At 44.5% G+C, this 1034142-nt stretch overlaps 2 protein-coding genes and 1 long non-coding RNA gene across 3 annotated transcripts; 1 reads left to right on the top strand and 2 right to left on the bottom strand.

Annotated features, from left to right (window-relative positions):
• The first annotated feature begins 59057 nt into the window (after window positions 1-59057).
• DAW1 (dynein assembly factor with WD repeats 1) lies at window positions 59058-126773 on the top strand. Its single transcript, XM_069727824.1, has 13 exons — window positions 59058-59124; window positions 63862-63934; window positions 69333-69477; window positions 89553-89611; window positions 93553-93675; window positions 94343-94442; window positions 103794-103901; window positions 106195-106301; window positions 113797-113899; window positions 117316-117430; window positions 119305-119381; window positions 125709-125871; window positions 126132-126773. The coding sequence occupies exons 1-13, from the start codon at window positions 59085-59087 to the stop codon at window positions 126164-126166; spliced, it is 1248 nt and encodes a 415-aa protein (XP_069583925.1). The 5' UTR covers window positions 59058-59084; the 3' UTR covers window positions 126167-126773.
• A 29103-nt stretch (window positions 126774-155876) lies between these two features.
• On the bottom strand, window positions 155877-656109 carry SPHKAP (SPHK1 interactor, AKAP domain containing). The gene is made up of 12 exons (XM_069727823.1): window positions 656006-656109; window positions 482955-483069; window positions 461946-462056; window positions 292965-293015; window positions 285993-286130; window positions 276433-276682; window positions 265756-269170; window positions 204359-204535; window positions 198170-198259; window positions 183795-183841; window positions 173020-173204; window positions 155877-158089 (listed from the first exon to the last, which is right to left on the bottom strand). Exons 1-12 carry the CDS (start codon window positions 656026-656028, stop codon window positions 157946-157948), a joined length of 4746 nt encoding a protein of 1581 aa, XP_069583924.1. The 5' UTR covers window positions 656029-656109; the 3' UTR covers window positions 155877-157945.
• Window positions 656110-816323: 160214 nt separating this feature from the next.
• On the bottom strand, window positions 816324-817364 carry LOC138680892 (uncharacterized). The gene is made up of 3 exons (XR_011321825.1): window positions 817051-817364; window positions 816589-816781; window positions 816324-816439 (listed from the first exon to the last, which is right to left on the bottom strand). It is a non-coding gene; the product is annotated as an uncharacterized lncRNA (long non-coding RNA).
• Window positions 817365-1034142: the final 216778 nt, after the last annotated feature.

Raw genomic sequence — 1034142 nt, 5'->3', positions numbered from 1 at the left:
CAGTACACATTTATGCTGATATAGCGACAGCCACGCTTGCCAGGAGGAGATCTCTTAAGCTTATTACAGCTGCCCTCCAAACGGCGCAAATTAAATACAGATGGAACTTCCCCTTTGCTTTAATCTTTACATATAATTCCCAAATGTACACCTGTCGTACACTAGAGGAAGGGAAGCAGGCCCTGACCAGGGCCGGGGTTCCAGTTTCTATCAACACACCATCCCTGCCACAACGAAAACCGCAGCCTACAAGGGAATGGAAGAATACCCCTAGAACAAGGAGTCAGAATGCACGGATCGCCTGACCTGGTCCACCTATATGATTACTTAACCGGAAACTAATGGCAAGGCTTATGGCGCTATTAGTCATTTTGACTGTTCTCAGAACAGGGAAAGGGGAAGCAAAGAACCTACGCTATCCTTTTCCAACCCTACCTGGACTCCATAGTTATGTTCCGACAACTTATAAGATTATCCTGCTTCGGTCTTAACATAACGGACCCACCAAACCCTTATGCTTTCACTTGGTTTTTCACCCGCCTCACCCTACCTTCTCCCAGTTCTCCCCCCCCCCCCCCATAATCCTCTACTCCCCCCCATCCCACTCCTGCCACCTCTATCTCACCTTACCCCTACGACTCTTCCCCAATCCCTCCCCCCTTTTTTTTTCTTTCTTTTTCCTTTTCCTCTTTCTCCTAAGGGTCTGGCTGTCGGGTTCATAGCATGCTGCCCAAACCTGGTGACACCTGGTGCTCCACTTAATATGGAAACCCAGATCACCATACCTTTTGGAACTGTTACCCGTTTAATAATGTTAACTGTTTTAATTGTCTTCGTCTCCCCTGTTTGTTTCTTCCCTACTGTTTTCCTACAGAGATCATTACTGTATTTCTCTGCTATTCCAGCAACCGCTTGATGGGGACATGAACCGGAGCACAGCCTGTATCTTCTCATTCATTAGCGGTAAATATCTATTAAATCATGTGTAATGTTATCTCACATAATGTTCGGGGATTCAACTCGCCCATAAAACGCAAGAAGGCCTTCCTTGACTACTCGAAACACGCACCAGACATAATCTGTCTACAGGAGACCCACTTTTCCAATTCATCTTGCCCCAAATATTTTAGTGCCAATTACTCACAATGTTACATGTCGACCTGGAGTCGAAAAACGAGAGGTGTTGCCACTTTTATTAAAAATAGCTTTCCATTCCAGCTTGTTAGCTCAGACCCTGAGGGCAGGTTCATTATCCTTCTTGGAGCTTCACGAGGTCTGAATATTTGTATTGTTTAACAGCTATCTCCCTGCAGCCTCCCAGATGTTAGTCTTCCAATTAATTCTATCAAAACTTGCTCCACTCACATACGATCACCTCGTTTGGTATGGTGACTTCAACTTCACCATCAATCCAAAACTAGATAGCAGTGTACAGAAGCGCTCAGATATAGCAAATGTTGATAGGAAAAAAATCCTACACTTAATGAGGAAAAATTGTTTGGAAGATGTATGGAGAGACCTAAACGGTCCCGTAAAAGGCTACACATATTTTTCCCCTACACACAGATCTTATTCAAGAATATAACTACATTTAGCCGCAGCAAATACGTTCCCCTCGGCCCTGTTCTCTCGTCACATCCCATCATCGTGTTCTGACCACGATGTGGTCCTCTCGACATTTAAATTCAACAGCACCACCTCTAAATTATTTAAATGGAGACTGAATGAATCCTTACTTACTGGCCCTTCTGTCCTTTCTAAAATTAAAGATGAGCTGGGACTGTACTTCCAAGCTAACGCTACTGGAAATGCAACTCCTGGATTTGTTTGGATGGCACACAAAAAATGTATCATCGGCTCATTAATTAAAATTGCCTCTAATAGAAAGAAGCAAAGATCCAAACTCCAAACACGCTTGGAAAATAAACTTATAAAACTTGAGCTCGCTAACCAAACTTCCACTTCTCTCTATATAACTAAACAGATCCGGGACACTAAATTACAGTTAAATGTTAGTCTTACAAATAAAACAGAGAGAGCGTTAACATGGACTAAATCAACCTTCGATAGGCAAGCTAATAAGCCAACTGGTATGTTGGCGCGCAAACTCAGATGTAAAGAACTCCTAAATAATGTTACCTCTATTAAAGACTCCAGAGGTCGAGTCTCAGCCCACCCAGATATCGTCTATGATACGTTCCGGGACTACTATCAGAAACTATATTCTGCCCCACAACCTCCTCCGCCACAATTCTTATCTTCCTTCCTGGACAAACTGACACTCCCCAAGATCCCCAACTCTGCTGTTGACCAACTCCAGTAGCCTATTTCTACAGATGAAATCTCTACAATAATCAAAAATCTAAAAAAAAATAAAGCCCCCAGACCCGAAGACCTCACGGCACTCTACTACAAGAAATTTCATGACACCCTCATACCCCATATTAAAAACTTTTGCAATGCTCTACTAAACGGCTCCCAGATGCCCCCTGAGTTCTACGTTGCCCATGTGACAGTGATCCCCAAGCCATAAAAAGACCACCTGTATCCCAAAAATTACAGACCCATATCATTGCTAAATGTTGACCTAAAAATTTGTACATCTATTATCACCGCCAGGCTCAACAAACTCTTACCCACTCTCATTCATCATGACCAGGTTGGGTTCATCCCTAAAAGGCAAGGCCCTGATAATTTTAGAAGAAATCTAAACATCATACACTCAGTAAATTACCATAAACAACCACTATTACTATTAGCCTTAGACATAGAGAAGGCCTTCGACTTGGTCTCGTGGACTTACCTATTCGAAGTTCTATGTAAATTTGGTATCCCCCATAACCTTGTCTCGTGCCTTCAATTATTATACGACAGACCTACAGCCTATCTGAAGCTTCCGTCCACTCGGCCTACTCCAATTATTATACAAAGAGGGACGAGGCACTCTCACCAGCTCTATTTGCCATGGCCATGGAGCTATTGGCTAAAGCCATAAGACTTAATCCAAACATATTCGGGCCTACTGGGCTTGACGCACAATATAAGGCTAGTCTATTTGCCAATGACTTATTACTGACCCTATCCAGCCCAGTTACTACTCTCCCAAATTTATTCACAGTTCTCCATAAATTTGAGGTGGTCTCCGGCCTCAAATTCAATGTTGATAAATCCAAAGCACTATTCATTAATACCCCAAAGGATACGCAAACAAACATAGTCTCCCAGTTTAAATTTACTCAAAATTAGCACTTCCTAACTTATCTTGGAGTCAACCTCACTCCTCATAGATCGACTCTATTTAAATGGAACTATCTCCCACTGATAAGAGGTCTCCGAGCTGACCTGGCTAGATGGTCCTCCATGACGTTATCTTGGTTGGGCAGGATACACACAATTAAGATGGTCTCTCTGCCCAGATTCCTATACTTGTTCCGCTCCCTTCCCATCCCGTTACCTTATAAGACTTTTCACGAAATCCATACAAGTTTAACCTTCAATCCAAGTCCTCTCCGCTAATCCCCCTCTTCCATAATCCCATGTTCATACCTGGGCTCGATCCCCGCCCATATTCCTGGTGGGTAGCTAATGGAATAACTATCCTAAAACATCTTTGCACGCCCTTTAATATAATTTTAACCAGACAGGAATTCCTGCAAAGATATGTACCACCTGCTAAGGAGACATTGCGTATATGCCAAGTATTCCATTTTTCAGAACAGATTCTACAACATAAGATCCCATTTCGAGCTACCAGTTTCGAACAGAGATGCCTGGATGATCCCCTGGGTAAGGGAACTATTTCCCTGTTGTACTCATCTTTAAACATTTCACATGGAGATGACAAATTAAAATACATGAAGCAGTGGGAGGAGGATCTGGGTATTGATATGTCTTTAGAGGATTGGCAGCGATGCTGCAACACAGTCTCCAGGGGCAGCAATCAGACCTCCTTGGTGGAAACGTCCATTAAAATCCTCCATCGAACATATCAAGTCCCGAGCAGACTTAATGCCATATACCCAAACATAACAGATCAATGCTTTAGAGGAGACATGAAGCACATTTGGTGGGAGTGCCCAGTTGTTTCGGCTCTATGGCAAGAGGTTAAATTTACAACGGAACAAATGTATGGCAAAGCAATACAACTTGAGCCGGATGTCTTTCTACTGGAAGCCAAATGCCCAGGCTTCTCTAACAGGTTCCACAAATTGATAGGCCAGCTGTGTATGGCTGCTAAACTTCACATAGCTGCCAACTGGAAGTCGCCTTCACTTTTTATGCAGTTAGAGATAGGATGAATACAATTCTTATACATGAACGTATACAAGCAACAAGAAATGACTTGTGGGATGCTTTTTACCAAGTCTGGAAACCATGGATGGAACTAAACACGAATCTAAACCTCAGTCAGACTTTAACCTTGTCTATATAAAGCCACCAGTAACTGACACCCCGAGGAAGATTCTGATATTTAAAGGAGCGGATTTTGTATCTGTTGTAGTGGGGAGAGGGGGGGCAAAATAAACCATTGCCTCGTCCTGCGACTACGTCGCTAACTACAGTAAAGCACTGTATAGAATCTCTCTTTCTACCCCATTTCTCCTCATGTATTTGACCCTTTGTACTTGTCTTGTCATGTTTAGGTTTGTGAAGTTGTGTTTATATATGTATATTCTATCTGATGTAAGTTTATTGCGCTCCCATGTGCGGGAGCTTGTTGTAAATTTGCTTTGTTAATGAAAATAAAATTCATTGAAACTAAAAACTATAAAGTGCGAAACAAGTGCAAAAAAGTGCTTGTGCTAAGACCACATAGTGCAAGTAAAAACAGACCCAACATACTCGTACCTACCACATATGTCTGCCTTTCAGAAGTAATATATTACAGCTATCAAGTATTGTCACGCTGATCTCATCGGGGGGTAGCGACATTCAATGCTCGCTGAATGATGAATGTCGCTACCCCTCCTGATGATTCAAAAGATGAAACGTGTCGGGAGACATCAGTTTCTGCTAGGATGAGACGGCGTGGTAACATTGAAAACGGCCGGTTATGAGATCCTGGGCACTCTGAAAAGGCACCGTTTGAACACTCGGTCCTATGGATGAGTATAAATGGGTTTCTTTTTATTAATGCCTTTCTAAGTCACTTATTGAACATATGCCAGTATGGGCAGTTCCTGAGGGGAGGCATATATGTATTCTGGTGAAATCTTTGGGTAAAATATTATGATATAGAGACACTTTGAGCTTGCTGCTATATTGTACTACTACTCTTCTGCTATGATGATAGAGGGTATGTTGGCTAATTGCCAGGCTATCAGTAAATAATATAATGTGTATAAGCCCTCGGTGTATGGTTGGATTGCACTGAGCCCTCTTGGTTTAGGTAGGATTGGTCTTCTCCGTCCTCTCCCTCGGCGTGTTATAGATAAAGCTATAAATATACCTGTGACTACTTTTCATTGTATAATTCTGACACAGGAGCATTCAATACATATAGGTCATAGACCTGTTTGAACTGGTATTAATCCCTCGATGATAGAGGGACAGTGTGACAATACTTGATAGCTGTAATATATTACCTCTGAAAGGCAGACATATGTGGTAGGTACGAGTATGTTGGGGCTGTTTTTACTTGCACTATGTGGTCTTAGCACAAGCACTTTTTTGCACTTGTTTCACACTTTATAGTTTTCAATTAATAGATTAAAGGTTAAGTTTTATTGATATTCTTCCAATCAGCTGAGAGTAAAGGTACCTTCACACTCAGCAACTTTACAACGAGAGCGACAACGATCCGTGACGTTGCAGCATCCTGGATAGCGATCTTGTTCGCAGCAGCGATCTGGATCCCGCTGTGATATCGCTGGTCGGAGCTAGAAGTCAGGAACTTTATTTGGTCGTCAGGTCGGCGTGTATCGTCGTGTTTGATAGCAAAAGCAACGATGCCAGCAATGTTTTACATGGAGCTAACAGCCAGCTACAACGATAAGTGAGTCACCGTTACGTCACTGGATCGCTCCTGCATCGTTCTGGAGCTGCTGTGTTTGATGTCTCTACAGCGACCTAAACAGCGACGCTGCAGCGATCGGCTCGTTGTCTATATCGCTGCAGCGTTGCTGAGTGTGACGTTACCTTTACAGATTGAAGGTTGGATTCAGTTATTTGTCCTTGCTTAAAAATAAAGCCAACAGAGAGAGGAAAATCTGGGAATTCAAACTGATAAGGATGTAAAGTCCTTGACAATGGAACTCAATATAACACCTGGATTTACGACGCCCTGCATGGACACAGTTCACACCTCCAGCAGACAGACTTCATGTCACCAAGCTATCACTATCACCACCTTTCCATTTGAAACAAAATCTTTATTTGATCTCCTTGGCTTACCTTTGGAAATCACCACCCCATCCACCCTACAAACAAATGTAACATCTCTGAAATGTTGTGCACATGTTGTGTGTCTTACTGTCATGGTAACCCCTTCCAAGAAAAGCTAATTTGGATTGAGATACAAAGGATTTCCAATCTGCCATTATTTGACAAAATTAGATAAATACAATGCATGATGATAAGAAAAATAACACACAGCTAGTGTCTGTCAGTGTACAATTCTTGTCTAAATCTCAGATGCCCAGTCACAAGTCTTTATTATAACTACAAAGATAAGGAAAGTGGGAACGGCTTAATACATTACCTAATAAAAAATATTTTAGTATACCGTATTTTTAGGACTATAAGACGCAACAGACCATAAAACGCACACCAACCTTTGAGGTGGAAAATAGCACAAAAAAAGATTTTTAAGAGATGGGGGTCCATCTTATTGTCCAAATTTAAGGTATCTTACCTGAGGGCCGGTGGTGGTACAGCGGGGTCACAGGAGGCATGGTCTCTTCCTCAGGAAGCCAGCAGTGGCAAAAGTGGGGCAATGTTGCAGTCCCGGGGTGCGATGCTGCGGGTCCGGTGTCGGCCGTGAGGCCGAGCACCGGAGCAGGGTTCCTTCCTCAGGATGCTGGTGGCAGAAATGTGTCCCCGCCGCGGCCCGGTGTCCACGCCACTGTCCACGCCACTGTCCACACCGCTGTCCATGCCGCAGCCCGGTATCTACGGCGTGCGCTTCACTTGTTTCCCTGCGGCCATCTTCCTGAAGCCGTGGGCCGCACTTGGCTTCAGGAAAATGGCCGTCGGAGGCTGCGCGCGTGCAGATTGAGATCTTGGCGGCCATTTTCCTGAAGCCGAGTGCTGCCGAGATCTCAATTTGTGCAGTGCTGCGACCCCCGGTAAGCCTGCATTCACACCATAAGATGCACCCCCCATTTTCCTCCCACATTTTTAAGGAAAAAAGTGCATCTTATGGTGTAACATAGTTAGTAAGGCCGAAAAAAGACATTTGTCCATCCAGTTCAGCCTATATTCCATCATAATAAATCCCCAGATCTACGTCCTTCTACAGAACCTAATAATTGTATGATACAATATTGTTCTGCTCCAGGAAGACATCCAGGCCTCTCTTGAACCCCTCGACTGAGTTCGCCATCACCACCTCCTCAGGCAAGCAATTCCAGATTCTCACTGCCCTAACAGTAAAGAATCCTCTTCTATGTTGGTGGAAAAACCTTCTCTCCTCCAGACGCAAAGAATGCCCCCTTGTGCCCGTCACCTTCTTTGGTATAAACAGATCCTCAGCGAGATATTTGTATTGTCCCCTTATATACTTATACATGGTTATTAGATCGCCCCTCAGTCGTCTTTTTTCTAGACTAAATAATCCTAATTTCGCTAATCTATCTGGGTATTGTAGTTCTCCCATCCCCTTTATTAATTTTGTTGCCCTCCTCCTGTGAAAAATACAGTAAATAATAAATGATTAGGCAACTTTTTTCAGGTCGGTGCGATACCAGATTTATATTATTTTTTTTGCTTAACTGTTGACACATACTAAAACCCCTTTTTTGAGAATTATAATTTTTCAATATTTCTGCTGAAAGAGTTGTGTGAGGTTTTTTGTAGGACAATTTGATGTTTTTATTGGAACCATTTTTGGGCAAATAGCAATTTTTGCTTGTTTTATATTCTGATTTTTGCGAGGCAGAATGAACAAAAGCCAGGAACTGTTTTATAACCTTTGTTTACACCATTCACCGGAATAAATCCGACTTTTTCTTCACCTCTAGCAGGCTCGGACTGGCCCACCGGGGAACCGGAGGATCCTCCGGTGGGCCCTGACACTGGCATCTGCTGGCAGGGCCTCCCCCCGCTCCAGGGCCCTCCCCCGCTCCAGGGCCCCCCCCGCCGCCACCGCCCGCCCGCCTGCTCGCCTTGAATACTCACCCTGCCTGCTCCAGCGATGGTCTCGGCGTCTGCACTGCAGCTCGTCCTGAACGAGCGGTCACGTGACACCGCTCATTAAGATCATGAATATGCGCATATTCATGATCTTAATGAACGGTGTCACATGACCGCTGAAGCAGGAAGAAGGTGCTGCGCCGGCGCCGCCGCCTGGAGTCGGGACAGAGCGCAAGGGATGTCGGCACGGCCGTGCAGTGGGACAGGTGAGTATGAGGGCCGGGGGGCCGGGGGACGGGGGAAGGGGGGGGGGATGAAGGAGGACATAAGCCGGAGCGCCGAGCAGGAGCAGGAGCAGGTGCGGGTGCGGAGAGATAAGCCTGCATACAGGGGGAATATGAGCCATGCAGGGGGGAATATGAGCCATGCAGGGGGGAATATGAGCCATGCAGGGGGGAATATGAGCCATGCAGGGGGGGATATAAGCCATGCAGGGGGGAATATGAGCCATGCAGGGGGGAATATGAGCCATGCAGGGGGGAATATGAGCCATGCAGGGGGGAATATGACCCATGCAGGGGGGAATACGAGCCATGCAGGGGGGAATATGAGCCATGCAGGGGGGATATGAGCCATGCAGGGGGGGATATGAGCCATGCAGGGGGGAATATGAGCCATGCAGGGGAGAATATGAGCCATGCAGGGGGGAATATGAGCCATGCAGGGGGGAATATGAGCCATGCAGGGGGGGATATGAGCCATGCAGGGGGGGATATAAGCCATGCAGGGGGAAATATGAGCCATGCAGGGGGGAATATGAGCCATGCAGGGGGGAATATGAGCCATGCAGGGGGGACTATGAGCCATGCATACAGGGCGGAATATGAGCCATGCAGGGGGGAATATGAGCCATGCAGGGGGGAATATGAGCCATGCAGGGGGGAATATGATCCATGCATACAGGAGGGGTAATATGAGCTATGTATATGGGATAGGAGGGAGATGAGCCATGCATACAGGAGGGGGGTCATTATACAGTATGGAGCATCATGTGTGGCCGTTATACAGTATGGAGCATCATTTGTGGTCATTATACAGTATTGAGCATTATGTGGGATCATTATACAGTATGGAGCATCATGTGCGGCCGTTATACAGTATGGAGCATCATTTGTGGTCATTATACAGTATTGAGCATTATGTGTGGCCATTATACAGTATGGAGAACTGTGTGGCCGTTATACCGTATGGAGCATCATGTGTGGTGGCCGTTATACAGTATTGAGCATCATGTGCGGTCATTATACAGTATGGAGCATCATGTGTGGCCGTTATACAGTATTGAGCATCATGTGTGGCCATTATACAGTATGGAGCATCATGTGTGGCTGTTATACAGTATGTAGCATCATGTGTGGCCATTATACAGTATTGAGCATTATGTGTGGCCATTATACAGTATGGAGCATCATGTGTGGCCATTATACAGTATGGAGCATCATGTGTGGCTGTTATACAGTATGGAGCATCATGTGCGGCCATTATACAGTATTGAGCATCATGTGCGGTCATTATACAGTATGGAGCATCATGTGTGGCTGTTATACAGTATGGAGCATCATGTGCGGCCATTATACAGTATTGAGCATCATGTGCGGTCATTATACAGTATGGAGCATCATGTGTGGCCGTTATACAGTATGGAGCATCATGTGTGGCCATTATACAGTATGGAGCATCATGTGTGGCCGTTATACAGTATGTAGCATCATGTGTGGCCATTATACAGTATTGAGCATTATGTGTGGCCATTATACAGTATTGAGCATCATGTGTGGCCATTATACAGTATGGAGCATCATGTGTGGCTGTTATACAGTATGGAGCATCATGTGCGGCCATTATACAGTATGGAGCATCATGTGCGGTCATTATACAGTATGGAGCATCATGTGTGGCCGTTATACAGTATTGAGCATCATGTGCGGTCATTATACAGTATGGAGCACTGTGTGGCCATATTTTTTTGTTTATAATTATTGTATATAAAACAGTGTGATCAGCAGTGCTAAATGGCTGCGGTTGGGACGTGGATATGGGTGTGACTAGTTGTGAAATGGGTCTAGTCAGAGGCGTGGCCTAAAATTTGCCGCGGCGCACTACGCGCGCCGCAAACTTTATGCCTCCTTCCCTTCTTCAAAAGTTGGGAGGTATGGTACCACATTTGCCAGATCACGGCAAGTGCCGCAAATCCCATAGAGAATGAATGAGGCCGAACGCAGTGTTGCCATAAGTGATCCGTTACGCGGCAGATGCAGAAAAACTGCCCGATCTGCTGCAAAAGGCGACTTTCACATCAGCGATTCTTGCCAAAGTCACTGCCGATAGTGTCATACTCACCAAAAGGGGAGGCAGCACTAAAAGTGCCTAGGGCAGCAGAAACACTAAATACGGCCCTGGGGGGCTACATTATATTCTGTGGGGGGACTGCATTATACTCAAGGTACTACATTATATTATGGGGGGCTACATCATACTATATGAGGGGTTACAGTATACTCTATGGGGGGCTGCATTATATTCTGTGGTGGGGCTGCATTATTCTCTCAGGGGACTACATAATATGGGGGCTACATCATACTATATGAGGGGGCTACAGTATACTCTATGGGGGGGCTGCATTATATTCTGTGGTGGAACTGCATTCTCTCAGGGGACTACATTATATTCTGTGCTGGGTGGCATTATACTATATGAGGGGGGGCTGCATTATACCCTATGGGGGTGCTACATTATATTCTATGGTGGGGACTGTGTCATACCTGAGAGGGTTGCATTATATTTTGTGGGGTGCTGCATTATATTCTATGAGAGGGGACTGCATTATATTTTATGAGGGGGCTACATTATATTCTGTGAGGGGGCTACCCCAACCCTTGCTACATTATTAAGACGTGAACTACCTTATACTATACCCTGATATTAGCGCTTTTTACCGCACAATTGGTGGTCTTGTATCTATTTCTATGTAGCTACATAGTGGGCCCCAAGAATGATTTTCTCTGGTGGGCCCAAGGTGCTCCAGTCCGACGCTGACCTCTAGTATATAGGGAACACTGCTCTATACAATGTATTTCTTTGCATAACAGTACACTCTGCTTCTGGGTTCACTGCCTGCAATACAGCTCAAGATTACCAAATTCCCCTATCTATATCATGGACTGTGGCTCATAGACAAAGCTGCTGCTTGTGAGCACTGAGACCTGATCACAGAAGAAGGGAATAATATTTTTTTATTTATTCTCTGAGCAGAGCCCTGTCTCCTGAGGAGTAGCTACAGAGCAACAGTGAGAGGTGAGTATTAGGCCGGCGTCACACACAGCGTATGAAAATACGGTCCGTATATTACAGCCGTAATACGCTGAAAAGTCCCGAAAATAGTGGTCCGTAGCTCCTCCGTAGGCAGGGTGTTTCAGCGTTTTTTGCGCATGGCATCCTCCGTATGTAATCCGTATGTCATCCGTACTGCGTGGTTTTATCGCAGGCTTGCAAAACCGACATACGGCTATACAAGGGATCCATGTGTAAAAAAAAAAAAAAACATATATACTGTCTATATATATACATATATATGTCAATAGACACATATATATATATATTAATATTTCATCCAGCGCGATATAGCAGAAAGCCGGTAATTCAATTGCCGGCTTTTGCTTTCTCCTTCCTAAACCCGACATGATATGAGACCTGGTTTACATACAGTAAACCATCTCATATCACCATTTTTTTTTGCATATTCCACACTACTAATGTTAGTAGTGTGTCTATGCAAAATTTGGCCGTTCTAGCTAGTAAATTAAAGGGTTAAATGGCGGAAAAAATTGGCGTGGGCTCCTGCACAATTTTCTCCGCCAGAGTAGTAAAGCCAGTGACTGAGGGCAGATATTAATAGCCTGGAGAGGGTCCATGGTTATTGCCCCCCCCCCCCGGCTAAAGACACCTGCCCCCAGCACCCGAGAAAGAGGGTCTTCAGTGAGTGGAATAAATTAATACAACAACCTTTGTGATTTTTTCATTAAATTAATTTTTAATAATGTGTGTGTGTTTTTTTTTAACCCTTTACTATTTTTGGATTAGTAATGGATAGGTGTCAGAATTGACGCCTCTCCATTATTAATCAGGCTTAATGTCACCTTACAATAGCCAGGTGGCATTAACCCTTCATTACCCCATATCCCACCGCTACACGGGAATGGGAAGAGAGTGGCCAAGTGCCAGTATAGGCGCATCTTCCAGATGTGCCTTTTCTGGGGTGGCTGGGGGCAGGTGTTTTTAGCCAGGGGGGGGCCAATAACCATGGCTGTCTGTGAACACATCGAAATAAAGTTCTGGCCTTCTAGCTCCGACCAGCGATGTCACAACAGGATCCTGATCGCTGCTGCATGTCAAACACAACGAGATCGCTATCCAGGACGCTGCAACGTCACGGATCACTATCGTTATCGTTCGCAAGTTGCTCAGTGTGAAGGTACCTTTAGCCATATGGAAAGACTCGGAAGGGACTGAGCACTATTGGCAAATAGCGCTACGTCCCTCCTGAATCTCGCCGTATGGCAAAGCAGTACTGTTATGCAGAAGGCATCGTGGAGAGAAGAATTTTCTATAATTTGCTAACACCAAATACAGAGCCCCTATGTTAGGGGTCGAGTTCCCGCTTCTGCACAGGGGGAATCTCGAGCCACCTCCGCTGCGGTCTCCCATTCTTGTCCAGCCGCAGTGGAGTCTGCTCAGCAAGGACGTCGGTCCCAGCGTCTTGCTCATTCTCACTCTGTTCTGAGAGTTACTGCTGCTTCTCCAGTCTCTGCTATTAAAGTCTGTGCTGGTCAGCAGCGAGCGGACTTCTCTGGGACTAAGTCCTTGTCTGCACGTACTGAGCATGCCCAGCGTAAGGTTTCCCGTTGGAGATCGAGGGTCATGTGCTCAGGCTCTGCAGCACATTCCATTGGTCCTCTTGGCAGGTCCTAGAAGGGCAAAAGTGCTGTGGCCACTTCCTGTGCTGCTGCTATATAAACTGTGCATGACCGCACGGCCATGCGCTAGTATTGTCAAACAATTGCTAATGTGTGTATGTTGTGAGTGCAAGTCGTCCTTGGATACCCCTACCCTATAGTATGACTGTTCGCGGAAGGTGTATGGCTGCTACCTAGCCCCCGACTTATCCTACAGCACTAGTCACACATTATAGCGTCCAGTTGCTGTGACCGCCAGTACGGCGCCGTGCACTTCCTCTGTGCTTTCCTTACCCAAGCCTGGGTGGTTAGTGGCGTTCGTCAGTGTGGCACTGCATGCTCTTCTGTTTCATTTCACACCCAGTTGCGGTGTTGCGCCAGCAAGGGTCTAATCGGACTTCAATCCCAGTTGGGGTTGAGTTCGCTGACTACTTGCTCGTGCTTTAGGTGCGGTACCGCGGTCCTGTGCCTTAACAGGATTGCGTCTTTCACGCTGGGTGAGGTTAACCCACGCGTGTATACTCTAGTGTATCGCCATATAGTCTGCTAATTGCTAGCAGCAGGTTTTCACCTGCACGGTGGACCCTGGACTGCGAACGCATCTATACCATCTGTCTTGGTGCGTTCCGCCAGTCCTAACAGAATACTAGCGCCAGGGTCTGGCTAGTAAAATGGCGGACGACCAGCGTTTACAGCGGTACATCCAGCAGCTGGAGGGAAGGTTGGCGGCTCTTGAGCGTTCAACCTCAGCTGTGGATGTTACTGCTGTCGCTGTTCAGGCTGCAAGTGTGGCTGCAGCTACCTTGTCCACTGCCGCTCCTGTACCGACGCTATCTCGCCTCCCGCTACCAGAGAAATTTTCTGGTGACAGTAAGTCCTGTAGGGGTTTCGTGAGTCAGTGCTCAATACATCTCGAGCTTCTGGCCTCTCGTTTCCCTACAGAGCGGGCTAAGGTGGGCTTTATAATTTCCTTATTGTCAGACAGGGCGTTGCAGTGGGCTACGCCGCTGTGGGAGCGTGGCGATCATGTGGTGCAGAGTGCTCCGTTATTCCTGAGCACTCTGAAACAGGTCTTTCTAGGACCTCGTGTCACCCATGACACGGCGCTCCAACTGTTGGCACTGACTCAGGGCTCGTCCTTGGTCAGCCTTTTTGCCATCCATTTCCGCACTCTGGCATCTGAGCTGGAGTGGTCGGATAAAGCCCTTATCCCTATATTTTGGAGGGGGCTGGCTGACCACGTTAAGGATGCTCTGGCCACTAGGGAGATTCCCGCCACACTGGAGGAGTTAATAGCAGTATCTACTCGCATTGACCTCCGTTTTCACGAGCGGAGGTTAGAGCGAGCCCAGTGTAGGCAGAGGTTTCGGCTGGCTCCCACCTTCGCCAAACCTTTGGAATCTCCAGTCCAGGCTCCTGAGTTCCAGGAACCTAAGGTGGTGTCACAAGCGGGATCTAAGTCCCAGACCGCTCGTGCACTCCAGGGTTGCCATGTTTGCCAACAGTCAGGACATCTTGCCACCAGATGTCATCAGCGGTCGAGGAAACGTCAGCGTCTAGTGGTAGTAGGTGGAGGTGCACTAGACACTGCAACGTTTGCCTCCAAATTGTCCTTTAAGGGGACAATTACCTTTGGCTCATCCTCCCACTCGGTAGACCTCTGCGTGGATTCTGGGGCGGAGGGCAATTTTATGTCTTCTGCCTTCGCCCAACGTCACGCAATACCCCTGGTTATGCTATCTCAACCAGTAACGGTACGAGTGGTGAATGGGTCGACACTCCCCGCACAGATAACACATCAGACCATCCCTGTTACTCTGTCCCTGTCGCCATCCCATCAGGAGATTATTTCTCTGCTCGTCATTCCTGAGGGTATTGATGAGGTCCTGTTGGGGATACCTTGGCTACGGTACCACTCTCCTCACATCGAGTGGTCCTCAGGCAGAATTCTGGGATGGGGTGAATCATGTGGGGGTAGGTGTCACCGAGAGTGCGTTCAGGTTGCTACTACTGAGGTATCCGCAGATCTATCCTCTCTCCCCAAGCAATATTGGTCTTACGCAGACGTGTTCTACAAGAAGGCGGCGGAGACCCTTCCGCCCCATCGCCCCTATGACTGTCCTATCAATCTCTTGCCTGGTGCGGAGCCTCCCCGGGGTCGAGTTTATCCATTATCTCTCCCGGAGACGGAGGCCATGTCTCAGTACATTCAAGAGAATCTGGCAAGAGGGTTTATCAGGAAGTCAGTGTCACCTGCTGGGGCAGGGTTCTTCTTCGTGCAGAAGAAGAATGGGGAGCTACGTCCATGCATAGACTACAGGGGTCTTAACGCTATCACCGTTAAGAAGAAGTATCCTTTGCCCTTGATATCTGAGCTCTTCGATAGGCTTCGGGGAGCAAGGGTATTTACTAAATTAGATCTGCGGGGTGCTTACAACCTGATTCGCATCCGTGAGGGGGACGAATGAAAAACGGCGTTTAACACCAGAGATGGGCACTATGAGTATCTGGTGATGCCCTTCCGGCTCTGTAATGCCCCAGCCGTTTTTCAAGACTTTGTCAACGACATCTTCCGGGATATGCTTTCCACCTCAGTTGTTGTCTATCTGGATGATATTCTCATCTTTTCTCCAGATATTGACTCCCACCGGAGAGATGTTGGCAGAGTCTTCGACCTCCTACGGGCAAACTCTCTTTACGCTAAGTTGGAGAAGTGTATGTTTGAGCAGGAGTCTTTGCCGTTCCTGGGCTATATCATCTCCGCCCAGGGATTGGCTATGGATCCTGCCAAACTACAGGCTGTGATGGACTGGCAAGAGCCCCATTCTCTTAAAGCGGTGCAGCGCTTTATGGGGTTCATTAACTATTACCGCCAGTTCATTCCCCACTTCTCAACTCTGGTAGCTCCCTTGGTAGCCCTCACCAAGAAGGGAGCGAATCCTAAATTGTGGTCGGAAGAGGTCTCCAAGGCCTTCACTTCTATTAAGTCCCACTTTGCTAGCGCTCCCATCTTACATTGTCCCGATGTGGATAAGCCATTCCTAATGGAGGTGGATGCCTCGTCCGTTGGTGCTGGAGCAGTCCTCTACCAGAAGGATGCTCAAGGTCGGAAGCATCCATGCTTTTTCTTCTCTAAGACTTTCTCGCCAACGGAGAGAAACTACTCCATCGGGAATAGGGAGCTGCTAGCAATGAAGTTGGCCTTTGCAGAGTGGAGACATCTTCTGGAAGGTGCGCGGTTTCCCTTCCAGGTTTACACTGTCCACAAAATTTTGGTCTACTTACAGACAGCCCAGCGGCTAAATTCTCGCCAAGCCAGATGGTCCTTGTTCTTTTCCCGGTTCCACTTTTCTCTTCATTTTCTCGCCGGGGAGAAGAATATTCGTGCTGATGCTCTCTCTCGCTCCCTTATGTCAACTGAAGAGGAGGAAGAGGAGCCTCGGCTTATTGTTCCCTCTGAGAGCCTGAGAACCGTAGCACCGGTTTCGCTTGAGTCTGTGCCTCCGGGCAAGACTTTTGTGCCCATTAATTTGCGACCGGAGGTTCTCTCTTGGGCTCATTTGTCCAGAGTGGGTGGACACTTTGGGACAAAGAGGACATCTGAGCTACTGGCGAGGACGTACTGGTGGCCGCATATGGTCCGGGATGTCAGGGATTATATTCTGGCGTGTGTCTCCTGCGCCAAAAATAAATCTCCGCGTCAAAGGCCAGCTGGGTTGCTCTATCCCTTGCCTGTGGCAGATAGGCCCTGGGAGATGGTCGGGATGGACTTTGTCGTGGGTTTGCCCAAGTCTCGCGGCTGTACCATCATTTGGGTCATCATCACCGATCATTTCTCGAAAATGGTGCATTTGGTGCCGCTACCACGGTTACCTTCTGCACGGGCCTTGGCTGCGTTGTTCATTAAGCACATCTTCCGCCTACATGGTATGCCTGACAAAATTGTCAGTGACCGGGGTCCCCAGTTTGCGTCTCGGTTCTGGAGAGAGCTGTGTCGTCTTCTCAGTATTGAGTTGAATCTCTCTTCCGCTTATCATCCCGAGACGAATGGGTTGGTAGAGAGGGCCAACCAGACCTTGGTCACATACCTGCGACATTTTGTTTCAGCCAGGCAGGATGACTGGGCATCCTTGCTATCATGGGCAGAGTTTGCGCTGAACAACGCCGTAGCCGACTCCACTGGACAAACCCCATTCCTCCTCAACTATGGTCAGCATCCACGGGTACCTGTGCCTATGCCCGTGTCTTCCGCAGACTCCAGGGTGGCAGACTGGGCTTTGGAGGCACGGGATATTTGGGACCGCACTCAGGATGCCATTCGGGCCTCTAAGGAGAGAATGAGGTCCTCCGCCGATGCTCATCGGTGCCCCGCCCCGTCCTTTGCTCCTGGCGACTTGGTGTGGCTCTCCGCCCGTAACATCAGGCTGCGAGTTGAGTCCACTAAATTTGCTCCTCGCTACTTGGGTCCCTGCAAGGTCCTCGAACAGGTTAATCCTGTGGTCTACCGTCTGGCCCTTCCTCCACGCCTTGGTATCACCGACATCTTTCATGTGTCCCTCCTTAAGCCCGTATACATGTCTCGGTTTTCTGAGACATCGGGTTCGTCTACGGACGATTTCGAGGTGAACGCTATCTTGGGGTGCAAGGTGGTACGTGGCAAAAAATTTTTTTTGGTGGACTGGAAGGGTTACGGCCCTGAGGATAGGTCCTGGGAGCCTGCTGAGCACATTCGGGCTCCGCAGCTCATTGCTGCCTTCGAACGTAGCGAGGCCCAAGGAGGGGGGGGTAATGTTAAGGGTCGAATTCCCGCTTCTGCACAGGGGGAATCTCGAGCCACCTCCGCTGCGGTCTCCCATTCTTGTCCAGCCGCAGTGGAGTCTGCTCAGCAAGGACGTCGGTCCCAGCATCTTGCTCATTCTCACTCTGTTCTGAGAGTTACTGCTGCTTCTCCAGTCTCTGCTATTAAAGTCTGTGCTGGTCAGCAGCGAGCGGACTTCTCTGGGACTAAGTCCTTGTCTGCACGTACTGAGCATGCCCAGCGTAAGGTTTCCCGTTGGAGATCGAGGGTCACGTGCTCAGGCTCTGCAGCACATTCCATTGGTCCTCTTGGCAGGTCCTAGAAGGGCAAAAGTGCTGTGGCCACTTCCTGTGCTGCTGCTATATAAACTGCGCATGACCGCACGGCCATGCGCTAGTATTGTCAAACAATTGCTAATGTGTGTATTTTGTGAGTGCAAGTCGTCCTTGGATACCCCTACCCTATAGTATGACTGTTCGTGGAAGGTGTATGGCTGCTACCTAGCGCCCGACTTATCCTACAGCACTAGTCACACATTATAGCGTCCAGTTGCTGTGACCGCCAGTACGGCGCCGTGCACTTCCTCTGTGCTTTCCTTACCCAAGCCTGGGTGGTTAGTGACGTTCGTCAGTGCGGCACTGCATGCTCTTCTGTTTCATTTCACACCCAGTTGCGGTGTTGCGCCAGCAAGGGTCTAATCGGACTTCAATCCCAGTTGGGGTTGAGTTCGCTGACTACTTGCTCGCGCTTTAGGTGCGGTACCGCGGTCCTGTGCCTTAACAGGATTGCGTCTTTCATGCTGGGTGAGGTTAACCCACGCGTGTATACTCTAGTGTACCGCCATATAGTCTGCTAATTGCTAGCAGCAGGTTTTCACCTGCACGGTGGACCCCGGACTGCGAACGCATCTATACCATCTGTCTTGGTGCGTTCCGCCAGTCCTAACACCCTAAGCGCTAAAAGAGCAGAATCCACCCTCAAGTGGCCCCATTTTGGAAATTATACCCCTTTGGGAATTTATCTACAGGTGTAGTGACGATTTTGATTCCACGTTCAATTACAATAAAAACAAATGTGAACTTTACCACCTGTGCCTCCGTTTCCATTCGTTACAAATTCTCTTCTTTAGGCTGCCTATTTACATAAGTCTGAATTTTGTTATCTGTCACGTGCTCAGTGTGAACCTGCTATCATCTGTGAAGCGCACAGGGCACCAATGTCAAATCTGCCAATCTTTGTGTTCTCTGACAAATGTCAATCGCTCTGCATTGTGTTGGGCTGTAAATGTAGGAAAGAAGACCGGGCTGTGGGTGCTGACATGGCACCGGGTCCGGAACTGCTGGGGCTGAGCTTATTGTTGCAGGGGGAAGGAGATTGAGGACGGAGCAGACTCTTGACCTGGGTAGGGGGGCGGGGTGAGCCAGGAGAGTTTAAGAGGGTTAGCGTGGGAAAAGAGAGGGGGTTTCCACCAGAGAGAAGAGACAGTGAGGGCCGGGGCAGTGTTGCGAGTAAGGAAGGCCGCACGGCAGCGTTAAAGGTCAGGTACAGTAAGGACCCTGAGATGACGTCGGATGTGCGGAGCAGCGCATGCTGAATATGAGACTGCTGTGGAATACTCTTGGCTGCAGAGCAGTAGAATGGACTAGGGGCTCAGCGGGGCAGACAGGTGACCGCCCGCTACCGCCAGAAGAGAGAAGATCGACTTGTTAGGTAGGGAACTCAAAAGAAACTCAGCACCTCATCAGCTGGCAGCCAGCATTCACCCAGAAGAAGGAAAGGGCACCTGAGTCACGCTAAGTGAAATTGACTTACACATAAATTGCCACTTTGAGTTGCTCCTTCCCTGTGTAATCCCTAGCATTAACCTGATTTATTCCCTGTTGCTCCCTGTGAGGTTTACCCCTGTAACAATTAAATAAAAAATTGATTTCCTCTGTTAACCCTTGCTCTGTGCCTCTGCATGCAATTACCTGTGTTACATAAACACAACACCCACTTGTGGATGTCGGGATCTCATACCACCCTCATGGAGTCTGTATTTCACAGTTTGAGCATATGTTAGTGGCCTGCTGGAGGTAATTTTGGAGGGCTCTTGCATTGCTCCTCCTTGCACAAAGGAGGAAATAGCGGTTCTGCTGTTGGGTTTTTGCCCTCCTACGGTCTCCTCCATGTCTCCTGGTGTACTGGCCTGTCACCTGGTATCTGCTCCATGCTTTGGACACTGTGCTAACAGATATAGCTACCCTTTTTGCCACAGCTCACATTGATGTGCCATCCTGGTTGAGCTGCACGATCTGAGCACTTCTGTGGGTTGTACTATAGACAGCGCCTCATGCTACTGTACCTCTAGGGGTAAATGCAATGAAAAACTGCAAAAGTGACCAAAACAACAGCCAAAAAGGATGAGAACAGAGAAGTGGTCTGTATTCACCACCTGCAAAACCACTCTTTTATAGAGGTAGTCTTACTAAATGCCTATAATTTCTATCTATTTGTTCCATTTGCACAACAGCAAGAAAAATTGATTCACAATCAGTGCTGCTTCATAACAAGATAGGTTGATTTCACAGAAGTGTGATTGACTTGGAGTTACATTGTATTGTTTAAGTGTTTCCTTTTTTTGAGTAGTGTGCTGTTCCCTTTTTATGTTTGATTATAAATGTCACAAGCTTCTAGGTAACGATTTAACCTTTTATATTTTTTAATATTCTGATTGGTTACGTTTTTTTTATCTGTCCTCCCAACAAGCTGGATTGGTATAAGTAAAGCGACTGCCAATCAGGACCACCAGTTTTTGGCTGACTAGCTGAAATCTATGCAGGCTCTCTATGTAAGGAGAAAAATAAATAAGAGATTTCCACAGCTTGATACCTAATAGAGTAAGTAAGTAGGCACCACCATATGCCCAAAGAGATTCCCAGAATACAGATGACCTTGTGAGCCTCGTAGAAAGATACTTGGTCATGGAGATCTCCCTGAGCAATCAAGGGAGCCTAAGGTCACATTTCTGGGAGACTCTAAGAAGGGGTCCAATGGCACATCTGAAGGGGGGATTAAATATCATACCATTATCTGTTGGAGGTGTCAATTCCTGGGTCATATGTCACCCGCTTTTCCCTTGACCTTGGAGCTGATGGATTGCTGCGTAGGCCGGTTCTACTCCTATTTTCCCTACTCTGCCTGCAGTGCTGTTCCTCATCCTGGTGAGGGGCCTCAGGAATTCGAAGTGACTGTGAATGGTGTCCAAGTGATGGGACTTCTGGACTTAAGGAGTATGGTGACCCTGGTAAGATCCATACTTCCGCATCTGCTATTCCCCGGGAAGGGAATGGGGTAAGTTGTATCCATTGAGATGCCAAGAACTATCCCATGGCCCAGGTTGACATATGCATAGACTGTGGTTCCCTGTCCCACCAAGTGGGGGTGGTCAAGGTCTTGTTCCATGTTATTGTTGTCAGTCAAGATTTTCCTATGTTCTGGGACTTATGGGCTAATCTGTAGCACCCAGTAGTTACGTATGCCGCCAGTAGAGATCTATGGTAATAAAGTCACATAATGTAAATAGTGAATTTCCGTTCATTGTACTGGCTAGAGAGGAGGATGAGGAAGCATCCCCTGCAGCTAATTTCCCTGACCTGAAGGAGTCTCAGGACAACTATGGGACTGCCCAGTTCAGGGACTTAAAAGTAAAAGGTACTCTGGAAAATGTAAATGGGGTTCCCCAGAATACAGGAGCCAATAGTTGGTTTACACAAGGGACCAGGCATAATGATTTATTATGCCGTGAGAACAAAGTGAAGGGACAGGTAAAAGAGCACATCCTCAAAAAAAACTCCAAATGGAATTAATCGGGCAGCTTGAGTGAGACAATTTAAAGGGAACCTGTCTCCCCCCCCCCGGCGTTTGTAACTAAAAGAGCCACCTTGTGCGGCACTAATGCTGCATTCTGTCAAGGTGGCTCTTTTAGTTCTTGTCCCTGCCAATGCTGAAATAATCGTTTAGATAATTTGTCCCTCATACCTCGAAATGGTCAGGGGGCAGGACTTTCCCCCCTTACACAGACGCCCCACGGCCGTGAGTTGCTTCCTCATTTATTCTGGGTGCCGCCTCCTCAGCGTTATGGCATTTTCCCGGCGCCTGCGCTGTACTTTTTTCCTTGGGCATGCGCAGTTAGCGCTGCCCGTCCACTGACATCACATGATGTCTTTATTATTGCGCCTGCGTGGACGCGTGGCCCAAGATCCCGCCCCGCAGTCTCTTCTGATTTATTCACACTGCAGGGCTGGGAATCTTGGGCATGCGCAGTAGTACTCTGCGCTTCTCCTCCATCTCCCTCCGCCTCTTTCCTACTGTGCAGCATCATAGGAATCGTCAGACAGGTTCCCTTTAAGCGTAGAGATCAGGAACTTGTGCTAGTGTCCACAAGGGAGAACAGGTTCCTTACCTAGTGGCAGGGATCCTATAAGGTGGTTGAAAAGGTGGGAGAGATCAATTATAAAGTACACCAACCAGGGAAAAGGAAGCCCTTTCCCATATATTATGGCAACCTGCTAAAACCCTGGAAGAATAGGACCCGCCAGAAACCCTTTGCTTGTAAGCCAGCTAGAAACCAACGTTCCAGATGTCAAAGTAGCAGGTAATGTATCACCTTCCCAAAATACAACATGGCCGTAAATTGGTACCCGAAAATAGAGGCAGGCTATTAGAGTTACTAGGTCACACTCATGTCATTAAAGATGAGTTTCCTACTCGAGTCAATTTAAAGCTCAGTAAAAGTCCTGAGTTAAGGTAGTCTTACAGAAGGCAATAGAGAACTGGCCACAACCCTCACGAAGTCAGTGTTGGTAAAGTGTCCCCCTGAAAAACAGAAATTTCTACATTTCTGTTTTTTTTTCAGTCAAGATGGGGTGCAGAGTGTACATTAATGAGAAAAAAGTTGAACTTTTTTGAATTTACCAAATGGCTGCAATGAAACAAAGAGTGAAAAATTTAATGGGGTCTGCATATTTTTCATACCCACTGTAATTATATTCAGTGTGTATATTTCTTTGTCAATTTTCTTTTTGGGTTTATTTGCTTTTCTATGGAAGGGTTACTAAGAGAAAGTCTATTTTTCTAAAAATAACAGCACTATGACAGTTTGCATCTGAACAAACCGTAATACTTTTGGACCAATGTCCTTTGAACTGGCAAGACCATAGTGGAGCTGTTTGACCATCACGCCCTGGGCCATAATTTATCAAAGTCAAACACTCTGTTCAGCCTGTTATAACAAATCCTAGTTGGTGGGGATGTTTGACTAAGAGGACTCTTACCTCTGCATTTCCTCATCTTCTCTTGCTGAAGTCCTCTAGGCTTTGCTGTCCCACCAGCCTGTCCTCTTTACTTGTTTTACATGGATTTTAGATATTTATTCCCTGTGCATTTATGCTGTTTTCTCTTTTGTAGCTGGTGGTTAGTCATTGGTTTAGTGATAATGAAGCTGGGGAGGTCTACTTGTGTGCTGGGAGCCCCGTGACTGGCTTACAGCCTCTAATAAATATCAAGTTTATACTGTATATGTGGTATTTCTTTTGAAATAATCTCGATGCTTAGATTTTAGTTGAAAATAAAGCTGCGAGTGATGTTCAGCCAATGATATCACTGACTATTTATTCCTCCCAGCCCCACGAACATAGTACATTTTAACCATGAGATCTTGGACTAAAAATAAGTCCCACAATTGGGTGTGTTTAAATAAAATGTTCCTGTGCTGAGATAATCTAATAAATGTGCCCCTGCCGTGTACTGTGTAATGGCCGGGTCTGACCGTGCAGGGACATTGTTTGATCATCCCACAGCTCCTGCCCAGGAGAGGAAGCAAAAGAGAGTATGCAAACATTATAGCACGGGATCTCAGCCACTTTCTGTGAGGTAAAACATTTCCCTGCCCTTTTTTTTATTGAATGAGCGAGTGTTTCTGCTTTGTATCCAGCTTTTTGAGCTCATCATAAATTAAGTTAATGACATATGAGCTCAGCTGCAGCCAAAGCTCCTACCTTACTGATTTCATTTGTGATCATGCCACTAGATGCAGCAGAAACAATTGTTCCTGTGATAAAACAGGCGAGGTAAAATTTTATCTAACAGAAAGCAGCAGCTCTCTCATCCATCATCCTAAGACCAGGAATTGTTGTATGTGCCAAACATGTTCCAGCACGGTGAGACTCAACCAGGGCCGGACTGGTCATTGGGCAATTCTGACAAATGACAGAAGGGCCTGTCTGGTTATGGGCCACCTTGTCTGCTATGTTGTTAGTAGAATCAATGTTCTCAAGACTCCCATACTGTTAACAGTTGCAATGGAGCACAAAGTCGCTGACTCCGTCACTTACCGCAGCAGGCCACAGGTATCATTAGAAATATTGATCTTGTAGTAAATATGGCTTTCCTCCATCCACGATAATGTTAGCAATATATCCCCATCTGTTCCTTGGAAACGGGGACAACATGGGCCTGTGTGATTGCAAATGCCAGGACTGAATTTTAGTCCCAGTCCGTACCTGGACTCAACTATTGCACAGTACATAGTAGGGGCACAGTTATAAGATGATCTCAGCACAGGAATATTTTTAACACAACACGTTGTGGAACTTATTACTATTTCAAGATCTATTGATTAAAATGTACTTGGTTCATTGTACAACCCCTTTATAGGCAATTACACAATGAAATTACCTCACTATTAGTTATTTGCAGACCTTCAAATGTCTTGGGAGCCATCTATGAAATTGGAAGTCAGCTGTGAAGAGACAGTCAGACTCACTATACTAAACACAGAGATGCTTACCATCTCTGTCTTCCTGAATGTTGTATACAGTATTGCTAAATGAGAACGTTGTATACAGCTTAAGACAAGCACAAACAGTGTTCCCTTCTAGCATCTTGGCGATCTTTTGATCATCAGGCACCAGTAGAAGCTAGGGTTGAGCGACCTTGACCTTTTTAGAGTCGAGCCGTGTTTCGCGAAACCCGACTATCTTAGAAGTCGAGTCGAGTGGAATCGGCCGATTATCGCGAAAAGTCGGGTATCGCCCGAAACACGAAACCCAATGCAAGTCAATGGGGGAGCATAGTCGGCAGTGAGTGGAGGCCAGGAAAACACCTACACTGCCCATTTTAATGGCAAAAACATCCATTCTTGTTAAAGAAGCTTGTCAATCGTAATTTACCTTATAATAATTGGAAGGCATTTGAAATTGGGGGTCATTTGGCTAAAGTTGTGGGGGGTAGGGCTGGTTCAAGTAATTAGTGGGCCCAGTAAATCTGGACCACGTCACGGCAGTGGAGCAGGGAGAGGTAAGTATTTCAACTTTGCAAGTGCTGTGATCCTGAGCAAGCAGGGGGGGCCCACTCGTTGGCATTGGCACAGGCACAGGGCCCCTCAAAGTACAGTGGTGTGTTTGCACGGCGGGGGCGCCTCCCATCGGCAGCAACACTTTTGCGTACTATGAGAGGCCCTGTGCCAGTGACGTCGCCAACTAGTATTCCTCCCCCCACCTGATGAAGGAACCTGCACTTTCATCTGCACCTTCCTCTTTGTCCCCGTGTAAGGTGGTATGGTATGCGGGAAGAGGAACCTGACTTTCAGCAGGGTCACAATCTTGCTGTGTAGCGTGCACGGGGAATTTTGCATTATGGGTCAATGTACCAGCAGACTCATCTATCACTGGCTGGGCAATGGGCAGGATGAGGAGGAAACACAGATATAGGCCCAAAGAATAAAGTTGGCTAAATGCAGTTCAAAATTGGTAACACAGGACTAACCCGGGGGCATTGCAGTGGAGGACAACTGGAATGAGAGGCTGACACAGAGAGTAGGCCCAAATCAGTAAGTAGTCGAAATGCAGTTCAAAATTGGCAACCGTAGTAAACAGGCGGCACAGCTTTGTTCAGTGGAGGAGAACAGCAAGGAGTGGCAGACACCGATAGTAGGCCCCAACCCAACTAGTAGGCCAAATGCAGTCTAACATTAACAACTACTTAACGAGAGCCTGAAAATGGGATTTCAGGACAGGAAACCAGGAGAACAGCAAGGAGTGGCAGACACCGATAGTAGGCCCCAAACCAACTAGTACGCCAAATGCAGTTGTTCCGTTTAACCACAATTTAATGAGAGCCTGAAGATAGAAGTTCAGGAAAGGCAACCTGGAGAACACCTTGGAGTGTAACACACCATCTCTCTACACCCCATACCCAATTTGTAGGCCTAATGCAGCGTAGTTTCCAACAACTACTAAACGAGAGCCGGAAGATCGAAGCTCAGGAAAGGCAACCTGGAGAACACCTTGGAGTGGAACACACCATCTCTCTACACCCCATACCCAATTTGTAGGCCTAATGCAGTGTAGTTTCCAAGAACTACTAAACGAGAGCCGGAAGATCGAAGCTCAGGAAAGGCAACCTGGAGAACACCTTGGAGTGGAACACACCATCTCTCTACACCCCATACCCAATTTGTAGGCCTAATGCAGTGTAGTTTCCAACAACTACTAAACGAGAGCCGGAAGATCGAAGCTCAGGAAAGGCAACCTGTAGAACACCTTGGAGTGGAACACACCATCTCTCTACAATCCCATACCCAATTTGTAGGCCTAATGCAGTGTAGTTTCCAAGAACTACTAAACGAGAGCCGGAAGACCGAAGCAATGTGGACGAAACCTGGGGAACACCTTGGAGTGGAACACACCATCTCTCTACACCCCATACCCAATTTGTAGGCCTAATGCAGTGTAGTTTTCTACAACTACTAAACGAGAGTCGGAAGACCGAAGCAATGTGGACGAAACCTGGGGAACACCTTGGAGTGGAACACACCATCTCTCTACACCCCATACCCAATTTGTAGGCCTAATGCAGCGTAGTTTCCAACAACTACTAAACAAGAGCCGGAAGATCGAAGCTCAGGAAAGGCAACCTGGAGAACACCTTGGAGTGGAACACACCATCTCTCTACACCCCATACCCAATTTGTAGGTCTAATGCAGCGTAGTTTCCAACAACTACTAAACGAGAGCATGAAGATCGAAGCATTGGCGAGGAAACCTGGGGAACACCTTGGAGTGGAACACACCATCTCTCTACACCCCATACCCAATTTGTAGGCCTAATGCAGCGTAGTTTCCAACAACTACTAAACGAGAGCCGGAAGATCGAAGCTCAGGAAAGGCAACCTGGAGAACACCTTGGAGTGGAACACACCATCTCTCTACACCCCATACCCAATTTGTAGGCCTAATGCAGTGTAGTTTTCTACAACTACTAAACGAGAGTCGGAAGACCGAAGCAATGTGGATGAAACCTGGGGAACACCTTGGAGTGGAACACACCATCTCTCTACACCCCATACCCAATTTGTAGGCCTAATGCAGCGTAGTTTCCAACAACTACTAAACGAGAGCCGGAAGATCGAAGCTCAGGAAAGGCAACCTGGAGAACACCTTGGAGTGGAACACACCATCTCTCTACACCCCATACCCAATTTGTAGGCCTAATGCAGTGTAGTTTCCAACAACTACTAAACGAGAGCATTAAGATCGAAACAATGGCGAGGAAACCTGGGGCACACCTTGGGTAGGCAGACACCGTTAGTAGGCCCTACCAAAGTTGTACCCCCAATGCAGTTTTAAAATTCCTAGAGGCTGAAAACAAGACTATTGACGCTCAGCTTTTTTCAAAGGAACACAGCTGAATTGAGTGGCGCAGACAGACACAGGTAGTAGGACTTAACCCAAAAATGTGGCTCACTGCAGCTTAAAAAAGTTACAGGGGTACACAAGCAGCAGTGCTCTGGGCAGTGGAGGACAATTTCAATAGTGGACCGCAGACAGACTTTGTACGCCTACTATTAAAAAAAGGATGCTCTATGCAATTAAAAATAGGTTCCAGGGGTCCACGGGCAGCAGTGGTGTGGTCAGTGGACGAGTATTGGAAGGAGGGACCGCAGACAGGCGTAGTAGGCCTAACATAACAAAATTAGGCTGTAGACACTGTAAAATTGGTTCCAGGGGTACACGGGCAGCAGTGGTGTGGTCAGTGGAGGCCTAGTGGAAGGAGTGACCGCAGACAGGCATCGAAGGCCTAAAATAAAAAAATTGCGCTGGCTGTAGGCAATTTTAAATTGGTTCCAGGGGTACACGGGCAGCAGTGGTGTGGTCAGTGGAGGCCTAGTGGAAGGAGTGACCGCAGACAGGCATCGAAGGCCTAAAATAATAACACATGGCTGTAGGCAATTTTAAATTGGTTCCAGGGGTACACGGGCAGCAGTGGTGTGGTCAGTGGAGGCCTAGTGGAAGGAGTGACCGCAGACAGGCATCGAAGGCCTAAAATAATAACACATGGCTGTACGCAATTTTAAATTGGTTCCAGGGGTACACGGGCAGCAGTGGTGTGGTCAGTGGAGGCATAGTGGAAGGAGTGACCGCAGACAGGCTTCGAAGGCCTAACATAATAACACATTGCTGTTGGCAATTTTAAATTGGTTCCAGGGGAACACGGGCAGCAGTGGCCTGGTCAGTGTAGTAGTAGTAGGAAGAACGGACCGCAGACAGGCATCGAAGGCCTAACAATAATAACACATTGCTGTTGGCAATTTTAAATTGGTTCCAGGGGAACACGGGCAGCAGTGGCCTGGTCAGTGTAGTAGTAGTAGAAAGAACGGACCGCAGACAGGCATCGAAGGCCTAAAATAAAAAAATTGGGCTGGCTGTAGGCAATTTTAAATTGGTTCCAGGGGTATACGGGCAGCAGTGGTGTGGTCAGTGGAGGCCTAGTGGAAGGAGTGACTGCAGACAGGCATCGAAGGCCTAACAATAATAACACATTGCTGTTGGCAATTTTAAATTGGTTCCAGGGGAACACGGGCAGCAGTGGCCTGGTCAGTGTAGTAGTAGTAGAAAGAACGGACTGCAGACAGGCATCGAAGGCCTAAAATAAAAAAATTGGGCTGGCTGTAGGCAATTTTAAATTGGTTCCAGGGGTACACGGGCAGCAGTGGTGTGGTCAGTGGAGGCATATTGTAAGGAGTGACCGCAGACAGGCATCGAAGGCCTAAAATAATAACACATGGCTGTAGGCAATTTTAAATTGGTTCCAGGGGTACACGGGCAGCAGTGGTGTGGTCAGTGGAGGCATAGTGGAAGGAGTGACCGCAGACAGGCTTCGAAGGCCTAACATAACTAAAATGTCAATACAATGGTATTGTCAGTGGCAGGCATTGAAGGATGTCAGCGCATAGACTAAACATTGGTGGAGCTGTGAGATAATTTTGCAAGTGGTAGAGCACTGTTTGAGCTGGGGGGGGGAACTGTCTTGTGGCCGGCGGTACAGGCCCAGGGCCCCTCATATTACAACGGTGTGTCTGACGTTGGGTGCGCACCACCACCGCCAGAGACACTTTATTGTACTAGGAGGGACCCAGTGGCAGTGCCGTCGACCAAAAGCGGGCACACCCACCTCTTCAGACAAACAGCACTCTCACGGGTGCTGTCGCCAAGTGTCGATACCACGGCCCCGTGTGGGGAGTTTGGCCATTTAGTGAGGTGTAAACATGTCGTATGCTGGACAATCAGGTGCAGAAAATTACGAGATTGGAAAAGGCATTCAGAATAGTCCACAGGCAAGACCTTTTCATAGGAAAGCTAGGTGTCAGCCGGGCAAGGTGGGGCAAAAGATTTCGAAATCCAGTTGTGGTTCATTTTAATGAAGGTTACATCATCTACATTTTGGGTAGCCAGACGAGTCCTTTTTTCTGTTAGTATTGAACCTGCAGCACTGAATACTCTTTCTGATAGGACACTAGCTGCCGGGCAAGCAAGCTCCTGCAATGCATATTCTGCCAATTCTGGCCAGGTGTCTAATTTTGATGCCCAGTAATCAAATGGGAATGACGGTTGAGGGAGAACATCGATAAGGGATGAAAAATAGTTTGTAACCATACTGGACAAATGTTGTCTCCTGTCACTTTGAATTGATGCTGCAGTATCTGTCCTGTCTGCGGTCATAGCAAAATCACTCCACAACCTGGTCAGAAAACCCCTCTGGCCAACGCCACTTCTGATTTCTGCCCCTCCAACTCCTCTGGTCTGCTGGCCCCTGCAGCTCGTGTGAGAACGATCACGGGCGCTGTGTGCAGGGAATGCCAGAAGCAAACGGTCAACAAGAGTTGATTGTTTGGTTGCTAATATTAGTTCCAAGTTCTCATGTGGCATTATATTTTGCAATTTGCCTTTATAGCGAGGATCAAGGAGGCAGGCCAACCAGTAATCGTCATCATTCATCATTTTAGTTATGCGTGTGTCCCTTTTGAGGATACGTAAGGCATAATCCGCCATGTGGGCCAAAGTTCCAGTTCTCAAATCTGCGGTTGTGCTTGGTTGAGGGGCAGTTTCAGGCAAATCCACGTCACTTGTGTCCCTCCAAAAACCAGAACCCGGCCTTGCCGCGCCACCAATTTCCAGTGGCCCCGGAAAAGCTTCCTCATTAAAAATATAATCATCCCCATCATCCTCCTCGTCCTCCTCCTCCTCTTCGCCCGCTAACTCGTCCTGTACACTGCCCTGGCCAGACAATGGCTGACTGTCATCAAGGCTTTCCTCTTCCTCAGCTGCAGACGCCTGATCCTTTATGTGCGTCAAACTTTGCATCAGCAGACGCATTAGGGGGATGCTCATGCTTATTATGGCGTTGTCTGCACTAACCAGCCGTGTGCATTCCTCAAAACACTGAAGGACTTGACACATGTCTTGAATCTTCGACCACTGCACACCTGACAACTCCATGTCTGCCATCCTACTGCCTGCCCGTGTATGTGTATCCTCCCACAAAAACATAACAGCCGCCTCTGTTCGCACAGTCTCTGAAGCATGTGCAGTGTTGAGTTCCACCTTGTTGCAACGTCTATGATTAGGCGATGCTGGGGAAGGTTCAAAGAACGCTGATAGGTCTGCATACGGCTGGAGTGTACGGGCGAACGGCGGATATGTGAACAAAGTCCACGCACTTTGAGGAGCAGGTCGGATAACCCCGGATAACTTTTCAGGAAGCACTGCACCACCAGGTTTAAGGTGTGAGCCAGGCAAGGAATGTGTTTCAGTTGGGAAAGGGAGATGGCAGCCATGAAATTCCTTCCGTTATCACTCACTACCTTGCCTGCCTCAAGATCTACAGTGCCCAGCCACGACTGCGTTTCTTTCTGCAAGAACTCGGACAGAACTTCCGCGGTGTGTCTGTTGTCACCCAAACACTTCATAGCCAATACAGCCTGCTGACGTTTGGCAGTAGCTGCCCCATAATGGGAGACCTGGTGTGCAACAGTGGCAGCTGCGGATGGAGTGGTTGTGCGACTGCGGTCTGTGGACGAGCTCTCGCTTTTGCAGGAGGACGAAGAGGAGGAAGAGGGGGTGCGAACGGCTACAGCCAACTGTTTCCTAGACCGTGGGCTAGGCAGAACTGTCCCAAACTTGCTGTCCCCTGTGGACCCTGCATCCACCACATTTACCCAGTGTGCCGTGATGGACACGTAACGTCCCTGGCCATGCCTACTGGTCCATGCATCTGTTGTCAGGTGCACCTTTGTGCTCACAGATTGCCTGAGTGCATGGACGATGCGCTCTTTAACATGCTGGTGGAGGGCTGGGATGGCTTTTCTGGAAAAAAAGTGTCGACTGGGTAGCTCGTAATGTGGTACAGCGTAGTCCATCAGGGCTTTGAAAGCTTCGCTTTCAACTAACCGGTAGGGCATCATCTCTAACGAGATTAGTCTAGCTATGTGGGCGTTCAAACTCTGTGTACGGGGATGCGAGGCTAAGTACTTCCTTTTTCTAACCATAGTCTCATGTAGGGTGAGCTGGACTGGAGAGCTGGAGATCGTGGAACTAGCGGGGGTGCCGGTGGACATGGCAGACTGAGAGACGGTGGGAGATGGTATTGTTGCCGCCGGTGCCCTAGATGCAGTGTTTCCTACTACGAAACTGGTGATTCCCTGACCCTGACTGCTTTGGCCTGGCAAAGAAACCTGCACAGATACTGCAGGTGGTGCGGAAAATGGTGGCCCTACACTGCCGGAAGGGATGTTGCGTTGCTGACTAGCTTCATTGGCCGAGGGTGCTACAACCTTAAGGGACGTTTGGTAGTTAGTCCAGGCTTGCAAATGCATGGTGGTTAAATGTCTATGCATGCAACTTGTATTGAGACTTTTCAGATTCTGTCCTCTGCTTAAGGTAGTTGAACATTTTTGACAGATGACTTTGCGCTGATCAATTGGATGTTGTTTAAAAAAATGCCAGACTGCACTCTTTCTAGCATCGGATACCTTTTCAGGCATTGCAGACTGAGCTTTAACCGGATGGCCACGCTGTCCTCCAACAGGTTTTGGCTTTGCCACGTGTTTTGGGCAAGATACGGGCCCGGCAGATGGAACCTGTTGCGATGTTGATGCCTGCTGCGGCCCCTCCTCCTCCGCTTCAGAACTGCTGCCGCCTGCACCCTGTTCCCCCAATGGCTGCCAATCGGGGTCAAGAACTGGGTCATCTATTACCTCTTCTTGTAGCTCGTGTGCAACTTCGTCTGTGTCACCGTGTCGGTCGGTGGTATAGCGTTCGTGATGGGGCAACATAGTCTCATCAGGGTCTGATTCTTGATCATTACCCTGCGAGGGCAATGTTGTGGTCTGAGTCAAAGGACCAGCATAGTAGTCTGGCTGTGGCTGTGCATCAGTGCACTCCATGTCAGATTCAACTTGTAATGGGCATGGACTGTTAACTGCTTCACTTTGTAAGCCAGGGACAGTATGTGTAAAGAGCTCCATGGAGTAACCCGTTGTGTCGCCTGCTGCATTCTTCTCTGTTGTTGTTTTTGCTGAAGAGGACAAGGAAGCGACTTGTCCCTGACCGTGAACATCCACTAACGACGCGCTGCTTTGACATTTACCAGTTTCACGAGAGGAGGCAAAAGAGCTGGAGGCTGAGTCAGCAAGATAAGCCAAAACTTGCTCTTGCTGCTGCGGCTTTAAAAGCGGTTTTCCTACTCCCAGAAAAGGGAGCGTTCGAGGCCTTGTGTAGCCAGACGACGAACCTGGCTCCACAGCTCCAGACTTAGGTGCAATATTTTTTTTCCCACGACCAGCTGATGCTCCACCACTACCACTACCCTCATTACCAGCTGACAATGAACGCCCCCGGCCACGACCTCTTCCACCAGACTTCCTCATTGTTTAAAAACGTAAACAAACTAACGGTATTTGTTGCTGTCACACAACTTACACGGTGAGCTATAACTTCAGTATGATTTAGCTACCCCTTTACAGGTGAGTGAGACCACAACGAAAATCAGGCACAATGTTACACACTCTGTTGTTGGTGGCAACAAATGAGAGAGATGCCACACACGCAGGACTGTCACTGAAGCACAAATGTAAATATTAATCTCCCACTGATTTGATTTTTATTTTTTTTTTCAGGGAGACTTTAGGAAAAAAAAATAATAGAATAAAATGATTTTTTCAGGAAGAATTTAGAAACCAAATAAAATAAAATGATTTTTTCAGGGAGAATTTAGAAAACAAATAAAACAAAAAAAGGCTTTCTATGGCCCACTGAGTGAGAGATGACGCACACAGGAGTCAGGAGTGGCACACAAGCCCAGAGGCCAATATTTATCTCCCACTGATTGATGTAGTGATTTTTTCAGGTAGATTTTGGAACCCAAATCAAGCTAAAAAAAATAATAGGCTTTCTATGGCCCACAATTGGAGAGAGAGAGAGAGAGAGATGGCACACCCAGGAGTCAAGACTGGCACACAAGCAGAAAGGGCAATATTAATCTCCCACTGATTTTTTTTTTTTTTTTTTTTTCAGGGAGACTTTAGGAAAAAAAAATAATAGAATAAAATGATTTTTTCAGGGAGAATTTAGAAAACAAATAAAACAAAAAAAGGCTTTCTATGGCCCACTGAGTGAGAGATGACGCACACAGGAGTCAGGAGTGGCACACAAGCCCAGAGGCCAATATTTATCTCCCACTGATTGATGTAGTGATTTTTTCAGGTAGATTTTGGAACCCAAATCAAGCTAAAAAAATAATAGGCTTTCTATGGCCCACAATTGGAGAGAGAGAGAGAGAGATGGCACACCCAGGAGTCAAGATTGGCACACAAGCAGAAAGGGCAATATTAATCTCCCACTGATTTGTTTATTTTTTTTTTTTCAGGGAGACTTTAGGAAAAAAAAAAAATAGAATAAAATGATTTTTTCAGGAAGAATTTAGAAACCAAATAAAATAAAATCATTTTTTCAGGGAGAATTTAGAAAACAAATAAAATAAAAAAAGTCTTTCTATGGCCCACTGAGTCAGAGATGACGCACACAGGAGTCAGGAGTGGCACACAAGCCCAGAGGCCAATATTTATCTCCCACTGATTGATTTATTGATTTTTTCAGGTAGAATTTAGAACCCAAATCAACCAACAACATAAATAGGCTTTCTGGTGCATGTCCGCTGTGGCTGTGGGCGCCGCACGGCTCCGCTCCGTTAGGGCGATAGGACCCACTACGAGGTTTGCCGTGAAGTGGCAGTGGGCTTCATACAGTCTGATCAGAATGTTAAACTGAAAACCTCATATTCAGTTATATTAATTTTTGCCTAGCGGCTTTAGATCAACGTATGATGTTGGGATGTGCGGTTCATGCTCTTTTTTTTTTTTCTTTTTTGCAAAGCATGTTCTAGTCTTCTTCTTGGACCAGCACTCCTCCCATTTGGCACAGGTGATTTTAATTAGCAGGAGACTGCAAAGTTAGGGGTCTAGCCCATTTTGGCTCTCACTGAAGAGCTGGAGGAAGGTGAGTTTAAGTGCTCCTTTCATTTTGGTGTTGGTGCTGTGTGGCGGCCATTGTTGCTGTGGCTTTGTGCTGGTGGGGCGGCGCGGTCTGGAGTCATGGGGGCTCAGTCTCGCAGCATGGGTGCTGTGGGGCAACAGGCCGTCCGCCCTGCTGGTGCATGTCCGCTGTGGCTGTGGGCGCCGCACGGCTCCGCTCCGTTAGGGCGATAGGACCCACTACGAGGTTTGCCGTTAAGTGGCAGTGGGCTTCATACAGTCTGATCAGAATGTTAAACTGAAAACCTCATATTCAGTTATATTAATTTTTGCCTAGCGGCTTTAGATCAACGTATGATTTTGGGATGTGCGGTTCATGCTCTTTTTTTTTTCTTTTTTGCAAAGCATAAATAGGCTTTCTATGGCCCACTATTTGTGAGAGAGATGGCACGCTCAGGACTGGCACACAAGCCCAGAGGCTAATATTAATCTCCCACTTTTTATTTTTTTCAGGGAAAATTTATAAACCCAATAAAAAAATAAATAAATAGGCTTTCTATGGCCCACTATCTGAGAGAGAGAGATGGCACGCTTAGGACTGGCACACAAGCCCAAAGGCCAATATTAATCTCCCTTTTTTTTTTTCAGGGAGAATTTATAAAACAAAAAAAAAAAAAATAAATAGGCTTTCTATGGCCCACTATTTGTGAGAGAGATGGCACGCTCAGGACTGGCACACAAGCCCAGAGGCCAATATTAATCTCCCACTTTTTTTTTTTGTTCCAGGGAAAATTTATAAACCCAATAAAAAAAATAATAAATAGGCTTTCTATGGCCCACTATCTGAGAGAGAGAGATGGCACGCTTAGGACTGGCACACAAGCCCAAAGGCCAATATTAATCTCCCACTGATTGATTTATTGATTTTTTCAGGTAGAATTTAGAACCCAAATAAAGCAAAAAAAAAAAAAGGGCTTTCTATGGCCCACTGAGTGAGTGATGATGCACACAGGAGTCAGGAGTGGCACACAAGCCCTGAGGCCAATATTTTTCTCCCACTGATTGATGTAGTGATTTTTTCAGGTAGATTTTAGAACCCAAATCAAGCAAAAAAATAAATAGGCTTTCTATGGCCCACTGAGTGAGAGATGGCACAGACAGGAGTCAAGAGTGGCACACAAGCCCTGAGGCCAATATTTTTCTCCCACTGATTGATGTAGTGATTTTTTCAGGTAGATTTTATAACCCAAATCAAGCAAAAAAATAAATAGGCTTTCTATGGCCCACTGAGTGAGAGATGGCACACACAGGGATGGCACTCTAGCAGAAATGTCAATCTTAATCTCCCACAAAAAAACAAAAAAAAAAACAGGGAGTGTCCAACAATTACTATCTCCCTGCAGTAATCTCAGCCAGGTATGGCAGGCAGCAATAAGGAGTGGACTGATGCACAAATTAAATAAAAAGTGTGGACAAACAAAAAAGATAGCTGTGCAGAAAGGAAGGAACAAGAGGATTTGTGCTTTGAAAAAAGCAGTTGGTTTGCACAGCGGCGTACACACAGCAATGCAGCTATCAGGGAGCCTTCTAGGGCAGCCCAATGAGCTACAGCGCTGAGGGGAAAAAAAAAATGTAGCTTCCACTGTCCCTGCACACCGAAGGTGGTGTTGGGCAGTGGAAATCGCTACAGCACAAGCGGTTTGGTGGTTAATGGACCCTGCCTAACGCTATCCCTGCTTCTGACGAAGCGGCAGCAACCTCTCCCTAAGCTCAGATCAGCAGCAGTAACATGGCGGTCGGCGGGAACGCCCCTTTATAGCCCCTGTGACGCCGCAGACAGCAAGCCAATCACTGCAATGCCCTTCTCTAAGATGGTGGGGACCAGGACCTATGTCATCACGCTGCCCACACTCTGCGTTTACCTTCATTGGCTGAGAAATGGCGCTTTTCGCGTCATTGAAACGTGACTTTGGCGCGAAAGTCACGTACCGCATGGCCGACCCCGCACAGGGGTCGGATCGGGTTTCATGAAACCCGACTTTGCCAAAAGTCGGCGACTTTTGAAAATGAACGACCCGTTTCGCTCAACCCTAGTAGAAGCTGCTGGGTCATAGCAGACCCATATCATGAGGCTAATATTGCCTTTTAACTAGGGCTAAATGCCAGCTGCAGTTGTACGAGAAATCAATGTGTTAAATAAATGGAAAAAATAAAGAAAAGAAAAACTAAGAAAAATAATAAAACTAAATTTAACCCCTTAACGACCACCAATGCGCCTTTTAACTGCAATAGTTAAGGGTACTTAAACCACAACGCCGTTAATTAACAACGCTGTGGAAAAAGTGTATAGCGCCCCCCAGAGTCGGATTTTCATGATTAGAGCCAGTTTTTACTGACCCCAGTTTTGCGATCGCCGGTATTAACCGTTTACCGGCGGGCGCAAAAAAAAAAGTCAGATGTGCCATTTAATTTCTCTCTCCTCTGATGTGATCGCACACTTGGGGGTTCAAAGTGCTCACCACACATCTAGTCATCTTAAGGGGTCTAGTTTCCAAAATGGTGCCACTTGTGGGGGTTTTCCACTGGTTAGGCACATCAGGGGCTCTCCAAACGTGACATATGCGCATATTCCTCACTCTAATGAGCAGTACCACGTGACCGCTCACACAGGACCTGCTGCCGACGCTGAGAGCATACATCGCGGGAGCTGGGTGAGTATTTCCCGGCACAGGGGATGGGAGGCGGGAGGGGACCCACAAACTTTATTTTTAAGGGAAAATAAAAAAAAACTTGATTTTTCATTCCTTCTCTCCAGCGAACGCTGCTGGGGAGAAGAAATGAATGCCGGCTTCAGCACCACACGCAGGGGGGACAGCGCTTACTGTAGCGCTGTCTCTCCTGCGGGCGGTACGTGCACATGGAGGAGAGTGCACACTGTTCTCCGTGTGCACGTGTGCTGTCCATATTGTGGTCCGTGCTGCCGGTAAAAAACGGACATGTCTACGTGTTTTGCACACGGACATACGGTCTGTGTGAAAACACGCACATGTGCAGAAACACATAGATTTTAATGGGTCTACGTGTGTCAGTGTCTCCGGTACATGAGAAAACTGTCACTACACGTACCGGAGAGACTGACGTGTGAAAGAGGCCTAACATGAAGTACAATATGTCACGACAAAACAGAATCAGCAGCATCTGTTGAAACGTTCCAGAGTTATACCCTCATAAAGTGACAGTGGTCAGAATTATAAAAAATTGGCCCGGTCATTAAGTACCAAATTTGCTCTGTCTCTAAGGGGTTAAACAAAAGAAGCCACTGCCAGTCCGAATCACTGTTTCTAGTCCCTAGGGAAAAATGGCCGGTCTACAACTGAATTGGCATAAACACAATTATGACAGAAAGTGTACTCTATGGGTCTGTGCACACGCTGCGGATTTTGCTGCGGATCGGCAGCGGATTGGACGCTGCAGATTTGCAGCAGTTTTCCATGCGTTTACAGTACCATGTAAACCTATGGAAAACAAAATCCACAGTGCACATGCTGAGGAAAAAAACATGTGGAAACGTAGTGTTGTTTATTCCACAGCATGTCAATTTTTTGAGCGGATTCCGCAGCGGTTTACACCTGCTCGATAATAGGAATCCGCAGGTGTAAAACCGCAGGTGAAATCCGCACAAAAACTGCGGTAAATCCACGGTAGTGCAGATTTACCAAAATCAGTCAGGAAAAATCTGCAGAGTAATCCGAGGCATGTGTGCACATAGCCTATATATTTCAGTGTAAAGAATACATACATTTATGTCTTCCTGAGGCTATGTGCACACGTCCGGAATTGCCGCGGACATTTCCGTAGCAATTCCGCAACTGTGCAGCGGGTAAAATGCATGGGGAATTGGCATGCGTTTTCCCGCTAAACACTAGCGTTTTACAAGCGTAATTAGCTTTCAGAATGCTAGTGTTTTCCAAATGATCTGTAGAATCGTTTGGAAAACTGATAGACAGGTTGGTCACACTTCTCAAACATAGTGTTTGACAAGTGTGACCAACTTTTTACTATTGATGTTGCTTATGTAGCATCAATAGTAAAAAGATATAATGTTAAAAATAATAGACAAAATAATAAATCGTGATATTCTCACCTTCGGGCGTCCCCGGCAGTCTTCTCGCTTCTCGCGATGCATCGGTCCCAATAATGCCTAGCGGCAATGACCTCAGATGACGTAGCGGTCTAGCGAGACCCACGTCATCACAGGTCATTGCCGCAAAGCATCACTGGGAACGGGAGCATCGCGAGGAGTGGGAAGGCTGCGCGGGACGCCGGATGGTGAGAATATCACGATTTATTATTGTAATTATTTTTTTTTAACAATTATATGGTTCCCAGGGCCTGGAGGAGAGTTTTTCCACCCTGGGTACCAACCGCACATGATCCACTTACTTCCCGTATGGTGGGCATAGCCACATGCGGGTAGAAAGCGGATCAATGTATTCCTATGTGTGTGGACTCCCCGCGATTCCGCACAAGGAATGAACATGCTACGTTTTTTTCTGGAATGTGATTCCGCTGCGGAAAAAAAACGCAACATGTGCACAAAGATTGCGGATTGCATTCTAATAGGATGCTTAATGTATGCGTTTTTTTATAGCGAAAAACCGCGAAAAATCCTGAACGTGTGCACACAGCCTAAAACATATTTTGCCAGCAGCCTTCAACTTTTACTTTAAAAAATAATTCCTTCACCCAAACAGATGTGCAAAATACATAGAAAAATCATGTGCGAGCTTCCAAGGTCCGCACCATTATGGCATGAAATGATTAAAATATAATCAACGTTACAAAATAGTCAATACACAATTTCAAGAATTTCTCTATGAAATAGATTTGAAAAATCAATATATTATATTGTACATAATTGTATTTTTAATTTATATTCCTATTCTTCACATTTTATAAACTTTTTTCTATTTGTTCATCAACATTATTCCCCAGAATCTCATCCCTTCATCCAAAAATGTCCCCAAACTCCGTGCATCCTAGTGCACTTTATATCTATACATACACAGAGCAACCAAAAAAGAAAAAGTAGGGAAACCCAAATAGCAAAACATAATTTTATTGAATAATTATTTCTTAAAAAAACAGTAACATTTGTTAAAAGAGAGGGAGATGATTTTAGCGCATGATGAATCTCAACTCAACAGTTACACTAGAAAGTAAGCAAATGTTTGATACAGGTACAGCCACAGAAATTAATTTACATGGTATAATGAGGCCATCTAGTGGGCAAATAATATAATGACAGACTGGTATTCTGGGAGATGCAATACTGAAGAGCCCCTTTAATGTTTGGACACCTGTTGCTTTATATCAGAGTAAGTCAAAGTTGCAGTATAAAACCATAGTGATACATCTCAATGAATGGTGCTCCTATATTATATCATAGAATGTTAGATTTGTAATATCCTAATGCCAATGCAGCTGCAAGCAAGATGAAGTAATCAAGCTCATATCGGTCATTCTAAGGTGCAAAAAGTAAATACATGTGATACATGTGGATGTATAAGATGATAGACAATAAAGTGCAAGTGCAGCAAGTATAAACATCAAAACCACTATGTGTATTGTAGAGCCAGCTGGAAAATTAGACCCTGTATACTGTAAATAGTGAAATCTTGCGGAATGTACCTGTAGATTGTTGTGTCTGCAGGGGTAGCCAAAAGGACCCCGATGCGCGTTTCGCTATTCCTTCTTCCTGGGGGCATGGGTGTCAATGGTAGTAGTGTGATCCTTAAATGGTGTCACAGCGGTTAAGCAGATTGGAGGCGCTGGATACGGTTAGACATGAGCCGGAAAAAAAAGTATTTAGTCAGCGGCCAATTGTGCATGTTCTCCCAGTAAAATGATGAGAGAGGACTGTAATTGACATCATAGGTAGACCACAACTACGAGAGTCAAAATGAGAAAACAAATCCAGAAAATCACCTTGTCTGACATGGCAATCTTTATTTTTCAGATTATTTTGGAAAATAAGTATGTGGTCATTAACTAAAGTTCATCTCAATTCTCAATATTTTGCTATATATCCTTTGTTGGCAATGACAGACGTCAAATGTTTTCTGTAATTCTTCACAAGGTTGGCACATGGTGGTATGTTGGCCCATTCCTCCATGCAGATCTCCTCCAGAGCAGTGATGTTTTGGGCCTGTCTCTGGGCAACACGGACTTTCTATTCCCTCCAAAGGTTTTCTATGGGGATGAGATCTGGAGACTGGCTAGGCCACTCCAGGACCTTCATATGCTTCTTACGAAGCCACTTCTTTGTTGCCCTCATGGTGAGCTTGGGATCATTATCATGCTGAAAGACCCAGCCACGTTTCATCTTCAATGCTCTTGCTGATGGAAGGAGGTTTGCACTCAAAATCTCACGATACATGGCCCCATTCATTCTTTCATGTACATGGATCAGTTGTCCTGGTCCCTTTGCAGAGAAACAGCCCCAAAGCATGATGTTGCCACCCCTATGCTTCACAGTAGGTATGGTGTACTTTGGATGCGACTCAGCATTCTGTTTCCTCCAAACACGACGAGTTTTGTTTCTACCAAACAGTTCTACTTTGGTTTGATCAGACCATATCACATTCTTCCAATACTCTTCTGGATAATCCAAATGCTCTCTAGCAAACTTCACACGGGCCCGGACATGTACTGGCTTAAACAGGGGGACACGTCTGGCACTGCAGGATCTGAGTCCCTGGCGGCATAATAATAATAATACATTTTTATTTATATAGCGCCAACATATTCCGCAGCACTTTACATTACAGTGGAGACTTGTACAGACAATAGACATTACAGCATAACAATAAACACAGATCAAAACAGATACCAAGAGGAGTGAGGGCCCTGCTCGCAAGCTTACAATCTATGAGGAAAAGGGGAGACACGAGAGGTGGATGGTAACAATTGCTTTCGTTGTTCGGACCAGCCATAGTGTAAGGCTCAGGTGTTCATGTAAAGCTACATTAAACGGTTATCAGCCTAAGTATGTAGCAGTACAGACACAGAGGGCTATTACTGCATAAAGTGTATGAGAACATGATGTGAGGAACTTAATTATGGTTTAAGTCTTTTGAATGGGCAACACAGGAATAGGTTAATGCGCTGAGATGGTAGGCCAGTCTGAACAAATGTGTTTTTAGGGAATGCTTAAAACTGTGGGGATTAATCGTATTAACCTGGGTAGTGCATTCCAAAGAATTAGCGCAGCACGTGAAAAGTCTTGGAGACGGGAGTGGGAGGTTCTGATTATTGAGGATGCTAACCTGAGGTTATTAGCGGAGCGGAGGGCACGGGAAGGGTGGTAGACTGAGACCAGAGAAGAGATGTAGGGTGGTGCTGAGCCATGGAGTGCTTTGTGGATGAGGGTAGTAGTTTTGTACTGGATTCTGGAGTGGATGGGTAACCAGTGTAATGACTGGCACAAGGTAGAGGCATTGGAATAACGGTTGGTGAGGAATATGATCCTGGCTGCAGCATTCAGGACAGATTGGAGCGGGGAGAGTTTGGTAAGAGGGAGGCCGATTAGTAGAGTTACAATATTCCAGACGAGAATGAATAAGAGAAACAGTAAGAGTTTTTGCAGAGTCGAAAGTAAGAAAAGGTCAAATTCTAGAAATGTTTTGAGGTGCAGGTAACAAGAGCAAGCCAGTGATCGGATGTGGGGGGTGTGAAGGAAAGCTCGGAATCAAGTATGACCCCCCAGGCAGCGGGCATGCTTCTTGGGAGTAATGGTAGAACCACACACGGAAATCGCAATGCAAAATGAGGCGTAGTGTGTTACTGATGGTAGCCTTTGTTACGGTGGCCCCAGCTCTATGCAGGTCATTCACTAGGTCCCCGTGTGGTTCTGGGAATTTTGCTCACCGTTTTTGTGATTATTTTGACCCCACGGGGTGAGATCTTGCGTGAAGCCCCAGATCAAGGGAGATTATCAGTGGTCTTGTATGTCATCCATTTTCTTATTATTGCTCCCACAGTTGATTTGATCACACCAAGCTGCTTGCCTATTGTAGATTCAGTCTTCCCAGGCTGGTGCACGGCTACTATTTTGTTTCTGGTGTCCTTCGACAGCTCTTTGGTCTTCACCATAGTGGAGTTTGGAGTCAGACTGTTTGAGGTTGTGGACAGGTGTCTTTTATACTGATAACAAGCTCAAACAGGTGCCATTACTGCAGGTAATGAGTGGAGGAAAGAGGAGCCTCTTAAGGAAGAAGTTACAGGTCTGTGAGAGCCAGAAATCTTGCATGTTTTTTAGGTGACCAAATACTTATTTTCTACCATAATTTGAAAAATAAATCTTGCCAAATCAGACAAGGTGATTTTCTGGATTTGTTTTCTCATTGTGACTCTCATAGTTGTGGTCTACCTATGATGTGAATTACAGGCCTCTCTCACATTTTTAACTGGGAGAACTTGCACAATTGGTGGCTGACTAAATACTTTTTCCCCACTGTATATATTGTACTGTTTTGTTCCCATTTTGTATCACGTTTGTATATTTTTTATACGCACTGCCTTCTTTTCTGGATTAAATATCTAAAATCGATTCGCTCTGTTCCTCTTGCTCTGTACATCACACTCTTGAAGCCATAAGCTACTTATTGCAGATGTTCAGTCGGACTATATAAATGATTAATGGTGGCAGCTAGTAGTTCCTTTTATTATTGTGGAGTTGGGAGTGATTGTACCGGGGTATATATGTACAGTGGTGTGAAAAGTGTTTGCCCCCTTCTGGATTTCCTATTCTTTTCCATGTTTGTCACACTTAAATGTCTCAGATCAGTAAAGAAATGTAAATACTAGACAAAGATAACATTTCCGCTTTTTCTCTAGGTTCATCAGGAGTGATGTTTGCAGGTTATATGTATAGAGCAAAAAGCTATACTTAGCTAATCAGTAGAATAATGATATCATGCATATAGGCGCCATCTGATAAGGGCCCTCCAGGTGCAGAGAATAAGTATCCCCATGTAGACAATTCTGGGGATACTTATTCTCTGTCACAGAGATAGAGATCTATATATAATCATCTAAGGTCCACTTCCGTTTGTTTGTCTGTCTGTCACGGAAATCCCGTGTCGCTGATTGGTTGCGGCCGGCTGGGTGCGACCAATCAGCGACAGGCACAGTCCGGCTGCGAAATGCCCCCTCCATACTCCCCTCCAGTCAGTGCCCCCTCCATACTCCCCTCCAGTCAGTGCCCCCTCCATACTCCCCTCCAGTCAGTGCCCCCTCCATACTCCCCCCCAGTCAGTGCCCCCTCCATACTCCCCTCCAGTCAGTGCCCCCTCCATACTCCCCCCCAGTCAGTGCCCCCTCTGTTGTGAATTTGCTTTTTGGCTCCCTCTAGTGGTTACTAGTTTTTTGACTCTGGTTTTTCTGTCTTTCCTTTTATCCGCACCTGGGTCGTTAGTTAGGGGCGTTGCTTTATAAGCTCCCTGGACACTCAGTTCTATGCCTGGCAACGTAGTTATCAGAGCTAATCTGCTGTGCTCTTGTCTACTGATCCTGGTCCGGTTATTCAGCTAAGTCATTTACTTTGCTTTTTGCTATTTGTTTTTGGTTTTGTATTTTTGTCCAGCTTGTTCCTAATCTGTATCCTGACTTTTGCTGGAAGCTCTAGGGCGCTGGTGTTCTCCCCCCGGACCGTTAGACGGTTCGGGGGTTCTTGAATTTCCAGTGTGGATTTTTGATAGGGTTTTTTGTTGACCATATAAGTTACCTTTCTATATTCTGCTATTAGTTAGCGGGCCTCTCTGTGCTAAACCTGGTTCATTTCTGTGTTTGTCATTTCCTCTTACCTCACCGTTATTATTTGTGGGGGGCTTCTATCCTGCTTTGGGGTCCCTTTCTCTGGAGGCAAGAGAGGTCTTTGTTTTCCTCTACTAGGGGTATTTAGATTCTCCGGCTGGCGCGAGTCATCTAGGATCAACGTAGGTATGACCCCCGGCTACTTCTAGTGTTGGCGTTAGGAGTAGATATATGGTCAACCCAGTTACCACTGCCCTATGAGCTGGATTTTTGTATCTTGCAGACTTCCACGTTCCTCTGAGACCCTCGCCATTGGGGTCATAACAGTTTGCCAGGCCTATATTAAATGTTTAATGCATTGCAAAAGAGGGATTATAAGAAAGAAGATTCTGAGTTTTTTTTTTTTTCTCCTCTCTCATTTTTTTTTTTTTTCTCTTCATCCCCTTTACCTCAGAGTGGCTTATGCTTGCTGCAGACATGAATGTTCAGACCTTGATTACAAGTGTGGACCAGCTGGCTACTCGTGTGCAGGGCTTACAAGATTATGTTATCAGAAGTCCTGGGTCAGAACCTAAGATACCGATTCCTGAACTGTTTTCCGGAGACAGGTTTAAGTTTAGGAATTTCAAGAATAATTGTAAATTGTTTTTGTCCCTGAGACCCTGTTCATCTGGAGACTCCGCTCAGCAAGTAAAAATTGTTATTTCGTTCTTACGGGGTGACCCTCAAGATTGGGCTTTTTCGCTGGCGCCAGGAGATCCGGCATTGGCTGATATTGATGCGTTTTTTCTGGCGCTCGGTTTACTTTATGAGGAACCCAATCTTGAGATTCAGGCAGAAAAGGCCCTGCTGGCTATGTCTCAGGGGCAGGACGAGGCTGAAGTGTATTGCCAAAAATTTCGGAAATGGTCCGTGCTGACACATTGGAACGACTGTGCACTGGCCGCTAATTTTAGAAATGGTCTTTCTGATGCCATTAAAGATGTTATGGTGGGTTTTCCCATTCCCACAGGTCTGAATGATGCTATGGCACTGGCTATTCAAATTGACCGGCGATTGCGGGAACGCAAGACCGCAAATTCCCTCATGGTGTTGTCTGAACAGACACCTAATTCGGTGCAATGTGATAGAAAAACCGCAAATTCCCTCATGGTGTTGTCTGAACAGACACCTGATTTAATGCAATGTGATAGAATCCTGACCAGAAATGAGCGGAAAATTCATAGACGCCGGAATGGCTTGTGCTACTACTGTGGTGATTCTACACATGTTATCTAAGCATTGCCTCCTCATAGGGACTGTGACTGTGCTATAGATTTGATTCCAGGCAGTAAATTTCCTAAGGGAAGACTCTTTAATCTGTCGGTACCTGAACATACCGCTATGCGTTCGTATATCAAGGAGTCTTTGGAGAAAGGACATATTCGTCCGTCTTCTTCCCCTCTTGGTGCAGGATTCTTTTTTGTGGCTAAAAAGGACGGATCTTTGAGGCCTTGTATTGATTATCGGCTTTTAAATAAGATCACTGTCAAATTTCAGTATCCTCTGCCGCTGTTGTCTGACTTGTTTGCCCGAATTAAAGGTGCCAAGTGGTTCACCAAGATAGACCTTCGTGGTGCGTACAACCTTGTGCGCATTAAGCAAGGTGATGAATGGAAAACCGCATTCAATACGCCCGAAGGTCATTTTGAGTACTTGGTGATGCCTTTTGGGCTCTCCAATGCGCCTTCAGTTTTTCAGTCCTTTATGCATGACATTTTCCGGAAGTATCTGGATAAATTTTTGATCGTTTATCTGGATGATATTTTGGTTTTTTCTGATGATTGGGACTCGCATGTGGAGCAGGTCAGGTTGGTCTTTAAAATTTTGCGTGAAAATTCTTTGTTTGTCAAAGGCTCAAAGTGTCTCTTTGGTGTACAGAAGGTTCCCTTTTTGGGGTTTATTTTTTCCCCTTCTGCTGTGGAGATGGACCCGGTCAAGGTCCGAGCTATTCTTGATTGGACTCAGCCCTCGTCAGTTAAGAGTCTTCAGAAGTTCTTGGGTTTCGCTAACTTCTACCGTCGTTTTATCGCTAATTTTTCTAGCGTTGTGAAACCTTTGACGGATATGACCAAGAAGGGCTCCGATGTAGCTAACTGGGCTCCTGCTGCCGTGGAGGCTTTCCAGGAGTTGAAACGCCGGTTTACTTCGGCGCCTGTTTTGTGCCAGCCCGATGTCTCACTTCCCTTTCAGGTTGAGGTGGATGCTTCGGAGATTGGAGCAGGGGCCGTTTTGTCGCAGAGAGGCCCTGGTTGCTCTGTTATGAAACCTTGTGCCTTTTTCTCTAGGAAGTTTTCGCCTGCCGAGCGAAATTATGATGTGGGCAATCGGGAGTTGTTGGCCATGAAGTGGGCATTTGAGGAGTGGCGTCATTGGCTCGAGGGTGCTAAGCATCGTGTGGTGGTCTTGACTGATCACAAAAATCTGATGTATCTCGAGTCTGCTAAACGCCTTAATCCGAGACAGGCCCGCTGGTCATTGTTTTTCTCCCGCTTTGATTTTGTTGTCTCGTATTTACCAGGTTCAAAGAATGTGAAGGCCGATGCTCTTTCTAGGAGCTTTGTGCCTGATGCTCCTGGAGTCGCTGATCCTGTTGGTATTCTTAAGGATGGAGTTATCTTATCAGCTATTTCTCCGGATCTGCGACGTGTGTTGCAGAGATTTCAAGCTGATAGGCCTGAGTCTTGTCCACCTGACAGACTGTTTGTTCCGGATAAGTGGACCAGCAGAGTCATTTCCGAGGTTCATTCCTCGGTGTTGGCAGGTCACCCGGGAATTTTTGGCACCAGAGATCTGGTGGCCAGGTCCTTTTGGTGGCCTTCTTTGTCAAGGGATGTGCGGTCATTTGTGCAGTCCTGTGGGACTTGTGCTAGAGCTAAGCCTTGCTGTTCTCGTGCCAGCGGGTTGCTCTTGCCCTTGCCTGTCCCGAAGAGACCTTGGACACATATCTCCATGGATTTCATTTCTGATCTTCCGCTATCTCAGGGCATGTCTGTTATCTGGGTGATATGTGATCGCTTCTCCAAGATGGTCCATTTGGTTCCTTTGCCTAAGCTGCCTTCCTCTTCCGATCTGGTTCCTGTGTTTTTCCAGAACGTGGTTCGTTTGCACGGCATCCCTGAGAATATTGTGTCAGATAGAGGATCCCAGTTCGTTTCCAGGTTCTGGCGATCCTTTTGTAGTAGGATGGGCATTGATTTGTCGTTTTCCTCTGCTTTCCATCCTCAGACTAATGGACAGACGGAGCGAACCAATCAGACTTTGGAGGCTTATTTGAGGTGTTTTGTCTCTGCTGATCAGGACGATTGGGTGACATTCTTGCCGTTGGCTGAGTTTGCCCTTAATAATCGGGCTAGTTCCGCCACCTTGGTTTCGCCTTTTTTCTGCAACACTGGTTTCCATCCTCGCTTTTCTTCAGGTCATGTGGAGTCTTCTGACTGTCCTGGGGTGGATTCTGTGGTGGATAGGTTGCAGCGGATCTGGAATCATGTGGTGGACAACTTGAAGTTGTCACAGGAGAGGGCTCAGCGCTTTGCCAACCGCCGCCGCGGTGTGGGTCCCCGACTACGCGTTGGGGATTTGGTATGGCTTTCTTCCCGCTTTGTTCCTATGAAGGTCTCCTCTCCCAAATTTAAACCTCGTTTTATTGGTCCTTACAAGATATTGGAAATCCTTAATCCTGTATCTTTTCGTCTGGATCTTCCTGTGTCGTTTGCTATTCACAATGTATTTCATAGGTCCTTGTTGCGGCGGTACGTTGTGCCTGTAGTTCCTTCTGCTGAGCCTCCTGCTCCGGTGTTGGTTGAGGGCGAGTTGGAGTACGTGGTGGAGAAGATCTTGGATTCTCGCCTCTCCAGGCGAAGACTTCAGTACCTGGTCAAGTGGAAGGGCTATGGTCAGGAGGATAATTCCTGGGTGGTCGCCTCTGATGTTCATGCGGCCGATTTAGTTCGTGCCTTTCATGCCGCTCATCCTGATCGCCCTGGTGGTCGTGGTGAGGGTTCGGTGACCCCTCACTAAGGGGGGGGTACTGTTGTGAATTTGCTTTTTGGCTCCCTCTAGTGGTTACTAGTTTTTTGACTCTGGTTTTTCTGTCTTTCCTTTTATCCGCACCTGGGTCGTTAGTTAGGGGCGTTGCTTTATAAGCTCCCTGGACACTCAGTTCTATGCCTGGCAACGTAGTTATCAGAGCTAATCTGCTGTGCTCTTGTCTACTGATCCTGGTCCGGTTATTCAGCTAAGTCATTTACTTTGCTTTTTGCTATTTGTTTTTGGTTTTGTATTTTTGTCCAGCTTGTTCCTAATCTGTATCCTGACTTTTGCTGGAAGCTCTAGGGCGCTGGTGTTCTCCCCCCGGACCGTTAGACGGTTCGGGGGTTCTTGAATTTCCAGTGTGGATTTTTGATAGGGTTTTTTGTTGACCATATAAGTTACCTTTCTATATTCTGCTATTAGTTAGCGGGCCTCTCTGTGCTAAACCTGGTTCATTTCTGTGTTTGTCATTTCCTCTTACCTCACCGTTATTATTTGTGGGGGGCTTCTATCCTGCTTTGGGGTCCCTTTCTCTGGAGGCAAGAGAGGTCTTTGTTTTCCTCTACTAGGGGTATTTAGATTCTCCGGCTGGCGCGAGTCATCTAGGATCAACGTAGGTATGACCCCCGGCTACTTCTAGTGTTGGCGTTAGGAGTAGATATATGGTCAACCCAGTTACCACTGCCCTATGAGCTGGATTTTTGTATCTTGCAGACTTCCACGTTCCTCTGAGACCCTCGCCATTGGGGTCATAACACCCCTCCATACTCCCCCCCAGTCAGTGCCCCCTCCATACTCCCCCCCCCAGTCAGTGCCCCCTCCATATTCCCCTCCAGTCAGTGCCCACTCCATACTCCCCTCCAGTTAGTGCCCCCTCCATACTCCCCTCCAGTCAGTGCCCCCTCCATACTCCCCTCCAGTCAGCGCCCACATAGCGTTTTAGCAGTCCGTTACTCTTTGCTACATGTTTTTTTTTGCCTTCCTCTGGATCAACATGTTAGGGCATGTTAGGTTAGGCAATGGGTTGAACTACACTGTGTTCCAAATTATTATGCACAAAGAGTTTAGGAGTGATAAGGTTAGAATTTTTTTGTTTGTCATTTAAACTCATTGATGGTGATGTGTGTCAGGCTCTTTATATCACTGGAAGCAATTGCAGATACCTGTGCAAATTAGTTTGGCAGGTGTGTCCAAATAAAGGCAAGACTACTTAAGAAGGCTGTTCCACATTATTAAGCAGCCTACATTTTTGGCCAAAATCAGAAAGAAAAAGGATGTGTCGGCTGCTGAGAAGCAACAAATTGTGGAGTATTTAGGTCAAGGCATGACTACAATCAACATTGCCAAGACACTTCATCGTGATCATCGCACAATCAAGAAGTATGTAGCTGATTCCCAGCACACACGTGCGCGTGCTGATAAGGTAAAATTGAGGACTCTTTCCAACAGGCAGTTGCGTAAGGTTAAAAGAGCAGCTGCACAAATGCCTTGTCATAGCAGCAGACAAGTTTTTGAAGCTGCTGGTGCCTCCAACATCCCCAGAACAACAAGATGCAGGGTCCTTCAGAGGTTTGCAGCTGTGTGTAAGCCATCCTGTCGACCACCTCTATCCACTGCACACAAGCAGAAATGGCTCCAGTGGGCCAAACGATACATGAAGACTGACTTCCAAACTGTTTTGTTCACCGATGAGTGCCGTGCAACGCTCGATGGTCCAGATGGATGGAGGGGAGGTTGGCTGGTTGATGGACACCCCATGAAAACACGGCTAAGGCGCCAACAAGGAGGAGGTGGAGTAATGTTTTGGGCTGGAATCATGGGGAGAGAGATTGTTGGACCCTTTATGATCCCTGAAGGGGTAAAGATGAACTCCATAATCTATGTGGAGTTTCTAAAACAACACTTCCTGCCATGGTTCAAGAGGAAGAACCGTGCATTCCGCAGCAAGATCATTTTCATGCATGATAACGCACCGTCTCATGCTGCACAAAACACATCTGCATCTCTGGCTGCTATGGGCATAAAAGACGACAAACTTATAGTGTGGCCACCATCTTCTCCTGACCTCAACCCCATTGAGAAACTCTGGAGCATCATCAAAAGGAGTGTCTATCATGGCGGGAGGCAGTTCATATCTAAGCCACCGCTCCTAGAGGGTATTCTGTCCACATGCAAAACAATTGAAGCAGAAACCATCCAAAAACTGACAAATTCAATGGACGAGGGGGGTCCTATGTGCAAATGTAACATCACCTAGAATAAAGTTTTCACTTGAAAACTGTTTGATTTCATTTTGTAATAAGCTGATAATGCTTGTTACTTCACAATTGACCATTTTTTTTGTTCAAAAAAAAAAAAGGTTGAAAACTCTGCTGTGCATAATAATTTGGAACATGCATTTTGAGTGTTTATTTTTTTTAAAAAGATACAGTTTTCATAGGCAGTTTGTTCCAAAACATTGCAATTATACTAGAATAGTAGATGACTGGAAAACAACAATGACTGCAATTCAGATAGGTAATTTACAGAAAATATGAGGAAATATTATTTGCATAATAATTTGGAACACAGTGTAGATGGACTTAAAGTCTTCCTTCAACCTTAATAACTATGTTACTATTAACCTTATAAGTGTGACCAACTTTTTACTATTGATGCTGCCTATGCAGCATCAATAGTAAAAACATGTTAAAAATAATAATAAAAAAAAAATCATTATATTCTCACCTTCTGGCATCCGCGGCAGCCTTTCCCGCTCCTCGCGACGCTCCGGTCCAAAGAATGCATTGCGGCAATGACCCAGGATGACGTAGGGATCTCGTGAGACCACTGCATCATCACGGGTTATTGCCACAAGGCATTACTGGGAACAGAGCGTCGCGAGGAGCATCGCTAAATGCCTGGGCTGGATCCAGGGGCCACCGGAAGGTGAGTATATAACTATTTTTTATTCTAATTCTTTTTTTAACAGGGATATGGTGCCCACATTGCTATATACTACGTGGGCTGTTATATACTGCGTGGCCTGTGTTATATACTGCATGGGCTGTGCTATATACTGCATGGGCTGTGTTATATACTGCATGGGCTGTGCTATATACTGCATGGGCTGTGTTATATACTACGTGGGCTGTTATATACTGCGTGGGCTGTGTTATATACTGCGTGGCCTGTGTCATATACTGCATGGCTGTGCTATATACTACGTGGGCGGTTATATACTTCATGGGCTGTTATATACTGCGTGGGCTGTGTTATATACTGGGTGGGATGTTATATACTGCGTGGGCCGTGTTATATAATACGTGGTTGTGTTATATACTACGTGGGCTATTATATACTGCATGGGCTGCGTTATATACTGTGTGGGCTGTGTTATATACTGCGTGGGCTGTCATATACTACGTGGGCTGTTATATACTGTGTGGGCTGTTATATACTGCGTGGGCTGTGCTATATACTACGTGGCTGTGCAATATACTACGTGGCTGTGCTATATACTACGTGGCTGTGTTATATACTGCGCTGGCTGTGCTATATACTACGTGGCTGTGCTATATACTACGTGGGCTGTGCTACATACTACGTGGCTGTTATATACTACACAGCTGTGCTATATACTACATGGCTGTTATATACTGCGTGGGCTGTGCTATATACTACGTGGGCTGTGCTATATACTACGTGGCTGTGCTACATACGTTGCTTTGCTATATACTTTGTGGGCCGTGTTATATGCTACCCATGGGCTGAGACTCTTTGGCCCAGGGACCTAAAAAACCTGGAGCCGGCACTGGCTTCACTGATTGGTCGCGCCCGGCCGCAAACAATCAGCGACAGGCGCAGTCCGGCCACGAATTGAAGCGGGATTTGAACCACACTTCGCTGATTGGTCGCACCCAGCCAGCCGAATCCTGTGTATAAATTGCATTATTCTGAAATCTTCAGAAATAAACTACATACATATTCTAGAATACCCGATGCGTTGGAATAAGGCCACCATCTAGTAGATATATGTCTACATCTCAGTAGTGCGGGGTTATGCCTGGACGCTCCATACCACACTGGGCTCCGATTCCTTCTTTTCATTTCTTACATTTTGTCGTGGTATAAACACTGGGACATTAATATTAACAATAAACTCTTTCTTCCCCTGTGACTCGCCGCTTGTTAGGCCAGGGACAGATACAGTAATTGCGGGTTACGTTGCCCTCATCCCAACCTCACCACATATAGTCTCAGTAAAAGTTGTCGTGCCCCAACATAACACATTGGATTTGTGGGCTATACCCATACCTCCCAACCGTCCCGGATCCAGCGGGACTGTCCTGATTTTGACAGTCAGCCCCGCGATCCCGGCGGGACATTAGTTGTCCCCCACTGGTTGGGAGGTGTGTAATATCAGCCGGTCAGCTCCCTGAGTCCCTGCACCCGCAGAGCAGCACACCACATATTGGCTGCTCTGTGCGCACAGGACCTGTGATGAGGTCACAGGAAGGGAGGAATCAGGGGGTCACATGATCGGGAGGACCTCCGTGTACAGGGCTCTGCTGGTTGCCATGGCGCCGGACGAGGGTAAGCATATGTGTGAGGTCAGGAGGTGTTTACAGTGTGGATGTAGCGGAGCCATGTGTGTACGAGGTGTATGGATCGGAGCAGCGTGTGAAAGGTGTATGGAGCAGAGTTGTGTGTGTAAGAGGTGGACGGAGCCGTGTGTACGAGGTGTACAGAGCACAGCCGCGTGTGTACGAGGTGTATGGAGCGGAGCAGAGTGTGAAAGGTGTATGGAGCAGAGTCGTGTGTGTATGAGGTGTACGGAGCGGAGCCACGTGTGTACAAGGTGTACAGAGCAGAGCCACGTGTGTACGAGGTGTGCGGAGCAGAGCTGTGGGTGTGCAAGGTATACGGAGTGGAGCCATGTGCAATGTGTATGGAGCGGAGCCTTGTGTGTACGAGGTGTACGGAGCGGAGCCGTGTGTGTGCAAGGTATACGGAGCGGAGCAGCGTGTGCAATGTGTATGGAGCGGAGCCGTGTGTGTACGAGGTGTACGGAGTAGTGCCGTGTGTGTACGAGATGTACGGAGAGGAGCCGTGTGTGTATGAAGTGTACGGAGCGGAGGCGTGTGTACGAGGTGTACGGAGCGGAGCCGTGTGTGTACGAGGTGTACGGAGCGGAGCCGTGTGTGTACGAGGTGTACGGAGCGGAGCCGTGTGTGTACGAGGTGTACGGAGCGGAGCCGTGTGTGTACGAGGTGTACGGAGCGGAGCCGTGTGTGTACGAGGTGTACGGAGCGGAGCCGTGTGTGTACGAGGTGTACGGAGCGGAGCCGTGTGTGTACGAGGTGTACGGAGCGGAGCCGTGTGTGTACGAGGTGTACGGAGCGGAGCCATGTGTGTACGAGGTGTACGGAGCAGAAGCGTGTGTGTACGAGGTGTACGGAGTGGAGTTGTGTGTGTACGAGGTGTATGGAGCGGAGCCATGTGTGTACGAGGTGTACGGAGTGGAGTCGTGTGTGTACGAGGTGTATGGAGCGGAGCCATGTGTGTACGAGGTGTACGGAGCAGACGCTGGCTGAGTGGGATCGGAGCAGATATTTTTCCTCGCTCTAAGGCCGGCGTCACACACAGCGTAAAACAATACGGTCCGTATATTACGGCCGTAATACGCTGAAAAGTCCCGAAAAAAGTGGTCCGTAGCTTCTCCGTAGGCAGGGTGTGTCAGCGTTTTTTGCGCATGGCATCCTCCATATGTAATCCGTATGGCATCCGTACTGCGTGGTTTTCTCGCAGGCTAGCAAAACCAACATACCGCTATAGAAGTGATCCATGTGTCCCAAAAGGAAAAGAAAATATATATATACTGTCTATATATATATATATATATATATATATATATATGTGTGTCAGTAGACACATATATTAGAGAGAAAAGCCGGTAATTCAGTGCGGTGTACAGTAAAATCACACTGACAGCTTACAGTAGAATAGGTAGAATAAATGTGTACACATAGAATAGGTATATATATATATATATATGTCAGTGAGACACATATATGTATATATATTAATATTTATTCCAGCGCTAGACAGCTTGAAAGCCGGTAATTCAATTACCGGCTTTTTCCTTCTCCTTCCTAAAACCCGACATGATTTGAGACATGGTTTACATGCAGTAAACCATGTCTTCTCTCCATTTTTTTTGCAGATTCCACACTACTAATGTCAGTAGTGTGTATCTGCAAAATTTGGCCGTTCTAGCTCTTAAAATAAAGGGTTAAATGGCGGAAAAAATTGGCGTGGGCTCCCGCGCAATTTTCTCCGCCAGAGTAGTAAAGCCAGTGACTGAGGGCAGATATTAATAGCCTGGAGAGGGTCCACGGTTATTGGCCCCCCCCTGGCTAAAAATATCTGCCCCCAGCCACCCCAGAAAAGGCACATCTGGAAGATGCGCCTATTCTGGCACTTGGCCACTCTCTTCCCATTCCCGTGTAGCGGTGGGATATGGGGTAATGAAGGGTTAATGCCACCTTGCTATTGTAAGGTGACATTAAGCCTAATTAATAATGGAGAGGCGTCAATTATGACACCTATCCATTATTAATCCAATACTAGTAAAGGGTTAAATAAAACACAAACACATTTTTTAAAATTATTTTAATGAAATAAAAACAATGGTTGTTGCAGTATTTTATTCAACGCCCAATCCAGTCACTGAAGACCCTCGTTCTGTGAGTAAAAAAACATAATAAACCAACAATATACTTACCCTCCGCAGATCTGTAACGTCCAACGATGTAAATCCTTCTGAAGGGGTTAAAACATTTTGCAGCAAGGAGCTGTGCTAATGCAGGCTGCTCCTCGCTGCAAAACCCCAGGGAATGAGGCTAAAAATAGATCAATGATCTATATTTAGCTTCATTTGCGGTGAGGCGCCCTCTGCTGGCTGTTCATAGATCGTGGGAAATTACCTAGAAAGCCTGGGAGCTTTCTAGGTAATTTCCCACGATCTATGAACAGCCAGCAGAGGGCGCCTCACCGCAAATGAAGCTAAATATAGATCATTGATCTATTTTTAGCCTCATTCCCTGGGGTTTTGCAGCGAGGAGCAGCCTGCATTAGCACAGCTCCTTGCTGCAAAATGTTTTAACCCCTTCAGAAGGATTTACATCGTTGGACGTTACAGATCTGCGGAGGGTAAGTATATTGTTGGTTTATTATGTTTTTTTACTCACAGAACGAGGGTCTTCAGTGACTGGATTGGGCGTTGAATAAAATACTGCAACAACCATTGTTTTTATTTCATTAAAATAATTTTAAAAAATGTGTTTGTGTTTTATTTAACCCTTTACTAGTATTGGATTAATAATGGATAGGTGTCATAATTGACGCCTCTCCATTATTAATTAGGCTTAATGTCACCTTACAATAGCAAGGTGGCATTAACCCTTCATTACCCCATATCCCACCGCTACACGGGAATGGGAAGAGAGTGGCCAAGTGCCAGAATAGGCGCATCTTCCAGATGTGCCTTTTCTGGGGTGGCTGGGGGCAGATATTTTTAGCCAGGGGGGGGCCAATAACCGTGGACCCTCTCCAGGCTATTAATATCTGCCCTCAGTCACTGGCTTTACTACTCTGGCGGAGAAAATTGCGCGGGAGCCCACGCCAATTTTTTCCGCCATTTAACCCTTTATTTTAAGAGCTAGAACGGCCAAATTTTGCAGATACACACTACTGACATTAGTAGTGTGGAATCTGCAAAAAAAATGGAGAGAAGACATGGTTTACTGTATGTAAACCATGTCTCAAATCATGTCGGGTTTTAGGAAGGAGAAGGAAAAAGCCGGTAATTGAATTACCGGCTTTCAAGCTGTCTAGCGCTGGAATAAATATTAATATATATACATATATGTGTCTCACTGACATATATATATATATATATATATATATATACCTATTCTATGTGTACACATTTATTCTACCTATTCTACTGTAAGCTGTCAGTGTGATTTTACTGTACACCGCACTGAATTACCGGCTTTTCTCTCTAACAGCGCTGCGTATTTCTCGCAAGTCACACTGCTTGTCCGTGTGTAATCCGTATTTTTCACGCTTCCATAGACTTTCATTGGCGTATTTCTTGCGCAGTACGGTGACAAACGCAGCATGCTGCGATTTTGTACGGCCGTAGAAAGCCGTATAATACTGATCAGTAAAATACGGCAAATAGGAGCAGGGGCATAGAGAATAATTGTGCCGTATTTTTTGCGAGTTTTACGGACGTAGATTCTGCGCTCTTACGTCCGTAAAACTCGCATGTGTGACGGCGGCCTAATACTGACTGGCACAGGAGACACGGAGAGGTGTTTATCAATGGCGTATCACAGCTGCAGAGACGTGAGCAGTCAGCGGCGCAGCTGGATCACACCATTCAGCGCTGTGGGAGTGGGAGCTGCCGGCTGCTGCGAGGGTGCGCGGTGAAAGGTGTGTGTGTGTGTGTAGTGATGAAGGCAATGATGGGGGTGGGGGTAACCATGTGTGACCATTATACTGTACCCAGCATTGTGTGGGGCCATTATACTGTACAAAGCATCATGTAGGGCCATTATAATGTATGGACCATCACGTGGGGCAAGTATACTGTACGCAGCATCATGTGGAGCCATTATACAGTATGGAGCATAATGTGGCCATTATACAGTATGGAGCATTATGTGTGGCCATTATACAGTATGGAGCATAATGTGGCCATTATACAGTATGAAGCATAATGTGGCCATTATACAGTATGGAGCATAATGTGGCCATTATACAGTATGGAGCATTATGTGTGGCCATTATACAGTATGGAGCATAATGTGGCCATTATACAGTATGAAGCATAATGTGGCCATTATACAGTATGGAGCATCATGTGTGGCCATTATACAGTACGAAGCATCATGTGGGGCTATTATACAGTATGGAGCATAATGTGGCCATTATACAGTATGGAGCATCATGTGGGGCTATTATACAGTATGGAGCATAATGTGGCCATTATACAGTATGGAGCATCACGTGGGGCCAGTACCCTGTACGCAGCATCATTTGGGGCCATTATACAGTATGGAGCATCATGTGTGGCCATTATACAGTATGGAGCATCATTTGGGGCCATTATACAGTATGGAGCATCATGTGTGGCCATTATACAGTATGGAGCATCATGTGTGGCCATTATACAGTATGGAGCATCATGTGTGGCCATTATACAGTATGGAGCATCATGTGTGGCCATTATACAGTATGGAGCATCATTTGAGGTCATTATACTATATGGAGCATCATGTGTGGCCATTATACAGTATGGAGCATCATGTGTGGCCATTATACAGTATGGAGCATCATGTGTGGCCATTATACAGTATGGAGCATCATGTGTGGCCATTATACAGTATGGAGCATCATGTGTGGCCATTATACAGTATGGAGCATCATTTGAGGTCATTATACTATATGGAGCATCATGTGTGGCCATTATACAGTATGGAGCACTGTGTGGCCATTATACAGTATGGAGCATCATGTGTGGCCATTATACAGTATGGAGCATCATGTGTGGCCATTATACAGTATGGAGCACTGTGTGGCCATTATACAGTATGGAGCATCATGTGTGGCCATTATACAGTATGGAGCATCATGTGTGGCCATTATACAGTATGGAGCATCATGTGTGGCCATTATACAGTATGGAGCATCATTTGCGGTCATTATACTATATGGAGCATCATGTGTTGCCATATTTTTTTGTTTATAATTATTGTTTAGGAACCATTGAGATCAGAAGTGTTAAATGGGTGTGGTTGGGGCGTGACTAGTGAAATGGGTGTGGTCAGGGGTGTGACTTAAAATTTGCGCTAACTTTGTCCCGCCTCTTTCCCTTCCTCAAAAGTTGGGAGGTATGGCTATACAATGCATGTAGGACTCGCACTCAGGCGCATGCGACACGGTCGCTACATGCGCTTGTCTTTCTGTCTGACAGGAGATGACGGGCGCACTGCCTCCAATCAATCACTGAAGTTCTGCTGCGTGTACTTTCCCGCCACGAATGGCGCCTTCACCCGGCACCATGGTTACCACACCAACGTCACCCAGCTATTTCCTGTCATAGCCCCACCCCTACACGCGCTCTGTACGCTTGCGCAGTCGCAATGTTGTTAGTCTCCATGGTTACTACGGCGCCGTGCGGACAAGACGAAGGATGAAGCTGAAGCGGTTCCTTCTCCGGTATTATCCGCCAGGTGAGAACGAGTGCAGACCGCGGGGAAGAGTGATAGAGGGGAAGTACACCGTGGTGTGGTCACAATCAGATGTATTAATCTGGAGTACGGCAGTCACACAGATACAGCGCACTTATAGCAGTACTACAAGTCACAGCGTGCGCGGCAGAGACTGGCTACATGGATGACTATGAAATGACTAGTCCTGTATAGTGTGTGTGGGGACACTGCCTTGTACCCGGTGCTGACGGCCAACTGCTCAGGGGGCAGATCCTGCACCCATTATTAGGGCAGTGCAGACCCCCAACCTGTGTGCAGTGGTCTCTGATAAGGGGCTCCGGCTACACGTGACATGGAGATGGCGGCCTCACATGGCGACATCTAATGACTGTCAGCGCGGCCGGCTACACATGACATGATGATGGCGGCCTCACATGGCGACATCTAATGACTGTCAGCGCGGCCGGCTACACATAAAATGATGATGGCGGCCTCACATGGCGACATCTAATGACTGTCAGCGCGGCCGGCTACACATAAAATGATGATGGCGGCCTCACATGGCGACATCTAATGACTGTCAGCGCGGCCGGCTACACATAAAATGATGATGGCGGCCTCACATGGCGACATCTAATGACTGTCAGCGCGGCCGGCTACACATAAAATGATGATGGCGGCCTCACATGGCGACATCTAATGACTGTCAGCGCGGCCGGCTACACATAAAATGATGATGGCGGCCTCACATGGCGACATCTAATGACTGTCAGCGCGGCCGGTTACACATAAAATGATGATGGCGGCCTCACATGGCGACATCTAATGACTGTCAGCGCGGCCGGCTACACGTGACATGGAGATGGCGGCCTCACATGGCGACATCTAATGACTGTCAGCGCGGCCGGCTACACATAAAATGATGATGGCGGCCTCACATGGCGACATCTAATGACTGTCAGCGCGGCCGGCTACACATGACATGATGATGGTGGCCTCACATGGCGACATCTAATGACTGTCAGCGCGGCCGGCTACACATAAAATGATGATGGCGGCCTCACATGGCGACATCTAATGACTGTCAGCATAGACGGCTACACGTGACATGATGATGGCGGCCTCACATGGCGACATCTAATGACTGTCAGCGCGGCCGGCTACACATAACATGATGATGGCGGCCTCACATGGTGACATCTAATGACTGACAGCATAGATGGCTACACATGACATGATGATGGCGGCCTCACATGGTGACCTCTAATGACTGTCAGCATAGACGGCTACACGTGACATGATGATGGCGACATCTAATGACTGTCAGCGCGGCCGGCTACACATAACATGATGATGGCGGCCTCACATGGTGACCTCTAATGACTGTCAGCATAGACGGCTACACGTAACATGATTATGGCGGCCTCACATGGAGACCTCTAATGACTGTCAGCGCTGCCGGCTACACATGACATGATGATGGTGGCCTCACATGGCGACATCTAATGACTGTCAGCGCGGCCGGCTACACATAACATGATGATGGCGGCCTCACATGGCGACATCTAATGACTGTCAGCGCGGCCGGCTACACATAACATGATGATGGCGGCCTCACATGGTGACATCTAATGACTATCAGCGCTGCCGGCTACACATGACATGATGATGGCGGCCTCACATGGTGACCTCTAATGACTGTCAGCATAGACGGCTACACGTGACATGATGATGGCGGCCTCACATGGAGACCTCTAATGACTGTCAGCGCGGCCGGCTACACATGACATGATGATGGCGGCCTCACATGGTGACCTCTAATGACTGTCAGCATAGATGGCTACACGTGATATGATGATGGCGGCCTCACATGGTGACCTCTAATGACTGTCAGCATAGACGGCTACACGTGACATGATGATGGCGGCCTCACATGGCGACATCTAATGACTGTCAGCGCTGCCGGCTACACATGACATGATGATGGCGGCCTGACATGGTGACCTCTAATGACTGTCAGCATAGATGGCTACATGTGACATGATGATGGCGGCCTCACATGGTGACATCTAATGACAATCAGTGCTGCCGGCTACACATGACATGATGATGGCGGCCTCACATGGTGACCTCTAATGACTGTCAGCATAGATGGCTACACGTGATATGATGATGGCGGCCTCACATGAAGACCTCTAATGACTGTCAGCATAGACGGCTACACGTGACATGATGATGGCGGCCTCACATGGCGACATCTAATGACTGTCAGCGCGGCCGGCTACACATAACATGATGATGGCGGCCTCACATGGTGACATCTAATGACTATCAGCGCTGCCGGCTACACATGACATGATGATGGCGGCCTCACATGGTGACCTCTAATGACTGTCAGCATAGATGGCTACACGTGACATGATGATGGCGGCCTCACATGGTGACCTCTAATGACTGTCAGCATAGACGGCTACACGTGACATGATGATGGCGGCCTCACATGGCGACATCTAATGACTGTCAGCGCGGCCGGCTACACATAACATGATGATGGCAGCCTCACATGGTGACATCTAATGACTATCAGCGCTGCCGGCTACACATGGTGACATCTAATGACTATCAGCGCTGCCGGCTACACATGACATGATGATGGCAGCCTCACATGGTGACCTCTAATGACTGTCAGCATAGACGGCTACACGTGACATGATGATGGCGGCCTCACATGGAGACCTCTAATGACTGTCAGCGCGGCCGGCTACACGTGACATGATGATGGCGGCCTCACATGGAGACCTCTAATGACTGTCAGCGCGGCCGGCTACACATGACATGATGATGGCGGCCTCACATGGAGACCTCTAATGACTGTCAGCATAGATGGCTACACGTGACATGATGATGGCGGCCTCACATGGTGACCTCTAATGACTGTCAGCATAGACGGCTACACGTGACATGATGATGGCGGCCTCACATGGAGACCTCTAATGACTGTCAGCATAGATGGCTACACGTGACATGATGATGGCGGCCTCACATGGAGACCTCTAATGACTGTCAGCATAGATCGCTACACGTGACATGATGATGGCGGCCTCACATGGAGACCTCTAATGACTGTCAGCATAGATGGCTACACGTGACATGATGATGGCGGCCTCACATGGAGACCTCTAATGACTGTCAGCATAGATCGCTACACGTGACATGATGATGGCGGCCTCACATGGAGACCTCTAATGACTGTCAGCATAGACGGCTACATGTGACATGATGATGGCTGCCTCAAATGGAGACCTCTAATGACTGTCAGCATAGATGGCTACACGTGACATGATGATGGCGGCCTCACATGGAGACCTCTAATGACTGTCAGCATAGACGGCTACACATGACATGATGATGGCGGCCTCACATGGAGACCTCTAATGACTGTCAGCATAGATGGCTACACATGACATGATGATGGCGGCCTCACATGGAGACCTCTAATGACTGTCAGCATAGATGGCTACACGTGACATGATGATGGCGGCCTCACATGGAGACCTCTAATGACTGTCAGCATAGATGGCTACACGTGACATGATGATGGCGGCCTCACATGGTGACATCTAATGACTGACAGCATAGATGGCTACACATGACATGATGATGGCGGCCTCACATGGAGACCTCTAATGACTGTCAGCATAGACGGCTACATGTGACATGATGATGGCGGCCTCACATGGAGACCTCTAATGACTGTCAGCATAGATGGCTACACATGACATGATGATGGCGGCCTCACATGGAGACCTCTAATGACTGTCAGCATAGATCGCTACACATGACATGATGATGGCGGCCTCACATGGAGACCTCTAATGACTGTCAGCATAGACGGCTACATGTGACATGATGATGGCTGCCTCAAATGGAGACCTCTAATGACTGTCAGCATAGATGGCTACACGTGACATGATGATAGCGGCCTCACATGGAGACCTCTAATGACTGTCAGCATAGACGGCTACACGTGACATGATGATGGCGGCCTCACATGGAGACCTCTAATGACTGTCAGCATAGATCGCTACACATGACATGATGATGGCGGCCTCACATGGAGACCTCTAATGACTGTCAGCATAGACGGCTACATGTGACATGATGATGGCGGCCTCAAATGGAGACCTCTAATGACTGTCAGCATAGATGGCTACACGTGACATGATGATGGCGGCCTCACATGGAGACCTCTAATGACTCAGCATAGACGGCTACACATGACATGATGATGGCGGCCTCACATGGAGACCTCTAATGACTGTCAGCATAGATGGCTACACGTGACATGATGATGGCGGCCTCACATGGTGACATCTAATAACTATCAGCATAGACGGCTACACGTGACATGATGATGGCGGCCTCACATCACAACATCTGGATATTTGAGCCGACATTGTTCAGGGGTTTGGGGGCTTTCATGTTGCCAGTTGGAGAAGAAAGGTAATGAAGACCCCAGTGTTCCAATTAAATTGTGCAAGATGGTCACCTGTGCACAGAAAGGAATCTGCCACATGGACCATCGGGTCCTCCTGTTCTGCTCGGTGACTCACACTTTTTCGATGGTGCCGTTATTCATCATGATACTGATAGAATAAGTAAATGATTGTACCGTATAATATGGGGCAGTGAGCTAAGAGATAAGTAGCAGATTTCCCCTCAGTTATTGCATTACGTTGTTATATTTTCTTCCCATAGGGATTATCCTGGAGTATGAAAAAGGCGGGGAGCTGAAAACCAAGTCTATAGATTTACTGGACCTCTCCCCCACGTAAGTTCTCTGATCTATGTATGTCAGACAGACCCTCGTTTTATTAGTAGGGGCTGAATTAATATCATATTCAAGGAATAAGATGCAAAAAAAGTTATTAAATCCAGCCATTAACCACTAGGCACAAAAGGACATATAGTTATGTCATTGCTGAGGTGTCCACATGTGGAGAGGGCTCCACTTCAAAACGTTAGGGGTCTCAGAAAATGGATAGAGATAAAATCCCCTTTTATTTTTTAATTAAGCCTTTGAATTTTTTTCAGCACTTAAAGGGAAGGTGCCATAAAAAAAAAAATTTTTTCAGAAATTGTAAAAATGTAAAGAATTAATGATTACATTTTCTTAAAAAATATTATCATTTGTTTATAATTTAGTAAAATATGAAAAATAATTTGAAAAGTTTTGGAATTTCCACTTTTCAACACTAGGGGGAGCAGCTGCTGAAATTTCAGAAAAACCTAGTGTACAAATAGCTCACATTACAGCACTGCAGTAATTATGGGCGGAGTCTGCTGACCTGTGTGATGTCTCCTCCCCTTCTGGGTGTTTGCTAAGGGATTAGAGAGGATGAGATTCAGGGACCCAGTGAGCAGCCATTTTGTTGGTGACTGCAGAGTATGGCTGCCGTCACACTATCAGTATTTGGTCAGTATTTTACCTCAGTATTTGTAAGCCAAAACCAGGAGTGGAACAAATAGAGGAAAAGTATAATAGAAACATATGCACCACTTCTGTATTTATCACCCACTCCTGGTTTTGGCTTACAAATACTGAGGTAAAATACTGACCAAATACTGAGCGTGGACGGCAAACCTTAGGCTACTTTCACACTAGCGATTTTGGCTGTACGGTGCAATGCGTCATTCAGGAGAAAAAACGCATCCTGCAAAGTTGTCTGCAGGATGCGTTTTTCCCCATAGACTAACATTACCGACGCATGTAACGTTTGTGCGTCGAGTCCACCATTTTCGACCGCGCATGCACGGCCGAAACTCCGCCCCCTCATGCCCAGACCTTACAATGGGGCAACGGAAGCGTCGCAAGACTGCTTCCGCTGCCCACGTCGGGCATTTCTTTCACAGCATACGTCGGTACGACGCACTGTGAAAGGCCCGTACCGACGCTAATGTGAAAGCAGCCTTATACTGACAAGTAGACAGTCACCATGGCAGGCAGCAAGGATTCTGGGAGATATGTGGTGGAGGGAGCAGGGTGACAGCAGCACAGAGTATTTCAGGAGAGCAGTGTGCTGGTCTATAGGGGCCCCCTGTTTGGTGCGCGGAGCAGCCAGGGATTATACATAGAGCGCTGTCTTATACACACCTGGATGGACCGTCTGCTCCACAGAAATCCAGGAAACATTTCTGAGGATTGATGGCCTGTTCTGATCCAGACTTTGCATGCAGACCCCATTCCCCTCCTCAGATCCTGTCCTGGCGATGTGTGAAAGCAAGGCGACAGGCACAATCGGGGTGACGCTGGGAAGGAAATGTAGCCATATAGTAACAATAAAAATGAGACCCCTCTCTTCAGCTGCCTCACCAGCCTTCCCCTGATTACACCTAACTGGAGGTCACGCTGTCCCCTCTATTACCCCAGACCCGCGTGCAGGTGCTCAGCCAGAACCACCCTAGAATGGGTCCGCTTTCTGAATATAATACTGACATACAGATCACACATAATACCGCCATGTAGATCACACATAAAACCACCATATAATTCTCACATAATACTGCCACATAGATAGATCACACATAATCCCACAATACAGTTCTCATATAATCCCGTCATATAGTTCTTATATTATTGCACCATACTGATCAAACATAATACAACCATACATATTACATATAATACTGTCATATAGATCACACATAATGCCATCATACAGGTCACACATAATAATTAGCGGCATCAAGTGTGGTCTATATGGCAGCATTATGTAAAAAATATACATTATATGGTGGCATCATGTTTGATCTATATGGCAGCAGTATGCAAAAAATATATATATGGCAACATTACGTTCCGTCCATATTACAGTATTATGTAATAGATATATCTGGCGGCATTATGTATGACCTATATGGCAGTATTATGTAATAAATATATATGGCGGTATATTTATTATGTAAAGGCAGGAAAGTTGTGAGCTATGCCCTTCTGTGACCCCCACAATTATTTATTTATTTTTTTTTTTTTTTTGGGGGGGGGGCAATTAGACCTTATGCTATGTCGCCCTATGATTTGTATGTACGCCCCTGGTGACGATCCTCACAGCTTGTCCTGAAAGACAGCAGGCTTGGGGTGTCGGTGAGATTGAGGTGGGTTTCAGGGAGCAGGAGATGGGTATCAGGGGGCATGGGGTGGGTCAGTGAGCTTAGGGTGGGTGTCAGGGCTCAGTCTCAGTCTTTCCTCTTCTGCTCCCTGGATCACTAGTCTCAGACCACTTGCCCTCTGCTCTGCACTGTATAGTAGGACGATCAGGCAGGAGACCTGAGGAGCTGCAGGACTACAACACTTAGGAGCTCAGTCCTGGCATGCTGGGACTTGTAGTGACACAGCAGCTAGAGCTTGCTGAGTGTCATCACCCCCTGGGTCTGCTTCCTTGTGCCAACCATAGCCCAAATGTTAGAACACTATTACTGTGCCAACCATCGCCCACCTCTTTACACTGTGCAGACCTCCCACCTGATCCATAGGTGAAGCCCCCAGGCTGCTGCCTGCCTGCACACTGATCCCCCTGCACCATGCACAGCTGCAGGCAGAGAAGGGTTAACCATTACAGGCCAGCCTGGGTGCCGCCCCTTGTAACCAGGAGGGATCCCCTGCTGCAGAGAATCATGGGGCTTCAGACGCCAGGCTGCAATCTACAGGGACAGTCACTGTGTGGGGTGATGAAGTGTTGCCACAGATCAGTGCTGCACACATAACGCTCCATGTACAGGGAGACACACTGCTGCTGCTGGGGGATTTCCTGCCCCTGGACTGAGGGAGGAAGCTTTCAGCAACACAGGGCAGGTCGGCAGTGATGGCAGCCTGTACTGTAATAAGTACAGGCTGTGATCACTGCTAGTGCTGCAGATACTTACCCCAAACCCTCGCTCCCAGCAGCTTCTCCTCAACATCTTCTGTCCTCGCAGCCCACAGCAAACAAAATGGCCGCGATCTCCTCTCACAGCTGTGACGTAGCAGCCCAGTGTGCGTGTCCAGGTCACAGCTGAGAGGCAGGAGAAGCGGCCTCAATGTAAGAGATGCGGTCGGGGTCCGACTGTTGGCTCCTATGTCCATGGCTGCCGTAAGTGAGGAGTGCAAGTGTCCTTCCCAGACACACACACCCCCACTAGTCAAAATGGCAGCCCCCAGTGGCACACACAAATGTCAATAAATAAAAAACTATTAAAGTAGTTAATTTAATTTTGTATTAAAAATAATTGATTGTATAATCAATAATTATTAATACAAAAATTAAAATCACGGCACCTTCCCTTTAAATAAGAAAAGTAAAATTTATCCAAGTTTGACCTGAATAATCAGGTTTTCAGGTAATTTTTACCAAAGAATGAATGCTGTAAAAGCAAAACTCAAAGACCAAGGCACAATTGCATTTTTTTAATTACTGTATTTCATCCAACTTGGATATATTTTTTTCACTTTCCAGTATATTTTACGGTAAAATGAATGGTGTCATTCAAAACTATAACTCGTCCCGCAAAACACAAGCCATAATATTAATGTTAATGTTAACGGAAAAATAAACCCGTTATGGCTCTTGGAAGAAAGGGAGGGGAAATGCAAGCATAAAGACGAAAATTGGCTTCGAAGGCAAAGGGTTAAAGATGTTTAATGAGATCATGTAATGAAAATACATGACAGCGATGCACAGTGTAATGCAGTGACCCCTCTTACAGCTAGGCCGCGCTGCATGTGATCCTCAGGATACGCATGGAGGTGTAATGGTGAAAATGAGATGGTGACCGGCATTATTGTGAATGGCTGGTATGTGTCGCAGAGGAGATTCTCTGCTCTGTAAGCCAGTAATGTTGTTCTGGGACTTGTAGTCCCACGAGTGTGTGTAGTTTATTACGGAGGCTTACAGGGTTAGTCGGAGAGCTGGGCAGGTCTGACTAACCACACACCTGCCACCTATGGGAGTGGCTACTGTGATATAATGTGACTGAGGTCTGGACACATGGTCAGAATGTATGGACTTGAATGGTCGGTGTGTCAGGTCCTAGAAGGCTTGTGTTTTGGACGGTCCTATGAGTGGATGGATGTCCTGAATAGCACACTGAGAGCCTGTGGACCTGGAAGGCCTGTGTGTTGGGAGGTCCTGGGAGTAGGACCAGATCCCTGTATAGCACACGGAGAGGCCGTGGACCTGGATGGCCTCTGTATTGGATGGTCCTGGGAGTATTACAGGAGTCCTGAAAAGCACATGGTGAGGCCATGGTCCTGCAGAGTCTGTGAAGGCACTGCGTTGGGGAAGCTACCGTTCCTCCTGTGGGTCTGGACTGTTGGGTGGCCTGGTGAGCAAGGCATCGTCCGAGACGATGATCCCAGTAAGGCAGTTTCCCAAGGAGTGAAGACTAACGAGGAGTTAGTGTGTGGAGCAGGAGCTCCAGGAAGGTAACCCAGAGTTGGGGAACTGTGAGCACTGACAGGGGGTCAGTTAATGAACCGTGCGGTCACCCATGGTAACTGGACGCAGTAAGGTTCAGCATGTTTAGAGTCTGCAACCTAATGTCGTGTGTTGGTGCCTGTTGTGTTTCATGGACATTAATGAACTGTTCGTCGTGTGGTCACCTGCGGTAACTGGGCAAAGAGGTCCGGCGTGTTTAGTGACTGCGAGTTAGAGCCGTGTAATATGAAGTGCTATGGACTATGAGTGAGGTCTGTGATGTGTAACATGGCCTACAGAGGTTTATGATGTTTGAATAAACTAAAATAGACTGTTTATGTGGAAAAGCCATGCCTGTCTACGTTTATCCCGTTGCTGAGCGAGTGTCCCCCACATAAACAGTAAGTGCTATCTCACAACAGAGACATTACAGGCATTACAAGACGTATAAGGCGTCCGGGCTCTGCAGATATCATGTATATTGTAAGGGCTCCTGCACATGACCTTATTATCGCATTGCACTCGGACCAGTGTTATTCTATGAGCCGTGCATATGTTCCATTTTTTTTCTCAGGCAGAGTCTGTTCGAGGAACAAAATTGCAGCATTCCCAAGTTGGATCCAATTATTTGCTCTCATTCGGCCATGTAGGTCAATGAGTCCGACGAATGAGTCAATGATCTAACAATTCTACTCTATCCATTACATGGTGCTAATTAATGAAGACCTCTATATAGAAATACACAAACAGATATCACCAAGTGGTTCTCTTTTGTAGGACTGATGTGGACCTACTTGTAGAAGACATAAGAAAAGCCGAACCTCTTATTACTGCCTCCCGCACCGAGCAAGTGAAGCACCTCATCCTAAGGCTCCAAGAGAAGATAGGACAGCAGGACCACCACAAGTTCTATCTATTCAAGGTCAGTGCCGGGAGCTGGATCACCCGTGATTTACTCTTAGGCTCTTATTCACATGTCTTTGGGAGCACATATTTGGCCCATGCTGTATGGCTAGCAGCTGCTAAATTTACACTTAGTGTCTTTGATCATTTTGACGTCTGATTACCTGCTATAGGCTGGCATTACAGTTCAGCACAAAGATTTGCCTTGTCCGTGTCGGTTCTCCATAATTGCCAGACCTCGGAGGTACAAGTTACCTCAGCCAGTACTTGACTGCTGGTATCTTTGGCACTTCTTATGATCACTGGGCCACCGGGATGTCATGATGACAAATTACGTCTAGTCGCTAGTGAGGTCTAGACACTAGGCCTCATGTGACCTCATGATGTTATGGGCCTAGGAATCACAGGAGGTGCCCAGTGCTGGTGCAGCAAGTTGGTAATGCCTTGGTCCAGCTGCCACAGAATATCGACATGGATGTTGGACCTGGGTTCTGTGAATATTTATGCTCAGCTCTAGTTTTTATGCCTTTTAGTTTGGAAGCAGAAGCTTCATGCCAAGACGGACCTGTTGGACGATCCAGGGACTTGTAGATTTTGGGTGTCAAATACCTATTTGTTTTGTTTAGGAAGTTCAACAAATAATTTTTCTGAAAAATGTTTAGAAACCCCCCCCCCCCCCCCTCCCCGTTTCATCCCTCTCCTTAGGATACTTCTCAGCAGACTCCAGTACTTAAAAATAGGAGCCACACTTGGCTTTACAAAACTGAACTCTCTTGGAGCTGGTGAATTGTCTCCTCCGTATAATAATAGTCCAAGATTCGGGGGAGCTAGGGGCATTAGGACCGCTTGGTCGTAATGATCTCAACAATCATACACATTTCTTGATTAATTATTATGTATATTGTCAAATAATAACAAATATGGCATGGAGTTTTGACAAACTCTGCTTGGGTATTTTTTGGATATATATTGTAATACTAGATGGCGGCCCGATTCTAACGCATCGGGTATTCTAGAATATGCATGTCCACATAGTATATTGCCCAGCCACGTAGTATATTGCCCAGCCACGTAGTATATTGCCCAGCCACGTAGTATATTGCCCAGCCACGTAGTATATTGCCCAGCCACGTAGTATATTGCCCAGCCACGTAGTATATTGCCCAGCCACGTAGTATATTGCCCAGCCACGTAGTATATTGCCCAGCCACGTAGTATATTGGCCAGCGACGTAGTATATTGCCCAGTCACGTAGCATATTGCCCAGCCACGTAGTATATAGCAGAGCCACGTAGTATATTGCCCAGCACAGAGCCACATAGTATATTGCCCAGCACAGAGCCACGTAGTATAGAGACTTAAAAAAATAAATAAACATATACTCACCTATAGCCCGTTGAAGTCCTGCTATACTCACCATCCGCCGCCTTTCCTGCTCTTCGCCACGCTCCTGGGACCGCTCCATTGCAAGCGGCAGCTTGCGGTCCAAGGGCTGGTGTGAGCAGGACCTATGATGACGCCGCAGTCACATGACCGTGATGTCACGGCAGGTCCTTGTTGCACACCAGCCCTGGGACGGGACCGGAAGCTGCCGCTTGCAATGGAGCGGTCCCGGGAGCGTGGCGAGGAGCGAGAAAGGCGGCGGAGGGTGAGTATAGCAGATTTTTGGTTTTTTTTATTATTTTTAACATGACATATTTTTACTATTGATGCTGCGTAGGCAGCATCAATAGTTAATAGTTGGGGACACACAGGGTTAATAGCAGCGGTAACGGAGTGCGTTACACCGCGGGCCGTTACCGTTGCCATTAACCCTGTGTGAGCGGTGAGTGGAGGGGATTATGGAGCGGGCGCCGGGCAGTGAGTGCAGGGGAGTAGGGGAGGGACTAATCGGACTGTGGCCGTCGCTGATTGGTCGCGGCAGCCATGACAGGCAGCTGCCGAGACCAATCAGCGAACGAATAACCGTGACAGAGGACAGACAGACAGACGGAAGTGACAGACAAAATTATTTTTGTACATTGTTCAGTGTTTTTTTATTAGTGTTTTAATTAAGTTTGTACTATTTAAGTTGGTGAGGTTTGTCATAATGATGATTCCCTGACAGGGCAGCACGGTGGCGCAGTGGTTATCGTAGCAGCCTTGCAGAGCTGGAGTCCTGAGTCCACCCAGGACAACATCTGCAAAGAGTTTGTATGTTCTCTCCGTGTTTGCGTGGGTTTCCTCTGGGTTCTCCGGTTTCCTCCCACATTCCAAAGACATACTGATAGGGAATTTAGATTGTGAGCCCCATCGGGGACAGTGATGATAATGTGTGCAAAACTGTAAAGCGCTGCGGAATATGTTAGCGCTATATAAAAATAAAGATTATTATTACTATTATTAAGGCGTTGTATTACGTGAAATGGCCACTGTAATGCTGTTGGAATAAAACATCTATTTTCTTATTTCTTGGTCAGTTTCAAGGAATTTGTCCTCTCAAAACTACTGTATACTAAAAGGAACCTGTTATGTCCCGAAAAGCTATTAACCTGCACATATGGGGTTAATCTGGAGGTTAATAGCGTTCTAAAGCCTTGTTGCCACCGTATTGAGAAGCCGACGTCTGGGAGGAAATTAACCTTATTGCACTCAGCAGCCTGCGGCTTTCAGTCATTGGCCGGCGTCACACTGGCGTATTGCATCCGATGTGAGAGCATCGGATGCGAGAGCTAATGACCCTCGGCTCCTGCTCTGCTGCGAGTGGGAGCCGAGTGTAATGCGTCTGTGCTCCAAGCCTCTCGCACAGAGCGGATCGGAGCACAGCGGCGGAGTAGGCGGAGAAACTAATTTCTCCATTTCCTCCATTGCCGGGGTCCGCTTATAACGCACATCACTCGGATGATATCCAAGTGATGTGCGCTGTCTCACTCACACCCACAGACTTATAAGTCTATGGGTGCGAGTGAGCCGAGAATCGGATGAGTGCATGCTGCGATTGTCTCAGACCGAGGAAAACGAACGACAAAAAATCGACTGCTGGGAGCTGCCCCATAGTGTAACATTGGTCCGAGTGCAATGTGATTTTTTTTTTTTATCGCATTGCACTCGTCCGTTTAAGTCGCCAGCCATAGAGGTGATCCAGCACTGATTCTTTGCTGAGCTGGCTGTCAGTCAGTGTGTGGCGTAGTTACAGCCACCGTTTACTATGTACTGAGCAGTGACTGAAGCCGCACTGGCTCCCCCTCTATGACTGAAAGCCCGAGGTTGCCAGGAGGAATAACATTAATTTCTTCCCGGAAGCCAGGCTGTCAATGAAGTGACTGCATGGGTTTAGAACGTCATTAACCTGCAGATTAACTCAATGGGCCCAATTTGTCAAGACTGTCGTGAACAACACCATCTTGATGATGAGGTGTGCCGGAATCAGATGCTCCTGATTCACGAAGCAGTGCGTGCCTCTACATAAATCTGGAGCGTCTGATGAGTGGCGTGTGCATCCCTGTTCTATTATTTATTTATATAACACCATTGATTCCACGGTGCTGTACATGAGAAGGGGTTACATACAAGTTACAGATATCACTTACAGTAAACTGTTCTAAGTACTGTTTTAAGACGAGCATTAGACGAGCTTTGGCGTCACACCCCACCGTGCCCCCGTTTTGCACCGCTTCATTCGATTTCAGTACAGCTAGGAGAAACTAGCGTGTAGAAGCAAAAAATCGGAAAATGCCTGCCGTCTCCAAGTTGTGCCTAAACTTTGCAACTTTTCAAAGCTTTTATGCCAGAATTCTGTTGTGAAAGAGTTGATGACTTGGACCCCGTATCTGCAGGTTAGTAGCGTTTTTTGATATAACAGGTTTCATTGAGGACAGTATATCTATCATTGAGCAGCACCTGAAAATAAGACAGATGATCCAATTGCACATAAGTTATTTGGGACTTGTAGTACTTCATGACAGAGCAGAGCCATCTCTCATTTCTTTGCTGTGTTTACAAGTAATAGGATTGTTATTATACTTAGATGCAGCTTTTTATCTGACTTTGTGTTGCCGCTTCATGTGCAAACACTGAATCAGTAGGGGGCGCTCTCTCCCCATACGTCCTTACAATTACAATTAAATGATATCCTGACTGCATTCCCAAGTTATATACAGATGTCAGGTACCAGACACATCCGCTGTTACACAATGCAGGAGTATAAGCCGATTGTCCTCACATTATCACACAAGGGACCCTGTGCTTATTCATGTGCTGGCTGCGCTGATCTCCATTCCCTGATATCCATAGAAGGGTATACCTTGCTGCACAACTTATCACATGTCCACTGGGTACGTGATGTGGGACCCCCACTGATCATCAGACAGTTCGTGATGTGGGTCCCCCACTGATCATCAGACAGTTCGTGATGTGGGTCCCCCACTGATCATCAGACAGTTCGTGATGTGGGTCCCCCACTGATCATCAGACAGTACGTGATGTGGGTCCCCCACTGATCATCAGACAGTACGTGATGTAGGACCCCCACTGATCATCAGACAGTACGTGATGTGGGTCCCCCACTGATCATCAGACAGTACGTGATGTAGGACCCCCACTGTTCATCAGACAGTATTTGATGTGGGTCCCCCACTGATCATCAGACAGTTCGTGATGTGGGTCCCCCATTGATCATCAGACAGTATGTGATGTAGGACCCCCACTGATCATCAGACAGTTCGTGATGTGGGACCCCCCACTGATCATCAGACAGTATGTGATGTGGGTCCCCCACTGATGATCAGACAGTACGTGATGTAGGACCCCCACTGATCATCACAGTACGTGATGTGGGTCCCCCACTGATCATCAGACAGTTTGTGATGTGGGTCCCCCACTGATCATCAGACAGTACGTGATGTAGGACCCCCACTGATCATCAGACAGTACGTGATGTGGGACCCCCACTGATCATCACAGTACGTGATGTGGGTCCCCCACTGATCATCAGACAGTATGTGATGTAGGACCCCCACTGATCATCAGACAGTACGTGATGTGGGACCCCCACTGATCATCAGACAGTACGTGATGTAGGACCCCCACTGATCATCAGACAGTACGTGATGTAGGACCCCCACTGTTCATCAGACAGTATTTGATGTAGGACCCCCACTGATCATCAGACAGTACGTGATGTGGGTCCCCCACTGATCATCAGACAGTACGTGATGTGGGACCCCCACTGATCATCAGACAGTACGTGATGTAGGACCCCCACTGATCATCAGACAGTACGTGATGTAGGACCCCCACTGTTCATCAGACAGTATTTGATGTGGGTCCCCCACTGATCATCAGACAGTTCGTGATGTGGGTCCCCCATTGATCATCAGACAGTATGTGATGTAGGACCCCCACTGATCATCAGACAGTACGTGATGTGGGTCCCCCACTGATCATCAGACAGTACGTGATGTGGGACCCCCACTGATCATCAGACAGTACGTGATGTAGGACCCCCACTGATCATCAGACAGTACGTGATGTAGGACCCCCACTGTTCATCAGACAGTATTTGATGTGGGTCCCCCACTGATCATCAGACAGTTCGTGATGTGGGTCCCCCATTGATCATCAGACAGTATGTGATGTAGGACCCCCACTGATCATCAGACAGTACGTGATGTGGGTCCCCCACTGATCATCAGACAGTACGTGATGTGGGTCCCCCACTGATCGTCAGACAGTACGTGATGTCGGACCCCCACTGATCATCAGACAGTATGTGATGTAGGACCCCCACTGATCATCAGACAGTACGTGATGTAGGACCCCCACTGATCATCAGACAGTTCGTGATGTGGGTCCCCCACTGATCATCAGACAGTACGTGATGTGGGTCCCCCACTGATCATCAGACAGTACGTGATGTCGGACCCCCACTGATCATCAGACAGTACGTGATGTAGGACCCCCACTGATCATCAGACAGTTCGTGATGTGGGACCCCCACTGATCATCAGACAGTATGTGATGTGGGACCCCCACTGATCATCAGACAGTTCGTGATGTGGGTCCCCCACTGATCATCAGACAGTATGTGATGTGGGTCCCCCACTGATGATCAGACAGTACGTGATGTAGGACCCCCACTGATCATCAGACAGTACGTGATGTGGGTCCCCCACTGATCATCAGACAGTACGTGATGTAGGACCCCCACTGATCATCAGACAGTATGTGATGTGGGTCCCCCACTGATGATCAGACAGTACGTGATGTAGGACCCCCACTAATCATCAGACAGTTCGTGATGTGGGTCCCCCACTGATCATCAGACAGTACGTGATGTAGGACCCCCACTGATCATCAGATAGTACGTGATGTGGGACCCCCACTGATCATCAGACAGTACGTGATGTGGGACCCCCACTGATCATCAGACAAGGGGACCTGTGTTCCTTGTTGTCCCTGACTCTTCCGTGGTTGCAAGCCCCCAGGCGAGAGGCGTTGAATAGAGCTACCTGCGTCACATGCGGCCTGACCATCCATTCTAAGGCTCTATTCACACCCCCGTGTAATGCATCCATCCCAGACAAATGATTTCTTTTTTTGACTCAAGTGTCATCCTAGTAGTCACCTGACCCACCAAACGGATGGGAATAAGAGATTCAGACAGTTCCACGGACCGGAGACACAGATCTGTTTTTGTGTGTTGATCAATGAACTTCTACAGATCGGTGTGCTCTCCGAAATAAAACTTGGCCAGCACTAGGAGGCTTCATGTGTATGTGTGAATATAACCTAAGGCCTCATTCAGACGTCAGCGACTCACGTGTTCTATACATGGTTTTCACGGATAGGACATTTGCCCATTATAGTCTATGGAGCTGTTCACATGTCCGTTTTTTTTTTTTTTTTTGCTGACCGAGTGATGCACAAAAATTCACACAGACGTGTCCGTTTTTGATCTGAGTTACAGCTCTAAATTACCCATACAAGTCTATGGGTCCATGAATATCACGGACAGCACATGGATGACATTAGTGTACAATCTGTGTGTTGTCCGTGATTTGAAGAGAAACGTGGTCATTTATGTATCCACGTGTGTAAATCCAATCTCAAAAAAGGAATCCGGCACTCCAGAAGAAGGAACAAGTGTGAGGCGCTATATAAGCAACGGGTGTATGCCCCAATCATCAGCGCGGACACGCGGATACGCCCGTTACTTATATAGCGCCTGACACGTGTTCCTCCATACTATTAGCAAAGCTGTCTGATGAAGGTCTAAACTTTAAGACTGAAACGTTACTTTGTTTTAGAATGCACAGCAGATCTAATCATTATTATCTATAATTCATCTTCTGGAGTGCCAGATTCCTTTTTTGAGATTGGATTTATGGAGTGGTATCTAGTGATGAGCAAAAGTGGTCGTATAATGTCTTATCCGAGCATGCTTGGGTGCTCGTATATTATGGTCATATATTATGGTCGAGTCCCTACGGCTGCATGATTTGTGGCTGCTAGACAGCCTGAACACAGGCAGGGATTGCCTGTTTGTTAAGGAATGCCCACACGTGTTCAGGCTGTCTAACAGATGCAAATCATGCAGCCGCAGGGACTGGAACATAATATACGAGCACTCCCGAGAAACGTTATCCGAGCACGTTCGCTCATCACTAGCGGTATCCTATCTGAGCCCCCATTCACACAGATTGACATATGTCCCGTTCCATGTGTCAAAGTCACCGACGAAACCCTGACTGGGAAAACTGACACACGCACCAAACACTGATGAACAACGGTTTATGTTTCTAAGTACAATAAAAAAAAAATCACAGACTTGTGGATGAGGCCTTGGGCACTCGAGAGAAGACTATCGCTGAGCAGGACCAGTCTAATTTGTGTGTGATGTTCCCCTTTGTCGGGTAAGGCTACTTTCACACTAGAGTCGGTACGGGGCCGTCGCCATGCGCAACGGGGTAGTGGATGCAGTTTTACAACGCATCCGCTGCCCATTGTAATGTCCAGGGAGGAGGGGGCAGAGTTCCGGCCGCGCATGCGCGGTCGGAAATGGCGGACTCGACGCACAAAAAAACGTTACGTGGAACATTTTTTTGTGCCAACGGTCCGCCAAGACACGACGCATCCGTCGCACAATGGATGCGACGTGTGGCGATACGTCGCAATGCGTCGCTAATGCAAGTCTATGGAGAAAAAACGCATCCTGCGGGCAACTTTGCAGGATGCGTTTTTTCTCCAAAACGACGCATTGCGATGTCCGTCACACGACGCTAGTGTGAAAGTAGCCTTACAGAAGTGTCTTGCAGCTGTCTACTCTCTTCTCCCATTTCAGAACATATAGCCCTAGTCAAAACTTGTGTATTGGGAGGCCGGGAGGAAACGCTCATCCAGCTGATGGTTATTGAATGTCCATTGCTACCTTAAAGGGGTTATCCAACTTTTTTAAAACTATAGCTTATTATTAGGATGGATGATCTTATTAGATTGATGGTGATGCAAGAAGCACCGCAGCCTCCAAATTGTTCATCAGAGCAGTCGGTCCCCACCTATCCAATACTGATGGCCTATGCTAGCCATAAGCCATGAATTTGGTTGTGCAACCTCTTTTTTAGATGCTAAGCTGTCTACATCATGATAAAGTGGCTGAAGATCTGAATGAGACATATTTTTTAATGCCATATAATATACATTATCAAGGTATTGTGAAATCACTTTAAACTATTTACTGAAAGTTACATTTCTTTTTGCAATGTTAAGTCCTCCCCAATCACTTGAGGGTCGTTTTTAGTCATCCTTTCATGTCGCAGGGCATTAGGCAGTATATAGAGGTGCAATCAATACGTTGTCTTGTAATAGAGCATTTACTGGCAGCCGGAATAATATGCCTAAAATAAGAAAGTACGGAGACAAGCATTGATAAGTGTGTGCTTATAGAAAAACGTTCTCGATAAAGTCAAGGGAAATTAAGCGTGAAGTTCAAGATTCCTGATATAGTCAAGCATGTAGAGCAAGCACCTTATGTTTAAAGGAAAATTAAACCTAAAAAGCTCACAAAATAAAAATATCCCAGCACCTTCTTCCTATAAGGGTTAATTCCAATAAGGCAGTAAGATGGTATTAAGATAAGCAAGTTTGGAATGAACTTGCTTTATTTATGTTGCATCATTCTCCTGCTCTATGCTTATTGGTCGTTCATTGGTCACAGCTCGTTGCCAAGTGGACCGACCACTCCTGCTGGTGATCAAACTTACGCAGTTGTTGCAATGCAGTATATCTGTAACTTTTTACACTGCGACCGGCTGAGTTCTTGAGGTTTCCAGCCACTTCTCTCCATCACATTCACTTCTATAGAACTGCTCCTGGGCAGGAACGTTCTGTACACCTCTCCTGGTCAACTTTGGACACTGCCCCTTCCTTAACTCTGTGTCCATTAAATTCTTGGCTCTTATGAGATCTATACCAAGAAAACTTCTCTGTTTCTCAGATGCTTAGTTATACCCACCTTTTGCCTCCTCAATGCCCCGTATTTGGCTATAACACAGTTGGCTGCAGCAGGATCCTCCCCCCCGCACCTAGAATCATAGAATCATAGAATGATAAACCTGGAAGGGACCTCCAGGGTCATCTGGTCCAACCCCCTGCTCAAAGCAGGATTCACTAAATCATCCCAGACAGATGTCTGTCCAGCCTCTGTTTGAAGACTTCCATTGAAGGCGAACTCACCACCTCTCGTGGCAGCCTATTCCACTCATTGATCACCCTCACTGTCAAAAAGTTTTTTCTAATATCAAATCTGTGTCTCCTCCCATTCAGTTTCATCCCATTGCTTCTAGTCTTTCCTTGTGCAAATAAGAATAAAGATGATCCTTCTACAATGTGACAGCCCTTGAGATATTTGTAGACAGCTATTAAGTCTCCTCTCAGTCTTCTTTATTGCAAGCTAAAGATTCCCAAATCCTGTAACCGTTCCTCATAGGACATGGTTTGCAGACCTGTCACCATTCTCGTCGCTCTTCTCTGAACTTGGTCCAGTTTGTTGATGTCTTTTTTAAAATGTGTTGCTCAAAACTGGACACAGTATTCCAGATGAGGTCTAACCAAAGAGCAGTAGAGGGCAATAATGACTTCACGTGATCTAGACTGTATGCTTCTGTTAATACATCCCAGAATTGCATTTGCCTTTTTTGCTGCTGCATCACACTGTTGACTCATGTTCAGTCTGTGATCTATTATTCCTTGTTAAAAACCATTCTGTTAGTTGCTGCCCACTGCTCCAGTTTATCTATATCTTTTTGAATCCTCTCTCTCCCTTCTCTAGTATTAGATATCCCTCCTAGCTTTGTGTTATCAGCAAATTGAATCAGTGTACCCTCAATTCCTTCATCTAAATCATTGATAAAGATGTTGAACCTATTTATCACTATGCATTTCTAGGCTTAGTGTTCTCCTATAAGATATCTAGTCATCCCCTCTTGATGCCAGTTTGCTAATGGCTAGGCGTCTTCACACTGTGTTGCCTTCTTGAATGTGTGGGAGTACGGATAAGCCTCACTTTATTTTTAGTGGGCAAACTTTAAAGTGATTACACATGCCCTTTATAGTGCTTTGTATAGGGGCTCCTACAACATATGGCACACAATAAAGATTTGTAACCTGTTCTGTCTCTGAGCCCTACGAAACTCTGCACAGCTCAAGACTCTTATCACACATCCTTGCTGCCAGCCCTTTTGTATTCCTCGTGGAATAAGGACCAAGATCACCTTTTCTAGTTTCAGGTTTGTCCACCTTTCAGGACATTTTTTTTCTTAAATGTATATATTTTGGGTTCAAAATTATTTTTGCAACTGTGTTTCATTAAAAATTTAGCAATTTTGCAATCTGGACTCTCTGTGTTGCTTTGTCTCTTGATTACTGCAGAATGAGTTAACGGAGAATCCATCAGTCATTCCACTATGATGGTCTGACGGTGTGTATGTAACTCTCATTTGTCATTTTTGAGCTCCTCTCACCTAAGAGTTAGGCTACGTTTCAACGATGAGCTTTAGGTTAGTTTTTGATGTGCCAGATTTTCTGCACCATTTCTGCACTCATTAAGTAAAATAGGTTACTGTCACGGATGTGTCAGAGGCTGCAGACCGTTGCACTGCATCTGTCTGCAGAGGGTCTCAGCAGTTTGCTTTGCAGACTTCTACCTGGTCCTTCTGATGCTAGGACCCAGTGGCCACCTCCCCCGGTGCTAATGGCCACATCTGGACCTGAGTGTTGATATACTTCCTGCTTGCTGCTGGCAAGCACGGGTGTTATTTCCATTTGCATTTCCTTGTTGAGGCTTGGAGCTGTAGCAGTCGCTATCATCCTTTTTGGAGTTTGGAGGACATTGATTCTGTCAGAGTCTTCTCATGCTAAGTATTCCCTTGTTTCGTTTGTCTAACCCAGTTGTCTTTAGCGGTAGTAAGCATTGACTAGCGCTCATCCTGTCCTCCCCAGTGCAGGGCTTATCGCCAGGGTCAGGCAGGGATTAGGCATCCTGCTCGGCGATAGGTTTGGCACCTATATAGAGACGATAGGACAGACAGGGTGACGTCAGATCTGTCTAGGGGTCTCCAATCCCCCCTTCCCTAGTGTTTGGTTCCCTTTCCCCTCATCCCTTTGTGTTGCAGATAGTCTGTCCTACACTGTGCGTGACAGTAACTTACATTTTTTAGAAAATACGCAGCATAAAAGACTCAACAAAAACTCATCGAAGGAACGTAGTCTTAAAGTTTAACATGCAGAAAAACAAAGAGCCTGCAAAAGCAAACCAGTGGAAAAGTAAATCGCAGAAATTATTTTTAGCCCCAAATACATGATTTATAAATACTGTGTGTGTGTGTATGTATAGCTGCTTTAATGCGTTAGCATGTAAAGGTATAATTTGTTGACTCCAGTTGCACCAAATTATTCATTTTTGATGTCTTTAGAGTCAACTGATAATGTTGTTTGGTACCGTTTATGCAATCATCCCTTAAGTTTGGCAGAATAAACACCCTTCAGAATGGTGTGGATCCATTTTCTAAGACATCCGCCGATCACTAAAAAGACTTAGGAGGCAGAAGCTCTGCGTTCAGGAGGCAGAAGCTCTGCGTTCAGGAGGCAGAAGCTCTGCTTTCAGGAGGCAAAAGCGCTGCACTGTGGAGGCAGAAACGTTGCGCTCAGGAGGCAGAAGCGCTGCGCTCAGGAGGCAGAAGCACTTTGCTCCTAGATGAGTGCATGCACAGAGCGGTGTACCTGCTCAGAGACATTCAAATGAACCCTTACACTGTCCTCTAGTACTAAACAGAGAAGTCCCCAATATGGGGTCACTAAAGTTGGCAGGAGACTGCACAGAATGGCATTTCAGGCTTCATGTCACTCTTGGTCAGCAGCTGGTGCCCCTCTGGTCTAGTTATTGTGTTGCCCACCTGTTGGGGCGGGCGCCCCATGTTTTTTTTCCCTTCTCACAACATCTTCAGTGCCATTGATCAGATACACGGTACTTAATCTCACTGCCCTGATCTTCCATGTACATGGACTGCAGGGTGATTCCTTCCTGTACAGACCAGCCCGTAGACACACACGAGAGCTCTCCTCTCACCGCTCCTGGATGCTTTCAGAGGGAGTGAAAATAACACAAGGGGACAGCACAACTATGTTGCAGCAATGTCTAGACACTGAATTATATATAAAAAAAGCAAGATTTCCAATAAAACCATAATTAGAACATTTATATTTGCTGGTGGATCTATCCCTTTAATGAGAAGTACCTGTATTACACCATGTATTGGTTTTGTCCTGCTAATCAAAACAGTGCAAATCCTAGCAGGAATCATTTCATTATAGTAATGTCAATTATACAGATGAATTATTAATTTCACTAATTATAGAATACAGAACGTTAGTCCCGCTGCTCTGTGGTGTACACATGCGATACATCAGAAAAGTCCGACCATGGCAGCAGTCTATATCTGTAACAGCTGAAAAATCCCAATTACAGCTACAGTGGGGCAAAAAAGTATTTAGTCAGTCAGCAATAGTGCAAGTTCCACCACTTAAAAAGATGAGAGGCGTCTGTAATTTACATCATAGGTAGACCTCAACTATGGGAGACAAACTGAGAAAAAAAAATCCAGAAAATCACATTGTCTGTTTTTTTATCATTTTATTTGCATATTATGGTGGAAAATAAGTATTTGGTCAGAAACAAACAATCAAGATTTCTGGCTCTCACAGACCTGTAACTTCTTCTTTAAGAGTCTCCTCTTTCCTCCACTCATTACCTGTAGTAATGGCACCTGTTTAAACTTGTTATCAGTATAAAAAGACACCTGTGCACACCCTCAAACAGTCTGACTCCAAACTCCACTATGGTGAAGACCAAAGAGCTGTCAAAGGACACCAGAAACAAAATTGTAACCCTGCACCAGGCTGGGAAGACTGAATCTGCAATAGCCAACCAGCTTGGAGTGAAGAAATCAACAGTGGGAGCAATAATTAGAAAATGGAAGACATACAAGACCACTGATAATCTCCCTCGATCTGGGGCTCCACGCAAAATCCCACCCCGTGGGGTCAGAATGATCACAAGAACGGTGAGCAAAAATCCCAGAACCACGCGGGGGGACCTAGTGAATGAACTGCAGAGAGCTGGGACCAATGTAACAAGGCCTACCATAAGTAACACACTACGCCACCATGGACTCAGATCCTGCAGTGCCAGACGTGTCCCACTGCTTAAGCCAGTACATATCCGGGCCCGTCTGAAGTTTGCTAGAGAGCATTTGGATGATCCAGAGGAGTTTTGGGAGAATGTCCTATGGTCTGATGAAACCAAACTGGAACTGTTTGGTAGAAACACAACTTGTCGTGTTTGGAGGAAAAAGAATACTGAGTTGCATCCATCAAACACAATACCTACTGTAAAGCATGGTGGTGGAAACATCATGCTTTGGGGCTGTTTCTCTGCAAAGGGGCCAGGACGACTGATCCGGGTACATGAAAGAATGAATGGGGCCATGTATCGTGAGATTTTGAGTGCAAACCTCCTTCCATCAGCAAGGGCATTGAAGAAGAAATGTGGCTGGGTCTTTCAACATGACAATGATCCAAAGCACACCGCCAGGGCAACGAAGAGTGGCTTCATAAGAAGCATTTCAAGGTCCTGGAGTGGCCTAGCCAGTCTCCAGATCTCAACCCTATAGAAAACCTTTGGAGGGAGTTGAAAGTCCGTGTTGCCAAGCGAAAAGCCCAAAACATCACTGCTCTAGAGGAGATCTGCATGGAGGAATGGGCCAACATACCAACAACAGTGTGTGGCAACCTTGTGAAGACTTACAGAAAACGTTTGACCTCTGTCATTGCCAACAAAGGATATATTACAAAGTATTGAGATGAAATTTTGTTTCTGACCAAATACTTATTTTCCACCATAATATGCAAATAAAATGATAAAAAAAACAGACAATGTGATTTTCTGGATTTTTTTTTCTCAGTTTGTCTCCCATAATTGAGGTCTACCTATGATGTAAATTACAGACGCCTCTCATCTTTTTAAGTGGTGGAACTTGCACTATTGCTGACTGACTAAATACTTTTTTGCCCCACTGTAACTGCTTTGCAGCCCTGAAGTTGGAAGAAATGTGGGTTTTAAAGAGGAAAAGAATAGTTTACTTATGTTATAATAAATTAAATACCTGTAAATCATTAACAGAAGACATTATCTATATTGTATATAGAGCAATTTCATTGGGGAAACTGTTGCGGTGTTTAAAAAGTAACTTAAGTAACATATTACTAATGTACTGCTAGTAATATATTTCGTATTTTCCCCTAAATTAACAGAACAAGTGAATACAAGATATTTTGTAATACCCTCTAGTAGGAATAATGCCTTCTTCTCCATCAGTCACTTTTTCTCTCCTTGATCATTCAGTCGTAAAACTGCTCAAATCTGTCTACAAACCTGTCTGCAATGCTGGATCATATAATACCATATAATAGTGTTCAAAATAATAGCAGTGTGTTGAAAAACATGAGTTAATCACAAAATCTTTATACTAGTTTTTATTTCCATGCTCTGGGAACATTGCACACTGTTTCCTAATTCAAAACATGAAGAGAAATGTATATAATGTTTAACTATTTTACAGAAAATAACAAAAAAATGAACATTGGGCTGTTCTAAAAAATAGCCGTGTCTGCATTTGTCTTTATAAACTCACAATTTGTACTTTTTTGTGGATTTAGCATTGCGGTGAATCACTAGCCTAATATTTAGTTGTATATCCGCAGTTTTTTAGAACTGCTTCACATCTACAGTGGGGCAAAAAAGTATTTAGTCAGTCAGCAATAGTGCAAGTTCCACCACTTAAAAAGATGAGAGGCGTCTGTAATTTACATCATAGGTAGACCTCAACTATGGGAGACAAACTGAGAAAAAAAAATCCAGAAAATCACATTGTCTGTTTTTTTATCATTTTATTTGCATATTATGGTGGAAAATAAGTATTTGGTCAGAAACAAAATTTCATCTCAATACTTTGTAATATATCCTTTGTTGGCAATGACAGAGGTCAAACGTTTTCTGTAAGTCTTCACAAGGTTGCCACACACTGTTGTTGGTATGTTGGCCCATTCCTCCATGCAGATCTCCTCTAGAGCAGTGATGTTTTTGGCTTTTCGCTTGGCAACACGGACTTTCAACTCCCTCCAAAGGTTTTCTATAGGGTTGAGATCTGGAGACTGGCTAGGCCACTCCAGGACCTTGAAATGCTTCTTATGAAGCCACTCCTTCGTTGCCCTGGCGGTGTGCTTTGGATCATTGTCATGTTGAAAGGCCCAGCCACATTTCTTCTTCAATGCCCTTGCTGATGGAAGGAGGTTTGCACTCAAAATCTCACGATACATGGCCCCATTCATTCTTTCATGTACCCGGATCAGTTGTCCTGGCCCCTTTGCAGAGAAACAGCCCCAAAGCATGATGTTTCCACCACCATGCTTTACAGTAGGTATGGTGTTTGATGGATGCAACTCAGTATTCTTTTTCCTCCAAACACGACAAGTTGTGTTTCTACCAAACAGTTCCAGTTTGTTTTCATCAGACCATAGGACATTCTCCCAAAACTCCTCTGGATCATCCAAATGCTCTCTAGCAAACTTCAGACGGCCCGGACATGTACTGGCTTAAGCAGTGGGACACGTCTGGCACTGCAGGATCTGAGTCCATGGTGGCGTAGTGTGTTACTTATGGTAGGCCTTGTTACATTGGTCCCAGCTCTCTGCAGTTCATTCACTAGGTCCCCCCGCGTGGTTCTGGGATTTTTGCTCACCGTTCTTGTGATCATTCTGACCCCACGGGGTGGGATTTTGCGTGGAGCCCCAGATCGAGGGAGATTATCAGTGGTCTTGTATGTCTTCCATTTTCTAATTATTGCTCCCACTGTTGATTTCTTCACTCCAAGCTGGTTGGCTATTGCAGATTCAGTCTTCCCAGCCTGGTGCAGGGCTACAATTTTGTTTCTGGTGTCCTTTGACAGCTCTTTGGTCTTCACCATAGTGGAGTTTGGAGTCAGACTGTTTGAGGGTGTGCACAGGTGTCTTTTTATACTGATAACAAGTTTAAACAGGTGCCATTACTACAGGTAATGAGTGGAGGAAAGAGGAGACTCTTAAAGAAGAAGTTACAGGTCTGTGAGAGCCAGAAATCTTGATTGTTTGTTTCTGACCAAATACTTATTTTCCACCATAATGTGCAAAAAAATGATAAAAAAACAGACAATGTGATTTTCTGGATTTTTTTTTCTCAGTTTGTCTCCCATAGTTGAGGTCTACCTATGATGTAAATTACAGACGCCTCTCATCTTTTTAAGTGGTGGAACTTGCACTATTGCTGACTGACTAAATACTTTTTTGCCCCACTGTATGTTGCAGAGTCACCAACTTCTGGCCGCTGTCACCTGTTATTCCAGCTAAGGATACTTGGACTACATGCCACAATTTGTTGTTTTTTGTTGGCTTTGCCTTAGAAACGGCATTTGTTATGTCACCCCACAAGTGTTCTATCGGATTAAGGTCCGGGGATTAGGTTGGCCACTCCGTAATCTCAATTTTGTTGGACTGGAACCAAGATTTTGCTCGTTTACTGGACTTGTCTTGTTGAAACGCCCATTTCAAGGGCATATCCTCTTCAATGTAATGTAAGGCAATATGAGCTCTTCAAGTATTTTAATATATGCAAAATGGTCCATGATCAGAGGTATATAGTAAATAGGTCCGGCACCACAGTAAGAGAAACATGCCCATATCATGATGCTTCACCACCATGCTTCACTGTCTGCATGGTGTACTGTATGTGGTATGCAGAGTTTTGGGGTCTTCTGACGAACTGTCTGGGGCCCTTGGACCCAAAAAGAACAATTTTACTTTCATCAGTCCACAAAATGTTTCTCCATTTCTCTTTGGGCCAGTTGATGTGTTCTTTGGCAAATTGTATTCATTACAGTACATGTCTTTTTTTAACAGCGGGACTTTGCGGGGACTTCTTGCTAAGAGATTAGTGTCACACTGGCGTCTTCTAACTGTCACAGTCCTCACAGGTAACTTGAGACTGTCTGTGATGATCCTGGAGCTGATCATTGGCCGAGCCTTTGCCATTCTGACTATCTTCCATCCATTCCAATGGTGGTCCTCTGTTTTCTTCCACGCCTCTCTGGTTTGGCTTCCCATCTTTAAAGCACTGGAGATCACTTTAGCTGCACAGCCCTTCATTGTCTGCCCTTCTTTGTAAGTTTTACCCTCTCCAATCAACGTTTCAATCAAAGTACGCTGTTCTTCTGAACAATGTCTCGAACGACCACACATTTCTCAGGCATTGAAGGAGAAATGGATGTACAACATATCCTGGCTTCACCCTTAAATAAGGGCCTCCTGATCCACACCTGTTTCTTCGCAGAATGATTGACCCACTAGTTGAACTCCACACTGCTATTATTTTGAACGCCGCCTTTCTATTAATTATTCCTGCAGGTCAGGAATGCGGAGTCTTTTGGTTTTCTTAGAATCTGCTCCACTAACTGGTAATTTGTTTGATACGTGGTAATATAATTTATACCAGTAACAGTGATTAATCTGGTTAGTCATATTGGACTGCTATTATTTTGAACACGACTGTCTGTTAGAAGTCTTTATATAAAGAGGCAGAGGATTTAGGGGAAAGAGGCAGAGCTCACAAGAAGAATCTACTGCAGATTGTATTGACTAGAAACAGTAGAGGGGAAACTGCTAAATTATGCCGTCCATCAGTCATATAACCATCAAGTAGGATATTCAACTTCCTTAAGAGGAACCCGTCAGTCTTCATTCTGCTCAAACCACGGGCAGCATGAATCAGAGCCCCCCGGCTGTATAACTGCAGCCAAGTATATTAAAGCCCCCCAGGCTGTATAACTGCAGCCAAGTATATTAATATATATACTGTATATATTTGGTGCAGCAAGGTTTTTTAAATGCTGGAGCGTTCCAGAGTAAATATGCAGGTGATTGACAGGTGTCTCCATCGTATGGACATAGGGAGAGACCTGCCAATCACCTCTAGCTTCACTGGGAAGAGTCGGCCTGGGAAACTTTCTCTGAAACATCAAAACGATTTATAGAAAAATATACCTGACTTCAATCACGCAGCCAGGATCTGATTCTGGCTTCCCGCAGTATGAATTGCCTGACAGGTTCCCTTTAAAAATAAGAGCAAACAACATCTAAAAAATGTGCAGTTTCCAAATGCTAGTTGAGGATGGGATTTGAAAATCTGTCACTTTTTTTTTGTAGCACATTCGACTTTTTTTTTCCCAAAGCATAAAAATGTATTAAAATAAAATTACAGAAATATGATGTGTGTGAACGGAGACATATAATACAAATATGGAAATAATAATGTGATAGCAAGTAGCTTCATTTTAAGACTTTTTCCCAGATGCCATATCACTAATATTGTGCATTATTGTGTTGGATGCCATATTCTAGAGGTAAGCTCCCCGAGAGCACTGAGAGGCTTTGTATGGAGAATAGCTGTAATACAGTCCTGGCATTTTACATGGTTTTATATACAGATCTGCAGGAGTCTGTGTGTCGCGATACACTCTCTGTGATCCATGATACCTTCTCTGTGATCCGCAGTACGTTGTCTGTGATCAGCGGTACGCTTGCGCTCTCTGTGCCGCTATATGCTCTCTGTGTGGCTTTATATGCTTTCTGTGTGCCGCTGTACACTTTGTGTGTCGCTATACATGCATTCTCTTTGCTGCTATATATGCTCTTTTTGCCGCTATATACTCTCTGTTTGCCGATATACTGTATATGCTCTCTTTGCTTCTATATACGCTCTTTGCTGTTATATTTGCTCTCTTTGCCTCTATATATGGTCTTTTGCCCTATGTAAGCACTCTGTGCTGCTATACGCTCTCTGTGTGCCGCTGTACACTCTATGTGCAGCTCTATGCTCTCTGTGTGCCGCTATCTGCTCTGTTTGCCGCTATCTGCTCTCTATGCGTACGCTCACTATGTGCCGCTATGCGCTCTCTGTGTGCTGCTATACGCAGTCTGTGTGCTGCTTATACGCTCTGTGTGCCGCTGTACACTTTCTGCTGCTATACGCTCTCTGTGCGCCGCTATACCCTCTGTGTGCTACTATACCCTCTCTGTGTGCCACTATACCCTCTTTGTGTGCCGCTATACCCTCTATGTGTGCCGCTATAAGCTCTCTGTGTGCCACTATACCCTCTGTGTGTGCCACTATACCCTCTCTGTGTGCCATTATACCTTCTATTTGTTCATGTTTTGTTTCAAACTAGTTTTGAATAATTACGGAAAACTGTAAAAATACGTTATTCCCAATCTTTTGTAACTTTCCCAATGCTTGCGCATTAAAGTGCTGTTCACATAATGTGTTGCCGCCACAGACCTCTATACATAGAATAGAAATCCAGCCAACAAAGTGCTAATATCTGTGAGAATAGGTGGTCTTCCGGAGCTGGAGTGGTCTGTACTAGGTCAGTTTTTATATCAGCTGCTGTTTAATAAGCTGTTTTATCTTTCCAGGTGCTCAGAGCTCATATTTTGCCCCTGACAAACGTGGCATTTAATAAATCTGGATCCAGGTAAGGAGATGAGATGGAGTTATGTGAAAGTGCTAATCGGGGTGTTGCGCTGCTCCTCGCCTCTCTGCTTCCGGTTGCTAGTGCGCTGTTGAACTGAGCGCTCTCTCGTTCTGCTGGCAGTGCCAGTTCTGCATCAATGATGACAGCCAGGACTGAAGCTGGCCGGATCCAGCAGCACAACAAGCTGTAACACATAGAGCCTGCTCCTTACCTAGGTAACCGGCCACTCTGAGACCACAGGGTGGCCGGTAACCTAGGTAATCGGCTGTAAACTATCAAATTAAATATCCCTCTGTTCTTGAAATGGGTAAATTGCAAAGTTGATTGTTGTTACAAGTACTTTGCTATTTTACCACTTTACAGGGATTGTCCGCTACTAGAACGGCCCCTTTTCGTTCCCCATGTTTTGCCTCTTAAAGATAAAACCACCTATACTCACCGTTCCAGTGGTGTAGGCACTCGCGTTCCCGGGGGCTCACGTGATTCTGTTGTGACACGTGAGCCCAGCACCCAATACGTAATCAAGAGGAAGAGATCCCAGAAAAACATTTTCTGATAGACGGTCTGTGATCTGGGTGTGATATATGGAGCTCCCAAGTCAAATAGCTACAAAAAAGTCCAAATAGGCTATTCTCCGTGCAGCGACAAAAAAGGAGTTAATACTTACCTTTTAATAGCATAGCGTAAAATATAAATATGCCCAATATGCTCGTAGTTAAAAATAATCCATTTTCTTACGCATTCCGGGGTTTTTAATCCGAAAAGCATTTCGCATGAGTCTGTAGCATTTACTCCACTGAGGCAGCCAGACTGATTTACACGCTATTTGTCTGCAAATTAACCCCTTATCTGCAAGCAATTATCATTTTTTATATATATGACTGGTTCCCTGTAAGTGTTTTACTCAATGTCATGTATATTTTTCTTGTAATGCTACATCACCTCCTTATATGCATTTTAACAGCTTCCATACTGGATGACAGCTGCGGCTGCAGAGCTTGGGTCGTGGTGTTGTAGAAGATCTGAGCATTGCATATGGAGTTGTCCCCCATTACTACCCTATGCACGTGCTCATCAGTGGTTGAATGTCAGGCATTTTGGTTTCTGCTTCCTTACAAAATGTCGAATGCTGTGGCTACATAAATTGCTTGTCTAGTGCGATGAGTGTCTGAGACACAGCAGGGACGGTGATTTATGTCTAACAGCCTGGAGACACGCGGGGTGACATGAGAAGACTCCCCCGGGCGAGGACCGCGCACTAAATACATTGCAGAACATCTATCCATTCTCTGTGTCTACGTTGGCCTAGTAGTTACATGAACTATGGTTTGTCATCCCATTATTTGAAGTCACACACTAATGAAGAAGATAGGAAAGTCTTAGGTCGCGTGTCACAGTTGACCATTTGACTATAGAACGAGCATGGTGCGTCCCTGACATTTTATGTTTTTTCACATTTTTTTTATCATTATTGTTGGCTAGGACTGCACAAAGTCTTTGCTGCATTATCATTACTAAACAAAAGATCCACAGCCAGCACACCTGTCACTGTAAGGCTGTGTGCACACGTTGCTGATTTTTCGCGATAAAACCCGCAAAAAAAACAGCATACAATAAGCATCTTATCACTTAGAACGAATTCCGCATGTTTCGTGCACATGATGCGTTTTTTTCCGCGAAAAAAACGCATCGCGGTAAAAAACGCAGCATGTTCATTAATTTTGCGGGGTTTTTTGCGGATTTCCCACTATAAAATGCATTGGGAAATGTCCGGAAAAAACGTATCAAAAGCGCATCAAAAACGCGTCAAAAACACACAAAAAACGCATGCAGATTTCTTGCAGAAAATTTCAGGTTTTTCTCAGGAATTTTCTGCAAGAAATCCTGAACGTGTGCACATAGCCTAAGTGTAATGTGTAGTTGCACGTATCCAATGTGGCCATTAACAGACAAATACAACCTGGAATGAAAACACTGCGTAGAAATAAGTAGTTACACGTGTAAAAAAAAACATTAGTGTACTTAGTTGATATATTTTTTAATCAAAAAAGCATAAAAGTCATCCTACCATAAAAAGGTGTACCCAAACAGGATGGTCCCCAACTCTAATATCTCACCTTGCTATGTGCCAGAAGACCTCAAAATAGACATTGGGAGAGAAGAACCTGTGCCTGACTATGCTTGACACCCGAGTGTGGAAAGCTGAGGGAATCTGTAAGTAGGATCCACCCTGCTATGCCATCTATACGGGCACGTAGGTCATAGAAAGCTGAATAAAATGACACTTTAATATGTGCGATTTGATGTTTTATTCCAGAGCAGCCACATTTTTCTTAATATGTTAATGAGCTCTTAAGATCTATGGGTGAGACATAAATCCCACCGAGAATCTGTCCTGGGATTATTTTAATAGAAAAGGCATTGCCAGTGTGAGGCATGTAGTCCAGGAGATCATACTGTCAGTCAGTACATGTCTCACACTGGTGACACCCCTGTGACAACACAGCATTTAATCTTAATTATCCAAGCACAAACTATTGCTTGTATGAGCCTGTATGAGTTGCTGTTTGCTGCAGTTCCTTGTCTGCCAGCTTTGAGGGACAGGGGCATAGGGTAATTGAACAGTCAATGTTTGTTAATATGTTCATTGACCATTGTGTGGGTCCCTGTGGCTTGCTGACTTGCAGAGCAGTGGAATACCAACTTTGTGGATTGATTAAATACTCAAACAATGAGAGATTAGCCCCTGCCACCTTCACCAATCTTGTGGAAAAATGCCTGAATAAGAGCTGTGAACTATAAAAGTGTCTCTGTATCAAGAGACTCTTACAAAACCACAGCCAGGAATGCTCTACAGGCAGCTGCCAGGACACCATGGCATACATCAAGAGGGACACAAATTTGACATTCTACAGGATGCCAGCTTAAAGACCACGGCACTAGCTGGAAGAATACAGATCTGCTCCATTAACTATCAATGAACCCATGGATACATTTGGGGAAACCAGGTTGGGACCCTCTGGTCACCTGACCCCCATGAATATGTTTGGAGAAGCCAGGTTGGGAACTTCCGGTCACCCAGCTCCATAGAGATGTTCAGGGAAGCCAGATTGGGACCATCCAGTCACCTGGCCAAAAGCCTCAAATGACTGTAATTGTTGGTGGTTCAATAAAGTATTTCTAGTATGTTTTACCTTCTCACCCTGTGATGCCTGAGTAGTATTCTGCCCACGTGAAAGGTGAGTGGCCGATCAGTGGGATAAGCCCTGGTCCATGTGGTCGAGAACACCAAATAACCCTTGTATCTCCACAGCTCTGGAGGCAGATTCTCAGGGAGATGTATCGTAACAGCTTATTTACATATTAAGGAAAATGTGGATTTCTATGGAATAAGATATCGGATCACAGATATCAAGGTATCATTCTATTCAGCTTCCTATGATCTGCATGCCAGATGGATGGCTTAGGAGGGCTGATCCTACTGACAGATTCCCTATAAGCTGCAGAGAACAAGGAGATGGCCATGTCCCCAAATGTGCTGAGTACAAGAAACCGAAACAAAACCAAAAAAAGGGCCAGCACACCTGGTAGGCCGGGGTCACACTAGCGAGTGAATACCTGGCACTGCCACTGGCACTCGGGACCGGAATATTCAGCTGCATAGAAATAGATGCAGCCGCACAGTCCGATCCCGCGTGTCGGTGGCAGTGCCGGGTATTGGTGCGAATTTCTCGCATCACACTCGCAAGTGTGACCCAGACCTTAGTGGAACTGTAGTATGTAGGTGAAAATGTAGACTGTGGATGGCTTTCATGCTTTTTTGGTAAAAAAAAAAAAGTCAACGAAGTACCATACAAAAAATATAAGTGAATTGCAGATAAAATGACTTATTGCTTAATTTAAAAAAATGTAACTTAATCAATTCTTTTTTGTTTGTGTAGTTTTATTACCGGCAGTTATGACCGCACATGTAAAGTCTGGGACACAGCCTCAGGAGAGGAGCTACATACCTTGGAAGGACATCGAAATGTGGTCTATGCCATTCAGTTTAATAACCCCTATGGGTAAGACAAGAGACCAATTCAGTGGGAAAAGTTACAATAATATGTATGTTGCAACTTTTGTTATCTCAGTTTTTGCTGACACAATTTTTGGAATCTTAAGTTGTTCTAACCATCTTTACAGTTTTGTATACCAATGTTTAACGCTCCAAAGGAGAAGTCTTGAGTAAACCTTTTCTGCTTTTTTTGTCTATATACAAACATATCCCCATGGTTGCAGAATTCAATTATGTCCTTAGCTTCTTGCTACAAGGTGTATCCTATAGTTCAACACAAAATATTGGTAAATTGTAGCTATTTGATTGCAAGATCTGGTTGCACAGGTTCCTTTGTTATCTGAAATAATGGAGACCTGTATGGAAGCTGTAAACACAAAACAGTAGTAGAATCATTTTATTTAGGACTATTAGTTCCTTTTGACTTGGTTTATTTCAGATTATCTGGAGCCAGTGGTACTGTAATTTCTTCTCCCTTGCCCAATAGTTGCCGAGGCACTGCTAGTACTCTGTAATTGTAGCATATGACCGCTCTTCACTTGTGTCCTTGCACCTGTCTAGTAGTTGGGGTATTGGCCATTTTTAGTCTTCTAAACAGCAAACCTGAGACTTGGATATGAGACAGTAAAGGACTAAGCAAACATGGAAAAGTCAAATCTCAAATTTCTCAACAGAGATAAAATAGCCACTGGCTCATTCGATAAGACCTGCAAGTTATGGAGTGCCGAGACTGGGAAATGTTATCACACCTTCAAGGGACACACCGCAGAAATAGTAAGTACCCCCTAAATATACTTTTTCACAACATTGATATGTATCAGTGCCAGGCACAAATGCTTCTAAATGTCGTCCGTCTTGTAGATATTCAGTGTCAGCCATTGCCTACAAAAGAAGGTTAAAGGGGTTGTCCACTACTCAACTCCTTCTCAATCCCTATGTTTCCCCCCTAGTAAAATAATAACGCGTTGGCTCTCCTGGGGATCGCGTAACATCCCTGCTGACAGTCAGCGCTGGCTCCAGTCTTCCCACCTTCAGACAAATCAAGATATCGGGAGGAAGTAAGAGAACAGCCGCAGCTCTCACTTCCTCCAGATGTCAATTGCGTTCTTAGGTGAGAATCCCCGAGAGAGTCAGCGCTGACACCGCCGGAAGTGCGCCTGCACCGGAGAGGAGTAGAGGTGTTATTATTTTACTGGGGGGGGAAACAAAGGGAATCAGAAGGGGTCCAAGCAGTGCCATTACTGCAATAGTGCAATCCTAAATCAAGCAGCTGCTTCTTCCTGGCCTCTGTCTTCTCTCCCACCGCGCTGCTCCCTTTGGGACAGATAAGCACTGCTTTATGTAGCGCTGATCATTCCTATATATAACATATTTTTTTATTATCAATATAATCAACATGACATGAAATTAATGAGTCAATATAATCTTTTCCTATTTAGAGGCATTCACCTGAGGGTTTTGTAAGAAGGCGTTTGCATCATAGTATAGATCTGTCAGTATATTAAATGAATCGTGAAGCAGGCCTTCCTTTATTGCCGAGCTGCCTGTCGGGGTCCCCTGAGCCAGATATGGGTTACACACAGTTAAGTCCTATCGCCTTTTCTGCTTCTTTTCACATAAATTTTTTGGTATTGATTTTAATATGCCTAGGTATAAATTCCCTAATACACCGACCTACTGAACATTATTCTCAATTAATATGTCAGTCCAACTTAAAGGCAACCTGTCCGCACATTTTTACTTATGAAGTAGTGTCGCAGCTCGGTGACTCAGTGGTTAGCACAGCAGCCTTGCAGCACTGGGGTCCTGGGTTCTAACCCCACCAAGGACAACATCTGCCAGGAGTTTGTATGTTGTCCCCGTGTTTGTGTGAAGTTCTCGGTTTTCCTCCCACACTCCAAAGACATACTGATAGGGAATGTAGATTGTGAGCCCCAATAGGGACAGTGATGATAATTTATGTAAAGCGCTGCGGAATTAATGGCGCTATATTAGCAAAGCATCATAAATAAAAGTAATAAATAATAGAGCTGCGCAGGTGCTCTACCTTTTTTGAATCTGGAGGAACATCCGAACGATTAGGTAAAAAAAAGATAAAGGGCCAGTAGTTATAAAAAGTAAAATATTATATTTATTAAGACAAAAAAGAAGGAATAAGAAGGTGGCACTAACGACATACAATGAATGCCTGTACATACAGGTGCTAAGATATTACTGATAAGGATCAAACAAAAATGAGCCAAAAACGTATACAGAGTGACATGACAATACAAGATGCTGGTAATGCAATCCACTGTGGTAGCAATATGAAATAGAGTATAAAAGATGAGCATATATAGGTAAAAACGAAAAAAAAAAAAGTACAAAACCTATAAACAGCGTTTAAACAATTGTAGGCAATGCCTGAATATCATCGAAGATATAAATGATATATGCATCAACATAAAGTGCGTGTGTGTCACTTTAAAAATGGGGTTAAGGATCCATAAAAGGTATCTGTATATGATGTGCCCGTACACTAACTAACATAGGGAGGCAAAAAGATAATCAAGGGACTACATATGATGTAACAGTGTTGTATGATTGATGTATAACAGAGAGCGGCACATAAAGATAGTGGTGAAGCACAGGGACAATAAATATAAATGGTTATAGGACCACTATGGGTAGTATGTCCAAGGTGAAAGGGTAACAATATTTATTTATACAGGGCCATAGTATGAACTTGCTAAAATGGTGCAAGAGGGACTAATCAATGTACAGCGAAAAGGTAAAGCATAGATGAAGAGTAACGGGCACAAAGATAAGTAAATACATGACTAAGAATGGCTGTGATAGGCGGGTACCTGTATGGTCACACTGGTGAGTGCAGGAATGCACCCCGACGCGCGTTTCGGATCAAGTCCTTTGTCCTCTGACAGGGGGCTTTTTTATGCAAATTTAAAGCTGATTTTTACAGTATCAGCAAAAGCTATGAGATTTCAGAAGTCTCATGCACACACGTTGATTTTTTTTTTCCTGTCTGAATATGAAAACTGCTGCTTTTTTTAAAAAACTGCAACATGTCACTTCTTGCAGCGTTTTTTTCACCCATAGAAAGCAATGAATAAGTGCAAAGAAGCAGCAAAAACGCAGCAAAAAACTTTAGCATCAGTTTTTAGTGGAAAAAAAGCAAGTGCAGCAGGATGTGAAACCCATTTATTTTTGTGATTTTTTTTTTTCTCAAATTTAAACCAACATTTCTTGGTATTAGTTCAGTTTCATTATATTAGTGGTATGTGTGTAAACTAAACGTTGCCTGACCAGCCTTGCAATGGTGTCCTAACACTTTGCATTGTTCATGCTTGTATGGTCCAAGGAAATCTGAACTTTGGGATCCTGAAAAAGCGCAGCAAGAAAGTAGCAAAAAAACCTGCAAAACCAGCTTTTTTTTTCTGCAGCTTTTCTTTTTACTGCCAAGAGATCAGGTTTTGGCTGCAGAAAAACAAGCGGCAGAAAAGCAACGTTTAGTGTCACTGGACTTTTTCTTAGACCAGGATCACACATACGCGAGATACGGCCGAGTCTCGCAGGTGAAAACCCAGCTCTGACGCCGGCACTCCGGAGCGGAGCGTGCAGCCACACAGCAATACATGGAGCTGCACGCTCCGCTCCGGAGTGCCGGCGCCAGAGCTGGGTTTTCACCTGCGACACTCGGCCGTATCTCGTGTATGTGTGATCCCGGCCTTAAATGTTACCTTTGATTTGAAGGTACATATTAAAGAATTTCTTCAAGACTTTGATATTGAAGGATTTTACTAATTGTAGGCATCAATATTAGATTGATGGGGTCCGACTAATTAACTTATTGAAGGGGCTGCTGTGCTTCAGCATGTTCTACATTCATTTCATTGAATACTGAGCACGACTCAGTACTTTTTCTAGCACCTGTGCAGCTCAGTCCTGTTAATATTAATAGGATTGGGCTGCGTTATTAGGCACAGGCGCAAAAAAATGTAGAGAGTTGGGCCTGCTAAATAATTCAAGAGAATTTGTCATCAGGTTTTTGCTGCTTCATCTGAAAGTGCAGGTGGAGTAGAGTTTCCCGCTCACTGGCCTTCCACTCGTTGGTTTATCTGCTAGCCTTCTCACTGATAAGCTCTTTTTAAGTAATCCTCAATATTCATTAATAAATATATAATAATTTTTATTTTTATAGCGCCAACATATGCCGCAGCGCTTTACAAATTATAGAGGGGACTTGTACAGACAATACCAAGAGGAGTGAGGGCCCTGCTCGCAAGCTTACAAACTATGAGGAAAAGGGGAGACACGAGAGGTGGATGGTAACAATTGCTTTAGTTATTCGGACCAGCCATAGTGTAAGGCTCAGGTGTTCATGTAAAGCTACATGAACCAGTTATCTGCCTCAGTATGTAGCAGTACAGACACAGAGGGCTATTAACTGCATAAAGTGTATGAGAACATGATGCAAGGAACCTGATTATGGTTTAAGTTTTTTTTATGAATGGGCCACACAGGGATAGTTAGAGGTTAATGCGTTGAGGTGGTAGGCCAATCTGAACAAATGGGTTTTTAGGGCACGCTTAAAACTGTGGGGATTGGGGATTAATCTTATTAACCTGGGTAGTGCATTCCAAAGAATCGGCGCAGCACGTGTAAAGTCTTGGAGATGGGAGTGGGATGTTGTGATTATTGAGGATGCTAACCTCAGGTCATTAGCGGAGCGGAGGGCACGGGTAGGGTGGTAGACCAGAGAGGAGATGTAGGGTGGTGCTGAGCCATGGAGTGCTTTGTGGATGAGGGTAGTAGTTTTGTACTGGATTCTTGAGTGGATGGGTAACCAGTGTAATGACTGGCACAAGGTAGAGTCATCGGTGTAACGGTTGGTGAGGAATATGATCCTGGCTGCAGCATTCAGGACAGATTGGAGCTGGGAGAGTTTGGTAAGAGGAAGGCCGATTAGTAGAGAATTACAATAGTCCAGAATGGAATGAATAAGTGAAACAGTAAGAGTTTTTGCAGAAACGAAAGTAAGAAAAGGGCGAATTCTAGAAATGTTTTTGAGATGCAGATAAGAAGAGCGAGCCAGTGATCGGATGTGGGGGGTGAATGAAAGCTCGGAATCAACAATGACCCCCTAGGCAGCGGGCGTGTTGCTTTGGAGTAATGGTGGACCCGCACACGGAGATGGCAATGTCAGGCAAAGGTATGTTAATAGAGGGAGAAGACACGACGAGTTCAGTTTTTGACAGGTTCAGTTTCAGATAGAGGGAGGACATGATGTTAGAGACAGTGGTAAGACAATCTCTGGCATTTACTAAAAAGGTCGGCGTGATAACAGGAGAAGAAGTGTATGATTGGGTGTCGTCAGCATAGAGATGGTACTGGAAACCAAATCTACTGATTGTTTGTCCAATAGGGGCAGTATACAAAGAGAAGAGGAGGAGGCCTAGGACTGATCCTTGAGGAACCCCAACAGTAAGGGGAAGGTGAGAGGAGGCGGAACCAGCAAAAGATACAGTGAAGGATCGGTCAGAGAGATAGGAGGAGAACCAGGAGAGAACGGTGTCCTTGAGGCCGATGGAGCGGAGCATAGTGAGGAGGAGCTGATGATCCACAGTGTCTAATGCTGCGGAGAGATCCAAGAGAATTAGCATGGAGTAGTGACCATTAGATTTAGCTGTTAGTAGGACATTAGAGACTTTAGTGAGGGCCGTCTCAGTAGAGAGTAATGAGCGGAAACCAGATTGAAGAGGGTCGAGAAGAGAGTTATCTCAGAGATAGCAGGTAAGACGGGAGTGGACCAGGCGTTCGAGGAGTTTAGAGATGAAGGGAAGATTAGAAACAGGTCTATAATTAGCGGCACAGTTTTGATCGAGGGATGGTTTTTTAAGTAATGGATGTATGATGGCATGCTTAAATGAGGAGGGAAAAATACCGGAAGAGAGAGAAAGGTTGAATATTTTTGTTAGCTGAGAGGTGACAGCCGGGGAAAGAGACTGGAGGAGATGTGACGGAATGGGGTCACTGGTGCAAGTGGTTGGGCGAGAAGATGCAAGGAGCCTGATTACTTCTTCTTCTGTGACTGGTTCAACGTCAGAGAGTGAACTAGATGCAGTGGGGAGGGAGGACAGTGAATGGTATGAAGAGATTGGGAGATGATTTCCTGTCGAATGTGGTCAATTTTTTCTTTGAAGTAATTGGCCAGATCGTCAGCGAGGAGATCCGTGGTTGGGGCCTGCACTCTTAGGTTGAGTAGGGAATGAAGTGTCAGAGACGTTTAGGGTTATTGGACAGCGAGGTGATGAGGGTGTTGAAATAGGTTTGTTTGGAGATGTGAAGGGCAGAGTTGTATGTTTTTAACATGAACTTATAATGGATGAAATCTTCGAGTAGATTAGATTTTCTCCACAGACGTTCGGCGCACCTGGAGCACCGCTGCAGGAAACGTGTTTGCAGCGTGTGCCACGGTTGTCGCCATCTGTGCCGAGTTGTTCTATGTATAGCTTTGTATAACTGCAACCCCCCCGATTGACAGCATTCTGCCTATGCACAGTGCACAAACAAACTGTAAGTCCACAGTAGTGTGGGCAGGTTTCTACAGAGCTTATCAGTGAGAGTACTAGCAGAGCTGCAGCAGATACAACAATGTTTTTTTTTTTTCAAAATAACAGCAAGCAGCCCAGTAAGTTGCTATTAGCTGCGTGGTTCTAAAATAGTGTGTATTCTGTCATAGAGCAATAGAAAAGCCCTGAAATGTTCTAATGTGTATAAATACAATAACTGCTAATAATCCTGTTGCTAGAATTATGTTATCTTAGACGTAAATTACAGCAAATCTATTTTTCTTCCATCTATTTTACCTTTGTTGAAAGTTAATTATCACTAGGTTATTGTTCATCTGGTTAATTAGGAATCCATCATTTTTCCTAATTCATAAGTCAATTGTAGTGGACTTAATGGGCTAATGCTGGTAGAGAAAGGGGTGGAAATGAATTGTATAATATTTGTGTATGTTGATTGTGGTGTCAGATCACCTCACCTCAGTAATACTGAGATATATTCCTAGGGTATATAAGAGGATTGGGAAAAAATAAGTGTTCCACCAAAGTACAGTTTATATCTAAAATATTGATCATACCAATTTACAAATCTGATTTTACAACTGTATCCTGTAGATATGCCATGTGCAAGTAAATGTAGAAACTTGGCACTCAAAATTTCAGTTAGTGAACTAAAATTTTATTGGCAATCCATTTGGTTGTTAACATTTCGGTCTTGACAGACCTTCATCAGACATGATTGCCGCATGTAACGTGAGAATTTGTGCAGTTCTCAAGACCATTCCACGAGGCAATCAGTTCTGATGAAGGTTTGTCAAGACCGAAACGTTAACAACCAAATGGATTACCAATAACATTTTAGTTCACTAACTGAAATTTTGAGTGCCAAGTTTCTACATTTACTTGACTTCGGGTTGGAACCCTACTTGGGCACCTCAGCTTCTTACCAGGAGTGCCGTATATCTTCTTCAGATACTCCATGTGCAGTCATATATCTTTATATGCAGTTATACTATTGCTGAAATGGGAATACCCTTTAAGCAGGAGAGGACAGGTCATCCAGAGAGTGAAAAACACTTAAAGAGGATATCTGGGACTTTAAAGAAAAAAGGGTTTACAGAGGCCACTACCTGTCTGCGGTCATCGGCCGCTCCTGCCAGAGATTCAGCTGTTCCATGTCAACAGAGCAGCAGTTTCTCTTCCTGTTGAGAGGGCGGGACTACTGGTGTCATGCTGATTGACAGCCGGCTTCCCCCAATTAGGCAGCAGAGAGACGACCATCAATCAGCATGACACCAGTTGTCTTGCCCTGTCAACAGGAGGAGAAACCGCTGCTCTTTTGACATGGAACAGCTGAATCTCTGGCAGGAGCGGCCAATGACCTGTTAGCATTTCAACGCTGGACTAGCGCCTTTTTCAAGTGAAAAAAACAATTGTATTGTAAGTGTTCAAGGGCAAGGGGTTTGTAAAGGATTCTTCATTTTCAGCAGCTTCTTTTGTTCTCGTACAGTATTTCTACTACTCTAGTTATCATCACATTATTATTACACATTTTCATGCTTTTTTATTATTAAATATCAAAGAGTTACATTGACTGCTCTTTCATTTTCTCTTTTGTTTTCACTGTGTAAAATTTGTCACAGACTATTGTGGTTTAGACAGCGGAATGCTTTAACATAAGCAAACCTAAAATCAGATATTTTATGGTTGTTGTTTTTTTTTTTCCTTTCATAGTCTATCAAATCTTTTATACGTTTTATAGAATGGGAATGTGCTCTCTGAGAAACCATGACACAGATATCTTTTGTCCATGTAAGTCAACGGTAGATGTTACAGTAACCCAACTAATCCATGGATCATAGACGAGTCTGATTGGGAACTAGCCCTTGACACATTCATGTATTTTATCTCTGTCACAAATGAATCAGATAACCACCAGTAGACATGACAAATCCCATTAGAAGAATGGCATTATAAATCACCTCTACAATAGACAGAGATTACAGTCTCAGACATAGTGTTGGCGCTTTTAGATTTTGGATCAACTTAGGCTAGGTTCAGTTCACTGCACAAAAATGCAGATCTCATAGGACAAGTCACATAAGTGGACACTACCAGAGATAGGATAGACAAAAGAAGGGAAGGGGAAAGGAAATGTGAATTCAAATTAACCTTTATTTAGTATGTTAATTTAAAAATTAAATTTGATAACCATACACCCTCTAGGGGTATATACTGGATCTTAGTACGTGATTGGTTATGTTATAAGCACCACGAAGATCCACTAGATCCCAATCAGTTTTGGACTCAGAAAATGAAAGAATCTTAACCGTGTCCCTAAATGTATAGGTTGGACCCTGATCCCATAAAGGAGACACTAATAAAATTATATAACATTACATGATAATGCGGTACAATCTTGATATTATTCCATGGGGATCAATATTTCATGTCTACTTATTAAATATAGGACTTGTTGTATTTCATACCCCTCCCGTAGAATGTAAGTCCCAAGGACAGGGTCCTCTCCCCCCTGTACCAGTCTGTCATTGTAAATTTGTTTACTGTAGATGATATCTATAACCCTGTATGTAACCCCTTCTCATGTACAGCACCATGGAATTAAAGGTCGGTGTCAGCAGAGCATCCTTATAAGTGGAGAGTCCCTCATGGGTGATTCATCCATCATAAGTGGAGCGTCCCTTGTGGGCCCTTCCGGTGAAGCATCCCTTGTGGGCGGTACTGGCAGAGTATCCCTTGTATGTGGAGCATCCCTCGTAGTTGGAGTGTCCCTCATTGCTAGCGCATCCCTCATGGGTGATACTGACGGAGCATCCTTTGTAGATGGAGAGTCCCTTGTGGGCAGTGCCAGCATTGCGTCCCTTGTAGGTAGAGTGTCGCTCATTGGTGGCGGATCCCTTGTTGACCGTGCTGGTAAAGCATCCCTCGTCGGAGGTATTGGCAGAGGATCTTTTGTAGGTGGAGTGTTTTTTTTTCATGGGCAGTGCCTGCATCGCGTCCCTTGTAGGTGGCGTTTCCCTCATTGGTGGTGCATCCCTCCTGGGTGGTGCTGGCAGAACATGATTTAAGGTAGAGCATCCTTTGTAGGTGGAGTGTTCTTCGTGGGCAGTGCCTGCATTGAGTCCCTTGTAGGTGGCGTTTCCCTCATTGGCGGTGCATCCCTCCTGGGCGGTGCTGGCAGAACATGATTTAAGGTAAAGCATCCTTTGTAGGTGGAGTGTTCTTCGTGGGCAGTGCCTGCATTGAGTCCCTTGTAGGTGGCGTTTCCCTCATTGGCGGTGCATCCCTTGTGGGCGGTGCAAGCCTCATGGGCGGAGCGTGCCTTGTGAGCTGTGCCAACAGAATGGACTGTCATCACTCCCTTCTCTTGGCCGCCACATTTCCGAGCATACTTGCAGGGTTTTCAGTAAGTCCTTTTCCCCAGCTGTGATATATTGGTCATTATGAGGACTATGTTTTGTCCAGCCTTGCTTTAATGACTGCTTTATATTCTATCTGTTCAGCATAACTGCTAATGTAAAACCTTGCCCTTTTCCAGGTTTGTCTTGCATTTAACCCTCAAAGTACCCTGGTAGCAACTGGAAGCATGGATACTACAGCGAAACTGTGGGACGTGAAGAGCGGAGAAGAGGCGCTCACCCTAAGTGTAAGTTCCGAGCCGAGCTGTCGGCCATGTTTTTGGGCACATAATGGCCCTATCTGGACTCATATACTGCTTCATAGAACCGATGGACATGAAGTACAAGTAGTAGTTGTTATTTCCAGACACCAGGGCTGTTTTCAGTATATACAACTTCCATTACAGCAGCATAAAAACAGCGTCTTTACTTCTGTTCTCCCCTCAGTGTTATTTAGGTGAAGGTTTCCAGCTGAACGCCCACTTGCCTCTTATCTGACGGCAGAGATGAACGTCTGAAATACTTTTCTTTTACATCGCCGCCTTTTGTGTTGAGTACTCAGTCCATAAGAGCAATTAAACGTAGTATTCGTGTGGTTCTTTATGGACACTGTAACTTGGCAACACAGGCCGGGCTGGCAGATTTGTGACCTTCGCTCTGTAGCGGGCGGTGTAGGCGCTGTGCTCTGGGGTGATGCATCTACATTGCTTCCGCTGAAGGTGTACATGGTTGTGTGGGGCGATCGCAGTGTATCCTCCAACAGTTTGGGTTGGATGTGCTTCACATAAAATATGGGGAAGCTGTAGAAATAAAAGTTAATGGCATATTCCCATCTGGAACAGTTACTATTTGATCCACAAGGTATGTGCCATAAAGGCCTGGCATGTTAGGGCACTGGAGATAATATCTCTACCTGTTCCTAACACTTGTTCGCCAATGCAAAGTGGTCACACTGCTGCATCGGCTGCATTGCAAGGATTCAACATTTCATAATCAGATTTTATGTAAATCTCATAGATGTTTATGGGAAGAGATTTATGTCGTCTGAATAAATTATAGTGACTGGGAAAAGAGCCGTTTCTAATGCAAAGCAGCTACTAGTAGGTCAGGGCATCAGTGAGCACCTCCTCTCACCTGCCGCTATCCCGGATGCCCCTTCTGCTTACTATACCTTGTCTGATGCCATCATTCACGCATGACAAGCGCCAGGGATACCGGCAGGTAGGAGGAGGCTCACAGGGCTCTGATAAGGAATGGATGCCAGCTCACCCCTGTGGATGCTGTTGTGAAATTCTCGGCACGGAGAAAGCCATTCCTGTCTGGTGTGGTTCAGTGAAGATTCAAGGAAAATGGAGCTCGAGTCGTTTTCTAATTAAATTGGTAAACTTTATTACAACATCTTTAAAATTGCGACTCATGTTCATCCACAAATAAGGAGCTGGTTATGGTCTGAAACGCATAGAAAAAAAGGATGCAATCTATTTGGAAATGGAAATTTCAGAGAATGTCACAATTTTAAAGATGTTCGAATAAAGTTTACCATTTTAATTGGAAAACGGCTGGAGCTCCCTTTTTCTTGAATCTTCGCAGGGCTTTGGCCTGGTGGCCGCGGACTACTGACGTCCTACTAATCTTTTTGCCATGACCTGGTTCTTAAAGACGTTGTCCTCAAATCGTTGACACTGCAAGGTTTCTCCGGTGCCGAAAGCGGGCGGTCCTGTGGCCACAAGTATGCAACATGCATGCTCCCGGTCACATTCCTACTAGACTGTTTCCAGCCTCGCTTTGTACACTAGCATTGGGCGAGGCCACTCACGTCTAGTCGGAATGTGTCATCGGAGAATCCTTGTAGTGTGTGCAATGTGAGGATTCACAAGTCTACAGTCACATAGCGTGTCTTCAGACTTGTCACATAGAGTGTCTTCAGACTCCGGGCTGGACAACCCCTTTAAGATTAACTTTTTCCTGTGTTGAGTACAATACAACACTTTCCCAGCTATTGGCGTAAAACAGGTATGAAATATTGATCAAAACAATCCATCCTATCTCCAAACATTGACCTGAGTAGTAGAGTGACATTTGGGAAGGCGCGGACTGCTGATGTCCTCTCCACCTCCATGTGTAGCCCCAGAACAAAACCTCTACGCACAGAATAACGTTTTGGATAGTTAGTGTAAGCCGAGCTTGTTAGCGCTGTTCTATTGTCACTAAGCCAGAGACAGGTTTTGCCTATACCTGTGCACATAACATACTGTTCACATGTGAATGAACAGAGCGAGGGCAATCTGCAGGTCATTATTAGGAGCGAGCATTGCTATTCTAATGTGTTCACACGAGCGCCATGTTTGTTATCAGGATACCCTGAGCTCGGACCTCTAGGGAGTAACCACAGATCAATGCGATAGGTCCGCTCAGAGCATTTTACATGTGTTCTGCAGGAATACCTTGTGACGGAGCTGTCGGCGTTGCTTAGGATTCACATATCAGTTTTGTGCACGGCTCATTTAATATTTGGTTCTGTTCTTTCTTTTTTCTCTCCAGGGACACTCAGCAGAAATAATTTCTTTATCATTTAACACAACCGGTGACCGGCTGATCACAGGCTCCTTTGATCACACGGTGTCTGTATGGGACATTCCTTCCGGCAGGTACCGCGCTATGTGGACAGAATCTCGAATACACGCTGGGCAATGACGGCTTGTGGAAATGGAGACGCTTCTGTGAAATAGCCAGCATTGCTGGAGCTGCGGATGTGACATTCATTGGATACCATTGTTTTATGTGTCCTGAAAAGCTGTACAGTCATGGCCAAAAGTATTGACACCCCTGCAATTCTGTCAGATAATACTCATTTTCTTCCTGAAAATGATTGCAAACACAAATTCTTTGGTATTATTATCTTCATTTAATTTGTCTCCAATGAAAAAACACAAAAGAGAATGAAGCAAAAAGCAAAACATTGATCATTTCACACAAAACTCCAAAAATGGGCCAGACAAAAGTATTGGCACCCTCAGCCTAATACTTGGTTGCACAACCTTTAGCCAAAATAACTGCGACCAACCGCTTCCGGTAACCATCAATGAGTTTCTTACAATGCTCTGCTGGAATTTTAGACCATTCTTCTTTGGCAAACTGCTCCAGGTCCCTGATATTTGAAGGGTGCCTTCTCCAAACTGCCATTTTTAGATCTCTCCACAGGTGTTCTATGGGATTCAGGTCTGGACTCATTGCTGGCCACCTTAGAAGTCTCCAGTGCTTTCTCTCAAACCATTTTCTAGTGCTTTTTGAAGTGTGTTTTGGGTCATTGTCCTGCTGGAAGACGCATGACCTCTGAGGGAGACCCAGCTTTCTCACACTGGGCCCTACACTATGCTGCAAAATTTGTGGTTAGTCTTCAGACTTCATAAGCCATGCACACTGTCAAGCAGTCCAGTGCCAAAGGCAGCAAAGCAACCCCAAAACATCAGGGAACCTCCACCATGTTTGACTGTAGGGATCGTGTTCTTTTCTTTGAATGCCTCTTTTTTTTTCTCCTGTAAACTCGATGTTGATGCCTTTCCCAAAAAGCTCTACTTTTGTCTCATCTGACCAGAAAACATTCTTCCAAAACGTTTTAGGCTTTTTCAGGTAAGTTTTTGCATACTCCATCCTGGCTTTTTTATGTCTCGGGGTAAGAAGTGGGGTCTTCCTGGGTCTCCTACCATACAGTCCCTTTTCATTCAGACACCGACGGATAGTACGCTGTTGTACCCACGGACTGCAGGGCAGCTTGAACTTGTTTGCATGTTAGTCGAGGTTCTTAATCCAACATCCGCACAATCTTGCGTTGAAATCTCTTGTCAATTTTTATTTTCCGTCCACATCTAGGGAGGTTAGCCACAGTGCCATGTGCTTTAAACGTCTTGATGACATTGCGCACGGTAGACACAGGAACATTCAGGTCTTTGGAGATGGACTTGTAGCCTTGAGGTTGCTCATGCTTCCTCACAATTTGGTTTCTCAAGTCCTCAGACAGTTCTTTGGTCTTCTTTCTTTTCTCCATTCTCAATGTGGTACACACAAGGACACAGGACAGAGGTTGAGTCAACTTTAATCCATGTCAACTGGCTGCAAGTGTGATTTAGTTATTGCCAACACCTGTTAGGTGCCACAGGTAAGTTACAGGTGCTGATAATTACACAAATTAGAGAAGCATCACATGATTTTTCGAACAGTGTCAATACTTTTGTCCACCCCCTTTTTTATGTTTGGCGTGGAATTATATCCAATTTGGCTTTAGGACAATTGTTTTTGTGTTTTTTCATTTAAGATAAATTAAATGAAGATAATAATACCAAAGAATTTGTGTTTGCAATCATTTTCAGTAAGAAACTGAGTATTATCTGATAGAATTGCAAGGGTGTCAATATTTTTGGCCATGACTGTAGATACTGAAGATTCTTTAAAGGGAAGTTGTCATCAGGTTTTTGCCTCCTAATCAAAGAGAAGCATAATGTAGACGAACTTGGAGATGAAAGTGGATAGAATGCCCGCTCTGCCGCGGATCCAATATACAATAGGAGATCAGATGCGGTATGAATGCCGCTTTATTTGTACGTTTCGAGGTGATCATACCTCTTCATCAAGACCATCTGCAATGATAGCTGATGATGGGCAATGATGGGGATCATTGTGGTTTGTCCTGAAGAAGAGGTATTATCACTTCGAAGGGCATTGACAGGAAAAACAGCATCCATACTTCATCTGGTGTCCTATTATATATTGGATCCTCGGGTTTTATATCCAGTTTCATCTCCAAGTTTGCTTACTATCTGGTGGCTATGCAGCAGCCATCTTTGCTTAAAAGCTAATAAAGGGGTTGCGACTTTCACAACCCCCCCAGTGAGCAAATCCCATTTTACTCTTTCCTTTGTTATCCGGATAAGACCCTGTTATCCGCATAAGACCCTATTATGCTTATTGTTGTTCTGGTTTTTATCTAAACACGTAGCATATTGTAGAGACAGAGACTTGCTGCTTGCTCCAGTTTTATTAAAATGAGTGTTTTATCAGAAAGATATTATCACTAGAGGACTTTTAAACCTGCTGCCATGTTGTCCTTCATATTCATGAGCTCTGTGGAACCCTGCCCCCACCACTGATTGGCAGCTTTCTGGCGGACTGATTTTATCAAGGGCGCTGAGGGCAGTCTGTTTTCATCAAGTGCATCAATGGTGTTCTGATTTTCTCAAGTGCACCAAATGCAAGCTGATTTAATCTAGTACACTGAGGGTGGGCTGATTTTATCTAGAACACGGAGGACGGGCTGATTTTATCTAGAACACGGAGGACGGGCTGATTTTATCTAGAACACTGAGGGCGTGCTGATTTTATCTAGTACATTGAGGTGGGCTGATTTAATCTAGTACACTGAAGGTTGGCTGATTTTATCTAGTACATTGAGGGCGTGCTGATTTTATGTAGAACACTGAGGGCGGGCTGATTTGATCTAGTACACTGAGGGAGTGCTGATTTAATCTAGTACACGGAGGACGTGCTGATTTTATCTAGTACACTGAGGGCGTGCTGATTTAATCTAGTACACTGAGGGCGAGCTGATTTTATCTAGTACACTGAAGGTTGGCTGATTTTATCTAGTACACTGAGGGCGTGCTGATTTTATCTAGTACACTGAAGGTTGGCTGATTTTATCTAGTACACTGAGGGCGGGCTGATTTTATCTAGTACACTGAGGGCGGGCTGATTTTATCTAGTACACTGAGGGAGTGCTGATCTTATGTAGAACACTGAGGGCGAGCTGATTTTATCTCGTACACTGATGGTGGGCTGATTTAATCTAGTACACTGAGGACGTGCTGATTTTATCTAGTACACTGAGGGCGGGCTGATTTTTATCTCGTACACTGATGGTGGGCTGATTTTATCTAGTACGCTGAGGGCGTGCTGATTTTATCTAGTACACTGAGGGCGAGCTGATTTAATCTAGTACACTGAGGACGTGCTGATTTTATCTCGTACACTGATGGTGGGCTGATTTAATCTAGTACACTGAAGGTTGGCTGATTTTATCTAGTACACTGAGGGAGTGCTGATCTTATGTAGAACACTGAGGGCGGGCTGATTTTATCTCGTACACTGATGGTGGGCTGATTTTATCTAGTACGCTGAGGGCGGGCTGATTTTATCTAATACGCTGAGGGCGTGCTGATTTTATCTAGTACACTGAGGGAGTGCTGATCTTATGTAGAACACTGAGGGCGGGCTGATTTTATCTCGTACACTGATGGTGGGCTGATTTTATCTAGTACGCTGAGGGCGGGCTGATTTTATCTCGTACACTGATGGTGGGCTGATTTTATCTAGTACGCTGAGGGCGGGCTGATTTTATCTAATACGCTGAGGGCGTGCTGATTTTATCTAGTACACTGATGGTGGGCTGATTTTATCTAGTACACTGAGGGCGTGCTGATTTTGTCTAGTACGCTGAGGGCGGGCTGATTTTATCTAATACGCTGAGGGCGTGCTGATTTTATCTAGTACACTGATGGTGGGCTGATTTTTATCTAGTACACTGAGGGCGTGCTGATTTTATCTAGTACACTGATGGTGGGCTGATTTTATCTAATACGCTGAGGGCGGGCTGATTTTATCTAGTACACTGAGGGCTGGCTGATTTTTATCTAGTACACTGAGGGCGTGCTGATTTTATCTAGTACACTGAGGGCGTGCTGATTTTGTCTAGTACACTGAGGGCGGGCTGATTTTATCTAGTACACTGAGGGCTGGCTGATTTTTATCTAGTACACTGAGGGCGTGCTGATTTTGTCTAGTACACTGAGGGCGTGCTGATTTTATGTAGTACACTGAGGGCGGGCTGATTTTATCTAGTACACTGAGGGCTGGCTGATTTTTATCTAGCACACTGAGACCATGCTGATTTTTAACTAGTAGTTTTTATCTAGTTTATCTAGTTTGCTGAGGGTGGGCTGATTTTTATCTAGTACACTGAGGGCGGGCTGATTTTATGTAGTACATTACATAGTAACATAGTAACATAGTTAGTGAGGCCGAAAAAAGACATTTGTCCATCCAGTTCAGCCTATATTCCATTATAATAAATACCCAGATCTACGTCCTTCTACAGAACCTAATAATTGTATGATACAATATTGTTCATATGATACAATATTGTTCATACATTGTTCATACATTGTTCATACATTGAGGACGTGCTGATTTAATCTAGTATACTGAGGGCATGCTGTTTTTTTTTAGTATACTGAGGGCATGCTGATTTTATTTAGTACACTGAGGGTGTGCTGATTTAATCTATTACACCGATGGCGGGCTGATATTATCTAGTACACTGAGGACAGGCTGATTTTATCTAGTACACTGAGGGTGGGCTGATTTTTATCTAGTACACTGAGGGTGGGCTGATTTTATCTAGTACACTGAGGGTGGGCTGATTTTATCTAGTACACTCAGGCTGATCCTTAACAAGTGAATCGATCCTCTCTCTGTATTAGTCCCCACTGAGTGCTGGATTGATGCCTGTTCAGCGCCACTTCATCTTCTGAATCACAGAGAAGGAATCAGTCCAGCATGTGAGAATAACCATTTGCAGCCATGAGTATATTCGTGCATATGCACCATCAAAAGTAAAAAGTTGGTCACACTTGTCAAGCACTCTGTTTGACAAGTGTGACCAACCTGTCAATCACTTTTCCAAGCGATGCTTCGGTCGCTTGTAAAAGTGCAAGCATTCTGCAAGCTAAAAACGCTTGCAAAACTCTTGTGTTTTGCGATAAAACGCATGTGAATTCCGCATGCGTTTTACCCACGGCAGGGAGTTGCAGAAATGCTGCGGACATTTCCACAGCATTTCTGCAACGTGGGCACATAGCCTAAGACGCACCATCATTTATCACCGCTTGATAAAGCGGTGTGGGAAACACGCGAAACGCGCGTTGGGGTTCCTTGGGGATCTACTAACACCCCAACTAGGGTCGTCCTCCTCCTGCCTGTGGTAAGTCCTCCTGGTGCTAAAACACTTTATTTATAATGGTACCAAGCATGTGAGTGGGGACTTTACCCCGTTACTACGATGTACTTTTTTGCACAAGCACCTTAACCTTCGTCAGGCTGCATAATTTTACAACGTTAACAGTCTGCAGAGGTACAATTGTACCTTCATATATATTTTATTGAAATTTAGCCAATATATTCTGGACCAAAACTGCAGAGATGTCACAAAATTTCAGCCCTCTACGGCTTTTCGAAAAAAAAAAAAAGTTATTGCAATTTTAAAACGGAATAGTTACACCTACTCAGCCGGACGAAGGTTAAAATGGATTTTGACCCATATATACAACAGGGCAGGAGTAAAGAATGACCCTTGTTTATTCATTTCTTGTCTCTTTTCTTTGCATGTGTCTGTGATTTTAATCGATCTACTTGTGATGATTTGTGATCATTAGTGTTTTTGATTTTTCAATAAAATTTATATTTATTAATTGTACCTAATGACTCATGTTCCTCCTGTTTATATAGGAAAAGCACTTTGTTTGAATAAAGAGTCCTCCTCACTATCCCTGGTTCACCAATTTATAAAAAAAAAAAAAAAAAAAGCCATTCAGGTCCACCATAGTCCACAAATGGATACCTGAAAGGCATAAAAAGCGAGAAAAATAATCAATGCACTCTCCCTCTTTCACCAGTTTATTCCCCAAAATGTTGCCACGCATATCCAAAGTAGTCCAGGGTTCTTTGAATCTGTTGCCGGCGACTGACTAGCAGGAACGATACTGCTATTTACAGGCACTGGATACTGACATCACCGCTAATCAAAGTTGGCGGCTCTGAACAGTGGTGATGTCAGTAACTACTGCCCTCATCAGAGTTGCCGAGTCACGCTGCCCTCTATGAGACTCGCCGACTCTAATGAGTGCTGTAGTTACTGACGTCAACGCTGTTCTGAGCCGCCAGATCTTGCGGAGCGCAGCACGAGTCGGCAACTTTGATTAGCCATGATGTCAGTACCCGGCGCCTGTGAGTAGCAGTATCGTTTCTGCTATTCACAGTCACCGGCACCAGATTCAAAGAACCTTGGACTACATCGGATATGCATCACAACATTTTTGGGAATAAATTAGTAAAAAAAAAAGGGAGGGCGGAATGTTTATCGTTCTTGCTTTTTATGTCTTTGAGATATCCATTTGTGGACCAAGGCAGATTCGGTGGACTACGGTGAACCTGCACATTTTTGTTTTTTTAAACAAATTGGTGAACCAGGGAATGTGGTGGTGGTTTTTGTTCAATTAAACTTTTTTCTCTCTGTGTCTTTTCATTTTTAAATTCTGGGTTAGTAATGGAGGTGTCAGACACCTTTTCATTACTAACCCCTGGGGTTGATGGCAGCTGTGATATTTGACAATTCACCATTTGACATGTCATCAACCCAAACTATCATTGTGTTAATTGCCACCGCACCAGGGCAGTTGGGATCAGCCGGGGAAATCCCCAGAATTGAAGCATCTCATGTGATGCGTCAATTCTGGGGTGGTTGCAGGCTGGTATTTTTAGGCTGGGAATGGCTCAATAATCTGGGACCTTCCCAGCCTGAAAATATAAGCCACGGCTGTCTGCTTTACCTTAGCTGGTTATCAAAAATAAGAGGGAGCCTACATCATTTTTTTTTATTATTTATTTATTAGGTTAAATAAAGCTAAACACCCGTTAGTGACGCATGATAGGCACTAAAGGGTGAACGTTTATTATAGGTAGGGGGCTTGTGACGTTAAATATCTACAGGACATCTATCCGATCTGTTTTATATATCTATATATTTATCTTTTCTGTTCTGATGTTTCTGGTGGTGAATTTACTGTAGTTGCCTGATGAAATGTCGAGTTTCCTTTGAGATGTTACCTCAGTATTTGTAAGCCAAAACCAGGAGTGGAACAATCAGAGGAAAAGTATAATAGAAACATCTGCACCACTTCTGTATTTATCACCCACTCCTGGTTCTGGCTTACAAATACTGAGGTAAAATACTGACCAAATACTGATCATGTGGACGTGGCCTTAGTCCCAGTCCTTTAGATATACATGTTTCTGTTGTATGTTTCTTGTGCTCAGGAAAGTTCACCCCCTCATCGGACATCGTGGAGAGATCAGCAGCGCTCAGTTCAACTGGGACTGTTCTCTAGTAGCCACAGCCTCCATGGATAAGACCTGCAGGGTAAGGGCATTTATTATTCTGCACTTATACAGCCGTATACATAACGCAGATTATGGAGCGTTTATGTATAGAGCGCACACTATATCCACATCAAACTCCTAATAGACATTGACTTGGGTCTTGTAATATTTCCGGTCCAGTGTTTCAGCTGCTTTTTTGCCATTGTTGCTGCCATTGCTTTAGATCTGAAAGCACCTGTCCCAGTGACGTACCTTATAAATAAGTAAAATGCAATATCCGGTGCATAACTGATGTTTACTGGTATGAGCGCACATCAAGAATCAACAATGGTCTGAATGAATATGTGTCGGAGGAGATCTTTTTTTTATCTTTATTTTTTTCTGTATTTTTTTTATATAGCGCTAACATATTCCGCAGAGCTTTACAGTTTGCACAGGCACCAGGACAATTTACATATTAGTGTTTTATTTGTTAGAGCGCTTGCCGTATAAATGTATGCACATACCCATATAGATTTACCACGAGATATGACATCCAAAGATACAACGTTGCACATGAAGTATGAACTATAGGACGCCAACTCCTGTCCATGGGCTGTGTCCGGTGTTGCCATTAATAACCATTAGGTGCAATACCAGATGGAGCCCTTTAACAAGAGTGGAGCTTTTTCTGGAAGAAAAGAGCATATTTTTCTAATCTCTGTAATGAAATCTGGGTAATAACAGCTATTGACATTCCGTCGGAGTTGAAGCAGAAACCTGGTTCTGAAATCTTGATTGACACGACTTTATGCAATATCATGAAACTTTATAGTTCACTTAATTTACCGAAAAATATCATTTAGGTCTGGAGCAGAACAGGGCTGGAGACTGGAGCTCTTATTGGGGTTTCAGTCAATAGTAATATCAGCGGTATTGACTCCAGTTATGGTGATGGGGTCAATTCCTAAAGTGTAACGAAAAGGCTGCATCATAGTAAGTCAATTTCAGGAGGTACAAGTGGATATTAATATGGACTACAGAGTATATTTCAGAGAGATATCCCGGGTTTTTGTCTTTTTAGATGGGGAGCTTTTTCCATTTTGCTTAAAAAAACAAACACATTTTATTGAATGAGCTAAATAAAACCATGGTGACAAAATGGTGGCTAAAAGGGTTATTCCCAGAAAAAAATAAAGGCATGTCCCCTGCATATCAGATAGGAGAAAACCTGAAAAAAATAATGTACATTTTTTAAAATATATAATTAAACCTTTTTACACCTGATTTAAATAGTATATTTTCCAAAGACTCAATCCCTTTAAAACAAAAATTTATGCTTAAAGGGGACCTTTAAGGGTAGCACGGTGGCACAGTGGATAGCACTGCAGCCTTGCAGCGCAGGAGTCCTGGAGTCCTGGGTTTCCTCCGGGCACTCCGGTTTCCTCCCACATTCCAAAAAAATACTGATAGGGAATTTAGATTGTGAGCCCCAACGAGGACAGCGATGATAATGTGTGCAAACTGTAAAGCGCTGCGGAATATGTTAGCGCTATATAACAATAAAGATTAATAAAGATTATTACCAAATCAAAAGTGGGCAGTTTTTGCTCATGTTTTATTCCCAATCCATCATACAATTCCAGAGATATGCACCTTTTTTATTTAGCGGTCATTTTTATTGTCTTCTCTGGGTGGTCTTTAGGCTGTGAGTACCGCCCCCTTGTAAAGACCATAAATATGAGCACAAAATAAAAAGGCCCATATCTCAGGATATATATGGCAGATTTATTGACAGAAAAAAAATGGAATACATAGAGGAGCAGCATGAATATAATGAGGGTAATGACTGGCCACTTTTGATCTGGTGACAAGTTCTCTTTAAGTATTCTGTAATGGATAAACCTGTCCTGACTGTTCTTCCTTTTGTTCTTTGTATGTTTTACCAGCATGTTGACTTATTAAGAAGTAATAAATCTGGTACATGATCCTTCAAATTCATATCAGAATCCACGCCAAAGGGAATCTACTACTACTTTTTTTTTCTACCTCATCTGAGAAGAGCAAAATATAGAAGAAGAGACCCTAATTCTAGTGATATATTACTTACTGGGCTGCTTGCTGCGTTTTTGATAAAATCACAGTATTATCTGATGCACATCCACTCATTGTCTGATTGCTGAGCTGTGTATGACCCCGCCCACCCCACTGATTGGGCGTTTTCTGAGTACACTGTGCATAGGCACAAAGCTGCTGATCAGTGTTGGCGGCGGGGTTACAGAGTGCTGATCAATATGAAGGAATACATGGCAGCAGGTTTACTAGTCCTGATAATACAGACATTCTAAACCCCAGCAAGCAGCTCAGTAAGTGGCACATCACTGGAATCAGGGTCTCTGCCCCCACATTATGCTGTTCTCAGATTCGATGGCAAAAACCCGGTGACAGATTCTCTTTAAAGGGAACCTGTCACCCCGTTTTTTCAAGAAGAGCTAAAAATACCGTTAAATAGGGGCAGAGCTGTGCTTTACATTAGTGTATTTTGTGAGCCTTTATTCCCCACCTATGCTGCCGAAATACCTTTGTAAAGTCGCCGTTTTGGGCTGTCACTCACGCTGGTCAGGTCATATGGGCGTGGTGACAGCTCTGTTTCTCCCCCAGATCTCCGTTGGTGGCGTAGTGGTGTGCGCATGTCCAAGTGGCGAATCCACTGCGCAGCTTCAAGGAAAATAGCGCGATCTGCGCTATTCAGCCGTTTATCGGTGGGCGCGGCCATCTTTGTGAGGCCTCGCGTGCGCAGATGGTTCTTCTCGGCTTCCCGGGGCTTCAGGACAGGAAAATTGCCACGGGATGTCGCGCGTGCGCAGATGGCGATCTCGACGGCCATTTTCCTGAAGCCGAGTTTGCATCTCGGCTGCAGGAAAATGGCCGCCGCGATCTCCATCTGCGCACGCGCGGCATCCCGCGCCCATTTTCCTGAAGCCCCGGGAAGCCGAGAAGAACCATCTGCGCACGCGAGGCCTCACAAAGATGGCCGCGCCCACCGATAAACGGCTGAATAGCGCAGATCGCGCTATTTTCCTTGAAGCTGCGCAGTGGATTCGCCACTTGGACATGCGCACACCACTATGCCACCAACGGAGATCTGGGGGAGAAACAGCGCTGTCACCACGCCCATATGACCTGACCAGCGTGAGTGACAGCCCAAAATGGCGACTTTACAAAGGTATTTCGGCAGCATAGGTGGGGAATAAAGGCTCCAAAATACACTAATGTAAAGCACAGCTCTGCCCCTATTTAATGCTATTTTTAGCTCTTCTTGAAAAAACGGGGTGACAGGTTCCCTTTAAACACGTGTTGATTTTGCATTAAATTAGCAGTAGATTCAGCAAAAATCACATTGAGACACTATCCCGCTGTTTATATTGTTTGTTACTGTAGATTTTTGCCACTGATAGATTTCTGTCTCCTTTCTAGCTGTGGGATGCACTGAGTGGAAAGTGTGTGGCAACCCTTACTGGTCATGAAGATGAGGTTTTGGACGTTGCATTTGATTCCACTGGCCAGCTGGTTGCCACGGCCTCTGCTGATGGTAAGGTGTACTCATTTGCAGATGAACTAAAAAGTATGCTTCATTCCTGGAGAAAAGAAACCTCAGCTTTATCTCCAAGTTCCTCATCAGGGAAACAATTACCGGTGTTTTCATGAAACGCCTTTGTTGGTGTCTAAATGTCACCATGTGCTCGTACCCATCTCTCAAAAATGTCGGGCACTTCCATGTCATTACTTTCTCTGATCTCACTTTTACACCTCTGCATTAAGTTGGCCGAGGATCCCTTTTCTGCATTGTAGTACTTCCCCTGTGCTTTTAAAGGGGGTTTCCAGGCACATAGATTAATAAAGCCTGGTAAAGGCCATTAGAAATGAAACTTTATAATTGACTTGCTGTGAAACTTCTGTTCCGTTTCTGAGCTGTGACACGTGGTGAGTTCCCTCCCTACTACAGTCCGATCATAGACCAAAGTTGGTTGTTCCACAGTGTTTGAACACTATATAATAAATGAGTATATTTTACGACTGCTCAGCGTCAACACATGTAACATTACTGACTGCAGGAGATTGTTAGAATAGCACTTGCCAGGTGAGGTTGGAGGAATATGAAGAAACAGGAACTTTGTGCAGCATTTCATCCATCTTGAGACTGTGTAGGAGTCTCAGGACGGTGCTTTGTATATGGATTGGGATCGGCACAGAGGGTGACAGTTTTTGGGCCATTTGAAGATCTGCCACGTAGGAAATGTAATCTAGAGGCACAGAGCGAGAACTGGCAGGAAGTTCAGGATGTGAACAGCAGCAAACCACAAGGATGGATGAAGGAAAGCTAAAAAAACACACAAAATAAATGAAGTTGAGGACTCATTACAAGGACCACCTGATCGATTTTTATTTCATTTTGTAGCCAGGAAATCATTGTAAGTTCTGACAAACAGTACAGCTGAACCCGTAGATGCTTATGACAGAGCACCCGCTGTTGTGGACCACCTGCGTGGGAGTGAAAGGCTAAGAACCCCATAATGGCAATTGGACATCATAGGGCAAGTGCCCTTGTTAAGAGCGGCTGCTCATTCCATTCGTTCACTGCATGTGGCCACACTAGCACCTTCTTCCAGCTAAAGCAGCTACTCAGATCCTGTCGCCATCATGGGAACAAGGAGGACAGCTTCATATAATCCCTTTATGTCTATAGATTTCAGCAGAATTGTCTGACTTCACTTTTTCATAGGCTGGTCGCTTTGTGAATGTATCGCAGTGTGCGGAATTCGGATGCCCCAGTCTGCAGATTCATCATCATCAATGTACAATTTAATTAAGTGCTGTGACTTACAAAGACGGGCTTCAAATCTATCCGATACCTGCCACCGAAGCAGTGTGCTCTGTGTCCAACATATATCACTGCAAAAACAAGGTCCCAAACTGGAGCAGTTCACAAAGGAGCGGATGACTGTGCGTAGGTGGAGGCTGAGTACCGGCTCCGTACAAGGGAAGCCAGCCCCCTTTTACCTCTCCCTCTATGCCTATATATTGGAAATGTTTTATAATTATGAACAAAGTGCAGAGAAAAATGTCAGCGTAATGTACGTTCTGTAAGACTTTGCCAACAATGTGCCATTTCTGTGTCTTCCCCTTTAGTTCTATCATGTTTAGTGCTCCACATTTACTGTATCTGTCTCTGTCTTTTCCAGTGTTTTTATGGTGATTACATACAAGTTCCGGCACTTTGCGGATAGCAGGGCCAGGAAAGCTTTGTCAGGGATTCATTTGTCCTGTTGGTATTTAGCTAAAGTCTGGAATTATTTGATATAATTGTCAGCCGTGGGAGAAAGTGACATCTGAGTTTATTAGTCGTGACAGTGTACACCAGTCTGTTTGCGTTGCATTTCTGTCTAATACTTCTGCTTTCAACAGGGACGGGCAGAGTGTACAATGCAGCGAGCAGGAAGTGCTTAGCCAAATTAGAGGGGCACGATGGAGAAATTTCCAAGGTAATCCGAAAAAAAAATGGAATTGTAGTTCTTGCCAAGAACCCAAAAACTGGAATCACAACAATTTAGGTAGAGGTGTGTCTACACTTGAAGGGAATCTGTTAGCAGGTTTTTGCTCCCCCATCAGAGAGCAGCATGATGTAGATAAAGAGAAGCTGAATCCAACGATGTATCACTTAGATCAGTGTTCCCCAAGTCCGGTCCTCAAGAGCCACCAACAGGTCATGATTTCAGGATTTCCTTAAGGTACCGTCACACATAACGATATCGTTGCTTTTTGTGACGTAGCAACGATATCGTTAACGAAATCGTTATGTGTGACAGCGACCAACGATCAGGCCCCTGCTGGGAGATCGTTGGTCGCTGGGGAAAGTCCAGAACTTTATTTCATTGCTGGATCTCCCGCAGACATCACTGGATCGGCGAGTGTGACACCGATTCAGCAATGTCTTCACTGGTAACCAGGGTAAACATCGGGTTACTAAGCGCAGGGCCGCACTTAGTAACCCGATGTTTACCCTGGTTACCATTGTAAATGTAAAAAAACAAACACTACATACTTACATTCCGGTGTCTGGTCACGTCCCTCGCCTTCAGCTTCCCGCACTGACTGAGAGCGCCGGCCAGCCGTAAAGCAGAGCACCCGATGTTTACCCTGGTTACCCGGGGACTTCGGGATCGTTGGTCGCTGGAGAGCTGTCTGTGTCACAGCTCTCCAGTGACCAAACAGCGACGCTGCAGCGATCGGCATCGTTGTCTAGATCGCTGCAGCGTCGCTAAATGTGACGGTACCTTTAGTATTGCACAGGTGATAATTGCATCACCTGCACAGGCAATAATTCCATCACCTGTGCCATACTAAGGAAATCCTGAAAACATGACCTGTTGGTGGCTCTTGAGGACCGGACTTGGGGAACACTGAGTTAGATTAATGGGTGCAGCCGTTCTGACGCAATCAGAGCTTTTAGATTTAGCAGTGCAGCAGAGCTGAGAAAGCTAGCCCCGACTTTTTGGAGAATAGTAGGTATCTCATTGGTCTGACATCCACTGACCTAACATAACTTTTTTTCAGGCTCTGTTCACATTGTGATATAGGCATCTGACACACAGTGTTGCTTGAAAGTTTTTGTTTCCTTCAGAATTTTTCATACTTCAGCATAAATTTGACTTCCTTCTGTAGCTAGGCTATCAAAATGGAGCTTTTTGGTTTAAACAAGAAGCATTTTGTTTGGAGAAAGAAAAACTGCATTACGGCATCAAATCTCCAACCGTTTAGAACCTAAAGTGTTCGTGGGAGAAAACCCACCAGCATAGCAGAGTTGAAGTAATTTTCAGAAACGTTTAGATGTAGTTATTGCTGCACAAAGAAGTCACACCAGATACTGAGAGCAATGGTTCACATATTTATGCCACTCACAGACGTGTGATATTGGATCATTTGTTTGATTTGTTTTTCTTTGTCTACTGTTAGGACGTGTCTAAAAATCTTATGTAGTTTTGGTCAAATTTGTGCAGACCTAAGGATAATACTAAAGGGTTCACAAACATTTAAGCACCACTGTTTCTCTGCTGCTTCTGTAGTTCTGTGCCATACAGTTGAATATACTACATTACCCACAGGGTACCATTGCAACCCCTTAATGACGGGGCCAAATTTTTGAAATCTAACCATTGTCAAATTATGCAGTAATAAATCTGGAACGCTTCAACTTATCCCATTGATTTGGAGATTGTTTTTGTGACTCATTATACTTTATGATAATGGTAAACTTTGTTTTGTGTTAATGTTTAAAAATATCAGAAATTTGAAAAATGTGGAAAAAATAGCAATTTTTAAACTTTGAATGATTATCCCTTTCATCCAGATAGTCATATCACACAAAAACATTAATAAATAACATTTCTCTCGTGTCTGCTTGAGTCTGCGTGCACACTTGCGTACTGGGGCTTTGCGGATGGCTGCGTACTTCCTCCCTGAAGCTCCACCCACTTCCGCACTTCTTCCGTTTAGGTCCGCCTACTTCTCCATGCATACCTATCTTTAACATTGGGTACGCAGGACATGCAAATGTATGCGGATGCGTCTTTTTGACGCGCCCACCGAACTTGTTGCGTCCCCTTGCGGTTGGCGGGCACGTGCAAACCATAACAGGAAAATCTGGTGCTCCTTACCATCTGAGCTCTGCACTGTGTCTGGAAAATATCTCCCGATTACATGTAGGGTATTGGTGCACTCAGGAAAAAATGGATCTCAGTTTGTTGTAAAAAAAATTCCTATTAGCCCTCAGAAAAATTTAAAACTTTGGGCTAAAACAACATTTTAGTGGTAGAAATGTAACTTATTCTTTCTTCACCGCTCAGTGGTATAAAATTCTGTGAGGCACATGTGGTGTTAATATCTGCACCCCTAGATGAATTCATTGGGGTGTTTCTGTTGTTATGGCACCTTAGGAGCTTTGACAATGTGACATGGCACCGTGAAAACATTCCAACAAAATCTGAACTCCAGTATGGCGCCTCTTCCCTTCTGAGCTTTGCACTGTGTATCAAAAGTAGTTTTCCCCCATATATGGGGTATCTGCGTACTCAGGAGAAAGTGCACTATAAATTGTATGATGCAATTTCTCCTGCTACCGTTATGATAATGCAAAAATTGAGGCCAAAATAACATCTTTGAGGGGGAAATGTGATTTTTTATTTTTTTATTTTCACGGCTCTACATTATAAACTTCTGTGAAGCACTTGGGAGTTCAAAGTGCTCACCACACATCTAGATAAGTTCCTTGGGGGGCCTAGTTTCCAAAATGATGTCACTTATGTGGGGTTTCCACTGTTTAGGCACATCAGGGACTCTCCAAATGCGACATGGCACCCGCCAATTGTTCCAGGAAATTTTGCATTCAAAAAGTCAAACGGTGCTCCTTCCATTCTGAGCTCTGCCATGCGCCCAAACAGTGGTTTACCCCACATATGGGGTATCTGCCTGCTCAGGACAAATTACACAACAAATTTTGGGGTCCATTTTTTCTGTTGCCCTTGGCAAAATAAAAACAATTGGATCTGAATTACTTTTTTGTGAAAAAAAGTTAAATGTTCATTTTTTTTTTTTTCCACATTTCAAAAATTCCCGTGAAGCACCTGAAGGGTTAATACACTTCTTGAATGTGGTTTTGAGCACCTTGAGGGGTGCAGTTTTTAGAATGGTGTCACGTTTGGGTATTTTCTGCCATATAGACCCCTCAAAGTGACTTAAAATGTGAGGTGGTCCATGAAAAAAATGGTTTTGTAAATGTTGTTGGAAAAATGAGAAATTGCTGGTCAACTTTTAACCCGTATAATTTCCTAACTAAAAAAAAAAGTTTGGTTCCAAAATTGTGCTGATGTAAAGTAGACATGTGGGTAATGTTATTTATTTACTATTTTGTGTGACATATCTGTGTGGTATGAATATTCAAAGTTGGAAAATTTCCTAGTTTTCAACATTTTCACCAAATTTCAGTTTTTTTCTCAAATAAACACAAGTCATACTGAAGAAATATTACCACTATAATGAAGTACAGGGTGGGCCATTTATATGGATACACCTAAATAAAATGGGATTGGTTTGTGATATCAGCTTCCTGTTTGTGGCACATTAGTATATAGGAAGGGGAAAACTTTTCAAGATGGGTGGTGACCATGGCGGCCATTTTGAAGTCGGCCATTTTGGATCCAACTTTATTTTTTCCAATGGGAAAAGGGTCATGTGACACATCAAACTTATTGAGAATGTCACAAGAAACAATGGTGTGCTTTGTTTTAACATAACTTTATTCTTTCATGAGTTATTTACAAGTTTCTCTCTGTTTACAGCCTTTGACATGTCACAGAGGTTAACACAAGGAGCGGATAGAAATTGTGTTGATGTCTGGTGAACGCAGTACCCGGGTCATTGCAGCAGATTTCAATGCAAGACACCCTACGTGAGAAAACTGTCACCATTCCCATTTTATTTAGGTGTATCCATATATATGGCCCACCCAAAAGTTTGGCTCATCACTGAACATAATGTTCGTGTAAACTGAGGGTCCTGTTCCAATTTTTGTTTTGCCCATTCTGCAAATTCACCGCGCCGATCTGGCATCAGTTGAACATCCCTTCGGCAGAGATTAGCTACTCACAAATGGCACCCTTACAAAATCCAGCTGGTGCAGCATCTCAACGGGGATGACCCAGATCGGTGCGCTGAATTTGCAGAATGGGCAGAACAGAAATGGAACAGGACCCTCAGTTTACACAGAACATTATGTTCAGTGATGAGGCAAACTTTTGGGTGGGCCATATATATGGATACACCTAAATAACCTAGGAATGGTGACAGTTTTCTTGTGCTGGGTGTCTTGCATTGAAATCTGCTGCAGTGACCCGGGTACTGCGTTCACCAGACATCAACACAATTTCTATCCGCTCCTCATGTGTTATCCTCTGCGACATGTCAATGGCTGTAAACAAAGAGAAACTTGTAAATAACTAATGAAAGAATAAAGTTACATTAAAACCAAGCACACCATTGTTTTTCTTGGGAAATTTTCAATAAGTGTGATGTGTCACATGACCCTTTTCCCATTGGAAAAAATAAAGTTGGATCCAAAATGGCTGACTTCAAAATGGCCGCCATGGTCACCACCCATCTTGAAAAGTTTTCCCCCTCCCATATACTAATGTGCCACAAACAGTAAGCTGATATCAACAACCATTCCCATTTTATTTAGGTGGATCCATATACATGGCCCACCCTGTACAATATGTCACGAAAAAACAGTCTCAGAACCAACGGGATCCGTTAAAGCATTCCAGCCTGGTCAGTGCTGGGACTGTCATTCACGTCCAGGGTATGTGGTTGCAGCTACTGGACCCGGACCAGTGTTGGTGAGTAAACCAGTCCTGGATCGTTAGTCCGAAGCAAGGTGCTGAGTATAAATGTGTGCGGATCCAATATGCAATAAACATATTAGTGGAATGCATGAAGAACGCCAGGTCATGGGGCAATTTAAAAGCATCTGGGGTCCTGACAGGCTCCCTTTAATGCTATTCGAAGCAGGTGTTAGAATGAAGCTGTGGGGTTTCACCTTGCAGCCCGTCTCTGGTCTGGGATTTTGTAGAGCGCTGTAAGTCATTTTTAGGATCACTGTGCATCGTACATTGTTTATCACACTCGAGCGCTGGTGATTAAATATGGATGTGTGTAGAAGTGATCTTGGCACCTGTCCAGCCTGCGCCTGGCCCCGACTGTACAGACCCACTGCTCTCAACACCGTTATCAATAATTCACACAGACCGCCGTCCCCCTCCTGATTAGTAACCGGCGCTTGTACTGCTAGTAGATGTGGAGAGCCAGCGTCGCCCCTAGGACATGCAGGCGGCCATGGAGCCTCCGCAGAGAGCATGAAACCTGCGTCTGATGGCTCGTTTCCTGGAGCCGGTCTGTCCTCGCTGCTTGGTGGTTTATTATGTCAAGTGTTGTTATTCTACTGACGACTCCTGTGCTACAATGCCAATATAAATTCATCTAGCTCCATAACTAAACGTCCGATACACTGTATGGACACAAGTATTGGGACACCTCCACGTTACACCTACAGGGGCTTTTATGAACTCCCATTATATATCCCTAAACATTAATATGGAGTCGGTCCCTTCTTCACAGCTATTCCATTCTAATGTGAAGACTTTCTAAACTATTTTGGAGGTGTCGGTGTTAGTTTTCACCCATCCATCTAGAAGATCATTTGTGAGGTCAGACACTGATGTTGGACGAGAGCGCGGGCTCACCCTTTCCATTCAAGTTCATCCCAGAAGTGACTTGTTGAGTTGAGGACTGTGCTCGGTGTGCCCGTCAGCCATGCCTGTATGGACCTTACTTCTGTGGAACAGTAAAGGTCCTTCCCCAGGTGTTCTTAAGAAGTTGGAAAAATACAATTGTCCAAAATCTCTTTTGTGCTCAAGCATTAAGATTCCCCTTCACTGAAACTAAGAGGCCTAGACCAACCTCAGTGGCGGCTGCTTTCCTCCACTCCCTCCGATGCTTGGCCTTGTGCTTGGTGATATAAGGCTTGCATGCGGCTGCGCGGCATTGGAAACCCATTCTATAAATCTTCCCTCTTGGTTTTATGTTGATGTTTATGCCAAATCAAAGTTAGCGACTTTTACATGTTGCATCTTTAACCTTGATGAGACCACTTATGTTCCATTGCTATTGTGTCACATCATATTGTGCTTTGTCTTTTCCATGACTTTTTTCCACCTATTAGACCCCTATACAATGGCTCTTTGTTCTTTTTGTTCCAGATTTGCTTCAATGCTCAGGGCACCCGTATTTTAACGGCCAGCTCTGATAAGACCGCCCGCCTCTGGGATCCGCACACGGGGCAGTGCGTTCAGGTGCTGGAGGGACACTCGGACGAGATTTTCTCCTGTGCTTTCAACTACGAGGGAAACACCATTATTACAGGTAGGATTGCCTATAAACCCAGGACACACACTTCTACATCATGAACCATGTTTCTTATCTCACTTACCTTATATTTATGCTGCAGGAGTAATTTTACCATAAGCAAAAATATTGTCAGCTTGCTATCCATGAATATTTCAGAGACACATACTGTATATAGCTGCACTTATGTTTGGACTCTGGATATAGGATCTAGGTGTAAATTATTGTTACAGTCTTTACCGGTTACCATTTCAAATGACTTAAGCTTTGTCTTATAGGAAGCAAAGACAACACCTGCAGAATATGGCGCTAGTTCATCAGTCACTCCATGTTGGATTATATGATGGAGTAGCCAAATGTGATGGAAACAGGAAATGTTACGATAACCCACTGGCAGTCACAACCACTCACCTCTCCGTCTACTGTACCACATTCACAAAGTGTTCCAATGATTAGCTTCTTTTTATAAATTATACGTCCCAGTCTTACTTAAAGGATAACTACTCTTGTTTCATTTAATTATCCTACAGGCATTAAAAAGTTATGAAGTTGTGTAATATACTTCATCATATTTTTTTTTCCTTCTTTCCCAAACACTATGCTGCAGGTCTGTTTCAATTCCTAGATCGTGCTCCTTTAGAAGCTGCTTTGAGCTGCTGCTCAGCAAAGATCTGTACACTATAATTAAATCAAGAGTGGAGGATTGTCCCAATTTGAGCCTCTGTGCTTTCCATCCCTGTACTCGGACAGGAGACTTCTTATGTTGTAACTTTGTGATGCCTGAAGGATAATTAAATAAAAAAAAAAGATTTGTATCTTTATTGAATAAGTTTTAGTTGCTTATTTTTTTATATTGACTTTGTGATTTTTACATAGTTACCTGTTGTATTTATTAGTAATAATAAACATTTTTAAAGAAATCACTAGTATTTCATTTTTTAACGACAGAATTCATCAGAAATTATTTACAAAAATGTAAAATGTAGCTGAAGAAATATCTTGTAAGATATTCTCAGATCGTCATGTGCATTAACCCTGTCCTGTGATATTGCTGTGTGCAGAATTAAAGCGCAGCAGTAATGCACAGTGACCTCATGGTGTGCATTCACTGTATTGTGACATTACTCTATAGCATGACTATCTAGCTGTATCGCACAAATGTGTGCGTTATTCCAGCAGTGAAATCACTGTGCCGGCTAATTTTATTCTGTAAATGCTTATTCCTGTACAGTGACATCAGTGTGTTCATCGCGGTACTGTGGATTTCCTGTGTGGCTCTCCATCCCAACATTATAATAACTGGAAAATAATCAATCATAGTGGCTGTGTAACAAGAGGGAATGCACTAGGGATGGACTTGTGCTCAAGCCATGCTGTGTAGAAGGACCCAGAGCCTCTCTGATGCATAAGGGGCTTTCACATTGCGTTCTGTGACCACATTGGGGCATATTTTCAAGATCCCCCTAAACACGGGGTTCAAATGTATGCGCTAGCATGGCCATAGACTGTAATGGTGATGGCAGAGTGAACGTGAGCTCTTCCGTACAGTTTTTTCGAGAGTGTACGCATACAGGAGGCGGACACTCAGACGCAGTCTGTCTGATCGTCCGCTTCCTGTAGGCATATACTCCCAAATATGGTGCACATCAGAGCGAAAGTTCGCTCTGCCGTCACCATTTTGGTCTATTGCTCCACCGGCGCAGACGTCCATACCCCATTTTGTGTAGGATTTCGGATGTATGCCTCGATAGGGACACACAACGCGATGTGAAAGCACCCTAAGAAGATAGCAGCACTACAATGGGTATTGTGGAGGTGCGGTGGTGTAACAGTGTCATCCCAGCCTGTACACATAGACCATACTGTAATCAGGCTTACATTAGCATTCCTTGCCCTGTATCTGTATCTCTGCAATACACAAACCTGTAGAGAGACTGCAGACAGGGTTTCTGGAACTTTCTTAATCCTTGGAGCTATGTTTTAAGGGGGTGGGTGTTGGGTTCAGCCCCTTTGTTGGGCAGAGATACTAAGAGTTGTAGGACAACAAGCCACATGTTGTTAGTCGATGCTGTGTGCTTTGAAGGACAAGGGATCTGCAGCTGCAACTGGATCCTGGTATCATGTATGAAGATTAGAGATCATTTTTGTCACATGGAAATGTAATGTCTCACCACCCTACTGGATTTAAGGACTGAATCTGAAGACTGTTGTTGTGGGGTGACTTGCGAATGCTTGGGATCCTATGCTGAGGCGAGATCCTGGTGCCAGTGTGTGGAGGGTTAAAAGGTGCCATGTTGGACTGTGTTGTGGCTCTCATCTGCTGGATCTATTGAATTCACTCAAGGACTATTACTATTTCCCTGGCTTCGGATTGCCGGGTGGTGCCCCCAGATCTCCCTTTCTGTGGACTCATTGTGGACGCGCAGAATTACTTTCATTTGCGTTGTCCCAGTTCCCTATTCCAATAAATCTTGTTGGATTGTTTATCGGCCTGGTGTCTCTTTCTGCTCTGTCGTATACCCCGTCACAGGTGGCATATCTAATGTGGTAACTGAGCTATCTTACTGCACTAACCTATACTTTGCTCGTACAATGTGTATAATCAGATACGTCTAGTAAAGGAGAGCATGAGACGCTTTACAATTATGCTATCAGAGAAATATGCTTCTTTCTGCATTTATGAGCCACTTCCTCTTCTCCACCCATCTCCTGATTGTACCATTCACTCTGAAAAATATAAAAAAATATGGACTGTATGCTCATTGAGAAATCCGATTACAGACGCCTGTAAAGTCTGTAAAGGAACAAAGTAAAAGGGAGACAGGGAGAATGTACTGCTGCTGCTTTCTACACAGAGCAAAAATAAAAGGCTACTTTAAAATGTGCAGTTTTACAGTATTGGGAAGCCGAAGGGGTCAGGAAACCAGTCAGTATGCAAACCGATTGTTGCAGCAGCGGTCCGGGTGGCTGGTCTCAGACGATCTTGGAGGTGAAGATGCTGTGGTCTTTTATTGTGGCCACTCTAAGGCCCAACTGTGCAATAACCATCTGTCTAATCAGCATCTGGATATACCTCACATGTCAGGTGGATGGATTATCTGGGCAAAGGAGAAGAGCTCACTAGCACAGAATTAGACCAATTTGTATTTGAGACCAAAAAGGCGTTTGTGTGCATATAAAATGTCTTAGATCTGTGAGTTCAACTCATGAAAAACGGGAACAAAAACAAAAGTGTTGCATTTATATTTTTGTTCAGTATAGATAGTGTTGAACTCACAGCTACACTGCTTAGTACTGCTGTATAACATCTTCCATACTCCTTCTAAGGGTATGTGTCCACGTTCAGGATTGCATCAGGATTTGGTCAGGATTTTCCATCAGTTTTTGTAAGCCAAAACCAGGAGTGGAACAATTAGCGGAAAAGTATAATAGAAACATATGCACCACTTCTGTATTTATCACCCACTCCTGGTTTCGGCTTACAAAAACTGATGGAAAATCCTGACCAAATCCTGATGCAATCCTGAACGTGGACACATACCCTTAAGGTGTTTTCCAGAGACAAAGAAGAGCAGAAAACCTTCATGTCTCTGTGTATGGGAGACATCACATCAGTAGTCTGTACCCACGTGCTTAGAGACAACAGAAAATTTGAGAAAGTGCCTGCAGAGGGAAAAACTGGTGAAAATACAGGATACAATTCTCCAGATTTAATGCTAAGTATGTACACACAGTGTGCACCCACTCTGGAACACTTCAACATATCCCAGTGATTTTGAGATTGTTTTTTGTGACACATTATACTTTTTCATAATGGTAAATTTAGGTTGGTATGTTTTGCGTTTATCTATAAAAATATCAGAAATGTGACTAATTTTTAAAACTTTGCAATTTTCAAACTTAGAATGATTATCCCTTTAATCCAGATAGTCGCACCACAGAAAATATTAATAAATAACATTTCCCTCACGTCTGCTTTACATCGGCACCATTTGGAAAATGTTCTTTAATTTTGTTAGCATTTTAGAAAGTTTATCATAGAAAGAGAAACACGCGGTAACACTCACCGAGCCTGCGGTAGGAATTCGGTTAGGAACCCGTAGAAGCGCCGGCTTTGGCGTGAAACGGCCGTCGTTCCTTCCCTGCTCACACCTCTTCTTTCCCTACTCCCCCGTGCCGTGAAGATTGTTACAAAGATGCTTCAATAAAGTCGAATTTCTACCACAGGCTCGGTGAGTGTTGCCGCGTGTTTCTCTTTCTATGATATATTTCATGTACTGTTTTCTAACGCGAGCACCTCCTGAGTACGTCAGTTCTAGTGGCCAACTGCACACCGGGTTCCAACACGGGGTGTGCGGCTTGATTTTTTCTTCTCCCGTTGGTACGATTTTAGAAAGTTTAATAATGGAGCAGTCATTTTTCATGGTTTTAACCCATTACTTGCCAAATTAAAATTTTTACAAGTACGGATTTTTCAGAAAAGGGCGTCCCAATATTCACTTAAAAATGACAATGACATGATTTCCTATTTTGAAAGCATTCATTTTACAAACACAACACAAAAAATTGGACCTAATTATAAAAATTATAAAATCTTAGTTGCTAGAAGCTAAAGATTAGGCGTCCCCAAAAAAAGGACATTGGTAGATAATGGGTTAAGGAGGTTTACAAAACTTATTTTCATAGGGACCCATCCAGGTTTGAAGTGACTTTGGGGGTCCTATTTATTGGAAAAACCCAAAAGTGATACCATTTTTAAAACCGTACCCCTCAACGTAATCAAAATTGCTTTCAGATAGTTAATTAACCCTTCGGGTGCTTTTCAGGAATCAATGCAAAGTGACATGACAGGAATGAAAAAGTGTAGTTTTACCACCAAAATTTTGATAAATTCTGAACAGGCTGGCAGGCTCTAAGGCCGCTATTTGGTCAGGAACTGCCATGGCAAACACCAGGACCACACAATCTTAATCTCAGGGTGCCGATGGAGTTAAAGTGGAAGCTTCCGCATTTTGTTAATCATTTACAGGCTGTGGTCACTATTGACAGCAGCATCTAAGCGGTTAAACTAACGGCTCAGCGGCCATGGTCAGTGACAACACTGATCGTGGCTGATGCAGTTTTCAGCCATAGTGTACATCTGACAGCTCTTATATCTCAGGTCAGTAAAAAAGAGGTATTGGTGGTCATTAAGGTGTTAATCTGAGTGCTGACAAAAGATAAAACTGTGTATATAATTATTCTTGCAGAAAGATATTTGTAAAGCTCAGAGACGAATGCAGTTTCCCAATGGCGGCATTTTTTGTGCTTTCTGTGTGCTGTAGTGACGTGTGACTGCATTTGAGTTTTATACTTCACCCTTTATCTTTTAGCTAATATTCTATTTACATGGCGAGAGTTCTGGACGGCAGTGATATGGTTAATATACAGGCTGATTTCACAATAAATGCCACGCACCACTGCTCACACTTCCACTCATTAGTAAATGATGGCATTTATTCATGCAAACAGTTTGACAACACAAGTAATCTAAATTGTGATAGACCAGTCAGCTGGAACATTCGCTGAGGCTCGCCAGGTCTCGTCCTTTATGGCGGTCTTTCCATACCATTAACATTCACAGTTGCCTTCCAGCACAATGGAAGGAACGTCTTAGGAACAATCAGACACAACTTGTGGCTTTTCAGCCATTTATCAGTATACATCTCAGGAGGTACAATATGGTTGGTAGTAGCCTTACATCAGTGCAGTCATTATCTTCAAGAGCAGGTGTCATGGATGCATTCAACAAATGCAGGAATACAGAATACCCCCTGGGACCATTAAAGCATTTACAGGAGAGATACACACATCTACTATATAGGAGGAGTCCATGTTATTTATAGGAAAATACCATGTCAGGCATACACTTGTCATCTAACATTATTGTTGTTGTGGAACTCTTAGGGTATGTGTCCACGTTCAGGATTGCATCAGGATTTGGTCAGGATTTTTCATCAGTATTTGTAAGCCAAAACCAGGAGTGGAACAATTAGAGGAAAAGTATAATAGAAACATATGCTCCACTTTTGCATTTATCACCCACTCCTGGTTTTGGCTTACAAATACTGATGAAAAATCCTGACCAAATCCTGATGCAATCCTGAACGTGGACACATACCCTTAGGGCCCATTCAGACCTCTGTGCCAACAAGCCCGAGCACGGACCGCTAATGCACGGACTGGCCGCGGCGCTTCTGACCCGAATGTCACTCTCAGTTCGGGAACCCACAGCCAGTCCATGCTCATACCGATTGTCACAGATGTTTGAATGAGCCCTGACGTGGAATCTGTCAGCCTAAAATGATGGTATAAGCTAAACCCTGCTATAACTAAATAAGTAAAAAAGCAAAAGTGCATTAAAATAAGATAAGGTTCTTAGTAACAATGTTTTTGTTAAAAAAAAAAAAGCATAAAAGCGATCCCACCACAGCAAGGTGACCCTGTTTGGGATGTTCCTACACTGTCTAATATATAATATTTATATGGTGTATAATATATATGGTATACATGCAGCACATAAGTAAAATACCTTATAAACTCGAGTATAAGCTGACCTCCCTAATTTTGCCACAAAAAAACTGGGAAAACTTAATGACTCGAGTATAAGCCTAGGGTGGAAAATGCAGCAGCTACTGGTAAATGACAAAAGTAAAAATAGATACCAATAAAAGTAAAATTAATTGAGACATCAGTAGGTTAAGTGTTTTTGAATATCAATATTGAATCAGGAGCCCCATATAATACTCCATAAAGTTTATGATGGGCCCCATAAGATGCTCCATGTTAAAATATGCCCCATATAATCCTACATAAAGGTTAATAATGGCCCCATAAGATACTCCATAGACACATTTGCCCAATATAGTGCTGCACAAATGTTGATTATGGCCCCATACAGACACTTGCCCCATTATAGTGCTGCACAAACGTTATGGTCCCATAAGATGCTCCATACAGACACTTGCCCCATTTGCTATTGCTGTGATAGAAAAAAATAAAAAATCACATACCTCGCCGTCACTCAGGCCCCCGACACTTTCAATATTCACCTGACTTCGTTCCGGCGCCGCTCCATCTTCAGCGTCTTCTGCACTGACGTTCAGGCAGAGGGCGTGCACTAACCACGTCACCGCGCCCTCTGACCTGAGCATCACTGCAGAAGACGCTGAAGATGGAGCGGTGCCGGAACGAGGAGCAGGTGAATATCGCGCAGCGCAGTGCTCCCCTTCCCGTTACACTCACCTGCTCCTGCGCCGTCCCTGCTTCCCGGCGCCGCAGCTTCCTGTACTGAGTGGTCACCGTTACCACTCATTACAGTAATGAATATGCGGCTCCACCTCTATGGGAGGTGGAGCCGCATATTCATCACTGTAATGAGCGGTACCATGTCACCGCTCAGTACAGGAAGAAGCTGCGGCGCCGGGAAGCAGGGACCTGCAGGGACCGCGCCAGGAGTAGGTGAGTATAATTAGACAGCCCCCACTCCCCCTCACCTGCCGACCCCCGGGTATGACTCAAGTATAAGCCGAGAGGGGCAATTTCAGCCCCCAAAAATGGGCTGAAAATCTCGGCTTATACTCGAGTATATACGGTAAGTAAAAAAGAAAAAGTTACAGCCGGGTTTATGATTATTTTGTTTCTTTGAGGTTTTTCTGTTTAATGGCCAATATGAACATATGTTTATGTGCTGTATATATTTCAACTTAAACCCAAGCTCAATTTTTTGTATATTTTCTTTGTAGTTTTGCATTTTATGCAAACAGGGGAGTGTACTCCCTTTCTTGAGTTGGAAATTACATTTACAGGGAGCCTGTCAGCAGGATTGTGCACAGTAACCTACAGTGTCAGGTCGACGCCGTTATATTGATTAAAATTATACCTTGGTTGATGAAATCCGCCTCGTGATTGTTGTTTAATCTTTATTTTCAGTTTTGAGATTCTCATCCTCTGGGGCGGCCTGTGGGGGTCTTCGTCTTCATGTGGTGCTCTGATTAGGTATTCATCTGTATGGCTTCTGACAGGTCACTGATCCCTCACTGACCGGCCCCCTAGTTTGCATAATTAATTTATGTAAATAATTAAAAAAAGAAAAAAACCTTCTGCAGGCGGGAGCCGGCCGTGGCACCTGCTCTGCAGCATGATTGCATGTATACTGTGCAGTTAATAAATGTGCTTTATGTTTTCCTGAGGAGTATAATAAAATCCTTTATAAAATGGCTACTGCACAGTAGCCGCTATCAGTGTATATAGAGGTGATCCGATTGCTGCTACTGCGCATGCATCGGCGGCGCCATCTTGCTAGATAAGAAAAAAATGTCTTCCAAGATTGCACCACTCGCGCCTGCATAGTAGCAGCTATTGGTGATCTCCGATAGCTGCTACTGCACAGGCTCGGGCAGCGCCATCTTGGAGGAGGACATTTATTTCTCTAGCAAGATGGAGCCGCCGGCCTGAGCTGTCTATTCAGACAATGCCCCCTCCAGAAAAAAAAGTGCTGTCAACCACCATTGATGGAGGTGGGACATGCAAATTGGTGCACTGAGCCCTTTAATTAGTATATTTGATTAAACGTCAGTTTATGCAGAGCTAAGGCAGGTGAGATTTTTTTTAAAGAGGTTATACCCTTTTAAAGGCTACGTGCTTACTTTATAATGTCAGTTTGGGCTCACAGACTCGCTTTCAAAACCGACTTGAATATCCAAAATTTCCCAAGACTTTGGAAGCTCAGCTGTAATGCCATTTATAATGACTTGTATATCCCGTGCTGACAGACGATGTAGTGCTTACTGAGTGCTGCTTTATCCCTGCAGGGCTTGGAGGGGAAGGAGCGCCATTTGTCCTTTTGAATCTAAAATTTGCAGGAATAATTAGCAGACGCCATGTCACATTTGAGGATCCCCTGATGTGCCTAACCCGTGGAAACCCCCCAGAAGTGACACCATTATGGAGAATAGATCCCTCAGGGAACTTATCTTGATGTGTGGTGAGCACCTTGAACCCCCTGGTGCTTCACAGAGGTTTATAGCGTTGAGCCATAAAAATAAAAAAAAAATCAAATTTTTCCCACAAAAATTATTTTTAGCTCCAAATTTTGCATTTTTACAAAATTAAAAGGAGAAAATGGACCCCAAATTTGTTGTGAAATTCCTCCTGAATTCATTGATACCCCATATGTGGTCGAAAGCTACTGTTGAGGCATAATGCAAATCTCAGAAGGGTAGAAGGGCAATATTACAGTGCAGATTTTGCTGCATTGGTTTGAGGGTGCCATGTCACACTGGTAGAGCCCCTGAGGTGCCAGGACAGCAGAACCCACCATAAGTGACCCCATTTTACAAACTACATTTCTCAATTTATTCATCTAGGGGTGCAGTGATCATACTGACACCACAGGTGTGTCTCACAATTTTATACCATTGGGCAGTGAAGAAAAAATAATTTCCATTTTTACCACCAAGATTGTGTGCTAGCCCCAAATTTTACATTTTCATACTGGGAAATGGGTAAAAATGGCACCAAAATGTGTCCCACAATATCTGCTGAATGTAGAAATTCCCCATATGTGGCTGTACAGTACTGCTTCGCCATACGGAGTGACTTGAGAGGGACGAAGCGCTATTTGCCTCCTGGAGCGCAGATATTCCTAGAATAGTTTGTGGACTCCATTTCAGCCATAGCATCCTTGGCTGTGTATTTACATGGTGTTTGGATTTGACTGTCTTCGCATTGTAAAAAAATTAGAATGATGATAGAATTTTTTTTTAATTTCCATGCAGAAGAACCTGCGTAAGACTACCCGATGCAGACTCACTGTGTTCTGTCCAAACATCAGCAGGGATGAAAAGGAAAAAAATCCAATACTTTATGTTCTGTTTGGCAGGGCACAAAAACCTTTTTTTTTTTAAGAATCTGAATTTTTTTTTGACAAGTTGCCATTGGATAATCATTGTCACAATATTCCATTACGTTTACAGTCACCAAATGATCCTTCATTTGCATCAAATACTCCTTGGCATTCTGGTTCCTAGTTTTTGAAGATGTGTAGAAATTTCCACCTGTACCTTCTGTGGTTGTAGGGGTGGGCTAGTAGTAGGACCCTTTACCTTGAGCTACATCTTGCAAGATAAGCTTGAGGTCTCGTAATTGTGCTGCCCAGTCTAAGAGCAGCATTCCAAACTACTTCATCACTTATTTATTATTTTGCAGCTCCATTGTGAGATTTGCCCTGATCAAGTGCTGATTACATTGCATGACTTGACCCAAGGCTTTTAGATTTGATATTCCTTGTTCAGAATGTCAATAATCCAAGCAACATAAGAGCTGAATGTACCCTATGGTGCCATGAAACCTAATATCTTGTGTATAGATGGAAGAAAAATCTTTTTTTGCTAAGTCAACTTGTCTATCCAGCCAGTGTAGCAATAGCTACTATACTAAAACGGAAGGATAAAAGAAGTGGGCAAAAGATGTTGTGTCATATGAAATTCACTATGTAAAATGGGTGCTCCCATCATATAGCTCTATGGCTAATCCTGTGGATATGTGTATTAGATGCAGGTCCGCCAATGGGACCCTGTCACGATCGCTGTCATTAGAGAGGTGGTAGGAAATCACATTCATTTGTATTGGAATTCTGACCACTTCGCAACTAATTACAGCTCCCAATGGTCGGACCTCATGTATTATACATTTATGGCATATGGTTATGTACAAAATGAGAATACATCTTTAAAGGGGCGGCTATCCAGGACTATTTTCAGTATTTTCTTTTTACTTTGGTCTTAAGAACTAAAAGGCAGGTAGTTGATAACTGAATGCCGATCATGCCTGGTGCCGATCTCTGCTGGCACAAAGTCATAGACCGCTCTTGCCGGTGATTCAACAGATTCCACTTATGTCACGTTGACAGAGCAGCAGCTTCTCTTCCACACTGCTCTGTTGCGTGACTACTGATGTCATGCTGATTGACAGCCAGCTCCCTGCTGCCTCACTGCAGGGAGCCAGCTGTCAATCAGCATGACGTTGGCACTCACGCCCCTTTGACAGAGCAGCCCTAAAAAAAAAGGGCTGCTCCGATGACACAGCTGAATCGCTGACAGGAGCAGTTGATGTCCCCTCTGAGCCAACGCCGAGTAAAACAGGCGGGTAGTTGCCAATGTTAGCAACTAGCTGCTTGATAGTTTTTAGGTCCATAGTAAAAAAAAATATATAGTAGACCTGAACAACCCTTTAAAACAATTTTGAAATGGTGAAAAGAGTTATTCCTCACCTCCACTGTGTGAGGTTGAGATCAGTGTTTGGTTTGAGAAGTCACATGCGCTAGTAGTCAGGGCGTCATCACTGCAGATAAATACAGAGCAGCTCTGAGAGACATCGCTGGTGCAATTATTTTTACTGCTGTTAGGCTACGTTCAGACTAGCGTTGTGCTAGTGTGCGTCGGGTTAGCGTCGGGCGACGCAGCGGCGACGCACGCGTCATGCGCCCCTATGTTTAACATGGGGGACACATGCGTTTTTGTTTGTTGCGTTGTGCGACGCATGCATCTTTTTTGCCGCAAGCGTCGGACCAAGAAAACGCAACAAGTTGCATTTTTCTGGCGTCCGATTTTCGGCAAAAAACGACGCATGCGTCGCAAAACGCAGTGTTTTTGCGTGCGTTTTGCCGCGTTTTTGCGTGCATCGTGCGTTGCGTCGCCGACGCAGCGGCGCACAACGCTAGTCTGAACGTAGCCTAACCTGGTGCTGAAGACACTTATTCCCAGAAAACCTAATTAATTATGTTATCATTTGTCTCTTTCAAAGAAGAGGCATTTTTATATGAAGGCTGGGCTTTTGCTGCTGCAATTGCACTTCTCGTTAGTGTGTCCCAATGGGAAATCTCCAAACTTTCTACATCCTAAAAATCTTAGCCAGTTAAAATGAAACATTTGCGTTCCTAACAAACGCCATGCTCCAGTGCACACACCATACAGTCCGTAATATGTTCTATGCAGTGCAGGCATCCGGAGGATAAAGTCACACACACATATTACTTACACAACATTTATTTATTACTTTAGCATCATCAACAGCACTCCGAAGGGAGTCTCCAAAACTATGAAGATTCAGATCCAGTTTTCTTTGAAAATGACACAAATAATAGTAACAGTAATTAATAATAACTTTTAGCTGCCAGATCAGAGTTCAGATGTTTGACAAATGAGATCGGGAGTATATAGTATTATGTGACCAGGCTGGTGAACTTTGGCCTTTCCATCTTTTCAGTTTGCAGAACAGAAAATGGGTTCTATACATTATACAAACAGGTTTATACAAGTCGTTCAATACTTTTATGCACATCCACATATTTAGACATAGGGAGGAATTCATAGTTAGAGAAATGTTTGTTATTTTTGCTTCTGCCTGCCATTCTATTATTTTCACACAATGGCCCTGATTCTTCAAGACCGGCAGGAACAATGATAGTCTTGATAGAGGGGGTGTGTTGGGGTCAGAGGCTTCCGATTCATGAAGAGGTGCGTGCTTCTTAATGAATCTGTCACATCTGACAAGTGGCCGTGCAGCTCCATGCGACTCACCACAAACCTTACTCCAGTCAAAGGTGATCTGTGGTGTCACGTCCCCCGTTTCGCCCCATCCCACCCATTTTGGTAGAGCTGGGCAAAACGGAAAACGCCAAAAGATGCAAAAGTTTTGCACAACTTGCCATTGCACAAACATTTTGCAACTTTTCCAAGGGATTTACTTCAAAATTCTGGCGTAATTGCATGGATGAATTGTTGGTATATATTTTAAATAGCTATAACACTTTTTTCTAGAGACGTTTTTCCACTTTTTATGCCAAACCCCACTGCAGTTACAACTGTGTATGAAGCAAGCTAAGGCTAAGTTCACATTTGTACAGCGTGTTATGCTGGACGTATGCACCTCAATTGCAAAAAAAACTGTATTCAGACGAATATGGCACTTTACCCACAGACTCAAATGATAGTCAAATTAATCTCCTTTTGACTATATTCTGTCACGCTTAAGTATAGCATTTTTATTTTTTGACAAATAAGACGTATGTAATTACGGTTATTTGGTCCTCCCAAAAAAACATACTAAAGACATGCAGTGTACCTTTTTTCTCCATTATTCTCAGTGGGACGTATCGAATTATATAGCAATTCGCAATATTCATCATAGCAGTTTCCTTCAGATTCAATATGTAGATGGACAGACATAGTTTGACGTATGACAGGTGCTTGGATACATTTTTGATGTGTATACGTTTGCAGGTGTACGAATGTGAACCTGGGCTAAAGATCTGGAGGTTAATTAATGGCTGGTCCTTCTTTGCATATTTGTTTCTGATAAGTCAGCGTTTATAGCCTTCAGGCATCTACAGATGTTGATGGAGCATTAGTATTCATGGCCACTAAACAATGTAAAATTATTTGCCACTTCCGGTGTTTCATGGCCCCTTCAATTATCAAATCTGATATCGATGACCTGTCCTAAGGCAAGGGTCATACCAGCAGAGTTTGACGAGAGTGTGAGCTCAATGTGATCTGATTTTCTCGGATGCAGAAAAGATGTAAAAAAAATAGTTTCCTCTCCATCCGGTCAGTCCATGAAAATCGCACTGCACTTGGATCTCATCCGAGTGCGGTCTGATCTTTTTTAATGACTTGCTGACTTGCATGGCCAAGTGCAATGCAAACATCGGTACAAATCGAGCATCCTGCAATTTTTTTTTTCTCACAGACTGTGTCTGCGGAAAAATTGGACATGTGCACGACCCCATAAAATAGCATCAGTCCAAGTGTGATCCAAGGTTTTGTCAGATCGCACTCAGACCAAAAATACAGTCATCTGCATGAGCCCTAAAGATGAGTCACCAGTTAGAGTATGTGCACACATTGCGGATTTGGCTGCGGATCTGCAGCTATTTTCCATGCGTTTTACAGTAGCATGTAAAGCTATGGAAAACCAAATCTGCTGTGCACATGCAGAAAATTCCGCTCAGATTTGCTGCGGTTTATTTTCTGCAGCATGTCAATTCTTTGTCTGGATTCCGCAGCGTTTTACACCAATTCCTTAATAGGAATCCGCAGGTGTAAAAACGCAAGTGAAATCCGCACATAAACCAAAGCCACAGGTAAAACGCAGGGCATTTTACCTGTGGATTTTTCTGAATCTGCACAGAAAAATCTGCACACAAATCCGCAATGTGTGCATATACCCTCAGAGTTCTTTTTAACCCCTTTAAAATAGTTATCTGATGATTATATCGATTATAGGATGTTCTGCTGATAAGACCTACAGCTTTAGGCTGCCGTCACTCTAGCAGTATTTGGTCAGTATTTTACATCAGAAGTGGTGACGTGTTTCTATTATACTTTTCCTCTAATTGTTCCACTCCTGGTTTTGGCTTACAAATACTGAGGTAAAATACTGACCAAATACTGCTAGTGTGACGGCACCCTTAGGGTTCACTCACACTGGGGTGTAAATTGGACCAGTGCAATCCGATAAAAAAATTGATACCAATGTTATTCAACGAAGTCATGCAGATCAGCGTATTTGGCCGGGGTCACATTTGCAAGAGACTCGCACGGAAATTGTAAATGGTCCTGTAAAAGCTGCTGAGTAAAAAAAATGGTTTGCAAATATATCACAAGTGAGAAAAAAAATCGTCCCACACTCTTGGATAAGAATGGGACCGATTTGCAAGTGTGAGTGAACCCTTTACCTGTAATCTGTATAAGGCCAGTCTCACACATCCAGATAATTCCGGTACCGGAAAAATCGGTACCGGAATTATCCGTGTCCATGCGTTTACGCTGAGCATCAGTGTGGCGCACGTGCGGCAGCCGTGTGCCGACTGAGGACCACACGGACCGTGCAGGAGACAGCGCTACAGTTAAGCGCTGTCCCCTGCATCTGGTGCTGAAGCCGCTAATCATTTCTTCTCTCCAGGATCGTTCGCTGGAGAGAAGATATGAAAACTCTTTTTTTTTGTGTTTAAAAAAAAGATTCCTGTCCCCAACCCCCTCCCACCCCCTGTGCGCCCCTCTCCCCCGCTGTTAATAAAATACTTACCCGGCTCCCTCGCTGGCGCTGCTTCCTGTCCTTGCCGCAGCTTCTCCTGTATGAGCGGCCACGTGGTGCCGTCCATTACAGTGATGAATATGCGGTTCCACTTCCCATAGGGACTCCCCCTGGACAGCGCTTACAGTAGCGCTGTCTCCTGCACGGCACACGGACTGCACACGGACAACATCCGTGTGCGGTACGTGTTTTACACGGACCCATTGACTTTAATGGGTCTGTGTAATACGTGCGCTCCCACGAACACTGACATGTCTCCGTGTTTTCCAAACGGACACACGGTCCGTGAAAACATGCTGACATGTGCAGAGACACATTGATTTTAATGTGTCTACGTGAGTCAGTGTCTCCGGTACGTGAGGAAACTGTCACCACACGTACCGGAGCCACTGACGTGTGAAACCGGCCTAAGAAGCGAAAAGCAAACAGTAAGAGTATGTGCACACAATCGTTTTCAGGTGGATTCTGCCTGGAATCCTCCTGAAAAGCATTGCAAAACTGCTTGCAAAAATGAACATAGTGCACCTCAATGAAAAAACAACATTGCTGTGCACCTGTTCAATCTTTTGTTACTTCTTTTAGCTGCTTCAGTGTTCAGAAACCATAAAGCAGTTAAAAGAAGCAAATGACCATTCCCTGGTCATCCCAGCGGAAGCTGCTTGCTAGTTGTAGTTTAAATAACAGAAAAAACATGTCGCCCACAAAAATGACAGCAGAGGCACTTCAGGATAAAAACCGCCAGCTTTTTCCTCAAACGGCTTTACCTAGGAAAACCTCAGTAGGAGCACTGGTGTCATAAACACCTCATGTGCACATACCCCAATGAAGCTACATAATTCTCATTTCAATAAATGGATTGTCCATGTAATATGTGGATGAATGGCCCTCCAAATTGAGGACTGTTCTGTGTACTCAGTATCTGCGCACTGTAACGGGTGCAGGTCCATAACAGTCATAATTCTACAATAGGATATTGAGAAACATGTTTTGCATATATGAAACCCATAAACCGTCTGGAATCCCCAGAATATTTTTAGTTTACGAATACCTTACTTATCTGTGCCAATCTGAGTAGGAACAAATCCATATGGTTATGACAAGTTTCATTATGAAGTACCATATACAACTATAACATAGAACCAGTGGAGCAGAGTGGGAATGTTATCTGATGGACTCCATTAAATCTAGAATGGAACACTATGAATGTCACACCATGCCATCTACAGAGTACAGAAAGAAACGTTTACTAGCACACTTACATTTCATTATTTGGTTGGAGATGGAGATGTGCTTTAACCTGTTGTGCTTTGTAACCAGGAGTTATAGGTTGCAACATTAAAGGGTTTGTCTCATCTTTTACGTTTGGGAGAGCACCGCTCCTCTACTGCCTACTTGCCTTCTGGTCCTGTGCTCCTGATGATTGACAGTTCGGACCAATGTCATAGTCACACGTCTGGGCCAAGCTGTGCGCTCTTTTATACTGGTAGCAGAGGCAACTTTGCCTCTGCAGAATAGAAGAAGAAAAGGGGGGCTGAGGATCTGGCCAGCTTCAGAGCAGCACTTGCATCTTGTAAAGCAGAGATACCCAACCTGTATCTCAGGAGCCACATGTGACTTGTGGGCCCAAGAAGTGTGGCTCGTGACTAGTGTTGAGCGATACCGTCCGATACTTGAAAGTATCGGTATCGGATAGTATCGGCCGATACCCGAAAAATATCGGATATCGCCGATACCGATATCCGATACCAATACAAGTCAATGGGACATCAAGTATCGGAAGGTATTCTCATGGTTCCCAGGGTCTGAAGGAGAGGAAACTCTCCTTCAGGCCCTGGGATCCATAGGGATGTGTAAAATAAAGAATTAAAATAAAAAATATTGATCCCTGTTCAAACCAGGGATTCAAGCTTCAGGAGGCTAATTTGCATATTCCAGGTGCCTTCTGGGAGAAGCGAAGTCTCCCTAAGCTAGAAGATCGTTGGGTACAGCCGGGACCAGCTGCTTCGAAAGCATCACCAAACCAGGGATTCAAGCTTCAGGAGGCTAATTTGCATATTCCAGGTGCCTTCTGGGAGAAGCGAAGTCTCCCTAAGCTAGAAGATCGTTGGGTACAGCCGGGACCAGCTGCTTCGAAAGCATCACCAAACCGCGCGCCTTATGGCGCGCGAATTTTTGCCTGTAGGACATTATTGCAAGAGAGCTTGGCTGAGTAGATTACACAAGAAGGAAAACACACAGCAAGTCAGCAGGATCTAGGAGCAACATGGCAGATGTGACAACCTACATGGTGAGCTGCAGCATGTGCTACATGTTCACAGATCGACCAGAAGAAGAATCCAATTTCACCTGTCAGAAGTGTAGACTAGTGGCCCTTTTAGAAGAAAAGGTGCGGGGTCTGGAAGAAAGAATAGCAACTTTGAAACTCATCAAAGAGAATGAAGACTTTCTAGACAGAACAGAAGCATCTCTACTGGTCACAGAAGGTGCAAAAAGTGTCAGAGAACCTCCAAAAGCAGATGAGTGGAAGCATGTGACCAAAAGAAGCAAGAAGACCATGGAGAAATCACCAACCACACAACTGAAGAACCGATATCAAATCTTTGTAGAGGATGAAGATGGCACACCTAAGAATGAAGCAATACCAGCAAGCAAAAAAGAAAAGGGCACACAGCAACAAGTGACAGCAAAAAGTACAGCCAAGAAGCAACGAAGAGTGGTGGTGGTGGGAGACTCACTACTGAGAGGCACCGAAGCAGCCATCTGCAGACCGGACATAACTGCAAGAGAAGTATGCTGCCTTCCAGGTGCGATGATCAAGGATGTGACCGATAGGATACCAAAGCTCTTCAGCTCCAAGGACGTCCACCCATTTCTTCTGATACATGTTGGCACCAATGACACGGCAAGGAAGGACCTACCGACAATCTGCAAGGACTTTGAAGAGTTGGGGAAGAAAGTAAAGGAACTGGATGCACAGGTAGTTTTTTCTTCTATCCTTCCAGTAGACGGGCATGGCACCAGGAGATGGAACAGGATCCTTGATGCAAACAACTGGCTAAGACGATGGTGCAGACAACAAGGATTTGGATTCCTGGACCACGGTGTGAATTACTGGTATGATGGACTCCTCGCCAGAGACGGACTACACCTCAACAAACCTGGGAAACACACATTCGCCAGAAGACTCGCTACACTCATCAGGAGGGCGTTAAACTAGAAGAAGAGGGGATGGGAAGAAAAACATTAGACTCGAACAAAGACGACCCAGGAAAACATACTCAGAAGGGAGGTAAGAACATTTCTAAAACAATCCACAGTGAGGAGATTGGAACAAAACAAAATCCTCTAAACTGCATGCTCGCAAACGCCAGAAGCCTGACAAACAAGATGGAAGAACTAGAAGCAGAAATATCTACAGGTAACTTTGACATAGTGGGAATAACCGAGACATGGTTAGATGAAAGCTATGACTGGGCAGTTAACTTACAGGGTTACAGTCTGTTTAGAAAGGATCGTAAAAATCGGAGAGGAGGAGGGGTTTGTCTCTATGTAAAGTCTTGTCTAAAGTCCACTTTAAGGGAGGATATTAGCGAAGGGAATGAGGATGTCGAGTCCATATGGGTTGAAATTCATGGAGGGAAAAATGGTAACAAAATTCTCATTGGGGTCTGTTACAAACCCCCAAATATAACAGAAAGCATGGAAAGTCTACTTCTAAAGCAGATAGATGAAGCTGCAACCCATAATGAGGTCCTGGTTATGGGGGACTTTAACTACCCGGATATTAACTGGGAAACAGAAACCTGTGAAACCCATAAAGGCAACAGGTTTCTGCTAATAACCAAGAAAAATTATCTTTCACAATTGGTGCAGAATCCAACCAGAGGAGCAGCACTTTTAGACCTAATACTATCTAATAGACCTGACAGAATAACAAATCTGCAGGTGGTCGGGCATCTAGGAAATAGCGACCACAATATTGTGCAGTTTCACCTGTCTTTCACTAGGGGGACTTGTCAGGGAGTCACAAAAACATTGAACTTTAGGAAGGCAAAGTTTGAACAGCTTAGAGATGCCCTTAATCTGGTAGACTGGGACAATATCCTCAGAAATGAGAATACAGATAATAAATGGGAAATGTTTAAGAACATCCTAAATAGGCAGTGTAAGCGGTTTATACCTTGTGGGAATAAAAGGACTAGAAATAGGAAAAACCCAATGTGGCTAAACAAAGAAGTAAGACAGGCAATTAACAGTAAAAAGAAAGCATTTGCACTACTAAAGCAGGATGGCACCATTGAAGCTCTAAAAAACTATAGGGAGAAAAATACTTTATCTAAAAAACTAATTAAAGCTGCCAAAAAGGAAACAGAGAAGCACATTGCTAAGGAGAGTAAAACTAATCCCAAACTGTTCTTCAACTATATCAATAGTAAAAGAATAAAAACTGAAAATGTAGGCCCCTTAAAAAATAGTGAGGAAAGAATGGTTGTAGATGACGAGGAAAAAGCTAACATATTAAACACCTTCTTCTCCACGGTATTCACGGTGGAAAATGAAATGCTAGGTGAAATCCCAAGAAACAATGAAAACCCTATATTAAGGGTCACCAATCTAACCCAAGAAGAGGTGCGAAACCGGCTAAATAAGATTAAAATAGATAAATCTCCGGGTCCGGATGGCATACACCCACGAGTACTAAGAGAACTAAGTAATGTAATAGATAAACCATTATTTCTTATTTTTAGTGACTCTATAGCGACAGGGTCTGTTCCGCAGGACTGGCGCATAGCAAATGTGGTGCCAATATTCAAAAAGGGCTCTAAAAGTGAACCTGGAAATTATAGGCCAGTAAGTCTAACCTCTATTGTTGGTAAAATATTTGAAGGGTTTCTGAGGGATGTTATTCTGGATTATCTCAATGAGAATAACTGTTTAACTCCATATCAGCATGGGTTTATGAGAAATCGCTCCTGTCAAACCAATCTAATCAGTTTTTATGAAGAGGTAAGCTATAGACTGGACCACGGTGAGTCATTGGACGTGGTATATCTCGATTTTTCCAAAGCGTTTGATACCGTGCCGCACAAGAGGTTGGTACACAAAATGAGAATGCTTGGTCTGGGGGAAAATGTGTGTAAATGGGTTAGTAACTGGCTTAGTGATAGAAAGCAGAGGGTGGTTATAAATGGTATAGTCTCTAACTGGGTCGCTGTGACCAGTGGGGTACCGCAGGGGTCAGTATTGGGACCTGTTCTCTTCAACATATTCATTAATGATCTGGTAGAAGGTTTACACAGTAAAATATCTATATTTGCAGATGATACAAAACTATGTAAAGCAGTTAATACAAGAGAAGATAGTATTCTGCTACAGATGGATCTGGATAAGTTGGAAACTTGGGCTGAAAGGTGGCAGATGAGGTTTAACAATGATAAATGTAAGGTTATACACATGGGAAGAGGGAATCAATATCACCATTACACACTGAACGGGAAACCACTGGGTAAATCTGACAGGGAGAAGGACTTGGGGATCCTAGTTAATGATAAACTTACCTGGAGCAGCCAGTGCCAGGCAGCAGCTGCCAAGGCAAACAGGATCATGGGGTGCATTAAAAGAGGTCTGGATACACATGATGAGAGCATTATACTGCCTCTGTACAAATCCCTAGTTAGACCGCACATGGAGTACTGTGTCCAGTTTTGGGCACCGGTGCTCAGGAAGGATATAATGGAACTAGAGAGAGTACAAAGGAGGGCAACAAAATTAATAAAGGGGATGGGAGAACTACAATACCCAGATAGATTAGCGAAATTAGGATTATTTAGTCTAGAAAAAAGACGACTGAGGGGCGATCTAATAACCATGTATAAGTATATAAGGGGACAATACAAATATCTCGCTGAGGATCTGTTTATACCAAGGAAGGTGACGGGCACAAGGGGGCATTCTTTGCGTCTGGAGGAGAGAAGGTTTTTCCACCAACATAGAAGAGGATTCTTTACTGTTAGGGCAGTGAGAATCTGGAATTGCTTGCCTGAGGAGGTGGTGATGGCGAACTCAGTCGAGGGGTTCAAGAGAGGCCTGGATGTCTTCCTGGAGCAGAACAATATTGTATCATACAATTATTAGGTTCTGTAGAAGGACGTAGATCTGGGTATTTATTATGATGGAATATAGGCTGAACTGGATGGACAAATGTCTTTTTTCGGCCTTACTAACTATGTTACTATGTTACTATGTTACTATGATATGCTCACCTCTCCGGCGGCCCCTGGACTTCACGCTGCTATCCGGGAGGCTTCTTTGTTTTAAAAGCGCGCCATTCGGACCTGTGAATGACGTCCCGGCTTCTGATTGGTCGCGTGCCGCCCATGTGACCGGCACGCGACCAATCAGAGGCCGCGACGTCATTCGCAGGTCCTCAATTCCTAGAATTAGCAGTTTTGTGAATGAGAATGACGTCGCGGCTTCTGATTGGCCGCGTGCCGCCCATGTGACCGGCACGCGGCCAATCAGAAGCCGCGACGTCATTCTCATTCACAAAATTGCTAATTCTAGGAATTGAGGACCTGCGAATGACGTCGCGGCCTCTGATTGGTCGCGTGCCGGTCACATGGGCGGCACGCGACCAATCAGAAGCCGGGACGTCATTCACAGGTCCGAAAGGCGCGCTTTTTAAACAAAGAAGCCTCCCGGATAGCAGCGTGAAGTCCAGGGGCCGCCGGAGAGGTGAGCATATCAATATTTTTAATTTTAATTCTTTATTTTACACATCCCTATTGATTCGATACCGATACCCGATATCACAAAAATATCGGATCTCGGTATCGGAATTCCGATACCGCAAATATCGGCCGATACCCGATACTTGCGGTATCGGAATGCTCAACACTACTCGTGACTGAGAGATTTTCCCGGGTCTAGGAGCTTGATAATGTGGTGAGTGTGCTTGATACAGGAATACTGAATGAAGGTAAAGTGGGAACAGCTGTGGCTGTCATCATACCGATACTGGTGGGCTCTGACAATGACTACTGGGAAGAGGGACGTTGGATGTGGCTCAAGACTATCTCACAAAGTTGAATGTGTCTCTCCGGGTAAGAAAGGTTGGGGAGCGCTGCCCTAAAGCATAGGCTGCAAATGTCATGCGCTTCTTGGCTAGGTAACCTGCCACTCTGAGACTGATCTAGGCAACGAGTTGTACGCAATAGACTTAAAATCTCTCCGTCCTGGAAATGAGGATAATTAAAGGTAGATTACAAAGTTGCCAATTTTTATGTTAAGTTTCCATGATGAGTTTTTGATGCTGAACAAAAAACGTAGTGTCTTACAGTTCCAGCCAAGTGGATGGGATTTATAGAACTCTCATCCCAATGTTATTTTTTTCATGCAGTGTAATCTGATCTGTGGTACTTGTCTGAAATCCGCAACATGTCAATTTCTCTTGCGGTACGCTGAGGTTTATGTGTGGATTTTTCCCATAGACTTGCATCAGATGCAGAAAATCCACAGGAAAAAAACACACCCTTTTTTTTAGTGCTTTCCTCTGCGGAACGCACTAAAAAAATGCATGTCATCCACACCTGACTGTATCAATAAAGTTTTGTCAAAGCCAAATACTAGGAAGTATCAAAAACAAAGCAGCTTTGTATGAAACATGAACCACCAAAAAGAGACACAAATCCCAAGTTAAAAAAACATAAAAAAATGCAAGTAACCTAATGTAAGGAGACAGTAGGCACGTAGGATGCAGTAACGGAACGTAGTCAGAGCAAGGGTTAACAGGATATAATTCTAAAGTGGATACTCCACGCAGGGAGAAGTAGAGGGAAATTTTCTTAATACAAATTACTGCAACTTGGAACACGGTAGTAAAACAAGTAACTGAGACAATACGTTCAGAGGAAATAGACTTATCAATCCGACGCAGTCCTCAGTGTATTCCCTGGGTGCAAACGGTGGCGCCAAGGCAATGGTGCTGTGGAAATTCGGCATTGTCCTGGAGAGGATGGCGTCTTGGGTCCTGTTGTGGGCGATGTTTCCTTGTGGTCCTGATGCCAGCTTTGCGTCCGGAAGGAGAAGGAATACACAAGGCAATGTCTCTGTCCTGCATGGCGTTTTCCCCCATGTGGGGTCTGTTTAGAAGCTTAACAGGATAAAGTTCACAATGGGTGGTATGACTCTCCATTCTGCGTGGGTGCGAGGCTATGTCTCATACATGGGCCCTTTGTCTCACAGTCAGCGGTGTCAACAGTGTCAGCGATATCGGTACATGCCTCTGACGACAGTCTCAGTTTATCGCTCTCTGGCCTTCAAGTCTTAGGTGTGCTCTCTCATGATGCACTGTGTTAGGAGCACCTACACTGACCTCTTGCACACTGCACGTAACCGCCGTAACTGTCAGATTACTCGCACGCTGCAATTCCCTCAGCTTAGCCACACACCATTTTCTCAACTGCTGGGAACAGTCCAGGGCCTTAAGCTTTCCCCCCTGCAACATAGGTGACAGCCCCAATGGTTCCGGACCCGTCACTGAGGAAGCATGCCTAGCTGGGTTCTTTTCCTTACATTCCCCCTCTCTTTGTGCTTGCCATTCCATGGGCGAGAGTTCTTGTAGTATGCGTTGACATTCTTCTAAGTTTCGAACAACTTGCTGCCAAACAAAACTATCCTGATCAAATCGGTTAGGGTTTTTTCCTGCTGTCGAACGTTCAGAGCGTCGTAAACTGGGAATATTAGTTGGTTCTACTTGAGTAGTTGAATCAGGCTGGTTCAACGAAGGCGGAGACATGCTCAACTCTAGAAAAACAGCCATTTCAGGAGTTGACACACAGGGGCGTAACATGTTTCGGTGCACAACACGAGTAGGAGAATCTTCGACCCTTTTGGGCTGAACTTCATAGACGGGCCCTTCAGAATTGACTCGTCGCCGCACACGATACAGTGTTTTTCCCCATCAATGATCTAACTTGTCTCGAGGATGTTTCTGTCTGACCAATACCCAGTCTACGGCCTGTAGAGCTGTCCCTCATAGAAGAGCAGTCTCTGGATGCTCCAACTCTCGGAACCGGGTCTGCACCATACGATGTAGTGTCTGCAACCGATGACGCTGCCCTCAGACCCAGGTGGACACCCCCGTCCGTGGGTAGTCCTCCTCTGGGTCCAGCTCCAGCTTAGTAATCTCTTTTCCTGTCCTGCTGAAAAGTAGAGTATAGGGAGTGTATCCTGTGGTGCCATGTACCCGATTGTTGTACATCCACACCAGTTCTGTTACAAATTCTGGCCAACGGGTCTTACGGTCCTCTTCCAATGTCCTCAACATTTGGATAAGGGTTCGATTGAACCGTTCACATACTCCATTACTCGGAGGGTGGTAAGGCGTCGTACGAGATTTCTCAATTCCATACAATTGGTGTAGCTCTTCCATGACTCGCCCCAAGAAGCAGGTACCTTGGTCTGAGTGAATTCTCTTTGGGCAACCATACACCTGGATGACATTTTTACACATAGCAAGAGCTGCAGATTCGGCAGTTTGGTCCCGAGTTGGGGTCACGACAGCGAATTTAGTGAAGTGATCCACCATGACTAAACAATGTTCGAACCCTTGATAGGCTGGACCTATTGTCAGATGGTCAATCATCAATACTTCTAGCGGGGCAGAGGTCATGATAGTTTGTGTGGGGGCCCTCTGTTCTGGAGGTTTGGACAGCTCGCAGTTCCTACAGAGCTGACACACTTCTTCCACCACTGTTTTTAGCAATGGATGGTACACCAGTCTCTGCAACCTCTGACAGGTCTTTTCCTAACTGAAGTGGGCCCCTTTTTCATGTGCCTCTGTGGCCACTTGATGTAACAGCATCTCAGGAATCACTACTTGCCAAGTAACAGACAGGGCCTTTTGCACCTGGACCTTTCTATACAGCAATCCGTATCTCAGGTGGAGCCTCTCCCATTGACGTAGAATTTGTTTCGTCCTGGGGGGACAGGGTCTCTCTCTCCTCCCGGCCGGGCAGTTGTTTGCGGGCCACCCACTGCCAAATCTTCCTGCTGAATCCATACCCACTCATCACGGGGCTGTCCCAGCACACCTTCCTGAGGTTCTATCCGAGCCTGTTCCCCCGCATCTGCCAATGTCCTGACAGATCCTCGGAACTTCAGAACTTAGGAACTTCCTCAACCTCCAGCTCTTCATTTCGGTTAGGGCCGGGCTGCTTATGTGGAACTCTAGATAACGCATCTGCATGGGTATTTTCAGCCCCACGTTTGTAAACTATTTTGTACCAGTATTTGGACATTCTAGCCACCCAGCGCTGTTCCAGGGCTCCTAACTTCACATTCTCCAGTTAAGCCAGTGGGTTGTTTTCAGTGCGCACCAGAACCTCAGAACCGGATAGGTATTCCGCAAACTTCTCTGTCATGGCCCATACTAGTGCCAACAACTCTAGTTTGAACGAGCTGTAGTTGTATGGATTCCGTTCAGAGTCATGGAGGGAATGACTCGCATAGGTAATCACCTTCTCTTTCCCATCTTGGATCTGCGACAATACGGCTCCGAGCCTATGTAAGCTCCCATCCGTATGGAGAATGAAAGGTTGAGAAAAGTCAGCGTATGCCAGGACCGGCGCTTCTGTCAGAGCCATTTTAAAGGCTAGGAACGCTCTCTCGTGACGCTCTCTCCACTAAATTTCCCGATTTTTTTTTGCTCCTGATGGCACTCTTTTCAACAGTTCTAGCAATGGATACACAATGTGAGTGAAGTCTTTCACGAACCGCCAATAGTACCCGGTCAGCCCTAAGAAGGCTCGAACATCCTTTACGGTTCTCAGGGTAGGCCAGTCCTGTACGGCCACAATCTTCTCACGGGACGGTCTTACGCCTTCTGCAGAGACCACATGCCCCAAGTACTTAATCTGAGTGTGGAACAGGTGACATTTAGACGGTTTAACTCGCAGCCCATGCTTCTGAAGCCGGCTGAGTACTTGCTCAAAGCGCTGTAAATGCTCCTCAAACGTGGTGGCAAACACAATTATGTCATCCAGGTAGATGAGAATGGCTTCAAAGTTTAGATCTCCTAAACACCTCTCCATGAGTGGCTGAAAAGTACCAGGAGCGTTAGCTAATCCGAACGGCATTCTGTTGAACTCGTACAGGCCCTTAGGTAGGATGAAGGCCGTCTTCGCTTGGTCGTGTTCAGACCTCGGCACTTGCCAGTACCCACTAGCTAGGTCTAGCATGGAGAAGTATCTTGCGTTCCCCAGAGCAGACAAGAATTCTTCAATACGGGGTAGTGGATATGAATCCCGCACCATGCAGGCATTTAGTTTGCGATAGTCCACAAAGAACCGTAGAGTACCATCTTTTTTCCGCACGAGAACGATAGGTGCAGCCCACGGACTTTGGCTCTCGAATGACACCGGTCTGTAGCATTTGTGTGAGCATCCCTTTTACCTCATTGTACATTTGTTGAGGAACCTGTCGATAACGCTCTCTCACAGGGGCAGCATTACCCATTGGGATTTCATGTGTGATGGCAGTTGTACAGCCAAAATAATCCTCATGTTGATTGAACACATCCTGGTAACGTCCTAGTAAGGCCTCCACCTGCTGCGGTGTGAACTCTGTCAACTCAGCCCGAGTTTGTTCTAAGATGTGACGCCCCTTTCTCTGTTGTTGGGGTTCGAACACTGGGGCTGTCTCCACAGCTACAGTCCATGGATCTTCCCCTTTTGCCTTTAATTGGATGGCCTGTGATGGTATCAGCTCCTCTGGCATGCCTACAATTTGCCCGATTTCACTTCTGGGGGTAAGCGTCAGAGTGTCTTCCCTTAAGTTCACACACCGCACGGGTACCATTCCATCATGCACGGTCGCTAATGTCCTGGCAACTAAGAACCCTGATGATAGATTCTCCATGGCAGCCGGTTCTAGTTGTACTTTGACCCCCTCCAGCGGGGTGCAAGCTCGGACAGGTAGTGAAAGCACACTTTGACCCGGTGGTAAGTCGAGATTGTCTGCAGCCGGAATTATCACTTTTCCCAGCACCTTTCCATCACAGGAGGCCTCTTGTGCCTGGGCCGTCCGGATCAACTGTTGAAACACTCATTTTTGTGGTGTATGCGGGCTCCAATGTTTCAGGGACACGTTAGGAGACTCGTTAATAAGAAGACTTCCAAACTCCCTGAGTACATTCATTTCCAGTGTGACGGTATGTCCACGCGCGGGGTCGCCAGCGGTTAACACCACTCCCTTGCGGCCCAGGTCTTTGCCGCAGACCTTAATCTGCATCCATGCCACCCCTGTGACTGGGATAGGTAACATAGTAACATAGTAACATAGTTAGTAAGGCCGAAAAAAGACATTTGTCCATCCAGTTCAGCCTATATTCCATCATAATAAATACCCAGATCTACATCCTTCTACAGAACCTAATAATTGTATGATACAATATTGTTCTGCTCCAGGAAGACATCCAGGCCTCTCTTGAACCCCTCGACTGAGTTCGCCATCACCACCTCCTCAGGCAAGCAATTCCAGATTCTCACTGCCCTAACAGTAAAGAATCCTCTTCTATGTTGGTGGAAAAACCTTCTCTCCTCCAGACGCAAAGAATGCCCCCTTGTGCCCGTCACCTTCCTTGGTATAAACAGATCCTCAGCGAGATATTTGTATTGTCCCCTTATATACTTATAGTATAGGTAGTTGATTAGCAGCCGTCAACATGATCACTGGCCCCCACTCAGGCCTCATGGCATCTGGGAAGTGTCTTTTAAAGTACGTCTCAGGCATCGTGGTTACTTGACAGCCCGTATCTACCAGGCAGCGTACGGCTTGTCCATCCATTTTGGCCTATACTAATGGACACACTGACACAAAATTGGTGGGACTATTGGTTCTCCTTTCGGGCTGTTCTGGCTCCGGGCGGTGCTGTAGTGGCCGCCCCCATTGTGGGCAGACCCGACCACATGTCCTAGTTCTCCACAGTGGTAACAAGTTGGGGACTCTTCCAGACGAGATACTCTTCCACCCTGTCGCGGTTCTGAGAATGTTCTGCTTCTTGGTGTACTTAAGGAGGTCACCTTCCTTTTAGTATTGGTCAGATCTTCCCTCATGGATTGGATCTCTTTCCGTAAATCTTCCACCCAGTTTGGTTCAGCAATTAAATTCACGGCCACCTCTCCGCCGACGGGACTGTCACCCCCTACTCCTGTTCACGCACGCGCGCCTCTCTTCCCACCTCTGCATAGGTTATGCGTGGTTTCTCGTGCAAGCGTTCCCGCAGGGCCTGTTTTATCAGCACATCTCTCATCCCGGTCACTAACTGGTCTCGTAACACCACGTCAGTCAGTCCTACTCCCAAGCCGTCTTTTCTGACTATGGCAGTGTGAATTTCTTGCAATACGTTCATATACTGTGTCACTGTCTCTCCCTCTCTTTGAACCCGACTAAATAGCCGCTTGCGCAATTCCCCTACATCTGTGGGGTCCCTGTGAGTCTCCTCCAGTATTTGCAACACTTTGTCAAAGGTATCCCATTCCCGGAGGGGCCGCAACACAACTGAATCCCTCGCCTCCCCCTCTAAAGCCATCACAGCGACCTCTGCATACAAGGCGGGGACCATAGGGTGCATTCTCATCATTCCTTTTATAAGTTCAGTCCAGCTCCATAACATGGTGTTATTCCCATTAAATTTCGGAAGATTGTTTATCATGGCCCCCAGAGAGATACTGGACCTAGGGCCCTCCCCAGATGCTTGGTCTGCCATGTCCGTACGTGTAGACTGCATCCTGCCGACTACGCCAAGTGTAAGGAGAGAGCAGGCACGTAGGATGCAGTAACGGAACGTTTTCAGAGCAAGGGTTAACAGGGGATTTAATTCTAAAGTGGATACTCCACGCAGAGAGAAGTAGAGGGAAATTTTCTTAATACAAATTACTGCAACTTGGAACACGGTAGTAAAACAAGTAGCTGAGACAATACGTTCAGAGGAAATAGACTTATCAATCCGATGCAGTCCTCAGTGTATTCCCTGGGTGCAAACGGTGGCGCCAAGGCAATGGCGCTGTGGAAATTCGGCGTTGTCCTGGAGAGGATGGTGTCTTGGGTCCTGTTGTGGGTGATGTTTCCTTGTGGTCCTGATATCGGCATTGGGTCCGGAAGGAGAAGGAATACACAAGGCAATGCCTCTGTCCTGCATGGTGGTTTCCCCTATGTTGGGTCTGTTTAGAAGCTTAACAGGATAAAGTTCACAATGGGTGGTACTCTCCATTCTGTGTGGGCGCAAGGCTATGTCCCATACAAGGGCCCTTTGTCTCACAGTTAGCGGTGTCAACGGTGTCAGCGATATCGGTACATGGCTCTGACGACAGTCTCCGTTTATCGCCCTCTGGCCTTCAAGTCTTAGGTGTGCTCTCTCACGATACTCTGCGTTAGGAGCACCTACACTGACCTCTTGGGCACGTAACTGTCAGATAACTCGCACACTGCAATTCCTTCAGCTTAGCCGCGCCCCCTTTCTCAACTGCCGGGAACAGTTCAGGGCCTTAAGCTTTCCCCCCTGCAACATAGGTGACAGCCCCAAGGGTTCCGGACCCGTCACAGAGGAAGCACGCCTAGCTGGGTTACACTAATTTAACTGCAACATGAAAACCAAATACTCATCGTGGGAATGTAGCCTTACAGGCATTTTGCCATTCTACCCATTAATAAAGATGAGACAGCCCCTTTAATCCCACTGGGTTATTGCCCAATATGGGTTCCCTCAATGTGAATATCATACCTGAAGGTAATATATACTGTAAATACATTTCTCTTTTTTTGTCTAAAATTTCCTGCTGGTTTAGAAGAATAAAATATGGCTTATTAAGAAGAAGGCAAAACGGTACAAGACGGAATAATTTAAATATATAAGTGTCGATAATATATACTGTAGATCTCTGATATCACGTCTGAAGATGGTTTATACTGATACAATTATTAGCCACACAGTTTATAAAGTTTACAAATCCAATTACAGGAAAGAGCTAATGATTAATTGTTCTATGTATCATTGACGAATTGTCACATTTGCCGCCTCGGTCGCTGTGTGTGCGGCGGACTGCTGGCGAGTATCAGTTACACATGGCGGTATATCTACAGGGACGTCCTCATCATTTCATAACACAGTAGTATTACACGTGACGTTCACATTATCAATCACTCAAACGATTCCCAATATTCAACGCCTGTTTTCAACGACAACACAAAACCTCACATATCTAGAAGTAGTGCCTGGAGTGAAGGTTTTTTTTTGTACCACAGGATATTTTTTTTCTATGAAAACCATCATAATCCTACACAAAAAGTTAGTGTGATAAAAAACATTGTACACATGTCTATATGCCCTTGATTAATAACAATATTATCTTAGCTCAGCTTTATTGGATAACGGAAAAACATTAAATAGGATTGGGGTCAACGCTAACTTGTCTCTTTCAGGAAACAAATGTTTTACCAATGACATACCAATTCTGGATAAAATTTAGTTTTTTCTTGCTTTGTATTGTGCTGCACCTTTGTTGTTTCTTCTGAAAATGTATGAATAAATCGACAACTAGGTTTTATTATTTGGGCCCTTGCCTACTCTGACACTGCTCGCGCTGATTGGACAGCGTAAGGGTAGAGTCAGAAGGCTGTATAACTTGACAAGTATCTCAATGCAGTGCTCGGACTGGCCGTCGGTTCTCCTGACTCAAGCCTGACAGCATGTATTTCTATGCAGCGGTCATGCTCGGGTCTGAAGAGCCGACGGCCAGTCCGAGCACTGCGTTGTGATCCTCTTTCAAGTTATATGGCAGTCTGACTCTTCCCTCAGACTGTATAAGGACACACCTCTGTGACAGGTGGGAATAGTAGCACCCAGTTTTCAATTGTTCTTAAATATTCAGGTAGGACAACAGAGGAACAGGATAAAGCAGTGTGGTTGGGGCTCATAAGTGTATTAAAAAAAACAAAGATAGGGGTCTTCAGAAGGCCAACTACGTACAACTTGCACTCGACATATGACTTAAATATACGTCATGGCGCAGGTAGGGTTTAAATCTGTGTCTACACTTAGAATTTGGAGCTTTGCATCTGAAAAACAAAGCACTTACTTCTATGATGAGATGTTCAAAAATTAATCACAATTTTTAAAGAAATTTAGATATAAGGGAATTTTTGGTGTTGATGAGTTAATTTAATTGTCAGCAGGATTTCACCCCCAAACTATTCATACATGCATGTACCTCTTTCAAAGAGAAGTCCAAGAATACATTTACATGACTGTGCCGTTTTAATCAGTGATTAAATTGATATGTGAATGAGTCTGAAGATCTACTTGTAGATCTGAAGCCTTCATCACTCCAGCTCTATTGCCCGCCTCATCCTGCTGAGAGATTTAAGAAGGTACATTTCTAGGGTGTGGATAATTCTAACACCTGATTTTTATGGACACATCAATCTGATCTCGTACGCAGCCTTTTCAATAATGGAAAATACAATGTTCTTATATGGAGGAAATGATTTTGCTTTGTGCTATAACGTAAGTTGCCACATTTGCCACATCCATCCACAATAGTGTGCTTACTCAGTTTCAGGACTGTACCAATATATACTATATACCTCGTTCAAAGTTCATGTACTATAGACCTTACAAAATACTCACATAGTCCAACTAAACTCTGCAGTAAACATGTTCCACACAATATATATATACATATACATACATAATTATATATGTATACTAGAAAAATATTAAGCATGGCCGACATGCCTAAAAAACTGTATCTATTACATTCTAAATTTACAATCTGTCAATCTCCTTCCAATACCGGTATAAAACAAAATGGAGTCTGTTTGCGTTGTAACATAGGCTGGTGGGTTCAGACCGTAGTGAACCACATGACGGTCCTAGAAGTCGCTGTGAAGGCTCCTATCCCAGTTCCAGGAGCCAGTCAAAAAAGCTTGGTGCAGCCTCTCGCCTTTGCTCCCGCACCTTGCAATGAAGAATGAGGGCTCTGAATATATCCCCAACTTTCCAGGACTTTGCTTGGACGAGCTGTGTGACCTCCAGGAACTTAATAGAAAAACAAGAGTTGTTGAAAAGATTGTACATTCAAGTTAGTGAAAATCCAGCACTTGATTTTCAGTGTGAAATAAAAAAAAAAAAATCAAAAACTTTTATTGAAACCTCCAAATTAAGAGCATAGACACATTAAATGCCATGAATAAGAACCACACGCCAATGACGGTTTGAAACGCGTAGGTTTTTGCTACCATCACCAGGATGTGCGCTGTTTTTTAATTTTTCTACCCATGGATTTAACTAAACATTTGACAGGTGAGCTGAAAGCACACATTATTTTCTATATGAGAACACTTGGATCTGTGCATTATTGGGGTGTTCACAATATCAGATGCGAAAAAGATCTTTTCATATAAAATAAACATTTCTAAAAGGTATTTTCTTATGAACACATTTTCTTAATGGGACACTAAAGCCACATGCACACATTCAGTATTTGGTCAGTATTTTACATCAGTATTTGTAATCCAAAACCAGGAGTGGGTGATAAATACAGAAGTGGTGCATATATTTCTATTATACTTTTCCTCTGATTGTTCCACTCCTAGTTATGGCTTACAAATACTGATGTAAAATACTGACCAAATACTGAGTGTGTGAATGTGGCCTTAGACATCTTATTGGACTTTGCCCACCAAATGAGCCAACAAGCAACTTTCACTTTATCAAACCCATCTCATCCATGAACTGTATTGCATGAGTCTCCATTCTGCTGTTTCACGTGCTGGTGAGTTTTGCCACAATTATTAACAAGTACAGTACCTCATTATTTCTGTAGGCCGCTCTTCGACCTCGTAATGCTGGGGGAGCAGGAATTGTCAGGGATATTTGTGATGTGCTTGAAAGGTGCTGGACATAATAAAGGCTGCTAGCTAGGAAGGTGCACTACAGGCACCTAACTGGCACCTTGTGAAAGCCTTATCTGTAAATACTAGTTATTTCAAGTGGGCACCCCTTCCTGAACAGTATCAGTTAGGCCTCATTCACACATCAACAATTTTCTTTATCAGTCTGCGTTTCATCAAAGTTTTTTAATTGAAGTTTCTTCAAAGTTTGATCAGTGTGTCAATTTTTACTATCAGAGTTTGATCAAAGTTTCATCACATTTTCTTGAATAAGAAACATAAAAAAGGATTCTCTATCTTCTCTTTTATTACTTAAAAACAAGGCGACGAACCCAACCAATAGTGACCAATAGACACAACAAACCAAAAATACAAAACGTGCTATAAAAACACCATTGAACTAATGGGGAAGGCTATATCACCCTAGCCAGGTCATCTAGATACACCCCTACCTGGCTGCGGAGGTAGACACCCTAGGGGGAAACGTACTGGCGCCCCCGCTCCACGATGACTGTCCCTAGGGGCCCTAGTGTGCCCTACAACAACTAGTGACAACCTCTACCCAGCATCTAAAGGGTCCTCTAGCACTATACAGAGATCTACTGTGCTAGGGAATGCCTATACCCCAAAAAGAACAAGGAAGACAATAGACACCTATGGCGGTAGGTGAAAATAATATATCAATACGATAGATAGTACTATGAACTAGGTGGACAATAAAGGGTAGCTCACATAAAATTAGATGTACTGCTACCAGACAGATCTTCCTGATTCATACCGGCTGGAGCACCCTTATCGAGTACCCCTGATACACCACCAGTCTCTATGTCATTCCCAATACATTAATATAAATGGAGACCATGAGTACTCATCTGTAAGCATATCCACACCACCGCCATCTATAATGAACGCCTCAATGCGTTTCGCCTGCCACGGCTCATCACGAGGCCAGATGTCATGATATGTAGTGTCACTTATGATAATGGATAGCTTAAACGCCCAGTCCCACCTCACCTACTTATATATCTCCTGCCAGTCATGCTCACTCCAGGTGCCATCTGACCACTTCCTGTGGCGTGCCCCAAGTTGCACTGCGCATGTACACTCCGATCTGCGCACAGGGGACATCAAATGGCAACCTACTGCGCACACTTTAGTGCGCAGGTATCCCTGTGTGCGTCCGAGGTGGAAGGTTTGAACGCACTACTGCGCATGTCGATATCGCGCCGCCCAGGGTAATACCGCTGACCATCTAAGTAGATCCAGCGGGGACGCCACCTGCCGGGATCGTAAGGCAGCATATGCCGCACAGGGAGATACCTCTTCTTGCTCACATTATTCCCCATTAGCATTAAAATAACGGGTGCATAATACAGAGCATAAACTCCTCTGCTACTGTGCGTATAGTGCTTTCATCACTATGCAAACGTTCGTGGTCTAATTTCCACCTTGACTGTAGAGTATCATGAGCTATACTTATCTCTAAAGATTATTATAATAGATCACAGAGCACAGCATAAGTCTAGGTGTATCAATGTAAACCAACACCACGTACGTGATATGTCACGGCCATATATGCCCCACTATTGGATACAGAGCATAATACGAGCCAGATACCAAAACACCCCCATATTAATAAACACATACCTGTGTAAAGTCTACGCATTATCTGGGGTATCACGTGCAGTTTGCATTCTGATAGATTCAGGTCACCCAAAGGAGACTTAGTAATTATTTGAGTCATTTACCCTTCTATAAAATATAATATGCTCTTCTGTCTCCCATTGATCCCCATGGTACACTAACTTCTGGGAACTAAGATGGATAGGTCCAATATAAAACTAGAGTACATGTTGGACGTAGGGCATGATATACATGTTGCAGATTATCTGTTTAATAAGATGAAGGATTGCACACATTGGGCTCCCAGACCCGAGGCACCTAGAGAGGATATAGAGCTATACTACGACAAACAGATGGTCAAAGGTGAGGTAAGGATAAATCCTAGGAATGCAATGCATACTAGATATGTCATGGAAATCCATGTGAATCCTCCATAATGAGGACCCCATCGAAAACAATGGTTTTGGCCATAGCATTCTGAAAACCGAACCTGTAAATAGTATAGGATTACACATCCCAAGGATATAAGACTATGCGTTGATAATTACAGAAAACATGTATACGATATTTGCTCATTAATTCCCTTTGGTTCAAGAGACTCCATCCTAAAGATCCATTCACATTCACGTCTCAGAATCAATCTATCCAGATTGCCTCCTCTCGGGTTCACTTTCACCACCTCCAGGACAGTGAATCTAACCCCTGTTGGGTCTTCACTGTGGTGAGTGTGCATATGTTTCGCCAATGGGGTATCCCTCTTATGGCGAATGTCGCCCATATGCTCCCCCACTCTTCTCCTAAACTCCCTCTTGGTTTTACCAACATAATCCTTCGGGCAGGAGCAGGATGCCACACACCACACCATTTGTTTTACAGTTTGAAAACTCACGTTGGTAAAAAATTCTACCCGTAGTGGAGCTCTGAACCTGTTTACACGGTCTCATCCACTGACACAGACTGCAGTCTCCGCACTTAAAGAAGCCGCAAGGCCTCCTATCCAGCCAGGTCCCACCGGATTTAGGTCGCTGATATTGGCTATGTACCAACAAATCTCTGATGGAGCGGCCCTTCCTAAATGTAATGTTAGGGCGTTCACCCACCACGTCCCTCAAATCCAGATCTAGTTTCAGGATATCCCAGTGTCTAGCAAAGGCCTTTCTAACCTCTTGATGCTGTGTGTCAAAAGTGCCAATGACCCTTACAGTATCATCGACCTCCGTCCTCCTATGTTTCTGCAATAACCCTTGTCTATCGGTCCTCCTTGCAAAATCATAGGCCTTGCTCACGACAGGTCTCGGGTACCCCTTCTCTCTGAACCTGTCGAACATATCACCAGACTGGCTCTTAAGGTATCCTCCCTGGAACAATTCCTCCTAAGCCTGAGGAATTGCCCCTTAGGTATCCCCCTTTTCAGGGAGACCGGATGGTGACTGTCCCAGTGTAACAAACTGTTAGTGCTTGTCGGCTTTCTATAAATACTTGTTGTTACTTGCCCATGCACTTCTTTCACAATTCTCAAGTCCAAAAATGCCAACTCTATCTCACTGATCTCCGATGTAAATTTCAGGCCCACCTTGTTTATGTTCAGACATCCCATAAACATTGTGAACTCCTCTTTTGTGCCAGTCCATACCATAAAAACATCGTCAATATATCTGTACCAGATGGATATAAATTTATGCCACCACCTCTCTTCATCTCCAAACACGATGGTCTCCTCCAACTTATCTCACGGGGTGAATTTGATTTCATGCTACCACAATTTCCCTTAACTGCAACCTTTTACGCACTGCCTAAGGTGCACAAGGGGTATCATCCCCTGAAGGGGCGTCCCATTGTGTCTGGGGTGGATTCCCTGACACAAAATTGTGGACTGTATGTTGACCAAGTCCTCCGCTCATTCGTCACCGCTATGCCATCCTACCTCAGGGATACATCTGATTTGCTTTTAAAATTGGAGGGGGTGCATTTGGGAGAAGACGCCTGGCTAACTTCCATCGATATAGAAGCGTTGTATAGTAGTATCCCGCATCAGGCAAGGATCGAGGGAGTTAGGTTTTTTCTACAACAAAGATCAATCAGGTGCAGAGAACATAATGATTTCGTCATAACATTGCTTGAGTACATACTCACCCATAATGCATTCACCTTCGATGGCAAACACTTCCACCAGCTCAGGGGCACAGCGATGGGGTGTCCTTGTGCCCCGTCGTATGCTAATTTGTTCCTGGGCTGGTGGGAGGAGACGATCGTGTTTGGAGATGAAGAGAGGTGGTGGCATAAATTTATATCCATCTGGTACACATATATTGACGATGTTTTTATGGTATGGACTGGCACAAAAGAGGAGTTCACAATGTTTATGGGATGTCTGAACATAAATAAGGTGGGCCTGAAATTTACATCGGAGATCAGTGAGATAGAGTTGGCGTTTTTGGACTTGAGAATTGTGAAAGAAGTGCGTGGGCAAGTAACAACAAGTATTTATAGAAAGCCGACAAGCACTAACAGTTTGTTACACTGGGACAGTCACCATCCGGTCTCCCTGAAAAGGGGGATACCTAAGGGGCAATTCCTCAGGCTTAGGAGGAATTATTCCAGGGAGGATACCTTTAAGAGCCAGTCTGGTGATATGTTCAACAGGTTCAGAGAGAAGGGGTACCCGAGACCTGTCGTGAGCAAGGCCTATGATTTTGCAAGGAGGACCGATAGACAAGGGTTATTGCAGACTCATAGGAGGACGGAGGTCGATGATACTTTTGACACACAGCATCAAGAGGTTAGAAAGGCCTTTGCCAGACACTGGGATATCCTGAAACTAGATCCGGATTTGAGGGATGTGGTGGGTGAATGCCCTAACATTACATTTAGGAAGGGCCGCTCCATCAGAGATTTGTTGGTACATAGCCAATATCAGCGACCTAAATCCAGTGGGACCTGGCTTCTTTAAGTGCAGAGACTGCAGTCTGTGTCAGTGGATGAGACCGTGTAAACAGGTTCAGAGCTCCACTACGGGTAGAATTTTTTACCAACGTGAGTTTTCAAGCTGTAAAACAAATGGTGTGGTGTATGTGGCGTCCTGCTCCTGCCCGAAGGATTATGTTGGTAAAACCAGGAGGGAGTTTAGGAGAAGAGTGGGGGAGCATATGGGCGACATTCGCCATAAGAGGGATACCCCATTGGCGAAACATATGCACCCTCACCACAGTGAAGACCCAACAGGGGTTAGATTCACTGTCCTGGAGGTGGTGAAAGTGAACCCGAGAGGAGGCAATCTGGATAGATTGATTCTGAGACGTGAATGGATCTTTAGGATGGTGTCTCTTGAACCAAAGGGAATTAACGAGCAAATATCATATACATGTTTTCTGTAATTATCAACGCATAGTCTTATATCCTTGGGATGTGTAATCCTATACTATATACAGGTTCGGTTTTAAGAATGCTATGGCCAAAACCATTGTTTTCGATGGGGTCCTCATTATGGAGGATTCACATGGATTTCCATGACATATCTAGTATGCATTGCATTCCTAGGATTTATCCTTACCTCACCTTTGACCATCTGTTTGTCGTAGTATAGCTCTATATCCTCTCTAGGTGCCTCGGGTCTGGGAGCCCAATGTGTGCAATCCTTCATCTTATTAAACAGATAATCTGCAACATGTATATCATGCCCTACGTCCAACATGTACTCTAGTTTTATATTGGACCTATCCATCTTAGTTCCCAGAAGTTAGTGTACCATGGGGATCAATGGGAGACAGAAGAGCATATTATATTTTATAGAAGAGTAAATGACTCAAATAATTACTAAGTCTCCTTTGGGTGACCTGAATCTATCAGAATGCAAACTGCACGTGATACCCCAGATAATGCGTAGACTTTACACAGGTATGTGTTTATTAATATGGGGGTGTTTTGGTATCTGGCTCGTATTATGCTCTGTATCCAATAGTGGGGCATATATGGCCGTGACATATCACGTACGTGGTGTTGGTTTACATTGATACACCTAGACTTATGCTGTGCTCTGTGATCTATTATAATAATCTTTAGAGATAAGTATAGCTCATGATACTCTACAGTCAAGGTGGACATTAGACCACGAACGTTTGCATAGTGATGAAAGCACTATACGCACAGTAGCAGAGGAGTTTACGCACTGTGTTATGACCTGGTGGTTAGGAGCACCCGGAATGACCTGATAGTTAAACCTCATACAGGAAGAGCTCTGGGATGTGGGGGCTCTGCTGACCGCAAGCCCTGATCCTATCACACACACTAGAAATAGCCGTGGAGTGCTCCTGACCAGACCTAGGCGCCTCGTCACAGCCTAAGATCTATCTAGCCCTAGAGATAGAAAATAAAGCCTACCTTGCCTCAGAGAAATTCCCCAAAGGTAAAGGAACTTTGCGATCAGCACAAAAACCTACAAAAGACCACGCAGAGTGTGAAAAAAGACCTCCGCACCGACTCACGGTGCGGAGGGGCCACTCTGCATCCCAGAGCTTCCAGCTAGCAAGACAAAATCATGATAACCAGCTGGACAAGAAAACAGTGAACAAATAATGACAATCAGGAACTTAGCTTCTGCAGGAGAAGGCAGGTCACCAGAGAGATCCAGGAGTGAACTGAACTAATGCAAAAACATTGACAGCTGGCATGGAGTAACGATCTGAGAGGAGTTAAATAGAACAGCCAACCAAAGGATAAACCACGTCACCTGTGTAAGGAACCTCAGAAGCAGCAGCTTCACTCATAGCCACCAGAGGGAGCCCATAGACAGAACTCGCCGAAGTACCATTCACAACCACAGGAGGGAGTTCGACAACAGCTCTGTATTACAACAGCTCTTCACAACAGCTCTGTATTATGCACCCGTTATTTTAATGCTAATGGGGAATAATGTGAGCAAGAAGAGGTATCTCCCTGTGCGGCATATGCTGCCTTACGATCCCGGCAGGTGGCGTCCCCGCTGGATCTACTTAGATGGTCAGCGGTATTACCCTGCGCGGCACGATATCGACATGCGCAGTAGTGTGTTCAAACCTTCCGCCTCGGACGCACACAAGGATACCTGCGCACTAAAGTGTGCGCAGTAGGTTGCCATTTGATGTCCCCTGTGCGCAGATCGGAGTGTATATGCGCAGTGCAACTTGGGGCACGCCACAGGAAGTGGTCAGACGGCACCTGGAGTGAGCATGACTGGCGGCAGATATATAAGTAGGTGAGGTGGGACTGGGCGTTTAAGCTATCCATTATCATAAGTGACACTACATATCATGATATCTGGCCTCCTGATGAGCCGTGGCAGGCGAAACGCGTTGAGGCGTTCATTATAGATGGCGGTGGTGTGGATATGCTGACAGATGAGTACTCATGGTCTTCATTTATATTAATGTATTGGGAATGACATAGAGACTAGTGGTGTATCAGGGGTACTCGATAAGGGTGCTCCAGCCGGTATGAATCAGGAAGATCTGTCTGGTAGCAGTACATCTAATTTTATGTGAGCTACCCTTTATTGTCCACCTAGTTCGTAGTACTATCTATCGTATTGAAATATTATTTTCACCTACCGCCATAGGTGTCTATTGTCTTCCTTGTTCTTTTTGGGGTATAGGCATTCCCTAGCACAGTAGATCTCTGTATAGTGCTAGAGGACCCTTTAGATGCTGGGTAGAGGTTGTCACTAGTTGTTGTAGGGCACACTAGGGCCCCTAGGGACAGTCATCGTGGAGCGGGGGCGCCAGTACATTTCCCCCTAGGGTGTCTACCTCCGCAGCCAGGTAGGGGTGTATCTAGATGACCTGGCTAGGGTGATATAGCCTTCCCCATTAGTTCAATGGTGTTTTTATAGCACGTTTTGTATTTTTGGTTTGTTGTGTCTATTGGTCACTATTGGTTGGGTTCGTCGCCTTGTTTTTAAGTAATAAAAGTGGTTTTATATATTTTCTGAGGTCTACTTTATGATTTAAGCTGTATGCACCTCGTGCCGATATTATTCTTTGAGAGTATTCTCTATCTTCTCCCATCCAGCAGTCCGTGAAAAATGGAGCATTGCTTATTTTGATCTGACACTCGGATCATGGCAGAGCATATCGCCTCGATTTTGCATGGACCACTCAGACCGCAAAAAAAATCACGAACATGTGAACATACCCATAAACTTTCATAGGTAGGAGTCTGTGATAGCACTTGTATGAGAACAACTGCCGTGTGAATGAGGTCTAAGGCTTGCTACACTGTGATGAACTAATCACATGGCAATAACCAAGGAGCCCAACAAAACGCAATGACTTAGGCCGCCGTCACACTTGCGAGTTTTATGGACGTATGAGTGCAGAAAATACGTCCGTAAAACTCGCCAAACAAAAGGCACAATTATTCTCTATGCCCCTGCTCCTATCTGCCGTATTTTACTGAGCAGTATTATACGGCTTTCTACGGCCGTAGAAAATCGCAGCATGCTGCGTTTGTCACCGTATTGCGCAAAAAAACCGCCAATGAAAGTCTATGGAAGCCCCAAAAATACGGATTACACACGGACCAGCAGTGTGACTTGCGAGAAATACGCAGCGGTGTTAGAGAGAAAAGCCGGCAATTCAGTGCGGTGTACAGTAAAATCACACTGACAGCTTACATTACAATAGGTAGAATAAATGTGTACACATAGAATAGGTATATATATGTATATATATATATGTCAGTAGACACATATATGTATATATATTATTACTTCATCCAGCGCGAGATAGCTTTAAAGCCGGTAATTCAATTGCCGGCTTTTGCTATCTCCTTCCTAAAACCCGACATGATATGAGACCTGGTTTACATACAGTAAACCATCTCATATCACCTTTTTTTTTGCATATTCCACACTACTAATGTTAGTAGTGTGTATATGCAAAATTTGGCCGTTCTAGCTATTAAATTACCAGCAGAGGGCGCCTCTTATGAACTCGAGCCTGGGAGCTTTCTAGGAAAGTTCCCACGATCTAGGGACAACCAGCAGAGGGCACCTCACCGTAAATGCAGGTAAATATAGGTCATTGACCTACTTTACCTTCATTCCCCGGGGTTTTGCAGCCACGAACAACGTTGCATTAGCAAAGCTCGTGGCTGCAAAATATTTTAACCCCTTCAGATGGATTTACATCGTTGGACATTACAGATCTTCGGAAGGTATGGATATTGTTGGTTTATTATTTTGACTTTGTTACAGATCGAGGATCTTCAGTGAGTGGATTGAGCGTAGAATAAATTACTACAACAACCTTTGTTTTTATTTCATTAAAATAATTTTTAATAATGGGTTTGTGTATTTTTTAACCCTTTACTACTATTGGATTAATAATGGATAGGTGTCATAATTGACGCCTCTCCATTATTAATTTGGCTTAATGTCACCTTACAATAGCAAGGTGACATTAACCCTTCATTACCTCATATCCCACCGCTAAACGGGAATGGGAAGAGAGTGGCCAAGTGCCAGAATAGGCGCATCTTCCAGATGTGCCTTTTCTGGGGTGGCTGGGGGCAGGTGTTTTTAGCCAGGGGGGGGGCAATAACCATGGACCCTCTCCAGGCTATTAATATCTGCCCTCAGTCACTGGCTTTACTACTCTGGCGGAGAAAATTGCGCGGGAGCCCACGCCAATTTTTTCCGCCATTTAACCCTTTAATTTAGTAGATAGAACGGCCAAATTTAGCATATACACACTACTAACATTAGTAGTGTGGAATATGCAAAAAAAAGGGGGATATGACATGGTTTACTGTATGTAAACCATGTCTCAAATCATGTCGGGTTTAGGAAGGAGAGAGAAAAAGCCGGTAATTGAATTACCGACTTTAAAGCTATCTCGCGCTGGAAGAAATATTAATATATATATATATATACAGTGGGGCAAAAAAGTATTTAGTCAGTCAGCAATAGTGCAAGTTCCACCACTTAAAAAGATGAGAGGCGTCTGTAATTTACATCATAGGTAGACCTCAACTATGGGAGACAAACTGAGAAAAAAAATCCAGAAAATCACATTGTCTGTTTTTTTATCATTTTATTTGCATATTATGGTGGAAAATAAGTATTTGGTCAGAAACAAAATTTCATCACAATACTTTGTAATATATCCTTTGTTGGCAATGACAGAGGTCAAACGTTTTCTGTAAGTCTTCACAAGGTTGCCACACACTGTTGTTGGTATGTTGGCCCATTCCTCCATGCAGATCTCCTCTAGAGATTATATATATATATATATATAATGTGTGTGTTTCACTGACATATATATATATATATATATATATATATATATATATATATATATATATATATATATATATACACCTATTCTATGTGTACACATTTATTCTACCTATTCTTCTGTAAGCTGTCAGTGTGATTTTACTGGGATTTATAGAAAAATAGGGAGCACCACAGCTGGGCAAACGTAATATTATGCGAATAGTAGATCTATAAAGGGGTGCAGCACCATGCATAGCCAAAAGAACATAATAAAGCAACCAAGAAAAGCAGACACGCAAACGGAGCGCACACCCAGAAAAATGAAAGCTGAGTAGCAACAAATTACAAAAAGTTTATTGAAAACAGAGACACATACACTAGAATAAAAGCATGTTAAAATATAACAACCACACCCCTGGTCCCATGGTAAATACTCGTGAAAGACAGCCCAAAATACAAATAGTAATACATGTGCTATACAACCCAACAATAATGGCAACCAAAAAATACCTATATATGAAAATCAATAATTAGACAGCATATTAGGGAGACCTGTAAAGTGGGGAATAAAACCCCCTAAGCCCTATAACAATGTGGCTCAATAATTCAATAATACAGATATAATAGTACAAACCTATAAAAGAGCACAGAGGGTCTGGGCGTCCCCAGATACCCCCACTATGAATGAGTAGCCCTGCTATGGAAGACAAGCCTGTAACTATCAAGGGACCATAATAGGAGAAAAAAGAAAAGAAAAGGGGGATAATACCAGCAAAAGATAAATTAAACCAAAGGAAAAATATAAATATAAAGCAAGGTGGTCAGGTGGGACAAAGCCAGGCTATAGAAAAGTGCCCACAAAGGTCAGGATATGTGGCACAATGGTAGGAAGAATACAAGGTATGAGTATAAATCACCCAATCAGGTCATCCGGTCTGCGGTCTGGGCTGTCAGCTGTCAGAAGTCAGGAGTAAAGGAAGATGATCCCGGGATCCAGAAAGTGTGGGGAGGCCCCACGCATATCGCTGCTGAGCGCAGCTTCGTCAGGGGAAGTCAGGGGAAGTCCTGTCTTCTGACAGCTGACAGCCCAGACCGCAGACCGGATGACCTGATTGGGTGATTTATACTCATACCTTGTATTCTTCCTACCATTGTGCCACATATCCTGACCTTTGTGGGCACTTTTCTATAGCCTGGGTTATATCTTTGTCCCACCTGACCACCTTGCTTTATATTTATATTTTTCCTTTGGTTTAATTTATCTTTTGCTGGTATTATCCCCCCTTTTTTTTTCCTCCTATTATGGTCCCTTGATAGTTACAGGCTTGTCTTCCATAGCAGGGCTACTCATTCATAGTGGGGGTATCTGGGGACGCCCAGACCCTCTGTGCTCTTTTATAGGTTTGTACTATTATATCTGTATTATTGAATTATTGAGCCACATTTTTATAGGGCTTAGGGGGTTTTATTCCCCACTTTACAGGTCTCCCTTATATGCTGTCTAATTATTGATTTTCATATATAGGTATTTTTTGGTTGCCATTATTGTTGGGTTGTATAGCACATATATTACTATTTGTATTTTGGGCTGTCTTTCACGAGTATTTACCATGGGACCAGGGGTGTGGTTGTTATATTTTAACATGCTTTTATTCTAGTGTATGTGTCTCTGTTTTCAATAAACTTTTTGTAATTTGTTGCTACTCAGCTTTCATTTTTCTGGGTGTGCGCTCCGTTTGCATGTCTGCTTTTCTTGGTTGCTTTAGTGTGATTTTACTGTACACCGCAATGAATTACCGGCTTTTCTCTGTAACACCGCTGCGTATTTCTCGCAAGTCACACTGCTGGTCCGTGTGTGATCTGTATTTTTCAGGCTTCCATAGGCTTTCATTGGCGTATTTCTTGCACAGTACGGTGACAAACGCAGCATGCTGCAATTTTCTACGGCCGTAGAAAGCCGTATAATACTGATCAGTAAAATACAGCAGATAGGAGCAGGGGCATAGAGAATAATTGTGCCGTTTGTTTTGCGAGTTTTACGGACGTATTTTCTGCGCTCATACGTCCGTAAAACTCGCAAGTGTGACGCCGGCCTTAGAATGGGGCCAGTTGCATATCACTTCCATACAAACTCACACAGAGTCACCTTGTAGTGGAGAGCACTGCTTGGCAATGCATTGTTGAACCACCTGGGCTATTTGCACTTTTGCTACTAATGAAGGTATGTTGAAAATGGTAGAATACTTGAGATCTATCTGTCAGATAGACATAGAAGTGAGCATATTTATTTGAATGGAATTGAATTCTCTTGGACTTTACAAAAATTCTGTAGAACACTGATTTTATTTAATTCTCTTTGTGCAAATTCAGCAATATAGTGTTTCATTGGTGGACATTTTTCTGATTAACACAGAGGGCTGACAAAAGGTTTAAAAAAGTGTAAACGATCAGCTTCACTCTGGGTCACATTTTCTGTTGCAACTAGGCCTCTGATTTTCCTGCTTGCTGTGCCATGACTGCACATGTCGTGAAGCCTGCATTCCTCAAGCTGCCGACTGGGTCTCAGGCGACATACGTCACAACATTGTGACGCCATGACGTGCATGGGTGTCAGAGACCTTGTCGCAATGGAAGACGCAGCCCAGGGTGAAGCAGGTTGAAGAAAATGCACCGAGGAAGGCAAAAATAAGCGGCACTGAGGACTTGGTCAGTGGGCTGCATAGATGGCAGGATAGGTTAGCAGTTAGGTGAGTATTAAAAGTTTGCCCACTACTAGGACAACCAATTCTCATGTTTGGCATCATTAAAATAAAAACACTTATACTCACCTCCTGTGCTGGAGCCATTCCAGCGGTGTCAGCACTTGCCTTCCCAGGGCTCGTGTGAAGTTGTGATGTCACTCTCCCCACCTTTGGATGTATTGAACATCAACAGGAATCCAGGGCTGAGACTGCTCTCTGATGTCCTCTTGATGTTCAATTTGTCTAACAGCCGGGGACAGAGACACCATCACTGATTGGGCGCAAGGTTCACTTGACATCACAACCTCAGGTGAGCTCCAAAAACCTGAGTGCTGACATCGCTGGAATGGCACCAGTACGGGAGGAGTGTAAGTGTTTTTATTTTAACGGGGCCAAACATGAGGTATGATAAGAGGTTGTCCTAGTAGTGGACAACACCTTTGATTTTTTTTTCACATCCTACTTTTATTATGCTCTGGACCTCGGAGAATAATAAGAAACATTCAATTCGCATAGAATAACTTCCATGCAAATCAAATTTCCCTGCAAAATTCAATCTTTGCAAATTCAATCACTTCTATCCTTTTATCAGTCTAAGCACTCAAGTAATCAACAGCATCAACAATTCTGTTACTAAGAAGCTTCGCAAAGTTAATAGATTCAATTAATTTAAGTTCTTTCGCTTATAAAATGTATTTTTGTATGCGCTATTGGTAAATTCTAAATTTTTAGAATGGCACTTCTGTTCTGAATTCTAATTTCTTGGCAAGAGTGAAGAACGGTTACAAAAAACCTGTTGATCTGTGTAGGAATTGTCCTGTCCTGTATTAGGCTTTGTGCACATTTGAGTCTTTGGTGATTTTTTTTTCCTCAGTATTTGTAAACCAAAACCAGGAGTGGAACAATCAGAGAAAAAAAATCAATAATAGAAACATGGCACCACATCTGCATTTTTTACCCACTCATGGTTTTGGCTTGCAAATACTGAGGTAAAAAACTCACCTAATACAGAATGTGTCAACGTGACCTTACACAGGCAGCCCAAAGATTTGCATGTGCTCTGTGTAATGCTTCATTTCCCTTGTGGTGGCGCTGTAGGAGTATTAAACTATTTTTGACCACAGATAACAGCTAATCATGGGAGGTCTCAATGTACGATATAAAATAGAAAAGCACTTTAGGATGCATTAAAGCCATCAAAAAATTTGTTGAAATAGTGCACATAGCTGATAAATGTATTTACTTCCTAGCCAAGTATACAATATTTTTTTTTTATAAAAATGTCTGACCTCCTGGATTTACAGCTCAGTACATCACATCCAAAATCTACTTTTAAAAGTAAATTTATAGCTGTTTGCTTTCTGGATTCTTCCCGACAAACAATATTTTCAGCTATTTTCTCACTTGTTGCTGGTCTGTCCATCCCTTATGATAAAAGAAGAGGCAGCGATCTGACCATACCTTATGAATCCTGCTTTCCTGAGATTTTCGGAAGTAGACTGCCGGAATTCCGAGCTCTGAAGCGGCGATCCACTGCAAAGTAATGCGCAGCTCATAATCAGCGCAGTCTGAATCCAGGTCAATGTTTAAGACAGAGACTTCATGCTGACAGCTGATGGTACCGACCGATAACCCAGAGGTACATTCTGAAAAGAAATGCAATTAGTGCCAGCTCCAGGTTTAGTATAAGAAATGCAATTAGTGCCAGCTCCAGGTTTAGTATAATTGGCATTATGCTAGATGAGAAGGTATTATGCTTGAGAAGGAAGAATGTCTATTTTTAACAGCTGAATGGAGCCGTTTTTGCACTTTCTCATTGCTTACCATGGGTGTAAGACGCTGAAAAAATTGACATGCTTCAGATTTTTAAAAAAAAAAAAAGAAACAAAAACAGCAGTTCTCAAATTCAGTCAGAAAAAAAAAATTAATGTGTGCATGAGGTTTCTGAAATTTCATAGCTTTAGCTGGTACTCTAAAAGTTAGCTTTTAACTTGTATAAAAATGCAGTAAAAAAACACTGCATGTGAACATAGCCTTTCAGCTACTACATTGCTGACAGGAAGCATTAGGCCACGTGCACACATTGAGTATTTGTAAGCCAAAACCAGGAGTGGAACAATCAGAGGAAAAGTATAATAGAAACACGTCACCACTTCTGTATTTATCACCCACTCCTGGTTTTGGCTTACAAATACTCAATGTGTGCACGTGGCCTTAGTAGGCACTGGCAGATGTTCATTGACATCAAGGCCATGTGCACACATTCAGCATTTGGTAACTTTTGTACCTGAGTATTTATAGGCCAAAACCAGGAGTGGGTGATAAATGCAGAAGTGGTGATGTGTTTCTGCAGCGCCCCAGAGACCTGGTCGTTGCAGTAGTGTCGCTCTGCCACTAAGAGGAGTGGCGGTACGTCTGCTGGCACTAAAGGAGTTCATCTGACCAGGTATCACCAGCACACATTACACTTCACACTCCGGCCACTAGGGGGAGCAAAAGGTTTTATTTATTAGGCCACTCCTCACACTGGTAAAACTAGGGGTTGGATAGGAAGTTAGGACAGAAGCTGACTGGGTTTTGTCCAGGCAACATCCCGTGGCAGGGGGTGTTGCGGGGAAGACTTCAGGAGAGTCCCTGTCAGGCGTGGGAACCTGGCAGAGACTTAGCGACAAGAACAGAATGAAACGGAACCGCGCCTGCACTACCTTGCGGCGGTATCCTTAGAAAGGACACGAAGCGAAGGATATTGTGGACAGTGAGAAACGAGATCAAGCATAAAGGAGAGCCAGTAGGAGTCGTGCCCCGAGAACGGCAACATCTTACTGAGGCGCGTAGCCGGTGCCCGGAACACCGAGGATGTAACTGACTTTATTCCTTACTTCAAATACCGCAGGACAGTTAATTATAGGTTGGCTGTCTACCTTACATCACCTAAGCAGGCATAGGGAGCAACCGTGGAGAGGGGCGTCTCTAGGGTCCCGGAAGAGCTCCGAGCCTACCTGTCAAACGGGTGCGTCCTAGCCATAAACTTGGGGGACGGAGAAAAGAAAGAACGAGAAAGAACTAGAAAGAACGAGAACAGAAGTTGTGAGGACTATCCCGAATGCTCAGCAGGGAAGCACTGCAACACACAGGCGCTAGTGGTAGGCAACGATTTCCACCTGCAAAGGGAACTCTGGATGTGCCTCCGGACCGGCTGCTCTCAGACAGCCCTGTTAACAGTGCTCTGGATTGAGGATCCTGAAGTCACCAGTAAAGAGGTAAAGAGACTGCAACCATGTGTCTTCGTTATTGACTGCACCTCACACAATCGCCATATACACTACTGGGAAGCCCTGGGGACATACTTCACCTGTGGGAAGGTATAACACCTTGCTGCCATCACATCACCCCAGTGGACCCCCAAGCAGCGTCGGTCACCCTGACCGAATACCACAGGTGGCGTCACGAAACCTTGACAGACTTGTATCACCTTTTATTGGACGCCCCTTAGCAGGGTCACGGACCGGGTCCAGCCACCGTGACATCCCCAGAACTGAGCCAGAGAGGACCGGTACCGAGTAACCCGCGGCCCTGTGTCTACTTAAGCCTGAGAAGCAGGTCATGTGTGCCTTGGAACTGTGATTGAATTGTGCTTGAACCGTGATTTATTGCAAGGACTGTGTATTGCTCATTGCCGCAAGATTCCCGCCAAAATCGCCGCCATTATAGCGCCACGAGGAGCGCAGGAGAAGAAGAAGGGCATGGAGTTGTGGGCGTGAAAGAACTGAGAAGCGCGAAAAACCATGACCGCCCAGTCTAAATATTTTTGTACCTTGAGGACGTGTCCGTCAGCGGCCGAGATCCACCTCCTGATTCTCAAGGGAGGGCAGAGACAAAGAAAACGGAACCGCCCACGAAGGAGAGAGCGGGAAAGAGACCAAAAGTGACCCATGTGGAGGACGCCATGACCAGTCGCTCAGACCCAGAATGCGGGGTTGAAGCAGAGGGCTCCCCCCAGCTACCCGGACGAGCACAGCAGCCAGATCTCCACGGTTGGGATTGGGACCGGTCTCCTGCAGATTGAGATGGAGGACCTGATGGAGCAGCTCCTCCAGTTGCGGATGGAGACCAAGGCCTCGTGCCAGGAGGCGCCGGCAGAGGACCCCCGTCATCGGTTCCTTTGCTGCTACCGGAGCCGGCTGCGATGGAGGAAGTTGTATCGGCCAGTGAGTCCGCCGACTCTGCCCCGCTAGCGGAGGAGCTGTTGATAGGCCCCGTCGCGGTACCCCCTCTCCCTGGGACCCATACCCTCCAGCGCCTTCCACCCTGGGACCAGGCCACGGGTATCAAGCACTTCTTGAAAGCCCCGATCTCGCCGATCACCATGCCAGGCGAGGTCTATGCGGAGCGCACAGTGTGCCGCTGGGTGAACCCAGGGTCCGACTTCATGGCGTTCCCCGGGGTGAAGACACAGGAAGGGGAGATGGTGGAGGCCCTCAGCTGGGAGGAATATCAGGTCCAGCTAGACCGACAGTGGGAGAAGAAGGAAAGGGAGTATCAGGCCGGGCGAGAGGCCCACTACCAGCGGGACCTCGCGGTGAAGGACCGGGCCCGCAAGGATCGCACTGCCCACCAGGCCCCGCGCAGACAGGGCACCGTCATCGACTTCAAACTTCGTGGGGGCTGGGGCTTTGTTGGGGAGCCGGACCTGTGTGCGGAGGTCTTTGTGAGCCGGGGGGATGTGGGGTCTCGTCTCGGAGAGGGCCACCCGGGCCGGGGTCTCTGCCCGGGGGTCGAGGTCACCTGCGCCCGGCGCTTTGGGGAGAGGGGGTGGTTTGCCCTGGGCGTCCACGGACTAAAGTGTCAGTGAAGCCATCCCCCGTAGCAAAGGTGCCCCCTTGTGACCAGTCTACCACTACTACCAAGACTACGGTGGTTACCCCGACGTGCACCATCGTCAAGACCACCACCTGCACCGTTGATACCACTACCACCGTGGTAGCCGAAGGATCGGCTTCAGTGATGGCTACTACCCAGGCCATTTCGGGATCCAGAACTGTAGCCACCCAGACCCCTGCCTGGAGCGAAGGAGCTCCTGGAACCACACCTGGTAACCGCAGATATCCGGGTGGATGGCCCCGCCCATTGCTGCCTGTGGAGCTACGACCACCAGAATCAAAATAAACCTCGAGGCCCCGACAAATTGTATATAGTTATTTAACTGTTTGTCTTCCTGCTGTTTTGCTGCTAATACCCGTCTAGGGTTAACTCTTAAAGGGATCCCTTCGTTTACCCGGGATCCCTACAGTATCTTTCTAAGGATACCGCCGCAAGGTAGTGCAGGCACGGTTCCGTTTCGTTCTGTTCTTGTCGCTAAGTCTCTGCCAGGTTCCCATGCCTGACAGGGACTCCCCTGAAGTCTTCCCCGCAACACCCCCTGCCACTGGATGTTGCCTGGACAAAACCCAGTCAGCTTCCTATCCAACCCCTAGATTTACCAGTGGGAGGAGTGGCCTAAAAAATAAAACCTTTTGCTCCCCGTAGTGGACGGAGTGTGAAGTGTAATGTGTGCTGGTGATACCTGGTCAGATGAACTCATTTAGTGCCATCAGACGTACCATCACTCCCCTTAGTGGCAGAGCGACACTACTGCAATGACCAGGTCTCTGGGGCGCTGCACTCCCTCCCGGTTAAATCCAGTACTCCTGGACTGGGAAGAAGAACAACAATACATGTTAGCCAAAGAAATGCAAATTTTTGAAATGCAAGGAAAATATAACAATGCTTCCCTTTATGGGAGGTAAGGACACTTGAACGTTACAAACGACCTCCCATAGGGGTGGAGCTGCATATTCATGACTGTAATGGGCGGCCCCACGTGACCGCTCATACAGGAGAAGGTGCGGCGAGGACAGGACACTGCGAGGGAGCCGGGTGAGTATTTTAATAACAGCGGGCGGGCGCACAGGGGGTGGGAGTGGACAGGGATCTTATCATATCTTCTCTACAGCAAACGCTGCTGCAGAGAAGATATGAATGGCGGCTTCAGCACCAGATGCAGGGGACAGCGCTTATCTCTAGCACTGTCTCCTGCACGCTCCGTGTGGTACCCAGTTGGCACACGGGCGGCACACGTGTGCCGCACGTGTGCCACACTGATGTGCCACAGAAACGCATGGGCACACGGACATGGATAATTCCGGTACCGATTTTTCCGGTACCGGAATTATCTGGACGTGTGGGACTGCCCTAAGGCTATGTTACCATGATGAGTTTTGGGCGAGTTTTTATGTTGCTTTTTTTTTAAAAAATGCAAGTAACTTATTTTACTTAATGGATGCAGAAATGAGTCTGCAACATCAAAAATTCACAAAAGTTCATTGTGGAAATGTAGCCTAAAGGGTAACAGCTTTTCAGTAACTATTCTTAACCCATTAACAACTTTAAATCTAATATTATACCTACATGTTTACCTTGCTGCTACACATTATTGATTGATTGGTAGATTATTGATATATTTTAGCCCCTTAACAACTGCCGATATGCCTTTTAACGGCCCTGAGAAATAAGCTTATAGAGCCCCCCAGCGTCGGAAATTCTTCGGGGGTAGCCGAGAACCCGGAGAACATGATTTGGGTCGGTTTTTACCGTCCCCAGTGTTGCGATCACCGTTACTCACGAAATAACAGTGACTGCAAACAAAAAAAAGTCTGATTTCCTATTTATTTCTCTCTCCTCTGATATCATCTAGCACATCAGAGGAGAGAGAAATGGTGTTCCCCAAGCTCCTCCAGTACCTCCGGCACCTCCTGCATTCCCCGGTGATGTCCCCCGGCCCACAGTATTTTCTGCCGGGATGAAAATGGACGCATGTGCAGTGCGCCTGCTGAGATCTGTCAGCTGGCAATCGGCAACAATAGGCGATTTCTCCTATTGGTTCATTTTAATTACTGTGTTAGGGTTAGGGGTGGAGCTAGCGTTAGAGTTAAGGTTAGTGTTGGGCTAGGGTTGGGGCTAAGGTTAGGGTTGGGGTTAGAGCTAGAGTTAGGGTTAGGCTAGTATTAGAGTTGGGACTAGGGTTAGAGCTAGGGTTAGGGTTAGGCTACGGTTAGAGTTGTGTTGGGGATAGGGTTGTGGTGTTGGGTTACGGTGGTGTTGGGATTAGGGTTGTGGTTAGGGGTGTCTTGGGGTTAGGGTTGTGGTTAGGGCTGTGTTAAGGGTGGAGTTAGAATTGGGGGGATTCCACGGTTTAGGTACATCAGGGGGTCTCCAAACGAGACATGGCGGCCGTCATTGATTCCAGCCAATTTTGCGTTCAAAAAGTAAAACATTTCTCCATCCATTCCCCACATATTGGCATACTCAAGAGAAATTGCACAACAAATTTTGTTGTCCAATTTCTCCTGATACTCTTGTGAAAATACAAAAGTTTGTTCCAAAGTAAGGCTGGTTTCAAATTTGCATTTTTTTTTTTGCATTTTTGCGCAAAAAAAAACCGCAAAAAAACGCACGCGTTTTTCCCCCCTATACTTAACATTAAAAACGAATGCGTTTTTTGCATGTGTTTTGACGCGTTTTTGCAACGCATGCGTTTTTTCTCTGCATGCGTTGTGTTGCAGAAATGCAACATGTAGTCATTTTAGCGGCGTTTTTTGCCGCAAAAAAAACCCTATTGATGTCTATGTAAACGCATGCGTTTTTATAGAAAAACACAAGAATACACACTGATAAGCCACCCCCAAACCCTAACCCTAACCCTAAGGGATCCTAACCCTAACCCTAACCATAAGGGTTAGGGTTAGGATCCCTAGGGTTAGGGTTAGGGTTAGAGTTTGTGTTAGAGTTTGTGTTAGAGTTTGTGTTAGAGTTTGTGTTAGAGTTTGTGTTAGGGTTAGGGTTAGAGTTTGGGTTAGGGTTAGAGTTTGTGTTTTAGGGTTAAGGTTAGAGTTTGGGTTAGGGTTAGAGTTTGTGTTTTAGGGTTAGGGTTAGAGTTTATGTTAGAGTTTGTGTTAGAGTTTGTGTTAGAGTTTGTGTTAGAGTTTGTGTTAGAGTTTGTGTTAGAGTTAGGGTTAGAGTTTGGGTTAGGGTTAGAGTTTGTGTTTTAGGGTTAGGGTTAGAGTTTGGGTTAGGGTTAGAGTTTGTGTTTTAGGGTTAGGGTTAGAGTTTGTGTTAGAGTTTGTGTTAGAGTTTGTGTTAGAGTTTGTGTTAGGGTTAGGGTTAGAGTTAGAGTTTGGGTTAGGGTTAGAGTTTGTGTTTTAGGGTTAGGGTTAGGGTTAGAATCCCTAGGGTTACTAGGGATCCTAACCCTAACCCTAACCCTAGGTATTCCTGTTTATAGTGGGTTTTCTAGTTGATTTTGATGATTGGCAGCTGTCACACACTTCTCATCATGCATTTCAAAAACGCAAACGCAGGAAAAAACGCTTGTAAACGCGTCAAAACGCCACGTTTGCGTTAAAATGTGCAAAAATGCATGCGCCTAAAAAACGCAGCTTTTAAACGCGTTTTTGAACGAAATGCGTTTGCATTTAAAACGCTGCAGATCAAAACGCAAATGTGAAACCAGCCTTAATTGTTTGTGAAAAAAGTAAAATGTTAATTTTTTCCTTCCACATTGCTTTAGTTCTTGTGAAGCACCTGAAGGGTTAATAGACTTCTTGAATATGGTTTTCCACACCTTGAGGGGTGCAGTTTTTAGAATGGTGTCACTTTTGGGTATTTTTAGTTTTATTGACCCTCCCCAAAACTGACTTCAAAAGTGAGGTGGTCTCTAAAAAATGGTTTTGTAAATTTTGTTGTAAAAATAAGAAATCGCTGGTCAACTTTTAACCCGTATAATGTCCTAACAAAAAAAAATTGTGCTGATGTAAAGTAGACACGTGGGAAATATTATTTATTAACTATTTTTTGCGATATGACTTTTTGATTAAAGGGCACAAAACTTACGAGTTTGAAAATTGCAACATTTTCAAAAATTCTGCCAAATTTCCATTTTTTTCATAAATAAATGCAAGTTATATCGAATAAATTTTACAACTAACATGATGTCACGAGAAAACATTCTCAGAATCAGTGGGATCCGTTACAGTGTTCCAGAGCTATAACCTCATAAAGTGACAGTGGTCAGAATTGTAAAACGTGGCTTTGTAATTAAATACAAAATTGGCTCTGTCACTAAGAGGTTAAAAATGTGTCCTGTGTGTACATGTGGAATTAGACCACTCCTAGCCCAGTAATGTAAAAATCTATCTTCACTGAAAACAGATTTTACCTATGAAATGAGAATTTGCATTATTGATTTATGAAAGAAAAAAAAATAAAATCACTGCGCATATTCCTCACTGTAATGTAATGCGGGACCACGTGACTGCTCACACAGCACAGGTTGCAGCCGCTGAGAGGAGACATCGCTGGAGCTGGGTGTCGGTGAGTATTTCCTGGCAAGCGGGGGGGGCGCACAGGGGATGGGAGGCGGGAGGGGACGCACAAACTTTATTTTTAAGGAAAAAGAAAAAAAAAAAGATTTTTCATTCCTTCTTTCCAGCGAACGCTGCTGGGAAGAAGGGATGAATTCCGGTTTCAGCACCACACGCGGGGGAGACGGCGCTTACTGTAGCGCTGTCTCTCCTGCGGGCAGTACGTGCACACGGAGGAGAGTGCACACTGTTCTCCGTGTGCATGTGTGCGGGATGCTTTGCGGACCGTGCTGCCAGAGAAAAACGGACATGTCTCCGTGTTTTAAACACGGACACACGGTACGTGAAAACATGGAGACATGTGCATAGACCCATTCATTTGAATGGGTCTACGTGTGTCAGTGTCTCCGGTACGTTAGAAAACTGTCACTACACGTACCGGAGACACTGACGTGTGAAAGAGGCCTAAGGAGACTTAAAAAAAAAGTAAAACACAAGAATTCAGGTGTTTTAAATTTTTCTTTTTTTGCCTTGCGAGGTTTATTGTAAAGGTTAAATAATTTTATATTTTGATAGATCAGACTTTTACAATTGTGGCGATGCCAAATATGGTTGTTATAATTTCTTTATTTTTAAACTGTACATATACAGTATATACACATATGTTTTTTATTTATTTATTTTTAAACTGTGTATTTGTATATATATATATATGTTTATTTATTTATATATACATATATATACATACACAGTTTAACCCCTTCATGTCCTTGGGATTTGTTTTTCACTCCCCTCCTTTCCAGAGCCATAACTTTTTTTATTTTTCCGTCAATATGGCCATGTGAGGGCTTTTTTTTTGCAGGACCAGTTGTACTTTTGAACTACCTCATTGGTTTTACCATGATGTGTACTAGAAATTGGGAAAAAAATTCCAAGTGAGGTGAAATTGCAAAAAAAAGTGCAATCCCATGCGTGTTTTTTGCTTGGCTTTTTTACTAGGTTCACTAAATGCTAAAACTGTCCAATTATGATTCTCCAGGTTATTAAGAGTTCATAGACACCTAACATGTCTAGGTTATTTTTTATTTAAGTGGTGAAAAAATTGCACCATTTTCCAATACCCGTAGCGTCTCCATTTTTCGTGATCTGGGGTCGGTGAGAGCTTATTTTTTGCGTGCCAACCTGACGTTTTTAGTGATACCATTTTGGTGCAGATATGTTCTTTTGATCACCCGTTATTGCATTTTAATGCAATGTCGCAGCCACCAAAAAAAACATAATTTGGGGGTTTCAAATTTTTTTTCTCGCTACACCATTTAGCGATCAGGTTAATCCTTTTTTTTATTGATAGATCGGGCGATTCTGAACACGGCGATACCAAATATGTGTATTTTTTACTTTATTTTCATTGTTTTATTTTGAATGGGGCGAAAGGAGGGTGATTTATACTTTTTATATTTTTTTTATTTCATATTTTTTTAAACATTTTTTTTTAAACTTTTGCGATGCTTCAATAGCCTCCATGGGAGGCTAGAAGCAGACATAGCCTGATCGGCTCTGCTACATAGCAGCGATCATCAGATCGCTCCTATGTAGCTTACTTACAGGCTTGCTATGACCGCCGACCACAGGGTGGCACTCACAGCAGCCCGGCATTAGTAACCATAGAGGTCTCAAGGACCTCTATGGTTACTATCCTGACACATCGCTGACCCCGATCATGTGACGGGGGTCGGTGATGAGCGCATTTCCGGCCGCGTGGCCGGAAGCGGTAGTTAAATGCCGCTGTCAGCGGCATTTAACTAGTTAATAGCGGTGGGTGGATTGCGATTCAACTTGCCGCTATTGCGCGCACATGTCAGCTGTTCAAAACAGCTGACCTGTCGCGGCTTTGATGTGGGCTCACCGCCGCAGCCCACATCAATGCAGGGGATCTGACCTCGGACGTACTATCCCGTCCGAGGTCAGAGAGAGGTTAAAAATAAAGAAATATAGAAAAAACATATTTGGAATCGCCATATTTGTAAAAGTCTGATTTATCAAAATATAAAATTATTTAACTTTTACAATAAATTCCGTCAGGCAAAAAAGAAAATCAAAAACACCAGAATTCCTGTTTTTCACCTTCCCCCTTTTCCTCCTTTCCCAAAAAATGCAATAACAACTCATGTACCCCAAAATTGTGCCAATAAAAATGTCAACTGACCACACAAAAACAAGTCCTTCCACCAACGTAAAAATAAAAATGTTACAGGCCTCAGAAAATGGTGGAACAAAGCATTTTTTGGGGGGGAAATTTCATAATATTTTTTCACCTCAAAAAGAAAACAATCTTTACAAGTTTGGCGTCATTGTAATTTTAAGGTTCGGAAGAATAATATTGCCAGGGTCATTTTTAACACACAATGAATGCCATAAAAACGAAAATAAATAAATAAATAAATAAATAATTGAATTTTTTTTCCACCGTACTTGTAACTTTCTTTCCTGTTTTCCATTACACATTGTATGGTAAAATGAATGTTGTCATTCAAAACTACAACTTTTCTTGAAGAAAAAAAAAACAGTCCTAACCCTGGCTATGCTGAAATATAAAAACAGGTAATAGTCTAGGAAGACTCTAGGAGGAAAAATTGAATGGGGAAAGAAAGGAAAACCACCCAGTCATTAAGAGGTTACAATCATTCTAATCATATTTAACTGAGCACTAAATATGAATCTCTCAATATTATAATGTGACAATGTGATCTAAATAATAAATTCCAGGCCCCCATGAATTTAATGAGGCTTCCGGTGGGCAAACTGGTTTGCAATTGTTTTGTGCATACAGTAACTCACCATCTGGATTTTCCTCCAAATCTTTAGCCACTGTCTTTTCTGGTTTTCTTTAAAAAAAAATAAAAAAAATAAAGTTATTTAAGCAATGCAAAACCTAGGAGATTAGATTAGGAAGGGCTGCTCCAGAAAAATGGTCTGCTTTGTATTCTAAAAACAAGGTGTGTAAACAGCAAAGAGTAGGAATCTAAAACACACACATTTGAGAATAGTAGGCAGCTTTTTTTACATTTGTGCATCTGCTATTTAAAAACAAGACCACACGTCCATGGCCTGTGTCTCTCATTGCAGCTGCCAGACAAACACATGGATATTGGCGGGTTTAGCCAACATTCTGATATGTAAAGGAGGCCCGGATAATTTATTGTCTGGGAAAATATTAAAGGGACTCTGTCACCTGAATTTGGCGGGACTGGTTTTGGGTCATATGGGCGGAGTTTTCGGGTGTTTGATTCACCCTTTCCTTACCCGCTGGCTGCATGCTGGCTGCAATATTGGATTGAAGTTCATTCTTTGTCCTCCATAGTACACGCCTGCACAAGGTAATCTTGCCTTGTGCAGGCATGTACTACAGAGGACAGAGAATGAACTTCAATCCAATATTGCAGCCAGCATGCAGCCATCGGGTAAGGAAAGGGTGAATCAAACACCCCAAAACTCCGCCCATATGACCCAAAACCAGTCCCGCCAAATTCAGGTGACAGGTTCCCTTTAATGTGTCATGTCTGATTTTGGACTGCCAATGATGTTGTCTCCCGGAGATAAACCAAATATGTCTGGAGACAGGTCTCATATAGAATGCCCGGCTGATCGAGTGCCCCTGTGTATGGCGAGCGCTGTCTTAGATGGCTGCCGGCCAAACGGTCAGCCAAAGCATCGTTCAGCCAACAGCCATCGAACATGTATGGCGGCTTTTAGGCTATGCTCAAACAAAGTCTTTTGAGATGGATCAATCCAAGACTTTAGGTATGTGCATATGACATGTTTAGACACCGATGTACCCGCTTAGGCTACGTTCACATTAGCATTCCGCTAATGTGCGTCGCTGTTGCGTCGGCGACGCAGCGGCGACGCAGCGGCGACGCGCCCCTATGTTTAACATGGGGGACGCATGCGTTTTTTTTGTTGCGTTTTCCGACACGTGCGTCGTTTCCGACGCTAGCGTCGGACGCAAGAAAATGCAACAAGTTGCATTTTTCGTGTGTCCGATTTTCGTCAAAAAACGACGCACGCGTCGCAAAACGCAGCGTTTTTGCGTGCGTTTGCGCGTGTTTTTTTGTGCGTCGTGCGTTGCGTCGCCGACGCAGCGGCGCGCAACGCTAATGTGAACGTAGCCTTAGTTTCTCAAGTTTTTGGTATTCTTTGCAGACATCTTTTGCAGCAGGTTTGTCGTTGGCATTGGTTTTTTTACTTCTATGTATGAAATAGCGAGTGGCTTCCAAGCGGAAGCTGAGAAAAGGACCAGTCAGTTGGTTTAACCACTTGATGTATTTACAAACCTGAACCAGCTGAAAGAAGCTTAAGGCTATGTGCACACGTCAGGATTTTAAACGGAAATTTCCTGAGCAAAACTGGAGATTTTCCGCATAAGATCTGCACGCGTTTTTCTCGCGTTTTACTCTCGGTTTTGTTGCATTTTTTGCACGGATTTTGTGTGGATTTTTCTTGTTTTTCTCCGCAGCTTCCCAATTCAATAACATAGCGGGAAATGCATCAAAAATCCGCAAAATTAATGAACACGCTGCATATTTTTCCGCAAGCATTTTTTTTGCGGAAAAATCCGTAACATGTGCACAAAAATTGTGGAATGCATTTGAAGTGATGGGATGCATAATGTATGCGTTTTTTATGCGTTTTTGCCATGGAATAACACTGAAAAACGAAAAAAACCACAAATAATCCCGAACATGTGCACATACCCTAAAGGACTGAACATTTGATCAGCAGGTTGCTTTTTCATTGCAATGCACATCTTTTTTTTTTTTTACATCCATTGAGCACTTTTTCAGGTGGGTTACTGAGAATACCCACCTGAAAAAGACATCCTCAGGAAACTCCTTTTTTGTAGGAGTTTTTTCCATTCCTGGCTATGGGCACATAACGTCCTTTTCAGACGGGTTCTGAAATGTAAACTGCCAGAAAAACCTATAACAAAAAAACTTTTAAAAGCATGAACATATGGATTTCTATGTAAAGGCGACTTGCTATAGATATGTTCAAGTTTCTGAAAATGTCAAGCAGTTAAAAGAAGTGACACGTGCTGTAAAGTATAGAGCATCTATAGAGCTGAAAATGGCAGAAGAATGCACAAGTCAATGGGAAAGCGCAAAAGAAGCCTGGAAGACTAAGGCCTGTCCCACACGGAAAAATCGGTACCGGAATTATCCGTGTCCGTGTGTCCGTGTGCTCACGTGGCACATCAGTGTGGCACACGTGCGGCATCCGTGTGCCGCCCGTGTGCCGACTGGGTACCACACGCACCATGCAGGAGACAGCGCTACAGTTAAGCGCTGTCCCCTGCATCTGGTGCCGAAGCCGCCATTAATTTCTTCTCTCCAGCAGCGTTCGCTGGAGAGAAGATATGAAAAATCTTTCGGGTGGAGTCGCATATTCATCACTGTAATGGGCGGCACCACGTGACCGCTCATACAGGAGAAGCTGCGGCAAGGAGAGGAAGCAGGGAGGGAGCCGGGTAAGTATTTTATTAACAGTGGGGGGGGGGGGGGTGGGGGGGGGGGAGGTTGGGGACAGAGATCTTTTTTTTAAACACCAAAAAAAAAAAAGATTTTTCATATCTTCTCTCCAGTGAACGCTGCTGGAGAGAAGAAATGAATGGCGGCTTCAGCACCACGCTGGGAGGACAGCGCTTACTGTAGCGATGTCTCCTGCATGGCACACGGACTGCACACAGACAGCATCCGTGTGCGGTACGTGTTTTACACGGACCCATTGACTTTAATGGGTCCGTGTAATACGTGCGCTCCCATGAACACTGACATGTCTCCGTGTTTTTCAAACGGACACACGGTCCGTGAAAACACGCTGACATGTGCAGAGACACATTGATTTTAATGTGTCTACGTGAGTCAGTGTCTCCGGTACGTGAGGAAACTGTCACCTCACGTACCGGAGCCACTGACGTGTGAAAACCGGCCGTTAGAATATTTTTGGAGTGTCTTGCAATTGTTTTTCTTAAAAAAAAAAAAATGCCAGCGCTTTCTACATTCAATGAAGTAAAAAAATGATTAGAAAATGACAGTAAAAAAGTTGACACTAAAACCAACGGAAAAGCCTCCCAAAAAATTCCGGCTAAAAAAAAGTCCAAAAAACCCACTCAAGATACTAATGAAAAAACGACACCAAAGATGCTTCAGGAAAAATCTCCATAGTTTCCAGAAGTCTTTGGCATGAAAAGCTCATCGGGATCGCCAGAGTTTAAATGTTTTGTGTGCACAGGCCCTGAAATGTTTCTTGAAGAGGTTTTAAAGAGTTTTGGAAGATAGTTTTTCCTGAAGTGTATTTTCCTTTTGCAGACTTTTGATTTGTCAGTGTCTATTTCCAGGATTTTCACCAGATGAGTGGCATTCACTTTTTCTCACCAGGTGTTGTTCATAATCTCTTCAGGAAGAAAAAACCTCATGGATATAAGTTGATTTCCCGTAGAAATGAATAAGGACATGTGTAAGGGCTCATCTCCACTTGTGAGAAAAACGGACGAGTGCAATCCGATAAAAAATCGGATTGCACTCGGACCAATGTTAATCAATAGGTGACATTCCATTAGCGATTTTTTTCTCAGCCGAAAACGGACTGAGAAAAATCTGTGTCGGCTGAGAAAAAAATCGCAGCATGCTGCGTATTGCTGAGATTCTCGGACGAGACTCGCCAATGCAAGTCAATGGGTGCGAGAAAAAAAGCGCACAGCACTCGCACCATGCGAGTGCTGTCCGATTTTTACGCACCCGTGTCCTTAGAAAAGCCGGCAATTCAGCGCAGAGTACAGTAAAATCACACTGACAGGTTAGATGAGAGTAGATATATACACATAGAATAGGTATATATACAGTGGGGCAAAAAAGTATTTAGTCAGTCAGCAATAGTGCAAGTTCCACCACTTAAAAAGATGAGAGGCGTCTGTAATTTACATCATAGGTAGACCTCAACTATGGGAGACAAACTGAGAAAAGAAAATCCAGAAAATCACATTGTCTGTTTTTTTAACATTTTATTTGCATATTATGGTGGAAAATAAGTATTTGGTCAGAAACAAACAATCAAGATTTCTGGCTCTCACAGACCTGTAACTTCTTCTTTAAGAGTCTCCTCTTTCCTCCACTCATTACCTGTAGTAATGGCACCTGTTTAAACTTGTTATCAGTATAAAAAGACACCTGTGCACACCCTCAAACAGTCTGACTCCAAACTCCACTATGGTGAAGACCAAAGAGCTGTCAAAGGACACCAGAAACAAAATTGTAGCCCTGCACCAGGCTGGGAAGACTGAATTTGCAATTGCAATAGCCAACCAGCTTGGAGTGAAGAAATCAACAGTGGGAGCAATAATTAGAAAATGGAAGACATACAAGACCACTGATAATCTCTCTCGATCTGGGGCTCCACGCAAAATCCCACCCCGTGGGGTCAGAATGATCACAAGAACGGTGAGCAAAAATCCCAGAACCACGCGGGGGGACCTAGTGAATGAACTGCAGAGAGCTGGGACCAATGTAACAAGGCCTACCATAAGTAACACACTATGCCACCATGGACTCAGATCCTGCAGTGCCAGACGTGTCCCACTGCTTAAGCCAGTACATATCCGGGCCCATCTGAAGTTTGCTAGGGAGCATTTGGATGATCCAGAGGAGTTTTGGGAGAATGTCCTATGGTCTGATGAAACCAAACTGGAACTGTTTGGTAGAAACACAACTTGTCGTGTTTGGAGGAAAAAGAATACTGAGTTGCATCCATCAAACACCATACCTACTGTAAAGCATGGTGGTGGAAACATCATGCTTTGGGGTTGTTTCTCTGCAAAGGGGCCAGGACGACTGATCCGGGTACATGAAAGAATGAATGGGGCCATGTATCGTGAGATTTTGAGTGCAAACCTCCTTCCATCAGCAAGGGCATTGAAGATTAAACGTGGCTGGGTCTTTCAACATGACAATGATCCAAAGCACACCGCCAGGGCAACGAAGGAGTGGCTTCGTAAGAAGCATTTCAAGGTCCTGGAGTGGCCTAGCCAGTCTCCAGATCTCAACCCTATAGAAAACCTTTGGAGGGAGTTGAAAGTCCGTGTTGCCAAGCGAAAAGCCAAAAACATCACTGCTCTAGAGGAGATCTGCATGGAGGAATGGGCCAACATACCAACAACAGTGTGTGGCAACCTTGTGAAGACTTACAGAAAACGTTTGACCTCTGTCATTGCCAACAAAGGATATATTACAAAGTATTGAGATGAAATTTTGTTTCTGACCAAATACTTATTTTCCACCATAATATGCAAATAAATTGTTAAAAAAACAGACAATGTGATTTTCTGGATTTTTTTTTCTCAGTTTGTCTCCCATAGTTGAGGTCTACCTATGATGTAAATTACAGACGCCTCTCATCTTTTTAAGTGGTGGAACTTGCACTATTGCTGACTGACTAAATACTTTTTTGCCCCACTGTACATATATATATGTCAGGGAGACACCTATATATATATATTTATATTTAATGCAGCGCTAGATAGCTTTAAAGCTGGTAATTCAATTACCGGCTTTTGCTATCTCCTTCCTAAACCCGACATGATATGAGACCTGGTTTACATACAGTAAACCATCTCATATCACCATTTTTTTTGCATATTCCACACTACTGATGTTAGTACTGTGTATATGCAAAATTTGGGCGTTCTAGCTATTATATTTAAGGGTTAAATGGCGGAAAAAATTGGCGTGGGCTCCCGCGCAATTTTCTCCGCCAGAGTAGTAAAGCCAGTGACTGGGGGCAAATATTAATAGCCTGGAGAGGGTCCATGGTTATTGGCCCCCCCCTGGCTAAAAATACCTGCCCCCAGCCACCCCAGAAAAGGCACATCTGGAAGATGCGCCTATTCTGGCACTTGGCCACTCTCTTCCCATTCCCGTGTAGCAGTGGGATATGGGGTAATGAAGGGTTAATGCCACCTTGCTATTGTAAGGTGACATTAAGCCTAATTAATAATGGAGAGGCGTCAATTATGACACCTATCCATTATTAATCCAATTGAATGAAAGGGTTAAAAAAAACACACACACATTATTAAAAATTATTTTAATGAAATAAAAACAAAGGTTGTTGTAATATTTTATTTAACGCCCAATCCAATCACTGAAGACCCTCGTTCTGTAAAAGAAAAAACATAATAAACCAACAATATACTTACCTTCCGAGGATCTGTAAAGTCCAACGATGTAAATCCTTCTGAAGGGGTTAAAATATTTTGCAGCCAGGAGCTTTGCTAATGCAATGCTACTCCTCGCTGCAAAACCCCGGAGAATGAAGCTAAATATAGATCAATGAGCTATATTTAGCTTCATTTGCGGTGAGGCGCCCTCTGCTGGCTGTTCCTAGATCGTGGGAACTTTCCTTGAAAGCTCCCAGGCTTTCTAGGAAAGTTCCCACGATCTATGAACAGCCAGCAGAGGGCGCCTCACCGCAAATGAAGCTAAATATAGCTCATTGATCTATATTTAGCTTCATTCTCCGGGGTTTTGCAGGGAGGAGTAGCATTGCATTAGCAAAGCTCCTGGCTGCAAAATATTTTAACCCCTTCAGAAGGATTTACATCGTTGGACTTTACAGATCCTTGGAAGGTAAGTATATTGTTGGTTTATTATGTTTTTTCTTTTACAGAACGAGGGTCTTCAGTGATTGGATTGGGCGTTAAATAAAATATTACAACAACCTTTGTTTTTATTTCATTAAAATAATTTTTAATAATGTGTGTGTGTTTTTTTTAACCCTTTCATTCAATTGGATTAATAATGGATAGGTGTCATAATTGACGCCTCTCCATTATTAATTAGGCTTAATGTCACCTTACAATAGCAAGGTGGCATTAACCCTTCATTACCCCATATCCCACTGCTACACGGGAATGGGAAGAGAGTGGCCAAGTGCCAGAATAGGCGCATCTTCCAGATGTGCCTTTTCTGGGGTGGCTGGGGGCAGGTATTTTTAGCCAGGGGGGGGGCCAATAACCATGGACCCTCTCCAGGCTATTAATATTTGCCCCCAGTCACTGGCTTTACTACTCTGGCGGAGAAAATTGCGCGGGAGCCCACGCCAATTTTTTCCGCCATTTAACCCTTAAATATAATAGCTAGAACGCCCAAATTTTGCATATACACAGTACTAACATTAGTAGTGTGGAATATGCAAAAAAAAATGGTGATATGAGATGGTTTACTGTATGTAAACCAGGTCTCATATCATGTCGGGTTTAGGAAGGAGAAAGCAAAAGCCAGTAATTGAATTACCAGCTTTAAAGCTATCTAGCGCTGCATTAAATATAAATATATATATAGGTGTCTCCCTGACATATATATATGTATATATACCTATTCTATGTGTATATATCTACTCTAATCTAACCTGTCAGTGTGATTTTACTGTACTCTGCGCTGAATTACCGGCTTTTCAAAGGAGACCCGTGCGTAAAAATCGGACAGCAATACGGATGTCATACGGATGTTGCGATAAAAAAATCGCATGACAGTCGCATGACACTCGCATGGCACTCGCAGACGTTACATCAGTTTTTTCGGTCCGTAGATCGGACCGTTTTTTTCTCACACAAGTGGAGATGAGCCCTTATTGAGGAGTTTTGAGTCTTTGAGGAGAATTTGGGAATGTTTCCTCTCAGTTTTTGCTCCAAAACCTCCTCATCAAACTTTTGTGCATTTGCCCAAAGAAGAGTTTTCCAAGCATTTGAGAATTTTGGAGCAGATTCGCTAGAAAAAAAATCTGATAAAGATTTTTCTGTGAACATAACCTTACTCAGGAGAACTGAGATGAGCTGAAATACCAGACATAGACCATGGACTAGACAGGCACAATTTTATTTTATTTTTAAAGCAGACCATTTATTCTGCACGACCTCTTTAAATTAGGTGACTAAGTTAAGTTGTAATTATTAAAGAACATAGCCCTGAACATAGTCGTTAGATGTCATTTGTAGAGATTTCATATGACCAGGTCTCACCACTGTAATTTCTTTTATAATCTCATATACTTACTTTCCTTGAACTGAGAATGACTAGCGTGGTTAGTGAAAATACCAGCTTTTAAGTGCCACTTATAGAGGTTCTTTGTGGCTACATAAATAGAGCTTAAATAACAGAGCACTGGAAAAGCTCTAATTTTCCAATACATGCTCAGCTATAGTCTGGTCCCACAAGTGCTGATCTCAGGAGCCGCGGCTGAGCAATATGTTTAAGACGTGTGTTATAAAGGGATTAGTACGGTATATATTCTCATCCATGGATGAGATGAAATTTACCAATTATTCTCCTCGGTCCTTAGTACTTGAATTGTGATAGGGAATATAGTAGGAAACTAATCTTCAGCCACTAGATGTAAAGTCTGACTCACATCTTCGTCCCATTAGTTCCAGAGTCATACTAGAATAGAAATTTACCAGGACTAGAGATGAGCAGACCCGAGAGAGAGAGAGAGCTCGACCCCTAGCCTTTACTATGACAATTTTACAATACCAAAGTTCTGGTACCAATTTAATCATATTGTTCAGTTCTCATTTGTGTTTCTTTTTCCTGCTTTGATCGGATTGGGATTGGACAGAAAAAAAAATTGCAGTATGCTGCATGCTGAATTCGGATTGCACGCACCCATGTAAGTCTTTGGGTGAGTGTGAAACATCGCACTGCACTCGGATGTCACTCAAGTGCAGTGTGATTTCTGCCACCGCTGGCTGAAGAGGAGATGAAGAAATAAATTTCTCCTTCTCCTCCGCAGCTGTGCTCCAATTCTCGGATGTGAGAGGATCGGAGCACAGAGCACTGACACACAGCTCCCGCTTGCAGCAGCGCTGGAGCCGTGTGTCATTAGTATATCGCATCCGATGCTCTCTCATCGAATGTAATTTGCTAGTGGGACCCTGGCCTAAAGGTTCGGTCAAACCCGTACATCCACAGGTCCGCTCATGCCCAACCAGGACCAATCCAATGGAGTAACTTGTAGCGAGGGGCCCCAGTACAAAATCTCCCAACAGGTCCCCAACTGTTAAGGATCTTTAATAGTTCTGATCTTATGGGGCCCCCTTAGGCTCCAGGGCTCGGGTGCAACTGCAACCCCTTCACTCTTTGTAGTTACGCCCCTGGACCAACCCCATATTGGATAGTGGCCAGTGCAGTGAATTATATCTCCCCTTCCCCATCATATCCTCTCCTCACCACAGCTTCTCCTGTATGAGCGGTCACGTGGTGCCGCCCATTACAGTGATGAATATGCGGCTCCACCTCCCATAGGGGCAGCACCACGTGACCGCTCATACAGGAGAAGCTGCGGCGAGGAGAGGAAACAGCGAGGGAGCCGGGTAAGTATTTTATTAACAGCGGGGGGGGGAGGGGGGGGGAAGGGGGCGCACAGGGAGTGGGAGGGGGTAGAGGACAGGGATCTTTTTTTAAACACCAAAAAAACAAAAAAAAGATTTTTCATATCTTCTCTCCAGCGAACGCTGCTGGAGAGAAGAAATGAATGGCGGCTTCAGCACCAGATGCAGGGGACAGCGCTTAACTGTAACGGCTGTCTCCTGCACGGTGCGTGTGGTGCCCAGTCGGCACACGGGCGGCACACTGATGCCGCACGTGTTCCACACTGATGTGCCGCGTGAGCACACGGACATGGATATTTCCGGTACCGGAATTATCTGGACGTGTGGGACAGGCTTTAGGGCGTGTCACCGAGTTGTAATCAAGATTACCTGGTCAGGGGCCCACTCAGAAGTTTCGCCCCCCTGAGCCAAAACCCTAGCTACGCCTCTGCCTGCTCCGATATATTTTTCATTAGATGTGTAGCTGATATATTTGCATCAGATGTGTCTTTGTGGGTACTATTACAAATAGTATTACTTTATATGTATATACATAGGCCTGCACCTGTTATGTGGTTGTATATGTTACTAGGAGCAGCCCTTTAATATCATGTGATTTTCTGCACAACTGATACATTTATTGAACTGAAAAATAGCATTGTTCAGCCCCTGTCATCACCGTTTCACCAGTGAGAAGTCTGAGAACCTCAATAATTGTCTTAATTTAATGAAATAAAAGTTAGTTAAGTTCTATTGAATGTTTGTGGCATGTGCCACATGTGAATCTAACCAGGGAGATGATTACTAAAATGAAGCTTATGGTTGTTTTCTAACCAGTGACGTGGCCTGATCCTTTGGCTACAGCAACAATCACTTTAAGGCTGGGGTCACACACAAAGTATAAAAAATCTGTCCGATTTTGTCTGCCGAGAATCGCACAAATGTTCTCCGTATGGTGATCTGTATATCATCCTTGTGCAATGCCAGGATGCGTTTTTTTTTCTCAAAAAAGTATCCGTGTGTCATCAGTATCTCATCCGTATGGTGAGATTTTCGCACACATTTGCAAAATGAGCAAATAATGGCTGAGCCAATATCCTGTCACCTGCCCAATGCCTGAGAATTTCTCGCAAGTCACACGCATGGTCTGTGTGCTGTGCCATTTTTTTTTTCTCGCACCCATAGATTTGCATTGGTGTTTCTCGGCTGAGATATGCAGACAATCGCAGCATGCTGCGATTTCACTCGCAAGTGTAATACGGACGAGAAAAAAAATGGATAATGTGAGCTGCCCCATAGATTAACATTGGTCCGAGTGCTATGCGATTTTTTTTTTTTTTATCGCTTAGCACTCGTCCGTATTACGCTGTAGTGTGACCCCAGCCACGTTCACCCGTTCAGTATTTGGTCAGTATTTTATATCGGGATTTGTGAGCCAAAATCAAGAGTCAAACAATCAGAGGAAATGTATAATAGAAACACGTCACCACTTCTGCATTTTTCACCCACTCCTAGTTTTGGCTTATAAACACTGATGTAAAACACTAACCTAAGGGGTCACTTCTACTAGTTTATAAAAAAATTGGTCCAATTCTCATCCATGAGAGTGGGGCGATTTTTTTCTCACTTGTCATCCGTGTGCTGTCTGTATCCAATCCGTCTTTTTAATCAGCAGATATTTATCTTTTACAGGGCCATTTGCAGTTTCCTATGCTACAGAATTGTAATGTGTCCCAAAAAATCGGATTCCACTCTCATGGTCAGTGTGGCATGTGATTTGTTTTCACACCCATCAGATTTTAGATTGAAATCGAAGCATGCCTCCTTAAATAACATTGGTCCGAGTGTAATACCATTTTTTCTCGTATTGCACTTGTCCCATTTATTCACTAGTGTGAGTGAATCCACCTTATGAAAAGGTGGATTCATAACTGGCTCAGTGATCGTACTCAAAGAGTGGTAATAAATGGTTGCACATCCAATTGCAAGAGTTTTTCAAGCAGGATACCCCAAGGCTCTGTCTCGGCCCCAGTGTTTTTCAACATTTTTGTAAATGATCTAGACCAGGGAACTAAAGGTAAATTAATCAACTATGCAGTTGATGCAAAGCTATGAGGGATAACTAACACTAGAGAAGACAGAGAAAGGATTCAGAAGGATCTAGATAAGCTTGAACAATGAGCAGCAACTAAAGGTACCTTCACACATAACGATATCGTTAACGATATCGTTGCTTTTTGTGACGTAGCAACGATATCGTTAAGGAAATCGTTATGTGTGACAGCGACCAACGATCAGGCACCTGCTGGGAGATCGTTGGTCGCTGAGGAAAGTCCAGAACTTTATTTCGTCGCTGGACTCCCTGCAGACATCGCTGGATCGGCGTGTGTGACACCGATCCAGCGATGTCTTCACTGGTAACCAGGGTAAACATCGGGTTACTAAGCGCAGGGCCGCGCTTAGTAACCCGATGGGTTACCAGCGTAAAAGTAAAAAAAACAAACACTACATACTTACCTACCGCTGTCTGTCCCCGGCGCTCTGCTTCTCTGCACTCCTCCTGTACTGGCTGTGAGCATCGGTCAGCCGGAAAGCAGAGCGGTGACGTCACCGCTCTGCTTTCCGGCCGCTGTGCTCACAGTCAGTGCAGAGGAGTGCAGAGAAGCTGAGCGCCGGGGACAGACAGCGGTAGGTAAGTATGTAGTGTTTGTTTTTTTTACTTTTACGCTGGTAACCAGGGTAAACATCGGGTTACTAAGCGCGGCCCTGCGCTTAGTAACCCGATGTTTACCCTGGTTACCCGGGTACCTCGGGATCGTTGGTCGCTGGAGAGCTGTCTGTGTGACAGCTCTCCAGCGACCAAACAGCGACGCTGCAGCGATCGACATCGTTGTCGGTATCGCTGCAGCGTCGCTGAGTGTGAAGGTACCTTAATAGAATAGTATTTAACAGGGAAAAATGCAAGATTCTACATCTGGGAATGAAAAATGAAAATGACATCTAAAGAATGGGAGGAATAGAACTAAGCAACAGCATGTGTGCCAAAGACTTGGGTATACTAATAGATCACAGACTGCACATGGAACAACAGTGTGATGCAGCAGCAAAAAAGGCAAACAGTTCTAGAATGTATTAAGAGAAGAATACAGTCTAGATCACGAGAAGAAATTATCCTCTCTATGGCTCATTGGTCAGACCTCATCTGGAATACAGTGTCCAGTTCTGGGTACCACATTTTAAAAAAAGACAGAAAAAGTGGAGCAAGTTCAGAGAAGAACTATCAGGATGATGAACGGACTGCAAAGTATGTCCTACGAGGAACATTTAAAGGATCTAAGAATGTTTATCTTGCAAAAAGGAAGACTTAGAGGAAACTTAATAGCTTTCCACAAAGATCTGAAGAAATGTCACAGTAAAGAGGGATCATCCTTATTCTTTTTGGTACATGGAAACACAAGAAGCAATGGATGAAACTGAAAGGGAGAAGATACAGATTAGATATTAGAAAAAACTTTTTGACAGTAAGGGTGATCAATGAGTGGAACAGGCTGCCACGAGAGGTGGTGAGTTCTCCTTCAATGGAAGCCTTCAAACAGAGGCTGTGCAGACATTTGTCTGAGATGGGTTAGTAAATCCTGCGCTGCATTAAAGGGAACCTGTGACCTGAACTTGGCGGGACCTGTTTTCGGTCATATGGGCGGAGTTTTCCGGTGTTTGATTCACCCTTTCCTTACCCGCTGGCTGCATGCTGGCCGCAATATTTGATTGAAGTTCATTCTATGTCCTCTGTAGTACACGCCTGCGCAAGGCAAGAAAACTCCGCCCATGAGCCGCCGATGAGCGGGGGCGCCATTTTGCGTTCAAGAGGGTGCCAACCTCCGCTGGCAGGTAGGGTTGCCTGGATAGGGACTCTTGAGGGTGTAACAGCCATTAGAGCAGGACGGCTATATATAGGGTACGGTCAGACCATACAAGGTTTGTGTAACACTTTGGTGAATTGTTACTTGGCAACTGATTTGGTTTGTTTTTGTTTCTTGGGACCTGCATTTTGGGCAATTCAAGGTTTAAAATTATACCATTAGGAGTTTAGGATTCCCATGTATGGTGAGGGACCCATAGGGTTGGCAGGGTGAGCTGTCGAGGAGCGGGAGCGCCATATTGCGTCCAAGAGGGTGCCAACCTCCGCCACAGACAGGCAGGGATCAATTAGGGACAGGTAGAGTAATAACATATACATATATGTCCCCACCAGCCTTCTTCCACTGATCGGGCCAGGTTTTTATTGACCCACTCTTTTTGAAAGCTGTTGGGTGTTGTGTATGCTTTTATAAGTCCTGTTTTGTGTATTTTTGATTAAATAAAATTATTGTTAAGGTATTAGTTTTTGTTTATTTTTGCATTTGATACTAATTCCAACTATCTGGTAGTATACTTTTTTGACGTGTACTACGGAGGACAAAGAATGAACTTCAATCCAATATTGCGGCCAGCATGCAGCCAGAGGGTAAGGAAATGGTGAATCAAACACCCGAAAACTCCGCCCATATGACCAAAAACCGGTCCCGCCAAAATCAGGTGACAGGTTCCCTTTAAGCAGGAGGTTGGACTTAATGACCCTGGAGGTCCCGTTCAACGCTAAACATTCTATGATGATTCTAAGATTTTATGTTTGTATGATTCTAACCCTAAATTCTACCATTAAACAACAATTACTTTTCCCATGTATATATAAATTATCAAAAGGAATGCATACTAATAAAGTTTACTAAAATCCACTAGTTTAATTTCTACTTACATATCAGGAGTAGTGCCAAGGGGAACCATCTCCAGGAATGCGTCGAGATCTACAGCGCCTATACTTCTCCTTGTGCTGCCATTTCCATTACTGTAAGAAATGACACAAAGATTTCTGGCAAAATTCTGCTTTTGGTTTATTACCTTATTTGATTCTATTTATTCTTTTTTGTCTATCTGCCATGCAATATTTCTGGCTAAGGATGAGGTCTCGACCGTATGTTCGTTCCAAGTGCGATCTGACAAAACATCGGATCACACTTGGACTAATGTTATTCTTTGGGGTCATGTACATGTCTGAATTTTCCCTTGGACCAAGTATGTCAGATGAAAAAAAAAACCAACATGCACATTTTGCATCCGTAAATCGGATTGCACTCGGCCATGCAACTGCAATTGGAAGACATCAGAATGTTGTACGACGTTCAAGGACTGACAAAATGGAGAAGATGTAAACTTTTTTTTACATCTCCACATCCGAGAAAATCAGATCACACTATGATCACACTCTGATCAAACTCTGTCCAGAGTGTGATTAGCATAATTAGCCCGAATTTAACCTTAGGCTGAAGTCACACTAGTGATAAAATAGGTTCGATTTTGTTCCTGCAAAGTCAAACGAGTGTAATGCATGTGTCATGTGTTTTTCATGAGAGTACAATCTAATTTTTCACACCTAACATCCGATTTACATCCGACTGCAATGCGATTTTAACATGAGCTTTTACACACAGCAATTCTCTGTCATTTACACATCTTTTTCAATGGAAATATTCTTCAAAATATATATATACTGTATATATATATGTGTAGCAATTCATCTGCCGCTTACAGTAGGCTGTATGGTCTCATCATGCAACCAATCTAGATGTAGCAGAGCTAGACCCATCGTGGGACAAATGGATTATCATCTTCTCTGCGGAAAGGTATGGTTTATTGTTGTTTGTTTGTTTTTTTAACTCTTTTGCAGATGACGAGGACATCGGGGGAATGGGTAAGGTCGTAAGAATGGTTTAATTAAGATAATTAAAAGGAGTCTGCGTCCTTCTTTCAATTAAAAGACTATTTTCTGGGTGTCTGTATTTTCTTACAATGTGACTATGGGGTTAGTAATGGGGTGTCTTATTGACGCCTCTCCATTACTAACCTCTTGACTTGATGTCACCTGACAGTACAAAGGTGACATTAACCTCCACAACCATCACCCCACTTGCCACCGCTACAGGGCAAGTGGAAGAGTGAGGCTAAGTGCTAGAATTGGCACATCTTAGAGAAGTGCCTTTTCTGGGGCCACTGAGAGCTGATGTTTTTAGCCTGGGGGCAGTATCCATGGCTCCTTCCTAGGCTATTAATATCAGCCTGCAGCTGTCTGCATAGTCTTTGCTGGTTATTAATTATGGGGGGACCCTACTTCATTTTTTTGGGGGGCCACCATGTTAATAGACAGTAAAGGCTTAGTATACAGTTGATATTAAAAGTTTGGGAAGCTTTGTGGGTATTACCCCTTCCCAGGCTATAAACATCAGCCCCCAGCCGTCAGCTGGTTAAGAAAATTATGCTGGAGCCCACGCCATTTTTTTCAGAAAAATAATCTTTTATTAATTTAATATGTACAGTAAGTTGCACACACACTGTACTAATTGTATATGTCACTGACATGTTTATATCTATCTATTCTATGTGTAATTACTGTATGTAATCCATCTATTCTATCCTGTCTGCTCCTGCTGTGATTTTACAGTACGTGGCTGCTGAATTGCCGGCTTTTCTTTGATCTACATATACATATGTGTGTGTCACTGACATCTATATATCTATCTATACTATGTTAATCCTACAAAGAACAGTGGAGCAAACTTGCTCTCAAATAAATTGTAGTAAGGCCAATGTATATCAAAAGTATAAATGTTATTAAATAGCCTACTTACAAATATTAAGATAAAAATCACATTATTATACATAAACGGATGAGAAATAGGGGGGGGGGAATTCTAATTACAGGTGTCTCCCCCTGGTTCCCTCCATGCGACCAGTAAGGACACATAATGTCATCAATTTATTATAGTTATGCTCCATTTGGAGTCAATCTCATTAATATAAGTATCTACCTCTACAGTGGTTTGGCATCAGATATGTACGCATTCAAATATTGCTGCCCTACCATACTGAAGAGTGCCAATCAGCAAATACAAGATATAGTTCTAACCCATGTGGGTGGAGGGAAGAAAAGTCAGAGGATCAGTGCCACCTGTAACGATAGCCCCGACGCGCGTTTCGCATATTCAGGCTTCTTCGGGGGGCTGTGTGGGCATCAGGGTCTGTTATCTTTTTATAAAGAGGAGGTGTGTCAATTGAGCCCGCCGCTCAAATCTGGAGCATGTGGAGTGAGACCGCAACCGCTATGTGTCACATCCGGCTCCAATGCGGGTCAAAGTAATAACTTCCTGTGATGTCAATGGCCCGCATTGTGCCTCCTGGATGCCTTCTGGAATGCAAGCTGACAGCAAAATCGCGGCGCATGCGCACATCACGGCGGACCTATTAGTTCCTACAGAGAGGAACAAGCTTATTAACAGAACACTCTGATGTATGTATTAATACCATATGCCAAGCAATTTACAGTACAGACCAAAAGTTTGGACACACCTTCTCATTTAAAGATTTTTCTGTATTTTCATGACTATGAACATTGTACATTCACACTGAAGGCATCACAACTATGAATTAACACATGTGGAATGATTTATTTAACAAAAAAGTGTGAAACAACTGAAATTATGTCTTATATTCTAGGTTCTTCAAAGTAGGGCCACATTTTGCTTTGATGACTGCTTTGCACACTCTTGGCATTCTCTTGGTGAGCTTCAAAAGGTAGTCACCGGGAATGGTTTTCACTTCACAGGTGTGCCCTGTCAGGTTTAATAAGTGAGATTTCTTGCCTTAGAAATGGTGTTGGGACCATCAGTTGTGTTGTGCAGAAGTCTGGTGGATACACAGCTGATAGTCCTACTGAACAGACTGTTAGAATTTGTATTATGGCAAGAAAAAAGCAGCTAAGTAAAGAAAAATGAGTGTCCATCATTACTTTAAGAAATGAAGGTCAGTCAGTCCGAGAAATTGGGAAAACTTTGAAAGTGTCCCCAAGTGCATTGGCAAAAACCATCAAGTGCTACAAAGAAACTGGCTCACATGAGGACCGCCCCAGGAAAGGAAGACCAAGAGTCACCTCTGCTTCTGAGGATAAGTTTATCCGAGTCACCAGCCTCAGAAATCACAGGTTAACAGCAGCTCAGATTAGAGACCAGGTCAATGCCAAACAGAGTTCTTGCAGCAGACACACCTCTACAACACCTGTTAAGAGGAGACTTTGTGCAGCAGGCCTTCATGGTAAAATAGCTGCTAGGAAACCACTGCTAAGAACAGGCAACAAGCAGAAGAGACTTGTTTGGGCTAAAGAACACAAGGAATGGACATTAGACCAGTGGAAATTAGTGCTTTGGTCTGATGAGTCCAAATTTGAGATCTTTGGTTCCAACGTCCGTGTCTTTGTGCGATGCAGAAAAGCTGAACGGATGAACTCTTCATGCCTGGTTCCCACCGTAAAGCATGGAGGAGAAGGTGTGATGGTGTGGGGGTGCTTTGCTGGTGGCACTGTTGGGGAATAATTCAAAATTGAAGGCATACTGAACCAGCATGGCTACCACAGGATCTTGCAGCGGCATGCTATTCCATCTGGTTTGCGTTTAGTTGGACCATCATTTATTTTTCAACAGGACAATGACCCCAAAAACACCTCCAGGCTGTGTAAGGGCTATTTGACCAAGAAGGAGAGTGATGGGGTGCTATGCCAGATGACCTGGCCTCCCCAGTCACCCCACCTGAACCGAATCGAGATGGTTTGGGGTGAGCTGGACCGCAGAGTGAAGGCAAAAGGGCCGACAAGTGCTAAGCATCTCTGGGAACTCCTTCAAGATTGTTGGAAGACCATTCCCAGTGACAACCTCTCGAAGCTCATCAAGAGAATGCCAAGAGTGTGCAAAGCAGTCATTAAAGCAAAAAGGTGGCTACTTTAAAGAACCTAGAATATAAGACATTATATCAGCTGTTTCACACTTTTTTGCTAAGTATATAATTCCACATGTGTTAATTCATAGTTTTGATGCCTTCAGTGTGAATGTACAGTTTTCATAGTCATGAAAATACAGAAAAATCTTTAAATAAGAAGGTGGGTCCAAACTTTTGGTCCGTACTGTATATAGCATGTAAACAACCATAATTCAAATCACATAGACAGATATAACAAATACACATAAAAACAATAGTGCCCCTCTTAAGTATAATCTAGGGATCTTGGAAACAGGAGACACCACATAGTTTGTATATTCAAACAGTCTTCACATGGTCCATTTTCAATAATTGTACTTGCTTCCAAAAAGAGAGGGGTAGCCAGACTGAAGTATGTGTGTCATGATTTTAGATGGAATAGTGAGGAAAATATCCTCCATAACTAATTTAGTCCTCTGTGCTCCAACACCAGATCACTAGATGAATAGAATTAAAAAGACATACAATATTACAAACAAGGAGACAGAGAAAATAGGAATCCAGAAAAGCCAGAAAACTATATTTTCAGAGAAAAGGAACAAAAGACAATTTTTCATTTAACCCATGAGGGGACATTGTGCCCAGGGTAACTATTAAACGACACTCCAACTGTGGCAATGTGCGTTTTAGATCTCCTCCTCTAATACCACAATGCACCCTATCAATCCCACGTATCTTAAAATCTGATGGATTACAATCATGACACTGTTTGAAGTGCCTTGGTAATGTTTTAAGCTCAGAATAGTCATCACAATTCCTTGCGGCCACAATGTCCCTTACATGTTCCCTCATCCTGATCCTTAGCTCCCATGACGTAAGCCCCACATAAATTAGGTTGCAAGAGCAAACGGCGTAGTATACCACATGGGTGGTGCCACACGTGATGTAGCACGTAATCCGGTAATCCCTACCTCCATCGGCTGAAGTGAATGATGTAGATCTTATAATATTTTGGCAGGCCCTACAAGACCCACAAGGATAGCAACCCAATTTTCGTTTACCCACCCCAAAGGGTTTTGGGGGGTTCGCCACATAGTGGCTCCTTACCAATAAATCTTTCAAATTACGTCCTCTCCTAGCTGTCATAAGAGGACGGTCAGGTATAATACTTCTAATGGAGGGTTCTGTTCGAAGTACTCCCCAATTTTTCTGCAGCAACTGAGGCATGACTTCCCACTGTTATTAAAGGTTGAAATAAATCTCAGTGGTGGATCCCTCACATGTTTGGATGTTCTACAGAGTAATTTATCTTGTGGTTCTCTTCTTGCCCGCAGGTAGCCTTTTTTTATACATCTCTTACTGTATCCACGGTCCTGGAATCTCCTGGTGAGGTCCCGGCCTGATTCTCAAAGGTTCCATCCAATGAACAAATACTCTTCATCCTCAAGAATTGCCCCATAGGGACAGCACGTATAGTGGAGGATGTATGTGTACTATTGATCCTATGTGTATGTGTATATATCTATTCTATTGTAACCTGTAAGGCTGTGATTTTACTGTACGCAGTAGATGAATTGCTGGCTTTTCAAAGAAGATCGATGTGTAAAAATCGGACAGCACTTGCATAGTCCGAGTGCTGTGCGATTCTTCTCTCGCACCCATTGACTTCTATTGCAGGATGCGATCCAATTTCCAATTACAATCGCAGCATGCTGCAAGTTTTTTTCCAGTGATCCGATCCGAGCTGGAAAAAAAACACAGATGAACACACAATTGTAGAATAACATTGGTCCCAATGCAATCAAATTTTTAATTGGATAGCATTCGTTCGATTTCATCACAAGTTGGAATGAGTCCTTAGAGTGATAGAACACATTTATAAATCGCTGGTTCCATTAGAAGATGCCAATCTGACAAAGACCAAAAAAATGGATGAAAATTGTATCCAGCACATTGCATACTGTAATGTCTGCCATTAGTGCCTGAACCCCTGCTTTTTCCTAAATAGGGGAACAAGAGAAGACTTGTCTCTAAAGTAGAATATATTTCCAAGTAGTATATTTAATTTTAGAAATGTTATTTGCACTGTCCATACATAAAAGTTTTATAACATAAAACATGGGATTTTGAATGCAGCTATTCTTACCTTGTGGATCGCTCACTTAGCTGAAGAAAACTGCTTGTGTCCTCTAGGTTTTCCTCGTCATTCACAAGTTGTGACCAGCTACCTGTGCTGTCTTCACTGCTGCTCAGAGGAGTTGGGAGTTCAGGCCTTGCCGTCATATCTGTAGACCTCTCAATACTCTGCTTTGCATGGCATGGCCTAGATTTAGAAAAAAAAGCATTGTATAAGTCAGTACTGTGCAGCAAAATGCAAAGATATTGACTTAAATGTTCTGGGATAGGGAAGACTTATCTTTGCAGTATTTTTTAAATGTAACGATATATTTAGGGCTAGAGATACACAGCGACTTTGGCAGAGACACCTGTTGCTTAACCAAAGTTCACTAGGCATCGTTGCTACATCGCAGCACACGACAAGGGAATAAGGTCGGGGTCACACTTGCGAGTGTGATGCGAGAAACTCGCATAAATACCCGGCACTGACGCCGGCACTCGAGACCGGAGTCCAGTCCCAAGTGCCGGCGGCAAAGTCTGGTATTGATGCGAGAGACTTGTGCCAGTTTCTCGCATCACACTCGCAAGTGTGACCCCGGCCTTAGGGTGAAAAAGGTCTGCGGCAATTATGTCACAAAAAAAATCAGTCGCGATTGCTGCCAATGTTAACCCCTTCCCGACCTTTGACGCATACGCTGCGTCATGAAAGTCGGTGCCATTCCGACCCATGACGCAGCATATGCGTCATGGAAAGATCGCGTCCCTGCAGGCCGGGTGAAAGGGTTAACTCCCATTTCACCCGATCTGCAGGGACAGGGGGAGTGGTAGTTTAGCCCAGGGGGGGTGGCTTCACCCCCTCGTGGCTACGATCGCTCTGATTGGCTGTTGAAAGTGAAACTGCCAATCAGAGCGATTTGTAATATTTCACCTAAAAAACTGGTGAAATATTACAATCCAGCCATGGCCGATGCTGCAATATCATCGGCCATGGCTGGAAACACTTATGTGCACCCACCCCACCCCTCCGATCGCCCCCCCACCCCCCCGATCTGTGGTCCGCTCCCCTCCGTCCTGTGCTCCGCTCCCCCGTCCTCCTGTCCGCTTCCCCGTGCACCAATCACACCCCCTGTGCTGCAATCAAACCCCCCCGCACTCCGATCCCCCCCCCGCACACAGCGACCCCCCCCCCCGTGCTCCGATCCACCCCCCCCGCACAGCGATCCCTCACCCCGTGCTCCAATCCTTCCCCGTGCTCCAATCCTCCCTCCCATGTTCCGATCCACCCCCCCCCATGATCCGATCCACCCCCCCGTGCTCCGACGCCCCCCCCCGTGCCCTGATCTCCCCCCCTTATACTTACCTGGCCGCCCGAGGTCCGTCCGTCTTCTTTCCTGGGCGCCGCCATCTTCCAAAATGGCGGGCGCATGTGCAGTGCGCCCGCCGAATCTGCCGGCCGGCAGATTCGTTCCAGAGTGAATTTTGATCACTGAGATATATCCTATCTCAGTGATCAAAATAAAAAAAATAGTAAATGACCCCCCCCTTTGTCACCCCCATAGATAGGGACAATAAAAAAAATAAAGAATTTTTTTTTTTTTCACTAAGGTTGGGGTAAGAACTAGGGTTAGGGTTAGGGGTAGGGTTAGGGGTAGGGTTAGGGGTAGGGTTAGGGGTAGGGTTAGGGGTAGGGGTAGGGTTAGGGCTAGGGTTAGGGGTAGGGGTAGGGTTAGGGCTAGGGTTAGGGTTAGGGTTAGGGTAGGGTTAGGGCTAGGGTTAGGGTTTCGGTATGTGCACACGTATTCTGGTCCTATGCGGATTTTTCCGCAGCGGATTTGAAAAATCCACAGTGCTAAACCGCTGCCGATTTATCGTGGATTTACCGCGGTTTTTCTGCGCATTTCACTGCGGTTTTACAACTGCGATTTTCTATTGGAGCAGTTCTAAAACCGCTGCGGAATCCGCAGAAAGAAGTGACATGCTGCGGAATGTAAACCGCTGCGTTTCCGTGCAGTTTTTCCGCAGCATGTGTACAGCGATTTTTGGTTCCCATAGGTTCACATTGAACTGTACACTCATGGGAAACTGCTGCGGATCCGCAGCGTTTTCCGCAGCGTGTGCACATACCTTTAGAATTAGGCCATGTGCACACGGTGCGGATTGGCCGCTGCGGATTCGCAGCAGTGTTCCATCAGGTTTACAGTACCATGTAAACATATGGAAAACCAAATCCGCTGTGCCCATGGTGCAGAAAATACCGCGCGGGAACGCTGCGTTGTATTTTCCGCAGCATGCCAATTCTTTGTGCGGATTCCGCAGCGTTTTACACCTGTTCCTCAATAGGAATCCACAGGTGAAATCCGCACAAAAAACACTGGAAATCCACGGTAAATCCACAGGTAAAACGCAGTGCCTTTTACCCGCGGATTTTTCAAAAATGATGCTGAAAAATCTCATACGAATCCGCAACGTTGGCACATAGCCTTAGAGTTGGGTTGGAATTAGGGTTGTGGTTAGGGTTAGGGGTGTGTTGGGGTTAGGGTTGTGGTTAGGGGTGTGTTGGGGTTAGGGTTGTGATTAGGGTTACGGCTACAGTTGGGATAAGGGTTAGGGGTGTGTTGGAGGTAGAATTGAGGGGTTTCCACTGTTTAGGCACTTCAGGGGGTCTCCAAACGCAACATGGCGCCACCATTGATTCCAGCCAATCTTGTATTCAAAAATTCAAATGGTGCTCCCTCACTTCCGAACCCCGACGTGTGCCCAAACAGTGGTTTACCCCCACATATGGGGTACCAGCATACTCAGGACAAACTGCGCAACAATTACTGGGGTCCAACTTCTCCTGTTACCCTTGAGAAAATAAAAAATTGCTTGCTAAAACATCATTTTTGAGGAAAGAAAAATGATTTTTTATTTTCACGGCTCTGCGTTGTAAACGTCTGTGAAGCACTTGGGGGTTCAAAGTGCTCACCACATATCTAGATAAGTTCCTTGGGGGGTCTAGTTTCCAAAATGGGGTCACTTGTGGGGGGTTTCTACTGTTTAGGCACACCAGGGGCTCTGCAAACGCAACATGACGCCCGCAGACCATTCCATCAAAGTCTGCATTTCAAAAGTCACTACTTCCCTTCTGAGCCCCCACGTGTGCCCAAACAGTGGTTTACCCCCACACATGGGGCATCAGCGTACTCAGGAGAAACTGGACAACAACTTTTGTGGTCCAATTTCTCCTGTAACCCTTAGGAAAATAAAAAATTCTGGGCTAAAAAATTATTTTTGAGGAAAGAAAACGTATTTATTATTTTCACGGCTCTGCGTTATAAACTTCTGTAAAGCACTTGGGGGTTGAAAGTGCTCACCACACATCTAGATAAGTTCCTTTGGGGGTCTAGTTTCCAAAATGGGGTCACTTGTGGGGGGTTTCTACTGTTTAGGCACACCAGGGGCTCTGCAAACGCAATGTGACGCCCGCAGACCATTCCATCAAAGTCTGCATTTCAAAAGTCACTACTTCCCTTCTGAGCCCCCACGTGTGCCCAAACAGTGGTTTACCCCCACACATGGGGTATCAGCGTACTCAGGAGAAACTGGACAACAACTTTTGTGGTCCAATTTCTCCTGTAACCCTTGGGAAAATAAAAAATTCTGGGCTAAAAAATTATTTTTGAGGAAAGAAAACGTATTTATTATTTTCACTGCTCTGTGTTATGAACTTCTGTGAAGCACTTGGGGGTTCAAAGTGCTCACCTCACATCTAGATAAGTTCCTTTCGGGGTCTAGTTTCCAAAATGGGGTCACTTGTGGGGGGTTTCTACTGTTTAGCCACATCAGGGGCTCTGCAAACGCAACGTGACGCCCGCAGAGCATTCCATCAAAGTCTGCATTTCAAAACGTCACTACTTCACTTCCGAGCCCCAGCATGTGCCTAAACAGTGGTTTACCCCCACATATGGGGTATCAGCGTACTCAGGAGAAACTGGACAACAACTTTTGGGGTCAAATTTCTCCTGTTACCCTTGGGAAAATAAAAAATTGCGGGCTAAAATTCATTTTTGAGAAAATAATTTTTTTTTTTTATTTTCATGGCTCTGCGTTATAAACTTCTGTGAAGCACTTGAGGGTTCAAAGTGCTCACTACACATCTAGATTAGTTCCTTTGGGGGTCTAGTTTCCAAAATGGGGTAATTTGTGGGGGATCTCCAATGTTTAGGCACACAGGGGCTCTCCAAACGCGACATGGTGTCCGCTAATGATTGGAGCTAATTTTCCATTTAAAAAGCCAAATGGCGTGCCTTCCCTTCTGAGCCCTGCCGTGCGCCCAAACAGTGGTTTACCCCCACATATGGGGTATCTGCATACTCAGGACAAACTGGACAACAACATTTGTGGTCCAATTTCTCCTATTACCATTGGCAAAATAGGAAATTCCAGGCTAAAAAATCATTTTTGAGAAAAGAAAAATTATTTTTTATTTTCATGGCTCTGCATTATAAACTTCTGTGAAGCACCTGGGGGTTTAAAGTGCTCAGTATGCATCTAGATAAGTTCCTTGGGGGGTCTAGTTTCCAAAATGGGGTCACTTGTGGGGGAGCTCCATTGCATAGGCACACAGGGGCTCTCCAAATGCGACATGGTGTCCGCTAACAATTGGAGCTAATTTTCCATTCAAAAAGTTAAAAGGCGCGCCTTCCCTTCCGAGCCCTGCCGTGTGCCCAAACAGTGGTTTACCCCCACATATGAGGTATCGGCGTACTCGGGAGAAATTGCTCAACAAATTTTAGGATCCATTTTATCCTATTGCCCATGTGAAAATGAAAAAATTGAGGCGAAAATAAATTTTTTGTGAAAAAAAAGTACTTTTTCATTTTTACGGATCAATTTGTGAAGCACCTGAGGGTTTAAAGTGCTCACTAGGCATCTAGATAAGTTCCTTGGGGGGTCCAGTTTCCAAAATGGGGTCACTTGTGGGGGAGCTCCAATGTTTAAGCACACAGGGTCTCTCCAAACGCGACATGGTGTCCGCTATCGATGGAGATAATTTTTCATTCAAAAAGTCAAATGGCGCTCCTTCCCTTCCGAGCCTTACCATGTGCCCAAACAGTGGTTTACCCCCACATGTGAAGTATCGGTGTACTCAGGAGAAATTGCCAAACAAATTTTAGGATCCATTTTATCCTGTTGTCCATGTGAAAATGAAAAAATTGAGGCTAAAAGAATTTTTTTGTGAAAAAAAAGTACTTTTTCATTTTTACGGATCAATTTGTGAAGCACCTGGGGGTTTAAAGGGCTCACTATGCATCTAGATAAGTTCCTTGGGGCGTCTAGTTTCCAAAATGGGGTCACTTGTGGGGGAGCTCCAATTTTTAGGCACACGGGGGCTCTCCAAATGTGACATGGTGTCCGCTAAAGAGTGCAGCCAATTTTTCATTCAAAAAGTCAAATGGCGCTCCTTCCCTTCCAAGCCCTGCCGTGCGCCCGAACAGTGGTTTACCCCCACATATGAGGTATCGGCGTACTCAGGACAAATTGGACAACAACGTACGTGGTTCAGTTTCTCCTTTTACCATTGGGAAAATAAAAAAATTGTTGCTGAAAAATCATTTTTGTGACTAAAAAGTTAAATGTTCATTTTTTCCTTCCATGTTGCTTCTGCTGCTGTGAAGCACCTGAAGGGTTAATAAACTTCTTGAATGTGGTTTTGTGCACCTTGAGGGGTGCAGTTTTTAGAATGGTGTCACTTTTGGGTATTTTCAGCCATATAGACCCCTCAAACTGACTTCAAATGTGAGGTGGTCCCTAAAAAAAATGGTTTTGTAAATTTCGTTGTAAAAATGAGAAATCGCTGGTCAAATTTTAACCCTTATAACTTCCTAGCAAAAAAAAATTTTGTTTCCAAAATTGTGCTGATGTAAAGTAGACGTGTGGGAAATGTTATTTATTAACTATTTTGTGTCACATAACTCTCTGGTTTAACAGAATAAAAATTCAAAATGTGAAAATTGCGAAATTTTCAAAATTTTCGCCAAATTTCCGTTTTTATCACAAATAAACACAGAATTTATTGACCTAAATTTACCACTAACATGAAGCCCAATATGTCACGAAAAAACAATCTCAGAACCGCTAGGATCCATTGAAGCGTTCCTGAGTTATTACCTCATGAAGGGACACTGGTCAGAATTGCAAAAAACGGCAAGGTCTTTAAGGTCAAAATAGGCTGGGTCATGAAGGGGTTAAAATTGCAGCCAAATATTAAAATGAAGAAAATTTGAAATTGGCCTCAATTGAAAAAAAAAATCACCTATAGTTTTGTGCCTACAGCTCTTATGGAAAACTATGCATTTATATATTAACATACAAATCATACATTGCCTGGTTTTGTGGTTGCTTTCCTTTTCCTGTCCTCAGCATCTTTCAAATTGTCTGACGCTAGGTTAGCACACAGATATCCATCTATATCCAGCCAGGGGCGAGAGTAGATTTTGGCCAGATTTATGCCACGAAAGTGGTGTAAATTTTCATGATTTAGCAATGTCCCACCCATGCTGCGCTCCTTTTGATAAAACTGTCTGAGACCTATGTAAATTTTGAGATATTTGATGAAGTTTTACACCAGAATACAAGCTAGATCTTTTACATTGATGATAATCACAAAAATGTCCTCAGCTTATAAAGGGATCTAAGGGGTAACGTTTCTCCTTATGGAGAGTGACATACCAGCTGGCTTGTCAAGGTAAGGAGGCTTATTCGCCGTGCAATGCTCCTCTGGGAAATTATATATGCAAATTGCCTCTTTTGAGTAAAAGAGGACTTAAACTCTATAGCGCCACCTGTTGGAAGTAGCGATCCTACAAGTCACAATGAACCCTTTAACGAGTCGTGCAATGTGACTTAGGATAAAAGCCAAATCAGTATCTCAATTCACAGACACGGTGTTTCGGGCTGTTGGCCCTCGTCAGACAAGCCAGCTGGTATGTCACTCTCCATAAGGAGAAACGTTACTCCTTAGACCCCAGTACAGAGCCTCTCACCTAGCCAAATCAGTTCTCATGCTTCGCACTGATGAGGGCCAACTGCCAGAAACACCGTGCCTGCGAATTGAGATACTGATTTGGCTTTTATCCTAAGTCATATTGCAAGACTCGTTAAAGGGTTGATTGTGATTTGTAGGATCGCTACTTCCAACAGGTGGCGCTATAGAGTTTAAGTCCTCTTTTTCTCAAAAGAGGCAATTTGCATATATAATTTCCCAGAGGAGCATTGCACGGCGAATAAGCCACATAATAGTTTACACAAACATACAACCCAAATCAAAGAGGAACACCTGAACCGAACACAACCCTAGACATAGAATTCTAGTAATATTGCATGCATAGGAAAATTTAACTAATTGTGCAAATAATTGTAATATAAGTATTTAGCTATATAGCAGCATTCTAGATCTTTTACATTGTAGCGTATTTTCTACATGTATATATAATGTATTGTTTTCCACTGGGCAGATTGTTCTATAGTGGCAGGGATGTATGATTTGGAAAAAGCCACATGGTACAATTGTAAATTGTTCAACTGGTGAGCAGGCTCAATCATTACTAGTCAAATCCTGAAAGTAGGAAGTATGAAACAACCTCATGCAGCACCTGCTAAAATTGCTGCTTTTATGTCAGGTTAATAGGCCTAGAGGCCACTCCACCTGAAAGTGTTCAGATAATATGGAGGCCATTGCTTGTTTGGGCATCAGAAATTCTGACAGCCTGGAGAGAGTGCCAAAGGATAACCGTTAATAATAAGGTACCGTTACACTAAACGATTTACCAACGATCACGACCAGCGATACGACCTGGCCGTGATCGTTGGTAAGTCGTTGTGTGGTCGCGGGGGAGCTGTCACACAGACAGCTCTCTCCAGCGACCAACGATCCGGGGAAAGACTTCGGCATAGTTGAAACTATCTTCAACGATGCCGAAGTCCCCGGGTAACCAGGGTAAACATCGGGTTACCAAGTGCAGGGCCGCGCTTAGTAACCCGATATTTACCCTGGTTACCATTGTAAAAGTTAAAAAAAAAACAGTACATACTCACATTCTGATGTCTGTCACGTCCCCCGCCGGTGTCCACAGGGTTAAAACTGCTTTCGGCAGCAGCGCTGCTAATACACACGCTCCGGCCGAGAGCTTCCCTGCACTGAGTGTCAGCGCCGGCAGTAACAGCGGTGACGTCACCGCTGTGCTCTGCTTTACGGCCGGCACTGACAGTCAGTGCAGGGAAGCTCTCGGCCGGAGCGTGTGCATTAGCAGCGCTGCTGCCGAAAGCAGTTTTAACCCTGTGGACGCCGGGGCACGTGACAGACATCAGAATGTGAGTATGTATTTTTTTTTTTTACTTTTACAATGGTAACCAGGGTAAATATCGGGTTACTAAGCGCGGCCCTGCGCTTAGTAACCCGATATTTACCCTGGTTACAAGTGAACACATCGCTGGATCGGCGTCACACACACCGATCCAGCGATGACAGCAGGTGATCAGCGACCAAAAAAAGGTCCTGATCATTCCCCAGCGACCAAGGATCTCCCAGCAGGGGCCTGATCGTTGGTCCCTGTCACACATAACGAGATCGTTAGCGGGATCGTTGCTACGTCACAAAAAGCGTGACGTTGCAACGATATCCTTAACGAAATCGTTATGTGTGAAGGTACCTTAACAGTCGTGTCTGACACTGCACAAAGAGGAGCATTTCAGCTACTTCTTTTCATCATAGCCTTGATGGGTGTCACTGGAGCAGTGGGTGATCTTGTATCACCCAAAGTGGGGTATTCCGGTCGTCGGACAGCGTTGGATTCAGGGGGTCACAGGGATAGCAGCCGTGCCTGATGCCTGTGCTCCGGGGACAGTGAAATAAGTATTAAAAATAAAAAGGAAGGGGGGGGGGGTAGGCTTATGATGGCAGTGCAGGTGTTTAACCCCCTCCAACTAGGGCTGGCCCCCAGGGATAGTGATGGAAATAGATGGTGCAGAGTAATAAGGCAGGAGACAGGGAAAGTCACTTTACCATTTACTGAAGTCCAGATGCATTTCAGAGGATGGAATACAACTCTCACCAGGTATACAGTCTGCTCTGCATGATGGAAATTACCTCTCTCTGCTGTGATTCAGTATGAATTCCCTGCTGCTCTAATCCTTTCTGGGACAAAGGTTTCCTGGAGTTTGAGGGTATGTGCACATGTTCAGGTTTTTTCCGCTTTTTTTGCGATAAAAATGCATTACAAACTGCAGACATATGCATACTATCATTTAGAATGCATTCTGCAATTTTTGTGCACATGATGCGTTTTTTTCCGCAAAAAAAAAAAAACGCATTGCAGTAAAAAAAGCAGCATATTCATTAATTTTGCGGATTTTCTGCATTTTGCCCGCTATTCTGTTATGAACAGGTGATTCAGAACCACAATGGACCTAGTGGTTAAGAGCACACAAAGTGACCTGATAGTTACTAACATAGGACGAGCTCTGAGACGTGGAAACTCTGCTGACCGCAATCCCTAATCCTATCATACCACACTAGAGGTAGCCGTGGATTGCGCCTAACGCTCCCTATGCAACTCGGCACAGCCTGAGAAACTAACTAGCCCTGAAGATAGAAAAATAAGCCTACCTTGCCTCAGAGAAATTCCCCAAAGGAAAAGGCAGCCCCCCACATATAATGACTGTGAGTTAAGATGAAAATACAAACACAGAGATGAAATAGATTTTAGCAAAGTGAGGCCCGACTTACTGAATAGACCGAGGATAGGAAAGATAGCTTTGCGGCCAGCACAAAAACCTACAAACAACCACGCAGAGGGGCAAAAAGAGCCTCCGCACCGACTAACGGTACGGAGGTGCTCCCTCTGCGTCTCAGAGCTTCCAGCAAGCAAGAAAAACCAATATAGCAAGCTGGACAGAAAATATAGCAAACAAAAGTAACACAAGCAGAACTTAGCTTATGCAGGGCAGACAGGCCACAAGAACGATCCAGGAGAGAGCCAGACCAATACTGGAACATTGACTGGAGGCCAAGAACAAAGAACTAGGTGGAGTTAAATAGAGCAGCACCTAACGACTTAACCTCGTCACCTGAGGAAGGAAACTCAGAAGCCGCAGCCCCACTCACATCCACCAGCGGAAGCTCATAGACAGAACCAGCCGAAGTACCACTCATGACCACAGGAGGGAGCTTGACCACAGAATTCACAACAGTACCCCCCCCTTGAGGAGGGGTCACCGAACCCTCACCAGAGCCCCCAGGCCGACCAGGATGAGCCAAATGAAAGGCACGAACCAGATCGGCAGCATGAACATCAGAGGCAAAGACCCAGGAATTATCTTCCTGACCATAACCCTTCCACTTAACCAGGTACTGAAGTTTCCGTCTTGAAATACGAGAATCCAAAATCTTCTCCACTATATACTCTAACTCCCCTTCAACCAAAATCGGGGCAGGAGGATCAACGGATGGAACCACAGGTGCCACGTATCTCCGCAACAATGACCTATGGAATACGTTATGGATGGAAAAAGAAGCTGGAAGAGTCAAACGAAAAGACACAGGATTAAGAACCTCAGAAATCCTGTATGGACCAATGAAACGAAGCTTAAACTTAGGAGAGGAAACTTTCATAGGAACATAACGAGATGACAACTAAACCAAATCCCCAACACGAAGTCGGGGACCCACACAGTGCGTGCGGTTAGCAAAACGTTGAGCCTTCTCCTGAGACAATGTCAAATTGTCCACCACATGAGTCCAAATCTGCTGCAACCTATCCACCACAGTATCCACACCAGGACAGTCAGAAGACTCAACCTGCCCTGAAGAGAAACGAGGATGGAAACCAGAATTGCAGAAAAACGGCGAAACCAAAGTAGCCGAGCTGGCCCAATTATTAAGGGCGAACTCAGCCAAAGGCAAAAAGGACACCCAATCATCCTGATCAGCAGAAACAAAACATCTCAGATATGTTTCCAAGGTCTGATTGGTTTGTTCAGTCTGGCCAATTGTCTGAGGGATGGAAAGCCGAGGAAAAAGACAAATCAATGCCCATCCTAGCACAAAAGGCTCGCCAAAACCTCGAAACAAACTGGGAACCTCTGTCAGAAACGATGTTCTCCGGAATGCCATGTAAATGAACCACATGCTGGAAGAACAATGGCACCAAATCAGAGGAGGAAGGCAATTTAGACAAGGGTACCAAATGGACCATCTTCGAGAAGCGATCACAAACAACCCAAATGACCGACATTTTTTGAGAGACGGGGAGATCCGAAATAAAATCCATAGAGATATGAGTCCAGGGCCTCTTCGGGACTGGCAAGGGCAAAAGCAACCCACTGGCACGAGAACAGCAGGGCTTAGCCCGAGCACAAATCCCACAGGACTGCACAAACGAACGCACATCCCGCGACAGAGACGGCCACCAAAAGGATCTAGCCACCAAATCTCTGGTACCAAAGATTCCAGGATGACCAGCCAACACCGAACAATGAACCTCAGAGATAACTCTACTCGTCCATTTATCAGGGACAAACAGTTTCTCCGCTGGGCAACGGTCAGGTCTATTAGCCTGAAATTTTTGCAGCACCCGCCGCAAATCAGGGGAGATGGAAGACAAAATTACCCCCTCTTTGAGAATACCCGCCGGCTCAGACAAACCCGGAGAGTCGGGCACAAAACTCCTAGACAGGGCATCCGCCTTCACATTTTTAGAGCCCGGAAGGTACGAAACCACAAAGTCAAAACGGGAGAAAAACAGCGACCAACGAGCCTGTCTAGGATTCAACCGTTTGGCAGACTCGAGATAAGTCAAGTTCTTGTGATCAGTCAAGACCACCACGTGATGCTTAGCTCCTTCAAGCCAATGATGCCACTCCTCGAATGCCCACTTCATGGCCAGCAACTCTCGATTGCCAACATCATAATTACGCTCAGCAGGCGAAAACTTCCTGGAAAAGAAGGCGCATGGTTTCATCACCGAGCCATCAGAACTTCTTTGCGACAAAACAGCCCCTGCTCCAATCTCAGAAGCATCAACCTCGACCTGGAACGGGAGTGAAACATCTGGTTGACACAACACAGGGGCAGAAGAAAAACGACGCTTCAACTCTTGAAAAGCTTCCACAGCAGCAGAAGACCAATTGACCACATCAGCACCCTTCTTGGTCAAATCAGTCAACGGTTTAGCAATACTAGAAAAATTATTGATGAAGCGACGATAAAAATTAGCAAAGCCCAGGAACTTTTGCAGACTCTTCAGAGAAGTCGGCTGAGTCCAATCATAAATGGCCTGAACTTTAACAGGGTCCATCTCGATAGTAGAAGGGGAAAAAATGAAACCCAAAAATGAAACCTTCTGAACACCAAAGAGACACTTTGACCCCTTCACAAACAAAGAATTCGCACGCAGGACCTGGAACACCATTCTGACCTGCTTCACGTGAGACTCCCAATCATCCGAGAAGACCAAAATATCATCCAAGTATACAATCAGGAATTTATCCAGGTACTCTCGGAAGATGTCATGCATGAAGGACTGAAACACTGATGGAGCATTAGAAAGCCCGAATGGCATAACCAGGTACTCAAAATGGCCCTCGGGCGTATTAAATGCTGTTTTCCATTCATCGCCCTGTTTAATGCGCACAAGATTATACGCACCACGAAGATCTATCTTGGTGAACCAACCAGCCCCCTTAATCCGAGCAAACAAATCAGACAGCAGCGGCAAGGGGTACTGAAATTTGACCGTGATTTTATTTAGAAGGCGGTAATCAATACAAGGTCTCAGCGAACCATCCTTCTTGGCCACGAAAAAAAAACCCTGCTCCCAATGGCGACGACGACGGGCGAATATGACCCTTCTCCAAGGATTCCTTTACGTAACTCCGCATAGCGGCGTGTTCAGGCACAGACAAATTAAACAGTTGACCTTTAGGAAACTTACTACCAGGAATCAAATCGATAGCACAATCACAATCCCTATGCGGAGGTAGAGCACTGGACTTGGGCTCATCAAATACATCCCGGTAATCCGACAAGAACTCTGGGACCTCAGAAGGGGTGGATGATGAAATAGACAGAAATAGAACATCACCATGTACCCCCTGACAACCCCAGCTGGACACAGACATTGATTTCCAATCCAATTATGGGTTATGGACTTGTAGCCATGGCAACCCCAACATGACCACATCATGCAGATTATGCAACACCAAAAAGCCAATATCCTCCTGATGCGCAGGAGCCATGCACATGGTCAGCTGGGTCCAGTACTGAGGCTTATTCTTGGCCAAAGGCGTAGCATCAATTCCTCTCAATGGAATAGGATACTGCAAGGGCTCCAAGAAAAACCCACAGCGCCTAGCATACTCCAAGTCCATCAAATTCAGGGCAGCGCCTGAATCCACAAATGCTATGACAGAATAGGATGACAAAGAGCAGATCAAAGTAACGGACAAAAGAAATTTCGACTGTACCGTACCAATGGTGGCAGACCCAGCGAACCGCTTAGTGCGCTTAGGACAATCGGAGATAGCATGAGTGGAATCACCACAGTAAAAACACAGCCCATTCCATCGTCCGTGTTCTTGCCGTTCAGCTCTGGTCAAAGTCCTATTGCATTGCATAGGCTCAGGTTTATGCTCAGATAATACCGCCAAATGATGCACAGTTTTACGCTCACGTAAGCGTCGATCAATCTGAATGGCCAAAGACATAGACTCATTCAGACCAGCAGGCATAGGAAATCCCACCATGACATCCTTAAGGGCTTCAGAGAGACCCTTTCTGAAAATTGCTGCCAGAGCACATTCATTCCATTGAGTGAGCACAGACCACTTCCTAAATTTCTGACAATATATCTCTACCTCATCCTGACCCTGACACAGAGCCAGCAAGATTTTCTCTGCCTGATCCACTGAATTAGGTTCATCATAAAGCAACCCGAGCGCCAGAAAAAACGCATCAATATCACATAATGCAGGATCTCCTAACGCAAGGGAAAATGCCCAGTCTTGAGGGTCGCCACGTAATAAAGAAATTATGATCTTTACTTGTTGAACTGGGTCACCAGAGGAGCGGGGTTTCAAAGCCAGAAATAGTTTACAATTATTTTTGAAATTCAGGAACTTAGCTCTATCTCCAGAAAATAACTCAGGAATAGGAATTTTAGGTTCTAACATAGGATTCTGAATTACTAAATCTTGAATGTTCTGAACACTTATAGCGAGATTATCCATCAAAGAGGACAGACCTTGAATGTCCATGTCTACACCTGTGTTCTGAACCACCCTGATGTCTAGGGGAAAAGAAAGACAAAACACAGTGCAAAGAAAAAAAAATGGTCTCAGAACTTCTCTTTTCCCTCTATTGAGAAGCATTAGTACTTTGGGCCTCCAGTACTGTTATGAACAGGTGATTCAGAACCACAATGGACCTAGTGGTTAAGAGCACACAAAGTGACCTGATAGTTACTAACATAGGACGAGCTCTGAGACGTGGAAACTCTGCTGACCGCAATCCCTAATCCTATCATACCACACTAGAGGTAGCCGTGGATTGCGCCTAACGCTCCCTATGCAACTCGGCACAGCCTGAGAAACTAACTAGTCCTGAAGATAGAAAAATAAGCCTACCTTGCCTCAGAGAAATTCCCCAAAGGAAAAGGCAGCCCCCCACATATAATGACTGTGAGTTAAGATGAAAATACAAACACAGAGATTAAATAGATTTTAGCAAAGTGAGGCCCGACTTACTGAATAGACCGAGGATAGGAAAGATAGCTTTGCGGCCAGCACAAAAACCTACAAACAACCACGCAGAGGGGCAAAAAGACCCTCCGCACCGACTAATGGTACGGATTTGCTCCCTCTGCGTCTCAGAGCTTCCAGCAAGCAAGAAAAACCAATATAGCAAGCTGGACAGAAAATATAGCAAACAAAAGTAACACAAGCAGAACTTAGCTTATGCAGGGCAGACAGGCCACAAGAACGATCCAGGAGAGAGCCAGACCAATACTGGAACATTGACTGGAGGCCAAGAACAAAGAACTAGGTGGAGTTAAATAGAGCAGCACCTAACGACTTAACCTCGTCACCTGAGGAAGGAAACTCAGAAGCCGCAGCCCCACTCACATCCACCAGCGGAAGCTCATAGACAGAACCAGCCGAAGTACCACTCATGACCACAGGAGGGAGCTTGACCACAGAATTCACAACACTATTCTATGCATTTGGGAAAAAACGCACAAAAAACGCACCAAAAACGTGTCAAAAACGCGTCAAAAACGCTGAAAAAAACCGCGAAAAAAACACATGCGGATTTCTGGCAGAAATGTCTGGTTTTTGTCAGGAAATTTCTGCTAGAAAATCCTGACGTGTGCACATACCCTGAAACTTCCAGTACAGCCACATACTCACTTTGTTTTCTCCCCCGGCAGCCCGCAGCATGAATCCTATGGGAAGCACGTGTTTGTTCTTGCACAATCCCTCACTGATTCACTGTTGCTATGTAGCTCCTGGGAAAAACACTTCATTGCTGGTTATTAAAATCAAACAGCATCTCAGCTTACCACCAGACTCTGGAAGCCTGGATGGCCTATGGGCTGATGTCCTGATCCTTCTCAGCACTGTCCCTGGGGAGAGCACATCACATGTCTCTCCTCCATGAACATTCTCAATTTTTTATTCACACACTGTCTCCTCATAGACTAACTATGCTCTTCCCCTCTCAGTTAAGGTATCTCTGCAAAGCTCAAAGCTTCAGACAGAGTAAGGGAGCAGGGTATATTGTGTGTGCAGTTGTCCCCAGCAGAGAAAGCATAAGTCCCATAATTTAGAAGACACATATAAAATAGTACATATTTGACCATTTTGTGGTGACACAAACACAGGGCACCACAATCTAACGAACTGAATACTGGTATACCTAGGGCTAGGCAAGTAGAGGGGGTTGCTGTATGGATCACAGTACAGTGAGGCTGAAGTATAATATCATCCTAGGGGGGGAAAACTCTAGATGTGAGTCTGCCCAGTAAGAGAACCAGTGGTGGTTGATGGTGATGTGTTCAAACCTATGAGAGACTGTAGTTAGGTCCTATTTGAGACTGAGGAAGATCTCCAATGCTTGTACATCAGAAGAATTGCTGCAGCGAGAGGTGGTTGTCCAGAATGACTGAGGCCTTGACTGGTGGTAAAGTCCTGAACTTACACTGGACTAGGTAAAGTGGACGGGGAGAATGCTACAGTAAAAATTCAGGGCCAAAACTAGTGCCAGGTAAAAAGTCAGGGCCAAAGCTGAAAGGTTTTTTCTACTGCCACTGTCGAAAGTGAGAGAAATGTATACCTAATATGTGGTCTAGTTGTTCTGTAATGAGATGAGCCTAATGTAAGGTCAGGGTCGGCGTTAAAGGGAGGAGGAGACTGGGCAATTGTTCAGGGACACCACTTCTCTGGGGTCCTCAGCATCTACAGCAGGAGCTACACTGATAATAGCATTAACCCCAAAACTATTTTCACCTTCATGACCAGGAAAAGTTTAACATTTCTAACCAGTGACACTTTATGTGGTAATAACTCTGGAAAGCTTCAATGGATCTTACTGATTCTGAGTATGCTTTCTTTCACTACACATTGTACTTCATGATAGTGGTAAAAAATTTTCAATATGACTTGTGTTTATTTGTAAAAAAAAATTAGAAACTTGGCGAAAATTTGGAAAATTTAGCAATTTTCAAAGTTTTAATTTCTATGTCCTTAAACCAGATAGTTATGGTACACAAAATAAATAACATGTCCCACATGTCTACTTTACATCAGCACTATTTTTGTTTGCTAGGGAGTTAGAATGGTTAAAAGTTGACCAGCGAATTCTCATTTTTCCAGCAAAATTTACAAAACCATTTTTTACGGGACCACATCACGTTTGAAGTGTGGCCCATATGAAAGAAAATACCACAAACTGACACCATTCTAAAAATTACACCCTTCAAAGTACTCAAAACCACAGTCAAGAAGTTTATTAACCCTTCAGGTGCTTCACAGGAATTATTGGAATGTAAAAAAAACCATTTAACTTTTTTTCATAAAATTTTTACTTTAGACTCCAATTTTTTTTATTTTTACAAGACAAACAGGACAAAATGGACCTCAAAATTTGTTGTACAATTTCTCCTGGATACGTTCATATGTTGGGTAAAACTACCCACAGGAGAGCTCAGAAGGGGAGAAGCACTGTTCGACCTTTTTAAAGCAAAATTGTCTGGATTCAAGAGTGGCCGCCATGTCGCATTTGGAGAACCCCTAATGTGACTAAACAGTATAAACACCCACAAGTGACAACATTTTGGAAACCAGACCCCTCAAGAAACTTATATTGATGTGTGGTGAGCACCTCGAACACCCAGGTGCTTCACAGAAATTTATTAAGTTGAGCAGTGAAAATACAAAATCACATTTTTTCCACAAAAATGTTATTTTAACCCCATTTTTTTTTATTTTGCCAAGTATAATAGAAGAAAATGGATGCAAAAAAATTATTGTGCTATTTTTCCTGAGTACGTCGATACCCCAAATGTGGGGGAAAACTACCGTTTGGGCACATGGTATGGTTTGGAAGGTAAAGAGCGCCACAAGTGTCCCCATTTTGGAAGCTAGACCCCTCATGAACTTTATCTAGATGTGCGGTTAGCACATTAAACCACATTTTCTTTATTTTCACAAGGGTAACAGGAGAAAATGGAACCCACAATTTGTTGTGAAATTTCTCTTCCCCCACATGTGGGAGAAAAGAGCATGGCAGGGCTCAGAAAGGAAGGAGTGACGTTTTCGGACACAGAGTTTGATGGAATGATCTGCTGGTGTCATATTGTGTTTAGAGAGCTCCTGATGTGTACAAACAGTGGAAATTCCCCACAAGTGACCCCATTTTGGAAAGTAGAAGGAATTTACCTAGATGTGTGGTGATCAACCTTGAATCCACAGGTGCATCACAAAATTTTACAATGTTGATCCGTGAAAATTAAAAAATATATAAAAATATATATTTTTCCCACAAAATGTTATTATAGCCCAATTTTTTTTTTCATTTTCACAAGAATAGCAGGAGAAAATGGACCTCAAGTTTTTTTGTGCAATTTCTCCTGAGTACACCAATACCCCATATGTTGTAGAAAACAACTTTCAGGCACAGTAGAAAGCTCAGAACAGGTGCCAGAACAGCAGTAACCCTCCATAAGTGACATCATTTTACAAAGTGCACCCTCCATTGAATTCATCTAGGGGTGCAGTAATCATATTGATACAACATGTGCCTCACAGAATTTTATACCATTGTGCTGTGAAGAAAGAATAATTAGATTTTTACCACTAATATGTTGTTTTAGTCCCAAGTTTTTCATTTTTATATGGGCTAAGAGGAAAAAATGGACCTCAGTCTGTTGTAAAAACTTCTCCTGAGTGCGCCAATACCCTACATGTAATCGGGAAATACTTTTGAGGCACAATGAAAAGTTCAGAAGGGAAGGAGCACAATATTATAGTGCAGATTTTACTGTTTACGGTTTGTGGGCGCCATGACCCACTGGGAGAGCCCTTTAGGTGCCAGAACAGCAGAACCCCTCCATAAGTGAACCCATTTTGCAAACTACACCTCTCAATGAATTCATCTAGAGGTGCAATGATCATATTGGCACCACAGGTGTGTCACGGAACCTTTTACCATTGAGCAGTGGAAAAAAAATAATTGCATTTTTACCAGCAAAATTTTGTTTTAGCCCCAGATTTTACATTTTCACATGGGGGAAATGGGTAAAAATGTCACCAAAATTTGACCCACAATTTCTGCTGAATGTAGAAATACCCAAAAGGGGCTGTACAGTACTGTTTAGCCATAAAACTTGAGCCTCCTAGAGCACAGATTTTTCTAGAATAGTTTGCGAGCTCCACATACAGAGCCCGTTAGTGCTAAAAGAGCAGAATCCCCCCTCAAGTGACCCCTTTTTGGAAATTACACCCCTTTGGGAATTTATCTACAGGTGTAATAATGATTTTGACTCCATGGGTGTTTTCCAGAAACCATCAGCAGTGGATGTTGCTGAATAAAAACAGCAAACTGCCGTTGTAGTGCCCAGTTCTGCTTGTGATTCTGGAGACAGTCACCAGTAAATTAGGCAGGCTCTCATTGATACAGATATTCTAAACGTGGATGTTAAATGTGGTTTAGGCACATTGTGGGGTTCAGAAGGGAGGGGGGCATTTGGATTTGGGAGCGCAGAATATGCTATATTCCTTTTGGGGTTGAGTAGCCATAGCGCTTTTCCAGAGCCTTTGTACTACCAGTAACGTGGAAGACCTCTATATTCCCACTGACAGATGATGAACCTGAGTGGGGAATTCCTTTTTTTGTGGATTGATTTAAAGATTTTGTTGGGAACATTTTACATAACATTATGGATCACATTTATCTGCCGTCCCATGGAAGAGCACTCACTTTGGGGTTTCCATCTACAGTAAATCTCTGAGTGACCTGATTCAGATGAAACCCCCAAGGGATCCATTCACTACAATGAGGCAAATTAGTTAATCTGGACTCCATCTGGCCTCTGTTCAGCGGTGTCCTTTTTTCAGAAGTGCCCAAAACTGAGGTGGACTACGCTTTTATGCATGCCTAAAAAGACGGACACCGCCGGATCATAGGCCAGATGGTGTCCACAGTGCCTCCATCTGCATTATTATTGGGACTCGTACATCAAGGGGTTCTGTCTGAATCACATATTTCAGAAATTTACCCAGGTGTATAAGCGCTCAGTGCAAAACGCAGGATAAATGGGCGCCGAGCATTACTGTGAGCTTTGTGAGGCAGAATGAACAAATCAACAGCAGGTGAAGAATTGGTTTTATTTATTTTGTATGCTATTCCTCGTGCAGTATAAGTAATTAGACAACTTTATTCTTTGGGTCGGTACAATTACAGTGATACCAGATTTATATCGGCTTTTTATGTTTGGCTGCTGTTACACACTAAAAGATGAATTTTATTGTAAAAACATTGCCCTATTTTGAGACCTATCATTTTTCCATATTTTGGCCAACAGTCATGTGAGGGCTTACGTTTTGTCGGAAGAGTTGATGTTTTTTACTGGTATCATTTTGGGACACATGACATTATTTTATCGCTTTCTAATCCAATTTTTGGGAGGCAGAATGAACAAAAACCAGCAATTCAGAATTTTTTTAATGCCGTTCCGCATGTGGTAAAATTGTCAAGGCACCTTTATTTTTCCGGTCATAAACCACTGCAGTGCAGGAGCATTTCAATAGTTTATAGCTCTCAGTTTTGCACTGACACAAGCCCCTTAGACCATGCTTTGTGTATGGTCAAAGGGCTTGTCGTAACCTGGTGGCAATGACGTCATGGTGAGGGCACCAATTGGAGGGTAGTGGGAGCCCTCTCCTTCTGCCTGCCTTCTAAATGCTGTGATAATTTTCGATGGCACGATTTAGTGGGTAAGGGCTTGTTTTCACTTGCGAGGAACACGTCCGTGTCTCGCATGTGGAAACGAAGCTCTGGTGCCGGCACTGTGGAGCGGAGCGCGCGGCTCCATGTGTTCCTATGCGGCCGCACGCTCCGCTCTGGAGTGCCGGCGCCAGAGCTTCGTTTCCACATGCGAGACACGGACGTGTTTATCGCAAGTGAAAACAAGCCCTTAAACTGCTGGGAGCAGTGCGGGCACAGCTTCTGGCAGTGAGTTTCGGGTGTCTACTAGATCCTGAAAAATGAAAACATTACAGGTCTCAGAAAATGGCAACAAAAGCAAAAAATCTTTTTTTAATAAATTTCAGAATTTGTTTCACCATTTTAAATAAAACAAACATTATACATGTTTGGTATCTGCGCATTTGTGCTGAACTGGAGAATCATATTGCTAGATCAGTTTTACCCTATAATGAAAATGGTAAATAAAAAAACTAAAAAAAAGCATTGTGGAATTGTACTTTTTTTTACAATTTCAACACACTTTTGAATTTGTTTCCAGTTTTCCAGTACACTATGTGGTAGAATTATTATTATTATTTATTATTAAAGCGCCATTTATTCCATGGCGCTTTACATGTGAATGAATGGTGTCATTCAAAAGTACAACTTGTCCCGCAAAAAGCAAGCCCTCATTCAGCTATGTGGATGCAAAAATAAAAAAGAAATGGCTCTTGGAAGAAATGGAGGGAAAAAAAGAAAAAAAGAAAATCGCCTGGATTAAAGGGTAGTGTTGAGCCACCTCCCTAGTGTTCGGGTTGGGTTCGGTTCATCGAACAGGGACGTGTTCGACGAAATGTTCATCGAACGTTCGACGAACACCGTCGAACCCCATTGAAACCAATGGCAGGCAAACACAAACACATACAAACACATGGAAAACACATAGAAAACACCTTAGAAGGTGTCCAAAAGCTGACAAACTGCTCAGGAGACACAACAAACACACGGAAAAGTCACAACTACATATAGTCATGCAAAAAGAAAAGAGGTGGAGGAGTAAAAGGAGGAGGAGACACAGATATAGGCATGTCATGACCTTCTAAAATCAAGAAAGGCTGGAGTAAAAATCTAAATTCACTCTACCAACACCCAGACGTCTTGACAAAAAAACTAAAAAAATAAATATCTTTAGGTAGAATGGCGGCGGGTCCATTCAGAACACTTTCCTTAGAAGACGTAGTGGTACCCCCGTTGGGAGTTGTGCCCAAAAATGAACCCAATACATTCAGACTAATCCACCATTTGTCATATCCAAGGGGCAGGTCAGTAAATGACAACATCGACGCGGAACCAAGTACAGTACTATGTACTGTACCTCCTTTGACGAGGCAATCAGGCGGGTCAAGAAGTTGGTAAGGGGCACCCTAATGGCCAAAACAGACATTAAGGGGGCATTCTGGTTACTACCTGTGCCTCCGAATAGTGTCCTCCCATTGGGCTGCTACTGTGAAGGAGCATACTACATAGATCGCTGTTTGCCCATGAAGTGCTCCATATCCTGCTCACTATTTGAGGTGTTTGGTTACTTCCTCGAATGTGTCGTCATGGACGTTTGTAAGGCGGCACATATTATCCATTACCTCGACGACTTCTTATGCCTGGGCCCAAAAGATTCACCACAGTGTGAAAACACGTGGTAGTCCACCTGTGAGAAGGAGAGAGCTCAAGGGAGAGTGGACACCCCAGAGCCGAGGGGTTAGATTGAGAAAGAAAGAAGGCGGTGTAGCTTGCTTCATGGGTGGGGTACTCTGCTGAGTAGCAGAAATTGCTACAAGGCCCAAAAGGATTTCCTGGGCCAAATGCCATTAAAAAATAGTACTTAGGTAAACAGGCGGTGTAGCTTGCTTCATGGGTGGGGTACGCTGCTGAGTAGCACCAAATTCTACTAGGCCCAAAAGGACTTCCTGGGCTAGATGCCGTTACAAAATAGTAGTTAGTTCAAGAAAAGCACATCCAGCCCATGAATGGCAGCGCTTCCCAGGACTCACATTCAAAGATGATATTTCATATTTTTTTTTATTTCATAACTTAAAATAGAAGAGATACAACGCGTTTCGGATACAGTATATATCCTTCTTCAGGTATCATAAAAACACAGTACAAATCCTACGAGTATAAAATTCAATTACACTTATATATAGTATCAAACCTTTTATCCCAGTCTCAGAAACTTGATTTGGGGTGTGGACCAAGTTCAGGAAAACACCCACTGATTGATACAGCCTTGTTAACATTGATGCAAGAAAGAGAGCAAAAAAAAAAAAAAATGAATAAATATATCAAAGAAAAAAAAAAAAAAAAAACACAAGAAAAAAATATAAAAAAATAAAAATAAAAAATGAAAATAAAATATCCTTTAAACTCTCTCTATGATATCATTCAATCCATTTGGAAATAATGTTCCCAAACGATATATCCAAAACGTTTCTTTCCTGTTTAAAAGAGCATTCCTGTTTGCAACTCCAGAGGGTATCTGCTCAACTGGAGTTAGTGTTATGTTAAAAATTTTATTATGTTTAAGTAGTAGATGCCTTGAGAGACTATGTTTTAAAAAGCCATTTTTTGCTCTATTTCTGTGGCCATTAATGCGGGACCGCAGTGTCTGTACAGTGCGTCCCACATACTGCAAACCACAACTGCATGTGATGACATATACAACATGATCACTACTACAGGTGAGTCTTTGTGAGATTTCAAAGACATCACCAGTATTATTGCATTTAATAGCTTTAGCCCCATGATCTAGGATCCCACAGGTACAACATTTTTTGGAGTTACATTTAAAAACTCCGGTGCCTTGAAGAACTCCACATAAAGTTTGATCCTTATTTTTATAAATGTTTTTTCTTTTTGGATCCAACTGTTTTTTTTATTTACTGGGGGCCACCAAATTTTTCAAAGTTTTCCCCCTTCTATATGTAATCCCTGGTTTATCAGGGAGATGTTTTCCCAAGACAGGGTCACGCTTCAAGATGTACCAATATTTAGAAAGCAAAGTTCTTATGATTTTATTGCCCCTATTGAATGTTGTCACAAAATTCAATTTCCAGCGATCATCACTTTTTTCCTTACCAGTAGTCAAAATATCCCCCTTCCTGTTTTTTCCTTTTAAACATTCCTCCTGTGTTTTTATTTTGTTGTCCCTATATGCACCATTTATTAAATTTTTCGGGTATCTTTTTTCCTTGAATTTTCTTTTTAAAATTTTAGACTGAGCTACATAATCAGATTCTCTTGTACAATTCTTTCTGATGCGATAAAATTGGCTGTGGGGTATATTAACCTTCCACTTCTTGTAATGTGCACTATTGAAATCTAAAAAGCCATTTGAATCCACTTTTTTGAAGTGGGATTTTGTGATGATTTTTTTACCACTATAGCTGATCTCTAAATCAAGAAATACCATTTTTTCTTTATTAATTTGTGATGTAAAGGTAATCCCCCAGGTGTTATTATTGAGCTCCTTTATTAATTGTGCCGCTTCCTCCTCTGTCCCCTTCCATATGATAATCAGATCATCTATGAAGCGCTTGTAAAGCCTTATTTTGTCATAGAAAACAGGCTTAGAAAGTGACGATGAGGACTCGAATCGCCCCATGAATAAGTTTGCGAAACTTGGCGCGACCCGAGTCCCCATCACGGTGCCGAGCAACTGTAAGTACAGTACGCCTTCAAAAATGAACACATTGTGTTCAAGAATGAATTTCAGACCCTTTAACAGAAAATCTCTTTGTTCGGGGAGCATCTCTGTCTCTGCTAAATAAAAACCCACTGCATTTACCCCCATTTTGTGATCTATGTTGGAATATAATGAATTGACATCCAATGAGATAAAGGAATAGTTATCTTCCCATTCAATATCCCTCAGTTCCTCGATTAATTGTGTGGAATCTCTCAAATATGAAGGAAGAGACTTTACTAGATCTTGTAAAAACAAGTCAATATAATGAGAAAGATGACAGGTTAAAGACCCTATTCCTGATATAATTGGTCTACCAGGTGGTTTTTCACAGTTCTTATGCACTTTTGGTAGATGATAAAATAACGCCATGGTTGGTGCAGGATTTGATAAAAACCTTTTTTCTGTTTTATTGAGAATGTTTCTCTCATAGGCTTCCTTAATCATATGGTGATAGTCCTGAACAAAGGATTGTCTAGGATCTTCTTTTAGAATTTTGTAATATCTCATATCAGACAATATGTTCAAAGCTTCCTCAATATAGTCAGATCTATTTTGCACAACTACTCCCCCTCCTTTATCAGCTTGCCTTATTACTATATCTGTATTTTGTCTCAAATCCTCCAATGCCATTTTCTCTCTTTTAGAGATATTGTTCTCCTTTTTTATCTTGTTTTTTCCAATTCCATACTTTTGGATTTTATGTTTATTATTATTATTTTCCCATTTCCTAAATTCTTCAGATACTAATGAAAAAAAAGTATCTATATTTGGTCCTCTGTGTTGATGAGTTTGCGAGTGTACGCATTTAAATAAATTTAAATTTAAATGCGTACACTCGCAAACTCACTCTCAAAAATCATTTCTTGTTGAACGAAAAAAATGGGGACATTGGGGATCCCAAAAAATTACTGATCCCAATAGAGACAAACAAAGAAAGGGAATATATCCACAAGGAGGTACACCCAAAATCTGTATTTAATCCTCATCAACACAGAGGACCAAATATAGATACTTTTTTTTCATTAGTATCTGAAGAATTTAGGAAATGGGAAAATAATAATAATAAACATAAAATCCAAAAGTATGGAATTGGAAAAAAACAAGATAAAAAAGGAGAACAAGATCTCTAAAAGAGAGAAAATGGCATTGGAGGATTTGAGACAAAATACAGATATAGTAATAAGGCAAGCTGATAAAGGAGGGGGAGTAGTTGTGCAAAATAGATCTGACTATATTGAGGAAGCTTTGAACATATTGTCTGATATGAGATATTACAAAATTCTAAAAGAAGATCCTACACAATCCTTTGTTCAGGACTATCACCATATGATTAAGGAAGCCTATGAGAGAAACATTCTCAATAAAACAGAAAAAAGGTTTTTATCAAATCCTGCACCAACCATGGCGTTATTTTATCATCTACCAAAAGTGCATAAGAACTGTGAAAAACCACCTGGTAGACCAATTATATCAGGAATAGGGTCTTTAACCTGTCATCTTTCTCATTTTATTGACTTGTTTTTACAAGATCTAGTAAAGTCTCTTCCTTCATATTTGAGAGATTCCACACAATTAATCGAAGAACTGAGGGATATTGAATGGGAAGATAACTATTCCTGTATCTCATTGGATGTTAATTCATTATATTCCAACATAGATCACAAAATGGGGGTAAATGCAGTGGGTTTTTATTTAGCAGAGACAGAGATGCTCCCCGAACAAAGAGATTTTCTGTTAAAGGGTCTGAAATTCATTCTTGAACACAATGTGTTCATTTTTGAAGGCGTACTGTACTTACAGTTGCTCGGCACCGCGATGGGGACTCGGGTCGCGCCAAGTTTCGCAAACTTATTCATGGGGCGATTCGAGTCCTCATCGTCACTTTCTAAGCCTGTTTTCTATGACAAGATAAGGCTTTACAAGCGCTTCATAGATGATCTGATTATCATATGGAAGGGGACAGAGGAGGAAGCGGCACAATTAATAAAGGAGCTCAATAATAACACCTGGGGGATTACCTTTACATCACAAATTAATAAAGAAAAAATGGTATTTCTTGATTTAGAGATCAGCTATAGTGGTAAAAAAATCATCACAAAATCCCACTTCAAAAAAGTGGATTCAAATGGCTTTTTAGATTTCAATAGTGCACATTACAAGAAGTGGAAGGTTAATATACCCCACAGCCAATTTTATCGCATCAGAAAGAATTGTACAAGAGAATCTGATTATGTAGCTCAGTCTAAAATTTTAAAAAGAAAATTCAAGGAAAAAAGATACCCGAAAAATTTAATAAATGGTGCATATAGGGACAACAAAATAAAAACACAGGAGGAATGTTTAAAAGGAAAAAAACAGGAAGGGGGATATTTTGACTACTGGTAAGGAAAAAAGTGATGATCGCTGGAAATTGAATTTTGTGACAACATTCAATAGGGGCAATAAAATCATAAGAACTGTGCTTTCTAAATATTGGTACATCTTGAAGCGTGACCCTGTCTTGGGAAAACATCTCCCTGATAAACCAGGGATTACATATAGAAGGGGGAAAACTTTGAAAAATTTGGTGGCCCCCAGTAAATTAAAAAAACAGTTGGATCCAAAAAGAAAAAACATTTATAAAAATAAGGATCAAACTTTATGTGGAGTTCTTCAAGGCACCGGAGTTTTTAAATGTAACTCCAAAAAATGTTGTACCTGTGGGATCCTAGATCATGGGGCTAAAACTATTAAATGCAATAATACTGGTGATGTCTTTGAAATCTCACAAAGACTCACCTGTAGTAGTGATCATGTTGTATATGTCATCACATGCAGTTGTGGTTTGCAGTATGTGGGACGCACTGTACAGACACTGCGGTCCCGCATTAATGGCCACAGAAATAGAGCAAAAAATGGCTTTTTAAAACATAGTCTCTCAAGGCATCTACTACTTAAACATAATAAAATTTTTAACATAACAGTAACTCCAGTGGAGCAGATACCCTCTGGAGTTGCAAACAGGAATGCTCTTTTAAACAGGAAAGAAACGTTTTGGATATATCGTTTGGGAACATTATTTCCAAATGGATTGAATGATATCATAGAGAGAGTTTAAAGGATATTTTATTTTTATTTTTTATTTTTATTTTTTTTATATTTTTTTTCTTGTGTTTTTTTTTTTCTTTGATATATTTATTCATTTTTTTTTTTTTGCGCTCTTTCTTGCATCAATGTTAACAAGGCTGTATCAATCAGTGGGTGTTTTCCTGAACTTGGTCCACACCCCAAATCAAGTTTCTGAGACTGGGATAAAAGGTTTGATACTATATATAAGTATAATTGAATTTTATACTAGTAGGATTTGTACTGTGTTTTTATGATACCTGAAGAAGGATATATACTGTATCCGAAACGCGTTGTATCTCTTCTATTTTAAGTTATGAAATAAAAAAAATATGAAATATCATCTTTGAATGTGAGTCCTGGGAAGCGCTGCCATTCATGGGCTGGATGTGCTTTTCTTGAACTACTCATCCTGTGTGAGCCTTACTCTGGCTCTCTCACTTGGATCCACCCGAGGCAAGCTGCAAGCCCTGTATATTAAAAAGTATCTCAGAGGGAATTTGGAGGATACACGATCTAAAGCCATTTTAGTCTTTTATCAGGTGAGTGCATAAAATTGTGCACCCTTTAAAGACTATAATATTGTGTTTACACACTTAGGGCGCCGCGATTTGTCTGTTCTTCTCTCCAAAACAGGGTTTTTTTGAAAATAGTAGTTAGGTAAACAGGCGGTGTAGCTTGCTTCATGGGTGGGGTATGCTGCTGAGTAGCACCAAATTCTATTAGGCCCAAAAGGATTTCTTGGGCCAGATGCCATTAAAAATAGTACTTAGGTAAACAGGCAGTGGGTGGCTGGGCTACTCTGCTGACTAGCAGACACTGAAGCTTTGGAGCAGACCTCTGAATCCTAGGCCATAGTATGAGGAAACAACTTTGCAGATGACCCCACCCACCTGGAATTGACGATGGCAACGTCATGTAAAAATCAGCAAGGGGACTAAATAAAAGAGTCTCCATTTTCTTCAAAAATTTGGCCACAGACACCACTTAAGTGGCATCAATTTCACCAGAATTTTTTAAAACGGTTGGTGAGGTGATTTTCAAAAATCATCAAGCTTTTAGTCTCCCCAAGATGACACAGGGGTAAAAAAGTCCTTGCGGATTCAGGATTTGTTCATCTTGATGAACGTTAGTCTGTCTACATTGTCACTGGACAGCCGCGTGCGCTTATCTGTCAGCACACCACCAGCAGCGCTGAAGACAAGTTCAGAGAGAACGCTGGCTGCAGGGCACGACAAGATCTCCAAGGCATGAGTGACGAGCTCAGGCCATTTTTCAAGATTGGAAGTCCAAAATGAGCTAGGGTCCAGTTCCACAGTCATGGCATCGATGTTAACTTGGAAATACTCTTGTACCATCCTCTCTAGGCGTTGGCTGTGCGTCAGACTTCTTGTCACCTGTGGCCTTGCAAAGGATTGTCTAAAAAAATCTTGAAACAATTGGAAAAAATTGCTGTTACCACCAGATACGATGTTACTGTTACGGTTTGAGTGATGACTCGATAGTCCCACGGATGGCAAGTTAGAACTCAGAGATTCACTACGTGCACCACTGGTGTTTTGTGGAAAAGCAGATGTTAGATTCTGTAACAGTCTCTGCTGATACTCCTGCATGCGTGAATCCCTTTCTATGGCAGGAATTATTTCGCCAAATTTGCTTTTATACCGGGGATCTAAGAGTGTGGCAACCCAGTAGTCGGCATTACTTCGGATTCTGACAATCTGAGGGTCATGTTGCAGGTAGTGCAGCAAGAAGGCACTCATGTGTCTTGCGCATCCAGGAGGACCAAGTCCTTGTTGTCTTGGTGGTGGCGAGGTGAGAATCATGCTTCATTCGTCAGCCCTCTCCCCCCAACCTCGCACAACAGAAATTTGATCAAGGTCTCCCTCATCTGATGAGTCTTCCATGCCCAGCACCAGTTCGTCCTCCACTTCTTCCTCGCCTCCTGCACCTTCCTCAACAGTTTGGCTGCTACCATGCGCCCTCAGTAATCCCTCTCCCCCAGCCTCCAATGCCAGCCGCCTTGGTGCTGCCAACCTTCTTGACCTTGTAAATATGATCCCTTCCACATACGACTCCTCCTGTTCCTCCTCCTCCTCCTCCTCCTCCTCCTCTTGTTATACCACCTGACTCTGAACACTGTTTAAGGTGTGCTCCAGCATGTAAATCACCGGAATGGTCATGCTGATAATGGCATCGTCAGCATTAAACATCTTCGTCGCTATTTCAAAACTGTGCAGAAGGGTGCATAGGTCCCTGATCTGAGACCACTCCTGCAGCGTGATTTGCCCCACCTCTTGATCTCGTTGGCCCAGGCTATACGTCATAACATATTGTCCAGGGCTCGTCTGTGCTGCCACAGTCGCTGCAACATGTGCAGAGTTGAATTCCACTGTGTGGGCACATTGCATTTCAGCTGGTGAACTGGCAGGTCCAACAACTTCTGTAGTGATGCAAGTCGTCGAGCTGCGGGATGCGAATGGTGGAAGTGAGCAGACAGCGACCGTGGCCTCTGCAGAAGCCCATCTAGTCCGGGATAGTCGGATAAAAATTGCTGGACATCCAGGTTCAAAACCTGAGCCAAACAAGGCACGTGTGTGACATTGCCCCGGTGAAGGGCCTCACCCAGGTTTGCAGCATTGTCGCACACAGCCTTCCCTGGCTGCAGGTTGAGTGGAGACAACCATTGATGGAACTCGCTCTCCAGAGCTGACCACAACTCCTCAGCTGTGTGACTCACATTTCCCAGACATTTCAATGTAAACACTGCCTGATGCCATTGAACCCTGGTGACAGCATAGTGAGGAGGTGTGCAGGATTCCTTCTGCACAGTTACAACGCGGGTGGAATTACCAGACAGGCTTTGGGTGCAGGTGGAGGACCGAGAGGAGGTTGAGGAGGCAGAAGCAGTGGAGGAACTTCTAGATACAGAGGATCGATGAGCAACTCATGACGATGGCAAGACTTGGACAGCAGCCCCTTCTCCTGATGTCGCCGTAGTTACCCAGTGCCCAGTCACCGACATGTAATGCCCCTGTCCATGTCTACTCGTCCAAGTGTCTGTGGTGAAATGCACCCTGTCACACACAGAGTTTCTCAAGGAAGCGGTGATGTTGTGTGCGACATGCTGGTGTAGCGCAGGCACAGCTTTCTTTGAGAAGTAGTGGCGACTGGGCATCTGGTACTGGGGCACTGCGATGGACATAAGGTCTCAAAAATCCTATGTGTCCACCAGGCGGAAAGGCAGCATTTCTGTAGCCAACAGCTTGCAGATGGAGAAATTCAACCTCTTAGCTTTGTCATGGCTAGGAGGAAATGGTCTTTTACTTGTCCACATCTGAGGGACTGAGAGCTGGCTGCCGTGCTTAGACGGAGTTGAGTAGGGTGTCCCCGGCAAACTGCTGGTCTGTGAAGAAGGTGCAGGCGGAGATGTTATGTTGCCTTGATTAAAATGTGGTTTCGATGTCGGAGAGCGCTCAACACCAGCAGGTGTTACCACTTGCAAATATCCTGATGACCTGCCAATCACACTGGCTATTGCAGGTAAAGAGGTGGAAGGTCTGCATTCAAAACCATGTGCGACTGCTGTCCCCACAGTCACAGAGGATGAAGAGGCCCACTAGGCCGCATTGTAGCACAGTGAGCTTCCCACTGCAACTTATGCCTCATATCCATGTGACGGTTCATGCATGAAGTACTCAAGCTAGTGATTTTTTGGCCTCTACTGAGATTTTGTTGACAAATCTTACAGACAACATGAGTTGGGTCATCCTTTGCAATGTCAAAAAATGCCCAGGCTGTGCAAGGCTTAGAGCCCGTGCGACCTGAAGAGCCACCACGACTTCTGGTCTGAGGCACAGATGGGGTTGAGGATGAAGTTGTTGACGTGCTTCCAGTACTCCGTCTCTGTCCAGGAAGGCGCACCATTACCTTGTCGTCAGACTCGTCTCTAGCATCCTCCTCCACCTCCTCTGCTGACTTCATGGACTGGCGGACTGGGGGTTGACAGTAAATGGGGTCTACAACCTCGTCATCACCATCCTGTGTGTTCTCACACCCGTTGTCCTCAGAGCCAACCTCTTCCTGCCCTGACCGAAAAGTCAAGTTTTCATTCCAATCAGGTATCTCAGTCTCATCATCATCTTCCTCATTGTCTCCACCAACAGGAGTTACAGTTTGGGAACGAGGGTCTACATTATGCTCAGAACCTTCATCTGGGCCTGGATCCGACTCACAAAGATTCCTCGCATCAGTGCAGATTATTTCCTCGTCTGGATTCACAGAAGCTCTGGAGCAGACCTCTGATTCCCAGGGTATAGTATGCGTAAACAGCTCTACAGACTCAACCATTTGTGTTACCCCATGCTGTGACGGGCAGCTGGAGATTTGGGAGCTGTGAGGAAGTAAGTGCGATTGGGGTGACAACTCTGAGGATTGGAGTAGTTGTGATTAGAGTTGAGCGACCTTGACCTTTTTAGAGTCGAGCCGGGTTTTGCGAAACCCGACTATGTCCAAAGTCGGGTCGAGTGAAATCGGCCGATTATGACGTAAAGTCGGGATCGACCGAAACACGAAACCCAATGCAAGTCAATGGGGCAGCATAGTCGGCAGTGAGTGGGGGCCAGGAAAACACCTAGAGTGCCCATTTTAATGTCAAAACCATCCATTCTTCTTAATGAAGCTTGTCAAGCGTAATTTACCTTATAATAATTGGAAGGCATTTGAAATTGGGGGTCATTTGGCTAAAGTTGTGGGGGGTAGGGCTGGTTCAAGTAATTAGTGGGCCCAGGAAATCTGGACCACGTCACGGCAGTGGAGCAGGGAGAGGTAAGTATTTCAACTTTGCAAGTGCTGTGAACCTGAGCAAGCAGGGGGGGCCCACTCGTTGGCATTGGCACTGGCACAGGGCCCCTCAAAGTACAGCGGTGTGTTTGCACGGCGGGGGCGCCTCCCACCGGCAGCAACACTTTTGCGTACTGTGAGATGCCCTGTGCCAGTGACGTCGCCAACTAGTATTCCTCCCCCCACCTGATGAAGGAACCTGCACTTTCATCTGCACCTTCCTCTTTGTCCCCGTGTAAGGTGGTATGGTATGCGGGAAGAGCAACCTGACTTTCAGCAGGGTCACAATGTTGTTGTGTAGCGTGCACGGGGAATGTTGCGTTATGGGTCAATGTACCAGCAGACTCATCTATCACTGGCTGGGCAATGGGCACGATGAAGTGGAAACACAGATATAGGCCCAAAGAAGAAAGTGGGCTAAATGCAGTTCAAAATTGGTAACACAGGAATAACCAGGGGGCATTGCAGTGGAGGACAACTGGAATGAGAGGCTGACACAGAGAGTAGGGCCAAATCAGTAAGTAGTCGAAATGCAGTTCAAAATTGGCAACCGTAGTAAACAGGCGGCACAGCTTTGTTCAGTGGAGGAGAACAGCAAGGAGTGGCAGACACCGATAGTAGGCCCCAAACCAACTAGTACGCCAAATGCAGTTGTTCCATTTAACCACAATTTAATGAGAGCCTGAAGATAGAAGCTCAGGAAAGGCAACCTGGGGAACACCTTGGAGTGTAACACACCATCTCTCTCCACCCCATACCCATTTTGTATGGCCTAATGCAGTGTACTTTTCTACAACTACTAAACGAGAGTCGGAAGACCGAAGCAATGGCAAGGAAACCTGGGGAACACCTTAGAGTGTAACACACCCTCTCTCTACACCCCATACCCAATTTGAAGGTCTAATGCAGTGTAGTTTCCAAGAACTACTAAACGAGAGCCGGAAGATCGAAGCTCAGGAAAGGCAACCTGGGGAACACCTTGGAGTGTAACACACCCTCTCGCTACACCCCATACCCAATTTGAAGGCCTAATGCAGCGTAGTTTCCAACAACTACTAAACGAGAGCCGGAAGATCGAAGCTCAGGAAAGGCAACCTGGGGAACACCTTGGAGTGTAACAAACCCTCTCTCTACACCCCATACCCAATTTGTAGGCCTAATGCAGCGTAGTTTCCGACAACTACTAAACGAGAGCCGGAATATCGAAGCTCAGGAAAGGCAACCTGGGGAACACCTTGGAGTGTAACACACCCTCTCTCTACACCCCATACCCAATTTGTAGGCCTAATGCAGCGTAGTTTCCGATAACTACTAAACGAGAGCCGGAATATCGAAGCTCAGGAAAGGCAACCTGGGGAACACCTTGGAGTGTAACACACCCTCTCTCTACACCCCATACCCAATTTGAAGGCCTAATGCAGTGTAGTTTCCAAGAACTACTAAACGAGAGCCGGAAGATCGAAGCTCAGGAAAGGCAACCTGGGGAACACCTTGGAGTGTAACACAACGTCTCTCTACACGACGGAAGGGCTGATTCTTAGGAAGGAAGGCTGTTGGAAATAAGCATTGCGCGTCCGAGGGTGATTAGATTCTTATTAGGTATATACTCACCCTCGGACGCGCCCTGCTTCTTTATTTGGAATGAATGTTTATTTGCAATGTGGTGTTGACTTTCTCTATTATTTTGGTAATTAATGATTTTATTATTTTCATTATTTTGCATCTTCTCGGCAATAATATAAAGAAGACGCGACAGGACAACACTCGGTGGATGCCATATGTGTGTTTTCAATTTAAAAAAACTTTCAGTTAACTACTTGCAGGAGAAAGTAATTGTAGCTGGTGGCCATTTTTAGTACTGTACCAGATTTTAGTTGTGTGTTTGTTTTTAATGTTAAAATGTCTGCATTTGATATCTCACCAGTATTTTCTTTTTTATAAGCAAAATACTTATTTTTATATTTTCTGATGTTGGTTCCAGGGGTACACGGCCAGCAGTGCCCTGGTCAGTGTAGTAGTAGTTGAAAGAATGGACCGCAGACAGGCATCGAAGGCCTAAAATAAAAACACATGGCTGTAGGCAATTTTAAATTGGTTCCAGGGGTACACGGACAGCAGTGGTGTGGTCAGTGGAGGCCTAGTGGAAGGAGTGACCGCAGACAGGCATCGAAGGCCTAAAATAATAACACATGGCTGTAGGCAATTTTAAATTGGTTCCAGGGGTACACGGACAGCAGTGGTGTGGTCAGTGGAGGCCTAGTGGAAGGAGTGACCGCAGACAGGCTTCCAAGGCCTAACATAACAAAATTGGGCTGACTGTAGGCACTTTTAAATTGGTTCCAGGGTAACACGGCCAGCAGTGCCCTGGTCAGTGTAGTAGTAGTTGAAAGAATGGACCGCAGACAGGCATCGAAGGCCTAAAATAAAAACACATGGCTGTAGGCAATTTTAAATTGGTTCCAGGGGTACACGGACAGCAGTGGTGTGGTCAGTGGAGGCCTAGTGGAAGGAGTGACCGCAGACAGGCATCGAAGGCCTAAAATAATAACACATGGCTGTAGGCAATTTTAAATTGGTTCCAGGGGTACACGGGCAGCAGTGACCTGGTCAGTGTAGTAGTAGTTGAAAGAATGGACCGCAGACAGGCATCGAAGGCCTAAAATAAAAAAATTGGGCTGGCTGTAGGCAATTTTAAATTGGTTCCAGGGGTACACGGGCAGCAGTGGTGTGGTCAGTGGAGGCCTAGTGGAAGGAGTGACCGCAGACAGGCATCGAAGGCCTAAAATAATAACACATGGCTGTAGGCAATTTTAAATTGGTTCCAGGGGTACACGGGCAGCAGTGACCTGGTCAGTGTAGTAGTAGTTGAAAGAATGGACCGCAGACAGGCATCGAAGGCCTAAAATAAAAAAATTGGGCTGGCTGTAGGCAATTTTAAATTGGTTCCAGGGGTACACGGACAGCAGTGGTGTGGTCAGTGGAGGCCTAGTGGAAGGAGTGACCGCAGACAGGCATCGAAGGCCTAAAATAATAACACATGGCTGTAGGCAATTTTAAATTGGTTCCAGGGGTACACGGACAGCAGTGGTGTGGTCAGTGGAGGCCTAGTGGAAGGAGTGACCGCAGACAGGCTTCCAAGGCCTAACATAACAAACTTGGGCTGGCTGTAGGCACTTTTAAATTGGTTCCAGGGGTACACGGGCAGCAGTGGTCTGGTCAGTGGAAGTCTAGTGGAAGGAGTGACCGCAGACAGGCTTCCAAGGCCTAACATAACAAAATTGGGCTGGCTGTAGGCACTTTAAATTGGTTCCAGGGGTACATGGGCAGCAGTGTATGGTCAGTGGAAGTCTAGTGGAAGGAGTGACGGCAGACAGTCTTCGAAGGCCTAACATAACAAAATTGGGCTGACTGTAGGCACTTTTAAATTGGTTCCAGGGTAACACGGCCAGCAGTGGCCTGGTCAGTGTAGTAGTTGTAGAAAGAAGGGACCGCAGACAGGCTTCGAAGGCCTAACATAACAAAAATGTCAAAACAATGGTATTGTCAGTGCCAGGCATTGAAGGATGTCAGCGCCTAGACTACACATTGGTGAAGCTGTGAGAGATAATTTTGCTAGTGGTAGAGCACTGTTTGAGCTGGGGGGGGGAACTGTCTTGTGGCCGGCGTTACAGGCACAGGGCCCCTCATATTACAACGGTGTGTCTGACGTTGGGTGCGCACCACCACCGCCAGAGACACTTTATTGTACTATGAGGGACCCAGTGGCAGTGCCGTCGACCAAAAGCGGCCACACCCACCTCTTCAGACAAACAGCACTCTCAAGGGTCCAAGCGCAAAGTGGCGATAGCACGGCCCCGTGTGGGGAGTTTGGCCATTTCGTGAGGTGGAAACATGTCGTATGCTGGACAATCAGGTGAAGAAAATTACGAGATTGGAAAAGTCATTCAGAATAGTCCACAGGCAAGACCTTTTCATAGGAAAGCTAGGTGTCAGCCGGGCAGGGTGGGGCAAAAGATTTTGAAATCCAGTTGTGGTTCATTTTAATGAAGGTTAGATCATCTACATTTTGGGTAGCCAGACGAGTCCTTTTTTCTGTTAGTATTGAACCTGCAGCACTGAATACTCTTTCTGATAGGACACTAGCTGCCGGGCAAGCAAGCTCCTGCAATGCATATTCTGCCAATTCTGGCCAGGTGTCTAATTTGGATGCCCAGTAATCAAATGGGAATGACGGTTGAGGGAGAACGTCGATAAGGGATGAAAAATAGTTTGTAACCATACTGGACAAATGTTGTCTCCTGTCACTTTGAATTGATGCTGCAGTACCTGTCCTGTCTGCGGTCATAGAAAAATCACTCCACAACCTGGTCAGAAAACCCCTCTGGCCAACGCCACTTCTGATTTCTGCCCCTCTAACACCTCTGGTCTGCTGGCCCCTGGAGCTCGTGTGAGAACGATCACGGGCGCTGTGTGCAGGGAATGCCAGAAGCAAACGGTCAACAAGAGTTGATTGTTTTGTTGCTAATATTAGTTCCAAGTTCTCATGTGGCATAATATTTTGCAATTTGCCTTTATAGCGAGGATCAAGGAGGCAGGCCAACCAGTAATCGTCATCGTTCATCATTTTTGTAATGCGTGTGTCCCTTTTGAGGATACGCAAGGCATAATCCGCCATGTGGGCCAAAGTTCCCGTTGTCAAATCTGCGGTTGTGCTTGGTTGAGGGGCAGTTGCAGGCAAATCTACGTCACTTGTGTCCCTCAAAAAACCAGAACCCGGCCTTGCCACGCCACCAATTTCCCGTGCCCCCGGGAAAGCTTCCTCATTAAAAATATACTCATCCCCATCATCCTCCTCATCCTCCACCTCCTCTTCGCCCGGTACCTCGTCATGTACACTGCCCTGACCAGACAATCGCTGACTGTCATCAAGGCTTTCCTCTTCCTCTGGTGCAGACGCCTGATCCTTTATGTGCGTCAAACTTTGCATCAGCAGACGCATTAGGGGGATGCTCATGCTTATTATGGCGTTGTCTGCACTAACCAGCCGTGTGCATTCCTCAAAACACTGAAGGACTTGACACATGTCTTGAATCTTCGACCACTGCACACCTGACAACTCCATGTCTGCCATCCTACTGCCTGCCCGTGTATGTGTATCCTCCCACAAAAACATAACAGCCCGCCTCTGTTCGCACAGTCTCTGAAGCATGTGCAGTGTTGAGTTCCACCTTGTTGCAACGTCTATGATTAGGCGATGCTGGGGAAGGTTCAAAGAACGCTGATAGGTCTGCATACGGCTGGAGTGTACAGGCGAACGGCGGATATGTGCGCAAAGTCCACGCACTTTGAGGAGCAGGTCGGATAACCCCGGATAACTTTTCAGGAAGCACTGCACCACCAGGTTTAAGGTGTGAGCCAGGCAAGGAATGTGTTTCAGTTGGGAAAGGGAGATGGCAGCCATGAAATTCCTTCCGTTATCACTCACTACCTTGCCTGCCTCAAGATCTACAGTGCCCAGCCACGACTGCGTTTCTTGCTGCAAGAACTCGGACAGAACTTCCGCGGTGTGTCTATTGTCGCCCAAACACTTCATAGCCAATACAGCCTGCTGACGTATGCCAGTAGCTGCCCCATAATGGGAGACCTGGTGTGCAACAGTGGCAGGTGCGGATGGAGTGTTTGTGCGACTGCGGTCTGTGGACGAGCTCTTGCTTCTGCAGGAGGACGAGGAGGAGGAGGAGGAGGGGGTGCGAACGGCTACAGACAACTGTTTACTAGACCGTGGGCTAGGCAGAACTGTCCCAAACTTGCTGTCCCCTGTGGACCCTGAATCCACCACATTTACCCAGTGTGCCGTGATGGACACGTAACGTCCCTGGCCATGCCTACTGGTCCATGCATCTGTTGTCAGGTGCACCTTTGTGCTCACAGATTGCCTGAGTGCATGGACGATGCGCTCTTTAACATGCTGGTGGAGGGCTGGGATGGCTTTTCTGGAAAAAAAGTGTCGACTGGGTAGCTCGTAGCGTGGTACAGCGTAGTCCATCAGGTCTTTGAAAGCTTCGCTTTCAACTAACCGGTAGGGCATCATCTCTAACGAGATTAGTCTAGCTATGTGGGCGTTCAAACCCTGTGTACGCGGATGCGAGGCTAAGTATTTCCTTTTTCTAACCATAGTCTCATGTAGGGTGAGCTGGACTGGAGAGCTGGAGATCGTGGAACTAGCGGGGGTGCCGGTGGACATGGCAGACTGAGAGACGGTGGGAGATGGTATTGTTGCCGCCGGTGCCCTAGATGCAGTGTTTCCTACTACGAAACTGGTGATTCCCTGACCCTGACTGCTTTGGCCTGGCAAAGATACCTGCACAGATACAGCAGGTGGTGCGCTAAATGGTGGTCCTACACTGCCGGAAGGGATGTTGCGTTGATGACTAGCTTCATTGGCCGAGGGTGCAACAACCTTAAGGGACGTTTGGTAGTTAGTCCAAGCTTTCAAATGCATGGTGGTTAAATGTCTATGCATGCAACTAGTATTGAGACTTTTCAGATTCTGACCTCTGCTTAAGGAAGTAGAACATTTTTGACAGATGACTTTGCGCTGATCAATTGGATGTTGTTTAAAAAAATGCCAGACTGCACTCTTTCTAGCATCGGATACCTTTTCAGGCATTGCAGACTGAGCTTTAACCGGATGGCCACGCTGTCCTCCACCAGGTTTTGGCTTTGCCACGCGTTTTGGGCAAGATACGGGCCCGGCAGATGGAACCTGTGGCGATGTTGATGCCTGCTGCGGCCCCTCCTCCTCCTCTGCTTCAGAACTGCTGCCGCCTGCACCCTGTTCCCCCAATGGCTGCCAATCGGGGTCAAGAACTGGGTCATCTAATAACTCTTCTTGTACCTCCTGCGCAACTTCGTCTGTGTCACCGTGTCGTTCGGTGGTATAGCGTTCGTGATGGGGCAACATAGTCTCATCAGGGTCTGATTCTTGATCAGCACCCTGCGAGGGCAATGTTGTGGTCTGAGTCAAAGGACCAGCATAGTAGTCTGGCTGTGGCTGTGCGTCAGTGCACTCCATGTCAGATTCAATTTGTAATGGGCATGGACTGTTAACTGCTTCACTTTCTAAGCCAGGGACGGTATGTGTAAAGAGCTCCATGGAGTAACCCGTTGTGTCGCCTGCTGCATTCTTCTCTGTTGTTGTTTTTGCTGAAGAGGACAAGGAAGTGACTTGTCCCTGACCGTGAACATCCACTAACGACGCGCTGCTTTTACTTTTACCAGTTTCACGAGATGAGGCAAAAGAGCTAGAGGCTGAGTCAGCAAGATAAGCCAAAACTTGCTCTTGCTGCTCCGGCTTTAAAAGCGGTTTTCCTAATCCCAGAAAAGGGAGCGTTCGAGGCCTTGTGTAGCCGGACGACGAACCTGGCTCCACAGCTCCAGACTTAGGTGCAATATTTTTTCCCCCACGACCACCTGATGCTCCACCACTACCACTACCCTCATTACCAGCTGACAATGAACGCCCCCGGCCACGACCTCTTCCACTAGACTTCCTCATTGTTTTAAAAACGTAACCAAACTAACGTTATTTGTTGCAGTCACACAACTTACACGGTGAGCTATAACTTCAGTATGATTTAGCTACCCCTTTACAGGTTGGTGAGACCACAGCGAAAATCAGGCCCAATGTTACACACTCTTTTTTTGGGGGCTGCAAATTAGAGAGATGCCCCACACGCAGGACTGTCACTGAAGCACAAATGTTAATATTAATGTCACACTATTATTTTTTTTTTATTTTTATTTTTTTCAGGAACACTTTAGAAACCCCCCCAAAAAAAAAAAAAAGATTTTTGCAGGGAGAATTTAGAAAACAAATGTAACAAACTATATGCTTTCTATGGGCCACTGAGTGAGAGATGACGCACACAGGAATCAGGAGTGGCACACAAGCCCAGAGGCCAATATTTTTCTACCAATGATTGATGGAGTTATTTTCTCTGGTAGATTTTGGAACCCAAATCAAGGAAAAAAAATGTAGGCTTTCTATGGACCACAATTGGAGAGAGAGAGAGAGAGAGAGATGGCACACCCAGGAGTCAAGACTGGCACACAAGCAGAAAGGCCAATATTAATCTCCCACTGTTTTTTTTTTTTTTTTTTTTTTTTTTTTTTTTCAGGGAGACTTTAGAAAAAAAAATAATAAAAAAAATATGATTTTATCAGGAAGAATTTAGAAACCAAATAAAATAAAATGATTTTTTCAGGGAGAATTTATAAAACAAATAAAAACAAAAATAGGCGTTCTATGGCCCACTGACTGAGAGATGACGCACCCAGGAGTCAAGACTGGCACACAAGCAGAAAGGCCAATATTAATCTCCCACTGTTTTTTTTTTTTTTTTTCAGGGAGACTTTAGAAAAAAAAATAATAAAAAAAATGTGATTTTATCAGGAAGAATTTAGAAACCAAATAAAATAAAATGATTTTTTCAGGGAGAATTTAGAAAACAAATAAAACCAAAAATAGGCGTTCTATGGCCCACTGACTGAGAGATGACGCACCCAGGAGTCAAGACTGGCACACAAGCAGAAAGGCCAATATTAATCTCCCACTGTTTTTTTTTTTTTTTTTCAGGGAGACTTTAGAAAAAAAAATAATAAAAAAAATGTGATTTTATCAGGAAGAATTTAGAAACCAAATAAAATAAAATGATTTTTTCAGGGAGAATTTAGAAAACAAATAAAACCAAAAATAGGCGTTCTATGGCCCACTGACTGAGAGAGAGAGAGAGAGAGATGGAACGCTTAGTACTGGCACACAAGCCCAAAGGGCAATATTAATCTCCCTTTTTTTTTCCAGGGAGAATTTCTAAAACCCCAAAAAAAAAAAAAATAGGCTTTCTATGGCCCACTATTTGTGAGAGAGATGGCACGCTCAGGACTGGCACAGATGGCACGCTCACAACTGGCACACAAGCCCAGAGGCCAATATTAATCTCCCTTTTTTCAGGGAAAATTTATAAAACAAAAAAAATAAATAAATAGGCTTTCTATGGCCCACTATTTGTGAGAGAGATGGCACGCTCAGGGCTGGCACAGATGGCACGCTCAGGACTGGCACACAAGCCCAGAGGCCAATATTAATCTCCCTTTTTTTCAGGGAGAATTTATAAAACCCCCCAAAAAAATAAAATAGGCTTTCTATGGCCCACTATTTGTGAGAGAGATGGGACGCTCAGGACTGGCACAGATGGCACGCTCAGGACTGGCACAGAAGCCCAGAGGCCAATATTAATCTCCCTTTTTTTCTGGGAGAATTTATAAAACCAAAAAAAAATTTAAATAGGCTTTCTATGGCCCACTATTTGTGAGAGAGATGGCACGCTCAGGACTGGCACAGATGGCACGCTCACAACTGGCACACAAGCCCAGAGGCCAATATTAATCTCCCTTTTTTCAGGGAAAATTTATAAAACAAAAAAAAAATTAAATAGGCTTTCTATGGCCCACTATTTGTGAGAGAGATGGCACGCTCAGGGCTGGCACAGATGGCACGCTCAGGACTGGCACACAAGCCCAGAGGCCAATATTAATCTCCCTTTTTTTCTGGGAGAATTTATAAAACCAAAAAAAAATTTAAATAGGCTTTCTATGGCCCACTATTTGTGAGAGAGATGGCACGCTCAGGACTGGCACAGATGGCACGCTCACAACTGGCACACAAGCCCAGAGGCCAATATTAATCTCCCTTTTTTCAGGGAAAATTTATAAAACAAAAAAAAAAATTAAATAGGCTTTCTATGGCCCACTATTTGTGAGAGAGATGGCACGCTCAGGGCTGGCACAGATGGCACGCTCAGGACTGGCACACAAGCCCAGAGGCCAATATTAATCTCCCTTTTTTCAGGGAAAATTTATAAAACAAAAAAAAAAATTAAATAGGCTTTCTATGGCCCACTATTTGTGAGAGAGATGGCACGCTCAGGGCTGGCACAGATGGCACGCTCAGGACTGGCACACAAGCCCAGAGGCCAATATTAATCTCCCTTTTTTTCAGGGAGAATTTATAAAACCAAAAAAATAAATAAATAGGCTTTCTATGGCCCACTATTTGTGAGAGAGATGGCACGCTCAGGGCTGGCACAGATGGCACGCTCAGGACTGGCACACAAGCCCAGAGGCCAATATTAATCTCCCTTTTTTTCAGGGAGAATTTATAAAACCCCAAAAAAAATAAAATAGGCTTTCTATGGCCCACTATTTGTGAGAGAGATGGCACACTCAGGACTGGCACACAAGCCCAAAGGCCAATATTAATCTCCCACTGTATTTTTATCAGGGAGAATTTATACACCCCACAAAAAAAAATACAGAAAAATGAAAAGGCTTTCTATGGCCCACTATGTGAGAGAGATGGCACACACAGGGATGGCACTCTAGCAGAAATGCCAAATTGCCAATCTTAATCTCCCACCAAAAAAAAAACAAAAAAAAAAACAGGGAATGTCCTACAATTACTATCTCCCTGCCTGCAGTAATCTCAGCCAGGTATGGCAGGCAGCTACTATCTCCCTGCCTGCAGTAATCTCAGCCAGGTATGGCAGGCAGCAATAAGGAGTGGACTGATGCACAAATGAAATAAAAAGTGTGGACAAACAAAAAAGATAGCTGTGCAGAAAGGAAGGAACAAGAGGATTTGTGCTTTGAAAAAAGCAGTTGGTTTGCACAGCGGCGTACACACAGCAATGCAGCTATCAGGGAGCCTTCTAGGGCAGCCCAATGAGCTACAGCGCTGAGGGGAAAAAAAAAAAAAAAAAAACTTCCACTGTCCCTGCACACCGAGGGTGGTGTTGGACAGTGCAAATCGCTGCAGCACAAGCGGTTTTGTGGTTAATGGACCCTGCCTAACGCTATCCCTGCTTCTGACAAAGCGGCAGCAACCTCTCCCTAAGCTCAGATCAGCAGCAGTAAGATGGCGGTCGGCGGGAACGCCTCTTTATAGCCCCTGTGACGTCGCAGACAGCAAGCCAATCACTGCAATGCCCTTCTCTAAGATGGTGGGGACCAGGACCTATGTCATCACGCTGCCCACACTCTGCGTTTACCTTCATTGGCTGAGAAATGGCGCTTTTCGCGTCATTGAAACGCGACTTTGGCGCGAAAGTCGCGTACCGCATGGCCGACCCCGCACAGGGGTCGGATCGGGTTTCATGAAACCCCGACTTAGCCAAAAGTCGGCGACTTTTGAAAATGTTCGACCCGTTTCGCTCAACCCTAGTTGTGATGTTGAAGTTAACATGGAGGAGAGCCCACTTGAACGAGCACTTGATATCCGTTCAAGCACCTGCTGTTTTTGTGCCTCATCTGGAATTTTTGGCTATGCTTGTAGCGATGGTCGTAAGAAAGGGATCATATCAGATTGTCCACGAAAAGAAGTAGACATCTTACTTTGGCTGGAAGATGGTCTTTCTTCTGCAGATGTTACTGTTGCTTTACCACCTACCCCACGGACACAACCTTTTTTTTCTTTTCCAACACGTCTATTCCCCTTTCCACCAGCAGCAGGCCTTTTGCCACTCATCTTAGTGCTTAACTAATTGGCAACTCTGTACCTGTAGTTGTTGGCACAACAACCGATGGATGAAAACCGAGCAGAGCTGAGTGGCCAAACTGTGGTACTAGGCCCAAAACTAATAATTGGATTGAATGCAGTGAAAATTGAGATACACAGGCGGTATAGTTTGTTTCAAAGGCGGGCTACTCTGCTAACGTGCAAACACTACTCCTAGGCCCTAAACTATTAACTGGATTAGATGCAGTGAAAATTGAGATACACAGGTGGTATAGTTTGTTTCACAGGCGGGCTACTCTGCTGACGTGTAGACACTGCTCCTAGGCCCTAAACTATTAACTGGATTAGATGCAGTGAAAATTGAGATACACAGGCGCTATAGTTTGTTTCACAGGCGGGATACTCTGCTGACGTGCAGACACTGCTCCTAGGCCCTAAACTATTAACTGGATTAGATGCAGTGAAAATTGAGATACACAGGCGGTATAGTTTGTTTCACAGGCGGGCTACTCTGCTGATGTGCAGACACTGCTCCTAGGCCCAAAACGATTAACTGGATTAGATGCAGTGAAAATAGAGATACACAGGCAGAGTAGTTAGTTTCACAGGCGGGCTACTCTGCTGACGTGCAGACACTGCTCCTAGGCCCACTTGCGGATTACTGCAACATTTTTTCAAACTGAGTGTTTTTGGTTTTACTATTCTCTTTTGTGTCTTCAGGTTTCTTGGTGGTGTGTGAACATGATCATACAGACTTGTTCACTGTGCAAGTAGCCCATGTGTTCCTGTTTCCATAATTGTTCTCTTGTATCTACAAGACTGGGGAGTTCCACCACTCCTCTTGGGCTATCTGCACAAAAGCTGTTCTACCCTGTATGCACACATGGATTTTTCCTCTCTGAACCCTGTTCACACAGGTTATATACAGATGATCAGGTTTTTAAATACATCAGATAGGGATTGCATACATTAGTTAGGACTGCTCTGATAAGGGTATACCGTGAAGATTGGTAGAGCAGCTTAGTATACATTTTTTGCAAAAAACGTATCAACCAAATACCCTGTTTTTTACATCTTTTACTAGCACTTGCGGATTACTGCAACATTTTTTCAAACTGAGTGTTTTTGGTTTTACTATTCTCTTTTGTGTCTTCAGGTTTCTTGGTGGTGTGTGAACATGATCATACAGACTTGTTCACTGTGCAAGTAGCCCATGTGTTCCTGTTTCCATAATTGTTCTCTTGTGTCTACAAGACTGGGGAGTTCCACCACTCCTCTTGGGCTATCTGCACAAAAGCTGTTCTACCCTGTATGCACACATGGATTTTTCCTCTCTGAACTCTGTTCACACAGGTTATATACAGATGATCAGGTTTTTAAATACATTAGATAGGGATTGCATACATTAGTTAGGACTGCTCTGATAAGGGTATACCGTGAAGATTGGTAGAGCAGCTTAGTATACATTTTTTGCAAAAAACGTATCAACCAAATACCCTGTTTTTTACATCTTTTACTAGCACTTGCGGATTACTGCAACATTTTTTCAAACTGAGTGTTTTTGGTTTTACTATTCTCTTTTGTGTCTTCAGGTTTCTTGGTGGTGTGTGAACATGATCATACAGACTTGTTCACTGTGCAAGTAGCCCATGTGTTCCTGTTTCCATAATTGTTCTCTTGTGTCTACAAGACTGGGGAGTTCCACCACTCCTCTTGGGCTATCTGCACAAAAGCTGTTCTACCCTGTATGCACACATGGATTTTTCCTCTCTGAACCCTGTTCACACAGGTTATATACAGATGATCAGGTTTTTAAATACATCAGATAGAGATTGCATACATTAGTTAGGACTGCTCTGATAAGGGTATACCGTGAAGATTGGTAGAGCAGCTTAGTATACATTTTTTGCAAAAAACGTATCAACCAAATACCCTGTTTTTTACATCTTTTACTAGCACTTGCGGATTACTGCAACATTTTTTCAAACTGAGTGTTTTTGGTTTTACTATTCTCTTTTGTGTCTTCAGGTTTCTTGGTGGTGTGTGAACATGATCATACAGACTTGTTCACTGTGCAAGTAGCCCATGTGTTCCTGTTTCCATAATTGTTCTCTTGTGTCTACAAGACTGGGGAGTTCCACCACTCCTCTTGGGCTATCTGCACAAAAGCTGTTCTACCCTGTATGCACACATGGATTTTTCCTCTCTGAACTCTGTTCACACAGGTTATATACAGATGATCAGGTTTTTAAATACATCAGATAGGGATTGCATACATTAGTTAGGACTGCTCTGATAAGGGTATACCGTGAAGATTGGTAGAGCAGCTTAGTATACATTTTTTGCAAAAAACGTATCAACCAAATACCCTGTTTTTTACATCTTTTACTAGCACTTGCGGATTACTGCAACATTTTTTCAAACTGAGTGTTTTTGGTTTTACTATTCTCTTTTGTGTCTTCAGGTTTCTTGGTGGTGTGTGAACATGATCATACAGACTTGTTCACTGTGCAAGTAGCCCATGTGTTCCTGTTTCCATAATTGTTCTCTTGTGTCTACAAGACTGGGGAGTTCCACCACTCCTCTTGGGCTATCTGCACAAAAGCTGTTCTACCCTGTATGCACACATGGATTTTTCCTCTCTGAACCCTGTTCACACAGGTTATATACAGATGATCAGGTTTTTAAATACATCAGATAGGGATTGCATACATTAGTTAGGACTGCTCTGATAAGGGTATACCGTGAAGATTGGTAGAGCAGCTTAGTATACATTTTTTGCAAAAAACGTATCAACCAAATACCCTGTTTTTTACATCTTTTACTAGCACTTGCGGATTACTGCAACATTTTTTCAAACTGAGTGTTTTTGGTTTTACTATTCTCTTTTGTGTCTTCAGGTTTCTTGGTGGTGGGTGAACATGATCATACAGACTTGTTAACTGTGCAAGTAGCCCATGTGTTCCTGTTTCCATAATTGTTCTCTTGTGTCTACAAGACTGGGGAGTTCCACCACTCCTCTTGGGCTATCTGCACAAAAGCTGTTCTACCCTGTATGCACACATGGATTTTTCCTCTCTGAACCCTGTTCACACAGGTTATATACAGATGATCAGGTTTTTAAATACATCAGATAGGGATTGCATACATTAGTTAGGACTGCTCTGATAAGGGTATACCGTGAAGATTGGTAGAGCAGCTTAGTATACATTTTTTGCAAAAAACGTATCAACCAAATACCCTGTTTTTTACATCTTTTACTAGCACTTGCGGATTACTGCAACATTTTTTCAAACTGAGTGTTTTTGGTTTTACTATTCTCTTTTGTGTCTTCAGGTTTCTTGGTGGTGTGTGAACATGATCATACAGACTTGTTCACTGTGCAAGTAGCCCATTTGTTCCTGTTTCCATAATTGTTCTCTTGTGTCTACAAGACTGGGGAGTTCCACCACTCCTCTTGGGCTAGCTGCACAAAAGCTGTTCTATCCTGTATGCACACATGGATTTTTCCTCTCTGAACCCTGTTCACACAGGTTATATACAGATGATCAGGTTTTTAAATACATCAGATAGGGATTGCATACATTAGTTAGGACTGCTCTGATAAGGGTATACCGTGAAGATTGGTAGAGCAGCTTAGTATACATTTTTTGCAAAAAACGTATCAACCAAATACCCTGTTTTTTACATCTTTTACTAGCACTTGCGGATTACTGCAACATTTTTTCAAACTGAGTGTTTTTGGTTTTACTATTCTCTTTTGTGTCTTCAGGTTTCTTGGTGGTGTGTGAACATGATCATACAGACTTGTTCACTGTGCAAGTAGACCATGTGTTCCTGTTTCCATAACTGGGTTAGATGCAGTAAAAATTGAGATACATAGGAGGTGTAGCTAGCTTCACAGGCGGGCTACTCAGATGACTATCAGAAAATGCTACTAGCCCAAAAGGATTGGCTGAGCTAGATTACACCAAATGCTGTGACAAACACTTGCACAGCACTGGCACAGACCTGCCTGGCAAACAGTGCTGTGAACTGCTGTAACCTACCCTGAAAAGGGCTAATATTACAACTAGTCCCGACTCCTCCCGACTCCCAAAACCTATCTCTCTGACAATTCTCTCCAAAAAACCACTCTTAGTCTGTATAGCACCCACAGCAGCAGTGGTGCCGTCTAACACTAAGCTGCAGCAGTGAGGAAATGGTGGCGATGGGGCAAATGACTGGTTCTTATAGGGCAAGGAGGACATGAGACATACACAGCCAATGACACATGCCCTTGCTTGTGTGCATCACATGCATATTGCTGTGCGTGTGCACACTGCTGATAGGCTGAGAGACTGCACCGCCTCACTGTAAATGCGGGAAAGAAAAAAAATGGAGATCGGCGTTATTTCAGCACAGATCTATCCCCCACCCCCCGCCCACTATACACTGAAACAGTCTACTAATAATGATAAACAGATTTAATGTGAAAATCAAGCTAGGCTTTTGGTGAATGAACAGTTATCGAACAGAAACTCGAACAGCCGAATTTTAAGCAAATTGTTCAGGTTCGTCGAACACCGCTCTTCTCTATTAAAGGGGTTAAAATCCCTGAAATAGCCATATAATAGCAGCAAGAGAGCTCCCTGTAGGCTTCGTTAATCAAATGTTCATGATAGGTTTACTAAGAAGCTAGAAAAATAATAATATCGATAAAATGTAATTAGGGTCAGGGTTAGAGATGGGCTGACACCTGGATATTCCGGTCAGGCGAGTTCGGCCGAACATTTACAAAAAGTTCGGACACTTGATTGGATGTACATGACAGCACGGCAAACACTGCTTCTGATCGGCAGTAAAATCATCACCGCTGGTCAAACAGCGAGACAGCCAATACCCTGGAGATTTTCCCACACTGGGGGGCGCTATACCCTTACTTTTCAGTGCCATTAAAAAGCAGCACTGAGGAATAAGTACCCTTATCTGCCACCGCAAAAAAGCAAATCCGAGAATAGGAGGGAAGCATCGGCTATGTGCACACGTTGCGGATTAGCCTTAGGAATTTCTGGTGCGGATTCTGCCTTTCCTGGCAGAAAACGCAGCTGCGGATTTGTTGCGTTTTTTTGTGCAGATCTGCAGCGTTTTTTGTGCATTTTTGCGGCGGTTTTTTTTGCGGATTTACTGCGATTTTTACTCCTGCGGATTTCTATAATGGAATGGGTACAAAAATGCTGCAGATCAGCAAAAAAGAAGCGACATGCTACTTCTTTTAATCCGCAGCGTTTCCGCACCAGATTTTCCGCAAAGTGTGCACAGCTTTTTTTTTTCTCATTGATTTACATTGTACTGTAAATCAATTGCAGATCTGTAGCATTTCTGCACTGCAAAAAACGCTGCGGATCCGCAGAGAATCCGCAACGTGTGCACATACCCTAAAGCTGCAAGTACTTCTCACAAATTTAGAATATCAGCAAAAAGTTAATTTATTTCAGTTCTTCAATACAAAAAGTGAATCTCATATATTAGATAGAGTCATTACAAACAGAGTGATCTATTTCAAGCATTTATTTCTGTTAATGTTGATGATTATGGCTTACAGCCAATGAAAACCCAAAAGTCATTATCTCAATAAATTAGAATAATTAACAAAAAACACCAGCAAAGGCTTCCTAAGCATTTAAAAATTGCGACTGGATTCTCACAGACTCTCGCTGTAAGTTTCCTTCCTTTTTTTACACATGTTTTGTCATCTTGATTCATTATATAGCAGTGCTCCCATTTGTCTTATTGTATACTGTGTGTTTGACCTTAATATCACTTATAGCCATATATGGGTACTGTACGGAGGAAGACCGGATTGCGGGTACTTGTGCCAGACCGGGTCCGGAACTGATGAGGCTGCGTCCCATGTTGCCCAGGGGAAGTCAAAAAGGCCCGGACAGGTTCCTTGGCCCAGAAGCTGGGAGCGCGGTTGTAAGTAAAAGAGTGCGCAGCATCAGACAGTTTTCCACAGGCGATGACAGAGGCAAGGTGCGTGCGCAGCAGGCTTCTAGGCGTGCGCAGCCAGGCTGCAACAATACGCGGCTGATCAGATGCCGAGATGCTGCCGGAGCCCACCGCAGTAATAAGGAAAGAGCCGGGAGCTCTGTTCAGCTAAGCGCCACACCCCAGCCTAAGGGCCAGGGCAGAGTTCAGCACTGTTCGCTGCTGCCCTCGACGTCTGACCGTGGTCTGCAGGACCTCGTTGGAGAAACATCACACCAGCTGTTGTCGGCGCTTCAGTCTTAAAGGGACACTGTCACCTGAATTTGGAGGGAACAATCTTCAGCCATGGAGGCGGGGTTTTGTGGTTTTTGATTCACCCTTTCCTTACCCGCTGGCTGCATGCTGGCTGCAATATTGGATTGAAGTTCATTCTCTGTCCTCCGTAGTACATGCCAGCACAAGGCAATCTTGCAGGTGTGTACTATGGAGGACAGAGAATGAACTTCAATCCAATATTGCAGCCAGCATGCAGCCAGCGGGTAAGGAAAGGGTGAACCAAAAACCCCTCCTCCATGGCTGAAGATTGTTCCCTCCAAATTCAGGTGACCGTGTCCCTTTAAAATCGGCCCACCTTAAAATCAGACGCCTTCCCGCCTACATAGGGCCTTGAACGTGCTGCGGTCTTGTTTGCTCCGACCACATATGTTCATGGACAGGGGCTTAGTGGGAGGTACCGGACCCCGACCGCCAAAAGACGGACCACAGTTATCAGCTGAACCTTCTTGTACCAGCACTGCACCAGCCGTTGTTGGCGCTGGCGCTATTGACTCCCCCGCAGTATTCACAAGAACTGACGTTTTCTGATTCATTGTTCCTTAACTCTGCATATCCTTTACAATTGGACTGTTATTCTCCGCATTTAAACCTGCACCTTCCTGCGAGGAGTTAACCCCCCCTATTAAATTAAAACTATTACATTTGTTAACCCTTGCTATGCATTCTGTCTGTCACTGCATCCCGCAACCTGCTTACAGTATCACTAGCATTTATGCCTGGTGCAATATCATGGAAGTTTGATAATGCTTATTATATCACACCCCATTTGGATAGTTGGGTACTTTACCCTTATAAACTTGTGATTCTTGAAGGAATGTTTACATTAATTTGCGTTGGCTTGCACATTAAATAGTTTACATATATTTGCACTGTGCACTTTATTTTTTGAGATGTTATACATAGCCAGTGTGGTCCTTTCAGTGTAGCTTGGCAGTCTCCTCATTTTATTGTTACTTCATTATTTTGTTATTATGAATATTTATGTTATGTATGCTGTGGTTGAGTTCTCAGTCCATTTTCAGTTTGTGGTGCACTTGGTGGGCATTGTGTTGTAATATAGTGCGAACAGTAGTGTGATCCATTACAACTAATTTGCAGAGAGTCTGATCACACATGAGGTATAATGACAAAGTATACTTAACTGTACAACCTGGGAGTCTCACTCCCTCTGAAGAAGCTGACGCGAAACGTGCATTGGGGATTCCATCCCTCTGCACCCAGGTTGTACAACATTTAACATTGCAACTGCAAAATAAAATGGGGCCAAACTAATCAATACTGCTGGAGGACCAAGATCTGGACCTACGTAAATTATCTTAAAGTTGACTCGTGAAGGATATTTATGGCATTACCATAGTTTATGCCATACATTTCTGATAAATGCACCTCTGGGACCTGCACCTACAGTATCTCCACAATGGGAATCCCTTAATCTCCTATTCCAGTCGATGCCTGATCATCAGTGAGTGGATAAGTGGCAGCACATGCTATGGGAGTTCCAAGTACCGCTGAGAGTATTTGCTTGACAGTATTTGGAACTCTTATAGCAATGAATGAAGAGAGCGCTTGCATGCACCGCCAACTCTTCACTTACTGGTAGTGTGACATAGGCTGGAATGAGGGATTGGGGGACCCCCTGTACTGGAGATAGGTGGGTGTCCTAGAGGTGAGACCTGCATCGATCAAACAATTATGGGATATATCAGAAATGTCACACGTAGACAACTGTACTAATGCATGTAATAATAATCTTTATTTATATAGCGCCAACATACATGTACAATGTACATACATGTAAGTTCTGCAAAGCTCTGGTCTACTTTACAACAGGCACATTTTCTTTCCATGCTTTCACCAGTATTAGCTGTCCTTTACTTCGGAAGAAAAAATTCAAGTTTGAAGTATACTAAATCTCTTAGATTTGATCCTTTAATATTGAAACATGGCATTAACTTACCTTATAATGAAAAAAATATGGCAGCTGAAATGCTCCGGTTTCATAATAAATTCTCTGTTACAATTCAGGGAATGATTCAAAACACATAAACAATTTATGTCCTTTCTTTAGATCTTTTCTCCTAACCCAGAAACGTTGAGTCAAATCATCAGTGTAATTCCAATACAAAAACAAGTTTCTCATTGTCAATGGGATTGCCAGAAAAAGCTGAGTACACAGTGCTTGACTTTCTCCGGCAGCCCCATAGATATTGCAAGAAGTCGATTCATGTGCCATGTGCCTTCCATGTGCCATATTAGTGAGTCAGCTATTAAGGAATAGTCACTGAGTTATAATACTGTGACTATAAATTTTGATTAATAATAATAATAATAATAATAATTTTGACTTGTATAGCGCCAACATATTCCGCAGCACTTTACAATTAAGCGGGGACTAGTGTTGAGCGATACCGTTCAATACTTGAAAGTATCGGTATCGGATAGTATTGGCCGATACCCGAAGAGTATCGGATATCGCCGATACCGATATCCGATACCAATACAAGTCAATGGGACACCAAGTATCGGAAGGTATCCTGATGGTTCCCAGGGTCTGAAGGAGATATTAATGTGTAAAATAAAGAATTAAAATAAAAAATATTGATATATTCACCTCTCCGGCGGCCACTGGACATCACCACGGGTAACCGGCAGGCTTCTTTGTTTAAAATGAGCGTGTTTAGGACCTGAGGAATGACGTCGCGGCTTCTGATTGGTCGCGTGCCGCTCATGTGACCGCCACGCGACCAATCAGAAGCCGCGACGTCATTCGCAGGTCCTAAATTCCTAGAATGAGGAGTTTAGTGCCTGAGAATGACGTCGCGGCTTGTGATTGGACGCGTGGCGGTCACATGAGCGGCACGCGACCAATCAGAAGCCGCGACGTCATTCTCAGGTCCTAAACGCGCTCATTTTAAACAAAGAAGCCTGCCGGTTACCCGCGGTGATGTCCAGGGGCCGCCGGAGAGGTGAATATATCAATATTTTTTATTTTACACATCACTATGGATCTGATACCGATTCCCGATACCACAAAAGTATCGGAACTCGGTATCGGAATTCCGATACCGCAAGTATCGGCCGATACCCGATACTTGCGGTATCGGAATGCTCAACACTAGTGGGGACATGTACAGACAATAAATTCAATACAAGTTAAGATAATTTAAACCGTGACATTAGGAGTGAGGTCCCTGCTCGCAAGCTTATAATCTACAAGGAAATGGGGGGACACAATAGATGAAAAGTGCTTGTTATTTCAGGTCTGGCAATTATAATAAATAGAGATTTTCATATAAAGCTGCATGATCCAGTCATCAGCCCGTGTGTTTAAGTGCAATAGTCAAGTATCAAGTGCAGTTATGTGCATGGAGGGTGTGGAGACAGATGAATAGTAGGGTGCAGATTCAGAATAATATTTGGAAGGAGGGAACAGGGCAAAGTTAGTTTACTGAGTAGTTGATGTGGTAGGCCTGTTTGAAGAGATGGATTTTCAAAGTGCACTTGTATAGGTCGTCTGGGGAAGTGCATTTCAGAGAGCTGGTGCAGCACGAGAGAAGTCTTGGAGATGGAGGTGCGAGGTTTGGATTACGGGGGATATTAGCCTTAGGTCATTTGTAGAACGGAGGGCACGTGTAGGGCGATAGAGAGGAGATATAAGAGAGAGGAGATATAAGGCGGTGCAGAACTGTGGAGAGCTTTGTGTGTGAGAGAGATGAGTTTATATTGGACCCTGTAGCGAATGGGTAGCCAGTGTAATAACTGGCACAAGATGGAGGCATCGGTGAAACGGCTGGACTGAAATATAACCCTGGCTGCCGCATTCAAGTTGGATTGGAGAGGAGAAAGTTTGGTAAGAGAGAAACCGATCAGAAGAGAGTTGCAGTAGTCCAGACGAGAATGAATAAGAGCGACAGTAAGAGTCTTAGCAGTTTCAAACGTGAGAAAAGGTCGGATTCTGGAGATGTTTTTAAGATGCAGGTGACAAGAGCGAGTGAGTGATCGGATATAGGGAGTAAAGGAAAGTTCGTTGTCAAATATGACCGCAAGACAGCGGGCATGCTGCTTGGGAGTTATGGTTGAACCCTCCAGGGTAATTTCGATGTTGGGTAGAGTGAGGTTAGCAGAAGGGAGAAACACAAGTAGTTCAGTTTTGGAGAGATTTAGTTTCAGATAGAGGGAGGACATGATGTTAGAGACAGCAGACAGACAATCCTTGGTGTTTTGAATTAGGGTAGGGGTGATATAAGGGGAAGAAGTGTATAATTGGGTGTCGTCAGCATAGAGATGATACTGGAACCCAAATCTGCTGATTGTTTGTCCAATAGGGGCAGTGTATAGAGAAAAGAGAAGGGGGCCTAGGACTTAGCCCTGCGGAACCCCGATAGTAAGGGAACAAGGAGAGGAAGAGGAGCTAGCAAAAGATACAGTGAAGGAGCGGTCAGAGAGGTAGGAGGAGAACCAGGAGAGGGCTGTGTCCTTGAGGCCTATAGAGCAGAGCATAGTGAGGAGGAGCTGGTGATTCCCAGTGTCAAATGCGGCAGAGAGATCCAGGAGAATCAGCAGGGAGCAATGACCTTTGGATTTAGCTGTTATTAGATCATTAGAGACTTTAGTGAGGGCCGTTTCAGTGGAGTGTAAAGAGCGGAAACCAGATTGTAAGGGGTCGAGAAGAGAGTTATCCGAGAGATAGCAGATTAGACTGGAGTGGACCCAGCGTTCCTGGAACTTAGAGATGAAGGAAAGGTTAGAGACAGGTCTGTAGTTAGCTGTGCAGTTCTGGTCCAGGAATGGCTTTTTAAAGTAAAGGGGTTATGATGGCATGTTTAAATGAGGAGGGAAAGATACCTGAAGAAAGATTGGTTGAGATATCCTGATGGATGTGGTTGATTTTTTTCTAGGAAATAAGTGGCCAAATCCTCACCGCAGAGGTTGGTGATGGGGGCCTGTACCTTAGGTTTCAGAAGGGAGTTTAAGGTTTCAAAAAGTTGTTTTGGGTTGTTGGATAGTGAGGTGTTGAGGGTGGGGAAGTAGGATTCTTTGGCCAGATGAAGGGCAGAGTTATAGGTTTTGAGCATGAACTTATATTGGATAAAGTCTTCTGCTAATAGAGATTTTCTCCACTTTCGCTCTGCACACCTTGAGCAACGCTGAAGAAAGCGTGTTTGCATTTTGTGCCAGGGCTGCCATTGTCTGTGTCGGGTCTTTCTGTGTGTAGAAGGTGCTGCTTCATCTAGGGCATTCTTCAATGTATTATTGAAGTGTGACAATGCTAAGTCTGGACAGGAGAGGGAGGAGATGCGGGCTAAAGATATGTGGAGATTGCCCATAAGCTGCTGAGTATTAGTGGTATGTGTATTCCGGTGCTAAGTGGGGGTGTCCCGGGTGAGGAGGAGACAATTCGTGACAGATAAGGAAAGAAGGTAAAGTCGTGCAGCGAGCCGGGACGGGAGAAAACCAGGTCCAGAGTACTCCCCTCCTCATGCGTAGGAGAATTAGTAAACTGTGAGAGGCCGAAAGAAGAAGTTAGAGAAGTGGTCTAGAAACTGGTGGGAGGAGCCTGTAGGGCGATAAACAACCGCCACTCGCAAGGAGAAGGGCTTAAAGAGTCTGACGGTGTGGACTTCAAAGGAAGGAAATGTAAGTGAGGGGACCAAGGGGATGACCTGGAAAGCACATTGTGATGAAAGGAGCAAACCAGCACCTCACCCCTGTCTGTTCTCAGGTCTGGCGGTATGTGAAAATTTCAGCCCTCCAAACGAGAGCGCGGCAGCGGCAGTGGTGTCTGATTGGATCATCCTGCATGAAACACTAGAGAACTGCTTAATTGGTAAAAGAGAAAGAAACAAAGAAAAATGCTTTCATTACTCCATAGAATATTACAGATTTGGTGTCTATATGACTGCCATAAAAGGCGCAGGTCAGCAACAATGATAGAGGAACAGTTCCCTAGTACAGATTTCTTTAGAATTTTTACTAATTTATTGAAATTAATCAGGGGTACTTTACCTCTGTAATCTGAATTGTAATACAATTCTTTGATTTCTAATTTAAAGGATATGGATGAGTAATTTTACAGGGAATATGTTAGCAGGTTTTTGCTATGTAAGCTGAAGACAGCTATAGGGATTAAAACAGATCTTAGCGATGCCGCTCTTATCAAGCTCCCAGGTTTTATTTGCTTACAATGATTTTTTTTTATCTCCTGGTGCTAAACAATCATTACTGGCACACAGCAGGGGTGCCTAATAGTCACTCCTCCCTCTCCTGTACCAGCCAGCTCACTGTCTATGGACATTGTATACACAGAGCCTGGTGTGGGCAGGGATAGCTTTCTCAGTTCTGCTTCATTGCTAAGTCTAAAAACCGCTGATTGTGTCAGAACAGCTGCACCCAGTAATCTAAGTGATACATTGTTGGATTCAGCTTTTCTTTGCTTACATCGTACTGCTCTCAGATGAGATAGTAGATTGTAAGATTCCTTGTAGATTGTAAGCTTGTGAGCAGGGACCTCACTCCTAATATCACTGTTTAACCCCTTAGCGATACGCCTTTTAACGGCGGCCGCTAAGGGTACTTAAACCACAGCACCGTTAATTAATGGCGCTGTGGAAAAAGTCAATAGCGCCCCCCAGAGGCCGATTTTCTCCGGGGGTCTCGGCTGCCGAGGGTAGCCGAGACCCCAGAGAACATGATTCGGGGGTTTTTTAACCCACCCCGCATTTGCGATCGCCGGTAATTAACCGTTTACCGGCGATCGCAAAAAAAAAAAAAAGCGATCTCTTTTTAATTTCTCTGTCCTCCGATGTGATCGCACATCGGAGGACAGAGAAAAGGGCTCCCAGGTGGCGCCCCAATACTCACCTAGCTCCCCCGATGCTCCTCGTGTCTCCCGGTGGGCGCCGCCATCTTCAAAATGGCGGGCGCATGCGCAGTGCGCCCACCGGCCGGCACCGGGAGAATCTATGGGGTCTCGGCTGCCGGGGGTAGCCGAGACCCCAAAGAGCATGATCGGGGTCGGTATCACCGACCCCTGTTTTGCGATCGCCGGTAATTAACTGTTTACCGGCGACCGCAAAAAAAAAAAAAAGTAAAGTGTAATTCTCTGTCCTCTGATGTGATCGCACATCAGAGGACAGAGAAATAGGGGGATTCGGGGACCCTAGCATACTCACCTAGGTCCCTGGATCCTCTTGCTGCTCCTCCTGGCCGCCGGCAGAAGAACATGGCGGACGCATGCCCAGTGCGCTCGCCATCTGTCTCCATCTGCCGGCCGGCAGGAGAACAGCAGTTGGGGCTAAAATTAGGGTTAGGGGTAGTGGTAGGGTTAGGGGTAGGGTTAGGGTTAGGGGTAGGGTTAGGGGTAGGGTTAGAGTTAGGGTTAGGGGTAGGGTTAGGGGTAGGGTTAGGGGTAGGGTTAGGGGTAGGGTTAGGGGTAGGGTTAGGGGTAGGGCTAGGGTTAGGGGTAGGGCTAGGGGTAGGGTTAGGGCTAGGGTTAGGGCTAGGGTTAGGGCTAGGGTTGGGGCTAAATTTAGGGTTAGGGTTGGGGCTAAATTTAGGGTTAGGTTTGGGGCTTAATTTAGGGTTAGGCTTCTTTCACACTTACGTCGGTACGGGGCCGTCGCAATGTGTTGGCCCGACATACCGACGCACGTTGTGAAAATTGTGCACAACGTGGGCAGCAGCTGTAGTTTTTCAACGCATCCGCTGCCCAATCTATGTCCTGGGGAGGAGGGGGCGGAGTTACGGCCACGCATGCGCGGTCAGAAATGGCGGATGCGACGTACAAAAAAACGTTTCATTGAACGTTTTTTTGTGCTGACGCTCCGCCAAAACACAACTGATCCAGTGCACGACGGACGCGACGTGTGGCCATCCGTCACGATCCGTCGGCAATACAAGTCTATGGGCAAAAAACGCATCCTGCGGGCACATTTGCAGGATACGTTTCTTGTCCAAAACGACGGATTGCGACGGAATGCCAAACGATGCAAGTGTGAAAGTAGCCTTAAGGCTAGGGTTAGGGTTGGGGCTAAAGTTAGGGCTAGGGTTGGGGCTAAAGTTAGGGTTAGAGCTGGGATTAGGGTTAGGGTTTGGATTAGGGTTGGTATTAGGGTTAGGGTTGGCATTAGGGTTACGCTTGGGATTAGGGTTAGGTTTGGGATTAAGGTTAAGGTTAGGGTTGTGATTAGGGGTGTATTGGGATTAGGGTTAGGTTTGAGGTTAGGGTTGAGATTAGGATTAGGGGTGTGTTGGATTTAGGGTTTTGATTAGGGTTATGGTTAGGGTTGACATTAGGGTTGTTTTGGGGTAAGGGTTGTGATTATGGTTAGGGTTAGTGATTAGGATTATGGATCAGGTTGGGATTAGGGTTAGGGGTGTGTTGGGGTTAGGGTTGGAGCTAGAATTGGGGGGTTTCCACTGTTTAGGTACATCAGGGGGTCTCCAAACACGACAGCCAATTTTGCGCTCAAAAAGTCAAATGGTGCTCCCTCCCTTCTGAGCTCTGCCATGCGCCCAAACAGTGGTTTACCCCCACATATGGCGCATCAGCATACTCGGGATAAATTGGACAACAACTATTGCAGTCCAATTTCTCCTGTTACTCTTGTGAAAATAAAAACTTGGGGGTTACAATATCTTTTTTGTGGAAAAAAAAAAATTTTTTATTTTCACGACTCTGCATTCTAAACTTCTGTGAAGCACTTGGGCATTCAAAGTTCTCACCACACATCTAGATAAGTTCCTTGGGGGGTCTAGTTTCCAAAATGGGGTTACTTGTGGAGGGTTTCTACTGGTTAGGTACATCAGGGGCTCTGCAAACGCAACATAATACCCGCAGACCATTCTATCAAAGTCTGCATTCCAAAACGGCGCTCCTTCCTTCCGAGCTCTGCCGTGCGCCCAAACAGTGGTTTACCCCCACATATGGGGTACCAGCATACTCAGGACAAATTGGAAAACAACTTTTGGGGTCCAATTTCTCTTGTTACCCTTGTGAAAATAAAAACTTGGGGGCTAAAAAATCTTTTTTGTGGAAAAAAAAAAAATTTTTATTTTCACGGCTCTGCATTATAAACTTCTGTGAAGCACTTGGGCATTCAAGGTTCTCACCACACATCTAGATAAGTTCCATGGGGGGTCTAGTTTCCAAAATGGGGTCACTTGTGGGGGATTTCTACTGTTTAGGCACATCAGGGGCTCTCCAAACGCGACATGGCGTCCGATCTCAATTCCAGCCAATTCTACATTGAAAAAGTAAAACGGCACTCTTTCTCTTCCAAGCTCTGCGGTGCGCCCAAACAGTGGTTTACCCCCACATATTGGGTATCGACGTACTCAGGAGAAATTGCACAACAACTTTAGTGGTCTAATTTCTCCTGTTACCCTTGTGAAAATAAAAATTTGTGGGCAAAAAGATCATTTTTGTAGAAAAAATGCAAATTTTCTTTTTCACGGCTCTACGTTATAAACTTCTGTGAAGCACATGGGGGTTCAAAGTGCTCGCCACACATCTAGATAAGTTCCTTAAGGGGTCTAGTTTCCAAAATGGTGTCACTTGTGGGGGGTTTCCACTGTTTAGGCACATCAGGGGCTCTCCAAACGCGACATGGCGTCCAATCTCAATTCCAGCCAATTCTACATTGAAAAAGTAAAACGGCGCTCCTTCACTTCCAAGCTCTGCGGTGCGCCCAAACAGTGGTTTACCCTCACATATGGGGTATCGACGTATTCAGGAGAAATCGCACAACAACTTTTGTGGTCTAATTTCTCCTGTTACCCTTGTGAAAATAAGAATTTGTGGGCGAAATATCATTTTTGTGTAAACAAAAGCGATTTTTTATTTTCACGGCTCTACGTTATAAACTTCTGTGAAGCACTTGGGGGTTCAAAGTGCTCACCACACATCTAGATAAGTTCCTTAAGGGGTCCAAAATGGTGTCACTTGTGGGGAGTTTCCACTGTTTAGGCACATCAGGGGCTCTCTAAACGTGACATGGCATCCGATCTCAATTCCAGCCAATTCTGCATTGAAAAAGTCAAACGGCGCTCCTTCACTTCTAAGTTCTGCGGTGCGCCCTAACAGTGGTTTACCCCCACATATATAGGTTATTGGCGTATTCAGGAGAAATTGCATAACAAAATTTATGGTTACATTTCTGTTTTTACACTTGTGAAAATAAAAAAAATGGTTCTGAATTAAGATGTTTGCAAAAAAAAGTTAAATGTTCATTTTTTCCTTCCACATTGTTTCAGTTCCTGTGAAGCACGTAAAGGGTTAATAAACTTCTTGAATGTGGTTTTGAGAACCTTGAGGGGTGTAGTTTTTAGAATGGTGTCACACTTCATTATTTTCTATCATATAGACCCCTCAAAATGACTTCAAATGTGATGTGGTCCCTAAAAAAAATGGTGTTGTAAAAATGAGAAATTGCTGGTCAACTTTTAACCCTTATAACTCCCTAACAAAAAAAAATTTTGTTTCCAAAATTGTGCTGATGTAAAGTAGACATGTGGGAAATGTTATTTATTAACTATTTTTCGTGACATATCTCTCTGATTTAAGGGCATAAAAATACAAAGTTTGAAAATTGCTAAATTTTAAAAATTTTCGCCATATTTCCGTTTTTTTCATAAATAATCGCAAGTAATATCGAAGAAATGTTACCACTAACATGAAGTACAATATGTTACGAAAAAACAATCTCAGAATCAGCGGGATCCGTTGAAGCGTTCCAGAGTTATAACCTCATAAAGTGACAGTGGTCAGAATTGCAAAAATTGGCCTGGTCATTAAGTACCAAATTGGCTCTGTCACTAAGGGGTTAAATTGTCTCAACTCGTACCGAATTTATTGTTTGTATATGTCCCCGCTTAATTGTAAAGTGCTGTGGAATATGTTGGCGCTATATATATAAAAATTATTATTATAGCAAAATCCTGCTGACAGATTCCCTGTAAGTTTTTCTGTAAATGCAGAATATGGCAAAACAATAGGTCACATGCATCCTTGTTAAATCCCAAACAGCTGATTTTCCATGGCAGGCCATAACCATCCATTTTCTAAGCAGCGATCACTATAGGTCAAATGTAGTATAACATGGCAGAGATTAAGATGACCGTCCATGTTATTCCACTCAAGTCCAAAAAAACAGTGCAGCTGTCCGTTCTGGATCATGTTGGAGCTGTCGAGTGGCCAAATTGAGCCCTCTCCTCTGTGACATCAATATGTCCTAACATAATTTCTTAACTCACTGGTCTTTGCTCATAACCATTTGTGTTTTCAGTTGTAGGTCTGGTCCCACCAGAATTGTAAATAGATTGTAATAAACACTGTAAAAGAAGACCAAGTACCTGATGCCTGATGCATGGCAGATGATTCTTCCTTCATTCTGTCTTGGAATGTTTTCAAGACAACTGATTTCCATCATTAAATGGACATTGTCCTCTCCATTTGTCTCTTCCCTTTGCTCTGTTTCTATTTGAATTAAAGGCACCTCCATAGGTCCACTGGAGAAACCGAGCTGGTGAAGTTTAGATTTATTTACAACTATCATTTCTTGAATGTCTATAGATTTGCGTCCATTATTATTTTTAAAGCTTCCCCTACTTGTGCTCTCATATGAATCCTGATGTTGGATTAGCAAAGATTTTCCACTCTTAACAATGTCCACAGCTAGCTTGTTGGCATATCGGTCTACATGCGCGGGTGAACCCTTGGGTGATGAGGATGCCTCTGCGTCTACACTATCAGTTCTGTCTGCTATGATTTTATTCTTGCGCATTAAAGCCTCAATGGAACTGGACCAGGTTTCATGGATTAACACATCTGTAACTTGGTCAGTCTGGCATCTTTGGTAGAGACAAGAGTCTGATTTGCAAAGATTTGTGGATGAGATGGAATTGACAGGTTGAATGTTGAGGAAATCACGTGAACCTCTTCTTGAAAACCCATCAAGAGAGTTTGCTTTAACTGGAGCATTTACAGTGAGACGTGAGCTAGATGATCTGGTGCAAGGCATGGAAGATTGGCGGAAACAGAAAGGTGTGCGAGAGGAAGGGGGCATTAAATTATTTGTCCATTCTGCGGTATTTCTGCTTGAATAAGTTTCCTTGCTTTCCTTGTCTATTTCCTTTAACATGAATCGGTAAAACTCTTCAGTAATACTCTCGGTGCTAGACTGTTTGGAAAGGCAGGTGGGTTTTACATTCAAGTGACTGTTTCTCCTGGAAATTTGTTGTAAAGCAGAATTCAGAATAGTGTTTGCATTTTTCCCAGCATAATAGTCTAGCAACAACTCAAATTCTCTTCCTTCATTTTCCATCTGATTTACCATAAATCTAGAAAATTCATCAGTAATACTTTCACAGCTGGACTGCTTAGACATAGAACTTGTTCTACTGAATGGCTGTCCTAGCATGTTCCAAGGGCCCAAGGTGTTGACAAGACTTTTAGCATCCAGATCTTCCTCGGGAATGCTTTCATAACTAGATGCTTTACCTCTGCTCCATCTGTCACAGTGTAATCTGTTCCTTGACAAGTTCTGCCCCTGAAATAGAGGATCTGCAACTGATGACTCAGTTAAATTCATTATTTTAGAGGCCACTTCATTGGCGAAAGCGCTGACAGGGTCCAGGGCATCATCAAGGTTGATGGACTCGTCCACCACTCGGTTCATGAGCCGTTCTTTAAGCTCTGGGTGCTCATCTGTCTTCTTTTTTATTTCACTGAGTCTTGGAGGCCTGTGCCTTCTCACTACTGACCCACCTGAAGCTGGATCTTTTTTTCTTTTCACTGTCCTACAAGGTGCCATCAAACATTCACTTCCTTTTGCCCATGCACAAAACCAAGGTTGCTTCCCGTTGGAATTCTCTAGACATATAGCGGCTATTTCAGTGGCCATAGAAACCACAGTTTCCGACAAATCATCTGCAAAGTCTGTTAAACAGTAATTACTGACAGGGTGCTTTACAGTAAGTACAGCCTGAGAAGGGTGCAACATGTTACTACTCCCTAATGGTAGGTTCAGGGAGAATTCTTTGGCTACATGCATCTCACTGTGGAGCTTTTCTTGACTTCCTGAATCCATAGCCACATCCATGGATCCTTTGTCTGACACACAATACCTACAGTCATCATCTATAAGAATACTTTCCCTGGCTCTTTGATCATTGTGGTGTTGTTTGTAGCGCTCCCTCCTCAGAAATTGCTTACTGCATGATGTTTTCATTTGGGCTTGACTACTTGCACTGCAGTAAGTGTCTGCTGGGAGGATATTGTTTACACTCACTTCATTTGGAGGAAGTTTGAGAGCAATTGGTTCTGTTTTTGGCTCAGGGCTGCTACATGATTTGGTTAGCTGGCTTTTATTCCTATGAGCTGGTTCTTCTACTTGACTATTTCGTCTTTCTAACGCTACAGATTTCGAACTTTCAACAAATGCATCAGAAGGCAAGTCTCCGCTTTTCACAAGATCACTCATCTTTTTACAAGTGAAATGCATCACATTGAAGAGAAGTTCAGTAGTAGTTGCTACAAAATCACTGGATGTAGTAGCGCAATGCTGAACTTCCACACCTTGCACTGACTTCTCAGCTGAGTGCCTTAAGATGGTATCAGATAAATTATGAGCTAGGTCATCATTCACCACGTCGCCTACATGGGCCAGTTTAGCAGAACTTATGTTGCTCAGGATCTTCTGGTTTATAGACTCAAGAAACTCCCCTACATTCTTATATTTACAGAGACTGGTCAGTACTAGAGCTGCCTCTTTTAGGAGGGTGTTAGCAATATTTTCTTTGAGTTTTTCCATACTGGTTCCCATTGCAATGCTGCAATGTAGTGCTACAGCTGTTGATGCATCAGCTGCCAGCAAAAGTCCACTAGATGTGGCAGGATAATGAGTTTGTCTTTGTTCCCCTAGGCCACAAACAGCTATGGCACTTGCCATCTTAGTCATCTCACACAAAGCAGATGGAACAGAAAATCCAACACTCTCTATATTACTGGGATATCCTACCATGTCTGCGAGGTATTCTTCCATTCTATAATTCTCTTCTGCATAAGAGTTTTCAGTATGTTCTGAATTATTTCGATCTGGAGGCTGTGGACTTGAAAGTTTGCCTATGACAGATGCTGCACATGCTAACGCTACTTCTAAAGTACTTTGTGTGGAGCTTGTATCCTCATCTGTCCAATGATCAGAACTGTTTGTAAGGTTCTCCTGCTCGGGCCAATTTGATTCATCAACCCATTCTGTTGGGCTGTCACAACTATCAGGGCTCTGTACTATAACAATTTTTGGAAGCTCGTTCCATGAGCGAGATGTAGCTGGAGAATCTTCTTGAAAAGAGAAACCAGAAAGGGCAGAGTTACCAGCCGAAATAGAAAGAGCTGCCTCCTTGGGGAAAGAGTTATCTGACTGAGACAGTCTAATAAATGCATCCTGTAATACACATTCCGCTAAATTGGTTGCATATTGGCCTGTAGTTGCGGGGTCTTCAAAAGACTCTGTGCAGTGATTAGCTTCGCACAGTGAGCTTTGTAGTCCAATACTTTCTATACATTGAAACTCCTTTCTTTCAGTTTTACACTCGAAGTTGATTCCCACTAGAGAAGCTCTTCTTCCATCACAGTTTCTTCTCATATCCTCTTTAGACTTAACTATCACATTAGATTCTTGTTTTCGAAGATCTGTCCTTCCAATTTTTCTGTTCTGAAATTGTTCAGCTGCTTTTCTTTTTACTTTCTTGATATCATCAGGAGGTTCTACAAGAAAAGTGGAAACATGTAGGTCAGAACTTTACTAAGCACATTGTCCATGAAGACTAATAAGATCAGAAGACACATAAAGCACCCAAAATATATTTCACCATGTGATATCTGTCCTACTAAAATCAACACTATCTCTGATGATAACCGCCTCTGCTCTTAACTTTTAGATTGTCGATATTTTGGAGAAGACTTTAAGTTAGTTGCACAGTTCCATATTTTATTTTAGCTCTTCATGCTGAATTTGTGAAAAGATGAACACCAGAATGATGAATAATATATATTCTACATGAAAGGAGTACTGGAATCTACACAGGGAAAAATAAATGAACCATGAAAGTTTGGAACCCATGAAAATTGAATTATATATTCCCATACATCTGATGTGTCCCAAGTTCAATAAATAATACTGTCCTAGTGACTGCTTTATAACTGTAAAGATTCCCGCATTTCCATGGTGCAGTGGTTTCATAGGATATAAGTTTTACTAGAGTAACAAAGTGAATCTTAGATTTTACACTTACGGTAGGTCTTCCTTTGATAAGTTACAGAAATGTATAGCTTTGTATTTCATGTTTATGACATCATTGAATATAAGTGAACATTTGTCATGTTATTCTGAGTATATTAGTATACTTAAAAGTGATTTTAAAGGGAATGTTTTACCTATTCTATTCTATTAATTAAAACCAGCCATTTTCAGATTATAGTTTTTTTCCATTGGGACGACACCTATCTTTCCTAAGCTATTGTTTCCAGCACTTAGTAATATGCTTTACAGCAGCGGTATGAACCATACACAGTAAGTCTGACGATGGCTCATTGATTTCTACAGTAGACTATTCTAGGCATGCTCTGTGATCTGAGAAGAGGTCACATGTGCAGAAAAGGGGGAGGAGGTGAGCTGTGATATCACCTGTTGTGAAATGTGGATTCAGTGCTCTACCATTACCGTATATAGAAGTATTATCTCTCATAGCTATGCTGTAATTATAAAAGGAAGCAGGTGAAAGGAATCTGTAGCATGAATCTAATTTTATGCTGAGAATCCAGACTGAAAATGCAAAGATTTTAGGATTTAGAAGCTTTTTTCGGATGATCACTTTAAAAGTACCGTATGTACTCGAGTATAAGCCAAGAATTTCAGCCCATTTTTTTAGGCTGAAATTGCCCCTCTCGGCTTATACTCGAGTCATACCTAGGGGTCGGCAGGGGAGGGGGAGCAGCAGCTGTGTAATCATACTCACCTGCTCCTGGCGCAGTCCCTGGTTCCCCGGCGCCGGCAGCTTCTTCCTGTAGTGAGCGGTCACATGGTACCGCTCATTACAGTAATGAATATGGACCCCACTCCACTCCCATAGGGGTGGAGCCGCATATTCATTACTGCAATGAGCGGTACCAAGTGACCACTCAATACAGGAAGAAGCTGCTGGCGCCGGGGAACCAGGGACCATGCCAGGAGCAGGTGAGTATAACACAGTGTGCGATATTCACCTGCTTCCTGTTCCACCACTGCCGGCCGCAGCTGCGTCTTCCCCATCCTCTGCACTGACGCTCAGGTCAGAGGGCGCGATGACGCGATTAGTGTGCGCGCTGCCCTCTGCCTGAACAGTCAGTGTAGAGGACGGGGAACACGCGGTGGCGGCTGGTGGCGGTGGAACGGGGAGCAGGTGAATATAGCAAGTCCGGGGGCCTGAGCGACGAGAGGTGAGTATGTGATTTTTTTATTTTTTTTATCGCAGCAACAGCATATGGGGCAAATGTCTACATGGAACATCTTATGGGACATAATCAATGTTTATGCAGCTTTATATGGGGCAAATGTCTACATGGAGCATCTTATGGGGCCATAATCAAGGTTTGTGCTGCTTTATATGGGGCAAAAGTCTACATGGAGCATCTTATGGGGCATAATCAGTGTTTGTACAACTTTACATGGGGCAAATATCTTTATGGAGCATCTTATGGGACCATTATCAACGTTTGTGGAGCATTATACAGGGCAAATATCTTTAGAGAGCATCTTATGGGGCCATAATCCGCATTTGTGCAGCATTATATGGGGCACATTTTAATATGGAGCATCTTATAGGACCCATCATAAACTTTATGGAGCATTATATGGGGCTCCTGATTCAATATGGATATTCAAAAACACTTAACCTACTGATGTTTCAATGAATTTTACCTTTATTGGTATCTATTTGTATTTTTGACACTTACCGGTAGCTGCTGCATTTTCCACCCTAGGCTTATACTTGAGTCATTAAGTTTTCCCATTTTTTGTAGCAAAATTAGGGGATCGGCTTATACTCGGGTCGGCTTATACTGAAGTATATACGGCATATACAAATAGCTATGTTCCTCACTGTTCCATGCTTGGTTGCTTCTTAGCCTTTTTCAGTTTGACCACAACTTGGACCTATTGGGGCATATTAATGTCAAAGAGGGTGTCCCCTTGTTTGCAACCTCCCTCTTTTATCCAAAGTAAAGAGGAGAGGCACTGCACTGAGCAACTCCTGCTATAATAGCGACTGTATGATCATGTATTATATTGTCACATACTTATTTCTCTTCCAGATGACTATTTGACTGCATTTTCCTAAGCTATAACAGCTCTTTAACAATGAGTCTTCCTTTAAAGCTAGTGGGTAAAAAAACCCTCATATTTCAGAGACATAGGCTGTCATTTCCATTAGTCACTGATAACTAGACATTAGTGTTCTTGTCGATTTCCAGTGCATAGAACAAATTAAACAGTACATCATCTACATAAACAGTTCATCATCTAAATAGAAATTAAAAAGCTAATTATCCAGTGGTGCTTGAAAGATTGAAAACCTTTCAGAATTTTCCATATTTTTGCATAAATTTGACCTAAAACTACATCAGATTTTTACAAAAGTCCTAAAAGTAGATAGCGAACCAAATCAAGTAAATGAATCAAAAATATTAGACTTCGTCATTTTTAAAATGAGAAAAATGATCAAATATTGCATGTCTGTCAGTAGCAAATATATGTGAATCTTTAGGATTAACAGATAATTTGAAAGTGAAAATATATACTTAAATGACAATTAGATATGAGTGGGAGATCTGTTTTATTTATTATTATTATTTATTGTTATAGCGCCATTTATTCCATGGCGCTTTACATGTGAGGAGGGGTATACATAATAAAAACAAGTACAATAATCTTAAACAATACAAGTCATAACTGGTACAGGAGGAGTGAGGACCCTGCCCGCGAAGGCTCACAATCTACAAGGGATGGGCGTGGATACAATAGGCGAGGATAGATCTGATCATGCAACGGTTTATTTACAGAACAACGCTATATCAAAGTCTCATTTTCACAACACGTTTGTGGAAGTGTATCATGACATGAACAAAGGAAATTCTGAGGATTTAAGAAGAAGAGATGTTGATGCTTGCCAGACTGAAATATGAAACAAAATCATATCTAAAAGGTTTGGACTCAACCGATCCAAAGTCCACTAGATTGTGTACAAATGGAGGAAATTCAAAACCATTATTACATTGACTGGAGAAGTCAACAACTGTGCTTTTTTGTGCCTTCAAGTTTTTTGGTGGTGTGAACAGGTTCCTACAGACTTGTTTAATGTGCAAGTAGCCCATGTGTTTCTGGTTCTATAATTGTTCTCTTGTTTCTACAAGCCTGGGGAGTCCATCACTCCTCTGTGGGTCATTTGCATTTAAGCTGTTCCATCCAGCATGTCCACATGGATATTCCTTCTCTGAACCCTGCTCATACAGGTACTATACAGATGATCAGGTTTTTAAATACATCAGATAGGGATTATATACATTAGTTAGGACTGCTCTATAAGGGTATACCTTGACGATTGGTGGAGCAGCTTAGTATACATTCTTTAGAAAAAAAGTATCAATTAAATACCCTGTTTTTTTTTCCATCTTTTGACAAGCACTTGCTTATTACTGTGATTTTTTTTACACCAGAGTATTTTTGACCTCACTGTGTTTTTTGTGTGTCTTCAATAAAGATCACTCCAAGGGCAAAGCATACCTCTAAGCAACTTAAGGCCTCTCTCACATTAGCTAATGATAATGTTCATGAACCCATCATCTGGAAGACACTAAACAACAATGGCGTGCATTGTAAAATTGCAGGGGATAGTCATTGCTCTCCAAAAGAACAGTGCTGCAGTTTGGTAAAGACCATCTGGAGAAAAAACATTGCATTACAGCACAAAAACCTCTTATAATCTGTAAAACATGATGGTGGAGGAATCATGCCTTGGGTTAGTGTTACTGCATCCGGGCCAGGACAGCGTGCCATCATTGATGGAACAATGAATTCTGAAGTATACTTTGAATCATACTAGCAAATTCTAAAGGAAAATGTCACCATGTCTGTCCATCAGTTCAATCTTAATAAAACTGGGTCATGCAACAAGACAATGACCCAGAGTACACGTCGATATCCAGAATAATGGTTAAAGAAGAATAATATTCAAGTTTTGTATTGGCCAAGTCAAAGTCCTGACCTTAATCCTATAGAAATGTTGTGGAAGAACTGGGGTGTGCAGTTAATAGGGGAAAAGTCATCAACATAACAGAGTTGAAGCAGTTTTGTAGGGAGGAATGAGCTAAAATTCCTCTAAACTGATGTGAAGGACAAATCAACAATTACTAGAAACATTTAAATGCAGTTATTGGCAGATACTGAAAACAAAGGTTCATATGCTTTTGCCACTGACATCCATGTGACATTTGATCATTTTCCAAATTTAAAAAATGACAAAGTATAATATTTTTGACTTATTTGTTTGATTTAGTTCTCTTTATCCAGTTTCTGTGAAAATCTGATGTAGTTTTACATTATGTTAATACAGAAATATGAAAAACAAGGATTCACTAATTTCCAAGTACCATTGTACATTATTGTGAGAGAAGTTATACTTAGTACAAAACTTAGTACAAAACATAAAATATGCAGAAACTTATTTTCCCTGATGACATCAAGATATACTTGGGCCCCAATTCATCTTTCTTTTGCATCTTTTTTGGGTTAAGGTTTGTATTTCTGGCAGTTTTATTTTTGCTCCAAAAATGGCTTTTATGTGGTTTTTACATTAGTTTTTTCAAGCCTCATAATTTTTTCCTTAACAAACTTGGCATGGTTTTCATTATTCACATGTGGTTTTCATTATTCTGGTGTCTTCAGCTAATTCATCAATTCAATGTTTTCAAAATGGTAAATTAAAAGCAAAAGCCACAATAAGAGGAACTAGAATCCCTCCCAAAAATTAAAAAATTCGCACAGGAAAAAAGGGGCAGCAGTACTTATCTGCCCAGGTCTAAGAACTAATGAACGATCAGGATGCAGCAAAACCATGTAATAAAGATGGCGACAACACAGGTGCAAAATACTGATAAGACAACCACTCACAACCCCAGCAGTTCATGGAGGGGGTGATTGCATAGTATTAAAATTGCACACAAAAAAAGGCTTGTATAGGGCGCTGGTCACACAGAGCTAGTGCACAGTGTCTGGCTTGCAGCCTATTAGTGACGTCTATACTATTAGATTAGGCGGACTGCCCAGCGCTATATAAGTGCACCCCATGAGGACAGATACCTTAATTTACAAGGCCAACATTAATGGGCCTGGCTGCACCATGAATATAAATAACATGCAAAAAATATATATAATATATGAGAGGTATTGGTCGATATTTTTGTTAAGATATGCAAGCTAAGGGTCCTTACACTTGTGAGTACGTACACTAAAAAGCCATCTTTATTACATGGGTTTGCTGCATCCTGATAGAGCATTAGTTCTGAGACCTGGGCAGGTAAATACTGCTGCCCTTTTTTGCTGTGTGAATTTTTCTAAATGGTAGATAGCTGATAGCCGAGAGTTGCTACTGTGCATGCGCTGGCAGTGCCATCTTGGAGGAGGAATTTTTTTTTCTTCTCTAGTAAGATGGCGCTGCCAGCACATGCACAGTAGCAGCTATTGCATCACAGCTAGACACCGATAGCAGCTACTGCGTAGGCGCGGCAGGCGCCATTTTCAAATTGAAGTTTTTTTTCTTTCCTCTAGCTGAATAATTTGAATAAAACTTATTATTAGCGCATAAAACATGCGATTTTGCTGCAAAGCAGGTGCCACGCTTGGCATCTGCCTGAAGAACCATTTTTTTATGTATGTGCAGATATTCATTATGCAAACTAGGGGGCAGGTCAGTGAGGGATCAGTGACCTGTCAGCAGTCTGCATTATAAATATCTAATCAGAGAACTACATAGCCCAACCCCACCTTAGGGTACGATAATCTCATTAACACAAAACTGAAAATAAAGATTAAAGAACAACCAAGATGGATTTCATCAACCAAGGTATCATTTTAATCTGTGTAACGGCGCCGACCTGACACCGTGTATAGGTTACTGTGCATAATCCTGCGGACAGGTTCTCTTTAATGGGGTTGCCTTGCTCATTAAGGGCTTGCCCAGGACTTTAGTATTGATGGCCTATCCTTAGCATAGGACATCAATGTCTGATCAGTGGTGGTGTGACATCCGACACCCCCATCGATCAGCTGTTCCAGATGTTGGCGGTGGCTTGAACTGCTCAGTTACAGAGCTGCAAAGCATTGCTCAGCCGACTGTATAGGGGCTGCAGCCGGATTCTGCACATCTGCCCCTATTCAAATCAATAGGGGTGAATGTGCAGCACCCAGTGGCGGCCACTATTCTGTTGACAGACCTGTGCTGAGCAGTTTATTGATGGCCTATCTCTAGGCCATCAATGTTACAGTCCCAGACAATCCCTTTATTGGTTAAAAATGAAAAGGGTTTGTAAAAACAAGCTACTTTGCAACTTACCTCTTATTAAAAATTTTATCCGTTCTTAAGAATGGAGGGATTTATAATTATTCTCTGCTTATTGCCTAAGTTGCAGCCCCCCTTTGAGTGGCCAGTCTCCTAGGCAAGGCGTGCATGCTGTTTGCTATGCAGCTTGCAAGTGCTGCTCTGAAGCTGGCTGGTTCTCTAAATCTGGTGTGGTGCTACTCTCATGTTGCAGAAGAAAAACTGGATCTGTTAGCTGTATCGGAGCATATAGCTCAGAAAAGTAGCACAACAATACCGCTGGTCTGAACAGTCAATCATCAGGAGTGCACCACACCCCAGATAGCAGGAAGCCAAGAGGCAGGAGAGCTGTGCACTCCTTAAGACAGACGTTGAGCACACTCCTTTTAGGATACTTGCCTCTCTTGCAGACTTCCCCTTCGCTATCGTCTTCTAACTGTTCAGAAGCCGTCAAAAAATCCTCTTCTATCGATGAAACTGAGCAGTTGGTGTCATCCTCAGCTCGGAGTGGGCTTGTGTCAGGTAGTAGATTGTTCTCTTGGGCTAACTCCAATCCCAGAAGAAACTTGTTCAGTTCCACTATGATGGCATTTGAGCTGTTTTCCATTTTACCTCGTAGCAGTAGACAAACTTCATCTGGCTGCCAGACCTCAAAGACAATAGGGAATACTTGTGTCACTAATGCTTAAGCCACAATTTATCTTTTTATAAACTAGCATTATTCAATTATCAATTTATCTATCAGTTATCAATTTATTTATCAACAAAGCGTTACTTGTTTTTGCACAAATCGTAGCAGCACATTGGAGTATTTGAAACTTTGGGACATATTTTATTAGAGAAAATGGCATTACCTTCAGCTTCTAATTCTTTTTTTCCAGCCTGCAGACTCTCTGTCAATGCTTAGAAATATCTTAATTAATCAAAAGTTAGTCTAGGATAAAACTGAAAAATCCACAAGGAGGAAGGGTGACTGTGAAGAACCACACCTCATAGCCTGCCTGACGTCACTAATATCTCGGGGATCACGCGGTACAGTCTCCCCACTTTCACCAACGTGATGTTCCACACCCTCTGGAGATACATAATGTCAACTTGACACAGGGATGCACGGGGAGTGAGAGAGGGTGTCCCATACGACTGACGACGTGTTACACCACTCGCTCAAAACCCTCACTGACTGAGAAACCCCTTTCACTAGCACCAGTGAAACAGAGCCCTGCCAGCCTGGTAGGATTGCAACCAGTTCCTCATTTGCTATAAGCCCGGTCCCTTACCGAAACTATATCGGACTAGACTCCAGCCCCGGTAGCATAAGATGTTAAATTGAGATTTGGGGATCGAGATAAAATAGCAGCCCAAGGTTTAAAATAGAAAAAAAACACTTTTGGTTTACATGCACCTTCAGCCATGAAATCTTGTCACATAGGATGAGACATTATTACAGAATGGAACGTGTACAGAATGAGCAGGGGAAAAGAGAAAGGAGCCATGGAAGCCCCCCTCCCCCCAAAAAAAAAGAATATTCGGCTGGCTCAGAGAAGAGCAGATCTCCCAACTTTGCCGTCCTTTCAAAGTAATTTTCCTCATATGGAAGATCTAAATTCCCCTTTCATTGTATGATCCCACAACTGTGACCCCAACAAAACACTTAACGCAACCACACACATCACCACACTGTATAATTGTCCCCCCTAGCCCTCCAAACAGTATAATGGCCCCCCAGACAGCATGATGAACCCCACACAAACCTTCACACTGTATAATCTTGTATAATATGCATAATGGCCCCCACATTTCTCTCCATAAAATTTAAAGGCTCCCAAATAGCCCTCCAAATATTATAATCGCCCCTCATAGCCCTCTGAATATTATAATAGGTCCAACATAGCCCTCCATAGTGGGCCCCATAGCCCTCCATATAGTATACTGCACCCCATAATCCTCTATATAGTATACTGCACTGTGAAGGCTGAGACTGGAAAGATTTCACAGAATCCCCCTGCTGCCACAGTATGCAAAAGATGGCATCAGAGAAATTACGCAGAATTCCACTGCTGCCACCACATGTGATGAACCCGCACCTCGACACCCAGCATGTTGTCACTATTATGTCAGAAGGTTCACGTAGTGCGGTCTCCTCACTTGTACCAACGTTCCGTTCCACACCCCTTGGGGACACGTAAGGTCAGATTTGTACAGTTTTACACAGTCACCCTCTTTCCACATGGGCCCAGGGAGGCACGAGGAGTGAGATGATGTGGCCCATGTACCCACTGACGTTGCACCCCACTCACCCACAGCCCTGACAGGCTGTGAGTCCCCTTTCACTAGCAGCAGTGAAACTGTGCCTGGTCAGTCCGGTAGGACTGCAAACTAGTTCCTCGTTACTTATAAGCCCGGTCCATTAACGGGATTATATCAGGCCAGAAACCAGCCTGGCAGCATGGAAAGTTAAGCTGAGAATACAGATGTGTGGATTTGTGGATCAAGATAAAAGAGCAACCCAAGGTTAAACTATATATTTAATTGCCCTAAAGGTAAACTACACTCCCTGACAGAAGTTATGTCGCTTATCCATGTTATGTAAATAAAAGCTTATAACCTGACATTAAATTCATCCATTGGTTGTATAAATTATTCTTTTGAAAGCTGAAACCCTCCGAAATGTGGTTTAGGTTAACAAAATAAATTGACATCAATGCAGAAATATTGATCAGTTAATGGACAAAGAATGGTCAGATTTTGGCAAGACAAAAGTTTTGTCACCTGGTCATATAATGCACCCAATCCTAATTTACATCCTCACCTGTGCTCAATAAATGATCGGTTAATTAGTGTGTGTATAAAAAGAAACCCAGCACCCCAGACCTTCACTTGAACTGCAACTTGAGCTCTAACAACATGTCAAAAATCCACCCTGCGACAAAAGCCTGGATTATTAGGAGGCTGAAGACCAGATCCACTGAAGAGGTGGCTGGCACCTTTAATGTGTCTCAGCATCAAGTACAAAGAATTAAAAAAAGATTTGAAGAGACTGAAGATGTGTTTGACAAGCCCAGGTCCGACAGACCCTGCAAGGCAACTGCTCAGGAGGAACATTTGTTGGTTAGAAAATCCAAAGCAAGCCCCTCAAGTCCCTGTGTCAACTAGAACAGTTTGTAGGATTATGTCTCGAAATGGCCTCCATGGACGAATCAGTGCCCACAAGCCAGCACTAAACAAAAAGTAAATAAAAAAACATGTGGCATTTTCAAAGTTCCACAGCCTGCTTAACAGATGGACGCTGGAAAAGTGGCAGAAGGTGGATTTCTCTGATGAATATTCAGTAGAATTACACCACAGCCACAGCAAATACTGCAGGAGACCTACTGAAGCCCGTATGGATCCAAAATACATCCAGAAAACAGTTAAATTTAGTGGTGGAAAGATCATGGTCTGGGGTTACATTCAGTATGAGGGTGTGCGAAACATTTGCAAGGTGGAAGGCAATATCAGTAGCCTAAAATATCAAAAAGTATTAGCTACCCCTTATATTTCAAATCATAAAAGGGGTCAAATTCTGCAGCAGGATGGTGCTCCATCTCGTACATCCATCTCTACAACAAAGTTCCCCCAGGCAAAAAAGATCAAAGTGCTCAACGACTGGCCAGCCCAGTCACCAGACATGAACATCATTGAGCATGTTAGGGGTAGGATGAAAGAGGAAGTTTGAAAGACAAAACCAAAGAATCTAGATGAACTCTGGGAGGCATGTAAGATTGCATTCTTTGCTATTCTTGATGACTTCATTAATAAATTGTATGAATCATTGTTGAACCTCATGGGTGCAGTCCTTCAAGCTCATGGAAGTCACACAAAATATTAAATATGACTCTAGTAGCACCACAACTTCATTCACCAATGTTATGCAACATATATTTGTATTTTAAGTTAATTATTTGTTCGAATATCACATTACTTTCTGTTGACGACAAAACTTTTGCCTTGCCAAAATCTGACCATTCTGTGTCTATTAACTGATCAATATCTCTGCATTGATGCCAATTTATTTTCTTAACCTAAACAACATTTTGGAGGATTTCAGCTTTCAAAAGAATAATTTATACAACCAATGGATGAATTTAAGCTTTTATTTAAATAACATGGATAAGCGACATAACTTCTGTCAGGGAGTGTAGACAAAACACTATATACACAATGGTTATACGTGTACAATGGGCAGATATGCAAATACCATAGTGGTAGGACAAAGTATGCAGAATATAAGAGTCAGTTACCAGTCAGATGAAAGGCCTGGCTTGTGGGGGAGGGACTGCCACGTGGGAGTATGGTGGTCCCCTCTGTTGCTTGACTTCTCTCACACGATGTGTCATCACAACCTCCCCAGAGAAAAACCAAGCACACGATTCCACTATTTCATGCAATGTCATAGACAATGAATGTAGATGAGGTCAAGCTTATGCACTTCTGCTCCATTCAAGACAGAGGTCAGCAATTCCTGAGTTGTAGGGCCACGATCTCAGGATCAACACCCAGCATAATAGATTCCCAGGGATCCGTAAAAAACCCTGAAATCTATGGATAGGTGATATCTTAATGTTTTGAGAACAATCCATGGGCATTGATGGCCAACATTTGGCTCTCCAACTCTTGAGAAAGAATCCTTGCGGCCACTGACTATCAAGGCATGTTAGAAGCCAAAGATCAACAACAGCTGACAAAGCAGATTTTGGGGACTAAAAAATCTCATATTGTCATGGCATGGGTTATGCTTCAAGTATTTATGCATCAAAACTCTGAACTTCATCTTACAATGCAAATCACTGAGCGTGACTGTATAATGCTCATAAATAAACAAGGAATATGACATTGCTACAAAAATGTCTATAAGTTTTATCAAAATAGTGATGATTACTTTCAGTTTATGTAAAATGGATTCATGTTTTGCCCATTTTATAATATTTTCTTGTTTAGAAGATGTCTCACCAATTTTTTTCCCTAATTATATATGTAATGTAATTAAAGTGTATTGGAATGCTTTCTGATCGCTTTCTTCCCCGGTAGCCAGCTTCTATCCATGCCTCTTCTGGTCAATGTGACCACTTTGCCGCTTTCCCCGTTCACACACCGTCTACTGTGTGGAGTGGTCGCTGCTTTTACCATGTATGTCTATGAGACTCAGAACAAGGCTCTATAGGTCTACATTATAAAAATGACCTCAGTTTAACACATAAATCCACCTGTAACACAGTTAGTCTAAATTCAGGTCACGTGGGCAAGAAGAGGACCGATGCAGCACTGCAAAGTGGGAAAGAGCGATCGGTAAGAATTTTAATATTCTTATACTACATTACATACCTCATTAGGAGGGATTAGTGAATAAAAACATTGTTTAGACTTCTCTAAATCTGAAAGTTTCTCTTTCATGGGAAATAAAAGAAAGTGGCACATTATTTCTGACGTGACGGGCCTATTGTGAGGATATGAGTACAATCCTTTACATGTGGATGGATAGGTGCAGGGTGTACCATGCTGGTGAATAGCAGGAGCTATTTAGGGAATTCACTTTTGTTTGATGTGATGACTCGGTTGCACTGTGGGACGTGTAAGTGGGCTGTAATGGTCCATTTCTGGCATTAATATAAATAACGTTGGTAATGATGGGAAATTGCAGAGCATGAAAAATAGATTCCGCTGGAACGGAATAGGAGAAATTATTGGATCTAACTGACATGTTTGTGGCAGATAAAAATATACTCATGAATTGTCGCAGACATCGTAGGATGGGGAGAAAATTATAGTAGATACAGTGCTGCATTCTCCTCTACAACACACTGGCGAATGTATCTCTCTTTATGGAGAATATGTCTGAAAAGCAACATTGCTAACTTTTATCTCTCTTCCTGAAGTCTCCAAAGATGCCCTTAGTAGTCCCTATCAATGGCCATTTTGCTAAAATGTTAGTTCTATCCAATCATGCAGATGGAAGAGCTGCAGATTTGAGCTGCCCACACCATATTCTTGTGTTAAATGGTTTAATTAATGTCCCTAATGACATAAAATGTCACCACAATCCAAGTCTTCTGGGATAACAATCAAGCCATACAGGATGGGCATAAGTCATGAACAGCTTGACTTCACTCCACCTCCTTAACTGGATATGCAAGCAGTCACTAAACCCAGTGTATGCTCTTTTAGAAACTGTTTTCAACTGCTGCTCATCAAAAATTTGGAATTGAGTATGGAGAAGGGAGCAGAGAAGCTCAGACAAGGAAAGACATGTATACAGAAAGTTAGAGAGCAAGTGTACTGAAGCATGGTGGAAGCAAAATAAGGTAACAAAGGAAGAAAAAAATTAGTTTTTCTTTAAACTTAATTTTTGCAAAATGATACATGGGGATACTAAGGACCACATTAGAGACTGGTGGATGAGAACCTTCAGGTTGTTGTAACGCTTTCAGGGTCAAAAACATTCTGACACGTTCCCATTAATACTTTAAATGAGACAGTAAACTACAGTTTAAAGGTAAATATTGAAAGATTTATTTCTTGTTAAAAATGCGAATTGCCTCTTCAGAGAGAAAGAACTCTAAAGCACCACCTGTTGGAAGCAGCGATCCTACAAGTAACAATCATCCTTTTAACGGGTCTTGCAGTATGACTTAGGATAAGAGCCAAATCAGAATCTCAACTTGCAGACACGGTGTTTCAGGTTATTGGCCCTCGTCAGTGCAAAGTATGAGAACTGATTTGGCTAGGTGAGAGGATCTAGACTGGAGTGACATACCAGCTCTGGCTTGTCAAGGTAAAGAGGTTTATTTGCCATGCAATGCTCCTCTGGGACATTTTTTGTTACACACAATTTAACTGTGTAAAATGTAGAAATCTTGGTAAACTCAGTGAAAAGAAATATAATAGGCAGATTTACAGGGTGCATGGATGCATGGACAAATGGATAAAGATAGATAGATAGATAGATAGATAGATAGATAGATAGATAGATAGATAGATAGATAGATAGAGCAAAAAGATTTGAAGGACCTGACTACAATGCAAATGTCTTATTCAGAAGTGCCTGATTAGTAGACCGGGAGTGACAGAGTGACGTCACGTATGCATTGTGCTGCATCGATGACGTTGCGAAGAGCCTACTAATCAGAAGAGGCGTTGGGGGGTGCTGGCAGGTAAAAGGATGTTTGCAGGACTCTGGTCCAGTCAGGTCCTGTCAATCTTTTTATCAACTCCTTGATAGATGATAGCTAGATAGATAAAAGGGTCTATTTATCTAACTACAGTGGGTACAGAAAGTATTCAGACCCCTTTACGTTTTTCACTCTTTGTTTCATTGCAGGAAAAGGAAAACTGAAATATCACATTATTATTATTATTATTATTTATTATTATAGCGCCATTTATTCCATGGCGCTTTACATGTGAGGAGGGGTATGCATAATAAAACAAGTACAATAATCTTTAACAATACAAGTCACAACTGGTACAGGAGGAGAGAGGACCCTGCCCGCGAGGGCTCACAATCTACAAGGGATGGGTGAGGATACAGTAGGTGAGGGTAGAGCTGGCTGTGCAGCGGTTTGGTCAATCGGTGGTTACTGCAGGTTGTAGGCTTGTCGGAAGAGGTGGGTCTTCAGGTTCTATGGTTCACATGGTCATAAGTATTCAGACCTTTTACTCAGGTACTCATATTTAAGTCACATGCTGTCCATTCCCTTGTGATCCTCCTTGAGATGGTTTTACTCCTTCATTGAAGTCCAGCTGTGTTTAATTAAACTGATAGGACTTAATAATAATAATAATAATTTTATTTATATAGCGCTAACATATTCCGCAGCGCTTTACAAATTATAGAGGGGACTTGTACAGACAATAGACATTACAGCATAACAGAAATCACAGTTCAAAATAGATACCAAGAGGAATGAGGGTCCTGCTCGCAAGCTTACAAACTATGAGGAAAAGGGGAGACACGAGAGGTGGATGGTAACAATTGCTTTCATTGTTCGGACAGCCATCATAGTGTAAGGCTCGGGTGTTCATGTAAAGCTGCATGAACCAGTTAACTGCCTAAGTATGTAACAGTACAGACACAGAGGGCTAATAACTGCATAAAGTGTATGAGAACATGATACGAGGAACTTTTTTTTTTTATGATAGGCCACACCAGGATCATTAGGTTAATGTGCTGAGGCGGTAGGCCAATCTGAACAAATGAGTTTTTAGGGCACGCTTAAAACTGTGTGGATTGGGGATTAATCGTATTAACCTGGGTAGTGCATTCCAAAGAATCGGCGCAGCACGTGTAAAGTCTTGGAGATGGGAGTGGGAGGTTCTGATTATTGAGGATGCTAACCTGAGGTCATCAGCGGAGCGGAGGGCACGGGTAGGGTGGTAGACTGAGACCAGAGAGGAGATGTAGGGTGGTGCTGAGCCATGGAGTGCTTTGTGGATGAGGGTAGTAGTTTTGTATTGGATTCTGGAGTGGATGGGTAGCCAGTGTAATGACTGGCACAAGGTAGAGGCATCGATTTGGACTTGATCATCGGACTTGATTTGGAAAGGCACACATCTGTCTATATAAGACCTCACAGCTCACAGTGCATGTCACACCAAATGAAAGCCCACATATAGTTTGCTAAAAAAACACATGAAGGGCTCACAGACTATGAGAAATAAAATTCTCTGATCTGATGAGATGAAGATAGACCTTTTTGGTGATAATTCTAAGTGGTATGTATGGAGAAAACCAGGCACTGCTCATCACCTGCCCAATACAATCCCAACAGTGAAACATGGCAGCATCATGCTATGGGGGTGATTTTCAGCTGCAGGGACAGGACGACTGGTTGCTATTGAAGGAAACATGAATGTGGCCAAGTACGGAGATATCCTGGATGAAAACCTCTTCTTCTGGACCTCCGACTTGGCCGAAGGTTCACCTTCCAGCAAGACAATGACCCTAAACACACAGCTAAAATAACAAAGGAGTGGCTTCAGAACAACTCTGTGACCATTCTTGACTGGCCCAGCCAGAGCCCTGACCTAAACCCAATTGAGCATCTCTGGAGAGACCTGAAAATGGCTGTCCACCAACGTTCACCATCCAACCTGACGGAACTGGAGAGGATCTGCAAGGAAGAATGGCAGAGGATCCCCAAATCCAGATGTGGGAAACTTGTTGCATCATTCCAAAGAAGACCCATGGCTGTGCTAGCTCAAAAGGAGCTTCTACTCAATACTGAGCAAAGGGTCAGAATACTTATGACCATGTGATATTTCAGTTTTTCTTTTTTTTCATAAATTTGCAAACATTTCGACCTTTCTGTTTTTTTCAGTCAAGATGGTATGCAGAGTCTACATTAATGAGAAAAAATGAACTGTTTTGAATTTACCAAATGGCTGCAATGAAACAAAGAGTGAAAAATTTAAAGAGGTCTGAATACTTCCGTACCCACTGTACGTCTCCATCAATCCGTCTATCATCTATTTCTTTTTTATTATTATTTTAAAAAGACTGTCCACAAGTAATATGCTGAAGAAGTATGTTTTCCGAGCCTTTGATACTTGTCTATTGATGACCAATCCTTAGGATAGGTTATCAATATCAGTTTAGTGGGAGTACGGCTATCCGCTCCCCAACCAAACAGCTGACTTCAGGTTCTGCGCTGTGAGTGGTACAGCTCATTACATTGTGCTGTGATTTTCAGAAGTCCTGCAAGTCCTCTCCCATTAAAGGGAATGGGACAGAGCTTGCAGTACCATTCATGACCACTATGCAGTGTATTTAGTCTAGTCAATTATGATTCTTTCCAATCACCTTCAGTCAACTGATCAAGGATGATGTGAAGACTTGATGTGAAGACTGAAGAGTCATACTCCCACTGATCTGACATATACCAAGGATAGGATGTAATCTTGTACCGTACACACTTTGCACCTACTTGTTGGATCTCTGGAGGAACCTGCTCACACTTCTTGTTAGATAATCCACTCAACAACACAATCTCATTCTCTGCCAGTTCTTGTGATCGCATGGAGTTTATCAACTTTAGTAGGTCTGGAGACACTTCATCCAACTTCTAAAATTCAAAGAATTTGTGGTTTAGGTACATAAAAAAGTAGAAGATTCCTTTGAATTAGTAAGAGTTACGATAATATATAGTGCTAACCATTTCATTTCTCAACACGATTGACTAATTTTGTACGTATTGTAATGTTATATTGGGCGCAACAGAAGAAAAAGAAATTCTGAGAATTTTTTTCTATTTTAGTTTGGGCTTTCACAAAAGATCATGAGGTCCAGACAGCATTTTGGTCTGTATGGTGGCACCAGGGCAATTTTTTGTTCTGTCTGATGAAGCCCCAGTAGAAAAAATTTCAGAATCTTCGTACCATCCATGTACAAAATCTTATACAAGACAAAAAGTTAAACAAAAAAGTTTTAGCATGACATCATTTTAGTTGACTTGCACTAGGTTTCTGGTGATACATTTTTTTTTCAAATTTTGGTACATCTGTTATGAGACCAAAAAAAGTACAAATTGTTGTTTTTCTGACAGTGTCATCAGCTACAGGCATAGCTTAGCCATTGCCTGTTACTTTCAATGCCTGAACCTAGCTTTGTAGCACAAATCTATACCTAGATTTGCTATTCCGGGGCATGCAGGAAAAATGATACAACAAATTTAGGACTATGCCTCCTATTACATTAGTTGCATAACACAGTATATGTGTTAGGGCTAGCGGAACGCACCAAATAATAAGATAGAATAAGGTGCGTTCGCAGCCCGAGGTCCGCCGTGCAGAGATGACGGACTATATGGCTGTACAATGTGAATACACACACGGGTTAACTTCACCCTGTGTGAAGGAAGCGAACCCTGTTGCGTCACAGGGCCTCAGTACCACGCGTAACAAAACTAATAATTAAATAGCACGAGAGTGCCAACTGTGCTGTACTGGCGGATGCCACTAACCACCCAGACTTGGGTTAAAGAAGCGCTCTAATGTCACGTGGCGCCATATTGGCGGTCACAGCAGTAGGCGCTGTTTCGTGTATTAACACTGTGAGTTCAGCCGGGCGCTAGATTGCAGCCATACACCTTACGCGAACAGTCATACATAAGGGATGGGTTTTTTAAGGAACGACTTGCACTCATCAACACACACATGATTACAATTGTATACTAGCGCATGGCCGTGCGGTCATGCGAAGTTTATATAGCTTCAGCACGTTCAGGACCTTCCAATAAAGGACCAATGGGAAGCTGCCACAGAAGTTTAGCACCTTCAGGACCTTCCTGGAGGACCAATGGGGTCTGCTGCAGTATCTGAGCATGTGACCCTCGATCTCCAATGGGAGATCTTGCCCTGGGCATGCTCAGAAGGGGAAAAGCAGGACTTAGTCGCAAAAGCGTCTGCTCGCCGCTGTCCAGCACTGACTTCAATGGCAGAAGCAGGAAAAGCAGCAGTAACCCTATGCACAGAGTGAGACTGAGCAAGACGCTGGGACCGACGTCTCCGCTGAGCAGACTCCACTGCGGCTGGAGAAGAATGGGAGACCGCAACAGAGATGGTTCGAAATTCCCCCTGTGCAGAGGCGGGAACTCGACACCTAACATGGCCCCCCTCCTTGGACCTCACTATGTTCGAAGGCAGCAATGAGCTGTGGAGCTCGAATGTGTTCAGCAGGCTCCCTGGACCTGTCCTCTGGGCCATAACCCTTCCAATCCACCAAATAGAATTTTTTGCCACGTACCACCTTGCACCCCAAAATAGCGTTCACCTCGTAATCATCCGTAGATGAACCCGATGTCCCGGCAGATGACTCGGAAAACCAGGACATGTATACGGGTTTCAAGAGGGACACATGAAAGGTTTCGGTGATACCCAAGCGTGGAGAAAGGGCCAGACGGTAGACCACAGGGTTAACGTGTTCGAGGACCTTGAAGGGACCCAATTAGCGAGGTGCAAACTTAGTGGACTCAACACGCAGCCTGATGTTACGGGTGGAGAGCCACACTAAGTCGCCAGGAGCAAAGGTCGGAGCGGGGCGCCGATGAGCATTGGCGGAGGACCTCATTCTCTCCTTGGAGGCCCGAATGGCATCCTGAGTGCAGTCCTAAATGTCCTGTGCCTCCACAGCCCAGTCTGCCACCCTGGAGTCATCGGAAGACACGGTCATGGGCACAGGGACACGCGGATGCTGACCGTAATTTAGGAGGAATGGAGTCTGACCGGTGGAGTCAGCTACGGCGTTGTTAAGCGCAAACTCTGCCCACGGTAGCAAGGATGCCCAGTCATCCTGCCTGGCAGAAACAAAATGTCGTAAATATGTGACCAGGGTCTGGTTGGCCCTCTCTACCAACCCATTCGTCTCGGGATGATATGCCGAAGAGAGATTTAACTCCATATTGAGTAGACGACAGAGCTCTCTCCAGAATCGAGATGCAAACTGGGGACCCCGGTCACTAACAATTTTGTCTGGCATACCGTGTAGGCGAAAGATATGTTTGATGAACAACACAGCCAGAGCCCGTGCAGAAGGTAGCCGTGGAAGAGGCACCAAGTGCACCATTTTGGAAAAATGGTCGGTGATCACCCAGATAATGGTGCAGTTACGAGACTTGGGTAAGCCCACAACAAAATCCATCCCGACCATCTCCCAGGGCCTGTCCGCCACCGGCATGGGGTAAAGCAACCCAGCTGGCCGTTGCCGAGGAGACTTGTTCTTGGCGCAGGAGACACATGCCCGAACATAGTCTGCGACGTCTCAAGCCATATGCGGCCACCAGTACGTCCTCGCCAAGAGCTCAGATGTCCTCTTGGTCCCAAAGTGTCCACCCACCATGGACGAGTGAGCCCAAGAGAGAACCTCCGGTCGCAAATTAGATGGAACGAAAGTCTTGCCCGGGGCACAGACTCTAGTGAAACCGGAGCCACCGTTCTCAGGCTCTCTAAAGGAACAATAAGCCGAGGCTCCTCCTCCTCCTCCTAAGATGATACTACTGAGCGAGAGAGAGCGTCGGCACGAATGTTCTTCTCCCCGGAAAGAAAATGGAGGGTGAAATGGAACTGGGAGAAGAACAGGGATCATCTAGCCTGACGAGAATTCAGCCGCTGGGCTGTCTGCAAATACACCAAGTTCTTGTGGTCTGTGAACACATGGAAGGGAAAGCGAGCTCCCTCCAGAAGATGTCTCCACTCTGAGAAAGCCAACTTCATAGCTAGCAACTCCCTGTCCCCGATGGAATAATTCCTCTCCGCTGGTGAAAAGGTCTTAGAGAAGAAGCAAGGATGCTTCCGACCTTGAGCATCCTTTTGGAAGAGGACTGCTCCAGCACCAATGAATGAGGCATCCACCTCCATAATAAATGATCTATCTACATCGGGGTGATGCAGGATGGGAGCGCTAGCGAAGTGTGACTTAATCAAGAGAAAGGCCTTGGAGACCTCCTCCGACCACACCTTGGGATTTTCCCCCTTCTTGGTGAGGGCAACCAAGGGAGCTACCAAAGTTGAGAAGTGGGGAATGAACTGGCGATAGTAATTAATGACCCCATAAAGCGCTGCACCGCGTTGAGAGAATGGGATTCCTGCCAGTCCATCACAGCCTGTAGCTTGGCTGGATCCATAGCCAATCCCTGGGCTGAGATGATATAGCCAAGGAAAGGCAAGGACTCCTGCTCAAACACACACTTCTCCAACTTGGCATAGAGGGAGTTAGCCCATAGGAGATCGAAGACCCTGCAAACATCTCTCCGGTGGGAGTCTATATCTGGAGAGTAGATGAGAATATCATCCAGATAAACTACGACCGATGTGGAAAGCATATCCCGGAAGATGTCGTTTACAAAGTCTTGGAAAACGGCTAGGGCATTACAGAGCCCGAAGGGCATCACCAGATATTCATAGTGCCCATCCCTGGTGTTAAAAGCCGTCTTCCATTTGTCCCCCTCACGGATGCGAATCAAGTTTTAAGCACCCCGCAGATCTAATTTAGTAAATACCCTTGCTCCCCGTAGCCTATCAAAAAGCTCAGATATCAGGGGCAAAGGATACTTATTCTTAACGGTGATGGCGTTAAGACCCCTATAATCTATGCATGGATGTAGTTCCCCATTCTTCTTCTGCACGAAAAAGAACCCTGCCCCAGCAGGTGACACTGACTTCCTGATGAACCCTCTTGCCAGATTCTCTTGAATGTACTGAGACATTGCCTCTGTCTCCGGGAGAGATAACGGATAGACTCGACCCCGGGGAGGCTCAGCACCAGGCAAGAGATCAATAGGACAGTCATAGGGGCGATGGGGCGGAAGGGTCTCCGCCGCCTTTTTGAAGAACACATCCGCATAGGACCAATATTGCTTGGGGAGAGAGGATAGATCTGCGGATACCTCTGTAGTAGCACCCTGAACGCACACCCTCTGACACCTACCCCCACAAGATTCACCCCATCCCAGAATTCTGCCTGAGGACCACTCGATATGAGGAGAGTGGTACCGTAGCCAAGGTATCCCCAACAGAACCTCATCAATTCCCTCAGGAATGACGAGCAGAGATATAATCTCCTGATGGGATGGTGACATGGACAGAGTAAAAGGGATGGTCTGGTGTGTTATCTGTGAGGGCAGTGTCGCCCCATTCACCACTCGTACCGTTACTGGTTGAGCTAACATAACCAGGGGTATTGCGTGACGTTGCGCGAAGGCAGAAGACATAAAATTGCCCTCCACCCCAGAATCCACGCAGAGCTCTACCGAGTGAGTGAATGAGCCTATTGTTATTGTCCCCTTAAAGGACAATTTGGAGGCAAACGTCGCCGTGTCTAGTGTACCTCCCCCTACTACCACTAGACGCTGACGTTTCCTCGAACGCTGGAGACATCTGGTGGCAAGATGTCCTGACTGCTGGAAAAAATGACAAACCTGGAGTGCACGAGCGGTCCGGGACTTAGATCCCGCACATGACACTTCCATGGCCTCATGTGACTCAGGGGCCTGGACTGGAGATTCCAAAGGTTTGGTGAAGGTGGGAGCCAGCCGAAACATCTGCCTACACTGGGCTCGCTCTAACCTCCGCTCGTGAAAACGGAGGTCAATACGAGTGGACACTGCTATTAACTCCTCCAGTGTGGCGAGAATCTCCCTAGTGGCCAGGGCGTCCTTCACGTGGTCAGCCAGCCCCCTCCAAAATATCGGAATTAGGGCTTTATCCGACCACTCCAGCTCAGATGCTAGGGTGCGGAAGTGGACGGCAAAATGGCTGACCAAGGACGAGCCCTGAGTCAATGCCAACAGTTGGAGCGCTGTATCATGGGTGACACGAGGTCCTAAAAAGACCTGTTTCAGAGTGCTCAAGAACAACGAAACACTCTGCACCACATGATCGCCACGCTCGCACAGCGGCGTAGCCCACTCTAACACCCTGTCCGACAGGAGAGACAATAAATCCCACCTTGGCCCACTCTGTAGGGAAATGAGAGGCCAGAAGCTCGAGATGTATAAAGCACTGACTCACGAAACCCCTACAAGACTTACTATCATCAGAAAATTTTTCTGGCAGCGGGAAGCGAGATAGAGTCGGTACAGGGGTGGCAGTGGACAAGGTGGCTGCAGCCACGCTAGCAGCCTGAACAGCAACTGCGGTTACATCCACAGCTGAGGTTGTGCACTTGAGAGCCGCCAACCTACCCTCCAGCTGCTGGATGTGCCGCAAGGATTGCTGTTTGTCTGTCATTACTAGCCAGACCCTGGCGCTAGTATAATGTTAGGGCTAGCGGAACACACCAAATAATAAGATAGAATAAGGTGCGTTCGCAGCTCGGGGTCCACCGTGCAGAGATGTAATCTGCTGCCAAGTAATGACGGACTATATGGCGGTACAATGTGAATACACACACGGGTTAACTTCACCCTGTGTGAAGGAAGCGAACCCTGTTGCGTCACAGGGCCTCAGTACAGCACGTAAGAAAACTAATAATTAAATAGCACGAGAGTGCGAACTGTGCCGTACTGGCGGACGCCACTAACCACCCAGACTTGGGTTAAAGAAGCACTCTAATGGCGCGTGGCGCAGTACTGGCGGTCACAGCAGTAGGCGCTGTTTTGTGTGTTAACGATGTGAGTTCAGCCAGGCACTAGATTGCAGCCATACACCTTAAGCGAACAGTCATACACAACGGATGGGTTTTTTAAGGAACGACTTGCACTCATCAACACACACATGATTACAATTGTATACTAGCGCATGGCCGTGCGGTCATGCGAAGTTTATATAGCTGCAGCACATTCAGGACCTTCCAATAAAGGACCAATGGGAAGCTGCCACAGAAGTTTAGCACCTTCAGGACCTTCCTGGAGGACCAATGGGATCTGCTGCAGTATCTGAGCATGTGACCCTCGATCTCCAATGGGAGATCTTGCCCTGGGCATGCTCAGAAGGGGAAAAGCAGGACTTAGTCCCAAAAGCGTCTGCTCGCCGCTGCCCAGCACTGACTTCAATGGCAGAAGCAGGAAAAGCAGCAGTAACCCTATGCACAGAGTGAGACTGAGCAAGATGCTGGGACCGACATCTCCGCTGAGCAGACTCCACTGAGGTTGGAGAAGAATGGGAGACTGCAGCAGAGATGGTTCAAGATTACCCCTGTGCAGAGGCAGGAACTCGACACCTAACAATATGCATTTTGATAAGGCTCTGGCTTTGGACCTGTTAATATGGTAAATATCAGTTGCCAATACAAGTCATAAGCATGAGTGGTGGTGTCACCACATAATGCAAATTTTCAACTATATATCCTATTAGAAGGCTCTTCCCAGGCCATACATGTTGCTATATTAAGGAATGTAAGTTATCAAAGAACACTATTGAATGTTTGTTAATGTAATGCAGTGTGTATGGAGAATGTGACTTACCTTTCGTAAACCTTCATAGCTTGAATTCTCTTTTAGACTGACAAAACAGATCTAGAAAAAAAATAAGTCACTTTATAATTTTCCTGTAGTCAGAGATAAATACAATAACTAAACCTGTTTCTTTACCGAAATAAACTATGTATCTATTTATTTATAAGCAATGCATAATAAATAAAATAAATAAATCTATATATTTATCTATCATTACCTTAAAAAATGTTTTTACTGTTTCAAGGGATATTGTTATATTTGACTATAAATAAAGTTGTTGTGATGTTCTCTATTGCTGGGTTGTGTGCTTCTGCTTGTAAAAGCAGACAGGGAGAACCTTATCACAAGCAGAAGGCAGGGTGATGCTGAATCTCTGGAGTATGAGTTTTCTTAAACATCAGAGCTGAGCATGTCTAGAGTCAGTGTGGCATCATAGGAAATCAAGTTTATATTATTGTAACCGTATCAAATTAGAAGAGGAAATCAACATGGCAAACAACCTAGAAATGGCACATCAACTAACACAGATATACACAAACCATGAACAGCCTCTGAGAGCATGAGAATATTAAAGCGATAGTTCCACCAATGTGGAAGGCTGTTAATATACATTATTTATCACTGCAGTGGTGTTGGACAGGCAATGTAGTACATGGTCAGCCATTTAAAAGAAAAGTAATTTCTTTTAGGGTTACAGTGTTAGTACTTTGCTGGGATTTAAGAGGTCAGACCTCTTGTAATCAACTGATCACTGGGCCGCTTTAGCTAAATAGGATTTGTATTGATGAGACATCACCTTTGAGTTTCTATAAAATACATATCATTTACACACTAACTTCAGCTCTTTAGCTTAATCTGTTATTCCTTTTCCATATGATGTGTTACCTGTTGTAGAACAGTGTTTATTAGACGTCAGTGGCAGCGACTGAACTATTTAATCACATACATTAAATCCTTGAATTGAAATAAATTCTTCTGCTGTCATACATCATGCTCTGTATTGTTACACGTTGAAAGCCTGCCTGTGTTTCTCTCCGCGTTTACCACACTGTATTTTCTTAACCAGCGCATAATTATGTAAAGGTTTTTGTGTTTTGATCACAATTGTAAAAGCTCAGTAAGGCGGCTGTTTGTTTAAAGTCTTAAGTCTGAACTCCCCACTCAGCGCAGAAATGTGACATAGGCTCACAGCTTCACATACAACCTAGCACAAAAATAATTACTGCATTTCAACATGAACAAGAGAAAAAAAAGTTGCAACTAAGATATAAAAATATAGAAAAACTAAAAAGAAACTATAAAAAATAATTTTAAATACTTGTTATGATTTTATCAACAATAGTAACCTCCATAAGGCTGGTTTCACATTTGCGTTTAAAAATGCAGCGTTTTAAACGCAAACGCATTTGGTGAAAAAACGCATTTAAATGTGTTTAAACGCTGCGTTTTTTAGACGCATGCGTTTTTGCATGTTTTATTACAAATGCGGCGTTTTGACGCGTTTACATGCGTTTTTTCCTGCGTTTGCGTTTTTGAAACGCATGATGAGAAGTGTGTGACAGCTGCCAATCATCAAAATCAACAAGAAAACCCACTATAAACAGAAATAGCTAGGGTTAGGGTTAGGATCCCTAGTAACACTAGGGATCCTAACCCTAACCCAAACCCTAACCCTTACCCTAACCCTAAGGGATCCTAACCCTAACCCAAACCCTAACCCTAACCCTAAGAGATCCTAACCCTAAGGGACCCTAACCCTAACCCTAAAACGCAGCGGCAAAAAACGCAAATGTGAAACCAGCCTTAGTCTTTTGCAAACCTCAGGGCTATAAAAGAAACCCATTCTCTTTATTGAGACTGCTTCATTAAGTAAATACCTATATTATTTCACACCTTTGTCTAAGTCCCAGCCCATAACGGCTGACACCTCAAAAGTTCATTCTTTAAGCTTCTTTGAGGCTGAGGTGGACGTACCACTGGCCAAAAACATAAGAGGTTACATTAGGTTGAATCCGCCTTAACTGGCTGAGGATCACATGTGTGAACACCTCCAACTCACTCGCAATGGTAGAAGTCGGGCAGAAGAAGGATAAAGCATATGAAATTGTAGATCAGTGAATATTATTATGTTTTTTAGGACCGGATGGTTTAAAATAATTAACAGAGGCATGATCATCTTCCATCACCCAACCAGATCCAGCGCAGGTCTAGTCGGGCTCCAAATGTAGTGACTACTCTGTTTGGAAGTTAGAGGACTGATGCAGCTTGTGACTGGCAGCAGCGGTCAGGTGACTAGGTTATCTTGTCATTGGATGTTTGTTTGATGACATTCTCTTCTAGTCACATGACCGATTCATGAATGTTGAAAAAACATGGACATGTGAATAGCAGCATAGATTATACTGGGTATCTCCACCTCTACATCATGGCCCTGCAATCTCAACAAATGTATAAAGAGCCAGTTAGCTACGACTCAGCTTTATGTTGCAACTCGCGTACGAGCTTGGATGAAGAGTAGATCGCCAGTATTTTAACTGTGCACTTACAAGTAAATTACCTGCTCTTTGCGGGGTTAAATCACTTAAATTAGAGTTCTAAGGATTCTTGAAAGTCATGAAAAGGTCAAACCATTGCATTCTGCAGAAGATATAAAATATAAGAGCTTCCAAGAAGATAGAAAGCAATTCATTTACAAGAGCAGCCCTGGTAATTTATTTTGTAAATGATTGTGCTCTCTGGTTTAGGAAACGTCTGCATCAGGAGATGGGCCATCTGCTATTCTACCTAGAGCATCCGTGTAATGTTGCCATCTCGGCAGGATCTACATTGGCGTATGCTGATATAAGTATTCAAGTATGTGACCCTCACGCTTATTGCCTGATTACCCTGGGGATGTGCAAACATTTAGCTTGGCAATGAATATTATACTTGAAAATCACAGTAAAACAAAAAACACTGCATATAGTAGAGGTGAAGAATGTAATACCACAAAGTGTGGCCCCTCAGTACACAACTGGTGACCGTCATGTGGCTGATGTGGAGTCATGGAGAGAAGGCAAATTTACATGGTGCTGCTGCCTTCCCCATTATCAAGCATGCTGAATGTTCTGATCAAGCGTACATAGGCTTTATACAAGTCCAAACACGTTTTAAGATAATGCCCCATTTAAAGGTGTGTGTTTTTTTTTTACTATGTCTGTTTTACACATGGCCAGTCTCTGCTGACTCAGAGCGGTTACAGACAGCTCCTGCTGGCAATTCTGCATCTTCCTCTGATTTCACATCGACAGAGCATCAGCTTCTCTTCTGCTCTCGCTGATGTTATGCTGATTGACAACTGAATTTCCTCAGCCTAACTGCGGGTATCCTGCTATCAATCATCATGATGCCAACAGTCTGTCGAAAGAGCAGCCAGGAGGAAGAAGAGCTGTTCTGTTGATGTGAAACAGCAGAATCACTGGCAGGAGCGGTCAGTGAACGGCTATGGGTAGAACAGGCAGGTAGTTAACAGCTACCTGCCTGTTAGTTCTTAAGCTCATATTAATAAAAAAAAGTCCTGGAAATGCCCTTTAATGTTATGTAAAGAAGCCAAACATCTACAGTATGTGTACACACTTTGACCCAGCTCTGGTTGAATGTTACGGGTTGAATTTTAATGGAGTCAATGGCCTCATGTGAGACCACCCACGATATCTTGTATTATGCTTTTTTTTGTGCAAAGTTCATTTTTCCGCTTTAGTTTTTTTCTCATCTTGTTTCAAGAGCCATAACTTTTTTATAGTTTTTCAGTGATATAGCCATGTTAGAGCTTCCTTTTTACAGGAGGAGTTGTAATTTTGAACGGCTACATTCATTTTACCTTAAAATGCACTGGAAAACAGGAAAAAAAATTCAAATGCAGTGAAATTGCAAAAAAACCCCAAATGCTGTGTTTTTTTATTTTGGGTTTTACCTTTATGGTGTTCATCGTGTGATAAAAATAACCTGTCAACATTATTCTTCAAGTCAGTAATATTCTCCAAGTCAGTAACTTAATTTAATAATCAAAAAATTCTTAAAGCTGTATGGATCTATGTGAGGGCTTGCTTTTTATGTCCTGATTTGATGTTTTTATTGATACCATCTTGGGGTACATATGAAATTTGTATTGATTTTTAGTGCACTTTTTGGGAAGTGCAGTGAACAAAAAATAGCAATTCTGGCATTCCAATTACTTTTTTTTCCCCAGTGTTTAACATATAGTTTAAATCATTTTATATTTTGATATATTGGACTTTTCTGGATACAACAATACCAAACATGTGCATTTGCTGTATTTCTTTACTTTTGAACGTGGTAAAATGGGTGATTTAAACTTCTATATATGCTGTATATATATTGTGAGGCTGTGGCCTCTGTTACAGCTAGGGGGCACTATTGTTCTCCCCAGGTTGTGCATGCAGACGGATGAAGTCCATAGGTGTGCATGAGAGTCACGGATTTCCGATCCGGGTTTTCCATGTGGCTGAAGGCCACAGGTTTGTGTGTGTTTTAAAAGCCCTGCGGTAAGGGGTATGAGTGTGTCAGGTGTGTGAGGTGCACGTCAGTGTCATTCTGGTGTGTGCTTGTTATGGATCTGCAACACAGGACTAAGGTAGAAGGGGGAAAACTGACCCTGCACTATGACTAGGCTGAAACCCTACAATGGAGTGGGCGACCCATTCTTTGCGAATAGACCCATCAACGACCATAAGTTAATCTCAAGCGAAGACCTATAGATAAGGGGAAGGGGTTCCATAAGAGAACTAAGGACTGTGTACAAAAAACGGGTCACCTCCTAATAGAAAACAAAGAGAAGGCTGCAGAAACCAATAGAAAACAGTAACTAAGGCTAGCAGAACCAGAGGTACCAGCACTGCACAAATAAAACACACAGAAGACAAAGCAAAGCACCAAGCTAGAGCTTAAGCAGATAAACACTGTTGTCCAGCAAGGACTGGGAGGCAGGTGTTGGTTAATAAAGAGTGAAACAAACACCTGACTCAAGACAAACCCAGCACCAGAGGAAAAAAAAACAGCAGCCAGAACTCCACAAGAAAATGGGAAATAGTCACAAACTAAACAGATTCTAACAGTACCTCCCCTTTAACGAGGATCCCCCGCATCCTCTAGGCCGGGCTGGTCCCTGCAGTCCCTGCTTCTTCCAGCGCAGCAGATTCTCCCTGTGCTGAGCGGTCACATGGTACCGCTCATTACAGTCATGAATATGCGGCTCCACCTCCCATAGAGGAGGACCTGCATATTCATGACTGTAATGATCGGTAACTGTGACCGCTCAATACAGGAAGAAGCTGCAGCGGTGGAAGAAGCAGGGACATCCAGGGACCGCGCCAGGAGCAGGTAAGTATACGGGGAGGGGGAGCGCAGCGCTGCGTGATATTTACCTGCTCCTCATCCCGGTGGCTGTGACACTCAGGTTAGAGGGCGCGGTGACGTAGTCAGTGCGCGCCCTCTGCATGAGCGTCAGTGCTGGAGACGGAGCCGCACGAGGAGCAGGTAAATATTGAAAGCGCCGGCGTCCTGAGCGAAGAGAGGTGAGTATGTGATTTTTTTTATTGCAGCAGCAGCATTATATATGGCACAGCTTTATATGGAGCATCTATGGGGCCATAATGAACGGTGCAGAGCATTATATATGGCACAGCTTTATATGGGGCCATAATGAACGGTGCAGAGCATTATATATGGGGCACAGCTTTATATGGAGCATCTATGGGGCCATAATCAACGGTGCAGAGCATTATATATGGCACAGCTTTATATGGCACATCTATGGGGCAATAATGAACGGTGCAGAGCATTATATATGGGGCACAGCTTTATATGGCACATCTATGGGGCAATAATGAACGGTGCAGAGCATTACATATGGGGCACAGCTTTATATGGAGCATCTATGGGGCCATAATGAATGGTGCAGAGCATTATATATGGGGCACAGCTTTATATGGAGCATCTATGGGGCCATAATGAATGGTGCAGAGCATTACATATGGGGCACAGCTTTATATGGAGCATCTATAGGGCCATAATGAACAGTGCAGAGCATTATATATGGGGCACAGCTTTATATGGAGCATCTATGGGGCCATAATGAACGGTGCACAGCATTATATGTGGCACAGCTTTATATGGAGCATCTATGGGGCAATAATGAACAGTATGGAGCATTATATGTGGCACAGGTTTATATGGAGCATCTTATGGAGCAATATTAAACGGTATGGAGCATCTATTTTTATTTTTGAAATTCACCGGTAGCTGCTGCATTTCCTACCCTAGGCTTATACTCGAGTCAATAAGTTTTCCCAGTTTTTTGTGGCAAAATTAGGGAGGTCGGCTTATACTCGTGTCGGCTTATACTCGAGTATATACGGTGTATATATATATATATATATATATATATATATACACACACACAGTGGGTACGGAAAGTATTCATACTCCTTTAAATTTTTCACTCTGTTCCATTGCAGCCATTTGGTAAATTAAAAAAGCTCATTTTCTCATTAATGTACACTCTACACCCCATCTTCACTGAAAAAAATAGAAATGTAGAAATTTTTGCAAATTTATTAAAAAAGAAAAACTGAAATATCACATGGTCATAACTATTCAGACCCTTTGCTCAGACTCTCATATTTAAGTCACATGCTGTCCATTTCCTTGTGATCCTCGCGATGGTTCTACTCCTTCATTGGAGTCCAGTTGTGTTTAACCCCTTTCTGACATCAGACGTACTATCCCGTCGAGGTGGGGTGGGCCCCCATGACCAGGGATGGGATAGTACGTCATGCACTTTAATGCGACACTGCGACTTAAGTCGCGGTGATCGCATTAAAATTCCGATGCCATCTTACCTCAGGGAAGATGGCCTCGGCATCCTGGGGTATGGCGTCCCCTCCCCCGCCTCCCGATCGCTGTGATTGGCTGTTCAATTCTGAACAGCCAATCACAGCCTTTCTCATTGTTTCAGCCAATCAGCTTGGCTGAAACAGTGAGGTCCCAGGCTAGGATCGAGTACCGATGTACTCGATCCTGGGGCCGGTGCCTGGCATCCCAGGCACCGGCCAAAACCCCCCGGATTGGCGCGATCGACGATCACATCGATCGCGCCAATCGCAGGGCATAGCGGCGGTGTTACCGCGCTGTGCCCTGCCTGATCCGGAGCCTTCCTCAGCTGCCCTGCGGCTCCGGATCCTGCAGCTGTGATTGGCGCGATCGATGTGATCGTCGATCGCGCCAATCAGGAACAGACCCGCCGGATCGGCGCGATCGACGATCACATCGATCGCGCCGATCGCAGGGCACAGCGGCGGTGTTACCGCGCTGTGCCCTGCTTTTGAAATCCATGTGCCTGCCTCATCTGCCTGCCACCTCCCCCACCACCTCCTGCAGCTCTGCCAATCAGGGCACAGCAGCGGTGTGCCCGCGCTGTGCCCTGATGGTGACCTGCCGGTGACCTGCCTATGATCGGAGCTGTGAGCTCCGATCATAGGCTGGTGCCTAGCGACACCGGCGTCACCAGGGCCACCTCTGATTGGTGGGATCGATGTGATCATTCGATCCCACCAATGACAGGTCACAGCAGCGGTGTGACCGCTCTGTGACCTGTCTCACCTGTCCCTGACCTGTCTGACTGCTCTTCAGGAATCCTCACACTTGGTGAGGATTCCTGAAGAGCGGTCACGCTGACAGATCCCCTCCTGTGCTGAGACTTGTGGTGCCACAGTAGCCTGTGACACCACAATTCTTGCTAAAGAAAGAAGACAGAAGAAAGAAGACAGAAGAAAGAAGAGAGACTACAACCGTAAGTGTTCATCCCCGATCCCGGCCCGATCTTACTTCATCCCCCCTTACCCTCCCCCCCCTTCCCCCTCCACCCCCACTTTGCGCCGCGTCCGTCCGTGCCCAAATTTAGCAGCCGCCGAGCGTTGATTGGTGACGCAGTTCACCGATCAACACTCGTGCTCGCTTTTCTTTTTCACCCCCCTTAGCGCCGCCGAGCGTTGATTGGTGACGCAGTTCACCGATCAACACTCGTGCTCGCTTTTCTTTCCCACATCCCCGTCCACGCACCCCGCCGCTGCGTCTGAACCCGTGCCTTTCATTTCTTTTTTTTTTTTTCCACATCCCCGTCCACGCACCCCGCTGCTGCGTCTGAACCCGTGCCTTTCATTTCTTTTTTTTTTCCCACATCCCCGTCCACGCACCCCGCCGCTGCGTCTGAACCCGTGCCTTTCATTTTTTTTTTTTTTTTCCACATCCCCGTCCACGCACCCCGCCGCTGCGTCTGAACCCATGCCTTTCATTTCTTTTTTTTTTTCCCACATCCCCGTCCACGCACCCCGCCGCTGCGTCTGAACCCGTGCCTTTCATTTTTTTTTTTTTCCCCACATCCCCGACCACGCACCCCGCCGCTGCGTCTGAACCCGTGCCTTTCATTTTTTTTTTTCCACATCCCCGTCCACGCACCCCGCCGCTGCGTCTGAACCTGTGCCTTTCATTTCTTTTTTTTTTTCCCACATCCCCATCCACGCACCCCGCCGCTGCGTCTGAACCCGTGCCTTTCATTTCTTTTTTTTTTTCCCACATCCCCGTCCACGCACCCCGCCGCTGCGTCTGAACCCGTGCCTTTCATTTTTTTTTTTTTCCAACATCCTCGTCCACGCACCCCGCCGCTGCGTCTGAACCCGTGCCTTTCATTTCTTTTTTTTTTTTCCACATCCCCGTCCACGCACCCCGCCGCTGCGTCTGAACCCGTGCCTTTCATTTCTTTTTTTTTTTCCCACATCCCCGTCCACGCACCCCGCCGCTGCGTCTGAACCCGTGCCTTTCATTTCTTTTTTTTTTTTACACATCCCCGTTCACACACCCAGCAGCCGCCGAACTTTGATAAGTGACGCAGTTCACTTATCAGAGCTAGGGCCTACTGTTTTAGACTTTTCCTTTTACAGGTATTTTGTTTCCCTTTAGCTTTTTCCTTTCAGAATAGTTTGCACCAAACACTATCCCCCCCCACACGTACACAGTTATCAATAAATATTACACCCAAGCACCATAATCACACAAAAAATGTCCCGTTCGTCCCAGCAGCGCTATTCATTGGAGGAGGCATATGCTTTCCTTGCCTCCGACACTGATAGCGAGGGAGAGGATCCCACATTCCTTTACTCTTCAGATTCTTCATCCTCTTCCTCCTCCTCATCTTCCTCCTCGGGTCCTGCGGAACCGCCACGCAGACGCCCCAGGAGAGAAGATCAGGCAGCGCCCACTCCTGAAAATGAACCAGCACGACCCTCTTAGGACCCCATATGGACCTTGCCCCCCGAAAATTACGAGCCACTGATTCCTGATTTTGTGGCAGAATCAGGAATCAAGTTTGACACCACCGGCCTCACAGAAATAGACTTTTTCAAAGTCTTTTTCTCTGAGGCTTTCGTTAACCTCATGGTGGAGCAAACTAATTTGTATGCTCGGCAATTTTTGGAGCAAAACCCCCGTTCATCATTTTCTAACTGGTCTCCTGTGGACGCAGTTGAAATGATGCAGTTTTGGGGCCTGGTCCTCCATATGGGGATCGTGAAGAAGCCAGAAATTCGGCAATATTGGAGTGTAGATATTTTATATAACACTCCAGTGTTCCGAATGGTCATGGTTCGGACGCGTTTTGAGGCCATCCATAAGTTTTTGCATTACAACGATAATGCACGGTGTCCCGCACGAGATGACCCCAATTTTGACCGTCTGTACAAAGTTCGGCCGGTCATCGAACACTTCAGCAAAAAGTTTGCTGAAGTGTACGTGCCCAAAAGGGACATCTGTGTGGATGAGTCCTTGGTTCATTTTAAAGGGCGGCTCAGATTTCGTCAATACCTGCCCAGCAAAAGGGCCAGGTTCGGAATCAAACTCTGCAAGCTGTGTGAGAGTACCTCAGGGTACACCTACAGCTTTAGAGTGTACGAAGGGAAGGACAGCAGGATTGAACCGCCTGAGTGTCCTTCCATCCTGGGAGTGAGTGGGAAAATTGTGTGGGATTTGGTGCACCCACTGCTGGATAAAGGTTATCACCTCTACACCGATAACTTTTATTCCAGCATCCCACTCTACAAATCCCTCTCTGCGCGAGGTACCGCAGCCTGCGGTAATGTCCGCAAAAATCAGAGAGGCCTCCCGAAGACGCTACTTGGGCAGATGCTCAGAAAAGGTGAGAGCAAAGCCCAATGTAGCGACCACCTGCTGGTGGTCAAGTACAAGGACAAGAGGGATGTCCTTCTCTTGACCACCATACACGGTGATTGCAGTGCCCTCAGCAGTGTACGGGGTACCTCAACACAGGTCTGCAAACCGGACTGTGTACTGGGGTACAACAAAAACATGGGGGGCGTTGATCTCTCCGATCAACTCCTCCAACCGTACAGTGCTTTGAGGAAGGCCAAGGTGTGGTACAAAAAGCTGTCCGTGTACATCGTACAAATGGCAATGCTCAACGCTTTCCTGCTGTCACGATGTGCACGACACACTAATACGTCGTACCTTCAGTTCCAGGAGGTAGTGGTTAAGGCCCTGATATTTGGCACGAGGGAAGGAGCGGGCCCCAGTACTTCCGGAACTGAGGGTGCTCGTATCATACCAGGTCAGCATTTTCCGGGGGTGGTCCCGCCAACTGATAGAAAAAGTAAGCCGCAAAAAAGGAGCCGAGTGTGCTACAAAAGAGGAGTACGCAAGGACACCATCTATCAATGCGACACCTGCCCCGACAAACCTGGCCTGTGTATGAAGGACTGCTTCAAATTGTACCACACCTCCATGCACTACTAATTTACTTAACAGGAACCAGTAGATTAGTTCCAAAGAGGGGGCACATCTAAGTAAGTTCCTTGGGGGTCTAGGTTCCAAAATGATGTCACTTGTGGTTTTTTTTTACTGTTTAGGCACATCAGGGGCTCTGCAAATGGAACATGACGCCCTCAGAACTAGTCCATCAAAGTCTGCATTCCAAATCGTCACTGCTTCCCTTCTGAGTCCCGAAGTGCCCAAATAGTTTTTTCCCACATATGGGGTACCAGCGTACTAAGAACAAATTGGACAACAACTTTTGGGTCCAATTTCTCCTCTTACCCTTGGGAAAATAAAAAATTGGGGGCTGAAAGATCATTTTTGTGGGGGGAAAAATAGAATTTTTTATTTTCACGCCGGGCATCATAGACTTTAGTGAAGCACTTGGAGGTTCAAAATTCTCACGACACACCTAGATAAGTTCCTTAGAGGGTCAAGTTTCCAAAATGGGGTCACTTGTGGGGAGTTTCCACTGTTTAGGCACATCAGGGGCTCACCAAATGGCACATGATGCCAGCAGACAATTCCATCAAAGTCTGCATTCCAAAACGTCACTACTTCCCTTCCGAGCCCCGAAATGTGCCCAAACAGTAGTTTTCTCCCACATATGGGGTACCAGCATACTCAGGACAAATTCGACAACAATTTTTGGGGTCTAATTTCTCCTGTTACCCTTGGGAAAATAAAAAATTGGGGGCTGAAAGATCATTTTTGTGGGGGAAAAAATAGAATTTTTAATTTTCACGCCGGGCATCATAGACTTTAGTGAAGCACTTGGAGGTTCAAAATTCTCACGACACACCTAGATAAGTTCCTTAGGGGGTCATGTTTCCAAAATGGGGTCACTTGTGGGGAGTTTCTACTGTTTAGGCACATCAGGGGCACACCAAATGGCACATGATGCCTGCAGACAATTCCATCAAAGTCTGCATTCCAAAACGTCACTACTTCCCTTCCGAGCCCCGAAGTGTGCCCAAACAGTAGTTTTCTCCCACATATGGGGTACCAGCGTACTCAGGACAAATTCGACAACAACTTTTGGGGTCCAATTTCTCCTGTTACCCTTGGGAAAATAAAAAATTGGGGGCTGAAAGATCATTTTTGTGGGGGAAAAAATAGAATTTTTTTTTCTCACACCGGGCATCATAGACTTTAGTGAAGCACTTGGGGGATAAAAGTGCTCACCACACACCTAGATAAGTTCCTTAGGGGGTCTAGGTTCCAAAATGGGGTCACTTGTGGGGGGTTTCCACTGTTTAGGCACATCAGGGGCTGTCCAAACGCGACATGGCGTCTGATCTCAATTCCAGCCAATTTTAGCTTGAAAATGTCAAACGGCGCTCCTTTCTTTCTGAGCCCTGCCATGCGCCCAAACAATGGTTCCCCCCCACATATGGGGTATCAGCGTACTCAGGACAAATTGGACAACAACTTTTGGGGTCCAATTTCTCCTTTTACCTTTGAGAAAATAAAAAATTGGGGACTAAACCATCATGTTTGTGGAAAAAATAGGATTTTTTATTTTCACGCCCAGGCGTTATAAACTTTCGTGAAGCACTTGGGGGATAAAAGTGCTCACCACACACCTAGATAAGTTCCTTATGGGGTCTAGTTTCCAAAATGGGGTCACTTGTGGGGGGTTTCCACTGTTTAGGCACATCAGGGGCTATCCAAACGCGACATGGCGTCCGATCTCAATTCCAGCCAATTTTAGCTTGAAAATGTCAAACGGCGCTCCTTTCCTTCTGAGCCCTGCCATGCGGCCAAACAGTGGTTCCCCTGTTATGAAAGGTAATTCAGTACCACAATGGACATAGAGGTCAGCGCACATACAGTGACCTGCCAATAACCCAAAAAACAAGAACGAGCTCTGAGACATGGGAACTCTGTTGACCGCAATCCCTAATCCTCTCCAACCACACTAAAGGCAGCCGTGGATTGCGCCTAACGCTCCCTATGCAACTCGGCACGGCCTGAGAAACTAGCTAGCCTGAAGATAGAAAATAAGCCTACCTTGCCAAAGAGAAATACCCCAAAGGAAAAGGCAGGCCCCACATATAATGACTGTGAGTTAAGATGAAAAGACAAACGTAGAGATGAAATAGATTTAGCAAAGTGAGGCCCAACTTTCTGAACAGAGCGAGGATAGGAAAGGTAACTTTGCGGTCAACACAAAACCCTACAAAAACCACGCAAAGGGGGCAAAAAGACCCTCCGTACCGAACTAACGGCACGGAGGTACACCCTCTGCGTCCCAGAGCTTCCAGCAAGCAGTAAAAAACAAATTGACAAGCTGGACAGAAAAAAACAGCAAACAAATAGCAAAGAGTAACTTAGCTATGCAGAGCAGCAGGCCACAGGAACGATCCAGGAGGAAACAGGTCCAATACTAGAACATTGACTGGAGGCCAGGATCAAAGCATTAGGTGGAGTTAAATAGAGCAGCACCTAACGACTTCACCATATCACCTGAGGAAGGAAACTCAGAAGCCACAGTACCACTTTCCTCCACCAACGGAAGCTCACAGAGAGAACCCGCCGAAGTACCACTTGTGACCACAGGAGGGAGCTCTGCCACAGAATTCACAACATTCCCCCCCACATATGGGGTATCAGCGTACTCAGGACAAATTGGACAACAACTTTTGGGGTCCAATTTCTCCTTTTACCTTTGAGAAAATAAAAAATTGGGGACTAAACCATCATGTTTGTGGAAAAAATAGGATTTTTTTATTTTCACGCCCGGGCGTTATAAACTTTCGTGAAGCACTTGGGGGATAAAAGTGCTCACGACACAACTAGATAAGTTCCTTAGGGGGTCTAGTTTCCAAAATGGGGTCACTTGTGGGGGGTTTCCACTGTTTAGGCACATCAGGGGCTGTCCAAACGCGACATGGCGTCCAATCTCAATTCCAGCCAATTTTAGCTTGAAAATGTCAAACGGCGCTCCTTTCCTTCTGAGTTCTGCCATGCGCCCAAACAGTGGTTCCCCCCACATATTGGGTATCAGCGTACTCAGGACAAATTGGACAACAACTTTTGGGGTCCAATTTCTCCTTTTACCTTTGAGAAAATAAAAAATTGGGGACTAAACCATCATGTTTGTGGAAAAAATAGGACTTTTTATTTTCACGTCCGGGCGTTATAAACATTCGTGAAGCACTTGGGGGATAAAAGTGCTCACGACACAACTAGATAAGTTCCTTAGGGGGTCTAGTTTCCAAAATGGGGTCACTTGTGGGAGGTTTCCACTGTTTAGGCACATCAGGGGCTGTCCAAACGCGACATGGCGTCCGATCTCAAATACAGCCAATTTTAGCTTGAAAATGTCAAACGGCGCTCCTTTCCTTCTGAGCCCTGCCATGCGCCCAAACAGTGGTTCCCCCCAAATATAGGGTATCAGCGTACTCAGGACAAATTGGACAACAACTTTTGGGGTCCAATTTCTCCTTTTACCTTTGAGAAAATAAAAAATTGGGGACTAAACCATCATGTTTGTGGAAAAAAATAGGATTTTTTATTTTCACGCCCGGGCGTTATAAACTTTCGTGAAGCACTTGGGGGATAAAAGTGCTCACCACACACCTAGATAAGTTCCTTAGGGGGTCTAGTTTCCAAAATGGGGTCACTTGTGGGGGGTTTCCACTGTTTAGGCACATCAGGGGCTCTCCAAACGCGACATGGCGTCCGATCTCAATTCCAGCCAATTTTAGCTTGAAAATGTCAAACGGCGCTCCTTTCCTTCTAAGCCCTGCCATGCGCCCAAAAAGTGGTTCCCCCTCACATGTGGGGTATCAGCGTATTCAGGACAAATTGGACAACAACACTTGAGGTCCATTTTCTCTTTTTACCCTTGGGAAATTAACATTTTTGTGACTAAAAAGTAAAATGTTAATTTTTTCCTTCCATATTGCTTCTGCTGCTGTGAAACACCTGAAGGGTTAATAAACTTCTTGAATGTGGTTTTGAGCAGCTTGAGGGGTGCAGTTTTTAGAATGGTGTCACTTTTAGGTATTTTCTGCCATATAGACCCCTCAAAATGACTTCAAATGTGAGGTGGTCCCTAAAAAAAATGGTTTTGTAAATTTTGTTGTAAAAATGAGAAATTGCTGGTCAAATTTTAACCCTTGTAACTTCCTAGAAAAAAAAATTTTGTTTCCAAAATTGTGCTGATGTAAAGTAGACATGTGGGTAATGTTTTTTATTAACTATATTGTGTCACTTAACTCTCTGGTTTAACAGAATAAAAATTCAAAGTTGGAAAATTGCGAAATTTTCAAAATTTTCACCAAATTTCCGTTTTTTTCACAAATAAACGCAAGATATATCGAAGAAATTTTACCACTATCATGAAGTACAATATGTTACAAGAAAACAATCTCAGAATTGCCAAGATCCGTTGAAGCGTTCCAGAGTTATAACCTCATAAAGGGACAGTGGTCAGAATTGTAAAAATTGGCCCGGTCATTAACGTGCAAACCACCCGTGGGGGTAAAGGGGTTAATTAAACTGATAGGACTTGATTTGGAGAGGCGCACACATGCCTATATCATTACAAACCCTTTCAGATTTCATCTAACAGTACTGGCAGCATTCACTCTCCCCTACACCAACTGACATGACAGGAGATATGGAAGGTTTTTTTTTAAAGCCACAAAACAGCTCTGCTGTATCTCTAAACAGTAGATGGAGAGATTAGTGCAGAGAGGAGGGTGTGTTCTTTTTTCCATTGTGTGTTGCTGCCTTCTTATGATTGGCTAATCTCATGCAGAGGAAGAAGTACACACTTCAAGAGACAAATCTTTGGTAATGCAGAGTTACACTGTTCTGTCCATTCTAGGAAGGACAGTGAGGCTCGTATTATGCATTTAAGTTTAGTACTATCGTGTTTGGTTTGCCGTGTTATAGCACCATCTAGCGGTGGTTAAATGTATAATCTGTGCCTTAGTAACTATTAGAGTGTTGCATTGTGGGATTGTACCAAGGTATGCTGAGAGAGGGAAACTCCATTATTTTCTGTGTACCTCCTGGGACACACATGCTCATGTGCTGTGCTGGAACCATTTCACTTACTTGCCATCTTGGTTTAGTTTATCCGGTAAGATTGTTACCTCTGTTCTTGTAATATAGTGTTGTACAGAATGTGATTTACTGTATAGCAGCCAGTACATAGGAAATGTATTATCAGAGACTTACTGTATGTAGTTATATACACAAGTTGCATCATACTGTATACTTTCTCTGTTAGTTGTAAAGTGTCAGCTGTGCTATTATTTGGCCCAATACTTATTTATGTCATTTGTATTCTTATAGTTTTACCGCGTTTACAATACCTGTTTACCAATAAACAAGTTAGACTACAGAGAACAGTCTGCTTATTTGGAGGACAGAAGTAGTTTATGCTGTATGTTGGATCACACACCGTATCAATGTGTATGAAGACAGAACAGTAAAACGGAGGCTAGACGCCAGCGATAGCAAATACCACTTGTGGAGCCGCTTGTACCACACCACGCTGCCTGCAGATACCACAGCAGCCGCCATACAGTCACAAGTACGGAGATTGCAGCCCACCAAGCGCGACATGTCTCAGTCCATGCTGAAGTTCATTTCTACCCGCTCTGAGACGTCCTACAGTCTGCAAACAGACACAAAATGTCTGCAAGTCGAGCATCTTCACTCAGGACGAGGTCCTAAACAAGCCACTCTAGCAAGGCGTCATCGAAAAGGTCTGCCGCTCTCGCCCGTGCAGAAGTCGAGGCGGCGAAAGTAAGATCCTCCTTCACTGCACAAGAGATGCAGTTAAATTTAAGACAAGCAGAGCAAGAAGCAGAAAGAGACCACATGCAAGCAGATAGAGAAGCAGAAAGAGCCCACCTGCAAGCAGATAGAGAAGCAGAAAGAGCCCGCCAGCAAGCAGATAGAGACGCAGATGCAGCACGCCTGCAGGAGACTTTGGAAAGGCTTTCCGCTGAAAAAGAAGCAGCAGCCACAATAGCCAAAGCTGAGTTCTTAGAAGCCATGGAGTTTCCTGAATCTGAGCGAGACAGCGACGTACGTGGACCAGACCTTAATCGATAGGACCCAGCTCAACACATCTCAGAATATGTCCACCAACATCCTAGAATAGACGATAACTCTGATCCATTACACCAACCAGCCTATACAGATTACCAGAGATCCTCCCTCCAAATGCCGTACTTGAAGCAGGAAGGTGGTACACTGTGAGACGACATCGACCACCACTACCGTCTTACAGAACAGAAGGTACGGCCTCCTCCAAGACTGACAGGGACACCATTCGCTTCGGAACGGTTTTATACAGACTTTCCTAAGCCAGAAGCTCCTACCAGGTATGAGGACGCACCACACACACTGCACGACAACAGCACACCAGCTTATGTCGGCACTGACTCAGCCACTATGAACTTTGCAAGGTTCTTTACCCGCTGGGAGCTGGTGACCAAGGGACTTGTAAAGTTCACTGATCGAGCTGAAAGCTATAGAGCATGGCGAGTCTCCTTCCAGAACGCCATCAGAGACTTGGATCTTTCCAGTAGTGAAGAGTTAGATATACTAGTAAAGTGGCTTGGGAACGTGTCAGCTGAACACGCCAAAAGAATCAGGAACATAAAGTACCCACACACAGGACTTCGTATGGTATGGGAGAGACTCGAAGAATGTTATGGGTCAATAGAAGCTATAGAAAACGGTTTGTATAAAAGAATTGATGATTTTCCCAAGATAGCAAATAAGGGTTATCAAGGTTCAGGGAACTGAGCGACTTGTTAATGGAGGTACACGCTGCTCAGGCAGAAGGTGACCTACCAGGGTTGGCATTCCTGGACACTGCCAGAGGTGTCAACCCGATTGTCCAAAAGCTCCGTTACAACTTACAAGAAAAGTGGGTCAGTCATGGGTCCCGTTACAAACAAGCTCATAAGGTACCATTTCCTCCTTTCAGGGTGTTTGTAGACTTTGTAGACTGTGTTGCTCAGCAGGCTAAAGTTAGAAATGACCCCAGTTTCGATTTCAATATGTCATGTACCACTGCCTCTGGTGTAAAACCCTGTAAAACACCAATGGCAGTCCACAAAACGAATGTTATCTCCACAGGGTTTCCTTATAGGGCAAGTAAGTCCTCTCCAGAAGAGGACAAACCTCAGGATCTCAGCAAACACTGCCCCCTACACAAGAAACCTCATCCTCTACTAAAATGTAAAGCCTTCAGGGAGAAGTCTCTAGAAGACTATAAGAGTTTCCTAAAGGAAAACAAGATATGCTTCAGATGCTGCGCGATGACCTCACACTTCGCCAAGAACTGTGAAACCAGTGTGAAATGCACAGAATGTAGTAGTGTGGAGCACAACACGGCCTTACACCCGGACCACCCTCAAGGGTATCGTCGCGAGTAGAAGAGTCTGCCGAAAAACAGATGGACGCTGACATGGACACCCCAGTGGTCACTTCTCAGTGTACAGAGATCTGCAAAGAACTTGTAGCAGGAAGATCCTGCTCGAAGATCTGTCTTGTCAGAGTATTCCCAGCGAGCCAACGGGATAAGGCAATCAAGGTATAAGCAATCTTGGACAATCAGACCAACAGGTCTCTAGCTAAGTCCTTTCTCTTCGACACTTTCAACATTGCTAGTCCCGGCTCTACGTACTCCTTGAAGACATGTGCAGGTACTGTCAAGATGGCAGGGAGAAAAGCGACCGGATTCAAAGTAGAGTCTATAGACGGTCAAACCTGCTTATCCTTGCCATCAATACTTCGTCTTACTCCTCGGAAAAGACATACTATGGGTCCACAAGGCTAGAGGACAGATTAACAGCCCACAAAATGCCCCATATGCTCAGAGACTTGACTTAGGATGGGTCATTGTGGGAGACGTCTGTTTGGGTGGAGCACACAGGCTGACATCAGTCAACAACATGCTCACCAATACTCTCAAAAATGGACGTCCGTCTCTCTTCCAGCCATGCGAGAGCAGTTTCCTGGTTAAAGAGTTGCCACACAACGCCCCTACACCTTGTCCATTAGCTGATCCTTCCTGTGAAGACCATGCATGCGACGATGAGCAAGATCATATAGGGTGTACAGTTTTCCACAGGACAAGAGAAGACAACCAGATAGCAACGTCCATAGAGGACAGACTGTTTTTGGACATCATGGATCCAGAGATAGTAAGAGATGAATCAAAGAGTTGGGTCGCACCTTTACCATTCAAACCACAGAGGCAATGCTTACCCAACAACAGAGAACTTGTCTACAGTCAATTTGTCTCCCTTACACGCAAACTGCAGAAGACACCAGAAACAAGAGAACACTTCTTTACCTTCATGGAGAGAATATTCCAGAGTGGCCACGCGGAAATTGCACCTGTACTTCAAGATTCCGAGGAATGTTGGTACTTACCTATTTTCGGCGTGTATCATCGGAATAAACCAGGTCAGATAAACTCAAGTGCCAGATACGAAGGTGTTTCTTTAAACGACGTCTTTCTGTCTTGTCCAGACCTCACTAACAGACTTCTGGGAGTACTTCTTCGTTTCCGCAAGGATGCAGTAGCATTTATGGCTGACATTCAACAGATGTTCCACTGCTTCCTTGTTAAAGAAGAACACAGAAACTACTTGAGGTTCTTCTGGTACCGCGATAATGACCCCTACAAGGACATCGTGGAATATCGTATGAAGGTACACATCTTCGGGAACAGCCCCTCCCCTGCTATCGCTATCTATGGCCTTAGACATTCAGCCAGAGAGGGTGAAGCATAGTATGGATCTGATGTAAGATCGTTTGTGGAAAAAGATTTCTACGTAGATGACTGCCTGAAATCCACATCCACAGATGAGTCAGCAGTCAGTCTCCTAAAAAGGGCACAAGAAATGCCAGCTTCGTCCAATTTGAGGTTTCACAAAATTGCTTCCAACAGCCAAAAACTAATCGCAGCCTTTCCCTCTCAAGATTACGCAACCGATTTAAAAGATTTGGATTTAAGCATGGACTCCCTTCCCATGCAACGGAGCCTTGGTTTACTCTGGGATTTGAAAAAGGATGCATTTACCTTCCAGATTATAATAATAATAATAATAATTTTTTATTTATATAGCGCCAACATATTCCGCAGCGCTTTACAAATTATTAAACGAAGATTAACGAAGAAGAGAAACCCTTCATGCATAGAGGCACCCTGTCCGTTGTAAACAGCTTGTATGATCCTCTGGGATTAGTAACCCCTGTAACTATTCAAGGTAAAATGATGTTGAGAGACTTCACCCAAGAGACGTCAAATTGGGATGATCCACTTCCCAGTGAGAAAAGAGACTTGTGGGTAAGATGGAAGAACTCTTTAGAAGCCCTGTCAAGCCTCTACGTGGCATGACCATATGCTTCTGTGCCATCGACAGAAGTCAAGATGCAAAGGCTTTGTATCTTCTGCGATGCCTCAACCAAAGCAATTGCAGCAGTAGCGTATTTGAAAACTATTGACATCAATGAACAATGCCATGTAAGGCTTGCTATAAGCCGGACAAAACTGGCCCCACTCCATGAACACACAGTACCCAGACTGGAACCCTGTGCAGCTGTGCTAGCAATAGAGTTAGCTGAACTTATCTCGACAGAAATCGACCTGGAAGTCAAAGAAGCCGAGTTCTACGCAGACAGCAAGGTAGTGCTGGGGTACATTGGCAATGAGACTCGTCGCTTTTATGTCTATGTCAGCAATCGGGTGCTAAGGAACAGGAGATCCACCTACCCTAAACAGTGGCACTATGTGTCCACACACCACAATCCTGCGGACCACGCAACCAGATCCGTTGAAGCAAGGCACCTTAAGGACACAACCTGGTTTACTGGCCCTACATTCTTATACCGTTCGACTCCATACATTGACGGATCAAACACCTTTGAACTGGTGGATCCAGAGGCAGATGAGGAAATCCGCCCTCAGGTATCCGTTCTACGTATGGTGACTAAAGACAATCACCTCAAATCCCACCATTTCAACAGGTTCTCAACATGGAACTCGCTTGTTCATGCCCTCGTTTGTTTAATTCATGTGGCTCGATCCTATAAGTTAACATCACCCGCCATTCAGAAACCTTGCAAGGGTTGGCACCACTGCAAGCTTGCCTTTACCATTCCAAACAAGGACCTCTACAGACAACAATGGAGACAAGTATAAAGACTCTCCAATACCTTTTGGGACAGATGGAGGAAGCAGTGCCTCTCCACCTTACAACCAAGGAAGAAGTGGCAGACCGACAAACCAAACATCAAAACTGGTGATGTCGTTCTCATGAAAGACAGCCAGTCTCGCCGCAATGAGTGGCCATTAGGCCTCATCACTAAAATATTCTCAAGCAAAGACGGGAAGGTGCGTAAGGTCGAGGTCAAAGTAGGCAAGTCTGTGGAGAGTAGATTATTCCTCAGACCAGTTGAGGATCTTGTCTTACTGTTTTCACCAAAAGAGCTGTAGGTTGCATCAGTTGATGCCAAGCGGGGAGTGTTCTGTCCATTCTAGGAAGGACAGTGAGGCTCGTATTATGCATTTAAGTTTAGTACTATAGTGTTTGGTTTGCCATGTTATAGCACCATCTAGCGGTGGTTAAATTTATAATCTGTGCCTTAGTAACAATTAGAGTGTTGCATTGTGGGATTGTACCAAGGTATGCTGGGAGAGGGAAACTCCATTATTTTCTGTGTACTTCCTGGGACACACATGCTCATGTGCTGTGCTGGAACCATCTCACTTACTTGCCATCCTGGTTAAGTTTATCCGGTAAGATTGTTACCTCTGTTCTTGTAATATATAGTGTTGTACAGAATGTGATTTACTGTATAGCAGCCACATAGGAAATGCATTATCAGAGACTTACTGTATGTAGTTATACAGGTCCTTCTCAAAAAATTAGCATATAGTGTTAAATTTCATTATTTACCATAATATAATGATTACAATTAAACTTTCATATATTATAGATTCATTATCCACCAACTGAAATTTGTCAGGTCTTTTATTGTTTTAATACTGATGATTTTGGCATACAACTCCTGATAACCCAAAAAACCTGTCTCAATAAATTAGCATATCAAGAAAAGGTTCTCTAAACGACCTATTACCCTAATCTTCTGAATCAACTAATTAACTCTAAACACATGCAAAAGATACCTGAGGCTTTTATAAACTCCCTGCCTGGTTCATTACTCAAAACCCCCATCATGGGTAAGACTAGCGACCTGACAGATGTCAAGAAGGCCATCATTGACACCCTCAAGCAAGAGGGTAAGACCCAGAAAGAAATTTCTCAACAAATAGGCTGTTCCCAGAGTGCTGTATCAAGGCACCTCAATGGTAAGTCTGTTGGAAGGAAACAATGTGGCAGAAAACCGATTCCAGACCTTGGGGAACCTGAGGAAGCAGTGGACTGAGTCTGGTGTGGAAACATCCAGAGCCACCGTGCACAGGCGTGTGCAGGAAATGGGCTACAGGTGCCGCATTCCCCAGGTAAAGCCACTTTTGAACCATAAACAGCGGCAGAGGCGCCTGACCTGGGCTACAGAGAAGCAGCACTGGACTGTTGCTAATTGGTCCCAAGTACTTTTTTCTGATGAAAGCAAATTTTGCATGTCATTCGGAAATCAAGGTGCCAGAGTCTGGAGGAAGACTGGGGAGAAGGAAATGCCAAAATGCCTGAAGTCCAGTGTCAAGTACCCACAGTCAGTGATGGTGTGGGGTGCCATGTCAGCTGCTGGTGTTGGTCCACTGTGTTTCATCAAGGGCAGGGTCAATGCAGCTAGCTATCAGGAGATTTTGGAGCACTTCATGCTTCTATTGGCTGAAATGCTTTATGGAGATGAAGATTTCATTTTTCAGCACGACCTGGCACCTGCTCACAGTGCCAAAACCACTGGTAAATGGTTTACTGACCATGGTATTACTGTGCTCAATTGGCCTGCCAACTCTCCTGACCTGAACCCCATAGAGAATCTGTGGGATATTGTGAAGAGAAAGTTGAGAAACGCAAGACCCAACACTCTGGATGAGCTTAAGGCCGCTATTGAAGCATCCTGGGCCTCCATAACATCTCAGCAGTGTCACAGGCTGATTGCCTCCATGCCACGCCGCATTGAAGCAGTCATTTCTGCCAAAGGATTCCTGACCAAGTATTGAGTGCATAACTGAACATTATTATTTGATAGTTTTTTTGTTTGTTATTAAAAAACACTTTTATTTGATTGGATGGGTGAAATATGCTAATTTATTGAGACAGGTTTTTTGGGTTATCAGGAGTTGTATGCCAAAATCATCAGTATTAAAACAATAAAAGACCTGACAAATTTCAGTTGGTGGATAATGAATCTATAATATATCAAAGTTTAATTGTAATCATTACATTATGGTAAATAATGAAATTTAACACTATATGCTAATTTTTTGAGAAGGACCTGTATACACAAGTGTCATCATACTGTATACTTTCTCTGTTAGTTGTAAAGTGTCAGCTGTGCAATTATTTGGCCCAATACTTATTTATGTCATTTGTATTCTTATAGTTTTACCGCGTTTTAAATACCTGTTTACCAATAAAAAAGTTAGACTACAGAGAACAGTCTGCTTATTTGGAGGACAGAAGTAGTTTATGCTGTATGTTGGATCACTCACCGTATCAACGTGTATGAAGACAGAACATACACTATAACATAAACTGTAATCTAAATGTTACACGCTAATATCTGCACAACAGAGAAGAGGAATTTAAAAATAAACTACATTTTACTTATCTCTGCATTTTAGAGTATAATTGTGTTGCATTTTTTATACAAGCTGCATTAAATCCTGAAAGCATTTTTTCCTGGCGTTGAGTTATTTATTCCCACCTCGTAAATGGTCAACACAATGAAACAATGAAACAATGAAACAGTTGCAACACTATTCTCTCAAGAATACAGTAAGTTTTTCATTATTTTATGTTGAACCAACAAAAAAGAAATTAACCATCCGTAAACTAAATCTAACCTCATGTCCTTCCCTCATTGCTGCAGTTTTCTTGCCGCACTTAAGGGAAAAAAAAAGAAAAGGCAAAAGCTGATTTAAAAGATCATTGAAACTCATCCAGGAATAATTGGAGATAATTACAGGCTTTTGCAGAATCCTTTTATCTCTATCATAATCATCTGAGATGTTAAATCTTACCTGATACAATGACTCTATTTTAAATATTAGCCTTTGGTAATTAGTGGGCTTTTTTTTTTTTAGAAAATATAAATATTGTAAATGTTTTGAGTATTGCTGTCTCTGAATATTCTTGTTTAGAGATTTTGTAATTTTTACATATATACCTGATAGGTTAAGTTCCCACAATGAGTTTTTTTGCCAAAAACATAGTGTCTTACAGACAGTTCTAGCAAAGTGGATGGTATTTATAGAAATCTCATGCTGGCGGTGCTTTTTTCTTTTTACACCAGTGGTGCATGCTCGAAATCCTTAACATGTCAGTTTCTCTTGCAGGTACACTAAGTGTTATGTGTGGATTTTCTCCAGAGACTTCCATTAGAAAATCCACAGGTAAAAAGGCACATGCATATGAGGTTTCAGTGTGTTTCCAATGCAGAAACACAGTATTAAAAAATATAATGGGCTGCCTGAGCCAAGATAAATACATTATACGCTGAGGATAGCAAACATAACCTTGGAGACAGCAATGCACAGGTAAAATATGACACCACAGTTATAGCTTTACATTAAAGAGGTTGGCCTCTACATTATATAATGCCCGCACCGATTTAAACCTTGTAGGTATTTTTGTAAATACCTGTTATTGCCATCTATGCCTGTGAGCAGTGATCTCCGCTCACTCGGCATCACATGACCCGGCTGCAGTCGTCGATGACATCTGGTGATTTCACCTCAATTTCTGGATCTCCTGTATTTCTCCGGGCGTGACCCAATCGCACGCACACCCCTCCTGCGCGTGCTTTCCCTCTCTCCTCTGCTTTCATTAGCTGCATTTGCGCTGGATACAGGGCTGTGACGTGTGGCGAAACTCTGCCCACATTACAAACCCGATATTAATCCCAATACTATTACCACACCTGGCACCGCACCAGGGCAAGTGGGAAGAACAGAGGCTAAGCGACAAAATTGGTGCATCTGATTGATGAGCCATTTCTTGGGCAGATGATTGCTGATGTTCTTAGTCTGAGAGGGGGCCAATATCCATGGCCCCTTCCTAGGCTATTAATATCAGCCCGTATCTGTCTGCCTAGCCTTTGCTAGATATTATTATGGGGGCACCATGTCATTTTTTGGTGGTGTCACCAATTGTTAATAACCAGTAGAGGCTAAGTAGACAGCTGTGAGCTGATATTAATAGCCTGGGAAGTTCCATGTTTTCCCAGACTATAAACATTAGCCCCTAGCTGTTAGCTTTCCCTCAGCTAGTTAAAAAAAATTAGGGGGACCCCATGCCATTTTTCTTTCCTTTAATTATTAGCTAAATGCATTTACAGCAAGCTACAGTACAGTAAGTGGGGTACAGTAAGTACTCCATACCATTTTTTCTTTTCTTTATTTATTAGCTAAATACATTTGCAGTAAGCTACACACGCACTACACTGTATATCTCAATGAAATCTATCTATGCAAAGAATCCTGACCAGCACCTCCCAAGTGTGAATAGGTACAAGCTGTAGTGACTGCAAAATATGTATAAAAAAGCACAGCACTATCTATCTATCTATCTATCTATCTATCTATCTATCTATCTATCTATCTATCTGTTTATCTATCTGTTTATCTATCTGTCTATCTATCTATATATAAGATTGTTTTATTAGTTAGTAAACTAGTTTGAAATGACAGAGAATTATTGTATTTAAAAGCTGATGTTAAAACCGCATTGCATATGGATTGCATACACATGTCATATGGCTACCTTCAAGCTGACAAAAAAATATTTTTTAATTCTTTCTTTATTAAATGAATAAATCTGTCTAAAAAACGTTGGTCCAAAGTACATAAAAAAAGGCACAACTTAGTAAAAGTGGATTCAAAGAGTGTGAAAGGGAGAATCCCTATGTAGAGCTCTGCTTCCTCAAACCCCATAGACCTACAGTCATGGTCAAAAGTATTGACACCCCTGCAATTCTGTCAGATAATACTCAGTTTCTTCCTGAAAATGATTGCAAACACAAATTATTTGGTATTATTATCTTCATTTAATTTGTCTTAAATGAAAAAACACAAAAGAGAATGAAGCAAAAAGCAAAACATTGATCATTTCACACAAAACTCCAAAAATGGGCCAGACAAAAGTATTGGCACCCTGAGCCTAATACTTAGTTGCACAACCTTTAGCCAAAATAACTGCAACCAATCACTTCCAGTAACCATCAATGAGTTTCTTACAATGCTCTGCTGGAATGTTAGACCATTCTTCTTTGGCAAACTGCTCCATGTCCATGATATTTGAAGGGTGCCTTGTCCAAACTGCCATTTTTTAGATCTCTCCAAAGGTCTTCTATGGGATTTAGGTCTGGACTCATTGCTGGCCACCTTAGAAGTCTCCAGTGCTTTCTCTCAAACCATTTTCTAGTGCTTTTTGAAGTGTGTTTTGAGTCATTGTCCTGCTGGAAGACCCATGACCTCTGAAGGAGACCCAGCTTTCTCACACTGGGCCCTACATTATGCTGCAAAATTTGTTGGTAGTCTTCAGACTTCATAATGCCATGCACACGGTCAAGCAGTCCAGTGCCAGAGGCAGCAAAGCAACCCCAAAACATCCGGGAACCTCCGCCATGTTTGACAGTAAGGACCGTGTTCTTTTCTTTGAATGTTTCTTTTTTTCTCCTGTAAACTCTATGTTGATGCCTTTGCCCAAAGAGCTCTACTTTTGTCTCATCTGACCAGACAACATTCTTCCAAAACATTTTAGGCTTTTTTAGGTATGTTTTGGCAAACTCCAGCCTGGCTTTTTTAGGTCTCGGGGTAAGAAGTGGGCTCTTCCTGGGTCTCCTACCATACAGTCCCTTTTCATTCAGATGCCGACGGATAGTACGGGTTGACACTGTTGTACCCTCGGACTGCAGGGCAGCTTGAACTTGTTTGGATGTTAGTCGAGGTTCTTTATCGAACATCTGCACAATCTTGCGTTGAAATCTCTTGTCAATTTTTCTTTTCCGTCCACATCTAGGGAGGTTAGCCACAGTGCCATGGGCTTTAAACTTCTTGATGACACTGCGCACGGTAGACACAGGAACATTCAGGTCTTTGGAGATGAACTTGTAGCCTTGAGATTGCTCATGCTTCCTCACAATTTGGTTTCTCAAGTCCTCAGACAGTTCTTTGGTCTTCTTTCTTTTCTCCATGCTCAATGTGGTACACACAAGGACACAGGACAGAGGTTGAGTCAACTTTAATCCATGTCAACTGGCTGCAAGTGTGATTTAGTTATTGCCAATACCTGTCAGGTGCCACAGGTAAGTTACAGGTGCTGATAATTACACAAATTAGAGAAGCATCACATGATTTTTCCAACAGTGCCAATACTTTTGTCCACCCCTTTTTTATGTTTGGTGTGGAATTCTATCCATTTTGGCTTTAGGACAATTTTTTTTGTGTTTTTTCATTTAAGACAAATTAAATGAAGATAATAATACCAAATAATTTGTGTTTGCAATAATTTTCAGGAAGAAACTGAGTATTATCTGACAGAATTGCAGGGGTGTCAATGCTTTTGGCCATGACTGTATCTGGTAGAACCAATTTAGATTAAGATACCTTAAATAATAAAACCTAAGATACCCTAAAAATGAAATATTGAGAGCACACAAATGACAAACTAGTTGACAAACTACCCCAATGAAATTCATAATATTTTTAATAGAAGAAATGTATTAAATGTATTAACTTGATTGGCTAAAAGACACAAAATAACACAAAATAGCAAGGACATGATAAAAAAAGACAAAATGTATGACAGGATGCATAATTAAAAACATTTTCTGGGCAACAGAAAATGTTTTTAATCACGTTCCTTTTCATAGATTTTGCCTTTTTTCATCAGTTATTTTGTGTCATTTTGTGTTTAACAGCCATCCATGTTAATACATTTAACACATTTCTTCTATTAATAATTTTATATATTATGTTTTTCATTGGGGTACTTTTTCATTTACTTGTATAAGTTGGACATTGTATTATTATTAAAGGAGATGTCCCAACTTCCTGATCCCTGGGAGTCAAACTTTTGGGATTCCCATTGTTCCCAAGAATGGGCCTCTGCATGGCCCTGTTTGAAAGGAGAAATGGCTCATCTCTCATGCATGTCATAATATTTGCAAAAATGTATTAGCGAAGGTCAAATGTAGCAGCCGGGAGCGTCGGCTTTGAAGCTCCCATAGGTTATAAAAGAACCTCTTTAACCCTGCTGTTCTGTTCGGTCTGGGGAGACCTATTTTGAACTTTGGTATTTTTGGGGGTGTTCAAGATGCGGTTCTGAAACTTGTGGTTGATTGACTTAAATGAGGATGGGTCGGTCGGCCACGGGTTTCAGAGCCGCATCTTGAATATTTTAAAGAATATTGAAGTTCAAAGTCGGTCATTTTTGACCAACAGAACAGCAGGGTTAAGTAATATAGATTTATTTGAGAATTAATTGCATAATGTATGTTTTATGAAGATATGAATCACCAGCATTATTGTAGCTAATATACGGTATGTCATATTATACCTAATTTATTATTTGTTATTACTGTGCTGAAATTACCGACATCCTACTTCCACATTTTGCTGCCTGTTCCATCTTATGACTCATCCTATTCTTCCATATTACTGCACTAAGAACATTAATCCCAGTATGGAACTCACCTTTCTGTATCCCTATATAGTCTGAAACTATACACAAAAGAGTCAGACTGCTTAAAATAAGTTATACAGGTTCATATATATATATACATATATATATATATATATATATATATATATATATATATATATATATATATATATATATACGGTATACACACTTTCTGAATATTCAGGTATGAGCGACATTGTTTATATCTTTTTTGCAGAATTTGTGTGTTAAATATTTCTTCAGGGCATTCCATTTCCTTTACCAACCGCTGAATGATTGACTGGAAATAAAGTGCTGCCTCTCTATTTAGCGCACTCACATAGTCACCTTGCGTATGAAGGCAGGTCTTGTTGATTCAATCCTGGTATTCTTTTCTCGATAGAATTGTAATTACAACTTTTGGCTACTACCCTAATTTTGGTGCCACTTTGAATGTAGACAACCTTTTCCTGAAGCATTGGTCTGATATCACTGTCTAACAAAGAAGAGGGACCCTGTGCAAGAACAGCATATGGACCCTTTGAAGTCCGATATCTCATCATAATGCAAATCCCACATGCGTTGTAGGTTATAGTGGCCCTCTCACTTCTTTGGGCCTCGCCCCAATGATATGTCCTCCCCTGTCTGACGTGCTCTTACCAGCAAATCAATGAAGTGGGTTAGCACAGCTAATAAGCAAATAGTATGAAGCCTGTAAAGCGCTGTGGAATTAATGGTGCCATATAAATGAGTGAAATAGTTAATGAATGCAGTGTGCTAACTAAGCTGTCAATGTCTACACACCCTGATGGAGGCAGAGGGACATGTTAGTGCCTCAACCGGCACCAGACATCCAGACCATCAGGTGCCCTCACGACCACTCCTAGCTTCCTCCATACCTGATGTAGTAATGTATATAAGAATTATTTTCTCTCACATTTCACGACTGTTTAGGCTAAGTCTGTACTGTCTACACAGCTTTAGGCTACATTCACACAGTGTTTATAATCACACCAGTGTAAACCGGACCATTTTTTATCGTGTCATCTGTGCTGCCTCCATATTGACTCTTGTTCTTTTTTCCCATTTATTTTAAAAACTTGAGGAGGTAGACTCTTTGAAGTCTAGGTCTGATGGATCGGACACATAGATCCATTTCTAAAATGGATTTGTGTATAAATCAATCAAATTCTATGGGTCTGTGTGCTGTCAGGCCACAGACGTGTCACCCGCATGTGTGACTGTAGCCTTAGTAAATGCAGAAACTGGTACTGTCCTTGCTTGTACAAAACAGAAACCAGAAATTGTTAGCTAAACAATGAGTATATAGCTATTCAAAAGAGCTTATTAAAAAGGGTGCATTAAGTTTTAATGAGAACAGAAGTTTAATGTATGATTGAGCGATACAGGGGCAGACACATCATTGGTGAAACCTATGCGACTGCACAGTGGCCGGTGAGGTAAGTGTCACACTCTGACAGTCTTCGGTATGGGAGAGGGGGCCTCAAACTGTCCCTGGAAGTGGGACCCTAACTATACCTGTCCCGGGGGTACTCTTGAAGGTAGAGAGGCCAAAGTCTCAGACCTTACAATTTTCTTGTGAAACCCCGATCCGTCCCCATCCCCCATACCATGAGGCATGGGACAGAAATGTGATGCAAACAAGACACAAAGACAAGGGATAACAGAAAACCTTTATCATACAAAAGCACTATCCAACAATAGAGAGCAGGATAGGGACAGGGAGGAATAAACTAAATGGAAACATGGACCAGCATAGAAAAGGTCGTTAATCTCTTCAGCGCCAGAAGAAACAAAATCCATTTAATATGGAACACAAATTACACCATCTCTAAAGAAGACCTGCAATTCATTACCTGACGTGACAGTCAAACTCCAGGTCTTCCAGGGGGATGTGATGCCCTCGTGATAGTAGGTGGAATTGTGCATTATGAGGAGCTATAGGGCTGCTCTTTAGGCCTGGTGAGGGAGCACAATGTCAGTGTACATTGAAAGGAATATTGTGTATGGAGCTCATACTGAGCATGTGTCGGAATTGATAACCGGCGCTTGCTCAGTAGAGCAGAGACAAGGACAGCCCCTAAAATGAATGTTACTGATGTAGTCCCATTTCAAGGTGATGACAGCAGCTGCATTAGTGACCGCAGTGCCAGCCCCTGATTATTCATTTCTGAATAACATAAGACGTAAGAGTATAGAGGGAATGGTAGGATTTTTTTTTTACTGAACTACATTAGAAAAGAGGCTACACTATTTATTAGATATTTAGTATAAAATTCACTGTTGGTTTCGGACCACCCATTTAAACTAATACATAAGGAAGATATCATTGTTATTGATATTATCGTTATTTCCTTGTCATTTTAAGAATAGCAATATCTGTACGTTGATATCCTTGCACAAATATGGTATATCACCACTGACGTCTAACAAAAAGGTCTAAAAAAAATAAAATAGTTGGCTCCAAAGTCAACACTAAATAAGGATTTTGGTCTTCTTTTGGCCCGTTATGTCTATTGAGTTAAGCCTGAGCACACTCTGGTATTAGTGTGCTCTGCTTTACGGCCGGCCGGCGCTGACACAGTGCAGGGAAGCTAACGCCGGGGGACAGACACCGGAATGTAAGTATGTACTGTTTGTTTTTTTTAACTTTTACAATGGTAACCAGGGTAAACATCGGGTTACTAAGCGCGGCCCTGCGCTTAGTAACCCGATGTTTACCCTGGTTACCTGGGGACTTCGGCATCGTTGGTCGCTGGAGAGCGGTCTGTGTGACAGCTCTCCAGCGACCACACAGCGACCGGCATCGTTGTCTATATCGCTGCAGCGTCGCTAAATGTGACGGTACCTTTAGTCTTCTACACCCATACAGAGCAACAGTACATTTCAGAGCTTAGACCATTGTGATCTCAGTTTAATGTCCACATAATTACATTTATAAGATATGTATCACATGGGGATTCAGTGGACCAGATGTATTGGTGTATAGTAGATGAACTGCTTTCTTCTTCCAGATAAGTGTCCTTACAAATCATATTGAAATATAGACAACTATTGATTTTATGTTACATGGAGTTAAATATTGAGTGCGTACCTAAAATCTAATTAATTCAATATATTCACAGATCTATTTGTTGACTGTCCAAAAATGACATTGTGCTAATCAAAGATTTGAAAAAAAAAAATAAATAAAGGGAAAGAAATTAAATATAAGGACAAGGAAGTCCCCTAGAACCATTTACAAGTTTGCAGAAGAGAATGACTGCATGCAAGAAAGATTCATCAATCTTCTATCTAAACAGATGGGGAGACTTCAAAACACATGTCTTCTGAGAGCAAGGTACAGGGACACACAGAATGATGACTGACGTCCTGGCACAATGCGAGCAATCCACACAAATCTGTTACCAAGTAAATTATGTAACTACAAGACAATCTCTTGTTTAACCCATCAGAGACTTCGTGATCATATATAACGTACAGATAGCCTTCACTCTGCACGTATATAATGAGCAGAACCAATACAGATTGCAAAGTGTCACGGAAATCCCATAAACCAACCTTACTCTGAATGTTGGCCATGAGAAATGCGGAATGAGATATTTTATAAATGCATTTGTCACAGAAAAAAATACATAGAAATCTGTGTCTAGTTAGATTATGGGATTATTGTGCACATGATGTACGCTCACTCTAGATAATCTTACATGAGTATAAAAAAGATTGCTTTATTATAGGATTTTGTGGAATTGAATTATAATGATAAAAATTTCATTTACAGAATACTGACCGCCATCAACAGTAGCCTGTAGTATGCGGAGACAGATTTTTCCAGGCTGTATCTTATCATCGTGGATGTGAAAACATTGTTAAAGGGTGTAAATCTAATATATAAAGCTGAATGTGTGTGTGTATGTATGTATGTCCGGGATTGGCATCTGCACCGTCGCAGCTACAGCCACAAAATTTTGCAGTCACACGTCTGGACCCTGAGAGCGTCATAGGCTACGTTGTGAGGTGAAATTTTAACCCCGCGCGTTCCAATTCACCAAACAATTTTGCCCCTATCTACATAATGGGGAAAAAAGTGAAAGGAAAAGTGTTGGAGGCAAATTGACAGCTGCCAGATGTGAACAAGGGGGACTTAAAGAATGAGAGCGATGGCGCCAAAGAGTATATACCGATCAGTTGCTAAGGTGGGGCCCCGACATGAGATACTCACCACACATGGGGATATGAGCACACACACAAAATGCGCCACACACTACCACGTGCTTGAACACATATACCACCCTCAGCACACATTTCACCACACATACACCAACCTCGCCACATAAAAGTCGAAACACAAAAGTCGCCGCTCAAAACTCACCACGCGCAAAACTCGCCAGTCGCCACATGCAAAAACTAGGCTCACGCAAAACTCGCCACAAGTGCAAAACTCACCTCATGGAAAACTCGCCACACGCAAAACTTGCACATGCGGAAAAATTGCCACATGCACAAAATTTGCAACACATGCAAAAGTTGCCTCACACAAAACTTGCACATACTCAAAAGGCACCAGACATAAAACTCACCACGCGCAAAACTCGCCATGCGCAAAACTTGCTGCACACAACGTGCTACACTAACCTGTCACATGCAACTCGACACACAAAAAGTTGCTACACGCATGTTGCCACACAAAACTCATCTCACAAAAGTCGCTACATGCATGTCGCCACACACAACTCAACACACACAACTTGACAAACGAAACTCGCCCTAAAACAGACACAAGTCTGGTATTAGCGTTCAAAAATACATATCTGATTAATAAGCAGACAAACTACAAGAGCAACAAATGTACCATATAGGAAATACGGCAGCTGTCAGTCACATGACCTGTCTATTATGTGTATGTGTGAGCTAATATATACTGCCAGGGGGAGGGCTTCCTGTTGGCTATGGATTTATCAGGCTGCCAATTTATCTTACAAATACTGAGGTAAAAATACTGAGCAAATAACGTGTTAACGAGGTCTAATACAGGAGATCACACAGGTATATACTATATACAGGGGAGATGACACAGATATATACTATATACAGGAGAGATGACACACAGGTATATACTATATAAAGGAGGAGATGACATACAGGTACATACTATATACAGGAGGAGATGACATACAGGTATATGCTATATATAGAAGATGACATACAGGTATATACTATATACAGGAGGAGATGACACACAGATATATACTATATACAGGGGAGATGACACACAGGTATATACTATATACAGGAGGAGATGACATACAGGTATATACTATATATAGAAGGAGATGACATACAGGTATATACTATATATAGGAGGAGATGACATACAGGTATATACTATATATAGAAGGAGATGACATACAGGTATATACTATATAAAGGAGGAGATGACATACAGGTTCATACTATATACAGGAGGAGATGACATACAGGTATATACTATATACAGGAGGAGATGACACACAGGTATATACTATATAAAGGAGGAGATGACATACAGGTACATACTATATACAGGAGGAGATGACATACAGGTATATGCTATATATAGAAGATGACATACAGGTATATACTATATACAGGAGGAGATGACACACAGATATATACTATATACAGGGGAGATGACACACAGGTATATACTATATACAGGAGGAGATGACATACAGGTATATACTATATATAGAAGGAGATGACATACAGGTATATACTATATATAGGAGGAGATGACATACAGGTATATACTATATATAGAAGGAGATGACATACAGGTATATACTATATAAAGGAGGAGATGACATACAGGTTCATACTATATACAGGAGGAGATGACATACAGGTATATACTATATACAGGAGGAGATGACACACAGGTATATACTATATAAAGGAGGAGATGACATACAGGTACATACTATATACAGGAGGAGATGACATACAGGTATATACTATATATAGGAGGAGATGACATACAGGTATATACTATATACAGGGGAGATGACACACAGCAGGTATATACTATATACAGGGGAGATGACATACAGGTATATACTATATACAGAAGATGACATACAGGTGTATACTATATATAAGGGAGATGACAAACATGTATATACTGAGGTGAAAATGAGAGGTGTGAGGTGAAAATGAAAAGGTGTGAGTGCAAAATGAGAGGAGTGAGGGAAAATAGTGTAGTGATCGGAAAATGACAGATGTGAGGTCGAAATGACAAGTGTTAGGCGGGAATGAGAGGAGTGAGGGAGAAAATGAGAGGTGTGAGGGAGAAAATGAAAGATGTGAGGGGGAAAATTGAAGATGTGATTGGGAAAATGAGAGGCGTGATGGGAAAATAAGAGAAGTGACGTGCTATAACTAACCACAGATATTTACTATGCCCAGGCAACGCCGGACTCTTCAGCTAGTCTAATATATAAAGCTGAATGTGTTTGTGTATGTGTGTGTGTGTGTGTATGTCCGGGATTGGCATCTGCACCGTCGCAGCTACAGCCACAAAACTTTGCACAGTCACACATCTGGACCCTGAGAGCGTCATAGGCTATGTTGTGAGGCGAAATTTTAACCCCGCGCATTCCAATTCACCAAACAATTTTGCCCCTATCTACATAATGGGGAAAAAGTGAAAGGAAAAGTGTTGGAAGCAAATTGACAGCTGCCAGATGTGAACAAGGGGGACTTAAAGAGTGAGAGCGATGGCGCCAAAAAGAGTATATAGCGTACAGTTGCTAAGGTGGGGCCCCAACATGGGATACTCACCACAGACGGTGATATGAACACACACACAAAATGCGCCACACACTACCACGTGCTTGAACACATATTACCCTCAGCACACATTTCACCACACATACACCAACCTCGCTACATAAAAGTCGAAACACAAAAGTCGCTGCTCAAAACTCGCCACGTGCAAAACTCACCACATGCAAAACTAGGCTCACACAAAACTCGCCACACGTGCAAAACTCACCTCATGGAAAACTCGCCACACACAAAACTTGCACACGCGGAAAAATTGCCACATGCACAATAGTTGCAACACATGCAAAAGTTGCCTCACACAAAACTTGCATATACTCAAAACACACCACACATAAAACTCGCCATGCGCAAAACTCGCCATGCATCAAACTTGCTGCACACAACTTGCTACATTAACCTGTCACATGCAACTCGACACAAAAAGTTGCTAAACGCATGTCGCCACACAAAACTCATCTCACAAAAGTCGCTACATGCATGTCGCCACACGCAACTCAACACACACAACTTGACACATGAAACTCGCCCTAAAACACACACAAGTCTGGTATTATCCTTCAAAAATTAAAATCTGATTAATAAGCAGACAAACTACAAGAGCAACAACTGTACCATATAGGAAATACGGCAGCTGTCAGTCACATGACCTGTCTATTATGTGTATGTGTGAGCTAATATATACTGCCAGGGGGGAGGCCTTCCTGTTGGCTGGGGATTTATCAGGCTGCCAATTTAGCTTACAAATACTGAGGTAAAAATACTGAGCAAATAACGTGTGAACGAGATCTAATACAGGAGGAGATGACACACAGATATATACTATATACAGGAGGAAATGACACACAGGTATATACTATATACAGGGGAGATGACACACACATATATACTACATACAGGGGAGATGACACACAGGTATATACTATATACAGGAGGAGATGACATATACGTATATACTATATACAGGAGGAGATGACACACATATATACTATATACAGGGGAGATGACACAGGTATATACTATAGACAGGAGGAGATGACACACTGGTATATACTATATACAGGGGAGATGACATACAGGTACATACTATTTACAGGGGAGATGACACACAGGTATATACTATATACAGGGGAGATGACACACAGGTATATACTATATACAGGGGAGATGACACAGGTATATGCTATATACAGGAGGAGATGACACACAGGTATTTACTATATACAGGAGGAGATGACATATAGGTATATACTATATACAGGAGATGACATACAGGTACATACTATATACAGGAGGAGATGACATACAGGTACATACTATATACAGGGGAGATGACACACAGATATATACTATATACAGGAGGAGATGACACATAGGTATATACTATATACAGGGGAGATGACACGTATATACTATATACAGGAGGAGATGACACACACAGATATATACAGGACCAGATGACACACAGGTATATACTATATACAGGAGGAGATGACACACAGGAATATACTATATACAGGAGGAGATGACATATAGGTACATATATATACAGGAGGAGATGACACACAGGTATATACTATATACAGGAGCAGATGACACAGGTATATACTATATACAGGAGGAGATGACTTACAGGTATATATTATATACAGGAGGAGATAACACACTTATATGCTATATACAGGAGGAGATGACACATGGGTATATACTATATACAGGAGATAACATACAGGTATATCCTATATATAGGAGGAGATGACATACAGGTATATAATATATACAGAAGAGATGACATACAGGTATATACTATATACAAGAGGAGATGACACATAGGTATATACAATATACAGGAGGAGATGACACACAGCAGGTATATACTATATACAGGGGAGATGACATACAGGCAGGGCCGTATTTGCCACTAGGCACTTGAGGGCACGTGCCTAGGGCGGCGGGATGCGGGGGGGCGCCCTTGAGCTAGATTTTTTCCTTTTTTATTTTTTTTTTATTTTATAAAACTCCGGGGTCAAGTTTCCGCCCCCCCTCCTCCCTCCCCCTTCCCACCCCCCCCTCCTCCCTCCTTCCCGCCCCCTTCCCTCCCTCCCTGAAGACGTAATACTCACCTTCCTCCAGCGGTGGCTGCAACTGCGTCTCAGCGCCGTCCTGTCTTCAGCGGTCACATGGTACCGATCATTAAGGGTGATGAATATGCGCATATTCATCACCCTTAATTAGCGCTACCATGTGACCGCTGAAGACAGGAAGGAAGACGCTGAGATGCCAGGAAGTTCTGTGCTGCGCGCCGGTGAGAGGTAAGTATGACAGGGAAAAAAGTGGGGTGCCGTGCACACAGGGGAGGAGGATGGGGAGCCATGCATACAGGGGAGAAGGATGGGGAGCCGTGCATACAGGGGAGAAGGATGGGGAGTCGTGCATACAGGGGAGAAGGATGGGGAGCCGTGCACACAGGGGAGAAGGATGGGGAGCCGTGCATACAGGGGAGAAGGATGGGGAGCCGTGCATACAGGGGAGAAGGATGGGGAGTCGTGCATACAGGGGAGAAGGATGGGGAGCCGTGCACACAGGGGAGAAGGATGGGGAGCCATGTACACAGGGGAGAAGGATGGGGAGCCGTGCACACAGGGGAGAAGGATGGGGAGCCGTGCACACAGGGGAGAAGGATGGGGAGCCGTGCACACAGGGGAGAAGGATGGGGAGCCGTGCACACAGGGGAGAAGGATGGGGAGCCATGTACACAGGGGAGAAGGATGGGGAGCCGTGCATACAGGGGAGAAGGATGGGGAGCCGTGCACACAGGGGAGAAGGATGGGGAGCCGTGCACACAGGGGAGAAGGATGGGGAGCCGTGCATACAGGGGAGAAGGATGGGGAGCCATGAACGCAGGGGAGAAGGATGGGGAGCCATGAACGCAGAGTGGGAGGATGGGGGAGCCATGAACGCAGAGTGGGAGGATGGGGGAGCCATGAACGCAGAGTGGGAGGATGGGGGAGCCATGAACGCAGGGGAGAAGGATGGGGGAGCCATGAACGCAGGGGAGAAGGATGGGGAGCCATGAACGCAGAGTGGGAGGATGGGGGAGCCATGCTTGCAGGGGAGAAGGATGGGGGAGCCATGAACGCAGGGTGGGAGGATGGGGGAGGCATGAACGCAGTGTGGGAGGATGGAGTATAAATATGGAGTATAAATACTGGGCCCTATAAGGGGGACACAGTGTGAGAGGACAGTGTGAAGAGGGGACTGGTATAGAAAGGAGAGGACAGTGTGAAGAGCATGTACCATAAGAGGGACAGTGTGGGGGTCATACTTTGTGCAGACAATATAGTGAGGGGCAATTTTTTATTTGGGAGCATTATAATGACACTTGTATCTTTAAGGGCGTCATGTGGAGACTTTCTGCAAAAGAGCGGCGAAGATGGAAGTCTGCAGAGACGGCTGTGGATGAGAAAACTCATCATGGGATCTGGACAAGATGAAGAAAAGGAGAACGGCTCCAGAGGCGACGTCATCTATCAGGTACCTGGATGTAAATGTTATTTGTGATGCTAACTCTCATGTTTTTATATATGTTAGGAGATTTAAAGGGACACTGTCACCTGAATTTGGAGGGAACAATTTTCAGCCATAGGGGTGGGGTTTTCGGGTGTTTGATTCACCCTTTCCATACCCGCTGGCTGCATGCTGGCTGCAATATTGGATTGAAGCTCATTCTCTGTCCTCCGTAGTACATACTGTACCTGCACAATCTGCAATCTTGCCTTGCGCAGGCGTGTACTATGGAGGACAGAGAATGAGCTTCAATCCAATATTGCAGCCAGCATGCAGCCAGCGGGTAAGGAAAGGGTGAATCAAACACCCGAAAACCCCACCCCTATGGCTGAAAATTGTTCCCTCCAAATTCAGGTGACAGAGTCCCTTTTAAAGGGGATGTCCAGGCTTGTGATGAGTCTGCAGTCATTCTTTGTGACTGCAGACTTCTGAATTCTCACAGTGCACACTGCACGCTGTCAGGATTCTCTCATGCTGGGGATTTACATTAATGCGATCACGTGCTGACTAGACATGCGTGACCTCCGTCAATGAAAATGAACTGAGCGAGGCCGGGCACATCTAGTCAGAATGTGGTCAGAAGTCTACAAATCACATACTTGTGCTGACATGACCGTCCACCGGCAAGGGAGAATCCTAAAAGTGCAGTGCATGCGTTGTGAGAATTCAGAAGCTGCGATGTCAGGATTCAGCTCTGCAAGTTCCAGTAGTCGTCACATGGACACGTCACTCATATGCGATTTTTCAGACTTAGGGTATGTGTCCACGTTCAGGATTGCATCAGGATTTGGTCAGTATTTTACATCAGTATTTGTAGCCAAAACCAGGAGTGGGTGATAAATACAGAAGTGGAGCATATGGTTCTATTATAGTTTTCCTCTAATTGTTCCACTCCTGGTTTTGGCTACAAATACTGATGAAAAATCATGACCAAATCCTGATGCAATCCTGAACGTGGACACATACTCTTATGGTCCTGCGACATCGAGCTTCTCTTCTGCTTCTCTTAGTTTTTCACTGAACATTGAGAGCATTAGGGAGAGGAGCTCGTGGGCACATGACTGAGTGTGCAAATCACATATGTCCTTGGCGGAGGGGGGGCACCAAAATGAATTCTTTCCCCGGGTGCCAGAAACCCTAGATACACCTCTGCTGGTATGCTACTGCGAGCGGTGATTACCGGGTGCGGTGGAGGGTGGTCTGTGCACAGGCAGTGAGGCAGGGACTGAGGGTGTGCACAGAGAGGATGGAGACCCGGAGACTGCCCGTCCCAGTCTACGCCGTAGCCTAGAGCCCTCATTATCATAGGAATATGGCAGTTAATAAATTGCTTTTCTGAAGCTTTATAGTGTAGTTATAGGTCAGGGAGGGTTGGATAGGGATGAGCTAGCAAGGTGCAGGGACAGGTAATGATGGCTACTTGCGAACATGTGCGGCAATTGCGGTTTTGCACTTACGATGATACATAAAACACTGCTAGTAGTGTTTTTTCTCATTGCTGCAAGTACCGCATTTGCCGGATGGCGGCAAAACCGCAAGAGCCGCACATGTCTGTAAGTCCCATAGGGAATGAATGAGGCCGAACGCAGTGTTGCCCTAAGTGATCCATTACGCGGCAGATGCGGAAAAACTGTCGGATCTGCTGCAAAAGGCGACTTTCACATCAGCGATTTTTGCCAAAGTCACTGCCGATAGTGTCATACTCACCAAAGGGGGAGGCAGCACTAAAAGTGCCTAGGGCAGCAGAAACTCTAAATACGGCCCTGCATACAGGTATATACTATATACAGGAGATGACATACAGGCGTATACTATATATAAGGGAGATGACAAACATGTATATACTGAGGGGAAAATGAGAGGTGTGAGGTGAAAATGAGGGGTGTGAGGTGAAAATGAAAAGGTGTGAGTGCAAAATGAGAGGAGTGAGGGAAAATAGTGGAGTGATCAGAAAATGACAGATGTGAGGTCGAAATGACAAGTGTTAGGGGGGCATGAGAGGAGTGAGGGGGGAACTAAGAGGAGTGAGGGGGAAAATGAGAGGTGTAAGGGAGAAAATGAGAGATGTGAGGGGAAAATGAGAGGCGTGATGGGAAAATAAGAGTGAGGTGCTATAACTAACCACAGATATTTACTATGCCCAGGCAACGCCGGGCTCTTCAGCTAGTTAGAAATAAACACAAGAATAGCTATTCACTTGTTTAACCAGTTGCCTCTGCAGCCAACTTTCATTTTTTTTTTCATACTTTTTTATTTCAATGCTGAACGAGTTGCAGTTCTGAATGACACAATTCATATCACCATTTTGTATACTGAAAACGGAACAAAATTCCAGGTGAGGTGAAATTGGGGAAACAATGCAGTTTGGCCATGGTTTTTGGGTTTAGTATTTACGACATGCATTATGTGGTAAAAGTTACTCTGAAACATAATTTTTCAGGTTAGTATGATTGCAGTAATACCAAGCGTGTATCGATTTCTTTTTCATTTAAGTAGGGAAAAAAATTCTGAGTCTTAGAACATTTTTTCCTGTCAACTGACCTAGGTGAGGGCTTTGTTTTAGCATGACGTGTTGGTTTTATTGCCACCATTTTTGGCTGCCTACGATGTTTTCATCTGTTTTTATTACATTTTGGTGTCTAGTGGTGATAAAAAAAAAATGCTTTTTCAGCGGTTTGATTTTTTTCATGTTACAGAATAGGCTAAGTATTTATTTAATTTCATAACTTTATAGATCAGACTTTTATGAATGCAGTGACAGTAAAGATATTCATTTTTTAATTTCTTTACTTTGGAAAAAGGAGGTTGAACTTTAGAAAAAACTTTTTAATATTTAAAACCATTTTTAACTTTATTTTTTAGTCCCTTTACAGGACTTACATAGTAACATAGTAACATAGTTAGTAAGGCCGAAAAAAGACATTTGTCCATCCAGTTCAGCCTATATTCCATCATAATAAATACCCAGATCTACGTCCTTCTACAGAACCTAATAATTGTATGATACAATATTGTTCTGCTCCAGGAAGACATCCAGGCCTCTCTTGAACCCCTCGACTGAGTTCGCCATCACCACCTCCTCAGGCAAGCAATTCCAGATTCTCACTGCCCTAACAGTAAAGAATCCTCTTCTATGTTGGTGGAAAAACCTTCTCTCCTCCAGACGCAAAGAATGCCCCCTTGTGCCCGTCACCTTCCTTGGTATAAACAGATCCTCAGCGAGATATTTGTATTGTCCCCTTATATACTTATACATGGTTATTAGATCGCCCCTCAGTCGTCTTTTTTCTAGACTAAATAATCCTAATTTCGCTAATCTATCTGGGTATTGTAGTTCTCCCATCCCCTTTATTAATTTTGTTGCCCTCCTTTGTACTCTCTCTAGTTCCATTATATCCTTCCTGAGCACCGGTGCCCAAAACTGGACACAGTACTCCATGTGCGGTCTAACTAGGGATTTGTACAGAGGCAGTATAATGCTCTCATCATGTGTATCCAGACCTCTTTTAATGCACCCCATGATCCTGTTTGCCTTGGCAGCTGCTGCCTGGCACTGGCTGCTCCAGGTAAGTTTATCATTAACTAGGATCCCCAAGTCCTTCTCCCTGTCAGATTTACCCAGTGGTTTCCCATTCAGTGTGTAATGGTGACATTGATTCCTTCTTCCCATGTGTATAACCTTACATTTATCATTGTTAAACCTCATCTGCCACCTTTCAGCCCAAGTTTCCAACTTATCCAGATCCATCTGTAGCAGAATACTATCTTCTCTTGTATTAACTGCTTTACATAGTTTTGTATCATCTGCAAATATCGATATTTTACTGTGTAAACCTTCTACCAGATCATTAATGAATATGTTGAAGAGAACAGGTCCCAATACTGACCCCTGCGGTACCCCACTGGTCACAGCGACCCAGTTAGAGACTATACCATTTATAACCACCCTCTGCTTTCTATCACTAAGCCAGTTACTAACCCATTTACACACATTTTCCCCCAGACCAAGCATTCTCATTTTGTGTACCAACCTCTTGTGCGGCACGGTATCAAACGCTTTGGAAAAATCGAGATATACCACGTCCAATGACTCACCGTGGTCCAGTCTATAGCTTACCTCTTCATAAAAACTGATTAGATTGGTTTGACAGAAGCGATTTCTCATAAACCCATGCTGATATGGAGTTAAACAGTTATTCTCATTGAGATAATCCAGAATAACATCCCTCAGAAACTCTTCAAATATTTTACCAACAATAGAGGTTAGACTTACTGGCCTATAATTTCCAGGTTCACTTTTAGAGCCCTTTTTGAATATTGGCACCACATTTGCTATGCGCCAGTCCTGCGGAACAGACCCTGTCGCTATAGAGTCACTAAAAATAAGAAATAATGGTTTATCTATTACATTACTTAGTTCTCTTAGTACTCGTGGGTGTATGCCATCCGGACCCGGAGATTTATCTATTTTAATCTTATTTAGCCGGTTTCGCACCTCTTCTTGGGTTAGATTGGTGACCCTTAATATAGGGTTTTCATTGTTTCTTGGGATTTCACCTAGCATTTCATTTTCCACCGTGAATACCGTGGAGAAGAAGGTGTTTAATATGTTAGCTTTTTCCTCGTCATCTACAACCATTCTTTCCTCACTATTTTTTAAGGGGCCTACATTTTCAGTTTTTATTCTTTTACTATTGATATAGTTGAAGAACAGTTTGGGATTAGTTTTACTCTCCTTAGCAATGTGCTTCTCTGTTTCTTTTTTGGCAGCTTTAATTAGTTTTTTAGATAAAGTATTTTTCTCCCTATAGTTTTTTAGAGCTTCAATGGTGCCATCCTGCTTTAGTAGTGCAAATGCTTTCTTTTTACTGTTAATTGCCTGTCTTACTTCTTTGTTTAGCCACATTGGGTTTTTCCTATTTCTAGTCCTTTTATTCCCACAAGGTATAAACCGCTTACACTGCCTATTTAGGATGTTCTTAAACATTTCCCATTTATTATCTGTATTCTCATTTCTGAGGATATTGTCCCAGTCTACCAGATTAAGGGCATCTCTAAGCTGTTCAAACTTTGCCTTCCTAAAGTTCAATGTTTTTGTGACTCCCTGACAAGTCCCCCTAGTGAAAGACAGGTGAAACTGCACAATATTGTGGTCGCTATTTCCTAAATGCCCAACCACCTGCAGATTTGTTATTCTGTCAGGTCTATTAGATAGTATTAGGTCTAAAAGTGCTGCTCCTCTGGTTGGATTCTGCACCAATTGTGAAAGATAATTTTTCTTGGTTATTAGCAGAAACCTGTTGCCTTTATGGGTTTCACAGGTTTCTGTTTCCCAGTTAATATCCGGGTAGTTAAAGTCCCCCATAACCAGGACCTCATTATGGGTTGCAGCTTCATCTATCTGCTTTAGAAGTAGACTTTCCATGCTTTCTGTTATATTTGGGGGTTTGTAACAGACCCCAATGAGAATTTTGTTACCATTTTTCCCTCCATGAATTTCAACCCATATGGACTCGACATCCTCATTCCCTTCGCTAATATCCTCCCTTAAAGTGGACTTTAGACAAGATTTTACATAGAGACAAACCCCTCCTCCTCTCCGATTTTTACGATCCTTTCTAAACAGACTGTAACCCTGTAAGTTAACTGCCCAGTCATAGCTTTCATCTAACCATGTCTCGGTTATTCCCACTATGTCAAAGTTACCTGTAGATATTTCTGCTTCTAGTTCTTCCATCTTGTTTGTCAGGCTTCTGGCGTTTGCGAGCATGCAGTTTAGAGGATTTTGTTTTGTTCCAATCTCCTCACTGTGGATTGTTTTAGAAATGTTCTTACCTCCCTTCTGAGTATGTTTTCCTGGGTCGTCTTTGTTCGAGTCTAATGTTTTTCTTCCCGTCCCCTCTTCTTCTAGTTTAACGCCCTCCTGATGAGTGTAGCGAGTCTTCTGGCGAATGTGTGTTTCCCAGGTTTGTTGAGGTGTAGTCCGTCTCTGGCGAGGAGTCCATCATACCAGTAATTCACACCGTGGTCCAGGAATCCAAATCCTTGTTGTCTGCACCATCGTCTTAGCCAGTTGTTTGCATCAAGGATCCTGTTCCATCTCCTGGTGCCATGCCCGTCTACTGGAAGGATAGAAGAAAAAACTACCTGTGCATCCAGTTCCTTTACTTTCTTCCCCAACTCTTCAAAGTCCTTGCAGATTGTCGGTAGGTCCTTCCTTGCCGTGTCATTGGTGCCAACATGTATCAGAAGAAATGGGTGGACGTCCTTGGAGCTGAAGAGCTTTGGTATCCTATCGGTCACATCCTTGATCATCGCACCTGGAAGGCAGCATACTTCTCTTGCAGTTATGTCCGGTCTGCAGATGGCTGCTTCGGTGCCTCTCAGTAGTGAGTCTCCCACCACCACCACTCTTCGTTGCTTCTTGGCTGTACTTTTTGCTGTCACTTGTTGCTGTGTGCCCTTTTCTTTTTTGCTTGCTGGTATTGCTTCATTCTTAGGTGTGCCATCTTCATCCTCTACAAAGATTTGATATCGGTTCTTCAGTTGTGTGGTTGGTGATTTCTCCATGGTCTTCTTGCTTCTTTTGGTCACATGCTTCCACTCATCTGCTTTTGGAGGTTCTCTGACACTTTTTGCACCTTCTGTGACCAGTAGAGATGCTTCTGTTCTGTCTAGAAAGTCTTCATTCTCTTTGATGAGTTTCAAAGTTGCTATTCTTTCTTCCAGACCCCGCACCTTTTCTTCTAAAAGGGCCACTAGTCTACACTTCTGACAGGTGAAATTGGATTCTTCTTCTGGTCGATCTGTGAACATGTAGCACATGCTGCAGCTCACCATGTAGGTTGTCACATCTGCCATGTTGCTCCTAGATCCTGCTGACTTGCTGTGTGTTTTCCTTCTTGTGTAATCTACTCAGCCAAGCTCTCTTGCAATAATGTCCTACAGGCAAAAATTTGCGCGCCTACAATTGTCAGACCGCTGATACTATATACAGTAATTAAAGAAAGTAATTGCTGAGCTAAGTATTTCATCTACATGGATGGACGTCTGAAGCAGAACCCAGTCCTGCTCCCCTTATTCACACTGAAGTGGTTTGACACAAGGTAAGGTTTATTTTTACAAGTGGCAGGATAGGATTGTCGCAGTGGGATGGCTTTTATTTTTTTAATCAAAATAGTTATTTACATGTACCATTACTATTTACTAATGTACTTGCTGTAGGGTATATGCTCATTTTGTTTTCTTGTGTTTTTTTTCTTTGGTTTTATCTGTGAAATGACCACAGTGTGAACGTGCTCTTACACTTTGCACATTTACCAATTTAAAGTCCAGCTCAATTCTTTGGTTTTGCTATATATTGCAATGCATAGTATACCTTTCTTGCATCTTCAGGAGGCTCCTTGCTGCCATTGCCAGTAAGTGAGAGCATTTCAGTGCCACTTTCAGAAAATGACAGCCCATTGAAATTGGTAACAGCTGCAACTGGAGCTCATCTACAGCCACGTCTGTTACTGACAGATACCAGTTATTTAATATAGTCCGAATTTGTGGCGTGTGAAGATAGCTCAGCTCTTAAGCCCTATCCACCTGCTATCATCCCCACAATTACATGCAGAGGCATGTAAAAGTTTAGGCACCCCTGGTCAGAATTACAGTTGTTAAGCAAGGTGAAGATGAAATCTTTACATCTTTTGCATTTTAAAAATCACAAAAAGAAAAACTGGCCAATGCAAAACGTTGGGCACCCTTGTAGATGTGTGTGCTCAGATAACATTGACCAAGGTTTCAGACCTTAACTAGCCTGTTAGGGTTATGGCTTGCTCACTATCATCATTAGGAAAGGTCAGCTGATAGAAATTTGATGGCTTATAAAAACCCAGCCTCCTCTAACCTTGTGCCAAAAATCAGCAGCCATGGGTTCTTCTGATCAGCTGAACAATAAGTGATGAACAAGTCACCAATTTTCTAAGTAAATAGATTTCTAAATGTGCTATTGACATGACATTTTCACCAGATGTTGGTAACTATCAACCCATTCAATCCACACAGGCTAAGTAATCAAACCAGTTTTTGAAGGAACGGAAGGTAGAGAGGTTGCACCAAACATCTTGGAGAACTAACCACAGATGCTCTGTATATGGAAACGTGCATATTTTTCTGTGTATTTGTAAGATGCCCCACTTCCTTTCTTCATATATTGCGTTGTATGTATTATTGTATAGTTATTGCTGTATCTAGCTATTTGTATATTATTAATAAGGAAAGTGCAGTACCTCATTTATTATGCTAGATGGGGGCACGTTAGTGAATATAGTTACTTAGGCCGGAGTCACACATGCGAGAAACACGTCCGTGTCTCGCATGTGAACAGCAAGCTCTGGCGCCGGCACTTCGGAGCGGAGCGTGCGGCTCCATGTGTTGCTATGCAGCCGCATGCTCCGCTCCGAAGTGCCGGCGCCAGAGCTTGCTGTTCACATGCGAGACACGGACGTGTTTCTCGCATGTGTGACTCCGGCCTTAGGAGGAGCCAACCGTGGATAAGAAAGAAGGTTTTTCCTGTTTAAAGGAGTAAGGCCTTAGAGACCATACAGTGCGGTTGCCTCCGCAACGTTAGAAGTAAGAAGCCCAGCCGTCCAGGGCCAGTGGGCCAGAAGGGCAGCAGTGACAGCAGCAGTGGGAACAGAAGCTGTAGCCAAAGCTACAGCAGTACAGGGACACAGGTCGCTCAACATGTGGCAGCTTACTTCATGGGCAGATGCCTTCCTGTCTGACATGAAGACAGAGAGGGAACTCCTGAACGGAGTAAACCTAAACAGGGAGAACGCTGTGGTACCGGATGGAATGGTACGATCCGGGCTCCCACTGAAAGGCATAGGGAAGAGTACAGGGAAAGTGAAGATCGTGAATTGCATGAAACCCTACACTGATGGTGTATCTGATATGGATGTGCTGCGAAAGGAAATAAGTAAAGTTATTTGTTTACAGTTGAAATTGGACTGTGTCTCTGTATGTGCACAATCGTATGGAGGGGGTCTTCAGCATTCAGAGGAGACTCTGTAGGTGCAGAGAGTCAAGAACATTGACAAAAGGACATTGTTTGCATGTGGTGGGAGACCAGGGTGCGCAAGAGGCATTAGTCTAAGCCACGACTACGGCCCTGGTACTCCCTCACATATTCATGCATAATCATACAGACGTGCTGATGTTTAGATCAAGACTTTGTGGGGGAAGGGCCACTTCTGCAATGCTCATCCTGTCTAAAGGAATAGCCTGCCTCATATGGGGCAACATTTCTCTGCTCCCCACGAGTGGGACTTGGCCAGCTATCAAACTGCTAGCCGGATTGGAGCCTTGGCCTTGTTTCCATGTGGAAGACAGAGCATGCTGCCATTGTGCAGATAGCGCAGGGACTAGCCCAGACCCTGAAATGGGCGTCACAAATGATGCTTCATTTCGGGGAGGATGCGGCAGTGACTGCCCCCTCTGCCGCAGATGACATTTTGAGTATCCCATCATGCAATGAAAAGAAAATGGAAAAAAAAGAAAGAAAAGCAGTTAGAGCAGTTAGGGAAGGATAGGAAATTTATAATTCAAGTATATTAGAAAATAGTTTAGGTTCTGGCATTAAATATACAGGAATTTAAGGAGGAAAATTACTTTGCCTTTGGACCACCCTTTTAAAGGGACATTAATCTGTCCAGTTAGGAAGCATAAGTGATTATGAATCAATTTCACTTTCTTTGATGGAAACAAAATTGATAATAGGCACACTGGAGAGGCAACAGCAAGAAACCTTCCAAAAAGGGATGGTTGTACAAGTGGTGACCACTATTTTCTTATCCTTCCTGACTGCTGCCATTTTGCTGGTGTATCTGTCACTAGTGGTAACATGAGATTATTCCTGCAGCCCACTCAGGATTTACACGTAGTTCAGATTCTCCGCGATAAAACATCCATACCTGCCATTGCTCTATCTCCCAGTAGACTTAACATGGAGCAGATTACAGAACATGTGCTGTAACATAAGGAGAGCTGGACAGAGCCGTAAAAAGGCAATAACCCAGTAACAGGACTTATATTTGCTCCTTTGTGTGAGGAGGAAAAGAAGGAGCACTGTTAGGATCCTTAAACAAATCACACATAAGGGCAGGTTCAGATGAGCATAGTTTAAGTCCGAATGCGATCCGAGAATACATTGGATCGCACCCGGAACCAATGTTAGGCTATGGGGCTATGTACATACAACATTTTTTCCTCTGAAGGTGTCTGTCCGGGAAAAAGAAATTTCTGCATGTCAGATCAGATCATCTTCATGATATTTGTCTTGCACTTGACCATTCCATGGAAAACATTGGACTGCACTCGGATGACATCTGAATGCAGTACGATTTCCATACACTGCCAGAATGGAGAAGATGGAGACATTTTTTCTCCACCTTTTCCCCATCTGGGAGAATTGGATCACATTATGATCACATTCTAATCAGAGTTTGGTAACGGTATAATTTGCATAATCGACCTGATTCTCTCCGATGAGAGAACACACAGTTGTCTGCAACTGCCCTTAGAGTATTACTGGTGTTCATGTTTTTGATATCAGAAACAAACTCCATAAGGGTGGCATGAGGGTCCGACATTCCTGTAGGTGACCTGTGCTCACAGCCTAACACTGTAGAACTTAATTTGTGTTTACCAGAGAACACCAGATTTGGCAGGTTTAGCATTGACGCTCTGTTCTCTTCACAAATGAGAGTAGGTTCATACTGAGGTGAAAGACATGAAAGGACGCCATGGTGAACATTATGCTGCCTATAACATCATCCAGTATGACTGGTTGGGAAGGGAATCAGTGGTGATCTACGGAGGTTTATCCTTAGACTAGATTGTGGCCCGATTCTAACGCATCGGGTATTCTAGAATATGCATGTCCCCGTAGTATATGGACAATGATGATTCCAGAATTCGCGGCAGACTGTGCCCGTCGCTGATTGGTCGAGGCAACCTTTATGACATCATCGTCGCCATGGCAACCATTATGACATGTACGTCGATACTGTGCCCGTCACTGATTGGTCGAGGCGAATTCGCGGCAGACTGTGCCCGTCGCGGATTGGTCGAGGCAACCTTTATGATATCATCGTCGCCATGCTGTGCCCGTCGCTGATCAGAGACGCGGGATTTCCAGGACAGACAGACAGACGGAAAAACCCTTAGGCAATTATATATATAGATGATGAGACAAACCTCTATGTGATAGGTGTCACAGTCCTTGGGATGGTGTAGTGGCCCTGCACTCATGGTGGTGCAGGACAATAACTGGCCTCATGTGGTTAGCGTTTGTTGGCAATCCTTTGATGATGAAGGCACTAATGTCACAGATTGACCGTGTCAGGAATCTCCTGACCGCTGCCACCAATTTGTCACGATTCACACCGTGACCGTCACCCCTACGTCACGGGTTGGGGTGACTTTAGGCCAACAGACGGCTATCACATGTGCAGGGGGGCTTATCTTAGTTATCCCTCCACTGCTAACAATGTGATGAGAAAACACACACAAGGCTATTGACCTCTTAGTTTACAGCAGGGGCTTATTCTAGGTATCCCACTGCTTTCAATATACCACAAACTGCAGGGATTTATGTATATCCCGCTTACAGTTCCACTTAACACTTGCAGCTCTCTGGCGCCCCCCTTACTCTCAGATGCATGTAAAGAAGCTGCGGAGACACCATCACGTGTTTCTCGACGCAAGCAGTGAATAGCCAGACCTTTCCCCGGGAAGGAACAACCACGGGAAGGGCAGCATCCTATGAAGGAAAGCCACCTATGCCAAGCATGGTATCCATCCACAGACAGCTGTTTCTTTTTTTTTTTTTTTTCTTTTTTTTTTTCCCTCAGATGGGAAAATCCACGGTCCAGAAATCCAAGACCAAAGAAAAATCCCAAACAGCTGCGTCAAATCCAAAACACAAAAGCTGTTCCCATCATCATCGGAAAATTTCAGTTTAATACAACATCAGAAAAAACAAATCAAGACATATTTACAAGGTATCTCCACTTCTTCACCTTCCAAATCCCTTCGGCATCCACCTCCCCCCTTCTTCTTTTATCCCATAGAAAACACACATACATCTTCCCCAAAATCACTTTTAGACTATTCTTTACTACAATTTCCTTTCTCTTAAAAACATACACATTCCTCACATCCCATAATACTTCCTTTATACATGCAACTATTAACCACAACACTCTCTCCTTCACTCCATCACACATTCCCAAGCCAAACATGAACAACTCGAATGATAACAAGCTCACACCACACAATTCTTTACACAACGGTCCCATTCTTCCAATCACCTCCCTAGCATAATGACAATTCCAAAACACATGTATTACACTTTCCCTTCCACCACACCCACCTCTCGGACACATATCACTTCTCCCCAACCCACGATTCTTCTGAAATTCTCTAACTGGTAACACTCCATGCAAAGACTGCCACACAATCTCACTCTGCCTATTCATCATACCGTCCAACCGCACTTTCTTCCATACTTTTTCTATATCATTCCCTCTAACCATGTTTATTCCACACTCTGTCTCTCTACATTCAATCGTCCTATACACAGCCTTCTTATTACTCAACAACCTAACATCCACATCACACAACTCATACTTCACCAAAAATTTATAAACCCACACATACCATCTAGGCACGTCAAAAGCAACCGGATACCTCAGATCCCTCTCTCGCCACTTCAAACGAAATAAATACGCCCCAAACAAAAACCTACACAGACAAGAAAACTTGCCATCCATCCTAATCATCCTCAACACAAAAACCACAATATTTACACCAAAAAACACCTCAAGGTTTGGAAAACACAACCCACCTTTTTCTAAACGTTTCACCAAAACCTCCCTCCTAGCCCTCTCCATTCTAGAATTCCACAAAAACACAAACAGAATCCTATTTAACCCCCTCATACACATATACCCCGGCGGAAAGACCACTGCAATATATAAGAAAATAGGCAAAATCACACTTTTAATAACTAAGATTTTTCCAAAAAACGTAAGACTTCTCATCTTCCAAAAACATAGCTTCCGCTCAACCTTTCGTTTCGCATCATCCCAACTTTCTTTCCCATCCAAACTCTCTGAAAATTTCACCCCCAAAACCTTAATAGACCCAGTCACCTCATTCACTCCTACATCCTTACTTAAAACCCCTCCCCCAAAAACCTTACACTCACTCTTCTCCCAATTCACCTTAAATGCTGACGCACCACAAAAAATAGACGGTAATAACTTCACCCGCCTCACAGAATACTCTGAATCACACAACACACACACGTCATCCATATAAGCACTAACCTTCCATTCCCTCCCTCCACCTCCTGGCACTTGTACTCCTCTAATCACTTTATCTTTCCTCAACATACAAAGCAACGGTTCAATCGCACAAATAAAAACCACAGGAGACAAAGGACAACCTTGTCTCACACCTGAAAAAACATTCACTCTTCTACCCACAGAACCATTCATCAAAACACAACTATAAATGTCTTTATATAAGCTCCTCACCCTCCAAACAAAATCAGGAGGAAACCCCATTCTCAATAATACCCGGAACAAAAAACTATGTGATAACCGATCATACGCCTTTTCAAAGTCCAAACTCAAAACAAATACACTCTTCTTCCGACTCATACAGTCCCACAAACAATCTCTCAACATACACACACACTCATGTATACGTCTCCCAGGCACTGCACAACACTGTTCATCCCCAATCACACTCTCTATCACGTCACGCATCCTATTCGCCATTACTTTCGCATAGATCTTATAATCGCAATTCAACAACGTTATCGGTCTCCAATTTTTTAAACTCTTCAAATCTCCTTTTTTAGGTATTAACACAACCATCCCTGCACGCATACTCTCAGCCACCTCCATACTAGACCACATATACTTACACACATCCACAAAATCCTTACCAATCACATGCCACATCACCCTATAAAACTCTATAGGAAGACCATCCTCTCCTGGAGTCTTATTTAACGCCATGCTATTCATTACCTTCCATACCTCATCACCTGTCACCTCACCCATCACTCTCTCTCTCTCCATCTCACTCAATTTATTTTCTAATACACTTAGTACATCCTCCTCCAAAGCCTCATCCCTCCACTTCACTGCATACAGCTCCTCATAAAACTTAGCCACATGTTCACACATATCCTCCCCACTTACCTCTCTTCCATCCTCTGCATTCAAAACACTCATACTCTGCTTTTTCCCAAAAACCTTTTTGAAGAAAAACCTTGAGCACCTTTCATCTTGCTCCATTCTATCAATTTTTGCCCTAAAAATAATACTCTTCCCTTTCTCCTCCAGAAACTCATTAATTTCTTTTTTAACCTTTTTTATCCTCTCCTCCACCTCCATTCCTCCTTCCCTCAATTTATACAATAAACATAAACGGGCATTCAACTTAACAAACTTTTCCCTCTTAATTGCCGCAAATTCATACCCCACACTTTTAAAAAACTTTTTTGTCTGCCTCTTAACCCAATCCCACCACTCACAAACATTCCCAAAACTTTCCTTACTTTTACACCACTGTTCATACTTTCTCACATACTCCTTCCTCACAGCTTCATTTTCCAACAATTTCACATTTAATTTCCACAAACCCTTTCCAAACACACCACTAACATTAATATCTAACTCGCACAACACACAAACATGGTCCGAAAAAACGACCCTATCCTGCTTATATCCAACAGGAATAATATTTTTAGAAATAAAACAATAATCCAACCTGGACTGTGCTCTTCCACTATCAGAAAAAAAGGTATCTAACAAAGGGTTAACCTTACACACACGCTGCATATCACTCAAATCAAAGTCAGTAACTAACTCCAGCAAAACTTTTCCAGACACATCCACATTCACTCCCCCCACATCATAATTCATATCACCCACAATCACCACAGGCACTCTTCCTGGAACAAAAAGCTTCACTTTTTCAAATAATAACTTACGCTCATTTTTTTCTACTGGCGCATAAATATTGATAACACAAAACTTAGCATTTTTATATTCAAAATTTGCTAAGATACACCTCCCCACCTCCACCACCAAATAATTATTCAAAACCACCTCCTGCCCCTTAACTAAAATACCCACACCATCATTTCTATTATTTGCACTACCAGACCATACAGACGCACCATAAGACCACTCATCCCCTTTCACACCATCCACAATCCCACATTCTTGCAAACAAAAAATAGATGCACTCTGCATAGCTAAAAAATCCAAAATTGCTGCTCTCCTCCTTGCTTTCTTATAAACTCTCACATTTTGAGAAACTATAGAAAAACCCATACTATAAAAACAAAAAACAATGCAAAAATTACCACAAAACTACACACATTACACAAAAAGCCCTTGACAAAGGTCAAGACTCACAGAAAGGAGAGAAAAAAAAAAAAAAACAACAGATCCACTGAGCTTTCATTTTACCCAGTATCACCATTGTCCTCCTCTGCCATTCGGACTGAACAGCAAGTCTCTGAACCACTAGCCCCTTCGTGCTCACTCCATTTTTTTATAGTCGGCCCAATTTTTCTCTTAGGCATACTAGTGCATGCCTCATCACTTTCCCCATCCTCCTCCCTCTGACACTTATTCCCACCCCTGTCCTCATCTGAAGAAAGCCCTCCAATATTCTGAGGATCTGAGGGGTGCACAGGGCTCTCAGCTTCAGAAATGCGCACGTCTTCCTCCGTTGCATCCATTGCTTCCTCAAGAGAAAACATTTCAGGCACAGTAGAGTCATCATCTTCTTCCTCATCTTCTTCCTGATCTTCTTTCTTCTTCTTAAACCCCTTCTCTACTTTTTTTGCCGCCAACCAAAACTCCTTATCTTCCTTCTGTACATCACTCATAGCACCACGGGGTGCTAGCACAATGTCATCTGGAGTCACAGAGCGTCTTTCCCTCTCCCTCTCCCTCCTTTCCTCTCTCTCCATTCTTTCAGATTCCTTTCTGATAATCGCCAACCTCCTCCTTCTCTCCTCCTCCTCTCTCCATTCACTCTCTGAGCGTCTAGGCGCTCTCTGCGGACAATCCTTATACATGTGGTCACTACTACCACACACATCACAGGTCTTAGCCATCGGGCAATCACCAGCCATATGCCCCTCCTTCTTGCAGTTTCGGCAACACTGCCCCTTCTGGCAGTCTGCCTGGACATGTCCAAAAGAGAAACATCTCCTGCAAAACAGAGGCTGCCCAGGGTACGTCAGGAAACCCCTATGCCCTGCCACAGAGAAGTTCGCCGGAGGGTGTCTGAACCCACCCACACTGCCAGGATCTCTTCTGAACCTTACACGATACTTGTATCGACAATTAAAGATTCCTAAGCAGTTCACTTGCTTCTCTCCCCTTGAAACAAAGTCACAATACTGTGAGAGGAAGCTCTCCAACAATGCAGGTTCAGTAAAGGGGTTATAGACAGTGATAGTCACCTGCCTTTCCTGAAGACCAAACAGTGGTTCACATTTCACTCCCTTCAAACAGGGATCTCTGGCATGATTCCGGAACCACTCATAGATGTTCAGGCAATAATGCTCTGACATAAAAGTAATGTCGTAGTTACCTTGATTAGGGAACTCATTGATACTAAAGATGTTTTCTCTCTTTCCTCCAGCCTTTTCCTCAATAAGGTCACGAACAATAAAGACCACGCTGTTCCTTGCCCGGATAGATGGCTCCAACGTCACTCGGATGGTGTTCCTCACATAACTCATCTTCAAAGCTGTCGGTACAAACGACCACAGAAAAAAACAGAATTCTCTGCAAAAGGGTCTGGATTGCTCCAGAAAACCTCACTCCAGACAGCTGTTTCGGGGTTTTTGCCCCTCATCAGTGTGGAGTAGGAATCTGGCTATTAGGAGCAGTGCCTAGTAAAAAGGCTATAAAGGCACAGATGATTGGCCTCAGGGAGACCAAAACATCCAACACCGCGGAGACACCATCACGTGTTTCTCAACGCAGTGATTCCAGAACAATGCCCCCATCCCTTATGGGAAATATGCAGATGCATGTAAAGAAGCTGCGGAGACACCATCACGTGTTTCTCGACGCAAGCAGTGAATAGCCAGGCCTTTCCCCGGGAAGGAACAACCACGGGAAGGGCAGCATCCTATGAAGGAAAGCCACCTATGCCAAGCATGGTATCCATCCACAGACAGCTGTTTCGGGGTTTTTGCCCCTCATCAGTGTGGAGTAGGAATCTGGCTATTAGGAGCAGTGCCTAGTAAAAAGGCTATAAAGGCACAGATGATTGGCCTCAGGGAGACCAAAACATTCAACACCGCGGAGACACCATCACGTGTTTCTCAACGCAGTGATTCCAGAACACTGCCCCCATCCCTTATGGGAAATATGCAGATGCATGTAAAGAAGCTGCGGAGACACCATCACGTGTTTCTCGACGCAAGCAGTGAATAGCCAGGCCTTTCCCCGGGAAGGAACAACCACGGGAAGGGCAGCATCCTATGAAGGAAAGCCACCTATGCCAAGCATGGTATCCATCCACAGACAGCTGTTTCGGGGTTTTTGCCCCTCATCAGTGTGGAGTAGGAATCTGGCTATTGGGAGCAGTGCCTAGTAAAAAGGCTATAAAGGCACAGATGATTGGCCTCAGGGAGACCAAAACATCCAACACCGCGGAGACACCATCACGTGTTTCTCAACGCAGTGATTCCAGAACACTGCCCCCATCCCTTATGGGAAATATGCAGATGCATGTAAAGAAGCTGCGGAGACACCATCACGTGTTTCTCGACGCAAGCAGTGAATAGCCAGGCCTTTACCCGGGAAGGAACAACCACGGGAAGGGCAGCATCCTATGAAGGAAAGCCACCTATGCCAAGCATGGTATCCATCCACAGACAGCTGTTTCGGGGGTTTTGCCCCTCATCAGTGTGGAGTAGGAATCTGGCTATTAGGAGCAGTGCCTAGTAAAAAGGCTATAAAGGCACAGATGATTGGCCTCAGGGAGACCAAAACATCCAACACCGCGGAGACACCATCACGTGTTTCTCAACGCAGTGATTCCAGAACACTGCCCCCATCCCTTATGGGAAATATGCAGATGCATGTAAAGAAGCTGCGGAGACACCATCACGTGTTTCTCGACGCAAGCAGTGAATAGCCAGGCCTTTCCCCGGGAAGGAACAACCACGGGAAGGGCAGCATCCTATGTAGGAAAACCACCTATGCCAAGCATGGTATCCATCCACAGACAGCTGTTTCGGGGTTTTTGCCCCTCATCAGTGTGGAGTAGGAATCTGGCTATTAGGAGCAGTGCCTAGTAAAAAGGCTATAAAGGCACAGATGATTGGCCTCAGGGAGACCAAAACATCCAACACCGCGGAGACACCATCACGTGTTTCTCAACGCAGTGATTCCAGAACACTGCCCCCATCCCTTATGGGAAATATGCAGATGCATGTAAAGAAGCTGCGGAGACACCATCACGTGTTTCTCGACGCAAGCAGTGAATAGCCAGGCCTTTCCCCGGGAAGGAACAACCACGGGAAGGGCAGCATCCTATGAAGGAAAGCCACCTATGCCAAGCATGGTATCCATCCACAGACAGCTGTTTCGAAATAAGGGATGGGGGCAGTGTTCTGGAATCACTGCGTTGAGAAACACGTGATGGTGTCTCCGCGGTGTTGGATGTTTTGGTCTCCCTGAGGCCAATCATCTGTGCCTTTATAGCCTTTTTACTAGGCACTGCTCCTAATAGCCAGATTCCTACTCCACACTGATGAGGGGCAAAAACCCCGAAACAGCTGTCTGTGGATGGATACCATGCTTGGCATAGGTGGCTTTCCTTCATAGGATGCTGCCCTTCCCGTGGTTGTTCCTTCCCGGGGAAAGGCCTGGCTATTCACTGCTTGCGTCGAGAAACACGTGATGGTGTCTCCGCAGCTTCTTTACATGCATCTGCATATTTCCCATAAGGGATGGGGGCAGTGTTCTGGAATCACTGCGTTGAGAAACACGTGATGGTGTCTCCGCGGTGTTGGATGTTTTGGTCTCCCTGAGGCCAATCATCTGTGCCTTTATAGCCTTTTTACTAGGCACTGCTCCTAATAGCCAGATTCCTACTCCACACTGATGAGGGGCAAAAACCCCGAAACAGCTGTCTGTGGATGGATACCATGCTTGGCATAGGTGGCTTTCCTTCATAGGATGCTGCCCTTCCCGTGGTTGTTCCTTCCCGGGGAAAGGCCTGGATATTCACTGCTTGCGTCGAGAAACACGTGATGGTGTCTCCGCAGCTTCTTTACATGCATCTGCATATTTCCCATAAGGGATGGGGGCAGTGTTCTGGAATCACTGCGTTGAGAAACACGTGATGGTGTCTCCGCGGTGTTGGATGTTTTGGTCTCCCTGAGGCCAATCATCTGTGCCTTTATACCCCTTACTCTCAGGTCAGATTAGGTACTGCACCCTGGGTAATTAGTCGCCAGAAAGGCTGCCTGCTATGTACTGGCTATTGGGCACGCTGCAGCGACGCAATAACTACTCCCACTCAGGCAGGAACAAATCAACGCAGCAGTCGCTACAGCATCACTCAACAGTCTGCACACTATCGCTGCCACCAGCTTCGATTAAACGGGTCCGAAGCTAACCCAACACAGTAGCGTAATTCTCTTCCAGAGACTTAGGGTATGGTTGTTAGAGCATGGAGAATGAACTAACATATAATAGTATATCCCATAAAAAATTAGGCAGTGCTTTATCAAAAATATTTTATAAAGATGTTACAAATGAGACAATTGCAAATATGTACAAGGGTAATTATGAAATAAACAGGGATTAAATTAGGAAAAAGTAACACTCACATGTTCAAAGCATGGCAGGCAACCAGGCTAGTGGAGTTTTTTCCATACGTCCCAGCTCATTGGACGTGCTGCTGGCTTCAGGAGAAGACAAGAAGTCAAGAAGAAGTCTGAGCTGGGGAAGCCTACCACAAACTTAAAAATTTAAGGCTGTGACATCACAGAAAGGCTGGCTTATCCAGACCCTCCTCTCTCTACATTCTGACTAAACTTTAAACTATTTTCTCTGATTTCTATAACTTCACTACAAAACATGTCATAGTCATACCAAACCCAGCATTCATCTCGGATTTACGTGAGCATTCTAATGAGATCAAATATGTCCTATCTGGGATACATATTTACAGAGAAAACCCTACTTCTTTACCAGACGGAGTTAGAAGCCCGTGTTTCGGGGAATGGGTAGGTCCACCGAGTGAGAATACGAATATATATTTTCGTGTTCTTAACTTAAACATGGTGCATAATATCGTACAAAAAACAAACAAAGAATCTTTCATGGATCCTAGAAACTTCTAGACACTTCTAAACAGTTCTCTGCTAGAGGAAAATTTGAGCCTAGTCGTAAATACCTCTCGGCCATAATACTCCCCAGTACATTGGCAAAGCAGCTCTTGGCTGAATGAAAGGGAAGGGGGGCTTGGGAGTTGAAAGTCAGGAATTTGAAGCTACAAACTGTTGCAGCATCACTCCAAGAAGGGGGGCTTAGCCCACGCAGGCTAGCAAGAGAACTACTTATGATATTTCATACCATATCGTGACAGACCGCTACATTTCCTAGATCTGAATCCAGTTGACAGTGGCTTCCATTGATCATTGATTCAACATTTTGCTCTCATAAGTTATACAATTTATATCTAGGAATATTTTCAGCTTTAATCCTTTGTTCATTGAAGTCCTATGTATAGTCGTGTATATATCATTGCTGGATTATCATTCATTCTGGTCTTATTTAAACATCCTATCCATAGAGGATGGGACTAGTTTACCTACTTCATGGCTTTCATCATTGCTATCAGAGATGTGCGTAACTGATTGTAACAGACAGATTGAAGATTGGCACGGCCATAATTAATCATGGCTAGATGTAATTCCTGTCATGTTGACTATTGTAATAATGATTCCAATAATAGATATTATAATAGACTATCTTGTAAAAAAGGTCATTTAAAATGAACCTATGCAAGGAAATGGTGAAAGCCCAATCTATCAAGGGAATGTGATAAGCATGGATGACAGCTTGTAAGTGACAGAATCTATGGCAGAAAACCTGGTCACAGCTTGTCACAGTGTGTGACACCTCTCGTCTGCCACAGGCAGACTAATCAGCGTTCGCACTGAGATGTCCAATGGAAGCAATGATATCTCAGTCTCGTTGTCTACAAAAATACTTGAATTTTACAATTATTCAGTTGTTCTGCACTGGACAGAAAAATAAATACTGTATAGCAGGTATCAGAACATAACATATTAAAATTAACAGAAAATAACCGATAGTTAACCTTGGGTGTTGAGGACTCGCCTTCACCATTACACAGTGAGGGGGAGGAGGTGAGCTATATCCATTCTCCTATTGTGAATGGTGGGTCCTGAGTTACATGCATGTGTGTGGAGACTATATATATATATATATATATATACAGTCATGGCCAAAAGTATTAACACCCCTGCAATTCTGTCAGATAATACTCAGTTTATTCCTGAAAATGATTGCAATCACAAATTCTTTGGTATTATTATCTTCATTTAATTTGTCTTAAATGAAAAAACACATAAAGAATTGTCCTAAAGCCAAATTGGATATAATTCCACACCAAATATAAAAAAGGGGGTGGACAAAAGTATTGGCACCGTTCGAAAAATCATGTGATGCTTCTCTAATTTGTGTAATTAACAGCACCTGTAACTTACCTGTGGCACCTAACAGGTGTTGGCAATAACTAAATCACACTTGCAGCCAGTTGACATGGATTAAAGTTGACTCAACCGCTGTCCTGTTTCCTTGTGTGTACCACATTGAGCATGAAGAAAAGAAAGAAGACCAAAGAACTGTCTGAGGACTTGAGAAACCAAATTGTGAGGAAGCAAAGCATGAGTAATCTCAAGGCTACAAGTCATCTCCAAAGACCTGAATGTTCCTGTGTCTACCGTGCGCAGTGTCATCAAGAAGTTTAAAGCCCATGGCACTGTGGCTAACCTCCCTAGATGTGGATGGAAAAGAAAAATTGACAAGAGATTTCAACGCAAGATTGTGCGGATGTTGGATAAAGAACCTAGACTAACATCCAAACAAGTTCAAGCTGCCCTGCAGTCCGAGGGTACAACAGTGTCAACCCGTACTATCCGTCGGCGTCTGAATGAAAAGGGACTGTATGGTAGGAGACCCAGGAAGACCCCACTTCTTATCCCGAGACATAAAAAAGCCAGGCTGGAGTTTGCCAAAAGTTACCTGAAAAAGCCTAAAACGTTTTGGAAGAATGTTCTCTGGTCAGATGAGACAAAAGTAGAGCTTTTTGGGCAAAGGCATCAACATAGAGTTTACAAGAGAAAAAAAAAGGCATTCAAAGAAAAGAACACGGTCCCTACAGTCAAACATGGCGGAAGTTCCCTGATGTTTTGGGGTTGCTTTGCTGTCTCTGGCACTGGACTGCTTGACCGTGTGCATGGCATTATGAAGTCTGAAGACTACCAACAAATTTAGCAGCATAATGTAGGGCCCAGTGTGAGAAAGCTGGGTCTCCCTCAGAGGTCATGGGTCTTCCAGCAGGACAATGACCCAAACACACTTCAAAAAGCACTAGAAAATGGTTTGAGAGAAAGCACTGGAGACTTCTAAGGTGGCCAGCAATGAGTCCAGGCCTGAATCCCATAGAACACCTGTGGAGAGATCTAAAAATGGCAGTTTGGAGAAGGCACCCTTCAAATATCAGGGACCTAGAGCAGTTTGCCAAAGAAGAATGGTCTAAAATTCCAGCAGAGCATTGTAAGAAACTCATTGATGGTTACCGAAAGCGGTTGGTCGCAGTTATTTTGGCTAAAGGTTGTGCAACCAAGTATTAGGCCGAGGGTGCCAATACTTTTGTCTGGCCCAATTTTGGAGTTTTGTGTGAAATGATCAATATTTTGCTTTTTTCTTCATTCTCTTTTGTGTTTTTTAATTTAAGACAAGTTAAATGAAGATAATAATACCAAAGAATTTGTGATTGCAATCATTTTCAGGAAGAAACTGAGTATTATCTGACAGAATTGCAGGGGTGTCAATACTTTTGGCCATGACTGTATATTCAGAGACAAAAACCACTGTGGGCTGCAGTGCTAGCGGTCACAAAATGTCGCTGTCATCCTTTTCACTCTTGTACAGAACTGGTTGAAGCGTTAAGCTTTGCCCACCTACAACAAAACAGAGACAGTTATGTGAGAGTTATCTTTAAGGACATAGTGGGTAGGAGGGTTGGGAATCTCAGGGTAATGTCAGGAACAGGAAGAAGTCCGTCGAAGTTAAGAAGGGAAGTGAGTGTGCAGAGTTCTGGAGAGGAGAAGAACTAGTGTGGAGCTGGAAGGCGCAAGGCAACAAAAAATGTGAAGGAACTTGAGAGGCGACTGAGATCAAGTCCAGCAGGAAAGTGGGTGAAACCTAGCTGAGGGAGAGAGAATCATTAAGGAAGACATGGGAGGCCCCGTAGAGGAGGGTCTTTCCCACTTGAGGACATGATAGGACAACGCAACTCCAAGAGAGGCCCTTGCTGTTGGATCACATTCGACTGTTTGGGTGCAGGGTTCATCCGTGTGTCCCTGCATTGGGAAGAGAGAGGTTTATCTGATTTGCTATGCTTGTTTACCGTCCACATGTGAAGTGCCATTGTACGAAACCGATAAGAACATACCTCTATGAGACAAAAGAAATTGTAAAGTATACTTCACCCCCGAAGAAGCATGGCGAAATGTGCACGTTGAGGATGAGAGACGAGACAGCATCAGGTCAAACCCTCATGGTCTTTTCCAGGAAAATATGCATTTGTCATTATCATCAATGACACAGTAATCTGTCTTGGAGGCGGATTAGGTGCACCTTGGTTCAAATAGACACATCCTGCATAGAGGCATTTAACATGTAACTAGCAAGGGTTGCGTTTTTTTCTCCTTCTCCATCAGACTGACTGTTGCTGGAGCTTTTGTATTACTGGAGGAGAGATGTGTATGTGCATATTTTTTCTACCTTCACCGATTAGCAAAACTACATTGTTTAAGTTTGTTTCATGTGACCCACAGCCATTCATTAGCATATCTGCACGTGATGATATGTCTTGATTTGACACCTGTCTGACATTTACGGATTTGTTTTGCTGTGGTTAGGGATATACCATACTATTTACAGATTACACTAATTTTGTGTGAATAAACATTTATGTTAAGTCACCTCATGTAAATTAGCCTATACTAATATGTGATATGTGCAACAACAATGAAATTACAATGCGATTTTATGCAATTTTGTATATGCGTCCATTGAGCTTTACTACTATATGTTCACCGGGTCACTTTACTACATTCTAGCTGTTACAATATAACGGTGAGGTTTGATTTCGGTATATTTGTATTTTTTTCTCTCATTACATATTTTTCACCAATAGATTTGAATTTAGACCATATAATGTGGGATTTGCCTGTTTGCTATTATTATATTACTGGAGCCTCAGTCTCTTTATCTAGCATTTTCATGATTTTATTTGTTTCTAAATGATTTTTTTTCAATAAAAATTAAGTTTTAAATGTCATTTTTCGAGCACTTCTAATTTACACGTAAGTAAAATGATGCACTTGGTGGATCATTGCCAAATTGAAAGCTTCTAGGATATGTCACACATTGATTTAGATTTATTTAATGATAAGGACTTTTTTAGTTATCAATCATTGTCTTGAAATCTGAAGATTTTCTTCTGTACCACTGCTTTCAGAAAGTGTCTTCTATAAACTGGCAGTATGTTTGGAAGCTGATTTTAAGTCCATTTTCAATCCAGAAAGATCCCACTAGCTTGTGTTTAACCCCTTCATGACCTTGGGATTTTTCGTTTTTCCGTGTTCGTTTTTCACTCCTCTCCTTCCCAGAGCCATAACTTTTTTATTTTTCCATCAATATGGCCATGTGAGGGCTTATTTTTTGCGGGACGAGTTGTACTTTTGAACGACATCATTGGTTTTAGCATGACGTGTACTAGAAAACAGGAAAAAAATTCCAAGTGCGGTGAAATTGCAAAAAAAGTGCAATCCCACACTTGTTTTTTGTTTGGCTTTTTTGCTAGGTTCACTAAATGCTAAAACTGACCTGCCATTATGATTCTCCAGGTCAGTACGAGTTCATAGACACCTAACATGACTATGTCATTTTTTACCTAGCTGGTGAAAAAAATTCCAAACTTTGCTAAAAAAAAAAAAAAAATTGCGCCATTTTCCGATACCCGTAGCGTCTCCATTTTTCATGATCTGGGGTCATAGTTACATAGTTACATAGCATTTTAGTGCAGATACGTTCTTTTGATCGCCCGTTATTGCATTTTAATGCAATGTCGCGGCGACCAAAAAAACGTAATTCTGGAGTTTCAAATTTTTTTCTCGCTACACTGTTTAGCGATCAGGTTAATGCTTTTTTTAGTTGATAGATCGGGCGATTCTGAGCGCGGCGATACCAAATATGCGTAGATTTGATATTTTTTTTATTGATTTATTTTGATTGGGGCGAAAGGGGGGTGATTTAAACTTTTATATTTTTTTTATTTTTTTCACTTTTTTTTTAACTTTTGCCATGATTCAATAGCCTCCATGGGAGGCTAGAAGCAGGCACAACCCGATCGCTTCTGCTACATAGCAGCGATCTTATGTTCGCTGCTATGTACCAGAAAATCAGGTGTGCTGTGAGCGCCGACCACAGGGTGGCGCTCACAGCTGCCGGCGATCAGTAACCATAGAGGTCTCAAGGACCTCTATGGTTACAATTCTGAAGCATCGCTGACCCCCGATCATGTGACGGGGGTCGGCGATGACGTCATTTCCGGCCGCCCGGCCGGAAGCGGTAGTTAAATGCCGCTGTCTGCGTTTGACAGCGGCATTTAACTAGTTAATAGGCGCGGGCAGATCACGATTCTGCTCGTGCCTATTACGGGCACATGTCAGCTGTTCAAAACAGCTGACATGTCCCGGCTTTGATGCGGGCTCACCGCCGGAGCCCGCATCAAAGCAGGGGATCTGACCTCGGACGTACTATCCTGTCCGAGGTCAGAAAGGGGTTAAAGCATAACCGTGGTTTTATTTTTATAAAAAAAACATTAGCACATATGAAAATAAAGCAAGTTTGTAATATACCTTATCAGCGAAATTTGCTTCTTATTCTGTCAAAATTGATCAGTCAGTATCAAAATTCTAAATTCTGAGGTAAAATTTGTATTCATTGAGGACAGACTTGCCTATTACTAAGACAAAAGATGGCAGTTGCTGTGGATACCATTTTATGTAGATGGGAGGAGCTAGAAGCAGAGCTCCTCCCTCCTCATCTTTCTATCAGCATAGAATCTTATCGGTAGAAACGCCCATCTCCTATGTCAGTAATGGGAAACTAGATAATAAGTGACTGGCACACTCCGGACGTGTTGTGATGCAAAATTGGGGTTTATTATACATACAGTAACACAAACGTTTCGGTCATAACTGGACCTTCATCAGTGTGCCCCCAGTAGATATGAAACCATGCGGAGTCACCGCTGCTGTGAGCTAAGAGGGAGGTATGCGCTGTCAGCCTGATGAGTGGAGGGAGCACGCGGTGTCCACCGCGTGCTCCCTCCACTCATCAGGCTGACAGCGCATACCTCCCTCTTAGCTCACAGCAGCGGTGACTCCGCATGGTTTCATATCTACTGGGGGCACACTGATGAAGGTCCAGTTATGACCGAAACGTTTGTGTTACTGTATGTATAATAAACCCCAATTTTGCATCACAACACGTCCGGAGTGTGCCAGTCACTTATTATCTATATATTGAGGCTTGGGAACCTATGACCGTGCTCCTCCTTCCTTCGGCTGTGCTGAACATTCTCTATATTACCAGTAATGGGAAACTGTCTTCACTGAACCCAGGTATTACCTCAGAATTGATGACTGATCAATTTTGGCTGAGAAAGAAACCCATTTTTCTGATAAGAAAAATTAAAAAGTTCCTTATTTTCACGTGTACTATTGATATATGAAATAAACATTAAAATCACGGTTACACTTTAACCGCTTCAACCTTCAGGATTTAACCCCTGTATCCCGCAAGGTGGTTTTCACGTTAATGACCAGGCCAATTTTTACAATTCTGACCACCGTCACTTCTGACCGCTGATTATGAGAGTGTTTTTTGTGATATATTGTACTTCATAATACTGGTAAAATTTCTTCGACATAACTTGCGTTTACTTGTGAAAAAAATGCAACTTTCAAACTTTGAATTTGTATGCCCTTTAATCAGAGAGATATGTCACTCAAAATAGTTAATAAATAACATTACCCACATGTCTACTTTACATCAGCAACATTTTTGAAACAAGATTTTTTGTTGTTGTTATAAGGGTTAAAAGTTGACCAGTGATTTCTCATTTTTTCAACAAAATTTACAAAACCATTTTTTTAGGGACCACATCACATTTGGGGTGACTTTGAGGGACCTATATGACAGAAAAGACCCAAAAAATGACACTATTCTAAAAACTGCACCCCTCAAGATGCTCAAAAACCACATTCAAGAAGTTTATTAACCCTTCGGGCGCTTCACAGGAAGTTTTGGAATGTGGAAAAAAATGGACATTAAACTTTTTTTGAAAATGTTTTTACTTTAGACCAAACGTTTTAAATTTTCACAGGGTGTAGTGCGGCGGGGTTGGTACAGTGTGACAGACAGGCAGTGACCACAGGAAAGTTCAAAACAAATGTCTTTTAATCTCCAAAGAAACTTACAACTGGAACACAAAAAGTATCCTCCGGATCGCAGCCGGGAAACAAGACATTCCGTAGAGGAGACCGGTTGCCGTGGGTGACTGCACCGCATTGTCATGCTGTGGGTTGCCAGGTCGTTTGGCTCCACTTAGCTCTGTGTTACTTCATACAGGCTGAAGCTTTGCAGAGCCTCCTGCTCTGCCAGTTTGTAAACCAAGACTGACACACCCAATCCTTTGCTGCAGGGTTTTTACAAGAAATCTGTGGCCATAGGCCACTTGCAAGACCTGGCCGGGAGGAAGCAGACTGCTCCACTACCATACTGTAGTCCGCTCCAAAAATAAAAGCTCATGGCATGTTTTCTTAAAACTGCCTTGGGCAAATAGCTTGCCCAAGACCAAAACTTACTGTTACTTTACATTGCAATCACAGCTATGCCTAAGCACCTCAGTAAGATCACCGCTCACACTGTGAGGCCGGGGTCACACTTGCAAGTGTGATGTGAGAAACTTGCATCAATACCCAGCACTGCCGCCGGCACTCAGGACCGGAGTGTTCAGCTGCATAGAAATACATGTGTAACACCCCAGGAAACCGGTTGTTGCAATGATGTTGCCTTCCTCTCGGGAGGGTGATGTAATGCTTAGAAGCAAGGAATATCCATTCAACAGGTAGTACACCTACATACAACATATTCTGATTCCAGGCCAGAAGGGGGAGCTCAGAACCCGGTTTCAGGGGAGCTTTCCCATATATATATTCTGGCTTGGAGGAGGAGTTAGACAGTTGGAGGGAGAGTTGGTAGCAGACAGTAAAGCAGTGAGAGCTGAGCTGGGGCCATGCAGCCATGTGTGGTGCTGCAGCTCCAGGAGAGAGAAGAGAAGCAGACTGGTTGCATTGATAGCAAGTGCCAGAGGGGAGAAACACTGGAGAATAAAGGAGCTGGAGGAGAGCTGTGACTGGGCTCCCTCCAAGCTGAAGCGCAGAAACCAGGCACTGGGAGTCCAGGCAGTGCAGTACTTTATGTCCCACAGCAGAACAGGAGGACAGTAGATTTTAAGTTGACTGTCCACACCCCAACTTGAAGGTACAGCAACACACAGAGCCCGAGTCGTGATAGAGACTCTGTAAAAAGGCTTGAGTCGCCTACCATGCAGGTACTGTCCCAGGACAGGAGAGAGAGGACCTTGACGGAGGCCACCGGCAGCAAGGGACTTGATTAAAAGCGCGAGGCGGAAGGCTTATGAAACTCACCTGGAAAAGGGATCCGTAATTGCTTCCAGGCTGACAGGACCTCACCAATACCTGTTGCTGGTGCCCTGCACTGTGTATGTCTACCATCAGTAACCCAGGTAAAGAGACTGCAACTTTGAGTCCTCTATTTATTTCTGGCACCACATCGGGAGCCCTGGGGACCCCAGCTTCACCTGTGGGAAGCCATACCATCTTTGTTGCAGTGCCATCACTCCCCATAGGACCCCTTTTAGCAGTGTCGGTCACCTCTGACCGAATACCACAGGTGGCATCACAAACATTTCTTATTTTACAAATTTTATTCAAACCCCTTTAAAGACCGTCCCTTTAATTTGGATGCCCGAGGCCACAGACCAGGTCGCTGCCACCGTGACTTCCCCTTTAATGATGACCAGACCCGGTACCGAGTACCCCTAGGCCCTGGCTGGGTGCTCCACATGCAGCCGCACGCTCTGGTCCCGACTGCCGGCGGGTATTGATGTGAGAGACTCGTGCGAGTTTCTCACTTCACACTCGCAAGTGTGACCCCGGCCTGAGAAAAAGTCTCACGATGCAGCGCTGAGCTCAGTGGTGAACTGCGAAGAACTTACTGAGCTCAGTGCTGCACCATGAGACTTTTTCTTACCTTCCTTACCTCGGCCATGTCTCTGAGCACTGAACACTTTGTACTTCTGGGCCTCCAGGGAGGTTGTAGTTCTGGAATATGACAGCAGTGGAGGATAATGGCTTCCTGATTGCTTCACGTTTGATTCATCTCAAGTTTTTGAAAGTTATTGAGCGCTTTTTTTCCCTCAATACTTTCTTTGCGACCTTGTTGACTATTTGCAAAAAATTTTTGATTGTTCTCTGATAACAAACCAATATCTTAGCAATTTCAGAATTGCTGCATCCCCCTGTAAGACTCGTAACAATTTCTGACTATTCACGGTTGGTTACATCTCTTTCTTGGCCCATTTGACTTGAGGAAAACAAGCTTCCTAATAATTCTACACAAAGGATGTTAGGCCTCACCCACCTCATTGCATACGTACACATCACCTGATCTGCTTCATCCAATAAGCATTTAAGGTTATACCGTTTGGAGTTGGAAAATCTGCATAAAAGTAATGACATGGTCAAAATACTCTTTGCCTAATAATTGGGCACAGTGTAACATTTTTCTAACGGACAGGTTTCCTTTAACACTTTGAAGCGGCATTTCCCTGAATAGATCAATTGCATCCAATGACATATTATGCTAATATCTGTATATGGAGATTGCAGAAATGTGATAAGGATGACAAGCTGAAAATAACTGGTAGAATGGGGCTGCCATGTAGTGTACATGTTTAGTCTCCAGTAACCAGTGGAGCTTACGGTCCTCTATAAAGATGAAGCTCCTCAGTAGGTTTTGATTATGTAATTCTCATCTCCCTGTCACCATGCATTAGCCACATGGACAGAGAGCAGTGTTGTCCACACTGGCTTTCCTATATAAGCATATATCCAATTTTCCAGAAAATCTGGCACTGGTCATCATTATTACCGGTAATTAAAATCACAATGACACCACAGACTTTGCGCTCATCAAGCTCACCAGACCTATGATGCTAACAATGAGTATAATGTATAGGGTATATTTATGGATATTTCTTCAGATCTGCCTGGCTGTATTGTACAATCAATGACATTAGGAAATTATTGTTTAATAGTTCCATTTACTAAGCAGAATTCCCACTGCCACCATTGCATTCATGTATAGCCCCTTAATCCCATATGACGTACTATCCCGTCAAGGTGCCCTGGGACTTAATTCCCAGTGACGGGATAGTACGTGATATGCGATCGGCCGCGCTCACGGGGGGAGCGCGGCCGATCGCGGCCGGGTGTCAGCTGACTATCGCAGCTGACATCCGGCACTATGTGCCAGGAGCGGTCACGGACCGCCCCCGGCACATTAACCCCCGGCACACCGCGATCAAACATGATCGCGATGTGCAGGCGGTACAGGAAAGCATCGCGCAGGGAGGGGGCTCCCTGCGTGCTTCCCTGAGACGATCGGTACACGGTGATGTACTCACCGTGTACCGAGCGTCTTCTCCCTGCAGTCCCCGAATCCAAAATGGCCGCGGGGCTGCATCCGGGTCCTGCAGGGAGCACTTCCGGGTCGCCTGCAGGCACTTGGTAACGCTGCAGCGATGAATGAGATCGCCGATCTTACAGAGTGCTGTGCAAACTGTAAGATCGGCGATCTGTGATGTCCCCCCCTGGGACAAAGTAAAAAAGTAAAAAAAAAAATTTCCACATGTGTAATAAAAAAATATATATATATTATTCCCATAAATACATTTCTTTATCAAAAAAAAAAAAAAAAACAATAAATATACACATATTTAGTATCGCCGCGTCCATAACGACCCGACCTATAAAACTGTCCCACTAGTTAACCCCTTCAGTGAACACCGTAAGAAAAAAAAAAAAACGAGCCAAAAAACAACGCTTTATTATCGTACCGCCAAACAAAAAGTGGAATAACACGCGATCAAAAAGACGGATATAAATAACCATGATACCGCTGAAAACGTCATCTTGTCCCGCAAAAAACGAGCTGCCAAAAAGAATAATAAGCAAAAAAATAAAAAAGTTATAGTCCTGAGAATAAAGCGATGCCAAAATAATTATTTTTTCTATAAAATAGCTTTTATCGTATAAAAGCGCCAAAACATAAAAAAATGATATAAATGAGGTATCGCTGTAATTGTACTGACCCGATGAATAAAACTGCTTCATCCACTATACCAAACGCGGAACGGTATAAACGCCTCCCCCAAAAGAAATTCATGAATAGCTGGTTTTTGGTCATTCTGCCTCACAAAAATCGGAATAAAAAGTGATCAAAAACTGTCACGTGTCCAAAAATGTTACCAATAAAAACGTCAACTCGTCCCGCAAAAAACAAGACCTCACATGACTCTGTGGACCAAAATATGGAAAAATTATAGGTCTCAAAATGTGGAGACGCAAAAACTTTTTTGCTATAAAAAAAGCATATTTTAGTGTGTGACGGCTGCCAATCATAAAAATCCGATATAAAAAACGCTATAAAAGTAAATCAAACCCCCCTTCATCACCCCCTTAGTTAGGGAAAAATAATAAAATTAAAAAAATGTATTTATTTCCATTTTCACATCAGGGCTAGGGTTAGGGCTAGGGTTAGCGCTAGTGTTAGGGCTAGGGTTAGGGCTAGGGCTAGGGATGGGGCTAGGGTTAGGGCTAGGGTTAGGGCTAGAGTTGGGGCTAGGGTTGGGGTTGGGGCTAGGGTTAGGGCTAGGGTTAGGGCTAGGGTTGGGGCTAGGGTTGGGGCTAGGGTTGGGGTTAGGGTTGGGGCTAGGGTTAGGGCTAGGGTTGGGGTTAGGGTTGGAGCTAAAGTTAGGGTTAGGGTTGGGGCTAAAGTTAGGGTTAGGGTTTGGGCTAAAGTTAGGGTTAGGGGCTAAAGTTATGGTTAGGGTTTGGATTATATTTACGGTTGGGATTAGGGTTGGGATTAGAATTAGGGGTGTGTCAGGGTTAGGGGTGTGATTAGGGTTACCGTTGGGATTAGGGTTAGGGGTGTGTTAGGGTTAGGGTTTCAGGTAGAATTGGGGAGTTTCCACTGTTCAGGCACATCAGGGGCTCTCCAAATGTGACATGGCGTCCGATCTCAATTCCAGCCAATTCTGCGTTGAAAAAGTAAAACAGTGCTCCTTCCCTTCCGAGCTCTCCGGTGCGCCCAAACAGGGGTTTACCCCAACATATGGGGTATCAGCGTACTCAGGACAAATTGGACAACAACTTTTGGGGTCCAAGTTCTCTTGTTATCCTTGGGAAAATAAAAATGTGGGGGGCTAAAAATCATTTTTGTGGGAAAAATAAGATTTTTTTATTTTTGCGGCTCTGCGTTGTAAACTGCAGTGAAACACTTGGGGGTTCAAAGTTCTCACAACACATCTAGATAGGTTTCTTGGGAGGTCTAGTTTCCAATATGGGGTCACTTGTGGGGGGTTTCTACTGTTTGGGTACATCAGGGGCTCTGCAAATGCAACGTGATGCCTGCAGACCAATCCATCTAAGTCTGTATTTCAAATGGCGCTCCTTCCCTTCCGAGCTCTGCCATGCGCCCAAACAGTGCTTCACCCCCACATATGGGGTATCAGCGTACTCAGGACAAATGGGACAACAACTTTTGGGGTCCAATTTATCCTGTTACCCTTGTGAAAATACAAAACTGGGGACTAAAAAATCATTTTTGTGAAAAAAAAAAAAAGAATTTTTATTTTCACGGCTCTGCGTTATAACCTGTAGTGAAAAACTTGGGGGTTCAAAGTTCTCACAACACATCTAGATAAGTTCCTTGGGGGGTCTAGTTTCCAATATGGGGTCACTTGTGGGGGGTTTCTACTGTTTGGGTACATCAGGGGCTCTGCAAATGCAACGTGCGCCCAATCAGTGCTTCCCCCCCACATATGGGGTATCAGCGTACTCAGGACAAATTGGACAACAACTTTTGGGGTCCAATTTATCCTGTTACCCTTGAGAAAATACAAAACTGGGGACTAAAAAAATCATTCTTGTGAAAAAAAAAAGAATTTTCATTTTCACGGCTCAATTCCAGTCAATTTTGCATTGAAAAGTCAAATGGCGCTCCTTTCCTTCCGAGCTCTGCCATGCGCCCAAACAGTGGTTTATCCCCACATATGGGGTATCAACGTACTCAGGACAAATTGTACAACAACTTTTGGGATCCATTTTCTCATGTTACCCTTGGTAAAATAAAACAAATTGGAGCTGAAATCAATTTTGTGTGAAAAAAAGTTAAATGTTTATTTTTATTTAAACATTCCAAAAATTCCTGTAAAACACCTGAAGGGTTAATAAACTTCTTGAATGTGGTTTTGAGCACCTTGAGGGGTGTAGTTTTTAGAATGGTGTCAAACTTGGGTATTTTCTATCATATAGACCCTGTTATGATAGGTAATTCAGTATCACTATGGACATGGAGGTCAGAGCACATACAGTGATCTGACAATAACCCAAAATAATAGAACGAGCTCTGAGACGTGGGAACTCTGCAGACCGCAATCCCTGATCCTCTCCAAACACAACTAGAGGCAGCCGTGGATTGCGCCTAACGCTCCCTATGCAACTCGGCACAGCCTGAGAAACTAACTAGCCTGAAGATAGAAAAAATAAGCCTACCTTGCCTCAGAGAAATACCCCAAAGGAAAAGGCAGCCCCCCACATATAATGACTGTGAGTAAGATGAAAAGACAAACGTAGGGATGAAATAGATTCAGCAAAGTGAGGCCCGATATTCTAGACAGAACGAGGATAGGAAAGATAACTTTGCGGTCTACACAAAACCCTAAAGAAAACCACGCAAAGGGGCAAAAAGACCCTCCGTACCGAACTAACGGCACGGAGGTACACCCTTTGCGTCCCAGAGCTTCCAGCAAAACAAATAGACAAGCTGGACAGAAAAAATAGCAACAAATAGCAAAGAAGCACTTAGCTATGCAGAGCAGCAGGCCACAGGAATGATCCAGAGAAACACAAGTCCAACACTGGAACATTGACAGGAAGCATGAATCAAAGCATTAGGTGGGGTTAAGTAGAGAAGCACCTAACGACCTCACCAGATCACCTGAGGGAGGAAACTCAGAAGCAGCAGTACCAGTTTCCTCCACAAACGGAAGCTCCCAGAGAGAATCAGCCGAAGTACCACTTGTGACCACAGGAGGGAGCTCTGCCACAGAATTCACAACAGTACCCCCCCCCCCTTGAGGAGGGGTCACCGAACCCTCACCAGAGCCCCCAGGCCGACCAGGATGAGCCACATGAAAGGCACGAACAAGATCGGGAGCATGGACATCAGAGGCAAAAACCCAGGAATTATCCTCCTGAGCATAACCCTTCCATTTAACCAGATACTGGAGTTTCCGTCTTGAAACACGAGAATCCAAAATCTTCTCCACAATATACTCCAATTCCCCCTCCACCAAAACCGGGGCAGGAGGGTCAACAGATGGAACCATAGGTGCCACGTATCTCCGCAACAATGACCTATGGAAGACGTTATGTATGAAAAAAGAATCTGGGAGGGTCAGACGAAAAGACACAGGATTAATAACCTCAGAAATCCTATAAGGACCAATGAAACGAGGTTTAAACTTCGGAGAGAAAACCTTCATAGGAATATGACGAGAAGATAACCAAACCAGATCCCCAACACAAAGTCGGGGACCCACACGGCGTCTGCGATTAGCGAAACGTTGAGCCTTCTCCTGGGACAAGGTCAAATTGTCCACTACATGAGTCCAAATCTGCTGCAACCTGTCCACCACAGTATCCACACCAGGACAGTCCGAAGACTCAACCTGTCCTGAAGAGAAATGAGGATGGAACCCAGAATTGCAGAAAAATGGCGAAACCAAGGTAGCCGAGCTGGCCTGATTATTAAGGGCGAACTCAGCCAAAGGCAAAAAGGACACCCAGTCATCCTGATCGGCAGAAACAAAGCATCTCAGATAGGTTTCCAAGGTCTGATTGGTTCGTTCGGTCTGGCCATTAGTGTGAGGATGAAAAGCCGAGGAAAAAGACAAGTCAATGCCCATCCTACCACAAAAGGCTCGCCAAAACCTCGAAACAAACTGGGAACCTCTGTCAGAAACGCTATTCTCTGGAATGCCATGCAAACGAACCACATGCTGGAAGAACAATGGCACCAAATCAGAGGAGGAAGGCAACTTGGACAAGGGTACCAGATGGACCATCTTAGAAAAGCGATCACAGACCACCCAAATGACTGACATCTTTTGAGAGACGGGAAGATCTGAAATAAAATCCATAGAGATATGTGTCCAAGGTCTCTTCGGGACCGGCAAGGGCAAAAGCAACCCACTGGCACGAGAACAGCAGGGCTTAGCCCGAGCACAAATCCCACAGGACTGCACAAAAGAACGCACATCCCGCGACAGAGATGGCCACCAAAAGGATCTAGCCACTAACTCTCTGGTACCAAAGATTCCAGGATGACCAGCCAACACCGAACAATGAACCTCAGAGATCACTTTATTTGTCCACCTATCCGGGACAAACAGTTTCTCCGCTGGACAACGATCAGGTTTATTAGCCTGAAATTTTCGCACCACCCGCCGCAAATCAGGGGAGATGGCAGACACAATTACTCCTTCCTTGAGGATACCCGCCGGCTCAGATAAACCCGGAGAGTCGGGCACAAAACTCCTAGACAGAGCATCTGCCTTCACATTTTTAGATGATCAGTCAATACCACCACGCGATGCTTAGCTCCTTCAAGCCATTGACGCCACTCCTCAAATGCCCACTTCATGGCCAGCAACTCTCGGTTGCCCACATCATAATTCCGCTCAGCAGGCGAAAACTTCCTGGAAAAAAAAGCGCATGGTTTCATCACTGAACAATCAGAACCTCTCTGCGACAAAACAGCCCCTGCTCCAATCTCAGAAGCATCAACCTCGACCTGGAACGGAAGAGAAACATCAGGTTGACACAACACAGGGGCAGAAGAAAAACGACGCTTCAACTCTTGAAAAGCTTCCACAGCAGCAGAAGACCAATTGACCAAATCAGCACCCTTCTTGGTCAAATCGGTCAATGGTTTGGCAATACTAGAATAATTGCAGATGAAGCGACGATAAAAATTAGCAAAGCCCAGGAACTTTTGCAGACTTTTCAGAGATGTCGGCTGAGTCCAATCATGGATGGCTTGGACCTTAACAGGATCCATCTCGATAGTAGAAGGGGAAAAGATGAACCCCAAAAATGAAACCTTCTGCACACCAAAGAGACACTTTGATCCCTTCACAAACAAAGAATTAGCACGCAGGACCTGAAAAACCGTTCTGACCTGTTTCACATGAGACTCCCAATCATCCGAGAAGATCAAAATGTCATCCAAGTACACAATCAGGAATTTATCCAGGTACTCTCGGAAGATGTCATGCATAATGGACTGAAACACTGATGGAGCATTGGCAAGTCCGAATGGCATCACTAGATACTCAAAATGACCCTCGGGCATATTAAATGCAGTTTTCCATTCATCGCCTCGCCTGATTCGCACCAGATTATACGCACCACGAAGATCAATCTTGGTGAACCAACTAGCCCCCTTAATCCGAGCAAACAAATCAGATAACAAAGGCAAGGGGTACTGAAATTTAACAGTGATCTTATTAAGAAGGTCGATAATCTATACAAGGTCTCAGCGAACCATCCTTTTTGGCTACAAAAAAGAACCATGCTCCTAATGGCGAAGATGACGGGCGAATATGCCCCTTCTCCAGGGATTCCTTCACATAACTGCGCATAGCGGTGTGCTCAGGCACGGATAAATTAAACAGTCGACCTTTTGGGAATTTACCACCAGGAATCAAATTGATAGCACAATCACAATCCCTATGCGGAGATAGGGCATCGGACTTGGGCTCATCAAATACATCCCGGTAATCAGACAAGAACTCTGGAACCTCAGAAGGGGTGGATGACGAAATTGACAAAAATGGAACATCACCATGTACCCCCTGACAACCCCAGCTGGACACCGACATGGATTTCCAATCCAATACTGGATTATGGGCTTGTAGCCATGGCAACCCCAACACGACCACATCATGCAGATTATGCAACACCAGAAAGCGAATATCCTCCTGATGTGCAGGAGCCATGCACATGGTCAGCTGGGTCCAGTATTGAGGCTTATTCTTGGCCAAAGGCGTAGCATCAATTCCTCTCAATGGAATAGGACACTGCAAGGGCTCCAAAAAAAACCCACAACGCTTAGCATATTCCAAGTCCATCAAATTCAGAGCAGCGCCTGAATCCACAAACGCCATGACAGAATATGATGACAAAGAGCAGATCAAGGTAACGGACAGAAGAAATTTTGACTGTACCGTACCAATGGTGGCAGACCTAGCGAACCGCTTAGTGCACTTAGGACAATCAGAGATAGCATGAGTGGAATCACCACAGTAGAAACACAGCCCATTCAGACGTCTGTGTTCTTGCCGTTCAACTCTGGTCAAAGTCCTATCGCACTGCATAGGCTCAGGTTTAAGCTCAGGTAATACCGCCAAATGGTGCACAGATTTACGCTCACGCAAGCGTCGACCGATCTGAATAGCCAAAGACATAGACTCATTCAAACCAGCAGGCATAGGAAATCCCACCATGACATCCTTAAGGGCTTCAGAGAGACCCTTTCTGAACATAGCTGCCAGCGCAGATTCATTCCATTGAGTGAGCACTGACCATTTTCTAAATTTCTGGCAATATACCTCTATCTCATCCTGACCCTGACAAAGAGCCAGCAAATTCTTTTCTGCCTGATCCACTGAATTAGGCTCATCGTACAGCAATCCGAGCGCCAGGAAAAACGCATTGATATTACTTAATGCAGGATCTCCTGGCGCAAGAGAAAATGCCCAGTCCTGAGGGTCGCCGCGCAAAAAAGAAATAATAATCAAAACCTGTTGAACTGGATCACCAGAGGAACGAGGTTTCAAGGCCAGAAATAACTTACAATTATTTTTGAAACTCAGAAACTTAGTTCTATCTCCAAAAAACAAATCAGGAATAGGAATTCTTGGTTCTAACATAGATTTCTGATCAATAGTGTCTTGAATCTTTTGTACTCTTGCCGAGAGCTGATCCACAAATGAAGACAGACTTCTAATGTCCATCGCTACACCTGTGTACTGAACCACCCAAATGTCTAGGGGAAAAAAAAAGACAAAACACAAAGCCAAGAAAAAAAAATGGTCTCAGAACTTCTTTTTTCCCTCTATTGAGAATCATTAGTACTTTGGGCTTCCTGTACTGTTATGATAGGTAATTCAGTATCACTATGGACATGGAGGTCAGAGCACATACAGTGATCTGACAATAACCCAAAATAATAGAATGAGCTCTGAGACGTGGGAACTCTGCAGACCGCAATCCCTGATCCTCTCCAAACACAACTAGAGGCAGCCGTGGATTGCGCCTAACGCTCCCTATGCAACTCGGCACAGCCTGAGAAACTAACTAGCCTGAAGATAGAAAAAATAAGCCTACCTTGCCTCAGGGAAATACCCCAAAGGAAAAGGCAGCCCCCCACATATAATGACTGTGAGTAAGATGAAAAGACAAACGTAGGGATGAAATAGATTCAGCAAAGTGAGGCCCGATATTCTAGACAGAACGAGGATAGGAAAGATAACTTTGCGGTCTACACAAAACCCTAAAGAAAACCACGCAAAGGGGCAAAAAGACCCTCCGTACCGAACTAACGGCACGGAGGTACACCCTTTGCGTCCCAGAGCTTCCAGCAAAACAAATAGACAAGCTGGACAGAAAAAATAGCAACAAATAGCAAAGAAGCACTTAGCTATGCAGAGCAGCAGGCCACAGGAATGATCCAGAGAAACACAAGTCCAACACTGGAACATTGACAGGAAGCATGAATCAAAGCATTAGGTGGGGTTAAGTAGAGAAGCACCTAACGACCTCACCAGATCACCTGAGGGAGGAAACTCAGAAGCAGCAGTACCAGTTTCCTCCACAAACGGAAGCTCCCAGAGAGAATCAGCCGAAGTACCACTTGTGACCACAGGAGGGAGCTCTGCCACAGAATTCACAACAGTACCCCCCCCCCTTGAGGAGGGGTCACCGAACCCTCACCAGAGCCCCCAGGCCGACCAGGATGAGCCACATGAAAGGCACGAACAAGATCGGGAGCATGGACATCAGAGGCAAAAACCCAGGAATTATCCTCCTGAGCATAACCCTTCCATTTAACCAGATACTGGAGTTTCCGTCTTGAAACACGAGAATCCAAAATCTTCTCCACAATATACTCCAATTCCCCCTCCACCAAAACCGGGGCAGGAGGGTCAACAGATGGAACCATAGGTGCCACGTATCTCCGCAACAATGACCTATGGAAGACGTTATGTATGAAAAAAGAATCTGGGAGGGTCAGACGAAAAGACACAGGATTAATAACCTCAGAAATCCTATAAGGACCAATGAAACGAGGTTTAAACTTCGGAGAGGAAACCTTCATAGGAATATGACGAGAAGATAACCAAACCAGATCCCCAACACGAAGTCGGGGACCCACACGGCGTCTGCGATTAGCGAAACGTTGAGCCTTCTCCTGGGACAAGGTCAAATTGTCCACTACATGAGTCCAAATCTGCTGCAACCTGTCCACCACAGTATCCACACCAGGACAGTCCGAAGACTCAACCTGTCCTGAAGAGAAATGAGGATGGAACCCAGAATTGCAGAAAAATGGCGAAACCAAGGTAGCCGAGCTGGCCTGATTATTAAGGGCGAACTCAGCCAAAGGCAAAAAGGACACCCAGTCATCCTGATCGGCAGAAACAAAGCATCTCAGATAGGTTTCCAAGGTCTGATTGGTTCGTTCGGTCTGGCCATTAGTGTGAGGATGAAAAGCCGAGGAAAAAGACAAGTCAATGCCCATCCTACCACAAAAGGCTCGCCAAAACCTCGAAACAAACTGGGAACCTCTGTCAGAAACGCTATTCTCTGGAATGCCATGCAAACGAACCACATGCTGGAAGAACAATGGCACCAAATCAGAGGAGGAAGGCAACTTGGACAAGGGTACCAGATGGACCATCTTAGAAAAGCGATCACAGACCACCCAAATGACTGACATCTTTTGAGAGACGGGAAGATCTGAAATAAAATCCATAGAGATATGTGTCCAAGGTCTCTTCGGGACCGGCAAGGGCAAAAGCAACCCACTGGCACGAGAACAGCAGGGCTTAGCCCGAGCACAAATCCCACAGGACTGCACAAAAGAACGCACATCCCGCGACAGAGATGGCCACCAAAAGGATCTAGCCACTAACTCTCTGGTACCAAAGATTCCAGGATGACCAGCCAACACCGAACAATGAACCTCAGAGATCACTTTATTTGTCCACCTATCCGGGACAAACAGTTTCTCCGCTGGACAACGATCAGGTTTATTAGCCTGAAATTTTCGCAGCACCCGCCGCAAATCAGGGGAGATGGCAGACACAATTACTCCTTCCTTGAGGATACCCGCCGGCTCAGATAAACCCGGAGAGTCGGGCACAAAACTCCTAGACAGAGCATCTGCCTTCACATTTTTAGATGATCAGTCAATACCACCACGCGATGCTTAGCTCCTTCAAGCCATTGACGCCACTCCTCGAATGCCCACTTCATGGCCAGCAACTCTCGGTTGCCCACATCATAATTCCGCTCAGCAGGCGAAAACTTCCTGGAAAAAAAAGCGCATGGTTTCATCACTGAACAATCAGAACCTCTCTGCGACAAAACAGCCCCTGCTCCAATCTCAGAAGCATCAACCTCGACCTGGAACGGAAGAGAAACATCAGGTTGACACAACACAGGGGCAGAAGAAAAACGACGCTTCAACTCTTGAAAAGCTTCCACAGCAGCAGAAGACCAATTGACCAAATCAGCACCCTTCTTGGTCAAATCGGTCAATGGTTTGGCAATACTAGAATAATTGCAGATGAAGCGACGATAAAAATTAGCAAAGCCCAGGAACTTTTGCAGACTTTTCAGAGATGTCGGCTGAGTCCAATCATGGATGGCTTGGACCTTAACAGGATCCATCTCGATAGTAGAAGGGGAAAAGATGAACCCCAAAAATGAAACCTTCTGCACACCAAAGAGACACTTTGATCCCTTCACAAACAAAGAATTAGCACGCAGGACCTGAAAAACCGTTCTGACCTGTTTCACATGAGACTCCCAATCATCCGAGAAGATCAAAATGTCATCCAAGTACACAATCAGGAATTTATCCAGGTACTCTCGGAAGATGTCATGCATAATGGACTGAAACACTGATGGAGCATTGGCAAGTCCGAATGGCATCACTAGATACTCAAAATGACCCTCGGGCATATTAAATGCAGTTTTCCATTCATCGCCTCGCCTGATTCGCACCAGATTATACGCACCACGAAGATCAATCTTGGTGAACCAACTAGCCCCCTTAATCCGAGCAAACAAATCAGATAACAAAGGCAAGGGGTACTGAAATTTAACAGTGATCTTATTAAGAAGGCGATAATCTATACAAGGTCTCAGCGAACCATCCTTTTTGGCTACAAAAAAGAACCATGCTCCTAATGGCGAAGATGACGGGCGAATATGCCCCTTCTCCAGGGATTCCTTCACATAACTGCGCATAGCGGTGTGCTCAGGCACGGATAAATTAAACAGTCGACCTTTTGGGAATTTACCACCAGGAATCAAATTGATAGCACAATCACAATCCCTATGCGGAGATAGGGCATCGGACTTGGGCTCATCAAATACATCCCGGTAATCAGACAAGAACTCTGGAACCTCAGAAGGGGTGGATGACGAAATTGACAAAAATGGAACATCACCATGTACCCCCTGACAACCCCAGCTGGACACCGACATGGATTTCCAATCCAATACTGGATTATGGGCTTGTAGCCATGGCAACCCCAACACGACCACATCATGCAGATTATGCAACACCAGAAAGCGAATATCCTCCTGATGTGCAGGAGCCATGCACATGGTCAGCTGGGTCCAGTATTGAGGCTTATTCTTGGCCAAAGGCGTAGCATCAATTCCTCTCAATGGAATAGGACACTGCAAGGGCTCCAAAAAAAACCCACAACGCTTAGCATATTCCAAGTCCATCAAATTCAGAGCAGCGCCTGAATCCACAAACGCCATGACAGAATATGATGACAAAGAGCAGATCAAGGTAACGGACAGAAGAAATTTTGACTGTACCGTACCAATGGTGGCAGACCTAGCGAACCGCTTAGTGCACTTAGGACAATCAGAGATAGCATGAGTGGAATCACCACAGTAGAAACACAGCCCATTCAGACGTCTGTGTTCTTGCCGTTCAACTCTGGTCAAAGTCCTATCGCACTGCATAGGCTCAGGTTTAAGCTCAGGTAATACCGCCAAATGGTGCACAGATTTACGCTCACGCAAGCGTCGACCGATCTGAATAGCCAAAGACATAGACTCATTCAAACCAGCAGGCATAGGAAATCCCACCATGACATCCTTAAGGGCTTCAGAGAGACCCTTTCTGAACATAGCTGCCAGCGCAGATTCATTCCATTGAGTGAGCACTGACCATTTTCTAAATTTCTGGCAATATACCTCTATCTCATCCTGACCCTGACAAAGAGCCAGCAAATTCTTTTCTGCCTGATCCACTGAATTAGGCTCATCGTACAGCAATCCGAGCAACAGGAAAAACGCATTGATATTACTTAATGCAGGATCTCCTGGCGCAAGAGAAAATGCCCAGTCCTGAGGGTCGCCGCGCAAAAAAGAAATAATAATCAAAACCTGTTGAACTGGATCACCAGAGGAACGAGGTTTCAAGGCCAGAAATAACTTACAATTATTTTTGAAACTCAGAAACTTAGTTCTATCTCCAAAAAACAAATCAGGAATAGGAATTCTTGGTTCTAACATAGATTTCTGATCAATAGTGTCTTGAATCTTTTGTACTCTTGCCGAGAGCTGATCCACAAATGAAGACAGACTTCTAATGTCCATCGCTACACCTGTGTACTGAACCACCCAAATGTCTAGGGGAAAAAAAAAGACAAAACACAAAGCCAAGAAAAAAAAATGGTCTCAGAACTTCTTTTTTCCCTCTATTGAGAATCATTAGTACTTTGGGCTTCCTGTACTGTTATGATAGGTAATTCAGTATCACTATGGACATGGAGGTCAGAGCACATACAGTGATCTGACAATAACCCAAAATAATAGAATGAGCTCTGAGATGTGGGAACTCTGCAGACCGCAATCCCTGATCCTCTCCAAACACAACTAGAGGCAGCCGTGGATTGTGCCTAACGCTCCCTATGCAACTCGGCACAGCCTGAGAAACTAACTAGCCTGAAGATAGAAAAAATAAGCCTACCTTGCCTCAGGGAAATACCCCAAAGGAAAAGGCAGCCCCCCACATATAATGACTGTGAGTAAGATGAAAAGACAAACGTAGGGATGAAATAGATTCAGCAAAGTGAGGCCCGATATTCTAGACAGAACGAGGATAGGAAAGATAACTTTGCGGTCTACACAAAACCCTAAAGAAAACCACGCAAAGGGGCAAAAAGACCCTCTGTACCGAACTAACGGCACGGAGGTACACCCTTTGCGTCCCAGAGCTTCCAGCAAAACAAATAGACAAGCTGGACAGAAAAAATAGCAACAAATAGCAAAGAAGCACTTAGCTATGCAGAGCAGCAGGCCACAGGAATGATCCAGAGAAACACAAGTCCAACACTGGAACATTGACAGGAAGCATGAATCAAAGCATTAGGTGGGGTTAAGTAGAGAAGCACCTAACGACCTCACCAGATCACCTGAGGGAGGAAACTCAGAAGCAGCAGTACCAGTTTCCTCCACAAACGGAAGCTCCCAGAGAGAATCAGCCGAAGTACCACTTGTGACCACAGGAGGGAGCTCTGCCACAGAATTCACAACAAGACCCCTCAAAATGACTTCAAATGAGATGTGGTCCCTAAAAAAAAAATGGTGTTGCAAAAATGAGAAATTGCTGGTCAACTTTTAACCCTTATAACTCCCTAACAAAAAAAAATTTTGGTTCCAAAATTGTGCTGATGTAAAGTAGACATGTGGGAAATGTTACTTATTAAGTATTTTGCATGACATATCTCTGTGATTTAAGGGTATAAAAATTCAAAGTTGGAAAATTGCAAAATTTTCAAACTTTTTGCCAAATTTCCGTTTTCTTCACAAATAAACGCAAGTTATATCGAATAAATTTTACCACTAACATGAAGTACAATACGTCACGAGAAAACAATGTCAGAATCGCCAAGATCCGTTGAAGCGTTCCAGAGTTATAACCTCATAAAGGGACAGTGGTCAGAATTGTAAAAATTGGCCCGGTCATTAACGTGCAAACCACCCTCGGGGCTTAAGGGGATAGCACTCATCTAGCCATGCTATCTCCATTGTACGTGCATTAGAAGGTTTATTGGGTGGCTGATCGGTTGCCATGTTTTTTACTGTCCCAATTACACTTCACTCCTACAAATTTATATTAGATTACAATTATATTCCCCGATGAAAATGCTGAGTAAGGTCTACTTGTGCGGCTGAGCTCAGTTCCACTGTATAGTAAGGCAAACAACTAGTAATGTAAAGCTTTATATTTACTGTAGCTACCATGGAGAGCCAACACTGCACATCCAAGAAGTAGACACTGCTGCATACAAATCCGCAAGTGGTAGATAGTGACTTGACAAAGGACGATATGGAAGGATTCAGAAATATCTTAACCCCTTCACGACCAGAGGTATTTTCATTTTTGCGTTTTCATTTTTTTATCCTCTTCTTCCCAGAGCCATAACTTTTTTATTTTTCCATCAATATGGCCATGTGAGGTCTTGGTTTTTTTTTGCGGGACAAGTTGTACTTTTGAACGACACCATTGGTTTTAACATACCGTATACTGGAAGATGGGAAAAAAATTCCAAGTGTTGTGAAATTGCAAAGAAAGTGCAGTTTCACAGTTGTTGTTTTTTGTTTTGTTTTTTAGAAGAGAAAGAAATAGCCAGCTTACCACCTCGGTGTGTAACAGCACGGACTCCAAGCTGACCACTTGAGTGTTGAATGAAAAAGAAAAGTAAGATGAGTCCAGCTGATAAAAATGCTTGTCTTTATTCCAAATTCGTATAAAATAGTGACATGGCACCCATACGTGAAGCTACGCGTTTCGAACACGAGCTGTGTTCTTTGGTTTTTTTTTTATCATATTCCACTGAGTACTAAAATTGACCTGCCATTATGATTCTCCAGGTCATTACAAGTTCACTGACACCAAACATGTATAGGTTTTTTTTTATTTTAATGGTGAAAAAAAATCAAAAGTTTGTTTAAAAAAAACCCAAAAACCTGTAGCGTTTCCATTTTTCGCGATCTGGGGCTGGGTGAAGGCTTATTTTTTGTTGCCGATGTGACATTTTTATCAATACTATTTTGGTGCAGATATGAACTTTTGATCACCCGTTATTACATTTTATTGCAATGTTGCGGTGACGAAAAAATGTAATTCTGAAGTTTGAATTTTTTTTCTCGTTACGCCGTTTACTGATCGGGTTAATTCTTTTTTTATATTAATAGATCGGGCGATTCTGAACCCGGCAATAGCAAATATTTGATTTTTTTTATTTTGAAACGGACGAATGGGGGGGTGATTTGAACTTTTATATTTTACAATTTTTTTTAATTAGTTTTAAAAACTTTTTTTAAAGCTTTTTGCATGCCTCAATTGTCTCCATGGGAGACTAGAACCTGCAGTTGTCTGATCGCTTCTGCTAGACATCTGGTTGTTATGCCGACCCATCGGTGACCCGCGATCATCTGACGGGGTCACCGATGGGCTGGACTAGTGACGTGCTTCCTGTAAGCGCGAGTTAAATGCCACTGTCAGAAATTGACGGCTGCATTTAACTAGTTAACAGCCGCCGGTGGATTGTGACTCCACCCGGGGCTGTTGTGGCAAACGTCAGCTGTATATATCATGTCATCTGGAAAGGTGGAGGGGGAGTCCAACATTGGCGTACTGACTGGGACTGACTAGTTTCCTTTGAGATGTGTGTGTAAAAATCAGGCGACACTCATATGGTCCGTGTGCCGTGATTTTTTTTCTCGCAACCATTGACTTGCATTGTCGAGTGCAATCGGATTCTAGCATCCAATCGCAGCATACTGCAATTTTTTTCCTCAGTCTGATTCGAGTTGAGAAAAAAAATCTCAAAGACGAGCACTGACTCATTCAATAACATTGGTCATGTGATGTATGTATCATATATGATCATGTCATCATAATGTGATGTTTTCTCGCTTTGCTCTCCTCCATATTGTATGCCAGTGTGAGTGAGGCCTAATACTCACCAGGGTAGAAATAGTATATGGGTTTGTATTGGGGTGTGTCCAGGGACGTGACCAAAATGTTCTGCAGTGAAGTATGCGCACTTCTTGATTTATCCCTCTTTCTGTTCTTCAGAAGTTGGGAGGTGTGTATAGGGACCTAGAGCATTCAGTGTTTTTCTTTTTAAAGGCTCATGGTGCAAATCGGTCTGAGAACGGACGGTTAAAGCACAGATAGACCGCGGGTCTACTGACCTGAGCATGACAGTTTCATGTTTTTCTATGAGGCTGTCACCCTTGGATGGGGAGAGCCGCAGACAGTCCATGCATTGTAGTCTGAGATCAGACCAATTTTCACGTACGGCTACATGAGCACATGAGCCCTAAAGATGATTGTTTTTTGTGGAACAACCTCTTTAATAATACACATCCAAATCCAAAACAGTCTTTTGTAGAATTGTGGTTGCAAATACAACAGTGTGACTGCTTTGTGTTTCATTCTCACTTCGCAGTGTTCTGTGATCAAATAAAATATATCTTCAAATGAAAAATATATACGGTGCAAAATGATACAAAATGATATATAATAAGGTTTAAACACAATTGGTGTAAAATATATTAAAGCTTTGAAATAGCAATCTTTAAACACAATACATGCTACCATGCAGTGAAGGAATTGCTATGCAGTTTCTATGTGGCATTGTTAGTGGAAGACAAGTCTGTGACAAGCTCGAATTTTCACAAATATCAGTGGATGTCGCTCTTAGTAAATGAAGTTGCTGTTACTGTAGTTAAAGATGAAAAGATCTAATAAACGCATGATCAAGAAAGGCCATAATGGGCCCCTGGCCCTCAAGGGAGGCCAGCATGACGGGGTCACGGGGGAATAAAAAGCCTAGGGAGGTATGGGGCAATTTGGGGTTAAATTCGATGCAGGTAGATTTGAATGTGGGGGTGAGGGCGGGATCCGGAGGAGGTTGGGAAAAGCAAGGAGGTGGAGCATAGAGTGGGTTTCAAAGAAACTGCCAATTTTTGCAGCAGTAACTGCCGCACTCACCTCCTCTTCTTGAGAGCGTACGAAGCTCCCACCCACCCTCACTTCTTTTGGTTTATCTTTCGCTTTTATTTAAGGGTATACATGTTATGGTGTTAGGGTGAGGGAATATTTCTGTCATAGCGGGGGAGGGAAGTCCTCGAAGTTGGTGGAAAGGCGGAATTTTTGTTGGGGGGATCTCTAGTGGTCCTGGACTCCCCCCTGAGTGGATTGCGAGTGGATGTGGTAGATCAGCCCGTGGAAGGGTTGATTAAGGGGCTTGGTAATAGGTTGGTTTGGCCGGGTTGGTTACTATCTGCCTCCGAGCTGGTGCCTAGCGGCTGGGGGTAAGACTAAGCCTGGAGGCCAAGGTACAAAAGTAATTTGCATATCTGCAGTGCTTACTTTGAGGCTTCGAGGACCACCACTCCCTGGGGGGATATTCTTGAATTGTTGTATTTTATGTCTAATAAAAGGCTGCTGTGGCCATTTAATCCAAATTTGGTTTAATGTCATTACTTGGCGGGCCTATATCTCATTAGAGTATTTCTTTTAGGTTGAGAAATTTATCAAATAAACAGTGGGGGGTATTTAGGTCGGTAAAGGCGGTCATGAGTCACATGTACCCCTTACGGCAAGATCTGCAACACTAAAGAGCAAGTGATATTAATTAGTTTTTTTTTTTTTTAATCCTGACATCCACTTATCAGGAAAGTGTGATAATCCAGCATTTACATCTAAGGCCAGGGTCACACTGGCGACTAAAACGGACGAGTGCAATGCAATAAAAAAATCACATTGCACTCAGACCAATGTTAAACTATGGGGCAGCTCCCAGCAGCCGATTTTTTGTCCCCCGTTTTCCTAGTTCTGAGACAATCGCAGCATGCACTCATCCGACTCTCGGCTCACTCGCACCCTTATAAGCCTATCATTCGAGTGATGTGCGCTAAACGCTGACCCCAGCAATGGCGGAGATGGAGAAATTAGTGTCTCCGCCTCCTCCGCAGCTGTGCTCCGATCCGCTCTCTGCGAGAGGCTCGGAGCACAGATGCATGACGCAGGAGCCAAGGGTCATTAGCATATCGCATCCGATGCTCTCGCATCTGAAACAATAAGATAGTGTGACTCCAGCCTAACCCAGCATCAGAGCAGAATTGGAAAAGTCAAAAGACACGGGCTGGGGTCACTGGTTACAGTTCGGTAATGTTTTTTAACATAGTACCATGGCAAATGCAACGGTACAACCACAAGATGTGAACAAGCCTGCAAACAGAAGACTGTAACAAAAGAAACAAATCAGACTGCAAAACATAAATAGTTGCATAGTTCATGCAAATTGTCTCTTCAGAGAGGAAGAGGACTAGAACTCTAGTGCCACCTACAGGAAGTAGCAATTCTAAAAGTCAACGTAGACCCTTTAACGAGCCTTGTCACATGACTGAGGATAAATGCCATGACTTTTATCCTAAGGCTTCTTTCACACTTCCGTCGTTTAGGGGCCGTTTCTATGCGTCATTCTGTGGAAAAAAAAGCATCCTGCACAGTTGCCCACAGGATGCGTTTTTTGCACATAGACTTGTATTACCGATGTGCAGCGCCCCAGAGACCTGGTCGTTGCAGTATGGCACTCTGCCACTACGTGGAGTGGCGGTACGTCTGATGGCACTAAGGAGTTCTCCTGACCAGGTATCACCGGCCACTAGGGGGAGAAAAAGGCTTTATTTATTGGGCCACTCCTCACACTGGTAAAACTAGGGGCTGGGGAGGAAGTTAGTCAGAAGCTGACTGGGTTGGATTCAGGCAACATCCCATGGCAGGGGGTGTTGCGGGGAGAAGACACAGGGGGGTCCCTGTCAGGCATGGGAACCTGGCAGGAGCCTAGCGAACAGAACAGAACGTTACGGAGCTGCGCCTGCACCTCCTGCGGCGTCATCCTAAGAAAGAGATAAGAAGGGAAGGATATTGTGGAACAGTGTAAACGAGATCAAGCACAAAGAAGAGCCAGTAAGAGTCGTGCCGTGAGACCGACGCAACATCTTACTGAGGCGTGTAGCCGGTGTCCGGAACACCGCGGGAGTAACTGACTTCAGGCCTTACTTCGAACTCCGCAGGAGAGTTAATTATAGGTTGGCTGTCTACCTTAAATTTCCTAAGAAGACATAGGGGGCAACATTGGGAGAGGGGCGTCTCTAGGGTCCCGGAAGACCTCCAAGCCTTCCCGTCATATGGGTGCGTCCTAGCCAAAACATACTGGGGGACGAGAAACTAGTAACATCTGGAACTAAAGAGAGAGAGAGCTGTAGAGAATGACGAACGAGAACAGCAGTTGTGAGGACTATTCCGAATGCTCAGCAGGGTAGGACTACAACACACAGGCGCTAGTGGTAGGCAACGATTTCCATCTGTGAAGGAAACTCTGGATGTGCCCATCGGACCGGCCGGTCTCAGTGAGCCTTGTTAAACGTACTCTGGATTGAGGATCCTGAAGCCTTCAGTAAAGAGGTAAAGAGACTGCAACCTTGTGTCCTCGTTATTACCTGCACCTCACACCATTACCATCCACCTTACTGGGAAGCCCTGGGGACACACTTCACCTGTGGGAAGGTATACCATCCAGCTGCCATTCCATCACCCCAGCGGACCCCACAGCAGCGTCGGTCACCCTGACCGAACACCACAGGTGGCGTCACGAACCCTTGACAGACTGTACCACCTTTATTGGACGCCCCTTAGCAGGGTTACGGACCGGGTATAGCCACCGTGACAGCTTCAGAACCGAACCAGAGAGGCCCGGTACCGAAAACGCATGGCCCTGTGTCTGGGGGCGATCCAGACGCATCGTGACGTATGGACACACGTTCCATATGTTGTGCACTGGATGCGTCGGTATTTGGCGGGCCGTCGTTCAAGGGAATGTTTTTTTGTACGTTGTGTCCTGCATTTCCTACCGTGCATGCGCGGCCGGAACTCCGCCCCCTCCTAGCTGGGGCTTTACAGTGGGCAGCGGACGCGATGAAACACTGCGTCCGCTGCCCACATTGTGCAGAATTTGCACAACGTCCGTCTGTACATTGCGCCGACGCTTAGCGACGGCCCCGTACCGACGGAAGTGTGAAAGAAGCCTAAGTCTTAAGCCTAACTTTTATAACTAACTTTTATCCTAACTAACTTATCCTAACTAACTTATCCTAACTTTTAAGCCTAACTTTTATCCTAATGATATAGAAAATGCAAAGCACAGCCGAGGGGGGAGGTGCACAGTCGATAGGTGCCCAAACCTTGATATATAGAAAACAAGTGACTAGCACACTCCTAGGGATTGTGATGCAAAATGGAGGGGTTTATTTACATACAAAGTCACAAACGTTTCGGTCAACTCTAGACCTTCATCAGTGTGCTACAAAGAAAATAAATACAAAACAGAAATATATGTAAACAAAAACAGGGAGTGTAAACAAAATAGGACACAGTGATAACAAAAATTAACCAAATAAACAGAAGTATATACATCATATGAATACAAAAATGTCATGGGACGTCAGATAATATATAATCGTAGAATACAACCAGCATAACCGCCGTTTGTGTACTAAAAAGGCTGCGAAATAGAATGTGGACATAGAACCGCAAGAAGTAGAACATAAGTGCCAGTGTGGGACTAGAATCAGAACCTACATAGATCGTATAGGGGCCAGGGAACCGGAGAATAATATAAATATATAATAAGATGGCAGTGGAGTAAGTGTGGTGAGGAAGGAGTAAAGTAGTAAGAGGATGGAACACATACCTAAGTACACCTGTATGTAAGGTTGAGCCCCAAATGGAATGTAAATAAATGGCATCTAAAATTGGACATGGGAAACGTATCAAAAAAATGACACAGCTGGAGTGTCGTGACAGTGTAACCATATAGTTGGACTAGAGCAGGTACATACCAAAAAATATAACTGGTAAACTCGAACCAGGACAAACAAATTGGAGATGTCTATATAAAAAAGATATGGTATTCAGTATATCCAGGAGTAAAAACAGGCCGGGAAAATGGACAATATGGTATATGTAATAACTATTGTTGCATAAATTGCCCACAGAGATACATACCTAATGGAAAGGGTTAAGCCAAGAGGAGGGGAGAAAACCCTTATAGCTAAAGAGCTATGACGCAAATCTACAAGGAAGCAAGTTATTCTATACAGGACATTGTCAGCTTGTAAATCTTATTGATACATGTGTCGCTACTATCAAATTGTTATTTGTCTTCACCAGTATCTTATAACCTACAGCCGTTCCCTTTGAACAGAAGAATTGTTCTTGCTGGGGACCATATATGACGTCCTAATTTCAGGTCGTTTTTTGATGCTATCTGGCTTTTTTACCTTCCTGTTTGTACATCCAATACTGGGGTTACTGTTTTGACCCCGTTGAGTTTTTTAACTTCTGTCTTATATCAACTATGCCACTTGCCTAGTTCTCCAAATGTTTTAGTATAGCACCCAATACTTTGGGGATGATTGACAGGTTTGCCCCTTTATAACTTTGTACCAGCGGTTTTTGGTCTACTTTATTATATGCTGTTCAGCTAGCTCAATGATTGTATAACATATATGGCCTTATTACTAATTATTTTTTCCGTTTTACAGAACCGTCCTTTCTGATCTTTCGCTCCTGCTGCCTGTGACACTTCGCTGCCACCCGCACAGCGATCGTTCCACTGGAATGCACCTTTCTCCTATAAGATCTTCTGTGGAATGCACATTTTCCTGCCCCCTGTGGCTGAAAGGCACCGACGTCATCACCATTTTCTCCGCTGGAACGCACCTCCTCCTTCTTTGTTGTAGTAGTAGTTGGGGCTCAACCTTACATACAGGTGTACTTAGGTATGTGTTCCATCCTCTTACTACTTTACTCCTTCCTCACCACACTTACTCCACTGCCATCTTATTATATATTTATATTATTCTCCGGTTCCCTGGCCCCTATACGATCTATGTAGGTTCTGATTCTAGTCCCACACTGGCACTTATGTTCTACATCTTGCGGTTCTATGTCCACATTCTATTTCGCAGCCTTTTTAGTACACAAACGGCGGTTATGCTGGTTGTATTCTACGATTATATATTATCTGACGTCCCATGACATTTTTGTATTCATATGATGTATATACTTCTGTTTATTTGGTTAATTTTTGTCATCACTGTGTCCTATTTTGTTTACACTCCCTGTTTTTGTTTACATATATTTCTGTTTTGTATTTATTTTCTTTGTAGCACACTGATGAAGGTCTAGAGTTGACCGAAACGTTTGTGACTTTGTATGTAAATAAACCCCTCCATTTTGCATCACAATCCCTAGGAGTGTGCTAGTCACTTGTTTTCTAACTTTTATCCTAAGTCATGTGACAAGGCTCGTTAAAGGGTCGACATTGACTGTTAGAATTGCTACTTCCTGTTGGTGGAACTAGAGTTCTAGTCCTCTTCCTCTCTGAGAAGACGATTTGCATATTTCCCAGAGGAGCATTGCGGCTTTAAGTCTCCTCATCTCGGCATGCTTAACATGTCACTCTCCGCAAGGAGAAACGTCACCCCTTGGATATAGTTCATGCATGTATTTTTGTCTCTCTTCAAGGGAACGCTGCTTCATTGCAGATAGTATTAGCAAACTTTATTACAATTATCCATGTACCATTAATGTTCAATATGCAATTTCACTCAAAAGTAAAGTAAAAGCAATATACTGCTGCCCTCACCTTCAGCAACAAGTTAAAACTACTTTTGGTGCACATACCAGACTATGTCCAGGAACTGTCCCCAGTTTCCTACTATGTAGCTTCCCATCTATTCTTTTTAAGGGGGCAGTTCCACATCTACTTTATTCTGCCAGTACTATGAGTGCTGGAACTCTCACTAACTTACGAGCATGCAATGCTCCTGCTTTTGTCCAATACCTAAAGTGAAAGCCAACCTCTCTGTTATGCTTGTATGCAGTTTTATAGAACAGGAGCAGACAGACAAATAAAGACACATTCAAAATTTAGACCTTAATTCAAGAAGAGCCATGAAATCTGCGAATAGTCTGCTCTAGCTAGTAGTGGCCACCAGTGACTGGGCAAAAACCATATCCAGCCTTCATCCACCCTGAGAATATGTCATCTTGTCTCATTTAGATTTAGGATCCCTCTCTCCTCTGCCAATCACCAGCTTAGAAGAATAAAATGCCGGCATTTCTAGCTCAAAATTCAATTTACAACTGGTTTATATCCATATTTGAGAAACGATGAGCGTAATCTCAGTTGATCCCATTTGGTGTCTGACCTTTTCAAAAATCAAATAACAAACAATATTTTGTAGAAATCAATGGTAATTTAGCATTTATCCATAACCTGACCCACCTGTAAATAAAGTAGATGTACAAATGTAAGAGAGATGACTTTCTATCCTGTGTATTTTCCACAAATGTCTTAGATGAGAATACACATTTATTTAAAATTTACACACTATTAAGTAGCATACACCATGGTAGGTTTTAATTTTTTTTACCCATTAAGGTCATCATGTGGTGGTGGAGTGGTTTTCCCCTTGAGCCGACATAGCTGAGAAAAAGCAGTGGGGTATCCTTCAAGATGGCATTTTTTGAGGCTAGTGGGCCGTGAGAGAGCATTAACCTTATTCATGTTTTATTTTGTATGTTATTTGTACTGTGTGATTGGGTGGTTCTCCAATTGATATTGTTTGATACTGATATGCTCGGCAGCCATGATGTTGGGAATGTGTGGTCCAGGGCAACTAAAAGTTGTGCGTGACATATGTTAGTGGTGTGAGAGCAATAACACCATGATGTCCTCACTACGTGAACCTGTGCTTATAAAAAGAGTGGTTTACAGTAAAATGTCCAGTTGGCGCTGGCGTATGCAATTGGTGATGACGCTATCGCCTGTAAGACAAGGGCCCGCGGCTGCTGGTGCCATCAAAAAGACCCACCTTAATTGAAACAGAGCCTGCTGGTAAGAATATTCTTGGTTGGAGAGGACATTCTCCCTGCTGATAAAGTGTTACTGGTTGTAGAGATGCTGTCCACCTGGAAGTGGGGTCACAGACGTGCTACTCACAGGCAATGGAGACCGGCCTAGGGCTAAGGAGTACTCCCTTGCCTATACCCTCAAGTCAAGTGGGAGGGAGCATCGCTAAGCGCAGCCATTGCTAATTGTGACATCTCATTCTGAACCTGTCTGAGTTGTGTGATTGTTGTAACTACAAGCTTATTGCCTCTCTGTGTGATGAACAGTACGCAACCATCTTTAGCCACATTAAAATAAAGTGGACTAATGTTATGTGACTTTCCATTTGGACTGATTGCATCCCTTTAATATTGACCCTGGTCTCTCAGGTGGCCTTTCAAATTTTGACCCTACAGTAGTAACATCTTAATTGCACGGCCAGTTTAATGCATATAGATCCTTTATGTCCCAAACACAATGAGAAGGCACCCTACCATGCAAGTTGAGCTAAATGTGTCTAAATAAGGCCACGTGCACACCTTCAGTATTTGGTCAGTATTTTACATCAGTATTTGTAAACCAAAACTAGGAGTGGGTCAAAATGTAGAATGTTGCGCACATATTTCTATTGATTGTTCCTCTTCCGATGTTTGCTTACAAATACTGATGCAAAATACTGACCAAATACTGAAGGTGTGAATGTGGCCTAATGGTCACAAGGGTTGACAGCTTTTGGCTTTCTTAAATGTCTGATTGCTAGTTATTACATATGTGTCAGCCGTACACGGAGGTAGAAGACAGGAACACTGTCTCTTTAAATCTTCGGTTGGTTTATTATGTGGCAAGAAGGGGAAAATGAAACACAGCCTTCAGGCAAAAACAGGAAAACAACAAAGAAAACAAAAATGCTGTACACAGTCCATACATTTGCCGGGAGCTGCCCGCTCTGCAGCACCACAGGTTTAGTCTTTCCTCTTCAGGACTCAAATGACTAGAGAATCCTCTCTCCAGCCCTGCTGAACCAAGACTGACTCTGGAGCCCAGCTATTTAAGCCCCAAACCACACCCCGGGGTGGAGATAAGGTGGATGTCCTCCCACCTGCTCTATGGATGTTCACATAAAAGCCATCCCATTATATAAATTAGCTTAACCCCTCATGGCACTTAGTGTGCTGGAGGATAAAACACAGGATTTTATTTCACTGATGCCATTAAGCGTCGTGACACATCTCCCCTCCAGCACTTTACCAATGACTTTATCACACAAGTTAGTACCAGCTTACAACACTGGGGTCCTTTACGCATTGGGTTTGTTTGTTCCTACTTGAATTTGTGTAGGTTTAGTCTCTCATAATAATTACTTTATTCAGCCTCCATTGCTGGCAGCTCAGAACACAACATCATTACTGCTGTATTATTGTACTTCTGAAAATGACGGAGTATAATACATACTTAATGGGCAAACACATAATCCATTAAAACTGCATTATCAGGCCATTAACTATCAAAATTATCAAGCAGAAATTATGCAGGGTATGGACAAAAAAAAAAAAAAAATCCCCGTTAGAGGCAAAAGAGCATTGTCAAAGTAAGAGTTGTGCAGGCGGGTTATAAATAAAGTAATTAAATTGTCATTCAGTATAGATCTCCAAATGGTTTCGGTGATATTTTAATGAGTTTACAGTCAATGACAATATTTATTGGAGCTTCAGTTTATTGAAAATTACTCCTAAAATTCCGCACGAGCAGGTCAACCAGCCCTCATTATCAGGGTAGCGGATCTATGTACTGTATAGGTAGTCGAGTAATGGATCTGACTTCCTATGCTGTCGCATTGCCACCTATGTCTTCCTGCAACTGCGACACAGAGTCGCAAATGTTTCCAAATTAGTTGGATTTTCTGGTGCAAAACAAGCGGCACACTTGCCACTGAACTATGTTATTTCACAGCAAAATCAGAGCTCAGAAATTGTTGGCCAACAAAGTCACAGATATTTTTGGTGTGCGACTTTTCTGAGAATTGCTGCCGAACGGCAAATGTCACTGTGTAACCTTAGCCGAAACAAAGTTTTGCAGCTGATGTGCCGTTGTGGACACTGTCTTATCAAGGGGGAATTCTTCATTCCATTTGTGCCACATTTCTGGTGTAGTGGTGCAAAAACGTTTTGAGACTTTTGCTGGTTTCATCACAAAAGTGGGCGGAACTTAGCACGAAGGGTCAGGGCCAAGAAATCGCTATAGTTTACACCAGAAAGTGGCATAAATGTAATTATAGCACAAATCTACTCCAGCTTTTAGTATGCGCCTTCTAATGAACTTGGGGCTTCTGACTCCAGCTGCTTTCCTTGAAGACAATGCCAGACTTGATAAATCAGCTCCAAAGTCTAGGTTCATGTTTGTGGATTTTTCTTCTCAATTGAAATCTGTAGCGTTTCATCATCTAAAATGCAGGCAAGTTTCCATAGTAGTTCATGCATTTTTATGCACATTTGTTTGTTGAGGAAATGCACAAACCAATTGAAAGTAGCAATGATAGGCCAGTGGTTTAACCTATGGATTTAGGATCCCCATTGAAATGAATGGGTAAAAGCCACACCCAAAAAGGGTAATTTCTGCAACAGAGATTATCACACTTTGGATTTAAAAAATGCAACAAAAACACATTTTCACATGGATGCTATAATAAAAAAAACCTCATTCACTTTGCTCATATTGTTAAATGATTTTTCCGTGGTAAAATCATATATTAAATACACAGCATGAGAAGCTAGCCTCAGGGTAGGTGCACACTTCATTGAACTGTGCAGATTCACTGCGTCCAATACACTGTAACGGTCAAATTTATCTTACAGAGATCTGCGTCTCCGCAAGATAAATTGACATGCTGCAGTCTGGAAAGACGCACCACATGTCCGCCTCCGCAGGTGAGCCACGGGCTTCTGCGCACGTGGAGCGCCCCCAGACGCAGGGTCGCGGGTTGCTTGGTACCGGTCCTCTCTGTCTCAGTTCTAGGATTGTCACAGTGGCTGGACCCGGTCCGTGACCCTGCTAAGGGGCGCCCAATGAAAGGGTGATGGAAGTTGTTAGGTGTTTGTGACGCCACCTGTGGTGTTTGGTCAGGGTGACCGACGCTGCTTGGGGTCCGCTGGGGTGATGTGATGGCAGCTAGATGGTATAACTTCCCACAGGTGAAGTGAATCCCCAGGGCTTCCCAGTGGTGTAGGTGGCGATGGTGTGAGGCGCAGTTAATAACGAGGACACAGGGTTGCAGTCTCTTTACCTCTTTACTGGTGACTTCAGGATCCTCAATCCGGAGCACTGTCAACAGGGCTGGCTGAGACCGGCCGGTCCGAAGTCACATCCAGAGTTCCCTTTGCAGGTGGAAATCAGTGCCTACCACTAGCGTCTGTGTGTTGTAGTCCTTCCCTGCTGAGCATTCGGGATAGTCCTCACAACTGTCGTTTCTGTTCTGATGTTCTGCTTCGTCCCCCAGTTTGTTATGGCAAGGACGCACCCGTATGACGGGTAGGCTCGGAGCAATTCTGGGACCCTAGAGATGCCCCTCTCCACGGTTGCCCCTATGTCTGCTTAGGTGATGTATGTTAGACAGCCAACCTATAATCAAATGTCCTGCCTCTGTTTGAAGTAATGCTTGGAGTCAGTTACTTCCTCAGCGTTCTGGCCACCGGCTATGCGCCTCAGTAGGATGTTGCCGATCTCGGGGCACGACTCCTACTGGCTCTCCTTTGTGCTTTGATCTCGTTTCTCACTTCTCCACAATATACTTCGCTTCGTGTCCTTTCTTTAGATGACACCGCAAGGTAGTGCAGGCGCGGCTCTATAACGATCTGTCCTTGTCGCTAAGTCACTGCCAGGTTCCCACGCCTGACAGGGACCCCTCTGAATCTTCCCCGCAACACCCCCTGCCACGGGATGTTGCCTGGACAAAACCCAGTCAGCTTCTCACTCACTTCCTATCCAACCCCCAGTTTTACCAAAGTGTGAGGAGTGGCCTAGTAGATAGAACCTTTTGCTCCCCCTGGTGGCCGGAGTGTGAAATGTAGTGTGTGACTGTGATACCTGGTCAGGTGAACTCCTTTAGTGCCATCAGACGTACCATCCCTCCCCTTAGTGGCAGAGCGACATTACTGCAACGACCAGGTCTCTGGGGCGCTGCACACGCATAGTGGACATAAGCTTTCTTGAAATCCTATCCATTATGCTGTAACATCTGGATGCTGCGCAAGTACGGAGCGTCTAACCCACAGCGTTTACTGACCGTTTGAACCTACCCTAAGGGTGCCTTTACATGTGCCAATTTCAGTCTGTGAATTCCTCCTAAAGGGAATCTGACAGCTGATGCATGCTGCTCGATCCACAGGCATCATATATCTAATCAGGCACTGGCTGTAGGATCACAGATTTGTACGTTTGACTCTGAAACAGTGAGGCGTTTCAGTGAAAAATATAATGTGGCACCCCAGGAGTTCAGGTACCACAGTAGTGCTGCCTTCCTCTCGGGGAGGGTAGTGCTATGCCTGGAAAGAAGAGGGATCTCTTTGGCAGGTAAATCACACACACAACACTTTCTGAATCCAGGCCAGGAGGGGGAGCTCAAAACCCTGTTTTAGGGGAACTTCCCTGAATAAAGATCCTGGTTTGGAGGAGGAGCTAGTTTAGTCTGGATCAGACAGTCTGGGGAGCAGACAGGAAAGGAGCAGAGGAGAGATTTCAGGACTCAAGGAGGCTACAAGTGCACCTCTGAGGAGCCAAAGCGCAGAAACCTGATACCGGAAGCCCGAGGCTGTGGGGAGTTGCAAGCCCCATAGCAGAACCGGAGGGCATCAGATTACACGGACAATGCCCAAATTAAGCCTGTGGTACAGCAGCACCCTGGAGCTGCAGAGACCCTAGAAGGAATGGCTCAAGCTGCCTATCATACAGGTACCTGTCCTAGGACAGGAGAAAGAACTGAAAGAATTAGGACCTTGTTTGGAGCTCTTAGGGCAGCAAGGGACTTTAGCAAGCGCAGAGTGGAAGACTCCTAACCTGACTTGCCAAGGGGATTCCACTTGTTTCTGGGCTGCCTGGACTCCTAATGTACCTGTTGCCGATGCCCTGGACTGTGGCCTGCCAACTACAGTAAACCAGGTAAAGACTTACAACTTGTGTCCTTTACTCATTTACCGGCAAGCGTCATCACCGCCATACACCTTAGGACCCCTGGGGACCCCACTTCCCTTGTGGGAAGTGTACCATCAGTGCTTCAATAACATCCCCCAGAGGACCCCTTTAATGCAGCGTTGGTCCCACTATTGACCGAACACAACAGGTGGTGTCACGACAGACTTAGTCACAATTCCCCTTTAAAGACCATTCCCTTTCACAGTGAGTCCCAGGGCCACGGACCGGGTCGCAGCCACCGTGACATCCCCTTTAGCTGACCGGACTCATTACAGAGTACCCTGCCCTGGTGGGCGACTCAATAGTCTAATGCTATGTCTCCACTATCATTATATAGTAGAGTTCTGGACGCAACGTATTTTCGCTGCATGCAAATCGCTTTGTTCTAATCACACAGGTAAATCCACATGTGTTCACTAAACCACATCTAAAGAATGGCTATGGGTGAGACTACATGGAGGAGACTAGCGTCTCCGCTGCAGATAATTGACGTGCTGGGGCTCGTAAACCCGAACCGCGGGCAGCGTCAAATAGAAGCACAGTAGACATGGGAATTCTATAAATCCCATCCACTGTGCTTGTAACCTAGAACGCAGTGTTTTGGACACAGTGCAGGTGAGCTGTATCCAAAATGCTGCTATTCCGGATTGTGGGCACATACACTAACAGCCGATGGGGACTGAGCAGCACCGGAGATTAGTCAGACAGGCGGATCCCCAGAGGCTTCTCCCCGCCCGCTGCCCTGGAGTGACAGATCTCTCCCTATGTGCAAGTATAGGGGGGTCCTATTACTAATCAGGAATGGGCAGGGAGTAGCCACTGGGGATCTGCCTGTCCAACTAGTTTCAAGCGCGGCTCAGTCTTCGGCAGATTGTAAACGATGTTTTTGTCTGATACGCTGCAGCTTTTCAGAGTTAAACATATATGGCTGAAATCATACAGCCAGTACGGATTGACAGCATGTATCAGCTGTCAGCTTCTTTTAATGAGTACAGCTTGACTCTATAACAAGGTGTTCTGGTCAGTGTAAATGAACAACGATGGTACAGATCGATCACTATTTCGATCCGTCTGTCCCCTTACACTACCACATTATTGGCAGCACATCCCTGGATTACACCAATAACAATGCTGTTTTTGCCAGAAAACATGAGACGAACAAGTGAGGAAAAAAAAAGTAGGTTCCAACAACATTGAGTGACTGGTCGGTCGGCCAATTTCTATCTACCTAACGTAAAATCCTTAGAACATAGCTGACATCATGGAGAATCCTTGAATGACACTTTTCGCTAGATACAGTCAGTAGATAATCGCTTCAGTTTCCATCCTGCACAGAGGAGATGAACTCTCTACGAAAGACACAAACGTTACGTTTTGAGTCACTGAGATACGGAAGCATCTGTGCAATGACATGAAGCGACGGGCTCATAATCCCCATGAAGCTCACTGTTGATTTTGCTGGTTTGCATGTCCCCAGAAGAGTACAGTCTGTAATACATTAATTAAACAATAATTTTCTTAAGCCAGCTGTGTTCATCCTTTGTAAACCTTTGAATCATTGACGTCAGCTGTGAAAATCACTGCGCTGATGATATTTCCATGCCAGGCTGTCGTTAACCTCCCTGTTGTGTTTCCCCTTATTTGAATATCCATTTAAAAGCCAATCTTCCCTCTTTTAGAAATGTGCATTTTTAGGATTTTGTTTTTTTCATCTGCCATCAAGCTTCTTTTTTCCTCTTTCTGTCATTGTGTTGTGCCGTATGTCTAAATTTACTCCAGAAGATTGAAACATTTGATGGAAATCATCAATCAAATACATGGCCCTGTGACACTCCACACGGGATGAAAACCAAGCACACATTTGGAATACAGTTGTGTTAAAAAAAAAGTTATTCCCTGGGTAACATAATTGGTTTTACATTATGTTTATGACAAGAGGGAAAAGTACGCTATGTAAAAGGACTGCGGTAATTGCCGAGGATTGACAATATGTTTACATTGAAAGAAAGATGATTATTTTTTCATTTAGTAGAGATGGTAAAGTATTTTATAGGCAGGTTATCATCACATAAGCTGTAATCATGTTTTCCTAAATATATATTCGTGAACCACTGTTAATGACGCCTGGAGCTACCCTAGCCAGCCACACTTAAAGGGGATGTCCAGAATAAAAAAATTACAGAATAACTTATACGTAGCTGAAAAATCTTCCACCATTCCAAATCTCCTGCTCTAGGGGTAATGCCATACTTTGATAACTTTCTGGCATGGATGAAGTCCATGGCTGTTTATTTACTTTGTATTGGAAGCAGTGATTGTATTACACCATTGTCAAATGGTAGATTCTGATGCATGAATCTGGATGCATCCAATTTAGCTTTTGGTTATTTTCCTGTATGTAAATGTACCGTCAATTTGGTTAAAAAATGGGACGAACTGGATGTGATAGTCATGGTTAATAGAGGCAGACTCTATATATGATTGCAATAGGGAGACATCTGCAGACCTCACTTATTTATGTGCACAGGGATATAGACAGGCACATCACGCGATCTCTCTCAGATAAATGAGTCTACACGGAGTGATCCAGTGTATTTATAAAGTTGGAGCCACCACTTGCTGGCGGTGACTAGCGAGTAGGGTTTGATTGTTACTCACCGATACAGTGTGTGTCATGAATGTTTTTGGTGATTTATGTTCTTTCATTGTTATTGTTACTTTCAGTGTTAGTGCTGTAGAACTGACTCTGAATTAGTGGTAGTGATTCCTTGTGTGCTAATACACGTTATATACTAGGGCACTTTAGGGACACAACATCCCCCCTTAGGATGCCAAACTTCGCCGTTAGGTAGAGGTGCAGCACAGTGTGTTTACATAGGTGTTACTAGGGTACACATATATCTACATGTATCTATATGACTTTTTGTTGTTAGTGCTTGTGCTTAGTAGGTGTGATATTTCAATCATTTGGCATTTTTTAAATGATATTTAAGAAAGTTTTGAAATTTTAGGCACTAGGTCTTTGTATGATTCATCAGGTTATACAGCATATTATAGTATCACACCTCTTCAGAGTAAGCCCAGCCAATGGCACAGTGGGTCAACACCCACCTCCGTCACAGTAAGCTCAGTCCATGGAGTCCACTGAAAAATCAGGATCCAGTGACCCCCAAGTCTCTTGCACAAATATTGTAGGAGGTCCATTCTCATCATGAGCCTCAAAACCAGCTGATACAGTCAATGAGTGTGGTGGCAACTCAGCTGCAGGAATTGTCCACCTTAGTTTCGACCTTGTCCCGTGCCTCATCCATGACAGATCCACATTGCTCTGGACTGTCAACTATTACTGAGGATCCACCTATGGTTCTTGTTTCTGGTGGAGCAGCTTAGCACCAGTTGTCACTTCCGTCCCGCTTCCATGGAGACCCCAAGGAGACCCGTAGCTTTACTAACCAGTACCAAATGCACTTCATTCTCTACTCCCATCTCTTTTATTTGGACCAAGCCAAGATTGCATTCATGGTCTCTCTGTCCTCTCGACAAGCCTTGGCTTGGGAAAACCCCATTTGGGAGCGTGGTGTTCCCAATACACGCGACACAGGAAAGTTCCTCTATATGTTCTGAGCAATATTCGAGGAACCATGCCACATCTTCTCTAAGACAGGACACGGACACTGTGGCTCAGCATGCTTTACGCTTCCATACCATGGCGGCAGAGCTGGCCTGGAATGAAGAAGCTACATTTTTAAAGTATGATTAGTCTGAAGCACCGCAGTGTTTCAGAGTAAAAAATACCTGGCTGTGCTCGAGCAGCCAGTGTCTGATTTATGGTGCCAGTGTCCGAGTGTCAAGTTCTCTTTAAACCTTTTTTCTTTGATGTTAGTATGCGAAGTGTCCCTTACCTAATCAAATTTCTTAAAAGTACTTCCAAGGCTGTCATCATACAGATTGCTGTCTTGTAAGCAAAGTCTGAGTACATGTAAGTACCACCTACAGAAGTGTGCCGCATGTACATGTAATACTACATACAAATACATTTTTGAGCCCAAAATCTGACATATCATCTTGTTGTGCTGGATTGATCCCCATGAGTTTAATTTTAAAGGACATAATAGACAGTATATAAAAGCAATGTGTTCATCAACACCATCAACAAATTTAGATACCATAAAAAGGGGTACTTCAGCAGGGTTTTGTTTTTTTTATACTATCGGTGCTTTGGCATTGCACTCAGGCACCCATTCGTTGCTCCTGTTGGGGTTTACATCTGAACACCGCTCAAAATTGGATTCGGATGAATGCACCAATAGGGCCATAGACTATGACGGTGTAGTAGACGAGATTTGGGTGTCTATCTCCAGTAGGCCAAATGAAGAAAACGGTATTAGGTGGCCACATCACGTAGGTAGAATACGTACGTGTGCACACAAGTGTGTGCTGGCCGGACTTGTAAAACACCTTGTCGTAACTGAATCATGCAAGGGGGATTGTGGAAACCACAAGAAAACGACACCAAGAAGGGAAAATATCAATAACGTATAAACCTTTATTAATATATATTACATACCAATAAAATACAGACCAAAACATGGAACAAAGTGCCAAGATAGCGAAAAACACAGGGACTGCTGCCTGTGCAAACTACAGAGACGTGCAGCTGATGAACTGGCTATTAGTACAAATAATGCAAGATATTATAATGGGGACTATAGTTTGCCAACTAATTGCGCCTATTATAGATAATATCTATGTGTGTCTAGAGATTATGCCCTACATGCAAATATATGACATAACATGTGGCTCAGAGAGTAAATAATCCAATATGCAAGTGCCAAAAAATGAGCCAGTGCATTCGTACATAACAGAAAAAAATATAAAATGCCCATATGTAGGGATCACATAGATAAGACCCAAGCTGCAAAATATCCTGAGCTATAGCCCCATGATCACCACCCATAGGATGTACCGGCTTCCCCACATACTGTGTAACAGCAAGCCTGCTCCTGAGTATATTACCTGCTGTGGCGGTGATCGGACCAGGACCTCGAGCTGCACGTCCGCCCAGGGCGGTCCGATCACCACTCACCGCCACAGCAGGTAATATACTCAGGAGCAGGCTTGCTGTTACACAGTATGTGGGGAAGCCGGTACATCCTATGGGTGGTGATCATGGGGCTATAGCTCAGGATATTTTGCAGCTTGGGTCTTATCTATGTGATCCCTACTGTTGTGAATTCTGTGGCAGAGTTCACTCCTGTGGTCACAAGTGGTACTTCGGCTGATTCTCTCTGGGATCTTCCGTTTGTGGAGGAAAGTGGTACTGCAGCTTCTGAGTTTCCTCCCTCAGGTGATCTGGTGAGCTCGTTAGCTTCTTCTCTACTTAACTCCACCTGATGCTTTGATCTATGCTTCCTGTCAATGTTTCAGTGTGGGACTTGTTTTTTCCCTGGATCATTCCTGTGGCCTGCTGCTCTGCAAAGCTAAGTTTTGCTTATGTTATTTTGTTGCTATTTTTCTATCCAGCTTGCTTTATTGGTTTTTCTCGCCTGCTGGAAGCTCTGAGACGCAGAGGGACCACCTCCGTACCGTTAGTCGGTGCGGAGGGTCTTTTTGTCCCCTCTGCGTGGTTTTTTATAGGTTTTTGTGCTGACCGCAAAGTTATCTTCCCTATCCTCGTTCTGTTCAGCTAGTCGGGCCTCACTTTGCTAAATCTGTTTCATTTCTATGTTTGTGTTTTCATCTTACTCACAGTCATTATATGTGGGGGGCTGCCTTTTCCTTTGGGGAATTTCTCTGAGGCAAGGTAGGCTTATTTTTCTATCTTCAGGATTAGCTAGTTTCTCAGGCTGTGACGAGGCGCCTAGGTTCTGGTCAGGAGCGCTCCACGGCTACCTTTAGTGTGGTTTGATAGGCTTAGGGATTGCAGTCTGCAGAGTTCCCACGTCTCAGAGCTCGTTCTATTATTTTGGGTTATTGTCAGTTCACTGTATGTGCTCTGACCTCCATGTCCATTGTGATTCTGAATTGCCTTTCATAACAGTACAGGAAGCCAAAGTGCTAATGATTCTCAATAGAGGGAAAAAAGAAGTTCTGAAACCATTTTTTTTTCTTTGCACTGTGTTTTGTCTTTTTTTTCCCCTAGACATTTGGGTGGTTCAGGACACAGGTGTAGCAATGGACATTAAAGGTCTGTCTTCATGTGTGGATCAGCTCACGGCAAGAGTTCAAAATATTCAAGATTTTGTGGTCCAGAATTCTTTGCTTGAACCAAGAATTCCTATTCCAGATTTGTTTTTTGGAGATAGAACTAAATTTCTGAGTTTCAAAAATAATTGTAAACTATTTCTGGCTTTGAAACCTCGCTCTTCTGGTGACCCAATTCAACAGGTTAGGATCGTCATTTCTTTTTTGCGCGGCGACCCTCAGGACTGGGCGTTTTCTCTTGCGTCAGGAGATCCTGCATTGAGTAATATCGATGCGTTTTTCCTGGCGCTTGGGTTGCTGTACGATGAGCCTAATTCAGTGGATCAGGCAGAAAAAAATTTGCTGGCTCTTTGTCAGGCTCAGGATGAGATAGAGGTATATTGTCAGAAATTTAGAAAGTGGTCAGTGCTCACTCAATGGAATGAATCTGCGCTGGCAGCAATATTCAGAAAGGGTCTCTCTGAAGCCCTTAAGGATGTCATGGTGGGATTTCCTATGCCTGCTGGTTTGAATGAGTCTATGTCTTTGGCCATTCAGATCGGTCGACGCTTGCGTGAGCGTAAACCTGTGCACCATTTGGCGGTATTACCTGAGCTTAAACCTGAGCCTATGCAGTGTGATAGGACCTTGACCAGAGTTGAACGGCAAGAACATAGACGTCTGAATGGTCTGTGTTTCTACTGTGGTGATTCCACTCATGCTATCTCTGATTGTCCTAAGCGCACTAAGCGGTTCGCTAGGTCTGCCACCATTGGTACTGTACAGTCAAAATTTCTTCTGTCCGTTACCTTGATCTGCTCTTTGTCATCATATTCTGTCATGGCATTTGTGGATTCAGGCGCTGCCCTGAATTTGATGGACTTGGAATATGCTAAGCGTTGTGGGTTTTTCTTGGAGCCCTTGCAGTGTCCTATTACATTGAGAGGAATTGATGCTACGCCTTTGGCCAAGAATAAGCCTCAATACTGGACCCAGCTGACCATGTGCATGGCTCCTGCACATCAGGAGGTTATTCGCTTTCTGGTGTTGCATAATCTGCATGATGTGGTCGTGTTGGGGTTGCCATGGCTACAAGCCCATAATCCAGTATTAGATTGGAAATCCATGTCGGTGTCCAGCTGGGGTTGTCAGGGGGTACATGGTGATGTTCCATTTCTGTCAATTTCGTCATCCACTCCTTCTGAGGTCCCAGAGTTCTTGTCTGATTACCGGGATGTATTTGATGAGCCCAAGTCCGATACCCTACCTCCGCATAGGGATTGTGATTGTGCTATCAATTTGATTCCTGGTAGTAAATTCCCAAAAGGTCGATTGTTTAATTTGTCCGTGCCTGAGCACACCGCTATGCGCAGTTATGTGAAGGAATCCCTGGAGAAGGGGCATATTCGCCCGTCATCGTCGCCATTAGGAGCAGGGTTCTTTTTTGTAGCCAAGAAGGATGGTTCACTGAGACCTTGTATAGATTACCGCCTTCTTAATAAGATCACGGTTAAATTTCAGTACCCCTTGCCATTGTTATCTGATCTGTTTGCTCGGATTAAGGGGGCTAGTTGGTTCACAAAGATAGATCTTCGTGGTGCGTATAATCTGGTGCGAATTAAGCAAGGTGATGAATGGAAAACTGCATTTAATACGCCCGAGGGTCATTTTGAGTATCTCGTGATGCCGTTCGGACTTGCCAATGCTCCATCAGTGTTTCAGTCCTTTATGCATGACATCTTCCGAGAGTACCTGGATAAATTCCTGATTGTGTACTTGGATGACATTTTGATCTTCTCGGTTGATTGGGAGTCTCATGTGAAGCAGGTCAGAACGGTTTTTCAGGTCCTGCGTGCTAATTCTTTGTTTGTGAAGGGATCAAAGTGTCTCTTTGGTGTGCAGAAGGTTTCATTTTTGGGGTTCATCTTTTCCCCTTCTACTATCGAGATGGATCCTGCTAAGGTCCAAACCATCCATGATTGGACTCAGCCGACATCTCTGAAAAGTCTGCAAAAGTTCCTGGGCTTTGCTAATTTTTATCGTCGCTTCATCCGCAATTTTTCTAGTATTGCTAAACCATTGACCGATTTGACCAAGAAGGGTGCTGATGTGGTCAATTGGTCTTCTGCTGCTGTGGAAGCTTTTCAAGAGTTGAAGCGTCGTTTTTCTTCTGCCCCTGTGTTGTGTCAACCAGATGTTTCTCTTCCGTTCCAGGTCGAGGTTGATGCTTCTGAGATTGGAGCAGGGGCTGTTTTGTCGCAGAGAGGTTCTGGTTGCTCAGTGATGAAACCATGCGCTTTTTTTTCCAGGAAGTTTTCGCCTGCTGAGCGTAATTATGATGTGGGCAACCGAGAGTTGCTGGCCATGAAGTGGGCATTCGAGGAGTGGCGTCATTGGCTTGAAGGAGCTAAGCATCACGTGGTGGTATTGACTGATCATAAGAACTTGACTTATCTCGAGTCTGCCAAGCGCTTGAATCCTAGACAAGCTCGTTGGTCGTTGTTTTTTGCCCGTTTTGACTTTGTGATTTCGTACTTTCCGGGCTCTAAAAATGTGAAGGCGGATGCTCTGTCTAGGAGTTTTGTACCCGACTCTCCGGGTTTATCTGAGCCGGCGGGTATCCTCAAGGAAGGAGTAATTGTGTCTGCCATCTCCCCTGATTTGCGGCGGGTGCTGCAAAAATTTCAGGCTAATAAACCTGATCGTTGCCCAGCGGAGAAACTGTTTGTCCCTGATAGGTGGACGAATAGAGTTATCTCTGAACTTCATTGTTCGGTGTTGGCTGGTCATCCTGGAATCTTTGGTACCAGAGAGTTAGTGGCTAGATCCTTTTGGTGGCCCTCTCTGTCGCAGGATGTGCGTACTTTTGTGCAGTCCTGTGGGATTTGTGCTCGGGCTAAGCCCTGCTGTTCTCGTGCCAGTGGGTTGCTTTTGCCCTTGCCGGTCCCGAAGAGGCCTTGGACACATATCTCTATGGATTTTATTTCTGACCTTCCCGTTTCTCAAAAGATGTCAGTCATTTGGGTGGTCTGTGATCGCTTTTCTAAGATGGTCCATCTGGTACCCTTGTCTAAATTGCCTTCCTCCTCTGATTTGGTGCCTTTGTTCTTCCAGCATGTGGTTCGTTTGCATGGCATTCCAGAGAATATTGTTTCTGACAGAGGTTCCCAGTTTGTTTCGAGGTTTTGGCGAGCCTTTTGTGGTAGGATGGGCATTGACTTGTCTTTTTCCTCGGCTTTCCATCCTCAGACTAATGGCCAGACCGAGCGAACCAATCAGACCTTGGAAACATATCTGAGGTGCTTTGTTTCTGCTGATCAGGATGACTGGGTGTCCTTTTTGCCTTTGGCTGAGTTCGCCCTTAATAATCGGGCCAGCTCGGCTACCTTGGTTTCACCGTTTTTCTGCAATTCTGGGTTCCATCCTCGTTTCTCTTCTGGACAGGTTGAGTCTTCGGACTGTCCTGGTGTGGATACTGTGGTGGACAGGTTGCAGAAGATTTGGACTCAGGTAGTGGACAATTTGACCTTGTCCCAGGGGAAGGCTCAACGTTTCGCTAATCGCAGACGCCGTGTGGGTCCCCGACTTCGTGTTGGGGATCTGGTTTGGTTATCTTCTCGTCATATTCCTATGAAGGTTTCCTCTCCTAAGTTTAAACCTCGTTTTATTGGTCCGTATAGGATTTCTGAGGTTCTTAATCCTGTGTCTTTTCGTCTGACCCTTCCAGATTCTTTTTCCATACATAACGTATTCCATAGGTCATTGTTGCGGAGATACGTGGCACCTATGGTTCCATCTGTTGAGCCTCCTGCCCCGGTTTTGGTGGAGGGGGAATTGGAGTATATTGTGGAGAAGATTTTGGATTCTCGTGTTTCAAGACGGAAACTCCAGTATCTGGTTAAATGGAAGGGTTATGCTCAGGAAGATAATTCCTGGGTTTTTGCCTCTGATGTCCATGCTCCCGATCTTGTTCGTGCCTTTCATGTGGCTCATCCTGGTCGGCCTGGGGGCTCTGGTGAGGGTTCGGTGACCCCTCCTCAAGGGGGGGGTACTGTTGTGAATTCTGTGGCAGAGTTCACTCCTGTGGTCACAAGTGGTACTTCGGCTGATTCTCTCTGGGATCTTCCGTTTGTGGAGGAAAGTGGTACTGCAGCTTCTGAGTTTCCTCCCTCAGGTGATCTGGTGAGCTCGTTAGCTTCTTCTCTACTTAACTCCACCTGATGCTTTGATCTATGCTTCCTGCCAATGTTTCAGTGTGGGACTTGTTTTTTCCCTGGATCATTCCTGTGGCCTGCTGCTCTGCAAAGCTAAGTTTTGCTTATGTTATTTTGTTGCTATTTTTCTGTCCAGCTTGCTTTATTGGTTTTTCTCGCCTGCTGGAAGCTCTGAGACGCAGAGGGACCACCTCCGTACCGTTAGTCGGTGCGGAGGGTCTTTTTGTCCCCTCTGCGTGGTTTTTTATAGGTTTTTGTGCTGACCGCAAAGTTATCTTCCCTATCCTCATTCTGTTCAGCTAGTCGGGCCTCACTTTGCTAAATCTGTTTCATTTCTATGTTTGTGTTTTCATTTTACTCACAGTCATTATATGTGGGGGGCTGCCTTTTCCTTTGGGGAATTTCTCTGAGGCAAGGTAGGCTTATTTTTCTATCTTCAGGATTAGCTAGTTTCTCAGGCTGTGACGAGGCGCCTAGGTTCTGGTCAGGAGTGCTCCACGGCTACCTTTAGTGTGGTTTGATAGGCTTAGGGATTGCGGTCTGCAGAGTTCCCACGTCTCAGAGCTCGTTCTATTATTTTGGGTTATTGTTAGTTCACTGTATGTGCTCTGACCTCCATGTCCATTGTGATTCTGAATTGCCTTTCATAACACCCTACATATGGGCATTATATATTTTTTTCTGTTATGTACGAATGCATTGGCTCATTTTTTGCCACTTGCATATTGGATTATTTACTCTCTGAGCTGCATGTTATGTCATATATTTGCATGTAGGGCATAATCTCTAGACACACATAGATATTATCTATAATAGGCGCAATTAGTTGGCAAACTATAGTCCCCATTATAATATCTTGCATTATTTGTACTAATAGCCAGTTCCTCAGCTGCACGTCTCTCTAGTTTGCACAGGCAGCAGTCCCTGTGCATTTCGCTATCTTGGCACTTTGTTCCATGTTTTGGTCTGTATTTTATTGGTATGTAATATATATTAATAAAGGTTTATACGTTATTGATATTTTTCCTTCTTGGTGTCGTTTTCTTGTGGTTTCCACAATCCCCCTTGCATGTATCTCCAGTAGGCGTATACACCCAAAAAAAAGATGCATGGCAGAGCACACATTCGCTCTTTCAGCACCATTATAGTCTATGGCCCCGTCAGCGAAGGGAGCCACTGAACAGGTGCCTGAATGCAATGTGAAAGCTCCCTGAGCTGGCTCAGTATTGTATTTACTGTATATTTGAACACAGAACTTACAGCTGTAGCTGTTTGTTGGCTGTTAGACCAGTATTTACTTTTACTGGGCTCAAGGCCTGGAATAGTAAAGTGCTGGTGACGATTATCAGGAGAGGATTCACTGCAGCTGCAATCAGAATGTGGCACTAAATCTGTCTACAAGGCCATGCTTGTCACGGCTCATCAGCTGCACCTGCCTCCATATTAATGCGGCCCAATAGTCTGGTATGTATAGAAAGCCTGGTTACCCATCTAGAGGAGGCCTAGACTGAATAAAAACATTTAAAAAATCGTGTGTGCCCACTGATAAATATAGATGGCTCTTAAAATATATGACTCAGAAGGATTTTGCTGATACATTGGCTACAAGGCTCCAGTTCAGTTTCAAAGAGGAAAACTTCTAAGGAACACATGCTAAATGAAAAAGAATAAAAACATAATACCGGTGTAGCACAAGTGTAAGGAGATTGACATATAGCCCTGTTCCCCCTTGAAGACATCAGTACTATGTATAATGTCTCGTTCTGATGTCAGTAAACCCTCCATTCTTCCTCATTCATTGTCTATAAACCATCTTAGAAGCTCATGTGTTTGCAGCCCTGTTTCTGAAAAGTCTTTACCTGCTGTATGTGTGCATATCTCCAAGAATTCAGCTGGAAAATAAACCTTCTTCTGAAATCTGTATACGTGCCTCTTACAGTAGAGTTCATATATCTGATGATATACTGTAACATAGTAACATAGTAACATAGTAAGGCCGAAAAAAGACATTTGTCCATCCAGTTCAGCCTATATTCCATCATAATAAATCCCCAGATCTACGTCCTTCTACAGAACCTAATTGTATGATACAATATTGTTTTGCTCCAGGAAGACATCCAGGCCTCTCTTGAACCCCTCGACTGAGTTCGCCATCACCACCTCCTCAGGCAAGCAATTCCAGATTCTCACTGCCCTAACAGTAAAGAATCCTCTTCTATGTTGGTGGAAAAACCTTCTCTCCTCCAGACGCAAAGAATGCCCCCTTGTGCCCGTCACCTTCCTTGGTATAAACAGATCCTCAGCGAGATATTTGTATTGTCCCCTTATATACTTATACATGGTTATTAGATCGCCCCTCAGTCGTCTTTTTTCTAGACTAAATAATCCTAATTTCGCTAATCTATCTGAGTATTGTAGCTCTCCCATCCCCTTTATTAATTTTGTTGCCCTCCTTTGTACTCTCTCTAGTTCCATTATATCCTTCCTGAGCACCGCTGCCCAAAACTGGACACAGTACTCCATGTGCTGTCTAACTAGGGATTTGTACAGAGGCAGTATAATGCTCTCATCATATGAGTACTGGTTTTATACTGAGGCATCCTAGAAATGCGTATGCAGCATCCATAGTAAAAAGTTGGTCACACAGGGTTAATAGCAGCGTTAATGGAGTGCGTTACACCGTGGTTCGTTAACTCTGGCATTAACCCTGTGTGAGCGCTCAGCGCTGACTGCAGGGCAGTAAAGCAGCGGCCATTTCGCTGCCAGACTATGGCCGTCGCTGATTGGTCGTGGCAATGGTCGTGGGCATTTTGCCATGACCAATCAGCGACTTGGATTTCCATGGCAGACAGAGGCCGAGACTAGGGTTGAGCGAAACGGGTCGAACATTTTCAAAAGTCGCCGACTTTTGGCTAAGTCGGGGTTTCATGAAACCCGATCCGACCCCTGTGCGGGGTCGGCCATGCGGTACGCGACTTTCGCGCCAAAGTCGCGTTTCAATGACGCGAAAAGCGCCATTTCTCAGCCAATGAAGGTAAACGCAGAGTGTGGGCAGCGTGATGACATAGGTCCTGGTCCCCACCATCTTAGAGAAGGGCATTGCAGTGATTGGCTTGCTGTCTGCGACGTCACAGGGGCTATAAAGAGGCGTTCCCGCCGACCGCCATCTTACTGCTGCTGATCTGAGCTTAGGGAGAGGTTGCTGCCGCTTTGTCAGAAGCAGGGATAGCGTTAGGCAGGGTCCATTAACCACAAAACCGCTTGTGCTGCAGCGATTTGCACTGTCCAACACCACCCTCGGTGTGCAGGGACAGTGGAAGTTTTTTTTTTTTTTTTTTTCCCCTCAGCGCTGTAGCTCATTGGGCTGCCCTAGAAGGCTCCCTGATAGCTGCATTGCTGTGTGTACGCCGCTGTGCAAACCAACTGCTTTTTTCAAAGCACAAATCCTCTTGTTCCTTCCTTTCTGCACAGCTATCTTTTTTGTTTGTCCACACTTTTTGTTTCATTTGTGCATCAGTCCACTCCTTATTGCTGCCTGCCATACCTGGCTGAGATTACTGCAGGCAGGGAGATAGTAGCTGCCTGCCATACCTGGCTGAGATTACTGCAGGCAGGGAGATAGTAATTGTAGGACATTCCCTGTTTTTTTTTTTTTTTTTTTTTTTTGGTGGGAGATTAAGATTGGCAATTTGGCATTTCTGCTAGAGTGCCATCCCTGTGTGTGCCATCTCTCTCACATAGTGGGCCATAGAAAGCCTTTTCATTTTTCTGTATTTTTTTTTGTGGGGTGTATAAATTCTCCCTGATAAAAATACAGTGGGAGATTAATATTGGCCTTTGGGCTTGTGTGCCAGTCCTGAGTGTGCCATCTCTCTCACAAATAGTGGGCCATAGAAAGCCTATTTTATTTTTTTTTGGGTTTTATAAATTCTCCCTGAAAAAAAGGGAGATTAATATTGGCCTCTGGGCTTGTGTGCCAGTCCTGAGCGTGCCATCTGTGCCAGCCCTGAGCGTGCCATCTCTCTCACAAATAGTGGGCCATAGAAAGCCTATTTAATTTTTTTTTTGTTTTATAAATTTTCCCTGAAAAAAGGGAGATTAATATTGGCCTCTGGGCTTGTGTGCCAGTTGTGAGCGTGCCATCTGTGCCAGTCCTGAGCGTGCCATCTCTCTCACAAATAGTGGGCCATAGAAAGCCTATTTAAATATTTTTTTGGTTTTATAAATTCTCCCAGAAAAAAAGGGAGATTAATATTGGCCTCTGGGCTTCTGTGCCAGTCCTGAGCGTGCCATCTGTGCCAGTCCTGAGCGTCCCATCTCTCTCACAAATAGTGGGCCATAGAAAGCCTATTTTTTTTTTTTTTTTGGGTTTTAGAAATTCTCCCTGGAAAAAAAAAGGGAGATTAATATTGCCCTTTGGGCTTGTGTGCCAGTACTAAGCGTTCCATCTCTCTCTCTCTCTCAGTCAGTGGGCCATAGAACGCCTATTTTTGGTTTTATTTGTTTTCTAAATTCTCCCTGAAAAAATCATTTTATTTTATTTGGTTTCTAAATTCTTCCTGATAAAATCATATTTTTTTTATTATTTTTTTTTCTAAAGTCTCCCTGAAAAAAAAAAAAAAAAACAGTGGGAGATTAATATTGGCCTTTCTGCTTGTGTGCCAGTCTTGACTCCTGGGTGCGTCATCTCTCAGTCAGTGGGCCATAGAACGCCTATTTTTGGTTTTATTTGTTTTCTAAATTCTCCCTGAAAAAATCATTTTATTTTATTTGGTTTCTAAATTCTTCCTGATAAAATCATATTTTTTTTATTATTTTTTTTTCTAAAGTCTCCCTGAAAAAAAAAAAAAAAAACAGTGGGAGATTAATATTGGCCTTTCTGCTTGTGTGCCAGTCTTGACTCCTGGGTGCGTCATCTCTCAGTCAGTGGGCCATAGAACGCCTATTTTTGGTTTTATTTGTTTTCTAAATTCTCCCTGAAAAAATCATTTTATTTTATTTGGTTTCTAAATTCTTCCTGATAAAATCATATTTTTTTTATTATTTTTTTTTCTAAAGTCTCCCTGAAAAAAAAAAAAAAAAAACAACCAAAAAAAACAGTGGGAGATTAATATTGGCCTTTCTGCTTGTGTGCCAGTCTTGACTCCTGGGTGTGCCATCTCTCTCTCTCTCTCTCTCTCTCTCTCTCTCTCTCCAATTGTGGTCCATAGAAAGCCTATATTTTTTTTCCTTGATTTGGGTTCCAAAATCTACCAGAGAAAATAACTACATCAATCATTGGTAGAAAAATATTGGCCTCTGGGCTTGTGTGCCACTCCTGACTCCTGTGTGCGTCATCTCTCAGTCAGTGGGCCATAGAACGCCTATTTTTGTTTTTATTTGTTTTATAAATTCTCCCTGGAAAAATCATTTTATTTTATTTGGTTTCTAAATTCTTCCTGATAAAATCATATTTTTTTTATTATTTTTTTTTCTAAAGTCTCCCTGAAAAAAAAAAAAAACAAAAAAAAAAAACAAAACCCCCCCAAAAATGGGAGATTAATATTGGCCTTTCTGCTTGTGTGCCAGTCTTGACTCCTGGGTGTGCCATCTCTCTCTCTCTCTCTCTCTCCAATTGTGGTCCATAGAAAGCCTACATTTTTTTTCCTTGATTTGGGTTCCAAAATCTACCAGAGAAAATAACTCCATCAATCATTGGTAGAAAAATATTGGCCTCTGGGCTTGTGTGCCACTCCTGATTCCTGTGTGCGTCATCTCTCACTCAGTGGCCCATAGAAAGCATATAGTTTGTTACATTTGTTTTCTAAATTCTCCCTGCAAAAATCTATTTTTTTTTTTTGGGGGGGTTTCTAAAGTGTTCCTGAAAAAAATAAAAATAAAAAAAAAATAATAGTGTGACATTAATATTAACATTTGTGCTTCAGTGACAGTCCTGCGTGTGGGGCATCTCTCTAATTTGCAGCCACCAAAAAAAGAGTGTGTAACATTGGGCCTGATTTTCGCTGTGGTCTCACCAACCTGTAAAGGGGTAGCTAAATCATACTGAAGTTATAGCTCACCGTGTAAGTTGTGTGACTGCAACAAATAACGTTAGTTTGGTTACGTTTTTAAAACAATGAGGAAGTCTAGTGGAAGAGGTCGTGGCCGGGGGCGTTCATTGTCAGCTGGTAATGAGGGTAGTGGTAGTGGTGGAGCATCAGGTGGTCGTGGGGAAAAAAATATTGCACCTAAGTCTGGAGCTGTGGAGCCAGGTTCGTCGTCCGGCTACACAAGGCCTCGAACGCTCCCTTTTCTGGGATTAGGAAAACCGCTTTTAAAGCCGGAGCAGCAAGAGCAAGTTTTGGCTTATCTTGCTGACTCAGCCTCTAGCTCTTTTGCCTCATCTCGTGAAACTGGTAAAAGTAAAAGCAGCGCGTCGTTAGTGGATGTTCACGGTCAGGGACAAGTCACTTCCTTGTCCTCTTCAGCAAAAACAACAACAGAGAAGAATGCAGCAGGCGACACAACGGGTTACTCCATGGAGCTCTTTACACATACCGTCCCTGGCTTAGAAAGTGAAGCAGTTAACAGTCCATGCCCATTACAAATTGAATCTGACATGGAGTGCACTGACGCACAGCCACAGCCAGACTACTATGCTGGTCCTTTGACTCAGACCACAACATTGCCCTCGCAGGGTGCTGATCAAGAATCAGACCCTGATGAGACTATGTTGCCCCATCACGAACGCTATACCACCGAACGACACGGTGACACAGACGAAGTTGCGCAGGAGGTACAAGAAGAGTTATTAGATGACCCAGTTCTTGACCCCGATTGGCAGCCATTGGGGGAACAGGGTGCAGGCGGCAGCAGTTCTGAAGCAGAGGAGGAGGAGGGGCCGCAGCAGGCATCAACATCGCCACAGGTTCCATCTGCCGGGCCCGTATCTTGCCCAAAACGCGTGGCAAAGCCAAAACCTGGTGGAGGACAGCGTGGCCATCCGGTTAAAGCTCAGTCTGCAATGCCTGAAAAGGTATCCGATGCTAGAAAGAGTGCAGTCTGGCATTTTTTTAAACAACATCCAATTGATCAGCGCAAAGTCATCTGTCAAAAATGTTCTACTTCCTTAAGCAGAGGTCAGAATCTGAAAAGTCTCAATACTAGTTGCATGCATAGACATTTAACCACCATGCATTTGAAAGCTTGGACTAACTACCAAACGTCCCTTAAGGTTGTTGCACCCTCGGCCAATGAAGCTAGTCATCAACGCAACATCCCTTCCGGCAGTGTAGGACCACCATTTAGCGCACCACCTGCTGTATCTGTGCAGGTATCTTTGCCAGGCCAAAGCAGTCAGGGTCAGGGAATCACCAGTTTCGTAGTAGGAAACACTGCATCTAGGGCACCGGCGGCAACAATACCATCTCCCACCGTCTCTCAGTCTGCCATGTCCACCGGCACCCCCGCTAGTTCCACGATCTCCAGCTCTCCAGTCCAGCTCACCCTACATGAGACTATGGTTAGAAAAAGGAAATACTTAGCCTCGCATCCGCGTACACAGGGTTTGAACGCCCACATAGCTAGACTAATCTCGTTAGAGATGATGCCCTACCGGTTAGTTGAAAGCGAAGCTTTCAAAGACCTGATGGACTACGCTGTACCACGCTACGAGCTACCCAGTCGACACTTTTTTTCCAGAAAAGCCATCCCAGCCCTCCACCAGCATGTTAAAGAGCGCATCGTCCATGCACTCAGGCAATCTGTGAGCACAAAGGTGCACCTGACAACAGATGCATGGACCAGTAGGCATGGCCAGGGACGTTACGTGTCCATCACGGCACACTGGGTAAATGTGGTGGATTCAGGGTCCACAGGGGACAGCAAGTTTGGGACAGTTCTGCCTAGCCCACGGTCTAGTAAACAGTTGTCTGTAGCCGTTCGCACCCCCTCCTCCTCCTCCTCCTCCTCGTCCTCCTGCAGAAGCAAGAGCTCGTCCACAGACCGCAGTCGCACAAACACTCCATCCGCACCTGCCACTGTTGCACACCAGGTCTCCCATTATGGGGCAGCTACTGGCATACGTCAGCAGGCTGTATTGGCTATGAAGTGTTTGGGCGACAATAGACACACCGCGGAAGTTCTGTCCGAGTTCTTGCAGCAAGAAACGCAGTCGTGGCTGGGCACTGTAGATCTTGAGGCAGGCAAGGTAGTGAGTGATAACGGAAGGAATTTCATGGCTGCCATCTCCCTTTCCCAACTGAAACACATTCCTTGCCTGGCTCACACCTTAAACCTGGTGGTGCAGTGCTTCCTGAAAAGTTATCCGGGGTTATCCGACCTGCTCCTCAAAGTGCGTGGACTTTGCGCACATATCCGCCGTTCGCCTGTACACTCCAGCCGTATGCAGACCTATCAGCGTTCTTTGAACCTTCCCCAGCATCGCCTAATCATAGACGTTGCAACAAGGTGGAACTCAACACTGCACATGCTTCAGAGACTGTGCGAACAGAGGCGGGCTGTTATGTTTTTGTGGGAGGATACACAAACACGGGCAGGCAGTAGGATGGCAGACATGGAGTTGTCAGGTGTGCAGTGGTCGAAGATTCAAGACATGTGTCAAGTCCTTCAGTGTTTTGAGGAATGCACACGGCTGGTTAGTGCAGACAACGCCATAATAAGCATGAGCATCCCCCTAATGCGTCTGCTGATGCAAAGTTTGACGCACATAAAGGATCAGGCGTCTGCACCAGAGGAAGAGGAAAGCCTTGATGACAGTCAGCGATTGTCTGGTCAGGGCAGTGTACATGACGAGGTACCGGGCGAAGAGGAGGTGGAGGATGAGGAGGATGATGGGGATGAGTATATTTTTAATGAGGAAGCTTTCCCGGGGGCACGGGAAATTGGTGGCGTGGCAAGGCCGGGTTCTGGTTTTTTGAGGGACACAAGTGACGTAGATTTGCCTGCAACTGCCCCTCAACCAAGCACAACCGCAGATTTGACAACGGGAACTTTGGCCCACATGGCGGATTATGCCTTGCGTATCCTCAAAAGGGACACACGCATTACAAAAATGATGAACGATGACGATTACTGGTTGGCCTGCCTCCTTGATCCTCGCTATAAAGGCAAATTGCAAAATATTATGCCACATGAGAACTTGGAACTAATATTAGCAACAAAACAATCAACTCTTGTTGACCGTTTGCTTCTGGCATTCCCTGCACACAGCGCCCGTGATCGTTCTCACACGAGCTCCAGGGGCCAGCAGACCAGAGGTGTTAGAGGGGCAGAAATCAGAAGTGGCGTTGGCCAGAGGGGTTTTCTGACCAGGTTGTGGAGTGATTTTTCTATGACCGCAGACAGGACAGGTACTGCAGCATCAATTCAAAGTGACAGGAGACAACATTTGTCCAGTATGGTTACAAACTATTTTTCATCCCTTATCGACGTTCTCCCTCAACCGTCATTCCCATTTGATTACTGGGCATCCAAATTAGACACCTGGCCAGAATTGGCAGAATATGCATTGCAGGAGCTTGCTTGCCCGGCAGCTAGTGTCCTATCAGAAAGAGTATTCAGTGCTGCAGGTTCAATACTAACAGAAAAAAGGACTCGTCTGGCTACCCAAAATGTAGATGATCTAACCTTCATTAAAATGAACCACAACTGGATTTCAAAATCTTTTGCCCCACCCTGCCCGGCTGACACCTAGCTTTCCTATGAAAAGGTCTTGCCTGTGGACTATTCTGAATGACTTTTCCAATCTCGTAATTTTCTTCACCTGATTGTCCAGCATACGACATGTTTCCACCTCACGAAATGGCCAAACTCCCCACACGGGGCCGTGCTATCGCCACTTTGCGCTTGGACCCTTGAGAGTGCTGTTTGTCTGAAGAGGTGGGTGTGGCCGCTTTTGGTCGACGGCACTGCCACTGGGTCCCTCATAGTACAATAAAGTGTCTCTGGCGGTGGTGGTGCGCACCCAACGTCAGACACACCGTTGTAATATGAGGGGCCCTGTGCCTGTACCGCCGGCCACAAGACAGTTCCCCCCCCCAGCTCAAACAGTGCTCTACCACTAGCAAAATTATCTCTCACAGCTTCACCAATGTGTAGTCTAGGCGCTGACATCCTTCAATGCCTGGCACTGACAATACCATTGTTTTGACATTTTTGTTATGTTAGGCCTTCGAAGCCTGTCTGCGATCCCTTCTTTCTACAACTACTACACTGACCAGGCCACTGCTGGCCGTGTTACCCTGGAACCAATTTAAAAGTGCCTACAGTCAGCCCAATTTTGTTATGTTAGGCCTTCGAAGACTGTCTGCCGTCACTCCTTCCACTAGACTTCCACTGACCATACACTGCTGCCCATGTACCCCTGGAACCAATTTAAAGTGCCTACAGCCAGCCCAATTTTGTTATGTTAGGCCTTCGAAGCCTGTCTGCGGTCACTCCTTCCACTAGACTTCCACTGACCAGACCACTGCTGCCCGTGTACCCCTGCAACCAATTTAAAAGTGCCTACAGCCAGCCCAAGTTTGTTATGTTAGGCCTTGGAAGCCTGTCTGCGGTCACTCCTTCCACTAGACTTCCACTGACCAGACCACTGCTGCCCGTGTACCCCTGGAACCAATTTAAAAGTGCCTACAGCCAGCCCAAGTTTGTTATGTTAGGCCTTGGAAGCCTGTCTGCGGTCACTCCTTCCACTAGACTTCCACTGACCAGACCACTGCTGCCCGTGTACCCCTGGAACCAATTTAAAAGTGCCTACAGCCAGCCCAAGTTTGTTATGTTAGGCCTTGGAAGCCTGTCTGCGGTCACTCCTTCCACTAGACTTCCACTGACCAGACCACTGCTGCCCGTGTACCCCTGGAACCAATTTAAAAGTGCCTACAGCCAGCCCAAGTTTGTTATGTTAGGCCTTGGAAGCCTGTCTGCGGTCACTCCTTCCACTAGACTTCCACAGACCAGACCACTGCTGCCCGTGTACCCCTGGAACCAATTTAAAAGTGCCTACAGCCAGCCCAAGTTTGTTATGTTAGGCCTTGGAAGCCTGTCTGCGGTCACTCCTTCCACTAGACTTCCACTGACCAGACCACTGCTGCCCGTGTACCCCTGGAACCAATTTAAAAGTGCCTACAGCCAGCCCAAGTTTGTTATGTTAGGCCTTCGAAGCCTGTCTGCGGTCACTCCTTCCACTAGACTTCCACAGACCAGACCACTGCTGCCCGTGTACCCCTGGAACCAATTTAAAAGTGCCTACAGCCAGCCCAAGTTTGTTATGTTAGGCCTTGGAAGCCTGTCTGCGGTCACTCCTTCCACTAGACTTCCACAGACCAGACCACTGCTGCCCGTGTACCCCTGGAACCAATTTAAAAGTGCCTACAGCCAGCCCAAGTTTGTTATGTTAGGCCTTGGAAGCCTGTCTGCGGTCACTCCTTCCACTAGACTTCCACTGACCAGACCACTGCTGCCCGTGTACCCCTGGAACCAATTTAAAAGTGCCTACAGCCAGCCCAAGTTTGTTATGTTAGGCCTTGGAAGCCTGTCTGCGGTCACTCCTTCCACTAGACTTCCACTGACCATACACTGCTGCCCATGTACCCCTGGAACAAATTTAAAAGTGCCTACAGCCAGCCCAAGTTTGTTATGTTAGGCCTTCGAAGCCTGTCTGCGTCCCGTTCTTTCAACTACAACTACACTGACCAGGCCACTGATGGCCGTGTTCCCCTGGAACCAATTTTAACTTGCCTACAGCCAGCCCAATGTTAGGCCTTTGATGCCTGTCTGCCGTCACTCCTTCCACTAGGCCTCCACTGACCTGTCTATTGCTGCCCGTGTACCCCTTGAACCAACATCATTAAATATAAAAAAAATTAATTTGATTATAAAAAATAAGATCGTGTTGAGATCTCAAATGCAGACATTTTAACAATCAAAACAAACACACAACAAATATCTGGAACTGTAGTACAAAGGTCCAACAGCTACAATTTCTTTCTCCTGCAAGAAGTTAACTGAAAGTTTTTTGGAGTTGTTAACACAGATATGGCATCCACCGAGTGTTGTCCTGTCGCGTCTCCTTTAAATTATTTCCAATAAGATGTTAAACTATTAATTTAATAAAATCAATAATTAAAAAAATAATTGAGTAAGTCAAAAGCACATTGCAAATAAACATTAATTACAAATCAAGAAGCATGGCGCGTCCGAGGGTGAGTAGATACCGAATAAGAATATAATCACCCTCGGACGCGCAATGCTTATTTACAACAGCCTTCCATCCTAAGAATCAGCCCTTCCGTGGTGTAGAGAGAGGTTGTGTTACACTCCAAGGTGTTCCCCAGGTTGCCTTTCCTGAGCTTCGATCTTCCGGCTCTCGTTTAGTAGCTGTTGGAAACTACGCTGCATTAGGCCTACTAATTGTGTATGGGTGAAACAGTGGCGCATCTGCGGTCCCTCCTTCCACTAGGCCTCCACTGACCTGTCTACTGCGGCCCGTGTACCCCTTGAACCAACCTAATAAAATATTTAAAAAATTAATTTGATTATAAAAAATAAGATCGTGTTGAGATCTCAAATGCAGACATTTTAACAATCAAAACAAACACACAACAAATATCTGGAACTGTACTACAAAGGTCCAACAGCTACAATTTCTTTCTCCTGCAAGAAGTTAACTGAAAGTTTTTTGGAGTTGTTAACACAGATATGGCATCCACCGAGTGTTGTCCTGTCGCGTCTCCTTTAAATTATTTCCAATAAGATGTTAAACTATGAATTTAATAAAATCAATAATTAAAAAAATAATTGAGTAAGTCAAAAGCACATTGCAAATAAACATTAATTACAAATCAAGAAGCATGGCGCGTCCGAGGGTGAGTAGATACCGAATAAGAATATAATCACCCTCGGACGCGCAATGCTTATTTACAACAGCCTTCCATCCTAAGAATCAGCCCTTCCGTGGTGTAGAGAGAGGTTGTGTTACACTCCAAGGTGTTCCCCAGGTTGCCTTTCCTGAGCTTCGATCTTCCGGCTCTCGTTTAGTAGCTGTTGGAAACTACGCTGCATTAGGCCTACTAATTGTGTATGGGTGAAACAGTGGCGCATCTGCGGTCCCTCCTTCCACTAGGCCTCCACTGACCTGTCTACTGCGGCCCGTGTACCCCTTGAACCAACCTAATAAAATATTTAAAAAATTAATTTGATTATAAAAAATAAGATCGTGTTGAGATCTCAAATGCAGACATTTTAACAATCAAAACAAACACACAACAAATATCTGGAACTGTACTACAAAGGTCCAACAGCTACAATTTCTTTCTCCTGCAAGAAGTTAACTGAAAGTTTTTTGGAGTTGTTAACACAGATATGGCATCCACCGAGTGTTGTCCTGTCGCGTCTCCTTTAAATTATTTCCAATAAGATGTTAAACTATTAATTTAATAAAATCAATAATTAAAAAAATAATTGAGTAAGTCAAAAGCACATTGCAAATAAACATTAATTACAAATCAAGAAGCATGGCGCGTCCGAGGGTGAGTAGATACCGAATAAGAATATAATCACCCTCGGACGCGCAATGCTTATTTACAACAGCCTTCCTTCCTAAGAATCAGCCCTTTCGTGGTGTAGAGAGAGGTTGTGTTACACTCCAAGGTGTTCCCCGGGTTGCCTTTCATGAGCTTCGATCTTCCGGCTCTCATTTAGTAGTTGGTGGAAAAGTACACAGCATTAGGCCTACAAAATGGGTATGGGGTGGAGAGAGATGGTGTGTTACACTCCAAGGTGTTCCCCAGGTTGCCTTTCCTGAGCTTCGATCTTCATGCTCTCGTTTAGTAGGTGTCGGAAAGTAGGCTGCATTAGGCCTACAAATTGGGTATGGGGTGGAGAGAGATGGTGTGTTACACTCCAAGGTGTTCCCCAGGTTTCCTTGCCATTGCTTCGGTCTTCCGACTCTCGTTTAGTAGTTGTAGAAAAGTACACAGCATTAGGCCTACAAAATGGGTATGGGGTGGAGAGAGATGGTGTGTTACACTCCAAGGTGTTCCCCAGGTTGCCTTTCCTGAGCTTCGATCTTCATGCTCTCGTTTAGTAGGTGTCGGAAAGTAGGCTGCATTAGGCCTAAAAAATGGGGAATGGGGTGGAGAGAGATGGTGTGTTACACTCCAAGGTGTTCCCCAGGTTTCCTTGCCATTGCTTCGGTCTTCCGACTCTCGTTTAGTAGTTGTAGAAAAGTACACTGCATTAGGCCTAAAAAATGGGTATGGGGTGGAGAGAGATGGTGTGTTACACTCCAAGGTGTTCCCCAGGTTGCCTTTCCTGAGCTTCGATCTTCATGCTCTCGTTTAGTAGGTGTCGGAAAGTAGGCTGCATTAGGCCTACAAATTGGGTATGGGGTGGAGAGAGATGGTGTGTTACACTCCAAGGTGTTCCCCAGGTTTCCTTGCCATTGCTTCGGTCTTCCGACTCTCGTTTAGTAGTTGTAGAAAAGTACACAGCATTAGGCCTACAAAATGGGTATGGGGTGGAGAGAGATGGTGTGTTACACTCCAAGGTGTTCCCCAGGTTGCCTTTCCTGAGCTTCGATCTTCATGCTCTCGTTTAGTAGGTGTCGGAAAGTAGGCTGCATTAGGCCTAAAAAATGGGGAATGGGGTGGAGAGAGATGGTGTGTTACACTCCAAGGTGTTCCCCAGGTTTCCTTGCCATTGCTTCGGTCTTCCGACTCTCGTTTAGTAGTTGTAGAAAAGTACACTGCATTAGGCCTAAAAAATGGGTATGGGGTGGAGAGAGATGGTGTGTTACACTCCAAGGTGTTCCCCAGGTTGCCTTTCCTGAGCTTCGATCTTCATGCTCTCGTTTAGTAGGTGTCGGAAAGTAGGCTGCATTAGGCCTACAAATTGGGTATGGGGTGGAGAGAGATGGTGTGTTACACTCCAAGGTGTTCCCCAGGTTTCCTTGCCATTGCTTCGGTCTTCCGACTCTCGTTTAGTAGTTGTAGAAAAGTACACAGCATTAGGCCTACAAAATGGGTATGGGGTGGAGAGAGATGGTGTGTTACACTCCAAGGTGTTCCCCAGGTTGCCTTTCCTGAGCTTCTATCTTCAGGCTCTCATTAAATTGTGGTTAAATGGAACAACTGCATTTGGCGTACGTAGTTGGTTTGGGGCCTACTATCGGTGTCTGCCACTCCTTGCTGTTCTCCTCCACTGAACAAAGCTGTGCCGCCTGTTTACTACGGTTGCCAATTTTGAACTGCATTTCGACTACTTACTGATTTGGCCCTACTCTCTGTGTCAGCCTCTCATTCCAGTTGTCCTCCACTGCAATGCCCCCTGGTTATTCCTGTGTTACCAATTTTGAACTGCATTTAGCCCACTTTCTTCTTTGGGCCTATATCTGTGTTTCCACTTCATCGTGCCCATTGCCCAGCCAGTGATAGATGAGTCTGCTGGTACATTGACCCATAACGCAACATTCCCCGTGCACGCTACACAACAACATTGTGACCCTGCTGAAAGTCAGGTTGCTCTTCCCGCATACCATACCACCTTACACGGGGACAAAGAGGAAGGTGCAGATGAAAGTGCAGGTTCCTTCATCAGGTGGGGGGAGGAATACTAGTTGGCGACGTCACTGGCACAGGGCCTCTCATAGTACGCAAAAGTGTTGCTGCCGGTGGGAGGCGCCCCCGCCGTGCAAACACACCGCTGTACTTTGAGGGGCCCTGTGCCAGTGCCAATGCCAACGAGTGGGCCCCCCCTGCTTGCTCAGGTTCACAGCACTTGCAAAGTTGAAATACTTACCTCTCCCTGCTCCACTGCCGTGACGTGGTCCAGATTTCCTGGGCCCACTAATTACTTGAACCAGCCCTACCCCCCACAACTTTAGCCAAATGACCCCCAATTTCAAATGCCTTCCAATTATTATAAGGTAAATTACGCTTGACAAGCTTCATTAAGAAGAATGGATGGTTTTGACATTAAAATGGGCACTCTAGGTGTTTTCCTGGCCCCCACTCACTGCCGACTATGCTGCCCCATTGACTTGCATTGGGTTTCGTGTTTCGGTCGATCCCGACTTTACGTCATAATCGGCCGATTTCACTCGACCCGACTTTGGACATAGTCGGGTTTCGCAAAACCCGGCTCGACTCTAAAAAGGTCAAGGTCGCTCAACTCTAGCCGAGACCAATGAATATCCGTGACAGACAGAAAGACAGACAGAAAGACCGACAGAAAGACAGACAGATGGAAGTGACCCTTAGACAATGATATAGTAGATGCTGATTGCAATATATTAAGAGGATACAAATTTTGATGGGAGGAGGAAGAGTATCATACGTATCCGTATCCCTTTATCTATAATGGGGTCTGTTTAGTTTCCATTAGGGCATCGGTCCAATGCTGGACACTTAAATTGGAACCAAACGGCCCCCATTATAGTTAAATTATAATAATTTCCATCTCGTCCTTGGATCTGACATTTAAAATATAAGATGTCAGGGATGAATATTGCTATTTATCCTTTGTATTTTATAAATGTTCAGCAAACAAGGACTAATTCCATATCTAACTTTGAAAACACATTCTCTGTTGAGCCTCACCTTACTTTTTTTTTTTAACTTTTGCTGGTATTTTTTGGAGAAAAAGGGAGGAGGGGGGTATTTTAGTTATATTGTCTTACCCCTGAATAATTGCTCCAAAGTGCCAGCCAGTAGGTATCTATCCTTTTTCTAACTTGCTTTCCACTGCATGTTTTCAATCTTTCTGCTCCTGCTCTGCTGTCTGTCAGGCTGCATGCAGGCATAACATAGATGAGAGCATTAATTCACAGCGAGCACGCGTCATTGGACAATGGCAGGAGCAATGTATGCAGATATGCACTATCCCTTCTCAAATAACATCATAGCATTTCCATATGACATAAAGCATGGGATAGATGACATCTTGGATGCATAATAAATGAAAATGTTGAATTTCAAAATGTACTAAAACTACACTTTATGGAGCACGGGTGTACAATTAATTTTACCATAGAGCCACATGAGAGACCATGACTGGAGGGCCTAACTAATAGGCTGAAATTAATTATGCTCAATTTTAATATTAAAATATTAATTAAAATTATAATTGTAGATTTATATTATCACTTAATATCGAGCAGAATTAAGTATGCTGACATCACCCTATATACAGCTGGAGCCTCATACAGCCTCCCTATATACAGCATGAACCCCTACGAAGCCTCCCTATATAGAACATGAGCCCCACACAGCCTCAATCATGCAGTATGAGCCCTAAGGCCATGTTCACACGTTGCGTCCTGTCACTGCGGGTTCTCCCGCAGCGGATTTGATAAATCTGCAGGGCAAACCCGCTGTGGTTATCCCTGCAGATTTATCGCGGTTTGTCCTGCGGGTTCCGCTGCGGGATTTTACTCCTACTATTGATGCTGCATATGCAGCAATATGCAGCATCAATAGTAATGTTAAAAATAATAAAATCATTATATACTCACCCTCTGACGTCCTGATCTCCTCGGTGCTGCAGGCGGCGGTCCGGTTCCAAAGATGCTGTGCGAACAGGACCTTCGTGACGTCACGGTCATGTGACCGCGACGTCACCGCAGGTCCTGGTCGCATAGCAAACCTGAGACCGGACGGCCGCGTGCAGCGCTGAGACTTCAGAGGTGAGTATATCATTATTTTTTATTTTAATTCTTTTTTTTTTTTACTCAAATATGGTTCCCGGGGCCTGGAGGAGAGTCTCCTCTCCCCCACCCCGGGTATAACCCGCACATTATCCGCTTACTTCCCGCAAGGTGGGCATAGTCCCATGCGGGAAGTAACATAGTAACATAGTTAGTAAGGCCGAAAAAAGACATTTGTCCATCCAGTTCAGTAAGCGGATCAATGTATTTCTATGGGTGCAGAATTGCTGCGATTCTGCACAAAGAAGTGACATGCTGCGGGTTGTAAACCGCTACGTTCCCGCGCGGTTTTTCCCGCAGCATGTGTACAGTGGTTTGCGGTTTCCATAGGGTTTACATGTTACTGCAAAATCGCCGCAGTTCCGCGGTAAAAACCGCAATGTGTGAACATAGCCTTATACAGCCTCCCTATATACAGTATAACGCTGCCATCACACTAGCAATATTTGGTCAGTATTTTACATCAGTATTTGTAAGCCAAAACCAGGAGTGGAACAATCAGAGGAAAAGTATAATAGAAACACGTCACTACTTCTGCATTTGTCACCCACTCCTGATTTTGGCTTACAAATACTGATGTAAAATACTGACCAAATACTGCTAGTGTGACAGCAGCCTAACCCCCACACAGCCTCAATCAAACAGTAGGAGCTTCTATACAGCGTCCCTATATTCAGCATGAGCCATCACACAGCCTCTTTATATATAGCATTAGCCCCCACTCAGAATCCCTACACATAGTATGAGCCCCCCAGCTCTTTCTATAGAGACTGAGCTCCCACATAGCTTCCTATGCACAGTATGAGCCCCCACATAGCCTCAAATATAGTGTGAATGCCCAAATAACATCCTATATACAGTATGAGTCCTCACATAGCCTCCTATATACAATATAAGCCCCCACATAGTCTCAAATATAATGTGAGGCACCAAATAGCCTCCTAAAGACAGTGTAAGTCCCCACATAGCCCCTACATACAGCATGAAACCCCAAATAGCCTCTTTTATACAGTATGAGCCCCTACACAGCCTCCCTATATACAACTTGAGTCCCCCTATAGACTCCTAAATACAGCATTAGCACCTGCATAGCCTCCTGTGAAGAACCCACTTACATCACTATTACGACAGATGGATCACATAATGCGGTCTCCCCACTTTCACCAACGTGACGTTTGCATTCCCTGGAGACACGTAAGATCAGTTTAGTACAGTTTTACACTGACGCCCCTTGTCCCAGGAAGGCACGGAAAGTGAGAGGATGTGGCCCACGCAGTCACTAATGTGGCACCAGACTTGCTCACAACCCTGGCAGGCCACTTTCACTAGCACCAGTGAAACAGAGCGCTGCCAGCTCAGTAGGACTGCCACCAGTTCCTCCTCGTTAGAAATAAGCACGGTCCATTAACGGGATTATATCAAGCCAGAAACCAGCCCCGGTAGCATGGAAAGTTAAACTGAGAAACGGATGTGTTAATTCGTGGATCGAGATAAAAGAGCAGCACAAGGTTAAGTTATATATTAAATTGCCTTAAGGGCACACTAAACAATGCACTATACACGAAGGTTATACAATGGTCAGATATGCAACTATAATAGTGGTAGGACAAAAGATATAAGCAGATGGATCAAGTAAATTTCTGGGTTGATGTTCAACCATGTATGTACTGGGCCGCGGGGGGCATGGGCTGCCAGCTGGCTCCTAGGTGCTCCACGGTACATTACTCGACATGACCCCCCTTTCGGAGTGGACCACATGCATAACAGAACCACATAGCCATACACTAGCCTTTACTCGCTTTGGGTTACTCCCCTTCTGCTCTCTGAGCTGAAATTAAATCTCCCCCCTTGCCTCTAGCAGCTAAAAACTCCAAAACCTGAGTCATAACTCTTTAATGAACAGTCCTAGGGAGGCGGTTTTGTTGCCATCAGATCCAGCTGGGCCCCTGCTACGCGTTGAGACTAAGCACATCTTTGTTATCTGGTTCCTACTGGCCATTCTACGCATCTCCTCTCCTTGGGGTGTTAAAATGGATCGAGACTGTCACGACGTTCTGTCTGTATCTGGTTTTCGGTGTGACAATGCATGTATTTGCCTTAACCCTTTGCTCCTTTCCCCCAATGGAGCTGGGATACTGCTGGCTGTTACCTGTATTGAGCCTGCTTAGTTCCCTGCTCTACTGCGTAGCCGTACTTGGGAGGTTAGGTCTTTGCTCTGCTACATGACCATCTGCATGTGCGGTTCCTGGTTGCCGCTGTGGAAGCTGTCTGAGGGTTGTGAGGTAATTTGCAGCTGCTGCATGACTTTCAACGTGTGTCTGGGCTTGCAGACACTGCCAGGTGCACTGAGCCTCAGTTCCTGCACTGATTGTGCTGTAATGGTTTCTGTTTGTGCTAAGGGTGTGCACGGCCACACCTCCCCTGCTTTTATCAGGGTTAGTGTGTGTACTTGAAATGCTGTCCCCAGCCAATTGCTGAGGGGCAGCTCCTATATATAGTTCCCCTGCCCTATGGGCGGGGCCTGAGCTATTCACAAAGCTCCTGAACTTTGCTATGTGTGTTTTGTGTTCCTGCACCTCTCCTGTCTATGTTTTGGTACCAAAGTCCTTGCCTTGATTCCTGTTATGTCCTGTTCTGGCGCCTGTCCTGGAGGCAGTATATCCACCCGTGAATCCTTGATCCTGTACCTGACCCTGTCTGAACTGTGTCTACTGTGTTATGTTTGTGGAATCCCTCTTCGTCTGGAGTCTCTTGTAACCGGTGTTTCTGCTGAGCATCTACTACTCTGTGCTCTGGCTACCATGCGATGCTAGCTCCTGGCAGGCCCAGCAATCCTGCGGTTCTAGCACCATCCTGCTTGAGTTCCTTCCTAGGTCCGATGCCCAGAGCCTGACGACCGTAGTCTGGAACCTGATGACCGCTGCCTGGAGCTTGTAGCCTGATGACTGTGATGGTGCCTGTAGGTCATGTCAGATGTCAGGAACCGAATGACTCCTGTGTGATGTCTGCTGGTGGCCCTGTGTCCAGATGTCCTGATGTCCAGTCTGTACCCTGTAAACTTTACTTTTTCTATACCTGAAGCTGTGTGGTATAATCAAGTCATATGTGTCTCTTTCCTTGTCCATATTCTCTGCTGCCACAGAACCCCGGTCTCTGCCCTCCCCTAATTCGGGTAGGCCCGGGTCCCCCTCTGCAGTATAAAGGGTCTGCATTGTGTCCCCGGGGGATGCACACACCACGCTGTCGTGTTCGGTCATTGTGGGGGCATTTATGGGCTGGGCCGCAGCAGAGCAGAGAACTAAGTAGGCTCAATACAGGTAAGAGCCAACAGTATCCCAGCTCAATTAGGGGGAAAGGAGCAAAGGGTTAAAGCAAAGACATACACTGTCACGCCGAAAACCAGATACAGACAGAACGGCGTGACAGAGACCTTGGGAGGCATTTGGTCCGTTCCAGAGATCTCAAAAATCTATACAATGCACAGCTAGGAAGTATAGTATCTGCAAAACTTCTTATGGAATTATGTTTTTAGAATGATGTTTGGCAGCTTCAGCATGACTCTATATTGCAAGCATTGCCATTGTCCTGCTCTGAGCTGTCTGGTTCAATGTGTGAGATCTGTCACTCACAGCCTTTGGAGGCTTTACTCTCCCTGCTGAGCTAGCTGTCAGCTTTCTCCATGAGGCTTTAAGAATATTGGACTTCCTGCTGAGTCCCTGCTGGACAAAGGAAAGACTGTTTTATAATCCCAGTCCAAATAGGATGCAAATGATTGGCATAAAATTATATCTCCAATATTCTTCTCACCTCCTATATACAATTTGAACCCCCATATAGCCTCCTATATACAGTATGAGCTTACACATAGCCTCCTATATATAGTGTGAGCCACAACACAGACTCTAATATACAGCATGAGCTCTCACGTAGACTCCTCTACACAGTATAAGCTCCTATATACAGTATGAGCCAAACAAAGCCTCATATATACATGTAAACGTCCAATACACAAATGAAAGAAAACAAATAATACATACCTCGCTTCCGTTCCCCTGGTGCTCTGCTCCTGCTCTTGTGCACTGACTCTCAGCAACAGTGCCATAAAATGACATCATTGCGTCTGCTGTTTCACACGCTGATTAGTGAAAGAAGGAGCCGGCAGCCCTGAGCTGCACCAAGGTACTTACCGCTGTCTGCATCCTAATGATGCTGATAGCTGTGACAGCGGGAAGCAGTGGATGGGGGGCAGAGTTCTTGGTGCAGCCCATGGGCCACTGTGTTTGGCCCCTCGGCTGTATCAGTCCGAGGGCCGAACTGGAACAGCTAATGGGCCGGACGCACTTTTCACAGCTTTCTTCTGGAATAGCAGAAGTCAATTCTATTTCAAGCTCCTGCAATATTTTAGCCATACCCAAGAGAGAAAAAATATGTGAAAAAAACTATACACAATCAATATATTCAGAAATACTGTAGATTCACACCAATGAGACATTTGACATGTTTAGGTCTCATTCAGAGGTCAGTTTTTCTCATACGAGTGCTTGCTGTGTTTTTCATATACCACTCGAACTATTAGTTCACAAGGCAGATTTTTCCTCAGACTAAGTGGTTCACACAGAGGCATGGACACTTATCTAATATTGATCCAATTCTTGGAATAACATTATCAGTATAAGTCTATGGGTCAATAAAAAAATAGGACAGCACTTGAAACCCATCCTTGTGCTGTTCAATTTTCATGGAATATTTGACAGGAGAAGCTTGAGAATCCTTTATTTTTTACATTAGGGAAAAATTGATGAAACTCAGGCCAAACTCTGATGGTAAAAATAGACACTAACCAAACTCTGATGACACTGTGATCATAAGATCTGAACAAAATTGTACTGTTTTTCTTGCAAGAAAAATCACTGATGTCTAAATGAGCCCTTAATATGGGTAACATCTCCACCACCCCTCACAAGACAAAGCCTTGGAGTCACATCACCAAACATTAAAGTTAACCTGTCACCAGGTTTGGCCGATATGAGTTACGGCCACCCCCTTTCAGGGCTGATATGCAGCATTCTATATTGCTGTATATCTGCCCCCGATCCGACCTGCAAGAGAAGAAAAATAACTTTTATTATACTTAGCTGCGGGGCGGTCCGGTCCGATGGGTGTTGCAGGTCCTGGTCTGGGGCCTCACATCTTCTTGCGATGCCGCCCTCCTGCTTGCTTCTTCTGGATGAAACATCCATGCGTCATCCACACAGGCTCCCCAGCATCGCGCTCCTACGCAGGTGTACTTATCTGCCCTGTTGAGGGCAGAGCAAAGTACTGCAGTGCGCAGGCGTCGGGAAAGGTCAGAGAGGCCCAGCGCCTGCGCACTGCAGGAATTTGCTCTGCCCTGAACAGGGCAGATAAGTACACCTGCGCAGGAGCATGATGCCGGGAAGCCTGGGAAGCAAGTAGGAGGGCGGCATCACAAGAAGATGGGAGGCGCCGGATCCAGACCAGCGACATCCATCAGACTGGACTGCCCCCAGGTGAATATAATAAAAATTATTTTTCTTCTCTTGCAGGTTGGATCGGGGCGGGGGCTTATCTACAGCATTATAGAATGCTGTACATCAGCCTTGAAAGGCGGTGGCCGTAATTCATATCAGCCAAACCTGGTGACAGGTTCCCTTTAAGATGTGACACCCACTGTCATTATATAAACATGTGAAGCCCGTTGGCTGTTTTACTGCCTTGAGATAGCCAAACTGCCAACCTGCAGATAGGTAAAGTTATTACAGCATATAATACGTTTTCTACAGATTATAATCACAACCTCTATTATTATTTTGATTGGAAATGTTTTGCTCCATGGCAAATGATTTCCCTCTGCAATTATAGCCTTTTTCAAAAAATCAAAAGGGATTTCGAGTCCAATGATAAATATATGACATATTGATTCTGCTCTCTCAAAATAATGCATTGATAGCTTTCTATATTGCACTGAGTACAGTAATTTCTTGTAGTAAAACTTAATTTGTAGATCTCCCAATAGCTTTAGCTCAGTCTTCTCTAATATATATACAGTACTACTGAATATGGACATAAGTATTAGGATCCCAACACATTTTCAGGAGCTTTTATAAGACGTCATGGCTAATGAACAATATATAGTCATCTTTAGCACCAATCTCCTTCCACTCCTGTACAGATTGACCATTGTGACATTATAATAAGACATTCGAAAGTGCCTGAATGAAGCAGCACCTGCTACACGCAGAACAATCAGAGACAGAAGACAACACTGGCAAATACTGCAGACATGTTTTCTCCAGATTTGCTCAAGGTACGCCGAGCAGCGGGGGAGAAAATCTGTCACACAAGTGATGGGACTTTGGACGCTTACCGGGTCCCTAAAACTAGGGGAGCCCTGGTCTATCCCTGTCCCCCAGATTACTCCTGAAGGTGGAGACACCAGGTTCTCTAGCGTTGCTATGTGTTGTGAATTCTGTGGTCAAGCTCCCTCCTGTGGTCATGAGTGGTACTTCGGCTGGTTCTGTCTATGAGCTTCCTCTGGTGGATGTGAGTGGGGCTGCGGCTTCTGAGTTTCCTTCCTCGGGTGACGAGGTTAAGTCGTTAGGTGCTGCTCTATTTAACTCCACCTAGTTCTTTGTTCCTGGCCTCCAGTCAATGTTCCAGTATTGGTCTTGCTTTCTCCTGGATCGTTCTTGTGGCCTGTCTGCCCTGCATAAGCTAAGTTCTGCTTGTGTTATTTTTGTTTGCTATTTTTTCTGTCTAGCTTGCTATATTGGTTTGTCTTGCTGGCTGGAAGCTCTGGGACGCAGAGGAAGCACCTCCGTACCGTTAGTCGGTGCGGAGGGTCTTTTTGCGCCCTCTGCGTGGTTGTTTATAGGTTTTTGTGCTGACCGCAAAGCTATGTTTCCTGTCCTCGGTCTATTTAGTAAGTTGGGCCTCACTTTGCTAAAATCTATTTCATCTCTGTGTTTGTGTTTTCACCTTTGCTCACAGTCATTATATGTGGGGGGCTGCCTTTTCCTTTGGGGAATTTCTCTGAGGCTTATTTTTCTATCTTCAGGGCTAGCTAGTTTCTCAGGCTGTGCCGAGTTGCATAGGGAGCGTTAGGAGCAATCTACGGCTACCTCTAGTGTGGTGTGACAGGATTAGGGATTGCGGTCAGCAGAGTTCCCACGTCTCAGAGCTCGTCCTATGTGATTAGCAACTATCAGGTCATTTTCTGTGCTCGTAACCACCAGGTCCATTGTGGTTCTGAATCACCTGTTCATAACAGTACTGGAGTCCCAAAGTACTAATGCTTCTCAATAGAGGGAAAAGAGAAGTTCTGAGACCATTTTTTTTTCTTGGCACTGTGTTTGTCATTTTTTCCCCCTTTACATCAGGGTGGTTCAGAACACAGGTGTAGACATGGACATTCAAGGTCTGTCCTCTTTGATGGATAATCTCGCTATAAGTGTACAAAACATTCAAGATTTAGTGGTTCAGAATCCTATGTTAGAACCTAAAATTCCTATTCCTGAGTTGTTTTTTGGTGATAGATCTAAGTTTCTGAATTTCAAGAATAATTGTAAACTATTTCTGGCTTTGAAACCTCGCTCCTCTGGTGACCCAGTTCAACAAGTAAAGATCATTATTTCTTTATTACGTGGCGATCCTCAAGACTGGGCATTTTCCCTTGCGCCAGGAGATCCTGCATTATGTGATATTGATGCTTTTTTTCTGGCGCTCGGGTTGCTTTATGATGAACCTAATTCAGTGGATCAGGCAGAGAAAATCTTGCTGGCTCTGTGTCAGGGTCAGGATGAGGTAGAGTTATATTGTCAGAAATTTAGGAAGTGGTCTGTGCTCACTCAATGGAATGAATGTGCTCTGGCAGCAATTTTCAGAAAGGGTCTCTCTGAAGCCCTTAAGGATGTCATGGTGGGATTTCCTATGCCTGCTGGTTTGAATGAGTCTATGTCTTTGGCTATTCAGATCGATCGACGCTTGCGTGAGCGTAAAACTGTGCACCATTTGGCGGTATTACCTGAGCATAAACCTGAGCCTATGCAATGTAATAGGACTTTGACCAGAGCTGAACGGCAAGAACACAGACGATGGAATGGGCTGTGTTTTTACTGTGGTGATTCCACTCATGCTATCTCTGATTGTCCTAAGTGCATTAAGCGTTTCGCTAGGTCTGCCACCATTGGTACGGTACAGTCGAAATTTCTTTTGTCCGTCATTTTGATCTACTCTTTGTCATCCTTTTCTGTCATGGCATTTGTGGATTCAGGCGCTGCCCTGAATTTGATGGACTTGGAGTTTGCTAGGCGCTGTGGGTTTTTCTTGGAGCCCTTGCATCATCCTATTCCATTGAGAGGAATTGATGCCACGCCTTTGGCCAAGAATAAGCCTCAGTATTGGACCCAACTGACCATGTGCATGGCTCCTGCGCATCAGGAGGATATTCGCTTTTTGGTGTTGCAGAATCTGCATGATGTGGTCGTGTTGGGGTTGCCATGGCTACAAGTCCATAACCCAGTATTGGATTGGAAATCAATGTCTGTGTCCAGCTGGGGTTGTCAGGGGGTACATGGTAATGTTCCATTTCTGTCTATTTCATCATCCACCCCTTCTGAGGTCCCAGAGTTCTTGTCAGATTACCGGGATGTATTTGATGAGCCCAAGTCCAGTGCCCTACCTCCGCATAGGGATTGCGATTGTGCTATCGATTTGATTCCTGGTAGTAAGTTTCCTAAAGGTCGACTGTTTAATTTGTCTGTACCTGAGCACGCCGCTATGCGGAGTTACGTAAAGGAATCCTTAGAGAAGGGTCATATTCGCCCCTCGTCGTCGCCATTGGGGGCAGGGTTCTTTTTTGTGGCCAAGAAGGATGGTTCGTTGAGACCTTGTATTGATTACCGCCTTCTAAATAAAATCACGGTCAAATTTCAGTACCCCTTGCCGCTGCTATCTGATTTGTTTGCTCGGATTAAGGGGGGTAGTTGGTTCACCAAGATAGATCTTCGTGGTGCGTATAATCTTGTGCGTATTAAACAGGGCGATGAATGGAAAACAGCATTTAATACGCCCAAGGGCCATTCTGAGTACCTGGTTATGCCATTCGGGCTTTCTAATGCTCCATCAGTGTTTCAGTCCTTTATGCATGACATCTTCCGAGAGTACCTGGATAAATTCCTGATTGTATACTTGGATGATATTTTGGTCTTCTCGGATGATTGGGAGTCTCACGTGAAGCAGGTCAGAATGGTGTTTCAGGTCCTGCGTGCGAATTCTTTGTTTGTGAAGGGGTCAAAGTGTCTCTTTGGTGTTCAGAAGGTTTCATTTTTGGGTTTCATTTTTTCCCCTTCTACTATCGAGATGGATCCTGTTAAGGTCCAAGCCATCCATGATTGGACTCAGCCGACATCTCTGAAAAGTCTGCAAAAGTTCCTGGGCTTTGCTAATTTTTATCGTCGCTTCATCTGCAATTATTCTAGTATTGCTAAACCGTTGACTGATTTAACCAAGAAGGGTGCTGATGTGGTCAATTGGTCTTCTGCTGCTGTGGAAGCTTTTCAAGAGTTGAAGCGTCGTTTTTCTTCTGCCCCTGTGTTGTGCCAACCAGATGTTTCGCTCCCGTTCCAGGTCGAGGTTGATGCTTCTGAGATTGGAGCAGGGGCTGTTTTGTCGCAAAGAAGTTCTGATGGCTCGGTGATGAAACCATGCGCCTTCTTTTCCAGGAAGTTTTCGCCTGCTGAGCGTAATTATGATGTTGGCAATCGAGAGTTGCTGGCCATGAAGTGGGCATTCGAGGAGTGGCGTCATTGGCTTGAAGGAGCTAAGCATCGTGTGGTGGTCTTGACTGATCACAAGAACTTGACTTATCTCGAGTCTGCCAAATGGTTGAATCCTAGACAGGCTCGTTGGTCGCTGTTTTTCTCCCGTTTTGACTTTGTGGTCTCGTACCTTCCGGGCTCTAAAAATGTGAAGGCGGATGCCCTGTCTAGGAGTTTTGTGCCCGACTCTCCGGGTTTGCCTGAGCAGGTGGGTATTCTCAAAGAGGGGGTAATTTTGTCTGCCATCTCCCCTGATTTGCGGCGGGTGCTGCAAAAATTTCAGGCTAATAGACCTGACCGTTGCCCAGCGGAGAAACTGTTTGTTCCTGATAAATGGACGAGTAGAGTTATCTCCGAGGTTCATTGTTCGGTGTTGGCTGGTCATCCTGGAATCTTTGGTACCAGAGATTTGGTGGCTAGATCCTTTTGGTGGCCGTCTCTGTCGCGGGATGTGCGTTCGTTTGTGCAGTCCTGTGGGATTTGTGCTCGGGCTAAGCCCTGCTGTTCTCGTGCCAGTGGGTTGCTTTTGCCCTTGCCAGTCCCAAAGAGGCCCTGGACACATATCTCTATGGATTTTATTTCGGATCTCCCCGTCTCTCAAAAAATGTCGGTCATTTGGGTGGTTTGTGATCGCTTCTCTAAGATGGTCCATTTGGTACCCTTGTCTAAATTGCCTTCCTCCTCTGATTTGGTGCCATTGTTCTTCCAGCATGTGGTTCGTTTACATGGCATTCCGGAGAACATCGTTTCTGACAGAGGTTCCCAGTTTGTTTCGAGGTTTTGGCGAGCTTTTTGTGCTAGGATGGGCATTGATTTGTCTTTTTCCTCGGCTTTCCATCCTCAGACAAATGGCCAGACTGAACGAACCAATCAGACCCTGGAAACATATCTGAGATGTTTTGTTTCTGCTGATCAGGATGATTGGGTGTCCTTTTTGCCTTTGGCTGAGTTCGCCCTTAATAATCGGGCCAGCTCGGCTACTTTGGTTTTGCCGTTTTTCTGCAATTCTGGTTTCCATCCTCGTTTCTCGTCAGGGCAGGTTGAGTCTTCTGACTGTCCTGGTGTGGATACTGTGGTGGATAGGTTGCAGCAGATTTGGACTTATGTAGTGGACAATTTGACATTGTCTCAGGAGAAGGCTCAACGTTTCGCTAACCACAGGTGCTGTGTGGGTCCCCGACTTCGTGTTGGGGATTTGGTTTGGTTGTCATCTCGTTATATTCCTATGAAAGTTTCCTCTCCTAAGTTTAAGCCTCGTTTCATTGGTCCATATAGGATTTCTGAGGTTCTTAATCCTGTGTCTTTTCGTTTGACCCTTCCAGTTTCTTTTTCCATCCATAACGTATTCCATAGGTCATTGTTGCGGAGATACGTGGCACCTGTGGTTCCATCCGTTGATCCTCCTGCCCCGGTTTTGGTTGAGGGGGAGTTGGAGTATATAGTGGAGAAGATTTTGGATTCTCGTATTTCGAGACGGAAACTCCAGTACCTGGTTAAGTGGAAGGGTTATGGTCAGGAAGATAATTCCTGGGTCTTTGCCTCTGATGTTCATGCTGCCGATCTGGTTCGTGCCTTTCATTTGGCTCATCCTGGTCGGCCTGGGGGCTCTGGTGAGGGTTCGGTGACCCCTCCTCAAGGGGGGGTACTGTTGTGAATTCTGTGGTCAAGCTCCCTCCTGTGGTCATGAGTGGTACTTCGGCTGGTTCTGTCTATGAGCTTTCTCTGGTGGATGTGAGTGGGGCTGCGGCTTCTGAGTTTCCTTCCTCAGGTGACGAGGTTAAGTCGTTAGGTGCTGCTCTATTTAACTCCACCTAGTTCTTTGTTCCTGGCCTCCAGTCAATGTTCCAGTATTGGTCTTGCTTTCTCCTGGATCCTTCTTGTGGCCTGTCTGCTCTGCATAAGCTAAGTTCTGCTTGTGTTATTTTTGTTTGCTATTTTTTCTGTCTAGCTTGCTATATTGGTTTGTCTTGCTGGCTGGAAGCTCTGGGACGCAGAGGAAGCACCTCCGTACCGTTAGTCGGTGCGGAGGGTCTTTTTGCGCCCTCTGCGTGGTTGTTTATAGGTTTTTGTGCTGACCGCAAAGCTATCTTTCCTGTCCTCGGTCTATTTAGTAAGTCGGGCCTCACTTTGCTAAAATCTATTTCATCTCTGTGTTTGTGTTTTCACCTTTGCTCACAGTCATTATATGTGGGGGGCTGCCTTTTCCTTTGGGGAATTTCTCTGAGGCAAGGTAGGCTTATTTTTCTATCTTCAGGGCTAGCTAGTTTCTCAGGCTGTGCCGAGTTGCATAGGGAGCGTTAGGAGCAATCTACGGCTACCTCTAGTGTGGTGTGATAGGATTAGGGATTGCGGTCAGCAGAGTTCCCACGTCTCAGAGCTCGTCCTAAGTGATTAGCAACTATCAGGTCATTTTCTGTGCTCGTAACCACCAGGTCCATTGTGGTTCTGAATCACCTGTTCATAACAGCTATGCTCCAATATGTACGCTGATCTTTTCCCTCTGCCACCCAAGGTTGTGGGAAGTTGAAGTTTTAGAAACACACTAACCAGACAAACAAGAGAAAACAAGTAGGGATAAATGAAAATACAAACCATACAGAATACACTCCCCAAACAAGAGCAAGAGAGGGACACAGGGGAGTTAAAGAAGGAAGAAACCTAATAGGAGAGGATGAGGATGTGCACACACAAAATTCCAAGCAATAATCTCCCAAACAACCTCCAATTACCACCTCCAATCATGAACAATATCTCCAACTCCAGAATCAAGCAGTAAGAACTAACACTGGAAATCCCTAAGTGCCAGAGGCAAGCATAAGGGGAGTGGCCAACACTGAACATCCAGACAATCCAAGTAGGAAAGCTCCAGGAGCTTCAACTGAACAGATTAACCCTTACACTGCTAGCAAAGAAAAAATCTGCACTGCTTAACACGATGGCGAAGTACTTCTAAGCAGTGCAGGAGTGTGTGAAACCAAACACTGCAGTCTTATGGCTTCTCTACGTGGCGGTATCCCTGTGACAAAATCCCTTTCAGCAAAAGAATTCATCCACTATAAGTTCACGCTCAATACGTATAACTCTGCTCTCTGTCTGGGCAAACAAGCCTACTTCGCTGCCCTCATTATGTTACTATCTGACAATCCAAAATTACTTCCAAATTTTCCACTCCCTCCTGAGCCCTAAAGTACAGGACCCCATCCCCAACCTCAGCGCTAATGATGCGGCCACTTATTTCTAAGAAAATATCAACCACATCAGTTAGGACATTTTCGCCGAAACCAGAGCTTGGATACTCTTCCCTCCCACACCTCAAATGCAATTTTCAACTTTAAACCTGTCACAAATATCAGAGATTGTCTGTCTGCTGTCAATACATCATATCCTCCCTCTATCTGAAACTATATTTCTTCAAAATTGAACTTATTGTGCTTTTTCCACTCTACTAGCCTACCTATACCAGATATTGCAATTGCCTTGGGTGGTTCAACCATAAGTCCCAAGCAGCACACCCACTGTATTGTGGTCATATTTAACGCAGAACTTTCCTTTATTCGCTTTATCCAATAACTTAGTCGCTCATGTCACCTGCACCTTAAAAACATCTCCAGAATCTGACTTTTTTATCACCTTTAAAACTGCAAAAACTCTTACTGTTACTCTTATTTAATTCTCATCTGGACGACTACAACCCTCTACTAATTGGTCTCCTAACTAAACTTCTCTTCTAAAAACCATGCTGAATGTGACAGCCAGGATCATATTTCTCTCCAACCCCTACATTAATGCCTCCACCTTGCGCCAGTCATTGCACTGGTTACTAGGGTTGAGCGAAACGGGTCGAAATTTTTCAAAAGTCGCCGACTTTTGGCAAGGTCGGGTTTCATGAAACCCGACCCGACCCCTGTGTGGGGTCGGCCATGAAGTCGGCGATCTTTTGAATCTAGAATCGGAATTCCGATACCGATTCCCGATATGTTTATATCGGGAATTGGTATTGGAATTCAGATTTAAGTGGAAAATAAAAAATAAAAATAAAAATATCGCAATACTTACCCTCTGACGCGCCCTGGTACTAACCGGGAACCTTCCTTCCTTAGAATCAGCCTTCCAGGACCTTGCGGTGACGTCGCGGTGACGTCGCGGCTTGTGATTGGCCGCGCGGCCGCCCATGTGACCGCTCGCTCAGTTGAGTATATTCCTATTAGGTATATTCCTATTAGGTATATACTCACCCTCAGACGCGCCCTGCTTCTTTCCGGCAGCCTTCCTTCCTAAGAATCAGCCCTTCCAGGACCTTCGGTGACGTCGCGGTGACGTCGCGGCTTGTGATTGGTCACGCGAGCGGTCACATGGGCGGCCGCGCGGCCAATCACAAGCCGCGACGTCACCGCGACGTCACCGCAAGGTCCTGGAAGGCTGATTCTAAGGAAGGAAGGTTCCCGGTTAGTACCAGGGCGAGTCAGAGGGTAAGTATTGCAATATTTTTTATTTTAATTCTTTATTTTACACTAAAATATGGATCGCAGGGCCTGAAGGAGAGTTTCCGCTCCTTCAGACACTGGGAACCATGGAAACCCAATGCATTGCATTGGGTTTCGAGTTTCGGCCGACCCCGACTTTTTTATAGGATCGGCCGATTTCACTCGACCCGACTTTTGAAAAAGTCGGGTTTCGTGAAACCCGACCCGATCCTATAAAAGTAAAGGTCGCTCAACCCTACTGGTTACCCATTCTCTACAGAGTACAATATAAACTTATCTCTCCCACCCACAAATGCTCTCCACAGTTCCACGCCTCCATACATCTCCTCATTCGTCTCTCTATAACCCTACCAGTGATCTCTATTCTGCGACTAATCTAAGACTAACATCCTCCACAATCCAAACCTCCTGCTTCCATCTCAAAGACTCGTCTCCTCTCGTGCTGCGCCACTTTTCTAGGATTCACTACCCCAAATAACTTGACTAATACCTAGCCCCCACTTTTTTTGCATTATTTAAACCACATCTCTTTAGACAGGCCTATCCACTAAATCTAACACTTTTCCCTGTTCCAGCTTTCTAAAGAATCGGCTTCCTCCTACTCATCTTTCAGCGCTTCATCCATGCACCCATTAGCACTTGGTAACTGTACTTAGAGATACTGACTGATGACCAGATCATGCAGCTTATTTGAAATGTCCTATTTATTACAATCATGTCTGGACCATACACGACAAGACCTTTTTACCTATTGTGTCTCCCCTATTTCCTTATAGACTGTAAGTTTTTCAGCCGGGCCCTTACTCCTCCTGTAACTGTTGAACTATGCTACTTAATTGTCTGCACCTATCCTCGCATAATTGTAAATGCTGTGGAATATGTTGGCGCTAAATAAATAAAATTATTCTTATTTATTATAAATATTTGATAACATTACAGTACATATTTTGTGGGGTTTACTACTATATTAGACTAGTGGCGTAACTTGAACCTCATGGGCCCCAATGCAAATCTCCAACAGTGCCCCTATCATTGGTCTATAAAAGAATAGGTCTTCTCATATGAGCTAAAAAGACAATTTGTACCCTTAGTCTCCAGGGCCCGATGCAACTTCAACCCTTGCACCTACTAAAGTTACTGTCCTGTACAGAGCAATTGATACATATTGATTTCTATATAAGTGTATGACGTTTGCTTTATTGAGAAGCATAATCTACAGTAAATGGTAAACAGTTGGATTTGGTCTCATGATCACATATAGAAATTCTGATTCAAATGTGATTTATCTGAGATCTAAGCATTTGTCAGACCACTGTATAAAATCATTGCTTCTATGAAATCAAGATGGAACCCTCTTATAACATGCAAATAGCTATATTTTCTGGAAGTCTCTGCATCATCGCTTCTTGCATCTTATATCTCCTCTTCCAATGTATACTAATAAAAGATGCGGCAAGATTGATGTGAACTTTAAATCTAGAACAATCTATGAATAAATGTATGAGGCTTTTTATTCACCGGTTTATCCACCTCTAAGTAGAATGAAAATGAGTTAACCTTTTGGCAGTGGAAAGAAAGGTATTTTAAAGCCCCTCCCATGCAGAGTCACTTTAGACAAGATGATTACTACTGGAACACATGATTTTCTCCCATCCTGATCTGCTCACTTGTCATTAAATCCACCTGATATTACGCAAGTCAGAAAAACAATGTATCAGCTCTGAGTTATGTATAGTTATGCATAAGCCATGTTTACTTAATGGCAAAGTCCATCCAAAAGAGGCTACTCTCAGCGCATCCCTTCCCCCTTTCCCATTGTGACCTATTCTGTAGATATTCATCAATATCTCTTTGAAAGACCGCATAGATCTAAACATGTCACATTGCCTTGGAGAAATCTTGTGTCTTCCAGAAATGCCACTGCTCTTTATTGAATAAAAATCACTTTTGCTTTATTTTGTAAATGTAAGAAAAAAGGGAGAAACTGGCCATTCAGGGGGGTAAATGACAAAATAAACTAGATGTGTATTTCCTGAAGGAACTACAGATAGTGCTTTGGGATGGTGCCCGGGCTGCCCCTGCAAGACTTTCACACTTGGGTGCCCTTCAGGCGCTGATTTGGTGGGCGGGGCCCCTCAGGGTCCGATTTGGTGGGCGGGGCCCCTCAGGGTCCGATTTGGTGGGTGGGGCCACTTAAGGGCCGATTTGGTGGGTGGGGTCCTTCAGGGTCCAATTTGGTGGGCGGGGCCCCTCAGGGTCCGATTTGGTGGGTGGGGCACCTCAGGGTCCGATTTGGTGGGTGGGGCACCTCAGGGTCCGATTTGGTGGGCGGGGCCCCTCAGGGCCGATTTTGTGGGCGGGACCCCTCAGGGGCCGATTTGGTTGGCGGGGCCCTCAGGGTCCGATTTGGTGGGCGGGGCCCCTCAGGGTCCGATTTGGTGGGCGGGGCCCCTCAGAGTCCGATTTGGTGGGCGGGGCCCCTCAGGGGCCGATTTGGTGGGCGGGGCCCCTCAGGGTCCGATTTGGTTGGCAGGGCCCCTCAGGGTCCAATTTGGTGGGCGGGGCCCCTCAGGAGCCAATTTGGTGGGCGGGGCCCCTCAGGAGCCGATTTGGTGGGCGGGGCCCCTCAGGGGCCAATTTGGTGGGCGGGGCCCCTCAGGAGCCGATTTGGTGGGCGGGGCCCCTCAGGAGCCGATTTGGTGGGCGGGGCCCCTCAGGGGCCAATTTGGTGGGCGGGGCCCCTTAGGGGACTATTTGGTGGGCAGGGCCCCTCAGGGGTCGATTTGGTGGGCGGGGCCCCTTAGGGGACAATTTGGTGGGCGGGGCCCCTCAGGAGCCGATTTGGTGGGCGGGGCCCCTTAGGGGACAATTTGGTGGGCGGGGCCCCTCAGGGGTCGATTTGGTGGGCGGGGCCCCTCAGGGGCTGATTTGGTGCGCGGGGCCCCTCAGGGGCCGATTTGGTTGGCGGGGCCCCTCAGGGGCCGATTTGGAGGGCGGGGCCTCTCAGGGGCCGATTTGGTGGGCGGGGCCACTTAGGGGCCGATTTGGTGGGTGGGGTCCTTCAGGGTCCAATTTGGTGGGCGGGGCCCCTCAGGGTCCGATTTGGTGGGTGGGGCACCTCAGGGTCCGATTTGGTGGGTGGGGCCCCTCAGGGCTGATTTGGTGGGCGGGACCCCTCAGGGGCCGATTTGGTTGGCGGGGCCCTCAGGGTCCGATTTGGTGGGCGGGGCCCCTCAGGGTCCGATTTGGTGGGCGGGGCCCCTCAGGGTCCGATTTGGTGGGCGGGGCCCCTCAGGGTCCGATTTGGGGGGCGGGGGAGCACTTACTTTTCACCCACGGGACCTGGGGTGCGCTTACTTTTCACCCACGGGACCGGGGGTGCACTTACTTTTCCCACCCGGGACCGGGGGTGCACTTACTTTTCACACAAGGGACCGGGGGTGCACTTACTTTTCACCCACGGGACCGAGGGTGCACTTACTTTTCACACACGGGATCGGGGGTGCACTTACTTTTCACACACGGGATCGGGGTGCACTTACTTTTCACATATGGCAGCGGGGGTGCACTTTTCACTCACGGGACAGGGGGTGCACTTACTTTTCACCCAATGGACTGGGGGTGCACTTACTTTTGCACACCCGGGGCGCACTTACTTTTGCACACCCGGGGCCGGGGGCGCAATTACTTTTGCACACCCGGGGCCGGGGTCGCACTTACTTTTGCACATTCGGTGTCGGTGTGCACTTACTTTTCACACCCGAGACCGGGGGTGCACTTACTTTTCACCCACGGGACCGGGGTGCACTTACTTTTCACCCACGGGACCGGGGAGCACTTATTTTTCACCCACGGGACCTGGGGTGCGCTTACTTTTCACACTCGGGACCGGGCTTGCACTTACTTTTCACACACGGGACTGGGGTGCACTTACTTTTCACCCACGGGACCGGGGGTGCACTTACTTTTCACACCCGGGACCGACGGTTCACTTACTTTTCACACACGGGACCGGGGGTGCACTTACTTTTCACCCACGTGACCGGGGATGCACTTACTTTTCCCACCCGGGACCGGGGGTGCACTTATTTTTTTACACACGGGATCGGGGGTGCACTTACTTTTCACCCACGGGACCGAGGGTGCATTTACTTTTCACACACGGGATCGGGGGTGCACTTACTTTTAACATATGGCAGCGGGGGTTCACTTACTTTTCACTCATGGGATAGGGGGTGCACTTACTTTTCACCCAAGGGACCGAGCGTGCACTTACTTTTCACACACGGAATCGGGGGTGCACTTACTTTTCACATATGGCAGCGGGGGTGCACTTACTTTTCACTCACGGGATAGGGGGTGCACTTACTTTTCACCCAAAGGACCGGGGGTGCACTTACTTTTCACACACGGGACCGGGGGTGCACTTACTTTTCACCCACGGGACCGAGGCTGCACTTACTTTTCACCCACGGGACCGAGGGTGCATTTACTTTTCACACACGGGATCGGGAGTGCACTTACTTTTCACATATGGCAGCGGGGGTGCACTTACTTTTCACCCATGGGACCGGGGGTGCACTTATTTTTCACCCACAGGACCGACGTTGCACTTACTTTTCACCCACGGGATCGGGGGTGCACTTACTTTTCACCCACAGGACCGGGGCTGCACTTACTTTTCACATATGGCAGCGGGGGTGCACTTACTTTTCACTCACGGGATAGGGGGTGCACTTACTTTTCCCCCATTGACCGGGGGTGCACTTAGTTTTCACACACGGGCAGGGGGTGCACTTACTTTTCACCCACGGGACCGAGGGTGCACTTACTTTTCACCCACGGGACCGAGGGTGCACTTACTTTTCACCCATGGGACCGAGGATGCATTTACTTTTCACACACGGGATCGGGGGTGCACTTACTTTTCACATATGGCAGCGGGGGTGCACTTACTTTTCACCCACGGGACCGACGATGCACTTACTTTTCACCCACGGGACCGACGATGCACTTACTTTTCACCCACGGGACCGGGGGTGCACATACTTTTGCACCCACGGGGCGGGGGTGCACTTACTTTTGCACATACGGGGCGGGGGTGCACTTACCCTCTGGGTCTGATTTGGTGGACGGGGTCACACTGGGTCCGATTTGGTGGGCTGGACACCTCAGGTAACAATTTGGTGGGCGGGGTCACTTTAAGAGCTGATATTATCTGGCAAAACTGTGTCCTGGTGGGGTCATGTAGAGTTCGTAGGCGTCGGCATAGTAACTGGGTCTGACTGCACATAGCAATGAGCTCATCAGCCAGGTGGCAGTTGGCAGTTATTTTGAAATTGCCTCAGAAATCAGCCATTATCTCTTATTGTTGGAACAATTTCCCATTTAAATGCATTGAGATGAAATTTTCAAACGCCAATTGCGCCAAAACTACAAATCCGATCGACACGAAAAATACTTAGCACACCTCCCAGGAATGCTGGCTTCGAAATGACACCTCACTGGAGTCTGTGCGTGCAGTGGTTCGGGCCGCATTAATTGCGGACTGAACTAGATGGGTATTTCCTGAAGGAACTACAGATAGTGCTTTGGCATGGTGCCCGGGCTGCCCCTGCAAGACTTTCACACTTGGGTGCCCTTCAGGCGCTGGTTTGGTGGGCGGGGCCCCTCAGGGGCCTATTTGGGTCCGATTTGGTGGGCGGGGACACTCTGGGTCTGATTTGGTGGGCGGGGCACCATAGGAACCGATTTGGTGGGTGGGGCCACTCTGGGTCCGATTTGGTGGGCGGGGCCACTCTGGGTCCGATTTGGTGGGCGGGGCCACTCTGGGTCCGACTTGGTGGGCGGGGCCACTCGGGTCCAATTTGGTGGGCGGGGCCACTCGGGGTCCGATTTGGTGGGCGGGGTCCGATTTGGTGGGCATGGCCCCTGGGGGTCCGATTTGGTGGGCGGGGCTCCTGGGGGTCTGATTTGTCGGGCGGGGCCCCTCGGGGTCCGATATGCGGGTGGGGCCCCTGGGGGTCCGATTTGGTGAGCGGGGCCACTCTGGGTCCGATTTGGTGGGCGGGGCCACTCTGGGTCCGATTTGGTGGACGGGGCCACTCTGGGTCCAATTTGGTGGACGGGGCCACTCTGAGTCCAATTTGGTGGGTGGGGCCACTCTGGGTTCGATTTGGTGGGCGGGGTCACTCGGGGTCCGATTTGGGGGCGGGGGCGCTCTTACTTTTGCACATACGGGACCTGGGTGCACTTACTTTTCACCCACGGGACCAGGGGTGCACTTAGTTTTCACACACGGGACCGGGGGTGCACTTAGTTTTCACCCACGGGACCGGGGGTGCACTTACTTTTCACACACGGGACCGGGGGTGCACTTATTTTTCACACACGGGATCGGGGGTGCACTTACTTTTCACGTATGGCAGCGGGGGTGCACTTACTTTTCACCCACGGGACCGGGGATGCACTTACTTTTCACCCACGGGATCAGGGGTGCACTTACTTTTCACCCACGGGACCGGGGGTGCACTTACTTTTCACCCACGGGACTGAGGGTGCACTTACTTTTCACCCATGGGACCGGGGGTGCACTTACTTTTCACCCACGGGACCGATGGTGCACTTACTTTTCACCCATGCGACCGGGGGTGTACTTACTTTTCACACCAGGACCGGGGGTGCACTTACTTTTCACACACGGGAACAGGGGTGCACTTACTTTTCACACACGGGAACAAGGGGTGCACTTACTTTTCACCCAAGGGACCGAGGGTGTGCTTACTTTTCATCCACGGGACCGGGGGTGCACTTACTTTTCACACCCGGGACCTGGGGTTTACTTACTTTTGACCAACGGGACACCCGGGGCGCACTTACTTTTGCACACCCGGGGCCGGGGGCGCACTTACTTTTGCACACCGGGGGCCGGGGGTGCACTTACTTTTGCAAATTCGGTGGCGGGGTGCACTTACTTTTCACCCACGGGACCGGGGGTGCACTTACTTTTCACACCAGAACCGGGGGTGCACTTACTTTTAATACACGGGACCGAGGGTGCACTTACTTTTCACACACGGGATCGGGGGTGCACTTACTTTTCACTCACGGGACCGGGGGTGCACTTACTTTTCACACACGGGACCGGGGTGCACTTACTTTTCACCCACGGGACCGAGGGTGCACTTACTTTTCACACACGGGAACGGGGGTGCACTTACTTTTCACACACGGGATAGGGGGTGCACTTACTTTTCACATATGGCAGCGGGGGTGCACTTACTTTTCACACCCGGGACCTGGGGTGCACTTACTTTTGACCCACGGGACTGGGGGTGCACTTACTTTTGCACACCCGGGGCGCATTTACTTTTGCACACCCGGGGCCGGGGGCGCACATACTTTTGCACACCCGGGGGCGGGGGCGCACTTACTTTTGCACATTCGGTGGCGGGGCGCACTTACTTTTCACCCACGGGAACGGGGGTGCACTTACATTTCACACACGGGAACAGGTGTGCACTCACTTACTTTTCACACACGGGACCGGGGTGCATTTACTTTTCACACACGGGACCAGGGTGCACTTACTTTTCACCCACGAGACTGGGGGTGCACTTACTTTTCACCCACGGGACCGGGGGTGCACTTACTTTTCACCCACGGGACTGGGGGTGCACTTACTTTTCACCCACGGGACCTTGGGTGCACTTACTTTTCACACACAGGACCGGGGTGCACTTACTTTTCACCCTCGGGACCGGGGGTGCACTTACTTTTCACCCTCGGGACCGGGGGTGCACTTACTTTTCACACCAGGACCGGGGGTGCACTTACTTTTCACACCAGGACCGGGGGTGCACTTACTTTTCACACACGGGACCGGGGGTGCACTTACTTTTCACACACGGGATCGGGGGTGCACTTACTTTTCACCCACGGGACCGGGGTGCACTTACTTTTCACCCACGAGACTGGGGGTGCACTTACTTTTCACCCACGGGACCGGGGGTGCACTTACTTTTCACCCACGGGACTGGGGGTGCACTTACTTTTCACCCACGGGACCTCGGGTGCACTTACTTTTCACACACGGAACCGGGGTGCACTTACTTTTCACCCTCGGGACCGGGGGCGCACTTAGTTTTGCACAGCCGGGGCCCACTTAGTTTTGCACAGCCGGGGCGCTCTTACTTTTGCACACCCGGGGCGCACTTACTTTTGCATACCCGGGGCCGGGGGCGCACTTACTTTTGCATACCCGGGGCCGGGGGCGCACTTACTTTTGCACATCCGGGGCCGGTGGCGCACTTACTTTTGTACATCCTGGGCCGGGAGCGCACTTACTTCTCACACACGGGGCAGGGTGCACTTACTTTTGCACACACGGGGGCGGGGGTGTACTTACTTTTGCACACACGGGGGCACCCTTACTTTTGCACTCCCGGGACCGGGGGTGCACTTACTTTTGTACATCCGGGGGCGCACTTACTTTTCACACACGGGGCAGGGTGCACTTACTTTTGCACTCCCGGGACCGGGGGTGCACTTACTTTTGCACTTCCGGGGCTGGGGGCGCACTTACTTTTCACACACGGGGCTGGGTGCACTTACTTTTGCACACACGGGGGCGGGGGTGCACTTACTTTTGCACACACGGGGGCGGGGGTGCACTTACTTTTGTACACACAGGGCGGGGGTGCACTTACTTTTGCACACACAGGGCGGGGGTGCACTTACTTTTACAAACTTGGGGTGGGGTGCAATTACTTTTGCACACATGGGGTGGGGGTGAACTTAGTTTTGCATACACAAGGGGTGTACTTACTTTTGCACACATGGGGCAGGGGTTCACTTACTTTTGCACATCCGGGGCCGGGGGCGCACTTACTTTTGCACACACGGGGGCGGGGGTGCACTTACTTTTGCACACATGGGGGCGGGGGTGCACTTACTTTTGCACACACAGGGCGGGGGTGCACTTACTTTTACACACTTGGGGTGGGGGTGAACTTAGTTTTGCATACACAAGGGGTGCACTTACTTTTGCACACATGGGGCAGGGGTGCACTTACTTTTGCACATACGGGGCGGGGGTGCACTTACCCTCAGGGACCGATTTGGTGGGCGGGGTCACTCTGGGTCCGATTTGGTGGGCTGGCACCTCAGGTAACAATTTGGTGGGTCTGTCACTTTAAGAGCTGATATTATCTGGCAAACCTGTGTCCTAGTGGGGTCATGTAGAGTTCGTAGGCGTTGGCATAGTAACTGGGTCTGACTTCGCATATCAATGACTTAATCAGCCAGGTGGCAGTTGGGCTGATTTCTGAGGCAATTTCAAAATAACTGCCATTATAAGCTTGTGGCAAAATTTCCCCATTGAAATGCATTGAGACAAAATTTTCAAACGCCAATTGCGCCAAAACTACAAATCCGATCGACACGAAAAATACTTAGCACACCTCCCAGGAACGCTGGCTTCGAAATGACACCTCACTGGAGTCTGTGCGTGCAGCGGTTCGGGCCGCATTAATTGCGGACTGAATAATAATAAGAAGAAGAAGAAGAAGAAGAAGAAGTTGTCTACGGTGGAATAACAATATAGTGCTTTTTACAAAGCACTATAAAAATATATAAAATAAAAAAAGAGATGAAAGCTTTTGTCCAGATATGGCGCCCAAGGGTTGTGTCTGTTTTTGTACCTTGGTCCTATGCACTTGAATGCCACATAAAGCCCGTTAACAAGAGTGTCGCTTTTTCAGAAATAAACCAGCCATGTTTTTCATTTCTTACAACCCCTTTAGTAACATAGTAACATAGTTAGTAAGGCCGAAAAAATCCAGTTCAGCCTATATTCCATCATAATAAATCCCCAGATTTACATCCTTCTACAGAACCTAATAATTGTATGATACAATATTGTTCTGCTCCAGGAAGACATCCAGGCCTCTCTTGAACCCCTCGACTGAGTTCGCCATCACCACCTCCTCAGGCAAGCAATTCCAGATTCTCACTGCCCTAACAGTAAAGAATCCTCTTCTATGTTGGTGGAAAAACCTTCTCTCCTCCAGACGCAAAGAATGCCCCCTTGTGCCCGTCACCTTCCTTGGTATAAACAGATCCTCAGCGAGATATTTGTATTGTCCCCTTATATACTTATACATGGTTATTAGATCGCCCCTCAGTCGTCTTTTTTCTAGACTAAATAATCCTAATTTCGCTAATCTATCTGGGTATTGTAGTTCTCCCATCCCCTTTATTAATTTTGTTGCCCTCCTTTGTACTCTCTCTAGTTCCATTATATCCTTCGTGAGCACCGGTGCCCAAAACTGGACACAGTACTCCATGTGCGGTCTAACTAGGGATTTGTACAGAGGCAGTATAATGCTCTCATCATGTGTATCCAGACCTCTTTTAATGCACCCCATGATCCTGTTTGCCTTGGCAGCTGCTGCCTGGCACTGGCTGCTCCAGGTAAGTTTATCATTAACTAGGATCCCCAAGTCCTTTTCCCTGTCAGATTTACCCAGTGGTTTCCCATTCAGTGTGTAATGGTGATATTGATTCCTTCTTCCCATGTGTATAACCTTACATTTATCATTGTTAAACCTCATCTGCCACCTTTCAGCCCAAGTTTCCAACTTATCCAGATCCATCTGTAGCAGAATACTATCTTCTCTTGTATTAACTGCTTTACATAGTTTTGTATCATCTGCAAATATCGATATTTTACTGTGTAAACCTTCTACCAGATCATTAATGAATATGTTGAAGAGAACAGGTCCCAATACTGACCCCTGCGGTACCCCACTTTAACCTCTTCATGTCCTATGTCAATGTCCCGATTCCCACCGTGACTGTCAACTATATGTCACAGATCGGGGCGACCTTTGGCCAGCGCCCGGCTTTCACATGTGCAGGGGGTTTATCTTAGTTATTCCTCCACTGCAACAATGTGACGAAACCACACACAAGGCTATTGACCTATCAATTTACCGCAAGGGCTTATTTTAGTTATCCCACTGCTGCTACAATATAACACGAACGGCAGGGTTTTATGTATATCCCGCTATATAGTTCCGCTTGACAACTTGCAGCTCTCTGGCGCCCCCCTTACTCTCAGGTCAGACTAGGTACTGCACCTAGGGTAATTAGTCTCCAGAAAGGCTGCCTGCTATGTACTGGCTATTGGGCACGCTGCAGCGAAGGCGATATAACTATTCCCACTCAGGCAGGAACAATAATTTTCAACGCCACTGTCGCTACAATGACACCCAAATGCACAGAACAAGTATGCTGCCACCAGCTCCGATTAAAAGGGTCCGAAGCCAACCCAAATAAGTAGCGCAATTCACTTCAGATGACTTAGGGTACGTTTTAGAGCAAGAGAACGAAACTAGTAATTTATATATTTTACTCCATAAAAAGATTGGGCAGCGTTTATAAAAGGTATATAAAGATGTTACAATTTGAGACAATTTAACGTATCTACAGCAATTATAAAATAAACAGGGATTAAATGACAAATTAACACTTACATGTGCTCAGATCATTTCAGGCAAACCATGCTGGTGGGCGGAGCCCAAATGTCCCAATGCATCAGGAAGTCTGGATAGTGTGGAATCCCAGGCAAGAATGAAGGCTAGGTTAAGTGCAGTCACTTATACCTGCAGGCATGTGACATCACTAATGAGGCTGGCTTCCCTGCACCCTCCCCTCTCTCAAATTTACAGATTTACTAACAATACTTATAATTCTCATATCTTAGCTTGAGACCATGGCAGAGTCACAGCACACCCAACATTCCTCTTATATTAAAATTTGCTTTCTATTGACTCCAAACGTGATCTAATTATCCCACACGGTTCAGGAGAAATCCGATTCTCTGGTTCTCTTGGGGCCAGACTGCCGCAAGAGGCCCCGTTGTAAAACTCTATTACATCACATTCCGAATATGTATCCATCATTTTTCTATCATTGATTGGGCCCAAGATATGCCCTTTTAACTCTCTCCCATATATACAAAGGAAAGCATGTGCTTCTTTTGGACCAAGGAATTCCTTCTTAATTAACATTCCTGGCTTGCAGGATGGGGGAAGGAAGTGTAGAAGTACAGGCTGTGTGTAAAGAAGCTAGGAAGAGCAGAAAGTTCTAGAAATGCATGTAAATTAATAAGTAAAACCATTCGTCGTTTTTTACATTATCGTCGCACGGCTCCCTTCTGGTGTGCACTACGGAGGCAGGACATCTCGGTACTCTGCCATGCGCACCTCAGCAGGTTCACCCTGGTGGGACAACCCATGCGCATTGCCATGCTCCCTGCCCATTTTGTGTTCGATAGTGAAGTCAAACTGCCGAAGAGCAAGGTTCCAGCGTAGCAACCTTCCATTGGTTCCACACATGGCATTTAGCCAGCGCAGAGGGTTGTGGTCAGTCATCACAGTGAAGGTGCGACCATACAAGTAGGGCTGAAAGCGCTGCAGGGCCCATACTATGGCCAGGCACTCCTTCTCAATGGTGGAGTAGGTCACTTCCCTCAGCAGAAGTTTCTGGCTCAGCTATAACACAGGGTGCTCTTGGTCCTCCGAGTCAACCTGGCTGAGCACAGCACCGAGGCCAAACTTGCTGGCGTCGGTCTGCACCAAGAACGGTCGACTGCTGTCGACTGCTTTCAACATAGGGGCATTGCACAGTGCTGTTTTCAACGCCTGGAAGGCCCCCTCACAGCCGTCGGTCCAGTTGATGATGTGAGGTAGCTTCTTCCTGGTGAGGTCCGTCAAGTGTTTTGCCAGGCTGCTATAGTGCTGTATGAAGCGCCTATAGTACCCTGCAGTGCCAGGAAGGACATCACCTGTTTCTTGGTCCTGGGGGTGGTCCAGTTCACGATCGCTCCCACTTTCTCAGGTTCTGGCTTTAGGGTGCCCCCGCTTACCCGGTGCCCCAGTTAGTGGACCTCTCTCATGCCCATCTGGCACTTTCCCGGCTTGATGGTGAGTCCGGCTCAGTGAATTCGCCTGAGCACCTCCTCGAGATGATGCAGGTGTTCCTCCCAGGAGGAACTGAAGATGGCAATGTCATCCAAGCATGCCACCGCGTACTTCTCCAGTCCTTCAAGCAGGTGGTTGACCATCCGTTGGGAAGTGGCAGGGGCATTATTCATGCCGAAGGGCATGACCGTGGACTCATACAGTACAAAGGGTGTGATAAAGGCAGACTTCTCCTGTGCCTCGGAGCTAAGGGAAATCTGCCAGTATCTGCGACTCAGATCCATTATGGTCAGATATTTTGCACCAGCTAACCTCTCAAGCAGCTCCTCGCTGTGATGGCGTTGAGCCCCCTGTAGTCCACGCAGAACCAGGTGGTCCGATCCTTCTTTGGCACGCAGACTACAGGTGAGGTCCATGCACTCTTTGACCATTGAATCACCCCCAGCTGTAACATCTCATCGATCTCCTGGCACATAACCTGCTGCACCTCATCGGAGATTCGATAGGGTGTTTGCTGTAGTGGGGCATGATTCCCAGAGTCCACCTCGTGGACTGCTAACATAGTCCTTCCAGGTCGGTTGGAGAACACAGCGCGGAAGGGTTCCAGATTGGTCCGCAACTGCAACCGCTGGGGTTCGGTTAGTGAGGCGCTTACCTCCACATCCTCAATGGACCCACCAGCCTTGGCTTGGGCCAGCATGTCCAGGAGGTTGTCTTCCTCCCTGTCTTCCGGCAGGCTGCAGAACGGTAGTACGAAAGGTTGACATTCGTGATGAGCCTTCATCATGTTGACGTGAAAGGCCTTTCGCATACCCCGAGCGTGGTCAAGCGTGACCACGTAGGTGACCGGGTTGAGCTGTTGGTGGATGACGTACGGGCCTTCCCAGGCTGCCTGAAGCTTATTTTTTTGGTATGGGGATCAGCACACAAACCTTTTGACCCACGTGGTAGGTCCGCTTCCAGGCTTTCTTGTCATACCAGTGCTTCTGGTCAGCCTGAGCCTGCGTCATGTTGTCATGCACCAACTGCATCAAGGTCTGCATCTCGTCACGGAAGCGCATGACAAACTCCACTATGGACACTTCAGAAGGGTTTGGCTCCTCTTCCCAGGATTCCCTTACCAACCCAAGGGGTCCCCGCAATCGCCTGCCGTACAGGAGCTCGAAGGGGGAGAACCCCGTCGAGGCCTGCGGGACCTCTCGGTAAGCGAACCACAGGTGTGGGAGGTACCGCTCCCAGTCACGTCCTTGGGTCTCACCCAGCATGCAGAGCATCTGTTTGAGGGTACCATTGAAGCGTTCGCACAAGCCATTGATCTGTGGGTGATACGCACTCGATACCAGACGCTTCACCTGCATTCTCTTACAGAGAGCCTCCATTAGGCGAGACATGAATTGGGTCCCTTGATCGGTAAGCATCTCCCTGGGAAATCTTACACGTGAAAAGATAGCCAGCAGTGCATCTACCACCTGATCTGCCCTAGTTGAGGACAGAGCTACTGCCTCTGAGTACCAGGTAGCATAGTTTACCACAGTAAGGATGTATTGCTTTCCAGAGCTGCTGGGGACGGCCAGCGGGCCCACAATGTCCACCGCGATCCTCTGGAAAGGCTCCTCTATCACTGGCAAAGGGATCAGGGGAGCCTTAAGAGCAGGACCCGCCTTCCCCACTCTTTGACAGGTGACATAGGAACGGCAGTAGTTTGACACATTTGTCCCCATCTTAGGCCAATGGAAGTGTTGAGACAGCCAGATCTGTTTTACACTATGGGATTAACTGACATACATGTGTTTTTTTTTTAATATTTGCATAGCCATTAGTGCACAGAAACTACCATTTTACCATATAGTGCACGTAGCACCACTTTTTTCCATTTTTTTCATTTTTTATATATTATATTCTTTTCAACCAATTTTTTTCATTTTTTGTATCGTGTTATACATGGGTTGTTCCTTTGGTCTGTTGTGTTTCACAGGCAGCACGCACTTCGTGTTTTCATTACCATGTTACCACCCCCATTCCTTTTTTCTCTTCAATAATAAATAATAACTTTTTGTACCATATACATGTATTGGTTTTCATTTTCACATATTGGACCTCACAGTTCGGTTCGTTCTTTCTTGTCTCAGTTTGATCTCTGCCAAATGGTCTGCCATTCACTCCACAGCAAGCATTAGATTATCTATGTTGTACATTACTACTGGTTACTCACCATTTTTGTTGCTTGCTAAGTGCGTAATCTCTTTAATACAACATACAGTACTTACAACATACAGTACATACAGTACATACAGTACATACAGTATATACAACATACAGTACATACAACATATAACATGCAGTACATACAGTGCATACTACATACTGTACATACAACATACAGTACATACTGCACAGTACATACAACATACTACATACAGTACATACTGTACAGTACATACAACATACTGCATACAGTACATACAACATACAGTACATACAACATGCAGTACATACAACATACAATATACAGTACATACAACATACAGTACATACAACAAGGCCAGACTGGGACAAAAATTCAGCCCTGGCATTTGAAGGTACACAGGCCCACTTGTTGTATGGTGGTTACACACTAAGGCTAAGTGCACACGTTCAGGATTTTTCACATTTTTTTCACGTTTTTTCGCTATAAAAATGCGAAAAAACGCTTACATTAAGCATCCTATTAATTAGAATGCATTCCGCAATTTTTGTGCACATGCTGCATTTTTTTCCGGAGCGGAAACGCATTCCGGAAAAAGCGCAGCATGTTCATCATTTTGCGCAATCGCGGGGATTCTGCACACATAGGAATGCATTGATCCGCTTACTTTCCACATGGGGCTATGTTCACCATGCGGGAAATAAGCGGATCTTGTGCGGTTGGTACCCAGGGTGGAGGAAAGGAGACTCTCCTCCACGGACTGCGCACCATATCCCTGTAAAAAAATAATAAAAATAAAAAATATTGATAGACTTACCTTCCGATGGCCCCCAGAGTCCTCCCACCTCTCAGCGGTGCACGCTGCGCCTTCCGTTCCCAGGGATGTTGTGTGCGAAGGACCTGGGATGACGTCGCGGAGGTGTCAGTGCACGCTTAGAGGAGATGGGATTTCATTAAATCCCATCCACTATGCTGTAACATCTGGCCGCTATGGATAGGACACTGCATCAAATCCACAGCAAATACGCCAAGTGGAAACATACCCACAGCCATCAGATTTCCTTTAAGATCCCACAGGTGCCATCTATGTCCCATGGTTGACTATTAAGCTATGTGCACAAGTTTCGGATTTTGCTGCAGATCCGCAGCGGTTTTGACGCTGCGGATTCGCAGCAGCTTTCCATGCATTTACAGTACAATGTAAACCTATGGAAAACGCAATCCGCAGTGCCCATGCTGCGGAAAAACACATGGAAACGCTGCGGTTTACATTCTGCAGCATGTCAATTGTTTGTTCGGATTCCGCACCTGCACGGTGCCGTGCGGCTTTGGCGGGGGATTTGGCCGGCTGAGCCAATGAGCGTGCCGCGTGGGATTTGAATCACCCGCCAAGGCTGGCGACCAAACAACTGCTAGCGGTATTGGTGCCAGATTTGAATACCACTAGCAGCTGATGTGATTGGTCGCCCGCCGCTAGGTTGCCGATCTATCAGCTGTTAGTGGTATTGTCGATCTCCCGGCGGTGGCGGTGTCGGCACGTGTGTTTGTGTTTAAAATCTCCTGTCGGGAGATCGGCAACCTGGCGGCGGGCGACCCATCACGTCAGCTGCTAGCGGTATTCAAATCTGCACTGCTCCTGCTAGCCCCACTAAGGATACACAGATGTTCATTTCACCGTACTCTCGATGCGATAGCATGTAGTATGTAATAATATCATATACTACATGCTTCTGTTAGCACATAGGTCAGTTCCACTAATATGGTCAAATTTGGACCTAATGCAAATGATTGTTTAGTCCATCACTATGATGTATCACTAGTCATTCCAGATCTGTGGTCTAACATGTAACCTCTGGCTGTCACCTCTCATTACTCACTTGATGACTGCAGCTATACCCTGTGGACAAATCTGTCTTGCAGGGAAGAGTCCTGCAATCTCCAGACCACAATATGACAGAAGATACTCCCCAGAGTCACCATGGTTAGTCACCTCCGTGGTGCATGAATCATGAAGGCCGCACATTTAGAGAAGCCTCTTTTCCAAATAAACATTTTAGCTGTAGTACAATAAACTACAAACATGTGGGGGGTCTAGCATAAGTGGGATCTTTCTTAGGTCACTTTTGCTGCAAACTTTTCCCATTATTTGCACCTAGGTTATTACATGGTTGCACATAGTTTGATAAATCTGGTGCATTTTTACATATAACAATTCAATCCAGAGATTTTTCTTCAACACACATACACCTAGACAACAACAAATCAAGAAAATTCAATTCATCCCAGCTGCCCATTGTCTCCATTGCTCCAGTTGCAGATTTCAGCTTTCAGAATACAGTCTAGATGCACACATTAAAGGAAATGTGTCACCGGGTTTTTGCCACCTAATCTGACAGCATCATAATGTAGAGATAGAGACACTGATTCCAGTGCTTTGTCATTTACTGTGCTGCTTGGTATAAAATATTGCTTTATCAGCAGGAGATTATCACTAGAGGACTAGTAAACCTGCTGCCGTGTAGTCCAAACCCACACCCCCATTGATTGGCAGAAAGCTGCCAATGCACAGTATACAAAGAAAACTGCCAATCAGTGGTGTGGGGGAGGTTATGCAGAGCTCAGCATTCAGAGCATTGGTAGATCTGCAGCAGATCTTTATGAAAACTGCAGTAATAAAGTAAAGTAAGGCTACGTTCACATTTGCGTTGCTGGGCACAGCGTCGTCGACGCACACCGACGCATGCGTCATGCGCCCCTATCTTTAACATGGGGGGGGGGCGCATGGACATGCGCCGGTATGCGTTGTACTGCGTTTTACAACGCATGCATCATATTGACGCACAAGACAGGGCGCAGAGGCCGCTACTTGTAGCATTTTCCCTGCGCCAAAATTCTTGATCTGTAGGGTCTTATGACAACGCATGCGTCACAAAAAGCTGCATTGTTGTTGTTGGTCGCGTTTCGTCGCGTCGCCGACGCTGCGCCCAACAACGCAAATGTGAACGTAGCCTTAGAGATACATTGGCGAAATCAGAGTCCTTACCCTATATCATGCTTCTCCCAGATGGGTTAGCAAAAACCTGGTGACAGATTCCATTTAACAAAGTGTAACAGTTAACGTGGCATCATACACTGTCTGTTGAATCTTTTCCTCAGCATAAGCCTGCAGCTATTGTATACTCCAAAAGCACCACTGTCCAGTTTTGATGCTGACATGCTAATTATAGGCACTTTTAACAGTGGACAGGGGGTCAGCATTATTACAGACAGAATTGCCATGATAGCTGACATTCTGTAATAATTGCTGCTAGTTTGACAGAGCCCAAGTACAGAAAAGCCCAAATAGCAGGTTCAGTTTTAGTCTCTAAAATACCAAACAGGTCTATAGAGAACCCAAATTCTCTTGACATAGGGTGGTACCATAAATAACATTTTTGGAGGAATTTTAAGTCCTCTTTTTGTGGTTTTGTGGTTTAGTGTTAGGACTCGCAAGCGTGAGGACCCTTGACGCGGATTGCGAGCTTGCATATCTTGGCCAAATATCGACTAATACCTCACATATTTTTATATGTAATTTCTACACTATTTTCAGGGTGCAGTTGGGCCTATTTGGTCTTGTAAATTGTGGTGTCTGTTCACACGGGATGCATTTGGATAGCGCTGGGCAGCCCACCTGATCGAATAGTATGGGAGTCACTAATAGGCTGTAAGCCAGATGCTGTGCATCACCTGTATGTGAACAGCGCCACATACAAGCCTCTATTGTGCAGTATTATACCAAGCAACCACCCCTCCATGGATTGGTAGGCCGAGAGTGGTTGCCTCATCGGTAATTCTGCACCTGTGTTGCCGCCACCTTAACTACATGGTTCCGCTGCATCCTGGATTATTTGGAGGCCTGGGCAGGTAAACATCGCTGCCTTTTTCCTTCTATCATGAATAAAACCCCACCTATCAGACACTTATGGCATAACAAGGATCATCTTGTTACCCTTTAACGACCAGAGGAATTTTTGTGTTGCATTTTCATTTTTTGCTCCCCTTTTCCCAGAGCCATAACTTTTTTAATTTTGGTTAAAATGGCTATGAGAAGGCTTTTTTTTTTTGCAGGACGAGTTGTACTTTTGAAAGACACCATTGGTTTTCACATATCATGTACTGGAAAATGGGAAAAAAAATCCAAGTGCGGTGAAATTGCAAAAAAAGTGCAATTTCACAGTTTTTGTAAATTTTTTTACTAGGTTCACTAAATGCTAAAACTGACCTGCTACTATGATTCTCCAGGTCATTACAAGTTCATAGACACCAAACATGTCTAGGTTCTTTACTTTTGATTGCCAGTTATTGCATCTTAAGGCAATGTTGAGGTGACCAAAAAAACGTAATTCTGGTGTTTTTACTTTCTTTTCTTGTTATGCCGTTAAGCAATCTGGTTAATTCTTTATTTAGATTGATAGATCGGGCGATTCTGAATGCGGCAATTCCAAATATGTGTATGTTTGATTTGTTTTATTGTTTTAATTTGGATGGGGCGAAAGGGGGGTGATTTAAACTTTTATATATTTTTTATTTTTTATATTTTTAAAAACATTTTTTTTTACTTTGTGCTTTTTTCAATATTCTCCATGGGAGACCAGAAGCTGCAGTACTTTGATCGGCTCTGCTACATACAGGCGATGATCATATCACCTGTATGTAGCAGAAATGCTCTCTTGCTATGAGCGCCAACCACTGGGCGGCGCTCATAGTAATCCGGCAGTGTTAACCATAGAGGACTGCTGGAGACCTCTGGTTGCCATGCCAACCCTCCGGTGACCCGCAATCACGTGAAGGGGTCACCGATGGGTGGGATTTCCGGTGCACTTGCTAGAAGCGCAAGTTAAATGCTGCTCGCAGAGATTGACAGCAGCATTTAACTAGTTAACAGGCGAGGGTGGATCGTGTTTCTACCCACGGCTGTTAGAAGCACATGTCAGCTGTTCAAAACACCACCGGAGCCACATCAAAGCGAGGGAGTCTGACATTGGTGTACTACAATATTACGCCTGATGTTGGAAAGGGGTTAAGCATATATGTTTCCTGGTAGATTGGGGGAATGTTATTATGTAGAGCAGGTTGAGCACCCATCTATTTAAATTATAACTTAAAGGTACCATCATTGAAAATGAAATTATATATTTTATGGGCTGCAATGTGTGGACACCTTTACTGATCGATCAAAATGCTGCTCTGAATGCACATCTCCTCCTTGAGCTGCACAGTGTGGTGTACATATTAAGTCTATGGGTCTGTACATAATATATATATATATATATATATAATTTTATATATTTTTAAAATTAGTATATGTTTAAATAAATATTGATTTTTATTGGATTATACTCTCAGGTGGTGGTTCATCCCCCCCCCCCCCCCCATGTCCAGTGTTATCTATATATTTGTAATTAACTAAACTCATGTTTGGGTGTTTTTGTGTAAAGAAATTGTAAAATGTAGCATTTATTTTCTTCCAATTCCATTTATAAGTGTACTTTTTTTACTCATACCAAGGTCCAAATCCCTGTGTAATTTCTGCAGCTGCCACTAGGGTGTGCATGACAGTATGGAGTAGCTCCCTCTAGTGGTGGCTGCCGTAAGCCAGAATATGAATAAAGTCTATGTCCACATTGGAAATTTGGAGCTATGTATCAGAAAAACAAAGCTCTAACTGCTAATTAATGATATATTGTGAAGTGAATGATCACAGTAAAAAAATAAAAATTAATGTGGACATTTGCTTTAGTTTACAAAAGTATGGATGAAGTTAGGTTCATTATTATTTCAAGGAAAAAATAGTCTTTTATTAAAATTAACAGTATTATATTAGCCAATGATTAGTCCAATATTTACTGATATTTCTCCTTTTTAGTATTTGAATAATGTAATCGTAGTAGCAAATGTGCATTTTATATTATACAGAGCAAGCAAGATGCTTTACCCTGGATCATTAATGAGCAGTTTTAATGAGGCCAGGATATTCCTGCACAGGCTAACTAGAAAGGCTTGTCAGAATAGCACTGACTGTGTGTGACACTTTTCTTCTGTAATCACAATATTGAATTGATAACGGCTTGCTTGCTGGCATTATACAGGAAGCATATAACTAAGTCTATGCGCATACAAGCATGGCAGACCTAATTAATTTTAGAAATATGGCTCTAATAATTCCTTCCCATGTGTATTGCTACAATATCTTAAAATGTGTTTCCAATGCTTGTGTCTGCGACGCACCTTTCTGCATGCGGGGAGACATTTTTATAACCCTTTAGAAAGGATATATTGATTTTTAATCATCTGGAACCTCGGATTCCTCATGTGTTTCTATGTCTATTGACACTTCTCTCAACCCTTGACTCTAGTCTGATGTTCAGGCTTTGCCATTGTTAGCATTTATTTCTAGACGACTAGAACACATTTTACAGTGAAGGCGGTGTGTTGAAGTGTGATCCCTTGCACCATTTTTAATATCGGCAAAAATGGTATAAAAAAGACAGTTTGGGGTTTTACAATTTACCCTTTAAATAATGTTGAGGTTCCTTACACATAACAACCTCAGTATTCACCTTGAAGGGGCAGCAAAGGGTCCTTTTATCAGCACAATAACATCGTCTTAGATGGTACTGCCTTCTCGTCTCTCTTTGCTGATGATGTAGGTTTAGATCCCAATCTCTTTCTGTTAATGATGTTGGTATAGTTAGTGCTGCCCTCTAGTCTCTGTCTGTTAAGAGTATACATGCCGATATCCAGTCCCATCTTTTCGGTTTATGGTGCAGTCTTATACCTTGGTACCTTCATGTGTCTGTCTGTTAATGATGTAAGCACAGATAGTTCTTCCGCCCAGTTTCTCTCTGTTAGGCCTCTTTCACATGTCAGTGTCTCCGGTACGTGTACTGACAGTTTTCTCACGTACCGGAGACACTGACACACGTAGATCCAATCAAATGAATGGGTCTATGCACATGTCTCCGTGTTTTCACGGACCGTGTGTTCGTGTTGAAAACACGGAGACATGTCCGTTTTTCTCCGGCAGCACGGTCCGCAAAGTGTCCCGCACACGTGCACACGGAGAACAGTGTGCACTTTCCTCCGTGTGCACATACCGCCCACAGGAGACAGCGCTACAGTAAGCGCTGTCCCCCCTGCGTGTGGTGCTGAAGCCGGAATTCATTCCTTCTTCCCAGCAGCGTTCGCTGGAGAGAAGGAATGGAAAATCTTTTTTTTCTTTTCCCTTAAAAATAAAGTTTGTGCGTCCCCTCCCGCCTCCCATCTCCTGTGCGCCCCCCCCACTTGCCAGGAAATACTCACCCAGCTCCAGCGATGTCTCCTCTCAGCGCCGGCAGCAGGCCCTTTGTGAGCGGTCACGTGGTCCCGCTCATTACAGTGAGGAATATGCGCATATTCCTCACTGTAATGAGCGGGACAGGGGATGGGAGGCGGGAGGGGGCGCACAAACTTTATTTTTAAGGGAAAAGAAAAAAAAAGATTTTTCATTCCTTCTCTCCAGCGAACGCTGCTGGGAAGAAGGAATGAATTCTGGATTCAGCACCCAAAGCAGGGGACAGCGCTTACTGTAACGCTGTCTCCTGCACGGTCCGTGTGGTCCTCAGTCGGCACACGGGCAGCACATGGCTGCCGCATGTATGCCACACTGATGTGCTACGTGAGCACACGGACACAGATAATACCGGTACCGATTTCTCCGCTACCGCAATTATCTGGACGTGTGAAAGAGGCCTTACAGAGAGACAGGGTCCTGGGTTCAAATTCTACCCTGGTCAACACCTACAAGGAGTTTATTTGTTCTCCCCATGTGTGCCTGGATTTCCTCCCATACTCTAAAGACATACTGATTTACATTGTGAGCCCCAATGAGGACAGTGATGATAAAGTCTGTACAGCGTTATGGAAATTAATTAATAGTGGTATATAAGCAAGTAAAATACATAAAATTTGCAGATACAGATATGACAAGTACATTGTGGAGTAAATAAGGTACTTCATACTAGTGTAGTTAGAGGATTACATTGTTTTAACAATCGAGGTTGCATCTCACATATTTTTGACAAGTATTTTCAACTTGAATCTGCATTTTCAACTTAAGACCTAGATAATCTAAAAAAGACTTGGCTGCTAATAATACACCGCCTGATGCCTTATAGGCTGTAATTATAAAACTGTGCATGTTTTACACCAATCTCTCTGAAAGTACAATTTATAGGGAATCTGTCATGTCAAAAAAAATGTGTTTAATAGCGTTCTAAAGCCATGCGTCCGCCAGACTGAGAGACAGGATACTGGGAGGAAATGAACTTTAGTCCTCCTGGCAGCCTCTGGCTTTCAGTCACCGCCCAGTACATAGTGAGTGATGGCTGTAACCACTCCCTGGCACTGTCTGATAGACAGCTTTGCACTGATGCACTGATGAGCTGGCTGTCAGTCAGAGTTGGGACGTGACTAAAGCTGCCACAAACTATATACTGGTTGGTGATTGAAGTCACTCCCGCCATGCCTCCATGACTGAAAGCCAGAGACTGCCGAGACGAATAGCGTTGATTTCCTCCCAGTAGCTGTCTTTGAGTGTGGGGGCTGCACTGCTTTAGAACGCTGTTAACCTGAAGAAGTTAATACCGTTTTCTGACATGACATGTTCCCTTTAAAATAGTATCTATATATTGGCTTTTCTGGGTACCATCTGGCAGTTTGTTCACAGTTCTGGCAAGTCCTGTAAGACTTAAGTCTGGTTCCTAAAAGATATTTCTTTCATTATTCTTCAAAGAAAGCAGTGAAATCAGCCATAAAAGCTTTGTCCTGAAAAAAAAACCTGTCTGCCCCTTAACAGAGATACTTTTCCTTTTCTTGTAGGGTTTCCTTTGAATTAAGCTTTTCTCACACCTTCTATTTCTGGTACATTAATGCTTAAAATGCACTTTGTAAAAAATGTAATAGTTTTCCTTCCCAACACAATTTCCCTGATGAAGATTATCAGGAAGCTGAAAGAAGCCGATCTGAACCCAGTGAATACGTTTCATTATTATCAGTATAGAGCAGAGTTGAATTACGTGCCCATGGGACGCCAGGCAAGCTGCCACTTTGCCCAGTTCCTCATCAAGCTGCTACTAACCCTCCAGCAATATTCTGTGTCCTTTCAAGCTTGTAACGTAGCTACTCATGTGGCTTATAGGAAAAAGTACTTGTCAGGTATTCGGAGCTTTTGGCCACAGTTGATGGATATTGTTATTTGTAGTCCATTTTCCCTTACGAAAAGAAGTATGGAGGCTTTTAGACTGTTATGTTAGACAATGTAGTATGTGTAAGAAGTTCAGACATACATGCCCAAATATATAAAAAAAATGGTGTCATTTACACCAGATGTCACACTAATGATATATATGGCACAAATTACAGCAGTGCTCCATGTTATTCATGGTAGTACTATTCCTAATGTTTGAAGGACATTAAGACTTAAGAGTTCTGCCCCTCATCAGTGCAACGTGTGAAATCTGGATTGGCTGCGTGAGAGGCGTCTGACCAGGATCCAAGGGGTAACATTTTTGCTTGTGGAAAGTGACATGTCAAGCCTGTCATGGCACTGTGAGGAGACTTTTAAGCCTTTCAATGATCCTCTGTGAAATTAAATATGCAAATTGCCTTTTCAGAAAGTAAGAGGACTAAAACTCTAGTATTGGAGTGCCATGCTTGGCATGTCAACCTCCACAAGGAGAAACGTTAACCCTTGGATCCTGGTCAGATGCATCTCACACAGCCAAACCAGATCTCAGACTTTGCACTGATGAAGGGCAGCACCGCAAAACACTGTCTGCAGATTGAGATTTTGGCCTGGCTTGCAGCCTACGTCATGTGGCAAGGCTCATTAAAGGGTCACTATTGACTTTTAGGATTGCTTCTTCCAATAGGTGGCTCTAGAGTTCTAGCTCTCTTAATCTCTGAAAACGCAATTTGCATATATCTAAGTAAGACATGGTTACTCCACAGATGTTGTGAAAAGCATCATTTCAGGAAAATAAAAACTGTATTTTCTGGCGTATAAGACTACTTTTTAACCCCTGAAAATGTTTTCAAAAGTCGGGTATCGTCTTATACGCCAGGTGTCGTCTTATAGGGCAGGTGCGGAGTAATCTGCGGTCGCCGCATATTGTGGGGGGAGCGACCCCAATGACGAGGTGAGGGGGCACCTCACCGGGAAGGTGTAAGTGAAGCAGAGGCAGAGAAGGAGATAATAGGATACAAGGGCGAGCCAGATGAGTGAAAGAGGAGTGTTTTTCTAGGAACAGCACCACTCTCTCTTTTTTGCATAACTCTGGCATCCCAGACGCTGACAGTTTGCTTCACTTATACCTTCCTGGTGAGGAGCTCCCTCACCTCGTCATCGGGACCACTCCTCCCCACTACATACTTCGACCGCAGATTGCTCCGCACCCACCCTATAAGACGACACCCGGCATATAAGACAACCCCCGACTTTTGAGAAGATTTTATATTTTAACTGGAAAAGTTGGGGGTCGTCTTATATGCCCAGTCGTCTTATACGCCAGAAAATACGGTATTTTAAAGCCATTCTAGACTTAACTTGTTGCCCACTTGATGGAGGTAGTCTGTTGCTAGGGTCATCTGAGAAAATAGGTCCAATTATGCTAATCACACTCTGATCTGAGTTTGATCAGATTATGATCATAACGGGACTCGATTTTCTCAGATATGGAGAAGATGGTAAAAAAGTGTCCATCTTCTCCATTCTGTCAGTTCCTGAAAATCAGACTGCACCCGGATGATATTCGAATGCATTTCAGTCTTTTGCACTGACTCATTGATTTGCGTGGCCAAATGCAATCCAAATATCGGATGTAAATCGTGCATGTGGCAATTGTTTCTTTGGACAAACTCTGTGCCAGGAAAAAACTGGACATATGCACAGCCCTATAGACTAACATTGGTCCAAGGGCATATCGCACTCAGAACGAAAATACAGTCATCTGCACGAACCCTAAGATTATCTATCAAGATGATAAATTACCAGTCCGAACTTTTTATACAGCAATAATACTTTAAGCCAAGAAATTCTGCCACCTTTGCCCACAGCTGCAATGAAACATTGGTGGTTGTTTTAAAATCCAAAATAGTCGCATAGTCTGCATTCGTGGCAGCTCCTCTTACCAGAAAATTAGAAAGGGGAGCATGAAGGCTCTTCCTCTTTTCATGCAGACCGTAGATATTGACTTATGTGCATACAAAAGGTCTCAGACCACCAATTATATCATACCGATGCTAGGAAAATCTGGATTCTGAAAGCCACAGGCAAAACCATTGCCATAAGCTGCCAGTCATCAAATTAAATGGATTAAGCTCAACCTTGATTAGGAATTACTGGGATTCAGGTTTAATTATATGAATATTTCAACATTTTTAATACTATGTGAATAATATACATCTGGATCAGTTCTGGTTTGGGATTTAGGATTTCCTACAAAGACGTTTCAAACATTCAGAAAAAATCATGTATATTCCAATGACTAAATTAAAAACAAGAAATGTCCTCAGTCCTCTTATTGGGGTTGTCTGAGATTAGAAAAATGATTCAAGAATTTTCCTAAAAAGTAACATTAATATCCATTGGTTGTACACTTGCTAAAGGTCCCAGTTTTGCTGGAAATGAACCACATACATACAGTAAACCCTGCCACAATAGAATAAGGATGAGTTTCATCTTCAATACCAAACACAGCCAATGGACAAAAGTGGCGCTGTTTCAGGAAGAAAGCAGCGGAGTTTGCCTAATCTGAGACAACCCCATTTCGATCTCATGGTAGATGTAATCAGATTAGTATAATTTCATACATTGTTACTTACAGATGTGCAGTTGGACTCCATACTCCCTTCTTCTAGGTTGATCTTACAAAGGTTCTTGGAATTTTCATGCCAGTACTCTAACGAATCTGTGGGTCGGTTGGCACAGATAATCTGAAAATAAAGTAAATTTTAAACAATCAATCAATGACAGCAAATATTAGGAGTATCTTTATAAATGGAGCACACTAACAAAATTATATTACAAATATGATTTTTGTATTTATGGAAGAACTCATTTTAAGTGTCTTTTAAAAATATGGTGAGGAATTTCATATATAAAGGATGAAATAAGTACTAAACATGTCACTAATTTTCTAAGTAAATATGTTTCTAAAGGTGTTCTTGACATGAAATTCTCACCAGATTCTGGTAACAATCCATCCAATCCATATATGCAAATAAATCAAACCATACACTCCTCGACAGAAGTCATGTCGCTTATCCATGTTATGTAAATAAAAGCTTAAACTCATCCATTGGTTGTATAAACTATTCTTTTGAAAGCTGAAACCCTCCGAAATGTGGTTTAGGTTAAGAAAATAAATTGGCATCAATGTAGAAATATTGATCAGTTAATGGACACAGAATGGTCAGATTTTGGCTAGATAAAAGTTTTGTCGCCCACAGAAAGTAATGTGATATTCAAACAAATAATTAACTTAAAATACAAATATATGTTGCATAACATTGGTGAATGAAGTTGTGGTGCTATTAGAGTCATATTTAATATTTTGTGTGACTTCCATGAGCTTGAAGTACTGCATCCATGCGGTTCAACAATGATTCATACCATTTATTAATAAAGTCATCAGAAATAGCAAAGAATGCAGTCTTACATGCCTCCCAGAGTTCATCTAGATTCTTTGGTTTTGTCTTCCAAGCTTCCTCTTTTATCCTACCCCAAACATGCTCAACGATGTTCATGTGTGGTTACTGGGCTGGCCAGTCCTTGAGCACCTTGATCTTTTTTGCCTGGAGGAACTTTGTTGTAGAGATGGATGTATGAGATGGAGCACCATCCTGCTGCAGAATTTGACCCCTTTTATGATTTGGAATATAAGACATAGCTAATACTTCTTGATATTTTAGGCTATTGATATTGCCTTCCACCTTGCAAATGTTTCGCACACCCCCATACTGAATGTAACCCCAGACCATGATCTTTCCACCACCAAATTTAACTGTTTTCTGGGTGTATTTTGGATCCATAAGGGCTCCAGTAGGTCTCCTGCAGTAATTGCGGCAGCTATGGTGTAATTCTACTGAAGATTCATCAGAGAAATCCAACTTCTGCCACTTTTCCAGCATCCATCTGTTTAGCAGGCTGGGAGACTTTGCAAATGCCACACGGTTTTTATTTGCCTTTTGTTTAGTGCTGGCTTCTGGGCACTGATTTGATCATGGAGGCCATTTCGAGACAGAATACTGTTCTAGTTGACACAGGGACTTGAGGTAACCAGGCCTGTTGGAACTCTGCTGCAGTGGAAGAGGGGCTTGCTTTGGATTTTCTAACCAACAAATGTTCCTCCTGAGCAGTTGTCTTGTGGGGTCTGCCGGACCTGGGCTTGTCAAACACATCTCCAGTCTCTTCAAATCTTTTTTTAATTATTTGTACTTGACGCTTAGACACATTAGATGTGCCAGCCACCTCTGCAGTGGATCTGGTCTTCAGCCTCTTGATAATCCAGGCTTTAGTCGCAGGGTGGATTTTTGGCATGTTGTCAGAGCTCAAGTTGCAGTTCAAGTGAAGGTCTCGTGTGCTGGATTTCTTTTTCATATACACACACTAATTAATGGATCATTTACTGAGCACAGGTGAGGATGTAAACTAAGATTGGGTGCATTATATGACCAGGCATCAAGACTTTTGTCTTGCCAAAATCTGACCATTCTGTGTCCATTAACTGATCAATATTTCTGCATTGATGCCACTTTATTTTGTTAACCTAAACCACATTTCAGAGGGTTTCAGCTTTCAAAAGAATAATTCATACAACCAATGGATGAATTTAACGTCAGGTTATAAGCTTTTATTTACATAACATGGATAAGCAACATAACTTCTGTCAGTGAGTGTAGATGTCCATAAATTTAGTTAGTTATGTGTAATAATGTAAAATTACACATGGAAAAGGTATTTAACACACTTACTTAAATTTATTTAATACTTCGTACAAAAGCCTTTGTTGGTGATGACAGTTTTAAGACGCCTCCTGTATGGAGAAACTACTCGCATGCATTGCTCAGCTGTGATTTTGGCCCATTCTTCCACACAAACACTCTTCAAATCGTGAAGGCTCCATGGGCTCCTTCCATGAACTCTGAGCTTTAGAGGATTGGGGACTTGTCTACAAGGTTACAGTATATTGTAGAAAAGTCCTTAAAGGTGGTGATCTTACTTTTTAAGCTAGGTTCACACTTGCGTTGTGCAGTCCGTTCAACAAATCCGTTAAACGAACTGCACTAACGCAAGTGCCAACTTTGGCACTCCGCTAGCGCAGATGGAGCATCTGCTAGCTCCATCTGCGCTAGCAGTGCGCTACTAGTGACGGACCCAGAAACGCTGCAGCCCGCGTCTCGGGTCCGTCACTCAATGACGGCACATCGCTAGCGCACGTCTATTGTGGGCGTGCGCTAGCGATGCGTTTGCCATTGCCAGTAATGGCGGCATTAACGGACTATGTTACGCAACGTTATGCCGCGGTGTAACGTAGTCCGTTAAATGGGTTCACACAAAGCAGTGTAAACCCAGCTTTATGGAAAAAAAACAGGTGACTGGTTTTCTTTAAGAGTGGTTTCACATAAAGCTTTTTCGGGTACAACACCACTGCAATTTTTGAGCCAAATCCAGGAGTGGATGCAGTAAGAAGAAGAAATCCTTCACTTGTTTTTGTGTGGGGTTGTAGCATCATTGTCTTCGCACATTTCTGATTTAGATCTTCTTTCTCATTTCTCATCATTAGGTTATTAAGAGAATGAAACCTACTGAGCGGTGGTGTCTCTTTATAGTGCAATCCTTATAAAAATGGGTTAGTCGGAGAAAGACTTCAGAATGGCTTGTGCATATATTTGAGAAATAAAAAACAACTAATTTCTTCCAAATCACATCTCTCCATTCTCAGACACGAAACACCAGTTAATTGAATTACTCGGCCTAATTACAGGTTATTAAAAGGAAAACAAGCTGTGGACAGATCATTGCCGAGTAGAGACCAAACAGAAGGCAATCTGAAGTCACAGAGCAGCTCCGCTTTCTGCAAAGTACAGAGTGGGGAGAACTGAGGGCACATTACTAGGTGCAACGAAGAGCTGTACATTTAGTATGAAGATGAATGAGTCATCCAATTCGCACTTAGAAATTTCAGGGGCAGCTATGATTTGAAGATTTTAGAGCACAGAGTGTACAGAGCGGCTCCATCATTAATAATACCTTAGTAAATAATAATATATTTATCAAAGCTTGACATTTTTGACATGGGAGTCAGTGGTGCAATAAGTCCTCTTGTGTCTGACTCATTACAGGCCCTCCTGCGGTATGAATACAGGGAAACATTTCCATGCTCCAAAGCCTCTTGGAAATTTCAGCTTCATGTTTTCTACTCTCATATTTCTTTCTTAAAGCAAAAATTTGGGGAAACCAAAGCATAATGTGTGTAGCATCATCAGGCCTCGTTCAGATGTCCGCTTTTCATTATATGTAACAGATTTTTATATACATACAGTGGGGCAAAAAAGTATTTAGTCAGTCAGCAATAGTGCAAGTTCCACCACTTAAAAAGATGAGAGGCGTCTGTAATTTACATCATAGGTAGACCTCAACTATGGGAGACAAACTGAGAAAAAAAATCCAGAAAATCACATTGTCTGTTTTTTTAACATTTTATTTGCATATTATGGTGGAAAATAAGTATTTGGTCAGAAACAAAATTTCATCAATACTTTGTAATATATCCTTTGTTGGCAATGACAGAGGTCAAACGTTTTCTGTAAGTCTTCACAAGGTTGCCACACACTGTTGTTGGTATGTTGGCCCATTCCTCCATGCAGATCTCCTCTAGAGCAGTGATGTTTTTGGCTTTTCGCTTGGCAACATGGACTTTCAACTCCCTCCAAAGGTTTTCTATAGGGTTGAGATCTGGAGACTGGCTAGGCCACTCCAGGACCTTGAAATGCTTCTTACGAAGCCACTCCTTCGTTGCCCTGGCGGTGTGCTTTCGATCATTGTCATGTTGAAAGACCCAGCCACGTTTCATCTTCAATGCCCTTGCTGATGGAAGGAGGTTTGGACTCAAAATCTCACGATACATGGCCCCATTCATTCTTTCATGTACCCGGATCAGTCGTCCTGGCCCCTTTGCAGAGAAACAGCCCCAAAGCATGATGTTTCCACCACCATGCTTTACAGCAGGTATGGTGTTTGATGGATGCAACTCAGTATTCTTTTTCCTCCAAACACGACAAGTTGTGTTTCTACCAAACAGTTCCAGTTTGGTTTCATCAGACCATAGGACATTCTCCCAAAACTCCTCTGGATCATCCAAATGCTCTCTAGCAAACTTCAGACGGGCCCAGACATGTACTGGCTTAAGCATTGGGACATGTCTGGCACTGCAGGATCTGAGTCCATGGTGGCGTAGTGTGTTACTTATGGTAGGCCTTGTTACATTGGTCCCAGCTCTCTGCAGTTCATTCACTAGGTCCCCCCGCGTGGTTCTGGGATTTTTGCTCACCGTTCTTGTGATAATTCTGACCCCACGGGGTGGGATTTTGCATGGAGCCCCAGATCGAGGGAGATTATCAGTGGTCTTGTATGTCTTCCATTTTCTAATTATTGCTCCCACTGTTGATTTCTTCACTCCAAGCTGGTTGGCTATTGCAGATTCAGTCTTCCCAGCCTGGTGCAGGGCTACAATTTTGTTTCTGGTGTCCTTTGACAGCTCTTTGGTCTTCACCATAGTGGAGTTTGGAGTCAGACTGTTTGAGGGTGTGCACAGGTGTCTTTTTATACTGATAACAAGTTTAAACAGGTGCCATTACTACAGGTAATGAGTGGAGGAAAGAGGAGACTCTTAAAGAAGAAGTTACAGGTCTGTGAGAGCCAGAAATCTTGATTGTTTGTTTCTGACCAAATACTTATTTTCCACCATAATATGCAAATAAATTGTTAAAAAAACAGACAATGTGATTTTCTGGATTTTTTTTTCTCAGTTTGTCTCCCATAGTTGAGGTCTACCTATGATGTAAATTACAGACGCCTCTCATCTTTTTAAGTGGTGGAACTTGCACTATTGCTGACTGACTAAATACTTTTTTGCCCCACTGTATATAAGTACTGTAGGAACATTCATGAAATATGAAACTACATTAATTTAATGTTTGTATGTTTAGTTTAAATCTTATTTATTACTAGATGGAGGCCTGATGCTATCGCATCGGGAGGGAAGTAATGTCACGATGGGGGCAGGTTTTCCAGTGTTGAGAATCTCTCCCCCCCATGTGCTCACCCACCTATCCAACCTCTCTTTCCCCATGTGCCACACAAGAGGTTGGTACACAAAATGAGAATGCTTGGTCTGGGGGAAAATGTGTGTAAATGGGTTAGTAACTGGCTTAGTGAGAGAAAGCAGAGAGTGGTTATAAATGGTATAGTCTCTAACTGGGTCGCAGTGACCAGTGGAGTACCGCAGGGGTCGGTATTGGGACCTGTTCTCTTCAACATTTATTAATGATCTGGTAGAAGGTTTACACAGTAAAATATCGATATTTGATATTTGATACAAAACTATGTAAAGCAGTTAATACAAGAGAAGATAGTATTCTGATACAGATAGATCTGGATAAGTTGGAAACTTGGGCCAAGAGTTGGCAAGTGTGGTTTAACAATGATAAATGTAAGGTTATACACATGGGAAGAAGGAATCAATATCACCATTACACACTGAACGGAAAACCACTGGGTAAATCTGACATGGAGAAGGACTTGGGGATCCTAGTTAATAATAAACTTAGCTGGAGCAGCCAGTGCCAGGCAGCGGCTGCCAAGGCAAACAGGATTATGGGGTGCATTAAAAGAGGTCTAAATACAAATGATGAGAGCATTATACTGCCTCTGCACAAATCCCTAGTTAGACCGCACATAGAGTACTGTGTACAGTTTTGGGCACCAGTGCTCAGGAAGGATATAATGGAACTAGAGCGAGTACAAAGGAGGGCAACAAAGTTAATAAAAAGGATGGGGAACTACAATACCCAGAGAGATTAGCAAAATTAGGATTATTTAGTCTAGAAAAAAGGCGACTGAGGGGTGATCTAATAACCATGTATAAGCATATAAGAGGACAATACAAATATCTCTCCGAGGATCTGCTTATACCAAGGGAGGTGACGGTCGCAAGGGGGCATTCTTTGCGTCTGGAGGAGAGAAGGTTTTTCCACCAACATAGAAAAGGATTCTTTACTGTTAGGGCGAAGAGAATCTGGAATTCCTTGCATGAGGAGGTGGTGATGGCGAACTCAGTCCAGGGGTTCAAGAGAGGCCTGGATGTCTTCCTAGAGCGTAACAATATTGTATCTTACAGTTATTAGGTTCTTTAGAAGGACGCAGATCTGGGGATTTATTCTGATGGAATATAGGCTGAATTGGATGGATAAATGTCTTTTTTCGGCCTTGCTAACTATGCTACTATGTGCTGACTTCCCCATCTGTGCTCTCTACTTTGATCTGTCTACCCCATGTGCTATCGATACCCCTTGTCTGCTGTCTCTCTCCTTCCTGTGCTATGTTCTCCCCTCAAAGACAATACTGACATTACAGCAGGAGATCGCAGAGGATACATTTTTTTCAGGTAAAATATTGTTTAAAAACATTCAGTGAAATATTTTACCTGACAAAAGACATCCTCTGTGATCCCCTGCTGTAATGTGAGTATTGCCCTTTGCTTCCTTCCCTGCCCAGGAGATGTGGTATGCTCTGTACACGGTCAGACACAGACTATTTTTAAAATGAACTTTCATTCGTGGGAAAACCCCTTTAATGTGACCGGCTTCCTCTGCCTGTAGACACATTGCGCATCTGCCGCCGGGATCAGCCAGATGATTCACTGCGCCTGCGCAGTAAATCAGACCGCTGCCATCTTTGTGCTGACAGATAGCGGCGCTCTCTCCAAAACTGCGCATGCGCTCCTCCTGTACAAAGATGGCTGTGGTCAGTGAATCATTCGCCTGATCCCAGCGGCGGCGGCATGTTCACGACGGTGTTCTGCTAGTGCTACCACGCAAGAGGCTGTGTATGACGTATACAGTATGTGTGTGTGTGGTGTGCACGGCGTATACAGTGTGTGTGTGGTGCATACGGCGTATACAGTGTGTGTGTGTGTGTGGTGCGTACGGCTTATACAGTGTCTGTGTGTGTGTGTGTGTGGTGCGTACGGCGAAAACAGTGTGTGTGTGTGTGTGGTGCATACGGCATATACAGTGTGTGTGTGGTGCATACAGTGTGTGTGGTGTGTACGGCATATACAGTGTGTGTGTGTGTGTGGTGTACGGCATATACAGTGTGTGTGTGTGTGTGTGTGTGTGGTGTGTACGGCATATACAGTGTGTGTGTGTGTGTGTGGTGCGACGGTGTTCCGCTGGTGGTACTGCGCAAGAGGCTGGTACCACCAGCAATTTCCATATTGAGACACCCATCACTTGGGTGTCCCAATATGGAGGTCGGTGAGCTTCCGCCGCTTGGAATTCTGGGATCCGGACACATCTGGATGGAACAGGATGTGAAGACATTACAAGGTAAGTATATATATATATATATATATATATATATATATATATATATATATATAGATAACCTGCTTCAGTACTTTATATATTTTCATCATGTCTTTGTGGTTTTTGCTTGAAACTGGATTTTTTTTAATACAATAAAATATAATTATTCTTTACATTATTGGAATGGTGGCAATAATTGTATATCCAAGGTATAGCATAGGGTATTAGCATCCATTAAAGGCTATGGGGCTGTTCACACGTATTTAGTTCTTTGTGACACAAGCATCTGAGATTAAAAAAGTGGATAAATGTCCATTTCTCATTTGAGTTATGGATCAAATTTGCCAAAGTCAATGGACTACGAAAAAAAAAATGGATACCACATGAATGCCATCCATATGTCATTTGTGTGCTGTTCATTTTTTTTTTATTGTTAAATGGATGGCAGAAGCCGGGAAATGTATTTTTCAGACAAGCAAAACAGATATCAAACATACATGGTGAAAAAATGGCTACAAATTGGATACAAAAATAGAAAAAAATTGACGTCTAAATGAGACTTAAAGAAGCGCTCCCATCAAAGTTTTTATCCACTTAATACATTGTAATCATCATATTATATAACACTGTGTACTTGCAATTGCTCATTTTGCCTTTCTACCCAGCTAATTCTTCTCTTTTCTCTACTCTATGTAGAAACAGGAAGTCTCTTGTCCCTGCATTTATCATTCCCTTCTTCCACTCCTGACCCAGCTGCTTCCTCCTCCCCCTGCCAGGGACTTTTACAGTGACTTATGAGTCATACATGGAAAAATTACCTCCTGTTTCTACATAGAGATAAGGATTCAGCTATTTAGTTTTTAATCACGGGATGTCATAGACCTGATGGAAAAGAGAACAATTAGCTGGGTAAAAAGGCAAAATGAGCAATTGTAAGTAGACAGTGCAATATAATATGATGATTGCCATATATTATGAGGATAACAATTTTGATGGGAGGAGGACTGCTTCCTTAACTCAGTACCGAGTTTATTTCACTTAGGGCAACGTTTTAGTTTCCTGTCCTAACTATACTTAGTAGTACCAGTTCATATAACCAGTTTTTTTTTTCGACTAACCAAGCTCCTAGAAACAACCCTACGTATAGCAACAGAATTGTGGCATGCTCCAAACAACTACAGCATTTTTTGTATATACAGTATGGCTTCCAACAGAACATCTACAATAGTGCACGCTGGCTTTACAACTACTTTATGTATGCACTACTGCAAGGGCTCCATGCACAGGGCTCTACCACAAGTCTCAGCCCTCAGGGTCATATCACTTGCAGCTGAGTTGTTAAAGAAATTCCTATAACTGAACATCTGTTTTAGGCTTAATTCATACATCCGTTATACTCATACGTGTGTGGTGTCTGGTTTAAGATGGATACCACACTGTCCCGACTGGTTCCATTAAACTCGCCTGCCATGTGCACACGTTTCTAAGCCAAAACCAGGAGTGGGTGATAAATACAGAAGTGGTGACGTGTTTCTATTATACTTTTCTTCCGATTGATCCACTCCTGGTTTTGCTTACAAATATTGATGTGAAAAACTCAACAAATTCTGATTGCGTGCACGTAGGCTAAAGCCACATTCACACCGCAGTACTTGGTCAGTATTTTACATCAGTATTTGTATGCCAAAGCCAGAAATGGAACTTGCAGAGATCTAATAATGATCAAGAATACTGATGTGTGAATAAATACTTTTTCTGATCCATTTGTGTGGATCAGCATCTGCAAGGAGTTTGTATGTTCTCCCCATGTTTGCGTGGGTTTCCTCCAGGTTCTCCTGTTTCCCCATACAGTCCAAAGACAGGAAATTTAGATTGTGAGCTCCAATGGGGACAGTGATGACGATTGCTGAAAAGTGCTGTGTAATTATTGTCGCCATATAAATGAGTTAAATTAATAATGTTTTAACTGATCTATTGGTAAATATCAATAGAACAATCTTCAAATAGTTTACCTGTTTTAATTTTTAAAATGTGAGGATGTGAGGAAAAAAATCAGATTGACGCATGGGAGGAAAACAGTCCTTTTTTATGGCTGTAAGCTGGGCTGGACTGGCCATCTGGCAATTCTGGCAAATGCCAGAAGGACCTGTCTGATTGTGGGCTGCCTTATCTGCTATGTTAACAGAATCGGTGTTCTCAAGATACCCATACTGTTAAGATTTGTGACAGAGCACAAAGTCACTTACCCCAGCAGGACACGGGTATCATTAGAAATATTGGTCTTGTAGTAAATCTTCCTTTCCTCCATCCAGGGTAATATTAGTAATATATCCCATCTAGTGCTTGGGGATGGAGACAACATGGGCCTGTGTGATTTCAAATGCCAGGACTGAATTTCAGTCCCAGTCCGTACCTGGCTGTAAGAATAGAAATAGATGTGTGAATGTAGCCTGGGGCCGTAGTGCCCATGATCTGGAACCAGCAGCACTTGGGCTGCAGCGTATGTCCGCTGTGTCCAAAGCGCTGCCTTCTGTTGAACACATCCAATGCATTCTATTCTATATCTCTTCTCGGCAAGATAAATTGACATGCTGCGGTCTTGAAAGATGCACCGCCTGTCAGTCGGGTGTAAAGTATACATACCTCCCAACCGTCCCGGATCCAGCGGGACTGTCCTGATTTTGACAGTCAGCCCCTGCGATCATGGGTGGGACATTAGTTGTCCCGCACTGGTTGGGAGGCGTGTAATACACCAGGTCCGCTCCCTGAGTCCCTGCACCCGCAGAGCAGCATAACACATATTGGCTGCTCTGTGCACACAGGACCTGTGATGAGGTCACAGGATGGGAGGAGTCAGGGGGGTCACATGATCGGGAGGAGTCAGGGGGTCACATGATCGGGAGGACCTCCGTGTACAGGACTCTGCTGGTTCGTTGCCATGACGCCGGACGAGGGTAAGTGTATGTGTGAGGTCAAGAGGTGTTTACTGTGTGGATGTAGCAGAGCCGTGCGTGTATGAGGTGTATGGATCGGAGCAGCGTGTGAAAGGTGTATGGAGCGGAGTCGTGTATGTAAGACGTGTATGGAGCCATGTGCATGAGGTGTACAGAGCGCAGCAGCGTGTGTACAAGGTGTACGGAGTGGAGCAGCATGTGAAAGGTGTATGGAGCAGAGTCGTGTGTGTACGATGTGTACGGAGCGGAGTCACGTGTGTGCGAGGTGTACGGAGCAGAGCCATGTGTGTACGAGGTGTACAGAGCAGAGCCACGTGTGTACGAGGTGTACGGAGCAGAGCCACGTGTGTACGAGGTGTGCGGAGCAGAGCCATGTGTGTACAAAGTATACGGAGCGGAGCAGGGTGTGCAATGTGTATGGAGCTGAGCCGTGTGTGCACGGAGCGGAGCCATGTATGCACGAGGTGTACGGAGCGGAGCCGTGTGTGTACGAGATGTACGGAGTGGAGCAGCGTGTGAAAGGTGTATGGAGGAGAGTCGTGTGTGTAAGACGTGTACGGAGCGGAGCCATGTGTGTAAGAGGTATACGGATCGGAGCAGAGTGTGAAAGGTGTACGGAGCGGAGCCACATGTGTACAAGGTGTACAGAGCAGAGCCACGTGTGTACGAGGTGTGCGGAGCAGAGCCATGTGTGTACAAGCTATATGGAGCGGAGCAGCATGTGCAATGTGTATGGAGCTGAGCCGTGTGTGTATGAAGTGTAAGGAGTGGTGCCGTGTGTGTACGAGATGTATGGAGAGGAGCCGTGTGTGTATGAGGTGTACGGAGCGGAGCCGTGTGTGTGCAAGGTATACGGAGCTGAGCAGTGTGTGCAATGTGTATGAAGCGGAGCTGTGTGTACGAGGTATACGGAGTAGTGCTGTGTGTGTACGAGATGTATGGAGAGGAGCCGTGTGTGTGCAAGGTATACGGAGCGGAGCAGCGTGTGCAATGTGTATGGAGCGGAGCCGAGTGTACGAGGTGTATGGAGTGGTGCCGTGTGTGTATGAGGTGTATGGGGAGGAGCCGTGTGTGTATGAGGTGTACCGAGCGGAGCCGTGTGTGTACGAGGTGTACGGAGCGGAGCCACATGTGCAAGGTGTATGGAGCGGAGTCGTGTGTGTACGAGGTGTATGGAGCAGAGTCGCATGTGTACGAGGTGTACGGAGCAGACGCTGGCTGAGTCGGATCGGAGCAGATATTGCTCCTCACTCTGACACTGACTGGCACAGGAGAAATGGAGAGGTGTTTATCAGTGGCGTATCACAGCTGCAGAGACGTGAGCAGTCAGCGGCGCAGCTGGATGACACCATTTAGCGCAGTGGGAGTGGAAGCTGCCGGCTGCTGTGAGGGTGCGCGTTGAAAGGTGTGTGTGTGTGTGTAGTGATGGAGAAGGCAATGATGGGGGTGGGGGTAACCATGTGTGGCCATTATACTGTACCCAGCATCGTGTGGGGCCATTATACTGTACAAAGCATCATGTGGGGCCATTATACTGTATGGACCATCATGTGGAGCAAGTATACTGTACGCAGCATCATGTGGGGCCATTATACAGTATGGAGCATTATGTGTGGCCATTATACAGTACTAGATGGTGGCCCGATTCTAACGTATCGGGTATTCTAGAATATGCATGGCCATGTAGTATATTGCTCAGCCCACGTAGTATATTGCCCAGCCACATAGTATATTGCCCAGCCACGTATTATATTGCCCAGCCACGTAGTATATTGCCCAGCCACGTAGTATATTGCCCAGCCACGTAGTATATTGCCCAGTGACGAGGTATATTGCCCAGCCACGTAGTATATTGCACAGCCACATAGTATATTGCCCAGCCATGTAGTATATTGCCCAGCCACGTAGTATATTGCCCAGCCACATAGTATATTGCCTAGTCACGTAGTACATTGCCCAGTTACGTAGTATACAGCACAGAGCCACGTAGTATATTGCCCAGTGACGTAGTATACAGCACAGAGCCACGTAGTATATTGCCCAGCCACATAGTATATTGCCCAGTGACGTAGTATACAGCACAGAGCCACGTAGTATATTGCCCAGTCTCGTAGTATATTGCCCAGACACATAGTACATTGCCCAGTCACGTAGTATATTGCCCAGTTACGTAGTATACAGCACAGAGCCACGTAGTATATTGCCCAGTGACGTAGTATACAGCACAGAGCCACGTAGTATATTGCCCAGTGACGTAGTATACAGCACAGAGCCACGTAGTATATTGCACAGCGACATAGTATACAGCACAGAGCCACGTAGTATATTGCCCAGCCACGTAGTATATTGTCCAATGACGTAGTATATTGCCCAGTGACGTAGTATACAGCACAGAGCCACGTAGTATATTGCCCAGTGACTTAGTATACAGCACAGAGCCACGTAGTATATTGCACAGCTACGTAGTATATTGCCCAGTCACGTAGTATATTGCCCAGCTACGTAGTATACAGCACAGAGCCACGTAGTATATTGCCCAGTGACGTAATATACAGCACAGTGCCACATAGTATATTGCACAGCGACATAGTATACAGCACAGAGCCACGTAGTATATTGGCCAGCTACGTAGTATATTGCCCAGCCACGTAGTATATTGCCCAGCCACGGAGTATATTGCCCAGTGACGTAGTATACAGCACAGAGCCACGTAGTATATTGCCCAGCTACGTAGTATACAGCACAGAGCCACGTAGTATATTGGCCAGCGACGTAGTATATTGCCCAGTGACGTAGTATATTGCCCAGCTACGTAGTATATTGCCCAGCCACGTAGTATATTGCCCAGCCACATAGTATATTGCCCAGTCACGTAGTATATTGCCCAGTTATGTAGTATACAGCACAGAGCCACGTAGTATATTGCCCAGTGACGTAGTATACAGCACAGAGCCACGTAGTATATTGCCCAGCTACGTAGTATACAGCACAGAGCCACGTAGTATATTGCCCAGTGACATAGTATACAGCACAGAGCCACGTAGTATATTGACCAGTGACGTAGTATACAGCACAGAGCCACGTAGTATATTGCACAGCTACGTAGTATATTGCCCAGTCCCGTAGTATATTGCCCAGCTACGTAGTATACAGCACAGAGCCACGTAGTATATTGCACAGCGACATAGTATACAGCACAGAGCCACGTAGTATATTGCACAGCTACGTAGTATATTGCCCAGCTACGTAGTATATAGCACAGAGCCACGTAGTATATTGGCCAGCGACGTAGTATATTGCCCAGTGATGTAGTATATTACCCAGCCACATAGTATATTGCCCAGTGACGTAGTATATTACCCAGCCACGTAGTATATTGCCCAGTGACTTAGTATACAGCACAGAGCCACGTAGTATATTGCACAGCTACGTAGTATATTGCCCAGTCACGTAGTATATTGCCCAGCTACGTAGTATACAGCACAGAGCCACGTAGTATATTGCCCAGTGACGTAATATACAGCACAGTGCCACATAGTATATTGCACAGCGACATAGTATACAGCACAGAGCCACGTAGTATATTGGCCAGCGACGTAGTATATTGCCCAGCCACGTAGTATATTGCCCAGCCACATAGTATATTGCCCAGTGACGTAGTATATTACCCAGCCACGTAGTATATTGCCCAGTGACTTAGTATACAGCACAGAGCCACGTAGTATATTGCACAGCTACGTAGTATATTGCCCAGTCACGTAGTATATTGCCCAGCTACGTAGTATACAGCACAGAGCCACGTAATATATTGCCCAGTGACGTAATATACAGCACAGTGCCACATAGTATATTGCACAGCGACATAGTATACAGCACAGAGCCACGTAGTATATTGGCCAGTGACGTGGTATATTGCCCAGTGATGTAGTATATTACCCAGCCACATAGTATATTGCCCAGTGACGTAGTATATTACCCAGCCACATAGTATATTGCCCAGTGACGTAGTATATTACCCAGCCACATAGTATATTGCACAGTCACGTAGTATATTGCCCAGCAACGTAGTATATTGCCCAGCCACGTAGTATATTGCCCAGTCACGTAGTATATTGCGCAGCCACGTAGTATATGTAGTATATTGCCCAGCCACGTAGTATATTGCCCAGCCACGTTGTATATTGCCCAGCCATGTAGTATATTGCCCAGCCACGTAGTATATTGCCCAGTCACTTAGTATATTGCCCAGCCACGTAGTATATTGCCCAGTTACGTAGTATATTGCCCAGTGACGTAGTATACAGCACAGAGTCACGTAGTATATTACCGAGCTGCGTATGTCACAGGTTAAAAAATAAACATACTCACCTAAGGATCCGAGGGCCCCTTGTAGTTGAACAAACTCACCATTCTGGTCGCTGCTCCTCAGTGTCCTGTCTCTCGGCCTCCTGGAATCCAACGGCGCTGTGTCGATGGGCGCGTGGCTGCCGCCATCTTCCGTTCCCAGGATGCTTTGCGAAATTACCCAGATGACTTAGCGGTCTCGCGAGACCGCTAGGTCTTCTGGGTAATTTCGCAAAGCATCGCTGGGAAAGGAAGATGGCGGCAGGCGCGAGCGCCTCAGCGGACAACAGAGGGTGAGTATAGCAGGTTTTTTGTTTTTTTTAACATTACTTTTTTTTACTATTGATGCTGCATAGGCAGCATCAATAGTAAAAGGTTGGGGACACACAGGGTTAATAGCGGCGGTAACGGAGTGCGTTACCCACGGCATAACGCGGTCCGTTACCGCGGGCATTAACGCTGTGTGAGCGGTGACTGGACGGGAGTATGGAGCGGTCGCCGGGGAGAGTGACTGCGGGGAGCGGGGAGTATGGAGCGGGCGCCGGGGACACTACGGGGAGCGAGGAGTATGGAGCGGGCGCCGGGGACACTGCGGGGAGTACGGAGCAAGCGCCAGGGACACTGCGGGGAGTACGGAGCGGGCGCCGGGGACACTGCGGGGAGCGGGGAGTATGGAGCGGGCGCCGGCCACTGACTGCGGGGAGTAAGGAGCGGTCATTTTCATCCGGACTGTGGCCGTCGCTGATTGGTCGTGGCTGTTTTGCGGCGACCAATCAGCGACTTGGATTTCCATGATAGACAGGGGCCATGACCAATGAATATCCATGACAGACATACAGACAGAAGGACAGGCGGAAGTACCCCTTAGACAATTATATAGTAGATGGGGCACTGTGTGGCCATTATACAGTATGGAGCATCATGTGGAGCCATTATACAGTAAAGAGCATCATGTGTGGCCATTATACAGTATGGAGCATCATGTGTGGCCATTATACAGTACACAGCATCATGTGTGGCTATTATACAGTATGGAGCAAAATGTGGCCATTATACAGTATGGAGCATCACGTGGGGTCAGTACACTGTACGCAGCATCATTTGGGGCCATTATACAGTATGGAGCATCATGTGTGGCCATTATGCAGTATGCAGCATCATGTGAGCCCATTATACTGTATGGAGCATCACGTGGGGCCAGTACACTGTACGCAGCATCATTTGGGGCCATTATACAGTATGGAGCATCATGTGTGGCCATTATACAGTATGCAACATCATGTGGGCCCGTTATACTGTATGGAGCATCATGTGGGGCCAGTACTCTGTACGCAGCATCATTTGGGGCCATTGTACAGTATGGGGCATCATGTGTGGCCATTATACAGTATGGAGCATCACGTGGGGCCAGTACACTGTAAGCATCATCATTTGGGGCTATTATACACGATGGAGCATCATTTGGGGCCATTATACAGTACTAGATGGTAGCCCGATTCTAATGCATCGGGTATTCTAGAATATGCATGTCCACGTAGTATATTGCACAGCCCACGTAGTATATTGCCCATCCACGTAGTATATTGTCCATCCACGTAGTATATTGCCCAGCCACGTAGTATATTGCCTAGCGACGTAGTATATTGCCCAGAGACATAGTATATTGGCCAGTCACGTAGTACATTGCCCAGCCACGTAGTATATTGCCCAGCCACGTAGTATATTACCCAGTCACGTAGTATATTGCCCAGTCACATAGTATATTGCCCAGCTACGTAGTATATTGCCCAGTCACGTAGTATATTGCCCAGTCACGTACTATATTGCCCAGTCACGTAGTATATTGCCCAGCCACATAGTATATTGCCCAGCTACTTAGTATATTGCCCAGTGACGTAGTATATTGCCCAGTGACGTAGTATATTGCCCAGTGACGTAGTATACAGCACAGAGCCACGTAGTATATTGCCCAGTCACGTAGTATATTTCCCAGCCACGTAGTATATTGCCCAGCCACGTAGTATATTACCCAGTCACGTAGTATATTGCCCAGTCACATATGTATATTGCCCAGTCACGTATGTATATTGCCCAGTCACGTAGTATATTGCCCAGTCACGTAGTATATTGTTCAGTCACGTAGTATATTGCCCAGTCACATAGTATATTGCCCAGCCACGTAGTATATTGCCCAGTGATGTAGTATATTGCCCAGTGACATAGTATACAGCACAGAGCCACATAGTATATTGCCCAGTGATGTAGTATATTGCCCAGTCACGTAGTATATTGCCCAGTGACATAGTATATTTCCCAGCGAAGTAGTATACAGCACAGAGCCACGTAGTATATTGCCCAGCTATGTATTATATTGGCCAGTCACGTAGTATATTGCAAAGTCACGTAGTATATTGTCCAGTGACGTAGTATATTGCCCAGTGACGTAGTATACAGCGCAGAGCCACGTAGTATATTGCACAGCGAAGTAGTATACAGCACAGAGCCACGTAGTATATTGCCCAGTCACGTAGTATATTGCCCAGCTACGTAGTATATTGTCCAGTCACGTAGTATATTGCCCAGTCACGTACTATATTGCCCAGTCACATAGTATATTGCCCAGCCACATAGTATATTGCCCAGCTACGTAGTATATTGCCCAGTGACGTAGTATATTGCCCAGTGACGTAGTATATTGCCCAGTGACGTAGTATACAGCAGAGCCACGTAGTATATTGCCCAGCGACGTAGTATATTGCCCAGTCACGTAGTATATTGCCCAGCCACGTAGTATATTGCCCAGCCACATAGTATATTGCCCAGTCACGTAGTATATTGCCCAGTCACGTAGTATATTGTCCAGTCACGTAGTATATTGCCCAGTCACATAGTATATTGCCCAGCTACGTAGTATATTGCCCAGTCACGTATGTATATTGCCCAGTCACGTAGTATATTGCCCAGTCACGTAGTATATTGCCCAGTCACATAGTATATTGCCCAGTCACGTAGTATATTGCCCAGCCACGTAGTATATTGCCTAGTGACGTAGTATATTGCCCAGTGACGTAGTATATTGCCCAGTGACGTAGTATACAGCACAGAGCCACGTAGTATATTGCCCAGTCACATAGTATATTGCCCAGTGACGTAGTATATTTCCCAGCGAAGTAGTATACAGCACAGAGGCACGTAGTATATTGCCCAGCTACGTATTATATTGGCAAGTCACGTAGTATATTGCCCAGCTATGTAGTATATTGTCCAGTGACGTAGTATATTGCACAGCGAAGTAGTATACAGCACAGAGCCACGTAGTATATTGCCCAGCTACGTAGTATATTGCCCAGTGACGTAGTATATTGCCCAGCTAGGTTTGTCACAGGTTAAAAAATAAAAAAAAACATATACTCACCTTTCCGAGGGAGCCCTTGTAGTCCACGGCAGCTTCCGGTCCCAGGGTTGGTATCAGCGCAGGACCTGTGATGACGTCGTGGTCACATGACCGTGACGTCATGACAGGTCTTTGTAGCGCAGGGCCTGTGATGACATCGCGGTCACATGACCTTGACGTCATGGCAGGTCCTTCTGCCACCGGAACCTGCAATGGAAGATGGCGGCCGGAGCGAGCTGCTACGGAGGGGGAGTATAGCAGTTTTTTAAATTTTTTATTATTTTTAACATTACATTTTTTACTATTGATGCCGCATAGGCAGCGTCAATAGTAAAAAGTTGGGGACACACAGGGTTAATAGCGGCGGTAACGGAGTGTGTTACCCGCGGCACAACGCGGTCCGTTACCGCCGGCATTAAGCCTGTGTTAGCGGTGACCGGAGGGGAGTATGCGGGCGACAGGCACTGACTGCAGGGAGTAGGGAGCGGCCATTTTCTTCCGGACTGTGCCCGTCGCTGATTGGTCGCGGCAGCCATGACAGGCAGCTGGCGAGACCAATCAGCAAATGAATAACCGTGACAGACAGAAGGACAGACAGACGGAAGTGACCCTTAGACAATTATATATATAGATGGAGCATCATGTGTGGCCATTATACAGTATGGAGCACTGTGTGGCCATTTTTTTTTGTTTATAATTATTGTTTGCGAAACATTGAGATCAGAAGTGCTAAATGAGTGTTGTTGGGGCGTGACTAGTTGTGAAATGGGTGTGGTCAGAGGTGTGGCTTAAAATTTGCCGTGCCACTAACTTTGTCCCTCTTTCCCTTCCTCAAAAGTTGGGAGGTATGAGTATATCGTAGCACAGCCGCGTCGGTGCTCAAATAGGTTCCCACACCAGAACAATAAATGCAATTTGGCACTCAACTTCTGAACGTATGATGATGATATGGGATTTTTTTTATTGCAGTCAAAGTAAATGTTTCGGTCTTGGATCGACCTTCATCAATACACAAACTGTTCCTGTGACATCCGTATTGGGACCAGATTATCAGAAAATTACTCCTGGAGTAATATGAGGAGAGCCGCAAATAGTCCTGTGTGTTGTCAGGGTATCTGAGAAACATTTTGACGTAACTCCTTTATACGGTAACCTGGCGACACACAGGACCATTTGCGAGTCTCCTCATATTACTCCAGGAGTAATTTTCTGCTAATCTGCTCCCAATACGGATGTCACAGGAGCAGTTTGTGTATTGATGAAGGACGATCCACGACCGAAATGTTTACTTTGACTGCAATAAAAAAATCTCATTTCATCATTTTTTTTTTTTCGGCCTTACTAACTATGTTACTATCAATTATTAGGTTCTGTAGAAGGACGTAGATCTGGGGATTTATTATGATGGAATATAGGCTGAACTGGATGGACAAATGTCTTTTTTCGGCCTTACTAACTATGTTACTATGTTACTATGTTACATACATGCAGAAGTTGAGTGCCAAATTTCATTTATTATGGACACATAGTGGACATGGGATTTCTAGAAATCCCATCCACTATGCTGTAACATCTGGATGCTTCATAAATATGCAGTGTCAAACCCACAGCAATTACTGATCCTAGGCACATACCCTTATACATATAAATGGGATAGTTTTGCATAAAGAACTCACAGTCAGAGTACAGACCATGATGTCCCAATTAGCCATATGTCTCCTAAACTGAGCTTAGCAGCCTGATATACGTCTAAAATGTTGAGTTCAGGTCTAGACATTGGGGTCTGCACTGAAATCGTGAATGTCAGACTTGTAAAACTGGCCTTTATTCACATTGTCAATGAATTGAGAAGTAGTGTCCTACTCCTTGTGCAACTTCCACACCAGTCAAAAGAAGGACATGGAAACCTGTTCTTATGACCTATGCGCGTCCAGACAGTGGGACCTCCAGCGATCTTACAATTATCAACTTTCCTGTGAATAGGTGATGAGTGTCTTTATAGTCTAGCCTCGTTAATGATCTGTGAACCTTTGTGGGCAGTATAATATCAGTGGAAGTTTTCAGGTTCCATCGGTGTCTCAGCCACCTGGCTTCCTCCTTCGGACACACTACTGAGGCTAGACTAGTCCGGCTGGGCTCCTCACCCCCAGACTAGTCCTGCCACAGATCTTCTTATCATGCAACCCTGAGATGATTGACAGCTTGCATACAAGACTCATTATGGTAAGACCCATATACAGTTTGTCAAACACACCCAAGGTGGCACGATTAGAATATCGGAGGCTGGACTAGTCTGCGGAAAAAGATCCAACGTTGGACTATTACTGCCTCATTAGTATATGCAAGGCTGCAGCATAAAAGTACATTCTTCATACAGTAGATGGCAGCGTTAGTAATCCACCTCCAACAATTAGAATGCATACTTCTATATTAGTGGTTGGGGACCTGACAGGTTTCTTTGTACTGTAACTTTTCTTTAAAAAACAAAACAATACTTACATAAATTTTTAAAAACTTGATAATACATATATCAAATATCGGTTTACTTACCTTTTTGCATACGGTGATGGAACTCCCCAGGTTGCTGGTTGATGTGTCATTGATGCTGCTACCCCCACTGCTCCCATGCTTGTCCATGGGTCCATACATGGCTGCCAAGTCACAACTGGTAAAATAAAACACATTCAATAAAAGTGTCAATCTGTCTAATGTATGTACTCCATGTTATTGCATATCACAAATGAATAACCTACTGAAACAGCTAATGATGTGTAAGTGCCCTAAAAGCTTAACACCTTGCTGATTTGATGAGTACATTCACACAGTGATAATGGATCAGCAGAAGCCAAAACCCAAAAACTGCAGTAAAAACTATATTTTTTGCCACAACTTGTGTGACACTGAATTATGCAGCCTATTCCAGACTTTCCCTGCTGTTCTGGTATTCAGCTTCGCACAGAATGTAAGTGGACTTGGTTTATTGAGAAGCACAAAATATAATCCTTTTTCCCATTTTTTACAGCACAATTAGAGACTGATTTACTTTTTTTTTATTTATTTTCTTATTCTGCAATTGTTTCATGAACTAAAAACAAATGTACAAGATGAATCACAGTTAATTAGATTTCTCGACTTGGAAAGTTAATTTTTTAGTGTAATACTGTACAATGGTAAGTGGGATGCACTGATTTAATAAAGTAATGTATTCCTAAGAAACTAGCAAAATTCCGTTGTAAACTATTTTAGCTTGATGGTCTCCACAGATGAGGAGCAAAATGAAAAGGATAACTAATAAGAACAACATCATCTTGTGTTAGGCTATGTTCATAAGTTGCTTTTTTTCCGCAGGCAAAACCTTCACTCTAAAGAAGCTGCTTACAAAAAGCAGGTTGTGCAGTATTTTTTATGATCCCAAAGTTCAGCTTTGCTTCCACCGCAGAAACATGGAAACGGGTCACCAATGCAAGACACGTGTGAAGCCATAAACAATTTTTGGACAAAGGGCAACTGGATCAAATTATTTACTGAAAACATTTTTTATGTCTGAAAAAATAGTGATTATACTGGACAAAAAAGTTCACATGAGTTCATGAAAAAGATACACAAGTACAAATGGTTAAGCGGGGGGAGCTGAATTGGTCCGGAATAGTTTACATAAGACATGGACAGATCATTGAGTTTGTAGGACATTGTTTACTTTCACACTTTGGTCAGCCACAGGCATTACTCAATTTCACACCTTGGTTGGCCAATGTTTACTTTTTACACATCAGTAGGTTAATGAAACTGTACTAATCCAAACTGCCCTGCTAATGTGAGGAGACCAAGACATTATGGTTTAAACTTGGGAAAATCACAAACATAAATTGGTTTCACATACTGCTGTATCTGCTTTTTCTTTCACTAAACAAGCAGAAAAATGGATACCTGCATTTTTACTGCACATCTCCTGGGATTACACAAAAGAGTATACAGACATTGCGGCATGGGATCTGTTATGACCTGGTGGTCAGGACAATAATGGACCTGGTGGTTAAGAGCACACGGAATGACCTGATAGTTACTGATAATATAGGACGAGCTCTGAGACGTGGGAACTCTGCTGACCGCAATCCCTAATCCTATCACACACACTAGAAATAGCCGTGGATTGCTCCTAACGCTCCCTATGCAACTCGACACAGCCTAAGGAACTAGCTAGCCCTAAAGATAGAAAAATAAAGCCTACCTTGCCTCAGAGAAATTCCCCAAAGGAAAAGGCAGCCCCCCACATATAATGACTGTGAGTAAAGATGAAAATTACAAACACAGAGATGAAATAGATTTAGCAAAGTGAGGCCCGACTTACTGAACAGACAGAGGATAGGAAAGGTAGCTTTGCGGTCAGCACAAAAAACTACAAAAAGACCACGCAGAGGGCGCAAAAAGACCCTCTGCACCGACTCACGGTGCGGAGGCGCTCCCTCTGCGTCCCAGAGCTTCCAGCAAGCAAGACAACAATCAAAATAGCAAGCTGGACAGAAAGATAGCAAACCAGAGAAAAACAAGCAGGAACTTAGCTTCTGCTGGGAAGACAGGTCACAAGAACGATCCAGGAGTGAACTAGACCAATACTGGAACATTGACAGGTGGCATGGAGCAATGATCTAGGTGGAGTTAAATAGAGCAGCCAGCTAACGAATTAACCTCGTCACCTGTGGAAGGCCGCAGCCCCACTCACCACCACCAGAGGAAGCCCATGGACAGAACCAGCCGAAGTACCATTCATGACCACAGGAGGGAGCTTGACAACAGAATTCACAACAGTACCCCCCCCTTGAGGAGGGGTCACCGAACCCTCACCAGAGCCCCCAGGCCGACCAGGACGAGCCAAATGAAAGGCACGAACCAGATTGGCAGCATGAACATCGGAGGCAAAGACCCAGGAATTATCTTCCTGACCATAACCCTTCCATTTGACCAGGTACTGGAGTTTCCGTCTCGAAATACGAGAATCCAAAATCTTCTCCACCACATACTCCAACTCCCCCTCAACCAACACCGGGGCAGGAGGATGAACGGATGGAACCACAGGCGCCACGTATCTCCGCAACAATGACCTATGGAACACATTATGGATGGCAAAAGAAGCTGGAAGGGTCAAACGAAATGACACAGGATTGAGAACCTCAAAAATCTTATACGGACCAATGAAACGAGGCTTAAACTTAGGAGAGGAAACCTTCATAGGAACATAACGAGACGACAACCACACCAAATCCCCAACACGAAGTCGGGGACCCACACAGCGCCGGCGGTTAGCGAAACGTTGAGCCTTCTCCTGGGACAATGTCAAATTGTCCACCACATGAGTCCAAATCTGCTGCAACCTATCCACCACAGTATCTACACCAGGACAGTCCGAAGACTCAACCTGCCCTGAAGAGAAACGAGGATGGAAACCAGAATTGCAGAAAAACGGCGAAACCAAAGTAGCCGAGCTGGCCCGATTGTTAAGGGCGAACTCAGCCAAAGGCAAAAAGGACACCCAATCATCCTGATCAGCAGAAACAAAGCATCTCAGATATGTTTCCAAAGTCTGATTAGTTCGTTCGGTTTGGCCATTTGTCTGAGGATGGAAAGCCGAGGAAAAAGACAAATCAATGCCCATCCTAGCACAAAAGGCTCGCCTAAACCTCGAAACAAACTGGGAACCTCTGTCCGAAACGATGTTCTCCGGAATGCCATGTAAACGAACCACATGCTGGAAAAACAAATGGCACCAAATCAGAGGAGGAAGGCAATTTAGACAAGGGTACCAAATGGACCATCTTAGAGAAGCGATCACAAACCACCCAAATGACCGACATCTTTTGAGAGACAGGGAGATCCGAAATAAACTCCATAGAGATATGCGTCCAGGGCCTCTTCGGGACCGGCAAGGGCAAAAGCAACCCACTGGCACGAGAACAGCAGGGCTTAGCCCGAGCACAAGTCCCAGAGGACTGCACAAAAGAACGCACATCCTGCGACAAAGACGGCCACCTGTACTGTTATGACCTGGTGGTCAGGACAATAATGGACCTGGTGGTTAAGAGCACACGGAATGGCCTGATAGTTACTGATAATATAGGACGAGCTCTGAGACGTGGGAACTCTGCTGACCGCAATCCTTAATCCTATCACACACACTAGAAATAGCCGTGGATTGCTACTAACGCTCCCTATGCAACTCGACACAGCCTAAGGAACTAGCTAGCCATAAAGATAGAAAAATAAAGCCTACCTTGCCTCAGAGAAATTCCCCAAAGGAAAAGGCTGCCCCCCACATATAATGACTGTGAGTAAAGATGAAAATTACAAACACAGAGATGAAATAGATTTAGCAAAGTGAGGCCCGACTTACTGAACAGACAGAGGATAGGAAAGGTAGCTTTGCGGTCAGCACAAAAAACTACAAAAAGACCACGCAGAGGGCGCAAAAAGACCCTCCGCACCGACTCACGGTGCGGAGGCGCTCCCTCTGCGTCCCAGAGCTTCCAGCAAGCAAGACAACAATCAAAATAGCAAGCTGGACAGAAAGATAGCAAACCAGAGAAAAACAAACAGGAACTTAGCTTCTGCTGGGAAGACAGGTCACAAGAACGATCCAGGAGTGAACTAGACCAATACTGGAACATTGACAGGTGGCATGGAGCAATGATCTAGGTGGAGTTAAATAGAGCAGCCAGCTAACGAATTAACCTCGTCACCTGTGGAAGGAACCTCAGAAGCCGCAGCCCCACTCACCACCACCAGAGGAAGCCCATGGACAGAACCAGCCGAAGTACCATTCATGACCACAGGAGGGAGCTTGACAACAGAATTCACAACAGGGATCACAGCTGATTATATGATGTAAGTGTTTTAAACAGGCAGGAAAATGTTTTACCTCACAGAAAGGAAGCTTCCTCCCCTGCCCAGGAGCTGTGGTATGATCAGCCCATGCTCCTGCACGGTCAGATGCAGACTTTACACAGTACACAGCAGGGGCACATTTATAAGATTATCTCAGCACAGCTAGTATACACCACCTCGATATATCCAAGCTGACATAGCTGTCAGGGCACTGGTAGTCAGAGCACTGTAACCCACAATCCAGGTAGTGGAACCCCGTCAGAAGTGTATCCAAGCAGAACACGATAGAAATTAATATACACTGCTCAAAAAAATAAAGGGAACACTAAAATCCCACATCCTAGTTATCACTGAATGAAATAATGAAATATTCCAGTTGTAAATCTTTATTCATTACATAGTGGAATGTGTTGAGAACAATAAAGCCTAAAAATTATCAACATAAATCACAACTAATATCCCATAGAGGTCTGGAGTTGGAATGATGCTCAAAATCAAAGTGGAAAATTAAGTTACAGGCTGGTCCAACTTCAGTGGAAATGCCTCAAGGCAAGGAAATGATGCTCAGTAGTGTGTATGGCCTCCACGTGCCTGTATGACCTCCCTACAACACCTGGGCATGTTCCTGATGAGGCGGCAGATGGTCTCCTGAGGGATCTCCTCCCAGACCTGAACAAAAGCATCCGCCAACTCCTGGACAGTCTGGTGCAATGTGACGTTGGTGGATGGTGCGAGACATGATGTTCCAGATGTGTTCAATCGGATTCAGGTCTGGGGAGTGGACAGGCCAGTCCATAGCTTCAATGCCTTCATCTTGCAGGAACTGCTGACACACTTCAGCCACATGAGGTCTGACATTAACCTGTATTAGGAGGAACCCAGGGCCAACCGCACCAGCATATGGTCTCACAAGGGGTCTGATAATCTCATCTCGGTACCTAATGGCAATCAGGCTACCTCTGGTGAGCACATGGAGGGCTGTGCGGCCCTCCAAAGAAATGCCACCCTACACCATAACTGACCCACTGCCAAACCGGACATGCTGAAGGATGCTGCAGGCAGCAGATTGCTCTCTATGGCGTCTCCAGACTCTGTCACGTCTGTCACATGTGCTCAGTGTGAACCTGCTTTTATCTGTGAAGAGCACAGGGCATCAGTGGCGAAATTGCCAATCCTGGTGTTCTGTGGCAAATGCCAAGCATCCTGCACAGTGTTGGGCTGTGAGCACAACCCCCATCTGTGGATGTCGGGCACTTAGACCATAGTCATGGAGTCGGTTTCTAACCGTTTGTGCAGACACATGCACATTTGTGCCCTGCTGGAGGTCATTTTGCAGGGCTCTGGCAGTGCTCCTCCTTGCACACAGGCTGAGATAGCGGTCCTGCTGCTGGGTTGTTGCCCTTCTACGGCCCCCGCCACATCTCCTGGTGTACTGGCCTGTCTCCTGGTAGTGCCTCCAGCCTCTGGACACTACACTGACAGTCACAGCAAATCTTCTTGCCACAGCTCGCATTGATGTGCCATCCTGGATGAGCTGCACTACATGAGCCACTTGTGTGGGTTGTAGAGTCCATCTCATGCTACCAAAAGTGTGAAAGCACAACCGACATTCAAAAGTGACCAAAACATCGGCCAGAAAGCATTGGTACTGAGATGTGGTCTGTGGTCCCCACCTGCAGAACCACTCCTTTATTGAGTGTGTCTTGATAATTGCCAATAATTTGCATCTGTTGTTTTTTCCATTTGCACAACAGCCTGTGAAATTGATTGTCAAACTGTGTTGCTTCCTAAGTGGACAGTTTGATTTCACAGAAGTTTGATTTACTTGGAGTTATATTCTGCTCAGTATTTGTCACCTACATGCTATCTTCACTCACTCATTTACATTCAGTGCCTTGAAAAAGTATTCATACTGTGAGAACTTTCCACATTTTTTCAAGTCACACCCACCAACTTAAATGTATTTTATTTGGATTTTATGTAATACACCTACACTAAGTAGTAAATATTTGTGACGTATACAGGAAATAATACAGTTAAAATATAAATCTGAAAATAGATATATTATATTAAAACTAGTTGGATAATCTGAATGGAATCAGAATAGCAGAAATTGGGTGACGGGCGAATGCTTTCTCGTACACAGGACTGTATCTGTGATGTTAGGTGGCAGCAGTATATACTGGGTGAATATAATTCGGGTAGTTTCAGAGAAGATGAAGCACATTCTTCAAAATTCTAACAATATCATTAGAAGAAAATAATCATCTAGATTGGGCTGTTCTTGTGTTATTCATTTACAAGTTCTCTTGTCTCAGACACGCCACAGGTTACCTAACCAGAGCGGAATAAGGAGAAAATTGCATTTTCTTCTCACCAGGGAAATCTATTTCAATTAACTATCCAATGCCATGAATTCTGTGTTCAGAATATCATCCTCATGTCTGTCCAGATCTAAAAAACTCTGTACTGACCTATGTTAAGAGTCAGTAATCGCTCTCCAAGACGCTAATACCAAGTATAAATTGAAAATTTCCTTTTGGTGGCCAGACGAGCTGATAGGTCATAGCACCTGAGAACAGAGGCATTGCATGAGGTTTTTGGGTCCCGATATAGAGCGCCCCCAACCAACCATCAATACAATAATAATATATATAATACTAGTGGGGCATATGTGTCCTCTTCACCCATCTATGAGAGCAGGGGCATGAGTGTGACTTGTTACCCCTGCAGCTGCTATAGATATACCCTTATCTGCAAAGTCACCTCTGGACTAGTCATTTGGTGACCCCTATACTTAGTAAGCAGGGGTGTGTGAGAGTTAAGGTATATTAAATAATAAAAGTTCTGCATAAAATTTGCTTAAGGGCATAAGATGTATGCAGCTCGAAAATGATTGCATTTCTTTTATTGGTTAGTTTTGGGTTAATATATAAGGGTCAGTATAAAATTGACTTAGAAGGAAATTTCAGGGTGACTCCAAGGAAAACAAGCTACCTAATTGACGCATATAGATGGATGTCTATATAAAAGATGTGAGTGATAAATTATATAAACACATCCTCTGATCATTAAATAGTAAACCAATATGTTCTGTTTTTTTGTTCTTGTCTGTCTGGAAACCATAACAATTACTCAGAATTACAAACATGGAGTCATCCATATGATGTCTACAGCAAGCTACTCTACAGGAGATATACTCTATATAGACATTTTTTTTTATTAGTATTATTTCTTAAAAACAACTTCTTTAAAAATTCAGCTGCTCGGGTGTTGTGCTCCTGACAGATGATTTTACTTGGGAAGCTGCCAAACATTTCTACTGTTGTAGTCAGAGGATAACTAGACAGGTGGCAAATATACTCGTAGCGGTGAAAAAATGCACACTGCAAGGCTAAGGTCACACGACTGTATTTTCTCTCATCTGAGAGAATCGGGCCAGCTATGCTAATCCCACTTTGATCAGAGTTTGATCAAGGCATGATCAGGGTGTGGAGAAGATGGCAAAAAAAAAATTATCAATCCTCTCCGTTCTGCCAGTCTATGAAAATCTGAGTACACTCAAATGTCATCGAGTGTGCCCTGATTCTTTTGATGGACCTATTGACTTGCATGGCAGAGTGCAATGCGATTTACAGATGCTGAGATCTTTTACTTGGACAAACTCAGTCAAAGGAAAAAATTGGACATCTGCATGGCCCCATACAGTAACATTGATCTGAGTGAGATCTGATGTTTTGGCTGATTGCACTCGGACTGAAAATATGGTCATCTGCTCGAATCCCAACACTAAGGCGCCACCAGTCACTGCATAACTGGTAGGGAATATACAGTAATTTAAAGTTAACCTGTCAGATGATACACGCCGTCCAATCCGCGGGCAGCATGTAACAGGCACTGCCTGTATTATCTCAGCCATGTATGATTGACTCTGAAACACTAAGAATATGCATTAAAAGCCGAGGACGCAAACCGCTTGAAGACTAGATGGACAGGCGGGTGTGTACCGTGGCGCAGGGTGGTAGTCATGGATGAGGTACTCGTGCTTCAAACCCCGGCATGCTACATGAAAATGGGGGTCCTGACTGAGTGTGTGGACTTCAGCTACAGGGGCACTTCGCCCTTGCAAACCTCATGATTCCGGGGACTTCGGCTGCCCAGCACCAGATGTAGAGTTCAATGAGGGAGACCACCACTCAAAATAAACTGTGTTTTACTAAACAATGTAGGGAGAAGTATATACAGTGGATGGACTTCTCCTGAATATCCCCCATCCTCTGGAATTCTTTGCCCCAACATGTCCGACTATAAACCACATTCAGATCCTTCAGACGGAATCTGAAAACACACCTCTTCAACAAAGCTGTTATGACCTGGTGGTCAGGACAATAATGGACCTGGTGGATAAGAGCACACGGAATGACCTGATAGTTACTGATAATATAGGACGAGCTCTGGGACGTGGGAACTCTGCTAAACCGCAATCCCTAATCCTATCAACCACACTAGAAATAGCCGTGGATTGCGCCTAACGCTCCCTATGCAACTCAGCACAGCCTAAGAAACTAGCTAGCCCTGAAGATAGAAAAATAAAGCCTACCTTGCCTCAGAGAAATTCCCCAAAGGAAAAGGCAGCCCCCCCACATATGACTGTGAGTAAAGATGAAAATACAAACACAGAGATGAAATAGATTTAGCAAAGTGAGGCCCGACTGAACAGACTGAGGATAGGAAAGGTTACTTTGTGGTCAGCACAAAAACCTACAAAAAGACCACGCAGAGGACGCAAAAAGACCCTCCTCACCGACTCACGGTGTGGAGGCGCTCCCTCTGCGTCCCAGAGCTTCCAGCAAGCAAGAACAATCGAAATAGCAAGCTGGACAGAAAAATAGCAAACCATAGAAAAACAAGCAGTCACTTAGCTTCTGCTGGGAAGACTGGTCACAAGAACGATCCAGGAGTGAACTAGACCAATACAGGAACATTGACAGGTGGCCTGGAGCAAAGATCTAAGTGGAGTTAAATAGAGCAGCCAGCTAACGAATTAACCTCGTCACCTGAGGAAGGAAACTCAGAAATACCCACAGCCACCAGAGAAAGTCCATGGACAGAACTCACAACACAAAGCTTACAGCCTGCACTGACCCCACTGCCTCCTCACCACTACCGAAAGTACCGCCTCACCAACACCAGAGCTCCTGCAACCTTCAACCTATTGTCTCCTTCCCCGCCATCCTGTAGAATGTAAGCCCGCAAGGGCAGGGTCCTCGCTCCTCTGCATCAGTCTGTAATTGTTAGTTTGCTAACTGTAAGTGATATCTGTAATTTGTATGTAACCCCTTCTCATGTACAGCACCATGGAATCAATGGTGTTATATAAATAAATAATAATAATAGCGGGTGCAAAACTTCATGGACGTTTCTCTTAGAACATATATATAGAAAATCAAAGGCACTCGCACAATTGATTTCAGTTTGATGCTGGATTATTAAACACAATAGTTCACCATAGTGCTGGGTAAGGGGACAGAAATGAGACAAGTAGTGGCAGACATTTTTGACCTGTCCCTGATGTTTTTAAATTTGTTGCGGTGTCCTGGAATTTCTAGGAGTAGGATATCAACTGCACCATGTTGGAGAGCGTGCAGTGCTGTTATCCTACATCGGGGATAGGTTGAAACATCAAGTTTCTAGCACTACTTATCACTTTTCTGTCCCCTCAGCCAGCACTTTGGTGAACTACTGTAATAAATAAACCAGCATCAAACTGAAATTGTCATGACTCGGTTGTCAGGGGACCTGGGATCAGGGGCTCCTACCCTGTTCCTAACAATAGGGGGCACCCTAACTCACCTTATTCCCCAGGTTACTTCTGAAGGTGAAGATGCCGGGGCCACCAACCTTGCCTTATCTCCTGTATTCGCTCTCTGTCTGTTCCTTTCCCCTCCTATGGAAGAGGGGAGCCACTGTGCACTGTAGTACACCAACTAGACAAACATTGCAACACATACAAGGGCAACTGAAAATACTAGGCATACAAATATTCACTCACATATAACAGAGGAATGCATCGGGGAGTGGAGGATGGGGAAAAAAACAAAGTAAGAGGAGGAAAGGAAATTATCACAATTACAAACCCAAGCACCATTCACAGTTAAATCCTTCTCATATAGCTTCCAAACAACTCTCCTCCAAGCCATGCAGCATAAGCTAGCTCTGACAATGTGTTTCAGCCAGGACCCAGATTATATAGGGGATAGGAGTGGTTAACCATGCTCTGCTGAGAGTTCAGACACCCAGAGCTCTCAACATGGCTGATTGACCCCTGTTCTACCAAAATAAATAACTCCATTTAAAAAGAAGGTGAAGTGCTTCTTTTCAGCGCAGGAGTAGGAGCAGACGTTGCGGTCTTCTGGCACCCTTCTGTTGTGGTAACACCATGACAGAAATCCTTTGTATGAGTGTGGTTGATTTTCTACAAGTCTACTCTTGGGTCTCCCAGTTCAATCTGCACCCCCCTCATCATTACTAAGTGAGCTCCATATTTCTTTACGCATCTCAGAACATATGACATTTTTATACACATTCCATATCTTCCTGAGTTTGCATCTCTTTCTGACCATTAGTCTATCTCTTTAGCCTTACCTTCACCCAGCTCAGCACTTAGAGAACTTCCCCAGTCTCTAACAGCAGCACCATTAATCAGTAAGGGAGAGTCCTATTTTTCAAGCCACAGTTCAGCATTCATTTCCCCTTAGGTGAGCTACTTCTGCCACTATGGCTGTTACTTAACTTGTTTGCTTGAGGACCCCTTGGAACTTCCGCATGGGGAACCTTTTCTTTGTCCCACTCTCCTTCTCAGCATTGCCCCATCATTTAACTGTCCGATATCTCCATACCTTCCTGCTAGGCTTCCTGCACCCAGACATCATCCCTGGAGAAACACCCACTCCTTCTAACAGTTTTTCTAAGTTGTCACCACTCTGGATCATGCTATCTGTTGCCTTGGTCTTCATCCACTTTAAGGATGCCTAATTCTTGAGGTTCTGCTAACTATTCAGACCAAAGGTATGCTCTAGGTGCAAGCTAGGCCCTACCCACCTTCCTGACATGAAATTCCCTATGTCCCTTCACTTTAGCCCTAACCACTCTGGGCTAATCTCAACCATTAACTCTACCTGTCCCTATCAACTATCTGTGGCTGGGCAGAACACAACTCTACTGCTAATAACACAAATTTACTAAACACATTGCACATTCAAATACATTGCAACAATGCACGTGTCTTCAAGAGAGAATGTGGGCAACACCTCCACCTTCTTACAGGTGCCTGGCGGCTTCTCCACGACTGCTGCCCTGGAGTGACAACGTCTCTGCCTATACGCGCACGCAGAGCTTACTATGTAGCCATTGGTTATACATTGGTAATAGAGAGATTTTTTTTTTAAAGAATCATGAATTTGGACATAATGGTGGGATAGATCAAGACCTCTAAGACAATCTTATATCCCAAAACAAAACTGATTTTAAAAAGTCCATTCATCTCCTCTAATATATTGCAAATGTTCAATATCCTTGATCTTGGCTAATATAGCTACAGGTTACACTTTTTTTTTAATTCAACCCTTATCATGATTTATAACAGAGTATTAAGAGGAAGCTGTCATGTGGAAAATGGTATCAGATCTGCAGGCAGAATGTTTTGGAGCAGGAGGAGCTGATCAGTTTGCAACGTGACAGGTTCCCTTCAACATCTTTTTGGGTTTTTTTTTCTTTCTTTTCTTTAGTTTTGAGGTTTTAAGATACAGTTAGATTTGGTTCTTTCCAAAGTTATTATCTTTGCTAAATCTATGGTCTGTGCTTTGATGAAAGAGGAAACATAGGAATATTTTACAGTACATATCCAATTAAAAGAGCGAGCACACAGCAATGCCATTAAAGCGTATTGCTGTTTGCCCCACTGATTGTAAATGGCTCTTCTGAGGAATGTTCCCATATGGTAGCCTTGGTCAGACCCTAGAAATTTTTTTACACATAATTGATGTGACCCTCAGAAGACCAGAGAAAGTGTGAGAAAACAAGGGCTACATAGAAATAACCTAAAAAACCAAATCACAATAATGCGGAATCCCAGAAAAACATATACACCAACTTAGAAAAAACAGAGATCCCTAAAAAATAACCTTTATTAATATAATTAAAAAAGACTATATTTATCCACAATCAATAAAAAAGTATTAAATGTACCTAGTGGACCCTAGACCGAGCTACAATGCACCCTGCCTAACAGTGGAGGTTGGCACCCTACTTTACCGCGGTAGGCGCCCCCACTCCTCGGCGGCTAGCCCTTACAAGCCCTATAAGGACCTATAGTTAGAGAAAGACTAATTAGCCCTACTGAGATCTATACTAATACCCTACCTAACAGTGGAGGTTGGCACCCTAATTTACTGCGGTAGGCGCCCCCACTCAACGACGGCTAGCCCTAGGGTCCCTAACAGTCCCTAAGGTTCGGGATAGACAAAGAGATATGTCCCACAAACACCACTGATACCCGTAATGGAGAAAAAAACAAAAATAGAAAAAATATTCAAAACAAAGAATAAATGTATATCACAAAAATATATATATATACTAGCACCTTATAATACTAGTGTAGAAAGATGCTATGATGGAAGAAACATATACCACAGGTGCTGTATAATAAAGATACCTTAACCCAAATACGGGTATACTGGATGCAATAATATGTCCAAACAAGATAATACACAGCACTTAGATGAAGTCCATTTTCTGTTGCACTTCAATGGTGCAAATGTTTGATGTAAAATAACCAGTAGTGCATGTCCATAAAATATGGCACAATTACAATGACAAAAAAATGGACCAAAAGACAAAAAAAGAGGAAAATACCTCTAAAAGGCACACAGTCAGAACCACAACTGTAGCCAAAATGACACAAGGCGATTATGTGTAGATGAACATCACCAGCGTCTGTCAGATACTTCCCCAGCAATGCCCAACGCGTTTCCCCCCCATAGGGAATGGCGGGGGTTCATCAGGGGTAATGCAGTCACACATACAGTGAAGATGCTGTTGTAGGCGTTGTTCATCTACACATAATCGCCTTGTGTCATTTTGGCTACAGTCGGACCCACACCATGAGATTTCAGCAAATAGATGAGTATATTGGTTATAATATGGATCTGATTGTCTATGTGCATAAAAAGGACGATTGAGCCCTTTTACCCTCATTATAAGTACTCTGGAGAGTTCTCGTAATATTATTATCGAGTGGTGGTTGTGGTTCTGACTGTGTGCCTTTTAGAGGTATTTTCCTCTTTTTTTGTCTTTTGGTCCATTTTTTTGTCATTGTAATTGTGCCATATCTCTTTGTCTATCCCGAACCTTAGGGACTGTTAGGGACCCTAGGGCTAGCCGTCGTTGAGTGGGGGCGCCTACCGCAGTAAATTAGGGTGCCAACCTCCACTGTTAGGTAGGGTATTAGTATAGATCTCAGTAGGGCTAATTAGTCTTTCTCTAACTATAGGTCCTTATAGGGCTTGTAAGGGCTAGCCGCCGAGGAGTGGGGGCGCCTACCGCGGTAAAGTAGGGTGCCAACCTCCACTGTTAGGCAGGGTGCATTGTAGCTCGGTCTAGGGTCCACTAGGTACATTTAATACTTTTTTATTGATTGTGGATAAATATAGTCTTTTTTAATTATATTAATAAAGGTTTTTTAGGGATCTCTGTTTTTTCTAAGTTGCTACATAGAAATAAGTAGGAAGCATTGCAAAATGTTAGATAATTTCTTGGAGGCCAGAGAAATAATTAGATGAAACTGGCATTACCTTGCATATTATTGACCTGCACATGAGGCTCTCGTTCTTGAACCGCTCCCTTTGTGGTATGACTTGGCAGGATACAGGTTTTTGCCCCCTGAGAATGCGGTTATTTCTGACCATAAGACGACAAGGATTTCTTACCCTCGTGCATTCCTGTGTTCCGAGAGCTACAAATTCTTATTTTTTTAAGTTAGCAGAGTTTGTTTCTGGTGGAAGAAGTTATATTTTTTAAATTATTTACATATAGTTAGGGGAATTTATCAAGATGTTTTATACACCATTCATGAACCAAAAGTCAGTGTACCTCTTATTGAATGTGGTGAATTTTTTGGCTGTCTATGTGCTATAAAATAACCCTTTTCCCTAAATCTAGACCACTTTTTAGAAAAGTGATGGAGGTGACACAAAAAAAGGCAAAATAAATACCATTTGTATCACAACTTTTATGACTTTGACCCAAGACAAAATTGCATATTTGGAATGATAAATATCCCCAATGCATTTAAAAAATATAGGGTATATCTATTTTTTTTACTTTTTTTTGGGGGGGGGGGGAGGGGTGACATGCAACTGTTTGTTCTTACACTTCATTTTCAATATAATTTCTTGTGATCACTTCATTTTGTGTATAATACACAGCATTAGTAAAGTTATATCAGCCAAATGTGTCCCTAAAATAATCAAAATGTAGTGTACCGGACTGCACTTCAATGTATGCTATATCCTATTGCTTCGGTCAATAAATATATACAGTATACACCCGTCCAAAGGCAAAAGAAGTGAATACTAAAATTATAGTGCCTTACAAAATAAGGGACATGAAAATATACCTTCCCTAAAGTAGTATATGACATATAGAAACAAGTATAGTGATTGCAGCAAGAAAACCACTGAGCAAATTGAACTACCATTCAGTACGTATATTGCATATGTTAAACACCAGCGCATGAAGTATGACTCAAAACCGTTACCCAGTGATTAATCAGTGGTTATTCCTAATACTTTGCTGCAAAAAAAAAACTAGCCCAGATCAATCTCCAATTTCGCTTTGGATCAATAAAGTGCATTGTATCATATTGTAAAAATGACAATCAGGTCCAGTATCCCTTCTTCCTGATGTGTGTTTCATCCTGCTTCCTCAGGGGGCAAAGCCTAAGAACATTATAAAGATAGAAGTTGTAGGGATCTTCTATGAAAACCCACTAGCTAGAGGAAAAAGAGGAAACCACTTACTTCTGTCAAACTCTTTGGATTCTGCAATTGCAATTGAGCGCAGTATTTAAAAGATTAATTGGCAGAGAATAGAACAACCTGGGTGTTGTATCTATTGAATACTGATGATGGTGCCATCATCTCTTGCACATTATGGTGCTGATATAGTCATAGTGCTAGGCACCAGATACTAGAACTGCAAGTCTGACAGCCCCCGAAGAAGCCTATGAGAAACGCGCGTAGGGGCTTCACCAGCTCATTTGAGTGGCACTAATATGGGTAAGACTCGGCAAGATGTAGTGGCATTTATTGTCTGACAGTACACGTGTCAATAGGTAGTATGCTATTTGAAAGATATGGTGTGGACTTTGTCTTCCACGTGATGTGGATTACTAGTTGAGACACTCTGCATTATATAACTACCTATGTCAATTGCTAGATCTATTTGCAACTCTTAAATAACCACTGGGTATTAGAGAAAAATATATTTATTTTTCTGCGATTTGTTCCCATATCCACTTTAACATATACTGTATGTGACCTGGTGCTTCTTTTACTCTCACTTTTTGCCCTCTCATGTCATCTAGTGTCTATACACGTAGATTACTTAATTGTTGTTTAATGGATGTATATATTTGTGTACGTTAATAAAGAATATTGATTTGGACTTTTACTCCAGCTTTTTTTTTAAAGTCTGTAAGGTTATAGTAAATTTTGTCAAGGGGTAAATCAGTAGAAATTACTACATGTTATGTCAATCTGATCCATTACAATCTAATGCATCAGGTGACTTCAGAAAACAAATTTCATGGCATATTTCATGTATCTTTTCCTTTACTGAAATGCCGGCTATCAGAAGCACTTGACTTATGACTGTCATTTTCCTAATAATTTTCATATGCATCTCCTTAATAAAAAAAAAATCATTGTAAACCGTTTGTAGCATTTTATTATGTACAATTGTTGTGCAGTTGATACTCGCCAATGATGGAGTATTACAGTTCAGTTTCATCAAAAGAATATAAAATGTTCCGATTGTATATTGAACAGGTGCCAAATACAAACAGGTGCATGAAACATAAAGTGCAACTCCATATTAATGCCTCCTATGGACAATTTTAAATGGACGCAGATTTTAACCCTTGTAAATTGATAGAAATGAATGTATAGATTTGCCATTTTATCTAGGGAAATTGACCAATACAGAAGTGGAAAAGATCTGCATCCTCATCACCACCAGCTGCCATGTATGTGAATGCTTTTGCTTTCTGTGGGAACTAATGGTATCATTGATTTACTCCAGTTAAACAATTGTCAGGGCCTGTGAAGGATACACTAAGTTGATGAGCCATTAATAGATTTCCTATCTAAAGGGAGGATTATTTAGCGTTTTCTCTCAATCAATATTCAATTTGAAGGAACATTGTACTAGAAAAGCTTAAAAAGCCCACAAAAGACAAATCCAAAGGGTAGGCGTTCTGAAGGATAACGGTAATAATTCTTTTGTATATGTACCTTTCTACACAATCTGATAGTTTTTCCATTTGAACTTTACGCATTGTTTTTCTGCTTTATTTTAATCTACTTTTCTGAAGTTTGCATGGAAGTGGACTCTTTGACGTTATAAACTCCACTAGATAAACAAAAAAGCACTGCAGATGTGAGTCATAGATATGAGATAGTTTAATGTGCATTGAATTTATAGGAGGAAAAACATTTACGGACTATAGTTAGGAAAGTCGACTAATGCTTGGTAGAAGGCCGTCCACCTTTAATGGTAGATTGAAACAGACTTCCGCAGTCAGGCTTTGCGTGGGCAAAATCCAAGAAACTTTGTGCTTTTCATCCTTTAATACTAAGTAGGATTCCAGGCTTCACTGCAGTGGCTGCCGAGTTGTGTCTACAGTGTAGTGGCCGATCAGTGTAATGGGCTGAATAGAGCTATTAAACAAGTTGGAGTCACAACCAGAGAATGATGATGAAAGGATAGGGAATTGAAGTTCAAGAGCAAAGTTGGAGAAAGATGAGTTAGAAGAGAAATAGATAACTTGATCTGGCAGGCAAAGGGTTAAACAGTCTGAGGTTAAACAAGAGCTGAAGACAAAGGGTTCACTCAGTAGAGTAGTCTTACAATAGTTGGGTCAGAACACAAAAGAGCAATGAAAAGTAGGGTGCGGAGTAGTGTCCAAAATATAATAACTGTTACTAGGTTCAGAATGCAACACACTTAATCAGGGATCTGGTCACAAAGCCAAAAGTCTGATAGGTTCACTGATTTTGGCTTCCTGATTGGCTGGTCACCTGGATCATTTGATTTGTTTGGGGGAATAATTAATCAACCTGACTGGGTGGTCAAATGCACTATTTATGTTCCTGAAATCAACTTTCATTGATTTTGTCCCCTACATCTTTTTATCTACTTAGTAGGTTACCAAGAAGGATAAGAAGATTTGGCTTTAAAAGGAACCTGTCCTGTCAAAAAAATGCTATTAATCTGCAGATATTGGCTTAATCTGCAGTTTGATAGTGTTTCAAAGCTGTGCAGCCGCCGTACTAAGAGATGACTACAACGTGGAAATGAAGTTTAATTTTCCTGGCAGCCATAGAGGCATCCGGCTGCTTCAGTACAAAGTGGTCGGTGGCTCTAAACACACCTCGACACTGACTGACAGCTGGCTTAGCAGTGCATTAGCGCTGAGCCGGCTGTCAGTCAGCACTGGGGTGCGGTTACAGCCACCGACCACTATTTGCTGAGAGGTGACTGAGGCTGTGCCGGCCGCACTGGCCTTGTTCTGGCTCTCATAGACTTACACTGAGTTTTGACTTATGGATCACTCATTAAACACTGGAGCGATCAGACAGGTCACAAACTACAGGAGACAGAGATAGAAGGTGAAGACGGAGGCCGGTAAGTATAAGACTTGGGACAGGCTACTTAGATTAGTAGCGACACTCCAGTGCTGCAATAAAACCCCCGCTGTAGTGGTGCTTTAAGAAACTATGGTTATATTTGCGTATGAGTTGTAAAGTCTCTGTAGGACTGAAGCACTGCTATATGACTGGTCTCTATGGCTATTAACAGCGGAGATGTGCAGGTGTTTCACAGCCCATAATTGCAATTTTAAATTAAATGTTTGTGAAAATGCCTGGGGTGGCTAATTGTATCTGTGACCTTTATATGCAATCCTGCTGCATGAGACTGAGAAATAATGAAAGCTTAAAAAATTTGTTAAAATTATTGAAATATAATTAAAATCACTAAAGAGAAAAAAGATGAGCGAATCAATTCCCAGGACCCTAATCAAGCGGCCAGGGCAGTATTCATGGAGTACTAACATGGCCAATGGACGAGGATCCTGAACATAGATTTGTCCATCTAGTGGCTAATTAATAATAACAGAAAGATGTAAGTCAGTAAAATTAATCAGATTCAGGTCTCTTAAGAAAACTGCCTTTTTGTGGTCTTTAACTTTCATTGGGCTCACTCTCCTATCAAACATCTTTTTTTTTATTTTGTAAAGATATCTATATCCTTAAATGTTCCAAACCATACAAAAGAGCTCACCGAAGAGATATTCTCATCTTTAGAATCCATGCCAAATCTAAAAGCTTCCTTGCTCAATGTGTAGGATAAAAAATACATGCTAAGACATTGTCCCAATATAGGAAAAAAATTAAGTCTTCATTATCGTTTATGGTCACGACAATATATTTGCCCACTAAATTGACTACGATAAAAGGGTCTGTTTTCTTTCTTCCCACAAACAGCACCACTCTCTTCTAGTGTGTTACAGGTTGGGGAGCCCTGCTCTAGAACAAAGTGGACTGAAAACTGATGCACTGCAAACAATAACACTTTACTCCACTTAGTCTTGGATTAAATAGTCATGGCTGCTGAAGGCTATAGACAAGTTCTGGGTGTCAGTCGTAGGTCTGTGTTATCTTCCTTGCCTCTTTTATTGGATTACATGTGAGTATAGCGTAATGGCGCCATTGGTCCCCAGCAGATGTGAATACTCAAGTGAGGTGAGTGCTCTTTAATAATTTATTCACACACATCCAGTTGGCATATTCCCCAAGGTTAGCACTGTACTCCACTGCAATTGCCACCAATGAAACGACTGAATAAAAGCACAGTACAGTCATTAACTTTTCTAATAAAATCCCACCTCAGTGTTAAACGAGATTAATGTCATTGTTTTCCGAAGTACAAATAAGCTATCGAAATACTCAAACATTTCACTGTGTCGCCCTTCGGCTACAGAACAATGATTTCAGCCCGCAGTCTAAAAAATGTAAGACTGTGTACATACTGTATATTTTTCTATTTTGCAACCTCCTATTAATTCTAGTTAGAAGAAATGTGTCATGATGAATTAGGATTTAATTTACCCATTATAAGGGGTAGGAGCATAGGCAGCTGCCTAGGGCAACAATAGCAAAGGTGAGTTATAGAAATAAGTCTCTAAAATTGTGGTACCTTCTGGGGTCTGATTGGCACATATCAACAGTACAATTAAATGAAGGACTGACCGTTTCACATACAGTCAATATTGAGGTTAAGCATTTTTAAATCTCTGTCTTCGGCATTAAAGGGGTTGTCCGGCCTTAGGGTACAAATCTGCAGTCACTCTATGTGACTACAGACTTGTGAATCCTTACACGTGCACTGTCAGAATTCTCCAGTAACGGGAGCTTACGGCCTTTGTGACGCAGGTATCCGATATGCATGCTTTCTGCCACATTCCAACTAGACTTGTCCGGCTTAGTCAGTATTCATTTGCATTGAGCGAGGCCGCGCTCATCTAGTTGGCAGGTGACCTCATGTATGCAAATCGCATGCTTAAAGTCTTACAGTCACACACCCACCGCTCCCAGCACCAGAGAATCCCCACAGCACGCAGCCTTATAGCCTAAAGCCTGACAACCCCTTTAAAGAGGCAATGTCCTGCAGGCTTGTGCTTTACGATTGCATTTACAATGATAATATATTATCAAATTGCTATTTAAAGGGAACCTGTTGCTAGAATTCTAGTCATTAATCTGACGACATGATGCAGTACAGCATTTATATATGCCTTTCTAGACATGGTCCTGTTGAAATCAAACCTTACTTTAAGGGGTAAAATAAATTGGATTGCACTGTATCTAAATAATTTAATAGGTATCACATGGACAATGCTTTATGGAGGAGAAGTAGTGACTTCTTGGCTCTTAGCATGCTCATTCCTTCACTGTTATCCATGGGTTAGTATGAAGTCAGTGCTGTTTGTGCCGAGAGTGGAATTATTCAAGGTGCACTAACTTTCAGAACACTGTTACTCTTTAGCACTACAGCACCGCCCAGATGACTCTTCGTCAGCATTTAACGTAAAGCGAATTCTGACATAAATTATTTTTCCTCCATCAAAATAAAGAGTGATTTGCACAGGGAAAAGTCTACAAAGGGTATTCACAAGTTAATTACAACGGCCTTGAAGATGGTGATCCATTTGAGGCCATTTTTTCTATAATGCTGTCAGTGTGTGCAATTGGTTCCCAAATTCTATATTTTTGACACGTTGGATGAAACCTGACGTGTTTCTTGGCAAATGTTGATGGAGAAGAAAACTGAAAATTTGTAGACACATTGGTGATAAATGGGACTATTATTTCATTTGAGATAAAGCAATGTCAATGAATATTCCTAGAGACCAGCTGAAATGTGTGCAGGACTCAACAGCTGCAAAACACTGACAGAGAATTGTAAATCAAGATTATTTAGGATTGAGATGTAATTCACAGTATTCACACTACATGTAGCCGAATCTGCTAGACGAGGGGGAAGACAATGAGTGAGTGTGAGAGTGCGTGAATGTGAGAGTAAGGCCGGCTTCACACTCAGCGTATGAAAATACGGTCCGTATATTACGGCCGTAATACGCTGAAAAGTCCCGAAAATAGTGGTCCATAGCTCCTCCGTAGGCAGGGTGTTTCAGCGTTTTTTGCGCATGGCATCCTCCGCATGTAATCCGTATGTCATCCGTACTGCGTGTTTTTATCGCAGGCTTGTAAAACCGACATACGGCTATACAAGGGATCCATGTGTAAAAAAAAAAAAACATATATACTGTCTATATATATATATATATATATATATATATACATATACATGTCAGTAGACACATATATGTATATATATTAATATTTCATCCAGCACGATATAGCAGAAAGCCGGTAATTCAATTACCGGCTTTTGCTTTCTCCTTCCTAAAACCCGACATGATATGAGACCTGGTTTACATACAGTAAACCATCTCATATCACCATTTTTTTTGCATATTCCACACTACTAATGTTAGTAGTGTGTCTATGCAAAATTTGGCCGCTCTAGCTAGTAAATTAAGGGGTTAAATGGCGGAAAAAATTGGCGTGGGCTCCCGCACAATTTTCTCCGCCAGAGTAGTAAAGCCAGTGACTGAGGGCAGATTTTAATAGCCTGGAGAGGGTCCATGGTTATTGGCCCCCCCCTGGCTAAAAACATCTGCCCCCAGCCACCCCAGAAAAGGCACATCTGGAAGATGTGCCTATTCTGGCACTTGTCCACTCTCTTCCCATTCCTGTGTAGCGGTGGGATATGGGGTAATGAAGGGTTAATGCCACCTTGCTATTGTAAGGTGACATTAAGCCAGATTAATAATGGAGAGGCGCCAATACTAGTAAAGGGTTAAAAAAATACACAAACACATTATTAAAAATTATTTTAATGAAATAAAAACAAAGGTTGTTGTAATATTTTATTGAACGCCCAATCCAATCACTGAAGACCCTCGTTCTGTAACAAAAAAAACATAATAAACCAACAATATCCTTACCTTCCGCAGATCTGTAAAGTCCACCGATGTAAATCCATCTGAAGGGGTTAAAATATTTTGCAGCCACGAGCTTTGCTAATGCAACATTGCTCATGTCTGCAAAACCCCGGAGAATGTAGGTAAATTAGGTCATTGACCTATATTTACCTGCATTTGCGGTGAGGCGCCCTGAGTGAGAGTGTGTGAGTGTGAGTGTGAGACTGAGAATGTGAGTGTGAGAGTGTGTGTGTGTGAGAGTGAGTGAGAGTGTGTGTGTGTGTGTGTGTGTGAGAGTGTGTGAGTGTGAGACTGAGAATGTGAGTGTGAGAGTGAGTGTGTGTGTGTGTGTGTGTGAGTGAGTGTGAGAGTGTGTGTGAGAGTGAGTGTGTGAGTGAGAGTGTGTGTGTGAGAGTGTGTGTGTGTGAGACTGAGAATGTGAGTGTGAGAGTGTGTGTGTGTGAGTGAGAGTGTGTGTGAGAGAGAGTGTGAGTGAGAGTGTGAGTGAGAGTGTGTGAGAGTGTGAATGAGACCAATCGAAGTATCGGATCTACCCAAATTCTAGACAATGGCACCTGTATAAAACATGCATAGAAAATGTAGTGGTCCATAGAGGATGGGGAGAAAATAACCTACATGGCTTGCTCTATACATCACCATGTTTCTCAGCACACAGCACAGAAATGTCAAGAAATGCAAAGTTTATGTCAGAAAATATCTGATTGTTTCATTCTATTAAGAAGAGTTTCGTTTTTTTCTTTCGTCTCCTAAATGTATGGCCCATTGTATAGAAATCCTCATATTTGAAAAGTGACATAAAGGGTAAGCACGGTGGCTCATTGGTTAGCACTGCAGCCTTGCAGCGCTGGAGACCTGGGTTGAAAGGACAACATCTGCAAGGAGTTTGTATGTTCTCTCCGTGTTTGCGTGGGTTTCCGCCGTGTTCTCCGGTTTCCTCCCACATTCCAAAAACATACTGATAGGGAATTTAGATTGTGAGCCCCCAATGGGGACAGTGATGATAATGTGTGCAACCTGTAAAGCGCTGCGAAATATGTTAGCGCTATATAAAAATAAAGATTATTATTATATTTAAAGATGATGCCCTCTAGAAACATATGTAGTTGATTGCTGTTTGGCGTACATTTTCAATGGTAATAATGATGGGAAGTATGCCAAATATGTATATCATCCCTTTTCAAATGTAAAATACCTACTGATTGAATTATCCTAAACTTTTTTGCATGACATTTTATTTTTACAATTCAACCTATCAATAACAGTTTGAAGCAATAAATCTTGAAATCTTGCAGATTTCTCACAATAAGCTTACCCTTTATGTCACTTTTCAGCTCGCACTGTGTCTACTGAGGATGAGATCAGCGAGGCTGATCCTCTTTTCCCATGAGAAATAAGCTGCTGCTAGAAGTCTGACCGATAAAGATAACTCAGGGATAAGAAACCTTGTATTGAAAACCACTATGCAAGCAAATACTAAGTGGTAAATGCACTTCCTAGAAGAGCAGAAATATCGTCAGAGGCCATTGGGTAGACAGTGTTGCCCCGTTGGAGGATTTTGATTACCAAATTTTTTGGATGATAAGACGCACTCTCCCCCATATTTGGAGGAATATGGGGGTGCGTCTTATAATTGAAATATACCTTACCAGCTGTGGTGGAGCAGGGTCCCAGGGTCCCTGCTGGTGGAGGCAAGAGTGGGGTGATGTGGTGAACCACTGGCTGGGAGGAGGGGGTGTTCAGAGGTGCAACACTGTGGGTGTTCGGTGGTGCGGGTGTTCCGCCGACATTTTGTGAAAGCACGGAGCCCCCACACGTCCATGGTTTAGATTACGATGGACTCTGGGAAAATGACTGCCGGGGGCGGCGCATGTGCAAATGGAGATTTTGGCCCTGGGATCTCATCTCCTGAAATCTTGGTACTGAGATCTCCATCTGCACATGCGCCACCCCAGCGGCCATTCTCCCGGAGTCCACCGCAATGTAAACCATGGAAGTGCGGGGGTTCCAGGCTTTCACAAAACATCAGAAAAACCCACGAACCACTGAACACCTGCAGCATTGGACCTCTGAACACCTCTTCATTCAAGCCTGTGGTCTGCAGCATTGTCCCACTCCTGCCTCTGCCAGCAATAACCGTGGGACCCCGATTCACCGCAGTTGCAACACCCAGTAAGCAATAAGACACATGGATTATAAGCACCACCATATTATTAAAAAATGTTTTCCTATTTTTTCCCTGAAATTTGGGGTGTGTCTTATAAACCGCAAAATACAGTATATGGGTAGTTCACACAGCAGATGACAATTAGCACCTAAAATTTTGGGTGCAAGAAAACAGTTAAGGGGCATTAAATCTTAATAGAGCCAGTTCTGCTATAGCTTGTCAGACTAAGGCCACATTCACACAGCCAAAACCAGGAGTGGGTGATAAATACAGGAGTGGTGACGTGTTTCTATTATACTTTTCCTCTAATCGTTCCACTCCTGGTTTTGGCTTACAAATACTGAGGTAAAATACTGACCAAATACTGCTAGTGTGTGAATGTGGTCTAAAAAATGGAAAGGTAAGCCTCGAGCTGAGGAAACCATTGAATAGAGCTGTTTCTCAACTTACTTACATGGAATCAAACTGCTTTTTGACTGATGCTAACCAAACATCTATTCTAAAGGGAAAAATTACCTGTACAAATACTAAGATCTATGTATGTATTACACTGTCCCCTTTAAAGGGGTTGTCCTTTCTTTGGGTAGAAATCTACAGTCACGCTTTGAGGATTCTCCAGTGTTGGTGTTGGGAGCAACGGGCGCATGAGCGTGTGATTTGCCTACATGTGGTCACGTGCCGACTAGACGTGCGCAGCCTTGTTCAATGCTAATGTAGTGATCGAAGCCAGACATATCATATATTATGTGAGGAAGTATGGGAATTGCATAATTGCGCTCACATGACCGCTAGCTCTTGGCACATGTAGTGACTGCAGACTTGTACCATAAGGCCGGACAGACCCTTAATGTAAGGCAGAATTCAGACATGCGTGAAACACGGTCCACGTACGGATCATGATGTAAGAACTTTTATTAATTGATTGACATATTAAATTTATATTTAAAAAGATAGACTTCAAAAGACAATATTAAAAAATATATATTATTCATTATTTAGTACATTTCTTGTATGGCTGCAATGCTACAGGGCTATAAAGGAAAGTTTTCAAAACAACTTCCCTAACTCTGATTTGACTTAAAGCTTGAAAGCTATTGGCTACAGCTGGACCTCACAGACTTCCCATTCTTCACACCCTTGTATAACCTCTGCACATATTATTGTTTTCTGGTCCAAGGGCAGGAAACAGCTAAAGTGGAGATAAGAGCTCTCAATATCACCAGTATTATGTACAGAGCTCATACAGAAGCAGGCACAGAAGCAAGTCTACAGGGAGAAGATTTAGCCATTGAGTGTATAGCACTGAGAAATATCAGAGGAGGGGAATCACTTCAGCTACTGCTGGTGTACAGCCCAAATACACTTGGCAGTAGTTGGTATTCCTTGTGCTGTTTATTTAACCCCTTCACAACCACTGACGTATATTTACGTCAAAGGTCGTGTACCTGCCTTTGATGCTAGTTCGCAGAACGATCCCACATCTGTCCCTTCACTTGATGGCTGATTTAATCAGCCCTTAACAGCGTTGCTCCACCCATGGCTGTTAAACTGTTAAGTGCCGCTGTCAATCACTGACAGCGGGATCTAACACATCAGCTGGAGTTGTGCTGCCCCCGAGCGTCCAGTCGCCACAGAGGTACTGCACCTCAGCCAGAGGTGTGGTACCCCACTCTCCGGTAAGGAGGGGTCACTACCCGGTACCTGCACACTAGCATCCAACACCACACCACTCCAGCCAAGGGATCTAGCCGGACCCTACTTAGGGAGGGCCCCATCTCAGGCTGGAGGGGAAACTAGGTAGAGGATGTGGGTGGAGGAAGTAGATAAGGATAGGAGACCTGGAGGTAGAGTGACAGCTAGGAGTGAAGTGTTGTCATGGAAACAGGAGTGAGGTGAAGTCAGTCTGAGGAATATGAGAGAGAGAGGAAAGAGGAGTCGGAGAGGAGCTCGAGAGAGAAGGGGTCCTAGGGGCCAGGGAAGTGAAGAATCCACCCGTGGCACCCGAATTCACGCCGACTGTAGTCGGGTGGAGGGACCAGGTCACAGTGGGAACCGGTCCCAGTCTAGTGGAGAAAGTGTAGGACTCAGCTAGCGAACCGAAGGCTGCAGTATCTGTATGTGTGACCGCAAAATCTACACACAATCGCTAAAAAGGCAGCCACATAGGGTCAAAGGGACCACGAGGACATCGCCTGACAGGATCTGAGGCTGCTGGCTTGGGACACTGTGTGTAAGGCGCAGGCAAGGGAGTGTGAGCCAGCGCAGAGAGACAACCGGGAAAGGTACACAAGAAGGGGGTCCCGGAAAAATGCACCCAAGTTACCTGAGAGCTGGCTGGACCACCGACCTGGCGGACACAGCATCCAGCTGGTGATTGTAACCCAAAAACTGTGAGTAAAATGTGAAGATTGCACCCCGCTGTGTCCTCAGAATTATTTACTGTGTCACCTGCCCCGTATCACAACAGTTACCACCATCAAAATTAATCCTATAACTTCCCTGGGTCCCGCTCTACCCGTGGAGAGCTGTAATATCTCTGCTGTGTCACCAACCGCTCCAGTGGACCTGAATCGCAGCGTTGGCCATCTATTGCCGAACACCACGGGTGGCGTCAGAAATCAATCCCATATAACTTTACCCCTTGCATTTTTACTGCACGCCCAGGGCCACAGAGTCGGGTCACGGCCCCGTGACTTCCCCAAAGAACTGTCCGACCCGGTTCCGAGTACCCCACGGCCCTGGTGGGAGTCGTAGAAGCACCTCATTAATTACACCTATCGATGCCCCTGTCACATGATCGCAGGGCGCCAATGGGGTGTCATGACAGCTGTGGCTCTGCAGACTACTCTGCAGATCTCGAGACAAGATCTGAATCTGAGCATGCGCCGCCCCAGCGGCCATTTTCCCGGAGGCCACCGCATCGCAGCAATGGAGCTGCAGGTGCCTCCGGGCTTTGAGGAAATGCCAGAGGAGCCCCGACGCTGCATGAAGATACGCCGCTGCCGGCCCACAGCACAGAGCACCCACGGCACGAAGATATGCCGTCCCACATCACAGCACACACGCGGCACAAAGAGGAGCAGCCGCCGCCACTCCCCAGCACAGACACCCAACGCATCGTCATTGGGACCACTCTCCCCCACCCGGCTTACAAGATGACCCCTGACTTGTAAGAAGATTTTCAGGGGTTAAAAAGTCGTCTTATACACCGAAAAATACGGTATATAAAACAATAACTTTTTTTAAAATACACATTTGGTATCTATGTGTTCAGAAATGTCTGATCTATCAATTACGTTTTTTTGACCGCCATAACATTGCAATAAAATGCAATGAGAAGAGATAAAATCATCATCCTCACCCCAAAAAGGTATCATAAAAAAGTTAGCTCAGGGCACAAAAAATAAGCTATCACCCAGCCCCAGTTCCCAAAAAATGAAAACAATATGGGTCTCGGAAAATATTTTGGATTTTTTTTTACCACCTAAATAAACAAAAAACCTACACATATTTGGTATGTGTGTTCTCATACTGACCTGGAGAATCATATTTCCAGGTCAGTTTTATCATATAATGAACACGGTAAACAAAAAACTCCAGATACAATTGTGGAATTGCACATTTATGAAATTTCACCTGTTTTAACGTAAACTATATGGTGAAATCAATGGTGACATTGAAAACTACAACTCATTCTGCAAATAATAAGCCCTAATACAGCTATATTGATGGAAAAATAAAAAGGTTAAGCACAAAAACGGAAAATCGCAAGGTCATAAATGGGTTGAGGCTGGTTTCACACTTGCGTTTTGATCTGCAGCTTTTTTAACGCAAACGCATTTAAACGCATTTGGTTCAAAAATGCATTTAAACGCGTTTAAACGCTGCGTTTTTTTACAAACTCTAACCCTAACCCTAACACACAAACTCTAACCCTAACCCAAACTCTAACCCTAACCCTAACAGGAACTCTAACAAACTCTAACGCAAACTCTAACCCTAACCCTAAAACACAAACTCTAACAAACTCTAACACAAACTGTAACCCTAACCCTAAAACACAAACTCTAACCCTAACGCTAAAACACAAACTCTAACCCTAACACAAACTCTAACAAACTCTAACACAAACTCTAACCCTAACCCTAAAACACAAACTCTAACCCTAACCCTAAAACACTAACCCTAACCCTAAAACACAAACTCTAACCCAAACTCTAACCCTAACACAAACTCTAACAAACTCTAACACAAACTCTAACCCTAAAACACAAACTCTAACCCTAACCCTAAAACACAAACTCTAACCCTAACCCAAACTCTAACCCTAACCCTAACACAAACTCTAACAAACTCTAACACAAACTCTAACCCTAAAACACAAACTCTAACCCTAACCCAAACTCTAACACAAACCCTAACCCTAACACAAACTCTAACACAAACTCTAACCCTAACCCTAAAACACAAACTCTAACCCTAACCCTAAAACACTAACCCTAACCCTAAAACACAAACTCTAACCCAAACTCTAACCCTAACACAAACTCTAACAAACTCTAACACAAACTCTAACCCTAAAACACAAACTCTAACCCTAACCCTAAAACACAAACTCTAACCCTAACCCAAACTCTAACCCTAACCCTAACACAAACTCTAACAAACTCTAACACAAACTCTAACCCTAAAACACAAACTCTAACCCTAACCCAAACTCTAACACAAACCCTAACCCTAACACAAACTCTAACACAAACCCTAACCCTAACACAAACCCTAGGGTTTGTGTTAGAGTTTGTGTTAGGGTTTGTGTTAGGGTTTGTGTTAGGGTTTGTGTTAGGGTTTGTGTTAGGGTTTGGGTTAGAGTTTGGGTTAGAGTTTGGGTTAGGGTTTGTGTTAGGGTTTGGGTTAGCGTTTGGGTTAGGTTTTGTGTTAGGGTTAGAGTTTGGGTTAGGGTGTTTTCTTGTGTTTTTCTATAAAAACGCATGCAAACACATGTGCTTAAAAACGCATGCGTTTACATAGACATCAATACGTTTTTTTGCCGCGAAAAAACACATGCTTTTTTTTGCGGCAAAAAAAGCCACACAAATTACTACATGTTGCATTTCTGCAACACAACGCATGCAGAGAAAAAACGCATGCGTTGCAAAAACGCATCAAAACGCATGCAAAAAAACGCATGCGTTTTTAATGTTAAATATAGGGGGGGAAAAGCATGCTTTTTTTTTGCGTTTTTTAACGCAAAAACGCAAAAAAAACTGCAAATGTGAAACCAACCTGAGACCAGTAATTTAAGAATTTTAATTTAAAAAGTCATGTTAATGTTATGAATTATATTCACATGTGTCTATCTAATATCTACAGTTGTAAACCTTTCTTACATACAAATAAATTTTCAATATATTGAATAAATAAGTCAAGCAAAGACTCTTCTTCTTTCAACAAACACAATCCCATACACACAGCGAGGGATACTAAGGGTTTTGTAAGGGGCATCATACTACTGTAAGTGATGGGCTGTGGTGGCCATCATACTGAGTGGGCGCTTTCATACTAAGTATGGGGCTGTGGGAGTCATCATATTGAGTGGCGGGCTGTGAAGGGAATATACTAAGGGAAGGAGTTCAGGGGGTATCAAAGTAAGTGGTTGTGGGGGTGTCATAGTAAGTGAGGGGCTGTGGGGGCAATTACTGAGTGGGGAGGAGTGGAGGCATCATACAAAGTGTGGGGATATTGAAGCCATCATACTAAGTGGGGGGATGTGGAAGCATCATATTGAGTGGATAGCTATGGGGTATTATAATGATTAAAGGGCCATCATACTGTGTTGGGTGCTGTGGGGGTAACAATACTTGTGTAGGGAGCTGTGGGGGTATTATACGGAAATGGAGCCTTCAAACTGAGCAGACATCATACTGTGTGGGGTCCAGGATACGGTGTTTGGTGAAACTATGGTGACATCATACTCTGGAAGGAGACACTTTAGGGGCATCATTCTGTGGGGATTTTACATATATGCCTATATGAGTGGGGTGAAATTTTGGTGGGATTCACAATGGCAATATCATACCCTGTATGTGGAGACATTGTTTGGGAGCATTATATTCTATAATGGCCATGAAATGGGTATTGTGGTAAGGACACTCAGGTGCTTAGAGGCTTCAATAGGGATAACTGCTGTGTACGAACCACAATACATCCCTATACCTGTTAATAAAAGCTGGGAGATATGACTCCACCTACTTCGCCAAATATCTTCTTCTGGGGATGGGGAACAAATAGAAATCACGGGATCCAACGCATACATAGGTATTCAGCTGTCTTATTTATACTGTTTATTCTTTATACAGAATCTAGTCATTACTTCTGTATTTATATCATACAGACGGACTCAATACGGTTAGAGATTATTAGAGTCACAACATTGCGAGGTGTATTTGCAAGTATAGGGGACTTACAAGTAATTAAAAGCTAAAATCATAAATGATTGACGTTCTCATTCTATTATTTAGGTTTGGTCACTCAGTCACCAGCACACACAGGGGTGTGAAAGGTCATGGTTACATGTCTAGATAGAAATGTATCAGGACACAATGACAACTATAAGGCTAGGTTCACATTGCGTTAATGGCGTCCGTTAGACGGACTACGTTACACCGCGGCATAACACGGTGGTAATGAAGTCCCTAACGCCGCCATTAACTCCTATGTCGGACAATGGGCGTGCGCTAGGGATGTGCCGTCATTGAGTGATGGACCTCGAGACGCGGGCTGCAGCATTTCCAGGTCCGTCACTGCTAGCGCAGATAGAGCTTGCAGATGCTCTATCTGCGCTAGCGCACTGCCAATACCGGCACTTGCGTTAATAGCAGCCCGTTCATGTATGTGTTGAACGGGCTGCTATTAACGCAATGTGAACCCGACCTAAGAAGAGAAGAAATGTAGGAAAGATTGCCTTCACTGCAGGGTACCTCATAAAGATAAAAATATATCCAATGATGCCTGTGAAATCTTTTAGGTGGGGAAGAAGAATGACAGATGGAGTAATATTGGTCAAAATGAACATGATTATATTTATAAAAATAACCCCTCAGAATGTGTGCTTTCTCTATAAGCCAATTATACTTTTCTCCTCTTGCACAGAAAGAAAGAAAGCTCAGATACAGCAGACACTTAAGCATTTATGCAGTTTAGTATTTTTGCATTGTGTTACAGATCCATTCAGACTTCATTGAAATGCATTGTCACTACTCTTCTTCTCCCTGAGGCTAAGTTTTTATACTTAATTAAATGCCTGATCTTTGGGAGTAAATAACTATTAAAAATCTGGTAGCATATTAGCATATTTACCAACATGTCAATTGTAGAAGACAGAAAATTCAAGGCCCTCCTCCAGTTATGCATTATGCTGGGCCAAAAATGCACAGGAACCCATACTTTTGGGCAAGCTTTGCTAAATTATTGCCCATTTTGCAACCTCTCCTGGCAAACTTGGAACTCTTGGGGACCCGGTTACAGGGAAACAGAGTCCACTACCAAAATAAGTAAAATCTAGAGCTGATCTAGATCTACAAGTTATCCAAGCATGCTCAGGTGTTATCTGAGTATCTTGGGTGTACTCGGAAAAGTTCAAGGCCCTGCGGCGGAATGATTTGCGGCTGTTAGACAGCCTGAAACATGGGGGATTGCACACCCAAGATACTCCGATAACACAAAAGCATGCTCGGATATCACGTAATTCAAGCACGTTCGCTCATCTCTACTGGGGACCCAGTTTGCTGCTGCTAGATTGCAAGATTAAAGCCCACAACCAAATGCTGTAAACGATAGTCAAAAAGTACACATTTTCAATGTGTTTGCTACATCTGAAGAATAGATGAGATTATAACTTGCTGTACACAGTAAAGTAATGGTCCATCAGGCAGGACTAGTTGCTTATCTAATGGCCTCCGAACTTCTCTAGTGCAGTGTCGAAGACGTGCTATGGGGACAATTTGAGTGCAATAGAGATTTATCCATATTACAATGTATAGATTAAAGTCATAGTTACTCACCTAGTGTGGTTGTGTAAGGCTAGGTTCACATTGCGTTAGGGCAATCCGTTAAGCGCATAGCACTAGCAGATTGCGCTAACGCAATGTTTATTTTGGGACCGCGTCTGCCGTCTCCGCTAGCGCAGATCCCCGATCTGCGCTAGGGAGCGACGGACCTCGGACGCACCTCGGATGCTGCAAGCAGCGTCCGAAGTCCGTCACAAAAGAACGGCACATCGCTAGCGGTCCGCTAAAGGCAAAAATAACATTGCTGTCAATGGGTGCGCTAACGGACCCGTTGCACGGCGTTAATTGCAACATTTTCGCCGTGCAACGCAGTCCGTTGGCGTTAACCCATTAACACTAGAAAAGTTTCAAATAAGAGGTTTTCCAGCTGCTGCAGCCACACAGATTGCCAGATGCAACATGGTAATCAAGCAATCGGAGTGGTGCGTAATCTGCGCTGCTGATAGTGAATCCACAAATAATTCCAATATATGATGATAGTGCGGTTTACTCTCAGTGAGTTTTGAAGTTCTCAAACTTCTTCAGGAGCAGCACAATAATACTGTTGTTGTACTCCTGAGAGAAGACGTTTTAGAACTTTGACATGCATTGAGAATAAATCACACTATTACCTCTAACAGCATGTAGGAATTATTTGTGGGGCGGACACTAACAGCTTGGCGCCCTTGTGAAAGAAATGTATTTGGGCCCCCACATTTATGTCAAGCAAGATATATACGCGAAACGGCCGTCATCCTCCACTGGACCTGCTCCCCTGCATCCATGTCATACTTGCATTGAAAAAAGGAAGGATTGTTTTACTGCATCATGGAGTGCCATCTATTTTTTCCTCAGTGTCCTGGATTTTGTCCGAGAAAGCTCCCAGACCCCAGCACCGACATGTGCGCCGCAACGTGCACCACTTTAATGCATGATGGGGCCCGGTGAGCAGAAGCGCATTAGCGGGGCCCTGGACCTGCGAGCCCCTCTGTGTACTGCTGCTCATACAGGCCCCATACAGCAGTAAGGGCAGTAATGCCCTGATGGCAGCCCTGTATACAGTGGGGCAAATAAGCATTTGATCCATTGCTGATATTGTAACTTTGCCCATTGACAAAGTCATGAACAGTCTATAGTTTTAAGAATAGGTTAATTTTAACATTGAGAGATAGCATATGAAAAATAAAATGCAGAAAATCAAATTGTATAAATTATATAAATGTATTTGCATTTTACAGTGAGAAATAAGTATTTGATCCCTCTGGCAAACAAGACTTAATACTTAGTGGCAAAACCCTTGCTGGTAAGCACAGCAGTCAGACGTTTTTTGTAGTTGACGATGAGGTTTGTGCACATGTTAGGAGGAATTCTGGTCCACTCCTCTTTGCAAATCATCTGAAAATCATTAAGATTTTGAGGCTGTTGCTTGGCAACTCGGAGCTTCAACTCTCTTCATAAGTTTTCTATGGCATTAAGGTCTGGAGACTGGCAAGGCCACTCCATGACCTTAATGTGCTTCTTTTTGAGCCACTCCTTTGTTGCCTTCGCTGTATGTTTTGGGTCATTGTCTTGCTGGTAGACAAATCCATGACCCATTTTTAATGTCCTGGTGGAGGGAAGGAGGTTATCACTCAGGATTTTACGGTACATGCTCCATCCATTCTCCCATTCATGCGGTGAAGTAGTCCTGTGCTCTTAGCAGAGAAATACCCTCAAAACATAATGTTTCCACCTCCATGCTTGACAGTGGGGATGGTCATAGGCAGCATTTCTCTTCCTCAAAATATGGCAAGCTGAGCTAATACCAAATACCTCAATTTGTGTCTCATCTGACCACAGCACCTTCTCCCAATCACTCACAGAATCATCCAGGTGTTCACTGGCAAACTTCAGTTGGGCCTGCACATGTGCCTTCTTGAGCAGGGGGACCTTGTGGGCACTGCAGGATTTTAAACCTTTACAGCGTAATGTGTTACCAATGGTTTTCTTGGTAACTATGATTTAAAAATAGAAAACACAGTAGTTTGACAATAAATGGCTTCACCCAACCACTAGCCATGAATGGGGAAAAAGTTTTGGTCTTATCATTCCTATTCTCTGAAAAAAGGCCAAGAAAGCAAAAATTCTGCTGGGGTATGTAATCTTTTGATCACAACTGTATGTTTAATGCCCCCCATCCTGGTATACATGTCCCTCAACCAGGTATACACACATGTCCCTCAACCAGGTATACATGTCCCACATCCTGGTATATATATGCCCCACCCTGGTATAATGTGCCCCCATCCTAGTATATATGTCCTCCATCTTGCCCCATCCAAGTATATATATCCTCCATCTTGCTATAATGTGCCCCATGCAGATATGTATGTTTCCCATCCTTGCATAATGTGCCCTGTTTTGTAACAAATGAAAAACAAACGACACTACTTACTTTCCCCCACATTCCCACACTTCGAGTGGTCCTCTTCTACATATGGCATGGGAGCTGACAGCTGTTTCCCATGGTGTCTCCGTCATGGTTCATTATATCACTGCCATGCACCCCCTATCCCAGGAAAGTCGATGTCAGCTGCTTGCCACTGATTGGCCGACGGCATGTATTGCAGGGCAGGGAGCAGGCGGGTTCTCTGCAACGCAATACATGTCACCTGAATGTGCATCCTTGGACGTCCCTCCGCCTCCGGGTCCTGATGCAACTGCACCGGTTGTATCGGCAATATGTCCGCCCCTGTTGTGGACACACTACCAGCAGCGGAAGTTACCTACAATGCTGATTGCCTGATTATTCTTTTTTTTTTTTTTTTCTATATATTTTTTTAAGAACAGTAGTATGTAACATAACAAGGAACAGATAAATACAGAGTAGCAGCAAGATTGCTATCAATTAGAAGGGTGCTTGGTTGTTCTTTGCAATCCCTTTTTGCTACAAGGGTCCTCAGTGATCAGCTGTAAAGACAATTCCTTTATATTCGTTTGAGAGCAATAGAATAATAAGACAATACTTAAAGACGTTTGCTGCAGGCACCATGGGTTATAAGGGAAGATTTGTTGTAAACCCAGCAGCACATTACAGTATATGCTCAGAAGAGTAGTCTACTGTACATAATGTTAAATCAATTAACCCATTTTGCTGAGCAGTAATCTCATTGTCTGCCAACACATTACAGTCCTGCCTGGAATAACAGACAGCAATTATTAATGCAGGTTTCACCCCACATGGCTATTGGAAAAAAAAAATAACTATAACTTGTAATATTGTTATACTCAGGAAAGACATTACTTATGTGCAAGGCAATGGGTAGGCAAAACCTACAGTATGTGTACGGTTAGGATGAGGGGGAGATGAAGTAGGTGGCTGCCACCCATGGTGCCATTAGGGTCATTGGGGAGGACGTTCAAACAATGAGTTCATTAGTTAGAGGGGTTATCTCATAACAACAATTCTAATCAATCACCTATCCTCAGTATAGATAATAAATATGTGATCACAGAGAATCTGGTACTAAAGGTACCTTCACACTGAGCGACTTTAGAACGATAACGATAGCGATCCGTGACGTTGCAGCGTCCTGGATAGCGATATTGTTGTGTTTGACACGCAGCAGCGATCAGGCCCCTGCTGTGACATCGCTTTTCGGAGCTAGAAGTCCAGAACTTTATTTCGTCGCTGGATCACCCGCTGACATCGCTGAATCGGTGTGTGTGACGCCGATCCAGCGATGTCTTCACTTGTAATCAGGGTAAACATCGGGTTACTAAGTGCAGGGCCACGCTTAGTAACCCGATATTTACCCTGGTTACCATTGTAAATGTAAAAAAACCCAAACACTACATACTTACATTCCGGTGTCTGTCGCGTCCCCCGGCGTTCTGCTTCCCTGCACTGTGTCAGCGCCGGCCGGCCGTAAAGCAGAGACAGCGGTGACGTCACTGCTCTGCTTTACGGCCGGCGCTTACACAGTGCAGGGGAGCTGACGCCGGGGGACGCGACAGACACCGGAATGTAAGTATGTAGTGTTTATTTTTTTTTACATTTACAATGGTAACCAGGGTAAACATCGGGTTACTAAGCGCGGCCCTGCACTTAGTAACCCGATGTTTACCCTGGTTACCCAGGGACTTCGGCATCGTTGGTCGCTGGAGAGCCGTCTGTGTGACAGCTCTCCAGCGACCACACAACGACTAAACAGCGACGCTGCAGCGATCGGCATTGTTGTCTATATCGCTGCAGCGTTGCTTAACCCCTTTCTGCCAGCTGACGGAATAGTACGTCAGCTGGCTGATCCCCCGCTTTGAGGTGGACTCCGGCGGTGAGCCCACCTCAAAGCCGCGACATGTCAGCTGTTTTGTACAGCTGACATGTGCGCGCAATGAGCGCGAGCGGAATCGCGATCCGCTCGCGCCCATTAACTAGTTAAATGCCGCCGTCAAGCGCTGACAGCAGCATTTAACTAGCGCTCCCGGCCGCGCGGCCGGAGGTGCTCGCACCGCTGACACCCGTCACATGATCGGGGGTCAGCGGTGCATTGCCATAACAACCAGAGGTCTCCTTGAGACCTCTATGGTTGTTGATGGCTGATTGCTTTGATCGCCACCCTGTGGTCGGCGATCAAAGTACACCTGCCTTTCTGCTACATAGAGGTGATCTGTACTTCACCTCTATGTAGCAGAGCCGATCGTGTAGTGCATGCTTCTAGCCTCCTATGGAGGCTATTGAAGCATGCCAAAATTTAAAAAAAAAGTGTTTAAAAATATAAAAAAAATAAAAAATATATAACAGTTCAAATCACCCCCCTTTCGCCCCAATTAAAATAAAACAATAAAAAAAAATCAAACATACACATATTTGGTATCGCCGCGTTCAGAATCGCCCGATCTATCAATAAAACAAAGGATTAACCTGATCGCTAAATGGCGTAGCAAAAAAAAAATCAAAACGCCAAAATTACGTTTTTTTGGTCGCCGCAACATTGCATTAAAATACAATATCGGGCGATCAAAAGAACGTATCTGCACCAAAATGGTATCATTATAAACCTCAGCTCGGCATGCAAAAAATAAGCCCTCACCTGACCCCAGATCACGAAAGTTGGAAACGCTACGGGTATCAGAAAATCACGCAATTTTTTAATTTATGTTTTTAGCAAACTTTGGAATTTTTTTCACCACTTAGATAAAAAAATAACCTAAACATGTTAGGTGTCTATGAACTCGTAATATATATAACATAGAAGTCTAGCACTCAACTTCAGTAACCGTAGAAACGATTTTATTAGTAGCACAAGAAACGTTTCAGTCCCTTGGGACTTTCATCAGTCACTACAACAACATAAAAAAAGGAATATAACAAAAAAAGAAGTACATCCTGTACAAAAATAACTAAAGTATATACAAAAGAGGTACAAATAAACAGACAAGGTAAACTTGAAGTTTTAGGTCATAACTAGAGGCAACGCATATATCATTTGTGGATGTGTAAAAGAGGAAATGATAGCAAATAACCCAGCTGGGTGTCGATATGATAAAAGAACGTGACTAGGCCCGGGGACGGGACAAGGCAGATAGATTGAAGCAAGGATAAACATATCGTGCCTATGAGGGCCAATCAGGAAAGTGGAACGGAGCTGAGTCAGATAGAAAACAACCAGGCAGGGTGTAAGTACAATGAGCAATAGTGAAAGAGCCAATAGGCTGAGCAGAGAAAATGGGTACAATGAATAGGTAGAGAAGATGGACACACATACCGTGCCTATGAAGGCCAATAGGGCCAGTAGGAATGAGCTGAAAAAGATGTAGCAGACTATGGTGCCTAAAATGAGAGGGGAACAAAAAGGCATATGAGAGCCAGATGACGGCAGGGTATGGGGAAACCGGGGGAAAAAAACATTTTTTACCTCTCTTCCTTATCCTTACACATATGTTATATTCACTTCTGTGTCTTTTCTACAGCCTTTTTTCTTACTCCATCCACGCTATTAGGGCGTTCTACCTATGTAAGTATAAGGGGGCTTTTTCCCCCGGTTTCCCCATACCCTGCCGTCATCTGGCTCTCATATGCCTTTTTGTTCCCCTCTCATTTTAGGCGCCATAGTCTGCTACATCTTTTTCAGCTCATTCCTACTGGCCCTATTGGCCTTCATAGGCACGGTATGTGTGTCCATCTTCTCTACCTATTCATTGTACCCATTTTCTCTGCTCAGCCCACTGGCTCTTTCACAATTACTCATTGTACTTACACCCTGCCTGGTTGTTTTCTATCTGACTCAGCTCCGTTCCACTTTCCTGATTGGCCCTCATAGGCACGATATGTTTATCCTTGTTCCTATCTATCTGCTTTGTCCCGTCCCCGGGCCTAGTCACGTTCTTTTATCATATCGACACCCAGCTGGGTTATTTGCTATCATTTCCTCTTTTACACATCCATAAACGATATATGCGTTGCCTCTAGTTATGACCTAAAACTTCAAGTTTACCTTGTCTGTTTATTTGTATCTCTTTTGTATATACTTTAGTTATTTTTGTACAGGATGTACTTCTTTTTTTGTTATATTCCTTTTTTTATGTTGTTGTAGTGACTGATGAAAGTCCCAAGGGACTGAAACGTTTCTTGTGCTACTAATAAAATCGTTTCTACGGTTACTGAAGTTGAGTGCTAGACTTCTATGTTATATATATATTGATGGTTTGGGAACCTAAGTCTTAGCACCGGTTTTGTAGCTGTGCACACGGTGTTTTCTCTCCATATGAACTCGTAATGACCTGGAGAATCATAATGGCAGGTCAGTTTTAGCATTTGGTGAACCTAGCAAAAAAGCCAAACAAAAAACAAGTGTGATATTGCACTTTTTTTGCAATTTCATCACACTTGGAATTTTTTTCCCGTTTTCTGTTACACGGCATGGTAAAACCAATGATGTCGTTCAAAAGTACATCTCGTCCCGCAAAAAATAAGCCCTCACATGGCCATATTGACGGAAAAATAAAAAAGTTATGGCTCTGGGAAGGAGGGGAGCGAAAAACGAAAACGAAAAAGCGAAAAAAGCCCCGGGGGTGAAGGGGTTAATGTGACGGTACCTTAATCCCGAGAATGGGGGGCCTCTTGTTTACTATGTGGATGGAGCTGTAGGGAACATGTGTGTTGACCATTGACCACCACTTTGAAACACAATGAAAGGAGCAGTGATCACTAATGCACACTACTGTTCCAATCACAAAGGAGACGGTGTCCCTCCATTCTTGAAATCAGTGGGGGTCCCTGTGGTTAGACCCGCAAAGACCATGCATTTATCATCAATCATGTGGATAGAAACAAAATGTTGACAAAAAATTTCAATCAGATAGAGTTTTAGGCGATGTTCACACGGTCTGTTTTTTTTCTACGTTTTTTTCATGCAAATTTAAATCTGCATTTTACAGTACCAGCAAAAGCTATGAGATTTCAGAAATCTCATGCACACGCTTCATTTTTTTCCTAACTGAATTGGAAAACTGCTGCATATTTGAAAACGGCAGCAGGTGAGTGAGAATGTGAGCGAGTGCCAGAAAAGCAGCAAAAAGAACCAGCTAAACCTACATTTTGGCTGTAACCTTTTTTTACTGCTGAAATATCAGATTTCAGCTGCAGAAAAAAATGCAGCAAAAAAGCAACGTGTGAACATAGCCTTGTAGTGTTACATGTACACATTTCCCTGTTAAAGCGGTGAAGGAGCTATAAGAAGTGTCTCACCCCACAACAGATATATAATATAGTGGGGTGACAGGTCGGCTCTCCGCATGTATGGAGAGGGTGATCTGAAAGGAGGTATATGTGTTATACCTATGAATATGGCAAAAGAAGGCATTGATATCAACAGCTGGCGATTAGTGATGAGCAAGTATACTCGTTGCTTGGGTTTTCCCGAGCACGCTCAGGTGATCTCCGAATATTTGTGAGTGCTCAGAGATTTAGTTTTCATCCCTCAGCTGCATGATTTACAGCTGCTGGACAGCCTGAACACATGTGGGAATTCCCTAACAAACAGGCATTCCTCACATGTATTCAGCCTGTCTAGCAGCCGTAAACCATGCAGCTGCGGCAACGAAAACTAAATCTCCGAGCAATAACAAATATTCGGAGATCACCTGAGCGTGCTCTGGAAAACCCAAGCAACGAGTACACTCACTCATCACTACTGGCTATCCAACAGCTATCATTCTGAAATTCAGTGACCATAGGTAGTGGACTCATCCTGGAACCCATGCCCAGAACATCAAGAAGGCTTAGTCTGCCTACCTGTGCCCCTTAACATCAAATATTGCCTTCATTTGCAAACTTTACATTTGCAGAAATGTTATGCCAATAATTTCTATGAGAGATCTGTTCTAGTTGTAGCAATTACTCCCCCACTACACAATTCCTGATTGCATACTATACATCACAGAAAAAGAGTGCATACCCTTATCTAATTCCGCCATTTCAGACACACTATAATAATATTTTTTTCTTTCTATATCACCAATATATTTTGCAGCGCTTTACATTACAGAAGGGACTTGTACAGACAATAAAGACATTACAGAATAACACATAAGGGTGGTTTCACATTTGCGTTTTTTTTTTGCGTTTTTGCGGTAAAAAACGCAAAAAAAGCATGCGTTTTTATTCCCTATATTTAACATTAAAAACGCATGCGTTTTTTTGTATGCGTTTTGACGCGTTTTTGCAACGCATGCATTTTTTTCTGCATGCGTTGTGTTGCAGAAATGCAACGTAGTATTTTTAGCGGCTTTTTTTGCAGCAAAAAATGCATTGCTGTCTATGTAAACGCATGCGTTTTTAACCACATGCGTTTGCATGCGTTAAAAAGGCATGCTTTTTTAAAAAAAAAACAAAAACACACACTGATAAACCACCCCACACCATAAAATTGATAAAGGGATCCTACCCCTAACCCTACCCCTAACCCTACCCCTACCCCTAACCCTACCCCTAACCCTAATCCCTTTAAGGGTAGGGTTAGGGGTAGGGTTAGGGGTAGGGTTAGGGTTAGGATCCCTACCCCTAACCCTACCCCTACCCCTAGCTCTTTCTGTTTATAGTGGGTTTTTTACTTTATTTTAATGATTGGCAGCTGTCACACATTTATCTGCATGCGTTTAAAAAACGCAAACGCATGAAAAAACGCATGTAAACGTGTCAAAACGCCGCGTTTTTTTCACCACATGCAAAAACGCATGCGTAAAAAAAAACGCAGCGCTTGCACGCGTTTACATGCGTTTTTTCACCATGCTTTTTTTTTAAAAAAACACATGCATTTTGAAACGCAAGTGTGAAACCAGCCTTAATCAACGGGTACCTAGAGGAGTGAGGGCCCTGCTTACAATCTATGAGGAAATAGGGGAGATACGAAAGGTGAATGGTAAAAAGTGCTTGTATTGTACGGTCCATCAATATAATAAATAGTGTATTCACGTAATGCTGCATGAATCGGTCACCAGCCAGTATGTGTACAGGTACAGACACAGGGCTATTAAGTGCATAGACGGTGTGTGAGCAGGTGCTATGATGGTTATGATTTTGAAGAAAAATTTTGAAGGGCAAAACTGGAATAGTTACATAAGTGAGGTGATAGGCCAATCTGAAGAAGTATGTTTTTAGAGCAGACTTAAAACTGTGGGTATTGGGAATGAATCGAATTGTCCTGGGTAGTGCATTCCAGAGAAGTGGTGCAGCTGGCAATAAGTCTTGGAGACGGGAGTCGGAGGTTCGAATTACTGAGGATGTTAGTCTTAGGTCACCAGCGGAAAGGAGGACACCGGTAGGGTGATAGAGAGACATGAGGGAGGAGATATGAGGCGGTGCACAACTGTAGATAGCTTAGTGAGTGAGAGTGATAAGTTTACATTGGACTTTGCAGCAGATGGGCAGCGAATGCAATGGCTGGCACAGGGTAGAGGCATCCCTGTAGTGGTTGGCGAGGAAAAGGTTCCTTCTGCTGCATTCAGAATGGATTCGAGAGGGGAAAGTTTAGTAAGAGGGAGACTGATTAATTGAGTCCAGACGAGTATGAATAAGAGCAACAGTAAGTTTTTGCATAATTAAAGGTAAGAAAAGGTCGAATTCTAGAGATGTGCCCGGGCACTCACGCCGACAAGCGGTGGACACCGCGTCAGGTCCCTTGATAAGACTAAGGCAGCCCTTTTTTTCAGTGATTCCCATTGGATCTACTATATTACGCTCATCTAGCGATACACAGTCACCCTGAAGTACGTAACTGATGAAGGCCACACAAGGCCGAAACATTTTGTGTACTACGAAATAAATTTCAAGTTGCATTAAAGTTGAGTGCCGGGTTCTTTATATTTATGCTAATTAACTAGTTGACATGTGGTAAATGTGGTTTGCTTTTTCTTTTATATGTGGTTGTAACACTCCAGTAATCATGCTCTATGACTAAGGGTGCAGTTAGCGACAGAAACGCACCATAATGGTTTCTGTATCACTTTTCATATATGGATTTTTAACGGATTGGATGGATTTATAATAAAACCTGAAGATTTTTTTTTTTATCTTTGGATGTGCTTGTCCACTTTTTTCCTCAAATTTGTACATATTTAAATGTCTGCATGATTAGTGCAAACAAAGTCAATGGATAAAAATGAAAAACCAAAGGGAAGATCAGCTCACCTGGGAAAATAAAGATCCAGATTGCAAGGAAGCCTTGTTGCAAAGCAAGTCCTGGATACCAAGACACAGAAATTCCAGCAACTTGAATCCATAACATGGAAATTTATTATACAAAGAGAAAAGTCGAAAATTATTAAAAGTACATCGATAAAAAAGCGGACGCAGTCCTTACTCATTGCAATCAGTGAGGACTGCATCTTAAACACGTCTACTTTTTATTAGTATTGGAGTTGGATTTTTGTTGGCTTTTTTCCATGTACAGTATAATACATTACTATTTTAAGGATTCACGTTCCTGGAATTTCTGTCTTTCAGTGGATATGAAGTTACGTAGCTTATGTGTTGAAAAATAACATGTGTCTATTAGGTTTAACCTTTCATATCAACAAATTCCAGTTGATCCAATGGAAGTAAAAGTATTGCTATTGTAATGAGGAAATCTAGTTGTTAAAAAGAACTTGTCAGAAGTTTTTTGCTCTCCAAGATGCAGTCACCGGCTGATTGTTCTTCTCCCGTGCTTTCTAAAGTGTCCTTATTAGCTAAAGCATGGCGGATTTAAAAAACAAACTTTATTCCTGCGTCCTCTGTATGCTGAAGACCTTTTTGAAATTAAAGAAGTAAAAACCCTTTGGGAAAAAAAGTCTAGATTAATGTGTAGTAATCTTGATGTTTATATCTAGAACGACATCTGAGGACAAGGTACATTATCCAAAACTAGTCTGCAATCTATGTTCTTAGGGACATCATGTAATCTACATTCGGTTGGATTAAGGCATAGCCAGCAGGATAGATGATAAATGTGTGACCGCGTAAGATCATGTGAACTGCCACAATCACTAGACAGGTGTACTGAGCTCCATGTTCCTCGTCACTGCACCAGGAAAGCCTTGAATCGATCGGTGCTGTTTATTCAAAGTCTATGAGATTGACCACGACAGCGAAGTACAGAGCTCGTTGTTTTGGTGAACTCCATTGACATTGTATGAAGTAGCATTAAACTTACATGACCACCACTGCATTCATTCTCACTGCGGGTGGTACTGGGAGAGAAATCGACTCCTATACCAGGGAACACTGGGAGGCCCAGAAAAGTGGACGCATGCAAAGAGACATTTTTCACCTATTCCTATGCGTATGGTAAGAAAACCCCATTTAGAAGAAGTTTTTGGAAGTTTACAAAGTAAACAAAGTTGTCTTAGGACAACAATTAGTTAGATTTATGATTTCGGACATTAAATTATCTATATTAACTGTGTGTTACTTGGAATTCAGTGGATCATTAGTACTCTGGGTGAAATCTCCCAGACTGGATTTGAACTTGGTTTTAGTTAAGGTTACAGTGTTAATTGGATTCAGAGTCAGATCCTTGCCTATACTTAGATATTTTGGTTGCATGAAGTGAGGCTGTGCTAGTTCAAAATGGTGGATGCCCTCGGAGTACTCATCAAGGTGCACTTGGAATCTTTAGTCCGGTATTTTGAAGGCTGAAAACTGTTTCGTTGGCCAGAGGTGAGACTTGTCATGTGAAAGACATATTGACCATGCGTAGGTCTATGCTGACCAGCCATGGTAATGGCTTGTACAAATATGGTGAGCTATATATATATATATCATAAACTTGACATCTGTAGGGCTGGCGTAAAACACTTTGAAAAGTCACAATTTTTGGGCACAATGCAAAGTTGGTCAAAAATTCTTTGCAACTTTTGACATCTTTACACCATTTTCGACTAGCTGCCCCAAGTTAGACAGTGCTGGGGGAGAGGTGTACGGGTGGCAATGCCTGCCTGACAAATTCATACAAAATGGCACCATATATTTTGCCAGAAATGTTACTCCACACTGCCCCCTGACTGGAGTAACATTTCTGGGAAGGCACACAGCGTGCACACACGATTGATAAGAGGCGCCCTTCATTAAAACTGGTGTACGAAACGCTAGTCCTAATTAATTGGGGTCATAGTGTGCTGCTATGCTAGCCAGATTAGATTTGTAAACTTGCAAATAGAATTGTACGGTTCTCCAATGAAGGTATCACTTTTAAAATACTATGAATAAAAACATTACTAATGACCTTTGACCATGAATATAGATGTTGATATGGACGTATGTTTCATCCTGACTGCAAGAAAATGAGTCCTCCTGTCGACTGTTGTTGCAAATAGTATAACATTGGTTATATGAAGAATAATCTAATTTCTCAGTATGACTTTCATACAAAAGGAAACATGTGGACATGATATGAATAAAAGACATGCAGAATGCAAATTCGGAGAGAGATGCTATTCTTACATTACCATACACATGTGAATTTGTATTGTATTCTGTGCAGTGGGGGAGGGGAGGGATGAGTGAAGAGACAATAGGAGAAGGTTTTGATGGGTTTCTGAAACTGAAGCTTCTGAAAAGAAATGAACAAAGATACAATATATGTATACTGAGAGTGATATGTGTTGTAACATTTCCCCTGGGAGAGGGAAAAGGGCAGTAATTATATTCATTTTTGCATTTTGATACAGGTAGACCAGAACCAAATCTACTAATATAACATTAAAAGACATCAAGAATAAAATAATGATAACATAAATAGTTATAAAAAAGCATCCCTTTAGTTGATTTGTTAAAATAATTAAAGCTGTAAACTCATGTTGAATCCAGTGACATTAAAGGAGTTATCCATGACTATTTTATTTTTCGCATGGTGCTAAGGCCTAACAGACAGTTATTCACTAACTAACTGCCTGTTCAGCCTGATTTCAACTCAGAGCGATCACAGACCGCCACCAATTCTGCTGTATCATTTAACCTCACGTCAACAGAGCAGCTCTTTCTCTTCCGGACTGCTCTGTCAATAGGGCATAACTGCCAACATCATGCTGATTGAGTGCAATTTCCCCACAGATAGGCAGTGGGGTGCCGATTGTCAATTAGCATGGTATTAGCATTCCCTGTAAACAGAGCAGAGCGCAAGAGAGGTAGCTGCTCTGTCAACATGGCATCAGTGATTCGAAGGGAGTGTTCCGTGACCAATCTGAGCCAGCAGAGATCAGTGCCGAGCAGAACAGGTAGTTGGCAACTAACTGCCTGTAATTTCTTAGACCCATAAGAAAAAGATTAACTAGTCCCAGGTAACCCTCCTTTAACCTCCTGTCTTTGTTGCATAATGCTTTTCTCTCATTATCTATGTTAGATGGATTCACATATTTTTGTCTGTTCCTATCAGAGGTACACACAGAAAAGAGGGAACATGATAGCAGAGATCCAAATACGGCTTTTTTTCTATTGTATATTCCTTCTCTTATTTGAATTAAAGTGGCATTCCGACTGCAAGAAGTTATCACTTATCCACTTGTGATAACTGCTAGATTGGTGAGGGTCCGACTGCTGAGACACTCACACATTGCTAGAGAGGGGGATGCAGATACCAGTGAAAAGAATGATGGAACAGGGACTTTCAGCTCCCTCTTCCATCACAGACCTGTGCGTTTGTGATCGCAGCAGGCACACTGATGTCACTACATCGCGCAAGCTGTGCTTCAGTACAAAGCGCAGTCTGGATCATGGTTAGGTGAGTAGCTTTATTTTTATTATTATTTAATTGACAGTACATTGAGAGAAACTATGTATGCAAGAACTCTGAGAAGAAAAACTGCACACGGGGGCTGTGTGGGAATATACTGTGGAAGTGAGCTCCGTGGGTCAAAATACTGTGTAAGGGGGCTGTGTGGGAACATCACACTGCGTAGGGGGCTGTTTGGGGACATAATACTAAGTTGGGGGCTTTGTGGAGACATCATATTGCTTGGGGACTCTATGATGGAATGCTGTGTGAAGGGACATCATACTATGTAGCGGGGATTTGGGGACTTTATACTGTGTAGGGATATCATTGTGTAAGCAGGCTGTGTGGAGACGTTATACTTCATAGTGCATGAAGACCCTTTGGTGACATACCTTTTGAAAGAACATCAGACTGTGTGTAGTCTGAGAGAGCAGCATATTGTGTTGGGAGTAGCTCCACTCCAGTATTTTTTTTATTGCACCACTGAAGTGGTGCTTTTTACTGTAAGTCCCCGGCTCCTTGTCTCATACTCACCTGTCATCCCCTTCAATCTTTTACAGAGTCACTCCGGTCTGTCTCAGTGGAAAAGTGACCTGTCGGCGCACTTCAGTGTATGCTGAAGCGCGTCGGAGGTCATTTTTCAATACAAGTCTATGAGAGCCTGGTTCTGGCACTTATAGATGGGTCGCTCCACCTGGGCCGTGGGGTACTCGGTACCGGGTCCTGAGTTCACAGGGGAATGTCACAGTGGCGACCCAGTCCGTGGTCCTGGGCACCCATATAAAAGGGAAAGGTCTTTAAAGGGAATAAAGTTCATGTTCGTGATGACACCTGTGGTATTCGGTCAGTGGGGACCGGCGCTGCTTTAAGGGGTCCTCTGGGGTAATGTTATGGCAGCTAGATGGTATAACTTCCCACAGGTGAAGTATATACCCAGGGCTCCCGGTGTGTAGATGGAAGATGGTGAATGGTACAATAAAGAATGAGGACACAGGTTTGCAGTCTCTTACCTTGTTTACTGAAGACTTCAGGCAGCCACAGTCCAGGGCACCAGATCAAAGGGCAGGCAGGGTCCGGCCGGCTTGGAGGCAAGTTAGGAGTCCCCTTACCAAGGTGGAAATCAAAGCCTTCCTCTAGCACCGTGGTGTTGTAGTCCCTTACTGCCTATGGCTCCAAATAAGGTCCTCACAGGTGTACTATTGTCCTCTCTGTCCCCCCATATAGGATAGGACATGACCCGTATGACTGGTGACTTGAGGCAGTTTATAGGGACTCTAGCACGCCCCAGCCTCTAAGGGTGTCACTGTGCCTCCTGGGTACTAAGGCGGACAGGTAACGTGGAGTTCAGCTGTCCTGCCGGTCTCTGATGTAAGTCGTGGAGGGCCTTACAATCCTCGGTGTTCAGGCTACCGGTTTCTGCGCCTTAGAAGGAGACAGCCTGTTCGGGCTGGTCTCCCCTTGGTATCGTCTCCTGTGCTTTGCTCTCCTGCACGTTCACTGCAATGTATTCGGCTTTCTAAATGTCTCTTTCTGGGAACTGCTGCACTGCGGCTACACAGCTCCGTAAACCTTCCTCTGCCTCAGACTGATCCAGTCTGTTTTCTGGCAAGAACTGACTAACTTTCCCTACAGACAACCATATATATGAGGAGTCACCTAGAGAATAGGATCAAAAGCTCCCCCTGGTGGCCTGGAGTGTGAATGTGTTGCATGCTTGTGATTACCTGGTTACAGTTATCCCTTCTTGCCTTCAAGTGTAACATCACTCTCCCCGTGAGGAAAGCAATGCTACTGTGATGACCAGGACCCTGGGGCACCACATAGACTTATATTGAGAGCGTGTGATGTGGCTTATCTATTCCGGTCGGTCAGAAGCTAGTGCCACAACATGCCCCCATGGCATCGGAGCAGCTTTGGTAAAAGGTGAAGACGCTGAAGGCTGAGTATAAGAATGGGGGTTGGGAGCTTACATTTAATGCGCCACTCCAGCGTTGAAAAAAAAAAGCTGCAGTGGTGCTTTAATGAAGGTAAAATGGTTGAATAGCAGTAGCAGTGTTATTTACTGTTTTTTATAAATTTTATAAAAAGCAGTAAATTATATGGTTTTGATTCCCTGCTACAGGTAGAAATACAATACAATAATCCCTATTGTAACTGGTGTTAGTAATAGCAGCAAGTCAATAGACTTAACGTAGTAGTCCGAAACATAAATTAATTTTCATTTCTATTAATGCCATAATCTAATCTATTTATTATACTTTATTTAAAAGGTCCCTATTAGTGATGAGTGAATATACTCCTTACTCGAGATTTCCCGAGCACGCTCGGGTGTCCTCCGAGTATTTTTTAGTGCTCGGAGATTTAGTTTTCCTCACCTCAGCTGAATGATTTACATCTCTTAGCCAGCTTGATTACATGTGGGGATTCCCTAGCAACCAGGAAACCAGGGCCGGCGTCAGCACCCGGCGTACCCGGGCAATTGCCGGGGCCCTGACAAGATGGGGGGGCCCACTCATACTGTCTGGGATCAGGGCCGCCATCAGGGCATTACTGCCCTAACTGGCGTATGGGGCCCGATGAGCAGAGGAGACCCGCATCGGGCCCCCTCTGCTCATCGGGCCCCAGCGGCAGGATTCAGTTAAACACTACAGTTAAAAGCTGAAGAAGGAACCCGGCGTTGGAAAGTGGTTTGGTCCTCATCACATCCTGTACATGCTGTGGTGTGGTCACATGGGCATCATGTGCCGACTGACGTCATGCAGGTCCTACACTTGCTCTCAGGACGCTGCACTTACACACCGTGACCGGCTCACTGCGGACCACTGGAGCTAGTCACACGGAGTAGCTGTCACCAGCGGGACAGCGCTCCCATCCATCAGTCTTATCTAGACTGCAACATCTTCTTACTATGTCAGGAATACAATTTACAGAACACAGAGGGGATTTTGCTACAAAGACAAAGGTACTGCCCCTCCTCTAACTTTTTATTGCCTTGCTAATAGTGGTTAGAGATAACCCTGACCTCTTCTTTGCTGTATACAGCTATCTATTTTTTGGAGTCTGCACCAGTGCACTTTAGAAGTGGATCTCTCATGCTAATTGCACCATCTATGGGACACTAACCCTATGTACTGAGGTCTGTGCCCGATTACTGCCTGCTACTAGCCATCTCTCTACCTGACCGCCAATCTAACCAACATTTTAATGTATTTAAGCTACTGACTGGTATCTGCCCTAACCTACATATGGTCTTATATGTTTTAACTGTTTTAACCCTATTTGCATTAAATTGTTTTAATTCCATAGGAGGATAAGCGCAAACACTCTTCATTGAATGGTTAAAAGCCGCCAGCCAATCAGCAGCTGGCAGGTGACGTTAGTGCGCCCATCGCCAGTGTATGATATCATTGTCATCTGCCAGCAAGTGCGCACTTAAGTTGCGTGGAGGGATCATCGCTGCAGGAGCGCGGCCATTTAAGTAGACAGTTTTTGTTTTTTTTCATTGAAAGCAGCAGGGGGCAGGATGGGAGACACAGGGGGAAGAATAGAGACACAAGGGGCAAGAATCCTGTATATATACACTGATGCAATGCAAGGCTTGTGCATCGCTCTCACATAATTGGCATATTGGGGGTTGACTTATATAAAGCCCCTCTGCTGTATGGTATTGTGGAATTTACAATAGCTATCACTCATGTAAGAAGTGAAATCTTTGGCATTGTACTATAGCTATATTTCTCTGCTGTATCTGTGCATCATGAATCGTGGTATGTGTTAAAGGGGTAGGGCCCACTGAGACTCTTTCGCCCGGGGCCCTCAAAAATCTGGAGCCGGCCCTGCAGGCAACCCCCACATGTACTTATGCTGGCTAGTAGCTGTAAATCATTCAGCGAAGAAAACTAAATCTCCGAGCACTAAAAAATACTCGGAAGACACCCGAGCGTGCTCCGGAAATCTTGAGTAACCAGTATATTCGCTCATCACTAGTCCCTATCCTTCCCTAACTAAACTAACTGTTTTGTTTTATGTTTTTACTGCTTCCTTTTTTATGACACTTTTTTGAGAATCCCAGTGCATGCTCTGTCACCTCCCTAAATCGAAGCGTCTTGAGTGAGGTCCGTTTTTCCCTGATGAAGCTGCGCTCTGCAGCAATACTCGTGGGGCTTCCCACATCACTCTGGTGGGACTAGTGTTCTCTTGACTTTTAGACCCATGAGGCCCTGCAGTGGACTGCCTTATATGGTGATATGATCGCTATCTCAGCCTCCTTGTTTAACCCCTTGGTAGATGCTTTCCTCCTCACTGCTCTATATGGCAGCTCCCTCTCTAACTTCATGCCTTAAGGGAGATTTTTTTCTTCCTACTTCAATGGGATATCTATGGTAGTTTCCCCACAGCATTAAATAGGCTTATTGCAGCCTTTCAGAAGGGTTTTTTTTTCCATTACCTGGTTTTCTGCGGACGCCCACAACAGGGTTTTGTCTATTTCATGTGCAACTATTGTATGTATATGGGGTGTTTTAGGTATGTTTCTGTCATTCAAATATGATATTGTATACGCTATAGTGCTATGGGACTACAAGTGATGTGTTTTGTCTTTTAAATGTTTTCATTGTGGGTTTGTCTACCAATAAACTTTGCATATATATTTCTTCAATATCTTGGGTGTGCGCCTAATATGCATGGTTCCTTCCTTTTTGGATGCATTGCTTTATCCTGTGCATTGTTAAGCACCCCAATATATATAAGACTCCAGCTATTTTTACACTCGTTATTGGTGCTCCTTGTTTCTCTTTATCTACCATGAAAGATCGGGATCTGACACCCGGCACCCTCCCCGATCAGCTATTCAAATCAATAGGAGTGTGTGCAGTACCCTGCCACGGCCACTATCAGAAGATGGAGCAGCTCCGCAATTGAGCAGTTCCGGCCAGCAGCCGCCACCACCAACACCGAGTGTGAAATTGTCTGTGGTGACAATGATATCAAGGTAACAATGATAAAATAGTGGACGATCTGTTTAGGATCATGAGAAAAAAGATCTGGTTGTAAATTGTATCTGAGAAGACTTTATACAGTAGAAATTAAATCAATGAAAGACTGGTAAAATGGCTTTACAAGGAATAGATGGTATGTAGCGTCTGTCAACAATACTGAACTAAGAGATGGGATATTACAAAGAAAAAAGGTTGAAAATCTACATACATCAAATATTGAACCAGCATCTTAACACATCCTCTTACAATTTCTAGCCTGCTACTGCTTGCCTCTTCTATATCTGCACTGGGAATCAATCCACACATCTCTGCATTTTATATTTCTTTCCAACGTTACCTTCATCTTCTAAACTCTTGAAAAATCTGTGGTAACTTTAGATACCATTTAGGTTTCTAATTATTTTGTGAAGCCTTTGCACTTGTTCATGACAACCCAGGTCAGAATTAAAGGGAATCTGTCAGTAGGATCCACCCTCCTAGGCCGTCTATATGGGCATGTAGGTTATAGGAAGCTGATTAACATGACACCTTTATATCTGCAATCTGATGTTTTATTCCAGAGAAATCCGCATTTTTCTTATATGTAAATTAGCTGTTAAGATCTATGGGCCGGACATAGATCTCCCTGAGAATCTGCCTCCAGAGATTATTATAAATGAAAGAAGGAGTTACCAGTGTGAAACATGTAATGACTGACAGCCTGCTCTCCTGATATACACGTCTCACACTGGTAACGCTCCCAATACACTCTGGAGGCAGATTTTCAGCAAGATCAGTGTCCTGCCCATAAATCTCAGCATCACATTTGCATATAAGAAAAAAAAACATGGATTTCGCTGGAAAAAGACATGAGATAGCAAATATCAAGGTATCATTTTATTCAGCTTCCTATGACCTACATGTCAATCTAGATGGCTTAGGAGGGTGGATCCTTATGACAGATCCCTTTATGTTTACAAGATCACAAGTTGTTGTCTTCATTCTGTATAACTTGCTATCTACTGCCTGTTGTCACACTACAGAAAGTAGGAGGTGGTCTTTGTCTCTTTGCTCCTTCTCTCCTGTCTCTCAAAGTACTTGGAGTCATAAAATAGAAGTAGGTATTCAGTTCTGGGCAGGAAATCCATTGGGCAGTGGAAGGAGCAATGCATGCTGGACATGAAGGAATGAAAGTTCTAGCACTTATAGTGCTGGTATAATGCTGAAAAAAAGGAATTGCTCACTCAAAAACAATGGATGTTAAGTTTCAGAGAATAAGGAATGTACCGGGCCCTGTGCATATTACACTGGTATTTGCACCAAATGTACTGTACTCTGGTTTTGTGTGAAATTTCAGGCATGATTTAATCCAGAAATAAACCGTATAGATGGAAAAGTCGACTCTTTCTAAGAGTCAGTGAAGGATAGTGCAGCGCCCCAGAGATCTGGTCGTTGCAGTATGACGCTCTGCCACTAAGGGGAGTGATGGTACGTCTGATGGCTCTGAAGGAGTTCTCCTGACCAGGTATCACCAGAACACTTTACACTTCACACTCCGGCCACTAGGGGGAGCAAAAGGCTTTATTTATTGGGCCACTCCTCACACTGGTAAAACTAGGGGTTGGGGAGGAAGTTAGTCAGAAGCTGACTGGGTTGGATTCAGGCAACATCCCGTGGCAGGGGGTGTTGCAGGGAGAAGACACAGGGGGGTCCCTGTCAGGCGTGGGAAGCTGGCAGGTGCCTAGTGAACAGAACAGAACGTAACGGAACCGCGCCTGCACTACCTTGTGGCGGTATCCTAAGAAAGAGACACGAAGGGAAGGATATTGTGGAACAGTGTAAACGAGATCAAGCACAAAGGAGAGCCAGTAGGAGTCGTGCCGTGAGACCGAGGCAACATCCTACTGAGGCGCGTAGCCGGTGGCCGGAACACCGCGGAAGTAACTGACTCTAAGCCTTACTTCGAACTCCGCAGGACAGTTAATCATAGGTTGGCTGTCTACCTTAAATTTCCTAAGAAGACATAGGGGGCAACAGTGGGAGAGGGGCGTCTCTAGGGTCCCGGAAGACCTCCAGGCCTTCCCGTCATACGGGTGCGTCCTAGCCAAAACATACTGGGGGACGAGAAACTAGAAACATCTGGAACTAAAGAGAGAGAGAGCTGTAGAGAACGACGAATGAGAACAGCAGTTGTGAGGACTATTCCGAATGCTCAGCAGGGTAGGACTACAACACACAGGCGCTAGTGGTAGGCAACGATTTCCATCTGCGAGGGAAACTCTGGAAGTGCCCATCGGACAGGCCGGTCTCAGCTAGCCCTGTTAAACGTACTCTGGATTGAGGATCTTGAAGTCTACAGTAAAGACGTAAAGAGACTGCAACCTTGTGTCCTCATTATTGACTGCATCTCACACCATCATCATCCACCTTACTGGGAAGCCCTGGGGATATACTTCAGCTGTGGGAAGGTATACCATCCAGCTGCCATTCCATCACCCCAGAGGACCCCACAGCAGCGTCGGTCACCCTGACCGAACACCACAGGTGGCGTCACGAACCCCTGACAAACTGCACCACCTTTATTGGACGCCCCTTAGCAGGGTCGCGGACCGGGTCTAGCCACCGTGACAGCCTCAGAACCGAACCAGAGAGGCCCGGTACCGAGAACGCGTGGCCCTGTGTCTGGGGGCACTCCAACTTGGCGTCACGAACAGGATCGTACTTAAGCCTGAGAAGCAGGTCATGTGTGCCTTGGAATTGTGATTGAAACGTGTTGGACTGTGATTTATTGCAAAGACTGTGTATTGCTATCTGCCGCAAGATTCCCGCCAAAACTGCCGCCATTGTAGCGCTACAAGGAGCGCAAGAGAAGAAGAAGGGCGTGGAAGTGGGCGTGAGTAAGCTGGAGAGCGCGAAAGATAATGGCCGCCCAGTCTAAATATTTCTGTACCTTGAGGACCTGTCCGTCAGCAGCTGAGATCTGCCTCCTGATCTTCAATGGGGGGCGGGGGACAAGAAACGAAACCGCCCATGAAGAACAGAGCGGGAAATAGACCCGGAAGTGAGCCACGTGGGAGACGCCATGGCCAGCCGCCCAGGATCGGAGCGTGGGGTCGGAGCAGAGGACTCCCCCAGCTGCCCAGGGAGATACCGCGGCCAGGCGACACCTGTTGTTCCCGACTTTCTGCAGGCCGGAGTGGACGAGCTCAGCAATCAACTCCAGCGGACGCAGCTGAGCACTGAGGCCGGGTGGAAGGAGATCGTCACCGGGGGCCTCACCAGACGTCTGTCGGCAGCCTCGTCTGGTCCGGAGCAAGAAAGAAGTTCCAGCGCTCCGAAGCCAGAAAGCAAGGCACTGCCGTAAAGCGAGATACTGCAAACAGAGATGACAACGCCACAGCGCAAGGCCCCGCAGTCAGCGTTCCAGATCCCAGCGGAGACAGAGCAGGCCGGCACCGGAGGGACCGCATCTGAAGCAGGTATGAAGAGTGACCCTGCCCCAGTGACAGAAGACATACTGCTAGGCCCCGTAGCAGCGCCACCTGCTGCCCTGACTAAGACTAACTCTGAACTGACGAGTCCCAGCACTACTACCACTGTGTGCATCATTTGTACTACTGTACCTACTACCAAAACTGACATTCGAACACCGATCCCTAACGACTTGACTATACCGGAGAAACCGATTAGTGACATTGATACCGCATCGGATGAGAAAAGAGATAAGCAAAGCCACAAGACCCCCTTCTGGAGTGAGGGAGCCCCTTGTGTGGCACCTGGTAGCCGCCAGTATCCAGCTGGGCTACTCCGACCGGTGCTACCTCCTGACTTACAGAAATAAACCTCGGAACCCACAAATGTACATAGTTAACTCTTTATCTTCTTGCTCTTTTTCTGCTTAAACCCGTAGGGGTTAGAGAGAGAGTCCTCCTGAGAACTGTAGAAAGATGGTCGGCACAATGCCGATTGGGGAAGTTAGAACGGAAAGAAAAGTTGAGTTATTTATATAGTATTTTATGGTAGGCCTTTAGTGGGTTCAGCGTATACGCCCTTAAAGGAAAAGTTAACTTATTGTTCAAAGTTTACACTTGGTAGAATACCCGGCTGGGTACTGAGAGTTATTTATAGTCAACATGTTATTTAAAAATATTTAATTTTGTTTGTAACGTTCAAGTGTCCTCACCGCCCATAAAGGGAAGCATTGTTCTATTTACTTGTTTTAGCATTTCAAAATTTTGTATGTCTTTTGCTGCTTTTTATTGTTGTTCTTCTTCCCAGTCCAGGAGTACTGGATTTCACCGGGGGGAGTGCAGCGCCTTAGAGATCTGGTCGTTGCAGTATGACGCTCTGACACTAAGGGGAGTGATGGTACGTCTGATGGCTCTGAAGGAGTTCTCCTGACCAGGTATCACCAGAACACTTTACACTTCACACTCCGGCCACTAGGGGGAGCAAAAGGCTTTATTTATTGGGCCACTCCTCACACTGGTAAAACTAGGGGTTGGGGAGGAAGTTAGTCAGAAGCTGACTGGGTTGGATTCAGGCAACATCCCGTGGCAGGGGGTGTTGCAGGGAGAAGACACTACCTTGCGGCGGTATCCTAAGAAAGAGACACAAAGGGAAGGATATTGTGGAACAGTGTAAACGAGATCAAGCACAAAGGAGAGCCAGTAGGAGTCGTGCCGTGAGACCGAGGCAACATCCTACTGAGGCGTGTAGCCGGTAGCCGGAACACCGCGGGAGTAACTGACTCTAAGCCTTACTTCGAACTCCACAGGACAGTTAATCATAGGTTGGCTGTCTACCTTAAATTTCCTAAGAAGACATAGGGGGCAACAGTGGTAGAGGGGCGTCTCTAGGGTCCCGGAAGACCTCCAGGCCTTCCCGTCATACGGGTGCGTCCTAGCCAAAACATACTGGGGGACGAGAAACTAGCAACATCTGGAACTAAAGAGAGAGAGAGCTGTAGAGAACGACGAACGAGAACAGCAGTTGTGAGGACTATTCCGAATGCTCAGCAGGGTAGGTGTTGTGAATTCTGCTCTTGGGCTCCCTCCGGTGGTTGTAAGTGGCACTTTTGTGAGTTCTGCTCTTGGGCTCCCTCTTGTGGTTTCAAGTGGTATGGCTGCTCCTTGGAGTTAGCTGTCTTCAGCTGCTTCCACTGATCGTCTTTTCTGCTCGACTATTTATGCCTGGTTCTGTCCTTCAGCCAGTGCCACTTGTAAATGTTCCTGGTTGGATTCACATCTCTTTGGAGTTCCCTGTTATCCTGACCAGTTCTGCAAAGCTAAGTTTTTGCTTGCTCTTTTCTGTTCACAGTTTGTGGACTTATCCGTTCTGTGCTTCTATGTTTGTCCAGCGTTATCAGTATGAATTAATTCTGTCTTGCTGGAAGCTCTGGGAAGCAGATTTACCCTCCACATCTTTAGTCAGGTGTGGAGATTTTTAGTAAACTCTGCGTGGATTTTTGTAGTGTTTTATACTGACAGCACAGTATTCCATCCTGTCCTATCTATTTAGCTAGACTGGCCTCCTGTGCTCATCCTGGTTTCATTCTGTGTATGTCTTTTCCCTCTCCACTCAGTCATTATTTGTAGGGGGCTAATCTATCCTTTGGGGATTTTCTCTGAGGCAAGATAGCTTTCCTGCTTCTTTCTTTAGGGGTAGTTAGCTCTTAGGCTGTGACGAGGTGCCTACGGAGTGTTAGGAGCATTCCAAAGCTGCTTCTAGTGTTGTGTTGAGCTTAGGGACTGCTGTCAGTACAGTTACCACTTCCTTCAGAGCTCGTTCCATGTTGCTCCTAAACCACCGTATCATAACAGGTAGGACTACAACACACAGGCGCTAGTGGTAGGCAACGATTTCCATCTGCGAGGGAAACTCTGGAAGTGCCCATCGGACCGGCCGGTCTCAGCTAGCCCTGCTAAACGTACTCTGGATTGAGGATCCTGAAGTCTACAGTAAAGAGGTAAAGAGACTGCAACCTTGTGTCCTCATTATTGACTGCACCTCACACCATCACCATCCACCTTACTGGGAAGCCCTGGGGATATACTTCAGCTGTGGGAAGGTATACCATCCAGCTGTCATTCCATCACCCCAGAGGACCCCACAGCAGCGTCGGTCACCCTGACCGAACACCACAGGTGGCGTCACGAACCCCTGACAAACTGCACCACCTTTATTGGACGCCCCTTAGCAGGGTCGCAGACCGGGTCTAGCCACCGTGACAGCCTCAGAACCGAACCAGAGAGGCCTGGTACCGAGAATGCGTGGCCCTGTGTCTGGGGGCGCTCCAATACCACCCGAGGCTCACATGCTATATCATAGAAGGTGACCTTTAGGCTGGATTAAAAAATGTGGTTAATAAAGAAATAGGCTGCAAAGAAATAAAAAATAGCAAGAAAAGAGAGAAAAATCAGATAAATTCAGCTTAAAGGCATCGCCTTAACCCAACTCATGTTTATTGAAACGAAGGCTATCGAGGCCACTAATTGTTATTATTGCCAGAGATCTCAGACCACACCCTGGGACCACCACAAAATATTAGGTATTCACAAGGTTTAATATGATTGACTATTCTCGGCAAAGCTCTGAAAAGCAAAATACAATTATACCAAGCCCACAATATATTTCTAGATTACCTGCTTTAAATATATTCTTCCATAACGTCAATTTCCCAGGCTTGAGCACTGAAGTATACCACACGCCTCTAACGCCCTTGGGAGCTGATTCAGCACTTTTCAATGCAAGAGTCAAAATGCCGACATTAATGGCTTCAGATTTGGAACGTCGTTCTTTTCCATACCGAACTATTGCTTCTGCGCGGTTCTCCCAAGTGTCATTCTCATCCTCACAGAATTCGTCACATTACTAATAAGAAAGGGAGCGGAGTGATGCCCGGAGCTGAGATGGGCCAGGTACTCTATAAATCCAGACATCCGCTATATGATGAGGAGCAGACTCTGAAAATTTCCTTCATGGACAGAATCATTCTCGCCAACGCTCATTTCCTGTTTATCATTAACTTGGTTAATTAAAAGGAATTAAACGAGCCAATATTTATCACAGCACCATTTATAGAGTTTCTGCTGAGCAAGCTGAGGATGCCTGGTAAGCAGACAGCAGATATCGGGCCCGGTGCTTTATAATAACTTAATTACTGTACATGTACACAGAGTCCTATCTGTTACCACTGTAAATAGTGTTATATGTAAATACATGGAAAATAAATCAGCATACAGAAAGCATTAAGTCAGCATAATACTTAATAAAAAAAATAAAATAAATTAAATTCCAAAGGCTTTTTTATGTTACAATGTCAGTAGTACAATAGTATTTAAAAAAGAAAATATGAAGGTAGCCATGCCCTATAGTAATTGCAGCATCTATTTAAATCTGTGGGGAATGTTAAACCTCACTATATGTCTGACAACCACAGCATGTTAGATCATACTGGTGTCATATCAGGAAGTCCCTCATCGGATGTCACCTTGAAAAGAGTAGTTCCCTTCTTGCAGACTTGTTGCAATTATATATGTATGTTCGCCCATTGCTAAGAATGTGACATGTAATTTCTTCTCAGTGATATGTGGATTTCTGCCATATTATGTGACTATTCTGACTCCATAATTAGGCTGCTGGTGTGGGGCTCTTGACATAGTGTTTCTATGGATGACTGTATGAGCCAGTACTCACACCACAAAACTTCCTCAGATAGCTTGACTCAACTGCAGAGGCACGTATTAAGATTCCAGAAGAAGTTTATTCTCAGTCTAAATTCGTGTATTATGGACAATAGTAACAGCTGTAGGAGGTGAAAAGACAATTCTCAACCAGAGATGAACAGAGATAAACCTACCAAAATGGCTGACAAACATTAACTGAGGAAGAACAAACACTAACTTACATCAGAGGTGGGCTACAGGCAGAGAGATAGGACAAACTTCTAACAGGCAAACTGATTACATAGCAGTGTAACAGCAACAATACAGTGGTTATACAGTAATGTATGATTCCCAAGTTGTGGAACATGACAGTGAACACTGTCGGAGTTGTCAGGAGTTGATGCCTTGTAAGGACAGGACAACTAATTTAAACAAAATCTATGCATAAAAGTGGATGCTTTCCTACTGTATGTAACTGTATAATAAAGGTAGAACCAGACAGCAGAGGGTTCCTGTGAACAGTTTCTAGATCTTATTTTCCAGTAGCTCATTATAGAGCACCCACTAATAAATCTCCAGTAATCCAGCTCTGAATTCAGTGAACTTCAGCTATGAATTCACTAGCTCAGGTTCTTTCAGGCAATATGATACAGTAGCAATGTGTCTTAGGCTGGGTTCATACTGCGTTAAAGCAGCCTGTTCAATGCATGCATTAAATGGACTGCGTTAACGCAAGTGCCGAAATGTGATCGTGCTAGCGCAGATAGAGCATCTGCTCGCTCTATCTGCGCTAGCGGTGACGGACCCGGAAACGCTGCAGCCCACGTCCGAGGGTCCGTAACAAAATGACGGCACATCGCTAGCATATGCCCATTATGGCATGCGTTGGTGATGCACCCAAAATAGGGGATAATGGCAGCATTAATGGACTGTGTTACACCACGTTATGCCGCGGTGTAACGCAGTCCATCTAATGGACTGTCATAGTGCAGTATGAACCCAGCCTTATAGTGACGTTGCCGTCTTGTGGATTGGTCGCGTGACCGCTCATGTGACCGCTACATCATCGAAGGTACTGCACACACACACCATCTATAGGAACGGACGCCGCTGAGGAGATCGGCTGTCTGCAGGTAAGTATAACCATTTTTTTTATTTTTTTTATTATTTTTAAACATTCTATCTTTTACAATTGATGCTGCATAGGCAGCATCTATAGTAAAAAGTTGGTCACACTTGTCAAACACTGTGTTTGACAAGTGTGACCAACCTGTCAGTCAGTTTTCCAAGCGATGCTACAGATCGTTTGGAAAACCTTAGCATTCTGCAGGCTAATTTCGCTTGTAAAATGCTAAAAAAAACGGGGAAAAAAACGCAAAAAAAAATGCGGATTTCCTGCAGAAAATTTCCGGTTTTCTTCAGGAAATATCTGCAAGAAATCCTGACGTGTGCACATACCCTTACTCTTCTACTGTCTGCAAATAGCTATTTCAGAGAATCGGTTGACTACAATGTTCTTCAATGTGAAAATCTAATTCTCCGCCCCCCATAATCATTGTTCAGTATGTGAATCTGCAAAAAAAAAAATATTGTGACAAAGTTGTTGGCAGCGTTCTGGAGGGGAGACATGACTCACTGAGGCAATTAGCTTTTCTGGACAACTATAGAGGTAGGAGGTTGTCCACCTTATCTCCAGCCCAGGGTGTGTACTGGGGTTTAAATAGTCGGCCTTCTGAGGCATTCAGTGTTCGGTATGTGGCACCCCTAAGGGTATTTGCCACAAAAATAGTTACTGACAGTAAGTACAAATACTAAAATAGCAAGACTGCACTACCACCTCCGGCCAGAAGGGGGAGCTCCAGAGACTCCCCTTGATCCATTCTGGTCTGAGAGAAGAAATGGCAGTTGGGCCAAGGAGCTGATAGTGAGAGGTCATACAGTTGAATATCTAACAGCCCTGTGACTGTTACCAGGCCTAAATCACCGGCCTGAGGAGAAGAGGGATAGAGAAAAAGGACATTGTGAGAACCGGGTAGCATTAATCACTACCCAGAACAGGCGCAAAGACGGATACCGGATCCGTGGCTGTATTCATTATATATAATACAGCAACCGGAAAAACGTGAGGTGATATCAGCTTCACTAGGGTCGGATGCAGCAACAGACACAGAGTTCAGCGGTACTCCCGGAGGGGGTAAGCCGATAAAAGGACTCGGGTTGCCCGTCGAACCAGGACCCGGAGGGGACAGATTGGGCTGGCAGCCAGTTCACATACAGCAGCAGGGCCACACAGAAATTGCGCACAATAAGAGGCGAAGACCCCGGCAGGGTCAAAGTAACTCAGAGTTCCCATACAGACTCCGGTGACAGGACTGGTTGTAAATCCTTTTATGTTAAAGTAAACTGGTTAAACGTTTCAGTGCCTCAGTCTTTCATTTGGACAATAGCCATCTATCCAGGATCGGGATCGTCACCGCTGGGAGAACCTGCTGCTGATCAAGTAAGTGCCTGTCCCCTCACGATACCCCTTACACTGTGCATTGCCTGAGGCCACAGCACCGGGTCAAGCCACCCGTGACATCCCCCTCAAGAGACAGACTCCATTGGTCCGGTGCTGGGTATCCCGGTCTCCTGGGCGTCACAATTGGCATCACGAACAGGATCTAGCCAGCCCGTATACCGGGTATTGTGTGCCGTGATTGGAGCCCAAAACTGTGAAAACTGGGATGAAAAATCTTGAAAATTGACTTTATTAAAGAAAAATCCATTCCCCATTGAAAACTATTGAAAGTGACTTTTCCCCATTGGTTATAATGGAGTAAAGATGGCCGCCATCCCCTGAGGTAATCACTTCATAACCGTTAGGCACGAGACTGTTAATTGAGCTACGCCATCACCTGAGCCCCAGTCTAACTGAAAAACTTCAGAATCCGCCATTACAGAGCGCGGTGGGTGGGAGCAGCAGGGGGCGTGTCATTGTGGGCGGCACCAAGCTGAGCGCTCTGACATCAGAGCAAGGGGAAAATCGATCCTGCTGCACAGCGGAACGAATCTACACTATCCCGACGGAAGCGGAGGACCGGAAGGGTCCGGATTAACTAAGGGGGCACAGTATGTCGCAGCACGGAGACGCCGCAGCACTCGGCAACGCTAATGCAGCTGAAAGACAGAGTGTCAATAGAGAGTCCGGCAGCGCAGCGGTGCAAGGAGTGGCGCCCATCATGCCGGTGCTGATGCCATATACCCCGGGTGGCCCTTGGCTTCCAATGTATGAAGGTGAGCCTAATACCCTTGACGATTTCAGAGAAAAGATGCTGGCCCATTTTGACATGTTCCCTGTGGGTGAAGTTCAGCGTGTTAGTTAGATGATGCAGTTAAGTGGCCATGCTAAGCGAGAAGTCACAGCATGGGCAGCTGATCTAAAAGGCACTGTTGAACGCATATTTGCTGGATTAAAAGCTACATTTGAAACCACGGCCAGCAGCAAAGCTAAAATACGATTCTTTAGTTGCAAACAAAAAGCTAATGAGGGCGTGAGAGACTTTGCCTTAAACCTCCAGGAAGCCCTTAAATCACTTACACTGGCTGAACCCATTTTTAACACCGGAGCGGATAAACTGCTAAGAGATCAATTTATTGAGGGACTCTACACCCCTTCTCACCGGGGGCATGTGAGCATGCTTGTTTTTAAGAACCCTGAATTGACATTTGCCCAATTAAAGGAGAGCGCTATACGTCTCCAGCTGGCAGAAGCACCTCGGGATCAGGAGCCTGCGCAACTCATGGCAGAGGCTCCTCAATAACATGGAGTACCAGTGACATCAGCTATGTCCGGGGCCATTGCTAAGCCCCTGGGGCCCAGTACTAATGAGGCTCTTCAACAAAAGCTTGACTCTTTAGCTGATGTTGTTGCTTCAATGGCTAAAACCATGCAGGAGATGAGAGGACCCAAGATGGAGTTGGCAAACTGTAGAGAGGATGTTCCATGGATGAGACCCCGGAGATACCCGACATGGAGAGGACGACCCCGCGACCGCTACCAACCGGATGGACAGCCCATTTGCCGCCGTTGCCAGCAGCCGGGCCACTTTGCACGAGATTGTGATTTAAACGGGAATCCCCTGGGAATGCGGGCCGCTTCGCAGGAATGAACTTTCAAGGCCCAACACCCTGGCACGACAGGTACATCGGAGGACGACCCATTATCCCTATCGTGCTGGACGGAATTCCCCTCAACGCTTTGCTGGACACAGGTTCCCAGATTTCATCTATACCGTATATCCTTTATAAGAGGTACTGGGCTGATGCAGATATTGATAAAGGGCCCTCTGATGTTGAACTAGATATATGGGCCAGTAATGGTAAGTTGGTACCGAAACTAGGATTCAGGGAGATGACCATAAAGATTGGTAAAGTAGAACTGAAGAAACAGGGTATAATTGTTGTTGATGTTGACCGGCGGAACTGTGAACCAACTGTATTGATAGGAATGAATGTGTTAGAGAACTGCTTTTCCGAAGTCATTTCTGTCTTACAGCAAATTGCTGAAACTGCCCAATCCTGCCAGCAGAGCGTTCTCCGGAGGGAAATAAAAGTATTGATGTTAAGGCAACAGGTAGAAGTTGCAGGTGGAGAAATCGGCAGTGTGAGGGTAAGTGATCCAACGTCTATTGTAATCCCACCAAAAACAGAAATGCTGGTATGGTGTAGAGCAGCCATTGGTACTAAGGGACGAGATTATCAAGCCTTAATAGAACCAGTGTACACCGACAGCAGGCCCACTATACTCACAGCACGAGGGATAGTCGAGGTACACCGGGGACGAGTGCCGGTACGACTTTTGAACTGTGGAGAGGAAGAGGTCACTTTGCCAAGGTATGCTACAATGGCAAAGCTATATAATGTTGACAACAATGCCATCACAACCATTGAGCCCTTAGAACCAACCTGTCAGGTGGAAGGCAATGGCTCAGATGGAGAAATGGAGGATTGGTGCCAACAGCTACACGTGGGCATAAATTCAACACCTACCCATCAAAAACAAGGGGTGTATAGGCTAGTGACGGAATATGAACAAGTCTTCAGTAAACACCCATTGGACTTCGGACGGATAGAAGGGGTAGAACACACAATCCCCACAGGTGACCATCCCCCAATAAAAGAAAGATATAGACCCATACCGCCCGCTCACTATCAATGTGCAAAAGATATGCTGAGGGAAATGAAACAGGCCGGGGTAATAAGAGACAGCTGTAGCCCCTGGGCGGCCCCTCTAGTGATTGTCAAAAAAAAGGACGGAACCATGAGAATGTGCGTAGACTACCGGAAGATTAATAACATCACCCATAAAGACGCCTACCCCTTGCCTAGGATAGAAGAGTCCTTAACTGCTTTGAAATCTGCTAATTATTTTTCCACCTTAGACTTAACAAGCGGGTATTGGCAAGTCCCTGTGGCTGAGAGAGATAAGGAAAAGACGGCATTCACCACACCAATGGGTCTATGTGAATTTAATCGCATGCCGTTCGGACTCTGCAACGCATCCGGTACCTTCCAGCGGCTGATGGAATGCTGCCTCGGACACAAGAACTTCGAGACCGTCCTCCTGTACCTAGATGATGTGATCGTCTACTCAAAGACTTACGAACAACACTTAATAGACCTGGCAGAAGTGTTCGAAGCCTTATCCAGGTATGGCATGAAAGTCAAGCCATCCAAATGTCACCTTCTCAAGCCAAAGGTACAGTACCTGGGACACATCGTGAGTTCGGAGGGAGTAGCACCAGATCCCGAGAAAATAAGCGCCATAAGGGATTGGCCAAGACCTACCAGCGCAAAAGAAGTGAGACAATTCCTGGGATTGGTGGGTTACTATCGCAGATTTATAAAAGGATTTACCAAGTTGGCAGCACCCTTGCAAGACACCTTGGTAGGGCAGACGAAGAAACCTTCAAACCGAAACCCTCCTTTTCAGTGGAACGACGAAAGGGAAGACTCCTTTGAACAACTAAAGAAGGCACTAACCGGAGAAGAGGTTCTGGCATACCCAGATTACCATAAACCTTTCATCCTCTACACCGATGCCAGTAATGTGGGACTAGGAGCGGTGCTGTCACAAAAGCAAGAAGGTCGGGAGAAAGTCATCGCCTTTGCAAGTAGAAAGCTCCGGCCTACTGAAAGAAATTCAGAAAATTACAGCTCCTTCAAATTGGAACTACTGGCAGTAGTTTGGGCTGTGACGGAGCGTTTCAAACACTATCTGGCCGCTGCAGAATTTATTGTCTATACTGACAACAATCCGTTGACCCACCTGGACACAGCCAAATTAGGTGCGTTAGAACAGCGATGGATAGCCCGGTTATCTAATTACAACTTCATAATCAAGTATCGAGCAGGTCGCAAGAATGGAAATGCCGATGCCCTATCCCGGATGCCACACTTGAGAGATGTAGAAGAGGAAACGGGGGAGCTTGAAGAAATTGAACTACCAGCCTTCCATCGTCCCAAGGCAAAACATCATCAGTCAAGTACCTATCAGAAACAACAAGAGGTGAATTTTAATCCGTTAGCACACCATAGATGGGCTGACACCCAAGACAGCAATCCGGCTGTGAAGTTGGTGAAGGAACTGTTGACTGAGCAAAGTGCATATCCCTATGAGGATGCCCCAGAAGAGACGCATCAACTCTGGAAAGAGAGAGGCAAAATGTTCCTGTATCAAGGGAAGCTCTGTAGAAGATACACCAATCCGAAAACACACGAATTGGTTTGGCAGATTATTGTGCCTAAACAAGATGTGAAGATGGTCCTCGAAGCTTACCATAATGGTGCTGGTCTCTTCGGTTGGAAAAAGTTAGAAGTACTTCTAAGAGAAAGATTTTATTGGGTCGGGATGAGAAAATCAATCGAACAGTGGTGCAGAAATTGTGGCCCGTGCAACCTCAGAAGAAACGATCAAAAGAACCAAAGAGCACCACTGCAGCCCATAATCACCAAACAACCACTTGAACTTGTAGCCATGGACCACGTGAAGTTGACACCAAGCCGGTCCGGCTATGTCTATGCCTTGACCATCGTGGACCATTATTCACGTTTCTTGGTAGTAGTACCCGTAAAAGATCTGACAGCAAAAACAGCAGCCAAAGCGTTCCAAACGTACTTTTGTAGACCCCATGGATATCCGGAACAGGTTCTCACCGACCAAGGTACAGCCTTTGAATCAGAGATCTTCAGAGAATTCTGTAATATGTATGGTTGCAAAAAGATCCGGACGACGGCCTATCATCCACAAACAAACGGCTTATGCGAGAAGATGAACCATATTGTAATAGACCTACTAAAGACTTTACCTGAGACAGAAAGGAATCAATGGCCAGAGAAATTGCCTGACTTGGTGGATCTGTATAATCATGTCCCGGTGAGCTCCACCAACTGCACCCCAGCTTACCTTATGCGTGCAAGACCCGGCCAATTACCAATCGATCTAGAAATGGGAATTCTGAAACCAGACGCAGAAGTTCAAGACTCCAATTGGGATATCATACGGCAAAAGCAGTATCGCCAAGTGCAAGAGAGTGTGGAAAGAAGCCTTCAGCAAACTAGAGAAAGACAAGAGCGAACTTTCAACCAGAATGCTCTAGCGACCCCATTAAGACCGGGTGACCAAGTGCTCAAGAGAAATCGTCGAACCAATAAACTGGACAATCAGTGGGAAGCCGTACCCTACACAGTTTTACCAACAAGAGTGGATAATCCTAAAATGTGTCTCATTAGCAAAAACGGAGGCTTAACATCTGTACTAGTGTCAAGAGACAATCTTAAATTATGTCCGGAAGCATTGAAAGAGCCAGACGTTGTCCAGCCAGAACCAGAAGTTATTCAACCCATACAGGTTCAACCAGTAAAGGAAAAAGAAGAGGAAGTGTATCACACCTGTATAGGAGACTTTCCCAAAACCCTACTAACATACCATGGTGCAGTAGTGGTTCCCATGGTGGCCTTTTACCCAACACCGAACCCAATACCAGAAGTCCCAAGACAGGAAGAGGCTGACCCCGTTCTACAGGAGGTTCCAGGCCAGGAAGAACAGATTCCTGGTCAGAGTAATCCCATTCACGGTGGACTTGCCAACTCCATAGTCGTGGAATTATCTTTAGCAGAGCGGGCAGATACTACATCCGCAGTAGACAGTAGTACACCACATGAAGAGACACCGCTATTACGTAGATCACAGCGTAGTACCCAGGGTCAATTACCGGCCAGGTATGCAGATTACCAACTATAAAGCTCATAATGTGAATTGTATATATGTTATGCCGTATATAGTTAAACAGAAAATGTAGTATAGTCATTGCTATCAGTCTGCAACGTTTAAGCCTAGTGCCTACAGAGACTTGTCTGTATGAACTTATTGCATATTCTTGAACTTTTTATCAGCCCGGAGGCACTAAATCAAAGCTCCGGAAAGACTGCTTTTTGAACTTTGCTTTTTGCTCTTTTTGAACTTTGTTTAGACTTTATATTGATAACTCCATTGGAAAAATGGAACTAAATTCCTGGACACTAAGTACAGTGCCGTTCCTAATACCTTTAAGGATAGAACTGTATTAATGGACGCTATTTGAAGTGACTTTTTACAGAACTCTATTTTTGTTTCCTTGAGTGGTTTTTGTAACTTTTCATTTTTAAGACTCTGTACATATTAATTGTTATTTCAAAATGTTATTGTCCCACAGTCCCGGAGTACTGTTCTTAACTAAGGGGGAATGTGGCACCCCTAGGGGTATTTGCCACAAAAATAGTTACTGACAGTAAGTACAAATACTAAAATAGCAAGACTGCACTACCACCTCCGGCCAGAAGGGGGAGCTCCAGAGACTCCCCTTGATCCATTCTGGTCTGAGAGAAGAAATGGCAGTTGGGCCAAGGAGCTGATAGTGAGAGGTCATACAGTTGAATATCTAACAGCCCTGTGACTGTTACCAGGCCTAAATCACCGGCCTGAGGAGAAGAGAGATAGAGAAAAAGGACATTGTGAGAACCGGGTAGCATTAATCACTACCCAGAACAGGCGCAAAGACGGATACCGGATCCGTGGCTGTATTCATTATATATAATACAGCAACCGGAAAAACGTGAGGTGATATCAGCTTCACTAGGGTCGGATGCAGCAACAGACACAGAGTTCAGCGGTACTCCCAGAGGGGGTAAACCGATAAAAGGACTCGGGTTGCCCATCGATTCAGGACCCGGAGGGGACAGATTGGGCCGGCAGCCAGTTCACATACAGCAGCAGGGCCACACAGAAATTGTGCACAATAAGAGGCGAAGACCCCGGCAGGGTCAAAGTAACTCAGAGTTCCCATACAGACTCCGGTGACAGGACTGGTTGTAAATCCTTTTATGTTAAAGTAAACTGGTTAAACGTTTCAGTGCCTCAGTCTTTCATTTGGACAATAGCCATCTATCCAGGATCGGGATCGTCACCGCTGGGAGAACCTGCTGCTGATCAAGTAAGTGCCTGTCCCCTCACGATACCCCTTACACTGTGCATTGCCTGAGGCCACAGCACCGGGTCAAGCCACCCGTGACATCCCCCTCAAGAGACAGACTCCATTGGTCCGGTGCTGGGTATCCCGGTCTCCTGGGCGTCACAGGTAGGCCTGGAAAGTGGAGCTCCGGTGCTGTGTCCTGTTAAGGAAAGCTGAACCTTTGTATGCTGGCTTCTCCTGAGCGGGCGGATCCCTGCAGACATATGGACTGTGATAAACCATTTTGTTTTGTTTTCCCCTTAGGGGCGGGTTTATTTATACCTCACTGTGGTTGAAGCAGCATGTACATAATAAACCTGTGAAGAACCTAAAAGAGACAGTGTTCCTGTGCCTACCTCCTTGCCAGCTCTACTACAATAAATATATATGTATGTATAATATATACAGTATATGCAGAATATTCGGTATATATTTAGTACACTATGGTATGTAATGGGTATACTGTCCAACATAGACGTCATTTCTCTGTGGGTTCAAAGACCACAATTTACAAGTTAGATTCTATGTATACTCTACAATGCTGCATTTGCACATCATAATTGTAATGGTTTTCTAGTGGGTGGGATACATCATATCTTTAGAAGAGCGACAATAAGAAAAGTCACCTTTAGAAGCTCATGGGATGGTGACAGACTCAGGGCAGATGATGGAGTGATACATTAGAAAATAAACGCGGAGAACACTTTGGAGAAGAGATCTAATCTGCTTTACATATTATTGAATTTTGCAAGATCGTTTCTTGTAGTCTGTAGGTGATAAGACAATGTCTGATTCCATCGACTGAGCATAATAGTCACCTGCAGTCAAAAATGTCTTTGCAGCAAATCTCAAGGATTAAGCAGGTTTCCAAACAGGGAACAGGAACACATGGGCTACTTGCACAGTGAACAAGTCTGTATGATCATGTTCACACACCACCAAGAAACCTGAAGACACAAAAGAGAATAGTAAAACCAAAAACACTCAGTTTGAAAAAATGTTGCAAAACTGAGTGTTTTTGGTTTTACTATTCTCTTTTGTGTCTTCAGGTTTCTTGGTGGTGTGTGAACATGATCATACAGACTTGTTCACTGTGCAAGTAGCCCATGTGTTCCTGTTTCCATAATTGTTCTCTTGTGTCTACAAGACTGGGGAGTTCCACCACTCCTCTTGGGCTATCTGCACAAAAGCTGTTCTACCCTGTATGCACACATGGATTTTTCCTCTCTGAACCCTGTTCACACAGGTTATATACAGATGATCAGGTTTTTAAATACATCAGATAGGGATTGCATACATTAGTTAGGACTGCTCTGATAAGGGTATACCGTGAAGATTGGTAGAGCAGCTTAGTATACATTTTTTGCAAAAAACGTATCAACCAAATACCCTGTTTTTTACATCTTTTACTAGCACTTGCGGATTACTGCAACATTTTTTCAAACTGAGTGTTTTTGGTTTTACTATTCTCTTTTGTGTTTCCAAACAGACCTGCCTGTGCCATTTCCAGCCTGAATACATTCGTGTTGTTTCCAAGAACAATTTTACTTATCCCCTGGACTAAGAAATGCAGAAAGAAGCACTTGAATGAATTACTCCTTGACATGCTACTACTGGTTACACAGGAATTCAATTTTTACAAGTATGCATCATTTAGATGACAAAAGATTTCATCTTACAAAGTCTGACACTGCAAGTGGTAGTGAGTACTGCTGAACCAGAAGACTTCTTATCTGCAGCACACAGTACCACTATCACTGTCCAAGGTGCTGAAGTGAATATTGAACTGCTGGACAGATGATGAATCACTTATCGTAACTCACGATGTGCATACTGCGCTTTACAGTGTTTAAAAGGTTTTCCGATATCTAAAATGCCCTTTATAAACATCTGTTTTTAAATTGTAACCACTTTTACAATTAGCTTTAATTAAACTTCCCTACAATTCTCCCTATTCTGCTAATCCATGGATCCTTTTTTTTAACTTTATTTCCTGTGATGTTTAATTTGAGAGAAGTCTCAAACGGGATGTCTTAGGAGGCTGGAGCTGCAGTCACTTCTTTGCAGCTTTTAATCGTTTTCATGGAGTCAGGGATAAGTGACCACAACTTAATTCACCTTGAGTGACAGCAGCACCACCCCACAACTTCTATCACTGCTTTGAGAAGAATTGTCAACAGGAGGTACTGCTGTCACTCACCCTGCTTCTATCACCGCCCCCTGATGATAATTAATTTCAGTGATAGAGGAGGCAGGCACAGAAGAAGTGTGGCAGTGGGGGCTGAAAATTTAGAGTGGTGTGGACAGAAGTGTTGACAAACATACCTACATGAAGTCAGGACTACAGTCCTTTCCTTGAGCATGTATACTTCAGGAGCAGTAGGGCCATTCTACTGTGGCAACTGCGAAAGAAGCTGTGGTCACTTTTTCCTGTCTCCATCACCACAATTGATTTTGAACTTCATCAAGGAACAATCTTTGGGTAAGTGACCATCGTGCCTTCTAGTGATAATATCCTGTACCAGGGTGGCGGGTGGGGGAGTAATAAAGGGGAAATGACTGAAGGGCCATCCTCCTGTGAGATCCTATTTCACACTCTCCTCATACAAAACATCACAGAAAATAAAGAAAAGAAACAAAAACCGATATACGGATTAGCAGGATATGGAGAATAGTAGGGAATTTCAAAATAAAGCTAATTATAAAAATGGTTAGGGTTTTAAAATAAATATTTTTTGTATCTGACGACCCCTTTAAGTTTACCTGAACAATTAACCTATTGAAGACAAACTGCATTTTCTTACAATATAACGGCAGATGAATTATGACATTAGCTGATGTACTAATATGCTTAACTAAGTGTGCAGATCTGCTTCATTAAATAATCACCTTGAAACATTGCATATATTTTATTTTTGTCTACATTGGATTAATTAAAATTTTATTTCATTTTATCCTTAAGAAAATGTTATTGTTTAAATCAGGAGTATTTTTTTAATTAATTTTTATTTAATTTTCAAAATAAGAATGTCAACGGTTATACCATTAACTACAATAAAAAGCATGAAAGAAATGAAGTAGACTAATATTGTCAATGTACGTCTTAACTACTTATGGTTAGTCCAAATTCTGGATGGTGATCACATACTGTACATATACCATATGAAAATCTTACCATATGTGCTCTTACTACTGACTGGTTTGCAGACAGTTATATATGGAGTCAATCATATTAAACATATTTATAAATATTGCTTATTTTTTTTCTTTTCCATGTCACTTTCTATATTAAAAAAAACCTTGCAGTTTTTCTTTAGCCACTGAGCATTATACTAGGATGACAATTCCTGCTCTGTAGTGATCACATTTCAGTAGTCCTCTTTTTATCTTTTCAGGCAATATTAAATTGAAAGGCATCGCTTATATATAGATATATACATAACACTGGATACAACAGTGGATGGTCACAGCTCACCTCCTTCCCATCCTTCCCCAATTACCTCTGCACAGATCACAGAACATGCCCACTACACTCTCCCATAGAGTCACATGAATGAATGGCCAATCTCTTAGTGGCTTTGTTCTGTGGCTGGTATACGAGGTTCCAGAGCAGGTGGCCATTAAAGTAAACTTCAAGTGATATCTGCATAACAGTGAATTTTGAGATGTCTTCAAGTGGGTTTTCCAGTAATGCTGTAGCCCCCTGAGTAAAGTAGAAGAAACCGCTGCACGCTATTCCGATGTGGTTGATGGGTCTTCCAATCCACACATGAGATTTTTATTTCCCTTGAGCACTGCAGCCAATCAGCAGCTGTGAACTGTCTGCAATGTTCACCTCTCCCCTGGATGTCAGAGTTTCATCCAAGTAAATATGAGTGAAGTCCATTAGCAGCCGCTGATTGGCTGCAGAGCTCACATGACAATTTCATGCTAGCAGTGGAAGACCTGGTACCAACATCATTAGAACAGTGCTGGTGAAGAAGATGGATATTTTACTGGGGCAACAACTGTTCTTAAGAAGGGGTTGTCCAACTCTTGGACAACCCCTTTAAATGGAATCTGTCACCAGGTTGTTGCTATGTAATCTGAGAAGAGCATGATGTAGAGGCAGAGTCCCTGATCCCAGCGATGCATCACTTGCTCGTCTGTATGCTGTTAGTTTGATACAATCACTGTGTTCTTTGTTGGGCATGCAGAAGTGCTCTGAATACTGAGCTCTGTATAACCCCACCCACACTGCTGACTGGCAGCCTTCTGAGAGCACTGTGAATTGATAGCTACTAATCAGCACTGGGGGCGAGGTTGGACCAGAAGGCACGAGACACCTAGTCCTCTAGTGATAATTTCCTGATGATAAAACACTGATTTTATTGAAACTACAACAATCAGCCCACTAAGTGACATATCGCTAGAATCAGGGCCGATTGCCCCTACATAATGCTGCTCTCAGAGTACACAGTAAAATCCTGCTGACCGTTTCTCTTTAATGGCTTTAAAGGGTATTTATCAGTGGATCAACCTTTTTAAGGTGTCTATATGCGCATGTAGGTCATAGGAAGCTGAATACAATTGTCATGACTCCTGGGTAATACTGCTGTGAGAAACACTGCACACAGCAGCAAGGGAGCTGAACAAAACACTGGGTTTCTAACCAGGTACAAACAGGACCTGAGACATGTGACAGAGAGGGAGGTGGTCAGGGGCGGAGTCAGACGCCAGGGTGCAGAGAAGGGATAGACACAAAAGAGTTGTCAAACAAGCAAAGATCAGAGCCAGGAGATCCCGATCTACCAAAGGGGAGAGACAGGGGATAGTCAGAAGTGAAGCCAGAGTTCAGTAATCCAGAAGAACAAACAGAGTAACGCACGGAGAGCAAGGGAAACACTATGCAAACCGGGCACACACACCAGGGGTCAGACGCACAGACTAAACAAAACGTATACCTGACAGTGAAACCTAGTTAGAGTGAGGATAAATACCCCTCCCATATTGAAAGAGAGGCCAACAACATTAACCCTGAGAGAACACGACATTAACCATCTCCTAACCATGACAACAATGATACCTTGATACCTTATTCCAGAGCCATCCATGTTTTTCTTATATGTAAATTACCTCTTCCAGGCTATGGGGAGGATGTTGCCTGGAAGATTGCTCTGCCTCCAGACATAATTATAAATGAAAGGGGGAGTTAACAGTGTGAGACAAGTAACTAACACAGAACAATGGGAAAGAAATTTTCTTCTCGCAGACACATTTTTTGCAGCTCATGAGCTCTGCTGTATTGCAACAATATTACACCCTACCTGTCTGAGATAGAGCTACAAACAGGAAAAACTGACCAGCACATCCCAACTAGTGTGAATATTGTAAGTGCCAGCTAACAAAACAATTCTAAGAAAATATAAAGCGGCACTCTGGATTGTTTAGAATGGTAAATCTAGAATATTGGAGCTGCATTACTGCCATAGAACATTGGTTAAGTGCTATATTATATACATGTGAAATTTTGAAAAATTGTAAATGCAATATTGCCATAGCAAAATTTATAGTAAAAAAAGGCATGTAGCACATAAATTGGCCAATGTATATGAACCCTACTGCAACATCAATGCGTACCTTATAGTTGTGTCCCTGTTCTAATAAGATATGTCTCTTGGACTAAAAAGCCTACAATATATGGGGCGGGAAGGAACCAGCGAGATAAAACCACCTGTGAGATGGAGCTGACGCTGAGAGGAACCTGCAGATGTGTTAGTTACAATCACACACAGCTCTGCAGTGAGATCAAGAGAGCAGACAGCGACGATTACACATCACACTGGTAACACTGGCAACCATTACACATCACACTGGTTACACTGGTAACTAGTGATGAGCGATGGTACTCATTGATCAGGTTTTACAGAGCACGCTCAGGTGGTCTCTGAGTATTTGTGACTGCTCGGAGATCTAGTTTTCTTTGCCGCAGCTGAATGATTTACGGCTGCTAGACAGCTTGATTACATGTGAGGATTCCCTAGCAACCAGGCAACCCCCACATGTACTCAGGCTGGGTAGTAGCTGTAAATCATGGAGTTGCGTCAACAAAAATTAAATCTCTGAGCAGTCACAAATACACAGAGACCATCCGAGCGTGATCGGGAAAGCCAGAGCAACGAGTATACTCGCTCATCACTACTGGTAACCATTACACATCACACTGGTAACTCCTCCTTCATGTAAAACAAGCTCTGGAGGCAGAGTTATATTCCGGGCAGCTCCCTCCCCATAGTCTGGAAGAAGTAATTTACATAAAGTGATAAAAGATGATTTGTCAATAACAAGACATCTGATATGAGGCACACAGGTAGGACTGTTTCCAGCATTCTATAGCCTGTATGCCCATATTAATAGTTTAGATAGGTCAAATGTGGTGACAGATTCTCTTTAAACAATTGCAAAGTGAATTTTTGATGTTCTAACTAGCAGCTTATCCTGAAAGTAGTTTAGTTGTCATATGAAGACAAGGTAAATTCCATAGAAATTAAATTAAAATTGTAATTACATGGAGCACAGTCCCAATATCATAAGAATGCAAAAGCTCTCTGGCAGCAGATTTTTCATTTTCAGAGTCTTCCTGTAGAAAGGTTTCTGTTCAGATTATGATGTGTTAAAATTACAAATAGATGACCTGAGACTACATAGAAAACATGGACACATTAATTGTAATATAGTAAAATGTTTCCTTGACAACGCTGATCACGTGAAAACAGTTGGGGGCAGTAGGTGGTCACTGTTGCAAACTGCATCTAACAACAATGTTACTAAATCAACGTTCTTTTCTTATTTTTAGTATATACCTTGCTCCAGGCTTCTTGCAGATATGCTCCATTGCTATTACTACTAGAGATTAGGGTTTCAAAATTAAAATTTACCAACTTTGTGGAATTTTCACCAAAAACTTGAGAAGTGGCAAATCTATTCACCATGAATGGAAAGTGCTGCCAAGTCTTCAATTACCCTGAAAAGACGTGTATAACACTCTGAGATCTCCCAGGACTGTATTTAACACCTCTACAGCTCTCTAATGCAAACACAGCCTTTGTAAGGTCAAAATAACCACAACACATATGGTTGTGGGTCATCAGATACTAAACATTTTTCACTGTTATCACGTAAACAATCTGTACAGTTTCAGTGATTTCACTGAAACTGTACAGATACAGGTACGGTATCACCGTTCAGTGATACGGTGCGCAGCGTGTTGGGACTACAGATACCGACATGCATTGCTTTGTGAGCACGCTTCCTGTCAATTTGGCAGGGGGAGACCCTGATTGGTGGATCACTATGTAAAAGGAGCTTGTTTGGAGTTTGATGCCACTCCCCCTGACGAAGGCACAGCGCCGAAACGCGCGTAGGGGTAGTGGCACCATCTCCTGAGCTCGGGTAAGTCCTTATTATTCGTTTTGATTATGCCAAAGACAGATATGGTTTTTCTCCCTGCGGCTAATTAGACTCTTATACTTACAAACTCCGTTATGCCATTGTGGCTCGAGTTCCTTTTTTGGTGAGTCGTAGTGAGTACTTTAGCAGGAACTCCGTCTTGTCTGGCAGAAGTCTGTCTTATTATGATGCACTAGGCCTTGCTTGTTGCTCAGTAGTGGTGCCATTAACATCTTTTGTTTGGCTCATTCACCTGGGTATTACTTTTTTATATATATGTTTGTTTTTATACTAATAAAGATTTTGATATGTTCATAATACGCTTCAGCCTTTATATGAGTTTGTCTGTGTTTGCGTAGAACGGGGGCATACTAGGGATTGGTTTGGAGGCCATACTACTAACTAATTGCTATTGAATGATCCTTTCCAATCGTGGGAGCATTGTTTGATTTTCATGTATTTGCTGTGTATTTTCACAGAATTGAGTATCCCTAGCACCCATGGATTTTAAAGCCAGGGATAGCGTCTGGCTGGCACAAGTAGCCCAGGTGTTCGGTGAGTCAAATTGCACGGAGTTGGGAGAAAACAATGATTTGAGCGCATTGCAACTTAAGATCCAGTGACTCATGCATAAAAGGACCAAAATCTGGTGGAACAGAGCGTTCCTTGAGAACTATATTAAAAAGAAATTTATCCCCCGTGGCCTCAGAATTCAAATTTTTCCTTCATTTCCAGTTGAAGACGAGAACTTTATTAGCAGATGGGAGGATGTTTGTAGTAAAGGATCATACCAATTCATGGAGCTATTAATTGAACTTAACAAAAACTCTATGGTTACAATTGAAAATGAAATAGATGAGTTATATACCATATTGAATAAAGACAGCACCCCAGAGATAATGACTGCATTTAATGTGCCTATGACAAAAAAATCTGAGGAGTGGGAGGAGCAAATAAAACTTGCACAAGGAAAAAAGTTGACCCGAGACACCATGGATTATCAACAAAATCAAGTATATAGATGGCGGAGACAAGGTGCAAAGACGCGTCACTACAGATCGGCCTCTATGTCATCAGTGTCCTCTGTTGGTGAGTCTTCGGATAATTCACAACATTCCTATAGACCAATGAGAACTCGTTTTGGCAGCAACAAACGGAAAGCCAATCACACACTTCCCAACACGAAAAGAGGAGTACACGAACCCACTAAAAACACACCGAAGGTGATTAACCTTTCTGAGCATGACCTCTCTGATGTTGAACTCGATTTGTTATCTAAAGGCCTAACTTTTTCACCCAGTAATAGGTTTGATGCCAGAAGAACAAGAAGCACTACAAATTTTGGAGGAACTGAGTAGAGAACATAATACACCAACTCTAGGTATTGTACCATTAAATATTAAACCAAAATCTAAAAAATTTCCCCCACTGTCTCTATGCCCCAATGTTGAAATCTTTGTGCAACTTGTAACCAAAGAGTTCGAAGAAATATCTGGGAGAATATCTAGGGACAACATGACAAAAATGGAATGGATGGGTTTTAAGCGTCTTAAAAAATTGGACAATGTAACATTCAAACCCGCCGATAAAGGGGGAAATATTGTAGTGTGGCCAAATAAAATGTATGAGGCTGAAGTCTATCGCTTGCTTAGGGTACCAGGATGTTATCAAAAACTTACCTTTAATCCCATGTCGTCATACAGGGACAGCCTAGGAAAGATTCTACAGAGTGCATTAGATATGGAAATCATCACCCAAGAGATACGTGATATTCTATGGACAAGAGACCCAGTGGTTCCTACAATGAATATATTACCAAAATTACACAAAGACACTAAAAATCCACCAGGAAGGCCGATTATCTCTGGGATTGGAGGCCTGACGGAAAAAATAGGTAAATACATTGATTCATTTTTGAAACCGTTAGTAGAGACAATTCCATCATTTTTGAAGGACACTTCGGATTTCTTGTGTAGGGTGGACTTCATACACGTGGACGAGGACATGTTGCTTGTCACATGTGATGTGGAGTCCCTCTACACGAGTATCCGACATTGTGATGGACTCCAGGCCACGAGACATTATCTCTCTATGACTACGTTCACATCAGATGAAATTCGATTTTTGTTACAGCTGTTAGAATTTTTACTAACACACAACTTTTTTACTTTTAACGGGTCCCTCTTCCTGCAGCTCCAGGGAACAGCGATGGGAGCGGCATGTGAACCATCGTATGCCAATCTGTTCTTGGGGCTGTGGGAGAGGGACCTATTCTCCGCAGATCAGTGTTCGTCGATGGACCGGGTCATTCTTTGGACCCGGTACATCGACGACATTTTTCTGATCTGGCGGGGGACATCAGATACGCTTAATAATTTTTTCCAGGATCTTAATAAGAATGATCAGAATATAAAACTGACATATAAGTATCATACCAGTCAAATCGAGTTCCTCGATGTGATGATTAAAAAAGATAACTCTGGTTTCTTGCAGACGGACATCTTCCGTAAGGACACAGCCGTAAATGCCATCCTCCATGCTACCTCTTCTCATCCGGCACATGTAGTGAGATCAATCCCCGTTAGTCAATTTTTGAGGATTCGACGAATTTGTTCTACAGACGGCGATTTCGAAAAGCAAGCAAGTGATATGAAGAAACGATTTGGTGAGCGAGGATATAGTAAACGCTCTATAAAACATGCATATAATAGAGCTAGAAATACGAACCGTCATGATTTATTGTACTCTAAAACGGAGAAACCAAGGATGGACTCAACGAGGATGATAACTCAGTATCACTCCCAATGGCCAAAAATGTACGAAGTCATGAAAAAACATGGGCCGATCTTAACGGCAGACAAGACTTTGAGACAATATATACCTCCCACACCCGCCATCACAGCAAGACGATGTGATAATTTGCGAGACCATCTGGTGAGAAGTTTCTACACGCCCACCAATCAACCACAGATCTTCAAAGGTAAAAAAGTTGTGAAAACTTGGGGGTGTAAACCATGTGGTAAATGCATTGCGTGCCCAAACATAGAAGAGGTGACTGAATTTCTTTCATCCGATGGGAGGAAATTCATTATTACTCATGCCATAAATTGTTCTACCCAGACAGTCATATATTATGCTAAGTGCCCTTGTTCACTGGTATATGGGGGACTTACAACACGGGCCCTGAAAGTGAGAGTGAGAGAACACGTTCGTGGGATCGTGGCGGCTGCCAATGAGAGTGACCTGGAGCAGTTGAAAACGATCCCAAGGCACTTTAAAGAATATCACTCCTGTGATCCGTCAGGCCTAAGAGTAAGGGGGATTGATCATATTAGGACAAATTTGAGAGGCGGGAACTTGGGTCGTAGCTTGGCCCAAAAAGAGGCCAAGTGGATCTGGACCCTTAAAACAGTGCAACCAGACGGTCTGAACAAAAATTTAAGTTTTGCTCCCTTTATCTAAACTCCCACTCCGTGCAATGTAATGTTTTAATCTTGTGGTATCATTGTATTTTGTGTGTATATGGTTTTATGTTGTTTTTAATTTTTGATATTAATATCTGTTACCCTTTCATGCTTCATAGTGTACTACCAATGAAGAGCTAAATGCATACCCGATTTATATCTGACGGCTTGATCTGGACTCATCCGGTTTGGTCGATTCGAGTGCCACAATATGAAGAATGATGGATATCCCGTATATACGGATTGATTTACAAAGAACTTTAACCATGGACTTTACCAATGGGGTTAAATGTTTATCCCCTGTACATAGATTTATTTATGTTCATGTACCTACGATATGTCTTTTGTTCATTGGTTCTATATGGGAATAAGGGAAGCTGACTTATTCCTGTTCCTTGTATTGGATATACATTGATGTCCATATAGTGGATATGTATGTTGTATTGCTGGGTTTGTATGGAGATTCAATGAGGGAGGGTCACTACACTTTGTTGATGGTCATTAGTGTTATATACGTCACTGTCTATAGGTTTGTGAGGGTGTCAGTATGTCTTATATTTATAGACATTTTTTATTGGGTAGATATTTGGGCTTAGTGTCTATTCTTTGCCCCTTCGGGTTTTGTGATCTGCCCATGTCTCTAATTGGAAAGTATTTTTTAAAAATTATGTTTAATTAGGATCACGTTGGAACCTATGTTCCCCTGGTCATTATTTTGACCATGTTTTGAAAATTGATAATCGGTCTTGCGACCATGGATCACTTGCAATTATAATTTTATAATTATAATTGCAATCTTATTATTGCACAATTAGGCACTTTCTCTGCAACTTATATACATAGTTGTGGGTGGTCCGTTGTCATGAGGAGGACCGACTGGATATTAGCGGTTTGTCCTGCTGGTGACTGTGGATCAATTAGGATCGTAGTTTTATTCTTGCACATTTAGGTATTGTTAGGTATCATTAAGTGTACTCCACTCATGCATCTCCATGCATCCCTTTATAATACCGATTTTATTGTATAAGTATGTGGTACGTAGTACACCCTTGCGTTTACTCACAGCTGAGTTTCTGGGTCTATGCCGTCTCTGTCTTGCCGACACGCAAGCGCACTGAAGGTTCGGGGAGTGGCTTACTATCGCGCGCATCACTGGGGGGGCGGGTTGCTGGGCCGAGTCTCCTTCCGTGTGCGGCCGCGCGGTTGGAGTCTGTGCCCTGCACGCCGCTCACCCTTGATGACGTGTGGGTGCGATCTTTGCCTGATAGGACCTCAGATACGGTGCGCAGCGTGTCGGGACTACAGATACCGACATGCATTGCTTTGTGAGCACGCTTCCTGTCAATTTGGCAGGGGGAGACCCTGATTGGTGGATCACTATGTAAAAGGAGCTTGTTTGGAGTTTGATGCCACTCCCCCTGACGAAGGCACAGCGCCGAAACGCGCGTAGGGGTAGTGGCACCATCTCCTGAGCTCGGGTAAGTCCTTATTATTCGTTTTGATTATGCCAAAGACAGATATGGTTTTTCTCCCTGCGGCTAATTAGACTCTTATACTTACAAACTCCGTTATGCCATTGTGGCTCGAGTTCCTTTTTTGGTAAGTCGTAGTGAGTACTTTAGCAGGAACTCCGTCTTGTCTGGCAGAAGTCTGTCTTATTATGATGCACTAGGCCTTGCTTGTTGCTCAGTAGTGGTGCCATTAACATCTTTTGTTTGGCTCATTCACCTGGGTATTACTTTTTTATATATATGTTTGTTTTTATACTAATAAAGATTTTGATATGTTCATAATGCGTTTCAGCCTTTATATGAGTTTGTCTGTGTTTGCGTAGAACGGGGGCATACTAGGGATTGGTTTGGAGGCCATACTACTAACTAATTGCTATTGAATGATCCTTTCCAATCGTGGGAGCATTGTTTGATTTTCAGTTTCAGTGATTTATAGCTTTCTCATCCTATCTCTATGGTTAAGCTGATAGCTGTGATGTCCTGTCATTATCTAGATTAGAGAAAAGGGGGAGAACCCAGCGCTGCTTATGGTCAGAATGCAATACATAAAGTGCACATGCACATGTTGATTTCTAACTGTATTTTAAAATGAGACATTTAGCAAACAATTGATCAATTCTTTGAGCCACCCTGCCACGCCAAGGCATTCTCATAATGGGGCAGTCCTACTCTACGTTTTTTATATTTGCTGTGCCATTACGGCCTCCTGAATGTATAAAAAAAGACCACATTAAATGCAAGCTGTACCTGAAGCGTTTCTGAATCACTCCCTGCCCCAGGCTCTGTTTGATTTGTGCCTGTCTCACTCTTTATCTGTGGTGCTCGTCAGGCAGTGTGGAGGTCAGATCTGAAATGTCTATGTTTGGACCTGGTCGACCTTTATCTGTGCGTACCCTTTCTGGCGCCATGGGAGTGATTCTGAAACGCTACAGGTACAGTTTGCGTTCAATATGGTCCCACTTTTAATACATTTAGGAGGCCGTAATGGCACAGCGAATATAAAAGACGTAGAGTAGGACTACCCCATTATGAGAATGCCTTGGCGTGGCGGGATGGCTCAAAGAATTGATCAATTGTTTGCTAAATGTCTCATTTTGATATACAGTTAGAAATTAATATGTGCATGTGCACTTTTGTATTGTATTCTGACCACAAGCAGCGCTGGCTTCTCCCCTTTTATTATCTAGATTCACCAAGAAATGACTGCTGTATTTCCTGCTTCTGCTTTTATACAGGCTGTGATAGCTGCAAGACATTATGGAGAAGCCCACCTAACCGCATCTGAGGTCAGGTGAGCCTTCTTGGTCTGATGTAGTCTTCTGCTACGTGTAAAACTGAATCAGCTTATTCAAGTTATGCAGTGATCTGCCTGTATAGAGAAACTGTTTTTAATTCCGAGAGAATTAATGTTTTGTAGAGGTTAAGTCTGAAAACTGCTGCATTCTGTTTCAGTGTGTGTAAGACTCACCAAGCTCTTATCAGCGCTGATGGGAGGGGTAAGCTGAGCCCCTGCGCGACTTGCTTGACATTTCTCCCTTTTGTGCTGTGGGCCAGAGGAAGGGGGGGCCACATAGCTGCATTCTAAAGTTTCTCTGTCTTTGGTTTAGTACACGCTGAGAGATTTGTGTTTAAAGCAATAAGTACTGTAGGTATTGAAGAAAAAGGGAATGTTGTACAATTGAAGTTGGAATTTGAAAGTGAAAGAATTGTGCCTATTTTAGAGGAAACTTAAAGTGATTGAAAAGATTGGTAAAAGATTAACCTGCTTCAAGTTGAGTGATTGATATAGCAAATTGAGGATCAACAGAGGAGGTAGCCAACTGCACGGCTGATGTAATAGGTGGTGTAACCTGCTACAGTCAGCCTACGGCAAATTGGTGGTGTAACCTTGCCGTTCCATGGAGCTGTGCTAGCCAGCTGATCTACCGAGTGGTAGGTGGTGTAACCTGCTCGCTAGAATCCTTTAGGTCTACCGAGTGGTAGGTGGTGTAACCTGCTCGCTAAACCTTGACACTCACTCTGACTTGTCACGTGTTGCAACCCTGGTTTAAGGCAAGGCACACTAATAAAGGGCATTTTTAGAGGTGAGTGTCTGAGCGGATAAGTTGAAGCCATGGGCAACTTATTCTGTGTGCAGTCAGGGCCCCCAATGGGATCCAGAACCGCTATAGAGATTGTAAAAGACAGAGAAGGAAAGGAAGCAGTGAAAGATGTGAGACCAATATTGAAACAGGCAAAAATGCCGGAGTGTGGATGTTTGGATGTTCAAAAAGGCACAGACAAATGAGGAAAATAGCATGTGAATAAATGGCATCTGAGAGAGTGCAGCAGGACGGTAGTAAGGTGTATTATGAATGTTTTGATGCTCAAAAGTCCGACTATGACCGACACACTACTGCTATGGTCATACCTTTGTATAACCAGAGACCAAGACAAGACAGATGGACTTGTAAACATTGCGGTCAGACAAACACAGACTGGAGAAATACTTGTATGATTTGTGATGTAACCCAACCTAAGTGAATTACACTGAATCCTCTCCAGACAAGATCACATGTAGTGACATAAGAAGCTGACACAGGATTGTGGTTAGTGGGGACATTAACTTTTGGGAGTAAGCTGACAGTAATCCTTTTGGGAAGGAGCTGTAGACCAGCATGTCATGTCACCCCCAACCGGTCATCTAGTCACCCCCACCACCAGAGAACCAACCACATCAGGTAGTGTAAGACAGATACAGGAGTATTATCCCTGGAAGCCCTCTGACTAGCTAGCTACGCTAAAACAATTGGCTGACCCTGAGAACAAACCTTTCCATTTTACAGACAAAGACAATTTGATGGACGTATAAGTGCACCTGAGCAGACCTAGAGAGTTGGTGAGCACCAAAGCAGGTGACGTACTAGGATGCAAATTAAGACTTTTACAGATGTGACTAAAGGAGAGAGAGTAGAGATGTACTCTGGACGGTTACAGCTGAAATGGGCAGACATGGGGTACAGTCCAGTAAACCCACTTGATGTTAAAATATTGGTAAATACATTCATTGACGGTATGACAAAAGGCTTATGAGACGCAGTACAGACAGCCAGACCTAAATGGAGAAATCATGAAGAGGAGAAGAGAGAGCTATACTGGGTATATCTATGTATAAAATCCAAAATTTATTGACAAGTAACATAATTAAATATACATATACAAACACGAAAATTCATGTGCAGGAACACTACACCGGGATGAACGGGATCCCCCAAATGACCTTAGTAGCTATAAATCCGAGTGGATAAATATAAGGTGCACAGTGCTAATGTCTGGGTAAAATGTACCTGCCAAAGCAGCGCCCATCTAGGCCTAGCCCTCAGTGAGGCAAAATCTCAAGGCATGGGGAAGTAGGCAGGCACTTACCAAGGTGGAAGTTGGAGGATCAAAGGCCAGGTGTATAGGAAGCCCCCCGAAGCGTGTTTCGCGTCCCTCTTTGACCGCTTTCTCAAGGGACTATACACCTGGCCTTTGATCCTCCAACTTCCACCTTGGTAAGTGCCTGCCTACTTCCCCATGCCTTGAGATTTTGCCTCACTGAGGGCTAGGCCTAGATGGGCGCTGCTTTGGCAGGTACATTTTACCCAGACATTAGCACTATGCACCTTATATTTATCCACTCGGATTTATAGCTACTAAAGTCATTTGGGGTATCCCGTTCATCCCGGTGTAGTGTTCCTGCACATGAATTTTCGTGTTTGTATATGTATATTTAATTATGTTACTTGTCAATAAATTTTGGATTTTATACATAGATATACCCAGTATAGCTCTTTCTTCTCCTCTTCATGATTTGTCATATTGAGTGGGTATACTTTCTTGTTAATATGGGCTAACTATAGCTACTTTCTGACAGAACAATGTCAATGAGGTTTTTGTGGCTACTAAATGGAGAAATGTAGATCCAAAGACCTCCTGAAGATTGCTCAGGAGTTGAAGAAACTAGGACAATAAGACGACGTGTCATGTATGCTGGAAAACGAGGAAAACAGTAGAGACGTAGTAAGGGACCTAAGGACTTAGAAACAGTGAAGTGCTGGAATTGTGGAGAAAATGGACACTCGGACCAATCTTCCACCTCCTTCACCTTCAGACTAGGAAACTGACAACCCAGTGACAAATCTGTGCCCTGTTCTTGTCCCCTCCGGACCTGGTCCTGCCTTGATGACCACCATACCAATGCTGGGAGGGAAATAGACAGAATTCTTGACCGACACTGGGGCAGCTGGGACTAGTACACAAAGACTTGATACTGCCAGACATGATTACTGACGAGACTGTGGAATACGTGAGGGTAGGGGGACGAGCTACTGAAGCCCCTAGGACTAAACAAGAAAAGACTAGCGTCATGAGACAGCCAAGAGGTGCTTACAAACTTATTGTTAGTGACAATACCCCTATGAATTTGCTGGGAGCAGAGTTGAGTGCTGTCTAGGCACTATACAGTACTCTCCTGAGGGAATTACAGTCACAAGTCCCCTTTTCTTATAAACACTTGTGGCAGAGGGACGCCAGGGTCTTCCACGTGCACATTATACCACAGGTAAATCATGCCCTATTGTAGTTACACTTAATTCCATTCATTTGCCAGTTTTAGTAGTTTCCTTACACAAAGATGGTATAGTTACTGTGTATTTCTAGGTTGTCTTCATATGATATATAGTTTTTTTAGCCATTCATTATATTGGCTCAAACCATAGTCACTGTTTATTTGTCTTTTCCAGTTCTTATACCTTATCGCAAGCAACTGGCATTGATATTTGGCATTTTTCAAAACCCTTCTTTTTGCATTCGGAACTGTTAGTTATGGATTTATATAGGGCTGCTACTTTCTTAGAATAAGCTTGTGCTTTGCTGTGGCCTATGGCATTGTGCTCCCCCGTTTTATGACTCAGTATCTTTCTTAATCATATATATAATTTTCTTTTGGTAACATTTTGTGAATCAAATTTAGTTTTTTTTAAGGGGTACTCTACCCAATCAAATACGGGTATAAATATTTGGACATTAATGTATGACTTATATAAACACTTGTGTAATATTGCAGAAATGGTGTATATGGCAAGAGTAGTGAAAGTAACACCTGACACCAGAGTGTCTGAGGACAGGGAAAAGAGTCAGGTACCAGACACCGTTTGGGCAAGGGGAAAATCTGATATGGGTCGGCTGCTCATTCCCCCTGTCATGATAAATCACGAGAAGTAATCACTCCTCTTTGGTTAAGGCAATACCCCTTAAGTCTAGTCAAATCAATGGCCCTGATCAGGAATATTAACCCCTTCCCGACCCATGACGCCACGTAGGCGTCATGAAAGTCGGTGCCAATCCGACCCATGACGCCTATGTGGCGTCATGGAAAGATCGCGTCCCTGCAGGCCGGGTGAAAGGGTTAACTCCCATTTCACCCGATCTGCAGGGACAGGGGGAGTGGTAGTTTAGCCCAGGGGGGGTGGCTTCACCCCCTCGTGGCTACGATCGCTCTGATTGGCTGTTGAAAGTGAAACTGCCAATCAGAGCGATTTGTAATATTTCACCTATTATAACTGGTGAAATATTACAATCCAGCCATGGCCGATGCTGAAATATCATCGGCCATGGCTGGAAATACTAATGTGCCCCCACCCCACCCCTCCGATCGCCCCCCCAGCCCTCCGATCTGCCCGGTACACTGCCCCGGCACCCCTCTGTCCTGTGCTCCGCTCCCCCCCGTGCTCTTGTCCGCTCACCCCCGTGCTCCAATCACCCCCCCGTGCTCCAATCACCCCCCCTGCACTCCGATCCACCCCCCCCGGTGCTCCGTTCCACCCCCCCGTGCTCCATTCCAGCCCCCCCGTGCTCCGTTCCACGCCCCCCGTGCTCCGTTCCACCCCTCCCGCGCTCCGATTCCCCCCCCCGTGCTCCGATCCCCCCCCCCGTAGTCCCCCCCCACCCCATCATACTTACCGATCCAGCCGGGGTCCCGTCCGTCTTCTCCCTGGGCGCCGCCATCTTCCAAAATGGCGGGCGCATGCGCAGTGCGCCCGCCGAATCTGCCGGCCGGCAGATTCGTTCCAAAGTGCATTTTGATCACTGAGATAGATTATATCTCAGTGATCAAAATAAAAAAAAAATAATAAATGACCCCCCCCCCCCTTTGTCACCCCCATAGGTAGGGACAATAAAAAAAATAAAGAATTTTTTTTTTCCCACTAATGTTAGAATAGGGTTAGGGTTAGGGGTAGGGTTAGGGGTAGGGTTAGGGGTAGGGTTAGGGGTAGGGTTAGGGGTAGGGTTAGGGTTAGGGGTAGGGTTAGGGTTAGGGTTAGGGGTAGGGTTAGGGCTAGGGGTAGGGTTAGGGTTAGGGTTAGGGTTTCGGTATGTGCACACGTATTCTGGTCCTCTGCGGATTTTTCCGCTGCGGATTTGATAAATCCGCAGTGCTAAACCGCTGCGGATTTATGGCGGATTTACCGCGTTTTTTTCTGCGCATTTCACTGCGGTTTTACAACTGCGATTTTCTATTGGAGCAGTTGTAAAACCGCTGCGGAATCCGCACAAAGAAGTGACATGCTGCGGAATGTAAACCGCTGTGTTTCCGTGCAGTTTTTCCGCAGCATGTGTACAGCGATTTTTGTTTCCCGTAGGTTTACATTCAACTGTAAACTCATGGGAAACTGCTGCGGATCCGCAGCGTTTTCCGCAGCGTGTGCACATACCTTTAGAATTAGGCTATGTGCACACGGTGCGGATTTGGCTGCGGATCTGCAGCGGATTGGCCGCTGCGGATTCGCAGCAGTGTTCCATCAGGTTTACAGTACCATGTAAACCTATGGAAAACCAAATCCGCTGTGCCCATGGTGCGGAAAATACCGCGCGGAAACGCTGCGTTGTATTTTCCACAGCATGTCAATTCTTTGTGCGGATTCCGCAGCGTTTTACACCTGTTCCTCAATAGGAATCCGCAGGTGAAATCCGCACAAAAAACACTGGAAATCCGCGGAAAATCCGCAGGTAAAACGCAGTGCCTTTTACCCGCGGATTTTTCAAAAATGGTGCGGAAATATCTCACACGAATCCGCAACGTGGGCACATAGCCTTAGGGTTAGGGTTGGAATTAGGGTTGTGGTTAGGGGTGTGATTAGGGTTATGGCTACAGTTGGGATTAGGGTTAGGGGTGTGTTGGGGTTAGTGTTGGAGTTAGAATTGAGGGGTTACCACTGTTTAGGCACATCAGGGGTCTCCAAACGCAACATGGCGCCACCATTGATTCCAGCCAATCTCGTATTCAAAAAGTCAAATGGTGCTCCCTCACTTCCGAGCCCTGACGTGTGCCCAAACAGTGGTTTACCCCCACATATGGGGTACCAGCATACTCAGGACAAACTGCGCAACAATTACTGGGGTCCAATTTCTCCTGTTACCCTTGTGAATCTAAAAAAATGCTTGCTAAAACATAATTTTTGAGGAAAGAAAAATGATTTTTTATTTTCACGGCTCTGCGTTGTAAACGTCTGTGAAGCACTTGGGGGTTCAAAGTGCTCACCACATATCTAGATAAGTTCCTTGGGGGGTCTAGTTTCTAAAATGGGGTCACTTGTGGGGGTTTCTACTGTTTAGGCACACCAGGGGCTCTGCAAACGCAACGTGACACCCGCAGACCATTCCATCAAAGTCTGCATTTCAAAAGTCACTACTTCCCTTCTGAGCCCCGACGTGTGCCCAAACAGTGGTTTACCCCCACTCATGGGGTATTAGCGTACTCAGGAGAAACTGGACAACAACTTTTGGGGTCCAATTTCTCCTGTAACCCTTGGGAAAATAAAAAATTCTGGGCTAAATAATTATTTTTGAGGAAAGAAAACGTATTTATTATTTTCACGGCTCTGCATTATAAACTTCTATGAAGCACTTGGGGGTTCAAAGTGCTCACCACACATCTAGATAAGTTCCTTTCGGGGTCTAGTTTCCAAAATGGGGTCACTTGTGGGGGGTTTCTACTGTTTAGGCACATCAGAGGCTCTGCAAACGCAACGTGACGCCCGCAGAGCATTCCATCAAAGTCTGCATTTCAAAACGTCACTACTTCAATTCCAAGCCCCGGCATGTGCCCAAACAGTAGTTTACCCCCACATATGGGGTATCACCGTACTCAGGAGAAACTGGACAACAAATATTGGGGTCAAATTTCTCCTGTTACCCTTGGGAAAATTAAAAAATTCTGGGCTAAATAATTATTTTTGAGGAAAGAAAACGTATTTATTATTTTCACGGCTCTGCATTATAAACTTCTATGAAGCGCTTGGGGGTTCAAAGTGCTCACCACACATCTAGATAAGTTCCTTTCGGGGTCTAGTTTCCAAAATGGGGTCACTTGTGGGGGGTTTCTACTGTTAAGCCACATCAGGGGCTCTGCAAACGCAACGTGACGCCCACAGAGCATTCCATCAAAGTCTGCATTTCAAAACGTCACTACTTCACTTCCGAGCCTCGGCATGTGCCCAAACAGTGGTTTACCCCCACATATAGGGTATCAGCGTACTCAGGAGAAATTGGACAACAACTTTTGGGGTCCAATTTCTTCTGTAACTCTTGGGAAAATAAAAAATTCTGGGCTAAATAATTATTTTTGAGGAAAGAAAACGTATTTATTATTTTCACGGCTCTGCATTATAAACTTCTATGAAGCACTTGGGGGTTCAAAGTGCTCACCACACATCTAGATAAGTTCCTTTGGGGGTCTAGTTTCCAAAATGGGGTCACTTGTGGGGGGTTTCTACTGTTAAGCCACATCAGGGGCTCTGCAAACGCAACGTGACGCCCACAGAGCATTCCATCAAAGTCTGCATTTCAAAACGTCACTACTTCACTTCCGAGCCCCGGCATGTGCCCAAACAGTGATTTACCCCCACATATGGGGTATCAGCGTACTTAGGAGAAACTGGACAACAACTTTTGGGGTCAAATTTCTCCTGTTACCCTTGGGAAAATAAAAAATTGCAGGCTAAAAGATCATTTTTGAGAAAATATTTTTATTTTTTTATTTTCATGGCTCTGCGTTATAAACTTCTGTGAAGCACTTGGGGGTTCAAAGTCCTCACCACACATCTAGATTAGTTCCTTTGGGGGTCTAGTTTCCAAAATGGGGTCATTTCTGGGGGATCTACAATGTTTAGGCACACAGGGGCTCTCCAAACGTGACATGGTGTCCGCTAATGATTGGAGCTAATTTTCCATTTAAAAAGCCAAATGGCGTGCCATCCCTTCCGAGCCCTGCCGTGCGCCCAAACAGTGGTTTACCCCCACATATGGGGTATCACCGTACTCAGGACAAACTGGAAAACAATATTTGTGGTCCAATTTCTCCTATTATCCTTGGCAAAATAGGAAATTCCAGGCTAAAAAATCATTTTTGAGGAAAGAAAAATTATTTTTTATTTTCATGGCTCTGCGTTATAAACTTCTGTGAAGCACCTGGGGGTTTAAAGTGCTCAATATGCATCTAGATAAGTTCATTGGGGGTTCTAGTTTCCAAAATGGGGTCACTTGTGGGGGAGCTCCAATGTTTAGGCACACAGGGGCTCTCCAAACGCGACATGGTGTCCGCTAACAATTGGAGCTAATTTTCCATTCAAAAAGTCAAATGGCGCGCCTTCCCTTCCGAGCCTTACCATGTGCCCAAACAGTGGTTTACCCCCACATATGAGGTATCGACGTACTCGGGAGAAATTGCCCAACAAATTTTATGATCCATTTTATCCTACTGCCCATGTGAAAATGAAAAAATTGAGGCGAAAAGAATTTTTTTGTGAAAAAAAAGTACTTTTTCATTTTTACAGATCAATTTGTGAAGCACCTGAGGGTTTAAAGTGCTCACTAGGCATCTAAATAAGTTCCTTGGGGGGTCTAGTTTCCAAAATGGGGTCACTTGTGGGGGAGCGCCAATGTTTAGGCACACAGGAGCTATCCAAACGCGACATGGTGTCCGCTAACGATGGAAATAATTTTTCATTCAAAAAGTCAAATGGCGCTCCTTCCCTTCCGAGCCTTACCATGTGCCCAAACAGTGGTTTACCCCCACATGTGAGGTATTGGTGTACTCTGGAGAAATTGCCCAACACATTTTAGGATCCATTTTATCCTGTTGCCCATGTAAAAATGAAAAAATTTAGGCTAAAATAATTTTTTTGTGAAAAAAAAGTACTTTTTCATTTTTACGGATCAATTTGTGAAGCACCTGGGGGTTCAAAGTGCTCACTATGCATCTAGATAAGTTCCTTAGGGCGTCTAGTTTCCAAAATGGGGTCATTTGTGGGGGAGCTCCAATTTTTAGGCACACGGGGGCTCTCCAAACGTGACATGGTGTCCGCTAAAGAGTGGAGCCAATTTTTAATTCAAAAAGTCAAATGGCGCTCCTTCCCTTCCAAGCCCTGCCGTGCGCCCAAACAGTGGTTTACCCCCACATATGAGGTATCAGCGTACTCAGGACAAATTGGACAACAACTTTCGTGGTTCAGTTTCTCCTTTTACCATTGGGAAAATAAAAAAATTGTTGCTAAAAGATAATTTTTGTGACTAAAAAGTTAAATGTTCATTTTTTCCTTCCATGTTGCTTCTGCTGCTGTGAAGCACCTGAAGGGTTAATAATCTTCTTGAATGTGGTTTTGAGTACCTTGAGGGGTGCAGTTTTTAGAATGGTGTCACTTTTGAGTATTTTCAGCCATATAGACCCCTCAAACTGACTTCAAATGTGAGGTGGTCCCTAAAAAAAATGGTTTTGTAAATTTCGTTGTAAAAATGACAAATCGCTGGTCAAATTTTAACCCTTATAACTTCCTAACAAAAAAAAATTTTGTTTCCAAAATTGTGCTGATGTAAAGTAAACATGTGGGAAATGTTATTTATTAACTATTTTGTGTCACATATCTCTCTGGTTTAACAGAATAAAAATTCAAAATGTGAAAATTGCAAAATTTTCAAAATTTTCGCCAAATTTCCGTTTTTATCACAAATAAACGCAGAATTTATTGACCTAAATTTACCACTAACATGAAGCCCAATATGTCACGAAAAAACAATCTCAGAACCGCTAGGATCCGTTGAAGCGTTCCTGAGTTATTACCTCATAAAGGGACACTGGTCAGAATTGCAAAAAACGGCAAGGTCTTTAAGGTCAAAATAGGCTGGGTCATGAAGGGGTTAAAGAGTATGTTAAGGCAGGGATTCTAGTGCAGAGATATTCCCCCTGCAACACCCCTTTGTATCCCATTAAGAAAAAAAAAAAGGACCCAAGGGTTGCCCTGACACTTACAGAATAGTTCATGACTAACGAGCTATTAAGGATGTTACAGTGAGTGTGACATCAACTGTCCCTAATACACACACCGTACGGTCACAGATCCCCGCGATGTCAAAATGTTTCACAGTTATTGATTTGACAAATGCATTCTTCTCTGTACCACTGCACTCTGACTGTCAGTATCTTTTTTTCTTTCACTCACGAAGGTAAACAATACTGTTGGACGGTCCTCCCACAAAGGGGGAAAGAACTTCCCAACCATCTATTCAACAGCGATGGTAGGGATTCTTGAGCAGTGGCAACCACCTCATCCACAGATTGTACTATTACAGTACGTGGATGACCTCTTGCTCTGCTGCCCGGACCAGATGTCCGGAAGCTACAGTTTCCTTGCTGTGTTTTTTTTTTTTTTTTTGGCAGAAAAGGGTTGCAGAGTCTCACGTGATTGCAAACAAAAGGTGACATTTTTAGGACATTGTATTGCTGAAGGTACAAGACACCTGACTGAAGACAGAAAACAGGCAATACAAATCTCCCTTTACCCAGGTCACACCAGCATCTACGCACTTTTCTAGGTTTGGTGACCTACTGTAGGCCTTGGATAAGGTCTGCTTCATAAATGATGCACCCACTCTATGACTGTTTGCCATCAGAACCCTACAATCTCACTCAAGAAGCAATTGACTCCTTCCACTCTCTCAAGCTGCTCATTGTGTCAGACATTCCAAACTATGATCAGCCATTTTTCTTATTTTGCACAGAGCAGGGTGGACATGCTACCGCAGTACTGACACTACAACATGGAAAGAAACAGAGACCGATAGCTTACTACTTAGCACAATTAGACCCCGTGATTAGAGGGTCTTCTACGTGTGTACATGCTGTAAGAGCTGCTGTATTACTGAAAGACATGTGAGATCACACTGACTTTTTCTTTTTGACATTTTGTTCCCCACGTGACATTAATGCCAGACTCGTACAAGTTCAACCAAAACACCTGTCTAAGATCAGACAGATCAGACTTGAATGTGCTCTAATACTAATCCCTGAATATGTCCCCCTCAAAAGACATAATGTTCTGAATCCAGCCACTCATCTGCCTGTGGATTCAGAAAAGGGGGAATTGGTGACAGCATTGGCAGGTGGAAAAGAGAACATGACATGACGTTGACATGACGCACGAACATGACTGCATAGGAACTGATGAGTCAGGAGACAGTGGGTTTTACATATGTTCGTGGGAAGAAAAAAACCTGTTCCTAATGCATATTTTGAGGTTTTTATTTTTGTAGATGGCTCCAGATACCACCAGAATGGTCGACTCTACATTGGATATGCAGTAGTATCCTCACATGAGGTAATCCGAGCTGAACCACTCGCTCCTCAGATGTCGGTGCAGGAGGCAGAGTTGAAGGCACTCACTGAGGCGTGTAGAGCTGCTGCAGGTAAAGTCGCTAACAGTTACACAGATTCAAATTGTGCATGGGGAATATCCCATGATTATTGCCCTATCTGGAGAAGCAGAGCGTTTCTTACATCAGCCGGTAAGCCCATTAAAAAACGTAGAGCTGGTGAAACAATTAGTGGAGGCATTGACGTTATCAATCCAGGTTGGCATCGTCAAGGTAAAAAGCACACACGGACGGTGACTCTGTGGAGGAAAAGGGCAACAGAAGGACGGACGAGGCTGCTAAAGTAGCAGCAAGGCGGCCTAGGGAGCAATGGACGGTGGCGGTGAGTCAGCGTATTCCAGCCACACTGAGCCTAGATGTCCTGAAATCCCTGCAGCTGCCCAAACAGAGAAGGAACACTGGGAGAATGGGAGCTGAGCTGAACTCAGAAAGAGTATGGGAGAATAAGGATAAATCGTATATACCAAGATCCCTGCTCCCAATCATGGCGCAAGCAACACAAGATGCCTTCTGGATCGCTCCTGGTTTCAGTTACGCAGCCACAAAGCTCGTACAGTCATGCCTCATCTGTGCACAGCACAACCCAGGTAAAACAGTAAAAATCCCTAAGAAAGCGACAGTTAGGCCTCTCTACCCATTTCAGAGACTGCAGACTGGCTACATACAGCTACCCAAGGTAGGAGTGTGTGAAAAATATCCTAGTATGTGTAGATCTCTTATGTGGTTGGCTGGAAGCCTATCTGGTAAAATGTGCAAATACTAAAGCGACTGCAGACAAACTCATGAAAAAAACTGATCTGCAGGTATGGTGTCCTAGAAACCATAGACAGCGATAGGGACACACACTTCACGGGAGAAATAATGAGGGAAGTCATGCAGGTCCTGGGAGTACAGCAAGCATATCATGCACCATATAGACCACAAAGTAGTGGGAAAGTGATGAGACTAAATGGGACACTTAAACTGGAAAATCAAAGGCCATGGCAGACAAAGGAAATAGCGGGGTAGAGTGCTTGTCTCTTGCACTCTTCAGTCACACACACTCCAAATAGAAAGACAGGCTTGTGTCCTTTTGAAGTCCTGTTTAGTAGTTTGCCAGAGGCTGGTCTGTACTTCCCACAGGTGCTACAAAAGCAACACGGTGCTATGACAGCCCATGTCCAGGCCTTGCAGAAAACTGCATAACTGCATGTTTATGGTGCATAAACATGTGTTTTCATCCATTCCAGATACTAATGCCAGTGCAGACGTATATCAGCTCAATCCAGGTGATTGGTGGTCATACACAGACACGTGAGAAGGAGCCTAGATCCACGGTTTGATGGCCCGTTTTAAAGTCCAGCTGACCACATTCACTTCAGGGAAACTTGAGGGAAAGCCCACCTGGATCCTTGTCAGTCACTGCAAAAAGATCTTTTCACCAGCAGAATGACTGTTGTCCTAATAACCTTGCTGGCAGTGGTAGGATGTTTGCACCTTACAGAGACACTGGATAAACAAACTTATTCAACATCTTGCTTTTCTTATAAAAGACGCGGAAGGACAAAAACTGCTGGACTGTTGGATCTGTGCACACAGCCCAGTATCTGCAAGGATTATGCTGTACTTAGCCTTACCCCAGGACCCAAGGAAGGTATTAACACTAGGGTTGAGCGAAACGGGTCGTTCATTTTCAAAAGTCGCCGACTTTTGGCAAAGTCGGGTTTCATGAAACCCGATCCGACCCCTGTGCGGGGTCGGCCATGCGGTACGCGACTTTCGCGCCAAAGTCGCGTTTCAATGACGCGAAAAGCGCCATTTCTCAGCCAATGAAGGTAAACGCAGAGTGTGGGCAGCGTGATGACATAGGTCCTGGTCCCCACCATCTTAGAGAAGGGCATTGCAGTGATTGGCTTGCTGTCTGCGGCGTCACAGGGGCTATAAAGGGGCGTTCCCGCCGACCGCCATGTTACTGCTGCTGATCTGAGCTTAGGGAGTGGTTGTTGCCGCTTCGTCAGAAGCAGGGATAGCGTTAGGCAGGGTCCATTAACCACCAAACCGCTTGTGCTGTAGCGATTTCCACTGCCCAACACCACCTTCGGTGTGCAGGGACAGTGGAAGCTACATTTTTTTTTTTTTCCCCCTCAGCGCTGTAGCTCATTGGGCTGCCCTAGAAGGCTCCCTGATAGCTGCATTGCTGTGTGTACGCCGCTGTGCAAACCAACTGCTTTTTTCAAAGCACAAATCCTCTTGTTCCTTCCTTTCTGCACAGCTATCTTTTTGGTTTGTACACACTTTTTATTTAATTTGTGCATCAGTCCACTCCTTATTGCTGCCTGCCATACCTGGCTGAGATTACTGCAGGGAGATAGTAATTGAAGGACACTCCCTGTTTTTTTTTTTTTTTGTGGGAGATTAAGATTGACATTTCTGCTAGAGTGCCATCCCTGTCTGTGTCATCTCTCACTCAGTGGGCCATAGAAAGCCTATTTATTTTTTTGCTTGATTTGGGTTATAAAATCTACCTGAAAAAATCACTACATCAATCAGTGGGAGAAAAATATTGGCCTCAGGGCTTGTGTGCCACTCTTGACTCCTGTGTGCATCATCACTCACTCAGTGGGCCATAGAAAGCCTATTTATTTTTTTGCTTGATTTTGGTTCTAAAATCTACCTGAAAAAATCACTACATCAATCAGTGGGAGAAAAATATTGGCCTCAGGGCTTGTGTGCCACTCCTGACTCCTGTGTGCATCATCACTCACTCAGTGGGCCATAGAAAGCCCTTTTTTTTTTTTTTTTTTGCTTTATTTGGGTTCTAAATTCTACCTGAAAAAATCAATAAATCAATCAGTGGGAGATTAATATTGGCCTTTGGGTTTGTGTGCCAGTCCTAAGCGTGCCATCTCTCTCTCTCAGATAGTGGGCCATAGAAAGCCTATTTATTTTATTTTTTTTTTAATGGGTTTATAAATTTTCCCTGGAAAAAAAAAAAAAAAGTGGGAGATTAATATTGGCCTCTGGGCTTGTGTGCCAGTCCTGAGCGTGCCATCTCTCTCACAAATAGTGGGCCATAGAAAGCCTATTTATTTATTTTTTTTTGGTTTTATAAATTCTCCCTTAAAAAAAAAGGGAGATTAATATTGGCCTTTGGGCTTGTGTGCCAGTCCTAAGCGGGCCATCTCTCTCTGTCTCTCAGATAGTGGGCCATAGAAAGCCTATTTATTATTTTTTTTATTGGGTTTATAAATTTTCCCTGGAACAAAAAAAAAAAAGTGGGAGATAAATATTGGCCTCTGGGCTTGTGTGCCACTCCTGACTCCTGTGTGCGTCATCTCTCACTCAGTGGGCCATAGAAAGCCTTTTTTTGTTTTATTTGTTTTCTAAATTCTCCCTGAAAAAATCATTTTATTTTATTTGGTTTCTAAATTCTTCCTGAAAAAATCATTTTATTCTATTATTTTTTTTTCCTAAAGTCTCCCTTAAAAAAAAAAAAAAATCAAATCAGTGGGAGATTAATATTTACATTTGTGCTTCAGTGACAGTCCTGCGTGTGTGGCATCTCTCTCATTTGTTGCCAACAACAACAGAGTGTGTAACATTGTGCCTGTTTTTCGTTGTGGTCTCACTCACCTGTAAAGGGGTAGCTAAATCATACTGAAGTTATAGCTCACCGTGTAATTTGTGTGACAGCAACAAATACCGTTAGTTTGTTTACGTTTTTAAAACAATGAGGAAGTATGGTGGAAGAGGTCGTGGCCGGGGGCGTTCATTGTCAGCTGGTAATGAGGGTAGTGGTAGTGGTGGAGCATCAGCTGGTCGTGGGAAAAAAAATATTGCACCTAAGTCTGGAGCTGTGGAGCCAGGTTCGTCGTCTGGCTACACAAGGCCTCGAACGCTCCCTTTTCTGGGAGTAGGAAAACCGCTTTTAAAGCCGGAGCAGCAAGAGCAAGTTTTGGCTTATCTTGCTGACTCAGCCTCTAGCTCTTTTGCCTCCTCTCGTGAAACTGGTAAATGTCAAAGCAGCGCGTCGTTAGTGGATGTTCACGGTCAGGGACAAGTCGCTTCCTTGTCCTCTTCAGCAAAAACAACAACAGAGAAGAATGCAGCAGGCGACACAACGGGTTACTCCATGGAGCTCTTTACACATACCGTCCCTGGCTTAGAAAGTGAAGCAGTTAACAGTCCATGCCCATTACAAGTTGAATCTGACATGGAGTGCACTGATGCACAGCCACAGCCAGACTACTATGCTGGTCCTTTGACTCAGACCACAACATTGCCCTCGCAGGGTGCTGATCAAGAATCAGACCCTGATGAGACTATGTTGCCCCATCATGAACGCTATACCACCGACCGACACGGTGACACAGACGAAGTTGCACACGAGCTACAAGAAGAGGTAATAGATGACCCAGTTCTTGACCCCGATTGGCAGCCATTGGGGGAACAGGGTGCAGGCGGCAGCAGTTCTGAAGCGGAGGAGGAGGGGCCGCAGCAGGCATCAACATCGCAACAGGTTCCATCTGCCGGGCCCGTATCTTGCCCAAAATGCGTGGCAAAGCCAAAACCTGTTGGAGGACAGCGTGGCCATCCGGTTAAAGCTCAGTCTGCAATGCCTGAAAAGGTATCCGATGCTAGAAAGAGTGCAGTCTGGCATTTTTTTAAACAACATCCAATTGATCAGCGCAAAGTCATCTGTCAAAAATGTTCAACTACCTTAAGCAGAGGACAGAATCTGAAAAGTCTCAATACAAGTTGCATGCATAGACATTTAACCACCATGCATTTGCAAGCCTGGACTAACTACCAAACGTCCCTTAAGGTTGTAGCACCCTCGGCCAATGAAGCTAGTCAGCAACGCAACATCCCTTCCGGCAGTGTAGGGCCACCATTTTCCGCACCACCTGCAGTATCTGTGCAGGTTTCTTTGCCAGGCCAAAGCAGTCAGGGTCAGGGAATCACCAGTTTCGTAGTAGGAAACACTGCATCTAGGGCACCGGTGGCAACAATACCATCTCCCACCGTCTCTCAGTCTGCCATGTCCACCGGCACCCCCGCTAGTTCCACGATCTCCAGCTCTCCAGTCCAGCTCACCCTACATGAGACTATGGTTAGAAAAAGGAAGTACTTAGCCTCGCATCCGCGTACACAGGGTTTGAACGCACACATAGCTAGACTAATCTCGTTAGAGATGATGCTCTACCGGTTAGTTGAAAGCGAAGCTTTCAAAGCCCTGATGGACTACGCTGTACCACGCTACGAGCTACCCAGTCGACACTTTTTTTCCAGAAAAGCCATCCCAGCCCTCCACCAGCATGTTAAAGAGCGCATCGTCCATGCACTCAGGCAATCTGTGAGCACAAAGGTGCACCTGATAACAGATGCATGGACCAGTAGGCATGGCCAGGGACGTTACGTGTCCATCACGGCACACTGGGTAAATGTGGTGGATGCAGGGTCCACAGGGGACAGCAAGTTTGGGACAGTTCTGCCTAGCCCACGGTCTAGGAAACAATTGGCTGTAGCCGTTCGCACCCCCTCCTCCTCCTCTTCGTCCTCCTGCAGAAGCGAGAGCTCGTCCACAGACCGCAGTCGCACAACCACTCCATCCGCAGCTGCCACTGTTGCACACCAGGTCTCCCATTATGGGGCAGCTACTGGCAAACGTCAGCAGGCTGTATTGGCTATGAAGTGTTTGGGCGACAACAGACACACCGCGGAAGTTCTGTCCGAGTTCTTGCAGAAAGAAACGCAGTCGTGGCTGGGCACTGTAGATCTTGAGGCAGGCAAGGTAGTGAGTGATAACGGAAGGAATTTCATGGCTGCCATCTCCCTTTCCCAACTGAAACACATTCCTTGCCTGGCTCACACCTTAAACCTGGTGGTGCAGTGCTTCCTGAAAAGTTATCCGGGGTTATCCGACCTGCTCCTCAAAGTGCGTGGACTTTGCTCACATATCCGCCGTTCGCCCATAAACACCAGCCGTATGCAGACCTATCAGCGTTCTTTGAACCTTCCCCAGCATCGCCTAATCATAGACGTTGCAACAAGGTGGAACTCAACACTGCACATGCTTCAGAGACTGTGTGAACAGAGGCGGGCTGTTATGTTTTTGTGGGAGGATACACATACACGGGCAGGCAGTAGGATGGCAGACATGGAGTTGTCAGGTGTGCAGTGGTCGAAGATTCAAGACATGTGCCAAGTCCTTCAGTGTTTTGAGGAATGCACACGGCTGGTTAGTGCAGACAACGCCATAATAAGCATGAGCATCCCCCTAATGCGTCTGCTGATGCAAAGTTTGACGCACATAAAGGATCAGGCGTCTGCAGCTGAGGAAGAGGAAAGCCTTGATGACAGTCAGCCATTGTCTGGCCAGGGCAGTGTACAGGACGAGGTAGCGGGCGAAGAGGAGGAGGAGGACGAGGAGGATGATGGGGATGATTATATTTTTAATGAGGAAGCTTTTCCGGGGCCACTGGAAATTGGTGGCGCGGCAAGGCCGGGTTCTGGTTTTTTGAGGGACACAAGGGACGTGGATTTGCCTGAAACTGCCCCTCAACCAAGCACAACCGCAGATTTGAGAACTGGAACTTTGGCCCACATGGCGGATTATGCCTTACGTATCCTCAAAAGGGACACACGCATAACTAAAATGATGAATGATTACGATTACTGGTTGGCCTGCCTCCTTGATCCTCGCTATAAAGGCAAATTGCAAAATATAATGCCACATGAGAACTTGGAACTAATATTAGCAACCAAACAATCAACTCTTGTTGACCGTTTGCTTCTGGCATTCCCTGCACACAGCGCCCGTGATCGTTCTCACACGAGCTGCAGGGGCCAGCAGACCAGAGGAGTTAGAGGGGCAGAAATCAGAAGTGGTGTTGGCCAGAGGGGTTTTCTGACCAGGTTGTGGAGTGATTTTGCTATGACCGCAGACAGGACAGGTACTGCAGCATCAATTCAAAGTGACAGGAGACAACATTTGTCCAGTATGGTTACAAACTATTTTTCATCCCTTATCGATGTTCTCCCTCAACCGTCATTCCCATTTGATTACTGGGCATCAAAATTAGACACCTGGCCAGAATTGGCAGAATATGCATTGCAGGAGCTTGCTTGCCCGGCAGCTAGTGTCCTATCAGAAAGAGTATTCAGTGCTGCAGGTTCAATACTAACAGAAAAAAGGACTCGTCTGGCTACCCAAAATGTAGATGATCTAACCTTCATTAAAATGAACCACAACTGGATTTCGAAATCTTTTGCCCCACCTTGCCCGGCTGACACCTAGCTTTCCTATGAAAAGGTCTTGCCTGTGGACTATTCTGAATGCCTTTTCCAATCTCGTAATTTTCTGCACCTGATTGTCCAGCATACGACATGTTTACACCTCACTAAATGGCCAAACTCCCCACACGGGGCCGTGGTATCGACACTTGGCGACAGCACCCGTGAGAGTGCAGTTTGTCTGAAGAGGTGGGTGAGCCCGCTTTTGGTCGACGGCACTGCCGCTGGGTCCCTCCTAGTACAATAAAGTGTCTCTGGCGGTGGTGGTGCGCACCCAACGTCAGACACACCGTTGTAATATGAGGGGCCCTGGGCCTGTACCGCCGGCCACAAGACAGTTTCCCCCCACCCCAGCTCAAACAGTGCTCTACCACTTGCAAAATTATCTCACAGCTCCACCAATGTTTAGTCTATGCGCTGACATCCTTCAATGCCTGCCACTGACAATACCATTGTATTGACATTTTTGTTATGTTAGGCCTTCGATGCCTATCTGTGGTCACTGCTTCCACTAGGCCTCCACTGACCACACCACTGCTGCCCGTGTATCCCTGTAACCAATTTAAAATTGCCTACAGCCATGTGTTATTATTTTAGGCCTTCGATGCCTGTCTGCGGTGACTCCTTCCACTAGGCCTCCACTGACCACACCACTGCTGCCCGTGTACCCCTGGAACCAATTTAAAATTGCCTACAGCCATGTGTTATTATTTTAGGCCTTCGATGCCTGTCTGCGGTGACTCCTTCCACTAGGCCTCCACTGACCACACCACTGCTGCCCGTGTACCCCTGTAACCAATTTAAAATTGCCTACAGCCATGTGTTATTATTTTAGGCCTTCGATGCCTGTCTGCGGTCACTCCTTCCACTAGGCCTCCACTGACCACACCACTGCTGCCCGTGTACCCCTGGAACCAATTTAAAATTGCCTACAGCCATGTGTTATTATTTTAGGCCTTCGATGCCTGTCTGCGGTGACTCCTTCCACTAGGCCTCCACTGACCACACCACTGCTGCCCGTGTACCCCTGTAACCAATTTAAAATTGCCTACAGCCATGTGTTATTATTTTAGGCCTTCGATGCCTGTCTGCGGTCACTCCTTCCACTAGGCCTCCACTGACCACACCACTGCTGCCCGTGTACCCCTGGAACCAATTTAAAATTGCCTACAGCCATGTGTTATTATTTTAGGCCTTCGATGCCTGTCTGCGGTCACTCCTTCCACTAGGCCTCCACTGACCACACCACTGCTGCCCGTGTACCCCTGGAACCAACATCAGAAAATATAAAAATAAGTATTTTGCTTATAAAAAAGAAAATACTAGAGAGATATCAAATGCAGACATTTTAACATTAAAAACAAACACATACAACAAAAATCTGGTACAGTACTAAAAATGGCCACCAGCTACAATAACTTTCTCCTGCAAGTAGTTAACTGAAAGGTTTTTTCAATTTTAAACACAGATATGGCATCCACCGAGTGTTGTCCTGTCGCGTCTTCTTTATATTATTGCCAAGAAGATGCAAAACAATGAAAATAATAAAATCATTATTTACCAAAAAAATAGAGTAAGTCAAAACCACATTGCAAATAAACATTCATTACAAATAAAGAAGCAGGGCGCGTCCGAGGGTGAGTATATACCTAATAATAATATAATCACCCTCGGACGCGCCCTGCTTCTTTCCGACAGCCTTCCTTCCTAAGAATCAGCCCTTCCGTGGTGTAGAGAGAGGGTTTGTTACACTCCAAGGTGTTCCCCAGGTTGCCTTTCCTGAGCTTCGATCTTCCGGCTCTCGTTTAGTAGTTGTTGGAAACTACGCTGCATTAGGCCTACAAATTGGGTATGGGGTGTAGAGAGATGGTGTGTTACACTCCAAGGTGTTCCCCAGGTTTCCTCTCCATTGCTTCGATCTTCCGGCTCTCATTTAGTAGTTGTTGGAAACTACGCTGCATTAGGCCTACAAATTGGGTATGGGGTGTAGAGAGATGGTATGTTACACTCCAAGGTGTTCCCCAGGTTTCCTCTCCATTGCTTCGATCTTCCGGCTCTCGTTTAGTAGTTGTTGGAAACTACGCTGCATTGGGCCTACAAATTGGGTATGGGGTGTAGAGAGATGGTGTGTTCCACTCCAAGGTGTTCTCCAGGTTGCCTTTCCTGAGCTTCGATCTTCCGGCTCTCGTTTAGTAGTTGTTGGAAACTACGCTGCATTAGGCCTACAAATTGGGTATGGGGTGTAGAGAGATGGTGTGTTCCACTGTAGAGAGATGGTGTGTTCCACTCCAAGGTGTTCCCCAGGTTTCCTCGCCAATGCTTCGATCATCATGCTCTCGTTTAGTAGTTGTTGGAAACTACGCTGCATTAGGCCTACAAATTGGGTATGGGGTGTAGAGAGATGGTGTGTTACACTCCAAGGTGTTCCCCAGGTTTCCTCTCCATTGCTTCGATCTTCCGGCTCTCGTTTAGTAGTTGTTGGAAACTACGCTGCATTAGGCCTACAAATTGGGTATGGGGTGTAGAGAGATGGTGTGTTACACTCCAAGGTGTTCCCCAGGTTTCCTCTCCATTGCTTCGATCTTCCGGCTCTCGTTTAGTAGTTGTTGGAAACTACGCTGCATTAGGCCTACAAATTGGGTATGGGGTGTAGAGAGATGGTGTGTTACACTCCAAGGTGTTCCCCAGGTTTCCTCTCCATTGCTTCGATCTTCCGGCTCTCGTTTAGTAGTTGTTGGAAACTACGCTGCATTAGGCCTACAAATTGGGTATGGGGTGTAGAGAGATGGTGTGTTACACTCCAAGGTGTTCCCCAGGTTTCCTCTCCATTGCTTCGATCTTCCGGCTCTCGTTTAGTAGTTGTTGGAAACTACGCTGCATTAGGCCTACAAATTGGGTATGGGGTGTAGAGAGATGGTGTGTTCCACTGTAGAGAGATGGTGTGTTCCACTCCAAGGTGTTCCCCAGGTTTCCTCGCCAATGCTTCGATCATCATGCTCTCGTTTAGTAGTTGTTGGAAACTACGCTGCATTAGACCTACAAATTGGGTATGGGGTGTAGAGAGATGGTGTGTTCCACTCCAAGGTGTTCTCCAGGTTGCCTTTCCTGAACTTCTATCTTCAGGCTCTCATTAAATTGTGGTTAAACAGAACAACTGCATTTGGCGTACTAGTTGGTTTGGGGCCTACTATCGGTGTCTGCCGCTCCTTGCTGTTCTCCTGGTTTCCTGTCCTGAAATTCCGTTTTCAGGCGCTCGTTAAGTAGTTGTTAATGTTAGACTGCATTTGGCCTACTAGTTGGGATGGGGGCCTACTATCGGTGTCTGCCACTCCTTGCTGTTCTCCTCCACTGAACAAAGCTGTGCCGCCTGTTTACTACTGTTGCCAATTTTGAACTGCATTTCGACTACTTACTGATTTGGGCCTACTCTCTGTGTCAGCCTCTCATTCCAGTTGTCCTCCACTGCAATGCCCCCTGATTAGTCCTGTGTTACCAATTTTGAACTGCATTTAGCCCACTTTATTCTTTGGGCCTATATCTGTGTTTCCTCCTCATCCTGCCCATTGCCCAGCCAGTGATAGATGAGTCTGCTGGTACATTGACCCATAACGCAACATTTCCCGTGCACGCTACACTGCAAGATTGTGACCCTGCTGAAAGTCAGGTCCCCCTTCCCGCATACCATACCACCTTACACGGGGACAAACAGGAAGGTGCAGATGAAAGTGCAGGTTCCTTCATCAGGTGGGGGGAGGAATACTAGTTGGCGACGTCACTGGCACAGGGCCTCTCATGGTACGCAAAAGTGTTGCTGCCGGTGGGAGGCGCCCCCGCCGTGCAAACACACCGCTGTACTTTGAGGGGCCCTGTGCCAGTGCCAATGCCAACGAGTGGGCCCCCCCTGCTTGCTCAGGTTCACAGCACTTGCAAAGTTGAAATACTTACCTCTCCCTGCTCCACTGCCGTGACGTGGTCCAGATTTCCTGGGCCCACTAATTACTTGAACCAGCCCTACCCACCACAACTTTAGCCAAATGACCCCCAATTTCAAATGCCTTCCAATTATTATAAGGTAAATTACGCTTGACAAGCTTCATTAAGAAGAATGGATGGTTTTGACATTAAAATGGGCACTCTAGGTGTTTTCCTGGCCCCCACTCACTGCCGACTATGCTGCCCCATTGACTTGCATTGGGTTTCGTGTTTCGGTCGATCCCGACTTTACGGCTCGACTCTAAAAAGGTCAAGGTCGCTCAACTCTAATTAACACCACACTGCATGCACAGTGAGACTTGGACTCAGATTTTCGTGGTTCCTTAAGGCTCTTAATGAGACTAATACAATATAGAGACTCCTTTTTTTCCAGCCAATTGGCTTAGCGGCCTAGCGGGATGGATTATTTTCGGTGTTTTACAGACTTGTATGCAAATTTTGTTGCTTTACTTATTCTTTTATGTAGCCGTAAAAGCGCTAATATATTTATTACCTAAGCTATGGAATAATGTAGGTGTAGAAAAAAATCTAAGGCTGAACCTTCTGTAGTGTATCATAGGCCCCGTATGGCCACTGCTGATGGGGAAGTTGAGTGTCCACACTGAGGGTGGATGGGCGAAGCAGGTAGGAAGTCCCCTTGTGGGTACTAGACCCATGAGACAGTAGCTCCTTTGTGGACATCAGCTGACCCCGTAGCAGAGGTTATACCATTTACAAAAAGGGGGAAATTGATATAGAAGGGTTAATAGTTTGCCTTTAAGTGCCTTTTGCCTTTAAGTGTTAGAATTACTAGAATCTGTTGACTCAGTAGTCTGATGGTCTCCTCTTCAAGGAGACTGTACTTCTTATCATGTATGTTCTCAAGAGTCAGTACAGCATATTCTGGGTTATGGTAAATAAAGTATGACCCTGGGTGATGGTGGGGGCTACATGAGTTACATTGAAATGCATTATGTGTAAATGGTATAAAATATTGCTTCTTGCTCTATTACTTCAGATAAAAGTGACTTGCTCACAGGATATGTGTGAGGTGTCTTTTTGTCTCCAAGCGCGCTTGTAAAATGACGGGCGTAACTCCACAATTTGGTCTCACTGGTGATCTGTCAGCTGACATTTGGGTCAGAACGAAAAACAGCTACGACACCCATTATGAGAATGCCTTGGCGTGGCGGGATGGCTCAAAGAATTGATCAATTGTTTGCTAAATGTCTCATTTTGATATACAGTTAGAAATTAATATGTGCATGTGCACTTTTGTATTGTATTCTGACCACAAGCAGCGCTGGCTTCTCCCTTTTTATTATCTAGATTCACCAAGAAATGACTGCAGTATTTCCTGCTTCTGCTTTTATACAGGCTGTGATAGCTGCAAGACATTATGGAGAAGCCCACCTAACCGCATCTGAGGTCAGGTGAGCCTTCTTGGTCTGATGTAGTCTTCTGCTACGTGTAAAACTGCACTGGCCATTTTAGGCAATTTACACGACTCAAAAAGCAATCTTATCAAATTCACTAGATTTGTCAAATTTCTCAAAATTCAACATGAATTCGATTTATATTAAATCAATTTGCTCATCTTTAACTATTGTCTTTGTGATGGATATATGTAAAAGGTCATTGCAGTTAGTAAGAAGTAAATCTCAGGACATGTGTCATATGTTAGTCCCAATGGAGGCAAGTCATAATATATCAACACGTTCTTTTGTCACTTTTGGTAAAATGGCTTCAGAACAAAACAAAAAATACCAAATTAACAAACTTTGGTATTTGCCCAAACTTCTTATTTAGCATACGTGACTGATTTTACTTTTCAGACAGAAATCTACACTGTATGCATATATAACAGCTTTTCTTTATCGGCATTCTACCATTTTCTACTATATGAGTTCAAGCAAAGATATTTACCTTAGGCTGGTATTTAAAATATCACCATGCCAATCCAATATCCAGCTTTAAAATGCAAACGCACTAAACTACCATTTTGAAAAGGCCATTGGATATGTCAGTATAGTAAGACATTTGCTTGTAGACTTTGCAGTCATTTTGTAGATCCGCACAGTCTCCCTCCCATTGTGTCAGCCCCTCCAGCTCAGATAGATCTTTCTGTCATTTGGTTGATTTTTCCAAGACAAGAAAATGCAGGTCATATAGGTTAAAATACTTCAATCTTAGCAGAAAATCTCGTCAGACCTTGGAGAAACGAGCTAAATGTACTTGATCCTTGCAAGATTTCACAGAAATAAACTTTAGTAAAGTTAATGTGAAAATAACATAGATTTTCATTATTTTATATAAAAAAAATCATGCACAAAGTCCTCAATATCATTCTGCATACTATAGTGAAAGAGATGGAACATATTGATGTATAGTTGAGTCCATCCTGGACATGGTAATGAACTTCTACATACAAGGGTATGGCTGAGTGATCTTTAAATAATTCACTAGTATACAGAACTGTGCAAAAGTTTTTGGCAGGTGTGGAAATCTGATGCAAAGTAACAATGTTTTAAAAGATAGTGTTAAGGTACCTTCACACATAACGATATTGTTAACGATATTGTTGCATTTTGTGACGTAGCAACGATATCGTTAATGAAATCGTTATGTGTGACAGCGACCAACGATCAGGCCCCTGCTGGGAGATCGTTGGTCGCTGAAGAAAGTCCAGAACTTTATTTCGTCGCTGGATCTCCCGCGGACATCGCTGGATCGGCGTGTGTGACACCGATCCAGCGATGTCTTCACTGGTAACCAGGGTAAACATCGGGTAACTAAGAGCAGGGCCGCTCTTAGTAACCCGATGTTTACCCTGGTTACCAGCGTAAAAGTAAAAAAACAAACACTACATACTTACCTACCGCTGTCTGTCCCCGGCGCTGTGCTCTGCATTCCTCCTGTACTGGCTGTGAGCGTCGGTCAGCCGGAAAGCAGAGCGGTGACGTCACCGCTCTGCTTTCCGGCCGCTGTGCTCACACAGACAGTACAGGAGGAGTGCAGAGAAGCAGAGCGCCGGGGACAGACAGCGGTAGGTAAGTATGTAGTGTTTGTTTTTTTTACTTTTAGGATAGTAACCAGGGTAAACATCGGGTTACTAAGCGCGGCCCTGCGCTTAGTTACCAGATGTTTACCCTGGTTACCGGCATCGTTGGTCGCTGGAGAGCGGTCTGTGTGACAGCTCTCCAGCGACCAAAAAGCGACGCTGCAGCGATCCGGATCGTTGTCGGTATCGCTGCAGCGTCGCTTAATGTGAAGGGGCCTTTAATTGATAAAAATAAACTATTAACAAAACACAAAGTGAATGAACAAAGGAGAAATGAAAATCCAATGAAATTTTGGTGTGACTTCCCTTTCCCATCAAAACAGCCATAATTCTTCTAGGTATACTTCAGGATTTTAGTATAAGTATAATTAGGTGTATGAGTAATCAATTATACAAAATAAGTGATAATGATGTTGATTATCATTTTCACATGTAGGTTGCAACAATAATACCATATTTTTCTGACCATAAGACGCACTTTTTTCCTCCAAATTTGAGAGGAAAGTGTGGGTGCATCTTATGGTAGGGATGTAACGTGGGGAGTGGGCAGCAGCGAGTGGGATTGCACTGGGAGGCAGAAAAATGTCCCTGCTGGCTTCAGGAATCAGCACTGGGGAAACCACATGGTCCCGATCATTAAAGTGCAGTGAATATTCATTAGCTGCTTCCCCGCCCACCTGTCAGCTGAGCAGTGAGCTGGGAGCAGCACATGAATGCTCCTTGCTGGATTCCTGCAGCAGCAGGGGAGATCTGTGTGTCTGGTGGAGGAGGAGGCAGCAGCAGGAGCCAGCGGGACAAGATCGCTGCATACCTGCCTGCCTGGGCTGTGCTGGATGCTGAGTGCTCCAGCACAAGGACCTGTGTGATGTCATGAAGAGGGCGGGCTGGAGCATCACATGGCAGCACAGAGCCCTCCCTCTTCTGATGTCATCACAGGTCCTACAGACACCACATTACAATCTGCAAGCTTACCTTACTCCTGTGCTGTGGAGAGGCAACAAGAGGGAGCGCTCTGTGGTGTCATGGGATGGGATGCTCCAGCATTTTACCTCACCAGTGTGGCTGGCTGCCACAATTAAAAGGTTAGTCACTACAACACACAATAAAGCACTCTGCCACTTCTGTGGTGAACTATAACTCCCAGCATGCCATAGGTTTTGCAGGACATGCTGGAAGTTATAGTTCTCCCAATGGGATCTCAAAGCAGCACTCCAGTGTTATTTTTCAGTGCTGGAGTGTTGCTTTAAATATAAGCCCTGGGCCCCCATTCTTATACTCACCCTCCAGCATCTTCATACAGTACTTTACAGACACCACACTGGTCCCGCAGCGCCATCTTCTACCCGCAGCTTCCAACATAATAACACACTATTATATATAATAACAACACATATAATAGTATGTTTATGTTATTAAATATTTTACCACCTTTTTTGCTTCAAATATTTTTTTCCCTATTTCCACCTCTAAAACCTGGATGCGTCTTATAGTCTGGTGCGCCTTATAGTCCGAAAAATACGGTAACTAAAACAGGAATAGTTGTGTAGAAGACTTAAAACTGGATGAGGAACAGCCAAACTCTTGTACAAAGGTTCCCTGGTGGAAGACAGTTTCAAGTCACATGTCATGTCATGGGTTATACACTATAGCATGACTGTGCACAACAACATGACACAAGGTAGTTATACTGTATCAGCAAGGTCTCTCCCAGTCAAAGATTTCAAAACAGATTGAAGATTCAAGATGTGTTGTTCAAGATCTTTTGAAGAAAAAACAAGCTATGGGCAACATTGAGGACTGTAAACACAGTGGTTGGCCAATGAAACTTAGTGCAACACTTGAAAGAGACATTACATGTTTTACTTTTGAAATTGGAAGATGTCTGGCAGTGCCATCAGCTCAGAATTGACGGCAACCAGTAGGACCCAGCTACAACCATCTACTGTTAGGAGATATCTTGTCCGAAGTGATCTTCATGAAAAAATTGTGGTCAAAATGCAATACATTTGAAATGGAAACAAGGCCACGTGATTCAACTATGCATGGACACATAGAAAATGTAGTGCAGACAAATGGCAGTAGGTGATCTAGATTGATGAGTCAGAATTTGAAATATTTGACTGTAACAGAAAGCAGTTTGTTCCCTGAAGTTCTGGAGAGCAGTACAATATGAGCGTCTGCAGACCACAGTTAAACATGGAGGAGATTCCTGTGAAGTTTGGGGCTGCATTTCAGCAAATAAAATTGGGGATGGTCAGGATTCATGGTGACCTCAACGCTTAGAAATGTAGGCAGTTACTTCTCCATCATGCAGTAATGGAAAGCACTTGATTGGCTAAAAATGTATTCCGCAGCAAGATAACGACCACAAACTTACAGCCAATGTAATTACTATCTTCAAAATATGAAATAGGAAGAAGTCCTAGAAGTGATAGTATGGTCCATATGGGACCCTGGTCTACATCCACAAAGAATCAATTGTTAGTTCTCCAAGATGTTTGGAATAACCTCCCTCTGGAGTACCTTCAAAAACTTTGTGCAGGTGTACCTAGAAGGATTGATGCTGTTTTGAAAGCAAAAGGTGACTTCTCTTTTGTTCATGCTTTTTTTTTTTGCTTTTTGTTAATTGTTAAAAATAAACTATTAACACTTCTATTTCTTAAAGTATTCTTATTTTGCAGCTTTTTTTATCCGCACCTGCCTAAAACTTTTGCACAGCACTACATATAAGCAATGATTATTAAACACTGACATGCTTAAGTATTTATGTTAGGAAGTGTTAGAAAAATGCTGACATTTTGTCATTGGCACTGGCTAGATGGCAGTTTACGACAACAGTTGACACCACGGAAAATGGGAAAAAATGTAATGATCTGGGCATGTCTTAGGATTGGCCAGTCAATGGGAAAAATTTACAGCCATAACATAAGATAGCTGTAGTACTAAGTCAATGCCTTTAAAGGATATAAAGGAAAACGGACAGTATATTTTTAAATATGGAAGTATTGGTTTTGCTGTATAGAAGATGGTTCTCCAATAAAACTATTTTTTTAAGACATTCAATGTGACAATCATGATAAATCTATCATAGGATACAAATGCAAATCAGGATGGAAGTCAATTTGGGTGTGGCTGTGCACTTTAACTACTTCCCCCATTTGCATAGACACACCCCCACTGCACTTCCAGCCTGATTTGCATGTTATTTCTACCTAGATTTCACATACCTGACACATTAATCACCTGATCTCTTAAAAAAACTAAAAGGATATAATTTGCATCGATAGACAAGTACCTATATAGCTAGACCACTATATTCTGTATGTAAAAATCTGCTGACAGTTTCCCTTTAATGCAACCCTGCACAAGAATTATGGAGCAACATATGATCCCATAGCAGAATATGAAAATTTAGATGGAGAAAACTATTTTTTTGCAGAGTAAATAACTTCAAGAAGGTTTTCCTCAGCTTCCTTCTCATATGAAACTATGGTGCCGATTCATCATGATGGGCGTAAACAACTCTGGTCTTGATAATAGGACCAACTGGATTAAGACTCTCCTGATGCATTGGGATGTGGACGTTTCTTAACCCCTTTCTGACATGGGACGTACTATCCCGTCGAGGTGGGGTGGGCCCCCATGACCATGGACGGGATAGTACGTCCAGCGCGATCGGCGGCGCTCACGGGGGGAGCGCCGCCGATCGCAGCCGGGTATCAGCTGCCTATCGCAGCTGACATCCGGCACTATGTGCCAGGAGCGGTCACGGACCGCCCCCGGCACATTAACCCCTGGCACACCGCGATCAAAGATGATCGCGATGTGCCGGCGGTGCAGGGAAGCATCGCGCAGGGAGGGGGCTACCTGCGGGCTTCCCTGAGCCCCCCGCAGCAACGCGATGTGATCGCGTTGCAGCGAGGGTCTTACCTCCCTCCCTGCCTGCTCGAGCCCCGGATCCAAGATGGCCACGGATCAGGGTCCTGCAGGGAGGGAGGTGGCTTCACAGAGCCTGCTCAGAGCAGGCACTGTGAAGCAGCCTGCACTCCTATCAGATCGGTGATCTGACAGAGTGCTGTGCAAACTGTCAGATCACCGATCTGTGATGTCCCCCCCTGGGACAAAGTAAAAAAGTAAAAAAAATTTTTTTCAAATGTGTAAAAAAAAATAAAAAAAAATATTCCAAAATAATGGAAAAAATATATATATATTATTCCCATAAATACATTTCTTTATCTAAATTAAAAAAAAGCCAATAAAAGTACATATATTTAGTATCGCCGCATCCGTAACGGCCCGACCTATAAAACTGGCCCACTAGTTAACCCCTTCAGTAAACACCGTAAGAAAAAAAAAAAAAAAACGAGGCAAAAAACAACGCTTTATTATCATACTGCCGAACAAAAAGTGGAATAACACGCGATCAAAAAGACAGATATAAATAACCATGGTACCGCTGAAAACGTCATCTTGTCCCGCAAAAAACGAGCCATGATACAGCATCATCAGCAAAAAAATAAAAAAGTTATAGTCCTGAGAATAAAGCGATGCAAAAATAATTATTTTTTCTGTAAAATAGTTTTTATCGTATAAAAGCACCAAAACACAAAAAAAATGATATAAATGAGGTGTCGCTGTAATTGTACTGACCCGAAGAATAAAACTGCTTTATCATTTTTACCAAACGCGGAACGGTATAAACGCCTCTCTCAAAAGAAATTCATGAATAGCTGGTTTTTGGTCATTCTGCCTCACAAAAATCGGAATAAAAAGCGATCAAAAAATGTAACGTGCCCGAAAATGTTACCAATAAAAACGTCAACTCGTCCCGCAAAAAACAAGACCTCACATGACTCTGTGGACCAAAATATGGAAAAATTATAGCTCTCAAAATGTGGTAACGCAAAAAATATTTTTTGCAATAAAAAGCGTCTTTCAGTGTGTGACGGCTGCCAATCATAAAAATCCGCTAAAAAACCCGCTATAAAAGTAAATCAAACCCCCCTTCATCACCCCCTTAGTTAGGGAAAAATTAAAAAAATGTATTTATTTCCATTTTCCCATTAGGGTTAGGGCTAGGCTTAGGGCTAGGGTTAGGGCTAGGGTGAGGGCTAGGGTTAGGGTTAGGGCTAGGGTTAGGGCTAGGGTTAGGGCTAGGGTTAGGGCTAGGGCTAGGGTTAGGGCTAGGGCTAGGGCTAGGGTTAGGGCTAGGGTTAGGGCTAGGGTTAGGGTTAGGGCTAGGGTTAGGGCTACAGTTTGGGTTGGGGCTAAAGTTAGGGTTCGGGTTGGGGCTAAAGTTACAGTTAGGGTTTAGATTACATATACAGTTGGGATTAAGGTTAGGGGTGTGTCAGGGTTAAAGGTGTGGTTAGGGTTACTGTTGGGATTAGGGTTAGGGGTGTGTTTGGATTAGGGTTTCAGTTATAATTGTGGGGTTTCCACTGTTTAGGCACATCAGGGGCTCTCCAAACGCGACATGGCGTCCGATCTCAATTCCAGCCAATTCTGCGTTGAAAAAGTAAAACAGTGCTTCTTCCCTTCCGAGCTCTCCCGTGTGCCCAAACAGGGGTTTACCCCAACATATGGGGTATCAGCGTACTCAGGACAAATAGGACAACAACTGTTGGGGTCCAATTTCTCCTGTTACCCTTGGGAAAATACAAAACTGGGGGCTAAAAAATAATTTTTGTGGGAAAAAAAGATTTTTTATTTTCACGGCTCTGCGTTATAAACTGTAGTGAAACACTTGGGGGTTCAAAGTTCTCACAACACATCTAGATTAGTGCCCTGGGGGGTCTAGTTTCCAATATGGGGTCACTTGTGGGGGGTTTCTACTGTTTAGGTACATTAGGGGTTCTGCAAACGCAATGTGACGCCTGCAGACCATTCCATCTAAGTCTGCATTCCAAATGGCGCTCCTTCCCTTCCGAGCTCTGCCATGCGCTCAAACGGTGGTTCCCCCCAACATACGGGGTATCAGCGTACTCAGGATAAATTGGACAACAACTTTTGGGGTCGAATTTCTCCTCTTACCCTCGGGAAAATACAAAACTGGGGGCTAAAAAATAATTTTGGGGGGAAAGATTTTTTTTTTTAATTTTCACGGCTCTGCGTTACAAACTGTAGTGAAACACTTGGGGGTTCAAAGCTATCACAACACATCTAGATGAGTTCCTTAGGGGGTCTAGTTTCCAAAATGGTGTCACTTGTGGGAGGTTTCTACTGTTTAGGTACATTAGGGGCTCTGCAAATGCAATGTGACACCTGCAGACCATTCCATCTAAGTCCTGATTCCAAATGGAGCTCCTTCCCTTCCGAGCCCTCCCATGCGCCCAAACAGTGGTTCCCCCCCACATATGGGGTATCAGCGCACTCAGGACAAATTGGACAACAAATTGTGGGGTCCAATTTCTCATGTTACCCTCGGGAAAATACAAAACTGAGGGCTAAAAAATAATTTTTGTGGGAAAAAATTTTTGTTTTATTTTTACGGCTCTCCATTATAAACTTCTGTGAAGCCCTTGGTGGGTCAAAGCGCTCAGCACACATCTAGATAAGTTCCTAAGGGGGTCTACTTTCCAAAATGGTGTCACTTGTGGGGGGTTTCTACTGTTTAGGTACATTAGGGGCTCTGCAAACGCAATGTGACACCTGCAGACCATTCCATCTAAGTCTGCATTCAAATGGCACTCCTTCCCTTCCGAGCCCTCCCATGTGCCCAAACAGTGGTTCCCCCCACATATGGTGTATCATCGCACTCATGACAAATTGGGCAACACATTTTGGGGTCCAATTTCTCCTGTTACCCTCGGGAAAATACAAAACTGGGGGCTAAAAAAATAATTTTTGTGGGAAAAAAATTTTGTTTTATTTTTACGGCTCTGCATTATAAACTTCTGTGAAGCACTTGGTGGGTCAAAGTGCTCACCACACATCTAGATAAGTTCCTTAGGGGGTCTACTTTCCAAAATGGTGTCACTTGTGGGGGGTTTCAATGTTTAGGCACATCAGTGGCTCTTCAAACGCAACATGGCGTCCCATCTCAATTCCTGTCAATTTTGCATTGAAAAGTCAAACGGCGCTCCTTCCCTTCCAAGCTCTCCCATCCGCCCAAACAGTGGTTTACCCCCACATATGGGCTATCAGCGTACTCAGGACAAATTGTACAACAACTTTTGGGGTCCAATTTCTTCTCTTACCCTTGGGAAAATAAAAAATTGGGGGCGAAAAGATAATTTTTGTGAAAAAATATGATTTTTTATTTTTACGGTTCTACATTATAAACTTCTGTGAAGCACTTGGTGGGTCAAAGTGCTCACCACACCTCTAGATAAGTTCCTTAGGGGGTCTACTTTCCAAAATGGTGTCACTTGTGGGGAGTTTCAATGTTTAGGCACATCAGGGGCTCTCCAAACGAAACATGGCGTCCCATCTCAATTCCAGTCAATTTTGCATTGAAAAGTCAAATGGCGCTCCTTCGCTTCCGAGCTCTGCCATGCGCCCAAACAGTGGTTTACCCCCACATGTGGGGTATTGGCGTACTCAGGACAAATTGTACAACAATGTTTGGAGTCCATTTTCTCCTATTACCCTTGGTAAAATAAAACAAATTGGAGCTGAATTAAATTTTTTGTGAAAAAAAGTTAAATGTTCATTTTTATTTAAACATTCAAAAAATTCCTGTGAAGCACCAGAAGGGTTAATAAACTTCTTCAATATGGTTTTGAGCACCTTGAGGGGTGTACTTTTTAGAATGGTGTCACACTTGGGTATTTTCTATCATATAGACCCCTCAAAATGACTTCAAATGAGATGTGGTCCCTAAAAAAAAAATGGTGTTGTAAAAATGAGAAATTGCTGGTCAACTTTTAACCCTTATAACTCCCTAACAAAAAAAAATTTTGGTTCCAAAATTGTGCTGATGTAAAGTAGACATGTGCGAAATGTTACTTATTAAGTATTTTGTGTGACATATCTCTGTGATTTAATTGCATAAAAATTCAAAGTTGGAAAATTGCGAAATTTTCATAATTTTCGCCAAATTTCCGTTTTTTTCACAAATAAACGCAGGTACTATCAAAGAATTTTTACCATTGTCATGAAGTACAATATGTCACGAGAAAACAATGTCAGAATCACTGGGATCCATTGAAGCGTTCCAGAGTTATAACCTCATAAAGGGACAGTGGTCAGAATTGTAAAAATTGGCCCAGTCATTAACGTGCAAACCACCCTTGGGGGTAAAGGAGTTAATCAATCAGAAGTGTCTGACAAGTAGTGCGCTCCTATCTATCAAGGACTGGAGTAAGATCTATGGCATTAAGTATGCCACAGCTTATCATGAACTAGATGAGCAGTGGCGTCATACCCCTGTTATGCCCTTATCCCACCACAGTTTGCCCATTTTGACCTAGCTGGGCGAAACTGGAGTGAGAACGCCAAATGCCACAACATTTTGGTGAAGCTCCCTACTTTGTGTGACAGGAGCTTCTGACGGCACTTAGCTCCTGCTATACAGGATAAGGGATGTTCCTCCTATACTAGCATCATATACTGTTCCTCTTCATGTTAGGCTAGTGAAAGTCCATCCCACCTTCCAAAGGGGATTGGGGCAGGGCTTGGCAATCCTATGGACCTAATACTTCATAAGGGCAGATGTATAAGCCCAACTTGCAAGAGAAGACAGGTATTACATAAAGACTAAGGGCTCATTTTCACTGGCAACCTCGGCTGTCAAAGTACCACTCAAGTGTTTTTTCTTTCAGAGGTGGAGTGTTGCTTTAAATGTAAGCCCCCTGGTCATATACTCACCTTCCAGCATCTTCACCTCTCACCAACACCACTCCAGTCCTGCAACGCCATCTTGTGACAGTAGCTTCTGACTGGCCAGAAGTCAGAAGCTACGTCATAATCTCTCAGTACAAGTCTATGAGAGCTAGAACAAGGCCAGAACAGGGCTCTCATAGACTTGTATTGAAAAGTGACCTTCAACAAGCTCAAGCAGACAGTGGATGCATCGGAAGGTCACTTTTTGCTGGAGACGGGCTGGAGTGATGCTGGAAAAGTATGAAGGGGATGACAGGTCAGTATAAGACAGGGCAGGGGACTTACATTTAAAGCACCACTCCAGTGGCACAATAAAAAAAATGTTGGAATGGTGCTTTAAATGACTGCCAATCGGACACATACAGTGGGGCAAAAAAGTATTCAGTCAGTCTGCAATAGTGCAAGTTCCACCACTTAAAAAGATGAGAGGCGTCTGTAATTTACATCATAGGTAGACCTCAACTATGGGAGACAAACTGAGAAAAAAAAATCCAGAAAATCACATTGTCTGTTTTTTTAACATTTGTTTTGCATATTATGGTGGAAAATAAGTATTTGGTCAGAAACAAACAATCAAGATTTCTGGCTCTCACAGACCTGTAACTTCTTCTTCAAGAGTCTCCTCTTTCCTCCACTCATTACCTGTAGTAATGGCACCTGTTTAAACTTGTTATCAGTATAAAAAGACACCTGTGCACACCCTCAAACAGTCTGACTCCAAACTCCACTATGGTGAAGACCAAAGAGCTGTCAAAGGACACCAGAAACAAAATTGTAGCCCTGCACCAGGCTGGGAAGACTGAATCTGCAATAGCCAACCAGCTTGGAGTGAAGAAATCAACAGTGGGAGCAATAATTAGAAAATGGAAGACATACAAGACCACTGATAATCTCCCTCGATCTGGGGCTCCACGCAAAATCTCACCCCGTGGGGTCAGAATGATCACAAGAACGGTGAGCAAAAATCCCAGAACCACGCGGGGGGACCAAGTGAATGAACTGCAGAGAGCTGGGACCAATGTAACAAGGCCTACCATAAGTAACACACTACGCCACCATGGACTCAGATCCTGCAGTGCCAGACGTGTCCCACTGCTTAAGCCAGTACATGTCCGGGCCCGTCTGAAGTTTGCTAGAGAGCATTTGGATGATCCAGAGGAGTTTTGGGAGAATGTCCTATGGTCTGATGAAACCAAACTGGAACTGTTTGGTAGAAACACAACTTGTCGTGTTTGGAGGAAAAAGAATACTGAGTTGCATCCATCAAACACCATACCTACTGTAAAGCATGGTGGTGGAAACATCATGCTTTGGGGCTGTTTCTCTGCAAAGGGACCAGGACGACTGATCCGGGTACATGAAAGAATGAATGGGGCCATGTATCGTGAGATTTTGAGTGCAAACCTCCTTCCATCAGCAAGGGCATTGAAGATGAAACGTGGCTGGGTCTTTCAACATGACAATGATCCAAAGCACACCGCCAGGGCAACGAAGGAGTGGCTTCGTAAGAAGCATTTCAAGGTCCTGGAGTGGCCTAGCCAGTCTCCAGATCTCAACCCTATAGAAAACCTTTGGAGGGAGTTGAAAGTCCGTGTTACCAAGCGAAAAGCCAAAAACATCACTGCTCTAGAGGAGATCTGCATGGAGGAATGGGCCAACATACCAACAACAGTGTGTGGCAACCTTGTGAAGACTTACAGAAAACGTTTGACCTCTGTCATTGCCAACAAAGGATATATTACAAAGTATTGAGATGAAATTTTGTTTCTGACCAAATACTTATTTTCCACCATAATATGCAAATAAAATGTTAAAAAAACAGACAATGTGATTTTCTGGATTTTTTTTTCTCAGTTTGTCTCCAATAGTTGAGGTCTACCTATGATGTAAATTACTGACGCCTCTCATCTTTTTAAGTGGTGGAACTTGCACTATTGCTGACTGACTAAATACTTTTTTGCCCCACTGTATAAGACTATGGGCTTCTATTTAGTGACCCGTTTTATCCACTTGACTTGGTCATTTTTAATTTTTGCACTTTTATTTCCCCCGTTTTTCCAAGAGACATAACTATTTTTAATTTTAATTTTGCTGATAAAGCCATATGAGGTCTCGTTTTCTTGATAGTGGCAAAATTGTGAAATAAGCACAATTCTACAATTTTTGGGGGATTTAGTATTTCACAGCATTCTTTCTATGGTAAAAATGACCTCACAAAATAATTCCTCAGGTCTATACAGCAATACCAAACATGAATTTTTTTAATTTTTTTTTATTTAAGTGGTGTAAAAAAAAATGTTGTTTATAAATTTTCAACATTTTTTTCTTGTGTCGCTATCTTCTGAGATCTTTTCATTTTTTGGTCGATATAGCCAAATAGTGGGAGCTTGTTTTTGCATGATGATCTCATGTTTTCACTCATACCATTTTGTATTTGCATTTTTTTTCAGGTGTTGTGATGGCCCCCCGTCCAAAAAAACAAACAAAAACCAAACAGACATGCTAATATTTTAATTTTTTCTCTCATTATGGCGATAGTATAGCTGGTTAAAGAATTTTGTATTTTGAGAGATCAAGCTTTTACAAACATAGTGATAGCAGATGAATGTATGTTTTAGTTCTTTATTTTAATAAGGGGACAATTAATGTGATTAAAATTTTTATTTTTCTAAGACATCTTTTTTTTACTGTACTTTCTTGATCGCTTGTACTATACTATAGTATATTGCTGTATATAGCATAAATCATGGTCTCCTACGAGTGGCAACCACAGACTGGTGTTCAGAGGAACACTAGCAGACCCCCGATGTCAGGGCACTAGATCAGTGCACCACATCTGTGTCGCAGGGGTGATGATAGAAAATTTGAACAATTTCTGACAGTGGAATTTAACAGGTTACATGTTAAGAGGTTAGAGGTAGATGATGGCTGAATAACAATGCCATCATCTGCTGGGAAAGAAGAGGACCCTACATATGATGTAGCAGTACTGATATGAGAGCGGTGTATGCTGCATGTGTCCATGCTTGGACTGGCCGACAGGAGAACAGGAGAATCCTCTGGTCGGCCATGTGCAAGAGTGGGCCACCACCCTCTTGTATGAGCAGTAATTGGCACAATATACTTGAATCATTATGTACAAAGGCGGCATCTTATTCATGTAACAATCTACCTGGTTCATTGCTATATAAATTTGTGATTGAGAATAATGTCACATTTGCATGTAGTTGAAAAGTGGGACCTTAGAGTTGGCTACTGCATGTGTCTGATATGTGAGTGATATGTGAGTGATGAGCATGCCACTAAATAGAATAGGATCTTGTGACGCTAGACACTACTCACAGACAGGTCATGAGGCAGAAAAGTCAGACTTTGCAGGGTCAATTCCAAGAGAGTACATAGATAACCAAGGGAAAAGACAAAGGTGTAAGTCAGGTCACAGTCCAAGGTCAATAACAAGACATAGCAGATCAAAAGCTGAAGGACAAGTCAAATGGATAGTCGGAATACGGTCCAAAGTGTGAGGCAGCAGAAGATCAGAACTCAGAGCAACAGAATCAGGCTAACCCCCACCAAGAGGCACAAACTATGTCTGGCAGGGATAAGGGGCAGACAGCTCTGCTAAGTAGCTATGTGATTACCAGAACACTGAACACCCGCAGAAAGCCCGCACGGATCAGACTCAGATAGGACAGCAGAACTGTCAATCAAGGCACCAACAGCCCAGCAAGCCCATCACAGTATTGGACAACCAAGCTGTCAATCAAGACACAGGGAGCTCAGCAAGACAGTTTCCATAGAACAGCATAGCAATCATTCACTGAGCGGAGGAATCATGACAGATCTGAACAGCAGCAGTTAGGGAATAATGACCAATTCTAAATATGGGCTTACATTTGAATTTTATTATTTAACCACCGCTTTAGAACCGATGCCATGTTAGTACGACACCAAACCAGCTTAAGTTTTATTGCAGCCCCTTAAAGTAAAAATAGATAATAATGTGGCCCTCATACTCAAAAAGATTTTGTGCCCCTGCTCTAATGCTTCCACATGGAGGCCAGGATTGGGTATATGATTTCATTAGTATTGTTATCTGCACAGTGACTGTTACTTCTTCATCTTACATGGTTATTTACCCTGTGGCCTGAACAATTTGCCCAAATTTTCCCAGCAGGCACATTTCACAGATATTTCTCATTTCCTTTTTCTGTATTACAGTTTGTTTCACGCGACTGTAATGATAACCTTTCCTTCTTGTATAGTTCAAAGGCAAGTGACTAGATTTTTAAGTGGTGTTTCTCCTTCATTCACTTGTTTCATTGTTTTAAAACTTTTACCAGCATTTTTGGAGCTGTTTATTTTATTTTGTAAAATTTTGGACATATACAGTATCTGTTGTATTGTCATTTCTGAAGCCCCATATAGAAGCCTATGGTAATTAAATACAAGAAGATCAGCACTCATTTACTGGTCTGTTTCCACGGGCCAATGGATACTGATTAAAGCAGAACAATTGTTCTGTCCCTAAAAAGCATAATGGTGGCAGCATAGTCCCTTGTTATATGGGCTGATGTGCTGCAGTTGGGATCCAATAACCCAACAAACACTGATTGTTGGCATACTTATACTGGCCAATAGTTAGAAATTACTAAATGCACTTTCAATTTGAGAGGCTAAAAAATTTGACTTGTTCAGTTTATCAAACATGGGCATTAGACAGGAGTGGATATACTATTAGTGCAACCTATGCAACCACATAGGGGCCAAGACAGTAGGGGGCCCATTTTTTACTTCAAAGCAGCTTAAAGAAATGCAGTATGATAAACTTCATAGTGCCCATATACTACAGTCCTTGTGTAAAGAGGTGACAGAGGCCGTCATATGCCTTCCCCTCTTTGAACAGTATTCACATTAAATGTGTGCAGTTCCATAAAGTTTATGAATGCTAATGTATTTGTTTACTGTTATTATACTGTGATGTACAGGGTGGGCCATTTATATGGATACACCTAAGTAAAATGGGAATGGTTGATGACATCAACTTCCTGTTTGTGGCACGTTAGTATATGGGAGGGGGAAAACTTTTCAAGATAGGTGGTGACCATGGCGACCATTTTGAAGTCAGCCATTTTGGATCCAACTTTGTTTTTTCCAAAGGGAAGAGGGTCATGTGACACATGTCCACATCAAACTTGTTGAGAATTTCACAAGAAAAACAATGGTGTGCTTGGTTTTAACGTAATTGTATTCTTTCATGAGTTATTTAAAGTTTCTCTTTGTTTACAGCCATTGATATTGTGAATTCTGTGGTCAAGCTCCCTCCTGTGGCCATGAGTGGTACTTCGGCTGGTTCTGTCCGAGAGCTTCCTTTGGTGGATGTGAGTGGGGCTGCGGCTTCTGAAGTTCCTTCCTCAGGTGACGAGGTTAAGTCATTAGGTGCTGCTCTATTTTATGCAAAAATTTCAGGCTAATAGACCTGACCGTTGCCCAACGGAGAAACTGTTTGTCCCTGATAAATGGACGAGTAGAGTTATCTCTGAGGTTCATTGTTCGGTGTTGGCTGGTCATCCTGGAATCTTTGGTACCAGAGATTTGGTGGCTAGATCCTTTTGGTGGCCGTCTCTGTCGCGGGATGTGCGTTCGTTTGTGCAGTCCTGTGGGATTTGTGCTCGGGCTAAGCCCTGCTGTTCTCGTGCCAGTGGGTTGCTTTTGCCCTTGCCGGTCCCGAAGAGGCCCTGGACACATATCTCTATGGATTTTATTTCGGATCTCCCCATCTCTCAAAGGATGTCGGTCATTTGGGTGGTTTGTGATCGCTTCTCTAAGATGGTCCATTTGGTACCCTTGTCTAAATTGCCCTCCTCCTCTGATTTGGTGCCATTGTTCTTCCAGCATGTGGTTCGTTTACATGGCATTCTGGAGAACATCGTTTCTGACAGAGGTTCCCAGTTTGTTTCGAGGTTTTGGCGAGCCTTTTGTGCTAGGATGGGCATTGATTTGTCTTTTTCCTCGGCTTTCCATCCTCAGACAAATGGCCAAACTGAACGAACCAATCAGACCTTGGAAACATATCTGAGATGTTTTGTTTCTGCTGATCAGGATGATTGGGTGTCCTTTTTGCCTTTGGCTGAGTTCGCCCTTAATAATCGGGCCAGCTCGGCTACTTTGGTTTCGCCGTTTTTCTGCAATTCTGGTTTCCATCCTCGTTTCTCTTCAGGGCAGGTTGAGTCTTCGGACTGTCCTGGTGTAGATAATGTGGTGGATAGGTTGCAGCAGATTTGGACTCATGTAGTGGACAATTTGACATTGTCCCAGGAGAAGGCTCAACGTTTCGCTAACCGCAGGCGTTGTGTGGGTCCCCGACTTCGTGTTGGGGATTTGGTTTGGTTGTCGTCTCGTTATATTCCTATGAAAGTTTCCTCTCCTAAGTTTAAGCCTCGTTTCATTGGTCCGTATAGGATTTCTGAGGTTCTTAATCCTGTGTCTTTTCATTTGACCCTTCCAGCTTCTTTTTCCATCCATAATGTATTCCATAGGTCATTGTTGCGGAGATACGTGGCACCTGTGGTTCCATCCGTTGATCCTCCTGCCCCGGTCTTGATTGAGGGGGAGTTGGAGTATATAGTGGAGAAGATTTTGGATTCTCGTATTTCGAGATGGAAACTCCAGTACCTGGTTAAGTGGAAGGGTTATGGTCAGGAAGATAATTCCTGGGTCTTTGCCTCTGATGTTCATGCTGCCGATCTGGTTCGTGCCTTTCATTTGGCTCATCCTGGTCGGCCTGGGGGCTCTGGTGAGGGTTCGGTGACCCCTCCTCAAGGGGGGGGTACTGTTGTGAATTCTGTGGTCAAGCTCCCTCCTGTGGCCATGAGTGGTACTTCGGCTGGTTCTGTCCATGAGCTTCCTTTGGTGGATGTGAGTGGGGCTGCGGCTTCTGAAGTTCCTTCCTCAGGTGACGAGGTTAAGTCGTTAGGTGCTGCTCTATTTAACTCCACCTAGTTCTTTGTTCCTGGCCTCCAGTCAATGTTCCAGTATTGGTCTTGCTCTCTCCTGGATCGTTCTTGTGGCCTGTCTTCACTGCATAAGCTAAGTTCTGCTGGTGTTACTTTTGTTTGCTATTTTTTCTGTCCAGCTTGCTATATTGGTTTTTCTTGCTTGTTGGAAGCTCTGGGACGCAGAGGGAGCACCTCCGTACCGTTAGTCGGTGTGGAGGGTCTTTCTGCGCCCTCTGCGTGGTTGTTTGTAGGTTTTTGTGCTGACCGCAAAGCTATCTTTCCTATCCTCGGTCTATTCAGTAAGTCGGGCCTCACTTTGCTAAAATCTATTTCATCTCTGTGTTTGTGTTTTCATCTTTACTCACAGTCATTATATGTGGGGGGCTGCCTTTTCCTTTGGGGAATTTCTCTGAGGCAAGGTAGGCTTATTTTTCTATCTTCAGGGCTAGCTAGTTTCTCAGGCTGTGCCCGAGGTGCCTAGGTCTGGTCAGGAGCGCTCCACGGCTACCTCTAGTGTGGTATGATAGGATTAGGGATTGCGGTCAGCTGAGTTCCCACGTCTCAGAGCTCGTCCTATGTTATTAGTAACTATCAGGTCACTTTGTGTGCTCTTAACCACTAGGTCCATTGTGGTTCTGAATCACCAGTTCATAACACATTCACATGTCGCAGAGGATAAGACGTGAGGAGCGGATAGAAATTGTGTTGATGTCTGGTGAGCACAGTACCCGGGTCACTGCAGCAGATTTCAATGCAAGACACACTATGCGAGAAAAGTGTCACCATTCCCATTTTATTTAGGTGTATCCATATATATGGCCCACCCAAAAATGTTTGCCTCATCACTAAACATAATGTTCTGTGTAAACTGAGGGTCCTGTTCCAATTTTTGTTTGCCTATTCGGCAAATTCAGCGCGCCAATCTGGCATCAGTCGAACATCCCTTCGGTGGATATTAGCTACTCACAAATGGCACCCTTACAAAATCCAGCTGCTGCAGCATCTCAACGAGGATGACCCAGATCGGCGCGCTGAATCTGCAGAATGGGCAAAACAAAAATGCTATACGTGCATAATGCTGTGATATACCAATATTCCCATGTGGTTTACCATAAGGATGAAACAATTTTTTTTAATATGAATTAATAAAAACAGAATTTTTATTGCTGCTGGATTCGTCAAACTTTTTTATCCTTGGACTGGCTGCTCAACCCCTTTTCCATGCAGGAACAGATGAGGAATAGCCCATATTCAGGTGATCTGACTACCTTTCTCTTTTTGGAGTTACAGAGGGGTGTAGTGCAGAGCAGTGGTGATATAGTGAAGACACTTCCTGGTTGGGTGCAGAGAGCCCGGGCAGCCATCCCCAGGGCAAGGTGAAGTTATGCAGCAGTGAGACAAGGCAGAGATTGCCAGGACAAGGTAGAGATTGCCAGGACGGGACAGGGATTGTCCAGCAAAGCAGAGATTGCCAGGACGGGACTGGGATTGTCCAGTGAGGCAGAGATTGTCAGAAAGGGACAGGGATTGTCCAGCAAGGCAGAGATTGCCAGGATCAGGCAGAGATTGCTGGGAGCGACAGAGATTGTCGGGACAGGCAGAGATTGCTGGGAGCGACAGAGATTGTCGGGACAGGCAGAGATTGCTGGGACAGGCAGGGATTGCTGGGAGCGACAAAGATTCTCAGGACAGGCAGAGATTGTCGGGAGAGATGGAAGTTGTCAGAGAAGGAAGGGAAAGCTCTAGGAATGTCATTGCATGAGAACTATGCTTCATCTGTAATAAGGACCCTGTTGCTAAGTAAAGTTAAACTTTTAAGCATGGACATAAACCCTGGAGTCATTTGTGAGAATCGGGTATCTGGAGCCGGGATGGCTGAGGCAGAAGGTACCCCAGATTCGAAAGTGAGTGTTCTACTTTATGTTTCCTTTGTAAGGCGCAAGGGTGCGGGAATGAAACAGCACCTTGCCACAACTACCACCCTAGCTGTCTTACACTTTCTCAAAGGGTCTCTTCAGCCTGTGTCCGCCCATGAACTTAGATGTAGTTAATTCATAGAACTGAATATGTTTTTTCATTCCAATAGCTAGACAAAGGATCTGGACACAGAAATGTGCAAGAAAGTGTTTTTCCAGTGACAAATTACATTAAGGATAGTGTCACACCACTGGAGTTTCTCTCATTCCAGTAGTTATGCTAATCACACTCTGATCAGACTATGATCAGAGTGTGATCCGATTTTCTCAAATAAAGAGAATAAAAATAAAAATTTCTTCATCTTTTAAATTCTGTCATTCCGTGAAAATTGGACCGCAATCGGAAGACTTTGATTTTTTCCATGGACTCATTGATTTGTGTGGCCGATTGCAATCCAAATATTACACGCAAATCATGCATGCTGCGATTTTCTCCTTGGGAATATTTGGTCTGAGGAAAAAATTGGACCTGTACACAGCCCCATAAAATAACATTGGTCCGAGTGCAAAACAATCTTTTGTCGGATTGCGCTCGGATCAAAAATACAGTCGTCTGCACGAGCCCTTAGAGTTATACTTTATAGTAAGAAAATTTGAACTTGATAGGCACACATCTTTTTTTCTTCCCAAGTAACTTTGCAGGTATGAAAAACATTGACAGTAATAAGCATCGGTTCCTATGAGATGCACCAAGGGCACTTATTGTGAGAACTCGCTCTTCAACTAAATAAAACATGTGCATGTCAACTTTTTTAGAATCATTGCCCACATAGGGCGTGCCATGAATAAGGTCAAAAAAGGTTTTATTTTAACCAACACATAAGAGATATACTTTATAAGAGATATACTTTAGTGGCAAATAATTGTCTTTAGTTACTTCTAAATTTGGTTAAGTTTTGCTACAACTTTGGGGTCACTAGTACATTAGTATATGGACCACCAGATCACCCGCTTGGACTATAGCGGGCTAGGTCAACCCTTCTTCATTGCCCTAATGCATAGTGCAGCACTTTACTCTATATTTACTATGACTTCCCACCATTTCTGAGCTATATGTGGCAGTCTTGTCCTATCTTTCCTCCTTATCATCCACTAAAATTTATTTGTTACATTACATACTGAAAGGAAGGAAGCATGGCATCCTAGCATTTTTAATCCTAAATAAATATTTCACACCAGAGTAAGATCAGTATCAACATTATATTAGACCTCATGGAAAATTATTAATTTGAGATTCATTCCTCATCCTACCAATGAGATAAGAAGTATTTGATGGATGTACAAATATTAATGTATGATATGTCTGCAAGTAATCTACTAAATCAGGGATGTTACATGGAATTGTACACCTTACATATTTATATGGCTTGTTCATTCACCAAAATTAAAGTCTAAGGGACCAATTAAATAAAATTATCTTTGTGTATGCCATTCTTAATAAAGGGCTAGCTGAAGGATAATGCGCCAAATGCATTAAGAGGCACACACCAATTTATGAATTGGGAGCATCTTCTCTGTTCCACATGCCTCCGTATGCCTTGCCAAATAATTTCTGGCTTAACCCCTTAATGACCGCCAATACGTCTTTTAACTGACCTGAGATATAAGAGAATAGCCTCCCCATACAGGTGACAATCCAGCAGCTGTCGGCTGTCCACTATAGCTGACAACTTGCTGTATAAGCCATGATCAGTGTTTGCACCGTCCAAATCTGTTTAACCCCTTGGATGCTGCTGTCAATAGTGACTACATCATTATATATGGTTAACATAGTGTGGGGGCTTCCTCTTTATCCGAATTGGTGCCCTCAGATCATGATTGTGTGGTCCTGATGTTTGCGATGGCAATTCATGACCAAATAGCGGCCTTAGAGTCTGCCGGCTGTAGTAACCTGTTCAGAAGTTAGAGGCATTTGGGTAATAAAAATACACACTTTCACTTCTGTCATACCCCTTTGCATTAATTCCTGTAAAGCACCTGAAGGGTTAATAAATTACCTGACAGCAGTTTTCGATATGTCAGAGGGTGCTGTTTTAAAATGGTATCACATTTGGGGGTTTCCCAATATATGAGACCCCTAAAGTCACTTCAAACATGGATAAGTCCCTAAAAAAATAAATGTATTAAATTTCCTTGAAAAAATGAAAAATTGCTGCTACTTTTTTAAACCTCCTAAAATGCTAACAAAATAAAATAACATTTTACAAATGATGCTGATGTAAAGCTGACATGTGGGAAATGTTATTTATTAATGGTTTGCTGTGGTATGACCATTTGGATTAAAGGGATAATCATTCAAATTTTAAAAAATTGCTAATTTTTTTTACATTTTTCTCAAATCTTTTATATTTTTTATAAATAAACACAAAACATATTGACCTAAATTTACCATTATCATAAAGTATAATGTGTCACGAAAAAACAGTCTCAAAATCACTGGAATTTGTTGAAGCGTTGCAGAGTTATTACCACATAAAGTGACACTGGTCAGATTTAAAAAATTTGGCTCCATCACTAAGGGGTTAAAAACGCTGGCACTTTTGCTTAACTTGATGGGTGGGCACAGCCACATCCTATACTACCCAACTTCGCTCATTTTGGCAGAGCTGCTACAAACTGGCATGAAAACACCAAAACTCACAAAATATTTCACCAACTACTTTGACTTTTCAAAGTGTTTTACCACAGTTGCTGCACATCCTGGTCTATTGGTGTAGCAAGCGGCGTCAGAACAAAAGATACAGGGAGGAGAACGCATGCGGCCGCACACATGACGGAAGCATTCAGACAGTGTTCACTCTGGGAGGCGAGCACTGTCAATCAAAAGTGGAAGAAGGGTCCCGCTATACAAATCAGGAGGCGTAAGAGTGCACCAAAATTTTGACCACGCCAAGGGTGCCCCTAAGTCTCCTCATTTTCAAATGAATTACAAGTTCTTTTCTCAGGCACTGTTCGAGCTTCAGATACAATGCTAGTATGGTTGCTATAGGGCTAAACTCCCTACAACACTGTATAGGCCATTCAAAATGCATTTTGGGAATGACTGACTCCCTTTCAGAGCTCAAAAATGGTTCTATAAACCCATAGGAGACCTCAGAGGGCTAAACATATGTTTTCAGAGGAATTAGAGGCTTTATATAGTGTCATTGAGATTTTTTATTCAATTTTGGTGGGAAAATTTGGCGAAACTAGCGAATTTGAATTTCAAAAGATCAGCTCATATCTACTGGGTATCCCTAGCTATGTGTAGTTTGCTAAGGACTTTAGAAACTCTTGTTTTCAGGCTTGTATTTTTATTGAAAGCATGTCAGGTTTGAATAAAGGACATTTCCTTCCCTTCTGACCATGGTTTTCTCTATAGCCCTCAGTCAGTCCAAGTGTTGGACTGATTTATTACCGAATTTAGAAAGGCGTGAGGTGTGTGCACATCAGTTGAAGGAAATCTGAAAGGACAGATGGTGTTTATTGAAGAGGCTGTTGCTGAGTACTGCTCGTCCCCAGTTGGCGCTATTGGTGTGAGGTAAAACACAGCCTTTCCATTTCTTTTACGGGTTTATAATCAGAGAATATGATGACTAGAGAGTATTTTGCAGGACAAGAGTTAATTTGTGTTCTGTGACTGGATGTTAAAGCTTTACATTTATTTTCTAAACCAACAATATTGAACATGAGAAGTCCTGTTTGAACCTAACTTCGGTGTCACTGTAAGGCTGCTTTCACACATCAGGTTTTTGGTTTCAGGCTAAATCCGGCAAATTTGCTAAAAAACGGATCCGGCGTAAATTGTGAAAAACTGATGCACCGGATCCGTTTTTTAGCTGGATCTGGCTCTATGTACTGCGCATGGTTTTTGACTGCCTGGTGGGTGGAGAGCATGGTTTTGAGGAGAGAGAGAGAGACAGAGAAAGAGAGAGAGAGAGACATGCTCAATGTGTAAAAACGGATTCGGTCGCCAGAAACGTTCATTCACACAGTTCCATGTGTTTATTGCCGGAAACGTCCCTTCAGGCTTTTGCGCCGGAGACAAAAAAAGTTGCAGGAGACGTTTTTTGTGTCCGGCAAAAAAGCCTGAAGGGACGGATCAGGCACAAAACGGATGAAACGCATGTCCTTCAGGCACAATCCGGTGCTAATACAACTCTATGGGAAAAAAACTGATCTGGCATAAGAAAAAAACGGATCCGGATTGTGCCTGAAACTGTCCGATTGTGCCTGAGAGAAAAAACCTGATGTGTGAAAGCAGCCTAACAGTATGGTAGAAGATAAATGATTGATAATGATTGTAATACAAAATATGGTAGTGAATATGATATATGTCATGTTTCATTAAAATGCTTATGGCATTATTACTTGCCAGCTGGTCCTGGAAGCAATTTCAACATTAAAGAATGTTTCCATTTACAAAACTGACCGAGATCTTCTTCATTTACTGCATAAACCGGGTGTTCCTATACCATCATACAGTATATGGCCGGAGTGAGGGATGCCTGAGTCAAACCATAACCCACACACTCAGAGGACCCCATTTCACTGGTGCCTGGAGACACCGCAGTACAATTTGCCCCATACGGCCCTTACATCATTGTCTCTGACTGTATTTGATCCCATTTTGGATACTGCTATGCAATCTTCAGCAATTGAAACAACTCTTTATCTATCTGGAAACCTACCCTAAAGATCACAGATGAAATAAAGAAATTATAAAGCAGAAGTATAAAGTTATTCACCTTGATGTCTATGGCTGTGCATACACAAGAAATAAAAGTAATTAAAAAAAATCAGTCTTCATAATTTTCTCCCAGCGAAATCAGGAATATTTCCAGAGACAGGTAAATGAACAGCACTGTAATTTGGACTGAAGAACTGTCTGGAGAAGTGAGAAAATGACATCTCCACTGGACATATGAAGTCTGGCTGTAGGGATGTAGTTTTGCCCCGGTGACAGCACTGACTACATAGGCAGTGACAGCTAAAGGAATTACCATCCAGCAATAGACATTGTGTGCTGGGCCTAAGGAGATGTTGGAGTCACCATGGAGACTCAGAAAGTAAAAAAGCTGCTCCCGACTACTGTATTAATAGGATTCGCAGACTACTTTACAGGAATTTCAAGCACCCAGACCTGTATTTTTTATCTGATTCACATTAAGATGTATTTCCGATATAAATCTGTCTATGATATATACAGAGTTCAACTAGTTAGTGTTAGATAATTCTACTCTATCAGCAAGCAGCTGATCTAATTGAAGTTCATTGTCCTTTGATTACTGTTTTTCATCTTAATATAAACTCTTAAAAAAAAAGAAAGCAGAATATTAAACTCTTCTAGACATGGCTGTTTTTTCATTTTTGTTTTTTCCTTCTTTTTGCCCGGCACCATGTCTCACACTGCTGAAGCATTAGTGAGATGGTGAATAATGTTTTGCATAGCCATGCTGCCCTCTCTCTGCCTCCCGCTTCCTCTCTTTTTCTCTGGAAATCATTGTAATGCTGAGCTGTGTACTGGAATGAAGACTAACATTGTACCGGCTATAGTACATTATACCACCACACACCATAATCCCGGGAGTATGACCACTGTGACGTTCCCTCAAGAGGCGTTCCTGAGTTTACTTTTGCAAACAACTGAGTGAGTCAACCCCTCACACAAGTCTAAGGGGTCAAACAGTGTCTATGTAAGGCTTCTTTCACACTAGCGTCGGAATCTCCCCGTCGCAATGCGTCGGGGAGAGATTCCGACGCTAGCGTTTAACGCATTGCACAATGGAGGCAGCGGATGCATTTCTCCGGCGCATCCGCTGCCCCATTGTAAGGTGCGGGGAGGTGGGGGCGGAGTTCCGGCCGCGCATGCGCGGTCGGAAAAAGCGGTCCGTCAGGAGCAAAAAACGTTACATGTAGCGTTTTTTGCTCCCGACGGTCCGCCAAAGCACGACGCATCCGTCGCTTGACGGATGCGACGTGTGGCAATCTGTCGCAAATGCGTCGTCAATGCAAGTCTATGGGGAAAAAACGCATCCTGCAAGCACTTTTGCAGGATGCGTTTTTTCTGCAAAACGACACATTGTGACGGATTGCAGAAAACGCCAGTGTGAAAGTAGCCTAAACCATTGGTAGGCATTTGCATGGCACTGAACTATGAGCCAGACATCCAGCAACTGGTATGAAACCAATAATATTCCTCATACAAAGTGTGTGATCCCTTCAAACCTACATATCACATACTTATAGCGACGCAGAAGGAGCAACATAATCAAATATAGTAAAATATAACAATTTTATTAAATATTCCTAAAAGATTTTAATGAACAATGCACAATAGAAAAAAACAGGAATAATACACTCTCTGTTATACATGGAACATAACAGTAGAGAAATAACCAGAAAACAGACCATTACAACTTAGAAAAATAGTTGCTTAAATAGCAATATGAACAGAAATGTCAGTATAAGGTAATGAGAAATCACGAAAATCCTATGAATCCAATTAATAGCCAATACATGTGTGAAAATATTGTTACTGACAAAGGTGTTCATATATGGATGAGATGCCACATGGTGATAACTGTGTGTGCAGAAATAAGTATAACTGCAGTGACCTGGAGGTTACTCTAAACTAGCACACAACATCAAGGTGGTATATTATCCATTAATCCTAAGATTTATTACCTGTCACCATGGTTAAGCTGGTGAATGGTGTGTACCCTCACCTCGACGCGTGTTTCACCGCCTCTGCAGTTTCATCAGGAGATAGGTAAGTGTTATGATGAGCCATATTATATAGTATCAAGCATGCCCGTGAGTGCCAGCAGCTGTGTCGGCATGTCTCCGCCATGTTGCCGCTCTGTGGAGAGGGCGGCACTCAGAGTGCATGTCACCCGGTCACATGACTTGGTCAGCTGACCGGACACGTAACCTAGGCAATGCGTCACCCCTACACCGAGCAGCAGTGAAAGCGTGGTACGCACACCAGCTAGCAACTCAAACATAGAATATGCAACAGATAGGTAATAATTTATATGACCATCATACAGACTAAAGCGTTGAAATATGTACAATAACTGTAAAAATAGCATGATATTAGACAAAATGTAATATACAATTGGTAACATACAAAATAGATGCACCATACGGGGTAGCTGGATAGAAGCTCATAAAATATATTACCACCCCATATAAATAGTGAACCTAAAGTAATGCATGTGTTAGCAAGTGTGTAGAATAGTGTAGTGTATTAAGTACCTAATATTACAGTATATCAAATACATAGTAACATAGTAACATAGTTAGTAAGGCCGAAAAAAGACATTTGTCCATCCAGTTCAGCCTATATTCCATCATAATAAATCCCCAGATCTACGTCCTTCTACAGAACCTAATTGTATGATACAATATTGTTCTGCTCCAGGAAGACATCCAGGCCTCTCTTGAACCCCTCGACTGAGTTCGCCATCACCACCTCTTCAGGCAAGCAATTCCAGATTCTCACTGCCCTAACAGTAAAGAATCCTCTTCTATGTTGGTGGAAAAACCTTCTCTCCTCCAGACGCAAAGAATGCCCCCTTGTGCCCGTCACCTTCCTTGGTATAAACAGATCCTCAGCGAGATATTTGTATTGTCCCCTTATATACTTATACATGGTTATTAGATCGCCCCTCAGTCGTCTTTTTTCTAGACTAAATAATCCTAATTTCGCTAATCTATCTGGGTATTGTAGTTTTCCCATCCCCTTTATTAATTTTGTTGCCCTCCTTTGTACTCTCTCTAGTTCCATTATATCCTTCCTGAGCACCGGTGCCCAAAACTGGACACAGTACTCCATGTGCGGTCTAACTAGGGATTTGTACAGAGGCAGTATAATGCTCTCATCATGTGTATCCAGACCTCTTTTAATGCACCCCATGATCCTGTTTGCCTTGGCAGCTGCTGCCTGGCACTGGCTGCTCCAGGTAAGTTTATCATTAACTAGGATCCCCAAGTCCTTCTCCCTGTCAGATTTACCCAGTGGTTTCCCGTTCAGTGTGTAATGGTGACATTGATTCCTTCTTCCCATGTGTATAACCTTACATTTATCATTGTTAAACCTCATCTGCCACCTTTCAGCTCAAGTTTCCAACTTATCCAGATCCATCTGTAGCAGAATACTATCTTCTCTTGTATTAACTGCTTTACATAGTTTTGTATCATCTGCAAATATCGATATTTTACTGTGTAAACCTTCTACCAGATAACCAGCATAATGTGAAAGGCATGACTGTGATACGATTTATGTCATAAAAGTGGAGAAAAATATGTCAAATATATAAGTAACTAAGGTTTATATTGTGACAGTAAATGTAGGTGCAGAATGTGTGTTAATATAGATCATATGTGCAAATATATATATATCTTATATTGAATAGCCTAAGGACAGAGCATACAGTAAGTACATATGACAGTATATATAAGATATGAAAATATGAACAAAGAAGCAATATCACATGCTTAAATGCTGTATTAATATAAAGTAAACGAGTAAAAATTCTGGAGGAATACGAATGGTACCTTACACCACCACTTTCAAAGACTAATGGTGCAGAACAAGATGGCAATGGAGGCTTACATGAAGTTCTATCCTTTCTATCTAGCTAAGTCTCACTTTTATCTAGAATGCAATGATAACTGGAAACCGCATGAACAACATCATGATGAGGCCTTCACAAGGAAATGTGAAAGTATCCCAAGAGCCATTTTTTAACACAATACCAGGCCATGTGTTACATGTGCTACCGTGAGCATGGCCTAAATATGCTACAATGGCCTGCAGCGTCTCCAGACTTGACTCCCATTGAGCACATCTAGGACCATATTGATTGGCAACAGCAAAGGAGCTACTACTAGCAGCAGATATTGATGATTTGCAAGCCTAAGAGCATTCAGCGTGGCAGAACAATCCTCAGAAAACCATTAAAAACCTCAGTGACAGCATGCAAAGGCATGTTAGTGCATGGATTTCTGCATGGGGTGCGCATACTTGATTCTTAATAAAGTGAGATATTTTGAAAATTCTGTTTCCATTTTTTCAACATGTACAGCTCTGGCAAAAATTAAGAGACCACTGCAAAATGTTCAGTTTGTCTGACATTTCTTTTTATTTATTTTTTTGTTTTTTTTTAGTCTATAAACTTCTGACAACATGTCTCTGACTTTCCAAGCAATACATTTTGTATTTTTTTTCCGACAAAGAAAAATTGTCAAAATTAAAAAAAACAACAACAACATCCCAGTGCTTTCAGACCTCAAATAATGCAAAGACAACAAGTTCATAATCATTTACAAACAACAATACTAATGTTTTAACTCAGGAAGAGTTCAGAAATCAATACTTTGTGCAATAACCATGATTTTTAATCACAGCTTTCATGCATCTTTTACACTGCTCCTGGCGCACACATTTAAGCAATTCTTCTGTGTTTGATGGCTTGTGACTATCCATCATCCTCTTGATTACAATCTAGAGGTTTTCAATGGGGTTCAGGTCTGGAGATTGGGCTGCCCATGACAGGGTTTTAATTTTTGCCAGAGCTGAATATCCATCCTGTGATTTCAATAATTCCACAACTATTCCTTTTTGATGCTGCAATTTCAATAATGTATATACTGTATATATACACAGTATTGGTCAAAAGTTTGGACACACCTGTTTGCATTTGTTTTCCTTATTCTAATTGCAATGGGCACAATTATCAGCTTCATCAGGTAGTCTCTTGGAATGGCTCATTAAGGAATTCTCAGAGGTGCTGCTGAGTGCTTGTTTGAGCTTTGCCTGTGGCCCAACTCATGTCAAACCATCTCAAATGTGTTGATGTTGAGTGATTGTAGAGGCCAAGTCATCTAATACTACACTCAATCCCTCTCCTCCTTGGTCACTTTGCCCTTACAATATTGGACTGCAAAGGCCCCATGTACTGTTCTTGCACAGGAACCCTCTTCTGTCTATTTTCGACTTTGCTGAAATGATGCCACATTATGGTTTTCTCAGCATTCTAAAAATATGAACTGAACAAGACATGACCATTGCTCTCAGCAGTTAGACATCTATATTTCATAAAACATAAAAGGGAAAATATATCTACTCTCCTTGACCTTACATGTGACAAAATATTCCCTGGAGTTTCTGTAAAGCCATCTACACAATGCCATGCAAGGACATTTCACAAGGCAGGAAAGCAGTGTAAAGAAGGTTGTATAAAGAGACACAGCTAAAAGGGCTTTTCAATCACAAGAATATTTACACCTAAATGTAATCTGCACTTAGCATTTATCAATGCATACAATATTAGGTCTAAGTGACAAAACTGGGTTTAAATCAGAGAAAATAACTTTGCAGTAAGGAAAAATATTGGACTGCAGAAGCCTGGGATAAAGTTATTTTCTCTGATGAAGCCTCCTTTATACAGCTTGGGACATCTGGAACAATGACTATCATTACTTTATATTATTATTATTATTTCTTTTTAGAGCACAACTGATTCCATGGTATTGTAGATGAGAAGGGATTACATATAAAACACAAATAGAAATTACAATGAACAAACTAATAGTGAAAGACAAGTACAGAGGAGAGGACCTTACTCTTGCGACCTTACATTTTACAGGATAATCAAGAATTGAATGATTGTCTGGAGAAGAAAAAGTGATCACTACCATGAGCTTTTCATCATGCCAACAGTAAAGTAGCCCGAGACCATTCATGCATGGGGTTGTTTTTCACCCAAGGCAGAGGGTTTTAAGGTACCGTCACACTAAGCGACGCTGCAGCGATACCGACGACGATGTCGATCGCTGCAGCGTCGCTGTTTGGTTGCTGGAGAGCTGTCACACAGACAGCTCTCCAGCGACCAACGATCCCGAAGTCCCCGGGTAACCAGGGTAAACATCGGGTTAATAAGCGCAGGGCCACGCTTAGTAACCCGATGTTTACCCTGGTTACCATTGTAAATGTAAAAAAACAAACACTACATACTTACATTCCCGGTGTCTGGTCAGGTCCCTCGCCTTCAGCTTCCAGCACTGACTGAGCGCCGGCCGTAAAGTACAGCGGTGACGTCACCGCTGTGCTGTACTTTACGGCTGGCCGGCGCTCACCAGTCAGTGCAGGAAGCTGAAGGTGAGGGACATGACCAGACACCGGGAATGTAAGTATGTAGTGTTTGTTTTTTTACATTTACAATGGTAACCAGTGTAAACATCGGGTTACTAAGCGCGGCCCTGCACTTAGTAACCCGATGTTTACCCTGGTTACCAGTGAAGACATCGCTGAATCGGCGTCACACACGCCGATTCAGCGATGTCAGTGGGAGATCCAGCGACAAAATAAAGTGCTGGACTTTCCCCAGCGACCAACGATCTCCCAGCAGGGGCCTCATCGTTGGTCGCTGTCACACATAACGATTTCGTTAACGATATCGTTGCTACGTCACAAAAAGCAACGATATCATTAACGATATCGTTATGTGTGACAGTACCCTTACTCACAATTTTGCCTAAGAACAATATGATGAATTAAGATGTTATCTAAACATCCTGCAAAAGCAACTTCTCCCAACGATCCAGGCCCAATTTGGTGATGGACAATGATTTTTTGAGCAGGATGGAGGGGAAAAGGGGGACAACATGCACCATAGGGTCTCCTCCAAGGGAGTAATAAGGTATTGGATGTATTGTGGAACTGCTCAGCTATTTCGATTGTGTAAACCCAAAACGGGAGGGTTATCGTCTGAGCTACCTATGTAGATATCAAGTGATCGGGGAACAGTGATAAAAAGGTCCACTATTTTATTCTCGTAGATATCAAGTGACCGGGGAACAGTAATAAAAAGATCAAGCGATTTATTTTCTACTTGTATCGCAGCTGAACTAACTTCTTCCACAGACCAAAACACAAAAATTATGATAAACTCCAAGCACCGATTTTTCAAAAATTGGTTACCATCAGTCAGGATCTGGCTCAGAAGTTTATATCCAGCTGCCAGGGCGAATTGCAGAAGTCTTGAAAAACAAGGATCAAAACTGTGAATATTGAATCTTTCCATAAACTTGATGGATTTGTCACTGAAAGTTTAAAATCTTATGATATGCTGATAATTGTACCTCAATAATCATAGAAACATGTGATTAAAAAAGCTGAAAACAATGAAGAAGCAAAATATGTGAAAACCAAAATTTGTGTCAGTCTCAAAACCTTTGGTCACAACTGTATGTGTGGAACAATAGTTACAATAGTTTCTGGAGGCAAGGTATAAAACATGAGGTTTCAGGTCCTTTAAACTGATGGTCAAGTGTGTTCGGCACTGCTCAATACTCAATTGAGCACCTGATGAAGATGGTGTTATCTGTTGAAACGCGTTGTGGTTCAAATACAACCTGGTGTTCGAGTCTTCTTTCTGCGCTCCTGAGACCGATCTTCATTTTCCCTAATATACTCCGTGATGTCACAGTTCATATTTAATAAACATGGTGACGTCACAGGAAAAAGCAATTTCACAGGGGACTAATCATAGGGTTTATAAAACTTGTCCAATTTTCAACCAGGAAGAAGACAATTTTCCATCTAAATTGTCATCCGTATGCCATCCGTACAGCACTCATTTTTATACATGAGAAATGAATAAAATCTATAAGACCAAATGCAGTTTCCTACATTAAAAACAGCAATTTATTTGTTAAAATCGATTGCTATATGGTTCATCTGTATAGCATCCAAATTTTGCATGCCCCTAAACTTGAATAGGCGAGTCTCATACAAAATATAAACCCAAAAGAGAAATGGACACTAAGAGCTAAAATGTAACACTTTATTGAAGAACCATACACAAATACAGACAAAATGAATAGAAATCAAATAATGGGATGCAATGAAAAGATAAAAAAGGCGACACTAGTGCCACACACGGAACGAGTGATACATTTTATAGAGCAAAAAACTTGGTCAATAACACTGATACCAAAAGTGCAAAATACCATACATCAATTAAGTATATATTGCATAGTGCAAATAATAAAATCATACTGATTTTTTATAAGGGTGACTGAGCACATGGTAATCAGGGATAATACACGTATAATGAATGCTCTAAGATAAAGTGCTGATGCAGGGAGATACACAGTATGCAGGACAATGTAAGAAAAGTGCCTAGTGCAAAGAAATGTATACCAGGTAGTATCAAAAAAATGCTTAATGTAAGCTAAATATGGCAAAGTATCCTATATGGCACAAGCTTGCCAAGACCAAAGGCATGGATCAATGATAAAAGGAAAATCCCATATAATAGAATGAATGAAGCCTAAAGTCTGCCTGCATAATCCAGATAAGAGAGTACATACAAAGGGTACCAACCTGCAGCCGTGTGCGGGAAAGGGAGCAACCACACGGCTGCAGGTTGGTACCCTTTGTATGTACTCTCTTATCTGGATTATGCAGGCAGACTTTAGGCTTCATTCATTCTATTATATGGGATTTTCCTTTTATCATTGATCCATGCCTTTGGTCTTGGCAAGCTTGTGCCATATAGGATACTTTGCCATATTTAGCTTACATTAAGCATTTTTTTGATACTACCTGGTATACATTTCTTTGCACTAGGCACTTTTCTTACATTGTCCTGCATACTGTGTATCTCCCTGCATCAGCACTTTATCTTAGAGCATTCATTATACGTGTATTATCCCTGATTACCATGTGCTCAGTCACCCTTATAAAAAATCAGTATGATTTTATTATTTGCACTATGCAATATATACTTAATTGATGTATGGTATTTTGCACTTTTGGTATCAGTGTTATTGACCAAGTTTTTTGCTCTATAAAATGTATCACTCGTTCCGTGTGTGGCACTAGTGTCGCCTTTTTTATCTTTTCATTGCATCCCATTATTTGATTTCTATTCATTTTGTCTGTATTTGTGTATGGTTCTTCAATAAAGTGTTACATTTTAGCTCTTAGTGTCCATTTCTCTTTTGGGTTTCTATTTATATATTATGGCGGAGCTTTTTACTCCGGTGCCCTCTTTATTAGGTTATTCATACAAAATATGTAAGAGATAACAGTATGCTAACAATTTTTTAATGCAGACGTTTGGTCCATGTAGAAAAAACCCCAGACATCTGAACAACCCAACTGAATGACATTGGTTTTAAAGTGATATCTTAGCACTATACAAGAGTAATAAACATTGTCATAAAAAGTCATAAGTAGGGTTTATGGTACATAATAATCTCACAGAATTGGAATAGTGCACATAGCGATGTCATAGAACAGGGATAAAGAACCAGAACAGAAATAATAAATACAGTGACTTCATGGCTACCTGCTAAGGATCGCAGTGATGTCACGGTACAGAGTGACCATTGCGTCTCCATGATCTGGGATTCAGATACCTTTTGACCCCTAATTGTTACACCCTGGCTAGTGGTACATTGTACTGGGTAAAATTCACACAATGTACATACAGCTGGTTGAAAAGATCTGTCACCTTGAAATTAAGTGGATTTTGCTTGAAATCTGCTCTCGTTGCCAAAATAATGATTTATACATTTGTTTGCCACAGTCATTTATTCCACATCTTGTTATAACATTTGTCAGATCCTTTAAACACAAATGACAAGATGTGTAATGTGACCTCTTTGACCTTTTTATCTGCAAATCCTTTTTATTACATTTCCCCCGTGACTAGCTTTTCATACAGTGATTCCTATTCCCACTCATGTTTGATTCCTCAGCTCCTCTCTGTCCTCCCATCCTTCTCTCGCTGCCGCCTTTACTGTAAAGTGTTTCACATTTTCTGTCAATGTGACGCCTGGGATTGTGACCTTCTGCTCTGACACATCTATCTTCCTTTGAGAACAAAAATCTTATCCTGATTCTCATTTTTCATCAGTTTTTTGCCTATATTTGGGTAAAAAGCAAAAAGTACAGAGGATCAATATAATCTTTGATTATTCATTACCAAGGTAAGGATCTCTACTGGTTGCAGAAAGAAATATATTCTATATGTTTAAATTGAAAAACTTTTTTCCTAGGACTTTAATATTGACAACCTGTCCTTAGGGTAGATGGGAATCCAACTCATGGCATCCCCACAGATCAGCTTAGAGGTGTTACGGTGCACTGCGCAGTAAATTGAATAGTGGTCTTCAATGGTACGTTAAGCTCTCTCCCATGCAAGGCTATAAGATAATCTTCCATTTATGATCTTCCATTTAAGATAATCTTCCATTTATGATCACCACGGCATTTATGGTGCTGTACCACTTTCACTACATTGAGACTCCTGTAATAACCTGGTCATCAAGGGGCTAGGAGATAAACTTCCACCAATCTGATATTAATAACTTAACCTAAGGATGGCGCATTAATATTTAAGAGGTGATCCGAAGTCCAAAAGTAATGTTCATCCTATATCCCTATCTAATGACATAAACTAAACTAATTTGTAATATGCTTGATATAAAAATTCCCTATCCCTCCTTAACTACTCTATTTAACTGCTTTTCTATTTTTGTTTCCCCTTCCTTTTTGATGATGCTTCGTTTGAGAATCCTAATGCATGGTGGGATACTCAAGTGAAGCATCATCAGGATGCAGAGGCTTTGGTTACTGCCGCAGTCTCCGTCCCCTCCCTGAATTGAAGCATCATCAGTGATTCTCTTTTCAGGGGCTGGGCTAGTCCCTGTGTGATGAGCACTGTGCTCATGACTGTGTGCTCTTTGTTGACGGCTCAGATCAGTATTAACAACTAGCAGAAGAGAGCATTGCCAGAATAATCAGCGTGCAGAGACGAAAGACGTCACCTGCTGGGGTAACGCTGGTTTCTGCACACCGGGTATCCTAATAATGCACTAGCCGTGCAGGGACTAGCCCAGCCTCTTAATCGAGCATCACTGTTGATGCTCAGTGGCCAGGACCACAGCCTCTGCACCTGATAAAACTTTATTTGAACATCCCAACATGCACTGGAAGTCTCAAACGAAATGTCATCAGAAAAGAAGTGGTAAAAAGAAAAGCAGTAAGATAATGTAGGTAGGGAATTTTTAATTCAAGTATATTAGAAAATAGTTTAGATTATGGCACCATAGATAAGGATTTAGGTAGGGAAAACTACTTTGGACCACCCCTTTAGAGATCTGCAAAACCAATTTACATATTTCCTCTTTTCTATTGAGCATAATTCAAAATATTTTTTAAACTGTAATAAAATGTATGCTAGGCCAATGGACATTTAGGGACCATCTAGGTAACAGAAGAAATCAGTCAACCACATGCATATCCCAAAATAGAACCTTTTGGAATATATTTATAGTTATTGCCTCGAACGTAGAAATCTTAGCTAGCCCAGAAACCTTTGAAGCCTCCACACGTCATTTTCTATTACGCACCCCAACTGTGCAGTCAACAGAGGCTGTAGGCTATGTGGAGGCCTCTGGAAACGTACAAGAAATTACATTTCAGGCAATTTTCTGCATCTCTGAGGTTCTGCCGAGGCGACAGTTTAGTTTACTAACAGCTACATTATTCACCTGTTTTTTAATTCCCTGACAAAACAGATATTTTTATTTGCAGGGAGGGCTGGAATGTGTAAATTCACCCTTCAGCAACCATGCAAAAGTAATCCTGCTGGGCATGCAAAGGTCAGTATGTACCAGGAACATAGATTATTTAAGTTCGATATTCACAATACTTCTGTTGTGCACGTTCTGTCCCGCTTTAGATTTTATTACCATTTTTATTGACTTGGGCCACCTCTCCTTGCATAATTCAATCTACACAAATCCTTCAGCTTGTCAAAAATGACAAATAGGATGTAAAATAGGAGCCATGTGCAAAGCTTCCACCTGACTCCCTGAGCAGCTTTTATTCTGACAATGCTTTACACTTCAGATATTTTACAGCTCAATGTGGGATAAATAAAAGTGCTGCCAATGACATTTCTACTGGTTAAATAATCATATCCTATGTACATTGTTCATTGTGTATAGATAGAGAGTTAAAAAAGACGTATGTCCATTAACAGGACGATATCAGAAATAATTGACTCTTTTCTTTTAAAATTCAAATTTGTCAGAATTTTTTCCGTCTAGAGTCCGATGCGATCAAGACCGGCTGTTTACACAGGGTGAGCTTCAACTCTTGGAATGCCATCTTTGCTTCAGAAGACAACTTCTTTGTGCCTTTAACCCCTTAACGACCAGTGGAATTTCAGTTTTTGCGTTTTCGTTTTTTGCTCCCCTTCTTCCCAGAGCCATAACTTTTTTATTTTTCTGTCAATATGGTCATGTGAGGGCTTATTTTTTGAGGAACAAGTTGTACTTTTGAATGACACCATTGGTGTTAACAAAAAATAAATAAATTGCGCCATTTTCGATACCCATAGCGTCTCCATTTTATGTGATCTGGTGATGGTTGATCAGTGACCCGCGTTCATATGACGTGGTCACTGACGGGTGAGATAAAGTACGTGCTTCCTGTAAGTGCGAGTTAAAAGCTGCTGTCAGAGATTGGCAGCCGCATTAAACTAGTTAACAGCCGCGGGTGGCTTGCAATTCCACCTGCATCTGTTGCGGGCACATATCAGCTGTATAGATCAGCTGACATGTGCCCGGAAAGGTGCGGGCTCTGGCACTGAGGGGAGTCGGGGGGAGTCCGACGTGGGCTTACTATTATGCCAAATGTTGGAAAGGGGTTAAGAATGTTGGTCATGGGTGTGGCAATCATGGCAAAATTCAGGATAAATCGGCAATAGTATCCCAAAATTACCAGAAATGCCCTAACCAGTTTCTTCGAGATCACTTGTGGACAATTTTGGATCGCCTTTACTTTGTTTGCTTGCAGCTTTTTTTTACTTTTTTGGGTTTATGGTAAACCCCGCCTTCCTCATAACATCCAGTAGTGTCTGGACCTTCTGCAGATGACTTCCCCAATCTGGGCTGAAGATCACAATCTAGTCCTGGTAAACCGTGGCGTACTTCTGGTGAGGGGCTAGGATCTGGTCCATGGCCCTTTGGAAGGTGGCTGGGGCTCCCTGCAGCCCAAAAGGCATTCTAGTATATTGGAAGCAACCGTTAGGTTTCGAGAAGGCCATCTTCTCCTTGGCACTTTGGGACAGGAGAATTTGCCAGCACCCTTTCGTTACATCAAGGGTGGTTATGTGTCTGGCTGACCCTAGCCTCTCAATGAGTTCATCGACCCAGGGCATCAGATAAAACTGGAACACCTCATTCAGCTTCCTATAATTGTTACAAAAGCACTATTCTCCATCAGGCTTTGGCACAAGGACAATGGGGCTGCACTAGCTGCTCTTTGACTCCTCAATGATGCAAATGCTCAACATTCTCCTCACCTCCTTCTAAATCACCTTGCGGTGTTCTTCAGGGATTCCATACAGCTTTGGGTTTATCCGCACATGCAGTTCCATCAGGATTTAGTGCTCGACAACCTGAGTACATCCAGGCAACTCTGAAAACAGGTTTTGGTTCCGCTGAAGCAGTTCCCTTCACTGTTGTTTCTGAGCTGATGACTGTCTCTGCCACTGTGATATTCTCAACCTTAGCTTTGGGATTGGCTCCCAGGCATGTAGCTTCCATCGATTCCCTGTCTCGCCACAGCTTAAGCAGGTTGACATGGCTCCCCTGGTACAGTTTTCTTTCCCCTAGTTGATGTCACCAAGATTTTTGACCACCTCTTTTGGCCCCTGCCACTTGGCCAGAAATGTACTTTTGACAGTGGGAAACAACACTAACACCCGATCTCCAGAGCAAAACTGTCTCAGACTCGTCGACCAATTGTAGATCCTTGCCTGGCCTCTTGTACTTAAGGGAGGCTTTCTCTTACAATCGGCATCACCTTCACAACCCTGTCCTGCATCTGGTCTGCATGTCCAATGATGCTCCGATGGGGTGTAAACTCTGCTTCCCAGGTCTCCTTTGCACTAACCAGATGTCCCTGAGGGTGCCGGCCATATAACAGCTCAAACGGTGAAAATCCCCTAGAGGCCTGTAGAACTTACATAATAGAAAACAGACGGTATGGGAGTAGGCAATCCCAGTCTTGGCCATTCTTCTCCATGTCCTTCTTGAGCATGGACTTCAGAGTTTAGTTGAACCTCTCCATCAGGCTGTCCATCTGAGGATGGTACACCGAGTTTCTGAGTTTTGTAATCTGGTAACCTTACACAACTCCCTAATCACTATGAACATAAAAGGAGTTCCTTGGTCCATCAGAATCTCCTTTGTCATGCCCATTAGGGGAACAATATGGACTACCTCTTGGGCTATACTCCTGGCGGAGGAGTTTCTCAGTGGTACTGCCTCCGGCTACCATGCTGCATAGTCCATTACCACCAGGATAAATTGATGTCCTCTGGCGAATTTAACCAGGGATCTGACAAGATGCATAGCAATCCAGTCAAATGGGACCTCGGTAATGGCACTAGGGGACTAAGGAAAGTAGAGACTGGAGCAGTTAGCTATCAGGTGGGAAAGGACAGGCAATAGTTGACAATCTCTTAGTGACATCCAGGCCAGTAGAACCTCTGAAGGACCCGCTCTTGGGTTTTGCCTACTCCCAGATGAACACCAAAGACATGAGAGTAGGCCAGGTCTAACACCCTATGACTGTAGGCCCCTGGTACAGTTGCTATATTACATCCCCCCTCAGTTTAGTGACCCAATATAGTAAATCCACATTTACCTCGAAATATGGAAACCTGATGTCGGCCCCCAGCTGTTGAGCAACCCCATTTATCACCGTAACATTGTCAAATGCTCCTTTTAAAGTAAGGTTTTTCATTTGAGCAGTCACAAAATTCCTCCCAGAAAATTTCAACTCAGGAATGTTGGCCTCATGGGTCTTAGTATCATCCTTGACACTATCAAGAACACATAGGGAAAACTCATCCACCTCAGATTGCGATGGGGACCCTTCATGGTTCTCTGTGCCGGATTGCTATGTGCGCCGCCTGATGGTCGGCGCTCATAGCAAGTGAGCATTTCTGCTACATACAGGCGATCTGATCATCGCCTCTATGTAGCAGAGGCGATCGGGTTATGGCAACTTCTAGTCTCCCATGGAGACATATTGAAGCATTACAATAGTTAACAAAAAGGTTTTTAAAAATATTAAGAATAAATAAAAGTTCAAATCACTCCTATTTTGCCCCATTCAAAATAAAGCAATAAAAAAACAAACATACACATATTTGGTATCGCCGCGTTCAGATATAAAAAAGAATTAACCTGCTCGCTAAACAGTGTAATGAGAAAAAAATTTCAAAACGCCAGAATTGCGTTTTTTTCTGTGCCCGCAACATTGCATTAAAATGCAATAACGGACGATCAAAAGATTGCATCTGCACCAAAATGGTATCTTTAAAAATGTCAGCTCGGCATGCAAAAAATAAGCCCCCACCCAACCCTGAGATCACAAAAAATGGAGATGATATGTGTTCTGTCTTCATACACGTTGATACGGTGTGTGATCCGACATACGGCATAAACCACTTCTGTCTCCCAAATAAGCAGACTGTTCTCTGTAGTCTAACTTGTTTATTGGTAAACATGAGCGCGGTAAAACTATAAGAATACAAATGATTTGAGTAAGTATTGGGCAAATAATAACATGACTGCAACTAACAGGGAAAGCATACAGGATGATGCAACTTCTATAATAACTACATACAGCAGGTAACCAAAATCACATTTCCTGTGTACTGGCTGCTATACAGTTAATCACACTCTATAGAATATTACATAGCAAGAACAGGGATAATGATCTTACCAGATAAACTTAACCGGAATGGCAAGTAAGTGAGGTAGTTCCAACACAACAGAAAAACACGTGTGTCCAGGAAGAACACAGAGAGAAAATGGAGTTTCCCCTTCCCATGATACCTTGGTGAATCCCAGAATGCAACACTCTAATAATTACTGAAAAACACAGGTAATAAATTTAACCGCCACTGGGTGGTGCTATAACACAGCAAAACCAAAACTATGGTATTAAACCTTTTTAAAGCTAGATACAAAACCCTGACCTTTGCTAGAATGGGCAGAACAATATGAGTAACGGAAAATGGCGCAATTTGTTTTTAACAAATTTTGGAATTTATTTTCACCACTTAGATAAAAAGAACCTAGACATGTTTGTTGTCTTTGAACTTGTATTGACCTGGAGAATCATAATGGCAGGTCAGTTTTAGCATTTAGTGAACCTAGTAAATAAGCAAAACAAAAAAACAATTGTGGAATTGCACTTTTTTTGCAATTTCACCGCACATGGAATTTTTTTCCCATTTTCCAGTACATGATATGGTAAAACCAATGGTGTTGTTCAAAAGTAAAACTCATCTCGCAAAAAACAAGCCCTCACATGGCCATTTTGACAGAAAAATAAAAAAGTTATTGCTCTGGGAACAAGGGAAGCAAAACATTAAAATGCAAAGCCAAAAATACCTCGGGTCGTTAAGGGGTTAGAGTATTGGACAACCGCTTTAGCTCTTGCATAAATCAAACTTCCTTTCAGAGATCAACCCTGCTCTTATGAAGCAAGTGTCCATTTTATCTCATGGGAAAAGACCCCTATTAGGTGAATAAACTCTTGCTGATTGTTGCACTGGCATGTCGCAAATGCAAATAGATAGAGTAAAAGTACGAGCCCTACAAATCTTTATTATACATTTTTGTCTATGTCAGCCATTTGGTTGGGGTGCCGAGTGTTGGACACCCACTGATCTGATATTGATGACTTATTAAAAGGATAGGTCAGTAATGTCATAGCTGTGGGTGACCCCTTTAATTGCCAATTTTCAAGAAATATAGAAGACTAATGACCATTATGAGAAAGGTCACATTAAAAGTTCCACTTCAGTAAAAGCTGAAAAGAAAGACTTGACCCCGTCAGCAGTAAGAGCACATTTACCACTTTCATACATAAGAAGATGTGGCATTACATTTGCTTCATCATCAGATGTCTCCGTTTTCGGCTTATGTCCAGTACAAGAAGGATCTGCTATCACTCTGACTTTAGGGTACCGTCACACTATGCCATTTCGATCGCTACGACGGTACGATTCGTGATGTTCCAGCGATATCGTTACGATATCGCTGTGTCTGACACGCAGCAGCGATCAGGGATCCTGCTGAGAATCGTACGTCGTAGCAGATCGTTTAGAACTTTCTTTCATCGCTGGATCTCCCGCTGTCATCGCTAGATCGGTGTGTGTGACACCGATCTAGCGATCTAGCGATGCGATCCAGCTATGCGTTCGCTTGTAAACAGGGTAAACATCGGGTTACTAAGCGCAGGGCCGCGCTTAGTAACCCGATGTTTACCCTGGTTACAAGCGTAAAGCTAAAAAAAAAAAAACAGCACATACTTACATTCTGATGTCCGTCAGGTCCCTTGACGTCTGCTTTCCGCACTGTGACTGCCGGCCGTAAAGTGAAAGCAGAGCACAGCGGCTGTGCTTTCACTTTCACTTTACGGCCGGCAGTCAGTGAGTGCGGGAAGCAGACGGCAAGGGACCTGACGGACACCAGAATGTAAGTATGTGCTGTTTGTTTTTTTTTAGTTTTACGCTTGTAACCAGGGTAAACATCGGGTTACTAAGCGCGGTCCTGCGCTTAGTTACCCGATGTTTACCCTGGTTACCCAGGGACCTCGGCATCGTTGGTCGCTGGAGAGCTGTCTGTGTGACAGCTCCCCAGCGACCACACTACGATTTACCTACGATCACGGCCAGGTCATATCGCTGGTCGTGATCATAGGTAAATCGTATAGTGTGACGGTACCCTTAGGCTGCATGAATGACGAAGGGCAGCCATCTCTCTAGACATGATTTTCATAGGGTAAATAGAAAGCCGGGATAGCGATTTAGGAAGTGAAGAATGAACAGTCCAATAAAATGAGTCAATGAAGGCCGCACTGTATCATTTGCATAATCCATTCTCTGCCATGTGTTTTGTGAAAGTAGAAAACCTCGCACCACAAACTATTGATAAATCAGCTGGGCTTTAACATTAAAGGAAAATTAGGATTGATTTGGGATAAAATTGCCACAGAATGTCCAACACGAATCATTTCAGGCTTTTAACTAACCATTGTTTTCACAAGACTTGCTTATAGGAGAATAAATAGTAAATGAATACATTAATGTCCAATAGACTGTGCATTGAAAACTACTGTCATTAAAGTAATTACTGGATCCAGGGAGACTACATGAATAAGAAGCACTAAAAGGAATTGTAGGAACAAGGTGAAAATATATAGGCAGTGTCGTGGTGCAGCAATATGGGGTCCACATCTATTGTCTGTCTGCAATGTCACCAAGTAGATTACATTATTCTCTTTCAGTAATAGAAGTATGTGTTACGGCACCGTGCCTGCTAATCACACTGATTTTCACACCAAGATATACCGTAATTTACTGCTGTCTTTCTACATGCTTTATCAGTTATAATAACCCGGGGCGCTTTAACTGAAAATAAAAATATCTTCAAAGCTCATCAGTCAGTGGCGCTCAGATGATTATAACTCAAGGAAGATGAGTGTTACTACATGAGGGGTCATTTATTACAGTGTGCGGAAGACAGAATTCGATACATGTATAAAATATGGCGATATTCACTTATTTGACTTTAAAGTATATGTAAGATTTTGGTTAGCTTAACCCCTTCATGACCGGGGGATTTTTCGTTTTTCCGTGTTCGTTTTTCGCTCCCCTCCTTCCCAGAGCCATAACTTTTTTATTTTTCCGTCAATTTGGCCATGTGAGGGCTTATTTTTTGCGGGACGAGTTGTACTTTTGAACGACATCATTGGTTTTAGCATGTCGTGTACTAGAAAACGGGAAAAAAATTCCAAGTGCGGTGAAATTGCAAAAAAAGTGCAATCCCATATTGGTTTTTTGTTTGGCTTTTTTGCTAGGTTCACTAAATGCTAAAAATGACCTGCCATTATGATTCTCCAGGTCATTACGAGTTCATAGACACCAAACATGACTAGGTTATTTTTTATCTAAGTGGTGAAAAAAAATTCCAAACTTTGCTAAAAAAAAAAAAAAAAAAAAATTGCGCCATTTTCCGATACTCGTAGCGTCTCCATTTTTCGTGATCTGGGGTCGGTTGAGGGCTTATTTTTTGCGTGCCGAGATGACGTTTTTAATGATAGCATTTCGATGCAGATACGTTCTTTTGATCGCCCGTTATTGCATTTTAATGCAATGTCGCGGCGACCAAAAAAACGTAATTCTGGCGTTTCGAGTTTTTTTCCCGCTACGCTGTTTAGCGATCAGGTTAATACTTTTTTTTATTTGATAGATCGGGCAATTCTGAGCGCGGCGATACCAAATATGCGTAGATTTGATATTTTTTTTATTGATTTATTTTGATTGGGGCGAAAGGGGGGTGATTTAAACTTTTATGTTTTTTTAATTTTTTTCACATTTTTTTAAACTTTTTTTTTTAACTTTTGCCATGCTTCAATAGCCTCCATGGGAGGCTAGAAGCAGGCACAGCACGATCGGCTCTGCTACATAGCAGCGATCTGCTGATCGCTGCTATGTAGCAGAATTGCACGTGTGCTGTGAGCGCCGACCACAGGGTGGCGCTCACAGCGACGGGCAATCAGTAACCATAGAGGTCTCAAGGACCTCTATGGCTACAATGGAGACGCATCGCCGACCCCCGGACATGTGACGGGGGTCAGCGATGACGTCATTTCCGGCCGCCCGGCCGGAAGCGGTAGTTAAATGCCGCTGTCTGCGTTTGACAGCGGCATTTAACTAGTTAATAGGTGCGGGCAGATCGCGATTCTGCCCGCGCCTATTATGGGCACATGTCAGCTGTTCAAAACAGCTGACATGTCCCGGCTTTGGTGCGGGCTCACCGCGGAGCCCTGCATCAAAGCAGGGGAGCCGGCATCGGACGGTATAGTACGTCCGATGCCGGTAAGGGGTTAAAGGGAATTTGTCAGTAGGATCAACCCTGCTAAATTGTCTTTATGGGCATGTAGGTCAAATAAAACTGAACACATTGAAAATAAAAGTGTGAGACATGTAATGACTGACAGTCTGCTCTCCTGGTCTCACAATGGTAACTCCAGCTTTCACTTAAAATAGTCTCTGGAGGCAGATTCTCAGGGAGATCTATGTCTGGCTCATAGATCTTAGCAGCTAATTTATATATTAAAAAAACATGGATTTCTCTGAGATAAGACAGAATCGCAGATATCAAGGTATCATGTTATTGTTGTTTGTTCATAATCATCGTTGGGAAAGGCCAGGTGATGCAAACTTCTCGGCTTTATGAAAATCCAGCCCCCTCTAATCTTGTGCCAAAAAACAGCAGCCATGTGTTCTTCTATGCAGCTGTCTAGCATTCTGAAAATGAAAATGGTGGAAACCCATAAAGCAGGAGAAGTCTATAAGAAGACAGCAAAGTATTTTCAAGTTGCTCTTTCCTCAGTACGAAATGTAATTAAGAAATGGCAAATAACAGGAACAGTGGAGGCCATGATAAAGTCTGGAAGACCAAGCAAAATTTCAGTGAATGCTGCTAGTAGCATTGCTAGAGAGGCCAATCAAAATCCCTGCTTGAGTGCAAAAGACCTTCAGAAAGATTTAGCAGACGAGAATTGTGGTACATTGTTCTACCGTTCAGAGACACCTGCACAAATATGGCCTTCATGGAAAAGTCATCAGAAGAAAACTTCTCTTGCGTTCTCATCATAAAATTCAGAGACAGAAGAATGCAAATGAAAATCTAAAAAAGCAGATGTATTTTGGAAACAAGTCCTGTGGACTGATCAGGTTAAAATAGATCTCTTTGCACAGGCGTGTACTATGGAGGACAGAGAATGAACTTCAATCCAATATTTTGGCCAGCATGCAGCCAGCGGGTAAGGAAAGGGTGAATCAAACACCTGAAAACTCCGCCCATATGACCCAAAACCGGTCCCGCCAAATTCAGGTGACAGGTTCCCTTTAAATGTTTTTTCTGATTGGGAGCAAAAAGGGATCTGGTTGATAGAACAATTATTTGCAAACTCTGTCCTTAAGTTTTTCAACAGTTCCATGAGGAATGTAGACAGAAAGGCCCTTTTTGGAATGAGGTCATCTCCTTGATAGAAAGCGTATATGGAATGAAATTGTTAACAGATCCCCGTATATTGGGATTATTTGAAAATGGACTTGCCTCTGTTCATTGGTATTTCTCACATCTTATTTCAAGAACGTAAACTTCTTGCATTTCATTGGTTAGACAAATAAACCTCCATCTATGAGAAAACTACAACTAAAGATAAATAATATAATCTGATTGGAAAGAGGAGTTTATAATAAATGTAATTCGATTCGCATCTGGTTGGCTACCCCAGAGCTGCCTACGAATCTTCTAATGAGAGATCGAATATTTACAATGTTAGCCCTTAATTGTTAGTCTTTTTTTCCTCATTCTTCTCTCTTCTAAGAAATTTATACTCTGTTATTATAGAACTGCTCTGAAAATTAAAATGGTCCTCTCTAGAATGTTGAGATTAGGGTTTAGTGTGGATTAGGGAATAGAAGTTGAGATACTTTGTTTATGTATTATACTATAGAATTATTATGTCATTTATGTTACTTGGAAGATGGAAAATCTGTATTTGAAGTTTTTCAATAAAAATGATTTGATTAAAAAAAAAAAACTGAAACAGTGCAAACAGCAGTTAACCATAACAGTAAATATGCAACAGATTTCAGAATACAAACATCAATAAGGGATTATACTTGTGTCCTTACAAGGGTGGTACACCCGCTCCTGAGGAGCTACTGCTTTAGCGCTTCCTGCAGCAATGGCCCTAGTGGGGGTCATTGTTTATTTATTCTAGGCGGCAAGTCCTTTTTACAAAGCCTATCAAGGAACATTGAGCTTCCTGTGTACCATCCGGCCCCCATCCCATAGGTTACCCAGACCGACCCCTGTATCATATGTTATTGCAGGAAGTGATAGCCTTGCTCATTCCCGTCATCCTTCTTTAACCGGAGTCGTCCTCTTCCGTGCAGAGTCTCCTCGGGGTCTTTGGTGCTCGACTGACGACTTTTGTCTGCTGGACTTTGGGAAAAGAGTGCTGGGCTCTGGATCTTGACTGGTGTCATCAGGGTACGATATCTTGACTGGTACAGGTCTTGGATTCTGGCCTTCACCAGCGTCGTTTGGGTCCTTGGGTCTTGAACGGCGTATTTGGGCTCCACATCTGATTGTGTGACATCTGGATTCGATCCACAAATGGCCAGCACCCCATTGGTTCCTGCTGTGGCCTGTCACTCTAAATGCTGCGTCGTCTCCTGTGCACATATGCAACTTACGCTTTCTTGGCACCAAAGCCCCCTGTGGGTTAGCAAGCAGGATTTTTATATTCGGGAACTCCGATAACCAAGGCACCTGACTGGATCCAACAGCTGAACTTGTTCCCCTGCAATTCTTCTGGTTCTGATTGATTCCGCATGTTCCTGTCTAGCCAGTAGATAGCAGTCTTTCCGCACTAATGACACATTAAGCAGGGGCTCTTCAGAGGTACATCGTCACCTCTTTCATGGCCACCATGTCCCAGCAAGGCAGTGACGTTAGCAAGGAGGTGTCGGAGTCATGCTTAGGACCGTAATTATGGAGAGAGAGCAAGTACGCCACTTGAAAGTACAAAAATTACCTCAGTAAAGAATTTAGAGTTTCCTACTGACTTCTATGGTAAAAAAAAGAAGAAATGTGCCATCCATTGCAAAATCATCTTCATGTATGACAAGTACACTATCTTATGTTGCAAAGAAAACCTCTGTCATTGACTGCTATGAGCATAAAAGGAGAGAAACGCATGGTGAAGCCACCATCCTTCCCTGACCTCAACCCTATTGACAAACCTTTTGAAGTATCCTCAAGCAAAAGATCTATGAAGGTGGGAGGCAGCTCACATCAATACAGCAGCTCTGGGAGGCTATTCTGACATCCTGCAAAGAAATTCAAGCAGCAACTATACAAAAAGATGTGAAGGTGATATCAAAGACGGGCTCCTATGTTAACGTGAATCTTGTCCTGTAAAGGTGTTTTTAATTGATAAAGCTTTTGATTTCAGTAAATTTGACCTTTAAATACTGCACATTCGTTAGTTCTTTACAACCTATAAAATGTTTGGAAACTCTGTTGTACATAATAATTTGAAACATTGCATTTTGAGTTTTTTAGTTATAAAATGTGATTACTCCTCTAATGGGTGATGATTTGAACATTATACAGACTCAATTTAGGAAAATCAGGGAAAAATTGCATTTTGCTTAATAATTAGGAACGCAGTGTATACTCACTTTCCCTGGTGCTTTGGGTGTCTGCAGCTCGGCCTGGCCTACTGCAGTTCTCTGTACAGTACAGTACAACCTGGCCTCTTTGCTACACAGAGACCTGCATCAGTCTAGGTGAAATGTGCAAATAAATTGGACTGGAATTTAAATATACTCAAAATGCTGACCTGAGCCTTCTCTATACACACACAATTTAACTATGATGTTCAGTTACATCATAATGAGTGATTAAATGATGAAGATATGTCCTTTTGCCACAGCTGTATAATATTTTAGCACTATCGGCAAATTTATTAAACTGTGTAAAAGAAAAAAATGGCTTTGTTGCCCAGATCGACCAATCACAGCGCAGCTTTCATTTTAATAGGGCAGTTTAAATGGAACCTGTCAGCAGGATTGTGCTCAGTAAGGCTACTTTCACACTAGCGTCGGTACGGGGCCGTCGCCATGCGTCGACCTGACGTACCGACGCATGTTGTGAAAGAAATGAACAACGGGGCAGCGGATGCAGTTTTTCAACGCATCCGCTGCCCCATTGTAATGTCCGTGGAGGAGGGGTCGGAGTTTCGGCCGCGCATGCGCGGTCGAAAATGGCGGACTTGACGCACAAAAAAAGTTACATGTAACTTTTTTGTGCCGAAGGTCTGCCAAACAGGACGCATCCGTCGCACGACGAATGCAACGTGTGGCCATACGTCGCAATGCGTCGCGAATGCAAGTCTAGGGAGAAAAAATGCATCCTGCGGGCAACTTTGCAGGATGTGTTTTTTCTCCAAAACGACGCGTTGCAACATACGCCGAACAACGCTATTGTGAAAGTAGCCTAACCTACAGTGTCAGGTCATTGCCGTTATATTGATTACAATTAGTGATGAGCAAGTATACTCGTTGCTAGGGTTTTCCCGAGCACGCTTGAGTGGTCTCCGACTATTTGTAACTGCTAGGAGATTTAGTTTTCGTTGCTTCGGCTGCATGATTTACAGCTGATAGCAGTTTGAATACATGTCGGGATTCCCTAGCAACCAGGCAACCCCCAAATGTACTCAGGCTGGCTAGCAGCCGTAAATCATGCAGCTGCCGGGATGAAAACTAAATTTTCGAGCAGTTACAAATACTCGGAGACCACCCGAGCGTGCTCGGGAGCAACGAGTACACTCGCTCATCATTAATTACAATGATAGCTTGGATGATGAAATCCGTCTTGTGGTTGTTGTTTAATCTTAATTTGTAGTTTTCAGATAATGAGATTCTCATGCTCCGGGGCAGCCAGTGTGCGAGGCTGCAGGGGGGGCAGTGGGTGGGGCTGTGGGCGGAGCTTTATGTGGTGCTCTAATTAGATATTCATCTGTATGGCTAAAGACAGGTCACTGGTCCCTCACTAACCTGCCGCCTATTTTACATACTGTATACACTGTAATATGTTTAAAAAAAAAAAAATCACATTCAGCAGGCAGGCGCCAGTGCCTGCGCTGTAGCATGATCACATGTATAATGTCCATGTAATTATTTTATTTGGTGATATACATGTATTCGGAAAAAAAATTCTCTCTCAAAATGGTGTCAGCCGCTCCTGCACTGTAGCATCTATTGGATTGCTGATAGATTTTGAGAGAGATTTTTTTTTTCTAAATACATGTATGTCACCAAATAAAATAATTACATGGACATTATACATGCGATCATGCTATAGCGCAGGCGCAGCTGCCTGCTGAATGTGATTTTTTTTTTTCAGGATATATTATATTCAGTATGTAAAATAGGGGGCAGGTAACTGAGGGATTAGTGACCTGTCTTAAGCCATGTAGATGAATATGTAAGCAGAGCCCCATATGAAAAACCTCCACAGCCCCGCCCACTGCCCCGCCCAGGAACACGAGAATCTCATTAACTCAAAACTGAAAATAAAGTTTACACAACAACCACAAGACGGATTTCATCAAGCAAGGCATCATTGTAATGAATATAACGGCGCCGACCTGACAGTGTGTGTAGGTTACTGTGCACAATCCTGCTGACAGGAGTCTAAAAAATGTATTTGATCAACCTTGGTCTTTGCACTGGCACAGTATTGGTCAGTGATTTGTAATATACAAATATTTGCCATCGTGAGTCTGAGAGCATTATAATTGAATAAAGTTCTGCATTCTTTCTCAAAAAAGCCAAACAAATCATTTCAGTGCTATTCACTGTACCATATGGAACGTGTTAGCTGGCGCAAGCAATACATATTTCCCATATAATTTGGGAAATGCTAAGCCATGTGCCTACTTTATGCCACAAACGTAAAATATGTGTAAATGGAAAAGGCAATTTCTAAATATAAATACAGGAGGAATGCTGAATAAATCTATCTGGGTATAGAGCAGACATACAGCTTGGTGGATCGCCGGGGAGCTACGCGCACTTTGTAGATTTGTTAGTGGAGGTTTCTGGCCCCTTGGGTCTATTTTCCATAACTATTATGAGGTGGTTTTCGATCACGGATGATTATATTGTTTACATTCAGTGCCAGCAGTCCTACCATAGCTTTCCTGGCTGTCTCTTCTCTCACCCCCTTGAGATTTGAGTGCCAGAAAGCAGCAGGAGGCATCAATTACTTGAAATTTATTCACCTCATTTCATGCATTTTACAGAAAATCACGCGGAAGACAAATATCATTTAAAAAGCAGCAGCATGAGTGATCATCCTTCATTTAGCATGGCTTTCTCACATCATCTATTGTGGGAGACCTCCATCCTACAAATGAGACCGCTCCCAGGTAAGCTTAAAGGGAACCTAACAGCCCTATCCATAGACGCATGTATCAGACGTTGGCTGTATGATCTCAGCCAGTGATGAGAAAACCATACTTTAAATGTCCTCTGTGGACTGAGCTGCACAGGATCCTAGTCAGACAGGCGTGTCCCCAGTGGCTTCTCCCCGCCCGCTGCCTTGCATTGACAGGGGTCTCCCTGCGTGTAGATTTTAAGGTATGTTTTTCCTGATACAGCACAGCGTGTCAGAGTCAAATATACCTGCCTGGGATCATACATATAGTGCCTGATACACGCCCGTGGATCGGGCTGCACATATTAACCTTAAAGGAACCTCTCAGAAAATTCATGCTGCCAAAACTGTGCACATCAGGAATTGCAGCCTGGCTGCACAAGGAAATTGGTCCAGATCTCCCCTAGCCAGGTCTTCCCAACAGCAATGCTAGGGATTGACAGGTCTGTTTCTCTACGCTCCTTATCAGCACTGGGAAGAGACAACGCTAGTCTCATTTCCGGCTATGGCGTCCAGCCGGATCTTCAAAGTGTATGTTCTCTGAGTATTTCAGAAAATAATATAACTGGCCGACTAAGATAAGGTTCCTAAAAACCCGTGTGAATAAAGCAACACTGAGCATGTGCGACCACCAATTCTATAAACAATAAAGGGAGAAGTGGTCGCACATGATCATTATAGAGGACTTTGGAATTTAACTTTTTGTGATTGGTGAGAGTCATATATTTATCACCTCTTCTTTATGTGATGACTGATTGTTAGCATCCTCAATAATACAGTCATTTTGTTATATAATTTTAAGCAGTGACACATCTGCTAAGGTTTTTGTATAGCCAAGCTCAATATCAGTCCAATAATTCCCTATTTATTTGTCAGTACTGACCATATATAAATTGAAATATTTTTATAGGATTTTCCAAAACATTACACAGAAAGGAAAAGATTGAAGCATTGAAGATTGAAGATGAAGCATAAATGATTTCTCCATGACAATTATTTACCATCTTCATGGTGCCATTATGATGGCGACAGTGATCTGACTGACAAACTGTTTTTGGAAGTCAGAATAAGATTAGATCTGATAGAATATGTTATGTTATCTATTGATATCTCTCCCTATATACATAGAAATATACATTGCTAATCAGGGCTGGTTTTAGGCAAAGTGGAGCCCTAGGCAAAAGTTTAAAGTGGGGCCCCAAATGCTCACATATTGCACATCACACAAAAGTATTTCTGTTGTGGCTGCAGTATACTCTCGCTGATCTCTGGCCGCTAAACGAATGTGATCAACAATATTGAAGTCATTCGACACTTGTTTCCCGGCCTCTTTACAGCAACTGAGAAAGAATGATGGGAACAGAACAATCTCTAATAGGTCAATCTGTCCCCATACAGTATCATGTTATCAGCAGCATATCTGCAGTTTACACCGGCGATGTGCTGCTAAGAACAATGATTTCTGTTCCGGCATAAACAATCCAATCACTCGATGAATCGGCAGCATTTTGCTTGTTTAGTATAATACACCCCATAGTCCTCCATATATTATGATGTGCACTACAGTCCTCCATATTGTGAAATGCACGTCCCATAGTCCTCCATATAATATAATGTGCCCCTTAGTCCTCCATATAGCATAATACACTCCCCATAGTCCTCCATATTGTATAATACACTCCCTATAGTCCTCCATATAGTATAATACACTCCTCATAATCCTCCATATATTAAAATACACTCCTCAGTCCTCCATATAGTATAATATACTCCTCAGTCCTCCATATAGTATAATGCACTCCTTATAGTCCTCCATATATTAAAATACACTGCTCAGTCCTCCAAATAGTATAATACACGCCTCATAGTCCTCCATATAGTATAATACACTCCTCAGTCCTCCACATAGTATAATACACTCCTCAGTCCTCAGTATAGTATAATACACTCCTCATAGTGCTCTATATAGTATAATGCACCACCTACAATGGGAGAGAAGCAGGACGAAGGCACAGCTGTATGACCTCGGGTTAATGAAGCTGCACACACACCAGGGTTTACAGGTGACACTTCCAAAGAAAGAGAATCTGTGTGTCCATAAAGAAGAAAGCGGATTGGCACATACCATCCCATGCAACAAAATCCTTTATTGTGGCATCATCATACCAACAGCAGGCAGATAAAACGGTGGAGTAAATACAGACGACGATCGCTTCACACTTACATTACGCTTCAACAGGTCCTTAATATATAATACTACACTCCTCATAGTGCTCCATATAATGCACCACCATAGTCATCCATGTAGTACAATTCACTTCCCATAGTATAATGCACCCCATAGTTCTTCATATAGTATAATGTATTTTCCATAGTCTTTGATACAGTATAATGCAGCCACACCATAGAGCATAATGCAGCCACCCCACAGAGTTTAATGCAGCCACACCACAGAATATAATGTAGCCCCCTCAAGAGTATAATGCAGACCCACCATAGAACATAATGCAGCCACCCCACAGAGTATAATGCAGCCACTTCACAGAGTATAATGCAGCCGCACCACAGAATATAATGTAGCCCCCTCAAGAGTATAATGCAGACCCACCAAACAATATAATGTAACCGCTCATAGAATATAATGCAGCCCCCCTCATATACTATAATGCAGCCCCTCCATAGAATATATGGTAGCCCCATCATTGAGTATAATGCAGCCCCCCATAGAATATAATGAAGCCCCTCCATAGAGTATAATGCAGCCCCCTTATACAGTATAATGTTGCCCCTCCATAGAATACAATGCAGCCTTCCTCATATAGTATAATGCAGCCCCCCATAGAATATAATTTAGCCCACTCATGGAGTATAATGAAGCTCCCTCATAGAATATGATGCAATCCTCCCTCATAGAATATAATACAGCGCCCCCATAAAATATAGTGTAGCCCCCCATAGAATATAATACATCCCACCTCCCCATAGAATATAATAGCCCCATCAAAGAGTATGATGCAGTCCTCCATCATAGAATATAATACAGCCACCCATAGAATATAATGCAGCCCCCGTAGAATGCAATCTAGCCCCCTCATATAGTATAATGTAGCCCCCTCAGAGTATGATGCAATCCTCCCTCATAGAATATAATACAGCCCCTCAAGAATATAATGTAGCCCCCCATAGAATATAATTACAGCCCACGTCACCCATACAATATAATGTAGCCCCATCAAAGAGTATGATGCAGTCCTCCCTCATAGAATATAATACAGCCACCCATAGAATATAATGCAGCCCCCGTAGAATGCAATCTAGCCCCCTCATATAGTATAATGTAGCCCCCTCAGAGTATGATGCAATCCTCCCTCATAGAATATAATTCAGCCCCCCCATAGAATATAATATAGCCCCCTCATAGAGTATAATGAAGTCCCCATACAATATAATCTAGCCCCCCCATAGAATATAATGCAGCCCCCATAGAATACAATGTAGCTCCCTCATATATTATAATGTAGCCCCCTCATAGAGTATGATACAATCACCTCTCATAGAATATAATAAATATAATATAGACCCCATAGAATATAATGTAGCCACCCATAGAATATAATACAGCCCACCTCCCCATAGAATATAACGTAGCCCCATCAAAGAGTATGATGCATCCTCCCTCATAGAATGTAATACAGCCCCCCATAGAATATAATGTAGCCCCCCATAAAATACAGCCCCCCAAAGAATGACCCCACAGTCCAGTACTCACTGATATATATATATATAAAAAACCACACAATGCTCACCTCTCCTCTTGCCCCGCGCTGCTCCAGGCTCGGCTCCGGTCTCTGAGTGGCGACACACAGTGGGTGCGCGATGAAGTCATGTCATCCTGCACCCACAGTGTCAGAGGCAGAGGGGAATGATGGGAGAGGGAGCATCATCTGATGCTCTCTCCTCCATCGTTGTTTTGAACTGTACTGGCATCATAGATGTCGGCATACTTGAACGCGGCGGCATCAGGGGGGGGAGTCAGCGCTGGTGACAGGTTGAGCCCCCGACTCACGGGACCCATAGTGACTCTATTAGCAGCACGCCACTGGCTGGGGGACCCTGGGGGAGCAGGGGCCAAAGGCAGCTGCCTGGTCTGCCTGCCGCTAACACCGGCCCTGTTGCAAATCAAAACCAGGTAGTGATACATATTTTTAGTCATTTTTAGCTACTGATTATAGACTTGGTATCTATTTTGGGTATATGATTACATTGACTGACATTTGGCCCTAGCTGCTGCTAACAAGATTCACAGATATACTTTATAGCCTGGAGATGATTGATTTTTACAGGCGAGTTTTGTGGGCATGCAATGTGACCTGTGCAGGGGTCACTGTCCAGGTTGAGAAATTAAGCTGTCCCCATTACCCATTGTAAATTGTGGATTTTGTGTTAGTGAAATACAGATAATGGCTGACTTTATAAGGGTAGGTGCACAGAACCATTTTCACTCCATTTGAGAAAAACGGTCTGATTATGCTAATCAGACTCTGATCAGTGTTTGATCAGAGTGGCTTCAGCTTTTCTCAGAGGTGGAGAAAAAAAAAGTTTCTTCATCATCTGCTTTCTGTCAGTCTATGAAAATCATGCCGCACTCTGATGTCATCTGAGTGCAGTATGATGTTTTTCACGGACCCATAGACTTGAATTTCACATTTTGATTCAAGATTTGGCTCAAAATTTTACGTCTCTGAATTTTTCTTTCACCCACTCAGTCCGGGGGAAAAAAAATCGGACATGTGCACATCCCCATAGAATATCATAGCACTCATTCAATATAATTGATCGTGTGCACGAGCCCTCATTCTGATGATAATGAGATGAAAAGTGACCTCTATACAACTAAAAGTGTTAGCATACAATGAGGTCCAATAGTTACAGTGAAAACTGCAGGATTTCAGGATTTTCCCTGATATATAGTGATATAGAAAATTTAAAAAACTAAATCTTAAAAAAAAGGTTTAACCCCTTAATGTCCAATGATGGACATAGTCAGGGGTCGGCATGACAACCAGAGGTCTCCTGAAGACCTCTATGGTTGTCACTGCCGGATTGCTATGAGCGCCGCCTAGTGGTCGGTGCTCATAGTAAGTGTGTAATTCTTCATACAGGTGATCTGATTATCGCCTGTATGTAGCAGAGCCAATTGAGTTATGGCAGCTTCTAGCCTCCCATGGAGGCTATTGAAGCATGCCAAAAGTATCAAAAAAATGTTTTTAAAACTATAAAAAAAACTTTCAAATCACCCCCCTTTCGCCCCATTTAAAATAAAACAGTTTAAGAAAAATCAAACATATTTGATATCGCCGTGTTCAGAATCGCCCGATCTATCAATAAAAAAAAAGGATTAACCTGATTGCTAAACGGCGTAGCGAGAAAAAAATTAAAATGCCAGAATTACGTTTTTTGGTCAAAGTGACATTGCATTAAAATGCTGTAACGGGTGATCAAAACTTTGTATCTGCAGCAAAATTTTATCATTAAAAACGTCAGCTCGGCTCACAAAAAATAAGCCCTCACCCAACCTCAGATCATGAAAAGTGGAGGCGCTCTGGGTTACAGAAAATGGGACTTTTTTTTTTTCTAGCAAAGTTTGGAAGTTTTTTTCACCACTTAGATAAAAAAGATCCTAGACATGTTTGGTGTCTATGAACTCATAATGGCCTGGAGAATCATAATGGCAGGTTAGTTTTAGCATTTAGTAAACCTAGTAAAAGAGCCAGCCCATTGACTGAAATAGGAACGCTGCTGGGGGAATTAAATTAATTTTCTCCCTGCAGCGTTCAGCTCAGCACAGGTGTTGGGCAGGTTAGTAACGCTATTAACCTGCAGATTAACCCCACACCCAGAGGTTAATAGGGTTTTTCCTGGAGGCAGGTTCCCTTTAACCTCTGCTGAACACTGAAGGTCCCACAATAAGGACAACCCACAATCATGAGACTATCAGTCTTGAGTGCCCCAATTTGGATGTAACAGTGATCGCCATGTACACTACTTCTCCATCCAAAGTCTTTGGGACTGACAGAGGGATCCATGTACAGTGCTGTACTTTCAAGGTTAATTGTCAGTAAGTCTTAACAAGCTCCAATATACTTCCAAGGGCAGAAGACATTTTATTTTAACGAAGCTGTTTATAAAAATCAAGAAAATGTTTAACAGAACCTGACAGCTGATACATGTGTAATGACCAGGCCGAATGTTCTCTGCTATTCACCCAAACACGGTGTCCGCAGCCGGGAATTATGACACACATCAGTCTCGGGGATAACAGCTGCTTTTACTTCAGCAGTACTGGGAATTATAACTTGGAACAAATAAAGAACAGTCTCTCATGTGTAATCCACGGCAATTACAGTTCACACTTAGATACTGAGATGTGATTGTGGTCTGGAGCTTTAAGAGCATTGGACAGTGTCTTTTGGTAGCTTACAGAAGGAGGTAGATGCAGCAATGAGAGGTTACAGAACTGTACTTGGGGTTAACTCCACAGTGTGTCACGGCACGTGCACAAGTACTGATAGGTGAATGTAAAAACTGAGGTGAATCCAGTCAAAAAGACTTTAGAATGATGTCACTTACAGGTGAATGTAAAAACTGTGGTGAATCCAGTCAGAAAGACTTTAGAATGATGTCACTTACAGGTGAATGTAAAAACTGAGGTGAATCCAGTCAGAAAGACTTTAGAATGATGTCACTTACAGGTGAATGTAAGAACGGTGGTGAATCCAGTCAGAAAGACTTTAGAATGATGTCACTTACAGGTGAATGTAAAAACGGTGGTGAATCCAGTCAGAAAGACTTTGGAATGATGTCTGTAGAGGTTTTAGAGGGAACCCAGGCTCTTAGGCCTGCAGGAGATATTGTAGTGAAAACAGCCACCTTAAAACATAAGCATAACATAAACATAACCTTAAAGAAGTACAGTGACACAGCATTTCAGAAACAGAACATCATACTAGCAGTAAAATATGGTGGTGGTAGTGTGATGGCCTGGGGATTTTTTGCTGCTTCTGGACCTGGAAAACTTGCTGTGGTAAATAGAACCATGAATCCTGCTACCAAAATATCCTGAAGGAGAATATCCGGTCATCTGTTTGTGTCCTGAAGCTGAAGTGCACTTGGTTGTGCAGCAGGACAATGGTCCAAAACACCCCACAAGTCCACCTCCGAATAGCTTAAGAAAAACAAAATTAAGACTTTGGAGTGGCCTAGTCAAAGTCCTGACCTTAATCCAAATTGAGAGGCTGTGGCATGAACTTAAAAAGGCGGTTCATGCTCGGAAATTCACCAATGTGGATGAATTACAACAATTTTGCAAGGATGAGTGAGACAAAATTCCTCCAGGACGTTGTAAAATGCTTAATTGCAGTTGTTGCTGTTTCGTTTGGCCCAACCAGTTATTAGTTTTAGCGGGCAATCAGTTGTTCACAGATGACTTTGTATGTTTAGATTTCTGTTTCCCGTAATAAAAAAGACCTTAATTTAAAAACTGCATTTTATGTTTACTTGTGTTATCTTCATCTAATATTTAAATACAGCTCTGGCAAAAATTAAGAGACCACTGCAAAATGTTCAGTTTGTCTGATTTTTCTCTTTATAGATATATTTTTGAGTAAAATGTAAATTATTCTTTTATTCTATAAACTTCTGACAACATGTCTCCGAATTTCAAAGCAATAAATTTTGTATTTTTTTTCTGAAAAAGAAAAATGGTCAATATTAAAAAAAACAGGGCTTTCAGACCTCAAATAATGCAAAGAAAACAAGTTCATAATCATTTAGAAACAACAATACTATTGTTTTAACTCAGGAAGAGTTCAGAAATCAATACTTTGTGGAATAACCATGATTTTTAATCACAGCTTTCATGCGTCTTGGCATGCTTTCCACCAGTCTTTCACACTGCTTCTGGTGCAAAAATGTAAGCAGTTATTTGTTTGATGGCTTGTGACTATCCATCATCCTCTGGATTACATTCCAGAGGTTTTCAATGGGGTTCAGGTCTGGAGATTGGGATGCCTATGACAAGGTTTTGATGAGGTGGTCCCTTAATTTTTGCCAGAGCTGTATATTTGGTCATCTGAGACGTTCAAGTGAGACAAACATGCAAAAGAATAGGAAATCAGGAAAGGGGCAATCATTTTTTCACAGAATTGTATAAAATGCTAGCTGACTAGGGGCAAATCTTTTCAAACTTCCACCTGCAATGCCCTCATTTATTTGTTATATTAAATAAAATGTAAGTTTGTTGACCTGTTAGAGAGGGTTATGCAATGGGGTTCACACCTTCTGTTCACACTTATAATCATATTGATTTATTGTGCTTTTCCAATGTGCTAGTAAAAAATATTGTCTGTAATTTTTGGATAAGCTGTCCAGAAAAAGAAAAAGCCATGTTGGCAACCCTGCTAGTCATGCAAAATACATAGTCCCCATCTTGTCTTTCAGGGTAAGGCTACTTTCACACTTGCGTTGTGTGACGTACGTTGCAATGCGTCGTTTTGGGGAAAAAACTCATCCTGCAAAGTTGCCCACAGGATGCGTTTTTTCTCCATAGACTTGCATTAGCGACGCATTGTGACGTATGGCAACACGTCGCATCCGTCGTGCGATGGATGCGTCGTCTTTTGGCAGACCATCGGCACAAAAAAGTTAAATCTAACGTTTTTTTGTGCGTCGTGTCCACCATTTTTGACTGCGCATGCGCGGCCGAAACTCTGCCCCCTCCTCCCCGGACATTACAATAGGGCAGCGGATGCGTTGAAAAACTGCCTCCACTGCTCCCGTTGTGCATTTATTTCACAACGTGCGTCGGTACGTCGGCCCGACATAGCTGCAATAATGCAGCCAGTGTCTGGTTCATGCAAACCATGGTTCAGGCAGTATGAATCTCCTGTTTGTTAGGTTCCCTTTAAATGAATTTGAGAAGAATTTATCACAGTTTTTTTTGTAGACCATAAACTTAGACTTAAAGGAGGGATCTAACAGATGAAAGATTAGCGAGCATCCTCTGCCTATGGGACATTGGGCACCACCTCATCCCACCCCGTTTAAGAACCGATTTATTAATATAGAATACACTGAATGCTCTACATTAACATAACCCTAGAGAACACCCAAGTGAAGGTAACTTCTTATGACAGAGATTAATCCCCAGCAAGCAGTCAGGCCAGCACCTTGCTATGTATCCGCCATTCAGAGATTCTTTGGAAGATCATGTCCAATTTATATCGAGAGACGCTCTATAGCTGTCCCTTCCTTTCCTGAAAGCCGCACGGTGTTTCATTTTTCACTGACAGTTCATTATATCAGGGGAACACATTTACGAAATGCTGGATATTCATATTTGCATGGATATCTCTTCAGTACAGCCAGGCGTGTCCTCCCCCACAATATCATCACAGAGGAAGACGCAGCTCCTAATCCCCCAACAGAGAGCGGCACCATTATGTGATATGGAATAGATTATATTCTGAAAAGCTTATATGTGTCGCAAAAGCCATGTTTCAAGTTTATTACAATGAATAGAATGAACTGTAACACTGGAATTTTCAAGGAGATGCAAAATAAATAAACCAAAGAGCCGATTCCGATTCCTCATCTGCTATTTTATTAAGCGATTTTTTTTTTTGTTTTGCTGCGTTTGTACGAAATGGGGGTTGATGAATTTTTTTTGTCTTTTTTTTGTGGCTTTTAAGATTAAAAAGTCACAATCTTTCAACAGTTTTCGACTATGTAAAAACTAAAAAAAGACAAATTTTATAGTCCAGTGTGATACCGGATTTCAGTGAGGTTAACATTTTATAAAATATTGAAAAATCACAGATGATAAATTAGGCTGAAAAATCTGGATAACCAATATCATTGCCATAATGACAAAAAAAAAAAACATACAAAGCCAATTTAAGTTAACTTAAAAAAGGTGCAAAATAAATAATATATAATGAATAAAGTGCAAACATAAAAGTCACTATAAGCATAATTGCTATGTCAGAAAGAAAGGTATAAAAGCAATGATGAATTGGGACCCAAATATCAAAATACCAAATAGTACTTTATATCAAATAATTCCCATGTGTGTAAACTTCTGCTTTGAAATCGATAGAAACCTCCGGCTCCAGAACGATTGGGTCCAATATCTCCTGATCAGACCTTAACCAACCAATCCTTGACTTTTAGCACATCATTTAAAAATTCTCTGGATTAGTGGGGTCCAAGACCTCAATAATTTGACAAGGTGATAATAAAGGATACAGGGCTGGGCTAAAGAATAGTAAAAAAAAAACCTTTTACTCAGGACTCTCAACATTTAAAAGGAGTCTGACACCCCTGAAATGCAAACCAAACTAATTAAACAGTTAGATAGGGGACTCACTCCTCTAAAAATCATATAAGCAGTATATATTTCACTGCTGTAATTACCTTTAATACTTGATTTATGCCATATGCAAATTAGGGGCTTTCGGTGCACCCTCGGAGTGACCAAGAACTTGGTAAAACTTTATGCTCCTTCAATTTACATAGTGAACATTTTACCTGATTGACAGTACTCACTTGGCCAGAACAAGTGCTGCCTAAACACTAACCACGGCACTGTGTGTATACATTGACTATGCAGGAGTGAACAGCACGCACACAGTGTAGGGATGGGTCGCCCTTTCAACATTGCCTCCTGACAGCGGCTTCTGCTACCTACACCCAGAAGTGAAGCAAGCAACTTCAGGTAGGAGAAGATCAGGTACATGCTCCTCCTGGCTTCAGTGTATTACAGAGAAGGTCTTCTTACACACTCCTAGGAATAGTGAGTGACAGCCACTGTCGGGGAGGCAATAGTGAAGGGAGTGGGCCGCCCTCGCACTGTGTGCGTGCTGCTGACTCCCGCATAGTCAGTGTATTTTTACAGTGCCGTGGTAAGGGTTCAGGCAGTGCTGTTCTGGCCAAGTGAGTACGGTCACTAAATGTCAGTAAACTGCTCAGTATGCAGATTAAAGTGACCCTGTCAGTAGGCTTCTGCTATGTGACCAGAGAGCAGCATAATGTAGCTTATTGCAGTTTCAGTAAAATCAGTGTTTTATCAGCAGGAGAATATCACTAGAACAGAAGACTAGTTGTCTCATGCCATGTAGTCCTCCTGCTTTGTGTAACCCCGCCCCCACTATTGATTAACAGCTTCTGCCTATGCACAGTGTACATGGAAAGATGTCAGTCAGTGGTGTGAGTGGGGTTATATGGAGCTCAGCATTCAGAGAACTGCTAGATCTACAGCAGAGAAAACAGTGATTTTATCAAAATGACAGCAAGCAGGCCATTAGGTTACATGTTGCTGGAATCAGGCTCTCTATCTCTACATTATGCTGCTTTCAGATTACACAGCAAAAATCTGGTGACAGATTCGCTTTAAGGAGGTCATAACACTGCACCAAGTTCTTGGCAATGCCAATAGTACACCAAAGTAATTATACTAAGAGTAGTTAGTACATTCCCGTTTTTTTTTATTCTTATGAGTCCAGTGGGCGGTCCTGTGTTGGAACTACCCACTGGACTCTTAAACGCTGAGCAGAAATACACTAACTGCACTAATTCATTTCCAACAAAACCATATATCAATCTGTTTAGCTCCTTCTGCTCCATAACGTGCCGTCAGATACCAGGTTCAATGAGACCGATTCCTATTAGGATCCACTGCTACTTTGTCGTGGACAGTGCATTGATTGCAGCCTGACTTTCTCTCTCCTTCAAATGATAAGGAAAAGGAAGCCGTCATAGAGTTTTCCCCAGGGCCCTTACAACCTCGACTCAGCTCTAGAAGGATGATAGCTAAAACCTAATGCAATGGAACTGAACATACGTGACTGGACACATATAAACCGGCGAGAGTCATTCCATAACATGTTTTATGGAGCAGATTGGTTTATTGGAATGATCAATACTTTTCTATACTACAGTATATTACTTTAATAGCATTTCCCTTCGTATTTTCAAGTAAACAAGAATTAAGAAAGTTATCATACAGCCATCTTCACCAGAAACTGGCACAAATCTAGATTTCCAAAGCCATCAATAAAGTAATGAACAGTGGCACATTAAATGAAGAGGTAGCAGAAAAATTATAGTGGGACTCTCTGAAGTCATAAAGTGTCCATTTCTAACGTCATACTGGTGTTAACAGCTCAATTACAGTATATAATTTACACCATTAATAGGCTAGTAACGCTTCGGTATGGATGTTTGGGCATTCCGTCATGGGTCCCTGATTTGTCATGGTCCGGGGTCCCTCAGGCAGAATACTTTAACTTATATATGGGCAAAGCAGTATAAATTAATTGAATACAGTGGCTAATTGATGATATTTTAGGGAATTTCCAATTAAAATATTTTTTTTTTCTGCCATAAAAAGTTAAATCTACATAGAACTTTGCTTTATTTTGCTGGAAGAGATACAATCGCCTGGTCCAAGAGGCTTGACGCTGTGGAGTAGACTCCAGGAAAATCCGCTCAGTAGGAATAAATAACTGGCATTCCCAAATCAGGTGCAACAAAGCTCTCTATTCCCTTTTACAACTAGACAAGTATTGCTAAACATCACAAATCTCCCTGTGGAGGCCAAGTCCTGCATATAATAATCCTCAAGGCCTGAAATGTCTCTTCTCCGTTGCTCAAATGACTTCTCTGGAGGTTACTCCTGTTTTGCTAAAATTGTTTTAGAAATGGACCAGGTAACCACAGAGTAACATGATAGTAATTTTACTAAATGTATGCGTAGCATAGTTGGGCGTAATGGAACACATACATTTGCAGACGACGAACTCCTGTCTAGGATCTTTCAATGTTTAAAAATATCCTAAAGATTCCTGATATGATTGGAGAAGGTATATGATGCCCCATTGGGTCCAAAACTGAAACTCTAGTAAATGTAGCCAAGTGCTTTGGGTTTCATTCCATACTATTGCCTTACATAGTACTTCAGCAAAATGTCTTAACTTTATACTGCTCTATGTACCATAGTATGGAGATGCCAATAACCATAAAATACAGTAAGATTTATTGAAGTTTATTATAATGTGTGAATGATTTTTGGGACCAAAATGATCTTTCGGACACGCCCAATGCCTGACAACGTCACTGGTCAGGGCACGGTCTTGGCTCAATACAAATGTATGGAGCGAGGCCGTGGCCATTGGCCGGGGGTATGTATAAGTCAACATACCCTCCGTTCCTATGCACTGGCGGATTCATAAGTCTGCAGTCACACAGAGTGATCGTTTTTGATCGGACAACCCCTTTAATATATTCACCAATTGCTGCCTTTCCCAAGATATAGTACCATTCTGCTCTTCTTCTCAGTGACATCACTACTCTTCAGAGTCTCTGGGTCACATTGCTCTCTCTGTTAATGGCTTTTACAATGTAAGTCTATAGAGCGCCAGAACAAGGCTAAATTAGATTAACTCTGTAAAAGAGACTTCCGGCTCACGCATATAGCATAGAGTGACCCAGAGAGTCCGCAGAGCGGTGACATCACTGAAAAGATGAGCAGAACAGCTCTGGATCCTGGTGAAGGTGATGGTAGACGAGCATATTGACACATACACTCTAAGCTACATACACAGATTAATTAAAAAAATCTTCATGGGAGGACTTTTTTTTAACTCTATTACGTCCTTGGCAGTATTGGCTGCATTGACCACCATTTGGCTAGTAAGTTGTTTGTCTTAATAGGCCCATACGCCATAGATAGCTGTTGACCAAATGCTGGTTCGACTGATGGACATCTTTCTTGGCTCCTTTATGCCTATGAACATTAGACTTCCCAATCGTTCATAGGATTTCAATGGGAAGATATGAGAAAGTGGCTGCCAGACAGCTCTGTCAGGGTCTTATTTCCTGGAGAACAAAACGATTGGACTTTAAAATTGAACTTTGCCGATCCATCTGTCTCTCAACATCAACCGTTCATTGGATAATTTTTAGACCTCCCTATACCTTTGATGGTGGCAGGTTCGGATGACTTTAATGTGTATATGATGAATGCTTAGTTCTGATGCTGCTTTTGTACAATTTGTCTCAAGCAATATGCTTATGTTATTGGTAAAAATACACAGAACTTCGGTAGCACACGTCCTAAAGTCTATAAATTGTAACTAGTAAATATTTTTCAAACGTCTGAATAAATCTGTGGGGGTTTCTTAAACAGTGATCCATATATTTCTGAGCCACTGCGTAGCAACAAAAATGTAACTACCTTGATTTTGACACTTTTATGTAGAAAGTATAAGCTGGTCCATATCTATGTGGATTTTTTTATATTTTAAGGTATAATAGAATTGAAGAGTCTATGGGCAGCCATTCGATCATATGGTTCTGAGATGGTTAATAGTGTGACTATGTAATTTAGTGGAAGAGGTGTCGAAAAACTTCATTGGTTTGTACAATTCTACATTCCATAACAAATTAATAAAGCTTATCTGGGACAGTAGGAGGAGATGGAGAAATTAATTAGGGAGAAGGAGACAGGTGGAAAGCAGTGATTTTACTGCAAAACACAAAGGAAACTGTTTTCAAAGCAAAGAATTGGAGATGAAAAAGAGTTATCTATATTTTGCCGAGAACCGTTCTCAGCTCCTGGGATAAATAGTTCATGGAACATTCATCTATTTCTTTCATCCGTCCTTCAGATGGTGCTACCTTTGGGTATATAATCACATTTCACGCCATGCAAACGGAACATAAAGCTCAAGAGACAGATGTACATGCACAAAATATCTGGAGCTGTGGTTTAGAAATTGCTTGACTGGGATTAAAAACCTTTCCAAATTTTAGCCTAAGCCTCACACAACAGTTTACAGAATGCTCATCTAGAATGATGGGTATATATATAATGGGATTATAATCAATTTGCCTTTTTGTAAAAAATGTATGCGGAATACTTAGGTAGAACGTTTGGCACCGATCTTCTGACTCCACAAGAACCTCCTGCAAATCGGAGCTAATGCTATAATTCTCCATGGATTGCACAGCTTGATAAATGACTTTGCAATTACTTGGCACAAGAGATATTGACAGGTGGAGTGAACTTGCAGAGAAAAGCAGCAAAGTGACAGCACATTCCACATTAGCTTATTTCAGAAAATGAGGAACATATGTGAGATGCAGTCTCTCCGTCCACACTTATGAGCTGGTACCTACAATATGTCCGTGCACTTGTGATTACATCGGAAACATATAAAATCCAAGAAAGCATTCCTTTAAAAACACAACTCAAGAAACCTCAGACATGATTAATCCTCATTAGTCTGTCAACATGGGAAGACAAAAATATTTCCTAAATAAATAGACTAAATTCTAAGCCCCACATGGCGAACTGAACGGGAGATTAGAGGAATTCTTTCACCTTACTTCACTATTAGATGTAACATAATTCCTCTAGCTTTGACTACTATTGTACACGACCGCATACAGCTTCCAACACTTGCAATTGCTTTGGAAAAAAAGGCAATATTTCGATATATTGCGGCTTCATTTTTCAAGTTATTTCTAATCTCAAATTTGACAAAATTGATTTGCAATGAAAAAATAATAAAATAGAAAATTCACTTAACAGCCAAGATAAAATGATAATGACAAAAAAAATACATCTGCACAAATTATTATTTATGGACTATAGGATATCTAAAAAGATGCGCGTTTGTGATGTGGAAGGAAGGTAGCGGGTATGGATAAAATAATTAAGTTTGCCAAGTTAATGCCCAGCTTATAAGAACATGGTAGAAGAGGCGAGGGACCAGTCTTACCTGTGGGATGCACAGGAGCACATCTTTAGGAGCGCAGCATCCGGGGATGACTGCACGGTGTTACAGCACAGGGTACAGAAACACTTCAAGCAACTCTCTCTGCTGGTAGTGAAGCTTTACTGAATCCTCAGATACAGGAGCAAAGCCACTCCTTCCATCTACACACAGATGAGTCACAGGAGAAGATGTGAGCAAGGCAGTTTTCTTTAACCCCTCCGCAGTCTGATATATAGGAATGTAGCAGGAATGTTCAATGTCACCGCAATATAAAGAAGTCATGAGGGACAAAGATGATGGGAAGAGTTACAAGGTGACCCTGTGATCACTGGCACGAATTCTCGTAATTCTAAATGGATTTTAAGAAAAATTTGATCTGACGCGTTATTCATCATAGTCCAACCCACTGATGATCCCACACTGAAAACGGGTTCGATTAACTGATAAACTGCTCAGAATAACAATAAATCCATTCACTTTTCATTTCTATGAAGTATAGCATAACCTGCAGCCCATGTTACTGATCAGATATTGATATATTGGGAGACGGTGTAAATGCTTTACTTATCTTCTATATACACGAGTCCCAAACACCACGATCCTCAGTACAACACTTGGGGCGACAGTCCACATTCGTGGCAGAAACACAACAAATAGAAGATGTCCAAATAAGTGGAGATTCCTATGGAATGTTAGGCTATATTCACACTTTGCGGATTTTGCTGCGGATCCGCAGCGGATTTGACCGCTGCGGATCCGCAGCAGTTTCCCATGAGTTTACATTTCAATGTAAACCTATGGGAAACAAAAAACGCTGTGCACATGCTGCAGAAAAATCCGCGCGGAAACGCTGCGGATTACATTCCGCAGCATGTCACTTATTTTCTGCGGATTTTCAGCTGCTCCAATAGAAAACTGCAGTTGAAAATCCGCAGAAGAAAACGCAGTAAAAACCGCGATAAATCCGCAGTAAAAACCGCGATGGGTTTTCACTGCGGATTTTGCAATTCCGCTGCGGAAAAATCCGCAGTGGAATCTGCAAAGTGTGCACATAGCCTAAAGGTACCTTCACACTCAGCAACTTTACAATGAGAACGACAATGATCCGTGACGTTGCAGCATCCTGGATAGCGATCTCGTTGTGTTTGACACGCAGCAGCGATCTTGATCCCGCTGTGACATCGCTGGTCGGAGCTAGAAGTCCAGAACTTTATTTCGTCGTCAGGTCGGCGTGTTGGCGTGTATCGTCATGTTTGACAGCAAAAGCAACGATGCCAGCAATGTTTTACATGGAGCGAACAACCAGCGAGAACGATAAGTGAGTCGCCGTTACGTCACTGGATCGCTCCTGCATCGTTCTGGAGTTGCTGTGTTTGACGTCTCTACAGCGACCTAAACAGCGACGCTCCAGCGATCGGCTCGTTGTCTATATCGCTGCAGCGTCGCTTAGTGTGACGGTACCTTTAGTATTTTTTTATCTTGTCATAAAATATGTCAACGTTTGGGCCCCCACGGACACAAGACAAGTGCTTCCCACAACAGTCATAGGGAGAAAGGTCATAGGGAGTACAGTGCGCACAATTTACTAAGGGGATCACATAAAATAAGTGAACATGCATCAACTGAAATCTATATCAGTAATTAGCTGGTGGAAGATACTAACTAAAATCTACACTAACTTGCAGTGAAAGCTATAGAAAATATATCATGTCACGGGGGCACACTGTTCTTTAAAGAGAACCTATCAGGTGGTACATTCTTCTCCCCGATCACTGACAGTGATTGGCAAGCTAGTGCCTACGTGTGATTATAGGCAGAGGCTTTCCAGTCACTGTCAGTGGGGAGGGAGTTGCCGATGGGGAGCCACCTGTGTGACTAGTCACCAGCACGGCTCGGTCCCAGGCCGCTATTAAAAATATAAATAAAACCCCCCCAGAAATAAATCAATAAAAATTGCACTGTTAAAAACAGGCTAAAATACTCCAAGATACAATAATATACAAAGAAGAAAAAGGAGTACAGAACTACCCATGTATAAAAAGTATATGAATTATTTATTAATTACCAATATTCATAAAATCACCACATACATAATTATAAAAAGACTGCGTGGTCTGACCTATTGCCTGGACAAAATTGGGTGAGATTTTATTCTGACATAAGGATTTGCACTGTCTACACCTTAGTTATGTGTATAGGGAGATAGCCATATTGGCATTATGCTTCTTTCACTCTAATTATAATCATGGTGGTTAGACAGCGTTGTAATATGTAATATATACTATGATCTCTGATTTCCCAGTCCTGTCATATGTGCAATTGTGTCGAACCTTTTTCTGTTTTGTGTCCTTCACTATATATTTTTTGTCCTTGAAAAAATCTTTTTATAATTATGTATGTGGTGATTTTATGAATATTGGTAATTAATAAATAATTGATATACTTTTTATACATCGCTATTAAAAATATGCCTTTCTTTGAACGTTGTAGATTCAGAGATAAACATACATGGCTATAATTAAACAGCCAGTGGCTTATACATGTTGCCCACGATTTGGACAACATGCATCACCAATAAGGTTCCCTTTAAGGAAAGTAGTAATGGTGGCGAAAAAGTGCCATGGCTGCTTCCAAAACCACATACGGAAAAATTATGATGAAGTAGTGTAGAGCCAGCAACGGATGTTAGACATGGAGTAGATGCCTACCTGAGCATGTGCAACAGAAACTTGCAGCAGAATTGTGTAGAAGACAGACAACGGACAGTCAAATGGTATGGCCGATTTCATAATTGCCATCAGTCATAGTCACCTGACTGTCCGATGTCTGTCTTCTACACCATTCTGCTGCTGCAAGTTTCTATTCCACATGCACATGCACATGAAAGTGGGCACTGATCCATGTCTGATTTATTTTCACTTCTTTCCACTGGTCCAATCTGCTTAGCCAGAAATCCATAGGAGCAGTGCTAAGGGATGGGTATCTACTGGAGAAAGGACGCAGTGAGGGTATGACTAATCCTGGCTGTTCAGGTGCTTGCTGATGTGCATCATTTTGTTGCAATGGCGGATAAACCATTTGGTCCATCATGTCATGTTTTATAATTGGTGCTTCTGCCTTGGTTATATGCACATTTTTTTTATTTTGTAAAAGAAAATTGCATTTATGGAATTAAAAGAATTTCCGTTTGAAAATTTTAGACAATTTAGCCCTTTCTGCCAATTTTTCCTTTCTGACCTGACCTGCATAGAGGCCGGAAAAGCGGGAAAGTGTTGATTCTGTAGTAGCAGGTGGTAGTTACCTGGTCACACACACACCAATTTCCCCACTTCAAAAATGATTAACAGTTTTGGAAAAAAATAAAATTTTGGTAAAACAGATCACAGTTTTGTAAGTCAAAGAATTTTGGTTTGCTAATTGTAAAAATGTTGCCTTTTCTGACAATGTATCTCTTTCTGACCTGATCTGCGCAGTGGCTGCACATGTGGCAGTGTTGACTTTGCAAGGATAGAAAAGAATTCTCCCAGTCAGTCAACATGGAAAAGAACTAATACACATGAAAAGATCTCACATATGACTGGCCACCACCAGATCTTTCAGGTGCTGGACAATCTCCTCTACCAACAGCATGTGCTGATCATAGGGAAAGCTGATTTGGCCCCGTCGGGTGCCAGGAACCTCCTCTTCTGATGTCCTCAACTCCAGGTTTGTCCAACACAGAATGATCATCATTATCATCATCTTCATCCATGATTCAGATTACAGATTACAGGTGCTTTTGTGTGTGAAATGGCCAGCACACCTTGCCCCATCCCACTCGCCTGATTCCAACCCTGTAGTTTGCCCTGACAAAAAGTGCTACTACCACAGACAATGTCTCTACCACCTCGGCTCACAGAGCCTACAACACAAATTAATATTAGGCCCCTTCACACGTCAGTGTCTCCGGTGCATGTGTGACGGTTTTCACATGTACTGGAGACACACACATAGACCTATTCAAATCTATTAGTCTGCACACATGTCAATGTGCTTCCAGGGGCCGTGTGTTAGTGTGCAAAACACATAGACATGTCTTTTTTTTTTGCATCAGCACAGTCTGCAATACGTCCCACACACGTGCACACTAATGACACACGGATGAAATCCGTGCGTCATTAGTGTGACATATACCGGCATCTGGGAAAAAGCAGTACAGTTAGTGCTGTTCCCAGGTGCTGGGTGCTGAATCCAAATCTCATCATTGTCTCCTCGTCTTCCTGAGATCAGTGAGGTCAGGCAACTCCGATGACACCTGTAGTTAACACCTGCGGTCTATGTATCACACATATTAAATAAATATATATTTTTTTTTAAATGGTGAAGGGTCACCCTTAATTTTACTAACCAACTGAGGAAAAGCCGACAGCTGGGGTTGTTGTTAGTATTCTGAGAAGGGGCCAACAGCCATAAAGGTTCCCAGCCTATTAAAAACAGCTCATGTGATGATGTGGGGTTCCCCCAGCTGCGGGCTGATATTAATAGGTGAATGTTAGTTGGCACTAATCCTGGTGATTTCAGTAAGGTTAAAGCACTTTACAGGCTGGCTTACACAGAACTTAAAGGGAACCTGTCAGCAGTTTTGGCCAATATAAGATACAGCCACTCCCTTTCAGAGCTTATCTTCAGCATTCTATAATGCTGTAGATAAGTCCTTGGTCCGACCTGAAAGATAAGAAAAATAAGTTTTATTATACTCACCTGGGGCACGGTCTGGTGCTGTCCGGTCTGATGGGTGTTGTAGGTTCGGGTCTGGACTCTCCAATTTTCTTGCGATGCCACCCTCCTGTTGCTTCATCGCTCCCCGGCATCACGCTCCTGCGCAGGTGCTCTTATCTGCCCTGTTGAGGGCAGAGTAAAGTATTGCAGTGTGCAGGCACTGGGAAATGGCAGTGAGGTCCAGCACATGCACACTGCAATACTTTACTCTGCCCTCAAAAGCACACAAAAGCACAGATAAGTACACCTGCGCAGCGGGGGGGGGGGGGGGGTAATGTTAGGTGTCTTACTCATGCTCGTGCTGTTTGTTTGGTTACTGCTGGCTCTCCAGCCAAGTCTATGGTAACCAGCGATAGGCAGCAGCAACCGGACACTGTGGAGTCAAAGTCCAGAAATCACCTTACTGAGCATGTCCATGATGTGGAGTCTTCCTATTGGCGGTCAGATGTTTCCAGCTCTGGTGATGTGGCAGCTCCTGATTGGCCCAAGTGCGATGTCTCACCCAATTGGGTGTAAGCGTTTGGGGCAGAGCCGTATGTATAAAATGCCCCCAGCGGTGCATGTGGGCGCGCTAATATCATGTTATGTATGGCTATGTGAGTGGATTCTCTACCACTCACAAGGTTGGAGGAGTGTTTAAACTAGGAATTGGGGGGAGGGTATTCATTTTATAGGAGGGGAAGATAGTGCAGATAGTGACCTGGGCACAAATAAGGAAGTGGGGGGTGGCGGTGGCATGGGGGGTGGTGTTAGAACAGTTAAGAATTTAAGAAATAGAGGTACAGAGAGGAACATCAGGTGCATGTATACTAATGCCAGAAGCCTCGCCAACAAAATGGACGAATTAGAATTAATGTTGTTGGAGCATAATTATGACATGGTGGGGATATCTGAAACGTGGCTGGATGACAGCCATGACTGGGCTGTTAACTTGCAGGGCTATAGCCTGTTCAGAAATGACCATACAGATAAGCGAGGGGGAGGGGTGTTTCTGTATGTAAAATCGTCCTTAAAACCTATCCTGCGTGATAATATAGGTGAATTTAATGAAAATGTAGAATCCCTGTGGGTGGAGATAAGGGGAGGGGGGAAAAATAATAAATTACTGATAGGGGTTTGTTATAAATCTCCAAAAATAATGGAAGCAATGGAGAATATCCTTGTAAAGCAAATAGATGAAGCTGCGACTCAAGGAGAAGTGATTATTATGGGGGACTTCAACTACCCTGAAATAGATTGGGGAACAGAATCCTGCAGTTCCAGCAAAGGTAATCGGTTTTTGACAACTATGAGAGACAATTACCTTTCACAACTGGTTCAGGACCCAACAAGGGGGGCACTGCTAGACCTAATATTAACCAGCAGGCCAGACCGCATAGCAAATATAAAGGTTGGGGGTCACTTGGGAAATAGCGATCACAAAATAATAAGTTTTCATGTATCCTTTAAAAAGATGTGCAATAGAGGGGTTACAAGGACACTAAACTTCAGGAGGGCAAATTTCCAACGGATGAGATAGGATCTTGGTGCAATTAACTGGGACGATATCCTGAGACACAAAAATACACAAAGAAAATGGGAGACATTTATTAGCATCCTAGATAGGACCTGTGCACAGTATATACTGCATGGGAATAAACATACTAGAAATAGGAGGAAACCAATATGGCTAAATAGAGCTGTAAGGGGCGCAATAAGTGACAAAAAGAAAGCATTTAGAGAATTAAAGGAAGTAGGTAGTGAGGAGGCATTAAATAAATACAAAAAATTAAATAAATTCTGTAAAAAGCAAATCAAGGCAGCAAAGATTGAGACAGAGAGACTCATTGCCAGAGAGAGTAAAATAATCCTAAAATATTATTTAACTACATAAATAGTAAGAAACTAAAAAATGATAGTGTTGGCCCCCTTAAAAATAGTCTGGGTGAAATGGTGGATGAGGATGAGGAAAAAGCCAATATGCTAAATGACTTTTTTTCATCAGTATTTACACAAGAAAATCCCATGGCAGACAAAATGACTAGTGATAAAAAATTCCCAATTAAATGTCACCTGCTTAACCCAGCAGGAAGTGTGGCGGCGTCTAAAAATCACTAAAATTGACAAATCTCCGGGCCCGGATGGGATACACCCTCGAGTACTGCAGGAATTAAGTACAGTCATTGATAGACCATTATTTTTAATCTTTAAAGACTCCATAATAACAGGGTCTGTACCACAGGACTGGCGTATAGCAAATGTGGTGCCAATATTCAAAAAGGGGACAAAAACTGAACTCGGAAATTATAGGCCAGTAAGCTTAACCTCTACTGTGGGTAAAATCCTGGAGGGCATTCTAAGGGATGCTATACTGGAGTATCTGAAGAGGAATAACCTCATGACCCAGTATCAGCACGGGTTTACTAGGGACCGTTCATGTCAGACTAATTTAATCAGTTTCTATGAAGAGGTAAGTTCCGGATTGGACCAAGGGAACCCAGTGGATGTAGTGTATATGGCGTTTCAAAAGCTTTTGATACGGTGCCACACAAAAGGTTGATACATAAAATGAGAATAATGGGGATGGGGAAAATATGTGCAAGTGGGTTGAGAGCTGGCTCAGGGATAAGAAACAAAGGGTGGTTATTAATGGAGCACACTCGGACTGGGTAGCGGTTAGCAGTGGGGTACCACAGGGGTCAGTATTGGGCCCTCTTCTTTTTAACATATTTATTAATGACCTTCTAGGGGGCATTCAGAGTAGAATTTCAATATTTGCAGATGACACTAAACTCTGCAGGGTAATCAATACAGAGGAGGACAATTTTATATTACAGGATGATTTATGTAAACTAGAAGCTTGGGCTGATAAATGGCAAATGAGCTTTAATGGGGATAAATGTAAGGTCATGCACTTGAGTAGAAGTAATAAGATGTATAATTATATACTTAATTCTAAAACTCTGGGCAAAACCGTCAATGAAAAAGACCTGGGTGTATGGGTGGATGACAAACTCATATTCAGTGGCCAGTGTCAGGCAGCTGCTACAAAGGCAAATAAAATAATGGGATGCATTAAAAGAGGCATAGATGCTCATGAGGAGAACATAATTTTACCTCTATACAAGTCACTAGTTCGACCACACTTAGAATACTGTGCACAGTTCTGGTTTCCGGTGTATAAGAAAGACATAGCTGAACTAGAGCGGGTGCAGAGAAGAGTGACCAAGGTTATTAGAGGACTGGGGGGTCTGCAATACCAAGATAGGTTATTACACTTGGGGCTATTTAGTTTGGAAAAATGAAGACTAAGGGGTGATCTTATTGTATAAATATATGAGGGGACAGTACAAAGACCTTTCTGATGATCTTTTTAATCATAGACCTGAAACAGGGACAAGGGGGCATCCTCGGCGTTTGGAGGAAAAAAGGTTTAAGCATAATAACAGACGTGGATTCTTTACTGTAAGAGCAGTGAGACTATGGAACTCTCTGCCGTATGATGTTGTAATGAGTGATTCATTACTTAAATTTAAGAGGGGACTGGATACCTTTCTGGAAAAGTATAATGTTACAGGGTATATATACTAGATTCCTTGATCCAGGGAACTAGTCTGATTGCCGTATGTGGAGTCGGGAAGGAATTTTTTTCCCCAATGTGGAGCTTACTCTTTGCCACATGTTTTTTTTTTGCCTTCCTCTGGATCAACATGTTAGGGCATGTTAGGTTAGGCTATGGGTTGAACTAGATGGACTTATAGTCTTCCTTCAACATTAGTAACTATGTAACTCTGTCTGCAAGAGTTGTATGTGTGTCTAGCTTGGGACTCTACACGTTGGCAGGCAGCTAGCATCAGTGAGGGCAATTAGCCATTGGCTTAGCATCTGGTTCCTACATGTGTGCGGTTAGCACAGTAGAGTTCCAGAGCAAGCAAAACCCTAGTCAGGGTATTAAGCTCAGAGCATCTGTTCCGTTTCTGTGTGCAAGTGACACAGCTCAGATGCAGAGCATCTCTTTCATTTCTGTGTGCGAGTGCACAGCTCAGTTGCAGAGCAGCTCTTTCATTTCTGTGTGTGAGTGACACAGCTCAGTTGCAGAGCAGCTCTTTCGTTTCTGTGTGGGAGTGACTCAGCTCAGTTGCCGAGAATCTCTTTTGTTTCTGTGTGCGAGTGACACAGCTCAGTAGCAGAGCATCTCTTTAGTTTCTGTACTGTTCCTCTCTGTGGAGTAACAAAGCTTGGAACTCAACCTCCTGTTCACACTGAGTGGCGGCAACTCTGTGTGTACAAGTAATCGCTCATCGTGTGTTCCGTCATTGCTCACTAGCAGCAGTTCAACATCTCTGCACAGTGGATCCTGGGTTGCGGTTACACTTTACTATTTATTTTAGTGCAACCAACCCTAAGGCCGGTTTCATACGTCAGTGGCTCCGGTACGTGAGGTGACAGTTTCCTCACGTACCGGAGACACTGACTCACGTAGACACATTGAAATCAATGTGTTTCTGCACATGTCAGCGTGTTTTCACGGACCGTGTGTCCATGTGCAAAACACGGAGACATGTTAGTGTTCGTGGGAGCGCACGGATTACATGGACCCATTAAAGTCAATGGGTCCGTGTAAAACACGTACCGCACACGGATGTTGTCCGTGTGCAGTCCGTGTGCCATGCAGGAGACAGCGCTACAGTAAGCGCTATCCCCCCCCTCATGGTGCTGAAGCCGCGATTCATATCTTCTTTCCAGCAGCGTTCGCTGGAGAGAAGATATGAATAATCCTTTTGTTTTGTTTTTCTCGTGTTTAAAATAAAGATCCCTGTCCCCACCCCCTCATACAGGAGGTCCCTGACCGCATATAGGAGAAGCTGCGGCGAGGACAGGACACTGCGAGGGAGCCGGGTGAGTATTTTATTAACAGCGGGCGGGCGCACAGGGGGTGGGAGTGGGTTGGGGACAGGATCTTTATTTTAAACACGAGAAAAACAAAAAAAAAAAGGATTATTCATATCTTCTCTTCAGCGAACGCTGCTGGAAAGAAGATATGAATCGTGGCTTCAGCACCAGATGCAGGGGACAGCGCTTATCTCTAGCGCTGTCTCCCGCACGCTCCGTGTGGTACCCAGTCGGCACACGGGCGGCACACGTGTGCCGCACGTGTGCCACACTGATGTGCCACATAAACGCACGGGCACACAGACACAGAAAATTCCAGTACCGATTTTTCCGGTACCGGAATTATCTGGACGTGTGAGACTGGTCTAACAGAGGGTAATTGTCAGGGAGTAATTTGTACAATCAAAGGACTTTTCTCTGTGTGTGTTTTTATTCATTTTGACTATGTGGTTACTAACAGGGGTGTCAGATAGACACATCTCCATGAGGCTCTGTGCACACGATGCGGATTTTGCTGCGGATCCGTAGCTGTGGGTCCCCAGCAGTTTCCCATGAGTTTACAGTACAATGTAAACCTATGGAAACCGAAAATGCTGTGCCCATGCTGCAGAAAAAAAACGCGTGGAAACGCAGTGGTTTACATTCCGCAGCATGTCAATTCTTTGTGCGGAATCCGCAGCGGTTTTACACCTGCTCCATAACAGAAAACCGCAGTGGAATCCACACAAAAACCGCGATAAATCCACGATAAATCCGCAGGAAAAACGCAGTGTTTTTGCCCTGCGGATTTATCAAGTTCGCAGTGGACCATTCTACGTGTGCACATACCCTTACTAACCTCTGGGCTTGTTGTCAGTAGACATAAAACAGACAATATCCATAGCATGTTCCCAGCCTATTAATATCATCCCGCAGCTGTTTGCTTAGCTTTTGCTGGTTAGTAAAATTAGGAGGGACACCACATCATTTTTTTGGGTGCCCCTTTTTAATAACTAGTAAAGGCTATGCAGATAGTTGTGAGCTGTTCTTAATAGGCTGAGAACCTTTATGGTTATTGGCCCCTTCTCAGAATACTAACAACATCCCCCGCGTTCAGAATAGCCCGATCAATTAAAAAAAAAGATTAACCTGATCGCTAAACAGTGTAGCAAAAAAAAAATTAAAATGGCAGAATTAAGTTTTTTGGGTCGCCGCAACATTGCATTAAAATGCATTAAAATGCAATAATGGGCGATCAAAAGAACGTATCTGCACCAAAATGAAATCATTAAAAATGTCAGCTCAGCGCACCAAAAATAAGCTCTCACCCGACTTCAGATCACGAAAAATAGTGACGCTACGGGTATTGGAAAATGGCGCAATTTCTTTATTTAGCAAAGTTTGGAATTTTTTTTTAACCACTTAGATAAAAAATAACCTTGACATGTTTCATGTCTATAAACTCGTAATGACCTGGAAAATCAAAATTGCAGGTCAGTTTTAGCATTTGGTGAACCTAGCAAAAAATACAAACAAAAAACAAGTGTGTGATTGCACTTTTTTTGGCAATTTCACTGCACTTAGAATTTTTTTCCCCATTTTCTAGTACATGACATGCTAAAACCAATGATGCCTTTCAAAAGTACAACTTGTCCCGCAAAAAATAAGCCCTCACATGGCCATATTGATGGAAAAATAAAAAAGTTATGGCTCTGGGAAGGAGGGGAGAGAAAAACGAAAACGCAAAACCGAAAAAAGCTGGGGTCATGAAGGGGTTAAGGGAGACCCCACACAATTAAAAAAAAATTATTTAATATGTGCTATACACAGATGCGGGTGCTGACTACATCTGTCATCAGATTATGGTCTCGCTTAACATAGGTGGATAGTACCGATACTGGTTTTTCCAGAACCAGTAATATCAGGATGTGTGAAAGAGGTCTTAGAATGATGTTGTCCATCTCCTTGAGCGCCATGTCTTCCAAGTTAAAAGGCTGACCGTTCATGTCTTTCAAAATATTACCGTAACTGGAGAATGTTCTTCATGGTGTTATTGGTTAGGGGACTTTGGGACAGAATGGAATCAGGTTTAATTGATAGATTGGAAATTGCGCTATGTACAACTTTAACTGTGAGGGTATGTTTCCACGTTCAGGAAACGCTGCGTTTTTGACGCTGCGTTTTTCAGCAGCGTCAAAAACGCAGCATCCAGATGTTACAGCATAGTGGAGGGGATTTAATGAAATCCCGTCTCCACTATGCAGGAAAAAACGCATGCGTTTTTGCCGCGAAAACGCACATGCGGCGCGTTTTTTCAGAACGCAGCATGTTGCTACAATGAGCAAAACACGCAAGAAAACCGCAGGTGACCTGCCAGTGACCTCACGTGCAGTTTTGGTCAGGATTTTACCTGCATAAAATCCTGACCAAATCCTGAAGCAAGCCTGAACGTGGACACATACCCTGATGGTGACAGAGAAGGTGGATTGAGCAGAATGCTGACTCCAACTGATGGCGTCACTGTCAGAGGCTACACAATCCTTCAATGATTGAGATGAAAGATGGGACATACACTTCATTAGCTTGCTCCCTGCTAATGTGTTTGCTAGGGGCAAAGAAGGCCAAATGTGACTTACATTTAGTACTACTACTGAACAGTTGCTGCAGCACTATTGGATGTAGTACAGCTGCTAGTGGTAACCACATTCTTATCAGTGATATTAGTTTTTTTCCACTGGCCTGCAGCAATTTTATTTAAAATACTCCCACTCTTGGCAGAAAAAATGCTTAACTCAAAATGAAGAGATTGCGGTATAAGCACATGCATGGAAAGTACCTTGCGGCAACAGAAAGCAGTATTGTTGTGCACCTAAATGTGACTAGTTAAATAGTTGCAAAATCATAACCTTTCATTGTTGTATTTATTTATGTTTAAATAATGACATTCAACCAAAGAAAAATATAATTTAATGAAAACTAAAATGTTAGGTTTGCGAAGTTACTACACATAATTTCTATTGATGATCGAATAGTGAAATATTCTGGAAAACCAGTCTGAATAATTTCTAATATTCGAGTATTCGTACTGAATAACAAATACAATGCAAGTCAACGGGAAAACCGAATATTTTTCTGCTGGACCCAACAAACAGATACAGGGGCCTGAGAAAACAGCTGAAATGGATGGGAAAGAACTAAACTAAATGGGAACAGGATGGAGAAGATCCCTGCATGCATTTCTGACTCACTTATGGTTTCTGGGAATAATGTTGTTAGAATAGTGCACCGCTTTTACGGATTTATAAGACCTACCAAACTGTAATTGTTTTTTTACAGGGAAAAATACTAAGAAACATTTTTTCCTATAATTGTATATAGCGACAAATAAAAATAAAAACAATAATAATAAAACAAATATACCTCTCATTTAGCATATGTTCACATTTAGTGTTTTGGCTTTAGTTTTTCCTTTTACAATTGTGAGGGTCGTCACTTATACATTTGGGAAGTCCATCTCTCGTTCATAATTGTTAGCTAGATAGTGAAATACATATTCCCCAGCACTTTACAATGTCAGCTAAGGCTATGTTCACATTTGCGTCTTTGGGCGCAGCGTCGTCGACGCATACCGACGCATGCGTCATGCGCCCCTATCTTTAACATGGGCTGGCGCATGGACATGCGCCGGTATGCGTTTTGATGCGTTGTACGACGCATGCGTCAATTTGGTGCACCAGACAGGGCGCGTACGACGCTACATGTAGCATTTTTCCTGCGTCACATTTTCAATAATCAACGCATGCAATGCACTTGCCTCGTGCATGCGTCTAATTATCACATTAGTGTCAATGTAAAACGCATAGGGCGCAGGTGCCTGCGTTGACCTGGGTTGGTTGACGCATGCGTTTTTTGAGTTAAATGCAAGTGATGTAGTGTCTTGACACTTTTTTGGGCGTTTTGAATCTTCATTAAATTTAGAGAACGCATGCGTCAAAAAATGCTGCGTTGTGTATGCGTTTTACATGCGTTATGCGTGGCATCGACGACGCTGCGCCCAAAGAAGCAAATGTGAATGTAGCCTAAGACATGCCCATTTTAATTTTGGGGTTTGCCTGCCACCACCACCACATCCACCACCATGTCATTATGCAGTCCTCGCTTCACATTTTCAGAGTGCCAGCAGGTGTAGTGAAACCTGAGTTTGGGAAGGGCCTTTAGGTGGCCCTGTATCATAAATTTGGGAGAACTCTCACTCCTATATTTGGGTGGTCCCTTCCTCATTCCAAATTGATAGCTAGATAGTGGAATACATATTCCCCAGCACGTTACAATGCCAGCTAAAACATGCCCATTTTTTTATTTTGTGCTTGGCCTGCCATCGCTCTAGCGAGCGGATAAAACATGATGTGGCCATATATTTAGTGCAGACATAGACTGATATACAGATACATAGCAATTATGTGGTTTCACACATTGTTCTGGACGCTGCTCATGCAGGAGCTGAGTGCTTTCCTTTTTGAGCTGCATACTTCTGAAAAGTCTTATGAGCAATCAGTGAGTCTCAAGACTCAGATCACTATGGATCTGTAAGAACTAAAAGTAGTATAAGTTATAAAAATATTTTTTAATGTTACACTATAAGATTTAGAGAACATATACTCCACTAATTCTAGTAGATGTTCTTGAGCCATCAGTGGGGTACCTTCCCGCTGTCTGATGTTGATAGCGACTAGGGGTTCAATCTATCTCCCCTTTACCTCTTCCGTGTTTCTTTTGCCTTGATTCATTTGATACATATTCTATAAAAAGGAATTCTGTGTGATGTGTGTTGTCTTTAGTCATTTACGGTCTAGCCTTTTAGATCCAGTCCTGTGATCTTTGTTGCATGCATTTGTATACCATTCGTGAAGAATTGTCCTCTGCATTTCTTGCCCATTTGTTTTATTTTGTAGCCTCTATAGCATTGTTTCTCAACTCCAGTCCTCAAGACCCACCAACAGGTCATCTTTTCATGATATCCTTAATATTGATAATTTCATCAACTGCTCAAGCATTAATTCCATCACCTATGCAATACTAAGGAAATCCTGAAAACATGACCTGTTGTTGGGTCTTGAGGACTGGAGTTGAGAAACACTGCTCTATACAGGTCCTTCTCAAAAAATTAGCATATAGTGTTAAATTTCATTATTTACCATAATGTAATGATTACAATTAATCTTTCATATATTATAGATTCATTATCCACCAACTGAAATTTGTCAGGTCTTTTATTGTTTTAATACTGATGATTTTGGCATACAACTCCTGATAACCCAAAAAACCTGTCTCAATAAATTAGCATATTTCACCCATCCAATCAAATAAAAGTGTTTTTTAATAACAAACAAAAAAACCAGCAAATAATAATGTTCAGTTATGCACTCAATACTTGGTCGGGAATCCTTTGGCAGAAATGACTGCTTCAATGCGGCGTGGCATGGAGGCAATCAGCCTGTGACACTGCTGAGATGTTATGGAGGCCCAGGATGCTTCAATAGCGGCCTTAAGCTCATCCAGAGTGTTGGGTCTTGCGTCTCTCAACTTTCTCTTCACAATATCCCACAGATTCTCTATGGGGTTCAGGTCAGGAGAGTTGGCAGGCCAATTGAGCACAGTAATACCATGGTCAGTAAACCATTTACCAGTGGTTTTGGCACTGTTAGCAGGTGCCAAGTCGTGCTGAAAAATGAAATCTTCATCTCCATAAAGCATTTCAGCCGATGGAAGCATGAAGTGCTCCAAAATCTCCTGATAGCTAGCTGCATTGACCCTGCCCTTGATGAAACACAGTGGACCAACACCAGCAGCTGACATGGCACCCCACACCATCACTGACTGTGGGTACTTGACACTGGACTTCAGGCATTTTGGCATTTCCTTCTCCCCAGTCTTCCTCCAGACTCTGGCACCTTGATTTCCGAATGACATGCAAAATTTGCTTTCATCAGAAAAAAGTACTTGGGACCACTTAGCAACAGTCCAGTGCTGCTTCTCTGTAGCCCAGGTCAGGCGCCTCTGCCGCTGTTTATGGTTCAAAAGTGGCTTTACCTGGGGAATGCGGCACCTGTAGCCCATTTCCTGCACACGCCTGTGCACGGTGGCTCTGGATGTTTCCACACCAGACTCAGTCCACTGCTTCCTCAGGTTCCCCAAGGTCTGGAATCGGTCCTTCTCCACAATCTTCCTCAGGGTCCGGTCTCCTCTTCTCGTTGTACAGCGTTTTCTGCCACATTGTTTCCTTCCAACAGACTTACCATTGAGGTGCCTTGATACAGCACTCTGGGAACAGCCTATTTGTTGAGAAATTTCTTTCTGGGTCTTACCCTCTTGCTTGAGGGTGTCAATGATGGCCTTCTTGACATCTGTCAGGTCGCTAGTCTTACCCATGATGGGGGTTTTGAGTAATGAACCAGGCAGGGAGTTTATAAAAGCCTCAGGTATCTTTTGCATGTGTTTAGAGTTAATTAGTTGATTCAGAAGATTATGGTAATAGGTCGTTTAGAGAACCTTTTCTTGATATGCTAATTTATTGAGACAGGTTTTTTGGGTTATCAGGAGTTGTATGCCAAAATCATCAGTATTAAAACAATAAAAGACCTGACAAATTTCAGTTGGTGGATAATGAATCTATAATATATGAAAGATTAATTGTAATCATTACATTATGGTAAATAATGAAATTTAACACTATATGCTAATTTTTTGAGAAGGACCTGTAGGTTGCTGGTTTTCTCAGGCCTTTACTGCTTTAAAGTTGCCTCCTGGATTATCGCTCCTAATTCACTCCATTTCTTTTGAACATCATCAATTTCCACGTGTAGAAACTCCAAGTTTAAAAAGATTTTGTCCATTGAAAAAATGTTACAAATCTGTTCAAACCATCTGCAAAATGTGATGTTAGTCAGTAACAAATTTAGCTTAAAATGATTTTCAGAAGCTGAATGTCTTGTATTACATTCTTATCCACAGAAGTGTATAGAACAGGGCTTGTCTAAATGACACCAACAGCGAAAATAAATATCGATCAATACTGGCCATCCATTAACTAATATTAAATATCTTTATTTTATTTTATCTGTATTATATCTGCATAAATCCTATTCCAAAACACATAAAAAATTGAGGCTATAATAACTTTATGAATTAGAGGTAATATTCTGACTCTATAACAATGCTGCGAGTGTGGGGCTCTTTAGACAAGGTTTCAAAGGATTTCTGTATGAAGCAGTACTTAGGCCGGTTTCACACGTCAGTGGCTCCGGTACGTGAGGTGACAGTTTCCTCACGTACCGGAGCCACTGACACACGTAGACACATTGAAATCAATGCATCTGTGCAGATGTCATTGAATTTTTGTGGGCCGTGTCTCCGTGTGCCAAACACGGAGACATGTCAGTTTTCGTGGGAGCGCACGGATTACACGGACCCATTAAAGTCAATGGGTCCGTGTAAAACACGTACCGCACACGGACGTTGTCCGTGTGCAGTCCGTGTGCCGTGCAGGAGACAGCGCTACAGTAAGCGCTGTCCCCCCCACTGGTGCTGAAGCCGCCATTCATATCTTCTTTGCAGCAGCGTTTGCTGTAGAGAAGATATGAATATTCCTTTTTTTTTTGATTCTCGTGTTTAAAATAAAGATTAATGTTCCCCCCACCTGACCCCCTGTGCGCCCGCCCGCTGTTCTTAAAATACTTACCCGGCTCCCTCGCTGGCTGGCGCTGCTTCCTGTCCTGGCCGCACCTTCTACTGTATGAGCGGTCACGTGGGGCTGCCGATTACAGTCATGAATATGCGGCTCCACCTCCCATAGGGGTGGAGCCGCATATTCATTACTGTAAATGAGCGGCTCCACGTGACATATAGTCATGCGAAAAGAAAAGAGGTGGAGGAGTAAAAGGAGGAGGAGAAACAGATATAGGCATGTTATGCCCTTCTAAAATCAAGAAAGGCTGGAGTAAAAATGTAAACTCACTCTACCAACTCCCAGACGTCTTGACTAAAAAAATAAAAAAATAAATATCTTTGGGTAGAATGGCGGCGGGTCCATTCAGAACACTTTCCTTAGAAGACGTAGTGGTACCCTCATTGGGAGTTGTGCCAAAAAATGAACCCAATACATTCAGACTAATCCACCATTTGTCATATCCAAGGGGCAGGTCAGTAAACGACAACATCGACGCGGAACCAAGTACAGTACTATGTACTGTACCTCCTTTGATGAGTCAATCAGGCAGGTCAAGAAGTTGGTAAGGGGCACCCTAATGGCCAAAACAGACATTGAGGGGGCGTTCCAGTTACTACCTGTGCCTCCGAATAGTGTCCTCCCATTGGGCTGCTTCTGTGAAGGAGCATACTACATAGATCGCTGTTTGCCCATGTGTGCTCCATATCCTGCTCACTATTTGAGGCGTTTAGTTGCTTCCTCGAATGTGTCATCATGGACGTTTTTAAGGCGGCACATATTATCCATTACCTCGACGACTTCTTATGCCTGGACCCAAAAGATTCGCCACAGTGTGAAAACACGCGGTAGTCCACCTGTGAGGAGAGAGTGGGAGCGAGAGTGGACACCCCAGAGCCGAGGGGTTAGATTGAGAAAGAAAGAAGGCGGTGTAGCTTGCTTCATGGGTGGGGTACTCTGCTGAGTAGCAGAAATTGCTACTGGGCCCAAAAGGATTTCCTGGGCCAAATGCCGTAAAAAAATAGTACTTAGGTAAACAGGCGGTGTAGCTTGCTTCATGGGTGGGGTACGCTGCTGAGTTGCACCAAATTCTACTAGGCCCAAAATGATTTTCTGGGCTAGATGCCGTTACAAAATAGTAGTTAGGTAAACAGGCGGTGTAGCTTGCTTCATGGGTGGGGTACGCTGCTGAGTTGCACCAAATTCTACTAGTCCCAAAAGGATTTCTGGGCTACATACCGTTACAAAATAGTAGTTAGGTAAACAGGCGGTGTAGCTTGCTTCATGGGTGAAGTACACTGCTGAGTAGCACCAAATTCTACTAGGCCCAAAAGGATTTCCTGGGCTAGATGCCATTACAAATAGTAGTTAGGTAAACAGGCGGTGTAGCTTGCTTCATGGGTGAAGTACACTGCTGAGTAGCACCAAATTCTATTAGGTCCAAAAGGATTTCCTGGGATAGATGCCGTTACAAAATAGTAGTTAGGTAAACAGGCGGTGTAGCTTGCTTCATGGGTGGGGTACTGTGCTGGGTAGCACAAAATGCTATTAGGTACAAAACGATTTCCTGGGCTAGATGCAGTTAAAAATTAGTAATTACAGTAGATCAATAGATGGTGTAGCTTGCTTCATGGGTGAAGTACGCTGCTGAGTAGCACCAAATTCTACTAGGCCCAAAAGGATTTCCTGGGCCAGATGCCGTTAAAAATAGTACTTAGGGAAACAGGCGGTCGGTGGCTGGGCTACTCTGCTGACTAGCAGACACTGAAGCTTTGGAGCAGACCTCTGAATCCCAGGCCATAGTATGAGGAAACAACTCTGCAGACGACCCTTCCCACCTGGAATTGATGATGGCAAGGTCATGTAAAACTCAGCAAGGGGAATAAATAAAAGAGTCTCCATTTTTTCCAAAAATTCGGCCACAGACACCCCTTAAGTGGCATCAATTTCGCCAGAGTTTTTTAAAACGGTTGGTGAGGTGATTTTCAAAAATCATCAAGCTTTTAGTCTCCCCAAGATGATACAGGAGTGAGTCTCAGCTTTCCTGCTCTGCGCCATGACGGGTAATAGTATTTGACCACAGTTTATACCTCTGTATTGTCGCTGCCTGTATACTGTTGGTATTTAGAGATTGGTGAGCAGATTACATGAGGTCTACGGGTTTTATGTATTATCTATTGGTAGCTTTTAGCACCTGTGAGAGCGTTATTATGAACTCTGTTACCTATATGGCAGCATTATAAACCTATACTTACCCTAGGTTCACTGCATGTTTGCTGGCACTCATCATCTTGGAAGTTTTGATCACTGACCCAGTGTAGAGTTATTAGCCTATTGTACTATTCTATTCGTCGCTTTTTTAACTTTTGTACTTTGTCAAAATAAGGTATGTTCTACGTGATTGAAATAAAAGCATTGTTCATTTTTGATAAATTCGCATTGACTCAGGTTCCTTTTGTTATTTATCATGTATCATTTGAGTCGCTAACCTCACAATATGCAATCAGCATATAGATGTAACTAAATGCATTTCAATATAGGTGGCTAGTAATGGCTGGAGAGTTCATATATTAAGATGACACAGGGGTAGAAAAGTCCTTGCGGATCCAGGATTTGTTCATCTTGATGAATGTTAGTCTGTCTACATTGTCACTGGACAGCCGCGTGCGCATATCTGTCAGCACACCACCAGCAGCGCTGAACACACGTTCAGAGAAAACGCTGGCTGCGGGGCACGACAAGATCTCCAAGGCGTGAGTGGCGAGCTCAGGCCATTTTTCAAAGATTGGAAGCCCAAAATGAGCAAGGGTCCAGTTCCACAGTCATGGCATCGATGTTAACTTGGAGATACTCTTGTACCATCCTCTCTAGGCGTTGGCTGTGCGTCAGACTTCTTGTCTCCTGTGGCCTTGCAAAGGATGGTCTAAAAAAATCTTGAAACGATTGGAAAAAATTGCTGTTACCACCAGATATGATGTTACTGTTACGGTTTGAGTGATGACTCGATAGTCCCACGGTTGGCAAGTTAGAACTCGGAGATTCACTATGTGCACCACTGGTGTTTTGTGGAAAAGCAGATGTTAGATTCTGTAATAGTCTCTGCTGATACTCCTGCATGCGTGAATCCCTTCCTATGGCAGGAATTATTTCACCAAATTTGCTTTTGTACCGGGGATCTAAGAGTGTGGCAACGCAGTAGTCGGCATTACTTCTGATTCTGACAATCCAAGGGTTATGTTGCAGGTAGTGCAGCAAGAAGGCACTCACGTGTCTTGCGCATCCAGGAGGACCAAGTCCTTGTTGTCTTGGTGGTGGCGAGGTGAGAATCATGTTTCCTTCGTCAGCCCTCTCCACCCAACCTCGCACAACAGAAATTTGATCAAGATCTTCCTCATCTGATGAGTTTTCCATGCCCAACGCCAGTTTGTCCTCCATTTCTTCCTCGCCTCCTGCACCTTCCTCAACAGTTTGGCTGCTACCATGCTCCATCGGTAATCCCTCTCCCCCAGCCTCCAATGCCAGCCGCCTTGGTGCTGCCAACCTTCTTGACCTTGGAGATGTGATCCCTTCCGCATATGACTTCTCCTGTTCCTCCTCCTCCTCCTCTTGTTCAACCACCTGACTCCGAACACTGTGTAAGGTGTGCTCCAGCATGTAAATCACCGGAATGGTCATGCTGATAATGGCATCGTCAGCACTAAACATCTTCGTCGCTATTTCAAAACTGTGCAGAAGGGTGCATAGGTCCCTGATCTGAGACCACTCCTGCAGCGTGATTTGCCCCACCTCTTGATCTCATTGGCCCAGGCTATACGTCATAACATATTGCACCAGGGCTCGTCGCAGGATGCGAACGGCGGAAGTGAACACACAGCGACCGTGCCCTCTGCAGAAGCCCATCTAGTCCGGGATAGTGGGATAAAAATAGCTGGACAACCAGGTTCAAAATGTGAGCCATACAAGGCACGTGTGTGACATTATCCTGGCGGAGGGCCGCACCCAGGTTTGCAGCATTTTCGCACACAGCCTTCCCTGGCTGCAGGTTGAGTGGAGACAACCATTGATGGAACTCGATCTCCAGAGCTGACCACAACTCCTCAGCTGTGTGACTCACATTTCCCAGACATTTCAATGCAAACACTGCCTGATGCCGTTGAGCCCTGGTGACAGCATAGTGAGGAGGTGTGCAGGATTCCTTCTGCGCAGTTACAATGCGGGTCGCATTACCAGACAGGCTTTGGGTGCAGGTGGAGGACTGAGAGGAGGTTGAGGAGGCAGAAGCAGTGGAGGAACTTCTAGATACAGAGGATCGACGAGCAACTCGTGGTGACGGCAAGACTTGGACAGCAGCCCCTTCTCCTGATGTCGCCGTAGTTACCCAGTGCCCAGTCAATGACATGTAACGCCCCTGTCCATGTCTACTCGTCCAAGTGTCTGTGGTGAAATGCACCCTGTCACACACAGAGTTTCTCAAGGAAGCGGTGATGTTGTGTGCAACATGCTGGTGTAGCGCAGGCACAGCTTTCTTGGAGAAGTAGTGGCGACTGGGCATCTGGTACTGGGGCACTGCGACGGACATAAGGTCTCGAAAATCCTCTGTGTCCACCAGGCGGAAAGGCAGCATTTCTGTAGCCAACAGCTTGCAGATGGAGAAATGCAACCTCTTAGCTTTGTCATGGCTAGGAGGAAATGGTCTTTAACTTGTCCACATCTGAGGGACTGTGGGCTGGCTGCGTGCTTAGACGGAGTTGAGTATGGTGTCCCCTGCAAACTGCTGGTCTGTGAGGAAGGTGCAGGTGGAGATGTTATGTTGCCTTGATCAAAATGTGGTGTCATTGTCGGAGAGCGCTCAACACCAGCAGGTGTTTCCACTTGCAAATGTCCTGATGACCTGCCAATCACACTGGCTGTTGCGAGTAAAAATGTGGAAGGTCTGCATCCAAAACCATGTGCGACTGCTGTCCCCACAGTCACAGAGGATGAAGAGGACGCGGATGCACTTGATGGGGCAGACAGTGGTTCACCTGGCCCACTAGGCCGCATTGTAACACAGTGAGGTCCCACTGCAACTTATGCCTCATATCCATGTGACGGTTCATGCATGAAGTACTCAAGCTAGTGATTTTTTGGCCTCTACTGAGATTTTGTTGACAAATCTTACAGATAACATGAGTTGGGTCATCCTTTGCAATGTCAAAAAATGCCCAGGCTATGCAAGGCTTAGAGCCCGTGCGACCTGAAGAACCACCACGACTTCTGGTCTGAGGCACAGTTGGGGTTGAGGATGCAGTTGTTGGCGTGCTTCCAGTACTCCGTCTCTGTCCAGGAAGGCACACCGTTACCTCGTCGGCAGACTCGTCACTAGCATCCTCCTCCACCTCCTCTGCTGACCTCATGGACTGGTGGACTGGGGGTTGACAGTAAGTGGGGTCTACAACCTCATCATCATCATCCTGTGTGTTCTCACACCCGTCGTCCTCAGAGCCAACCTCTTCCTGCCCTGACCGAAAAGTCAAGTTTTCATTCCAATCAGGTATCTCAGTCTCATCATCATCATCTTCCTCATTGCCTCCACCAACAGGAGTTACAGTTAGGGAACGAGGGTCTACATTATGCTCAGAACCTTCTTCATCTGGGCCTGGATCCGACTCACAAAGATTCTGGGCATCAGTGCAGATCATTTCCTCGTTTGGATTCACAGAAGCTCTGGAGCACACCTCTGATTCCCTGGCTATAGTATGCATAAACAGCTCTACAGACTCAACCATGTCTGTTACCCCATGCTCAGACAGGCAGCTGGAGACTTGGGAGCTGTGAAGAAGCAAGTGCGATTGGGGTGACAACTTTGAGGACTGGAGTAGTTGTGATGTTGAAGTTGACATGGAGGAGAGCCCACTTGAACGAGCACTTGATATCCGTTCAAGCACCTGCTGTTTTTGTGCCTCATCTGGAATTTTTGGCGATGCTTGAAGCGATGGTCGTAAGAAAGGGATCATATCAGATTGTCCACGAAAAGAAGTAGACATCTTACTATGGCTGGAAAATGGTCTTTCTTCTGCAGATGTTACTGTTGCTTTACCACCTACCCCACGGACACAACCTTTTTTTCCCTTTCCAACACGCCTATTCCCCTTTCCACCAGCAGCAGGCCTTTTGCCACTCATTTTAGTGCTTAACTAATTGGCAACCCTGTATCTGTAGTTGTTGGCACAACAACCGATGGATGAAAACCGAGCAGAACTGAGTGGCCAAACTGTGGTACTAGGCCCAAAACTAATAACTGGATTAGATGCAGAAAATATAGCGACACACAGGCAGTGTAGATAGTTAGTTTCACAGGCGGGCTACTCTGCTGATGTGCAGTCACTGCTCCTAGGCCCAAAACTAATAACTGGATTAGATGCAGTGAAAATTGAGATACACAGGCGGTATAGTTTGCTTCACAGGTGGGCTACTCTGCTGACGTGCAGACACTGCTCCTAGGTAACATAGTAACATAGTAACATAGTAACATAGTTAGTAAGGCCGAAAAAAGACATTTGTCCATCCAGTTCAGCCTATATTCCATCATAATAAATACCCAGATCTACGTCCTTCTACAGAACCTAATAATTGTATGATACAATATTGTTCTGCTCCAGGAAGACATCCAGGCCTCTCTTGAACCCCTCGACTGAGTTCGCCATCACCACCTCCTCAGGCAAGCAATTCCAGATTCTCACTGCCCTAACAGTAAAGAATCCTCTTCTATGTTGGTGGAAAAACCTTCTCTCCTCCAGACGCAAAGAATGCCCCCTTGTGCCCGTCACCTTCCTTGGTATAAACAGATCCTCAGCGAGATATTTGTATTGTCCCCTTATATACTTATACATGGTTATTAGATCGCCCCTCATTCGTCTTTTTTCTAGACTAAATAATCCTAATTTCGCTAATCTATCTGGGTATTGTAGTTCTCCCATCCCCTTTATTAATTTTGTTGCCCTCCTTTGTACTCTCTCTAGTTCCATTATATCCTAAACTATTAACTGGATTAGATGCAGTGAAAATTCAGATACACAGACGGTGTAGTTAGTTTCACAGGCGGGCTACTTTGCTGACATGCAGTCACTGCTCCTATGCCCAAAACTAATAACTGGATTAGATGCAGTGAAAATTGAGATTCACAGGCGGTGTAGTTAGTTTCACAGGCGGGCTACTCTGCTGACGAGCAGACACTGCTCCTAGGCCCTAAACTAATAACTGAATTTGATGCAGTGAAAATTGAGATACACAGGCGGTATAGTTTGTTTCACAGGTGGGCTACTCTGCTGATGTGCAGACACTGCTCCTAGTCCCTAAACTATAAACTGGATTAGATGCAGTGAAAATAGAGATACACAGGCGGTGTAGTTAGTTTCACAGGCGGGCTACTCTGCTGACATGCAGACACTGCTCCTAGGCCCTAAACTATTAACTGGATTAGATGCAGTGAAAATTGAGATACACAGGCGGTGTAGTTAGTTTCACAGGCGGGCTACTCTGCTGACGTGCAGACACTGCTCCTAGGCCCAAAACTATTAACTGGATTAGTTGCAGTAAAAATAGAGACACACATGCAGTGTAGTTAGTTTCACAGGCGGGCTACTCTGCTGACGTGCAGACACTGCTCCTAGGCCCTAAACTATTAACTGGATTAGATGCAGTGAAAATAGAGATACACAAGCGGTGCAGTTAGTTTCACAGGCGGGCTACTCTGCTGACGTGCAGACACTGCTCCTAGGTCCTAAACTAATAACTGGATTTGATGCAGTGAAAATTGAGATACACAGGCGGTGTAGTTAGTTTCACAGGCGGGCTACTCTGCTGACGTGCAGACACTGCTCCTAGGCCCTAAATTAATAACTGGATTTGATGCAGTGAAAATTGAGATACACAGGCGGTATAGTTTGTTTCACAGGCGGGCTACTCTGCTGATTTGCAGACACTGCTCCTAGGCCCTAAACTATTAACTGAATTAGATGCAGTGAAAATAGAGATACACAGGCGGTGTAGTTAGTTTCACAGGCGGGCTACTCTGCTGACGTGCAAACACTGCTCCTAGGCCCTTAACTAATAACTGGATTAGATGCAGTGAAAATAGAGATACACAGGCGGTGTAGTTAGTTTCACAGGCGGGCTACTCTGCTGACGTGCAGACACTGCTCCTAGGCCCTAAACTAATAACTGGATTTGATGCAGTGAAAATTGAGATACACAGGCGGTGTAGTTAGTTTCACAGGCGGGCTACTCTGCTGACGTGCAGACACTGCTTCTAGGCCCTAAACTAATAACTGGATTTGATGCAGTGAAAATAGAGATACACAGGCGGTGTAGTTAGTTTCACAGGCGGGCTACTCTGCTGACGTGCAGACACTGCTCCTAGGCTCAAAACTATTAATTGGATTAGATGCAGTAAAAATAGAGATACACAGGAGGTGTAGTTAGTTTCACAGGTGGGCTACTCTGCTGACGTGCAGTGTTGTGAATTCTGTGGCAGAGCTCCCTCCTGTGGTCACAAGTGGTACTTCGGCTGATTCTCTCTGTGAGCTTCTGTTGGTGGAGGGAAGTGGTACTGCGGCTTCTGAGTTTCCTCCCTCAGGTGATCTGGTGAGGTCGTTAGGTGCTTCTCTACTTAACTCCACCTAATGCTTTGATCCTGGCTTCCTGTCAATGTTCCAGTGTTGGACTTGCTTTTCCCTGGATCATTCCTGTGGCCTGCTGCTCTGCATAGCTAAGTTCTTCTTTGCTATTTGTTTGCTATTTTTTCTGTCCAGCTTGTCTAATTTGTTGCTGGAAGCTCTGGGACGCAAAGGGTGTACCTCCGTGCCGTTAGTTCGGTACGGAGGGTCTTTTTGCCCCCTTTGCGTGGTTTCCTTTAGGGTTTTGCGTAGACCGCAAAGTTACCTTTTCTATCCTCGCTCTGTTAAGAAAGTCGGGCCTCACTTTGCTGAATCTATTTCATCTCTACGTTTGTCTTTTCATCTTAACTCACAGTCATTATATGTGGGGGGCTGCCTTTTCCTTTGGGGTATTTCTCTGAGGCAAGGTAGGCTTATTTTCTATCTTCAGGCTAGTTAGTTTCTCAGGCTGTGCCGAGTTGCATAGGCAGAGTTAGGCGAAATCCACGGCTGCCTCTAGTGTTGTTTGGAGGGGATTAGGGATTGCGGTCTGCAGAGTTCCCACGTCTCAGAGCTCGTTCTATGATTTTGGGTTATTGTCAGATCACTGTATGTGCTCTGACCGCTATGTCCATTGTGGTACTGAATTGCCTTTCATAACAGTACAGGAAGCCAAAAGTACTAATGATTCTCAATAGAGGGAAAAAAGAAGTTCTGAGACCATTTTTTTTTCTTTGCACTGTGTTTTGCCTTTTTTTTCCCCTAGACATTTGGGTGGTTCAGTACACAGGTGTAGCGATGGACATTAGAAGTCTGTCTTCATTTGTGGATCAGCTCTCGGCAAGAGTACAAAAGATTCAAGACACTATTGATCAGAAATCTATGTTAGAACCAAGAATTCCTATTCCTGATTTGTTTTTTGGAGATAGAACTAAGTTTCTGAGTTTCAAAAATAATTGTAAATTATTTCTGGCATTGAAACCTCGCTCCTCTGGTGATCCAGTTCAACAGGTTTTGATTGTTATTTCTTTTTTGCGAGGCTACCCTCAGGACTGGGCATTTTCTCTTGCGCCAGGAGATCCTGCATTGAGTAATATTGATGCGTTTTTCCTGGCGCTCGGATTGCTGTACGATGAACCTAATTCAGTGGATCAGGCAGAGAAAAATTTGCTGGCTCTTTGTCAGGGTCAGGATGAGATAGAGGTATATTGTCAGAAATTTAGAAAGTGGTCCGTGCTCACTCAATGGAATGAATCTGCGCTGGCAGCTATGTTCAGAAAGGGTCTCTCTGAAGCCCTTAAGGATGTCATGGTGGGATTTCCTATGCCTGCTGGTCTGAATGAGTCTATGTCTTTGGCCATTCAGATCGGTCGACGCTTGCGTGAGCGTAAATCTGTGCACCATTTGGCGGTATTACCTGAGCTTAAACCTGAGCCTATGCAGTGCGATAGGACTTTGACCAGAGTTGAACGGCAAGAACACAGACGTCTGAATGGGCTGTGTTTGTACTGTGGTGATTCCACTCATGCTATTTCTGATTGTCCTAAGCGCACTAAGCGGTTCGCTAGGTCTGCCACCATTGGTACGGTACAGTCAAAATTTCTTCTGTCCGTTACCTTGATCTGTTCTTTGTCACCGTATTCTGTCATGGCATTTGTGGATTCAGGCGCTGCCCTGAATTTGATGGACTTGGAGTATGCTAAGCGTTGTGGGTTTCTCTTAGAGCCCTTGCAGTGTCCTATTCCATTGAGAGGAATTGATGCCACGCCTTTGGCCAAGAATAAGCCTCAATACTGGACCCAGCTGACCATGTGCATGGCTCCTGCACATCAGGAGGTTATTCGCTTTCTGGTGTTGCATAATCTGCATGATGTGGTCGTGTTGGGGTTGCCATGGCTACAAGCCCATAATCCAGTATTAGATTGGAAATCCATGTCGGTGTCCAGCTGGGGTTGTCAGGGGGTACATGGTGATGTTCCATTTCTGTCAATTTCGTCATCCACCCCTTCTGAGGTTCCAGAGTTCTTGTCTGATTACTGGGATGTATTTGATGAGCCCAAGTCCAATGCCCTACCTCCGCATAGGGATTGTGATTGTGCTATCAATTTGATTCCTGGTAGTAAATTCCCAAAAGGTCGACTGTTTAATTTATCTGTGCCTGAGCACGCCGCTATGCGCAGTTATGTGAAGGAATCCCTGGAGAAGGGGCATATTCGCCCGTCATCGTCACCATTAGGAGCAGGGTTCTTTTTTGTAGCCAAGAAGGATGGTTCGCTGAGACCTTGTATAGATTACCGCCTTCTAAATAAGATCACGGTTAAATTTCAGTACCCCTTGCCATTGTTATCTGATTTGGTTGCTCGGATTAAGGGGGCTAGTTGGTTCACCAAGATAGATCTTCGTGGTGCGTATAATCTGGTGCGAATCAGGCGAGGAGATGAATGGAAAACTGCATTTAATACGCCCGAGGGTCATTTTGAGTATCTAGTGATGCCATTCGGACTTGCCAATGCTCCATCAGTGTTTCAGTCCTTTATGCATGACATCTTCCGAGAGTACCTGGATAAATTCCTGATTGTGTACTTGGATGACATTTTGATCTTCTCGGATGATTGGGAGTCTCATGTGAAGCAGGTCAGAACAGTTTTTCAGGTCCTGCGTGCTAATTCTTTGTTTGTGAAGGGATCAAAGTGTCTCTTTGGTGTGCAGAAGGTTTCATTTTTGGGGTTCATCTTTTCCCCTTCTACTATCGAGATGGATCCTGTTAAGGTCCAAGCCATCCATGATTGGACTCAGCCTACATCTCTGAAAAGTCTGCAAAAGTTCCTGGGCTTTGCTAATTTTTATCGTCGCTTCATCTGCAATTTTTCTAGTATTGCCAAACCATTGACCGATTTGACCAAGAAGGGTGCTGATTTGGTCAATTGGTCTTCTGCTGCTGTGGAAGCTTTTCAAGAGTTGAAGCGTCGTTTTTCTTCTGCCCCAGTGTTGTGTCAACCAGATGTTTCTCTTCCGTTCCAGGTCGAGGTTGATGCTTCTGAGATTGGAGCAGGGGCTGTTTTGTCGCAGAGAGGTTCTGATTGCTCAGTGATGAAACCATGCGCTTTTTTTTCCAGGAAGTTTTCGCCTGCTGAGCGTAATTATGATGTGGGCAACCGAGAGTTGCTGGCCATGAAGTGGGCATTCGAGGAGTGGCGTCATTGGCTTGAAGGAGCTAAGCATCGCGTGGTGGTATTGACTGATCATAAGAACTTGACTTATCTTGAGTCTGCTAAGCGGTTGAATCCTAGACAGGCTCGTTGGTCGCTGTTTTTTGCCCGGTTTGACTTTTTGATTTCGTACCTTCCGGGCTCTAAAAATGTGAAGGCGGATGCTCTGTCTAGGAGTTTTGTGCCCGACTCTCCGGGTTTGTCTGAGCCGGCGGGTATCCTCTAGGAAGGAGTAATTGTGTCTGCCATCTCCCCTGATTTGCGGCGGGTGCTGCAAAAATTTCAGGCTAATAAACCTGATCGTTGTCCAGCGGAGAGACTGTTTGTCCCTGATAGGTGGACCAATAAAGTTATCTCTGAGGTTCATTGTTCGGTGTTGGCTGGTCATCCTGGAATCTTTGGTACCAGAGAGTTAGTGGCTAGATCCTTTTGGTGGCCGTCTCTGTCGCGGGATGTGCGTGCTTTTGTGCAGTCCTGTGGGATTTGTGCTCGGGCTAAGCCCTGCTGTTCTCGTGCCAGTGGGTTGCTTTTGCCCTTGCCGGTCCCGAAGAGGCCTTGGACACATATCTCTATGGATTTTATTTCTGATCTTCCGTTTCTCAAAAGATGTCAGTCATTTGGGTGGTCTGTGATCGCTTTTCTAAGATGGTCCATCTGGTACCCTTGTCTAAATTGCCTTCCTCCTCTGATTTGGTGCCATTGTTCTTCAGCATGTGGTTCGTTTGCATGGCATTCCAGAGAATATCGTTTCTGACATAGGTTCCCAGTTTGTTTCAAGGTTTTGGCGAGCCTTTGTGGTAGGATGGGCATTGACTTGTCTTTTTCCTCGGCTTTCCATCCTCAGACTAATGGCCAGACCGAACGAACCAATCAGACCTTGGAAACATATCTGAGATGCTTTGTTTCTGCCGATCAGGATGACTGGGTGTCCTTTTTGCCTTTGGCTGAGTTCGCCCTTAATAATCGGGCCAGCTCGGCTACCTTGGTTTCGCCATTTTTCTGCAATTCTGGGTTCCATCCTCGTTTCTCTTCAGGACAGGTTGAGTCTTCGGACTGTCCTGGTGTGGATACTGTGGTGGACAGGTTGCAGCAAATTTGGACTTATGTAGTGGACAATTTGACCTTGTCCCAGGAGAAGGCTCAACGTTTCGCTAATCGCAGACGCCGTGTGGGTCCCCGACTTCGTGTTGGGGATCTGGTTTGGTTATCTTCTCGTCATATTCCTATGAAGGTTTCCTCTCCTAAGTTTAAACCTCGTTTCATTGGTCCATATAGGATTTCTGAGGTTCTTAATCCTGTGTCTTTTCGTCTGACCCTTCCAGATTCTTTTTCCATACATAACGTATTCCATAGGTCATTGTTGCGGAGATACGTGGCACCTATGGTTCCATCTGTTGATCCTCCTGCCCCGGTTTTGGTGGAGGGGGAATTGGAGTATATTGTGGAGAAGATTTTGGATTCTCGTGTTTCAAGACGGAAACTCCAGTATCTGGTTAAATGGAAGGGTTATGCTCAGGAAGATAATTCCTGGGTTTTTGCCTCTGATGTCCATGCTCCCAATCTTGTTCGTGCCTTTCATGTGGCTCATCCTGGTCGGTCTGGGGGCTCTGGTGAGGGTTCGGTGACCCCTCCTCAAGGGGGGGTACTGTTGTGAATTCTGTGGCAGAGCTCCCTCCTGTGGTCACAAGTGGTACTTCGGCTGATTCTCTCTGTGAGCTTCTGTTGGTGGAGGGAAGTGGTACTGCGGCTTCTGAGTTTCCTCCTTCAGGTGATCTGGTGAGGTCGTTAGGTGCTTCTCTACTTAACTCCACCTAATGCTTTGATCCTGGCTTCCTGTCAATGTTCCAGTGTTGGACTTGCTTTTCCCTGGATCATTCCTGTGGCCTGCTGCTCTGCATAGCTAAGTTCTTCTTTGCTATTTGTTTGCTATTTTTTCTGTCCAGCTTGTCTAATTTGTTGCTGGAAGCTCTGGGACGCAAAGGGTGTACCTCCGTGCCGTTAGTTCGGTACGGAGGGTCTTTTTGCCCACTTTGCGTGGTTTCCTTTAGGGTTTTGTGTAGACCGCAAAGTTACCTTTTCTATCCTCGCTCTGTTAAGAAAGTCGGGCCTCACTTTGCTGAATCCATTTCATCTCTACGTTTGTCTTTTCATCTTAACTCACAGTCATTATATGTGGGGGGCTGCCTTTTCCTTTGGGGTATTTCTCTGAGGCAAGGTAGGCTTATTTTCTATCTTCAGGCTAGTTAGTTTCTCAGGCTGTGCCGAGTTGCATAGGCAGAGTTAGGCGCAATCCACGGCTGCCTCTAGTGTTGTTTGGAGAGGATTAGGGATTGCGGTCTGCAGAGTTCCCACGTCTCAGAGCTCGTTCTATGATTTTGGGTTATTGTCAGATCACTGTATGTGCTCTGACCGCTATGTCCATTGTGGTACTGAATTGCCTTTCATAACAGTGCAGACACTGCTCCTAGGCCTAAAACTATTAACTGGATTAGATGCAGTAAAAATAGAGATACACAGGCGGTGTAGTTAGTTTCACAGGCGGGCTACTCTGCTGACGCGCAGTCACTGCTCCTAGGCCCAAAACTATTAACTGGATTAGATGCAGTGAAAATTGAGATACACAGGCGGTATAGTTTGTTTCACAGGCGGGCTACTCTGCTGATGTGCAGACACTGCTCCTAGGCCCTAAACTATTAACTGGATTAGATGCAGTGAAAATTGAGATACACAGTCAGCATAGTTAGTTTCACAGGCGGGCTACTCTGCTGATGTTCAGATACTGCTTCAAGGCCCTAAACTAATAACTTGATTAGATGCAGTGAAAATTGAGATACACAGGCGGTGTAGTTAGTTTCACAGGTGGGCTACTCTGCTGACGTGCAGACACTGCTCCTAGGCCCCAAACTATTAACTGGATTAGATGCAGTAAAAATAGAGACACACAGGCGGTGTAGTTAGCCTCAGAGACGGGCTACTCTGCTGACGTGCAAACACTGCTCCTAGGCCCTAAACTATTAACTGGATTAGATGCAGTGAAAATAGAGATACACAAGCGGTGTAGTTAGTTTCACAGGCGGGCTACTCTGCTGACGTGCAGACAATGCTCCTAAACTATTAACTGGATTAGATGCTGTGAAAATAGAGATACACAGGCGGTGTAGTTAGTTTCACAGGCGGGCTACTCTGCTGACGTGCAGACACTGCTCCTAGGCCCAAAACTATTAACTGGGTTAGATGCAGTGAAAAATGAGATACTCAGGCGGTGTAGCTAGCTTCACAGGCGGGCTACTCAGATGGCTATCAGACAATGCTACTAGCCCAAAAGGATTGGCTGAGCTAGATTACACCAAATGCTGTGACAAACACTTGTACAGCACTGGCACAGACCTGCCTGGCAATTAGTGCTATGAACTGCTGTAACCTACCCTGAAAAGGGCTGATATTACAACTAGTCCCGACTCCTCCCGACTCCCTAAACCTATCTCTCTGACAATTCGCTCCAAAAAAACACTCTTAGTCTGTATAGCGCCCACAGCAGCAGCGTTGCTGTATAACAGTAAGCTGCAGCAGTGAGGAAATGGTGGCGACGGGGCAAATGGCTGTTTCTTATAGGGCAAGGAGGACATGTGACATATACAGCCAATGACACATGCCCTTGCTTGTGTGCATCACATGCACATTGCTGTGTGTGTGTGCACTGCTGATAAGCTGAGAGACTGCACCGCCCCACTGTAAATGCGGGAAAGAAAGAAAAATGAAGATCGGCGTTATTTCAGCACAGATCTATCCCCTGCCCTCTATACACTGGAATAGTTTATTAACAATGATAAACAGTTTTATTGTGCAAATCAAGCGAGGCTTTTGCTGAACGAACAGTTATTGAACAGAAACTCGAACAGCCGAATTTTAAGCAAATTGTTCGGGTTGTCGAACGACTCGAACACCGCCCAAAACAGCTCGAATTTGAAATTGGCGAACAGTTTGACTCGAACACTGCTCATCTCTAGATAGAAGGGACCAGATTTGGAGGAAAATTATTGAAGGGCAAAACAGGAATAGTCAGATAATTGCAGTGAGACGATAGGCCAGTCTAAGGAAATGCATTTTTTGGGCATGCTTAAAATGGTAGGTATTGGGAATAAATCAAATTGTGTGGGATAGTGCAATCCAGAGAATTTGGACCAAGAGTGAGAGGTTCAGAATATTGCGCATGTTAGTCTTAAGTCATTAGCAGTACGGAAGGCACAGATACAGTGTGTAACATTGCTACTCACTTGCGAGCGATATGAGGAATCACAGGAACCGCTTTTATTTTAAAGTCTGGCTGGTTTATTTCAGTCTCCATAAACCACATCACAGGAAGAGTTAAATACAACCCTTGTCTTGCACAAAGTAAAACATAAAGCAAAAAGTCCATTCAACAGTGCTGGTTTGCCTGCTTGGGTTAGAGTCCAGTTTTTTAATTCTTTAGCACAGCCACACAATCCAGGAGGTCTACAATCCCCATACACAAAACTATGGGTGAGATAAACAGGTGGAGATATGGTGAGCAGTCATGCAGTCATCCCGCCCTAACTCTTTAGCTGCTCACAATAAGACCTGGCCCTATCATGGCCAATTAACCCCTCTTAGTACTATGTGTACTAGAGCATTACTCCAGGTTTATATCACAAAGGACATGCACCTCTATGATACATATCTCCCATCTACTATATGTCCGGCAGCCACCTTACATAACACCCCCACAGTTTAAAGCACCAGATGCTTGGCACCTTCTACCAGTAGACATAGGAATCTCGAGAGAGCATCGGCATTAACATGTAACTTTCCAACTCTATGTTCACTCAGCCATTTAGTTCAGCTGATGGCTGAGTGGTTAAGGTCTTTGACTGCAGAGTGGGAAACATGGGTTCTATCCCGAGTGAAAGCAAATTTCTTATATTAAGGTAGCATGGCTGAGCGGTCTAAGGTGCTGGATTAAGGCTCCAGTCTCTTCAGAGGCGTGGGTTCAAATCCCACTGCTGCCAGTATTATGAGTTCCTTTATATAGGCTGAACTGGATGGACAAATGTCTTTTTTCGGCCTTACTAACTATGTTACTATGTTACTATGTTACACTTGGAAGCATAAATCCTGCAGGGCTGGAAACAGCGGGTAGCACAAACATTTTTCCCATTTCTCTCCCTCATCCATCGGTGTGGGGCATGGTCTAACACTAATTTAAATTTCCACTCTAAGAGATAGTGTCTTAATGTGTCTACTGCCCACTTATGGTCAAGCATTCATTTTCTACAATAGAGTAATTTTCCTCACATGCCGACAGTTTTCCTCTTTATCTGCATGAGGGCTGTGTGTTAGATGGGCATTGGCTTCAAATTAGATTACACACTAGTTTGCCTTCGTGTAATATGCTTGCTACAATTTGCTTGAGTTTCCTACTCAGGTAGAGAGCTGGATTCTACTCTCTGCATATCTCCTGAGAAAGGATGGCTCCTAATCCGACATCTGAGGCAGTTGATTGTAGTATAAATTACTTCTTAAACTTGGGAGCTACCAGGACTGGCTGCTTACAGAGAGCTACTTTCAGTTTTTGAGGGGTGGTTGCCGCCTCTGAAGTCAATTTGGCTGTATCCGATTTTATCCCCTTAAAGTTAACCTGTCATTAGGAGGAAATCGGTGAAGGATCAGTGACTTGTCATAAGCCCATAAGGATGCATATGTAAGCAGAGCACCACACAAGGACCCACCCATACACCCGCCCCGAAGCAAGAGAATCTCATTATCTGAAAACTACAAATAGAAATTAACCAAGGTATCATTTTAATCAGTATAACAGCGCCAAACTGACAGTGCCTGTAGTTTACCTAGCAAAATACTGCTGACAGGTTTGCTTTAAAGGATGTCTGACAGGAGTGTGACTATCATGGCAAAGTTTGAGATGAACCTCCTGTAGTACCCCACGATTCTCAGAAAGAGCCTAACTTGTTTTTTGAGAGGGGGTTCGGACAGTTCTGGCTTGCATCCACTTGGATCTGAGGTTTCATTTTGATTATACTTACTACATCACTAATGTATTCAGCCTTCTCTTTCCCCATGTCAAATTTTTTTCAATTTATAGAAAACCCCACCATCCTGAGAACATCAAACACTGCCTGTACCTTTCCCAACTGACTTCCCCAATTTGAGCTGAAGATTACAATATTGTCCAGGTATGCTGAGGCATAGTTCATATGGAGTGCAAGGATCTGGTCCATCTCCCACTGGAAGGTGACCAAAGCTCCCTGCAGTTCAAAAGGCATCCGGACATATTGGAAGCATCTGTTGGGTATAGAGAAAGCCGTCTTCTTTTTGGCTTCTTGTGACATGGGGATTTGCCAATATCCCTTTGTTAGATCCAAGGTGGTTATGTACCTTGCCTGCACAAGTCTCTTGATCAGCTCATCGACACGTGGGATCGGATATGCTTCGAACTTGGGAGATTTTGTTCAGCTTCTGGTAATCTTTGCATAATCTCAATTCTCCATCGGGATTTGGAGCAAGGACAATCAAGCCACACCACCTGCACTTAGACTCCTCAATGATTCTGAGATTCAGCATACACTTCACTTTCTTGGAGATCAGTTCTCAGTGGGCCTCTGGAATTCAGTAGGGCTTCAAATTCACCTGCACATTGAATTCTGTCAGAACCTTTTGTTCTATAACATCTGCACACCCATATCTAATGGTTGTCAGCCTTAGGAGATACTATTTCCTCATCTCCTACCATTACACAAAAGGGCATCCTGTCAGACTCCGAGTGTGGTAAGATTTCTTTAAGAGCAACCCATCTTTTATCCGAGCAGTTGAGGCCTCTCCCCCTCCACCACAAAACGAAGAAACAACACAAAGTCCTGTCCTATAATAATTGGGTGCAATAAATCCTTGACCATGCTGACCGCATGGGACTCAGTACCTTAGAACGTCTCAATGACCACTCTGGCCACTGGATAATCTGTAGCATCCTTGGGGATGCAGCAGATGCCAACCATCTCCAAGGGATCTGTTGGAGAGGAAGTGTGGTACTCATGAGGGTCACTAAACTGCCTGAGTCTAGTAGTTCAGTCATTTGCAGACCATTCGCTATGTGGACAGTCTACACTACAGGACAGATATGTGAAGTATGAACACTTGCATCCCATATTACAGTCTATTTGCTCAGTGGTCAAAGGACAACGGGCGGCGATATGACCTGAGCTGTGACATTTCCAGCAAGTTACATGCCCCGATGAGACCTTCAGTGCAACCTCCACCGCCTCCTTGTACTTTGAACGCCCCACTCCTTTTGAGCATCTGCTCCCTGATAAAACTCCCAATATGGAGTGGGTTACCTCCCCAAGGACCCATCAACTCCTTTGTACCTTTTGACCAGTCTGACCAGGTCATTGGCATTCCGTGCATCTCCTTGGGCAACCCAAGTCTGCATCGGCCTCAGAAGTGCATGAACCCGTCCATAAAAAACTCACTCTACCATCTGCGCTGAGATAGAGCACTCTGGCTGCAACCATTTTGGACGAGGAGCAGTAGATCAAACATTTGAGAGTGAGGGAACCCAAGGGACCTCTAAGTAACTAAAGGTCTCTTTCACATTAGCTAATTTCAATGTTCATAAGTCCAACATCAGGAAAACACTGAAGAACAACGGTGTGCAAGGCAGTATTGGAAAGAGACACCACTGCTCTCCAAAAAGAGCATTGCTTCCTGACTGTAGTTTGCTAAAGATCACATGGATAAGATAAAAAGCTATTGGAACAATGTTATGTCGATATGTAGGACCAAACTAAAGAAACATATTGCATTATAGCAAAAAAAACTTCATGTTTGGGCCTGTTTTGATGCATATGGGCAAGGACGGCTTGTCATCTTTGATGGAACAGTAAATTCTGAATTACATCCTTAAATTCTAAAGGAAAATGTCAGAACATCTGACCATGAGATAAATGTCAAGAGAACATGGATCACACAGCAAGACAATAACCTAAAGCACACAAGGTGGTCTACTAATGCACTGTAAGGCTACGTGCCCACAATCAGGACTAGCAGCGTATGTTAGGCGTTGGGATTCTCCCACTGCGCGGGATAGATCCCAAGCATTATCTGCTACTGTGGTCTTCCATTCAGGGCCGGCCGCTGCGATTGCTGCTCAGCACAGACATTGGTCCCAGCATCTTGCTCAGGCTCGTGGTATTCGTTTGGTTACTGCTGGCTCTTCAGCCAAGTCTATTGTAATCAGTGATATGCAGGTGCAGCCTTGCGCTCTGGAGTCTAAGTCCAGTGATCACCTTACTGAGCATGTCCGTGATGTAGCGCCTTCTTATTTGTGGTCAGATGTTAGCTGTTCTGGTGATGTGACAGTTCTGGATTGGCCTGCGGGCGATGTCTCGGCAGACTAAACATGAGGGTTTGGGGTGGAGCCTAATGATTAAAAAGCTCTCAGCGGCGCACACGAGCGCGCTAGTGTCATTTATGTTTGTGTGTGTGTGGTTACTCTACTACCCTGTCTGCACGTTTGTGTGGGTCTCTCTATGCTCAAAGACTGTACACGTTGGCAGGCAAGTAGCACACTTATGCAGTTTTGTATCCATGGCTTAACGCCTGAGTCTCTAGTCAGCTACATGCTTGGGATGCCGGACAGGCACAAGTTCAGTAGCTTCAGGCCTGGGGTAACTAGCCGCTTGGCTTAGCATCTGTTTAGTTTTTGTGTGCGGTTGGCATGGTTCAGTTACAGAGCAAGCTCAACCCATATCCTTCCTCCCAGTGAAGTTAGTGATAGTGATCTAACCTGCTGATATTAGCTCGTGCGTGCTGCTCTATATGCATGGTGATCGCGCCATGAGTTTGGAGCGGTACATAGATCTCACCACTGCAACTACACAATTATACGGGCAGCGGCTTAGGCCTCTTTCACATTTCCGTCTGTACAGGGCTGCTGCAAACCGTCGGCCCCACGTACTGACGGAAGTTGTGCAAATAGTGCACAACGTGGGCAGCGGATGCAGTTTTCAGATGCATCCGCTGCCCATTATGAGTTCCGGGGAGGAGGGGGCGGAGTTCCGGCCGCGCATGCGCGGTCGGAATTGGCGGTTCCGACGGATGAAAAAACGTTACATTGAACATTTTTTCGTCATGACGGGCCTCAAAATCACGACGCATCCGTTGCACGACGGATGCGACGTGTGGCCATACATCGCAATGCGTCGCTAATGCAAGTCTATGGAGTAAAAACGCATCCTGCGGGCAACTTTGCAGGATGCGTTTTTTCTTCAAAACGACGCATTGCGACGTTGGCCAAATGACGGAAGTGTGAAAGAGGCCTTAGAGGCAGAGTTTACTATAACGTGTGCCTAACTTCTGGACAGTCTTTTTGCAGGCACTGGCGTATGAGAGGGACCGCGCCTGTTTCTGTGAGCAGCATGTGATTGCTATCGCCGGTAGGGAATATTCACTGCCAATTCAATATAGGCAGCGTTCATTTCACCTGGCGTTGTATGATAACTTATCATCAGCCTGATTTCCCCCTGGGATAATATTTATTAATCCCGAATTTTAGAGTGGTTTTGTTTATTATGGCTCAGATGTAAGATCGCCATTAATCCTATGTGGTCATATACACTGCTCAAAAAAATTAAGGGAACACTTAAACAACAGAATATAACTCCAAGTAAATAAAACTTCTGTGAAATCAAACTGTCCACTTAGGATGCAACACAGTTTGACAATCAATTTCACATGCTGTTGTGCAAATGGAATAGACAACAGATGGAAATTATTGGCAATTGTCAAGACACACCCAATAAAGGAGTGGTTCTGCAGGTGAGGACCACAGACCACATCTCAGTACCAATGCTTTCTGGCTGATGTTTTGGTCACTTTTGAATGCTGATTGTGCTTTCACACTCGTGGTAGCATGAGACGGACTCTACAACCCACACAAGTGGCTCAGGTAGTGCAGCTCATTCAGGATAGCACATCATTGCAAGCTGTGGCAAGAAGGTTTGCTGTGTCTGTCAGTGTGTAGTGTCCAGAGGTTGGAGGCACTACCAGGAGACAGGCCAGTACACCAGGAGACGTGGAGTGGGCCATAGGAGGGCAACAACCCAGCAGCAGGACCGCTACCTCAGCCTTTGTGCAAGGAGGAACAGGAGGAGCACTGCCAGAGCCCAGCAAAATGACCTCCAGCAGGCCACAAATGTGCATGTGTCTGCAAAAACGGTTAGAAACCGACTCCATGAGGATTGTCTGAGTGCACGACGTACACAGATGGGGTTGTGCTCACAGCCCAACACCATGCAAGACTCTTGGCATTTGCCGCAGAACACCAGGATTGGCAAATTCGCCACTGGCGCCCTGTGCTCTTCACAGATGAAAGCAGGTTTACACTGAGCACTTGTGACAAACGTGACAGAGTCTGGAGACGCCGTGGAGAGCGATCTGCTGCCTGCAACATCCTTCAGCATGACCGGTTTGGCAGTGGGTCAGTAATGGTGTGAGGTGGCATTTCTTTGGAGGGCCGCACAGCCCTCCATGTGCTCGCCAGAGGCAGCCTGACTGCCATAAGGTACCGAGATGAGATCCTCAGACCCCTTGTGAGAGTATATGCTGGTGCGGTTGGCCCTGGGTTCCTCCTAATGCAGGACAATGCCAGACCTCATGTGGCTGGAGTGTGTCAGCAGTTCCTGCAAGATGAAGGCATTGAAGCTATGGACTGGCCCACCCATTCCCCGGACCTGAATCCGATTGAACACATCTGGGACATCATGTCTCGCACCATCCACCAATGTCACGTTGCACCACACACTGTCCAGGAGTTGGCGGATGCTTTAGTCCAAGTCTGGGAGGAGATCCCTCAGGAGACGATCCGCCGCCTCATCAGGAGCATGCCCAGGTGTTGTAGGGAGGTCATACAGGCACCTGGAGGCCACACACACAAAACAGAACATCATTTCCTTGTCTTGAGGCATTTCCACTGAAGTTGAACCAGCCTGTATTTTTATTTTCCACTTTGATTTTGAATATCATTCCAGATCCAGACATCCATGGGGCATTAATTTTGATTTACATTGATCATTTTTATGTTTTATTGTTCTCAACACATTCCACTATGTAATGAATAAAGATTTGCAGCTGAAATATTTAATTCAGTGATATCTAGGATGTGGTATTTTAGTGTTCCTTTTATTTTTTTGAGCAGTGTATTTGTAAACCACAGGACAGGAGTTATCTATGCAAGAATATATATTTACATGCATTTTATATGCTCCCTCTGCCTCTATTATCCTGACATTATTACAGGGGATATATTTGACTAGTAATTTATGGGGACAATGGTCAAAATCCCTTTTGATTAACAGCATATCTCCCATATAGACTCACACATTGCAACTAGTGGGTCACTCTATTTATCATCTGTGACCCAATATACATCCTTACTGGATATATGGATATTAATTTTATTATTTTTTAGAGATTGGAATAAAAGTTAAATTTTAGTTACACATTCTCTTCTCTTTTTCTATATTTTATTCATTGTCAGTTGGTGGTGTACACCTATGTGTAACTTTGTCTTGTGAGAATGGATATACTATGAAGTAACTTTTATTATACTCACCTGCGGAGCGGTGCAGTCCGATGGGTGTCACTCTTCTTGACCCAGCACCTCCCTTCTTCTTGCGTTGCCGCCCTCCTGCTTGCTTTATGTAGATGACGCGTCTCCTCGGCACCTCCTGTTGAGGGCAGAACAAGGTACTGCAGTGCGCAGGCGCCAGAGGTCTTTGACCTTTCTCAGCACCTGCGCACTGCAATATTTTGCTTTGCCCTCAACAGGGCAGAGAAGTTCGCCCGCGTAGAAGTGCTGTGCTGAGGAGACTATGTGGATGACTAAGGGACCCGTCATCCACATGAACCAAGGAGGAGGACGGTGATCGTAAGAAAATGGGAGGCACCGGACCATGAACAGCTACGCCCATCGGACCGGACCGCCCTGCACGTGAGTATATTAAAAGTTATTTTTCTTCTCTTACTGATCGGGTTGTGGGCAGATATACATCATTCTAGAATGCTGTATATAAGCCCTGAAAGGTGATGGCCATATCTCTTATCGGCCAAACCTGGTGACAGATTCACTTTAAAGTGAGCAGTTCATGGGAGAAAACCAACCAACCAACCAACCAACGTAACAGAGTTTAATCTGTTTTGTAAAAAGGAATGGGCTAAAATTCTTCCAAGCCGATATGCAGGACTAATCAGCAATTGCCAGAAATGTTTGGATGCAGTTATTGTTGCACAAGGATGTCACACCACATACTGACAGCAATGGTTCACATACTTTTGCCACTCACAAATATGATATATATTGGGTCATTTTCCTCAAAAATGACAAAGTCTAAAATTTCTTACTCATTTGTTTTAGTTCATTCTCTTTATGTACTTTTAGGACTTGTTTGAAAATTCGATGTAGTTTTTGGTCAAATTTATGCAGGAATATGGAAATTGTCGAAGGGTTCACAAACTTTCAAGCACCACTGTGTCTGTTTGTTTACTAAACCACCATAATATTATAAATAGAACTAGATAATGTGATGAATAATTGGATATGACTAGCATACAGTATAATTGCTGTTTCATTGCTGTGTTCACACTGGCAGATAATCAGACCATTTCCCTACTACTGTATGCTGATAAACTTGTTGGTATCCGTATTCACAGACAGCAGATGTTACCCATTTAAAAGAGATCTATTTTTTCTCCTATATTGGTCCTGACATAATGGTTGCTGGTAATTTGTGTTTGCTGATGCTGTGGCCACTGTACTGAGCCATCTGCATATTATCACGAGTGGTTTGAAGTGAAGATGCTCAGTAAATCACACTATAGAAATGACACTAGTACGTGTCCGTCACGCCTCAGTGGTGGGCAGAAGGGATGGATGACATTACTGGCAGAGAACATGATCTGCTGTAAATGTTTGCTGCACTGAGCATTTTATTACTATGATAATTCAGTAGTTACCTGGCTAGAAAATTATGCTGTTTGTACATGGCTTCTACTGCCTGCATTTAATACTTACAATTCATCCATGTTATGCTCCTGAGGATGCTGGACATTATTACAGTATTTGATATCGTTTTGATACTTTAGAGCAAGGGTCTCCAACCTGTAGCTCGGGAGCCACATGTGGCTCGCGGTCCCTTGAATTGTGGCTCGCGACTGTCTGCAGGCTTGGTGCATTAGCGCCAGGTCTAGCAAACAGGCATGAAGAGTACATCTCAAAACGGTGAATTTTTGAGTAGCCCTGCAAAGAAGAGCAGATCTGGATGCACATATACTGGTTTTAGTGGTTTAGAGATGTTTTAAGTATGGGGGATGATATTAACTGTTAGAGCCGGTTCTTGAACCTCAATGCGATAGTGTGTTGGGAGTCCTTGATGGGAGAAAGATTGAATTGGAGCATTTTGGTAACCCTTGGAGCTCAGTGCACTGCTTTGGAGTGATTTCTGTGGAAAAGCTCTGGTTATCATTATACTCGTAATGGGGGCTTTGGTTGACACTACGTTGAGGGAGACAGGAGCAGGATGTTGCTCGTGACCCCCTCTCAGAGCTGAATGTGGCTCTCGACCCTCTCTCAGTGCTGAATGTGGCTCTCTAGGTCAAAAAGGTTGGGGACCGCTGATTTAGAGTATGTTTAAGCTTTTATCTGGTTAAGACAATACATTGTCCTATGTGTGTATCGGTGGAGAACATATTGGTGCAACCTGTGCAGCCATAAAGGGGCTCAAGAGGTAAAGGGGCCTATTTCACTTCATCGTAGAATTTTGCCTTATGAGGAGCTACGGAATTGCAAAGGGCCCATATATTGTTCTCGCACAGGGGCCCTTTTCTGTCTGTGCCCACCAGTGATGTGTATGTTGCGGCTGTTGGCTCAGGTGGACTGCAGGCATCCAATGAAATCAATAGTGAACTCCTCTGTTACAATCTTATATTGAGGTTTCAATAAAAAGAACACTATTAATACAAATGGCACATAATTATGAAAGGAAGGGCCAGATAGAGATCCAAAACTCATTCAATTGTTTTCTACATGCCCCAAAAACCTCACCGTTAATGAGAATAGGCGTCCCTCAGGTAAATGGTGCTGGAGTCTGCCCTCTGCAAATCCCTTAATTGGCTCCCAATTCTCCCATGTATCCAGTTCAAACTATTAACATTGACATACAAAGCTGTCCATAATCTGTCTCCTCCATATATCTCTGAACTCATCTCATGTTACCTTCCAACACGTAATCTCTGGCTCTCTCAATATATTCTTCTCTCCTCCACAGTTTCAGAACTTTCAAATGGAACTTGAAAACACATCTCTTCTAGCAAGCTTACAGCCTGAAATAACTTTGTTGCCCCCTGACCACCACCAGAGCAGCCAAAACCCGACTTAACCTACTGTCTCCTTTCCCATTTTCCGGTAGACTATGAGCAGGGCCGGATCCAGGTTTTTGAGGGTCCCAGGCGAAAGAGTCTCAGTGGGCCCCTTTAACACATACCACGATTCATGATGCACAGATACAGCAGAGAAATATAAGTATAGTAAAATGCCAGATTTCACTTCTTACATGAGTGATAGCTATTGTAAATTCTACAATACCATACAGCAGAGGGGCTTTATATAAGTCAATCCCTTATATGCCAATTTTGGGACCTACTCCCTCTTCCTCAGTTACCAGTAGGCATTTTATTGTTAGCTAAACTTGCTGCAAAGAAAAACCTGCATACATTGAATATGACAATTTTTTAATGGAAAACTTTTTAATGTAAGCATTAGAAAGTATTAACATAGAACATTTGTAAAAGTGCAAAATGGGTAGCATATAACACAGCCACGTAGTATATAGCACAGCCATGTAGTATATAGCAGAGCCACGTAGTATATAGCAGAGCCACATAGTATATAGCAGAGCCACGTAGTATATAGCACAGCCACGTAGTATATAACACAGCCCACATAGTATATAACACAGCCATGTAGTATATAGCACAACAAAGAAGAGAATGTCCAGCTTCACCGAATCCGTAAAAAAGAGTTTTCTTTGTTCACAAACTTTAAGCACGAACCATATGGGTAAGAATCTCAACGCGTTTCTGGAGATTAAGCTCCTTTAGTCATGATTAAGGGAGCTTAGTCTCCAGAAACGCATTGAGATTCTTACCCATATGGTTTGTGCTGAAGTCTGTATCATCTATGTTTAAAGTTTGTGAATAAAGAAAACTCTTTTTTACGGATTCGGTGAAGCTGGACATTCCCTTCTTTTTTGGACTTTATACGCTTGGACACAGCGGGTCCATGCTCCCGAAGATTGGTTTATGCATCACGGGTGAGCTGGTTTATATTCCTTCTTTCTATGTATATAGCACAGCCACATCGCATATAACACAGTCCACGTAGTATATAACACAGCCCACGTAGCATATAACACAGCCACGTAGTATATAGCACAGCCACGTAGTATATAACACAGCCCACGTAGTATATAACACAACCTACATAGCATATAGCACAGCCACATAGCATATAACACAGTCACATAGTATATAACACAGCCCATGAAGCATATAACACAGCCCACATGGTATATAACACAGCCACCTAGCATATAACACAACAACATAGTGTATAACAGCCCACGTAGTATATAGCACAGTCACGTAGCATATAACACAGCCCACGTAGCACATTACACAGCCCACATAGTATATAGCACAGCCACGTAGTATATAGCAGCCACGTAGTATATAACACAGCCACGTAGTATATAGCACAGCCACGTAGTATATAGCACAGCCACTTAGTATATAGCACAGCCACATAGCATATAACACAGCCCACATAGCATATAGCACAGCCACGTAGCATATAACACAGCCATGTAGTATATTACACAACCCACATAGTATATAGCACAGCCACATAGTATATAACACAGCCCACGTAGCATATAACACAACCCATGTAGCATATAACACAGCCATGTAGTATATAGCACAGCCACGTAGTATATAACACAGCCCACGTAGCATATAACACAGCCCACGTAGCATATAACACAGCCATGTAGTATATAGCAGCCATGCAGTATATAGCAGCCACGTAGAATATAGCACAGCCACGTAGTATATAGCAGCCATGTAGTATATGACACAGCCACGTAGTATATAGCACAGTCTACCTAGTATATAGCACAGCCACGTAGTATATAACACAGCCACGTAGTATATAGCACAGCTGAGCCCACGTAGTATGTAGCACAGCCACCACAGAAAGAGCAAGACCAACATCATATAACTGGGATCACCACACCAATGTACAAAAATATAACAAATTTTTATTATATGTAAGCAACACCACACAAATAAAACTGGAGTCTAAAAACAATTAAAAACTCCCATGAACAACCATGGGCGATAAGGGTCAATACAATATAAGAGTTAAATACTCACAAAACATTGCATAATCCAAGATTCAAGATTCAAGATTTAAAGAAGCTTTATTGGCAGGACCAGATACACATCAGTTTTGCCAAAGCAAAATCTATACCATATGGATGAAAATCATACTCAAACCATGACCATATGAAAAAAAGGAAAAAACAGGTCAAATAGTATACGCATGCTGTGTCTTCCAATAACTAAAGCTGGATTAAGGGTTCCAATAACCTATTGAGTATATATATGATATGTATATCAATGATAGATTTCCTATGGCACCAATATCCTAATAACCTGTTTAGAACATATGGTATATAGATTTATGTACAAATTCCCATACAAATAAATGAGAATGTACCGAAATCCACAAGGGTATGTCAGGCCCAGGTGATTTTCCTTAAGCAAATCACACCCAGAGACCCGGTATAATACCGCCTCACCATGAGTCAGCGTACCCTAAGTAAATAACAAGGTAGATTAATACAATGTGAGACCCACGCGTATCGACGCACAAGGCGTCTTCCTCAAGGTCACACCCTTTGCATGTAGCACAGCCACGTAGTATATAACACAGCCACGTAGTATATAGCAGTGTTGGCACCATATCCCTGTTAAAAAAAAATGAAAATAAAAAATAGTTGCCCCCCGTCTCGCTAAGGCCCTGGCACTTGCCCGGTTGCGCCGGGTGTTGACGCCAGCCCTGACTGTGAGCCAGTCTGGTATTGTTAGATTTATTACTGTAATTTATACTTGTATTTTGTATGTAATCCTTCTCATATACAGCACCATGGCATACAATGGTGCTCTAAAAATAAGTAAATGATAATAATGATGATAATAATAATAGTTTCAATTATCCCTTTAAAGGAAACCTGCCAGCAGTGCTGACTGTGCAAAACTGTGAATACGGATAGAAAGGAGGAACAGAAGAGGGTAAGGAATTGAAAGTGACTTGCCCACACTACACCTGAGGTACAGCAACATCCAGAGCCCAGAATGATCGTGGATAGAGACCCCAATGAACAGGCTCGCGTTGCCTACCCTGCAGGTACTGTCTCAGGACAGGGAGTAAGAGAGGACCTTGTAAGGAGGCCGCAGGCAGCAAGGGACTAATACTCAGTGCATAGTAGAAGGCTCCCAATCTGTACTGACAAAGGGGATTCAATTAGTTTCCAGGCTGCCTGGACTCCACTGTCACCTGTTGCTGGTACCCTGGACTGAGACTGTCTACCACCAGTAAACCAGGTAAGGAGACTGCAACCCAGTGGCCTCTGTTTATTTCCAGCACCACACCATCCTTGCCATACACACCAGGAGCAATGGGGACCCACCTTCACCTGTGGGAAGCGATACCATCTTTGCTGCAGTACCATCACCCCCAGAGGACCCCTTTAAGCAGTGTCGGTCACCCCTGACCGAGTACCACAGGTGGAATCACGAACATTTCCTATTTTACAAACTTTAATCAAATCCCTTTAAAGACCGTCCATTTACTTTGACTCCCAGGGCTACGGACCGGGTTGCTGCCACTGTGACCACACCTTTAACCCCTTTCTGACATTAGACGTACTGTCCCGTCCAGGTGGGGTGGGCCTGTATGCCCACCGACGGGATAGTACGTCATAGCGATCGGCCGCGCTTACGGGGGAAGTGTGGCCGATCGCGGTCAGGTGTCAGCTGACTATCGCAGCTGACATCCGGCACTGTGTGCCACGAGCGGTCACGGACCGCCCCCGGCACATTAACCCCCGGAACACTGCGATCAAACATGATCGCAGCATTCAGGGGGCATGGGGAAGCATCACGCAGGGGAGGGGCTCCCTGCAGGCTTCCCTGAGACCCTCGGTACAAGGCGATGTGCTCACCTTGTACTGAGCATCTCCTCCCTACACGCCCGGATCCAAAATGGCCGCGGGTCTACTTCCGGGTCCTGCAGGGAGGTGGCTTACCAGCGCCTGCTCAGAGCCTGCTCTGACACAGTGCTGTGCAAAGTGTCAGATCAGCGATCTGTCACTATAACATGATGCGCCCCCTGGGGCTATGTTATAAAGTAAAAGAAAATATTCAATTGTGTAAAAAAAAAAAAAAATTCCTAAATAAAGAAAAAATATATATTGTTCCCATAAATACATTCCTTTATTTAAATAAAAAAACAATAAACATACACATATTTAGTATCGCCGTGTCCGTAATGACCCGACCTATAAGACTGTCCCACTAGTTAGCTCCTTCAGTGAACACCGTAAAAAAAAAAATGAGGCAAAAATGACCCTTTATTATCATACCGCCGAACAAAAAGTGGAATAGCACGCGTTCAAAAAGACAGATATAAATAACCATGGAAACGTTGAAAATGCAAAAAACGAGCTGCCATACAGCATCATCAGTGAAAAAATAGAAAAGTTATAGTCCTCAGAATAATGCGATGCAAAAATAATTCTTTTTTCTATAAAATAGCTTTTATCGTATAAAAGCGCCAATACATTAAAAAAATCTAAATGAGGTATCGCTGTAATCGTACTGACCCGAAAAATAAAACTGCTTCATCCATATTACCAAACGCGGAACGGTATAAACGCCCCTCCCCCCAAAGAAATTCATGAAAAGCTGGTTTTTGCTCATACTGCCTCACAAAAATCGGAATAATAAGCGATCAAAAAATGTCATATGCCCGAAAATGTAACCAATAAAAACGTCAACTCGTCCCGCAAAAAACAAGACCTCACATGACTCTGTGGACCAAAATATGGAAATATTATAGCTCTCAAAATGTGGTACCGCAAAAAAATATTTTTTGCAATAAAAAGCGTCTATTAGTGTGTGACAGCTGCCAATCATAAAAATCCACTAAAAAACCACTATAAAAGTAAATCAAACCCCAGTTCATCACCCCCTTAGTTAGGGGAAAAAAAATAAAAAAATGTATTTATTTCCATTTTCCCATTAGGGTTAGGGCTAGGGTTAGGGCTAGGGTTAGGGTTAGGATTGGGGCTAGGGTTGGGGCTAGGGTTGGGGCTAGGGTTAGGGTTGGGGTTAGGGATGGGGTTTGGTTTAGGGTTGGGGCTAGGGTTAGGTTTGGGGCTAGGGTTAGGTTTGGGGCTAGGGTTTGGATTACATTTACGGTTGTGTCAGGGTTAGGGGTGTGGTTATGGTTAGGATTAGGGTTAGGGGTGTGTTGGAGTTAGGGGTGTGGTTAGGGTTGGGGTTAGGGGTGTGGTTGGGATTAGGGGTGTGTTTGGGTTAGGACTTCAGTTAGAATTGGGGGTTTCCACTGTTTAGGCACATCAGGGCTTTCCAAACGCGACATGGCATCCGATCTCAATTCCAGCCAATTCTGCGTTGAAAAAGTAAAACGGTGCTCCTTCCCTTCCGAGCTCTCCCGTGCACCCAAACAGGGCTTTACCCCAACATATGGGGTATCAGCGTACTCAGGACAAACTGGACAACAACTTCTGGCATCCAATTTATCTTGTTACCCTTGGGAAAATAAAAATTTGGGTAGCTAAAAAAACATTTTTGTGGGGCACAACACATCTAGATAAGTTCCTTGGGCGGTCTAGTTTCCAATATGTGGTCACTTGTGGGGGGTTTCTACTGTTTAAATACATCAGGGGCTCTGCAAATGCAACGTGATGCCTGCAGACCAATCCATCTAAGTCTGCATTCCAAATGGCGCTCCTTCCCTTCCGAGCTCTGCCATGCGCCCAAACGGTGGTTCCCCCCACATATGGGGTATCAGCGTATTCAGGACAAATTGGAAAACAACTTTTGGGGTCCAATTTCTCCTGTTACCCTGGGGAAAATACAAAACTGGGGGCTAAAAAATTATTTTTGTGTAAAAAAAGAATTTTTATTTTCACGGCTCTACGTTATAATCTGTAGTGAAACACTTGGTGGTTCAAAGCTCTTACAACACATCTAGATAAGATCCTTAGGGGGTCTACTTTCCAAAATGGTGTTACTTGTGGGGGTTTCAATGTTTAGGCACAACAGGGGCTCCACAACGCAACATGGCGTCCCATCTCAATTCCAGCCAATTTTGCATTGAAAAGTCAAACGGCGCTCCTTCCTTTCTGAGCTTTGCCATGCACCCAAGCAGTGGTTTACCCCCACATATGGGGTATCAGCGTAATCAGGACAAATTGCACAACAATGTTTGGGGTACAATTTCTTCTGGTAACCTTGGGAAAATAAAAACTTGTGGGCAAAAAGTTTTTTACTGCTCTACATTATAAACTTCTGTGAAGCGCTTGGTGGGTCAAAGTGCTCACCATACATCTAGATAAGTTCCTTATGGGGTCTAATTTCCAAAATGGTGTCACTTGTGGGGGGTTTCAATTTTTAGGCACATTAGTGGCTCTGCAAATGCAACATGGCGTCCCATCTCAATTCCAACCAATTTTGCATTGAAAAGTAAATTGGCGCTCCTTCCCTTCCGAGCTCTGCCATGCGCCCAAACAGTGGTTTACTCCCACATATGGGGTATCCGGGTACTCAAGACAAATTGTACAACAACTTTTGTGGTCGATTTTCTTGTGTTACCCTTGGTAAAATAAAACAAATTGGAGCTGAAGTAAATTTTTTGTGAAAAAAATTAAATGTTCTTTTTTTTAAACATTCCAAAAATTTCTGTGAAACACCTGAAGGGTTAATAAACTTCTTGAATGTGGTTTTGAGCACCTTGAGGGGTGCAGTTTTTAGAATGGTGTCACACTTGGGTATTTTCTATCATATAGACCCCTCAAAATGACTTCAAATGTGACGTGGTCCCGACAAAAAATGGTGTTGTAAAAATGAGAAATTGCTGGTCAACTTTTAACCCTTATGACTCTCTATAAAAAAAAAATGTGTTTCCAAAATTGTGGTGATGTAAAGTAAACATGTGGGAAATGTTACTTATTAAGTATTTTGTGTGACATATCTCTGTGATTTAAGGGCATAAAAATTCAAAGTTGGAAAATTGCGAAATTTTCAAAATTTTTGCCAAATTTCTGTTTTTTTCACAAATAAACGCAGGTATTATCAAGGAAATTTTATGACTATCATGAATTACAATATGTCTCGAGAAAACAGTGTCAGAATCACCGGGATCCGCTGAAGTGTTCCAGAGTTATAACCTCATAAAGGACAGTGGTCAGAAATGTAAAATTGGCCCGGTCATTAACGTGCAAACCACCCTTGGGGGTAAAGGGGTTAACGACAACCGGACCCGGTACCGAGTATCCCTAGACCCTGGCAGGCGTTCCAGTAGCAAAAAGTATCTTCCTTATTAAAACATCACAAAGTACAGGGAGACAGCAACTTTTCGACCTTACAAAATGGATAGGTCTTTATCAATCCATGGCTATCTGTTTTGTACGGTCTAAGTGTTGCTGTCTCCCTGTACTATGTGATGTATTAATAAAGAAGAAGATACCTTTTGCTACTGTGGATGCTGTTGTTGCTCTCTTCACATTTGGACCTCATGCAGGATTGGGTCATACTGTTTTTTTACATACTTTCAACCACTACCTACATATCAATTATTTTTGTTTAGATGCTGCCCTAAATTTGCTATTTTTCTAAATAGGCACACAAGACATGTTCCATTCCTTAGGACATAACAAAACATGCAAAGTGATGTTTCGTTCTGTATCCAATACCTTCCTAAGACAAGCCCCAAAGGCAGTCCTGCAATGTCAGAGTCCTAGCGGTTCTAGGTCCTATTGTTCATAGCAGATACAGGTGCGACAAACTAAAAACTACAAGCCTGAGTATCTGCTACAAACCATAAGGACTGCCTTTTGGGTTTGTCTACAGAACAGGGACAAAAATTGATGCAACCTTGGCAGCCGTATAAGGGCCCAAGAGGTGGGGGGCCCATTACCACTTTTAAAGCAGGTGGAATTGTGCATTATAATGAGCTATTGGATTGCAAAGGGCCCATATATACTGTAGTTCTTGCAAAGGGGCTCTCTTTGGCATGTGTTTAATACTGGTGTGGAAAGTCTGGGATACAGACCGAAATGTAATTTTGTGAATTGTGTCTAACCATATACATCTGTAATTACTTTTGGAGCATTAAGAACCTTCTTACAGGGATAGATAGCAGAATTGGAGATTTGTCTAAATGTAATGTACGTTGCAAGTAAGTGACAGTACTAATTACACTTGTAACCAAGCACCTACGACTCTTGCAAGTGTACTGGAGAAGGGTTCCTAGTGCTGGAGTGCATTCTGGTCCCTGTACTGAGAGCTGCCCAACGCCTCCCCCTCTACGCTTTCCACTGTAGTGGGCTCCTCGTTAGACACTACAGCAAACAATCAAGCAGAATAAGGGCAGTGCTCGGTACAGAGACCAGCGTGCAATCCAGAGTTAGCATCCACCACAAGAACACTTGTCTTGTAAAGACCCATTGACATTGGCTGATATCTGTCAGATTTTAAGACTAACAACCCATTGTTAACCATAACCATGTCATGTGAATGGGTTACACTACTGAATGATGTATACAAAAATGCTCTTTCATCGTGTAAAAAATTCTGGTTCAGTTTTCGATAACTGAGTAATGTAAATGGAGATTGATCCTTCATAAAACAATTTTAACAAAAAAAAGGAGGATTGGAAATTAAAGTCCGAAACAGGGTTGATCTTGGCATAAGACAATAGTTCAGTATCAGTTTAAGCAATGGAATGAGAACTTTTTTGTAGATGGCACAAGTACATATTCGTAATTAGCTAAAAAACATTTGATTAATGCGATTATTACTTTTACAGTATCAACGGAAATGTTTGTGCAATATTTTATGGATTCATGTATTCAAAATGATTAGTATAATTTACGTGATTTGATCGTTGAAGATATCTACACTTTTATCTTTCTGTGTATGTTTGGTGTTACGATATATCAATCACTATTCAACTATTTCATTCACAATTCTCGTCCTGTCTGACATCGTTTGCTATATGTGAATTATGATCACATTGTTCATCGTCTCGTGTGAACGAACCCCATGATAGTCACACTACCGGTTACTTGCTACTCACAGGTACTGTATGTGATTATGCAGATCTCCCATTCTCTGTTTTTTACGGTCAAAACAGCTGATAGCTTCACTTTATAGTGAAACTTCAGACATTTGTGGACCGACTTAGGTTAATTCCTTCCTGAATGAAGCTGACTGAACAGATCAGTAACTAATTGTGTTAATGTTTCCTGACGAGGCAAAATAACTGATTACTACTAGGAACAAATCAGCGCTCATGGAGAATCAGCAGCAACATCTTCATTTCTAAGAATGAGGTCAGTGTGAATCGTGAGGGTGTAGAATGCATTCGGAAGAAGAGACAAACTTACACACTAACTATACTGGATGCAGTATTATAATATGAGAGGTGAAGGCAAGTCCTGATGGGTAGGAAGAAAGCACGACACTGGCACATTAATAATACAAGATTTGGCAATGCTGATATTCACAAAAGCTGTAATTCACTAGATGATGAGCAAATCTTTCGAAACTTGAATTTTTTCAAAAAGTTTGATTCACAGAAAATTGATTTGTGGTGAATCAAAAGTACAGCAAAACCTCCAGTTACTCTGAAAAGATGTGTTCTGAGAGGTCTGTATACAACTCTTTAACGAAAATACTGCCTTAGAAATGTCCAAGTGACATCGACTTGTATGGTTGCAATGAGTGTGCAGATGGCAACCGTTCTTCAATTAGTGCTGTCACACACTATCAGTACAGTTTCTTCAGTGTTTTATTGCTTTCACTGCCTATTTCTATGGCTAAACTGTAAGCAATGACGTCTCATTATACAAATTCACCACAAAATGGCTGCTGATTGTCTGTGATGTGATAGCTGCAAGGCATAATGCGGAAAATCACCCAGTCGCGTTGAGTTCATATGAACCTTCTCTGGATGATACGAGCTTCTGCAATAAGTAAAATAGAGGTGGACATTTTAGCGGATTCCTGCGAATTGAGCCCCAAATTGTCCAAATGTATTGGGTTGAATCCCATAAAATTAAAAACGAATTTCATTTGTATTGAATCAATTCGCTGAATTCTGTTATTCACATCTGAAAAAATTGTAAGAGAATTTGCACAAGTTGTTATTCATTTGTTGAGAAGAAAATACTGGCATATATTCTGTGTACAGTTAGTGGACAGCATTCTAAAACAGCAGTAAAAAGTGGGTTTCTACAGGGGATACATTAGCAATCTGGTCTAGATCAGGGTGGCCTTTTGGAGAAATGTCACTGTATTCGTTATAGTATTTATAAGAAGTGTAGGTTCATTATATCAGTTTTGACATAGTGCCAACATATTTTGTTGCATTGTACAGAGATTATTGTTCCTCACATTGGTCTGTGCCCTGTTGAGGCTTCCAAACTGAATTTCGAATTTTGGCAATTCGTATATTTTTCGAGCGTGGATGAGAACTGGAAGAATTATAGATTTTGCCCCTTGTCAGATTTTAGACCCTGAAAGGATTCTTTGCTAAGCACTAAACTGCTCACAAGCTTGTGATCCGACCCCCAATACTGTCAGATTTGTTTGGTGGAAGGCTGTGAAATTGCAAAGAAATGTAAGGGAAGTAGTGAGATGTACAGTATCTGTGACTAGGCAGATTTGCTCTACAAACGTTTGGAAAATATAGGCAACAACCTATTTGGAGACCGAAGTGGTGGTTATCTTAAAAGGTCTCTAAACTCCAGACATGTCATAGTGTCCACTTAGAGGTTTTTACTGCACTCCAGAAGCTAATACCTCAATATTGTCACTCATCAATTGCGCAAAATAGCAGTGGCACTCAGGTAAGCACTAAGCTTCTTCATTACTGTTCGACATGTCGAGACCATTCTGAAAGAGGTTGGATTATCTGTGTAGCCCTAGTACTGCCTTCCCTCAGCCATCCCTCCTAGAAGGTCATGTGTACACGGAGGTGTCCAAAAACTATTTTTTGGGGGGTAGTTTTGGAGAATTTCTTCCTGAAGCATTTTTTGTAGCCAATTCATTTGACAGGGTTTAGCTTAGAATGGATTGCATCAGGAGCCGTTTCAAAGAGATGGCATGCACTTTTGTTTTAGAACCAGCATTTTTAAAGACTTGAAGAAAAGAATGCTTTGAAGGTTTCAGCTAGTCTGTTTTTACTCACGTGACGTCACAGACCTAATGGAAACTGGGAGAATTTACTGTGTAGAAGGGTAAAATGAACAATGGTAAATACATGGTGCCATATAATACGATGATTGCCATATATTAAAAGGATAAAAACTTTGATGGGAGGGCTTCTTTAAGGTGTATTGGTTCTGTGATGCTGAGGCACATCTAATGGGCAAGTCGTGAGGCAGGGAAGTCAAGGAGTTTGAGGTCAAATGCCAAGAGGGTACGTCATAGACAAAGGTATAATACAAACAAATAAGTCAAAGGCAAAGTCCAGGGTCAGTAAACCAAGGTCAGTGTGTGTCAAGACAAAAAGGGGTGATACAAATGGGTTGCAAAAAGGCAAATCCAAGGCCCAACAATAAAGATCAGAATATCAGAATACAGCCCACAGAGCAAACACACCACTCAGCTTAAAGCTACAACTGGCAAGGGCTGATAATATCCAACCAGCTAAATAGCTAGGTATTCATCCAGAATGGGTGACGGCTGGAAGACCCTGCAGGCCTGGTGAGATTAAACAGCTGAGCTGTCAATCAGAATACCAACAAACCACCATGCCCCTGCCACAGGTTGGGTAATTGGGCTGTCACTCATAATATTGACAGCTCAGCATGCCCCTTTCCTATTGAGCGGCCAAGCTATCACTCACAGCGTGTTAGAATTGTGACATGGTTTTGCTGCCGTTATTCCCCTTGCATATCATTGTAACATTCCCAATTCTTATTATCTCTAACTAGTCATTCACTGTTTTTCAGTGGCCAATTGCTCTTTATCAGCTTTCTGACAGCACGTTAGGTATTGGAGTTTTCTTTCATTTCCCACTATGCATTGCTCCTGCCATTGTCCGATTGGTTGCCTACTCTCAACTGAAAGCCCACCTCTCTGCCATACTGATTTACCATACAAGAGGGCAGGAGCAGTGAGATAAAAACCCAGCAACACTACTTTTATATAAAGTGATTTGTCTATTTATCATATTATCTAGCAAATGAGATCAAGTAGTGTGAAATTACACAGGCCACTTAAAGTACTAGGAATCAAAACATCAACTGTTAACTCATAACTCAGAGCATGCAGTAGAAGATTTTGGCATTAACAAGTGGAAATTGTGTGCATGACTTAGTAAGCAACAATGGAAGAGTTCGGCCTGATAAGTTAAACGTCATGCACATTGTCACTTGTCAGGAGTAAGAAGCGAAGAGCAGCTGAAGCCAGCAAGGTGCCTTGTGTGAGTGACAAATAATAATATGAGCTCTTCCAAAACGGATAAAATATTTATCACTGTCTCCTTCACTAAGGCCTACATTTACTGTCATGGGTATTCTTAGACACAAAGAAAATGGAATTTCTTCACATATTGTTCGCGTCTTACAGAAGAGTCTTGGTATTTCTAGAAAAAAACCTGTCTGCAATTGGCATAAAATATCACCATTCATAATTAATTATTGCTGAAATAGAGTCCAGACATCTGACCACCATGCAAGATTGGAGACAGGTCCAAATTTTACTCTGATGCACAACGGACTATAGCTACGCAACTGTTAGCAACCTTTTTAGGAGAACTTGCAAGAATTGTGTGCAGCAGAAAAAAACCTTATTTTCTCATTAATGCTAAATCCTGTAAGGGGTGTTTAAGCAGCTCTCGGGTCTCCTATCTCGCACTGCCAGCAGTTGTGTCAAGTCCAAACCGCTGACAAATTCTCTTTAATGAAACCAATTAGCAGGTACACTGTGCCTGTTTCTATCCAGCTTTTGTGTTATTTCCTACTATGACTAAGACTGAAATCAACGTTTTCCACCATGTATAATCATCTTATCAGTAATATCACGTAGAGGACAATTGAGAGCAGATCTGCACATCTAATCTAACATCCCCAGCACGTTTCCTGCATATCTTCAATTGGTTTTGTTTTGGGGGAACTCTTTCAAGTAATGCATAAAGTCCTCTGGATAATAGAAGTCTGTCTTCTTTATCCACAGGGACAGATCACATTGACTTCCTGTTGTTTTTCTTCTACAGTTCTTATTACCTTATTAACCGTTCTTTTTACAGATATTTCTTTCATTTCGTAAATGCATTATTGTTAAACCTGAGGTTATAAAGTCTTTATTAACCCCAACTGCAATGAGCTTAAAAAAGTAAATGGAGATCAGGCTGTGACTACGTTTCATGTGGCATATTGTCAGAATCATTGTGCGAGGCACCAAGTACTTTTTTGACATTTAGGCTATGTGCACACGTTCCTGATTTTTCGCATTTTTTCGGTGGGTTTCCGCTGCAAAAACACTTAAAAACGCTTACATTAAGCATCCCATCAATTTTAATGCATTCCGCATATTTTTGGGCCCATGTTGCATTTTTTTTTCGCGAAAAAAACGCATCGTGGAAAAAAGCAGCATGTTAATTAATGTTGCCGATTTTTTTGCGGATTTGCCGCTATATTATTGAATTGGGAACCTCCGGAAAAATGAGCCAAAACAAAAAAACGCTCAAAAACCACGCAAAAAAAGGTGAAAAAAACGTGAGTGGGTTTCCTGCGTGTGAACATAGCCTTACAGTACGTGTCAAAATACAGTTGCAAAATATTCCGGGGTTAAAGGCTCATTCCCTATCACTAAAGCTAGGGGCATCCTAGCTATCCCAGCACCCAATATTACTTCTGATAGTGAAGATGCAGGGACCACCTACCTTACTGAGCTCCTGAATCAGCCCTTATCTGTCCCCTTCTCACCCAGGGAAGTGGGCAGTTGTTGTGCATATGAATACACAAACCTGACTAACAAGGGAAGACGTATAGGGATAAATGAAAATGCCAATTATACAAATATGCCTTCACAAACAACACAGTGGAACACTAGGAAGTAAAGGAGTGGAAAACCAAATAGGAGATGATGAGGATATGCACACAGACAGATCACCAAGCAACAGTATCCTGAACAACACTCCAAACACCTCCTCATACAACCAACACCTCCAAACCCAGAACCCAGCAGTATCAAACTAACTCTGACAATGCCTGCTTATCAGAGGTGAGTATATATAGCAGAGGGGAATGGCCAACACTGAACAGCTGAGAGCATCAAAGCAGAAAAGCTCCAGGAGATCTCAACTAAACATATTAAACCCTGCACTGCTAGCAGAAACCTCCATTGTTTAATATGTAGATGAACTGCTTCTAATCAGCGCAGGAGTAGGAGAAATCAGACACCACAGTCTTCTGGCTCTGCTCTATTGCGGTGATCCCGTGACACTAAGATAAGAAACACAGACAACACATGCCTTTGTGTGTGTATATTACTATATTAGTCATATATGGTGCATCAAGCTGTAATATTTCACATAAATTACTCATATGGTCCAATTTGTATCTATATGTGTCCACAAATTTGTTTGGAAGTTCATGCATAATTCATGTAAAAATATATGTAACAAATTATATAGGGAAAAAATACAAGGCCTCTCAGAATATAGCAGCATAGAATGCCTATCAGTGCATAGTAAAGTAGTATGCTGTGATATAGGATTTACGCTTGCAGTTATGGTGTATCGAGTCATATATTTAATTTTAGTGAGAAATTATCTTTTATGTTAGATTGTGTTTTCATATACAGGTAAGAACAAGCATGTATGAGATATCTGGTACGTTTCAAACGTGCCTCTACACAATGTGATATCGTGATGATTCAAATTAATGGCTAATGTTTTCTTTTAATTTTATGTAAACATATTGGAATATTTCTGTGATTTAATTGTAATTTCTGTAAGATTTCAGTGAGATGTCAGTTTTTCTCACATACAAGAAAAACATACAATTTATTTTTATCAGACTTTCATCAGCGTTTGATCAGAATGTGTTGCGGCTGCAGGCACTGGGACTCAAACATATTTTTCGAACACGCCGAAGACACTCGGTTAGCACCCAGCTTGCTTGGATAACAACTTATCCAAGCACGTTTGCTCCTCACTAGAAATAATGAGAAATGACACAGGGAAAAAGTATTGAACACATGAATAAGGAGAGGTGCAAAAAGCCATGGAAAGTCATGACACCAGCTAAAAACTATGGGAAATTAGAAAATAATCTACTTAGTAGAAAATATTATCAGCTGGTTCAACTGATAGCCTATAGAAAGGTGTGTCATTACCAAGGTGCCACACAAGAAACATCTCATGATGAGCAAAACCAGCGAGCTGTCTCAAGACATTTGCAACCTTACTGCTGCAAAATATACTAATGGCATTGATTACAAAACAATTTCTAAACTACTGAAGGTTCTAATGTGCACTGTTGGTACCATAATCCGAAAATGGAAAGAACATAATTTCACCATAAACTGGCCAAAAAAAAAATTGTCCAAGAGCTAAGGACCACCTGTGGCGAGCTAGAGAAAGACATGGAATCATCAGGTACAATTGTTTCAAAGAAAATAATAAGTAATGTTCTTAATCTCCATAGCCTTTATGCATGCTCACCATGCAAGACCTAATGGTAAACGAAAAAGCATGTTCAAGCGCGTTTAAAGTTTGCGCAACAGCATTTAGACAAGCCCGTGAAACACTGGGAGAATATAGTCAGATCAGATGAGAAAAAAATTGAACTTTTTGGATGCCACAATACACACAATATTTGGAGGCCAAAAAGAACTGCGTATCTCCTCCAAAACACGACACCAACAGGGAAGTTTGGAGGTGGGGACACCATGGTGTGGGGCTGTTGTTCAGCATAAGGCCCTGGAAACTTATGTAATTGAAGGAAGGATAAATGGACAAATGTACCAAGAGATTCTTGAAAAAAATCTACTGCCATGTTCTAGAATGTTGAAAATGAAATGGGGGTGACATTTCAGCAAGACAGTGATACCAAACACACAGCCAAGGAAACTTTCAATAAAATAAAGCTGCTAAAATGGCCGGGCCTTTCACCTAACCCGAATTCAATAGACAATTTATGGAAGGAAGTAAAGCTCAGAGTTCATAGAACGAGCCCATGAAGCCTTCAGGATTTGAAGAGTATTTGTGTAGAAAAATGTTCCAAAATCACACCTGAAAAATGCATGCGACTAATTTCCCCATACAGGAGGCATCTTGAAGCTGTCATCACCAACAAAGGCTTTAATGCAAAGTATTCATTACATTTCCGCAAGCGTAATCAACACTTTTTCCCTGTGTCATTTCTCATTATTACACATAACTTAATTTATGGACATATATGGTTTGATTTAATTGCCTGTGTGGATTGGATGGGTTAACTTGTTATCGACATCTGATGAGAATTTCATGTCGATAGCACCTTTTAAAACATATAGGGTATGTGCATACGTTACAGATTTTGCTGCAGATCCACAGCGGATTGGCCGCTGCGGATTCGCAGCAGTTTTCCATGAGTTTACAGTACTATGTAAACCTATAGAAAACAAAATCCGCAGTGCACATGCTGGGGAAAAAAATGAGCGGAAACGCTGTGTTTATTCCGCAGCAGGTCAATTCTTTGTGCGGATTCTGCAGCGGTTTACACCTGCTCTTCAATATGAATCCACAGGTGTAAAACCGCAGGTGAAATCCGCACAAAAAACGCGGAAAAAACGCAATAAATCCGAGGTAATTCCACAGTAAATCCGAAGTGCGGATTTCCTGCAGATTTACCAAAATCAGTGCGGAAAAATCTGCACACCTTTCCACAACGTGTGCGCATACCCATATACTTATATATAGAAAACTGGTGACGTGTTTAACACTTATTTCGTCCATTCTGTGTGACAGTCCGTGAAAATTGGGCCGCATTCGGATACGTAGACTTTCGTTTCCGAGTGTGATCCCGTCCTTAGATCTAAATCGGATATGTATTTGCGACTTTCAGAGGACCACTCGGTCGGTGAAGAATCAAGAACATGTGAATGGCTCCATAAATTATCACAGGTACTAGTGCTATGTCTGAGAACCATGGACAGCACTTGTACGAGAACATCGGTGTCTGAATGAGGCCTTAGGGTATGTGCACATGTTCAGGATTTCTTGCAGAAATTTCCTTACAAAAACTGGACATTTCTGCCAGAAATCCGCATGCGTTTTTTTTTGCGTTTTTGATGCATTTTTAGCGTGTTTTTTCCTGATGCATTATAGTGGGAAAAACGCGAAAAATCCGCAAAATTAATGAACATGCTGCTTTTTTTACGGGGATGCGTTTTTTCGTGGAAAAAAAACGCACCTATGCACAAAAATTGCGTAATGCATTCTAATGATAGGATACATATGTGTGCGTTTTTCATGTGTTTTTATCGCGAAAAAATGCGAAAAATCCTGAACGTGTGCACATACCCTAAAGGTGCAATTACACTGGCCAATTATCAGGAACATTTCTAGTAAATCTCGTTTCCTGATAACCATCCAGTGTAAACAGGCTGCTGATCACAAGGCAAAAACGTTCATTTATTGAGTGAAAAGGCTTTTATCCTTTCTTAAAAATCATTGTTCTTGGCAGTACATCATTCTGAGTGAACAGGGCAAGAGCAATGGTAGTATATGCACAGAGAACAATTGTATTAAGGGCTGGTAGAGATGGCCATAAATTTTCTTATCCTAGAAAATCAGGCCAATTATGGAAGTGACACTCAGGTCTAAGGCTACGTTCACATTTGCGTTATTGGGCGCAGCGTCATCGACGCATACCGACGCATGCGTCATGCGCCCCTATCTTTAACATGGGGGGTGCATGGACATGCGCCGGTATGCGTTGTATTGCGTTTTACGACGCATGTGTCAATTTGACGCACCAGACAGGGCGCGGACGACGCTACTTATAGTGTTTTCCCTGGGCCAAAATTCATGAACATTACTAGTTTATGTCAACGCATGCGTCTAAAAACTCAGCGTTGTGTATATGCGTTGTGGGTTGCGTCGACGACGCTGCACCCAACAACGCAAATGTGAACGTAGCCTAACTCTGATCAGAGTGTGTACATAGAGCGATCCGATTCTCTCAGATGAAGAGAAGATGGAAAAAAAAAGTCTCTATTTGCTCCATACCGTGAAGCTGTGGAAATAGGATTGCACTCTAATGTCATATGAGTCTAGTGCAATGTTTTCCACTCGCTCATTGACTTGCATGACTGAGTGCGATCTGAAATGGGATCAACTCTGGCATGCAGTGATTTTTTTCCTCTGACAGTCTCTGTACACAGTCCCATAGACAAACATTGGTTCAAGTGCAATCCAATGTTTTGTTGGATCACATTTGATCAGAAAATGAGCTCATCTGGTCATTCTTAATGCACTAAAGTGCTGTCGGCCTGATTAAACAGGCTATTTTACAATCACTAAGGCTAGGTTCCCATTGCATTAGGGCAATCCGTTAAGCGCATAGCGCTAGCGGATTGCGCTAACGCAATGTTTATTTTGTGGCCGCGTTCGCCGTCCCCGCTAGCGCAGATCCCCGATCTGCGGTAGCGAGGGACGGACCTCGGACGCTTGCAGCGTCCGAGGTCCATCACAAAAGAACGGCACATCGCTAGCGCGTGCTGAAAATGGCATGCGCTAGTGATGCGCTACAGGCAGAAATAACATTGCGGTCAATGGGTGCGCTAACGGACCCGTTGCACGGCGTTAATTGCGTCATTTTCGCCGTGCAACGCTGTCCGTTAGCGCTAACCCATTAACGCAATGGGAACCTAGCCTAAGCGGCGTCTATGTAGTTGTTTAAAGGCTGTGGGACAGCCAGGGTAAATGCAGTCAGGGGCATTGCTAGAGTTTTAAAAGGCATCTGTCAGCAGGTTTTCACTATGGAATATGTGAACAGCATGATGTAGGGGCAAAGAGCCTGATTCCATTGATGGTTCACTTACCTGACTGCTTGCTGCAGTTTTGATAAAATCTTTGTTTTCTCTTTTGCAGATGTAGAAGTGGTCAGTATGCTGTGCTGAGTAACATCCCCACCCACACCCCTGTTTGACATCTGCCAGTATACAGTGTATATTGACAGCATGCTACCAATCACTGGTGGGGCCTGAATTTGGGCTCTTTCAGATGTTAGTGTCTTCGGTAAGGCCGGTTTCACACGTCAGTGGCTCCGGTACGTGAGGTGACAGTTTCCTCACGTACCGGAGCCACTGACACATGTAGACACATTGAAATCAATGCATCTGTGCAGATGTCATTGATTTTTTGTGGACCGTGTCTCCGTGTGCCAAACACGGAGACATGTCAGTGTTCGTGGGAGCGCGCGGATTACATGGACCCATGAAAGTCAATGGGTCTGTGTAAAACACGTACCGCACACGGACGTTGTCCGTGTGCAGTCCGTGTGCCGTGCAGGAGACAGCGCTACAGTAAGCGCTGTCCCCCCCACTGGTGCTGAAGCCGCCATTGATATCTTCTCTGCAGCAGCGTTTGCTGTAGAGAAGATATGAATATTCTTTTTTTTTTTTTGCTTCTCGTGTTTAAAATAAAGCTCCATATCCCCAACCCCCTCCAACCCCCTGTGCGCCCACCAGCTGTTCTTAAAATACTCACCTGGCTCCCTCGCTGGCTGGCGCTGCTTCCTGTCCTGGCCGCACCTTCTACTGTATGAGCGGTCACGTGGGGCCGCCGATTACAGTCATGAATATGCGGCTCCACCTTTCATAGGGAGGTGACCGCTCATACAGTAGAAGGTGCGGCCAGGACAGGAAGCAGCGCCAGCCAGCGACGGAGCCGGGTGAGTATTTTAAGAACAGCGGGCGGGCGCACAGGGGGTGGGAGGGGGGTGGGGACATGGAGCTTTATTTTAAACACGAGAAACAAAAAAAAAAAAAAAAAAAGGAATATGCATATCTTCTCTACAGCAAACGCTGCTGCAGAGAAGATATCAATGGCAGCTTCAGCACCAGATGCAGGGGACAGCGCTAAACTTTACTGCTGTCTCCTGCACGGTGCATGTGGTACCCAGTGGGCACACGGGCAGCACACGTGTGCCACACTGATGTGCCACAGAAACGTGCGGGCACACGGACACGGATAATTCCGGTACCGATTTTTCTGGTACCGGAATTCTCTGGACGTGTGGGACTGCCCTAAGTGTGGTGACCGTTTTCACACCTATCAGAGACACACTCATAGACCAATTCAAGTGAATGGGTCTATGCACATGCCAGTGTGTTTCCACGGACCGTGTCTGTGGGCAAAATGTGCGGACATGTAAATTTTTTAACAGCGGCACAGGCCGCAAAACATCCTGCACAAGTGCACCCTGATGACACACGGATGACATCTGTGTGTCAACAGTGTGACACATTCCGGTGCCTGGGAAGCAGCACTACCGTTAGCGCTTTTCCCCGGCGCCGGGTGCTGGAAACAGCCCTTATCATTCTCCTCTGCTTGCGCTGCGATCAGCGCTAGTAGGGAAGAATGTTGAGAGTTGTATTCAACCGATAGCAGCGAGAGCAGGTGACGGCTGATGGGACTACTATTCCCATCAGCCTACACCTGCTACTGGCGGCTGATGGTAGTATTCATCAGCCGCCACCTGCGCTATAAATAAATAAATCGATAAATTAATAAAACGGTGTGGGTTCCCCTGTATTTTTTATAACCAGCCAGGCAAAACTGACAGCTGTAGGCTCCAACACTCAGCTATCAATTTTAGCAAGACTGAGGGATCTCTGCATGTTTTTTTAATTTATTTAAATAAATAATTTTAAAAAAGTTTTGGAATTCTCCCGACTTTTGACAACCAGCCTTGCTAAAGCTGAAAGCTGGGGTCTGGTATTCTCAGGCTATTAAGAGGCCATGGATATTGACCCCCCAGCCTAAAAATAGCAGCCCGCAGGTGCCTAGAAAAGGCACATCTATTAGATCAACCCCACGAATATGAAACCCATTTATCACCATCACAGTGCATGTAGGAAGAGGCGGGCAAGGTGCAATTAGATTTGCCTTATCTGGGTGGCTGTTGGCTGCTATTTTTAAGCTGGGGGCAATATGCATGACCCTTACCCAACCTCAGAATACCAGCCCCCAGTTTTCTGCTTTGGCATGGCTGGTTGTCAAAAATGGGGGGGACCCCATGCAGTTTTTTTTATTATATATTTAAATAATTTAAACAAACAGCATGGGGACCCCTCTATTCTTGATAATTAGCATTGCTGAAGCTGACAGTTGAGGGTTGCAGCCCCCAGCTGTCAGTTTTGCCTGACTGGTTATCAAAAATACAGGGGAACCCACGCCGGTGTTTTTATTTATTTATTGCGCAAACGGCGGATGATGAATACTCCCATCAGTCGCTACCTGTCTCACAGTTATCAGATGAATACAACTCTCAACATCAGCAGAGCAGTGGAGAATGATGAGCACCATCTTCAGCACCCGGTGTCGGGGAACAGCACGAATAGTACTAATGACTATCTGGCACCTGAACATGTGGTACTGATGTGGCACCCAGTTGCCACACATATGCCACAAGTATTACACACACAGACACATGGACAATGATATCTCCAGCACTGTTTTTTTCCAGTACCGGAAATATCAGGATGTGTGAAAGAGACCTTACACAGATTAGAGGGATTGTTTTGAATGCGAAACCTAGTTATGCAGTGATAATCTGATAAAATAATGATTGTATTGAAACTACAGCAAGCTTCTGAGGAAGAGACACATGCCTGTAATCAGACTCTCAGCTCCTACATTATGCTGCTCTCATGTTACATAACAAAAACCTGCTGACAGATTGCATTAAAAAAAAAAACAGCACAAGCCCCAAAGTACATGTCTCCCCATATGACCCTCCGCCACTTAAAAGGTAATCTACATATACAGTATATCACAAAAGTGAGTACACCCCTCACATTTTTGTAAAATAACTCAACACACAGCCATTAATGTCTAAACTGCTGGCAACACAAGTGAGTACACCCCTAAGTGAAAATGGAAAATTGTGCCCAAAGTGTCAATATTTTTTGTGGCCACCATTATGTTCATGCACTACCTTAATGTTCTTGGTCGTGGAGGTCACTAGAGCTTCACAGGTTGTCACTGGAATCTTATTCCATTCCACTGGTGGATGTTGGAGACCTTACATCCCTCCACCTTCAGTTTGAGGATGCCCCACAGATGCTCAATAGGGTTTAGTTCTGGAGACATGACTGCCAGTCCAGTACCTTTGCTCTCAGTTTCTTTAAGCAAGGCAGTGGTCATCTTGGAGGTGAATTTGGAGTCTTTATCGTGTTGGAATACTGTCCTGTGGCCCAATTTCCAAAGGGAGAAAATCCTGTTCTGCTTCAGTATATCACAATACATTTTGGCATTCATGGTTCCCTCAATGAACTGTAGCTCCTCACAGCCAGCAGCACTCATACATCCCCAAACTATGACACTCCACCCCTTGCTTGACTGTAGGCAAGACACACTTGACTTTGTACTCCTCACCTGGTTGCCTCCATCTGAACCAAATAAAATTATTTTGGTCTCATTAAATCACAGGACATGGTTATAGTAATCTATGTCCTTAGTCTGCTTGTCTTTAACAGAGTATTTGTGGGCTTTCTTGTGCATCATCTTTAGAAGAGGCTTCATTCTGGGATGACCGCCATGCAGACGAATTTGATTTAGTGTGTGGTGGTTGGTATGAGCACTGACAGGCCAACCCCTCACTCCTGTAACCTTTGTATCAATGCCTACAGCACTCATACATCTATTATGAATAGACGACCTCTGGATATGACGCTGATGCTGAGCACATGCACTCAACTTCTTTGGTAGAGCATGGCAAGGCTTGTTCTGAGTGGAACCCGTCTTGCTAAACCGCTCTATGGTCTTGATCACCGTGCTGCAGCTCAGAGTCAGCAATCTTCCTATAGCCCAGACCATCTTGATGTAGTGCAACCTTTGCTTTTTTTCAGATTCTCAGAGAGTTCTTTGCCTTGAGGTGCCATGTTGAACTTGTAGTGATCAGTATGAGAGAGTGTGAGAGCGATGACACCAAAATTGACATTGCTGGGGTTCTGGGTTCAAATCCCACCAAGGGCAACATCTGCAAGTATTTTGTATGTTCTACCCATGTTTGTGTGGGTTTCCTCTAGGTTCTTCTTATAATTATCATATACAACTGTTTCTGCACAGAATAAAAATTACCTAAACACTAAAACAAAATAATATTGTTTCGTGATGACAACTACCATTACCAATACATAGTGATTACATAATACACACTGTACACCTACCCATACATAATAACTAGTGTTGAGCGATACCGTCCGATACTTGAAAGTATCGGTATCGGATAGTATCGGCCGATACCCGAAAAATATCGGATATCGCCGATACCGATATCCGATACCAATACAAGTCAATGGGACATCAAGTATCGGAAGGTATTCTTATGGTTCCCAGGGTCTGAAGGAGAGGAAACTCTCCTTCAGGCCCTGGGATCCATAGGGAGGTGTAAAATAAAGAATAAAAAATATTGATATATTTACCTCTCCGGCGGCCCCTGAACTCAGCGCGGGTAACCGGCAGGCTTCTTTGTTCAAAATCAGCGCTTTTAGGACCTGAGAAACACGTCCCGGCTTCTGATTGGTCGCGGGCCGCCCATGTGACCGCCATGCGACCAATCACAAGCCGCGACGTCACCGCAAGCTATTAGCGCGCTCATTTTTAAAAATGAGCGCGTTAATGGCTTTCAAAGACGTAGCGGGTTGTGATTGGTCGCGGCCGCGACCAATCACAAGCCGCGACGTCACCGCAAGTTATTGACGCGCTCATTTTTAAAAATGAGCGCGTTAATGGCTTTGAAAGACATAGCGGCTTGTGATTGGTCGCGGCCACGACCAATCACAACCCGCTACGTCTTTGAAAGCCATTAACGCGCTCATTTTTAAAAATAAGCGCGTTAATAGCTTGCGGTGACGTCGCGGCTTGTGATTGGTCGCGGCCGCGACCAATCACAACCTGCTACGTCTTTGAAAGCCATTAACGCGCTCATTTTTAAAAATAAGCGCGTTAATAGCTTGCGGTGACGTCGCGGCTTGTGATTGGTCGCGGCCGCGACCAATCACAACCCGCTACGTCTTTGAAAGCCATTAACGCGCTCATTTTTAAAAATAAGCGCGTTAATAGCTTGCGGTGACGTCGCGGCTTGTGATTGGTCGCGACCGCGACCAATCACAACCCGCTACGTCTTTGAAAGCCATTAACGCGCTCATTTTTAAAAATGAGCGCGTTAATAGCTTGCGGTGACGTCGCGGCTTGTGATTGGTCGCGTGGCGGTCACATGGGCGGCCCGCGACCAATCAGAAGCCGGGACGTGTTTCTCAGGTCCTAAAAGCGCTGATTTTGAACAACGAAGCCTGCCGGTTACCCGCGGACTCACCAGGGGCCGCCGGAGAGGTAAATATATCAATATTTTTTATTTTAATTCTTTATTTTACACATCTCTATGTATCCGATACCGATACCCGATACCACAAAAGTATCGGATCTCGGTATCGGAATTCCGATACCTCAAGTATCGGCCGATACCCGATACTTGCGGTATCGGAATGCTCAACACTAATAATAACTGAATTACACCAGATTAAAAAAGAAACTATTAAGACCAATATTACCCCTCATACATTTGTTCACTTTTCTCATCTTTTTCATCTGGACCAGACCGACATGATGACTTCTTCTGTCCACAACTTGTCTGCAGAGTTTATGAAAGTTTAGGAAAGACAAATTTGACTTCTCACATTTCCAGCACTATCTGAAGGTTATAATATCCCAACTTTCCCCTTCAAGTAATAACAACCTCAGAGTGTATCTTAACCCCTTCACCCCAAAGCCTGTTTTCACCTAAGTGACAGGGCCAATTTTTACAATTCTGACCACTGTCACTTTATGAGGTCATAACTCTGAAACGCTTCAACGGATCTTGGTGATTCTGACATTGTTTTCTCGTGACATATTGTACTTCATGAAAGTGGTAAAACTTCTTCGATATGACTTGCATTTATTTGTGAAAAAAACAAAAATTTGTCGGAAATTATGAAATATTAGCAATTTTCAAACTTTTAGTTTTTATGCCCTTAAATAAGAGAGTTATATCACACAATATAGTTAATAAACAACATTTCCCACATGTCTGCTGTACATCAGCACAATTTTGGAAACATAATTTTTTTTTGTTAGGGAGTTATAAGGGTTAAAAGTTGACCAGCGATTTCTCATTTTTGCAACAAAATTTGCAAAACCATTTTTTTTACTGACCACCTCACACTTGAAGTGACTTTGAGGGGTCTATATGACAGAAAATGCCCAAAAGTGACACCATTCTAAAAACTGCACCCCTCAAGGTACTCAAAACCACATTCAAAAAAGTTTATTAACCCTTCAGGTGCTTCACAGGAATTTTTTGAATGTTTAAAAAAAATTTAACATTTAACTTTTTTTTCACAAAATTTTTACTTCAGGTCCAATTTGTTTCATTTTACCAAGAGTAAAAGGAGAAATTGGACCACAAAAGTCGTTGTACAATTTGTCCTGAGTACGCCGATACCCCATATGTGGGGGTAAACCACTGTTTGGGCGCATGACAGGGCTCGGAAGCGAAGGAGCGCCATTTGACTTTCCAATGCAAGATTTGCTGGAATTGAGATCGGACGCCATGTCACGATTGGCGAGCCCCTGACATGCCTAAACAGTGGAAAGTGACAACATTTTGGAAAGTAAACCCTCTAAGGAACTAATCTAGATGTGTGGTGAGCACTTTGAACCTCCACGTGCTTCACAGAAGTTTATAATGTAGAGCCGTAAAAAAAAATTTCTTATTTTATTTTCACAAAAAAAATGATCTTTTTGCCCAAAATTTTTTTTCCCAAGGGTAACAGGATAAATTGGACCCCAAAAGTTGTTGGGTAATTTGTCCTGAGGACGCCGATACTTCATATATGGGGATAAACCACTGTTTGATCGCATGGCAGAGCTCGGAAGGGAAGGAGCGCCATTTGACTTTTCAACGCAAAATTGGCTGGAATTGAGATCGGAACCCATGTCGCATTTGGAGAGCCCCTGACGTGCCTTAACAGAGGAAACTCTCCACAAGTGACCCCATTTTGGAAAGAAGACCCCCTAAGGAACTTATCTAGATGTGTGGTGAGCACTTTTAACCCCCAATTGTTTCACTAAAGTTTAGAATGTAGCGGTGTGAAAATTAAAAAATAATGTTTTCTTTCCACAAAATGATGTTTTAGCCCGCAATTTTTTTTTTCGCCAAGGGTAACAGGAGAAATTGGACCACAAAAGTTATTGTCCAATTTGTCCTGAGTACGCTGATACCCCATATGTTGGGGGGAACCACCGTTTGAGTGCATGGCAGAGCTCGCAAGGGAAGGAGCGCCGTTTGAAATGCAGACTTAGATGGATTGGTCTGCAGGTGTCATGTTGCATTTGCAGAGCCCCTGATGTACCTAAACAGTAGAAACCCCCCACAAGTGACCCCATATTGGAAACTAGACCCCCCAAGGAACTTATCTAGATGTGTTGTGAGAGCTTTGAACCAACAAGTGTTTCACTACAGTTTATAACGCAGAGCCGTGAAAATAAAAAATATTTTTTTTCGAAGAAAATGATATTTTAGCCCCCACGTTTTTATTTTCCCAAGGGTAACAGGACAAATTAGACCCCAAAAGTTGTTGTCAAACTTGTCCTGAGAACGTTGATACCCCATATGTTGGGGGGAACCACTGTTTGGGTGCACAGCAGAGCTCGGTAGGGAAGGAGCGCCGTTTGAAATGCAGACTTAGATGGATTGGTCTGCAGGTGTCATGTTGCATTTGCAGAGCCCCTGATGTACCTAAACAGTAGAAACCCCCCACAAGTGACCCCATATTGGAAACTAGACCCCCCAAGGAACTTATCTAGATGTGTTGTGAGAACTTTGAACCAACAAGTGTTTCACTACAGTTTATAACGCAGAGCCGTGAAAATAAAAAATATATTTTTTTCCACGAAAATGATATTTTAGCCCCCAGGTTTTTTTTTCCCAAGGGTAACAGGACAAATTGGACCCCAAAAGTTGTTGTCCAACTTGTCCTGAGAACGCTGATACCCCTGACTTTTGGATATGGGATGGACCCCACTCCTTCTTAAAACCACCATAACTACTGTAAACCTAGGTACTAAAATAAATACACAAAACACATTTTGGTTGTCAAAATGGCCACAGCTTTTATTCAAATCACAGGATTAAATAATCACAGTAGGAGTCAGGTGGAGTGCTAGTACATTGGGATTCACAAGTACTGCGATATCCCCAGCTGTCTGACATACAGCACCAGGACAGACAGCCATAAAGGGGCGGCACGCACTGGCTTGCCATTCAAGCAGAGCCAGTAAACTTTCAGGGCACCAATGACCCTATTATCCTCACCCTGTGCTTAACCACTGTGCCCGCCCCTGATTGATGTTACCATTACAACGTCCTTGAGGCTGGCCACCAAAGCCGAGCCTGCTCACCACCATGAGGTTTTACATCCTCTATTAGTTAAAATGAGTCCACCTTAACTTGTCTGCAACTTCCACCTGACTCCTAAACCGCAAAGCCGTGACGGGTTATAAATTCCAAGTCTCATTTGACACCTTTTTTTTTTTTTTTTTTTTTTTATAATTAAATCATTTTTGCAAACTTAAAAATTAGGAGTCCCTGCAAAAGCATTAATGGGACTAAACTTGGCAAACCCCCGACTCACAAAGAGTCATCCTACAGCGCTCAGGAGAGGAAAAACCCCCTGTGGAGGAAACCTCCAGGGAACTATGGCTGAAGGACTGCCCTTCCCTTGGGCTTAGAAGGTTGCCACAAATAATAACTCTTTATAGCCAATATACAATTGAACCTGGTACAAGATATACAATGACAAATTCAAAAATACAATAAAGCATTTATCATTATACAAGCAATAATTAAAAAGTGTAAGGACAGAGATTATAAACAGGGCGGGAGGGTGGGTAATGTTTCCTCCTGTCCATCGTGTGAGAGAAAGAGGGAGAGCCAGAGTTGCCTCCCCTATATAAGCCCCACCCTCCTCACAGTAATACACCAGGCACAAACATCTAAACTCCTTCCTCTTAAAGCAACATCACTCTTGTTTAAAATCTACACTGCAATACAAACAAAGGCTGCAGGAGTTCTCAGTCCACCCATCCCCAAGTCATGTCCACCTCCGTCTAGTCTCCGGTGGTTTCTTGACTTTTGGATATGGGATGGACCCCACTCCTTCTTAAAACCACCATAACTACTGTAAACCTAGGTACTAAAATAAATACACAAAACACATTATTTTGGTTGTCAAAATGGCCACAGCTTTTATTCAAATCACAGGATTAAATAATCACAGTAGGAGTCAGGTGGAGTGCTAGTACATTGGGATTCACAAGTACTGCGATATCCCCAGCTGTCTGACATACAGCACCAGGACAGACAGCCATAAAGGGGCGGCACGCACTGGCTTGCCATTCAAGCAGAGCCAGTAAACTTTCAGGGCACCAATGACCCTATTATCCTCACCCTGTGCTTAACCACTGTGCCCGCCCCTGATTGATGTTACCATTACAACGTCCTTGAGGCTGGCCACCAAAGCCGAGCCTGCTCACCACCATGAGGTTTTACATCCTCTATTAGTTAAAATGAGTCCACCTTAACTTGTCTGCAACTTCCACCTGACTCCTAAACCGCCACCAGCGAGGCCATTTGACACCTTGAATGGACTCGACCCCCATCACCCATGCCTAATAAAGTCATCAACCAGATCTGCATGCTATGGAAAGACTGTGCATATAAGGAACAAAATTCCAGGACTGCAACAGATTAATTTTATCAATGCAACACTACCAAATTATGATCGATAATATGGTTACTACAGCAAAATAACAGCCGCTAAACACCCTGCAATGTGGATCCTATAATAGGGAATGCAGAAACTAAACCATAACAAAGGGGTAGCCACAGTCTGACTACCTGTATAATGACATCTGTGATGCCTCAAAAACTATTATACTGCATGTATTGTAGCCAGCTCTAATAACTCACTAATTCACAGATTTCAGTTCAAGAAACCACCATTACATACAGTAGCTGGGCTGTGCAGTAACCAATTCTTAAACCCACTTACTATTACTACCCAAAAAGTGATGAGTGTATATAAAGAGAAAGATACTATAAACAAGGAGTAATTAAAAGCCATACACAATATAAAATCGACATTATAACCGATCATTAAATAATTTAAATAATTTCTGCAATATTTGGACATGGTAAATGAAATAAGCCTATTGCAGAAAAGTCTACAAAGACATTATTAATAACCTTGCCACGCCATTGTTAATTGCTTTACAGGCACTTGATAACATATACCATTAACCTTCTCCAACTGGGACAAAGGCATTGGGAATAAGCACATTGCCCTTCGTGTCAATGCACTTGATGTCTTCACCCCTAGCCGCTCCCACTGGCTAAAGGGCATCGGGATGCATTTTATTACTTTTCTCTTAGTCACTCCCACTGACTCCAGGGCATCCATATTAGGTACATTGCTCTTCAGTTTGATGCTCCAGATTACTGCATTCTCCAGACAACAACCTTGAAAGAAATAGGAGTTGGTAAATATAAACAGTCAAAATCAGTGCCTCAGCATTCTCAAGTCACAGGTACTATTCAGGACCTCGTCCAACACACCAGGCATATGACCTGTCCAGGTGCTATTCAGGACGTCAGTCCAACACCCCAGGCATATAACCTGTCCAGGTGCTATTCAGGACATCAGTCCAACATCCCAGGCATATGACCTGTCCAGGTGCTATTCAGGACGTCAGTCCAATACCCCAGGCATATGACCTGTCCAGGTGCTATTCAGAACATAGTCCAACACCCCAGGCATATGACCTGTCCAGGTACTATTCAGGACCTCGTCCAACACCCCAGGCATATAACCCAATTTGTATGCATGTAGAATATGATTGCCATGACCACAGGGACTTTACCCTAACAGGGTCTTGTAAGATATAAATGCTTCTGGAGACCAGGGGGCCATACCATGATGGTCACTCCTCCACACCAGGGGGCCATACCAAAGATGGTTACATATCCATTCCACGGGGTCATACTATGATGTACACCCCTCCATCCAGGGGCCACACCCGAGATGTTTACTCCTCCACACAAGGGGTGATACTATGATTAACACCCCCCCCTAAACAGAGGGTCCATACCTGAGATGGTTACCCCTACTGACCAAATTATAATTAGCTTCAAGGACCCACTAAAAAAGAAACAAATAAGTGCTTTTTTTTTTTTTTTTTTTTTTAATACACACCTTTATTAATACAAACATACAATAACCCAACAAAGCATAAATAACCTTAGCTAGCTGGGAGGAGTCCTTGAAGCTCATAAGATCTGGAGATTACCAAGCATAAAGTGAACATATAATGTACCAAAAATTACTCCCAGCCGTTACCCCACTGGCTCGGGAGCACCATAACCACAGGGTTCCAATGTTCACTTGAACTTCCTGAGGATCCGACAAACCTTTGCCGAAACTCCCCTCCACATTTCACCAGATCAGAACCATATTTAATACCAAAAGGAAGAATCCATATCCCAATGGATCCCCCAGACCAATTTGTAACGAACTTCAAGGAACCCCCCAACTGCCCGGCTCCAGGTAATCCACTTAGTCTGTGCTATCCACCATCTTAGGTAATATAAAATTTAGCACTCAGTGGATATACACCATTCCTGCAAATATATGAAGGGGACAATATAAGAATTAAAAACAGCATACAATAAAACATCAAAGCATAAAGAACATTAACATGCTGGGAGGAGTCCTTGAAGCTCATAAGATCTGGTGATTACCAAACAAAAAGTGAACATAAAATGTACCAACAATTACTCCCAGCCGTTACCCCACTAGCTCGGGAGCACCATAACCACAGGGTTCCAATGTTCACTTGAACTTCCTGAGGATTCAACAAACCCTTGCTGAAAATCCCCTCTACCATTCACCAGATCAAGAACCAAATTAAATTCCAAAAAGAGGAATCCATATCCCAATGGATCCCCCAGACCAATTTATAACCAACTTCAAGGACCCCTCCCCCCCCCCCCCCTAACTGCACAAGATGTGGGATAAGTGAAGATGAAAACACCATGTAAGTTTACAACCAAGGTATATTACAGGTTGATCCTGGAAAATGTCCCATCATAAGGTCAGATACATTCGATGATGGGCAATGCTGTTATATGCTGTAACAATAAAGAAGCCGCCTGCTCCTCTACAGCAGTTACAGACAGGCTCTCTAACCACCAGCTGCACATACATCATAAGAAAATATAATATGTAGATCTAGTATAAGCTGCCTGCAGCCATAAGTGTATGTGCAGAAAATGGCAAGGTCTGTGTCCCCAGTCAGTCACACTACCTACATACAATAGACAAGAGACAGGGCTGAAAACTGGGCCCATGATGTGTTCTCCAGAGCAAGGTGCAGCATCACACTAGGAGTGCCCACTCACTGCCCGCCATGTGCTGAGTTATTAGTGCCCACTCACTGCCCGCCATGTGCTGAGTTATTAGTGCCCACTCACTGCCCCCGCCATGTGCTGAGTTATTAGTGCCCACTCACCACCCCACCATGTGCTGAATTACTCCCCAAATAATTATTGACACCTGATAAAATATATATAGTAAGGCTCCAGGTAATCCACTCAGGCTTCAGGCTTGTGATAAGCTGCCTGCAGCCATAAGTATATACAGAAAAAGGGGTGGATATATCAGGCAGGACAGCATGCAACATAATAGGAATAAAGGCTGCCTTATCTCCAGAAATAAAGCACGGATTTGGAAGTCATGTACAGATTATATGTGCAGCAAGGAAAATAACCTGGAGACCCGTGATCTAACATGTACTCAAAGTCTGTATACATGATAAGCATGCTGCGCAGAGATGGAGCCTTTTCTCATATATCACATATAGATAGTGAGAGTAACCTGGTTATCACCCAGCATCATCAGACTGTACTGCAGCAGAGATGAGGTCACATACAGGTCACCAGACTCCATAAATGGGAAGGGGGGAATCAGCAGACAGCAGCATGCAATGCACAGAAAAGAAGTGCAGCCTCTTACCCTCATATATATATAAGGTATATATATATACCATCCCTTTACTGCTCCCTCTCACCAGTGACTAGTCCCTGCAACTGCCCAGCTCCATGCTACCAATAGCAGACACTGTATGTGTCAATGCTCTGACCCATCACACAGATACACAAAACTCATGAAGACTCTGCACAATACAGCAGAAATAAGACACAACAGCCATGTCTGTAAGGAGGTCACACAGGAGCTGTCTCTGCAGTGTGTGAGGCAACTTGTAACAGACCCATGAGGGAACATGGCAGCTACATGAATCTCTGAGGTAATATTACTCCCAAATAAGATGTAAGAGCTGAGACTACACTAATACATGATGAATGTGGATAGTATATCAGCCATGTCTGCAGGGAGGTACACATGAGGGAACATGGCGGCTACATGAATTTCTGAGGAAAAATTGATCCCATATATGATGTAGGAGCTGATACTACACTAATATATGATGTGGTGAGGTGAATGTGCTCCTATCAGCTATAATGTGAGGTGATAACCCCAGTATTATACTCCCTTAAACTGCAGACATGTGTCCTCCAATGCTTCCTCCTGTCCATCGAGTGAGAGAAAGAGGGAGAGCCAGAGTTGCCTCCCCTATATAAGCCCCACCCTCCTCACAGTAATACACCAGGCACCAACATCTAAACTCCTTCCTCTTAAAGCAACAACACTCTTGTTTAACCCCTTCATGACCCAGCCTATTTTGACCTTAAAGACCTTGCCGTTTTTTGCAATTCTGACCAGTGTCCCTTTATGAGGTAATAACTCAGGAACGCTTCAACGGATCCTAGCGGTTCTGAGATTGTTTTTTCGTGACATATTGGGCTTCATGTTAGTGGTAAATTTAGGTCAATAAATTCTGCGTTTATTTGTGATAAAAACGGAAATTTGGCGAAAATTTTGAAAATTTTGCAATTTTCACATTTTGAATTTTTATTCTGTTAAACCAGAGAGATATGTGACACAAAATAGTTAATAAATAACATTTCCCACATGTTTACTTTACATCAGCACAATTTTGGAAACAAAATTTTTTTTTGTTAGGAAGTTATAAGGGTTAAAATTTGACCAGCGATTTGTCATTTTTACAACGAAATTTACAAAACCATTTTTTTTAGGGACCACCTCACATTTGAAGTCAGTTTGAGGGGTCTATATGGCTGAAAATACTCAAAAGTGACACCATTCTAAAAACTGCACCCCTCAAGGAGATTATTAACCCTTCAGGTGCTTCACAGCAGCAGAAGCAACATGGAAGGAAAAAATGAACATTTAACTTTTTAGTCACAAAAATTATCTTTTAGCAACAATTTTTTTATTTTCCCAATGGTAAAAGGAGAAACTGAACCACGAAAGTTGTTGTCCAATTTGTCCTGAGTACGCTGATACCTCATATGTGGGGGTAAACCACTGTTTGGGCGCACGGCAGGGCTTGGAAGGGAAGGAGCGCCATTTGACTTTTTGAATTAAAAATTGGCTCCACTCTTTAGCGGACACCATGTCACGTTTGGAGAGCCCCCGTGTGCCTAAAAATTGGAGCTCCCCCACAAGTGACCCCATTTTGGAAACTAGACGCCCCAAGGAACTTATCTAGATGCATAGTGAGCACTTTGAACCCCCAGGTGCTTCACAAATTGATCCGTAAAAATGAAAAAGTACTTTTTTTTCACAAAAAAATTCTTTTAGCCTAAATTTTTTCATTTTTACATGGGCAACAGGATAAAATGGATCCTAAAATGTGTTGGGCAATTTCTCCAGAGTACACCAATACCTCACATGTGGGGGTAAACCACTGTTTGGGCACATGGTAAGGCTCGGAAGGGAAGGAGCGCCATTTGACTTTTTGAATGAAAAATTATTTCCATCGTTAGCGGACACCATGTCGCGTTTGGATAGCTCCTGTGTGCCTAAACATTGGCGCTCCCCCACAAGTGACCCCATTTTGGAAACTAGACCCCCCAAGGAACTTATTTAGATGCCTAGTGAGCACTTTAAACCCTCAGGTGATTCACAAATTGATCTGTAAAAATGAAAAAGTACTTTTTTTTCACAAAAAAATTCTTTTCGCCTCAATTTTTTCATTTTCACATGGGCAGTAGGATAAAATGGATCATAAAATTTGTTGGGCAATTTCTCCCGAGTACGTCGATACCTCATATGTGGGGGTAAACCACTGTTTGGGCACATGGTAAGGCTCGGAAGGGAAGGCGCGCCATTTGACTTTTTGAATGGAAAATTAGCTCCAATTGTTAGCGGACACCATGTCGCGTTTGGAGAGCCCCTGTGTGCCTAAACATTGGAGCTCCCCCACAAGTGACCCCATTTTGGAAACTAGAACCCCCAATGAACTTATCTAGATGCATATTGAGCACTTTAAACCCCCAGGTGCTTCACAGAAGTTTATAACGCAGAGCCATGAAAATAAAAAATAATTTTTCTTTCCTCAAAAATGATTTTTTAGCCTGGAATTTCCTATTTTGCCAAGGATAATAGGAGAAATTGGACCACAAATATTGTTTTCCAGTTTGTCCTGAGTACGGTGATACCCCATATGTGGGGGTAAACCACTGTTTGGGCGCACGGCAGGGCTCGGAAGGGATGGCACGCCATTTGGCTTTTTAAATGGAAAATTAGCTCCAATCATTAGCGGACACCATGTCACGTTTGGAGAGCCCCTGTGTGCCTAAACATTGTAGATCCCCCAGAAATGACCCCATTTTGGAAACTAGACCCCCAAAGGAACTAATCTAGATGTGTGGTGAGGACTTTGAACCCCCAAGTGCTTCACAGAAGTTTATAACGCAGAGCCATGAAAATAAAAAAAAAAAAATATTTTCTCAAAAATGATCTTTTAGCCTGCAATTTTTTATTTTCCCAAGGGTAACAGGAGAAATTTGACCCCAAAAGTTGTTGTCCAGTTTCTCCTAAGTACGCTGATACCCCATATGTGGGGGTAAATCACTGTTTGGGCACATGCCGGGGCTCGGAAGTGAAGTAGTGACGTTTTGAAATGCAGACTTTGATGGAATGCTCTGTGGGCGTCACGTTGCGTTTGCAGAGCCCCTGATGTGGCTTAACAGTAGAAACCCCCCACAAGTGACCCCATTTTGGAAACTAGACCCCCAAAGGAACTTATCTAGATGTGTGGTGAGCACTTTGAACCCCCAAGTGCTTCATAGAAGTTTATAATGCAGAGCCGTGAAAATAATAAATACGTTTTCTTTCCTCAAAAATAATTATTTAGCCCAGAATTTTTTATTTTCCCAAGAGTTACAGAAGAAATTGGACCCCAAAAGTTGTTGTCCAATTTCTCCTGAGTACGCTGATACCCTATATGTGGGGGTAAACCACTGTTTGGGCACATGCCGAGGCTCGGAAGTGAAGTAGTGACGTTTTGAAATGCAGACTTTGATGGAATGCTCTGTGGGCGTCACGTTGCGTTTGCAGAGCCCCTGATGTGGCTTAACAGTAGAAACCCCCCACAAGTGACCCCATTTTGGAAACTAGACCCCGAAAGGAACTTATCTAGATGTGTGGTGAGCACTTTGAACCCCCAAGCGCTTCATAGAAGTTTATAATGCAGAGCCGTGAAAATAATAAATACGTTTTCTTTCCTCAAAAATAATTATTTAGCCCAGAATTTTTTAATTTTCCCAAGGGTAACAGGAGAAATTTGACCCCAATATTTGTTGTCCAGTTTCTCCTGAGTATGGTGATACCCCATATGTGGGGGTAAACTACTGTTTGGGCACATGCCGGGGCTTGGAATTGAAGTAGTGACGTTTTGAAATGCAGACTTTGATGGAATGCTCTGCGGGCGTCACGTTGCGTTTGCAGAGCCTCTGATGTGCCTAAACAGTAGAAACCCCCCACAAGTGACCCCATTTTGGAAACTAGACCCCCAAAGGAACTTATCTAGATGTGTGGTGAGCACTTTGAACCCCCAAGTGCTTCATAGAAGTTTATAATGCAGAGCCGTGAAAATAATAAATACGTTTTCTTTCCTCAAAAATAATTATTTAGCCCAGAATTTTTTATTTTCCCAAGGGTTACAGGAGAAATTGGACCCCAAAAGTTGTTGTCCAGTTTCTCCTGAGTACGCTAATACCCCATGAGTGGGGGTAAACCACTGTTTGGGCACACGTCGGGGCTCAGAAGGGAAGTAGTGACTTTTGAAATGCAGACTTTGATGGAATGGTCTGCGGGTGTCACGTTGCGTTTGCAGAGCCCCTGGTGTGCCTAAACAGTAGAAACCCCCACAAGTGACCCCATTTTAGAAACTAGACCCCCCAAGGAACTTATCTAGATATGTGGTGAGCACTTTGAACCCCCAAGTGCTTCACAGACGTTTACAACGCAGAGCCGTGAAAATAAAAAATCATTTTTCTTTCCTCAAAAATTATGTTTTAGCAAGCATTTTTTTAGATTCACAAGGGTAACAGGAGAAATTGGACCCCAGTAATTGTTGCGCAGTTTGTCCTGAGTATGCTGGTACCCCATATGTGGGGGTAAACCACTGTTTGGGCACACGTCAGGGCTCGGAAGTGAGGGAGCACCATTTGACTTTTTGAATACGAGATTGGCTGGAATCAATGGTGGCGCCATGTTGCGTTTGGAGACCCCTGATGTGCCTAAACAGTGGTAACCCCTCAATTCTAACTCCAACACTAACCCCAACACACCCCAAACCCTAATCCCAACTGTAGCCATAACCCTAATCACACCCCTAACCACAACCCTAATTCCAACCCTAACCCTAAGGCTATGTGCCCACGTTGCGGATTCGTGTGAGATATTTCCGCACCATTTTTGAAAAATCCGCGGGTAAAAGGCACTGCGTTTTACCTGCGGATTTTCCGCGGATTTCCAGTGTTTTTTGTGCGGATTTCACCTGCGGATTCCTATTGAGGAACAGGTGTAAAACGCTGCGGAATCCGCACAAAGAATTGACATGCTGTGGAAAATACAACGCAGCGTTTCCGCGCGGTATTTTCCGCACCATGGGCACAGCGGATTTGGTTTTCCATAGGTTTACATGGTACTGTAAACCTGATGGAACACTGCTGCGAATCCGCAGCGGCCAATCCGCTGCAGATCCGCAGCCAAATCCGCACCGTGTGCACATAGCCTAATTCTAAAGGTATGTGCACATGCTGCGGAAAACGCTGCGGATCCGCAGCAGTTTCCCATGAGTTTACAGTTGAATGTAAACCTACGGGAAACAAAAATCGCTGTACACATGCTGCGGAAAAACTGCACGGAAACGCAGCGGTTTACATTCCGCAGCATGTCACTTCTTTGTGCGGATTCCGCAGCGGTTTTACAACTGCTCCAATAGAAAATCGCAGTTGTAAAACCGCAGTGAAATGCGCAGAAAAAAACGCGGTAAATCCGCCATAAATCCGCAGCGGTTTAGCACTGCGGATTTATCAAATCCGCAGCGGAAAAATCTGCAGAGGACCAGAATACGTGTGCACATACCGAAACCCTAACCCTAACCCTAACCCTACCCCTAGCCCTAACCCTACCCCTAACCCTAACCCTAACCCTACCCCTAACCCTAACCCTACCCCTAACCCTACCCCTAACCCTACCCCTAACCCTACCCCTAACCCTAACCCTACCCCTAACCCTACCCCTAACCCTACCCCTAACCCTAACCCTATTCTAACATTAGTGGGAAAAAAAAATTCTTTATGTTTTTTATTGTCCCTACCTATGGGGGTGACAAAGGGGGGGGGGGTCATTTATTATTTTTTTTTTATTTTGATCACTGAGATATAATCTATCTCAGTGATCAAAATGCACTTTGGAACGAATCTGCCGGCCGGCAGATTCGGCGGGCGCACTGCGCATGCGCCCGCCATTTTGGAAGATGGCGGCGCCCAGGGAGAAGACGGACGGGACCCCGGCTGGATCGGTAAGTATGATGGGGTGGGGGGGGACTACGGGGGGGGGGATCGGAGCACGGGGGGGGGAATCGGAGCGCGGGAGGGGTGGAACGGAGCACGGGGGGCGTGGAACGGAGCACGGGGGGGCTGGAATGGAGCACGGGGGGGTGGAACGGAGCACCGGGGGGGGTGGATCGGAGTGCAGGGGGGGTGATTGGAGCACGGGGGGGTGATTGGAGCACGGGGGTGAGCGGACAAGAGCACGGGGGGGAGCGGAGCACAGGACAGAGGGGTGCCGGGGCAGTGTACCGGGCAGATCGGAGGGCTGGGGGGGCGATCGGAGGGGTGGGGTGGGGGCACATTAGTATTTCCAGCCATGGCCGATGATATTTCAGCATCGGCCATGGCTGGATTGTAATATTTCACCAGTTATAATAGGTGAAATATTACAAATCGCTCTGATTGGCAGTTTCACTTTCAACAGCCGATCAGAGCGATCGTAGCCACGAGGGGGTGAAGCCACCCCCCCTGGGCTAAACTAACACTCCCCCTGTCCCTGCAGATCGGGTGAAATGGGAGTTAACCCTTTCACCCGGCCTGCAGGGACGCGATCTTTCCATGACGCCACATAGGCGTCATGGGTCGGATTGGCACCGACTTTCATGACGCCTACGTGGCGTCATGGGTCGGGAAGGGGTTAAAATCTACACTGCAATACAAACAAAGGCTGCAGGAGTTCTCAGTCCACCCATCCCCAAGTCATGTCCACCTCCATCTAGTCTCCGGTGGTTTCTATATGTTGGGGGGAACCACTGTTTGGGCGCACAGGAGAACTCGGAAGGGAAGGAGCAGTGTTTTAGTTTTTCAAAGCAGCATTGGCTGGAATTGAGATCGGACGCCATGTCGCGTTTGGAGAGCCCCTGATGTGCCGAAACAGTGGAAACCCCCCAATTCTAACTGAAACCCTAATCCAAACACACCCTTAACCCTAATCCCAATTGTAACCCTAATCCTAGCCCTAACCCTAGTCCTAACCCTAGCCCTAACCCTAATGGGAAAATGGAAATAAATACATTTTTTTACATTTTATTATTTATCCCTAACTAAGGGGGTGATGAAGGGGAGTTTGATTTACTTTTATAGCGTTTTTTTGGCGGATTTTTAGGGTTGGCAGCTGTCACACACTAAAAGACGCTTTTTATTGCAAAAAATAGTTTTTGCATCACCACATTTTGAGAGCTATAATTTATCCATATTTTGGCCCACAGAGTCATGTGAGATCTTGTTTTTTGCAGGACGAGTCGACAGTTTTATTGGTACCATTTTCGGGCAGATGACATTTTTTGATCGCTTTTTATTCCGATTTTTATGAGGCGGAATGAACAAAAACCAGCAATTCCTGAAATTCTTTTAGGGGGGAGGGGGGCGTTTATACCGTTCCACGTGTGGTAAAATTGATAAAGCAGCTTTATTCTTCAGGTCAGTACGATTACAGCGATACCTCATTTATATAATTTTTTTATGTTTTGGCGCTTTTACACAATAAAAACTATTTTATATAAAAAAATAATTGTTTTTGCATTGCTTTATTCTGAGAGCTATAACTTTTTTATTTTTCTGCTGATGATGCTGTATGGCGGCTTTTTTTTTTGCGGGACAAGATGACGTTTTCAGCGGTACCATGGATATTTAAATCCGTTGTTTTCATCGCGTTTTATTCCACTTTTTGTTCGCCTGTATGATAATAAAGTAATGTTTTTTGCCTTGTTTTTTTTTGCGGTGGTCACTGAAGGGGTTAACTTGTGTCATAGTTTTATAGAGCGGGTCGTTACGGACGCGGCGATACCAAATATGTGTACTTTTATTGTTTTTTTTAATTTACATAAATAAATGGATTTACTGGGAAATTTTTTTTTTCTTTACTTGGGGATTTTTTAAATTTTTTTTTATACATTCTATTTTTTTTTTTTTACTTTCTACCATTGTCCAAGGGTGGGACATCACTATATTAGATCAGATCGTTGATCTGATAGTGTGCATAGCACTCTGTCAGATCAACGATCTGACAGACAAGTTCAGGAGGCTTTCCGGCGCCTGCTCTCAGCAACTCTCAGCAGGCGCCGGCTAGCCAGGTCATTTCATGACCCGGAAGGAGTCCCGCGGCCATCTTGGATCCGGGGACTCCTTCCGGGTCACCGGAGCAACGCGATCTCATCGCGTTTTTCCGGTGGGAGAGCGCAGGGAGCCCCCGTCCCTGCGCGATCCCCCTCTATGCCGCTGTCACTACTGACAGCGGCATCAGAGGGGTTAAATGCCCGCGATCGGCGCTACCGCCGATCGTGGGCATTGCTGCGGGGTGTCAGCTGTCATATACAGCTGACACCCGCACCCGGTCACCGCGGCGCTCAGCGTGAGACCGCGGTGATCGGTGCGCCGTACTAGTACTGCTGCTGGCACAAATGCAGTGCCGGCAGGGAAGTACTAGTACGGCGCATGTCACGAAGGGGTTAAAGTTAATATTTTGCTGAAAAAAGTACCAATGCACCCTAAGGCCCCCAATCAAATCTAGTCATGCCTCACTTACAACAAATAAGATTGTCTGAGTGCTTCCTTTAGAACTATTAAAAAATCTGACCAGGGGCATAAATAAAAGTAATGGGACCGCATAACAAAAGTCCTACAAAAAAATAAATATTTGGTGGGAGTTGCACTGCTTAAGTGCAGTCACATAAGTGCATGCTTCCCAAATTTTAAAGACAGAGAGAGGGACACGTATTGCAGCACAAACACATTGCTTATGTCCCTATTGAACGCCCCACTACGATTCTTTCATGGCCACGCAAAGTATGACGACTCCCAAAATGCTCTCACACACAGTAGGATGCCCCACAATACCTATCACACGCATAGTATGATGCCTCTCAAAATGTTCTCACACACAGTAGGATGCCCCACAGTACTCATCACACGCATAGTATGATGCCTCCCAAATTGCTCTCACACACAGTAGGATGCCCCACAGTACCTACCACGTGCATAGTATGATGCCTCCCAAAATGCTCTCACACACAGTAGGATGCCCTACAGTACCCACCACATGCATAGTATGCCTCCCAAAATGTTCTCACACGCAGTAGTATGCCCCACAGTACCCATCACACGCATAGTATGATGCCTCCCAAAATGCTCTCACACACAGTATGATGAACCACAATACCTACCACATGCATAGTATGATGCCTCCCAAATTGCCCTCGAACACAGTAGGATGCCCCACAGTACCCACCACACGCATAGTATGATGCCTCCCAAAATGCTCTCACACAGAGTAGAATGCCCTGCAGTACCCACCACATGCATAATATGATGCCTTCCAAAATGCTCTCACAAACAGTAGGATGCCCCACAATATCTACCACATGCATAATATGATGCCTCCCAAAATGCTCTCACACACAGTACGATGCCCCACAATACCTACCACATGCATAGTATGATGCCTCCCAAATTGCTCTCACACACAGTAGGATGCCCCACAATACCTATCACACGCATAGTATGATGCCTCCCAAAATGCTCTCACACACAGTAGGATGCCCCACAGTTCCCACGACATGCATAGTATGATGCCTCCCAAAATGTTCTCACACACAGTAGTATGCCCCACAGTGCCCATCACACGCATAGTATGATGCCTCCCAAAATGCTCTCACACACAGTACGATGCGCCACAATACCTACCACATGCATAGTATGATGCCTCCCAAAATGCTCTCACACACGGTAGGTTGCCCCACAATACCTACCACATGCGTAGTATGATGCCTCCCAAATTGCTCCCACACACAGTAGGATGCCCCACAGTACCCACCACACGCATAGTATGATGCCTCCCAAAATGCTTTCACACACAGTAGGATGCCCCACAATAAGTACCACATGCATAGTATGATGCCTCCCAAATTGCTCTCACACACAGTAAGATGCCCCACAGTACCCACCACACGCATAGTATGCCTCCCAAAATGTTCTCACACACAGTAGTATGCCCCACAGTACCCATCACACGCATAGTATGATGCCTCCCAAAATGCTCTTACACACAGTAGGATGCCCCACAATATCTACCACATGCATAGTATGATGCCTCCCAAATTTCTCTCACACACAGTAGGATGCCCCACAGTACCCACCACACGCATAGTATGATGCCTCCCAAAATTATCTCAAACACAGTAGGATGCCCCACAGTACCCACCACACGCATAATATGATGCCTCCCAAAATGCTCTCACACAGAGTAGAATGCCCCACAGTACCTACCACACACATAGTATGATGATACCACAGTACCAAAGATTCCCTTTGAGATATGAAACATGATTCCATCCTAATTTCTCTGTCAAGCAGTGCCAGTGATATACTTTTTAGCCTTGTGTACCTCCTTACCGCTTGACTGAGTGTAACAGAATCCAAGACACTTTGTAAGTTGAATTCATGAGAGTATATAAAATGTTTGCAAGGTCTAAGATAATTGTCAAGAGAAAGACTTCTGCTAGTTTACTCTAAGCTGTAAATAATGAGAAATATTCAAGCTGTTTCAATGAGCTTAAATAATTCATGAAAAGGAAAGTGAGTCCACTTGTCCTGATATCAGTGCTCAGTACATAGAGTAAATCTACATGGCAGATGACATGGGAACGTATTGTCTGCTGCTGTTAACCAATGTGTAGGACTCGTAAAAGACTGTGATGGCTTTGGCTGACTTGATCACATATCATCTGCAAGTGAAGCGTACATGATAAAAGCAAACTGCCTACGAAAAGCAAAAAAGAAGCTGACAGTTTTATTTCTGTTGGTGAGGAAAGCAGACCTGAATTGCATTTATAATATTTCCAACTCACAAAAACTATTGTCAAGTGAGCACAAGGTCAATCCTGCTGTGCAGCCTGAAAGGGTTTGCCGACCGATTAAAAGTTGGGAATGGGATCTTTGCAAGATGTAGAAGACTTCATTTCTGTGCCCTGATTTTTGGACATATCCACATACAGTAGTACACTTCTAGGGACATTAATGTATATGAAAGATGGGGCTCATTTATTGCATGCCCTTGGAAAATATTACTTATACGCAAATGTACCCATTCACTTTAACCCCTTAGGCTGGTTTCACATTTGCGTTTAGAAACGCAGCGTTTTAAACGCATCCGCAAGTGGTGGAAAAAACGCATATAAACGCGTACAAACGCAGCGTTTTTTAGACGCATGCGTTGATGCATGCGGTTAAAAAAACACCTCGTTTGTACGCGTTTACATGCATTTTTTCCTGCGTTTGCGTTTTTGGTGCTCATGATGAGAAATTTCACAAGAGAAAAATAAAGATAACCAGACATCACCAATGGGACTAAAGAGGGCATATATGTTGGGATCCCTATATATAGACCCTAGGGCTACTGAAATTTTAACAGTTAGCTACTGTATCCTGTGTCATGATGGATCTTCGCATGGAGAGCTTTTATTTCAACCTGGATTTCAGCTTCAAGCTGTTTCTTGCCTGTGCTTTTGCTTGGGAGCAAGACAGAAATTGCGAAAGATGGAGAAAGAGACAACGTAGACTTTTTGGAGGCACCCCATTATCGAAGTACGTGAGAGCCGTGGAGCCTATCACACGCTCTATGCCGAGCTAAATGCCAACCCGGAGAAATTTCATGAATATACAAGGATGTCGCAAGACTCGTTCCGGGATTTGCTTGCTCGTGTCCAAGGAACCATACGGAGACAGGACACCCAGCTCCGTAGAGCAATTCCACCGGAGGAACGTCTGCTGGTTACATTAAGGTACGTTACAAATCTAAACCCAATGACAGTCCAAATTTTTTGTTTCCACACATGTATGTTTTGGCTATTTACCTATCTTTCTTTAGCGTAAACACACCATAAATAGAAAAGATTGTAATGTTTTTTGTTTCTGTTTTTCTTACAGATTTCTGGCAACCGGAGAGAGTTTATCATCCCTCCACTTCCAATACCGGCTTGGAATATCCACCCTGTCTGGAATAGTTGCGGACACCTGCCGGGCTTTGTGGAATGTACTCCGGGATGAGTTTATACCCCTACCCACTGCGGACATGTGGCTTGAAATAGCTGAAAATTTCAGGAGTGTGTGTGATTTCCCCAACTGTTTAGGAGCGGTGGATGGAAAGCACATCTGCATTATCAGACCTGCCAGAACAGGATCGGAGTTTTTTAACTATAAAAAATATTTTTCTGTTGTGCTCATGGCAATAGCTGATGCGGACTGTCGCTTCATCGCCATGGACATTGGAGCTTTTGGCCGTGGCAACAATTCCCAGACTTTCAAGAACTCAGATATGAGCCGCCGTGTGTATGGCAACAATTTCAATTTTCCCCCGCCACAACCTCTCCCCAACACTCAAGGTCCACCGATGCCATTTGTTATGGTTGGGGATGAGGCCTTCCAGATGTGTGAAAACCTACTGAAGCCCTATTCCAGTTGGGACTTGAACCACACTAGAAGGATCTTTAACTACAGATTGACCAGGGCCCGAAGAACAGTAGAGTGTTCCTTTGGCATTCTCGTCGCTAAATGGCGCATTCTTGCATCAGCCATAAATCTAAAAGTGGAAACAGTCGACGAGGTGGTCAAAGCCTGTGTGGTTCTCCACAATTACATAATGACTAAGGAGCGACCCAACATTGAACTGGATGAACCAGTTGCACACCCACTGCCCGATTTCCAGCATCACCCGCTGCGGTCAACTGCAGCCGTTGGTCACATGCGGGACCAATTTGCTGCCTTTTTTGTGTTTGTGTTGACCATCTCTCCTATCTTTTTCCTCTCCAAACCAAGGTTGTCCTAAAACTGGCAGTATTTGATCTGTCTTTAATATCATTTTTTGTAATCCAAAACCAGGAGTGGGTGATAAAGGCAGAGGTGCTATTTATTATGTTAATATCATAATTTACCTCTAATTGTTCCACTCCTTGTTTTGGTTTACAAATACTGATATAAAACACTGGCCACATACTGCTAGTAATGGCAGCCATTTTGCTTTATTGGTAAGCTTGTTGACATCATTGCGTCATGATTGTCTTCTCCTGTATCCATTGTACACAAACCGAAGAGACAATCACTGTCACACTATCTATACTCATCAAGTCAGGTGTCAGAAATAATGAATTCATGATAAACATATACAGGCTCATGAATTCACTATTTCTGACACCTGTGCAGGTGAGCATAGATATGTAGCGTGTGGCAACCATTGTCCCCTCAATTTGTGTGTAATAGATTATGTATAAAAGAAGAGAAAATGGTGGTTATACAAGGCAGTTATCTACTCAACAGGTCAGGTGTCATAACTAATGAGTTTTTTTGACACCTGACCTGTTCAGTTGAGGTCTACACTGTATTTCCACCATTTCCTCTTCAGACTGCCACACTAGGCACAGACAAAAAGAGATTATGGAGATACATGAAATATTTTTTGGCCCACCTCATATCTGTATACTAAAGACACACAAAGCTGCAGTCTTTTTATTTTTAATTACTGAAGATATGATGTGGGCTAAAAAGTGTGTGGCGACGTTTCTTGGCGCACGGTGTGTGCTGCCGGCGGCGATAGACACAATAAACCAAACATAATTGTGGCAAATCAAACTTTTTTTATTTGGTTAACAACTGAAAAAAATTATTTTTTACTGCGCCGGCTTGGGGTAGAGTGATGTAAACGGGGGGTGTGAAGAACTGAGGCCTGGCTAACCGTGGATGACGCAGAGGTGGCAGGAGAAGGGGCAATGAAACTAGAAGGGTCTGGAAGTTCGGGGATGGAGCTTGACACATGAGAGGCTTGAGACGTTCTGGAAGGGTGAGACAAAACTGACATTACAGACACATTGGTAGGTGAAGGGGGAGGAATGCTAAGAGTCCTCTGTTTTTTTTTTTCTGTTTTTTTGGGTTTGCCTGGTTGGGGGACGTATTGGTGGGCTCATATGCTGTGGCGTGGTGGCGGGTGACCTGTCAGGGTCCAGCTGCACTGTGTCACAGTCCATAGCGATTGTCGAGCGGACGGCCATGCCAGGGTCCTGCTGCATCGTGGTGGGGGCGGTACGTAAAGGCATGCCAGGGTCCTGCTGCATCATGGTGGGGGCGGTCCGCAAAGCCATGCCAGGGTCCTGCTGTATCGTGGTGGGGGCGGTCCGCAAAGCCATGCCAGGGTCCTGCTGCATCGTGGTGGGGGCGGTCCAGAAAGCCATGCCAGGGTCCTGCTGCATTGTGGTGGGGGCGTTCCGGAAAGCCATACCAGGGTCCTGCTGCATCATGGTGGGGGCGGTCCGGAAAGCCATGCCAGGGTCCTGCTGCATCGTGGTGGGGGCGGTCCGGAAAGCCATGCCAGGGTCCTGCTGCATCGTGGTGGGGGCGGTTATAGATATTACCACAATGAAATTTAAACAAAACAATTCAGATGCAGTTGAAGTTCAGACTTTCAGCTTTCATTTGAGGGCATCCACATTAAAATTGGATGAAGGGTTTAGGAGTTTCAGCTCCTTAACATGTGCAACCCTGTTTTTAAAGGGACCAAAAGTAACTGGACAATCTGAGAAATTGCTACAATATTAGGAGTGGCAAAATCTACAGTTTGGTACATCCTGAGAAAAAAGAAAGCACTGGTGAACTCATCAATGCAAAAAGACCTGGGCCCCACGGAAGACAACAGTGGTGGTTGATCGCAGAATAATCTTCATGGTAAAGAGAAACCCCTTCACAACAGCCAACCAAGTGAACAACACTCTCCAGGAGGTAGGCGTATCAATATCCAAATCTACCATAAAGAGAAGACTGTGTGAAAGTAAATACAGAGGGTTCACTGCACGGTGCAAGCCACTCATAAGCATCAAGAATAAAAAGGCTAGACTGGACTTTGCTAAAAAAAAATCTAAAAACAACAGCACAGTTCTGGAAGAACATTCTTTGGACAGATAAAACCAAGATCAACCTCTACCAGAATGGTGGAAAGAGAAAAGTATGGCGAAGGCGTGGTACAGCTCATGATCCAAAGCATACCACATCATCTGTAAAACACGGTGGAGGCAGTGTAATGGCTTGGGCATGCATGGCTGCCAGTGGCACTGGGTCACTAGTGTTTATTGATGATGTGACACAGAACAGAAGCAGCCGAATGAATTCTGAGGTATTCAGAGCCATACTGTGTGCTCAGATCCAGCCAAATGCAGCTAAACTGATTGGCCGTCGTTTCATACTACAGATGGACAATGACCCAAAGGATAAAGCCAAAGCCACCCAGGAGATTATTAAAGCAAAGAAGTGGAATATTCTTGAGTGGCAAAGTCAGTCACCTGATCTCAACCCAACTGAGCATGCATTTCACTTGTTAAAGACTAAACTTCAGACAGAAAGGCCCACAAACAAACAGCAACTGAAAACAAAACCACCGCAGTAAAGGCCTGGCAGAGCATCAAAAAGGAGTAAACACAGCGTCTGGTGATGTCCATGAGTTCAAGACTTCAGGCAGTCATAGCCAACAAAGGGTTTTCAACCAAGTACTCAAAATGAACATTTTATTTAAAATTATTTAATCTGTCCAATTACTTTTTAAAAAGTTTTTACCTTTAAAAACAGGGTGGCACATGTTAAGGAGCTGAAACTCCTAAACCCTTCATCCAATTTTAATGTGGATACCCTCAAATGAAAGCTGAAAGTCTGAACTTCAACTGCATCTGAATTGTTTTGTTTAAAATTTACTCTGGTAATGTCTATAACCAAAATTAGAAAAATGTTGTCTCTGTCCAAATATATATGGATTTAACTATAGTTCTGCAACTCTAACATTCACAACTCCTGAGAAACCAACAGTCCTTTTTAGGGCTAATTCGTGGGTCCCGATATTGCAGCGCTAGGTAGGCAGGGCACAGCATATCCACATCAGTGCAAGGCCTGCAGGCACTGTATGTGCGTCCATTGGTCCCACTGCATCCTTCCCAAACCTCCATAATTGCCTGCTGCTGCAGCTCTGCAGCTTATTTACTGTCTACATACCTTTTTTTTCCACAAATGCCCCCCCCCAAAAAAAAAAAAATACAGTCTGTTCTGTCATAGTTGTGTGTGCTACCCTTGTGCCCCTTTTTTTTGGTGTTTTAAGTTCACCGAAAAAGGCCTCATATATCTGTGTGCTCCAAGTATGGTCATTGGAGGCCGGTGTACGTATTTTGTGGCTGTGTGATACTCAAATTCTATACGGCGCTATTTAGCATAAAAGAAATTGAAAGGCCACAGATTTGCCAGTGTAGTATTTCCGATACAGCCGTCATATATCTATGTGCTCTAAGTTTGGGCATTGGAGGCCGGTGTACTTATTTTGTGGCTATGTGATACTCAAATTCTATGCAGCGCTATCTAGCATAAATTAACTTTAAAAAAAATTTGAAACGAAAAAATTGAATACAGTTTGTTAAGTCAGGCTGATGCCTGCCTGGTGTTAGGGTTTGAAAAATCGTAGATTTGCAGGCATACTGGTCACATATTATTTCGCTACTAATAAAGACATTTGTGTTGAGCATTTGAAATAGTGCAGTAGTCCATTTAAAAAGGTTAAGGCAAGGGGCAAGTAACGGGGAAGTGGACGTGATGCTGATCGTGCATCCAGAGGACAAGGCCATGGGCAAGGTGAAAGTGCGCAACAACAAAGACCCACATCTTCTCGCTCGACCTTCCTGTCCCAGTTTCTGGGGGACCACAACACACCACTAGTGAAGCCAGAGCAGTGTGAAACGGTTGTTGGTTGGATAGCAGATAATGCTTTCTGTCACTTAGCCACCACCACCACCTTGTCTTCCACACGGTCAAGTCTGAGTAGCCATGAGTGTGGCCAGGATATTCCTCACCCTGACACTCCTTCCTCCCAGCATGCCGAATGCCCTGAGACAACTGATCCCACACTTGGACACTCTGAAGAGCTGTTCAGTTTTCCATTTCAAGATTCAGAAATCTCTGCCGGTCAACTTGAAGTGGGGAAAGATGAGATCGCATGTAGAGCTGCCCAAAGCTTTGACCAGCCCCGTTCACATGAAGGCGATGGTGGGAAAGTGTCACAAGAGGTGGACGATTATGAGACACAATTGCCAGAAAGTCAGGAGGAGGAGCAGGGTGTGGATGTGGAAGATGAGGTGGTGGATGACATAGTGACTGACCCAACCTGGCAGGAGGACATGCATAGCGAGGACAGCAGCACAAATGGGGAAGGAGGCATATCCCCCCAACAGGCAGCAAGAAGCAATTTGGTGGCCACAGACAGAAGGCGTGCATCTGTTCCCCGTAACACCAACATGAGTGAAGTTGCCATTCCACCTTTGAGATCTTCCTGAGTCTAGCTAATTTTTAAAGACTCTGCCGATAACCCCAAACAGGTCATTTGCAGCACCTGCCATGACCGCATCAGCAGGGGTAGCAAACCAACCAGCCTGACCTCCACCAGCATGATCAGGCACATGCAAGCAAAGCACCTGACTTTGTGGGTCGAACCCCAGGCTCCAGGACGACTCCCTGCTGGTCACACCACTGCTTCTTCCACTGTTTTGCATAGAAGCCAATCTCCAATACACCGTGCATGTGAAGATACCTCTAGCCCTGCACCTGTTGTGGCCTACAGTCAAGCAGCACCATCAGCAAGTGCGTCCTTGTCCCAGCACAGCGTTCAGTTGTCTATAACCCAGTCTTTGGAACGCAAGCGGAAATATCCAGCCAATGCCCCACAGGCCACAGTCCTCAATTCTAAGATTTCTCTTCTGCTTGCGCTAGAAATGCTGCCTTTTAGGCTTGTTGAGATGGAAGCTTTCTGCAACCTGATGGCGGCGGCCGTCCCAAGGTACTCAGTCACCACTATTTCTCCCGGTGTGCCGTACCAGCATTACACCAGCATGTGTCCCACAACATTACCCATGCCCTCAACAATGCTGTTACCGGGAAAATCCACCTACCACAGACATGTGGACAAGTGCTTGTGGGCAGGATTGGTACATCTCAATGATGGCACACTGGGTTAACATAGTGGAAGCCGGGACCCAGTCGGACCTTGGGATGGAACACATCCTCCCCATGCTGAGGATTGCTGGCCCTACGTCAATCAGGGTTGCCCCCACAGTCTACAGCTCCTGCACCTTCTCCTCCTCTTCCTCTTCATCCTTCATCTCTGAAATTAACACATCAGTCAGGAGCTGGAAGCACTGCAGCACTGCCTCAGCTAAGCGGCAACAGGCTGTGCTGAAGCTAATCTGCATAGGTGACAAACCACACAATGCAGAAGAGTTGTGGACAGTGCTGAAAGAGCAGTCAGATGTTTGGATGACACCGCTGAACCTACAGCCAGGCTTGGTCCTGTGTGACAATTGCCGTAACCTGGTGGCGGCTCTGAGGCAAGGTGAGCTTACACACGTACCTTGCTTGGCCCATGTGCTTAACTTCATGGTTCAACATTTTCTGAAAAGCTACCCAGAGCTGCCGGATCTGCAAGTGAAAGTACGCCATCTGTCTGCCCATTTTAGAAAGTCAGCTACAGCTTCAGCCGCCCTTGCGGTGCTTCAGCAGCGGTTTCAGCTTCCAGCTCACTGACTGTTGTGTGATGTCCCCACGCACTAGAACTCTACGCTGCATTTGTTGGAAAGGATTTGTGAGCAGAAGAGGGCCATTGTTGACTACCAACATCAAGAAGGCTGTCGAATTTCAGGTCAGACTCTACATATAAGACCTCAGGAGTGGACATGGATGTCAAACATATGTAACATTCTCCAAAACTTTGAGGACCGCACCAAGATGGTGAGCGGCGATGATGCCATAATTAGCATCACCATCCCGCTTCTCAGCATTCTGAAAAACTCTCTGCTCACAATCAAAGAGGATGCATTGCAGGCGGAGCACGAGGACATGGAGCAAGGAATCATGCAGGGGGATTACACTCAGCCCAGTCTTCTCAACATAGATTGGTAGGCAATGAGGAGGAGGAGGAGGAAGAAGAACAGGAGCTACTTTCATGCGCTATAGACGGTACTACAAACACATCTGTATTAGCTTCTGTTCAGCGGGGATGGCCTGAGGACAGGGAGGAGGAGGAGGACAGCATGGTCAGTTGTCCTGTTGGTGAGGACACGGAAGTCTTGCCTGTTAGCAGTCTGGTTCACATGGCTGACTTAATGTTGCGCTGCATTTCATGTGACCCAGGGGCTGGCTGGGCCAGGTGGCAGAGAGGCAAATGCCTCCCAGGCCGCTCACCCAGCAGCTGTACAGCGCCGGCCGCCTGATGGCTACGCATAGCACATTGTGCTTGGCAGTGTCCACTGTACTGTGATGCGGCCAGCAGCAGGCACAGCCGCATCACAGTCTATCAGCATACACATCTGCGCTGGGGCCGGGATCTTTGTATGGCCATCTAACCTTGACAACTGTGCAGCTCCCGCTCCCTCCATGTTCTCTGTAATTCTGAGTCATGCGCCGTCATGTCCCGGATGCTGGAAGCAGAGAGGCGCTGCAGGGGAGCGACTGTGAGGTAAGTATAAAAAACTTTTTTGTTTTCTTTATAAAAATAATTAAATGGGTGAGGGTAACTGCTAGTGATGAAGTGGGGGTGTAAGGGGGACTGCACATGATGGAGTGGGGGGTAAGTGGGGCTGCACATGATGAAGGGGAAGTGGGGCTGCACATAATGGAGTGGGGGGGTAAGTGGGGCTGCACATAATGAAGGGGGAGTGGGGCTGCACATGATGGAGTTTGGGGGTTAAAGGAGACTGCACATGATGGAGTGGGGAGGAGTGGGACTGTACATGATAGAGTGGGGCTGTACATGATTGAGTGGGGCCGCACATGATGACGTGGGGGGTAAGGTGGATTGCATACGATTAAGGGGGAGTGGGGCTGCACATGATGAAGTGGGGGGAGTTGGGCTGCACATGATGAAGTGGGGGTTAAGGGGGACTGCACATGATGGATTGGGGGTAAGGGGGACTGCACATGATGAAGTTGGGGGAAAGGGGGACTGCACATGATGAAGTGGGGGTTTAAGGGGGACTGCATATGATGAATTTGGGGTAAGGGGGACTGCACATGATGAAGTGGGGAGTAAGGGTGATTGCACGTGATGAAGTGGGGGGTAAGGGAGACTGCACCTGATGAAGTGGGTGGGTAAGGGGAACTGCACATGATGAAGTGTGTCTGAAGTAGGATTGTAAATGATGAAATGGAAAGGGGATAGGGGACTGCAAATGATGAAGGGGCACTGCAGATGAAGTGAGGGGGTGATAGGGAACTGCAACGGATGAAGTACTGGGACTTCAAATTAAAGTGGGGGACTGCAAATGATGAAGTGGGGAGAATACGGGCAAATGATGAATTCAATTTTATAGAAAAAACTGTTCTATAGAAAACTGTAAAGCCTCATGCTATATATATAGGAGGCAGTGGAGACATCATATTGTATATAGGGGGCTATGTAGCCATTTTACTATATATAGGGAGTTCTGGGATCCTCAATGTATAATAAAGGGGTATTGGGGTCTGTAGGACCATCATTATATATATACAGAGCTGTGTGGGTGATCAGAGGACATTATTTGTTATGAATGGGGACACTATAAGTTTTGATAGGGGCACCCAGGTTCCTTTTTTGGGGGGGGTATTGTTACTTTAAGTGAGCACTCAAGGGTATTTGTTGCTGGAAGGGGGCACTTGGGATATTATATCCTTCAAAGGACCATACAGGTCTTTGCACAGTAGGGGCATTAATACTTTCTGTGGGACACTTTAACTTTTTTGGGGTGGAAGTAATCCTAGTAATGACACAATTGATTAAATATTGGGGTCAGTGGTCCACACTGCAGGTGCACACAGAGTGGGGAGTTTTTGTAGGTTGGGAATAGATGGAGACGGCGCTGGAAACGTGAGAAGTCAAATGTACCTTTGTTGTAATCTGTGCAGATGAGTCCTGGCTGGAGAAGTTGTCATGTCGGTCTGGGCCAGATAGAAAAGTGAACGACCCGAATCAGAAAGAACGTCATGTGTAAGTTACTATATATAACTGCACTGTAGTCACTTGCTCTGCGGAACTGGTATCTACCAATATACGGTTACTGTTAGGTTGTAATATTGCTCTTTTTGGTAGCATTTTTTTTAAATTTAGTAGCAGCTTAATGTACAGTACAGACCAAAAGTTTGGACACACCTTCTCATTTAAAGATTTTTCTGTATTTTCATGACTATGAAAATTGTAAATTCACACTGATGGTATCAAAACTATGAATTAACACATGTGGAATTATATACTTAACAAAAAAGTGTGAAACAACTGAAAATATGTCTTATATTTTAGGTTCTTCAAAGTAGCCACCTTTTGCTTTAATGACTGCTGTGCACACTCTTGGCATTCTGTTGATGAGCTTCAAGGGGTAATCACTGGAAATGGTTTTCACTTCATAGGTGTGCCCTGTCAGGTTTAATAAGTGGCATTTCTTGCCTTATAAATGAGGTTGGGACCATCAGTTGTGCTGTGCAGAAGTCTGGTGGATACACAGCTGATAGTCCTACTGAATAGTCTGTTAGAATTTGCACTATGGCAAGAAAAAAGCAGCTAAGTAAAGAAAAGTGAATGGCCATCATTACTTTAAGAAATGAAGGTCAGTCACTCCAAAAAAATGGGAAAACTTTGAAAGTGTCCCCAAGTGCAGTGGCAAAAACCATCAAGCGCTACAAAGAAACTGGCTCACATGAGGACCGCCCCAGGAAAGGAAGACCAAGAGGCACCTCTGCTTCTGAGGATAAGTTTATCCAAGTCACCAGCCTCAGAAATCACAGGTTAACAGCAGCTCAGATTAGCGACCAGGTCAATGCGACACAGAGTTCTATCAGCAGACACATCTCTACAACTACTATTAAGAGGAGACTTTGTGCAGCAGGCCTTCATGGTAAAATAGCTGCTAGGAAACTACTGCTAAAGACGGGCAACAAGCAGAAGACTTGTTTGGGCTAAAGAACACAAGGAATGGACATTAGACCAGTGGAAATCTGTGCTTTGGTCTGATGAGTTCAAATTTGAGATCTTTGGTTCCAACCACCGTGTCTTTGTGTGACTCAGAAAAGGTGAACAGATGGACTCTACATGACTGGTTCCCACTGTGAAGCATGGAGGAGGAGGTGTAATGGTGTGGGCATGCTTTGCTGGTGACACTGTTGGGGATTTATTCAAAATTGAAGGCATACTGAAACAGCATGGCTACCACAGCATCTTGCAGCAGCATGCTATTCCACCCTCTTTGCGTTTAGTTGGACCATCATTTACTTTTCAACAGGACAATGACCCCAAACACACCTCCAGGCTGTGTAAGGGCTATTTGACCAAGAAGTAGAGTGATGGGGTGCTGCGCCAGATGACCTGGCCTCCACAGTCACTGGACCTGAACCCAATCGAGATGGTTTGGGGTGAGCTAGACCGCAGAGTGAAGGCAAAAGGGCCAACAAGTGCTACGCATTTCTGGGAACTCCTTCAAGATTGTTGGAAGACCAGTCCCGGTGACTACCTCTTGAAGCTCATCAAGAGAATGCCAAGAGTATGCAAAGCAGTCATCAAAGCAAAAGGTGGCTACTTTGAAGAACCTAGAATATAAGACATAATTTCAGTTGTTTGATACTTTTTTGTTAAGTATATAATTCCACCTGTGTTAATTCATAGTTTTGATGCCTTCAGTGTGAATGTACAATTTTCATAGTCATGAAAATATAGAAAAATCTTTAAATGAGAAGGTGTGTCCAAACTTTTGGTCTGTACTGTAATTCAGTCATTATAGTAAAAGGTGTATGGTTGTATCATTGGTCTTTGTACAGAATGTAGTTAGATGTAGAGGTAATGGTGATATTATAATATTATGTATTCGCTGTGTAGTGGTGATAGTAGTATGCACTGTGTAGCCATATTGTAGTATGTATGTTTGTAATTAAGCTCCGTTATGGCACCATGTATAAGCAGTAAGCTTGGTTCTTGTACTGTATTAATGTAGTAATCTAGATAATGGTACCGTATGTATGCTGTAATCTCGGTTCTGCTCCAATTTCTATGTAGCAGGCTTGGTTCCATGTAGTAGACTTATTAAGCTTGGTTCTGCTCCCTTATCTCTGTAGTAAGCTTAGTCCTGCTTCCTTATCTCTTTAATAAGCTCGGTTCTGCTCCCATATCTCTGCAGTAAGCTCAGTTCTGCTCCCATATCTCTGTAGTAAGATCAGTTCTGCTCCCAAATCTCCAGAGTAAGGTCGGCTCTGCTCCCATATCTCTGGAGTAAGCTCGATTCTGCTCCCATATCTCTGGAGTAAGCTTGTTCTGCTCCCATATCTATGCAGCAAGCTCCGTTCTGTTCCCATATCTATGTACCAGCCTGTTTTTAAAGCCTGTTATCTCTGCTGCTTTAATGCAATGGCCAGAAATAAGCAGGGAAAAGGAGGGCCACCTCAACTTGAGCGCCACTTCCTTGTGATTGCCCCCCAGGCTGAAACGTGCCAGCCAACCCCTGACGTGACCCTCAGATTATCAAAATTTTGGGTGACACTCATTACTGGTTGGTGACACTTCTAGACCCAAGCTACAAGGAGAACTTTCAATCTCTTCTGCCTGAGGCAAAGAGGTGTACTAAAATGTAGCAGTACCACAGGGCCCTTGTAGCGGAATTAGTTAGAAAATTCCCATGTGAGAACGCTGGCAGCAGAGGCCAGAGTTTGTTGTACATCCAAGGACTCCAAGCGAGAGAGACAGAAGTACAATCCAGCTCAGGCAGGGGAACAATGGCCAAGTTCTGGGAGAGTTTTCTCAGACCCTCCCATCGTGGCGGCACTGAGGCAAGGGGTGCTGTCACAAGAAGTGCAATGTTTGGGAAGATGGTGAGGGAGTACCTTGCAGATCGTACAAACGTCCTCCTGATTCCTCTGTGCCTTTTAATTATTTGGTATCCAAGCTGGACACGTGGCATGAACTGGCTCTCTAGGCCTTGGAGGTCCAGGCCTGCCCTGCTGCTAGCGTTCTGTCAGATAGGGTTTTTAGTGCCGCTGGTGGAATTATAACAGATAAGCACATCAGCCTGTCAACTGAAAATGCTGACAGGCTGACTCTTATAATAATGAACAAGGCCTTAACTGGGAAAGACTTCTGTACACCACCAAGTGAAAATAGCGAAACATAACCACAAATACATTCTCTCCTTTGGGGAGGTGTATACTCATGCACCTCTTCACAACCACACATGGGTATACACTTCCAGATTTGGTCTGTTTGTTTTTATCCTCCTCCTTATCCTCATCCTCCTCATCCAGAACCACTATATCACCAGGGTGAATGTGGTCTGTAAGGTGCATTTTGGCCAAGGGTGCGGTGATGGCACTCTTATTTTTTTTAAAAAAGACAACACATTGGGGAATTGGGCATGGCATTACATTGGGCCTACTTCTTAACTCTGTGTCCTGTAATCTGTCCTGTACCTGCCAGTAGATCACCAGAGTGAACATGCTCTGTACGGTGAATGTTGGCCAAGGGGCCTGTGGTGGCACTCTTATTTAAAAAAAAAAAAAAAGGATTTTACATTGGGGAATTGGGCATGACATTACATTGGGCCTACTTCTTAACTCTGTGTCCTGTAATCTGTCCTGTACCTGCCAGTAGATCACCAGAGTGAACATGCTCTGTACGGTGAATGTTGGCCAAGGGGCCTGTGATGGCACTCTTATTTAAAAAAAAAAAGGATTTTACATTGGGGAATTGGGCATGACATTACTTTGGGCCGACTTCTTAAATCGGTCTCCTGCAATCTAAAATGTAACTGCCAGTAGATCGCCAGGGTGAACGTGCTCTGTACGGTGCATTTTGGCCAAGGGGGCTGTGATGGCACTCTTTTATTTTTTTAAAAAAGGATTTTACATTGGGGAATTTGGCATGACATTACATTGGGCCTACTTCTTAGCTCTGTCTCCTGCAATCTGTCCTGTACCTGCCACTAGATCACCAGGGTGAACGTGGCCTGTATGGTGCATTTTGGCCAAGGGTGCTGTGATGGCATTTTTTTAATTTTTTAAAAAAAGGACAACACATTGGAGAATTGGGCATGACATTACATTGGGCCTACTTCTTAACTCGGTTGCCTGCAATCTGTCCTGTACCTGCCAGTAGATTACCATGATGAACGTTCTCTGTACTGTTATAGGCCAGTGAATTTTGGGCAAGGGTGCTGTGATGGCACTCTTTTATTTTTTTTAAAAATGGACCCCACATCGGGGAATTCGGCATGACATTACATTAGGCCTGCTTCTTCATTCTGTCTCCTGCAATGTGTCCTTTAACTGCCACTAGATCACCAGGGTTAATGTGCTCTGTACGGTGCATTTTGGGCAAGGGGGATGTGATGACACTCTTATTTTTTTAAAAATGGACCCCATATTGGTGAATTGGGCATGACATTCCATTGGGCCGACTTCTTAACTTGGTCTCCTGCAATCTAAAATGTACCTGCCACTAGATAGAGGGTGAATATGCTCAGTACTGTTATAGGCCGTTGAAGTTTGGGCTAGGGGCATGCGATGGCACTAGTATATTTTTAAAAAAGGTACCCACATTGGGGAATTGTTTGGCAGATCATGCCCTGCATTACAAGTTTCAGAGACCAACACCACTACATTGTCCCTAATTCTTAACTCTCTCTCCTGCAATGTCTCTTCCTTATCTCCGACGACATGACCAGGGTGCACATGCTCAGTACTGTTATAGGCCTGTGATTTTTGGGCAAGGGAGCTGTGAAGCCACTATTTCATTTTGTAAAAAACAGGACCCCACATTGGGGTTTGGGGCATTACGTTACATTGGGCCTACTTCTTAAGTCTGTCTTCTGCAATGTGTCCTTTATCTTCCACTAGATGACCAGGGTGCACGTGCTCAGTACTGTTATAGGCCGGTAATTTTTCGGCACAGGGGCTGTGAAGGCACTATTTCATTTTGTATAAACAGGACCTCACATTGGGGAATTGGACATTACATTACATTGGGACTACTTCTTAAGTCTGTCTCCTGCAATGTGTCCTTTAACTGCCACTAGATGACCAGGGTGCATGTGCTCAGTACTGTTATAGGCTGGCGAATTTTGGCTAAGTTGGCTGTTATGGCACTATATTTTTAAGTCCAAAAAGGACAGCTCATTGGGGAATTTGGCATGACATTTCTTTGGGCCTACTTTTTAACTCAGTCTCCTGCAATCTGTCCTGTACCTGCCACTAGAACACCAGAGTCAACGTGCTCTGTACGGTGCATTTTGGCTAAGGGGGTTGTAATGGCACTATTTTAATCAGTCCAAAAAGGACACCACATTGGGGAATTGAGCATGGCATTCCATTGGGCCTATTTCTTAACTCGGTCTCCTGCAATCTGTCCTGTACCTGCCACTAGATCCCCAGGGTCAACGTGTTCTGCATGGTGCATTTTGGCCAAAGGGGCTGTAATGGCACTATTTTAATCAGTCCAAAAAGGACCCCACATTGGGGAATTGGGCATGGCATTACATTGGGCCTACTTCTTAACTCTGACTCCTGCAATGTCTCTTGTTTAACTGCCACTAGATCACCAGGGTGAACTTGCTTTGTACGGTTATAGGCCGGTGACGTTTGGTCAAGGGGGGCTGTGATGGCACTAGTCTATTTTTACAAAAGGTATCCCCCATTGGTGAAACCACATCCTTGTTCGCAAACACTTCATAACATTTTTGTACCTTAAAGAGCTCACTTGAAAAGCGCCTTTTTGTGTTGCCTGGTTGCTAACATTGGACACAATATACTTCATATAAATTTGATAAAGCAATGCTGTTACTTTGCCTCAGTAGTTCATTAAAAATATAGCTTTGTCCACTATATTAGTTTCTCTCCTTGTGAGCCATAACTTTGTCTGCTTCAAATGTAGAAATGTAGAATATACAAATGGTGATTTGTAAACAAGATTGAAATACTGTATACCAAATGCATTCAATCACATATCTGCATTTGTTTTAAAACATTTACAGACGTGACAGACAATGCTCATAGTGACACAATCTTGATAAATGTTTGTTTACTCACTTCACAAACAGTTCTAAGCCTCTATATGTTTGCTGTTTGTCATTGTAAAACATTAAGGTTTACTGAAACTATGCTGGTGGTGGTTTGATCTAAATCCTTGAGGCTTTTATTTTCTTGGGGTTCATGGCCCCTCGTCTGATGACTGCATAATATCTCTGTTTCATCCAACCTTGAAAAGTGGCCACTTGAAGGTGTGGCTGAGTTACTACATAGTGTTATTCACTATGTAAGACCAGAGAAACATGACTAACACAGATGCCAAAACTGGGGTACCTGTACATGTACAGTGTGCTGATACCTGCATAATTGGGGACGCCGATGCAGTGTAGGTAATCTCCCAGGTGTTCTCTGTCTTGTTGTTGCTTCTCTGATATTCCAGATGGATGATGTTTAAAAGCCTGTTGTTGATGATCTAACTATACTGTATGTAGTTAATCTTCATATATACGTTATCACTATATTTATTTAATCCTTATATGTACTTATTAACCTATGTATGTTAACACATACAAAAGTGTACACACTCACACTATTCAATCATACTGTTCCTTGAATTTAGTAGTTTGCAATAAAATTGCCTTGTATTGCAAGTATTAGCCTTTTTAAAGCCATATCTGAACCTTAGTGTTAAAAACATGTCAAATAAAATTGCCAAATTCTCCTGTAAATAAAAATTGAGTGAATTTTTCTGGGCCCATCCAGTATGTGGGTTCCAAAGCCTAATTGGGTGCATATGACTATGCAGCAGGGCTCGCCTTCCTGCCAATGTATAAAACAAAGGAGTACGGAGTACAAAATGCATATTGTGAAGTGGATTTTCATGAGCCCATCCACTATGTGGGTTCCAAGGCTTATTGGGGTGCATATGAATTAGTAGCAGGGCAGGCCTTGAATTCAATGCAACACTTTTTCAGGAGTCCCCCCTGGACATCTTATGACGGGTATTGTAGTGCTTTGTAATTCTTGGCAGCCCATCCACTCACAGCATAGGCTACAACAGCTTAGGAGACCCACTGTTTCATAATGGCCCTTTAAGAAGATTAATGCCGCCTGATGCACCAGTAAAAATAGGCTCTGTGACTTTAAGAGTCTTTCCTTCGTAAATGAAACAAGATGGGTCTGCTTATGTGTCACACACCACATGGCCAGCTAGGGGTGTTAAATGTTACAATGACATTTCCCAGTGAATACATTTGCAGTGGTTGAAAGCAATGTTAAAGGGACACTGTCACCTGAATTTGGAGGGAACAATCTTCAGCCATGGAGGCGGGGTTTTGGGGTTTTTGATTCACCCTTTCCTTACCCGCTGGCTGCAATATTGGATTGAAGTTCATTCTCTGTCCTCCATAGTACACGCCTGCGCAAGGCAAGATCACAGGGCCCCATCAGCTCTAAAAAATATGTATTTATATTTTTTCACTGAGATGGAGATATAATATATATATATATATATATATATATATATATACATGTATATATATATATATATATATATATATATGTATATATATATATATATATATATATATATATACTAGATGGTGGCCCGATTCTAACGCATTGGGTATTCTAGAATATGCATGTCCACATTGTATATTGCCCAGTCCACGTAGTATATTGCACAACCCACGTGGTATATTGCCCAGCCACGTAGTATATTGCCCAGCCACGTAGCATATTGCCCAGCCACGTAGTATATTGCCCAGTCACGTAGTATATTGCCCAGTCACGTAGTATATTGCCCTGCCACGTAGTATATTGCCCAGTCACGTAGTATATTGCCCAGTCACGTAGTATATTGCCCTGCCACGTAGTATATTGCCCAGCCACGTAGTATATTGCCCAGTCACGTAGTATATTGCCCAGTCACGTAGTATATTGCCCAGCCACGTAGTATATTGCACAGCGATGTAGTATATTGCCCAGCCACGTAGTATATTGCCCAGCCACGTAGTATATTGCCCAGCCACATAGTATATTGCACAGCGACGTAGTATACAGCACAGAGCCACGTAGTAGACAGCACAGACACGTAGTATACTGTCCAGTCACGTAGTATATTGCCCAGCCACGTAGTATATTGCTCAGCCACGTATGTAACAGGTTAAAAAAGACTTAAAATAAAAAATAAACATACTCACCTTCTGAAGGGCTCTTGTAGTCCTGGCGCCTGCATGCGGTGCACGCGGTAGCTTCCGGTCCCAGGGTTGGTATGAGCGCAGGACCTGTGATGACGTCGCGGTCACATGACCGTGACGTCATGGCAGGTCCTTCTCGCATAGCATCCTTAGCACCGGAACCTGCCGCTTCCACTGCCGAGGACAGCGCCACGTCGGAGGGTGAGAATAACCTTTTTGCTTTGTAACATTAGATCTTTTTACTATTGATGCTGCATATGCAGCATCAATAGTAAAAACTTGGTCACACAGAGTAAATAGCAGCGGTTACGGAGTGCGGTAGCCGCGGCCCGTTACCGCTGGCATTAACCCTGTGTGAGCGGTGAGTGGAGGGGAGTATGCACTGACTGCAGGGGAATAGGGAGGGACTATGTTGTGAGTTCTGTTTTTGGGCTCCCTCTGGTGGTTACTGATGGTACTGGGTGACTTGTCTTTCCTGGGTCTCTGGGTTCCACCTGTTCCATCTGGATATGGGAGTTTCCTATTTAACCTGGCTTTGCTGGCATTTCCTCGCCGGTTATCAATGTATCCAGTGTGTCTTGTTACCTCTGCTCCCTGTTCCTAGAACCTTCTGGACAAGCTAAGTTTGGATTTTCCTGTTTTGTGTTTTGCTTAATTTGGTTTTTAGTCTAGCCTGCAGATATGTGATTCTCTGCTGCTGGTTGCTCTAGTGGGCTGAAATTGCTTTTCATGTACCATGAGTTGGCACATGAGTTCAAGTAATTTCAGGATGGTTTTTTGAAGGGTTTTTCGCTGACCGCGCAGTTCACTTTTGTATCCTCTGCTATCTAGCTTTAGCGGGCCTCATTTTGCTGAAACTGTTTTCATACTGCGTATGTGCTTTCCTCTCATTTCACCGTCATTATATATGGGGGGCTGCTATTTCTGTGGGGTATTTCTCTGGAGGCAAGAGAGGTCTGTGTTTCTTCTAATAGGGGAAGTTAGATCTTCGGCTGGAGCGAGACGTCTAGGATCATCGTAGGCACGTTCCCCAGCTACTTTTATTTGTGTGTTAGGTTCAGGGTCGCGGTCAGCTCAGGTTCCATCGCCCTAGAGCTTGTTTGTATCTGTGCTTGTCCTTTAGTGATCCCCTGCCATTGGGATCATGACAGGTATCATAAATTCACAGACATACTGCCCTATATTGAAAGAGAAGATGCTCTCACTCTGTGCTTTTCAGTAAACCTGCACTTTTCAAACAAGACAATGATCCCAAACACACATCTCAGATATAGAAACTTGATTCCAGCTCACCCAGTTGCTCTATGCTCATCCACCTGGGGCTCAGACACCGGCCTTGCCCTGGCCTCACATCAAGGAAAATAGAAAAAATTGGAGTCTGGCTCAACAGGACTGGATTTTCCTTTTCTTTTTATTTTTCAAAAGAAATTATAGTGCATACAAAAGAAAAATGCACTATATGTATGCTGTTGGCTGGCCAGCAGCAGAGGGGCTGGGCTAGGAGCCACCAGGTGAGAGGAGGCTGCAACTTCCTCAGTTCTGCCTGGATCATCTACCAGAGCAGATGTGCTAATAGACAGTATAACCGGCCACAAAGTGTTAACTGTATTGGCTGAAGTAGGAGGATAAGTAGTCTGAGGAAGGTTTTTTTTTTTTTTTTCTCTTTCCCTCAGAGTTTGCTGCCTAGCCTTATTGCAGCGTGGCTACTTCCTCCTCCTCTTAATCTTTGAATGGCTCTGATCCCAGCTGTTTATCATGGACGTCCAGAGTTTGGCTTCCAGCCTGAATAATCTTGCCGCTAAGGTTCAAAATATACAGGATTTTGTTGTACATGCTCCTATGTCTGAACCTAGAATTCCTGTCCCAGAGTTTTTTTCTGGAGATAGATCTCGTTTTCTGAATTTTAGGAACAATTGCAAGTTGTTTCTTTCTTTGAAATCTCGCTCCTCTGGAGACCCTGCTCAGCAAGTCAAGATTATTATATCTTTCCTGCGGGGTGACCCTCAGGATTGGGCATTTGCATTGGCACCAGGGGACCCTGCGTTGCTTAATGCGGATGCGTTTTTTTCTGGCATTGGGTTTGCTCTATGAGGAACCTAACCAAGAGATTCAGGCTGAAAAAGCTTTGTTGGCCCTCTTTCAGGGGCAAGATGAAGCAGAAATTTATTGTCAAAAATTTCGGAAGTGGTCGGTACTTACTCAGTGGAATGAGTGCGCCCTGGCTGCAAGGTTCAGAGATGGCCTTTCTGAGGCCATTAAAGATGTTATGGTGGGGTTCCCTGCGCCTACTGGTCTGAATGAGTCTATGACTATGGCTATTCAGATTGATCGGCGTTTACGGGAGCGCAAACCTGTGCACCATTTGGCGGTGTCGTCTGAACCGTCACCTGAGATAATGCAATGTGATAAAATTCAGTCCAGAAGTGAACGGCAAAATTATAGGCGGAAAAAAAGGTTGTGCTTTTATTGTGGTGATTCAGCTCATGTTATATCAGCATGCTCTAAACGCACAAAAAAGGTTGATAAGTCTGTTGCCATTAGTACTTTACAGTCTAAGTTCATTCTGTCTGTGACTCTGATTTGTTCATTATCATCCATTTCCGTCGATGCCTATGTGGATTCAGGCGCTGCCCTGAGTCTTATGGATTGGTCATTTGCCAATCGCTGTGGGTTTAGTCTGGAGCCTCTGGAAGTCCCTATTCCTTTGAAGGGAATTGACTCTACACCTTTGGCTATGAATAAACCTCAGTACTGAACACAAGTGACCATGCGTATGACTCCTGTTCATCAGGAGGTGATTCGCTTCCTGGTACTGTATAATTTGCATGATGTCCTAGTGCTTGGTCTGCCATGGTTACAAACTCATAATCCAGTCCTTGACTGGAAATCGATGTCTGTGTTAAGCTGGGGTTGTCAGGGGGTTCATGATGATGCACCTCCGATTTCTATCGCTTCATCTACTCCTTCTGAGATTCCTGTGTTTTTGTCTGACTATCGGGATGTTTTTGAGGAGCCTAAGCTCAGTTCGCTTCCTCCTCACAGGGATTGCGATTGTGCTATAAATTTAATTCCAGGCAGTAAATTTCCTAAAGGTCGTTTGTTCAATCTGTCAGTGCCAGAGCATACTGCTATGCGGGATTATGTTAAGGAGTCCTTGGAAAAGGGACATATCCGTCCATCTTTGTCCCCTTTGGGAGCAGGTTTTTTTTTCGTGGCCAAAAAAGATGGTTCCTTGAGGCCTTGTATAGATTATCGTCTTTTGAATAAGATTACCGTAAAATATCAGTATCCTTTGCCATTGTTGACTGATTTGTTTGCTCGCATTAAGGGGGCTAAATGGTTCACTAAGATTGATCTTCGGGGTGCGTATAATCTTATACGAATAAAGCAAGGTGATGAGTGGAAAACCGCATTTAATACGCCTGAGGGCCATTTTGAGTATTTGGTAATGCCTTTCGGACTTTCTAATGCTCCTTCAGTCTTCCAGTCCTTTATGCACGATATTTTCCGTGAATATCTGGATAAATTTATGATTGTGTATTTGGATGATATTTTGTTTTTTTCTGATGACTGGGAGTCTCATGTTCAGCAGGTCAGGAAGGTGTTTCAGGTCCTGCGGGCCAATTCCTTGTTTGTAAAAGGCTCAAAGTGTCTCTTTGGAGTCCAGAAGATTTCTTTCTTGGGGTATATTTTTTCCCCTTCTACTATTGAGATGGATCCCGTCAAGGTTCAGGCTATTTGTGACTGGACGCAGCCTACATCTCTTAAGAGTCTACACAAATTCTTGGGCTTTGCTAATTTCTATCGTCGTTTTATAACTAATTTTTCTAGTGTTGTTAAGCCTTTGACGGATTTGACTAAGAAGGGTGCTGATGTTGCTAATTGGTCTCCTGCGGCTGTGGAGGCCTTTCAGGAACTTAAGCGCCGGTTTTCTTCTGCTCCTGTGTTGCGTCAGCCAGATGTTTCACTCCCTTTTCAGGTTGAGGTTGATGCTTCCGAGATTGGAGCGGGGGCGGTTTTGTCACAGAGAAGCTCCGATGGCTCAGTGATGAAGCCATGCGCGTTTTTTTCTAGAAAGTTTTCGCCGGCTGAGCGGAATTATGATGTTGGTAATCGGGAACTTTTGGCCATGAAGTGGGCATTTGAGGAGTGGCGTCATTGGCTAGAGGGTGCTAGACATCGTGTGGTGGTCTTGACTGATCACAAAAATTTGATTTACCTTGAGTCTGCCAGGCGTCTGAATCCTAGACAGGCGCGTTGGTCACTGTTTTTCTCTCGTTTCAATTTTGTGGTTTCATACCTGCCAGGTTCAAAGAATGTGAAGGCGGATGCTCTTTCTAGGAGTTTTGTGCCTGACTCCCTTGGAAATTCTGAGCCCTCTGGTATCCTTAGGGATGGGGTGATTTTGTCTGCTGTCTCCCCAGACTTGCGACGTGCTTTGCAGGAGTTTCAGGCGGGTAAACCTGATCGTTGTCCGCCTGAGAGACTGTTTGTTCCGGATAATTGGACCAGTAGAGTCATCTCCGAGGTCCATTCTTCTGCGTTGGCAGGTCATCCTGGAATATTTGGTACTAGAGACTTGGTGGCCAGGTCTTTTTGGTGGCCTTCCTTGTCGAGGGATGTGCGTTCTTTTGTGCAGTCTTGTGGGGTTTGTGCTCGGGCTAAGCCTTGCTGTTCTCGGGCCAGTGGATTGTTGTCACCTTTGCCTATCCCGAAGAGGCCTTGGACGCACATTTCCATGGACTTTATTTCGGATCTCCCTGTCTCTCAAAAAATGTCCGTCATCTGGGTTGTGTGTGATCGCTTTTCTAAAATGGTTCATCTGGTACCCTTGCCTAAGTTACCTTCCTCCTCTGAGTTGGTCCCTCTGTTTTTTCAGAATGTGGTTCGTTTGCATGGGATTCCTGAGAACATCGTTTCTGACAGGGGATCCCAGTTTGTGTCTAGATTTTGGCGGACGTTCTGTGCTAAGATGGGCATTGATTTGTCCTTTTCGTCTGCATTCCATCCTCAGACGAATGGCCAGACTGAACGAACTAATCAGACCTTGGAAACTTATTTAAGGTGTTTTGTTTCTGCTGATCAGGATGACTGGGTTACCTTTTTGCCGCTGGCCGAATTTGCCCTTAATAATCGGGCTAGTTCTGCTACCTTGGTTTCTCCTTTCTTTTGTAATTCGGGGTTTCATCCTCGTTTTTCCTCTGGTCAGGTGGAACCTTCTGATTGTCCTGGAGTGGACATGGTGGTGGATAGGTTGCATCGGATTTGGAGTCATGTGGTGGACAATTTGAAGTTGTCCCAGGAGAAGGCTCAGCAGTTTGCTAATCGCCGTCGCCGCGTGGGTCCTCGACTTCTTGTTGGGGACTTGGTGTGGTTGTCTTCTCGTTTTGTTCCTATGAAGGTCTCTTCTCCTAAGTTCAAGCCTCGGTTCATCGGTCCCTATAGGATCTTGGAAATTCTTAACCCTGTGTCGTTTCGTTTGGATCTCCCGGCATCGTTTGCTATTCATAATGTGTTCCATCGGTCGTTGTTGCGGAAGTATGAGGTACCTGTTATTCCTTCGCTTGAGCCTCCTGCTCCAGTGCTGGTGGAGGGAGAATTGGAGTATGTTGTGGAGAAGATCTTGGATTCTCGTGTTTCCAGACGGAAACTCCAGTATTTGGTCAAGTGGAAGGGTTATGGTCAGGAGGATAATTCTTGGGTGGTTGCCTCGGATGTTCATGCTGATGATTTGGTTCGCGCTTTTCATAGGGCTCATCCTGGTCGCCCTGATGGTTCTCGTGAGGGTTCGGTGACCCCTCCTCAAGGGGGGGGTACTGTTGTGAGTTCTGTTTTTGGGCTCCCTCTGGTGGTTACTGATGGTACTGGGTGACTTGTCTTTCCTGGGTCTCTGGGTTCCACCTGTTCCATCTGGATATGGGAGTTTCCTATTTAACCTGGCTTTGCTGGCATTTCCTCGCCGGTTATCAATGTATCCAGTGTGTCTTGTTACCTCTGCTCCCTGCTCCTAGAACCTTCTGGTCAAGCTAAGTTTGGATTTTCCTGTTTTGGTGTTTTGCTTTATTTGGTTTTTTAGTCCAGCCTGCAGATATGTGATTTTGCTGCTGGTTGCTCTAGTGGGCTGAAATTGCTCCTCATGTACCATGAGTTGGCACATGAGTTCAAGTAATTTCAGGATGGTTTTTTGAAGGGTTTTTCGCTGACCGCGCAGTTCACTTTTGTATCCTCTGCTATCTAGCTTTAGCGGGCCTCATTTTGCTGAAACTGTTTTCATACTGCGTATGTGCTTTCCTCTCATTTCACCGTCATTATATGTGGGGGGCTGCTATTTCTGTGGGGTATTTCTCTGGAGGCAAGAGAGGTCTGTGTTTCTTCTAATAGGGGAAGTTAGATCTTCGGCTGGAGCGAGACGTCTAGGATCATCGTAGGCACGTTCCCCGGCTACTTTTATTTGTGTGTTAGGTTCAGGGTCGCGGTCAGCTCAGGTTCCATCGCCCTAGAGCTTGTTTGTATCTGTGCTTGTCCTTTAGTGATCCCCTGCCATTGGGATCATGACAGGACTAATCGGACTGTCGCTGTTTGGTCGTGGCAGCCATGACAGGCAGCTGGCGAGACCAATCAGCGACGCGGGATTTCCGTGACGGAAGTTGCCGACAGACAGAAAGACAGACAGATGGAAGTACCCCTTAGACAATTATATATATATAGATATACACACAAACACACACACACACTGTGTGTTTTAAATAAATATATATATATATATATATATATATATATATATATACATATATACGTTCGCATTCATTTCTGCTGGTTCCAGTGCAGTCAGACTTGCAGCCAAGTGACAACTAGTGTCCTCTATGTCAGTGAATAGAACACTACAGACATGGTTGACCCTCTAGTTGGCTCATGGCAGCAAGTGTGCAAAGCGCCTCCTCGTGGTTATGTGATATTACAAAACCACAATATGTCTGGTATCTGCTCTACATATACTGTACATACATACACACATATATCGTACATACACACAGATACACATACAAATACAGTATATGCAAACACATACATATACCATACATACACAGATACACATACATTTACCATAGACTCCAAGACTTCTCCCGTGCTGCGCCAATCCTCTGGAATGCTCTACCCCAAGATATTAGGACCATCCACAATTTGCATAGTTTTAGGCGCTCACTCAAAACACATTAGTTCAGAGTGGCCTATCACGTTCACTAATCAAAGTCATTTTATGTTTGTGTGTGTGTAGCCCATTCACTATCTCCATCTATTCCCCAACCCCTGAAGATGGCTGGACCATGATTGTAAATACATCATTGTAAATACACACCTGTACTTTGTATCTCCCCCTCCTCATTGTAGATTGTAAGCTCTCACGAGCAGGGTTGTCTCATTTCGCTTTAATTATTGTATTGTTAACGTTGTTACTGATGATTTTTGTGTTTGAAACTGTTAAACTGTAAAGCGCTGCAGAATATGTTGGCGCTATATAAATAAAGATTATTATTATTATTATACCGTCATACATATGCATACCGTACATACACACATGCATATACTGTACACTCACACATACCATCCATACATATACCGTACATACACAGATACACATACATATACCGTACATACATATACCTTACATGCATACACACATATACCGTACATACATAGATACACATACACGTACTGTGCATACACACATACTGTACATACACACATACAGTTATATACACATATAGTATACACATACCGTACATACATATACAATACATACACACAAATACACATAAATATACCGTACATACACATACCGTACATACATATATCGTGCATACACAGATACGCATACATGTATCGTACATACATACAGATACACATACCATACATACACAAATACAGTATATACACACATAGTATACACATACCGTACACACATATACTGTATGTACATGCGCATAAACATACATATATACCATATATACATACAAATTTATTGCACATACACAGATACACATATACTGTACATACATACACACATACTGTACATGCATACACACAGCCATGCAAATATACCATACATACACACATATACCGTACATACATACACAGATACACACAGATAAAAACATACAAATAGATACACACAGATGCACACATACATACACATACAAGCACATATATACACACATACTAATTTTGTATAGGTGATCAGATGAGCCCTCGATGAGGTCAGTTCAGTTGGAGAGGGCTGCAGAACCCACTGTGGGGGATGGGGCACAGAGCAGACAGGACTGATATCATCCCCCCTGGTGCGGCTGTGCTGTACTGTGCAGTGAGCTCCTCCCCCATCTCTTCACAGTGAGGAGATGCTGCAGCCTGCTCTGAATAGAACAGTGGACACAATGTAAGCCTGCTCTTCCTCCACTGCTGTCTCTATGTGCTGTGCAGCGAGGCCCCTGACTGTAGGTGAGCACTCACCATTGGGACGCGCCATGCAGGAGGACAGATGGCAGCCAGTGAGTGCTCTCCTCAGTCTAGTGAGGAAAACGTTCATTGGTCAGCATCTCTCCCTGCATGACCTGCCCCCTTTTTGATCTCTTGCACTTCGCGCCCCGGCACTGGGTGTTCCATGATTACAGGAGGGAGTGAGAGGGGCCCGATCCTGCAAGATACCGGGCCTGCCTGCAGGGGCCCCTTCCACCTCTGGGCCCTGGAGCAGTGCCATCAGCAGTATGTCTCTCCCTGGCTGGGGACCCCTAGGGCAGTGAGGGCCCTAGGCAGCTGCCTAGTCTGCCTGCCCCTAACGCCGGCCCTGGCTTTCCAGGCAAGTCATGAACCTACAAAGTCTGTACCTTGACATATTTCCAAACAAAACCCGTTTTGGTTTAGTTTTCATGTGTCTTTTGTGGCACCGGGAAAAATGGCATGAATCTCAGAAAAAAATGATTAAAGCTGTGAACTAGGAGTCAGGAATGCTTCCAGGGGCGATCCCCATGAGGTTCCTGTGTCATTTGAGCAGTGTTTCCATCATTTTCAGATGTTTTTAGACCTTAAAAGGGCCCCCGGGGGGGATCACGGTAAAAATATTCGGGTCTCCCATAGACTTACATTGGGCTCGTTGTTCTGGCCGAGTACCCGAGTATACCAATTTGCTCGACCCGAGCAACGAGCACCCGAGCATTTTGGTGCTCGCCCATCACTAGTTGCATTTTTCAAACTTTTCATTTTTGTGTCCTTAAATCAGAGCGTCATATCACACAAAATAGTTAATAAATAACATTTCCCACATGTCTACTTTACATCAGCACAATTTTGGAAAAATAATTTTTTTTCGTTATAAAGGTTTAAAGTTGATCAGTGATTTCTCATTTTTCCAACAAAATTTACAAAACCATTTTTTTAGGGATCACCTCATATTCGAAGTGAGTTTTGGGGGGTCAATATGACAGAAAATACCCAAAAGTTACACCATTCTAAAAACTGCACCCCTCAAGGTGTGCAAAACAACATTCAAGATGTTTATTAAACCTTCAGGTGCTTCACGATAACTAATGCAACGTGGAAGGAAAAAATGAACATTTTACCTTTTTCACAAAAAATTTACTTTGGAGCCAAACTTTTTTATTTTCACAAGGGTATCAGGAGAAAATGGACCACAAAATTTGTTGTTCAATTTCTCCTGAGTACGCCGATACCCCATATGTGGGGAAAGCCACTGTTGCATGGCAAGGCACAGATGGGAGGGAGCACTGTTTGAGTTTTTGAGCACAAAATTGGCATTGGCTGGAATGGTGGGTACCATGTCGTGTTTGGAGACCTCTTGATTAGGGTTGAGCGAAACGGATCGTTCATTTTCAAAAGTCGCCGACTTTTGGCAAAGTCGGGTTTCATGAAGCCCGACCCGATCCCTGTGTGGGGTCCGCCATGCGGTACGCGACTTTCGCGCCAAAGTCGCGTTTCGTATGATGCGCTTGGCACCATTTTTTTCAGCCAATGAAGGGGCGTGGGCAGAGTGATGACATAGGTCTTAGGGGCGTGGACGCCTATCGCCATGTTGTCGCTTGTGCGCTGTAGCGATTTGCACTGTGTAACACCAGCTTTTCAGTTCAGGGACGGACGGACGGAAAGGGAGAGAGAGAGAGAGAGAGAGAGAGAGAGAGAGAGAGAGAGAGAGAGAGAGAAAAAAAAAAAGAAAAAAAAAATATCCCGTTGGCTTTGCATTGGGTTTCGTGTTTCGGTCGATCCTCGACTTTTCGCCATAATCGGCCGATTTCACTCGACTCGACTTTTGAGATAGTCGGGTTTCGCGAAACCCGGCTCGACCCTAAAAAAGTCAAGGTCGCTCAACCCTACTCTTGATGTACCTAAACAGTGAAAACCCCCAATTCTAACTCCAACCCTAACACAGCCCTAACCCCAACACACCCCTAACCCCAATCCCAAACCTTAACCCCAACACACCTCTAACCCCAATCCCAACCCTAACCCCAATACCACCCTAACCCAAACACCACAAGCCTAACCCCAACCCAACCCTAACCCCAACACCACCCTAACCCAAACACCACAAGCCTAACCCCAACCCAACCCTAACCCCAACACAACCTTAACCCCAACCCTAGCCGCAACCCTAACCCCAACCCTAACTCTAGCCCAACCCTAACCCTAACTCTAACCCTAACCCCAACCCCAACACTAACCAAAGCTCAAATCCCAACCCTATCGCTAACCCTAACTCTAGCCCAACCCTAACCCTAGCTCTAACTCGAGTCCCAACCCTAACTCCAGCCCAACCCTAACCCCAGCCCTAAACGTAACCCTAGCCCAACCCTAACCCTAGCTCTAACCCTAGCTCCAAACCTAACCCTAGCCCAACCATAACTCTAGCTCTAACCCCATAACCTGAACTCTAACCCCAACCTTATCCCCAACCGTAATCCTAGGTCTAACACCAACCCTAACCTTAATCCTAACCCTAATGGATTTTTTAAAAATTATTTTTATCTAACTAATGGGGTGATAAAGGGGGGTTTTATTTACTATTTATTTTTATTTTGATCACCGTGATAGGGTCTATCACAGTTATTAAAATGAACCAATAGGAAAAATCTCCTTTTGTTGCCAGGTGCTGGCCAGCATATCTCCGTGGGAGCACTGCTTATGCACCCACCATTTTCTTCCCGGAAGAAGACGCTGAGGGCTGGGGACATGACTGGGGGATGCAGGAGGTACCGGGTGCGCTTGGGGGACCCCATTTCTCTCTCCTCTGATGTGATAGATCATGTTCTCCGGGGACTCAGCTACGCAGATATGCAGGTATCAGGTTTTGCTACGTTTTTTTCTGCCAAAATCTGATTCTATGGAATAGGAATTTTTTTCAACACTAATCTTTATCAGCATGAACAAGAGACAAGTCTAGCATGCCAAAACCGCAGTAAAAACAGCAAGAAAAATGCATAAAAATGCAAGCAAAACGCAAGAAAAAACAATGAAAACATGCTTTTTTCTGCAGCTTCTTTCCTGCCAAGAGATCAGGTTTTACTGCAGAAAACAAAACGCTGAAAAAATGCTTACCCTTATAGAGAAAAAGAACATGTCTTGCATACAGCATTATTCGCAGGCAAATATTTGCATATATCACATACAAGGGAAAAAATGGTTTCATTCTTAGAAGGTTGACTAAGTTTCCAACTTCTTTTGAAGATTTTGAACATTTTGAAGAGCTGCTCTGGAGCTCTAATTGTTGTTTTAATGTCTAAAATTCTGTACAACCTAAGGGACCTTCATAAAAAGTGTATGTTTCAATTAAAATCATAAAAAATTATATTCATTATTCTCAGATATAACAACTATTTTATTAAAAGCCCGCATTTAGAAAAAGGAGTTATTTTGTTAAAACTGTAGACCAGGACATCGATTTTTAGTGACTTCGCTAATTACAAATGCTGAAAGCTATTTTATGGCTATCTAAAATACATTAGAAAATGAAATATTTCCTTTATTACATCAATATTCCCTTAGAAATAAAAAAAATCACAATTTGCCATGCTTAATAGGTGGGGAATGGGATATGTTGAATCTAACAGTTCTTGGCTGGATGATTAATGATATAATTCTGATGCATGCAAGCGTAAACTAGAAATAAGCGAAATTATAGTCACGCAGAAAAATATTAGCCACTATAGCATATGAACTTCAGTCTGCACATCTTTCAGTAGTTTAAGCATTTATTACAAGTAAAGATTGAAATGCAATTACTTACAAATACCTAGAATAATTGTCAGTATATTAATAATGGCAAGGTGTTACTTATCTCAGCACAAGATCCTGGATACCTTTTCCTATTGCCACCTCTCTTTGCAGTCGTCCATGCAGATTTTCTCAAGTAACCAGGTAAAGTCCTGCAACAACTGATATCATCACCCTATGCCCCTGGTCAGGTGCTTGGGTATTAAAAGGGTATTTCCCAAAGTTGACTGTTGAGGAGCTCAGATCAATCCAATCTCCTTACAGTCTCCTCACTTCCTGGGCTCTCCTCTTTCAGTGAATAGAACTGTAGTATCAGTAGAACTATATCTCTCAGCACAAGTTCTGCTATAATACATTAGGCTTGCCCTCTTGCCAAGGCGCTCTTACTCAGGCAGATACGTCATGTACATCTCATAATCCAAAGACTTTCTTCTAAACAGATTTGGCTGGAGAAAGGCATTGATTGCCGAAACATCGCAGCGGAAGCATATCTGTATATACCAGTGTCTTATATTTTGCATATGTGGTGGACGTTTTGCCCTTTTTTTGTTCTCATACATTGGATAAGAATAAACTGTTACTTGTTGAGTGCCGAAGATTTCCTCATTTTTGTATATTTTGTCTTTTTTCTTCTGAGCACCAAACTCTTTTTGCAGTGAGCACCCCTTAGCTTTTCAAAAATACATTTAACTTTCAGTGGTTTGTTCTGAGTCAACATTGTTCTCCATGTATACACACAAGGCAATAACAAGGCACTTGAATAAGCACGCAGCTCTAGACAAGAGCGCAATGCTATGATGTCTAGTGAAAGTGCAGCGCCCCAGAGACCTGGTCGTTGCAGTATGGCACTCTGCCGCTAAGGGGAGTGGCGGTACGTCTGATGGCACTAAGGAGTTCTCCTTACCAGGTATCACCAGAACACATTACACTTCACACTCCGGCCACTAGGGGGAGAAAAAGGCTTTATTTATTGGGCCACTCCTCACATTGGTAAAACTAGGGGCTGGGGAGGAAGTTAGTCAGAAGCTGACTGGGTTGGATTCAGGCAACATCCCGTGGCAGGGGGTGTTGCAGGGAGAAGGCACAGGGGGGTCCCTGTTATGACCTGGTGGTTAGGAGCACCCGGAATGAGCTGATAGTTAAAACTCATGCAGGACAAGCTCTGGGATGTGGGAGCTCTGCTGACCGCAATCCCTAATCCTATCACACACACTAAAAATAGCCATGGAGCGCTCCTGATGCTCCCTAGGCGCCTCGTCACAGCCTAAGAACTAGCTAGCCCTAGAGATAGAAAATAAAGCCTACCTTGCCTCAGAGAAATTCCCCAAATGAAAAGGCAGCCCCCCACATATATTGACTGTGAGTAAAGATGAAAGTCACAAACGCAGAAATGAAACAGGTTTCAGCAAAGGGAGGCCAGACTAACTAAATAGACAGAGGATAGGAAAGGTAGCTTTGCGATCAGCACAAAAAACTACAAAAGACCACGCAGAGTGTGCAAAAAGACCTCCGCACCGACTAACGGTGCGGAGCTGCCACTCTGCATCCCAGAGCTTCCAGCTAGCAAGACAAACTCATGATATCCAGCTGGACAAGAAAACAATGAACGAATTAGTTACTATCAGGAACTTAGCTTTTGCTGGAGGAGACAGGTCACCAGAAAGATCCAAGAGCGAACTGAACCAATGCAGAAACATTGACAGCTGGCATAGAGTAACGATCTAAGTGGAGTTAAATAGAGCAGCAAACCAAAGGATAAACCCCATCACCTGTGTAAGGAACCTCAGAAGCAGCAGCTCCACTCACAGCCACCAGAGGGAACACACGGACAGAACTCACCGAAGTACCATTCACAACCACAGGAGGGAGCTCGACAACAGAATTCACAACAGTACCCCCCCCTTGAGGAGGGGTCACCGAACCCTCACCAGAGCCTCCAGGCCGATCAGGGTGAACCAAATGAAAGGCACGAACTAGATCGGCAGCATGAACATCAGAGGCAAAAACCCAGGAATTATCCTCCTGACCATAACCCTTCCACTTGACCAGGTACTGGAGTTTCCGACTTGAAACACGAGAATCCAAAATCTTCTCCACCACATACTCCAACTCCCCCTCGACCAACACCGGGGCAGGAGGATCAACGGAGGGGACCATAGGCGCCACATATCTCCGCAACAACGACCTATGGAACACATTATGGATGGCAAAAGAAGCTGGAAGGTCCAAACGAAATGACACAGGATTAAGAATTTCAGAAATCTTATATGGCCCAATGAAACGAGGCTTAAACTTAGGAGAGGAAACCTTCATAGGAACATGACAAGATGACAACCAAACCAAATCCCCAACCCGAAGTCGGGGACCAACACAGCGCCGGCGGTTAGCGAAACGTTGAGCCTTCTCTTGGGACAATGTCAAATTGTCCACCACATGAGTCCAAATCTGCTGCAACCTGTCCACCACAGTATCCACGCCAGGACAGTCCGAAGGCTCAACCTGCCCTGAAGAGAAACGAGGATGGAAACCAGAATTGCAGAAAAAAGGAGAAACCAAAGTAGAAAAGCTGGCCCGATTATTAAGGGCGAACTCAGCCAAAGTCAAGAAGGACACCCAATTATCCTGATCAGCAGAAACAAAGCATCTCAGATATGTTTCCAAAGTCTGATTAGTTCGTTCGGTTTGGCCATTAGTCTGAGGATGGAAAGCCGAAGAAAAAGACAAATCAATGCCCATCTTAGCACAAAAGGACCGCCAAAACCTTGAAACAAACTGGGAACCTCTGTCCGAGACGATGTTCTCCGGAATGCCATGCAAATGAACCACATGCTGGAAAAACAATGGCACCAAATCAGAGGAGGAAGGCAATTTAGACAAGGGTACCAAATGGACCATCTTAGAGAAGCGATCACAAACCACCCAAATGACCGACATCTTTTGAGAAACAGGGAGATCAGAAATAAAATCCATGGAAATATGCGTCCAGGGCCTCTTCGGGATCGGCAAGGGCAAAAGCAACCCACTGGCACGAGAACAGCAGGGCTTAGCCCGAGCACAAGTCCCACATGACTGCACAAAAGAACGCTCATCCCGTGACAAAGAAGGCCACCAAAAGGATCTGGCCACCAAATCTCTGGTACCAAAGATTCCAGGATGACCAGCCAACACCGAACAATGAACCTCAGAGATAACTCTACTAGTCCATCTATCAGGGACAAACAGTTTCTCCGTTGGACAACAGTCAGGTCTATCAGCCTGAAACCTCTGCAGCACGCGCCGCAAATCAGGGGAGATGGCAGACAAAATTACCCCCTCTTTAAGAATACCCACCGGCTCCGGAACACCCGGCTGAATAAAGACCGTTTTGGATACTATTCACCTGGTATGGATGCTGCTCCTTTTCCTCTTCATATGATTATGGGTCCGACTGAATCCTTGGACTCCTGAGCGTGCATCCTCTATCCGAGTGCTGCTGGTGGACTTTTTCTGGATCACAAGAATTTGACTTATCTCGAGTCTGCCAAACGGTTGAATCCTAGACAGGCTCGATGGTCCCTCTTTTTCTCCCGTTTTGATTTTGTGGTTTCATACCTTCCGGGATCTAAGAATGTGAAGGCGCAATCTTAAGGATCAATTGGTCAAGTCGGACGTAGGGACGGGCAGGGTTGCCATCCAGAGGATATTATGTCCTCCTCGGATGGGCAACTTTCCCTGTCTCAATTGTGCCTGCTGTGGCAATATGCTCAAGGGTGATAGTTTTCATCATCCTCGAACTGGTAAAAAATTCATGATTAGAGATCGCTACACATGCTCTTCGAAATTTGTCATCTACTTAATAGTATGTCCATGTGGACTCATGTACGTTGGTGAGTAGTGTTGAGCGATACCTTCCGATATCGGAAAGTATCGGTATCGGATAGGATCGGCCGATATTCAAAAAATATCGGATATCGCCGATACCGATACCCGATCCCAATGCAAGTCAATGGGACCAAAATATCGGAATTAAAATAAACCCTTTCTTGCCTTGTAGGTTCATTCTACATGAAGGAAAACAACTAAGAATAATGTAGGATGTATTGTGGGAGGTGGCGGAGACATTAAAGGCAATGAGGTTTAGCCCAATCAAATAGAATAGCATGGTTTTTTTTTTTTTAAGACGTTCGGAGTGAAAAAGATATTGAGTATGTAAATTTTTTTTTATTTTGTCAGATATTGATGTTTCACTATTCCACGCCCTTCCCCTTCTTTTTTTTTCTTTTTTTTTTTACTTTTCCCACACTTTCATCTTCATCATCATCAGCATCTTTGACATCAACTTCTTCTTCACCTTATTCATCTTCTTCTTCATCTTCTACCTATTTTTTTTTTTTATTACATTCTTCATATTCATTTTATTCAACTATTATTATTCTTCCTATTCTACATATTCTTTTTATTCCACTGTTATTATTCTTCCTATTCTACTTCTTCATCATATTCTCATTTGTGACAGGCATTCCCGTAGTTGTTATCTATAAAAGTTGGAAGATTACACCTTCCGTTCTGCCAGTCACAAAAGTTACATTTGTCCGCGTTCAGTTTGGCCTGCAGCATCAGGCTTTATCCAGGGGCACCACGAGGAGGAACGGACTCACCCCCATACACTGCTTAGTCTTCTTCTGCATATAATTTAGATAATATCTTTTGCTCTGATATTAAGTCTTATACCCCTCCTCACATGTAAAGCGCCATGGAATAAATGGCGCTATAATAATAAATAATAATAATAATAATAATAATGCTTAATGTTCTTCTGCTCTTTGTTCTGCAGCCTCTTGTTCTTCTGCTTCTCGGTCTTCCATGTCGTCGTCTCCAGGGTCGTCGTCTCCAGTGTCGTCATCTCCGCCGTCGTCGTCTCAGCCGTCGTCGTCTCCGCCGTCGTCGTCGTCGTCATCGGGGTGGTCTTCCGGGTCATCGTCGTCGTCATCGGGGTGGTTTTCCGGGTCGTCGACTTTAGGGTCTTCAACTTGGAAATGTAGCAGAAGGTACAAGAAGGCTGAGAAAATGCCAAGAACCAGCTGATGGAACTGGAACTCGGATGGCTACCCGAAGGTTCAAGAGCCTATGGAACTACCGAGGACCAGCTGACGTTACTGGAACCCGGTTACTAAGCAGGAGGTACCCGTGCTAAAAAGCACTACCAAGGACCGCTTGACGTTGGCGGAACTCGGATACCCAGAAGGAGGCACCTAAGCCAAAGGCTCTGCCCGGAACCAGCTGACGGTACTGGAACCAGGATGGGGAGCAGAAGGTACAAGAGCAAAAGACACTGCCGAGAACCAGCTGACGGTACTGGAACCCGGATGGGTAGCCGAAGGTCCAAGAGCCAATGGAACTACCGAGGACCAGCTGACGTTACTGGAACCCGGTTACTAAGCAGGAGGTACCCGTGCCCGAAAGCACTACCAAGGACCACCTGACGTTGGTGGAACTTGGATACCCAGAAGGAGACACCTAAGCCAAAGGCTCTGCCCGGAACCAGCTGACGGTACTGGAACCAGGATGGGGAGCAGAAGGTACAAGAGCAAAAGACACTGCCGAGAACCAGCTGACGGTGCTGGAACCAGGTGGTGGACCTGAAGGTCCACAGGAGAGGAGAGAACAGCTAGGCCGCGAGGCAGCCACAGTTACCGAACCCCAACAGTCCTACAGGGGGAGCTGGGCCTACTGGCACTACAGAACCAGCCTTGACTACCAGTTCACGCAGCCCACATAGGAAGCTCCTAAACTGGAGGCACCCTGGAGTTGGCTAACCCGACCGCACCACGACGGGGCAAGCATAGGCGTCTCAGTGAGCTTGACACAACCCGTAAACAGCTGGCGGTGCTGAAACCAGGCTTGGCACGAGGGAGTACCTGTGACAAGAACACTGCTGAGAACCAGCTGGCGGTGCTGGAACCCAGATGCGTTGCCCCAGTGTGCAAGAGCCAATGGCACGACCGAGGACCAGCTGGCGGTGCTGGAACTCGGTTACTAAGCTGTAGGTGCCCGCGCTTAAAAGCACTACCAAGGACCGCCTGACGTTGGCGGAACTCGGATACCCAGGAGGAGGCACCTAAGCCAAAGGCTCGGCCTGGAACCAGCTGACGGTGCTGGAACCAGGTGGTGGACCTGAAGGTCCACAGGAGAGGAGAGAACAGCTAGGCCGCGAGGCAGCCGCAGTTACCGAACCCCAACAGTCCTACAGGGGGAGCTGGGCCTACTGGCACTACAGAACCAGCCTTGACTGCCAGTTCACGCAGCCCACATAGGAAGCTCTTAAACTGGAGGCACCCTGGAGTTGGCTAACCCGACCGCACCACGACGGGGCAAGCATAGGCGTCTCAGTGAGCTTGACACAACCCGGAAACAGCTGGCGGTGCTGAAACCAGGCTTGGCACGAGGGAGTACCTGTGTCAAGAACACTGCCGAGAACCAGCTGGCGGTGCTGGAACCCAGATGCGTTGCCCCAGTGTGCAAGAGCCAATGGCACGACCGAGGACCAGCTGGCGGCGCTGGAACCCGGTTACTAAGCTGTAGGTGCCCGCGCTTAAAAGCACTACCAAGGACTGCCTGACGTTGGCGGAACTCGGATACCCAGGAGGAGGCACCTAAGCCAAAGGCTCGGCCCGGAACCAGCTGACGGTGCTGGAACCAGGTGGTGGACCCCAAGGCCCACAGGAGAAGAGAGAACAGCTAGGCCGCGAGGCAGCCGCAGTTACCGAACCCCAACAGTCCTACAGGGGGAGCTGGGCCTACTGGCACTACAGAACCAGCCTTGACTACCAGTTCACGCAGCCCACATAGGAAGCTCCTAAACTGGAGGCACCCTGGAGTTGGCTAACCCGACCGCACCACGACGGGGCAAGCATAGGCGTCTCAGTGAGCTTGACACAACCCGGAAACAGCTGACGGTGCTGAAACCAGGCTTGGCACGAGGGAGTACCTGTGACAAGAACACTGCCGAGAACCAGCTGGCGGTGCTGGAACCCAGATGCTTTGCCCCAGTGTGCAAGAGCCAATGGCACGACCGAGGACCAGCTGGCGGTGCTGGAACCCGGTTACTAAGCTGTAGGTGCCCGCGCTTAAAAGCACTACCAAGGACCGCCTGACGTTGGCGGAACTCGGATACCCAGGAGGAGGCACCTAAGCCAAAGGCTCGGCCCGGAACCAGCTGACGGTGCTGGAACCAGGTGGTGGACCCCAAGGCCACAGGAGAGGAGAGAACAGCTAGGCCGCGAGGCAGCCGCAGTTACCGAACCCCAACAGTCCTACAGGGGGAGCTGGGCCTACTGGCACTACAGAACCAGCCTTGACTGCCAGTTCACGCAGCCCACATAGGAAGCTCCTAAACTGGAGGCACCCTGGAGTTGGCTAACCCGACCGCACCACGATGGGGCAAGCATAGGCGTCTCAGTGAGCTTGACACAACCCGGAAACAGCTGGCGGTGCTGAAACCAGGCTTGGCACGAGGGAGTACCTGTGTCAAGAACACTGCCGAGAACCAGCTGGCGGTGCTGGAACCCAGATGCGTTGCCCCAGTGTGCAAGAGCCAATGGCACGACCGAGGACCAGCTGGCGGTGCTGGAACCCGGTTACTAAGCTGTAGGTGCCCGCGCTTAAAAGCACTACCAAGGACCGCCTGACGTTGGCGGAACTCGGATACCCAGGAGGAGGCACCTAAGCCAAAGGCTCGGCCTGGAACCAGCTGACGGTGCTGGAACCAGGTGGTGGACCTGAAGGTCCACAGGAGAGGAGAGAACAGCTAGGCCGCGAGGCAGCCGCAGTTACCAAACCCCAACAGTCCTACAGGGGGAGCTGGGCCTACTGGCACTACAGAACCAGCCTTGACTACCAGTTCACGCAGCCCACATAGGAAGCTCCTAAACTGGAGGCACCCTCGAGTTGGCTAACCCGACCGCACCACGACGGGGCAAGCATAGGCGTCTCAGTGAGCTTGACACAACCCGGAAACAGCTGGCGGTGCTGAAACCAGGCTTGGCACGAGGGAGTACCTGTGTCAAGAACACTGCCGAGAACCAGCTGGCGGTGCTGGAACCCAGATGCGTTGCCCCAGTGTGCAAGAGCCAATGGCACGACCGAGGACCAGCTGGCGGTGCTGGAACCCGGTTACTAAGCTGTAGGTGCCCGCGCTTAAAAGCACTACCAAGGACCGCCTGACGTTGGCGGAACTCGGATACCCAGGAGGAGGCACCTAAGCCAAAGGCTCGGCCCGGAACCAGCTGACGGTGCTGGAACCAGGTGGTGGACCCCAAGGCCCACAGGAGAGGAGAGAACAGCTAGGCCGCGAGGCAGCCGCAGTTACCGAACCCCAACAGTCCGACAGGGGGAGCTGGGCCTACTGGCACTACAGAACCAGCCTTGACTACCAGTTCACGCAGCCCACATAGGAAGCTCCTAAACTGGAGGCACCCTGGAGTTGGCTAACCCGACCGCACCACGACGGGGCAAGCATAGGCGTCTCAGTGAGCTTGACACAACCCGGAAACAGCTGACGGTGCTGAAACCAGGCTTGGCACGAGGGAGTACCTGTGACAAGAACACTGCCGAGAACCAGCTGGCGGTGCTGGAACCCAGATGCGTTGCCCCAGTTTGCAAGAGCCAATGGCACGACCGAGGACCAGCTGGCGGTGCTGGAACCCGGTTACTAAGCTGTAGGTGCCCGCGCTTAAAAGCACTACCAAGGACCGCCTGACGTTGGCGGAACTCGGATACCCAGGAGGAGGCACCTAAGCCAAAGGCTCGGCCTGGAACCAGCTGACGGTGCTGGAACCAGGTGGTGGACCTGAAGGTCCACAGGAGAGGAGAGAACAGCTAGGCCGCGAGGCAGCCGGAGTTACCAAACCCCAACAGTCTTACAGGGGGAGCTGGGCCTACTGGCACTACAGAACCAGCCTTGACTACCAGTTCACGCAGCCCACATAGGAAGCTCCTAAACTGGAGGCACCCTGGAGTTGGCTAACCCGACCGCACCACGACGGGGCAAGCATAGGCGTCTCAGTGAGCTTGACACAACCCGGAAACAGCTGGCGGTGCTGAAACCAGGCTTGGCACGAGGGAGTACCTGTGTCAAGAACACTGCCGAGAACCAGCTGGCGGTGCTGGAACCCAGATGCGTTGCCCCAGTGTGCAAGAGCCAATGGCACGACCGAGGACCAGCTGGCGGTGCTGGAACCCGGTTACTAAGCTGTAGGTGCCCGCGCTTAAAAGCACTACCAAGGACCGCCTGACGTTGGCGGAACTCGGATACCCAGGAGGAGGCACCTAAGCCAAAGGCTCGGCCCGGAACCAGCTGACGGTGCTGGAACCAGGTGGTGGACCCCAAGGCCCACAGGAGAGGAGAGAACAGCTAGGCCGCGAGGCAGCCGCAGTTACCGAACCCCAACAGTCCGACAGGGGGAGCTGGGCCTACTGGCACTACAGAACCAGCCTTGACTACCAGTTCACGCAGCCCACATAGGAAGCTCCTAAACTGGAGGCACCCTGGAGTTGGCTAACCCGACCGCACCACGACGGGGCAAGCATAGGCGTCTCAGTGAGCTTGACACAACCCGGAAACAGCTGACGGTGCTGAAACCAGGCTTGGCACGAGGGAGTACCTGTGACAAGAACACTGCCGAGAACCAGCTGGCGGTGCTGGAACCCAGATGCGTTGCCTATTAAAGATTGTCTTCCTAGAGCCCCAACTAGCGGTGTTGGAGCTAAGGGTAAGCAGGGGGAGCAGAGTGTAGGCCGAAGCCTGCACTGGAGGCAGCTTTGTGTCTGCGTTGCGTTTGCAGGACACTTTGCCGGCTACACAGTGGGGGAACAGCTGGCGTTGCTGAACCCCACTAACACAATGGCGTGTGTTTTTCTCTGTGCAGCTAGCACTTGCGGTCAAAAACTAGCGATGTTAGAGCCCGTGTTGAAGCAGGAGGAGGAGTAGAGGAGCAGAGTGTAGGCCGAAGCCTATTTAAACCAATTTCAAAGGAAACCTTTAACCCCCCCTCAGGTGTTACAAAGTACAAGAGACACACCTTGTGCAGTATTAATGCTGCACAAGTGAAAGGTTGCTCTATTAATTTGTCTACTTGCACACGCTGAATGAAAGACGTACACAATTTAGCCCATTCTACAGTCAAACTGTAGTGGATGCGTGACTTGGCTTTTTAAGGAGACGCAGCACAGGTGTCCCAAATAACGCCTTGGTGCTTGGCGCAGCTTCCTGAGCGTTGTTATTTGCTGTACAGGAGTCTGCGCTCTTGTGTTATCCCTTGGCAATGCCCTGTTAGAGCTGCCCGTCTTATGACCTCATTTCATGTTGGCCGGTGCGGTTAACGATGGCCATAAATCCCAGACCCACAGTGCCTTTTCATAAAGTCACACTGCGGTGCTGTGATTCGTGGCCTTGAGCAGTAAATATTTTGGCCGCTCACACACGTCCTTACACCTGCTTCAGACTGGGCGGCCTCTGCTGATCCCTTCTCGCATGCCGCGGCCATGAGGCTGCACAGTCTGAAGAAGGCGGAAGGAGATGAGTTAAGACAGGTGAAGATATGCACTGCTCGTGCCCATCAATCACACCCTCGCAGTCAAAATAAGACAACGAGGAGCATTGTTTCAGGCAGGGCGGACGCACAGGCGCAACAAGCCAACCAATGATGTCAGAAGACGGGAAGCGCTACCAAGGGGGGTGCTGCGTATCATTAGAAAGGAAAGTCACACCTCAGGGACAGTGGAATGGTCTCAATGAGACACATTTTGTATGTTTTGAGTTCCACGTGGGCAAGGACAAAAAGTCAGCCACCTTGTATAAATGCAGCAGTACTGCTGTACAAGGTGGCTGTTATACATAGAAACACCTGGGGGTGGGGGGCAGGCTCCCTTCAATTTCAGTTCATGTGCCTGCGTGGCGTTTGCAGGACACGTTGCCAGCTACACAGCAGGGGAACAGCTGGCGGTGCTGAACCCCACTAACACATTGGCTGGTGTTTTTCTCTGTGCAGCTAGCATGTCCGGGCAGAAACTGGCGTTGTTTGAGCCCAGGGTCAGCAGGAGGAGGAGAGGAGCAAAGTGTAGGCCGAAGCCTGCACTGGTGGCAGCTTTTGTTCAGTTGTGCCAGCGTGGCTTGTGCTGGACACGATGCCGACTACACAGCAGGGGAACAGCTGGCGGTGCTGAACCCCACTAACACATTGGCTGGTGTTTTTCTCTGTGCAGCTAGCATGTCCGGGCAGAAACTGGCGTTGTTTGAGCCCAGGGTCAGCAGGAGGAGGAGAGGAGCAAAGTGTAGGCCGAAGCCTGCACTGGTGGCAGCTTTTGTTCTGTTGTGCCAGCGTGGCTTGTGCTGGAAACGTTGCCGACTACACAGCAGGGGAACAGCTGGCGTTGCTGAACCCCACTAACACATTGACTGGTGTTTTTCTCTGTGCAGCTAGCAGTTCCGGGCAAAAACTAGCGGTGTTTGAGCCCAGGGTCAGCAGGAGGAGTAGAGGAGCAGAGTGTAGGCCGAAGCCTAGTTGAACCAATTTCAAAGGTTACCTTTAACCCCCCCCTCAGGTGTTGCAAGGTACAAGAGCCACACCTTGAACAGCATTAATGATGCACAAGTCAAAGGTTGCTCTATTTAATTTTGCTCCTTGCACACGCTGAATAAAACACGTACACTATTTAGCCCATTATACTGTCAAACAGTAGTGGAGGCGTGACTACTAGTCTTTTTAAGGAGATGCAGCACAGGTGTCAAAATTTACACCTAGCTGCTGTGCGCAGATTCCTGAGCGTTGTTATTTGCTGTACAGGAGTCTGCGCTATTGGGATCCCTTGGCCATGCGCTGTGAGCGCTTCCTGTCTTCTGACCTCATTTAATGTCGGCCGTTACGGTTAGCGATGGACATGAATCCCAGACCCACAGTGTGTTTTCAAAAAATCACACTGCGTGGCTGGGATTCGTGGCCTTGTTCAGTAAATATGTTCGCCGCTCACACATGTCCTTACACCTGCTTCAGACTGGGCGGCCTCAGCTGATCCCTTATCGCATGCCGTGGCCATGAGGCCGCACAGTCAGAAGAAGGCGGAAGGAGGGGAGTGAAGACAGGGGAACATATGCACTGCTCGTGCCCATCAATCACACCCTCGCAGTCAAAATATATGAGACAACGGGGGGCGTTGTGTCGGGCAGGGGGGACGCACAGGCACAGCCAGCCAACCAATGATGTCAGGAGACGGGCAGCGCTAACAATGGGGGTGCTGCGTGTCATTAAAAAGGAAAGTCACACCTCAGGGACATTGTAATGGTCTGTAATGAGACACATTTTGTACTTGTTGAGTTCCACGTGTGCAAGGAGAAAAAGTCAGCCACCTTGTACAAATGCAGCAGTACTGCTGTACAAGGTGGCTGTTATACATAGAAACACCTGGGGGGGTGGGGGGCAGGCTCCCTTCAATTTCAGTTCATGTGCCTGCGTGGCGTTTGCAGGACACGTTGCCAGCTACACAGCAGGGGAACAGCTGGTGGTGCTGAACCCCACTAACACATTGGCTGGTGTTTTTCTCTGTGCAGCTCGCATGTCCGGGCAGAAACTGGAGTTGTTTGAGCCCAGGGTCAGCAGGAGGAGGAGAGGAGCAAAGTGTAGGCCGAAGCCTGCACTGGTGGCAGCTTTTGTTCAGTTGTGCCAGCGTTGCTTGTGCTGGACACGATGCCGACTACACAGCAGGGGAACAGCTGGCGGTGCTGAACCCCACTAACACATTGGCTGGTGTTTTTCTCTGTGCAGCTAGCACTTCCGGGCAAAAACTAGCGGTGTTTGAGCCCAGGGTCAGCAGGAGGAGGAGAGGAGCAGAGTGTAGGCCGAAGCCTGCACTGGTGGCAGCTTTTGTTCTGTTGTGCCAGCGTGGCTTGTGCTGGACACGTTGTCGACTACACAGCAGGGGAACAGCTGGCGGTGCTGAACCCCACTGACACATCACCTAGTGTTTTTTCTGTGTAGACAACACTTCCAGGTGGCAACTGACAGTGTTGAAACCCAGGGAATCAAAGAGGAGCAGAGTGTAGGCCGAAGCCTGCAGTGGAGCAAGTTGAAAGGGAACCTTTAACCCCTCCCCCCCCAGGCATTTGTTGCTGAAAGAGCCATCTTGTACAGCAGTAATACTGCACATGGAAAATGGTGGCTCCGAAAATTATGCTCCTTGCAAACGCTGAAGTACACACTCATATAATGTGTCCCCTCACACCGTCAAACCATCCCGGAAGTGGGACTTCTCCTTTGTAATGTGACACAGCACAGCCGTCATTCCAACCCCCTTGGTGCCGGGCGCCACCTCCTCAACGTTGTTTGGTTCTGTCACGGAGCCCGCGCTGTAATGTTATCCCTTGGCCATGCACAGTTAGCGGTGCCCGTCTTCTGACATCATGTAGGTGTCAGGCTGGCAGTGCCTGTGCGTCCAAGCTGCCCGAGATCCAACCTTGCAGTGTCATCTAATGTAGTCCCACTGCGGGCCAGGGATCCATGGGCATGCGCAGTGCATATCATCGCCTCTCACTCACCTCCTTCCTGCTTCTTCAGACTGTGCGGCGTCACGGCCGTGGCATGCTATTAGGGATCAGCTGACGCCGCCTAGTCTGAAGAAGCGTGAAGAAGGGGAGTGAGAGGCTAGTATATGCACTGCGCATGGCCATGGATACCAGGCCCACTGTGGGATCACATTAGACGACACTGCGAGGTGTGATTTCGGGCAGCGTGGACGCACAGGCGCAGCCAGGACGACAACAAATGATGTCAGAGGACGGGCAGCGCAAACTGTGCATGGCCAAGGGATAACATAACAGCGCAGGGTCCATGACGGAATCAAACAACGCTAAGGAGGCAGCACACGGTGCCAAGGGGGTAGCAATGACGGCTGTGCTGCGTCACATTACAAAGGAAAGTCCCACCTCCGGGACGGTTGGACGGTGTGAGGGGACACATTACATGAGTGTGTAGTTCAGCGTTTGCAAGGAGCATAATTTCAAGAGCGACCTTTCCCTTGTGCAGTATTAGTGCTGCACATGGTGGCTCTTTCAGTAACAAACGCCTAGGGGGGGGGAGGACAGGTCCCCTTACATTTTAGTTGTGCCAGCGTGGCGGTCGCATGACACGTTGCCGGATACACAGCTGGGGATCAGCTGATGTTACTGAACCCCAATAACAGAGGAGCGACTGTTGACTGTGCACACAGCACTTCCAGGCACCAACTGGCGGTGTTAGAGCCCAGGGACAGCAGGAGGAGCAGATTGGAGGTATTGCCGCACACACAGCTGGGGATCAGCTGACGTTACTGAACCCCAATAACAGAGGAGCGACTGTTGACTGTGCACACAGCACTTCCAGGCACCAACTGGCGGTGTTAGAGCCCAGGGACAGCAGGAGGAGCAGATTGGAGGTATTGCCGCACACACAGCTGGGGATCAGCTGACGTTACTGAACCCCAATAACAGAGGAGCGACTGTTGACTGTGCACACAGCACTTCCAGGCACCAACTGGCGGTGTTAGAGCCCAGGGACAGCAGGAGGAGCAGATTGGAGGTATTGCCGCACACACAGCTGGGGATCAGCTGACGTTACTGAACCCGAATAACAGAGGAGCGACTGTTGACTGTGCACACAGCACTTCCAGGCACCAACTGGCGGTGTTAGAGCCCAGGGACAGCAGGAGGAGCAGAGGAACAGAGTGTAGGCCGAAGCCTGATTGGAGCAAGTTGAAAGGAAACCTTTAACCCCCCCCCCAAGACGTTTGTAGCTGAAAGAGCCATCTTGTGCAGCACTAAGGATGCAAAAGGAAAAGGTTGCTCTTTTAATTATGCTCCTTGCAAACACCGAAGTAAACACTAAAAATGTGTCCCTTTATACCGTTAAACCGTTCCGGAGGTGCGAATTTCCTTCGTAATGGGACACAGCACAGCTGTCATTCCTATCCCCTTGATGCCGTGCGCTGCCTCCTCAGCGTTGTTTTAAGCTGTCACGGAGCCTGCGCTGTTCTGTTAGCCCTTGGCCATGCCCAATTAGCGCTGCCTGTCTTCTGACATAATTTGGTGTCAGGCTGTCAGTGCCTGTGCGTCCACGCTGCTCCAGATCCCACCTCGCAGTCTCGTCTAACGTAATCCCACTGCGGGCCTTGAAACCATGGGCATGCACAGTGCATAACCTCGACTCTCACTCCCCTCCTTCCCTCTTCTTCAGACTGTGCGGTGTCACGGCCGTGGCATGCTAGGGATCAGCTGACGGCGCACAGTCTAAAGAAGGCGGAGGGAAATGAGCGAGAGCCCGAGGGGAAGATATGCACTGCGCATGCCCATGGATCCCAGGCCCGCAGTGTGACTCAATCAGAAGACACTGCGAGGCGGGATCTCGGGCAGCGCGGCCGCACAGGCGCAGCCAGCCTGACACCAAATTATGTCAGAAGACAGGCAGCGCAAATAGGGCATGCCCAAGGGATAACAGAACAGCGCAGGCTCCGTGACAGCTTAAAACAACGCTGAGGAGGCAGCGCATGGCACCAAGGGGGTAGGAATGACGGCTGTGCTGCGTCACATTACGAAGGAAAGTCCCAGCTCCGGGACGGTATAACGGTATCAGTGAACACATTTTATAAGTGTTAAGTTCTGCGTGTGCAAAGAGCTAAAAAAAAAGAGCTACCTTTTCCTTGTGCAGCATTACTGCTGCACAAGATGGCTCTTTCAGTAACAAACGACGAGGGGGGGGGGACAGGTTCCCTTACATTTAGGTTGTTGTGCCAGCGTGGCGGTCGCAGGACACATTGCCGGCTACACAGCTGGGGATCAGCTGACGTTACTGAAACCCAATAACACTGGGTCGTATGTTTTTACTGTGCAGCCTGCACTTCTGAGCCGCAACTGGCGGTGTTGGAGCCCAGGAATAGCAGTTCAGGTGGTAGAAAGATGAACACAGCAGGAGACCTGGATGACACCCAATTACTTAATCAGGCAGAGGAGTGGCAAATTCCTGCGAGATCCAGGCCTGGTTCATTTTCAGGAAAGTAAGCCGGTCAACGTTATCGGAGGATAGTCGCATGCGACGGTCTGTTAGTACACCACCTGCGGCACTAAAGACACGTTCCGATAAGACACTAGCCGCAGGGCAAGCCAGCACCTCCAATGCATACTGGCTTAGCTCTGGCCATGTATCCAGCTTAGAGACCCAAAACTTGAACGGGGAAGAGCCGTCTGGGAGTACAGTAAGAGGGCAAGCCATGTAGTCTGTCACCATCTGACGGAACCGTTGCCTCCTGCTGACTGGAGCCGCCGGTGATGGTGTAGACATTTGGGGCGGGCACACAAAAGTGTGCCAGAGTTGTGCCATACTGGGCTTGCCTTGGGCAGAGGCACTGCTTCTGCTCCCTCTTTGGGCAGAGCCTCCCCCACTGCCTCGACGCACTGAGCTGCTTTGTAAAGCACTAGCAGCACTCCTCTCAGTTGGACAGGAGAAGATGATGGAATTCACCAGTGTGTCGTGGTACTCCCGCAATTTACGCTCCCGGGTCAACGCAGGGATGAGGTTTTGGACGTTGTCCCGGTAGCGAGGATCGAGGAGGGTGAACACCCAATAATTAGGCATGTTGAGAATGTGGTCGATGCGGCGGTCGTTTCTCAGGCACTGCAGCATGAAATCCACCATGTGCTGCAGAGTGCCAACTGGCCCAGAAACGCTGTCCCCTGCTTGAGACATGATCTCTGCCCGCTCGTCATCACCCCACCCTCGCTGTACACACTGACCACTGGACAATTGTGTCGCTCCCTCCTCTGGACGGAGCTCTTCCTCCTCCATTGACTCCTCCTCATCCTCCTCACAAATTGGCCCCTGCGTACCCCTTTGTGAGGAACCACGTGGCGCTGACTCTCCAGAAGCTGATGGAAAAGGTGACTCCTCATCCTCCACCTCTTCCACCACATCATCCCTTAACCCTTGCAAAGTTTGCTGAAGCAGGCAGATAAGGGGGACAGTCATGCTGACTAGTGCATCATCTGCACTTGCCATCCGCGTGGAATAATCAAAAGGACGCAAAACCTGGCAGACGTCCTTCATAGTGGCCCACTCTGTGGTTGTGAAGTCTGATCGGCGCTGACTGCGACTTCTTTGCGCCTGATGCAGCTGGTACTCCATAACTGCTTGCTGCTGCTCACACAACCGCTCCAACATATGTAACGTGGAATTCCACCGGGTAGGTAGGTCACATATGATGCGGTGTTCCGGAAGGCGGAATCGGCGCTGCAGAGCAGCAATGCGGGATCTGGCCAAGCTGGAACGCCGCAAGTGAGCACACTCTAGGCGGACCTTGTGCAGCAGGGCATCAAGATCCGGATAGTCCCTCAGAAAACTCTGCACAACCAAATTGAGCACATGTGCCAGACATGGGATGTGAGTGAGGTTGCCAAGGGCCAAAGCTGCCACCAGATTTCGGCCATTGTCACACACTACCATGCCTGGCTGGAGATTCGCTGGCAGTAACCACACATCGCTCTCCTGCTTGATGGCATTCCAGAGCTCCTGCGCTGTGTGGCTTCGATGCCCCAATGAAACTAGTTTCAAGACGGCCTGCTGACGTTTGGCCACGGCTGTGCTCATGTCGGTCATAGGTAAACGTTCACGGGTCCATGTGGAGGTGGACTGTGACGGATCCTGCAGAGAGGAATCAGAGGAACTGGTGTAAGAGGAGGAGTCGATGCGTACAGACTGGATTCCTGCAATCCTTGGAGTGGGCAGGACACGTCCTGCGCCACTCGCACGATCTGTACCTGGCTCAACAACATTAACCCAATGGGCAGTGAGGGAAACATATCGCCCCTGTCCATGCTGACTGGTCCACGCATCGGTGGTGAGGTGGACCTTGCTACTGACGGCGTTCAGTAGCGTATGTTTTATGTTTGCCTCAACATGCCTGTGCAGGGCAGGGACAGCCTGCCTGCTGAAGTAAAAGCGGCTGGGCACCTTGTACTGTGGGACTGCCAATGCCATCAAGTCACGGAAGCTGTCAGTCTCCACCAGCCTGAACGAGAGCATTTCCAGGGACAACAGTTTGGCAATGCCTGCATTCAGAGCCTGTGCTCGGGGGTGGTTGGCCGAGAATGCCCGCCTTTTCTCCCATGCCTGGACTACCGATGGCTGTAGAGTAGACTGGGAGTGTGAGGATGACTGGGAAGGTGGTGCTGTGGGTGGAATTACACTAGGTCTCTGGACAACAGTGGAGGAAGAGGCAACACGAGATGAAGAGGTGGTAGCTGCCGCTGTTGGTTGGCCTACGTCTTCACTGTGTTTCTGTAACTCCACCGCGTGCCTGTTCCGTACATGTTTCCACATATTTGTGGTATTGAGGTTGCTGACACTTTTACCTCTTTTTACTTTCTGATGACACAGCTTGCATTTGACAAAACAAATGTCATCTGCAACTGTGTCAAAAAAGGACCAGGCACTGCAAGTCTTGGGAGCGCCCTTTTTGGCTTTGGAAAGAGACAGGCTCCTAACGGGTGCCAAAGTGGAGGCTACAGGCTCCGCAGTCTTCCCCCTCCCTCTCTGGCCCGTAAGGGGAAGCTCTTCCTCAGAGCTGCTCCCACCACCTTCCTGTTCCTCATGCCACGATGGGTCAAGGACCTCATCATCTCCACTACCCTCTGCCACCAACTGCTCCTCCTGGGTAGTCTCGGCAGCACAGTACGCATCAGAAAGCGGCACCTGAGTTTCATCATCAGATGCGTACTGCGCTGTGGTCACCGGAGGCACTGGCCCACCTGCCTCTTCAGAGTCAGAGAGATAAAGCTTTTGGGCATCACTGCACACTGCCTCTTCTTCCATTTCTCCAATGCTGCTTGGCTGGCCCCCTGTTTCCAAGCCAAGAGATTCAGAGAACAGAAGTAGAGACGGCTCCTGTCCTGGGCTCTCTGACTGCCTGGCCAATTTGGCAGGTGGTGAAGAGACAGATGGCTGCTCTCCAGTGCTCTGTGCCTGAGAGGATGTGGCACTAACTGAAGTCGATGCCGAGGCGTTAGCTGCCATCCACCCGACAACGGCTTTAATTTGGTCTTCACGTAGCAGCGGTGCACGGCGCTCTCCGACAAAGCTGCGCATGAAGGACTGTTCCCTGCTGAAACTGAGTGACGACGAGTCACCGGCGCCCGCAGCAGGCACAGAATCACCACGTCCTCTCCCTGCTCCTCTCCCTGCTCCGCGCCCACGCCCATGTGCCTTACTCCCTGCCCTCTTCATCTTGGTTGACAGATAAAGATAAGCAGAAAAGTACTAAGGCCTTAGTGTGCTTATTCCTGAAATGCTCCTCCTAACAGGTGTAAGAAACACTAATGTTGTAAATTGTGGACTAAACTTTATTATTTTTCAAATGTGGCCTACACAAGTGTTAAGTTGTGTTTGGTGAACTTAACTTTTTTTTTGGTGCAGATCGGGCTACAGAGCTAGTTTAAATCACACGGAGACCGTGTAGACAGCCGTAAATGGCGCTGCAAGGCCAAAAAACCCTCCTCTCGGTTATCCTATATAGTGTTTTTCCACTATTTAGCTGGATACGAGTGGAAAGACACTAATAGGAATTTTTTTTTTCAAATTTTAAACAGGCTGCTCTATTTGAAAAAAAGTAAAATTTTTCTCAAGGTATGAGGCAGTAACGAACCCTGAGCTGAATCCAACTGGCTATGGCTGCACACAGACTACAGGGCGAGCTGGGCTCACACGGAGACCATGCAGACAGCCGTAAACGGCGCTGCAAGGCCAAAAAAACCTCCTCTAGGTTATCCTATATAGTGTTTTTCCACTATTTAGCTGGATACGAGTGGAAAGACACTAATAGGAATTTTTTTTTTCAAATTTTAAACTGGCTGCACTATTTGAAAAAAAGGAAAATTTTTCTCTAGGTATGAGCCAGTAACGAACCCTGAGCTGATTCCAACCGGCTATGGCTGCACACAGACTACAGGGCGAGCTGGGCTCACACGGAGACCGTGCAGACAGCCGTAAACGGCGCTGCAAGGCCAAAAAACCCTCCTATAGGTTATCCTATATAGTGTTTTTCCACTATTTAGCTGGATACGAGTGGAAAGACACTAATAGGAATTTTTTTTTTCAAATTTTAAACAGGCTGCACTATTTGAAAAAAAGTAAAATTTTTCTCAAGGTATGAGCCAGTAACGAACCCTGAGCTGAATCCAACCGGCTATGGCTGCACACAGACTACAGGGCGAGCTGGGCTCACACGGAGACCGTGCAGACAGCTGTAAACGGCGCTGCAAGGCCCAAAAACCCCCCTCTAGGTTATCCTATGTAGTGTTTTTCCACAATAGAGCTGGAGACTGGTGGAAAAACACTAATAGGAAATTTGAGAAAAAATGTGCAGCAGGCTGCACTAAGAGCAAAAAAGGACAACTGTGTGAGGCAGTGTGAACCCCCCCTGAGCTGAATACAACCGGGTATATGGCTGCACACAGACTACAGAGTGAGCTGCACACACACACACACACACAGAGACCTTGCAGAACGCTGTTAAAACAGCGCTGCAAGGCAAGAGCAAGGTGAACAGTGAAGAACACACAGCGTTTTGCTAAATTAGCCTTTGGAAAGGAAAATAAAGCAATTAGCTAGCTCGACTGGCCCTCAGTTAGAACACAGCGTCCTGTCCCTAACTGAAATCACAGCAGAGTGAGCGCAAAATGGCGGCAGCGTTTTTTATAGTGCAGAGTGACATCATTTCAGCAGCCAATCCAAGCCTTGCCAGTACTTACATGCCCACCATGCTAAACAGGATGTGCCCACACTTCCAATCATTCCTCATTGGCTGCTGCGTTCAGTTTGAATTCTGGGAACTTCCGATTCCGGTATCCGATACGCGGGAAGTATTGGAATTCGGTATCGGAATTCCGATACCGCAAATATCGGCCGATACCCGATACTTGCGGTATCGGAATGCTCAACACTATTGGTGAGACAACGATGGAAGTCAAAGCACGAATAAGTAAACACAAGAGCACAATAAGAACTAATCAACATGAATTACCAATACCCAAACACTTCAGTGATTTTAGATACTCCATTAACCAATTACGTTTTAGGGTCATAGATGGGGTCTCTGCTTTGAGGAGAGGGGGGGATAGGACATTGAAACTCAAACAAAAGGAGTTAAGGTGGATCTCAGTATTAGAGACGTTACAGCCTAGAGGGTTCAATGTAGATTATAATCTACAAATATGTATGTCTTAATTTGGATATTATATGTTAGGACCGGTTTGGTCATATTCTAATGATATACATATATGTATTTGTCCTTGATCCCTTGTTATACCTCATAGGTGTGTCATTCTCCGTGTACTTTTAATTCTGCGCTTACATGTTTTTAAATGTTTGTTCTTTTCTTTTTTGTTTTGGTTTATATAGTGTATTTGGGATTTGATACCCAAGGAACATACGAAGGGTATTTTCCCTTTGTCCTATACTTGGCTTTTTTTCAGCTCTTCCTCCCTCTGATCCTTGTCTGCCAAATCACCTTACGATCAGGGCATCCTATGTAAGTATAGGGCGGTTGCCATGGATTTGGCTAAACATACCATCCCTATCAGTGCTGACGTGGTGCGACATGTGGGCGTGCGGGGGGTGCTGGCGCTGATGCGTCATAGCTACGTCTTGCCGGTCATGTGGTTGCGCTCTCTGCCTGATGGTTTGGGTGATGACGTTCTACTTGCGACGCTGGGCGCTGGCGCTGTGTGTCACACCAGGTGATGGTCACATGACCGCCACCTTGGTGTGCGCTGTGCGCGTGCGCCGGCGTTCTAGGGTGGACGGACATATCTACATGGATAGGTGGTGATTGCTTGTGAGCAGCATCTGTGCCCCTTTTGTTTAACAGACGGTGATTGGACTATCGATATGCGGACATACATAAGCCCTTGGGATTGGGTGAATTATCGCTATGACAACGGAACAGCTATAGCCAGGATTGGACGATCGATCAGATACTATGTTCCCGGTGTGTTTTCTTTAGTATTACTATAAATGTTTATGTAATGTGATGGTGATTGGTTGCCAATCGTCTGATTTTTTAATGTGACACACAATATGCATGTATATTATGCGATTTTAATGGGATTTAATAAAGGCCGCCCCTTGATAGTGATTGGTTCCTGTATAGGCTCCACACTATTTAAGATGGCCACTGTGGATGTTTTGTATACTTGACAAAGGCCAACCCGGCCGAAACGTTGTATTTTTTCTTATGGCTGAATAAAGACCGCTTTGGATACTATTCACCTGGTATGGATGCTGCTCCTTTTCCTCTTCATATGATTATGGGTCCGACTGGATCCTTGGACTCCTGAGCGTGCATCCTCTATCCGAGTGCTGGTGGTGGACTTTTTCTATATAGCTGTGACTTGGATCCTAACCAACGTGCACCGGATCAAGGCTATGGAGCCTATGAATATTCCAAAGGTGGATGAACTGGATAATGCCATAACTTTTTCGTACATGGAGGAAGATGCTATACGGATCCTATCTGGCTCCTCTAATGATAATGCCTTTTTGAGCAAACCTACTGCAGATATGGTATGCAAGAGACATGAGAGTGAACAGAGGAGACTTATCTCTTTGGAACTGCATGTGACTACACTCACTGAGTATTATAAAGCCCGTAGGATTCCTCGTGGCTTACGCCCACATCTACGTCCCACTCTGTTGGTGGATAATGTTTAGTTTTGTAATAAATTTGAATCCATCACTAATAAATTTTCATTTGATTTGATGCTCCTGAACATTGAATTTCTCCGGAAGGAGATGGAGCAGATAAAGTCATCTGTGGTGGACTTGGAGCAACAATTGACTGTGTTAATGACAATACATGATTTAGAGTCCTATAAGACCAAATTGAATGAAAACCTGGCTAAATTTCGTGCTGATATCGAAAAAACCAAGAGGTCCAAGTGGTTCCGTGATATGGAGGACTACAGATCGGGCCGTGTGTTTTCATGGTATCCTGGCACACAAACATCATTCCATAACAGGAGATCTAAGACCTTTCAACAGAGGAAACGGAAGAGACCTCAGGAGAGAGATCTACACAGATTTGGCTTTACTACAGCGGAGTCTGATTCCACTGATGATTCGAACTTGGGAACCTCTTCTTCTTCTTTGAATTTTTTAGGAGCCAAGCAACCGGACGTAACAGCATTAAAAGGAGGAACCGCAGAGGTGGGAGGAAACACAAAAGGAGGCGGTATGAACAGAGAGAGGCGGAAGAATCACAAATCCCCTATGAGGACACGGAACATGGACGAACGACGGAAAGGGAATTGAACCGCAATGAATTGGTGGTAAATATATCATCGGTACAACTATCGAATATTGAATGTGACATTTTGTCTAAGGGACTTTCTTTCTGCCCTAAAAATTCCCCTGACTGGTTTCAAATCGAGTGTGATCTATTTGCCTTCTATAGGAGGCTATGGTTAACCTCTTACTTTTCAGAGACAGACTTGAAAATTAATGAACCCACCGATGATATAATGGGGGGATTTACACTTAAAGGAGCTGGCTTATTCAATAAGAGCTCTTTTCAACCCCAGGTGAAAAACCATTTTGTCGAGTCGTACATTGCATTGGTGGAGAGAGATATGAAAAGATTCAAAGAGGGGTTCCGTAATGTTGGATATAACAATTTGTCCAGTGTTGAAAGACAGGCCCTTGACCGTCTGTCAAACAATACTGAACTTACAATAAAACCGGACGATAAAGGCGGAGCGGTGGTGATCATGGATACAGTGAAGTACAGGGCGGAAATTATGGGACAATTGTCTGATAGTGCGGTCTATAAGAAACTTAAGTGTGATCCTACTGCTGTCTTCCAGAGGGAGTTGCAGCTTCTGATCAATGACTCTCTTACTGGTGGACTCATTGATCAGAAGCTGTCTGAATTTTTATTTGTTACTGCGCCAATAACTCCAGTCCTATACACATTGCCAAAAATACGCAAGGATTTGTCTAACCCGCCCGGGCGCCCTATTGTGTCGTGGAGGGGATCTATGTGCAACAAAGTGGCTATTTTTCTGGACAAGATTTTGCGTGGTTTTGCTACCTCTGCTCGCTCCTATATTAGAGACACGAATGATTTCTTGGAGAAGTTAAGTACCATTTCTGTGAATGCGTCTACTTGCTTGGTATCCTTTGATGTAGTGTCTTTGTACACATCTATTGAACATGAAAGGGGTTTGGATGCTGTCGGTGTGGCGCTATCGGGCTCGGACGTGGCCCCGGATTGTGCACGGTTGGTCCTCACACTGCTGGAGTTCATCCTCGGGAGGAATTTTTTCCTCTTTGGGGATGATTACTACCAGCAGTTACGGGGTATCGCCATGGGGTCCAATGTGGCCCCCACATATGCCAACATCTATATGGCGGTACTCGAGGACCAACACGTGTACAGATCCATCTTCTGGCGTCACGTCCGGGCCTGGTGGCGCTACATTGATGACATTTTTTGTGTATGGGAGGGGACCCAGGAGGATCTTTTTGATTTTTTGGCCGAAATTAATGGTATACACCCAGAGTTGAAATTCACCATGACATACTCGCTGGATAGGGTACAAATTTTAGATACCATGGTTTATAAGCAAGGTGATATTCTTTGGACTGATTTGTTTACAAAGGCGACTGATAGGAATAGCCTTCTGTGCTATGACAGCTACCACCCGAAAAAAATGATGGATTCACTACCTTGGAGCCAGCTGGTCCGTGTACGGAGGATAGTTAAGGATAATGAGGTTTGTGACAAAAGATTGGACGAAATGTGTGAGAAATTTATGCGTAGAGGGCATCCGAAGGAGCGAGCATTGGGGCATAAGGATAGGTTAACCAGACTATCTGATGATGATTTAAAAACCCATAGAACAAGGGTTAAACAAAAACGTATACCATTTGTTTCCACCTATTGCCCAGCTAGCAATGGCATCTCTAATATTCTGAATAGACATTGGGGTTACTACAGAAGGGTTTGCCTCACATTCAGGATTTCTGCTTTCGCCCTATCCTCTCATATAGACGGGGGCGCAATCTTAAGGATCAATTGGTCAAGTCGGACGTAGGGACGGGCAGGGTTGCCATCCAGACGACATTATGTCCTCCTCGGATGGGCAACTTTCCCTGTCTCAATTATGCCTGCTGTGGCAATATGCTCAAGGGTGATAGTTTTCATCATCCTCGAACTGGTAATAAATTCATGATTAGAGATCGCTACACATGCTCTTCGAAATTTGTCATCTACTTAATAGTATGTCCATGTGGACTCATGTACGTTGGTGAGACAACGATGGAAGTAAAAGCACGAATAAGTAAACACAAGAGCACAATAAGAACTAATCTACATGAATTACCAATACCCAAACACTTCAGTGATTGTAGACACTCCATTAACCAATTACGTTTTAGGGTCATAGACGGGGTCCCTGCTTTGAGGAGAGGGGGGGATAGGACATTGAAACTCAAACAAAAGGAGTTAAGGTGGATCTCGGTATTAGAGACGTTACAGCCTAGAGGGTTAAATGTAGATTATAATCTACAAATATGTATGTCTTAATTTGGATATTATATGTTAGGACCGGTTTGGTCATATTCTAATGATATACATATATGTATTTGTCCTTGATCCCTTGATATACCTCATAGGTGTGTCATTCTCCGTGTACTTTTAATTCTGCGCTTAGGCTACGTTCACATTTGCGGTTTGCGCTGCAGCGGCGTCGCCGCAACGCACAACGCAATGAAAACGCAAACAAAACGCATGGTTTTGTACCGCATTCATCCAACGCATGCGTTGTAAAACGCAGCGTTTTTTTAAAACGCAATTGCGTTTTTACAAAAAAACGCAGCGTTTTGCGACGCATGCGTTTTTCTTAATTGATGTTTAAAATGTGTCTAGACACTAGATAAAGACTACCAATGGATAGAAGAGGGTGGGTGTATGTAAAGTGTGTGTATATATACCCTGGCAGAGATGAATTCGTCCCATTTTGCTTGTGTCTCAGCATCATGATGGAGCGTCCCATGGAGAGTATCTACCTGGATATGGAGGTAGATTTTGCCTTGGCTAATGCCTATGCTACCGCCTGTTATCATCAAAGGAAAAGGGATAAACGGAGGAGTCATCGTTGCTTTTGGCTACACCCTATTGTGGAAGTCCGGGAGAGCCGTGGAGCCTACCATTGCTTGTTTGGCGAGCTTAATGACAACCTGGAAAAATATTATGAATATACCAGGATGTCACGAGACAGCTTCCGCTATCTTCTGCGTCTTGTGGAAGGAGCCATTACCAGGCAGGACACACAGCTCCGGAGATCAATTTCCGCAGAGGAACGGCTGCTGGTTACTCTACGGTACGTAGGTCTTTGAATGACTGTGATATGTTTTTCCCTTTTTTTTTTTTTTTTTTACCTTTTTTTAAATTTGTTTTGGGTTGGGTATGGTCAATGTAATTTTTAAAATACAATGTCCTTTAATGTAATTTCTTTGTTTTTCTTCTTGGCAGTTTCCTGGCTACTGGAGAGACCTTGAGATCCCTGCATTTTCAATTCAGGATTGGAGTCTCGACTCTTTCTGGAATTATTTCCGACACATGCCGTGCTTTGTGGGACAATCTACGTGGAGAATTTTTACCCGTCCCTACAAGTGAAATATGGGAGGCCAACGCCAAGAAATTTGAGCAAGTCTGTTCTTTCCCTAACTGTATAGGAGCTGTTGATGGGAAGCACATTCGGATTACAAAGCCTGCAAGAAGTGGATCTCTCTTTTTTAATTATAAAAAATACTTCTCCACCGTGCTCATGGCAATTGCAGGTGCGGACTGCAGGTTTCTCGCCGTGGACATTGGAGCGTTTGGCCGTGCAAATGACTCACGAACATTTAAGGAGTCTGATATGGGCCAAAGGTTATATGGGAACAATTTTAATTTCCCCCAGCCACGACCTCTTCCCAACACCGAAGGCCCGGCAATGCCATTTGTTGTGGTTGGGGATGAGGCATTTCAGATGTGTGCCAACCTACTGAAACCCTACTCCAGTCGGGGCTTGGACCACACAAAAAGTATTTTCAATTACAGACTGTCCAGAGCCCGAAGAACTGTGGAGTGCGCCTTTGGCATCCTTGTCTCCAAATGGCGTATATTAGGATCCGCCATTAATCTGAAAACTGAGACAGTGGATGAGGTGGTGAAGGCTTGTGTGGTTCTCCACTATTATATTATGGCCAAAGAGAGACTGAATGTGGAACTCGATGAACCCATTCCAAACCCATTGCCCGATTACCAAGATCATCCTCTGAGGAGAAGTGTTGAAATTGCGCAGATGAGGGATCGATTTGCTTCCTATTTTGTTTCAGATGTTGGCCGTGTAGCATGGCAAGATACTATGGTGTAGTGTTTATGTTTGAATATTGTATTACTGGTTTTAACTACAACACTAAATACTGTAACTTTAACTTTAACTGTAACTGTGCTAAATATATAATATAATGATAATAAAATATTTATACAGTATTATGTGCAATAAATGTCATCAGTGTAGGTGGGTAATGTAATTTCCAATTTGGCATCTACCTATACTTCATAAATGTTTGTGTTTTGACTAAACTTGCTACCCTTTTTATAAAAACTTGTTGTTTAATAAAAATTTTTTTGAATTTTTCAACACTTCTCCAAAGTACATTTATCTACCAACTGGGCTAAACGGTGTACTGCACAAAATGTACTCTGGTGATCACCAGCTACCAAATGGTCTGCAAAACCCTTATGTATACAATCTAGGGCAGTCACCCGTCAACATAATTCCGGGACCAGAAACAATCGGTACCGGAATTACGTGTCCGTGTGCCCCTACGTTTCTGTGGCACATCAGTGTGGCACACGTGCGGCACCCGTGTGTCGCCTGTGTGCCCACTGGGTACCACACGTACCAGCATCTGGTGCTGAAGCCGCGATTCATAACTTCCCTGCAGCAGCATTTGCTGCAGAAAAGATATGAATTATATAGTGTTTAAAATAAAGATCTATGTGCCCCACGCCCTCCCACCCCCTGTGCGCCCCCCCGCTGTTCTGAAAATACTCACCCGGGTCCCTCGTTGGCTGTCGCAGCTTCCTGTCCTGGGCGCACCTTCTACTGTATGCGGTCACGTGGGGACGCTCATTTACAGTCATGAATAGAAGGATCAACCAGTATGGGGGGTGGAGCCGCCTATTGATGACTCTAATTGGCGGCCCCACGTGTTCGCATACAGTACAAGGTGCGCCCAGGACAGGAAGCAGCGACAGCCAACGAGGGACCCGGGTGAGTATTTTCAGAACAGCGGGGGGGCGCACAGGGGGTGGGAGGGCGGGGGGCACATAGATCTTTATTTTAAACAATATATAATTCATATCTTCTCTGCAGCAAACGATGCTGCAGGGAAGATATGAATCGCGGCTTCAGCACCATGTGGGGGGACAGAGCTTACTGTAGCGGTGTCTCATGCACGCACACGGACTGCAGACGGACAACGTCCGGGTGTGGTACGTGTTTACACGGAACCATTGACTTTAATGGGTCCCTTATACGTGCGCTCCCACAAACACTGACATGTGTCCGTGTTTGGAAAACGTAGACAAGGACCCCAAAAAAACAATGTCATCTGAACAGATGCATTGATTTGGTCTACGTGTGTCAGTGTCTACGGTATGTGAGGAAAATGTCACCTCACGTACTGGAGACACTGACGTGTGAAAGTGGCCTAAAGTGTTTCTAAACACCTCATACAGCAATATGAGACTGTTATGATAGGCAATTCAGTAACACAATGTACATAGCGATCAGAGCACATACAGTGATCTGACAATAACCCAAAATAATAGAACGAGCTCTGAGACGTGGAAACTCTGTAGACCGCAATTCCTGATCCTCTCCAAACACAACTAGAGGCAGCTGTGGATTGCGCCTAACGCTCCCTATGCAACTCGGCACAGCCTGAGAAACTAACTAGCCTGAAGATAGAAAAATAAGCCTACCTTGCCTCAGAGAAATACCCCAAAGGAAAAGGCAGCCCCCCACCTATAATGACTGTGAGTAAGATGAAAAGACAAACGTAGGGATGAAATAGATTCAGCAAAGTGAGGCCCGATATTTTAGACAGAACGAGGATAGGAAAGATAACTTTGCGGTCTACACAAAACCCTAAAGAAAACCACGCAAAGGGGCAAAAAGACCCTCCGTACCGAACTAACGGCACGGAGGTACACCCTTTGCGTCCCAGAGCTTCCAGCAAAACAAAAAGACAAGCTGGACAGAAAAAATAGCAACAAATAGCAAAGAAGCACTTAGCTATGCAGAGCAGCAGGCCACAGGAATGATCCAGAGAAACACAAGTCCAACACTGGAACATTGACAGGAAGCATGGGTCAAAGCATCAGGTGGATTTAAGTAGAGAAGCAGCTAACGACCTCACCAGATCACCTGAGGGAGGAAACTCAGAAGCTGCAGTACCACTTTCCTCCACAAACGGAAGCTCCCAGAGAGAATCAGCCGAAGTACCACTTGTGACCACAGGAGTGAACTCTGCCACAGAATTCACAACAGTACCCCCCCCCTTGAGGAGGGGTCACCGTACCCTCACCAGAGCCCCCAGGCCGACCAGGATGAGCCACATAAAAGGCACGAACAAGATCGGGAGCATGGACATCAGAGGCAAAAACCCAGGAATTATCTTCCTGAGCATAACCCTTCCATTTAACCAGATACTGGAGTTTCCGTCTTGAAACACGAGAATCCAAAATCTTCTCCACAATATACTCCAATTCCCCCTCCACCAAAACCGGGGCAGGAGGCTCAACAGATGGGACCATAGGTGCCACGTATCTCCGCAACAATGACCTATGGAATACTTTATGTATGGAAAAAGAATCTGGAAGGGTCAGACGAAAAGACACAGGATTAAGAACCTCAGAAATCCTATACGGACCAATAAAATGAGGTTTAAACTTAGGAGAGGAAACCTTCATAGGAATATGACGAGAAGATAACCAAACCAGATCCCCAACACGAAGTCGGGGACCCACACGGCGTCTGCGATTAGCGAAAAGTTGAGCCTTCTCCTGGGACAAGGTCAAATTGTCCACTACCTGAGTCCAAATCTGCTGCAACCTGTCCACCACAGTATCCACACCAGGACAGTCCGAAGACTCAACCTGTAGTGAAGAGAAACGAGGATGGAACCCAGAATTGCAGAAAAACGGCGAAACCAAGGTAGCCGAGCTGGCCCGATTATTAAGGGCGAACTCAGCCAAAGGCAAAAAGGACACCCAGTCATCCTGATCAGCAGAAACAAAGCATCTCAGATATGTTTCCAAGGTCTGATTGGTTCGTTCGGTCTGGCCATTAGTCTGAGGATGGAAAGCCGTGGAAAAAGACAAGTCAATGCCCATCCTACCACAAAAGGCTCGCCAAAACCTCGAAACAAACTGGGAACCTCTGTCAGAAACAATATTCTCTGGAATGCCATGCAAACAAACCACATGCTGGAAGAACAAAGGCACCAAATCAGAGGAGGAAGGCAATTTAGACAAGGGTACCAGATGGACCATCTTAGAAAAGCGATCACAGACCACCCAAATGACTGACATCTTTTGAGAAACGGGAAGGTCAGAAATAAAATCCATAGAGATATGTGTCCAAGGCCTCTTCAGGACCGGCAAGGGCAAAAGCAACCCACTGGCACGAGAACAGCAGGGCTTAGCCCGAGCACAAATCCCACAGGACTGCACAAAAGTACGCACATCCCGCGACAGAGAGGGCCACCAAAAGGATCTAGCCACTAACTCTCTGGTACCAAAGATTCCAGGATGACCAGCCAACACCGAACAATGAAGTTCAGAGATAACTCTATTCGTCCACCTATCAGGGACAAACAGTTTCTCCGCTGGGCAACGATCAGGTTTATTAGCCTGAAATTTTTGCAGCACCCGCCGCAAATCAGGGGAGATGGCAGACACAATTACTCCTTCCTTGAGGATACCCGCCGGCTCAGATAAACCCGGAGAGTCGGGCACAAAACTCCTAGACAGAGCATCCGCCTTCACATTTTTAGAGCCCAGAAGGTACGAAATCATAAAGTCAAAACGGGCAAAAAACAACGACCAATGAGCTTGTCTAGGATTCAAGCGCTTGGCAGACTCGAGATAAGTCAAGTTCTTATGATCAGTCAATACCACCACGCGATGCTTAGCTCCTTCAAGCCAATGACGCCACTCCTCGAATGCCCACTTCATGGCCAGCAACTCTCGGTTGCCCACATCATAATTTCGCTCAGCAGGCGAAAACTTCCTGGAAAAGAAAGCGCATGGTTTCATCACTGAGCAACCAGAACCTCTCTGTGACAAAACAGCCCCTGCTCCAATCTCAGAAGCATCAACCTCGACCTGGAACGGAAGAGAAACATCCGGTTGACACAACACAGGGGCAGAAGAAAAACGACGCTTCAACTCTTGAAAAGCTTCCACAGCAGCAGAAGACCAATTGACCAAATCAGCACCCTTCTTGGTCAAATCGGTCAATGGTTTGGCAACACTAGAAAAATTGCAGATGAAGCGACGATAAAAATTAGCAAAGCCCAGGAACTTTTGCAGACTTTTCAGAGATGTCGGCTGAGTCCAATCATGGATGGCTTGGACCTTAACCGGATCCATCTCGATAGTAGAAGGGGAAAAGATGAACCCCAAAAATGAAACCTTAGCACGCAGGACCTGAAAAACCGTTCTGACCTGCTTCACATGAGACTCCCAATCATCCGAGAAGATCAAAATGTCATCCAAGTACACAATCAGGAATTTATCCAGGTACTCACGGAAGATGTCATGCATAAAGGATTGAAACACTGATGGAGCATTGGCAAGTCCGAACGGCATCACTAGATACTCAAAATGACCCTCGGGCGTATTAAATGCAGTTTTCCATTCATCGCCTTGCCTGATTCTCACCAGATTATACGCACCACGAAGATCTATCTTAGTGAACCAACTAGCCCCCTTAATCCGAGCAAACAAATCAGATAACAATGGCAAGGGGTACTGAAATTTAACAGTGATCTTATTAAGAAGGCGGTAATCTATACACGGTCTCAGCGAACCATCCTTCTTGGCTACAAAAAAGAACCCTGCTCCTAATGGCGACGATGACGGGCGAATATGCCCCTTCTCCAGGGATTCCTTCACATAACTGCGCATAGCGGTGTGCTCAGGCACGGATAAATTAAACAGTCGACCTTTTGGGAATTTACTACCAGGAATCAAATTGATAGCACAATCACAATCCCTATGCGGAGGCAGGGCATCGGACTTGGGCTCATCAAATACCTCCCGGTAATCAGACAAGAACTCTGGAACCTCAGAAGGGGTGGATGACGAAATTGACAGAAATGGAACATCACCATGTACCCCCTGACAACCCCAGCTGGACACCAACATGGAATTCCAATCCAATACTGGATTATGGGCTTGTAGCCATGGCAACCCCAACACGACCACATCATGCAGATTATGCAACACCAGAAAGCGAATAACCTCCTGATGTGCAGGAGCCATGCACATGGTCAGCTGGGTCCAGTATTGAGGCTTATTCTTGGCCAAAGGTGTAGCATCAATTCCTCTCAATGGAATAGGACACTGCAAGGGCTCCAATAAAAACCCACAACGTTTAGCATAATCCAAGTCCATCAAATTCAGGGCAGCGCCTGAATCCACAAACGCCATGACAGAATACGACGACAAGGAGCATATCAAGGTAACGGACAGAAGAAATTTTGACTGTACAGTACCAATGGCGGCAGACCTAGCGAACCGCTTAGTGCGCTTAGGACAATCAGAGATAGCATGAGTGGAATCACCACAGTAGAAACACAGCCCATTCAGATGTCTGTGTTCTTGCCGTTCAACTCTGGTCATAGTCCTATCGCACTGCATAGGCTCAGGTTTAATCTCAGGTAATACCGCCAAATGGTACACAGATTTACGCTCACGCAAGCGTCGACCGATCTGAATGGCCAAAGACATAGACTCATTCAAACCAGCGGGCATAGGAAATCCCACCATGACATCCTTAATGGCTTCAGAGAGACCCTTTCTGAAAATGGCTGCAAGCGCAGATTCATTCCATTGAATGAGCACGGACCATTTTCTAAATTTCTGGCAATATAGCTCTATCTCATCCTGAGCCTGACAAAGAGCCAGCAAATTTTTTTCTGCCTGATCTACTGAATTAGGCTCATCGTACAGCAATCCAAGCGCCAGGAAAAATGCATCGATATCACTCAATGCAGGATCTCCTAACGCAAGAGAAAATGCCCAGTCCTGAGGGTCGCCACGCAAAAAAGAAATGACGATCCTAACCTGTTGCGCTGGGTCACCAGAGGAGCAAGGTTTCAAAGCCAGAAACAGTTTACAATTATTCTTGAAACTCAGAAATTTAGTTCTATCTCCAAAAAACAAATCTGGAATAGGAATTCTCGGTTCTAACAAAGAATTCTGAACCACAAAATTTTGAATATCTTGAACTCTTGCCGTGAGCTGATCTACACATGAAGACAGACCTTTAATGTCCATTGTAACACCTGTGTCCTGAACCACCCAAATGTCTAGGGGAAAAAAAAGACAAATCACAGTGCAAAGGAAAAAAAATGGTCTCAGAACTTCTTTTTTCCCTCTATTGAGAATCATTAGTACTTTTGGCTTCCTGTACTGTTATGGTAGGCAATTCAGTAACACAATGTACATAGCGATCAGAGCACATACAGTGATCTGACAATAACCCAAAATAATAGAACGAGCTCTGAGATGTGGAAACTCTGTAGACCGCAATTCCTGATCCTCTCCAAACACAACTAGAGCCAGCTGTGGACTGCGCCTAACGCTCCCTATGCAACTCGGCACAGCCTGAGAAACTAACTAGCCTGAAGATAGAAAAATAAGCCTACCTTTCCTCAGAGAAATACCCCAAAGGAAAAGGCAGCCCCCCACATATAATGACTGTGAGTAAGATGAAAAGACAAACGTAGGGATGAAATAGATTCAGCAAAGTGAGGCCCGATATTCTAGACAGAACGAGGATAGGAAAGATAACTTTGCGGTCTACACAAAACCCTAAAGAAAACCACACAAAGGGGCAAAAAGACCCTCCGTACCGAACTAATGGCACGGAGGTACACCCTTTGCGTCCCAGAGCTTCCAGCAAAACAAAAAGACAAGCTGGACAGAAAAAATAGCAACAAATAGCGAAGAAGCACTTAGCTATGCAGAGCAGCAGGCCACAGGAATGATCCAGAGAAACACAAGTCCAACACTGGAACATTGACAGGAAGCATGGATCAAAGCATCAGGTGGAGTTAAGTAGAGAAGCAGCTAACGACCTCACCAGATCACCTGAGGGAGGAAACTCAGAAGCTGCAGTACCACTTTCCTCCACAAACGGAAGCTCCCAGAGAGAATCAGCCGAAGTACCACTTGTGACCACAGGAGTGAACTCTGCTACAGAATTCACAACATGAGACACCCAAAAAGAGGAAAAGGGAAAATTGAGAAAATTGTGTCTGACATTGCATATATATGAGGTGTTTTGAAACACAAGATATGTGTAGATGGCGCACGGTGTGTATTGCCGAGAAGTCTACTGCCCAATAAAAACACATATTGTTTGAAATATAAAACTTTTATTTGGGGAAACAGGAAAAAAGGATGGGAAATAAAACTATGGTGTATCAACCTCAGCTACCATGGGTGAGTGGTAAGTCTCTGTTTGGGAGTGGGGAGAGGAAGAGGATGAGGATGTGGAGCCATATTCCAATAAACTAGAGGGCAAGCCCTCAATGTAAGCTGGCGATGAGACAGCAACCTCTGCAGGGGAGGGAGGAGGCATAACAAGTCTCCCACTTGATCTCGACTGGCTCTGGCTGCTCCTGCTCCGGCTCGACCCCAGCCGAGATCTGGGTGTTTGTGTTGGAGCAGCCAGAGACTCAGATGATGACCTTGTAGTCTTCCTCCTCTTTTTTTTTCTTCCTTCAGCATGACGGGTACTGGAGGCTGAGGGCCTGGCAGGAGCAGGAGTCGGCGGCGCAATGTAATGTCTGTGGTGGCGTCCCTCCGCACGCGGACCTCGGTGGGATGGCTGGAGCGGCTCCGCAGCAGGAGTCGGAGTCATGCTAGCCAGCGATGGTACTACGGGCATTGTAGTCGCTGACTGCATTCTCCGAGCCTGCTGCAGAGCCCTCACGTAGGAAGTGTTGCAGTCCTACATCACCGAAATCTGGAGTTCCGGCGTAAGGTGTTCCAGCATGCCCTTAGCAATGGTACTAAAAAAATGTTTTGCCGGCCTCGAGAGCTCGGTTTCGATTGTTTCAATGCGCCGGTCGATATTGGACAGAGCAGTGTCCATTCTATCGCACAGCGCCTTGAAACAATTCTGGAACACCATGCTTAAATACAAAAATTCGGGCAGCGGCCTGTCCGAGGCCCGCTGACGCTGACGGGAATACCCGAAAGAAGGAGCGCCAGAGGCATCGGCCAGGGGAACACCTGATGGACCGGCTGCCGGTTCCCCAGAAAGTGGTACAAGACTGCTCGCGCTGTGGGATGGCTGTGACGTTCCAGATGGCGATTCATGACGGACCGCTCCAGATGGGCCAGGCTCGAGGGTGCTGCTGTGTGTTCTGTGAAAAGAAAAGGGCAACATTAGTCTACAAATAATAACCTCTCACATACGCCAAATCCTGTAATAATAATGTTTAAATTAGGTCACACAACAATAGATTACAATCCTCTGTCTATCAGTGTTTGCGGAATTCCGGTACCAAGTTCCAATAATTTTGCGATATTGCGAATCGGTATCGGGATCGATATTAAAATAAAAAATACAACTAAAAAATATTGATATACTCTCCTCTCCGACGCAACATGGACCTTACCGAAGTAACCAGCAGCTTCCGTTCCTTTGAATGAGCGCTTGAAAGACCAGATGACGTTGCGGTTTGTGATTGGTTGCGTGTCGGTCACGTGACCGCTCACGCAACAAATCACAAGCCGCAACGTCATCTGGTCTTTCAAACGCTCATTCAAAGGAACGGAAGCTGCTGGTTACAACCAGGACGCGTCAGAGGGTGAGTATATATATCAATATTTTTATTCTTTACTTTAAACATTTATATGGAGCCCAGGGCCAGAAGGAGAGTGTTAGGAGTCGAGTTTCCTCTGCTGCACAGGGGGAATCTCGATCCGTCTCCGCTGCGGTCTCCAATTCTCCTCCAGCCGCAGTGGAGCCTGCTCAGCAGGGACGTCGATCCCAGCGTCTCGCTCAGTCTGACTCTGTGAGAAGAGTTACTGCTGCTTCTCCAGCTTCTGCCTGTAAAGCCTATACTGGTCAGCAGCGAGTGGACTTCTCTGGGACTAAGTCCTTGTCTGCGCACACTGAGCATGCCCAGGGCAAGATCTCCCGTTGGAGATCGAGGGTCATGTGCTCAGACTCTGCAGCGCATTCTATTGGTCCTCTTGGCAGGTCTTGGAAGGGCAAAGTTTCTGTGGCCGCTTCCTGTCCTGCAACTATATAAACTGCGCATGACCGCACGGCCATGCGCTAGTGTACTATTTAATACGTGTGTTTGTTGTGAGTGCAAGTTGTTCTTTAAATACCCCTACCCTATTGTATGATTGTTCGCGTATGGAGTATGGCTGCTATCTAGCGCCCGACTTATCACTCAACGTGTCACACACGTGTCAGCGTCTACTGCTGTGACCGCCAGTGCGGTGCCACGCGCCAGTGTGCGCTTCCTGACCCACGTCTGGGTGCTTAGTGGTGCCTGCCAGCACGGCACAGTTCGCACTTCGGTGCCTTAATTATATAATTCCTTTCACACCCAGTAGCGGTGTAGTGCCAGCAAGGGTCTAATCGGACTACAATCCCTGTTGGGGTTTAGTTCGCTGACCACTTGCTCGCGCTCTATGTGCGGTACCGCGGTCCTGTGACGCAACAGGATCGCTTTCTTCACGCTGGGTGAGGTTTAACCCACGCGTGTATACTTTTGAATACCGCCATATTGTCTGTCATTTCCTAGCAGCAGGTTTCACCTGCACGGTGGACCCCGGACTGCGAACGCATCTATATCATCTCTCTTGGTGCGTTCCGCCAGTCCTAACATTACACTAGCTCCAGGGTCTGGCTAGTGATGACAGACAAACAGCAATCTCTGCGGCATATCCAGCAGCTGGAGGGTAGGTTGGCGGCTCTCGAGAGCGCGACCTCAGCTGTGGATGTTACTGCAGTAGCTGTACAGGCTGCCAGCGTGGCTGCAGTTACTATGTCCATTGCCACCCCTGTTCCGACATTATCTCGCCTCCCGCTGCCAGAAAAATTTTCTGGTGATAGCAAGTTTTGTAGGGGATTTGTGAGTCAGTGCTCTATTCACCTCGAGCTCCTGGCTACACGTTTTCCCACAGAGCGGGCTAAGGTGGGATTTATTCTGTCTCTATTGTCGGACAGGGCGTTGGAATGGGCTACGCCGCTGTGGGAGCGTGGCGATCATGTGGTGCAGAGTGCTCCGCTGTTTCTGAGCGCTCTGAAACAGGTCTTTTTAGGACCTCAAGTCACCCATGATACTGCGCTCCAATTGCTGGCATTAACTCAGGGTGAGTCCTTGGTCAGTCATTTTGCCGTCCAATTCCGCACCTTAGCATCTGAGCTGGATTGGTCGGATAAAGCTCTTATCCCCATATTTTGGAGGGGCTTGGCTGACCATGTAAAGGACGCTCTGGCCACTAGGGAGATTCCTGCCACACTGGAGGAGTTAATAACTGTCTCCACTCGAATTGACCTCCGTTTTAACAAGCGGAGGTTAGAGCGAGCCCAGTGTAGGCAGAGGTTTCGGCTGGCTCCTACTTTCGCCAAACCTCTGGAATTTCCGGTCCTGGTTCCTGAGTCACATGAGGCCAGGGAAGTGTCACAAGCAGGATCTAAGTCCCGGACCGCTTGTGCACTCAGGGTCTGTCATGTTTGCCAGCAGTCAGGACATCTAGCCACCAGATGTCCTCAGCGGTCGAGGAAACGTCAGCGTCTAGTGGTAGTAGGTGGAGGTACACTAGACACGGCAACGTTTGCCTCTAAGTTGTCCTTTAGGGGGACAATTACTATTGGCTCATTCTCCCACTCGGTAGAGCTCTGCGTGGATTCTGGGGCGGAGGGCAATTTTATGTCTTCTGCCTTTGCCCAACGTCACGCAATACCCCTGGTTATGCTTGCTCAACCAGTAACGGTGCGAGTGGTGAATGGGTCGACATTGCCCTCACAGATAACACACCAGACCATCCCTTTTACTCTGTCCATGTCGCCATCTCATCAGGAGATAATTTCTCTGCTCGTCATTCCGGAAGGAATTGATGAGGTCCTGTTGGGAATACCTTGGCTACAGTACCACTCTCCTCATATCGAGTGGTCCTCAGGCAGAATTCTGGGTTGGGGTGAATCTTGTGGGGGTAGGTGTCAGAGGGAGTGCGTTCAGGTTGCTACTACTGAGGTACCCACAGATCTATCCTCTCTCCCCAAGCAGTATTGGTCTTATGCAGACGTGTTCTCCAAAAAGGCGGCGGAGGTCCTTCCGCCTCATCGCCCCTATGACTGTCCTATTGATCTCTTGCCTGGTGCTGAGCCTCCCCGGGGTCGAGTTTATCGCCTATCTCTCCCGGAGACGGAGGCAATGTCACAGTACATCCAGGAAAATCTGGCAAGAGGATTCATTAGGAAGTCAGTGTCACCTGCTGGGGCAGGATTCTTCTTCTTGCAGAAGAAGAATGGGGAATTGCGCCCATGCATAGACTACAGGGGTCTTAACGCCATCACCGTTAAGAATAAGTATCCTTTGCCCTTGATATCTGAGTTATTCGATAGACTTCGGGGAGCAAGGGTATTTACTAAATTAGATTTGCGGGGTGCTTACAACCTGATTCGCATCCGTGAGGGGGACGAATGGAAGACGGCCTTTAACACCAGGGATGGGCACTATGAATATCTGGTGATGCCCTTCGGGCTCTGTAATGCCCCAGCCGTTTTCCAAGACTTTGTGAACGATATCTTCCGGGATATGCTTTCCACCTCGGTCGTAGTCTATCTGGATGATATTCTTATCTACTCTCCAGATATTGACTCCCACCGGAGAGATGTTTGCAAAGTCTTCGACCTCCTACGGGCAAACTTCCTCTATGCCAAATTGGAGAAGTGTATGTTTGAGCAGGAGTCTTTACCTTTCCTGGGCTACATCATCTCGGCCCAGGGATTGGCTATGGATCCTGCCAAACTACAGGCAGTGATGGACTGGCAGGAACCCCATTTTCTGAAAGCGGTGCAGCGCTTTATGGGGTTCATAAATTACTATCGTCAGTTCATCCCCCACTTCTCAACCCTGGTAGCTCCCTTGGTATCCCTCACCAAGAAGGGAGCGAATCCTAAATCGTGGTCCGAAGAGGTCTCCAAGGCCTTCACTTCTATTAAGTCCCACTTTGCTAGCGCTCCCATCTTACATCGTCCCGATGTGGATAAGCCATTCCTAATGGAGGTGGATGCCTCTTCCGTTGGTGCAGGAGCAGTCCTCTATCAAAAGGATGCTCAAGGTCGGAAGCATCCATGCTTCTTCTTCTCAAAAACCTTCTCACCAGCGGAGAGAAATTACTCCATCGGGGATAGGGAGTTGCTGGCAATGAAGTTGGCCTTTTCGGAATGGAGACATCTCTTGGAGGGTGCTCGGTTCCCATTCCAAGTCTTCACGGACCACAAGAATTTGGTCTATTTACAGACAGCCCAGCGGCTGAATTCTCGTCAGGCCAGATGGTCCTTGTTTTTCTCCCGGTTCCACTTCACTCTACATTATCTCGCCGGGGAGAAGAACATTCGTGCTGACGCTCTCTCTCGCTCCCTGGTGTCAACTGTGGAGGAGGAGGACGAGCCTCGGCTCATTGTCCCTTCAGAGAGTCTGAGAACCGTAGCTCCGGTTTTGATTGAGTCTGTGCCTCCGGGCAAGACTTTTGTCCCCATCAATTTGCGTCCGGAGGTTCTCTCGTGGGCTCATTCGTCCAGAGTGGGTGGACACTTTGGGGCAAAGAGGACATCTGAGTTGTTGGCGAGAATGTATTGGTGGCCACATATGGTTCGTGATGTTGGAGACTACGTTCGGGCATGTGTCTCTTGTGCCAAAAATAAGTCTCTCTGTCAACGGCCAGCTGGGTTGTTATACCCTCTGCCGGTGGCAGACAGGCCCTGGGAGATGGTCGGGATGGACTTTGTGGTGGGTTTGCCCAAGTCACGTGGCTGTACTGTCATTTGGGTTATCACCGACCATTTTTCTAAAATGGTGCATTTGGTGCCGCTTCCCCGGCTACCTTCTGCACGGGCCTTGGCAGCATTGTTTGTTAAACACATCTTCCATCTTCACGGTATGCCAGACAAAATTGTCAGTGACCGGGGTCCCCAGTTTGCGTCTCGGTTCTGGAGAGAGCTTTGTCGCCTTCTCAGTATCGACTTGAATCTCTCTTCGGCATATCATCCCGAGACGAATGGGTTGGTGGAGAGAGCCAACCAGACCTTGGTCACATATCTGCGACATTTTGTCTCTGCTAAACAAGATGACTGGGCATCTTTGCTACCGTGGGCGGAGTTTGCTCTTAACAATGCTGTAGCTGACTCCACTGGACAGACCCCATTCCTCCTTAACTATGGTCAGCATCCGCGGGTACCTGTGCCCATGCCCATGTCTTCCGCCGATTCCAGGGTGGCAGACTGGGCTGTGGAGGCACGGGACATTTGGGATCGCACTCAGGATGCCATTCAGGCTTCCAAGGAGAGAATGAGGTCCTCCGCCGATGTTCATCGGCGCCCCGCTCCGATCTTTGCTCCTGGCGACTTGGTGTGGCTCTCCGCCCGTAACATCAGGCTGCGAGTAGAGTCCACTAAGTTTGCGCCTCGCTACTTGGGTCCCTTCAAGGTTCTCGAACAGGTTAATCCTGTGGTCTACCGCCTGGCTCTTCCTCCACGCTTGGGTATCACCGACACCTTTCATGTGTCCCTCTTGAAACCCGTATACATGTCCCGGTTTTCCGAGTCATCTGCCGGGACATCGGGTTCGTCTACGGACGATTACGAGGTGAACGCTATTTTGGGGTGCAAGGTGGTACGCGGCAAAAAGTTCTATCTGGTGGATTGGAAGGGTTATGGTCCAGAGAACAGGTCATGGGAGCCTGCTGAAAACATTCGGGCCCCACAGCTCATTGCTGCCTTCGAACGTAGCGAGGCCCAAGGAGGGGGGGGCCCTAGGAGGTAGGGTAATGTTAGGAGTCGAGTTTCCTCTGCTGCACAGGGGGAATCTCGATCCGTCTCCGCTGCGGTCTCCCATTCTCCTCCAGCCGCAGTGGAGCCTGCTCAGCAGGGACGTCGATCCCAGCGTCTCGCTCAGTCTGACTCTGTGAGAAGAGTTACTGCTGCTTCTCCAGCTTCTGCCTGTAAAGCCTATACTGGTCAGCAGCGAGTGGACTTCTCTGGGACTAAGTCCTTGTCTGCGCACACTGAGCATGCCCAGGGCAAGATCTCCCGTTGGAGATCGAGGGTCATGTGCTCAGACTCTGCAGCGCATTCTATTGGTCCTCTTGGCAGGTCTTGGAAGGGCAAAGTTTCTGTGGCCGCTTCCTGTCCTGCAACTATATAAACTGCGCATGACCGCACGGCCATGCGCTAGTGTACTATTTAATACGTGTGTTTGTTGTGAGTGCAAGTTGTTCTTTAAATACCCCTACCCTATTGTATGATTGTTCGCGTATGGAGTATGGCTGCTATCTAGCGCCCGACTTATCACTCAACGTGTCACACACGTGTCAGCGTCTACTGCTGTGACCGCCAGTGCGGTGCCACGCGCCAGTGTGCGCTTCCTGACCCACGTCTGGGTGCTTAGTGGTGCCTGCCAGCACGGCACAGTTCGCACTTCGGTGCCTTAATTATATAATTCCTTTCACACCCAGTAGCGGTGTAGTGCCAGCAAGGGTCTAATCGGACTACAATCCCTGTTGGGGTTTAGTTCGCTGACCACTTGCTCGCGCTCTATGTGCGGTACCGCGGTCCTGTGACGCAACAGGATCGCTTTCTTCACGCTGGGTGAGGTTTAACCCACGCGTGTATACTTTTGAATACCGCCATATTGTCTGTCATTTCCTAGCAGCAGGTTTCACCTGCACGGTGGACCCCGGACTGCGAACGCATCTATATCATCTCTCTTGGTGCGTTCCGCCAGTCCTAACAGAGAGTTTCCTCTCCTTCAGACCCTGGGAACCATACAGGATAGCTTCAGATACTTGGTGTCCAATTATTGCTATTGGGTATCGGTATCGGCGATATCCGATACTTTTCGGGTATCGGGCGATACTATACGATACTTTCAAGTATCGGAAGTTATCGCTCAACACTAGCAATATACCATCCCAAAAGTTACGTGGATGCCCAATATGCTATGCTGACTGCGTGGATGGCCAATACACTGTGTGCCTGTAAAATCTACTATGTGGATACGTGGCTAGAACATGTACTATGTGGCTGCGATATAGTGGCCTGGCAATATACTATGTGGATGCGCAATGTACGTGGCTGGGCAATGTATGATGTGGCTGTGCTTTATGCTATGTGGCTGGGCAATATGGTATGTGTAAAATGCATATTGTGCTGTACCAGAAATACTTACTTTCGGCGGTCAAAGACCGGTCTCAGGAACTGTAACGCCCTGCTGTATTTGTAGGGCACAGACCTGGCCGCAGCAGCACCACTGCAAGCTTGCTTCTCCTCAGCACGGAGGACCTTACTGAAACGGTCCTTCATGGATCGCCATCTGGTCTTCAACTTTTTGACTGTGAATGAAAACAACAAAAATGGTTAAATATTTTGCATTTAAAAATGATAACACAACCGTTTGTGATGCAAAGTTAAAGGCGTTGCTCACATCACACACGGTTGTTTTATCCTGGCCTGATGATAGCGGCGTATCAGCAATACTCACCAAAGTTGCCTTTCTCCTTGGCTGAAGCGCTGTCAAAGCCATCCCACAGCGCTTTTGCCACCTCAACCCACATCCGCCTCAACACCACCTGGTCTGCGTGCCGGGGGTCACGGCTGTCCCACAACGGGCCACGCTCCTGGATGCTGGTAATTAGCAGGTCAACATCAATACTCTCGTGTTCCCGTTGTGAAACCTAGAATAATAGGAAAACAGTAAGGTTAAATATTTGAAAATATTCACAACAACCACCTGCACCTGTCATGATATGTACTTTTGCCCTGTCCTGTATTTGAAGTATATGCCACTTGTTTGTTCTTGTGCTGGGAGTTCACCTAAAATGTCTCCTTCCCCCATTACTTGCTGCCCTAATGTCAACATCACAAGTGAAAGAATAGCCATCCTTCCTCACAGCTGGATTAGTAAAGAAATAATAACCAAAAAAAACAAAAAAATAATACTTACTTGCCCGCTTGACGCCACACCTTGGCCCCGATCTCCCTGCTCCTGCTGGGTCCCTTCCTCCTCACTTGAAGAAGCCTGTACAAATTGTTTTAAAATTAGTGCCAAGGCTACAAATGACACCGAATAGTAAGCAACTGGACGTAATTACTCAACGCACTCCCCTGTGCCGATTGGCTAGCTGGTGAATCTGACGCCATTGTTTCAAGTTATTCTGTAAGGAGAAAAAGAAAAAAAAAAATTATTCAAAAGCAAACACTACCACATACAATAGCATAGCAAAAAATTTAACAAAAAAATCATTACTACCACAATGGAATGTTCACTCATAGGACAATGCAAACTCAACAAGCCATACCACAACGCCATACATCGCAATTGAATACAATAGCAGATACAACACAATGCAGAAGCAAAAAGTGTCATCCAGAATAGACCAAAAAACATTCAGCTACAAGACACCACTAGGTACAATTTTGTGAATAAAATGACACATATCTTTCTTTTTAAAAAAAAAAAAAAAAAAATATGGCACAAGAAGTAGAACGCCATACTTTACAATTACAACAAGACATTATCCAAAACAACACCATCTTGTACCACATCATACATCAGAAACAGATATAAAAACCATTTGATATAAAGCAATAAACATTATGGTACAGCCGCTGTTAAAATCCACAGCAACCCAATATACAACATCAACCATAGTCAAAGCGAAAAAAAAACATGAAAAAAAAAAAATCACCAGCCCCCCCAAAAAATTAGCATCCATAACAAAAACTTTACAATGCAAACAGTCAAGGAAGGACATATATGCCATATGGTTACAAACGCTGGAAATATCAGATACATTAAACAAAAAAAAAAAACCATAACAATACAATGGGGAAAAAAAGGCATATTTCCGCACGGAACAACCCAATCATAACCCCACCACCACCAAGAAAAGACACCGAAGACAATAAATGAGCCAAGAAAACGCCATACGGTTACCACAAAAAATAGAAACCAGAATAATAACAAGACATTCACCAGAAATTAAACAATAAAAAATCATTTTGAAGAACCGCATGACACCAGAAAAACACAAAATCCAATTACAACAAATCTAAAAACCAGCAAGGCCGGAGACAAGAAAAGCCATCGTATAACATCAGAAATACATTAAACCAGATACATTTTCAATAATAACACACAGTGGCATAACCGTACAATAGCACAGACCAAAAATTGCACAAAAATACATTAAAAATCAAGAAATAAAACACAGAATAAAATGCAATGAGAAATATATATACTTACAGGTTTTGAAAGCAGATTGCTCCTCTCTGTGTCTTCTCTGGTGAATAGTGTCTTCTCTGTTGAATAGCCTAGTGAAAGACAATGCCAACCCCTTTTCTTTATATATATAGTGACCTTTTGTCAGTGTCTAGACACCGTCTAGACACTTTTCCTTGATTTTTAAATTAAAACGCATGCGTCGTACAGCGCACGACAACGCAAGTGCTTGCGTCCTATGCGTTGTCAATACACTTCAATGGGGAATTAGGCGCATTGACAACGCAAACACGACGCAAACATGACGCATGCGTTTTTTAAAAAGTAGGCGCCGCCGAAAAAATGCAACATGTTGCGGTTGCCGCGCCCTGCCAGGTGTGGCCAAACAACGCATGCGTTGCAAAACGCAACACAACGCATGATAAACGCATGTCTATGCGGCCCCAATGTTAAAGATAGGGCCGCACGACGCGTGCGTTGTGTTGCGGCGACGCCGCTGCGGCGCAAACCGCAAATGTGAACGTAGCCTTGCATGTTTTTAAATGTTTGTTCTTTTCTTTTTTGTTTTGGTTTATATAGTGTATTTGGGATTTGATACCCAAGGAACATACGGAGGGTATTGGGAATTTTCCCTTTGTCCTATACTTGGCTTTTTTTCAGCTCTTCCTCCCTCTGATCCTTGTCTGCCAAATCACCTTACGATCAGGGCATCCTATGTAAGTATAGGGCGGTTGCCATGGATTTGGCTAAACATACCATCCCTATCAGTGCTGACGTGGTGCGACATGTGGGCGTGCGGGGGGTGCTAGCGCTGATGCGTCATAGCTCCGCCTTGCCGGTCATGTGGTTGCGCTCTCTGCCTGATGGTTTGAGTGATGACGTTCTACCTGCGACGCTGGGCGCTGGCGCTGTGTGTCACACCAGGTGATGGTCACATGACCGCCACCTTGGTGTGCGCTGTGCGCGTGCGCCAGCGTTCTAGGGTGGACGGACATATCTACATGGATAGGTGGTGATTGCTTGTGAGCAGCATCTGTGCCCCTTTTGTTTAACAGACGGTGATTGGACTATCGATATGCGGACATACATAAGCCCTTGGGATTGGGTGAATTATCGCTATGACAACGGAACAGCTATAGCCAGGATTGGACGATCGATCAGATACTATGTTCCCTGTGTGTTTTCTTTAGTATTACTATAAATGTTTATGTAATGTGATGGTGATTGGTTGCCAATCATCTGATTTTTTAATGTGACACACAATATGCATGTATATTATGCGATTTTAATGGGATTTAATAAAGGCCGCCCCTTGATAGTGATTGGTTCATGTATAGGCTCCACACTATTTAAGATGGCCACTGTGGATGTTTTGTATACTTGACAAAGGCCAACCCGGCCGAAACGTTGTATTTTTTCTTATGGCTGAATAAAGACCGTTTTGGATACTATTCACCTGGTATGGATGCTGCTCCTTTTCCTCTTCAAATTCTTGTGATCCGTCAAGACCACCACGCGATGTTTAGCTCCTTCAAGCCAATGTCGCCACTCCTCGAATGCCCACTTCATGGCCAACAACTCTCGATTGCCAACATCATAATTGCGCTCAGCAGGCGAGAATTTTCTAGAAAAGAAGGCACAAGGTTTCATCACCGAGCCATCAGAACTTCTTTGCGACAAAACAGCCCCTGCTCCAATCTCAGAAGCATCAACCTCGACCTGAAATGGGAGCGAAACATCTGGCTGGCACAGCACAGGGGCAGAAGAAAAACGACGCTTCAACTCCTGAAAAGCCTCTACAGCCACAGAGGACCAATTGACCACATCAGCACCTTTCTTGGTCAAATCAGTCAACGGTTTAGCAACACTAGAAAAATTAGCGATGAAGCGACGGTAAAAATTAGCAAAGCTCAGGAACTTCTGTAGGCTCTTCACAGATGTCGGCTGAGTCCAATCATAAATGGCCTGGACCTTAACAGGGTCCATCTCGATAGTAGAAGGGGAAAAAATGAAACCCAAAAACGAAATCTTCTGAACTCCAAAGAGACACTTAGACCCCTTCACAAACAAGGAATTCGCACGAAGAACCTGGAACACCATTCTGACCTGCTTCACATGAGACTCCCAATCATCCGAAAAGACCAAGATGTCATCCAAATATACAATCATGAATCTATCCAGGTACTCTCGGAAGATGTCATGCATAAAGGACTGAAACACAGATGGAGCATTAGAAAGCCCGAATGGCATAACCAGGTACTCAAAATGGCCCTTGGGCATATTAAATGCTGTTTTCCATTCATCGCCTTGTTTAATTCGCACAAGATTATACGCCCCTCGAAGATCTATCTTGGTGAACCAACTAGCCCCCTTAATCCGAGCAAACAGATCAGACATCAGTGGCAAAGGATACTGAAATTTGACTGTGATCTTATTAAGAAGGCGGTAATCAATACAAGGTCTTAAAGAGCCATCCTTCTTGGCCACAAAAAAGAACCCTGGTCCCAATGGTGACGACGACGGGCGAATATGACCCTTCTCCAAGGATTCCTTTATATAACTCCGCATGGCAGCGTGCTCTGGCACAGATAAATTAAACAGTCGGCCCTTAGGAAACTTACTACCGGGAATCAAATTAATAGCACAATCGCAATCCCTATGAGGAGGTAGGGCACCGGATTTGGGCTCCTCAAATACATCCCGGTAATCTGATAAAAACTCAGGGACTTCAGAAGGAGTGGAAGGCGAAATTGACAACAATGGAACATCACCATGTACCCCTTGATAACCCCAGCCGGACACAGACATAGATTTCCAATCCAATACTGGATTATGGACCTGTAGCCATGGCAACCCCAAAACGACCACATCATGCAGATTATGCAACACCAAAAAGCGAATATCCTCCTGATGTGCAGGAGCCATGCACATGGTCAATTGAGTTCAGTATTGAGGTTTATTCTTGGCCAAAGGTGTAGCATCAATTCCTCTCAATGGAATAGGAAACTGCAAGGGCTCCAAGGAAAAACCACAGCGCCTGGCAAACTCCAAGTCCATCAAATTCAGGGCAGCGCCTGAATCTACAAATGCCATAACAGAATAGGACGACAGAGAGCAAATCAGAGTAACGGACAAAAGAAATTTAGACAGTCCATTCCGACGTCTGTGTTCTTGCCGTTCAGCCCTGGTCCTATCACACTGCATAGGCTCAGGCCTATTCTCAGAGAACACCGCCAAATGGTGCACAGCTTTGCGCTCACGCAAGCGCCGATCGATCTGAATGGCCAAGGACATAGACTCATTCAGACCCGCAGGCGTGGGAAATCCCACTATGACATCCTTAAAGACCCTTTCTGAAAATTGCCGCCAGGGCACATTCATTCCACTGAGTGAGCACAGACCACTTTCTAAACTTCTGACAGTACACCTCCACTTCATCCTGACCCTGACACAATGCCAGCAAGACTTTCTCTGCCTGATCCACGGAATTTGGTTCATCATAAAGCAATCCAAGTGCCAGAAAAAACGCATCAACATCATGCAATGCAGGATCTCCTGGCGCAAGGGAAAATGCCCAGTCTTGAGGGTCACCACGCAACAAAGAAATAATGATTTTTACTTGTTGAGCGGGGTCACCAGAGGAGCGGGGTTTCATAGCTAGAAACAGTTTAAATTATTTTTGAAATTCAGAAACTTAGATCTATTCCAAGAAAATAAATCAGGAGTAGGAATTCTAGGCTCTAACATCGGATTCTGAACCACAAAATCTTGAATGTTTTGTACCCTTGCAGTGAGATGATCCACACAAGAGGACAGACCTTGAATGTCCATCTCTACACCTGTGTCCTGAACCACCCAAAGGTTTAGGGGAAAAGAAAGACAAAACACAGTGCAAAGAAAAAAAAGTGGTCTCAGAACTTCTCTTATCCCTCTATTGAGATGCATTAATACTTTGGGCCAGCTGTACTGTTATGACCTGGTGGTTATGAGCACCCGGAATGACCTGATAGTTAAAACTCATGCAGGACAAGCTCTGGGATGTGAGAACTCTGCTGACCGCAATCCCTAATCCTATCACACACACTAGAAATAGCCGTGGAGCGCTCCTGACGCTCCCTAGGCGCCTCGTCACAGCCTAAGAACTAGCTAGCCCTAGAGATAGAAAATAAAGCCTACCTTGCCTCAGAGAAATTCCCCAAAGGAAAAGGCAGCCCCCCACATATATTGACTGTGAGTAAAGATGAAAGTCACAAACGCAGAAATGAAACAGGTTTCAGCAAAGGGAGGCCAGACTAACTAAATAGACAGAGGATAGGAAAGGTAGCTTTGCGATCAGCACAAAAAACTACAAAAGACCACGCAGAGTGTGCAAAAAGACCTCCGCACCGACTAACGGTGCGGAGCTGCCACTCTGCATCCCAAAGCTTCCAGCTAGCAAGACAAACTCATGATATCCAGCTGGACAAGAAAACAATGAACAAATTAGTTACTATCAGGAACTTAGCTTTTGCTGGAGGAGACAGGTCACCAGAAAGATCCAAGAGCGAACTGAACCAATGCAGAAACATTGACAGCTGGCATAGAGTAACGATCTAAGTGCAGTTAAATAGAGCAGCAAACCAAAAGATAAACCCCGTCACCTGTGTAAGGAACCTCAGAAGCAGCAGCTCCACTCACAGCCACCAGAGGGAACCCACGGACAGAACTCACCGAAGTACCATTCACGACCACAGGAGGGAGCTCGACAACAGAATTCACAACAGGTCCCTGTCAGGCGTGGGAACCTGGCAGGTGCCTAGCGAACAGAACAGAACGTAACGGAACCGCGCCTGCACACCCTGCGGCGGTATCCAGGAGAGAGACACGTAGGGAAGGATATTGTGGAACAGTGTAAACGAGATCAAGCACAAAGGAGAGCCAGTAGGAGTCGTGCCGAGAGACAGAGGCAACATCTTACTGAGGCACGTAGTCGGTGGCCGGAAGACCGCAGGAGTAACTGACTTCAGGCCTTACTTCAAACTCCGCCGGACAGTTAATTATAGGTTGGCTGTCTACCTTACTACACCTACGAAGACATATGTGGCAACGCGTGGAGAGGGGCATCTCTAGGGTCCCAGAAGAGCTCTGAGCCTTCCTGTCATACGGGTGGCGTCCTAGCCATAACATACCTGGGGGACGTTAGAAACTAGTAACATCTGGAACCAAAGAACGAGAGAGCTGTAGAGAACGAACGAACGAGAGCAGCAGTTGTGAGGACTATTCCGAATGCTCAGCAGGGTAGGACTACAACACACAGGCGCCAGTGGTAGGCAACGATTTCCATCTGCGAAGGAAACTCTGGATGTGCCCATCGGACCGGCTGGTCTCAGAGAGCCCTGTTAAACGTACTTTGGATTGAGGATCCTGAAGCCTTCAGTAAAGAGGTAAAGAGACTGCAACCCTGTGTCCTCGTTATTGCCTGCACTTCACACCATCACCATCCACCTTACTGGGAAGCCCTGGGGACATACTTCACCTGAGGGAAGTTATACCATCCAGCTGCCATTCCATCACCCCAGCGGACCCCACAGCAGCGTCGGTCACCCTGACCGAACACCACAGGTGGCGTCACAAACCCCTGACAGACTATGCCACCTTTATTGGACGCCCCTTAGCAGGGTCGCGGACCGGGTCTAGCCACTGTGACAGCCTCAGCACTGAACCAGAGAGGCCCGGTACCGAGAACTCATGGCCCTGTGTCTGGGGGCGATCCAACTTGGCATCACGAACAGGATTGTACTTAAGCCTGAGAAGCAGGTCATGTGTGCCTTGGAACTGTGATTGAAACATGTTGGACTGTGATTTATTGCAAAGACTGTGTACTGCTATTGCCGCTAGATTCCCGACAAAACCGCCGCCATTGCAGCGCCACGAGGAACGCAGGAGAAGAAGAAGGGCGTGGAAGTGGGCGTAAGTGAGATGGAGAGCGCGAAAGATAATGGCCGCCAAATCTAAGTATTGCTGTATCCTGATGGCGGGTCAGTCAGCGGCTGAGGTCTGCCTTCTCATCTTCTATGGCGGGCGGAGACTGAAGAAACGAAACTATGACTCAGACCGAGTGGAGCTGGAGAGCCGAGGAGGCTTGCGGAGAAAGATGGCTCCGGAGCTCCGTAGTCCGCATAATTCAACCCGGAAACGCGTGAGTGGGACATGGGCTCCTTCCCCTGGGGGGATTATCGGAAGCACCTCATAGCTGAGCATGCCAGGGACGTGGAACGGGAGGCCCGCGGTGAGCTGCTGGATGGGTCGTTGCTGAAATGGGGAGTGGTGATCGTTTACCAGCCCCAGGGAGGAAGAGGCTTTGTCCAGGAAATCGGATCGACAACCAGGGTTCATATCACCCGGGAGGTGGTGGAGGCTGGCCTGCGGGGCGACAGTAAGGGTCACGTCCTGCTGCCGGGAGATGTGGTAAGCTGCCGCAGATACCAGAAGGGCCACGGTTGGTGGGCTTGGGATATCCAGTGCTGTACCTCCGTCCTGGTTGCTGCCAAGTCCTTTAAGGAGGAACGGGCTGAAGCAGCGGCAGCCGCTGCTGCTGTGCCTCGGATCGCTCACTGGACTCTCGCACTGCCAGAAATAGGCCGTGATTTGAGGCTTCCCAGACCCCCGAGGTCTGCCTGCCCGGTTAGGCCCTGGCAGAGGCCACCAGAGTCGAAATAAACCTTGGAGATCCGAATATGTATATAGTTAACTGTTGCCTGCTGTTGCTGCTACTTTAAACCCGACCAGGGTTATTTCTTAAAGGGGTCCCTTTGTTTACCCAGGATCCCTATTGTTTTCTATTTCTTTTTCTACTTTTGCACAAAGTTCATCATTGTTTCAAAGACTGCTGGATCATGGACGGTGAATGATTCAGAACTGTTTTGTATATAGTTTGCCCCTTCTTAAAGGTGCTCCCTACTGGTTTTACAAGCGAAAGAAGACTTTGCGAAGATAATGCTGCTGGACATGATGCAGAAGGTCTTGCTTTCAGTGGACTTGCAGACAGAGAGAGAATCTGCACTACTTACTAGAGACTTGGGTCCCTCTTAAAGGGAATGTTTACATGATTGCCTTAATAAAAGTTGAAACGTTAATAATGTTAAAAATTTAGAAAGTTTGATAATGTTGACAGAGACTGAGGACAGGAAAGCTTGAAGTGAACCCGTAGGGGTTAGAGAGAGAGTCCTCCTGAGAGATGTAAAAAGATGGTCGGCACAATGACAGTAGGCCCAGCCAAGGAGCTAGGCGGTCCTGCATTGGTGAAGTTGGAACGGAAAGAAAGTTGAATTGTTGTTATAGTATGTTATAGTAGGCCTTTAGTGGGTTCAGCTTATACGCCCTTAAAGGAAAAGTTAAATCAGAGTTTGCACCTAGTAGAATACCCGGCTGGGTACTGAGAGTTATTTATAGTCAAAATGTTATTTAAAAATATTTAATCCTGTTTTTTGTTTGTAACGTTCAAGTGTCCTTACCTCCCATAAAGGGAAGCACCTTTTCTATTTACTTGTTCTAAGCATTTCAAAAATTTTGTATGTCTTTTGCTGTATTATATTGTTGTTCTTCTTCCCAGTCCAGGAGTACTGGATTTAACCGGGGGGATAGTGCAGTGCCCCAGAGACCTGGTCGTTGCAGTATAGCACTCTGCCGCTAAGGGGAGTGGCGGTACGTCTGATGGCACTAAGGAGTTCTCCTGACCAGGTATCACCAGAACACATTACACTTCACACTCCGGCCACTAGGGGGAGAAAAAGGCTTTATTTATTGGGCCACTCCTCACATTGGTAAAACAAGGGGCTGGGGAGGAAGTTACTCAGAAGCTGACTGGGTTGGATTCAGGCAACATCCCGTGGCAGGGGGTGTTGCAGGGAGAAGGCACAGGGGGGTCCCTGTCATGCGTGGGAACCTGGCAGGTGCCTAGCGATCAGAACAGAACAGAACGTAACGGAACCGCGCCTGCACACCCTGCGGCGGTATCCAGGAGAGAGACACGAAGGGAAGGATATTGTGGAACAGTGTAAACGAGATCAAGCACAAAGGAGAGCCAGTAGGAGTCGTGCCGGGAGACAGAGGCAACATCTTACTGAGGCGCGTAGTCGGTGGCCGGAACACCGCAGGAATAACTGACTTCAGGCCTTACTTCAAACTCCACCGGACAGTTAATTATAGGTTGGCTGTCTACCTTACTACACCTACGAAGACATAGGGGGCAACGTGTGGAGAGGGGCGTCTCTAGGGTCCCGGAAGAGCTCCGAGCCTTCCCATCATACGGGTGCATCCTAGCCATAACATACCTGGGGGACGTTAGAAACTAGTAACATCTGGAACCAAAGAACCAGAGATCTGTAGAGAACGAACGAACGAGATCAGCAGTTGTGAGGACAATTCTGAATGTTCAGCAGGGTAGGACTACAACACACAGGCGCCAGTGGTAGGCAACGATTTCCATCTGCGAAGGAAACTCTGGATGTGCCCATCGGATCGGCCGGTCTCAGAGAGCCCTGTTAAACGTACTTTGGATTGAGTATCCTGAAGCCTTCAGTAAAGAGGTAAAGAGACTGCAACCCTGTGTCCTCGTTATTGCCTGCACCTCACACCATCACCATCCACCTTACTGGGAAGCCCTGGGGACATACTTCACCTGTGGGAAGTTATACCATCCAGCTGCCATTCCATCACCCCAGCGGACCCCACAGCAGCGTCGGTCACCCTGACCGAACACCACAGGTGGCGTCACGAACCCCTGACAGACTGTACCACCTTTATTGGACGCCCCTTAGCAGGGTCGCGGACTGGGTCTAGCCACCGTGACAGCCTCAGCACCGAACCAGAGAGGCCCGGTACCGAGAACTCGTGGCCCTGTGTCTGGGGGCGATCCAAAAGCTGCTGGTTGGTGATTTATAACTTTGTACAAGAAAGTAGAAAAATGCGGCACTCACCCAGGTTGCGAAGTGAATATCTTTAATCTGTCTTTAATCCATGTACAGACTTTGCATAAAAGCGGAGACGACGAGGGTGCGGAGAGAGTGAGCTGGACGACGGCCGCTTCGCACAATTAGTGCTTCTACGGGTCACATGGTCATACTTCACCTACTTCACTTGGCTTAGCTACTCCTGGCTTCCATGCTACAGCCAGCATTATTACCAAGCTCGGTCCAACTTACTGGGTATTGTCCACATCAATCTGTCAGCATGCAAGTTACCAACTCCTCCTAACTGTTCTCAGACTTGTTCACACCTGGCCTTTGTAATCAAAGTAATGCATCTCTCTAAGCAGGTCACCAGTTTGCATTCACTTCTTTGCTACAACACTGCAATTAACCATTCTCCTGCTAGAAGATAACAGTCTTCATTTCAGTCTTATTTACTCCTGTGCTTCACCATTGCCGTGCTGAAAGATACCAGACTGCATTTCTATGATTAAAGGTAATCTGCCAGTAGGATCCACTCTCCTAAGCTGTCTATAGTGGCACACAGGTCATAGAAAGCTGAATGAAATGACACCTTGATATCTGTGATCCGATGTCTTGCTCCAAAGAAATCTGTATTTTTCTTATATGCAAATGAGCCGTTAAGATCTATGGGCTGGAAATAGAGCTTCCTCAAAATCTGCCTCCAGTGCTTATTTTAATTGAAATGAGTTGTTCATTTGATCTATCTGTTTACTGCTCATACATCTTAATAGCTCATTTACATATTAAGAAAAATGTGAATTTCTCTAGAATAAGACATCGGATCACAAATATTAAGGCATAATTTTATTCAGATTCCTATGACATACATGCTCATATAGACAGCTTACGCTAGGTTCACCGTTGTGAATTCTGTTGTCGGGCTCCCTCCTGTGGTCATAAATGGTACTTCGGCTGGTTCTGTCCATGGACTTCCTCTGGTTAATTCGTTAGCGGGCGTATAATCTTGTGCGTATTAAACAAGGTGATGAATGGAAAACAGTATTTAATACGCCCGAGGGCCATTTTGAGTACCTGGTTATGCCATTCGGGCTTTCCAATGCTCCATCAGTATTTCAGTCCTTTATGCATGACATCTTCCGAGAGTACCTGGATAAATTCCTGATTGTGCATTTGGATGATATTTTGGTCTTTTCGGATGATTGGGAGTCTCATGTGAAGCAGGTCAGAATGGTGTTCCAGGTCCTTCGTGCGAATTTCTTGTTTGTGAAGGGGTCAAAGTGTCTCTTTGGAGTTCAGAAGGTTTCATTTTTGGGGTTCATTTCTTCCCCTTCTACTATCGAGATGGACCCTGTTAAAGTCCAGGCCATTTACGATTGGACTCAGCCGACATCTGTGAAGAGCCTACAAAGGTTCCTGGGCTTTGCTAATTTTTATCGGCGCTTCATCGCTAATATTTCTAGTGTTGCTAAACCGTTGACTGATTTGACCAAGAAGGGTGCTGATGTGGTCAATTGGTCTTCTGCAGCTGTAGAGGCTTTTCAGGAATTGAAGCGTCGTTTTTCTTCTGCCCCTGTGTTGTGCCAGCCAGATGTTTCACTCCCGTTTCAGGTTGAGGTTGATGCTTCTGAGATTGGTGCAGGGGCTGTTTTGTCACAAAGAAGTTCTGATGGCTCGGTGATGAAGCCATGTGCTTTCTTTTCTAGAAAGTTTTTGCCTGCTGAGCGTAATTATGATGTCGGCAATCGGCAGTTGTTGGCTATGAAGTGGGCATTCGAGGAGTGGCGTCATTGGCTGGAAGGAGCCAAGCATCGCGTGGTGGTCTTGACAGATCACAAGAATTTGACTTATCTTGAGTCTGCCAAACGGTTGAATCCGAGACAGGCTCGATGGTCGTTATTTTTCTCCCATTTTGATTTTGTGGTTTCGTACCTTCCGTGCTCTAAGAATGTGAAGGCTGATGCCCTGTCAAGGAGTTTTGTGCCTGACTCTCCGGGTGTTCCTGAGCCAGCGGGTATTCTCAAAGAGGGGGTAATTTTGTCTGCCATCTCCCCTGATTTGCGGCGGGTGCTGCAAAAATTTCAGGCTGATAGACCTGACCGTTGCCCAGCGGAGAAACTGTTTGTCCCTGATAGATGGACTAGTAGAGTTATCTCTGAGATTCATTGTTCAGTGTTGGCTGGGCATCCTGGAATCTTTGGTACCAGAGATTTGGTGGCTAGATCCTTCTGGTGGCCGTCTTTGTCACGGGATGTGCGTTCTTTTGTGCAGTCCTGTGGGACTTGTGCTCGGGCTAAGCCCTGCTGTTCTCGTGCCAGTGGGTTGCTTTTGCCCTTGCCGGTCCCGAAGAGGCCCTGGACGCATATTTCTATGGATTTTATTTCGGATCTCCCCGTCTCTCAAAAGATGTCGGTCATTTGGGTGGTTTGTGATCGCTTTTCTAACATGGTCCATTTGGTACCTTTGTCTAAATTGCCTTCCTCCTCTGATTTGGTGCCATTATTTTTCCAGCATGTGGTTCGTTTACATGGTATTCCGGAGAACATCGTTTCTGACAGAGGTTCCCAGTTTGTTTTGAGGTTTTGGCGATCCTTTTGTGCTAGGATGGGCATTGATTTGTCTTTTTCCTCGGCTTTCCATCCTCAGACAAATGGCCAACTAATCAAACTTTGGAAACATATCTGAGATGCTTTGTTTCTGCTGATCAGGATGATTGGGTGTCCTTTTTGCCGTTGGCTGAGTTCGCCCTTAATAATCGGGCCAGCTCGGCTACTTTGGTTTCGCCGTTTTTCTGCAATTCTGGTTTCCATCCTCGTTTCTCTTCAGGGCAGGTTGAGTCTTCTGACTGTCCTGGTGTAGATACTGTGGTGGATAGGTTGCAGCAGATTTGGACTCATGTGGTGGACAATTTGACATTGTCCCAGGAGAAGGCTCAACGTTTCGCTAACCGCCGGCGCTGTGTGGGTCCCCGACTTCGTGTTGGGGATTTGGTTTGGTTGTCGTCTCGTTATGTTCCTATGAAGGTTTCCTCTCCTAAGTTTAAGCCTCGTTTCATTGGTCCGTATAAGATTTCTGAGGTTATCAATCCTGTGTCGTTTCGTTTGGCCCTTCCTGTTTCTTTTGCCATCCATAATGTGTTCCATAGGTCGTTATTGCGGAGCTACGTGGCGCCTGTGGTTCCATCCATTGATCCTCCTGCCCCGGTGTTGGTTGAGGGGGAGTTGGAGTATGTGGTGGAGAAGATTTTGGATTCTCGTGTTTCGAGACGGGAACTCCAGTACCTGGTCAAGTGGAAGGGTTATGGTCAGGAAGATAATTCCTGGGTTTTTGCCTCTGATGTTCATGCTGCCGATCTGGTTCGTGCCTTTCATTTGGCTCATCCTGGTCGGCCTGGGGGCTCTGGTGAGGGGTCGGTGACCCCTCCTCAAGGGGGGGTACTGTTGTGAATTCTGTTGTCGGGCTCCCTCCTGTAGTCATGAATGGTACTTCGGCTGGTTCTGTCCATGGACTTCCTCTGGTGGGTGTTTCTGAGTTTCCTTCCACAGGTGACGAGGTTAAATCGTTAGCGGGCTGCTATATTTAACTCCACTTAGATCTTTGCTCCATGCCACCTGTCAATGTTCCAGTATTGGTTTAGTTCACTCCTGGATCGTTCTTGTGTCCTGTCTTCCAGCAGAAGCTAAGTTCCAGCTTGTATTTCTTTGGTTTGCTATTTTTCTGTCCAGCTTGCAATTTTTATTGTTGTCTTGCTTGCTGGAAGCTCTGGGACGCAGAGGGAGCGCCTCCGCACCGTGAGTCGGTGCGGAGGGTCTTTTTGCGCCCTCTGCGTGGTCTTTTTGTAGGTTTTTTTTGCTGACCGCAAAGTAACCTTTCCTATCCTCGGTCTGTTCAGTAAGTCGGGCCTCACTTTGCTAAATCTATTTCATCTCTGTGTTTGTATTTTCATCTTACTCACAGTCATTATATGTGGGGGGCTGCCTTTTCCTTTGGGGAATTTCTCTGAGGCAAGGTAGGCTTTATTTTTCTATCTTCAGGGCTAGCTAGTTTCTTAGGCTGTGCCGAGTTGCATAGGGAGCGTTAGGCGCAATCCACGGCTATTTCTAGTGTGTTTGATAGGATTAGGAATTGCGGTCAGCAGAGTTCCCACATCCCAGAGCTCGTCCTTTATTATCAGTAACTATCAGGTCATTCCGTGTGCTCTTAACCACCAGGTCCATTATTGTCCTGACCACCAGGTCATAACAGTTCACATTGCGTTAGTGGGTGTCCGCTAACAGAATCCATTACATGGCGAAATTGGCGCAATTAACGCTATGTAACGGATCCGTTAGCGCACCCATTGACTGCAATGTGCTAACGGATTGTAATGCATCGCTAAATGTATGCCTTTTTTGGCATGTATCAACAATGTGCCGTTAGTTTAGGACGGACCTCGAACGCTGCTTGAAGTGTTCAGGGTCCGTTCTTCGCGAGCGCAGATCGGGCATCTGCACTGTGGGATTGCCAAATGCAATCCCTTTTTGGACATTGCATTAGAGCAATCCGTTAGCGTATCCGCTAAACGGATTGCACTAACGCAATGTGAACGTAGCCTTAGGAGGGTTGATCCTACTGCCAGATTCCCTGTTGGAAGATGCTAGTTTCCTAATCAGTTACTGTCCCCATATTTATCCACCTGGTTTTGTTTAATCTGTTCTACACGCTCTGCTTGTTTGCCTGCAGAACTGCATACTCTTCTGTCCTGACCCTTGGTGATCCACGTGTTGTCCATCGAGACCTGTTCTACTGCATCATCACCCTATTGCCATACAGACTTAGGCCAGTTTCACACTTCTGTTTATTTCTGGTACTGGAAAAACCAGTACCGGAGATATCCGTGTCCGTGTGTGTAATACTTGCGGCACATGTGTGGCAACCATGTGCCACCCCTGTGCTGCATCAGTACCACATGGACAGCCACCAGGGAAGAAGCGTTACAGTAAGCGCTGTTTCCCTGTGGCAGGCGCTGAAGACTGCTCTCATCATTCTCCCCTGCTCTGCCGGTGATCCGTGCGAGCAGAGGAGAATGATGAGAGTTATATTAAAGTGAGAACGATGACAGCAGGTGGGGGCTTTTGGGACTATTACTCCCATCATCCAACACTTGCTGCTGCTAATAATAGTGACAGCAGGAGTGGATGATAGGGGTACCCAGGCTCGGACTGGCCCACCGGAGAATCGGAGGATTCTCCGGTGGGCCCAGGCACTTACACCTGCTGGCAAACTGGCCAGCAGCTGCCTAGGGCCCCCACTGCTCCAGGGGCCCCTAGCCAGTGGCTATGGGGCCCCTGAGTCAAGGGGGCCCGCCCTGTGACAGTAGCAGCAGCTGGAGACAGGATCTTGTCCCCGCTGCTAAACCAAAATGAATATTCACGCTTCCCCACACCCCTATGGGCGTGGAGAGGCGTGAATACCATTTCTCTTTAATAGCGGGAAGCGTTAGCTGCAGGCTGCAGCTAACACTGCCCGTATGTAAAGCCCCACCACCACACCACACACACACAAAGCACCGCACCACATACACACACATGCAGGCACACAGACTCACACAGAGCAGCTCACCTCCCGACATCTTGCTTCCTGTCTGAGACAGCCCAGCTGGATGACGTCATCATCCAGCATGCCGGCTCAGACAGAAAGCTTACAGCGAGGAAGAGGCTGTTGGGATGAGCTGCTGCTGTGGGGAGGTGAGCTGTGCTGTGTGCCTGTGTGTGCATGCCTGTGTGTGCCTGCGTGTGTGTGATGAGCTGCTGCTGCTGCGGTGATGTATGTGTGCCTGCGTGTGTGTGTGATGAGCTGCTGTGGTGAGGTGTGTGTGTATGGTGGTGAAGGACAATGATATTGGTGGGGGGAGACAATGATGGAGGTGACGGACAATGATTGTGGGGAGGCAATGATGGAGGTGATGGGCAATGATGGAGGAGAGGCAATGATGGAGGTGATGGGCAATGATGGTGGTGGGGAGACAATGATGGAGGTGATGGGCAATGATGGAGGTGATAGGCAATGATGGTGGGGGAGGCAATGATGGAGGTGATAGGCAATGATGGTGGGGAGGCAATGATGGAGGTGATGGGCAATGGTGGTGGTGGGAGGCAATGATGGAGGTGATGAAATGGGCAATGATGGTGGTGGGGGTGGCAATGATGGAGGTGATAGACAATGATGGTGGTGGGGGAGGCAATGATGGAGGTGATGGGCAATGATGGAGGTGATAGGCAATGATGGTGGGGGAGGCAATGATGGATGTGATAGGCAAATATGGTGAGGAGGTAATGATGGAATTGATGGGCAATGATGGTGGAGGGGGGAGGCAATGATGGAGGTGATGGGCAATGTTGGTCATGGGAGGCAATGATGGAGGTGATGAAATGGGCAATGATGGTGGTGGGGAGGCAATGATGGAGGTGATGAAATGGACAATGATGGTGGGGGGATGAGGCAATGATGCAGGTGGTGGAATGGGCAGTGATAGAGGTGGTGGGGGAGAATGATAGGGGTGAAGGGGGAGGAGGCAATGATGGAGGTGGTGATGAGGACAATAATGTGGTTGGAGAGGGGCTGCATTATACTTTATGACTGGGCTACATTATATTCTGTGGGGGACTGCATTATTCTCAGGGGGCTACATTATATTATGGGGGGCTACATCATACTATATGAGGGGGCTACAGTATACTCTATTGGGGGCTGCATTATATTCTGTGGTGAGGCTGCATTCTCTCAGGGGACTACATTATATTCTGTGGTGGACTGCATTATACTATATGAGGGGGGCTGCATTATACCCTATGAGGGTGCTACATTATATTCTATGGTGGGGACTGAGTTATACCTGAGGGGGTTGCATTATATTCTATGAGAGGGGACTGCATTATATTTTATAAGGGGCTACATTATATTCTATGAGGGGGGCTACCCCAACCCCTGCTACACAATTAAGATGTGAACTACCTTATATTATACCCTGATATTAGTGCTTTTTATCGCACAATTGGTGGTCTTGTATCTATTTCTATGTAGCTACATGGTGGGCCCCAAGAATGATTTTCTCTGGTGGGGCCAAGGTGCTCCAGTCCGACGCTGGGGGTATCTCTCATCCACTACCTGCGATATAACGAAAAAAATGAATGAAAAACCCGGCGTGGGCTCCCCCTATTTTTTTGAACCAACCAGACAAAACTCACAGCTGGGGGCTGCAACACTCTGCTCTCCGTTTCAGCAAGGTTGGTTATCAAGAATAGAGAAGTCCCCATGCTATGTTTTAAATTATTTTAATAATTTAAAAAAATGGCATGGGATCCCCCCCATTTTTGACAACCAGCCTTGCTAAAGCTCACAGCTGGGGGCTGGTATTCTCAGGCTGGTAAGGGGCCAAAACAGCAGCCTGCAGCTGCCCAGAAAAGGCGCAACTATTAGATGCGCCAATTCTGGTGCTTTGCCTGACTCTTCCCACTTGCCCTGTAGTGGTGGCAAGTGGGGTTCATATTTGTTGGGTTGATGTCACCTTTGTATTGTAAGGTGACATCAATCCCATGGCTTAGTAATGAAGACACCTCTCCATTACTAATCCTATAGTTATATGGTAAATAAAGACACAGCAAGAATAAAGTCCTTTAATTGAAAAAATGACACAGACTCTTTTATTAAACTCAGTTAAATCAAACTTACAACCTTGCCTAATTCCACCGAAGCCCTCGATCTCCTGTAATAAAAGTAAAATAAAAAAACAACAATGTATCATATGTGTCCGTCATTCTGTCCCACGCCGTAATCCATGTCTGGGGGCTAAATAGTTTTCAACCTGGATGGTGCCAAGGTGCGGCAGGCTAAGAACCACTGGTGAATGAGCTGCTGAGAGTGCAGCATCATTCACCAGCGGTGACATCATCACTGGCATTTTCCCACGGTCCAGAGGTCACCGCAATTCAGCCCGGCCTCAAAGATGTCACCGCTGGTGAATGAAGCTGCTCTCACAGCACCACAGGGATTGAATAGTGTGATGCAGTGACCCCTGTAACAGGTAGGGGGCGCTGCATGGTCTCCCCAGTATACGCACGGAGGCGTATTGAGGCTGTGAGAGTGCATGGCAGTTGCATGCATGGATGTGATGATGTGACAAAGTCCGGCATTGTGGTGAATGACCGATATATGTGTCGCAGAGGAGGAGACTTTGCGCTGCCAGCCTGAAGCGATGTGGTGTTCTGGGACCTGTAGCCCTATAGTTATAGTGTTGCATAATAGTCATGGGAGGTTTGGCAGGGCTAGCTATGTGAGATGGGCAGGACAAACTAGCCACACATCCACACTCCCACCCAGGGGAGTGGTTAAGGATATATAATGTGACCAGGGTGTGGGTCACAGGGGTTCTGTGTGGTTCCAGTGGAAGGTCCTTGAGAGCCTGTGTGTTGGGAGGTCCTGGGAGTAGGACTGGATCCCTGAATAGCACATTGAACTACCTGTGTTGGATTTCCTGGGAGTAGGAGTCCTGAAGAACACATGGTGGAGCTTTGGACCGACCTGGTGGCCTGGGGTGTTGGACAAGGTCCTGAATAGCACCTGGACAGGTCACATGTGCGGTTCATGTGGGGAAGTTACCGTCCTTCGGTGGGTCTGGACTGACTAAGATATGCCGCCAGGCAAGTTGGTGATTCCCATGAGGCAGCTTTCCCAGAGGACTGACAAGGAGTCAGCAGGTGGAGCAGGAGCTCCCGTCAGGTACTTGTACAGACTGTTGGTACTTGTGATATGAACGGTGTGGTAACCCATGGCAACTGGTCAGGAGAGGACCAGCGTGTTTAGTTGCTGCAAACCGTGATGTCGTATGTTGGTGCCTGTTGTGCTCCATGGACATTGGTGAAGTGTATGGCGTACGGACACCCATGGTAACTGGGCGAAGTGAGAGGCCCAGCATGTTTAGTGTCAGTGAAACAAAGCCGTAAAAGAAGTGTTAAGACAAAGATGCAAGTTAATATCACCAGTTGGTGCCTATTGTGTTTGATGAAAGTTTAATATGAACTGTGCATACCCGGTTTATGACCCTTTAATAAACCTTACGGACTGTTTTGTGTTCAAAAATCGTACCTGACTACGTCAATTACTGTGCCAAGCGAGTGTCCCCCAATACACTTAGTGAGAGCAATCTTACAATAGGTTCAGTCTTTCCTCCTCCAGACACAAACTGCTGGAGTTCCTCTCTCCAGCCCTACCGAATAATGAGTGCATCTGGAGGCCAGTTATTTAAGACCCAGACCACACCCTGAGGTGCAGATAAGGTGGACAATCTCCCACCCGCTCTATGGTTGTCCACAAAAAAAAAACAGGACTTTAAACAGATTGGCTGTTACCCTCTCACAGCACTTACAGTGCTGGAGGAAAATTTTTGGATTTCTCATCACTGAAGCCATTAAGCGCAGCAAAACATGTTTTCCCTCCAGCCACTTTACCGATAATATATTCATAATATACATTTTTTGGGCCTAAAATACAAAGGAAATGTGTCATCTTCAACTTTAGGCCTTTTAGAGATCATTTCATCTTCAACTTACTTAACTGTTCACAATAACAATAATTTTGACAAGGGGTGCCAGAACTTTTACATGCCACTGTACAAGGTAAGATAATCCTTAAGATCTCACAGCTGCAGGTCATTCTGGGGAGGCCCACAAGGACATGGAAAATGACAATAGCCTTCTCTCTAGTACTTCAGCAGGGTGGGAAATGGTGCCAGGCAAGTTTGTTTTTGCAAACCACAAATCTTATCCGAAAGTGTGTGAAATTACAATTTTCAGGAAATTCGACTTGAACTCAATTACCTAATCTCTAACTGCTTTAGTCCTTGAAACCACAGAATGAATTTAGTATACAGCATATGCAATATCACTACATACTGGAGCAGTGGGGAAACAGGGTTAGGTGAGTAGTTTTAATATAATGGACGGTATATTGTGGGGACATAACACTGTGCAAGGGGGCTGTGTGGAGACATCATTCTTTGTGGGAATCTGTGTGTGGATATAATACTATGTAAAGGGACCTGTGTTGGAGCATCATATTGGCTTTTTGAGAACATCATACACTGTAGCTGTATGGGGACATTATATCATGTATAGGGGCTGTGTGGAGACATTATACTGTGTAGGGGGCTTTCTGAGGCTGTCATACTGTATCTAGGATTCTATGGTGACATACCGTGTGACATGGCTTTGTGGGGACATCACATTGTGCATGAGGGTTGTGTGGGGACATAATACTGTGCAAAGAGGGTTATGGTGACATAATATTGTGCAAGTGGGCTGTGTGGTTGCATAAAACTGCAATAGGGTTGTTTGGAGATATAATTCTGCATGGGGGCTGTGTGGGGATATAATACTGTGCAAGAGACTGTACTGTGACATAACACTGTGTAATAAGGCTGTGTGGGTATATAATATTGTATAAGGGGGCTGTTAGGGGACATAATTCTGGGTGGCGGTATGTGTATAGATATAATGATATTTAAAGGGACTTTTTGGCAACATCATACTGCACGTGAGTTGCCCTGCCAGGGCCGTGGGGTACTCGGTACCGGGTCCGGCGGTTCATAGGGGGATGTCACGGTTGCTGTCTCCTGTCTCCTTCTGGGAGCTGCAGCTCTTATGGCATGATGCACAGCTCCGTTGACCCTCTGTCCTCCTCAGACGGATGTCTGGAATTAACTAACTTTCCCTACAGACTACCAGTTATATATATATTGGCAGTCACCTAGAAAATAGGATCAAAAGCTCCCCCTGGTGGCCTGGAGTATAAATTTGTTGCATGCTTGTGGTACCTGGATATCCTTCCTTGCCTCCAAACATAGCATCACTCTCCCCTGGAGGAAAGCAATGCCACTGTGATGACCAGGACCCTGGGGCACCACACTCCCCCCCCCCTGTTGTGAATTCTGCTCTTGGACTCCCTCTGGTGGTTATGAGTGGTAGTGCTGCTGTCTTTGGATCGCAGCATTTATCAGGTGTATCCATTTCTTGCAATTTGGGCTGGGCTATTTAGTCCTGCTTTATCCTTTAGTCAGTGCCAGTTGTCCATTGTTTTTGGAGGATTCACATCCATTCCTTGTCTCTCCTGTTTTTGCTGTTCATTTCAACAAAGATAAGTTCTGGCTTTGTTTTTGCTGTCCACCTGCTGTGGACCTTATAGTTCTGTCCATTTTCATGTTTTGTCTTGTCCAGCTTTGTCTGTGAAGGATTTTTTGCAGCCAAGCTGTGTCTCTGGAGATGCAGATATACCCTCCATGTCTTTAGTCAGATGTGGTGATTTGTATTTTCTGTGGTGGATATTTTCTAGTGTTTTAATACTGACCGCATAGTACTCTGTCCTGTTCTTTCTTTTTAGCTAGAATGGCCTCCTATGCTAAATCCTGATTTCATGCCTGCGTATGTTATTTCCCTCTCCTCTCACAGTCAATATTTGTGGGGGGGCTGTCTATCCTTTTGGGATTTTCTCTGAGGCAAGATAGTTTTCCCATTTCTGTCTTTAGGGGAAGTTAGTTCTTAGGCTGTGTCGAGGGGTCTAGGGAGTGTTAGGTATCCCCCACGGCTACTTCTAGTTGCGCTGCTAAGTTCAGAGTTTGCGGTCAGTACAGGTACCACCTTCTCCAGAGCACGTCTCATGCTGCTCCTAGGCCACCAGATCATAACAGTACAACTGGCCAACAATGAGTTTATTGCATCTCAGAAGAAGGGAGGAAAGGTTTTGAGCCATTTTTTTCCTTAGCCTGTTTTGTCTTTTCCTCCCTCTTAATCTATGGGTGGCTACGGAACCTAGTAATAACATGAATGTTCAGGAGTTAGTTTCTCGGGTGGATCAGCTTGCTGTTAGGGTACAGGGTATTTCAGATTATATTATTCAGACTCCTGCCTTAGAACCTAAGATTCCCAATCCTGATTTATTTTTTGGTGACAGATCCAAATTTTTGAGTTTCAAAAATAACTGTAAACTGTTTTTTGCATTGAGACCCCGGTCCTCTGGTGATCCCGTTCAGCAGGTTAAAATCATCATATCCCTGCTGCGTGGTGAACCACAGGATTGGGCATTTTCCCTGGAATCTGGCAATCCTGCTTTGCTTAATGTTGATTCTTTCTTTCAAGCATTGGGGTTATTGTATGATGAGCCTAATTCTGTGGATCAAGCTGAGAAGATCTTGTTGGCCCTGTGTCAGGGTCATGAAGCGGCAGAATTGTTTTGCCAGAAATTTAGAAAATGGTCTGTACTGACTAAATGGAATGAGGATGCCTTGGCGGCAATTTTCAGAAAGGGTCTTTCTGAATCCGTTAAAGATGTTATGGTGGGGTTCCCCACGCCTGCTGGTCTGAATGATTCTATGTCTCTGGCCATTCAGATTGATCGGCGCTTGCGCGAGCGCAGAGTTGTGCACACTGTGGCGTTGTCCTCCGAGTGGAGCCCTGAGCCTATGCAGTGTGATAGGATTTTGTCTAGAGCTGAACGACAAGGATTTAGGCATCAGAATAGGTTGCTGGGTTGTTAGTTAAAAGTGGTCAGACGTGATTAGGAACGATACGTTCTGGTTTCTTTCTTTTTTCCTGCTGAATTCACCCTTGCAGCCTTTGCAGAAAAGAACATAAACTAGCTCACCCGTGATGCAAAACCAAATCTCGGGAGCACGGACCCGCTGTGTCAGGCGTACAAGATCCAAAAAAAGAAAGGAATGTCCAGCTTCACCGATTCCGTAAAAAAGAGTTTTCTTTATTCACATACTTTAAACTTGGAGGATACAGACTTCAGCACAACCATATGGGTAAGAATCTCAATGCATTTCTGGAGACTAGGCTCTGTGGATCAAGCTGAGAAGATCTTGTTGGCCCTGTGTCAGGGTCATGAAGCGGCAGAATTGTTTTGCCAGAAATTTAGAAAATGGTCTGTACTGACTAAATGGAATGAGGATGCCTTGGCGGCAATTTTCAGAAAGGGTCTTTCTGAATCCGTTAAAGATGTTATGGTGGGGTTCCCCACGCCTGCTGGTCTGAATGATTCTATGTCTCTGGCCATTCAGATTGATCGGCGCTTGCGCGAGCGCAGAGTTGTGCACACTGTGGCGTTGTCCTCCGAGTGGAGCCCTGAGCCTATGCAGTGTGATAGGATTTTGTCTAGAGCTGAACGACAAGGATTTAGGCATCAGAATAGGTTGTGTTTTTACTGCGGCGATTCTGCTCATGCTATTTCTGATTGCCCTAAGCGTACAAAGAGAATCGCTAGTTCTGTTACCATTAGTACTGTACAACCTAAATTTCTGTTATCTGTGACCTTGATCTGCCCATTATCATCATTTTCTGTCATGGCGTTTGTGGATTCAGGCGCCGCTCTGAACTTAATGGACTTAGAATTTGCCAGACGTTGTGGTTTCCCCTTGCAGCCTTTCAACCCAGCATAGCCAGCCACTAGACTCTAAAACTTAACATTTAATATGTATACCTCTAAAATTATGTGTACTTTAAAAACAATTTGGTGCTCATGTTTAAACGTGCACTAGACAAGAAAAATGGCATGATCTCACCCAATTGCTGTCTCTCTTCTTGTTATAGATTCTTGTACAAGAATCTATAACAAGAAGAGAGACAGCAATTGGGTGAGATCATGCCATTTTTCTTGTCTAGTGCACGTTTAAACATGAGCACCAAATTGTTTTTAAAGTACACATAATTTTAGAGGTATACATATTAAATGTTAAGTTTTAGAGTCTAGTGGCTGGCTATGCTGGGTTGTTAGTTAAAAGTGGTCAGACGTGATTAGGAACGATACGTTCTGGTTTCTTTCTTTTTTCCTGCTGAATTCACCCTTGCAGCCTTTGCAGAAAGGAACATAAACTAGCTCACCCGTGATGCAAAACCAAATCTCGGGAGCACGGACCCGCTGTGTCAGGCGTACAAGATCCAAAAAAAGAAAGGAATGTCCAGCTTCACCGATTCCGTAAAAAAGAGTTTTCTTTATTCACATACTTTAAACTTGGAGGATACAGACTTCAGCACAACCATATGGGTAAGAATCTCAACGCATTTCTGGAGACTAGGCTCCCTTAATCATGATTAAAGTATGTGAATAAAGAAAACTCTTTTTTACGGAATCGGTGAAGCTGGACATTCCTTTCTTTTTTTGAGCCTTTGCAGAACCCTATTCCTTTAAGGGGCATTGATGCTACACCGTTGGCTATAAATAAACCTCAGTTTTGGACACAGCTGACCATGCGCATGGCGCCAGCCCATCAGGAAGATTGTCATTTTCTGGTGTTGCATAATTTGCATGATGATATTGTGCTGGGTTTTCCATGGTTACAGCTACATAATCCGGTGTTAGATTGGAAATCTATGTCTGTGACTAGTTGGGGTTGTCAGGGGGTTCATGGTCGCGTTCCTTTGATGTCAATTTCCTCTTCCCCCTCTTCTGAAATTCCTGAGTTTTTGTCAGATTTCCAGGATGTATTCGATGAGCCCAAATCCAGTTCCCTTCCACCACATAGGGACTGTGATTGTGCTATTGACTTGATTCCAGGTTGTAAGTTCCCTAAGGTCCGACTTTTCAACCTGTCTGTGCCAGAACATGCCGCCATGCGGAGCTATATTAAGGAGTCTTTGGAGAAGGGGCATATTTGGCCATCTTCTTCACCATTGGGAGTAGGTTTTTTTTTTGTTGCCAAGTAGGATGGCTCCTTGAGACCGTGTATTGATTATCGTCTCTTGAATAAGATCACGGTCAAATTTCAATATCCTTTGCCTTTGCTTACTGATTTGTTTGCTAGGATTCAGGGGGCTTGTTGGTTTACTAAGATTGACCTTCGATGGGCATATAATCTTGTTCGTATTAAGCAGGGTGACGAATGGAAAACTGCATTTAATACGCCCGAAGGCCATTTTAAATACCTTGTGATGCCATTCGGACTCTCTAATGCCCCATCTGTGTTCCAATCCTTCATGCATGATATCTTTCGGAGTTATCTTGATAAATTCATGGTTGTATATTTGGATGATATTTTGATTTTTTCCGATGATTCGGAGTCTCATGTGAAACAGGTCAGGATGATGTTCCAGATCCTTCGTGATAATGCTTTATTTGTGAAGGGGTCTAAGCGCCTATTCGGAGTTCAGAAGGTCTCTTTTTTGGGTTTTATTTTTTCTCCCTCGTCTATAGAAATGGATCCTGTTAAGGTTCAGGCCATTCATGATTGGATTCAACCCACATCTGTGAAGAGCCTTCAGAAATTCTTGGGCTTTACTAATTTTTATCGTCGTTTCATTGCCAACTTCTCCAGTGTGGTTAAACCTCTGACCGATTTGACGAAGAAAGGCGCTGATGTGACAAATTGGTCCCCTGCGGCTGTTTCTGCCTTTCAGGAGTTTTCCCGTTTCTGTCTTTAGGGGAAGTTAGTTCTTAGGCTGTGTCGAGGGGTCTAGGGAGTGTTAGGTACCCCCCACGGCTACTTCTAGTTGCGCTGCTAAGTTCAGGGTTTGCGGTCAGTACAGGTACCACCTTCTCCAGAGTACGTCTCATGCTGCTCCTAGGCCACCAGATCATAACCCCCCCTGTTAAATCCAGTACTCCAGGACTGGGAAAAGAAAACCGCAATACATGTTGATGCAAGCAGACATACAATTTTTAGAATGCTATAAACTTATAAAACTAATTAATATTATGTAAACTAGAGCTTCCCTTTATTGGAGGTGAAGACATTTGAATGTTACAAGAACATATTTACATTGTAGGCCTACTTTTAAGAATGGAACAATTTAATAGAGCAATATAACAATTTACTAACTATGTAAAACGATTACCCACTACGGGTATACTATCTTAAGGCTTCAATCATTTTATCTCTATTCAAGTTCAAAACTTTCGACTAACCCCCACAGGTTTACTACAGTTTATTCAAAAGTGCATCATCACGAATTCTCTTCACATCTGTCGGTATACAATACTATCTAACTTCAATTCTGAAATTTTATTTTTATTAACTACATTAACTCTTTAATATACTCTGGTTCATTATATTAGCTTACTAATATATGTACGAACTGTTATACACCATGCAACGTTATCTAACTCTCAAACATTATCACTTTAAGAAAGTGCATCAAGTAAACATTCTCTTTAAGGGTTCAAGCAATATTCAAGTCTTTCAATGAGGTAGTGCAATTACTATTCAAGTCAATCATTAACTCCAAAACAGTAGAAATAGCAACTTTCATGGAAATGTCAGAAGCAGTCTCTTCCAAAGCTCCTTTTGTAAAACCAGTAGAAAGCACCTTTAAGAAGGTGCAAACTATTTACAAGTGAGAGTTTTTATCATGCACAGTTCATGATTCACAGTTCTTTTATCAAGAAGGCAACTTGTGCAAAACATAGGATCCCTTTAAACAAGGGACCCCTTTAAGAAGAATCCCTGGTCGGGTTCGATGAACTTGAAGCGGTAACAGTCATTTTTTAAGCTTGCAGCAACAATGAGTAAACTTTTAACTTTTAACTATTCAGTCATTTTAAATTCCCAGCAACAGTTATTTTCTCTTATGCTTGTCTGGCCAGGGATGGTTGCCTTCCCTGCTTCTCCTGACATTGACATCACTCCTGCCAGGTTATCATGGGGATTTCCCCTTGGAGCATGATCATGTCCTCCTCTGTTCTCACCTCCAGTGGCGTGCCTGTGAGTTTTAGCAGTGCTCTCATGTGCTTCTCCATCCCGGATCCCTGGTCCCAGAGAATGTTGTAATGGCCCCAACCAGGGCGGGGAGCTGATGGTGCTGGGAGCGGGCCTACCAGTGATTCGTCGGTCTGCAGCGTGGCACAGTCGGTGGCTGCGGTAAGGTCAGTCACTGGAGCAGGGTCAGTAGCTGGGGCAGGAGCAGTCGCTAGAGTGGGGTCGGTCACCGGGGCAGGGTCGTTCCTCATACCTGCTTCCGATACGGCCCCTCCAGTGCCGATCTGCTCCTTTGCTGTGGTCAGGATCACTTGTTGGGGTGCCTGGTCAGCGGGCTGTAGGGCCTTGTGCTGCGGCGTTGTCATCTCCGTTTGCAGCATCTCGCTTTCTGGCGGTGTCTTACTTTCTGGCTCCGATAGGGTTGTGAGCGCTGGTGGTAGGTTTTGTCGCTGTGTGGTCATCATCATTTTGATCAGGGACTCCTTCCATGCAGTCACCACTGTCATCTGGGTCCGCAGGAGTCGTCGGGCCAGCTCCTCCATCTCTCTCCGCAGGAGGTCCGGGCTTATCGTCGGTGACCGGTGCAGTTCTTGCAGGTCCCGGCTGGGAGAGTCCTCTTGCTCCATCGCACGCTCCGGGGTCTGCTCACGTCCCTCTGCCATCTTGATTCCCGGTTCTGCCTCCTTCCTCACATCACAGTGCTGGCAGGGGTCGGGCATGATCTTTGTGCCGCTCTGCTGGACCTGCCCACAATGGCACGCCCTTCTTCTCTGGCGCTCCTCGTGGCGCTGTAATGACGGCGGTTTTGGCGGCAATTTTGGCGGTAAATCACAATACACAGTCTTTCAATAAAGCATAGTTTAGGCACAGTTCTGGCACAGTCTTTTAGGTGCACATGACCCGATTTTCAAGGTCGGTCCATCATGTTCGTGACGTCAAGATGAGTCGCCCTGCCAGGGCCGTGGGGTACTCGGTACCAGGTCTGGCAGTTAACAGGGGGATGTCACGGTGGCTGCGCCCCGGTCTGTGGCCCAGGGCGCCCATGAAAAAGGGAAAGGTCTTTAAAGGGAATAAAGTTTATGTTCGTGACGCCACCTGTGGTATTCGGTCAGTAGGGACCGATGCTGCTTTAAGGGGTCCGCTGGGGTGATGTTATGGCAGCTAGATCGTATAACTTCCCACAGGTGAAGCATGTCCCCTGGGCTTCCCAGTGTGTAGATGGTGGAATGTTGAGAGGTGCAGTGAAGAACGAGGACACAGGTTTGCAGTTTCTTTACCTTGTTTATTGTTGGTTTCAGCAGCCACAGTCCAGGGCACCAGATCACAGAGCAGGTAGAGTCCAGCTGGTTTGGAGGCAAGTCCAGAGTCCCCTTGTCCAGGTGGAAATCAATAGCCTTCCCTTGCGCTGTAGTGGTTTAGTCTCTTACTGCATAAGCTTCAAATAAGGTCCTCACAGATGTTGTGACTCTCTCTCTGTCCCCCGAAGTCATATAGGACAAAACCCGTATGGCTGGTGGCTTGAGGCAGTTTATAGGGACTCTAGCATGCCCCAGCCTCTGAGAGGTGCCACCGTGCCTCCTGGGTGTAGGTGCGGACAGGTAACGTGCAATAAGCTTACCAGCCGGTCTCTGAAGTAAGACGTAGAGGTCCTTACTACCTCGGTGATCTGGCTACCGGTTATCTGCACTTCAGAAGGAGGCAGCCTGCTCGGGGCTGGTCCCCTTCTGGTATTGTCTCCTGTGCTTTGCTTTCCTGCACGCTCACTGCAACGTATTCTGCTTTCTGAAATGTCTCCTTCTGGGAGCTGCAGGGGGGCAATCTCCATGGCCCCTCTCTAGGCTATGAATATCAGCCCACAGCTGTCTGCGCAGCCTTTCTGGCCATAAAATATAGGGGCACCCCACGTCATTTTTGAGGGGGATCCCCCTATTTTAATAGCCAGCAAAGGCTACGCAGACAGCTGCGGGCTGATATTCATAGCAGGCTACAGATATTGGCCCCCGGCCATCGGCTTTCCCCCTCTGGCGCAGAAAATTGCGCGGGAGCCCACGCCGTTTTTTTTAATTCAACGCTCATTAAGGCCTCTTTCACACTTGCGTTGGTACGTGTCTGTCGCTATGCGTTGGGCCGACATACCGACGCACGTTGTGAAATTTGTGGACGACGTGGGCAGCGGATGTAGTTTTTTAACGCATCGGCTGCCCATTTTGAAGTCCGGGGAGGAGGGGGTGGAGTTTCGGCCAAGCATGCGTGGCAGAAAATGGCAGACGCGATGGACAAAAAAACCTTTACGTGAACCTTTTTTCGTGCCAACGGTCTGCCAAAACACGACGGATCCGTTGCACGACGGACGCGACATGTGGCCATCCGTCGCGATCAGTCGCTTATACAACTCTATGAGTAAAAAACGTATCCTGCGAGCACATTTGCAGGATCTGTTTTTTTTCCAAAACGACGGATTGCGACGGATTGCAAAAAACGGAAGTGTGAAAGTACCCTTAGAAACATCGGTCTTTCTATTATATATCTATGGATATATCTATCTATAGATATATTTATAGATACAGTATATCTATAGATACATAGATGTTTCAGCCTGCAGCTGTCTGCGTAGCCTTTACTAGCGATTAAAATAGGGGGACCCCCAAAAATGACATGGGGTCCCCCTATATTTTATAGCCAGAAAGGCTACGCAGATAGCTGCGGGCTGATATTCATAGCCTAGAGCGGGGCCATGGATATTGCCCCCCCCCCCGGCTACAAATACCAGTCTGCAGCCGCCCCAGAAATGGCGCATCTGTAAGATGCGCCAATTTCGGCAGTTGGCCCCTCTCTTCCCACTCCCTCGTAGCGGTGGGATATGGGGTAATAAGGGGTAAAGGTCACCTTGCTATTGTAAGGTGACATTAAGCCGGGTTAATAACGGAAAGGCATCAATAAGACGCCTATCCATTATTAATCCAATAGTAATAAAGGGTTAATAAAACACACACATTAGGAAAAAAGTATTTTAATATTCTTCATTTAACCATACTTGCCATACTTCAGCGCCTGCAAAAAACATAAAATAATAAACTGCATACTACCTGTCTGCCGTAGTCTAATTAATAACGAGTGTCCCACGACGATCTCCCCTATAGAACAGTGACATCGGGTGATGTCACTGCTCTATAGGACCCTCAGTGACACACTGACAGGAGACAATGGCTCCTGCAGTGCATCACTGAGAGGTTACCTTAGGACAAAGTCTCACTTTATGGCAATTGCTGCGTGGGAAAATTTCTCACACAGCAATGCCAAAAGTGAGACTAGGGACTATTTTTTTTTACAGCTGCGGAGGAATACATTGTGGAAGGATATCTTCCTCCCGTCATTGTGCTCCTGGAGCCCCTAGAGAGCGGTCGCATCAGCTGATGCTGCTGTTCTCCACGGGAGATCGTCGTGGGACAATCGTGGATTTCAGCGGACAGGGAGTATATTGGTTGTTTGTTATTTTCATATTTTTTTTACAGATGACACTGGCTTCGGGGAACAAAGTGACATGTTTAATGTACTGTATGTCTGTATGAATGTACTGTATGTAGTATGTATGTAGTATGTATGCAGTATGTATGTTTTTTTTTTATTCAACACATTAGCCGGATGATGGGACTACTACTGTCCCATCATTGGCTAATGTGTCTGTCACTGTAGTAGGCATTGTCCGACTTGTAGTTTCATCGGACGATGCCTGCACACGCGCACAGAGCCCCGGCAGCCCGCATAGAGCCCCGGCACGCCACACAGAGCCCCAACATGCCGCACAGAGCCCCGACACACATGCACAGAGCCCCGGCACACACGCACAGAGCCCCGGCACGCCGCACAGAGCTCTGTCACAGAGCCCGACATGCCGCACAGAGCCCTGGCACACACGCACAGACCCCCAGCACGCCGCACCGAGCCCCGACACGCCGCAACGACCCCCGGCACGCTGCACAGACCCCTGGCAGGCCCACACAGACCCTCAGCAGGCCTGTACAGACCCCCGAGAGGCCCGTACAGATCCCTGGCAGGCCCACACAGACCCCACCCGCACACACAGACGCGCATAGTGTCCACCTACGCACCACCCACACTCTTCCCCTCTCCGGAACAGGATGTAGAAGGACAGAAAGGGCTTATTTACATTCCGATATTTGTGTCCCATTGACATGCATTGGTATCGGTATCGGCGATATCCGATATTTTTTGGATATTGGCCGATCAAATCCGATGGTGCAGCCAAATTCACAGGTGCGGAAAGACCCCTGGTATCTAATAAGGTCTCTGGTATGCAGGACAGCACAGGGGACCTCAGTGCCGGGTCCTGTATGCAGCCCACATCTTTTTGCACGAGTGCGACCCTAAGCCTAACAGAGCCCACGGACCTGTCTCTGCTCATGGTTCCGGTAATGCGCCCATGGGTTGTCAGCCGCAATCCGCCACGCCTCTGCTCTCTGAAGGCCAGAGAAGCTGCGCACGCACCCCGACTGCCTCAGTCTCTGCCGGCTGGAAACTGCCCTTGGTTATGCGTGCTTTTCTCTCTGCCACGCCCCCCACTTCTGGGTGAAAAGGTCTATTCGGTTCCCCATTCTTTTCCCCGGACAACCTGGGACGCAGCCTTGACAGTTCCGGACCCAGCGCAGTACAGGTGCCCGCAGCCTGGTTTTCCTTCTTACATTATTTCAACTCAAATCCTCAGAAATAGCTTCATCGAATCTCTTCTGGGTGGTGCATGAAAGAAGAGCATATATTATATTGGCAAAAGTAACAAGATGGACCCGTAGAAGCGCCAGCAAGGTGTGAAATGGCCGCAGTCCGGCATGTCTCACTTTTCATGAAAAAATTCCCCTGACACCTGCACCTCCGCAAATATCAATGTAACCAGTTTTATTGATTAAAACCACATCTTAAAAGAAGGATCGGGTGAGTGCTGTTTTTCTTGTTACTTTTGCCAATCTAATATATACAGAACACATAACCCAGCATATATTGTAATTTAAAGAAAGAATAATGAAATCCAAAATTGTAATACACAAAATATTAACAATATAATATTGCAATTTACTCTCCTCTAGACTTTATGACTCTTTTATGACATATATTGTTTTACTAAATTGCCAGCGATAAGTTGTATGCATTATACAAGATCCGTTGTATCCACTCAAAGGTAACATGGCTCTGGAAATGAAAGAGTCAATATCGATACAATAATCTGCCGGCTACTTGCAAATTAAGAATCTGTGGCTGCTTAGATACTGGACAGTAAAGTCTCCCGCTGACTGATTTTCACTGGTTCAGATATTGTGGAATGAACTCCAGGGACCTACACAATCTACAGATGCTATTATAAGGGGAGGATAGGTGACTGGAGAAATTCACAGGGGAATAGCTATCAAAGGTGTAGACGAGGCTGTGATTTCTGCTGAGATTTCTAATAACAGGGTTTTTGCACTTACTGTTTCATGCCATTTAATCATAATTCTATGTTAAAACAACTGTACGGCATTCAGAGGCGCTTAATATCATCACTTTCTGATTCCTCGTCTCTTTTCTATATTTTTTTTCCTGTTACTACTTCTTTGTCTTTTGTGTCTTAATGATTTCTAAATCTAAGCAAATTTTCTTATTTTTTTACAGATACTTTGTTGAATTTGGAAGTGGTATTAGGTATTGGAGAAGTTGCTGTCGGGTGATGATCTGATACTCTTTTATAGCACACTATTACTCACCATTAAAGAGGTTGTCCACTATTTCTACATTGATGACCTATCATTAGGATAGGTCATCAAGGTCTGATCAGCCGGGTCCAACATCCGGCATCCCACCGATCAGTTGTTATCAGGGTCGGAGGTGGCCGCCAGCCGGAAGTCCTCACTTGCCAAGCTGCTCTGCCTTCTGGTAATGGCCGTGGCTTGGTACTGCACATCTGTCTCCTATTCAAATCAATAGGATGTGGATGTGGACTACCCTGCGGTGGCCACCATCAGAAGATGGAGCAACTCTGCAAGTGGGGTCTTCCTGCCAACGGACGCTGTCATAACAGATAGCAGCTGATCGGGATGGGGGGGGTGTCGGGTGTCAGACCTGGCCGATCAGACCTTCTAATAATAGGTTATCAATGTAAAAGTAGTGGACAACCTCTTTAAGACTCTAATCCAGAAGTTTACATAACACAAAATATATTAAATCCTCCAGATCGAAGATTCCAGCAATTTTATTACACTTTTTAAAGGTCTTTCATATTGGATAAACTCTGTGCTTTGCAACATTTCTTGGAATTATCAGATACACTTTTCTTATTTCTGCTCAGCTACAATTTATTGTAATGACTTGATTAACATTCCTCTGTTTATTACTTTGAGCTTTGCATGGATTAGTGACATGATCCTTTATATTAGATTTAGCAAATAGGAATCATTTCCAACAGACATTACATTAATTAAATACATTTTTAATCACTAAAGCAAGGGTGCACAACCTGTAGCCTGGGGGACGCATGCTGCCCGCGATGTCATGTTGAACGTCCCCAACCAAATAGACACAAAAATGCTTTTCTGATAGGTTAGCTGTAAATGGGCAGCCGCACACAGAAGAGTAGTGGGAGGTAGCCTGGGAGTAGTGTCTGTCATGTTCTAACGGTGCCCTGTGTATACTTCCTTGGATGCCTCATACATTAGGAAAATGGGGTCTCTGGACCCATTTGGCGCTGTAGAAAGTAGTACGTGAATCAGACAGGTGGCCTCCCATGCCTGTGATTCTCTACACGGTCGATTATCGGAGATATAAAACGTTAGGCAGTAATCACAAAACTCCTTACAAAACCATGTGAGTTCATGACGTTTTGCTCATTAAGGTACAGTTATATGAAAAAGTTTGGGCACCCCTATTAATCTTAAGCTTAATGTTTTATAAAAATTGTTTTTTTTTGCAACAGCTATTTCAGTTTCATATATCTAATAATTGTTGGCCACAGTAATGTTTCTGCTTTGAAATGAGGTTTATTGTACTAACAGAAAATGTGCAATCTGCATTCAAACAAAATTTGACAGGTGCATAAGTAAGGGCACCCCACCAGAAAAGTGACATTAATATTTAGTAGATCCTCCTTTTGCAAAAATAGCAGCCTCTAGTCGCTTCCTGTAGCTTTTAATGAGTTCCTGAATCCTGGATGAAGGTATTTTTGACCATTCCTGTTTACAAAACAATTCCAGTTCAGTTAAGTTTGATGGTCGCCGAGCATGGACAGCCCTCTTCAAATGATCCCACAGATGTTCAATGATATTCAGGTCTGGGGACTGGGATGGTCATTCCAGAACAGTGTAATTGCTCCTCTGCATGAATGCCTGAGTAGATTTGGAGCGGTGTTTTGGATCATTGTCTTGCTGAAAGATCCATCCCCTGCGTAACTTCAACTTTGTCACTGATTCATGAACATTATTGTCAAGAATCTGCTGATACTGAGAGGAATCCATGTGTCCCTCAACTTTAACAAGATTCCCGGTGCCAGCATAGGCCACACAGCCCCAAAGCATGATGGAACCTCCACCAAATTTTACTGGGGGTAGCAAGTGTTTTTCTTGGAATGCTGTGTTTTTTGGCCACCATGCATAACGTCTTTTTGTATGACCAAACAACTCAATCTTGGTTTCATCAGTCCACATGACCTTCTTCCAAAAAGAAATTGACTTCTCCAAATGTGCTTTTGCATACCTCAGCCGACTCTGTTTTTGGTGTGCTTGCAGAAACGGCTTCTTTCGCTTCACTCTCCCATACAGCTTCTCCTTGTGCAAAGTGCGTTGTATAGTTGACCGATGCACAGTGACACCATCTGCAGCAAGTTGATGCTGCAGCTCTCTGGAGGTGGTCTGAGGATTGTCCTTGACTGATCTCACCATTCTTCTTCTCTGCCTTTCTGATGTTTTTCTTGGCCTGCCACTTCTGGCCTTAACAAGAACTGTACCTGTGTTCTTCCATTTCCTTACTCTGTTCCTCACAGTGGAAATTGACAGGTTAAATCTCTGAGACAGCTTTTTGTATCCTTCCCCTGAACAACTATGTTGAATAATCTTTGTTTTCAGATCATTAGACAGTTGTTTTGAGGAGCTCATCATGCCACTCTTCAGAGGAGATTCAAACAGGAGAACAACTTGCAAGTGGCCACTTTAAATAGCTTTTCTCATGATTGCATACACCTGGCTATGAAGTTCAAAGCTCAATGAGGTTAGAAAACCCCAAAAGGTGCTTTAGTAAGTCAGTAAAAAGTAGGTAGGAGTATTTAAAACAAGAAAATGATACGGGTGCCCATACTTATGCACCTGTCAAATTTTGTTTGAATGCAGATTGCACATTTTCTGTTAGTACAATAAACCTCATTTCAAGGCAGAAACATTACTGTGTCCAACAGTTATTAGATATATGAAACTGAAATAGCTGTTGAAAAAAAAAACTATTTTTTATAAAACATTAAGCTTAAGATTAATAGGGGTGCCCAAACTTTTTCATATAACTGTATATTCACACAAAATCCATCACATTTTGACGAGGATTTTCAAGTGAATTGTACTGCAAAATATATGTAAAAAATACTTCCTATTGAGCTACCTATTGATTTTAATGCTAAATGCTCAAAGTAATGTGAAAAAAACAGCACTATGTGCACGACAGGAGCTTTTTCCCATTACAATCAATTGGAAACTAATTTATGGTGGATTCTGATATGAATTTTGGGGCAGAATCAATTTCTAAACACTTGTAAAACATTCTGTGTTAATGTACCATTAGAGTGTGGCTGGTGGAGTCAGGTAGAATTTCCACCTATCAAGCATTTATGGTTTATACATTCCATATTCCGCAAATGTCACAGAATGTAATACTCACTTTAATTTTCATTGGGGCCTTTGGGACTGATTCACTATGACAATGTGGCCCTGGACCAAAAAACATTGTTCAACCCTGCTGTAAAAGATCTTCCAATTTTGTACTGTAAAAGTAAGCTGTTAGGCTATACTACTCTACGCCCCCTGATGAATCTGCAGGTGAAAAGAGTGTAGGGGCCACTGGACCAGGCTACACACATCTTTCGCTCCCCTTGGACACATCAAGCGATGTAAGCACAATCTACCCTTATGGGTATTGTTAGGTCCTCTATGGGCCGTTTTGGCATTTAGCCTTTAAGACTAGAGGTTTCATTATATTTCCATACCTCATATATGTTCACATCTATTTAGTTATCAGGCACTATCTCGTACATTAAATGTGTACTGTACCAATTTTTAGGAATACTCTGACTATTTCTTTGTATGTTATTAATTTTATCTTTGTATTTATTAATAATATTAATTTTTTGAGACTTTTTTGCACTCATTTTCCTTGTGTGGGTTGCATTGTTTATCCTAGATATGTCTCTATGGAATATTTTTATGTATTTGTGCTCATTATTGTGTGGTTTTTCATTTTTGCTCTCCAGGCCTTTTTTCAGTGAATATGAATGATAACACCAAAATGTTTTCTCCACTCATGGTTAGTGGTTCTGTGCATGTTATCAGGCCAAAATCACCAGGGTATGTGAACTTTTGACCAGGGTCATCTACTATATAATTGTCTAAGGGTCACTTCCGTCTTTCTGTCTGTCTGTCTTTCTGCAGCGCCCCAGAGATCTGGTCGTTGCAGTATGACACTGCCACTAAGGGGAGTGATGGTACGTCTGATGGCACTGAAGGAATTCTCCTGACCAGGTATCACCAGAACACATTACACTTCACACTCCGGCCACTAGGGGGAGAAAAAGGCTTTATTTATTGGGCCACTCCTCACACTGGTAAAACTAGGGGCTGGGGAGGAAGTTAGTCAGAAGCTGACTGGGTTGGATTCAGGCAACATCCCGTGGCAGGGGGTGTTGCAGGGAGAAGACACAGGGGGGTCCCTGTCAGGCGTGGGAACCTGGCAGGTGCCTAGCGAACAGAACAGAACGTTACGGAGCTGCGCCTGCACCTCCTGCGGCGGCATCCTAAGAAAGAGATAAGAAGGGAAGGATATTGTGGAACAGTGTAAACGAGATCAAGCACAAAGGAGAGCCAGTAAGAGTCGTGCCGTGAGACCGAGGCAACATCTTACTGAGGCGTGGAGCCGGTGGCCGGAACACCGCGGGAGTAACTGACTTCAGGCCTTACTTCGAACTCTGCAGGACAGTTAATTATAGGTTGGCTGTCTACCTTAAATTTCCTAAGAAGACATAGGGGGCAACATTGGGAGAGGGGCGTCTCTAGGGTCCCGGAAGACCTCCAAGCCTTCCCGTCATACGGGTGCGTCCTAGCCAAAACATACTGGGGGACGAGAAACTAGTAACATCTGGAACTAAAGAGAGAGAGAGAGAGCTGTAGAGAACGAACGAACGAGAACAGCAGTTGTGAGGACTATACTGAATGCTCAGCAGGGTAGGACTACAACACACAAGCGCAAGTGGTGGGCAACGATTTCCATCTGCGAGGGAAACTCTGGAAGTGCCCATCAGACCAGCCTGTCTCTGATAGCCCTGTTAAACGTGCTCTGGATTGAAGATCCTGAAGTCTTCAGTAAAGAGGTAAAGAGACTGCAACCTTGTGTCCTCGTTATTGCCTGCACCTCACACCATCGCCACCTACACCACTCGGAAGCCCTGGGGACATACTTCACCTGTGGGAAGGTATACCATCCAGCTGCCATTCCATCACCCCAGCGGACCCCATAGCAGCGTCGATCACCCTGACCGAACACCACAGGTGGCGTTACGAACCCCTGACAGACTGCACCACCTTTATTGGACGCCCCTTAGCAGGGTTGTGGACCGGGTCTAGCCACCGTGACAGCCTCAGAACCGAACCAGAGAGGCCGGTACCAAAACGCGTGGCCCTGTGTCTGGGGGCGATCCATTTCTGTCTGTCACGGATATTCATTGGTCGTGGCCATCCAGTAGGCGTAGACAAAAGGGCAGGGGAGGCCAGGAAGTATGCAGACCGGGCCCCCGCCCACTCCATACAGGCCCGGCCAGAAGCACTGCAAGGGGGGTAGAGTCGCCATGAGGAGGGCGGAGCCAGCTGGGACCATGGGCGCTGTTGGACCTACCGCGGCCAAAAGCCGGGGACTAAATTAGCGGCTGCGGGTCGTGGCTCGCCAGTGAGCAGAGACAAAAGGGCAGGGGAGGCCAGTAAGTATGCAGAGCAAGTCCTCGCCCACTCCGTACAGGCCTGGCCAGAAGCGCTGCAAAGGGGGCGGTGTCACCATGAGGAAGGCGGAGCCGGCTGGGACCATGGCCGCTGTTGGGTCTCCCGTGGCCAAAAGCCGGGGACTAAGTTAGTGGCCGAGGTCAGTGATGACGGCCGCGACAGCAGGAAACAGCGCAGCACATGCGTCAGTGACAGCTGTGGACGGAAGGTGAGTATATACTACGTGGCTGTGCAATATACTCCACGGCCTGTGCTATATACTACGTGGCTGGGCAATATACTTCGTGGGCTGTGCTACATACTACATGGGCTCTGCACTATACTCTGTGGCCTGTGCTATATACTACGTGGGCTCTGCACTGTACTCTGTGGCCTGTGCTATATACTACGTGGGCTCTGCACTGCACTCTGTGGCCTGTGCTATATACTACGTGGGCTCTGCAATATACTCCGTGGCCTGTGTTATACACTATGTGGGCTGTGCTACATACTACGTGGGCTCTGCAATATACTCCGTGGCCTGTGCTATATACTACGTGAGCTGTGCAATATACTACGTCGCTGGGCAATATACTACGTGGTTGTGCAATATACTACGTGGACATGCATATTCTAGAATACCCGATGCGTTAGAATTGAGCCACCATCTAGTATATAAATATATATATATCTATATATATATATATATATAGTTATATGAAAAAGTTTGGGCACCCCTATTAATCTTAAGCTTAATATTTTATAAAAATTGTTTTTTTTGCAACAGCTATTTCAGTTTCATATATCTAATAACTGTTGGACACAGTAATGTTTCTGCCGTGAAATGAGGTTTATTGTACTAACAGAAAATGTGCAATCTGCATTCAAACAAAATTTGACAGGTGCATAAGTATGGGCACCCCACCAGAAAAGTGACATTAATACTTAGTAGATCCTCCTTTTGCAAATATAACAGCCTCTAGTCGCTTCCTATAGCTTTTAATGAGTTCCTGGATCCTGGATGAAGGTATTTTTGACCATTCCTGTTTACAAAACAATTCCAGTTCAGTTAAGTTTGATGGTTGCCGAGCATGGACAGCCCTCTTCAAATGATCCCACAGATGTTCAATGATATTCAGGTCTGGGGACAGGGATGGTCATTCCAGAACAGTGTAATTGTTCCTCTGCATGCATGCCTGAGTAGATTTGGAGCGGTGTTTTGGATCATTGTCTTGCTGAAAGATCCATCCCCTGCGTAACTTCAACTTTGTCACTGATTCATGAACATTATTGTCAAGAATCTGCTGATACTGAGAGGAATCCATGCGTCCCTCAACTTTAACAAGATTCCCGGTGCCGGCATAGGCCACACAGCCCCAAAGCATGATGGAACCTCCACCAAATTTTACTGGGGGTAGCAAGTGTTTTTCTTGGAATGCTGTGTTTTTTGGCCGCCATGCATAACGCCTTTTTGTATGACCAAACAACTCAATCTTGGTTTCATCAGTCCACAGGACCTTCTTCCAAAAAGAAATTGGCTTCTCCAAATGTGCTTTTGCATACCTCAGCCGACTCTGTTTGTGGCGTGCTTGCAGAAACGGCTTCTTTCACATCACTCTCCCATACAGCTTCTCCTTGTGCAAAGTGCATTGTATAGTTGACCGATGCACAGTGACACCATCTGCAGCAAGTTGATGCTGCAGCTCTCTGGAGGTGGTCTGAGGATTGTCCTTGACTGATCTCACCATTCTTCTTCTCTGCCTTTCTGATGTTTTTCTTGGCCTGCCACTTCTGGCCTTAACAAGAACTGTACCTGTGTTCTTCCATTTCCTTACTCTGTTCCTCACAGTGAAAATTGACAGGTTAAATCTCTGAGAATTTCTAAATTAAGGTTTGGTCATTGCTTGGGTGGAGCTTTGCACCCCAATTTGTTGTTTTTTTGTGCTGCTCTAACTTTTTTCTTGTCTCTCGCTCTCTCTATGTACAAAAATATGTGTGTATATATATATATATACATATATATATATATATATATATATATATATATATATACTGTATTTATACTAAACTAGATGGTGGCCCGATTCTAACGCATCGGGTATTCTAGAATATGTATGTATGTATGTACGTCGCGCTTAGCAAAGCCACGTAGTATATAACACAGCCACGTAGTATATAACACAGCCATGTACTATATAACACAGACAGCCACATAGTATATAGCACAGCCATGTAGTATATAGCACAGCCATGTAGTATATAGCAGCCACATAGTATAGAGCAGCCACATAGTATATAGCACAGCCCACGTAACACAGAGAGCCATGTAGTATATATCACAGCCACGTAGTATATAGCAACCATGTAGTATTTAACACAGCCTACGTAATATATAGCACAGGCCACGTAATATATAGCACAGCCCACGCAGTATATAACACAGGCCACGTAGTATATAGCACAGCCCACGCAGTATATAACAGTGCCCACGTAGTATATAGCAGCCAGGCAGTATATAACACAGCCCACGTAATATATAGCACAGCCCACGTAGTATATAACACAGCCCATGTAGTATATAACACAGGCCACATAGTATATAACACAGCCCACGCAGTATATAACACTGCCCACGTAGAATATAGCAGCCAGGCAGTATATAACACAGCCCACGTAATATATAGCACAGCCCACGCAGTATATAACAGTGCCCACATAGTATATAGCAGCCAGGCAGTATATAACACAGGCCACGTAGTATATAGCACAGCCCATGCAGTATATAACAGTGCCCACGTAGTATATAGCAGCCAGGCAGTATATAACACAGCCCATGTAATATATAACACAGCCCATGCAGTATATAACACAGCCCAAGTAGTATATATCAGTGTGGGCACCATATCCCTGTTAAAAAGATTAAAATAAAAAATAGTTATATACCACTAAGTCATCTGGGTAATTTTGCAATGCATCACTGGGAACGGAAGCTGGCTGCAGCATCGCGCGCATCGGTGGACGGCAGAAGGTGAGAATAGCACAATTTTTAATTTTTTAAATTATTTCTAACATTATATCTTTTTACTATTGATGCTGCATATGCAACATCAATAGTAAAATGTTGGGCCGGGATGGGGTGACACACTGGCACTGACTGGAGGGGAGTAGGGAGGGGGCAATACGCGGTCGGACTAAGCCTGTCGCTGAAATACTGACCAAATACTGCTAGTGTGATGGCAGCCTTAGGGTACCGTCACACAGTGCAATTTTGATCGCTACGACGGCACGATTCGTGACGTTCGAGCGATATAGTTACGAGATCGCAGTGTCTGACACGCTCCTGCGATCAGGGACCCCGCTGAGAATCGTACGTCGTAGCAGATCATTTGAAACTTTCTTTCGTCGTCTAGTGTCCCGCTGTGGCGGCATGATTGCATGGTGTAACAAAGGTGTGCACGATATTGTATACGATGTGCGCATAGTAACCAACGGCTTCTACATCGCACATACGTCATGAAATTATCGCTCCAGTGTCGTAGATTGCAAAGTGTGACAGCAGTCTACGACGCTGGAGCGATATTGTTACGACGCTGGAGCGTCACGGATCGTACCGTCGTAGCGATGAAAATTGCACTGTGTGACGGTACCCTTAGTGTTACCCTTTTCCAAGACCCATAAGATTTTTGTTTTCCCATATTGTAAATAAACATAGAACAAAGTCAAACCGGTATTCAGGTGTCAAACTTTATTCGGATATAACGTAGTACAGCAGGGAGGGATGTAGATGCAGATGGACGACAGCTGTTTCGTGCACAAGGCACTTCAACAGGTGGACCTTTAATTGAAAGAATGACGCAGACTCCTTTAATGAATTTAAATTAAACCATGTTCATGTCTGTCACAATGTTGTATGAAATATCATATAAGTTTAGTCTCCTGTTAGCCCAGGTTGGGCTCAAACCCCCCCTTCCTTTGCTTCAGAGTTCAGCTCTCCTTGTCAGTGGGTGTGGGGGAAATTTTATTGCCCCTAGCTCGGAGAGCAAAGGAATTTACGATCGCTTTGGAAGGCTCAAACTCTTCTCCAGCTATAACTGGATTAGAAATTTCCAGAATCCATGAAAGTCCTTTGTTCTGCTTTTGTAAGATATTAGGCAAACCATTTAAGTTAAGAACACGAAAATATATATTCTTAATCTCCCTCGGTGGATCTATCCATCACTCTAAACACAGGCTTCTAACTCCATCTTGTAAAGAAGTAGGGATTTCTCTGTAAATATGTATCACAGACAGGACATATTTGATCTCATTAAAATGCCCACATTAATCCGAGATGAATGCTGGGCTTGTTATGACTATGACATGTTTTGTAGCGAAGTTATAGAAAGTAGACAAATTTAAGGTTGAAGTACTCAGAATGTAGAGAGAGGAGGGTCTGGATAAGCCAGCCTTTCTGTGATGTCACTAGCTGCAGGTTTTAAGTTTCTGGCAGGCTCCCAGCAGTCACTTCTTGTCTTTTTCCTGGAGAGCCCGGAGCACGTCCAATGCACTGGGACGTATGGGAGCTCCACTAGCCTGGTTGCCTGCAATGCTCTGAGAACATGTGAGTGTTATCTTTTCTCCTTTAATCCCCTTTATGTTATAATTACCTTGTACATATTTGAAATTGTCTCATTTGTAACATTTTTGTAAAATATTTTGATAAAGCACTACCTAAATTTTGTGGGGTATATTATTTAATACTAGTTCTTTCTCCATGCTCTAAAACGTACCCTAAGTCTCCCGAAGGGAATTACGCTACTGTGTTGGGTTAGCTTCGGACCCGTTTAATCGGAGCTGGTGGCAGCAATACCGTGCAGGCTTTTAGGTGATGTTGTAGCGACTGCGGCGTTAATAATTATTGTTCCTGTCTGAGTGGGAGTAGTTTATCGCGTCGCTGCAGCGTGCCCAACAGCCAGTAAATAGCAGGCAGCCTGTCTGGCGACTAATTACCCAGGGTGCAGTACCTAATCTGACCTGAGAGTAAGGGAGGCGCCAGAGAGCTGCAAGTGTTAAGTGGAACTGTAAGCGGGATATACATAAATCCCTGCAGTTCGTGGTATAGTGAAGAGCAGTGGGATACCTAGAATAAGCCCCTGCTGTAAACTAAGAGGTCAATAGCCTTGTGTGTGTGTTTTCATCACATTGTGGAGTGGAGGGATAACTAAGATAAGCCCCCCTGCACATGTGATAGCCGTCTGTTGGCCTAAAGTCACCCCGATCTGTGACGTAGGGGTGACCGTCACGGTGTGAATCGTGACTAATTGGTGGCAAGGTGGTGGGATCTTAGAGCACTAGTGATTTGGTTTGAGTGATCATTCCTCTCACTAAAAACTTGCAAAGTTCTTGCGAGGACTCTGCGCAAATAAGTTTGGAGAACGAACTCAGTGTTTATTAGTCCTGAGACAATTGTGTGTACTAGTAATTATTCCTTCCCTTTTTCTTCGTTTTTCTGTCCTATCTTTTATTTGGCAACCATGGTTGGGCTGGGAGAAGCCTTTTATGAGCAGCAGACCAGAGACACCCTTATTGCCTTATGGAAGTCACAGCACATGGACTTTGCAGGCAAAAACAAAGCCCAACTGGTCGCAGATCTGGTGCAATGGGAAGTCGGTCTAGACCACTCTCAGAGCTCAGAGGCCGCAAAAGCCAGCACCAGCGAACATGGTGCTGCAGCAGAGGTCCAACCACTGAATGCTGGCCCTGTTACCAATCCGGTCGAATTGGACCCCCACCTGCAGGCGGCCTTGAAAGAATTCCCCACTGACGACCATGAGGGATGTCGGCAGCTGATTCAGCAATACCGGCAGGAGGCTCAGCAATCCGAGCGAGAGGCCCGAGCCGAGCGGGAGGCTGAGAGAGCCAAGCGCCAAGCCCAGCGAGAACACGAACTGGAGACGCTCCGGCAGGGGGGGATGTCCTCCACCGCCCAGAGCCATGAGCCCAGCAGCGCTCAGATACCTAAGCCCCGGCCCGATCACTTCCCTGTTATGAAAAAGGATGGGGACTTGGACACATTTCTGCGGGCCTTTGAGAAAGCCTGCAGACAGTACCAGCTGCCTACAGATGAATGGGCCCGATACCTGACACCAGGGCCGAGAGGCAAAGCTCTGGAGGCGTTTGCTGCCCTCCCTCAAGAACAAGATGGAGACTATGAGGCCATCAAGCAGGCCCTGATAGCCAAGTACCAGCTTACACCCGAGGTGTACCGTAGAAAGTTCCGGACCCTCCAATGTGGCCCACACGACAGTTACAGTGATGTGGTGCATGGACTGGGGACCCACTTTGACCAGTGGACCCAAGGACTGTCAGTGACCACCTTTGCACAGCTGCGAGACCTGATGATCAAAGACCAGTTCTTTCATCTTTGCCCAGCTGAGGTGCGACAGTTCGTGATGGACAGAGAACCCAAAGACGTGACGAAAGCAGCGCAGATTGCCGATGCCTATGAGGCCAACCTTAGATCGGAAGCGCAGAAGCCAGTCACCACCAGCTGGAGAGGGGGTAAGCCTGCATCCAACGCCAGTACCCCTGCCAGCCAACACACCAAAGGTCCTGCCCCTGTGGCCAACAACACCAGACCTACCACCGAACCTCACCAGTGTTACTACTGCAAGCGGCCGGGTCATATCAGTACCTTCTGCCCAGATAAGCAGAAGAACCTCCCAGCCAAGGCCCCAGGGCCTAATGCAGCAGTTCTTTTGGTGGGTGGTGTGGTTGGGAGGGTGTGTGACAATGTACAGCACGTCACGGTGGGAGGCCATGTTGCTACAGGCCTCAAGCACACCGGGGCTGAACGAACCCTCATCCGACCTGAACTGGTGGCCCCTGAAGAAATCATTCCGGGGAAAACCCTAACTGTCACGGGGATTGGGGGCATCAGCTGTCCCTTACCGATGGCCCGGGTTTATCTTGATTGGGGTGTCGGGAGCGGGATGAAGGAAGTGGGACTGTCTGATAATTTGCCCACTGATGTTTTGTTGGGGACTGATTTGGGGAGGATGGTTGCATACTACGTCCCTGACACCCCTCCCCAATCTACTAATAAGGGTAACATTAACCCTGATGATGATGATGGGAAATCGCATGTGTTACCTGACCATGCTTTATCTTGTATTGATGCATCTAATAACCATTTTTTCCCTAGGATTGATGGTGAAAATGTTGTACCTGTGCCAACTGAACCTGATAATGATTTTTCTGTGACGGTTAATGTGTCCATAGGTACAGGCGTGCCCAGCCACGTCGCTCTGCGGAGTGAGACGGCTGAGGAACCCCTAACAGGGGCAAATGTCGGTGCTACAGGAAATGGGGAGATGCATGGGAACCGTGAGGAAGGTGATGCAATGAAAGTGACCAGTGCAACCGAGGAAGGTAACTGGCCCATAAGTAGCACTGCCCCTGGAGTGTTGGGGGTGGATGGGGAGGTAGAGCCCATAGCAGCGCTGGCTGATGGGTCTGTAGAAACCCCCAGGGAGACAGCCTACGTAGCTGCTGTCACCCGCAGTCAGAGTGCCCGGAACGCAGATAACTGTCGGCCTTCCGGACCCTCCTCAGTCATCAGTGTGACTGAAACAGAGGTGGACCCAGAGCAGGTCCAAGAGGGTTCCCGTGGGGAAGGGACCCTGACATCGCTTCTGGCTTCCCCTAGCCAGGAGTTTCAGGCCGCTCTGCGCATAGATGCGAGCCTAGAGAGTTTGAGACAACTCGCCGAGACGCCCACCTCCGAGATTAATAAGGAGAGGGTGTTCTGGGAACGAGGAAGGTTATACCGGGAGACAGTACCCGGAGAATCGCAAAAGGAGTGGTTGAGGGAAAGACAGCTGGTCCTCCCACAGCAATTCCGGGGTGAGTTGTTACGGATTGCCCATGAGATCCTGCTAGCTGGACACTTGGGGATCAGCAAAACTAAGGCCCTGCTGTCTCAACACTTCTATTGGCCTAAGATGGGGACAGATGTGTCAAACTACTGCCGCTCCTGTATCACTTGTCAAAGAGTGGGGAAGGCAGGGCCTGCTCTTAAGGCTCCCCTGATCCCGTTGCTAGTGATAGAGGAGCCTTTCCAGAGTATCGCGGTGGACATTGTGGGCCCGCTGGCCGTCCCCAGCAGCTCTGGAAAGCGATATATTCTTACTGTGGTAGACTACGCTACCCGGTACCCAGAGGCAGTAGCTCTGTCGTCAACTAGGGCAGATAAGGTGGCGGATGCCCTGTTGGCTATCTTTGCACGGGTAGGATTTCCCAGAGAAATGCTTACTGATCAAGGGACCCAATTTATGTCTCGCCTAATGGAGGCTCTCTGTAAGAGAATGCAGGTGAAGCACCTGGTATCAAGTGCGTATCACCCACAGACCAATGGCTTGTGTGAACGCCTCAATGGTACCCTCAAACAGATGCTACGCATGCTGGTTGAGACTCAAGGGCGCGACTGGGAGCGGTACCTCCCACACCTGCTGTTCGCTTACCGAGAGGTTCCGCAGGCCTCGACGGGGTTCTCCCCCTTCGAGCTCCTGTACGGCAGGCGAGTCCGGGGACCCCTTGGGTTTGTAAGAGAATCCTGGGAAGAGGAGCCGAACCCTTCTGAAGTATCCATATTGGAGTATGTCATGCGCTTCCGTGACAAGATGCAGACCTTGACGCAGTTGGTGCATGACAACATGACGCAGGCTCAGGCTGACCAGAAGCACTGGTATGACCAGAACGCCCGGGAGCGGACCTACCACGTGGGTCAAAAGGTGTGGGTGCTTCAGGCAGCCTGGGAGGGCCCGTGCGTCGTCCACCAACAGCTCAACCCGGTCACCAACGTGGTCACGCTTGACCACGCTCGGGGTAGGCGAAAGGCCATTCACGTCAACATGATGAAGGCTCATCACGAACGTGAACCTTTCATCCTACCGGTCTGCAGCTTGCCCGAAGACAGGGAGGAAGACACCCTCCTGGACATGCTGGCCCAAGCCAAGGCCGGTGGGTCCATCGAGGACGTGGAGGTAAGCGCCACGTTATCTGAACCCCAGCGGTTGCAGTTGCAAACCACACTGGAACCCTTCCGGGTCGTGTTCTCCAACCAACCTGGGAGGACTGAGTTAGCAGTCCACGAGGTGGACACTGAGAATCACGCCCCACTACGGCGAACACCCTATCGAATCTCTGACCAGGTGCAGCAGATTATGCGCCAAGAGATCGATGAGATATTACAGCTGGAGGTGATTCGACAGTCAAAGAGCACGTGGGCCTCACCTGTAGTTCTCGTGCCAAAGAAAGACCGGACCACCCGGTTCTGCGTGGACTACAGGGGGCTCAATGCCATCACAGCCTCTGACGCGCACCCAATGCCACGCATCGAGGAGCTGCTGGATAGGTTAGCTGGCGCAGATTACCTAACAATAATGGATCTGAGTAGAGGATACTGGCAGATTCCCCTGAGCCCTGAGGCGCAGGAGAAGTCTGCCTTTATCATGCCCTTCGGACTGTACGAGTCCACGGTCATGCCCTACGGCATGAAGAATGCCCCTGCCACTTTCCAGCGGATGGTCAACCTCCTGCATCAGGGACTGGAGAAGTACGCCGTGGCGTACTTGGATGACATTGCCATCTTCAGTTCCTCCTGGGATGAACACCTGCAGCATCTCGAAGAGGTGCTCAGGTGAATTCACCAAGCAGGACTGACTATCAAGCCGGGAAAGTGCCAGATGGGCATGAGGGAGGTCCACTACCTAGGGCACCGGGTAGGCGGAAACACCCTAAAGCCAGAGACTGAGAAAGTGGGCACGATCGTGAACTGGCCCACTCCCATGACCAAGAAACAGGTGATGTCCTTCTTGGGCACTGCAGGGTACTATAGGCGCTTCGTACAGCACTATAGTAGCCAGGCAAAACCTTTGACTGACCTCACCAGGAAGAAGCTACCCCACATTGTCAACTGGACAGATGGCTGTGAGGGGGCCTTCCAGGGGTTGAAAACAGCACCGTGCAACGCCCCTGTGTTGAAAGCAGTCGACAGCAGTTGACCGTTCTTGGTGCAGACCGACGCCAGCGAGCTTGGCTTTGGTGCTGTGCTCAGCCAGGTTGACTTGGAGGACCAAGAACACCCCGTGTTATACCTAAGCCGGAAACTTTTGCCGAGGGAAGTGGCCTACTCCACCATCGAGAAGAAGAAGGAGTGCCTTGCCATAGTCTGGGCCCTGCAGCGCTTGCAGCCCTACTTGTACGGCTGCACCTTCACTGTGGTGACCGACCATGACCCTCTGCGCTGGCTAAACGCCATGTGTGGAACCAACGGCAGGTTGCTACGCTGGAGCCTTTCCCTTCAGCAGTTTGACTTCACCATTGAACACAAAATGGGCAGAGAGCATGGGAATGCAGACGGACTGTCCCGCCAGGGTGAACCTACTGAGGTGTGCATGGAGGCATACTGAGGGGTTCTGCCTCCGTAGCGCACACCAAAAGGGGGAGGTGTCACGATGTTGTATGAAATATCATATAAGTTTAGTCTCCTGTTAGCCCAGGTTGGGCTCAAACCCCCCCTTCCTTTACTTCAGAGTTCAGCTCTCCTTGTCAGTGGGTGTGGGGGAAATTTTATTGCCCCTAGCTCAAAGAGCAAAGGAATTTACGATCGCTTTGAAAGGCTCAAACTCTTCTCCAGCTATACCTGGATTAGAAATTTCCAGAATCCATGAAAGTCCTTTGTTCTTCTTTTGTAAGACATTAGGCAAACCATTTAAGTTAAGAACACGAAAATATATACTCTTAATCTCCCTCGGTGGATCTATCCATCACTCTAAACACAGGCTTCTAACTCCATCTGGTAAAGAAGTAGGGATTTCTCTGTAAATATGTATCACAGACAGGACATATTTGATCTCATTAGAATGCCCACGTTAATCCGAGATGAATGCTGGGCTTGTTATAACTATGACATGTTTTGTAGTGAAGTTATAGAAAGTAGACAAATTTAAGGTTGAAGTACTCATAATGTAGAGAGAGGAGGGTCTGGATAAGCCAGCCTTTCTGTGATGTCACTAGCTGCAGGTTTTAAGTTTCTGGCAGGCTCCCAGCAGTCACTTCTTGTCTTTTTCCTGGAGAGCCCGGAGCACGTCCAATGCACTGGGACATATGGGAGCTCCACTGGCCTGGTTGCCTGCAATGCTCTGAGAACATGTGAGTGTTATCTTTTCTCCTTTAATCCCCTTTATGTTATAATTACCTTGTACATATTTGCAATTCTCTCATTTGCAACATCTTTGTAAACTATTTTGATAAAGCACTGCCTAAATTTTGCGGGGTATATTATTTAATACTAGTTCTTTTTCCATGCTCTAAAACGTACCCTAAGTCTCCTGAAGGGAATTACGCACTGTGTTGGGTTAGCTTTGGACCCGTTTAATCGGAGCTGGTGGCAGCAATACCGTGCAGGCTTTTGGGTGATGTTGTAGCGACTGCGGCGTTAATAATTATTGTTCCTGCCTGAGTGGGAGTAGTTTATCGCGTCGCTGCAGCATGCCCAATAGCCAGTACATAGCAGGCAGCCTGTCTGTCGACTAATTACCCAGGGTGCATTACCTAATCTGACCTGAGAGTAAGGGGGGTGCCAGAGAACTGCAAGTGTTAAGTGGAACTGTAAGCGGGATATACATAAATCCCTGCAGTTCGTGGTATAGTGAAGAGCAGTGGGATACCTAGAATAAGCCCCTGCTGTAAACTAAGAGGTCAATAGCCTTGTGTGTGTGTTTTCATCACATTGTGGAGTGGAGGGATAACTAAGATAAGCCCCCCTGCACATGTGATAGCCGTCTGTTGGCCTAAAGTCACCCCGATCCACGACGTAGGGGTGAAGGTCACGTTGTGAATCGTGACAATGTCATCACCCAGTCCACAGAAGCCATAATCTCCTGTAACAGAATTAAAATAATAAACAACAATATTCCTTATGTGGGAGTCATCTTATGTTAAATAATTTAAAAAAAAACATTGTGGGACTCCTCTATTCTAGATAACCAGCCTTGCTAATGCTGACAGCTGAGGGTTGCAGTTTTGCCTGTTGCTCGTTATCAGAAATACAGGGGATCCCAATTCAATGTTTTTTAATTATTTATTTATAGCGCTATTGATGGGTCAATTGATGCCACTTTTCCTAGTGTCTGCCCCTAATTTGAGCTGTTTTGGCAGCTTTTTGGGTGCCACTGAAGGTGTTCATCTTTAATTTTGCCTCCTACTGAATTGAATGGTGATCAACCCCACAATCACTTATATGTATGTGATATTGAGTTAAGGACTTAATTACATTACTCTTGCAAAATTTCATTTTAGTTAGACTGTTTCCCTGAGGAAGGAGAGTACTGCACAGGGATGAGGATGCAATTGGTGTAACCTGTGAAACTGCACAGTGGTCCAAGAGGTAAGGGGCCCATTACCAACTCCAAAGCAGGCGGAATTGTGCATTTTGATGAGCTATTGGACTGCAAAAGGCCTACATATTGTTCTTGCATAGGGGCCCTCTTCTACTTCTGGTACTACACATGAGCCATTCTGGATTGGACAAGCCTTCAGTTAGAACTGAGTTCCCATCAATAAAGGCCAAGGGGGAAGCTTTAGGTAGGGTATAGTTGGGAGAGCAGGCACACTTTGTGGGAATAAAACTGCCCTTCATATATGAAAAAAGCTAATTTCCTCTGCAATGCTAAGTATTTGTGCAGCCATGTAGGTAGATTTGAGCTTATAGACAAGGCAGGCATTAGATGGAGTAAAACAGGGCCCCCCAGCATTTTCAGCAGAAATTACATTGATGTTAGCTGTTTTGTATTATCAGTGTATTTTCCAAGGTTGAGAGTGCTTTAGACCTTTGAGTTCACAGTCATGTGACCGTGATGTCGCCACAGGGCCTGTGTCCTGTGGGAGTCTGGAAGAACTGAAGAAGAGGATACAGACTCCTAAGTTGCGTGTGTAAACATAGAGTATTATTATTATTAAGATTATTTATTATTATTATTATTATAGCGTCATATATTCCATGGCGCTTTACATGTGCAAAGGGGAATACATAACAAAAAACAAATACAATAATCTTGACCAAATCGAGTCACTGACTGGTACAGGAGGACAGAGGACCCTGCCCACGAGGGGTCAATCTGCAAGGGATGGGTGAGGATGCAGTAGGTGAGGGTAGAGCTGGTCATGCAGCAGTTTGTTGGATCGGTGGTTACTGCAGGTTGTAGGCTTGTCGGAAGAGGTAGGTCTTCAGGTTCCTTTTGAAGGTTTCGATGGTTGGCGACAGTCTGATATTGTTGGGGTAGAGAGTTCTAGAGTTGGGGGGATGCGCGGGAAAAATTTGGTATGCGATCATGGGAATAGGACATAAGAGGTGGCATCAAGAAGAAGATGTTGTGAGGAATGGAGTTTGCATGCAGGTAAGTGGATGGCTTTGTATGCCATGGTTAGGGCATGTATGTACTCTGCATATACATGTGTGTGAGTGCTATGTGCACATACATATGTGTATGTAATATGCATTGTGTGTATACGACAGTGCAACATACTGTGTTTAAATCATATACGGTGTATGCATGTAGTATACACATTAATAAATCTCAGCAACGCAAATGAGAGTTTCTCGGTGCAAACATAATGGCAATCACCCAACGAACAAGCAATATGCTGCTTATTGAATTAGGTGATTGGATTGTTTATGACGTAACAAAAATCACTGTCCTCAGCAGCAAATCAACCGCTATAAACTGCAGATGTGCTGCTGATAGCATAATACTGTATGTGGACAGACTGATCTACTAGTCATCATTCTGTGACCATCATTCTTCGTAATCCTGTATAACTAGGCAGGTAACAAGCGCTGAACAACTTGAATATTGTCGATTGCGCTCATTTAATGGTCTTAACTGAGTGCATGTAAATACAAACAAAATATATTTTTGTGATGGTGCAATATGTTAGCAATAGGGGTCCCACTTTTAACTTTTGCCCAGGAAGTGAAGGAAATGTTCATCAAATTGTGTACCTGCTATCTACTCTATATAATCCCTACCAAGTTCCCATTCAGTAAAAAGTTTATTTTTGACTAGTGGTGCCCCTTGCTGACCTGTGAGACACCTGTTCCCGGCAAACCAGCGTCATTGGTTACACCTGGCCTACATGGACGTAACGCTCCCACAGCACAAGTCCACACACTTAGCCAGGAGCCCACCTTCATGTAATGTTCCAGGGTGGAGGAGATGACTATCTCACCCATGGATACCACCCTGAGCCATGTTACAATTGTTTATTCCAATTTTGAATGATTACCAATAATATAATAGCAAGGGGCCTCTTAGGGGTCCTATAAGATCCTGTAAGAACTATAGGATGGGTTTGACTGTTACTTCTGTCTCTCTATAGCTACATTCTCGCAACCAAGTCATGATGGCATTTGTGAGGCAATGGAAATCATTACCTCTGGCTATTATAGGACCAAATAATCTGTTCTACACTTGAGATGATTCCCTATGTATGTCATGTAGAAGGCAGTGTTGGTGTATAGGTACTGTACATGAATTTCATTTCATGCAGTAAAATCTTGTTTTTTTCTAACCGCCCCCATTCTCGGCAGGTGAGCGAGTGGCAAATATGTCACATATTCTCCTTGGTTTAAATTCTTTGAAAATGGATGTCCTGATGTGACCAGTGGGAAGCAGTGAACTTTCTAAAAGCTTTCTACTGTTTTCAACTATTTGATTTTGGGATGTCAATAGGTCTGATTGTCATTGAAGCTCAAAAATAATATGCTGTCTGGAGGTCGTAACACGTATAAAAATGTACGAACCACTGAGCAATGGCTGGTGTGCAGAATCCGATTTTGTGTAACTGGTATAGTTATTTTCATAAAGAAAAGATAATTTGTATATAAATATATAACGTGCTTGCTGACTTTTAAGGTGATAGCCCAAAAGAGAGTAGTGACATGTCTTTCTTTACCACTGCATCCCTTTGAAGCCCTGTCTCTTCTATACCTCCTCAAGTACCCCCTGAATGAGTCTTGGGGTGCTGGTATCATATACTGATGTTACACACAAGACACCAGAAAGGTTGACTAGGTAGTAAGGTTGGTAGAATTACAGTAATGTAGGTATCAGACAAATAAAAGTGGTTTTCCTGACGAAAGATATTAATAACCGATCAATAGGGCTCATACACATGACTGTAAAAATTGGACGAGTGCAATCCATCATTTTGACAGATAGCACTAGTCCCCAAGTTATTCAATGTGGCCATGCACATTTCTGATTTTTTTCCTCCGAACACTCGGTCTGAGGAAAAAAAATCACAGCAAACACATTTTGCCTCCCATAATCGGCCATTCAAGTGTATGGGTCCGTGAAAAAAATCAGCCACACTCAGAGGACAAACTTCTTTTTTTTTCCCCTCATCCGAGAGAATCAGATCACACTCTGATTTGCATTTTTGGACCGATTTTTTTCGGATGAGAATAAGATGGTCGTGCAGCTGTAGCCTTAGCCAGCACTCGATAAATACCTTCACCCGGGACTTGGATGATGTCTTTCACTACTTACTTGATTATCTTCAATTGGTTCTTTTAGTTTTGGACTTTCTGTCCATTGATAGGGTGTTGCTGGTTACTTTCTTCATTCCTGATCTACCCTTAGGATATATCATTAATATCAGATTGATGAGGGTCCAACACTTGACACCCCGCTGATCAGCTGCTATCAATTCTGGTGTTGGTCAGATGTAAACAGTGAACGGAGCTGGAGCTCTGTAGACTGTATATTAGCCACTCTCAGTATCTGCAGTTCAGCTCCTATTGATGTGAATACAGACTGAGATGCATGACACAGAATCTGCACTGTATATATCTGATCGACGTCAAAGCTGATCACTGGGGGTGACGGGTCTCAGCGTCTCTATCAATCCTTTATTGGTGACCTATCATGAGGAAAGACCATCAATATTGTAGGCCTTTAAAAAAACATTTGTAAGGGGGTGAAGAGGATGACGAGCCCAAAGGAGGTTGCTTTCCCTGCTCCTTACCTGGAACCACTTAGTCGGACAGCTGGCTTGTTGGGGGGAAGACTTTCTGTCCTGGACAGAGGAGACCATGTGACTGCTGGGGATGGAGAGGAATAGAGAGGAGTATGGTCAGAAAAGAGCAGGAAAGCAGAGCGCACGGGACAGAGGGGACAGCGCGCGAGAGAGAAAGCAGGCTGCAGTGCCGCGCTCCCCATGAGAGTGCTCCCCGTGAGGGCACTGAGGCTGAGATACCCACCAAAGTGAAGGCTGTATGTGAGGGTGTGGACTCGGAAGCCTCTGGATCGCCCCCACATGAGGGCAATGGGGTACTCGGTACCGGGTCCTTCAGTTCCCTCAGCGGGGATGTCACGGTGGCCCGACCCGGACCGTGGCCCTATGAGGGGAGCCCAATAAAAGGCAGAGTTCGTAGATAATGGTAGTGTTTGTGACGCCACCTGTGGTATTCGGTCAGAGTGACCGACGCTGCTCAGGGGTCCGCTGGGGTGGTGTTATGGCAGCTAGATGGTGTACCTTCCCACAGGTGAAGTATTTCCCCAGGGCTTCCCAGAAGTGTAGATGATGATGGTGGAGGATGTAAGGCGTGGAGAATAACGAGGACACAATGGATGCAGTCTCTTTACCTTTACTGAAGGCTTCAGCATCCACAGTCCAGAGTGCCGGATGACAGGGTAGGCAGGGTCCGGCCGGTTTGATGGTAATTCCAGAGTCCCCTTATTCAGGTGGAAATCAGTAGCCTTCCCCTTGCGCACAGTAACGTAGTAGGTCCCACTTGCATAAGCTACCATAAGGTCCTCACTGTTGTTACTTATCTCTCTCTGTCCTCCAGATGGATAGGACAAACCCGTATGACGGTGATGGCCTGAGGCTATTTTATAGGGACCCTAGAGACGCCCCTCCTCTACAATTGCCAAGTTGTCTGTTTAGGTCGGACAGCCAACTTGGAATTGACTGCCCTGCCGGTCTCTGAAGTAAAGCGTAGAGTCTATTACTCCCTCGGTGTCCTGGCCACCAGCCTGCGCTCCAGAAGGAGGCAGCCTCTCTCAGGACAGGACTCCTTCTGGTTTTTGTTCTTCTTTTGCTGTGACTTCGTGGCTCACTCCCTACAACACAATTCCTTTTGTGTCCTTTCTTAGGATGCTGCCGCATTGGTTGCAGGCACAGCTCCGTGTCCTTCTTTCTCTCCTCCTCAGACTGCATTCTGGATCTGACTGTAGATCACTCCAGCCAGCTCGACCTGGAGACCTTTCCTTGTCAGTCCCCAGCCAGGAACTCTCCTCGTTCTGACTAACTTCCTAACCAAACCACCAGTTTTACCCTGTGTGAGGAGTGGCTTAGTAAATAGAACCCTTAGCTCCCCCTGGTGGACTGGCGAGTGAAGTGTGTGTGTGGCTGTGATACCTGGTAAGGTGAACTCCTTTGGTGCCATCAGACGTAACATCACTCCCCCCTGGTGGAAGAACGACATTACTGCAACGACCAGGACTCTGGGGCGCTGCACCTCCGTAATCAGAGAACACTTTTCCCCTGACAGTGCAGAGCCAGTGACCCGAGCGCATAGCCTCGGTGACCGCAGTGACAAGCAAAGACCCCTGAGTGTGATAAGTAAACTGCTTTGTGTGTGTGTAGCATCGCTACTGCAGAGAGACTGCCAGCCCAACATACAGAGACTCATGCAGCAGTGTGACTGTGCTACTTCCTGCTTCCAGTTTCACTCTGAGATAAAGACTGCAAAGATTTAACCCCGGAGTCTCCAGTTCCCAGGAGACAGAGGAGAGACTTCAGGATCTTCAAGTGCTCCTGGTGACTGTACCCACATTGGAATAAGGACCGTCCAGTCAGGACCTCGCTGGACTGATAAGTTACAAGAACACTCGTTAACCATTTCTATTCCGCTTAACTGTTTCATAGCTTCAGTTAGCTTGCTGTGTATTGTTATACTGTTTGCTTGATCTCTATTAACCCCCTCTGTTTTCTCCCTACGAGGAGAATCTTACTCCTGTTAATAAATCCCCCTCAACAGTTGGTCCGTCTGTTCCATGGTGACATACTCTAACCTGTACTCTATTACACATTCATGCAACAGTTCTCTCATGAACAATATCTGGCAAACTAAAGGCTAGAAGTTATAGGAAGGTTTCACTTTAGCCATGTAATTAATGGAGTTCTAAACACTGGGATGTCTGTGTGCTCCAAGAGTTATGCGCTCCCAACCTACAGCCACAGTGCAGGAATAGTTCCTTTTTGATTGTAAAGTCCTCTGCAATAAATGTACAGACAGTTGTGCGCTAATGAAAGATTTGTTGTCCTTATGTGCATTGTACATGGTTGTGCATGTGAAGTCCATGCCAACGGTTGAGGAGCATATCAATGGCACGTTCTAGCAAAACTGATGATTTTCTTTAGTTCAGATGGTGACTAAAACTATCTCTGTTGCAGAATAAAGAAAGATCTAGAAGTCATGCAGACGTGTGCTTCTTTATTACATATGACCCCGTATGGCAGACATTGGCCTTTATTCCCCAGTTTTTTATTTTTTTTAATAAAAAGTAAGGCCATGTTCACATCACATACAGTGGGGCAAAAAAGTATTTAGTCAGTCAGCAATAGTGCAAGTTCCACCACTTAAAAAGATGAGAGGCGTCTGTAATTTACATCATAGGTAGACCTCAACTATGGGAGACAAACTGAGAAAAAAAATCCAGAAAATCACATTGTCTGTTTTTTTAACATTTTATTTGCATATTATGGTGGAAAATAAGTATTTGGTCAGAAACAAAATTTCATCTCAATACTTTGTAATATATCCTTTGTTGGCAATGACAGAGGTCAAACGTTTTCTGTAAGTCTTCACAAGGTTGCCACACACTGTTGTTGGTATGTTGGCCCATTCCTCCATGCAGATCTCCTCTAGAGCAGTGATGTTTTTGGCTTTTCGCTTGGCAACACGGACTTTCAACTCCCTCCAAAGGTTTTCTATAGGGTTGAGATCTGGAGACTGGCTAGGCCACTCCAGGACCTTGAAATGCTTCTTACGAAGCCACTCCTTCGTTGCCCTGGCGGTGTGCTTTGGATCATTGTCATGTTGAAAGACCCAGCCACGTTTCATCTTCAATGCCCTTGCTGATGGAAGGAGGTTTGCACTCAAAATCTCACGATACATGGCCCCATTCATTCTTTCATGTACCCGGATCAGTCGTCCTGGCCCCTTTGCAGAGAAACAGCCCCAAAGCATGATGTTTCCACCACCATGCTTTACAGTAGGTATGGTGTTTGATGGATGCAACTCAGTATTCTTTTTCCTCCAAACACGACAAGTTGTGTTTCTACCAAACAGTCCCAGTTTGGTTTCATCAGACCATAGGACATTCTCCAAGAACTCCTCTGGATCATCCAAATGCTCTCTAGCAAACTTCAGACGGGCCCGGACATGTACTGGCTTAAGCAGTGGGACACGTCTGGCACTGCAGGATCTGAGTCCATGGTGGCGTAGTGTGTTACTTATGGTAGGCCTTGTTACATTGGTCCCAGCTCTCTGCAGTTCATTCACTAGGTCCCCCCGCGTGGTTCTGGTATTTTTGCTCACCGTTCTTGTGATCATTCTGACCCCACGGGGTAGGATTTTGCGTGGAGCCCCAGATCGAGGGAGATTATCAGTGGTCTTGTATGTCTTCCATTTTCTAATTATTGCTCCCACTGTTGATTTCTTCACTCCAAGCTGGTTGGCTATTGCAGATTCAGTCTTCCCAGCCTGGTGCAGGGCTACAATTTTGTTTCTGGTGTCCTTTGACAGCTCTTTGGTCTTCACCATAGTGGAGTTTGGAGTCAGACTGTTTGAGTGTGTGCACAGGTGTCTTTTTATACTGATAACAAGTTTAAACAGGTGCCATTACTACGGGTAATGAGTGGAGGAAAGAGGAGACTCTTAAAGAAGAAGTTACAGGTCTGTGAGAGCCAGAAATCTTGATTGTTTGTTTCTGACCAAATACTTATTTTCCACCATAATATGCAAATAAAATGTTAAAAAAACAGACAATGTGATTTTCTGGATTTTTTTTTCTCAGTTTGTCTCCCATAGTTGAGGTCTACCTATGATGTAAATTACAGACGCCTCTCATCTTTTTAAGTGGTGGAACTTGCACTATTGCTGACTGACTAAATACTTTTTTACCCCACTGTATGTGTCACCAGTTTTTTTTATGCTTGAGACACATACAGCTGATGAAAAAGTTATACATTTTATGCACCGGTCCGGTGTCCATAGCTGGTACAGAATAAAAAAAAAACATTGAATACTACTTTTGTGGTTTAGAACCTAGACCTATTTGAGATGTGTCAGCTGGATGTCAGAATTGATCGCATTTAAAAAAAAGGAATTAGTACTGGCATCAGTTTCATTCTGGCATTCATGTACCACACCTGAGTGAAAAACATCAGAGAATACATGGCGCTTGAACCATTAATTAAGGAATGAGAAGTTAGGCAGGGTTTAACGGGGAGAGCTTCAGCTCATCAGCTTTGGAGGCAGATTATCAGGGAGATCTATGTCTGGCCCATAGATCTTAACAGCTCATTTACAAATTAAAGAAAATGTGGGTCTCTTTGGAATAAGACATCAAATTGCAGATATCAAGGTATCATTTTATTCAGCTTCCTATGATCTACATGCCCATATAGATGGTTTAGGAGGATAGATCCTACTGACCGATTCCCTTTAAACAACTCATCAAATCAGGTTGTCATTTCCTACCCAGCATAAATAAAATAAACCTGGAATCTGATGAGATTGAATTATTAGGGGAACCGATAGGGCAATCTGTCACAAAGACAGGGATCGTCGAACGGTGTGCTGCCTACCTGGCGCTCGAGTCCGACACATCGCTGATCGGGTGGACAGATTACTGGGAGGGGCTGGTGAGGACCCAGCGGTCATGGTGCACATTGGCACAAATGACAAAGTTAGAGGTCCTTAAAGATGATTTCAGGGAATTAGGCTGCAAGCTGAAAGCAAGGACCTCCAAAGTAGTATTTTCCGAAATACTGCCTGTACCACGTGCCACGCCAGAAAGGCAACGGGAGATTAGGGAGGTTAATAAGTGGCTCAAGAATTGTTGTAGGAAGGAGGGGTTTGGGTTCCTGCAGAATTGGGTCGACTTCTCAGTTGGCTACAGGCTCTACGCTAGGGACGGGCTGCACCTCAATGGGGAGGGTGCAGCTGTGTTGGGGGAGAAAATGGCTAGAAGGTTGGAGGAGTGTTTAAACTAGGGATTGGGGGGAGGATATTCATTTTATAGGAGGGGAAGATAGTGCAGATAGAGACCTGGGCACAAATAAAGAAGATGGGGGTGGCGGTGGCATGGGGGGTGGGGTTAGAATAGTTAATAATTTAAGAAAGAATAGAGGTACAGACAGGAACATCAAGTGCATGTATACTAATGCCAGAAGCCTTGCCAACAAAATGGATGAATTAGAATTAATGTTGTTGGAGCATAATTATGACATGGTGGGGATATCTGAAACGTGGCTGGATGAGAGCCATGACTGGGCTGTTAACTTGCAGGCTTATAGCCTGTTCAGAAATGACCGAAGGGATAGGCGAGGGGAGGGGTGTGTCTATATGTAAAATCGTCCTTAAAACCCATCCGGCGTGATAATATAGGTGAATCTAATGAAAATGTAGAGTCCCTGTGGGTGGAGATAAGGAGAGGGGGAAAAATAATAAATTACTGATAGGGGTTTGTTATAAATCTCCAAAAATAATGGAAGCAATGGAGAATATTCTCGTAAAGCAAATAGATGAAGCTGCGACTCAAGGGGAAGTCATTATTATGGGGGACTTCAATTACCCTGAAATAGATAGGGGAATGGAAATCTGCAGTTCCAGCAAAGGTAATCAGTTTTTGACAACTATGAGAGACAATTACCTTTCACAACTGGTTCAGGACCCAACAAGAAGGGGGGCACTGCTAGACCTAATATTAACCAACAGGCCAGACCGCATAGCAAATCTAAGGGTTGGGGGTCACTTGGGGAATAGTGATCATAAAATAATAAGTTTTCATGTATTCTTTAATAAGATGTGTAGTAGAGGGGTTACAAGGACACTAAACTTCAGGAGGGCAAATTTCCAACGCATGAGAGAGGATCTTGGTGCATTTAACTGGGACGATATCCTGAGACATAAAAATACACAAAGAAAATGGGAGACGTTTATTGGCATCCTGGATAGGACCTATGCACAGTATATACCGTATGGGAATAAACATACTAGAAATAGGAGGAAACCAATATGGCTAAAAAGAGCTGTAAGGGGGGCAATAAGGGACAAATAAAAGCATTTAGAGAATTAAAGGAAGTAGGTAGTGATGAGGCATTAAATAAATACAGAAAATTAAATAAATTCTGTAAAAAGCAAATCAAGGCAGCAAAGATTGAGACAGAGAGACTCATTGCCAGAGAGAGTAAAAATAATCCCAAAATATTCTTTAACTACGTAAATAGTAAGAAACTAAATAATGATAGTGTTGGCCCCCTTAAAAATAGTCTGGGTGAAATGGTGGATGAGGATGAGGAAAAAGCCAATATGCTAAATGACTTTTTTTCATCAGTATTTACACAAGAAAATCCCATGGCAGACAATATGATCAGTGATAAAAATTCCCCATTAAATGTCACCTGCTTAACCCAGCAGGAAGTAGGTCGGCGTCTAAAAATCACTCAAATTGACAAATCTCCGAGCCCGGATGGGATACACCCCCGAGTACTGCAGGAATTAAGTACAGTCATTGATAGACCATTATTTTTAATCTTTAAAGACTCCATAATAACAGGGTCTGTACCACAGGACTGGCGTATAGCAAATGTGGTGCCAATATTCAAAAAGGGGACAAAAACTGAACTCGGTAATTATAGGCCAGTAAGCTTAACCTCTACTGTGGGTAAAATCCTGGAGGGTGTTCTAAGGGATGCTATGCTGGAGTATCTGAAGAGGAATAACCTCATGACCCAGTATCAGCACGGGTTTACTAGAGACCGTTCCTGTCAGACTAATCTGATCAGCTTCTATGAAGAGGTAAGTTCCGGACTGGACCAAGGGAACCCAGTGTACGTAGTGTATATGGACTTTTCAAAAGCTTTTGATACGGTGCCACACAAAAGGTTGATACATAAAATGAGAATAATGGGGATAGGGAAAAATATGTGTAAGTGGGTTAAGAGCTAGCTCAGGGATAGGAAACAAAGGGTGGTAATTAATGGAGCACACTCGGACTGGGTCGCGGTTAGCAGTGGGGTACCACAGGGGTCAGTATTGGGCCCTCTTCTTTTTAACATATTTATTAATGACCTTGTAGGGGGCATTCAGAGCAGAATTTCATTATTTGCAGATGACACTAAACTCTGCAGGGTAATCAATACAGAGGAGGACAATTTTATATTACAGGATGATTTATGTAAACTAGAAGCTTGGGCTGATAAATGGCAATTGAGTTTTAATGGGGATAAATGTAAGGTCATGCACTTGGGTAGAAGTAATAAGATGTATAACTATGCGCTTAATTCTAAAACTCTGGACAAAACCGTCAATGAAAAAGACCTGGGTGTATGGGTGGATGACAAACTCATATTCAGTGGCCAGTGTCAGGCAGCTGCTACAAAGGCAAATAAAATAATGGGATGCATTAAAAGAGGCATAGATGCTCATGAGGAGAACATAATTTTACCTCTATACAAGTCACTAGTTCGACCACACTTAGAATACTGTGCACAGTTCTGGTCTCCGGTGTATAAGAAAGACATAGCTGAACTGGAGCGGGTGCAGAGAAGAGCGACCAAGGTTATTAGAGGACTGGGGGATCTGCAATACCAAGATAGGTTATTACACTTGGGGCTATTTAGTTTTGAAAAAAGAAGACTAAGGGGTGATCTTATTTTAATGTATAAATATATGAGGGGACAGTACAAAGACCTTTCTGATGATCTTGTTAATCATAGACCTGAGACAGGGACAAGGGGGCATCCTCTACGTCTGGAGGAAAGAAGGTTTAGGCATAATAACAGATGCGGATTCTTTACTGTAAGAGCAGTGATACTATGGAACTCTCTGCCGTATGATGTAATGAGTGATTCATTACTTAAATTTAAGAGGGGATTGGATACCTTTCTTGAAAAGTATAATGTTGCAGGTTATATATACTAGATTCCTTGATAGGGCGTTGATCCAGGGAACTAGTCTGATTGCCGTATGTGGAGTCGGGAAGGAATTTTTTTCCCCAAAGTGGAGCTTACTATTTGCCATATGGGTTTTTTTTGCCTTCCTCTGGATCAACATGTTAGGGCATGTTAGGTTAGGCTATGGGTTGAACTATATGGACTTAAAGTCTTCCTTCAACCTTAATAACTGTGTTACTATGTTACTATGTTAGATGTAACCAATACTGACTCTTTTTTTTAGAATACTTTCCTGTGGGGAAATATATCACTGCTAGTGAGTCAGTTTTCTGGCTCAAGAAAGTGTTAGGTTTTTGCACAACCTGCTTTTGTACAAAAAAAATATGTCTCAAAGCAGCATCTCATAGTAGCATAAATTAGAGACCCTGAGTCCAGTGATGTATCACTCACTTGGCTGCTTGCTATAGTTTCAATAAAGTCAGTGTTTTATCAACAGCAGATAATCACTAAAGAACTAGCTGCCTTGTGCCCCTTTTGTCCTCCTGCTCTGTGCAACCCCACCCCCAACATTAATTAGCAGCATTCTGCCTATGCACAGAAAGCTATCAATCAGTGATATGGGCAGAGTCATACATATATTATCGATAAAAAATGTACAGTATGCCTCAACTGTATACCAAAAAGTGTGCACAGAGCCTGAATCAGGTATTTTATCCCCCATTCATCATCTCTGGCAGAGCTGAAGTTTTTCTATGGTACGAAAATTATCCACGAGAAGAATGAGAATGTCCTTTTCCTGTGGGGATCAGTGGCACATCCATGGCAGAAATACTAGTGTCTCCCTTTGATTTCTACTACGGATCTTCTTGTAAAATACATCATAAGTTATGGAATCCAATAAACGACAGCAGTTCAAAATATATCTACCGTACTTATCCTTTATACAAACTGCAGAGATTACGATGTGAAAAGTCTGATAATAACATAGACAATGACACAAGAATATAGCATTTTTAAAGGTTTCCTGCAAATTTTACTATAATACCACCTTTCAATTTGCCGGAGCAAATCCTATAATTACAATGTGTAGACAAACCCTAATCTCCAAATCTAATCTAAATAATGGCACGAGGACACAGCCCTTATGTGCATAATAGCCTTTTTTTATTTTCCAATGTTTTCTTTCCTTCTGAGACTTGACAATAATATTACCGTATCTAATTATCCAGATTGATCCTAATAATTCTTAAAACCGTAATTTAGCACACACCTAAAATCAATAAAGGTGCAAAACACACAAAGCACCACATGTAAAAAAAATAATCACTGTGATATACGCAAGATACAAAGAAGGTGTTAGTTTACATGAATTTAATTTACATTGCGTGTAGCTAGACGGACATGGAGATGGTAATTGTAGCACCCGCCATGTCCTAATTCATTCTGTGAAAAAAACACCTGCTCTTAGTAATACAAGCTACAATGCCCGTTCATCTACTTCGCAAGGCTAGGGGAACCTCTGTGGGGTAGCTTTATACTCCTTGGTTGTGGGCAAGGATGCATCCTTGGATGACGTTATCAGGATAGCAGGTAGAGCAGCTGGGACCCACCAAGTAGGAGGTGATGAACATGGCAATTAAGGAATAATATAATAATTTGTTATCCTTACCTCAAAGGACATTCATGCTGGCGTTCATCTTCACTGAAGGTTTACCTTCTTCATTTTTCCTTTTTTCTGGAGTCGTAGAAGGCAAAAGTGCACGGCTATAAAAATAACATTCAGAATTGACTTAGGTCCAGGCTTTTGGACAGCTACGTTGGTGGGACCAAATTATGGTGTAAGACAGACAGTGGCAAAACTTGAAACTCATGTGCCCCAAAGCAAAACTATATAGTGGCATGTACAAGTTTGGACACCCCTGGAAAAATGTACTGTTATTGTGGCAAATTGAAGATGAAATGATCTCTAAAAGGCCTAAAGTTAAAAATGACACATTTCCTTTGCATTTTAGGCAAAAATGTATTTTTTTTTTCATCTTTTACATTTTTTAAATTATAAAAAGGAAAATGGTAAATAGAAAAGTTTGGGCACCCAGCATGGTTAGTGCATAGTGCATAAGTGCACCCCCTTTTGAAAGTATCACAGCTTGAAAACAAGCCAAGAGGCTTTCATTTCTTGTTTGAGGGATTTTCATCCATTCTTCTTTGGAACATTTTTCCAGTTCTGTGAGATTCCGGCGTAGTCTTACATGCACTGCTATTTTGAGGTCTAACCACAGATTTTCAAAGCAGTTCAAATCAGAGGACTATGAGGATCAGGGTCGGCTCCAGGATTTTGTGGGCCCCAGGCGAAAGAGTCTCTTTGGCCCCTTTTACAAATCCCACGATTCATGATGCACAGATAAGAAATATAGGTATAGTACAGCACCAAAGAATTCACTTCTTACATTACATGAGTGATGTAATTGTAAATTCTTCGATAAAAATTTGGCAAATCATCGCAGCGCACAGCGCACAGAGTGACTGCAAACTTATGATTTTAGACCAGACAGTATAGTCCTCCAATAGTATTATGGGCACCACATAGTCCTCTATATAGTATTATGGGCACCATATAGTCCTACATACAGTATTATGGACACCACATAGTCCTCAATACAGTATTATGGGCACCAAATAGTTCTCCATACAGAATTATGGGCACCCCATAGTCCTCCATACAGTATTATGGATGCCACATAGTCCTCCATACAGTATTATGGGCCCCATATATTGCTCCATACCATATAATGCCCCCATATATTGCTCCATACAGTATAATGGGTTCCATATATTGCTCCATACAGTATAATGGGTTCCATATATTGCTCCATACAGTATTATGGGTCCCATATATTGCTCCATATAATATAATAGGTCTCTTATATTTCCACCGACATGTCCAATTTACTTTAATGAACCTGGCGGTTTCACTTTGTGCTTTGCCTGACCTCATTTTCAACAGTGTTCACCTTTTTCAGGCAAGCGCAGAAAGCAATCAATCACAATTCTGTGCCCGCCTGAAAAGTTCAGCACAGCTGAAAATCAGGTGTAAGACAAGGTTCACATTTGCGTATGTGTCCGCAGCATATCGTCTGCATACGCAAACGCATGCAAAAGCTTACACAGCGTTTTTTATCCACATCAGCTTACGTATGATGAAAAAAAACCGCTGCGTGTGAATTCGTTTGTATGAGTTTTTTGCCTGCGTTTGTGTTTTTATGCGCATGCGTTTGCTACTTCCAGGTGGGCATGTCTCAATCAGTTCCTGGATATGCGAAGGCTGAAGTACGCAAGCGCATCGAATGCATGCGTGCACAAGGACATGCATGCATTCCCATAGACAGTTTTGTGGTTTTTTAATGCACTCATCCGCATGCGCATGCCTGTGCATATTTGATCGATTTTTGTCGCTTCCAAAAATGCAACATGTTGCATTCGCCAGACCCCGCCGCACACCGAGAAAATACGCATGTGTACGCAGACGCAAGTGAACTGATGCAAACGCATGCCCCTACGTACACCATGTTAAAGATAGGCAAACATGACGCATACGGATTGCAGCGGATGAAACGCTGCGCAAACAGACGCAAATGTGAAACCAGCCTAATAGAGCACAAAGACTCTACCTACTTCTTTAAAGGTAATGGCCCTGTCAACCCAACAGGGCCTCTAACGTGTAGCTAAAAAGTAACATGAGCCTGGCCTTGCCTGAGTCTTGAGCTGGTGATAATGTTGTTATGCATGAAAACTTTATAGCATCTTACATTTTTGCTAACTCTTCATTTTCATCAGGACCAGATGGCAGACCTCCTTGGTTTTCATGTAGCTGTGAAGTCTGCAGGTAGTACAGAACTGAGAAAATATGCTCATTCAGCAGAGAAAATCAGACAGTGTGGGATAATTGTTGGATTTCTGTAAAAAAAAGATGAGGCAGTGATGATTAATAATTTAGGCTAACAATGCAGTCACTTCCAGTTGTTTCCAGTCAGTATTAGAAATACTGGAAAACTCGGAATGAAAATAATATTTTTGTCTTTACTTTCATTTTTCCACTATTTTTATATTCAAGTTTACATTGTTTTAAAAAGTTTCAAAACCAAGTAGACATTTACTTCCAATTCTGAAAAGTTTGTATGATGAATGTGCAAAGTTACTTTTATAGCAGAAAACAATTACTTTCTGGGGGGGAAAAATGAAACTTTTAGTAGTTTTGCAAGTAGTGAAATATTTCAGAAATGTAAATGTTTAATGAGGCAGCTCTAGACTACTGATTCAGGTAGCGAGATGAACAGAAAAATAAAATAACAATAAACTGTATAGTCTAGTTAAAAGTCACCTCGCAGACCTGTGACCATATAAATGCATGAGGCTGGAGGCTACTTGTCTCTATAAAGGTCTAGTACTTCGAGGTGACATAGAATAGCCTTAGTATTTCACAATTGAAGGGTTCACAAACCTCCTGTTTAAAAAAAAAATGTCTGCAGCAGACAGCCTGTATTTTAATGTTTTGGCTAAACTTGGATACAAAACAACTGTATAAGACTCCAGCACACACTTATTTTTTTCCTAGCTCAGCCATTAAGTTTGAAAACAGGTGAATTGCTTAAATAGTAACCATTAGCTACTGACGTGTATGACAAAAAAAGGGAAAGAAGGTTTTTTAATGCTAGAAATATATGGTTTATTGAATACACATTTAAAAAAAGTACTAGATGGTGGCCCGATTCTAACGCATTGGGCATTCTAGAATGCACAGCCACGTAGTCTATAACACAGCCCCCGTAGAATATAACACAGCCCACATAGTATATAGCATAGCCACGTAGTATATTGCATAGCCCACGTAGTGTATAGCACAGCCACTTAGTATATTGCACAGCCATGTAGCATATTACACAGCCCATGTAGTATATAGCATAGCCACGTAGTATATTGCACAGCCACGAAGTATATTGCACAGCCACGTAGTATATAGCACAGCCAACACAGTATATAACACAGCCCATGCAGTATATAACACAATCACGTAGTATGTAACACAGCCCACGTAGTATATAGCACAGGCACGTAGTATATAGCACAGGTGTTGTGAATTCTGTGGCTGAATTCACTCCTGTGGTCACAAGTGGTACTGCAGCTTCTGAGCTTCCTCCCTCAGGTGTTCTGGTGAGCTCGTTAACTGCTTCATTACTTAACTCCGCCTGATGCTGCTATCCTTGCTCCTTGTCAATGTTTCAGTGTTGGATCTGAGCTTCTCCTGATTGTTCCTGTGACCTGCTGCTCTGTATAGCTAAGTGCTTTTTGCTTTTTTGTTGCTTTTTTTCTGTCCAGCTTGTCTTTTGTTTTGCTGGAAGCTCTGAGACGCAAAGGGTGTACCGCCGTGCCGTTAGTTTGGCACGGTGGGTTTTTTTTGCCCCCTTTGCGTGGTTTTGCTTTAGGGTTTTTTGTAGACTGCAAAGTTCGCTTTACTGTCCTCGCTCTGTCCTAGAATATCGGGCCCCACTTTGCTGAATCTATTTCATCCCTACGTTTTGTCTTTTCATCTTACTCACAGTCATTATATGTGGGGGGCTGCCTTTTCCTTTGGGGAATTTCTCTGGGGCAAGTCAGGCCTATTTTTCTATCTTCAGGCTAGCTAGTTTCTTAGGCTGTGCCGAGTTGCCTAGGTAGTTGTTAGGCGCAATCCACAGCCGCTTTTAGTTGTGTTTAGGATAGGATCAGGTGTGCAGTCTACAGAGTTTCCACGTCTCAGAGCTCGTTCTTGTATTTTTGGGTATTTGTCAGATCACTGTGTGCGCTCTGATCGCTATGCACACTGTGTTTCTGGATTGCCTTCATAACACCTGTCATTAGCAAACATAACAGTACAAGGAGCCTAACTAATGATTCTCAATAGAGGGAAAGAAAAAGTTCTGACATCATTTTTTTTTTTTTCTGCTCTGTGTTCACTTTTTTTTTTTCCCCCTAGACATTTGGGTGATTCTGGACACAGGTGTGGACATGGATATTCAGGGTCTGTGCTCTTCAATGGATAATCTCGTTATAAATGTACAAAAAATTCAAGATACTATTGATCAGAAATCTATGTTAGAACCAAGAATTCCTATTCCTGATTTGTTTTTTGGAGATAGAACTAAGTTTCTAAGTTTCAAAAATAATTGTAAGCTATTTCTGGCCTTGAAACCTCATTCTTCTGGTAATCCTATTCAACAGGTTTTGATTATTATTTCTTTTTTGCGCGGCGACCCTCAAGACTGGGCATTTTCTCTTGCGCCAGGAGACCCTGCATTGAGTAGTGTCGATGCGTTTTTCCTGGCGCTTGGATTGCTGTACGATGAGCCTAATTCAGTGGATCAGGCTGAGAAAAATTTGCTGGCTTTGTGCCAGGGTCAGGATGATATAGAAGTATATTGTCAGAAATTTAGGAAATGGTCAGTACTCACTCAGTGGAATGAATCTGCGCTGGCAGCTTTGTTCAGAAAGGGTCTCTCTGAGGCTCTTAAGGATGTCATGGTGGGATTTCCTATGCCTGCTGGTTTGAATGAGTCTTTGTCTTTGGCCATTCAGATCGGTCGACGCTTGCGCGAGCGTAAATCTGTGCACCATTTGGCGGTACTGCCTGAGGTTAAACCTGAGCCTATGCAGTGCGATAGGACTATGACTAGAGTTGAACGGCAGGAATACAGACGTCTGAATGGTCTGTGTTTCTACTGTGGTGATTCCACTCATGCTATTTCTGATTGTCCTAAGCGCACTAAGCGGTCCGCTAGGTCTGCCGTCATTGGTACTGTACAGTCCAAATTCCTTCTGTCCATTACCTTGATATGCTCTTTGTCGTCGTTTTCTGTCATGGCGTTTGTGGATTCGGGCGCTGCCCTGAATCTGATGGATTTGGATTATGCTAAACGTTGTAGGTTTTTCTTGGAGCCTTTGCGGTGTCCTATTCCATTGAGAGGAATTGATGCTACACCTTTGGCCAAGAATAAACCTCAATACTGGGCCCAGCTGACCATGTGCATGGCTCCTGCACATCAGGAAGTTATTCGCTTTCTGGTGTTGCATAATCTGCATGATGTGGTCGTGTTGGGGTTGCCATGGCTACAAACCCATAATCCAGTATTGGATTGGAATTCCATGTCGGTATCCACCTGGGGTTGTCAGGGGGTACATGGTGATGTTCCATTTTTGTCGATTTCGTCATCCACCCCTTCTGAGTAGAGTTGAGCGACCTTGACCTTTTTAGAGTCGAGCCGGGTTTTGCGAAACCCGACTATGTCCAAAGTCGGGTCGAGTGAAATCGGACGATTATGACGTAAAGTCGGGATCGACCGAAACACGAAACCCAATGCAAGTCAATGGGGCAGCATAGTCGGCAGTGAGTGGGGGCCAGGAAAACACCTAGAGTACCCATTTTAATGTCAAAACCATCCATTCTTCTTAATGAAGCTTGTCAAGCGTAATTTACCTTATAATAATTGGAAGGCATTTGAAATTGGGGGTCATTTGGCTAAAGTTGTGGGGGGTAGGGCTGGTTCAAGTAATTAGTGGGCCCAGGAAATCTGGACCACGTCACGGCAGTGGAGCAGGGAGAGGTAAGTATTTCAACTTTGCAAGTGCTGTGAACCTGAGCAAGCAGGGGGGGCCCACTCGTTGGCATTGGCACTGGCACAGGGCCCCTCAAAGTACAGCGGTGTGTTTGCACGGCGGGGGCGCCTCCCACCGGCAGCAACACTTTTGCGTACTATGAGAGGCCCTGTGCCAGTGACGTCGCCAACTAGTATTCCTCCCCCCACCTGATGAAGGAACCTGCACTTTCATCTGCACCTTCCTCTTTGTCCCCGTGTAAGGTGGTATGGTATGCGGGAAGAGCAACCTGACTTTCAGCAGGGTCACAATGTTGTTGTGTAGCGTGCACGGGGAATGTTGCGTTATGGGTCAATGTACCAGCAGACTCATCTATCACTGGCTGGGCAATGGGCACGATGAAGTGGAAACACAGATATAGGCCCAAAGAAGAAAGTGGGCTAAATGCAGTTCAAAATTGGTAACACAGGAATAACCAGGGGGCATTGCAGTGGAGGACAACTGGAATGAGAGGCTGACACAGAGAGTAGGGCCAAATCAGTAAGTAGTCGAAATGCAGTTCAAAATTGGCAACCGTAGTAAACAGGCGGCACAGCTTTGTTCAGTGGAGGAGAACAGCAAGGAGTGGCAGACACCGATAGTAGGCCCCAACCCAACTAGTAGGCCAAATGCAGTCTAACATTAACAACTACTTAACGAGAGGCTGAAAATGGAATTTCAGGACAGGAAACCAGGAGAACAGCAAGGAGTGGCAGACACCGATAGTAGGCCCCAAACCAACTAGTACGCCAAATGCAGTTGTTCCATTTAACCACAATTTAATGAGAGCCTGAAGATAGAAGCTCAGGAAAGGCAACCTGGGGAACACCTTGGAGTGTAACACACCATCTCTCTCCACCCCATACCCATTTTGTAGGCCTAATGCTGTGTACTTTTCTACAACTACTAAACGAGAGTCGGAAGACCGAAGCAATGGCAAGGAAACCTGGGGAACACCTTGGAGTGTAACACACCATCTCTCTCCACCCCATACCCAATTTGTAGGCCTAATGCAGCCTACTTTCCGACACCTACTAAACGAGAGCATGAAGATCGAAGTTCAGGAAAGGCAACCTGGGGAACACCTTGGAGTGTAACACACCATCTCTCTCCACCCCATACCCATTTTTTAGGCCTAATGCAGTGTACTTTTCTACAACTACTAAACGAGAGTCGGAAGACCGAAGCAATGGCAAGGAAACCTGGGGAACACCTTGGAGTGTAACACACCATCTCTCTCCACCCCATTCCCCATTTTTTAGGCCTAATGCAGCCTACTTTCCGACACCTACTAAACGAGAGCATGAAGATCGAAGCTCAGGAAAGGCAACCTGGGGAACACCTTGGAGTGTAACACACCATCTCTCTCCATCCCATACCCATTTTGTAGGCCTAATGCTGTGTACTTTTCTACAACTACTAAACGAGAGTCGGAAGACCGAAGCAATGGCAAGGAAACCTGGGGAACACCTTGGAGTGTAACACACCATCTCTCTCCACCCCATACCCAATTTGTAGGCCTAATGCAGCCTACTTTCCGACACCTACTAAACGAGAGCATGAAGATCGAAGCTCAGGAAAGGCAACCTGGGGAACACCTTGGAGTGTAACACACCATCTCTCTCCACCCCATACCCAATTTGTAGGCCTAATGCAGCCTACTTTCCGACACCTACTAAACGAGAGCATGAAGATCGAAGCTCAGGAAAGGCAACCTGGGGAACACCTTGGAGTGTAACACACCATCTCTCTCCACCCCATACCCATTTTTTAGGCCTAATGCAGTGTACTTTTCTACAACTACTAAACGAGAGTCGGAAGACCGAAGCAATGGCAAGGAAACCTGGGGAACACCTTGGAGTGTAACACACCATCTCTCTCCACCCCATTCCCCATTTTTTAGGCCTAATGCAGCCTACTTTCCGACACCTACTAAACGAGAGCATGAAGATCGAAGCTCAGGAAAGGCAACCTGGGGAACACCTTGGAGTGTAACACACCATCTCTCTCCACCCCATACCCATTTTGTAGGCCTAATGCAGCGTACTTTTCTACAACTACTAAACGAGAGCATGAAGATCGAAGCTCAGGAAAGGCAACCTGGTGAAAACCTTGGAGTGTAACACAACCTGTCTCTACACCCCATACCAAATTTGTAGGCCTAATGCAGCGTAGTTTCCACCAACTACTAAACGAGAGCCGGAAGATCGAAGCTCATGAAAGGCAACCCGGGGAACACCTTGGAGTGTAACACAACCTCTCTCTACACCACGAAAGGGCTGATTCTTAGGAAGGAAGGCTGTTGTAAATAAGCATTGCGCGTCCGAGGGTGATTATATTCTTATTCGGTATCTACTCACCCTCGGACGCGCCATGCTTCTTGATTTGTAATTAATGTTTATTTGCAATGTGCTTTTGACTTACTCAATTATTTTTTTAATTATTGATTTTATTAAATTAATAGTTTAACATCTTATTGGAAATAATTTAAAGGAGACGCGACAGGACAACACTCGGTGGATGCCATATCTGTGTTAACAACTCCAAAAAACTTTCAGTTAACTTCTTGCAGGAGAAAGAAATTGTAGCTGTTGGACCTTTGTAGTACAGTTCCAGATATTTGTTGTGTGTTTGTTTTGATTGTTAAAATGTCTGCATTTGAGATCTCAACACGATCTTATTTTTTATAATCAAATTAATTTTTTAAATATTTTATTAGGTTGGTTCAAGGGGTACACGGGCCGCAGTAGACAGGTCAGTGGAGGCCTAGTGGAAGGAGGGACCGCAGATGCGCCACTGTTTCACCCATACACAATTAGTAGGCCTAATGCAGCGTAGTTTCCAACAGCTACTAAACGAGAGCCGGAAGATCGAAGCTCAGGAAAGGCAACCTGGGGAACACCTTGGAGTGTAACACAACCTCTCTCTACACCACGGAAGGGCTGATTCTTAGGAAGGAAGGCTGTTTTAAATAAGCATTGCGCGTCCGAGGGTGATTATATTCTTATTCGGTATCTACTCACCCTCGGACGCGCCATGCTTCTTGATTTGTAATTAATGTTTATTTGCAATGTGCTTTTGACTTACTCAATTATTTTTTTAATTATTGATTTTATTAAATTAATAGTTTAACATCTTATTGGAAATAATTTAAAGGAGACGCGACAGGACAACACTCGGTGGATGCCATATCTGTGTTAACAACTCCAAAAAACTTTCAGTTAACTTCTTGCAGGAGAAAGAAATTGTAGCTGTTGGACCTTTGTAGTACAGTTCCAGATATTTGTTGTGTGTTTGTTTTGATTGTTAAAATGTCTGCATTTGAGATCTCAACACGATCTTATTTTTTATAATCAAATTAATTTTTTAAATATTTTATTAGGTTGGTTCAAGGGGTACACGGGCCGCAGTAGACAGGTCAGTGGAGGCCTAGTGGAAGGAGGGACCGCAGATGCGCCACTGTTTCACCCATACACAATTAGTAGGCCTAATGCAGCGTAGTTTCCAACAGCTACTAAACGAGAGCCGGAAGATCGAAGCTCAGGAAAGGCAACCTGGGGAACACCTTGGAGTGTAACACAACCTCTCTCTACACCACGGAAGGGCTGATTCTTAGGAAGGAAGGCTGTTTTAAATAAGCATTGCGCGTCCGAGGGTGATTATATTCTTATTCGGTATCTACTCACCCTCGGACGCGCCATGCTTCTTGATTTGTAATTAATGTTTATTTGCAATGTGCTTTTGACTTACTCAATTATTTTTTTAATTATTGATTTTATTAAATTAATAGTTTAACATCTTATTGGAAATAATTTAAAGGAGACGCGACAGGACAACACTCGGTGGATGCCATATCTGTGTTAACAACTCCAAAAAACTTTCAGTTAACTTCTTGCAGGAGAAAGAAATTGTAGCTGTTGGACCTTTGTAGTACAGTTCCAGATATTTGTTGTGTGTTTGTTTTGATTGTTAAAATGTCTGCATTTGAGATCTCAACACGATCTTATTTTTTATAATCAAATTAATTTTTTAAATATTTTATTAGGTTGGTTCAAGGGGTACACGGGCCGCAGTAGACAGGTCAGTGGAGGCCTAGTGGAAGGAGGGACCGCAGATGCGCCACTGTTTCACCCATACACAATTAGTAGGCCTAATGCAGCGTAGTTTCCAACAGCTACTAAACGAGAGCCGGAAGATCGAAGCTCAGGAAAGGCAACCTGGGGAACACCTTGGAGTGTAACACAACCTCTCTCTACACCACGGAAGGGCTGATTCTTAGGAAGGAAGGCTGTTTTAAATAAGCATTGCGCGTCCGAGGGTGATTATATTCTTATTCGGTATCTACTCACCCTCGGACGCGCCATGCTTCTTGATTTGTAATTAATGTTTATTTGCAATGTGCTTTTGACTTACTCAATTATTTTTTTAATTATTGATTTTATTAAATTAATAGTTTAACATCTTATTGGAAATAATTTAAAGGAGACGCGACAGGACAACACTCGGTGGATGCCATATCTGTGTTAACAACTCCAAAAAACTTTCAGTTAACTTCTTGCAGGAGAAAGAAATTGTAGCTGTTGGACCTTTGTAGTACAGTTCCAGATATTTGTTGTGTGTTTTGATTGTTAAAATGTCTGCATTTGAGATCTCAACACGATCTTATTTTTTATAATCAAATTATTTTTTTTTATATTTAATGATGTTGGTTCAAGGGGTACACGGGCAGCAATAGACAGGTCAGTGGAGGCCTAGTGGAAGGAGTGACGGCAGACAGGCATCAAAGGCCTAACATTGGGCTGGCTGTAGGCAAGTTAAAATTGGTTCCAGGGGAACACGGCCATCAGTGGCCTGGTCAGTGTAGTTGTAGTTGAAAGAACGGGACGCAGACAGGCTTCGAAGGCCTAACATAATAACATAGGGCTGGCTGTAGGCAAGTTAAAATTGGTTCCAGGGGAACACGGCCATCAGTGGCCTGGTCAGTGTAGTTGTAGTTGAAAGAACGGGACGCAGACAGGCTTCGAAGGCCTAACATAACAAACTTGGGCTGGCTGTAGGCACTTTTAAATTGGTTCCAGGGGTACACGGGCAGCAGTGGTCTGGTCAGTGGAAGTCTAGTGGAAGGAGTGACCGCAGACAGGCTTCCAAGGCCTAACATAACAAACTTGGGCTGGCTGTAGGCACTTTTAAATTGGTTCCAGGGGTACATGGGCAGCAGTGGTCTGGTCAGTGGAAGTCTAGTGGAAGGAGTGACCGCAGACAGGCTTCCAAGGCCTAACATAACAAACTTGGGCTGGCTGTAGGCACTTTTAAATTGGTTCCAGGGGTACACGGGCAGCAGTGGTCTGGTCTGTGGAAGTCTAGTGGAAGGAGTGACCGCAGACAGGCTTCGAAGGCCTAACATAACAAACTTGGGCTGGCTGTAGGCACTTTTAAATTGGTTCCAGGGGTACACGGGCAGCAGTGGTCTGGTCAGTGGAAGTCTAGTGGAAGGAGTGACCGCAGACAGGCTTCCAAGGCCTAACATAACAAACTTGGGCTGGCTGTAGGCACTTTTAAATTGGTTCCAGGGGTACACGGGCAGCAGTGGTCTGGTCTGTGGAAGTCTAGTGGAAGGAGTGACCGCAGACAGGCTTCGAAGGCCTAACATAACAAACTTGGGCTGGCTGTAGGCACTTTTAAATTGGTTCCAGGGGTACACGGGCAGCAGTGGTCTGGTCAGTGGAAGTCTAGTGGAAGGAGTGACGGCAGACAGTCTTCGAAGGCCTAACATAACAAACTTGGGCTGGCTGTAGGCACTTTTAAATTGGTTCCAGGGGTACATGGGCAGCAGTGGTCTGGTCAGTGGAAGTCTAGTGGAAGGAGTGACCGCAGACAGGCTTCCAAGGCCTAACATAACAAACTTGGGCTGGCTGTAGGCACTTTTAAATTGGTTCCAGGGGTACACGGGCAGCAGTGGTCTGGTCTGTGGAAGTCTAGTGGAAGGAGTGACCGCAGACAGGCTTCGAAGGCCTAACATAACAAACTTGGGCTGGCTGTAGGCACTTTTAAATTGGTTCCAGGGGTACACGGGCAGCAGTGGTCTGGTCAGTGGAAGTCTAGTGGAAGGAGTGACGGCAGACAGTCTTCGAAGGCCTAACATAACAAAATTGGGCTGACTGTAGGCACTTTTAAATTGGTTCCAGGGTAACACGGCCAGCAGTGGCCTGGTCAGTGTAGTAGTTGTAGAAAGAAGGGACCGCAGACAGGCTTCGAAGGCCTAACATAACAAAAATGTCAAAACAATGGTATTGTCAGTGCCAGGCATTGAAGGATGTCAGCGCCTAGACTACACATTGGTGAAGCTGTGAGAGATAATTTTGCTAGTGGTAGAGCACTGTTTGAGCTGGGGGGGGAACTGTCTTGTGGCCGGCGGTACAGGCACAGGGCCCCTCATATTACAACGGTGTGTCTGACGTTGGGTGCGCACCACCACCGCCAGAGACACTTTATTGTACTATGAGGGACCCAGTGGCAGTGCCGTCGACCAAAAGCGGCCACACCCACCTCTTCAGACAAACAGCACTCTCAAGGGTCCAAGCGCAAAGTGGCGATAGCACGGCCCCGTGTGGGGAGTTTGGCCATTTCGTGAGGTGGAAACATGTCGTATGCTGGACAATCAGGTGAAGAAAATTACGAGATTGGAAAAGTCATTCAGAATAGTCCACAGGCAAGACCTTTTCATAGGAAAGCTAGGTGTCAGCCGGGCAGGGTGGGGCAAAAGATTTTGAAATCCAGTTGTGGTTCATTTTAATGAAGGTTAGATCATCTACATTTTGGGTAGCCAGACGAGTCCTTTTTTCTGTTAGTATTGAACCTGCAGCACTGAATACTCTTTCTGATAGGACACTAGCTGCCGGGCAAGCAAGCTCCTGCAATGCATATTCTGCCAATTCTGGCCAGGTGTCTAATTTGGATGCCCAGTAATCAAATGGGAATGACGGTTGAGGGAGAACGTCGATAAGGGATGAAAAATAGTTTGTAACCATACTGGACAAATGTTGTCTCCTGTCACTTTGAATTGATGCTGCAGTACCTGTCCTGTCTGCGGTCATAGAAAAATCACTCCACAACCTGGTCAGAAAACCCCTCTGGCCAACGCCACTTCTGATTTCTGCCCCTCTAACACCTCTGGTCTGCTGGCCCCTGGAGCTCGTGTGAGAACGATCACGGGCGCTGTGTGCAGGGAATGCCAGAAGCAAACGGTCAACAAGAGTTGATTGTTTTGTTGCTAATATTAGTTCCAAGTTCTCATGTGGCATAATATTTTGCAATTTGCCTTTATAGCGAGGATCAAGGAGGCAGGCCAACCAGTAATCGTCATCGTTCATCATTTTTGTAATGCGTGTGTCCCTTTTGAGGATACGCAAGGCATAATCCGCCATGTGGGCCAAAGTTCCCGTTGTCAAATCTGCGGTTGTGCTTGGTTGAGGGGCAGTTGCAGGCAAATCTACGTCACTTGTGTCCCTCAAAAAACCAGAACCCGGCCTTGCCACGCCACCAATTTCCCGTGCCCCCGGGAAAGCTTCCTCATTAAAAATATACTCATCCCATCATCCTCCTCATCCTCCACCTCCTCTTCGCCCGGTACCTCGTCATGTACACTGCCCTGACCAGACAATCGCTGACTGTCATCAAGGCTTTCCTCTTCCTCTGGTGCAGACGCCTGATCCTTTATGTGCGTCAAACTTTGCATCAGCAGACGCATTAGGGGGATGCTCATGCTTATTATGGCGTTGTCTGCACTAACCAGCCGTGTGCATTCCTCAAAACACTGAAGGACTTGACACATGTCTTGAATCTTCGACCACTGCACACCTGACAACTCCATGTCTGCCATCCTACTGCCTGCCCGTGTATGTGTATCCTCCCACAAAAACATAACAGCCCGCCTCTGTTCGCACAGTCTCTGAAGCATGTGCAGTGTTGAGTTCCACCTTGTTGCAACGTCTATGATTAGGCGATGCTGGGGAAGGTTCAAAGAACGCTGATAGGTCTGCATACGGCTGGAGTGTACAGGCGAACGGCGGATATGTGCGCAAAGTCCACGCACTTTGAGGAGCAGGTCGGATAACCCCGGATAACTTTTCAGGAAGCACTGCACCACCAGGTTTAAGGTGTGAGCCAGGCAAGGAATGTGTTTCAGTTGGGAAAGGGAGATGGCAGCCATGAAATTCCTTCCGTTATCACTCACTACCTTGCCTGCCTCAAGATCTACAGTGCCCAGCCACGACTGCGTTTCTTGCTGCAAGAACTCGGACAGAACTTCCGCGGTGTGTCTATTGTCGCCCAAACACTTCATAGCCAATACAGCCTGCTGACGTATGCCAGTAGCTGCCCCATAATGGGAGACCTGGTGTGCAACAGTGGCAGGTGCGGATGGAGTGTTTGTGCGACTGCGGTCTGTGGACGAGCTCTTGCTTCTGCAGGAGGACGAGGAGGAGGAGGAGGAGGAGGGGGTGCGAACGGCTACAGACAACTGTTTACTAGACCGTGGGCTAGGCAGAACTGTCCCAAACTTGCTGTCCCCTGTGGACCCTGAATCCACCACATTTACCCAGTGTGCCGTGATGGACACGTAACGTCCCTGGCCATGCCTACTGGTCCATGCATCTGTTGTCAGGTGCACCTTTGTGCTCACAGATTGCCTGAGTGCATGGACGATGCGCTCTTTAACATGCTGGTGGAGGGCTGGGATGGCTTTTCTGGAAAAAAAGTGTCGACTGGGTAGCTCGTAGCGTGGTACAGCGTAGTCCATCAGGTCTTTGAAAGCTTCGCTTTCAACTAACCGGTAGGGCATCATCTCTAACGAGATTAGTCTAGCTATGTGGGCGTTCAAACCCTGTGTACGCGGATGCGAGGCTAAGTATTTCCTTTTTCTAACCATAGTCTCATGTAGGGTGAGCTGGACTGGAGAGCTGGAGATCGTGGAACTAGCGGGGGTGCCGGTGGACATGGCAGACTGAGAGACGGTGGGAGATGGTATTGTTGCCGCCGGTGCCCTAGATGCAGTGTTTCCTACTACGAAACTGGTGATTCCCTGACCCTGACTGCTTTGGCCTGGCAAAGATACCTGCACAGATACAGCAGGTGGTGCGCTAAATGGTGGTCCTACACTGCCGGAAGGGATGTTGCGTTGATGACTAGCTTCATTGGCCGAGGGTGCAACAACCTTAAGGGACGTTTGGTAGTTAGTCCAAGCTTTCAAATGCATGGTGGTTAAATGTCTATGCATGCAACTAGTATTGAGACTTTTCAGATTCTGACCTCTGCTTAAGGAAGTAGAACATTTTTGACAGATGACTTTGCGCTGATCAATTGGATGTTGTTTAAAAAAATGCCAGACTGCACTCTTTCTAGCATCGGATACCTTTTCAGGCATTGCAGACTGAGCTTTAACCGGATGGCCACGCTGTCCTCCACCAGGTTTTGGCTTTGCCACGCGTTTTGGGCAAGATACGGGCCCGGCAGATGGAACCTGTGGCGATGTTGATGCCTGCTGCGGCCCCTCCTCCTCCTCTGCTTCAGAACTGCTGCCGCCTGCACCCTGTTCCCCCAATGGCTGCCAATCGGGGTCAAGAACTGGGTCATCTAATAACTCTTCTTGTACCTCCTGCGCAACTTCGTCTGTGTCACCGTGTCGTTCGGTGGTATAGCGTTCGTGATGGGGCAACATAGTCTCATCAGGGTCTGATTCTTGATCAGCACCCTGCGAGGGCAATGTTGTGGTCTGAGTCAAAGGACCAGCATAGTAGTCTGGCTGTGGCTGTGCGTCAGTGCACTCCATGTCAGATTCAATTTGTAATGGGCATGGACTGTTAACTGCTTCACTTTCTAAGCCAGGGACGGTATGTGTAAAGAGCTCCATGGAGTAACCCGTTGTGTCGCCTGCTGCATTCTTCTCTGTTGTTGTTTTTGCTGAAGAGGACAAGGAAGTGACTTGTCCCTGACCGTGAACATCCACTAACGACGCGCTGCTTTTACTTTTACCAGTTTCACGAGAGGAGGCAAAAGAGCTAGAGGCTGAGTCAGCAAGATAAGCCAAAACTTGCTCTTGCTGCTCCGGCTTTAAAAGCGGTTTTCCTAATCCCAGAAAAGGGAGCGTTCGAGGCCTTGTGTAGCCGGACGACGAACCTGGCTCCACAGCTCCAGACTTAGGTGCAATATTTTTTTCCCCACGACCACCTGATGCTCCACCACTACCACTACCCTCATTACCAGCTGACAATGAACGCCCCCGGCCACGACCTCTTCCACTAGACTTCCTCATTGTTTTAAAAACGTAACCAAACTAACGTTATTTGTTGCAGTCACACAACTTACACGGTGAGCTATAACTTCAGTATGATTTAGCTACCCCTTTACAGGTTGGTGAGACCACAGCGAAAATCAGGCCCAATGTTACACACTCTTTTTTTGGTGGCTGCAAATTAGAGAGATGCCCCACACGCAGGACTGTCACTGAAGCACAAATGTTAATATTAATGTCACAGTATTATTTTTTTTTTATTTTTATTTTTTTCAGGAACACTTTAGAAACCCCCCCCCCCAAAAAAAATAGATTTTTGCAGGGAGAATTTAGAAAACAAATGTAACAAACTATATGCTTTCTATGGGCCACTGAGTGAGAGATGACGCACACAGGAATCAGGAGTGGCACACAAGCCCAGAGGCCAATATTTTTCTACCAATGATTGATGTAGTTATTTTCTCTGGTAGATTTTGGAACCCAAATCAAGGAAAAAAAATATAGGCTTTCTATGGACCACAATTGGAGAGAGAGAGAGAGAGAGAGAGAGAGAGAGAGAGAGAGATGGCACACCCAGGAGTCAAGACTGGCACACAAGCAGAAAGGCCAATATTAATCTCCCACTGTTTTTTTTGGTTGTTTTTTTTTTTTTTTTTTCAGGGAGACTTTAGAAAAAAAAATAATAAAAAAAATATGATTTTATCAGGAAGAATTTAGAAACCAAATAAAATAAAATGATTTTTTCAGGGAGAATTTATAAAACAAATAAAAACAAAAATAGGCGTTCTATGGCCCACTGACTGAGAGATGACGCACACAGGAGTCAGGAGTGGCACACAAGCCCAGAGGCCAATATTTTTCTACCAATGATTGATGTAGTTATTTTCTCTGGTAGATTTTGGAACCCAAATCAAGGAAAAAAAATATAGGCTTTCTATGGACCACAATTGGAGAGAGAGAGAGAGAGAGAGAGAGAGAGAGAGAGAGAGAGATGGCACACCCAGGAGTCAAGACTGGCACACAAGCAGAAAGGCCAATATTAATCTCCCACTGTTTTTTTTGGTTGTTTTTTTTGTTTTTTTTCAGGGAGACTTTAGAAAAAAAAATAATAAAAAAAATATGATTTTATCAGGAAGAATTTAGAAACCAAATAAAATAAAATGATTTTTTCAGGGAGAATTTATAAAACAAATAAAACCAAAAATAGGCGTTCTATGGCCCACTGACTGAGAGATGACGCACCCAGGAGTCAAGACTGGCACACAAGCAGAAAGGCCAATATTAATCTCCCACTGTTTTTTTTTTTTTTTTTTTCAGGGAGACTTTAGAAAAAAAAATAATAAAAAAAATATGATTTTATCAGGAAGAATTTAGAAACCAAATAAAATAAAATGATTTTTTCAGGGAGAATTTAGAAAACAAATAAAACCAAAAATAGGCGTTCTATGGCCCACTGACTGAGAGAGAGAGAGAGAGATGGAACGCTTAGTACTGGCACACAAGCCCAAAGGGCAATATTAATCTCCCTTTTTTTTTCAGGGAGAATTTCTAAAACCCCAAAAAAAAAAAAATAGGCTTTCTATGGCCCACTATTTGTGAGAGAGATGGGACGCTCAGGACTGGCACAGATGGCACGCTCAGGACTGGCACAGAAGCCCAGAGGCCAATATTAATCTCCCTTTTTTTCTGGGAGAATTTATAAAACCAAAAAAATATTTAAATAGGCTTTCTATGGCCCACTATTTGTGAGAGAGATGGCACGCTCAGGACTGGCACAGATGGCACGCTCACAACTGGCACACAAGCCCAGAGGCCAATATTAATCTCCCTTTTTTCAGGGAAAATTTATAAAACCAAAAAAAAAATTAAATAGGCTTTCTATGGCCCACTATTTGTGAGAGAGATGGCACGCTCAGGACTGGCACAGATGGCACGCTCACAACTGGCACACAAGCCCAGAGGCCAATATTAATCTCCCTTTTTTCAGGGAAAATTTATAAAACAAAAAAAAAAATTAAATAGGCTTTCTATGGCCCACTATTTGTGAGAGAGATGGCACGCTCAGGACTGGCACAGATGGCACGCTCACAACTGGCACACAAGCCCAGAGGCCAATATTAATCTCCCTTTTTTTCAGGGAGAATTTATAAAACCCAAAAAAAAATTAAATAGGCTTTCTATGGCCCACTATTTGTGAGAGAGATGGCACGCTCAGGGCTGGCACAGATGGCACGCTCAGGACTGGCACACAAGCCCAGAGGCCAATATTAATCTCCCTTTTTTTCAGGGAGAATTTATAAAACCCAAAAAAAAATAAAATAGGCTTTCTATGGCCCACTATTTGTGAGAGAGATGGCACACTCAGGACTGGCACACAAGCCCAAAGGCCAATATTAATCTCCCACTGTATTTTTATCAGGGAGAATTTATACACCCCACAAAAAAAAATACAGAAAAATGAAAAGGCTTTCTATGGCCCACTATGTGAGAGAGATGGCACACACAGGGATGGCACTCTAGCAGAAATGCCAAATTGCCAATCTTAATCTCCCACCAAAAAAAAAAAAAAAAAAAAAACAGGGAATGTCCTACAATTACTATCTCCCTGCCTGCAGTAATCTCAGCCAGGTATGGCAGGCAGCTACTATCTCCCTGCCTGCAGTAATCTCAGCCAGGTATGGCAGGCAGCAATAAGGAGTGGACTGATGCACAAATGAAATAAAAAGTGTGGACAAACAAAAAAGATAGCTGTGCAGAAAGGAAGGAACAAGAGGATTTGTGCTTTGAAAAAAGCAGTTGGTTTGCACAGCGGCGTACACACAGCAATGCAGCTATCAGGGAGCCTTCTAGGGCAGCCCAATGAGCTACAGCGCTGAGGGGGAAAAAAAAAAAAAAAACTTCCACTGTCCCTGCACACCGAGGGTGGTGTTGGACAGTGCAAATCGCTGCAGCACAAGCGGTTTTGTGGTTAATGGACCCTGCCTAACGCTATCCCTGCTTCTGACAAAGCGGCAGCAACCTCTCCCTAAGCTCAGATCAGCAGCAGTAAGATGGCGGTCGGCGGGAACGCCTCTTTATAGCCCCTGTGACGTCGCAGACAGCAAGCCAATCACTGCAATGCCCTTCTCTAAGATGGTGGGGACCAGGACCTATGTCATCACGCTGCCCACACTCTGCGTTTACCTTCATTGGCTGAGAAATGGCGCTTTTCGCGTCATTGAAACGCGACTTTGGCGCGAAAGTCGCGTACCGCATGGCCGACCCCGCACAGGGGTCGGATCGGGTTTCATGAAACCCCGACTTAGCCAAAAGTCGGCGACTTTTGAAAATGTTCGACCCGTTTCGCTCAACCCTACTTCTGAGGTCCCAGAGTTCTTGTCTGATTATCAGGATGTATTTGAAGAGCCCAAGTCCGATGCTCTACCTCCGCATAGGGATTGTGATTGTGCTATCAATTTGATTCCTGGTAGTAAATTCCCTAAAGGTCGATTATTTAATTTATCCGTGCCCGAACACGCCGCTATGTGCAGTTATGTGAAGGAATCCCTGGAGAAGGGACATATTCGCCCATCGTCATCACCACTGGGAGCAGGGTTCTTCTTTGTAGCCAAGAAGGATGGTTCGCTAAGACCGTGTATTGATTACCGCCTTCTTAATAAGATCACTGTTAAATTTCAGTATCCCTTGCCATTGTTATCTGACTTGTTTGCTCGGATTAAGGGGGCTAGTTGGGTCACTAAGATAGATCTTCGTGGTGCGTATAATCTGGTGAGAATCAGGCAAGGAGATGAATGGAAAACTGCATTCAATACGCCCGAGGGTCATTTTGAGTATCTAGTGATGCCGTTCGGACTTGCCAATGCTCCATCTGTGTTTCAGTCTTTTATGCATGACATCTTCCGTGAGTATCTGGATAAATTCCTGATTGTTTACTTGGATGACATTTTGATCTTCTCAGATGATTGGGAGTCTCATGTGAAGCAGGTCAGAATGGTTTTTCAGGTCCTGCGTGCTAACTCTTTGTTTGTGAAGGGATCAAAGTGTCTCTTCGGTGTGCAGAAAGCTTCATTTTTGGGGTTCATCTTTACCCCTTCTACTATCGAGATGGATCCAGTTAAGGTCCAAGCCATCCAGGATTGGATTCAGCCGACATCTCTGAAAAGTCTGCAAAAGTTCCTGGGCTTTGCTAATTTTTATCGTCGCTTCATCTGTAATTTTTCTAGCATTGCCAAACCATTGACCGATTTGACCAAGAAGGGTGCTGATTTGGTTAATTGGTCTTCTGCTGCTGTGGAAGCTTTTCAGGAGTTGAAGCGTCGTTTTTGTTCTGCCCCTGTGTTGTGTCAGCCAGATGTTTCTCTTCCGTTCCAGGTCGAGGTTGATGCTTCTGAGATTGGAGCAGGGGCGGTTTTGTCACAGAGAGGTTCTGATTGCTCAGTGATGAAACCATGTGCTTTCTTTTCCAGGAAGTTTTCGCCCGCTGAGCGTAATTATGATGTGGGCAATCGAGAGTTGCTGGCCATGAAGTGGGCATTCGAGGAGTGGCGTCATTGGCTTGAAGGAGCTAAGCATCGCGTGGTGGTATTGACTGATCATAAGAACTTGACTTATCTCGAGTCTGCCAAGCGCTTGAATCCTAGACAGGCCCGTTGGTCGTTATTTTTTGCCCGCTTCGACTTTGTGATTTCGTACCTTCCGGGCTCTAAAAATGTGAAGGCGGATGCTCTGTCTAGGAGTTTTGTGCCCGACTCTCCGGGTTTATCTGAGCCAGCGGGTATCCTCAAGGAAGGAGTCATTGTGTCTGCCATCTCCCCTGATTTGCGGCGGGTGCTGCAAAAATTTCAGGCGAATAAACCTGATCGTTGTCCAGCAGAGAAACTGTTCGTCCCTGATAGGTGGACTAATAAACTTATCTCTGAACTTCATTGTTCGGTGTTGGCTGGTCATCCTGGAATCTTTGGTACCAGAGAGTTAGTGGCTAGATCCTTCTGGTGGCCATCTCTGTCACGGGATGTACGTACTTTTGTGCAGTCCTGTGGGATTTGTGCTAGGGCTAAGCCCTGCTGTTCTCGTGCCAGTGGGTTGCTTTTGCCCTTGCCGGTCCCAAAGAGGCCTTGGACACATATTTCGATGGATTTCATTTCTGACCTTCCCGTTTCTCAAAAGATGTCAGTCATTTGGGTGGTCTGTGATCGCTTTTCTAAAATGGTCCATCTGGTGCCCTTGGCTAAATTGCTTTCCTCCTCTGATTTGGTACCTTTGTTCTTTCAGCATGTGGTTCGGTTGCATGGCATTCCTGAGAATATTGTTTCTGACAGAGGTTCCCAGTTTGTTTCAAGGTTTTGGCGAGCCTTTTGTGGTAGGATGGGCATTGACCTATCCTTTTCCTCGGCTTTCCATCCTCAGACTAATGGCCAGACCGAACGAACCAATCAGACCTTGGAAACATATCTGAGATGTTTTGTTTCTGCAGACCAGGATGATTGGGTGTCCTTTTTGCCGTTGGCTGAGTTCGCCCTTAATAATCGGGCCAGCTCGGCTACCTTGGTTTCTCCATTTTTTTGCAATTCTGGGTTCCATCCTCGTTTCTCTTCAGGACAGGTTGAGTCTTCGGACTGTCCTGGTGTGGATTCTGTGGTGGATAGGTTGCAGCAGATCTGGACTCAGGTAGTGGACAATTTGATCTTGTCCCAGGAGAAAGCTCAACTTTTCGCTAATCGCAGACGCCGTGTGGGTCCCCGACTTCGTGTTGGGGATCTGGTTTGGTTATCTTCTCGTCATATTCCTATGAAGGTTTCCTCTCCTAAATTTAAACCTCGTTTTATTGGTCCGTATAGGATTTCTGAGGTTCTCAATCCTGTGTCTTTTCGTTTGACCCTCCCAGACTCCTTTTCCATACATAATGTATTCCATAGGTCGTTGTTGCGGAGATACGTGGCACCTATGGTTCCATCTGTTGAGCCTCCTGCCCCGGTTTTGGTGGAGGGGGAATTGGAGTATATTGTGGAGAAGATTTTGGATTCTCGTGTTTCTAGACGGAAACTCCAGTATCTGGTTAAATGGAAGGGTTATGCTCAGGAAGATAATTCCTGGGTTTTTGCCTCTGATGTTCATGCTTCCGATCTTGTTCGTGCCTTTCATGCGGCTCATCCTGGTCGGCCTGGGGGCTCTGGTGAGGGTTCGGTGACCCCTCCTCAAGGGGGGGGTACTGTTGTGAATTCTGTGGCTGAATTCACTCCTGTGGTCACAAGTGGTACTGCAGCTTCTGAGCTTCCTCCCTCAGGTGTTCTGGTGAGCTCGTTAACTGCTTCATTACTTAACTCCGCCTGATGCTGCTATCCTTGCTCCTTGTCAATGTTTCAGTGTTGGATCTGAGCTTCTCCTGATTGTTCCTGTGACCTGCTGCTCTGTATAGCTAAGTGCTTTTTGCTTTTTTGTTGCTTTTTTTCTGTCCAGCTTGTCTTTTGTTTTGCTGGAAGCTCTGAGACGCAAAGGGTGTACCGCCGTGCCGTTAGTTCGGCACGGTGGGTTTTTTTTGCCCCCTTTGCGTGGTTTTGCTTTAGGGTTTTTTGTAGACTGCAAAGTTCGCTTTACTGTCCTCGCTCTGTCCTAGAATATCGGGCCCCACTTTGCTGAATCTATTTCATCCCTACATTTTGTCTTTTCATCTTACTCACAGTCATTATATGTGGGGGGCTGCCTTTTCCTTTGGGGAATTTCTCTGGGGCAAGTCAGGCCTATTTTTCTATCTTCAGGCTAGCTAGTTTCTTAGGCTGTGCCGAGTTGCCTAGGTAGTTGTTAGGCGCAATCCACAGCCGCTTTTAGTTGTGTTTAGGATAGGATCAGGTGTGCAGTCTACAGAGTTTCCACGTCTCAGAGCTCGTTCTTGTATTTTTGGGTATTTGTCAGATCACTGTGTGCGCTCTGATCGCTATGCACACTGTGTTTCTGGATTGCCTTCATAACACCTGTCATTAGCAAACATAACACACAGGCTATGCAGTATATAACACAGACACGTAGTATATTGCACAGGCACGTAGTATATAACACAGCCCATGTAGTATATAACACAGCCCATGTAGTATATAACACAGCCCACGCAGTTTATAACACTGCCCACGCAGTATATAACACAGGCCACGCAGTATATAACCCAGGCCACGCAGTATATAACACAGCCAACGTAGTACCTAACACAGCCACGTAGTATATAGTAATGTGGCCACCATATCCCTGTTAAAAAAAAAATTAAAATAAGAAATAGTTATATACTCACCTTCTGCCGTCCCCTGGATCCAGTCGAGGCCTTTACCAATACTCCTTGCGACGCTCCGTTCTCAGTAATGCTTTGCGGCAATAACCCGTGATCATGTAGCGGTCTCACGAGACCGCCACATGATCTCAGCTCATTGCCGCAATGCATTCTTGGGACCAGAGCGCGAGGAGTGGGAAAGGCTGGCAGGACAGCGGCGGACTTCGGAAGGTGAGAATGTATTGTTTTTGTTTTTTTTAAATTATTTTTAACATTCAAAGTAAGGCTGGTTTCACATTTGCATTTAAATCCGCAGCGTTTTAACCCCTTTACCCCCAAGGGTGGTTTGCACGTTAATGACCGGGCCAATTTTTACAATTCTGACCACTGTCCCTTTGTGAGGTTATAACTCTGGAACGCTTCAACGGATCCCAGTGATTCTGACATTGTTTTCTCGTGACATATTGTACTTCATGACAATGGTAAAATTTCTTTGATATTACCTGCGTTTATTTGTGAAAAAAACGGAAATATGGCGAAAATTTTGAAAATTTCGCAATTTTCCAACTTTGAATTTTTATGCAATTAAATCACAGAGATATGTCACACAAAATACTTAATAAGTAACATTTCCCACATGTCTACTTTACATCAGCACAATTTTGGAACCAAAATTTTTTTTTGTTAGGGAGTTATAAGGGTTAAAAGTTGACCAGCAATTTCTCATTTCTACAACAGCATTTTATTTTAGGGACCACATCTCATTTGAAGTCATTTTGAGGGGTCTATATGATAGAAAATACCCAAGTGTGACACCATTCTAAAAACTACACCCCTCAAGGTGCTCAAAAACATATTCAAGAAGTTTATTAACCCTTCTGGTGCTTCACAGGAATTTTTTGAATGTTTAAATAAAAATGAACATTTAACTTTTTTTCACAAAAAATTTAATTCAGCTCCAATTTGTTTAATTTTACCAAGGGTAACAGGAGAAAATAGACCCCAAACATTGTTGTACAATTTGTCCTGAGCACGACAATACCCCACATGTGGGGGTAAACCACTGTTTGGGCGCATGGCAGAGCTCGGAAGCGAAGGAGCGCCATTTGACTTTTCAATGCAAACTTGACTGGAATTGAGATGGGACGCCATGTTTCGTTTGGAGAGCCCCTGATGTGCCTAAACATTGAAACCCCCCATAAGTGACACCATTTTGGAAAGTAGACCCCTTAAGGAACTTATCTAGATGTGTGGTGAGCACTTTGACCCACCAAGTGCTTCACAGAAGTTTATAATGTAGAACAGTAAAAATAAAAAATCATATTTTTTCACAAAAATTAACTTTCCGCCCCCAATTTTTTATTTTCCCAAGGGTAAGAGAAGAAATTGGACCCCAAAAGTTGTTATACAATTTGTCCTGAGTACGCTGATACCCCATATGTGGGGGTAAACCACTGTTTGGGCGGATGGGAGAGCTCGGAAGGGAAGGAGCGCCGTTTGACTTTTCAATGCAAAATTGACAGGAATTGAGATGGGACGCCATGTTGCGTTTGGAGAGCCACTGATGTGCCTAAACATTGAAACCCCCCACAAGTGACACCATTTTGGAAAGTAGACCCCCTAAGGAACTTATCTAGATGTGTGGTGAGCACTTTGACCCACCAAGTGCTTCACAGAAGTTTATAATGCAGAACCGTAAAAATAAAACAAAAAATTTTTCCCACAAAAATTATTTTTTTAGCCCCTAGTTTTGTATTTTCCCGAGGGTAACAGAAGAAAGTGGACCCCAAAATTTGTGGCCCAATTTGTCCTGAGTGCGATGATACACCATATGTGGGGGGAACCACTGTTTGGGCGCATGGGAGGGTTCGGAAGGGAAGGAGTGCCATTTGAATGCAGACTTAGATGGAATGGTCTGCAGGTGTCACATTGCGTTTGCAGAGCCCCTAATGTACCTAAACAGTAGAAACCCCCCACAAGTGACACCATTTTGGAAAGTAGACCCCCTAAGGAACTTATCTACATGTGTGGTGAGCACTTTGACCCACCAAGGGCTTCACAGAAGTTTATAATGGAGAGCCGTAAAAATAAAACAAAAATTTTTTCCCACAAAAATTATTTTTTAGCCCCCAGTTTTGTATTTTCCCAAGGGTAACAGGAGAAATTGGACCACAAAATTTGTTGTCCAATTTGTTCTGAGTGCGCTGATACCCCATATGTGGGGGGGAACCACTGTTTGAGCGCATGGGAGGGCTCGGAAGGGAAGGAGCTCCATTTGGAATGCAGGCTTAGATGGAATGGTCTGCAGGTGTCACATTGCATTTGCAGAGCCCCTAATGTACCGAAACAGTAGAAACCCCCCACAAGTGACACCATTTTGGAAACTAGACCACCTAAGGAACTCATCTAGATGTGTTGTGAGAGCTTTGAACCCCCAAGTGTTTCACTACAGTTTGTAACGCAGAGCCGTGAAAATTGAAAAAAAAAATCTTTCCCCCAAAAATTATTTTTTAGCCCCCAGTTTTGTATTTTCCCGAGGGTAAGAGGAGAAATTTGACCCCAAAAGTTGTTGTCCAATTTGTCCTGAGTACGTTGATACCCCATATGTTGGGGGGAACCACCGTTTGGGCGCATGGGAGGGCTCGGAAGGGAAGGAGTGCCATTTGGAATGCAGACTTAGATGGAATGGTCTGCAGGCGTCACATTGCGTTTGCAGAACCCCTAATGTACCTAAACAGTAGAAATCCCCCACAAGTGACCCCATATTGGAAACTAGACCCCCCAGGGAACTAATCTAGATGTGTTGTGACAACTTTGAACCCCCAAGTGTTTCACTACAGTTTATAACGCAGAGCCGTGAAAATAAAAAATCTTTTTTTTTCCCACAAAAATTATTTTTTAGCCCCCAGTTTTGTATTTTCCCAAGGGTAACAGGAGAAATTGGACCCCAAAAGTTGTTGTCCTATTTGTCCTGAGTACGCTGATACCCCATATGTTGGGGTAAACCCCTGTTTGGGCACACGGGAGAGCTCGGAAGGGAAGGAGCGCTGTTTTACTTTTTCAACGCAGAATTGGCTGGAATTGAGATCGGACGCCATGTCGCGTTTGGAGAGCCCCTGATGTGCCTAAACAGTGGAAACCCCCCAAATTATAACTGAAACCCTAATCCAAACACACCCCTAACCCTAATCCCAACAGTAACCCTAACCACACCTCTAACCCTGACACACACCTAACCCTAATCCCAACCCTATTCCCAACTGTAAATGTAATCTAAACCCTAACCGTAACTTTAGCCCCAACCCTAACTGTAGCCTTAACCCTAGCTCCAACCCTAACTTTAGCCCCAACCCTAACTGTAGCCTTAACCCTAGCCCTAACCATAGCCCTAACCCTAGCCCTAGCCCTAACCCTAGCCCTAACCCTAACCCTAGCCCTAACCCTAGCCCTAACCCTAACCCTAGCCCTAACCCTAGCCCTAACCGTAACCCTAGCCCTAACCCTAACCCTAACCCTAGCCCTAACCCTAGCCCTAACCCTAGCCCTAACCCTAGCCCTAACCCTAGCCCTAGCCCAAACCCTAACCCTAGCCCTAACCCTAACCCTAGCCCTAACCCTAGCCCTAGCCCTAATGGAAAAATGGAAATAAATACATTTTTTTAATTTTTCCCTAACTAAGGGGGTGATGAAGGGGGGTTTGATTTACTTTTATAGCGGGTTTTTTAGCGGATTTTTATGATTGGCAGCCGTCACACTGAAAGACGCTTTTTATTGCAAAAAATATTTTTTGCGTTACCACATTTTGAGAGCTATAATTTTTCCATATTTTGGTTCACAGAGTCATGTGAGGTCTTGTTTTTTGCGGGACGAGTTGACGTTTTTATTGGTAACATTTTCGGGCACGTGACATTTTTTGATCACTTTTTATTCCGATTTTTGCGAGGCAGAATGACCAAAAACCAGCTATTCATGAATTTCTTTTGGGGGAGGCGTTTATACCGTTCCGCGTTTGGTAAAATTGATAAAGCAGTTTTATTCTTCGGGTCAGTACGATTACAGCGACACCTCATTTATATAATTTTTTTATGTTTTGGCGCTTTTATACGATAAAAACTATTTTATAGAAAAAATAATTATTTTTGCATCGCTTTATTCTCAGGACTATAACTTTTTTTTTTTTTTGCTGATGATGCTGTATCGCGGCTCGTTTTTTGCGGGACAAGATGACGCTTTCAGCGGTATCATGGTTATTTATATCTGTCTTTTTGACTGCGTGTTATTCCACTTTTTGTTCGGTGGTATGATAATAAAGCGTTGTTTTTTGCCTCTTTTTTTTTTTTCTTACGGTGTTTACTGAAGGGGTTAACTAGTGGGCTAGTTTTATAGGTCGGGTCGTTACGGACGCGGCGATACTAAATATGTGTACTTTTATTGTTTTTTTTTTATTTAGATAAAGAAATGTATTTAGGGGAATAATATTTTTTTTTTTTCATTATTTAGGAATATTTTTTTTTATTTTTTTTTACACATTTTGACATGCAGCGCTGCAGCCTTCACAGTGTCTGCTCTAAGCAGGCTCTGTGAAGCCACCTCCCTCCCTCCCTGCAGGACCCGGATCCGCGGCCATCTTGGATCCGGGGCTGGAGGAAGCAGGGAGGGAGGTGAGACCCTCGCAGCAACGCGATCACATCGCGTTGCTGCGGGGGGCTCAGGGAAGCCCGCAGGGAGCCCCCTCCCTGCGGGAAGCTTCCCTATACCGCCGGCACATCGCGATCATCTTTGATCGCGGTGTGCCGGGGGTTAATGTGCCTGGAGCGGTCCCTGACCGCTCCTGGCACATAGTGCCGGATGTCAGCTGCGATAAACAGCTGACACCCGGCCGCGATCGGCGGCACTCCCCCCGAGAGCGCCGCCGATCGCGCTGGATGTACTATCCCGTCCGTGGTCATGGGGGCCCACCCCACCTCGACGGGATAGTACGTCCCATGTCAGAAAGGGGTTAAACGCATCCGCAAGTGGTGAAAAAAACGCATGCAAACGCATACAAAAGTTGCGTTTTTTAGACGCATGCATTGTCGCATGCGGTTAAAAAAACGCCGCGTTTGTACACGTTTACATGCGTTTTTTCCTGCGTTTGCGCTTTTGGTACGCATGATGAGAAATTTCACAAGCTGGTTTTTGTTCATTCTGCTTCACAAAAATCGCAATAAAAAGCAATCAAAAATGTCACGTGCCCGAAAATGTTACCAATAAAAATGTCAACTCGTCCCGCAAAAAACAAGACCTCACATGATTCTGTGGACCAAAATATGGAAATATTGTAGCTCTCAAAATGTGGTAACGCAAAAAATATTTTTTGGAATAAAAAGCGTCTTTCAGTGTGTGACAGCTGCCAATCATAAAAATCCACTAGAAAACCCCTTATAAATAGAAATCAAACCCCCTTCATCAACTCCTTAGTTAGGAATAAATTAAAAAATAAAAAAAATGTATTTATTTCCATTTTCCCGTTAGGGTTAGGGCTAGGGTTAGGGTTAGGGCTAGGGTTAGGGTTAGGGTTCGGATCCCTTTGGGGTTAGGGTTAGGGTTTGGATCCCTTTGGGGTTAGTTTTAGGGTTAGGGCTAGGGTTAGGGTTAGGGTTTGGATCCCTTTGGGGTTAGGGTTAGGGCTAGGGTTAGGGTTTGGATCCCTTTGGGGTTAGGGTTAGAGTTAGGGCTAGGGTTAGGGTTTGGATCCCTTTATCACCTTGATGGTGGGGGGTGGCTTATCAGTGTCTAGACTTGTTTTTCTCTATGGAAACGCATGCATTCAAAAACGCAACCAAACGCATGTGTTAAAAAACGCATGCGTTTACATAGACAGCAATACGTTTTTTTGACGCAATCGAACGCATGCGTTTTTTTTGCGGCAAAAAAAGCCTCTAGAAATTACTACATGTTGCATTTCCGCGCCAAGACGCAAGCATGGAAACGACGCATGCGTCGTCAAACGCGGCAAAACGCGCACAAAAAAAGCATGCGTTTTTAATGTTAAATATAGGAAAACATGACGCATGCGTTTATATGCGTTACAAACGCAGCGGCAAAAAAATGCAAATGTGAAACCAGCCTTAATTGTACTTAATTTCACACAAAACTCCAAAAATGGGCTAGACAAAATAGTTGGCACTGTTCCAAAATTCCAGTGTGGGGTCGGCCATGAAGTCGGCGATCTTTTGAATCTAGAATCGGAATTCCGATACCGATTCCGATATGTTTAAGATATCGGGAATTGGTATCGGAATTCAGATTTAAGTGTAAAATAAAGAATTAAAATAAAAAATATCGCAATACTTACCCTCTGACGCGCCCTGGTACTAACCGGGAACCTTCCTTCCTTAGAATCAGCCTTCCAGGACCCTGCGGTGACGTCGCGGTGACGTCGTGGCTTGTGATTGGCCGCGCGGCCGCCCATGTGACCGCTCGCGCGGCCAATCACAAGCCGCGACGTCACCGCGACGTCACCGAAGGTCCTGGAAGGGCTGATTCTTAGGAAGGAAGGCTGCCGGAAAGAAGCAGGGCGCGTCCGAGGGTGAGTATATACGCGGTGACGTCGCGGCTTGTGATTGGCCGCGCGAGCGGTCACATGGGCGGCCGCGCGGCCAATCACAAGCCGCGACGTCACCGCGACATCACCGCAGGGTCCTGGAAGGCTGATTCTAAGGAAGGAAGGTTCCCGGTTAGTACCAGGGCGCGTCAGAGGGTAAGTATTGCGATATTTTTTATTTTAATTCTTTATTTTACACTAAAATATGGATCGCAGGGCCTGAAGGAGAGTTTCCGCTCCTTCAGACCCTGGGAACCATGGAAACCCAATGCACTGCATTGGGTTTCGAGTTTCGGCCGACCCCGACCCCGACTTTTTTATAGGATCGGCCGATTTCACTCGACTCAACTTTTTCAAAAGTCGGGTTTCGTGAAACCCGACCCGATCCTATAAAAGTAAAGGTCGCTCAACCCTAGTAAAGATGACTCAATCTTTGCATTGTTTGTCTGTTTGTACCACACTAAGCAAGGAGAGCAAGAATAGAAAAGAACTGAAAACTTGAGAACCAAAATTGTTAAAAGATATATCAACAATCTAAAGTCTCCAGAGATCTTGATGTTCCTTTGTACATGGTGCACAACACAGTCAAGAAGTATACAACCCATGGCACTGTAGCTAATCTCCCTGGATGTGGATGGAAGAGAAAAATTGATGAAAGGTTGCAACTCAAGATAGTCTGGATGGTGGATAAGCAGCCCCAATCAAGTTTCAAAGAAATTCAAACTGTCCAGCAGGCTCAGAGTGCATCAGTGTTAGTGCGAACGATCTGTGCTATGGCACGAGACCCAGGAGGACCCAGAAACATAGAGACAAAAAATCTAGACTGCAGCTTGCTAAAATGTGTACGAGTAAGCCAAAATCCTTCTTGGAAAGCGACTTGTAGACAGATGAGACCAAGATAAAGCATTTTGGTAAAGCACATCATTCTACTGTTTAGCGAAAATGGAATGAGGCCTACAAAGAAAAAAACACAGTACCTACAGTCAAATATGGTAGAGGTTCAAAGATGTCTTGCTGCTTCTGACACTGGGTGCCTTACGTATGTGCAAGGCTTCATGAAATCTGAACATTACCAAAAAATTTTGGGTCACAATGTAGTCCCAGTGTCAGAATGCTGGGTTTGCATCGCAGGTAATTTGTCTTCTAGCAGGATAATAACCCCAAACATACTTCAAGCAGCACACAGAGATAGATGGAAACAAAGCGCTGGAGAGTTCTAAAGTGGCCAGCAATGAGTCCACATCTAAATCCCATAAAACACATGTGGAGAGATCTTAAAATTGCTGTTAGAAAAAGGCACCCCTCAAATATGAGAGACCTGGAGCAGTTTGTAAAAGAAGAGTGGTTCAAAATTCCATTTGAGAATTGTAAGAAGCTTCTATTGGTTATAGGAAGCAATTAATTTATTCTAAAAGATGTGCAACCAAATATTAAGTTGAGCGTGCCAACAATTTTGTTCTATCCATTTTGGGGGTTTTGTGTGAAATTATGCCTGATTTACTATTTTTCAGGTTTTGTTTTGTGTCGTTCCAATACAGAAAAAGGAAATAAACATGTGTAAAACAAAACAAGTGTAATTGCAATAATTTTCTGGCAGAAATACTTCATTTTCTGAAAACAGTTCAAGGGTTCCAACACTTTCGGCCATAACAGTATATGGTAAAGATTCTATGACTCATAATATAGTGCAGACAGCAAAATATCACGTAAACAAAATCTACAAAACACGTTTCGCGTGTTTAGTTTTCTCAGGGGGTACTTCCTCATGTACTTTCCCTTTTAGTTACGTTCTGTATATTTTTTCTATGAAAACCTATAGGAAATTGCAAAAAAATGCCACAACTAGAGCATTCTGACCCAAAAATTCCTGAGAAACAGGTAAAAAAAACACAAAAATTATCATTCTGGCTCTCATTGACTTGCATTGAGAGCCTGTAATATAGCTTCCAGCCAGTCAAAAGCTGTGCTCACATGATGGCGCCATGAGTCTGGAGTGGCGCCGAAAAATGGTGAAGACGCCGGAGGGTGGGTACATGCCCGGGAGCAGGTGATTTTAGTACCACTCCAGTGGTGAAACAACACAAACAATTGATTGTTGTTTTAAAGTCCGATCTGTGATGTGGTCCTAGATAGAGTCTCTATTATAGCATCTGGCCTCGAAACAGGATTCTGTATTTTGAGAGTTGACCACAGCTTCTATTATTGTCCTCAAACTACGCTTTATCAAAGGACGGCAATAGAAGCAGGGCAAGTGACATCTGCGCTGCCCCCTGTCGACTACTAACTTAACGGTAGATTTGGGACATCTTCAAAAGGTGGTAATGAAAGAAGCTGTGGTAAGTGACTGTGGGGAAATCAGTGCAGCCCCAGCCTCCTGATGACACCTCATTTGACACTCCTCAATCGAAAATGTGAAGTAAAAAACACATTTAAGTATTAGCTGGATAGTGAGAAGAATAAGGAATTTTATAATAATACAAATGGTAAAGTTGTTTCGCTTGTTTTTCCAAACAATTTTATTAACATTTTCAACCAAAACAAGACATAGAGAGAAAGCAAGGTTAACATAAATGCAATGGCATGAAACATTCATGAAGCATAAAAGTAAAAATAGAATAAAATAAAATAACAAAACTATAAATTCAGTAAATTCTTATGGAAATATTTCCAGCCAGCGAGACCATTTTTTCAAAAAGGAAGGAAAGCAGCCATTCAGTAATGCCAATTTTTGTTCATAGGATTTATGCAAAGCCAGTTTGTCAATAATTTCTTGTGAACAGGGTATTTTAGAAGATTTCCAAAAAAAAGCAATAGCATTCTTAGAAACTAAAAGCAGATGTATAACAAGTTTCCTAAAAGGTGGAGTCAATTGATCTGCATTCAACGAAAGCAGGGCCAACTGAAGAGACAGTGAAAAATCCAACCGTTTTAACATAATAGAAATAAGAGAAGAGATTTCATCTCAAAAAGGTCTAATACGTGGACAAAACCAAAACAAATGGGAAAAGCTACCATAATGTCCACAATTAGGGTTGAGCGAAACGGATCGTTCATTTTCAAAAGTCGCCGACTTTTGGCACAGTTGGGTTTCACGAAACCCAACCCGATCCCTGTGTGGGGTCGGCCATGCGGTACGCGACTTTTGCGCCAAAGTCACGTTTCAATGACGCAAAAAGCGCCATTTCTCAGCCAATGAAGGTGGACGCAGAGTGTGGGCAGCGTGATGACATAGGTCCTGGTCCCCACCATCTTAGAGAAGGGCATTGCAGTGATTGGCTTGCTGTCTGCGGCGTCACAGGGGCTATAAAGGGGCGTTCCCGCCGACCGCCATATTACTGCTGCTGATCTGAGCATAGGGAGAGGTTGCTGCCGCTTCGTCAGAAGCAGGGATAGTGTTAGACAGGGTCCATTAACCACCAAACCGCTTGTGCTGTAGCGATTTCCACTGTCCAACACCACCTTTGTTTGCAGGGACAGTGGAAGCTACATTTTTTTTTTCTCAGCGCTGTAGCTCATTGGGCTGCCCTAGAAGGCTCCCTGATAGCTGCATTGCTGTGTGTACACCGCTGTGCAAACCAACTGCTTTTTTCAAAGCACAAATCCTGTTGTTCCTTAATTTCTGCACAGCTATCTTTTTTTTTTGTCCACACTTCTGATTTAATTTGTGCAGCAGTCCACTCCTTCTTATTGCTGCCTGCCATACCAGGCTGAGATTACTGCAGGGAGATAGTAATTGTAGGACAGTCCCTTTTTTTTTTTTTTTTTAATTCTCCCTAAAAAAATAAGTTGTGGGAGATTAAGATTGGCATTTCTGCTAGAGTGCCAGTCCTGAGTGTGCCATCTCTCTTAAATAGTGGGCCATAGAAAGTCTAGTGTTTTTTTTTTAAATTTGGTATCTAAATTCTCCCTGAAAAATAAAAAAAACAGTGGGAGATTAATATTGGCATTTCTGCTAGAGTGCCAGTCCTGAGTGTGCCATCTCTCTTAAATAGTGGGCCATAGAAAGCCTAGTTTTTTTTTTTAAATTTGGTATCTAAATTCTCCCTGAAAAATAAAAAAAACAGTGGGAGATTAATATTGGCCTTTCTGCTTGTGTGCCAGTCCTGAGTGTGCCATCTCTCTTAAATAGTGGGCCATAGAAAGCCTATTTTTTTTTTTTTTAAATTTGGTATCTAAATTCTCCCTGAAAAAAAAAAAACAGTGGGAGATTAATATTGGCATTTCTGCTAGAGTGCCAGTCCTGAGTGTGCCATCTCTCTTAAATAGTGGGCCATAGAAAGCCTAGTGTTTTTTTTTTAATTTGGTATCTAAATTCTCCCTGAAAAATAAAAAAAACAGTGGGAAATTAATATTGGCATTTCTGCTAGAGTGCCAGTCCTGAGTGTGCCATCTCTCTTAAATAGTGGGCCATAGAAAGCCTAGTGTTTTTTTTTTAAATTTGGTATCTAAATTCTCCCTGAAAAAAAAAAAACAGTGGGAGATTAATATTGGCCTTTCTGCTTGTGTGCCAGTCCTGAGTGTGCCATCTCTCTTAAATAGTGGGCCATAGAAAGCCTATTTTTTTTTTTTCAAATTTGGTATCTAAATTCTCCCTGAAAAAAAAAACAGTGGGAGATTAATATTGGCATTTCTGCTAGAGTGCCAGTCCTGAGTGTGCCATCTCTCTTAAATAGTGGGCCATAGAAAGCCTAGTGTTTTTTTTTTTAATTTGGTATCTAAATTCTCCCTGAAAAATAAAAAAAACAGTGGGAGATTAATATTGGCATTTCTGCTAGAGTGCCAGTCCTGAGTGTGCCATCTCTCTTAAATAGTGGGCCATAGAAAGCCTAGTGTTTGTTTTTTTTTAATTTGGTATCTAAATTCTCCCTGAAAAATAAAAATACAGTGGGAGATTAACCCCTTTACCCCCAAGGGTGGTTTGCACGTTAATGACCGGGCCAATTTTTACAATTCTGACCACTGTCCCTTTATGAGGTTATAACTCTGGAACGCTTCAATGGATCCTGGTGATTCTGACATTGTTTTCTCGTGACATATTGTACTTCATGACAATGGTAAAAATTATTTGATAGTACCTGCGTTTATTTGTGAAAAAAACGGAAATTTGGCGAAAATTATGAAAATTTCGCAATTTTCCAACTTTGAATTTTTATGCAATTAAATCACAGAGATATGTCACACAAAATACTTAATAAATAACATTTCCCACATGTCTACTTTACATCAGCACAATTTTGGAAACAAAATTTTTTTTTGTTAGGGAGTTATAAGGGTTAAAAGTTGACCAGCAATTTCTCATTTCTACAACACCATTTTATTTTAGGGACCACATCTCATTTGAAGTCATTTTGAGGGGTCTATATGATAGAAAATACCCAAGTGTGACACCATTCTAAAAACTACACCCCTCAAGGTGCTCAAAACCATATTCAAGAAGTTTATTAACCCTTCTGGTGCTTCACAGGAATTTTTTGAATGTTTAAATAAAAATGAACATTTAACTTTTTTTCACAAAAAATTTAATTTAGCTCCAATTTGTTTTATTTTACCAAGGGTAACAGGAGAAAATGGACCCCAAACATTGTTGTACAATTTGTCCTGAGTATGCCAATACCCCACATGTGGGGGTAAACCACTGTTTGGGCGCATGGCAGAGCTCGGAAGCAACGGAGTGCCATTTGACTTTCAATGCCAAATTGACTGGAATTGAGATGGGACGCCATGTTTCGTTTGGAGAGCCCCTGATGTGGCTAAACATTGAAACCCCCCACAAGTGACACCATTTTGGAAAGTAGACCCCCTAAGGAACTTATCTAGAGGTGTGGTGAGCACTTTGACCCAACAAGTGCTTCACAGAAGTTTATAATGTAGAACCGTAAAAATAAAAAATCATATTTTTTCACAAAAATTATCTTTTCGCCCCCAATTTTTTATTTTCCCAAGGGTAAGAGAAGAAATTGGACCCCAAAAGTTGTTGTACAATTTGTCCTGAGTACGCTGATAGCCCATATGTGGGGGTAAACCACTGTTTGGGCGGATGGGAGAGCTCGGAAGGGAAGGAGCGCCGTTTGACTTTTCAATGCAAAATTGACAGGAATTGAGATGGGACCTCATGTTGCGTTTGAAGAGCCACTGATGTGCCTAAACATTGAAACCCCCCACAAGTGACACCATTTTGGAAAGTAGACCCCCTAAGGAACTTATCTAGAGGTGTGGTGAGCACTTTGACCCACCAAGTGCTTCACAGAAGTTTATAATGTAGAACCGTAAAAATAAAAAATCATATTATTGACAAAAATTATCTTTTTGCCCCCAATTTTTTATTTTCCCAAGGGTAAGAGAAGAAATTGGACCCCAAAAGTTGTTGTACAATTTGTCCTGAGTACGCTGATACCCCATATGTGGGGGTAAACCACTGTTTGGGTGGATGGGAGAGCTCGGAAGGGAAGGAGCGCCGTTTGACTTTTCAAAGCAAAATTGACAGGAATTGAGATGGGACGCCATGTTGCGTTTGAAGAGCCACTGATGTGCCTAAACATTGAAACCCCCCACAAATGACACCATTTTGGAAAGTAGACCCCCTAAGGAACTTATCTAGAGGTGTGGTGAGCACTTTGACCCACCAAGTGCTTCACAGAAGTTTATAATGCAGAGCCGTAAAAATAAAACAAAATTTTTTTCCCACAAAAATTATTTTTTTAGCCCCCAGTTTTGTATTTTCCTGAGGGTAACCGGAGAAATTGGACCCCAAAATTTGTTGCCCAATTTGTCCTGAGTGCGATGATACACCATATGTGGGGGGAACCACTGTTTGGGCACATGGGAGGGCTCAGAAGGGAAGGAGTGCCATTTGAATGCAGACTTAGATGGAATGGTCTGCAGGTGTCACATTGCGTTTGCAGAGCCCCTAATGTACCTAAACAGTAGAAACCCCCCACAAGTGACACCATTTTGGAAAGTAGACCCCCTTAGGAACTTATCTAGATGTGTGCTGAGCGCTTTGACCCACCAAGGGCTTCACAGAAGTTTATAATGGAGAGCCGTAAAAATAAAACAAAAATTTTTTCCCACAAAAATTATTTTTTAGCCCCCAGTTTTGTATTTTCCCGAGGGTAACAGGAGAAATTCGACCCCACAATTTGTTGTCCAATTTGTCCTGAGTGCGCTGATACCCCATATGTGGAGGGGAACCACTGTTTGGGCGCATGGGAGGGCTCGGAAGGGAAGGAGCTCCATTTGGAATGAGGACTTAGATGGAATGGTCTGCAGGTGTCACATTGCATTTGCAGAGCCCCTAATGTACCTAAACAGTAGAAACCTCCCACAACTGACACCATTTTGGAAACTAGACCCCCTAAGGAACTCATCTAGATGTGTTGTGATAGCTTTGAACCCCCAAGTGTTTCACTACAGTTTGTAACGCAGAGCCGTGAAAATTAAAAAAAAAAATCTTTCCCCCCAAAATTATTTTTTAGCCCCCAGTTTTGTATTTTCCCGAGGGTAAGAGGAGAAATTCGACCCCAAAAGTTGTTGTCCAATTTGTCCTGAGTATGCTGATACCCCGTATGTTGGGGGAAACCACCGTTTGAGCGCATGGCAGAGCTCGGAAGGGAAGGAGCGCCATTTGGAATGCAGACTTAGATGGAATGGTCTGCAGACGTCACATTGCGTTTGCAGAACCCCTAATGTACCTAAACAGTAGAAACCCCCCACAAGTGACCCCATATTGGAAACTAGACCCCCCAGGGAACTAATCTAGATGTGTTGTGAGAACTTTGAACCCCCAAGTGTTTCACTACAGTTTATAACGCAGAGCCGTGAAAATAAAAAATCTTTTTTTTTCCCACAAAAAATATGTTTTAGCCCCGAGTTTTGTATTTTCCCAAGGGTAACAGGAGAAATTGGACCGCAAAAGTTCTTGTCCTATTTGTCCTGAGTACGCTGATACCCCATATGTTGGGGTAAACCCCTGTTTGGGCACACGGGAGAGCTCGGAAGGGAAGAAGCACTGTTTTACTTTTTCAACGCAGAATTTCCTGGAATTGAGATCGGACGCCATGTCGCGTTTGGAGAGCCCCTGATGTGCCTAAACAGTGGAAACCCCCCAATTATAACTGAAACCCTAATCCAAACACATCCCTAACCCTAATCCCAACAGTAACCCTAACCACACCTCTAACCCTGACACACCCCTAACCCTAATCCCAACCCTATTCCCAACCGTAAATGTAATCTAAACCCTAACTGTAACTTTAGCCCCAACCCAAACTGTAGCCCTAGCCCTAACCCTAGCCCTAACCCTAACCCTAGCCCTAACCCTAACCCTAACCCTAGCCCTAACCCTAGCCCTAACCCTAGCCCTAACCCTAACCCTAACCCTAGCCCTAACCCTAACCCTAGCCCTAACCCTAACCCTAAACCTAACCCTAACCCTAGCCCTAACCCTAGCCCTAACTCTAACCCTAGCCCTAATGGGAAAATGGAAATAAATACATTTTTTAAATTTTTCCCTAACTAAGGGGGTGATGAAGGGGGGTTTGATTTACTTTTATAGCGGGTTTTTTAGCGGATTTTTATGATTGGCAGCCGTCACACACTGAAAGACGCTTTTTATTGCAAAAAATATTTTTTGCGTTACCATATTTTGAGAGCTATAATTTTTCTATATTTTGGTCCACAGAGTCATGTGAGGTGTTGATTTTTGCGGGACGAGTTGACGTTTTTATTGGTAACATTTTCGGGCACGTGACATTTTTTGATCGCTTTTTATTCCGATTTTTGTGAGGCAGAATGACCAAAAACCAGCTATTCATGAATTTCTTTTGGGGGAGGCGTTTATACCGTTCCGCGTTTGGTAAAATTGATGAAGCAGTTTTATTCTTCGGGTCAGTACGATTACAGCGATACCTCATTTATATCATTTTTTTATGTTTTGGCGCTTTTATACGATAAAAACTATTTTATAGAAAAAATAATTATTTTTGCATCACTTTATTCTCAGGACTATAACTTTTTTACTTTTTTGCTGATGATGCTGTATGGCGGCTCGTTTTTTGCGGGACAAGATGACGCTTTCAGCGGTACCATGGTTAGTTATATCTGTCTTTTTGATCGCGTGTTATTCCACTTTTTGTTCGGCGGTATGATAATAAAGCGTTGTTTTTTGCCTCGTTTTTTTTTTTTTTTTCTTACGGTGTTTACTGAAGGGGTTAACTAGTGGGCCAGTTTTATAGGTCGGGCCGTTACGGACGCGGCGATACTAAATATGTGTACTTTTATTGTTTTTTTTTTTTTATTTAGATAAAGAAATGTATTTATGGGAATAATATATATATTTTTTTTTCATTATTTTGGAATATTTTTTTTTATTTTTTTTACACATTTGAAATTTTTTTTTTTTACTTTTTTACTTTGTCCCAGGGGGGGACATCACAGATCAGTGATCTGACAGTTTGCACAGCACTCTGTCAGATCACTGATCTGATAGGAGTGCAGGCTGCTTCACAGTGCCTGCTCTGAGCAGGCTCTGTGAAGCCACCTCCCTCCCTGCAGGACCCGGATCCGCGGCCATCTTGGATCCGGGGCTGGAGGGAGCAGGGAGGGAGGTGAGACCCTCGCAGCAACGCGATCACATCGCGTTGCTGCGGGGGGCTCAGGGAAGCCCGCAGGGAGCCCCCTCCCTGCGCGGTGCTTCCCTGTACCTCCGGCACATCGCGATCATCTTTGATCGCGGTGTGCCGGGGGTTAATGTGCCGGGGGCGGTCCGTGACCGCTCCTGGCACATAGTGCCGGATGTCAGCTGCGATAAACAGCTGACACCCGGCCGCGATCGGCGGCGCTCCCCCCGTGAGCGCTGCCGATCGCATATGACGTACTATTGCGTCCTTGGGAAGTAAAGCCCACCCCACATGGACGCAATAGTACGTCTAATGGCAGAAAGGGGTTAATATTGGCCTTTCTGCTTGTGTGCCAGTCCTGAGTGTGCCATCTCTCTTAAATAGTGGGCCATAGAAAGCCTAGTGTTTTTTTTTTTAAATTTGGTATCTAAATTCTCTCTGTAAAAAAAAAAAAACAGTGGGAGATTAATATTGGCATTTCTGCTAGAGTGCCAGTCCTGAGTGTGCCATCTCTCTTAAATAGTGGGCCATAGAAAGCCTAGTGTTTTTTTTATTTTAATTTGGTATCTAAATTCTGCCTGAAAAAAAAAAAACAGTGGGAGATTAATATTGGCCTTTCTGCTTGTGTGCCAGTCCTGAGTGTGCCATCTCTCTTAAATAGTGGGCCATAGAAAGCCTAGTGTTTTTTTTTTAAATTTGGTATCTAAATTCTCCATGAAAAAAAAAAACAGTGGGAGATTAATATTGGCCTTTCTGCTTGTGTGCCAGTCCTGAGTGTGCCATCTCTCTTAAATAGTGGGCCATAGAAAGCCTAGTGTTGTTTTTTTTTAAATTTGGTATCTAAATTCTCCCTGAAAAAAAAAACAGTGGGAGATTAATATTGGCCTTTCTGCTTGTGTACCAGTCCTGAGTGTGCCATCTCTGTTAAATAGTGGGCCATAGAAAGCCTAGTGCTTTTTTTTTTTTTAATTTGGTATCTAAATTCTCCCTGAAAAAAAAAACAGTGGGAGATTAATATTGGCACTTCTGCTAGAGTGCCAGTCCTGAGTGTGCCATCTCTCTTAAATAGTGGGCCATAGAAAGCCTAGTGTTTTTTTTTATTTTATTTTGGTATCTAAATTCTCCCTGAAAAAAAAAAAACAGTGGGAGATTAATATTGGCCTTTCTGCTTGTGTGCCAGTCCTGAGTGTGCCATCTATCTTAAATAGTGGGCCATAGAAAGCCTAGTGTTTTTTTTATTTTATTTGGTATCTAAATTCTCCCTGAAAAATAAAAAAATCAGTGGGAGATTAATATTGGCCTTTCTGCTTGAGTGACAGTCCTGTGTGTGTGGCATCTCTCTCATTTGGTGCCACAGAAAACAGAGTGTGTAACATCGTGCCTGATTTTCCTTGCGGTCTCACCCACCTATAAAGGGATATCTAAATCATACAGAAGTTAGAGTTTACCTTGTAAGTTGTTTGACAGTAACAAATACCGTTAGTTTGGTGACGTTTTTAAAACAATGAGGAAGTCTGGTGGAAGAGGTCGTGGCCGTGGGCGTTCATTGCCAGCTGGTAATGATGGTAGTGGTAGTGGAGCATCGGGTGGTCGTGGGAAAAACAATATAGCACCTAAGTCTCGAGCTGTGGAGCTTGGTTCGTCGTCTGGCTACACAAGGCCTCGAACGCTCCCTTTTCTGGGAGTAGGAAAACCGCTTTTAAAACCGGAGCAGCAAGAGCAAGTTTTGGCTTACCTTGCTGACTCAGCCTCTAGCTCTTTTGCCTCCTCTTCTGAAACTGGTAAATGTAAAAGCAGCGCGTCGTTAGTGGATGTGCACGGTCAGGGACAAGTCGCTTTCTTGTCCTCTTCAGCAAAAACAGCAACAGTGAAGGATGCAGCAGGCGACACAACGGGTTACTCCATGGAGCTCTTTACACATACCGTCCCTGGCTTAGAAAGTGAAACAGTTAACAGGCCATGCCCATTACAAGTTGAATCTGACATGGAGTGCACTGATGCACAGCCACAGTCAGACAACTATGCTGGTCCTTTGACTCAGACCACAACATTGCCCTCGCAGGGTACTGATCCAGAATCAGACCCTGATGAGACTATGGTGCCCCGTCACGAACGCTATACCACCGACTTACACGGTGACACAGACGAAGTTGCACACGAGCTAGAAGAGGAGGTTATAGATGACCCAGTTGTTGACCCCGATTGGCAGCCATTGGGGGAACAGGGTGCAGGCGGCAGTAGTTCTGAAGCGGAGGAGGAGGGGCCGCAGCAGGCATCAACATCGCAACAGGTTAAATTTGCCGGGCCCGTATCTGGCCCAAAATGCGTGGCAAAGCCAAAACCTGTTGGAGGACAGCGTGGCCATCCGGTTAAAGCTCAGTCTGCAATGCCTGAAAAGGGATCAGATGCTAGAAAGAGTGCAGTCTGGCATTTTTTTAAACAACATCCAATTGATCAGCGCAAAGTCATCTGTCAAAAATGTTCAACAACCTTAAGCAGAGGTCAGAATCTGAAAAGTCTAAATACAAGTTGCATGCATAGACATTTAACCACCATGCATTTGCAAGCCTGGACTAACTACCAAACGTCCCTTAAGGTTGTAGCACCCTCGGCCAATGAAGCTAGTCAGCAACGCTACATCCCTTCCGGCAGTGTAAGGCCACTATTTTCCGCACCACCTGCAGTATCTGTGCAGGTTTCTTTGCCAGGCCAAAGCAGTCAGGGTCAGGGAATCACCAGTTTCATAGTAGGAAACACTGCATCTAGTGCACCGGCGGCAACAATACCGTCTCCCACCGTCTCTCAGTCTGCCATGTCCACCGGCACCCCCGCTAGTTCCACGATCTCCAGCTCTCCAGTCCAGCTCACCCTACATGAGACTATGGTTAGAAAAAGGAAGTACTTAGCCTCGCATCCGCGTACACAGGGTTTGAACGCCCACATAGCTAAACTAATCTCATTAGAGATGGTGCCCTACCGGTTAGTTGAAAGCGAAGCTTTCAAAGCCCTGATGGACTACGCTGTACCACGCTACGAGCTACCCAGTCGACACTTCTTTTAAAGAAAAGCCATCCCAGCCCTCCACCAGCATGTTAAAGAGCGCATCGTCCATGCACTCAGGCAATCTGTGAGTACAAAGGTGCACCTGACAACAGATGCATGGACCAGTAGGCATGGCCAGGGACGTTACGTGTCCATCACGGCACACTGGGTGAATGTGGTGGATGTAGGGTCCACAGGGGACAGCAATTTTGGGACAGTTCTGCCTAGCCCACGGTCTAGGAAACAGTTGGCTGTAGCCGTTCGCACCCCCTCCTCCTCGTCCTCCTGCAGAAGCGAGAGCTCGTCCACAGACCGCAGTCGCACAACCACTCCATCCGCAGCTGCCACTGTTGCACACCAGGTGTCCCATTATGGGGCAGCTACTGGCAAGCGTCAGCAGGCTGTATTGGCTATGAATTGTTTGGGCGACAACAGACACACCGCGGAAGTTCTGTCCGAGTTCTTGCAGAAAGAAACGCAGTCGTGGCTGGGCACTGTAGATCTTGAGGCAGGCAAGGTAGTGAGTGATAACGGAAGGAATTTCATGGCTGCCATCTCCCTTTCCCAACTGAAACACATTCCTTGCCTGGCTCACACCTTAAACCTGGTGGTGCAGTGCTTCCTGAAAAGTTATCCGGGGTTATCCGACCTGCTCATCAAAGTGCGCGGACTTTGCTCGCATATCCGCCGTTCGCCCGTACACTCCAGCCATATGCAGACCTATCAGCGGTCTTTGAACCTTCCCCAGCATCGCCTAATCATCGACGTTGCAACAAGGTGGAACTCAACACTGCACATGCTTCAGAGACTGTGCGAACAGAGGCGTGCTGTTATGTATTTGTGGGAGGATACACATACCCGGGCAGGCAGTAGGATGGCAGACATGGAGTTGTCAGGTGTGCAGTGGTCGAAGATACAAGACATGTGTCAAGTCCTTCAGTGTTTTGAGGAATGCACACGGCTGGTTAGTGCAGACAGCGCCATAATAAGCATGAGCATCCCCCAAATGCGTCTGCTGATGCAAAGTTTGACGCAAATGTGGCACCTCTAGGGGAATTTGCCACAAAAACAGTTACTGACACTAAATACAAATACTAAAATAGCAAGACTGCACTACCACCTCCGGCCAGAAGGGGGAGCTCCAGAGACTCCCCTTGATCCATTCTGGTCTGAGAGAAGAACTGGCAGTTGGGCTAAGGAGCTGAAAGTGAGAGGTCATACAGCTGAATTTCTAACAGCCCTATGACGGTTTCCAGGCCCAAATCACCGGCCTGAGGAGAAAAGGGACAGAGAAAAAGGACATTGTGAGAACCGGGTAGCATTAATCACTACCCAGAACAGGCGCAAAGAAGGATACCGGATCCGTGGCTGTATTCATTATATATAATACAGCAACCGGAAAAAAGTGAGGTGATATCAGCTTCACTAGGGCCGGACGCAGCAACAGACACAGAGTTCAGCGGTACTCCTGGAGGGGGTAAGCCGATAAAAGGACTCGGGTTGCCCGTCGAACCAGGACCCGGAGGGGACAGATTGGGCCGGCAGCCAGTTCACATACAGCAGCAGGGCCATACTGCTACATACTACAGGAAAACATACTCAGAAGGGAGGTAAGAACATTTCTAAAACAATCCACAGTGAGGAGATTGGAACAAAACAAAATCCTCTAAACTGCATGCTCGCAAACGCCAGAAGCCTGACAAACAAGATGGAAGAACTAGAAGCAGAAATATCTACAGGTAACTTTGACATAGTGGGAATAACCGAGACATGGTTAGATGAAAGCTATGACTGGGCAGTTAACTTACAGGGTTACAGTCTGTTTAGAAAGGATCGTAAAAATCGGAGAGGAGGAGGGGTTTGTCTCTATGTAAAGTCTTGTCTAAAGTCCACTTTAAGGGAGGATATTAGCGAAGGGAATGAGGATGTCGAGTCCATATGGGTTGAAATTCATGGAGGGAAAAATGGTAACAAAATTCTCATTGGGGTCTGTTACAAACCCCCAAATATAACAGAAAGCATGGAAAGTCTACTTCTAAAGCAGATAGATGAAGCTGCAACCCATAATGAGGTCCTGGTTATGGGGGACTTTAACTACCCGGATATTAACTGGGAAACAGAAACCTGTGAAACCCATAAAGGCAACAGGTTTCTGCTAATAACCAAGAAAAATTATCTTTCACAATTGGTGCAGAATCCAACCAGAGGAGCAGCACTTTTAGACCTAATACTATCTAATAGACCTGACAGAATAACAAATCTGCAGGTGGTTGGGCATTTAGGAAATAGCGACCACAATATTGTGCAGTTTCACCTGTCTTTCACTAGGGGGACTTGTCAGGGAGTCACAAAAACATTGAACTTTAGGAAGGCAAAGTTTGACCAGCTTAGAGATGCCCTTAATCTGGTAGACTGGGACAATATCCTCAGAACTAATAATACAGATAATAAATGGGAAATGTTTAAGAACATCCTAAATAGGCAGTGTAAGCGGTTTATACCTTGTGGGAATAAAAGGACTAGAAATAGGAAAAACCCAATGTGGCTAAACAAAGAAGTAAGACAGGCAATTAACAGTAAAAAGAAAGCATTTGCACTACTAAAGCAGGATGGCACCATTGAAGCTCTAAAAAACTATAGGGAGAAAAATACTTTATCTAAAAAACTAATTAAAGCTGCCAAAAAGGAAACAGAGAAGCACATTGCTAAGGAGAGTAAAACTAATCCCAAACTGTTCTTCAACTATATCAATAGTAAAAGAATAAAAACTGAAAATGTAGGCCCCTTAAAAAATAGTGAGGAAAGAATGGTTGTAGATGACGAGGAAAAAGCTAACATATTAAACACCTTCTTCTCCACGGTATTCACGGTGGAAAATGAAATGCTAGGTGAAATCCCAAGAAACAATGAAAACCCTATATTAAGGGTCACCAATCTAACCCAAGAAGAGGTGCGAAACCGGCTAAATAAGATTAAAATAGATAAATCTCCGGGTCCGGATGGCATACACCCACGAGTACTAAGAGAACTAAGTAATGTAATAGATAAACCATTATTTCTTATTTTTAGGGACTCTATAGCGACAGGGTCTGTTCCGCAGGATTGGCGCATAGCAAATGTGGTGCCAATATTCAAAAAGGGCTCTAAAAGTGAACCTGGAAATTATAGGCCAGTAAGTCTAACCTCTATTGTTGGAAAAATATTTGAAGGGTTTCTGAGGGATGTTATTCTGGATTATCTCAAGGAGAATAACTGTTTAACTCCATATCAGCATGGGTTTATGAGAAATCGCTCCTGTCAAACCAATCTAATCAGTTTTTATGAAGAGGTAAGCTATAGGCTGGACCACGGTGAGTCATTGGACGTGGTATATCTCGATTTTTCCAAAGCGTTTGATACCGTGCCGCACAAGAGGTTGGTACACAAAATGAGAATGCTTGGTCTGGGGGAAAATGTGTGTAAATGGGTTAGTAACTGGCTTAGTGATAGAAAGCAGAGGGTGGTTATAAATGGTATAGTCTCTAACTGGGTCGCTGTGACCAGTGGGGTACCGCAGGGGTCAGTATTGGGACCTGTTCTCTTCAACATATTCATTAATGATCTGGTAGAAGGTTTACACAGTAAAATATCGATATTTGCAGATGATACAAAACTATGTAAAGCAGTTAATACAAGAGAAGATAGTATTCTGCTACAGATGGATCTGGATAAGTTGGAAACTTGGGCTGAAAGGTGGCAGATGAGGTTTAACAATGATAAATGTAAGGTTATACACATGGGAAGAAGGAATCAATGTCACCATTACACACTGAACGGGAAACCACTGGGTAAATCTGACAGGGAGAAGGACTTGGGGATCCTAGTTAATGATAAACTTACCTGGAGCAGCCAGTGCCAGGCAGCAGCTGCCAAGGCAAACAGGATCATGGGGTGCATTAAAAGAGGTCTGGATACACATGATGAGAGCATTATACTGCCTCTGTACAAATCCCTAGTTAGACCGCACATGGAGTACTGTGTCCAGTTTTGGGCACCGGTGCTCAGGAAGGATATAATGGAACTAGAGAGAGTACAAAGGAGGGCAACAAAATTAATAAAGGGGATGGGAGAACTACAATACCCAGATAGATTAGCGAAATTAGGATTATTTAGTCTAGAAAAAAGACGACTGAGGGGCGATCTAATAACCATGTATAAGTATATAAGGGGACAATACAAATATCTCGCTGAGGATCTGTTTATACCAAGGAAGGTGACGGGCACAAGGGGGCATTCTTTGCGTCTGGAGGAGAGAAGGTTTTTCCACCAACATAGAAGAGGATTCTTTACTGTTAGGGCAGTGAGAATCTGGAATTGCTTGCCTGAGGAGGTGGTGATGGCGAACTCAGTCGAGGGGTTCAAGAGAGGCCTGGATGTCTTCCTGGAGCAGAACAATATTGTATCATACAATTATTAGGTTCTGTAGAAGGACGTAGATCTGGGGATTTATTATGATGGAATATAGGCTGAACTGGATGGACAAATGTCTTTTTTCGGCCTTACTAACTATGTTACTATGTTACTATGTTACTATGTTACATACAGAAACTGCGTACAATAGGAGGCGAAGACCCCGGCAGGGTCAAAGTAACTCAGAGTTCCCATACAGACTCCGGTGACAGGACTGGTTGTAAATCCCTTTATGTTAAAGTAAACTGGTTAAACGTTTCAATGCCTCAGTCTTTCATTTGGACAATAGCCATCTATCCAGGATCGGGATCGTCACCGCTGGGAGAACCTGCTGCTGATCAAGTAAGTGCCTGTCCCCTCACGATACCCCTTACACTGTGCATTGCCTGAGGCCACAGCACCGGGTGAAGCCACCCGTGACATCCCGCTTAAGAGGCAGACCCCATTGGTCCGGTGCTGGGTATCCCGGTCTCTTGGGCGTCACAATTGGCGTCACGAACAGGATTCGAACCTGCCCGTATACCGGGTATTGTGTGCCATGATTGGAGCCCAAAACTGTGAAAACTTGGATGAAAAATCTTGAAAATTGACTTTATTAAAGAAAATTCCATTTCCCATTAAAAACTATTGAAAGTGACTTTTCCCCATTGGTTATAATGGAGTAAAGATGGCCACCATCCCCTGAGGTAATCACCTCATAACCTTTAGGCACGAGACTGTTAATTGAGCTACGCCATTACCTGAGCCCCAGTCTGACTGAAAAACTTCAGGATCCGCCATTACAGAGCACGCGGCGGGCGGGAGCAGCAGGGGGCGTGTCATTGTGGGCGGCACCAAGCTGAGCGCTCTGACGTCAGAGCAAGGGGAAAACCAATCCTGCTGCACAGCGGAACGAATCTACACTATCCCGATGGAAGCGGAGGACCGGAAGGGTCCGGATTAACTAAGGGGGCACAGTATGTCGCAGCACGGAGACGCCGCAGCACCCGGCGACGCTAATGCAGCTGAAAGACAGAGTGTCGATAGAGAGTCCGGTAGCGCAGCGGTGCAAGGAGTGGCGCCCATCATGCCGGTGCTGATGCCATATACCCCGGGTGGCCCGTGGCTTCCAATGTATGAAGGTGAGCCTAATACCCTTGACGATTTCAGAGAAAAGATGCTGGCCCATTTTAACATGTTCCCCGTGGGTGAAGTTCAGCGTGTTAGTCTCCTGATGATGCAGTTAAGTGGCCATGCTAAGCGAGAAGTCACAGCATGGGCAGCTGATCTAAAAGGCACTGTTGAACGCATATTTGCTGGATTAAAATCTACATTTGAAACCACTGCCAGCAGCAAAGCTAAAGTACGATTCTTTAATTGCAAACAAAAAGTTAATGAGGGCGTGAGAGACTTTGCCTTAAACCTGCAGGAAGCCCTTAAATCACTTACACTGGCTGAACCCATTTTTAACACCGGAGCGGATAAACTGCTAAGAGATCAATTTATTGAGGGACTCTACACCCCTTCTCACCGGGGGCATGTGAGCATGCTTGTTTTTAAGAACCCTGAATTGACATTTGCCCAATTAAAGGAGAGCGCTATACGTCTCCAGCTGGCAGAGGCACCTCGGGATCAGGAGCCTGCGCAACCCATGGCAGAGGCTCCTCAACAACAGGGAGTGCCAGTGACATCAGCTATGTCCGGGACCATTGCTAAGCCCCTGGGGCCCAGTACTAATGAGGCTCTTCAACAAAAGCTTGACTCTTTAACTGATGTTGTTGCTTCAATGGCTAAAACCATGCAGGAGATGAGAGGACCCAAGATGGAGTTGGCAAACCGTAGAGAAGATGTTCCATGGATGAGACCCCGGAGATACCCGACATGGAGAGGACGACCCCGCGACCGCTACCAACCGGATGGACAGCCCATTTGCCGCCGTTGCCAGCAGCCAGGCCACTTTGCACAAGATTGTGATTTAAACGGGAATCTCCTGGGAATGCGGGCCACTTCGCAGGAATGAACTTTCAAGGCCCAACACCCTGGCACGACAGGTACATCGGAGGACGACCCATTATCCCTATCGTGCTGGACGGAATTCCCCTCAACGCTTTGCTGGACACAGGTTCCCAGATTTCATCTATACCGTATATCCTTTATAAGAGGTACTGGGCTGATGCAGATATTGATAAAGGGCCCTCTGATGTTGAACTAGATATATGGGCCAGTAATGGTAAGTTGATACCGAAACTAGGATTCAGGGAGATGACCATAAAGATTGGTAAAGTAGAATTGAAGAAACAGGGTATAATTGTTGTTGATGTTGACCGGCGGAACTGTGAACCAACTGTATTGATAGGAATGAATGTGTTAGAGAACTGCTTTTCCGAAGTTATTTCTGTCTTACAGCAAATTGCTGAAACTGTCCAATCCTGCCAACAGAGAGTTCTCTGGAGGGAAATAAAAGTATTGATGTTAAGGCAACAGGTAGAAGTTGCAGGTGGAGAAATCGGCAGTGTGAGGGTAAGTGATCCAACGTCTATTGTACTCCCACCAAAAACAGAAATGCTGGTATGGTGTAGAGCAGCCATTGGTACTAAGGGACGAGATTATCAAGCCTTAATCGAACCAGTGTACGCCGACAGCAGGCCCACTATACTCACAGCACGAGGGGTAGTCGAGGTACATCGGGGACGAGTGCCGGTACGACTTTTGAACTGTGGAGAGGAAGGGGTCACTTTGCCAAGGTATGCTACAGTGGCAAAGCTATATACTGTTGACAACAATGCCATCACAACCATTGAGCCCTTAGAACCAACCTGTCAGGTGGAAGTCAACGGCTCAGATGGAGAATTGGAGGATTGGTGCCAACAGCTACACGTGGGCATAAATTCAACACCTACCCATCAAAAACAAGGGGTGTATAGGCTAGTGACGGAATATGAACAAGTCTTCAGTAAACACCCATTGGACTTCGGACGGATAGAAGGGGTAGAACACACAATCCCCACCGGTGACCATCCCCCAATAAAAGAAAGATATAGACCCATACCGCCCGCTCACTATCAATGTGCAAAAGATATGCTGAGGGAGATGAAACAGGCCGGGGTAATAAGAGACAGCTGTAGCCCCTGGGCGGCCCCTCTAGTGATTGTCAAAAAAAAAGACGGAACCATGAGAATGTGCGTAGACTACCGGCAGATTAATAACATCACCCATAAAGATGCCTACCCCTTGCCTAGGATAGAAGAGTCCTTGACCGCTTTGAAATCTGCTAATTATTTTTCCACCTTAGACTTAACAAGCGGGTATTGGCAAGTCCCTGTGGCTGAGAGAGATAAGGAAAAGACCGCATTCACCACACCAATGGGTCTAAGTGAATTTAATCGCATGCCGTTCGGACTCTGCAATGCGTCCGGTACTTTCCAGCGGCTGATGGAATGCTGCCTCGGACACAAGAACTTCGAGACCGTCCTCCTGTACCTAGATGATGTGATCGTCTACTCAAAGACTTACGAACAACACTTAAAAGACCTGGCAGAAGTGTTTGAAGCTTTATCCAGGTATGGCATGAAAATCAAGCCATCCAAATGTCACCTTCTCAAGCCAAAGGTACAGTGCCTGGGACACATCGTGAGTTTGGAGGGAGTAGCACCGGATCCCGAGAAAATAACCGCCATAAGGGATTGGCCGAGACCTACCAGCGCAAAAGAAGTGAGGCAATTCCTGGGATTGGTGGGTTACTATCGCAGATTTATAAAAGGATTTACCAAGTTGGCAGCACCCTTGCAAGACGCCTTGGTAGGGCAGACGAAGAAACCTTCAAACCGAAACCCTCCTTTCCAGTGGAACGACGAAAGGGAAGACTCCTTTGAACAACTAAAGAAGGCACTAACCGGTGAAGAGGTTCTGGCATACCCAGATTACCATCAACCTTTCATCCTCTACACCGATGCCAGTAATGTGGGACTAGGAGCGGTGCTGTCACAAAAGCAAGAAGGTCGGGAGAAAGTCATCGCCTTTGCAAGTAGAAAGCTCCGGCCTACTGAAAGAAATCCAGAAAATTATAGCTCCTTCAAATTGGAACTACTGGCAGTAGTTTGGGATGTGACTGAACGTTTCAAACACTATCTGGCCGCTGCAGAATTTATTGTCTATACTGACAACAATCCGTTGACCCACCTGGACACAGCCAAATTAGGTGCGTTAGAACAGCGATGGATAGCCCGGTTATCTAATTACAACTTCAAGATCAAGTATTGAGCAGGTCGCAAGAATGGAAATGCCGATGCCCTATCCCGGATGCCACACTTGAGAGATGTAGAAGAAGAAACGGGGGAGCTTGAAGAAATTGAACTACCAGCCTTCCATCATCCCAAGGCAAAACATCATCAGTCAAGTACCTATCAGAAACAACAAGAGGTGAATTTTAATCCGTTAGCACACCATAGATGGGCTGACACCCAAGACAGCAATCCGGCTGTGAAGTTGGTGAAGGAACTGTTAACTGAGCAAAGTGCATATCCCGATGAGGATGCCCCAGAAGAGACGCATCAACTCTGAAAAGAGAGAGGCAAAATGTTCCTGTCTCAAGGGAAGCTCTGTAGAAGGTACACCAATCCGAAAACACATGAATTGGTTTGGCAGATTATCGTGCCTAAACAAGATGTCAAGATGGTCCTCGAAGCTTACCATAATGGTGTTGGTCACTTCGGTTGGAAAAAGTTAGAAGTACTTCTAAGAGAAAGATTTTATTGGGTCGGGATGAGAAAATCAATCGAACAGTGGTGCAGAAATTGTGGCCCGTGCAACCTCAGAAGAAACGATCAAAAGAACCAAAGAGCACCACTGCAGCCCATAATCACCAAACAACCACTTGAACTTGTAGCCATGGACCACGTGAAGTTGACACCAAGCCGGTCCGGCTATGTCTATGCCTTGACCATCGTGGACCATTATTCACGCTTCTTGGTAGTAGTACCCGTAAAAGATCTGACAGCAAAAACAGCAGCCAAAGCGTTCCAAACGTACTTTTGTAGACCCCATGGATATCCGGAACAGGTTCTCACTGACCAAGGTACAGCCTTTGAATCAGAGATCTTCAGAGAATTCTGTAATATGTATGGTTGCAAAAAGATCCGGACGATGGCCTTTCATCCACAAACAAACGGCTTATGGGAGAAGATGAACCATATTGTAATAGACCTACTAAAGACTTTACCTGAGACAGAAAGGAATCAATGGCCAGAGAAATTGCCTGACTTGGTGGATCTGTATAATCATGTCCCGGTGAGCTCCACCAACTGCACCCCAGCTTACCTTATGCGTGCAAGACCCGGCCAATTACCAATCGATCTAGAAATGGGAATTCTGAAACCAGACGCAGAAGTTCAAGACTCCAATTGGGATATCATACGGCAAAAGCAGTATCGCCAAGTGCAAGAGAGTGTGGAAAGAAGCCTTCAGCAAACTAGAGAAAGACAAGAGCGAACTTTCAACCAGAATGCTCCAGCGACCCCATTAAGACCGGGTCTCAAGAGAAATCGTCGAACCAATAAACTAGACAATCAGTGGGAAGCCGTACCCTACACAGGTTTACCAACAAGAATGGATAATCCTAAAATGTGTCTCATTAGCAAAAACGGAGGCTTAACATCTGTACTAGTGTCAAGAGACAATCTTAAATTATGTCCGAAAGCATTGAAAGAGCCAGAAGTTGTCCAGCCAGAACCAGAAGTTATTCAACCCATGCAGGTCCAACCAGTAAAGGAAAAAAGAAGAGGAAATGTATCACACCTGTATAGGAGACTTTCCCAAAACCCTACTAACATACCATGGTGCAGTAGTGGTTCCCATGGTGGCCTTTTACCCAACACCGAACCCAATACCAGAAGTCCCAAGACAGGAAGAGGCTGGCCCCGTACTACGGGAGGTTCCAGGCCAGGAAGAACAGATTCCTGATTAGAGTAATCCCATTCACGGTGGACTTGCCAACTCCATAGTCGTGGAATTATCTTTAGCAGAGCGGGCAGATACTACATCCGCAGTAGACAGTAGTACACCACATGAAGAGACACCGCTATTACGTAGATCACAGCGTAGTACCCAGGGTCAATTACCGGCCAGGTATGCGGATTACCAACTATAAAACTATAGTCATTGTTATCATTCTGCAACGTTTAAGCCCAGTACCTACAGAGACTTGTCTGTATGAACTTATTGCATATTCTTGAACTTTTTATCAGCCCGGAGGCACTAAATCAAAGCTTCGGAAAGACTGCTTTTTGAACTTTGCTTTTTGCTCTTTTTGAACTTTCTTTAGACTTTATATTGGTAACTCCGTTGGAAAAATGGAACTAAATTCTTGGACACAAAGTGCAGTGCCTTTCCTAGTACCTTCAAGGATAGAACTGTATTAATGGACGCTATTTGAAGTGACTTTTTACAGAACTCTATTTTTGTTTCCTTGAGTGGTTTTTGTAACTTTTCATTTTTAAGACTCTGTACATATTAATTGTTATTTCAAAATGTTACTGTCCCACAGTCCCGGAGTACTGTTCTTAACTAAGGGGGAATGTGGCACCCCTAGGGGTATTTGCCACAAAAACAGTTACTGACACTAAATACAAATACTAAAATAGCAAGACTGCACTACCACCTCCGGCCAGAAGGGGGAGCTCCAGAGACTCCCCTTGATCCATTCTGGTCTGAGAGAAGAACTGGCAGTTGGGCTAAGGAGCTGAAAGTGAGAGGTCATACAGCTGAATTTCTAACAGCCCTATGACGGTTTCCAGGCCCAAATCACCGGCCTGAGGAGAAAAGGGACAGAGAAAAAGGACATTGTGAGAACCGGGTAGCATTAATCACTACCCAGAACAGGCGCAAAGACGGATACCGGATCCGTGGCTGTATTCATTATATATAATACAGCAACCGGAAAAAAGTGAGGTGATATCAGCTTCACTAGGGCTGGATGCAGCAACAGACACAGAGTTCAGCGGTACTCCTGGAGGGGGTAAGCCGATAAAAGGACTCGGGTTGCCCATCGAACCAGGACCCGGAGGGGACAGATTGGGCCGGCAGCCAGTTCACATACAGCAGCAGGGCCATACAGAAACTGCGTACAATAAGAGGCGAAGACCCCGGCAGGGTCAAAGTAACTCAGAGTTCCCATACAGATTCCGGTGACAGGACTGGTTGTAAATCCCTTTATGTTAAAGTAAACTGGTTAAACGTTTCAATGCCTCAGTCTTTCATTTGGACAATAGCCATCTATCCAGGATCGGGATCGTCACCGCTGGGAGAACCTGCTGCTGATCAAGTAAGTGCCTGTCCCCTCACGATACCCCTTACACTGTGCATTGCCTGCGGCCACAGCACCGGGTCAAGCCACCCGTGACATCCCGCTTAAGAGACAGACCCCATTGGTCCGGTGCTGGGTATCCCGGTCTCTTGGGCGTCACTCACATAAAGGAGCAGGCGTCTGCAGCAGAGGAAGAGGAAAGCCTTGATGACAGTCAGCCATTGTCTGGTCAGGGCAGTGTACAGGACGAGGTAGCGGGCGAACAGGTGGAGGAGGACGAGGAGGATGATGGGGATGAGTATTTTTTTAATGAGGAAGCTTATCCGGGGACACTGGAAATTGGTGGCGTGGCAAGGCCGGGTTCTGGGTTTTTGAGGGACACAAGTGACGTAGATTTGCCTGAAACAGCCCCTCAACCAAGCACAACCGCAGATTTGACAACTGGAACTTTGGCCCACATGGCGGATTATGCCTTACGTATCCTCAAAAGGGACACACGCATTACTAAAATGATGAACGATGACGATTACTGGTTGGCCTGCCTCCTTGATCCTCGCTATAAAGGCAAATTGCAAAATATTATGCCACATGAGAACTTGGAACTAATATTAGCAACCAAACAATCAACTATTGTTGACCGTTTGCTTCAGGCATTCCCAGCACACAGCGCCCGTGATCGTTCTCACACGAGCTGCAGGGGGCAGCAGACCAGAGGTGTTAGAGGTGCAGAAATCAGAAGTGGCGTTGGACAGAGGGGTTTTCTGACCAGGTTGTGGAGTGATTTTGCTATGACCGCAGACAGGACAGGTACTGCAGCATCAATTCAAAGTGACAGGAGACAACATTTGTCCAGTATGGTTACTAACTATTTTTCATCCCTTATCGATGTTCTCCCTCAACCGTCATTCCCATTTGATTACTGGGCATCCAAATTAAACACCTGGCCAGAATTGGCAGAATATGCATTGCAGGAGCTTGCTTGCCCGGCAGCTAGTGTCCTATCAGAAAGAGTATTCAGTGCTGCAGGTTCAATATTAACCGAAAAAAGGACTCGTCTGGCTACCCAAAATGTTGATGATCTAACCTTCATTAAAATGAACCACGACTGGATTTCGAATTCTTTTGCCCCACCTTGCCCGGCTGACACCTAGCTTTCCTATGAAAAGGTCTTGCTTGTGGACTACTCTGACTGACTTTTCAAATCGCGTAATTTGCAGCAGCTGATTTTCCAGCATACGACATGTTTACACCTCCCTAAATGGCCAAACTCCCCCCACGGGGCCGTGGTCTCGCCACTTGGCGCAAGCACCCGTGAGAGTGCCGTTTGTGTGAAGAGGTGGGTGTGCCCGCTTTTGGTCGACGGAACTGCCACTGGGTCCCTCATAGTACAATAAAGTGTCTCTGGCGGTGGTGGTGCGCACCCAACGTCAGACACAATGTTGTAACATGAGGGGCCCTGGGCCTGTACCGCCGGCCACAAGAGAGTTCCCCCCCCCGCTCAAACATTGCTCTACCACTTGCACAATTATCTCTCACAGTTCCACCAATGTTTAGTCTATGCGCTGACATCATTCAATGCCTGGCACTGACAATACCATTGTGTTGACATGTATGATGGTACTTAACATAGTCATAGTTTGTAAGCTTGCGAGCAGGGCCCTCATTCCTCCTGGTATCTGTTTTGAACCGTATTTCTGTTATGCTGTAATGTCTATTGTCTGTGCAAGTCCCCTCTATAATTTGTAAAGCGCTGCGGAATATGTTGGCGCTATATAAATAAAATTATTATTATTATTATAGTCAGGGGTAGTGTCCTATATTAACACCATAACATAATTAGCGGCAAATTAGTAGGTCTAAAACTCAGTAGAGGAGCCCACCCCTGTACCTAAGTATTCCACCCTTTTGTGTTTTGGTTTTGTTGTAATGTGAGACATTAACATCTATTTATTTTTTTGGAGTACTAACTGGCAGACACTCATTACAATCGGCCTCCGCTGACAACACCAATGCTGCCTGTGTACCCCTGCAAGAGAATTGCAAGTGCCTACAGCCGAATCTTGTTATGTTAGGCCTACTACGCCTGTCTGCAGTCCCTCCTTCCACTAGTCCTCCACTGACCAGACCACTGCTGCCCGTGTACCCCTTGAAGCAAATTTAAAGTGCCTACAGCCAATTTTTGTTATAATAGGCCTACTACGCCTGTCTGCAGTCCCTTCTTCCACTAGTCCTCCACTGACCAGACCACTGCTGCCCATGTAGCCCTTGAAGCAATTCAAAAGTGCCTACAGCCACATTTTGTTATGTTAGGCCTACTACGCCTGTCTGCGGTCCCTCCTTCCACTAGTCCTCCACTGACCAGACCACTGCTGCCCGTGTACCCCTTGAAGCAATTTAAAAGTGCCTACAGCCAAATTTTGTTATGTTAGACCTACTACGCCTGTCTGCGGTCCCTCCTTCCACTAGTCCTCCACTGACCAGACCACTGCTGCCCGTGTACCCCTTGAAGCAAATTTAAAGTGCCTACAGCCAAATTTTGTTATGTTAGGCCTACTACGCCTGTCTGCGGTCCCTCCTTCCACTAGTCCTCCACTGACCAGACCACTGCTGCCCGTGCACCCCTTGAAGCAATGTAAAAGTGCCTACAGCCAAATTTTGTTATGTTAGGCCTACTACGCCTGTCTGCGGTCCCTCCTTCCACTAGTCCTCCACTGACCAGACCACTGCTGCCCGTGTACCCCTTGAAGCAATTTAAAAGTGCCTACAGCCAAATTTTGTTATGTTAGGCCTACTACGCCTGTCTGCGGTCCCTTCTTCCACTAGTCCTCCACTGACCAGACCACTGCTGCCCGTGTACCCCTTGAAGCAAATTTAAAGTGCCTACAGACAAATTTTGTTATGTTAGGCCTACTACGTCTGTCTGAGGTCCCTCCTTCCACTAGTCCTCCAGTGACCAGTCCACTGCCGCCCGTGTACCCCTGGAACCTATTTTAAAGTGCATACAGCCTACTTTTTTTCTTTATTTTATAATTATAAAGCCCAGATGGACTACGCTGTACCACGGTAAGAGCTACCCAGTCGTCACTTCTTTTGCAAGAAAAGCCATCCCAGCCCTCCACCATCATGTAAAAATCCGCATTGTCCATGCTCTCAGGCTATCTAATAGTAGAAAGGTGCACCTGACAACATATGCATGGACCAGTAGGCATGTCCACGAAAGGTTACATGTCCATTACGGCGCACTGGGTTAATGTGGTGGATGCATGGTCCACATGGGACAGCCTACTAAGTCTGTCTGCAGTCCCAAATAGAAATTGTCCTCCGCTTACCAATGCTGCCTGTGTACCCCTGGAACATTTTATAAACTGCATTGAGCCAAATTTTTGGTTTAAAGCCTACTACCAGTGTTTGCCGCTCCAAGGTGTTCTCCGGGTTGCCTTTCCTGAGCTTTGATCTTCAGGCTCTCGTTTAGTAGTTTTTTAAATCTAACTGCAGTGGGGCTAGTACTTGGGTTGGGGCCTACTACCAGTGTCTGCCGCTCCAAGGTGTTCTCCGGGTAGCCTTTCCTGAGCTTTGATCTTCAGGCTCTCGTTTAGTAGTTTTTTAATCTAACTGCAGTGGGGCTAGTACTTGGGTTGGGGCCTACTACCAGTGTCTGCAGCTCCAAGGTGTTCTCCGGGTTGCCTTTCCTGAGCTTTGATCTTCAGGCTCTCGTTTAGTATTTTTTTTAATCAAACTGCAGTGGGGCTAGTACTTGCGTTGGGGCCTACTACCGGTGTCTGCCGCTCCAAGGTGTTCTCCGGGTTGCCTTTCCTGAGCTTTGATCTTCAGGCTCTCGTTTAGTAGTTTTTTTAATCTAACTTCAGTGGGGCTAGTACTTGGGTTGGGGCCTACTACCGGTGTCTGCCGCTCCAAGGTGTTCTCCGGGTTGCCTTTCCTGAGCTTTGATCTTCAGGCTCTCGTTTAGTAGTTTTTTAAATCTAACTGCAGTGGGGCTAGTACTTGGGTTGGGGCCTACTACCAGTGTCTGCCGCTCCAAGGTGTTCTCCGGGTTGCCTTTCCTGAGCTTTGATCTTCAGGCTCTCGTTTAGTAGTTTTTTTAATCTAACTGCAGTGGGGCTAGTACTTGGGTTGGGGCCTACTACCAGTGTCTGCAGCTCCAAGGTGTTCTCCGGGTTGCCTTTCCTGAGCTTTGATCTTCTAGCTCTCGTTTAGTAGTTGTTGAAAACAGGCCTACAAGTTGGGTCTGGGTTGTAGAGACGGTGTCTTCCGCTCCAAGGTGTTCTCCAGGTTGCCTTTTCTGAGCTTCTATCTTCAGGCTCTTGTTAAATAGTTGTTAAATGGAACAACTGCATTTGGCCTACTAGTTGGGTTGGGGCCTACTAACAGTGTCTGCCGTTCCTTGCTGTTCTCCTGGTTTCCTGTCCTGAAATTCCATTTTCAGGCTCTCGTTAAGTAGTTGTTAATGTTAGACTGCATTTGGCCTACTAGTTGGGTTGGGGCCTACTATCGGTGTCTGCCGCTCCTTGCTGTTCTCCTCCACTGAACAAAGCTGTGCCGCCTGTTTACTACTGTTGCCAATTTTGAACTGCATTTAGACTACTTACTATTTGGGCCTACTCTCTGTGTCAGCCTCTCATTACAGTTGTCCTCCACTGAACAAAGCAATGCCCCCTGGTTAGTCCTGTGTTACCAATTTTGAACTGCATTTAACCCACTTTATTCTTTGGGCCTATATCTGTGTTTCCTCCTCATCCTGCACATTGCCCAGCCAGTGATAGATGAGTCTGCTGGTACATTGACCCAGAACGCTACATTCCCCGTGCATGCTACACAGCCAGAATGTGACCCTGCTGAAAGTCAGGTTCCCCTTCCAGCATACCATACCACCTTACAAAGAGGAAGGTGCAGATGAAAGTGCAGGTTCCTTCATCAGGAGTGGGGGGGGAATACTCATTGGCGACGTCACTGGCACAGGGCCCCTCATAGTACACAAAAGTGTCGCTGCCGGTGGGAGGTGCCCCCGCCGTGCAAACATACCGCCATACTTTGAGGGGCCCTGTGCCAGTGCCAATGCCAACGAGTGGGCCCCCCTGCTTGCTCAGGATCACAGCACTTGCAAAGTTTAAATACTTACCTCTCCCTGCTCCACTGCCCTGAGGTGGTCCAGATTACCTGGGCCCACTAAATACTTGAACCAGCCCTACCCCACACAACTTTAGCCAAATGACCCCCAATTTCCAATGCCTTACTATTATTATAAGGTAAATTAAGATTGACAAGCTTCAGTAACAAGAATGGATGTTTTTGACATTAAAATGGCCACTCTAGGTGTTTCCTGGCCCCCACTCACTGCCGACTATGCTGCCCCATTGACTTGCATTGGGTTTCGTGTTTCGGTCGATCCCGACTTTACGTCATAATCGGCCGATTTCACTCGACCCGACTTTTGAGATAGTCGGGTTTTGCGAAACCCGACTCGACTCTAAAAGAGTCAAGGTCGCTCAACCCTATCCACAATCCCTCCAGCAGAGAGGGGAATTGGAAGGATTAATAAATGCTAAGCGAGCCGGTGAATAATACCACCTAGAGATAAGTTTAAAATAAGACTCATGAAGAGCCATGGACATGGTGGCAGAATAAGTCAAGGACATGGCCCAAGGACATGGCCAGTTCCCAATCATTTAGAGCTACAGAAAGATTCAAAGTAGATTCCCATTTGCTCATGTATGGGGATTTGATAATTTTGAAATCATTATTAAACCACTGGTAGATATATTGAGTAGACCAAAATATGCTATGATCGGAGTTGCATAAAATATTAATCGCCGGTTCCGATAAAGGAGGGCGACCAGTCATCACTGGCTTAAAAAAATACTTTAAAATAGTAAACTGCATAAAAGCCGAAGAGGTAACACCAAACCTATCTTTAAGGTGGGTAAATGAAACAAACTTGTTACCATCAAAGATGTCATGTAGTTTAGAGTCAGCCAGTCAGCCCAACTTGAATGCGGATCAAACGAGTAAACAGTAGCCAAGAAAGAGAGGGGAAGTCTCAGCATAAGTTCCATCCTAGTGAAACCACTTTTAATTTTGAGAAATTTCTGCGATGCCACAAGAACAGCTACAAATATCGGATGATCAGACTGAAGCAAAGACTTAGAGGTGAATAAATTGATAATAATATTACATGGTGGAGAATTTCTATTAAAATATAATTGCAATTCCACCCATGAAGGTGTATGATCCGCAGACCACCAATATAGACTCTGTTTAATTAAATTAGAGAAATAATAGGCCAAAACATTAGGTAGACCCATACCCCCACGCAATTTATGTTTATACAGTTGACTAGAGGCTATACGAGCTTTCTTGTTGCCCCAAACAAACAGATTGAGGTGCGCCTGCAAACTGGTCAAATAGGAAGTAGAATCAAGTAAAGGAAGGGACCTGAAGATATAGAGGATCTTGGGAAGAATTATTGATTTTACAATAAGGCACCTTCCCCACCACGATAATACTTTATCATCATAAAATCTAAGCTCTTTAGAAATGGAAGCAATAAGAGAATCCAAATTGCTGGGAATCAAGGAGCTAAGGTTTCTAGAAAATCTCAGACCCAAATAAACAATATCTGGCTCTGCCCAACCCCAGGGCGAAATATCCTTTATAACTCCGGATTTCAGAATCAGTGAGGTTAAATTGAAAAATTTTCGACTTGGACTCGTTTATTTTAAAATACGAAAAAAATTGAAAAATTTTTAAGAAGGGTTTGCAAATGTGGAATAGAACGACAAGGATTGGTAAGGGACAGGAGAATATCATCAGCACATAAACTGATTTAAAATTCCTTACGATCCGTGCGAACTCCCTCTATGGAGGGATTATCTCTAATGAGCTGGGCTAATGGCTCTATGGCAAGGGCAAAAAGCAGTGGAGAAAGGGGGCAACCCTGCCAAGTACCATTATAGATTGGAAATGGGGAAGAAAAGTGATTTTTAATATACATTTTTGCCTGAGGATCGGAATATAAAGCCATAATTTTATTTATAAAATCCAAATCAAAGCCAAATTTTTGTAGTAAACATTTGAGAAAAGTCCAATTTAAGAGATCAAACGCTTTCTCTGCATCAAGGGAAATTAAAGTGGAGTTAATTTTTCGGGAGTTAATTAATTTAATAATATTTATCAGCCTCCTGGTACCTTCAATGGATTACCGATGCTTGATAAATCCAATCTGGTCCATGGAAATTAATTTGGGCAAAATAAGGTTAAGGCGGTTATCTAAGACATTGGAATAAATTTTGAGATCAGTATTAACTAATGAAATGGGACGGTAATTACCGTAACTATTTGATCAGGACTAGTATGAGGCTTGGGAATAACTATAATTGTGGCATCCAAATTTTCTCTAGGGAAAGAACCAATGGACGCAGCGGCATTGAAAATTTGAACTAAATGGGGGACAAGAATTTCACGCAATGATTTATAATAATTATTGCTATAACTATCAGGACCAGGGGCCTTATAAGATTTCAATTGTTTTATTGTGTCACTAATCTTTTCTGCAGTAAAAGGAGCAGCCAAAAAGTCTGCATCCATGGAATCAAGTTGTGGAAGATTGACAGAAGACAAAAAGTCATCAATAGATCTCACACCTGGAATGGGAAGAGAGGGATCAGACCGCAAATTATATAACTGATAGAAATATTGTGCAAATTAATTTGCAATGTCCTGTGGGTGGGTGAGAGAAATGCCCTTTGGAGAAATGATCTTGTCGATTCGGTTACGTATTCTAACCTTTTTAAAAAAATTGTGGCCCTCAATTCATTCCTAAGATGGGATCAATCAGTCAAAGTTTTGCAACAAGGGGTGGGGCTATTGGTCACTGCCAGCTTCAACTCCTTCTCTTTAATCAAGGCTCCAGCTTGCTTCCTCCTTGGTTCAGTTGAGTATTTAGGGCATGACATTGCCCCCACTGCTTACATAGGCTTTCTATTTTTGCCATCTGGCTGGTACCTCACTTGAGGGCCATATAGTGGGCTCAGTATAGGGACTTCTTAATATGGGCTTATCATGCTCTAGTATTTTGACGTGCCCACAGGGAGCTTAGGGACCTTGCGCTGATTATTCTGGATTTTCTATCTCTGCGCTTTTAGGACATTATATATGTCATCCCTCTAGCCATCATGTATTATTTTACCAACTTGTGGTGATATATACTCATGCTGACCCGGTTTACTATATTCTATACTGTTTACATATATATTCTATGCAGTTATACTATGTTTGAACAGGGGTGTTTTTGTACACATTTGCTGTTTTTTAAATGTTTTTATATGTCTTGCTGTGGTGTTTAAATAAACATTTGTTATTTTTCTATATTATATGGTTGTGCGGGCCTGTCTGTAGTCCAATCTGCTTTCTTTGCTTTGGTTATATATATTATTAGACTAGGCACTGCACCCTAACCCCCTCTATTTATATACAGCTTGAGTACACCCTTTTCATTGTTTATGCATATTGTCACTGTATAACTGTATTGTGGTATTATGTGGGCTAAAAATGCAGGGAGGTGAAGGGTTTTCATTGCCACTTGTTTGTTGCATAAGGTTCCTTTTTTTAAGCCAATACTAATGTTACAGATGTACTATTTGTTTTTTTTTAGTATGATATTTGCGCTCTTCTACTAACTTGGATTGCAGAGAAGAAGCTCGAAATGTAAAATTTGTACCTGGGTCCTTCTCCTACAGTAACCTGTCATTAATAATGCTGGTGGGCTCTTACATGGAAGAAGGGTCTTTGGGCCACGTCAGGTACCAGGGTCTAGATGTGACTTCCATCTCTGCACCGCTTACGAATATTCCCCTGCCCGGACATATAATAAAGAGGTTGTAATTCTTCTGAACAGTCATAGAGGTTATGTGCGGTAACCAATTACATGAGCTGCGAGGGAGCGGAGTTGGGCTCTAATTGAAACTTTTTTCTCAAGGTAAGAGGAGAGTGCAGATAATATACTTGTTTATTCTCAAATTTACATTGACTTGCCCATGTTACCGGCACGTGACCAGCTTTGCCTATTGCCAGCACATCTTCTTCATGGCAGCATTTAATTATTCTATAGAACAAGTGTTCATTTTGAGTTATATTGAAATGTAATTGTATTAAAAAAAAGTACAAGGGGCTTTCATGTAATTACGGCACAGAAGCAGCAGCCTCTCGGTGAACTATAAAAGGTGTTTCTCCTGCTGTGAAATTAGCAGTTCAGCAAGTCAAATGAAATTAATGATGTTTCTGCACATTTCTACACGTCTAACAAAAAGTGTTCGGGAAAAAGAAAGACAAAATAATTAACTACGGATATCATACTGTAACACTAAGAGACAATGAAGAGGACCCCAGGTGTTAGGTAATGCACCCGCTGTCCTTAGGTTACCTAGTCTGAGAACCTGATTGGCTTTTGTTTTTTCATATTATTATCTGTGCCCATTGTTCACCTTCTTTATTTAATGGGTTTGTTGTTTTTGTGTTTCTACCGACACCCAGAACTAGTAGGGCCTCTTTCACACTTCCGTCTTTTTGAAGACGTTGCAATGCGTCGTTCTGTGCAAAAAACACATCCTGCAAAGTTGCCCGCAGGATGCGTTTTTTGCACATAGACTTGTATTACCGACGCATCGCGACGTATGGACACACGTTCCATATGTCGTGCACTGGATGCGTCTGTTAATTGGCCGACCGTCGTCACAAAAAACGTTCAATGTAACTTTTTTTGTGCAACGCGTCCGCCATTTTCGACTGCACATGCGCGGCCTAAACTCTGCCCCCTCCTCCCCGGACTGCAGAATGGGCAGCAGATGGGTTGAAAAAAATGCATCCACTGCCCACGTCGTGCAGTAGTTTCACAACGTCCGTTGGTACGACGGAAATCTGAAAGAGGCCTTACATGGAGCACGATGAACACTCTGCTTAAAGGGTTTTCACACAAACAAAGTACATTTTAATCAAAAAATCTTGGAATAATAATACTTTCCACAATTGGATGTGTTTAAAAAAATGTTCCTGTGCGGAGATAATCTTATAAATGTGCCCCTGCTGTGTACTGTGTAATGATCGTGTCTGGCCATGCAGGAACATGGTCTGATAATACCACAGATCCTGGCCAGGGGAAGAAGCAACAGAGTATACAGTTATTACCGCACTGGATCACAGATAATTATTTTCTGTGAGGCAAAACATTTCACTGTCTGATTTTAAGCAATGTTTTATCTCAAAGAAAGACAGAATCAACAAAACAAAATCCTCTAAACTGCATGCTCGCAAACGCCAGAAGCCTGACAAACAAGATGGAAGAACTAGAAGCAGAAATATCTACAGGTAACTTTGACATAGTGGGAATAACCGAGACATGGTTAGATGAAAGCTATGACTGGGCAGTTAACTTACAGGGTTACAGTCTGTTTAGAAAGGATCGTAAAAATCGGAGAGGAGGAGGGGTTTGTCTCTATGTAAAGTCTTGTCTAAAGTCCACTTTAAGGGAGGATATTAGCGAAGGGAATGAGGATGTCGAGTCCATATGGGTCGAAATTCATGGAGGGAAAAATGGTAACAAAATTCTCATTGGGGTCTGTTACAAACCCCCAAATATAACAGAAACCATGGAAAGTCTACTTCTAAAGCAGATAGATGAAGCTGCAACCCATAATGAGGTCCTGGTTATGGGGGACTTTAACTACCCGGATATTAACTGGGAAACAGAAACCTGTGAAACCCATAAAGGCAACAGGTTTCTGCTAATAACCAAGAAAAATTATCTTTCACAATTGGTGCAGAATCCAACCAGAGGAGCAGCACTTTTAGACCTAATACTATCTAATAGACCTGACAGAATAACAAATCTGCAGGTGGTCGGGCATCTAGGAAATAGCGACCACAATATTGTACAGTTTCACCTGTCTTTCACTAGGGGGACTTGTCAGGGAGTCACAAAAACACTGAACTTTAGGAAGGCAAAGTTTGACCAGCTTAGAGATGCCCTTAATCTGGTAGACTGGGACAATATCCTCAGAAATAAGAATACAGATAATAATTGGGAAATGTTTAAGAACATCCTAAATAGGCAGTGTAAGCGGTTTATACCTTGTGGGAATAAAAGGACTAGAAATAGGAATAACCCAATGTGGCTAAACAAAGAAGTAAGACAGGCAATTAACAGTAAAAAGAAAGCATTTGCACTACTAAAGCAGGATGGCAGCATTGAAGCTCTAAAAAACTATAGGGAGAAAAATACTTTATCTAAAAAACTAATTAAAGCTGCCAAAAAGGAAACAGAGAAGCACATTGCTAAGGAGAGTAAAACTAATCCCAAACTGTTCTTCAACTATATCAATAGTAAAAGAATAAAAACTGAAAATGTAGGCCCCTTAAAAAATAGTGAGGAAAGAATGGTTGTAGATGACGAGGAAAAAGCTAACATATTAAACACCTTCTTCTCCACGGTATTCACGGTGGAAAATGAAATGCTAGGTGAAATTCCAAGAAACAATGAAAACCCTATATTAAGGGTCACCAATCTAACCCAAGAAGAGGTGCGAAACCGGCTAAATAAAATTAAAATAGATAAATCTCAGGGTCCGGATGGCATACACCCACGAGTACTAAGAGAACTAAGTAATGTAATAGATAAACCATTATTTCTTATTTTTAGGGACTCTATAGCGACAGGGTCTGTTCCGCAGGATTGGCGCATAGCAAATGTGGTGCCAATATTCAAAAAGGGCTCTAAAAGTGAACCTGGAAATTATAGGCCAGTAAGTCTAACCTCTATTGTTGGTAAAATATTTGAAGGGTTTCTGAGGGATGTTATTCTGGATTATCTCAATGAGAATAACTGTTTAACTCCATATCAGCATGGGTTTATGAGAAATCGCTCCTGTCAAACCAATCTAATCAGTTTTTATGAAGAGGTAAGCTATAGGCTGGACCACGGTGAGTCATTGGACGTGGTATATCTCGATTTTTCCAAAGCGTTTGATACCGTGCCGCACAAGAGGTTGGTACACAAAATGAGAATGCTTGGTCTGGGGGAAAATGTGTGTAAATGGGTTAGTAACTGGCTTAGTGATAGAAAGCAGAGGGTGGTTATAAATGGTATAGTCTCTAACTGGGTCGCTGTGACCAGTGGGGTACCGCAGGGGTCAGTAATGGGACCTGTTCTCTTCAACATATTCATTAATGATCTGGTAGAAGGTTTACACAGTAAAATATCGATATTTGCAGATGATACAAAACTATGTAAAGCAGTTAATACAAGAGAAGATAGTATTCTGCTACAGATGGATCTGGATAAGTTGGAAACTTGGGCTGAAAGGTGGCAGATGAGGTTTAACAATGATAAATGTAAGGTTATACACATGGGAAGAAGGAATCAATATCACCATTACACACTGAACGGGAAACCACTGGGTAAATCTGACAGGGAGAAGGACTTGGGGATCCTAGTTAATGATAAACTTACCTGGAGCAGCCAGTGCCAGGCAGCAGCTGCCAAGGCAAACAGGATCATGGGGTGCATTAAAAGAGGTCTGGATACACATGATGAGAGCATTATACTGCCTCTGTACAAATCCCTAGTTAGACCGCACATGGAGTACTGTGTCCAGTTTTGGGCACCGGTGCTCAGGAAGGATATAATGGAACTAGAGAGAGTACAAAGGAGGGCAACAAAATTAATAAAGGGGATGGGAGAACAACAATACCCAGATAGATTAGCGAAATTAGGATTATTTAGTCTAGAAAAAAGACGACTGAGGGGCGATCTAATAACCAGTATAAGTATATAAGGGGACAATATAAATATCTCGCTGAGGATCTGTTTATACCAAGGAAGGTGACGGGCACAAGGGGGCATTCTTTGCGTCTGGAGGAGAGAAGGTTTTTCCACCAACATAGAAGAGGATTCTTTACTGTTAGGGCAGTGAGAATCTGGAATTGCTTGCCTGAGGAGGTGGTGATGGCGAACTCAGTCGAGGGGTTCAAGAGAGGCCTGGATGTCTTCCTGGAGCAGAACAATATTGTATCATACAATTAGGTTCTGTAGAAGGACGTAGATCTGGGGATTTATTATGATGGAATATAGGCTGAACTGGATGGACAAATGTCTTTTTTCGGCCTTACTAACTATGTTACTATGTTACTATGTTAGAATCAGCTGCAATCCCATGCTGTAATGTCTGTATTCTCTTTTGCTTCCTCCCCTGCCCAGGAGCTGTGGTATGATCAGACCATGTTTCTGCACAGTCAGACACAGCCATTTCACAGTGCACACCAGGGGAACATTTATAAGATTATCTCAGAACACAAACATTTTTTTTAAACACATCCAATTGTGCAACATATTTTTCAAAGCTCTGTTGATTAAAATGTTGATTATAATTAACGCCTTTAACCCCTTTCCGACATGTGCCGTACTAGTACTGCTCTGTGGGAGGTGCGTTCCTGCAAACAGCAGTATTAGTATGGCGCACCGATCAAACGGCCTCATGCAGAATGCCATGGCGATCGGGTGCGGGTGTCAGCTGTATGTGACAGCTGACACCCTGCAGCAATGCCCACGATTGCTGCTGCAGTCAGTAGCGACAGTGGCATAGAGAAGCTTCCATCAGAACGACACTATGCAATCGTGTTATTCTGATGGTCTCCATGGAGACCCCTGGCACCAAGATGGCCACGGGGTCCTTCCAGGTCCTGCAGGGAGGTGGCTTGTGAGTGCTTGCTGAGAGCAGGCAACAGCATGCATCCTTCCCTGCCTGTCAGATCCTGATCTGACATTCTGCTGTGCAGAGTGTCAGATGAGAGATCTGACATTATATAGTGATGTCCCATCCTGGGACAATGTAAAAAATGTAAAAAAAAAAAAAATTACAATGTGCAAAAATTATTTTTTTTAAATTCCTAAATGAAGAAAAAAAAAAATATTTTTCCAATAAATACATTTATTTATGTAAATTAAAAAAACAATAAAATTACACATATTTGGTATTGCCACGTCAGTAACGACCCACTCTACAAAACGATCCCACCAGTTAACCCCTTCAGTGAACACAGCAATAACAAATAAAAAATTAGGCAAAAACCAATGCTTTATCATCATATCCCCGAACAAATAGTGCAATAAAACGCAATAAAAAAACAGATATAAATAAAAATGGTACAGCTGAAAACATCATTTTGTACCTCAAAAAGCAAGCTGCCATACATTGCCATCAGCAGAAAAATAAAAAATGTATAGCTCTCAGAATAAAGCGATGCAACAATAATTATTTTTCTATATAATAAATAAAAAAACATAAAAAAAAGCAATGGCATCGCTGTAATCTTACTGACCAAAAGAATAAAGCTGCCTTATCAATTTTAACACACGTGGAATGGCATAAAAAAAACAAAAACAAAAAGTAATTCCTGAATTTCTGGTTTTTGTTCAGTCTGTGTCCCAAAAATCGTAATAGAAGGCGATCAAAAAAATGTCATGTGCCTGAAAATGGTACCAATAAAAATGTCAGCTTGTCCCGCAAAAAAACAAGCCCTCGCATGACTCTCAGCCGAAATATGAAAAAATTATAGCTCTCAAAATATGGTAATGCAAAAACTATTTTTTGCAATAAAAAGCATCTTTTATTGTGTGACCGCTGTCAAACATAAAAACCCGATATAAATCTGGTATTGCTGTAATCGCACCATTCCGAAGAATAAAGTCACTTAATCACTTATACCGCACAAGGAAAGCGTAAAAAATAAATAAAATCAATTCTTCACATGCTGTTAATTTTTTTCATTCTGCCTCCCAAAGATCTCAGTAAGCCACGGCTCACATTTATCCTGCGCTCTGCGCTGAGCGCTTGCCCCTGGGTTTCTGTGTAAATCTCTGAAATACGTGATTCAGACAGAACCCCCGGTAGAAAATTCCCAATAATGAGGCAGATAGAGTTACTATGGACGCCATAGGACCTAGGATCCGGTGGTGTCCGTCTTTTTAGGATTACATAAAAGTGCCGTAGGCGACAGTTTTGTGCACTTCTGAAAAGGACACCTCTGAACAGAGGCCAGGCGGAGTCCAGAGCAAATCTGCTGCCTCAGTATAGTGAATGGATCCCTCGGGGATTTCATCTGTCACGTCATTCAGAGATTTAGCTGGTAACCCCAGAGTAAGTGGTCAGCGTAGAGTGCCGGATAAATGTGATCCCGAACGTTACGTAAAATGTTCCCAATAAAAGCTTCAAATAAATCCACAAAAAAAGCAAGTCCCCACTCAGATCTGTCATCTGTTAACAGAAATATAGGGGGTTTCCACGTTTCTGGTAGTACAAAGGCTTTTGAAAAGCTAAATGACTTCTTACCCGCCAAAAGAAATTCAGCAAATTCTCTGCTCCCAAATCCAAATGTCCCCCTCCCTTCTGAGCCCCAGTGTGCTTAACCCCTTTACCCCCAAGGGTGGTTTGCATGTTAATGACCGGGCCAATTTTTACAATTCTGACCACTATCCCTTTATGAGGTTACAACTCTGGAATGCTTCAACGGATCCTGATGATTTTGACATTGTTTTCTCGTGATATATTATACTTCATGACAGTGGTAAAATTTATTTGCTATTACCTGCGTTTACTTGTGAAAAAAATGGAAATTTGGCGAAAATTTAGCAATTTTCCCACTTTGAATTTTTATGCCCTTAAGGCCGGTTTCACACGTCCAGATAATTCCAGTACCGGAAAAAATCGGTACCGGAATTATCCATGTCCGTGTGCCCCTACGTTTCTGTGGCACATCAGTGTGGCACACGTGCACACACGTGTGCTGCCCGTGTGCCCACTGGGTACCACACGCACCGTGCTGGGTACCACACGTACCAGCATCTGGTGCTGGAGCCGCAATTCATATCTTCCCTGCAGCAGCGTTTGCTGTAGAGAAGATATGAATAATAGTGATTAAAATAAAGATCTATGCTTCCTGTTCTGGCCGCATCTTCTCCTGTATGCGGTCACGTAGGGCCGCTCATTTACAGTAATGAATATGCGGCTCCACTTCCCATAGGGGTGGAGCCGCATATACATTACTGTAATCGGCGGCCCCACGTGACCGCATACAGGAGAAGATGTGGCCAGACCAGGAAGCAGCGACAGCCAACGAGGGAGCTGGGTGAGTATTTTCAGAACAGCGGGGGGGCGCACAGGGGGTGGGAGGGCGGGGGGCACATAGATCTTTATTTTAAACACTATTATTCATATCTTCTCTGCAGCAAACGCTGCTGCAGGGAAGATATGAATCGCGGCTTCAGCACCAGTGGGGGGGACAGCGCTTAATGTAGCGCTGTCTCCTGCACGGCACACGGACTGCACACGGACAACGTCCGTGTGCGGTACGTGTTTTACACGGACCCATTGACTTTAATGGGTCCGTGTAATACGTGCGCTCCCACGAACACTGACATGTCTCCGTGTTTGGCACACGGAGACACGGTCCGCAAAAAATCAATGACATCTGCACAGATGCATTGATTTTTATGTGTCTACGTGTGTCAGTGTCTCCGGTACGTGAGGAAACTGTCACCTCACGTACCGAAGACACTGACGTGTGAAACAGGCCTAAATTACAGAGATATGTCATGCAAAATACATAATAAGTAACATTTACCACATGTCTACTTTACATCAGCACAATTTTGGAACCAACATTTTTTTTGTTAGAGAGTTATAAAAGTTGACCAGCAATTTCTCATTTTTACAACACCATTTTTTTTAGGGACCACATCACATTTGAAGTCACTTTGAGGGGTCTTTATGATAAAAAAATACCCTAGTGTGATACCATACTAAAAACTACACATGTCAAGGTACTCAAAACCACATTCAAGAAGTTTATTAACCCTTCAGGTGTTTCACATGAATTTTTGGAATGTTTAAAAAAAAATTACATTTCACTTTTTTTCACAAAAAATTTATTTCAGCTCCAATTTGTTTCATTTTACCAAGGGTACAGGATAAATTGGACCCCAAAAGTTGTTGTCCAATTTGTCCTGAGTACGATGATACCCCATATGTGGGGGGAACCACCGTTTGGGTGCATAGCAGAGCTCGGAAGGGAAGGCGCACCGTTTGGAATGCAAACTTAGATGGATTGGTCTGCAGGCATCACGTTGCATTTGCAGAGCCCCTGATATACCTAAACAATAGAAAACTCCCACAAGTGACCCCATATTGTAAAATAGACCACCAAGGAACTTATCTAGGTGTGTTGTGAGAACTTTGAACCCCCAAGTGTTTCACTACAGTTTATAACGCAGAGCCGTGAAAATAAAAAATCTTTTTTTTCCACAAAAAATTTTTTTAGCCCCCAGTTTTGTATTTTCTCAAGGGTAACAGGAGAAATGGGACCCCAAAAGTTGTTGTCCAATTTGTCCTGAGTATGCTGATACCCCATATGTTGGGGTAAACCCCTGTTTGCGAGGGAGGGCTCAGAAGGGAAGGAGCACTGTTTTACTTTTTCAACGCAGAATTGGCTGGAATTGAGATCGGATGCCATGTCGTTTTTGGAGAGCCCCTGATGTGCCTAAACAGTGGAAACCCCCCAATTCTAACTGAAACCCTAACCCAAACACACCCCTAACCCTAATCCCAACCATAACCCTAACCACACCCCTAAGCCTAATCCCAACCCCAATCCCAACCGTAAATATAATCCAAACCCTAACTTTAACCCCAACCCTAACTTTAGCCCCAACCCTAACTTTAGCCCCAACCCTAACCCTAACTTTAGCCCCAACCCTATCTTTAGCTCCAACCCTAACCCTAACCCCAACCCTAACTTTAGCCCCAACCCTTACCCTATCTTTAGCCCCAACCCTAACCCTAACTTTAGCCCTAACCCTAACTTTAGCCCCAACCCTAACCCTAATTTTAGCCACAACCCTAACCCTAACTTAATCCTAACTTTAGCCCCAACCCTAACCCTAATGGGAAAATGGAAATAAATACATTTTAAATTTTTTTATTATTTTTCCCTTACTAAAGGGGGGATGATTTACTTTTATAGCATTTTTTGGACAGATTTTTATGATTGGCAGCCGTCACACACTAAAAGATGGAAGAAAGAAAAAGGGAATATCCAGCACGTCCATCCAGTGTAAGTAAAATACCCCAAATTTATTGAAGCATTTTAAAAAACAATATTAAAAAAGAGAGAGAGAGACTCTCTCTGCCTGACGCGTTTCTGGCGCACCACGGCGCCCTTAGTCATAGGAACTAATACCATATAGATGAACAGCTAAAAGATGCTTATTATTGCAAAAAATAGTTTTTGCGTCTCCACATTTTGAGAGTTATAATTTTTCCATATTTTGGTTCACAGAGTCATGTGAGGTCTTGTTTTTTGTGGGACGAGTTTATGGTTTTATTGGTACCATTTTTGGGCACGTGACATTTTTTGATCGCTTTTTATTCCGAGTTTTGAGAGGTAGAGTGAACAAAAACCAGCTCTTCATGAATTTCTTTTGGGGGCGCTTATACCATTCCACGTTTGGTAAAATTGATAAATCAGTTTTATTCTTCGGGTCAGTACGATTACAGAGATACATCATTTATTTAATTTTGTAATGTTTTGGCGCTTTTATACGATAAAAACTATTTTATATATAAAATAATTGTTTTTGCATCGCTTTATTCTGAGGACTATAACTTTTTTATTTTTTTAGTTGATAATGCTGTATGGTGGCTCGTTTTTTGCAGGACAAGATGACGTTTTCAGCGGTACCATGGTTATTTATATCAGTGTTTTTGATCACGTTTTATTCCACTTTTTGCTTGGTGGTATGATAATAAAGCGTAGGTTTTTTCTTCTTTTTTTTGCGATGATCACTGAAGGGGTTAACTAGGGGGACAGTTTTATAGGTCGGGTCGTTACGGACGCGGCGATACTAAATGTGTGTACTTTTATTGTTTTTTTATTTAAATAAAGAAATGTATTTATTGGAACAATGTATATAAATTTTTTTCTTTATTTAGGAATTTTTTACACATGTAAATATTTTTTTTTTACTTTTTTACTTTGTCAGTGATCTGACAGGCACAGCAGGGAGGCTTCCCGGCACCTGCTCTGAGCAGGTGCTTGCAAGCCACCTCCCTGCAGGACCCAGAAGGCCCCCTGCAGGCATTTTGGATCCGGGCCTGCAGGGAGGAGGAGGTAGGAGACCCTCGGAGCAATGCGATCACATTGCGTTGCTACGATGGTCTCAGGGAAGCACGCAGGGAGCCCCCTGCCTTAACACTGCAATCATGTTTGATCGTAGTATGCCGGGGATTAATGTGTCAGGAGCGGTCCATAACTGCTCCTGGCACATAGTGTCAGATGTCAGCTGCGATAGTCAGCCGACACTTGACCTCGATCGGTGATGACGTACAATCCCGTCAGTGGTCATACGGGCCCATACCACCTCGACGGGATAGTACGTCCGATGTCAGAAAGGGGTTAAACAACATTTAACACCTACATGTTTAGCATTTTTGAAGTGATGAGAGACGCTTAATTTACAGGTGCGTGTCTCTAGAAGCATGAGCTGGGCATAACGTACTGGTGACTGCAACGACAGTTTGTAATTTTCACTTAGCAGCATGCACTGCTGTCTTGTTTCTGGAAAACACTCATGGAGTCAAAATGATCACTACATCTGTAGATAAATTCCCAAAGGTTTATAATTTCCAAAATGGGGGTCACTTGGGGGGGGGCTTACACTGTTTAGGCACATCAGGGGTTCTCCAAACGTGACATGGAATACGCTAATTATTTCAGTAAATGATACATTCAAAAAGTCAAATGGCGTTCCTTCCCTTCCAAGCCCTGCCGTGCGACCAAACATTAGTAGTCTCCCACATATGGGGTATCAGTGTACTAAGGAGAAATTGCACAACAAATTGTATGGAGCAATTTCACCTGTTGCCCTTATGAAAATGGAGTTAAAAAAGATTTTGGAAAAATTAGATTTTTTTATTTCCACGCCTCTGCATTATAAACTTCTGTGAAGCACCTGTGGATTCAAAGTGCTCACTACACATCTAGATAAGTTCCATAAGGGGATAGTTTCCAAAATGGTGTCACTTGTCGGGAGTTTCCACTGTTTATTCACATCAGGGGCTCTTCAAACGTGACATGGCGTCCGCTAATTATTCCAACATACAGTTAAGTCCATATATATTTGGACAGAGACAATATTTTTCTAATTTTGGTTATAGACATTACCACAATGAATTTTAAACAAAACAATTCAGATGCAGTTGAAGTTCAGACTTTCAGCTTTCGTTTGAGGGTAGCCACATAAAAATTGGATGAAGGGTTTAGGAGTTTCAGCTCCTTAACATGTGCCACCCTGTTTTTAAAGGGACCAAAAGTAATTGGACTATACAAGGCTATTTCATGGACAGGTGTGGGCAATCGCTTCGTTATGTCATTCTCAATTAAGCAGATAAAAGGCCTGGAGTTGATTTGAGGTGTGGTGCTTGCATTTGAAAGGTTTTGCTGTGAAGCCATCCTTAAGCTGCGAAAACAGAAAATACCCATCCGAGAAATTGCTACAATATTAGGAGTGGCAAAATCTACAGTTTGGTACATCCTGAGAAAGAAAGAAAGCACTGGTGAACTCATCAATGCAAAAAAATCCTGGGCGCCCACGGAAGACAACAGTGGTGGATGATCGCAGAATAATCTCCATGGTGAAGAGAAACCCCTTCACAACAGCCAACCAAGTGAACAACACTCTCCAGGAGGTCGGCGTATCAATATCCAAATCTACCATAAAGAGAAGACTGCATGAAAGTAAATACAGAGGGTTCACTGCACGGTGCAAGCCACTCATAAGCATCAAGAATAAAAAGGCTATACTGGACTTTGCTAAAAAACATCTAAAAAAGCCAGCACAGTTCTGGAAGAACATTCTTTGGACAGATGAAACCAAGATCAACCTCTACCAGAATGATGGAAAGAGAAAACTGTAGCGAAGGCGTGGTACAGCTCATGATCCAAAGCATACCACATCATCTGTAACACACGGCGGAGGCAGTGTGATGACTTGGGCATGCATGGCTGCCAGTGGCACTGGGTCACTAGTGTTTATTGATGATGTGACACAGGACAGAAGCAGCCGAATGAATTCTGAGGTATTCAGAGCCATACTGTGCGCTCAGATCCAGCCAAATGCAGCCAAACTGATTGGTCGTCGTTTCATACTACAGATGGACAATGACCCAAAACATAAAGCCAAAGCAACCCAGGAGATTATTAAAGCAAAGAAGTGGAATATTCTTGAATGGCCAAGTCAGTCACCTGATCTCATCCCAATTGAGCATGCATTTCACTTGTTAAAGACTAAACTTCAGACAGAAAGGCCCACAAACAAACAGCAACTGAAAACCCACTGCAGTGAAGGCCTGGCAGAGCATCAAAAAGGAGGAAACACAGCGTCTGGTGATGTCCATGAGTTCAATACTACAGGCAATCATTGCCAACAAAGGGTTTTCAACCAAGTACTAGAATTTTTCTGAATATTTTCTCACGCTAGAGTTCATATGAGTTTATGCCTGAAAGGGGCGCATCACCGCAAGTCTACGATGCTACGTTCCCCTGCATTCCATTCATTCCCCAGTTTTTACTAACTGGATCAACAGCTGCTTTAGCAGGCTCCCGGTTGTAAATTTATTTAACCCCTTCAGATGGATTTACCGCGTGGGATATGACTGGTCGCTGGAAAGGTATAGGATATTGTTGCCTTTTTTTTATTTACAGAATGAGGGTCTTCAGGTAGATTAAGCATACAATAAAGATTTTAAAACCCCATGTGTGTATTTATCTAATTAAAATACTTTATTCATAATGTATGTGTGTATTATTAACCCTTTACTACTATTGGATTAATAATGGATAGGTGTCTTATTGACATCTCTCCATTATTAACCAGGCTTAATGTCACCTTACAAGGTGATATTAACCCTTTATTACCCCATATCTCACCGCTACTCGGAAGTGGGAAGAGAGAGGCTCAGTGCCAGAATAGGTGCATCTTACAGATGCGCCTTTTCTGGGGTGGCTAGAGGCAGATGTTTTAGCCAGGGGGGCCAATAACCATGGTCCCTCTCTAAGCTATTAATATCTGCCCTCAGTCACTGGCTTTCCCACTCTGGCGGAGAAAATTGCGCTGAGTCCACGACAGTTTTTTCCATGAACTAACCCTATATTTTAACACCTAGAGCCCCCAAATTTTGCACACAGACACATCTAACATTAGTAGTGAGGATTATGTAAAAAAATAAGGGATATGAAATGGTTTACTGTATGTAAACCATGTCTCATATCCTGTTGTTCTTGATAAGGAGATAGCAAAAGCCGGCAATTGAATTGCCGGCTTTTAACCTATCTAGCGCTGTATGAAATATAAATATATATATATATGTGTCTTGTACAAAACAAAGAAAAAAAAAGAGCATGAACCGCACATCCCAAAATCATACGTTGATCTAAAGCCGCTAGTCAAAAATTTATATACTGAACATGAGGTTTTCAGTTTAACATTCTGATCAGACTGTATGAAGCCCACTGCCACTCCACGGCAAACCTCGTAGTGGGTCCTACCACCCTAACGGAGCGGAGCCGTGCATCGACCACCGCCACAGCGGCCATGCACCAGCAGGGCGGACGGCCTGTTGCCCCACAGCACCCACGGTGCGAGACTGAGCCGCCATGACTCCAGACCGTGCCGCCCCACCTGCACAAAGCCACAGCTACAATGGCCGCCACAAAGCACCAGCACCAAAATGAAAGGAGCATTGAAACTCACCTTCCTCCAGCTCTTCAGTGAGAGCCAAAATGGGCTAGACCCCTTACTTTGCTCTCTCTTTTTTTTTTCTTTTTGTACAAAGCATGTTCTTGTCTCTTTCTTGGACCAGCACTCCTCCCATTTGGCACAGGGGATTTTAATTAGCAGGAGACTGCAAAGGTTTGCCGTGAAGTGGCAGTGGGCTTCATACAGTCTGATCAGAATGTTAAACTGAAAACCTTATGTTCAGTGTATAAATTTTTGCCTAGCGGCTTTAGATCAACGTATGATTTTGGGATGTGCAGTTCATGCTCTTTTTTTTCTTTTTGTACAAAGCATGTTCTTGTCTCTTTCTTGGACCAGCACTCCTCCCATTTGGCACAGGTGCACAGGTGCAAGAGCTGGAGGAAGGTGAGTTTCAATGCTCCTTTCATTTTGGTGCTGGTGCTGTGTGGCGGCCATTGTTGCTGTGGCTATGTGCTGGTGGGGCGGCGTGGTCTGGAGTCATGAGGGCTCAGTCTCGCAGCATGGGCGCTGTGGGGCAACAGGCTGTCAACCCTGCTGGTGCATGGCCACTGTGGCGGTGGTGCCGCACGGCTCCGCTCCATTAGGGCGGTAGGAACCACTACGAGGTTTACCGTGAAGTGGCAGTGGGCTTCATACAGTCTGATCAGAATGATAAACTGAAAACCTCATGTTCAGGATATAAATTTTTGCCTAGAAGCTTTAGATCAACGTATGATTTTGGGATGTGCGGTTCCTGCTCTTTTTTTTCTTTTTGTACAAAGCATATATATGTGTCTCAATGATATATATATATATATATATATATATATATATATATATATATATATACACACCTATAGTATGTGCAGACATTTACTCTAACTATTCTATTCTAACCTGTCAGTGTGATTTTACTGTACACCGCGCTGAATTACTGACTTTTCTAAGAATACTGCTGCGTATTTCTCGCAAGTCACCCTGATTGTCTGTGTGTAATCCGTATTTTTCTCGCCCCCATAGACCTTCATTGGCAGAATTTTTGCTCAATACGCTGACAAACGCAGCATGCTATGATTTTCTCGGCCCGTAAAATACGGCTGTGAAATATACGGCAGATAGGAGCTGCCCCATAGAGAATCATTGGTCCATGTGCAATGTGTTGTTTTTGCGCCTCTCATACGTCCGTAAAACTCTCTAGTGTAATCCCGGCCTTATAACTTCCTTACGAAAAAAATTATGATTCCAAAATGGTGCTGATGTAAAGTAGACATGTGGAAAATGTTATTTATTGACTATTTTCTGAAATATGACTCTCTGATTTAAGGGCAAATTAAACTGGAAAATTGCACAAACACAAAATGCAGTTTTTAAATGAAGGTCTTTATTGTTAAGGAAAAAATAAATCCAAACCTACATTGCCCTGTGTGAAAAAGTGATTGCCCCCTAAACCTAGTAACTGGTTGGGCCACCCTTAGCAGCAACAACTGAAATCAAGAGTTTGCAGTAACTAGCAATGAGTCTTTTACAATGCTCTGGAGGAATTTTGGCCCATTCATCTTTGCAGAATTGTTGCAATTCAGCCACATTGGAGGGTTTCCGAGCATAAACCTCCTTTTTAAGGTCATTCCACAGCATCTCAATCGGATTAAGGTCAGGACTTTGACTAGGCCACTCCAAAGTCTTAATTTTGTTTTTCTTAAGCTATACAGAGGTAGACTTGCTGGTGTGTTTTGGATAATTGTCCTGCTGCATAACCCAAGTGTGCTTCAGCTTCAGTTTACAAACAAATGGACGGACATTCTTTAGGTTTTTTCGGTGGACAGCTGAATTCATGGCTTCATTTAGCACAGCAAGTCTTCCAGGTCCTGAAGCAGCAAAACAGCCCCAGACCACCACACTACCACCACCATATTTTACTGTTTGTATGTTTCTTTTCTGAAATGCTGTGTTACTTCTACACCAGATGTAATGGGACATACACCTTCTAGATTGTTCAACTTTTGTCTTGTCTGTCCAGAGTATTCTCCCTAAATACTTTGGGATCATCAAGATGTTTTTTGTCAAAACGGAGACAGGCCTTATTGTTCAGCAGTGGTTTTCATCTTGGAACTCTGCCATACAGTCCATTTTTGCCTATTCTCTTTTTTATGGTGGAAGAATGACCATTGACCTTAACTGAGGCAAGTGAAGCCTGCAGTTCTTTGGATGTTGTTGTGGGGTCTTTTGTGACCTCTTGGATGAGTTGTCTGTCATGATCCAGTCCGGGTTTTGAGTCCTGTCTACCCTTTTCCCGGGCTGATAATGTGAAGCGTTAACATTGCTCTAGCTTATTCTGGGTTCAGGTTTGCTATTTAGCTCCATTGCATCCTGAATGCGGTGTCAGTTATAATTTCTGCCTTCGGCGTGAGTACCTTACTCCGGTAGTACCATTATTTGTCTTGCTGCACTTTCTGACCTTGCCCGTGTCCATTCCTCCATCCCTGTCTGTCTTGTCCTAGTATTTCCTGATTGCCTTTGGATTTCTGTGTTGACTCGGCTTTTTTTTTAATTATTATTATTATTATATATTTATATAGCACCATTGATTTCATGGTGCTTTACATGAGAAGGGGTTACATACAAGTTACAGATATCACTCACAGTAAACAAACTAACAATGACAGACTGATACAGAGGGGCGAGGGCCCTGCCCTTGCGGGCTTACATTCTACAAGATTATGGGGAAGGAGACAGTAGGTTGAGGGTTGCAGTAGCTCCGGTGTTGGTGAGGCGGTAGCTTCGGTAGTGATGAGGAGGCAGCGGGGTCAGTGCAGGCTGTAGGCTTTCCTGAAGAGATGGGTTTTCAGGTTCCATCTGAAGGAACTGAATGTGGTTGATAGTCGGACATGTTGGGGCAAAGAATTCCAGAGGACGGGGGATATTCGGGAGAAGTTTTGGAGGTGGTTGGATGAGGAGCGAATAAGTGTGGAGGAGAAAAGGAGGTCTTGGGAGGACCGGAGATCACGTGAGGGAAGATATCGGAAGATTAGTTCAGAGATATATGGATGAGACAGGTTGTGCATGGCTTTGTAGGTCAGTATTAGTAAATCGAACTGGATACGCTGAGGGAATGGGAGCCAGTGAAGAGATTTACAGAGGGGGGAAGTGGAGGAGTAGCGAGGACAGAGATGAATTAGTCGGGCAGCAGAGTTAAGGATGAACTGGAGAGGTACAAGGGTGTTAGCAGGGAGGCCGCAGAAAAGGATGTTGCAGTAGTCAAGGCGGGAGATGATGAGGGCGTGCACAAGCATTTTAGTAGATTGACGGTTGAGGAAAGGACAGATTCTGGAGATATTTTTGAGCTGGAGGCGACAGGAGGTGGAAAGAGCTTGGATGTGCGGTTTGAAGGACAGGGCAGAGTCGACGGTTACTCCGAGGCAGCGACTTCTGGTACGGGGAAAGCATGATGTCATTGATTGCGAAAGATAGGTCAGGTAAGGAAGATCTATGGGATGGAGGAAAGATGATGAGTTCAGATTTGTCCACATTGAGTTTGAGGAAGCGAGAGGAGAAGAAGGAGGATATGGCTGATAGGCACTCTGGGATTCTGGACAGCAGAGTGGTGACGTCTGGGCCATGGAGGTAGATCTGAGTGTCATCAGCATAGAGGTGGTACTGTAATCCATGGGACTTTATGAGTTGTCCCAAGCCAAGTGTATAGATTGAGAAGAGTAGGGGTCCTAGAACAGAGCCTTGGGGGACTCCAACAGAGAGAGGGTGGGATGAGGAGGTAGTGTGGGAGTGGGAGACGCTGAATGTGCGGTTGGAAAGGTACGAGGAGATCCAGGATAGGGCGAGGTCTTTGATGCCAAAGGAGGAGAGGATCTGTAGTAAGAGGCTTTGACTCTGACTTGACTTTGCCTCTCTTCCCTGGTACTTCTGCCTCTTGTCTGGTATTTGATTCTTTGGCTCTCCACTGACTGTTATTGTTTTTTCCTTTTGTACTGCGTGACGGTCTAGGTTTTGATTCGGTTTGTTTGACTATTCTGCTGCAACCGGGTGGTAGCTTCGCTGCAGCACTGCAGGTCTGCCCTTGCAGACTTGTTACTTTCCTTCCACTCTGTTGCAATCTGGTGGAAGTTGCAGTTACCTGCATAGCTGCAGCATGACATTGTCACTAGGGTTGAGCGACTTTTACTTTTTTAAGATCAAGTCGGGTTTCGCGAAACCCGACTTTCTCAAAAGTCGAGTCGAGTGAAATCGGACGATGATCGCGAAAAGTCGGGTTCGGGGATCAACAGAAACACGAAACCAAATGCAAGTCAATGGGTAATATGTAATCCGTATGGCATCCGTACTGCGAGATTTTCTCGCAGGCTTGCAAAACCGACATACAGACATACAATGGATCCATGTGCTCAAAAAATCATAAAAACATATGTACTGTCTATATATATATACAGTCATGGCCAAAAGTTTTGAGAATGAGACAAATATAAATTTTTCCAAAGTCTACTGCTTCATTTTTTCTAATGGCAATTTGCATATACTCCTGAATGTCAGAGTGATCAGCTTAACAGCAATTACTGTACTTGGAAAGTCAATATTTGCCCAGAAAATGAACTTTAACCCCCAAAACACATTTCAACATCATTGCAGTCCTGCCTTAAAAGGAGCAGCTAACATCGTTTTAGTGATTGATCCATTAACACAGGTGTGGGTGTTGATGAGGACAGGGCTGGCGATCAATCAGTCATGATTAAGTAAGAATGACATCACTGGACACTATAAAAGGAGGCTGGTGCTTGGTATCATTGTTTTTCTTCAGTTAACCATGGTTATCTCTAAAGAAACACGTGCAGCCATCATTGCACTGCACAAAAATGGCCTAATAGGGAAGAGTATCGCAGCTACAAAGATTGCACCTCAGTCAACAACCTATTGCATCAACAAGAACTTCAAGGAGAGAGCTTCCATTGTTGTCAAAAAGGCTCCAGGGCGCCCAAGAAAGACCAGCAAGCGCCAGGACCGTATCTTAAAACTGTTTCAGCTGCGGGATCGGACTACCAGCAGTGCCGAGCTTGCTCAGGAATGGCAGCAGGCTGGTGTGAGTGCTTCTGCACGCACTGTGAGGCGGAGACTCTTTGAGCAAGGCCTGGTTTCAAGGAGGGCAGCAAAGAAGCCACTTCTCTCCAGAAAAAACATCAGGGACCGACTGATATTCTGCAAAAGGTACAGGGAGTTGACTGCTGAGGACTGGGGCAAAGTCATTTTCTCTGATGAATCCCCTTTTCGATTGTTTGGGACATCTGGAAAACAGCTTATTCGGAGAAGAAGAGGTGAGAGATACCACCAGTCTTGTCTCATGCCAACTGTAAAGCATCCTGAAACCATTCATGTGTGGGGTTGCTTCTCAGCCAAGGGAATCGGCTCACTCACAGTCTTGCCTAAAAACACAGCCATGAATAAAGAATGGTACCAGAATGTTCTCCAAGAGCAACTTCTCCCAACCGTCCAAGAGCAGTTTGGCACCCAACAATGCCTTTTCCAGCATGATGGAGCACCTTGCCATAAAGCAAAGGTGATAACTAAATGGCTCATGGAACAAAACATAAATATTTTGGGTCCATGGCCTGGAAACTTCCCAGATCTTAATCCCATTGAGAACTTGTGGTCAATCATCAAGAGACGGGTGGACAAACAAAAACCAACAAATTCTGGCAAAATGCAAGCATTGATTATGCAAGAATGGACTGCTATCAGTCAGGATTTGGTCCAGAAGTTGATTGAGAGCATGCCAGGGAGAATTGCAGAGGTTTTGAAGAAGAAGGGTCAACACTGCAAATATTGACTTGCTGCATTAACTCATTCTAACTGTCAATATAACCTATTGGTACTCATAATATGATTGCAATTATATTTCTGTATGTGATATAAATATCAGACAAACACTAATAAAAACCAGAGGGCAGCAGATCATGTGAAAATATAATTTTGGTGTCATTTTCAAAACTTTTGGCCATGACTGTATATATATATATATCATTGAGACACATATATATATATATATATATATATATATATATATATTTACTTCAGCGCGATATAGCAGAAAAGCCGGTAATTCAATTGCTGGCTTTTCATTTCTCCTTACTAAGCCCGACATGATATAAGACATGGTTTACATACAGTAAACCATGTCATATTCCCATTTTTTTTGCATATTACAGACTACTAATGTTAGTAGTGTGTATGTGCAAAATTTGGGCGCTGTAGCTATTAACCCCTTTACCCCCAAAGGTGGTTTGCACGTCAGTGACCAGGCCAATTTTTACAATTCTGACCACTGTCCCTTTATGAGGTTGTAACTCTGGAACGCTTCAACAGATCCTAGTGATTCTGACACTGTTTTCTCACGACATATTGTACTTCATGATAGTGGTAAAATTTCTTTGATAATACCTGTGTTTATTTGTGAAAAAAACGGAAATTTGGCAAAAAAATTTAAAATTTTGCAATTTTCCAACTTTGAATTTTTATGCAATTAAATCACAGAGATATGTCACACAAAATACTTAATAAGTAACATTTCCCACATGTCTACTTTACATCAGCACAATTTTGGAACCCAAATTTTTTTTTGTTAGGGAGTTATAAGGGTTAAAAGTTGACCAGCAATTTCTCATTTTTACAACACCATTTTGTTTTAGGGACCACATCTCATTTGAAGTCATTTTGAGGGGTCTATATGATAGAAAATACCCAAGTGTGACAACATTCTAAAATCTGCACCCCTCAAGGTGCTCAAAACCACATTCAAGAAGTTTATTAACCCTTCAGGTGTTTCACAGGAATTTTTGGAATGTTTAAATAAAAATGAACATTTAACTTTTTTTCACAAGAAATTTACTTCAGCTCCAATTTGTTTTATTTTACCAAGGGTAACAGGAGAAAATGGACCCCAAAAGTTGTTGTACAATTTGTCCTGAGTACGCCTATACCCCATATGTGGGGGTAAACCACTGTTTGGGTGCATGACAGAGCTCGGAAGCGAAGGAGGGCAATTTGACTTTTCAATGCAAAATTGACAGGAATTGAGATGGGACGCCATGTTGCGTTTGGAGAGCTGTTATGGACCTGGTGGTTAGGAGCACCCGGAATGACCTGATGGTTAAACTCACACAGGACAAGCTCTGGGAAGTGGGAGCTCTGCTGACCGCAACCCCTAATCCTATCACACAACTAGAAATAGCCGTGGAGCGTACCTAACACGACCTAGACGCCTCTTCACAGCCTAAGAGCTAACTAGCCCTAAAGATAGAAAATAAAGCCTACCTTGCCTCAGAGAAATTCCCCAAAGGAAAAGGCAGCCCCCCACATATATTGACTGTGAGTTAAGATGAAAGTCACAAACACAGAAATGAAACAGGTTTCAGCAAAGGGAGGCCAGACTTACTAAACAGACTGAGGATAGGAAAGGTATCTTTGCGGTCAGCACAAAAAACTACAAAAGACCACGCAGAGTGTGCAAAAAGACCTCCGCGCCGACTCACGGTGCGGAGGTGCCACTCTGCATCCCAGAGCTTCCAGCTAGCAAGGCAAAATCATGATAGCCAACTGGACAAGGAAACAATGAACAAATAATTAACTAGCAGGGACTTAGCTTCTGCTGGAGTAGACAGGTCACCAGAAAGATCCAAGAGCGAACTGAACCAGCACAAGAACATTGACAGCTGGCATGGAGTAACGATCTGAGTGGAGTTAAATAGAACAGCCAGCCAAAGAATAAACTACGTCACCTGTGGAAGGAACCTCAGAAGCAGCAGCTCCACTCACAGCCACCAGAGGGAGTCCATGGACAGAACTCGCCGAAGTACCATTCATGACCACAGGAGGGAGTTCGAAAACAGAATTCACAACAGAGAGCCACTGATGTGCCTAAATATTGAAACCCCCCACAAGTGACACCATTTTGGAAAGTAGACCCCCTAAGGAACTTATCTAGAGGTGTGGTGAGCACTTTGACCCACCAAGTGCTTCACAGAAGTTTATAATGCAGAACCGTAAAAATAAAAAATCATATTTTTTCACAAAAATTATATTTTTGCCCCCAATTTTTTATTTTCCCAAGGGTAAGAGTAGAAATTGGAACCCAAAAGTTGTTGTACAATTTGTCCTGAGTACGCTGATACCCCATATGTGGGGGTAAACCACTGTTTGGGCACATGGTAGAGCTCGGAAGGGAAGGAGCGCCGTTTGACTTATCAATGCAAAATTGACAGGAATTAAGAAGGGACGCCATGTTGCGTTTGGAGAGCCACTGATGTGCCTAAACATTGAAACCCCCCACAAGTGACACCGTTTTGGAAAGTAGACACCCTAAGCAACTTATCTGGATGTGTGGTGAGCACTTTGACCCACCAAGGGCTTCACAGAAGTTTATAATGCAGAGCCATAAAAATAAAACAACATTTTTTCCCACAAAAATTATTTTTAGCCCCCATTTTTGTATTTTCCTGAGGGTAACAGGAGAAATTGGACCCCAAAAGTTGTTGTCCAACAGCCAGCCAAAGAATAAACTACGTCACCTGTGGAAGGAACCTCAGAAGCAGCAGCTCCACTCACAGCCACCAGAGGGAGTCCATGGACAGAACTCGCCGAAGTACCATTCATGACCACAGGAGGGAGTTCGAAAACAGAATTCACAACAGTACCCCCCCATTGAGGAGGGGTCACCGAACCCTCACCAGAGCCCCCAGGCCGATCAGGATGAGCCAAATGAAAGGCACGAACTAGATCGGCAGCATGAACATCAGAGGCAAAAACCCAGGAATTATCTTCCTGACCATAACCCTTCCACTTGACCAGGTACTGGAGTTTCCATCTCGAAATACGAGAATCCAAAATCTTCTCCACCACATACTCCAACTCCCCCTCGACCAACACAGGGGCAGGAGGATCAACGGAGGGAACCATAGGCGCCACGTATCTCCGCAATAACGACCTATGGAACACATTATGGATGGCAAAAGAAGCTGGAAGGGCCAAACGAAATGACACAGGATTGATAACCTCAGAAATCCTATACGGACCAATGAAACGAGGCTTAAACTTAGGAGAGGAAGCCTTCATAGGAACATGACGAGATGACAACCAAACCAAATCCCCAACACGAAGTCGGGGACCAACACAGCGCCGGCGGTTAGCGAAACGTTGAGCCTTCTCCTGGGACAATGTCAAATTGTCCACCACATGAGTCCAAATCTGCTGCAACCTGTCCACCACCGTATCCACACCAGGACAGTCCGAAGGCTCAACCTGCCCTGAAGAGAAACGAGGATGGAAACCAGAATTACAGAAAAAAGGCGAAACCAAAGTAGCCGAGCTGGCCCGACTATTAAGGGCGAACTCAGCCAAAGGCAAGAAGGACACCCAATCATCCTGATCAGCAGAAACAAAGCATCTCAGATATGTCTCCAAAGACTGATTAGTTTGTTCGGTTTGGCCATTTGTCTGAGGATGGAAAGCCGAAGAAAAAGACAAATCAATGCCCATCTTAGCACAAAAGGACTGCCAAAACCTCGAAACAAACTGGGAACCTCTGTCCGAGACGATGTTCTCTGGAATGCCATGCAAACGAACCACATGCTGGAAAAACAATGGCACCAAATCAGAGGAGGAAGGCAATTTAGACAAGGGTACCAAATGAACCATCTTAGAGAAGCGATCACAAACCACCCAAATGACCGACATCCTTTGAGAGACAGGGAGATCTGAAATAAAATCCATGGAAATATGCGTCCAGGGCCTCTTCGGGACCGGCAAGGGCAAAAGCAACCCACTGGCACGAGAACAGCAGGGCTTAGCCCGAGCACAAGTCCCACAAGACTGCACAAAAGAACGCACATCCCGTGACAAAGAAGGCCACTAAAAGGATCTAGCCACCAAATCTCTGGTACCAAAGATTCCAGGATGACCCGCCAACACCGAACAATGAACCTCAGAGATAACTCTACTAGTCCATCTATCAGGGACAAACAGTTTCTCCGCTGGACAACGGTCAGGTCTATCAGCCTGAAACTTCTGCAGCACACGCCGCAAATCAGGGGAGATGGCAGACAAAATAACCCCCTCTTTGAGAACACCCGCCGCCTCAGGAACACCCGGAGAGTCAGGCACAAAACTCCTTGACAGGGCATCAGCCTTCATAGTAACATAGTAACATAGTTAGTAAGGCCGAAAAAAGACATTTGTCCATCCAGTTCAGCCTATATTCCATCATAATAAATCCCCAGATCTACGTCCTTCTACAGAACCTAATAATTGTATGATACAATATTGTTCTGCTCCAGGAAGACATCCAGGCCTCTCTTGAACCCCTCGACTGAGTTCGCCATCACCACCTCCTCAGGCAAGCAATTCCAGATTCTCACTGCCCTAACAGTAAAGAATCCTCTTCTATGTTGGTGGAAAAACCTTCTCTCCTCCAGACGCAAAGAATGCCCCCTTGTGCCCGTCACCTTCCTTGGTATAAACAGATCCTCAGCGAGATATTTGTATTGTCCCCTTATATACTTATACATGGTTATTAGATCGCCCCTCAGTCGTCTTTTTTCTAGACTAAATAATCCTAATTTCGCTAATCTATCTGGGTATTGTAGTTCTCCCATCCCCTTTATTAATTTTGTTGCCCGCCTTTGTACTCTCTCTAGTTCCATTATATCCTTCCTGAGCACCGGTGCCCAAAACTGGACACAGTACTCCATGTGCGGTCTAACTAGGGATTTGTACAGAGGCAGTATAATGCTCTCATCATGTGTATCCAGACCTCTTTTAATGCACCCCATGATCCAGTTTGCCTTGGCAGCTGCTGCCTGGCACTGGCTGCTCCAGGTAAGTTTATCATTAACTAGGATCCCCAAGTCCTTCTCCCTGTCAGATTTACCCAGTAGTTTCCCATTCAGTGTGTAATGGTGATATTGATTCCTTCTTCCCATGTGTATAACCTTACATTTATCATTGTTAAACCTCATCTGCCACCTTTCAGCCCAAGTTTCCAACTTATCCAGATCCATCTGTAGCATATTCTTAGAGCCCGGAAGGTACGAAACCACAAAATCAAAACGGGAGAAAAACAGCGACCAATGAGCCTGTCTAGGATTCAACCGTTTGGTCTCGAGAGAAGTCAAATTCTTGTGATCCGTCAAGACCACCACGCGATGCTTGGCTCCTTCAAGCCAATGTCGCCACTCCTCGAATGCCCACTTCATGGCCAACAACTCTCGATTGCCAACATCATAATTGCGCTCAGAAGGCGAGAATTTGTCTAGAAAAGAAGGCACATGGTTTCATCACCGAGCCATCAGAACTTCTTTGCAACAAAACAGCCCCTGCTCCAATCTCAGAAGCATCAACCTCAACCTGATACGGGAGCGAAACATCTGGCTGGCACAACACAGGGGCAGAAGAAAAACGATGCTTCAACTCCTGAAAAGCCTCTACAGCCGCCGAGGACCAATTGACCACATCAGCACCTTTCTTGGTCAAATCAGTCAACGGTTTAGCAACACTAGAAAAATTAGCGATGAAGCGACGGTAAAAATTAGCAAAGCCCAGGAACTTCTGCAGGCTCTTCACAGATGTCGGCTGAGTCCAATCATAAATGGCCTGAACTTTAACAGGGTCCATCTCGATAGTAGAAGGGGAAAAAAATGAAACCCAAAAATGAAACCTTCTGAACCCCAAAGAGACATTTTGACCCCTTCACAAACAAGGAATTCGCACGAAGGACCTGGAACACCATTCTGACCTACTTCACATGAGACTCCCAATCATCCGAAAAGACCAAAATATCATCCAAATATACAATCATGAATCTATCCAGGTACTCTCGGAAGATCTCATGCATAAAGGACTGAAACACAGATGGAGCATTAGAAAGCCCGAATAGCATAACCAGGTACTCAAAATGGCCCTCGGGCGTATTAAATGCTGTTTTCCATTCATCACCCTGTTTAATTCGCACAAGATAATACGCCCCTCGAAGATCTAACTTGGTGAACCAACTAGCCCCCTTAATCCGAGCAAACAAATCAGACAGCAGCGGCAAAGGGTACTGAAATTTGACTGTGATCTTATTAAGAAGGCGGTAATCAATACAAGGTCTCAAAGAGCCATCCTTCTTGGCCACAAAAAAGAACCCTGCTCCCAATGGTGATGACGACGGGCAAATATGACCTTTCTCCAAGGATTCCTTTATATAACTCCGCATAGCGGCGTGCTCTGGCACAGATAAATTAAACAGTCGGCCCTTAGGAAACTTAATACCAGGAATCAAATTATTAGCACAATCGCAATCCCTATGAGGAGGTAAGGCACCGGATTTGGGCTCTTCAAATACATCCCGGTAATCTGACAAAAACTCAGGGACTTCAGAAGGAGTGGAAGGCGAAATTGACAGCAATGGAAAATCACCATGTACCCCCTGACAACCCCAGCCGGACACAGACATAGATTTCCAATCCAATACTGGATTATGGACCTGTAGCCATGGCAACCCCAAAACGACCACATCATGCAGATTATGCAACACCAAAAAGCGAATATCCTCCTGATGTGCAGGAGCCATGCACATGGTCAATTGAGTCCAGTACTGAGGCTTATTCTTGGCCAAAGGCGTAGCATCAATTCCTCTCAATGGAATAGGATACTGCAAGGGCTCCAAGAAAAAACCACAGCGCCTGGCAAACTCCAAGTCCATCAAATTCAGGGCAGCGCCTGAATCCACAAATGCCATAACAGAATAGGACGACAGAGAGCAAATCAGAGTAACGGACAAAAGAAATTTAGACTGTACCGTACCAATGGTGGCAGACCTAGTGAACCGCTTAGTGCGCTTAGGACAATCGGAGATAGCATGAGTGGAATCACCACAGTAAAAACACAGCCCATTCCGACGTCTGTGTTCTTGCCGTTCAGCTCTGATCAAAGTCCTATCACATTGCATAGGCTCAGGCCTATGCTCAGAGAATACCGCCAAATGGTGCACAGCATTGCGCTCACGCAAGCGCCGATCGATCTGAATGGCCAAGGACATGGACTCATTCAGACCAGCAGGCGTGGGAAATCCCACCATGACATCCTTAAGGGCTTCAGACAGACCCTTTCTGAAAATTGCCGCCAGGGCACACTCATTCCACTGAGTAAGCACAGACCACTTTCTAAACTTCTGACAGTACACCTCCGCTTCATCCTGACCCTGACACAAAGCCAGCAAGATTTTCTGTGCCTGATCCACTGAATTTAGTTCATCATAAAGCAATCCAAGCGCCAGAAAAAACGCATTAATATCACGCAACGCAGGATCTCCTGGCGCAAGGGAAAATGCCCAGTCTTGAGGGTCACCACGCAACAAAGAAATAATGATTTTTACTTGTTGAACGGGGTCACCAGAGGAGCGGGGTTTCAAAGCTAGAAACAGTTTACAATTATTTTTGAAATTCAGGAATTTAGATCTATCCCCAGAAAACAAATCAGGAATTGGAATTCTAGGCTCTAATATCGGATTCTGAACCACAAAATCTTGAATGTTTTGTACCCTTGCCGTGAGATGAACCACACAAGAGGACAGACCCTGAATGTCCATATCTACACCTGTGTCCTGAACCACCCAGAGGTTAAGGGGAAAAGAAAGACAAAAAACACTGCAGAGAAAAAAAAATGATCTCAGAACTTCTCTTATCCCTCTATTGAGATGCATTAATACTTTGGGCCAGCTGTACTGTTATGGACCTGGTGGTTAGGAACATGTTGTGAATTCTGTTGTCGGGCTCCCTCCTGTGGTCATGAATGGTACTTCGGCTGGTTCTATCCATGGAATTCCTCTGGTGGCTGTGGGTGTTTCTGAGTTTCCTTCCACAGGTGACGAGGTTAATTCGTTAGCTGGATGCTCTATTTAACTCCACTTAGTTCTTTGCTCCATGCCACCTGTCAATGTTCCAGTATTGGTCTTGTTCACTCCTGGATCATTCTTGTGACCTGTCTTCCCAGCAGAAGCTAAGTGCCTGCTAGTTTTTCTCTGGTTTGCTATTTTTCTGTCTAGCTTGCTATTTTGTTTTGTTGTCTTGCTTGCTGGAAGCTCTGGGACGCAGAGGGAGCGCCTCCGCACCGTGAGTCGGTGCGGAGGGTCTTTTTGCACCCTCTGCGTGGTCTTTTTGTAGGTTTTTGTGCTGACCGCAAAGCTACCTTTCCTAACCTCGGTCTGTTCAGTAAGTTGGGCCTCACTTTGCTAAATCTATTTAATCTTTACTCACAGTCATGATATGTGGGGGGCTGCCTTTTCCTTTGGGGAATTTCTCTGAGGCAAGGTAGGCTTTATTTTTCTATCTTCAGGGCTAGCTAGTTTCTTAGGCTGTGCCGAGTTGCATAGGGAGCGTTGGGAGCAATCCACGGCTATTTCTAGTGTGTGTGATAGGATTAGGGATTGCGGTCAGCAGAGTTTCCACGTCCCAGAGCTCGTCCTATATTATCAGTAACTATCAGGTCATTCCGTGTGCTCTTAACTATCAGGTCCATTATTGTCCTGACCACCAGGTCATAACAGTACAGGTGGCCCAAAGTACTAATGCATCTCAATAGAGGGATAAGAGAAGTTCTGAGACCATTTTTTTTTCTTTGCAGTGTGTTTTGTCCCTCTTTTCCCCTTTACATCTGGGTGGTTCAGAACACAGGTGTAGACATGGACATTCAAGGTCTGTCCTCTTTGATGGATAATCTCACTATAAGTGTTCAAAACATTCAAGATTTTGTGGTTCAGAATCCAATGTCAGAGCCTAGGATTCCAATTCCTGATTTGTTTTTTGGTGATAGATCTAAGTTCTTGAATTTCAAAAATAATTGTAAATTGTTTCTTGCCTTGAAACCTCGCTCCTCAGGTGTCCCTGTTCAACAAGTAAAGATCATTATTTCTTTGTTACGTGGTGACCCTCAAGACTGGGCATTTTCCCTTGCGCCAGGAGATCAGGCATTGCGTGATGTTGATGCGTTTTTCCTGGCGCTTGGATTACTTTATGACAAACCTAATTCAGTGGATCAGGCACAGAAAATCTTGCTGGCTCTGTGTCAGGGTCAGGATGAAGCGGAGATATATTGTCAGAAGTTTAGAAAGTGGTCTGTGCTTACTCAGTGGAATGAATGTGCCCTGGCAGCAATCTTCAGAAAGGGTCTCTCTGAAGCCCTTAAGGATGTCATGGTGGGATTTCCCATGCCTGCTGGTCTGAATGAGTCTATGTCTTTGGCCATTCAGATCGATCGACGCTTGCGTGAGCGTAAAGCTGTGCACCATTTGGCGGTACTATCTGAGCATGGGCCTGAGCCTATGCAATGTGATAGGACTTTGACCAGAGCTGAACGGCAAGAACACAGACGTCGGAATGGGCTATGTTTTTATTGTGGTGATTCCACTCATTCTATCTCCGATTGTCCTAAGCGCACTAAGCGGTTCGCTAGGTCTGCCACCATTGGTACGGTACAGTCTAAATTTCTATTGTCCGTTACTCTGATTTGCTCTTTGTCATCCTATTCTGTTATGGCATTTGTGGATTCAGGCGCTGCCCTGAATTTGATGGACTTGGAGTTTGCTAGGCGCTGTGGTTTTTTCTTGGAGCCCTTGCAGTATCCTATTCCATTGAGAGGAATTGATGCTACGCCTTTGGCCAAGAATAAGCCTCAGTACTGGACCCAATTGACCATGTGCATGGCTCCTGCACATCAGGAGGATATCCGCTTTCTGGTGTTGCATAATCTGCATGTTGTGGTCGTTTTGGGGTTGCCATGGCTACAGGTCCATAATCCAGTATTGGACTGGAAATCTATGTCTGTGTCCAGCTGGGGTTGCCAGGGGGTACATGGTGATGTTCCATTTTTGTCTATTTCGTCTTCCACTCCTTCTGAAGTTCCAGAGTTTTTGTCAGATTATCGGGATGTATTTGATGAGCCCAAAACCAGTGCCCTACCTCCTCATAGGGATTGCGATTGTGCTATTAATTGTATTCCTAGTAGTAAGTTTACTAAGGGCCGATTGTTCAATTTATCTGTGCCAGAACACGCCGCTATGTGGAGTTATATAAAGGAATCCTTGGAGAAAGGCCATATTCGCCCGTCGTCATCACCGTTAGGAGCAGGGTTCTTTTTTGTGGCCAAGAAGGATGGTTCTTTGAGACCTTGTATTGATTACCGCCTTCTCAATAAAATTACAGTCAAATTTCAGTATCCTTTGCCGTTGCTGTCTGATTTGTTTGCTCGTATTAAAGGGGCTAGTTGGTTCACCAAGATAGATCTTCGAGGGGCGTATAATCTTGTGCGTATTAAACAAGGTGATGAATGGAAAACAGCATTTAATACGCCCGAGGGCCATTTTGAGTACCTGGTTATGCCATTCGGGCTTTCCAATGCTCCATCAGAATTTCAGTCCTTTATGCATGACATCTTCCGAGAGTACCTGGATAAATTCCTGATTGTGTATTTGGATGATATTTTGGTCTTTTCGGATGATTGGGAGTCTCATGAGAAGCAGGTCAGAATGGTGTTCCAGGTCCTTCGTGCGAATTCCTTGTTTGTGAAGGAATCAAAGTGTCTCTTTGGAGTTCAGAAGGTTTGATTTTTGGGGTTCATTTTTTCCCCTTCTACTATCGAGATGGACCCTGTTAAAGTCCAGGCCATTTACGATTGGACTCAGCCGACATCTGTGATGAGCCTGCAAAAGTTCCTGGGCTTTGCTAATTTTTATCGGTGCTTCATCGCTAATTTTTCTAGTGTTGCTAAACCTGTTGTGAATTCTGTGGCCAAGCTCCCTCCTGTGGTCGAGAGTGGTACTTCGGCTGGTTCTGTCTATGAGCTTCCTTTGGTGGATGAGAGTGGTACTGCGGCTTCTGAGTTTCCTTCCTCAGGTGATGAGGTTAAGTCGTTAGGTGCTGCTCTATTTAACTCCACCTGGTGCTTTGATCCTGGCCTCCAGTCAATGTTCTAGTATTGGTCTTGCTTCCTCCTGGATCGTTCCTGTGGCCTGTCTATCCTGCATAAGCTTAGTTTTGCTTGTGTTATTTTTGCTTGCTATTTTTTCTGTCCAGCTTGCTTCATTGGTTTTTCTTGCTTGCTGGAAGCTCTGAGATGCAGAGGGAGCACCTCCGTACCGTTAGTCGGTGCGGAGGGTCTTTTTGCCCCTCTGCGTGGTTGTTTGTAGGTTTTTGTGTTGACCGCAAAGCTATCTTTCCTATCCTCGGTCTATTCAGTAAGTCGGGCCTCACTTTGCTAAATCTATTTCATCTCTGTGTTTGTATTTTCATCTTACTCACAGTCATTATATGTGGGGGGCTGCCTTTTCCTTTGGGGAATTTCTCTGAGGCAAGGTAGGCTTATTTTTCTGTCTTCAGGGCTAGCTAGTTTCTCAGGCTGTGCCGAGTTGCATAGGGAGCGTTAGGCGCAATCCACGGCTACCTCTAGTGTGGTGTGTTTGGATTAGGGATTGCGGTCAGCAGAGTTCCCACGTCTCAGAGCTCGTCCTTAGTTTTTTGGTAATTGTCAGGTCACTTTGTGCGCTCTGAACTTCAATGTCCATTGTGGTTCTGAATTACCTGTTCATAACAGTACTGGAGGCCCAAAGTTCTAATGCTTCTCAATAGAGGGAAAAGAGAAGTTCTGAGACCATTTTTTTTTCGTTGTACTGTGTTCTGTCTTTCTTTTCCCCTTTACATCAGGGTGATTCAGAACACAGGTGTGAACATGGACATTCAAGGTCTGTTCTCTTTGATGGATAATCTCGCTATAAATGTACAGAATATTGAAGATTTAGTGGTTCAGAATCCTATGTTAGAACCTAAGATTCCTATTCCTGAGTTATTTTCTGGAGATAGAGCAAAGTTTTTGAATTTTAAAAATAATTGTAAACTATTTCTGGCTTTGAAACCCCGCTCCTCTGGTGACCCAGTACAACAAGTTAAGATCATTATTTCTTTATTACGTGGCGACCCTCAAGACTGGGCATTTTCCCTTGCGCCAGGAGATCCTGCATTATGTAATATTGATGCGTTTTTTCTGGCACTTGGATTGCTGTACGACGAACCTAATTCAGTGGATCAGGCAGAGAAAAATTTGCTGGCTCTGTGTCAGGGTCAGGATGAGATAGAGATTTATTGTCAGAAGTTTAGAAAGTGGTCCGTGCTCACTCAATGGAATGAATGTGCGCTGGCAGCTATTTTCAGAAAGGGTCTCTCTGAAGCCCTTAAGGATGTCATGGTGGGATTTCCTATGCCTGCTGGTCTGAATGAGTCTATGTCTTTGGCCATTCAGATCGGTCGACGCTTGCGTGAGCGTAAAGCTGTGCACCATTTGGCGGTACTATCTGAGCATGGGCCTGAGCCTATGCAATGTGATAGGACTTTGACCAGAGCTGAACGGCAAGAACACAGACGTCGGAATGGGCTATGTTTTTATTGTGGTGATTCCACTCATTCTATCTCCGATTGTCCTAAGCGCACTAAGCGGTTCGCTAGGTCTGCCACCATTGGTACGGTACAGTCTAAATTTCTATTGTCCGTTACTCTGATTTGCTCTTTGTTATCCTATTCTGTTATGGCATTTGTGGATTCAGGCGCTGCCCTGAATTTGATGGACTTGGAGTTTGCTAGGCGCTGTGGTTTTTTCTTGGAGCCCTTGCAGTATCCTATTCCATTGAGAGGAATTGATGCTACGCCTTTGGCCAAGAATAAGCCTCAGTACTGGACCCAATTGACCATGTGCATGGCTCCTGCACATCAGGAGGATATCCGCTTTCTGGTGTTGCATAATCTGCATGTTGTGGTCGTTTTGGGGTTGCCATGGCTACAGGTCCATAATCCAGTATTGGACTGGAAATCTATGTCTGTGTCCAGCTGGGGTTGCCAGGGGGTACATGGTGATGTTCCATTTTTGTCTATTTTGTCTTCCACTCCTTCTGAAGTTCCAGAGTTTTTGTCAGATTATCGGGATGTATTTGATGAGCCCAAAGCCAGTGCCCTACCTCCTCATAGGGATTGCGATTGTGCTATTAATTGTATTCCTAGTAGTAAGTTTACTAAGGGCCGATTGTTCAATTTATCTGTGCCAGAACACGCCGCTATGCGGAGTTATATAAAGGAATCCTTGGAGAAAGGCCATATTCGCCCGTCGTCATCACCGTTAGGAGCAGGGTTCTTTTTTGTGGCCAAGAAGGATGGTTCTTTGAGACCTTGTATTGATTACCGCCTTCTCAATAAAATTACAGTCAAATTTCAGTATCCTTTGCCGTTGCTGTCTGATTTGTTTGCTCGTATTAAAGGGGCTAGTTGGTTCACCAAGATAGATCTTCGAGGGGCGTATAATCTTGTGCGTATTAAACAAGGTGATGAATGGAAAACAGCATTTAATACGCCCGAGGGCCATTTTGAGTACCTGGTTATGCCATTCGGGCTTTCCAATGCTCCATCAGAATTTCAGTCCTTTATGCATGACATCTTCCGAGAGTACCTGGATAAATTCCTGATTGTGTATTTGGATGATATTTTGGTCTTTTCGGATGATTGGGAGTCTCATGAGAAGCAGGTCAGAATGGTGTTCCAGGTCCTTCGTGCGAATTCCTTGTTTGTGAAGGAATCAAAGTGTCTCTTTGGAGTTCAGAAGGTTTGATTTTTGGGGTTCATTTTTTCCCCTTCTACTATCGAGATGGACCCTGTTAAAGTCCAGGCCATTTACGATTGGACTCAGCCGACATCTGTGATGAGCCTGCAAAAGTTCCTGGGCTTTGCTAATTTTTATCGGTGCTTCATCGCTAATTTTTCTAGTGTTGCTAAACCTGTTGTGAATTCTGTGGCCAAGCTCCCTCCTGTGGTCGAGAGTGGTACTTCGGCTGGTTCTGTCTATGAGCTTCCTTTGGTGGATGAGAGTGGTACTGCGGCTTCTGAGTTTCCTTCCTCAGGTGATGAGGTTAAGTCGTTAGGTGCTGCTCTATTTAACTCCACCTGGTGCTTTGATCCTGGCCTCCAGTCAATGTTCTAGTATTGGTCTTGCTTCCTCCTGGATCGTTCCTGTGGCCTGTCTATCCTGCATAAGCTAAGTTTTGCTTGTGTTATTTTTGCTTGCTATTTTTTCTGTCCAGCTTGCTTTATTGGTTTTTCTTGCTTGCTGGAAGCTCTGAGATGCAGAGGGAGCACCTCCGTACCGTTAGTCGGTGCGGAGGGTCTTTTTGCCCCTCTGCGTGGTTGTTTGTAGGTTTTTGTGTTGACCGCAAAGCTATCTTTCCTATCCTCGGTCTATTCAGTAAGTCGGGCCTCACTTTGCTAAATCTATTTCATCTCTGTGTTTGTATTTTCATCTTACTCACAGTCATTATATGTGGGGGGCTGCCTTTTCCTTTGGGGAATTTCTCTGAGGCAAGGTAGGCTTATTTTTCTGTCTTCAGGGCTAGCTAGTTTCTCAGGCTGTGCCGAGTTGCATAGGGAGCGTTAGGCGCAATCCACGGCTACCTCTAGTGTGGTGTGTTAGGATTAGGGATTGCGGTCAGCAGAGTTCCCACGTCTCAGAGCTCGTCCTTAGTTTTTGGTAATTGTCAGGTCACTTTGTGCGCTCTGAACTTCAATGTCCATTGTGGTTCTGAATTACCTGTTCATAACAGTACTGGAGGCCCAAAGTTCTAATGCTTCTCAATAGAGGGAAAAGAGAAGTTCTGAGACCATTTTTTTTTCGTTGTACTGTGTTCTGTCTTTCTTTTCCCCTTTACATCAGGGTGATTCAGAACACAGGTGTGAACATGGACATTCAAGGTCTGTTCTCTTTGATGGATAATCTCGCTATAAATGTACAGAATATTGAAGATTTAGTGGTTCAGAATCCTATGTTAGAACCTAAGATTCCTATTCCTGAGTTATTTTCTGGAGATAGAGCAAAGTTTTTGAATTTTAAAAATAATTGTAAACTATTTCTGGCTTTGAAACCCCGCTCCTCTGGTGACCCAGTACAACAAGTTAAGATCATTATTTCTTTATTACGTGGCGACCCTCAAGACTGGGCATTTTCCCTTGCGCCAGGAGATCCTGCATTATGTAATATTGATGCGTTTTTTCTGGCACTTGGATTGCTGTACGACGAACCTAATTCAGTGGATCAGGCAGAGAAAAATTTGCTGGCTCTGTGTCAGGGTCAGGATGAGATAGAGATTTATTGTCAGAAGTTTAGAAAGTGGTCCGTGCTCACTCAATGGAATGAATGTGCGCTGGCAGCTATTTTCAGAAAGGGTCTCTCTGAAGCCCTTAAGGATGTCATGGTGGGATTTCCTATGCCTGCTGGTCTGAATGAGTCTATGTCTTTGGCCATTCAGATCGGTCGACGCTTGCGTGAGCGTAAAGCTGTGCACCATTTGGCGGTACTATCTGAGCATGGGCCTGAGCCTATGCAATGTGATAGGACTTTGACCAGAGCTGAACGGCAAGAACACAGACGTCGGAATGGGCTATGTTTTTATTGTGGTGATTCCACTCATTCTATCTCCGATTGTCCTAAGCGCACTAAGCGGTTCGCTAGGTCTGCCACCATTGGTACGGTACAGTCTAAATTTCTATTGTCCGTTACTCTGATTTGCTCTTTGTCATCCTATTCTGTTATGGCATTTGTGGATTCAGGCGCTGCCCTGAATTTGATGGACTTGGAGTTTGCTAGGCGCTGTGGTTTTTTCTTGGAGCCCTTGCAGTATCCTATTCCATTGAGAGGAATTGATGCTACGCCTTTGGCCAAGAATAAGCCTCAGTACTGGACCCAATTGACCATGTGCATGGCTCCTGCACATCAGGAGGATATCCGCTTTCTGGTGTTGCATAATCTGCATGTTGTGGTCGTTTTGGGGTTGCCATGGCTGCAGGTCCATAATCCAGTATTGGACTGGAAATCTATGTCTGTGTCCAGCTGGGGTTGCCAGGGGGTACATGGTGATGTTCCATTTTTGTCTATTTTGTCTTCCACTCCTTCTGAAGTTCCAGAGTTTTTGTCAGATTATCGGGATGTATTTGATGAGCCCAAAGCCAGTGCCCTACCTCCTCATAGGGATTGCGATTGTGCTATTAATTGTATTCCTAGTAGTAAGTTTACTAAGGGCCGATTGTTCAATTTATCTGTGCCAGAACATGCCGCTATGCGGAGTTATATAAAGGAATCCTTGGAGAAAGGCCATATTCGCCCGTCGTCATCACCGTTAGGAGCAGGGTTCTTTTTTGTGGCCAAGAAGGATGGTTCTTTGAGACCTTGTATTGATTACCGCCTTCTCAATAAAATTACAGTCAAATTTCAGTATCCTTTGCCGTTGCTGTCTGATTTGTTTGCTCGTATTAAAGGGGCTAGTTGGTTCACCAAGATAGATCTTCGAGGGGCGTATAATCTTGTGCGTATTAAACAAGGTGATGAATGGAAAACAGCATTTAATACGCCCGAGGGCCATTTTGAGTACCTGGTTATGCCATTCGGGCTTTCCAATGCTCCATCAGAATTTCAGTCCTTTATGCATGACATCTTCCGAGAGTACCTGGATAAATTCCTGATTGTGTATTTGGATGATATTTTGGTCTTTTCGGATGATTGGGAGTCTCATGAGAAGCAGGTCAGAATGGTGTTCCAGGTCCTTCGTGCGAATTCCTTGTTTGTGAAGGAATCAAAGTGTCTCTTTGGAGTTCAGAAGGTTTGATTTTTGGGGTTCATTTTTTCCCCTTCTACTATCGAGATGGACCCTGTTAAAGTCCAGGCCATTTACGATTGGACTCAGCCGACATATGTGATGAGCCTGCAAAAGTTCCTGGGCTTTGCTAATTTTTATCGGTGCTTCATCGCTAATTTTTCTAGTGTTGCTAAACCTGTTGTGAATTCTGTGGCCAAGCTCCCTCCTGTGGTCGAGAGTGGTACTTCGGCTGGTTCTGTCTATGAGCTTCCTTTGGTGGATGAGAGTGGTACTGCGGCTTCTGAGTTTCCTTCCTCAGGTGATGAGGTTAAGTCGTTAGGTGCTGCTCTATTTAACTCCACCTGGTGCTTTGATCCTGGCCTCCAGTCAATGTTCTAGTATTGGTCTTGCTTCCTCCTGGATCGTTCCTGTGGCCTGTCTATCCTGCATAAGCTAAGTTTTGCTTGTGTTATTTTTGCTTGCTATTTTTTCTGTCCAGCTTGCTTTATTGGTTTTTCTTGCTTGCTGGAAGCTCTGAGATGCAGAGGGAGCACCTCCGTACCGTTAGTCGGTGCGGAGGGTCTTTTTGCCCCTCTGCGTGGTTGTTTGTAGGTTTTTGTGTTGACCGCAAAGCTATCTTTCCTATCCTCGGTCTATTCAGTAAGTCGGGCCTCACTTTGCTAAATCTATTTCATCTCTGTGTTTGTATTTTCATCTTACTCACAGTCATTATATGTGGGGGGCTGCCTTTTCCTTTGGGGAATTTCTCTGAGGCAAGGTAGGCTTATTTTTCTGTCTTCAGGGCTAGCTAGTTTCTCAGGCTGTGCCGAGTTGCATAGGGAGCGTTAGGCGCAATCCACGGCTACCTCTAGTGTGGTGTGTTAGGATTAGGGATTGCGGTCAGCAGAGTTCCCACGTCTCAGAGCTCGTCCTTAGTTTTTGGTAATTGTCAGGTCACTTTGTGCGCTCTGAACTTCAATGTCCATTGTGGTTCTGAATTACCTGTTCATAACAGTACTGGAGGCCCAAAGTTCTAATGCTTCTCAATAGAGGGAAAAGAGAAGTTCTGAGACCATTTTTTTTTCGTTGTACTGTGTTCTGTCTTTCTTTTCCCCTTTACGTCAGGGTGATTCAGAACACAGGTGTGAACATGGACATTCAAGGTCTGTTCTCTTTGATGGATAATCTCGCTATAAATGTACAGAATATTGAAGATTTAGTGGTTCAGAATCCTATGTTAGAACCTAAGATTCCTATTCCTGAGTTATTTTCTGGAGATAGAGCAAAGTTTTTGAATTTTAAAAATAATTGTAAACTATTTCTGGCTTTGAAACCCCGCTCCTCTGGTGACCCAGTACAACAAGTTAAGATCATTATTTCTTTATTACGTGGCGACCCTCAAGACTGGGCATTTTCCCTTGCGCCAGGAGATCCTGCATTATGTAATATTGATGCGTTTTTTCTGGCACTTGGATTGCTGTACGACGAACCTAATTCAGTGGATCAGGCAGAGAAAAATTTGCTGGCTCTGTGTCAGGGTCAGGATGAGATAGAGATTTATTGTCAGAAGTTTAGAAAGTGGTCCGTGCTCACTCAATGGAATGAATGTGCGCTGGCAGCTATTTTCAAAAAGGGTCTCTCTGAAGCCCTTAAGGATGTCATGGTGGGATTTCCTATGCCTGCTGGTCTGAATGAGTCTATGTCTTTGGCCATTCAGATCGGTCGACGCTTGCGCGAGCGTAAATCTGTGCACCATTTGGCGGTATTATCTGAGCATGAACCTGAGCCTATGCAGTGCGATAGGACTTTGACCAGAGCTGAAAGGCAAGAACACAGCCGTCAGAATGGGCTGTGTTTCTACTGTGGTGATTCCACTCATGCTATCTCCGATTGTCCTAAGCGCACTAAGCGGTTCGCTAGGTCTGCCACCATTGGTACGGTACAGTCGAAATTTCTTTTGTCCGTTACTTTGATCTGCTCATTGTCTTCCTATTCTGTCATGGCATTTGTGGATTCAGGCGCTGCCCTGAATTTGATGGACTTGGAGTTTGCTAGGCGCTGTGGGTTTGTCTTGGAACCCTTGCAGTGTCCTATTCCATTGAGAGGAATTGATGCTACTCCTTTGGCCAAGAATAAGCCTCAGTATTGGACCCAGCTGACCATGTGCATGGCTCCTGCGCACCAGGAGGATATTCGCTTTCTGGTGTTGCATAATCTGCATGATGTGGTCGTGTTGGGGTTGCCATGGCTACAAGTCCATAACCCAGTATTAGATTGGAAATCAATGTCTGTGTCCAGCTAGGGTTGTCAGGGGGTACATGGTGATGTTCCATCTCTGTCTATCTCATCATCCACCCCTTCTGAGGTCCCAGAGTTCTTGTCTGATTACCGGGATGTATTCGATGAGCCCAAGTCCAATGCCCTACCTCCGCATAGGGATTGTGATTGTGCTTTCGATTTGATTCCTGGTAGTAAGTTTCCTAAGGGTCGACTGTTTAATTTATCTGTACCTGAGCACGCGGAGTTACGTGAAGGAGTCTTTGGAGAAGGGTCATTTTCGCCCGTCATCGTCGCCATTGGGAGCAGGGTTCTTTTTTGTGGCCAAGAAGGATGGTTCGCTGAGACCTTGTATTGATTACCGCCTTCTAAATAAAATTACGGTCAAATTTCAGTACCCCTTGCCGCTGCTGTCTGATTTGTTTGCTCGGATTAAGGGGGCTAGTTGGTTCACCAAGATAGATCTTCGTGGTGCGTATAATCTTGTGCGTATTAAACGGGGCGATGAATGGAAAACAGCATTTAATACGCCCGAAGGCCATTTTGAGTACCTGGTTATGCCATTCGGACTTTCTAATGCTCCATCAGTGTTTCAGTCCTTTATGCATGACATCTTCCGAGAGTACCTGGATAAATTCCTGATTGTATACTTGGATGATATTTTAGTCTTCTCGGATGATTGGGAGTCTCATGTGAAGCAGGTCAGAATGGTGTTCCAGGTCCTGCGTGCTAATTCTTTGTTTGTGAAGGGGTCAAAGTGTCTCTTTGGTGTTCAGAAGATTTCATTTTTGGGGTTCATTTTTTCTCCTTCTACTATCGAGATGGACCCTGTTAAAGTTCAGGCCATTTATGATTGGACTCAGCCAACATCTCTGAAGAGTCTGCAGAAGTTCCTGGGCTTTGCTAATTTTTATCGTCGCTTCATCGCTAATTTTTCTAGCATTGCTAAACCGTTGACTGATTTAACCAAGAAGGGTGCTGATGTGGTCAATTGGTCTTCTGCTGCTGTGGAAGCTTTTCAGGAGTTGAAGCGTCATTTTTTTTCTGCCCCTGTGTTGTGCCAACCAGATGTTTCGATCCGTTCCAGGTCGAGGTTGATGCTTCCGAAATTGGAGCAGGGGCTGTTTTGTCGCAGAGAAGTTCTGATTGCTCGGTGATGAAACCATGCGCCTTCTTTTCCAGGAAATTTTCGCCTGCTGAGCGAAATTATGATGTTGGCAATCGAGAGTTGCTAGCCATGAAGTGGGCATTCGAGGAGTGGCGTCATTGGCTTGAAGGAGCTAAGCATCGCGTGGTGGTCTTGACTGATCACAAAAACTTGACTTATCTCGAGTCTGCCAAACGGTTGAATCCTAGACAGGCTCGTTGGTCGCTGTTTTTCTCCCGTTTTGACTTTGTGGTTTCGTACCTTCCGGGCTCTAAAAATGTGAAGGCGGATGCCCTGTCTAGGAGTTTTGTGCTCGATTCTCCGGGTTTGTCTGAGCCGGCGGGTATTCTCAAAGAGGGGGTAATTTTGTCTGCCATCTCCCCTGATTTGCGGCGGGTGCTTCAAAAATTTCAGGCTAATAGACCTGACCGTTGCCCAGCGGAGAAACTGTTTGTCCCTGATAGGTGGACGAATAAAGTTATCTCTGAGGTTCATTGTTCGGTGTTGGCTGGTCATCCTGGAATCTTTGGTACTAGAGATTTGGTGGCTAGATCCTTTTGGTGGCCGTCTCTGTCGCAGGATGTGCGTTCTTTTGTGCAGTCCTGTGGGATTTGTGCTCGGGCTAAGCCCTGCTGTTCTCGTGCCAGTGGGTTGCTTTTGCCCTTGCCGGTCCCGAAGAGGCCTTGGACACATATCTCTATGGATTTTATTTCGGATCTCCCCGTCTCTCAAAGAATGTCGGTCATTTGGGTGGTTTGTGATCGCTTCTCTAAGATGGTCCATTTGGTGCCCTTGTCTAAATTGCCTTCCTCCTCTGATTTGGTGCCGTTGTTTTTCCAGCATGTGGTTCGTTTACATGGCATTCCAGAGAACATCGTTTCTGACAGAGGTTCCCAGTTTGTTTCGAGGTTTTGGCGAGCCTTTTGTGCTAGGATGGGCATTGATTTGTCTTTTTCCTCGGCTTTCCATCCTCAGACAAATGGCCAGACTGAACGAACCAATCAGACCTTGGAAACATATCTGAGATGTTTTGTTTCTGCTGATCAGGATGATTGGGTGTCCTTTTTGCCTTTGGCTGAGTTCGCCCTTAATAATCGGGCCAGCTCGGCTACTTTGGTATCGCCGTTTTTCTGCAATTCTGGGTTCCACCCTCGTTTCTCTTCAGGGCAGGTTGAGTCTTCGGACTGTCCTGGTGTGGATACTGTGGTGGATAGGTTGCAGCAGATTTGGACTCATGTAGTGGACAATCTGACTTTGTCCCAGGAGAAGGCTCAAAGTTTTGCTAACCGCAGGCGCTGTGTGGGTCCCCGACTTCGTGTTGGGGATTTGGTTTGGTTGTCATCTCGTTATATTCCTATGAAGGTTTCCTCTCCTAAATTTAAGCCTCGTTTCATTGGTCCATATAGGATTTCTGAGGTCCTTAATCCTGTGTCTTTTCGTTTGACTCTTCCAGCTTCTTTTTCCATCCATAACGTGTTCCATAGGTCATTGTTGCGGAGATACGTGGCACCTGTGGTTCCATCAATTGATCCTCCTGCTCCGGTTTTGGTTGAAGGGGAATTGGAGTATATAGTGGAGAAGATTTTGGATTCTCGTGTTTTGAGACGGAAACTCCAGTATCTGGTTAAGTGGAAAGGTTATGGTCAGGAAGATAATTCCTGGGTCTTTGCCTCTGATGTCCATGCTGCCGATCTGGTTCGTGCCTTTCATGTGGCTCATCCTGGTCGGCCTGGGGGCTCTGGTGAGGGTTCGGTGACCCCTCCTCAAGGGGGGGGTACTGTTGTGAATTCTGTGGCCAAGCTCCCTCCTGTGGTCGAGAGTGGTACTTCGGCTGGTTCTGTCTATGAGCTTCCTTTGGTGGATGAGAGTGGTACTGCGGCTTCTGAGTTTCCTTCCTCAGGTGATGAGGTTAAGTCATTAGGTGCTGCTCTATTTAACTCCACCTGGTGATTTGATCCTGGCCTCCAGTCAATGTTCTAGTATTGGTCTTGCTTCCTCCTGGATCGTTCCTGTGGCCTGTCTATCCTGCATAAGCTAAGTTTTGCTTGTGTTACTTTTGCTTGCTATTTTTTCTGTCCAGCTTGCTTTATTGGTTTTTCTTGCTTGCTGGAAGCTCTGAGACGCAGAGGGAGCACCTCCGTACCGTTAGTCGGTGCAGAGGGTCTTTTTGCCCCTCTGCGTGGTTGTTTGTAGGTTGTTGTGTTGACCGCAAAGCTATCTTTCCTATCCTCGGTCTATTCAGTAAGTCGGGCCTCACTTTGCTAAATCTATTTCATCTCTGTGCTTGTATTTTCATCTTACTCACAGTCATTATATGTGGGGGGCTGCCTTTTCCTTTGGGGAATTTCTCTGAGGCAAGTTAGGCTTATTTTTCTGTCTTCAGGGCTAGCTAGTTTCTCAGGCTGTGCCGAGTTGCATAGGGAGCGTTAGGCGCAATCCACGGCTACCTCTAGTGTGGTGTGTTAGGATTAGGGATTGCGGTCAGCAGAGTTCCCACGTCTCAGAGCTCGTCCTTAGTTTTTGGTAATTGTCAGGTCACTTTGTGTGCTCTGAACTTCAATGTCCATTGTGGTTCTGAATTACCTGTTCATAACATAAACTGTTGACTGATTTGACCAAGAAGGGTGCTGATGTGGTCAATTGGTCTTCTGCAGCTGTAGAGGCTTTTCAGGAGTTGAAGCGTCGTTTTTCTTCTGCCCCTGTGTTGTGCCAGCCAGATGTTTCGCTCCCGTTTCAGGTTGAGGTTGATGCTTCTGAGATTGGAGCTGAGAAGTTCTGATGGCTCGGTGATGAAGCCATGTGCTTTCTTTTCTAGAAAGTTTTCGCCTGCTGAGCGCAATTATGATGTTGGTAATCGAGAGTTGTTGGCCATGAAGTGGGCATTCGAGGAGTGGCGTCATTGGCTTGAGGGAGCCAAGCATCGCGTGGTGGTCTTAACAGATCATAAGAATTTGACTTATCTTGAGTCTGCCAAACGGTTGAATCCAAGACAGGCTCGATGGTCGTTATTTTTCTCCCGTTTTGATTTTGTGGTTTCGTACCTTCCGGGCTCTAAGAATGTGAAGGCTGATGCCCTGTCAAGGAGTTTTGTGGCTGACTCTCCGGGTGTTCCTGAGTCGGCGGGTATTCTCAAAGAGGGGGTAATTTTGTCTGCCATCTCCCCTGATTTGCGGCGGGTGCTGCAAAAATTTCAGGCTGATAGACGTGACCGTTGCCCAGCGGAGAAACTGTTTGTCCCTGATAGATGGACTAGTAGAGTTATCTCTGAGATTCATTGTTCAGTGTTGGCTGGGCATCCTGGAATCTTTGGTACCAGAGATTTGGTGGCCCTGCTGTTCTCGTGCCAGTGGGTTGCTTTTGCCCTTGCCGGTCCCGAAGAGGCCCTGGACGCATATTTCTATGGATTTTATTTCGGATCTCCCCTTCTCTCAAAAGATGTCGGTCATTTGGGTGGTTTGTGATCGCTTTTCTAAGATGGTCCATTTGGTACCTTTGTGTTGTGAATTCTGTGGCAGAGTTCACTCCTGTGGTCACAAGTGGTACTTCGGCTGATTCTCTCTGGGAGCTTCCGTTTGTGGAGGAAAGTGGTACTGCAGCTTCTGAGTTTCCTCCCTCAGGTGATCTGGTGAGGTCGTTAGCTGCTTCTCTACTTAACTCCACCTGATGCTTTGATCCATGCTTCCTGTCAATGTTCCAGTGTTGGACTTGTGTTTCTCTGGATCATTCCTGTGGCCTGCTGCTCTGCATAGCTAAGTGCTTCTTTGCTATTTGTTGCTATTTTTTCTGTCCAGCTTGTCTATTTGTTTTGCTGGAAGCTCTGGGACGCAAAGGGTGTACCTCCGTGCCGTTAGTTCGGTACGGATGGTCTTTTTGCCCCCTTTGCGTGGTTTTCTTTAGGGTTTTGTGTAGACCGCAAAGTTATCTTTCCTATCCTCGTTCTGTCTAGAATATCGGGCTTCACTTTGCTGAATCTATTTCATCCCTACGTTTGTCTTTTCATCTTACTCACAGTCATTATATGTGGGGGGCTGCCTTGTCCTTTGGGGTGTTTCTCTGAGGCAAGGTAGGCTTATTTTTCTATCTTCAGGCTAGTTAGTTTCTCAGGCTGTGCCGAGTTGCATAGGGAGCCTTAGGCGCAATCCACAGCTGCCTCTAGTTGTGTTTGGAGAGGATCAGGAATTGCGGTCTACAGAGTTTCCACGTCTCAGAGCTCGTTCTATTATTTTGGGTTATTGTCAGATCACTGTATGTGCTCTGATCGCTATGTACATTGTGTTACTGAATTGCCTAGCATAACAGTACAGGAAGCCAAAAGTACTAATGATTCTCAATAGAGGGAAAAAAGAAGTTCTGAGACCATTTTTTTCCTTTGCACTGTGATTTGTCTTTTTTTTCCCCTAGACATTTGGGTGGTTCAGGACACAGGTGTTACAATGGACATTAAAGGTCTGTCTTCATGTGTAGATCAGCTCACGGCAAGAGTTCAAGATATTCAAAATTTTGTGGTTCAGAATTCTTTGTTAGAACCGAGAATTCCTATTCCAGATTTGTTTTTTGGAGATAGAACTAAATTTCTGAGTTTCAAGAATAATTGTAAACTGTTTCTGGCTTTGAAACCTCGTTCCTCAGGTGACCCAGCGCAACAGGTTAGGATCGTCATTTCTTTTTTGCGTGGCGACCCTCAGGACTGGGCATTTTCTCTTGCGTCAGGAGATCCTGCATTGAGTGATATCAATGCGTTTTTCCTGGCGCTTGGATTGCTGTACGATGAGCCTAATTCAGTAGATCAGGCAGAAAAAAATTTGCTGGCTCTTTGTCAGGCTCAGGATGAGATAGAGCTATATTGCCAGAAATTTAGAAAATGGTCCGTGCTCACTCAATGGAATGAATCTGCGCTTGCAGCCATTTTCAGAAAGGGTCTCTCTGAAGCCATTAAGGATGTCATGGTGGGATTTCCTATGCCCGCTGGTTTGAATGAGCCTATGTCTTTGGCCATTCAGATCGGTCGACGCTTGCGTGAGCGTAAATCTGTGTACCATTTGGCGGTATTACCTGAGATTAAACCTGAGCCTATGCAGTGCGATAGGACTATGACCAGAGTTGAACGGCAAGAACACAGACGTCTGAATGGGCTGTGTTTCTACTGTGGTGATTCCGCTCATGCTATCTCTGATTGTCCTAAGCGCACTAAGCGGTTCGCTAGGTCTGCTGCCATTGGTACTGTACAGTCAAAATTTCTTCTGTCCGTTACCTTGATATGCTCCTTGTCGTCATATTCTGTCATGGCGTTTGTGGATCCAGGCGCTGCCCTGAATTTGATGGACTTGGATTATGCTAAACGTTGTGGGTTTTTATTGGAGCCCTTGCAGTGTCCTATTCCATTGAGAGGAATTGATGCTACACCTTTGGCCAAGAATAAGCCTCAGTACTGGACCCAGCTGACCATGTGCATGGCTCCTGCACATCAGGAGGATATTCGCTTTCTGGTGTTGCATAATCTGCATGATGTGGTCGTGTTGGGGTTGCCATGGCTACAAGCCCATAATCCAGTATTGGATTGGAATTCCATGTTGGTGTCCAGCTGGGGTTGTCAGGGGGTACATGGTGATGTTCCATTTCTGTCAATTTCGTCATCCACCCCTTCTGAGGTTCCAGAGTTCTTGTCTGATTACCGGGATGTATTTGATGAGCCCAAGTCCGATGCCCTGCCTCCGCATAGGGATTGTGATTGTGCTATCAATTTGATTCCTGGTAGTAAATTCCCAAAAGGTCGACTGTTTAATTTATCCGTGCCTGAGCACACGGCTATGCGCAGTTATGTGAAGGAATCCCTGGAGAAGGGGCATATTCGCCCGTCGTCGTCGCCATTGGGAGCAGGGTTCTTTTTTGTGGCCAAGAAGGATGGTTCGCTGAGACCGTGTATAGATTACCGCCTTCTTAATAAGATCACTGTTAAATTTCAGTACCCCTTGCCATTGTTATCTGATTTGTTTGCTCGGATTAAGGGGGCTAGTTGGTTCACTAAGATAGATCTTTGTGGTGCGTATAATCTGGTGAGAATCAGGCAAGGCGATGAATGGGAAACTGCATTTAATACGCCCGAGGGTCATTTTGAGTATCTAGTGATGCCGTTCGGACTTGCCAATGCTCCATCAGTGTTTCAATCCTTTATGCATGACATCTTCCGTGAGTACCTGGATAAATTCCTGATTGTGTACTTGGATGACATTTTGATCTTCTCGGATGATTGGGAGTCTCATGTGAAGCAGGTCAGAACGGTTTTCCAGGTCCTGCGTGCTAATTCTTTGTTTGTGAAGGGATCAAAGTGTCTCTTTGGTGTACAGAAGGTTTCATTTTTGGGGTTCATCTTTTCCCCTTCTACTATCGAGATGGATCCGGTTAAGGTCAAAGCCATCCATGATTGGACTCAGCCTACATCTCTGAAAAGTCTGCAAAAGTTTCTGGGCTTTGCTAATTTTTATCGTCGCTTCATCTGCAATTTTTCTAGTGTTGCCAAACCATTGACCGATTTGACCAAGAAGGGTGCTGATTTGGTCAATTGGTCTTCTGCTGCTGTGGAGGCTTTTCAAGAGTTGAAGCGTCGTTTTTCTTCTGCCCCTGTGTTGTGTCAACCAGATATTTCTCTTCCGTTCCAGGTCGAGGTTGATGCTTCTGAGATTGGAGCAGGGGCTGTTTTGTCACAGAGAGGTTCTGGTTGCTCAGTGATGAAACCATGCGCTTTCTTTTCCAGGAAGTTTTCGCCTGCTGAGCGAAATTATGATGTGGGCAACCGAGAGTTGCTGGCCATGAAGTGGGCATTCGAGGAGTGGCGTCATTGGCTTGAAGGAGCTAAGCATCGCGTGGTGGTATTGACTGATCATAAGAACTTGACTTATCTCGAGTCTGCCAAGCGCTTGAATCCTAGACAAGCTCGTTGGTCGTTGTTTTTTGCCGGTTTTGACTTTGTGATTTCGTACCTTCCGGGCTCTAAAAATGTGAAGGCGGATGCTCTGTCTAGGAGTTTTGTGCCCGACTCTCCGGGTTTATCTGAGCCGGCGGGTATCCTCAAGGAAGGAGTAATTGTGTCTGCCATCTCCCCTGATTTGCGGCGGGTGCTGCAAAAATTTCAGGCTAATAAACCTGATCGTTGCCCAGCGGAGTGACTGTTTGTCCCTGATGGGTGGACGAATAGAGTTATCTCTGAACTTCATTGTTCGGTGTTGGCTGGTCATCCTGGAATCTTTGGTACCAGAGAGTTAGTGGCCAGATCCTTTTGGTGGCCCTCTCTGTCGCGGGATGTGCGTAGTTTTGTGCAGTCCTGTGGGATTTGTGCTCGGGCTAAGCCCTGCTGTTCTCGTGCCAGTGTGTTGCTTTTGCCCTTGCCGGTCCCGAAGAGGCCTTGGACACATATCTCTATGGATTTTATTTCTGACCTTCCCGTTTCTCAAACGATGTCAGTCATTTGGGTGGTCTGTGATCGCTTTTCTAAGATGGTCCATCTGGTACCCTTGTCTAAATTGCCTTCCTCTTCTGATTTGGTGCCTTTGTTCTTCCAGCATGTGGTTCGTTTGCATGGCATTCCAGAGAATATTGTTTCTGACAGAGGTTCCCAGTTTGTTTCGAGGTTTTGGCGAGCCTTTTGTGGTAGGATGGGCATTGACTTGTCTTTTTCCTCGGCTTTCCATCCTCAGACTAATGGCCAGACCGAACGAACCAATCAGACCTTGGAAACATATCTGAGATGCTTTGTTTCTGCTGATCAGGATGACTGGGTGTCCTTTTTGCCTTTGGCTGAGTTCGCCCTTAATAATCGGGCCAGCTCGGCTACCTTGGTTTCGCCGTTTTTCTGCAATTCTGGGTTCCATCCTCGTTTCTCTTCAGGACAGGTTGAGTCTTCGGACTGTCCTGGTGTGGATACTGTGGTGGACAGGTTGCAGCAGATTTGGACTCAGGTAGTGGACAATTTGACCTTGTCCCAGGAGAAGGCTCAACTTTTCGCTAATCGCAGACGCCGTGTGGGTCCCCGACTTCGTGTTGGGGATCTGGTTTGGTTATCTTCTCGTCATATTCCTATGAAGGTTTCCTCTCCTAAGTTTAAACCTCGTTTTATTGGTCCGTATAGAATTTCTGAGGTTCTTAATCCTGTGTCTTTTCGTCTGACCCTTCCAGATTCTTTTTCCATACATAACGTATTCCATAGGTCATTGTTGCGGAGATACGTGGCACCTATGGTCCCATCTGTTGAGCCTCCTGCCCCGGTTTTGGTGGAGGGGGAATTGGAGTATATTGTGGAGAAGATTTTGGATTCTCGTCTTTCAAGACGGAAACTCCAGTATCTGGTTAAATGGAAGGGTTATGCTCAGGAAGAAAATTCCTGGGTTTTTGCCTCTGATGTCCATGCTCCCGATCTTGTTCGTGCCTTTCATGTGGCTCATCCTGGTTGGCCTGGGGGCTCTGGTGAGGGTTCGGTGACCCCTCCTCAAGGGGGGGGGGGTACTGTTGTGAATTCTGTGGCAGAGTTCACTCCTGTGGTCACAAGTGGTACTTCGGCTGATTCTCTCTGGGAGCTTCCGTTTGTGGAGGAAAGTGGTACTGCAGCTTCTGAGTTTCCTCCCTCAGGTGATCTGGTGAGGTCGTTAGCTGCTTTTCTACTTAACTCCACCTGATGCTTTGATCCATGCTTCCTGTCAATGTTCCAGTGTTGGACTTGTGTTTCTCTGGATCATTCCTGTGGCCTGCTGCTCTGCATAGCTAAGTGCTTCTTTGCTATTTGTTGCTATTTTTTCTGTCCAGCTTGTCTATTTGTTTTGCTGGAAGCTCTGGGACGCAAAGGGTGTACCTCCGTGCCATTAGTTCGGTACGGAGGGTCTTTTTGCCCCCTTTGCGTGGTTTTCTTTAGGGTTTTGTGTAGACTGCAAAGTTATCTTTCCTATCCTCGTTCGTTCTAGAATATCGGGCCTCACTTTGCTGAATCTATTTCATCCCTACGTTTGTCTTTTCATCTTACTCACAGTCATTATATGTGGGGGGCTGCCTTGTCCTTTGGGGTGTTTCTCTGAGGCAAGGTAGGCTTATTTTTCTATCTTCAGGCTAGTTAGTTTCTCAGGCTGTGCCGAGTTGCATAGGGAGCCTTAGGCGCAATCCACAGCTGCCTCTAGTTGTGTTTGGAGAGGATCAGGAATTGCGGTCTACAGAGTTTCCACGTCTCAGAGCTCGTTCTATTATTTTGGGTTATTGTCAGATCACTGTATGTGCTCTGATCGCTATGTACATTGTGTTACTGAATTGCCTAGCATAACACCTTTGTCTAAATTGTCTTCCTCCTCTGATTTGGTGCCATTATTTTTCCAGCATGTGGTTCGTTTGCATGGTATCCCGGAGAACATCGTTTCTGACAGAGGCTCCCAGTTTGTTTCAAGGTTTTGGCGATCTTTTTGTGCTAGGATGGGCATTGATTTGTCTTTTTCCTCGGCTTTCCATCCTCAGACAAATGGCCAAACCGAACGAACTAATCAGACTTTGGAAACATATCTGAGATGCTTTGTTTCTGCTGATCAAGATGATTGGGTGTCCTTTTTGCCGTTGGCTGAGTTCGCCCTTAATAATCGGGCCAGCTCGGCTACTTTGGTTTCGCCGTTTTACTGCAATTCTGGTTTCCATCCGCGTTTCTCTTCAGGGTTGATTCTTCGGACTGTCCTGGTGTAGATACTGTGGTGGATAGGTTGCAGCAGATTTGGACTCATGTGGTGGACAATTTGACATTGTCCCAGGAGAAGGCTCAACGTTTCGCTAACCGCCGGCGCTGTGTGGGTCCCCGACTTCGTGTTGGGGATTTGGTTTGGTTGTCGTCTCGTTATGTTCCTATGATGGTTTCCTCTCCTAAGTTTAAGCCTCATTTCATTGGTCCGTATAAGATTTCTGAGGTTATCAATCCTGTGTCATTTCGTTTGGCCCTTCCTGCTTCTTTTGCCATCCATAATGTGTTGCATAGGTCGTTGTTGCGGAGATACGTGGCGCCTGTGGTTCCATCCGTTGATCCTCCTGCCCTGGTGTTGGTTGAGGGGGAGTTGGAGTATGTGGTGGAGAAGATTTTGGATTCTCGTATTTTGAGACGGAAACTCCAGTACCTGGTCAAGTGGACGGGTTATGGTCAGGAAGATAATTCCTGTGTTTTTGCCTCTGATGTTCATGCTGCCGATCTGGTTCGTGCCTTTCATTTGGCTCATCCTGGTCGGCCTGGGGGCTCTGGTGAGGGTTCGGTGACCCCTCCTCAAGGGGGGGTACTTTTGTGAATTCTGTTGTCGGGCTCCCTCCTGTGGTCATGAATGGTACTTCGGCTGGTTCTGTCCATGGGCTTCCTCTGGTGGTTGTGAGTGGAGCTGCGGCTTCTGAGTTTCCTTCCACAGGTGACGAGGTTAATTCGTTAGCTGGATGCTCTATTTAACTCCACTTAGTTCTTTGCTCCATGCCACCTGTCAATGTTCCAGTATTGGTCTTGTTCACTCCTGGATCGTTCTTGTGACCTGTCTTCCCAGCAGAAGCTAAGTGCCTGCTAGTTTTTCTCTGGTTTGCTATTTTTCTGTCCAGCTTGCTATTTTGTTTTGTTGTCTTGCTTGCTGGAAGCTCTGGGACGCAGAGGGAGCGCCTCCGCACCGTGAGTCAGTGCGGAGGGTCTTTTTGCACCCTCTGCGTGGTCTTTTTGTAGGTTTTTGTGCTGACCGCAAAGCTACCTTTCCTATCCTCGGTCTGTTCAGTAAGTTGGGCCTCACTTTGCTAAATCTATTTAATCTCTGTGTTTGTATTTTCATCTTTACTCACAGTCATTATATGTGGGGGGCTGCCTTTTCCTTTGGGGAATTTCTCTGAGGCAAGGTAGGCTTTATTTTTCTATCTTCAGGGCTAGCTAGTTTCTTAGGCTGTGCCGAGTTGCATAGGGAGCGTTAGGAGCAATCCACGGCTATTTCTAGTGTGTGTGATAGGATTAGGGATTGCGGTCAGCAGAGTTTCCACGTCCCAGAGCTCGTCCTATATTATCAGTAACTATCAGGTCATTCCGTGTGCTCTTAACTATCAGGTCCATTATTGTCCTGACCACCAGGTCATAACAGGAGCACCCGGAACGACCTGATGGTTAAACTCACACAGGACAAGCTCTGGGAAGTGGGAGCTCTGCTGACCGCAACCCCTAATCCTATCACACAACTAGAAATAGCCGTGGAGCGTACCTAACACGACCTAGACGCCTCTTCACAGCCTAAGAGCTAACTAGCCCTAAAGATAGAAAATAAAGCCTACCTTGCCTCAGAGAAATTCCCCAAAGGAAAAGGCAGCCCCCCACATATATTGACTGTGAGTTAAGATGAAAGTCACAAACACAGAAATGAAACAGGTTTCAGCAAAGGGAGGCCAGACTTACTAAACAGACTGAGGATAGGAAAGGTATCTTTGCGGTCAGCACAAAAAACTACAAAAGACCACGCAGAGTGTGCAAAAAGACCTCCGCACCGACTCACGGTGCGGAGGTGCCACTCTGCATCCCAGAGCTTCCAGCTAGCAAGGCAAAATCATGATAGCCAACTGGACAAGGAAACAATGAACAAATAATTAACTAGCAGGGACTTAGCTTCTGCTGGAGTAGACAGGTCACCAGAAAGATCCAAGAGCAAACTGAACCAGTACAAGAACATTGACAGCTGGCATGGAGTAACGATCTGAGTGGAGTTAAATAGAACAGCCAGCCAAAGAATAAACTACGTCACCTGTGGAAGGAACCTCAGAAGCAGCAGCTCCACTCACAGCCACCAGAGGGAGTCCATGGACAGAACTCGCCGAAGTACCATTCATGACCACAGGAGGGAGTTCGAAAACAGAATTCACAACAGAGAGCCACTGATGTGCCTAAATATTGAAACCCCCCACAAGTGACACCATTTTGGAAAGTAGACCCCCTAAGGAACTTATCTAGAGGTGTGGTGAGCACTTTGACCCACCAAGTGCTTCACAGAAGTTTATAATGCAGAACCGTAAAAATAAAAAATCATATTTTTTCACAAAAATTATATTTTTGCCCCCAATTTTTTATTTTCTCAAGGGTAAGAGTAGAAATTGGACCCTTTGTCCTGAGTACGCTGATACCCCATATGTGGGGGTAAACCACTGTTTGGGCACATGGTAGAGCTCGGAAGGGAAGGAGCGCCGTATGACTTATCAATGCAAAATTGACAGGAATTGAGAAGGGACGCCATGTTGCGTTTGGAGAGCCACTGATGTGCCTAAACATTGAAACCCCCCACAAGTGACACCGTTTTGGAAAGTAGACCCCCTAAGGAACTTATCTGGATGTGTGGTGAGCACTTTGACCCACCAAGGGCTTCACAGAAGTTTATAATGCAGAGCCATAAAAATAAAACAACATTTTTTTCCCACAAAAATTATTTTTTAGCCCCCATTTTTGTATTTTCCTGAGGGTAACAGGAGAAATTGGACCCCAAAATTTGTTGACCAATTTGTCCTGAGTACGCTGATACCCCATATGTGGGGGGAACCACCGGTTGGGCGCATGGGAGGACCATATGAGGACATCCAGCAGAGGGCGCATCACCGCGACTGAAGGTAACTACAGGTCATTGACCTACATTACCTTCATTCTCTGGAGTTTTACAGGCACGAGCACAGCTGCATTATAGCAGAGCTCCTGCCTGTAAAATATTTTAACCCCTTTAGATGGATTTACATCGTGGGACAGATCTGGCTTAATGTCACCTTACAATAGCAAGGTGACATTAACCCTTCATTACCCCATATCCCACCGCTACACGGGAGTGGGAAGAAAGTGGCCAAGTGCCAAAATAGGCGCATCTTCCAGATGTGCCTTTTCTGGGGTGGCTGGGGGCAGATGTTTTTAGCCAGGGGGGGCCAATAACCGTTTACCCTCTCTAGGCTATTAATATCTGCCCTCAGTCACTGGCTTTACCACTCTGGCGGAGAAAATTGCGCGGGAGCCCACGCCAATTTTTTCCGTGATTTAACCCTTAAATTTAACCCCTCTCTTACCTTAGACGTACTATCCCGTCGACGTGCCCTGGGCCTATCTGACACTCGACGGGATAGTACGTCATAGCGATCGGCCGCGCCCACGGGGGGAGCGGGGCCGATCGCGGCCGGGTGTCAGCTGCCTATCGCAGCTGATATCCGGCGCTATGTGCCAGGAGTGGTCACGGACCGCCCCCGGCACATTATCCCCGGCACACCGAGATCAAACATGAGTGGCTTTACCACTCTGGCGGAGAAAATTGCGCGGGAGCCCACGCCAATTTTTTCCACGATTTAACCCTTAAATTTAATAGCTACAGTGCCCAAATTTTGCACATACACACTACTAACAGTAGTGTGTAATATGCAAAAAAAATGGAATATAACATGGTTTACTGTATGTAAACCATGTCTCATATCATGTCGGGATTAGGAAGGAGAAATGAAAAGCTGGCAATTGAATTACCGGCTTTTCTGCTATATCGCGCTGAAGTAAATATAAATATATGTATCTATAATATAACGCTGGGAGCGTCACTCTGTCTGAAGCCTTTATAGACTGCGCAAGCGCCGGCGCCGTCTGGCCCCCACAGAGTGACGCTCCCAGGAGATCGCGGTATGCGTAAACACTGAACGCACACCGCGATCTCCACCGGAGAGTCAGGGACCGCCAGGAGGGTAAGTATATTCACCTGTCCCCCGTTCCAGCGCTGCGTGCGGCTCCGTCTCCCGGGTCCTCTGCTGTGACGTTCACAGTTCAGAGGGCGCGATGACGTGCCGCCCTCTGACTGAACAGTCACAGCCAGAGGAGCTGGAAGATGGCGGCGTGCACCGGTGGAACGGGACAGACAGGTGAGTATAGCAAGTGCTGGGGGGCCTGAGCTAGCGGTGACTCCGGCACCTGACCCCAACAGCGCGCCGGTGTTCCCGCCTGCTCAGGCCCCCCAGCACTCGGCGCCCAGCGACCATAGGTGAGCATGGTATATTTTTTTTTATATATGGCAGCAGCATACGGGGCATATACAATGGAGCATCTTATGGGGGACATATAATACAATGGAGCATCTTATGGGGGGCATATAATACAGTGGAGCATCTTATGTGGCCATCAACCATAATGGAGCAGTGTACGGGGGCATATATTATGGAGCATCTTATGGGGGCCATAAACCTTTATGGAGCAGTGTACGGGGGCATACACACTGGAGCGTCTTATGGGGGCCATAAACCTTTATGGAGCAGTGTACAGGGGGCATACACACTGGAGCATCTTATGGGGGCCATAATCCTTTATGGAGCTGTGTACGGGGGCATACACACTAGAGCGTCTTATGGGGGCCATAAACCTTTATGGAGCAGTGTACGGAGGCATACACACTGGAGCGCCTTATGGGGGCCATAAACCTTTATGGAGCAGTGTACGGGGGCATACACTATGGAGCATCTTATGGGGGCCATAAACCTTTATGGAGCAGTGTACAGGGGGCATACACTATGGAGCATCTTATGGGGCTATCAACCATAATGGAGCAGCGTACGGGGCATATGGATGGGAGAAGCAAATTAAAGAATGGTGGCGCAGGATGGGAGCAGCACATGACGGAACGGGGGCGCAGGATGGGAGCAGCACATGACAGAATAGGGCAGCACATGACAGAACGGGGGTGCAGGATGGGAGCAGCACATGACAGAACAGGGGCACAGGATGGGAGCAGCACATGACAGAACAGGGGCACAGGATGGGAGCAGCACATGACAGAACAGGGGCACAGGATGGGAGCAGCACATGACAGAACAGGGGCACAGGATGGGTGCATCACATGACAGGATGGGGACGCAGGATGGAGCAGTACATGTCAGAATGGGGGTGCAGGATGGGAGTAGCACATGTCAGAATGGGGGTGCAGGATGGGTGCAGCACATGACAGGATGGGGACGCAGGATGGAGCAGCACATACCAGGATGAAGACCATATACCAATATAGATGCTCGCCACCCGGGCGTAGAACGGGTTCAATAGCTAGTATATATATATATGTGTGTCTCAATGACATATATATGTATAAAAATGGCGCTGATTGCATCATACGAAACCCGACTTTGGTGCGAAGATCGCCGACCGCATGGCCGATCCCACACTAGGATCGGGTTGGGTTTCATGAAACCCGACTTTGCCAAAAGTCGGCGACTTTTGAAATTGTCCGATCCATTTCGCTCAACCCTAATTGTCACTTTGCTCTTGGGGTAATTTTGGTTGGCTGGCCACTACTGGGAAGGTTCATCACTGTTCCATGTTTTTGCCATTTGTGAATAACTGTGGATCGCTAGAGTCACAAAGCTTTAGATATGGCTTTATAACCTTTTCCAGACTGATAGATCTCAATTACTTTGTTTCTCATTTGTTCCAGAATTTCTTTGGATTGTGGCATGGTGTCTAGCTTTTGAGGATCTTTTGGTCTACATCACTTTGTCAGGCAGGTCCAATTTAAGAGATTTCTTGACTGAGAACAGGTTTGGCAATAATCAGGCCTGTGTGTGGCTAGGGATTTTGAACTCAGCTTCCCAAAGATGTGAACAACCACAGTTAATTTATCTTTTAAGGGGGGGAAGTATCACTTTTTTGTACAGGGTCCTGTAGATTTTGGATTACTTTTTCCCTTAATAATAAAGACTTTTATTTAAAAACTGCATTTTGTGTTTACTTGTGTTATCTTTGTCTAATATTTACATTTGTTTGGTGATCTGAAACATGTAAGTGACAAACATGCAAAAAAATGGGAAATCAGGAAGGGGGCAAACAATTTCTCACACAACTGTATATATGCCTGTGTGATCTGCTTTACATATATTACATATATATCGAATATACAATAAAAAGTCTGGTTTGTGTCTGAACTTTACCTTGAACTTGACCAAAGACGCAAACCCAATGGAAGTCAATGCGGACCCGAACTTCGGTGCTTTAAAATGGCTGTAAAATGCTCATAGCCAGGGCTAGGGGGCTGCAAAAAGCTAAATGGGGTACGTGCAGGACAATTGCACTGCAAAGAAATATGGATAGGGAAATCACTTAAAAGGGTTCTGTCACCATAGCAATCATGGTAAAATAGGAAGTAAATTAATAACATAACACTTTTAACAATGCCCCAACAGAGACTGAGGCTGGCTACTGTGAATCCAGTTTAAAATTTCACCCACAGAACATTGGGCAATGTATACCGTAATATATTATACAAATATCCATCTCAACTAACAGTCCTTCTGAGGACTAATCCAGCTGCATAGATATCAGTGCTAGACAGGTAGGCAGTGGATGTGGCAGACTGCAGTACATATAGCAAGAGGATCCATTCCAGTTCGGTTTACTGCTGCTGCTTTTACAGATATTTCTAGACATAACTCCAGGTATCAAAGACCAGGAATAATTTTTGGGAGATCTTAAACCTGATTATTTGCTTAAAAGGCAATTCAGAGAACACCGTTTTCCTGCTCCATTTGCTTGTTGGCACTGCAGAATACAGCCAGATCCTTTCCATATTACAGCGCTAAAAATCCATCTATTTAAAACTGTAGTTTGTAAGTCACACGGATCACATATTAGTGCGCTCAAAATTCTGCCATTTCTGGCCTCCATTTAAATTTTGTTGCAGAGTGTTAGCGACACCAGTTTGCTGTTAAAAATAGTTACCTACAGACCAGCTATTTAACACTGTGGTTTTCCATCACACGGATCCCATGTAAGTTCGCTCCAAATTCAGACATTTTTAGTGAACGTGGAAAATATTGTCCTCAATTTAAAATGGACAAGGCGCATGGCAAGGGAGGGGGAACTGGATGTGATAGTGATGGTGCATGCAGGGGCCAAGGCTGTGGGCAAGCTGAAATTGTGTCACAACAAACACCCACATCTTCTCACCTGACCTTCCTGTCCCAATTACTAGGGGACCGCAGCATACCACTATTGAACCCAGAGCAGTGTCAAAAGGTTGTTGGTTGGATAGCAGATAATGCTTCCAGTCACTTTGCCACCACCCTGTCATCTACACAGTCAAGTTTGAGTAGCTGTGAGTCTGGACTGTATATTCCTCACCCTGATCCTCCTTCCTTCCCACCATGCTGAGTGTACAGAGACAACTGATCCCACACATAAACACTATGAAGTGCTGTTCACTCTTCTTTTTATAGATTCGGGTCTCTCGACAAGTGCACTTGAAGCGGGCAAGTGGCGATCGCATGTAGCGATGCCCAAATATTTCAGCAGCCACGGTCACATGAAGGCAACGGTGAGAAAGTGTCACAAGAGGTGGATGATAGCACACAATTGCCAAAAAGTCAGGAGTAGGACCAGGGTGCGGAAGTGGAAGACAAGGTGGTGGATGATATAGTAACTGACCCAAGCTGGCAGGAGGATATGCAGAGCGAGGACAGCAGCACACAGGGATAGAGAGACTTAGCACCCCAACAGGCAGGAAGAAGCATTGTGGTGGCTGCAGACAGAAGGTGGGCAACTGTTTCCCGTAACACCTACATGACGGAAGTTGCCAGTCCAACTGTTAGGTGTTCCCAAGTCTGGTTGTTTTTTAAAGACTTTGCCGATAACCCCAAAAAGGCCATCTGCACCACCTGCCAGGTCAGCATCAGCAGCTGTAGAAAAACTACCAGCCTGACCACCACCAGCATGATAAGGCACATGGCAGCAAAGCACCCGACTTTGTGGGCTGAACCCCAGGGTCCAGGAACACTGTCTGCGGGTGACACCACTACTTCTTTCACTGTTGTGTGTGCAAGCCAATCCCCTGACCATGGTACATGTAAAGATTAGTGTTGAGCATTCCGATACCGCAAGTATCGGGTATCGGCCGATACTTGCGGTATCGGAATTCCGATACCGAGTTCCGATACTTTTGTGGTATCGGGAATCGGTATCAGATCCAAATTAATGTGTAAAATAAAGAATTAAAATAAAAAATATTGATATGCTCACCTCTCCGGAGGCCCCTGGACTGTTGTGAATTCTGTTGTCGGGCTCCCTCCTGTGGCCATGAATGGTACTTCGGCTGGTTCTATCCATGGAATTCCTCTGGTGGCTGTGGGTGTTTCTGAGTTTCCTTCCACAGGTGACGAGGTTAATTCGTTAGCTGGCTGCTCTATTTAATTCCACTTAGTTCTTTGCTCCATGCCACCTGTCAATGTTCCAGTATTGGTCTTGTTCACTCCTGGATCGTTCTTGTGACCTGTCTTCCCAGCAGAAGCTAAGTGCCTGCTAGTTTTTCTCTGGTTTGCTATTTTTCTGTCCAGCTTGCTATTTTGTTTTGTTGTCTTGCTTGCTGGAAGCTCTGGGACGCAGAGGGAGCGCCTCCGCACCGTGAGTCAGTGCGGAGGGTCTTTTTGCACCCTCTGCGTGGTCTTTTTGTAGGTTTTTGTGCTGACCGCAAAGCTACCTTTCCTATCCTCGGTCTGTTCAGTAAGTTGGGCCTCACTTTGCTAAATCTATTTAATCTCTGTGTTTGTATTTTCATCTTTACTCACAGTCATTATATGTGGGGGGCTGCCTTTTCCTTTGGGGAATTTCTCTGAGGCAAGGTAGGCTTTATTTTTCTATCTTCAGGGCTAGCTAGTTTCTTAGGCTGTGCCGAGTTGCATAGGGAGCGTTAGGAGCAATCCACGGCTATTTCTAGTGTGTGTGATAGGATTAGGGATTGCGGTCAGCAGAGTTTCCACGTCCCAGAGCTCGTCCTATATTATCAGTAACTATCAGGTCATTCCGTGTGCTCTTAACTATCAGGTCCATTATTGTCCTGACCACCAGGTCATAACAGGAGCACCCGGAACGACCTGATGGTTAAACTCACACAGGACAAGCTCTGGGAAGTGGGAGCTCTGCTGACCGCAACCCCTAATCCTATCACACAACTAGAAATAGCCGTGGAGCGTACATAACACGACCTAGACGCCTCTTCACAGCCTAAGAGCTAACACTGGACATCACCGCTGGTAACCGGCAGCCTTCTTTGCTTAAAATGAGCGCGTTTAGGGCCTTCCATGACGTCACGGCTTCTGATTGGTCGCGTGCCGCTCATATGACCGCCACGCGACCAATCACAAGCCGCGACATCATTCTCAGGCCCTAAACTCCTCATTCTAGGAATTTAGGACCTGAGAATGACGTCACGGCGCTCATTTTAAGCAAAGAAGGCTGCCGGTTACCAGCGGTGATGTCCAGGGGCCTCCGGAGAGGTAAGTATATCAATATTTTTTATTTTAATTCTTTATTTTACACATTAATATGGATCCCAGGGCATGAAGGAGAGTTTCCTCTCCTTCAGGCCCTGGGAACCATCAAGATACCTTCCGATACTTGGAGTCCCATTGACTTGTATTCGTATCGGGTATCGGTATCGGCGATATCCGATACTTTTCGGGTATCGGCCGATACTATCCGATACCGATACTTTCAAGTATCGGACAGTATCGTTCAACACTAGTAAAGATGCCTTCTGCCCTGCACCTGTCGTTGCACACACACTCAACTAGCACCATCAGCAAACACATCCACGTCTTTGTCCCAGTGCAGTGTTCAGTTGTCCGTACCCCAGTCCTTGGAACACAGCCAACGCCCAACAGGCCACACTACTAAATTCCCACATTTCACAACTGCTTACGCTAGAAATTGTGCCTTTTAAGCTAGTGGAGACTTAAGCTTTCCGCTACCTGATGGCAGCGGCTAGCCCTTGGTACTCGGTCGCCAGCCACCACTATTTCTCCTGGTGTGCTGTCCCCGCATTACACAAGCACGAGTCCTACAACATTAGCCGTACCCACAACAATGCAGTTACTGGGAAAATCCACCTAACTACGTACACGTGGACAAGTGTTTGTGCGCAGGGATGGTACATCTCGCTGACGGCACACTGGGTTAACATATTGGAAGCCGGGACCTGCTGTGATCTAGTATATGTGGCATATTTTCTGGCTATGCCATAAATGAGCTTAGAATAAGAACAGCTCTTAGCCAGAGGTGTAGCTAAGGGTTCAGCTTAGACTGGGCGAATCATCTGAGTGGGCCTCTATCTGGTAACCAGATAACAACTATGGTGGCGCACCCTAAGTGTGGGTATAGGGGAACTCCAGCAGATAACCACTCTGTTACTGAAAATAAATCTCTACAAAAACCCTAATACTGATATTACCGCCATATGGTCACCATATAGTGGCAGATACCTGTCCTACAAAACATGTAATAGTTTACAGCATAGTTATAGATGGTGACTTAGCGCTAACATTATTTCTGATAGAGTCGTTCACTTCTCCCATCTTTTCCATCTGGCCCAGACCGACATGACAACTTCTTCCAGATGCAACTCATTTGCAGAGATTACAACAAAGACCCATTTGACTTCTCACATTTCCAGCGCCGTTCCCATCTATTCGCAACCAGCACAAACTACTGCTGAGTATTGTGTGTCCAACCGACTGAGGGGTCCCAGAGTGAACAAACCCCTGACAAACATTTTTTAAATTCCGTTTGAAATGGGTGATAAACTTTGATATATTATGTGCCCTTTTGGTGTCTGCATTTGAATGCTAACTTCTCCTATAAAGCTGTCTGTTTGTCAATGCATCTTTATTGTGGTTGTGTCCTGAGAAAGAAGTTTGATATCTTCAAAACACTTTGATAATAAAACCGCATGTCTTCCACCTCTGTGTGTCCTGAAACCTTCCTATGGGACTCCACCAGCAGCGCAGAAAAAAAAGCAGTCAATTTTCCTTCAAAGTACGCTCTTGGTTTTGGGACCTGTGGTTCTACAGCAGGCGTTCTACCAAAGCTTAGAAATTGTTGTGGACTACCTCATGAGGAGAGGAACTACTCCCCTGTAATATACCTGTTGAAATTGAATAAGGCCCTATTGCACTTTTTCTTTCATTAAAGTCACAGTACTGTTTTCCTTCTTGGACTAAATGGGCAGCATGGTGGCTCAGTCGTTAGAACTGTTGCTTTGCAGCACTAGGGACCTGGGTTCAATTCCCACTAAGAACAACATCTGCATGGAGTTTGTATGTTCTCCCTGTGTTTGCGTGGGTTTCCTCACAGTTCTTCTGTTTCCACCCACACTCCAAAGACATACTGATAGGGAATCTAGATTATGAGCCCCGATGTCTGTAAAGTGCTGCGGAATATGAATATATAAGCAAAGCATAATAATAATGAGCAACAAACTGAACATTGATTTCTGAGACTTTATTCCAAAATCTTACTGTCACTAAACCTCTGATACATTTTTTTGAAGAATAATGCAGTACAAGCAATCTAAACAATTCGTAATAAAATGTAGGACAATTTAGCAAATGGGCTTTCAGCCTTTGTCTCCCTTTAGTCTAAAACATAAGACTAAGGAAGACGTAAGATCTCTGTGTTAAGGTCAGAGACATTATGTAATGATAAATTGGGAGAACTCACCATAAACAGTAAGAAAAATGTGAAAAACCTTTTAAGGCATGAGTTCAACGGATCGGTTTGAAATTACCCTGCGTTATAAGCACTTATCGAAGCGTCTGTAGTAGCTACATACAATTGGCTGTTTAGTGCTCCTTAATAGCAGACCGTTTGGGGATGGATTGAAATAATGTTATCTGCTGTACCCCGTAGAGAATATCCCTTTGAGGCTTCTAATATACTCTGCCATTTCATAAATTATCTGCGTTTCCTTCGCATTTTGCTTCAGAATGAAATTCTTTAGCGGAGCTTTTTCCTGTACATGGATTTCATCTGGTATTTTCCCGAGTACTGTACAGATTTCACTTTTCTGTAAATGAAAACTATTAATGTGTCTATGTGCAATTGTTTCAGCTCATATGTGAAAATAAATTATTATTTTCAAGTATTAAAAACCTTGGTGAATTTCTCCTACTCAGCACATCAGATGCTATGCGTAAATAGCTTTATGCTTGGGAGTAATTTATAACAAGAGCTGGATACATGTAGGCTTTTACAGAAGGAATGGCTTCTAAGTTATTTTCTGACCTGACCAAGGAGGCGTAGAGGGGGATAATTACTTTATAATGTGCATAGCAGAATATTTCCATGTCACTGGATTCTGGAGGAAGAATAAAATTATTTTTTTTCTTCCTACAAAATTTCTAAAAAATAATGAAAAACAGCTACAATAATGTCATTTTTACTGCCCCTTAAAAAAAATAATAAACATCAAAAATCAGCAAATAACAGACATATTTGGTGTGCCTGTAATCGTAACGACCCGCACAACACAATGATCAGATTATTTATCGAGATTGATAAATGGTGTAAAAAAATGGCGTAATTGATATTTTTAACCCTCAGAAAATGTAATAAAAGTTTAACGCTGAAGCCGAGTTCACATGTAGCATTAATGCGGTGTTTTTTTCTACTGCTTTTTTCAGTAGTTATCTGCACAAAGCAATAACAATCTTCTCTGATGACTGAAAGTGTTTGCTGCATTTCTTTTATGCACCTTTTTCTCCATATTTGATGCAATTTTAGTGCACATTTGAAGCAGAGTTAACATTATTTTTATCCTTCTTTGATTCTGCACTTAAAAATCAAACAGCGTTTTTATTTCTCATGTGTTTTTTTTTCAGGCTCCTTCTAGAAGCCTATAGAGAAAAAAATTCACCCAAACTACAAAGATCAGAAGCATCTTTAGACTCCCAAGGATGGAATTGTCATGAAACCTCATTGACTTTTGCTTGGAAATTTAGTCTGTGTTCATATATAGTGTAAATGCTGTGCATTTTCTGATGCTTTTTTGCACAGAAATTTAGCTGTGTTTATCTGTCCAACGAAAGTGTATGTGATTTTGTAAGGGGGTAAAAGATGATATCACCTCAAGAAAAGTTAATGTGAACACTAATGAATATGAATGCTTTCATGGTGACATGTTTTATAAAGTTTTTGCACCTTATTCTGATTTGTGTCTCGATTTTTCTGGAGGTTCTACCTCAAGGTCATCCCCAGGGATTGGGGAGGTCCCCGTTCCACAACGCACGGTTTATGTGATGACGCTTCCTCAGGGAGCTTTATTGTTTTTTAGTTTGACACAGACCATTTTGTCCTTGCCTAGTCCTGTGCCATTTTTTACCTTGGGTCACAATCATGGATCTATATATGAACCCATGATATTCTTGTATTTATTTGATTAATACCATTGTATTTCTTGCAAAAATCAACTTTGTAAAACATTTTTTTACCATATCTGACTTCAATTCCCCTTGTTAATCAATTAATTTGAAGGCTGTAAAAAAATAAACATTTTTATATTCTTGATGTTCTGGTCTCTCTTTGGTCATCATCTTTGGTCAACATTTCACAAAGCATGAAGGATTGTGAACTTGCACATCCCATAAACCGCGAATGGTAAGTTAACTAGTTCCCTCTTCTCTCTCTGCCAAATGATATGTATATTATATGTAACAGAATTCATTTTTGTTTTCTTCTTTTTGTAGAAAGAAGGTCCAAGTCTGGAGAACATTTAAGAATTAGATCAGAACAACCTGCACTCCATGTAAGTACTTATTATAATTTGCTTTCCAGCTCATTTATATTTAGATTTTACTAGTAATCTATTGAAGTGATTTAATAATTTCCCATATTCTCTTCACAGAAATATGCACTATTAGGCTGGGGTCACACTTGCGAGTGCAATGCGAGAAACTCACGCTAGTCTCACCGGCACTTGGGACCAGAGTGTTCAGCTGCATAGAAATACATGCAGCCGCACGCTCCGGTCCCGAGTGCCGGCAGCAGTGCCAGGTGTTGATGCGAGAGACTCGCGGTAGTTAATCGCATTGCACTCGCAAGTGTGACCCGGCCTTTATCCCTTTCCCACCTTAGATGTCTAAGGTGGGGTCTGGCGATAAGGCCGGGGACACACACAACGTATAAAAAAAGGTCCGTTTTTGACGGACGAGAATCGCACAAATGTTACCAAAACAATGATCCATGTGCAGTGCGAGGATGCGATTTTCTCGCATTAAATGATCCGTGTGACATCCGTGTGACATCCGTATGGCATCCGTATGGTGAGATTTTCTCACACACTTGCAAAATGAGCAAATAATGGCTGAGCCTTTCCTGTCACCTGCCCAATGCCTGAGAATTTCTCGCAAGTCACACTGATGGTCCGTGTGCTGTGCTATTTTTTCTCACCCCCATAGACTTTCATTGGCGATTCTCGGCCGAGAAACGCTGACAATCGCAGCATGCTGCGATTTCACTCGGATCCTGAATACGGCCGAGAAAATATCGGATGATGGGAGCTGCCCCATTGATTAACATTGGGACGAGTGCTATGCGATTTTTTATCGCCTTGCACTCGTCCGTATTACGGTCTAGTGTGACCCCGGCCTAAGCCTGCAACTTTTTCGGCACATGTCAGCTGAGTTGAACAGCTGACATGTGCCCTTAACAGCCGCGGGTGGAATCGCTTATCATTAGTTGATAATTTTATTACTAGGAAAAACCACTTCAAGAAAAGCAAATAATGAATTACTAGTAGAATATGCCTTTAAAGAATAAAAATATGTTGGGAATCAGCAAAAGAGAGTCTACATGGGGAGAAAAGTAGAACAAATACAACAATATTCTGACTGAGAAACAATACAACTGTGTTATAGCTACAGCCAAACCAAAGAAGCATTGTCTGTTGTGAATTCTGTGGTCAAGCTCCCTCCTGTGGTCATGAGTGGTACTTCGGCTGGTTCTGTCTATGAGCTTCCTCTGGTGGATGTGAGTGGGGCTGCGGCTTCTGAGTTTCCTTCCTCAGATGACAAGGTTAAGTCGTTAGGTGCTGCTCTATTTAACTCCACCTAGTTCTTTGTTCCTGGCCTCCAGTCAATGTTCCAGTATTGGTCTTGCTTTCTCCTGGATCGTTCTTGTGGCCTGTCTGCCCTGCATAAGCTAAGTTTTGCTTGTGTTACTTTTGTTTGCTATATTTTCTGTCCAGCTTGCTATATTGGTTTTTCTTGCTTGCTGGAAGCTCTGAGACGCAGAGGGAGCACCGCCGTACCGTTAGTCGGTGCGGAGGGTCTTTTTGCCCCTCTGCGTGGTTGTTTGTAGGTTTTTGTGTAGACCGCAAAGCTATCTTTCCTATCCTCGGTCTATTCAGTAAGTCGGGCCTCACTTTGCTAAATCTATTTCATCTCTGTGTTTGTATTTTCATCTTAACTCACAGTCATTATTTGTGGGGGGCTGCCTTTTCCTTTGGGGAATTTCTCTGAGGCAAGGTAGGCTTATTTTTCTATCTTCAGGGCTAGCTAGTTTCTCAGGCTGTGTTGAGTTGCATAGGGAGCGTTAGGCGCAATCCACGGCTACCTCTAGTATGGTATGATAGGATTAGGGATTGCGGTCAGCAGAGTTCCCACGTCTCAGAGCTCGTCCTATGTTAGTAACTATCAGGTCACTTTGTGTGCTCTTAAAGGGACACTATCACCTGAATTTGGAGGGAACAATCTTCAGCCATGGAGGCGGGGTTTTTGGATATTTGATTCACCCTTTCCTTACCCGCTGGCTGCATGCTGGCTGCAATATTGGATTGAAGTTCATTCTCTGTCCTCCGTAGTACATGCCTGAATAAGGCAATCTTGCCTTGCGCAGGCGTGTACTATGGAGGACAGAGAATGAACTTCTATCCAATATTGCAGCCAGCATGCAGCCAGCGGGTAAGGAAAGGGTGAATCAAACATCCCAAAACCCCGCCTCCATGGCTGAAGATTGTTCCCATTCAGGTGACAGTGTCCCTTTAACCACTAGGTCCATTGTGGTTCTGAATCACCTGTTCATAACAGTACTGGAGGCCCAAAGTACTAATGCTTCTCAATAGAGGGAAAAGAGAAGTTCTGAGACCATTTTTTTTTTTCTCTGTACTGTGTTTTGCCTTTCTTTTCCCCTAGACATTTGGGTGGTTCAGGACACAGGTGTAGTGATGGACATTAAAGATCTGTCTTCTTGTGTGGATCATCTCACTGCAAGAGTACAAAATATTAAAGACTTTGTGGTTCAGAATTATATGTTAGAGCCAAGAATTCCTATTCCTGATTTGTTTTCTGGAGATAGAGCTAAGTTTCTGAGCTTTAAGAATAATTGTAAACTGTTTCTGGCTTTGAAACCCCGCTCCTCTGGTGACCCAGTTCAACAAGTTAAGATCATTATTTCTTTATTACGTGGTGACCCTCAAGACTGGGCATTTTCCCTTGCGCCAGGAGATCCTGCATTATGTAATATTGATGCGTTTTTTCTGGCGCTCGGATTGCTGTATGATGAACCTAATTCAGTGGATCAGGCAGAGAAAAATTTGCTGGCTCTGTCTCAGGGTCAGGATGAGGTGTTATGTTTGCTAATGACAGGTGTTATGAAGGCAATCCAGAAACACAGTGTGCTTAGCGATCAGAGCGCACACAGTGATCTGACAAATACCCAAAAATACAAGAACGAGCTCTGAGACGTGGAAACTCTGTAGACTGCACACCTGATCCTATCCTAAACACAACTAAAAGCGGCTGTGGATTGCGCCTAACAACTACCTAGGCAACTCGGCACAGCCTAAGAAACTAGCTAGCCTGAAGATAGAAAAATAGGCCTGACTTGCCCCAGAGAAATTCCCCAAAGGAAAAGGCAGCCCCCCACATATAATGACTGTGAGTAAGATGAAAAGACAAAACGTAGGGATGAAATAGATTCAGCAAAGTGGGGCCCGATATTCTAGGACAGAGCGAGGACAGTAAAGCGAACTTTGCAGTCTACAAAAAACCCTAAAGCAAAACCACGCAAAGGGGGCAAAAAAAACCCACCGTGCCGAACTAACGGCACGGCGGTACACCCATTGCGTCTCAGAGCTTCCAGCAAAACAAAAGACAAGCTGGACAGAAAAAAAGCAACAAAAAAGCAAAAAGCACTTAGCTATACAGAGCAGCAGGTCACAGGAACAATCAGGAGAAGCTCAGATCCAACACTAAAACATTGACAAGGAGCAAGGATAGCAGCATCAGGCGGAGTTAAGTAATGAAGCAGTTAACGAGCTCACCAGAACACCTGAGGGAGGAGCTCAGAAGCTGCAGTACCACTTGTGACCACAGGAGTGAATTCAGCCACAGAATTCACAACAGTACCCCCCCCCCTTGAGGAGGGGTCACCGAACCCTCACCAGAGCCCCCAGGCCGACCAGGATGAGCCGCATGAAAGGCACGAACAAGATCGGAAGCATGAACATCAGAGGCAAAAACCCAGGAATTATCTTCCTGAGCATAACCCTTCCATTTAACCAGATACTGGAGTTTCCGTCTAGAAACACGAGAATCCAAAATCTTCTCCACAATATACTCCAATTCCCCCTCCACCAAAACCGGGGCAGGAGGCTCAATAGATGGAACCATAGGTGCCACGTATCTCCGCAACAACGACCTATGGAATACATTATGTATGGAAAAGGAGTCTGGGAGGGTCAAACGAAAAGACACAGGATTGAGAACCTCAGAAATCCTATACGGACCAAAAAAAAGAGGTTTAAATTTAGGAGAGGAAACCTTCATAGGAATATGACGAGAAGATAACCAAACCAGATCCCCAACACGAAGTCGGGGACCCACACGGCGTCTGCGATTAGCGAAAAGTTGAGCTTTCTCCTGGGACAAGATCAAATTGTCCACTACCTGAGTCCAGATCTGCTGCAACCTATCCACCACAGAATCCACACCAGGACAGTCCGAAGACTCAACCTGTCCTGAAGAGAAACGAGGATGGAACCCAGAATTGCAAAAAAATGGAGAAACCAAGGTAGCCGAGCTGGCCCGATTATTAAGGGCAAACTCAGCCAACGGCAAAAAGGACACCCAATCATCCTGGTCTGCAGAAACAAAACATCTCAGATATGTTTCCAAGGTCTGATTGGTTCGTTCGGTCTGGCCATTAGTCTGAGGATGGAAAGCCGAGGAAAAGGATAGGTCAATGCCCATCCTACCACAAAAGGCTCGCCAAAACCTTGAAACAAACTGGGAACCTCTGTCAGAAACAATATTCTCAGGAATGCCATGCAACCGAACCACATGCTGAAAGAACAAAGGTACCAAATCAGAGGAGGAAGGCAATTTAGCCAAGGGCACCAGATGGACCATTTTAGAAAAGCGATCACAGACCACCCAAATGACTGACATCTTTTGAGAAACGGGAAGGTCAGAAATGAAATCCATCGAAATATGTGTCCAAGGCCTCTTTGGGACCGGCAAGGGCAAAAGCAACCCACTGGCACGAGAACAGCAGGGCTTAGCCCTAGCACAAATCCCACAGGACTGCACAAAAGTACGTACATCCCGTGACAGAGATGGCCACCAGAAGGATCTAGCCACTAACTCTCTGGTACCAAAGATTCCAGGATGACCAGCCAACACCGAACAATGAAGTTCAGAGATAAGTTTATTAGTCCACCTATCAGGGACGAACAGTTTCTCTGCTGGACAACGATCAGGTTTATTCGCCTGAAATTTTTGCAGCACCCGCCGCAAATCAGGGGAGATGGTAGACACAATGACTCCTTCCTTGAGGATACCCGCTGGCTCAGATAAATCCGGAGAGTCGGGCACAAAACTCCTAGACAGAGCATCCGCCTTCACATTTTTAGAGCCCGGAAGGTACGAAATCACAAAGTCGAAGCGGGCAAAAAATAACGACCAACGGGCCTGTCTAGGATTCAAGCGCTTGGCAGACTCGAGATAAGTCAAGTTCTTATGATCAGTCAATACCACCACGCGATGCTTAGCTCCTTCAAGCCAATGACGCCACTCCTCGAATGTCCACTTCATGGCCAGCAACTCTCGATTGCCCACATCATAATTACGCTCAGCGGGCGAAAACTTCCTGGAAAAGAAAGCACATGGTTTCATCACTGAGCAATCAGAACCTCTCTGTGACAAAACCGCCCCTGCTCCAATCTCAGAAGCATCAACCTCGACCTGGAACGGAAGAGAAATATCTGGCTGACACAACACAGGGGCAGAACAAAAACGACGCTTCAACTCCTGAAAAGCTTCCACAGCAGCAGAAGACCAATTAACCAAATCAGCACCCTTCTTGGTCAAATCGGTCAATGGTTTGGCAATGCTAGAAAAATTACAGATGAAGCGACGATAAAAATTAGCAAAGCCCAGGAACTTTTGCAGACTTTTCAGAGATGTCGGCTGAATCCAATCCTGGATGGCTTGGACCTTAACTGGATCCATCTCGATAGTAGAAGGGGTAAAGATGAACCCCAAAAATGAAACTTTCTGCACACCGAAGAGACACTTTGATCCCTTCACAAACAAAGAGTTAGCACGCAGGACCTGAAAAACCATTCTGACCTGCTTCACATGAGACTCCCAATCATCTGAGAAGATCAAAATGTCATCCAAGTAAACAATCAGGAATTTATCCAGATACTCACGGAAGATGTCATGCATAAAAGACTGAAACACAGATGGAGCATTGGCAAGTCCGAACGGCATCACTAGATACTCAAAATGACCCTCGGGCGTATTGCATGCAGTTTTCCATTCATCTCCTTGCCTGATTCTCACCAGATTATACGCACCACGAAGATCTATCTTAGTGAACCAACTAGCCCCCTTAATCCGAGCAAACAAGTCAGATAACAATGGCAAGGGATACTGAAATTTAACAGTGATCTTATTAAGAAGGCGGTAATCAATACACGGTCTCAGCGAACCATCCTTCTTGGCTACAAAGAAGAACCCTGCTCCCAGTGGTGATGACGATGGGCGAATATGTCCCTTCTCCAGGGATTCCTTCACATAACTGCGCATAGCGGCGTGTTCGGGCACGGATAAATTAAATAATCGACCTTTAGGGAATTTACTACCAGGAATCAAATTGATAGCACAATCACAATCCCTATGCGGAGGTAGAGCATCGGACTTGGGCTCTTCAAATACATCCTGATAATCAGACAAGAACTCTGGGACCTCAGAAGGGGTGGATGACGAAATCGACAAAAATGGAACATCACCATGTACCCCCTGACAACCCCAGCTGGATACCGACATGGAATTCCAATCCAATACTGGATTATGGGTTTGTAGCCATGGCAACCCCAACACGACCACATCATGCAGATTATGCAACACCAGAAAGCGAATAACTTCCTGATGTGCAGGAGCCATGCACATGGTCAGCTGGGCCCAGTATTGAGGTTTATTCTTGGCCAAAGGTGTAGCATCAATTCCTCTCAATGGAATAGGACACCGCAAAGGCTCCAAGAAAAACCCACAACGTTTAGCATAATCCAAATCCATCAGATTCAGGGCAGCGCCCGAATCCACAAACGCCATGACAGAAAACGACGACAAAGAGCATATCAAGGTAATGGACAGAAGGAATTTGGACTGTACAGTACCAATGACGGCAGACCTAGCGGACCGCTTAGTGCGCTTAGGACAATCAGAAATAGCATGAGTGGAATCACCACAGTAGAAACACAGACCATTCAGACGTCTGTATTCCTGCCGTTCAACTCTAGTCATAGTCCTATCGCACTGCATAGGCTCAGGTTTAACCTCAGGCAGTACCGCCAAATGGTGCACAGATTTACGCTCGCGCAAGCGTCGACCGATCTGAATGGCCAAAGACAAAGACTCATTCAAACCAGCAGGCATAGGAAATCCCACCATGACATCCTTAAGAGCCTCAGAGAGACCCTTTCTGAACAAAGCTGCCAGCGCAGATTCATTCCACTGAGTGAGTACTGACCATTTCCTAAATTTCTGACAATATACTTCTATATCATCCTGACCCTGGCACAAAGCCAGCAAATTTTTCTCAGCCTGATCCACTGAATTAGGCTCATCGTACAGCAATCCGAGCGCCAGGAAAAACGCATCGACACTACTCAATGCAGGGTCTCCTGGCGCAAGAGAAAATGCCCAGTCTTGAGGGTCGCCGCGCAAAAAAGAAATAATAATCAAAACCTGTTGAATAGGATTACCAGAAGAATGAGGTTTCAAGGCCAGAAATAGCTTACAATTATTTTTGAAACTTAGAAACTTAGTTCTATCTCCAAAAAACAAATCAGGAATAGGAATTCTTGGTTCTAACATAGATTTCTGATCAATAGTATCTTGAATTTTTTGTACATTTATAACGAGATTATCCATTGAAGAGCACAGACCCTGAATATCCATGTCCACACCTGTGTCCAGAATCACCCAAATGTCTAGGGGAAAAAAAAAGTGAACACAGAGCTGAGAAAAAAAAAAAAATGATGTCAGAACTTTTTCTTTCCCTCTATTGAGAATCATTAGTTGGCTCCTTGTACTGTTATGTTTGCTAATGACAGGTGTTATGAAGGCAATCCAGAAACACAGTGTGCTTAGCGATCAGAGCGCACACAGTGATCTGACAAATACCCAAAAATACAAGAACGAGCTCTGAGACGTGGAAACTCTGTAGACTGCACACCTGATCCTATCCTAAACACAACTAAAAGCGGCTGTGGATTGCGCCTAACAACTACCTAGGCAACTCGGCACAGCCTAAGAAACTAGCTAGCCTGAAGATAGAAAAATAGGCCTGACTTGCCCCAGAGAAATTCCCCAAAGGAAAAGGCAGCCCCCCACATATAATGACTGTGAGTAAGATGAAAAGACAAAACGTAGGGATGAAATAGATTCAGCAAAGTGGGGCCCGATATTCTAGGACAGAGCGAGGACAGTAAAGCGAACTTTGCAGTCTACAAAAAACCCTAAAGCAAAACCACGCAAAGGGGGCAAAAAAAACCCACCGTGCCGAACTAACGGCACGGCGGTACACCCATTGCGTCTCAGAGCTTCCAGCAAAACAAAAGACAAGCTGGACAGAAAAAAAGCAACAAAAAAGCAAAAAGCACTTAGCTATACAGAGCAGCAGGTCACAGGAACAATCAGGAGAAGCTCAGATCCAACACTAAAACATTGACAAGGAGCAAGGATAGCAGCATCAGGCGGAGTTAAGTAATGAAGCAGTTAACGAGCTCACCAGAACACCTGAGGGAGGAGCTCAGAAGCTGCAGTACCACTTGTGACCACAGGAGTGAATTCAGCCACAGAATTCACAACAATGAGGTAGAGATATATTGTCAGAAGTTTAGGAAGTGGTCTGTGCTCACTCAATGGAATGAATGTGCGCTGGCAGCAATTTTCAGAAAAGGTCTCTCTGAAGCCCTTAAGGATGTCATGGTGGGATTTCCTATGCCTGCTGGTCTGAATGAGTCTATGTCTTTGGCCATTCAGATCGGTCGACGCTTGCATGAGCGTAAAACTGTGCACCATTTGGCGGTATAATGTGCGCATGGACCTGAGCCTATGCAGTGCGATAGGACTTTGACCAGAGCTGAACGGCAAGAACACAGACGTCAGAATGGGCTGTGTTTTTACTGTGGTGATTCCACTCATGCCATCTCCGATTGTCCTAAGCGCACTAAGCGGTTCGCTAGGTCTGCCACCATTGGTACGGTACAGTCGAAATTTCTTTTGTCCGTTACTTTGATCTGCTCTTTGTCATCCTATTCTGTCATGGCATTTGTGGATTCAGGCGCTGCCCTGAATTTGATGGACTTGGAGTATGCTAGGCGCTGTGGGTTTTTCTTGGCGCCCTTGCAGTATCCTATTCCATTGAGAGGAATTGATGCTACGCCTTTGGCCAAGAATAAGCCTCAGTACTGGACCCAGCTGACCATGTGCATGGCTCCTGCGCATCAGGAGGATATTCGCTTTTTGGTGTTGCATAAACTGCATGATGTGGTCGTGTTGGGGTTGCCATGGCTACAAGACCATAACCCAGTATTGGATTGGAAATCAATGTCTGTGTCCAGCTGGAGTTGTCAGGGGGTACATGGTGATGTTCCTTTTCTGTCTATTTCATCATCCACCCCTTCTGAGGTCCCAGAGTTCTTGTCGGATTACCGGGATGTATTTGATGAGCCCAAGTCCAGTGCCCTACCTCCGCATAGGGATTGTGATTGTGCTATCAATTTGATTCCTGGTAGTAAATTTCCTAAAGGTCGACTGTTTAATTTGTCTGTGCCTGAACATGCCGCTATGCGGAGTTACATAAAGGAATCCTTGGAGAAGGGTCATATTCGCCCGTCGTCGTCGCCATTGGGAGCAGGGTTCTTTTTTGGATGGTTCGCTGAGACCTTGTATTGATTACCGCCTTCTAAATAAAATCACGGTCAAATTTCAGTACCCCTTGCCGCTGCTGTCTGATTTGTTTGCTCGGATTAAGGGGGCTAGTTGGTTCACCAAGATAGATCTTCGTGGTGCGTATAATCTTGTGCGTATTAAACAGGGCGATGAATGGAAAACAGCATTTAATACGCCCGAGGGCCATTTTGAGTACCTGGTTATGCCATTCGGGCTTTCTAATGCTCCATCAGTGTTTCAGTCCTTTATGCATGACATCTTCCGAGAGTACCTAGATAAATTCCTGATTGTATACTTGGATGATATTTTGGTCTTCTCGGATGATTGGGAGTCTCACGTGAAGCAGGTCAGAATGGTGTTCCAGGTTCTGCGTGCGAATTCTTTGTTTGTGAAGGGGTCAAAGTGTCTCTTTGGTGTTCAGAAGGTTTCATTTTTGGGGTTCATTTTTTCCCCTTCTACTATCGAGATGGACCCTGTTAAAGTTCAGGCCGTTTATGATTGGACTCAGCCGACATCTCTGAAGAGTCTGCAAAAGTTCCTGGGCTTTGCTAATTTTTATCGTCGCTTCATCAATCATTTTTCTAGTATTGCTAAACCGTTGACTGATTTGACCAAGAAGGGTGCTGATGTGGTCAATTGGTCTTCTGCGGCTGTGGAAGCTTTTCAGGAGTTGAAGCGTCGTTTTTCTTCTGCCCCTGTGTTGTGCCAACCAGATGTTTCGCTCCCGTTCCAGGTCGAGGTTGATACTTCTGAGATTGGAGCAGGGGCTGTTCTGATGGCTCGGTGATGAAACCATGCGCCTTCTTTTCCAGGAAGTTTTTGCCTGCTGAGCGTAATTATGATGTTGGCAATCGAGAGTTGCTGGCCATGAAGTGGGCATTCGAGGAGTGGCGTCATTGGCTTGAAGGAGCTAAGCATCGCGTGGTGGTCTTGACTGATCACAAGAACTTGACTTATCTCGAGTCTGCCAAACGGTTGAATCCTAGACAGGCTCGTTGGTCGCTGTTTTTCTCCCGTTTTGACTTTGTGGTTTCGTACCTTCCGGGCTCTAAAAATGTGAAGGCAGATGCCCTGTCTAGGAGTTTTGTGCCCGACTCTCCGGGTTTGTCTGAGCTGGCGGGTATTCTCAAAGAGGGGGTAATTTTGTCTGCCATCTCCCCTGATTTGCGGCGTGTGCTGCAAAAATTTCAGGCTAATAGACCTGACCGTTGCCCAGCGGAGAAACTGTTTGTCCCTGATAAATGGACGAGTAGAGTTATCTCTGAGGTTCATTGTTCGGTGTTGGCTGGTCATCCTGGAATCTTTGGTACCAGAGATTTGGTGGCTAGATCCTTTTGGTGGCCGTCTCTGTCACGGGATGTGCGTTCGTTTGTGCAGTCCTGTAGGATTTGTGCTCGGGCTAAGCCCTGCTGTTCTCGTGCCAGTGGGTTGCTTTTGCCCTTGCCAGTCCCGAAGAGGCCCTGGACACATATCTCTATGGATTTTATTTCGGATCTCCCCGTCTCTCAAAAAATGTCGGTCATTTGGGTTGTTTGTGATCGCTTCTCTAAGATGGTCCATTTGGTACCCTTGTCTAAATTGCCTTCCTCCTCTGATTTGGTGCCATTGTTCTTCCAGCATGTGGTCCGTTTACATGGCATTCCGGAGAACATCGTTTCTGACAGAGGTTCCCAGTTTGTTTCGAGGTTTTGGCGAGCCTTTTGTGCTAGGATGGGCATTGATTTGTCTTTTTCCTCGGCTTTCCATCCTCAGACAAATGGCCAGACTGAACGAACCAATCAGACCTTGGAAACATATCTGAGTTGTTTTGTTTCTGCCGATCAGGATGATTGGGTGTCCTTTTTGCCTTTGGCTGAGTTCGCCCTTAATAATCGGGCCAGCTCGGCTACTTTGGTTTCGCCATTTTTCTGCAATTCTGGTTTCCATCCTCGTTTCTCTTCAGGACAGGTTGAGTCTTCTGACTGTCTTGGTGTGGATACTGTGGTGGATAGGTTGCAGCAGATTTGGACTCATGTGGTGGACAATTTGACATTGTCCCAGGAGAAGGCTCAACGTTTCGCTAACCGCAGGCGCTGTGTGGGTCCCCGACTTCGTGTTGGGGATTTGGTTTGGTTGTCATCTTGTTATATTCCTATGAAAGTTTCCTCTCCTAAGTTTAAGCCTCGTTTCATTGGTCCGTATAGGATTTCTGAGGTTCTTAATCCTGTGTCTTTTCGTTTGACCCTTCCAGCTTCTTTTTCCATCCATAACGTATTCCATAGGTCATTGTTGCGGAGATACGTGGCACCTGTGGTTTCATCCGTTGATCCTCCTGCCCTGGTTTTGGTTGAGGGGGAGTTGGGGTATATAGTGGAGAAGATTTTGGATTCTCGTATTTCGAGACGGAAACTCCAGTACCTGGTTAAGTGGAAGGGTTATGGTCAGGAAGATAATTCCTGGGTCTTTGCCTCTGATGTTCATGCTGCCGATCTGGTTCGTGCCTTTCATTTGGCTCATCCTGGTCGGCCTGGGGGCTCTGGTGAGGGTTCGGTGACCCCTCCTCAAGGGGGGGGGTACTGTTATGAATTCTGTGGTCAAGCTCCCTCCTGTGGTTATGAGTGGTACTTCGGCTGGTTCTGTCTATGAGCTTCCTCTGGTGGATGTGAGTGGGGCTGCGGCTTCTGAGTTTCCTTCCTCAGGTGACGAGGTTAAGTCGTTAGGTGCTGCTCTATTTAACTCCACCTAGTTCTTTGTTCCTGGCCTCCAGTCAATGTTCCAGTATTGGTCTTGCTTTCTCCTGGATCGTTCTTGTGGCCTGTCAGCCCTGCATAAGCTAAGTTTTGCTTGTGTTGCTTTTGTTTGCTATATTTTCTGTCCAGCTTGCTATATTGTTTTTTCTTGCTTGCTGGAAGCTCTGAGACGCAGAGGGAGCACCTCCGTACCGTTAGTCGGTGCGGAGGGTCTTTTTGCCCCTCTGCGTGGTTGTTTGTAGGTTTTTGTGTTGACCGCAAAGCTATCTTTCCTATCCTCGGTCTATTCAGTAAGTCGGGCCTCACTTTGCTAAAATCTATTTCATCTCTGTGTTTGTATTTTCATCTTAACTCACAGTCATTATTTGTGGGGGGCTGCCTTTTCCTTTGGGGAATTTCTCTGAGGCAAGGTAGGCTTATATTTCTATCTTCAGGGCTAGCTAGTTTCTCAGGCTGTGCCGAGTTGCATAGGGAGCGTTAGGCGCAATCCACGGCTACCTCTAGTGTGGTATGATAGGATTAGGGATTGCGGTCAGCAGAGTTCCCATGTCTCAGAGCTCGTCCTATGTTAGTAACTATCAGGTCACTTTGTGTGCTCTTAACCACTAGGTCCATTGTGGTTCTGAATCACCTGTTCATAACAATTGTCACTGATCTTCACTAGGCCCTTCACCCCCATGAGTTCATCACACTCACTCTGATTACTTTTGATTCTATGATGATTCTGTCATGGTCATGGATGGTATTCCGTTGTCCGTCCTCTTAAGGTTAATTCTGTGTGGCCTCCCTTTGCATTTGGGTGGAATATATGTACCCGCCTTTGTGTCGACATCCTCGTCAGTGATACTTCCATTCTCAGCTGAGCAACTGACCCCGTATATCTGTGTCTACTGCCTGTCCCCGTATGCTTGCTTGTGTATTACTCAGTCTGTTTCCCGTTTGATATCTGCCTTCTGATCCTGTACCTCCTGTGTATCCCCTGGTTTGACCTCAGCTACCTCCCCTGACTTTCCGTTAGTTTGTCCTTCTGATACCATGTTACCATGATACCAGGGATTCAAGCTTGAAGAGGCTAATTTGCATATTCCAGGTGCCTTCTGGGAAGAGTGAAGAGTCTCCCTAAGCTAGAAGATCGTTGGGTACAGCCGGGACCAGCTGCTTAGAAAGCATCACCAAACCAGGGATTCAAGCTTGAAGAGGCTAATTTGCATATTCCAGGTGCCTTCTGGGAAGAGCGAAGAGTCTCCCTAAGCTAGAAGATCGTTGGGTACAGCCGGGACCAGCTGCTTAGAAAGCATCACCAAACCAGGGATTCAAGCTTGAAGAGGCTAAGTTGCATATTCCAGGTGCCTTCTGGGAAGAGCGAAGAGTCTCCCTAAGCTAGAAGATCGTTGGGTACAGCCGGGACCAGCTGCTTAGAAAGCATCACCAAACCAGGGATTCAAGCTTGAAGAGGCTAAGTTGCATATTCCAGGTGCCTTCTGGGAAGAGCGAAGAGTCTCCCTAAGCTAGAAGATCGTTGGGTACAGCCGGGACCAGCTGCTTAGAAAGCATCACCAAACCAGGGATTCAAGCTTGAAGAGGCTAATTTGCATATTCCAGGTGCCTTCTGGGAAGAGCGAAGAGTCTCCCTAAGCTAGAAGATCGTTGGGTACAGCCGGGACCAGCTGCTTAGAAAGCATCACCAAACCAGGGATTCAAGCTTGAAGAGGCTAATTTGCATATTCCAGGTGCCTTCTGGGAAGAGCGAAGAGTCTCCCTAAGCTAGAAGATCGTTGGGTACAGCCGGGACCAGCTGCTTAGAAAGCATCACCAAACCAGGGATTCAAGCTTGAAGAGGCTAATTTGCATATTCCAGGTGCCTTCTGGGAAGAGCGAAGAGTCTCCCTAAGCTAGAAGATCGTTGGGTACAGCCGGGACCAGCTGCTTAGAAAGCATCACCAAACCAGGGATTCAAGCTTGAAGAGGCTAATTTGCATATTCCAGGTGCCTTCTGGGAAGAGGGAAGAGTCTCCCTAAGCTAGAAGATCGTTGGGTACAGCCGGGACCAGCTGCTTAGAAAGCATCACCAAACCAGGGATTCAAGCTTGAAGAGGCTAATTTGCATATTCCAGGTGCCTTCTGGGAAGAGCGAAGAGTCTCCCTAAGCTAGAAGATCGTTGGGTACAGCCGGGACCAGCTGCTTAGAAAGCATCACCAAACCAGGGATTCAAGCTTGAAGAGGCTAATTTGCATATTCCAGGTGCCTTCTGGGAAGAGCGAAGAGTCTCCCTAAGCTAGAAGATCGTTGGGTACAGCCGGGACCAGCTGCTTAGAAAGCATCACCAAACCAGGGATTCAAGCTTGAAGAGGCTAATTTGCATATTCCAGGTGCCTTCTGGGAAGAGGGAAGAGTCTCCCTAAGCTAGAAGATCGTTGGGTACAGCCGGGACCAGCTGCTTAGAAAGCATCACCAAACCAGGGATTCAAGCTTGAAGAGGCTAATTTGCATATTCCAGGTGCCTTCTGGGAAGAGCGAAGAGTCTCCCTAAGCTAGAAGATCGTTGGGTACAGCCGGGACCAGCTGCTTAGAAAGCATCACCAAACCAGGGATTCAAGCTTGAAGAGGCTAATTTGCATATTCCAGGTGCCTTCTGGGAAGAGCGAAGAGTCTCCCCTAAGCTAGAAGATCGTTGGGTACAGCCGGGACCAGCTGCTTAGAAAGCATCACCAAACCAGGGATTCAAGCTTGAAGAGGCTAATTTGCATATTCCAGGTGCCTTCTGGGAAGAGCGAAGAGTCTCCCCTAAGCTAGAAGATCGTTGGGTACAGCCGGGACCAGCTGCTTAGAAAGCATCACCAAACCAGGGATTCAAGCTTGAAGAGGCTAATTTGCATATTCCAGGTGCCTTCTGGGAAGAGCGAAGAGTCTCCCCTAAGCTAGAAGATCGTTGGGTACAGCCGGGACCAGCTGCTTAGAAAGCATCACCAAACCAGGGATTCAAGCTTGAAGAGGCTAATTTGCATATTCCAGGTGCCTTCTGGGAAGAGCGAAGAGTCTCCCCTAAGCTAGAAGATCGTTGGGTACAGCCGGGACCAGCTGCTTAGAAAGCATCACCAAACCAGGGATTCAAGCTTGAAGAGGCTAATTTGCATATTCCAGGTGCCTTCTGGGAAGAGCGAAGAGTCTCCCCTAAGCCAGAAGATCGTTGGGTACAGCCGGGACCAGCTGCTTAGAAAGCATCACCAAACCAGGGATTCAAGCTTGAAGAGGCTAATTTGCATATTCCAGGTGCCTTCTGGGAAGAGCGAAGAGTCTCCCCTAAGCTAGAAGATCGTTGGGTACAGCCGGGACCAGCTGCTTAGAAAGCATCACCAAACCAGGGATTCAAGCTTGAAGAGGCTAATTTGCATATTCCAGGTGCCTTCTGGGAAGAGCGAAGAGTCTCCCCTAAGCTAGAAGATCGTTGGGTACAGCCGGGACCAGCTGCTTAGAAAGCATCACCAAACCAGGGATTCAAGCTTGAAGAGGCTAATTTGCATATTCCAGGTGCCTTCTGGGAAGAGCGAAGAGTCTCCCCTAAGCTAGAAGATCGTTGGGTACAGCCGGGACCAGCTGCTTAGAAAGCATCACCAAACCAGGGATTCAAGCTTGAAGAGGCTAATTTGCATATTCCAGGTGCCTTCTGGGAAGAGCGAAGAGTCTCCCCTAAGCTAGAAGATCGTTGGGTACAGCCGGGACCAGCTGCTTAGAAAGCATCACCAAACCAGGGATTCAAGCTTGAAGAGGCTAATTTGCATATTCCAGGTGCCTTCTGGGAAGAGCGAAGAGTCTCCCCTAAGCTAGAAGATCGTTGGGTACAGCCGGGACCAGCTGCTTAGAAAGCATCACCAAACCAGGGATTCAAGCTTGAAGAGGCTAATTTGCATATTCCAGGTGCCTTCTGGGAAGAGCGAAGAGTCTCCCTAAGCTAGAAGATCGTTGGGTACAGCCGGGACCAGCTGCTTAGAAAGCATCACCAAACCAGGGATTCAAGCTTGAAGAGGCTAATTTGCATATTCCAGGTGCCTTCTGGGAAGAGCGAAGAGTCTCCCTAAGCTAGAAGATCGTTGGGTACAGCCGGGACCAGCTGCTTAGAAAGCATCACCAAACCAGGGATTCAAGCTTGAAGAGGCTAATTTGCATATTCCAGGTGCCTTCTGGGAAGAGCGAAGAGTCTCCCTAAGCTAGAAGATCGTTGGGTACAGCCGGGACCAGCTGCTTAGAAAGCATCACCAAACCAGGGATTCAAGCTTGAAGAGGCTAATTTGCATATTCCAGGTGCCTTCTGGGAAGAGCGAAGAGTCTCCCTAAGCTAGAAGATCGTTGGGTACAGCCGGGACCAGCTGCTTAGAAAGCATCACCAAACCAGGGATTCAAGCTTGAAGAGGCTAATTTGCATATTCCAGGTGCCTTCTGGGAAGAGCGAAGAGTCTCCCTAAGCTAGAAGATCGTTGGGTACAGCCGGGACCAGCTGCTTAGAAAGCATCACCAAACCAGGGATTCAAGCTTGAAGAGGCTAATTTGCATATTCCAGGTGCCTTCTGGGAAGAGCGAAGAGTCTCCCTAAGCTAGAAGATCGTTGGGTACAGCCGGGACCAGCTGCTTAGAAAGCATCACCAAACCAGGGATTCAAGCTTGAAGAGGCTAATTTGCATATTCCAGGTGCCTTCTGGGAAGAGCGAAGAGTCTCCCTAAGCTAGAAGATCGTTGGGTACAGCCGGGACCAGCTGCTTAGAAAGCATCACCAAACCGCGCGCCTTACGGCGCGCAAATTTTTGCCAGTAGGACATTATTGCAAGAGAGGTTGGCTGAGTAGATTACACAAGAAGGATAACACACAGCAACTCAGCAGGATCTAGGAGCAACATGGCAGATGTGACAACCTACATGGTGAGCTGCAGCATGTGCTACATGTTCACAGATCGACCAGAAGAAGAATCAAATTTCACCTGTCAGAAGTGTAGACTAGTGGCCCTTTTAGAAGAAAAGGTGCGGGGTCTGGAAGAAAGAATAGCAACTTTGAAACTCATCAAAGAGAATGAAGACTTTCTAGACAGAACAGAAACATCTCTACTGGTCACAGAAGGTGAAAAAAGTGTCAGAGAACCTCCAAAAGCAGATGAGTGGAAGCATGTGACCAAAAGAAGCAAGAAGACCATGGAGAAAACACCAACCACACAACTGAAGAACCGATATCAAATCTTTCTAGAGGATGAAGATGGCACACCTAAGGATGAAGCAATACCAGCAAGCAAAAAAGTAAAGGGCACACAGCAACAAGTGACAGCAAAAAGTACAGCCAAGAAGCAACGAAGAGTGGTGGTGGTGGGAGACTCACTACTGAGAGGCACAGAAGCAGCCATCTGCAGACCGAACATAACTGCAAGAGAAGTATGCTGCCTTCCAGGTGCGATGATCAAGGATGTGACCGATAGGATACCAAAGCTCTTCAGCTCCAAGGACGTCCACCCATTTCTTCTGATACATATTGGCACCAATGACACTGCAAGAAAGGACCTACCGACAATCTGCAAAGACTTTGAAGAGTTGGGGAAGAAAGTAAAGGAACTGGATGCACAGGTAGTTTTTTCTTCTATCCTTCCAGTAGACGGGCATGGCACCAGGAGATGGAACAGGATCCTTGATGCAAACAACTGGCTAAGACGATGGTGCAGACAACAAGGATTCGGATTCCTGGACCACGGTGTGAATTATTTGTACGATGGTCTCCTCGCCAGAGACGGACTACACCTCAACAAACCTGGGAAACACACATTTGCCAGAAGACTCGCTACACTCATCAGGAGGGCGTTAAACTAGAAGAAGAGGGGACGGGAAGAAAAACATTAGACGCGAACAAAGAAGACCCAGGAAAACATACTCAGAAGGGAGGTAAGAACATTTCTAAAACAATCCACAGCGAGGAGATTGGAACAAAACAAAATCCTCTAAACTGCATGCTCGCAAACGCCAGAAGCCTGACAAACAAGATGGAAGAACTAGAAGCAGAAATATCTACAGGTAACTTTGACATAGTGGGAATAACCGAGACATGGTTAGATGAAAGCTATGACTGGGCAGTTAACTTACAGGGTTACAGTCTGTTTAGAAAGGATCGTAAAAATCGGAGAGGAGGAGGGGTTTGTCTCTATGTAAAGTCTTGTCTAAAGTCCACTTTAAGGGAGGATATTAGCGAAGGAAATGAGGATGTCGAGTCCATATGGGTCGAAATTCATGGAGGGAAAAATGGTAACAAAATTCTCATTGGGGTCTGTTACAAACCCCCAAATATAACAGAAACCATGGAAAGTCTACTTCTAAAGCAGATAGATGAAGCTGCAACCCATAATGAGGTCCTGGTTATGGGGGACTTTAACTACCCGGATATTAACTGGGAAACAGAAACCTGTGAAACCCATAAAGGCAACAGGTTTCTGCTAATAACCAAGAAAAATTATCTTTCACAATTGGTGCAGAATCCAACCAGAGGAGCAGCACTTTTAGACCTAATACTATCTAATAGACCTGACAGAATAACAAATCTGCAGGTGGTCGGGCATCTAGGAAATAGCGACCACAATATTGTACAGTTTCACCTGTCTTTCACTAGGGGGATTTGTCAGAGAGTCACAAAAACACTGAACTTTAGGAAGGCAAAGTTTGACCAGCTTAGAGATGCCCTTAATCTGGTAGACTGGGACAATATCCTCAGAAATAAGAATACAGATAATAAATGGGAAATGTTTAAGAACATCCTAAATAGGCAGTGTAAGCGGTTTATACCTTGTGGGAATAAAAGGACTAGAAATAGGAAAAACCCAATGTGGCTAAACAAAGAAGTAAGACAGGCAATTAACAGTAAAAAGAAAGCATTTGCACTACTAAAGCAGGATGGCACCATTGAAGCTCTAAAAAACTATAGGGAGAAAAATACTTTATCTAAATAACTAATTAAAGCTGCCAAAAAGGAAACAGAGAAGCACATTGCTAAGGAGAGTAAAACTAATCCCAAACTGTTCTTCAACTATATCAATAGTAAAAGAATAAAAACTGAAAATGTAGGCCCCTTAAAAAATAGCGAGGAAAGAATGGTTGTAGATGACGAGGAAAAAGCTAACATATTAAACACCTTCTTCTCCACGGTATTCACGGTGGAAAATGAAATGCTAGGTGAAATCCCAAGAAACAATGAAAACCCTATATTAAGGGTCACCAATCTAACCCAAGAAGAGGTGCGAAACCGGCTAAATAAGATTAAAATAGATAAATCTCCGGGTCCGGATGGCATACACCCACGAGTACTAAGAGAACTAAGTAATGTAATAGATAAACCATTATTTCTTATTTTTAGGGACTCTATAGCGACAGGGTCTGTTCCGCAGGATTGGCGCATAGCAAATGTGGTGCCAATATTCAAAAAGGGCTCTAAAAGTGACCCTGGAAATTATAGGCCAGTAAGTCTAACCTCTATTGTTGGTAAAATATTTGAAGGGTTTCTGAGGGATGTTATTCTGGATTATCTCAATGAGAATAACTGTTTAACTCCATATCAGCATGGGTTTATGAGAAATCGCTCCTGTCAAACCAATCTAATCAGTTTTTATGAAGAGGTAAGCTATAGGCTGGACCACGGTGAGTCATTGGACGTGGTATATCTCGATTTTTCCAAAGCGTTTGATACCGTGCCGCACAAGAGGTTGGTACACAAAATGAGAATGCTTGGTCTGGAGGAAAATGTGTGTAAATGGGTTAGTAAATGGCTTAGTGATAGAAAGCAGAGGGTGGTTATAAATGGTATAGTCTCTAACTGGGTCGCTGTGACCAGTGGGGTACCGCAGGGGTCAGTATTGGGACCTGTTCTCTTCAACATATTCATTAATGATCTGGTAGAAGGTTTACACAGTAAAATATCGATATTTGCAGATGATACAAAACTATGTAAAGCAGTTAATACAAGAGAAGATAGTATTCTGCTACAGATGGATCTGGATAAGTTGGAAACTTGGGCTGAAAGGTGGCAGATGAGGTTTAACAATGATAAATGTAAGGTTATACACATGGGAAGAAGGAATCAATATCACCATTACACACTGAACGGGAAACCACTGGGTAAATCTGACAGGGAGAAGGACTTGGGGATCCTAGTTAATGATAAACTTACCTGGAGCAGCCAGTGCCAGGCAGCAGCTGCCAAGGCAAACAGGATCATGGGGTGCATTAAAAGAGGTCTGGATACACATGATGAGAGCATTATACTGCCTCTGTACAAATCCCTAGTTAGACCGCACATGGAGTACTGTGTCCAGTTTTGGGCACCGGTGCTCAGGAAGGATATAATGGAACTAGAGAGAGTACAAAGGAGGGCAACAAAATTAATAAAGGGGATGGGAGAACTACAATACCCAGATAGATTAGCGAAATTAGGATTATTTAGTCTAGAAAAAAGACGACTGAGGGGCAATCTAATAACCATGTATAAGTATATAAGGGGACAATACAAATATCTCGCTGAGGATCTGTTTATACCAAGGAAGGTGACGGGCACAAGGGGGCATTCTTTGCGTCTGGAGGAGAGAAGGTTTTTCCACCAACATAGAAGAGGATTCTTTACTGTTAGGGCAGTGAGAATCTGGAATTGCTTGCCTGAGGAGGTGGTGATGGCGAACTCAGTCGAGGGGTTCAAGAGAGGCCTGGATGTCTTCCTGGAGCAGAGCAATATTGTATCATACAATTAGGTTCTGTAGAAGGACGTAGATCTGGGGATTTATTATGATGGAATATAGGCTGAACTGGATGGACAAATGTCTTTTTTCGGCCTTACTAACTATGTTACTATGTTACTATGTTACTATGTTGCTCTCTCTGGCTTCTGACCCCGGCTTGCTTCTTACTACACTATTTGTCTTTCCCTCCAGTTACCGTGCCATCCTCTGGTCTGACCTTGGCTTGCCTGACACTCCTCTAGTCTCTGCCGGCCTGCGCTACTGTCCAAGGGGGTTCGGGGTGTGACTCTGCCTCCTCTGCCTCCAGTTACTTCCCCAGTGGACACGTGCCACAGGTCCTGCTCACCTACGGCACACTCATAGCCACAGCCACACAGCACAATAGGAATACAAGAGCCCCCCCCAGCACGTCCCCGGACACGTGCACAGGCTCACATGGTGAGTCCAATGCGGTGTCCGTAACAGATTCATATTTATATTTTTACAGGAACAATCTCTTTGAAAAGGTTTTAGTGGTCCAGCTAGTAGTGGAAGTCACTATTCAATTACTACAATCCTGTTAAGATTCAACCATATAAATTCAGAGAATTATTCCAGAGATTTCATATAAATTTGCTCTGAATCAGTCTTAGAATTTAGACAAGATATTTCTGACAATAATTTGCAAAGACCCCTTACACCGGCATTCAATTAGCTTCCAATTAAATTGATGCTCTGTACCTGCTGAGCACAATATCAGGAAAAAAATAAATACCATGGAAGGCTAATGAATGGCAAAACAAACAGATTCCTCTAATGTTGAGGCCAAGAAGACTTTGAAGACATTGTAAAAAAACATATTTCCCTCTCTTTGTGTCCTTTAGTAGGAAAGTGAAGGGCAAAACTATCTCATGTTCTGTTTTCTTTTTTAGAAAAAACTCAAAAAGAAAATTCCTTGTTCTTTAAAGAAAAAAAAAGCAAAAACAAAAATTATAATTGAGAGCTCTTCAAGACATCATGTGTCCTATCTAACTTGCCAGGAATGTAAAGAGGATATGTAAGTGTAAAGAAATGGTGAAAAAGCTTTCACAGTAAAAACTGTCTTTGTCCCAATGTATTTGTTGTGCCATCCAATTAGCAATTATTCTTTGGCCATGAGATTATTAGAACATTTCAATTTTGTATACACAATGACGCTAATTGTAATTTCTGGGTTGAATGGAGAGCTGTCCAGAGCTGAAGCCGAATGCTGAAAAACAAGGTTCTGTTTGTTGAACTGGGCATTACATACAATAAACTGATGATAATATGGTTTTACCTTTGTAAGAAATTGGAGCATTTAGAACACTTATTCGGGCAGAAAGAATAGATGGTCATTTAGGAGTATTGTGTGGTTATTACATTAATTATTCTCTTTCAATCCTGTATATCAATATACAGTAGTTAAGATGAGACCACATTACACCATTCATAACACAAAATACAAAGCACACAACACCTAAAGTACAACGCTTATAAAAATAACTAGATGGTGGCCCGATTCTAACGCATCGGGTATTCTAGAATATGCATGTCCACGTAGTATATTGCACAGCCCATGTAGTATATTGCCCAGCCACGTAGTATTTTGCCCAGCCACGTAGTATATTGCCCAGCCACGTACTATATTGCCCAGCCACATAGCATATTGCCCAGTCACGTATATTGCCCAACCACGTAGTATTTTGCCCAGCCACGTAGTATAATTCCCAGCCACGTACTATATTGCCCAGCCACATAGCATATTGCCCAGTCACGTAGTATATTGCCCAGCCACGTAGTATATTTCCCAGCCACGTAGTATATTGCCCAGTTACGTAGTATATTGCCCAGTGACATAGTATACAGTTGGGCAGCACGGTGGCTCAGTGGATAGCACTGCAGCCTTGCAGCGCTGGGGTCCTGGGTTCTAATCCCACCTTGGACAACATCTGCAAAGAGTTTGTATGTTCTCCCTGTGTTTGCGTGTGTTTCCTCCGGGTACTCCGGTTTCCTCCCACATTCCAAAGACATACTGATAGGGAATTTAGATTGTGAGCCCCATCGGGGACAGTGATGATAATGTGTGCAAAAGTGTAAAGCGCTGTGGAATATGTTAGCGCTATATAAAAATAAAGATTATTATTATTATACAGCACAGAGCCACGTAGTATATTGCCCAGTTACATAGTATATTGCCCAGTGACGTAGTATACAGCACAGAGCCACATAGTATATTGTACAGCGATGTAGTATACAGCACAGAGCCACGTAGTGTATTGCCCCTGAGGCTGCGACCAATGAATATCCGTGACAGAAGGACAAACAGACAGACGGAAGTGACCCTTAGACAATTATATAGTAGATTGTTACAAAATAGGCAAAAAGGACTGCACTATAGTAAATATTACATTATTATTATTTATTTATATTGCACCATTAATTCCATGGTGCTGTACATGAGAAGGGGTTACTTACAGAGTTATAGATATCATTTACAGTAAACAACTTTACAATGACAGACTGGTACAGGGGGGAGTGGACCCTGCCCTTGCGTACTAACATTCTACGAGATAATGGGGAAGAGACAGAAGGTCAGGGGTGCGGCAGCTCTGGTGGTGGTGAGGCGTCAGCTCGGGTGGTAAGGCGGCAGCTCTTGTGTTGGTGAGGCGGCAGCTTGGGTGGTGGTGAGGCGGCAGAATGGTTATTGCAGGCTGTAGGCTTTCCTGAAGAGATGGGTTTTCAGTTTCCGTCTGAAGGATCCGAGGGTGGTGGATAATCGGATGTGTTGAGGTGTGGAATTCCAGAAAAAGAAGGTTGGGGTGCGGCAACTCTGGTGGTGGTGAGACGGCAGCTCTGGTGGTTGTGAGGCATCAGCTCGGGTGGTGGTGAGGCGGCAGCTCGGGTGGTGGTGAGGTGGCAACTCTGGTGGTGGTGAGGCGCCAACTCGGGTGGTGGTGAGGCGGCAGCTCGGGTGGTGGTGAGGCGGCAGAATGGTTATTGCAGGCTGTAGGCTTTCCCGAAGAGATGGGTTTTCAGGTTCCGTCTAAAGGATTCGAGGGTGGTGGATAATCGGACGTGTTGAGGTGTGGAATTCCAGAGGATGGGGGATATTCGGGAGAAATCTTGGAGGAGGTTGTGTGAGGAACGAATAAGTGTAGAAGAGAGTAGGAGGTCTTGGGAGGATCGAAGATTATGTGAGGGAAGATATGGGTGGTTAGTTCAGAGTTATAGGGAAGGGACAGGTTGTGGATGGCTTTGTAGATCAGTGTTAGTAGTTTGAACTCACACCCATATGCAGATTGGAAATATTAAATGAACAGATTGCATTAAGTACGGTATGTCAATGATCAAAATATATTATAACGTTTATTATACTGTTTTGTATCCGGTTGTTAATAAAGTCAATAAAAAATGCAACAAATGCATAAAAGAAGAATCAAAATAAGGTTATATAAATCCATAGTCCAAACAATCCTTTCTACTAAGTAATTTGAAAAAGTAGATATAAGTGGCCCCAAGGTAATGTTCACAAATCAAATATTCACACTAAAGCAACAAACAGGATTATAATCACAGATACAACATGATTCAAACAATATTAGAAAGTGCATGTGCTAATGGTCAAATGACCAAAGAAGAATATGGAATTATCAATATGAGGGATATAAAGAAATACCTTTAAGGAGTAAAGTAAGTGGAAAAAATCCACCAAAATAATGGAAAAGAAGGAGCCTTATGTGCCTGTTATGCGCTATGCAGAGAGACCCAGCAAGACTGGCAACAAACCAGCAAAGGAGCAGACACACACGCACTTCACGCAAGATGCCCAGCTAGGCAGGCCCTTGAGGGCCAGGAATATTGTTCACCCAGCTCCCAGAGATGGAAGGGGGACTTTGGTAGTGCCCTTCCCAAGAACCAGGTGGGTACCTCTGCAAGAACCCCAGGGAATGTAGCACAAAGAGACCAGGGAAAGAACCCTAAGGAAAACTCTGAAAATATAGCCACCAATATTGCCAGTACCAGTTACCTCAAAAGCACATAGGAACTGCAATAAACAGCAAAGGCCTGAGCTGGGAGCAGGGTTAATTAGCCTGCCTGAAGCTGAAAGAACTGATCAGGTGTTGACTACCTCCCAATCATCCCCAGACAACTAGGGATGGGCGAACTCGAACTGTAAAGCTCAGGACCATACCAAACACATGTGTTCGGTCACACGGTCCCGAACACGGGTTTCAATGGGGGTCCAGTTCGGTCTGTAAACAAAAAAGCAGAAAATGAATAATAAACATTAGAATTATACTAACCTGTCCAGAGGCGCATCCTCCCATCCCGCTGTCTCTGTCACTGCACGAACACTGCCGGAAAAAGCCAAAGACGGCTGAGTGCAATGAATAGCGTCAGAAGGTAATGTGCGGCCCTGGAAGCACACGCTGCCGGGAGACAGTGGGACAGGAGGACGTGTCACTGGGCAGAAAAGTATAATTCTAATGTTTATTATCAATTTTCTGCTTTTTTTACACCCCCCATCTCATATATTTAAAGTCCGAGTTCGAGGTTCGGACGCAAGTTTGTCATGTCTGGCCCCGAACTCGAACTTTACAAAAAACTTGGGCGAACCCGCCGATCCTGAACATCTGGGGGTTCCCCTTCACTACAGACAACCACTTCCTGCTAACTTGCACAGCAGAATGGACACAATCTCACCACTGTCTAGTACCAGACATAGCAGCATCCTGCATTGCCTTGCAACCAGATAACGCAGCGTTCCTTGTTCCCTGTGCAGTGAAATCCATGGGAAATACAGCGTCCCGCGTTCCCACACATCCAACTACTCCAGAACATAACGCTCTAAGTGATTAGAACGGTTTCCT

The sequence above is a fragment of the Ranitomeya imitator genome, chromosome 5, assembly GCF_032444005.1.
Source record: "Ranitomeya imitator isolate aRanImi1 chromosome 5, aRanImi1.pri, whole genome shotgun sequence".
Taxonomy (NCBI): domain Eukaryota; kingdom Metazoa; phylum Chordata; class Amphibia; order Anura; family Dendrobatidae; genus Ranitomeya; species Ranitomeya imitator.
Note: the sequence above shows the minus strand (reverse complement) of the source record. Positions and strands in the feature narration are given on the sequence as shown.

Excerpts from the sequence above, each read along its gene's own strand:
- DAW1 (XM_069727824.1), top strand. The coding sequence starts at position 59,085 with ATGAAGCTGAAGCGGTTCCTTCTCCGGTATTATCCGCCAG. Across the intron at positions 59,125-63,861 it reads TCTCCGGTATTATCCGCCAG|GGATTATCCTGGAGTATGAA; the intron begins GTGAGAACGAGT and ends TTCTTCCCATAG. Across the intron at positions 103,902-106,194 it reads AAGAGGCGCTCACCCTAAGT|GGACACTCAGCAGAAATAAT; the intron begins GTAAGTTCCGAG and ends TTTTCTCTCCAG.
- SPHKAP (XM_069727823.1), bottom strand. The coding sequence starts at position 656,028 with ATGTGCTCCTGTGCATCCCACAG. Across the intron at positions 462,057-482,954 it reads CCATCACCGTATGCAAAAAG|ATTATCTGTGCCAACCGACC; the intron begins GTAAGTAAACCG and ends CTTTATTTTCAG. Across the intron at positions 276,683-285,992 it reads TTCCTCCAGAGATCCAACAA|GTCTGGCAGCCAGATGAAGT; the intron begins GTAGGTGCAAAG and ends ATTGTCTTTGAG.